Source organism: Stigmatopora argus, chromosome 16, assembly GCF_051989625.1.
Source record: "Stigmatopora argus isolate UIUO_Sarg chromosome 16, RoL_Sarg_1.0, whole genome shotgun sequence".
Lineage (NCBI taxonomy): Eukaryota > Metazoa > Chordata > Actinopteri > Syngnathiformes > Syngnathidae > Stigmatopora > Stigmatopora argus.
The window spans coordinates 846,840-1,670,852 of record NC_135402.1 but is presented as its reverse complement, the minus strand read 5'-3'; the positions used below and the strand labels follow the sequence as shown (position 1 = coordinate 1,670,852).

General features: G+C 41.2%; 81 protein-coding genes and 10 long non-coding RNA genes across 162 annotated transcripts in view; 46 read left to right on the top strand and 45 right to left on the bottom strand.

Annotated features, from left to right (window-relative positions):
• Positions 1 to 4,051: 4,051 nt before the first annotated feature.
• On the bottom strand, positions 4,052 to 62,023 carry strbp (spermatid perinuclear RNA binding protein). Of its 3 annotated transcripts, none has more exons than XM_077622848.1 (19): positions 61,863 to 62,023; positions 42,989 to 43,084; positions 33,219 to 33,376; positions 24,353 to 24,699; positions 24,097 to 24,265; positions 22,453 to 22,732; positions 17,227 to 17,366; positions 15,905 to 16,000; positions 14,993 to 15,104; positions 14,456 to 14,553; positions 13,434 to 13,539; positions 13,039 to 13,122; positions 10,794 to 11,002; positions 9,867 to 10,019; positions 9,658 to 9,792; positions 8,027 to 8,167; positions 7,122 to 7,251; positions 6,985 to 7,038; positions 4,052 to 4,576 (listed from the first exon to the last, which is right to left on the bottom strand). In XM_077622848.1, exons 3-19 carry the CDS (start codon positions 33,219 to 33,221, stop codon positions 4,482 to 4,484), a joined length of 2,352 nt encoding a protein of 783 aa, XP_077478974.1. In that variant the 5' UTR covers positions 33,222 to 33,376; positions 42,989 to 43,084; positions 61,863 to 62,023; the 3' UTR covers positions 4,052 to 4,481. The 3 variants fall into 3 exon arrangements, with proteins under 3 accessions (XP_077478974.1, XP_077478973.1, XP_077478975.1); XM_077622847.1 differs by lacking the exon at positions 61,863 to 62,023 and adding an exon at positions 60,300 to 60,549; XM_077622849.1 differs by lacking the exons at positions 4,052 to 4,576; positions 61,863 to 62,023 and adding exons at positions 5,140 to 5,506; positions 60,300 to 60,549.
• Positions 62,024 to 72,349: 10,326 nt separating this feature from the next.
• On the bottom strand, positions 72,350 to 122,798 carry rabgap1 (RAB GTPase activating protein 1). 3 transcript variants are annotated; one of them, XM_077622295.1, is made up of 28 exons: positions 122,647 to 122,798; positions 121,480 to 121,719; positions 119,200 to 119,229; positions 118,126 to 118,143; positions 117,706 to 117,949; positions 116,873 to 117,086; positions 115,666 to 115,840; positions 114,295 to 114,455; positions 113,346 to 113,456; positions 112,850 to 112,916; positions 111,835 to 111,937; positions 111,484 to 111,653; positions 111,219 to 111,390; positions 108,725 to 108,818; positions 108,103 to 108,253; positions 88,748 to 88,861; positions 85,724 to 85,798; positions 83,769 to 83,894; positions 83,531 to 83,674; positions 82,961 to 83,002; positions 82,681 to 82,809; positions 81,790 to 81,882; positions 81,169 to 81,279; positions 79,930 to 80,034; positions 79,770 to 79,853; positions 77,855 to 77,926; positions 75,695 to 75,895; positions 72,350 to 75,252 (listed from the first exon to the last, which is right to left on the bottom strand). In XM_077622295.1, the coding sequence occupies exons 2-28, from the start codon at positions 121,630 to 121,632 to the stop codon at positions 75,130 to 75,132; spliced, it is 3,282 nt and encodes a 1,093-aa protein (XP_077478421.1). In that variant the 5' UTR covers positions 121,633 to 121,719; positions 122,647 to 122,798; the 3' UTR covers positions 72,350 to 75,129. The 3 variants fall into 3 exon arrangements, with proteins under 3 accessions (XP_077478421.1, XP_077478422.1, XP_077478423.1); XM_077622296.1 differs by lacking the exon at positions 118,126 to 118,143; XM_077622297.1 differs by lacking the exons at positions 118,126 to 118,143; positions 119,200 to 119,229.
• On the bottom strand, positions 96,724 to 101,573 carry LOC144091263 (putative G-protein coupled receptor 21). The gene has a single exon (XM_077623473.1). The coding sequence runs from the start codon at positions 100,853 to 100,855 to the stop codon at positions 99,629 to 99,631; it is 1,227 nt and encodes a 408-aa protein (XP_077479599.1). The 5' UTR covers positions 100,856 to 101,573; the 3' UTR covers positions 96,724 to 99,628.
• A 243-nt stretch (positions 122,799 to 123,041) lies between the features above and the next one.
• Positions 123,042 to 141,524, bottom strand: rc3h2 (ring finger and CCCH-type domains 2). Its single transcript, XM_077622298.1, has 20 exons — positions 140,386 to 141,524; positions 137,991 to 138,265; positions 137,780 to 137,897; positions 136,919 to 137,152; positions 136,241 to 136,416; positions 134,965 to 135,165; positions 134,126 to 134,258; positions 133,924 to 134,042; positions 133,746 to 133,858; positions 132,828 to 133,091; positions 132,216 to 132,421; positions 131,258 to 131,562; positions 131,039 to 131,185; positions 129,509 to 129,667; positions 128,196 to 128,357; positions 127,813 to 128,047; positions 127,600 to 127,684; positions 127,286 to 127,421; positions 126,779 to 126,989; positions 123,042 to 126,315 (listed from the first exon to the last, which is right to left on the bottom strand). The coding sequence occupies exons 2-19, from the start codon at positions 138,219 to 138,221 to the stop codon at positions 126,936 to 126,938; spliced, it is 3,078 nt and encodes a 1,025-aa protein (XP_077478424.1). The 5' UTR covers positions 138,222 to 138,265; positions 140,386 to 141,524; the 3' UTR covers positions 123,042 to 126,315; positions 126,779 to 126,935.
• Positions 141,525 to 141,874: 350 nt separating this feature from the next.
• Positions 141,875 to 168,691, bottom strand: plgrkt (plasminogen receptor, C-terminal lysine transmembrane protein). 3 transcript variants are annotated; one of them, XR_013305659.1, is made up of 7 exons: positions 163,870 to 163,998; positions 163,581 to 163,673; positions 160,344 to 160,474; positions 159,844 to 159,953; positions 159,299 to 159,476; positions 145,126 to 145,192; positions 141,875 to 142,215 (listed from the first exon to the last, which is right to left on the bottom strand). XR_013305659.1 is itself a non-coding variant. In XM_077623556.1 (6 exons), exons 2-5 carry the CDS (start codon positions 163,659 to 163,661, stop codon positions 159,346 to 159,348), a joined length of 453 nt encoding a protein of 150 aa, XP_077479682.1. In that variant the 5' UTR covers positions 163,662 to 163,673; positions 168,551 to 168,691; the 3' UTR covers positions 141,875 to 142,215; positions 159,299 to 159,345. The 3 variants fall into 3 exon arrangements, 2 of the variants coding, with proteins under 2 accessions (XP_077479682.1, XP_077479681.1); XM_077623556.1 differs by lacking the exons at positions 145,126 to 145,192; positions 163,870 to 163,998 and adding an exon at positions 168,551 to 168,691; XM_077623555.1 differs by lacking the exon at positions 145,126 to 145,192.
• Positions 142,107 to 156,559, top strand: jak2a (Janus kinase 2a). Its single transcript, XM_077623539.1, has 24 exons — positions 142,107 to 142,277; positions 145,654 to 145,900; positions 147,133 to 147,256; positions 147,332 to 147,452; positions 148,439 to 148,584; positions 148,720 to 149,011; positions 149,153 to 149,272; positions 150,138 to 150,295; positions 150,447 to 150,558; positions 150,739 to 150,925; positions 151,004 to 151,125; positions 151,210 to 151,344; positions 151,426 to 151,513; positions 151,727 to 151,854; positions 152,449 to 152,587; positions 152,661 to 152,812; positions 152,899 to 153,049; positions 153,437 to 153,570; positions 153,634 to 153,823; positions 153,905 to 154,029; positions 154,899 to 155,071; positions 155,151 to 155,268; positions 155,732 to 155,845; positions 155,923 to 156,559. The coding sequence occupies exons 1-24, from the start codon at positions 142,122 to 142,124 to the stop codon at positions 156,028 to 156,030; spliced, it is 3,540 nt and encodes a 1,179-aa protein (XP_077479665.1). The 5' UTR covers positions 142,107 to 142,121; the 3' UTR covers positions 156,031 to 156,559.
• Positions 154,837 to 159,343, bottom strand: LOC144091322 (relaxin-3-like). The gene is made up of 2 exons (XM_077623554.1): positions 158,139 to 159,343; positions 154,837 to 157,174 (listed from the first exon to the last, which is right to left on the bottom strand). The coding sequence occupies exons 1-2, from the start codon at positions 158,329 to 158,331 to the stop codon at positions 156,882 to 156,884; spliced, it is 486 nt and encodes a 161-aa protein (XP_077479680.1). The 5' UTR covers positions 158,332 to 159,343; the 3' UTR covers positions 154,837 to 156,881.
• LOC144091318 (programmed cell death 1 ligand 1-like) lies at positions 164,181 to 169,856 on the top strand. Its single transcript, XM_077623543.1, has 9 exons — positions 164,181 to 164,189; positions 164,820 to 164,901; positions 164,991 to 165,241; positions 165,350 to 165,446; positions 167,140 to 167,153; positions 167,247 to 167,406; positions 167,496 to 167,597; positions 167,733 to 167,804; positions 168,440 to 169,856. Exons 2-9 carry the CDS (start codon positions 164,847 to 164,849, stop codon positions 168,760 to 168,762), a joined length of 1,074 nt encoding a protein of 357 aa, XP_077479669.1. The 5' UTR covers positions 164,181 to 164,189; positions 164,820 to 164,846; the 3' UTR covers positions 168,763 to 169,856.
• A 2,400-nt stretch (positions 169,857 to 172,256) lies between these two features.
• mrrf (mitochondrial ribosome recycling factor) lies at positions 172,257 to 194,835 on the bottom strand. Of its 6 annotated transcripts, none has more exons than XM_077623545.1 (8): positions 194,735 to 194,802; positions 191,885 to 192,061; positions 191,662 to 191,814; positions 189,199 to 189,317; positions 183,022 to 183,113; positions 179,083 to 179,242; positions 178,941 to 179,020; positions 172,257 to 172,383 (listed from the first exon to the last, which is right to left on the bottom strand). In XM_077623545.1, coding segments are annotated over exons 1-7 (780 nt in total). In that variant the 5' UTR covers positions 194,736 to 194,802; the 3' UTR covers positions 172,257 to 172,383; positions 178,941 to 178,942. The 6 variants fall into 6 exon arrangements, with proteins under 6 accessions (XP_077479671.1, XP_077479675.1, XP_077479674.1 ...); XM_077623549.1 differs by lacking the exon at positions 172,257 to 172,383 and adding an exon at positions 172,400 to 172,648; XM_077623548.1 differs by lacking the exon at positions 172,257 to 172,383 and adding an exon at positions 172,661 to 172,765.
• Positions 194,836 to 194,892: 57 nt separating this feature from the next.
• Positions 194,893 to 205,752, top strand: rbm18 (RNA binding motif protein 18). Of its 2 annotated transcripts, none has more exons than XM_077623551.1 (6): positions 194,893 to 195,159; positions 195,441 to 195,554; positions 200,057 to 200,183; positions 201,811 to 201,897; positions 203,477 to 203,577; positions 205,011 to 205,752. In XM_077623551.1, exons 2-6 carry the CDS (start codon positions 195,448 to 195,450, stop codon positions 205,180 to 205,182), a joined length of 594 nt encoding a protein of 197 aa, XP_077479677.1. In that variant the 5' UTR covers positions 194,893 to 195,159; positions 195,441 to 195,447; the 3' UTR covers positions 205,183 to 205,752. The 2 variants fall into 2 exon arrangements, with proteins under 2 accessions (XP_077479677.1, XP_077479678.1); XM_077623552.1 differs by having other exon boundaries at positions 194,896 to 195,159; positions 201,811 to 201,891; positions 205,011 to 205,713.
• A 604-nt stretch (positions 205,753 to 206,356) lies between these two features.
• On the top strand, positions 206,357 to 222,091 carry lhx6a (LIM homeobox 6a). 3 transcript variants are annotated; one of them, XM_077623541.1, is made up of 10 exons: positions 206,357 to 206,608; positions 206,706 to 206,968; positions 207,730 to 207,792; positions 208,290 to 208,472; positions 209,259 to 209,380; positions 218,132 to 218,349; positions 219,096 to 219,196; positions 220,021 to 220,116; positions 220,190 to 220,364; positions 221,201 to 222,091. In XM_077623541.1, exons 1-10 carry the CDS (start codon positions 206,407 to 206,409, stop codon positions 221,278 to 221,280), a joined length of 1,503 nt encoding a protein of 500 aa, XP_077479667.1. In that variant the 5' UTR covers positions 206,357 to 206,406; the 3' UTR covers positions 221,281 to 222,091. The 3 variants fall into 3 exon arrangements, with proteins under 3 accessions (XP_077479667.1, XP_077479666.1, XP_077479668.1); XM_077623540.1 differs by having other exon boundaries at positions 218,129 to 218,349; XM_077623542.1 differs by lacking the exon at positions 206,357 to 206,608 and having other exon boundaries at positions 206,690 to 206,968; positions 218,129 to 218,349.
• A 322-nt stretch (positions 222,092 to 222,413) lies between these two features.
• morn5 (MORN repeat containing 5) lies at positions 222,414 to 229,066 on the bottom strand. Its single transcript, XM_077623553.1, has 5 exons — positions 228,860 to 229,066; positions 228,504 to 228,651; positions 227,132 to 227,243; positions 226,306 to 226,437; positions 222,414 to 222,532 (listed from the first exon to the last, which is right to left on the bottom strand). The coding sequence occupies exons 1-5, from the start codon at positions 228,904 to 228,906 to the stop codon at positions 222,462 to 222,464; spliced, it is 510 nt and encodes a 169-aa protein (XP_077479679.1). The 5' UTR covers positions 228,907 to 229,066; the 3' UTR covers positions 222,414 to 222,461.
• A 226-nt stretch (positions 229,067 to 229,292) lies between these two features.
• Positions 229,293 to 232,577, top strand: ndufa8 (NADH:ubiquinone oxidoreductase subunit A8). The gene is made up of 4 exons (XM_077622726.1): positions 229,293 to 229,471; positions 230,234 to 230,397; positions 231,280 to 231,445; positions 232,239 to 232,577. The coding sequence occupies exons 1-4, from the start codon at positions 229,427 to 229,429 to the stop codon at positions 232,374 to 232,376; spliced, it is 513 nt and encodes a 170-aa protein (XP_077478852.1). The 5' UTR covers positions 229,293 to 229,426; the 3' UTR covers positions 232,377 to 232,577.
• A 15,335-nt stretch (positions 232,578 to 247,912) lies between these two features.
• Positions 247,913 to 254,131, top strand: LOC144091151 (uncharacterized). Its single transcript, XR_013305627.1, has 3 exons — positions 247,913 to 248,396; positions 249,341 to 249,469; positions 254,010 to 254,131. It is a non-coding gene; the product is annotated as an uncharacterized LOC144091151 (long non-coding RNA).
• A 1,973-nt stretch (positions 254,132 to 256,104) lies between these two features.
• On the top strand, positions 256,105 to 262,249 carry LOC144091338 (keratin, type I cytoskeletal 18). Its single transcript, XM_077623594.1, has 9 exons — positions 256,105 to 256,390; positions 256,469 to 256,594; positions 257,632 to 257,714; positions 257,820 to 257,976; positions 258,591 to 258,755; positions 258,834 to 258,959; positions 260,824 to 261,041; positions 261,646 to 261,674; positions 261,808 to 262,249. The coding sequence occupies exons 1-9, from the start codon at positions 256,139 to 256,141 to the stop codon at positions 261,924 to 261,926; spliced, it is 1,275 nt and encodes a 424-aa protein (XP_077479720.1). The 5' UTR covers positions 256,105 to 256,138; the 3' UTR covers positions 261,927 to 262,249.
• A 2,773-nt stretch (positions 262,250 to 265,022) lies between these two features.
• LOC144091186 (uncharacterized) lies at positions 265,023 to 267,024 on the top strand. Its single transcript, XR_013305643.1, has 4 exons — positions 265,023 to 265,270; positions 266,227 to 266,344; positions 266,696 to 266,764; positions 266,924 to 267,024. It is a non-coding gene; the product is annotated as an uncharacterized LOC144091186 (long non-coding RNA).
• Positions 267,025 to 267,266: 242 nt separating this feature from the next.
• LOC144091314 (uncharacterized) lies at positions 267,267 to 268,005 on the top strand. The gene is made up of 2 exons (XR_013305658.1): positions 267,267 to 267,449; positions 267,811 to 268,005. It is a non-coding gene; the product is annotated as an uncharacterized LOC144091314 (long non-coding RNA).
• On the bottom strand, positions 267,267 to 271,719 carry LOC144091313 (uncharacterized). Its single transcript, XM_077623538.1, has 9 exons — positions 271,438 to 271,719; positions 270,641 to 270,778; positions 270,057 to 270,159; positions 269,614 to 269,716; positions 268,972 to 269,085; positions 268,840 to 268,907; positions 268,538 to 268,740; positions 268,210 to 268,342; positions 267,267 to 267,667 (listed from the first exon to the last, which is right to left on the bottom strand). The coding sequence occupies exons 5-8, from the start codon at positions 269,012 to 269,014 to the stop codon at positions 268,234 to 268,236; spliced, it is 423 nt and encodes a 140-aa protein (XP_077479664.1). The 5' UTR covers positions 269,015 to 269,085; positions 269,614 to 269,716; positions 270,057 to 270,159; positions 270,641 to 270,778; positions 271,438 to 271,719; the 3' UTR covers positions 267,267 to 267,667; positions 268,210 to 268,233.
• A 341-nt stretch (positions 271,720 to 272,060) lies between these two features.
• Positions 272,061 to 281,384, bottom strand: pde6b (phosphodiesterase 6B, cGMP-specific, rod, beta). Its single transcript, XM_077623125.1, has 23 exons — positions 280,961 to 281,384; positions 280,136 to 280,447; positions 278,693 to 278,845; positions 278,507 to 278,596; positions 277,639 to 277,779; positions 277,477 to 277,551; positions 276,556 to 276,620; positions 276,338 to 276,404; positions 276,219 to 276,266; positions 275,651 to 275,800; positions 275,433 to 275,576; positions 275,150 to 275,215; positions 274,928 to 275,077; positions 274,751 to 274,858; positions 274,571 to 274,680; positions 274,343 to 274,430; positions 274,135 to 274,235; positions 273,954 to 274,061; positions 273,807 to 273,870; positions 273,141 to 273,215; positions 272,971 to 273,054; positions 272,727 to 272,880; positions 272,061 to 272,640 (listed from the first exon to the last, which is right to left on the bottom strand). The coding sequence occupies exons 1-23, from the start codon at positions 281,117 to 281,119 to the stop codon at positions 272,594 to 272,596; spliced, it is 2,559 nt and encodes an 852-aa protein (XP_077479251.1). The 5' UTR covers positions 281,120 to 281,384; the 3' UTR covers positions 272,061 to 272,593.
• A 2,230-nt stretch (positions 281,385 to 283,614) lies between these two features.
• Positions 283,615 to 285,006, top strand: rbp4l (retinol binding protein 4, like). Its single transcript, XM_077623616.1, has 5 exons — positions 283,615 to 283,773; positions 283,889 to 284,006; positions 284,089 to 284,225; positions 284,405 to 284,517; positions 284,599 to 285,006. The coding sequence occupies exons 2-5, from the start codon at positions 283,890 to 283,892 to the stop codon at positions 284,820 to 284,822; spliced, it is 591 nt and encodes a 196-aa protein (XP_077479742.1). The 5' UTR covers positions 283,615 to 283,773; position 283,889; the 3' UTR covers positions 284,823 to 285,006.
• Positions 285,007 to 286,488: 1,482 nt separating this feature from the next.
• On the bottom strand, positions 286,489 to 287,798 carry LOC144091101 (uncharacterized). Its single transcript, XR_013305615.1, has 4 exons — positions 287,657 to 287,798; positions 287,210 to 287,264; positions 286,654 to 286,752; positions 286,489 to 286,565 (listed from the first exon to the last, which is right to left on the bottom strand). It is a non-coding gene; the product is annotated as an uncharacterized LOC144091101 (long non-coding RNA).
• A 495-nt stretch (positions 287,799 to 288,293) lies between these two features.
• On the bottom strand, positions 288,294 to 299,077 carry LOC144090798 (FYN-binding protein 1-like). Its single transcript, XM_077622603.1, has 19 exons — positions 298,863 to 299,077; positions 296,117 to 297,014; positions 294,722 to 294,836; positions 294,352 to 294,434; positions 294,002 to 294,024; positions 293,783 to 293,832; positions 292,765 to 292,876; positions 292,537 to 292,696; positions 291,852 to 291,972; positions 291,293 to 291,312; positions 291,130 to 291,202; positions 290,972 to 291,058; positions 289,991 to 290,031; positions 289,193 to 289,256; positions 289,022 to 289,121; positions 288,793 to 288,955; positions 288,697 to 288,730; positions 288,490 to 288,521; positions 288,294 to 288,414 (listed from the first exon to the last, which is right to left on the bottom strand). Exons 1-19 carry the CDS (start codon positions 298,863 to 298,865, stop codon positions 288,386 to 288,388), a joined length of 2,208 nt encoding a protein of 735 aa, XP_077478729.1. The 5' UTR covers positions 298,866 to 299,077; the 3' UTR covers positions 288,294 to 288,385.
• Positions 299,078 to 299,256: 179 nt separating this feature from the next.
• Positions 299,257 to 308,258, bottom strand: dqx1 (DEAQ box RNA-dependent ATPase 1). Its single transcript, XM_077622599.1, has 12 exons — positions 307,762 to 308,258; positions 306,964 to 307,336; positions 306,642 to 306,835; positions 305,585 to 306,059; positions 304,295 to 304,594; positions 303,590 to 303,689; positions 303,348 to 303,506; positions 303,091 to 303,282; positions 302,886 to 303,011; positions 302,159 to 302,349; positions 301,236 to 301,426; positions 299,257 to 299,941 (listed from the first exon to the last, which is right to left on the bottom strand). The coding sequence occupies exons 2-12, from the start codon at positions 307,276 to 307,278 to the stop codon at positions 299,728 to 299,730; spliced, it is 2,457 nt and encodes an 818-aa protein (XP_077478725.1). The 5' UTR covers positions 307,279 to 307,336; positions 307,762 to 308,258; the 3' UTR covers positions 299,257 to 299,727.
• A 1,342-nt stretch (positions 308,259 to 309,600) lies between these two features.
• tbc1d13 (TBC1 domain family, member 13) lies at positions 309,601 to 314,817 on the bottom strand. Of its 3 annotated transcripts, none has more exons than XM_077622600.1 (13): positions 314,666 to 314,817; positions 313,814 to 313,887; positions 313,698 to 313,738; positions 313,552 to 313,613; positions 313,146 to 313,245; positions 312,983 to 313,065; positions 312,583 to 312,742; positions 312,286 to 312,496; positions 312,021 to 312,184; positions 311,699 to 311,859; positions 311,560 to 311,617; positions 310,050 to 310,123; positions 309,601 to 309,975 (listed from the first exon to the last, which is right to left on the bottom strand). In XM_077622600.1, the coding sequence occupies exons 1-12, from the start codon at positions 314,686 to 314,688 to the stop codon at positions 310,058 to 310,060; spliced, it is 1,203 nt and encodes a 400-aa protein (XP_077478726.1). In that variant the 5' UTR covers positions 314,689 to 314,817; the 3' UTR covers positions 309,601 to 309,975; positions 310,050 to 310,057. The 3 variants fall into 3 exon arrangements, with proteins under 3 accessions (XP_077478726.1, XP_077478727.1, XP_077478728.1); XM_077622601.1 differs by having other exon boundaries at positions 309,601 to 309,945; XM_077622602.1 differs by lacking the exon at positions 309,601 to 309,975 and having other exon boundaries at positions 310,049 to 310,123.
• A 735-nt stretch (positions 314,818 to 315,552) lies between these two features.
• zer1 (zyg-11 related, cell cycle regulator) lies at positions 315,553 to 322,859 on the top strand. Of its 4 annotated transcripts, XM_077623466.1 has the most exons (17): positions 315,553 to 315,839; positions 315,920 to 315,988; positions 316,622 to 316,839; positions 316,920 to 317,070; positions 317,147 to 317,586; positions 317,928 to 318,101; positions 318,182 to 318,296; positions 318,496 to 318,642; positions 318,733 to 318,906; positions 318,985 to 319,200; positions 319,896 to 319,937; positions 320,032 to 320,151; positions 320,237 to 320,352; positions 320,538 to 320,726; positions 320,831 to 320,928; positions 321,198 to 321,300; positions 321,813 to 322,859. In XM_077623466.1, the coding sequence occupies exons 3-17, from the start codon at positions 316,673 to 316,675 to the stop codon at positions 321,898 to 321,900; spliced, it is 2,340 nt and encodes a 779-aa protein (XP_077479592.1). In that variant the 5' UTR covers positions 315,553 to 315,839; positions 315,920 to 315,988; positions 316,622 to 316,672; the 3' UTR covers positions 321,901 to 322,859. The 4 variants fall into 4 exon arrangements, with proteins under 4 accessions (XP_077479592.1, XP_077479594.1, XP_077479590.1 ...); XM_077623468.1 differs by lacking the exon at positions 315,920 to 315,988; XM_077623464.1 differs by having other exon boundaries at positions 315,553 to 315,988.
• Positions 322,860 to 324,445: 1,586 nt separating this feature from the next.
• sh3glb2b (SH3-domain GRB2-like endophilin B2b) lies at positions 324,446 to 331,868 on the top strand. Of its 4 annotated transcripts, XM_077623070.1 has the most exons (12): positions 324,446 to 324,662; positions 325,416 to 325,557; positions 326,168 to 326,296; positions 326,376 to 326,509; positions 326,566 to 326,658; positions 327,617 to 327,679; positions 328,644 to 328,673; positions 329,146 to 329,169; positions 329,258 to 329,347; positions 329,928 to 330,028; positions 330,387 to 330,594; positions 330,679 to 331,868. In XM_077623070.1, the coding sequence occupies exons 1-12, from the start codon at positions 324,600 to 324,602 to the stop codon at positions 330,784 to 330,786; spliced, it is 1,185 nt and encodes a 394-aa protein (XP_077479196.1). In that variant the 5' UTR covers positions 324,446 to 324,599; the 3' UTR covers positions 330,787 to 331,868. The 4 variants fall into 4 exon arrangements, with proteins under 4 accessions (XP_077479196.1, XP_077479197.1, XP_077479198.1 ...); XM_077623071.1 differs by lacking the exon at positions 328,644 to 328,673 and having other exon boundaries at positions 324,447 to 324,662; XM_077623073.1 differs by lacking the exons at positions 324,446 to 324,662; positions 325,416 to 325,557 and adding an exon at positions 326,015 to 326,023.
• A 229-nt stretch (positions 331,869 to 332,097) lies between these two features.
• On the bottom strand, positions 332,098 to 341,299 carry pip5kl1 (phosphatidylinositol-4-phosphate 5-kinase-like 1). Its single transcript, XM_077622588.1, has 10 exons — positions 341,219 to 341,299; positions 336,775 to 336,975; positions 334,798 to 334,848; positions 334,559 to 334,713; positions 334,344 to 334,468; positions 334,067 to 334,101; positions 333,783 to 333,838; positions 333,602 to 333,714; positions 333,322 to 333,484; positions 332,098 to 332,587 (listed from the first exon to the last, which is right to left on the bottom strand). Exons 1-10 carry the CDS (start codon positions 341,219 to 341,221, stop codon positions 332,170 to 332,172), a joined length of 1,320 nt encoding a protein of 439 aa, XP_077478714.1. The 5' UTR covers positions 341,222 to 341,299; the 3' UTR covers positions 332,098 to 332,169.
• On the bottom strand, positions 339,408 to 340,751 carry dpm2 (dolichyl-phosphate mannosyltransferase subunit 2, regulatory). Of its 3 annotated transcripts, XM_077622587.1 has the most exons (4): positions 340,468 to 340,751; positions 340,009 to 340,098; positions 339,790 to 339,892; positions 339,408 to 339,695 (listed from the first exon to the last, which is right to left on the bottom strand). In XM_077622587.1, the coding sequence occupies exons 2-4, from the start codon at positions 340,069 to 340,071 to the stop codon at positions 339,640 to 339,642; spliced, it is 222 nt and encodes a 73-aa protein (XP_077478713.1). In that variant the 5' UTR covers positions 340,072 to 340,098; positions 340,468 to 340,751; the 3' UTR covers positions 339,408 to 339,639. The 3 variants fall into 3 exon arrangements, with proteins under 3 accessions (XP_077478713.1, XP_077478711.1, XP_077478712.1); XM_077622585.1 differs by lacking the exon at positions 340,468 to 340,751 and having other exon boundaries at positions 340,009 to 340,461; XM_077622586.1 differs by lacking the exon at positions 340,468 to 340,751 and having other exon boundaries at positions 339,408 to 339,692; positions 340,009 to 340,461.
• Positions 341,300 to 341,520: 221 nt separating the features above from the next.
• Positions 341,521 to 350,960, bottom strand: LOC144090785 (early estrogen-induced gene 1 protein-like). The gene is made up of 12 exons (XM_077622581.1): positions 350,839 to 350,960; positions 350,238 to 350,506; positions 347,527 to 347,647; positions 347,181 to 347,210; positions 346,296 to 346,412; positions 346,193 to 346,239; positions 345,970 to 346,130; positions 345,285 to 345,386; positions 344,691 to 344,895; positions 343,654 to 343,775; positions 343,491 to 343,560; positions 341,521 to 343,414 (listed from the first exon to the last, which is right to left on the bottom strand). The coding sequence occupies exons 2-12, from the start codon at positions 350,381 to 350,383 to the stop codon at positions 343,369 to 343,371; spliced, it is 1,167 nt and encodes a 388-aa protein (XP_077478707.1). The 5' UTR covers positions 350,384 to 350,506; positions 350,839 to 350,960; the 3' UTR covers positions 341,521 to 343,368.
• Positions 350,075 to 354,351, top strand: LOC144090789 (uncharacterized). Of its 4 annotated transcripts, none has more exons than XR_013305503.1 (5): positions 350,210 to 350,318; positions 350,864 to 351,020; positions 351,811 to 351,929; positions 352,081 to 352,318; positions 352,659 to 354,351. It is a non-coding gene; the product is annotated as an uncharacterized LOC144090789 (long non-coding RNA). The 4 variants fall into 4 exon arrangements; XR_013305502.1 differs by having other exon boundaries at positions 350,244 to 350,392; XR_013305504.1 differs by lacking the exon at positions 350,864 to 351,020 and having other exon boundaries at positions 350,075 to 350,318.
• Positions 351,332 to 353,904, bottom strand: naif1 (nuclear apoptosis inducing factor 1). 2 transcript variants are annotated; one of them, XM_077622582.1, is made up of 3 exons: positions 353,330 to 353,904; positions 352,633 to 352,680; positions 351,332 to 352,337 (listed from the first exon to the last, which is right to left on the bottom strand). In XM_077622582.1, exons 1-3 carry the CDS (start codon positions 353,775 to 353,777, stop codon positions 351,775 to 351,777), a joined length of 1,059 nt encoding a protein of 352 aa, XP_077478708.1. In that variant the 5' UTR covers positions 353,778 to 353,904; the 3' UTR covers positions 351,332 to 351,774. The 2 variants fall into 2 exon arrangements, with proteins under 2 accessions (XP_077478708.1, XP_077478709.1); XM_077622583.1 differs by having other exon boundaries at positions 351,332 to 352,334.
• Positions 354,352 to 354,732: 381 nt separating the features above from the next.
• pomk (protein O-mannose kinase) lies at positions 354,733 to 356,789 on the bottom strand. Of its 3 annotated transcripts, none has more exons than XM_077622022.1 (3): positions 356,592 to 356,789; positions 355,772 to 355,924; positions 354,733 to 355,697 (listed from the first exon to the last, which is right to left on the bottom strand). In XM_077622022.1, exons 2-3 carry the CDS (start codon positions 355,868 to 355,870, stop codon positions 354,906 to 354,908), a joined length of 891 nt encoding a protein of 296 aa, XP_077478148.1. In that variant the 5' UTR covers positions 355,871 to 355,924; positions 356,592 to 356,789; the 3' UTR covers positions 354,733 to 354,905. The 3 variants fall into 3 exon arrangements, with proteins under 3 accessions (XP_077478148.1, XP_077478146.1, XP_077478147.1); XM_077622020.1 differs by having other exon boundaries at positions 355,772 to 356,047; positions 356,592 to 356,788; XM_077622021.1 differs by lacking the exon at positions 356,592 to 356,789 and adding an exon at positions 356,116 to 356,274 and having other exon boundaries at positions 355,772 to 356,047.
• A 126-nt stretch (positions 356,790 to 356,915) lies between these two features.
• On the top strand, positions 356,916 to 371,983 carry pam (peptidylglycine alpha-amidating monooxygenase). 4 transcript variants are annotated; one of them, XM_077622011.1, is made up of 27 exons: positions 356,916 to 357,036; positions 359,112 to 359,213; positions 359,292 to 359,403; positions 359,583 to 359,706; positions 359,840 to 359,897; positions 360,109 to 360,196; positions 361,315 to 361,406; positions 361,490 to 361,573; positions 361,905 to 361,953; positions 362,830 to 362,897; positions 362,985 to 363,065; positions 363,163 to 363,239; positions 363,564 to 363,667; positions 363,808 to 364,001; positions 364,495 to 364,554; positions 364,902 to 365,180; positions 365,378 to 365,507; positions 366,045 to 366,161; positions 366,259 to 366,331; positions 366,861 to 367,071; positions 367,811 to 368,014; positions 368,123 to 368,247; positions 368,545 to 368,641; positions 368,744 to 368,794; positions 369,033 to 369,263; positions 369,467 to 369,526; positions 370,472 to 371,983. In XM_077622011.1, exons 3-27 carry the CDS (start codon positions 359,312 to 359,314, stop codon positions 370,642 to 370,644), a joined length of 2,922 nt encoding a protein of 973 aa, XP_077478137.1. In that variant the 5' UTR covers positions 356,916 to 357,036; positions 359,112 to 359,213; positions 359,292 to 359,311; the 3' UTR covers positions 370,645 to 371,983. The 4 variants fall into 4 exon arrangements, with proteins under 4 accessions (XP_077478137.1, XP_077478140.1, XP_077478139.1 ...); XM_077622013.1 differs by having other exon boundaries at positions 357,000 to 357,036; positions 359,112 to 359,150; XM_077622012.1 differs by lacking the exon at positions 356,916 to 357,036 and adding an exon at positions 357,317 to 357,516.
• Positions 371,984 to 372,420: 437 nt separating this feature from the next.
• On the top strand, positions 372,421 to 379,745 carry pdzph1 (PDZ and pleckstrin homology domains 1). 2 transcript variants are annotated; one of them, XM_077622010.1, is made up of 14 exons: positions 372,421 to 372,658; positions 372,763 to 372,884; positions 373,254 to 373,350; positions 374,057 to 375,628; positions 375,707 to 375,868; positions 376,757 to 376,918; positions 377,062 to 377,163; positions 377,236 to 377,346; positions 377,412 to 377,590; positions 377,650 to 377,807; positions 377,886 to 377,928; positions 378,775 to 378,970; positions 379,232 to 379,349; positions 379,539 to 379,745. In XM_077622010.1, the coding sequence occupies exons 3-14, from the start codon at positions 373,290 to 373,292 to the stop codon at positions 379,636 to 379,638; spliced, it is 2,964 nt and encodes a 987-aa protein (XP_077478136.1). In that variant the 5' UTR covers positions 372,421 to 372,658; positions 372,763 to 372,884; positions 373,254 to 373,289; the 3' UTR covers positions 379,639 to 379,745. The 2 variants fall into 2 exon arrangements, with proteins under 2 accessions (XP_077478136.1, XP_077478135.1); XM_077622009.1 differs by having other exon boundaries at positions 372,422 to 372,658; positions 379,214 to 379,349.
• Positions 379,746 to 379,883: 138 nt separating this feature from the next.
• Positions 379,884 to 383,242, bottom strand: macir (macrophage immunometabolism regulator). Its single transcript, XM_077622044.1, has 2 exons — positions 383,076 to 383,242; positions 379,884 to 381,833 (listed from the first exon to the last, which is right to left on the bottom strand). The coding sequence occupies exon 2, from the start codon at positions 381,818 to 381,820 to the stop codon at positions 381,188 to 381,190; it is 633 nt and encodes a 210-aa protein (XP_077478170.1). The 5' UTR covers positions 381,821 to 381,833; positions 383,076 to 383,242; the 3' UTR covers positions 379,884 to 381,187.
• On the top strand, positions 383,238 to 406,966 carry LOC144090513 (uncharacterized). The gene is made up of 9 exons (XR_013305420.1): positions 383,238 to 383,286; positions 383,377 to 383,613; positions 390,819 to 390,908; positions 398,115 to 398,213; positions 401,669 to 401,770; positions 401,944 to 402,039; positions 403,853 to 403,932; positions 405,651 to 405,781; positions 406,775 to 406,966. It is a non-coding gene; the product is annotated as an uncharacterized LOC144090513 (long non-coding RNA).
• Positions 384,020 to 397,368, bottom strand: nrg1 (neuregulin 1). Of its 2 annotated transcripts, none has more exons than XM_077622016.1 (7): positions 396,682 to 397,368; positions 390,170 to 390,308; positions 388,479 to 388,537; positions 388,289 to 388,391; positions 387,381 to 387,507; positions 387,184 to 387,305; positions 384,020 to 385,493 (listed from the first exon to the last, which is right to left on the bottom strand). In XM_077622016.1, exons 1-7 carry the CDS (start codon positions 397,304 to 397,306, stop codon positions 384,887 to 384,889), a joined length of 1,782 nt encoding a protein of 593 aa, XP_077478142.1. In that variant the 5' UTR covers positions 397,307 to 397,368; the 3' UTR covers positions 384,020 to 384,886. The 2 variants fall into 2 exon arrangements, with proteins under 2 accessions (XP_077478142.1, XP_077478144.1); XM_077622018.1 differs by having other exon boundaries at positions 388,289 to 388,388.
• slc38a9 (solute carrier family 38 member 9) lies at positions 399,551 to 409,138 on the bottom strand. Its single transcript, XM_077622019.1, has 16 exons — positions 408,791 to 409,138; positions 407,682 to 407,824; positions 406,495 to 406,624; positions 405,779 to 405,897; positions 405,634 to 405,697; positions 405,452 to 405,545; positions 405,207 to 405,377; positions 404,486 to 404,548; positions 403,447 to 403,656; positions 403,265 to 403,372; positions 401,911 to 402,017; positions 401,702 to 401,815; positions 400,568 to 400,716; positions 400,354 to 400,443; positions 400,077 to 400,282; positions 399,551 to 399,998 (listed from the first exon to the last, which is right to left on the bottom strand). The coding sequence occupies exons 2-15, from the start codon at positions 407,777 to 407,779 to the stop codon at positions 400,117 to 400,119; spliced, it is 1,683 nt and encodes a 560-aa protein (XP_077478145.1). The 5' UTR covers positions 407,780 to 407,824; positions 408,791 to 409,138; the 3' UTR covers positions 399,551 to 399,998; positions 400,077 to 400,116.
• Positions 409,060 to 419,216, top strand: LOC144090514 (uncharacterized). 2 transcript variants are annotated; one of them, XR_013305421.1, is made up of 3 exons: positions 409,060 to 409,100; positions 409,353 to 409,490; positions 418,551 to 419,216. It is a non-coding gene; the product is annotated as an uncharacterized LOC144090514 (long non-coding RNA). The 2 variants fall into 2 exon arrangements; XR_013305422.1 differs by lacking the exon at positions 409,060 to 409,100 and adding an exon at positions 409,112 to 409,255.
• On the bottom strand, positions 415,390 to 417,634 carry purg (purine-rich element binding protein G). The gene has a single exon (XM_077623476.1). It carries the CDS (start codon positions 417,342 to 417,344, stop codon positions 416,256 to 416,258), a length of 1,089 nt encoding a protein of 362 aa, XP_077479602.1. The 5' UTR covers positions 417,345 to 417,634; the 3' UTR covers positions 415,390 to 416,255.
• Positions 418,864 to 426,717, bottom strand: il6st (interleukin 6 cytokine family signal transduce). The gene is made up of 17 exons (XM_077622015.1): positions 426,504 to 426,717; positions 426,123 to 426,201; positions 425,628 to 425,930; positions 425,392 to 425,539; positions 424,643 to 424,800; positions 424,417 to 424,571; positions 424,168 to 424,330; positions 423,667 to 423,749; positions 423,215 to 423,470; positions 422,895 to 423,065; positions 422,733 to 422,834; positions 422,485 to 422,628; positions 421,829 to 421,969; positions 421,454 to 421,550; positions 421,014 to 421,095; positions 419,587 to 420,686; positions 418,864 to 419,399 (listed from the first exon to the last, which is right to left on the bottom strand). Exons 2-16 carry the CDS (start codon positions 426,184 to 426,186, stop codon positions 420,123 to 420,125), a joined length of 2,631 nt encoding a protein of 876 aa, XP_077478141.1. The 5' UTR covers positions 426,187 to 426,201; positions 426,504 to 426,717; the 3' UTR covers positions 418,864 to 419,399; positions 419,587 to 420,122.
• Positions 426,718 to 427,938: 1,221 nt separating this feature from the next.
• tpm2 (tropomyosin 2 (beta)) lies at positions 427,939 to 437,049 on the bottom strand. 4 transcript variants are annotated; one of them, XM_077622023.1, is made up of 10 exons: positions 436,804 to 437,048; positions 434,962 to 435,087; positions 433,345 to 433,478; positions 433,154 to 433,271; positions 433,000 to 433,070; positions 431,025 to 431,100; positions 430,640 to 430,702; positions 430,481 to 430,550; positions 429,426 to 429,504; positions 427,939 to 428,163 (listed from the first exon to the last, which is right to left on the bottom strand). In XM_077622023.1, exons 1-10 carry the CDS (start codon positions 436,915 to 436,917, stop codon positions 428,031 to 428,033), a joined length of 984 nt encoding a protein of 327 aa, XP_077478149.1. In that variant the 5' UTR covers positions 436,918 to 437,048; the 3' UTR covers positions 427,939 to 428,030. The 4 variants fall into 4 exon arrangements, with proteins under 4 accessions (XP_077478149.1, XP_077478151.1, XP_077478150.1 ...); XM_077622025.1 differs by lacking the exons at positions 429,426 to 429,504; positions 431,025 to 431,100 and adding an exon at positions 431,606 to 431,681; XM_077622024.1 differs by lacking the exon at positions 429,426 to 429,504 and having other exon boundaries at positions 436,804 to 437,046.
• Positions 429,538 to 436,651, top strand: LOC144090515 (uncharacterized). Its single transcript, XR_013305423.1, has 3 exons — positions 429,538 to 429,681; positions 431,497 to 431,689; positions 436,566 to 436,651. It is a non-coding gene; the product is annotated as an uncharacterized LOC144090515 (long non-coding RNA).
• LOC144090511 (uncharacterized) lies at positions 436,807 to 447,500 on the top strand. Of its 15 annotated transcripts, none has more exons than XM_077622029.1 (24): positions 436,807 to 437,031; positions 438,061 to 438,189; positions 440,348 to 441,004; positions 441,083 to 441,136; positions 441,497 to 441,553; positions 441,644 to 441,697; positions 441,783 to 441,836; positions 441,922 to 441,975; positions 442,066 to 442,119; positions 442,205 to 442,261; positions 442,347 to 442,400; positions 442,486 to 442,542; positions 442,628 to 442,688; positions 442,770 to 442,894; positions 442,967 to 443,690; positions 443,751 to 444,035; positions 445,233 to 445,309; positions 445,382 to 445,544; positions 445,627 to 445,690; positions 445,778 to 445,909; positions 446,478 to 446,604; positions 446,679 to 446,876; positions 446,961 to 447,067; positions 447,353 to 447,500. In XM_077622029.1, the coding sequence occupies exons 3-14, from the start codon at positions 441,002 to 441,004 to the stop codon at positions 442,850 to 442,852; spliced, it is 642 nt and encodes a 213-aa protein (XP_077478155.1). In that variant the 5' UTR covers positions 436,807 to 437,031; positions 438,061 to 438,189; positions 440,348 to 441,001; the 3' UTR covers positions 442,853 to 442,894; positions 442,967 to 443,690; positions 443,751 to 444,035; positions 445,233 to 445,309; positions 445,382 to 445,544; positions 445,627 to 445,690; positions 445,778 to 445,909; positions 446,478 to 446,604; positions 446,679 to 446,876; positions 446,961 to 447,067; positions 447,353 to 447,500. The 15 variants fall into 15 exon arrangements, with proteins under 15 accessions (XP_077478155.1, XP_077478154.1, XP_077478168.1 ...); XM_077622028.1 differs by having other exon boundaries at positions 438,061 to 441,004; positions 442,967 to 443,298; positions 443,464 to 443,690; XM_077622042.1 differs by adding an exon at positions 441,222 to 441,279 and having other exon boundaries at positions 438,061 to 441,004.
• tln1 (talin 1) lies at positions 438,488 to 472,573 on the bottom strand. Of its 2 annotated transcripts, XM_077622006.1 has the most exons (57): positions 472,408 to 472,573; positions 464,441 to 464,604; positions 463,232 to 463,329; positions 462,889 to 463,018; positions 462,659 to 462,811; positions 462,433 to 462,575; positions 462,157 to 462,284; positions 462,013 to 462,073; positions 461,569 to 461,673; positions 461,340 to 461,495; positions 461,146 to 461,247; positions 460,212 to 460,288; positions 459,920 to 460,100; positions 459,123 to 459,236; positions 458,921 to 459,029; positions 458,598 to 458,806; positions 458,428 to 458,526; positions 457,568 to 457,630; positions 457,025 to 457,192; positions 456,101 to 456,395; positions 455,363 to 455,529; positions 455,150 to 455,278; positions 454,950 to 455,063; positions 454,360 to 454,473; positions 454,086 to 454,220; positions 453,858 to 453,986; positions 453,689 to 453,791; positions 453,230 to 453,438; positions 453,020 to 453,139; positions 452,213 to 452,410; positions 451,999 to 452,138; positions 451,839 to 451,932; positions 451,469 to 451,558; positions 451,268 to 451,390; positions 451,041 to 451,184; positions 450,799 to 450,960; positions 450,280 to 450,420; positions 450,013 to 450,194; positions 449,783 to 449,915; positions 449,613 to 449,714; positions 449,369 to 449,539; positions 448,999 to 449,247; positions 448,609 to 448,728; positions 448,353 to 448,499; positions 448,121 to 448,287; positions 447,552 to 447,735; positions 447,345 to 447,470; positions 446,920 to 447,036; positions 446,672 to 446,857; positions 446,489 to 446,596; positions 445,460 to 445,565; positions 445,216 to 445,340; positions 443,899 to 444,024; positions 443,757 to 443,819; positions 443,492 to 443,674; positions 440,413 to 440,538; positions 438,488 to 439,769 (listed from the first exon to the last, which is right to left on the bottom strand). In XM_077622006.1, the coding sequence occupies exons 2-57, from the start codon at positions 464,568 to 464,570 to the stop codon at positions 439,635 to 439,637; spliced, it is 7,689 nt and encodes a 2,562-aa protein (XP_077478132.1). In that variant the 5' UTR covers positions 464,571 to 464,604; positions 472,408 to 472,573; the 3' UTR covers positions 438,488 to 439,634. The 2 variants fall into 2 exon arrangements, with proteins under 2 accessions (XP_077478132.1, XP_077478133.1); XM_077622007.1 differs by lacking the exon at positions 457,568 to 457,630.
• Positions 472,574 to 473,231: 658 nt separating this feature from the next.
• Positions 473,232 to 478,344, bottom strand: hmgcs1 (3-hydroxy-3-methylglutaryl-CoA synthase 1 (soluble)). 2 transcript variants are annotated; one of them, XM_077622925.1, is made up of 10 exons: positions 478,029 to 478,344; positions 476,799 to 477,247; positions 476,588 to 476,713; positions 476,291 to 476,455; positions 475,878 to 476,046; positions 475,630 to 475,800; positions 475,447 to 475,553; positions 475,248 to 475,373; positions 474,447 to 474,604; positions 473,232 to 474,349 (listed from the first exon to the last, which is right to left on the bottom strand). In XM_077622925.1, exons 2-10 carry the CDS (start codon positions 477,244 to 477,246, stop codon positions 474,320 to 474,322), a joined length of 1,500 nt encoding a protein of 499 aa, XP_077479051.1. In that variant the 5' UTR covers position 477,247; positions 478,029 to 478,344; the 3' UTR covers positions 473,232 to 474,319. The 2 variants fall into 2 exon arrangements, with proteins under 2 accessions (XP_077479051.1, XP_077479050.1); XM_077622924.1 differs by having other exon boundaries at positions 473,232 to 474,300; positions 478,029 to 478,323.
• Positions 478,345 to 478,589: 245 nt separating this feature from the next.
• On the bottom strand, positions 478,590 to 492,326 carry ythdc2 (YTH domain containing 2). The gene is made up of 31 exons (XM_077622921.1): positions 492,166 to 492,326; positions 491,310 to 491,469; positions 491,130 to 491,220; positions 490,444 to 490,640; positions 489,272 to 489,468; positions 488,150 to 488,316; positions 487,435 to 487,537; positions 487,194 to 487,356; positions 486,865 to 486,972; positions 486,667 to 486,788; positions 485,649 to 485,784; positions 485,456 to 485,582; positions 485,309 to 485,374; positions 485,014 to 485,186; positions 484,543 to 484,639; positions 484,293 to 484,380; positions 484,014 to 484,094; positions 483,860 to 483,942; positions 483,547 to 483,652; positions 483,112 to 483,225; positions 482,768 to 483,040; positions 482,578 to 482,704; positions 482,185 to 482,390; positions 481,932 to 482,115; positions 481,681 to 481,772; positions 481,457 to 481,576; positions 480,844 to 480,965; positions 479,982 to 480,138; positions 479,669 to 479,875; positions 479,353 to 479,535; positions 478,590 to 479,218 (listed from the first exon to the last, which is right to left on the bottom strand). The coding sequence occupies exons 2-31, from the start codon at positions 491,461 to 491,463 to the stop codon at positions 479,156 to 479,158; spliced, it is 4,107 nt and encodes a 1,368-aa protein (XP_077479047.1). The 5' UTR covers positions 491,464 to 491,469; positions 492,166 to 492,326; the 3' UTR covers positions 478,590 to 479,155.
• Positions 492,327 to 492,415: 89 nt separating this feature from the next.
• dcp2 (decapping mRNA 2) lies at positions 492,416 to 497,929 on the bottom strand. Of its 2 annotated transcripts, none has more exons than XM_077622926.1 (11): positions 497,651 to 497,929; positions 496,152 to 496,303; positions 495,814 to 495,941; positions 495,187 to 495,285; positions 494,955 to 495,107; positions 494,772 to 494,884; positions 494,506 to 494,610; positions 494,062 to 494,164; positions 493,835 to 493,933; positions 493,715 to 493,766; positions 492,416 to 493,312 (listed from the first exon to the last, which is right to left on the bottom strand). In XM_077622926.1, the coding sequence occupies exons 1-11, from the start codon at positions 497,791 to 497,793 to the stop codon at positions 493,191 to 493,193; spliced, it is 1,269 nt and encodes a 422-aa protein (XP_077479052.1). In that variant the 5' UTR covers positions 497,794 to 497,929; the 3' UTR covers positions 492,416 to 493,190. The 2 variants fall into 2 exon arrangements, with proteins under 2 accessions (XP_077479052.1, XP_077479053.1); XM_077622927.1 differs by lacking the exon at positions 497,651 to 497,929 and adding an exon at positions 497,034 to 497,605.
• Positions 497,618 to 500,729, top strand: reep5 (receptor accessory protein 5). The gene is made up of 6 exons (XM_077622930.1): positions 497,618 to 497,640; positions 498,220 to 498,404; positions 498,592 to 498,685; positions 500,062 to 500,200; positions 500,287 to 500,455; positions 500,523 to 500,729. Exons 2-6 carry the CDS (start codon positions 498,290 to 498,292, stop codon positions 500,570 to 500,572), a joined length of 567 nt encoding a protein of 188 aa, XP_077479056.1. The 5' UTR covers positions 497,618 to 497,640; positions 498,220 to 498,289; the 3' UTR covers positions 500,573 to 500,729.
• Positions 500,730 to 501,059: 330 nt separating this feature from the next.
• chd1 (chromodomain helicase DNA binding protein 1) lies at positions 501,060 to 516,995 on the bottom strand. Its single transcript, XM_077622920.1, has 36 exons — positions 516,582 to 516,995; positions 515,144 to 515,259; positions 514,772 to 514,970; positions 514,523 to 514,639; positions 514,226 to 514,422; positions 513,469 to 513,740; positions 513,164 to 513,389; positions 512,917 to 513,017; positions 512,377 to 512,555; positions 512,127 to 512,251; positions 511,819 to 512,035; positions 511,639 to 511,728; positions 510,951 to 511,141; positions 510,603 to 510,791; positions 510,358 to 510,520; positions 509,706 to 509,858; positions 509,516 to 509,587; positions 509,276 to 509,425; positions 509,036 to 509,184; positions 508,866 to 508,962; positions 508,008 to 508,103; positions 507,744 to 507,920; positions 507,496 to 507,659; positions 507,377 to 507,418; positions 507,158 to 507,291; positions 506,917 to 507,055; positions 506,622 to 506,772; positions 506,230 to 506,352; positions 506,015 to 506,158; positions 505,643 to 505,948; positions 505,424 to 505,564; positions 505,167 to 505,345; positions 504,420 to 504,519; positions 503,904 to 503,955; positions 503,563 to 503,812; positions 501,060 to 502,425 (listed from the first exon to the last, which is right to left on the bottom strand). Exons 2-36 carry the CDS (start codon positions 515,194 to 515,196, stop codon positions 502,146 to 502,148), a joined length of 5,418 nt encoding a protein of 1,805 aa, XP_077479046.1. The 5' UTR covers positions 515,197 to 515,259; positions 516,582 to 516,995; the 3' UTR covers positions 501,060 to 502,145.
• A 433-nt stretch (positions 516,996 to 517,428) lies between these two features.
• On the top strand, positions 517,429 to 526,561 carry syk (spleen tyrosine kinase). The gene is made up of 15 exons (XM_077622922.1): positions 517,429 to 517,670; positions 519,786 to 520,051; positions 521,066 to 521,511; positions 521,586 to 521,746; positions 522,931 to 523,069; positions 523,189 to 523,270; positions 523,344 to 523,399; positions 523,608 to 523,670; positions 523,756 to 523,834; positions 524,076 to 524,235; positions 525,134 to 525,343; positions 525,409 to 525,598; positions 525,677 to 525,817; positions 525,875 to 525,987; positions 526,393 to 526,561. Exons 3-15 carry the CDS (start codon positions 521,110 to 521,112, stop codon positions 526,463 to 526,465), a joined length of 1,869 nt encoding a protein of 622 aa, XP_077479048.1. The 5' UTR covers positions 517,429 to 517,670; positions 519,786 to 520,051; positions 521,066 to 521,109; the 3' UTR covers positions 526,466 to 526,561.
• On the bottom strand, positions 526,038 to 530,943 carry auh (AU RNA binding protein/enoyl-CoA hydratase). Its single transcript, XM_077622929.1, has 10 exons — positions 530,668 to 530,943; positions 530,365 to 530,432; positions 530,101 to 530,188; positions 529,596 to 529,682; positions 529,274 to 529,366; positions 529,034 to 529,090; positions 528,695 to 528,882; positions 528,560 to 528,610; positions 528,274 to 528,321; positions 526,038 to 527,556 (listed from the first exon to the last, which is right to left on the bottom strand). The coding sequence occupies exons 1-10, from the start codon at positions 530,891 to 530,893 to the stop codon at positions 527,479 to 527,481; spliced, it is 984 nt and encodes a 327-aa protein (XP_077479055.1). The 5' UTR covers positions 530,894 to 530,943; the 3' UTR covers positions 526,038 to 527,478.
• A 706-nt stretch (positions 530,944 to 531,649) lies between these two features.
• On the bottom strand, positions 531,650 to 534,307 carry nfil3 (nuclear factor, interleukin 3 regulated). The gene is made up of 2 exons (XM_077622928.1): positions 534,059 to 534,307; positions 531,650 to 532,813 (listed from the first exon to the last, which is right to left on the bottom strand). The coding sequence occupies exon 2, from the start codon at positions 532,726 to 532,728 to the stop codon at positions 531,667 to 531,669; it is 1,062 nt and encodes a 353-aa protein (XP_077479054.1). The 5' UTR covers positions 532,729 to 532,813; positions 534,059 to 534,307; the 3' UTR covers positions 531,650 to 531,666.
• Positions 534,308 to 534,984: 677 nt separating this feature from the next.
• Positions 534,985 to 552,386, bottom strand: ror2 (receptor tyrosine kinase-like orphan receptor 2). The gene is made up of 9 exons (XM_077623065.1): positions 551,890 to 552,386; positions 542,096 to 542,167; positions 539,803 to 540,090; positions 539,703 to 539,733; positions 539,359 to 539,480; positions 538,959 to 539,273; positions 537,993 to 538,247; positions 537,145 to 537,350; positions 534,985 to 537,016 (listed from the first exon to the last, which is right to left on the bottom strand). The coding sequence occupies exons 1-9, from the start codon at positions 551,951 to 551,953 to the stop codon at positions 535,559 to 535,561; spliced, it is 2,811 nt and encodes a 936-aa protein (XP_077479191.1). The 5' UTR covers positions 551,954 to 552,386; the 3' UTR covers positions 534,985 to 535,558.
• A 334-nt stretch (positions 552,387 to 552,720) lies between these two features.
• sptlc1 (serine palmitoyltransferase, long chain base subunit 1) lies at positions 552,721 to 557,194 on the bottom strand. 3 transcript variants are annotated; one of them, XM_077623067.1, is made up of 15 exons: positions 557,044 to 557,194; positions 556,348 to 556,455; positions 556,203 to 556,288; positions 556,013 to 556,106; positions 555,855 to 555,927; positions 555,640 to 555,772; positions 555,429 to 555,558; positions 554,795 to 554,884; positions 554,454 to 554,561; positions 554,234 to 554,329; positions 553,898 to 553,994; positions 553,748 to 553,802; positions 553,483 to 553,600; positions 553,341 to 553,414; positions 552,721 to 553,258 (listed from the first exon to the last, which is right to left on the bottom strand). In XM_077623067.1, exons 1-15 carry the CDS (start codon positions 557,095 to 557,097, stop codon positions 553,165 to 553,167), a joined length of 1,410 nt encoding a protein of 469 aa, XP_077479193.1. In that variant the 5' UTR covers positions 557,098 to 557,194; the 3' UTR covers positions 552,721 to 553,164. The 3 variants fall into 3 exon arrangements, with proteins under 3 accessions (XP_077479193.1, XP_077479195.1, XP_077479194.1); XM_077623069.1 differs by lacking the exon at positions 557,044 to 557,194 and adding an exon at positions 556,816 to 556,856; XM_077623068.1 differs by lacking the exon at positions 557,044 to 557,194 and adding an exon at positions 556,543 to 556,739.
• Positions 557,195 to 557,759: 565 nt separating this feature from the next.
• LOC144091093 (uncharacterized) lies at positions 557,760 to 559,198 on the top strand. The gene is made up of 2 exons (XR_013305614.1): positions 557,760 to 557,872; positions 559,054 to 559,198. It is a non-coding gene; the product is annotated as an uncharacterized LOC144091093 (long non-coding RNA).
• Positions 558,368 to 564,608, bottom strand: chsy3 (chondroitin sulfate synthase 3). The gene is made up of 3 exons (XM_077623130.1): positions 563,529 to 564,608; positions 561,611 to 561,894; positions 558,368 to 561,352 (listed from the first exon to the last, which is right to left on the bottom strand). Exons 1-3 carry the CDS (start codon positions 564,091 to 564,093, stop codon positions 559,787 to 559,789), a joined length of 2,415 nt encoding a protein of 804 aa, XP_077479256.1. The 5' UTR covers positions 564,094 to 564,608; the 3' UTR covers positions 558,368 to 559,786.
• Positions 564,609 to 565,614: 1,006 nt separating this feature from the next.
• megf10 (multiple EGF-like-domains 10) lies at positions 565,615 to 585,128 on the top strand. The gene is made up of 25 exons (XM_077622553.1): positions 565,615 to 565,770; positions 569,271 to 569,409; positions 570,129 to 570,230; positions 570,323 to 570,423; positions 570,512 to 570,604; positions 574,974 to 575,220; positions 576,040 to 576,160; positions 576,740 to 576,876; positions 577,974 to 578,186; positions 578,349 to 578,523; positions 579,044 to 579,164; positions 579,360 to 579,523; positions 579,637 to 579,739; positions 579,823 to 579,969; positions 580,247 to 580,381; positions 580,443 to 580,571; positions 580,651 to 580,779; positions 580,866 to 580,994; positions 581,801 to 581,929; positions 582,006 to 582,230; positions 582,413 to 582,519; positions 582,617 to 582,740; positions 583,316 to 583,360; positions 583,432 to 583,644; positions 583,874 to 585,128. Exons 2-25 carry the CDS (start codon positions 569,288 to 569,290, stop codon positions 584,038 to 584,040), a joined length of 3,378 nt encoding a protein of 1,125 aa, XP_077478679.1. The 5' UTR covers positions 565,615 to 565,770; positions 569,271 to 569,287; the 3' UTR covers positions 584,041 to 585,128.
• A 463-nt stretch (positions 585,129 to 585,591) lies between these two features.
• On the top strand, positions 585,592 to 589,582 carry LOC144091034 (long-chain fatty acid transport protein 6). The gene is made up of 10 exons (XM_077623031.1): positions 585,592 to 586,084; positions 586,480 to 586,683; positions 586,757 to 586,915; positions 587,604 to 587,728; positions 587,847 to 588,041; positions 588,121 to 588,211; positions 588,282 to 588,480; positions 588,628 to 588,725; positions 588,850 to 588,980; positions 589,044 to 589,582. The coding sequence occupies exons 1-10, from the start codon at positions 585,610 to 585,612 to the stop codon at positions 589,218 to 589,220; spliced, it is 1,854 nt and encodes a 617-aa protein (XP_077479157.1). The 5' UTR covers positions 585,592 to 585,609; the 3' UTR covers positions 589,221 to 589,582.
• Positions 589,583 to 589,604: 22 nt separating this feature from the next.
• On the top strand, positions 589,605 to 593,396 carry prrc1 (proline-rich coiled-coil 1). Its single transcript, XM_077623032.1, has 9 exons — positions 589,605 to 589,760; positions 590,131 to 590,266; positions 590,473 to 590,799; positions 590,946 to 591,091; positions 591,249 to 591,351; positions 591,654 to 591,817; positions 592,017 to 592,120; positions 592,257 to 592,359; positions 592,826 to 593,396. Exons 2-9 carry the CDS (start codon positions 590,170 to 590,172, stop codon positions 593,033 to 593,035), a joined length of 1,254 nt encoding a protein of 417 aa, XP_077479158.1. The 5' UTR covers positions 589,605 to 589,760; positions 590,131 to 590,169; the 3' UTR covers positions 593,036 to 593,396.
• Positions 593,397 to 593,911: 515 nt separating this feature from the next.
• On the top strand, positions 593,912 to 599,977 carry lmnb1 (lamin B1). The gene is made up of 12 exons (XM_077623406.1): positions 593,912 to 594,399; positions 595,288 to 595,444; positions 595,557 to 595,682; positions 595,805 to 595,975; positions 596,219 to 596,344; positions 597,495 to 597,715; positions 597,819 to 598,047; positions 598,112 to 598,216; positions 598,698 to 598,817; positions 598,962 to 599,054; positions 599,143 to 599,211; positions 599,713 to 599,977. Exons 1-12 carry the CDS (start codon positions 593,951 to 593,953, stop codon positions 599,752 to 599,754), a joined length of 1,908 nt encoding a protein of 635 aa, XP_077479532.1. The 5' UTR covers positions 593,912 to 593,950; the 3' UTR covers positions 599,755 to 599,977.
• A 1,184-nt stretch (positions 599,978 to 601,161) lies between these two features.
• On the top strand, positions 601,162 to 614,636 carry slc27a6 (solute carrier family 27 member 6). The gene is made up of 10 exons (XM_077623415.1): positions 601,162 to 601,777; positions 604,628 to 604,837; positions 604,921 to 605,079; positions 606,233 to 606,357; positions 609,038 to 609,232; positions 610,001 to 610,091; positions 610,188 to 610,386; positions 610,478 to 610,575; positions 610,680 to 610,810; positions 612,133 to 614,636. The coding sequence occupies exons 1-10, from the start codon at positions 601,216 to 601,218 to the stop codon at positions 612,307 to 612,309; spliced, it is 1,947 nt and encodes a 648-aa protein (XP_077479541.1). The 5' UTR covers positions 601,162 to 601,215; the 3' UTR covers positions 612,310 to 614,636.
• A 4,042-nt stretch (positions 614,637 to 618,678) lies between these two features.
• Positions 618,679 to 642,567, top strand: slc12a2 (solute carrier family 12 member 2). Of its 2 annotated transcripts, XM_077623413.1 has the most exons (29): positions 618,680 to 618,798; positions 620,285 to 620,578; positions 620,661 to 621,353; positions 629,164 to 629,283; positions 629,750 to 629,825; positions 630,219 to 630,314; positions 630,623 to 630,762; positions 631,026 to 631,136; positions 631,223 to 631,331; positions 632,034 to 632,158; positions 632,229 to 632,313; positions 632,832 to 632,980; positions 633,052 to 633,159; positions 633,234 to 633,357; positions 633,837 to 633,938; positions 634,941 to 635,096; positions 635,329 to 635,428; positions 636,454 to 636,565; positions 636,653 to 636,793; positions 637,806 to 637,912; positions 638,021 to 638,100; positions 638,222 to 638,365; positions 638,964 to 639,011; positions 639,501 to 639,623; positions 640,049 to 640,160; positions 640,437 to 640,523; positions 640,747 to 640,882; positions 641,418 to 641,485; positions 642,415 to 642,567. In XM_077623413.1, exons 3-29 carry the CDS (start codon positions 620,799 to 620,801, stop codon positions 642,548 to 642,550), a joined length of 3,450 nt encoding a protein of 1,149 aa, XP_077479539.1. In that variant the 5' UTR covers positions 618,680 to 618,798; positions 620,285 to 620,578; positions 620,661 to 620,798; the 3' UTR covers positions 642,551 to 642,567. The 2 variants fall into 2 exon arrangements, with proteins under 2 accessions (XP_077479540.1, XP_077479539.1); XM_077623414.1 differs by lacking the exon at positions 638,964 to 639,011 and having other exon boundaries at positions 618,679 to 618,798.
• LOC144091239 (uncharacterized) lies at positions 630,021 to 633,682 on the bottom strand. Its single transcript, XR_013305652.1, has 2 exons — positions 633,004 to 633,682; positions 630,021 to 632,928 (listed from the first exon to the last, which is right to left on the bottom strand). It is a non-coding gene; the product is annotated as an uncharacterized LOC144091239 (long non-coding RNA).
• A 2,054-nt stretch (positions 642,568 to 644,621) lies between the features above and the next one.
• Positions 644,622 to 645,863, bottom strand: minar2 (membrane integral NOTCH2 associated receptor 2). The gene is made up of 3 exons (XM_077623603.1): positions 645,597 to 645,863; positions 645,335 to 645,565; positions 644,622 to 644,837 (listed from the first exon to the last, which is right to left on the bottom strand). Exons 1-3 carry the CDS (start codon positions 645,726 to 645,728, stop codon positions 644,637 to 644,639), a joined length of 564 nt encoding a protein of 187 aa, XP_077479729.1. The 5' UTR covers positions 645,729 to 645,863; the 3' UTR covers positions 644,622 to 644,636.
• Positions 645,864 to 646,554: 691 nt separating this feature from the next.
• On the top strand, positions 646,555 to 652,943 carry LOC144090870 (apical junction component 1 homolog). Of its 5 annotated transcripts, none has more exons than XM_077622767.1 (3): positions 646,556 to 646,863; positions 648,353 to 648,443; positions 648,514 to 652,943. In XM_077622767.1, exon 3 carries the CDS (start codon positions 648,578 to 648,580, stop codon positions 651,563 to 651,565), a length of 2,988 nt encoding a protein of 995 aa, XP_077478893.1. In that variant the 5' UTR covers positions 646,556 to 646,863; positions 648,353 to 648,443; positions 648,514 to 648,577; the 3' UTR covers positions 651,566 to 652,943. The 5 variants fall into 5 exon arrangements, with proteins under 5 accessions (XP_077478890.1, XP_077478889.1, XP_077478888.1 ...); XM_077622765.1 differs by having other exon boundaries at positions 646,556 to 646,937; XM_077622764.1 differs by having other exon boundaries at positions 646,555 to 646,863; positions 648,353 to 652,943.
• A 738-nt stretch (positions 652,944 to 653,681) lies between these two features.
• Positions 653,682 to 657,397, top strand: derl2 (derlin 2). The gene is made up of 7 exons (XM_077622768.1): positions 653,682 to 653,972; positions 654,801 to 654,866; positions 655,010 to 655,083; positions 655,375 to 655,468; positions 655,748 to 655,943; positions 656,014 to 656,104; positions 657,156 to 657,397. Exons 1-7 carry the CDS (start codon positions 653,880 to 653,882, stop codon positions 657,262 to 657,264), a joined length of 723 nt encoding a protein of 240 aa, XP_077478894.1. The 5' UTR covers positions 653,682 to 653,879; the 3' UTR covers positions 657,265 to 657,397.
• Positions 657,398 to 657,899: 502 nt separating this feature from the next.
• sptan1 (spectrin alpha, non-erythrocytic 1) lies at positions 657,900 to 677,125 on the top strand. Of its 6 annotated transcripts, XM_077621915.1 has the most exons (56): positions 657,900 to 658,019; positions 659,775 to 660,015; positions 660,109 to 660,234; positions 661,458 to 661,598; positions 661,688 to 661,968; positions 662,028 to 662,172; positions 662,255 to 662,409; positions 662,518 to 662,653; positions 662,904 to 663,005; positions 663,069 to 663,206; positions 663,299 to 663,409; positions 663,505 to 663,582; positions 663,661 to 663,816; positions 663,925 to 664,129; positions 664,211 to 664,392; positions 664,696 to 664,939; positions 665,013 to 665,135; positions 665,197 to 665,414; positions 665,496 to 665,588; positions 665,675 to 665,809; positions 665,880 to 666,025; positions 666,144 to 666,200; positions 667,032 to 667,230; positions 667,319 to 667,420; positions 667,502 to 667,537; positions 667,618 to 667,653; positions 667,796 to 667,843; positions 668,116 to 668,207; positions 668,423 to 668,567; positions 668,697 to 668,878; positions 668,986 to 669,085; positions 669,175 to 669,372; positions 669,604 to 669,750; positions 670,180 to 670,283; positions 670,418 to 670,580; positions 671,062 to 671,076; positions 672,039 to 672,170; positions 672,252 to 672,389; positions 672,467 to 672,571; positions 673,388 to 673,596; positions 673,675 to 673,795; positions 673,878 to 673,999; positions 674,062 to 674,194; positions 674,260 to 674,358; positions 674,424 to 674,583; positions 674,643 to 674,719; positions 674,803 to 675,012; positions 675,083 to 675,379; positions 675,448 to 675,560; positions 675,706 to 675,723; positions 675,833 to 675,887; positions 675,971 to 676,167; positions 676,246 to 676,299; positions 676,374 to 676,520; positions 676,594 to 676,741; positions 676,818 to 677,125. In XM_077621915.1, the coding sequence occupies exons 2-56, from the start codon at positions 659,779 to 659,781 to the stop codon at positions 676,941 to 676,943; spliced, it is 7,437 nt and encodes a 2,478-aa protein (XP_077478041.1). In that variant the 5' UTR covers positions 657,900 to 658,019; positions 659,775 to 659,778; the 3' UTR covers positions 676,944 to 677,125. The 6 variants fall into 6 exon arrangements, with proteins under 6 accessions (XP_077478041.1, XP_077478044.1, XP_077478043.1 ...); XM_077621918.1 differs by lacking the exon at positions 666,144 to 666,200; XM_077621917.1 differs by lacking the exon at positions 671,062 to 671,076.
• Positions 677,126 to 677,163: 38 nt separating this feature from the next.
• On the bottom strand, positions 677,164 to 695,062 carry psmb7 (proteasome 20S subunit beta 7). The gene is made up of 8 exons (XM_077621921.1): positions 694,906 to 695,062; positions 694,290 to 694,383; positions 694,092 to 694,189; positions 693,820 to 693,960; positions 677,853 to 677,968; positions 677,721 to 677,779; positions 677,496 to 677,647; positions 677,164 to 677,350 (listed from the first exon to the last, which is right to left on the bottom strand). The coding sequence occupies exons 1-8, from the start codon at positions 695,034 to 695,036 to the stop codon at positions 677,239 to 677,241; spliced, it is 903 nt and encodes a 300-aa protein (XP_077478047.1). The 5' UTR covers positions 695,037 to 695,062; the 3' UTR covers positions 677,164 to 677,238.
• A 468-nt stretch (positions 695,063 to 695,530) lies between these two features.
• On the top strand, positions 695,531 to 703,884 carry dennd1a (DENN/MADD domain containing 1A). 2 transcript variants are annotated; one of them, XM_077622431.1, is made up of 22 exons: positions 695,531 to 695,694; positions 696,435 to 696,499; positions 696,689 to 696,732; positions 696,839 to 696,888; positions 697,042 to 697,161; positions 697,264 to 697,333; positions 697,820 to 697,900; positions 698,160 to 698,213; positions 698,303 to 698,413; positions 698,705 to 698,805; positions 699,165 to 699,210; positions 699,337 to 699,438; positions 699,741 to 699,866; positions 700,167 to 700,268; positions 700,594 to 700,681; positions 700,809 to 700,849; positions 701,037 to 701,108; positions 701,180 to 701,236; positions 701,495 to 701,617; positions 701,918 to 701,976; positions 702,089 to 702,323; positions 702,747 to 703,884. In XM_077622431.1, the coding sequence occupies exons 1-22, from the start codon at positions 695,678 to 695,680 to the stop codon at positions 703,671 to 703,673; spliced, it is 2,691 nt and encodes an 896-aa protein (XP_077478557.1). In that variant the 5' UTR covers positions 695,531 to 695,677; the 3' UTR covers positions 703,674 to 703,884. The 2 variants fall into 2 exon arrangements, with proteins under 2 accessions (XP_077478557.1, XP_077478556.1); XM_077622430.1 differs by having other exon boundaries at positions 701,492 to 701,617.
• Positions 703,885 to 704,411: 527 nt separating this feature from the next.
• Positions 704,412 to 715,681, bottom strand: crb2a (crumbs cell polarity complex component 2a). Its single transcript, XM_077622434.1, has 13 exons — positions 714,898 to 715,681; positions 712,855 to 713,547; positions 711,981 to 712,176; positions 711,399 to 711,538; positions 710,940 to 711,105; positions 710,740 to 710,858; positions 708,702 to 709,634; positions 707,430 to 707,992; positions 707,195 to 707,360; positions 705,615 to 706,485; positions 705,412 to 705,528; positions 705,127 to 705,253; positions 704,412 to 704,854 (listed from the first exon to the last, which is right to left on the bottom strand). The coding sequence occupies exons 1-13, from the start codon at positions 714,962 to 714,964 to the stop codon at positions 704,633 to 704,635; spliced, it is 4,380 nt and encodes a 1,459-aa protein (XP_077478560.1). The 5' UTR covers positions 714,965 to 715,681; the 3' UTR covers positions 704,412 to 704,632.
• Positions 715,682 to 715,821: 140 nt separating this feature from the next.
• fbxw2 (F-box and WD repeat domain containing 2) lies at positions 715,822 to 721,545 on the bottom strand. The gene is made up of 8 exons (XM_077622432.1): positions 721,166 to 721,545; positions 720,381 to 720,666; positions 720,079 to 720,301; positions 719,216 to 719,410; positions 718,144 to 718,277; positions 717,503 to 717,589; positions 717,095 to 717,264; positions 715,822 to 716,355 (listed from the first exon to the last, which is right to left on the bottom strand). Exons 2-8 carry the CDS (start codon positions 720,645 to 720,647, stop codon positions 716,067 to 716,069), a joined length of 1,365 nt encoding a protein of 454 aa, XP_077478558.1. The 5' UTR covers positions 720,648 to 720,666; positions 721,166 to 721,545; the 3' UTR covers positions 715,822 to 716,066.
• Positions 721,546 to 722,173: 628 nt separating this feature from the next.
• On the top strand, positions 722,174 to 726,348 carry smarcb1b (SWI/SNF related BAF chromatin remodeling complex subunit B1b). The gene is made up of 9 exons (XM_077623447.1): positions 722,174 to 722,424; positions 722,913 to 723,024; positions 723,233 to 723,341; positions 723,440 to 723,577; positions 723,903 to 724,030; positions 724,121 to 724,287; positions 724,495 to 724,685; positions 724,849 to 724,980; positions 725,481 to 726,348. The coding sequence occupies exons 1-9, from the start codon at positions 722,335 to 722,337 to the stop codon at positions 725,518 to 725,520; spliced, it is 1,107 nt and encodes a 368-aa protein (XP_077479573.1). The 5' UTR covers positions 722,174 to 722,334; the 3' UTR covers positions 725,521 to 726,348.
• Positions 726,349 to 726,635: 287 nt separating this feature from the next.
• On the top strand, positions 726,636 to 737,312 carry scai (suppressor of cancer cell invasion). The gene is made up of 17 exons (XM_077623469.1): positions 726,636 to 726,774; positions 727,912 to 728,036; positions 728,407 to 728,502; positions 728,997 to 729,083; positions 729,325 to 729,423; positions 729,583 to 729,679; positions 730,241 to 730,339; positions 730,508 to 730,660; positions 731,391 to 731,492; positions 731,979 to 732,080; positions 732,945 to 733,023; positions 733,123 to 733,222; positions 733,730 to 733,811; positions 733,883 to 733,955; positions 734,072 to 734,245; positions 734,445 to 734,545; positions 735,005 to 737,312. The coding sequence occupies exons 2-17, from the start codon at positions 727,918 to 727,920 to the stop codon at positions 735,149 to 735,151; spliced, it is 1,710 nt and encodes a 569-aa protein (XP_077479595.1). The 5' UTR covers positions 726,636 to 726,774; positions 727,912 to 727,917; the 3' UTR covers positions 735,152 to 737,312.
• Positions 737,313 to 737,974: 662 nt separating this feature from the next.
• mvb12ba (multivesicular body subunit 12Ba) lies at positions 737,975 to 741,599 on the top strand. The gene is made up of 10 exons (XM_077623495.1): positions 737,975 to 738,162; positions 738,890 to 739,012; positions 739,078 to 739,185; positions 739,345 to 739,441; positions 739,770 to 739,899; positions 740,014 to 740,157; positions 740,300 to 740,394; positions 740,605 to 740,654; positions 740,733 to 740,792; positions 741,127 to 741,599. The coding sequence occupies exons 2-10, from the start codon at positions 738,902 to 738,904 to the stop codon at positions 741,211 to 741,213; spliced, it is 882 nt and encodes a 293-aa protein (XP_077479621.1). The 5' UTR covers positions 737,975 to 738,162; positions 738,890 to 738,901; the 3' UTR covers positions 741,214 to 741,599.
• Positions 741,600 to 742,226: 627 nt separating this feature from the next.
• mapkap1 (MAPK associated protein 1) lies at positions 742,227 to 748,261 on the top strand. The gene is made up of 12 exons (XM_077623470.1): positions 742,227 to 742,435; positions 742,856 to 743,152; positions 744,146 to 744,235; positions 744,582 to 744,730; positions 744,819 to 744,991; positions 745,077 to 745,253; positions 745,918 to 746,027; positions 746,125 to 746,232; positions 746,334 to 746,474; positions 746,555 to 746,692; positions 747,326 to 747,423; positions 747,581 to 748,261. Exons 2-12 carry the CDS (start codon positions 742,864 to 742,866, stop codon positions 747,701 to 747,703), a joined length of 1,596 nt encoding a protein of 531 aa, XP_077479596.1. The 5' UTR covers positions 742,227 to 742,435; positions 742,856 to 742,863; the 3' UTR covers positions 747,704 to 748,261.
• A 1,174-nt stretch (positions 748,262 to 749,435) lies between these two features.
• LOC144090949 (histone H1-like) lies at positions 749,436 to 751,361 on the top strand. Its single transcript, XM_077622884.1, has one exon. The coding sequence runs from the start codon at positions 749,640 to 749,642 to the stop codon at positions 750,276 to 750,278; it is 639 nt and encodes a 212-aa protein (XP_077479010.1). The 5' UTR covers positions 749,436 to 749,639; the 3' UTR covers positions 750,279 to 751,361.
• On the bottom strand, positions 750,373 to 751,376 carry LOC144090951 (histone H2B 1/2). The gene has a single exon (XM_077622886.1). The coding sequence runs from the start codon at positions 751,368 to 751,370 to the stop codon at positions 750,996 to 750,998; it is 375 nt and encodes a 124-aa protein (XP_077479012.1). The 5' UTR covers positions 751,371 to 751,376; the 3' UTR covers positions 750,373 to 750,995.
• A 754-nt stretch (positions 751,377 to 752,130) lies between these two features.
• Positions 752,131 to 752,689, bottom strand: LOC144090950 (histone H2A). Its single transcript, XM_077622885.1, has one exon. It carries the CDS (start codon positions 752,687 to 752,689, stop codon positions 752,303 to 752,305), a length of 387 nt encoding a protein of 128 aa, XP_077479011.1. The 3' UTR covers positions 752,131 to 752,302.
• A 314-nt stretch (positions 752,690 to 753,003) lies between these two features.
• On the top strand, positions 753,004 to 753,414 carry LOC144091065 (histone H3). The gene has a single exon (XM_077623096.1). The coding sequence runs from the start codon at positions 753,004 to 753,006 to the stop codon at positions 753,412 to 753,414; it is 411 nt and encodes a 136-aa protein (XP_077479222.1).
• A 778-nt stretch (positions 753,415 to 754,192) lies between these two features.
• LOC144091072 (histone H4) lies at positions 754,193 to 754,868 on the top strand. The gene has a single exon (XM_077623100.1). It carries the CDS (start codon positions 754,207 to 754,209, stop codon positions 754,516 to 754,518), a length of 312 nt encoding a protein of 103 aa, XP_077479226.1. The 5' UTR covers positions 754,193 to 754,206; the 3' UTR covers positions 754,519 to 754,868.
• A 586-nt stretch (positions 754,869 to 755,454) lies between these two features.
• Positions 755,455 to 755,829, top strand: LOC144090941 (histone H2B 1/2-like). Its single transcript, XM_077622873.1, has one exon. The coding sequence runs from the start codon at positions 755,455 to 755,457 to the stop codon at positions 755,827 to 755,829; it is 375 nt and encodes a 124-aa protein (XP_077478999.1).
• Positions 755,830 to 756,249: 420 nt separating this feature from the next.
• Positions 756,250 to 762,707, top strand: ddx55 (DEAD (Asp-Glu-Ala-Asp) box polypeptide 55). Its single transcript, XM_077623219.1, has 14 exons — positions 756,250 to 756,748; positions 756,817 to 756,867; positions 757,283 to 757,369; positions 757,445 to 757,536; positions 757,634 to 757,696; positions 758,639 to 758,788; positions 758,859 to 759,045; positions 759,156 to 759,238; positions 760,034 to 760,165; positions 760,227 to 760,319; positions 760,390 to 760,504; positions 760,988 to 761,156; positions 761,763 to 762,058; positions 762,134 to 762,707. Exons 1-14 carry the CDS (start codon positions 756,638 to 756,640, stop codon positions 762,248 to 762,250), a joined length of 1,746 nt encoding a protein of 581 aa, XP_077479345.1. The 5' UTR covers positions 756,250 to 756,637; the 3' UTR covers positions 762,251 to 762,707.
• Positions 762,344 to 764,628, bottom strand: eif2b1 (eukaryotic translation initiation factor 2B, subunit 1 alpha). The gene is made up of 9 exons (XM_077623220.1): positions 764,407 to 764,628; positions 763,930 to 764,031; positions 763,736 to 763,872; positions 763,457 to 763,573; positions 763,264 to 763,376; positions 763,135 to 763,203; positions 762,988 to 763,063; positions 762,801 to 762,926; positions 762,344 to 762,528 (listed from the first exon to the last, which is right to left on the bottom strand). The coding sequence occupies exons 1-9, from the start codon at positions 764,417 to 764,419 to the stop codon at positions 762,373 to 762,375; spliced, it is 909 nt and encodes a 302-aa protein (XP_077479346.1). The 5' UTR covers positions 764,420 to 764,628; the 3' UTR covers positions 762,344 to 762,372.
• A 181-nt stretch (positions 764,629 to 764,809) lies between these two features.
• Positions 764,810 to 765,419, bottom strand: uqcr10 (ubiquinol-cytochrome c reductase, complex III subunit X). Its single transcript, XM_077622944.1, has 2 exons — positions 765,247 to 765,419; positions 764,810 to 765,067 (listed from the first exon to the last, which is right to left on the bottom strand). Exons 1-2 carry the CDS (start codon positions 765,385 to 765,387, stop codon positions 765,020 to 765,022), a joined length of 189 nt encoding a protein of 62 aa, XP_077479070.1. The 5' UTR covers positions 765,388 to 765,419; the 3' UTR covers positions 764,810 to 765,019.
• A 482-nt stretch (positions 765,420 to 765,901) lies between these two features.
• ap3b1a (adaptor related protein complex 3 subunit beta 1a) lies at positions 765,902 to 796,835 on the top strand. The gene is made up of 27 exons (XM_077623497.1): positions 765,902 to 766,249; positions 768,064 to 768,139; positions 768,210 to 768,284; positions 768,359 to 768,454; positions 768,514 to 768,674; positions 769,235 to 769,301; positions 773,437 to 773,619; positions 774,362 to 774,514; positions 775,625 to 775,722; positions 775,780 to 775,834; positions 775,910 to 775,981; positions 776,079 to 776,141; positions 776,208 to 776,340; positions 777,086 to 777,195; positions 777,272 to 777,448; positions 777,562 to 777,748; positions 777,831 to 777,961; positions 778,032 to 778,179; positions 778,274 to 778,454; positions 780,265 to 780,382; positions 780,414 to 780,504; positions 780,574 to 780,680; positions 786,624 to 786,852; positions 788,541 to 788,625; positions 789,637 to 789,734; positions 790,442 to 790,580; positions 795,109 to 796,835. Exons 1-27 carry the CDS (start codon positions 766,128 to 766,130, stop codon positions 795,263 to 795,265), a joined length of 3,312 nt encoding a protein of 1,103 aa, XP_077479623.1. The 5' UTR covers positions 765,902 to 766,127; the 3' UTR covers positions 795,266 to 796,835.
• A 6,026-nt stretch (positions 796,836 to 802,861) lies between these two features.
• tbca (tubulin cofactor a) lies at positions 802,862 to 808,219 on the top strand. The gene is made up of 4 exons (XM_077622435.1): positions 802,862 to 803,030; positions 806,101 to 806,206; positions 807,625 to 807,711; positions 807,781 to 808,219. The coding sequence occupies exons 1-4, from the start codon at positions 802,978 to 802,980 to the stop codon at positions 807,862 to 807,864; spliced, it is 330 nt and encodes a 109-aa protein (XP_077478561.1). The 5' UTR covers positions 802,862 to 802,977; the 3' UTR covers positions 807,865 to 808,219.
• A 449-nt stretch (positions 808,220 to 808,668) lies between these two features.
• On the top strand, positions 808,669 to 814,196 carry otpa (orthopedia homeobox a). Of its 2 annotated transcripts, XM_077622888.1 has the most exons (4): positions 808,669 to 808,963; positions 809,671 to 810,083; positions 813,412 to 813,690; positions 813,760 to 814,196. In XM_077622888.1, the coding sequence occupies exons 1-4, from the start codon at positions 808,888 to 808,890 to the stop codon at positions 813,937 to 813,939; spliced, it is 948 nt and encodes a 315-aa protein (XP_077479014.1). In that variant the 5' UTR covers positions 808,669 to 808,887; the 3' UTR covers positions 813,940 to 814,196. The 2 variants fall into 2 exon arrangements, with proteins under 2 accessions (XP_077479014.1, XP_077479013.1); XM_077622887.1 differs by having other exon boundaries at positions 813,412 to 814,196.
• Positions 814,197 to 815,226: 1,030 nt separating this feature from the next.
• wdr41 (WD repeat domain 41) lies at positions 815,227 to 821,498 on the top strand. Of its 2 annotated transcripts, none has more exons than XM_077622715.1 (14): positions 815,227 to 815,487; positions 816,221 to 816,311; positions 816,899 to 817,014; positions 817,407 to 817,455; positions 818,171 to 818,284; positions 818,355 to 818,417; positions 819,227 to 819,338; positions 819,416 to 819,478; positions 819,740 to 819,832; positions 819,895 to 820,079; positions 820,212 to 820,333; positions 820,405 to 820,490; positions 820,885 to 821,018; positions 821,099 to 821,498. In XM_077622715.1, the coding sequence occupies exons 2-14, from the start codon at positions 816,264 to 816,266 to the stop codon at positions 821,237 to 821,239; spliced, it is 1,326 nt and encodes a 441-aa protein (XP_077478841.1). In that variant the 5' UTR covers positions 815,227 to 815,487; positions 816,221 to 816,263; the 3' UTR covers positions 821,240 to 821,498. The 2 variants fall into 2 exon arrangements, with proteins under 2 accessions (XP_077478841.1, XP_077478840.1); XM_077622714.1 differs by lacking the exon at positions 815,227 to 815,487 and adding an exon at positions 815,937 to 816,106.
• Positions 821,499 to 822,006: 508 nt separating this feature from the next.
• Positions 822,007 to 823,864, top strand: orai1b (ORAI calcium release-activated calcium modulator 1b). Its single transcript, XM_077623398.1, has 3 exons — positions 822,007 to 822,352; positions 822,469 to 822,991; positions 823,068 to 823,864. The coding sequence occupies exons 1-3, from the start codon at positions 822,230 to 822,232 to the stop codon at positions 823,154 to 823,156; spliced, it is 735 nt and encodes a 244-aa protein (XP_077479524.1). The 5' UTR covers positions 822,007 to 822,229; the 3' UTR covers positions 823,157 to 823,864.
• morn3 (MORN repeat containing 3) overlaps positions 823,253 to 824,013 on the bottom strand; it is a 2,077-nt gene continuing 1,316 nt past the window's right edge. The window contains exons 5-6 of the mRNA XM_077623400.1: positions 823,978 to 824,013; positions 823,253 to 823,823 (exon numbers count right to left, since the gene is read on the bottom strand). The exon at positions 823,978 to 824,013 is cut by the window's right edge and continues 134 nt beyond it. Coding sequence (XP_077479526.1) covers positions 823,764 to 823,823; positions 823,978 to 824,013 — 96 coding nt within the window. The 3' untranslated portion in view covers positions 823,253 to 823,763. The remainder of the gene's footprint in view (positions 823,824 to 823,977) is intronic.

Genomic DNA, 824,013 nt, shown 5'->3' with positions numbered 1-824,013 from the left:
CATGTCAACAATGTGTGATGCGCCACAAACATTTCAACTTGAAAATGTATATCCATGTACAGTATATATATTCATATACTGTATGCATGTGTCCATATATAGAACTATATATATAGACCGTATAACATATATGTATGTTTACTCTGGGAGTAAATACATTCTACTCTACAGTCACGAGAACAACATTGTGTACATTCCCAAACCAAATGTCCCCCCATAACAACCCGTCAGCAGAAATGCCATAACATAAATGTGTGTGTGTGTGTGTGCGCACACACACTGAAAAAAGATGCGCAGTTATTTTGGTGAAGCGCGCAGGTGAAACGTGATGCCGCTTCTATTTGTGATTTGTGGAAGGCCGCTGGAGTCGGAATACGTTACGACTACGTGGCTTCCAAACACGTGTTTACGCCTCACTTGGGGCCACATTTGGACCCTCAAATACGGTCGTTTTCAGGGGCTGAAAAGTGACATTTTCCTAGAAATCTTTTCTAAAACGTATATTTTGCTCCTATGTGAGCTGAGGTTACGGATGATGAACTTTATTGCCAATCAAACTGAGAATACAATTCTTTTTAGAAACTAATAAAGTCAGATTAGTTGACTCTACATTTACATTCATTCGAGCACCTTTTGGGACAAAATTTGACTTCTAAGAGTACTTTTACCACACCAACTTTTTTTTAAACTGCTACTCTTACTTTGGGAAACACTAGATTTGATACATTTTCCCTCTTTATATTTTTCCCCGAGATCTCTACAGTGTCTCCAATGAGATTTCATGACAAAAATCACGACTCTATGACATAAATCAGACTTAATAATAGTCACATGACCACACAAACACGCACACAAGCCTGCATGGTCTTCCCAACGTAAAAAAAATAAACATTTCCCATTGAGCGCTGTCATCAAAGATACTATTTGGCACCAATAGACGATGGAAAATCGGAGAAATATGTTTTCTCCACTAAAGGGCTCGACTTTTCTAATCGGAATTAGAACATTTGTGTGGTTTTTGTGGTCATGTTATGATACAGTATAATTGCATTTTACATAGATAACATGGCGAGGGAAAAAAAATACCATTGCAATATTAGACATTATAAGCAGTTTGTTATTATCTATGCTTTTTACTTGCTACTTTTACTTGAGTACGATTATTTTAAAGGTAACTGCTCTTATTTAAGTCCATTTTTGGGTTCCCCAAACCACCCGAACGTGTTTGTCAACATTCCGAACGTGAAAAATTCTTCAAAGTGTGAGCATGAAAAGACATTCTGCATTTATGCAATATTTTCTTCCTCGCTAGCAGGTGGATAAAAATGATATCACACAGCAAGTGGGGAATTTCTTGCTGCCTCTCAGCCTTGGAAATCCTTTTTTTTTTTGCTTCAGGTGCCAGAAATATTTTCTGACGATTGCGGGAAGCATACACGTGCCAGTAATTTTTCATAGATTTACCCAGCGCAAATAATAAAGTCAACTTGTGGCTGTGAGCCAAACTGACGTTGATTTATGAGCCTTTAGCTTACTTACTTTATGTATTTGAGAGCAACATTTTTGGCATACAAGTCAGCTGCATTTGACCTGACAACCAATGTAAAAAAAAAACCAAAAAAAATTATCACGTCTCTAATTTGCATGATTTTTTGTATAATTTCCGTTTCCGTCAAGTTGTTTATGAGCTAACCTTGTTTAAATGTAATCAGGATTTCCGCTTGGGTTGTGCAAACTATTTCACAAAGGGTTTTGCAGCATGGATAGTTTAAGTCAAGGTAGCAGTCACAATGTATCTAGACCAAAAATGGACCCCCCAAAAAATGAGTGACTAGCAAATATGAGAAAATGTTTGTGTATCTCTCGTGTGTCATTGTGTAACCCTGAGTGTCTCTATTGTGCTTTTACATCAAAAAGTCGACGCGTAAAAGTCGAATTTGAACATGACGGATGCCGCTAATGTGTTACACATTGGCTTGGTCAGGTTTTGACACTGACGAATACACGGGGTTTAAATAGACAGACATGGGTTGATGAGACAATCGGTAACAGGTGGGTCACGTGAAAGGTCGCGAGCAGGAGAATGACAGACAACCCAATGTGTAACATAATGCATCATTTGACTCACCGTGGGCGTCATAAACCCGTGAAAAAGCCAAGCGATGGCGTGGAATTGGCGATCAATGGCCGTTTTATGGCGGTGGGTTAACGCTCAATGCAAACCATCTCGTCCAGAAGGTCACATTCCACTTAATAAAGTTCTTCTGTGACAAAAAGCTGGATTCGCTTGTGCGGATTTGAAGTCATAAAAAAAAAAATTAAATGGAGTGAAGCCAAAAACAAACAGGATAAATATGGACTACATTTATGGGCCAATTAAGACTTCTGCCAAAGGCTTACATTTATCACCTGTAAACTGAATGGACTTCAACAAAAGGGAACATACAGATTTTTTTTTATGGATCCAGAAGAAAGTTTAGCAGATTGGGATGAAAAATGTATCGTTTTTTTAAAAAAGAAAAAAAGATTTCGCCTGAATATAGGAGACGAAAAGACGGCGAGGTATAAAAAGAAAGCTGGTTCTTTTCTTATCAGGCTGAAAGTGGGAATTATTGCATGTTGTTGTCATCATAAAAAGGAATAATTTCACATCATTGCATTTAAAGCCTGTTGCTTTGACAGCTTTTTTTTTAGCTTCACGACGTGAAAACGGAAAAGACGGCAGATTCACGTTAAAACAAGATAAACAGGCAGCATCGATGATCCTACTTTCAACCAATTAGGCGTCAATCGCCGTCGACTGTTTACATAACGGCAAAACGCGGCACCCGGATAAAGCTACGAGCAATCTTTTAAAACGGCGACCCTTCCCGACAATGAAATGCTGATGTGAAATCCAATTTAAAATAAAGAAGAGGCAATTAAATGGACTGGACTTTAAATCCCAAAATGACGATTTCCCCCCCGGGGTTCGGTTTCCCAGCTAATCATGCAACATCAACTCCTAAGTAGCTACTTTGAAAAGTTTGCTCGTAGTTATTACACAGTATGAAGTAAATATGCTATAATGTGTGCTTTTTTTATGTCTATGAAGGTGAACGCGTGAATTCCCCTCACAGTTGACGCGACATATTTCATATTTCTCAATCACACTTTCAGGTGGATTCAATAAACTTATTATCAGAATGTGTGCTTTCAGACAGTAAGTCAAAGTGTGTGTGTGTGTGTGTGTTGAGTTGATATTACCCATTGAGTTACTAAGTCGGAAGATTTGGACGACGACGGCGGTGGCCAATGGCAGCCCGGTGAGTGAAGAAGGTGAGCACCTCCTGGCGTCGGCTCAGAATGACATGATGGGAGCATTCTTATGATTCTAAGAGCTTTGATTAATAGGAATAATAGCAAAGATAATACCATTAGCTCGTGTATAGAAAACTGGAAGAAAGCTAGAGTGCTATTACAGGTATACATTTCATTGGATCATCCTAAAATAATTTATAACAATAAGTTATCCTTTAAAATGCATGTACATAAATACATTAGAGTTAATATTATAGTGGACACCGTTGAAATAGATAAGACTATATAGGCATATATAATATATAATATAATATGTATATGTATAAATATATATATATATATATATATATATATATATATATATATATATATATGTATGCATATGTGTATATATATGTATATGTATATATATGTACACATATATATGTATATATATGTGTATATATATATGTGCACGTGTATATATTTATATGTATATATGTGCACGTGTATATATTTATATGTATATATGTGTGTATATATATGTATATATGTCTATATATATGTATATATATGTGTATATATATAATATATACACATATATATTCATATATATACACACACACAAATATACATGTACATACTATAGTTATACACGTATACATATATATATACACATATATATATATATACACATATATATATACACATGTATATACATACACATATATATATTCACATATATATACACACATATATGCACATACATATATACACATACATATACATATATATTTATACATATATATCAGATTTACACATTGACACGCACGTGATTTGGATACAATCAAGACGAGCTATTGCAACGCCGCGTAAAGTCGCCGGACATTCTTCTTCGAGAGGAGTTTGTGTGTATTGCTATCGTTATGACGACCAGCCCGTTCGCGCTTTTCCCCGTCAAATGCCAGTATTGCTTTAGGGTAAAGTAGTCCGGCCGGCCCCCCCCACCCACCGTCCTCTTCCTTCCTTCCTTCCTTCCAACCGCAACATGGACAAGAGGCACGATTGCTGCTGCCTGTTTATAAATCCGGGAGTGCGGCAGCAAGAATAGAAAGGCCAAAAAAAAAGTGTAAGTGTGTGTTTGTGTGTGGGGGGGCTGGAAGTGCGATCAGGTGGGGGTCCAAAAACCTGTCCTCTCTCCTCTAGAAGTCAGAAAAGAGATCTTGCGGGCCCAGGTGGATGATGAAGGGCGCCAGGGTCCGCGGCTGGTAGAAGGGATTGTCTATGAAAAGACCTCCTAAAACGACACACAAGGACATTGTCGTCATTTTCAAATTCCATTGGCGGCACCATGAAGGTTGCTCTGATATTTATTTCCAGTGTTGACAGGGGAAACATACTTGGAATGGATACACCAAAGTCCACCAAAAATATTGGCAGGATGGAATTTTGACATCGAAAAAGTGTGGCTAGATGTATGAAAGAATGGATGACGTAGATGTACAATGATGAGCAGGGATGTGAAAAATGCTTCATTGGAATTTGGACGGTCATTAAAAAATTCATGAAAATCTTGCTCTCGTTCGTTATTGTTGCCTAATTGAATGTTTTGCATGATTAGTGATTGGAAAAAATGTTTGTCAGAGAAATAGGGCTGCAATAATATCATTTAAGACTTTTTGCCTTCAGTTCCCCAAAATGGATGATGTGGAATTGACAAGGTCAAAATTGCACGGCATATAAATTGCAACGGTATGAATGATTATTTGCATATATTTTTTTCCTCAAATGTGGGCAAATCAAAGCTGTTAAAAAAATACGCCAGTCAAAATTCCCATTTTATAGGAAACGCATTTTATTCAACACATTTAATTTATTCCCAACAACCCCCACACAGCCGAAATAATTTTTATATATTAAACTTTGCGTGACTTACGGCCCGGCAAATAAAGTAAAAATTCACAGTACAAAACCTTGAAGTTTTTGACTTCAACATATAAACCTGCCGTTTGTTATTGTTTGGAATAACAAAGAAAAAACAACTTATCGACACCTTAAGTCAGTAATCCTCTCCCAACCACTGAATGTGGAATAAAAGAAAATGGAAGACGTCCCTTGTAGAAGGAATAAGGCTTTACATATCTGCTGGTCTAAAAGAAGTGGTAGTGGGGCACGGGGTAGGTGGGCACTTTCATGACGGGCAACAGAAGCATTCTCTTGGGAAAACCTAAAGGGGAAACACCAAGAAAAAAAAAAGCACAGGCCTACGTAAGTCAGCATCCGAGACTCGTGAAGACGGACGGAGCGACCGGGCCGATCCTCCAAAGTTTTCAAGAGTAGAAGTTGCCGCCGGCAAGATGGATGGAGTTAGTTCTCGTTAAAGCAGCTGCGGAAACTCGGGTGGAATTAGGAAAGCGGGGCGAAGGGTTAAAAGTGGGGATCCCAAAGTTCTTTCATGGAGGAGGAGGAGGATTCAGGCGGACTGATTTGTATGCGGACCCTCGTCTTGAGTGAAAACAATCCGAATTTTGATGGAAATGTGGATGTGGGTATCCAAAAGAGTCATAACTGGAATGGGGACTCAGAAAAAAGAAGAGATCTTCAACAAGGTGATAGGGCTGCTTGGGAAAATACAGTAATCCCTCGATTATTGTGGTTAATGGAGACCAGACATGGCCGCGATAAACCAAAAACCGCAAAGCAGGGTCACCCCATATTTTTTTTTACTTCAGTGCTGAGTCCTAGAGGTTTTTTAAAAAACATTTTTTTTGTACTTTACTAAAAATCTGTGATGTAGTGAAGCCGCGATATTCGAGGGATTACTGTAATAATATTAGTCAACTGCATTTGCTGTTCAATGTGGGAAACTGAAGGTTTTAATGGAAAAATTAGAAGACAGGCGTGTTGGTTGGTTGCTTTGGGGGCTTATTTGTTTATCATTTCTCTATTTTTAAATAAATGACCTTATCAGCCGCATTGTCTTGCGTTTTGCATGTCAAGGCTCATTTGTGCGCATATAAGTCATCTTTTTGAGCGACAAATATGCGAAAAAAATACGGTAAATTAATTGCTTAACAAAAATGTGTTCCTACATTAAATTTTTTTGAGTATCGGACATTATTGAATTAGGTTACACGATTAGTTCTGATCTGTTTTTTGCATTGTCTAGCTTGGTCAGGTCTAATTTGTGCGCATAGAAGTCATTTTTTTGAGCGACAAATATGCAAAAAAATACGGTAAATTAATTCCTTAACAAAAATGTGTTCCTATTAGGTTTACATTAGGTTACACAATTAGATCTTATCTCTTTTTTGCATTGTCGTGTTTTTCGGCTGCTGATAACCGATAATTGGGCAACTTAAGAAATAAAAGATGGTTAAAAAAGTGTCATGTAATCCCGGTCAGACAGATTGGAACACTTTATTGTACGTAGCTCCATTCTTTTTAATCGACTATTTCAATTTAAAGTGCACTCGTGCTCTCATTTCCTCGTGGGATGAATACTATCTCTTTTAGTTCAGGATTGGACAGAAGCGATTTGTCAAATATGAGCTGTTTCGAAGGAAGAAAGCAAGAAGAGAAAGCCTACTTTGAACCAGGAAGATGATTGCCGTTGGTGATGAGTGAAAACTGCATGTTAAAAAAGGGTGAGAGACAAGCAGTGGGAGCAGCAGTGGCAGGAAACAAAAAAAAAATGGCACGTACCGTAAGCAGGAGCGGCGGCGGCGGCGGGGCTGTAGGCGTACGGCGTTCCGAAGCCTGTCGATGAGGCGGCGGAAGCGTCAAATGACGGCGGTCGCCCGCAAAGTGATGGCGTCTGACGTCGAGCTAAAATGACTTACCTGCCGTCACGTATCCCGGGGCGGCGGCGCTGACGAAGGCGCCCCTCGCCAGGGTCGCTCTTCCTCTTCCCCGAGCGACCTGCGCCGCCACTGCCGAGGCGGCCGCCGCCGCGGCCAGGGCTCCTTTGGTCTAAATGGGGGAGAATAAACCGTTAAAAACACAGAGTTGATTAGAACTCTCCAATTTATGGATATATCATCTCGGTAAATTGGGACTCACGCAAAATACGTAGAATCAAAGGTTGATTTTTTTTTTTTTTAAGAAAATAAGTGATAATTACGTCACTTCAAATATTTGAGCCGGATTCTCCGGACTATAAGTCGAACATTTTGCATAGTTTGGCTGTGACTTATGTTTTTTTTTAAATTCCTGACCAACAGACGCTTGTTTTGTTGTTGTTTCAAAAAAAAATTAAATTAAATGTTACATTAACATGTGCCCAATTCGCCAGTTCTTCTCCATTTAAGTATTTTTACTTTAAAGTATATTTGTTCTTAGTTTCTGATCAAATAAAAAAATGCCCTCCCTAAACTGCGACTTATACTGGAATTTATGTACCGTATTTTCACGACTATAAGGCGCACTGCATTATAAGGCGCACCCTCAATGAATGACACATTTTAATTTTTTTCCATATATAAAGCACACTGGATTATAAGGCGCCCCGTCTATTTTGGAGAAAATGTAAGAATTTTAAGTGTGCCTTATAGTCGTGAAAATACGGTATATTAACTTTTTTCCTCTTCAATGTGCTTTTTTTGGTCCAAAAAATACGGTACTTTAATTTTCGAAGCAAAATACTTTGCATTAAAGGCTACAATCAGTAGTAAATATCAATAATAGAAATTCCACACATTTATTTGGACATTTACGTAACACTGTTTTCTCATTTGGTGTTCCTGACCTGAGGCAAAATCTTCTTCTTCTTGTTGGCAGCAGCGTTGGGACCGGAGAAGAGTTTTTCCAGCGCTGCCAGGGCGGCGCTGGCTTTTGCTACTTTTTTGTTGGGGCCCGCCCCACGAAACTTCTGCCCGTCCACTTCCACCTGGGGAGAGAATATCAATATATTAAAAATGTTTCCCATCCCAAAACAACATGTTTAGCAGCAATTAGTAACTCCATCAAGTGGCGACCCGCTGTCACGACAAGGTCGCTAATCGTTATGCTTCTTTTTTCGTAGATTTAATAACAATTTAGTACACATGTAAGAAAATTTCAACAAAAACTGAAATGATTGGTCATCCAGCGATGCAATTTGGGAAGTTTTTAATGATCTAAAGGAGACATTTCAAAATCTAGTCATGGCTTAATTAATGAAAAGACTCCTTTTAGGATGAATTTTGAAATAACAAATTTTCTGACTGATATTTACTATGCGAGAAATTATTAAAGTTAATTTACAAGGCCACTGTAGATGTGCAAAGAATCATTTTTCTCAAATCACAGTTGGAGAAACATTTTTACTTAAGAAGAGAATATTTCCAAAAAAAATTGGCATTAAGATAGTACTTTCTTTCATTTGGAAATTATGTGTAGGCTTTATGATCGTTAAATATTAATCTTTAAGCGTGAGGAAAACTAAACAACTATGGACGTCATTTGTATTCATATCTATTTTTGCGGCGACATTAGCGATTTATGTGGTGGAACAAACTATTAAGAATGACTAAGAGACGTGGATTGTTAGACTATATTTTAGTCATTTGCAAAATTCATGATTAGATGTTGCTGTGTATTATTATTATTATTTATGTGAGCGCATTTGTGGTGTAGGTTGCTAGGACCGCTGTCTGCCTGGAATTTGACTTTCACTGTTTTAAAGTGAAGAATCCAATCTTTTGAATGGAAAAAAATAAATAAGAATAACTCCAAAAATGTAAAGCAAACATTATTTTAACTAAGTTACTCTTTCAACACACCCACCAAATGTGGGCAAAATCAGTTTAAGACACGTGTCAAAGTGGCGGCCCAGGGGCCAAATCTGGCCCGCCGCATCATTTTGTGTGGCCCGGGAAAGTAAATGATGAGTGCCAGGTTTCTGTTTTAGGATCAAATTAAAATGAAGAGTATAGATGTATATTACATTTCCTGATTTTCCCCCTTTTAAATCAATAATTGTCATTTTTTAATCAATTTTTCTGTGTTTTTAGTTCAAAAATCATTTTGTAAAATCTAAAAATATATATAAAAAAGCTCAAATAAACATTGTTTCAGATCTATAAAAAACTGAATATTCAAGGCTTTTAATCCATTTATAAAAACAAATCTAAATATTATATCTAAAATGGTCCGGCCCATGTGAAATCAAGTTGACGTTAAAACGGCCCGCCAACCAACCCGAGTCTGACACCCCTGGCTTAAGAGATCATACAATTTAGCACGCAACTTAATAAGACCTTAAATGTCTCGGAATAAACATTTCACAATGATAATTTCATAATCATATTCTATTTTAAAATCCAATGATGAACACATCTAGCCTCGGATCATTGAACATTTCTTGTATCCAATTTTTTCATGTGTAGCCACACCCACCTCCATAATGAAGCGCTTATCATGGCTGCCTCCGCTTTCCGAGATGAGCTCATACTTGAGACCTCGTCTTTTTTCGTTCAGTTCCATCACGGGGTTCTTCCCGCTCGCCGTCAAAATGGGGCCCTGAGTTCGCACCTGAGACGGTCACGTCATTAGGAGGGTTCTATATTTGATCAAGGAAGCGACGTTGTTTTGTTTAAAATCCATACCTCCAGCGTGTTGGAGCTGTCCGTGGAGTGCGTTGCGTTATTGCTGGTGTGCGACGACGTCTCGCTCTTTCCTTCGCCGTCCGACTTTTCGTCGGAGCTCATGGGGTCCAGGTCCGAGTCGAAACCCGTGGGGTAACCCATCGCCTGGAGAACCTGGAAGATGAAAAATAAAAAATTCTCCTTTGAAAAAAGATCTTAGCTCATTTTGAACCATTACCGCCGTTAAGGTTAGCCAATGGATTAAGGAAAACGGGTCTGCATTCCGTTGTTTTTTTTTGTAATGGTTTGTATTAAAAACACGTTTCTGAAATAAGTCTGCATTTTTTCCAACAAGGTTCTGAGTTTGATTTATTTAAAAAGGGAGATCACATATTAATGAACATATTTATATTCATGTTAATGAACAAGTGAATATGTAAGACTGTAGCCCCGGTCTTATTTATTTTCTACTACTTATTTATTCTACTTTGTGATTGCAATTTTGTTCGTGTAATAGCCAGGCTTTAAGATGATTGGCCAAGAGGTTCAGAGACGGGAGTTGACGTATGCAAATTGCTATTGGGTTCCAGGTATGAAGGTGTTTTGGCTAATTTAGCATTCTTTTTGAAGGGAACTACACATTCACCTCTAGAGCCAGCCCTTGTTGATGTTAAGGTTTTTTTGTACGGACAGAAATGCCACTTTTTCAAAGCCAAAGGCTCGTTGTGTTGACTGTTGGAGAGATCAACCTGGTCAAACCCCGAGGAAAAGCCAAGAAAACAACGACAAAGCCTTATACACGGAACGAATCAACTAGCGGATTATCCCTGCCCGTCACCCTCGAGAGCCTTTTTGTTGCCGAGCACTTTAGGATTACATGGATTTCCCCACCTCCACACACACACACACACCGCAGCATTCCCTCAGGTAGAAATGTCTTCTGGTTACCTTGACGGCCACATGGAGCTTGGCCGTCTTTTTGGAAGAGCCCGACGCTTCGTAGACGCTTCCGTCCAGGTCCACGGACATGGTGAAAACGGGGGCGTGAACCGGACCCGATTGGGACAGCAGGCGATACTGCAGCCCTGGACGGATCTGGTTCAACCGCATCAGGGCATTCATTGGTTGGTTGGAGTCTATGGCTTTACTGTCAAGAACTGAATGAACAGAAACCGGTTAAAGGGACCCACTATTTTTCCACTTCACCATACAGTATTCGTACGTAACTACTTTACAAACAATTGCGCACCGTTTTACACTTGCTACATTTTGACCTTAACATTCTGTTTTCTCTTCCAGCTATTGTCAACTAATTCCTATAGAACAAGGGTGTCAGACTCGGGTTGGTTCGCGGGCCACGTTAACGTCAACTCGATTTCACATGGGCCGGACCATTTTAGATATAATATTTAGATTTTTTTATTTATAAATGGATTAAAAGAAGTGGATTAAAAGCCCTGAATATTCAGTTTTTTATAGATCTAAAACAATGATTATTTTAGCTTTTTATATATATTTTTAGATTTTACAAATTGATTTTTGAACTAAAAACACAGAAAAAATGGATTAAAAAATGACAATTATTGATTTAAAAGGGGGAAAATCAGGAAATTTAATATGCATCTATACTCTTCATTTTAATTTGATCCTAAAACAGAAAGTCGGCACTCATCATTTACTTTCCCGGCCCACACAAAATAATGCGGCGGGCCAGATTTGGCCCCCGGGCCGCGACTTTGACACGTACTATAGAACATGAATTATCACTACTCATGTTGGTTCAGGGTTGTAACATTTTTTAAATAAACTGAGTGCTGACAACCTTGGGTAAACAGTGTGCTGTTTACATCTGATGACTGACAACAAAAGAGTAGTTCTACTGTACAGAGAGTGTAGGATCATTGTTTGGCTATCATAAAACACATGTTCAAACATTTATAAACACGCTGTCAATACACAGTGTGGAAACACAAAGGATAAATGTACAATTCATGTGAAAAGAATCTGTGCGCGCCTTGTGCAAGTAGACCAATTACTGTATTTTCGCGCATATTGACTGCCACTGTGTATAAGACGTACCTTTAAAAATCGTTGAACTTTACAATTTCTCGCATATAAGCCGCCCCCTGATTCACAATTTTCACCTCCATATTTATGGTTTTAATAGGGAGTACAAATGTGTTACTTTGAAGGGAAAATCATAAGAAAAATCATCGCACGTGCTATTTCTGAGATACTGTATAAATCGATTGCTGGATTGCACATTGCCTGCACGTAGACAAATTCAAAAAGGAAGTCATGTGACCAGTACAACTAGGAAGTGTGTCCGTAGTGGTCTAGTTTGTCATCACTAGGTAAGACGGCGGCACCCTGAGCGAGCAAAGGGAGGCACAAGTGAGTTTTTTCACATTTTATGCAAGATACGTTTTTTATTTTTTTCTTGAATTTCATTCATAGATGTCAAAATAAATTTAGTTTAGCGTTTTATGTTTATCTTTTCTCTATTTTTAAATAAATGACCATATTGTCTTGCGTTATGGTGTTTGGTCTTTGTCACCTTGCAGTTTCGTGCACGTCAAGTCTAATTTTTTTGCGCATATAAGCCGTAGCCTTGATTCAGTCATCATTTTTTTTGTTACAAATATGGCGTATATGCGAGGAAATACGGTATATAATATAGCAGGATTATAATATTGCAGGATTATGATATCGCAGGATTATAATATTGCGTTGCGAGTTAACTCGCCATTTTAAACCCAATTATCTCGCAAAAAGTGCACAATCAAGGGCGTTTGTTTAACTTGTTAGGCCTCAAAATGTTCAAGGTCATTTCTTTTCTCGCCACTTTCTCAAAATAAAACAGCCTGTCTGCCTCCATCACGCCTGCTTCATCTTCTCCTTGAAGAAGAAAGACACCGAGACAGTAGAGTGCTCCGTTAAAACGTTGCCGATCGATAGTATTGATCAGCATGCGAGAGATGTAAGACGGCTAAAAAAGGAATACAGGCTGGCGGGTAGGACAGAAAAAAAAACCCATCTTTAATCCGTTTGTGCTGCTGTTTTTTTCGTTCGGATTTAAAAACAAAAACGCTAGACTGCCAGAGGGTGTTTATTCCCAACACTATCTTCCGCAAAAAACTGAAGCTGTTGACAAAAATAAAGCAGGAAATAGCGACTTCCTTCCTTTACCCACCTCTTCTGAGATTCCTCTTCATCTTCTTGATGAGGTCCTTGTCATCCATCATTCCCTCGTCGTATGGCCTTTTCAGACCGAAACCTGGAGGGAAAGCAGGACTCGTTACGGCTAAACAGCGCACATGTTCGGGCGAATGTCAACAGAATGACCCAACTTGTACGCTGTCAAAACTGTGATGGAATATATACGCAGAGGAGGGAAACAGAAATATGACGCCTAGCCACTAAATTGATAGTCTTGTCAGAAGCGTGCGCAAAAAACAAGGTCCGAAAAGGTCAGGTCATGTTTGAGATCGAACAGGGAACTCTTTGAGTAAAAAAAAAGCCCAGGAGTACCTTGGAATGTTATAGCTTGAATGTAAGAATGTGGAAGCGAGAGCGTTCAACACACACCTTCTTTGTCACACCAGGGGTATTTTTGCAATGGTTTATTTGAGGGAAGAGGATCCATTTCCAGGACTTTGCAGATCTGTCCAAAAGCCATGAGCCTCAGAGCGTGCTGTCAACACAAAGCAGACAAAGGAAGAAGATGTAAGACACTTGGGCCGGCGTTGTCGATATGAATTGGCGTATTTTAACGCTTTGAAACCGTCTTAGCCTTTTGTTTTAACTCTACGATGAAGATCTTCCGCAGCTTAAAACAATGCTTGCATCTAAATAAGCCTTGTAGTTTAGCATTCTCGGTAATAAAGCACTTTCAAGTCCATCATTGTCAATGGACCGTCAAATGAGTTCAGCACGCCAAAGGAGTTCCACAAGGCTCAATTTTAGAGCCCCTGCTGGGCTGTCCGTTGCACTCGGTGGAACCGAATGCTTCGCTAATGATGGTTAATTCCTCGGCAGGGGTAATTAATGGGTGAGTAATTGTCGTCAAATGGGGATATGTTAATCAATCAAAGTCCTTAAACTGTATACACATTGTCAAGCTACACAAAACGATGAGGCGGGAGCGCGGTGGTCCGCGGTGGCTCTGCTAATGTGAATCCATTAGGAAGCCGGGGGTGTCTAGGATATTCATGAGCCCCCCCCCCCTATCTGCGCTTGTATCAGCTCCAATACAATTATCCCCATTGACATTCCAGCCCCGTCCAGCGTCTCTTCAAAGGAAAATGAATGGCGGGATTCACCAACGCTCAAAAAGAAGCTCGAACGAGCGTGTCGGGAAGGACGCGACACCCCATGCATACTCTCGTCGGGATGTCAAAGATGGATATAGGGCTAGATATGGTGGTTTCCTCACACCTGCTGTTAGAAAGCAGAACGCGGCGTGCTTTCTTTGAAGACTCGGTCTTGTACTGTAAATGCGTGTGGACTTTAGACAGGCTTCTGTGCATCTTAAACATTGACAGCTCGGGACTGGGAGATAACAAGTGTGTGTGTATGCGGGTGTGTGTGCGGGTTTGTGTGGCAGGTACCTGTGCGCTGTAGGTAATGGCCTCAGCCTGCTCGACCGTCATGTTGACTAATGTGTTTGTGGGTTCTTTCTCGCACGGGTCACGTAAACCTGGACCGCCTGGTGGAAGTGACAGAAAAAAATGACAAACCGTCAGCCCACGACCGCTCAACATGTAACTGGTTTTCATTTTAATGACCAAAGTGACATTAGTTAACCGTCGACTTGACCGTGAACAATACCAACAAAAGTGGAAGCTACGGAATGCGATTCCCAAAATGAATTCTGGATGCATTTTGACAGTCGGACTGTGGTCAAGGTGGTCAACGTAGTAAATCAACGTTGAATAAAAATGTGCCGTTTCATGGTCACTCTTTTTTTTTGTTCATCCTTTGCAAATGCCGTGACTGGCTTTCGGCTTAAGGGTCGATCTGCGGAATTACTGTAATCGGGATTTTCCTTCAGCATCGGTGCTCAACACGTCACTGGGCGAGGTACTTAGCATCGCATGACAATAAAATCTGAACAAGCGAAAACGTTCCAAAGCTTTCATTCCGACCTGGTAGCAGAATGCCAGAGGCCAGACACTCCATGACCCGGCGCAAGGCTTCTCCTGCTCCGAGGGGTCTGTTGCAGGTGGCCAGGGCCTTCTCGCAGATAAGTTCCAAAGGCTGCCAAAAAAGGGAAAATTGCACTCGTTGATTGTTTGTAGCTCGCTTTCAAGGCCTTATAATGAAGTATAGCAATGTACTACAGTAATCCCTCGAATATCGCGGTTAACGTAGATCAGACATGGCCGCAATAATCGAAAAATCGCAAAGTAGGGTCACCCCCATTATAAATATTATAATATTTTTCAGTGCTGAGTCCAAGTAGCAAGAGTGGCTTCTGCTTACGAGTTTCAGCGTGGATTTTAACATTTTTATGGACTTAACTTTAAAAAAAAAAAATTAATAGTGGGAAAAAAATCGAAAAGTAGTGATTTCGCGATAAGTGAAGACGCGATAATCGAGGGATTACTGTATGTGTAAACACAATTTACCATTTCAGATGGTAACACAAAATAACATTAATTACCGTAAATTACGGATTATAAATGGCTCTTTTTCATAGCTAGGCTATGAACTAGGCTATGTGACTAAAACTCAAGTGCAATTTATGTGTATTTTTTTTCTGACCACCAACAGCCTATTATTAGTTTTTCTTTTTTTGTTATCTGAAAACTGTTAGCTATTTAGCCAGTTCTCCATTTCACAATTTCTACTTTAACGTACATTTTGTCTTGGTTTCTGATAAAATGAAAAATCACCGAATGGGACTTTGCAGAATAATAATAATAATAATCGGACATAGGCTTTGTAATCATCATTGACTCGACAAAAGCCTAATTGTCATCATACCCAGAAACTGCGTATGACAAAATTGGTAAGAAGACATACTACTATCCACGTCATCAGTCCTGTCAACTTACCCATCCGTTCAGAGGCTCCCAAGCGGGTTGTCTATTGCACATATCTCGGAGTATCCTGAGAACGATAACGCAGGACTTGAGTCCGTTCACTCGGGCCTGAGAGCGATAAAAAAAGGGAGAAGGTGACCGTCGGAACAATTGGATCGGGCAAAAAAATTGAAGCCAGAAGCCACTGCAATACTGAAAAACTGTGTTCATAATCAAAACCAGCTAGAACAATAGGTTTTGTCAGATGATTTGTTTACGTTTGTTTCGTTTGGGTGTGCCGTGTTTTTGGTCAGTTGGTGAGTAGGTTGGACGGGTGTGGGAAGGGTTTTAAAAGGGAGAAATTGACATGTCACAGAGCAGGCAGGTTGACAGAACAGCAAAAAGTAAAAAAAATAATAAAACGATTCCACAATTGCCTTTGTAGCCTTGCAAAAATTTACAAAGTGCCTAGAAAGTATGTGTGCCTTCGCTTTTTCCGCAAGTTATGGTAGAACCTAATCCCAAAACGGAATCAATTATATTTGTTCCTCCTCAGATTTGTCATTGGTGTTTGTGTTCTATGAGGAGAATTTTGGGGGGGAAAATAAGTGAATTTCTTTGGGAATGAGGCACTAACATAAAATGCGGAAAAAATGTAAGTGTGGCAACTACTTTCTAGACGCACAGTCATTTGAAATGTTTTGTTTTTAGGATGGTGTCACATTACAGATCATGAAATGTCATATTAGACGGGTTGTTGCAGAATTGGAGGACATTGTGGCTGAAAATTTCTTGCAAAATAGGCCTTCAATTTTATGTTCGTCTTTATCACTAATCGGTCAAAAGGCTGGATTAGCTCAGCAGACAAATTGGAGAGATTTTCATTACATTATCGAATTTTTGCTATTATTAGGACAACACTTGCCATAATACCAGAAAATGATAGATTTGAAATGTTTATTTCTATTAAAATAAATGGAACAAAGAGTACCATCAAAATTCAGATCTAATTTGACCAGCTATTTTATAATAGATTGAATCTAGCCAAAGAATAACTACTTTTAAGGGAGTTACGCCCGACTTATTTGTTCTTTTTAAATCTAATAAGAATTTTTCTTTTCTGAACCGCTTCCCCTCACGAGGGTCATTTCGCGACTAAGATTTAGCCTCAGGACAAGAACACTTCCGATTTGCGTGATTCAAAATGTCCTCCGATTGTGAAACGACCCATCTACACGACACTCTCGCCGTTCACGTTCCCCCATCTTTGGAATCGGCGTGGAATCGCAACGTTAGTCAACGCTCAGGCCACAAACGGCATCGGGCAGGAAGACAGGAAGCGAGCGGGTGCCGACCTGGAACCACTTGGCGTGTCGCAGCGCTGCCAGGGCCAACAGACATCTGTGTCTATCCAGCACCTCTCCCTCTTCCTCCTCTTCCTCCTCCTGCTCCTCCTCAGCCTCAGCCTCCACTCTCTGGGCGGCAGCACCCAACACTGCCACGAAACAATAACAACCCAATGTAGAAAAAAAAACGTCAAAGACACACATCGTCGCCAGGCGTGTGTGCTTCAATCGAGCGTGTGTGCACGTGTGTGTGTGTGTGCACGCGGGCACATTTTCCGTGCCAGTCCAAGCGCGCACATACACACACACGCACGCACGCCAGTTTTTTGGTACACGGCCCTCCGTCATGCCATGGAGTCTCCTCGTAGAACGTGTTCTACAATTCACAGATCTGTCGCGAAAGCTCGCCGTGCAAATAGAGTGTCTTTTTCAATGGGGTTCTGTTTGGCATCATATGGAAGCTTATTGCATTTACCTTAAAAATACAAAAAATATTTTAAAAAATTAAAAAGCCCTGGTCGATTTTCTAATTGATTTATTTTTTGGATTGTTCTTTGGAATATTTTTTTTTGAAAAGTCTGTTTGTCAAATTAATTTATTTTATGGGGTTGCTTTCTGAATTTTTTTCTTATTTTTTTTATTTAATTGTTTTATAGGGTTGGTTTTTGAATTTGTTTCTTATTTTTTTAAATTTAATTCTTTTCTAGGGTTGGTTTTTGAATTTTTTTCCCTTTTTTTTTTAAATTCTTTTCTAGGGTTGGTTTTTGATTTTTTTTTCTACATTTTTCAAATGAAATTATTTTGTGTGTTTCTTGTTTAATTTTTAATTTTTTTCGTTTTTCAAATTATTTTTGTTTTGGGGTGGTGTTTTGGATTAATTTAATTAATTTGAAATTAATCTATTTTCTGGGGTTGTTTTTCAAATTCATTTTTTTTTCTTTGTTTTTTAAGTGAATTTATTTATGGGGTTGTTTTTTGAATTAATTTTTTTTCTTTGTTTTTTTCTGCAGCAAAAAAATTCCAAAAACAACTACATAAAATAAATTAATTCAAATAATGAATTCAAAAAAATACCTAAAAATAAATTCATTAGTAAAACAAGGTTTTCAAAAATTAATACATTCAAAAAACAACCCAAAAAATAAATAAATTTGAAAAACGGCTAGGGCTTTTTTAATTCTTAAGGTGAATGCAATAAGCTTCCATAGCATCAGGCTAGCTGATCGCCAAAATTGAAAAATACACACGCTATTTTAATAGCAACGAGCTTTCCGTACGTCCAGCCGCGGACAAATCGGTGAAATGGAGAGTCAGGAGAACTTTTGGGGACACGGAGCCTCTGCAAACAAATACCACAGGATGGTTTCATTTACCGCGTGCATGGCAGCACGGTAAATCAACCTCTCCTTGGTGTATTTGTACAGTAGTTAAGGAAGAAAAGTATTTTGATCCAGTCTACACCAGGCAGGAGTCAAAATAGTTGAGTTTTCACCAGGGATGTCCCGATCAAATCGTTTCTGCCGATACGATACCCACGAAATGTAAAAAGAAGTACTATTTCCAAATGTCTTTTATCCACCCAATCTAAATAGAGCAATTGTAACATCATAATCATGTAAAAGAGCGATTTCAACAAAAAACCCTCAATTTACAGTTGTACACATTATTGAAACAATGTATTTTAAATATACAAACTGATAGGGCAAACAAACTTGATCACTAATGCCCAAAATTAAGCTATTTTAGGTGTAATTTGTTGGACTTTTTAAAATAGTTTTGTTTCAATAGTGTCATTATGAATATAGAATTACAAAATATGTCGTACATCTAGAAATTATTGCATTATGTGGCTCATTTTGTTAGCTGTTATCTTAATTCTCATTTATCTACATTTTCCGTCAAGTCAAATTGGATTGGAGGACACTGGCATCTAATGAGGCACCGTATTTTCTCGCATATTAGCCGTATCCGCATATAAGCCGCACCCATAAAATTGCCTTCGAATCGTTGAATTTTACAATTTTTCTCGAAAACTCTTAAGAAAAATCATCGCAAGTGGTTTTTCTAAAATACTTTTTTTTTGCCTGCACGTAGACAAATTCAAAAAGGAAGTCACGTGAGCAGTACAACCAGGAAGTGTGTCCGTAGCGGTCTAGTTTTCACAAAGTCTACGGTAAACTACGGTAAGATAGCGGCATAAGTCAGTTTTTCATGTTTTATGCAAGATACGGTTAATTATTTTTCTTGAATTCTATTCATAGACATCAAAATAAATTTTGTTTAGTGTTCTATCTGTTTATCTTTTCTCTATTTTGAAATAAAAGACCTCATTGTCTTACGTTATGCCGTTCGGTCTTTGTCACTTTGCAGTTTCTTGCATGTCAAGTCTAATATTTGCACAAATAAGCATACCCTTGATCCAGTCATAATTTTTTTGAGTGACAAACACGACGTATATGCAAGAAAATATGGTAATACCTAAAAAAATGTAAACCAATGCATTAAATTGATCTTTTTTTTACCCAATTCGGGGTCCTCTGATAATTGAATTGAATTGAATGCGTTTTTTATTGCCATTATTCAAGTATAATGAGATTGAATAACGCGATCGTGCCCGATTTCCGATAAATTCCCATCCGATCTCTGATCGTGGACATCCCTAGCTTTCACTTGAGAGGCACTTGACTTTAGAAAGAGACGTCAACGTCTTCCCTAAACGCTTAGTGTCCCAAAAAAAGTAGAACAAAGTGCTACCACTTCAATTCTTTCACAAGGATGGATCAAAGCAGGGCACGGGTTAGAAGGGTTCAATCATTCTTATGCTTCTGTATTATTTGGATTCAAGCTGCCATGTTTATGTGTGTATTGTGGGTGTGTGTGTGGTTATGTGTGGGGCGGTCGAGCTGAATCCAACACAGTGGCATATGAATGAGTGTGGTTACATGGGTTTTCCATGGAGGGTTTTTCTTTGTGTGCAGCGCAGCGAGTGAAAAAGACACTAAATAAAGTCGGTGTGAAAACATGCTGGAGTAAATATTTTTGCTGCTCCTTTTCCAAACCCTTTCCTTTCCTTTCCTTTCCTTTCCTCAAGAGGTATTAATGAGAAAAACCCGATGCTATCATCTCTACAGAAGAAGCGCCAGTGCAAAATCTCCCAGCTCATCTGACCATTATCGCACTTTGGCCAGCTTTTCTCCTGTCAAACACAGCGCGTGCGTGGATGTTTGCTTCAGTCTGATATGTACAGATGGATCTAAAGATTATTACGCTTTCCACTCCGTCGTTTATCCGACACCGGGTCGCTTATTCTTGGCCAGGTGCTCTTCGCTCGGTATGTTTGTGTCCAAAAAAAAAGGCATTGGATCCATGAAAATCCAACGCTAATTTGGGCGGATATTTTGAATATTAATTCAGGAGATTCTGCCATTGTGTAATATATGGCTACTTTAAAAGTTACGTGTGTGAAGAATTGAATGCTTTAATTATCATTATAATGAGATTTAAAGCCACAAAGTGCACAAATAACAACAAACAAAGACAAATAAATAATCAAGACTTATTGCTATCCACTTTAGTCATTTTTGTACCTATACTTATTTATGTGACCACATTCTATGTTGATTACTACTTATTTATTAAATTGACTACTTATTCATTAAAATGACTACTTATTTATTGATTCTACTATATTTATTGTTCATCTGTTGATGTTATTTGTGCCCTTCCGTACTTATTTATATTGTGACTACCTATGTTGACTACTTAGTATTTATTATTTACTACTGTTACTATTATTTATTACTTATTTATTGATTATATTATACTGTTATTTGTAAAAAGCATTCAATTCAATTAAAAAATAATGTATTGATTATGCGTTTGTCTGTTTGTTTGTTATTGTTGTTTGTGCACTTTGTGAAAGCTTTAAATTTCATTGTACTTGAATAATGACAATAAAAGCATTCGATTCAATAAAAAATGATTACAAAAAATAATGTATTGATTATACATTTGTCTGTTTGTTTGCTTTTGTTATTTGTGCACTGTGGTGAAACTTTAAATCTCATTATGCTTATATAATGACAATAAAAGAATTCAAAGCTATTCAATAAGTAATAACAATAAATAATTTATTGATCATTTATTTCCTGTTTGTTTGTTGTTGTTATTTGTGCAATTGGAGGTGAAAGCTTTAAATCTCAGGATACTTGTACAATGAAAATAAAAGAAGTTAATTATATAAATAACCAAAAATAATGTTTTGATTACACATTTATCTGTTTGTTGTTATTTGTGCACTTTGTGGTGAAGCTTTAAATCTCATTATACTTGTATAATGACAAAAAAGCATTCGATTCAATAAAAAAAATAATTACAAAAAATAATGTATTGATTATACATTTGTCTGTTTGTTTGCTGTTGTTACTTGTGCACTGAGGTGAAATCTCATTATGCTTGTATCATGACAATAAAAGCATTCAATTGAATTCAATAACAATGAGAATAAAAGATTAATTCTATAAATAACCAAAAATAATATATTGATTATACATTTGTCTGTTTGTTGTGATTTGTGCACTTTGTGGTGAAGCTTTAAATCTCATTATACTTGTACAATGACAATAAAAGAATTGAATTTAATTCTATAAATAACCAAAAATAATGTATTGATTATACATTTGTCTGTTTGTTGTTATTTAGGCACTTTGTGGTGAAGCTTTAAATCTCATTAGACTTGTACAATGACAATTGAAGCATTCAATTCAACACACACGTAACCTTTAAAGTTAATATAATCCACACACACGGCTTGTAAGCAAACAGTGAGTGAATTTCCTGACACGGCCAAGTTTTGCGTCACACGCCGGCTTTTGATTTGTCCGCTCGGCGCTCGTCTCGCTCAACTGCAGCAATCCGACAAGCAATTAAAACCATCCCCCCTGAATTAAAAAAGGGGGGCGTCGACATGGAGGTACAAAATTCTCGTGCACGATGAACGACAGTTATCAGCAAGCTATACAATTCGGAGTTAGCCATCTTGATTTTGCATATATTTACTGTAGAGTTTGTCTTTTGAATAAATCCAGCATGATTCCTCAGGGGAAATCAACTGATTTATTCGTCCGGGCTTGTTCGAGTATAACGTTAATAGGATTGTTATTGCAATTTAAGGCACATCTAATTAAGGGAGATTGATGCGTTTTTGTTTTTGTTTTTTAAAATCGGTTCTCCTACCGTGGCCGTTCGTCTTCTCTTGTTCGTCCACCTGTTCTGCTTCTACCTCATCGGTCGGCTCCTCCCGATGCGACTCCTCATTTTCCTCCCCTTCCAGCTCGTCCTCTTCCTCGCCCTCCTCGTCCTCCTCCTCCTCGTCTTCATCCTCCTCATCATCATCTCTCATGGCAGGAGAGGTGAGGGTGATCTTGAGCGTGAGTTTGGGTTCGGCGGTAGCCCGGACCACGATGGCCGCCTCTGACGGTGAGCTGGTGACCTCGTATTTTTCCTCTGTCAGCTTCTATCATGTGTCGGGCAGAGGAAAAGTGGCTGGTCAGATATCAAGGTCACGTATGACAGATGACAAAAAAAAAAATAATCGCCTAGAAAAGCCTAGAAAAAAAAAATCAACACTATTGGGGCTTTTTTTTTAAAGAAGGATTCTGTCCAGACCTTTAAAAAAAATCAGACAACAACACTATGATGTGAAAAGAAAATTTGACTACAACATTAAACCTTTTGTAAATTCCAATTTGGGGATATTTAGGATATCCAGAAATGTAAATATTGCAGAAAAGTTGCATTCAAGGGACCACCCCAAAAACAGATTGAGCCCGTTCCTGTCATTTTCCGCTCACCTTGCACTGTAACTCAGGCAAAGGAGCATAAAGAATATGACTTGTCAGTCAGCCAATCACAGGCCAAATGGAGAGAACCATTAAAACCGTGTGCGGTCGATTGGTCGCCCGTCTTTTGGTCGCGGTCTTTTGGTCGCGGTCTTTTGGTCGCGGTCTTTTGGTCGCGGTCTTTTGGTCGCGGTCTTTTGGTCGCCCTGACCGCAACAACGGGCGACCAAAAGACCGGCGACCAAAAGACCGGCGACAAAACAAGGTAAAACAACACGGTCTACGCATGAATCAAAGCCAACAATGGCCATGAGCAGTTTCACTGAGCCGACGTGTGAGTGTAGAAGAGTTTGTATGTACATGCGTTGTCCCTTTAAGAGGCTATGTCAGTTCAGTCAGGGTCTTAACAAGTTCTCCAACAAAAAACAATAAAAGTCCGGGAAATTTGGAGCTTTTCTTTAGCCTAATAATTACTAGGGCATTAAGTATGACTAAATAGTCATTCGCAGTTTGTATTTAGGGAATTTGAGCAACGATTTAAATGGTAATTATCAATAACCTTCCAGGCGACCAAAAGACCGGCGACCAATCGACCGTGTACCATTAAAACTCCCATTTGCAAAAAAATGAGAAGATTCTGATTACAGGGGTGTCAAACTCATTTTTTTTGTCGCGGGCCACATGGTAGTTTCAATTACATCTGGAGGGCCGTTATGTCTTCCAACTAGGCTGCCAAAATTAATCGATTAATAAATTGACAGCTTTCGCTATCGTGCTAATCGATAGATCATTTTTGGACATTCAAATTAGTACAATTTTTTAGCAATTATTGATTTAAAATGAGGAAACACAGCCAATAATCTACAATCTTCATTTGAATTTCATCATAAAACAGAAAGTTGCCACTCATCATTTACTTTCTCGGGCCACACAAAATGACGCGGCGGGCCAGATTTGGCCCGCGGGCCGCCACTTTGACACCAGTGTATTAGAACGATGCGAGCAAATCAAGTTCCTGTCAAAACGCATATGATTTCACCTCTATTTGCCCGGGCAAATTGCGACAGACGGAATGGAGCAGCGTCTGCGTGGGTTTGTCTCGGCACATCAAGACCAGCTCCAGGTCCAGGTCTCCTTTTATGAGAAGCCCTTTGGCCACCAGGCCGATTCTCATCACTCCGCACAGCACCCTCCCGCTACTGGGCTCCCTTTAAGACAATAAAGTTTGATATTTTAAAGCCGCGAGGACTCACTTCCGATTTCCGTCCAGTCTGGAGTCGATGTGGCCGTCTTACTTGCAACTAGCGCCGGTCCCCGTATCGGTCCCCGTTCCGGTCCCTGCGCCGGTCCCCGTTCCGGTCCCCGTTCCGATCCCCGTTCCGGTCCCTGCGCCGGTCCCCGTTTCGGTCTCCGCGGCGGTCCCCGCGCCTTCCTCGTCCTCTTTCCCGTCAACCGATCGACTCTCTGGACGCTCGGGGACGTCGGCGCTGGACTGGTCGAGCCAGTCCGAGACGTGTTTGAGGGCGCACTCCACGTTGGAGACCAGCGTTTGAACCGCCTCCAAGTCGTGAGAGGACGGGTAAATGGAGGAGTGCTTCGCCATGACGTGGCGGTCGTCATTGCTGAAGGAACGGAAGGACCTCTGAAAGGAGAAGATCGAGACGGCGTTCAAATAAAGCCAAAAAAATGGACATAATCACGAATAGTTTCATTTGAAAGCGCAGACTTGCAAATGGCCTAAATTCCATTTGTACGTTTCAACGCATGGCTGATAAGGTAACAAGCATGCATGACGGAAAAAAATAAACAAATCTCAAAGATGTTTGATTTACTTTACTTTCATTTACGTCACATTAAGTGGAATAAGTCTTAAAAAAATCATCACATAATCACGAAATGCTTTTTTCTCTCTCTCTATATATGCTTTTTAAAAATCATTTCATCCCATAATCCCGCAATGCATTTTTTTGTCTCTCTTTGTGTTCTAATTTGATGTTTATTTTAAAAAAAATCATCCCATAATCCTGCAATGTACATTTTGTCTCTCTGTGTGTTTTATTTTTTTAAGGTGAGTCAAAGTGGCGGCCCGGGGGCCAAATCTGGCCCGACGTATCATTTTGTGTGGCCCGGGAAAGTAAATCATGAGTGCCGACTTTCTGTTTTAGGATCAAATTAAAATGAAGAGTATAGATGTATATTACATTTCCTGATTTTCCCCCTTTGAAATCAATAATTGTCATTTTCCAATCCATTTTTTCTGTGTTTTTAGTTCAAAAATCATTTTGTAAAATCTAAAAATATATATAAAAAAGCTAAAATAAACATTGTTTTAGATCTATAAAAAAACAGAATATTTAGGGCTTTTAATCCATTTATTAAAAAAAATCTAAATATTATATCTAAAATGGACCGGCCCACGTGAAATCAAGTTGACTTTAAAGCAGCCCGCGAACCAACCAACCCAAGCGAGTCTGACACCCTTGATTTACGTGGTGTGTCCTGACAACGTCTTCAAACGTTTTGAACCCGTCAAGCTTTTGAGCATTAAAGCAGGCTCTCAGATGTCGCCATAAAGCGACAACTAATCTAATTCCAGAGTAAAAGCGACACAGCGGGGAACTTAATTTGCTGTGTAGGGACCAGCTGATGTATGGCCCTGTAATCATAATTATACTGCATTAGAATACATTATCTTGACACATGCTATCACATACAAGATGCAAATGCTTAGGTTCCACTGAAGTAATGGATAGACCCAACCCCCCACACATACAACATAATCCGTCACCATCCTTTTTTACATTTATTTTTATTACCTCATTTTCTCGCACATAAGCCGTATTTGTCGCTAAAAAAAATGATGACTGAATCGAGGGTACGGCTTATATGCGCACAAATTAGACTAGAGATGCACGAAACTGCAGGCTGACAAAGACCAAACGCCATAATGCAAGTCAAAATAGAGAAATGATAAACAGATAAAAGGCTCAACAGAATTTATTTTGACGTTTATGAATGAAATTCAAGAAAAACGTGAAAAAAACTCATTTAATTGTGCCTGCCATTGCTCGCTCAGGGCGCCGCCATCTTACCTAGGGATGACAAACTAGACTCATACGGACACACTTTCAGGTTGTACTGCTCACATGACTTCCTTTTTGAATTTGTCTATGTGCAGGCAACACCTTTTAGGAATGTCCAATCCAGCAATTGATTTATACAGTATCTCAGAAATACCACGTGTGATGATTTTTCTTCAGATTTTCCCTTCAAAGAAACACATTTGTACTCCCTATTAAAACCATGAATATGGAGGTGAAAATTATGAGTCAGGGGGTGGCTTATACGAGAGAAATTGTCAAATTCAACCATTTTAAAGCAATTTAAGGGTACGGCTTATATACGGACAATTTAGACTTGACATGCACGAATCGCCATAATGCAAGACAATGCGGCCGATACGGTCATTTATTTCAAAATAAAGAAAAGATAAACAGATAAAACGCTTAACAAAATTCACACCTCCTGGTTGTACCGCTCACATGACTTCCTTTTTTATTTTTTCTACGTGCAGGCAACACCTTTTAGGAATGTGCAATCCAGCAATCGATTTATACAGTATCTCAGAAATACCACATGTGATGATTTTTCTTAAGATTTTCCCTTCAAAATAACACATTTGTACTCCCTATTAAAACCATGAATATGGAGGTGAAAATTGTGAATCAGGGGGCGGCTTATACGAGAGAAATTGTCAAATTCAACCATTTTAAAGCAATTTTAAGGGTACGACTTATACGCGGAGGCGGCTAATATGCGAGAAAATAAGGTACGTTTTCCACTGCATACCTGGCAACCGCACGCTAAACAATACATGGATTCTTCAAGCTTTGACTTAATAAAACCACCATCTGGAATTGATGCTTTTTTTCCCCCTGCCATCTTTTTCTACACAAATACAGTATTTACACAGATACGCTATCAGATCTGCACACACATACTCTGGACAGAGAGTTCACATTTTATCATTAAGGTCATCACACTCGGCCGGTGGCCTCAGGTGGCCGAGCCACTTCAACAAAGAAGAGCCGGCTTTCAACCAGCTCCAAAACACTGCAGCTTATCACTCAGAAACACACACACACACAGACACACACATTTTGCACCATTACACGTATCCTCTCTTACTGGAGCACACGAGATAAAGCCATTCACCCCCAAAAAAGATGTTGAGAGCTACACAATAAGCAAAGCCAGCCGTTCTATTTAGCTGTTTTAAAATGTGAGGCTAACATTTGGCAAGGTCTAATTCCAAGATTTCCCTAAGGACACATTTTAGATTCTGCATTCGTGCATGACTTGGAGGTATTTGTCAAAGGAACACTTGGTGGTTTATAAATCAGGGAGACATTTTGGCATAAATGAGATTTTTTTTTTCAAGGATCAGAGGGAATCCTGACCATGAAATTAATTCATCTAAATATACAGGAATCCCAATAGAAAGTTTGTTTTGAAATAACATTTTGAATGTTTTAGGTCAAGGGTGTTGGTTCGCGGGCCGCTTTAATGTCAACTTGATTTCACGTGGACCGGACCATTTTAGATATAATATTTAGATATATTTTTTTATAATAAATTGATTAAAAGAACTGGATTAAAAGCCCTGAATATTCAGTTTTTTATAGATCTAAAGCAATGTTTATTTTAGCTTTTTTTATTATATATTTTTAGATTTTACAAAAGGATTTTTGGACTAAAAACACAGAAAAAATGGATTAAAAAATGACAATGATTGATTTCAAAGGGGGAAAATAAGGAAATGTTATATACATATGTACTCATCATTTTAATTTGATCCTAAAACAGAAAGTCGGCACTCATGATTTACTTTCTCGGGCCACACAAAATGATGCGGCGGGCCAGATTTGGCCCCCGGGCCGCCACTTTGACACATGAGTTTTCAATTATGTCTGGTCTACATTAACCGCGATATTCAAGGGATTACTGTATTTGTTTTTTTCCTCATTTTAATTGCAAATAGAGAAAAAAAAGGCTTCCAATTGGCCCAATTTTCTCTCTTTGCGAGCCTATTGCGCGTCCTCGAGTTGCGTTCAAGGACGGTCACATCAGCACCCCCCTCCAAGATGTAGCGCATACTTTCCCGGTGCCACGCGAGACCTTTTTACGAGCTGAGGATGCGACGAGGTCACGACGGCGTCAGTGGGTGCTTCGTCGCACGGGAGTTGATTAAATTGCTTGTTTTGAACGTTACCTTGACGTCCAACCTTGTTCTTCTGTCGCCGCCTCTCTAGTTGGAGCCGGATTCCCGTCAGCCGGCTCCCATAACTATTCAAATTTCTACACGGGCATCCGAGCAGCTGGGCTTCCCCTCCCCCACGGCCAAGTAGACGCACAAAGTGCTTTATGGCCACCAAAGCCCCCATTAGAGACAGCTCATTACATCGGTGGCTTTTGTTTTGGTTTTTTTTAAACACTTTTGAGGTGACGTATACTCCCGGGTGTGAACCGCATAAAGTAATTTAATTTGTGCACACATGACGGATGACCTGATGCCCAAAAAATAAACAATACAAATCATAAATTAAATGAAAATATCACTTAAGCTAGGGAAAATATTGATGTTGGTTTGCGGACCGCTTTAACGTCAACTTGATTTCACGCGGGCCGGACCATTTTAGATATAATATTTAGATATATTTTTTTATAAATGGATTAATCGAACCAGATTAAAAGCCCTGAATATTCAGTTTTTTATAGATCTAAAACAATGCTTATTTTAGCTTTTTTTTCCAAGGGTGTCAAACTCGGGTTGGTTTGCGGGCCATTTTAGATATAATATTGAGATTTGTTTTATGAATGGATTAAAAGAACTGGATTAAAAGCCCTGAATATTCCATTTTTTATAGATCTAAAACAATTTTTATTTAAGCTTTTTTTTAAAATATATTTTTAGATTTTACAAAATGATTTTTGAACTAAAAACACAGAAAAAATGGATTAAAAAATTACAATTATTGATTTAAAAGGGGGAAAATCAGGAAATGTAATACACATCTATACTCTTCATTTTAATTTGATCCTAAAACAGAAAGTCACCACTCATGATTTACTTTCCCGGGCCACACAAAATGATGCGGCGGGCCAGATTTGGCCCCTGGGCCGCCACTTTGACACATGTGACCTAAGATGAACAAAAGAGCAGCAAATCAATAACTTTATTTTTAAAAAAAACAGTCTGCCAATGGATGTAACGCATCGAGCATGAGGTTTACTGCCACGCATGATCACATGCGGCTGTATCATAGCGCAATTAAAGCTCTCACACTTCCAAATCGCTCTCCATTGCACTTTATCCCGAGGCTCGCCGGCTTGTCGAGCCGCGTTACGCAACCAAATTAAACGCATTCTAAATACACTAGAGTGCCGTATGCTAAAATTCATTTTCAAGCAAGACATTTATGAAATGCAGCTCCTCACTTTTAACACTTACCCATACGAATAAGTGGTTAAAAAGCTTTCACGTGATCGGTTAGCATCGATTTAGACAGCGGTATGATTGCAATTGTGTTCATCTAACAACCAGGCTTTAAGATGATTGGCCAAGCGGTTCAGAGAGTTAACATATGTTACCGTATTTTCACGACTATAAGGCGCACATAAAAGTCTTCAATTTTCTCCAAAATAGACAGGGAGGGCGCCTTATAATCCAGTGCGCTTTATATATGGACCAATACTAAAATTGTTATCACGATGAAATAAAATAAATCAGTCGATAGGGTACACCATCCTATACAGCTCTCACAACTACGGCAAGCAGCCCCCGACTCTACTATTTTCCCCGTAGAAAAAGTGCCGCGCAGTGACTGCTGGGATATGTAGTTCTTTTGTCAATACACCCAATGGATTGTGGCCTGTATACATCGACATCAACACAGCTTGACGAAGCATGGAAAGCAGCGTTGGAAAAGTTACGCCAGCTACTAGCTAGCTACTATTTGCGAATGGATTGTGGCCGCCTGGACGAACGTATAAAACTCAGCGTTTTCGATGACTCATTTGGACAATTGTTCAATTCGGACAAAGAAAATGAGGACTTTGATGGACTTGTGGGTGATGATGACGTGAGTACATTGTAAAATGGCTAAATAAAGTACAACCCAACTCAGTTTTGCTTCCGTTGCCTTTTTAAAAACGTGTTTTTAGCGTGTGGGTGTAGCGTGTATGTTTAAGCTGGTGTATGTTTTGCCATGCCTGGCTGCGTCTATAAAAACGGTGCGTCCTTTGTGTGTGTCAAATACAGAAATAGCACTCGTTATTGACACTGCGGTTAAAAATACGATGCGCCGTATAGTCGTGAAAATACGGTAATTGGTTTTGAGTCCCAGGTATGAAGAGAGAAGGTCCTTTTTTAGAGGGGAATTACACAGTCACCTCTAGAGCCAGCCATTTTCTAACATGGTTATTTTTAGAGTCAGCCCGTTTCTAATCAGCCATTGTTTTATGACAAGTACGTGTTTAAAAGTGTACAAAGTCACGCCAGACGGCAAGTGGAAGAAAAGTGATGAAAGTGAGATAAGCAAAAGGAAAAGAAAATTAACATAAGTGACCACAGCAGAAGACAATAAAGGGAAAACTTTGTTTGAAATATTTGTTGGCGCTTACAGGAAAAACAAAAGGCTTTCTGGGATGGGATTGACGGGGCCTACAAACACGCATTTCGTCATAAAGCTAAAGTATAAAAAAAGCTTAAAACCCTCATCAAAATGCACTCAGAAGCAATGGGATAAAAACAACAATTGAGTCGCTTCTTTGTAGTGTTCGGCACCCGAGGGCAGATTGCATTAAAAATGCATTCGGGCTACTCTACGGAAGGGAAGGGAAGGGCAATCTGCTGCACTCAATGCTAGCCACTTTTAGCCGACTTTCATTTTTTTTTATCCTCTTTCCCATTATTACGCATGTGTTGACACACGTGTGGAAGATGGACAGCAAAAAAAGTGTACTTTTTTTTTTAAAAAAGGACAGTCTTTTTAACTTGAGCAATAACATGACAAGATGTAACATTGTAATGTAATACCGTGTTTAGTTGGAAATTAGAGATTTTTCAAAATTCTGATGATATATTCTGGAGAATTTTTATTTTTTTTTGGCTGAAAAAATAGCCACTCAGTTTTTTTTTAAAGAAAATATGGCAAAAAAGGAAAGGGAACAATTCAGCGTGAAAAAAATTATAAGATAAAATAAATAAATCCACCAGTAAGTGCAGTATTTAAAGCCACCTTCAAAAACGTAAATCGTCAATCAAACATTATAACAGAAGAGCATAAATATTACAAATGGAAAATGATTGGCCAGGAGAGCATAAATAACGCAAATGGAAAATGATTGGTCAGAAGAGCATAAATAACGCAAATGGAAGATGATTGGTCAAAAGGACAGCAGAAAAGAACATGGGTTTTCTGGCTGAATTTTTGCATTCATTCTATCCTAATTGAGTATTTTGAATATTTTTTGAACAGCCACTAAAACGACTTTTTCTTTTTATGATGTGAACAGGTACTTTAGCAAGAAAACGAAAAAAATCCCTGGCAAAGAGTGTGCGCGCACAGGTGCATGTTAGCATCTTCATTAAAAATATAAATGTGAGCGCAAAGTCATTAAGGAAGATGCTTCATGTATCATGCGCTTGAGGTGATGACAACCTCGCCAAGGTCGCCCGTATCATTTCCTGCATCACCATAACTCAGGACTAATCACGCCGCTGCACCCACACACACACAAACACGCACACACATACATCTCATTACCCTTGTTAATTTACAACCTCAAGTATGCGCCTTGTTCTACACCTTCATTGGTTTCTCCAAGTCCCACGTCCTTCTGGACCACTCCCCCTTCGCGTTTCAAAGCCTTTTTGGATCCCACCTCCACTTGTTTGACCTCTTAATACCGTATTTTCTCGCATATTAGCCGTCTCCGCGTATAAGCCGCACCTTTAAATTGCCTTAAAATGGTTGAATTTGACAATTTCTCTCGTATAAGCCGCCCCCAGACTCATAATTTTCACCTCCATATTCATGGTTTTAATAGGGAGTACAAATGTGTTACTTTGAAGGGAAAATCTGAAGAAAAGTCATCGCACGTGCTATTTCTGAGACACTGTAGAAGTCGATTGTTAGATTGCACATTCCTAAAAGGTGTTGCCCGCACGTAGAAAAAATCAAAAAGGAAGTCATGTGAGCGGTACAACCAGGAAAAGTGAATTTTGTTAACCGTTGTATCTGTTTATCTTTTCTCTATTTTGAAATAAATGACCGTATCGGCCGCATTGTCTTGCGTTATGGCGTTTCGTGCATGTCAAGTCTAAATTGTGCGCATATAAGCCGTACCCTTCAATTGCCTTAAAATGGTTGAATTTTACAATTTCTCTCGTATAAGCCGCCCCCCTGACTCATAATTTTCACCTCCATATTCATGGTTTTAATAGGGAGTACAAATGTGTTACTTTGAAGGGAAAATCTTAAGAAAAATTATCGCACGTGGTATTTCTGAGATACTGTATACATCCATTGTTGGATTGCACATTCCTAAAAGTTGTTGCCTGCATATAGACAAATTAAAAAAGGAAGTCATGTGAGCAGTACAACCTGGAAATGTGTCCATAGCAGTATAGTTTTTCATCCCTAGGTAAAAGAGAGCAATGGCAGGCACAATTAAATGAGTTTTTTCACCTTTTATGCAAGCGACCGCTTATTTTTTTCTTGAATTTCATTCGTAGACGTCAAAATACATTTTGTTAAGCGTTTTATCTGTTTATCTTTTCTCTATTTTGAAATAAATGGCCACATTGTCTTGCTTTATGGCGTTTGGTCTTTGTCACCTTGCAGTTTCGTGCACGTCAAGTCTAATTTGTGCGCATTTAAGCCGTACCCTTGATTCAGTCATCATTTTTTTAGCGACTAATTCGGCGTACATGCAAGAAAATACGGTAATTCATCTTTGGCTCCCACTGTCGCGGTGCCAGATCATTAATCAATCCTGCATTTCTCGCCATTTTCCTGTTAGCGCAATGCCCTCGACTTCTGTGTGTGTTTTTTTTCTGGGTTCACGTTGGCTTTGATGGAGCGCGGGAAGATTTACCATGACTGGAGGAGGATTGGTCGCAGGCTTCCTTCCTTCCTTCCTTGAGCGCCTGCAGCTGCTGGTTGAGGAGGGGTGCCGTGGCAATGTTGCTAGTCAGGATGCCGCTGTCATGTGCTTGGCCGTCCTGTAGCCACGACTCAATGAGAAGATGCTCCCTGAAAAAAGCATTTATCATTTATTTAATATTCATTATTCATTCTGACGAATCATTGATTATTCATTTGTTTGTTGTGATCTGTGCACTTTGTGAAGCTTTAAATCTCATTATACTTGTATGATGACAATAAAATCATTCAATTTAATTCATTTTTTTAATTAACTCAATGGCATAACAAGTAATATAATCATAATAAAATAGTATACACAATCCTATTGCATAAAATAATGACTTTTTCGCAGTGCTTATATTGAATAAAATAAACACACCCTTCATTAATTCATAATTTTCTCATTTTGCTGAATTATGTTTAACTGCTCACTCCTATGTAGTAAATAAAGTTAAATTAAAAAAAGATATCAGTTCAATAATGAAATGAATTGAATCCTTTTTGTCATTATACAAGTATAATGAGATTTAAAACTTCACTACAAGTGCACAAATAATCAATAAATAACAACAATGCATAATAAATCACTAAATAAGTAATAAGTAGTCAACAACATAAATAAGTAGGGAAGTGCACAAATAACAACAACAGACAAACAGATAAATAATCAATAAATAATAATATTTATGGATTATAATTAGACCCTTGCACGTGTTTACCTGGACGCAAATATTACAGCTATCCCCCCCTAAAAAACAAACAATTAAAAATATTGTCACAATCCTTATAGCATTTTGTTGTGTTCAAATCGTTGACTATTCCCCCAAAAAATAATTATTATTAATGTTTTAAATAATCATGAGTTGCAGCCATAGAAAACATTTCAGTTTCTACAAGCAGGGGCAAATTTCTTCCACCCAATCAGTCCCCTTTCTGCTTCCACTTTTGTTTTTCACACATTCTCACAGATCATTAGCGTGTGACGGAGTATTTTCCTCAAGAGGAGCGCAAAATTGCCATAACGCCTCCCTCGTTAACCCTGGGAACGCCACGAGGATGTATGCACACGGCACTTTTTGCACCTGAGGGGAAAAACAAGGCCATTTGCAGCAACGACACGGTCGTCGTCACGTGACTTTGTCGAGGCGTCTATCTGCGAAGGGGGGAGTTTGTTTACCGATGAAGGAATGGCGTCCTCACATCCACTTGGTCATTAAATTCTGTTTTCCCAACAGGGATGAAAGGAATCCAGCAAAGGATAAAGGGAGCGGACCCCTCCCCGAGGATAGCCCCCCAAGGGTGGCGTGGTGGGCAATTTACACCTTTTCTCTTCTGATAAGCATCAGAAGAGATGAGCTCTTCAAGATGCAGGAAGGATGGAATCGGCGTTAATTAGTGGAAGCCCGACTGCTCTGGGAATTGATTTTTATGGGGGGATTTTCACAGGGACACATTTTTTGTTAGTAAAGAGGAATGAAAAATAATCAGGAATTGTGCATACCAGCATTAGAATTTCTTGATTATTTATTTAGCATTATTATGGATTGATTATTTATCTGTTCATTGGTTTGTTGTTGTTATTTGCATGTCGCTAAATATTTATGTTGTTGACTACTTATTGTGTTGACTATTACTTATTGATTATTTATCTGTTTGTTTGTTTGTTTGTTGTTATTTGTGCACTTCCCTACCTATTTGTTGTTGACTACTTATTTATTAGTTATTGTTATCATTAATTTGTCTGCTTTTGTTGTTACTTGTGCACTACCCTACTTATGTTGTTGACTACTTATTTATTTATCACGTGTTGTTATTATTTCTTGATTATTTATTTGTATGTTGTTGTTGTTTGTGCACTTCTCTACTTATGTTTCTGACTACTTAATTATTACTTATTGTTATTGTTGTACTTGTTATTTTATTGATTATTTATTTGTTTGATTGTTTGTTGTTGTTTGTGCACTTCTCTACTTATTTATGTTTTTGACTACTTATTTATTACTTATTGTTATTGTTGTACTTGTTAATTTATTGATTATTTATTTATTTGTTGTTATTTGGGCGCTTCCCTATTTATGTTGACTACTGATTTACTTATTATTTATTTGTTTGAATGTTTGTTGTTGGTATTTGTGCACTTTCCTACTTATCTATGTTGTTGACTACTTATCTACTTATTTATTGATTATTTGTTTGTTATTATTTGTGCACTTCTCTACTTATTTATTACTTATTGTTGTTATTGTTGTACTTGTCATTACTTATTTGTCTGTTTGTTGCTGTTATTTGTGTTGAAGCGTTTAATCTCATTATACTCGTATAATGACAATCCATTTGCCAAAATTTCACCTACTCTAAAAGCCAGATTGTAGCCATTTTTTCATTTTTGGAGGGGGAATGGCTGTTTTTTTTTTGGACTGATGTAATGGCACGAAATTGTAATATTAGCATCCGGATAAACACGTGTGAAATATTAAGTTAGGCAAACACGCAGTGGAAGACACAAATAGTGGAAGTCTGAGGAGCAGGCGGCATGCTGAATAAAGTCAATTGATGCAGGATCACGTTCCATCTCAACGCTTTAGAAAACACGTGAAATGTGTTTGTGAGACGGGCTGTGTTATGATGGGAGAAAAAAAAACGCTGTCTCATTAGCGCATTATTTTAACATCATTCTTTCAGCCTTTCAACCTCTTGCTGCTTTATTTAGAACTAAACAACTAAAAGACAAAAATATGAGTCACAACACATTTCAAACCATTCTGACGATGAACAAAGGCGATTACTTGTGCTGTTTTTGGTTTGCTTTTTCAAATATTCCTGATGACCTTGGAATAATATTGATTGTTTCACTCAGCACCAATCATTTTAATTTTATAAAATTATTCTCCGCACGTCCGCCTCACAGTTCTGAGATCAAGGGTTCAATCCCCGGATGGGTTCTGACCTTCCCTGCATGGAGTTTATATGTCCTTCCCGGGCTTGCGTGGGTTTTCTCCGGGTACCCCGCTTCCCGTTTTCCCAAAAACAAGCATGCTCGGCTTGTTGAACACTCTGATTGGTTGTTTGTCCAAACGTGCCCTGCGATTGGCCGGCCGCCCGGTGCCCAGAGTTGACTGGGATAAACTCCAGCACCCCCAAAAGCCTTGTGAAAAAAATCCTGGTAAGAAAATCTGTTGGATACTTGAGAAATAACCCTATCAGCATGTCTATATTTTATTTATTTTGATTTTAGCGCACATTTTCTCGCTGAGGCCAAGAGATAGATGTCAGTCAGTATTGACGAGTTGGCAAAAAACAAAACTGCTGATGTCAGTTTAGAGGAAGAAATAGATAACATTGACAGAAGAGTAACTCTATCCTCTTGATTATTGCAAAGGAAATGGTTGCCGTGCACGTAGATATCATAGAATGATTGTCCATCATGCCAGGAAGATGTACTATTACATTACTATTATATTTTTTGATCATTTCGAATTGTGTACGCCAAGGGTGTCAAACACGGGTTGGTTCGCGGGCCATTTTAGATATAATATTTAGATTTTTTTTAATGAATGGATTAAAAGAACTGGATTAAAAGCCTAGAATATTCCGTTTTTTATAGATCTAAAACAATTTTTATTTAAGCTTTTTTTAATATATTTTTAGATTTTACAAAATGATTTTTGAACTAAAAACACAGAAAAAATAGATTAAAAAAAGACAATTATTGATTTAAAAGGGGGAAAATCAGGAAATTGAATATTTACATCTATACTCTTCATTTTAATTTGATCCTAAAACAGAAAGTCGGCACTCATCATTTATTTTCTCGGGCCACACAATGATGCGGCGGGCCAAATTTGGCCCCCGGGCCGCCACTTTGACACATGTGGTGTACGCCATATAACAAGTTTTGTACAGGATTTTCCATCCACTTTGGAGAAAATGTGAGACTTTTGAGTGCGCCCTATGCGAGTAAATATGTGCCGCGTTGCATATGTACGTCATTTTAATCGCTTAATAAGTGGAATTGCAATCATTAATAAGACGAGCAATTGGTCGAGGTTGACAAATATGTATTAAATAAGAACCTAGACCATACTTGCATTTAAGTAGAACCAGAACGCAACACATGTAGACTGCTATACTCCTGCTGTGTTTATTTCAGCGAGAGCAGATGGTATTCCTGGGGCTGCCAGGGTCACACATACACCCGTAATCTACAGTGCAAAGTGTTTTTTTTACTTACTTAGATTTTTTTGTACTTGTATAAATGATACAGCGATTTTTAAAGCTGCATATAAACACAGCGATTGAGTCTTGCAAATCATATTTAAGTGCTATTTGCGCTATTTCTCTGGTCCATTGACACTTGGCAACTTAATCCTACTTGAAAGGCTTTTTTGCCGCTAAGCTCGTGTTTGTCTAAACACAAAGCCGGCCATCCCCCAATCATGGACGTGTATACTGAGCTGGTGTGTGTGTGTAGGGGGGTTTTGATGGAATAACATCAAATGATTAAAGAGTAGAGGATAGTTGTGCCTTATAGTGCGGAAATTACAGTACTCTAATTTTGTTAATAGAAATACAATGAAATGGAAAATGCAAGAATCCAGAGTGATTTGAAGAAGAAAAATACATCTATTTTTTTTCTGAGACTTGGAAATGAGAATTTTTCTATACCGCTTATCCAAAAAATGAACTGGAGACGATCCTCTGACGATTTTACAGATGACACCCTGACATGTTGGTCAGGGGGAAGGAATTTGACAAGAAGCGGCTATATACGTACGGAGAAAATCCGCATAGGGAGAACGTAGAACTACAAAGCGCCTATTCAAACTGCAGACTTAAAAAAAACACTCAACCACTGTGCTTGCTAAAAGAATGATTACAAAACTAAGTTAAATTAAACAACTGCACCAAATACAGTTAAAAAAAGGATCCCTTTTACTTGCTCCTTTGCCTGTGCAAGATGCCTAAATATTTAGATTTTTTTTTTTGATTAATGATAATAGAACTACTGCATTCCAATAATGTACTTTCCCATGACAGGAATGGCCGTTATTTAAAAAAAGAAGCAAAGGCTTATGGGATATGTTTGCTGATTATGCTGCATAGTAAATAAACTTGACTATTTTTCAGCCCTTATCTTCTCTCCGTATAAAATCTTTAAAAAAAATACAACAATATGGAAATGTACTGCGAATAGAACAACAAAACATCTTCATGTCCAACCGAGTAACGTCATGGTCGTCAAATTGCCCATTTAAGAGATTAGAAAAAACGCAAGACATGTTTAAAAAAAAAGATACAGTAACTCCATTTCTGGATGGGCATCTTCTCCTATTATGAGAATATTTTTGAAGATAGCGAATAACGTGCACACAATAACGTCACAAAGGCCTAGCGGTTGAAAATTAAAGTGAAAGCATTACTGTGAGGGTTGTCCAGATGTGAACTAATTCCCTAATGGGTGTTTGTACCCGACAACACACAAAGGCAGTCTGGCAAACACACACAAACACACACAAACTCACACAAACACACACACATATTCCTAGCCACCCATTCTCTTGCTTTTTTCCGCCCATTCTTATTAATAAAAGCAGCAAGTGTGACTGAAATGCCAGATGAGCAGATAAAAGAGATGGGTAATAAAAGCAAAAGGTGCAATCTACAGTATATTTTAAAGATGTTTATCTTGGATTCACTGTCATTCCTTTTTGTGTTCTGTATTTTCAAGCCTCATTTAATGTCGCCACGGCTGGCCAAATAAAATAAAAAATCCTTCCAAATGTGCAGCAGATAGTGTCAATTAAGTCAGTTGCACGAGGGATTATGTATTGATTAGGGAAAGGAATCGGCGTTTAACTGCATGATTTACCGTATTTCTCACGTATTGATCGCCTGCGCGTATAAGCCGCACCCTTAAAATAATTTTACAATTTCTCACATATAAGACGCCCCCCTGAGTCACAATTTGGTCAACATGGTCTTAATAGGGAGTACAAATGTGTTATTTTGAAGAGAAAATCTTCAGAAAAATCATCACAGAATTTCTTATTTGGGTCAATATCATAAGGAAGTTAAATTCAAAAAGGAAATCACGTGAGCAGTACAACCAGGAAGTGTGTCCAACTCTCTGGATGCAATGATAGCATGAGATACACATTACGCAAGCATCAAGGCGATCAGCCTTAACAACTATTGCTGACAATGTAAAGACTACGACCGCATATACCCAGGCTACTCGCGTCTGGCCAATCAGAGCACGTTTAACTACCGGTAAGATGATGGCACCCTGAGCGAGCAATGGCGGGCACAAGTAAGTGAGTTTTTTCACCTTTTATGCAAGACACCGCTTATTTTTTTTTCTTGAATTTCGTTCATAGATGTCAAAATAAATTTAGTTTAACGTTTTATCTGTTTATCTTTTCTCTATTTTGAAATAAATATCCGTAACGGCCGCGTCGTGTTGCGTTATGGCGTTTCGTCTCTGTCTAATTTGTGCGCATATAAGCCGTACCCTTGCTTCAGTCATTTTTTGTAGCGTAGATCCGAGAAAATACGGTAAAAGATGATTGGAATTTGGTTCACGTGTGTGCATTTACACTGTTGAATTTGGTGGATTAACGTACGGGAGCAGAATTGGGCCCAATTCTTCACTACATGGGCAGCAGCTGATCACTAACTTCATTCATTCCGGGTTAATTTGGAGTCGTGTGCTCCACACAGCCAATTCATTACAGACTTCCTCGTCTTTCTCGGGGGAGAAGATGACTGAGAAAAAGACAGAAGAGCTGATTGTCAAAAGGCTTGCACTGAAAAATGCCAAACGCTGAAATAACACGGGCAAAAATCAACCTCATTTACTAGTCATGAAGTTTCATCTTAAAATAGAAACGGAAAAAGGCATTTGCCGCACTTCCGTGAGCAAATGTAGGACGGGGGAAGAAGCAAATTGCAAAGTAGGATGAGACAATGGAAGGAAAAAGAGATTCGGCTTCATTCAACTTTTCCCCTTGGGAATGGTCGCCATGGCTGTGGAATCTTTTTTCGGCTCGATATCACACACAGACACAGACACACACACAAACATAGCGCGACAGAGAGTGACAGAAAGAACAAGAGCACTGAGATACTGTCACACATATCAGAATATTAATATAAAATCGGGCTTTTAAAAAAGAAAAACATTCAGACTAGCACAACAGTCACTTAAACCGTACGCAGGGCAGAAAATAAACAAGGCGGGAGTCGAACCGGCGACCCGCAACATGCTCTCTGACCTCTAAAGGAGAGGAATGACAACAAACAGTATCCAGCGACGATATGGTCTCATTTTACCACGCGACAATAAGCCTTCATCTATCTTTTAAAAGCCACGGGAAAACGGACAATGGCCGTCCGTCCCCGTCCAATAAGAGCGGACGCTTGACTTCTTGCCAAATGGGGCTTCACAAAAGCATCATTTTTCATTGCTAATAAGCCCATTGTAAAAGAACAACACAGGGTTATAGATGTGAACTGGTGAAAGAATAAAAGAGGGATGATAATATATTAATAAATCAGATATGATTACAATGCCAAGGCGCTGATGGTGTAGTGCACATGTGTCAAAGTGGCGGCCCGTGGGCCAAATCTGGACCGCCGCATCATTTTGTGTGGCCCGGGAAAGTAAATGATGAGTGCCGACTTTCTGTTTTAGGATCAAATTCAAATGAAGAGTATAGATGTATATTAAATTTCCTGATTTTCCCCCTTTTAAATCAATAATTGTCATTTTTTAATCCATTTTTTCTGTGTTTTTAGTTCAAAAATTATTTTGTAAAATCTAAAAATTTATTTAAAAAAGCTAAAATAAACATTGTTTTAGATCTATAAAAAACTGAATATTCAGGGATTTTAATCGAGTTATTTTAATCAATTTATATTTAAAAAATCTAAATATTATATCTAAAATTGTCCGGCCCACGTGAAATCAAGTTGACGTTAAAGCGGCCCGCGAACCAACCCAAGTCTGACACCCCTGGTGTAGTGGTTCATTCTCCTCACAAAAGTGGAGCGAAAAGAAATGGACTGAGTTAGTTAGAAGAATATTTTGCTAGTTTTGCTCATTTGGAAGTATGAAGAAAATGTTATGTTGGTTATTGCTTTAAATTTTGATGTGTTCATTTCAATCAAAACGTTTTTTGTGTGCGTTTGCTTTGTTTTCTTGCATTTCTTGGGATTTTCGGACAAAATTTGATGACCAATGTATGCACAAATGTAACATTTCAAACAATTTGCATAAAAATCTGGTCGGTCATGCAATATTCAAACATACTCAACATTTAAATTTAACATCTGCCTGTAAATAACAATCTGTAAACTGAAATAATAACAGTCTGTTTGAGAAAGGAGTTTATTTGTCTTATAAAAGGGGGATGGACACTAATAATAAGATGGCATCTATTCGAGAAAAAAAATAGGGTGGCCTTTTCACCCTTTTTTGAGAATAGTCCAACCAAGAATTGAAGCCAAATATGTATTTATAGGAATATTCTGAACGGGTGTTATGCTCTATTTGGAGTCTGCTTGTTGATTCGCCAAAAGTGTGAACGCGTATCCAGGACCTCCATGTGGCTTCAGATGTACTTTCACACGGCAAATAGCTGCTTTCTGTGTGATATTTTTCAAAATATTTGCAAAGAATACAGCCGGGTTTAATGACGATGAATTATTTATAGGCTTTTAAGGGCTATGTGTGTGTGTGTGTGTGTGTGTGTGTGTGGGTGGGAATGTGTGTATTTGTGGGTATGCTGACAGAGGGATGCTCGCTGCTGCGCTCACTACCAAAGTCACCGATTTTCAAGGACACTGCGGCGAAGGGGAAAGAAAGACAAAGAAATGACAAGGACGTGTAAAACTTTGAGTGGAACGCGAGAGTCTGTTTCAAATAAATGCGCGCTGCTTGGATCTGAATTCTTTTGGTTAGTGGATCCTTTCGATTCGTACAGTATCTCAGAAACACCATGTGCAATGATTTTTCTTAAGATTTTCCCTTTAAAGTACAGTGGGACCTCTACATACGAGCAGCTCTACCTACGAGATGCTCGAGATACGAGGAAAATTTCGAGCAAATAATTCGCTCTAGATACGAGAAAAATTTGAGATGCGAGAAGGCCAGGTGGCCATGACATGAGAGGCTGTTTATCATTGTAGCGCATTGTCTTTTTTTGCTGCATCTCTTTCGTGTATAACAGATATCTACGAGCACTGAACGATTTCTTCACACGAGTTTCTCCTACACATGGACCAGAAAACGCACAACGTGCATGCGCGGGCAAAAAGAGGGCTTTCTGGGTAATGAAGTATAAGTGTAGGTTAAAAAAATTAAAACAAATTTAGAATTCAGTTTTGTATAAAGTTACATTAAGCGTATGTTTGAGTGTGTCTGTATATATCAATCCAAGTTAATTTAAATTTGTTTGTTCGTTTACAAGTGTGTTGTGGATAATGTCCACACTGTAATACTAATTGAAAGTTACATTAGTATTAAACACTGTAATACAATTGTACTCCCTATTAAAATACGGAGTTGAAAATTGTGAATCGGGGGCGGCTTATACGAGAGAAATCGTCAAATTCAACCATTTTAAGGCAATTTTAAGGGTGCGGCTTATACGCGGAGGCGGCTAATATGCGAGAAAATACAGTAACTAGGAACTACGTAGTAAAAGGTGAATGACCTACCGTGCTAATGACAATGGATTTCATCAACGTCCTCACCCCCCTCTGTCCTCCAATCCCTTTTTTAGGCCACTTCGATCCAGTTTCAGACTCTTGTTCCTGCCAAAAAAAGGAAAATTAAAGGGTTAACATATTAGGAACGCAAATATATCCACATATGCAACTCAGATTTGCAGTTTGACAGGAGAAAACTTTCCGAAAAATCCTTTGCAGACAGAGCACGCCAAGGTGGTTGGTTGGCTTTTTAATAGCGTCTGGGTCAAGAGGGCCAAGGTTTAAGAGTCACAGTTTGCTAATCATAGCACCTCAACCTCATTTCCATTCTCGCCTTGCCCGTAAACAGATTACAGGGTACACAGGTCATTGTTATACCCCCTAAAAAAACATATCCATAACCTTGATATACTTTATTTGACTTTTAAGAAGAGAGACGTCATTGGTCGGGGCACTGTTTTGAAATCAGCAGGTAAAGTAAGGCAAGTACATTGTCTTACTAATATAACCAATAACATACGAGTGCGAAAGGACTTAATGTTATTATGGCAAGTTAAACTGGTTCTCAGTCTTGAGTTGTCAAATGTTATAAAGTAACTCATCATGGAAGGGTGGTCACTTTAAGAACACTCCAGTATTGGCGAGCTAAGTATCCGATTTTACACAAACAGCTGCCAATTGGCAAAGGCCGGCCTCTTCTAATTTTAACGTTGCGCCTATAAGGAAAGCTACGTGGGGGTGCTAGAGAACGAATTATGAATGATGTATTTTTTATTATTATTATTGAACATTGATCCTTGAAATAAAAGATCTGATCGTGCATTAAATACCGACCGCTCTTGTTGGTATATTTTGTAAGGCGCAAACAGTATAAGCCTTGTTTATTGTTATTCCAAGATCAGGCTAAATGGACCATATACTGCTTATTCATTAATGAAAGCAATGACTCTCCATCTTTCCTCCTCTGAGTCACTGTTCCAATTAGGATTTAAATTGAATTAACAATTCATTTTAACATGTTTCCATTGCCATTTAAGAGACAGTCCTAACTCATCAAGGTGTGTGTATATGTACACATCAAGATTAATTAATATTTCAAAACTCAGCTATTCGTCTACAAACGGTGGGACAACTTAAACACTACATTTTTAAAAGCCTTATTTACATTCTCACTCATCCAGATTTTAGAGGCATGGCTAAAACTAGAGTATTACGGCACGAGTAAAAGCCTGTTTCGACAATAAAGTACTAAAACGCTATGCTAGGTGTTTGTTTCGAAACGTCCCAAAGACTTTACAAGTCCATACGCTGCTTTTTCTTGCATGTCACCTGTCGACCAATCAACAGTGTGCAGTATTTGGCTCCACCCTCTTCAAAACTACAGTTATTAGGGGCTGATATTTTTGACACTTCAACCGGAACTCTAAAATAACACAACTCTTACAACTAGAGACAAATGAATCATTCATGGGCGAACCTCCGTTGAAATCTGCCAATGACAAGGGTCTCCCTGTTTCCAGGCCCACTGAGGACCCCCACTGTGTTAACACCTGCACCTAGCTTTAGACCAAGGGTGTCGGACTCGGGTTGGTTCGCGGGCCGCGTTAACGTCAACTTGATTTCACGTGGGCCGGACCATTTTAGATATATTATTTTTTTTTATTTTTTATAAATGGATTCAAAGAACTGGATTAAAATCCCTGAATATTCCGTTTTTATAGATCTAAAACAATGTTTATTTTAGCTTTTTTAAATCTTTTTAGATTTTACAAAATGATTTTTGAACTAAAACCAGAAAAAATGGATTAAAAAATGACAATTATTGATTTAAAAGGGGGAAAATCAGGAAATTTAACATACATCTATACTCTTCATTTTAATTTGATCCTAAAACAGAAAGTCGGCAGTCATGATTTACTTTCCCGGGCCACACAAAATGATGCGGCGGGCCAGATTTGGCCCCCGGGCCGCCACTTTGACACATGTGATCTAGACCAGTTAAATGGATTTACATTCACATCTTAAAATTGAACCACAACATCCACACCGCATACACAGTGAAAAAGGAAAAGGGGAAAAGGCCGACTAAAAAGAAGTACATACAAAGTTGACGTGTGTCAACCCAGGCTGGTTTAGAAAGATTCTCAACAAATCCCAACCCAGCCCAATCATTTCTCTTCATTCTTGGTTGCCATAGCTACAGCCTTCACTTTGGGAAGGTGAGATTTTGCCATGGTGTCTGTGCATGTGTGTGTGTTGTGTCATGATCTGTCAAGCTTATATTCACACTGCTTTTTTGGTGTTTTCAGACACCAAGATGACAGATACCACAAAAAAGCGCCTTAGACAAAAGCGCCATCCCCTTTAAAACCACACGAACGGTAATCTGATTATTTATTTACCGTATTTTCACGACTATAAGGCGCACATAAAAGTCTTAAATTTTCTCCAAAATAGACAGGGTGCCTTATAATCCAGTGCGCTTTATATATGGACCAATACTAAAATTGTTATCACGATAAAATCAAATAAATCAGTCGATAGGGTACACACAGCTTTACAAAGCATGGAAGGCAGCGTTGGAATAGTTACGCTAGCTACTAGCTAGCTACTATTTGCGAATGGATTGTGGCCACCTGGACGAACGTATAAAAATAGCACTCGTTACTGATACTGCGGCTTAAAATACAATGCGCCATATAGTCGTGAAAATACGGTATTCTGTTTTTTGTTGCTCATTTTCCATCTCCAGCTAGGGAATCAATTCCATCCCATGTATACAGCGCCACACGCATCGTGATCGGGATTAAGTAAAAAATAATCCATCCGTTTTGATCCAATTGAATGGATTGTTGGATTCTTATCCAACAATTCAAATCAACAATTTGAGATCTGCTCTGTGCGCATCCGTAAATGTATTAGCACCCCCGATGAGGTTGTTTTAATCCCGCTTTGTTGGCAGATGAACGTCAGTACATTACAGAATGAAGTATTGTTAAGGATTTACAATTGACGGAGCATTAGAGTCGTGATACGGATAATGCATGGCTATGACATCTTTCTCTAGAATTATAATGTAATAACGAGGATGGGGTTTCAATTTACGATACGTCCTCTCTGATAATGTTTTTGTACATGTACATATTTGCATACAGGTGGAAGAAAATGGACTATTTCCAAGGTAAGCTTCCCATTGCTGACGTGGCAGCGATTGCGCTTCATTTATTAGAATTTCCGCTTTTGCAGCCAAGTCTGCACTCTACTTGGGATTGATTGCTTCAAGAAAGTAACCAACAATGCCTTTCACACCATAATGCAAATGAATAATCCATTTCTATTATCCGGAAATATTTCAGCAGAAGGCTAATGCAAAAACGCTGCAAGTGCAGTATTCAAATGACAAAGGGACATCAAAATACAAATAGAAATATTTCAAGAGGAGCAGAAAGTGGAAACAAAATAAGCACCCCAAAACTAAATTTAAGTGCTATAGTCAAGAAACTATGCAGGAAACTGTTTCCAAGTTTGAATTTAATTAGATATTCAAAACCCTAATTTGTTTAGTTATCTGTTAATTTTAGGCATGTGTATTTTATTCCATGTGTCCATGTAACAGCCACATCATATACATGTACACAAGATTTTAAAACATGTCTCTGACTACCATATTGGCCCGAATATAAGACGATTATTATAAGACGACTCAAGTTTGAAAAGACCTTTTGAACACCAAATTCAACTTTTATCCAGAAAAAAAATTCACTACATCTAAACCAAATTAATCTAACAATGTATTAAAACCATTTATAAGCAAGGTCTGAAACTATTGAACAGAAAACACAAAAACGTACCATGACTATCAGATATTTAAAAAAAAAACACACAAATGCCTGAACTGGAACAATAATGTTAAATATGTTGATGCCACCTTAGTTCACAAAATTATCCAACACAAAGCTTCTCCTCCACTGCAAGATTTTGTAAAAAAAAAAAAAAAATCAACAGAGCTGGTTCTAGAGGTGACTGTGTAGTTCCCTTCAGAAAGAGTTCAATCAGCCACATCACTTTTTCTGGAACTCAATAAATGCAAATAGAATCAAGACCTCGTAATTCATACACCAAGACACTCGTGTTGCGCTCGCCCATCAAGAGGACTCCCCCCTGCAAAAGTATCTTCCCCTCCATCTATTTATAGGACTTCCACCCACCCACTATCAGGCAGATGACAAGAACGATAGAAACATTTAAGGATCAACATATCACTAAAAGTCCCGGCACCTGCCTGGCCGCCAGCGGACAAATTTAGACGTGCTTGGCTCTGACGTTGCGATTTCTTAATCTGGGCGAATCGCTCAGCTTCTGCCGGCGTTCTCTCGCTCTGCCGTCCAGCCATCGATCATCATTAGGAGGCCAATGGATGACCCGTCAACACCTGCGCCGCACTCGCTAGCTCCCCGGACGCTACGGAGAGGCCAGGCTTCAAATAAAATGACTAAGTTTCAAAAGAAATAAGCATTTTTTTCCTAAAAACTCTGTCTGTTGTCGAAATAGACGAATGATCAACGTGCTGACCTGTATTGTAATAACTGCTGGGAGAGCTAATAGAGGCTAATATCTAAGGAACGTTTTCACAAATCTTCGATTCGTCCGACAACGATTTCACATCTCTTTACTTTGACGTGATCGTTCTAAAGTAGAGCCATTTTTGAAAGTCATAGCCACGTGCATTTTAATAAATAACGATTAATCACCTCATTTATCGTTAAGGTAAAGTAGGATAGAATTTCAAACGACGTTGAAAAGTCTTATCTTGAACTTCACATTCACAACAACAAAAAAATGATGTGTCACATGACAAAGCCATGAATATGTAAACAAGACAGAGAGTGACATCACCTTGATGTATTCAGTTTGATCATTATCACAAAATAAACATTTCTTGGAAAGACCTGCCGCTGAATTTCATTGTTTTGATGTGGCGTCGTTGTTTAGTGACTTACAGAAATGTCAGGAGATCTAAAAAGATGGGTGTCATATCGCTACTAAAGCTTTTAAAAGTAAGTCTGAATAAATATGATAAATAATGTTTGTTTGAATGAATAACTAATCGCAACCGTTCACATTTCAGACTTTGGAAATTGGATTCAAGACATTTTAAGGTCAATTAAGTTTAAAGGAAGGAAGTCAATGCCTTTTAAAGTGTGGTAACAATTTGTCAGGACTCTGATTTAAAATTAGAAATTAAAATTAAGAATGAGTAATTTGGCACTGTTAAGATTAAAAATGTAACAATGTTAAATAAATGCATTTTAAGTCAATTTTTTCCCCCAGAATCTTTAATTTTCCCGAATGGCAATCGGGGATGAACAATTTCAATCCTTTGGATTGTGTTCGTTTTACTGTAAATTTGATCAATTTCTTTGTAATGTACACTCGGTTCAAAATGTGACTTAGAACGAACATATGTAAAGTTGACATTGTATTTGTTCTCCAAGATCAACCACATTCAAGCTTGATCTAAACACACTGAAACACTATAAGCCTCAAAAAAAGGAACACACAACCAGCAAAAACATCCTATTTTTTTCTATCTGCTGATTTTCTTCAGTTGAGCAACGACTGAACAGCGTTTAAACCCAAATTGCTACAGCGTCTGTGAAAAGCACCCGTTTTTCCTCCCTTACGATGCCTTCTACTCGACCGAAAACCAATCTCGGCATCTCTTCCTGCCGTTTCACATTAGCGAGTCGGCACCACGAATCTCGAATAATCTCCATCCCCGATGACACGAGTCAATCAGCGACGCGTTGATTTGTGTTCCGCTTCCACGCTCGGCCGAGCATTTATAATTTCCCTCATTTAGCGAAATACGGAGCTATCGACGTTAGAGGGAAGCCGACGAGTCTGGCCGGCCGGAGAAAGTTGAAAGGATGGAAGATAAAGAGAGGCAGAGAGACAAGTAGGAGGACGTGCAGAGGACAAAGTATTGTCTCCTGCTAATATGTAAAAATAACTGCTGCTGCTGCTGCCTGCTGGAGGAGCTAACTGGGTCACACCATTTCCAGAGAGGGAGAGAGTGTGAGGAAAGAGAAATGCCATTGATTTGCTCTGCGCTATCCACGTGAAACACACGTCAATCTCCAACAACTCTGACAGGAAAAGACTCTGCAGAGGGTGATCAACACAGACCATAAGATCATCAATTGCCCCTACCTACCCTGTCCAGCATCTACAAATCCCAGTGCCTTAGCAGGGCAGAGAGCATCGTAAAAGACAATATGCACCCTGGCTGCCACCGCTTCAACCTGCTGCCCTCTGGAAGGCGCTACAGAGCCATAACAGCCAAGACAAAGAGACTCAAGGACAGTTTCTTGACAAGGGCTGTCACCATACTCAACTCGAGTTCTGAACCTAGGAGCAAAGCAAGACTTATTACTACTACTTATTTATTATGTTGACCACTTTTTTATCTATTATTATTTATTGATTATTTTTAAACATTTTCTTACTTGACAATTAATCATGAACACATTTGAAACCAGTTGTGCGAAGGTAAACATTTCGCATCTTTTGCCAAGATGTACGTGACATCCTTCAAGTGGCGTAATTCTAACACGGGATTGGCTAGCCTCAAATTCGCTCTAGAATTAACCAATTAGACTGATGCATGATTTTTTTTCCTGGACTTAACAATTTTAAAAATTCAATTGTATATCAGTCTACCTACATGTGTTTATTTCCTACAGGTACATTTTGTCATCGTAACGTTTTTTGCTGGAACACTCGATTGTCTCCAAACGAATAAAAATCCCATCCATAGCAAAAAAATAATTACTTTCGCAGACAAAAGTCACAAAATATGAATAGTATGTGGTTAACATCATTGGCCAATAAAGCCAATTCTCCTTCTGGATGCAACCTAACAAAGAAAGAATGCACATATATCATGTCATTATTCAGAAACACCATTTCTTTAATGGTGCTCATGATTATAATCCGATGGTGTTGGAGTAGTTTTCTTTTACACCAACCAACAAATCCGCAATACAGAGAAGCCATAACGCATTAAAATGGGAGCACGCCATTCGTTTAGCAAGCACTTTTACGGTGTTTGTTACAGCCACATAGAAGACACATTCATCGGCCAAGACTCTAAATATAGACTCTTCATCTAAATCAGGCATCCTGATACTCTAATCCCGATCTCTTGCTAATTCATCATTCCTCTTTGACAAAGATGGAAGTTTGCCATGTGAAGATATTCGCCGAGAGACGCCGCGACGAGCGCCTATTTTTTTAAGCCTTGTCATAGTCATCAAACTACGGTGGTTCAGGATAAACCGGAGCCTGAAAAGCAATCGCTAAATGGATTAACCTGAAGTGCTGCACTGAAATTGGCGCCGCGGCTTCTCAGCTGGCTGACGGGGGCCAACAGAAATAGACCGCCTGAGCTGACCTCGACGCCGGAATCGGAATCATCTTCACTCCCCCGAAACAAGGAATCTGCCTCCGGTCGTTAGACTCCATTGAGCGTGACAACCAATAAACCACACGTGTACACTACATGAAGGAAATAAAAACAAACACACACACACACACACACACACACATTTGCAAAAGCAATGTGCATTTTCCATCAAGTATAAACACACAGATGTCATTCCATTTGGACTCTTCCGTTCTAACGCAGCATGAGACCATTTAAACATTGCCTGTGTTTATAACATCTCAAATTGTTGTTATCGCAGCCACACGTCTTTTAAATGTACTTCACTTTCTTATTTTTTTCACCTTTAACTTTTTTATTGCACCTCTTGGCCAGGTCAGATCTGTATCTCTGCGGGTTTTATCTGGTTAAATAAAGGTTAGGTCAATATTAACAAAAACAAGTTTTCAAAGCGGGCGGCGCGGTGGGTTGAGTGGTTAGCGTGTCGGGCTCACAGCTCTGGGGTCCTGGGTTCAAATCCAGGTTGGTCCACCTATGTGGAATTTGCATGTTCTCTGCGTGGGTTTTCTCTGGGTACTCCGGTTTGCTCCCACATTGCAAAACCAGGCATGGTAGGCTGATTGGATACTCTAAATCAGGGGGTGTCAGACTCGGGTTGGTTCGTGGGCCGCTTTAACGTCAACTTGATTTCACGCGGGCCGGACCATTTTAGATATAATATTTAGATTTTTTTAAAATAAATGGATTAAAAGAACTGTATTAAAAGCCCTGAATATTCTGTTTTTATAGATCTAAAACAATGTTTATTTTAGCTTTTTTAAAATATATTTTTAGATTTTACAAAATGATTTTTGAACTAAAAACACAGAAAAAATGGATTAAAAAATTACAATGATTGATTTAAAAGGGGGAAAATCCGGAAATGTAATATACATCTATACTCTTCATTTGAATTTGATCCTAAAACAGAAAGTCGGCACTCATCATTGACTTTCCCGGGCCACACAAAATGATGCGGCGGGCCAGATTTGGCCCCCGGGCCGCCACTTTGACACATGTGCTCTAAATTGTCCCTAGGTATGCGCATGATTGGTCGTTTGTCTCATTGTGCCTTTTGATTGGCCGGTCATGATTCAGGGTTTCCCCCTTCTCTGGCCTGAAGTCAGCTGGGATAGGCTCCAGCACCCCCCGCGACCCTCAATCACAACTAGGGTCAATTTAGAGTCTTCACTTAGCTTAAAATGCATGTTTTGGAGATGTGGGAGGAAACCAGAGTACCCAGAGAAAACCCACGCAGGCCCGGGGAAGAACAAGCAAACTCCATACAGGAGGACCGACCCAGATTCGAACCCAAATGAGCACTCCATCTTATAAATATAAAGTCAAGTGTCCACTTTGACGTAACTATCCATAATAAACAAATGTAACACATGTATATTGAATAAATTCCATTTTTTTATACAAGCTCCTAGCTAAGAAAAATGAGTAAAAGGTTCTTAGGAATGCCATCTGGAAGGTTATTGGTGCTTTGCTAACTATTAGCAGGAGGCTCATCTTGACACATTAGCACGTGTAAACCTGACATGCTGGCAATAATTGAGCGAGTTTAACGATTGGGAAAAGATTTCACAACGCCAGAGCCTGCAAGTGACTTTTTCTCCAATAAAAGGGAAGGTTTGTCGTTGGAACCAAGTTAACAGTTTATTTCCTACCATATAACGGGTGGTTTTTATTCGATGATACTGACATTCAAGAAGGGATAAGCCGCATTTTTGAGCCCTCGCCAATTCGATAGCGATTGGTTTGATGTGAGCCTTTAATGTTGTTAAGGGGATTACGTTTTAGCTCCAATGCAGGTAGTGTTAAAATCATTTTTGGCATCCTCTGGCTGAGAGGTCATAAAAACGGATTGGACGACTGGTCGCAGAGACCATTCCCATGCACATTGTATTGATTGGGGAATTGATGCCGCCCTGCCTCGATAATATGAGCGTTATACTTTGACGGATTTGACGCAAACAAATACATAAGCAAAGCATCTGGGGAATGAGAAGGGAAAAAAAACAGAAAATCTAAATTTTAAGGGAAACAAAACACTGTTAACCAAGCAAATTTGCAATGCAATTTTAACCAATCAACTCATAGTTCGAATCGTTTGAATATGTAATCCAGTCCACCTTAAATATCATAAATATCCAATCTCATTCATTGTATACCATTTTATCATTGTCGCTACTTGAAAATGTTGACAATGTTCCAGTTTCCCCTATTTTAATCCAATTATTATAATTTTTTAGTCTGTTTTTATGTCTACCACTCAGCAGTGTCATTGCTATTCTCATTATTTATTTATTATTTTTGCTGAATGTCATCTTGTTAGATATTAGCAGGCGGGTTGTCCTTTTATTTTTAGCTCTTGCTACTTGCTCCCTTGCTTTCCTCGTCCTGTTGACAACGTCCATTTACATTTATGAAAGAATGATGAAGTATAAAGCGGACACAATTGATGGCTTTCAGCACCACGGACAGCAAACACGGCTCACAAAAGATGGCGCCAACAGATGAAGTTGACGAGAACCAGCCACGGCCGCACAAAGCGTGCCTTGCGACGACGCAAGAGGCATTTGCTCAAGTAGTAAATTTGCAGATACCCGTGGCCCTCTTACTTGACATTCCCACTCTTTCCCACTTGAGCGTTTGGCTATGGGCTGGCGTTTAAAATTCCGGGCACTCCACGTGCTCCTTCCTGATATATCAGACTCCCTTTCAGCACATTTCAAAGACTCTATCAGATCATGTTTGCTCCAATGGGCCGGGGGTACCTTCCGAGTTCCTAGATTATTATTATTTTTTTTTTTTTCATGACCCAAACATTGGCGAAACGGGCGTTTCGATCTTTTGAGATGGAGAACTGACTGAGGCGGGTGTTTGGCAGACGCTGATCAGCCTTGACAAACTGTCAAGGTTCTGGATCAATGGCTCATTTGTGAGGGGGCGAGAGAAGGCTGGCACAGATGTCAAACTCAATCATCGCATCTCACAAATGTCACATTTGTAGCTCATTCAAAACAAACACCACCAGAAAGACCTGAAATAATACAGATACATTTTTTTTCTTTCTGCATGCTCACGTTTTCTTTCTTTGAATGGTGAGGTCACGACGACTTTCTGCTTTGACTTCATGGGTTTTAACACTGGAATATGTGCATTTAATTGGTTGAATTAAAATCGGGATTAATAAAATGGCAGCCAATTTTTGAATACAAATCACATACCTGTCAACCTTGGCCAATTGCTCCCCTTTTTAATGATTGCAACTATATATACACACATATATACATACATATACATATATATGCATATATACACATATATACATATATATATACACACACACACATATATATATATATATATATATATATATATATATATACACATACACATGCACATACACATATACATATACATATTTATGACACTATAAAATAATTAGTATAGACAATTTTAAGACAAAAAATATTATACGTGAGCTATTTTGGGGAGATTTTTAAGATCATTGATCTGGGCTTGTTTATTATTATTAATATTATTATTTTTTTCCAATGTATGTCATTTTTGACTAGATAAGTTAAATGTGTTGAGTTGTTATTTTTTCTTCTTCTTGAATTGAATTAATTCTGTACATATTTATATGTATATGTACCGTATTTTCACGACTATAAGGCGCACCGCATTATAAGGCGCACCCTCAATGAATGACACATTTTAATTTTTTTTCCCATATGTAAAGCACACTGGATTATAAGGCGCCCTGTCTATTTTGGAGAAAATTTAAGACTTTTAAGTGCGCCTTATAGTCGTGAAAATATGGTACATATATACATAATTAATTCAATTCAAGAAGAAGAAAAAATAACAACTCAACACATTTAACTTATCTAGTCAAAAAATGACAAACATTGGAAAAAAATATCAATAATAATAATCAAGCCCAGATTAATGAACTTAAACATCTCCCCAAAAATAGCTCGCGTATAATATTTTCTGTCTTAAAATTGTCTATACTAATTATTTTATGGTGTCATGAATTGAATTGACTAAATACACAGAGGGAAAACAAACATATTTTTTAGGCATTTGTGAATGAAATATTTTTTTGATAGTGAGGATTGCATGTATACAAATAAAGCCACTCCCACATAAGAAAAATCTCTGGTGATTATGAGAAATATGAGTACTGCAAAAACGACTTGCAGGCAAAATGAACATCTAGCTTTTATATATTTATATATAGCATCTAGATTGTTGTTCTAACGGGGAATCCCCCGCCTCCACTATCTCCACCGGCCGGCACGAACCAGAGCCGAATCCCGTAAATCCGCCTTTATTAGATAAATGTCCCGATCAGATAAAGGCAACCTACACACACAAAACCTCGCTGATAATCTGCACGACCAATTTTGGGGGGTGATTTGCCACATCTTAAAGCCACTAAAATGGCAATTCCTCTCGTGATAATAGTCAAAAGGTCATCGGAAGACAGAAAACCTTTCAAAAACAAACATTTCGGAAACTTGAATCATTGTTTGGAGCGAATTTTTCTCTCTGGAACTCGAAAATAATGCTATTGTGGGGTTTGCCTTGCTCTTTGGCACTGCGACAGTAGTACGCAGTGGTCCAAAACCATAACAGGATTCAAACTGGCAACCATCCAGCTCAAGTCCGAACATGGTTCTCTTGTTTTTGGTAACCGGCGCTTCCAGGAAGCCTAAATGAGGGTAAGCTATGATTTTCTTGCTCTAAGCTTTTTTTAATATATTTTTTATTTTTTTAACAAGTAGAGGATGTGAAATGTGGTCAAACGTGACGGAAGAAAAACAAAGAGAGAACAAAGACACCACTTGAAATGAAGGAATGTAAATATAGCTCATCATTTTCTCGTACTTTTCAGCTTGTATTAGACTGACACCACTTGAAATGAAGGAATGTAAATACATCTCACTATTTTCTCATACTTTGCAGCTTGTATTAGACTATATCACATGTGTCAAAGTGGCGGCCCGCGGGCCAAATCTGGCCCGCTGCATCATTTTGTGTGGCCCGGGAAAGTAAATCATGAGTGCCGACTTTCTGTTTTAGGATCAAATTAAAATGAAGAGTATAGATGTATATTAAATTTTCTGATTTTCCCCCTTTTAAATCAATAATTGTCATTTTTAATCCATTTTTTCTGTGTTTTTAGTTCAAAAATCATTTTGTAAAATCTAGAAATATATTTAAAAAAAACTAAAATAAACATTGTTTTAGATCTATAAAATGAATATTGACGGGCTTTTATTCCAGTTCTTTTAAACCATTTATTTAAAAAATCTAAATATTATATCTAAAATGGTCCGATGTATATTAAATCCATTTTTCTGTCTTTTTAGTTCAAAAATCATTTTGTAAAATCTAAAAATATATATCAAAAAGCTAAAATAAACATTGTTTTAGATCTATAAAAAACTGAATATTCAGGGCTTTTCATCCAGTTCTTTTAATCCATTTCTAAAAAAAATATCTAAATATTATATCTAAAATGGTCTGGCCCACGTGAAATCAAGTTGACGTTAAAGCGGCCCACGAACCAACCGAGTCTGAACCCCTTGGACTATATGAAAGTACAACATTATTATTATTATGACTTTTACACTGCCTTGTATTTTTAACCGAATTGGATTTCATTCAAAACAAGGGGGGAAAAAGAAAAAATGCCATCTTTTCAGCATTTTAGGGGACGGTGAAAGATTCTGCGTTTTGTCACGCGGTGCAAGAAACCTTACATGGCCAAGCTTTAACACTTTCCATCCGTCTATGTCACTGCTGGATTCCTCACCGAGGTGAAAGGAAACAGGAACTGCTGCAGTGGCACTTTGGACAAGACTAACACACACCACAAAGACGTTTCCTGAGACAAAAGTCAGCTAGAATGCCAGAAAATGCCTGTTTAAGAAGGTCGATTAACATTACTGAAAAGAAATTAGACATATTCCGACACCCCAATGAGAGCCAGAAGTGTAATTTGCCATGTCAAACAGCATAAACACCGCACCAGGTGCCCTTTGTTTACCCTTCCCCGCTCTAGGGGCCTCCCCCGGGACCCTAAGCGACTCCCTTGAAGAAGAGGTCTTGACGGCCAATGGGAAAAGCTTTTACTATCCTGTTGGCCAATGGGATAGCGCTACATTTTCCCCAGCCAGATGAGACGGGAGATGTGCTGCCGTGTGCGAAAATTTGAGAGCTGCCAGGCAGACTCCGGTTTCGCTGACAGGCAGCGGGCACGAAACGCGCCCCGACTGCAGATGCGCCGGCGGCGTGTCCGCGCACGTTCACGTGTGCGATCAGTCTCCAACCTGGCAACCTTTCACATTGCAGATATGCAGACAAACTGGGATGACAAGGCATGTCCAAAAAAACATGTTTTCATGTTTCTATTTGCCCCGATCGCGGGCGGACCAGCGGATGAGTGGCTAACGCGTCAGCCTCACAGTTCTGGGGTCCTGGGTTAAAATCCAGGTCTAAAAAAAGGTTTTAAAAAATCCAGGTCATATCCAAGGCCTGCGTGGGTTTTCTCCGGGTACTCCAGTTTCCTCCCACATTCCAAAAACATGCATGCTAGGATGGTTGGACAATCTAAATTGCGTGAGAGCGTGAATGGCTGTTTGTCTTCTCGTGCCCTGCGATTGGCTGGCTGCCAAATCAGGGTGCCCAAACTCAGCTGGGATAGGCTCCAGCACCCCTCGCGGCCCTAGTGAGAATAAAGCGGTTCATAAAAGGAATGAATGAATATCCCGATATCGCCGATATCACTTGCCTTGTCCATGACAAACTGTTTTTATTATAAATCATGCAAATTCCATAACTGGCAACCTTGGGCAATTGCTCTACTTATTAATGATTGCAATATCCGTTATCAAGCCATGAAAAAAAATGTACAAATGCAATCTGGCACATATTTACTCACATAGGGCACACTTAGAAGTTTAAAATTTTCTCCAAAATAAACGGGGTGCCCAATCAGGATGCACTAAATTCAAGATTCTATAGATGTCGCTATATGACGCTGACAGCTTGATTGTCTGGGTACATTGCTTGCTGACATGCTATATTTATATAGTCAAAAGGCAGAACGAGATGGGTTTTACAAAAACATACTTGAAAAAAATCCCGTACAAAAGTTGTTGCACACAATTTGAAAGAATCAAAAAACGTATAAAATACGAGAAAAACATCAAAATTGACAGATATGCAATTCTACACACATCCCCAATCTGCAGATCTGAGTCACGACAAAGAAATCAACTTTAAAATCCATGAAACCACAGTACGAAAGCCGTTCGATGGCGCGAAAGAAACATTTTTCAAAATTGATCTCACCTAGCAAAGAAGAATTAGGAGCACTGATGCATAAAGCGAAATTCTTACAGCAGGAAACAGTTTAACAACACAACACCTTTTCCTTCTGATGACCTTAAATCAATGTCTAACGATTCAAGACAAACAAAGCACTCACACAAGACAACGCTACTCCAAGTCCTCCAATAAATGCGTCCGTTACGAGGCGGTTCCTCCACCTAATGGCACATTAGCATTGAATGCACGCGGCTCTCGAGCCACCCGCGGCTCCCGGCCAAAATAAAAGCGGCTCTTTGCTTCTGGTCATATTTTCTATCTCGTTTCAAGCTTCTCTTATTTTTATTCTCACTTAAAAACACACCCAAATTCCTCATTAAAAACAAATAATAAATGACAATTCCAAAATAATTTCCCAGATTGCATTTTTTATGCCTTTTCTGCCGCGAAGTGTGGCTTTTTGACTCTCACACTTTCAAATTTTGTCTTTTTACGTCTAACTTGTTCGCCACCCCTGATTTTCGTAAATGATTTTCATACCAATGCTAAATGCTAAAATGCTAAAATGCATGCTTAACAAGAACTGGCGGATGAATATTAAGCATTCCCACATTCCGTTCCAATTAAAACACAAAATTATTGATGAGACGCCCTCACCCTTATGCAAACGACCCCCCCAAAAAGCTCTCGTTCAACAAACGGGTGCGACTCTACTCTTGTTTAGAAAACAAACCCCAGACGGAAAACTAGTAGAGCCGTACAGAGTCCTGCTATAAATCCTGACCGCACGTGTAAAATACAAATCCCACCTTCACAAAAAAAGCGTGTCAAAAGCAGCCATTGCTTAACGTGAATGGCAACCGCAGCACACACCACAAGAGCAACATTGTACGAGCGGCGACAAGCCAAGAGCGAGCCAAGTGAGGCCGAGGGGCCAAAACAAAGACACCCCACATTTCGACACGAGCCGGGCAGGTGTGACCGGTTTAGCGTGGCAGGGTGGAGCTCAGCAAAATAAGCGAAAAGGAAACAACCCGTTTACTCACAAAGCCTCCACTGAGCGCCCGTCAAAACCACGTGTCGCAATAAAATGGGTTGCTAATGGCATCCCGTGGGACGTTTTTGTCTAAATTTTTGAATTTGAAATGACAGATGTCCAAATTCAGAAGTGATGTATGTACTGTTTTTTTGGCTTTGTTTAGCCAACTGGAATTACAATTAGTTTTAAATAATTTTAGCATATTTTTTGCATTTTTGGTCGGGGACATCCCTCCTTTTAAATTTGTTGTGTATTCAATTCAATGATATAATTTGGCTAATTGGTTTTCACTCCTGTTTTTGACATAATTTAATCAAATTGAGAGTAAGGGAGCAAATTTATGGAATATTATGACTTTTTTCAGGGGGATGGAATGTGTTTACAAGCTATCTGCACTTCAATCGAGCTGACAAAATGCACATTTATGATTTTCGGAAGATAAAACATAATGGACAGTCAAGACTTTGTCTACTGTATTTACAAACTACTGAGATTTTCAAAATCGTATCCATTTTTTTGGCTTTGACTGTATCTTTGACTCTTAAAAATTTGTATGATGTTCACAGCAAATATTCAAAACAAAAAATAGCTTTGTCAGGTTAATAGTTAGCATTAGAAACGGTCCAAAAACACATAGGAAAGTGAATTAATTACACATTTACATTTTTTAACCAAAGTTAATGTGTAATATGACACACAGCTGACAAAAATAGCATTGCCAATGTAAAGTTTATGAACCTTGAAAGCAGTTACACATTGCAAAACATGAACTTATTCCATTTCCTTTAGACTTTGTTGTCATCATCAATTTTGTGTTGATGAATACCCCCGTATGTGGCCATTCCAGCACCCCCTAGCGGCCAGGGCGTGCAAAATGCCCTCTGAATCAATGGATGCGCAAATGTCATTTAAAAGGTATGCCAACGGGCAGGTTGAACAGGGCAAGGGTGCAATTCAGCATTTTTTGTCACATGAGAGCTCGAGTCAGGAAATGAGCTACTTGCTTTATCCCAAAAAGTTACCACTGTCCATAATAATAATAAGCAAAATATGGATCTAATCATGAGCGCTTTAGTGCTTAACAACGTGGTACGGAAGGAAGTGCGGCGTCAAAACACCTGCAATACAAGTGTCATTTCCCGATCGGAAAGGATTATTATCAGTCATGATGTATCTATAACTTGGTGATGTTATTATTATCTAAGCATCTATTGAAAATACGTCGTTTAAACAGATATTCAGCGACGACATAAGCCTTAACTTTAAGTCAGACGCACGGTTCCTCTTTTTTTGACGCGGAAACGCGGCCAAATGCTATCAAATCGAAAGAAACGAGAGAAAATCCACTTAAAGAAGCAGGAAATACATATCAAAACAGAACATTTTCACTGGATTTCCATTTAAATAAGCCTTCGCACATGCAAATACAAACAACTTACGGCAGCTGCTCCGCAGGAGGTGCAAGACGCCCAATCAAGGTAGAGTCCAAACGCGTTCAAAATAAAAAAAAAACACCCGGAAAAAAAGCACTCCCAGTTTAAAAAACGAAGCGGCCGGGGGTGCCGATGTGCGCGAGGACCAGTAAAAGGCACCAGCAGCCGAATTTGAGGAGCGAGAACTGAATCCGCGTGCTGGTTCCTCCTTCTGCCTTCCGAACACTGAGCCGAAGCTCCCTCGAGATGCGTGGCGAAAGTAGTGCGCATGCGCACGGGTACGATCAAAACATGCGTGCCTCGTCGTTCGCGGTTCGACTATCGCGGCTTGTGTACACCAAATATATAGCAAAGGTTTTTAGCATAGGAACAAAAATGCTGTAGTAAAAATATAGTACAAAAATAGTGGAGGAAATGAGGCAAATCTGGCAGCTAATATTTCACCAAATTAGTCATTTCATATAGTTTAATATACTGTATATCAACATTTACACTCCCACTAAAATCACTCATCTACTTTGCATGTGATTTGGGTGGGAGGGTAAGTGTTAATTTAAGTGTTGATATAAAGTATATTAAATTAACACTTAGATTATGCTTCTTCTCGGGTCAAAACAGATGAAAAATGCTTATTTTCACACACCTTCTACATTATCACTCATCTACGTTGGATTTAATTCTGGTGGGATGTAAGTGTTAATTTAAGTGTTGATATAAAGTATCTTAAATGAACACTTTGACATAACACAACATTAGTGTAATTTAGTTCACCAACGAAATGGGTTGAAATGATTGAAAATAAATGGCAGTTTAAACTGCTAAAATTAGCAATTAATGTGATTTCCCTTATTAAATAAATCAAACTAAAAACATGGAGTAAGCATGTTAGAAAAACGGACCATCTTTTTAAATACTAACAGTTTATACCCCTCATTAGTTAATGTGTGAATGGAACAACCAACAATAACAACAAGAAAAAAATGTCAAAAGTACGGCATCAAGAAGCTGCGTGAAAAGAAGCATTTTTTTCATCTGTTTTGACCCGAGAGGAAGCATCCTCTTCTCTCAGACAGTCTTATAAATAATTCAGCTTGACTCTGCTCTGCCTCCCCTGCATGGTTTTATGCATGCAGCACACACACACACACACACACACACACACACACATTCTCTCACACTCACACACACACACACACACACACACATTGGCAGCTCGAAATCAATCCACGCCATTAAAACTATCTCGGGGCAAAAACAAAAGTTCAAGCAACATTCTCTTCGCACGCGAACCGGTGAGTAATGGAGCAGATTGGGGGCGGGGGGGTGCTGGATTACAAGGCTTCCATCAACTATCAATAGCCTCAAACACGAGTGGGTTGGTGGATGAGGGGCCGTGGGGGGGGGGGTCTCGCACGGATGCGCAGACCGGGCAGATCGGCAAACGATGCTCCGAGTCCCATCCGCGCATCGGTGAGGCGGTCCGGTCACCTCCCACGCCGTACCCCCTCCCTCGCAGCCCACCCCGGATTGGACACGCGCGGGCGGATGGCGAGAAAAGAAGCGGTTTACCTTTTCTCGTCCGAGCGAGCCCTCGCCGTCGTCTCCGGGCACGCGGAGGTGCCGCCGCTTTCTGGTGCTGATGCTGCCGCTCCGCCGCTTCTCGTCACTCCGGCGGAAATTCAGGCGACGGGATTCGTTCACGTGGTCACGCTCGTGGCTTCTAATTGGACGAGAGACGCCGGCCGTCTGTCAGTTTTCGCGCACCTGCACTCTCGGATGGGATACGGCGGGGACAGACTGACAGTTTTGTGACGTTAATGCGGCGCACTGTGAGCCTGTCGTATTATTTTTTAGAGACAGCAGATGGAGGTCAATGTAAGTGAGAGGTACTTTATAGTCCATGTGAAACCACTTTTAATGAAAAAAGGGATTAGGACAATGTCCATAGATTGTGGACTGATATTTTTTTCAAAAACTACCATCAGAAAAAAATTGGAAAAAGAATGCCAACTTGAAATAATGTGAGGGAAAGGTCCCTCTGCGCTTTATAGTCCACATTAAACCACTTTAAATGGGGAAAAAAGGGATTAGGACAATGTCCATAGAATATGAACAGTTTAAAAAAATATTTTTTATCAAAAAGTCCCATCAGAAAAAATTGTAAAAAGACTGCCAACTTTAAATAATGTGAGGGAAAGGTCCCTCTGCGCATTATAGTCCACATTAAACCACTTTAAATGGAAAAAAAAGGATTAGGACAAAGCCCATCGAATATGGACAGTTTTTTTTAATCAAAAAGTCACATCGGAAAATTTATAAAAGGTCTACTAATTTGATAGTGTCGTGCACAGTTAGATTTTTAGCACTACATGAATATGAGTACAAAAATAAAACATGAAATAAAAGTGTAATGAAAAAATTGATACTCTCAATTGGCAACATAATATAAAAACAATATTACACGAGCAATTTTAATAATTACTACTGCATATCAATCATTCATTCAGTCCAGATTGAGGGTGTTAGAGCCTACCTGAGCTAAATGCAGGCAGCCGGTGCAACCTGAACTGGCTGCCAGCCAATTGCAAGGCTTAAAGAAAAATAAAGCCACCAGTCCAGGGGCGGAATAAAGGGGGGCTGAAGGTGCGGTTAGCCTCTAGGGGCCCCGGTTCTAAAAGGGGCGTCGCTAAATGACAGGACATGATCTCCAAAACAAGAAGCTACTCTAAAATCTAAATATCTCAGCCTTAAAACAAACCATAAATAATATTTCTCCCTTCCCTTTTCCAATGGTATTCATACATATTATATCTTATTTTTAGTCCAAACTTGAACTTGAAACCCCCTTTAAAGATAGCATTTTGTTTTGGAATATCGTCCCAACCCTAAATGAAGTTGTTTTCTCGTCCTCACAAGATAGCGTCCCCACAAAGCTAGCATTCACACACACACACACACTTTGTCTTGAAGCCACCGAGGCCTCGGCACAGCAGTAGTCAATGGTGTCGGCATATTTTTAGATTTCATGTGGGTTGCAGATGCAGCTTGGCTGGAGCAGCCCTCATCAAGCATAACCCAAGCAATATTCCTGCCCTTTATTTACTCCATTTGGCCTCTCCATATCTGCTATATTCCTCTTAAGGCGGCTACTTTCTCTGTTTTAGTAAACAGAGATGTGTTTGTGAAATGAAGATTGCATGTGGAATACACCTCATGCTAGCCTGGGGTTATCGAATGGCAAATCCTAGTGAGGATTCATGTTTTGGAGAATGGATGGATATTCTTTTTGCCTAAGCAAAGCTGCAAAGGAGCATTAAATTGGAAAATTTGACTGGGGTTGCACAGTGTTATTTTATCGGAGTCCAGGAGCAAACTTTTTGCAGTAAAAACAAGAAAATAGGATAAAAACAGATTGAATAGGGATCTGTTAAGAAATATGCATAAGATATAGATAAGAAAAACTCTTGATTTCACTACAAATCAGTTGAAAAGCCAAGCAATGCAAAAAAAAATACGACTTATAGTACGCGAATGACGGTAATTGCATGGTGAATCAAACCGAAATTTATTCCAAAAATCTAACTATTGTCAACAGGCAATTTTAAGCCCCCCTCCCAAAAAATAATCTTAACTCATCCCTAAACAGACATAATTATGTCAATAAATTTTAATCCTAGAGCCAAACATTGCCATTTTCTTGACTTTTAAAAATACTACAAATACAGCGTCTTATGCACTTGCTGTCCCGCTTGTTTATGATCAAAAAAAGGACAAAAGATGAGACCCCAACTGCCAACCCCCCCACTGTGTCCCCCCTATCCTCACCCCACCCTCCCCTTTCCTCCCAAACGCCTGCCATCTGACACCCCTGTCCAATTTCTTCCCAAGTACAGAATCACACCCATTGTTTGCCACGGATTTAAAATGGCGGCGTGGCGAGAAACGGGCAGACGGCGCGTTATTGAGGCCTACGTGAGGAGTAAGTAAGGTGGACTGGTTTGGGAAGCCGCCACCTGGACGTCCCACCAAAATAGAGGAGGGTCGGAGCGCCTTTGTGGGTGGAAGTCTTGCTGGGTTGGACACAACCTGAACGGACAGGCGGCAGATGGTAGTGTCGCCACATGAAGGTGGACACACACACACACAAACACACACATACACAAACATACACGCACACACACTCACACACAGGCAGCCAAAATATAAATCTGCATTTCATACTGCGCCTTTAACCCTCGCAATATTCTTTGTCCTATCCGTCCTCCCCCAAAATAATGTATTTACCTTCCGAAAGTGGTTGTGATGACTACCTTGTCTAATTTTGTTTTTAATTAAAAGTTTCCTCATTAGGAGTTCATGTCTCTGCTAACAATGATTTAATCAGTCTTTTAAAGATGATTCTTAAACAATAGAAATGATATAGCAAAGCGTTCTACTGTAAAGATGTGAATGAAAAATCGAATGAAAATGACTCTTATGAGAATAAACAAAGTAAAAAAAATGAATGAATGAATGACAATGCCGTATTTTACGGCTTATAAATCGCACTTTAAAAAAAATATTTGGCCTTAGCCTGTGACCAATCACCATGACAACCTGTTGTTGATTTTTGGGGGCTATAGTTATCTAATAAACAATTATGTGCCCATTTAGCCACTTTATCTCCATTTTACTATTGTTAATTTCACGTAGGTTTGTCCTCGTTTTTTCTGATAAACTAAAAAAAAATGCCTTTCCAAAAGTGCAAGTGCAACTTACCGTATTTTCACGACTATAAGGCGCACTTAAGTCTTAAATTTTCCCCAAAATAGACAGGGCACTTTATAATCCAGTGTGCTTTATATATGGAAAAAAAATTAAATGTGTCATTCATTAAGGGTGCGCCTTATAATGCAGTGCGCCTTATAGTCGTGAAAATACGGTACGTATACTCCAATCTGATTTATAAATACATTTTCTTTCTATTGTGCATTATTTGGCTGGTGCAACTTATAGTCCAGAAAAATACGGTATCATAACTTGGATGTGAATCCCACAAGCTCCAAACCGTAAAATTCTAAGCAATATTTTGAAACGGAATATTCGATGGGACAAAGAGACAATTTGTACGGTAACCGAGAACTCCGCCCTATCACACAATGGGGTGTAGAGTGGGGAAATAATCCCATGGTGTGAACATCTGTTGTCAGTGACAGGTGATGGTAAGGTGAGACTTCATTGGTGCCCCACTCAAGGCCTGACACAAATCATCAATACACACACATGCACACACACACATTCACACATTCAAATATACACATACAAATGCGGCAATTTTGGCTGCTCAAGATTTTGTCCCCAATGCTGTAAATTGAGCGGTTTTAGTTGGGATTTGACAGACACTGACTTTTTTTAGTGCACCATTTCTGTCAATCGCTGTAATATGAATATGGAAATATTATAAAATACGCTGTATAAATATACATTTTGGCATTACACTTATGGCTCATTTCGTTACTTATCTTAACGTTACTCAGACGATTTGCCGAAAGACGTTTCGCCGATGGACAGTTCGCCGGACGGACGTTTTGCCGAAACGGGATTCGCGCGCTCGCCCCGCCCCCAGATCGTGTGTACAAGTTTTCGCGACTATTAGGCGCACTTAAAAGTCTTAAATTTTCTCCAAAATAGACAGGGCGCCTTATAATCCAGTGTGCTTTATATATGGGGAAAAAAATTAAAATGTGTCATTTGTTGAGGGTGCGCCTAATAATGCAGTGTGCCTTATAGTCGTGAAAATACTGTAGATGAATTTTATGTGTAATCATCGGTACGTGCGTGCAGTATGTGTCTGAGTATTTTAGGTATTATTATTATTATTATGAGTGCAGGGGGGGTAGAATTAGGCGCACAAAATGATTGACGGGTCCTTCTTAATCTCGCGTAGCCGCTTTTTTCATCCGTCTGGCTGTTGCTTGAAAAAAAAAATTAGTCCTCTCAGTGCGTTTGTCTGGCAACATTTTTAGGCTAAATGAGGCTTTGGAACTTTTCGGCCCGGCAACAGAGATGAAAATGAGCGCGGGATATTTACATCCTCGCTGGTAATTGACTTGATCGCATTTGAAAGCTTCCACTGGCTTGTTGCGTTTAGGGGTGCCGTATGTTGACTTTAAAAGGTGTTAATTGTGCTTTGCTTTTTGGAGGCTCAGCTGTCAGTTTCAACTTGGAAAACATGCGGATATCGATGGCATTCACATGAGGTTTTCTTTGCCACTATCGTATTTGGGGAAAAAACTCAATTACTTGTATATCAATCGTAATTTTCACTCTCCAAAATGGCAGTTTTTTCTGTTTGCAACTTTACACCAAATCCGAAAAAATGGACTTTAAGTCTCATATTTTTAAATGATCAGAAAACCACAACAAACGTGCATCAAAGTAACAACAGTAAAATGGAAAACAGACTAAATAGGCTTCCTTAACATAACCATTTTTTTAGAAAACTATGGCCTAAAAAACATAACCGACTGTCGGTTGGTCCGACAGAAAAAAATAGATATGTCACAAGCCAAACTATGAAAATCTGTGAGTTATAGTCCGGAAAACACAGTAGTTTCAGGGCAATAATGCCACGGTATTGTTGGGGTGAGAGTTAAAGCACAAACGCGTGATCGAGTGTCTGAAAATAGTGGGTGTGTTGAGGAATGGTAGGTCGCCTGGCTTCCTATAAGTGGCATCATTAAAGCATTTAATTCAATTAAGTCACTCTAAAAAGGAATAGCGCATGATCATTGTTCTCTTCTAAGATATTCCATTACAAAGCAGAGACACTAAAGTTACCCGCTGCGTGCCTTGTATTTGTCAACAGATGGGATGACCATCAAAGGGAAATTGCGCTTTTTTTTTAAAATGAGACCATTCATTTCCGTTGTGGAAGCTAAAACCAGTTCCTGTCGTTCGAATTAAATATTCCGTAAAAGTCCATCTTTCCGCAACGCCCAGGAAACAAAAGTGTCAAAAATAGCTTATTTGTTCAGCTCTAACTATATTTCCTAGAACAGAACAAACAACGGGAAAGGAAAAACAGAAAATTTTGCCCATAAAGATATTTTGCTTTCATAGGGTTTGGGTCTATTAATCCTTTATCATTTATAAATAAAAAAATAAAAAAGACGCTTCACGTAACCTTGATATCGTCTACTTATTCAATTATTATTATTTATTTTTTTTTACCTAGGTCTACAATGTCTTCTGTGTCTGTCTTGCTACAGCAAGCAATGATTTTTTTTGAAATAAAGTTCTAATCTAAAAAATAAATAAAAATAAAAATCTAAAAGCAGTGTTAAGCAAAATCCAGACAGAGAAAAACCTTGTTGGGGATGATTAAATCTTCAATATTTATCATTAGATATCGTTTGCAAACTGTTTCTTTGCATCCCAAACTTGTGAGTTGATAATAAAAGGCGTACTCGTTAAATGGCAGTCAACATTATTGACTTGCGGCTAACAAATAAACATCCCACCATTCCATCCTAATCGATGCTGCAACAAACTGGATCGGATGCCAATAGAAAAAAAACAGTCGTTCTTACAAACAGCAGCAAACTTGAAACGGCGAGCCTTAATTTCCCTCCGACCTTCGCCTTGCCCTTGACGAGATACCCAATCTATTCCGAGTGGTTCCACGACGGTACAGTTGAACAAAAATCTATCAAATGTATTCGCTGGCAGTGAGGAAAATCAATAATGAATGTATGGAAGAGCCTCAGGCAACGCGAGGTGACAATTACCCCATCAAACTTGCTTGTTTATCATTGACGCCGCCATTGTCAGAAAACAATACGAGTTGCAACTTGCTATTAAAGCGAGCTTCATCACGTCGAGCATCAAATTATCTTGAAGGACAACAGCTAGGACAAAACTAGAGGGGCAACTGTCTGTTTTCACGCTAAAATAGATGACCGTAATCCCTCGAATATCGCAGACAATGGACCCATGGTTACAAGGAGATAAAGGACTTGGACTAAAAACCCAATTTTTTGGGATTTATATCAAGCCAAGAGGAACTATTTTCCCTGCGAGTGCAGTATTTAAAGTATTTACATTTTTATTTATATATATATTAAATTTAGAAAATAATGATTATAGCTGTAATATTTAATAAATATGCACTTTTTGATTATTGTACCTGCATTTCTGTAAAGACGAGAAAACATTGTGGTAATAATAATGGGGGTGATCCTACTTCGCGGTGTTTCGTTTAGGGATTACTATATTTGACAATTTATTACTATATTTTTCAGACTATAAGTCACACTAGCCAAAGAATACAAGAAGAGAAAATAATTTTTATATTTAAGTCCCATTAGCAAAGAATACACAATAAAGAGGATAAATATCTATATGTCGTATTTCTGGAGTGCAATTTTTCTGAAAACCATCAACAAATTGTTAACATAAGGATATGTTTTTCAGATAACTATAGAAAAAAACATAAGTTGCACTTGACTATGAAAAAAGTGCGACTTATAGTTCGAAAAACACGGTACTATTTATTTTTGGGCATTTTCCCTGTGTCTCCATACCGCCTCTACGACATATATTTAGTTATTTTGAATATATCCAACCAACTTTTGTGGGCTCTCTATCCCTTTTTTAATCTAAAAAATCAAAAATCAAGGGAGAAAAAATGGGAGCGATCTCAGCAGAATCATAAACCAATAAATTAACATTGAGCAATGAAGGAGGACTGTTTTTTTTCAGCTCACCAGCAGCGGGATCTCAAATTTGATCAGATGCCGGGAAGAGACGCGTCAAGCGAAGAAGACGCGCATGAGGAAATCCGACGGCGTGTTGCGGCGAGTAACCTGACCTCGGGTTAACAAAGAGCGCTGGAAGAAAAGAGACAGGTGGTGGAGGCAATGGATGGATGAGCGAGCAGCGAGCAGGAGGCAAGGCGGCCTCCACCATCGAGGCGGGAGCAACGCTCCATTGCGGCTTGACAGCTGGGGCCTTCTTAGCGGATTCCAAACGGAACGTGATGTGCTTTTATGGAGTCGGCTTTTTAAATAAATGGGAGCTTTGCATCCCAATGTCTAAACCGGTGAGGGTTGAAGTTTAGTTTAAGTGGGAGTCACTTTCAAGCAAGAAGGCAAGTTGTCCATACATTAACAAGGGCTGGCTCTAGAGGTGACTGTGTAGTTCCCTTCAAAATGTCTGAACTGGAACAATACTATTAAATATGCAGATGCCACCTTAGTTTACAAAATCTTTCAACACAAAGCTCCTCCTCCACTGCAAGATTTTGTACAAAAAACGTCAACAAGGGCTGGCTCTAGAGGTGACTGTGTAGTTCCCTTCAAAAAAGAGTGCTAAATTAGCCAAAGCAGCTTCTCTCTTCATACCTGGAACTCAATACCAATTAAAATTTGTCAACTTCTGTCTCTGAATCTCTTGGCCAATCATCTTAAAGCCTGCCTGTATAAAATTGCGATCACAACACTGTCTAAAACTGCGCTACCTCTCATCGTTTACCTTCAACCTACACAAGGGACTAAAGATGGAAATCAGCCCTCGGCTACAATCTTACGTAATATGTTCACTAACATGAATAGAAACATGTTCATTAATATGTGCTGTCCCTTATTAAATAAATCAAACTCAGCCAAAGAGTTAATAAGGAACCTTAAAATGACCCGAACTAACAGCAAGTCACCTGGAAATGCCTGGAAAATCAGCAGAAACTGACAAACGAACAAGTAAGTCCCTCTAAATCACAGGTGTCAAAGTGGGGGTCCGGGGGCCAAATCTGGCCCGCACGGGAAAGTAAATCTTGAGTGCCAACTTTCTGTTTTAGGATCAAATTAAAATGAAGAGTATAGATGTATATTAAATTTCCTGATTTTCCCCCTTTTAAATCAATAATTGTCATTTTTGAATCCATTTTTTCTGTGTTTTTAGTTCAAAAATCATTTCGTAAAATCTAAAAATATATTTAAAAAAATCTAAAATAAACATTGTTTTAGATCTATAAAAAACTGAATATTCAGGGCTTTTAATCCATTTATATAAAAAAAAATCTAAATATTATATCTAAAATGGTCGGGCCCACGTGAAATCAAGTTGACGTTAAAGCGGCCCGCGAACCAACCAACCCGAGTCTGACACCCCTGCTCTAAATCAAGAAGAAATTATCCAAAATTTACCCTAAAATAAAAAGGGAGTGATGCAAAATTACCATTATTGACAATGATAGATGTCCAATTCACCCATAGAATGGTCGTGGATGCTCATCTTTCCGCACCATCGACGGCTTCGGCACCCCTGAGCGCAAGTTAAAAAACAAAGTGTCAAATAGAGAACATTTCTAGACATCCCATATATGACAAAACAATAGCACAAAGTGGCTTGCTTGTACAGCTGAGGCACCATTAGCACCAGCACCCCGAATCACCTCTCCCAGGTGTACAAAGATGATATCTTTATTGACATCGTCCCTGAAACACTTGACAGCTCTTGTCAATTTGCTCATTTAAACAAGAATGGCACCTGCTCAAGACATTATTTTGATATCAGTCCATCAAACTTTGACATCTAAAAATGAAATGGAATTTCAAAACAATGTGAACTGGCCAACAAAACCATAACTGTTGGGGTTATTCTGGGATATTATTATATATGTGCGCATTAATCATTATATGTATGTGTGGAATATTAATCATTATATGTATGTGTGGAATATTAATCATTATATGTATGTGTGGAATATTAATCATTATATGTATATGTGAATTGACTGAGGACTGTTGATCTGGGTTCGCAATGAAGATCTGTGAGGGACTCTTAAATTGCTTTGACTTGGATTCCAGAGCAGCTATTAATGAACCTATCTCAATAACTAACATTTTTTGATCATATTTCCCATTACGTAATTTGGTTCTAATAATATACCCCCCAAAATTGAATTGCACTCTAATATTTCATCATATTTTCCTATTTTTTCTTGAGCTTCTGCAGTTTCTCAGGCCAACATAATAATATCAAACATGTGATATACAGTACAATAACTCAAATATAGCTTTCATAACTTACAGATCAGTAGCAGAATCACAATGAAAAGATCAACAGGAAAAGAAATGACATGCTAAATCTTCACTTCTTTTTTTTAAACAATCTTCCCTTTGGAAATATTGAGACAAAATGACCATAAATCAGATTTCAGTGTGTGTGTGTGTGTGTGTGTGTGTGTATGTTCCGCCAACCCAACAAAGCCTCAAGCCACAGTTGCCCGTATTTACGGTTGAATTATTGAAGGCTTGTTTTTCATCAAGGTGAATTTTTTTTTCTGCAACCAGTTAGCCACACTACACACTCACACACGCACACACACTTCACACTGGAAAATAAGATTGGAAGAAAGGTTGAAAGTAAAGCAAAGCACAAAATGAAAGCCCATCTCGTAGAATCACTTCCAATAAAGCAACACATCCACCACGCCAACGCGGTGCCAAGCACCCCCTGCAAACCGGCCCCTCGTCGTCGAACACAAAGAAGCGACGGAAAAGGAAGCAAATTAAACCGATGCTATGTGCGTCATGCTTGGCAATTAATCAATGGGATTACATTTTAGGAATACTAATGACTCCTAATTAAAAGTGTGTGAAGATCATTTATCTTGGACGTGGTACAGTAATTTAAATTATTTTTTTCTTTAAAATGTTTTCATTTTTGGTTTGCCATTTGAACTCACGATGACGATTCATGTAAATAAGTTTTGCATCTTGCATGTTGTGCAAAATCAAGATTTTCAATACAGTGTTGTTATAAAGTATCGTAATGTCATTTCATTTTTCAAGAATTAATTCTTGAAAAAAAGAAACCTACTTGAAAAGCATTAGAAAATGATACAATATTGAGCTTTATTTGTGTATGCGTCTGGTAAATGCGTCCAACGGGGGCCAAACGTCCGTCGGCGAAACGTCTTTCGGCGAATCGTCCGGTCACGAAGGAGGTCGACATATAAAATAATTAATCCAAGCTCACCATCTAAATCGAATGCCTTCAATAAAACGGCATACTGGAGTATTTAGTCATATTTATTGACTGCAATAATAAAAACAATAGTGTTATTTACAATGATGATACATCATCCAACAGTGCTTTTCTTTCCCTAATAAAGCGCAAATTGAAGCCAACGAGCAGAAACAAAGACAAGAAAAGGGCGCCGCGTTCCAATATAGCCCGCACAATCGTCATAATGCATCTTTATCTCTATTACAATGTCCACACGGTAATAATGCGGGTTGTCGGATGGAAGTTACATTTTGGCTTTCTCCTCAGTCAAACACACTCTGGGTTTTATTTTTTATTTTTTTCCAATAACGCTAGCTTGACTCACAGAGTAAAAATCCCGAAAGAAAAACATTGTCGTCATTTAAATATATATATATTTATATTTATAATATTCACAAGCCAGTGTCGGGCCGCTTTGTCTTTTCTCAATTTGCGACGCATTCATCGTTTAAACGCCGCGTTACATGCGTCCATTTTTTTTAATCACATTTGGAGAGACCTTTTGTTCGAAAACTCTTAGTGTCTTTTTGTCAATTTGGACTATTTCCTCCATGGCAAACTCGTTGTCGAGATTTGGAACTTTCCGAATAACAGCAAAGTGTCAAAGTAACATTTGAAAGTGTTTGGTTTGATAAACGAGGAGAAAAAGATGACACTTTTGTGGACCGGCCTAAAAAAAAACACCCATTCACAGGCATCAGAACGGCTTTCATAGTTGGACAGCATATTAATTTCCTATTGACATATTTTTACAATTGTATTGATTGTTAAGAATGTTAAAACATGAATTGAATTCTTTCCATCATCTGTTTTTTTTATGTTCAAATCCGTTGTAACTAATATCTCCAACAGAAAAAAAAATGAAATGTCTTTCCCGGTCATTAAGAAGGTGAAAACAATGAAGCATATTACAACTCTATTTCAGCGCCATTTTGGCCTAGTTTACGGCAATTGACATAAATACAGGTGCGACTATGGCCACTAACAGGTCATAAATATAAAAATCAAGTTAAAAAAAAACAAAAAAAGCAAACAGCAATGAAGTCAGCAATCCTTCTGATGACCACGAATTGTTGAATACCGTACTTTCTCGCATATACGCCGTATTCATCGCTCAAAAAATGATGACTGAATCGAGGGTACGGCTTATATGCGCATAAATTAGACTTAACGAAACGCCATAATGCAAGACAATGCGGCCGATATGGTCATTTATTTCAAAATAGAGAAAAGATAAACAGATAGAACGCTTAAAAAAAGTAATTTTGACGTCTCTGAATGAAATGAAAGAAAAAAATAAAACGTATCTTGCATAAAACGTGAAAAAACTCACTTACTTGTGCCTGCCATTGCGCCGCCATCTTACCTAGGGATGACAAATTAGACCGTACGGACACACTTTCTGGTTGTACTGATCACATGACTTCCTTTTTGAATTTGTCTACATTCAGCCAATAGGAATGTGCAATCCAGCAATCGATTTATACAGTATCTCCGAAATACCATGTGCGATGATTTTTCTTAAGATTTTCCCTTCAAAGTAACATATTTGTACTCCCTATTAAAATATGGAGCTGAAAATTGTGAATATGGGGGCGGCTTATACGAGGGAAATTGTAAAATTCAACAATTTTAAGGCCATTTTAAGGGTACGGCTTATACGCGGAGGCGGCTAATATGCGAGAAAATACGGTAATTCATTGTTCTCAACTTCCAAATGTCATTAAAGTCCTAAACTGAAGATCACCCCATTTAATCATATGACTCACCGAATTTTCTCCACAAACTCAGTAGCATTTTTTTACGTGTGAGCGGGAAGTTGAAATAAATGAAGTTCTGCGTATCTTCCAAGTTGGGAGGTCAGGGGTCAGTTGCCTTGAGGAGGTCAAGGGAGACTTCAACCGACATCCACAAATCCCGTTTCCTCTTTACTCAAGTTTAAATTGCTGGACATTTTCACCGGTTCCACTTGAAGACCGAAACGTGTGTTTGGAAACGTTCCACCTCCCAAGAAAAAAGCTCCTGGGCAGTAAGATGGCATTTAGCACATGAGCTTGCTTAAATCTGATGATCGTTAAGGGATGGCGTGACATTTGCAAAAATGCTTAATAGGACGTCGGGAGCCGAGAAGGATAATTGGTCCAAGTTTTTTACGTGGAATCCGTCCGCCTTTTTCCGATGGATCTCAGCTGAACTTGGGCAAAAGTTCGTTTTCATCTTTCATTTCCATCTTTCGTAATAAAAAGTTGTCTTTTCCATGTGTATTTTCCAACATTAAATACGTCCGTCCTCCTTCCGTCCATGCATGCATGAGTTAGTGCCTTTTCTCTTCGTATTTTCCTCACAACACCTTAAATCAGTTTGTTATTAAAGCATTCACACACACTCATAAGCACAATCGGAAACATCCATTAAAAAATAAAAGTCGTACATTACAAAACGAAAAAATAAACGTAGGTCTCGTACCCAAAAATTGTCTTGTAGTTTGTGCCAGTAGTTTTGTTTTTTTTATGGAAGAAGGAGGGCTTGTGTGTGCGTCTATCACGTTACCATGGATACAGTTAGGTCCAACCTTCTTCTTGGTTCATTTCAGCAGTAACGAGGATTAAACAGTGTATGTAAGTGCAACTGCCAGGTAGGGGAGTGGCTAGTTTTTTTTTGTATGTTTTTTTTGTCTTGTTTTCTTTGTTTTTTAAGGCCCTTCTGTCAGTGCGTTTGTCTGGAGTCATTTTTTTAGGCTCGCGGGGGCGTCTGGGAGTGTTCGAGTTCCGTCTATCAAACCAGCCTAGGCGTTTTCTTTGCCTTGAGCGCCGGTGGCCGTTTTGATGGAGCTCAGGGTTCGGTTGAACCAGGTCTTCTTGGCCGCCTGGACCTCATTGAGGGCCAGCCCCAGGTGATGCTCCAGATCCTGGAGGCGGAGGAGCCACAGTCATGTTCACGCGGCCCCGTTTTTTTTAGCCATTTCATGCCTAATTTACAGGCAATATCTGGTTTTAAAACTGCCATTTTCAGGGAATAGCCTTAAAAAAATGGGTCAATTCCCTCCAAAAAGCTGCAAATAGTTGAAGGTGGGTTCAAATATAGCTTTGGACTTTCATGATGGTTATTATTTAAATTATATCAACAGAAAATGGATCTATAATTTTAAAAAGGACACACAACAGGTCTAGAAATATTTCAATCGGACGCAAGAAGTTTGGAAAAAATCCAAAATAAATCATTTCATCAGTAATACGTGCAATGGATTGAGCCGTCGGGGTCACCAAGACTGTCGGCTTAGAAACAGTACCCAATTGGGAAGAAGGGGGCGGAGCTTTGGCTTTGTTTTGATTTCCGAGCTGTCCACTTACCTGAATCTTGCACTCGGCCTCCACCAGCTGCAGTTTGGTCTGAGCCAGTTCTAGCTCCATCTCCCTCAACTGATACTTCAAAGCTTCCTTCTCCTCATCCGTTTCCTCGCTGCCTCCGGGGGGCGCCGCGGCCACGGCTGCCCGAACGCGACCTTCCTTGTTGAAAAGGCCGCTGCATTTGTCACAGCCCTCCACTTTGGTCTGCAGAACACAGCGGACATACAGTCAAAAAACACACTGGTGGACATAATACATCACGAGGAAGGAACTTGAAACGTTTTCTTCCCCATACATAGAAAAAAAGAGGAAATTTTAACAAACTGGTGGACAAAGAAAAACGCCCAATTTCATCTCACAGTAACCCAAAAAACTGGCGAATCGTCGAATTGTTTGGCTATACTTCCAATAACAATGATAATAAAGATATTCCATTCCAAATGCATTGATTAACCACTTGCAAATTTCCTGATAAGTGCATTGATTTAAAAAAATGACCGGGTTGGTTCGCAGGCCGCTTTAACGTCAACTTGATTTCACGTGGGCCGGACTATTTTAGATATAATATTTAGATTTTTTTTAATAAATGGATTAAAAGAACTGGATTAAAAGCCCTGAATATTCAGTTTTTATAGATCTAAAACAATGTTTATTTTAGCTTTTTTAATATATTTTTAGATTTTACAAAATGATTTTTGAACTAAAAATACAGAAAAATGGATAAAAAATGACAATGATTGATTTAAAAGGGGGAAAATCAGGAAATTGAATATACATCTATACTCCATTTTAATTTGATCCTAAAACAGAAAGTCGGCACTCATCATTTACTTTCTCGGGCCGCACAAAATGATGCGGCGGGCCAGATTTGGCCCCCGGGCCGCCACTTTGACTTATAGTGTCATAAATCCAACATTAAATATCCAAATGTTCCAATGTGTACCAGAAAAATGTCAATCGTAGTAAAGATAAGATTTTTTTTAAACAGATGATGAACAAAATAGTTTGAAGCGCATTGGATGGCAAACTATTTAAGCAAATGTGACATTTTCTTCCGTTAGGCACTACAAAATGAGCACTTTCTCTTACCGTATATTATAACCATCTCAGACCCCCCCTCAAAATCTAAAAATGTAATCATACATCAACATTTTCCGCGCCTGCAGAAACCCGCCAGTGTCACTTTAACCGATGTCTTAATGATCCACCGAGCCGTAACGTAATTCGACCATTCCTCATTAACGCTATTGTAACTTTTCATTACACATAATTCACTGCGCTCGCCATTATTCTCCACCCGTGGCGATAATTGCCGACAGCTTTATTGCATTTACAGGAGCAGACGGCGGATCCTTCTTGTAATAACACGTTAGTGCTTACGCAACTGTAAAATGACAAAAAAAAGCTTTGCTAAAATTTCATTTTCTCCCAAAATATGTCAAGGACAAAGCTAAGAGCAGCACACGCTGGGTGCGCAATGACCTCAATTCAGGACTGAGAAACAAGGACCAATAGACCCACTTTGGACCAGGAAAGGAGAGAAAAAAATTGCATTATGGAAGGAGGAGCACAATATAATATAATATAATATGATGTGATGAGAGATGGGATGATATAATTTACAGTTCTGTGACATCAGGCGTCTTTGTTCACATTTGATTGGACGTGCAAATAAAGCTTCAATTAATTTTTATTTGTCAATGTCCAAAAAGCTTGTCTAAATTTTTTTTAAAGTTTTGTTTTCAATTTTGTATATTTGTTATCATAGACCAGAGAGAGCCAGAAACAACATTTTTAAATATTATTTCCTGAGAAAGCCTTTCTCAGAACCTTAAAGTAAAATACATGGAAAATGTGCACGTTTTTGTTGTTGTCATTTCAACAATACAAAAACTCTCATAATTACTTTAACGGCATTGTTGCTAATCAATGAGTATCAGTGAGCGTATGCATGCACAATGAGAAAAAAAAATGATGATTACAGCCGCGCTAGAGGTACATTTTTGAGACATATACACCCATCAAAAGAGCCACATGTGGCTCGCGAGCATGATTCCAAGAGCTTTTCCTTTACGCTCTTGTTGCTCCTGCTGGCAGAGGTGATCCATAAGATGTGAAGCAAGAGTTAGCAGAGGTGTTCAAGTGTGCGAAAGGGAAACTCACTCTGATTTTCTCCAGCTCTCCTCGATTGGCCGCCTGCTGCTTCTCCAAGCGCTCGCTGAGTTGAGAGCAGATCTGAAAGAGCAGGACAAACTAACCGTCAAGATTGGACCACATTGAAACACTGAAAGCTAAAGGAGCTCTTGAGAAAATGTCACTTTTAGTACATTGACATCACGTCTTAAAACAAGGAGTCGGAAACCTTTTTGAAAGAGAGAGCCATCAAATGTTATTCCTTGTGAGCCATATTCACAATTTAAAAGTCAAAATACATGAAAATGTGCCATTTTTTTAGTCATTTTACCACTTTTAAAGTAAAAAAAGTTTCTGAATTATTTTAACAACATTGTAACGCTGTTGCTAATCAATGAATATCAATGAGTGTCAAGGAGTGTCAAGGAGTGTCAAGGAGTGTCAAGGAGTGTCAAGGAGTGTCAAGGAGTGTCAAGGAGTGTCAAGGAGTGTCAAGGAGTGTCAAGGAGTGTCAAGGAGTGTCAAGGAGTGTCAAGGAGTGTCAAGGAGTGTCAAGGAGTGTCAAGGAGTGTCAAGGAGTGTCAAGGAGTGTCAAGGAGTGCCAAGGAGTGCCAAGGAGTGCCAAAGAGTGCCAAAGAGTGCCAAAGAGTGCCAAAGAGTGCCAAAGAGTGCCAAAGAGTGCCAAAGAGTGCCAAAGAGTGCCAAAGAGTGCCAAAGAGTGCCAAAGAGTGCCAAAGAGTGCCAAAGAGTGCCAAAGAGTGCCAAAGAGTGCCAAAGAGTGCCAAAGAGTGCCAAGGAGTGCCAAGGAGTGCCAAGGAGTGTCAAGGAGTGTCAAGGAGTGTCAAGGAGTGTCAAGGAGTGTCAAGGAGTGTCAAGGAGTGTCAAGGAGTGTCAAGGAGTGTCAAAAAGTGTCAAAGAGTGTCAATGAGTGTCAATGAGTGTCAATGAGTGTCAATGAGTATCAGTGAGAGAATGGATGCAGAAGACTCTAATGAAAAAAAAATCCATGCCGTGACGTTCCCATTGGTGCATTCGAGACTCAGCTCTCACCCCCGGTTTCAGTATTTTAGCTCAGAGCCATATGCACCCATCTAAAGAGCCACATGTGGCTCCCGAGCCATAGGTTCCCTACCCGTCTTAAAAAAATAGTTAAGACCGTCCTGATGCTAACTTTTTTTTTTAAACTTCTGATCTAATCCGATTTTTCTTATTCAATGCCCTATTCTAGACCAGTAAAATATAATGTAACCAGTAAATTAAAAAATAAATAAAACACTGATTTGAGTTTTTTTCTTCAGGTTCAAATATGCGGCAAAATTGCAGACGAAGATACACGAACCAAGTCCGGATGCAGTTAGGATCAAAAGTCCAAATCCTTGATTTCATACGCATCAGATGAACAAGCCGCTAGTTGTGTTCCGCGAAACAAGAGCGCGCTGTGCTGATTAATGACCGGCAAACTCATTTACGCCTCAAATTGTAATCCTATCAAAGCCACGGGGCTTCAAATAAATCTGAAGTTCTTGCAATGATTATGTTGGGTTGCCATAGTGATATAAACATACGTTTAGACTTAACACATTTTTAATGTATGTATCTTTGAACGACCTGTTTAGTTGCAATAGTATATTTTCAATGGCTTCCTGAAGAAATGTTCAGGTCTTTAAATGGCTGCCATACACAATTCTGAATTATTTTTAACTATAAAGACCATCCAAAAAGGGGTCTTGGATTTTCATGATGAGAGCGCTTTATTGATTGACATTTGGAGGCGCTAATTTTAGAGCTTCTACTTTTTGTATCATTCAAATTTGGCAGTTTTGGTCCCAAACTTGTTCTTGTTTATGGTATTTACTTCGATTTCTCAAGATCTTGGAGAGTTTGGACTTAAATAAACAATATTTAGTGTCTGGAAAAGTTCTATTCCATTTCAGTGTGACCTCACCTGCTTGTATTCCCCAATAATGGAGCCGTTCTTCTTAATCTCCGATTCGGACTTGTCCAGTTCTCGTCTGCACATCTCCTTCAGCTGCGGGAATTATTTGCGAGGCGTTCATTTGATCTGTCATCCGACCGCGAGCTTGGAGACGGCGGTGCACTCTGACCTGCGCCGACTCTTCCTCCAGTCGTCTCTTCTCGTCCTCAGAGTCCACTAGTTTCTGTTTGGTCAGCAGCAGTTCCTTGTTTAAGGCGTCAGCTTTCTCCTCGGCCTGACACGCAAACGTGGTGACAAGGGCATGATGTTCATGTCAAAGGAGACGCCAAATCGAGACGGCATCCTGCCGTGATTGACAGCAGTGAAAACTATCCACATATATTCATAATTACGGCTTCATCTGGCCACACGCCAGTTTGTATGTTAATAAACAAAATAAATATGGGTTAAATGACTTGAAGACTGCTGTCCAGATGCGAGAAAATTTTCTACATGTGACGTACATCGGGTGTCAACTTTTACGTCTTTCCTGTATTTTATATGTTTTGTAATCATTTCAAATTGTGTACAAATATAACAATTTTTGTACGTTTTTTGGGGTAAAACCGATAATTTCGGCTCTAATCTGGAACGTCTCGGTCACTGTTAACAGACGAAAATATAATCGTTGACTGCTAATATTGTCATGCTTCAAGTTTGCCTTTTCACAATATAAATATATAGCGCGTCAGCAAGCAATGTACTTAAACAGTCAAGCTGTCAGCATCATACAACGACATCTACAAAATTTTTGAATTTAGTGCATACAAAAACCCCACCAACTGATTGGGAACTAAGTCCACTAGGGGGAAAATGTTTGGCTTTTTCAGCAACACGCTTATTCAAGTATTTATTAACTTATTTATGACCTATTTATTTATGTCCAAAATGTATTTTTCTGTGTCTGTATTCTCACCCTCTTGCTATTGTGACAATGAAATTTCCCAAATACGGGATGAATGAAGTTATCTAATCTAATCTAAGTACGCCCTATATGAGTAAATATGTGCCCCGTTGCATTTGAACGGTTTAATGTCGCTTAATAAGGGGAATTGCAATCATTAATTTTAGGCCGGGACGCATACCTGGCAACCTCGGCCAATTTCTTCCCTTACGCCAAGGGTGTCAGACTCGGGTTGGTTCGCGGGCCGCTTTAACGTCAACTTGATTTCACGTGGGCCAGACCATTTTAGATATAATATTTAGATATATTTTTTTAATAAATGGATTAAAAGAACTGGATTAAAAGCCCTGAATAATCAGTTTATTTGAGATCTAAAACAATCTTTATTTTAGCTTTTTTTATTTTTAGATTTTACAAAATGAAATGGATGAATAGGAAAACAGTAAGCCTTTTTTTTTTACTTACGTTATCCAAATCTTTACGCAAGGCGATCTTGCTGCTGACCAGCTCGTGCGCCAGGTCGTCATTCTCTTGTTCCAAGCGCATGTTGGCCTCCTGCAAACGACGGTTTTCTCTCTGCAGGTCAAACCACAGGCAAAAAAATATATATAAATAAAAAAATCAGACAAGGGCAAACGAGGAAGGAAGCTAACCCGGGGAGTGGCTCACTGCAGGCGGTAGACGGGAAGTACAAGCAAATTTCAACAAATAAGTACAGGAGCGCTAACTCGATTGGATGCTCGGATGGCGGAAAATTGAGCAATGTTTAACACACGAATGACGTCACGTGATAGAAAATTAGGTTTCAAGATAGAAGATGACAGGAATTAATAGGGATGTCTCGAATCAGATGCAAAAAATATGTCATCGGGACATCCCTAGTAATTGATAGCCCAAACATGACTTTGGTGTTTAAATATACTGTAGTGGGAAAAAAAGACAGCGTTTCAACCCCGGGCAGAGTCCAACTACCTTAAGGTTTGACTACATGAGTAACGGCTACACAGCTTCATGTTAATATATAAAAAACACGGAGTTAATTAATGACAGTTTTATGTAAATGGAGTGTGTGTTTGCGTTAGCGACCTCGTATCGCTCAATGGGTGCTTCTTGTTGCTCCTGCTGCTCTCTGATGGTGTGGTACTCCTTCTCAAACTTCTTCAGCTTCTTCTGGCTGATCTGAAAAGCAGGAAAATGGACAGAAATACCGGGACGTCAACACATTGATGTATTCGTATTAAAAAGTACAGGATTTGCTGCAACTGGCAACGTTGACGTTTAATTAGAGAGCATTGACATCTAAACAAGGGGAACGGCGTAGTGTGTCCTTATATGAAGTGGTTAGGGGACAAATGATTGGTCAGTTGTTTCATGGATAGGTGTGTGTAATGTATTCTTTCAATAATGCGTTCACAAAGGACAGATAAAATGTCTGAAGTTCTTTAGCAGTGGGTTATTTGGAATATGGCTCATCTTCTGGGTGTTTTTACAGTTTAAAAAGTTAAGAGTGACCCCTTCTGGAAAGGAAAAACGATGCAGGATTTCTAAAAAAAACTAATAAAAAAAAGGACACTGAATCTGAAACATTCAAATTTGTTGATAAAAATAAGTATGAGCTGTCAGATGAAATATAATAATAAGCCTGCTAAAGTACTTCATGGGTAATAAAATACAAATATGGAATATTAAGCAGTTTATTAAAAAGGTGTTGGTTGGGTCATCACTTTTTTTGTCTTCCCGTTTTTAGTCATTCTCCATAATAGAAAGAAAAATGTAATGGTGGCTTCCAGTGAGGATACACATTTATTATTATTATTATTTTTAAATGTTATGTTTTACAGCGCTTTCTCCAGCCCGTTTTGACGCACTTTTGGGGAAATAAGCAGTTAGTTTAACCTCTGTTGAACGACATGTCTTGACAACCTTTGATCAAATGTGTGTCCAAAGTGTTATTGAATTGCGCACATTGCTTCTCACCTTCAGGCTACAGGCCAACTCCATCAGTTTCTTGGCATTTTCCTCCGAGCGGTACCTTTTGGGAACCGGAACACGGAAAAATTTGAGGGCGCCTTCAAAGTCTGTTTGGATCAGATCATCTTTTGAAGTCTGGGAAGTAGAAAGAAAAAAAAAAGGTCAGGATTCCCATTTCTGTTCTTGGGATTTGGAATATCAGTCAATGAGTTTGGGGGTGTTTTCCAAAATGTATGCACATCAAGACAGGGGTCAAATAAAAAATAAAAATGGAATTAAATTGTACCTTGAGAAGTGCCAGCGCCACATTGAAGATCACACTGATGCCCTGAGGATGACAATTTATTTTAAAATTGTGACTATATGATGACACAATCCATATTTCTGCAGGAATCCAATGGACCGTATTTTCCGGACTATAAATTTCACTTTTTGCAACTAATACGCACGTGATGGACTTTGTGTGTTTTTTTCCCGTTAACCACCGACACCCTCATGTTGCTTTTTTTAAGGTTATATTTAACTGAAAAATCGTTATGTGAACAGAAGCCTATTTAGCCTGATAATCTCCATTTTACTACTTACTCTAACGTACATAAGTTTGTTCTGGGTTTCTGATCAAATAAAGCGACTTATACTCCAGTTGGACTTATCTATCCATTCTTTCCAAACTCAGATGCAATTTATATTCCCAAAAATACGATAAGCATTAAAAAAGACCACTTTGAGTCAAAGAGTATCCCGCTATAGAAACTAAAAGAATATGAAACAAGTGAAATTATGATTCGTATTGATTTCGAAAGAAGCTATTTTATGACCACGTGCAAACAGTACAGTAATTGAATAGCGAATTTACCTCACACAGTAGCAAATCAATGATATGGAAGACCATGTAAAGAGGGAACTTGGCTGTAAAGAGGGTGAGGAACCACTGGGAGGCGTACATGTGGGCCTCCAGACCCACGTTCAGGAAATGGGTGTACAAATCTGGAATATATTCCTGATAGGCACAAACGGACGACATGGAAACGATAAGCAATGCGATTTAAAACGTGTTCGTACGTCTAGAAATAAATAAATAAATAAAAAACAACCTGCATGAGCCTCTCCAGCTGAAAAAACTTGCAATGCAGATCTTCAAAGTTTTGCTTGAAGAGATCCCTGAGGCCGTAGTCAAACATAATCTTGACCAGCACACTGAAGGCCTGCTCTTCTGGCATCTAAGTAACAAATATGACAATTAGAGTAGAAGGAAAATCTGTTTTTTTTTTTACAGTGAGACCAATCCAATTTCAGAGCTGCCAATCCCCGACAACCCCATTTCAGGTGTTTGGAGTTTTATGTTTTCATCAGGAGTGAATGTGATTCGCGCAAAATTAATATAATATGTAAAAAAAAAACATGAAATCCCATTGTTATTATCATGTTTTTACATCAATCTAAATATTGTGTTTTCGCAAAGTTGATCTTTGTGTTTGGGTCCTTCTATGTGAGTTTTACAGTCAATAATTCCACCATGTGTCACGCTGAAATTGCACTTGCATGCTGTGCAAATGTCGGTTTTTTTGGAGATGGCTTCAGCATGGGATACCAACCAATAAACTTCTGCGAGGGTCTGGGTCTCTTTTTAGAAGTTTCATCCAAATTGCCATCCATTTTGCCATCCATTTTGCGCTTAACCCGAGGAATATTGCAAATGCTATGTACTCCTACTTTCTTTAGACCATATGTGTCAAAGTAGCGGCCCGGGGGCCAAATCTGGCCCGCCGCATCATTTTATGTGGCCCGGGAAAGTAAATCATGAGTGCCCACTTTCTGTTTTAGGATCAAATTAAAATGAAGAGTATTGATGTATATTAAATGTCCTGATTTTCCCTCTTTTAATCAATAATTGTAATTTTTTGATCCATTTTTTCTGTTTTTTTTGTTCAAAAATCATTTTGTAAAATCTAAAAATATATAAAAATAAAAAAAAAAGCTAAAATATACATTGTTTTAGATCTATAAAAAAATGAATATTCAGGGCTTTTAATCAAGTTCTTTTAATCCATTTATAAAAAATAAAAAATCTAAATATTAGATCTTAAATGGTCCGGCCCACATGAAATCGAGTTGGCGGCCCGCGAACCAACCCGAGTCTGACACCCCTGCTTTAGAGCAACCCCGGAAATATGGGGATAGGATTTGTTTCAAAACGCCTTCATAATACTTACTTCCCTTATGGAAAAAAAACAGAAATGTTAAAGCGATAGAGGCTTCCTACGCAATCAATTCCGAATCGATTGCCACGCTGAAGTCGCACAAGACCAATCATTTGTCAGAACTTGGAACTCGGATGATTCACAATGCACTTGTGTAACGGATTCTTCCGGTTTACAGTCAGTTGAATCAAGATGGGGGAAGCCGTAACGATGGCGTGAATTGCAAGGCATTTAAGTTGGAAATTTGGTACTTTTCCAAAATAGTTGCTTCCCCCCATAAATGTAAGTGACAATTTTTGGGGATTTCCGGATTTTATGGAGGTTGTCAGGAGTCCCAGAGTCTCCGGAAATTCCGTAAAAGTTGGCAGCTCTGCAATTTACCTATCAAACACCAACACAAAGCACTCCAAAGCGTAAATCGCGACATTGCAAGCATGCCGTAACATAATTTTACCTGCAGGTGACAATGTTGGCCAGCAAAAACGCTTCAGCTTAGTATTTCTCCTAAAAAGCTCTACTATAAACTACGGACAGGAATCCAAATTTATCGCTGTAAAGTCAACAATTTTACCAGTGAGGGATTGTTTAACTCTTCTATTTACACATGAAGACGACTTGCCTGCACATCCTAAACTAAACAGAAGTTAAGTAGAGGCTAACATCATAGAAGTCCAAATCTGGGCCTCCCAAACTCTCAAAAGTGAGACTGACAGTAGTTGCAGTTTTACTGGAATCCGGGCGATAAGACGATTTACGGGACGAAGTCAAACAAAAGAGCAGAACCCCCCCGGCACTTCACAAATTGTTGAATCAAAAGCGTGTTTTGCGGGACTGAAACGGAAACTCACGTGCAAGAGTAGCACCGCCGCCAAGAAAGATTGTCCCTGACAGTAGCCGATCTCTTCATCATACACAGAGTATGCCTGTTTGGAAAAGACAAAAACACATGTTCCACGTCATTAAATTGGCTTGGTGGTCCATGCAGATCCCGGAAATTAAAATAAATAAATAATATCAAAGGAGAGTTGGTCTGTGCCGAGTAATAAATATTTGTGGTCTCCTCGCACAGATCCTATAAATGTGCTTATCATGGTTTAAATGTGTATTATGATGTTTAAATTCTATTCTGCTCTGCTTTTTACTGCCATTTTTTATCGATGTTTCATATCTGTTTGTGTCTGGAATGTACATTTACAAAAAAAAAGCCACAATAGTAAAATGGAGAACAGCAGCCTAAATATGTGCCTGTTCAAGTTTCAGATCATTATAACTTTAAAACAAACAAACGAACAAAAAAACTAAAAAGGCTGTCGGTGGTCAGAAAGAACAAAAAAAAAATAACAAATTCGCACACTCGGACAAAAAAAGCGACTTATGGTCCGGAAAATACAGTACGCTGCTAAAACGGGGGTAAAACGAAAAAACAAAAACAAAAAAACAGGCTGTCGGTGGTCAGAAAGAACAAAAAAAAATAACAAATTTGCAAACCCAGCCGAACTAGAAAAAAAAATGCGACTTATAGTCCGGAAAATCCATTACCCTGCTAAAACGGGGGTAAAACAAAAAAAACAAAAACAAAAAAACAAGCTGTCGGTGGTCAGAAAGGACAAAAAAAAATAACCAATTTGCACACCCAGCCAAAGAAAAAATAATAAAATTGCGACTTATAGTCCGGAAAATACAGTACGCTGCTAAAACAGGGGTAAAACGAAAAAACAAAAACAAAAAAACAGGCTGTTGGTGGTCAGAAAGGACAAAAAAAAAAAAACAATTTGCACACCCAGGCGAACTAGAAAAAATAATAAAATTGCGACTTATAGTCCGGAAAATACAGTACGCTGCTAAAAGGGGGGTAAAACAAAAAAAAAGTCTCTCGGTGGTCAGAAAGAACAATTAAAAACCAATTTGCACACCCAGCCAAACTAAAAAAAATAAAAATGCGACTTATAGTCCGGAAAATACAGTACCCTGCTTAAACAAGGGTAAAACGAAAAAAACAAAGTCTGCCCTAGCTGCAGTAGATCACTTTCCAGTTGGTAAAAAAATAAATAATTAAAGAGGATAAACAGTCGACTCCCATCGTTTACATCCTATCCATCACTCAGATAACATTTGTTTAAATACTTAGAATCCCAATCCCCTTTTTAAGAAAAAACAAGTAGCAAGCACGTGACGCTAAACGGTGGACAAGAGATGTCATTTTAAGCGGGGGACGTGCTTTTTCTCCAAAATGGTCGCGTGGTCCGTCCGCTAAGCTAGAAATGCAAAATATAAGTCAAATCAAACTGACGAGCCACGAGCGGAGCAAAGGAGGGGGAAGGAGGGCTGGCTGAATTATTTAAAGACACCTGAGGAGGTGCTTAACTTCATGGCGATGGATGCCCTCGCTCCACTTCTACATACATAATGAATGAAATGAAAAATCGGAGCGCAGCACTACAGCCACGGCTTGAAACAGTGTCTCAATAATAAAACGCCCCGAGGAGTGTGTGCGCGCTTTCTGATTAGCTTTGAAACGCGACGCAAAGATTGACAGCTTCTTCGCACGGTCAACTGGTCAGACGTGAAAAATGTACAGCCCTTTTCCACGTTTATTTTCCCGGATTCTGTGGAAATGGGATCTTCTCCAATGTCCGAGCCGGACACTTTTAAAGACATTGAGTGTCATTGTTTGCCATCATGAGGCTGCGACAATTGCCCTTGGAAACAAAAGCTGAAATTCAATTATTTGGGGAACATTTTCGACAAACTGTTTTATCGCAGGATTCCCATGACTGGTTAATGGAAGGCCCTGCACAATTTCCATTGTCTGATTTCCACAGTTCCAAAAAAATGTTCTAGAATTATCTACAAGTGTATACATTGCATGCTAAGAGGTTTTTTTGCATTGGGGTCAATGGAATGCTTAATTTTAAAAGAGGATGCTACTTTAAATTCATGTCCAGGGTCATCATTCATTTTTTTTAAATCAGGTGCCCCTTATGTTGGAAAATAAACCCATTTTTTGAAAGTGCGCCTAATCATGAATTGGAAAAATAAATTTCTTCTTCATGCAAATGAATTTTTTTGCATCGGGGTCAATGGAATGGTTAATTTTAAAAGAGGATGCTAATATAAAATCATGTTTGGGGTCATCATTATATATATTTTTTAATTAAGTGCCCCTTATGTTGGAATATAAACCCGTTTTTTGAAAGTGCGCCTAAACATGAATTGGAAAAATAAATTTCTTCTTCATGCAAATCATTTTTTTTGCATCGGGGTCAATGGAATGCTTAATTTTAAAGAGGATGCTACTATAAATTCATGTCCAGGATCATCTTTTTTTTTTTTTTTAATCAGGTGCCCCTTACTATGTTGGAAAATCAACCAGTTTTTTTAAAGTGCCCCTAATCATGAATTAGAAAAAAAAAATCTTCTTCATGCAAATCACGCTACAAGGATATTCCCTTTAAGAGCCGTGACATGAGCAAATTTCTGGTTTGAATTCAAAGACTGGAGGGAAAAAACTTCAATTGAATATAAAAGTAGATAAATAAAGTAAGTATTGTCATCATACCCAGAAACTGCGTATGACCAAAATGGAGAAGCACTACCAATTCCGTCATTCGCAGTTTCTGGGTATGATGACAATTAGGCTTTTGTCGAGTCAATGATGATGACAAAGCCTATGCCCGATTATTATTATTATTAAGAAGAGATTCCCAGTTGACCGCTACAACTATCTCAGTGGTTGCCAGATAAGCATTCCTGGTTTGGCTTTTTCACATTTTTTGGTGCATAAGCATGACTTAAAGTTGCTGCATCGAGCCCAAATGGCGACAGCCGAGATTTATGAATTTAAATATCAAGTATGAAGGATTCCCAAAAACCTTGCAGATCTTGTACAGAGAATCTTGTCCATCTCCTCCAGTGTCTTTGAAGTAGTCATGAGCTGGGAACGTTCTGTTAATGTCTCGAGTTATGGCACTATCCTGCGGGGATTCCTACCACAGAGAGAATGATAGAAAAAGAAAAAGAAATCACATAATTGCTTTTCAAGAAAATACAAAAATAAATCGAAGACCATTGGTTGGGGAATAAGTCATGTTGCTAAGCGATATAAGGAACCGAGCACTATGGCAGGCACATTTTAGAAACCGTAGAATTAGCTTCAGTTAACCATATCAACAGGATTGGAACATTTATCCTCTGTTTGTCATATTTAGCAATTCTGGAATAGAATGGCCTGTTAATACTTAATTAGAACCGTGCGTTAAATTGTGGTTGCTTGGTTTCTCTCAATAAATCATGTCAAATATTGGTGACTTTGTGATGAAATAGAAGAGAACATGAAAGGTGAAAACTTGAATTATTTGCAGTTTAAGACATTTAAGCAAATAGGTCAGGAAATAAGCCCAACAAAAGACAGATTTTTTTTTGAAAGGATGCAGACAAAAGTTGTATAAATGCAAAAATTGGCTAAATAAGGAAAAACTGTCGAATAGTGCTGGAAAAAAAATAATTTAATTTAACCACATCACAAAATAAGTGAAATGCACTGATTTTCCATTTCAAATCTTTCTTCTTACACCAATAACTGATTTCCATACGCATATTAAGGAAAACAGTGATATGATCAAACACGTTACAGTTGCCTATGATGTCGCCATCCGGACTTTCCTAAAAAAATTAGCTCTTTTCTAGAACGAAATGATTTTTCGGACGTTACGGTTAAAAGGAAGGAGAGAAAAAAAGCTTCATATCACAAAAAGCTATTCAATTGGTTCCATGTTTGTGTCTGAGATAACTCAAGAAGGAATAAAGGGATTTATTTTTCAAAACAGACATTGCTATCATGTGACTCCGCCCTCAAAATATTGAAGACTCTTCCGCTAGATTGTGAAGTCTCCAAACTCATGACCGTGGGTCTCCATTGCACGACATTAATATCTCCAATTTTTGTCGAGATAACATTTGACAAGCAAAAAACAAAGAACTCATTGAACGTCGATCGGACATCTGGTCACCGATCTTGGGAAATGATGGCGCCGGACTCTGCAGCTGAGCCGAGGCGGTACGACTGTTAGTACAGCCCTTTCTTTGTGTTATTATTATTTATTGATTATTAACAGAAAAAGATGTGTCGTTCATTCTGGATTCCTGAATGAACGCCTGCAAATCAATGTCAATTTAAACAGGCATGACGTTAAGACCAATTAGCACAAGGTATGTGAAAGCTGCCAAGTCGTAGTAAATGTAGTAAATACTACTACATTTTCCTGAGCTTAAGATGTATTGCGTACTCTGTGTTGGGTGTTAAATCATCTAGATCAGGGGTGTCGGACTCGGGTTGGTACGCGGGCCGCTTTAACGTCAACTTGATTTCACCCGGGCTGGACCATTTTAGATATAATATTTAGATTTTTTTTTTATAAATGGATTCAAAGAACTGGATTAAAAGCCAATGATTTTTGAACTAAAAACACAGAAAAATGGATTAAAAACTTACAATTATTGATTTAAAAGGGGGAAAAAATCAGGAAATGTAATATACATCTATACTCTTCATTTTAATTTGATCCTAAAACAGAAAGTCAGCACTGAGCATTTACTTTCCCGGGCCACACAAAATGATGCGGCGGGCCAGATTTGGCCCGCGGGCCGCCACTTTGGCAAATGTGATCTAGATCATTTCTGGCCTGCTACTACTATATTTATTACGTCAAAAGGAAATTTTGCAGTAAGGTTCAATCCCACGGCCATTTGCCGTATTTTCTCCCGTATAAGCCGCTCCTTTAAAATTGCCTTAAAATCGTTGAATTTGGCCATTTCTCTCTAAGCCATACCCTCGATTGGGTCATCATTTTTTTTTAGCGACAAATACGGCGTCTATGTGAGCAAATACGGTAGGTCGTAGTAACAAGTGATTTCGAGACTCATTCATAATCATACATGGTGAATGATAAGCATCCGTGTTTGTACAAAGACCACTTAGCCGTCTTATCTGAAGTGCTGAGAGCTGAGACAAAGCTCTCTGACATAATAGCCAATTAGCTTCCTTTTTGTCTTTCCTTTTCCAGTTGGAGAGAAAGGTGGGGCGGAGCTAGCGTGAGAGGGCAACGAAAACATAGCCAACGTTTCATGCTGGTGAAATATAAAGAGCAATAAGGTCTTTTCCACTTTTTATTCAAACCCGAAGGAAAGCATGCATGAAAATATTGATAATTTGAATAATTAAAAAGACACCCAAGAAGAAAACAAACCCACCAAATGCGGTTTCCCAAGTCAATTTTTATGCCAATGGAATTACAAGAAACAAAGGTTCCATTGTGTGTCTTTCGCAACGCAAAAATTTTAGTGCTGAAAAAAGCTACGTGGATGAAAAAACTTTAAAAAATCATCAATATTTTGAAAATAATTAATGATGTTTTCCAACCTGCAGGCTGTACAAATGGTTGCATTCACATCAATGACATTTCTGGCTAATAGCCAGGATTCGCACCAAAGAATCATTAATTACGATTGCGAATACGAGCAAAAGAACAAAATGTCCACTGCTGACAGGAAAGTAGCAATTTCATTGGGGTTGAGCCAAATTTGACAAACCCCCAAATGTGTGTGTGTGTGTATGTGAGTGACTACACTGTAGAACTACTGTAACACAAGGAACGACGGATCTGAGTTGTACTTCCGTGGGAAGGTGGAGTATTTAGCTCTCTATTGTTTATGTCCCTGATTTTGTTTGAGTTAACACAATGGCTGACATGTCGTGATGTTATTCTTTCCCTGTTGAAAAGCCCCAGCAACATCCAGAGGAGAAAGATTGCATTTAAACCTTTACAAATGTCCCCCCTTCGCATTCTTTCCATTTACAAAACCCACAACCAGTGGTGGCCTCCTTTAAAAATGGACTCAATAAATCAGAATCATTGTCCTCGCACCCTAGTTTCTAGTCTTTGGAAAAAAAATGGGACACAACCTTCTGAATACCATCTGAACATTTAAGTTTTTTATGTAATATCTTAGTCTGTTGTCAAAACGAAAGCAAATAGTGGACAACTAGGCATCCCTCTTTTATAACATTCTATCAACTACAGACGCTCCCCTACTTACGAACGAGTTACGTTCCGAGCGATTGTTCATAAGTTGAATTTGTTCGTAAGTTGCTTCAGTGCTATATTTTGTATTATAATTTATGTTTAAGGCCTATACAAGTATATTGAAGGTTTATATAAGTGCATTTGTATGTTTAAGGCTGGTATAAGTAACCTGCATTGGTTTGTACTGAAAAAAAAAACATTTAATAAAATGAAGAGAATACGTACAGTACTGTATACATACTACCGACGGTCGAACGATTCAAGTTGTATGCCCGTGCAACGCTCACCATTTTCTCACCCGCATCAAGCTTCTTTATTATTGCCACTTTGGTTTCAAATGAAATGGCTTGCCTCTTCCTTGCACTACCACCCTCACTAGAAGCCTTTCGCTTTTCACCAAACATATTGAATAATGGATGCACGAGATATTTAATGATAAATATGAAAAAAGTTCTTTGCGCACTGGAGATACGTTCACGCAATTACGCACTGCAACGAACTGGGCAGAGGAAGGTAGATGCTGGGTGAGCGGAGCTCTCACAGCGCCAGGCATCGTCGGTATTAGCGGCGGAAATAAGCACTACTCGGAAAAGGCGCGTAATACAAAATCGAACATACAGCATCTCTTTCCGAACATTTTTCGACACATAACTTATGCGCAGACATGTGCATATGTTCGTATGTACCGTTGTTCGTAACTCGAATGTTCGTAAGTAGAGGAGCGCCTGTACTGTGATAAAAAAGTACGCAAAAATATCAATATGCGTAGAGATAGAGATATGTACATTTATTTTTTGCAACACTGAATTACAACATGTACAAAGTTACAATACACTATACAGTACATTTGCCTCCACATAAGGTTTTCTAGGATTGGTCACAAGATCTTCTACCAACGTACCGGTAAGAAAAAACACATTGATTTCATCTGAAAATTCCTCTTCGAAAACAAAACCAATTCTCCCAAAAACTGGGCCCTCAAATTCAGCTGCTCACAAATGCTAAGTCATGAGTTTGCAATTCGCTCCCAACTGAGATGCTAAAATAAGCCAAAACATAACCCAACACAGATTGGAATATTAATAATAAAATGTCTGTAACTCTAACACTGTGACCGATAAAACGGTTTGGCCGACCTATTTAAGCCTTTAATGACACATTTGAAGTTGTACTTTTAGACCTAATGTTCTTCTTACCATGTAATAATTGAATCATAGTATTACTCTGAATCTATTTAGAAGGAACGAAGCTGGATTCGCAAGATGAAAATGGATTGACAACAAGAACTTGCTCCCTGACAAACAAACAATTCTGAAAGTAGTGCACATCAATCTATTGGCAGCAAAAACACCCGTCATCTGACTTTGAATTATCTATAACAAAAAAATAAAACGAATTCTGTCACTTCCGTAGACACCAATAATGAAATAAACATATAGTAAAGTAGGAGCGCCTCAATTCCAAAAAAATCAAAGGGAAGGACTTGATAATAAATACAATTGCGGTTCATTCATGGAAAAGACAGCCACATTCAATACGCCATTTCTCTACACTGACAATAAAAACAGAACAAGAGCGACCATCAGTTTTGGCACCGTTTCACAATTTGACAGCATTTTGTAAGACAACGCGTGAATCCATCGCCACTGTGCATCAAAATTACAAAAACACTTAAATCTCAACAAGTGGGTTTATCCAATGGAAGTTGATAACTGTGTTAGCACCCTTGCTTTAACTAACAGTCTCATTCAGCCATTATAAACCCGCAATTACAGCATCAAACATTTCTGGGAAAACATGCGATTATTTGAAATATCACCCAAATGAGTCACTGTAACTTTAAGGAAATTTGCTCTGCCTTATTTTGTACGAAAACAATGGACTGAGGCGAGCACGTTAAATTGAGGGTGCCGTTACATCAGGGGTCTCGAACTCAATTTACCTGGGGGCCGCTAGAGGCCGAGTCTGGGTGAGACTGGGCCGCATCAGGATTTCCACAAGAAAAGCACTGATAAAACTTTCCAACGTTATCAAATATCTTTATTTTTTAACAAAAAATAATGAATTAAATAAATTAACTTAAAGATGAATAAAAAATAAATCAATCAGTAATATAAAACCAAATAATACTAATGAGCATACAGTAGATATACACTGGCTGGCTAAGTAGAGAAAATGAATTATTTTTATTCCGTTTCAAATGTCTGTATTAACAGCTCTTTAACCTTTAACTTTCTGAACTTGAATGGAACATTGAACATGAAATATTCTGAACACGGCTTCTTTTGCCTACTCCTTGCTGCTAGAGACCGGGCAGCGCTTCTTCTCACATAGTCACATTTGGCTTGAGGGAGGAAGCAGTGGAGACCCTCAGTAGAGCTTGAAGATGCTCATCAGTAAGTCTGGACCTGTACTTGGACTTATTGAAGTTCAAGGTGGAGAACAGCTTCTCACACAAGTATGTGCTCCCAAAAAGGCACATGGTCCGCTTGAACCTTCGGGAAAGTTCAGGGAAGCTGGGGGTCAACTCTCTCAAAAATTGCCCAAGCTTGTCTGCTTCTCCACTCACCTCCCTGAACTTGGCTTTGAGTGCAGAGTTGCACTGCAGGTCAATGAGCTCCATTTGAAGCTCAGGAGGGGCATCTTGCACATCAAAGGAGAAGGGGTCCGCAAAAATTTGAAATGTGGCTTTGTGTGTCTTGAAGTCTGCAAATCTGTGATCAAATTCCTCCTGTAGCTTCGAAATGGCCTGAACATACTTCTCACCACTGAATGGTGTGCCTGCATCCACGAGAGCCTTGCATGCTGGGAAATGGCAAAGGTTTGTCTGAGAGAGCTGGGCTTTCCATAACACAAGTTTAGTGCAGAATGCTCTCACGTTGTCATAGGCAGCACTGACAAGTTGCCCCTGGCCTTGTAACTTCTTGTTCAGTACATTAAGCTCATGTGTGATATCAACAAGAAAAGCCAAGTCCATGAGCCATTTGGGATCACTTAGCACAGGATCAATCAACTCACAAACGGCGTAGCTAGCTTTGACTGCTGCATTACTGTCTTTGGTAGCCTTCTTGAAGAGATCCTGTTGCCTCAGAAGACGTGTTTTAAGACTGGCAACCTGGTTGGCTCTCTCATCTCCCTGGTATTTTTCGTACTCCTCAGCATGTCTCATAGTACAATTACGTTTCAAATTGTATTCCTTGTGCACCGCAACTTTTTCAGTGTAAATGAGACACGTCGGGGTGCCCCTGTGTTCAACAAAGAAATATTGCACTCCCCATTTTTCTTGAAACTGTCTGTGCTCATCACCGACCTTTCTCTTCACGGCAGGCTTTGAAGAGACATCTCTGGGGCTCTGTAATATGTTTTTCCACTTGGAATGAGTCTCGGGTTGATCTTTCACATTCAGTCGCACGGGTTTGTGGCGCATGTGCACTTTCGCTCTCCGTTTCAATCGCGGAGATGGCTACAGACACTGACACAGGCTGGATCACGGATCATAGCGCCTCATTCAGTTCTATGCTGAGAGCAGCGGAGGAGTGTGCGCGCCGAGCGGAGGGATCGGCCTCACGGCTTCTCCTCCACCCAGCTGATTGGAGGAATGAATGAGTGAGTGAGCGAGGCACTGGACAGCCCGGCCGATGTCCCGCCCTCCAGAGCCGTATACCTCACCGTGATTGGTTCATTCAGCTCCGAACCAAAGTTCCCTCTAATTTTTTGTTGGTCTGAGCAGAAAGACAACCTCCCTGAGCGCACTGAGTACCAGTGTGAGCGACATCATCGGTACTCGGATGATTCGCCTAAAGACGTTTCGCCGACGGACGTTTGACAGACGGGCAGGTCGCCGAATGGACGTTCCACCGAACGTTCATTCGGCCGAACGGAGGTTTCGCCGAAACGGGATTCGAACGCTCGCCCCGCCGGATCGTGTGTGTACAAGTTTTTCAACCTCGGCCCGCGGGCCATATACGGCCCGTTAGGATTTTTAATCCGGCCCGCCGCCGGTGTTGTCCAAATTATAGTAAAAATCAATGTTCGTCTACCATCAATGGCAGTCCGGGAATAAGCACTCTTGGGCAGGCAGATGTAGCAGAACCGAGCCGTAAAATGACAGCAATCGGGTCAAATCCATCCTAAAACAGCATTTAATGATTAAATACAAATACTGGATGATATCGCGATGGAGGCAAAAAAACGTCTATAGACGTCCATTCGCCAAACGGCTCAAAATGCTCTCAAATTCGGTCAAATCCAGCTGAAAACAGCGTTTAATGATTAAATACAAATACTAGTATTTGTATTTAATCATTAAACTAACAAATACTAGTACGACCTGTCCGTCTGTCAAACGTCCGTCGGCGAAACGTCTTTAGGCGAATCATCCGGTCACGACATCATCATTGCTCGCTATCGGCACACCAGTATCACACCTGCCACAAGCAGGTGCATGTCAATGTTCCCTCTAATTTTTCATGTAAAACATGCTGTAAAACAAGAAAAACATGAGTGGACAGAGCTACTGCCACTGGCTGCCACTTAAACGGCGCCATCATGGGGAAAGGGGTAAAAAAAAAAAAAAAAAAAAAAATTAAAAAAAAAAAAATCGATCTTTCATATTAAGACGGGGGCCGCAAATTATCGTCCCGCGGGCCGCATGTTTGAGACCCCTGCGTTACATGCTTAATGCAAGTGAGAGAAGTGTTAAATGACAAACGGTCACCTACTAAATCACTTGAAACGTACACACAAAAAGTCACATTGACAGTCTATAAAATGGAGCCCTCTCAAGAAAACACTTTAATTTGGAAATCAAGGCAACCAACACTTCCATGTGCACCTCACAGTCATAATCGTCTACGTGTAGAACCCCATATTTTCTCGCATATCCACCGCATTTGCCGCTCAAAAAATGATGACTGAATTAAGGGTATGGCTTATATGCGCACAAATTACACTTGAAATGCACGAAACTGCAAGGCGACAAAGACGAAACGCCATAACCCAAGACAATACGATCATTTATTTCAAAATAGAGAAAAGATAACCCGATAAAACGCTCAACGAAATTCATTTTGACGTCTATGAATGAAATTCACAAAAAAAACGTATCTTGCATAAAATGCGAAAAAACTCTTACTTGTGCATGCCATTGCTCGCTCAAGACGCCACCATCTTACCTAGGGATGACAAACTAGACCGCTACGGAAACACTTCCTGGTTGTACTGCTCACATGACTTTCTTTTTGAATTTGTCTACGTGCAGGCAGCACCGTTTCGAAATTTGCAATCCAGCAATCGATTTATACAGTATCTCAGAAATACCACGTGCAATGACTTTTCTTAAGATTTTCCCTTCAAAGTAACATTTGTACTCCCTATTAAAACCCATGAATGTGGAGGTTAAAATTTTGAATCAGGGGGCGTCTTATACGAGAGAAATCGTCAAATTCAACGATTTTAAGCCAATTTTAAGGGTGCGACTTATACGCGGATGCGGCTAATATGCGAGAAAATACAGTACGTATTCCCACTTCAATTTGGATTTCAAGGCAACCAACGCTTCCTTGTGCACCTCACAATCATAATTGTCTACCTGTAGAACCCCCCCATAAATAACACCGAGGCCCCAGACTGTACATCAGTTTGTGAAACTAAAAACAACAACAACAACAGTCAAACCTTCTTTGGTATCTAACAAAATATATATACAGAGATATGTATTCTCTCTCCGTGATTTGTACTTTTCATTTTCTGAATGTGAAGTTCCAGTAAACTCCAAAAATACAGATTAAGAGATGATAGGTGCATGCACATAGTTTTTTTTTCGTGGTGAAGGTGTCAATCTTCAGAAGAACTCTGGCCACTAAGAGTCTAACCTTTGTTTTTGTTTTGGTCAAGGTTTAAACAAATCCACGGTGATCACCATACTATGTCTAGCAACCACAGTACAAATGGAGAAAAGGCAGTTCTTCGCATTAAAGACGCTAAGACCACAAACCGCATTGTTTTATCAGAATACTGTCCTCGGATGTACCAGATTATTCAATTCATGTACCAATTCTCATCAAACGTTTAGTGTGAAAACAAACATTTTCTCGGTTTTGCTCGACGGTTTACATTTGGTCAGGCAACAGTCATACCATAAAATGAATAGACAGCAGAAAAATTGTGGCAACAACTGCATGACATGCAACAAGAATGAGGAAGGAAGCAAACAACAGTGTTTTGCTAACAGTCAAAGCCTCTCGTGGTCATTTATAAATTTATATATTTTCTATCAAGAAAGAATGTCTTGTGCAAAGCAATAGAAATTGCATATAGTTCTAAACGTACATTTTTTTCTACTGTTTGTTTTTCATGAAGAAAGCACCGTCAAATCATTTATTGATTTTAACAAATGCAATGTACACATAACGTTGTATTATTCTAAGCCAAGAGGAGAAGAGCACCTCAAAATATTTACTTTATTTTCCGGACTATAAGTCACGTTTTTTTTCCCGTTATCTGATTGGGCCTGCAACTAATACATTATTTGTGACTAATATTTATCTGTTATGTTTTTTGGGCTATGATTATGTGAAAAAATGTTACATTAAGAGATGCTATTTAGCCTGCTGTCTCTTCTCCATCTTATTTTTATTCTTTTAACGTAACCTGATAGAATAAAACAAATTGCCCTCCCAAAAATGTGACTTTTACTCCAGTACGGTTTTACAATTTACAAAAAAAACGTACTTAAAAAAATTCCGTACAAAAGTTGTCATATGGCGTACGCCAAGGGTGTCAAACTGGTTCGCGGGCCACATTAACGTCAAATTGATTTCATGCGGGCCGGACTATTTTAGATATAATATTTAGATTTTTTTAAATAAATGGATTAATAGAACTGGATTAAAAGCCATGAATATTCAGTTTTTATAGATCTAAAACAATGTTTATTTTGGGTTTTTTAATATATATATTTAGATTTTGCAAAATGATTAAAAAATTACAATTATTGATTTAAAAGGGGGAAAATCAGGAAATTTAATATGCATCTATACTCTTCATTTGAATTTGATCCAAAAACAGAAAGTCGGCACTCATCATTTACTTTCCCGGGCCACACAAAATGATGCGGCGGGCCAGATTTGGCCCCCGGGCCGCCATTTTGACACATGTGGCGTACACAATCTGAAATGATTTAAAAAAACGTACAAGTCTGCATAAGTCTATATTTTTCCTTTTCGTTCTATATTCTTTGGCTAGTGCGACTTATAGTCCGAAAAAATAGTTCCGCTGACCATGTTATTCAACATGCTTCTTGATGTATTTTTTTTTTGCATTCTCATTTTCTTGACTGACATCCCGAATGTTTCCGTCAGGAGAATGCTTAGTCCTCACGTGGACACATTTCCAAACATTGTCAAAATATTCGACCTCCTCTAAAATCCCATCCATCCCAAAAATAAAAACGCCGCCTTGTAAGACTATTTAGGACATTCAGTGCTTCACTCCAGACGCCTCCACCATTCGCGGCGTGCGCCGAGCGGACGTCTGCGTAACCTCCAAATGTGACGGAAAGAACAGTGGCCTGATGTCACCTCCTTCCATCTCTTCTTGGAATCATTTCAACTCGCAGAAGAGACGTTTTCAAAGCAGTTCGCGGGCCAAATTCGGCACGAGGCCGTCCCGCTACACATGACACGTGGTGCCGATCCCTACGTCTCCGCGGCCCCCCGATCCAAACCCCATCCCGGCGCATCCCTGTTCAATGGAACCGATGAAGGACTTTGGGGGTTTCCTTGGCCCGAAGTCGCCAGCGCTACGCTGTACGCAGTAGGAACAGAGGCGTTTGAGGCCCTTTCGAAAAGCCGAGTTGGACAGGCTGTAGATGAGACAATTGCAGAAGCTGTTGCTGATGGCCAGCCAAGTGGTGAGGAAGGACGCTGCGGGATGGTGATAAATTCCACCGCTTTCCAGCAGGAAGTAAACGATGTAGGGCAACCAGAGTAGATAGAAAACGCTGGTGATGCGGAACAGTACCATGGCGTAGCGTCTGTCCGGGTACGTCGAAGGCGATGGCTGATTTTGGAATGGTTGCTGATGCTGTTTCTGTGAATTCCTCGGGTCCACGTCGCTAGTCTCCTTGACCGGCGATCCGGAGATGGAGCCCGGCTCCCGTCGCTTTTGGGGCCGGTAACGGGCCTGCCGTTCGCTGATCTCCCGCGTGTGCTGGCGGCAGATCTTGAAGATGTTGCCGTAAGTGAAGCAGACGGTGAGGGCGGCCGGGGCGTAGAGTAACCCGACGATGAAGGTGGTGAACGCCGGCTGGGTGCTCCATTTGACGGCGCACCACTCTACCACATCCCCGTGGTAACCCGGTTTCCCCCAGCCGAGGAACGACGGGAGAAACACCAGCGCCGAGTACAACCATATCAAGACGATGCAGCAACGCACCCGACACGGCGTGACCAGAGCCGCGTAGGTCAGCGGTTGCGTGATGGCGATGTAGCGGTCCACGCTCACGCACGCCAATGACGCCATGGAGACCGACTTCAAAACGGACACCATGTACCCGAACACCTGGCAGGTGAGTTTGGGGTCGAGTCCTTGGAGGCGATGAAGTAGTGACAAGGAAGGGAAGAGGCAGCTGACACCCACCAGCAAATCGGCGTAGGCCATGGTCTGGATGAAAGCGCTGGTGGTGTGCTGGCTGAGCAAAGGGGCGCAGTGAAAGACGAAGATCACCACCAGGTTGCCGGAAATAATCAGAACCGTCAGGAGGAGAATGACGGAGACTTCCAGCAAGCAGGTGGTGATGATTTTGGAGTAGCTGATCTCCAGGAGGCAGAACGGAGCCGACAAGTTGGACAGGTCGGCAGAGCTCTGCTTCAGCGGTTCCAGGGAGGAATTCATCATCTCAGGCAGGAGGACGTCGAGGTTAAGGGGGACTCCGGTCCGGGACTATTTGGGTAGCTGCCCCGGTGGCTTGTACGGTTTCAACCGAAAGCTAAGTGTCCACGTTTCAAATGTGAAATTAATCTGCTGCTTCATTTCCGATGCAAGAAGGATGGAGAGGTGATGAAGCCCTCTGATTGCCGAGTGTCTTGAGTTTTAGGAAAGTAGCAGGCAAATGAGTGCGTTCGGGTATTCCCAAGCGAGCAAAAACGCACCTTTGTTGAACAGAATCCAGGTTGTTTTATGCCCGTCAAGCCTTTGGTGGCCATTTACCCAGAAACGACTTCAACATTGCCTCTTGCTGTTATGGTTGGCGTCCACAGAACGGTAAAGACAGCAAGCCGTAAAAATGTATCGTTGAGGCATCCAGCGTTTCCCCGATTCTTGCGTCTTCTTCACCTTATTTCCGTCACTGCCGGCTTTATTCCTCCCCAAGTTGCAGTCTGGTCCCTTGCGATCGTTATCACAGACAACTGATGTCAGGAGCAAAGTGCCGGATGAGGTTCCAGATGTCAAAAATGTCCGCACATGCTCTCCGTCCTAAACGGCATCTCCACACCTCAACCGTCTGCCCTCTCGGGAAGCGTCGTAGACAGACATACCGACGCTGGGAGAAGCCTGGAAGAGCCCCGATGATTTATTCTGCCACACTCCCGTCTCTTTTTCTTCCCTACTTCCAGTCTGCCTTCCACCCTCATCCCCTCTCTCTCACTCGAGAAACAGTGGCACAAGTCCCGCCCTCTTCTGTGGCTCAAACCAATCACCAGGAGTGAAGACATGTGGCTGCCTCGGTCCCACCCGCACCTTCTCCAAGCCTCCTCCCATTTTTTTTTCTTCCGCCGCTGTGCTTTCGCGCGTAATGTCAGAATATTCCGGTGACAATTAAAGACAGACGCGAGAGTTGGGGATTTATGCTAACCCAATTGCGCGCAACATTGCCTCCCTCGGAAGCTATTTGCCACATCATTAATTTTGAATAGACCTGTTTCACGATGACTGCGTTAAAATTAAAAAAGCTGCCGCCATTCGCACTGAAAATACACAATAGTTCACTGATGTTATATTTGCGTTTGCATTGGAGTGTGCCCTTGCATTACAATAGAAAATATACAAGTGGCAAATGTATGTGAGTAATATATTGCAACACTTACACACAAAACCGACACTTGCCGTATTTTCTCGCGTATAAGCCGTACCTTTAAAATTGCCTTAAAATCATTGAATTTTACAATTTCTCTGGTATAAGACGCCCCCTCATTCACAATTTTCACCTCCGTATTTATGGTTTTAATCGGGAAAATCTTAAGCTAAATCATTACATGTGCTATATATATGTATATAGACAGATAGATTGTATTAAATAATTATTTATTAATTTATTCATTTATTCATACATTTATTTATACATTTATTTATACATTTATATATTTATTTATACATTTATTTATATATTTATTTAAATATTTATTTGTTTATATGTTTATATATTTATTTATTTATATATGTATTTATTTATTAACTTATTTATGACCTATTTATTTATGTTTAAAATGTCTTTTCCTGTGTCTGTATTCTCACCCTCTTGCTACTGTGACAATTTCTCGAATACGGGATGAATAAAATTATCTAATCTAATCTAATAGATAGATATAGATATAAAATTCTGTTTTCACTGCATAGTCAGTTCTCTGAGGTCCTCTAGCTTTGCGGTGGAATTTCTACTTCAAAATAGGGACATGGGAAACTAAAAGAAACCTCCACATTAAAAATGCCAATTAGAACAATCCTTGAACAACAATGGAGTTAAACAAGGTCACAGTTAGGGGACAGCAATAAAAAAAGACCAGTCTATTGTCCAGACCGAAGGCAAGATAACAAGATAAGCCTACTTGAGAAATGTGTGTCAGTCCTTTCTCGTCTTTTCTCATCCTCCAACATAACAATAATGCAACAAGAAATTTGCCCATCAAACATCTGACCCGAATTAGGTCAAGGCCATCTATTCTGAACTTTATGTACCATGTAGAATTTCCAGAAAAATTATCCAATTTCACCTAATTGGACCAAAAATATTTTCATCTACTACAAACGATGTCTTTGTTTCTATATCGATTGCGTTCAATTGAAGCAAGTGGGAAGATTGCCATCATATTCGATTAATAACATCTTGGTGGTGCAGTCAGTGGGTTGCTTTTTTCCCTATGTAAATTATGTCTTGTTTAATTTTAAAAAAAGTATATGCCATTAAAAATGGAAACAACTGGAAATTCTACTATGCTGTCTATGATATCATCATTCCAATGGGTGTTCTCCCACATTTTGGGAATGGTTCGTTTATTATCGTCTGATAATTCCGATTTCACAGTACAATTAGGACTGTATGCAAAAAAATGAATTGCCCAAAAGAGGCAAATACTTTGTCAAAGCACCGCATACGTATCTGCTTACATAAATGTCTTTAGGTCCACAAGATTTGCGGATGCTGCATGAGACTATTTTGAAAGCGTCAGCTTGACTGAGTCTGCACAAGCCAACAGGACATCTTAATCTGCCTCCTGGCAGACAGTTGTTCATTGTAAGCTCTGCCCAACCGCCATTAAAAGGCCTTTTGATTGCATCTTCTCGCCGTCACGGGCCTCCGTCGGACTAATGAAAACATTCTGCAACTTAGTTGGGTTACGGGCCGGCGCGAGGACTTAAAATGACGCAAGATCGCCCACTAAAATTAGAAGCACCGCACTCTATTTATACCCGAAATGCGGCGCGATCCGCGTCCGAAAGCTAATGAGTTTGTCTCGTGCAAAGTAAATGGGCGTCACGTGATGGAGAACCGAAGCCATGCATGATACACACACACAAACACACACAAAGCCTGCACCTTTCTCTCCCCCCGCCACCCGGCGAATGCCGACACCCTCCTTTGCCTTCACGCACCCCCTCTGTCCATTGCACGAGGAGCTAAAAATAAATGACAGGAAGGGAAGAGGGGTTGGCTACTTGGGAAGAATGAAGAAAATACAGCAAAGGGAGGGAAGGGAATTGAGCTCGGAGACGAAAGGAAGGCGACCGGGAAGAAAATGGCATTGGAAGGGTGCAGCCGCGATGATGAAGAGGAGGCGGCGTGAGATCCAGACACTGCTGAGCTGAGCACAACGAGGCGCAAAGTCTACTTCATAGTATGAAGTATGAGTGGTGGGCTGTCAGGGCCTTCAAGGCCTTCTCTGCTGGCCAAAGAAATATCTGAATCATATATTATATTTTGTCCATCAATACTTATTAAATAATTCCAAATTGTCTGTTAGTTTCATTGCTTTTCCCCCTGGTTGCACTGCTTCCACATGTGTGTTCTCATATTGAAGCATTTAACCAATCACATTTCAGCCATTATTTGTTGCCAGGGTCAGAAATCTGCCTCAAGGCCTTCACAATCAGTTCTGCGGGCTCTGCTGCATTAAACAAGCGTCAATAAGACTGTTGCTTTAACCAATCAGATTTCGAGTTGGCAACACCACAATGTATTGTCGCGGGCGTAGGGACACGTCATCGCTTTCACCAACTATGAGGCTAGTCATTAGCCAGAGCTACCAAACTGTATTTGGAGCGAGCTGCACAAGCAAATATATTGTTGTGTTGATTTAAAGCCATTTTCAAGACGGACTATGACAGAAATACGACAGGACAGGCTCCACTTTCAGCATTAGCTTCGATGGCGATATAAAAGAAGGTAGAAAAAAAGGAGGATGGATATTGTGTACAGTTAAAAAGGATTTTTGGTGAGTAAAATATGGCTATATTCCTAAATAATATTTCAATTGTGGGCCAAGTTCTGATATCTGAAAATCTCCAGTGTTTGTATTTAAGCTCCAATGTTTGTATTTAATCATTAAATACTGCTAGGAAGTGGATTTTACCCATTGAAGGCGCTACGAGAAAATGCACGGACCGCCACTGCCAATCTTTTTGGGATTTTGAAACCAGCTTGGCCAGGCACCGCCGAACAATAAAAATGTCTTAAACGCATCGCAAAATGGTCTTTTTGCACCGTGGATCGATTTTGCCAAAAGCAACAAAGTGGCACATCAGCCAAGACAAAAATATTGATTAAAAATATTTCCATCAATTAACCAAGCCCAAAAGGCAAACAGTTGTTTTTAAATATTCAAATTTAAAATTTGCTGGGATTTAAAGGAAAAACATAGACTAACAAAAACTGTCCCATTGAAACCTTGTTTAATCTAATAATTTGCAAGCATGGTCATGCTGTATCTGCAAAAAAATAATAAATAAATAAAATTTAAACAAACCTACAACCCAATCATGTGGTCTTGCACACAACAGAAAAAACATCATGCAGACAAAATAATAAGCCAATTCTTTTAAGAAGAGACAAAAGTTGCCGGCGGGATTGCGCAATCGAACCGCCTCATGTGAACGAGGCTGGTCGAAATGCATGTACGCCACGTGACCAAAAATCACATGCTTTTCATTTTTCACAAAAGGCTATCAGTTCTTTAAACTTGTGTTTTCATCAGGCCATACACACCTCTTGAAGAGGGCGTTGCCATGGCGAGCACATTGCAACGATAAAAGCACACGGATGGCAACTACCCTTGGGTAATGGCGAGTTAAGCGCCACAGCGGCCTTTTTGTTCGACTAAAATCTCTTCCGTCATTCGCGCGGAACGCAGACAAGCGTTGGGGAAAGTTCCCATTAGACGTCGGTCAAAAAACACCCTAGCCACAGTCAATTTTAGTCCACTCCCCCCAAAAACCTGTATACAGTGGTACCTCAACCTACAAGCAGCTCTACCTACGAGATGCTCTAGATACGATGGAAATTTCGATCAAATAATTCGCCCTAGATACGAGAAAAATTTCGAGATGCGAGAAAGCCAGGTGGCCATGACATGAGAGGCTGTTTATCATTGTAGCGCACTGTCTTTTTTTGCCGCATCTCTTTCGTGTATAACAGATATCTACGAGCAATGAACGATTTATTCAGACGAGTTTCCGCTACACATGGACCAGAAAATGCACAACGGTATGCCCGTACATCTGTGTATCCTCCGCGTCTAATTTTATAGTTCTATTAAACACATTTTATTACTATTAAACCACTCGTTATTTGTTACTTTGTCAATTAGAATTAGAAGAAATATAAAAAAAATTCCAATCCAATATCCTGTTTTTGGTGTTTGTTCAGAGGGTTGGAACGAATTAATTTGTTTTTAGTTCATTTCAATGGGGAAAGTTCGCTCAAGTTACGAGAAGCTCGACATACGAGCTCAGTCCCGGAACGGATTAAGATCGTATGTCGAGGTACCACTGTATTACATTGAAAACTTGGAATATACCTTAAAAATGTCTACTGAAATATAAGCTTGCGTTTCAAAACATTCCTTATCTGAGTTGTCATGGGAAGGGAAAGCTTACTTTTATAATTATGGTAACTGTTTTTTTTTATGTTTCCAGAAATGTACGTTATGTTCTAACACATAAACGGCAAAGAATTAAAGGCGCCACTCGCTAGGACACTTTGTGCGGGGAGGACAAAGGGAGAAGCCTACACATGGTGAACAAAAGCAAAAAAACTCATTAAAGGACTGGCTTTATGAGGACGGCATGTCCAAATTACAAAAAAATGGTCAACGGCAGTGAAATAAATTCACCCGCTACAGCAGTTAATGAGCTGAGATAACGAGTAAAAAAATTATCCATATTTATAATGCAACAATGGATAGATATATAGTATATTTCTATACTGACACTATAGAAACGAGTCCTGTAGTAAAAAAACAAATACTAAAATAGCTCAATTTATGGCATTAGGTGACCAAGTTTATTCACTCTAAAAGTTTATTGACGTGAAACAATTTGTTTACAACCTGACTTTGGTGTTTCACAACTGAAAAAAGGGATTTCTGATTTTTATGATTCTAACGTTGTGACCGCTCTATTCAATTTGCTTGGACGGAAGACATTTTGAAACAGTACTCCCCCCTCCTCACCCCCAGTTAAAAAGCTTTCCTGGGTATCAGATCAGGACTCACCATTGGCAGATTGTCCAAATCAGTCACATGCCAAAAATATTAGATCGGGACATCCCGAGGCAAAATGGGAATGATATATTTGCTCAAGAGTGCGAGTATCCCCTCATGAGAACAAAATGACAGAAGTAAGGCCAAGTTGCTCTCAGTAAGGTGATCTCCTAGCACAATCTAAAAATGTCCAATTAAGGGCTTATGCTATTTAGGAACTTTACTGTGGAACTGGGAACCTTTGCATTGCATGTTTGGACTGTGGGAACGATATTCCCAAAATAGAAGCGCTCCCGCTGGGATTTTGGATTCACTCAACTGGTTACTACCCTCCAGAGACGGACCGGGTAGCCTTTAAAACCTGACTTTTCTTTCACTAAGCCGGCGGCTACAATCTTAGATATATATGTTCATTAACATGAATATAAATATGTTCATTAATATGCGCTGTCCCTTATCAAATGAATCAATCAACTCAAGTCAACTGTACTGACATTTGTACTGACTTTTGAGGCCTTGGCAAACAAAATAGTGCTGACAATCCAAACACTGTCACAAGTCTAAAAATTGGAGTATACAATGCTATTTAAATCGGGCTCGGGGGAAAATCTGGCGCTGATGATCTACCAGGATTTCAATCTTAAACTTATTCTTGCCCTCAACAAAAAAGAACACATCATGCGTCCAAAAGAACAAGCCGATTCTTTAGTAGTAGAAGTAGAGAAGTATAATGGCTTACATAAAATTACAAAAACTGGAAACCTTAAAGCATCATCAACACAACCCAAAAGATCATCAAGTGACCCCTACCTACCCTGTCCAGGTCTACAAATCCCAGTGCCTTAGGAGGACAAAGAGCATCATAAAAGACAATACGCATCTTGGCTTCCACCGCTTCAACCTGCTGCCCACTGGAAGGCGCTACAGCCATAACAGCCAAGACAAACATACTCAAGGACAGTTTCTTGCCAAAAGCTGTCACCATACAAAACTCGAGTTGAGTCGAGGACTTGGCGAAACTACTTATACTACTTATTTATTATGTTGACCACGTATTTATCTATTACTATTTATTGATTTATTTATTTATCATTATGCGTTTGTTTGTTTATTGTTGAGTCCATAGATGAATGACAATAAAAGCAATCAATTGAGGATTTTTTGTCTTACCTTTGTGATAAGAGTGCGGTACTCCTCGACCTGGTGGTCATTGTTGTGGCAACCGGACAAGAGCTGCCACACCTCCCCACGAAGCGCTTCGGGAACGCCGCTTCGCACCAGAGCCGGAAGCTGGCGAGGACGCACGGACAGGTTCGTGTGCCTGGCGGAGGAATTGGAAGGTCAGTAATCGCCACCGTTAAGACTCCATTTTTGGGGGGATTGACGATGGAGAAATGGCAACCATTAATGAACCAATTAAAATTTGCAATGAATGGAAAATCCATTTTATCGTTTATTTTTCATCCTTTTTGCTAGTATAATAGCTTACATGTCCCAAAAACTGGAAACCAGTTCTTGAGAGGTGAATGTTTTACAACGATAACTACAGTAATCCCTCGAATATTGTGGTTAATGTAGACCAGACATGGCCGCGATAATTGCGAAGTAGTAAAATAAATAAATATATATGTATTTTTTCTTTAAATAATTGATAGCAGAAAATCGCAAATTTGCGATAAGTCAAGAGAGCAACCAGAGGTACTCAAGATGCGTGTAAGCATGTATGGATATGATTTATGCTTCAAATAATAAGAGCATTTGTGACGAGTGACTTATGAAACAAAAAGCTTACCATTTGGATAACAAATCTCCCCACGTTTCCAGGATTTTCTCTGCACACTCTTTGGAAACATCGCCAGAACCACTGAGTAATGGCTCGTCATTGTCTGTAGACACAAAAGGACAAAGTTGATACAAAAAATAATTGAAAGCGATTTGATGACTCAAGTTTCAAATCCTTTAAAGTGACAATTGGCACCATCAGAACATTCGCATATTATCACATTTATTTCAGAAAAGTCGTTCAATTCCAAAAGGTTGAATGCATTTCACTTCTCTTTAAATAAAGAGAAATAATATAAGTTTAGCGACTAGCAAATAAAAAAGCACATGATGAAAAAATGATATCAGATTCAAAACCGTCCTTTTACAGCAATCAGTTTTGAATTTTTTTTCTCTTTGATGAATCATATAATCACTATTTGAATCAAAAATACTAAAAGCAAGCTTTTCAAATATATCTTTAGAAAAATGAAAGAGGAAAATGTGCAACACAAAGCCAGATATGTTGACACCGGTGAAGAGTATCCGCTCCCAGGCTTCTAATAGACAGAGGTTCTATTGAATTAAACTCAAGATTTCTTAGAAATTGGAAAAAAAATACCAGGAAAACACATGCAAATATCGCACTTCTTAACCCGCCGGTGTCAAAGTGCCGGCCCGGGGGCCAAATCTGGCCCACCGCATCATTTTGTGCAGCCCGACAAAGTAAATCATGAGTGCCGACTTTCTGTTTTAGGATCAAATTCAAATGAAGATTTAAATGTATATTATATTTCCTGATTTCCCCTTTTTAAATCAATAATTGCAATTTTTTAATACAATTTTTTTGTTTTTAGTTCAAAAGCATTTTGTAAAATCTAAAAATAAATATATAAAAATATTTTCTGTTTTCCACTTTAATATTGAACATAATTAAAAGATATATATTGTTTCTTTTATTGTTAAGACGTTTTCCCTTACTAAGAAAAAAAAGCTCAAATAAACATTGTTTTAGATCTATAAAAAAAAAAACGGAATATTTAGGGCTTTTGATCCATTAATTTAAATCCTTTTTTTTTTAAATAGCTAAATAAGATATCTAACCCGAGTTTGACACCCTTGGTTTAACCCAACTGATTTCCCAGGTTTAATCCGCCAAACCGACATTCTCGCGTAAAATTTGCAACGCGTGCGCCCCGATTTTTTGGGCGTCATGTTTCCCCTCAGTAACCACTTCCCACGTCACAAAGAACATGTTTACCCTGCAGGGCAGTCTTGAAAAATGTAAAAATCCATTCACATGAGCAGTGTTTATAAAACATTTTTACCCGGAAAAACTCATCCCATCTGTCACGCGGACACCTAAAACAAAGGGGGTGCTGCAGCCATGACGGAGAAGGAATACATGGGAAATAACACTTGTGTCATAACTGCTCATCAGTTAATCTTTACACAAGTAGTCGGGAACAAAGAATTCATATATGTTATTCTTTGAGAGCCTAATTGTGAATTTAAAAGTCAAAATAAATGAAAAATTTCAACATTTTGAACATTTAAAGTACAAAAAGTGTCAGAATTATTTAAACAACATTGTTACGCTGTTGCTAAGCAATGAGAAATAAAAAGAAAATATGATTACAACAGTGCTAGCTGAGGTTAGCGGAGCGGTAGCTCCGTCCACTCTTGCTCATTTTTGGGTTTTTGCTACTTTTCTGTCTTAATGATTTGATTTGGTGATTCTTAATGATCCCATTTATATTTGATTTGCTTTGTACTTTGTGCTTTTGCTTTGTTGTTCTGTCTAATCACCCTCTTGCTACTGTCACAATGAAATTTCCCAGAATACGGGATGAATAAAGTTATCCAATCCAATACAATCCAAAATGATCTGCTATTTTTAACCGTATTTTTGGTACTCGGACGTTTGGTCGACCGGACGTTTGGTCGACCGGACGTTTGGTCGACCGGACGTTTGGTCGACCGGACGTTTGGTCGACCGGACGTTTGGTCGACCGGACGTTTGGTCGACCGGACGTTTGGTCGACCGGACGTTTGGTCGACCGGACGTTTGGTCGACCGGACGTTTGGTCGACCGGACGTTTGGTCGAACGGACGTTTGGTCACCGGGTTGTTACTGTTGAAACCAGCTCTCAAAACTATAATCATGAGGGAGAGAGAGTTTAATATCTAATATAAAAATATCAAAATAGCAACAGTAAACTCTGTCATAATTTGACAGCGAGCGAACCCGGCGACCAAGAGGCCGTTCTACCAAACGTCTGTTCTGCCAAACGTCCGGTCGACCAAACGTCCGGGGACCAAACGTCTTTCGACGAAATGTCCGGTCACGGTATTTTTTGATGAGGTAAAACCCAGAACAAATACCTTCAATTCTGCAAAGTACTCTTAAAAAAACTGCAAAATTTCCCCAAATCCCTACTTGCACGGGAAAATACGAAATCAACGAAGAAGCTTAAAGAACCATAAAAAGGCAGAAAAAGAAGAAGACCAAAAGCCAAATGTACCTTCCTCTTCATCATCCTCAGGTGGAGAAGGCACCAAAGAGCTACCAGGTCTACCAGGAAGGACGCCAGGACTGGCCGTGGTCTTTCGTTTCTCTCTCTCCGTCTCACTTTCCAAACTCAGCACCTCGTAAAGTGAATCCGAGGACGGACTCTTCCGCTCTTTCCGTTCCATCTGAAAAAAAAAACACTGCGACGTCACCTCGACTTTTCACGTTTTTTTTTGGTCCTTCGGGCCGAATTCGACACGGCGTGGACGCCGACGTACCTGCCGCAGTTTAAGATAATAGGTTTCGGTGTGGTTACGCTTGCTGAAGGGCCAGAAGAGCCGATCGTTGGGCGAGCACACCCGCACCCTGGTCTCCAGAAGGAAACGTACCGGCTCCTCGACTTCGGTAATGACCAAGTCCACCGCTGTTGTCATGTACATGAATTTATCTAAAAAAATTAAAAGGTGGAATCAAAAATCAGGACATCATTCAATAATAACGCAGCGGGATTAGTCAAGATATGGAATAATGCGTCAATGTCACATTTAGGCTGTGACTACGATTAGACAATATTTTTCCTCGCCGCCTTATTCGGTCTTTTAACAAATACACGAGCGAGTGTTTGTTACCTTTGGGTGTTTCCTCATTCACAGCCTGGAACTGCGGTGTACTTGGGTTCCAACTTCCTGTGATGATGTAAGACTTCCCATCGGAGCTTTTTCCCATTGACTCCTAAAGGAGCAGCCATTGGAGGAAATTAGCTCACTGAATTACTCATGCAATATTTTAAAAAATGCTATCTTTCAACTCAATACAATAAGAGGTGCAAACCAATAAGCATATTTTCCAATTTATGATTATAATAGCTATTTTTGCCATTTCGTAATCAAAACATTTAAATTGAATTAAATGCCTTTATCGTCATTATACAAGTAGATTGAGATTTAAAGAGTCACCATAGAGTGCACACATAAATGAGTAAGTAGTCATAATAACAGCCTACTATTAATGTTTGAATTCCATTAAACTCAATTTAAATTCATGTCAAACTATGATTTAGTGTTGTAAACAAACAAAATAATGTTAAACCAAGTCGCACACAGAAATAAATACAGTGGTACCTCGACCTACGATCAGCTCTACCTACATGCATGCTCGAAGTATGATGAAAATTTGGATCCAATAATATGCCCGAGATATGACCAAAATTTACCCGCCCAGAACGAAGGTAAAAAATAAAACAAAACTAGAATTCAGTTTTGTGTAAAGTTACATTAAACGCATATTTGAGTGTGTCTGTATATATTAATTGAAGTTAATTTAAATTTGTCTGTAGATGGCGAATTAGAAGAAATAAAACATTTTTTCCAATCCAATATCCTGTTTTTGGTGTTTTTTCAGAGGGTTGGAACCAATTCATTTGTTTTTAGGTCATTTCAATGGGAAACGTCCGCTCGAGTTACGAAAAGCTCGACATACGATCTCAGTCCCGGAATGGATTAACATCGTATGTCGAGGTAGCACTGTAGTCATAATAATATCATTCAATTAATGATTGCATTTGCATTGAACTAATACAATTTTAATTCATGTCAAACTATGACCAGGTTATGATGTGGTGTAAACAAACAAAAAACGTTATACCAAGTCTAGGAGGTGCATGTCACTGTTCTTGACATTCTTGCCAGGGCTAAGCAGAAGACCAAAACACCTAGAATAAAAGAAAAAAAAGTAGGAAGAGGCAATTAATACAAAAGTCAGGTCAGTCATTTATTTGAAATAGTCTCTTCCGCAGGCTTTCTATCATCTGGAACAAGGAGGATATTTGTCATTAAAATTCTCATTCTGGCATGACTGAAAATAAGGGATTTTTTTAACCACTTGACCCTGTGCTGGAGCACACGCGCCTGAATATGGCGCCGACACGCTGGTGGTGTTTAATTTGGACGGCGACGGGATGCTTAGCTTTTAAATGATTCATTCATTTTTAAAGAGATAAAAGGGGAATGTGTAAAATCTAAATGGATGTCATCCACTCTATTTATCAGGGTTGGTGTTCCACGGTTTGCTTTGCCTGTGTGTGTATGTGTGGGTGTGTGTCTGTGTGTGTGTGTGGGTGGGTGTGCGGGTATGTTTTTACCTCTCAATAGCCAGTTCCTTATTGGATGTCTGCTGGACGTAAATGACAATTTTTTTCCCCATTCCAGCACGCAATTTGAAGCTCTGCTTGTCCTTATCTTTTGCAACGGCACTAGAAAAAAAACACCACAAAACATAAACCTCGTCTGACAAATTCAGGTGATATTACGACCTATATTCCTGGAAAAATATGCAAAAGAAAATGACCAATTATTACCATCCAGATTGTTTTTTGTTTTGTTTTCTTACATGATATTTTTAATGGCATGCAAAAATATGCTTCCATTTCATACATTTCAAATGGGAAGGCTAGCAGCGATTGGATACTCAAAATCACATGTGTCAAAGTGGCGGCCCGGGGGCCAAATCTGGCCCGCCGCATCATTTTGTGTGGCCCGGGAAAGTAAATGATGAGTGCCCACTTTCTGTTTTAGGATCAAATTCAAATGAAGAGTACATAGATGTATATTAAATTTCCTGATTTTCCCCCTTTTAAATCAATAATCGTCATTTTTTAATCAATTTTTTCTGTGTTTTTCATTCAAAAATCATTTTGTTAAATCTAAAAATATATATAAAAAAGCTAAAATAAACATTGTTTTAGATCTATAAAAAAAACTAAATACTCAGGGCTTTTAATCCAGTTCTTTTAATCTATTTATTAAAAAAAATCTAAATTTTATATCTAAAATGGTCTGGCCCAAGTGAAATCAAGTTGACGTTAAAGCGGCCTGCGAACTAAAAAACGGCTCATTATTGACCCAGAAACAATATATGCATGTGTAGTATTTTCAGGCTTAGTTGAATCACAGATGACAATTTAAAATGTGGGCCACATTTGAACCCAATACAAGAATTAAGACGTCTTTATGTCATAATTTTAATCCATCTTTGGAGTGTTTATTAAGAGTCCATAACTGATAACTGATTCTGCATCCTTATTTTTTTACCTGAAAGTGCCTTTCCCATCATCCTCCTTGATTTCAAGGCTGACAGTGAAGGTAAACAAGTCACTGTCAGGCGTGAGTGGCGCAGGGTGCTGAGACGCCGCCGCCGACTTCTTAGCAGAGCGCCGAAACGCCGTGGCAAAGCTGTACAGAATCCTGCTCACCTGCAAAGATGACCAGGCGAATACTGTATGCAATACAATGTCAAATAAAAAGCAGTTTCACCTCAATCAAAACAGCCACCAAAAATTCATGCTTTTTTCATCGTTTTTGACTAATACTCAAGTGCAACTCATATTTTTTTTCCTCGTTTTCTTGAGGCTATAGTTATCTGAAAAACGATTGTGTTAACAGGTAGCCTGTAGTTCTCATTTAACTGCTGCAATATATATAGTCCGAAAAATCAATTTCTAAATTTATTTAATGAAGCAAATCACCAAAGATGAACCTTAACTTGATTTTTTTTTATCTTTAAAAAAAAAAATCCCACAAAAGACAAGCTGGAATACAAACATTGAACCTCAGAATGCTAATTTTATCTCCTACATGCTAAAATACCAAGCTGACCTTTTAAGTTTTATGCGAGTCTTTGCGTGACAAAAATTTCAATTTGCACCGGGGGCTCTTAACCGGGTTGTTTCTTCCCCCCTGCTTCAGTTAAACTATACGAGAGGTGACAAACCTCCCTATCACATTCTTCTCCAGGCTTTTCTTGGTATTTTGGTGCGAGATATCTGCTCCACAACCCAGAGAGCATGACATAAAATCTTCCTAACACGGATGTAGCCCCTGTGGGACATGCTACGGGGGTCTCAGCGATCCAAAAACAGGTCGACAAAACCCACTAATACTGTTCGTATGGAGAGACTGCAATTTGAAGAGAATATGTTGTAGTTTTCTTCAGTTTATGTATTTAGAAAGCTTTAATATTGTCGACAAAACACATCGTTTACTCTTGTCTTAATCAGAAGAACACATTCATGCTGACAAAATGATCAATATTAGTCTTAGATGATCTGCAGTTTAGATCAAAATATTTGTTTTGGGGCTGCAAACGAGAATCGCGGCAAAACTAAGCCCGAAAACACGTTGTGGCAAAATGTTGATGCGTGACCACGTGTCAGAGGCGAGCTATTCCTGGGATAAACATTTCTTTGATCTATTATGTGACCTTGCTCTGGCAAGGATGCACTTTTTTACCAAAAACAATGACGTTCACAAGCCTCCTCGTGAGCTCCGGCATCATAATTCACAAAAACTATTGATGTTTCAGCGCGAAACAAATGACTAAAGAACAGTTTTTTGTGGTTAACGCAGAAAAAAAGTATTGTAAAAATCAAGGGGGAAAAATATTGCTCTGAATAAATGACTTACCGCCTCTTGGATTTGGCAGCGAAAGACATGGATCCTGAAGATCTCGGCGTTGTAGTGGCTTTCCGTGAAGGCGAAGCAGTCGCTCTCTGGCGTGCCGTCATGCCCTCGCACGCAGAACATAATCTTATAGATGGGATAGTTGGCAATCTCCGTACTGTTGTTGGGATCCAAAAGCCTGTGAAAAAAGAACCCGAGGCTCAATCAACATAAAGAGTGACGCAAAATGTGAAAATCTGTCCAAACAAAGCCTTGCTACAAACAACTGCCACGACGTGGGACGCTTGGTCATTCTAGCTGGAAAATTGTTTTAGTGCGTTTTAGTATTTTACTGCAGCACAGTGTGTTGTGTTATATCAGGTTGGACTGTTCCCAGTGCATCCCGACTTCCATCGCTTCAACCTGCTGCCCTCTGGAAGGCGCTACCGAGCCATAACAGCCAAGACAAACAGACTCAAGGACAGTTTCTTCCTAAGAGCTGTCACCATACTCAACTCGATTTCTGCACCTAGGACCTAATCAAGACTTATTGCTAGCCATTTTAGTCATTTTGTACCACTTACCCATGTTGACTACTACTTAAACAACCTATTTATTATTTTGACCACTTACTTATCTATTACTATTCATTGATTATTTATTTATCATTACTATATATTGATTATCTATGTGTTTGTTTGTTTGTTGTTGAGTCCACCAACTTGGCACTAAACCTCTCCAAACCCATAAAACTCATCCTGGACTTCAAGACAGAAAAGGGTTGCTCCGCTCTGCTGATTTACTTATGTATTTATTTCTTATTTATTATTTATTTGGATTGGATTGGATAACTTTATTCATCCCGTATTCGGGAAATTTCATTGTCACAGTAGCAAGAGGGTGAGGATGCAGAAATAGGAAAGACATTTTAGACATAAATAGATAGGTAGTAAATAAGTTGATAAATTAATAAATACATGAATAAATAAGCATGTTGCTGAAATATATACCAGACCACTTAATAAAACACTGTAGATGCCACCAGTGTTGTAAAAAGTCCTCAGCAGTCTATTTGTCTGTTTGTTGTTGTTATTTGTATGCTACATAGTGAAAGCTTTAAATCTCATTATACTTGTATAATGACAATAAAAGCATTCAATTCAATTCAATTGACCAATACTAAACTGCCAGTTCCACGGCCTAAAACGACCGTCCAATCCAATCTTGTTACCTGACGGTGCCTTCGGAGACGCCTGGCACGGACAGGGTGACGTCCAAGGGTACCTGGCACTGGCCCCTGAGGATGCTCATCATACGGAGGGCCTCCACTTCACTGCGGGGGGCGTTGACCGAGGCGCAGCCGAGATACGTCAGCTGGCTGAATACCACACTGTCCTCATCCGGGATGGGACTACCGGGACTGCCGTCCGATGACGAGTCGTCTCCTGTGGAAAAGGAAACTGATCATGTTAACATTTCAATGCGTAGAGCAGGGGTGTCAGACTCGGGTTGGTTCGCGGGCCGCTTTAACGTCAACTTGATTTCACGTGGGCCGGACCATTTTAGATATAATATTTAGATTTTTTTTATAAATTGACTAAAAGAACCGGATTAAAAGCCCTGAATATTCAGTTTTTTATAGATCTAAAACAATGTTTATTTTAGTTTTTTTTAATGTATTTTTAGATTTTACAAAATGATTTTTGAACTAAAAACACAGAAAAAAATGGATTAAAAAATGACAATTATTGATTTCAAAGGGGGAAAAATCAGGAAATTTGATATACATCTGAACTCTTCATTTTAATTTGATCCAAAAACAGAAAGTCGGCACTCATGATTTACTTTCACTTTCCCGGGCCACACAAAATGATGTGGCGGGCCAGCATTTCCGAACATTTGCATAAAATGGGGAAACACCTTGACATCAAGTAAGAAAAATATTACAGTCTGTCCTCAAATGAGGACAGTGTCTTAAGAACATTTTCAATATTTTAATCATTTGCCCACAGTTATTTACGAGGCATTTAAAAAAATAAAGCACGGAATTGAGCTAAAACTCACCGCGGTACGATCGCTCATTCAGCTCACTCTCTTGAGCCGTCTGAACTGGAAGTACCATGTCCACCCTGGGTGACGGCGCGCACTGGGGGTCCGTGGGCGTTGCTACAGGTGACGTTACGGGACGCGGGAGGCCGGAGTTCTCGGTGCCCGTGGGCGGTCCCGCCCTGACGTCGGGCAAAGACGGGTCCATCAGGACGTCCTCTAGCTCTCTTTGGAGTTGCTGTTCACTGCCATTTCCCACAATCTGATACACACACACACACACACACATCATGCTTTGTCAATATGCGACATTAAACGACACATTTAAGGCCACGAGGATATTAATATCCCAAAACAAAATTCTGAAATCAATAAAGCAATCCTCGCGTAGCAACAATACAACAGCAACGTGAGACGTTTGATTTAAATATAATATACCTCTTGCATCAAGTGAAGCTTTTTGGCAAAAAAAAAATGAGTAGGTTAGTAAGTGTGTAAGTTGCGCAAAAAAAATGGATTTTATTGTTTTCATGCTAGAGATTTGCAGAGAAATATTGATACCTGGAGAAGTTACGACATGTATGGTGGACGTAGCGGTTGAGATTCTCAAATTATTTGCATAAAAATCCAATTTTTGTCAAATAAATTCACTTCCTGCTATACCTCATGTTTTTCCACCTGGAAATTACAGTAATACCTCATTTATCGCGGTTATTAGGTGCCAAGATCTGCCGCAATAGGTCAAACCTGGCACAATATACATACACGTATTTTATTTGATCAAGGTTATGTGTAAAATACGTTTCTGGCCATTTAGACGTGAGAGAAACCTAGAGAGAATTATATTCATATTAAAAAGAGGTGAGCGCGCATAGAAACAGAGTTGGTGGCTGTTGGATGTCGAAGCGATAAGAGTGTGATTTCTCACTTACACTAATGGTTGGTGATATTAATTAACAATAAAAAGATTGCCTTTCATACTTATATTCGTCCCGGTCGTTTCATCTACGTGACACTGAAGCGCTCACATGTGTAGTGTTCTGATTGAACAAGACTCCATCAAATAAATGGAGTACATAGCAATACTTGATAGTAAACACTTAACGATATGAGGTTTCCAAACATGTAAAATGGACAAAATATCACATCCGCATAAAAGTATCATCATAACCATGTTTTAACTCCAATGGCAACATAACATTATCGCGATTAGGTCACAATTCCAGCGTCTCAATTAAAACACAACATTGTCGTATACTACTCAGGTTTTGGGGGGGTTTTGGCTTGTTTTGAGGGACTTTTGGACATTTAATTTATACGTGAAGCGAATAAAGCCTGTGCAATGTCGAATGCGGCCTCCACGAAAACGAAAGCAAAGCCGCCACTAGGGGGGTGGGCGGGGTCACTCGACAGCTAGCCCAGCACAAAAGACGGACGGACAGTCACCACGGGGTCACAAGACAGGGAGAGAAGAACGAGGGAAGCAAAGAATGAAAGAGCAAAGAGACTGACCTTAAAGCTGACCCCTTCCTCTGAAATCACCTGCATAACAAACAACAAGTTTAGACACACTAACACTAACTGACGGGGGATGGGCAGTCGCTGGCGAGAACTAAATTGTGATCGGGATGAACAAGCGAATGAGGTGATTCCCACTGAGCTGCTGTGAACGACGATTGACCATTTTGCCTTTAAATATATATAAAAAAAACTAAAATAAACATTGTTTTAGAGCTATCAAAAACTCAATATTCAGGGATTTTAATCCATTTATTAAAAAAATCTAAATAGATCTAAAATGGTCCGGCCCACGTGAAATCAAGTTGACGTTAAAGGGGCCCGCGAACCAACCCGAGTCTGACACCCTTGCATTATCGCATTTCGTGCATGTTAAGTCGAATTTGTGCGCATATAAGCCATACCCTTGATTCAGTCATCATTTTTGAGCGACGAATATGGCATATATATGTGAGAAAATACGGTAATACTTTTTTTCCTCCTACTTAATCCAATCCCTAATGAATACACTGTTAAATAAATACTCCTGAATGTGTCAAACTAGTCTCTGGTCAAATCAGCATTTGCACAAAGTCCATTCACTGATGGCGCCATCTTCTGGTATACAGCTATAAACACTTCAGTGGAAGGTTAAAAGTGGTCAAGTGGAAATGTGATTAGCAAAAAAAAAATGCAGTCCAATTTGTTCCAGACAAAATGACTCGTGCAGAGTTGGGCAAACTATTCCACTTTGGGTGCGGGATTTCATTCCAAGCCATAAAGAGGACACCTTTTCACCAATCTGGGTGTCCTACAAGTGCAATCAGTGGATTGCACTCAGGTGCTTCTTGTTTTCAGCACAACCCCCGATGGTTCAAGTTTCTGTGCTGGATGGGTTGGAACAAAAAGCACCCCTGCTCTAGTGGGTAAAAAAAAATAAATAAGGGAAAGGAAGAAAAATGAAGTCACTTGATTGAATCTCTAGGGATCACAAACAAAATGTGCATGCTGGCTTCATTCAGTACATCCTTCTAAAAGTCCTCCCTCATTCAATGACACAACACAAACTCCTAAGCTGTAAATGACGTCAAAACATGACAAGACACACTGACAGTTGCTAACATGCTAAAAAAACACATTTCCCCATCATCCTCTTCTTTTTATGTAATACCAAGATTATCAAATAAAGTCACTTTTGCTGCACTACTTGACTACAAGTTCCTACAGTCTCAGGGTCTTTAAAGGAAACTGAATATATGTATATATAGATGGAAATATGCCTCAAATAATTTCTGCAATTTGATAAATAAAACTTGAATATACTATGAGTGGATTCTGGGTCAAAACTTTACAAAAGCGGCATACGGGCCCGGATAATCGGGTGAAAATTGAGTACCCCTCCTCCAATCCAGGCCAGCAATTAGCCTGACTCGTTCTAATGGTGGCTTACAGCAAAATGGCAGCAATGGGAAGATGGCAAGATGGAAACGTTTGGACATTAAATGATGATTGTGTGAATTTAAACAATGACTCAACACCTCTCATTTTACTTTTACTTTACCGATTTCCACATTTTTTAAAGGATTTCAGCGGGTTGCTATAATTGAGGACACTATTAATTGTTTTTAATTGCTAAAATCAATAATACTTTTTTGGACTGTTTTTAAATTTGAAAGGTTGTCTTTGTTGTAAATTTTAAGGAAAAAAATAGGAGGAAGATGGTCATTTTCTGTCAAATATTGATATATTTGCAGGCAAATGACAGCCAAAACTGTACTCAGGTTTACATTTGCTTCTCCAAGAAAAATCACCAATAATTGATTGCTAAGTATTGATAATAACAATGGTATACTGCAAACAATTTTAGAATAAATTACTGTGCTAAAAAAAAGGTTGGTTATGAGACATTATTATAAAAGCATGTCATGTTTTTTTTTATATCAAGAGACAAAACAAAAAAGTGAAAATAAAAAGAGTTGGCTCACGTAAGAGGTTAAAAACTAAATGAGTAAATGGTGTGTAAAGCCAATGTGAAAAAAAGTTGGAAATGTTAAAAAAGGCAACATTATCAAAAGTTCTTAATTCAACCTCTTAGTTTAGTAAATAAATGACACACATTACAGATTTTTCCCAATTCTTCATAACTCACTTCTTCCGCAGTAACATTTGATCTTAATGATTACCAATCAACCCGCAATTTGTCGATAAGCAATTTAAAAGTCCAATTTTCATCTTCAAAATGAAAGAAAAAGACTCAATCGCGGTCCCTCCATACCTGAGCGTCGCCGTTCTTACCTTCAATCCCGTCTTTTCGTCATCGCTCCCATTATTCGTGGACGAGGGGGTCTCGTCTCCCAGCCGTGACACGAGGACAAAGTCCTCGCTGTTGAGAGTGGACACCGAATCGGAGGACACGCTAATCTTGCCCACCAAGCCCTTGTCTTCCATGGCTGTCGCTCCGACCCTCTGCCGCTTTGCTCATGAATGGAACACACCAATGTGGAATAAGCGGTGGGAGATGATGTGCAAAATCACCTGAAAAAGGGAAAAAATGGTATTTAATGATTATATTAAGGCAACTGGGATAGGCTCTGGCAACCCGTACAAGGATGTGGAAGATGAATAAATGACAAATTTACACAATTGGATGTTTGTAACGTGGTTATTCTTTTTTTGCACAACATTTGTGATTTGCATTAGTGTTTTTTTATTTTTTGTTTTTGCAAAAGCGTCTGCATATCCATCAAAACGCAATTATGGACCAGAAATCCATTGTGATGCATTCACTGACCCAATGTAAAATAATAATCCCAGCTAGAACTACAATTAAATTCGACACCATCTCCTCTTTGTCACAGTAAGAGACGCAAAACAAGTTCCGCAATGAAAGCTCTGCAAAAAATGACAGGCAGATTTATTATGATTTCACAATGCTACCAAAACAAACAAAAAGGCCATGCGACTTCATGCATTACTGTTTTATAGACGTCACGCTTTATGAGCGCCCATTAATTAGCTCCTGGCCCCCACTTAATCCACACCTGCCACGCTAAAATGACGCACGCAAACACTGCCGCATCCTAAACGTATTCCAAACGCCAACTTTTGTTCTCATGTGTGCAATTAGATTTTGATTAAATCCACCTGATGACTTGATCGGACGCTGAACGCAATAGTTAGCTTGCTGGTTAGCATCCACAGATCGATGATCTAACCTCGTTGATTTCAACGTAAAGTTCACCGATCTGCTCTAAACACTTTATTTGGATTCCCACGCGGAGGTGTCGTGGACGCACGAGCACGTATGCGGCCAGGGGAGGGGGGGAAAGCCCGAATACAGGCCACCACTCAGTACTAAATCGGGCTGTCAGCTAGCCTGCTACACTCACAGTTGCCGCAGATGAAGTGCTGTGTTATCGCAAGTGGGGATCGGTCAACATATGCGCGTTTAAATGGCCTTACCTTTGCGATCGCCCCGATTAAAGGTTCTGGTAGGCGGTTCGGCGCAACATAGTGGTTGGCCGAATTTGTCGGAAGCCAAGCAGCATCCGGGCGAGCTGTAAACACAAGCCCGAAGCAAAGTAAAGCAAGCGGCTGTCACGGCATCTGCGCATGCGCTTACTCTATTACGGCCTAAGGTTGTGATGCTCTTCCTCCATAAAAAATGCGATTTAGGGGAAAAAAGTAGATAAAAATAATCTGATTTCATTAGGTAAAGGTGATTTAATCACCCACTTATTAGTTTCTGTTCCAAAGGGGGAAAACAGTAGCAAAAACCTAAGAAATCCTACAAAATTTAAACTGGATTTCAAATCATGACTCAAACATGGCAACCCAAGACAAGAATTCTAATTAAATTCAATTGAATGCTTTTTATTGTCATTATACAAGTATAATGAGATTAACACCTTCATCATACAGTGCACACATGACAACAAATAATAATAAATAATCAATAATACATAAATAAATAATAAATTAAAAAGTAGTCATCATAATAAGTAGTCAACAACATGAATAATTGCAGTGATGAGCAATATAGATGCTTACGTTGTAAACATAGAACCTCTTCTTAATATATAACTGATTATACATTCAAATAACAAAACCTCAAATCAGTTTGAGTCAGATTCACTTATTTTAGAAGGTGAACCAGGTTTTGAATTGTGATGCTATCTAAACATCCAAGCATGGAAAAATGAGAAACTTATTAAGAAGTTTATTTTTGCTTTACTGTTGCATGCATCCATAATCTTTCCTCCAAGTGTGACACAAAAGCACTTTGTTGCTTAACATCACTGTGTTATGCAAGAAACCCACACACACACACACTAACACAATAACCGTAGACACTTTTAAATCCATTCTCAACACATAGTCCGGCCAAGCCTTAATGCATTGTAAAAGGTAAACCTTTCACAAGGTGACATTTCCAAGGAAATAAATTGAATACATAACTGTATTATTTTAAAGAGGGGACATGTTCCATCAAAGGATTTTTTTCATTCTCTTCCTCGTGAAACAATACACACTTGTCCCTATGAGTTAAATATTGAACCAAATATAATCGGGTCATCTACCGAAGCCTATAAATCCATCAAATGACGGATGCGTACCATCTGTTCAAAAGTTGTAATCAAACCACAGATTTGTCTAATACAGACATGAATAAGAGGAAAACATCCGTTTTTTTTCTCTTCCACATTCAACAAATAGGCTTCCCGAATAATAGCAAGAGTTAAGAGAATCCAAACGAAGAATAGAATCACCACAACCAATAATAATAATAATAATGATCATGTAATTGTACGCCAAGTTGCATGCATGTTGTATCACAACTACATTGATACGAGTCTCCCCATCACAAAAGGCCGAATTCGGCATACGGCATGCATGACAAAGAATGAATGGGGGGTGCCGGAGGGGGTTTCAAAGAAAGTGCACGCTTTGGACTGCAAGTGAAAGCGGGAAGAAGTAACGCAGTCCAATTAGCCTACATCAGAGAACCCAAGACTCTTTGAAAGAAACTAGAAGACGACCATATTTAGCCTCTACAGTCAAGTTTGAAATAAAATATGGCCGAAAACAACAAAGTCTGTACTGACACTGAGAACTGCAACAAAATCTATTGAATAAATAATAGTACTTTAACCAATAGTGGCCTCCACACAGAATAACAACTTTAAAAAAATAAATTTTAACATTTAAAGTCTATATTTTTCAATTATATTGTATTAATGTCCTCATTCCGGTCATCATGATTTGTATTCAACTATCATGCCGAGTAATAGCGTTCAATAATAATGAGAAAATAGGTTGTTGATTTAATAACTGTCCAAAAAATGACCACTAAATAAGGACTCACTGTACTTTGTGAATTGAATAGTTGAGCAACGCAATTCTTCAATTCTTCCCTCATATGGCAAATTATTGAATAAATGACTCAATAAAATTGGTTAGTATTTGCAACAGGACACTTTGATGACGTCAAAAGTGTTGTAAACATATATAGCACAATAGTGGCTCACAGAGCTGAACTTTAAAGACATAAAAAATGTACAAAATAGTCATTCATTTCAAACTTTTCAAACATTCAATAAAAGAATACGACCGATAAGGTTGGCGGCATGTTACTGACAAAAGCAGATCGTCCGACCGGCAAATATTTAAGACACAACGAGCGAATCGGCACATGGTGACTGCGTTTCTGATATCGCATCCTCAGACAAACAACTTCACAGAAGTTAGCGGTGCACAAAATGCAGAAATCCACTAAACAGAGGAGAATGGAACACAAGAACCCGTGCATGCAGGCTCACTGTTTTTTAGGGCTTTTTTTAAGTGACTTTGAAATGGGATTTCATACCTGGCAACCTTGGCCCATTGCTCCCCTTATTAAACGATTTAAAAAAATGTACAAATGCAACGCGGCACATATTTACTCACATAGGGCGCACTTAAAAGTCTAAAATTTCCTCCAAAATGGACGGGGTGCCCAATCAGTATGCACTAAATTCAAGATTGACTGTCTGGGTACATTGCTTGCTGACATGCTATATTTATATAGTGAAAAGGCCGGAAGTGACTGACGCGCATATCATGATTAAAGCATGACAATATTAGCAGTCGACGATGACGACCCAGATTAGAGCCAAAATGGCTAAAATTGTACTTAAAAAAACCTGTACAAAAGTTGTTGTACGCCGTCCACAATTTGAAATGATCAAAAACCTACAAAAGACGGGAAAAACATAAGTTGACAGGTATGGGATTCATATTTCTGCAGGGTGGATATTGTCAACAGTGAGGACCCCACCCATCCTGCAAAAGACCAAAATAAAACTTTAATTTAGTTGATATTTCAATGAGATGTTTTCTGATGTCACTTCCAGCAATGATTACTCATAGAAAAAAAAGATATATATATATATATATATATTTTTTAAAAGGGCCATTGTTCATAACATCTCATGACAGCTGTGGCAGCATCACATGACACAGTTATCATTTTTCAGCATTTAAAAACAAACAAATTTTAGTTATAGCATAAAGGGGACGTTTGTTGTGCGCTGGGATAAAGTTAACTAATGTGTTTCATTATGTCATTGGTTATCTAAACCAATCAGATTATTAACTACAAGGCATCTTTGATGTTTTTTTCATGTGTTTACTTACATAATGATGTGAGCACAATGGCGGTGTCTTTGCAATTTTTTACACTCATGTTAAGAAGAGAGCTGATTTTAACATGGCCACCCATGCGCCTTAAATTATCCGTAAAGATATTGAAGATCTGCAGGAACAGGTGAAAATATGTTAAACATTCACACTTTTTGAAGATTGCTGTCACACTCCAGTTCAAAAAAACAAAAATAGACATTTCCTAGTTTACGCATACGGAATAATCCATTTCCGTTATTGCAAAGACACTGGTAAGATCATTTAAATTCAATGACAAGCCCATCCAAAATATCACCTTGGAAACCTGAAACTAATTATGCTTGACTTTGGAAGTACAATATGCAAATTGTAAAATATTATCATGTTGATTAGCATTAGTAGTAGCGTTCCGGTGCCAGCTTTCCCACGGCCAGACCGCCGGACGCCAAGCCCACGGGAGACAGCGACTTTCTGGGAGTTTAAAGGTGGATTGGAAAAGGAGGAAAGAAGCAGAAAAGGAAAAGTTGAAGAAAAAAAAAGATAAATAATCACTTTTTGTTATGTAAGTAAAATCACCATGATTTTACCATACAAAGGAGTGCAAAAATAGGTATAGTTTTTATATACTTTTACTTTCCCATATATATATATATATATATATATATATATATATATATATATATATATATATATATATATATATATATATATATATATATATAATTTTAAACATTTTCCAAGTATGAGATGTTAATATCACAAGAAAAACATTGAATGTCCCAAAGAAAATCAAAATGATGTCAAAATATCAGAAATAAAGTTTAGGGTGTCCCCTGCCTCTTGCCCTACGTCAACTGGGATGGGCTCCAGCACCCCCCGTGACCCTAGTGAGGATAATGCGGATCAGAAAATGAGATGCTAATGCGTTACTAACCATGCTGGACTGTCCTTTGGACTCTGTGGAGGAATTGGGAGAAAGGAGGATGCTGGCCAAGATGATGTCCATCGTGGAAAATGAACAGTACCTCCCACCCCGTGCATGAGTTTGTGGAATCCCTCCAAAGCTCTTTCAGCAATAGACTGCTGCACCCTCATTGCAGGAAGGGGCGCTTCCGCAGATCCTTCCTCCCATCAGCTGTCAGGCTCTTTAAGAAAACAAATGGCTGAATGTTAAGACCAACCGTACATCAACATGTGCATCTATGTGTATGTATATGTATGTATATGTAATGTCTTTTTCTGTGTCTGTATTCTCACCCTCTTGCTACTGTGACAGTGAAATTTCCCGAATACGGGATGAATAAAGTTATCTAATCTAATGTAGTCATTTGATACATTTCATGCTGATCATGACTCCAGCTCCAAATATATGATTTCCATTTCTATATTTTAACACAAATATATTGTGTACAATGTTTGAAAGTCATTTGTCAGGCACTACCTGAGATTTGATGTCCCGTGGGTCCGAGTCCTCCAAGTCCAAAGCGGACAACTCCAGCTCAATGTCTCGCTCTGAACTTGATGGTTCCGGTTCTTCACATTCCTGATGGCTTTGTTGATCACTTGTCATTTTCTCACTAGATGAATGTTGACAAAAGGGCTCACTAGAAAGCCCAAGTGGCAACAAAATAACAAAGATATCTTTGAGTTAAATGCTTTAGTGGAATGGACTATTGAAGCGTAATACGTAGATAAACGTTTAAAAACAAATCTGCAAGGAAATAACACAGAAAATGTGCTACAGGTTAATTGCACCTCTCGATGAAACTGGAGTGGCTGGAAGAGTCCGATCCTCTTGAGTTCCACCTGTACTCGCTGCGATCCAAATGGCTGGTGCAATCTGGGAAAAATATAAAGTTACAGGTATCAGAATTAGTCCAGAGTTGTTTTTAATAAAGACAATTCATTTTTTTAACAACTGCAGCCAGCATTAAGCAGGTCATATGTATAGTATTGGACTTATTGTACCTCTATAGTCAATAGGTGTAGTTCCGGCACCCCCCTGGCAGGCGGCGGCTTGGATAGGATCGGTGGTGTAGTATCCCGAGCGGGACGCCCGGGATATGGCCCCCCACTTGGAGATGATGGGCCCCTCGCCGAAGGGAATGATGGGGTCGTCTTCTTTCAGTCGCCTGTTGCGCTCTAAGGAGTGTAGCCAGTGCTTTGTGCTGCCGCTAGCGCTACCGCTACATCCATCCGACTCCTACCCAATTGAGAACCATTGCTTAGTCTATGTGAGGGCGCCACATATTGTCTTTTGCGTGCTGAAGACACATTTGCATTTCAATATAATGTGCCTACATTCGTATGTATGGTGTCCCGGGACAGACTTGATGAAAGGAGAAACTCACGGGTTGCTCCACGTGGGCTGTCGATTGCGTGGGGGGTTCGGACTCAAAGGGGCTGAGGCAAGGGGCCACGGTGGGGCCGCAAGACCACGGCGAGAAGTGCGCCAGGGTCTCCTCGCCTCTCAGCTGGCAACCCACACACTGGCCGGCATTGCTGTCCACGTGCTGTAAGAGACAAAAGAATGGTAATGACGACCTGAATGGCTGTCCGATGACTGCCCGTCTATCACTATGTGATTGACTGCTGACCAGTCAGAAGGAATTGGTAATAGGTCAGTATCCCTTCTTAGTGATCCTTTATCGTGCTTTTTTTATTAAGGATGCATCTTTTTTTTCAGTTATTTCATGTGAGGGGGGTGCTGGAGTCTATCCCAGCCAACTTTGGGCACACCCCGAATTGGTTGCCAGACGGTACTCGGACGCTTCGTCAAAATACGTTTGGTCCCCGGACGTTTGGTCAACCGGACGTTTGGTAGAACGGACGTTTGGTCGCCGGGTTCGTGAGTCCCAAGGTTTGAGTCACGAGACTTTCATTTTGGTAACCCTAACCCTATTCACTCAATGTTAAATAGTCATTAAATCCCTATTCACCCAATGTTAAAATCTATCAATTGCATGCGAATCCGTTCTACAAAACGTCCGTTCTACCAAACGTCCGGTCGACCAAACGTCCGTTCTACCAAACGTCCGGTCGACCAAACGTCCGGGGACCAAATGTCCAGGGACCAAACGTCTTTCGACGAAACGTCCGGTCACGGTTGCCAGCCAATCATAAAACCAATTATTCATAGCAATTGACAATTTCAAGTGGTCAACCAGCTAGCTTACATATGTTTTGGGATGTGGGAGGAAACCGGAGTACCCGGAGAAAACCCACGCAAGCCCGGGGAGAGCATGCAAAGAGAAAAATTCAATTCTGGTATGAGAAATGTATAAAAGTAACTGGAAAATTTATTTAAAAAAATAACACACAACTCTCTTGTCTTATTTTGTTCTTTCTCCATTAGCATCGAAGCACAACTAACGCGTCCTCTTTGGCAAAAAACTTTCTCTCCCGGTTTAAAAAGCATCAAAATTCCAAAGTCACAGCTCGTTCAAGTCCAAACGATGTTTTTTTTCTTCTCTCACACACGCACCCACGCACCCCACAGATGAGTCATGATATGATGGTCCACAGTCGCTAAGCAACCGTCTCCCACTCACACAGCATTCGTCGCAGGCCGAGCACAAAGTCCAGGAACGGGGGAATTCGATTAAGCAAATTGGAGGTGAACTCCACGAGTAACTCTTCTTCATTTCATGAATTTTCTGCATACCTCCGCTCTGAAATTGAGGTTAAAGACGGCAGATCCTTGGGAAGGCCTGCTGGTGTTGCGATGGGGATGGTGGTGGAGGTAATGGTGGTCGTGATGTGCCCACTGCTCTTGCTTGCGTCGGAACAAGTCGTTGCAAGCCAGTGGAACGCGGCTGTAATCCTGAGAAAAGAAGAAGAAAAAAACTAAGGCTTCAAGAAAAAAAAGTACATGAACACCAGATCTTACATCACTATCATTAAAAAATGAATGCGTGGCCACATTTGTGCGTTTCAGACTTATCTATTATACATTCACAGGATCTGGTAGGCTTTAGAATTTCCCATTTTACACCTTGCTTTTAACAATGCATTTCAATTAAAATGATATGTACGGGCTTGTGCGGTAAGACTATGAGAATATGGAAGGAAGTATTTTTGGAGGTACAAGTAGGAGGATGGACAACATGCAGAGGAGGTTCGGGGCTGGAAGGCTGGCAGTGAAGGTAGTTAAGAAGTGATATTTGTGGGTGGAAGAAGACTTACTTGAGGAAATGGAATGGAAACTGGAGTATGAAATTAAATTTCGGTATGCTGGAAGCACTCGCAGTGCAGGTTAAATTACTCCATTGTACTTCAAATATATTGTATGCAATGTTCCCTCTAATTTTTTGTTTGTCTGGGCAGAAAGAAAACCTCCCTGAGCACACTGAGTCAGCAACATCATCATTGCTTGCTATGGGCACACACCAGTATCACACCTGCCATAAGCAGGTGGATGTCTACTACACATAAATGATTTAGTAATAATAAAATGTAATGATTAATATCTATGAATGGACGGCCCGGCAGATGAGTGGTTCGCGCGTTGGCCTCAGCTAAAAAATAATAATAATAAAAAAAATTGGGGATTTTATTTTGTGCGCTCCATATGATTTGCTGTGCGCAGAGAAGACGAGAGTAGTGCGCAATTGTGCATGCGCGCAGCTAAGAGGGAACATTGATTGTATGTTATATTTCAAACAGTGTATTCAAAATGTATAGTCTTTCGTATTGGGATATTTGATCATTTTTGACAAATTCATCTCAATGAATTAAAGGTAACGTTCATATATTAGAGTCCACTAAAATATGTACTTACAACAACCATGAGTTAATGTTCAGCAAATTGTTGAGAATTGTTTCTCAAAATTTTGGGATTGAGTTGTAGTTGAAATTGGAGAGTGTGAAAGGCAGCCAATCAAGTCGCCACTCAACTAGTAGTTGTTTTTGTTCTTCTTGTAGACACTAACTTTGACTGCATTAGAGGGGAACAGATGGCCTTTAAACTTGGTAGCTATGCACCATGGACCAGTTTTTATCAATCTTTCAGCCTGATATACTTCTTAATTTGATTGAATTTTTTTTGCATCATTGCCAGTTCATTAAGTGTGGATTTATGCACAGTCTTCAACTTATAGTGTGCTTTAGTGCACTTATTGTTTTGATATGCAGTGGCATTTGATTGAAGAAAACAGAAAAAAAAACTTCCATTTCATTCTAACGTCAGGCTTACCCTGTGCAGCGCTACGCGGTATTCGGACCCGGAGCAAAAGTTGCTGTCGAGAGAGTTGAATCTCTCCCTGAGCGGAGGCTGATAGACTGAGGAATGCAGCACTTCTGGAGGCAACGAGTTACTCCTGGCATCTTCTCGATGGTACAGCTGCCATGGAAACAAGCAAATGTTCTTCTCAACGTCCATTAAAGGAACTATGATGAATATATACCAGCCAACCTGAGGCCTCCACACTCTTCTGGTGTCGTAGAGAGGTGAGTAGACCCCATGGGCGCTGGCCAGGGGGGCGTACTGTGGCTGCCCTGGGTGGTGGTGATGGTGGTGGTAGACGGAGGGTCCCATGCGCTCCTTCGGCAGATGAGGGGGATATCCCGTGGGGGAGGACGCGTGCGGGTGAGGTGATATTTGAGGCTCGCTGGGAAAGGAGGGAGGCGGCAGGTGGGATTCTGGGACGTTAGAAGATCTGAGGAACCGAGCCATGCAGGCTTTGTGAGGAGAATGGAGAGTAGGTGAATAGTAGGAACCTGCCGAGAGGTGAAAAATGGAGGTCGTGCTCATCAAAATATGGCTGGAATTTTCATATTGCAATTGTATGGATGCTAAAAAGATATCTGCAGCTGAATTTAACGACACAGTATATTACAAAAGTACACTCCTATAGACAGTTGTATCTCTACTTATGAATGCCGATGGAACGAATTACGGAATTTCCATATAAAGTACTGCTCTACTTACCAAAAATTCAAGTTAGGAAAGAAGTTCTGGAACAAATTATAGAATTTCCATATAAAGTACTGGTCTACTTACGAAATATTCAAGTTATGAAAAAAGTTCTAGAACGAATTACAGAATTGCCATATAAAGTACTGCTCTACTTACCAAATATTCAAGCTAGGAAATAAGTTCTGGAACTAATTACAGAATTTCCATATAAAGTACTGCTCTACTTCCGAAATATTCAAGTTACAAAAAAAGTTCCGGAACCAATTACGGAATTTCCATATAAAGTACTGCTCTACTTACGAAATATTCAAGTTACGAAAAAAGCTCTGGAACCAATTAATTTCGTAAGTAGAGTTACGACTGTATATAAATTGAAAGGCCTTACTCTAGCATAGTCCGATCATTTTTTTAAATTGTTTTAGGAACAGACAATATCTGAACAAATGCCACTCACAGTTTGGGTGGTAATGGCCCGACTCGTACGCAGATTGTTGCTCCGGGTAGAAAAGCTCCGACGCCCCTGAAGGATGAGGCGCTCGCAACATGAAGGCGGCACCGTATTTGTAATGTGGCCCCCCGCCGTCGTCAGTCGCCCGGCCCGCGGCGGTCAAGGGGGACGACAGTGATCTCGCGGGAGATCTGGGCGGAGAAACGCGCGTCCTTAAAGAGAAAGCAGCCTTAGATTAAAATATTCAGAAAAGACAAATACACAAAATAACATCTTGGGTGCACTTCCATACCTGGAAAATCATGGAAAATCATTTTTCTACTCTTTTTTAATGTCATTTCATGTTATAATGCAGTTAGAAATTGTGTGGTACCAAGATGGTATGATCAAAATCGTAAAATCCATCAAAGTTCTGTAGTAAATGTATCAGAGTGGTTATATGGCACCATTTTGCTAAATGGAGAAAATTTGGGCAATTTGAGACCGAATTTCAGTGATGATAGAAAATGGGCAAATGTGCTATTTGGATTTAACATTATCTTTGCAGTTTAAGTGGAAAAGCACACTAAGCACACATTGAATTTACATTTCTTCCTATTAAATTGCAAATAGGCTTACTGTTCAGCAGGGCCCAGCAAGGTTAGACTGGGACCACTCAGCCCGTTGGAGTCAGATTCACTGGGCAAACTTCTCTGGATGCGTTCGTTGCCGTTCGGCCCTTTTGAGAGCAGTTGTGGACGTGGACTTCCTTCGGTCAGGGTGTCTTTTTCAACTCCTGCGGATCCCTCGGTACAGTTATCGTCCTCCATACTCAAGGTTTCCCCCGCGGGTGAGGGCAATGCATGGCTAGCACTTGCACACTTTTTGTTCCTCAGACGAAATCTGTAAAATAAAATTACACACAGCACGGTTTATTTGGTGAACATAATCTTGGTCTTTCCGGGACACCCAGAAAAAAAATCCTGATTCTGATACGAGTCTTATACAAGAGAAATTGTAAAATTCTACGATTTTAAGGCAATGTTAACGTGACCGGACGTTTCGTCGAAAGACGTTTGGTCCCCGGACGTTTGGTCGACCGGACGTTTGGTCGACCGGACGTTTGGTCGACCGGACGTTTGGTAGAATGGACGTTTGGTAGAACAGACGTTTGGTAGAACGGATGTTTGGTCGCCGGGTTCGCTTGCTGTCAAATTATGACAGAGAGTTTACTGTTGATATTTTGATATTAGATATTTAGATATTAAACTCTCTCTCTCTCTCATGATTATAATTTTGAGAGCTGGTTTCAACATTAACAACCCGGCGACCAAACGTCCGTTCTACCAAATATCCGTTCTACCAAACGTCCGGTCGACCAAACGTCCGGGGACCAAACGTCTTTCGACGAAACGTCCGAGTACCCAATGTTAAGGGTTAGGCTTATACGCAGACATGGTTAATATGCGAGAAAATGCGGTAGGTGTTTTTTGTTCTGGCCATACCTGATGAAATCAGCCTAAATAAAAAAAAAGGTCATCCGTACACGATACATACTTTTCAAGTTCATCCTGGGTATGAGCAAATGTGCAGTTGCCCCCTCTCGGACAACCTCCCTGCTGACGAAGATCTCGGCACATGCTGGTCTTGTACTTGCTGTTGACTTGAGGCTGCAGACGGCACCAACAGATTGGCTCCTGATTTAGCCGAAATCACACACGGATACGAGGACTACCTGTGGACTCTCGTTGTTCTTCTTGCTAAAGTTTTGGACGAATTCCACGAGGCCGCGAACCACCGACTTGACGGCCAGCATCACATTTTCCAACTCCTCCCAGGGCGGTGCTCCATCATCTAGCATTCAAATCAATCATCTTGAGCTAACGCTACTAGGCTCTAAACCACCCTGACTTAAACCCTTTGAGGCGCTACCAGACCTGTATTGTGATCTATGTTGGCCAACAGCTCAAGGTCAGCTCGGAGGCCGGTGAGGTTGGCGGGGTCGCTTGTCCTCTGCAGAACGATGGTCAGCTCCTGGACGCTCTTTGCAAACGACTCCGTGGACTGCAACTAAACGGAAAGAAATGTTCATTCCTGTCTTTTACAAACAATATATTCGCATTAAAGAGCAGGCTTTGCCAAACAAGTTCATTATCAATGTCATTACGTCAAGTAAAACATTAACCAGTGGTTTTACCTTAAGCCCCGCCTTAAAAAATACTTTGTACCGCCATACTAAGAACTTTTGAATACACTGGCATAGTAGAAGTATTGATGAAATTATAATATTAACACTATTGTAAGTCAATGTAATATTGTGCAGCTTCCACATTAAAAATGTAAAGCAAGAAATGTAATGAAAGCTCGATCTGGACCGAAATATCGTACGATAAAAGCAACAATCCAATCAAATCGATCGGAAGGCAAAATATTGATGAACCAAGTCATTTTGTAGATGCGCCGTTTCATAAAACAGAAACTTTGTTTTCATGAAAATGTCTGGAATAGCTTTTCATTTCCTTCTGCTGTTGAGTGAAATCTCACCGATTGTGTTAATTATGTACAGAATATCATATTGAATCAGTCAAATTAATTCTTGACAGACTTTGTCTTCCAAAAGAATCGCTAACGGATCGCATCGTCACCAAAACCGTGAGTTGCGACCCTTTTAAAAAGACAAAAAAATATTGTTTCAAGAGAACATTGTGAGTTTAAAAACATTTTTCTAAGATGGTGTTTGATGGAGGAAAAGGAGATTTGCAAGAGAGTACGGGACCTTGTCGATGATGGACTGCATATGTGACTTGTGGAGAAGGTCCCCGTAAAGCAAAGAAGACCACTGCTCGGGCGAGATGCGGAGGCCGGCTTCCATGGCGATGTGCACGATCTGGGCGTCGTGTTCTCTGCGGAGAGCCTCGTACGAGCGAAACTCCTCCTTCAGCTGCATCAAGGAGGAGTCTTCGTCCCGCTTGGTGACCTGGATGACCCAACAAGTGGACTTACTCATTATTAGTAGCTCTACTCTGGAATATTCTATCGTTTAGTCAATCTAGGATCCATTTTTAAACTAAATCATGGCTGCTTTAAAAGTTCAAATAAATAGTGAGAAAGCTATGGCTGAAATTGGAACGTATTTCCTATTTCAACCAAGAAAAACTTTGAAAATATATCTTATTAGGCAGTGATGAATCTTCAGATACTTAAAATAAGATCAGGAAAAGGGAGTGTCCCTTTCTCAGATGCTAACCCTATGAGTAATCATCATCAGAGATCATCACAAGACTCCACCGAGTTCAGCATCGTCGGTCATCCCGTCGCGTCTTTGCTCTGGCGCCCCCGTTGACTAAATATAGATGGCGGCTACGTCCCTCAAAATAGTTGGCATTTGTGCCCTAGAAGCAATGTGGATCCGTTGGTAACAGGCATAGAAATACATGTGTAGCTCCACAGGGGTCCGAGTATGAGTTCCTTTTGGATCTACAAAAGGTCCGTCTGTGAGTTAGCTTAACATAACTTTTGGATCTACAGGGGGTCCACGTATTAGTTACCTTAATTTACCTTTTGGATCAACAGGGGGTCTGTGTATTAGTTGAGTGAACTTAACTTTTGGATCTACAGGGGGTCCGCGTATTAGTTACCTTAATTTACCTTTTGGATCTACAGGGGGTCCGTGTATTAGTTGAGTGAACTTAACATTTGGATCTACAGGGGTCCTAGAATTTTGATCTTTTCAGGTCATGACAGGCTTGCTACCAGATAACGCATCAGTATACTCTTATTAATTACAGATACCCCCATTTTAACCCTCATTTTTAGTGTGTCACAAGTGTCGTGATTTTTACATGGAATTTTTAAGACGGAAATCCACCCAAAGTTGGGAAATATAATGCGATGAGTCAATAGGTCATTTTTTTCCATGGAAAAGTCAAATAAAGTACAAAACTCATGAAACGAATCCAATAAGTCGACTTAATGAAAAATAAAGAGTTCTTCAGCGCTATTAAAAAACAATGTGGTATCTTTTTGAATCTTTTCAAAAAGTTAAAGTGCACCTTAAAGCAGGAGGCTCTGTAGAGGAGCTGGACCACGTGGCCTATGCTGGTTTTGGAGGCCTGAGGGAAGCGTCCCTCCAACTTCTGCACCACAAAGAGCACCAGCACCTTCCTGGACAGAGCCGAACCATCCTCCAGGGCCAACAGGACCAGCTTCAGGGCGTCCTCCTGCATGGCTGACGGGGAATAGTTACGCATTCACGTTGAGGAAATTCGACATACCATGAAGGACGCCCAAGTCATTTTCTCCCACTGGGTGCCATCAGACATTTATACTCATTCTGATATCATTATGAGAGAAAGAATTCTCAATCAGAATCTGCCCTATGAGTAATCATCACCAGACACCAGCGTGCTTACAAAAGTCAAAGTACGAAGTGAACCCCAATCTTTTGCAGTTTTGCGACATTGGCGCTCATTTCCACTCCCAGTGCGTTAATAAGAAACCCTAAAATGCCCCAGAACCAACAGCAAGTCACCTGGAAATGTCCCAAAATCAGTAAACGAAGAAGAGAGTCCCTCAAAATCAATAGGAAATGATCCAAAACGTACCGGAAGAGACTTTTAATGACCCAAAAATGTGTCCAATTCACTTCAACTGGCTGTGGATGCAACTAAGTGAACATTTTGGGCCATTCCGGCCCACATAAGATTTATTTGGCATTAATTTGGCCTTACCAGGACCCAGGAATTGACAGCCACGCGCCCTGACCGCGGCCCAGAGGTTGGCGGACAGCTGCTGGGGATTCTGATGCTGGAGGATGAGCTCGGTGACCGTTCGCTCGCCAAGCGAACGACCCGCCCGAACGGCCCGCACTCGGCCCTCTTCTTCCACCAGTTGACAGTTGACTAACGTCACCAGCTTCCTCTGCATGGGTCGACTGAGCGCGCTCGGACTGGACGGCGCCACACCTGGGAGGGGATTGGACAGATTTGTGGTGACTCAAGCGAAGTGGGATTGTGGAGAAATTGACAAATTGCCTCTAAAGTTTACAGAGGAATGACGTAAACATCTGATACATTACAACACGGGGTATAAAACCACCAAAAATTGCATCCTCTGCTGAAAATATAAATATAAACAATACATACAGTATTTTTTTGGGAAGATAAGTGGCACTAGCCTAAGAATAGTACAGAATGAAAAGGGGAAAAAATAGCCGCACTGGAGTTTTTGGGAGAGCACATTTTTTACTGGATCAGAAACCTGGAACAAAAAAATTGATGAAGTCATAATAGTCAAATGGAGAACAACAGGTTAAATAGTGTAACTCTGTTAACTGTTAGTTTTTCTTTTTGCTTTTCCCTTTTGCATTATGCCCCGCCCCTCTCATTATATAAGTCAATTGGGTTTACATTTTTGCAAATACTGCCATTTTCAGGATCCCAAAATCGGAAAGAAAAAAAAATCAGTCAAACTACTATAATAAACAAAAAGGGTCACTTATAGTCCAGGAAATCCAGTACATCTCCCCAAAATCAAATCATTTTTTTCCCACTTGCCTAAATAATACATATAAATTGAAGCCATAATCCTACCTTTTGTGGCGCTAATCGGTTTTAAGTAAAGAGCCAGTTCTTCCACACACGCCTTGCAGGCCTCGTAGTGTCCGACATCCGTCAAACTGGTCAGGCTTACAGGCTGAACATCTGGAATCTAAAAAGAAAAACATATTTATTGATCATTCATCCACTTTTTTGGAAGCAACGATTGACAGATATGATCGACGTCAAGTGTGTTTTCATCCACCTGGACTCCAACAAGCTGCAGCAGGGCGCCGTTTACGGGCAGCGAGTCGATTTCGGTGGCGATGGGCGTCTGATCGAAGGGGCAGGCCTTGCGGTGCAGCTTGTGCAGGCACGCCAGGCACACGGTGTGCGAGCAGCCCAGGCTGACGGGCCGCTGGGCGCCGCCGTTGAATTGCTGGTAGCAGATGGGACAGGACAGGAAGTCCGTCCACTGGGCGGCCTGCACCGGCATTCCGGATCAGGGTGGGGAACGCCGCATCTCAGCCGCGGGAAAGCCTTGAGGGACCAGAATTCTGCTTTTAGTTTCAAGGACGAGACATCGATCCCCTGATCTAGACTCAATTAAGTACTGTCAATGCACAATAGGGAAAATGTCATAAACTGTCAATTGCATATTAATTAGGAGGGTTCTTGGACTTTTACTTCAGTTTTAGCAATGCTCATTTTTATCTTGCTAACCCCTTTTTTTACCTCATTTTTCTTGTGTAAATTTTTTTATGACTACTTATTGATGTGTGAATCTTTAAATCTCATTCTATTGAATTAAATTGCTTTTATTGTCATTATGCAAGTATAATTATATTAGTATTAATATTATTAGTGTATTAAAGCTTCAAAGAGAAGTGGATTAAGCACATTTCTGGTTTATGACTTCATTTTGGGGGGGACACAAAGTGACCTTTGTGTTTGATCTTTCTTTTTTTTAATGGCTGTGCAAATTATTATATATTTATCTCCCAAACTTGGAATGGATTAATCATGAAAAAGTATTGCGTTGTTCATTTCTGGGCCATAAAGGAGGATCTTGTCAGATTTTAAGACGGTTTGTGCATACGAAAGGCCGAGGATTTGGAAGTATTGGAGTTAAAAGTCTTTTTTTTTTAAATTATTCTAGCAAAGACGAGCCTGGTGAAATATTTAACCACAGGTTAACAAGAAACTACTTTGTGTGCAATGACCCAAGTTATTTTGTTGCGGTGCAAAATGGATTAACATTTTTTTACACAAGTATAAGTATTTCTACTGTGTTAATGATATGTTACTTTGAATTAAAACATTGCATTTTTTACATCTTTAAAAGCACTTCAAAGGTCCATAGCTTTCATCTTCTCTTTTTTTATGATACATTTATACATTTTCTATTCTTCCTCATGGTAACAGAATTAATTTTGGCATCCTATTATATCTGAAAAAAATGAAATCTCAAATCAAGCGCTTATGATTATTGGTTATAACCTGTATTTACAAAACACGCCTCCATCATTGAAATCTCAAAAATTCATCATTCTTCCACGTTCCCTGAAAAATCTGACATTTTGTTAGAATGCGGCCTATTTACGCACCTTCGACCCAAACGGCGACATCTTTCCTTCCACGAGGCACCCAAATTTAAGCGCCATAACCAAAGCCCTCCGTCCGTGGAGGAGTTTCATGGTGTTCTGCACCGCGTGTTCGCGAATAAGATCGTGGCTTGAGAATTTGGGGGTGGAGCAAAGCCACTGGAGGGGAACTGGACACGACAGCCACCTGTTCCCGCTTTGAACAACTGTTACATCCTGCTTGGCGTCTCATCTTACTTAGACACTTCCCTAACATAGCAAAAACTACACAAACGAATAACTGTACTTCACTAAAATTGGATCCAGCATGTGATGTCTCTATAGGGTTTGGGTTAGGGGTTCGATTTGGAAACTAATGACAGTAGCAGATCCTTGTTGTGTCCTTTTGGACTTTAATACGAACAATGTGAATTGCCGTTTGTTGGTTATAGTATTAGATTTTGCATTATTTTTAATAGTCTAAAATGCAGGCTTCGGATTGGTCGCGGCAAAACATATGTTGAGAAGAATCGGAAGTCAAAAAAAATCAGGATCGGAATGTCCTTAATATCAATCAAAAGCTTTTGAATAAAGGTTTTTGATTGAATATGTACTATTTAACTCATATGTATGATTTATTGTACTTTGTTAAATTAGCTTTTTTTTTTTTTTAAGATTGGTTGACAACATATCTGAATTATGGATTAAATCAAATCATTCAAAGCGTAAATACTGTCATCAGTTTAGTATAATTTGAAAATATTTCGCTGATATGTACTATTTAACTCATGTATTACTTATTGTACTTTGTTAAATTGGCTTGTTTTTTTTTTTAAGAGCGGTTGACAACATATCTAAATTATGGATTACATCAAATCATTCAAAGCGGAAATACTGTCATCAGTTTAGTATAAATTGAAAATATTTCCCTGCGAAAACACTTTTAAAGTCAGGATGAGTTTTAAACTCACATGCTGGGCCACTTGTTTCTGTTTCTTTTTTTATATATTTAAAGTGGATGCATATCAATCTGATGGGATATTTAAAAAAAGATTTTCAATGGCGTTTGTCTCTTACTTGAGGTCAGATAGATGTACTCTGATAAGAACAGCCTCGAGAACAAATGGATGGATAGATGTTTCCTATTTCTGCGCTGGACGTTGTGATGAAGAAAAAAAAAGTTGCCAAGTCCTGTTTGGATGAGCAAATGAAGGCAAACAACATCCACGCAACAGCTGCCTCCTCCTCCTCCTCATCATCTTCCTCTTCCTCTCATCAGCACCAGTTGCAACCATTTCATGCCGAGATGGTCGCCAACTCATTTCACACCAAACATCCGGCATCATCCAACCAAGTCAAAATGCAAGAGAGTGTGGGTGTGATGATGTTCAAATCTGCCCATGTCACTTACCTCTTGCCCAAACGTGCTGACATTTTAGCCCAAATAACCATTGGAGTTGCCTTCCTCGAGCTGAGAAGAGCCCCCTTTGGGGTCAGGTGGTCCACCGAACGCCCCCCCGGGGCGGCCGATCTTGGCCTGGGAGGGGCGGCTGGGCCGCGGATGGAGACTACTCCTCCCTCCCTCGGCCAGCCGCGGCGCATCGCAGGCGGTCTCGCCAGGCGCGCGTTGCGTTGGCTCCGTCCGCCGAAGGATGAACGCCACCGAGCGGCTCCTGGCCACTCACTAACTTGGATGTGCTGAGGAGAAAAAAAAGATGCAAGCCGGAACAAGCCGCTTTTTGGAGGCGTGGGCTGCTTGCTTTTAAAGGAACAGGCGGTTGCGGACACAGAAATAATTCTATCTTTATATAAAATGGAAGCGTTAAGTGAAACAAGTTCATGTCCAAGATCTAAATGCAAATAGACACTTGCCTATGAACTCTTTGCGCTCACTAACATGAGATTATTATTTGATGAAGTACCAAGAACTTTAAGATTGAATTCCAATTAAAGTGGTAGTGTACAAATAGCTATAACTCAACAGATAAAAAATATTTTATTCCTGTGTTAATGACATGTTCATTTTTTGGTACTATACTATATCATTGTATACTATACTATTCTCATTCTATGCTATATTAATTGTTATTCTATACTCATTCTTATTCTATACTGTACTATACAAATTCTTATTCTTTACGATACGATACTATACTATATTATACCATACCATGCCATGTACTGTACTATACTAAACTATACTGTACTGTACTATATTATACTGACCCATAATATACTATACCATACTGTACTATACTATACTGTACTATACTGTACTATACTATAGTATACTATAATATAGTATACTATACTATAGTATACTATACTATAGTATACTATACTATGGTATACTATACTGTACTGTACTGTACTATACTATACTATACCATACTTTACTATACCATACCATACTTTACTATACCATACCATACCATACCATACCTACCATACATACCATACATACCATACATACCATACATACCATACCATACCATACTATACCATGTTATACTTGACTTAAGCATAAACAAACAAACAAAAACAAAAAGCCAGGAAAAGCCTAGTATAACATCTGAAATGTATTTTATTTACTAATTCACGACTCGTGTTTGGTGAGGTTGTATCTGTACGCAGATACCCATTTAAAATATGACTTTTTTACTGTTATTGTTGCTAAAAAAAAGTTGGACAGGACAGGGAAATAGCTCACATGGTTTGTGGGGAAAACACTTTCAAATGGTTGATCTTATTGAGGAAACGTGCAAATGTTTGTTTTTATGTAGGGGAATTTGAGTGTGGGAGGTCCGCCTGCTATGAAAGAAGACTCCAGCAGGGGTCGCGTTGGCCACCGTCACCAAGGCCGACTGTCACGCCCACTCGACGGGGATCGAGAAGAGTTGCAGACGGCTTCAGTCCAAAGCGATCGGCAGTTGACAGTTGGTCCAGCGACACAGAAAGAGAGAAAGCGGGCAAGTGATCATTATTGTTGTTGTTTTTATATATTGTTAGGGGGTGGGTGGGGGTCGGTCGGTTGGCAAAGATGCGGTGTGCCTTTTTGACTGTCGCCGTTTCAAACAAAGGCGATCGAGCGAGCCTTTCGCTGTGAAGCGATTCATTCGCCTTTAAAAAATGTTTTAAAAAGCTTTTGCTGCAACTCATCGCGCCGTCCTGACCACAACATTAACACATAAACACACAGTTGGTTTTAGTTTGTGTCCGTGCGCGACGTGAGTCTTTCCAGTTCGGATCATGTCGGCCAAATCCGCTTTAAATAGGATTGCACGTTTTATACGAACTAAAACAGAAAGAGGAAGACCTGAAGTTAAAAGCTCAAAGTCGCGTCAACAACGACAAAAGCGATTGATCAAGTCCAAAATCCGGGGATTTGTTGACGTGCTGGTCGGCAATTTTGTTTTGGGAATCCGATTGGACTCCCAATCTCAAACCACGTCATCCAATAGGGAAAGGGATTGTTACGCAGGGGCCCAAAAAAAAAGACATTGTATTCATAACTTCATCTTCCATACCACCCATCCTCGAATGGGTTGCGCGGGGTGCTGGAGCCTAACCCAGCTGTCTTCAGGCGAAAGGCAGACTACCCCCTCGACTGGTCGCCAGTCAATCACAGGGCACACAGAGAGACAAACTCCCAATCATACCGCCACCATCGGCAATTAATGTATGTTGACCAGTATGATGATTTCCTATGATTTAAAATCCCAAAACAGCAAAGTATAACTCATCTGGGAAAAAAAATATCATATATAATAATATCATATAAAAAAAGATCACTTTTTGCACATATCACATCCAAATTGTGGTGAAATTGTATCAAAACAACAAATTATGAGACAAATGGCTTTAAATTTTCTATCTATAACGCATCAATTGATACACTACCATAATTATTTCCTTAATATGTAACAAAAAAACTGTTTTAACATTAAATAGCATTAAAAGATGCTGCACTAAAACAAATGAATCTTTGTCCCTGAAATTGTAAACAATATTCTACATTTAAGATTATAGCATGCAAAGTAGTATTTTTTTTTTTCATTAGGAAAATAAAGTTTTCAAAATGCTAATTCCGAGCCCAAAAAGTCTTTCTAGCCAAGATTGTTCTTTTTTGTTTTGAAAGCTTATTTCAAGTTGCTGCAATGTTTGGGTGTTTTTTTTCGAACAGACTTGCAAGATGAAGTGAAACCAGCCCTGTGCAGAAATGCACATTTTTGTACGTTTTTCATGTTTGTCATCGGGAAGTGTTGTGCAATTCTCGCTTCAAAACAAACCCAGTTGCAAATGTCGAAACTAAAAAGGTTCACTTTAAAACAGAAAGAGCACTTGATCCCAATTTGCGGCAATTTTGGTGGTAACGAAAAAGCACCAGACTAAGCCACGCCCACCAAATTTGCCAAAAAATCTGAATGCATTCACATATAAACTGCACCCAACTATAAACCACTAATGTCCACATTGCATTTTAAACATACCCGTCAACCTCTGCCGATAACTGCCCTTATAAATGATTATGATTCCCCTTACAAACCCCGACTCGTACGGTGTTTGTAAGGTTTTTTGGGGGTTTGTAAGGGGAATCATAATCATTTATAAGGGTAGTTATCGGCAGAGGTTGACAGGTATGCATTTATAAGCTATTTGCAACAAAAGTCATTTATCTCATTAACATGTAAAAAACAAAAATTAAATAAGTCGCAGGGCTTGACCAAAAAAACGACGTAAAACTGTAAATAAACAAAGAACATGCAATTACCAAAGCCGCAGCTGCACTGTTAATAAAAAAAAGTCATTGAAATAATATGTTGAGAGCCACATTAAGTGTAGTAAATGTTCAAATATGTTTTGACTGATAATAGGGAGCCCAAGCAGCCAACCAAGATAAGACGTGAGTGCGGAACCAGCCTGTATGTTGTGTGATAAATGTTTTGGGGGTGGAAACACTGACACACAACATAAGGCCAATGTGTGTGTGTGTGTGTGTGTGTGTTTCCTGACTAGTACATGAACGTGTGCTTCATTTCCTGTTCAAGTCATATGTGACAATGTTTCTCCCCTTGTTGTTGTTATTTGTGCACTATGTTGTGAAAGCTTTACATCTCAAATAGGAACATTTCGCTTGAAGAGAAAATTTCATTGTTTCGTACGTCAGAAGGATTTTTGCCACATTAGAAACGACAACTACTACCAAAAATATTTCAACTCTTTTAGCCCATTTGAAATGGATTGGACGTAAAATTGATTATTCACTGTCACATTATTCATATTTTTTTACTTTAAAAAAAGAATGAAGCCAGTTTCTTCTGCAAAAAGAGATTGGTCATCTATTCCCGTTATTGGGATTAAATAATGTTAAATCACTGCCAGCTCATTTAAATTTTGACGCGTTTTTAATTTTTCAATTAAATATACGTATATATAGTACCGTATTTTCACGACTATAAGGCGCACCGCATTATAAGGCGCACCCTCAATGAATGACACATTTTATTATTTTTTCCATATATAAAGCACACTGGATTATAAGGCGCCCTGTCTATTTTGGAGAAAATTTAAGACTTAAGTGCGCCTTATAGTCGTGAAAATACGGTATATATTTTTCTTTTTTCTGTATCACTTGTATAATGACAATAAAAGCATTCAATTCAATTCAAAATGGGGTTTGTGTTGTGGCATCCCGTCATAGCTATTCGTTTTTGTGTTGTGGGAAAATTGGGTACACAGGGGGTGCTGGAGCCTATCCCAGCTGACATACACATATATATATATATATATATTTTTTTTTTAAAGTTTTCATCTAACCTGTGGGACGTCCCCTGCCTGGTCCTCGTAGTTACCTGGGCTAGGCTCCAGCACCCCGCCCTTGACCCTTGTGAGGATAAGCAGTACAGAAAATGCATGAATGAATCAAAGCTGTGGCTAATAATGACCATTAAATGCATAAAATCACATGACAGGCACATTGCTATACAAATCACCGTAAATATGAATTATTGACACATGCTTCTCTTTCTTATCTTGGTTAAACATGTCATTTTAACCTTTTATTTGGACTTTTATATATCGATTAAGTGGCAGAATGAGGTGACCGTGCTATGCAGTTTTAAATGATATAATTATGATATGTGTCAGTAGGTCAGGAGTATATTTAGCATGGAACATAGGCGCAAACCTCATCATGAAGATAATGGAAGATAACATAGCAGCATGGATGATTTTTAAAAATTGATTTTTGGATGGGATGGAAAAAAAAGTTTTTGAATGGACCCGGTATGATTTGCACAAACGTGAAATTTGATCTCAATTTGGAATTTGTTTGTCCCCTGCCAGGTGGATGTGGCCTCCATTCGGCAGAAAATCATGAACCTATCTACCACTTCCCCCACACTACATCAAAATGGCCTCCCCTCCGACCACACCGCCGGTTCAAGACCTGATCCAAAGCAGACTAGCGTGTCCTTAAGTGTCCACCTTTTCTATGTGGAAAATGGCGGCGGGGGAGCGGAACGTGACCTCACGTACCCGCCTGGCGACTACGTGGCGGAAGAGCTTTGCATCCTTGCTGCCAAAACTTGTGGTGAGTCCCAGAGAAGAAGAAGTTGCATCGGATATATTTGTAGTATTTTTATATATTTTTAGTTTACAAAATCTTCCCCCCAAAAATTCCAACACATCAACAAGGGCTGGCTCTAGAGGTGACTGTGTAGTTCCCTTCAAAAAGAATGCTAAATTAGCCAAAGCACCTTCTCTCTTCATACCTGGAACTCAATAGCAATTAGCATACGTCAACTAGCGTCTCTGAACCTCTTGGCCAATCATCTTAGAGCAAGGGTGTCAGACTCGGGTTGGTTCGCGGGCCGCTTTAACGTCAAATTGATTTCACGTGGGCCGGACCATTTTAGATATAATATTTGGATTTTTTTTTTATAAATGGATTAAAAGAACTGGATTAAAAGCCCTGAATATTCAGTTTTTTATAGATCTAAAACTATGTTTATTTTAGCTTTTTAAAATATATTTTTAGATTTTACAAAATGATTTTTGAACTAAAACCATAGAAAAATGGATTCAAAAATGACAATGATTGATTTAAAAGGGGGGAAATCAGGAAATGTAATATACATCTATACTCTTCATTTGAATTTGATCCTAAAACAGAAAGTCGGCACTCATGATTTACTTTCCCGGGCCACACAAAATGATGGGGCGGGCCAGATTTGGCCCCCGGGCCGCCACTTTGACACGTGTCTTAGAGCCTGGGTATTAGACCAACAAAATTCCGATCGTAACACTGTCTAAAACTGTCTAAATCAATTAAACTCAAATATGATGTGCTTGATATTTCCACTCATTGTTGACCACTCAAGCCTAAAAAACCTGCTTGTATTTTACACAAGATTTCACAATCATCATCAGTCATAGCTAATGGAATATAGCCACCCAAACAATCCCAGGAAATCCCATTGAAGGACCCCCGTTCCGATGGCTGCTTAAAATGTTATCACATGGCAGGACGAATGTAGGCTAACACTGCAAGTATTCGAACTTCTGCTTGCGGTTCTTTGTACTTCCTCCAAGAGTGTTTTTCTCACTCTCGGGTACTTCCTGTTCAGAAAGTCTCCTGTCTTTTAAGACCTCGACTCTACCATTTGCTACTTTTATGCCTGTGTGACGGCGACAAACCAAAGACAATAGTTTGTTTGTATGTGCATCGCTTGTTGACTAAAAAATGCAAAAATGCAAATGTATTTCAAACCACATTGCGATTGTACAATACAAGTCGGCTTTCCAACTAAACATTCCTTCCAGGTATTGCACCGCTGTATTTCAACTTGTTCGGCCTGATGAGGGAAAGCGACCGGATGTGGTTCCCAGCTAATCACGTCTTCAAACTTCAACAGGAAGCCAGCGAGAGTCTGCACTTCCGAATCAGGTAAATGTTGATCGCTCTTATTTTTGGGAATTAGCATCGTCAGACTGACTGTTTCCTTTTGGCACTTCTACTCAGGTACTACTTTCCTGGCTGGTACAATAGTGGCATTTCCTCCTGTCCTCACCGCTATGGGCTTTCCAAGGGCGTGGAGAGCCCTGTGATGGATGAGTGCGTCATGGCCTACCAGTTTTTCCAGGTGACATTTATAGACATCAGACACATATAAGTTCTCCACAACGTAAATCCCATCAGCTGTCAGGCTCTTTAACAAAACAAATGGCTGAGTGTTAAGACCTACCGTATGCATGCATGTACATCTATGTGTATGTATGTATATATATATGTATGTGTATATATATATATATATATATATATATATATATATATGTATATATATGTATATATGTATATATATGTGTATATATATGTGTATATATGTATATATGTATGTATATATGTATATATGTATATATATATGTATATATGTGTATATATATGTATGTATATATATATGTATGTATATATATGTATGTATGTATATATATATTAGACATAAATTGATAGGTAATAAGTAAGTTAATAAATAAATACATGAATAAATATATAAATAAATAAGCGTGTTGCTGATACATATACTATATATATATATATATTTCAGCAACACGCTTATTTATTTATATATTTATTCATGTATTTATTTATTTATTAACTTACTTATGACCTATCTATTTATGTCTAAAATGCCTTTCCTATTTCTGCACCCTCACCCTCTTGCTACTGTGACAACGAAATTTCCCGAATACGGGATCAATAAAGTTATCCAATCCAATCCAAAATATCGATAGCCACAGCACAAATGCAAAAAGCCACAGCGTGACCGCTCGCGGCCGGCATAAGGTACCGTGGTGTAAATTTGTGGGCAAATGTCTGTCTTTTCGTGGCATTTAGACCACGTCCATTTGTATTCGTGGAATGCCTTTTTGCATTGGTGTTGTGGGAAAATGGGATTTGTGTTGTGGCATTTGGGGTTCGTGTTCTGGCTACTTGCATTCGTGTTGTGGCTATTTGTATTCTGGCTCTGGTCAATTTGCATTTGTGCTTTACTTTAGCAAAGCATTTTGATTTGCTGTTCATCTTTTGACTATTGCATTGGTGCTTTTTTCCTGTTTTTTTTCCACGCAGTGCCGGAGTGACTTTCTTAACGGCAGGGTCGACATCCCGATGGGTCACGAAGCTCAAGAGGAGTGTCTCGGCATGGCCGTGCTAGACCTAATGCGATTGGCCAAAGAGAACGGCCAATCTCCCGTGGGCATCTGCAATGACACCAGGTATAGCTGGTACTTTGTTTTTTTTTACACGGCCAATTCAGAGGCACTTTAGGGGTCCACAATTATGAATATTTGAAATGTCGGATACTGTTTCAGGGAGTAATGTTGTTGTTTTTTAATGCATTTGGGCTTCAGCTACAAATCGTTCCTGCCGACCTGCATGCGAAGTCGCATCCAAGAATACAACATCTTGACCCGGAAGCGCATCCGCTTTCGTTTTAAGAGGTTCATCCAGCAGTTCAGCGAATGCAAAGCCACCGTGTGCAAACTTCGCCTCAAATATCTAATGAGCTTGGAGATGCTGCTGCCTTCGCTCTACTCGGAGCGCTTCCACGTGACGGACCTTTCCGCACGGGAGCTCGCCATCGTCGTCACGGGCAACAAGGGCATCCTTTGGGCCAGAGGGAAAACGGAAGAAGCCCAGGAGGTAAGCACATCGGGTCAACGTTACCGAGATCGTGTCCAAAATGGGCATTATCCAGTTCCTCCGGGTGAGAAAAATGGAACGTTTGGAGACGGTCCTTATTTCCCCCAGTAAAAAAACATGGTCGATGGTGTGTGTTTTTAGGAGTTGCAGACATACTGTGATTTCCCAGAGGTGATAGACATCAGCATTAAGCAGTCCAATAAGGAAAGCTCAGTGGAGAGTCGCATAGTTTCTCTCACGAGACAAGATCACCAGATCCTGGTAAGCACGCTCGGTTTCTACTCCATTTCTTCAATTGTTCATTCATGCAGCCGTCGTGAATGAAGCGGAACGCCATAAATCTATGAGTCTATTGGCTCATTCAGAGCTCAGAAATTATAGTAGTAACTGTTCATTTAAAAAAAAGCCTCTGTTCATGTTCCAACATTTGAGCACTGAGCAGTGAAAGGTTTTCCTTTTTTTTCCCCTGAGGGGGATGTTTAGTTCAATGTCATCCAACCAAATCGGATTGTGTGGTATCACGTGCGTGTTGCATACTGTGGTATTATAATAGCTGTGAAGCAACTTATTTCCTAAATTACCGTATTTTCTCGCATATTAGCCGCCTCCGCGTTTAAAATTGCCTTAAAAGGGTCAGAATAATTCAGCAATTTCTTGTAGCAATCTTCTATGATACATTAAAATGGGGTCAAGTCAATATTTGTTTTTACAACCCATTAAAAAAGGTCAGATTTGTATTTTTATTTATTTTTAACCACAAATTGATCAATCGGCAAGTTTCTTTGTTCCGTTTCATCTCCCAGCCTTTATTACCGTATTTTCTCGCATTTTAGCTGCATCCACGTATAAGCCGTACCCTTAAAATGGCCTTAAAATGGTTGAATTTGACAATTTCTCTCGTATAAGCCGCCCCCTGATTGACAATTTTCACCTCCATATTCATGCTTTTAATAGAGAGTATAAATGTGTTACTTAGAAGGGACCAAAGGCAATTTGCATCAAAACACAGGGCTTCTTCACATAGTATGACATCTGTAGATGGCGGATATTTCCCTTTTTTTGCTGCAAACTTGGGCGCTTAGAGGCGTTCCATTTCAAATAGCTCATCTGTTCTTTATCATTTTAGGAGTTGGAGTTTCGCTCTCTCTCCGAGGCGCTGTCGTTCGTCTCGTTAGTGGACGGATATTACAAACTGGTCGCCGACGCTCATCATTACCTCTGCAAAGAGGTGGCCTCGCCGAGACTCTTGGAGGACATTCAGAGTCGCTGTCACGGCCCCATGTCGTGAGTAGCGTGCCAATGCCCCCGCTTGAATAAATCTGACGTGAGATTTCACAATCATTGAGAATTGTCCAGATGCAACAGATCGGCCAGTGATTTTTTTTAGATCACTTCATTGTGGATTTTCAAACCGATTGAGTCTCTTTGGTCACAGGATGGACTTCACCATCGCTAAACTGCGTCGCGCCGGCAACCGGCAAGGCCTGTACGTACTACGTCGTAGCCCCAGAGACTACGGGAAATTCTTCATGTCCTTCGTGGTGGGGGTAAGCCACTGTTAAATCATGTTTAAAGGATTGGGAATTATTGGGGATTTCATCAAGTGCATCCCGTTATCGAAGTCTTTACAATGTTAAGCACTCGGGAACTGACGGTTGCTGTTTTTACGTGAAAAGATCTGGTCTGGAATCAGTTTTCCATAACGGCGAGTCTGCCTTCTCGTTCAGTACGACACCGTTATGGACTACAAGCACTGTCAGATTGTGAAGAACGAATCGGGCGAGTACGTTCTGAGCGGCGCCAAGAGGAGCTTCGACACCCTGGGGGAACTTCTGTCCTGCTATCAAAACGAGGCACTCCGCACAGACGGCTACACGTTCCAACTGACCAAGTGTTGCCCACCCAGCCCCAAACGTCAGTCGCTATCTTAAAGCTCTCCCTCCTGTTGAACGTCCCGTAAAATTTCCTAACATCGGTCCACTCGTTCTCCAGACAAATCCAATCTGCTGGTGTGTCGGAGTAACCAAGGTCCAGAGGTTCTTCTGTCCCCCTCTCTCCAAAAGAGCATCAGCCAGATGGTTTTCCACAAGATCCGAAAAGAGGACCTCGTCATCGTAAGGCTTTCTGCGGCATTAGCCACCTCCGCTAAGCACCGTAACGTGTGTCTCGGTCTTCTTTGAAATTCACCACCACACTAGAACGAGAGTCTGGGCCAGGGGACGTTCACCAAGCTCTTCTCTGGCGTGAGGAAGGAGCTGGGAGACTACGGAGAGATTCATCAGATAGACGTGGCGGTCAAAATTCTGGACAAAGCTCATCGCCGTTACTCTGAGGTTAGATTTTGTTTTCCGGCCGACTACGCTATTGATTCTTCTGTTTTCTCACGTTGGCGTGCTTTCGTTCTTCTTCTTCAGTCGTTCTTTGAAGCAGCCAGCATGATGAGCCAGCTTTCCCACAAGCACTTGCTGCTCAACTATGGCGTCTGCGTTTACGGGGATGAGAGTAAGTTCAAATTGCGCACCCGTAGAACCCTTTCCACGACCTAATTCGTATGATTTACCCTACGAAGTGGAACCGTTCTCCAATTGACTTCTGATTGTGGAATTGCGTTTGTTTTAAAAACAAAATGGCAGCATGAAGCACTGGCTAAATAATCAGGACCAGCGAAGGGAAAATGGAAAACACAGCTTAGCCTAAATTCTATTTACGTTTCAGACATGATGGTTCAGGAGTATGGTAAATATGGCTCGTTGGATACGTATATGAAGAAGAACAAAAATAGCATCAACATCACGTGGAAGCTGGAGGTAGCCAAGCAACTGGCCTGGGCTATGCATTACCTGGTAAGATCTTTCATCTTCCCCAAGATTGCTCTTTTCTTAAAAATCAAAAATTGAATGTTTTTCCTCAATCGTTTTTGGGGAGGGTGCTGATTTTCTCTATTTAACGTCAGAATCGAACCCAATCCCCCCTCATTTGGTCAGTTCTCGTGTCTTTCATCTACAGCAGGGGTGCCAGACTCGTGTTGGTTCGTGGGCCGCGTTAACGTCAACTCGATTTCACGTGGGCCGGATCATTTTAGATAGAATATTTAGGTTTTTAAAAAATAAATGTATTGAAAGAACTGGGTTAAAAGCCCTGAATATTCAGTTTTTTTATACATCTAAAACAATGTTTATTTTACCTTTTTTTAATATTTTTAGATTTTACAAAATGATTTTTGAACTAAAAACACAGAAAAAATGGATTAAAAAATTAGAATTATTGATTTAAAAGGGGGAAAATCAGGAAATTTCATATACATCTATACTCTTCATTTTAATTTGATCCTAAAACAGAAAGTCGGCACTCTTGATTGACTTTCCCGGGCCACACAAAATGATGTGTTGGGCCAGATTTGGCCCCCGGGCCGCCACTTTGACACATGTGATCTACAGGAAGACAAGAACGTTGTCCACGGGAACGTTTGCGCCAAGAATGTCCTGGTGATCCGAAAAGAAGACCGCAAGATGGGAAGCCTGCCTTTCGTCAAACTCAGCGACCCTGGCATCGGCACCTCCGTCCTGCCCAAAGAAGGTCTGGAAAGCGTGCCCGACCCACCGTGGGCGATCGAGCTTAACAGCCAGCCAACTTTGTCATCGCACCTCAGTTTTGGTGGAGCGAATCCCGTGGGTGCCCCCCGAATGCGTGGAAAATCCCCAAACTCTGAGTTTGGCCACAGACAAGTGGGCCTTCGGCACGGCCCTCTGGGAGATCTGCAGCAGTGGAGACAAACCGCTCCACAGCCTTGATTGCTGCAAGGTAGCAAAAGATAAAGGACCGTTTCTAAATGTGTTTTCCATTTCCCTAAATGTCAAAACCTGGCTTCCCGCCGTCCTCTTTCACAGAAGCTTCTGTTCTACAAGGACAGGCACCAGCTGCCTGCTCCCAAATGGATCGAGTTGGCCAATCTGATCAACAGTTGTATGGATTACGAGCCTTCGCACCGACCCTCCTTCAGAGCGGTGATCAGAGACCTCAACAGTCTTTTTACACCAGGTAAGTCGACTGCCTATTGGGAGGTACTCGGACGATTCACCGAAAGACGTTTTGCCGACGGACAGTTCGCCGAACGGACATTTCGCCGAACGGACGTTTCGCTGAAAAAAAATAAAGTGTTTAATTTATTATTTTATTAAACAAATAAAAGTGGGGATGTTTCTCATTGTGTTGTTTTTTGTGGCGAGGTTGAAAAACATACACACACGATCCGGGGGCGGGGCGAGCGCGCGAATCCTGTTTCGGCGAAACGTCCGTTCGGCGAAACGTCCGTTGGCGAAACATCTTTCAGCGAATCGTCCGTTGGCGAAACGTCTTTCGGCGAATCGTCCGGTCACGCTATTGGGAGCAATTTCACATCTTCATAACGGTCCTTGTTAAATCCAGACTACGAGTTGCTGGTGGAAAGCGACATGATGCCCGCAAGAACGCGAGGCTCTGGTTTTCCGTGGGCCTGCGAGAGCCAGGAACCGGCTCAGTTCGAGGAGCGACACCTCATCTTCCTCAAGCAGCTGGGCAAAGTAAGATCAGCGCTCGATCCCGAACCGCGTTCCCGTTCAAAACTCTACCCGTCGTCATTTCAGGGCAATTTTGGCAGCGTGGAGATGTGCCGCTACGACCCCCTTCAGGACAGCACCGGGGAGGTGGTGGCCGTCAAGAAACTCCAGCACAGCACGGCGGAGCACATACGGGACTTTGAGCGCGAGATCGAAATCCTCAGATCGCTCCACCATGAGAATATTGTCAAGTATAAAGGAGTATGCTACAGTGCAGGTAGAGTCTTCACTCCAAAATGAAGGAAGGCCCTTTTTTGATGACGGAATTTGATATTCCTATCATTGCTTCCCCTTTCAGGACGGAGGAACCTACGCCTGGTTATGGAGTATCTTCCCTACGGCAGCTTAAGGGACTATCTACTCAAGAACAAAGTTCACTTTGACATCAAGAAACTGCTTCTCTACTCGCTACAGATTTGCAAGGTGACGTAACATCTGCTTGTTAAAAGATTTCGCTAGCTACGAGCATGAGGCATGGTTGGGGGACGTAGCGACCTAAGGAGATGATAGGTCGGATAAGGGCGTGACAGGATGAGGTCAGTAAATAAGCAGTGCCGCTAATTTGAGGCAGGGAAAGCTGATATCGGGACAAATTATGTGCGAATACATGAGTTGACATCATAATTTTGGCTAACTGATCGCTAATTATGGCACCAACAATATTATCAAGGAGCAGATCAAAGTCTACTGGGAGGCTAGTCGTCTTTAAATTCTCCACAAAATTCTTACTACTTTTGTTTAACATTCAACAAGACAAACCTTATGTGTTGATAATGCTAGTTTGGTTAGCAATTAACAGTTATGTCAAACCAAAACACCCACGTTCAGATAGAGCACATGTGTCAAAGTGGCGGCTTGCGGGCCAGATTTGGCCCACCGCATCATTTTGTGTGGCCCGAGAAAGTAAATGATGAGTGGCAACTTTCTGTTTTATGCTGAAATTCAAATGAAGATTATAGATTATTTCCTGTTTCCTCATTTTAAATTAATTGCAAACAATTTGTACTAATTTGAATGTCCAAAAATGATCTATCGATTAGCACGATCAAGAAAGCTGTTAATTTATTAATCGATTAATTTTGGCAGCCTAGTTGGGAAGACATAACCCTAAACCCTAAACTACCATGTGGCAAGCGACAAAAAATATAGTAGAGAGTATGTCAACTTTGGAAAATGTCAGACTCACAACATGATTATGGAAACAATGTCATCAACAAATAGATACATCTGAATAAATAAACGTGAAACTATAATTTGAAGTTAAAATCCCTTTGTTCAAAATGTCCTCCCAGGGAATGGACTACCTGGCCACAAACCGCTACATCCACCGAGACCTGGCCACCCGAAATATTCTGGTGGAGAGTGAAATGAGGGTGAAGATTGGTGACTTTGGTCTAACCAAGGTCTTGCCCCAAGGAAAGGACTACTACACTGTGAGGGAACCTGGGGAAAGCCCCATCTTTTGGTAAGATGGACCCCATCACGCTTTTGCAAAGACTACAACAAATTGTCCTGACATCGTGGTGGTCTTTTTTTTTCCTCAGGTATTCTCCCGAGTCACTGACAGAAAGCAAGTTTTCAGTGGCTTCAGATATTTGGAGTTTTGGTGTGGTCCTCTATGAACTTTTCACCTACTGTGACAAAAGCCACAGTCCACCTACGGTACTGCAAATATTTCAAAAGTATTCAAAGTCCCCGTCAACTTGATTTTACGTGGGCCAGACGGACCATTTTAGATATAATATTTTGATATTTTTTTAATAAATGGATTAAGAGAACTGGATTAAAAGCCCTGAATATTCCGTTTTTGATAGATCTAAACAATGTTTATTTTAGCTTTTTTAATATATTTTTAGATTTTACTAAATTATTTTTGAACTAAAAACACAGAAAAAAATGGATTACAAAATGACAATTATTGATTTAAAAGGGGGAAAATCAGGAAATGTAATATACATCTATACTCTTCATTTTAATTTGCTCCTCAAACAGAAAGTCGGCACTCATGATTGACTTTCCCGGGCCGCACAAAATGATGCGGCGGGCCAGATTTGGCCCCCGGGCCGCCACTTTGTAAACTATGGCGGCTCTCGTTCATCACCGCCATTTTTTTAAAAATCTGCAGGTGTTTATGGAGCAGATGGGAGACGAAAAACAAGGACAGATGATCGTCTACCATCTGATCGATTTGCTGAAACAAGGCTATCGCTTGCCCATCCCGGACAATTGTCCCAAGGAGGTGAGCTCGAAACCTGTTTTGACCGATCTGAGACCGGTGCGAACCATGATGAATAAAAATGGCTCCCATTTTGGCAGATTGATGCGATGATGAGCGATTGCTGGAACGGCGACCCGAGCCAGAGGCCAACGTTCCAAATGTTGATCGGCGACGTGGAGACGGCGCGAATCAACTTGGACACATGAGTCCCATTCACCGTGAATGTCAGGACTTTTGAAACACTACACTTGAACATTCCTACTTTTTTTTTATACGTGTAATTATATCTTTTTTTCTTATTGTATACATGTATAGGATTGGTAATGCTTTCCTTGTCCCTGTTTTTTTTAATTAAATATCACGTAAGGAATAAATGTATCATTTGAGCAATTTCCTGGGCACATAGAAAATACGCTTAAGTGCCTCTAAAGATTTTTCACAGCACTTCTTATTTTTCTTTGTCATCAGGAGGTTTTGTAAGAATAATTTCAAGGTTAAATTCATTTGAAGGCAGTAATAACAAAATGGAAAAATGGAAGCACTGTGAATCCATTGTAGATGCACTTTAAGACCAAAAGATGATTTTTTTTTCAACAAAATGACTGCAGTCTGTAAATAGATAATTGCACTAAAATTACAACGTGAATTGAATTGTTTCAAGGAAGAAGTTTTGCAATTTTTTTGAAATAAAAGTTATGTATAAAATTTTCTAATAAAGAAAGAACAATCATTAAAGACGTGATGATGCTTGAGTTTATTGAGTATATATTTTGAACGCGTTTGTACAAAATCATTTTACAGATGTCTTGACGATTCCTGAATACAGAAACATGGTTGTCATTATATGACAAAAAGTTTGATAAAAAAAAAATGTTATTAAATTTGAAAATAAAATACCTCATCCCTGTGTTTTATCAACCTGGCTAGCCATGTATACTATATACATTTTATGTAGTTTCATTCCAAACAATGATATCTACAAAACGGATACTCTGATATCAGAATTTTCACCTAAAATAAATCTGGACATTTTTTTTCCCTGACAAGACGACATAAGTCAACACAAGCGTCCGATATCATTCCGAGTGCAACCTTGAGTACAGCAAACGCTCGCTACACCCCCGGAAAAGTACCGCCTTCCCCTGGCGCCGATTCCACGCTGCAATTGAGCTAGCGCCCCCAAAACGTCGAGCCGCCCCGGTTCGTTTCGCTCGCTCTGACGCGCGCGAACGGTCAAGACTTGAGCGTCAGAATTGGAAGAAAGAGCGACGGAGCGGCGGCGCTCAAAAAAATTCCGCGTGTGGATGATGGCGGGCTGCTCGTCACGGTGGGGGCTCCAATCGAAGGAATCTGTAAAAAAAAAAAACTGAGTTAACCTAATTGCACACCTTTAATTGTAAATAGAAAGTAGGCACATAGGTTAGAATAGGAACATAAGTAGGATACTGACCCAAAAAAAATGAATGGACCATAAGTATAGATTGGGAGGTCTGAAAAGTTCAAGAGGTCTAATGACCTACATTTGTTCTTCTGGTGGAATTTTAGAATTTTTCTCTTTTTTTCTGGCAATTTGTTATAAATGACTTAAATCTTTTACTGTAAATTGAATCAAATTGCAATAAAAGGATCAATTTGAGCAGATCGTGAGCTGAATATTATGCATCATTTATATGTATATGTGTATATGTTTATATGTATGTGTGTATATGTATATATGTATTTGTGTATGTATATATGCATATGTATATATGTATGTGTATATGTATGTGTATATGTGTATATGTATATGTGTATATGTGTATATGTGTATGTGTATATGTGTGTATATGTATGTGTGTATGTGTAAATGTGTATATGTATGTGTATATGTATGTATATGTGTATATGTATATGTGTATATGTGTAAACGCGTGTACGCGTGTACACACGTTTACACATATACATATAAATGATGCATAATATTCAGCTCACGATCTGCTCAAATTGATCCTTTTATTGTAATTTGCAATTTGCACGCGCACACGCACGCATACGCATACGTATACGTATATGTATATATTTATTTATATTATATATATATATATTATTATATGTTAGGACTATTAAAAGAAACTCACTTGAATGTGAAAAATCAAAGAGAATAAATTCTCATGCTACTCAATACGTCTTAAAAATGGGTCTGCACAAAAACGCCCTGTTTTTTTGTTGTTATTGTTGTAAGAACTGATTTCATAGTTTCCAAGTTGGAAGACTTGCTAGTTGTTTGCACATACTATACGTCCATACTTATATAGAATAAATGCGGTCCACTTACCATGCGGCGTGACGGCGACTCTCTTCCAACGGGAGCCTCCGCAGGTGAAAATGACGGCCCGTATGAACTCCCTTCCGCAGAGCTTGACTCCATAGTCCCTGGACCGGACCACCTTGCCGCCGGCTTCCCCTTGCGCGCCGCCGCATGCGACCAGCGCCAACGCCAGTACGTACGCCGTGGGGCTCCAAAGCATGCTTCTCGACACCTTTGCGCTTGACCGCAGGTTTTCCTTCTCAGGTCTTCTCACCGAATGAAGCTGGATTGGTTTTACGGACGGACTCCATCTTTTATAGTTCCCTCTTGGACTCGTAGCCCCCCACGCTCACACACGTGCGTCATTTCGTTGGACGCCAATGACGTGGCGGGGTTTATTTCTTTGTGATTATTATTGCCAGGGGTTGCAAACACTTGTGTTGGAGTATTATTGGTGTTAATTTCTTCATATCGGCGGGGCCCTGCTTCACGTCAATGCTGAGGTCACAGCAAAACCTGGCCAGTTGCTTTTTACGGAATTATTAGCACGACGTCGCTGATATGAGTCACGGAGGGAAAATATTGGGGATAGTTGCAGTTTTGAAAGTCATCAAAAGATGGAATTCACATTGTATATCAGGGATGTCAAAATCAGCAAATGAACCAGAGTGGAAGTGGATTTGGGTTTCTGATTTTGGGACGGCCTTGTCGAGTTTAATTCAGTGAGTGCAGTATGAATGAGTTACAAAATAGGGGCCGGATCGGACCCCCTAAGGCCGCACTTTGGACACCATTGAGATATATCATGAAAATTCCAAGTGCAAATGAAGCAATGTTTGTACACGGGTGGTGAAACGAGATGCAATAAAAATCTATCTGTTGCATATCAGGACACTTTGTTTTAGTGACATTGGTGCTTATTTTTAATATTGCATGTTGGCCGGTACAGTTGTTATTCAATGCCATCGACGGTAATAGAAGTTCAATTCGTGTTTCCGACCCAATAACGATAGACGTCTATTCCTTTTGAATGGGGATTAGATTACTGAATGATATCATAATCTTTGAGGATTACCAAGCAGGTTTAAAGTTCACAAAGTACTTTACATGGCAAAGTTTGGAGGCAAATCTCATTTTCTTTCATCAATATTAGCCACTGGCCGTAATTATTAAAATGACAAACTCACATATCTTGGAACGAGGAGCGTGAATGGACGGTTTGGGCGTTGAATTGTCATTGTTTTTCCAAGAAGGAGGCAAGAGGGCTTTTGGCACGGCGGGCCTTCTCGATGCTATCGAAGGTGGGGGTCCCATGAGGCAAGTCCAGGCGCTCATTTTCAGACACCATGATACTCTCCGCCTCCCCTGAAAGGCAAAAAGGAGCAGAATGGGTTTTGGTTTCCGCCAAATCTATGCTCTTATTTTGGTCCAAGTCTTAGAAAATACAGCTGGAATTTTTTGGGGGTGAAAAATAGCTGTTTTACGATAGAAATTTACCAATATTTATTACCATTTCAATTTTCTTTTACCCAATGCTCAAGCTAAAGTCAGTAAAATGTATGTTTGGATTTCAACTAAAGAACAAATAGAAAAGTTACCAATATTTATTACCATTTCAATTTTCTTTTACCCAATGCTCAAGCTAAAGACCGTAAAATGTTTGTTTGGCTTTCAACTAAAGAACAAATAGAAAAGTTACAGTCAAGAAAAAAATGATAATGAATTTTCTTACCTCGAATTCTCTGAATAAGTGTCCCATAAGCACTGTCCATTTGATATGCAAATATAAAGCTGAGTGGTAAAATGGGGGCCAGCAAGGCTGGTTTCTTTACTTTTAGGGCACTGGATGGAAGAAAAAAAAACAGTAACATTGGATTATTTTACTCCACTGAAAATGATAAATATTCACATTTACCGATTCTAAGTGTCACCTGATCATAAAAACCTGTGTCATTACAGAGATATCATTAATACTCTCCCATATCACAGGTAGAAAATAAATTTAGAAAAAAAGTGTGACTTATAGTCCGTGAAATACGGAAATGATTATTTATTTTTGTCTTTGTGGGTTCGCGGACTGACAGTTGTCATATGTGACAAAAGCTAGCAAATCAAAGCAAGTGACATTTTGCCACGGCAGCAAAAGGCCACTGCACAAAATGTCAAGATGTGAACACACATATAGACACACATACACACATATTGTGAGTTTCTAAAAAGTGCGAGACTCACCCCACGGTCAAGCCAGTAGATGTCACTGCGAAGAAAGCGCCAAAGTACTTGAGGAACTCTCTGGACCAAGCAATTTGCATGGCCATCTGGCGCTCCCGCATCTGGTTCTGCATCATCATCTGACGTTCCAGCTGTCCAAACACACACATCACAACTGCTTGATACAACTTGCGTAGGAATTGGTCAATTCAGTATATAGTAAACTTCGGCAAATTATTCTGGAGGACCAACTACTCCCCGACAAAGAACTGCTTGCGGAATCTCATGCTTGCGTGTAACGATCTAACGTAATTTCTCGTGTATAAGCCACCTCCGCGCATCCGCACCCTTAAAATTGCCTGAAAATCGTTGAATTTTACCATTTTCTCATATTAGACAAAAGAGAAAATACGGTAATTTGGTAAAGTTTACACGAAAACCACTACTTGAGAAGATGACAAAGTTTCAATCGTAAAAGATAAACAGTATGCTTGGAAAATCTCGTTTAGTAGTATCTAATACAATTACAGTTCTACACAAATAAAGCACACTGCAATGAAGCTAATTTCTGTTTCCAGCCAATATTTTTTCAAAACCCAGAGAAATAAAAAGTAAAAATTGTAGCCTCAACTAAAAAAATACCAGCAATAGTACATAAAAATTGGGGAAATGCACTTAATGGCATAAAATGTAAAGATCCGTGTAGAAATTCCATATTGCAAAAACACTGTAAATGCTCGATATCTTGGCAAATATGCAAAACAGCCTCCTATTGTGACCCCATGTGGACTACTATGACTTGGTGATAGACGGGCGCAAATACGAAAACAATCACCTGAAATTAGAACATTTAGCTGCAATTTACTGCCAGAGACGCCAAAGGTTTGTTAATGTACAATAATTTCCACTTGAGATAATCACACAATCAAGTTTAAGATGTTTATCAAAAAAACATTCCAGGAAACAAGCTGTTTCAATGGCTTGTGGGAATCAAACCCTGGTGAACATTAAACATTAAATTAGTCACTACTGTTGGCTTTTAATTGCAGGTGTTTTTCAGAAATATATATTAAATTATGTCACATTTAGATGCCTTCTGTGCTGATTAGTTTGGTGACTTGCCAAGGCAGAAGTAAATTTGGTGATAGCAACAAAGCTAGTAGTCAAATTGCAGTTAGTTACTTTTAATATGATAGTGTGTGCATGTAGTAGGGTCAACTGTGGACAAGAAAAAACAGCTACATATAGTAAATTTGTCAAAAATACTAAATAAAGTGAGGATAAAGTGGGTTAAGAAAATTAATGATTATACTTTGGATCTCGGTGAAACCACTGCACTGCTCAATCTTGGAAAATGCGTCATGGAGGGTGTGACACAGTGTTTTTATTTTGATTACGTATCGGATTTGCTATTAGCAGATACTATGATATACTCTCTGTTCGTCATGTTAATTAGGAAAAATTGAGACAGTGAAACTTAAAAAGACACTAATTACATTCTTCATATGATTTACACGAGTCACCCAGTTTAAACTAATAAAAGTAAAAAAAGAAAGATTAGTTAAATAGATGTACAGCTGGGTTGAGAAAAGGGCAAATGGAAATTAAAAAAAGAATCATACATATTCATTGTTTTTAGACATTTTTAGCATTTTTAAATGAATTTAATTGTTATAGTAAACCTCACAGTGGGAGTCCTGGGTTCAAATCCAGGTCAATTCACCTGTGTGGAGTTTGTATGTTCTCCCCGGACCCGTGTGGGTTTTCTTGGGGTACTCCGGCTTCCATGGATTCCATAGAAATGCTAGGCTAGCTGGCTAACAGTCTAAATAAGGGGTGTCAGACTCGGGTTGGTTCGCGGGCCGCGTTAACGTCATCTCCATTTCATGTGGGCCGGACCATTTTAGATATAATATTTAGATATTTTTTTAATAAATGGATTAAAAGAACTGGATTAAAAGCCCTGAATATTCAGTTTTTTATAGATCTAAAACAATGTTTATTTTAACTTTTTTTAAATATATTTTTAAATTTTACAAAATGATTTTTGAACTAAAAACACAGACAAATGGATTAAAATATTACAATTATTGATTTAAAAGGGGCAAAATCAGGAAATTTAATATACATCTATACTCTTCATTTTAATTTGAGCCTAAAACAGAAAGTCGGTACTCATGATTTACTTTCCCGGGCCACACAAAATGATGCGGCGGGCCAGATTTGGCCCCCGGGCCGCCACTTTGACACATGTGGTCTAAATTGCCCCTAGATATGAGTATGAGCTTGAATGGTTGTTTGTCTCCTTGTGCCCTACGATTGGCTGACCACCCATTTAGGGTGTCCCCAGCCTCTGGCACCAAGTCAGCTGGGATAGGCTCCAGCACCCCCCGCGACCCTAGTGAGGATAAATCTCTCTCTCTCTAATGTATGTATACAGTACTGTATGTATTCTCTCCATTTTATTAAATGTTTTTTTTAGTACAAACTAGTGTGTGTTACTTATACAAGCCTTAAACATACAAATGCACGTATATAAACCTTCAATATACTTATATAGGCCTTAAACATAAATTATAATACAAAATATAGCACTGAGCAACTTACGAACAAATTCAACTTATGAACAATCGCTCGGAACCTAACTCGTTCGTAAGTAGGGGAGCGTCTGTAAACAATGGTATTGTTTTGGAATGACTATTTTTAGTCCCGAGTTGACGGAAAAGGAAAGAAAATTCTTTAACTTAAGAATCTGTTAGTCACATGAGTCAGCAAAATAGAAGATTGGTGACGTATGTTATTGGAAATAAACAATGTTTTTTGTTTTGGAATGACTATTTTTAGTCCCGAGTTGACGGAAAAAGAAAGGAAATTCCATGACATCATGCAAACTGTCAGAACAGGTTATATCATATTGCGTCGTAGGTGTGTTAAAGGAGTGGTTGGTCTCATGTTTTTAAAATATTGAATTGAATTCTTTCATTATACAAGTACAATGACAAATATACATGAAAAGAAAAATTAAACTTAAAATAAAGAGGATTACATTCCTGTCTTTCATCATATAAAAAAAACTTTGTTTCTACTATTTTCGTTCTGTACGTATGAGTAGTTGAATGAACGAACATTTGTTGTGCTGGAAGGCAATTTCTTTTATACGCGTTTGTTGTCGTGTTGGGTCTTTAGAATTATGTGTGAAAATACTATTTCTTCTTCATACCTATACCTTCCATCTTTAGTCAGGGCAATTTGTCTCACCTGCAGCCTTGAGTTGTGCAGCATGAACTCTTGTTGCTTTTTCAAATTGGCATCCATGGATTTGGAGAGAAGAAAGCCCATAATGATGATTTCCTAAAATAAAAGAAACAAAAAGAACATGTTTTGTTTGTCTACAAACTGCTGGTGACATCTAAGCATTACTAACATACTAACACAAGCTTGTAACTCACAATATACTTTCTAACTGTTCGAACTCAACCTTTCAGTTAGCTGAATTTTACATCGGTTATTATTATTGTTATTATTTCAAATCATAAATACTACCTACCTTTTGTAGTGACCTTGCAAGCAGTGTAGCTTCTTATACTATAATAGCATTTATTAAAATCGACAATAGATGGTGGAATAGATAGGAAAAGGAAAAAGCCGGACATCTGTTACATACGGCCATTTTGAGACAGTCCCTAAAGGGGAGTTGGAATGAAAAACTGCACCCACTGTAGGCGGCCCTTTGAGGACCGGTTTGACACTAGTTTCCTAGTTTCACATATACCAATGACATCATATGTGGGCGTGTTGTTTACTACTAGTATAAGTAATGACTAGTCTCTAGGGAAAAGTTCATTCATAAAATCTGAAGCGTGTGAGGTAAGTGAACCTTTTTTCTTCATTCATTCATTCATTCATTCATTCATTTCGTGTCACTCATGTCTAGCACGTGTCATTTTTTATCTTCAGTCAACACATGGGACTAAAGATGGAAATCTTTTAATGTGTGTGTGTATGTATATATACACATACATATACATACATATACATATATACACATATTTACATATATACACATATATACATATATATACATATATACCTATATACATATATATTATACGTCTATCGTCTTGAGTGATACCAAAACATGATAAAACATAATCATGTATTTCCTTCAATAATAATCAGACATAGGCCCTGTCGTCATCATCAACAACAAAAGCCTAATTTGTCATCACACCCAGAAACCTATTAGTCTACGTCCTATACTAACCTTCCCCCGTATATACTATTAGAAAACACAGATTTATCCAATTAAAGATTAGATAATAAATGATTCATGTAGAAAATAAAAAGAATAAAATATTTAAATTGCGTAGGAATGGAATGAATATCTTTATTTCTCATTGTACAATTACAACAAAACTAATTAAACGGGCCCCCTCCCGAAGAGAGAACCCTAAACCACACAAAAAACAGTTTTTCACACTTTTATGTGTCCTACAGATCCAACCGAACTTGTCCCACATCCAAATGAGCTTGTTAAAAGCTCTTATTATGCAAATCCTGTTTCAGCAGTCTCTCCAAGGTCGGCATTGGTTAGCATGAAACGATAGCAAAACTATCTCACTTCCTTCTTCTTATTTGCATCTTGGCTTTGGTTTTACTTTCCAACAGTATTTTTCACCACCTCAGTGGAACGAGCCTCATACACGGCGGATTTTGGAGAAAACTTAACAATGGGCTGCCGGTTCAAGCCTGTGTTGCAAAACATCAACGTGTCCTGGCACTGGATTTCTTCTGCCGGATATCGGCAAGTGTGCCGCGTGTGTCGCGGGCAGGAGCAAGTTGCCTTTCAGCATCCCGACTTTCGAGGTCGCGCCGGGATTCTCGCCCAAGAGATTGAAAACGGCTGGGCTAAACTGCAGGTAAACGCATTGACCACATTCGAGGTCACGACCCAATGACGTGTTTCCGTATGAGTTTATATCAAAAACACAAACGTGTCTTCTCTTTTCTGGCCGCTGTTTCTCCAGCTGTCAAATGTCCGCATCAACGACACGGGCACCTACCGGTGTGTGCTCCAGACGAGGAAGGGGGCCGACTATAAGGACATTCGGCTATCTGTTACTGGTGAGCAACACTTGTTGACTAGGAACACATCCGATACTCTGTTACTGGCAACCGGTACACCACAGGTGTCAAAGTGGCAGCCCGGGGGCCAAATCTGGTCCGCCGCATCATTTTGTGTGGCCCGGGAAAGTAAATGATGAGTGCCGACTTTCTGTTTTAGGATGAAATTCAAATGAAGAGTATAGATGTATATTACATTTCCTGATTTTCCCCCTTTTAAATCAATAATTGTAATTTTTTAATCCATTTTTTCTGTGTTTTTAGTTCAGAAATCATTTTGTAAAATCTAAAAATATATTTTAAAAAAAGCTAAAAAAAACATTGTTTTAGATCTATAAAAAAATGAATATTCAGGTCTTTTAATACAGTTCTTTTAATCAATTTTTAAAAAAAATATCTAAATATTATATCTAAAATGGTCCGGCCCACATTAAATCAAGTTGACGTTAAAGCAACCCGCGAACCAACCCGAGTCTGACACCCTTGCGGTACACCTATTAACACAGCCTCCTCACCAATCTGGGTGCAAAAATATGTGCGGGGGTCCTCCATCGTACTTAAGTTTAGCCCAGGTTCCAACACTTTCATGAAGAGCCACCACAGCAAATCCACTTTTTCCTTTTGACCCTGTCCTTTGCATCGTCTTCTCCGTCCTTCCTCACTACATCCATATGTATCTTCTCCTGGATGACCTGTGGCCATTGTTTCTTTCTCCCTCAACGTCTCCTCTGGGCGTGGCAAGCCTGGTCTCTCTGACTTTGTCTCCAAAATGGATAGCCTTCATTGTCTCACTTATTTAATCCCTACGACCTGGTGAATGCTAAGGAAGACCTCAGTATCTTCATCTTCTTGTAGCTCTGTCTTTTCCTAACAGGTACTGTCTCTAGGCCACACATTATGGCTAGCCTTAGCACTATCCTGAAGACCTTCCCCTCCATCGTTGCTAACACTCTTCTATTACACCAACACGTTCCTCCAGCATGCTTGTTGTAAGATAACATTAAGATAAAATGACAAAGTCGCTTGGCAATTGCTTGTTCATATTGTATCAGTTTTTGTAAGTATGGAAACATCGTTGTCATAGAAACTTGACACTGATTCATCAGACTTTGCCCAAAGATGGGTCGTTGTCATGGAGACTTGACACTGATTAATCAGACCTCGCCCAAAGTTTGGTCGTTGTCATAGAAACTATACTATACTCTGTTTTCCTATATAAAGACTGACCCACTGGTCATTCGGAGAGAGTTGCAAGGACAACAGACTGAGCGGTTCACAGCTGTTCGAGCTCTCTCCCCATCCTGCAGTCTGGTAATAAACCTATTTCCTATTAAATGGATCTCACTCTTTCTTAACCTGCTCCTGAAGCTGTTTTTACAGATCTATCACTTGTACACGGTTCTTCACCACCATTCCATTAACCTCCACTCCACTGTTGTCCCAAAGTACTTGATGTCCTTTTTCTTCTTCACGTCTAAAACCTTACCTATTTATGTCTAAAATGAATTTTGCTGGGTCTGTATTCTCACCCTCTTGCTACCGTGACAGTGAAATTTCCCGAATACGAATAAAATTATCTAATCTAAAAAAATATACCATATAGCCCAGAGTGACACACCAAGACAATTTTTGAACCCCCAAAAGTTCATATCCGATGCTGATGTCGATGATGTGCATTATCTCCTCTTTACAGCGCCATATAAAACGGTCACAAAAAATATTTCCATGTCGGAAACTAGCGACGAGCCGGTATTAAGTTGCCAGTCTGAAGGTTATCCGGCCACCGCTGTGGTTTGGCAGGATTCTCAAGGACAACATCTCAACGCCAGCACCGCCGTGGTGTCAACAGAGGAGAACCTTATGAGGATCACCTCTGCGATACGAGTGCCGTCATCCCAGAGAGGCAACTATACGTGTCGCTTTCAAAGTAGCGCTTCCTCTGCGACATTTCTCATTCCAGGTAAGCGTCTGCATTAAATCAAAAAAAATCTTCTGGAATGAAAATCCTGTCTAAAATTAAACACATTTTTTTATCCCATGTTTTTGAAGAAGAATTACAGAAGAGAAGCAATCCCAATGTTGCTATCATTGTAGCGATTAGCATACTACTGATATGCTTTGCTCTGCTGCTGATTTATCTGTACCGAAAAGGTAATTAATCATACATATTGCGGAGAATAAATGACTTCTATTAGGAGCTGCTCTGCGATACCTACTCATTAAATTCATGTTGACTATTTTGAGTGCACCGCTCATATTTTGTTGCATGATTTACGTCTGTTACAGGCTTATTTAGAAGAGAGAGAGATATGTCAGCATGCCATGAAAAACTACAAGCAAGAACTACTTATCCTAAAGGTAGAGTACATTTCGATGATATACAAATAACAGAATGGGTTTGTTCATCGTATAGCAAGGGTGTCAGACTCGGTTCGCGGGCCGCATTAACGTCAACTCGGTTTCATGTGGGCCGGACCATTTTACATGTAATATTTAGATATATTTTTTTATAAATGGATTAAAAGAACTGGATTAAAAGCCCTGAATATTGAGTTTTTTATAGATCTAAAACAATGTTTATTTTAGCTTTTTTTTATATATATTTTTAGATTTTACAAAATGATTTTTGAACTAAAAACACAGAAAAAATGGATTTAAAAAATGACAATTATTGATTTAAAATGTGGAAAATCAGGAAATTTAATATACATCTATACTTTTCATTTGAATTTGATCCTAAAACAGAAAGTCGGCACTCATGATTTAATTTTTCGGGCCACACAAAATGATGCGGCGGGCCAGATTTGGCCCCCGGGCCGCCACTTTGACACCTGTGTCGTATAGTATTGAGGTCGATGGGTTAGTCATATTAAATTACTGCGCAAATTTGATCCATGTTTTAAACTTGATGAGTTTTCACTCAAATTTGTGTGTGTATAATAAATAACGTGAGCTTGAATGGCAAAAAAATGATGTTGGCTAATTTTGTGCAGATTTCACATTGGGCCAACAAGGAGAAATTTACAAACATCCTTATGCCGACTACTTCCGAGACGCCAACACTGGATTTGTACCCCAAGAAAAAGGACTGGAACTGGACTCACCGTCTGCCAAGAAAGCCAAAGGAATCAAATGCAAAGTCTTGTGCCGTGGCCATCTTCACAAAGCTGGTAGGCCAAACCATCTCAATGTTTCCAGCGAGCGTCCACTTGAGGTTGGACGGACATTGGCGCCTCTCCTCGGCGAAACAACCTTCCTCGGGGACGAAGCTCCGTCGCAACGGACCGTTGAGGGGACGGAACTAAAGAAAAAATGAAATTGTTATGAAATGCTCATATTGAACTATTTCCGACTGGACTCGGTTACCGCTATTTATATTTTCACAGTTACAACATTAAGTATTGTCGAAAAACATAACAAAATTGGATTTTCATGGCTTGACAATTTTATTTTTCCACTGGTGGAAAGATTGGAATTCCAAAATAGGTCACTTTTAACTAGTTTTGATGACTGAACGCATTGTTACGCTCCAAAATATCAGCAGTTTTATGATTCTGTAAAGTATACAGTAATCCCTCAATTACCGCGTCTTCACTTATCATGAATTCACTACTTTGCCATTTTTTCCTGCTATTAATTATTAATTTTTGGGTGAAAATCCACGCTAAGCGGAAGCCACTCTTGCTACTAGAACTAGAAAATTATAATAAAATATGGATGATCCTACTTTGCGATATTTCGATTATCGCGTCTACATTAACCGCGATATTCGAGGGATTTCTGTAAATATACTATGAAGTTTCTCTATACTAAAGTTGTGGAGTTTTAGGCTCAATTCGAGGGCCAATCTTATTGTTTTCCTCAATTGCGTATTTTATTTAATGTCACAAAATCCACTCTTTGTAATACATACTTTTACTGTGACAACAAAAAAGCACACTCAGATACTATCATTGTCAGTATTTACCTTAGCGCTATTCACATTTGAATTGAATTGAATGCTTTTATAGTCATCAAACAAGTACATGAGGTTTGTTTACTTTATTTTTATGTCTAAAAACAATTCTCTTTGAAAGCATACACTGTTACAGCTCCGAAAAATGCATTGTTTTGCGTAACTAATCTCAAAGCATTGTTTAACAGCTTAAAATAAAGAACCATTGTTCATGTTTTAAAGAAGTAATCGTGTGCCATGGACGGGAACCTTATCAAGGTTAAATATGAGGTATTACCAGTATTCAAGCTTACACGAATCTAAAGGGTATTAATATTCATTTTGTGTTATGTATTGTTGTCGTGCTAGTTCTAGGAGAACCTGTAGCCCTCAAGAACCGCACTGACTTTATGCTCACTCATTGATGGATGTTGGTGTTTCAAAAATTAAAAAATTATAGAAACGCAAAACCAAAAGATAGTGTTCCTTAATGTGTCAATCATTGGTGGACGATTATGACTTTCTGGGAATGTTGGAAGAATGATTTGAAAACCCTAATAATCAATGCTGATACATATTGTGAGAAATTATTGACACCAATAACCACTTCACTATGAATGTCATGAGAACAAGGTATCATTAGGGGTCATTTGAGGACATGTAACATAATAGTTTAATGTAACATGATAACATCAAGTTTAGTTTTTTCCAGTTTCAATATCTGGCGACCTCTACTGGAGTCTATCAAAATAGGTCCAAGTTGGAGTTTGCCTAGCTGGCAGCATCCAAAAAACGTCACTAGATGACGCAGTCCACCTGTACTACTTTCTGTACTACAATATATTCACCAGTGAAACTACACTACACTACAGATTATAACAGAATAACTACAGCCATTCAAAATTTGACACTCAAGAACTTTAACTGACTGTTATTGGTCATTTAAAAAAACAACAGAATAGTATCTCATCTCATTTTCTGAACCGCATTATCCTCACTAGGATCATGGGGGTGCTGGAGCCCATCTCAGCTGACTTCGGGCAAGAGGCAGGGGACACCCTAAATGGGTGGCCAGCCAATCGCAGGGGAGAACATGCAAACTCCACACAGATGGACCAACTTGGATTTGAACCCAGGTCCCCTACTGTGAGGCCGACACGCTAACCACTCATCCACCAGACCACAACATAATTTTAACAAATTGTATATACATACACACATAAATTAATCGTTATTGTATTTTCTATATTATCATTTTTAATGCCTATAATGAAATGTGCAAAATGGCAATAAAGGGTAAATTTGTGAAATTAAAATTATAAAATTAATCGTTATTGTATTTTCTATATAATCATTTGTAATGGCTATAATGAAATTTGCAAAATGGCAATAAAGGATAAATTTGTGAAATTAAAATAATAAAAGCAGCAATATGTACACTCTGCTTATAGCCCAAATAACCACTTTATATATTTTTTTCATGGTATTCTACTAATTGTCATTGACAGCTCTAAATGTCTAAGACTAATATTGAATATTATTTGTTAATTTGAAATGTAATCACAGACACATTATTTTTTGGAACTTGGAAATAATTTTACTTAACACCTAAATAATAAACTGCCTTTTTTAAAAAGTGTAAATTGTGACTCGTACAGTTTCATGAAGCCAAAATTAAGCATCATTTTTCCTGTTACTTTACGCCTTTGTGACTGATATATTTTTTTTAAATGCAACACGCACACGATCCAGCCATTTCCTCTTTTGACCTCAACCTCACGGACTAAATGGGCTGGTTTCATCTTCTGGTAATTAATATTCGAAGGGGCGGGGGGTTGGGGGGAATGGGGGGTCTCGACGGGAAGCACGAGGAAGCAATTACCTTATAAATGCACGGGAGGTATACACCAAAAAGCATGCACATATATTCAAATACTGTATATATTGCAGAAATGCGATGCAACTTCCACAATTACGTTTCCTTCATACATCTAACATCACTTGACTAGACGGAGTTAACGATCTGCTCATTGACACTTTCAAATTAGGCTGCCCAGCTATTGGAATCACCTGTTTAAAAAAAAAACAAGTGTGATACCATGCCGACCCTCCCAGCTACAAATAGGTTTACATTGCATAACGTGGCATACAAAGCAATGACATAAGTTTAGGTCAATTTGGTAAATTACTCATTGGTAGGCTAGTAATTCGGGGTTTAAGTTCATATGCTTTGTTATGCTTGTTTTTTAAGCACTCTATCCTGATGTGGATTGTGGGGGTGCTGGAGCGTATCCAGCGGACAGGAGGCAGGGTCGGGCGACCTGTTTTGTGTTATTTTAAATGGCCTATTATTAATATCCTGTGTTGGCAATTGTACATTAGCATTTGTGAGAAGTCATTTAGTTCAAATTTCTTTGGATGAAAAATGAACTATTCTACATGTTGTTGTTTTTGGTTGGGGGTCCTGGAGCGTATCCCTGGTAACAGCAGGCAGGAGGCAGGGTAGGGTGGCCTGTTTTGTGTTATTTTAAATGGCATAATAATAATATCCTGTGTTGGCAATTGTAAATTAGCATTTGTGATAAGTAATTTAAATGAAGCTGGAGTAACATTTATGCATGTGAAAATAAATATTACTCCCAGCTCTAAGGCGCAAATTTCATGAGTTTTTTATTTTATCGGTCAAGTTTAATCCCTATGGCTATTAGTATAACTCCTATTCTTATGAAGTAAAGTAGGGCACGGGGTTATTTACTCATCTGGAGACCTAACACAAGGCTAACCTAAGTTCCTGAAACGTGAAGGGCTGTATAAGGTTCACACCCGGGTGGCGAGGTATCAATTGGAAGCAAAAGAAAAAGGCCCACTTGCTCACTTGCTCGCTTTCTTGTCGTCTTCAGCTCGCAACCACGTAGGCTCGTGACCTGCCGGTGCCTGGTAATTGGGATCAGATGAGTGGCAGCAAACAGTGGGCGACCTGGCTTCTCCGGGACCCGCGCTAACCTGGAAGCATTTATTTTATGGAAAAAGATGTTTAGCTAAAACGCCGGCCGGCCCCTCTAATGACTCCGCTCTCTTGGCGGCGTGATGGATACGGCGCACACATGCGCGGGCACGCACGCCAACACACAATCGCGGTGCCTGGATGGCCGGGCCGAGTGATGGATATGACTGGTGAAAGCTGGGAACGCCGCTTCCTGAGTTCTCCTCTTCCTTCCTCGCGAGTCCCGCTCAGTCAAGATGAGCCGGCTTTCACTCTGGACTCGGGCTGGATTGGATTGCAGATTAACAGGCTTCCTGTCCGTTAGCTTTGGTGGTGTACGTCTGCGTTATTTATGGATCTGCGCTGATGGTCAGAAAGGTGAACTACCGCAGGATTGAGGAGCTAGGGGGGTGTAAATTGGACGCGGGGACATGCGGCATAGTGAGGAAAAATGTGGTACTTGCGCATCAAAATGACAGACAGGCCAAACAAAGTTATTTTACAATCAGGGTAAAGGGAAAACTAATATAAGATTGCAGATGAAGGTGATAAATAAAATGTATAAACAAGCAAAATACAGTGGTGTCCCTGCTTGGGAAATTTATTGGTTCAAGAACTGGTTTTGTTTTACATTGAATTAGCATAATTTGTTCCACAATCTTGACCATGAAAAGTAAACCAAATAAAATCAAATAAATGAGAAATGCAAAGACATTTTCCAATGTGGTAGAATTGCGTGTGGCAGCTGAGTAAACATATGAAAACACAACTTAAAATCATGTATAATTCCAAAAAAAAAGCTCCTTGATGAACAAAGGCAATCAAGAACTCCCTGCTGATCAGCCATGGTCCTGGAGAAGATAAAATATTCCCTGGAAAGCCGACTTTTGGTTGGACGATTGCACTCAAACTATGCCGGTGGCCACTACCTCATTTTGGGCTGGCTGGAGCCCCATTTAAAGCCCCTGTCAGACCCTTAACGGGCTAGCGCTCGTCTCCGCCTACAACACGGTACCCTCGATTCAGGCAATTGGTCGCTGGTCTTTTGGTTGGCGTCTTTTGGTTGCCGGTCTTTTGGTCGCCCGTTGTCGCGGTCGGGGCGACCAAAAGACCGGCGACAAACAAGGTAAAACAACACGGTCTACGCATCAATAAAAGCCAACAATGGCCCTGAGCAGTTTCACTGAGCCGACGTGTGAGTGTAGAAGAGTTTGTATGTACTACATGCGTTGTCCCTTTAAGAAGCGACGTCAGTCAGGGTCTAAAAAGTTCTCCAACAAAAAAACAATAAAAGTCCGGGAAATTTGGAGCTTTTCTTTAGCCTAATAATTACTAGGGCATTAAGTATGACTGAATAGTCATTCGCAGTTTGTATTTAGGGAATTTGAGCAACGATTTAAATGGTAATTATCAATAACCTTCCGGGCGACCAAAAGACCGGCGACCAATCGACCGGCGACCAAACGACCGTGTACCGGTGATGGGAGAGACCCAATGGGAAAGTGAGTCCACCACAACAATTAAAAAAAAAAAATTAAATGACAAGGATTTACATTTGGGGGACACATTTTGTAACCTGGATTGTTTTCGCGAAAGGTTTCCCATGGACGCTTTTAGCAACCTGAATATTTTGCATGTAGAGGTACCCCTGGAATTGCAACGGGGGACAATTGTCATCAGTGTCCAGCGTGCAACTGTCATCTTCCACCCTGCTGGAAGTCCTTGATTACACTCGTCTTTCCTGGGGTGGGGGTCTTCTAGAAGGGGGGGGTCTCTCCGGCCCCTCGGAGATAACGACGAGGAGGCAACCGCTCGCCAGTCACGCCAGATCAGGCCGCAGGGAGGAAATGTCGACGGACGTGAAGCTAAATATGTAATTCCTCCCATGCCGCTAATCATTTGCGATTGGCCCACTTTAGACTAAGGAAGGCTTTGTTCCCGTCGGAGAAACGGGAGGTGTACGAAAGCACCTAGCTTGAAGGGGGAGGCCTCCGAAAAAAAAGGGGGCCCGTGTGGTCGGCGTGGGGGTTACTGAGCATGTTCCGCTATGTCCAAATGGCTCGCAGACCAGACAGACAGGAGCAATTCTGGAAATGACTGACGTGCCGAGCGAGGCGGAAGGAAACACTCTGGCCGCCCGCTATTAGTTTACCTGATGATTAGGATATGCAACTTCCTCGGGCCCCCCCAAAAAAATCCCAGTAATCCGCAGAAGGTAAGTGTCCACCTGTAGCAGAAGGGGCCCACGTCTTACATGTGGCTTTTCCAAAAAAGCGCACTCCAACAAGGCCTAGGCACCTCCTATTCTCAACCAATTACAGCTATAAATATGAATAGGTCCATGTGAAAAAGGTCAGAGATGCTCTTCTGAACATGGGATCCTTTTCAATTAAATTTGCATAAGCAGCCATTTAGTGTCTTCTTGGAGAGCTGGTTTTCAGATTCATGCGCTGATTGGAGTCTCGATGACATCTTTTGGGTGGCTTCACATACTCGTTTTGCACTTCAGAGGCAATGAAGGGCCAAAAAAGACTGCGTGTCGCACACCCGGATCTGCTACTCTCGGCTAAGTCATCCAAAAATTAGCATAAAGAAGGACAGAGGAGAGCATGATGGGAAGCTGTTGTAGCCACATGAGTGCAAATTGCCCTTTAATATGTCTCTCTATATCTATTTTAACCTAATCTCGGTGTGCCTGCATTATGTGACATGCTAGTTACATTGGCTGCGTGGACATAACCAAAACGTTCAGTCCAAGTGCACTTTATCACACTGAAGACCAGGTTTTGAACAATGCATCCCAGCAAAGAGAATTGAAATTTTAAGATGTCTAATGGCGTAAATGCCAGTACAGTAATCCCTCGAGTATCACGGATCATGTAGACCGGACGTAGCCACGATAATCGAAAAATCGCAAAGTAGGATTACTACTACATTCCTTAGTACGTTTTTGCGACAATACAAGTACACTAGTGTATACTATTTTGGCCAAACATATGCAAGTATGCAAGTACTATTCCGAAAAAGGGAAAAGTCAGAAAAGATTCCACAGATACTAAAACTAGAATGCCACGATAATCGAAAAATCTCAAAGTAGGATTATTACTACATTCCATACTACGTTTTCGTGACAATACAAGTACACTAGTATATACTATTTTGGCCTAACATATGCAAGTATGCAAGTACTATTCCAAAAAAGGGAAAAGTCAGAAAAGATTCCACAGATACTAAAACTAGAAAGCCACGATTAACGAAAAATCTCAAAGTAGGATTATTACTACATTCCATACTATGTTTTCGTAACAATACAAGTACAGTAGTATATACTATTTTGGCCAAACATATGCAAGTATACGACTACTATTCCAAAAAACAGTAAAAGTCAGAAAAAAGATTACAAACGAGAAAGAATGCTCGCCTATTTTCTAATATATTTTCTTTACCCGTTTCAACATGGCTCCACTCACAAACTGTCGTTTTTTGTTTAGTTTTTTCATTCAACGTTATTTTTGTTTTTTTTCTGCGTACTAGTATCGTCAAGTCAAAAGCCCCCTGGAAATTGGGCGATTAAAATGTCAATTTGCAGGAGAAAAGTGGACTTGTTGACTAATCGGTTCAACCTCTACTTTACACACATTATTTGAGCAAATTTTAACCCTTGCCCATATACTGCCGGGCTAATTGAGCGTCTGGTTTTTGTCGTCATAACAACTGGGAATGCAGCCTAAGCAATGGATTTTATCATAACAATAATGTGCTAGCCGTTTTAAAGAGGAAAATACTATCAGAAACTATATGCGTATACCATTTTATATTTATTGCGCTTGCTGTTTACGCCATTTGGTGTCGTTTATTGAATTAAAAAATATGTCTCACCCATGGACACAACAGTTAACGCAGTTTCCATGATTTTTTTTTCTAGGAAAAAGGTTTTTTAAGTCTAAGATGAACATCCTGTTCTTTGTAAATGAGCATTTATATGATGCAAATCTGGTAGTGGCAGGTGTACCTATTGAAGTGGTTACTTGAGTATAAAGCTGGTTTGAACATTTCCATCTGTGGTTTGCCTGTCCCATTTATCACTGCGCACGTGTGGTTATCTTTCCTTCTGTGCACGAAAGCAAATTTAAAAAAACGCTATCAAAGCCTGAATAAGTTTACAGAACTCATTTGGATTTGTATATTTTTCTGCGGAAGCGCCAAAGGACATGCCCCAGACATCTAGAACTCGTGTCAAAGTGGCGGCCCGGGGGCCAAATCTGGCCCGGCGCATCATTCTGTGTGGCCCGGGAAAGTAAATCATGAGTGCCGACTTTCTGTTTTAGGATCACATTCAAATGAAGAGTATAGATGTATATTACATTTCCGGATTTTCCCCCTTTTAAATCAATAATTGTAATTTTTTAAATCATTTTTTTCTGTTTTTAGTTCAAAAATCATTTTGTAAAATCTAAAAATATATATTAAAAAAGCTAAAATAAACATTGTTTTAGATCTATGAAAAAACTGAATATTCAGGGCTTTTAATCCACTTCTTTTAATCCATCTATTAAAAAAAATCTAAATATTATATCTAAAATGGTCCGGCCCACGTGAAGTCTGACACCCTAGATCTAGAAAGACGAGGGGGCACGCACGTCGGCACGAACCGAGAAAGTAGACCGTCTTCTTGCTGTAAACATTTGCACCCCCTCAACCTGCGTCTCCAACCCCCCCTAAAAAAAAAAAAGAACCGGTCTTCTACTTGATAAATGTGAAGCGAAATGAAGCTATCAGCTGAAAGCAATTTCCTCGCGCTTGGCCGGCGTTTGTTGCGCCAGAGACTTGTGGAGATTTTCAGCCCTCCATCGATCATGAAGCCTCTGTTGCAGGCCAAGGTACACAATGCCCCCAAAATTGCTGACATCTGGACTCGGAATGGGCCGGAGAACGTTGCCGTGTCCCCCGAAAAAAGCGCTCCATGGCTAAACTCTTGTTTATCCAACGACTCTGGTCCGTTTAGCCCATTAAAGCGAAACCGCGCCGAAGGACGTTGGGACTCGCCGGTTTTAACACGCCGTCTTTAACAAAGGAAAAGCTTGATAGCATGAAATCAATCACGTGTGTTTGGGAGACAGCTGGATTGCTCTCAAAACAAACAGCAAAACAAAAGCCAAAACCACAGGAAGAGGGAAGCGGGAGTCAACACTCTAATGGCTTCGGTCCCGTCCGTACAATCTGACAACTGTAGGAGTTCCATACTATTTTTCCAAGAGCGGCTATTTGAAAACAAAGCCCGTATTAAAAGCCAACCCAATCTAATGGACCATTGTGGTGCCGATAGTCCGGTCTGAGCACACAGGAAAAGTCTATTATCACTCCAACTAATGGAGGAGGGGAATTGACTTCAAACTGAAGGTGGAGAAAAAGAAAATAATAACTAGCTATCCCACGCACGCACGCAAACTACAAAGAGGTTTGGTGGAAATAGAGTCCATCAATAACCGTGGAAGTCGACGTTAGACATGCAATCTTTTGACAATGTTTGCTTTTGCCACCAGGACTAAGAAAATAAATGATATCCGCATGGGTTAGCTTGTATTAAATAATCAAACAGCCCTTTGTGGCAAGAGGTTTGATGAGGAGAACCTCAGAAATCCCATTAAAACGCCATTGATTCCCAGTACAGTCCTTATTTGAAGACAGAAAGAGAAGATTTTTTTTGCATCTTCAAAAGTGAAGGAGTAAACAAATCTAGAGTAGAAAATAACAACCTAGTTACAGGGAAATACTGTCAAAATGCCAATAATGGGTGTGGCAAAAATATATATATTTTGGGTATGAGATAGGCAAGATTTTGTACAAAAAAATTCCAATACATGAACAAGGGCTGGCTCTAAAGGTGACTGTGTAGTTCCCTTCAAAAAGAGTGCTAAATTAGCCAAAGCACCTTCTCTCTTTATACCTGGAACTCAATACCAATTAACATACTTGAACTACCATCTCAGAACCCCTTGGCCAATCATAATAAAGCCTGGCTATTAGACGAACAAAAATCGAAAACTGTTCTACATGTGTATACGTCTGTCTAGTATGTGTCATTGTTTATCTTCAACCTACACAAAGGACTACTAAAGACAGAAATTAGCCCCCGGCTACAATCTTACATATTTACATGTATACGCTCATTAACACGAGTATAAATATGTTCATTAATACGTCCCTTATTAAATAAATCAAACTCAAACTCAATCAGCACAAGCAACCATTCACATGCATACACACCTGGAACTAAAGGGTGTTCTATAGTCTGTAAAAAATACTCTAACGTTTTCCGTGTTCGCAGAAAAGTTAGACATGTAATATTTCAAACCTATTTGTTTAATACAAAAAAAAACACCAACAAGACTAAATCCTTCAATCCCATGATCATGCAAAAAAAAAAGTCCTGAACAACCCAGTCCAATCTACTGTATTTTCATGAGCCCAACATCTAATCCCACTATTCTCTGTTGCTGTCAAATCTATAATAATAATAATATAGTTGTGACCAATTAACCAAAGTATTAAATTGAGTAAACGTTTGTCTGCTTACATTCAACTGAGCAGCTCTTTGGTCTTGACAGCAAGTTGCTTATCGATGTCGGACGAGATGTTGTCAGCCATTTGCTGAATCTGCGGAGGCAAAGACGCCACCGTTAGCGTCCCGCGTTGTCAACAAATGAAGACCCTCGTACCTGTTTCTCTACCAATCGGATGGTGTCTTCCGAGTGTCCCTCCTTGGCCTTCTTCACTTGCGCCACGGCGTTGGAGCGGACTCTCCTCAGGGAGTCTTTGGCCTTGTTGCTGAACTGCTTGGCGGTCTTGGCGAGGTTCTCTCTGTGTTCACGTGTCACCCTGTGGGGGAAAACTGTCAGCGCAAATCTCACAAAGTTTCATCCCCGGTACATTTAAATGCCACTGTCTACTTTAAAGTCAGGCCAGGCGATCAGATGAATTAGCTATATTAGTCTTTTTTTTAGATTCATCTCTTCCCTGAGAAACAGTAACCCCAAGAGTCTTTCTCTCTAGACCAGGGGTAGGGAACCTACGGCTTGGGAGCCATATGTGGCTCTTTCCATGGGTGAATATGGCTCTCCACTAACCTGTGAGGTAAAATATGAAAATCACTAGTGAGAGAGCCGAGTCCTGAACGCACCAATAGGAGCGTCACGTCGACACTGTGGCGTTAAGACTAGTTCTAGCACCACTTTAATCATAATTTAGTTTTTCATTACTCATCTCATTAATACTGATTGATTAGCAACATCATAACAATGTTGTCAAAAGAAATCAGAGACTTTTTGTGATTAAAAAGTGGTGAAATGACAGAAAAAAAATCGCACATTTTCATACATTTTTACTTTTAAATTCTGGAAATGGCTCTTTAGCAATAACATTAGAAAATAAGAATTGTTTATGGCTCTCTCTTTCAAAAAGGTTCCCGACCCCTGCTCTAGACCTAGGGTGCATTTTAGATATAATATTTAGCTTTTTTTTAAGAAGTGGATCAAAATACCTAAATATTCAGGTTTTTTTTTATAGATCTAAAACAATGTTTATTTTAGCTTTTTTTAAGAAGGGAAAACGTCTTTTAATCATTTGCTTTTCATTTAAAAAAAATAAAATAAAAATAATTATGTTCAATATTAAAGTGGAAAACAGAAAATATTTGTATTGATTTATTTTTGCATTTTACAAAATGCTTTTTTTAACAAAAAAAAAAAATTGGATTCCTAAATTGCAATTAGTGATTTAAAAAGAGGAAATCAGGAAATATAATATGCATCTATAATTTGAATTTGATCCTAAAACAGAAAGTCTCAAGATTGCACCTGACTTTGGGAAAAAAAACTTAGTAGGCGTATCTCAATTACAACCCAAATGTATACACTGAACTGGCAAAATGTGTTTTCAATGTTCAAAGTTATTAAATCTGGAGTTGGTACGTTCTCCAAGTGCTTGCGTGGGTTTTCTCGTGGTACTCCAACTTCCTCCCACACTGTAAACACATCCATGACGGGTTTATTAAAGGCTAACATTTGCCTGTCCAATGTGTTTATAAATGGTTGTCATGGTTGTCTATGTATAGGCAGCCAGCGATTGGCTTAGGGTGTGGCTAGAAATGTTCCGGCTCACCAGTCACCATGATAAGAATAAATACTATATAGTAAATTGATGGGTGTATGTTTTTTTTTCTTTAAATTATTATTTGCAATGGAAAAAAAATGATAGGATTTTAAAGCTGGTTGGATGCAACTTTTGTTTACATGATGGAGTCCTCCAGGGATATCGAAAAACGCAACTAGTTGGACAATGCCGTAGCATATCACCTATTTGACCTACTAATCAAGTAAATTATAGTAAATATTTGTGTTTCAAAATATTCTACGCTACATGTGTCAAAGTGGTGGCCCGGGGGCCAAATCTGGCCCGCTGCATCATTTTGTGTGGCCCGGAAAGCAAATGATGAGTGGTGACTTTCTGTTTTAGGATCAAATTAAAATGGAGTATAGATGTATATTAAATTTCCTGATTTTCCCCCTTTTAAATCAATAATTGTATTTTTTTAATCCATTTTTCTGTGTTTTTAGTTCAAAAATCATTTTGTAAAATCTAAAATTATATAAAAAAGCTATTGTTTTAGATCTATAAAAAAACTGAATATTCAGGGATTTTAATCCAGTTCTTTTAATCCATTTATAAAATAAAAATCTAAATATTATATCTAAAATGGTCCGGCCCACATGAAATCAAGTTGACGTTAAAGCAGCCCGCAAACCAACCCGAGTCTGACACCCCTGATCTACGCCATGAATAATAAGAAAATTGCTAAGTGGTTGGAGCCACAACATACAATTATCCAAATTTTGATTCCCATTTTCTATCAATTTAAGGAGGTCAAGACTCGTTTTGAGCGTTCCTCAACTTGTACTCGTGTCCGATAAAGCATCCTCGTCTGGATCTGACCCAACCGACCTTCTATTACCCCCTTCCAAGATTAGAACATCGTGCTAAAATCAGGCTTTTATTCGAGCAAAGTTTGTAGCTAGTATTTATAATAAACAATCACTCTTGGAAACTTGGCTCCCGAGATGAAACCCCGCAACCTTCATCAGCCGGGCAACTTTTGTAATCACCTCGCTTGTTGGAATCGTTGACAAAATTTGACTCGCCGTGTCATTCTGCTTCTTTGTCCTTAATTGGCGTTTTCTCGCCCGGCGGACTATTTGCAAACAATCCACGAGAAGCATCTCTTTAGGACAAACAATAAGCTCTAATTGCTGATTCCAGCGCTAATCAACGGGTGCCTTCCACGTCTCTTTGCAAATGCAAATGGGAGCTTCGGGAACGTGCCGAGGCTGATTGGAGGGGTTGGGTCGGGGCGTTTGGGGAGACGGGTCCGACGGCGACTCCGTCGTAATAACACCTGCTGCATCCGTTGGGAAGCACGCGTGTAGCAAAACACGGGCCGTGTTACATCGTATATGCAAATGTGTCCCGTACAGCCACGGACTGGATGGAAAAACTCAAATCACGGGTGTACATGTCGTTTTTTTGCACTAGTTGATGAAATACTACCATTTTTAGAGGCTTTAGACTGGCCATCAAAAAATGCTAGTAAAAAATGCATTGACTATGATTCCCTTTGTATGTACGTTTTTACACAAAAAAATATTTCTGTTAAACTCTATTTCAAAATGTTCTTGTTATATTATATTCATAAAAAGAAAACTCATAACTCATAATTAGCTAAAATGAGATTGATTCTACATTTTGTAATGAGTAGGAACTCATTTTCTTTGAATTGCGTGTTGTAACAGCTTCCCAAAAGTGAAAAAAAAAGTTTCTGCTTTGATAGGCTTAATTTCACATTTGTCATTTTGACTATATACTTGACGGCTACGTTTGCTTATTTGATGAACGACGATACGATCGGTCTAATTCTTGAAGTACGTACACCGTACTGTCAACCTCGGCCAATTGCTCCCATTACTAATGATTGCAATTCCCCTTATTACACGATAAAAAAAAAAACGTAGAAATGCAACACGGCACATATTTACTCACATAGGGCGCACTTAAAACACTAAAAGGTCCTCCAAAGTGGACGGGGTGCCCAATCAGTACGCACTAAATTCAAGATTCTGTAGATGTCGCTGTATGACGGTCTGGGTACATTGCTTGCTGACGCGCTATATTTATATAGTGAAAAGCGCGTGCGCATATCATGCTTAAAGCATGACAATATTAGCAGTCGACGATGACATTTTTGATCTGCTACCAGTGACCGAGACGATCCGGATTAGAGTCGAAATAGGTAAAACGAGATCAGTTTTACAAAAATCGCACTTCAAAAAAATCCAGTACAAAAGTACACAATTTGAAATGATCAAAAAATGTATAAAACACGGGAAAATGTATAAGTTGACGGGTATGTTACTGTGACAATTGTCGTAAGGGTGGTGCGCGTTGAGAATATGATATCAACAAAAATATTACTGGATTTTGACGTAACAAAGGCGGAGCTTCTCTTCGTGCCTGCGAATTCCCGGGATGGCCGACTAACCGAATAAAATGACAGGGAAAGTCTGTGTTTGTGCAAGCCGATGTTTTGGAGTGTGTAAGCAACTCACTTAGGAACAGGCACCTTGATGATGGCCCCGTCCACCTCGGGGTTGAGGTTCATGCTACTCTCTCTCAGGGCACGGGCAGCAGCCGCTGTAGCCTGAGGCCAAACACACACAAAATAAGACAAACATAACCACACACCAGAAGGGGGCATTCAATGAAAATTTAAAGCTACAACTGCAGGTAGTGGTCTTTCTCCAGCTGGCAATCATTAAGGTGTTCTGAATGGGTATGTGTGTGTGTGTGTTTGGGTGGGGAACTTGTGACTGTGTGTGTGTGAGTGTGAGGGAGATGGTGTGGCGGGCCGTACAACGTGGAAGTGCCTTGGGCCACTGTCAGCGCCAAGTCCTCTGAGACGGGACTGATAGGTTGCAGGGCAGGGTGCTGACCCTCGGTGACCCTACAAGAGAGTCTGCTTGTGACACTCATGAACAAATGAGTGTTGGGACCCCATTTGAAGGAAAAAAAAAAATCACCCTCAAAAGTTATTTTGCATTGCCAAGGTTTCAACGTTACAAGAAAAAAGTCATCACTCGGATACAAAGATGATATTCGTTCAAAGCAAATGCTAAAATCAATTGGGATTAACATCTTTAACGGTCCTGACTCGTTGATTTGACAGTCTGGATAACTGCATTTTTTTGCCGATCGTAGTTTTTCAGAGTAAGACACGTTTTGGGCGGATATTTTTAAAAGTAGCGAATTTTGGGGGGGTCGTTGAAGGGTGTGTTCTGTGGTAAATGTATGCAACTGATGGCGATGCAGTATGAGATGTTAAAATATGTACCAGTGTTACTGTGAAAATATTGCTAATTACACTACAAATAGATGTTGCACCCCTAAATTGTGTACCCGTAAAATTACCCATACCTGTAAATGGTCTGGATTCCTTGAAAATATCTCGGTTATGAGTGTTCTAAAAAAATGCCTATCCTTGAAAAAAAAACATTTATGAACCTATGACGTTTTTAAACAATAACTTCTCTCAAAAACTTTCTGGTATTAAAACTTTTAAATTTTCAGGTTTTTTTTTTTTACAACAGCATAGTTTTTGACTGCCAATTTTCTTGAATGTACCAGTGTCACTGTGAAAATATTGATAATTACGCTACAAATAGATTTTGCGCCCCTAAATTGTGTACCTGTAAAATTACACATACCTGTCTCCATAGTTAAAAAATAAATAGTCTTGACTCTTTGAAAATATCTTGCTTTTGAGTGTTGTAAAAAAAATGCCTATCCTTGAAAAAATAAAAAAACATTTATGAACCTATGTCCCCGATATTAAAACTTAAAAAAAAATGGTTTTTTTTTACAACAGCATAGCTTTTGACTGCCAATTTTCTTAAATCTCAACTGTATTCTCATAAAATGTGGATTTACTTGGTTCACAAACACACCTGGTACTTTTTAAGTCATAATTCTGACTTAATTTTTCTATTTTCATGGCTATTCTGATGGTATCATTTGTAGTTTTTCCTCTAGTGCGGCCATAATTTTTCTAAATAACATAATTAGGCTCCTACAGTTTACATGTCATCCGTAAGTGAAGATATCCCGTATGAAATAACCACAAATTCTTATTGCCTGTACTGTGGTTGCATCATTTCCAAAAGACAATTCCACCTGAGCACGCCATTCCTCGTAGTTAATCTGTCCGACTGATTAACATCGAGATCCAAACTCCTTCTTTCAACTGATTGGACATCGGCTAGCCTTCAAATCTGGCCTCATTCTGAATGTCATTTGGCAGTAAAAACTACAAAAAGAAGATTAAAAAGGGGGGGGAAAGCTGAAAGAATCCCGACAATGATCTTTTGGACACAAAATGGCATTACTGAGAGATTGTAAATATCTTACCAGATGTTGCACTTTGCAAACTTTGCATAATGGAGAACGAAAAAAAAAATCATGACAATTCCCTACGCCGAGCATTCCAGACACTTTGACAGTGCAAATCTCCCTTTTCTCTTTTTTCTCGTCAGTTCTTTCTGGTGTTTTCCGTCGGGGGAAAAGAAATGGCACGGAGATTAAAGGAGTGTATTTGTTAGCATTTTTAAACGAATTCATTCAGCTTTCCAGCACTTTTGGAGTGTCGAGTGATCGATTCGGCTCGTACCGATGTCGGAATGTTCTCGGCGTCATATTCATCAGCGCTTCCGTGCTCGTGACAACTATTTTCGACCGGAAAACCAAAACCGGATTCTTTCAGGTCAGGTTCTCGTTAATATATGTAAAAAGTTTGGGGAGGAAATGACGCTGACGTCTCACATCAAACGCAAGCCGGCCTCTCGCTTACGGAACCGAAGGAATGCGACTTTCTCTTGGCCTTTGCGTGATGCTCACCTTGGCGCAAATACGAGGCTCTGCTAGCTTCTTAATGAATGACTGGAAAACAATCGGAGGGCATCTGGAAGGCCCGGTAATGGATCGCTATCATTATAAGCCCATTAGCTTTGGGCACAACACGCTCACCTCTGCCGGAGTACTCGTGGATTCGTGGTGTGTGCGCTTGGGAGTGTGCGTGTGGTCTGCGGTTAGAGTCGCTGCTTAAAATCACTTACTAGAGAGAGGACTACTGGCCAGGGGCACTTGTGGCTAAAAATGTGGCCTGTGACTGAAGAGTTCCCCAAATAAATTCAATTCAATTACGCCCCCTGCTCGCTGACATTCTGGCCCAATCTCTTGTTTGTGTTCAATTCGGGACTCTCGTATTGATGTCATAACCAAGCAATGCCCAATCGCCGTTTTGTGCACGTTGGTGTGACGAAAGGGATTGTGCGGGTTGACGTGGGCTAAACTTAAATGAATCGAGGAAAAAGTGTTTATCTGTAAGCAAATCCATCAAAACTTTACTACTGATCTAGAGTTGAGGTGTAATTGACTAGTCTACGTTTCAACTTGCTTTTTAGGTACTGTATTTTTTAGACTGTAAGTCGCACCAGCCAAAAAATAAACAGTGTAGAGCACATGTGTCAAAGTGGCGGCCCTGGGGGCCAAATCTGGCCCGCCGCATCATTTTGTGTGGCCCGGGAAAGTAAATCATGAATGCCGACTTTCTGTTTTAGGATCAAATTAAAATGAAAAGTATAGATGTATATTTAATTTCCTGATTTTACCCCTTTTAAATCAATAATTGTCATTTTTTAATCCATTTTTTCTGTGTTTGTAGTTCAAAAATCATTTTGTAAAATCTAAAAATATATAATAATAAAAAGCTGAAATAAACATTGTTTTAGATCTATGAAAAACTGAATATTCAGGGCTTTTAATCCAGTTCTTTTAATCTATTTATTTAAAAAAATCTAAATATTATATCTAAAATGGTCCGGCCCACGTGAAATCAATTTGACGTTAAAGCGGCCCACGAACCAACACGAGTCTGACACCCTTGATGTAGAGGAAAATACCGTATTTTCATGCATATTAGCCGCCTCCGCGTATAAGCCGCATCCTTAAAATGGTTGGATTTTCTCTGGTATAAAACGACCCTGATTCACAATTTTCACCTCCATATTTATGGTTTTGATAGGGAGTACAAATGTGTTACTTTGAAAGGAAAATCTGAAGAAAAATCATCGCACGTGCTATTTTTGAGATACTGTATAAATCGATTGCTGGATTGCACATTGCCTGCACATAGACAAATTAAAAAAGGAAGTCATGTGAGCAGTACAACCAGGAAGTATGTCCGGAGCAGTCTAGTTTGTAATCCCTAGGTAAGCAATGGCAGGACAAGTGCGATTATTCACGTTTTATGCAAGATACGTTTTTCTTTCTTGAATTTTTCATTCATAGACGTCAAAATAAATTTAGTTGAGCGTTTTATCCGTTTATCTGCTTTCTATTTTGAAATAAATGACCGTATCGGCCACATTGTCTAGCGTTATGTCATTTCGTCTTTGTCACCTAATCTAGTTTAATTTGTGCGCATATAAGGCATCCCCTTGATCCGGTCATCATTTTTTTAGCAAGAAATATGGCGTATGTCCTAGAAAATACAGTAAGTCGCACTGGTCGCGTTTTGTTTTTGGATCAGAAATCAAGAACAAAGATACGTTAAGGTACCAAAAGCAAAATGAGAACAACAGACTAAATTGGCATGTGTTTACAGAAGAGTTTTTCAGATAAATGTAGCCTGAAAAAAAAACTTTCGGTGGTCAGACAGAAAAAAAACGTATACAAGTCGCCTATTAATCAGCTAAACAACGAAAAAAATTGCGATTTATAACCCGGAAAATGCTGTAGTGTGTTTCTTACAAAGTCAGCAGTCTTTCTGCATGGTTTCAATGAGCTCATTTTTAAAAGGTTAAACCTCTAAACGTGTTTGCTTGGATTGTTGCATTTCCTCCACGTCAGACGTTCTGTGCGGTAAATGAAGAAGAAAAGGCAAGACACGATGGTGTAATGTCTTAATTGTACTTAAAATGCTGCCTTGACTTTTGGACCACCAATGTGGAAAAGTCTGGACACTATAAGCCTACTGGTTGAACAAGAGTTGTGATTGGTCCAGTGTTGTGTCGCTATGAGTAGAAAAAGAAGAATATTGAAGAAAGAAAAGAAAGAAAAATAATCCATTCCTTCCTAACCTGGGGGTAAAATGAGGTCATTTCCTAGTGAGTGAAAATGTACACACAGTTGTAAGTAACTACGTAGGAGCATATACACACAGCTGAAGTTTTTTGGTGCTATCTTTCACTCTAGAACAAAGGGTTCCTCTAGTGATCCATCAATTAGCATTTGAAACCGAGTTGGCGTGAGCTGCTACGGTCGGGTTTCAATAAAACGACTCTGGCTCCACTTCAAGCAGGATTTTTAACTCGGACAAGTATGAAAAAACCACAGCGAGAAGTGACCGCAGTTTTTTTTGTTAGCATCATTGAGCGAAAACTCTGAGTTTGATTGACAGCACATATTAATGAACATATTTCTATTCATGTGAATGAACATATATTTATGTAAGATTGTAGCCGAGGGCTAATTTCCATCTTTAGTCCCTTGAGGCAGGTTGGAGATAAACGATAACACATACTCGACACATACAGTTGTGGTCAAAAGTTTACATACACTTGTGAAGAACATAATGTCATGGCTCTGTTGAGTTTCCAGTTATTTCTACAACTCTGGTTTTTCTCTGATAGTGATTGGAACAGATACTTCTTGGTCACAAAAAACATTCATGAAGTTTGGTTCTTTTAAAGTGAACAAATCTGACATTATGTTCTTCACAAGTGTATGTAAACTTTTGACCACAACTGTATACACACAGGCAGCACAGTTTTAGACAGCCTTGTGATCGTAATTTTGTTCGTCTAATAGCCAGGCTTTAAGATGATTGGCCAAGAGGTTCAGAGGCGGGAGTTCTATTTAATTGGTATTGAGTTCCAGGTATGAAGAGAGAAGGTGCTTTGGCTAATTTAGCATTCTTTTTCAAGGGAACTACACAGTCACCTCTAGAGCCAGCCCTTGTTCATGTATTGGGATTTTTTGGTGTAAAATCTTGCAGGTGGAGCTTTGTGTTGGAAGATTTTGTAAACTTACTATTCTTTAACTTCCACATTGCTATGAATGTATGCGTGACCGATTCGGCCTGTTCTTAATGATTCCTATTCACGTACCATCCCAATCTTGGGATTATTGGGACTCCCATTCCACGGGTATTCTCGAATTTCCCAAAATTATTGACTTTCTAGTACACACGCGTCATGGTCTAAATCACGAGTCAAAGTGGCGGCCCGGGGGCCAAATGTGGCCCGCCGCATCATTTTGTGTGGCCCAGGTAAGTAAATCATGAGTGCCGACTTTCTGTTTTAGGATCAAATTCAAATGAAGAGTATAGATGTTTATTAAATTTCCCAATTTTCCCTTTTTAAATCAATAATTGTCATTTTTTAATCAATTTTTTCTGTTTTTAGTTCAAAAATCATTTTGTAAAATCTAAAAATATATTAAAAAAACTAAAATAAGCATTGTTTTAGATCTATTAAAAAACTGAATATTCAGGTATTTTAATCAAGTTCTTTTAATCAATTTATTAAAAAAATAATTAAATATTATATCTAAAATGGTCTGGCCCATATGAAATCAAGTTGACGTTAAAGCGCCCCGCGAACCAACCCGAGTCTGACACCCCTGGTGTAAATGGTGTTTTGGTGGTGTTGGTTTTTGAGTAATGGTCTAACCTCAGGGTAGCTGCTCATATTAACCATAATGAGCAGAGGGGATTTCATGGAGACTTGGCCCAGCTGGTTGAGAGGGAACTTCCCATCTTCTGTCGACACCATAATGTGGTCCAGTGCTCCTAAAACGGTACATGTAGACAATGTCATGATTATACACAAATGTTTGCAATATTATTACCGCCTCTTTAAAAGACAATTCTTAGAGTACTTTGTTTACACCTCAGTCCTTAACGCTATAACATAACCTGTGCTTGAAGAGTGATAACAGTTGATGTCCACAATTCATTGTACAGCGACAATAATATGGATTGGAGATGAATTTGTCCCTGAATGGGTCATTTCAACACAGTTGAGCCATGAATCATCTTGTCGGATATTGAACATCAACAAATTCGGCTAAAGAAAATAAATGTATTTTCTATTCCAGGAGCACCTTTCCTTCCTTGGGTTGAGAGAGATGCAAAGGTGCGTTGACCTCGACCCCCCTCAATTCCCATTCCATCTGGCTAACCTCAGACGCTGTTGTTTCCTTCGCTTCCATATCTGCCTTCCATCACTCCGTGCCTGCTTAGACGTCGAGACCCTCCAAACTACGACGAGTGCGTATGTGGGGTTGAGATGTCCTTTTTCTGACACCATCTTTTAAATCATTCGATTCAGATGCCGGGACACGGAAATAGAGATACACGGGATAAAAGTTGGTGAGAGGATTGATTATTAGTCCTTAGCTGTGACCTTCTGCCTGTCCGTCTTTGTTACTAGTGCCTTGACGTTGTGCACCTACACATCTGTGAGCACTTACCTTAGCCGGACGGGGCCATTTCTTTACCAAGGGAGACAGAGGTAAGACCTCTTGCCAGGGAGAACATGAAAAATCTCAACCTTAGTAGTTAACGAGTAAGAAAACACGAAATATTTGAATGAGCCCAAATAAATGGCTTTAGCCTTTGACAGCGCAATGAACGGTGGATCTGATAAGCATTCTTAGTCATTCATTTGAATGCATTACATCAAGGGTGTCAGACTCGGGTTGGTTCGCGGGCCGCTTTAACGTCAACTTGGTTTCACGTGGGCCGGACCATTTTAGATATAAAATTTAGATATTTTTTTTATAAATGGGTTAAAAGAACTGGATTAAAAGTCCTGGATATTCAGTTTTTTATAGATCTAAAACAATGTTTATTTTAGCTTTATATATATTTTTAGATTTTACAACATGACGTTTGAACTAAAAACACAGAAAAATTGATTAAAAAATTAAAATTATTGATTTAAAAGGGGGAAAATCAGGAAATGTAATATACATCTATTCTATTCATTTTAATTTGATTCTAAAACAGAAAGTCGGCACTCATCATTTACTTTCCCGGGCCACACAAAATGATGCGGCGGGCCACTTTGACATATGTGCATTGCATTGTATTCACAAGAAACCATAATAATCAAGTGATATCATTATACTACTTATTTACTATGTTGACCACTCATTTGTCTTTTACTATTTAGTGATTATTTATGTATTATTACTATATATTAATTAGCTATGTGTGTTTGTTTGTTGTTGCATTCAGACTCAGCTCTCGCTCTGCTGACATCACTTGGACTATTTATTTAGTTCTTATTTATTGATTATTATGGCTAATTTCCATCTTTAGTCCCTTGGGTAGGTTGCAGATAAACAATCAGAAATGGGAGTTCAATTTAATTGAGTTCCAGGTATGAAGAAAGAAGGTGCATTGGCTAATTCAGCATTCTTTTTGAAGGGAACTACACAGTCACCTCTAGAGCCAGCCCTTGTGTAGGTCTTGGAATTTTTGGTACAAAATCTTGCAGTGGAGGAGAAGCTTTGTGTTGGAAGATTTTGTAAACTAAAATGGCATCTGCATATTTAATAGTATTGTTCTAGTTCACACATTTTGAAGGGAACTACACAGTCACCTCTAGAGCCAGCCCTTGTTGATGTCTTGGAATTTTTTGTTGTTGTGAAAAGAGTAATATTAATACTAAGTAATATAATAATAGTAATAGATACTAAGAGTAATAGTACACCCTCAAAGAAAAGCTAATTCTGAAGAGCACCAAGAGGTTGAAGATTAAAATGTTTAGAACTATACACCGAGGTAAACATGCTAACTATATAACAACACGACGGTGGGCCCTGGAAACATGATATGACTCCAAAACTATTAGCGCCCTCCCTCAATTAGATCTTCAATTCCATCCCCTCTACTCGCCTCAACTAAACCAAGGCAGGAGGCACCAGGTCATGACCTGGATGTAGTTGGGGAAACAATGGTCCAACTGGGGTCAAGGTAATGCCATTTGGGGCACTCCTGTTACAAATGACATGTGTAGAGTGATTTTTTCTCTATATACAACATATTGAGCTATATTTGAAAAGCAGCTGAAATAACTTCAATATCCATTGTTGGATGACAAGAGAAGAGCAAGATTGGATAATACCGGGTGAAGTTCTGATGCTGAGGTTACGCGTGAAGTCATCTTTGAGCGCCTCGACGACCGCCGTCATGTCCTCTTTCACGTCCTCTAGACTGATGATGTCCTCCACCAGATTGGCGCTAATATTCACCTTGGCCGCCTGTCCTTTTGCCTTCCCTTTGAAAGTGAGGACAAATAACGTTCAGCGGGAGACACGACGGATGGATCGGTCCCGGTTCACTCTAACCTTTAGCCTTCTTGGTGGCGTAGAGTCGAGTGCACGCAGCAGGTTGGCAAAAGCTGCTGGGATACAACGTTGGAGCGGCGAGCCTCGCCGGGACCGCTCGGCCACATGTGATAGGTCGCACCAGGGATTGACGCAGCAGCAGGCGCAGTCCGCTCAAGTGATTCACCACCGCCATCACTAAACAAACAGAAAAGGCACGGTATGTACATTTAAAAATATGAATATTTCCTCATTATTTAATGAACATCATTAGACATCATTTGATAGGTTCACCAATAGACTCAAAATCAAGATTTTTTTTTTTTTCAATAACAACACTGAAGATATAACAAAAAAAATGTTTTATGGTGCAGTTATAAAGAAAAATAAGCACTTAAATGATGGAATTCGACCATGGACGTATTTTTCTTCTTTTAAATTGAATGCCTTTATTCTCATTATACAATTACAATGACATTTAAAGCTTCGCCATAAAGAGCACACAAAAATAAGAAGTCATAAAAAGATTTATTTACAATAAAAATGACATGCGGTAAAAAAAATAAAGTGACTAAAGTTTTTGGCAACACGTGAATTAGTGATAAGTCTTTTATTATGGCCCAAAAATATTTTTCAAAGTAGCTATTGCTGATATCAGCCAGCAGGAGGTGAGCAGACATCTTATTTAGCACTATAAAGTCGCAATTTTTTCCCGCATTTGGCACACGTACAGACGTGTGGGGATTTCTGAAAGGGGAAGCAGTCAAATGAACGCATACCAGACAAGCCTCCCTTACATTATAAAGAACTCGCCACCTCCCACCATGCCGACTGTGAACCGTGCCGCTGAACCTTAGAGCGCACACAAGTACAGACAAACTCTGCCGTGACAAAAGGCCGCAGACGCAAACACACCAAGCCCGTCTTTCAGTGTCAGTGGCTGTGAAGAACTCTCGGCAAGTATAAAAGAGACCGCACGTCATCGTACTAGGCTAAATTTGACTTGATACTGCTATGAAGAAGAATTGGGATTCAAAGTCAACACCGTGTAGACCTCCTTTAACATTGCAAATGAAATGAGTTCAAATTATTATTTTTGTCTGCACAGAGCAGCAACTGCACAACAAGGAAAAATATCTATTAAAAAAAATAGTAGCAATGCACCTGCAGTAATACAGTAATCCCTCGTTTATCGCATATTCACTACTTAGCGATTTTTTCCGCTATTAATTTTTCAAAAATATTTATTTTTAAGTTCATAATAATTTAAAAATCCACGCTTAAACTTGTACATGGAAGCCACTCTTGCTACTAGGACTCAGCACTGAAGAAGAAAAAAAAAGTTATAATAGGGGTTTTTGATTAGCGTGGCCATGTCTGGTCTACATTAACCGTAATATTCGAGGGATTGCTGTAATAAATATGTCATGCCAACCAATAAAAACAAGATATTTGTTGGGGTTATTCTGGGATGTTATTATATATGTGCATATTGGGGCACATATGGAATATGTGCATATTATTAAATCATTCTTACAAAGCAGACGAAAGCTTGATATAACAAGCAAATTCTTACGCAGTTGTTTTTGGTTTCCGACCTGTTATGCAATTGTTGTGGCAGTTGTTTTTTGACCTTAATGGTGTTATTCGGTTAGCTTATGCAATTGTTTGAATCAGATCACCTTTAATGTTTTGATTATGCGCGACTAAATGGACAGAGGAGGATGCCGTTTCTTCAGAATGTCACGATGGCGAGGACGAGCCAGGACGAAGTTTCAACGCTGAAATATGTCAACGATGTCTCTCTGTTTTTATTAAAGTATATCTATTAATAAACCTATCAATATTGTATTTTATTACATTCTCAGAAAAAAGTCGCATTTTATCTCCCCAATGAAGCTAAAATCACCCCCAGATCTACGACGCGCACACCCGGTGATGAACTTATTTACAAGTATTTTGAAATCCTTAGAAGTTTTCCAAGCCTGGTAGGCAGACTTTCCTGTCAAATTGATACAATCCGCCCCAAGTGTGGTAGATAGAGCACATCAGCTTCAATGTAGGACGATGATGGAGCTCCTTGGATGGGAAGTCAAGCAGAAAATGTGAAGCACAGGTGGTCGATGGGATACTGTCACCTGACATCCTGTAGATGCAGCTGCACTCACACACACAGCAAAGCCTTTGTGTGTGTTACAATGTGTACTAAACAACAACAAAAAAGCTATCTGATCAATCTCTTCCTGGTTTATCTCAGATCAGCTTTATTAAACCAAACACTGTTGTATACGCAATATATGTACTCTATAGCTTGCATTTCATGGCACAGTCGTATCTTAAATTAATAATATAATTCATTAATAATAGTTCATGTACAGTTGCGTGACCTTAGTAACACACTGTGCGTTAACAGGACAACATAAAATATGATTCTAAAATTACATGGTTAACTCATTGTTATATGTTGGAGGAAAATAATTCCACTTATTTCAATTTACTCCATAAATCTGACAAACCGATAATATGATGAAAATGTAAGTCACGTGATATTGATGCGCACCCATTTGCGATGAATAAATTGGGAATTAATTTGAAAAGTTCCTAAATAATTATTGATTAGAGCAAAAGGGAGCATTATAATAATTCAAGTGCAATACACATATTTTGGATAATTGGATACCGGTGTAGCAAGATCAACATCAGGTGAACCAGAGTAAAGGTCAACGTTTTGAGACATTTTCTCCCCATCTTGTGCGCACGGAACATCGGAAAGTGATCTCACAAATAGTCGTTATAAATGCGTAAAATAAGTTTATACAAAAATAAAGCATAAGCATATTTAAAAACATAAAATGAATGTGCAGTACCTACTGTAGCAACTCTTCACATGAGGATGTTACGGAAAAGAGTCGCATGCATTTCTGTTGTCATCTTCCCTCGACAGATTATTTTTTCGAGAGGGTGGCGCTTAAAATATATTAAAAGCCTGCCGACTGGGCGGTGTTCTTCGTGTTTTTGCTCTAGGTTGCTCCTTCCGGGATCAGCTATACTGAAAACGAGTGCACTACATTTCCAACTTCTACGGCATCACTGTGCGTCTTTGTTGTTGCCCACTATCAAATCGCCTGCCTCCCTCAGAACATCAAATATTAAACTTCACCTAAAATCACGATTTTATCCTGTTGGTGTAGAATGAGAACGATTATTATTTGACACCCCCGGTTCATCCCGAACACGGGATCTGAAGAAATTTCAACTTGGACAGGGATCGCATGAAATAAAGCCTGGACGAAGAGGTAAGTGCTAACTACATATGCTAACATGTACCAGCAAAAATCAAGTGACATTAGTAGGATCTTAGTAGGATCTTTCAGTCCTTTTACAGTGCCAAGCTTACTATTGACATTAATAGTGAGCAGCAAGCATATAGGTTTGTATCGTGTCTATTTTACTACTAATCTAACTACTACACAATAGATAATAGACAATAGATGATTCCCACCTCTATTCTATTTAATGAAGCAAGGCTGATTTCTTTTCCACGTTAAATTCCGTTATTAATACTATCATTTTTCAGTGATCCAATGTCATCTGCAGCAGAGACGATGGAAAATGCCTCCATCATATCAGACAGTGGGGCTCATGATGGAAACCGCTTATGGATCGGCAACATTGACCCCAAAATCACAGAGTGAGTAAATATGCCCTTTTTCGCTTCATCTCACACCACCTAAACTAAAATGGCGTCTTCTCCATCCAAAAACAATGATCTTGTGCTATGTCAAATAATGCCATCAGCCCACCATTGGAAGAAGATTGGTCAGACTTCAACACAAATCCCTTTTTTTAACCTAAAACTAACAAATATGACCCGCAAAACTTGAAGCTGCCACCTCCAAGCAGTCAACGTGAGACTGTTGTTTAATAAATCCTAAACTTTGCCTTCTACAACTGCCCGGTATTGTGTGCACGTGCATGATTGATGAACTGTGTGTGTAGCGCGTGTGTGTTGCTGACTGAGACTGAGCAGACTGGGTTTTGGTTGTGTGAAAAGGAGGCAGTCAGGCGTGGAGTTGCCCGGCAAAAGCGCCGGCCGCCGGCCGTCATTCCTCACCCACCTACCCTGTTTACTCTCTTTTTGTCAACCTGGACCTGCGTCTGTGTTTTTCTTACTTTATTTTCTTGTATATATTACGGATGTCTCTTGAAGGTTGGCCACAATATTTCCTGTCACATTGGTTTACTTTAAAAACTATTGTAAGGTATTGTTATTTTGGGGGTTGATTTTTTACAAAAATAGTGTGTATAAGTCAATGTACTGGTCACTTGACAAATGAAATATAGTCCTTGGTTCAAAACAGTTGTATTTCAATTTTTTTGCCCCTATTAAAATAGATCAGTAACAAAAAATAGATAATTTTATGCTTCTTTTTAAAAGTAAAAAAGTAATCAGCCCTTGTGTGGCTCCCTTTGGTCACATACACAATAAATATAAAAAGAATAAACTGCAGTCATCATTTTTGAATAGTGCAAAGTTTGTATGTCTACTGGTGTTTTTATTTATGCATGGTTTGCTGTTTCAATTTTGCTTTATATCTGTTTCTTAAAGTGTTACAATATCACATAATACAGAAAAACTACTTTAACATGTTTGGGTTTTTTTAATAAATGAATGGCATATATACATTAGATTAGATTATATATATACATATATATAATACTGTGTATTACATTCATCTTAACACTGCTCTTGTTTTGTTTTTCTGTTCTCAATGTCAAAAAAAAGACCAAGTGAGGGTTTGAGACGACCTTCATGCACAATGCGCTGGAGTTGAAGGTCATTTTTTCTGTGCTAAGAGATTGTTTTCGTGTGCCCATTGGGGGGCTTCTGCAGAATATATGTGCTTTAGCTCTGGTGGGCGTCTAGACAGGCGTTTCCTTCCCTTTCCTATGCCCTGCTCCACTTCTGTTTAAATAGCCCTACTGGACCGTACCAAAAAAAAACCCAGAAGAAATGCCCACTGTCGCTGAGTGGGAAGATTAATTAGCTCAGGACTGGCACTGGTGCTACACTTTGCTTAGCAGTATTTCGTGTTTCATTGATTTTCTATTCAAAAAATGTTTCCTTTCACTGAATGACAAATTTCATATTCTTTATGTCATCAGTTGTATCTTCCTAGATCCGGGCTGGGCAAACTGGTCTTGAAGTTCCAAGCGATCCAGCACAGTTGAACCAATGGGGGGTTTCGGCTGAAATGAGAAGCACCTGATGACTATCCACTGATTGCACTTGTAATATACCATATTTCTGGAACGCATTCCTCTTTAGAGGTTGGAACAAAAGTCCAATTGGCCCATTGTGGAATAGTTTGCTCACCCCTGTCCTATATGAAGGATAATGAAATACCAAACTCCTTACAAATGAATAAATAACCAGACCCAAACCCCATTTAGGTCCCTTTTTTTGCACAGTGAATGATAAACTATGGCTGACTATGGCCATACTAGTTGCTAGTTTTGAGGGACATAAACTTCAATCTCAACTTTTATTTTGCTTTGCAGCTCCGCCTCTCTACTTAAATCAGTGGTGCCAAAGGTGTGGCCCTAGGGCCGGATCTGCCCCACTACGAGGTCCAATCCGGCCCGCAGTGTTGTTCTGGGTGTTTCTATTGACAACAGAAAAATGTCCAATTCACTTAAACTGGCTTGTATGCTCATCTTTCAGAGCCATTGACGGCGCTTGGCATCCAATCCATTTTGACTGGGAGGGGCAAATAAATGACCATCTAGCGCCGTCAATGTGGGCAAGTAAGTTAACATTTTGGGCCAAAAATAAACTGGTTCCACCCACATGAGATCTAATTGGTATTAATCTGGCCCGCGAACCAAACAGCCCTGACTCAGATCATCCCTTATTTGAAATAAACTCCCCCCATCTCCCCCCTTTCCTCGTCTTCTCACCTCGCTTCCTTAAGCGTATCCTCCTCCCGCCTCCACCTTTCACCTCGCTGTCAAGGTTCCCGTTCTGAACTTTACTCTCACTCTCTGCAGGTTCTCCCGCCCGCCCTTTCCTCACCCCCTCTCTCTCTCTCTCTCCTCCTCTTCCTCCGGCGTTTTTTACGACTCCCGTGAGACTCGGTCCATTGTGGTTCTGTTGCGAGTATCCAAAAATGTTCTTGGAGTGTCTGCATTGTATACACACCACTGTTTATATACTGTATTTTTGCTGCTGACAGGGAGATGGTTTTTTTCTTCCCTTTTTTAGCTGGGTGTGTACTTGTATTTTTATACTTAATATATATGTACGTCCATAATCCATGTAGGACTTTATTGTGTGTATTATTTTAAATTTTACACTTGGTTGTTGTGGCTGGGGTTCGCTCGATTTGTTGGGTGTTGTCTGGGAAAAGCAGAAGTCATCTGTAGACTGAAATCCTCAAGGGAGCTGCAAATGTACAACTGTTTTTGCAACCTGGGAAGTCGCATTTCACATCCCACACACACACAAATGTAGTACTTTGTCATCCAGCTATCCTTGCAGTGCCACACATATAAAGAAACATAACAATGAAACAAAGGCTGATTAACAGAACAGAGCAGCATTTCACCTGGAATCACCCGACATGTTTTAGTCATTTGTTGCCTCGTGGTTTTTTTTCTTAAATATTTACTCATGTTCAACAAAATTCTCTCAGATCTTGCCAGGCGAATTGTATTGGAACACCCATTCATGATTAAATGCAGACCAAAATATAGCACGTGTTTGAATTTCTGGGACTCGGCGATCCACTGTAAGATTTTGGACCAAAAAAATCCAATAAATCAACAGGGGCTGGCTCTAGAGGTGACTGTGTAGTTCCCTTCAAAATGTGTGAACTGGAACAATACTATTAAATATGCAGATGCCACCTTAGTTTACAAAAACTTCCAACAAAAAGCCCCCCCACTGCAAGGATTCTAACAAAAAATTCCAAGACATCAACAATGGCTGGCTCTAGAGGTGACTGTGTAGTTCCCTTCATAATGAGTGCTAAATTAGCCTAAGCACCTTCTCTCTTCATACCTGGAACTCAATAGCAATTAGCATATGTCTCTTGACCTGAATATAAGACAATGTTTTTTGGATTGAAATAAGACTGAAGAGATGTCGGTCGTCTTAAAATCGGGGGCTAGATATTATAGCTATTTACAGCTCTAGATGGATCCAGATTCCTTTAAAGCAAATGCTGAACACTGATTCGTTATTGCAATTTTGTTATTTATTTGTGTCTTCATTTATTTATTTTTATCACAGTAGATTGGTTCATTTACATTTTTTTTTAAAATCAGAAGCCATTCATTTACAAATGTGATTGCACTTTAGTTGACATTTAAATGTTTAGATATTGTGATACAGTTTTGCATGATTTGGATGAAGCAAAATAACGTGCTTTTTTGTATTATTATAATCATTATTTTCAGATGTATACTGTCATTTATTTTGTGTAGGAAAAATTGAATGTGATTTTCAAACTTGAGTCTTGACAAAAAGGGGGTCGTCTTATATTCGGGGTCGTTTTATATACCAGCCAATATGGAAATGTATCCTTAGGATGAAATCTAAAAATACTCATATTTAGGTCTGATTTGGTAGTATTGTTATTCAAATAGAGCTCAACATGTCACTGGCACAGCCAAGAAACAGATTGCTGGATTTCATCAGGTGACGCAGGTCTTATTGTCCGGCCTCTTTTCCCAGAAGACACATTTTTTCCCCCTGCGAGTGGAACTGAACCCACGCTTTCATGGCACATAGCTCTCCCGTGAGCGCATATCTAAGTTGGGTCACTGGCTGGATGTTGTTTGCGCACGGGAGGGGAGTTTGAAGCTTCCTTTGTTTTATTCCCTCATTGTCCTGCCGCCGTATCCTCGGCATTGTCTCCATAAAAGATTTACTGTCCCAGGCGTGCCGCAACCAGCTGGCCCGCTGCTAAAAAGGTGTCGGGACGGGGAAACCGCCCTTCTCGTTATCCTTTGCACGTGACAGATTCACGCCGTACGGTAGCGGGGTGCGGGATACCCAGTCTTTTGATGTTTTGTCTCTGCCATTCTTTTCCACGACAGAAATGCTATCAATCATGTGCTCATTTGCAACCCAAGCAGCTTTTTGGTGATTTATGTGGACGCTCTGTCCGATGTTTCCTCTCCTGGCAGGTATCACTTGGTGAAGCTCTTGGAGAAGTTTGGTCATGTGAAACAGTTTGACTTCCTGTTCCACAAATCCGGTCCGCTAGAGGGGCAACCGCGAGGCTACTGTTTTGTTAACTTCAACACCAAAGAGGTAAATGAACTTCATAGCAGTATTTTCTCGCATATACGACGTATTTGTCGCAAAAAACAGGATGTCTGAATCAATGTTCCCTCTAAGCTGCGCGGGTGCGCAATTGCGCACTACTCTCGTCTTCTCTGCGCACAGTAAATCATATGGAGCGCACAAAATAAAATCCCAATTTTCTTTTTTAAGCTATGAGGCCGACGCACGAACCACTCATCCACCGGGCCGCCCATTCATAGATGTTAATCATTACATTTTATTATTACTAAATCATTTATGTGTAGTAGACATACACCTGCTTATGGCAGGTGTGATACTGGTGTGTGCCCATAGCGAGCAATGATGATGTTGCTCACACCGGTACTCAGTGTGCTCAGAGAGGTTGTCTTGACTAATTGTGAAAAATATATTGGGTTGACCTTTCAACTGAACAAATTCAATTACAATTTACAATATTCAATACAGTCACAAATCAGGCAGGTTCATTTCTTTCGTCAACTTTTGATCTCCACCTACGTGATTTTGACTGCAAACTTTTTTTTAAACACTTAAGAGTGATCAATGTGTGGTAAAAATACATAAAAATAAAAATTTGCACTACATAAAACCTGACCCTTTTTAATGAGTTGTAAAAACAAATATTGACTTGACCCCATTTTAATGTATCATAGAACATTGCTACAAGAAATTGCTGAATTATTCTGACCCTGTCTTTTTGCAGGACCATATTCTTTTCTATATTAAAGTACTAGTACTCTAACCCCAGAAAAGTTTACGGTCCAGACCGCGGCCTGTATTTGTTTTCCAAAGAGCCTGGGGGGGATCCTGATAAGCATCTAGTTTCACAGCCAGTGTCTATCATTTGGCTAAGAAGTCCTCCCAGTGGATTTATACAAAGGAAGTGTGTGTTTATCTTCGCCTCTCACACACCCGGATTAAGTACTTCAATAATCTACGCCGTTCACAATGGCTTTTTTCCAAAATCCAAATTAGTAGATTGGAAATCGACCTGATGCCATGTTTACATTAAATATTTGTCTCAAATTCATTCTCTCCCAAAATGAATTAAGATCATATCTCAAGGTATAACTGTATATCCAAGGGTCAATTATTAGGTCAGAATGGACTTTTTTTGACCTGCTTTTGCCACCTTAACTGTAGACTTTCTAAAGCACATGTGTCAAAGTGGCGGCCCAGGGGCCAAATCTTGCCCGCCCCATCATTTTGTGTGGTCCGGGAAAGTAAATGATGAGTGGCGACTTTCTCTTTTAGGATCAAATTAAAATGAAGAGTATAGATGTATATTAAATTTCCTGATTTCCCCCTTTTAAATCAATAATTGTCATTTTTTAATCCATTTTTTCTGTGTTTTTAGTTCAAAAATCATTTTGTAAAATCTAAAAATATATTTTTAAAAAGCTAAAATAAACATTGTTTTAGATCTATAAAAAACTGAATATTCGGGGATTTTAATCCAGTTCTTTTAATCCATTTATTAAAAAAATCTAAATATTATATCTAAAATGGTCGGGCCCACGTGAAATCAACGTTAAAGCGACCCGCGAACCAACTCGAGTCTGACACCCCTGTTCTAATGGAAACCCCGTTTTTTGTCTGTTCTTTTTGCCCAAAGGAAGCGGAAAGAGCCATCCAGTGTTTAAATGGCAAACTGGCGCTGTCCAAGAAGCTGGTTGTGCGTTGGGCGCACGCACAGGTAAGGGTAAGTGTCACCCACACTTGTTCCATGCAACACTTTAACAGGAACTGAAGACACTATGACGTGGTTGCGCATCAGTTCACCTATGGTACAATTTCGGTTTTAGCTTTTTTTCCTTAAGAGGCACCAAAATCCTTTTTTGTTTCGAGTAGTTTTCATACTTTTGATTGCAATCACATTTACCAATGAATTATTTAGGTTTTCAAGTTGGCTTTATTATGCAATTATCCTTCATTCAAGTACAAAAATGTCAGACCTACACAGTCAACTGCGTCATTTCAACCTCAATGCGAGGGTACCTAATGTTGAATGTCGGTCCTTGCAAAAAAACGAGGCTAAAAGAGGATTCATGTGTTCATTTTCCCCCTCGATCTGGAGCACCTCGTTTACAGAAAGAGAAATCATTGGCTCTCGCTACAAGTCTCGTCTCTTAACAATAGACGGTCCACTGACAAATAGTGGCGGGATATCCTGTATAGAGATGAATCACAATCCCAACATGCTAACACAAACACATGTCGTTGCACATTTCATCACCTCGGCGTAACGGCGTACCGTTATTGATCAAATTATCTTCCCCTGGGGCAATGACATTCGTCCATTTTTCCGTCTAGCATAAAAAATAAAACATCAAATCACTGACTTTTATGTTTACGTTAACCTATCATAACATATGACTAAGTCATGGCAGACAAATTGGCAATAATACTGAACAATTATTACTACTGCCAGAACCAAAACTCTTATAGTTTTTTTTTTTTTAACTCATGTCAGGTATTTCAATGATTCAAATATATTTTCTATTGTATTGTAAAATTATTCAATATTAGTTGTCGTGCTCCATCTAGGCCAAGGGTGTCAGACTCGATTTTCGGGCCACGTTAACGTCAACTCGATTCCACGTGGGCCGGACCATTTTCGATATAATATTTAGATTTTTTTTTATAAATGGATTAAAGGAACTGGATTAAAAGCCCTGAATATTCAGTTTTTTATAGATCTAAAACAATGATTATTTTAGCTTTTTTTAAAATATATTTTTAGTTTTTACAAAATGATTTTTGAACTAAAAACACAGAAAAAATGGATTAAAAAATGACAATTATTGATTTAAAAGGGGGAAAATCAGGAAATTTAATATACATCCATACTCTTCATTTTAATTTGATCCTAAAACAGAAAGTCGGCACTCATCATTTACTTTCCCGGGCCACACAAAATGATGCGGCGGGCCAGATTTGGCCCCCTGGCCGCCACTTTGACACGTGATCTAGGCTTTTTTCCCCCCACATGACATCCATTTCTTCTTCTTGTCTTTTTTTTTATCCTTAGGTTACAAGAATTTGCTCTTATTCGGGGAGTCTAATTCCCAGCATGCTCCTTTGCACATTCTCGTTTACTAAATGCTACAAATCCCCACTTTGTCTTTTACGACGATCCCCCGCCGCTCCGTTTTTTTCACCTTCTGGCTTTGTCTTTTTTCCACTCGTCCATGTTTCTGTTTCCATCTCTCTCTCTCTGCGCCCATCTCTTTGTTTTTTCTGGCCGGTCGCAACATCGTCGGCGTCTTCGTCGTCTGCAGAGGTTCGAAGGTTTCCGTCACGACAAGACCATGCCTTCCAGCTTAGAACCGTCGAGCAGCGGCGTCGGCTCTGACGGCGCCCTGATGACCAACCACCTCAGGTTGTTTGAGCACACTCCAGCACTTTTTTTTTATTTTGAGTGGCCAGGAAATGGGATTAAGGCTAACATTTGTAACCAATCGCGATGATGTGGCATCGAAGGAGTTACCGTTATGTCGCAACACGAGACGAGTAGGAAAAAGGAATACCGTATTTTCTCACATATAAGCCGTATTTGTAAGTAAAAATGATGACTGAATCAAGGGTACGGTTTATATGCGCACAAATTAGACTTGAGATGCACGAAACTACAAGGTGACAAAGACCAAACGCCATAATGAAAGACAATGAGGTCATTTATTTCAAAATTGAGAAAAGATAAACTGATAAAACGAAATTTATTTTGACGTTTATGAATGAAATTCAAGAAAAAAAAATATTTTTCTTGCATAAAATGTGAAAAAACACTCACTTTTGCCTGCCAGGGTGCCGCCATCTTACCTATGGATGACAAACTAGACCGCTACGGACACACTTCCTGGTTGTACTGCTCACATGACTTACTTTATGAATTTGTCTACGTGCAGGCAACACCCTTTCGAAATTTGCAATCCAGCAATCGATTGATACAGTATCTCAGAAATACCAAGTATGATGATTTTTCTTAAGATTTTCCCTTCAAAGTAACACATTTGTAAACATTGTGAATCGGAGGGCGGCTTATACGAGAGAAATTGTCAAATTCAACCATTTTAAGGGTGCGGCTTATACGCAGAGGCGGCTAAAATGTGAGAAAATACGGTAATTCCACTGACCCACTTTCAATTTTGTACGCTAAATCCAATAAGAACTCATCAAGATGCATTTTCCATCAAGACATACGCCCTCTACTGGCTGCAACACTCCATTGCATCTTTTTGTACCCTTTCAATAGTTACGAATCCGTGGCAGTCTTATTCGTTAACTCTGCGATAGTAGAATCATCCAACGTTTCACACTCCGATCTATCGCCACGACGTCGTTATCACGCCAAAACGCCCTAATTACAAAATAAGACTCCCACTGTCCGTGTCAACGACCATCCACATCTTCCTATTATTACGGCCGCGGCGTATTTTCGCCGCCGTCGTAAATAAACCCGCCGTAAATGAAGCTCTTAGCGGGGTCCCGTCTGGAGAGCGCACTCGGACCCTAACGCGGACTCGAGATAGCTCTCTCGGGGGAGGGGAAATAAAAACAGCGTCTTCCTCCTCCGGATGGGCGCCGGCCTGCACATCATCTTCTTGGCTCCTCTCACCTGCGCCTTCCAGAGCCGCCATTTAACATTCGTAAGATTGCCACTCCCGCCACCCTTGTGAGGATAAGCGGTTGAGAAAATGAATAAGATTGGCACTTGAGCGCTCATATTTCCCTTTTAAACCTGCTGACTTCCTCTGGTGTTTAGTTTTTTTTTCTTCTTCTTTTTTTCTTTCCTCCTTCTTCTTCTGCGTCAAGTACCAGCGCTAAGATTCGCGCCATCGAGGCCAAGCTGCAGATGATGGAGGAGAATCCAGACGAGGAGCACTCGGGTCCGTCCGCCTACGTTTATAACAAGCCGCCGGAGAGGAAGCGCTGGGAGCCGTACTCCAAATCGCACAGCAGGCCCTTTCGAAGGTTTAGGAGATGACCCCTTTCAACACTTTTCCAGGAAAACCCAGAAAAAAATCCACTAAAAGACAGGAGGGACTTTTTTTTAGAAGGAGGACAAAAATACATTGATGTTGCTCACAATGTTTTTAGGGAGGTGAACTATGATGGACAAATGACCTCGAGACATTATGGGATGTTGTGTTCCACAATTTCAGCGTGTGTTTTGTGTGTGTGCTCGGAATTTTCGCGGGGGCGCCGTGTATCATTCTGAGGGGAGGAAAACTCAATCTGGGGGGAAATACACTTGGAATGTGTTGACAAATCTTGCAAAACTGGTTTAAAATGAGCAATTTTGTTTATTTTAGGATTTTTATTCAGGGACTAAAATATATTTTATATATATGAGTTATGGAAAGATACAAATACACAACCTCAAGATGAATTCAAAATGTGTTTCATGCCAAAGCTCAGAGGAAAGAAAAAAATTGATATGTAGACAAATACATTTTTGGGGTTGCATAATTTTTTTAATAACCATTGCAGGCATTAAAATAAACGATGAAAGTCATTTATGGTTGTGTGTAATAAAATAATTTCAACTCCATAATTTAGTGTGTATGTAAATATATATTTATCCTTTTGTCTCCTTTTTATAGTTATGTATTTATTCCTCATAAAAACATTTTTTTAACTCATGATTTATCTGGTTCATGAATTTAATGAAGTTGTTTACACTTGAATTATTATAACTCGTCTTTATATTTCCAAAGCAATCATAGCAGCCATTTTATAGAAATAGAAATGATATCGCTTAGAAAAAAACATTTTTGAATAAAGTCCAACATTTCCATGCAACAAAATGTGTTAAAATAATCCTTGTAAAATGTAATATATTAACAGTTTTAGCCACTTAATCCATCCTATCATAATCTAACGAAAACTCAAATAATTGCTTTAAATTAAATCACTCAAAATTAATTGCTTCACACCAAGCCTAATTATTTCCCCAAAAAAACGGATCTATCATTTTTAATCTCCTATCCATTTAGTAGTTAATAATCTAAACCAAGGTTGACTTTCGAATTTCCCCTTTAAACCAGTTGGCAAATTTTCATTTTTAATCCACCAACCGAATCCTTAAAAAACATTGCTTTATTTTCATCTCTTTTTTTTTTTAAAACGATCTATCTTTGCACGATGCACATGTACCGCGATATTGCTGCGATTTTCTTATTAATCCTTGTTTCTTTTTCTGCAGTTGATGTGCAGCTATGCAAAATCGGCGTGTGCACCCTCCCCCTCTCCCTCCTCTTTTTGGGGCAAACTTTCTCTAGCACCCCCTTGGAATGAAATGGTTTGTGTGGAGAAGAAAAAGAAAGAAAAAAAAAAAAAAGGAAAAAGAAGCTGCGTGCAAGTTCCACTTCCTGTAAAGTCACGACTCCATCCCACCAGTGAGGGACGAGGTACAGTGCAAAAAAAGGGGGGAGTCAGGGGGGGGAGCAAAGGGGGGAGTCACTTCATACTACATGCACGCGTGCATGCATGCTTGTCTTTCAAAAGCACTTTTGCCTGACCACACAAGAGGAGCTTCGGTCCAACCGGCCGGGGAAAGGAGCTACCCACAGAAAAAAAAAGCGGCTGAAGAAGGGAAGGGAAGAAAAAAAAAGACTCTGGATAGGAGGTTCTCGAACATCGGATGCAGGCCGCCCTTTGTCCACTTGTGCACCGGATCGACTGCTGTCGCTGTGAGGCTCATGTACTGGAAAAATGAAGTTTTGTCTCCTCTTTCAGAGGGCAACACGGTTCTGTCCACCTCGAAACAGGTAAATTCGACAAAAAATAATATATAGATAGATATAAATGTATTTTGCAAGCTTTTTAATACAATCTGCAGCCTTTTGTCAAGGCACTAAAAAGGGGGAAATCGGTTTTTTTTTTAATTGCAAGTGTGTGTTTCGGGGGTTCCTGCTGGTAACAGGTAAATTGGACAAAAAAATAATATATATATATATAGATATAAATGTATTTTGCAAGCTTTTTTAATGCAATCTGCAGCCTTTTGGTAAGGCACAAAAAAGGGGGAAATCGTTTTTTTTTAATTGCAAGTGTGTGTTTCGGGGGTTCCTGCTGGTAACAGGTAAATTGGACAAAAAAAATAATATATATAGATATAAATGTATTTTGCAAGCTTTTTAATGCAATCTGCAGCCTTTTGTCAAGGCACAAAAAAGGGGGAAATCGTTTTTTTTTAATTGCAAGTGTGTGTTTCGGGGGTTCCTGCTGATTGACATCTGAAATAGACACCCACATAACCTCTTATCCGATAGTTATTTGTAATTAAAGGTAGTTTAACCGCCCCGGAAAAAAAAGCGAATGGTTCTATTTTAATCCACAAACGTGTCCTGGATTGCAAAGGGGAAAAAACACGCTATTATTCCTGGAAGCCAATTTCGGTTGGAGAATCATTTAAAGGCGTTTTTTGGGGGGGTTGTCAAATTAAGGCGTCTTTTATAAAATGTAAATTGTTTGCTTGGGTGGGTTTATCACGCGTGGAAGGTGTTTGAAAAGCATGTTCATGTTGTAGGTGATCTCCAGTGAAGGTCAAAGTGTTGCGGGGAGCAGCGTGGAAGCCAAACACGCGCAAATGGTGAGACGTCTATGCATGTCCTATTTTTATTTATTTTTAAGGCACTTTTTTGTGTGTTATGGCATTGCAAAATGGAGGAAAACTCATTTTTTCGGGTGTGTTTTTCTTTTGGGGATGTTTTCATGTTATGGTGATGACCATTATAATTCATCTTGGATTATTATTTATATTATTTAATGTTTGTTATGGGGATTTGAGGTGGTTAAAATGCTTTTTGGGGGATTTATACGTGGAGTGGCAGGACATATTTTTGACCAAGTGGGAACTCGGCTTTGTTACTGTATGGAAAATAAATATGGTTTGGAGAAAATCATATTTTAAAGAAAATATGAGCTATAATAGGAGAAAATGAAGGGTGGAGGGGTTTCTTCCGCATTTAGCGTTAAGAGTTTGAATTTTTTTGTTATTATTTTTTTGATAAAGATGTCCGAAAGACCACCACTGACTTTGTATCCCCCCCTTCCCCGACCGAAATTGCCCCCTCTCCCCGTACGCAGTCTCAATCGGACGCCGAGTCCCAGAGGTCGAACATGGAACGGGACGAGGCACGCTCGTCCCCGAGCACGCCGTCGACCCCGTCCGTGTGCTCGCCCACTTCCACCGGCAGCTCCGTGGCCTCCACCGGCAAGAACGTGTGCGCGAGCTGCGGCCTGGAGATCCTGGATCGATACCTGCTCAAGGTGAACTTCACAAACGACCATATTTGATCGTCTTCTTTTGTGATTTATTTTTTTAAACGTGGCCTTGCATGTTGTTTTGGAGACGGTGATCACAACATGGTCGTTATTTTATTTTGAAATCCCGTCAAAACAGTCGCTCTGGTGTTCTTGTTTTTTTTTCTAAGTTAAATTTTTCCTCGTAAACGGTGATTTTATTTTGCAAATGGAAACATAAGAAAGAGAAAAATGTTATGCTGCATAGATGTTTTTTAAAAATATGTCAAAACGATTTTATATCGGTTATAATTATGTGGAGAGCTATCTGAGGGTTAGTTATGAATTATTTTGAAACGGGAATAAGATAAATATATTTGAGGACGTTTGCATTCAATATTTGAAAACAGCATTGTTCCTCAATTATGCTTTTTTTACTAATAAGAAAACAATATTTTGAAATGCCCATTTCTCCTAATAGCAATTCTTGAGCTGCAAATATGCATTGAATTTGGCCTCATTGTTATTATTTTGAAAACCACTAGCTTTTTATTTAATGCTTTAGGGTGAAAATACTGCAAATTCATGACTCCATTTTTCCTCCCTATGCAAATTTTGATTTATTCCAAAATGTGTGCAACTACAAATTTTATTTTGTCCAGTGATTTAAAATCTAATCCCAGATTATTATTTTTTTAAACAAATTGGCATAATGATGAAATTATTTTCCATCATTGCTTGCAGAGATATTTGTCTGTTTTTTGGGCAATATTTCCATGGTATTTTTTAATAAATCTATGTATATGTGTTCAGGTGAACAATCTAATCTGGCACGTGCGCTGCTTGGAGTGCTCGGTGTGCCGGACGTCGTTACGTCAACACAGTAGCTGCTACATCAAAAACAAGGAGATCTTCTGTAAAATGGATTATTTCAGGTAGGGTAAGTTTATGATTATTACCAATTCTTTGCAACAACAACAAAAAACGCCTTCTCTTTTGCTGCATGCCTACAAATGCTTTTCCAAGTGACCTTTTATTCCATTGAAATTGAAAATATAGGCCTGGGCAACACCAAATTCATCATAAATGAACTCAAATCTTCCTTTTACGTGACGATTTGTATTATTAAAGTGTCGTCAAATGATGCGTTATTCTTATTTTATAACATTGTGTAATATTGTTGTCAATATTAGTAACAGAAGCTTTGGCTCGTGATTCATCGTCTTGTTTGGAAAAAAGGTCAAATGCAATTGAATCAAAATATGGGATTATACAACATATTTGGCAAAGATATGTGAACATTTAATTTCCAATTTTGCCATCTGCAAATTCATTTCTAATATATAAAAGAATCACATGAACACATTGTATAGCCGTACCTAAAAGCTCATTTTATGATGTTTTTTTGCATGCAAATGAAAGGATGACATCATAAAATGGAGAAAATGATTAAAAAAATAATATACGTTTTTGCAATTTGACTTGAAAATGATAAAAAAATATATACGTTTTTGCAATTTGACTTGAAAATGATAATTAAAAAAATATACGTTTTTGCAATTTGACTTGAAAATGATTAAAAAAAATAATATACGTTTTGCAATTTGACTTGAAAATGATTAAAAATATATATATACGTTTTTGCAATTTGACTTGAAAATGATTAAAAAAAATATGTACGTTTTTGCAATTTGACTTGAAAATGATTTTTAAAAAATAATATACGTTTTTGCAATTTGACTTGGCTAAACCAAATAGCAAATTAGCTAATTCCTTCAAGCATCGTTACTGCAATCGCACAATCAACAAGTGACTCCTATTTAAAAAAAATGCATGACCAATAAATCATCATTTTGAGCTTATTTTTTTTCTTCAAATGCACGCATGATGCAATCATCATCGTCAGGGACAAACACGGGGTGTTGTCGCCGTAGTCTTCATCTCGGTGGAGTGCTTCCAATTCCCGGCGCAAAAAAAAAAAAATGCATTTCTAACACGTGGCGTTGGCGTGCTTCAGATAATTAGAGCGTCTTTTCATTATTTGAGGCCGAGGCTCCGTATCGCTGCTTCATTTCATGTCAGGAGTCAAAATGGTGGCCGTGAATGACTTTTACTCGTGGCGAGTAAAACGCTTGAAGATGTTTGGCTCTCGCAAGCTCCTGATTACGGGAAAATGGGGGCATTTAGGTTTGCTGGAGCAAATTCCTGTCTGATCCTATTATGCCGACTACATGTAGAAATTATATCTTTTACTTTTTACGCTGCAAAAACACTTTGTTGTGCATTAAGACACACTTTAATACAAGTTAAGCACAAGTATAAGGAGGACTAAAAAAGGCATTAAATGTCAATGAAATAAGTTATAACATTAAAACTGCACTTGGACTTTAAAAAAATATGATTCTGTTAAAATGTAATATGCATTAAAGTTGAATTCAAATTGCTCCGAACAGTTTTCAAATTGCAAAGTCACACTTTGGAAATCCTTGTTTTAAAGTGTTTTTCATTTTGGGACCCGAATGTCAACGCCTGATCGAAACCTGACGCAAAACCACCGCGCTGAGGTTTCTAATCACCAGCAATTAGTCGTCCTCCACCCCAGCCCAGCAATTAGACCGCCCGAGTGCCCGGTCAACGCCATTTTTTGGGGGGTATCCGAATGTGATTCTTATCCCAAAACTATTAGCCACGCTCAATACACACGGCCTCGTGTATGTGTGTGTGTGTGTGTATATGTGTGTGTGTGTATAGAAACGCACACAAGTACTGTACTGGACCAAATCACACACACACGCCGGGGTCTCTGTTTATTGACGCATGTCCAGCGGCTGTCAATCATGGCCTTTTATTATTTTCACAACACGCATTTGTGTTTGCTCTGCCGGCTCGGCGCTCGTACTCCAGCTGACCTCTTTGCGTTTAAACTCCCCCCTCGCCGGTCACCCCCGGCACCCCCAAAACTGTTGCCCGGGCGGACTGTGAGCCATTATTAAATATGTAAAGTGGACGTTAAGCGTATGCGAGCCGCAGAAGTGGTCGGGTAAGGTAGAAATGGCTGTCACATAGCAACATGTTATGTTATGTTATGCTATGTTGTGTTATGTTATGCGCCTATGAAAGGCGAAGTAAATAAATACTTTAAGTTTGTAAATACTTAAGCTGTTCTTGTTTATAGTTTTGAGGGGTCGAGATAAGTTTTGGACAAAAGGGGGGTTCATTTTTTGTGATTCTTGCGGGGAAATGAACACTTTTTTATATTTATAAATATAAAGTCCTCCAATTTTCAGTGGTTTGGAAACAATTTGATTGAAGGTGTTCTGGATTTGTTATTTTTGATTTGTAAAAATGTATTCAAACACGCCCTTGTCATAAGTTATTTTCTTATTATTGTTATTTGATTGGATGAAGTGGAGGTTAGAAAGGCGTTCATTAAACTGATTTGTAATGTAATTTATATTGATTAGCATAGCAAAATAGCTTTGGGTTCACTTGGAATTGGATTGTAGTGGAAAACTAGTCGACATATTCACGTAAAGAGAAAGTTATTTTCTTATTATTATTATTAGATTGGATGAAGTGGAGGTTAGAAAGGCGTTCATTAAACTGATTTGTAATCTAATTTATATTGATTAGCATAGCAAAATAGTTTAGGTTTCACTTGGAATTGGATTGTATTAGAAAACTAGTTGACATATTCACATAAAGAGGCAGTTATTTTCTTATTATTATTAGATTGGATGAATTTGAGGTTAGGAAGGCATTCATTGAGCTGATTTGTAATCTAATTTATATTGATTAGCATAGCAAAATAGTCTACGGTTCATTTGGAATTGTATTAGAAAACTAGTCGACATATTCACGTAGCGACAAACTTTTATCGTCATCTTGACAAATGAAGAGGCACAAAATTGTTTTTTCCTCTTTTGAGATTTTGACGTTTGACAATAACTGTAGGTTGGCGCTCATTTGCATAATTATACGTTTACGCTCTCATTTTTGCACAAGTCGCCGCCACTACCGGGAATAAAAATTGGCACTTTTACGTGACGATGGCTCACCTCTGGAAATATGAAAGTCCAATCTGTTCTCTTAGAAAAGTTGAAATGGGCCAGCCAAATTCTTTTGGGGGGGCTTTCAACCCCCCGAGGATGCTTCCTCATCAATGTCCGTCTCTCATCTGGCTTTTGGATTGACAGCTGCTTTAATGGGATGTAATGGCAGGAAATCAGTGTGTGTACGTATGTGTGTGTGTGTGTGCGGGTATGTGTATGTGTGTGTTTTGGTCCAGGCGGGGATCTCGGACTGAGGTTGTTGGGACGGACGTGCCGGACATAGCTTTGCTGTGCCTCTCAAATCACTATTTCACACTTACACACATTTATACACACACACACATATATACACACACACCCGCACACAGGAAGTCTCATCACTGTTGCAATCAGGCGCACTTCGGGGTGCTCGCAGCGTACCCGGAGTGAGCTTTGTTAAGCACGAGGCATTGGTGAATTGTCAGTAATTACTCATCAAGCCACCTCTGCTTAGGTGATTAGGTTACTATGGCAACACGGCCACGTAGCACAGCCCCTTTTTTTTCTTCTTCCAGGCAACTGGATTCATAAAAAACGATAAAACATCTGTCAAACAAAGGCTCGCTTTATTCAGAGTGATGGGAAGGGGTGCTTGAAATTAATATTTAGACTTATCCTTTTTTATGTTGAAAAAAGTGATGTTTTTTTTAAGAAAAAGAGTTGTAAACAATTGAAAATAACAAAAAGTCAGATAGGGTTAAAGGTTAGTCAGGTCATTTTTTTTAATAGCTTGCCTTAAAAGCAGGAGTCTTCTAATTTGACCTGTTAATGTGAAATATGATCGTATTTTCTCGCAAATATTTGTCAATCAAAAAATAATGAGTGAATTCAGGGTACAATTTGGACTTGACATGCATAAAACGCCATAACGTAAGACAATGCGGCCAATACGGTCTTTTATTTCAAAATAGAGAAAAGATAAACAGATAAAACATTTAACAAAATTCTCACTTCCTGGTTGTACCGCTCACATGACTTCCTTTTTTATTTTTTCTACGTGCAGACAGCACCTTTTAGGAATGTGCAATCCAGTAATCGATTTATACAGTATCTCAGAAATAGCACGTGCGATGATTTTTCTTAAGATTTTCCCTTCAAAGTAACACATTTGTACTCCCTATTAAAACCATGAATATGGAGGTGAAAATTACGAGTCAGGGGCGGCTTATACGAGAGAAATTGTCGAATTCAACCATTTTAAGGCAATTTTAAGGGTACAGCTTATACATGGATGCGGCTAATATGTGAGAAAATACGGTAATAAAGGCTGGGAGATGAAACGGAACAAAGAAACTTGCCGATTGATCAATTTGTGGTTAAAAATAAATAAAAATAAAAATCTGACCCTTTTTAATGGGTTGTAGAAACAAATATTATATATAAAACAATCAGGGGGCGGCTTATATGAGAGAAATTGTCAAATTCAACCATTTTAAGGCAATTTTAAGGGTACGGCTTATACGCGGAGGCGGCTAATATGCGAGAAAATACGGTATTTATTAAATAAAGTTTGAGGGCCGCAATGGAGGGAAAAAATGGCAGTTTTCCGTCTTTATTTGGGTCTCATTCAGCATCGTGATATTGGATCAAGGCTATTAACACTGATTTTAAGCCAACCCTGTAATCTCGACACGGCGTGTGTTTAAAAAATAGACTAGAAGGGCTTCCACGGGGGCCTAAATTGAGTGATGATTTGCAGCGTTGGCTGGTTTGTGTCTTGCGAGCACAAAGCTGACAAGCTGCCACACTCCATTAGGCGCTCGCTGGCAAAAATGCTTTGCGTTTTACTGTACGGCGAAAGGGAAATCTGGAACGATGCAGCGCTACACTACAGTGTTTAGCTGCAAAATACGCTTCACAATGACGTGGAAAATGGAAAATATCACCACGACTGGCTTCATGTGCTGTTCTCAAGTCAAGTTATTCCGGCTTTAAATGGAATTTCTATCTAGATCTGTTTGCGTACGTGGACATACTGAATTGTTAGTTACGGGAAATGACGTCCAATATTGAAGCACATTTTAAATTTTATACCCTTAAAGCAAGGGTGTCAGACTCGGGTTGGTTCGCGGGCCGCTTTAACGTCAATTTGATTTCACGTGGGCCGGACCATTTTAGATATAATATTTTGATTTTTTGATTTTTATAAATGGATTAAAAGAACTGGATTAAAATCCCTGAATATTCAGTTTTTTATAGATCTAAAACAATGTTCATTTTAGCTTTTTGTAAATATATTTTTTAGAATTTACAAAATGATTTTTGAACTAAAAACACAGAAAAAATGGATAAAAAAATGACAATTATTGATTTAAAAGGGGGAAAATCAGGAAATTTAATATACATCTATACTCTTCATTTTAATTTGATCCTAAAACAGAAAGTCGGCACTCATGATTTACTTTCCCAGGCCACACAAAATGATGCGGCGGGCCAGATTTGGCCCCCGGGCCGCCACTTTGACACATGTGCCATCTGACACGTGCCATCTGACACAAAATGGCGTCAAAGATGGTTTCATACTGCAGTTGCAAAGGCCAAATTCTTATCAAGTGTATTTTATAAACGTACCTTTCTTATATTACAGGATATGAGCTGAATAAAATTTGCTAAAAATGCTAACAATCAATTACATTTCGTCCAATATCAACTATTCAACATACAGACCATGAGAATCGCGATATAAATCAGCAATTGGGTCCTCGCAGCTTTTTAAATATAAATATGAAAGATTCCCCTCATATTGCACGCAACCTAACCCCATTTTTAAAATATTATGGCTATTGAAAATCATTTCAATTGCCTAAACTGCATTAATTGAACTGTATGCCTTTATTGTCATTATAAAAGTACAATAAGATTTAAAGCTTCACCATAGGATGCAAACATCAACAAGTATTAGTCATAAAAAACTTATAAACAAAAAAATGAAGTGATTATATTTCTCTTACCATTTATTTCCATTCTTAAATTGTTACTGTACTGCAATTTTAATTTGAAAGGACAGTACTCTCCTTCCCTAGTGTGACCCTGGTATTTGTGATTGTCATCAACCCTTGACTGTGTATTTGAACCCCGTATTTTTCGCTCTTGGTTATATTTGCCTGGTGAAGTTTGTATTTTTGTTCATTTTTTCCCACTTTCTATTATTTGTAATGTTATTTTGTCCGTGAAAACCTTAAGTTTTCCCTGCCGAGGCTCAACATAACATAATACTTCCACACGGGGTTCAAATAGACAGACGGGGGTTGCTTAACAAGACAATTGCGAACACCTGGGTCACTCACGCAAGGGAAGGAGAACCAGAAAAGACACAGCAGGTGAAAAAAAAACACAAGAAAAAAAACACCCATCCACCAAACCCCAACAAAATCTAACAGTAATCGTTCCCATGTATTCCCACGTCATATGGCGCCGATGTCGTGGGATTTCCGCCGCTGGGAAAGTGACCTTCATGTATGTTAAGGATAGATTTGAATATAGCTTCATGTCAAAATGCAAGGACGACCAATAAGAGGAGGAGAAGACGCTCGGAATGATTCAAGGCACAACAGTGGGCTTTCATCCCAGACAGAGTGGACTTAAGTGGGCTGATTTTCTGCCAAAACCCGCTCAAGTGCCAGCCCTTATACTTGCCCCAACCCCCCACCCACCCACACTAACACACACACACACACACACACACACACACACACACACACACACACAATCTCAATTTCAACCTTTTCTAGATACATTGTTCTTGTTTTTTTCTTTTTTTTTGCTGCTTTTTGGTATCTTCTCCTTGAGTTTTAGCATTTGTGGGGGTGATAGCTATTATGAGGCTAGCAAATTGTGTCATTGGATTGGATTGGATAACTTTATTCATCCTGTACTCGGGAAATTTTGTTGTCACAGTAGCAAGAGGGTGAGAATACAGACACAGCAAAAGACATTTTATACATAAATAGATAGGTCATAAGTAAGTTAATTAATAAAATAAATGCATGAATAAATATATAAATAAATAAGCATGTTGCTAAAATATATATATATACGCATACATACACATACATACCTATTTATAAACGTATATATACTTACATACATACACATAGATGTACATGTATACATACAGTAGGTCTTAACATCTACTCGTGATGCTCATGCTTGGGGTTCCATACAAATTATTGACCTTTTTTTAGCAATTTAGAGAAAATTAGAGGGAAAAAAAGAACATTTTAGCCCAGCATGAGCATACGATGACACCATAAGGGAGCATAATATGCCACATTTAATAATGAGTGCATTTGTATTGTAATTGTGTGACGTAGTGCCAGTCAAATTCATCCTCAAAATAGTTTTCTCTTAATACAATAAGGTTCATTTTGCAAAATTCTGCTAGAGTGAATTTTTTTTCGCCCTTTTTTTCACATTCCTGATCTCTACTTTAATGTTTTTCCTGTATTTTTGGCAAAAATGAAATCATCATTGGCAATGAACAGTTAAACCCTAAATAAAAACACGACTATGAAACAAAATAAAAACAAATATACGAATAAAAATCACCTCTGACTAGCGATAAACTTTATCTACCCAAAATTCTCACAGCAAGCACATTATGAGCCACAATTTCGCCAGGCTCTCATATTTTTGTAGAATATTTTCACACCATGGACGCTATTTTTTTTTTCCCGCGTGAAATACTTCTCACGTGGCGGTTGCCTCGGACGTGGCATTTCCGTGACCAAGACAGCGCTTCACTCAGCGGCGCATTTTTCTTCTCACATGGGATTATCCGGCAAAAATGTCTGCTTTGCCTCTGTCAGCGCAATGTTTGTCTCCTTCTGTCCTCAAATCCATTTACCACCGCCAGCACGTGTACGGCCGCCTCCGATAAGCAGCACGTGTTTATTTCAGGTACCGACCGACGCTTCGTTTCAGCCACGTCCGTCGTTAATCACCAAATCGTCCGAGCAACGTTTACATTGTCGCCCGTGGAACGATTTCTGACCTCACCGTTGCTATGGGTTACGGTGATGTCATCTTTCAAGCACAGTACCAAAAAGTGTGTATATGTTTGCCAATTGTGTGTATGTGTGAAAGAGATTTTTTTTTTAGTCAGGAAATTGCAGGTGTTGGTTTGTTTGTGTTTAAACTCCAAGCGGGGGAACTTTCGTGTAAACCATATTTTTACGCCAAGGATTCGTCAGTCCTCCACAAAACAGGCCAAAACATCCATGTTAGTGATTAAGTTTGAGTTTGAATTTGATTTATTGAATAAGGGACAGCACATTTTAATGAATATATTTATATTCATGTTAATGAACATGTGTAAATATGTAAGATTGTAGCCGAGGGCTAATTTCCAGCTTTAGTGTCTTGTTTAGGTCGAAGATAAACGATGAATTGGATTGGATTGGATTGGATAACTTTATTCATCCCGTATTCGGAAATTTCATTCTCACAGTAGCAAGAGGGTGAGAATGCAGATACAGGAAAGGCATTTTAGACTTAAATAGATAGCTAATAAGTAAGTTAACAAACAAATACTTAGCGGAACGGTGTCATATTCCCTTTGCCTCAGCCGTTGTCTTTCTCTGTCCCACACAGTAGGTTTGGTACTAAGTGCGCCCGCTGCGGCCGTCAGATCTACGCCAGCGACTGGGTGCGGCGCGCCCGGGGCAACGCGTACCACCTGGCGTGCTTCGCCTGCTACTCGTGCAAGAGGCAGCTGTCCACGGGGGAAGAGTTTGGCCTGGTGGAGGAAAAAGTGCTGTGCAGGATCCACTACGACACCATGGTGGAGAATCTCAAGCGAGCCGCCGAAAGCGGTGGGTGGAGTTATAAGAATCCAATTCATTCACATTGACTTTCATTTCCGTCAAAGTGACAATAGCAAAATGGAGAACAACGGGCTAACAGATTTTCAGAGAAAAAAAATCTTGAAAAACTATGAAAAAAGTGCGATTTATAGTCCAGGTTATACGGTACTGATATGTCATTGTGGAATTTAATCTGTTTTTAAGTGACTTTTTACTTGGCATGATTTTTATCAAGCAAAGATAGACTTTTACTTTGACTTTTGTTTTTCTTACATGATATAATATTAAATAATAATATTTGGTTATTTCGATGGTTTAAATTTCATAGCACGTCTCTTGGAAAACCAAGATGAAGTGATAGATTAGATTAGGTTAGGTTAGATTAGATTAGGTTAGGTTAGGTTAGGTTAGGTTAGGTTAGATTAGATTAGATTAGGTTAGGTTTGGGTTAGGTTAGGTTAGGTTAGGTTAGGTTAGGTTAGGTTAGGTTAGGTTAGGTTAGGTTAGGTTAGGTTAGGTTAGGTTAGGTTAGGTTAGATTAGATTAGATTAGATTAGATTAGGTTAGGTTTGGGTTAGGTTAGATTTGGGTTAGGTTAGGTTAGGTTAGATTAGATTAGATTAGATAATTTTATTCATCCTATATAGGGTTAGGTTTAAGCGTAACCCTTTGTAAAAGTGTAAACTATCTCATTTGTAACCCCGAGGGAAACATTTTTTTTCTGCAGTCACTAAACAGCAACTGTCTTTTTTTAGGCAACGGTATCACGTTAGAGGGAGCGGTCCCAACGGAGCAAGACAATCAGCCAAAACCAGCCAAACGGGCGCGGACGTCCTTCACCGCCGAACAATTGCAGGTGAAACTCCTAATTTTCCTACATTTTATGTATTTTTTTTTCAAACCTGTCAATAACCAGTCACAAAAAGCTTGTATACATGTATTTAGTATCATGTAAGTGTGAAAACGTACAGTAATCCCTCAAATATCGACCAAACATGGCCACGATAATTGAAAAATTGCGAAGGAGAGTCACCCCTATTATAACTACCTTTTAAATTGTCTTAATTGCTGAGATTACGAGTTTTTGCGTAGATTTTCACATTTTTATGAATTTTGAAAACTTAATAATTATTTTTTTTAATTAATAGCAGAAAAAAATGCAAAGTAGGGTTACCACTATTATAACTACCTTTTAATTTTTCTTCATTGCTGAGATTATGAGTTTCAGTGTGGATTTTCACATTTTTATGAACTTTGAAAACTTGAAAAAACATTTTTTTTAGATTAATAGCAGAAAAAAATGCAAAGTAGGGTCACCCCTATTATAACTACCTTTTAATTTTTCTTAATTGCTGAGATTGAGTTTTCAGTGTAGATTTTCACATTTTTATGATCTTTGAAAACTTTAAAACTTACATTTTTTTTGTTTAAATTAATAGCAGAAAAAAATGCAAAGTAGGGTCACCCCTATTATAACTACCTTTTAATTTTTCTTAATTGCTGAGATTACGAGTTTCAGCGTAGATTTCCACATTTTTATGAACTTTGAAATCTTGAAAACTTAAAAATTTAATTTTTTAAAAATTAATAGCAGAAAAAAATAGCAAAAAAGTGATAATCAAGGGAAGACTGTAGTACGGTAGTCATAATAGGGCTGATCCTAATTCCACTTCTCCGCAGATCATGCAGGCCCAGTTTGCCCAGGACAACAACCCGGACGCCCAAACGCTCCAAAAGCTAGCCGACATGACGGGTCTCAGCAGGCGGGTTATACAGGTGAGCCCGCCAGCCAATCGCGTGTAAGAGAGCGTCGGCGTAACCTCCCCCTCCCCGCATGCCCCTTCTTCAGGTGTGGTTTCAAAACTGCAGAGCAAGACACAAAAAGCACACACCCCAGCACAGCGGGGGCCCCCAGGGCCACCCCCCGTCCAGGATAGCCTCGTCCTTGCCGGACGATCTTCACTACTCGCCCTTCGGCAGCCCGGATCGGGCGCGCATGGTGGCGCTACACGGATACATTGACAGTAGGTCATAACTATTATGACAATCCATAATCCATAGAAAATGTTTTTGCCAGAATATATAATAACTTGAATTTAAATTCAATGTGTACAATTAATCATAAAATGTACACAAAACAAATCAGTATACAAATGATTTTGCAGTCAATATTAATTATTAATAATGGCATTGGAGATCATGTCATGTAACATGATGTTACAATTATTTCAATGATTTTTCACGGATTTATAAATAGCACAATATCATTATTACAAATACAATTCCATGTATGCAGATATTCTTCAACTGAAAGATTCAAAGAATTTATAAGAAATAATGCAAGACTTTTTATAATACATCTTAACAGATCGTTCTCAAATGTAACTTTTGCTTCATTAAACAGTATACATATATAATACATATTTAAATAGGATCTCAAAGCAAGCATTTAAAAAATAAAACTACAAATACAAATAAAGAATGGTTTTCAATACACATACAAATGATAGATATACAGTAAAAAAAAAAAAACCACACTGGTCATTTAAAAGACTATATTAATTTATTATATCATTATTTGTATTTATTAAATATTTATATTTTATGAGATAAATATATTTATTCATATAAAATATTTTTATTTATGATATATTGATATTTTTATTTATGATATATTGATATTTTTATTTATGATATATTTATATTTTATTTGATAAATATATTTATTCATCTAAAATATTTTTATTTATGATATATTTATATTTTATTTGATAAATTTATTTATTCATATAAAATATTTTTATTATTTTATTTATTTGTTTTTTGATGTATTTTTGTATTTGCGCATTGTGTTTTCCAGGTCACCCCTTTTCCGTTCTGACCTCCCAGAGTCTCCCCCATCAGGCCATGTCGCTTCCCCAGCTGCCCCTCAGCCGCTAGCACTCTTCGACTACTTTCGACCCCGCGGGACCCCCCCTCAAGCTCCCCAACATCCCACCACGGCGTCCTCGCGTGGATCCCACCGATAAACGGATGACGCTATTTACCGAGCGGCATCGCACGACTGGAAATATCCAAAAACTCGCAAAGAGTTGAAATGAGTCTGGGCGCGAAAAGGGGGGCGGGGTTGCTTGTCACAAAGGCTCCACGGTGGTGGGTGTGGTCAAGCAGACCTTGGAAAGCCACTAAAAATGAGAATCACTCACCCCGTTGCGTTCATAATTGCAGATTATGACAACGGTTTCAACGGCTAAAAATGAAGGACGACCACAAAGCACAAGGTTTGAGTTTTTGCTAAATTTCAGGTTTCTTTAAACAGACTGCAAATGGCTCAATAATCTTCCGTAACAAAAAAAAACAAAATAAATGAAATGAAATAATGTCTGTGTTTGCTTGGAGTGAAACAGTATTGGTACAAAAAAATGGACTACAATGAAAAATGCTAGTAAGATGTGACTTTTTGTGTGTGCGTGTGTGTGTGTGTGTGTGTGTGTGTTGGGGGCGGGGTCTGTGCATCACGTACTTAAGCGCCACGGCCATGGTTGTAAAGAAGCCGATCCAACGTGAACCTCAACGTCCTTGTATTTATTAAGATGGAAAAATCCCTGTAAAGCACTTTTTTTTTCTTTGGACTTTTGTAAAATGAAAATGGGAAAAAATGACGATGAAAAGATACACAAATGTTTATTTGATAAGAGTGTTCATCCTCAATGTTTTGTGTAAAGAAATGCAATAAAAGAGAATGTGATGACCAGTTCAAGATTCATTTGTGTGGCAAAAATAGACCCAAAAAAAAAACAGTTCCACATTCAGAAAATAATCAAAATAGTCTTTTGACTGTTGTAAATCGTACTTTAGTCTAATTCGTAGTTTTCTTTAGTTATTGCAGATAATTGTGCTTCATGATAATAGATTGTTGGAAATAAATATAACATTTGTAGGGCATTTTTAAGCTGTTTTGAATGCTTCATAGCCTCATTTGCAAAAAATGCAAGTTGAAAAGTGTCCAGAAACACAAGTGGTTGCCCATAAAAAAATATTATTATACAAAAATGACTTCAATATGATTGACATTAAGTAGCTTTTCTTTATATTTATTTGACTTGGGAAGAAGCCTCATCTTAGAAGGACTCGGGATTGGGATCTTCTGCCACGCGACACGTTCGCTCGATCCACTCGCTTTCTGAGTCATCTGTTTTAAAAAAATGATAATTCCATTAATATTGCATTCATCACATAGGGAGTTTATGTTTAATTTTAAATTTCCCCCAAAAAGTGAAATGTTAAGGTCGGCTCATCTACGACCTACATTAGCTGGATCGCCACCTGTTTTAACAAAGCTTCGCTTTCTATATAAGAACAAACAACAACAACAACACCTGACCTCAAATCTATTGAGAATTTAGCCAAAAAGTTCAAGTTTTCCACATTAAACAATGAACAATAAAGACAAAACATGCCCTGTTTTGCAGAAACCAAGCTCCACTTTCTATATAAGGACAAAGAAGAAATCTCAAAATAGCCACCATCAACCCCTGACCTCCAATCCATTGAGAACTCGATTCTCACATGCGTTTGGAGGTTGAAATAGCAACTACGAAAAAAATCACCGGTCACAACAGTGTGTCGTCAGGTTTAATTGAATAAAAACGCTTATATATTCATTTATCTATGACCTATTTATTTATGTCTAAAAATGTATTTTACTGTGTCTGTATTCTCACCCTCTTACTACTGTGAAATCTCCCCAATACGGGATGAATAAAGTTATCTCATCTCATCTAAAACGTAGAAAACCATTTTTTGACAGAAAAATAGCCACCCTCAACCCCTGACCTCCAATCTATCGAGAACTCGATTCTCACATGCGTTTGGAGGTTGAAATAGCAACTACGAAAAAAATCACTGGTCACAACAGTGTGTCGTCAGGTTTAATTGAATAAAAACGCTTATATATTCATTTATCTATGACCTATTTATTTATGTCTAAAAATGTCTTTTACTGTGTCTGTATTCTCACCCTCTTACTACTGTGAAATCTCCCGAATACAGGATGAATAAAGTTATCTGATCTCATCTAAAACATAGCAAAACCATTTTTTTTGACAATATTTTTTCGTGTAGCCCTCAAATCCGGATCCTCCACGATTGACGTCAATCAAAACAAGTACGACGTTGCCCCCCCGAAAGCGTTTTTTCCCCGCTTGACCGACACTTAAAAGTCAATCTTCCCTTACACTAAATGCTAATCGCACCACGCGTGAAAGGAACGATAATGGCGACCGAGCCGGAGAATTAAAAACGCAGGTCACTTTGTGCGTAAAAAAAAAGGCAGCTTGAGCCGTTGAAGTGCCATTCAGGTCGCTGGTAAATTTGCTCAAATCAAGATAAGCCTGACAATTAGCGGAAAATAACTTCTCACGGCCACTTCAGACACCCGTAAACAATGAACCCTGGCAAAATGGCCGGCCCCAATTTTTTCGTCTTCTGCCAAAGAAGGACTGCCAAAGACGCAGATAATACCGCAGTTCGTCAATTGTTAAGAGTGAAATGTGAAGCTAATTGCAGGGGAAGTCGCTCTTCTCTGGAGCTGGCGCAGCTGCACGCACTTGAGCGCCGTACGGACCTCGCCCAGAAAGGTTGGCGCGCGTGCGGGGGTCCGGGGCGGGGGGCCCCCGGTTTGGTCCCGTTTGTCGGCTGATTGTGTGTAATTTGCCAGTGTTAGCGTCGACGCTAACAGCCACTTCAGGGACAAAACTCTCCCCTAATTTTCTTTCTACCTGATCGCGAAGGAGACGCTAGCGGGGGGGGCGGAGCCGGGGGTTCGGTCAATTCAACTTATCGGCAGCTGCAAACATTTTACGTCCGTCTTTGTGGCTGTAAAGTGCAATCATGGTGGACCTCGTCACGGGGTCAAGAGGAGACCCCTAAAACCGACATTAATGGTGATTAGATTGACCCCCCGTTCACGGATTCGGTAATGGCGGTGGCGAGTAAATATTCACGTTTTGGAGGATTTCTCGGAGTTGGACGGTGGCGTCGTGGACTGGTGGTCCGCTTCGCCGTCAGAGTGTTTGGGTTAGTTGGGCTTTGGGTTGGTTTGCATCCTTTTTGCCTATTGTGTCCCTCATGGTTTCCCGTCCCTCATGTGATCAGGTGTGTGTACTTTGTAATCAGCCTTTGTCTGTCTATTTAAACTGTGTTTGTAAGTATTTTCCTTGTTTCTCTATGTCTTCCTGACAGGTTTGGTTTTGTTATTTGCTTCCAAGTTCTTGTTATTTTCGTGATACCCCTCCTCCCTCGGTACACGGTCAATTGGTCGCCGGTCGATTGGTCGCCGATCTTTTGGTCGCCGGTCTTTTGGTTGCCCGGAAGGTTATTGATGATTACCATTTAAATGGTTGCTCAAATTCCCTAAATACAAACTTCGAATGACTATTTAGTCATACTTAATGCCCTATTAATTATTAGGCTAAAGAAAAGCTCCAAATTTCCCGGACTTTTATTGTGTTTTGTTGGAGAACTTGTTAAGACCCTGACTGACGTAGTTTCTTAAAGGGACAACGCATGTACATACAAACTCGTATACACTCGCACGTCCGCTCAGTGAAACGGCTCATGGCCATTGTTGACTTTTATTGATGCGTAGACTGTGTTGTTTTGCCTTGTTTTGTCGCCGGTCTTTTGGTCGCCCATTGTCGCAATCGGGGCGACCAAAAGACGGCGACCAAAAGACGGCGACCCAAAGACCGGCGACCAATCGACCGCACACGCCTCCCACAGTCGTTAAAGTTTTTGTTAGGGACTCCACGCACTCGCCCATTTTCCGTGAATTTGGGTCCAACTCCACGTTCCACGGCAACGCCACACTTAACGTAACACAACGGTTTTGTGTTCGAATACAGTTGGGAATTTTTTGGATTGGAGAATCTAAATGAGTGGGTTTCGACACCCACGTTTGCCGTGAATGAGGTGCGCCTTGGCGTGGCTGCCATTAGCACGCTGTTATTCGGCGTTTAGGGAATAAACGTTGTGTAAGAGGGCTGGAATTGTGAGTGTTGGAAGAGACTCAAGCGCCATTTACACCAATTATAGAGCGGTATAGGTTGTAAGAGGGGGCTTTTTGTTTTTTGACGCAATTAACTGGCTCTCAAAAATCACGTGAGTAAAAAAAACGAATTTTCTGTCCATTTTTCCTGAGAGAAAGTGTCGTTTTAGTTGACCATTTTAGCGTCATTTTACAGGAATGCGAACATTTGGGAGGGAGGGAAACTATTTTCTTGCTGTTATCTGATTTTTCGATGAGTTGATATTAAATAGCAACCCTTTGAATTACTCAAAATGATCCCATGAATGTGAACAACTTGAAACCAAATTATGAGCTTTGACTGTAACGAGGATTTCCAATCCAATTTTCGGCGTTTGCAGTTAAAAACGAAGCGGGACGAAGTTGCTACATGTTGAAGTCATCTGTGCCCGATTGACTTCAACGATATTATCACAAAGCCAAACGGCGTCCGCTTGGATACCCATCTTAAAAATGATCATCCGTGCATGACCGCTCTTTGGATCGGTCCCAATAATCTTTTACATTTAACGGCTTGACGTTCGTTATCTGCATCTGCGAAGCACCTCAAGACAAAGGGAAAACCCGCGGTGAAGTCACCAGAGGTGTTTTTCTTGGCACTGGAATGTTTTTCACAGTGGAAGCCTTTCAAAGGGGAAGTGCTTATTCCAGAAACAGGAAAGCGCGCCAAACAATATGGAAGCCTTTCGCCGTTCTGCTTGCCAAATCACCTCACCGTTTGTTTACAAATCCGACATCGTGTACACTTTGTTTCGTCGTTTCAAAACGGGAAAACAATAAAGTAAGACTTTAGTTTGATGTCAGAGACACTCAACTTCCCATTGCTGTTTACCACGAGCTCCAAACCTGTGATTAATATTATTATTTTTTGCTCTTACCTGCAATTCTTAGGAAATCCCCATCGTAGGCCGTGATGGTTCTGGTCGTTGGGTCGTAGAAACCGTCCCCGCAGTCGTAGCAGCCTTCGGGAATGGAACGTGGGGGATGCAGGTCCGTCAACTGGGATTCACCTAAATCAATATATATTTATATTTATATATATATATATTTATATATGTATGTATGCGTATATATATGTATGTATGCGTATATATCTGTATGTATGCGTATATATATCTGTATGTATGCGTATATATATATATATATTTCTCGGGCCGCACAAAATGATGCGGCGGGCCAGATTTGGCCCCCGGGCCGACACTTTGAGACCTGTGATATATATATATATAATATATATATATATATAACGGTCTTTGACACCTGTGATATATATATATATATATATATATATATATATATATATATATATATATATATATAAAATGGTGTCAAAGTGTCGGCCCGGGGGCCAAATCTGGCCCGCCGCATCATTTTGTGTGGCCCGAGAAAGTAAATCATGAGTTTCTATTTTAGGATCAAATTCAAATGATGATAGATGTACATGACATTTCCTGATTTTCCCCTTTTTAAAATCAATCATTGAATTTTTTTTAATCCAATATTTTTTCTTTGTGTTTTATTTTTAGTTCAAAAAGCATTTTGTAAAATCTAAAAATAAATATATAGATATTTTGCGTTTTCCACTTTAATATTGAACATCATTTTAAAAAACCAACCCGAGTTTGACACCCCTGACCTACATGCAAAATAAATAAATAACATGCAATCCTTTATCTTAGCGAGTTAGATGGCGAGAAAGGGAACCTGCTGGGCGAAGGCCGTTGCATCTCTCGGTGTAGAAGCGCCTGTCGTAGCCGTCGCAGTAATCCCAGTTCTTCTCCTGGTACGGCAACCCGTCGTCAAAGGTGAATGATCCCTTTTATAATGAAAATTAGAAGGCCATAATTGTTTAAATCATGGTTCGTAATGTTTAGTACTTGATCACATTGTATGACTTTGACAACTTTAGAAAATGGCAACGTCTCCATAGAAATGCTGCAAAAAAAGATCGTTTTTACGATTCTCACTGGCCCTATTTGTTAGTTCTAACTAAAACTAGCTCAGATGAGACCCTGGGGTTTAGCGTGCATATCCCCCCCAAAACAATTTTTTTTTTTAAATGCCACTCTTAAGTGCATTAAGCGGTCGAAAAGAATGTCTGTTTTTCCGTGGTTGTTTTTGGTTCGTGGCATCGAAAGACGTTCCTATTCACGTGGCTTGAGTCCAATTGGGGAATTTGTCGACTGATTTCTATATGGTCGTGTTTGTATTTAAAGGATGTGATAATTGAGCAAATCTTATATCTGGAGAAAGATACGAATACGTAAATTGGAAATGAGAACCAGTTACATTGTGAAGTAAACGCTACAATCACAACAATTACATTCAATCCTTCTTTATGGAAAACAGATAAACAAACTAAACAAAAAAATAAATAACCTATTGTTCCAGGCCCTTTAAAGTTCTTGTTAGTTTTTGTGGGTTTTAGTCTCATCTTCAGGATGTAAAATGCATGTTCTATTGGGTTCAGGTCTGGTGATTGCCATTTTTGGGGGGTTGTTTTATCATGTTTTGTCCACAATTAATTTGAAAGCAAACAAGTAAGTTGGAATTGTGCATAAGATCATTTCAAAAAGTGCCATTTTGACAACACTTCACCTGCAAAACCACCAAAATCTATGGTACTTTTCTACTATGAAGACAAAAATTGGAATTGCCTCATCAAAAGTTTCACAAATGTAAGTACACACTATGCATTTCTGAAATAATAATAATAATAATGCTCTTACTTTGAATAAAGCGCCATTGCACTGTTTACTGTGTTGCTTTTTTGGGGTTTAGCCAAGCAAGGATGCAGGTGCAAGGAAGTCTTGGCTAGATTTAGTCACGGTTCATCAAAACTATCATTTGAAATGACCTTTGCCTGAATTGATAATAATTGCAATCATTGCTGCAAACGCCACAAATAGCAGGACAGAAAATATACCTTTGTAAAGTACGAAACCGGGAAACCCAATAACCGCCGCGAGAACGATGAGTGATTGCCGTAACGTGTAGCAGATGTAACGAGAAGTATAACCGACGTGAAACGCATAGAGGCGTGAATACAAATACAAAAAAAATTAAGAAGACACACTTGCGTTGCTATGCCATTCTCCCAGGTGGCCTCGTATTTACTTCCATTTGGAAAGTGAAGCACACCTGACCCATGAAACATCCCATCTTTCATCTCCCCTATGTACTTAGTCTCCGACAAGAATGTATATTCCCCTTCTCCTTCCATCCTGAAAATACAGTACACCGAAATGATGTCAACATTGCTATCGCCTTCATAAATATGTACAAATTTGCATACTGAAATCTGTTGTTGTCAGGCTGTATTTATTGAAAACTACAAGGTACTCACTTAAAATACTTAACTACCTGCTGAATCTAACTAATCTTTATATTTATACCAATATTAAAGTAATCCATTCAATAGTTTATCTATACCTGGCATTTAGAGTTGGGCCCTTGTAACTGCTTCCAGTGAGCTCCATCTTTTCTTAAATTCATCTGCAATACAATAGGCCAAATAAAAGGTGCTCCTCTTATTATCACACACTAAAATCAAAATTGTCAAACAAAAAAATAGAGATAGTGGAGGGTGTCCCAATTAGTATATAACTTTGGAATTGTGTAACGTCAAACCGACTGAAGAGCATCACTTCGTCATGTCGATTGTGTACTGTTACCACGGCAACATGGTATCCGTCAGAAAAGACCGTGATTGAGCAAATGTTGGGTCAAAAACTGTCTTCTCATTTTTTATTTAAATATAGATGTATATAAACTGCGAAAATTGGCCAAAAGCAGATATTTAAAAAAAAAATACTTGAAATACATAGTGCGCATGTACATTCGGGTGTGACGTCGCTCTCTCTGCTGCGTCATCAACACTCGCCCTTTACTTGCCACACAATTGAAGGTAAACTGACCTTCTCCGTGGGGGAGACCTTCAAACTTTACGTCCACCTCGTCGGTTTTTTGGCGTGTGCTTTGTTATAAACGCATGCAGCCATGCCGGTGGAAATCCCTAGTTTGCAGGAGCTGAACGTGGATGAGGTGAGCAACGTTGTGAATTCAAATTGCACCGGACCGTCGAAGCTAACAAGTTAGCCATCACCAGCTGCAAATCATTGTACCGTGGAAGAATCAGCTGCGCTAAACTTGACCATTTCTGTCACTATTTATACAACATTAATGTTTTATTTGAATTATTACTATTCATTATTACTACCCATTTATAAGGGTCGTGCTGGCGGCAGTGTTAAACCCGCGTTGTACATTGAATGGCATTACAGTTTTCTTCAATTGTCTATATTACTAACTGTAAGCAAGATATGTTTAATTTTGTCTTCTCTCGAAAATATCTTTTGGCGATGATGGCAATTTTTGGACACAGTGAACATGACCTTGGACCTTTTAATTTAACTTAATAATTTAGTGTTTGCCCTGGTCTTGATCAGTATAGTGTATCGAATTGTGCACATCTGGAAATTTAAACAATAATGTTTTGGGATCAAAATGTTACATTGATGTACTGGTGTACTGCTCAACTCCATTGGAAGATTAGCTGCTTTTTTCCCAGAAAAATATTGAGATGAACATCTGTATAACCGCCAAAGTACAAACACATCTCATATCTCCATGGCTGTAGTTCATAAATTGTAAGGTAGGAAGTATTAGAATCAGGATTTCTTGGGTATGTTACAGTTTTTCTAACAGTGGCTGTTAATAAACATGTTATGTAAATTCAAAAGTCCAAATGGCTCACAAGTCAGAGTAGGTGTCATTGTGGAGAGTAATTTGTGTCTGCAATTTCAGGTGAACGTATCGTCGGCGGTGCTTAAGGCAGCCGCTCACCATTATGGCTCCCAGTGTGATAAAGCCAACAAAGAGTTCATGCTCTGCCGCTGGGAGGAAAAGGACCCCCGCAAGTGTCTCCAAGAAGGGATGAAAGTCAACCAATGTGCACTCAACTTCTTCAGGTACATCGGACGAGACCATTTCTTGTTTTCATTTTGCCCCTGAACACAACAACATATATGATGTCATGCTAAATGCTAGCTAGCTGTGCTTATCAGAATGAACCACTTGTTTTTAATAAGTTCCAGGTAACCACGTTAAAAAAACATGAATTGCAGTGTCTAAACAAACATTAATATTGAACCACAAGATATTTTTTTTGCAGATATGCAATATTTTAAGTACATTATCTTAAAATGTGTGCCCTGTATTTACAAACAAATAATGAAAATGGGTTTACAGTATCTTGGTTATAGAAAAAAAGGTCCAATTCAAGAAAATGTCTACTTTTCTAATATCATATTCTATGGTAATCTTTCATTGAACTGCTTTTGGGAGAATAAATGCAGTCAACCTATAAATGCAAGAAAAGGAATATTAGTAGCATTCTTAGATCAACAATTGTAGCAAAAAAAAAGGTATATAAACAAACTACTTACATTTACCTTTTTCTTAACATTTAGATCATTTGGAAACAAATGTGTTTTCTTAAAATATTTAACCCATTGCTTGCCTACCTCGCACACACCCGCCCTGCCTCACTCGCAAATAAACTCGGGGGGGAAAGATCTTTTAATGGTTGAGTATTTACAATTTGTGGGGCGAGAAGTCGGAGTGTGTGCTTGCTTGTAGGAAAGCTGACAGAAAATTCTTTGAATTCTCAAAAAAATGTTGGCTTCGCTGATCAAGCGGGTGTTATGTATTCAAAAAAAGCTTCGACCGTTTTGAGTCGTTGAAACGAATCCCTTCAAAACGGAGTCCCGGCGAACAGTCAGTCATGTACTCGATGCATGTTGGCCATTTCGGTTGCGGCTTCCCAATCTTAGTGCGATTGTTATTGTCAGGCAAATCAAGGGGAATTGCGCCGAGTCGTTCACAGAATACTGGACCTGTCTGGATTATTCCAATTTGGCCGAGCTGCGCCATTGCCGGCAGCAACAACAAGCCTTTGACAACTGCGTGCTGGACAAGTTGGGCTGGGAGAGACCCGAGCTGGGAGATCTGTCCAAGGTGAGTTTTGTTGGCAAACCGCCCTTGAGTTTAAAATACATTTAGAGATGTTTTAGATTTTTTCAACATTTTCAGAACATTTACATAACATTGGAAAACATTTTGATATTAAGTTAAAAAAATATTACAGGGGTTCAATACGGTTGCTCTTTGCGCACAAGTATTTACGAGGCATTAAAAAAAAAAACGAAATTATGAGATGCAGGACAACATCGAGCCGACCCACTAAAATTTAGTGGGTCAGCTTGATGTTGTCCTGCATCTCATTTAATTTAGTGACTAAAAGATCCAAGTGAATTGTCCTTGGCGTTTTCTCTCTTTTAGTCACTAAATTAAATTATGAGATGCAGGACAACATCAAGCCGACCCACTAAAATTGAGTGGGTCGGCTCGATGTTGTCCTGCATCTCATAATTGGTTATTTTAGCCGTGTTATTTTCCTTTTGCGTTCATGCTCCATGTTAGCCTCTGTTGCTAACATGGTAAAACACATTTCCACATCATTCTCTTCTTCTCATGAGGCTAGCATTCATCTCACAACAGCGCCCCCGTTCTCTTTGGCGGTCATGTAGTGTAATTACAGTTTAACATTATAAATTGTTTATTGAATTTGTTTTAATATTATCGTTGACAAAAATGATTTCACAATAATTATCGTTATCGTTTTATCGCCCAGCTCTACGCTTGTCATTTTCAACTACTGAGATTTTTTTTAACTTAGAGGCTGCTAGCTTAGACAAAACAATGTGTAATTGTACAAAGCAGGTGACCGTTTGTTTGTTTTGTTTTCTAGGTGACCAAGGTTTCAACCTCTCGACCTCTAACCGAGGACCCCTACCACTCTCGCCCACGCCCCGAGCCCAACCCCACCATTGGGGGTAAACTAGAGCCTTCCAAATATGGCAGCAGGTTGTTCTTTTGGACCTGGTGAGGGCACTGTTTTAACAAAAGCTAGCATGAATGGAAATTGTGCTGCTACTAGCACTTTCGAGCATTTGATCCTCAAAGTTGTCACCATAAAACATATTTTGACGAAAGAAAGGCCGCCAGATCCTCGCCGCTTTCCTGTCCATGCCTGTAAATTTCACGAGGGAACTTTGTTGTCACATAATAAAGAGATAAATTAAGCGGACTTTATGTCTTTTTTTTGTCGCTGGGTTTCGTACGTCACTATTTGTGCGCATCTGCACTTTGTCCGAGCGTGTGCTGTCAGCCTGATTGAGGACTGGGTTGAAGGTCAAGACTAAAGGTGACTACCTGCAGCCTCGGAGAGCTGCTTCTGCTTCCTTCTTTTCTCCAAGCTCACTTCCCGTTTCCTGACCCGGATAAGACGGAGCGTCAAAAGAAGCGCTTTTGAAAGATTTCGCGCCGCTAGCTCACGTGTGCGGCCAGGCGAGGAAGCCGTGACCTCCGAACGAGATGGAAAGGGTAGCCAATTGAAAAACTCGCCGGCCTGACCAACAGATGTTAGCGTAACGGCATTTTTTTATTTTTTACCCGTCTGTCGCAGTTGCGGAGGTCTTTTGTAAGCTAGTTGTCAGTCGGCTTTGGTCTTTTAGCCTCTGCTGTGTTCTTGATTTCTACAGGGAATAAATAGTAACATTCCAATTGGCAGCTCAACACAGAAGTCGAGCAGGTGTTTACTCTGACTGTTCCAGCCTCGGATGTAATATGGCGATAGTCCTCCAGCAGCGTTCATCAGAAAATTCAAATAAAAACAGATTATTCGCCGCCTGATGAAAATGTAGCTTGCCGAAAAGAGGCAATCTCTTTCGGAACTTTGGTTGACCTGTTTGGAATTGGAAACAATTTCTGTCGTCCGACATAACGGGAGTCCCAGTGGCTGACTCAACTTTTTGAAGGGAACTACACAGTCACCTCTAGAGCCAGCCCTTGTCGATCTGTTGGAATTGTTTTTTATTTTTTTGCATGTGCAAAATTTAATGAAGCTCTCATCGTTTTCACTGAAGTATTAACTTTTCTTTCCTACTTTAAGAATCATTTGGATATCTTGTGTTCGTTAAAAGGCAAAGATGGAGAGAGCAAAAGCAAATTCAGAAGTTGATCAAGAGTGTTTTAAATTTCACAAATTGTGGTCAGGTGTCCCATTACATTTGTACATTTAGTAAAAAAGTTTACACTTTTTAAAAAGATCATACTTAAACAATAACACTAGCGGGTACGAGTATGGTATGTAGTAATAATAGAGGTGATCCAACTTTGCTGTTTTTCGATTATCGCGGACCAGTCTAGTCTACATTATCTGCAATATTTGAGGGATTACTGTATTTCTATACATGTCTCTATGCCAGAGTCGTACTGAACTGGATAAGTTGCTTGGGCCGAGTTGTCGCGTCCACCCCCGTGTGCTCAAGCAATGGGTGTCGGGGGGGCATTTCGCTAGCACTGCACGTGGCAGAAGACGGAATCCCCCTCACAAGGTGTGGTCTGGATCAACTGCGTGCAGGGGAAATGTCTGACAGAATCTCTCCTGACCCGAAGAAAGGGGGAGGAAAGACTCGAGTCCGAAGAGGAAAGGATGGCGGAAAGCGCCGGGGGGGGGGGGGGGGGGGGGGGCGAGGAGGAGCGTGCCCGGGGATAACGACGAAGGGTGACGAGGTCCAAAAAAAAGGGAGATGCGGCCAGGAGCGTTTGAAAGCGAGAGGGAGGAGGAGGAGGAGGCCCCCCAGGGCTCGTGGCAGGGCCTCGCCTCCATGCGACTCGCAGGAAGCGGCGGGTCATCGTCGTTTGACACGCCAGCGCCACAGGAAACGGGCTCTGGCGCAGGAAAGAAATACAATACGGGGCTTTCACAAAGCAACAGCCCGCCTGGGAGCCGCGAGGGATAAAATACTGGATCTGGCTGTTTTGTAACACGCCTGTCAATAGCTAACAAGCCCCCCCCGTCCCAGCACCACCAAGGGTGTCGCAATTAAATCGGCGTTTGCATTGGCGAGGAGCACCAAACGGCGCAGTCCACTTTTCTGCAAATGGAGTTGTAGCTGGAAAGTTGACCCTCATCATCCCTAAGGTTAAGAGCCCCCAGTGTGGGCACACTCCAGCCAGACCCCTAAAAAAAGATGGGCTTTTATCTGTTTATTTTCCTTGCCATTTTTGCTCTGTGATCTCATTTGGAGAGCCAGTTTCAGGTCCTCTCGCACTTGGCTTTGAACCGCCATGCTGGTCGTTGCCTCGTGCTGGAAAGAAAAGTGCCCGGATTTCAATTTTCAATGCTTTATTTTGGACATATGCCAGAAGAAAGAAAATAAGGACAGTAAAAATGATGAACATTTGGACAAAAGCAATCAGACGCTTGGTTTGACAACACCAATATTAATAACAACATTGAGGAAGAGAAAGCTTAAGATTGTCTAGATCAGGGGTCGAGAACCTTTTTGACGAAGACAGCCACAAAAATTCATATTTTCCAATGTTATTCCTTGTGAGCCATACTACGAATTAAAAAGTCCAAATACATACATTTAAACGAGTGCCTTTTCATTTTTTTTGAGTAATTTCACCACTTTTAAAGTGGAAAAAAATGAATATTTTTTTAAAGATTCTTATACTATTGCTAATCAATGAGAGGATACATTCCCTACTGCCAAAAAAATGAAGATTAAAGCAAAAAAAATGAAGATTAAAGCAGTTCTAAATGTAATATCTCAGTTCTGTCAACAGCGATTTCCATATTTTAGCTCCCAGGTTGGCAAAGAGCCAGATGCACCCATCAAAAGAGCCACATGTGGCTCCCGAGCCATAGGTTCCCTACCCCTGGTCTAGATTGTTGATTGTCAATCTTTTTTCTGTCTTCGTTCACCCCTTTTTGAAATTGCATTCATTTTCTGAACCGAGGATCACGGGGGTGCTAGAGCCTATCCTAGTAAACTACCACCAATCATAGCTAGGGCCAATTTAGAGTGCTCAACCAGTTAGCCTTACGTGCATGTTTTTGGGATTGAGGAGTACCCAGAGAAAACCCACGTAGGCCCGGTGCAAATTCCAAACAGTGAGGACCCACCCGGGATCGAACCCACGACCAAAGAGCTGTGAGCCCAGTTTGCCCCAATTTGAAATTTGACCCGAGATTTTTTTTTTTAATTTAAAAGGAGTGCCAGGAAAACTTTGAACAAGTTTCCTTATCTCAAATTACAAATGTTCTTGGTTGTGAGCTGGTACATGGAAAATATCAGCTTTTTTATTTATTTCATTTCAACCCCAGCAATTAAGACCAATCTAAAATCTGGAAGCGAAAGCGTGCCACTGGTGCCACTTTGGGACGACCACGGCTCATGTTTTGCATTCCAGGCCGACACGCCTGGCGGACGCTGGATCCCGCTACAGTTTCGCCAAACGCCCCCGAATGCCTCACTTTAAAAAAAAAAACAAGGCGTCGCACGTGTCGGTCGGTTCGCCGGTTCAAAAACAAGACGGAACAGGAACGCTTTGGCTTCGCAGCGCGCCAATGACGCTCGGGTCACACGTCATTGGGCGCTTTGCGTGCAAACATCAGAAAGTAAACATTGAACTTTACGCCGTGAATCATAAGCCTTATTGTATAGTTGACAAATCTCTTCATGGTTTTGTAGGATTTCATTCAGGTGAGTCGTTTTCAGTCTGCAGTTTTAAGATTGAACATAACAAATAGTACAGGATCTTTTTGTACTTACCTGTAAATATATAAACTACTTATGCGACCATGTTTTTTGAATTTGTTCTCAAATGTCTTGTCTTACTCTATCACTTATCTCTAAAGTAGGAAAGTCATAATAATTAATCAAGACTTATCTTGTACTTGCTAACCAATTTAGTCAATTTTGTACCGACTTATTTATGTGACCACATATTCATGTTGAAGACTTATCTATGTTGACTACTACTTATCTATTATGTTGACTACTTATTCATTGATTATTTATTTAGCATGATTATTTATTATTTATCTGTTCGTTTGTTATTGTTGTTTTTTGTACACTTCCCTACCTAGTTATGTTTTTGACTATTTATTATGTTGTATTAGGTTGACTACTTATTTATTGATCATTCATTTTGTATGAATGATTATCTGTTTTTTGTCTGTTTGTTGTTGTTGTTATTTGTGCACCCTCCTTATTTATGTTGTTGACTACTTATTATGTTAACTACTTATTTATTTCTTATTTATTCATTGATTATTTATGTATTATTGTTATTTGTTTGTTTGTTGGTGTTATTTGTGCACTTCCCTACTTATTTTATGTTGTTGACTACTTATGTTGTATTAAGTTGACTACTTATTTATTTATTACTTATTGATTGAATATTTATTATTAGTTATTTGTCTGTTTTTTGTAGTCATCTGCGCACTTCATGATGAAGAATTAATTCTCATAATACTTGTATAATGAAAATAAAAGCATTCAATTCAACTATTTAAGCACTTCAAGGCTATAGATTGGAATATTTAATTGAATATCACCAACAATCAGTACGATTTTCCTTTCTTTAAAATCACCTTTAGAAACTGTTGTGCCGACTAGTTAAATATACGTAACCTAAAAAAAAGTGAATGACATTGACTACCGGTAGATAAGGACTAGTTACATGGAAAACCTGGGCTGTTTAAGTACCCTCAAGGCCCCTTTAACTACTGCGTTAGTTTATTCTGATGACTCAAATTGATTTTGGTCATTGTGTCTTATTTAGCCGTGTTATGCTATAGTCCCGAATTCATGTCTTTTTTTTTTGGCGAGTTAACATCTTTAAGTACGTACACTCGCGATGAGGAAATTTCAATTTCACTGTAAAAAAAAAAAAAAAGGCTTTTTAAAACCCTGCCAGGACGGCTCGGGAGCCATTTTCCACGGGGCGCCGCTAACTCTCCCGTGTGTTTATTTCACATGTGTAAAAATAAGACCGTAGACTGTAGCCATTTTTTTTTTCTCGGAGTGCCTGTTTTTTCTGTGGTATTGTAGCAAAGTGGACTAATGTGAAGTATGTGATGAAATGAAACGACAGACGGCTTAAGACTGGAGACGTTGCGGTTTGGGAGCTCGCCTTCTGCTCTCCGTCTGTGCGTATGTCTTCATACATATGCATCCACAATGGACGGCCTTAAGTGTTTACATGTTTTCCTGTTCGTACGAACAAGGCCGTTACGATACTCGCACGTGTTTACGTTGGCTCGAACCCAGACTTTCATCGCCCCGTCTGTGCCGATAGATCCACTTCTCCATCGCCGCTGTTCCTCCGGCTATTGACGTTCCCTGCGTGCCAACATCCAATCCCGTTTTGTTTTTTCGCTTCTTCTTCTTCTTCTCCTCTCCCGCTGCAAGTCCGAGCCAATTGGCCTTCACGCCGTCATCGCCGTTTCCTTATCTCGCCCCGTTCGGCCAAACGGATCTCACCCAGCTGCGCCGCGTTCGCGTTCAACTTTTTAGTCATTCTTTCCCTGGAATCATTTTTTTTTTTGTTTATACGCTCTGGCCCTCTTGTCAGGAAAATGATACATAATCATCTTTTGGTGTGAGGTAGTGCGAAGAATGGACTCTGAGCTAGAAAACAGGGCCTCTCTTGATAGGCCCAGATTGTTGCATGACATCATGACTTGGGAAACGCGGATTCTTTTTGGGTGATTATCACTACGGTAATTCATCAATCGGGAATTTCACATAACCTCGAGCCGTAGAGGGAAGAAGCTTAATCCCGTTGGTCAGTCGGTCGCGAATCTGTGTAGTTCCCTTCAAAAGAATGCTAAATTAGCCAGCAGTTGATCAAGAGTGTTTTAAATTTCACAAATTGTGGTCTGGTGTCCCATTACATTTGTACATTTTAGTAAAAAAAACAGTTTAATTCCATCCAACACTTTTAAAAAAAACATTTTAATGGAATCATAAACAATACAACTGTTTTGGAAGTCATTTCCTGAAAATACTCTAAAATTGTTTCATTTGTTCAACATAACAACTCCCATGGCCATTTTTTTCCCACACTAAAAAAGTAGCCCAAGTGGTAAGCATTTTAGTGGCTCGTAACTATTGGTTTCCAGTCTTTTTTGTAAAAACAAACTCTGTTGGCAGTCAGCTCTGTAACTTTGTTGCTTTTGACTTTCCAAACTGTCTCTTCCTATCATGTCACTGTTGGTCCTTTTTGAAAATAAGCTCTGACTCCAACCCACATAGGAGTCACTTTGCCCTTTTCAATTCCCATTAAGCGTTCGCTGACAATATTACAGCATCCAAGCTAATATTGACTGAAGCACTTGATCCTATGTACTGAAGACACACACATACATACCCGCACACCCACCCACACAAACAGGGGGAACAAAGTGTTGCCAGTTGTTAGTAGCCAAGCAAAGTTGAGTCGTTCCCATGGCGGCGAGCCCATGTGCCGCTAATGCTGTTGTGCTGGCGGGTTCCTTCAAGGTATACGAGAGCATTCCTCATGTAAACACTGCTAGTTAGAGAGGACACGGGGCGTCTCGGGCTACACACTCCTCTGGGTGGCTCCTATCTGACGCAGAGTTTCGGGTTTCCTACGCACGTCAAGGTATATTAGCCGCTTCCCACCCAAAGGCCGGCAACGCGGGTCCCGGCGGGCTATCAGTCAAGAGCGACCTTTCCGTCTCCATCCCGTCCACGTCTTCGTTCCTAAACCCCCCTTTACTCGCATCGGATGACGCACGCAAACGAGGTGGACTCCTGGCCGTCGTCCCCCGTTTCGCTTGTCCCGGTTTGCCCCGATGGCGGCCTTGAGCAGACGTGTTTTTTTTCTTTTCTTTTTTTTTTTGACCTACAAAATGTCCAATTGGGATTCTGTGGTCTATTTAATCGCACGTTTTGGATGTCAGGTCAGTAGCCTTGTGACCGGAACGTTGCGAACAGCAGAGCAACAGAGCTTGTAATCCGATTTACCGTAAAAAAATACATATATAAGTCGCACTTGAGTATTAGCCAAACTCCCCCCAAAAAAGTGCGACTTATAGTCAGGAAATACGGCACTCTATCACATTAATTTTCCAATTTAAGTTGAAACCGTAATATTTTTGCCTGACTTAATTTTTTAAGAGTAAATTGGTCTTCTTTTTATAGATTTACTGTTAAAAAAAATCTGTATGTAAGTCGCACTTGAGTAGTAGCCAATCTCCCCCCCAAAAAGTGACTTATAGTCAGGAAATGCGGCACTCTATCACATTAATTTTCCAATTGAAGGTGAAATCGTAATATTTTTGACTGACATTATTGTATAAAAGAGTAAACTGGTCTTCTTTTTATAAATTTACCGTAAAAATACATATAAGTCGCACTTGAGTATTAGCCAAACTCCAAAAAAAGTGCGACTTCTAGTCAGAAAATACGGCACTCTATCACATAAATTTTCAAATTTAAGGTGAAACAGTAATATTTTTGCCTGACTTTATTGTATGAAAAAGTAAACTGGTCTTCCTTTTATACTTTTTATATAATTTCTCTTTTCACTGCTAACCCGTTCAGTTAAAATCAACATCAATTTCCATCAATGACTGCCTTTAAGTTAATGTAGTTGTTTCAAGAGTGCAATTAAGACCAAATAAAATGTATCATCTGTAGGTATCGTAAAAATTCAGTAAGAAGTCGACCATTTTGAAGGCTCATTCTCCTGTCATAATCCCAATTCCAAATCCACTTGAATAATCCAGGTTTTACACACACACGCAAACTTATTTGTGCCCTTCCAGGATCGAAAGAAAAAGCTGCAGCGCTCACTGAAATAACTTGAAACTGACAGGACTGTAATTTTCCAAAATTCGTTTCGAAAAGTTCCAACGCCGTTGGAAGAATATCATTTTTGCGCAAATGGACCAAAACTGGAACAATTTGGCCGCAAACATGAAACACACAAAATAATACGAGTATGTAAAACCCCGATTTTAAGATAACCGACATTTTTTCAGTCTTATTTCAATGCAAAAAAAACCATCGTCTTATATTCGGATCAATACGGTATGGCTCACAGCTGCCCAATCATCTTCGAGATTTACAGAAATTGTCGGATTGCCGCTTTGAGGTTTTCGGGATCGATCCACTTGGACGCCCTTTTAATTATTGAACAAAATGCGACGCTAACGGATTGTTTTTGTTCGTATCTGTAGAACGCAATCAAGTCAAAAATCGACATTTTTTTAATAGATTAATATATTTTTTTCTCCGTCACGTCTTCCCAGCATTTATGAGCCATCGCCCAATCCTGCTGCGACACCCCTACGATAGTCGCGTTACTTCCTGGTTGACTTTGTCCTTTAACGTGGTACACCTCGCTGTCCAATTGCTTACTTGTGCATGGAGGCGACTTGTGAGTCAAAACCAACTTTTTGCCCAAGAAAAATAAACTGTCAAGGATTTTTCCTGAGAGGAAACCTTTAGTTTACTATATGACATGTTGCTTAATAGTGCTAAAGTGTTCAGCGTTCTTTAAATAAACAATGTGGACTTTTGCATAGTGGGGGCATGAAAAAAAATGCAGGAGCCTCTCTGCCCCCCCCCCCCCTCCCCCTCCCCATCTCACATATGTCTGCAATTTGGCTGCCTTGTGTATTTTGGAAGTTGGGGTGGGGGGGGTCGGAGAGGAACATTTCAAAGTAAACGAAAGAAGGAAAGTCTTATCCGCCTGGCAGCTGCGCTCCGGACCAAATTGCTTTCAGCTGATGCGCTGCATCTCAAACTTGCTTGGGTAATGTCAAGTGATGCATTGCAACGCTGCGAAAACACACACATACACACACACACATTCACAAATAAATAAGGAGGAAGCAACCCAAATGAAAAGAAAGTCACACAGCGGTGTCAAAATCGCCGTGAATATCGTTGATAAGAATTTATTTTAATGTACTTTTACTGAGCTGTGATGTTGCAGAAGTTTTTCTGCTGTTGTGTTGGTTCGATTCACCACTGTGTCAAAAATCATTAAAATATTATTTTTTTTAATAATAGTTGGATTTTAATCATGACATTATGAACCAAAATGTTCATTTTCAATTCAAAGTATTTGTGTGAATGCTCATTTTGGAATATCGGAATACTAAAAAGTGGCTTGCACCAAGATAATAATCTAACAGAATATTTCCTTATTGTTTTTTGCATAATAGCCATACATCAGAAATAGTGTGAATGCTCTTCATTGAAATACTGTTGTCACTTATATATGTTTCTGAAATGCATTTTACTGTTTTCAATGCTGATCTTGGAATATCCGAATACTAAAAAGTGAATTGCACCAAGATAATAATCTAACAGAATATTCCCTTATTGTTTTTGTATAATAGCCATCCATCAGCAATAGTCATTGAAATATTGTTGTCACATATACATGTTTCTGAAATGTATGTCACTGTTTTCAATGCTCATCTTGGAATATCAGAATACTAAAAACTGGTTTGCACCAAGATAAAAAATCGAACAGAATATTTCCTTATTGTTTTTTATATATATTGGCTATACATCAGCAATAGTGTGAGTACTCTTCATTGAAATATTGTTCTCACTTATACATGTTTCTGAAATGCATTTTACGGTTTAAAATGCTCATCTTGGAATATCAGAATACTAAAAAGTGGTTTCCACCAAGATAAAAATCTAACAGAATACGTATTTCCTTATTGTTTTTGTATAATAGCCGTACAGCAGCAATAGTCATTGAAATATTGTTGTCACATATACATGTTTCTGAAATGCATTTTACTGTTTTCAATGCTCATCTCGGAATATCAGAATACTAAAAAGTGGTTTGCCCAAGATAATAATCTAACAGAATATTTCCTTATTGTTTTTTGCATAATAGCTATACATCCGAAATAATGTGAATGCTTTTCTTCATTGAAATATTGTTGTCACATATACATTTTTCTTAAATGTATATTACTGTTTTCAATGCTCATCTTGAAATATCCGAATACTAAAAACTGGTTTCCACCAAGATAATAATCTAACAGAATATTTCCTTATTGTTTTTTTCATAATAGCCATACATCAGAAATAGTCTGAATACTCTTCTTCATTGAAATATTGATGTCACATATACATGTATTTGACTGTTTTCACTTTATAGTGACACCTATTGTAGCTCACCATCATATTTCATATTTTTGTTTCCTATTTCTACCCTGCGTAAGTTTATTATGCATCCAGCAAACCGTGTTTTGTAGTCTTAAGACACTTGTCTGCACTTTTTTTCCCCTGTGGCCTGTTTACAGACGATTCCGCCCATCAACCTAGTGATCTTAAGGGGGTAGTGGGGGGTTATCCTCACGGAACCGCCACGCTCTTTTCCTTTTTTTCTTCTTCTCACCGTCTATTCGTGACGCAAAAGGAACTCTCTGGCTTCCACGCTGGTGTTTACTGGTCGGACCGTGCGAGCGGGCCCCAGAGCCCGAAGGCGAGTCATGTTCTCAAGGAAAGAGCAACTCTCCACAGGGCCCCATATCAAAATAGTTTCAACGGCCAATGGCTTGATAGATTCCAGCGAGCGCCCAGCCCGGCCCAAACGCTTCCAGATCGCCCCGTTGGCGGAAAGTAAACAGAGACGCCGGGCTCGCCGTTAGCTTTGGATTTTGACGAGCGCAAAAAACGCATCCCACCGCCGTTTCGCTCGGCCAAGGTTGCACAAAACACGATTTGTTTCCTTGTTGTTGCGGTTTTTTTTAACTGACCCAAATCCTCAAATGGAAAGTAAAACAGCAGCCGATAATAATCGAAAAGGAAAAAATAAATGTTGAAGATTGAAAAGCATCAATCAAAAACATCAGCGTAAACATCAGTGTTTTGGTTTTTTTGGAGCAGCGAGCAGGTGTTTCTTGTTGTTTGCGTTGCTGATGTTTTTGGGTTTAAGCAGTTTAATGCTAAATGCTACCGCTATTAAACAATACGACAGCACTTGATGGAGCTCCGCAATGAGACGTTGCAAAAATAGAAAAGCACAAGATATGTAAACTGCGGTCAAATTTACTGGCAAAGTGGGATTATGCAAAAACATTGACAAATTCTACTCAAGCGTTTTTTTTCCTTCTTTTTTCTGGAGATAGAATTCAAAATGATGATTCATTTCGCATGGATGCTGACAATCAGTCACACTATTGCTGTCAAAATGCCTCCAAAGGGAAACTTGGAGGTCTGCAGATGGAAAATGGACAATAAAATAACGTCTTTAAAAGTTTAAAAAAGCACCTAGCGCATTTTAAGCATCAGCTAACAAAACCATTTGGCAGCACGAAAATGATATTTACTCAAGACGAGACTAATTGAGAAGTTAATGAACCAGTAGTCAGTAGCTAGGAACAAACTACACGTAGCAATCGTAAATATCGAGAAATAAAAAAATGAATGCAAACAATACAGAAGAAGAAAATAAACATAGCCAACTCCTTGTCAAGTATTCTACACCTAACATGATCATTATAATATTTGATAAATGTACATAAGTATGATATATTTGAACCGAAACCATTTTTCTTAGCAGTAATTGATACGCATTTTCTTCTTTGGAAATTGTCTGCATATGCAAAAACTTCAATTCCTAGTCCACACTTACAACATAAAAATATGTTCAATAAATATACTACCACATTTTTAATTTACTATAGTTTTATTGCTACTCGATCCGCATTGATGCAGCCCAGTTTTGCAAAATATGCCTTTGTTAATCATATTTTTGCTTCTATTAATGACACAAAGTTTTGCCGTCTGTCTTGTTTTCCCCTTTTTTTTTTTTGCATCTTCTCGCCTCCTCCGACTTCCGCCAAACGGCACCAGCGGCGCCCCGGCGAGCCAACGGGCGACCTTCGCCGCTTCAGGTCCGAATGACCTATTAGCCAAATGTGTTTACTCAGTGTTTAGGCACTATTACCCTCGGTCTGATCCCCGAGCTAAAGGGCTAATGGTTGAAACGTCCCACTCCCGCCCCCCACCCCGAAACTAGACTGTGAAATAATTGGTCGCACATGAGGGCGACTGGCACGCGCGTTTCCTCCGGCTTTCCCAAAGACGTGATATGGTGGGCTCGTCACCCAAATAAGCGCCATTGTTTTCCGGCTACGGCGTGGAATCATAATATTGGGCGGAGCCAAAATCCAGATCTGAGGAGGACGCCATTTGTTTCGCAACTTTTTAAAAAAGAAAAATATTTAAACGGCCTGTCATTAAATCAGCAGGAAATTGTCCCTCATCAAAAGGGGCTTTAGAAATAATTTCTCAGCTGCAGGCGTACTTTTATTTAATTATTTTCCTCTATGTAACATAACAAGGGGCTTCCTTTTTCCTTCACATTTTTCATCCCTCCTTCACATTTATTGCAATGCTATTTAAAGTTATGACCTACGTAAGTGATACATAACATGACTACTTTAGGACTTTTTTGACCTTTGGTATGGCAAAAAAAAAAAATTCAAGGTCAAACATCATTTAAAAACAAATTTTGTAATCCACTTGTAGTCCAAAATGGCTCAATTTGTAGCATTTTTTTTTTAGTTCCTTTCTTTTCAAAATAAGATGAACACTAACATAACAGGGAGGTTAATGGATTATGTTCTAAACTATTCCCAAAGTGACATTCGATCATCTTTTCTGATTCTGTGGAAGTACATGTCTATTACGATTTTTCATGTGGTCATGTAACAAAAGCCGAAAATATCGGATTGCATGTCGCACACTGTGTGTGTGTGTGTGTGTGTGTGTGTATAGATTTGTGTCCCATATAAATTACATGTACCTAAACTGTCTGTCTCTTTTTCTTTCTGTCTCTCTCTTTTCCTTCTTCATTTTGACAAATTTGTATTTCCAGGAAGCCTCTGAGGTCACAAGCAGCATCTGTTGCTACTTAGGTGTACACACACACACACACACACACAAACACACACACGTACACACACACACACACACACCCGTGCGCAAGGATGCACAATACACACACGCTAAAGAACTCAGTACCAATCAGACATGAAAGCATGTTTAAAGTTCCCAAAGTGACTTTAAAGAAGACTCCAGGTTAGAGTTTGTGGATTAATATGGAATTTTAAGGGTGTGTGTGTTTGTGGTGGGGGGTGCATAGGTGCTTTTGTAGGGGTGGGTGGTTGCTAGCTTGTGTGTGTTAGCAATTCTAGCATGTATTGGATTCTTGATGTGCAGTAGGGATGAAATATTTGGATACAAAAACTCCTAATTTTATACCAAATGAAATATTCTGTCAATTGCATGGATGCAAAATACAAAGTATGATGTTAATCGCTACCAAAAATCAGGTCAAACACTATTTGCATATTTTCTTGGACTTCGGTTATCTTTGATTGATTTGTTTCCATCCATTGTGGCTTTGACTTTCCATTTTACAGCACATCCCCAAGATTCTCAATAGGGTTCAGGTCTGGCTAATCCACATGTTAAATGAGATCTTGTGCTCCCTGAACCAGTTTTTTATCATTTGAATTCTCACTTTGGCACACCATGTTGCTGACCCTCGACCCGACCAACTAACGTAGACCCCCAGATCATTACTCCGCCCCCAAGAGCTCGTACAGTTAGCACTGGGCACGATAGGTGCACCAGTTCTCCGATCTCCCCTCAATCTGCAACCTGGCGAATGTGGACTCAACAGACCACCTCACACTTTCTCCACAGTCCAATCTTGATGTTCCCTTGCCAACCGAAGCCTTTTGAAGCCTTTTCGAGGCCCGGCGGTCCGATTCCCTCCTCCTCAACGCACGCCCCGATCGAGGTCCGAACAGGTGTCGCGTTGCATCACGCGGAAGAGTTGTTAAGACGTTGGAAAGCTGACTTCCCGGCCCGCGTTAACAGGACAGATGTGTTGGAGGAGAGAGGACCACCCTTACGCGGCTTCCCCCTTGGACAAAACTCAACCAGATGTTTAATGAAGGCCAGTACATGCGTGACCGTACTGTGCCTAATCATTCTCACCTGCCTCTCGGACGCTAATGGATGCAAATCCACGGTACGCCGTCCCAAACGGCCGCCTGTCCTCTGTTGGCACTTGGCCCCGAGAAAGTGAGATCACGCAAAGCGCCACTTGTTGTTTCGATTTGTTTCATTGGGGAGGCGTTCCTCGCGGAGAGGAACCTCTGGAAGGAAGCCTGACCTCACGATCATCGCAAATATGCGTTTTTTTGTTGACTTTACTGTCAGTGGACAGCAATTGGCTGGCAACCAGGCCAACAAGAGTTGGTCCCGCCTCCTGCCCATCGTCAGGCGATTTAGCTCGACGTTCGCGATGAGAATTAAAGAATAATATACGGAAGGGATGTCAGACTTGGGTTGGCTCGCGAGCCGCGTTAACGTCAACTCGATTTCATGTGGGCCGGACCATTTTAGATATAATATTTAGATTTTTTTTAAATAAATGGATTAAAAGAAATTGATTAAAATCCCTGAATATTCATTTTTTATAGATCTAAAACAATTTTTATTTGGGCTTTTTTATATATTTTTAGATTTTACAAAATGATTTTTTAACTAAAAACACAGAAGAAATGGATTAAAAAATGACAATTATTGATTTAAAAGTAGGAAAATCAGGAAATTTAATATACATCTATACTCTTCATTTTAATTTGATCCTAAAACAGAAAGTCGGCACTCATCATTTACTTTCCCGGGCCAGATTTGGCCCCCGGGCCGCCACTTTGACACCTGTGCTTTACGGCGACCGAACAGGACGATAAAAAATTACACCAGATGCTAAGATCTTATCATTGAGGACGCTGAAAAAAAAAGTTCTGGAATCCCAAAATGGAGACCGAACAAAAGTACTTCTGAGATCAAGACGCAAGTCTAACGGCAGCTTTCTCCCAAAAAAAATACCTGAAAAAAGTCTTCCCATCATTCGATTGACTCAAACTTTACCGCCTCAGAATGAATTGTCCATCTTTCATTTTGCCGATATTTTGCAAACTCTGGCCATCTTTTCACTTAACCACATCATCATTGGACGGCTCACCAGAATAACACAAACCCATCAATCCATAACAGAAACAACAATTCTGCTCTCCCTTCACTTTAAATCAATTTTAACCAACTCCCTCACAACGAACATCCAAATCTTAATCAAAAATGCAACTATCCGAGAAGACACACCCACGGCCCAATATTTTTCCTTTGCAAAAAAAGCCCAGAGTGCAGTTTTGATGTTTTTTGTCGCCTTCAGTGGGCGTATCCCTTTTACCCCAAGGCCTACCCACTTTTCCTCCTTTGACCTTTGCTCCCTGACCAAATTAAATTGCCGTGGCTGTTTACCGCCGCATTGGCTAAAACTTCTCAACTGGCATGGCCTACAGTTATGCGTTAGGTTGGTACACTTTGAAATACGAGGCTCAGCGCTATCAGTCTGGGCTCCTCCTCGTGGAGCATCCTCTAGCAGAGGCGGAAAAGGCTCCGACGACTCGCGGCGTGGTCTTTATGAGACAATGGCCTTGAGTGACAATGCCCCGTGTCTGGTCTGGACGGGCGACGAGCCCCCACTTCACACGGGGCTTCGCCGTGATTGAACATTCAAGCCATTATAGGCATTCATTGAGCTTTCTTCATCCAATTCTCCTTAGACAAAGCGCCGGCAGTCAATCACCTGCATAAAAACCCGCCTAAATATAGGGTTGGAGACGTGTTACACCACTCGGCGCGGCCACGGCTTGTAATTGAAACTTTTCCCCATTTGCTGGCCCGACCCCCCCGCCCGCATGCTTTGGCTGCCACGGCGAGATTGGCAGCCCTGAGTGGCCGGCAGATGAAGCGGCGGGCGCACTAATGAATAGAACGCTGATTGCAGGATCCCCGAGATGCAAATTACTGTTCCTGCCACCCCTGACGACCGGCAATTACCGGGCCTCCGCAGCCACCGCCGCCGCCGAAGAAGAGGAGGAGGAGGAGGAAGAAGACGCCTCGTGCATATTCATCGTTCCACGGCCGTATCGATGGACAACTTCAGCCCAGAAACGGTAAAATGTCAAAAATTGCTCTCGGGCAGGATTATTTCTTAAAGTTGATGGCTAGCCGAGCTAATGCTAACGGGTGGAATTGGGAAAAGGGACTTTTTTTTCCTCCCTGTATTTCATTTTTATTTATTGGCTCACGTTTTACTCGTTTGAGACGATACCGATACACTAATGAGCTGTTTTTGCATTAGCTACACTTAATGAAATATTTGTTTTTAAAGTGTTTTTTACGATGACATTGAAAAAACTGTTCTCATATAATGAGCTATGCCTACAAAATAACTTTCAATATGGAATTTAATGTTGAATTTTTGTTCATCTGAATTAATATACTGTATTTCTTTTTAGAGATAAAATCACTCATTTTAGTACAATACTGAGATGACATCAAATAGGTTTTATATTTTGTTTTTAATGAAATTGATGAAACTGTTTTTTCCCCAAAAAGCAGAATATTCCATATGAAAATTTATATTGTTCATTCTGTAAAACTTCATTTAAATGCAACTTTTAAACAACAATTTAACAAACCTAGAGGCATTTCCTTAGGCTCCAGCACCCCCCACAACCCTAATGGAGATAAAGGCTGTTCAAAAAATGAGATAAGATGAGACATTTTCACCCTGAAACATTTACAACTTAAAATAAAAATGAAATAATCATACCAAATAAAATACACATAAATAGCCTAACATTTTTTTTTTTATTGTTTGGACCCCAAACCTCAAATAATTGAGCAACTAACATTTTACTACACATTTAACACACCCCTATTGAAGTATCATTTTATTGTTTATGGGTTTAAAAATAGCGTCAGATGCTCCAATTCTGACAAAACCTGGAATATTCCAATCGATAGCATTCATCCAAATATTTCTCCATGATAATAAATTAAATGCAATTTATGCGCTGTATACATTTTCATCCTGTGTTGCTTTTTCATACAGGAAACGGTTAAAAGCCATGCTCTCGAGCAAGGCACTGCCAGATTGGCGGCAAGAGTCGGGAAGAGGACTTCCCCGGCCCGTGTAAAGGATAACACTGGGCTACGGGCCAACTTTCCACTTAAATGAAAGGTACACACACACACAAACATACACACACTCTCACACACACGTATGTGCGTCACTTTTTCCTTTCAACTTGCCATCCACTCAACGGCTGGGCTTAAAGATGCATATCTAAAATATCACCAAGCTTTCTGAAATCATCATCGCACAAAAACATGTTTTACGCAGAGGAGCAGCACTCAGGCTGAAGTGAAGGAGAATATGGGGGGGTTCACTTTTGGGGGCTGGGGGGGATTACAAAGTACAAAGTGGTTAACATATGTTGTCGTGTGTGTGTGTTTTTTTCTTGCCCCCTGATTTGTATCTTTTTATCAGAAAATAGCCAGTGGGCCGAAATAGGCAGTTCCAAAAATGTTGGGGGATTATGCTAATCTAAGGATTTTTGGGGATCAAAATATCTTTGAGATTTACTTGAAATGTTTCAAAATGTTTTTAAACCCTAAGAGAAAAATTGTGGCTCTTGTTGGTCAAGATAAATGATAAAAAAACAACTCTAATTCCCTTTCCACACTCACGTTTTACCTTCAAAAAGAGTCAAATAAAATCACATTAACACACACAAACCTCATCATAGATAACGTTATTTTTTCAGTATCATCCAGACCAACACGGAAATGGCAAAATCCGAATATAGAAATCTTTTCGCCACTTATTAGACACATTTTAACACACACAAGCTTTGTCTTTTAAAGGGCGGAGCCTATTTAGTATGCCGCGTGAGTCTGTTTGTGAGCTGTGGCTTACAGCAGCTCTTGTCTTTTTATTACGACAGTGGCTCTCCTTTTTAGTTTTAACATAAATATGAACGCTGAAAAGGAAGAAGTCTGCTAGACGAGGAGCTTCGGTCTTAAAATCGATCCATTTTTTTTGTTTTTTTGGGCGAGCTGACCCGACGGTCAAAGTTGGCAACTTGGCCTCGGTGTCAAGTCGCATGCGCCGGCTCGGAGATCACATGATCGCTTGTGACAGGAGTCGCTGGGAGTCAAGTGGGGTCAGCGGCAGTATCCTGGCGTCCCGCTCCTTTAATCACCCGTTTATTTGTTTAACAGCCAAACTCGGCGCGGGAGGGACGGCAGAAAAGCAGGAAGTGAAAGTTAAGGGATAATACTGGATTTAACTCACGTTTAACCTCACTTTGCTACAAAGTGAGAGATATTAGAAGCCGTCGCATAAAAAGAAAGATCAACACCAAATTATTTTGCACTTTAATACAAAAAAAATATCTCAATTTTCCAGTTGCCACAAAATAAAAACATGAAACTATTCTTATCCCAACACCGTTATTTATAGAGCTATCGCTATTATTATGGGCTGGATTTTTCATCAAAATGAAGGGAGATGTTTTATTCCTCCAAAATATTTCTCATATTTTTGCAAGCTATTCTAACGTTATGCACAATGTAATCCTGTTTTACGAAAATGATAATGAAATGATGATTATTCAAATGCAAGTTAAATCATATGAATATTTAAAAACAGACCAAACAAATCATGTAAATGTAATAATTTCTAGTGCAGCTTATTAATAAAAAAATAAAGCCACTGATGCATTATTGTTAGTTCGACCCTTGTGAGGATAAATGGTACAAAAAATGAAGAAAAAAAACATTTTATGATATATATTTGAATGTACCACCAGAGGGAGACTTCATACTACTGTAAGAATTCCTGCCATTGATAAAAATGGATCAATAATTCACCTCAAAACTTTAATAACTGTAACTGTACATATATTGTAGATTGCTAATTAATGTTATATAACATCTATTCTCAGTTAATTATTGTATATTGTAATCATCCATGCAGCCCAAAGTTTAATTATGCTCTATTCTGTTATATTTACATTTGGACAATATTAAGACAATATTAACATATATGAAGTTGACTGAAAAGCATATTTGTGAACATTACTTAAAACAACAGCCTCTAATAATCATTCTTTATTGTAATCAAAATGATAATAAAAATAATGTAATTCATATTCTTCCCATCACAATTGTTTTTCTGTCATGTATTTATTATCTCTAATAACTTCTCATGAATAATGGACAAAATGCGCATACTTTATGCATTGCATTGTTACATATTTATTCTTGTCAAGTATGCCAAACGTATATCTTTATACATTATGTTGAGATATGTACAGCATATATTTCAATCTGTTATTATATATTAACGCAGTACATTTGGTGTATGATGACAGAATACATTTGTATATTAAAATACATCATTTAAAAGTATTAGCAAGGATTTTCCAAATAGCTTGTTGCTGCCCTCTTTTGGTTGTGATAATGACTTTTTTTAATATATATTAAAAAATGTGTGTATATATATATATACATACATACATATATATGTGTGGGTTATATATGTGTATGCATATATATATACATATACATATATATATATATATATATGTATATATATGTATGTGTGTGTGTATATATATATATATACTATATATATATATATATATATATATATATATATATATATATATATATATATATATATATATATATAAATCTTAGAGCAATTTGAATGTCATATTTTCACTTTAACAGAAATGAAAAAAGTTTCTCTCATTGGCTGACACATTATAACATTATTTAAAAAATATTTTTGACGCCGTACATTTCAGTGTTAGTTTTCAATACGATGTTAAACAATTTAATGTGCTTTTTATTCTGCTTCCTATCTATTTGCCGCCAGGAAGGGAGCAAAAATGTCCCATTGTGCCACGTCTTTAATTGACCTATGAATTTGCCTATGAAGCATCGTGACAGATTCAATAAGCAGACTTTTGGGGGAAATTTCTATGCGGCTTGTGAGACAAATGTGCTCATCGCTAAAGAGGCTGCGAACCTTCTTTTGTCTCCCGCACAGGAAAAAAAAAGTCCAATTGTAGCATAGATTGCAAATTGAGGAAGTGGGATACTATTTGCATCTCATTGAAATTGGAATCATCTCCAACAAGCGCGAGCGGTTCTCCTTTGCATAGACCTCATTAACTCCAGTTAGTCGGAAAATTCCATCTTCTCTATTTTCTTACTCTTCTTCTCGGGAAACAGGAACATATGTGAAAAATGTTAATCCAATTAATGATGACCAAGATGACTTTTCTATCTTCATTTTTACCAGAAACATGAATTTTACACTCTATATTGTCACAATATCAACAAGTATAAAGCAGCACCTTTGTTTTTACTTTTTTTAAATGCATTTTTAAATGCAGCATGTTATCTAACTCAAAAATGCTAAAATAAGATGTGTGTAGTTTATTTTTATTTACTCATTTTAGTTATCTTTCCATTATAGCATTTCCCTTATCCACGACATGAACATAAAATAAGGACCAGTAGGCATTGTCAACAGCCTCTAAAATAGCTAAAAGGTCTACAAACTATGTACCGCGAAACAGTTTTAATATTTAATCGAATGAATGTGCGCACTGTTTATTAGTTTAGATTGGATTGGATTGGATAACTTTATTCATCCCGTATTCGGGAAATTTCGTTATCACAGTAGCAAGAGGGTGAGAATACAGACACAGGAAAAGACATTTTAGACATAAATAAATAGGTAATAAATAAATACATGAATAAATATATAAATAAATAAGCGTGTTGCTGAAATATATATATATATACATTCATATATATACATACACATTCATATATACATATATATATATACACATTCATATATATACATATATATATATACATACACATTCATATATATATATATACATACACATTCAGATATATACATATATATATATATACATACACATTCATATATATACATATATATATACATACACATTCATATATATACATATATATATACATACACATTCATATATACATACACATTCATATATATACATACACATTCATATATATACACATTCATATATAAGGACATATATATATATATATACATACACATTCACATATAAGGACATATATATATATATATATATATACATACACATTCATATATATAAGGGCATATATACATACATACACATAGAGATGTACATGCATGCATATGGTAGGTCTTAACACCATTTGTTTTGTTAAAGAGATATAGTTTGCCACAACATCGAACCCCGCACATGCCAGGCTTTTCTTCTATGGAGCAACTTTTTGAATTATTTAAAGGAAGGATGTTCAAGTTACAATCATGCGAGGAAGAGAAATTCAATCGGAGTGAGCCAGTCCGTCAGCGTGCCAAATTTGGGGTAAAAATTGCTGAAACGGCGTCACATGCGTCTTCTTAAAATTTAAATAAAAATCACGAAAAGCTCATTTCTCTTCATAGACAAAAATTAAGATTCAATGGAGTAAAAAAAATCAAGTTACACAAAATTGAACTCATTCACTGACATTGACTGCTGGCAGCCGCCGATCCTCCTTGTTCAAAAGGATTGGGCAGCAATTGCAATCCATCGGAGTCCACGCATTAACAACATCGTGAAATTATTCTAATTCAAATAAATGTAACGGTTCACTCCTTTTTTACGTCTTTTGGTTGACAGGCCACGCCCACTTCCGGCACACCTGAATAAAAGCTCACCTTGCAAGCTTCCCCACTACAGACCCGCTCTTGCACCCCTTCAGCCCGGTCATCGTGTTCAACCCGTTATCGTTTGATCATCTCGGTAAGTCCCACATATTATTCTCATAATTCCGCAATTTTTTTCAGACCGTGCACTATTTTTCAAATGCAATTTCTGATATCAAATTCGTCTTCATTTGCCTATACGTCACCTTTACATTTTTCTGTCACTTCTTAAAGTGACAGGGACAAAAAATTCAAATAATCGTTGAAGATGCAAATAGAAAAGTTAATTTAGCAGCCAACAAAGCGTCCCCTTGTGTCTGTTATGGAATGCGCTATCAATCATATTTAGGCCATCATTTTCCCACGTGAACAAGGAGACCGTCTGTCCCCCCCCCCTACCCCCCCCCCCCCCCCCCCCTACCCCCGATGGCTTCTGTGTTGGGTTGCCAGGATCAGGTGACAGACACAGAAAGAGGTTCCCTTGACAGTTAATCCGCCTCCTCAACTCGGTTGAGAAAGTGACCGGCGGCCAGCCGGCCGGTCAGCGCCTGTGGATAAGCCCCGCCTCCGCCCAGTCTCGCCACGCACAAAGAGCGACTGTTTAACCTTCATAGATGACTTGTCTAATGTACAGGAAGTAAGTTGAAAGCAGGAAAAGATGGTGTCAAATGAGCCTATAAAAAAGGGAAAGACAATTACAACCGTGTCCCTTTAATAGAAGAAAGAGAAGGAACAGTTGATAGAAAAGTAATAATAACAATATTTGGACACCTATGCCAACTGAGACTACAAAAATGGGAAAGACAATTAGAACCAAGTCCCTTATAATAGTAATAAACTTTTTTATTTTTTTAAATCCACTGACGGTAATACTCGTTTAGCCAATCCGAACGATGACTGCCCTGTATTTACATGCTTTGAGAATAGAATAATTTTCTTGAATACCAAACGGATCTTGTTATCATAATAACTGACTTTTGAACTTCACTCCGGTGAGAGCATTTACATTTAGATGAGTCTTAGTCTTTATTTTTCCTTTCTCGATGAACGAGCCGTTAAAAACCAGACGCCGTCATCCAAGTCATCGCGCTCATTTTAAAAGCCTACTCATCGCCTTTAAGAGTCCTCGTACTCATCCAGAAATCAACGTTTTCTCGAGGGCCTTCACGTTGGCAAATTTGCGCATCCGAAGAAGAACCACGCAACGTCAGGTTAGCCGTATGGTGGAGTGGTTCCCGCGGTGGCGGTCCGTGCATTTTCTCGGAGCGCCTTCAACGGGTAAAATCCACTTCCTAGCACCATTTATTGATTAAATACAAATACTGGAGCTTTTCAGACATTACAACCGGGCCAGGGGGGTGATTTTCCCGGGAAAAGACAGCGATGGACATCAATGGCGAAACAGCAAAAATTGTACTAAAATGGGGTAGAATCCACTTCCAAATATTATTTAGGAATACAGCCCTATTTTACTCACCAAAAATCCTTTTTAACTGTACACAATATCCATCCTCCTTTCTTTCTTCCTTCTTTTCTATCGCCATCGAAGCTAACGCTGAAAGTGGAGCCTGTCCTGTCGTATTTCTGGCATAGTTCGTCTTGAAAATGGCTTTAAATCAACACAACAATATATTTGCTTGTGCAGCTCGCTCCAAATACAGTTTGGTAGCTCTGGCTAATCACTAGCCAATCATAGTTAGTGAAAGCAATGACGTATCCCTATGCCTGCGACAATGCATTGTGGTGTTGCCAACTCGAAATCTGATTGGTTAAAGCAACAGTCTTATCGACATTGTTTAATGCAGCAGAGCCTGCAGAACTGATTGTTAAGGCCTTGAGGCAGATTTCTGACCCTGGCAACAAATAATGGCTGAAATGCTATTGGTTAAATGCTTCAATATGAAAACACACATCTGGAAGCAGTGCAACCAGGGAGAAGGGAAGCTAACAGACAATTTAGAATTATTTAATAAGTATTGATGGACAAAATATAATATATGATTCAGATATTTCTTAGGCCAGCAGAGAAGGCCCTGATGGCCCGACACTGGTTTCCCGTAAATGTTTCTCGGTATCTTTCCAGCAGAGTCCTGGTCCTGGATCATGTCCTCCAGCATGTCGCTCCGGGGTTACTCCGTCGGCCGCCAGCCGTCCTTCTCCAGTCGTTCCCTGATGGACGGCGGGCGCTCCCGCGCCTCGGCGGTCTCCTTCTCCCCCGCCGCCGGCGCCTTGACCCGTTCGGCGTCCGTCAGCCACGACCTGAACGGCTCGCTCAACGGGCTTCACGGCGGCGGCGCCAACGAGAAGGAGGCCATGCAGAGTCTCAACAACCGCTTGGCCAAGTACCTGGACAAGGTGAAGTTCCGTGACACCCGTGGGACGACCCGGTCGGCGAGGCGCTTTGATCAAACCGGTTCTTCCTCAACCTGGCAGGTGCACTCGCTGGAACGCGCCAACGCCGACCTGGAGATGAAAATCAAGCAGGTGATGATGGAGCGCATTCCCAAAGGCCATGACCTGGACTCCATGATGGCCCAAGCGCACGCCATTGAGCAGGAGGTACTCCAAACTAGGATGTCCGTAGCCTCGTTTCATCGTGATAGAAGATGTTTGAAGAACTCTGTTAGGGTTATCATTATTATAAATTTGCTTGCAATGAAGAACGCTTTGCTTTACTTAGCTTATTAACATTTAAAAAGTCATTTTTAGTACATCTGCTTGCAACCATGATAAACAACGGGAAGGTCACTCCCCTTGCACCTGGACTTCTCAAAACTATGGTTCACATCAAGCTCTCTTGGGAAGATCCGGAGGACTTTAAATTGTTTGGAGAAACACCGGCTTCTGAAGGTGGTTCACATCAATCTCTCTTGGGAAGATCCGGCTTGAAGGACCAAAAATGATAGGTTCACCAATAGGCATTCCTAAATGCATGCCGTAATAAAACAGACATCTGATTCCTAACCGGGTTTCTTGCCAGAGAGAATCGATCCACACGCGTCCTCGGTCAAGATCATTCTGCCGAATCGATATCTCACTTGCTAATTTATTACATAAGATTTAACAACATGCATCACAGAAGTCTAAACAATTGAGAGTCCTGTGAGCCAGATATGAAGAAGTACGTTTCTCATAACAATTTAAAGTCCTCTGGATCTTCCCAAGAGAGCTTGATGTGAATCACCTTCAGAAGCCGATGTTTCTCAAAACTATTTAAAGTCCTCCGGATCTTCCTAATGGAGCTTGATGTGAACCATAGTTTTGAGAAGTCCAGGTGCAAGGGGAGTGACCATCCCGTTGTTTATCACGGTTGCAAGCAGATGTACTAAAAATGACTTTTTTAATGTTAACAAGCTAAGTAAAGCAAAGCGTTCTTCATTGCAAGCAAGATGTACTAAAAATGACTTTTTTAATGTTAACAAACTAAGTAAAGCAAAGCGTTCTTCATTGCAAGCACATGTATATAATGATTAAGATTTCTAACATAATGCAAAGCGTTCTTCATTGCAAGCAAATTTAGAATAATGATAACCCTAACAAGCTCCATCGTGGAAAAACCTCCATCTCTACCTGTTCACGTTACGTTGCCGTTACAGGTGAGGAAGAAAACGTTGGAAAATGCTCGTCTCATGTTGGAAATCGACAACGCCAGACTGGCGGCGGATGACTTCCGGATCAAGTGAGTGGTTGAGGTGGAGGAGAAGAGCAAAAAAGCACTTCCTCCAAACATCTGGCAGGTTTGCGCAGTTGGCTCGGCAGTCGACGCCTCCTTTTGTGTAACCAGGTGGGAGACGGAGCTGGTGATGTGTCAGTCGGTGGAGCGAGACTGCGTGGCGCTGAAGAAGGCCAAGAGCGACCACGAGCAGATTATCGCCTCCCTCAGGGGTGACGTGGACAGCTTGAAAGAGGAGCTTTACTTCCTGAGGAAGAACCACGAAGAGGTACTTCATTTCCGTCTCTTTACTGAAACCTTACGGTCGCGGATTCCGCACTGTCGATATCCTTCATTTTATTTGGAGCTGGAAAAATATTTAGATTAGATGAGATAACTTTATAATCCCGTATTAGGGAAATTTCATTGTTACAGTAGCAAGAGGGCGAGAATACAGACACAGGAAAAGACATTTTAGACATGAATAAATAGGTCATAAACAAGTTAATCAATAAATAAATTAATGTATGAATATAAGTTGAAGACTAGCGTTATTTGGTGTCCCTTTTTTTAATCTTTATCATTGCAAATCCACCAAGTTTGGAGATACGTGCGCTTCATTCGACTGGAAATTGGAATTTTCCAAGTGACCGTGAGATTGAAAATCATTTTAAAAATGCTTTGGAATTGACGTTGGGAATTTTGATAGGAACTTCATTGTCTCTAAATTATGCTTTTCTACTCTTGAAATTTAAAAGTATTTGAATGAGTACTCAAAGTGTAAACTGAGCTCTGCTTTGTCAATTATTGATGGACAACATCTAAATAATGTACGGTAGATGTCCTTACGTTTTCAACCGATTCAACATATCAATTTGGAAATCAACATTTCTTCTTTCCAAGGAACTGGAGCAGGTGAAGTCTCGCATAGCCCGCGACGAGGTGAACGTGGAGGTGGACTCGGCCCAGGGACCCGAGCTCGGAGCCACCCTGTCCGATCTGCGAATCCAGTACGAAGGCATCGTGAAGAAAAACAAGGAACACGCCGAACTGTGGTACCGCAAGAAGGTGCGCCGCCGTGGCGGTCCGTGCCGTGGTGCTCTCCGCGATTCCAGAAAGCAGGTCAATTTGAATCTCGTGTCTCAGCTGGAGGCGGTGCAGAACGACGTGAAGGAGAGTAACGAGGCCCTGAGATGCGCTCAGGGCGAGTTGGTGGAGAGGCAACGCTTCCTTCAAACCCTCGAAGTGGAGCTGGAGAGTTTGCAGAAGCAGGTGATTGACGACACTCGAAAACCACGTGATTCCGTTTTTGCAATTGTCAATTAGTTGACGGCCTGAAGATGTCCTATTTGAGAATGGAACGTAGTAGATACTTGGAAGAAGGTTTTCTGATAGATTTATTATTAATACACTTTAATCAAACAGGGAGACATCTTTAACATACACTGGCTACAACTTGCAAGGAAAATCACTCCCAACTCGCCTTCGTTCAAGAGGATTCTCAAGAGCGGCATACTCTTCTCTCCATTTAGTCGCGCCATACTCAAAACATTTAATGTAATCTGATTCAAACAATTGCATAAGCTAACCAAATAACACCATTAAGGTAAAAAAAACTGCCACAACAATCTCATATTAGATCGAAACCAAAAACACCTGCGTAAGATTTTGCACAAGTAAGCATACAATGTGACCCGAGCGGATCGGAAACCAAAACAACTGCGTAAGAATTTGCACGAATAAGCATATAATTTCTTAATAAGGAAAACAGAGCGACCGTATTTTTAAACAATAATGCTGCCACCTCCAGAAGTTCTCTGACGACACCGCTATTGTTGGACGAGTGACGGACGGGAACGACCTGGAGTACAGGGGAGTCATCACAGCCTTTGTTGACTGGTGTAGGCAAAACCACCTCTACATCAACACCAGTAAGACAAAGGAAATGGTCGTCGATTTTCGGAGGAATCCTCAACAGACCACTCAGGTGAACATCCAGGGTACAGACATTGAAATCGTGGAGAATTTTAAGTACCTGGGTGTTCACCTCAACAACAAACTAGACTGGTCCACAAACACAGATGCCCTGTACAAGAGGGGCCAGAGCCGCCTCTACCTACTGAGGAGTCTACGGTCCTTTGGAGTGTGCAGGACACTGCTGAGGACTTTCTACGACACTGTGGTGGCCTCTGCAGTGTTTTATGCAGTGCTTTGTTGGGGATCCGGGAGCACGGAGAGGGACAGGAACAGGCTGAATAAGCTGGTCAGGAGGGCCAGCTCTGTTCTGGGCTGTCCTTTGGACTCTGTGGAGGAAGTGGGAGAGCGGAGGATGCTGACCAGGATGATGTCCATCATGGACAGCACCTCCCACCCCCTGCATGAGTCTGTGGAGTCCCTCCGAAGCTCCTTTAGCAATAGACTGCGGCACCCTCATTGCAGGAAGGAGCGCTTCCGCAGATCCTTCCTCCCATCAGCTGTCAGGCTCTTTAACAAAAAAATGGCTTTGTGTTAAGACCTACCGTATGCATGCATGTACATTTATGTGTATGTATGTATGTATATATGTCCTAAGCAACACGCTTATTTGATTATATATTTATTCATGTATTTATTTCTTGACCTACTTATTACCTATCTATTACCTATCTATTTATGTCTAAAATGCCTTTCCTATTCCTGCATCCTCACCCTCTTGCCACTGGAACAACGAAATTTCCCGAATACGGGATGAATAAAGTTATCCAATCCAATCCAATCCGATTATCGCCATCTGCCGGAATCCAAGTCAAAGCAATTTAAGAGTCCCTTGTAGATCTTCATTGCCAACTCAGATCAACAGCCTCGGCCTGGAACATGGTGTCCTGTTCAGTCAATAGTCCTGAAAACAATTAACTGGCCTCGAAAGCAGCTGTGGGGGAAAGTGTCCTCGTGCTTACTTTGTCCCAACATAAAGTACAAATTAATTTATAGCTTCATTACCTATTAAAATGATTAATGAACATATACTAAGATCCCAGAATAAACCCAACATTTTCCCTCGTAGTTTAGTTGTTGGAATCTGGCACGGTACCGTCGGGTAGGTAGTATGTGCAGTGGAACCATAACAGGCTTTCAGACTGGTGTTTTTACTCCCAAGGTTGCGGCCCTGGAGGGCAACCTGGCCGAAGCAAGTCACAAGTACGGCACGGAGATGGAGCGCCTGCAGGTCACCCTTAACCAGCTGGAAGAGGAACTCTCGCAGCTCCGCTTGGACATGCAGCGCACCAAGGCCGACTATGAGCAGCTCCTGCGCATCAAGCAGAACCTGGAGATGGAAATTGCCACCTATAGGCGACTACTGGAAGGCGAGGAAAGGTAGGAAGCAGCCTGAAAGCATACTGAAACATTGAAGTGTTTGTTGGTTGTTAAAGGTATTAGAAAATGGCGAATGACTGCACAAATCTCGTTTGAAATTGGCTCCAAATCTAGTCTTTTTTTTAAATATCTATAATCCTTATAAATCGTGATTTGTGGGTGTGTGAGTGTGTGTGTATGTTAAGATTCTCTCGCTACATTTGTCCAAACCGTGAAACGTAGAGAGTTGAAATTTTTTATGGTCGCCAGAAACGACAGTCGGATCCTAATAGACAAGTGATTGAATTTCTTCACCTTCTCCAAGTGTTTAAACTCAATCTTTTATTTGTTAAACACCCATCTTTCAAAAGAGATTTTTTTTAATAGCGCAACAATTCTAAACAAGCAGGTTGGACCGGCAAAGTTATTAATATTACATAGTTGTTCCATCCCCCAAAAAGGCATCAGGTAATGTTAAAAAAGTTTTTTTCAGCAATTCTGGTTGTGACATCACAACCAGAATTGCTGATCATGTCTGGCTTGAGCGTACTTGAATGTTACTTTGTTTCTTTTAGCAGCATTTGCTTTTACTTTTGTTCTGAGCAACTATTTGATTGTCTTGCAGCATGAAGGAAGTTCCACCACCACCAAAAAGTGAGTACTTTTGCGTATAAGAAATTATTCTTGTCATTGGAATTTATTCTCATAGTCTCACTGCTTTTCTTGAAGAAAAGTCCTCTGAGCCAATATCTGATTTGGACATTTTTTTGATATAATCTCTTTGCAGAAGAGCCCGACGTTCGCACCAGGAAGATCGTGAAGGTGGTGACCCAGACCATGGTCAACGGCAAGGTGGTGGACGAATCCAGCGAGGTGGAGCAAATTGAGGAGACCACCAAGAAATAGGAGGTGCATGGGGGCGAGCCGTTATTAAGAAAGCCGAAGGAAAAAAACGTATCAGAAATCGGCCTTATTTTTAATTACCGCAGGCTTTAATTAGCTCCAAGTGTTCCGTTTGTGTAAGCGAATCAAATATAGTGTCGCATACTTAACCAGTGCTGAGATCATTAGATTTGTAGGTGAAAGACTAAGTAAGCGTTTTACAAAAGAAGACTTTACAGTCTGAATCTAGGACATATTTATCTCTTTGAGTAGAAAGGTTAAAAATACACTTAACCACAGTATTTGTATTAGAACATGAATGAAATATTAAAATAGCGTCAGTCTTGGTTTATGGTACATTTCTCATCTTATTTTCAGTTTTTTCTTCATTTATTTTTGGCCTACACAATTTGGAGAAAAGAACGTCAGAGATCAGATCGAATATTAAGAGCGAAGATTTTGTGTTAAAACAAAGACATTTTGAGAAAAGAGCAGATCACTAGTCACAATTTCCAAAACTCTGAAAAAAAGGATAGAAACAATCCTGGTGTTGAGTAAATGTGTTGATCCCATCGGAGCTAAGCTAGTTTAAGTATTAGAATTCTGGACTTGTGCCGGTTACAGTGTCTCGCCAAGAAATCGCTCACAAAAACGTCTTTTATACACTGTTTTTTTCCCCACTGCAAAACAACAGTGCTAGGCTCTTTCACACGGGGGTCTCGTGAGGGGTCAACTTTGGATTCATGGCACGAGATGCTGGACTTTTACACAGGATCCAGTGAAAACATATTTTTTGGGGGGAACTTTTACGCAAAGCATGTACCATAACAAAAGTTTACTCACTCATTGAGGACACAAACTAAAATTGCTGTTGACCAGTCTAAAGACGTGCCAGATTTGTATTCATTAAATGGATGTCATGTGGGTGAATTGAAATGTAACATTACTCAGATCACAAAATGTTAGCTCCAATGCGTCCCGTCAGGCAGTCTTACCGTATTATGCTGTTTAATATACCCGTATATTAAATGATTTTTGCTTTTTTGAGCCTCCCGTTTGTGCGCCATTTAAAATGCCCCTGCCATTTAATATACCCCTGCCATTTAATATACCCCTGCCGTTTAATATATTTAAATGGCAAGTGAGTTGAGACAATGAAAAACAGATTGTAAATCGCCTTTACGGATTTAATTTCGCCTTTTTTAAAGCTCATCCAATTTAGAACTTATTATCTTACCCCTCAACAATATACGGCATTCTCTTTTTTAAATATTTCGTTTTTTACAAGCTCAGATCATTTAGCGATGTAAAGTATGAGACATTTTTTGGGAGCGGCTCCCCAAAACGGTTGAATCCCACGAAAATAATTCCTATCAATGAAAAATAAAACGTGTATACAGACACTCCCCTACTTACGAACAGAACGGTACATACGAACATGTCTGCAAATAAAAAGTGGCGTTTGTGTCATTTACTTTCAAAGCCTTACTACATAAATGGTTGTTTTTATTTAAGGAAAAGACTTGGTCTTTTTTTCTTATTAAATAGAAAATGATTCATTTATTTTCTATATTGCCCATCCTTGCTTGCAGGTAAAGTGAGGACACTGTGGTGTAGAGGTTTGTTTGCCTGACTGCAGTGCAGGCAGGTGTGGTTCGACTCCCAGTTGGGAAACATTTTCCCTTGATTATTTCTATATATGTGTAGTCAACATTTTCCAATAATGGCAAAGTAAAGTGTGGCCATTTCATGGTGTAGAGGATCACTCACCTGACTGCCATGTAGGCAGTTGGGGTTCGAATCCCAGTTGGGAATCATTTTTCCCTTAAATAGAAACAACCATGTGTAGTCAAGACCTTCCAATAATCACTAAGTAAAGTGTGGCCACTTCATGGCGTAGAGGTTTGTTCCTCTGACTGCCATGCGGGCAGCTGGGGTTCGAATCCCGCTGACATTTGACTGATCTCTACACTATGTAGTTCAGTATATGGATGGACTTTTTTTCATTAAAAGAAAGACTTAGCCATTTTTTTCAGCAAAACAATTTTTCAGCAAAACAATTTTTCCAGTCAGCCAAAGGCCTTACACGGTTGTTTCTATTTAAGGGAAAATTGATTCCCAACTGGGATTTGAACCCCAATTGCCTGCATGGCAGGCTGATGAACAAACCTCTGCACCATGCAGTAACCACACTTTACTTGGTGATAATTGGAAATTCTTGACTACACACGGTTGTTTCTTTTTAATGGAAAAATGATTCACAAGTGAGATTTGAACCCCAACTGCCCACATGGCAGTCAGGTGAACAAACCTCTGCACCATGCAGTAGCCACACTTTACTTGGTGATTATTGTAAAGTCTTGACTACACACGGTTGCTTCTTTTTAAGGGAAAAATGATTCCCAAGTGGGATTCGAACCCCAGCTGCCCACATGGCAGTCAGGTGAACAAACCTCTATGCCATGAAATGGCCACACTTTGCTTAGTGATTATTGGAAAGTCTTGGCTACACACGGTTGTTTTTATTTAAGGGAAAAATGATTCCCAACTGGGATTTGAACCACAACTGCCCACATGGCAGTCAGGTGAACAAACCTCTGCACCATGCAGTAGCCACACTTTACTTAGTGATTATTGGAAAGTCTTGACTACACACGGTTGTCTCTATTTAAGGGAAAAATGATTCATAAGTGGGATTCAAACCACAACTGCCTGCATGGCAGTCAGGTGAACAAACCTCTGCACCATGAAGTGGCCACGCGATACTTAGTGATTATTGGAAAGTATTGACTACACATGGTTGTCTCTATTTAAGGGAAAAATGATTCACAAGTGGGATTCGAACCACAACTGCCTGCATGGCAGGCAGGTGAGTGAACCTCTACACCATGAAGTTGCCACACTTTACTCTGTCATTATTGGAAAGTCTTAGTCTTGACTACACATACATAGAAATAACTTAGTGAAAATGATTCCCAACCGGGATTCGAACCACACCTGCCCACATGGCAGTGAGGCGAGCGAATCTCTACACCATGAAATTGCCACACTTTATGTCGTCATTATTGGAAAGTTGACCACACCAGGTTATTTCTATTTCGACAGCGTTCCCGGAATTGACGTCATATTGGTGAGCCGGAAGTGAAATGGACCGGAAGAGACAATGAAAAAAAACGGTTTTTGTTGACCTGCATGCTTTGTTTTGTTTGTAAACGTCTTTTCAGGTTTTTAATCGCATGATCTAAACGGCCTAATTTGGGTCAGCTCTAACCAAGACATGTTTGTTAATGGAGATGAACAGAAGTCCACCAAGAAGTTGTTGTTTTTCACGTTGGCTGATTTTTGTGTAGTCGACGCATGCCGAAAAGGTAAGAAATGCTCCCGTTTTCTACATTGCAAGTTTCTATAAAGATATCGTTCCACTTGCAGTCATAATATCTCCAAATCGAATTGCGTTTAGTGTTTTTTATCGTTTCAAAGATCGCACAAGGAGAGAAAAGAAGTCGGCTCAATGATGACTTTTCCAATTCGAAATTCCTTTATAGACCATTTGTCATAAAACGAAAATCCTAATTGTGGAAAGACTCTCCAGTTACTCTCCAGTAATATTGGTGATATCTGACGACTTTATTTATTTATTTTTGGTAATGACCATGTATAGTAAGGTTTTTTTTTTCTTAAAAAACGACATAGTATAGTAAGGCTTTTTTTCTTAAAAAACGACCATGTATAGTAAGGCTTTTTTTCCTTAAAAAAACGACATAGTATAGTAAGGCTTTTTTTCTTAAAAAACGACATAGTATAGTAAGGCTTTTTACCTAAAAACGACATAGTATAGTAAGGCTTTTTTTCTTAAAAAAATGACATAGTATAGTAAGGCTTTTTTTCGTTAAAAAATGGCACAATGTATAACAAGGCTTTATTTACAAAAAAACGACATAGTATAGTTAGGCTTTTTTCTTTAAAAAAACGACATAGTATATATAGTAAGGCTTTTTTAATAAAAAATGACATAGTACAGTAAAGCTTTTTTCAAAAAAAAAAGTCATAGTATAGTAAGGCTTTTTTTCTTAAAAAAACGACATAGTATAGTAAGGCTTTTTTTCTTTAAAAAAAAAAAAACGACATAGTATAGTAAGGCTTTTTTCTTAAAAAAAACAACATAGTATAGTAAGGCTTTTTTTCTTAAAAAACGACATAGTATAGTAAGGCTTTTTTTCTTTAAAAAAATTACCCTGATATTAAGGCTTTAAAAAAAAATAAAAATAAATGACCATGTATAGTAAGCCTCATCTCATTTTCTGAACCGCTTTATCCTCATTAGGCTAGCGGGGGATGCTGGAGCCAATCCCAGCTGTCTCCAGGCCAGAGGCGGCGGACATCCTGAATCGGTGGCCAGACGATCTGAGGGTACAAGGAGACGGACAACCACACACTGTATAGTAAGTCTTTTTTCCTTAAAAACGACATAGTATAGTAAGGCTTTTTTCTTTAAAAAAACGACATAGTATAGTAAGGCTTTTTTCTTAAAAAACGACATAGTATAGTAAGGCTTTTTACCTTAAAAAACGACATAGTATATAGTAAGGCTTTTTTTTTCTTAAAAAACGACATAGTATAGTAAGGCTTTTTTCTTAAAAAACGACCATGTATAGTAAGGCTTTTTTCGTAAAAAACGACATAGTATAGTAAGGCTTTTTTCTTAAAAAAAACGACAGTATCGTAAAGGCTTTTTTTTCTTAAAAAAACGACCATGTATAGTAAGGCTTTTTTTCTTGTGGTCCCTCTGACAGGATGGAGTAGGTTTGGGACCAGCTTGCGGATGAAGCGCCGCCCCGACCGGTCACCTTCGTATTGGCTCGGTATGTGATGTATCGCCTTGTTGCAGCGATCATAGTGCGTGTGCATAACCACAAAAAAACTTTTTAGTATTAAAAAAAATATTTCTTATAAATAAAAGTCAAGGTCACATAATAGAACAAGAGATACTTTGCTGTCAACTTTTATTTTTATTTTTTCAGATAAGTGACAAAGGCAAAAATTGATGACTTGTGGGATGGACGGTCTTCCAACGAAAAGCTTTCCCAAACCGTGGACAGCGAGGACACCTGAAGACAAAAAAAAGTACGTTACAGTCACACATTCTTGACCATTTTGTGACTTTTTTTTAACCATGTCTTGCAGGACACTGGACCTTAAAGCAGTCCAAAAAAGACTTCTTTCACTAAATGTCAGCCAAGACATTTCAGACAAGCCTTTTTATTTGCACAGAATCGCCACTTTTGGATTAAACTTTTTTCTTCAAATTCAGGCATATCCTTGGTCTCTATCAAACTGGATCCCGTTTCTACCATACAAAAAAGTTGCATGGATTGATTCCCACATCCTTCAAGTTTTCACTCTTCAGCTCAAACGGATACTTGGCCTCAATAGTAGAGCACCAACTTACCATACAAAAGGTAATTGGTTAGATTCCCCGCCTCCTCCAACTTCTCACTTTTCAGGTCAAATAAAAACCGAGTGGGCAGGACCATACTTTTTAGCGAGGTGGCTTATACACTTAGTCAATTGAGTCGGCTTATACACTTAGTCAATTGAGTCGAGCGCCATCCTACCGAAAATACTTGGCCGGTCGAAGTTTAGTGGGTGTGTGGGTGGGCCCCTTGGCGCACACAGTAGAGTATGCGCCTACCACCGAGTGGAAGCTGGTTCGCGTCCCGCAGACGTACTCTTGGTGCCTCTCCCGCCTTCGGCGGGAGAGACACCTGCGACATAAGATAAATTACCTTTTACTAAAAAAACCTAAAAAATAAATTTTACATTTAATCATTACATCCAGATTTGTTAAAATACTTAGCCTAAAAAATCCAAACACTTAGCCAAATTACGACCATGCTGAGTGAGGGAGGTGGCTTTCACACTTAGTCAAATGAGTCGAGTTCCCTCTTACCGAAAATACTTGGCCGGTCGAAGTTTAGTGGGTGTGTGGGTGGGCCCCTTGGCGCACACAGTGGAGTATGCGCCTACCGCCGAATGGATGCTGGTTCGCGTCCCGCAGACGTACTCTTGGTGCCTCTCCCCGCCTTCGGCGGGGAGAGACACCTGCGACATAAGACAAATTACCTTTTACTAAAAAAAACTTTAACATTTAAATTTTACATTTAATCATTCCATCAAATTTGTTAAAATACTTGGCCTAAAAAATCAAAAGACACTGGCTATTAGCTAGGATTTCAAATTGGACATGGCCATGCTGAGTTGGGAGGCGGCTTGCACACTTAGCCAAATTACTCGAGCGCCCTCTTACCGAAAATTCTTGGCCGGTCCAAGTTTAGTGGGTGTGTGGGTGGGCCCCTTGGCGCACACAGTAGAGTATGCGCCTACCACCGAGTGGAAGCTGGTTCGCATCCCGCAGACGTACTCTTGGTGCCTCTCCCCGCCTTCGGCGGGGAGAGGCACCTGCGACATAAGAAGAATTACCTTTTACTAAAAAATACTTTACAAATTAAATTTTACATTTAAACATTACATCAAAAATAGTTAAAAGAATTGGCCTAAAAAAAACAAACGACACTGGCTATTAGCTGGGATTTCAAATAAGCCACCCAAACAATTTTATTGGTTGGCATTCCCACCACAACCGCCGGCTGTCGAAGAACCGCATGGTGGCGTTGTTCTGCCAGTCGCCCTCGTCCACATCCGTGTCTGCCGAATGACAGGGACACAGCTCAAACCCACGGTTGTCACGGGGTGAGGCAAGCAGGCCTGGACTTGTCGGTCGGTGGGCTGCACCCGTTCTTCTTCTCCTCCTGCTCCTCTTCCACGTTGTCCAATGCATCTTTCATGACACAAAGATAATTATTTCTCAACACTGCCCAAGATGACAACATTTTTGTCTTACGACACTAATATCTTTAGTGGCGACACGGTTTTCAACCTGGCATGATGAAGGCGACGTGCATCTGTCCCAACTGCTCCTGCGGCCGGTCAGCAAGCTCTTCCCGACTGGACGCCGTGAATGACATAAAGGTCACGTGACCAAAGTGATGATGTCGACAGTCGGACTTACAGATCAGTGAGGATTTGTCGTCCACCTGCATCTGCGGGACCATGTCAGCCTCCGCTCACTGAGGCGCCGGAGACTCCTGGATGAAGGCGCAATCCGGGGTGCGCCGGTACGAGTCTGTCAACAAACAAGGCAAAGCGTGAACTTGTGGGGAACATTTCCTCCATGCTGTAACTTACATTCAACAAATATCTTGTACGTACACGGGCCTTGCGAGGATGAGCCAGAAGCCAAGATTCATTCATTATGTATACAATAAAGTCAAATATGACTATTATTGCTCAAATGCCACTATGCATTTTTTTTAAAGAAAAAAGCCTTACTATACATGGTAAATTTTAAGAAAAAAAGCCTTACTATACCATGTCGTTTTTTAAGAAAAAAAAGCCTTACTATACCATGTCATTTTTTAAGAAAAAAAAGCCTTACTATACTAAGTTTTTTTTAAGAAAAAAGCCTTACTATACTATGTCGTTTTTTAAAGAAAAAAAGCCTTACTATACTATGTCATTTTTAAAGAAATAAAGCCTTACTATACTATGTCATTTTTTTTTAAAGAAAAAAAGCCTTACTATACTGTCGTTTTTTTTTTTAAGAAAAAAAGCCTTACTATACTATGTCGTTTTTAAAGAAAAAAAGCCTTACTATACAGTGTGCGTGGTTGTCCGTCTCCTTGTACCCCAAGATCGTCTGGCCACTGATTCAGGCCTGGAGACAGCTGGGATTGGCTCCAGCATCCCCCGCTACCCTAATGAGGATAAAGCGGTTCAGAAAATGAGATGAGATGAGGCTTACTATACATGGTCTTTAAAAAAAAAAAAAGCCTTACTATATACTATGTCGGTTTTTTTTAAAGAAAAAGCCATACTATACTATGTCGTTTTTTAAGAAAAAAAGCCTTGCTATACTATGTCGTTTTTTAGAGAAAAAAAAAGCCTTACTATACTATGTCATTTTTTAGAGAAAAAAAGCCTTACTATACTATGTCGTTTTTTTTTTAAGAAAAAAAGCCTTACTATACTATGTCATTTTTTTAAAGAAAAAAAAGCCTTACTATACTATGTCGTTTTTAAGGAAAAAAGACTTACTATACAGTGTGCGTGGTTGTCCGTCCGGCTGACCACCGATTCAGGATGTCCGCTGCTTTTGGCCTGGAGACCGCTGGGATTGGCTCCAGCATCCCCCGCTAGCCTAATGAGGATAAAGCGGTTCAGAAAATGAGATGAGGCTTACTATACATGGTCATTAAAAAAAAAAAAAAAGCCTTACTATACTATGTCATTTTTTTAAGGTAAAAAGCCTTACTATACTATGGCGTTTTTTATGAATAAAGCCTTGTTATACAGTGTGTCATGTTTTTACGAAAAAAAAAGCTTTACTATACTATGTCATTTTTTATGAATAAAGCCTTGTTATACTTTGTGTCATGTTTTTACGAAAAAAAGCCTTACTATATACTATGGCGTTTTTTAAGAAAAAAAGCCTTACTATGCTATGTCGTTTTTTAAGAAAAAAAGCCTTACTATACTATGTCGTTTTTTAAGAAAAAAATAGCCTTACTATACTATGTCGTTTTTTAAGAAAAAAATAGCCTTACTATACTATGTCGTTTTTTAAGAAAAAAATAGCCTTACTATTATACATGGTCATTTTTAAGGAAAAAAAGACTTACTATACAGTGTGCGTGGTTGTCCGTCTCCTTGTACCCTAAGATCGTCTGGCCAAAAGTCCACTGGGGAGAAAAGTGCCCTGTTAGAACTCAAGCCGCTGTCCACCAGGAAGAAGATGTCCGTCAACTTTTGGGCCACAGCTGAAAAGCCACATAGGGACAGAGTTTAGCTTTCTAAACAAACATTTATAGCCTTAATTCCATCATGTACATACACTACAACAAGTGCAGGCTATACAATGAGTGTGTCAATCAATCATATTTGCATTTAACATCATTAAGCAAAACGTTTAGCCCATTCGCAACGACAAATAAGTGTATTATACAAACAAAATGGTAGGAGTAAGAACGTTGACTTAACTAGTGCTCATTTAGCATCCACAATAAAGTACAGTTAGAAGCACTATGTGGACTCCCTGCTATCGTAGCGATTAGCGACTCGCGGCTAGCGTTAGCCTCATGCTAATTGCTCATTAGCGTGATATTTCCACAAAAAAGACAGTTGGAATCCCGTAACAATAACCACCGCGTTAAGAACACCGCTCGGTTCTTATGGATACTTACTTGCACAATACATCATTTAGCAAAATAACATTAGAATTTAAGCTTTAAGGTTTAACCTTAACCCTTGCTTGCTTAGCTGAGCTCAACATGGCGATCTTCAGCTCAAAATAAACGCACACTTATTCACCATAATAAGTAAGCAACTCGTACGACATCAAAATAAACTCACACTTGTTCATTATAACAAGCAACTAACTCGTAAGACCTTAAAATAAATGTTATAATCATTGTTTTACCTGACTGGCGTGCAATAGTTCTGAGATACAGTGTGCCTAGTCCCACCACCTGAAGTCATTTGAAGTTAATCAGCGAGTTGTTGTCTCCGTGCCCTGCGATTGGCTGGCAAGCCATAGCTACGGAAAATGATTGAATCAATGAATGATTTATTTTGAAAAATTGAATTATATTGGCACCATAAGTTAGACCAGAGCTATTTTGTATACCTACCAAAGAGATGTGTATTCTTCCAAATCAATAAAACTGAATACAGCAGTTTAAAAATAAACCAACACACACACACACCCCAGACACCCACCCACCCCACAAAAACCCACCCCACAACACAAAAACCCACCCACACAACCACCCACCCACCCCACACACACACCCACCCACCCCACACACACACACCCACCCACCCCACACACACACACCCACACACCCCACACACACACACACACCCACACACCACACCACATCACACACACGTCCGCTTTTTCCTACTCACTGTCCTGGAAGTCGACGGAATGTCATCTCCAAAAGCTTCCATGCTGCTTGTGCTTTCCATATTGAATGAGTAACTGCACAAAATCACTTATACCCTATTTACCCAGGTATATTAAACAGCATAATACGGTAGTTTGTTCGTATCTGTTTAATCACGTTAATTGATAAATAGATAAATATCAATTCAGAACTGTGCTGTAGTGACAGATTTGCGTACGGTTGGTTGTACAGTAATACCTCGTTTTTTGTGGTTAATACGCTCCAAAACCTTCCGCAATAGGTGAAGAACAGTAAAGTCTTTATTTAATATTATATGGACTATCAAAACCATCTGTGTTCTATTATGTAACCCCCAAAGGATGAAATACTGTTGCTTTTTTAAACTTATTTTCTGTTTCGTATTATTGTTGATGCAAATTTGGCGGAACCGGAACCCACAAAAACCTGAAATGTTTCTACACAAGATGTGAACAATTGAGACCATTCCAAGGAAAATCGGCCTACAAAATGGGATGAAACAATTTGGAACACTCTGTAGTTCTTGAAAACTAGCAGTTACTTTCTTGCTCCCGTTTCTGAAAAGCACCAATTTTTCTGGCAAAGTTCTACATGCTGCCCATCCTTCCATCGCCTTCCCTCCTCGGCGGTGGTCAAACTCGGACTTTTTCAGCACACCGAGCACGTCTTTGAGCTTCCGCCGCCACCGTCATCCGCTGTCGGACCGAGAAAACCGTTACACGGCGAACGTCGGCAACATCTAACCACGGATGAACAATTCATTCGAATCTCAGACAAGCACCTTTTCTGGCCGCCGTCGCTTGCTTCGCGGCCTTCTGGTCCTCCAAGACTTTAAGTTTTGCCTCGTACTCTTCTTTTTTGGCGTTCCATTCCTTCCTGTTGTTCAAGATTCCATCCAACATGGGCTGGATTTGCGGGTGGAAGCGGGAGAACTCCTAGAGGGCGATTTTTCAAGAATGATTTTCTAATCTCGCCCCCGGTACCCAACGCTGTACCGCTTCATCCATCCGTCAAATAAACATCACCTTATAGACGAACGTGCAGACAAAGTCGATGAAACCGCATTGCAGTTTTGGGAGCTCTGCTGCTTTGTTCCTGTCCATCATGGGCTAGTGAATAAATAAATAAATAAACAAGTTACAAGGAAGAACGTAGTCTTAAATGGCAATGGTCGCCGTTTCGCTTGGAGACTCACAATGGGTTGTTGTTCCAGGACCGTCCTCTCCAAGTCGCCTTGCTCCCAAAATTCTGCCGCCACAGACAAGGCAACCTACGGGATACAAGGACAACTTGTATAGAGCCACTGTGGAGAGCATCCTGGCATACTGCATTACAGTGTGGTACGCTGGAAGCACGGCAGCAGACAAAAAGGCCATGCAGAAAGTGATTAACACTGCCCAGAGGATCGTCGGCTGCTCTCTGCCCTCACTGGATGACATTGTCAGCCCTCATTACCCCAGCAGAGCCGGGAACATTGTCGGGGACCCATACCAACCTGTTCCAGCTGCTGCCCTCTGGCAGACCCTACAGGTCTCACAAAGTACAGACAAATAGGCTTAAGGACAGTTTTTTCCCCACAGCCAACAGGACTCTGAACTTGCGGTAGCACGACACACAATCGAGGGGTAATGCGATGTATCCATCATGGCAGAATGCCAACGAGTCTGAAATGATCACTTATTTGGGCCTTTTGCCGGGAAAGCGCACCTTGTGGAGAAGCACTACCAATTTCGTCATACGCAGCTGGGTATAATGACAATTAGGCTTTTGCCGAGTCAATGATGATGACAAAGCCTATGTCCGATTATTATTATTATTATTATTGAGGACCCCGTAACTTCAGAATTAGCATGCCCCTCACCTTGCTTTGGACCTCCCAAGGCTTGGTGATGGCAGACAAATCGCAGGCGGTCATCATCATGGCCCTGAAACGGAGGAGGCCATTAGAAATCTGAGACGTGTAGACAGACGCAGAAGAACATTTTTGTGAGTGAGTGAGTGAACCCACATGAGAATCTCTTTCCTGGTGGTTTCCAAAGACATGAAATCCACCCACTTCTTTTCGTCCTCATACGTGTGCGAAAGGTCCACGATCTTCTGGAACATGGTTCTCTTTCTAAAAATAAACCATCCATGATTGTGTTTTTGGGGACTGATTGGACATGGGCATGATGGGCGGGCTGGCTTACTTGAAATAGAGAGCCAGGTCAGTGGCAATGATGGCGATGTCGGTCAGGTGAATAACGTGGTCCACCTGTCGCCTGTTCAGGTTCTGGTAGATGTTCAGTGACTATGGATGAGGAAAGAAAGGAACATTTGTTTTTCTATTTGTGTCCTTCCGGCCAATTGGATACATTCCTGAAAACCAAATGTTTCTGCGACTCGGGACCTTCTCACCTCATCGGACAAGAGAAATTTTCCAAACTCTAGATGGTGTCGTTCCAAGATGGATGATCCATGCAGCTTGGCGAGAGGGTTGCCAGACCTGTGCAATTTCCAAAAAACAAAAAAAACCTTCAATCGACAACTTCTGGACTCCAATCTGCATTTTCGCTAGCAACAAACTGTTTACTATCTTCACTTTGGCGACCAGTCAAAGTATATTTGAAAGCCAGCGGCACTTACTTGACCTGGTACAAGTTGTTTGTCCCTCTGTGATCAATGTCATGAAGAAAGCCTGCTGTAATCATGGCCATGACCTCCAAATCGGTGTAGTACCTCTTCAGCATTCCCGTCTGGTCCAAAGACATCAAAGACCAATGGACTCTTGGACATTTGAGAGCAACCAGGAGTCAATCCAAATACCGTCAAGAGCGTGAACATGGTCTGTCCCACGTTGAAGCCGTGCCGCCAGTTATGGTAGGTGATCCTCCTGTAGCCTTTGCTGACGGAATACATGAAACGGACCAGCACCTAAGAAGAACCCACCGAACTTCAAGTGGGGCTTAGGAGGACCCAAAACTGTTGCAAGTGTACAATCACCTCCTGAGGGATCTGGAACTTCTTGACCACCCCCACTTCGTAGTACATCTGTATTCCGCACTTGACCAGTTCCGTTTCGGTGCACTTGAAGTCCGAAAAACGGAACTCGTAGATCTCAAATTTCTGGATCAGAGGAGGCAAGTCTTTTTTCTAGGAGAAAAAAAAATGGAAAATGTGTTTGACTCACCGCATTCCATCCATTGAATATTGGATTCTTATTACCAAGATACCGAGAAGCTCCTCCTCTTCGCACTCCCAAGGTTCGCAATCGTAGACCTCCTGCGTGTTCTGAACGTGCAGAGAAAAGCCGTGAAATTGGACCACGTCTTAAGGCTTCAAACCCCCCAAAAAATAAACCAGATATCCTCGCCATAACCGTAAACTTTTAAGAGCGGAATTAGTTTTACCCCAAGCTAAGTGAAGCTCCAAACGCAGGAGAGTCCTTCACCAGCCACAACCCATCAATCAAACACAGAAAGATCTTCTAAAACGACAAACCACTGACCAGGATATTTTGGATTTCATCGTTCCGACATTTGACGTGATAGAGCACCATGTCCTGGGCAATGTCTTTGCGGTTTTCCAGCTTATTCATTTTGTCGTAGGTGTCCGTGTTCAAAGCGGACCAGCCCAGGAACTGGGTCAAAGCCTGGCAGAACGCAGACAAAGTTCAGTCAAACGGAATCCGGCGCAAATAAAATCAACCCGCCGCGCCGTCAACACCTCCATCAGCTGCTCGTCTTGATCGTCGAAGGGCTTTCCGTCTTTTCTGTTGTAGAAGGTGGCCACGCCCACGATCTCCTCTTTCTTGTTGACGATGGGGAGGGAGAGGACATTCTTGATGGTCCATCCACTGCTGTCCAATGCTTCCGTCTGGAGCCAGGCAACAAAAACCACGTGACGGTTGTAAGATTATATCAGTTTTTGTGAGTATAAAAGCATCGTTCTCCTACAAACAGTGAATGGCTGACATGTCAGCACAAACACTCAACTGTCCGACACTGATCAATCAATCTTTGCCCTGCAAATGACTGAAACGTATCTGTCCAAAGTCCTGCTGACAACTGTCAGTTTTGCCTGTATTTAAGACTCACTCACTGGTCATTCGGAGAGAGTTGCAGGACAATAGACCGTGAGCGGTTCACGCTGTTTGAGCTCTCCCCATTCTGCAGTTTGGTAATAAACTAAATCTACTTTAAATTGGTCTCACTCCTTCTTAACCTGCCTCCTGAAGTTGTTTTTCAGACCTATCAACGGTGTCTTCTCCTATTTAACACCGTTCAACACTTACCTGGAAATTAAAGGTCTCATCCGCCCCAGTATTCATGATATTGCAAATCTACAAGGAAAAAAAACACAAGAGTGTTACCCAGGTAAAAAAAGCAAAACTTGACGTAAAACGGAACTCACAAAGCCACTTTCCGCCACGTAAGTCGGCAAACCGCTACTCAAGGCCCAGTGATCCGCCGGTGGATTCCTGCGCGACAAATAAATAGGTCGCTCGGATCTATCGGACATCTCAGACATGACGTGAAATAATATTTCGTTACGATAGCGACATGCTAACCACGACCCACCGATCGGGAACATGACAAAAAATTCTCCATCATTTTGCCGTCTCCACTTACGGTATGACTTTGATGTCTTCCTTCCCGTGTAATATATAATCGATGACTTTGTAGAAATGTACTTCCTTGGAAAAAGAAGGGATGGAAATATTAGTTTGATAGAAAATTTGACCCACAGGCTTTATTTTCGATATCTGTTGGCGACTTAAATATGCTTGGAATTGTTTTTTTTGTCAGGATTACATTTCATATTACAGTAATCCCATGAATATCGTGGTTCATGTGGACCAAACATGGCCGCAATAATCGAAAAATCGCAAAGTAGAGTAGAGTATTGTAGAGTACTTGCTTGCAACAAAGTAAATGCTTTGCTCCTGATAACCTTTTGCTAATAAACTTTACTCCTGGAAGTCTAAACAAAGAGGATGCAGAACGCCTTGCATCTGTTTTGACTTTTGACGTCTCACTGAGAGTTCAGACATAGATTGTAATCTGGGCCCTTAAATGTAATAAAACAACAGTTCCTTGCAAATGAAAATTCCAGAAAAGTTTCTTTTCCTCTGATTTGATCAAAAAAGGATTACAGTAATCCTTCGATTATTGCGTCTTCACTTATCGCAAATTCACTACTTTGCGATTTTTTTCCCCACTTTTTTTTTTTAAATTTTTTTTTTAAGTTCATAAAAATGTGAAAATCCACGCTGAAACTCGTAAGCGGAAGCCACTCTTGCTACTAGGACTCAGCACTGAAGAAAAAAAAAAGTTATAATCGGGGTGACCCTACTTCACGATTTTTCAATTATCATGTCTGGTCTACATTAACCCTGATATTCAAGGGATTACTCGATCCATACATTATATATATATATAATATATATACAGTAATTATACTAATAGCTCCATTCAAATTGGCTGGACAAAAGAAATTTGGATATAGTACTTTTTTGTCCCTACTTACAAAAAGATGTCCCTATTACGTACCCTTCCATCGGGAGTTAGAGGCCCAGAATAAGGTGGCTGCTCTCCCATTAACACTGGCCACACGTCAAAGAATTCCTGCAGAAGAAGAATAGAATTAGAAGCCTCGACGGGAGAGCGAAAGCAAAAAAGAATAATAATAATAATAATAATAATGATAATAACCTTGTCCTTGGTCATGTCAAGTAAGCCCACAGAATAGCGGTCGCAGTTGAGGTAGGCTCGCACCGTGTACAAGGCCTTGTGGAACTGTCGCTCGATGTCGGTCAGCTCTTCAAACACTTTGTTGGCCGACCAAAGCAGCAACTGGTGGAAACAATTGTTGCGTTTGAAAATACAAGTCCAAAAAAAATCGACTGAAAGCAGACTTCATTGCCATAACATTAGGGAAACTAGCTCGTAAATACAAATGGATCCCAACACCACATTTAGTTTATAATATTGGAATGAAAATATATAAAACTATCAACGTTTCACCGATTTGTTCTAATACCCCTCGGGAATAACAACTGGGATTTTGGGGGGGAATTTTTTAATATAAAGAAATGAGTATTGTTCTATTTAAAGCCATTTTTTTAAGGATAAAGAAGTCTAACAAGGGAACAAAGAGAGACGAAACATCGTCTTATTGTTATTATATCTAATTATTGATATAATTTTCCTGGGATTTTGGGGGGGGGCTAATTTTTAAATATAAAAAGTAAATATGCTGCCTTCAATGGGCACAATAAAAATATTTAAAGCAATTTTTCAAGGATAAAGAAGCTTAACATTGTTTTTTTTATGGTTTTCTGTGGCAGATTTCCAACACGGGTCAAAAATAACCAGAATACTGGGGAAAGTAGGAGAAAGCTAACATAAAACAAAGGTTAAGATCGTGCTTTTACATCCAATTTTGCTCAATTTGGGTCATTAAGACAATATTGACATAGTGCTGTTTTACCTTACCTTATTTTTTGAATGAAAAAATACTTTTTTTTTACTTGACAGCTCTAAAAAAGATGGATATTCTCCAAAATGTGATGCGCTTTACCTGTCCTTTCCGTGTCTCGCAGTTGTGGAGGTAACTGAGGTGGAAAATCTTTAAGTTCAAAGAGGCAATTTTCAGATACTTTAAAAAGAGCTGCAAAAAAAAAAAAAGAGCAAACGTGCATCGTCAGTGCAAACATAAATAAATAAATAAATAAATACGGGCCGTTGAGTGCCTTTTGCCACTCACGTCTTCATCTTGGTCCGTAAAGTGCGGCCCGGTGGTCTTGTTGAGGGCCATGATGACGGCCACCATGTCTTTGCCGTTGAGGATGGGCGTGGCCAAGACGTTCCTGCTCTCGTACTCCGTCAGCTCGTCGGCGAACGCGCTATAGTGCTCGTTCTGGAACACCCAAAAAATCCACAAAATTCACTTTTCACTCTCAGATCGCCCCATTTTTCTGCATTGCTCGCCGTGTGGAGTTCGCGTGTTCTCCCCGGGCTCGCGTGGGTTTTCTCCGGGTACCCCGCTTTCCTCCCACGTCCCAAAAAACATGCACGCTAAGCTCATCATACGCTAAAAAGTCCTTGGCTAGGAGTGTGATTGGTTCTCCGTTGTCTCCTTGGCTGTCCACATATTCGGGGTGTGCCCGTAGTTGGCTGGGCTAGGCTCCAGCACCCCCGCGGTCCTTGGTTCAGAAAAGGAATGAATGCTAGGAATAAGTAGTTTTGTTGTTGGTTTTGAAGGAAGCAAAACTTCTCGCTCTGATATTTAAAAGAGCAAATAAAGACAGTAAATACACATTTGATGATTATTATTATTATTATTTTGGAAAGTGCTGTCAACAGCATACACAGACACTCCACTAGATGAGTCGTTGACGACTGCTGACTAAATAAATACAAGGGCCGCGTAATCCACTGGAGCAGGGCTACAAATAAATGGATTATGTCTAACCATGGGATTTGGTCTTCCCTTGCTCAAGTGTGTCGTCTCCGTTCGCAAGGCGCACAAAAAGTCTTCAAAATAGAGCATTTTTTGCCCTCTAATTCTCCTTTCATTGATGCACTTGTGTTGGATTCTGTGGTAGCGAACCCATAACCTCTTAGTAAACCGCCTATGGCGTAGTTGTTTAAAAACCTGCAATTTATTTTCATTTGCACACACTATAGTTAGTATGGGAAAACTTTGCGCTGAAGTAACTCAACCATGACGGAATCTGTCACTTGTTGTGTAAATAGTAGTTGAATTCGTTTTGGTGATTATTTTAATAACACTTTCCACATTTTAAATGCTAACTTTCATCCCTTTCATTTATTGACCAGTCCCGAAAGATATTGAAAGCATTAGCAGGAGATCATTGTTTTTTGTGATAATGAATGCACTTCTCAATATGAATTTGATAGTTTAATTTTTGGAAATACCTCCATTTGTTAAGACTATTAATTATATACAAACCACTAGCTTTACTTTCCTAAAGTTTTCAGTTAAAAAAATAAAGAGTTTATTTAAAATGTATGGAAAGGATGATTTGCCTTTTGTAAATGAAGCTATCAAGTGGAACTGAATATGAAAACATCTAGTTGTGTGTTTATAGCTTCTCCATTGTTTCCATTCTATCGTCATTATTCTTGCTCTACGATAAAATCCTCCATTTAGACACGGTCAGTTTTGCTTGTTAGCTTTTCTCACCTGACGGACATCCTTGACGTTGACCGTCTTCTTGGTCTGGGCCACGTGACCCACGATCCCCAGGTCCAAGGGGTAGACGATTTCCGAATCGGGCGGCACCACGCAATCCTCCAGCCGGGATCGCGTGTTGACGTCGAAGAGCCTGGTGGCCAGCTCGCCCACGCCGTTCCTCTGCCGGTACATGAACAAACTGCAACGGTCGGCGTGGATCAAGGCGCTGATTCGCTTCAGGATCTTGAAAACCACTTTTTCCATGTTGATGTTCTCTTGCATATCTTTGATCAGATCGTACATGATACAACTCTCTTCCACCTTGGGGAGGATTTAAAAAAAAAGGACTTTTTAAAACCTGTGTCGGAACGGGTGCATTCTTTTATTTCGTTATCTCTTTTTTTCTTCTAAAGCAGGGGTAGGGAACCTATGACTCGGGAGCCATATGTGGCTCTTTCCATGGGTACATATGGCTCTCCACTAACCTGTGAGGTAAAATATGGAAATCACGCACTAACAAGAGCGTCACTGCGGCGTCAACACCACCTGTACCCCTATTTTAATCATAATTTTGTTTTTTATGACTCTTCTGCATGCATGATATCATTGATACTGATTTTGTAAGCCACCACATAATGTTTTCAAAAGAAATCAGAGACTTTTTGTACGTTAAAAGTGATGAAATGACAAAAAAAAAAAAAATTACACTTTCATATATTTTTACTTTTCAATTCCGAGAATGGCTCTCAAGAAATAACATTAGAAAATATGAATTGTTTATGGCTCTCTCTGTCAAAAAGGTTCCCGACCCCTGTAATCTAAAGAATCGTTTACCTGACTAAGCTCCTGAAATTTGTCAAAGTCCACCTGCTTCTCCGGAAGTCCCGAAATCTTGGCCACCATGTTTTGGTTCATCTTCTTGGCAAAGTATTCCTGAGCAAAAGCCGGGTTCCCCCCGAGGAACTTTTCCACGTCCTCCTTCTGCAGCGCCATCCTGCCTTCCGACAGCGTCCTCTGGACCCGAACGAGGACGGCGTCTCAATCTGGAGCTTGGGCTGTTGGCCTGGAGTCTGCGTGGGACGTCAACGGGAGGACCGATGAAGCGTGGGATCCACTCGGAGGTCCCGTCGCCTTCCAAAACCAGAGAAAAGGGAAGACGGCGTTAATATTAATCCCCTGCGTGGAAGCCCCTGAGGAGACGCCGAGCAATCCTCTTGCCCTCAGCGGAGAGATCTGAAGGTTAGCCGGGGATCTGCCCGGTCAGGTGATCATCATCATCATCATCTCCCAGCCTGCCTTTGGGCCCAGCCATCCCAGTAAGCGCAGATGAATCGCAGACATGTCGTCTCAACTGCCAACTGGTGGCCTAATTTGAATTTGAAAGCAAATGACACACATCACATTTCCAAATAGTTGGGAAATTGAACAAGCATATTATTGGAATTTGCTCACTTGGCGGAATGAAAAATGTTGTTTCGTACGATACTTTTCTTCAATGGTTTGGTCATTGTTAGGCTTATTAGTCTTATATTATTCTACAAGTATAAAGAGATTTGAAGCTTCAGCATAAAGTGAACAAATAATCAATGAATAATAATAATAATAAATGAGTAGTCAACATCATTATTAGTCAACATAGATAAGTAGTCAACATGAATAAATGGTCACATAAATAAGTAGGTACAAAAGTGATTAAAATAGCAGCCTATTGAGTTTTAGTGAATGTACAAGAAGTCTTGATTGGGTTTTGGTTTGGTTTTGGATTTGGTAACAAACCTATGCACATGGTGGAAAACGTCCCCTAAAAACACAGAAAGACAAATGATGATTTCAGTCCATGAATTTGTAATACAAATGTGATGAACCTTTTTCAAATGCTAAAACGAGTGTTGCAAATGATACATTTGCTCAGAATTCCTGGTCAACAATAAACCTGCAAAGTAAAGTCTGTTTGAGGTTATGTCATTGAATCATAAATAGTTATTTGTTGACTAAAATCAGACAAACACACCCATAAATGGCAACACCTCTGGGAAAAAAACAACAACAACATTTGTAAAAAGGCACTTGAGAATTATATACGGGTATTAGTCTGTTGTTGTTCACACCATAAGGCAGGCACGATAAGCTACGTTTTCATAAGCACCTTAGAAAAGGTCATATCAATAATCTGTTGTTCCATGTGAGTGGCTGAATAAAAGAAGGATGGATGAGATGAGCAGTATATATGACAGCTCCAAAAATGTTTGGACATACTTTCTCTTGGCGAGTGGAGAAAGTGTGTGTCGTAATGTATTAAAATCTGGGATGGAATTTTCCAAAATGGAGTTCGACTATTTTCCCACACACAAAAAATGTGTATAATTAAGTGTGTGTGTGTGTGTGTGTGTGTGTGTGGTTTCTATTTGTGCCATTGCAAATGGTTAACAAACAGCGAACTAATTCTCCAGTATCTGGCAACCCGAGAGGACAAGTGTTACATATATCCACCGCTAGAGGGCAGAAAAATCCATATTTTAGTGCTTCTGTTTAGGGCGAGACTGACATTGCCCCATCGATAGTTATTATTTATTTTTTTTACTTTTTAAATGTTAACTTTTAAATTTAAAGTTTAATACATGGAAACGTGTGTTTTGGAAAATGTGGTATATTATTATAAGTTATTTATTTATTTACCATCCCTGTTTAGATAAACAAAAGCCAATCATGGAATGTTTTGTCTTGAAGTAAGATATCCTGAATAAAAGCGATAACATTAAGCAAAAGAGATATTTTTTTTTTTTTACAATAGTTGAAATTACACAAGAGAGCTACTATTTGCATCCGTTGACCGTTTGATGACACGCAAGAAGATTAAAGCCCGGAGAAAATAGACGGCGTGTCTGTCTCGAACAACTCACGTGTTGTGTTGCCCGCTGTTTACTATCTTTACTCGCCACCCTTGAACTCGCTGTTCTGTTTGGTTAGCTTTAATCGGATGAAAGGGGCATGCACGGCGTGGCGTGGCGGGAGACCGTTTGGGATTCGTCTTGTCATGCTGCCATGTTATGACGGCAGTAATCTCAAGTGACCGAGGTTAATCCTGCAAAGTTTCTTACTTTGACCACAGTGTTGAATGTTTACATTTGTGTGTAGAAACATTTCAATAAGCTCAAACTATAGATTTGTCGTGGATGACTCATTTTTGGAATCTCCGATCATAGCCTAGCTTGCAAAGCTTTTCCAATTGGAGTGTCTGGGATTGAAAATGACGATTCGTTTATCAAAAAAATGAACAAAACAACGTTGAGATTAATAACATCGCCCCGTCCCCGACCAAATCAGCACTCGGCTTTGCGGTATTAGCTCGATCTGCCCCAAAATGTACACGCCGTTGCGCCTCTGCGGAGTTGCATAAGAGTCTGATTGTATTTTCGGGCAAATCTTTGTCGGGTTTGAACACAGAAGCCAGCTTACTTACGATCGGGATTTCTAACCAACCAGATTACCTCTAGATTTAAGCACCTTATTTAGTTCCCGGCAATGAAAATCAGTTGTAAGCCGGTCTGCGTTTGAACCTATATAAAGGCGGCGGCGTCTGACCAGAGCCCCAATCTGCACTTTGGCCTCCCACGCGTACTTCTCGCCCATTCTCGGACATAAAGAAGGTAAGACAAAGACTCTATTCGTCGAGCGCAATAGAAGTGACGGCATTTTTTTCGTAGGGTCTATTAGAATACGCGGGAACCGTCGTACCTTCAAAACGGGTTTCCATTCTCCTAGAATGGCGTCCTCCAAGCTGACCCTCCTGCTGCTCGCGCTGTCCTGGATCGAGAGCTGCTCGGCCGCCTCCTGCGTCGTCGACAGCTTTTCCGTCAAGCAAGACTTTGACCCCAAGAGAGTGAGTATCGTGGTCCCCGGCCAGACCAGAATCCAGAGTCACTCCGACGTCGGTGACTGACCCGTCCGGGTGTTGCGTTCAGTACTCGGGGAAGTGGTACGCTCTGCAAAAGAAGGATCCGGAGGGCCTGTTCCTGCAAGATAACATCTCGGCGGAATACACCATCGACGACGACGGCAGCATGACGGCTTCCTCCAAGGGACGGGTCACCCTCTTCGGGTGAGTCGGGTCGTCTCGATGGAAGTGAAGCCAGAGTCCTGCTGGAGAACTCGATAGCATCGTTGCCCTTTTCAGGATTTGACTAAAAACCCAGTCTTTGCTAGACCTGGAATGGCCTTCCAGGCTTTCTCGAGAGGAACAAATGGGTTTCAACAGTTCTCCGTCTTTTCACCTCCTAGCTTCTGGGTGGTGTGCGCCGACATGGCTGCCCAGTACTCCGTTCCCGACCCCACCACCCCCGGCAAGATGTTTATGAACTACCAGGGACTGGCCAGCTACCTGTCCAGCGGAGGTGAGCGTCAACAAACATCCTGTTTTGGTTTTTTTGCCCTTTCCCCATCACGGTTTAAACTTCCTTAAACCCCCCCGCCAGGCGATAACTACTGGGTGATCGACACCGACTACGACAACTACGCCATCACCTACGCCTGCCGCACCGTCAAGGACGACGGCAGCTGCGAGGACGGCTACGCCATCGTCTTCTCGAGGAACCCCCGCGGCCTGCCCCCCGCCATCCAGCGCATCGTGCGTCAGAAGCAGGAGGAGATCTGCTTGGTGGGAGAGTTCCAACCCGTGCTGCAGTCCGGCGCTTGCTAATGCCGGAAAAAGCCAAGGCGAAATGGGCGGCGGCACCACCTGGCTGCCGTCCGCAGGGACTGATGTCATCAAATTATAAAAGCGATACCTCGGTACCGGGAGTCCGGGCTTATGAAGCGGCTCCTAATTTTCATGATCTTTGAAAGAATGGAATAAATAAAATGTTGTTGTTTTTCTAAAACCATATTTCTGTCCATGTATCGTTTCTGCTACGTCTGAAAATCTGCACCGTGCAGCTTGAGAACTAGTCTGAGGTTTTGATCCCTCTTGATCCAGCTAAGAACCAAACAACTACTCCGTGAGAACAACATCTTACTGCTGGTCTTTTGTCTACACACGTTAGTCGCGTGATGCTAATTCTACTGGAAGCAAAAGGGCCAAAATGGTGGACGTGACTAGCTCAAGCATTTGTTAGCTGGGTCTTCAGTGGGGCTCGACCCCCCCACAGTGGTACCTCTACATACGAGCAGCTCTACCTACCAGATGCTCTAGATACGAGAGAATTTTCGAGATGAGAGAAAGCTAGGTGACCATGACATGAGAGGCTGTTTATCATTGTAGCGCATTGTAGTCTTTTTTTGCCGCATCTCTTTCGTGTAGAACAGATATCTACGAGCACTGAACGGTTTCTTTCGCCTACACATGGACCAGAAAACGCACAACGCGCATGCGTGGGCAAAAAGAGGGCTTTCTGGGTAATGAAGTATACTTGTGTACACAACACTGATAGCCAATAGCACCCTTTCTCAGAATAAAACTTCATTACCCACAATCAATACGTGGCTAGGCTGAGCTGTTGCATTTTTTGAGTGTTTTTCCTTCCATAGCTTGTTAGCTTCCGCAATTGCTCATTCAAGACTACTTCCCTATTGTGAGGACATTTGTGTGCATCATTTTGGGAATATTTTGAAGGGAATACAACAGCAAACAGCCCATCGATAGCGAACGTGAGGGTGGAGGCGTGGCAAACAACTAACCCAGCCAGGAGAAGGTAAAAAAAATAAATAATTAGAATTCAGTTTTGTGTAAAGTTACATTAAACGCATGTTTGAGTGTGTCTGTATATAATAATCCAAGTTCATTCAAATTTGTTTGTTCGGTTATGAGTGCGTTGCCGTGGATAAAAGTAACTTGAAACATTTTTACACAAGATGTGAACCTTTAGAGGCCATTTTGGAACACCCTGTATTTACATATTTGGACTATTTAAATGGATATGTATGTACAGTATGTGAGTGTATGTTCCCCAATTGTACAGTTGTCTTTTGGGTTGCAAATCCTAGCAAAACATGTGTCAATAAACTATTGTCAAGAAAAAAACAAATGACTGTTTTGATCTTTAAGGTTTCTTTATCTAAATTGAGACAGAAAAAAACTGCATAGTGAGTTACTAGTGGATGTCCATAAATTAGAATGTTGCTCAATACAATTTGATTAGAAAGTCCAATTTTGTTTTTATGAAATTGAAATTAAAAATGACTAATTTGAAAATAGACAAGATATCAATTTGTTAAAATAGAGTTTGCAGGTGAGAGTACGCCTTTTGTCTACGCTGCACTTTCTCCTACCGGCGGTTGACCCCAATCCTGGGATTATTATTGCTAAATGAGGTCGGGATTACTACAATTGGCCTTTAAATGAAGGACAATGAATAATCCAACATGCCTTCATGAAAAATAATCTGCTTTTATTCAATCCTGAACATAACACAGATAGTTTACTTGAGGATGGTGTCGGAATTGGCTGCAGAGGGGGAAAAAAAAGAAAAAGAAATGTGTTTTGTAATCATGTTTAAAGAGCCAATAAATGTGATGTCATCATTGTGTGCTACCTTCAGCTAGTTGTTTGGCGATTCGCTCCTGCTCCTCTCGAACCTTCTTTTCAGCCTCCTCCATCTTCCGTTCTTCCTCTGCTATTGGCTTCAGGTATTCTGAAATTGAACACATATTTTGACTTGGTGGAGGTGCAGGAGAAAAACTGAATGCTCTCAGCAGCCATTTATCAGAATCTTGCTCAGATTTTGGCAGACAATAACAAAAACAAACTAGTGATGGCTCACAATTCCCCTAAAAAATAACATAGCGAGAGATTGGCTCTTTAATTCCGGTTTGTGTAAAATGTACGTTTAAATTAGAGCTGGGCGATAAAACGATAACGATATGATAGTTATTGTGATAATTATCAATTTTAACTGACTGATAATTTTATTTTTTTTGCGTGATAACTATTCCTATACAAAAAACATTGAATAAAATACAGATGAATTAGTTTACGCTCACTATTTTAGTCCACGTTGGTTAAATAGCGATTCAATATTATTAGGAATGTGTAGATTTTAAATTTCGATGACTGCTAATAGTTATAGTTGAAAAAGTGGATGAACTTACCAAACCTCTGTTTGCCATAGAAGACCCCGATAAAGAGGGCCGACCACCTGGCAGTCTGAAAATAAAGGAGATTCCAATGTGTTAAAACAAATAAATAACACTTGTTATACATTTTCCTTATGAGCAATTAGGACAGGGCAAAGTTCACTATGACCTTCTTCTGTTGAGTTTAAATTTAAATCAGACGTAACCCAAAGAAAACCTACAAGGAATATACCACGGTAGCCAAGGAATCGTTTGTTATATATATTTTACATCTACATATATTGTACGGATTTATTTAATAGCATATCACCTCAATGTCATTGCAGAGGGTGGAAGCCTTCAACTAGCTTACAATAATCATGCAACGGAAAAACAACTTTGACTATGTCACAATGATCGATGCCGATTTTAATGCCGTAACAAAGTAAATGTGAGCGTTAAATAAATAAAAAGCTTCTTTACCTTAATAAGTGGCGAAACGGCAACGGGGGGAGCCATGATGAAGACAAGGACGTTGACTTCCGTATTTTTCTTCTTCGTTACTCTTCAAGCTAAATGACCACAGCGCCAACTTGTGGAAGGTATAGGTATCGTACACTAATGTACTAATGTGGACAATCGTTATTATTTTCCAGCCATTTACGTCGTTTTTTATGATGTTTTGCTATTTTGAAAAATCTTAAACCTACTGACATGGACTATAAAAGGTAAAAATGATTACAATTACAAAAAGGATTACAATTCCTTTAAAGTTCTTATTTTTCATGGGTTTCATCTAAGATCTGAATAAATAATATTTTACATTATGGAATGTAAATCTATTCAATCATCCAATGATCAAATTAAAAAGAAAATAAAAAAACAAAGGGCTGTGGTGACTTTCTTGCAAGGGTCAACACAGGCTATAAATGATAAATAATCTACATATAAAGGATAATGTTTGGTGTTATTTATTAAACTTTGAAAAAAAAAGAGACTTTATAAAGCTTTTTTATGATGCCTGACATCATTTGGAGATTAAGGAGGATTTCACAAAGTTCATATATTAATATAAAAAAAGTCTAAACGCAGTTATATTTTTAAGTTAGCATAGGACATATCGAAAAGACTTAATTTTTTATTATTATTATTTCTAAGCACAATTAAATAAATAGGAGAAGACAAGTAAATACACCAAACGCAACGTGTTCTTCATTCATCGTCATTGTCATAGATGCAATCTAAAAAAGTAAGAACATGATTAAAAGTGGTTCTAATTCCCATTTTTCAGTAAAGATTAAAAAAAAAACACTTACCATCACCAATATCATCATAAGTTTCACCATCACTGTACAAAAAACAAAATAGTTCATTTAACAACATCCTCATACAATTAGTTATTCCTGTCTGTTTTGCTCTTGAAACCATCAAAAAAATACACTTACATTTTATTAAACAACTCATCTTGTCATTACTAGTATTTTAAATTTATATAAACAGTATATTAGAAATGTGGTACTCACTCCATGGAAATGTGGCACGTTGAAACGTAGCCAACTAGAGAGAAAAAATACAGATTAAATGATGAGTATTGTGACATTTCATTTATTTCCACTCACATTTTCCCTCTTCATTCCGACAAATGATTTTATCATCGGCGCCCTTGACGATCACGTCCAGTTTCTCCCCGGCTTTGAGCACCAGTTCTTTGCCGCCCCATTTTTTGTGGGTCAATGCGGGGCTGACGGTCACTTGGTAGAGCACCCGGATATCTCCGTCAAACTAAAAACACATTTTATTCACGTGACATATGTACTTTTTTTTCTCCCTCAGTGTGTTTGTACAAACTTTGAACTTTTTCCTGAAGTCTTTCTCTTCTTTCTCCAACTTTTTGGCTTTCTTAGCGTCCATTTCGTCCGCTTTGTCTCGAGCTCGCAGGGTCGGAATGCTGGTGAAATAAAGACAAAAATCACAAATCGGAAGGGTAAAAAAAAAAGAAAAGGAAATTGAAATATGTACCTGCTAATGGGTGGAGGTAGAGGAAGGTTTGGGGCATCGACGTCGCAGTAGATTTCATCATCAGCTTAAAAGACAAAACAAATAGATTGAATTATATTAAATGCGGGAAATACAAGGTATAATTTCATATCAGGGTGAAGTGAATGGAAATAAAAATAATGGATTATCTTTCTAGCTTTTGATCTCTCTAGTTTCCCATGGCTTTTTAAAATTATATTTAAGTACCGTATTTTCACGAATAAAAGGCACACTTAAAAGTCTTACATTTTCTCCAAAATAGACAGGGAGCCTTATAATAATAGAGTGCTTTATATATGGAAAAATAAAATAAAATGTGTCATTCATTGAGGGTGCGCCTTATAATGCGGTGCGCCTTATAGTCGTGAAAATACGGTATATATTACGTTTAAAAAAAAAACTTCTAAATACATATATATATAAATTAGTGGAAATAATTCAGTGTACTAGAAAGGAATAAAAAATGCCTTCTTAATGCTGAAAATAAATCTTTTAGATTTTTAGTTGTTTGATTGACATGATAGTCCTGAATGCAACATTCTTATATTTGATGATTTTTAAACCATCATTTTGTGTAATTACTAAAAATAAATTCAGCTCAGTTTTATTATGTTTTAATCATACATCCTTGTGAAAACGTTTCATTTTGTAAACGCTACCAACAAAAACTTAATCATCCTTTTTCAATAAAGATGAACATAATACCTATTTATTTTCAGATAAAGCCTAAAACCATTGCATGATGATTTGCTTTTCTACGACAAATATATTTTCAAATACCTGCATTTCCTCCTTGTGCAAACTGACTGGGTGGAGGCAATCTGTCCCAACACAAGAAATGACAATTAAACCAATTCGGTCGTCCAAGTTTCGGTCGTTCGATTCCGAACGGCGTTCACGATCGTTTGATTCGATTAAGATTGACCGCCGACGCCTCCATTTCAAACCGAGCGGCAACATGCATCAGTCATAAACAATCACCTGATTAGTGCGAGCAACACGATTAGTAGTTGATTTTAGGGAAATATTAGACGTGAATCCATGCAACTTCCGTGCAATGATGTTATTGATCGCAAAGAGGAGGAGCCACAGCAACACCAGGCACCATCTTCCTCTTGAAGATGACGGCAGGTGCCGATGAGCGGGATTTACCCTATTTTCTCGCATATTAGCCGCCTCCGCGTGTAAGCCCTCCCCTTAAAATGGTTGAATTTGACAATTTCTCTCGTATAAGCCGATCCTTCCTCCCATCAGCTGTCAGGCTCTTTAACAAAACAAATGGCTGAGTGTTAAGACCTACCGTATGCATGCACATCTATGTGTATGTGTATATATATATATATATATATATATATATATATATATATATATATATATGTGTATGTACACATATGTGTATATGTATATATATGTATATATTTCAGCAACACGCTTATTTGTTTGGTATATATTTATTCATGTATTAATTTATTAACTTACTTATGACCTATTTATTTATGTCTAAAATGTCTTTTGCTGTGTCTGTATTCTCACCCTCTTGCTACTGTGACAACGAAATTTCCCGAATACGGGACGAATAAAGCTATCCAATCCAATCCAATTATGGAGTTTCATCTTTGTCACCTTACAGTATTCGTCCATATCTAATTTGTGCGGAAATAAGCCGTACCCTCGATTCAGTCTTTTTTTTGCGGCTTATATGCAAGAAAATAGGGTAAGCAGGAGGACCGGTCAACGTTACTCTATCGAGCGCGTTTTTACACTTGGGTGCCGATCGGACGTCTGTTTCGTTCGAACATCTTGATGAGGCCCCACGTCTTTGTGACGGACGACCTGGGGTGGGAGGAGCTACGGGGCCAAATATGGACACTTTTAACGTCTGTTCCTTTTCAAATATTGTCCTTTTTTGAACTTCCCACCTCACGTCCAAGTCTGAATCCATGACATCGTTGTAGAGTTCCTGATCTTCCACTGGAGGAGGCGGCAAAATCACTACGAAAAAGAAACAAAAAGATCACATGTTGGGATTATTGTAATGACCGGCGTAAATTACGGTGAAATGAAAGTGAACGCAAAAATTACCTCCATGGCCGCTAATTCCGCTGTGGGGAGAAAAGAGGTCAAAATGTTACATGCAAGCAGAATTATATAGATGTATACATATTTTTTGAATGCTAATCTAATAAACTATGTTTCCAAAGTACACATTTGAATTCTCCTGCCTAAAGTCGTGATAAGGTGACATAGAAATGTATTTTTATATTTATCTTTTGACCCATTAACTTGCTCATTTGTATATGGATGATTTTCCCCCCCTTTATTTCATGCTTTATTGAATATTCCTATCATGGTTGGTTATATTTTGTCACGTCGCCTAATTAGAAAAAAGGTGAAATTTAATCAATTATTTCCTTAATTTCTCTACAATCATAAAAATAAGGCAAAATTGTCCTTTTTTCAGTTCCACGATTTAAAATGGATGATTGTAATGTATTTCTGGTGTGTTTAACTGTTACGGTAAGCATTTCGAAGCAGTTTTTGTGAAGGCAAGCACCGACAAATGATAACAAAGCTGCCTTAAAGGAAGTCAAAATACTGTTTCCAACAAAATAAAAGGACTGTTTATGAAGTGGCTTGGCACCTGCCGTCTGACGAGGCCACGTCCACGTCATCGTAAACGTCGCTGGTGTAGCCGTGCTGGGCCGGATGATTCTTTAACGAGTTAAAATCAATCTCCATTAATGGGATCTTCACGTAGCCAACTGAAAAAGAAACAAGTACTTTAAAGTACAATCAAAAGTCATCATTTCAAAAAGAAGAAAAATAAGGTCCTATTTTTAGCACGCAAAAAAACTTGGTCTTTGCTTAAAAGACCATTTGAAATATTACAGTTTGTTTTTCCGCGAAAAGAAATGTTTTAAATGTTGAGATGTCACGTTTGACACGATTACAACAATCTGAATCAAAACTATAATCCACGTTTTGGCAACACGACTTTTTCTCTTGAAATATAAAAACGGTGTATATTTTCAAAATAAAATGACACGACTATTTCCTTGTTCTCACTAAATTTCAGATGCGTTGGCTAATCAAACTGAAAAAAATACAACAATTTATCATTCATCTCGCTGTCCTCAACAGAAACACATTTTGACACACTGTAGATTAACAACTTATAATAAGACCCACATTGGCAAATAAAAAAAAGCCAAGATGAAGCAATGATGCCAGTTAATGGACAGAAAAAATAACTAAACATCCAATGGGATTTGTAAAAGAAATATGACATGGCCATCATTTAGAAAACAGGCAACGACAAAACTTACTTGTCCCGTCGTGTTTCCGTCCCAACCACTTCCCCTCTGGGTTCCCTTGGACTCGAATAATGTCCAGACTGTCTCCTCTCTTCAGCACCAGTTCCGTCTTCCCGCCTTTACAATCTCCGCAAGCTTTTCCCCGGTGAACCACCTCCACCGGCCCGACCAGCTGACGTGCGGCAGCATTTCAATCCCAAAATCTCTTTCAAAATGAGCGAGGGAAACGGAAAATGTCACCTTGAATTTCTTTCTGGCTTCTTGTTCTTTCTTCTCACGTCCCTTCTGCTCCTTCTTCTCAAGCTCCAGTTGCCGTTTGTCCTCTTTTTCCTTTTTCTTCTCGTGTTCATCCCTTTTGAGGTGACGGGAAACCGGGATTAAAATCCAAACCGTGACCAATTTATAGGATGTAACTAGATCTAGGCCATATGTGTGAAAGTGGCGGCCCGGGGGCCAAATCTGGCCCACCTCATCATTTTGTGTGGCCCGGGAAAGTAAATGATGAGTGCCGACTTTCTGTTTTAGGATCAAATTAAAATGAAGAGTATAGATGTATATTACATTTCCTGATTTTCCCCCTTTTAAATCAATCATTGTCATTTTTTAATCAATTTTCTGTGTTTTTAGTTCAAAAGTCATTTTGTAAAATCTAAAAATATATTTAAAAAAGCTAAAATAAACATTTAGATCTATAAAAAAACTGAATATTCAGGGCTTTTAATCCAGTTCTTTTAATCCATTTATAAAAAAATATATATATCAAAATATTATATCTAAAATGGTCCGGCCCACGTTAAATCAAGTTGACGTTAAAGCGCTCCGCGAACCAACCCGAGTCTGACACCCTTGATCTAGGCCATAAAACAATAACGATATTTATCGTGAATTCATATTTGTCAACGATAATATTAAAAACTTTCAATAAAAATTAAATAAATTTTAACTGTTATTACATTCTCAGACCACCACAGAGAACGGGGGCGCTGTTGTGAGATGAACGCTAGTTCCAGACCAACGCTAAGAAGAGGATGACGGTGAAACGTGGTTTTAGCATGTTAGGCTAACACAGAGCGTGGCCGCAAAAGGATAATAACACAGCCAAAATAAACGCTGATGAGATGCAGGACAACACTGAGCCAACCCACTAAAAGATCCAAGTGTATTCTCCCTGCCGTTTTTTTTTCAAATGCCTTGTAAAGGGAGCACGTTTTTACACTTGGTTGCCGATCGGACGTCTGTAGATGTAACGTTCTCTTACCAGGTTTCATCAAGAGGCTCATACGTGTCGCCGCTGTCGTCGTCTTCTTCCTGTGTAGAAAGGAGACAAAATAAAGTGACAAAAAGTCCGGTGAATAAAAGCTAAGGACGACTATAGTGCGTCATCCCGGTGAAACGGGATTGGACATTTATAACTGTGATTGGAATTGAAATGGTGAAGGATTTTGCCGATTCCATTACCACGGTGTGCATGGCTTACCTTGGGCCTGAAGCTTGGATGATCTACAGAGAGCCAATAAGAAAACAGGTCAAACTTCAACACTATCATCTATGAATATGACACTGAGATTTAAAAAAAAAATGGTAGAAATTATTTCTAAGAGTGGATTGAAAAATGGACTTATAATAAGACCTGAGGTCAATCTTTTTTTAATTATAAAAAATAAATAAATAAAGAAGAATTGACATTTGGGGAAAAATGACTATTTATATACTATTTATATATTATTTATTATTATTATTATTATATTTGGGAAAAATGCCTATTTATATATCATTTATTATGATTATAGTTGTTGTAACCCCGACACTATTAAGAGTTGAGCGAACCTGTGGACGGCGGGAGAGGAGGCGGAGAATTCGAGTTGACGTTCACGATGTCGACGTCGTCGTAGTTTTCTTCCTGGGCAACACTGTAAAGTACATGTTTACATTTTTGGGAAATAGTCTTTGTCTTTTGTAGGTGCGTTTACAAACTTCTATGACCAATCAAAGCTGCTCTTCTCATTCCCCTTAAATGTGATCTTGAAATACGGTCGACATCGTTAGTCGTTCAAGTAAACAAACGTTGAGATCGATTGACGCACGACAGGACGTGGCGAGGCCATCAATGTGCTGCAGTTTGACTCCAAGCTGTCCGTCTTTAGTTCAAATGCAATATTTGTTTGGATTCGTATTTGTGTGTGTTTGCATGTGTTACATGTTTGGCAGAGGTCGTGGTGGCAGAGTTGGAAGGGCGCTTTGAGGCGGCTGAGGTCGCCCGCTGTGGTTGGAGGAAGGAGTCGGGGCCACTGTTTTCTTCATAGCGCCATTTCCTGTCACAAAAACAATGATGCACACTTATTTATGTACGCTACGTCAAGTCCACGCCATCACTAATATCTATTATTCATGGCTCATTTCAGATATATGAGCAAAATAAACACGACTTGGAGTCAATGAGTTTTTTCGAACATGATGGGAAGGTGCGAGAGTTTATCTGATGCTAGTCATGAGTCTAAAAATGGCTCCAAACTCTCCCTTCTTCCTTTTGCACACTTCCTCATAAAGCCAAACAAATGGAGAGTTTGAGGGCGGGGTTTCAAGAGATGATGGAGAGGGAATCTCATTGGACCAATCGAGAACCTTGTTGTACGAGTTCAGCTCACAATGACAAGTCATCCAATTTGTACAATAGTTATAGCACAAGTTCTAATTTTGTACGCTGGTAGTAGTAGTAGTACTAGCAGTAGTAGTAGTAGTAGTAGTAGTATTGGTATTAGTATTACTATTACTATTGGTATTAGTATTGGTATTGGTATTAGTATTACTATTACTATTGGTATTAGTATATTAGTATTAGTCTATTAGTATTAGTCTATTAGTATTAGTATATTAGTATTAGTCTATTAGTATTAGTCTATTAGTATTAGTCTATTAGTATTAGTCTATTAGTATTAGTCTATTAGTATTAGTATATTAGTATTAGTATATTAGTGTATTACTATATTAGTGTATTAGTATTTGTATATTAGTATTAGTATGTTAGTATTAGTATATTAGTATATTAGTATTAGTATATTAGTATTAGTATATTAGTATTAGTATATTAGTATTAGTATATTGGTATTAGTATATTAGTATTAGTATATTAGTATTAGTATATTAATATTAGTATATTAGTATTAGTATATTAGTATAAGTATTGGTAGTAGTAGTAGTAGGGGATTATATTATATATCTACTTCCCTAAAGTGAATTTCATACAATGATTAATCAATATTGATTCATATATAATGAGCCTCAGATTTTAGTTGCGTCATCTAGTGCGGAAATTGCATTACAGTACATCATTGTAAATCTACTGAATTGGCTTCAGACACCCAAAATGTCTGACAATTTTGACCCCATCTGAAATATTAGGGAAAGTACATGTCTTATGTCACAGAAAACCACTTCTCTATTTTGAGCTTGTGAAAGTTAAGGTCATAAAAATACATTCTGGACGCCAGCCTTCATTCCGCCATTACCCAAATTTTACAATACCAAAAAATGTTCTGGAATCTGAACATGCCCAAATTGTCGCTTCCCGCTCGTACAAGTAAATCGGGATTACTGGTAAAAACTCCAGCGGCTCTTCTGAGGTCGTCGATGTCTACTTTGGGGGGTCGTTGGGGTTTGGCCGGCGCCGGGCCCAGTTTGAAGGCGTTCGGAAGGGGGTTGCGTTTTGGCTCGCTAGCGGAATCGTCAGGAGCGCCCAGGTCCGGAATACTAGAGGGCGGAGCTGGCTTTTTCATGCTGGGCTTCTTACTGGCTGGGGGCTTCGGAGGAGGGCTGGCGGGATTGGACACCACGGGCGATAACATGTCCGCCGCCCTGCCCGGGTCTGACTCGGACTGGTCTGGCTCCTTGTTCCAAACCTCTTGGGGCGCCGTGAAATCGCTTGGAGAGTAAGCTCGGTCCATGTGGCTTTCGCTACGCTGACGTAGCTTGACCATGCTGCTGTTGGGTTTTTGGTGCAAGGGAGGCACTTTTGGGGGCGGAGCTCCGCTCTGCTCTTCCTTCGCTAAGGTGGGTTTGAGTCCCGCCGGAGCGGGTTTGGGACCAGGAGGTCTGGGGCTGGAAAGGCTGGTACCGAGAGGAGGCTTGAGGGTGGGCTTCAGGGCAGGGATTTTTGGTTCAGATCTGGATTCTGCTGGTTTCCAGCGGTCCGGTAAAGGTTTTTGCGTCTCATCCGAGCCGAACCTGCTAGCCAAGGATTTTGTTTTGTTGGCTCCGGAAACCTCGGCGCCGGGTGATGGGCCTTTTGAGTAGGTGGGGGGTTTGGAGATTGGATTTAAAGCGCCCCCCGAGAGGCTTTCCAAGACGGGTTTCTTGGATGGGATGGCGGGAACGGAGGAGAGGGTGTGGTTGAGGGGAGCTTTGGGTCTCGGCGTCGGGGAGGAGCTGTCGTCGGCGCCGCCGGCGTTAGCCTGAAAACGAGCCATGATGGACTTCACGTCGGCCTTGTTTGCCTGAAAACAACAACAATATCGGTTTTGGTTTTATTGTTGATGTTTAACGTTAGAATTGGATTGATTTGAATGCTTTTATTGTCAATGTACAAGTATAATGAGATTAAAAGCTTCACCATGAAGTGCACAAATAAATAGTCGAAAAATAAGTAGTCACATAAATAAGTATAAGTCAACATTGATAAGTAGTGATGCACAATAGTGCACGATAATAAGAGAAAACTCAAAATCCTATTTATATGAGTAAACTATATATATATATATTTTTTTAAGTTATACAACGAAGACAAATCCTCGTCTTTATAACAAGCCCAAATGAACTAGAGCCTATCCCAGCTGGCTATGGACAATTTGGCGAAACTAGTTGCGGAAATGCAGTAGACAATTATAAAACTCAGTAAAAGGAAGTGTACCTACGTCAGTTGCCGTGGCAACAACGCCATTGTGAAACATGGACGGCAAATGAAATGGAACTTCCGTATGCTTCAACTCATAAAATGACTGAGTACATTTTTGACTTACTATTTGTTATGGTGATGAAAGTATTTTTTTTAACCTGTAATGTGGGTAAATGTCAAATCTGTTATAGAGTAGGTTTACTGTCATTTTTTATTGCCTTGAGACATGAGTTTAATCCATTCTGGGGGAAAAAGCGGGTCATAACATTTAGTTTTATAAAATTCTAGGCAAGGTTTTGGCTGATTTCAAACTGTCAGTAAATTCTGAATTGAGTTTGAGCATGAAAACTGAATCACTTCTCAAATTAGTGAATGTTGGATGAGGAAGTGCTTTTGCCCTTATTTGCCCCAATAAAAAAATTCAAGCAGAGGAACAAAAAAAAGAGAAAAATATATCACGTGCCTTATATTTCCCAACAAGAAAAAGCTCAAATTACCCAACATATGTTACTCCACAAAGTGGACTAATGCAAGACACTTTTAACTAAAAGTACAAAAGGTAAACAAACAAACCCATGTTTCACTGGTCAACAGAAATAGAAAGCAAAAAGTCGAGGGCAAAATATCACAAACATGAGAAACGCAAAAGTGAAACAAATTACTACCTCACTTCATATGTATCTGATTTTATATCCTATTGCAAAAAAAACTATCGTTTAATTGATTCCAAAATAATCCAGGGGGAAAAAATAAACAATAAATACAGTTATGACGCACCAGTATTACCCCTGCCATCACCAGGTGTTTTTCTACTACTCATTAATGATATAGTCATAATTACGTTTCATGGTAATAGATATAGATATAAAATATCTTAATAAATGTCATAAGAATATGCACAAATCGGACTTAATGACAATTTTTTCCATTTCTCATTTTCATTCAAACGACTTTTGTGTCGAATGTGTCGCTTGAGGTCGTTTAGCATCCATTTCTATCTCCTTCGGAAAACTAGCTTACAACGGACGCTTCGCTAAATGTATCTTTCTCACTCGATAAAAGAAAAATACCAAACCTAGTTTCAGCGCTTGTTCTTCTATTTTCACATACTCCGACAGACATTCCAACTTAAAAGATGCACAATTCTTTTTTTACTCTGCTTTGGGGAGTCGACGCATCACATTAACTTTAGCAGTTAGCTTTAGCCTGATGCGCAAGTGCAAGCAATCCCGTGATTGGCTGTGACGCGTAATTGCATCGCATCCAATGATTGGCTGGACAGCTGTCACTCCATGAAAGCAAAATAAACACTGAAAAAAATGTTATGTATATATATAGGGAACGGTGTGTGTCAGCCTTAAATGTGATTCCTGACCTTACAATGACAATAATAAGTATGTAGACATTTTATTTTATTTATTTTATAAAGTGATAGTTGATAAAGACTTACCATGTTGGAAAGAACAGCCTGCTGTATATTATGAAGGAGAATCAGGGTGCGTATGTCCCTGTGAGAGGAAAAAAATAAAGTCTTCACCAACTGAGTGGATGTGAGAGTGATAAAAGTGTGTGTGACTGAACTTTTGTGGCCAGTGACTCAACTACTTCCTCTTTGCAAAGTGTGGGTGTGTGTGTTTGCGTGTGGAAGTGGTGTGTGTGTGTGTGTGTTTGCGTGTGGAAGTGGTGTGTGTGTGTGTGTGTGTATGACAATGCTTTAACTATCAGCTGATATCGTGAATTTGCCTTTCATTGAAGCTTGTTTTTACTTGTATAGGTCAGGAGTCATATATAAATTCATCACTGAACACTTTGTGGGTGGTAATTTCTGGAAATTAATCTAACAATTCAATGTTTCAAATAAATTTCTATTTGATGAAACTGTAATGTATACATACAAATGCGAGCATCTTGTCAGATTGTCCACTTGAAACATTTTGTGATTATTCCCAGACACACAGACTTGAGAATTGGCGTCCATAAAGTCTGTACAAAGAGTATCAAAAACCTTCAACAATGCATGACCATAAATTGCTTTCTCCCGAAAATGACAATTCAGAGGTTTCTTTAAATAACATCACATTCCTTCTTCCAACAAGAAAAGAAGAAACAAATCTCCCATCAAATTGGAAACCTAAAAACAGTGTATTTTTTCCCTAAACGCACAGAATCCTATAATTAAACTGCAATAAGGACATTTTCATTTTTCTCATTGAGATCAGAGAACTTCCTCCAAATTAAAACAGCCCTAAAACTAGTGTTCTCCTTTCCTAGTAGTGTATTTGCTAAAGGTCCATTCTACGAAAAATCCCCGCTCCTCATTGGACAACGCACATCTCCGTGCCAGACTGATAAACCGTCCCTCCCGCTCCGTCGGAATTGGCGTCGCTTGGGCTCCCGCCGCCGGTTTCGGAAGTCCCGTCGGCGTCGTAAGAGTGACACTCGGAATTTTGCCTGAGCCGGGTGAGCAGCTCCTTTCCATCGCTGGATGGCAGGTTCCCCAAAAAGTACTGAGGGGTCAGCTCCACCAGCCTGTAACCCACACAAAAACCATCAAAAAAACTCATTTATGCGATTGGAAGTGAACAATGACCCAAAAGTGTTCTAAAAACAAACTTTTTTTCGGTTGACCACATAGTAACGTTGATATATTACGGCTCACAACACTGATCAATAACTTTTGTCGTGTGCGGTCGATTGGTCGCCAGTCTTTTGGTCGCCGGTCTTTTGGTCGCGGTCTTTTGGTCGCCCCGACCGCGACAACGGGCGACCAAAAGACCGACGACAAAACAAGGTAAAACAAGATGGTCTACGCATCAATAAAAGCCAACAATGGCCATGAGCAGTTTCACTGAGCCGACATGTGAGTGTAGAAGAGTTTGTATGTACATGCGTTGTCCCTTTAAGAAGCGACGTCAGTCAGGGTCTTAACAAGTTCTCCAACAAAAAACAATAAAAGTACGGGAAATTTGGAGCTTTTCTTTAGCCTAATAATTACTACGGCATTAAGTATGACTAAATAGTCATTTGCAGTTTGTATTTAGGGAATTTGAGCAACCATTTAAATGGTAATTATCACTTACCTTCCGGGCGACCAATCGACCGTGTACCAACTTTTGTATAGTTGTTAACTAATTGACTGCCACTGACGTCGATGGTTGTCCAATCCAATTTTTACCGGGAGGTCTGACGGGAATTAATGTTCTTTTTTTTTAATGTATTAATTATTTTACAAGGTACCATAACAGATAGTCTGAGTACTACATTGACAGTCAGTGAGGTAAAAACTAAAAAAAATGTTATTTTGACATCATTGCAATAATAAATTGGACGTCCATCACTGTCAATGAGAGCAAATGAGTTCATTTCGTAAATAATTGACTCTTTTAAGGACCATTTTTAAAAAAAATGACACTTAAGAGCATCCATCTTCATAGGGAAACTGACTATTTTTAATAATTAAGAAAATTAATTATTGTGGTAAAGTAATTTTAAGAAACAATAGTCAAAACCTAGCTATGTCAATGGCAGCCACTGGAGTCAAATGCCTCGTAGGTATTTAAAAAAATCATAATTTTGACGTGAAAATGTTAAAGTGAAAGAGTAGGAAGGTTGCTGATAACTTTTTGTTTTCGTTTGAGTGTTAATAAAAGGTCAAAAAGTGAAGAAAAAAATGGTTCCTTTTTTAAAGCAGATCTGGTCAGTCTATCCTGATTATTAGCAAGCAGTGAGTTAACCATTAGTTATTTCATGAAGCCTTCAAACTCTTTCACATTTGCAGGTAAATACGAGCACAGGTGAGTCTGGAATGGACCATTTAACTCACATGTGGGGGTGGACATCAGATATAATGCGAATGCAGTTATCGCAGGAAATGGTGAACTCGTGGTAGAGAACCCAGGTCGGAGGGGCCGGGCGGGGCTGGCGGCACAGGTAGGAAGACAGGGGATGCAGGTGAGCAACGTGCCGGTGAGTTAGCAAGAGGTAGTTACCGGAACCGTCCACATCGTGAGCCACCTGAGGAGGAAACAACGCCAAATGTCACATTTCATCACAAAAAACTAATGTGGAGGCTCATGAGACTCATTTAATATTGTGTTATTTTGGACCATTTTTGTTCAAGCAAATGTGTTGGGTTTATTCTGGGATGTTACTATATGTTCATTAAGCATTTAATAGGTAATGAAGCTATAATTTAATTTGTGCTATACTTTATGTTGGGACCGAGTAAGCTCGAGGACACTTTTCCCCCACAGCTGCTTTCGAGGCCAGTGAATTGTTTTCAGGACTATTGACCGAACAGGACACCATGTTCCAGGCCGAGACTGTTGATCTGAGATGGCAATGAAGATCTACGAGGGACTCTTGAATTGCTTTGACTTGGATTCCGGCAGATGGCGATCATCGAATCAACTTCCGAAAATACTCACATTATTGTTTAAAAATACTGTCGCTCTGTTTACCTTATAAAGAAATTATTATGCTTATTTGTGCAAATTCTTACGCAGTTGTTTTGGTTTATTCTATGGTGAAAAAAATTGAGATTCATTTTGAATTTTGCACCCCAAAACAGCTTTCAGACCTAAAATAAAATATTTTGTCCCCCAGAAAATGTCGGAGACACAATTATGGGTGTTTACGTTAGCCCGAACCAAAACAATTCCAAGCTATTATGAGCATAATCTCACTTGTTATCAATGACGTGTCGTTTGCAATTTCCCAAGAAAAGGAAGACAAGAGTGAAGTTACTTTAAGGAAGAAGCCAGAGATGAGAGCCCTCTTGATATTTGTGCAATTGTCTTGGCACCCAAAAGCGGGATGGGACACTGGAAGTTCGATCCGCTGCATGACTTCCAGCAGCTCGGCCCGGATCACCGCGGCCAGGCGCAAGGCGGCGTGGTTCAGGAAGTGGGCGGCGCACCACGACTCGTCTTCATTGTCTGCAACGAGTCAAAATCACGTCCTTCATTCGAGTCATTGACCTAGTACTTTAAAAACGTCGCTACTTCATTCATTCATTCATTCGTTTTCTACCAGGGTTTCCGGGGGTGCTGGAGCCTATTCCAGCTAACTACTGGCACCAGGTGGTGGACACACTGCACGGATGGACAGCCAATCGCAGGGGACAAGGAGTTAAAGGACAACCAATCATAGCTAGGGGCAATTTCGAGTGCTAAATTAGCCTAGCATGCATGTTTTTGGGATGTAGGATGAAAGCGGAGTACCTTGAGAAAACCCACGCAAGCCCGGGAGAACATGCAAACTCCACACATTGGCAAATTTGAGGTATTATTTAAATGGACACGATTGGAATAACCCTTGCAGTAAAATAGTAAACCCTAACCCCCCGCCGACCTGGGATCGAACGCACGACCCCAAAACTGTGAGGCCGACGCGCCAACCACTCATTCAATGCCTAACGACGGTAGTGTTTACCATTAATTCCGTAAGAAAAACCGTCATAAGGTGAACTTACGTTTGTTGTAGGCGTTGTAAATGTTAATGAGAGACATGTGATCGCCTTCGTTGTGCATTAGAGGTCGCCACTGAGCCACCGCGGCTTCTTCTCTACGAGGTTCTGGTCTCAGGAAGCAAGAAGGAGCTAACGGGAGACGCCGATTGGACCGTGAATTCGCAGGCGAAGCGGCAAAGGAGCAAAGACGGCGGCTTCCGCTACGTACCCGTCAGCATGGCGGCGACGGTGAGCAACTCGTCCACGCAGTCGTACTCGCACGCTGCGATCAGGGCTTTGGCCAGGTGCGGTTCCAGGGGCAGTTCGGACATGATGATGCCCACTTCCGATAAGTTGCCGTCGTCATCCAGCGCCGCCAGGTAGTCCAGGTCTTCCAAGGCCTGCATTAAGGCCTCGGGCGCTAATCGGGGGCAGAGAGAGTCAAAGTCGGCACCAACTAAGGTCATTTAGGGTCGTAAAAAGTACCTGGCCTGTCAAGGAATTTGCATTGACCCATGTCGGCAATGTCCAGTCTCTTGAGCAACAAGACCAAGTGGCTGAGATTTTCCTCCATGACTCCGGGACAATGAGCTTCCTCCATGCCGTCATCGTACACGGACTGCGGGTAGAGGCGGAAACACAAGCCTGCGAGGGAAGAAAGGATTACAAATGTAACGTGAACCCGTGGGCTGAAGGACTGGCAAATGCCGTTGGGAAGCGGGACCTACCCGGAAGCTTGCCGTTCACTCTTTGAGCTCGCATGTCCGCTTGCATTTTGCTGATTGTTTTCAGGATCTGCGAGTTGGCTCTTATTTGAGGGTTGTAAACCTAAAATGGAGAAAATTCATTAAGCATGCATAGTTAATTATTAGTGAGCAGCTATGGAAAGAAAATCTGTGGCCAACTGAGGTCTAAGGACATGAAATTGTGACTGTTAGCGCAGCCAGCTAATGTCCTTCCATTTTTTGTATGTCTTTTTTTAATCATTTAAAATTGTGTACGCCGTATAACAACTTTTGGACGGTAATTTGTACGTTTTTTTGTAAATCCGATCTCGTTTTACGTTTTTCGGCTCTAATTCGGATCGTCTCAGTCACTGGTAGCAGACGAAAACAGCATCGCCGATTGCTAATATTGTCATCCTTTAAGCATGATATGCGCATGTGAATTCCGCCTTTTCACTATATAAATATAGCCTGTCAGCAAGCAATGTACCCAGACATTCAATCTTGAATTTAGTGCATACTGATTGGGCACCCCGTCCACTTTGAAGGAAATTTTAGGCTTTTAAGTGCGCCCTATGTGAGTAAAAATGAGCAACGTTGCATTTGTACGTTTTTTTAAATCGCTTAATAAGGGGAATTGCAATCATTAATAAGGGGAGCAATTGGCCAAGGTTGCCAGGTATGAGATTCCAATGAGTAGAAACTTACCGTTTTGAGCTGAAGGCCTGTATCGATGACATAGCGAATGGCTGGTAGTGAGAAGGAAGCCTCAGCCAGGCCATTGGTGAGGATGACTTTCCTCTGAGTGTCTGAATCTTCAGCTTCCAATATGGCGTTGTCCTTTCCCTCAGCCCCGTCATTGTCCCGGTGTGTTGACCCTTCTGGGTGGTACACTCGTTGGGTCAGCCCACCGAGTCCGGTGTGGAGGAGAAGAATCCTGAGTGAACCCAGTTGAGGACCCAGGCCTGAACGCGCTGCCTCAAGTTGGCTAGCACACTCCTCTATTTCCTGTAGGCACACAAAATAAAGGTTTGGGGGGAAAAGCACTATAACCAAATGTCTTTTGTCCAACTCATTTGAATAAAGCTATTATAACCAAATCAAAGGGTGATTACAACCAAGCAGGAAAAAAATATATAGTATCACTAATCCCCCTTTTCCCCCATTGGTCATAATAAGGTTCGAAAACAGATTTTTTTAATGATGTATTTTACATGAATAAACTGATTTGTTGCACATTTACTTTTTTTTTCCATTCGCGTTAATGTAAATTTAATTCAATAGGCCAAGGCTGTCAGACTCGGGTTGGTTTGCGGGCTGCATTAACGACAACTCGATTTCATGTGGGCCGACCATTTTAGATATAATATTTTGATTTTTTTTATATAAATGGATTAAAAGAACTGGATTAAAATCCCTGAATATTTTTTATAGATCTAAAACAATGTTTATTTTAGCTTTTTTAAATATATTTTCAGATTTTACAAAATGATTTTTGAACTAAAAACAGAAAAAAATGGATTAAAAAATCACAATTATTGATTTAAAAGGGGGAAAATCAGGAAATTTAATATACATCTATACTCTTCATTTTAATTTGATCCTAAAACAGAAAGTCGGCACTCATGATTTACTTTCCCGGGCCACACAAAATGATGCGGCGGGCCAGATTTGGCCCCCGGGCCGCCACTTTGACACATGCGCAATAGGCTGTATATCTAGAAATTTTCCCATTATACATACGGATCATTTAATGACATGTTAACTCATTAAATGCCGTAACAAGTGATGCTACTTCACTCCCATTGACGGCAAGAGGCGTTCAATCCCATTTGAATGGGGGGGCTTGCAGTCAAAATGGATTGGACGACTCTCACCATTAGTTAACAGCTAAAAATGTAAACCAATCCATTAAAAAATATATATTCCCTCCCAATTCCAATACCCCAAAAAATGAGATTGAGCACATCGCTAGCATCCATCCTAAAAAACACGTACCTGTACGCTAGCAAGAAACACCATCACATCTCCCTCTTCTCCTTTTCGGTGAAGATCGAGAACCACATGGCATGCGGCGGCCACGGGTTCTTTCCCAGGTGAGAGCTCCGGATACACCACCTCCATCCTTTTCATCTTCATAGGGTCACTCTCCTCTTCCTCCTCCTCCTCCTCTTCCTCCACCACACGTTCCTCGTTTTGTCCGTTGGAAGAGGCGTCCGAGAAAAGGTTTTCCACGTGAAGGTGAGGTACGGACGGGCCCAAAAAGGAAGCGAGCCGAGGGGCGAGACCCGGGTGGGTCAGAAGGACGACGCGAAAGTTGTCCGGCCTCTGACGGCAGACGTCGCACAGCAGGCCGAGCAGCACGTCCGTTGCCACGGTGCGTTCCTGGACCTCGTCCAAGACCACGATTCCGTATTGATGCAGCAACGGATCGGACATCATTTCTTCAAGCAGGAGAGTATCGCTGACAAACCTTTGGGGAGAAGATTAAAGTTAAGATGACCGTAATTTCCGGACAATACGTCACACTTTTTTGTAGTTTGGCTTGGCCTGCGTCTTTTATTTTTGTTTTTTTGTGATATATTTTGTTTCCCTTTCATTGGGCATTTTTTGGACAGCATGACTTGCATTCAGGTGGGACTTATAGTCCAAGAATTACGGTAATTCTTCAGAATAGCATACTAATATACTAACAAAGAGACATTTGAATAGTATACATGTACATTTTACAACATAACTTGATTATCCACCAGCCAACTTTGCCAACAAAAAAAACACATAAAAATCATGTTTTAGTAAATAAAAGTAAGTCTTAAAATCTAAATATGCATCTATCTTCTCATAGTTTAAGAGACGGTATCACATGACACTTGTATAACAAATTTACTGCCAACAGAGAACAAAGACCATGCAGGGTGTGGCAGCAAGTGAAACATAGATGATGATGTGACATCATACCCAGTGTCTGTAATCCAATAATCCCAAAAAACATGTTTACCGGCCTGGTGGATTACTGGCCTTTTTAAACATTTTTTAAGTAGGAAAAGTTCCAGACCTGAGCAAGGTGTCCGGTGTACAACTGTTATCGTGAGCCACCCCGTAGCCCACCTCCAGGCCCAAGCTGAGGTCCATCTCGTCAGCCACGCGAAGGGCCAGACTGACCGCGGCCACCGAGTAAGGTTGCGAACAACACACGGGGCCCTGAGAAAATTCATAGGACAACGCATACTCCACGCACCACTGCGGCACCTGGAAGAGAAGAAGACCCACGAAGGTTACCAAGAATTGGAGTTCCATTCATGTATCAAAAGCGCTCGTAACTTTAAAAAAAATCCTCCATCAGGGCACTTTAGCATCCTCGCCACAACTTTATTTACCTGCGTGCTTTTCCCAACGCCAGCGGGCGCGCTCAGGAGCACCATGTTGTGACTCTCCAGGCTCTCCAACAGCTCCTGCCTGAGCGTCCATATGGGAAGCCGCTGTCTTTCTTGCAGCAGCGTGTAGTAGCGGGAGGAAAATGGCAGACCGTCGTAAGGGTTCACTTCCAGGTCTCCAAGAGCATCCTCGTCCTGGCCTCCGTCCGGCCCGTCCTCGTCTAATTCCCCAGATAAAAAAGAAGACATGGACAGAGAGTCCAGTGCCTTGGAAAGTCCAGACTGGGGACAGGGCTGTCCTGGTGGTGATGACATCATCAGGAAGTGGGAGGGGCTTCACACAAGAGCGATGAGATGGTTGACAAAGGGAGTTTATCTAAAAACAAAAATAGGGAAGAAGAAGCAATCCATGAAAACAAATGCACAGGATTCCTAAAATAGTAATAGTATTTCTCGATTAGTTTCTTTTTATTACCTGACTCATTATGTAACATTTAAGCTGTCAGTCCAGGTGAGTTCAACAGTGACGTCACCATAGTTAAAGCAAACCATTATTGTTTGGACAATTGACCACGTCTGCGTACACTTCACTTTTTCACTTCCCTACTTCCGCACCTCATAAAATCACATGACCTTGTCTAATCATTAATATTTACTTCATAAGCAATGAACAAAACCTAAGTGGACTTTTTAGTATTAGTGTATTTCGTCCTAATTCCTGACCAAATGAACGAGTCACCGTGTTGCAGATAAACATTTGTGCATTAAAAAGAGGATGAAAGGATTAAAATCACATCAAACCTGTTTAACATATCGCTCGAAGTGAGCAAATCAAGCCGAAATTGTGCTAGCGCAGCTCAGTGCCGACGTTGTTATTCGCTTCACGCCTCCGTGACCAGCCGCTTTCTCCTCGGTAAAAGTAGGTGGATAAAAGCGACGCGATGTGGAAAAAGGGCCAGCAGTTGATCCCGAACGCTTCCCATTAATCCTCATCCAGTAGGCTCATTTCCTGACATCTGACAGTGACAATAAAGAGGTGGTGTTGATAGGACGCTCCGCCGGCCGCCATGTTTGCTGCCTTGCTGTCAAATCGGGCGTTGCGTTCACGTCCGTTGGGGAAAACGCAGCATCTCCCTCGAAAAGTTGCGTCCGGTGACATTGCGATATTTTGAAATGATGTTGGATATTCATCCTTCTGATGACATTGTGATATTTTGAAATGATGTGGGATATTCATCCTACTCATTCTTCGGATGTGCAATTGTCGAATTGCAAAATTGAACAACTTCCTGATGAGTTAGTTTATCTTTAGTGCGCACGAGGATCCACGTAAATATCGAGCGGTCTTTAAAGTTTCTTCTTCGGCTGAAATCATGGATGATGTCCAGGAGGGGGTGCTGTTGTTTCGGTACGCAACACAAAACAAAACATTGAGAGAAAGGTTTCATTATTATCTGATTTAATGTACATTTTCAAACAAGTAAAAAACAACAACATATATACACATATGCACAAGTAGGAATACAAAAACAAGATTTTAGAGAAAGGAACATGCAAAATGACAGATTTTCATTGAACACTTTAAGCCACTCGCTAATAACCTTCAGTTTTAAGGCGCTTCACAACGGTTTGTTTACATTACATTCATTGGGAATTTTAAGATGTTAAAATGCAGGCTTCTTTTAACTTAAAAAGCTGTCAATGCTGTTTAATTTTGCGTCAAGACCTGCAAGTTTTTCAACTGAATGTACTATGTAAAAAATATTAAATGTAACATCCTTGCAATTTTTGTTATTGATTTTAAAGAAAAATAGAAGTTGCTTATCAAGTACCATTGCAAAAAAAAAAATCCGGAGCTTTTCAGAAATCATGGCAGTTTCATTGTGATATTTGGAGAATATACCTTCTTTGAGTATTATTTTTTAAACAATTGAAGCGCTTTTAATTTTGACAAATGATTCACATTTACCTCCTCTTTCCACATTACATGACTATACATTCATTAATTAGATTTTTGATCTAAAACAGAAAACTGGTAACTCAGAGCACAAGTACCACTTTAAGATGCGAATAATGAGGTTCCACATTCGTGAGGAGTGTTTAGAGAGAAAGTATAGACAGTGCGGACCCCCGAGACATTTCACCCAATTCAGAAAGTAAATAAATAGGGAAAAAACAATTCTGGATACGAGCAAAACAATTAACAGCAGGCGAGTGTATTTTAAATATTTCATCATTAGAATTCTTCAGATTAACCCTGTTGACACATTTTGGGGTGGCTGATATGTGATAGATAGACCAAAATCTGAATATTTCCATTCTGAACTGACTGAGGGCTTGTTTTTATAGTGTTTTATACTCTTTCCCTCTGCCAATTAATTGAAAAAAAAAAAAACTAAATTTGTATTTCAACTGGCAACGGGACCTGTTTTCATCAAGTAGATTAGTTTTAAAAGTCTGAAACAAACCGGCTGGGTAAATATTAATCCGCTAAGAAGCATAACATTCGGTAGTGTGAATTATTTTTAAATGGCGATATCAAAGGCACAATGCTGAAGCGGTATTAATTTAGCAAAACACAACGCGACATCATTCCGTCATTTCATGGCACCTTTCAAATACTGACACCATACATGGCACCTTTCAAATACTGACGCTTGTCCAAGTTCCGGAAAATGTCGAGATTTCTTCCAGTTTTTTTTTTTTTTTTTAAAACAGCACACCAACTGAAAACATAGAAAAGAAAAACATGCGCAAAATATTGCTCCAATGAATCGAATATGCTTACGAATGCTATTGCAGCCTTCCGTTTAAATGTCTTCTCCGTTGTTAAACATCTGTGGAATGTTTAAATAACGACTGGTAACATTTCTCTCGCTGCTCCGCACCCAAAAGTCAGTCGGGACAACGAGTCTCCACGTCAGAATGGAGGATTCATGAGCTTCCATTGTACAAGTTCATTTAGCAGTGAGCACAATATCGGTCCTGGAGGTGGAAGGCAACATGCTGTTTTTCCTACAACACATACATTTAGCCATTTTAAACATTAAATATAAGAATACTTTGTCCTTGTTTGGGCCTCCACTCACCCGCCGGGTTACGAGTTGTCCTGCAGCTCTTTGGCTTTAGTTAGAATGGTGAGGACATCTGAGATGGGATAATCCTAAATCATGACAAATCAAACAATTGAATGGCATAAATCACCGGCAATGTGTTTACAAGTCATGCATGTATTGAGGCTTTTCAATATTCCGACCATGTATTTTTGCACCCTGATTTTGAGGATCTGCCCATGTGGCAATTTTAGAATTTATTATAATTATTTCAAAACATTTTGTGTTTGACGTGAACACATCGAGGGCATCCCTAAACAGTGCAAAAACATCCTGTAAAGTCACATTTTCACAATAAAAGTGGAAATATGTATGAAGAATATAAATATAAATATATATATATATAAATATATATATATATATATATATATATATATATATATATATATATATATATATATATATATATATATATATATATATATATATATATATATATAAACATGGTGAAAAAGCCTAGAAATCACAAAAATGCACCACCACTGTCAGATATTAAAAAAAATCTAAACGCCTGAACTGGAAAAATACTGTTAAATATGCAGATGCCATCTTAAGTTGCCAAAATCTTCCAACAAAAAGCTCCTTTTCCACTGCAAGATTTTGTACAAAAAAAATTCCAACACATCAAGGGCTGGCTCTAGAGGTGACTGTGTAGTTCCCTTCAAAAAGAATGCTAAATTAGCCCGAACACCTTCTCTCTTCATACCTGGAACTCAATAGCAATTAGTATACGTCAACTCCCGTCTCTGAATATCTTGGCCAATCATCTTAAAGCCTGGCTGTTAGACCAACAAAATTGCCATCACAACCCTGTCTAAAACTGTGCTGCATTGGTGTACGTGTGTCTGTATGTGTCATCGTTTTACCTTCAACCTGCACCGTGTGCGGTCGATTGGTCGCCGGTCTTTTGGTCGCCCGGACCGCGACAACGGGCGACCAAAGGACAGATGATCAAAAGACCGACGACCAAAAGACCGGCGACAAAACAAGGTAAAACAAGACGGTCTACGCATCAATAAAAGCTAACAATGGTCATGAGCAGTTTCACTGAGCCGACGTGTGAGTGTAGAAGAAAGAGTTTGTATGTACTACATGCATTGTCCCTTTAAGAAGCGACGTCAGAGTCTTAACAAGTTCTCCAACAAAAAACAATAAAAGTACAGGAAATTTGGAGCTTTTCTTTAGCCTAATAATTACTAGGGCATTAAGTATGACTAAATAGTCATTCACAGTTTGTATTTAGGGAATTTGAGCAACCATTTAAATGGTAATTATCAATAACCTTCCGGGTGACCAAAAGACCGGCGACCAATCGACCGTGTACCACCTGCACAAGGCACTAAAGATGTGAATTAGCCCTCGGCTACAATCTTACATATATATGTTCTTTGACATGAATAAGAATATGTTTATTAATATGTGCTGTCCCTTGTTAAATAAATCACAGAAACAGCCTTGTTGCATTACCCAGAAGACACGTACGTACCTGTAGTGATCTCATATTCACAGTGAAGTCTCCTGCCAAGAGGTTCTCCCGGATCAAGCTGTAAAAGTGTTAAGTCGAGAGGAACGATGACGAGGCGGAAATATTTCTTTTATGAGAGCGGGAGTGAAGGTCTCCTCACATGAGCATGGCGCAGCAGACAAGGATGAGGAAGTGGAAGCGGTCCTGGTCAGAAAAGAGCGTATCCCAAATGCGGATGACATCTGGGAGGAGGAACTCCTGTGATAACAACAGGGTCAGCCAGCGGAAGGTGAAGTACTGGGGCTTGATATTCTGTTCTTGCTAAGTACGCAAAAAAAAACAAAGGAGAATATACATTGTTAATGGCAAAAATGAACTTTTTCCACTTCAGAGTTCAGTTGTAAACACTTGAAATGATTGAAAGTCAAAAGACGTTTTCGGGAAAGACGATGGAACGGATAAAAAGCTGTTGGGAACCTTACCAGCTTGAGATAGAGCTCCAGGTCTTTTCCTTTCAGCATGGAATACACGCTCTCCATCTTGTACGTGATACCACACTGGGAATCATCCAGGCTCTTGATGAAATTATCTCGGTTTTCTGACATTAGGTTGGTAAAACAGAAGAAGGTATCGGCTTCTGCGTGCTCTGGAATGACAGGACGGGAGACGCTCGGTTTCAGAATTAAACGTAAATAAAGAAAATCCAGTCCGAGTGGAGACGGGATTTGACAAAACGAGAGAACCGACCTTTCCATTGGCCGTTGGGGTCCGTGGCAAAGGTGTAGTAAATGGGACCGACAATTTCATTCATGCCTTGGACGTAAGCGATGCCAGGGTTGAGTTTGGCGTAGATGAAGAGAATGCGCTCCACCACTTCCCAGTGTGCTTCACTCCCATTGGGCAACACCTCGTATTCGTTTGATGGATACAGGTTCAAGGACTTTCCAGGGGAGCTGACCTAAGAAAACGGGGGCAGACGGAGAAATCGGAGATAATTCTGCATTGGATCTAACAGCATATGGGAAAAAAGTTATTGATATATACATTGGTTACTCCACTGCGGTTGCGGTTTACAGTTTGCGATTTCAGAGTGGTTTGTTCCACTCTCCGACGTAGCGTCTCATAATCGTTTTGAGGGTCTAAGATAAGTTGGCAAGGGTAGTCGGTAGGGCGCTGGAAAAAGGCCATGTCTGGATACAGTCTCCTAAAAGATGAAAATAGCCATATTTAAGGTAGATGCAAGAAAACTAATACAGTTTTCCTTCGATTATCGTGGTTTCAATTATCGCGAATTCACTTCTTAGCGATTTTTTTTCCTGCTATTAATTATTTAAAAAAATATACATGTATGATTTTCGATTATCGCGGCCATGTCTGGTCTACATTAACCGCAATACTCGAGGGATTACTGTATTCAGTAATGTAATGAAGCTCATCTTCATACCTGACGTCCTTATCAATTTGGAGAAGAATTTCATTATCTTTGAAGTATGTGTTCCACCTGCTCTCTGGATTTGGATTTAGAGGCTGTAAAACAAACAAAAAGTTTGCGCTCTCCTGAATGCGTTGGTGTCATTGGAGTGAAGCAATAGAAGAAACAAACTCACATGATCTTCCATAGTAACGTCTTCTCTGGACAGGCCCAGGTTGGCTTTGGCAATGCCGGGTTGAATGATCATTTCTTTCAAAAACTGGGAATACACCTCCCTTTGAGAGATCAAATTATGGAATAACTCATTCTAATTGTATAAAATATACAACACCATGGCTATTTCTAATAATATTACAGGCTAAATGCCAGTCCAGTCGACACGTAAGCAGTAGTTGTTGTTCTTCATGTGGACACTAACTTTAAAGTCATAGTACTCTGTCATTTATGAAACAATCGTCCTTGAAACCAGCTATCTATGTAGCATAGGCTAATAACTGTAGATCCAAATAGCACAATTTTTGGGGGGTTCCGGACTGATTATTAAATTGCAACGTTATACTATTAAGTGTTGTTAACCTCACCTTTGCTTTTTGAGGAACAACTCCCATCGTGGTTGATCAAGAGGAAGGTAATTAAGAAGAATCTAAAATGATAAGGATATAACCATTCAGAAACAAATGTCGGAATCGGAGATGAAATTGCTGCAATTAATTTGAATTATGTTTACCTTCCAGCAAAGTGCCCGTATGCCTCCTTCAAATGGAATCCCTAAAATGAATTATTTTTTAAAAGGGACAGTCAAATGCCTTTCAATCATAACAAAACAATCGGAGGAGAACTTACCATTGAAGCACAGCTCTTTTAGTGTTTTCAAGTCTATGTTTTCTTCCGCCAAGGATACTTTGAAGTCCTGTATTCTATGGATGAAAAGAGAAATGAGTGTCAGTGCTTAAGAATTAAAATTCTTCCCCAAAAATATATAGTATAAATGCTAAAAATTTCTGAATAAAGCTAAGATAATAGTAAAGCTATGATAATTTGCCAATGCACAAATGTTGCCCTATTTTTTCCCCATTAGCATGTGTCACTGGTATGATTTTAAAAATAAAATCAAACGTTCCAGAAGTCAACACGTGCCTAGGTCCCGTTATTATTATGATTAATTAAAGCATGATAAACATTGAAATGAAAGAGGGAAAAAAGCACAGAACACAATGCTTCTCTAGGGAAGGCAAATGCTTCTGCTGCTAAACAGAACGGCATATTTAAACAAAACCCGGTCTAGATAGTAATTAAACACAGACCACCGACTTAAAAATCAACCTTGCTTCGAAGACATTTTCCCCAAAAACAGTCATCAAGAACGCAAAACATCTTCCATTGGTTCCGTGTTAGTTAAACGTTATCAGCTGACATGCTAACGATAAGCTAGCATGGCTAGCTTGTCAAATGGGAAGATGCACTAGCACATCAAATTTGGGGGCAACATTGTAATCTTGAGGCGACATTCGTCACATTTTAACAGCAACCACAATGAAAGGCTAGTGCGGTGATTTTTAAGATAAAACTTGAATGAAAGTTGACGGTTCTACTAACAGAAATGCATTGTGCCATTCGGGATGCTTTCGTCACGATATATTACGAGAAGGTATTGCATGATTCCGCAGTTATTGCGTCAACTCGCGCACAACATACCTGTTTTTGTAGGCAAGTGACATATCTGGGCAAGGGGCGATATTAACATGCAAATATTTCCAAAAAGGTGTTTGCTTGAGGGGAGTCCTCCTGTCACTTCCGTCTTTACAAAGCCAGTGAGATGCGCGATGCTACTTTCCACACTTCGTGACTGCACGTGACTGTGGAAGTGGACGCGTGTGTGTCCTTATTATTAAATCAACAAATGTGGTTTAGGTCAAATTATATATTTCCCATGAAGAAGATTTTTGAATGCAAAGATATAAGTGAGACTAAAAACGTATTTGGTCACCATTTTTCTGACTGTCTCCTTTGATAGAATTTATTTATGTATTTTTATTTGTATTTTTATTGCTTTATTGTCATTATAATGAGATTTAAAGCTTCACCGCGAAGTGCACAAATAACAAAAACAAACAAACACAAATAAATATCCAATAAATAATCGATAAATAAATTAATCAACATAAGGTTTGTGTTTGGGCACAAAATTTTGGGTAACGCATTTGTGTTTTTGTAATTTATTTTAAAAAGTTGCTTCAATCAAAAATACATATTTTTAATCAAATTCAAAAATTCAAATGCAAAAATAAAATTGCTCCACACCCTAAAACATTTCAATATTGTTTTGTCAGTTTTGAAGTGGTGATTTAATTTAAAACGAGAAAATGTCAGATTGTGTGATAAGGGTGAAACTTTAAATTGGGGAAATTATTAGTGTTTATGTTATCCTTAGTGGATAAATTCCGAGCAACGATGTGATTGGGGTTTATTATAATGAACATAAAAACTTGACAAATATAGTAGTCTGATTTGTATCGTTTAGTCGCCCTGTTAATGTTCATTTCAAAACAAAAACAGACAACCGCATCACTGCCCAATAAAGCTGCACTTGCCACAAGCCGATATTGTGCATACACGTATGACAATTTTGGGGGTTCTTGCATGGATGTTTTTGTTGTTTCCTATCCCGTGCATAGCAACGCGAGCGAGGAAAGGAGGAAGAGGAGAAGGACGAAAGCAGGAGCTGTAGTAGAAGAACGTAGCAGGAGGAGGAGTCTGTTTGTTGACATCAACCCAAAACCCAAAACCCAAATCAGATGAGCGAACACTGGGGATAATATAAGTCCATTTCCCCATTTGATCAAGACCTTAAGCCTCGGCAAAAGCTGAGGTAGATCATTAGACGATGACTCGCTTACTCGGACATCGCTGACCATTGACTGTTTGCTTTATCTGCTCATGTATGTGTAGCTAGCGCTAGCCTCGCAGCTAAGTTGGCTAACATTGCAAGGGAAAGTCATCGTTAGCTGAAAGCTAAAGGTAACCTGAAATACACGAGTGATGTACACTACCGGCTATTGGTCGCCTAACTTCGAATAACAACTTGTACTCGTGAGTAGTGTGGGTTATTATAAACAAGTGTGTAAGCATGTGCAGTACGATCATCTCGGACTATTTAGTGTTCGTCTTATTTTTAAGTCAAATGTTCTACTTAATCGCTAACTAGCTCGCTTGCTAATTTAATCGGGCTGGATACATTGCTAATAACTTAGAACAGTAAAAGACATCATTAAATAGGTAAGATTTGCTCTTAACTCAAGAGCACCGTTAAGAGTCTTAATGCTCAATAAGTGATATTGTTATAAATGTTTGCACAAGTTGTAAAGTTGCCAACTTCAGTCGCCAACAAGATGCAAAATTAATGGACAATATTTATTGAAATGTAATATTTTAGGGGGGGGAGCATGTCAATTGAAAGTGCAGTGGTTTGCATTGCTTTTTTGAGTATTGGAGTATTTTTTTCCTCAAACTTTTTGTACTGCAAAATAAAATTTAAATTATTTATTGAAAAGGTGTTTTTTGTAATAACAGGTGCACAGGAAGGGAAAAGATGTGTTAAAATAGTGGCAGTACTCACCCTCACCTTTTTTTGTTGACATTTTTTCTCTTCAGGTCCCCTGCATTGCCTAGTCTTGGTTCTGAACCACAGAAGAAGAGACGAACATGGCAACCAAAGCAGGAGACAACCCCGACAGCCTCATGACCCTGGCAACCGTATTCTGCCTGAGGAACCTGAGAAAGACAATGTGCTATCAGGGTTTAAGAAATAAGCTCTGCTTGCGCTCGGACATCTTTCTTCCCAGTGAAATCTGTGACAAATTAGTAAACGCGTACGTAATGGAATGCTCCTTTCCACACTAAAATTATTTCCCCACTCTTTCTCCACTTAAAAATGTCTTTGTTTAAACAGGTACATGGAGTTGGTCCATACAGACAGTAACTTTGAATCCGAGGAAAGCTTCTTCCAACTCTTCTCAGAACCTCGTAGCACCAGACTTACCCGGGTGCAACTGAAAGAAGACTTTGTCCGTGACCGACACTTGGAAGCTCTAAGAAAACAGGTAAAAGTCTTACAGAATTATGCATCATTTATATATTTAAAAAAAAAAATCGTAATAATCCATGTTTTTTTTTCAGGACCTCATCGAACTTCACCTTACGTACTGCAACAGTCTCTCATCCCGCAGTTTGAAAACCCTGACCTCCTTCCGCGAGACGCTGGTTTCCCTCTGTCTCTTTGGCTGCAGTAACATATTCTACAGGAAGGGCGGCTATGAAGAAACAGAAGACGACGAAGAAGAGACCCCCGTTTCTAGGCAGGCGTTAGAAACGGACTTTAACTTTCAGGGTTTTAACCGCCTGCGCTTGCTCAACCTGGGTGGCCTACCGGACGAGGTGCACGCCGAGACCCTGCTGAAACCCCTGAAGTCGCTCACCTCGTTGGATCTGTCCAATGTACAGTTACTGGGAACAGCTTTTCTGACTCAGTGGAAAGACAGACTGGCGTCTCTTGTTCTCTACAATGTGGACCTTTCCGATGACTTGGTCAGTACGGTGGTGGAACTTGTCAATCTCAGGTAAGTCCTTACCAAGATCTGCTTTTTTTTAAAACTATAAGCCTTCAAAAAGTGGCACCCAAAAAAAAAATTTAAAGCATCACATAGACTTTCTGCATTCTATTTACTTTTGTCTCAAGTGTTTAGTAAGTTTCATTACAGTTTGCTATTAGCCTTAATATTAATTTGCAAATATTTAAGTTATTTGTGTTACCGCAACCCAGAATTGAACAAGATGAATCTCTACAAATTTTCTGTGATATTTGAATGTTATGGTCTTTAAAGCATCAGTTCAGTGGCTAAATAAATGTTTTAATTGAGTGTATAAGCCCATCAATAAGTAACGCAACTGAATTCCTCAGGCATCTTGATATCTCACGCGAGAGTCGGAGGACTTCCAAATTCAAGATGACCAGGAAAATCCTGACTGCCATCGTTCAACGACTGGTCAATCTGGTTTCACTGGACATCTCGGGCCACATCATGCTTGACAACTGCACCGTTCCACACTTGGAAGAAGCTATGGGTCGTCCAAGGTGGTCGAATAATATACCAAATCATCTTAGATGCTCTTTTTTTTCTCATTTCAATCTGACTTGTCATTTTGTTTCTTCAGCAACGAGCCATGCAAGAGCAGCATCTACCCTTTCCAGGAGCTGAAGAGGCCCCTGCAGTTTTTGGGTTTATATGACACAACCCTGTGTAATGTGACTCACATCCCCGCTTATAAGGTACAAAACAGGAGTTGGAAATCTATCAAAACCAAAGTATTTTGAATGCATTATTTCCACTCATACTTTAATCATAGAAGAGTTTCTAAAGTGAATGCCTCTATAAAAGCATCACCAAGAAAACCTTAGGACGAAATTGATGCTATTCATAGTGTTTAGTTTAAAGTTTAGTCCTGGTTTGATTGCATTTTTTATTCAGGTAACTGGATCGAAGAATGAAGACCAAGTCCTGAACGCTATTGAAGCTTATACCGAATTTCGCCCCGAATTGGCCCACCGAGCCATCAATCAATTGTTTGACATTGCTAGGATACAACACTGCGTCCAGTTACTCCGGGCGTTGCAGGTACACGACCTTAAAAAACAAAATGATTGATGGATGACTCCTTGAAAAAAAGAATGGGCCATAATATTCCTTTCCCGTGACTCGTTTCAGCTTGTTATAGCGGCATTAAAGTGCCATAAATACGACAAGAGCATCCAGGTGACGGGTAGCGCCGCCCTCTTTTACCTGACAAACACCGATTACCGTAACGACCAGAGTGTGAGGCTTCGCCAAGAGGTCATTCGGGTTGTTTTAAATGGAATGGAGCAGTACCAAGAGGTCACCGTAAGTGTGCTTTTCTCATTCTAAGCCATAATTTTTAAAAAAGTAAAAATCTTACTTGCATTCTCATGTCTTTGTTAGGTTCAAAGGAACTGCTGCTTGACCCTGTGCAACTTCAGTATTCCCGAGGAGTTGGAGTTTCAGTACACTCGGGTCAACCAGCTGCTGCTCAAAATCCTGGAGCCGGCAAGGCAGGATGAATCTATCCAGAGAATTGCTGTGCACCTCTGCAATGCTTTGGTCTGCCAGGTTGACAACCACCATAAGGAAGCTGTGGGGAAGATGGGATTTGTTAAGGTAAGCAACATCAAAATCAGCTTTTTTTTGGTCTTAAAGGTAGCTATACCGTACTGCTGTATATGAACGCGTCAAGTATATATTTTTAGGGGTGGTTCCGCAATTTTTTTTTGTCTGTTTACCATCGACACCAAGTGAATGGTTGCTAATGTGAATGGTAAAAAAACATGGAGTTGAATGTAAACATTGATGTGATAACCAAATACAATGATGCATTTTTCTACCATAGTCAACACACATCAAACCAATAAAATAAGACAAATATAAATCATTGTCTAACTGAGATATCTAGCAATAAGGCCATTTTTGGTATTTAATAAATTAAATTTAAATAAAAAAACATGGTAGTATTTTTCAATGCTTGTAGTAAAGTGTCTCCTTAATGATAATAGCTGTTTAAAGATGAAGTACAGTAATACCTTGAGATACAAACTTAATGCGGTCCGGGACCGAGCTCGTATGTCAATTTACTCGTATCTCAAATCAAATTTAGCCTTATAAAATAACTCAAAACAAATGAATCCGTTCCCATCCTCTGAAAAATAACCACATAAAATAGGATATTATAATGGAAAGACATGTTTAATTAATTGTTTCTCTTTTATCCATATTAAAAGATATGTAATGTTGCTAGCTTGGGCTAAAGATATTTTTCCTCCAAATATTTTTAATGTATTCTTATCCTCCACTCTCAGACCATGTTGAACCTAATACAGAAGAAGCTGCAGGACCGAATGGTGAGTTACTTCAGTGAAATGAATGTCCTCTATCTTAAGAAAATCAAATTCTTACCGAAAATTTGCAATATTGTTTTGTTTTTTTCCCCCACAGTGTGACCAGGTGATGGAGTTTTCTTGGAGCGCACTGTGGAATATCACGGACGAGACGCCGGACAACTGTCAGATGTTCCTCACCTGTCGAGGAATGAGCCTCTTTCTGGACTGCCTGAAAGTGAGTTTTGTGATTGCAGATTCCAAAATGTGGTCAAAGGTTTGTTTCCCTTGTGAGATTGAAACCCACTTGCCTTTAAATCCAGGAGTTTCCAGACAAGCAGGAACTGCATCGCAACATGCTGGGCCTTCTGGGTAACGTCGCCGAGGTCAAAGCGCTACGACCAAGGCTGGTCACGCCGCAGTTCATCTCCGTTTTCAGGTGAGACGTGGCTGCGAGCGTAAAAAAGCGGTCATTTTATTGAGTCTTACCGTTTCTCTGTGTAAGTGGGAGATAATAATAATAATAATAATAATTCAGACCTGGACTTTGCTTCATGCTGGGAAATTGTGGCGGACGCTGTCATTGGCTAACGTCGTGGTGTGTTTCTCTCGATGGCGTGGCAGCAATCTGCTGGACAGCAAGGCCGACGGGATCGAAGTGTCGTACAACGCGTGCGGCGTGCTTTCCCACATCATGTTTGACGGACCAGAACTTTGGGCCATGGAGGAGCCCTTGCGAGACACGGTGATGAACAAGATGTGGGACGCCATCCAGAGTTGGGACGTAACCTCGCGGCGCAACATCAACTACAGGTGACCTTCTTTTAGTCATAAAGCGTTAACGCTGACAAGTGGATTGTGATATCGTATTGCAGTCGCGATGGGATTTTCCCGTTTAAAATTGCATCTTCTCCCAGGTCATTCGAACCCATCTTGCGGCTTCTGCCTCAAAGTATCGCACCTGTTAGTCAACACTGGGCCACGTGGGCGCTGTATAATCTGGTGTCAGTTTACCGTGAGTATCTCCGTCTTCGGCCATTTTGTCTAAAAAGAAACACAGACTTGGATAGCTAACCACAGATACAATGTCACAGTAAAATTCAATACAAAAGTCACAGCTGCAGTGCCATAGTTGTCAATGATTGTTGTTTTTGGCTAGCATAGATTAGTTATTGCATTATTGAATGTTCTTGCTGAGGCATATAGGGTAGGATATCAATATGTCATGTGGTGTGAGGAATAATACTCACATTCTTCCCATCTTTGCTCCTGTTCCACGTGCAGCGAGCAAGTACTGTCCTTTGCTGATAAAAGAAGGAGGAATTGGACTTCTGGAGAGAGTTCTGGAATTGGAAAGTTCGCAGCCAGAGACCAAACATATGGCCCAGTAAGACAGTTTTTTTTAACTTATACAGCAATGTCCAATTTTTTAAATTTTGTTGGTTAGTTTAATTTCTTCTGGCAGATCCAGTCCAAATTAATCGCGGATTCGCCACATTGCGGTTCAGATCTGGCAAATATATAAAAAGTTTATACAGACAAGCAAGTCACAATTGGAGATGATTTCACTAGCTTAAATAATAGTACAAAGTCCAAATAATATGAAATGGAAACATTAAAACATTGTGGTTATTCGCACAAGACGGGCAGGTCATGGAACCTATTAACCACATTAAACAAGGGATTACTGTAATAAATATGACACAAAAACAGAGGACTATGCTAACTACGGCCTGAACAAACCATGGACGAGATATTTTGAATCAGGGTTATTTACCTAGCTAGATTTGCTAAATTAAAAAAAAATGGCAATGACAACAACAAATTAGCTATTTTTTTAATAACTGCACCCACCATCAGATCTTTGCAACCACGTAAAACCAGTGACCTCTCTTTCAGAAAAGTCATGGAACAATGCGAAAGCTTCAAAGACGACCCCATGGAAACCAGTCACGCACAGGAAGTCAACTACGGACAAAGAGGTTGACGGCGCCGTGCTTCCGTTCCGGGCAAACGTCAAGCAAAGCGACCTTCAGCTTCTCGTCATCACCGCAAGGGTCAACGTCTGCATTTTTCTTCTTACCGCGATTAGTTTTCTTTTGTCCGCAGAACGGCGCCTCGGACCCTTTCCAAAAAACTTTACATCGGTGGCGTTTGGGCTTAGCTTAAGACGCGGCCCACGGTCTAAGCGTTCTCTGGCGTTGGGATGGTTCTGGTTCTGGTTCTGGTTCTGGCGGCTTTGGGCGACCGCCCCGTTTGTGTTTTGTGAAATATTTCTCGCTAGGACGTAGCAGCCGGATCCAGGCTCGATTCTCGGCGGAAGGAAAACAGACGCGACCCGCGGCGCGCGAGCGTAACTGCGCGCCGTAGACGCGGCGGAGGTTAGAGGTCACGCCCGAGGCTGCCGACCTCTAGCCGTTAGCTCGTCCGCGACGAGGATGAGCCAATATGCAAGAAGGCTGACGTTGGCTTGAGAGAAGACTTCATATAGACTTTTTTTTTTGGTTGTTGTTAAATATGTAAATATTTTTTTTCGTCCCTTTTGCGTATGTTTTATAATATAATTGTAAACATTTATGACCGTATCTCTATTTAAAGTGATGCAGATTGGGCTGACGATTTTTTACTGGATACTCGATCACTCAACCGGGATCGTTTCGAGTTAGCTCCGCCCATTTTTAAAAGCAGGACATTTACGTTTAATTGACAGTTGTGTAAGACACATTGTGCCCCTCGAGACGTCAATCATAACAGAAATATTGTCGATGCAGGTTTGGGAAATGGCTATAAGTCGCAAACATTACGTAAATGCAAAAGTACTAATATGAATTCCATTATTTTTTAAATGTATTTCCCAGGAAAAGAAACCGAGAACAGGCATTTTTTTTAAATGCAAGTTATAAAATTAACGAGAGAGAATAAAAAATGAATTTTAATGTCACGTAATGCTAGTGGTAGAAGTCATTTTCATTAAAGTCCAGCTGTAGGTCAACAATGACCAATAATGTGAAGTAACATTTATGAACGTGTGAATTTCTATATTTTAATATATGCACGTCACACTCGAGTATAAATCACAGGATCGAGCAAACAATGAGAAAGTAAGCTTCCTAATTTAGTCCAAAAAAATCTCTTTATAAACTAATTATAGCAACAGGGCGTCGTGTAATATATATAAAAAAAATACTGGTATGTTGGTCAAACAGATCTAAAAAAACAAGTAAAAATTAGTGATATTTTAATGGATTATTATTCTCACTCACCTTCCAGTTTCCAAATCTGTTTCCCAATGAGCGTTTCTGAGGAAAAATGCATTGCAATTATAATTCATTTTTTAGGTTTTGTCAGTTTCTCCATAGTCATGAAGGATTTCATATTGTTGTTTAACTCCCCTTTAACACATTCATTTGTCACTTTTTACAAGTGCTTGATTCATTTAGAGCCATTTTTTAAAAATTGCTCACACAACAATCAATCTAATATTCGCATAATTACTACTGGCAGCTGGTATACAAATATAAAGAGAATACACTTAAGTGTGTGTACTGGCTCCCAGTATAAACTAACATCAATACTACAGTGCATCACTGGCTAATCTTCCACTTTAAGCTTCATTTTCACGAGTTATGCCTTTCCTGCAAGCCACGTCCCGCGAGTTATTGATCCATGTTGGGTTTACTAACGTTTTTGTGTACAGTTTTTATGTTTGGGATTCACGGCAACTGTTTTTTGGGGGGGTACTGGTTCACGTTCGTAAGTAGAGGCGATTCTCTAGTTGAAAATACGAACTTCTGCGTGAAGGACTTATCAAAAATGTGTTCGTATTGTGGAGATTTCAGCTCTTGGAAACTGAAAAGATGTTTTCTTTTCGTAAAAATAAGCTTTATCGGGGGAAGAAAAAGGCGCTACATTTTGAGATTGTCTTTTCTGATCACATTTTAAGTTATTTGTACTGGTGGAGGAATTGGTTTGGGATTCTCAAACCTTTTGGTCAGTTTCACTCACTCATTGTCATTTAAAGCCTGCAACTGGTTTCTTTTTTAACTTCACGTATAATCCAAGTTGGAGTGAATTTGAACGACACCCTGTGGAGGAGTTCTCATCTAAAAAGTACCTGGCCAATAGTGTAAAAGTGAATAAGCAATAAAGATGGAGTGGTAAACAAAAGTGTATATAATCTATGTTGTTCTGTCTTTTAAGTCTTTCCAAATTATTAAAATGATATAAATTTCGGAAATTATGAGCTGACAATTTGTTAATCGTACATTCATAATAGACAAGATATTTTAATTGAATTGAATGCTTTTATTGTCATTATACGAGTACTATGAGATTTAAAGCTTCACCACAAAGTGCACAAATAACAATCAAATAAATAATTTGATGCCAGGAAGAACGTAATAATTTTGATTTAAATTATTAATGATGGCATGCGATAAAAATCTGGCCAAGGTTGTTTGGTATTAATCCAATTATATAATAAATCCAGCGGCACGATTGACGCATGAGGCTCGGCGCTGTCTCTTTAAGAGCAGGCCGAAGAGTCGATTGCCGAACGCAGATCGGATCGGAGCAGAGCAGATGACGGTTTCCAACCGCGACTACATCATCTGACTTGATTCAGAGGATTCCCCTCTCCGCTCGAGCAAGTACCAAGCTGTGCAAACGTTGACGCGGCACGGCGCCATGGATTTCAACGTGAAAAAACTGGCTTCTGACGCGGGCGTCTTCTTCACCAGGGCGGTGCAGGTAAGACAAGTCTTTGGCTTTCGCGTCGACGTGCAACTGCATCGAGCCATTAAATGAACGCTACGGGCCTCTGATCGAGCGCGGCGTCGAGGGGAAATAAGGGGCTAGTTTTGGATGCGAATATCAACTGGTTGTGGGCTTCCGATCTCGCTGACAAAACCAGCACCGTAAGCCGATAAAGGTCTGTCGAGCCCGCATCTATTATTGAGAAGTACGGTTTATGAGTCACGTGACTGCACGCTCCAATGCTCACACTCAACAGGGAGCCTCTAAACTCGCCAACAGAATAATAAAACATCATTTCAAACGACTTGAATGCCATTTTACGCATGGAAAATTGAGTTATTAATTATTTATTGATTGTATAATTATTTATTGATTATGTATCTGTTCGTTCGTTTGTTGTTATTTGTGCACTTATGTTGACTACGTACTTATTTATTATTATTATTTATTCGTAAGTTTGTCGTTGTTATTTGTGGTCAAGTTTTAAATCTCATTATACTTGTAGAATGACAATAAAAGCATTAAATCAATTTCCCAAGGGAATATTTAAAAAAAAGTGAATAGTTCAGGTTTTTTTTTACTAGTGATCGTACACTGCCGTTCAAAGGGGAATGACGTCTATCACCTAATATTGTTCTGAAGATTAAATCCATAAACGCAAATCTTTTTTTCTCCCACAATAAATAACACCCTTTGCGGAAGTGCATGTGAATGAGACCAGTGTCATCTGACCTGATCTTGCTTTAGTTCACAGAGGAGAAGTTGGGCCAGGCCGAGAAGACCGAGCTGGATCCTCATCTGGAGAACTTGATCACTAGGGCAGATTGCACAAAGAACTGGACTGAAAAAATCTTGAAGCAAACAGAGGTGCTCCTACAGCCAAACCCAAGTAAGACCGTAAAAACTAACTAACATTTGTTGCACCGTTCTGATGGGTCGACTATAATTTGAAGATGAAAAACAGCTGCAAAAAGTACCCACTTTAGCTAAATTTCTATTCACGTTAGCTGAGGAGTAATTAACAGGGAAATTGATGATCAAATTTCAATTTCGTATTGCAATTCGTCACACCGTAACGTCAACGAGACTCCACGACTGTTTTCCATCGAGTCCTTGCGAGTTTAGCGGTTTCAACTGTGCGGTGGCAAACATCAGAAAAACTATTTCTATGGTACAATTTCAACAGTTAATCTTTTTTAATACGCTTTGACCAGATTCTATCATTAAATTATGTGTAAAAAAATTGTGACGGCAGTCCTTGAAATCGAATCTCAGCTGCATTATTCAGCACATAGTTGCATATCTAATATAATCATGTATTTTTCTTACCCATCATGCTTCAGTTGACCACACTGGTAAGTTGTGTCTTGAGTATTCAACATATCACAGGGCTGCTAACAAATATCCAAGCATTATGCACATGCCTAACGTAGATTCTAAGTGTCTTCTAGATTGATATAATCTGCAAAATGAAATCTCTACGCTAATTCTTGGCGCAGGTGCTCGAATTGAGGAGTTCATCTACGACAAACTGGAGAAAAAGCTTCCGTCTAAGACGACCAACGCCGAATTGCTTGGCCAATACATGCTGGATGCCGCCAGTGAATTTGGCGCGGAGACACCTTACGGTTGGTGGATTTCCTTTTTTTCCTCCCATAATGCAAAGGGACAAAACGAGCAACTTTGCGCCCGTGTGTTGCCCATTAGGCACGACCCTGATCACAGTAGGGGAGTACCAGAAAAGACTGGGAACGGCCGAGCGGGAGTTCCTTCAAACTTCTGCCGCCACGTTCCTCACGCCTCTGCGCAACTTCCTGGAAGGGGACTGGAGGACAATATCGGTATGTTTTGCTTTGCCCGCGATGGTTCGTGGCTGAATTTGGGGTGCGTTTTGCAGAAAGAGAAGCGACTTCTGGAGAATCGCCGGCTCGATCTTGACATCTGCAAAGCTCGCTTGAAAAAAGCCAAGCAGGCGGAAGCCAAAGCAGCAGTGAGTTTATTAGTATTACAATTGGCACCATTTTGGGGAAGTACAGTCATCCCTCGATTATCGCAAATTCACTACTTTGATTATTTTCCGCTATTACAAAAATGTTTTTTTAAGTTGAAAATCCACGCTGAAACTCGTAAACGGAAACTACTAGGACTCGGCACTGAAAAAAAAAGTTATAATAGGGGTGAACCTACTTTGCGATTTTTCCATGTCTGGTCTACATTAACTGCGGTATTCGAGGGATTACTGTATTGCCTTCCATTTACTTTGGATGCAATTATATTATTGGCCAGCAGATGGTGGCACTGGGAGTACCCTGACGCTTAATATTTTCTTTTAGGGGAAAAATGTTTTTTATGACATTTGTGAATTAATTTTTACGACTTAATACCTATCACCCACTTTTCTATATACACTTTTTGACCCAAATGAGGTGAAACACATTTTTCCCAAATTTGATTATCTCTATCTATTAATCCTATACGTTTTCCCTAATTTCTTACTGTCAGTGACATTTTTCTTGGTACTTTATGATCATATTTACAGTTAAGTTACGCTAAGATGACTTTAAGAACGACACGTGCTAGGTTTGCATCCGCTCCGATTACTGACAATGCAGATTTCACTTTATATTTCCAATTCATTTCAAAATAAAGCATTATATATATTTTAGTAACGCATGAGTTGCATACAAAGCCGTCCTGTCCATGTCGCCTTTTCCGCATGAGGAGCCATGTTGCACGTCACAAGCCTGTTTTCCACTCACACACTCGGCCTGTTGTTTGAGTTTTACCACCTAACGAATTGATTTTGAATTCCTAAATGAGACAATTGTTGGCAGGCAATGTTTTTTTTTTTCGCCGCACACTGTCGCTTTCTGTTCCGCTAACGATTGGGAATGCATGACTTTGCCGATGTTTGTTTGTTTCCTCCCCCTGCTCTTGTTTGTTTTTAGGCTGCACCCGATTTTCAGGAGACAAGGCCTCGAAATTATGTGCTTTCCGCCAGTGCGTCAGCGGTAAGAATCACTCGTAGTTTGGATAGCAGAAGCTAAAACGTGCATGCTAGCCATCAATAGTAATCACTAAATGATTTTAGGGAGATTTGGGCAAGAAATAAGCCCCAAAATACGCTGCTAAGTTTTCTATTGTCACATTCTTGTTTCTTACGTAGCATCTTTTTCATCACATGCTAAATTGCAAGGCTTACTTCCGCAAATGCATGGCAGAACCGAGAAAAGCAAAAATTGCAGGCAGTGTTCGCCACTAATTTATGGCTTCTGTTTGCATTTCATTAGAATGGAGAAATGATATTCCAATGTCCGAGCTTGTTGTTCATCTTTTATGTACTGTATTTTTCTGACTAAGAGTCACACGAGACAAAAAAATGCCCAAAACAAAAATTACGGTATTTACTCGCATATAAGCCACACCCTTAAAATAGTTGAATTTTACAATTTCTCGCATATAAACCACCTGATTCCCAATTTTCAACTCCATGTTCATGGTTTTAATAGGGAGTACAAATGTGTTACTTTGAAGGGAAAATCTTAAGAAAAAATATTGTGGTATTTCTGGGATAATGTATAAATCAAAAGCACATTAATAGGGTCAATATCATAAGGAATTAATTCACCAGTAATGGTTGTTTTCTTACTGCAAAACAGAAAATAACCAACAAATAGTAAATGTTACTTTGCCAACATCTACTGGTGAAAGAATATAGCAAGTCTTGTGCGCATATAAGCCGTACCCTTTTCAGTCATCATTTTTTTTGTTACAAATACGGCTTATATGCGAGAAAATACGGTAAGTCACATTTTTCTGGCAATTTCAATGTATCAGAGACCAGGAACTAACATTATGTTACAGTAGCAATAAAAAGTGTGATTTCTCGTCTGGAAAATACAGTACATTTCACTATATTTTTAAATGATAGTTTTTATTTTGTCGCCTTTTGTTTTCTAACCGAATCTGCCGCAGGGTTCGGATTTGGAGGTGGAGCAAAGAAAGGTTGTAAATATTGGCCCTCAGCCTCATAATTTGGGTGTTTATTCTAGGTTAGGACGTGGTTCTAGAACTGATTTGTGTGTTTAGTTTAGCCCTCGTCAATCTGTGGGTCACCGCTAGACGCCGACATTTCACAAATACTACTCTACGTTAACGCAGGAACATTCACTAAGATTCTAAAATCGTCTATATTAGTGTTACTCGATAACTTGTATACGTTTGGTGACATGCAACCGATATTAAGATTAAAAATGATTCACGTCTGTGTCAATTAGAACGCATTGAAACCAATTGTTCCTCGCGCAAGTGTTTCGGACCAATACATTAAACATCAGTAAAATAGCATCCGGAAATGCGTCGTACGTATTGGCATGGAACTGTGCCGAATGTAGACGGTTCATACTCCGTATTTATCTTATATTGATGGGGGGAAAAAGCCCTGACGTTGAGAAATGGTTTGTTTCTGCTCTCTCAGCTGCTGAGTGAGGAAGTGGACAAAGTAAGTACTTGGAAATTTGCCCATTGATACAACAGCAAATAAATATTCTTTCTGATTCTGATTGTTTTTTTTTTTTTCTCGTCTGCAGGCAGAGCACGAGCTCCGCGTGGCGCAGACGGAGTTTGACCGGCAAGGCGAAGTCACCAGGCTGCTGCTCGAGGGCATCGGTAGCACACACGTAAGTGTGTCTATTAAAAAAGAGCATTACGCGCGATATAGTTACACTTGGAATATTTAGGAAATGAGCCTGATATTTTAAAGGACATTAAATGGGTGTTTCTTCTAACGCATTTGTATTTTTTGGTCCAGGTTGCCAGAACTCTGGAGACTTCGTAAACTGGGGTTGTAGAAATAAGACAAGCATATGCATGTATTTCCTTACATTTGTACTAAAAGTTTGTTTACTTACCATATTTTCTCGCATATTAGCCGTCTCCGCGTATAAGCCATACCTTAAAATAATTTATCTCGTATAAGAGGCCCCCTTATTCCCAATTTTCACCTCCATATTTAGGGTTTTTCAATAGGGAGTAAAATGTGTTAGGTGAAGATGAGGATAATAATGGCAAAATAAATGTGCTAATCTGGCAACCCAAAATAGAAGAGACCTACACATGACTGTTAACAACAACAATTCTGGCAATTCCGTTCACGTTGCTATAAATGCGTATCATCATGCACATTATTTTAATATATACACAAAAATCCAGTAAATAATTATTTTTCTTCCTACCTGGTCCTTCTCTTGGTCTTCACAGCTGAACCACCAGCGTTGTTTGCGGGATTTTGCCGAAGCTCAGGCCACCTACTACGCTCAGTGTCATCACTACATGCACGAACTCCAGCGGGAACTCAACAGGTGAGTCTCAAAACATATTTTCTTAGAGTTACCCCGGCAGGACCGGGAATCTTTTTAGGGGCGCTTTAATCGATTATCACATTTTACGTTAATCAAACACCGAACTAAACAAACTGTCTTCCGGGAGGAAAAGGAATTTACCATTATGCCAAGGTGACTGTTTTACTTCCCTGTCCCTGTCCTGGGGATCTTTACATGATGTCACTAAAAAAATGAAAACATACAGCGTTATTTTAAAGTGGATTTTGGTTTATCAAACCACATTTTAGGAGAAAAGACCTCGTTTGTGTTCACATATCCGCCCCCACCCTAACCAAGACAAGTTTCCTAAACAAATTTGTCGTAAATCTTCATCCAGGCGCACCAACGCCGTGGCCACGCCGCAGCAGCCTGCCGTCTGCCCCAACCCGGCGTCTGCCGCATTCCCGCCCGGCAACCCGGTTTCCAGCAATAAGCCGTTGACCGTGGATCAAGCCCAGCTTCCAATCACGGGCACCCGAAAAGCCAAGGTGCTGTACGACTACGACGCCCACGACTCCAGCGAGCTGTCCCTATTGGCTGATGAGGTATGCTGACTCGGCGACTTGACTCCTTTTCAAAAAGATGGACATCATTTTTATTTTTTGTGTGTGCGTTTGGTCATATTTCAGCTAATCACCGTCTACACCGTGCCGGGCATGGACCCCGATTGGCTGGTGGGAGAACGAGGCAACCAAAAGGGGAAGGTTCCTGTCACCTATCTGGAGCTGCTGAGCTAATGGACTAAATGACATTGTGAACACATGAAAACATGCTTTCTACTGTCTAATACAATAATACAGTGCACTTATTTCCTGATGGTTATTGATGCATTCAAACCTTCTAGGAATACAAACGTGGGTCCCCAAAGCAATAATTTGAGTTGACTCAGAATTCGAAGTGGCTAAATTCTGTCTTTTAGAAAGCTATGATTTCATTTTGGAAAAAAAATGCACCTGACAGTTACCGAATATTCCCAATGAAAGTAAATAGAAATATGACTCGTGCCCGTTCAAAACGACAAGAAATTAAAAACGGATATAATTTCTTCATTCAGTTTAGAAAGTATAGTATCCATCGGTCTAACTCGGTCGGGGGTGGGCAAATTATTCTACAAAGCGCTTTCATTCCAACCCATAAAGAGGACACCTTTCCGCCAATTTGGCATCCTACAAGTGCAATCAGTAGATTCCAGTCAGGTGCTTGTTTTAGCACAACCCCCGTCGGTTCAACTGCCTGCGCCGGATCGGTTGAAACAAAAAGCTGCACCCACCCACAGCGGAACCTTGACGACCACTTTGCCCCACCCCCATTCTAACCTCTTACTAAAAATCCTTATGCTATTGACAGGATGCTGCTAACAAAAGCATGTTGGAACTGGAAAATAACGAGTAAAACTGTTCACAGCACATCCGTTTTAAAACTCCTTTCTTTAACTATATGACGATCACTTACTGTGAGCCGTGAAGGGTTGATGTGCAAAATTGAGGATGTCTTATAAAGTGACCTGTGGAAATGTACAATGTAGAGTTAAGGAAATGTAATTGCGCTCAAGAAATGATCGTGGAAGGGTTTGACGTGTTCTCCTATTTCAGTGTGCATGGATATTTGTCGTGTATGTCACGTCGCATCAAGCATACGGTAAATGTATACTTGTGTGTATCTGTGTGTGTGCCAGAATTGATTTCTCATCAGGGCAGTTGTATTTTGCTGCTCGTGCTTCAATTGAAATGATCCAATTATCCAATTACCACACCTCTTGATGCATTTTTTTTGTCTGGCTTGGAGCGCAATAAATATGCATGTGTGGAATAGCAGCAAAGTCCTGATTTTTATTATTTATCCAGTCAGCTTTTCATTTTAGATTCGCGATTGGGCGAGATTATCGGTTGACTCGACTCGCTATATTGTATTTTGCTTTGAAAACAACAAGATTTGGACTTTTTGATGAATACAGGACTATTAAAATAAGGCAAACACGAGAAGTGATTAAATTTCCCAAATACGGGATGAATAAAGTAATCTAAGATAGAAACTCTCAGTGTCAGAACTTTGCAGAAGGTGGCTTTAATTTATCACATAGCAAGGGTTCCTTGGTTGACGCCACCCAAGAGACGGACGGTCTACTTGGTATGGTCCAGAACCCACTGACAAAGCCTCGTGCAGTACATTTGTGGACTTACCGTCGAGAAGGTCCGGCCGGGGTGCCTCAGCCTCTTCCACCAATATTCCAATCTCTTCTTCAAACTGTAAACTGTAAAAATGTCAATGATGCCGATGAAATAGCGTTGATCGGGTCCGTCGATGACGTGGAGGGCGTTCTTTAAATTCGGCAGCAAACGTCTGTTTTGAGCGTCCAAGTCCTGGCGGAGCTCTTTGCTTTGGGGACAGGAGGGATGGCTTTCGCCGCTGCGGCGATCGCCGGCCGGGGCGGCCTTGAAACGCCCGTCTTCTATTTCGGGGGAGGTCAAAGCGGGGTTGTCCTCCGGGACCGCCCCGGGGATGCCGCCGCAGCCCCGGCTGGTGCTCGGATTCACGGACCTGCGACAATTCAAACAGAAAATTGTCTGACCAATTTGAATGAAGCTATTCTAATCACAGAAAAGGGGAATTTCAAGGAAGCATATATATTTTTTTAAAATCCCTTTTTATCCAATTGTGCAGCAGCACCAAAATAAACAATGTATCTTGCATAAATTTTTTTATACAGCAAATAAAGTGGGTCACCCAATGCGATAAATTGAGCAATTGTAATTGGGATTTGTTGGACATTTCCTATTTTACTGCAAGGATTATTCCAATCGTGTCCATTTAAATAATACCTAACATTTAACTAATGTGTGGAGTTTGCATGTTCTCCTGTGTGGGTTTTCTCTGGTTTCTTCCCACATTCCAAAGACATGCATGCTAGGCTAGCTGGCTAACACTCTAAATTGCCCCTATGTATGTGTGAGGATGAATGGTTGTTTGTCTCCTTCTGCCCTGTGATTGGCTGCCCACCATTTCAGGGTGTCCCCCGCCTCTGGCCCAAAATCAGCTGGGCTAGGCTGCAGCACCACTTGTGAGGATAAAGTGGTTCAGAAAATGAAATCGGAAAAAAAACATTTCAAATCTTTTTAGTACAATTCCAATCCTCTGAAAATTATGCAATCAGGCCCGATAAATTCCAATCCCATTTTTGAAGAAGCGATGTCAAGCAAGACTACTAGTTGATGACCTGCTACATAATTTAGTCCGCTCCAAAAAAGTCGTCGGGTTTGAAAATAGATACCAACCTCTTGGTTCTCACGATTAACGAGGCAAAGGAAAGCGCCTGTTGACGTTCGTCTTGTTGCAAAGGCTGATGCGCCAGGAGAAGGCTGTAATCCAAAACGTTGAGGCTCCGGAGAAAATCCGTGTCGATCTCCATTTGCCGAAGGAGCCAGGAACGCTGCTGGTCTGTGCGCGAAAACATTCGTTCAAACATGCCGTGACGGTGTAGTGTAGCGCAACATGTTGACAAATACTGAGATGCACTATTGTACACAAGATGTAACAAAGACCGCTTTGCCCGACCTAGAGTGATATATTGTTCTCCAAAATTGAGGTCTTTGAGGACAACGATTATCTGGCATCCGTCCGGTGAAGGATCCGTCCAGCGACTGACTTCACAACCTTTGATATCGTACCTGTCAATTGGCGAGACAAAGACCCTCTCGAGCAAAATCCTTCAAACCTCGAGGGAAACAAACCTTACCTTGCACTTATTCGATCATCGGGATAAAACACGCTTTGCATAACAATGAAGTATCTCTGCAAATTAAAAAAACAAGAAAAATAATGGCTTTACATTGAGCAATTCACATACTAAAAGCTAGTTATTTCATCAAATTCTATGTTTGAAGATAGGAAGAAAAAAAATCAAAAATTCATTACATTGATATTTTCCATTAAAATGCAAAATATCTATCAATTGAATAGAGAAAATTTCAAGACAACCACAACAAAGCGTGTTTCAAAAAGAGTTAAGACTTAAGATACCTTTAGCCTGCATGACATTTTGATCCGGTGAACACCTTGCAAGATAGGAACATTCATTTAGTCAGTTAAAAGATGATTTTTCCCCCCATTTGCCGTATTTTAGCAGTAAGTATTCCAATTCTGTGACATTCCTGCAGCTAAAAGAGCTTCAAATTTCTCCCCCAAAAAGTTATTTGTGTTGTGTTATCTTAAAATAAGCCGACCTGTGAGATATTTTGATGCTATATTGCCCATTCTGAGCGTACACGTTAGCATGACAGCTCCCAGACAGACGTACCTAACAACTTCACCAAAAGAGAATGCGGATACTTCTGCAAGTGTGCCATGTAGTTTTTCAGGTTGTCCAGCAGAAATCGAATTTCCCTCTCATTCTGGGTCTTCAAAAAGAAGCGTTTATCGTTCCTAAAAGGTGAAAGGGTATCTTCAAAAATTGACGAATCGTTGGCCCGTTCGAAACGGGTCGTTGAGTTATCGGTCACAGAGTTTACCCACGTGAGGAAAAAGTCAGCCTTGCTTTTGGAGTTGCTGATGAACTGAAGGTAGGACTTGTCAGAGCAGAGCGACTGCTGATACTCCTGCTCCGTCACCCCTAAAGATGCCCGTAGACTGGCAAACACCGGGCTGGCAAAGGTCTCCAACGTAAAGCCCTAGAAGGAACGGGACATTGGCAATTCTCCCCTGAACATCGCCGCCATTGGATTGGAACTGAATCATCACATCCACCCACCTACCCTATGAATCTGAGTATCCTCTGCTATGAAATCCTCATCGAGCAGCTCATTCTATAAAAAAAGAGAAAGTTTCCCTTAAAAATATATATTTTTAGCCATCATCCTTATTCACCTATTGATAACTTATCATTTTTTAACACAAAAATGTCAGGACGCCGGATCGGAAACCAAAACAACTGCGTAAGAATTTGCACGAATAAGCATAATAATCTCTTTACAAGGTAAACAGAGCGACCGTATTTTTTAAACAATAATGCGAGTATTTTCGGAATTTATTCGATTATCGCCATCTGCCAGAATCCAAGTCAAAGCAATTTAAGAGTCCCTTGTAGATCTTCATTGCCAACTCAGATCAACAGTCTCGGCCTGGAACATGGTGTCCTGTTCAGTCAATAGTCCTGAAAACAATTAACTGGCCATGAAAGCAGCTGTGGGGGGAAAGTGTCCTCGAGCTTACTCGTTCCCAACATAAAATAATGCACAAATTAATTTATAGCTTCATTACCTATTAAATGCTTAATGAACATATAGTAACATCCCAGAATAAACCCAACAGTCATGAACCCCATTGAATTCCTAATAAGACATACAGCCTTTCTATCTTTTTTTAAATTACATTTTAATATTTCTTAATACATTCCTTTTTACTTTAATGTTTAACCTCAGTCTCAGTCCGCAGAAGGTCCCCAACTTGTGGACTTCCTGTGTGCGGCTCCAGTTTTTTACCTAGGTCTACAATGCCTTCTGTGTCTGTCTTGCTACTGCAACCAAGGAAATTTCCCGAATACGGGATGACATAAAGTTTGAATTTCATCTAATCTAATATGATGTGTTAGCAACAAAATCAAGCAACATGTGCATGTTTGAATTAATTTCCCTCTGCCTTTCTGACGTAAGGATCTCTCGTTCATAAACTGCCCGGTCGCAGAAGTGCATTGTATATTTGGGACCCCTATTATCTCCGCCCTCCCCCCTTCAAAAAAAAAACAGGACAGTCATGAAACTATCTGCGGAGTCAGCGGTCAGAGCTCCACTCGGATTTGCAGCGATGCGTCAGAGCACAGAATGTTCAGCAGACCTTATGATTGTTGCTCATCGTTGCTAGCGCGCGCTGGGTTCAAGTCACGAAAATCTTGCGGGGAGAATTATGTCTACAAATGCTAGTAGCACAGTAGCAAATTTGCAGCTTTAGATAAAACGCTGGGAAAAAAATGCAACTTTTAATACAGTTTTCCAGATCGCCGGCCCTTCCTTATGACATCAGTAATACCCATCGTCCCTATGATCGGAGCTAACCGAAGCTAATGTGCGTGTTAACAACTAAAGACACAAAAATGAATAAATTGTGTTTTATTACATTATTTCCTACATTTTCAGAGGTCCGCGAACGTTACGATTTGCATACTTATTACCTCTGGGCAATTGTTTTTCACATTAAGGTGTACTATTGGCTGTCTCTAAACCAAAACTACTCTTTCAGGCTGAGTTTGATTTATTAAATAAAGGTCAGCAAATATTAATGAACCTATTCGTATTCATATTAATGAACATATATTTGTAATTATGCAAGATTGTAGCCGAGGGCTAATTTCCATCTTTAGTCCCTTGTGTAGGTTGAAGATAAACGATGACACATACACGTAGCACAGTTTTAGATAGGGTTGTGATGGCAATTTTGGTTCGTCTAATAGCCAGGCTTTAAGATGATTGGCCAGGAGGTTCAGAGACGGGAGTTGACGTATGCTAATTGCTATTGAGTTCCGGGTAAGAAGAGAGAAGGTGCTTTGGCTAATTTAGCATTCTTTTTGAAGGGAACTACACAGTCACCTCTAGAGCCAGCCCATGTTGATGTCGTTGATTTTTTTTTTTCTTTAAAAAATCTTGCAGTGGAGGAGGAGCTTTCTAACACCGACCTTTGTGTCGTTCTCACAAACAGACACGGTGTGTGTATATAGTGACAAGCTGACGAGTACTTACGGTAGTCGCGTGGTCGATGGTGTTTTGGATTGATGTAGCCAAGCCCTCCTTCATCATGCACGTCAGGCTGTAGAACTCGTGGTGCCGGTCGATCTCGAACAAGCCCAAAAGTTCCCACTGTCGTCTCAGACCTCCCCATCTTTTTCTTTTGAGCGTGCCGGAGCGCTTGACGAAGCCGCGTGGAGCCACCGTGCTCTGCATCTGGTCAACAAAGTCGTAAAACAAACTTAAAAACAACGAAGCGTGAAAATACTGATTTTCGGTATTTCCAGAATTGTTCTAGAATGAAGGAGGGGGAGATGAAAAGAGCAAAGAGCACTTCAAGGCTCGTGGCAAACACAAAAGACAGCCGAGTGGTAGTTGAGTTTGTAAATTCGGTAACTATGGCGACCATTACAAAGGCACGATTCATTGGCCGAGCTTAAGGGAATAATCGATGTGTCCGACCAAGATTTAAAATCGATTTAGCTGTCAACTCGGCCTCAAAATGACACGTCACGAGAGTTCAAGACAACTTGCGATGACGACGAGGAAACGAAGATGCTGAAAAAGTATGTATGTATACATTTTATTTATATTTCTTATTTTACTCAACTACACTGCAATGTAAACAGCGTGAATCTATAGTTGGTATTTAACCTTTATCGATACGATAATATCATGTCATGTGACAAGTTAAAACATTGGCAAAAGATAAAGCAACGCATGTAAAAAAAAAAAAAAACAGAATAGAATGTTCATAGCCAGATTTGTGACTCACGGCAGACACACTAAGATGTTCCCCTCCAAAGAAGAACCTTTGCTCATCTGTATGCTTCCAGTCACAAGGCAGTCCCCCTCCAAAAACACCCACTTGGCAAATCTGATTGTAATTTATTATACTTGCAGCCCTCAGAACCTGTTTTGAAACAGCTATTAGTGTGCGAGCGAGGGGGCTTGTGTGGGAAGGAAATTGAGGGGGTATAACAATGCGCTTTTTATTTTGTTTACAAGCCTATATATAGAAAGAACACCAAATTTTGGCCAACATGCTTATCAATAATCACACTTAGACATGTCTGCTTCTATTTGTTTAGTAATGTTAGAGTCCCATAGTGTAACTAAGATTAAAAGACATCTAAAATAGAAGTGCACCACATTGCAAAAAAAAGTGTTAAGATCATGACAGTGATGCTTACCTATGAAAATTGTATACAAACTTACAAAACAATCACTTAACTTTCCTTGAATTAGTCCTGTCTGAAACATAAATTGTAGTGTCATATTTTAAATCTAATTTGAGATGCCTAGGATTTTTTTTGAGGCTCTAATCACCCTTAATATACCAGCCAGACGGAATATCTTAATTATTTTGTTGAGTGCAACTGTACTCTGACAGCAATATGTATACAAATCTTTTTTGTTTTCTTTTTGTAAATGTTAACTAGACTGTGCTATCATCATCGCCGGTCTCAAGAGTGCAATTATGACTTATGTGCCATTTCATAAAAGGCATCCCTCGGGCCACCCGTCCAAAAATTCCCAAATGACAGTTAGTAATGTTGAAAGTCAACTGCTATCTTGAATGAGGATAAGTGCTATTTAAAAAGTACTAAAAGTGTCATTTGTTGAAAATGCTAAAGTTAAAGCAGATGTAACCAATGTGTGTTTGTAATGTTGTATATCTTGTAAGTCTTACCTTGCAGCTTTAGTGGAAGGAAAATAAGACTGGTCGCTATTATGCCATTTGTCAGCGCACATTTATGGTGGAAAGCGCAGCCTGTGCCAGAGGTAACAAAGGGGGGGTTCTGCCTGTGTCTAAAGGGGGGGGGGGGGGGGGGGGGGGTCTTTAGGGGAGGGATTTATATGCCGTGGTTAGGTGGAAGGGGGGGACAGAAAGACTCATTAGTACTTAGTTTGTACCAAAGTAAAAGCCACAAATTGACAAGTTGATATTTTAGCTTCAAATATAAAACCGTATCCCATTTGAAATGAGTCCTTTGATGATCATCATTGCATTGACAGCTGAATATGAATGACATGTAAAAAATGAAATGTTGTCAATAAATAATCAAAATGAAAGGCAAAGATTTTTAGCAAAATTTATTTTGTTTTCTTTTCCAGACCACTATCTATGATTCAATCACCGCTAATGATTAACGCCGTGTACCCAATAGTTGTCATCAGATGATATGAACGCTTGAGTTTGGTCTTGACATTTTGGATGGGGTTCAGGTCTGGGGATTTGTTGCTCAATTAAACACACTAATACAATAGTCAGTAAAGCAGATATTTGCACCAGTGGTTGTGTTGACAGGTGTCAAAACCTGCATGAAAATAAAATCAGCATCTATAAAAGCATCTATAGAAATTTCAAATGGATGACAGATTTGACTGTGGACTGAAAGAAAAAAAAACATCACACTGGACTACAGGCAAAATGGATTCTGTTACTTGACACCACAGTCTCAAAATAGCATCTCCTTTCAAAATAAGATTTGATTTAACAAGTAAAAAGAGGATCTTACCTACAGTGGCTTGCAAAAGTATTCAAAACTCAGCAATTTTTCCACATTTCTTTGTCACTTGGCGACCACAAACAACTATATATTATTGATATTTTCTGTGAAAGACCAACACAAATTGACATACAATTTTTCAATTCTGAAAAATAATTGAATTTAATTACAACAGGTCACAATTCTTCTTCAACTTTACAACAGCTGTACATTGAATTCAAAAGTAGTTCATGAATATTGCATTTAATAGTTCAAATACATATTGGAGGGTGACTTAGTGGGCAGAAAGGGACATTTATTGGAAGAAATAATGCCCTAGATTTTTAGTTCCACCTTACATTTGAACCAAAGGAGTCCTGTTTTGAGTTTAGTTCACCTTTTTGGGATTGTGATTCTTCCAAAGGACTACAGCAGTGAAAGCTGCTGTTGAGAGGAAAAAAAATTGAATTTCAATTGTAAAAATAAAGAAAAACACAACAGATTGGATGATGCAAGAAAATGGATGAAGAGTACTTACCTATGCAAAGGAGCAAAACTACCGCAGCGATGCCCGGAAGAATTACGGAGTATTCTCGTGGAAGAAAATACTTGTGTAAAACATGATCACTTTCCACGAAAGGCTGCAAATTGGCAAGTAAACAAACACAGAATTTAAAGATTGAGGCTAGTTTCATTTCTTAGGAATTAAACGACAAATGCCCCTCGCACTAAATTCAACTAAAACATCCAAACTTACCAGAACAATGACCCAGATAGAATAATAAGTAAACAGCAAGAGGCTGAAAACAATAAGGCTCATGCCAGCTGCTTGATCCACTCCAGTAGCCTGCAAACATAATAGCACAATAATTAGCATGTGTTCACACAAACAGAAAAAGTCAAAAGTCAGAGTTTAAACAGGTTTAACACTATATATCGACGTTAATGTAGACCAAACTACGTCTGACTCAAAAACAAGACAAAAAAACTCAGGTTCCTTAGTTTTGAAATCCACTACAATAAATATCATTACGCAAAACAGTTAATAAGTTATTTCCTTGCTAAATTGTGAAGTGAAAGCTCAGCTTTTTTCCCTTAATTCCACCACCGTGAAAACAAAATGACATAAATGTAACGTTACTTTAAGTTAAAAAAGTAAAAATGTGCACAGCGCGACTACCAAGAAAATAAATACAAGCAAGAAAATTGTAAATACCTCTTATATCGAGGGAAATAAATGTCGTCTTCAATCGTTGACAAGGTGGAGCATCAAAATCATCAGCAAGTGATATGTATGTATGCGTATATTAACTGCTAATAATCAGAGCAAATGATTCAGAAATTCAAAACAGTATGTAGTCAATAAAATAAGAGTATAATCCTCAATTTATGGTACTCGGGCTTCATGTTACCTGAATGAATTAATGCTCAAGGACAGTTCAGTTATATTCAATTTGGTGTTTATGCAAAGCCGCTCAGTAAAATTATGACAACATTTATTATGAAATGCGTCACCTCAATTGCCCCCCATTTTGTGGCAAAATGGTTTCATCTTCATTTGCGCGGGAGTTGACGAAGACATCCATTTTGGAGAGTTAATCGTTTTGTTTCTTTTTTTAACATTTAGTCGAATGTTTAGAGATTATAAAGTTGCAGTAACCCCAAAACTGTCACTACATCACCACCACGTTCTTGCTGGGACACATTTGCGTTTTTTAAAACCAAAAAATCCACAAAACATAACGATATTTTGGTTTAAAAGTCAAATGTTAACAATGCAATTAAAAACAGGTGAGGAAAGAAATGACAGCGAGGTATACAAAAGCTAAACCCAGACATGACAGTCCTCAATGTTTCACAACCGAAAAGCATGTTTTCCAATGAAAGGTATAAAGTCAATGTTTGACCATGAGAGTTATTAAAGTCATATATATTAAACACATTAAACATCATTTTAATTCTCTTACCATTGTCAAAGCGTTAGTACTTGTTGCCTCTTCCGCGTTGTCGTCCTCTTCTTCTTCTTCTTCGTAAATCCGGAAGTGATTAGTATCGAACGCCCTCTCCTGGCCAAAATAACGAAACGTCCCCAAATCCACTAATGTCAGTTTTGGCAGTATTTGTATTACGTACTGTACAGTACTGTAAATGCAAATAAATAGAGCTAGCACCTAATAATTAATCAACAGCATATGTTAAAGTTGTATTTCCTATTCTGATGTCTAAAGAAAGCAATGTTTTGGTACATGCATGATAAAAAAAGACATGATAATTCAGTGGAATTTTATTTAGACAAACATTTTTGGGTCACAGATGAACATAAAGCAATCTATGTATTCTGTCATCAAGATTATTTACTTTCCCATTTCACCAGCACCCTCTCAAATTAAAAATAATTACAAAAAATTATTAGGCTGTGAAAAAGTACAAACAATATTACAGGATACACACAGTCAAACACAGTGAAAAACATACAGGTTAAGAATCCCTCCGACAACACGCAATTTCCCTCATGCAAACATTGACACTTTTATATCACTTTACAATGCCTTTCAGTTCAAATACATTGACCAGCCCGCTGGTCTGGATTTATTTAGGGTTAAAGTGACCTTAGGTTAAAAAATATGACTTATTTTTTGGTTATACAGCAGCTCTGAGTGGTTAAAGAGTCACAATTTCAATGGTATATAACATTTGAATGTTCATAGAAGTACAATCAAATAGTGGCTAAAATGGCAATTCATGATCTCTTGAATTTGTGCGTATTATGCGGAACCGGGCCGAGTTACGCGGGTTGTTGAATATGCATGACCCGCATGCATGTGATTGATTATGACTGTGATGATTGTGTCATCTAGCACAAACGTTTCCACTGGACTGAGCGTCCATTGTTTATGCCGGCAGTCTTGGTACATTGAAGGCTTTGTAGTGTCCATTTTGGCTCTGATGGCAGCTTAGTACACGTTGTGACAAGAACAGGCTTCACACACACAGTTGATGATACATAATTTGGTTTTTCTTATTAGATAAAACCAGTAAAAACTCAAGTGAGTGTCCTATCCAAAAAAATAGGAGTGGTTTTTAGATAAAAGGCACAACGTTGGTGATTTATCCCTATCATGAGCCCTTATTTGAGTGGTCTAAAATAGTCATTGTGGCTAGCATGGATACCAGTGTAGCGCTAATATATCCCTCTTTGATTGAAAGTTATTGCAATCATGCAATACCCGCTAAAAATGCGTAGCATAAATCTTTCCCATACTGTCCAAGAGTAATAGTTAAAAATAAAAGATCCTCATAACATTAATTTATAATGTTTTTAATGTATTATGGCAGAAATTCAAATGAAATTTAAATTTGATCTGATATTCGCAAATAAATTCAAGATTTTGCTCACAACTATGCGAAGGATATTCAATATTTCAGAAGGTCGTAAGCACATCTTTGTCATTTTGTATTTAGATACAGTACAGTGTTATTACATATGGCCTGCCATATGAATTTTATGGAAAAACAAACGTGTTTTTCGTTTAAAATGAAATGTGCTTTTTTTCCCACGAGATTTCAAGTCGTCGTCTTGTGTGCAAAAGTAGAGAACAGAATAAAAACAAACTCATTTAGTTCTTTCTTACGCTAAATGATGTCTCAAATAGAAATAAAAAATGAATGGCGAATGATTTGTCAATTAAAAAGTCATTAAAAAAAAAAAACAGAAAAAAATGGCCGATCCACTTAAAGTAATTTTATAGAACTATATAATGAATGCTATGTTTATATCGTTTACGATAGAATTCAAACGTGTGTTAGTTATATCTGACATAAAAATTAAGTAGAAAAAACTTATTGCTAATGTTTCACAACATTCAACATCATGAACCCATTGACTGCCATTGACGTCCAATTCATTTGGACCGGGAGAGACGGGGCAGTAAACGATTGAATGCATATCACCATCAATGCAGGCCATCGTGTAAAAACTTTTGGAATTCACCATTGTAGTCTTCCTTAAAAATGGGATGGACTCAAATTTAGCAAGTTCGAACCTACTTGTACGCCCATTCACATGCGTTCAGATGGCTAAATTCCTGAGGCGGTTCAAGACGGAATTCTTCACGCTTCAATGCGTCTCAATGACCACGGCTTCAAAGACACCGGGCGTTACTCTGCGAAAACACAAAGTGGGGAAATTCTGGTGAGACCTAGTGGAAAAAGCGGGGGAATAGAAATACTCAAGTGTACCTATTGGTGAGCTGCGCCCCGCTAAGGGTGGTGGTCCCGTCTTTGCTGACAAATAACTGCAAGTTGCTGTCTGGAGGAATTCAAATCAAATTGCAAAGGCTACGCATGATGTCAACAACTTTAGAAATATGACGTATGTCAACGTTGCTTTTTTTTCACGAACCTTCATTGTTGCTGTTGTCTGAAAAATTCTGACTTTGAACAATTTTTTCCACAATGTCGTCAGCATCGAGGCGGGTGTCGTCCAAACAGCTAGATTGCCTCTCCAGGAGGCCATTCTTCCTTCTGTAGAACAGACACAGTTTTTATACCTTAAAAAAACAATAGAATTGACATAAAACCACCTAATGTATGCCCAAAACTTTGCAATGTTATTGAATTTCATAACATCCCCAGTCTCAGTCTTCAGAAGGTCCCTACCTTGTGGACTTTCTATTTGTGGCTCCAGTTTTTTTTATCTAGGTCTACAATGTCTTCTGTGTCTGTGCTTGCTACTGTTTTGCTACCGCAACCATTGAAATTTCCCGAAAACGGGATGAAATAATCTAATGTAATATAATATAATCTGATTTGATCTAATCTAATCCAAACTAATCTAATCCAAACTAATCTAATCCAAACTAATCTAATCCAAACTAATCTAATCCAAACTAATCTAATCCAAACTAATCTAATCCAAACTAATCTAACCTAACCTAATCCAAACTAATCTAATCCAAACTAATCTAATCCAAACTAATCTAATCCAAACTAATCTAATCCAAACTAATCTAATCCAAACTAATCTAATCCAAACTAATCTAAACTAACCTAACCTAAACCTAACCTAACCTAAACCAACCTAATCTAATCTAACTGAAACTAATCTAATCTAATTGTACCCTAAATTGTTCCTAACTCGGATTGGCTGGCTCCTGGTGCCCTGTGATTGGCTGGCAACGCATTTGGGGTGTGACCATAGTTTGCTGGGATAGGCTCCAGCTCCCCCAGAGTACGTATTTGGGTTGAGTCGCTAGCGTAGAAGTCCCTGAAACTTACATCCATAAAGTGACATGTTTATCTTTGAGATTCAATATAAAACCCTCCCCAGACCTGGAAAAAAAATGGCGAGGAATTTCAAGCATGTTAGTTTCCACACGGGAGTCAAAGAATCTGGGTTTGTTTACGAAAGGAGCACGAACGGTATGAGCGATCGATCACCTGGACGATCTACTGGACATGATGGCGGCCACGGAAGGTAGAGGAGGTCTCTCTGGTCGAGTGGGAGTTCCTTGCTGATGGAGTTGCGTCGGGCTGGGGGAACGCGGGTGGGCGAACCCGCAAGAAGGGACGCTGCTGGACGAAGCGTTTCCGTGGGGACTGAGATCGGTCAGGCTGGAGGAGCGGGAGTGGCCTGTGCTGTAACCTGGAGATGGAGATGGAGATGGAAATAGAGATGGAGACCATCTTGGACCATTAACAAACATCTCGCTAGGTGAGGAACATTGGGTGAAATGAAATAAATGTATCCAGAAATGTTCTCAGAACTTTCCTAACGTTTCCCCAAGAGATAATAAATATGTGAAATAAGCAATTTGCTCCAGTCCAAAATTTTGCCATTATAAAGCACATTAATCTGATTTTTAGGAGCCCCAAAACACTTTGAAAATCCACATTCTCAAAAATCAAAAGCAGAGGAAGAAAAAAAAAGAAGTACTAATCCCTCTGGTAAGAAGCGTTTGAAGAGGTTTTATCAGAGCATCAGTAGCCTCTACAAAAGGAAGTCATGATGAGAGAATAAGGAAGTAGTCTGACCTGATATCTTGCTATGTTGACTGGCAAAACTGGAGTTGCGGAAATGACCGCTGTGAAAGATCTCGTCTTGGTTGGGGACATTGCTACCCTCGTCCGGCAGCCCTGTGGTCCAGACATATTAAAAAAATGGCTTTATATTTTGAAAAGGTCACATTTCAGGTGAAACCGAACGACTTTTCTTGAAAAAGTATTAAGGAAAAAACATGTCATTATGGTGTAGCTAATGTGGAGTGCTACCTTGTATTTTATTTTGAAAAGGTCACATTTTAGGTCCAACTCAATCACTTTTCTTGAAAAAGTAAGTTAAAAAAAGTCATTATGGTGCATTTAATGTTGAGTGCCAATTTGTATTTTATTTTGAAAAGGTCACATTTTAGGTCAAACTCAATCATTTCTCTTGAGAAAGTATTAGGTTAAAAAAAAGTCATTAAAATGCATTTAATGTTGAGTGGCAATTTGTATTTTATTTTGAAAAGGTCACATTTTAGGTCAAACTCAATCACTTTTCTTGAGAAACTCTTAAGGTTAAAAAAAGTCATTATGGTGCATTTAATGTCGAATGCCAACTTGTATTTTATTTTGAAAAAGTCACATTTTAGGTGAAACCGAATCACTTTTCTTGAAAAACCTCCGCACTTCGGAGATAGCAACACGGAGGCATTTTTTTTTCCTCCAGGGCAGTTACCTGAGCTACGTACTGACGTCTGCCTGGCTTTAAAAACACGAGGTCTCTCCGTCATCGTGCCGAGTGGTTGTATTTGAACGCCGGTGCTTTCCCCCTTACAGTCCGGCTGCAGGTTGGGATCCTCGTCTCCGACGGAGACCGATTTGGCGGTGCTGGGAGGCCTGGAAATAAAGCGCAGAGGTTACCAGATGGAATTGATTTTTGGACCCAAAAAAAGACTTACAATTTAAAGCACGGGTCACCGGACAGGAGCGCCATCCCAATCGTCACCTATTAAAAAAAAGACTCGGGTAATTGAGGCAAATGCCTTCTTATGCACGCCTCACCTTGAGGATGGAGTTGTCTTGGCGAGTATTTTTGGTGTCGTAGCCCTCCAGGATGCAGCAGCGGACTTTGGAACCGCTGCCCGCGAACTCGGCCATATTCAGATCCGCGAAACCCAGCTGGACGCGAAGAAAATCGGGTTTAATAGCGAAAAGACGCCCGTGTCCCAAGAACAAAATCATGGATTTCTTAGTGTGTTTCCGGTGATCGTTTTGAACCGTATCCCCGGGTACTTTTCGATACCGTTGACGGCACGAATGGGGAAGCGGGAAGAACGCCGCTTGTGTAAGAAAGTCCCCCTTCGCCCTTTTGCATCAAGGTTTTCAAGAGACTCAGCATTTTGAGACAGCTTGAAATGGAATGATCTAGGTTGATAGATTACCGTATTTTCAGGACTATGAATCACACTTTTTTATAGTTTGGCTGCGACTTATACATAAGAATAGTGATTTTTTTCTCTCTTTCTGACCACCAAATGCCTGTTATGTTGTTTTTTTAGGCTGAAAAACAGTATGTTAATTAGATGTCTATTTAGCCCATTGTGTGCTATTATACTACTGTTACTTTAACGTTTGTTTTTGGTTTATAATCAGATAAAAAACTGCCATTCCAAAAATGCGACTTAGACTTCCATGCGATTTTTTTTTACCCTTTTCATTGTAAATTCTTTATTTGTACAGTATTTTTTTAACTTGACAGACATTTGCCAACAACCAACATTGACGTGACCTTCCCTTGATTGTAAACAATTGTTTTCCGTCTACCCGACTTGTTTCACATGCTCTCGACCTCAACATAATAACTTTCTCAAAACATGTCACCTGACTTTTATGATTAGCATATTGTATAAACATGTCTTTACAAGGAAGCATGAGAAACTCAATTACCTTTGAATAGCTTTTTCCTCCTTTAAGCTCCTGCAAAGATAAACAAACATGTTATGAAGATACGTTTTTTTCCTGAATTTCATTCATACACATCAAAAAATATTTTTTGTTTGTGTGTTTTATCTGCTTATCTTTTCTCTATTTTGAAATAAATGACCGTATCGGCCGCATCGACTTGCGTTATAGCGTTTGGTCTTTGTCACCTCGCAGTTTCGTGCATGTCAAATATAATTTATGCGCATATAAGCCGTACCCTCAATTCAGTCATCATTTTTTTTGCGACAAACACGGCTTATATGCAAGAAAATTAAGCGTAACTGCAACTCGTTTGGGTTTTTTAACATACCTTGCGTACAGAGACCCTACAGATGCAGGCTTCCAACACGCCAGTATCGGCATTTGCGCTCATTTTACACACAAAGGAGAATTTCTTCCCCCATCGGACACAGTTGTGCTGCACCTCCTCCCTGTGGGAAAACACATCAAAAGATCAATTTGAGCAATTTTAGGATGATATCAATCCGATGGAAGCTACCGAACCCGAGGCGCGTGTCTCTTTAAAATTTCTTTCCGGATAACGAGAAGTCACTTTCATCATTTTTTTGGAATTTGGGAGTTAGCGGCGCAAAGTCAGGCCTCTTGGGAATGCACGCCTCCCTCCTCGGGCGGAAAACGGACTTTCCAAACGCAACTCATGAACGAGTAGCGGAGGAAGAACCCACCCAATGTTCAAAACTACAGCCAGATGACCAGGAAACTCATGTTAAGGAGGCCAGAATGTTTACATATGCTACAACACGCACGCATATAGGAAACTAGCATGCTCCCTTTTTGGTAAAAATGTGATGTTATCTCTCCCAGTATAGCTCATGTTGGAGAAACATCTTTTTTTGGATTTCATCTTTTAATAAAAAGCCTACAGATGCGTTTATCATGTCACATGACCACCTTTATCATCATCATATATATATTTCAGCAACACGCTTATTTATTTAAATATTTATTTATATATATATTTATTTATGTAAATATGTATTTATTTATATATTTGAATATCTATTTATTTAAATATCTATTTATTTATTTATATATTTATTTATTTAAATATTTATATATTTATATATTTTTATTTATATATTTATTTATCCATTCATTTATTTATTTACATATTTATTTATTTATTAACTTATTTATTACCTATTTATTTATGTCTAAAATGTCTTTTTCTGTGTCTGTATTCTCGCCCTACTGTGACAATGAAATTTCCCAAATGCGGGATGAATAAAGATATCTAATCTAATCTAGTTTTATTGATTTCCATCCAATTGAACAGGATGTTTGAGGAAATTAAGATGCAAATTAGATACATTAAAATGCTTGTAAATGATTGACAGGGTAGAATTATTGAACAACAAATTGAGGAAAAATGAAAGAGTTTATCTCCCAAAAGATTGCATTGGTCAACAATTAGGTTGCAGATGTTAGTTTAGTCCACACAAAGCAAATAAAGGAAAAATGGGGTGATATTTTGCACAACGCCCTATCCAAATGAACTTTGTCCTTAGCTCCCTTTAACATCTTTAAAATCGTATCACTATTGTCCTTTGTCATTATTAATGAGTGTGAATATTTCATGAAAAAAATGCAGATAAAGACAGCAAGAAAAAAGGGGAAAAATTTATTTTTTGACTCTGGCTCAACATTCCACTCTAAATGGTCAACTACCTGTTTCTATTTAATTCCATGCTAATATTACACCAAGTAAAATCATATTAGTACATCGCTAAAATTAATCCCTACTTCATCTAAATTTGGATAGTTTGAGATAGAAATCTTGAAAGATGTCTGCTCATATAAGAAAATAAGAAATGATGATAGATCAGCTCCATGCTAACATGTGTTAAGTCTTATATTTCTTACTTATTGCTAAAGAGAAGCAAAATTTGTGGAATCTTTTTCATGTTTTTGGGTGCTTTTGGTGCAAATAACTATCAGGTTTTTTTTTTCTGTTCAGTGGGGGCTCAAAGTTAGAAAGATAAAGAATAGTCGGACAGGTTCTGCCACATTTTTCCTTTTTTTTAACCTGGCTATCGTTTCACAATCACGCTATTGTATAGCAGGTAGCAACAAGCAAATCTCTATTACATAACTAGCATTAATACTACCACCCACTGCTTACAAATTCATTATTTTAGGTTACTACAAAAAAATCAAACATTCAGGAACAATATGTTCAAACAAAGAAACTAAACCCCAAAAGTAAACAGAATAAATCCTATTGAAAAAGCTATTAATTTTGAAAAACATGTCATTTAAATATTGGATGTTGACTGAATAACTGCATCATAAAAAGGGACACAATAGTTACTTCCCCATCTTTGTTTATCCCTAAAATAAACATAACTTTATAAAAATATTGCATATGTAAAAATATAGCTGTTTAAGCGCGTCTGGTGGCTCTCGCAGACGAAAATAGGTCAGATATGAGTCACCTTTAGTGATAAAATAGTGTACTACTATTTAAGTAAACATTACTAGATATCGGTTTAGTCCAGGGGTGAGCCCCTATCCGGTCTGTTTTCCAAATCTCCCTCCTCTAGCACCCCTAAATCAAATGATCAACTCATTACCTAGGTCTACAATGTCTTCTGTGTCTGTGCTTGCTACTGTCTTGCTACTGCAACCAAGGGAATTTCCCAAAATACATTATAATCTAATCTAATCTAATCAGCAAGATGTCCAGAAGCTTGATCCAGCACCCAGATTATTTGATTCAGGTGTGTTGGTGGAGGGAGATAAGGAAAACAGACCGGATAGGGGCTATCGAGGGTGGCAGACCAGCCCACGGGCCACATGTTTGACACCACCGACTAAAGCCAAGTTTACTAGGGAACTGAAGGGTGAAAGATCTCTGTGTACTAAAGGTTAACTGCGGCAGAAAATGGGGGAAATGAACAACCAACACTTTAGAGGTGCTTCGAACGCCTACGAGGGCAAAGTCAACATTGGCATTACCTGGGTGCGTTTGGCAAGCGTGTTTCAAGGTGTGTTCAATACCTGGATGACAAAACGGCCAAGTCCCCTCCATCAATCAGGCGGATTTTACAGAAGAGCACTCCGTTGACAAAAGGCACAGCCGTAAGCTCCTCTAATGTGAAATTCACTTGAAACTTAAACTTCTTCTTTTTCGTCAAGAAAGACATCGTTCACAGGTAGGGGAAGTTCGCTCCTGGCGTTCCAAAGTTACCAGGAACCGAACGAGAAAAGTCTTGACAGCCGAGTTTGGAACGTTTAAACCTTCAGTTTATTCATCTCGGTAGTCCGACCTGGAAATGAAAATACACTTGTAGTAATGCATAATAAAATCAGGCGGACGTATTCAATCGCAACTGTGTTTTTTATGTATCTTGAATGCACCACGGTGGTTTGGCTTTACGCAAAACAACCACAACATAACGTTGTTTTTTTGTTTGTTTGTTTTTTGCGTCAATTGACTTCACTGTTGTCAGCTGTTTCACGTTTAGTTTTACAGAGGCGTAAAAACACGAATGTCTTGCAAACATCTGCCACGCAAACACAAAATCCCTGGAATGAAACTAGGAAGAAAATAAAAATAATAATAATGAAAAAATAAATAAAAGAGTCGATTAAATCTCACCGTTCTGGTGGCCTTTGCTTCTCAGGTGGGCACCGCTGAGGAGATCTACCGGCTGCTTGCCGTGATAGTTTCTCGGTACCAAATGTAACGACGCCCTCCCACCGTCGTGGAAGCCAATTTTACCGGCCCGGCAGGTTCTTGAACGCAACACGGGGAGTTCAGGGACCGTCCGTAAAGTCAAGGTAAAGTTACGCGAGCGAAAGTACAGCTCGAGGAAAAGATTGGAAATTGCAATAGGAGAATAAAGTAAAAATAAACAAGTGGAAATAAAGTAAACAGGCACATATTTTGAAGTGTCCAACCTTAAAAATCCGAGGTCATCTTTGAAAAAAGTTTGGAGACCAGACACTTGTACATTTGTCTTGTATATGTATAAACAAGGGATGTCAAAGTAATCACAACATCACGATATCGTGATTATTATAATAAGTTTTGCTGGTTTTCACTTCATGTTAACTAAGAGGGTTGGATATAGTATATTAAAAGAGCAAAGAGGCGAGCAATGTATGGATTTGATGGTCGTTCTCTCTTTTATAAGCAGTTGTTAATTCATTTTCAGTGATTTATGTGAATCTCTTATCACATTCCAGGACATTGTCCAATTGGAATTCCCCTAGTTTATTTGAAAATCGTATTAAAACAACGCAAGCAAGGCTTACCATTTACAGCAGACATTCTAATTAGCAGCAATGAAGTCATACAAACTAATATATTTGATCTCTACACAACTTGATTTTTCGGGCTCGATTCTTGTTCGAAACCGGCGAACGTCTAAAAACTGAAAAAAAAAAAAACAGTCCAAAAATGGCATGAATGCAAAGCTAAAAAGATGCGCAGGAGCTTCCTAAGGCAACGTATGAAAGTTTTTTTCAAGGATCCGTCAAAAGTCTCTGTGTTGATTTGTGCGTTGGAGGCGGGGCTTAACGCCGCTTAGAATTAGGAGTCAATTGTGTGCGTCTCCTCTGTGTGCAGGGCAGCGGGTGGCGGCGTGGCGGTCCGGTTCTGCTCCTCGATTAGCGTCCCGTCGGCGGTCACTCCCGCCGTGGCGTTGTTCAACTTGCTCCCTTCCGTCCCGCTCTGGAGGAACTTGCGTAAGTCTTTCAGAGCCGGCCTGAGCATCTGCACCAGCGCCAGCAACGCCGCCTGAGTTCCTTCCAAGGCCTGGGCTTGTCGTTCCTGCGCGAAGGCCTGGGCTTCCTGCGAGTGACGCATCAACTGCAGCAGCTGATTCTGCCCTTCCAGGTGCTGGGCGATCTGCCGGACGTGGACGTTGGTGACCCTCTGCTCCTGCAGGAGACGAGCCGAGTTGAGGGCGATGCGGCTCTTCAGCTCCTGAGGTTTGGCGTGGCCTTGAGGAGGGGGCGGCGAGGCCGACGAGGAGGACGCCAGCACCTCCGTGGGAGCCTCGACGGTCGCCACCGCGGCGGGGGCGGAGTCCGTGACCGTGGTGCAGTACTCCACCACGCCACCGTCCTCCAGGGTGTGATAAGCCGTTTCTGCTGGGGGAGAAAAAAAAGGAGCAGAAAAGCTAGTTTTAGGCAAAGTAAATGCGGCGCAATGCTCGAAATGGCCATTTTTGGCCTCTCACGTAGCCAAAATTCACCAAAAAGCTCGGCGTCTTTTAGTTTTAGTTTGTCCAATGACTTTTGGTCCTTTTTAACTGTATTGTAATTTTTATACCGTTCACCCGATTCCAATGTCAATACTATGACGCTTAAGTCCAAGGTTAAAGCAAATCCTGCTCCTTTCTTTTCAAACCAATTGTATGATGATCCGAGGGAAAAATAAACGTACCATTCAGTGTCTTTGCTTCCTCACAGATGGGTCCAGAACCGGGAAGAGCTAAAATGCAGAGAGACAGTGAGTCAACAAATGAAATAAGAATAGCACAAAGAAGGAATTATTAAAATCTCAATCAAGGCACCACGATTTATTTTTGCGGGCCGCACAAAATGATATGGCGATCCAGATCTGGCCCCCAGGCCGTAAGTTGCTATACGGGGTTAAAGGTCTTGAGTGTCCTTTGTCCCCGAAAGGGTTAAAGCCTAGGTGAATGTTGACTGCCCCCTACTGGATAAAAGCTATCAAGTCTCACAGTTGGAGGTCATTTAATTGAATTGAAAATATAAATGTGATCATTATTGCAATTGGTGATTTGCTTTCCGCAAATTTGCAACAAAGTTAGAGCTAGTAATTAAAATCTTTGACCAGTGGAGATAAGATTTTTTTGCTAAACATCCCCAAAATGTACTTATTTTTTCCTTAAAGCGACAAGCCAAACTTTGCTCTTATAATAAAGCTATTAAAGTGACTCTCATCCCATCAAAAATAACCCAAAATATCGCCACGCTATTCTTTACAAGAGCCTACATCACGTGACAGGAGTTTGTGAGGCACATCGCTGATCTCCACATTCGGACCTCAGGGTGAGGAACCCACCAAAGGAGTGCAGAGGAGTGTGTAGCATTCATGTCAACTTAGTTCAACTCACTCTCCGCGAGTGTGACGGTCGCGGTGGCGCTCGCCGAGACGGGCAGAGTGATCTCAGCATCCGAGTCTCCTGCAGGGAGGCTGATGATGGTGGCTTCCCCGAGAAGATTACAAATCCTCTGCTGCATGGAAGTGAGGAGCACAGGAACCGTGGTGCAGTCCGAGGACGTCCCTTCTATGGCAGCCCTTGCCTGGGCCACTTTCCGCCGGACCTCGGTCTTCATATCGGACCACTTCTTCTTGACCTCCGCCAACTCTCTGGGACAAGTGGTGACAGCGTTCACCTTTTTGAGGATCTCCAACCATGCGTTGTTCTTTGCCATGTGGGTGACTCCAGCATTGAAGTGGTTAACTAGCGTGTGCTTTTGTTTCTCTATTTCCTCCACAATAATTTCAACCTCTCGCTCGGAGAAATTCATTTTTCTCTTTTTCGCGACCGATACCATCATCGCGTTCAGCTCAATGTTGGAGAAGTACTTGTGCGTACTATACGCAAAAAATTGTACTCAATTGATATGCGCAACGTAATGGCTTCCAGAATCGGCTTCTTCTTCCTACTAACGAGCGTACGTTAGCCCAGCTGGAATCCCGCCTCTTTATATTCTCATTGGTTGGAGTGCATGTAACCGTTGGGTTTCCTTCGCGTTCATTGGCTAGACGAAATGTCATTTGTGTTACGAGGCAACCAAACTATGCTGTTCAAAGCCAAAACGGGAAAACATATAAACATAGATTTTATAGTGCTGCGCAAGCAGTTTATAATACATATTATTACTTAGTCTGTGCAATTTAGCCCACATAATTCAACACACGAGGAATCTAAACAGATGCCTCGATCGCTACATTTATTTTATTTTAGTCATCGTACTGCAATTTTCCCAACGCAACAAAACTGCGAAAAAGTCACATTAAATAAATCTAATTGTAGTTTGTTCAGTTAAAAGAATTCATATAGTAACCAATTTTCCATCATTTTCACGCATGTAATGAAATACACAAGTGTATATATGTTTTTTAAAGTTAGCGCAAGAAAATAAGGATAATTAAATAGGCAGTGGCTCCTAAACCGGTAACCGGTCAAATAGTCCCACGGGCTATTTAGCCGGTAACCTATAATTTAACATAGAGTGAATAGGGGATTTTCTAAACCATTCAACCAATCTTATTGGAATTTGATGTGTTATTGCCAATTGATAGATTTTAACATTAGGTGAATAGGGATTTAATGACTATTATTATTTAGGCAGTGGCTCCGTTGCCGTAGTTTCTTACTATTTACCCCACACAGAATCCTTACCGGCTAAATAGCCCTGGGACTATTTGACCGGTTACCGGCTAAGGAGCCACTGCCAATTAAATAAGTGGCAGAAAATGTATTTGTTTGTTATGATATAACCACAATAATCTGATCAAATGACCTTTATTCCATGTATTCAATAGGGAATATGCTGTTAGTACCTTCCCATAAAGCATTGGCAAAACGTTACTAATAATGTAAGACGTGAGTTGCTTTTAAAACGAAGCAATTTGTAAAGTAACAGACTTTAAAAAAATAATCAAGTCTCCCAGTTATCTTTTCAAGTCACTAGGGCAACACTGCTCTTATTTTGAAATGAGAGAGCGTTGTCCCGTGCCATGCTGCTATAAAGTGCCTTGTAAATCATCAAAACATCCAACGCCGAAGGACGGAGTTTTGGTTCTTCTGCCTTGCACTTTTTATGAATCTCAAAGAGATGAAAGTGTATCAAATCTCCCGCAGCGACTTTTCCTATCAGGAACTGAACGACATCTGGGATCTTCCAGATATCCGTCTTTTCATCATACTCGCGCATGAGTTCATTTGAAAAAGGAGTCCCGACGTTCTCCAACGGCCATCGCTGTTCTGGCGCCACAAAGTCCCCTCTGAGCTCCCGAGGACCGCATTTCACCAACAAACCCCTGGATGGATCCACCTCAGGTAGCGCGTCGAGGTCATTCACCACCAAGTGGAAGTCATTGGTGAGCAAAAATTGGGAAAGGGTTTTCTCCAACGTGTTGGAATCGCACATTACCCGCCGCCCGGCCGGACTGTTGTGCAGGTAATGGAGGATAGCGACGTAGTCTATGGCCAACATCAGCCTCGTCCGCCAAGTGTCGCGGCGTTTTTGCTGGTCCCGTGCCAGCGCTGCGTCCAAATTGAGAAGCGACCCCAGTGGGTGATACTCGGTGACCATGGTGTGGTTTTCCAGGCAAAATCCCACCAACTGCACCACCCGTGGGCCCTGCAATGCCTTTAACATGGACAACCCATGGAGAAAATCCTCAGAGTAATCCGCAGTGGACAATTTGGACACGGCCACTTTTTGACCCTTCCATTCTGCCAAGTAAACCTAAGAAGCAAAAATGCGGGTTAAAAGATTGCACGATTTTACACAAAAATTAAAAATAAAGTCATCTGCGGGACCTTCTTTACTCCACCGTGGCCGATTAGCTTCAGCTTGCGGACATCTGATTGGATCAGGGTGCAATTAAGCCAAGGGGTGCAGTTCTTCATGGTTGGCATTTTAAAATGTTGAGCCAAACAGCCATCGTGGGAGGAAAATGATTGTCCATCTGACTGATACACAGATTCCAAATACAGATAGATCAAGATGTTGCTCAGGAGCAAAACTCCAAGGCAGACGGCCACCACTAAAGTCCTCTGGTAGATTGAAAGGCTGCCTTGATGACGCATGTTGTACTGAAATCATCAAATAAACAACTCAATTAAACAGTAAAAAACATTTTAAAACTTTAGGAAAAACCTACTGTATCATGAAAAACTATTCGATAGGGTCCTTCATTCGAGGAAAAGGCCTGCTAGCTTTGATGATTATGTCTTAAAATTTCAAAAAAAATACATTAATGTACTTTATATAGTGCATATTATGCCACCACTGTGGATTGAAAATAAAGCAGGATGCCCCGCCTCTTGTTAAAACTGGACAATAAGCACCCAATCAGAATTCGCCCTGCATCACGCCTCCTGATTGGTTGAGAATAGTGGCAGATTTCTAACATGAAGTGAATTGCAACCGTACGTTTCGAAACGTAATACGTACGCTGCATGAAACACGTTTTACACTTGCGGTATTTCACATTACGATTATGGAGCACGTTTTACGCTTGCTGTATTTCACGTTACGCTTATAGAAGCAATCTAAAGCCATACTTGGCTTGTTAAAAACCCGGAAAGCATCGTTTTAAAAATGGGGAAAACGAACAGATCGTGTGAATTTACTTACCTAAAACCCCACTGAGTAAAAGGAACCTTTTCACAAGTTGAAAAGGTTTGAAAACCATTTATCATAATGCCATTATTGCAGCGTACGTAAAGATTTCTTGCAATTTGACTAGCTTTGTGCAAACCGGAAAAAAACATCCGCTTCCTTTAAAATCTTCAGAGTAAAAGAAAGCAGTTTGGATTAGGTTTTGAAAATTAGATGCAGAGTAGTTTTCACGGCAAAATAATGTAAATGTATTTTATATAGTTTTTATTTTTCTTAATTAAACAAGCTGGGGTCAAAAGTTTCCCAATAATGACGAATTTTAATCCGTTTTGGGATGTTTTATTTTGGGATAATTTGGAATTGAGGCGGATGTATCTCTGTTACTGACAAGATTATTCCATTAGCATGACTGAAGTCACCATCATATTACATTCGATACAAGCACATAAACGGCGTGCAGGTAATCTCTCGTTCATATTTACTTTACCCAAATAAAACAATCTATTGTATGGATAACCTGTTTATATAGTCTACCAAATGAATGAGCTAATATGCCATTTTGCCTACCAAAAGCTATTTTATCCAATGTCTTTACTTGTTACATACGCACGTCTTATGATTAGATAAATAAATTCAGCTTGTATGATTACCCAGCTGTTGTTAAATGTTTATTAGTGGCTCTATTTCAACAGTTTAAAATGGCTATTTCGTAGCGTTGAGCAGCTTCCTGTTTATTTACGCCGTGAAGTCTTGCAGAATCTCAAGACATTGCACAATTAATACCTCGCAATTGGCGAGTATTTAAAAAAAATATGCGAACAACGCACTTGTAGCCTAATCTTCACCTCATTTAACGTATCGTATTTATTTTGTAAACGGTTTCAAGCTAGTTCAGCTGGACGTTCCTTCCTGTCAAATGCATTTGAACATTGTGTTACAGGTAGGATGGTGTCTGTTATTGTGTTTTCTCGTAGAAGACGTGCTGCATTTCATGAACAGACTCGGCCCCGTTTCCATAGTTTCCTTCCATCTCCTCCCTTAGGATGGGATGTCAGGACGTCACTGTGCGGTTCAGTCGCCTCCTCCCCCTGTTACTTCCACCTGACTGTTGTTATGGATGAGTCACACAGTAATGACTCATAGCGATCATATCTTGCCTCGGCATCACGTAGTTTTGAAAAATGTACACATGAATCCTTTCCATTGCAACGGATGCAATTGTCATAACCCACGGCACGGAGATAGTGTAGTACGGATATGATGTGATTGTGTTTTAATTCGGTAAAACATTGAGAGTGATGTGGCCCGGTGGAATAGTGGCTGGTGTATTGGGCTCGCAGTTCTGGGTTCGAGGGTTCGATCCCGGATGGGTCCTCACTGTGTGCAGTTTGCATGTTCTCCCATGGGCTTATGTGGGTTTTCGCCAGGTACTTCGGTTTCCTCGCGCATCCCCAAAACATGCTAGGCTAGCTGGTTGAGCACTCTAAATTGCCTAACCTGAGCTATGATTGGTAGTCTTTTGTCTCCTTGTGCCCTGTGATTGGCTGGCAACCAATTCAGGGTCTTCCCCAGAGTAGCTGGGATAGGCTCCAGCACCCCCCATGACGCTTGTGAGGATAAACGGTTGAGAAAATGAATGAATGAAAAAAAAGCAAAGCAAATGGCTCTTTTATGGACACGCTAGCACACAATTTCTACTCATATAGAGACCCTGAAGAGCTACATATTGGATTTTTTTTCCATTTTCTGCAGTAAATTATAAAATCATAATCAACTATGATCAGGTGTATTCTAAATTATTACACAAAACTGTTGTTTAAAATGGAACTGAGCCATCTGACTAATAAAAAATATATACGAAAGAAAAAGGAAGCAGTGCTGAGCCTACCTAAAAATGTACAATCGGCCTGTAATGAGTAAAATAAGTTATTTGTGGATATCTGAACACGGTCTGGCCTGCCTTGCGCCTTCCTCATACGGTACAATGTCTACTCTAGGCTTGTTTCACAACAGTTGAAGCGCAGTCATTGAATTATTTACACTGTCAGTCAATAGCTTGAGTAGAAATGGAAGTAAGCTCCGTACAGCAGGGATGTAAACTGATTCATTTGCGTAAAGTCGATCTGTAGTCACTCCAAATTGGGAAAAATTGACAAGTGCTACTCCACAAAGTGCGTTTTCCCAGTAAAAACATAAATAAGTAATATAAAAATATAAAAAGTCAGGTCCTGCTCAAAGTTTTTTGATGAAAGATCCACTTTTCAAGGAGCCAACTTTGTGCATTTTAATAAACCTGATGCCAGCAAGACCAACATAGTGTAGTTGGTATGTAGTAATCGTGTTTGAACACGCGATGGTGCTGTTTCCCAGCTCAAGCCCCATATAAAATTTTACTACAAATCCAATCCTTGGATCAACTCTTACCATCATGCGACCTCCCAATAGCGTATTAGCGATGGACGTATTGAGCACCCCGGTTCTAGACTCAGGCCCATGTACTAATTATGTTCTAATTATGTGCATCTTCTTCCCCAGTTGGTGGAGACCCAACCAACGGCTAATCATGCCTACAGAGTGAGTGCTTCCATTCTTCCAGTTTACCTTCCTCATCTTCTGGCTCGGAGCAAACCTAGCGAGGTAGCGACGGACTCTCCCGGAGTTTTGCATTTTTTTTTTCAAAGGTCACGGCTAACAGTTACCGTCCCAATTTTGCAGGGATTAAAACCGCAACCACGATGGCTCGCCGTGGCTTATGTGTGATGCTGCTCGCATTGGTTTGTAAAAGTTATAGCCAGGAATCCTTGAATCCGCTCTACAGGTCCAAACGGTAAGAAAATAGCAATTTTTTTGGTCATTGGTAATCAGATAAGGAAGAGATTTCTTATGGTTGTCCATGAAATGAGCTTTGAGCTAATAGACCTGTTCAATGTAGTCTGTCAAAATGGGTTATAATAACGTTATCCAATTAAAATCGGATGCCTGTAATTTGAAAATGTTTCATACCAGGATTCCAGAAAGTGTCGGATCCGATTCCGGTGATTGTTTGTCAAGTCCAAGTAGGTTACAAGGCTCAACAAACTCTCCCAACTTCTCCATGGATCTTCGGATGCCCGCCGTCATCCCAGATGACGTAAGGCTACTCTATTAAAAAAAAAAAATCAATGGCCGGTACACACAATCACTTTAAATTTGAATGGAATCAAATGTCCCTCATTGAACTGCTTTTTAGATTTATATTGTTTGCATTTTTTTTAACACTCTAGTCGGACACCTACCTTTGCATGGCGTTTCCTGTGCCCACTAGGCATACCTTATACGTAGGTGAGTAATCATATTTATCAAAAGTCTAGTACTCCCAAAAGCGTGTTTCATCTATTAGCAAATTGGCGTCCTCATCCTCAAAAATGAGCACAAGATTCATGTGAAAATCATAGAATAATAATATAATCTATTTTAACTGACAGCCCGTTTGAGTTCAGTTATCTTCTCAGGTTAAGTCTTTTATTTTCTTAACCATATTGTGGCCTTTCAGTGGACTTTATACCTCAAGCCAGTATGAAGACAGTCCATCACATGCTGCTGTTTGGCTGTAGAAGCCCCGTCTCCACTACCGACTACTGGTAAAATCTCATTTATTTAACCGTTATTCCATATTTGTTCATTTTTATGTCTTATCTCTTTTCGTTAGACTACTATTGACATATTGACAATTTTCATCGCATTACTTCAGCCTGCTTAGGGACCTCAATACTTATTTATTAGGTTGACTACTACATACCTCTACTTACGAATGCCTCTAGGTATGAACGTTTCAGTTTACACATTTTTTTATATGCAAAGGAGTGACTCGAGATACGAATAAGATGCAAGATACGAAATCCCCCAAAAAGTAAATGCATTTCCTTATCCGTTATTTTATTTTGAATAAATTCCTTATAATTTTCTAATTTTTGTGTGTTTCCTCACATCTTTCATGCAAAATTTTAATTTTAAAGGGTTTAGTTGGTAGTTGTGTGAGGACCGTGAAACGAATGAGAGAATTTACATATAATGTACACCTCTACTTACGAAATTTTCAAGTTACGAAAAAAGTCTTGGAACCAATTATTTCGTAAGTAGAGGTACGACTGTACTTATTTATTATATTAACTACTTATTTATTGATTATTTATTCATTATTATTAATTAATTAATTATCTGTTCATTTCTTTGTTAGTTGTTGTTATTTATGCACTTGCCAACTTATTTATGTTGTGGCTACTTATTATGTTGACTACCTATTTATTCATGTACTATTTATGATCTTTTATTTATTTGTCTGTTTGTTTTTTGCTGTTCTTTGTGTTTACGTCTCATTATACTTGTATAATGACAACAAAAGCATTCAATTCAATTCAAGTTAATCATATTTATTACTTTTCTTCCTTAGTAATAAATAATATTATATTTGTTTACCAAAATGTGTGTTCTCATTCTCACTGACTGAGAGATTTTTTTTTTTTTCCCCATAACGTTCCAGTTTGGACTGCAACAAAAACAACAGCAGTTCGTCATTAATAGTCAGCCATTTTAAAAGATAATTTTGCCTTAGGCACTGTTAAAATATTTCAAGGTCTAGCCAATGTTTTTCCTCTCGATCGCAAAATTATATCACATACTAAAATTGCTGCAAATTGTTGTATGAAATTGTTTTTTTGTCGGTATATAATTGACAGACTGCGACATTTTTCATTTCTAGGGACTGCGGTAGTGGACAGGGAACTTGTGAGGATAAATCGTCCATTTTGTATGCTTGGGCACGAAACGCGCCGCATAAGAAACTACCAAAAGGTACTTTTTTGACACTGAATTTGATAGTTTTAGCCAAACTTGTGTTTTTCCTGCATTTTGACTTTGTCTTTCTTTTTTGATAGATGTCGGCTTTAAAGTTGGACCCAGTTCAGGAGTTTCTTACTTTGTGCTGCAGATTCATTATGGAGACGCTACTGCTTTCCAAGGTAAGACTATAAATTTGTAAATGTGCTCACAAATAAAAAATGCTAAAAAAATGCTGTTCCGAATTGGTAGTGATACATGACTGACTAAATCATTCATGATTAATTTATGATTAATTATTGACTTTGTGAGTTGGATGCAATTGTATTTTGGTTCTGATGTTTTTGGAGCCCAGCTTTAAAGCCAAAGTATTATGAAATAACATGGGCCCCCAATCATTTGCCTTAAGCCTAAAAATGTTACACTTGAGTATTGTAAAATTGTATTGAGTTGTTTTGTCCGTCTGTTTTGCATTCTAATCACTTGAAATAATTGTTTCCCCCTCTTGTACAGATCACCATAAAGATTGCTCAGGGGTCACTCTTGAAATGACTTCCACCCCGTGCGTATCTTATTTTTTTCCTATGGAAAATATCGTTAAGTCAATTCAATAATAACGCTTTGTTGAGACTCCTGTGTTTTCTTAGAATTGCAATAGTAAATTGTAATTCCCATTGGAAGTCTTGGAGTTCCCGTAGAGTAAAAACAGTAGGAACCCCAATTATAACTTTTTTTTTATTCAGGGCTGAGTCCTAGTAGTAGTAAAAGTGGCTTCCGCTTACGAGTTACAGCGTGGATTTTCAAATTTTTATCAACTTAAAAATAATAATAATAATAATAATAGTGGAAAAAAATAGCGAAGTAGTGAATTCGCGATAAGTGAAGACGCAATAATCGAGGGATTACTGTATTTCCCAAAAATGGTGCTAATTGTAATAACAATGAAAATAATCACATTTTTATGAACTAAAAAAAAAGAAAAACATTTTTGTAGTAAAAGTGACTTTCGCTTATGAGTTTCTGCGTGGATTTTCACATTTTTATGAACTTTAAAAAAATATTTAAAAAAAAATTTAATTGTGAAAAAAATTGCGAAGTTGTGAATTTGCGATAAGTGAAGACGCGATAATCGAGGGATTACTGTACTTCCCAAAAATTGTGCTAATTGTAGTAACAATAAAAATAATCAAATTTTTATGAACTAAAAAAGAAAAAAAATGTAGTAAAAGTGACTTCCGCTTACCAGTTTCAGCGTGGATTTTCACATTTTTATGATCCTTAAAAAAATATTATTTTTCAAAAAATAGTTAATAGTGGAAAAAATCGCAAAGTAGTGAATTGGCGATAAGTGAAGACGCGATAATCGAGGGATTACTGTATGCTCAGCCTACACCAGATCGTTTCAATACCGCTTTAAGCAACGTTTTGTCTTTTGCAGGCAGCCTTTTACCGCCGGTATATACTTGCTCGGTTCCGTGGGCACTGTTATACAGCCAGGAAACACAGGTAGGCCGTTATTTTTCACTTAAAAAAAATCAATTCCACACTCCGTCAGCTTTAAAAAAAAACTCAATTCTACTGTTTATTCATTAGTTACGAATGCGGACGTGGCCTGCGACTACACCTCATATCCGATTCACCCATTTGCCTTTCGGACCCACACGCATCGTTTGGGTAAGTCAAAAAATATTTGTATTTTTCAAGCAACAGAAGATGGAGAGAGAGTCACCAATTGACCAACCTTACTATTTATTCAATCTTTTTCCAATAGGGAAAGTGGTCAGTGGTTACAGGGTCCGAAATGGAGAGTGGACTCTAATTGGGAGACAATCTCCTCAACTACCACAGGTATGAAAAAAAATAGATGAAAATATATATAAAAAAAAATTGCAGTTTCCCACTCCAAAAATGTTAATGTCAGTTAATGATAACCCAAATAGACATAAAAGGCAATAGATTGCTAGAGTTTTATTTGAAAATATTTCACATTAACAATCAAAATCAATAGCCAAATGATGTAAAAGTTCATGTACATTGACCATTGAGCCCAAACTCAAATTTTGCTTCAATGTGACATGATGTTGGCCAATAACTAAAAGAGTGTTATGAAAAAGATGCTAGATTCCAACTCATGTAACCTGCACATTTTGACCAAAATGGTTGTCTCCACAGGCTTTCTATCCCGCAAACCATGACGTGGATGTGCAGTACGGCGATATGCTGGCGGCCAGATGCATGTTTACTGGTGAAGGGAGAACCACAGAAACATATATTGGGTAAGTTGCACTTTATATCCCAATCCTTTTACTTCTTAAGGAAGGGGCAAGACAACAACCATTTTTTTGTAGTTAAAATCAATTGTAAAGAAGGGTGGTTAGTGATATTAGTTCATGCGTTTTTTTTTCTTTTATTGCAGGGGTTCTTCCAATGATGAAATGTGCAACTTTTACATGATGTACTACATGGACAGCAAACACGCCGTACCATTCATGACGTGCATGAAGCACGGCTCGGCCAAATTGTTTCAACACATTCCGGCCGAAGCCAACGTTCCCATCGCCGTCAGTCCTGAAAACATCAACTCTATGATGCATATGGGACATGAATCAGGTACTTTTTGGCATTAATGTCATGTGCAAACATGCGATAAAATCCCGCTACCCCAAAATCTACGGACATGTTTTTTTTTCTCCTCTAAAAAATGTACACAACATAATAGCGTTTCAATTTTTAGCCATTTTGTTGGTGATATGTTTAAAAAATAATTATTGTGAAATTAAATATGGATGAGATGGTCAGTTGAAGCTGTAGTAGTTTCCAAATTTTCATAAAATAATTCAGCAAAGGCTGAAAGTATGCCAATGCTGGTCGTTGTTTTTGTCTTTTTTTAGGGAAGCAAACGTTTTATTGTCACTTTTTTTCTGGTTTGAAATATACGTGATGTCATGACATTTTGGAGGGGAATTAATTCACTTCTTAATTTTTGGAAGAGGGCTATAAGTGCAACCCCAAATGAAATACATTGTATTCACCCCTCTTCTCTATAAAAATTAAAATATGAGTTAATTTGTTTATCACCAACTCTTTTTTTTTCTTCTCTTAGGACGCCATGATAGCACATCCACCGCAGATTCAACCAATGAAGAGCAGCCTTTTGATCAGGGTAAGCAAGACTTTGAATTGTCATTACATCTAACTTCACAGTCTCTTATCCTCCTCAAATTTGTCCTCTGTAGAGGACATTTGTAAACTCAAATATCTCCCACCCAGTGCATCCAATCGCATGAACTCCTTTTGTGCTCTATATATATATTTACAGTAATCCCTCAAATATCGTGGCTTCACGACATCGCAGATATTTTTTTGGGGGGAATTTTTTGTTTTTGTTTTTAATTATAATACCGTTCTTTCCATCTTTGCCCTGTTACTGCAATAAAGCTTACACTTTTCTCTTCCTTCCTCCTATATTCCCATCTCTTTCCTTTTTCTCTTTTTCTCTCTCTCGCGCAGGCGATCTCTATTCTTTAATGTCCCAGCTTCTGGGCCCTAACAAGGACGCGGTAGACCTTCCAAAGTCCAACCGTGCCGTGGAGACGCAGAGGGCCCAGCCCGAGCTGGTGGCTCAGATCCGTAGCTTAATCCAAAAGCAAAACCCGGGCCCTCCCGGTTCTTCCGTAGCCTCCCAAAGCGGAAGGCGCCCCGTTCTGATGAGAAACCGAGTCCACAAATTCCATCAGCTGGAGACCGCGCCTAAGATGGCAAAAAGCCAGCTGCGGTCTCAAAGACCAGGTTTGTGCACGGCTGGGGGGAAACCAGACCATCAGCCGTCCCCGCTGTGCTCTTGCGTCATCCATCTTCAAAATTCTGATCTCAGAAATTCATTTTCCTCTTCTACTTCCTTCTTTTTTCCTTCGTAAAGTATGACGTAATGATATTTACCGTCTGTTTATGTCGGCTCTCATTTGGCAATTCAACTATTGTTTTAGATTTGCATCTGCAGCACGACACAACGTGGCCGCAGAATTCTCTCCAGCTGGGTCAGGTGTCCGGACTCGCCGTCGACTCGGAATCGAACCTGGTCATTTTCCACAGAGGTGACCACCGCTGGGGTGCCGAGTAAGTTGTTGTCAATTCAACATGGTAATGACAAATATCGTAAAAAAATAAAAATAAATTATATATATATATATATATATATATATATATATATATATATATATATATATATATATATATATAGCTTTGCTAGTGATGTATTATCTGAACGATAAGTTACACCTGTTATAGTTTGGCTGGGCTTGCGACCAATACTAGTGTTTTTTTTGTTTGTAGCCCCCAAAAAGCCAGTTCTGGTTTTTTTTTAAGGCTATTGTTATTTGAAAAAAGATTATTTTAAACAGATGCCTATTCATTACCCTGTTGTTCTCAATTTTACTATTGTAATTTTGACTTATGTTTGTTCTTGGTCCCCAAAAATGTGACTTACATACACTTTTTTTTTTACACATCTTCATTGTGTATTCTTTGGCTGGTCGCGAGATATAGTCCGAAAAATACAGTATATATGTTGATGTCGTTTTTGTAGCTCCAATTCAATATATATCCGAGGTTTGACTAGATTTTGTGACTGACATTTGCCATCCGCCTTTTCAGTTCTTTTGACGCCCAGGCTATGTATAGGAAGAGATTTCTTGGACCTATTCAACAGTCCACCATTTTGGTCGTTAACGCGGATAACGGCAACGTCCTCAAGGCCTCGGGAAGAAATATGTAAGTCACCCAAGTGCCCAAAAAGTGTCATTTAATTCCAGAAATATTGAAAGATTTAGAACATTCTTAAATGCATTTTTTTTTTTAAATCTTGCAGGTTTTACTTACCCCACGGAATAACAATAGACAAAGACAATAACTACTGGGTAACAGATGTGGCTCTTCATCAGGTATTTTATTTTTGACCTTGTACCAAATATATATTTTTTACCAATAAGTGAAGATTTTTGGCCTGTAATACATTTTTCAACTTTCACGTGCAAAACATTGTGTCAAGCCTTTTGTAGAAAGTGTTTTGAATGACCGAGTTTTCTCGCGTATAAGCCGCCGTACTTTTAAAATTGCCTTAAAATGGTTGAATTTTACAATTTATTTCGCACAAGTGTTTTGAATGACCATATTTTCTCGCGTATAAGCCGCCGTACTTTTAAAATTGCCTTAAAATGGTTGAATTTTACAATTTCTCTCGTATAAGCCGCCCTGACTCATAATTTTCACCTCCATATTCATGGTTTTAATAGGGAATAAAAAACATCATCATTTTTTGAGCGACAAATACAGTATATATGCAAGAAAATACAGTAAATGTCTGATGGTAAAGTGTTAGAATGGTATTTTTCTGCTTTTTTTAAATAACAATGCAAGAGCATTTTAAAATGTAGGTTTGAAATGTCAATTTCTTGGACTCTCTATTGTCAGGTTTTAAAAGTTAGCAGCGATGGCAACGACAGAGTCCTGTTATCTCTGGGAGAGCCTTTCACGCCAGGAAGTAGCCACAGCCATTTTTGTCAGCCCACCGACGTGGCGGTGGACGAGGAAAGCGGCAATATTTTCGTGGCCGACGGCTACTGCAACGCCAGGATCGTGAAATTCTCGGCGGACGGACGATATATTTCCCAGTGGGGAGCCGGTAAGAATATCTTCGGGTGGTCGGTCTTAAAGCTTAGGTCTGGGGGCCAGATCCGGCCCGCCGCATCATTTTGGCGGGCCGCAAAAGTCAATCAGGTGTATCGACTTTTGACATTTCTTGCGGAAATATCATTTCTGTAGACGTCAATTCGAGAGCAAGAAATATAAAAATCAGAGAATACTTAGCATTTTGTACTTTCATTTTATTTTATTTTTACAACGAATAGTTTATACTTTTGAATATTTTCTTTTCCCTTTTTGTTTCTCTTCGTAAAACTGTAAATGATAAAAAAGAAAAATGACTGAATAGTAAATACAAGAATTAAAAACTTTGAACAATTTTTTTTGGTTCAAAAGCAAACTATTAATATAATGGCAGTTTTGGAAAAAGTAAATGAAACAAATAAAAATGCAAAATAATTGTTATTAAGGCCTCAGAAAACTAGTTGGACACATTTTAGCTTGTTTTTTTAGATTAATATTGACAGAAATTGGCCCTCTGAAGGAAAATCATAACTATAATTTAATTTTGGACAGAGATAAGATGTCCAATCCTGGAAATCTTGGGATCAATCGAATGATTGCTGCCAGGCCTCCCCGTTAAAGTGGATTGGCTTTCCTTCCCTGTCAATGGCAGCCATTGAGTTAAAACTGTTCAAACAGTCGAAAAGTTGTTGCAAATAGAGAAAAAATAAAATAAAAATAAGGTGTTGACGGTTGAAAATTGCGTCACCACTTAGGCTCATCTGACCGGAGAAGGCGCATCCCATTCCGGATCCCTCACAGCCTGGCGTTTGCGCCCGGGAGAAAGGAAGTGTGCGTGGCCGACCGGGAGAACGCTCGCGTCCAGTGCTTCGTCGCTCAAACCGGAGAGTTTGTCAAGGAGATCAAAAAGGAGGAGTTTGGAGACAGCCTCTACGCCATCGCTTTCAGTCCGGCCGGAGGTGAGGCGGGCTTAGGGACATTCGTGTTGTATATACTGGATGTTGTTGTAGTACGTTGTCCAGAGAGCGCTACTTTTTTAGCTTCATTTCTGATGCGTTTGCGTGCAGGCGGAGATGGCGTCCTCTTTGCCGTGAATGGGAAATCCGGATCGGAAACTTTGCCTCCCCCCATTGGCTTTGTGATCGACGACGCCACCAAGGACGTCCTGGATACTTTCAGCCCCAAGAATACGGTAAACAAAATGGCGACGCCTTCCGGTTGTCGTATTTCAAAGTATTAAACGTTAGAAGGGCGGTGGAAAAGCGGTTAGCGCATCAGCGCGTCGGCCTTGCAGTTCTGGGGTCCAGGGTTCGATTCTCAGCTGGGTTTGCGTGTTCTCCCGGGCTTGCGTGGGTTTTCTTCGGGTCTTCCGGTTTGCTTGCAAGCTAAGATATGACTGATTGCTTGTTTGCCTCCTTTGCCTCCTTGCGATTGGCTGGCCACTCATTCCAGGTGACTTTGAAATGATGCATACTAAATGCATTTTCAGGAGTTTGAGATGCCTCACGACATTGCGGTCACCCAAAATGGCAGCGTATTTGTGGGGGATGCCACTAGCAACAGGGTCTTCAAGTTTACTGCAGAAAGTGAGCTCTTCTTCTTTGGCAGCTACTTTTTGGTTTCTGAAGCTTTCCAATTCTCGTTACATTTGACATTTTTACTTCTTTTCCTCACTTTTCTTCTCACAGAAGCACATCGTTCCGTCAAGAAGGCCGGCATTGAAGTTCAGGCACTTGAAGGTGGGGAGCAAACATCATTCAATTCAATAAATGTCGATTTGGAGCTATGTTTTCAGATCATGTCGCACTTTTGTTCTTGAAAAAACTCCATTTTTTTTCAAAGAATGTGATTCTGTATACAATATGTGGTCTCATCCTTTTTATTAATAAAAGAAAAAAAACACCGGGTGTTCAGAAATGAATTTCTCAAATAAATGACCTGACATTTTTTCTCCCACATCAATTTCTCTCCATGTAGAAATTGAGACATTTATCCAAACTAAGGTGACGCCCGAGCGCAACACGTCAAGGACGACAGCGGTTGGACCGAAGCCATTTTTGTCCCAACATTTGAAGCCACCAGAAGAAGAGAAGGAAAAAATTGTAGGCAAGGCACAAGGTTTTCAACCGGTGATCATCACCGTGCTTTTGCTCATCCCGCTTGCTCTCGTTGTCGCCATCGGGGTCTTCGTCTGCTGGAGAAAAAACAGTACGTATGGACTAGGACCACCACCACATTATTCTGTTATGTATTTCACTTTTCCATCTGACTTTTTCCTTTTAAAAGGAACAGACATTTATTTAGAGGAAAAATAGTCGGCGAAAACAAACGGAATTTTTACTTGTGCCTAAAATCATCAATTAAATGAACACCTAAACTCTTTGTTAATTGCTTTTTTCATCTGCATGTAGATCAGAGTGAGGTGAAGTCTGAGGCCAGCTCTGTTGGAGGGATTTTGGGAAAAATCAGAGGTAGGTCACTTACAAAAGAATTACGGTGATCCCTCGAACATCGCGGATCATTTGGACCAGACATGGCCGGGATAATCGAAAAAACGCAATGTAGGATCACCCCTATTATTACTGCGTGAAAACAGTATGTAGTAATAATAGGGGTGATCCTACTTTGCAGTTTTTCGATTATCGCGGCCACGTGTGGTCTACATGATCTGCGATATTCGAGGGATTACTGTACTTTTTTTGTAGCCTTAATTCAAAATCAAGAATTAGTATTTTTGTAATAAACTAAGCACCGTTGGCAGTAAAAGGATCCTTTTTTTGAAACACAAACTACTTATAACACAGGTGTCCAATTGGCGGCCCAAGGGCCAAATCTGGCCCGCTGCATCATTTTGTGCGGCCCGAGAAAGCAAATCATGGGTGCCGACTTTCTGTTTTGGATCAAATTCAAATGACGAGTATAGATGTATATTATATTTCCTGATTTTCCCCTTTTTAAATCAAGAATTGCAATTTTTTTATCCATTTTTTTTTCTTTTGTGCTTTTAGTTCAAAAATCCTTTTTAAATTCAAAAATAATAAATATATAAAAATATTACACAAGATACACATTGTTTTATATCTATAAAAAAAAGAATACTTAGGGCTTTTGATCCAGTTCTTTTAATCCGAAATAAAAAAAATCTAAATATTATATCTAAAAAGGCCCGAGTAAAATCGAGTTGACGTTAATGCGGCCCGCGAACCAACTCGAGTTTGACACTCTTGACTAATAAGATGATGAAAATGAAGTCGAGCACCTTTTTGAGAGACGATGCGGCCTCTTTTACGACAAACTTTCACAGAAAAACTAATTTCTAGATGTTTTCTCAGTAGGTTTTCCAAAACGAGCTTGTTTTGGGGGCTATAATGGTCACAGTAACCTCATTTTTGACATCTTTCCTCCTTTCTGTTCAGGCAAAACGGTGGGCAGCCTCAATCTGGGAAACTTCTTTGCCTCGCACAAAGGTTACAGCCGGCAGGGATTCGACCAGCTCAGCACAGAAGGCAGCGACCAAGAAAGGAACGAAGAAGAGAGCAGCGAGTCGGAGAACGAAGAGTACTCGGCTCGGCCCCCGGGTTCCTCTTAGGAGCCCCCCTTTCTCAAAAAAGGTGGCATTCATTTCACGACTTTTTTTCTTTCCGTACTCAAATGGCGTTTGCGTTTTTTTCCTCGGTACTCGGACGTTTCGTTGAAAGACGTTTGGTCCCCGGACGTTTGGTCCCCGGACGTTTGGTAGAACGGACGTTTGGTCGCCGGGTTGTTACTTTTGAAACCAGCTCTCAAAATTATAATCATGAGAGAGAGAGAGTGAGTTTAATATCTAAATATGTAATATCAAAATATCAACAGTAAACTCTCGGTCATAATTTGACAGCGAGCAAACCCGGCGACCAAACGTCTGGTCGACCAAACGTCCGGGGACCAAAAGTCTTTCGACGAAACGTCCGGTCACGTTTTTCCTCCGTCGGCCAAACACGAGCTCCATTCAACCAAACGTCGTGACGTTTTTGAGTCTTTTGTTGGTCTCAAGTGACGTTTTTTCCACTTTGTATCTTGCGATATTTTAGGGCCGCATCGCAACCAGCACGAGCCGTTCAAAATGTCCTTCAAAACCCGTTTCTTTGCTCTCATTGGCTGCCGTGATAGCGAGCGGCGGTCGAAACGGGAGGGGCCGACGGCCGTCATTGGCTGCCGGACCTCCCGGTTCAAGTGGATTTATTTTAAAGCATGCTGCTTTGTGCTGGTTGTCGTGCATTAAAGAAAACTACTGTATACAAATAAGACCGATTTTGTTTTTTTGTTTGTTTTTGCTCTTTCCCATAACCAAGGTTATATAAGAAACGAGATTTGGACCGTTGTTAGGATTCTGGAGTAAAAACAAAATGTATATTTTCATTTGACGTAAAATGACTAGTATGACACGAAAAAAAAAAGAATTTTTCCGTGTATTGAAATTGCACTTGTTGTATTTGCATTCATTTTCCAGTCCACTTTTTTTTGACTCGATCGCAATTTTGTGCCTTTTCATATTTTGCCTTTTGTCATCATCCGCCATTTCAAAAGTGCTGCTAACGTAGCTTATGCTCTTTTTCTTCCTTCAGCTACGGTGGAAAGCTTGCGTAATTACTCAAACTTTTCTTATGAGGGGAATGTTAACGGTCCAGAATGGTGAGCAAACAAAGGGTGGCCATTTTGAACACTTTGTTTTTGTTTGTTTTCAAATTTTCAATCCACTTTTCTTCGACCTGAACATATCCGTTCATCCGCTTCATTTGCCCTTTGAATGAATAACGTATTCAAAGCATGCCATAGAAATAGAATGTCGCTATTACACGTCAACCGATATTTATTGTGACACTGGTTTTGCTGCAAAGGTACTATTTTAGTAACAATGTTATTTGTGTAATAAAGTGTTTGCAAAGCAACCCGCGGGTGTTTGATGACTCGGCTAATTTCGAGCTTGCTAAGCTAGTTTTCGAAAAAAATCATTGGAGAAAGTGTCCAAAACTAAAGTGTTTTAGCGGTTGCTTTTCATTAGCACTTAAGGAAAGTAACGCGTGACCGGACGATTCGCCGAAAGACGTTTCGCCGACGGACAGTTCGCCGAACGGACGTTTCGCCGAAACGGGATTTGCGCGCTCGCCCCGCCCCCGTATCGTGTGTGTGTATATGTTTTACAACCTCGGCACAAAAAACAACACAATAAGAAACATCCTCACTTTTATTTGTTTAATAAAATAATACATTAAACACTATTTTTTTCGGCGAAACGTCCGTTCGGCAAACTGTCCGTTCGGCAAAACGTCCCTCAGCGAAACGTCTTTCGGCGAATCGTCCGAGTACCAAAGTAACGTGGTCCTTTAAATCGTCTCCAGTGGAGAACTGTGATTGGCAAACAGAAGGGATATCGAATTAATATGTCTGGCATGGGCGACGCTGGTGGTGAGAGCTGCCAAGATTAGACGGAATAAGCTGCTTTGCGTTTGAGAATAGAAACAATAAGAAGCAAGTGGAGCAGTCTGCAAGCACACCAGAGCACTTGAGTCGTACTTCTTCACTTCATACGTGGTGACATTTTCAGCACTATTTCACATGTCAAGGTAAGCCAACATTTTTTTTTGGAAGCATTACCTTGTTATTTGTGTCTGGATGCTAACAGTCATTTCCCTGAAATTTTATGTTCAAATTGTCAATTTATATCTAGATTCAAGATGATTTTTGCTCGCGGACAATGGAACCATGGACACAACAAGACAAAGGACTTGGACTAAAACTCCCATTTACTTTTTAAAAATTTATATCAAGTGGAGAGGAACTATTTTCACCGTGAGTACAGTATTTAAAGTAGTTACATTTTTAAAATTATTGTATTCATTATATTTAGATATTAATACAGTACAGTCTTTTATAGCTGTAATGTTTTATAAATAGACACTTTTTGATCACTGTATTTCTGTATAGGTGCAAAAACATGTATAGGGGAGTTAGAATGGGCCTGACCCTATTTTGCGGTTTTTCGTGTATGGCGGTCATGTCTGGTCTAGATTAACCGCGATATTTGAGGTATTACTGTAATCCTAAAAAAATGTTTTATTAATTTATTCCCTTTTGAGAAGGCAGACGTTCTGATTGGGAATAGCTCAAGTCGTACTTGAAACAAGTGAGCATTTTTCACATGTTTAAATTGTAATTTAGTCTATTTTAGAGATTCTGAAAGTGGCGGTTTGAAGAATGAGCAAGCGGGGAAGAAGGAGACACAGCAGGAGGAGAAGGAGCTCCAGCAGAAGTAAACGTGAGTACGTCATGTTGGTTAATCCGGTGCTTAGCCATCACGTTTTCGCCGCACCTTTGTCAGTATTTAAGTGGCTGGACTCGTATACAATGATTGGCTTCCAGTTAGGTAGCTGATTTAGCCTATTTTGGTCAGACGTTTCGACCCATTCACAGATTTTCAGAGATATCCAATTGGTTTGAATGAACATCATTTACGTCCTCATTTTTATTTTCACTAAATATATAGCTTTTATAGTGGAATTCTATAAATAGTCACGGCTGATAATTTGACAAGACTGATGATTTATATATGTATTCATTTTATTTCATGACTTTTTACTGCATTCATTTGCTTTCTCCTTTTGGTTGAGATTTTATAACATACAGTAATAGCTGGTTTATCACGGTTAGTAGGTTCCGAGACCCCGATAGGTCAATTAGTGCTTTTATGATGTCTTTTTAATATTTCTTGGACTTTTTATAGCGTCTCCGTACATTTAAAAAAAAAAGGTTTTGACCTAATCTCAAATAATGACTTGCCTTTTCCTCCACATTTCATGTTTGTATTATTGTTCCTATACTACTATATACTATCTTAATAATAATATTTCTTCATGTTATGTTGTGTTGACATTCCATCAAAATTTAAATCGAAACCGACGACACAACTTTTTGTAGCGTTCAAAATGTTCATTTCACAAATGCGCACATTCTCTTTCTTTCAGAGACTTTTTACAGCGTACCATTCATTTCGTACAAGCTTGACAAAAGTGCGGGTGGTAAACACGAGGGTGCCGGAGAATATCTCCCAAAGGAAAAAGTGGGATCGTACGATGTTGACGAGGATGACAAACGCGACAACGCCCCGCCGAGGGAGAAAAGACGAAAACGAGATTATCACGTGAGTTTGTTTCAGGACCAAAGTTCTCATACCCTAAAAACAGAGAAGACGGAGGTGAAGATCGTCACGTCTGTCTCGGTGGATAACTTTAAAGACGCGCCTGTGAAGATCACATTTCAGCATTCACGGGAACCTTTCGACGAACATCTTCCGGTAACCAACATTATAAATATCAACTGCGTCGGCCCACGTATCAACCTGCAAGTCCGAGAAATCGCCCCGCAAACCTCCTCCGGCGTCAACACCACCATCGTTCTCATCAATGAGGAGAAAAACCTCGACCAGAGCCAAGATGATAGTCCACGGAATGCGGCTAATGGAAGTCTAAGCGGGTTAAATGATACCCTGAGCCCGCGCAAAGACTCGACAAAAAACCATGGCATACGCGCAACGCCAAGTCCAAGCGATGATCGAGCCAGGAACGACGAGCTCTCGAGAACGAAGAAAGTTTTCCGCAAAAGTTACAGTAGCGATCATTTATGGAACATTCCGCCTACCTCGACGTCTTTGGAAGGTCTGGTTTCCGATCTGGCTTCCTGTAACATCGCTTCGGAAACACGAACAAAGAGATTTGAACCCGAATCCGGGAACGCGTTTTATGACGGGGTTCAGGAACACGTGGAGACCTCCCCTTTGTTCGATGACTCATCATTCAGCGACAGATCTCATTTGACCAAAGACTTCCTCGATTGCCCAACCGGAAAATCTCACGCCAGACCTAACAGTGTAGAAGACGGAAACGCCTCGTTTCCGCCGAGACGGCGCCAGACCTTTCCCGGCGTTTCAGTCAGTCCAAAATGGAGGCGAGATCATCATCTCGCATCCTACGGCGGGTCCTGTTCCTTGGGAAACGGGTCGCCAATGAGCCTGATGAAAAGTGGCGGGATCCCAAATATTCCTAGAAGACGATCCCTCCTGGTGGCGGCGGCGGTCCGCAGACTTGGAGAAAAGCGGAATGGTGATGATTTTGTGGACCAAAGTGAGGTGACGGATAGTGGTTTTGACCAAGAAATGGGAGAAGTGGAGTGCTCCAGTCCAAAAGCACCCATAGCAATGGGCATTAACGTGATCCCGCCATCTCGCAGTGCCTCCGAAGACCGCATAGGGCAAAGCCAAACCGCTTTTTCAAGCCAGAAATGCCGAGGCGAAAACCTTCCAGTCTCCGCGTCAAGTGGTTTTCTGGTGGACTCGAGATCGAGAGCGGCTATTTGCACCCAGGACCAAATTCAGTGGTCCAACGCTCAACACGCCACTCTTTCACTGCCTCTGGAAATTGACAAGACGAGAGATCTAGCGGATAAGAGGACACGCTCTCTAGAAGTTTTTGCTTCTAATCAACGAGCAGCGGACGGCCAAGAACATTTTGAGGGGCCAGAGAAACCGTCTACGAGCAGGTGTAAGTTCCAGGAATGCGCAATGACCAGGCCGATCTCGCAAATGGTAGTTTCAATCGTTCTTGTGGCTCCATTTTTAGCTTCGCTGGAAATCAAGGACCACCTGAAAGTGGCGAGCTTGAAAGACGGCGAAAGCAGTCCGCACGACTCCTGGGCCAGGAGGCGGAAGCTCTTCAAGGACAGCAAACAGTGGAGCTCTGCTGGGGGAAGCTCCTTCACCAGCGACATCGCAGAGGAATCAGGTAGTATTAGTACTAGGAGTAATAGTATTAGTAGTAGCAGTTGTAGTAATAGTAGTAGGGAGTTGTGTTATGGATCTACTAGATGGAACTGTGGCAGTAATAGTAGTAGTAGTACTAATAGTAGTAATAGCAGTAACGGTAGTAGTATTAGTACTAGCGTTAAGAGTAGTAATATTAGTAGTAGCATTAACAGTAGTAGTAGTATTATTTTTTAAACACCACAGTAGTAGTAGTGGAAGCCGTCGTAGTAGTAATAGTAGTAATAGCAGTAACAGTAGTAGTATTAGTACTAGTGTTAACAGTAGTAATATTAGTAGTTGCATTAACAGTAGTAGTAGTAGTAGTATTTTGTAAAGACCACAGTAGTAGTAGTGGAAGCCGTTGTAGTAGTAGTATTAACAGTAGTAGTAGTAGGGAGTTGTGTTATAGATCTACTAGATGGAATTGTGACAGTAGTAGCAGTAACAGTACTAGTATTACTAGTGGCTTTAACAGTAGTAGTATTAGTAGAAGCCATAGTAGTAGAAGCCATCATAGTAGTAGTAGTAACAGTAGTAGTAGTAACAGTAGCAGGAGTAGTAGTAGTAACAGTAGTAGTATTGGTAGTAGGGTGTTGTGTTATACAGCCACCAGATGGAACTGTGGCAGTAGTAGTAGTAGTAGTAGTAGTAGTAGTAGTAGTAGTAGTAGTGGTGGTAGTGGTAGTGCTAGTAGCGGTAGTAGTAGTAGTAGTAGTAGTAGTGGTGGTAGTGGTAGTGCTAGTAGCGGTAGTAGTAGTAGTAGTAGCAGTAGCAATAGGGGTTTGTGTTATACATCCACGACATGGAGCTATATCCTTTTTGATTCTTTCTGCTTCTGATACATTCCTATTTTCCTTCCTTTGGTTAGTCTCCGAAGACATTCCCTCAATGGACCTGACCATTCCAGACCATGAAAACGAGGGATTTTATGCAGAGACTTTCCACTCCGTGGCGTGGCTGTACCAAAAGGAGAAAGAAGTTCCCGCCTCCAGTCCATCCGGTCTCAAGGCAAGATCTCCACTCGTTTCAAGTAAGCTCAAGTCCGTCCGAACGTACGGGAGATTAGAAAAAGTCCTCGCACTAAGTCAATCAACCAAATCTGACGCTTAGACTTTTCCCAGACGATTCTCACGTCGTCAATAGAATTAAACCCGCATGCTTTTTTCTCTCCAGTTCGCGAGAGGACCGTCAAAGTGGACAAAGGCTTGGGGGAGTATCCTTGGGGATTTCGAATACAGTACGCCAAACCCATCGTGGTGACGGAAGTCGACACCAGTAAGAAAGAAAAATGCCAAAGCGCATTCAAAGATGTCGCCGTCCCACGCTGTTGCGCTTGCCCGCTTACAGACGGGGCCGCGGAAGAAGCCGGTTTAGCGGTGGGCGACTACGTCCTGGCCGTCAACGGAACCGACGTCACCAGCATTTCGCACTCCGAGGCGGCCCAATTGGCCCGTCAAGGTACGTCGCTTTGCCGCCACCGCCGTTTCCGTCGAGAAGCAACTTTAACGCCATGACCGTCGCAGGTCCCGAGGAGCTGACCTTGACCGTCGGCTCCGACATCGGCCGCGCTCCCAACGTCCCCCGGCCGGCGTGCCGGGGGTACCTCCACAAGCGTACCCAGTCCGGCCTGATCAAAGGCTGGAGGAAGAGGTGGTTCGTACTCACCCCCGACGCCTGGCTTTGCTACTACAAGCACAAACGGGTGAGCGCCAGACCGCCGTCACGTCCCGCCCGACGCCGACTGACTCCGATTCGTGGCAGGACGAAGGCAAATGTCAGGCCGTGGCGGCTTTGAAAATGGAGGGCGCCGAGGTGGGGCCGGACCTCTCGCTCGGGAAAGCCTTCGCGCTCAAATGCCAGCCGGCGTCCGCCGAAAGGACGTACTACCTGTGTGCCACTTCCGGTCAGGAGATGAAAAGGTATTGCGGCGTGACCGTAAAGGATCGGCCATGACGAGTGTGCGGATAGTCAAGGTTGGTTGTGGTGGTTTTCTTTAGGTGGTTGGAAGCCATGGAGAGAGCTATTCATCCTATCATACAGGTAAGACTTTGGAACATGATCAATGTAATAACTGCAAACCGGTGCATGACCGCTAGCGCCTAGCAACATTGTTAACCGACAAACCGGCTCATTCGGTCATCCCTAAAATAACTTATTTATCTATAGTGTATGCTTGATGTTTTTAAACAAAGACAATAAATGCGTCATAGTAAAGTTGAAGTCAGAGTAACATTTTGGAATTGTTAGGGACCAAATTTAATGTATAGTAAGGCTTTATTTGTTTAGAGAAAAAAGACCATGTATAGTAAGTATTTTTTTAAGTATACCATGTTGTATAGTAATGGCTTTTTATATGACCATGTATAGCAAGGCTTTTTCTTTAAAAAAGGCCTGGATAATAGGTACGTTTTTTGTCTTGTAAAAATAGACCATGTATAGTAAGGCCTTTTTTTTTGTTAAAAAAGACCATGCAGAATATAGTATAGTAGGGCTTTTTTCTTGTAAAAAATGACCATGTATAGCAAGGCTTTTTCTAAAAAAAAAGAAGGATTGGATAATATGTTTTTTTCTTTAAAAAATGACTAGGTATAGTAAGGCTTTTTTGTAAAAAAAAAAAACCAAAAACAGGCTTCTATCCTTAAAAAAGACCATGTACAGTCATGATTTTTTGTTTAAAAAGACCCTGTATAGTAGGTTTTTTTTCCTTATATAAAAAACATGTATAGTAAGGCTTCTTAAAAAACATTCTTAATGTCTACTACGTTAATGAGCACGATTTGCTCCTATGGGTTGGGGCGGGGCTTACCCTAATCCAGGACCTACTGACGCCCTTGACCGAAGCAATTTGATGACGAAGGCTAACGTGTCGACCCGTGTCGTTTTCAGCACCACGTGTGGGAGGACGTGACCAGACACAACTGGGCGCTGCCCCCGCTGGCTGTCAAAAACCCAGAATGCCTGGGCTTGCTTCACAAAATGGACAAAAGCAAAGACAGCAAGGACGCCTGGGTGCAGCATTATTCCATTTTGAAGGACGCCTGCCTCTACTTGTACAGCGGAATCCGGGCAACACGTGCACGTGGTATGCAACAGAAAAAAATAATAATAATTAAGAATACATGGGGGTAGTATGTACCGTATTTTCACGACTATAAGGCGCACTTAAAAGTCTTAAATTTTCCCCAAAATGTGTGCTTTATATATGGAAAAAAATAAAATGGGTCATTCATTGAGGGGTGCGCCTTATAATGTGGTGCGCCTTATAATGCGGTGCGCCTTATAGTCGTGAAAATACGGTATTTTTATATTTTTTCTTATGGATCAGGAGCCATCTACCTTCAAGGTTACATGGTGAGGGAGCAACATTTTGCAAGTAAGAAATCCACCATTGAGCTCAAACCGCCATCTGATGAGTTTAAAACCTTCTACTTTTGTGCGGAGAATCCAAACGAGAATAAACGGTGAGGAACTTTGCCTTCTAAAAAAAAAGATCTTCAGTCTGAGGAACTGTACTTTTAAAATTAAAATGCACTTCTAAGGGTTGCTCATCTTGGATAAAGTCTTTTGGTGTAAGTTAGTGTCTTAATACAATATTGTGTGTTTTATTGAAGTAGAATGACGTTTTAATGTCATTTTTTGTACTTTTACAGATGGATTACTGCTTTAAAAGCGTCAATTAAGAAGTGGCTGCCTTTACGTCAAGCCCTTCAAGACTACATGGGCGGACCACCAGAGGCCACACGAATGTAGAAAAATGGCTTTCGAACAAGTCATGGCAAAAAAAATAATTTTTTTTACTCACCATATTTTAGCTAAGAAGAATTCATCAAAAAATAAAATGTTACGTACAACGCCAATCACTTTTTGGAGTTACTTTTTGACCAGATGGCACCGTTTTTCTTTCTAAATTATTCAGGGTTCTCAGGAGTTTTGTTTGATTTTTTTGGAACATTTTTAGGCGTTATTATGGGTTAAAAAGACACAAGTATAAGCTTCTAAGATTGTAATAAGCTTTAATCAGTACCATAACAGTCATCAGTTAACATCGAGTGAGCAGTGGAACAAACAAAGGTTTGTGAGGAAAGGTGAGTTTTTATACATATACAATTAAGTTTATACACCCTTGTGAATGTGCGGGTTATCAAATGTCCGTGACTGCTAAATCAACAACTATACCGTATGGTCTATATTGCATATCACATCCCAGGCTGAGATAGTTGAGGTGATAAAATAATCGGTTGTTTTCTTTCAAAGCAAAATTAATGATGGCAAACACAAAAGGCGGCTGAATTTTTCTCTCGCCATGGCTCGCTAATATTTAAAAAAGCAGCTAACAGTGTTGATGCTAACAAACCGCAGTGCCTTCAGATACAGAAAACTCAAAAACGTACTTTTTGGTAGCTTTTTAGGCCCAATAATGCTAATAAAAACAATATCCCACCATATTTGCAAGCAAAGTGCTAAGTACTCAATTGATATGAAGAGTTTGGGTGGTTTTTAAACCGATTTATGCCTGTTTTTGCACGTAAATTGGTCAAATGGAGGATTCAAGTCTTATCAATTGCGCCCACTTTTTGCTATTACCGTATTTTCTGGAGTAAAAGGTGCACTTTAATGAATGTCCTATCTTGAAATGGGTTTCAAATATAAGGCGCAGTCGTTGTAGGGGATCGTGTTATGCATCCAATAGATGGTGCTGTACTAGTAGTGGTTAGGGGTTGTGTTATACGTCAACTAGATGTGCTAAAAAGAATTTCATATGAAGATTAATCAATATTGATCCATATATAAGGCGCAGTGACGACTTTTCAGAAAATGGAAGTCTTTTAGATACGCCTTATAGTGCAGAAAATACGGTACTTGTGTAGTAGAACGATTTCCCGACCCACGCAAATCGTCGTAAATCGTATCGTGAGTTTCCCACAAATTAATTATCACTACATTAGCGATTTAATAACACAAATATGAAATGACACAACGGAACAAAACAACGAATAGAACGCAAGTACTACTTCATGGTGTTCATTTCAGATCCTCAGCCCCGAGTAAAAATGGCAGTAAAACCAGCACGATTGTAATTTTAAAGCCGACACCATGTGATATGTGCACGTCTCGGCTGGAATAAATAAAAACTAGGGAAACCCGGTTAGTTATTGCTAAGATATCATTCACATTTTCACCTCCACCATCCCAATACGCCGCGAGCGCTAAAAAAAAAACCTTCCCTTCCACGTACGGGGCCGTCTCGCTTCTAATCGGGGCGGATACGGCACCCCGACTCCCGCCCCGAGACGGGTTTTTAAGTTTTATTTCTGCTGAACACGCGCTCTCCTCGCAGGGTGAGATGCTGAAGCTGGTACTGAAGCACCTCCGTGTCTGACGACTCCTTGATGGCGATTTTGTCGAGGTTGAGGTAGTCCAGGGACTTGGACTGGGTCCTCTTGCCTTTGAAACGACACAAGGGGATCGGCGCTCGCGCGCCCCTGCCGTGTTCCCCCGAACTTGATGTGGACCTGAGGAAGGTGTCGCTGGAGCTGGGCATGCGCCGCCTTCGCCGCCCGTTGGCGCCGGCGGGAATGTCGTAAGGCTGGTAGTAGCGGTTTTTGGCTTTGAAGGTTCTGGAAGAGCGCTGGACGCCGGCGTCCAGGGGTTTGGAGGAGCCGGGGACGGGGGAGGGGCCCGGGCTCTTCTCCGGGGAGTTCTCCGACCACTTGTGGGCCAGTTTTAGCAACTCCTCGCCCGTGGCGAAGCCCACCAGGTAGTTGGAGTCCATGTGGAGGATCTGGTAGCCCGCCACGGTACCGCGGATGGGCGAGCAAGGCGTGCTGGCGCAGCGGGGTCGTTCGGATTCCGCTTTCAACGTGGCCTTGATCTCGGACGCGGGGAGGATGGACACGCGAGCTCTGGACACGCTACTCAGATCCACTTCCATCTCGGCAGTCGCACTGGCGGATGAAATGGGGGGGAAAAATGGATCAGAACTTGGCGTATTCCCGAAACCGTAAGTGGATTTGACTATTGTTGTACTTTTCCTAAAATGGTGGGATGTACTTGCAAGACCAAGACTGTTGCTTAGTGTAAAACATAGCTTTTTGTAGCCCTTAAATTTGAATTAAAAGTAAAATGACCTGCCAACAAATGTAACCAACAAACCCTAACATCCGCCATGATATTCTGTTAGTGTATATTATAAGATAATACTACCCTGATTCGGAAAAATTGACATTTATAAGAGAGCTTTGCTACTTTAACATTGGATGTGTTGTGTAGGAGGTTTTTTTTTGGAGATGGTATGTTTTAAAACAATTCATAAATAGTAATAAAGGAGCTTTCGACATGTTTACAAAAGGAACTGCTCTTTTGTATTTCAAACATATCAAATGATGTACTATATCATAAAATAGGCAATTTCATATGTGTATCTGACTTCAATAGACTAGATTTTAATGGCCTTAAACAATGTATGCGGTAAAAACGCACTTTGACTAAAGCAACATCGAAAATGCCAATTGTGTGCGAAACAATTCATTGACGATGGCCCTAAAATAGCAGCTAACAACATTTAGGGGGACAAAAATGCAACCTCTTGCCGTGATGAACAGAAAATATGATGATATTTAAAAGGATGGCGGATGGAATTATTGTTGCACTGTCGTGGCTACATTTTGCAGGCTAGGAAAGAAAAGAGGATGAGGAAGAGAATCTGCAGAGGCACGCCATGGCGAGGCTGCGTCAAAAAATGCTGGGGCAATAAAACATCAGATAGGGGTGCAGGTGCCCACATTTGAGATGAAAATGCCCCCAGTTTGGATTCAAATCCACCTTGTCATGAGCAAAGCAACATAGCGCTATGAAATCGACATAAAGGCTATTCGGCTGGTTTCGGAACGGGCTCTTATGCTAAATATCGGGCCTGAAATGAACAGATCGCCGGTTAACCACAGATAATTGCTAAACCCCGGTGAAAACCGGGCAAAAAATATGAAAAAGACAACAATCGCGATGCGCGCTTGGAGTTTAGTAAATGACATTATGTAATGGAGTAAAGCCGTAAATGAAAGGGAGAGTCGCACATGAGAGCGATGGAAATGAAATGGGTTTATTTAAAGATCGGATCCGTCTAAATTCACGGGACATAACGAGGGTTAAAGGAGAGGGGGGAAATGATGAGGAAAAGAAGCAGAAACCTGTTTGGCAGCGGCAAGTTGGACAGTCGCAGCCTCCCTTTCTGGCTTTCCTCCCTTCGGTAGTCACCCGCAACAGGAAAAGCACTTCCGGTTTGGATTCATCACAACAAAGCTCCAAACGTGAGCAGGTGGATTGTGGGAATCCCGCGTTTCCGCTCACGCCCTGAGTCAACATGGCCAAAATACCGTATATCCTTTTCTGCTGGTTTTTGTGAGTGTTTTTTTGGTTCTATAAATGATAGCAGTAAATAATATCCGTTTTCATTCTTCAATTCATTTTCCATTACGCTTATTTTCACAGGGGTCACTGGAACGCATCACAGCCAGGTTTGAGAAGTATAAGTGGGAAACACCCTGAATTGGTAGCCAGCCAATCACGGGGTACGGGGAGACGAACAACCAATCATAGCTAGGCTATGGTCGTTTCGAGTGTGCAAGCAGCTAGCTTAGCATGCATGTTTTGATGATGCCGACTACCACGCGTGTTTTGAAGATGTGGGACAAAAACAGAACACCCGGAGAAACCCCACACACAAAGGTAGGCCAATCCCACCAGGGATTAAACCCTTAATCTTAAAACTGTGAAGCGGACGTGCTAATCACTGTTGCACCTGCTGTTGTTAATTAATCCGGACGTCAATTGAACCATCGGCGTGTGTTCGTTTATATTAACCGCTCGCCGAAAATATGTTTTATATCTTGTTATATATGTTTATAAGTCTTCTAAACAACAATGTTACTATATGGTCATGAGCTTCTTCCAATAAATGATAGAATTATTGAAATAGTTTTTAGGTCAATACCATTTATTTCTATTGAAAAACTTTTTTTTCAATACACCTTTAAAAAGCGGCCTGAAAAACAAACATCTCTACTGCGCATAATTAAAAGTTGTGAAAGAGCATGAATGTACTTTTAAATAAATAATAAGCGAGGCATTTCCATGTGGTGCAATTTTTTTTAATTCTCAAAAAGCATTGCCAAAGACATTGTCTTTACAAAGGAAATCAAGAGCCTTACATTTTTTTAATTGATGCTTTAAACAAACTTTTTTTTTTTAACTTCAAAGATGTAATCAGTAAATCTGGATATTTTAGAACGACATATTCAAGTCCTAACCGATTTATCGAGTCCTTCATTGACATTCGAGTTGACGAAAGTGTGACCATGATGAGACCAAAAGTGTTTTCTTCACAGTTAACTGATTACATCTGCATCTCGCTTGCGTGTGTTAGTTAGTGTACGGTACATCTACTACATATTATTATTTCATCCATTTGGGTGACAGCGATAATGGCGGATGTCGTAGCTTGGTGACGTGAATCCACCTGGTGGTTCCGGGATGGGTCTAGCATGCATTTGGACCTCTCCTTCCTTCCAAATGGATCCATTTCGGCTTCTGGACTTCAAAAATGTGAAATATTGAAGGCGGCTTGCATGATTGGACGATGGTGAATACGCGGACGGCCCTGTTTGCCATTGCAGTTCCCTTAAAATTCCCAACAGAAAGGCACCATTGATATTTTCATACACTACCCTATGCATTAATATTTTTTTTCTCCACACTGCTACATACCTGCGTATGGCACTTCATCTACAAGACATCAACAAATTGTTTTTTTTTAAATTTGGGAATTTATAAAATGGTATATTCGCTAGGTCATTAAAATAAAAGTCTGGCTTTTTTATTATCTTCAAAAGTCTTTCTGCTGCAAATAATTTATTAGAAAATAAAGGTTAAATAGTGAGTGTTTTTTTTTTAACTTCTTCCTGAAACGAGTAGCTCCTCCCCCTTGTTCTTGAAACAGTTCTTAGACGTTGGCGGCGGTGGCGGGCGAGAGGGCCGGCGGGTCCCCGTTTAGCGACGCCGCGGCAGTCCTACTACCGTCCTTCGCTCGTAGCAGCAGAGCTTTAGCGTTCTCGATAGAAATAAACGGCGTGCGATCGCCCTTTGGATCCTCCGCTTCGCCGGCCGCCACGTTCTCGATGCTGAACTCCTTGGCACGCGGCCCGTGGCCGTTCGCCACGGCCGTTTCTCTGACGCCGTAGTTATTGATCACGTTGTTTGCGTTGACTAGCTTCTCCGTGGACGCCGAGATGGCGCGGCGGGCCGCGGCGGCCGGCGGAACCGACCGGCGGTTGCGATTCTCGGCGCTACGGAGCGGGCTGGGCGGTAAGCTGCGCGCCTCCTGGCCGTGGTTGTAATGCGCCGAGGTCCTCTTGGCTTCGTCGGCCGGACGTTGCGTCTTGGACAAAAGCAGGGGGCGCTTCTCCTCGGCCCAGGGGCTCAGGGAGGGGACCGAGGTGGCCTGGCTGGAAAGGGTGGCCGACGTCTCGGACGGCGGGGAGCCCGGAGTGGCGGCGGGGCTGCACGGGACCCCAGACGGCTGAGGCGGGGCCTTCTCGGCGGATGGATGCCTACAGAATACGAGAAAGGAGATGTTTTGTGAAATGAGGTCGTAGTAAACACGGCGGGGACGGACAAGGTGGTCAAAGGAGGCAGTGGTAGGCGGAGCCTCGCTGCAGATTGCGCAATCATTCATTCATTTTCTGAACCGCTTTATCCTCACAAAGGTCGTGGGGGTGCTGGAGCCCCTCCCAGCTGACTTCGGGCAGAAGGAGACAAACAACCAATCACTAATAGCTAGGGGCAATTTAGAGTGTTCAACCAGCTAGCCTAGCATGTTTTTGGAATGTGGGAGGAAACCGGAGTACCCGGAGAAAATCCACGCAGGCCCGGGGAGAACATGCAAACTCCGCAAGGGTGGATCGACTTGGATTCGAACCCAGGATTCCGGAGCCGAGAGGCCGACGCGCTAACCACTCAGCCGGCGGGCCGCTCGTTTGCGCAATCACTCATTCAAAATTAAAAATGGCGAGATGGGATTTGTTGTCACGGAGAGAAGATAAGGGAAAATAGCGAGAGTTTGTGAACGGGAGTTTTGGGCTAACTTTGCTAGCGTCTTGTAAAAGACAAAACTTGAGGTACTATTATGAAGTCCAGTTTTTCGTTCTTGTTGGCTTTGGATTTTTTGGTCCTCTGCTGCGCAAAGTTAAAATGAATGAGTTACCTCGTGTTTTACGACACATCCCTGTTGGAGTTGGACATGTGTGGGCTCTTCTTTGAGTGAGCACTAAGGTCTTTGATGCCACCAATGGCATTGAGGCGACCTCTACGGGCTTGGGGGGCACGCTGCCTATTCTCCATCAATGACATCATGGAGACAGAGACAGAGTCAGTGTCGGTGTCAGACACCACACTGTTGCTCCAGTCATGACTCCAGCTGTGGAGACAGGGAGGAGGGGGGGACATTTATATCTGGACACGTCTAAGACACCCACATCAATTTGATGTTTCAGAATGTGTTCTTGTTTTTTTGGGGGTGCTTCAGTGCCTGCATTAATTCCTCTCAACTTTATTTGTTGACATTAAAATGTCCATCCGGACGGACACTAGATGTTTGTTGGCGGCCCTGTGGATGAGTGGTTAGCAGGTCCGCCTCAGGGTGAAGTCTGCACGTTCTCCCCGGGCTTGTGTGGGTTTTCTTCGGGTACTCCGGTTTCCAACCACATCCCCAAAACATGCATGCTAGGCTGGTTGACCATTCTAAAGCGCCCCTAGCTATGAATGATTGGTTGTCTGTCTCCTTGTGCCCTCCAATTGGCTGGGGACCAATTTGGGGTGGGCTCATAGTTGGCTGGGATAGGCTCCAGCACCCCTTGCAACATGTCTTTGGTTTGTTTCCATTAATGATAGTTTTACTCATTCTAAAGGGTTTAATTTTAATTCAATATTATATTAGTCATATAATAATAGTAACATTGTTGGAGTGTCTGGGTTTCCCCCCAAAATATAGTACGCACACACGACCATTTAGACAATTATTTGCCATTTTTTTCCCCATTTCAGAATGTTTTTACTCTGTCACTTTTTTGCAGCAACCCTTTAAAACGTGTCAAAGTGGCGGCCTGGGGGCCAAATCTGGCCCACCGCATCATTTTCTGTGGCCCAGGAAAGTAAATCATGAGTGCCGACTTTCTGTTTTAGGATCAGATTCAAATGAAGAGTATAGATGGATATACCCCAAAACGGGAAGCCTCTCTTTACCTTTGGCTGGAGACGTGGGTGAGCGTGGTCGGCTGCTGTGTGGATAAGGCATAATTGCTCGCCGAGAAGGTGCTCTCTGCCTCTTTCTCGTCTGCGTCTTGGATTGCCGTCCCGTTACGTGGCTGATAAGACGACAAAAAAATTGAAAGACGGCGCTAACGAATCCACGTCGAGCGTCACGTTTCGTGCGAGCATACATTGGCGTGCTGCAAATCCTGCAGAGGCAAATTGGAAACCTGTCGTCGGCTGGCTGATTTGGACACTTTGTTTCTCTTGGACCTCAAATTCTGCCTGAGACGGTCGTGAAGCTTCTTCCTCTGCTTCCTGTTTACCAAACAACCAGGCAACGTGGATCAAAATGAAAGCATTTCAGGATAGGAAGGGAAAAGTACCCTATTTTCTCGCATATTAACCGACTCTGCGTATAAGTCGTACCTTTAAAATTGCCTTAAAATGGTTGAATTTAACAATTTATAAGCCGCCCCCTGACTCACAATTTTCACCTCCATATTCATGGTTTTAATAGGGAGTGCAAATGTGTTACTTTAAAGGGAAAATCTTAAGAAAAATCATCGCACATGCTTTTTCTGAGCTACTGTATAATCGATTTCTGGATTGCACATTCCTAAAAGTTATTGCCTGCACATAGACAAATTAAAAAGGAAGTCATGTGATCAGTACAACCAGGAAGTGTGTCCGTAGTGGTCTAGTTTGTCATCCCAAGGTAAGATGGGGGTGCCCTGACTGACCGATGGCAGGCACAAATAAGTGAGTTTTTTCACGTTTTATGCAAGATATGGCTTTTTTTTCTTGAATTTTATTCATAGACGTCAAAATATATATATTTTTTGTGTGTTTTATCCGTTGATTTTTTCTCAATTTTGAAACAAATAACCGTATCGGCCACATTGTCTTGCGTTATGGCGTTTCACCTTTGTCACCTTGCAGTTTCGTGCATGTCAAGTCTAATTTGTGTGCATATAAGCCGTCCCCTTGATCCAGTCATCATTTTTTGGGGCGACAAATACGGCGTCTATGCGAGAAAATACGGCCATTTTGCTTTTTAGGTGTGCAAAAGAGTGCATAAAAGGTAGCATGACTGTACTTTGTTTTGCAGTAGGCCACCACGCACATGATTCCCACGACGAGGAGCGCGATGCAAATTCCCGTTATTGTTAGAATCCGTTTCTGGTACAGCTCCTCGGCTTCTGAAGAAGACGACGGTCAGCTTGGAAAAAAAACAACATCTGCCCAAATGAAACAGGCACCAGAAGAAGAAGAAGAAGAAGACTTACTGTAAAAGCTGGCCATCACATAGCTTTGGCAGCGATCACCAGTAAATTCATTTGGACACCTGATGAAGAGAAAAGAGAAACAGACAAGAACAAAAAAAGGCCCAGTTAGATGATTAAAGCAAAGGAGAACCCACAATAGTCATCACTGGTGTTGGCAGGCAGAATTAGCCAGACAAATGATCCACTTAGAGATTTTAGTTTGATTAAAAATTGGATCTGAGGAGCTTTTATTTTAAGCAGATGACTGAAATGTGCATGTAAACACCAGACCGAGCTTTTTCGCCAATACACCAATAAGTAAGGATCGCTACACGATTATTGTGACTTAGATAAGGGCCCCCCAAAGACCAGGGGGAGGAGCCTAGGACCCCAGAAGTCACCCGAATCCCATCCCCGTCAGACCTTTTATCCCAAAACCTGGTTACAAAACACATTCTAGCATTCTACGTGCAAGTGTTAGCCTCCACGTGGGGGTCGGAATGACAAATTAGTAAGGGGTAATGAGCGTCAAAACAAAGTAGCGGACCCCGTCCTGGAATGGGATGGGCTGGGGGGGAGGTCGGGGTCGGTCGTTACGCTACATGCAAGTTTCAGCGCATCGCTCACGGAGAGTCCAAATGCCCCAAAAAATGAGAGCACACCATTGGAAATCGAGGTTTTTCTGGCCACCAAACGCAACTGTTGTTGTCCAAAAAAAGGGGGAAGATGAGGGTGAAACACCAGTCATGACATGTGGGACTGAATACAGGGATCACATACGTTTTGGGTTCGAGACTTTCTTAAGCACAGCTTGTTCACATCGGTGCCCAGTGAATCCGGTCGAGCACCTGGTCGGACAAGAAAATAACAGTACTGACATGTTACGCACAGGACGGACAAGATGGAGCAAAAAAAAACAAAAAAAACAAATAAAAACTGATATGGGAGTCAAATCTTGGACGGATGGATGTCAAATTCTTCATTGTCCACGGTGGGTGGATGTATGAAGATCTGATGGACCGTGGACAACGCATAGATGGTCTGAAAGACACTCAAAATATTATTGACCAGAAGTCTGCCATTGGCGAAGTGACTCACAACCTGGCTCCTCCCATCGGCCTTCAGCAGGACCCCAAACCGCCTCACCTGGTACTTCTATATTAGAAGGCACGATGGCTTAGCTCAAAGTTTTTTGGCCTGTTTTGACAGACCGAGGAAGTCGCCGATTTACGCTCGGCGACAAACCGCTCTAGCGACAGTCCAAGATGGCGTCTCGAGGAAACCGACAAAATCACATCGTATATGTCAAAACCTGGGAAGCAATACCGATGTCCCCAGACCGCATCCCCCAAGGATCGGAGCCCAAGCGGTTCCCGGCCAGAATGAATTATGTTTAAAAAATCATTTGTCAGATTGGATTTTTTTTGCCACCCACGGGCGTCCTAGACAAGATGGCCAAAGTCCCGTAGCGTTAATTTAATGCCCACGTATGAGTTTCCCTGCGGCCGTCCTTGGCTTCTTTTCTCAAGTGGAACCACTCTCGGTAATTGGCACGAGGGAGAATGAATGGTCTTCAGAGTGGTTGGACGTGGAGATCACGTCAAGTACGACAAACAACAAAGCAGCAAAGTCATCAAACGGACACGCACGCACGCACGCAAGCACAAAGTAGCCGCTAAGGCGCTATTGTAAGAATCCGATAATGTCCTTACCTGCACAAAAACTTTGTACTGCCAGGCATGATTTCGAGGGTGAAGCACTCCCCTCCGTTAACACAGTAGTTCTTCTGGCTGTCGCTGCAACGCGTCACGTGACTGGACGTCTTGGTGGTCGTGCTGGTGCTGGACGAAGCTGCACGAGACACCCAGGAAAAAAAAAAAACAATGAATGCTAAGTGATAGTTAATTCATGGGTACAATTTTCAGGAATTTGAAAGTATCTGTTAAAATATTAAGAGGCATGCAAAGGAAATACAGTTTTACCTCTACTTACGAAATTAATCGGTTGCCGTACTTTTTCCGTATCTTGAACATTTCGTAAGTAGAGCAGTACTTTATATTACATATAAAGTACTGCTCTACTTACGAAATTTTCAAGTTACAAAATATTCAATTTTGTATGAAAGATCTGAGCAACACAAAAATGAAGAAAATGATTTATTAATGTCTTAAAATGAATAACAAAATTTTGTAACTATAGGCATTCATAAGTAGAGGTAAGACTGTTAAAATATTAAGAGGCATGCAAAGGAAATACATGGTCATCTTTATATTGTGTTTTCGCGAATAGAGCAGATGTGACTGTTCTTATTAAGAGGAATACATTTTGGCTAATCCCATTTGCTTGTTGTTTTTTTGGCAGTTGGCTCGAAAAACCATTAAATCTGCATGCAAGGAGAATATTCTGGAGCTCAACCAGACAGATGTCCTGCCGCAGTTAATGCCATTTTTGGTAAGTCAAGTCAAAACACTTATACAATATTTAACTTGTGCCTTTGGCTATTTTGAGAAATAATCATCAGCATTTTTTTAAATCTTGAGCTGTAACACTTTAAAAAAATAACTTATAGCTGATGAGTAAACTAAACAAAGAAGCTGATAATGCATATTTTTATTTTTTTGCAAATTTAGTGTAGCTTTTGGAGGGACACGCCCTCTTTGACATCAATGACAAAAATAGTCACAAGAGGGCGTTCCTATTGCGGATACCTTTCTGGCATAACCTTGGGCAAAATGATGAGTCATTGCTTTTCTCATGATGTGAACGGTGCTCAAGTTCAAAAAGACAATTATATCGCAAATAATGTTACGACTCGGCATATTTGGCAGGAAGGAGAGGACAACCAATCCGTATCTTGCTTTTATCTACCAATCTGAGGATTCCTGTATCGTATTAACACCAACACTTTCTATTATTAGTATTATAAATCTGTCAATATGTACCACTTGAGCATAAAACATGACTCTTTAGCATCACATGAGATGAGTTCGAGGTCTCTGCACCTCCATTTTGTTTCCTGTGTTGAAGTATATTTTGTTTTCTGACCATCATTATCATCATTTGATAGTTCTCACTATGTTGCCAGATAATGCATGAATCTGAAAATAAGCTATCCATTGCTACTTGTAGCTATCGCCCGGTTTTCTTTAAAAAAATAAATAAATATATATGTATATAATTGGAAAAATTGTTCCTACAACCTCTAAGCGCCCGCTCCTGAAATTGAATTACGTTCATTTTAAGTTAACCAAATTTCTAGGACGCTGACAGGAGGACACGGACGTGGCAACCCGTGTCTGCTTAATGGTATGAATTTGAAGAAATCCAGCCAGCATGAGCATAATATTGGGTCATAACTTGATATTTTGCATGCCAAAATATAGTAGCGTGAGCCGAAAGCAAGCGCTAGTTTTACTACAACTTCCGCTCTTGTATTCCCTGACCAACTTAAGTGAATTCTGGGAGAATATTCGCAGCCAGGCAGCTCGCGATGGTTTATTCATGGGCTTCCTTTCGGCTTGCTCTTTAGATTTCACTGCAGCACTCACTCACTCGCCTTTGCATCATGTCGCTCGCCTTTGGTTAATTCCTCTTCCTGCTCAATTTGTTGCATTTTTAAAAAAAAAATTACCCCTCAACTTTTTCGTGCCTATTAACAACTTAATTTTTTTACATCATTGTTGCATTTGAATGCAGGAAAAAAACTGAAATGACGAAAGAAAAGAACATTTTGACTGACATTGCTGCTGATCATGTGAAAAACAAATATAATGAACATAACAATCTTGAAGTCCTGATAATAAAATATTTAAATTTCATTGTAAGATAATATTTCAAATATTTTAAAATATTAAAAATAAAAAATAAAATAGTTCACCTTTTTGCACGAATTTTGAAGTCCTGATAATAAAATATTTATCTTTCATTGTAAGATAATATTTCAAATATTTTAAAATATTAAAAATTAAAAAAAATAGTTCACCTTTTTGCGCGAATCTTAAAGTCCTGATAATAAAATATTTATATTTCATTGTAAGATAATATTTCAATTATTTTAAAATAATAATTTAAAAAATATAGTTCACCTTTTTGCACGATTTTACAAAGAACATTCTTTTAAAAAAGTATAAAATACGGGGGAAACGTCTCAGTTGACAGGTATGGATTTTCAATAATCATCCGCAAATAGTCTCATTCTTCTTCTTTAGTCAGATTTAGAGTCAGTGTGCTACCACCTAGTGGTTGCAAGTGAAATACTCGCAAATTGTAACAACCAATTGTGCCAAGCTGAATCTCAATTCATTCATTTTCTGAGCCACTTATTGTCATGTATTTCATTTTCCTGATGCACTTTCTTTTAAATTGATAGAAATGGCAGCACTTTCCTGCAATTTATTTATTTTTTTGTCCCGTCTCTACCCCAGCCGACTCATCAGTATTCGTCCTTTTTTCCCCTGACCTCAGTCTTGACTCAATCGCATTTTCTCTGCGAACGCTGACGCAAACGTTGCATCTCTCCCGAGGTTTACGTGTCCCCGTGCGTTCACCAAAGCTGCGCCATAAGCAACCTCCATTTTTTTCATTCTCTTTTTCTCCAACTGGTCCTTTTTCCTTTTGTCATTTCCTTCCAATTGCCACCAACTTGATCCGTCCCTCCCGTGCGTAACGCTAGGCCTCGTAAAAGTGTCTTTTTAGCACAAAACCCAGAGTTCATTAGCTAAGTAGCCATATGGAAATGAGTTCATCCATTTGAAAGGTCACTTTTATGAATCCCAAAGGGGAATGGGCGCATCCCATGCCGAATCAAGCCGCAAATTAAGACCGTGGCGTCATCCTAGCGCAGCCCCTGTTTTAAAATAGCAAAGAGAGCGTGTGGCACATGGAGCCAATGCGGAGTAATGTCTACTGTTGCAGTATTGGGGTGTGGCTCGGTCTCCGACACATTTGGGGGGGCGAAACTCGGGGGCTCCTTCGACGTGGAGAGCTATCCTACGCTAGAGGGGAAGATTTCTAGCACTTTCCATCAACGCGAGACTACGTTGCGACCGTAAAAGGAGCAGGCAGCGAGTCAGCTAATCAATGGCCAAGGGTGCTGTATCAAAAATGATGCCGCTATTGCATCAAGTGCCAAAAGCAGAGGACTGAAGACTGTCAGTTTGTTGTAGTTAGCGCCAAACCTAGCGTGATTCATTGTATACAGTAATCCCTCGATTATCGCGGTTCATGTAGACCAGGCATGGCCGCGATAAATGAAAAACAGCGAAGTAGGGTCACCCTATTTAAAAAATAAAATAAAATAAAAACAGGGAAGTGGCTTCTGTTTGCGAGTTTCAGAGTGGATTTTCACATTTTTATGAATTTAAAAAAAATATCTTTAGTGCTAGTAGCAAGCGTAGTAAAGAGAAGTGGCTTCCGCGTAGTCAGCGTGGATTTTCACATTTTTATGAATTTAAAAAATATATATATATTTTTTTACTTTGGTGCTGAGTTCTAGTAGTAAGCGTAGTAAAGGGAAGTGGCTTCCGCATAGTCAGCGTGGATTTTCACATTTTTATGAACTTAAAAAATAATATTTATTTTTACTTTAGTGCTGAGTTCTAGTAGTAGGCGTAGTAAAGGGGAGTGGCTTCCGCATAGTCAGCGTGGATTTTCACATTTTTATGAACAAAAAAATTTAATTAATTTTTTTTTCCGCCAGAAAAAAATCTGCGATGTCGTAAAGCCACGATATTTGAGGGATTACTGTATACTGTCATTTCCAACCTGTCAGGCTGGTGAGTTATCGCTAGCTGGGTGAGACGCTATCTCATCTTCGGTGTCGACTTGGCAAAATAAGCCTTGTAACTTAGCAACCAATACTACAACCTTATCGAGTCATCACCCAATGTTAAGGACATGTTCCAAAATTGCCCAAATTAACGCCCCGGGTGACAGAATATTGGCAAAATATTGTTATATTGCTGTAGTTGCTCGTCATCTTCCCTCGCGGGATGAAATATTTAAACACTGAAACACCAAATGATTCACCCGTTGCTTTTAAACTCTTCTTATCTAAGCCACGCCCCCTTTAGGCCAGGCCCTGTGTTCGCGAGCATCCCCTAATTTTGCCTATATTATCCTGTGATATTAATATTTTACCTTTCAGAGAATCCCAGTGAGATGAAAATTTAGACTATAAGTGGCCAAATAAATAAATTAAGTCAATTTTACTTGGATTGGCATGAAGAGTCCTCCTAAAATACAGTATTTAAAAAAAGACATTTTTGATGATGACACAAAATGGCGACGATGGAGAGCAATTTCATGATATGAGCAATGATCTCATTTTGCCCCGCCCACCATCCAGCATACAGCGTGTCGAAATGACTAGCGGCACATTTGAAGAAAAAGGCATTCGCGTCAAGACTTCCTTTCGTCGGCGTATTAATAATATTGCTAGTCTTTATTTTAAATGCCGTGCCATCCATCGAGTCGCCTCAGTTTCACCGCTTGGTTCTTTATAAAGAGAGAAGCGTTTACGTTAACGTAATACAGACCATAGCGTTCGGCGTCTGGCTTCCCACGACAAGTTTGCGCTTGCAAAAGTGGTGGCGGTACACAAAAGGAGGGGAAGAGTGCGAATTCCAACGAGGTGACAAGCGGACACTTGTGAAATCCTGCCATACCTGACCTCCTCATCCCAGAATATTCGTTTCTTCTCAAAATCCCGCTAAATGCTACAAAATACTGCAAATCGTGACTCTTTCAGGTGGATGCAATTTTATTTTGGCCTGAGTTTGCATCAAAAATTGATTTACTGTCGTAAAAAATTGTGCTAAACACTCCTAATTTGACCTGGGTTTTACCAAAATAAAACGGCAAGATGTCCTACGACGTTTTTTCAATTTGAGTATCTTAATTTTTCTCAAGCTGGCCGAAACAAACAAATAATTCGACTCTTGGCCTGCTGTATCCATGTTGAAAAGCCAGCGTTTCCACCATCAATCCATTTCCTGCGGATACTTAAGACCGAATAAAAGCTAAAATAGACCTTATTTTACAAAATCTTTCGTAACAAAGCTCCGCCTCCACTGCAAGATTTAGTACCAAAAAAAATTCCAAGACCTCAACTTTGGCTGGCTCTAGAGGTGACTGTGTAGTTCCCTTCAAAAAAGAGTGCTAAATTAGCCAAAGCAGCTTCTCTCTTCATACCTGGAACTCAATAGCAATTAGCATACGTCAACTCCCGTCTCTGAACCTCTTGGCCAATCACATACCTGTCAACCTCTGCCGATAACTGCCCTTATAAATGATTATGATTCAATCCCTTACAAACCCCCAAAAAACCTTACAAACACCGTACGACTCGTACGGTGTTTGTAAGGTTTTTGGGGGGTTTGTAAGGGATTGAATCATAATCATTTATAAGGGCAGTTATCGGCAGAGGTTGACAGGTATGCAATCATCTTCAAGCCTGGCTATTAGACGAACAAAATTGCCATCACAACGCTGTCTAAAACTGTGCTACGTATGCGTACGTGTGTCTTGTATGTGTCATCGTTTACCTTCAACCTGCACAAGGCACTAAAAATGGAAATTAGCCCTTGGTTACAATCGTACATATCTATATGTTCATTAACCTGAATAGAAATATGTTCATTAATATGTGCTGTCCCTTATGAAATCAATCCAATTCAACCTCCATCTACGTATACGGCAGGGCTAAAGCGTATATTATGTCGCAGACAGTATTAGCATGGCGTCCCCCCTTCCCTGCGGTAAGCGACATCAATTAGCCGCCTCCAGCCGGCGCTGACCTTGAAAAGAAGCAGTGGCAGCGGACAGGAAGTCTCCCCGTGCCCGCCGCCTGATGTTTCACTCGCCGTCATGCATTATTGATTTTCACTTTTTCACCAGCGCAACATGGCGTGCGCCCAAACGCTGCCGCTTCCCCCTGGTTTCCGTGCGCCCCGGATCCGAACGGCGAAATCCAGAGTCACGCACGCACGCCACCGGCACGCCGCCGGAGGGGAGCCATTTTTCTACAGCTTAGTCACGCGGCTCCGCCAAGCTTCCCCGCAAGTCGCGACGTGTCGGGTATCGAACGCCAAGGCCCCTAGAGCTCGCACTTCCTGAAATATAGATGGTTTTCCCCGCGTTCCATGCGGACACAAATCGTAAAGACCCGACACGCGAATTCTCGCGGGGTGTCGCTGGCGGGACAAAGAAATAAAAGCGCACTCACCGATCGTGGAGACGACGATGTCGTTGGTCTCCCGCGTTGTCCGAGGGACGCCGGGTCGGATGGTGACGGGGGGCGGGCTCCCCCGGGACGCCACGTAGGAACCTCGCGTGGACTTGTCCTCCACGAGAACCTCGGGACGACGGGGCCAGGGGAGGGTGGACGGGGACGAACGGGGGCTCGTCGGCGCCAACGTGGGGTCCGGAGAAACCAGAACGGGGTCCTGCCCTATGCGTTTGGGCCCCGAATGGGTGGGGGCCTGGTACTGGAAAATCTTGTCGGCAAAGACCCACTTGAGTCCGGCCGTGCACAACGCTAAACTTAGCAGGCAGGCTAGGATGGGCAGGATGCAGATTTTCTCGGAGTGCAAGCAATTGTTCACGCGTTTCATCTCCACGCAAACACAGCAGGTGGCGGCGGCGGCGGGCAGAGCCATGACTCCCAAGGCGGCCGGATGCTCGCCGCCGTCTCCTCCTCCCTCCGCCGCCGCCGCCGCCACCGGCGCCTCTTCGCCATCCCCCCCGGTCTCCTCGGGTTTCTCCTCCGGGACGCGTCCCGCCAGGACGTCCGAGCCGGAGGGGGAGGCGGATCTCGGCGGGGAGAGGTGGTCCTCGATTCCCTCGGTCATCTCGAGCTCAACGGCGAGATCCCCGGACGCGCGTGGCCCGGAGCCGTTTTTCCATGACGCGGGGGGGGGGGGGGGGGGAAGCGAGGAGACCTTCTGGATTCTGACCTTGTTGGTGTTCCGGGATGACGCCGGGACTTATATGAGGACGCGGATGGAAGGCTTTTACCAGGACGGGACGAGGCGCTCACCTGAGAGAGCTCGCGCGGGGGAGACGTGAACGAGCCGCTCACCTGAGCGCCCGGGCGGCGGCGGCGCGACGGCACGTTTGCGCTGGCGCCGGTCGAAGCGCGAGAGGCGGGACGGGCCGGCACTGCGGCGGCGGCGACGGCGGGCGGCGGGACATGCTGCCTCGTGCGGACGTCCGGCTCCTGCCGGCCGGCGGCGCGGTGGCGCAGTGGCTTGAGCGGAAGGCAGGTGTCCGTCCGAGTGCGCAAAGCGATGAGTAAGCCAAAGAAGAGAGAAGGCGGGCTGGGCTGCTGGCTCGCGAGCGAACGGAGGAAAGAGGAGTGGGTGACTCCCCTTTTTTCTTCTTCTTTGGGCACTCCTCGGGCCTCCTCCTCCCTCTCCTCTCTTCTTCTCTCTTCTCCTCTCGTCTCTTCTGTCCTTCCTGGACTTCCTGCCTCCCTAGCGCAAGCCCTCTCTCCCAATCCCGGCACAAAGCATCCAGCTCAGCCACTTCCTTAATCCAATTAGAAGCGGCGTGGGCCAATGGCAGGCAGGACGCCTCCTCCAACTGCACTCCCCATTGATTACGCTGAAACTAAAGGGTGTGTTTTTTTTTTTCTTTTTCTTTTTTTTTTTTTTACAGGGGAAGGAGGCAAGCAGACATCTGATCCGTCCCGAGAGGATTGGCCCGCGGCGATCTGGTCCTCTCCGGTAACCCAGTCATCATGCAAAGACAATCAGGGTAATGAATAAGAAGGAGTTTGCCTGCTAATTCATACTATTTATTTTATTCATTCATATTTTTGGGGGGCGCCGGTGCGGTAGGAAATGGTGCCGATGCCGAGTAAAAAAAAAAATAAAAAAAAAAATTTGATCCATATATTTCACTTTTGATGATAACATCGTTTCTGGTTAGCTTTAAAAATATATATATATATTATTTGAATTCCCCCTATTTAAAAAGAAAAATCAGATTGCATCTGCAGCGCCTAATAAATCTCAATTTGAGTCCCCACTGATTCTTGCACAAATATCAATTTTACTTCTTAAGTGCATTGATCAACGCATTTTTTCCAATTAAATTCAATTTTTCTCATTTATTAAAGACGATACACCCGATTTAGACGCCGTCTTCCCCTTTAACAATTAAACATTCAAACCAATGAAGCCCACCGGCCCTAAAAAAAAAAGTCCAAAAGACGTTGCACCCGATTTAGGCATTGTCTTTCCCTTTAACAATTAAACATTAAAACCAATGAAGCCCACCGGCCCTAAAAAAAAAAGAAGTCCAACTCAAAGAACATCTGCCAACATTACGGCAGACCACCAGAGCGCCAATAAAAGCCATTTAACCCCTTCCCGACCACCGCAGCAGGTAGTAAGTAGGTGAGCGGAGCAATCCGAGGATTGGAGGGCTTTAAAGAAGATGAAGAAAAGGTCAGGTGACCTCCACACGAAAGCGTGACCCCACCGCGACCCTTTCCAATCCTGCGCCAGAATTAATACCAGTAATGGTATCCGTGGGAGAGGACTTCCTGTCAGGCCCTTGAATTAGGGACCCTTCATTGATTATGCTCTCAGCTTTTTCACCCTACTAAGCAATGCTTTGTTTTCCAAAAGAGGTCAATTGACACCAAGGCAAGTGGAATTAATATATGTATATTACTATTATTAATTGGTTTGGGAAAGCTCACCAAAAAAACAATCCAAGAAAATAGATGAAAAATTGCATCATGACTTTAAAATGTAAATGAAAGGACAGTTCAGGGTAAAAATGTCATAAAAAGGGGAATGGCACTAAATGGCTCCTCCCTCTTCCCTCAAATAGATCTATATCGGTATTGGAGGAAATTAACAATTAGTCATTAGTTATGTTATGTAGTTATGTTGAATCCATAATTCAAATGCTAAATAAGAGGAAACGTGGAATTCAAAATACATGTAAAGTCAATGTAAAGTAAACTGGTTAATAGCAGAAAATGACTGCAGTTACGCGATGCGTTAATGATACACAAAAGACTGAAAATTAGGAAACTATAAATATATAAATATTATATTCTTGAAATACAACAAGACACATCCAATGATTTCACATTTATTTTCCCTTTTAAGGCATTGATCACAAAAAAAAAAACCAATTGCATAGTTAAATACTAAACATAGAATGTCAAGTACAGCACCAAAAATGATGAGGTCATTAAAAAATGCCAATGCACCATCTTGTTAAAAACTGCTTAAAACAAAGTCGACAGAATCAGAAACGAGGATTTCTCTTGACATCCAATCAACGAGACCCCATCACGTGATCGGGAACCAATCCAAAAAGATCTTTTTCCCTCCTAAATACATTTCCCAGATATGGCTATTGCCAAATCCACAAAATCAGGAGACTCGGACCCGACTGATGTGCAAAAAAAACGCCATTGGAAATGATCAATTTCAACTTTAAATACGCTTCCCTTCCTAAAAGCTTCACATAGAAGTGAGAAGACAAAGATTGTAATAATCCCAAATGACCTGCAAGCGTCTGGAAGACAAGGGCAGAAGATAAAGACGGATAAATAGGAGGACCGTGGCAACATTGCGGCCTTGATTAACAACGCACTTTATCGTCCTGAGGTTTGGCGGAAGGAGCTCTTCGGTTTTTACATGAAGAACTGAGCCATCAAGTTGGCCACGCCCAACAGGATGAGAAAACTGTGAAACGCCGCCGACGGCCAACGGAGGGCGCCCCGTCGTCTCAGGGAGATCATGTGAATCAAGGAAGGGAAGACGAAGACCAACGCCAAGCCGCAAGTCGCCCCGGAAAACCTGCCGGATCACAAAACAGAAAATCTTGGATTTAGCCTTTGTTTTGACGCCGTTAATAAGACGAACCGTACCGAATGATGGAGCCGATGTTGGGGTAAAACTTTGCCGTGAGGACGCCGGCGGCGACGATCAAGACGTTCAGACTGAAGACGTGTAAAAACCTAGGAAATATTTCCACGGAAATTGTCCGTATTTACTCATTTGGACTTTCCGATGAAAATTGAAATTGGCAGGCATTCCGTAGCTCAACTTGGAAATTGGAACGGTGAGAAGCAAGGCTCTTACCCTGGGTAATGATTTCCAAATAACTGTCCCATCATCTGGACTCGCACCAAGTATCCCAGTAGAGGATAAACCGTGATCATTTGGAACAAAAGGAAGCTGCGAGCCACAAACACCATCACATCACCGCTGGAGAAATTGTCTAAGAAGTTCTGGTGGGCAGAAGACAGACAAACAAATCAATATCGTGTCATTTAAAAAAAAACGAGTCAAAAGACTTAGTTCAGTTCAAAGTCCACCACGTAGCTAAATTAGCGTTACATTTCCAACGGCTAGATTGCAAAAGTCCACCTCAAGGGCTCAGATAGGTGGTCAAAAATGCTAAATCATAACAATAACTTTTAAGGGCTGACAATTGAATTTTAAAAGGAAAAATCTAAGCTTTATCACTGACAATCACATTTGGATTAGCGTATTTTCTCGCATAAAGGTACGGCTTATATGCGCATAAATTAGACTTGACATGCACGAAACTGCAAGGTGACAAAGACCAAACACCATAATGTGCGGCCGATACGGTCATTTATTTCAAAATAGAGAAGATAAAACACTAAACAAAATTTATTTTGGCGTCTATGAATGAAATTCAAGGGGGAAAATCGGGAAAAAAACTCACTTCTCGCTCAGGGAGCCTCCATCTTACCTTTTACCGGTAGTTAAACGGACACACTTCCTGGTTGTACTGCTCACGTGACTTCCTTTTTGAATTTGTCTACGTGCAGGCAACGACCTTTCGATTGATACAGTATCTCCGAAATACCACGTTGTCTTAAGATTTCCCTTCAAAGTAACACATTTGTACTCCCTATTAAAACCACGAATATGAAGGAGAAATTTGTCACTCAGGGAGCGGCTTATACGAGAGAAATGGTCAAATTCAACCATTTTAAGGCAATTTTAAGGGCGCGGCTTATACGCGGAGGCGGCTAATGCGAGAAAATACGTTGGTCGCAAAAACAATTCCTGTCTTTTGAAACGTTGGGGCCATTGAATGAATAATTGACGCTCCTTTAAATGCTAGCAACGGGACGCTGTTCTCCAGCGAGTGACATTTGAGTAGTGCAAGGGGAAATCATCACATTGATTATTGTCAACTCGATTCAGGAAAGGATGCCAGCGAATGGCGTTCAGTCTTACCGGTTCGATGCAGTCTTTGCTGAGGGGAGGAGCCGGAAAAGCGGCAAAAATCAACACTCCCACGTAAAGGTACGTCAGGCCGACGAGGAGGTACGCCACGGACAGGTCTCGTACCTGAAAGTAGCAAAACACGGTCGAACGTTGTGCACTCGCAGTTGGATATATAATTGCAATTTTAAGTCTTTTTACAGAGACTGAGGCTTACTTACGTTGTTCTCTTGGTGCTTGTTGTTTTTCATCAGCGTGATGATGCAGTTGTGGATGAAGAAGGCTAACGTCAGGACGCCGGTCAGCTGGGGGAAGAGAAGTCGCAGTTCTGGTGGCAAAATGCCAAACGGGTGAGATCAAACTTTTTCAAAGCCATCAAAAAGAAGCACTTGACAATCGATCAAAAGCGCGGTTTTCATTTGGGAAAATTTGATCGCGGAAAAGCTATGGTAGAAATATCAGGAGGATTGACGCTTCATTTTCTGGCCTAATATGTTCATGTGATAGCGGAATAATTAAAGTGAATCTCAAAGTCGTAAAAGACTAAGTTCATTGAACTTTGTTACGACTCCCCCTGGTGGTAAGATGTAGCAGGGAGTCGCAACTACCACTGCAGAAAAACCTGGCCAATAATGAGACAGACACGCAAGGCAATTAACGTTAAATGATAATTTATTAACAACAAAGTCCACAGAAAACCGGGACTACGGGACAACATAGTGGAAGCTAAAGATACTAAAGTGAAAGCTGACAGCCGTAACAAACTTGATTTGGGAATGTGGTATCAAGTTTGAATTAATTATCGCTGTAATATGATCATGGTTGCATTGATATTGGAACTCTACACTAAAAAAAAGTCTCAGTTAAATCCACTTGCAAAAAAGATGCAACGTTACTATTCGGATTTCTGATGTGCGAAAGTGGCGGCCATGTTGAGGAGAACATGGCCGTCACTAAGACGCATTGGTTAGCCCGTTTGCTTCAGGTGTGCAGGCAGGTGTTGGTGACCCCGCCTCTTCCAGGCTCGCTTGAACCTTGCACGTTTAGTTGTTGTATGAAAAAGTAGAGCCCTCTACTGGGCACGGTTGGTTTTGCATGGCCAGTTATCGTGAAGATTGCATGCAAGGCGGTCTTACAAGGGGATTAAACGTCATTTTGTAAAAGGTTAAATAGCGGAAGGTGTTTTTTCTTCTTCCAAACAATCAACAGGATGCTTTTTTTTAGTTATTTAGCTACAAACGGAATCCGTAAATTGATGCTAGTTTCAGCGGCGACCTCATCGGTGTCTGCGTCGTATCGGAAAACCCGCCCCCACTCGGCCCTCGGTGGAATTGGTTCGGCACCCCCGCTCTAAGCGTAATATGACACGATGGAGCACCACTGAGAGCAGAGGGATTTAAAAAAAAAAAAGCCACATGTGACAGCGGGTTGCCAAGATAGAAGAAAAAAAACAACTAATGTTTTGTTTGTTTGATTTTTGTGAACTTTGCACTCCTAAAAATATTTGTTGGACATTTGACCCCTCAGAACACAAAAACTGTTTGAGTCGAATTTGAAGAAATGTATGCGGAATACCTGGAACGTAAAAACTGGTACTGTCGAACCAATGGAATTCCAGGTGAAAGCCAAGGTGGACCGCTTTAATCGTGACCAGGACGATCAGGTAGATGACCGATATGGTGCCTGGACCAGAAATAATAATTCATCAATGGACGTATTTGTCCAAAGTATGGAAAATAGTCCGTTTTGAGACTTACCCAAGAATGTGAACCTGGCAAAGAAGGAGGCGGATTTGAAGCAAAGCAGCGGCAACAGTAAAATGATGAGGAAAAAGGGAACGGTGTTGGTTTTGCTCCACCAGTGTTCAAACGAGTAGACGTCAAACGTAGCGTTTCCGTTGGTGCTGACATGGTGCGTGGCAAACGTGTGGTTCCCCCCGGGGTCGGTATTGGGGTACGGGCAAATTACTGGAGGCAAAAAAAAGTGTTATCCATCTTAATCTGCGTTATGTGTAGAATTAATACAAGTGTAACATTCACTGCCCCCCCAAAAACGGGAGATTCCAACATCACAAATTACAATGCATTTGACATGACTTTATTTTTTTTGTATTTGAAGTTGTATGAAGACGGACTGATTTAAAACAGCCCAATTTTTTTTCAGAATCACAATTTAAACATCGGACTATCGCCACATGTGGAAGCCCGGGGACGAAAATACAACGTTACTTCTTCCTGGTTGAGGTACAGTGTTGAAAAAAAGTCATTTATTTAAATTTGTGGACTTATTAACATGTTAACTGACAACAACACCCAATGTGGTCACATTTTTGATATTTCACGTGAGGTGAGGGACCGAAACAAAATGATGCATGGCTGACATCGGCTAAGAAAATGTAACATTTAAAGTCGACGCCCACCTTTTGAAACACCAGTTGTTTGTGATTAAGAAATCTGGGCAAATTAGATCCATTTAAAACATGGTTATGTTACAATTGTGTTTTTGCAATGTGAAGTCGCTTGGAAATTTTCAGAACTTTCCCCTATAGTCCAAACCCCGAAACATACCCGTCACGTCACGTGTACTAAAGAACCAGCACTTGCTATTGGCATCCATTTTGGAATGGAATTCCATTCTTGGTATTGTCGATGTTGTGCCATATTTCTAAGACTTGATGATGAACTGTCATGACTGCGTTTCTTTCCACGTTCAATCCCTTGGAAATTCTTTCCTACCGTCGACGTCTATCTTTCGTTTTTCAATCGGAGTAATACATCCAAATTTTTGCTGACTCACCTCTGTCATTGGTGTCGTTGGTTCCAAAGTCTGAATCCGACATGTTAACGTGGTGAGCGTAGTCTGCAAACAGGAGGGGGAGGGAATACGTACTTAAAAAAACTGGTCGGAAGAAAACCATAAATGCAATTATTGTACTCCTAATAACAAGATTTATAAACCAATCGATAAATGTGCTAATTTTCCCACTGTTTGGTCTTACAGGCTAGTCTATTAGTTTTACATAACTATTAAATAAAAACGTTCTAGATCAAGAGTGTCAGACTCGGGTTGGTTCGCGGGCCGCTTTAACGTCAACTTGATTTCACGTGAGCCGGACCATTTTAGATATAATATTAAGATTTTTTTATTTTTATAAATGGATTAAAAGAACTGGATTAAAAGCCCTGAATATTCAGTTTTTTATAGATCTAAAACAATTGTATTTTAGCTTTTTTTATATATATTTTTTAGATTTTACAAAATGATTTTTGAACTAAAAACACAGATTTTTTTTATTAATAAATTACAAATATTGATTTAAAAGGGGGGAAATTAGGAAATTTAATATACATCTATACTCTTCATTTGAATTTGATCCTAAAACAGAAAGTCGGCACTCATGATTGACTTTCCCGGGCCACACAAAATGATGCGGCGGGCCAGATTAGGCCCCCGGGCCGCCCCTTTGACACATGTATTCTAGATGATTCAAAACAATGAGGACTTTAATGTATCTTACTGTAGATAAACTGCCCCGTGTTGAAGAGGAAATTGGACATGAGCACCCAATACACCACCATTGCTCCAATGAGAGACACCATGGAGAAAACCAAGCTGGACCACTGGCCAAACTTGCCAAAGTAGTAGCGACAAACATCAGGAAATTCCCAGTCTGACGTGTCCACGTAGGCTGCAAAAAAATCCCCAAAAATCAAAAGTTGCGTCAAATATTTGGACGTCTCCACACTGGATTCGGAGACTTACTTATCCCCTTTGGCGATTTAAGGACAATGTAACAACAATAGAGCATCAGTAAGCCGGTGAAGATGAGGATGACGATCCCCAGAGTGAATCCAGCCTAAAAAGGAAAAACAAAACAAACAAAAATCCATCATATTTCACGAGATTGACCGCGTTTGAATCCGAAAATGTGTCAAACTCATCACCTGTTTTATCCCCCAAGGTATGCTGAGAATGGAGGTGCCCATCATGGTATTCCATATTGCAAATCTGCAAGATGGCGGTCCCAGGTTAAACACGCAATGTGCCGGGCAAGAAACGGATTCGTGGGAGACATTGAAGGGGGCTTACATGGTAATAATGCTGGGGTTTTTCGACGCCTGGTCTTTTCCCGACATCTTAAAAGCCGTCCCAAGGGGGCTGTAGATGTAGATCTCTTCCGTTCGGGGGATGACATGGTTGGGTGGACTCTAAACAATGTGCAGAAGGATCAATTTCAATTAACACTTATTTGATAAAACCTTTCAAAATGACCTCGCCCCTCTAAGAGAACTATTCAACTAGCATAAAAGGGAGTTTGATTCGGTTTTTTTTTCTTGTCTTTTCAGTTTTGTGACCCTTTTCTGACCTGTACAAAAATAAAGCGCAATATAATCTCATTTTCTTGTGCTTCCCGAATAGTTTCCTAAATAAGAGACGCTTGAAGCATAGATAGTGGTTGTTGTGAGACAGCCAATGAGAGTCCAGTAGAGGGTAGCAAGATTGCAAAGTGAGAATCAATGGAGCCGCGGGAATTTCAAAATAAAATAACGGGGAAGCGGAAATGTGTTGGCTTTTGGGGGGATTTTGTAACTTGGATCTTGTTTTCGGAAGCTTTTGTAACCTGAAAATTTCGTAAGTAGAGCTAGAACTGTTTTTATAAGAGGATGATAATGAAGTCGAGCACCTTTTTGAAAGACAATGTGGCCTCTCGTATGACAAACGTGCTTTAAATGATATTTTCTCCAAAGATTTTTCCGAAATTGGCCTGTTTTTTTGGGTTGTAAACGCACGCCGGCGACACCTACCAGGAGCCTATCAGAAGATCCAGTTAATTTGCTATAGTAATGCACCCTGCTGTTGAGAATGGCCGCCTCGGCCGACACGCGCTCTTGCGGTTCGTCATCTACGATGTTTCTGGGCTCGACGTAGAAAGGTCTGGAAGTACAACAACAAACAAATCAATGATACTTCAGTTTTCTTTGTTTGTTCCTTTGATTTAGGCACATGATACATCGTCAATTTTACAATGCTTAACATATAAGAATGGACTTGATCTAATCTCTGTTTTTTTGTCGTTTGTTTTAGGCTGACCTTGAGTCAAGATGCTGTTTTAAAGATGACAATTTCAAGAAAACTCAACACGACAACCGCCGCTAATGATCATTTTCTTTCAAATGGTCACATGGTATTGACACGCAGATGTGACTGAGTGGGAGATGTTTAGAACGTCACTGGGAAATACCTAACTGGATTAAAAGATGACGTGGCGCAAACGCATTAGCAATCCCGTGTCAAATCAGTTCCTGGAAGGCCAGCTGGTAGAAAGCAAACACCAGAAGAAATTTCAGTCGAGTTTTCTATGGTCGATTCTTAGCCCGACCTTATTTATTGACTTTAAAAGTGCGTAGCTTTAGCGCTGGCTACATTTTTCCAGCTAACTTTGGATTTACTTCAGTGTCTGTATGTGTATATTTTAAAGAAACAAACCAAATTCAGACTCAATTTCACAGAAGACAAGCCCGAATAAACATTTGGCCTAATCTCGTCGGAACGGTCGTCATGGCAACTTGTGTTTTTCGTTGATGACCTTACACTTAATCAACAAATCGTCAAAATCCTGCGGCTTATCAGGAGGAAACCAATGACGCGCGTCCGAGAGCACTGCTTACCTTTCAGCTTTGATAAACATAGCATCGCAAATGAAATAGATATAATAGTCTCATCAGACATCTGTATTGAAAATTCTTTATCCAAGTGACGCGATAATTTCACATGAAACGCGGATTTTGAAAACTAGCAGAGCTTTTTCACATGAACGAATGAGGTGGTATAGTTGGTGGTTAGCTTCTGATATCAAGGACGAGAAATTGAAAGGGATCAAAAGTGTCATTTGTCAAATATTTGTTTTGAATTAATTCATTTTTCAGGGAGGTGAGGAAAAGGACCATGTGGATGTGTTTTTGTGGGGGGTTTTTTTGGAGTGAAGCCGCACCTTTTAGCTCTGGAATCCAGCGAGTCTGTGGAACCTCGGTGCGAGAAGCTATCTCCAGCTTGCTCTGAGCTCAGCAAAGGCCGGTAGTCGTTCTCCATGATGCCCGTCGTCCAGCTGCTCTAGCGACTTGGAATTTCCATCACCTGACACGGACAAAGGTATCATAAAGTCAACAAATGACTCCCGGCCGGCTCCAGCGCATACAAATGATCTACCGGTATTATAAAGTGGTCTTGCTGGGTCATTTAAGGATATTCAAGTAATCTGGTCAAATATAATGCAATATAAATTGCAGACACCCCCCCAAAAAATTCCCACGTCAGTTGTTTTCCAACATCGCTAAGCCCTATATCCTATGAATAAGATTTTATACATCATTATGTGAATTTTTTTTTTTTTAAAGTGCTTCATGACTGTTCTGTGAAAATCTGTCAAGTCAGCAGTCTTCTGACAAAGACTGAATTTTTAAAGACACCCAAGAATCAGTGCCATTTTTTATTTTTATTTTGCCAATAAGGGTGTGGCGCAAGATTTTGGAGTATTGTAATTTTTCTCCCGGTATTTAAAGATTTTATGACAATGAATCTGGAGGTGATCTGGAAGCTATAATATGCATACATAAATCCAATTGAGTTCACTGAAATCATTTTAGACAAGAATGAGAAGCAATGCCACCTATAATCGATATGATTTATCTCCTGTCTGCTTTAAAAAAATACGATTTCCAACATGAGGCCAGCCATCGTGATCAATAAAACCAACAAAGGAAACAGCCAAATCACGTGAGAATTCTAAAACCCAGCTTCCTTATTGACTTCCTGACTTAAACCAATGCCCTAGTTGACCGATACTGGCCATTGAATGTCCTAGATAAGAAAGAACAACATATTTTATTGTTGTTTTTCCTCACACACAGACTAAAACACATCATATTACCCTTTTATATCATACTCCCCCCAAAACTTTCCAAATCCCGTTATAAAATTCAGCCTATGCCGTTTTTTGTCCAAGCAAGACCAGTACCAAAACACAACAAATCAATCAAAATTCTGTACAAAAACAATGCATTAATCATTTTCACGATTGCTATTTGATGAGGAAAAACTTACCAATGTGCAGCAAAAATCGTTGTCGTCTGTCACAAAATAGTAACTGTGCAAACGTAAACGTGTCAAAAAGTAGAAATCCTATTTGCTTCTTAACACATAGACAAATGCGTTGTACTAGTTGTGGTAAACAAATGCGTTGTACTAGTTGTTGTAAACAAACGTGTTGTACTAGTTGTGTACTCCTTCTACTATTTCCGTCTATGTATTCTAATCTCGTTTCTTCTTCGTTGGTTTTTTCTTCTTCTCTCATTTCTTTTTCGCCGAAAACACTCCTGCCGTCCCGTGGCAGCCACGTTATTGCCGTATTGTCGTAAGTAATTTCTACTTTATTCATACTTTGCGTACTTTAATTTCGAGACATTTTCAAACTTCACGATCGTTAACGAGCGTTGAGCGGAAACAAACAAGAAAAAATACATATTTTCATCACGAACTATGAGAACGCTCAGGCCAATTTCTTCATTTGTGAGTTCCGTTGATTTGTTTGTAATCAGTGCAAGGTGCGGACCATGTATTCATTCATTATCGTTTTTATTCTAATGTTTTCCCTCTCAACTTTCAGGCGGATGCAATATTTTAGGTGATTTGTACACCGTAAAGAATTTTTGAGCTTCATTGCACTGGATTGATTCGTAAATAATGGTTGGACATCGCTTTTTCATCATTTGACCACACATGTGGTGAAGGCTGCGAAACACAGGTAAGCGAGTACATATTTCTACAGTCATATTTGCATTTTCTGTGTTATTATGGAATGTATTAATTGGGAGGAAAATGAATAGGACATTTTTATATTGATTGTGAATTATGACTGAACTAAGTAAGATTCAAATCGATTTATCGTACAACGCTAGGCCTCGTCAATGTGTTTGTTTTTAAAAATATATTCATCGAGATTATTATTTCTTTCTATTAGCATGTGTTTTACCAAAAACGTTTAACATCGAGGATTCAAACATTGTAAAATAATTGATGTGTGTTAAAATATGAAACGGACTCCATCCCACTCTTGATAATTTTGGAAAACATTTAATCATCAACTTCCCCAATCAAAAAACAAATAAAAATTCACGCCCAAAAAAATAATACACATTTTTCCCCCAACATTTGTTTCTGGTATACATTGTTTTCCCAACTGAAATAACATTAGGACAAATTAATGCTTCATCTCCCATGAAACCATTTCAACATACGAACATAAAATTAATAGTGAGCATTTAAATATGTTATAAGATTGTCTCTCTTGGGCTATGTAACTATAAGTAGACTTTCTTTTTAATTTATTTTAACCTTTTCAAATTTAAAAAAATTGCAGATTTTGAAAATAGCGGTAATGCATCAATTTAACTATTCTTCTTGTCTGATAAAGCCTTTTAACATGCATTTTGCTCAGCACCTTTATAATATAACATAGCACCATTACCCCCCCTAAAGTGTCCATTTTTCTTTTTAAACTAGGACCCAACCCACGGCATGCATACTCTAAAACGTTGCTGTCTTGCTTACCATTTCTAAACATATCTTCATTTCAAATATTACAAGGCAAGTAATGATTATTGATAAAATACTTTACATCGAGAGGATGAACTAGTACAGTACAAAACATGTTGGATTGTTATTTTTTTTAAAGTCATCATCAAAAGGACTACAGGACACGGCAATATACGGAACATTGACCTAAAATGTACACTTCTTAGCATTATTTTTTTTTCATGTCACTTCATATTCAAACAAAAGCCAAATTTCTAGTTCCACTTTCCAAAACTAAACAGCAAACAATCACTTCTTCTGCATGTAAACATTCACATGACAACCACGAATACATCGACACTTTGTCAACCATCTCTGTACCTTGTTTGCACTTTTTGATGGTCAATATTATAATAATAATAATAAATATTAGAACACTATGAAAAGCACTTTCAACGTTCCCAACTGAAAACGACACGCGCCGAAAATGGGTAGAATTTATAGTCGCGTTGTAAAGGTACTTTAAGGCATCCGGGTTGGAAATATTTTTTGTTAAAAGCCCAGATTTTACTCTAACATTTGTTTTTTTTCCGTCAATGTCCAAAAAGTAACCGTTACAATGACGGAAAATTAATTCATTCTTTCGCGGGTACACCAAATTTTTTATCATTCCCATAAATTAGCTTCTGTAATCTTATTTGTTGTGCTGTCACAATCATGTTCCATTTCATTTTTGTACCATTTTTAGTGTAAACACAACAAGAACAAAAGTATAGACCAGGGATGTCAAACTCATTTTTTTGTTGCGGGCCACGTTGTAGTTTCTATTTCATGTCTTCCAACTAGGCTGCCAAAATTAATTGATTAATAAATTGACAGCTTTTTTAATCGTGCTGATCGATAGATCATTTTTGGACATTCAAATTTGTACAAATCGTCTGCAATTATTGATTTAACATGAGCAAACACAGGAAATATTCCCTATACATCTATAATCTTCATTTGAATTTTGTTAGAATTATTATGGAATATTGTATATGTGTTGTAAGCATTTTTTAATAAGAAACAGAAAGTCGGCACTCATGATTTACTTTCTCGGGCCGCACAAAATGATGCCGCGGGCCAGATTTGGCCCCCAGGCCGCCACTTTGACACATGTGGTATAGACGATCAACCCATATGTTTAACAAGGTCATCAAAAACACATTTATATGCAATTTATGTATATTATTTTGTCTTCTAATAAGGTAGGGCAGGCTTTCTGAATTTTGGGGGTAAATGTTAAGCTAAAAAAGTGTTTTAGACACACTAAATTCAACCAATTTGTTATTAATATTTAGCCTAAATCAACACGCGCAGTGCAAAAGATTACATCGATTATGGTGTACAACACCGTTCTTAATGTTCATCTGTATTTTTTTAATGTTATCTTTTTTATGGTCATAAATCAAATAACTCACCCTGTCTCGCCCCCAAATGATTACAAAGCAGTATGACCAAAAAAGTGCAAATTTTCTTTAAAGAGCTTTTTTAAGAGCATATTTTGAATTCAAACAAACGATTCTGAAGCAATTTTCATGAACTTTGTGCTCCAATCTCAACAAAATCTTTCATTTGAATTATTGGCCGAAGCTCTTTCCGAATCCCGCAGTCTGTAAAATAATGATTACTAATCCATTCGTGGATTTAATAAATAATAATTTTCTGGTATTTGTGCTTAAAGCTACTCTTTCTAAACTTTGACTTTGTATTCAAAATAAACAATTCTCTTCCCACGAAAAGACAACATTAGCACAAACTCAAGTGTGCTTACACGTAATGGACGAACCAATGAAAGTAAAGTAAAAGTCTATACTGACCTTAATCATTTTTGTTCTTCCACCAATATCACATTATTTCATATCAGCACTCAACTACACGGCAAAAACGTCAAGTAAAAAAAAGAACGACAGTCTGACCCGGACTGTGCGTCTTTTAAAAGTTGATTTTAAACCAAAATCCGTCCATTTTTTTCTGTCCAGACATATTTGTCAACAAAAATGATGCGCTTCATTATTTTTTGTGTAGTCATGATGTACGGATATTTGTAAAAACACATTTCCGTATTGGCCCGAATGTAAGACGACCCCGATGATTAAACCACCTCCTCTTTTCTGAGACTCAAGTTTGAAACAGGTGTTTTTGAACACCAAATTCAGTTTTTATACAGAAAATAATGAAACTACATCTGCAACAAATGTTATTTTGCCTCTTTCAAATCATCCCAAAACTCCTATATTAAAATCTGAACATTTAAATATGTAAAGTGCAATTACATTTGTAAATGAATGGCTTTTGCTTTTGTTAATTTACATTTCAAAATCTACCGTGATAAAACAACAAAATTGCAATAACTGCATTAACCATCACAGTGTTCTGCATTTGCTTTAAAGATATCTGGCTCCATCTAGCGTTGTGATATGGGTATAATGTCTTCACCCCGAATGTAAGACGACCCCCATTTTCAATGGAAAAAAAACCCACCGTCTTATACTCGGACCAATACGGCATATGTCGCGCAAAACTCGTATAGTATATTGCATTCTGATCTGACTTTCTACATGTTAATTAGCAATAACAATAAATCCATGCATCATTTTGCCCCAATATACAATATATTTTCCTCTAGTACAAACTTTGGTCAGCGACGTATTATACCGACTCATGTCTGAATATAAATAATTATCGCCCCACCAATCGCCACCTCCCTCTCAACACTGGGTTAAAGATTAAACATGTTAAAAAACTAAAGTCGATTCAACCACTTCCTATTTTTAGACTTCTCGTTTTGACAAATATTTAACTTCATTGCGGTCAAGATGCCACTCCGCCCTCAAAACTGTACATTAAAAGTCTACAATGGGCGGGGATTATTACAATTGTTTACATATTGGCATCAAGTAGCGAGTCAGAATTACCCCCTCCTCTTTTTCAAGCAGCTCATACGTATACAGTACGTTATATACCAAGTGCTTAATGTACAGCAACGACTGCGATTCAAGTTCTAAATAAAAGCAGCACTTAAGATTTCCAGGAAGAAAAACACAAAAGACACAGACTTAAATACAGGTTTTACGGTAACTTATCAGTTCTCGATTGGCTGAAAATAGTCGGAGAAATCCCAAAACATGGAAGGTATGAAAGCCCGTGGTAGCAGGAATTTGAGCCCTTTCGATGCTTTCGGTTTTTACGCTAAGGTTACTCAATTCATTCCTTTTTTTTTTTAATATTTCTATTTTTAAATTATTTTTTAACTCTCGTTTCTGTTCTTTTTCTTCTTCATTTCCACGCTATTGACCTGAGCTATCCACCGTGGGGCAAATTAATATGGGGATCAGAAACGGGTGGAAATATTAGCACCGCGTATTGATGGATTTTGCAACGGTTTCAAGTTTTTTCTGTTGGATTGAATTCCGTTTTTAAACATTCAAGTGCTCGTTCGTAGAAAACGAGGATGTTCATTTTACAGTAAATGTGGTGAAGCGTTAAAACGTCTCGGGAGGGCGTGGCAGATCGAGTCTTGTTGTCGTTCGCAGATTCGGAATAGTTTTAAAGGCAGCGTTGATTTGGAGATCGGTTGCTGAGTTAGCCTCAAATGAACGGAAAAATACTCAACTTAAAATGTCTCGTCTTCTCGTAATTTGGAATATTTTCTTTTTCTATGCGTTTTCAAACATCGCCCATATACTTATTTTAAAGGTGCCACTCTAAAACATATAGACGTACACACAAATGCGTTGTTTTTGCTCGTTTTGGTCTTCCGCCGACGACAAAAACCGCAAAGAGGCTTCGTGAGACCTGTTTGGTCAACCTGCCCACAAGGAAAAACATCAATCGCGTATTAAAGCAATTAAATGAAATGATTGTAAAGCGTAATGCGTTCACTAATACCAGTTACGACTGAATTTTAGGATTGTCTATAATTTCAGCAGTGTGGAATTCCTCCAAAGAAACCAGAAACAATCGTTCCGCTTCCAATTTGATGCACCGTATTTACTCGCATATAAGCCGCACCCTTAAAATTGCCTTAAAATCGTTGAGTTTTACAATTTCTCGCGTATAAGCCGCCCTCTGATTCTCTCCATATTCATGCTGTATATTAATAGGCAGTACAAATGTGTTAATCTTAAGAAAAAATCATCACACGTACTATTTCTGAAAAACTGTATGAAACAAAAGCGCATTATTTGGGTCAATATCATAAGGAATTAATTCATCCAGTAATGGTTGTTTTCTTACTGCAAAACAGAAAATAACCAACAAATAGTAAATGTTACTTTGCCGATATCTACTGGTGAAAAAGGGTATAGCACGTCTTGATTCAGTCATCATTTTTGTAAACAGCTTATATGCGAGAAAATACGGTAGTTGTTTTTTTTTTCATTGCAACTTAGGGACAGAATAGAAATATAAGACCTATAATATTTATACCAAAAATGTTCATGCTAAGTGGAAATTTCAAGGAATGAATCTCCGATGGAAAACTATTCTTCAGGCACACTACGTTGTCCATCTGATTAAAGTTGAGAGCATCCTCAAAAAGCGGCGCTGTATCAATTTTAAAAAAATACAACAACAAAAAAACACAGCGCAGACAACAGATCATTTCCAGCCATTTCATAGCAGCTTGTAGCTTTAGCTGATACAAAACCAGCTGCTTTGGCTGTTATTTACAATAAATAAATTGGCAAACCCCCAAACATTTACTGAATTAACCTAACAAAGGGGGTCAAATAACAACCAATGATCATTTTTAAATATTTTTCCACATATATGCCATGTAAATGAGCTAAAAACGGCATTTTTCACCAAGTCTTTACAAACTCCGCCTTTGGAATTGGTTCAATTGTTTACATTTGAAGGGGCGAGCAATATAGCTTAAAGTGATAAATGCTAACTAACGTATTGCACTAGCTAGTAAGAGAGGGGTTCTGTCGGGGTACCCCGACAGATGAGGAAGCTAGAGTTAGGCCTAAGGTTTAGGCCGGAGCAGGGATGGCCAAGTCCGGTCCTGGAGAGCCCCTATCCGGTCCAGAAGCTTGAAATTGATCCGGATGATTTGATTCAGGTGTGTTGGTGTAGGGAGACTGGATTGGGGCTCTCCAGGACCGGGGTTAGAGGATTGCCCAGCCTCGAGCTGGCGAGGTAAGAAGTTAGCGTGAAAATTGCTACATATTTTTAGGTAGGCGGGTCCATTTTTACACCCCGCCCACCAAAAAAAAATACATTTGTACTACCTCACTTCTTCTTAGAACGTCTGGAAAGGCCATATTTTATTCAGTAGCGCACTTCTAAACAATAACTTTCCTACACACACACACACACACACACATTTATATATATTTTATATATAACGTCTGGGGTTTAAGAAACTCATGATTTCATTGGATTTTAATTCTTTAGGTCACGACTAACAATCAATACTTTTTTTATATGATTGGCCTTGTGATCTGTTGACTTTTTTAAAATTTAAAAACAAAAAAAACTTTATTAGCGGTCTTCATTTTGAATTTGAATTTGGAAAAATAGCTTAATTTTGGTCATAGCTTGCGTTCCAGGAATCCAAAGTGACCCTGAATTTCAGATTAAATAACCGAATTGGATGGGCAAGTAGTGAGATGTAGCAATTAATCGATATTTAGACCCACCTCACTGTAATTCATTCACGATCCAAGCTGCTTATCCTCACAAGGGTCATATGTATCTAGTAGATTTACATACACATAGACAATGTTTCATTTCGATTCTTCTGCAGTATCACCGTTCATATATTCTTACTTATTCATTATTGACAGGCGCATTCCATTTTTTTCTCATTAAGGGTATTTGGATAAGCTTTGCAATTCTCCACATTTACCGCTTTTAAGACTCCGTCTCAATAGGCTCGGGTTCGGATCCCATTCACGTAAACGGGATCCTCCTCCGTCGTCCTCGCCGCAAGGTCGCCCGTCCTCGTTCAGTCCTCCTGCTCGTCGCTGTCCTGCCGGGCGTCCGCGTTCTGCTCTTTGTGACAGTTGAAAATTCGCCGCATCTCGTCCTCGTAGCGGAGGAAATTCTCCCCGAAGCGTGCCCATGCTTTTAAAGGGACGGTGATGGTGTTCCGGTAGGGCTGGCGCACCTCGCTGATCTTTAAAAAGACGCCGTAGCGGTTGGAGCCCACGTCGAAGTAGAACCTCTTGTTGTCCACGCGGAAGGACGCGGCCTCGGGGAGCTCGGGGCCGTCGTCGCCAACGCCAACGCCGCCGCCGCCGCGGAGGGTCCCGGACGGGGCTCGTCCCTGGCCGCGCTCCTCGCCGTCGCCGTGACCCTCGCCGTAGTCTTCGATGAGCTGCGAGAGGGCGTCTCGGAACTCGATGAGCCCCTGCGCCGGCAGCACGATGGTCTGCTCGATCCCCTGACCGTAGTAGCCCATGGTCCCGTGGCCTTTGCTGACCGTCTGGCGGATGCGCAGAAACCTCCCCCGCTGGTTCTCCTTCAGGTCCAGAAAGTACTTCCTGTTGTCCCTCTCCAGGAATTCGCTCTTGAGGACGCGGTGCGCGTGCTCGTCCGACGCCGCCGAGCCGGTGGGGGATGACGCCGACGCCGGCGGCGCCGGCTCCGGCGCCCTCCTGCGGCCCCGCCGCTCCTCGCCGTTGGCGCCCGGCTCGTCCGGCTGCGGCGCCGGCGCCCCCGGGCCTCCCCTCAGCCCGATCCGGGCGTAGTAGTCGATAAAGTCCCCCAAGCAGTAGCGTAGCGCCGGCGCCATGGACATGGACAGGGTCAGCTTGCTCTTGCGGATGTTGTCGTGGCGCCCTCGGCCGATCCACACCTCGGCGATTTTCAGGAAGCGTCCCCGCACGCTCTGCTTCACGTCCAGGTAGAAGCGTTTCTTCTGGATGTCGACGCGCTTGGAGGCCAGCTCCTGGATGTCGCTGCCCTGCTGCGACTGCGACTGCGGCTGCGGCTGCGCGTACTGCTGAGGATACGGCGCTCTCTGCAAAGGCTCGGACGCGATTTTCCCCCTGACGCCTCGCTCCATTCCCCTGCAACATCCGTCGGCCAGCATGCTTGGCTTTCCAGGTCTACGCGGCCCCGGGGCCAAAGCGACGTTCCCCCATCCCCGAGCGGCGGCGAGCGCCTTTATTCCGACATCTGCCGAGGAGCCGGGAGACCGCCGGGCCGCGGGCCTCCGATGACCCGAAGATGGCAGCCGGTGGCAGGCATCGGCCGATGGGCGCCGCCGCGTCCCCCAAAATAAAGGTCAAGCGCGACGATTCGGCGACGGGAGGAAGGCGGACGTTTACCTTTTTTTCTCGGTGCCTAAATGAATTGCAGCAAGCTCATTGAGGGAGACGGAGAGAGGGAGAGGGAGAGGGAGAGGGAGGGAGGCGGAGGGAGGGAGGGAGAGAGGGGGGGGAGACAGCCAGGGAAGCGGCCGACATGAAACGGGAGGAGGCGTGCGATCTACTACATGAACTCGATGAACCCATACACCCACCCTCCCGTCCTGAGAATACCTCTGCGAAAGGTTTACGTGCTCACTGTGGGAAACAGCCGACATTATGCATGCCCACCACGCCTGCAGCACTACCAAAATAAAACGTACATTTAAAAAAAAAACAATTACTGTTTGGTCATTTTTTATATTTTTTATTTATATTTTCTCGCATATAAGCCGTACTTGTCACAAAAAAACATGACCGGACATTTCGTCGACGGACAATTCGTAAGGTTAGTGGATAGAATTAGGGTTAGGGGATAGTGGTTAAGGTTAGGGGTTAGGGTTAACCTAAACTCGACCTCGCGAACAATTGTTTTGTTGCATAAATAATTTGTTGAAAGCGATCAACCAGGTAATCTCTCTCTCTCTCAAAATTATAATCATGAGAGTTTTTACTTCAGATTTTTTAAAGGAACTTTGACTTTAAAATAAAAGGCAATAAATAAAACAAAAATTGTCCGTCGACGAAATGTCCGGTCCACGAAGTGTCTGGCGACGAAGTGTCCGGCGACGAACTGTCCGGGTACCAAAAAAAAATGCCTGAATCGAGAGTACGGCTTATATGCGCATAAATTAGGCTTGACATGCACGAAACTGCCAAGGTGACGAAGGCGAAACGCCATAACGCAAGACAATGCGGCCGATATGGTCATTTATTTCAAAATAGAGAAATGATAAACGGATAAAACGCTTAGCAAAATTTGTTTTGATGTCTATGAATGAAATTCAAGAAACATTTAAACTAACTTGTACCTGCCTTTTCTCACTCAGGGCACCGCCATCTTACCAAAGGATGAAAAACGAGACCGCTACGGACACACTTCCTGTTTGTTCTGCTCACGTGAGTTCCTTTTTTAATTTGTCTACAGGCAACGATTCATACAGTATCTCAAAATTGCAAAATTCAACGATTTTAAGGCAATTTTAAGGGTGTGGCTTATACGCGAAGGCGGCTAATATGTGAGAAAATACGGTAGATTCCACACAAACGCATATTTTGACAATAAACTCAATGGTAGAACATTTTGCCTAAATACAAAATGACCATATTTTAAGTTGCACCAGCCAAAGAATAAACAATAAAAAGGGAAAAAAATATATATATTTCGCATTTTTTGGTACAATATATGATTTCTTTATTGAGTAGTGAAAGTCCCCAACCTGAATGACTGCGTATACTTTTTACAAATTTAAATCTATACATTCAAGAAACATTTCCTTGTCCTTCATGTCACATTTTGTTCATTCAAAAGTGTTCCAAAAGGCATTTTCTTAACAAGAGCAGATTTAATGGGGGAATATAGTGTATAGAACAAAACCAGTTGTCCCCAAAAGGACCCGTTTGTCAAAGTCATTGTTTTAGTCATCGATTTATGTTGGTAAAGAAAGCAAGTCGGTCCACGAGCTGCCCTTTGTTGGAAAGTTTCTCCTCAAAAACGTGGGATGCCGGCGATGTAGTGACGTTACACTCTTCTGTTCCTCTTTAAAACAATTCCGTCTTTTTGAATTCCGGGATCATTTTCATCCTTTTTAGTTGTTGTGAACGATTAAGACGGATGATTTTTCAACAAGATATGATACGTGCACATCAGTATTCTGCCTAAGCACAATAATTCATACCTGTCAACCTCTGCCGATAACTGCCCTTATAAATGATTATGATTCCCCTTACAAACCCCCCAAAAACCTTACAAACACCGTACAAGTCGTACGGTGTTTGTAAGGTTTTTTGGGGGGTTTGTAAGGGGAATCATAATCATTTATAAGGGCAGTTATCAGCAGAGGTTGACAGGTATGATAATGCTACATTTTGAAATGACCTAAGACGTGAAATGGACATGCGAACATTAACATGTAGCATGTTATTCGTCACATTAACTTGAGACCCCAGCAGGGTGTGTTAAAGAGACTGTAAACTCACAAGTAAAAAAAAATACATCCATTGTGGGATTGGGCGAAAGTAAACGATAATTCGACATTTTTTCGGCTCTTAATGTCAAAGTAAAAAAAATACATCCATTGTTGGATTGGGCGAAAGTAAATGATAATAAGTCGACATTTGTTCGGCTCTTAATGAAATGTTTTTTATCTACTCATTTTTCGCTAGCTTAAAAATGGTCTCCATGTTGTTTAGTGCATTGTGGGCTAGGTTCTTGCTAACATGGAAAACCAACTGACCTATAAAGTAGCGACACAAAGTCGGACTTTAAACTGGCCTAAAACGAATCCTGGCAAAAAAAAACGATTGGGCGCGGCCTCGTTTTCAGCATTTATCTTCAGAAAGTTTTCGTGTATTTAGAAGCAAATCATCAAACTGAGTTTACAGTCCCTTTTTTTGCGTTCTCACTGCGGCCGATAGCCGCCTAGCTGCGGCACGTAGCTGGAGAAAGGCTGTCTGTCCTCGAGCGTTTCCCGTCCTTGACCTTCCCCCGAAAGACCGTCGGGATCCTCCCGAGGCTCCGCCTCCGTCTCGTTAGACTCGGCGAAGCCGGCGCCGTCTCGGTTCCACGCTCGCGGATCTTTGCCGCCCTCCGCCGCCAAAACGTCCGGGTTCTCCTCGGAGTCCAAGAGCGGTTGCGTGGACTCTGAGCGCGCAAAAATCAGCTGCTGGGGTTGCACGCACGGGGTCTGGACCTTGTAGCCGTTGGAGGCCACCACCGAGGAGTACTGGACGGTGCCGGCCGTGGTGTCGGCGGCGTCGGCCCCCTCGTCGCTGTCGGAGACGCTCTGGCGGGGCGACGACATGCAGGAGGAGCCTCCGATGCCGCTGCTGTGCTCTTCCGACAGATATTTGTCCTTCTTGAGGGCCAGGCTGCCTTTGTCTTCCTCCGAAACCGATTTGCCGTCACCGACCTCCATGTCGAGCACGCTGATACCGGAAACGCAGTTCTCCTTTGGCGTCTCCGGCTGCGAAAGAACAGCAATTTCAAAATTTAACACCGATAGGTTCACCAGTAGGCATTCCTAAATGCACACCGTCATAAAACAGACATCTAACCGGGTTTCTTGCAAGGACTAGCGCTTTGTGAGGTTAGCATCTTCCTTTGGTACTTTTAACGTTAATATTTAAAACAAGGCAATTTATTAGAAATGTTGATATTGTTGGAAAAATTGTTTTTCGATGAAATTACGTCTCCAGGGCGAAATAAAATGTGATGAGCATAGCAAAATGGTACATACAAGCATTTTTTTTTTAAAATGATTTACTATGATTATTTGAATGACAGTCCTTACTTGTAAATGATAATCAGGTGACCAGTTTCCAATGGTGCTCATTCTGGGGTTGGGAATTCGAGGCCACAAGTTTCTCTTGATCCTGTGTGACATGAAAGATTACGATTAAGTGCGGTCATAAAAGAGCCAGCTAGAAAACATTTTGATTGGCAGGCTATCCTCCGAAAAAAAAAAATTGGATTTGACATCAAAAGGAAGAGATCTATAGTTCAATTCTTATTAGATATTTCATAGAGCGCTGATGCGTCACTAAGGAAACTCCCTTTAATTGAAAAAAAAATTGAATGTGACATTTGTCCTTTAACAAAGTCCTTTTAAGTCGAACAATTGCCTGAATGCGGAATACTGATCACATATACAAGTATTTCTTCCATTTTTTTTGGACTCCTTGATAAGATAGATGCATGTATCTGAGCAGTAAGCAATCCTTCCGTACTTACATGTCTCGTTTGTAGATGCAAAGAGCCACGGTTAGCAGAAACACGAAGAGGAAACCGACGCAAACGCCGACCACAGTCATCTCAATCTCCCCCGACGCTGTAGAAAAAAACACAAAGTGTTAGTCAGGACTATTCTACCGCTAAATCAATGAGTCACTGCAGCTCTATGACAAAAATGAAGTATATATGTAAAAAAATGAAATTGAAATCACTAAAAAGGAACAGCTTATCCGTTAGATTTTACTGTATTTGCACTTGTCTGATCAAACTGAAGTAATTCGCCGCCATTAACGTCCAGAAACGTCAACTATGTTTACTATGTGCAAATTAAGAGCTGAATTTTGGAATGTTTGTGGTGCAAGTTGTCCCACTCACCATATTTCTGGGTGGAGAATGAGAGGCTTGTGCCATTGTAGGAGCCCACCCTCGTCGATATTTGAATCCAAGTGTCGTACTTGGTGTTGGCCGTCAAGGAATCCAGCACGTAGGAGTTGACTGAAGCTGGCACGGTGATGGCTGAAAAGAAGAAGAAAAAATGTTTGTAGACAAAATAATGGTGCAGGAAACATTTGGGGAGGCTTATCTGTCAATCAAATCTGTCAGGAAGGCTCCAAAATGGCTGGCAACCAATGTTCCCTCGAATTTTTTTGTTTGTGAGCAACATCATCATTGCTCGTTATGGGCACACACCAGTATCACACCTGCCATAAGCAGGTGCATGTCTACTACACATAAATGATTTAGTCATAATAAAATGTAATGATTCATATCTATGAATGGACGGCCCGGCGGATGAGTGGTTCGCGCGTCGGCCTCACAGCTAAAAAATAAAATAAAAAAATTGGAATTTTATTTTGTGCGCTCCATATGATTTGCTGTGAGCAGAGAAGACGAGAGTAGTGCGCTAGTGCGCAATTGCGCACGCGCGCAGCTTAGAGGGAACATTGCTGGCAATAGACGGTGGTTACTTACTCTGAAATTAACTGTACTTTATTTTAATGTAAAGATCTGAAAAATATATATTTAAATACCCTTTTCAACCCCGCTTGAATAGAAAATGGTGTAGTTTGTGATGAAGCCTCGCCGTTCGTGAGGGGGAATTTCATTCCACGTGAGTTCTGCTTCATTTCGTCTAGATGTATCTTTTAGTTGAACGGAAGGACCGGTCAAGGGAGCTAGAAACAAACAAACAAATTAAATACACCATGAATAAACTATAACTTCATGCGGTACAAATTGCCAAAGTCTTCAAGAAACATTGAAGATATTTCAAACGTACCCCCTTCCTCAAGAAAAACTTGCACCATCGTTGGTTTTCCAGTCCACCCCGAGTAGATTGGGTACACGGATATGTTGTAGCAAAAAAACCTCTCGAAGTGGTCTGGGTTTGGGAAACGTCAAATCAAACATTTTCTCTCGGCACATCGAAAAAGGAAGTTACCTTTCATCATAGTTTGGTGGGTGCTTCTGTTTTCCCTCTGCCAGTTGACGCCATCAGGGCCCATCCACTCCACCACATATTCCGAAACAGCCGTATTTTTGGGGGGAGTCCATTGGACGAAAAGTTGGCCGCCTCGTGGCTCCGCCTTGAGCTCCTCCACGGGCTCCAGCTCTGAAAGACAGACGGCGATATAAGTCTCGTTCTTGCCAGTCAAGAGATTTGAGACCACTGCGGATTGATTTGGGGGGGCGGGAGTAGTCTAAGACCAGAACAAACATCCATGGGTATTCTGAAATCTGTCAAATGAATCCACTACTTACCACGTGCTTTTTCTGGGATTCGCAGTGACGCCTTTGGAGACTCCCCCATGGAATTGATGGCCGTGACGTCAACTATCGCACATGTATCGTCGGGGAGGATTATCCTTTTTAAGACTGTGAAATTATGTCCGGAGAAGCCGTCTGCCTTTGACCCGTTGGTGAGTAGTATACTTTCCCATGATGTATTGCCATCGTTGTTTCGGGTTTGGAGCTTTAGCTTGAAGCTAGTTATCTTTCCATTTGAAGACACGGGATTCTGTCATGGCCAAGTAAACGATTGGACATCATTTTAGGAAGATTTTTAATATTGCAGTTTGGTTAAACACATTTCTTGCAACTATGCATTTGATAGATTTCATTAAATACCCAATAATGCAAATCTGAAGCGTACATTTTCCACCATTGCTACGTCTAACAATATGACATGACCACCATAAAATCACGAAACGTACCTTACAAATAAACGTCACTTGTCGCTCATTGGCGCGTTCGCCTTCTGTAACAATCTTCCACAAACGGGGTTTACTTGTCGGTTCTATTTGAAAAGAGAAAAAAATTATAAGAAATCATAAAAAATGATTAACACTAATATACTTTCTCTAAAATAATCGGACAATTTTCCCCAAACATTTTAAATGTTAGTCTACGTTCTAAACCAGCGTACTCACTCGAGCTGCTAAAGAAATGAACTATTGATAAATATGTAAGCAGTACACAACTGAAGTGTCCAAGATCAATGTATCACTTAACGAGCAGCCGTCACAGATCGTTTACCAGCAAAGATACGCTCATTAAAGTCAGATACTACGAGTGTTCGAAATAAAAGTATTGCTTCGTCCTGCCGCGTATTATCACAACGTCGCTAACCAGCAGACTGGATCAAATCTTGAAGTCATGCCATCTGCCAATAGTAACGTAGCAATCGACTGGTAGATCGCGTTCTTGATACTCACTGGATTCCGGTGTTTTCTGGGTGAAATTGGCACTCCAGGCGCTCCAATAGCGAGAGCACTCCTGAACATTTTTACAACGAACTTGAGTGATATAAACGGTGTCGGGTTGTAGTTTTTGGAGTCTGAAGGACCGTATGTCTTCGACAGTCTCAACATCGGGTTCCTAAATGAAATCAAAAACAGAAATCAACTTGAACCCCGTAGACCTTCCGTGACCAATCTTGGCGCCGTCGCAGAACGAACACTCACCTTACTCCAAACGTGAGATCCATTTTGGGAGTACCTGATTTGGTATCTTAATCTAACATATGCACTGTGAATTGAGTGATTCCACCTTATGAGAAGGGAGCGGGGAAGTGTGCTTTCAGCAATGACTTTAACGTTTGAAGGGGGGTCTGTTTTAGCTGTAATGAAAGGAACGCTAATCACGTACAATCCGGTGAGCTGTGGCAAACATTATTATTCCAGATCTTACCGAAACAGGTGGCTTCTCCACTTAGCAGTTCAGACTTTACAGAGCCCAGTTCATTCTGAGCCACGACATAGATTTCAAAATCCAGAGCAACGGGGAAAGACTCCATTTCCACCGTAGCGCTATTTGTTTGCGTCGTCTTATTATAGAACTGATTGGCGCTGAAAACCCAAACACAAAGTTAAAGACATTTACTTAAAGAGGCACCGAAGTATGTCTTTCCGGTATTTGAAACTGTGTCATGCGTACGATAGGTCAAATCGGGGTGTGTCCTAACCAATGTTCCCTCTAATTTTTCGTTGGTCTGGGCAGAAAGACAACCTCCCTGAGGTTGTGAGTGACATCATCATTGCTCGCTATGGGCTCACCAGTATCACACCGGCCATAAGCAGGTGCATGTCAATGTTCCCTCTAATTTTTCATGTAAAACATCCTGTAAAACACGAAAAACATAAGAGTGGACAGAGCTACTGCCACTGGCTGCCGCGTAAACGGCGCCATCAAGGGGAAAGGGGTAAAAAAAAAAAGTTTGGATTTTATTTACTGCGCTCCATATGATTGCTGCTGCGCAGAGAAGACGAGAGTAGCACAGCTTAGAGGGAACATTGGTCCTAACTGAAGTGTGAAATATCTGTGAATGCTATCGCGTTTGCCAGTCAGTTCGGGAGCTAAGAACAATTCGTGTCTAGGTTTTGTGTAAAATGCAGACAACCTCAATGTTTTTATATTCAAATGCAATGGAGTGTACTCACAGGACGGTTTTAACATGTAATGAATAATTGGTTGGGTTATGCTTGTTGTTCTGTCTTGGCTTTTCCCACGAGCACTTCAAGTTTTTGGATAGATAAATCCCCTCCTGAATGGCTATACAGGTCACGTTTTTAGGTTTTTCTGGAGCGTCTGAAATGAAAAGCATGAGTTGAAACATTTTAGCACATTCTGGAATCTGATAATAACATTTCATAACATGTTTTAAGAGGTTACTTACAGAGTTTTGTCAAGAGGATCCCGTGCATGAATTTGTTTTTGTTCATTGAAATATAGTTAGTCTTTCTCTTGCATCGGCAGAACAGCCATTCCGTTTTGTTGTCGTTTATGGGGATGGTGACGGCGAGTGCGGAGGCGTTGAGTTTTGTGTACTGATTTGGAGGGATCGTATCTTGGGACAGACTCCAGTAGAGGTCATCGACCGTGGCTTCGTTTGTGTCTATGATCGCACATGTGGCTGTGAAGTTAGTGCCAATCTGGACATATGGAGACTGTGGCGTTACCATCAAATGGCTTCCAGTTTCTGAAATAACAGTTGTTTTGACAGTAAGAAGCAAAACACAACCATTTTGCATTACGAGACTGAAGCAACAGAAAAATGATTGGCTATGTAAACCTGTGCCCAATCAAAAGTTCCTGCACCCCCCCATAAACCCCCCCACTCTCGCCATCCGAGAAATATTTTTTTCTAGATCCGCCCCTGAACCGCACATACCTGCTGAGGACAGAACAGGAGCCAAAAATGTTAGAACCAACAGCTGGATCCTTGTCGTCGACATCGTGGTTATAGAGCACTATCAAAAACAAAGACGATCAATCATTCAATTTGACCATTTTGACGTGTTCCAACCTCTGCACCACCGCAATTATTATTACTAAGGCATCACTTGCCTCCTAACACAGTTTTGACGCCCGTTATAAGCTCGTAATTACTTGATATTTTTCTTAAAAGTACAATCAAAGAGTAAAAACATAGAAATTGCTACACAAATGTTCGTTTTGAAATCACCTCACCCCATCGACCCCCTCGCCCCCCCCCCCCCCCCTTCACGCCATTTTGTTTCCACAGTTTAAAGAACAACATGTCATGACTTACCAATGTTGTGACGGTATTAATCCTATGAAATCATATCATTATTGTCGTTCGAGTCGTGTTATCTTCAAAACAAGTTGCGTACGTGCCATCTTCTGGGTCAGGTCTCCCCTCCTTGGCTCGTCTGCGTTTTAGGACCACCCATTTCCCGTCAAGGGAGCTTGTGTCGTAATGGCCGCCGGTCTGACTAGATCTCACAAAAAAACGGATGCACAAACTCTAAGCGATGGCCCTATCTTCCCACTGTGTACATCTGTTATGGCCTCAGCCACCGTGCTTTCTGATTCGCCACTCCGACTGTCTGTCAATACTCTTGACCAATCGCATGTTTACAATGTACGCCCCTTTCCCCCGCCCCCTCGCTTCCCAAGGAGTGTTTTCCAGTAAATCCCCGCCTCTGTTCCCACAGAAAAGGAAATGGATGCCAAACAAAACAAGAGTACATAATTTATCGGGCTGGAAATGACATTCCCTCGCAATGAATAGCCAGTGTTACTTTCCTGTCAGTCCAGGCAAGACACAACCAGTTAAAAAGGTCTTTTGAACACACATTGTGTAATAATACACCATTTGTCTCTACTAGTAGTAGATTTTGCCTCTTCAGAGGAGTGGACATTAGCCATAACTCTGTCAAATTCTTTGATTGAGCATGAGTTCTGGAAGTAAAATAGAATTAACTTTATTGTGAGAAAATGTCTATAAGTCCTGGTTGACGAACCTTTTAAAAAAGTAACGAGTAGGCACTAAAACCCAACCGTTATTTTAATTTTCACCGTCAATGACTTAAATGCACACAGACATTTTGTTTATCTTTGAAGCACCGTGATTGGCTGGCCATTGATTGAGGGCGTCTCCCACCAGGTCGTAAAAATAAACAGATGAATGAATATCTTTCAGTGGTGTGCCGTCAGGGCCTTCAATGCCTTCTTTGCTGGCCTAAGAAATATCTGGATCATATATTATATTTTGTCCATGAATACTTATGAAATAATTCCAAATGGTCTGTTAGCTTCCTTTCATTGCTTTTCCCCCTGGTTGCATTGCTTCCAGATGTATGTTTTCATATTGAAGCATTTAACCAATCACATTTCAGCCATTATTTGTTGCCAGGGTGGGAAATCTGCCTCAAAGCCTTCACAATCAGTTCTGCGGGCTCTGCTCTTTAATTTAAACAAGCGTCAATAAGACTTGTTGCTTTAACCAATCAGATTTCAAGTTGGCAACACCACAATGTATTGTCGCGGGCGTAGGGATACGTCATCGCTTTCACCAACTACGAGGCTAGTCATTAGCCAGAGCTACCAAAATGTATTTGGAGCGGGCTGCACAAGCAAATATATTGTTGTGTTGATTTAAAGCCATTTTCAAGACGGACTATGCCAGAAATACGACTGCTTTTGCTGAAGGCGTCACTAGGAAATGCACGGACCGCCACTGATATCTTTGAAGCACAAACAACATTTATTACAGTTAAAAATGTCACCATCTAAGGCAATCTCCATCTAGACAATCCTTGAACACGCATTGATGTCATAATAAAATTCCATCGTACAGAATGAATTGCGTTTGGGAAAATGACATTATAGATTGTTGAGCTCCGCAAGGGTTTGGTCCAACACTTGATGCATGTCCAGGTTCTCCTCTTTGGCCTGGGCCAGTTTTTCTGCAAGTTTAAAAAAAAAAAAATCAACACGCACGCTTCATAACACACGCGTAACACCCGAAAAGCGTCACTACTACGCGTTTGTGGCGGCAGTCTTAACGTCAGCGAGCGGTGCCATTTCCATGCCAGACCTTGCCAGGCACAATTCTAGTTATAGATCCATATTTTCACACGATTATTGCCCCCGCACATCATTTTTTGTCTCACTTTTAATGTCAGCTTTGCTAATCGTTGTCACTTCCTGGTCCATCACGGGTGTCCCTACTGCCCGTTGTCCTCTTATTTATTTGTTGATATGTTTTTTTCCATATCAATAATGCCCTAGTATTAACTTGCATTTATTCCTACAGCTTTAAACTCCTTTCTCTCTCTTTAGATTTCTACTTATTGTGTAATCTCCAAGAAAGCTCATGAATTAATGAATCAATCCGTCAGTTAATCATGTTTAGGTTATCTACATCGTGCGGTCAGATTGATCATGAACATTAAGCCTAAGTCATTTTTAATTACGCAAACAGTTTTTGAGAGCTAGCATTTTAAAAGGCATCATTAATGACCCAGTTTGAAATAATCTAAATATATTAAAATACTCTATAATTGATATTGAGCAGACATTAGGTCAATAAATGACATTTTGAGACTCGATTACACTTAAGAGAAAGTTGTAATAAGATTTTTTTTCATTTAAATTCGAGAAAACGTCTTTGTCAAATTTCTCGTATGTTTCATTTAAGAAACTTTGCATTTTGGTAACTTTAGCGCAGTTCATTTGAAGTCATTAAAAGCTCTTTTTGCACTATTCCCTGCAAAGTACTTGCGTTGGAGCTGTTGCTCAGATTGACATATTTCTCAGATTTGAACCTTTATATTATTAATGATGCTATTAACATATCCTAAAAAAATCAGGTGGCATAGGAAGAAAGTGCTGCATGCAATGCGGATCAAAGATTGAAAGAAAAACAGAAAAGAGCAAACATTTAGCTAGTTTGAAATATTTGGCAAAAAAAAGGCGGATAGCAAAAAGAGTGAAGAAAGGTGACAGAACACTGAAAGATGACCAGATTTGAAATATTTTTATTACAATGCAGCTTTGCCGGTGTTTTGCGTGAATTTCAACAGAGGAAACGAACGACGGTAGAAGACATTTTTCATATCCATATCCATATTCAGCTGCTAATACCACAGCAGAATGCAGTAAAAGAGCAGCAAGCAGGCGGACAGGCAAGAAGAAGAAGGAAGGAAGTAGAAAGGAGAGCTTCTACAGTGTAGTCATGTCATTGAGGGCTAGATCCAGCTCCTCGCTGAGAGCCTTGCCCTTCAGCTTCTGAGCATACACTTCATCTGCAGGACGACACACACACACACACAGACCACACAAAAACACACACACAAGGCCAGACAGGATACACAGAAATTTAGCCATGTTGAGCTAACTATGCCTTATTTTTTTTTAGGTCAACCAGAGGACATCGCATGGAGAATTTTGGAATTATGCCTTGAAGGTGGAGAACATCTATGGTAGGATTATCCAGTTCACATGTGTCAAAGTGGCGGTCCGGGGGCCAAATCTGGCCCGCCGCATCATTTTGTGTGGCCCGGGAAAGTCAATCATGAGTGCCGACTTTCTGTTTTAGGATCAAATTAAAATGAAGAGTATCGATGTATATTAAATTTCCTGATTTTCCCCCTTTTAAATTGATAATTGCTATTTTTTTATCCATATTTTCTTTGTTTTTAGTTCAAAAATCGTTTTGTAAAATCTAAAAAAATATATATATATAAAAAAAAAGCTACAATAAACGTTTTAGATCTATAAAAACTGAATATTGAGGGCTTTTAATCCAGTTCTTTCAATCTATTTATAAAAATCAATCTAAATATTATATCTAAAATGGTCCGGCCCACATGAAATCGAGTTGACGTTAACGCGACCCGCGAACCAACCCTTGATCTCGTTGCTTCAATAAGAGCATGTTTTAAAAGGTACCTAAGATTTGTTCAAATTCATTTCTTTAAGGGCCACAAAGCAAAACTACATTTTTTGTCCTTTGCAATATTTTTTGGGAAGAAAGATTGTGCTTTGAAGATTTTTCTTTTGAAGAACTAAATGATTAAGATCATACGCAAAGAAACATTTGCTAACAAATTATGAAATGAATTCGCAAATTGCATAGCTATGGGATGAACATTCAGTATGGGCGGATACTCAAAAGCAGGTGACTCTAACTTGGGTGCGAAAAATAAACCACCTAGATGTGATTGGACTCAAAGTAGCCCAAAGCTAACTTAAATAACGCAGAAGAAATGTACAGAATACCTTCCAAGTCATCGATGGTCTTCTCCAGCTTGGCCACGGAGCGCTCGGCAAACTCCGCCCGGGTCTCGGCCTGGAAAAAGAGCGCCATCGTGCAAATTTAGCTTACGTCTGATGGCTAGCAGTAGAAATAACACAGTCACTAGGACTTGGAACTCTTACCTCTTTGAGTTTGTCGGTGAGAAGTTTAATTTCTTCTTCATATTTGTCCTCCTTTTGTGAGTACTAAAATTCACAAAAAGAATATGCTAAAAAAGACAAACGAGTGCACGTACGGTCTTCAAGAACGTGTACTAAATCGTACTCGGCTGTGGTTACTTGCGGTTCGAGTAATTGTGTCTTGTGTCTTTGAGGGATATGTTTTTAAAACGCAAATATGCGTACATGCTACAGGAAAAGTGGACTACAAGTACGGTGCGTTACTTTCCTACGACGACGCTGGCAATTTCTCCACAAATGGCACTTTTTTGATGTGGTAATAATTAGATTTGAGACGTGTCTTTGAAGGGGCGGGTCTTATGGCTTTTCATTTGCATTTGTCGGATACCTTTTCGGACTGAGCCTCCAGCGACTTCAAGTTGTTGGTGACATTTTTCAATTCTTCCTCAAGGTCACCTGATTTTCTGAACAACGTCACAAAGAGGGGAAAAAGAGAGAGAAGGAATAATTGGAAAAGGACAGAAAAGAAGGAGAACAAAAGATTTGATCCAGACTATTTCAAATACTAACCACTTTAAGTTGGATTCTACCTATTTTAAAGACCATTTTAAGGCATCAAATTGAAAATTCTGCCTATTTGAACGCCCACTTGAAAGTAGAATTATTGCTTTGTCTCTTTTACACTAGAAGAAAAATTACAATAAAACTAATTTAGTTCTGGTTTTAGTCGAATAAAAAGAAAAATATATAACTCAGAACTGGTAGTTATGATACATGCAGTTTAGTTGAAGTTTATCTGGTCAAAAAAAGAGATCATGAACATGCTGTTAAAGAGATCATTTTCCGGATGTGATTTTCAGGTGGAAGTTGGAGAAAGCGTGAAAAGGCAAAGGTCGAGAAGAGGTCAGAATGCAGCCACGTTTGCACGTTTGCACGTTTGCACGCTTGGAGGCAGTGGAAAGCAAATACCTCTTCCTCTCCGCACATCATGGATTTGAAATTGCCTTCCAGCAAGCCCAACTCCTCCTCCAGCTCCATCACTCGCCTGCAGAGGTTAGTCGGTCCGTCCGGCCGTGAGCAAAACATCTCATGCTGGTGGTGCATCACGCCATGCATGACATCAAACACGTAACGGCGACGCACTCGTTGGCCGTCGTCGATGACAGTCAATGAGTTCACGTGCCTCGCTATTCTCCCGTATAGCATACCTGTCAACTTATACCTTTTTCCACGTATTTTATACGTTTTTTAATTATTTCAAATTGCGTATGCCACATGTGTCAAAGTGGCCCGCCGCATCATTTTGTTTGGCCCGGGAAAGTAAATGATGAGTGCCGACTTTCTGTTTTAGGATCAAATTAAAATGAAGAGTATAGATGTATATTAAATTTCCTGATTTTCCCACTTTTGAATCAATAATTGTCATTTTTTTAATCATTTTTTTCTGTTTTTAGTTCTAAAATCATTTTGTAAAATTTAAAAATAGATTTTAAAAAAGCTAATATAAAACAACCAACCCGAGTCTGACACCCCTGGCGTACGCCGTATAACAACTTTTTTAGGAGATTTTTTTGAAGTACGTTTTTTTGTAAAAGCGATCCGGTTTTAGCCATTTTGGCGCTAATCTGGATCGGTCACTGGTAGCAAATGAAAACGTCATCGTCAATTGCTAATATTTGTCTGCTTTAAACATGATATGGGCACGCATTCCCGTCTGGCTTTTCACTATGTAAATATAGCGTGTCAGCAAGCAATGTACCCAGACAGTCAAGCTGTCAGCGTCATACAGCGAAATCTACAGAATCTTGAATTTAGTGCACCAACTGTTTGGGTACTCCGTCCACTTTGGAGAAAATGTTAGACTTTTAAGTGCGCCCTATGTGAGTAAATATGTGCTGCGTTGTATTTGTACGTTTTTTTTGTATAACGTTGACAGGTATGGTATAGGAAAGCCGGCAGCAAAGGGGAGGCGCGTGCAATGATGGGATTAGTAAAGCATTGGCGCTCACCAAGGTTAAAGCGATTCTATGGTCACTCTTAAAACTAGTTTAGCGAACTCAGCTAAGTAAATTTATGCGTATAAAAAATTGGTGGAGTTCACGCCACCGTTGATTTACTTTTAATGCCGTTACGACTTGGACAAAACTATATTTGTCCTTTTGTAAAATCAGAATAGAGAAGAATAAATATTGCAGTTATGCCTGTTTTGGGCTTATGGTTAACCAGAATAAATTAAAAAAAAAATTAAAAAATGAGGTTAACCCTGATTTCATTGAGTAAAACAATCAGCCCTGAATTGAAAACAAGTGTTGGACCGACCTTAAAAGTAAACGCAATTTTCCCCAGTAAAATCGCTAACTTACGCCTCGGCCACCTCGGCGCGCTCTTCGGAACGTTCCAGATCGCCCTCCAGGATCACCAGTTTACGCGCCACCTGCAAAGCGCCAAGAAAAGACGGAACGCGTGCGGCAACGTCGGCCGGCGTTTGGACCCGGCGCACATTTCCCCCCAACGGACCTCTTCGTATTTGCGATCGGCTTCCTCTGCAATGTGTTTGGCCTCTTTGAGCTGCATCTCCTGGGTCTCCATCTTCTCCTCGTCCTTGCTGGCCCGGTTCTCGATCACCTTCATTCCTCTTCGGGCAGAAAAGGCGCCGAGGATTTTAGCGGAATGCGGGAGATGGGGCGGCGGGTCGACCGAGGGTTCACCTCTCGCTCTCGTCGGCCGCCTTCTCGGCTTCCTCCAGCTTCTGAAGAGCCGTGGCCAGTCGCTCCTGGGCTCGGTCCAACTCTTCTTCTACCAGCTGGATTCGTCGGTTCAGGGACGCCACCTCGGCTTCGGCCTGTTCACCAACATTTTCCAATTCGGTCATTTTCTCAACCGCTTGCAAATTTTTCTCAACAATTTTTCTGAATGCAATTTTTCTCATTTTCTCAACGCCAAGGGCAACGGGGGGTGCCGGAGCCAACTATGGGCACACCAGGAGACAAAGGACAACCAATCGTAGAGAGGGCCAATTTAGACTGTTAGCCAGCTAGCCTAGCGTGCATCCTTTTGGACGTAGGAGGAAACCCGAGTACCCACAGAAAACCCACGCAAGCCTGGGGAGACTCTGCAAACTCTACACAGTGAGGACCCACCTGGATTTGAACCCACGACCCCAGAACGGTGAGGCCGACGCGCTAACCACTTGTCAACTATGTGCACACCCTGAATCGGCAGCCGACCAACGGCAAGACACCAGGAGACAAAAGACAACCAATCGTAGATAGGGCCAATTTAGACTGTTAGCCAGCTAGCCTAGCGTGCATCTTTTTGGTACATAGGAGGAAACCGGAGTACCCGGAGAAAACCCACCCACGCCAGAGGAGAACATGGAATCTCCACACAGTGAGGACCCACCCGGGATCGAACCCTCGACCTCAGAATTGCGAGGCCAACCACTCAACCAACGCGCCAACGCATTTTCCAATTTAATTCATCATTAAAGAGCGAGAAAATATTTTTTTTTATAATGGCAAGTTTCAACTGAAAATGAGAAGCTTTTTAAGAGAGACTTAATGGCAACGTGGACTTTTAAAGGCGATTTTCGCGGACCCTGGTTTCCGTCCTGGCCTCATTGAAACGCCCTTCCCCCCAAGACAACCCGCATAATGGCCCACGGTGGGAGTCTTTACCGCCTCTCGGACCTCCCTCTCCAGATCCACCTCTCGGAGGAGCAGCTCGGCACGGTCCTCGGCGTCAAACGCCGCCTGTTGCAGTGCTTGGATTTTTCTCCTCACCGCGTCTATGGACATCCAATCGGCCATGGCACCGGGGCTGTTGTTGTTACCGTGGCAACGACCTCCCTCCTTCCAAACATACGACCGCTCCCTCTGAATTATACATGACTCTCAGCGCCACTCATTCCAGCGCGAGTGGGACACTCGCTATTATTCCCGATTTGAATTTAAATTGCCCCGTCTGAACATTTCAACACAATAAATCTGTCACTTTGGGCACGGCTAGTGCTTATTGGCAAAAATGACTGTTGGCCACGCCCTCCCCGGTGACATCATTGGCGGCCTCGGACGGTCTAAAGAAGAGTGACTCCAAGTGTCTACTGGATTCTCAGCAAATTTCCCAATGTTCTCGCTCAAATGCCAGCCTCTCGCTAATTCTGCCCCGTCAACGAATTCCGATCCCCAACGCTCTAATGACGGACGGACCGCAGCTGTTTGCTTCACGCCGGAAACCCGAAGAGGCGACGACGTTCATTTGACTCAAGTTGAAGGTCAATCGGAGGTTCTGCTTGGGTTCTTCCCGGGCGCCACGCCACCACTTACGTCCGTGGCCTTTTTCTCGGCCATTTCCAGCTTCTCCTGGGCGTCTTTCAGCGACTCCGAGTATTTGTCCAGCTCATCTTCCACTCCTTTCAGCTTCTTCTGCAGACCCAGCAGCTCCTCCTCCAGCTACACAGCAGGGAAAAAAAATGACATTTATTGATGATCTATTCTATTAGATCTTTTCCTGTGTCTGTCTTTTCACCTTGCGACTGCCATAAAGTGAATTTCCAGAGTACGGAATGAATCCAGTTGAATATAATCTGATTTTTTTGGATGTTCAGAACTGCATTTGCCAGGAACAACATGGTGAAAGACCCCGAACCAAGTCTTCAAACATTTCTTATTGCGCAGAAAAGCATTATTAATGAAGTAAAGGTCCTAAATCGTCTTCCTTTCTTGGCCATATTTGCCCCGCCCACAAAAAACAGAAGCTCCAAACAGAAGCTGATTTCACGACCAAAAGGAGCCACGGATTTCTCCATTTCGCTAGCGTGCTATCTTATCACCGTTCCGTCTACTGCATCAATTCTGGTTGTGATGTCACAACCAGAAAAAGTGGGTGTTCCCTAATTCATTGTTTCGAGTGGAATAACTCAAAAGTGGCACATTTGAGCTCAAGGAAGACAAGATTGCCGCAGTCATGCTCGCCATTTCTTTGGACTTTGCGTCACCCAATTGGAAGTTAATGGGCAACGTTTTGTGACACGAGTACCAATAGCCGCCATTGTTTGAAATCCTCTCTCTCCCAATGTCTAGTCTTTACACGGATCCATCAATAGAAAGTCTTTTGAACGCTTGGAAAAGACAAATGATACTGAATTGAAGCCCCAAGTTAAAAAAAAGTCATTTGAGTCGTGGCAGGACGGAATGGAAAGGGACGGACGCGAGGACATAAATAGACAGACAGACAGAGATGGCGCCGTGAGGACTTTTTGGTATGGCTATTGTGACGGCCCACAGCAGAGCTGGGATCCCCCGAGGATGATTTGTCCACATCTATTTGCGGCTCACTATGCCAGCCATCCATCCCTTGGACGGCAAAACGTCTCTAACGTGTGTGTGATAGACAATGCGCGAGAATACACCTAGCGACGTCCCAGCTATTTTTACTAGGGAAACGGATTGGACGTCGATCGTAATGTTTGAGGTCCCAAAATAACAAAGAATAAAAACAAAAAGTCTTAATGTATCATTTTTATTACTGTTTAGATTTTTTTTAAATTCATGTGACCTCATTCGGAATGATTTTTACAATTTGAGTTTTTTAATTTTTTTATCTAGTATGACTCTTTCAAACAATTGATTGCATCCCAGGTCATTTTCTCTGAAATTATTTTTTTATAGACTATTTATTTTTTATACACTAATATTGCAAATACATTTCTAATGGGAAAATATTACATTAAATATAATGTAAATATACATATTTATAATATAAACACATCTTTAAATATACTGTAAATCGTCCTAAAAAAAACCCTGTAAATTTAAAGGGATAATTAAAATGGAATATTAACATACATTCAAAAGAACTTTTGTGTTAAAATTTACAAGTAAAGCAGTTCTTGTGTCTTGTAAGTGTCTCAAAATGATTTTTTGGGCAGGACAGATTTTGATTTTTGTTCTCTCAACTCATTGATTGCCATGGATTGCGATAGAGGTCTTATCCTTTTTGACTGGGAGGCTCGGCAGCGACTTTTCCCTGCCAACCCGCTACGTCAACATGGATTTGACGTCCACCTGCGACTTTGAAGGAGGAAAAGATTGCCAACTCTGGACAGTCTGCGTTTGTGTTTTTCTAAAAGAACGAAGCACGTCATCCGTCTTTTTGTCCGTCCTCACCTGTTTGCATTTGTCCTCAGCTCCTTTCTTATCGCCCTCAGCCTGCTCCGCCCGGTCGATGGCGTTCTCCTTGTCCAGCTTCAGCATCTGCATTTTCTTCTTGATGGCCTCCATGTTGGCTTCGGTGGGCTCTCGCGGCTCAGAGTCGAAGAGAAAGCGACGGGACGAAGGACGACGGACGGCGGGACGCGAGGACGCGAGGTGGGAACGTTCAGGATGAAAATCCAAGTGAGTGAGCCCCCCGCACTTTTTCCACTCTAGGCCCGCCTTCGGACCTTGCCCATATTTAGCCACGGACAGATGTCCATTCTTACATGCGCGTCACACCCCATCCCGTCTGCGCCACGTTAAGTTTCTCCTAATATTTCATACTCTTAACTTGAGAGAAAAAAAACTAAATGATCAACGGCGTGTCAAAAGAAATGAAACAATGTATATATGATAAAAGAATTCCTAAAGACGTGTCAGGCGTTTATATTAGCTAAAAATATCAATGTCAGTTCCAAGTATGACCTCTGTTTTTCTCTTTAGTGATGTAATGCGTGTTTGACATTAACATAAACGTCCAAGTGGTAAGCTCTCAACTTTGGGATGGATCCTAATGAAATAGTACACGGGTGGAAGCCTGCCTTAAAATGGCAGGAGACCTCAGCGCCAAAGGACTTGGCCTGCCGACCAGAATGCGGCAGGCTCTAGGACAGCTGCGGTTGGTTAAAAATATGGCCCACTCGTCTCTTTCAGAACCCCCCGTCGGTCAGATTTGCATCCAAAAAGAGTATTGCATATTAGCCGCACCCGTTAAATTGCCTTAAAATTGGATTGGATAACTTTATTCATCCCGTATTCGGGAAATTTCATTGTGACAGTAGCAAGAAAAGGCATAGTTATAAGTTAGACAGTACAGTCAAAGGCCACAGAACAACAAAGCAAAAAGCACAAAGTACAAAGCAAATGAAAGTCAATGGGATCATTAAGAATCACCAAATCATTAAGACAGAAAAGCAGCAAAAACACAAAACGAGCTACGAGTTTCGGTAGCAAAAACGGATAGACTCAAAAAGACAAAGTTGGACGGTTGAATTTGACATTTTCCCTCGTATAAGCCGCCCCCTGATTGACAATTTTCACCTCCATAGTCATGCTTTTAATAGGGAGTACAAATGTGCTACTTTGAATTGAAAATCATAAGAAAAATCATCGCACGTGCTATTTTTGAGATACTGTATTAATCAATTGTTGGATTGCTCATTCCTACAGGGTGTGGCTTGCATGGAGACGACAAATTCAAAAAGGAAGTCATGTGAGCAGTACAATCAGGAAATGGGACGGTAACAGTGTCATCCCTAGGTAAGATGGCAGCGCCCTGATCGACCAATGGGAGCACAAGTAAGTGCAATATACTTATTTTTTTCTTGAATTTCATTCATAGACGTCTAAATTAATTTTTTTTTTCAAGCGTTTTATGTTTATCTTTTCTCTATTTTGAAATAAATGACCGTATCGTTATGGCGTTTCGTGCATGTCAAGTGTAATTTGTGCGCGTATAAGCCGTACCCTCCATTCAGTCAAACTTTTTTGGGAGCGACAAATATGGTAATTTGTTGACGGTGCTCGCTGATTGGTTTCATTAGGCGCCTCGCTAGAGTTAGAAGTTGTCAAAAAAAATGTCAACAGGAAACAAGAGGAGCTTTTGAATGAAAAGTGGCTTTATTGCATATACACACACAGCTCTTACAGTACGCCACGGCATCGTAGTATTTGTAGTTGTACTGTTTTCCACCGGTATTACATTGAAAATGGCCGTGGCAAATATTCTTTAAAATGTGAATTTAAATGATGCTCTGTTAAATTAATGACGTGAATAAGTGCATTGTTGGATAAATGACAGGCATCAGGATTTTTTTAATTCTTTTTTTAACTTAATGACTTGATACATTCAATATAAAAAGGCACTTGGAAGAATAATTCTAGAACGGTTTGGATCTTAGTCCAGGGAAAGCATTATGCAACGTGAAAATATTGCATGAGCATAAATCCGTAAACTAGACTAATAGAAGGATTTTCCACAAGTTCATTAATTATGCAGACGATACTTTGGCAAAAGGTTCAATTAATCATTTCACATCCAACTACAATGAATAAGATACGTTAAATATTATGATCTGACAATTTTGATCAGTCTGCTTATCACAATTCAAGATTAAATACTGTCACTGCTTATTAAAAAAAACCGAAATAGTAGCTAATAGGTATAAATCCAAAGCTAAATCTGTTTAAAAAATCCACTGTTCTGTTGTTGCTGTTTGCATTTCAAAAATTTTCAAATCATATTTGCGATCTCGACCCATTTACAAATCCAACCTAAAAATAATAACCTTTACTAAGAATCCATTTGCATAGAGATTTGCATAAAGCAGAGATTGTGTCGACCTTCAACCGCCGAAATTCTACGTCATTAAGGCGGGCCCCTTGGCAGGAATTTCTTAGGGAAGGCACGTCGCATATCCGAAACGCGTAAAATTAAAAAAAATGAGGTGAGCTCCGTATTTTAAAAAGTAAATAATCAATACAGTACATATCAAAAAGCAGACACACCTGGTAAGGCATATACATCTATTTCCGTCTCAAAGTTAAACACTGATATGATGGTGCGTTATCTTTGACAACCATTTGTTTACAGGCGCAAGTTGAGAATGAAAGGCTATGGAATTTGAGTTTCTCTCTCTCTCTCTCTCTCTCTCTATCTCTCGTTCTTTCTGTCTGTCTCTCTACATCTAGCTGGTTTAAAAAAAGGTCCTGAGCATTCCACGGATTGCCATTGCACGCACGACTCACTGTTCTTGACCGTCTTCCCGAAGTTCTGAAGGCAGGAACTTGTATTGCTGCTGCCTGATGGTGGCCAGCCTCTTTCTGGCCTCGTCCAACTCCCTCTCTTTGCGCAGCATCTCCTCTTGTGCCGCGATAATCTGCCAAAAACAAGCTAAATTATTGTTGCGTCTCCGGAAAATCAACGTCTGCCCGGGGTCGTGGAGGGCGCAGCTTAGAGGGAACATTGGTAGGGAACCTATGGCTTGGGAGCATTACATGGCTCTTTTGGTTGGTGCATATGGCTCCAACCGGTCAGTTAATATATGGAGTTCTGAATGCACCAATAGGAGCATCAAGTCTGTAGCATTGACGCTACATCTAGTGCCGCTTTAATCATTATTCTTTTAATTAGACGACTCTTTATGCGTACAGTGATTAGCAACAGCGTAACAATGTTGGCAAAATAATTCAGGGATTTTTTGTACTTTCAAAGGGGTGAAATTAGTAAAAAAAAAAAAAAAGGTGCACATTTTTCATGTATGTTAAATTATGAGTATGGCTCTCAAGGAATAATATTTGAAAATATGAATTGTTTATGGCTCTCTTCGTCAAAAAGGTTCCCGACCCCTGCCGTAGAGCAAGGGTGTCAATGGTCCTAACATTTCAAGAAAAATGTCCTTTAAGGGAGCCTTGTACTTGGAACGTGGTTAACCTGAGATTTTTCCTCATTTTGAAGGTGGCCCAGAGTGAAGAGTGACATCACGAGGATCCCCCCCCCCCGCGTCAACAACGGCGACTCACCTGAGCGATACCTCCCACCATCTTGCTCTTCACCACCACGGCTTGGTCGTCTTGGGCGTCAAACGCCGCCTTCTGGGCGGCCTTCACCAGGTTATCCGACGCTCTCTTCACGGCGTTTCCGGCGGCCTGCGTAGGGGCAAAAATTAAAAACGAATTTAATTAAAAGCCTGGAACCGATTTAGAACATGTGATTCTGAAATGTCGGCCAATAGTAGTTGCTCTTTTTCAATGTTGAGGGCGATGAGTGAAGAGAAACACTTGTGAGCAGCAAGTCCTTAAACGGAAAGGGAGCAACTTTACAGCCATAACAATGTTGTGTGTGTGTGTGTGTGTGTTGCTTGGGAATTGCTGTAAAAGGAAGAAGTATGGGCTTAAAGGCGGCCATTTGTCATACCGGCACGGAAAAGAATCTTTTCTCCTTTTACGGCAATGCGAATCAATGACAGTGGCAAATACATTTTAGAATTTATTTTCCACTTGTATAATAAGGCTTTTGCTTCCAGAAATCTTTTAAAATGGCTCACTGTTTCAGTTTCAGCCGACAAGTGACAAAGTGGAGGACGCTGGCCTCGAACTGACTACCTTTCAAATGGTAGGTAGGCGCTCTCCGCTGTGAGCTAAGTTGCCAACCCAACATTGTCTCGGCCGGCTCACTATCTTTCTTTTTCAGCCAACAAGTGACAATGTGGAAGACGTTGGTCTCGAACCAGGTACCTTTGGCATGGTAGGTAGGCGCTCTCCGCTGTGAGCTAAGTGCCCAACCCACCACCCTACTTTGTCTCGGCCGGCTCACTATGTTTCTTCTGCAGCCAACGAGTGACAATGTGGAAGACGTTGGTCTCGAACCAAGTACCTTCGGCATAGTAGGTAGGTGCTCTCCGCTGTGAGCTAAGTGCCCAACCCACCACCCTACTTTGTCTCAGCCGGCTCACTATGTTTCCATTTCAGACAAGTGACAATGTGGAAGACGTTGGTCTCGAACCAAGTACCTTTGGCATGGTAGGTAGGCGCTCTCCGCTGTGAGCTAAGTGCCCAACCCACCACCCTACTTTGTCTCAGCCGGCTCACTATGTTTCTTTTGCAGCCGACAAGTGACAATGTGGAAGACGACGTTGGTCTCGAACCAGGTACCTTTGGCATGGTAGGTAGGCGCTCTCCGCTGTGAGCTAAGTAAGCCCAACAAACCCCCACCCTACTTTGTCTCGGCCGGCTCACTATGTTTCTTTTGCAGCCGACAAGTGACAATGTAGAAGACGTTGGTCTCGAACCAGGTACCTTTGGCATGGTAGGTAGGCGCTCTCCGCTGTGAGCTAAGTGCCCAACCCACCACCCTACTTTGTCTCAGCCGGCTCACTATGTTTCCATTTCAGACGACAAGTGACAATGTGGAAGACGTTGGTCTCGAACCAAGTACCTTTGGCATGGTAGGTAGGCGCTCTCCGCTGTGAGCTAAGTGCCCAACCCACCACCCTACTTTGTCTCAGCCGGCTCACTATCTTTCTTTTTCAGCCAACAAGTGACAATGTGGAGGACGTTGGTCTCGAACCAGGTACCTTTGGCATGGTAGGTAGGCGCTCTCCGCTGTGAGCTAAGTAAGCCCAACAAACCCCCACCCTACTTTGTCTCGGCCGGCTCACTATGTTTCTTTTGCAGCCGACAAGTGACAATGTAGAAGACGTTGGTCTCGAACCAGGTACCTTTGGCATGGTAGGTAGGCGCTCTCCGCTGTGAGCTAAGTGCCCAACCCACCACCCTACTTTGTCTCAGCCAGCTCACTATGTTTCCATTTCAGCCGACAAGTGACAATGTGGAAGACGACGTTGGTCTCGAACCAAGTACCTTTGGCATAGTAGGTAGGTGCTCTCCGCTGTGAGCTAAGTGCCCAACCCACCACCCTGCTTTGTCTCGGCCGGCTCACTATGTTTCCATTTCAGCCAACAAGTGACAATGTGGAGGACGTTGGTCTCGAACCAGGTACCTTTGGCATGGTAGGTAGGCGCTCTCCGCTGTGAGCTAAGTGCCCAACCCACCACCCTACTTTGTCTCGGCCGGCTCACTATGTTTCCATTTCAGACGACAAGTGACAATGTGGAAGACGACGTTGGTCTCGAACCAAGTACCTTCGGCATGGTAGGTAGGCGCTCTCCGCTGTGAGCTAAGTGCCCAACCCACCACCCTACTTTGTCTCGGCCGGCTCACTATGTTTCTTTTGCAGCCGACGAGTGACAATGTGGAAGACGACGTTGGTCTCGAACCAAGTACCTTTGGCATGGTAGGTAGGCGCTCTCCGCTGTGAGCTAAGTGCCCAACCCACCACCCTACTTTGTCACTGCTAGCTCACTATATTTCCATTTCAGCTGACAACTTGGAAGTAGCAGGCCTCAAATCACCTACCTTTCACATGGAAAGCAGGCTCTCTCCCATGTGGGCTAAGAAGTGAAGAACCCACCCACCACCCTTCTATACCAGGACTTGTTTAATGGTATCTATCGCCCTCGCCGCATATACAGAAAACAATCACGCACACGAAACTTTTGGTCTTTGCCGTCGCCAGGAGCGAGACGTTAATCAAGTAATGGCAGGTCCAGGCTAATGTTTCCAGCCTCCGCCGCCATTGGCGCACGGGTGGATTGTTTCCAAGACCTCGCCGGACATCAATGCGCGGGAATTAGTGCGGCGGCAGCTGCGGGCCCAGAAGGGGAGGGGATAAGCCGCTGATGATTGGATCGCAGAACCTGAGCCGCCTGATGTGTTTGCAGCTAAGATACACACTCATAAATAGAGTGTACTCAAGCTTGACGTTTATGGCGGAAGATGGACGCTCGCTAAGTAAAGACAGTGTTTCTGCAAGGCGGACCATTTGCCAGTCGTCTAATGAAGATAAAGGCATTCAATTCAATTATTTAAGCACTTTAGTCACTTTTTTATTGTACATATATTTTTGACGTGAAGCTTTAAACCTCATTGTACTTGTAGAATGACGACAATGACATTTCGGTGTTTGGTGCACTCTACTATATTCATCTGGCGTGAAACGTGCTGTGCTTGCAGATGTGTGCCGGCCAGCAGCGGCGCTAACCTGGAGTCTCTTCATGGTCTGCGAGTCTTGGTCCGCCTTGACCTTGCAGGCCACGAGAAGCTGAGCGGTGGAGGCCGCCACCTGCTTGGCCGAAGATATGAGCTTCTCCTCGCTGGCGTGTCCCTGAACCGCCGAGTTGGCCGCCTCGCAGAGATTGTTGGTGGCCGCGGCTACCATTCGAGCCTAAAGGGTTACACAGGTATGTTTTGAGTTGGACACTTTATCTCTCATCACGTTTTAATTTTTCTTTGGTTTTTAGACTCACGGCAGAAATCAGACCCTGAGACCACTGTCCGTCATCCACCGCGTTGGCTGGAATGGCCCCTACCTGCAAAAAAAAAAACAAATACAATGGTGACATTTCCGTCTCGACGCCGGACACGTCCAACGGGTCAGGTGAGCCGTACCTTCCCTTGAGCCACCAGCTCCCTCTGTGCCGCCGAAGCCGCTTTGACCAGAGCGCTGGTGGCGGCGGCGATGGACTTGGCCGCCTCCAGGATTTGCTCCTCAAAGTTCAAGCTCTCGTCCGCTTCCTGTTTAAAAGGCGAGTCGGGCCGAAGGTCAATTTCGTTTGGGAAAGGTAACCACACAGGTCGAGAACGTGTGCGGTCGATTGGTCGCCCCGACCGCAACAACGGGCGACCAAAAGACCGGCACCAAAACAAGGTAAAACAACATGGTCTACGCATCAATAAAAGCCAACAATGACCATGAGCAGTTTCACTGAGCCCACGTGTGAGTGTTGTTGAGAATTTGTATGTACATGCGCTGTCCTTTTAAGAAGCGACGTCCGTCAGGGTCTTAACAAGTTCTTCAACAAAACACAATAAAAGTACGGGAAATTTGGAGCTTTTCTTTAGCCTAATAATTACTAGGGCATTAAGTATGACTAAATAGTCATTCGCACTTAGTATTTAGGGAATTTGAGCAACCATTTAAATGGTAATTATCAATAACCTTCAGGGCGACCAATCCCCCCTGCGACCAATCCCCCGGCGACCAATCCTGGCGACCAATCCCCCGGCGACCAATCACGGCGACCAATCCCCCGGCGACCAATCCTGGCGACCAATCCCCCGGCGACCAATCGACCGGCGACCAATCACGGCGACCAATCGCGGCGACCAGTCGCCCGGCGACCAATCCCCCGGCGACCAGTCCTGGCGACCGGTCGCCGGGCGATTGGTCGCCGCGATTGGTCGCCGTGATTGGTCGCCGGGGGATTGGTCGCCAGGATTGGTCGCCGGGGGATTGGTCGCCGGTCGATTGGTCGCTGGTCGATTGGTCCCCGGGGGACTGGTCGCCGGGATTGGTCCCCCGGCGACTGGTCGCCGGGGGACTGGTCGATTGGTCGCCAGGATTGGTCGCCGGGGGATTGGTCGCTGGTCGATTGGTCCCCGGGGGACTGGTCGCCGGGATTGGTCGCCGGGCGACTGGTCGCCAGGGGGATTGGTCGCCGGTCGATTGGTCGCCGGGCGACTGGTCGCCGGGGGATTGGTCGCTGGTTGATTGGTCCCCCGGCGACTGGTCGCCGGGATTGGTCGCCGGGCGACTGGTCGCCGGGGGATCGGTCGCCGGGGGATCGGTCGCCGGGCGACCAAACGACCGGCGACCAATCGACCGGCGACCAATCGACCGGCGACCAATCGACCATGTACCAGTCGAGAATAGCCAGTTTATAGTATATCTAAAGCACCCGCCCCAAACCTAAAAAATGAAATCACCTTTGGTTTGGTCCTAGGTCTCAGCTGCTCCAACTTCTTGGCAGCCGCCTCGATGGCCGCCGCGGCGCCGAGCAGCTCGTTCTCGGCGATGACGGTGGGATCCTCGGGATCCACCCATTCGGTACCTACAACACACCAATTATTCAGCCATTTTTTTCAAACACAGATCTCATAGGTGGAGACTTGGATGCACAGGATAAAAATATCCCGAGCAAACGTACATTTTTAGCGGCGAGTACGATACCTTTCATGGCCTCGGCAGCCTGAATCAATTCGGTGACGGAGCCCGCCACCCTCTTGGAGTAGATGGCCAAATGCTGCTTCATATCGTGAGAGGGCTTCTGGATAATCTAAATGAGGTGGTTAGAAAAGTGTTAAAACAATTTTAGCATCTTTTTTGTTCTTTTACAGATCCCCACGAGTCTTCGGTCGAGTATAAAACAAGTCTACAAAGCGACAAGACCAAAGTATAAATGTAAGAATTTGCTTCAATACTCCCAGTCAGGATTAAGTCAAGTGTTTTTTTTTTTTTTTAAATGTATGTCTGTTGTCTTACTTTCAGCTGTCGTCCTAGGTAGACACCACCAACGACGTACGGCGGTTAGACAAGTGGCCGACAGCTGCAAAGTCTTAACTAGGCTCAGCCGGGACCCGGCTCAGGTTTATCCAGACAAGTTGTCATGACAAGATAGAGGTGAGGACGCAATAGAAGAGGAACGCATGCAACACAAGCCAAACCAGTGCAAATGTCAGCCGCCAGCTAAATAAACGCACCTCCTATAAGAAAGGGTTCCCGAGTGCACTCTCTTTAAGATTCAAAAATATGAAGTAACATGGCACCAAATTCACTTTGTAAGCCTGGAAAAAAAAAACTTTGTGCGCACACAATTATTCTCACACTCTTTCTACCGTGAGTATCATTGGAATGCATCCGGTTCCATTTTTGATGCAGAAATGGTCCGAGATCCGCTAACATGCTGTTTACAGACACGTGGAATTAACTTTTGCCATTTTCAAGCGACGCAACTCACACCTAGTAGTTTTAGTCGCGTCGCATACTTACCGGCTTTGCCCGGATATCGGCCAAGCGCACATTCAAAGACAATTGCGAAGAGTGAGAAAGGGGAGGAAAAAAGAAATATTACAAAACATATCGGGGTCATTCTGATTGGAGCTATTTCGCGAGGGACGAAAGACGGAGTAAAAAGAAAAAAAATTTATTTGAAACGCAGTGATGACGAATCTAGTCCGATTTTTTTCAGAGTTTTCTCACCACCAGCACGTGCTCCAGGAGGCCAAGATATCCGGTGGCGCATTCGTTTCCGTAGCGCAGAGCTCTCGCCCGGACCTCCTTGTTGACGTCGGCGTGGTAAGCGGCTTGCTGAAAGGGTAAGGAAAAATTAAGAAAAAGTCAAAGTTTGGACGGCACGTTACAACGACAGATGATTTGTGTTACCTTGCAGGAGTGCAGCATCTCGGCGATGGCCCTCCTGCTGAGATTGGCCGTGGCGATGATGTCTTCTTGGCGACACGAGTTCCCGGCGGCCACCGCCTTGGCCGTGGCCATGGTGATCCCTTTGGTCATGCGGATGAACTCCTCGGGGGTGGTCGTCTTTGCCGGCGGATCCGAGCTGCTGAAGATCTACGCAAAGGGCCCTTGGGTGAGTCGCTCCGTCGTTCCGTTCCGCCCGGTTTTAAACTCACGGCCAGTTCTTGTCGGATGTGTTCAATGGTGGCCTCCAAAGCCCTGGTCCCCTTGGTGGCTTCGTCCTCCACGGCCTTCACCGTCTTGAGCAGCGACGTGACGTTGGTCACCATCACCTGTCGCAAAGACGAGCCGACGTAAAGAGCGGTAAGTCAATGCCGATGACGAAATAGCTCTTCAACCGTCGTTCATCGCGCTAGAATTTCCATTCCATTTGGGCCGGGAGGAGGATTCGATTTTTCTCCACTACATAAGCGAGCACAAATTGTCACTTTGAATTCCTTCCTATGAAGAGTGCGCTAAGCTTCTTCTCACATCACTAAGGGTCAAATTCAGGAGGATCCTAAATGATTGTTAGCTTTCAGTGTGAAGCCAGACAGAGCAGAAGACAAGGCGCGGCCCTAAATTGTCCGTTTCTTCTCACCTTGGCAGAATTCTTCAGCTGGAGCATGCTTGGGTCGTCATGAGGTTTGCCCGCGGCGGCCTTGGTGGAGCTGATGAGGTTGCCCAGAGCTTTGGCCACGTCCTTCACCGCATTGATGAGGACCACCTGTTGAATAAATCGAAGAAACGTTCGTCACCATTTTTTGCTGCGTTTGTGCTCCTTCCGCCGTCGCGAACTGGACCCTACCTGGGTTTCCGGATCTTCCGAACCCAGACTGGCGGCCCCGAGTTTGACCACGTCGGCCAATTTGGTGATGGTGCAGACCGAGGACTGGGCCGCCTGGGCCAGTTTCTCTTGGCTGGCTCCGGCGCCAGAGACCAACAGCTTGGTGTCCTCCACCAGAGCCTTGGCGGTCTTCAGGATGTATTCTCTGCACGTGGAGTGACAAGGTAAGACATTGGAAATGATGACGCCGTTACTGTCATTTGTGTCCAACTAATAGTCATTTTACTAAATGTCAAAGACTTTTAATAAAAGCAAAGAGCAACAAATCGTAGAACGTTTTTTCTTCCATCAAACACCAACTCCAGCGTTCAAGTGAACCTTCTAATTTGGGAGAATTGGCAAGCTAGCACAAGTGCGCTAACCATTTTTAGGACACCCGATCCTGCAAAATGCCGCTCTTGCTATTTTAACACAAGAGAAGCTCTTTGTACGTCAGCCTCGCCAAAATAGTATTGTGCTGGCCGATTGCAGCGGGCTAACATTTTAGCCTAAGGCAATGTGGCTCTATGGTCAAGTGGTTTAAGGCCTACCTGTGATCCGCAAAGGTCTCTGCGTTCTCTCGATTTAGCGTCCCGGCGGTGGCAAACATGATGGTGGTGTCCAGGTCGGCGATGATTCCCGATACGGCGCTGGCTGCGGTGATGCAGGCCTGGGTGCCGCGGTTACCCGCCTGGAGGGCCGCCAGCACGTGCGAAACCTGCAAAAGTCAACCATTGGTGAGGCTTGAGAGTACGACGAGTACAACGAGTAGTCGAAGCGGACCTTCTCCGAGACTTTGCGAGCACTTTCGATCAGCTCCTTCTTGGTGAAGGAATCGTTGGGGCTGCACTGCAGAGCTCCGGCTTTGGTCACCAGGCCGGTGCAGCTGAAACCCAGTTCGCCCACCTGCTTCTTAATGTGAGACCCGATCTGAAAGAGATGGCGTGAAAACTCAGAAACTGGCGAAAAGAATGAGCGGAATAATGAGAAGAATAAAGATCAAATGCATTGTGAGTGATATTTGAGTGGCTGTTTTTACTTCATCGTTCTCTGCGGTGATGGCTGCATATTTCGCCTCATTGGCCAGATTTCCAAACTCATTGGTCAGCTGGTTGGCCAGTCCGCCCAGGTCATCGGGGTTGGTGTTTGACTTGGTCACCTGAAAATAAAAAATAAAAGATGCTTTTGTAAATATAGCCTGAGCCAGTCAGAATATGAATATGAACTCTGCGCCATGACGCTACCTTGTGAGTGATATAAAAATGTCATTCACCCTTCAAAGTATACTATTATACCTGCTTTAAAAAATCTAACCTTTGCTGAGATCTTCCATTTTAAAAAAACAAAACAAAAGTAAATTACTACTACATTCACGCACACAAACACTAAAAACTAACGAGCTAAAATTTGACAAAATAAAAAAACATACCATCTCCTGCACCGTGACAGCAATGGCCTTGGCCGTCCTAACCATGGTAGTCTGGTAGTCCACAAAGCTACCCTCGGGTTCCAGCGCCGGCGCGTCTTCCATCTTGTTGATGGCGTCGTTGATGGAGTCCACCATGCCGCCCACGGCGCCGGCCGCGCTGGCCGCCTCGGCCAGAGTGGCTCCCAAGTCATCCACGGCTTCCTTCATCATCTGCACCGACTCCTCCAGAGCCTCCTGCATGTGAGCGGCCTGGAGAAGGAATACGCTCGGTTACAAAGAGTGTCGTTTCTGGGTACCGACGCTCGCCAACATTGACAATTTGGTATGTCTAAATGTAACGTTTTGTGTGTGTCAGTTTTTTTGTTTTTACCTTGGGGTTTCCTCCAGACTCCTTGGCCGTGTAGAGCATCTGCAGAGCTGACTCGGTGAGAGTTTTGGTCTGGTCTAAGACAGCCATCTGCTGTTGGCTGCTGAGTATCTTGGACGCCGTGCCAATGGCGGCCATGATCAGAGGCTCAAAGTAACTGACCATTTGGGAAACCTGAGCAGTTCAAAAGGGGGGAAAATAATAGGCATCCGTCCAAACGCAAATCCACGAGAGGGTCGAGTCTCACTTTGTGGCCCAACTGGGAAGCCTCGGAGCGAGCGGCCACGGCCACCGGTTCGATTAAATTGCTGATCTCGTGGACGGAGGCGGCCATCTGCTCGTGGAGGGCCTACATGCGGACACACCGGGTGGTTGGAACGGAAACTTTGGAATTTGACGTCCGCGATCGCCGTTTACCTCCATGGAAATGTCTTCTCGGGGCGTCAGTTGCTGGCTGATGGCGGCCAGAGAAGCGTGGTCGACTTCGCGGATGCAGCCGTTCAGGACCTCGATGGCGTCGTCGCACTCCCTCTGCCCGGGAGCCTTTTCTCTGATGGAAAGACGGAGAAGAAAAAAGTGGATCGCCAAGATGTTTCCACACGGAAAGATCCTTGGATAGACATTCCTTCACGGATACGAGCTCCCACCTCATGTTGGTGATGAGTTTCTTGATGGAGTCAGATACAGTTCTGGAGTGCCCGGCCAGCACGGACCACTTGGGGGGGTCTTTGGGGTTGACGGCCAAAGAGCGCGCCGTCTGGATCAGGCCCGTGGAACTTTCCAGCATCGTCTTTGCCGCTACCACGATGGGTTCCATGGCGGCGTGGCCCTAAAATACAATCAAACTTAGAGATGGAACTGCGCTGGAGTTTTTTGGGGGGGGCGACGCGGCAAATATTCAAGAGCGAACATACCTCGGGGCTTATCTGAGCCGGAATGCTGGCAAATTCTGGGTTGGAGGCAAAAGCTGTTAGGTTGTCCACGGCTTCTATCAGAGGACCAGTGGCAGCTTTACACTTTTCCCTGTTCTCTTGATTGAAGGCGCCATCCAAAGCCTAAAATCACATCATTTTCTTCATGTCAGGATCAAAATACTACCATTTATTATTATTATTATTATTTTGACTACCATAAGCTGCACTGGGCAAAGAAAAAAATGCATCATGAAAATGGGAAATAAAAACTCATTTCAGAGACCCATCACAAACAGCATATTCTATAGAATTAATATTTTAAAAGAGCGCAACAGATAAATTGGCATCCGTTAACAAAATAAAATCAGTTACTTGACCTGATTTAGCTTAAACTCATGGCTGTCAGAGTGGGGGGAAAACTACATTGAAGTCTATGGGGAAAAGGGCGCCTTACACCCGGGTAAAACGCAATAAATAAATCTTCCTTCTAGTGTTTTTATGGATAAAGAGATGGCAAACCTTAATTGACTTGACTAAATTGGCAGTGGTGTTGGCCACCTCTTTGGCCGACTGCACAAATTGTCTCTTGGCCACCGGGTTGGGGGTTTTGGAGGACGCCAGGCGGCAAGCGTTACAAAGCGCCGACGTGTGTTTGGCCACGATGGTGGCGGCGGAGAGCACCTACGGAACAACACGACATCAGACCGACAAAAAAAAACAACAACACTCCGATTGGTGAAATGCTTTGAAGTGGTCTTTACTTGTGATTGGGTGCATCCTGGGTCAACCAAGTTCTGGCAGGCCATCTGAATGGCCTGGTTGGCTCGGGCAAACTGAGCAGGGTCCACCAGACCCTTCTGGCCAGCAGTACTGTTGGGGTCAGAAACACCCACTAAATAGGCAGCCTATAAAAAAAGGAAGAAAAAAAACAGTCAGTTTTCGTTGATAGAAATGCGGATGATTCCAGTGTGGGTGTTGCCATTTGTACCTGTGCTGCAGCTTCCGTCAAACCACACAGGGCCTTGGAGCCAGAACTGACCGAGTCGCCAAACTCTGGTAGGTTGGAGTTTTTGGCATTGTGGGAAATGCCAGCCATGGATTCGCCAAGGATCTTTTCAACAAGAAGAAAACAGAGTTGGTTATAAAGAAAGAAGGAAAACCTACCCATGGTGAACCGGTGGCGTCTAACCTTGGAGTTTTCCATCACGCTGTCGATACAATCGAAGTAGGAGAGCTCGGTGACGGCTTCCGTCGGGTTCTCCAGCATCCCTCTCACAGACTAGAGCGCAAACGACATGATGATATATTGTCAACATTGTTATCTAGCACCTCGCGGAAGGCGCAGATCATAGAGTTAATAACACGTGTCGCCAAGTCAAATAACTGGATTTCATCAGCGTGACGACTGTCTTTTTTCTCAATTGAGAAAAAATGTCAGCGTAAAACTGGAGAATCCAGCAAAAGCAGACATTTTACAGATTTTTTTTCTCTCCCACTATTATCCTAATCTTAAAAAGTTGAGAGGAAAACGGGAGAATGCCAAAGGACGGAAAATGTACCTCCAGTTCTCGAAGGGCGTTGTCGCACTCCTTTTGACCCGGAGCTTGCTGAGTGCACATGGTTATCAGCTGATTGATACTATCCGTAACAGCCCTGTGAACGGAAAGAAAGAGCATTCGGACCAAAGGATCCAAGATATATAGCCTTGGAAAATGTTACCGAGCGGCGGCTGCCAGCTGGTTCTTCAGGTTGGGAGAGTTGGGATCCGTCGACAGTGCTTTGGCGGACAGCAGTAGTTTGCTGGATGACATGGAGATGGTCTTCAGGTTGGACACCACTTGAGTTCGGTCCTCTTTAGACTGGAGAAAAAACATGGCTGCTTTGTTTTGAAACCCTTTTGGAATTGAGGCGACGGCGACCACGTCATACTGACCTGCGACGTTCCCGCCATGTCGACGCCGGCCTCCAAGAAGTTGCTGAAGTCCTGTCCGAACTTGCCGGTGGCCCTGGCCATGTCTCGGGTGGTGACTCGCGATGCCTGGACCACCTCGTTGGCGGACTGGTTCAAGTTGGCCGCCACTTGGTTGAGTTGAGCTTGAACTTCCTGGAAGCTTCTTCCACTCGACGGGAACTGAGAGGGGAAAGCGTTCACGTCGGTTAGGAATATTGCGCGGACCGCGGTAGCGATTACCTTTGCGGTCGAGTGAGTACGCTGTAATTTAGCAGTGGCATACCTGTCAACTTATAAGTTTTCCCGTATTTTTTGATCATTTCAAATTGTGTACGCTGTATAACAACTTTTGCTACTTTTTTAAAATTTTATTTTATTTTTTAAACCGATCACGTTTTACCCATTTGGGCTCTAATCCGGATCGTCAGATGAAAAGGTCATCGCCGACTGCTAATATTGTCATGCTTTAAGCGTGAGCGTGATATGCACAAGCGCATTCCGCCTTTTCACTATATAGATATAGTGCGTCAGCAAGCAATGTACCCAAACAGCCAAGTGTCACATCGACAGAATCTTGAATTTAGTGCATACTGATTGGGCACCCCGTCCACTTTGGAGAAAAAATGTAGACCTTTAAGTGCAACGTATGTGAGTAAATATGTGCCACGTTGCATTTGTATGTTTTTTTTATCGCTTAAAATGCCAAAGTTGACAGGTATAGAAGTGTATATGTCTCTATTTTGAATGGGAGTCAATGAAAAATGGTATCGAGTAGTACATGGCACTCACAGAATCAGCCAGGAGAGATTTGCTGGCTTCACCCACTGTCCGGATGGCATTGTCCACATCCCTCTGCCCAGGAAGGCAATTCACGCATCTATTCAAGGCCTGAGACACCGCTTTAGCCACCTAGTAGACGCACACAAAAACATCTTATAGACCTCATCCAGGCAGCAAAAAAAAAGGCAAATCTCCAGCCATTTTGAATCTTTGCGCGACCTGGGCGAGCCGTTGCTGACTTTCGGGGTCTCCCGGCTTGTTGACGGCCTTCTTGGTCTCCTCGATCAAGTTGGCCGACTTGTCCATGACGTCGCTGGCGCAGTCCAGCAGAGCGCTTCGCGCGGCCACGTCGTCGGTGGTGGCGGCGACGCCTCGGGCCGCCGAGGCCAAGGACTTGAGAGCTTGAGCCACGTCCCTGGCCGCCATACCTTGAAAAAAAAAAAAAAGAACACATGCCTGCATTGATCCGGTCCATTAAATCCCAGTCAAAATTTGGCATTTTTAATCAGAAGAAGCTTCGTTATGAATGGCAATATTGCCTAATAAAAACCCCGAAGCAAATAGGCAATATCTCAAACAGACAAAAAGCATACTTGAATACATGTCTTGCTTTCACAGAGACAATTTCCTTATCCCGCTCAATGGCGAAGCGTCATAGAACTTGGCTTTTTGACGTACCTGTATAGTTCTCGTTGCCCTGCGTGGCCTCACTCAGCAACTGGGCCACGGCCGAGCTCACTGCTTTGGTACTGGTACCCAGGTCCTGGGAGCATTTCTCGAGCTGGAAAATGGCAGAAGCCGTTATAGACTGCGTCTTTTGGTCCTGGGCGCAGTGGGCGGGACTCACGTTCTCGCCCGGCAAGGGTTTGAGTTTGCCTTCGTCGGCCGAAGCTTTGGCATCCTGAATGTCCTTCTCCAGACGTCTCACCATTGACAGGGCGTTGTCTATCTCCAGGGGGCCACACGCCTCTTGGGCCTGCACATGTACAACGTTCTTAGCTGGCTCGCTGGCTCGTGTAGCATCACACGGGAATTTCAAGTTCTGAGGAGAAACTTTAAAAAGGCAACACGGTACCTTCTGCGAAGCGGTGCGGAGCTCCGCTAAAGCGCTGGCCAGATTCTTAGCGCACTGGCTTAGCTGCATAGCAGATGCCTGGTCACTGATGGTAGGAACTGTTGCTTTGGAGGCCGTGACCATCTTGGCGCCGGGCTGAAACATGGGGGAAGCTTATAAAAGGATTTGAAACCATTTGTTGCGACAGTAATTCCTGATGGATCATACTAGGAGGTTGAATGTCAATTCTTATTTAAAATGTGATTGTCTAATAAAACTATGTAATTTGCGGTACCTGTAGGAAGTTCTGGCTTGCACCAATGAGGGCCAACTGAGCACTGGGGCTATCAGGCTGGGACTGGCTGCCTCGAACTCCTTGAACCAACTGAGGGATTTGCTCTGCTACCACCTACAAGAAACGTGCAACAAAAAAAAGGTCAAATAAAACCCCCCCAAAAAATCATCTGTTTAATTACTATAACCTATACACTGCAATTCATTGAGGGAGACGGGCCTCCCAAAAATACCAAACATAACTCCAAGTAAACATGAAAAGAAGAATATTTTTAAACATAATCACTCCCACCGAGGATGATGGACGTCCAGTCCATTTTAACCGTCTGGACGTCTATCGTCGTCAGTGAGTTCACTGTGCGACGTAGGAAATGTGTACAGTAATCCCTCAAATATCACGGTTAATGTAGACCAGACATGGCCGCGATCATCGAAAAATCTAGTAAGATCACCCCTATTATAACTACCTATTTTTTCTCTCTTCAGTGCTAAGTCCTATTAGCAAGAGTGGCTTCCACTTATGAGTTTCAGCCTGGATTTTCACATTTTTATGAACTTTTTTTAAATTAAATAAGGGAGGGCTGTATTTACCTTGCAGCTTTGGACTAGCTGCTGCTGAGCAGCCGGGTTCTTGATGGAGGAGGCAGCGTGCTGCGCCGCCGCGATGGTCTGAGTTGCCGCGGCAGCCGCTTGCCTCGCTGCGTTCTGTCACGAAACGGGAAAAACAATTCCAATTCAAAAATGTCCAAGGCTAGCCACGCACGCAACGTCATATCCAAGCCTTTTCTTACCTCCAGCTTGTTGACCAGACGCTTTTTGATGGCGTTCTGCGCGGCGGCATTGGTGGCCATTCGGAGGCCTTCGGCCGCTTCGCGCAATCGCTGCTGCTGCTCTTCGCTGTCGGGGTTGGCCGCCGCGCCCTGAGTTCCACAAATCGCATTTCACGTTAAACTGGGACCACATGTTTTTTTTTTTTTTAATCCGGTACGGAAATAGAAGCTGACCTTGGCCGCTTCCACCATTTTGGCCGTGGCGTCCGCCAAAAGCTTGGCGGCCGACAGGAGCTTCCGTGAATTTTCCAGGTCCGACTCGCCCTCCGCGTCCATTTTGATGGCGTTGACCAGATCGGACGTGGCCTGAGCCAGGATGCGAGCCTGACGAACCATCTCGCCTACAAACAGGAGATGGAGATGTTTAGCGCAAATTCCAATACAGACTTTAAACTTGGCGCTAAATGCGCTACTGTTTCCTGATTGGAATGCCAACGGTGGTGACAATGCCATTTTGGCTCGACTTGATTAGGGACTATCAGCATGTAACACATTGTCTTTATCTTCTGTGACAAGTACTGCATTGTCATGCTGCCATGATGAAGTCATTTACAGTAAAGTTGGGGCAGCTTTTTAGACGTTGAAATTGATTGTGAAGCGTAGGTTAACTCTGAGCTTCATTTATTGGATTTTTTTAAACAACATTTTTAAAAGACAATGTGGCACAAGCATATTTTAGACTTTGGTTCAAATGATAGACCCAATCCAAAAATTGGAAGACATTTTGTAACCATATTATAGTAATAATATTGATGTTTGACGCTATACATGTATAACTCAGAGGCTGAGAAGACCAATTTCCTTAAACTAAGTCATAAAAAAACTGATTTTATTTTACTATTATTCAAAACTGTAAAAAACAAAAACTAAAAAATACTCAAATCAATAGTCTGAAGCAAACGCGACACCCACCGGCGTTTCCCATGGAGCTAAAGATGTTCTCGGTGACGTCCAAAATGCGATCGGTGGCCTCGCCGTGACGGCCGATGGGGTGACCGCCGCTGGCGTACTGCTTGATGTGCTGCAGCAGCTCGTTGAGGGCCTGCGTGACGCCGGTGGCGGCCACGCCCACCTGCTTCAGGAGGCCTTCGTCGTGAGTGGCGCCCTGAGAGGCGTCCACGCAACCTTCCACGGACTTGGCCACCAGCTTGCCTGCTTCTATCAGCTGCTCCTGACACACCGGCGAGCTGATGGTCGGCGCCACCACCTTGGCCACGGGACAAACGTACATTACGACATTGACCTTCCGAGTATTGATATAGAACAAAATCTTCCTCAGTAAAGAACATTTTCTTGCTGATGACAAAATGTACTGCAGTAAATGAAAAGACGGGTCTTTAAGCACTTTTTACCAAAATTTAATAGACTCAAAGAGCCACACCTTATGTCAAAAACAGCATAAAAAATCCAATCTGCCAAATTATTGTCTAAATATAATGTATTATTTGTTTTTAATGGGCCCTGGTGAATTTAAGTGTCTTAGGAGAGAATAAAAAATGAAAGAGCCACAGTATAGACAAAATATGATAAGCAAAGAGCCGCATGCGGCTCAAGAGCAACCTGTTCGTCGCCCCTGCATCTACAATGGGTGCTTCTCAAATCTTAATTTGAGAACCACAGTGGGAGGAAAAAGTGAAAATATATGTACCTAGGATTTAAAGGGTGGAGCTTAAGGCCTTGAAAACTCGTGGAATACGATGCGCTGAGCTATAACACTGTTTTAAGCGTTAAAATATCTATGTACTGGATTTGTCATTATGTGACGAGATGACGTCGGCCGATAGCAGAGAAGCTTCCGTGAGGAAAAAAGATAGAATAATATTAAAATGGACTCACTCGAGTGCAGGCCACCAGCTGAGAGGTGGACAAAGCACATTGGGTGGCCGCGGCAATGACTCGATTCTGGTGAGCCGAGTCTTCGCTCTTCTGGGCCACGTTTTTGGCTTTGAGAACCAGGGCCGCCGCCGCGTTGGCCACGGCTTTAGCCAACTGCATCAGCATATCCTGCAAAGGGCAGACACGGGCGTTATTTAGCGGCAAACACGGCTTGGGACGGCGAGGTTAAGTCAAGTGAATTCGGCCCGAAGCAAATCAGGGAACTCCATTAAGACCCGGTAATCATTCATGTGTGGGTGATTGATTTATTACTGGATTAGCACAAACTACAATGCAGATTAAATGAGGAAATGTAATTTCGTGAGTTCGACACCCCTGATTTGCAGCATTTAGAATAAATGAAAATACAGAAACGTTAAATCAATACTTCATCGTACCAATTATTTTAGTTTTGATTGAGCGTTTGAGTGGTGGATTATGAATTAAAGCACATTGTTTTGATTGGCATTGCAGCATTGAATGTCTGGAGCAGACATTTGTTACCATCATTTGACAATAAGAGGGCACTCTCCATCTGGTAGCCCTGAAAGATCCTTTACCTCCAAACTGGCATGTATACAGATGAGAAGAAAAAAAAAGAGAGACAGAAAACACGTGTAGTTTTATAGAACAAAAGTTCAAAATTCTCTTAAGGACACTCACTAAAAGTCGTGGTTATTCTTTCTCACCGTTCTTTCTATTTGGGCACATACGCTTGATAAATTATCATTAAATTCCGTATTTTCTCGCATGTACGCCGTATTTGTCGCAAAAAAAAATGATGACTGAATCCAGGGTATGGCTTATACGCGCATAAATTAGACTTGACAAGCACGAAACGCCATAACGCAAGAAAATGCGGCCGATACGGTCATTTATTTCAAAATAAAGATAGATAAAATGCTTAACAAAATTTATTTAGACGTCGAAGAATGAAATTAAAGGAAATAATGAACTGTATCTTGCATAATACATGAAAAAACTCACTTACTTGAGCCTGCCATCTTACCGTTTACCGGCTGTTAAATGGACACACTTCCTAGTTGTACTGCTCACCTGATTTCCTTTTTGAATTTAACTTCCTAATGATATTGACCCAAATAATGTGCAATTTGGCAGATGATCCTTTGGATTCATACAGTATCTCAGAAATAGCACGTGCGATTATTTTTCTTAAGATTTTCCCTTCAAAGTAACATTTGTACTCCCTATTAAAACCCATGAATGCAGAGTTAAAATTATGAATCAGGGGGCGCCTTATACGAAGGAAATTGTAAAATTAAACGATTTTATGGCCATTTTAAGGGTGCGGCTTACATGCGAGAAAATACGGCAATTGCAGTTTAGAAGCAAAATGGACAAACCTGGAACTGTGGATCGGTGTCCGTCTCTCCGATGTGGGACAGTAATTCTCCACTGGCCTGGCCCACGTTTCCAGCCGCTTGCAGTAGATTCTGTCGAGGCTAAAAAAAAGCACAAAATCAGAGAAAACAATACTTGCAAAATAAGAGACAGCGTTCATGCTGAAATATACCTCCGTGCTAGCGGGCTGGGCCGTCTTGAGCATGTCGGAGACGGCGCCCGCCAGGTTCTTGGCGGCCCCCAGTAGCTGCTGTCCATTCCCTCCTTCGTCCTCCATGAGCGCCGCCAATAGTTTGACGCCCTTTGACATCTCGGTGAGGTTGGAGGAGATGGTGGTGACGGCGCAGCCCACCGCCGTGTAGTCCGTCTCGGCCGGGTCGCCTAGGGACGGACGGGAGGGTGGGCTTCGTCAACGTACGCCCTTTGGAATACTTCCCTTCTCCCCAAAATTGCAGCATTTTAAAGTCTAATGATTGCAACTTTGGCAAGACTTACCCGCAGTGAGGTTGACCATGGAGGCCGTCCCGGCTGTAATGGCATCCACCTGAGAGTGGATCTCGTGTTTGGACTCGTCCATTTTGTTTTTGCGCCAGGCTTGGGATGCCTTCGAAACGAAAGAGAATGAGTCACGTGTTGAATGCGCCATTGGATTTGGGTTTGATTGCAAAATGAGCAGAAGGGATGTTGAAAATCTTACGGCATCTGTTCCCAAGGGAGGCAGAGTGTCAAAGTCATCCAGAGAGGCCTGAGCCGCCTGGACGGCGTGCATGCTGGAGTTGATGGTTCCGGTCAGGGCTTGCTGAGCAGATGTCTGCAAAAAAATACAACGTGAATCAGTCATACATTTTTAGAGGGCAAAATCTTAGTTATCTTGTGTGGATAGAGTTGTATTTTCCTTTTCCAGAAACAACAACTTTTCCAAATAAAAATATCTCTCTATAAGGGAGAAGTTCCCATTTTAAGACAATAAAGACGTAAAAATATTCAAAGTCAACGTTAGCCAAGTGTAAAAGTCACATTTTAACGAGCAAATTTCAAATATTGAATAGTCCAAAATACCACTACAGAAATCGCTCGATTATAGCGTCTTCACTTATCGTGAATTCACTACTTCGCTTTTCCGCGCTATTAATTATTCAAAAAATATATATACATATAATTTTTTAAGTCCATAAAAATGTATAAATCCATGCTGAAACATGTAAGCGGAAGCCACTTTTGCTACGATGACTCAGCACTAAAGAAAAGAAAAGTTATAATAGGGGTGAGCCTACTTGGCGATTTTTCTATGATCGCGGCCAAGTCTGGTCTACATTAACCGTGATATTCCAGGGATTACTGTAATCTTTATTTTGATCTCATTTACGAAATAATAATGAATTACTTTGAATTGAAATGGATGTATTTTTTTCCCAATTTTTGCAAGATCCCAAATGTAAGCCAGGCTAATTTAAGAAGCACTGGTCAAAAGGGGCCGTTTTGGGCTTCTTTTACCAGTGGCGGCATGTGTCCTCGGTGCATCTGTCCACTGGTGATGTGCTGCTTGGCCTGAGGCATGGAGCCCATCTGGAAACTCTCGGGACCGCCGGCTCCCGAGCGCATGATGGCCGGCAGGGCCACCGAGCCCGTCTCCACCTTCCCCACTTTGTTGAATTGCTGCTGCAGCACCGTTGACCTCGAGTGAGATGACAACAACAAAATTAAATAAAATCAAGGATGCTAAGAGTCATAGCTGTTTTGGTCGAGTCTTTGCTGGCTGGGCATTTTATGAAGCACACATACGTACTTTTTAGGTGACACGGAGTCCTCCAGCATGGTTGATTCTTCATCTCCCTCCAGTCCAAAGTGGTCTTTGCTTTTTTTCTGTCAATAGACGTTGCATTAGAGCGTGTTTATAAAGACACCATTTTTGAGCATATGTGATTTAGCTTTGCCTATGGAAAAGTTCTCCAGGTAAAAATTGGGTTTTTCTGGACCCGATGACTCATTTGCTGTGAAATTTCACCATCAGGATTTTTCATGGGAGTAAGTTATTCCATACTGTACCCCCATTCTTCATTAAAATCTATTTCTGTAGTCATTTTGAATTTGGTTACGTCCAAAAAATGTTGCCCATTTTTTTTGCCTCCATCAGTTTAGACCACATGTGTCAAAGTGGCGGCCCGGGGGCCAAATCTGGCCCACCGCATCATTTTGTGTGGCCCGGGAAAGTAAATCATGAGTGCCGACTTTCTGTTTTAGGATCAAATTCAAATGAAGAGTATAGATGTATATTAAATTTCCTGATTTTCCCTCTTTTAAATCGTTCATTGTCATTTTTTTAATCCATTATTTCTGTGTTTTTAGTTCAAAAATCATTTTGTAAAATCTAAAAATATATAAAAAAGCTAAAATAAACATTGTTTTAGATCTATAAAAAACTGAATATCCAGGGCTTTTAATCCGGTTCTTTTAATCCATTTATTAAATAAAAATCTAAATATTATATCTAAAATGGTCCGGCCCACGTGAAATCGAGTTGACGTTAAAGCGGCCCGCGAACCAAACCCAGTCTGACACCTTTGGTTTAGACGATGGGGGAAATATTTAACAGTAAAACTAAATGTTTGAAATGAATAAAAGATAAATCTTTGTGTTTACAGCCCCAAAACATGTTAAAAATCTGTATTATGACAGGACAAGTCTCATGAGGCTGAGATTATTATTATGATGATGATTACCTTTTTAAGGATGATGTCAATGTAACCGGCAATAAGTTGTGCTATTTGCTCTCCTTCGGTGGTCTGTACCGAGTAGTAACCATCTTGGTAATCTCCAAAGTCCTGAAAGCAGAAGAAGTCACATTTCTTTCACCTTTTCTGCTTCAATAATTTTGCCTCATTTCAATCACTTTTCTATAGATTTTTTTTCTTACCAGCGTGAAACTCTTGGGCGAAGCGGCCCAACGTTTGATATTGGTCAGGTTCCACTCCTGGATGACTTCTTTGGTTTTCTCGTCCACCCTCATCACGCACTCTTTGGTGATGCCCAGCAGTCGCGGGACCAGTTTGTTCTTGCCCTTCATCTTCTCCTGAAGGACGTTTGGATGAGAAAACGGCTCAGTTCCGCCATCTCGCCTCACGGCCAGACGGGGGCGTTTTTACCTTGACCAAGAAAAACGATACTCCGTAGGTTTTTAGAGATCTGGCCTGCTTCACATAGCTGACTTTGGCCTCTATTTCGGTCAGGTTTTGACAGTTTTTGTGGGCCTGCAAGGACAGTAAAAAAAAAAAATCGCCATTAAATAGGACATTTTACGGACTATAAGTCGCACTTTTCTGTTCATAGTTTGGTCTGAAAACGGTTATGTTAACAGATACAGCCTATTGTTTTATTTTACTATTCTTACTTTAACACATTTGTCCTTGGTTTCTGATCAAATAAAAAAACAGACCTCCCAAAAATGCGACTTACACTCCAGTGTGACATATTGACGGCTTTAGAAAACAGATATCGATTTAGCTGTTAATGTGAGGAGATTAAATTAACACCTTAAGACTTTGAAAGATTGAATTAATTGGACTGGATCTGTATTGTTAGATCCTTACCTGAAATATCCTTTTCTCTCCTTTGTGTTTGATGTACTCTTTGGGAAGAAACTCTTTTAAACTGTCAGGAACGGAAAAGGACAGGAATTAGATGGAACGTAGCTTAGAAAAAGAGAAGAAGAAATAACTAAAACTACTACTCACTCTAGGAATCCAGGCTTGTGTTTGGACTCGTTATGGTCGCCAAATTGGATCTGACACTGATAACCGGCAAACTCACAAGCCTTGTCGAAGGAGACTGGATGAGAGCCGTTGAGAATATCGTCGCGGGCCTGTCCCAACGGACACATTGTTGCCAGTCAATAAATATGAAACACCTTATCGTTTTGCGATTCTGTCATTTTTTGGGTTCGTTGGTCCTAGCTTGAAATTGAAATCTAGAACCCTAAATCAGCAAAGTCAGCGGGCGGATTGGCGTACCTGCACGTAAAGGAGGTTGAGCTGCACGGGATCCCTGGAGTCCACGTTTTGGTCCGAGTAGAAGAACTTCCTCCTCAGCAACAGCATCTCCGTCTCCTCGACTCCTTGTTCCCTCAAGGTCCGGCCGTGGTCCAACCAGTTCACTTGAAAAGGCAACATCGAGACATTTCGAGACTAGTTAGGCTTTCTTCAAGGTCGGAGGCGGAAAAGCGCATCGGCGCCATACGTTCGTCGTCGGTGTGGAGCTTCTGTTTGAGCTTTTCCATCTTCTTGTCATCTCTCAGCAGGGTTTTGTCTCTTTTGAGAGTTCCCGTGATCTCTTCCTTCTTCTCCTCACCGATGTCCCGCACCAGCGAATACTCGTCGTAGTTTGTGATGCCTACGATCAGAGGTTTCGTGACCGCGGTGGTCTTTGACCGGGGGGGCCTTTATTTGGGGCCTTTAAACGGCGTTGACCTATTCTGGCGCAGATGGTCATGAGCATGTCGCTGACGATCTTGGAATCGTCCACCATGACGGTCTTCACCGTGCCGTCCAACATACGGATCTTCAAAGGTCTCTGCTTCTTCTTGTACTCCAGAGTGTCCTGAGAGAAGAAAGCTTTCTTTAAAAATGGCTAATTGCTTAATGGCTTAATTGATTTCAATGATGGATGTCCCTCATCGGAAATCGGGACCGATTGCATCATTTTTAGAGGATCGGAATAGGGTCAAAAATAAAAACCCAGTAATTCTGCGAGTGTCCGCCAAGTGGACCAGTGTGGCTTTGACGTGGGTCGGCCTTTTTGGGAGGGACTCACCCCATTCCTCAACATGTAGTAGTCGAGAGCTTTTCCAGCCTCCAGCCAAATGCCTTTCTTGGGGTCTTCGTCAGAGAGAAACAGTCCGTAGTCATTGGCTGCAACCACGACAACAACAAAGGAATAATTATGCTGATAAATGCCTTCAATCCTTTTTCTTTTAGTAACTGTCTATGATGCATACAAGTCCTCCACTCTTAAAAAAACATTTCACTTTGTTAGTACAGTAATGAATACCTTGAGACACGAGCTTAATGCGTTCCGGGACCGAGCTCATAAATAAATTTTTCCCATGTAAATTAAGCGACTAAATACAAATTAATCTGTTCCCACCCTATGAAAAAAATATCTAAAAATAGGATATTACAATGGAAAAACCGAGACAAATTTGTCTCGTATCTCAGGGGGAAAATTTGCTGGGAATTTTCCTGGTAGCTCAAATTTCTGGTACGATGGGACACTCGTATGTCAAGGTATTAGTGTTACTGGGCTAAAAATACTGGACCAGTTCCATTCATGAGAAAAGGCGATTGCCTGATATAAACAAAGGCGTGAGACGGGTTGGAGTTTATCGAGAAAATGATCGTAAACAGTTAAGGTTGCTAATGGCTGCTACTCCAGGGTGGGGCTTCCCCATTGATTTGGATCTTGGACATGAAAAAGGGAAAATGCCGGCAAAAGCGCACTGCAGTTAGCATTCTTCCTACTTTTTTTAAAGCATAGTATATAGTATTATTTCTTTTGTCATTAAAAAAAATATTAAGTCAAAATCTCACGACACTGGGTCTCTATTTTTGAAAGTTATTATTCATCTTTTTGTTTCCACTATGAATAAATACAATTTGAATAACAACAACATTAAAATGCCTAAAAATAAATACACTTGTTGGCAAAAAAAGATCATTAAACTACTCTTTTGGATTGCCTTTGTCGGTTTTAATTTTCCAAAAATGAATAAACCCTTCAAATAAAGATTGAGAAAAATTGTAGTTTTATCTTTTCATTTAAACTATTTTAGGACAATGATTCATTTAAAAAAAAAATCCCTTTATGGTTCTTTTATCAAAAATAAAAATAGTTTAAAAAAGGGAATAATCCTTGTTAACCAATTGACTGCCTTTGCCAATGATAGACGTCCAATGAATTTGGGACAGTGAGTGCGGGTGGCCTACAAAGGGTTAATGACTTGTTGCACGGAACGGAACTCACGCTGTCCAAGCTGCGCCTCCGTCACCCTCTCCCTGATGATGCGGCAGGCGTCGTAGACCATGGTGGAGGGCTCAAACTGCATGGTCTTGACCACATTTCCCACACCGATCTTCAACGACAAGGCCACCATGATGTCTCCTTTTGCACGTCCACCCAACTCACTCCTAAACCACAACAAATGAAAAGCACTTAACGTGAAATATTCCAAGAGATGGAGCCTCCCTTTTACAAAACCTCAACAAACTAAAGTAGTCTATGACTACTCTTCTTCATTTTTGTTGTTGTTCAACTCGACACAGTAGGCAACAAAATGATAATAACTGTACATGTATTCTGTATACTATAATGATAATGATGACATAATGTAGCCACACAATTTAGCGTTAGCTCAATTTCCAACAGTCAGTAAAGTTCACTTTGGCAGGAAATAGTTTAAAGGGGGAAAACGGTTGCAGATTGAAGCAATTATCATCCTTAAAAAAAAACAAATAAAAAAAGTCTTCATTTCTACTATAGCATAAGACGAGAGTGCAAGGTCATGTTTTCCAAGCAAATGAGTTGATACTTCTTAAAAATGCACTAAAAAGCATGTCAAATGCTTTTGTCACTTTTAAAAAATACATCATTAGAAAAACAAGTTAAGGCTCTAAACTGCAAGTCGAGTAAAACTAGCATTAGACAGTTTAAAGTCCAAATTTTAAGCATAGCATCATGGATTTCAGCTAACGTAAATACTTTATAAGTTGCTCCAAGCAGGAATCGAAACCAGAAAGTACAAATAAGTGAGCTAAACAACATGGCTGACTCTAAAAATTGAAATATGCCTTCCAAACTGATATATTCCACAAGTTACAAATACTCAAAATAGCCCATTAAGAGAACTTAAATGAATTTGAGTTCTGTCCAATGAAAATCTTAACAACATGAATAATAGGGAGTTTTTTTTCAGGGTAGTTATTTTAAAATGAGGAACTTGCCAACCGGAAAAGTTACAGAGTTTCATCCCAGAACTTAAGTTCCATAAAACTGTGACACCTGGTTCAACATTGCTACTTTCTTAGATTTGTTTAACATACATTTACACTTCAACTTGCGTTAAAAGGCGTATTGTTTAACGCACATTTACACGTCAACTTGCGTTAAAAGGCGTATTATTTTGGGCAACTTTCCTAGCGACCTGTAGCTATTAAGTCTGTTTGAATAATGAGGACAATGACGCAGCAATAAAGCTAGCATCTTTTTTAATATAGCCCACAGGTTAGCATGGTGACAAGATGGCGCTCGCTATGCGTCTCTGTCAGAGATGGGATGTCACAACACAGACTTCATCACTGAATCACTTCCTGCTGCTCTTTCTAGTTATTTAGACATCAGGCGGACTCAGAAAGGAAGAATGTAAAGAAAAACCAGTTGCTAGCTAACTGCATTTTAGAATTTAGACACTTCAGTTTCTCAATTAAAAAGGAAGATAGTTGAGGCCAGCAGCCAGGAACTTGAAATGTATCAAATGTAAAGATTTGTCAATCATTTAGTTTGAGGAGATGATGTTTTGACAGCGCTTGACATTTTTAAATTTAACACCAATCACGTCCCCGACGGACTCCGTCTACTGTGCCAAGTCGGTGACCTCAAGAACTTCTCCCACTCCGCCTCCTTCTCCTCTTGGCCGACTCGTGACATCATTTCCTGTTTTAAAAAGCCCCTCTATGCCATAAAAGGGCAATCCAGCAGTGAACACACCCCCAGCTATGATTCAGCTGGAAGCGGCGTATCCTGTCTGCTGCGTCTTAAAGGACATCTTCAAAAGAGCGGAGGAAAATAAGACAATTCACTTTTCTTTTTAAAGACAGAGAAGTGTCTTCTCCAGCAGTTTGTAAAACATTTGGAGATTCAACAAACATACATTCAACTTTCCCACTCTAGTCTAATGAATGTCTATGAAACTGTCAAACATAAGAGCCAAAATGAAGAATTGCTAGCACAACAATAGCATCTAAAAACAGCATTGGGGGAAAAAATACAAAAGAATTGGGATTGTACTTGGATGGCTGTCATTTTTCTCATGAAAATAGCTGGGAAAAAACGGCTTGACTTTATTTTATTTTCATTTTTGTACTAGTTTTGATACAAACAGCAGATTTAGTAGTTGGGTAAACTACGCAAGATGACGTATTTGGCAGCTGTGGTAGAATATCATGAACAATTGTGTGAAAAATGCAACTGCTAAGGCCTTATTGCTGACTTCCTGTGATTGGTCGCTGGCGCTTCCTTCCGTGACATGGGAAAGCTGTCTTGTCAACTGTCACCCTGCTAGCCAAATTGCCTGTATCTGCATGCTAGCATCAACAGATGGGGACTATCTTTTTTTGCGCAAAGAAAATGCTGACTCGTGCGCGTCTCCCCCCTCCCTCCACTTTAAAAGCGCCGAGAATTCTGGGAAAAAGCCTAATGGAAATGTTGGCCCAGACTTTAACATGTCGACGGTCTCGACAAGCCGAAAGATAGTTAAATTGTCTCGAGGGAGGGCTCAGGAAACAGACTGCTACTTGTTGTATCGCTTTAGGAAACCTTCGTTCCTTCATTTTATGAACTGCTTATCATCGCAAGGGTCGCAGGGGGTGCTGAAGCCTATTTTTCAGGCATAGAACAGACACAAACAACCAATCATTCACAGCTAGGCACAATTTCAAGTGTTCAACTAGCTAGCCTAGCATGCATGTTTTTGGGTCGGGAGGAAAACCAGGGATTGAACCCTTAATATCAGTACTGGGTCACAGGGGGTGCTGGAGCCTATCCCAGTGGGCTTTGGACACCCTAAATCGGTGGCCAGCCAACCGCAGGGCACAAGGAGACAAAGGACAACCAATCGTAGCTACGGTTAGCCAATTTAGAGTATTCAGCCAGCGAGATGTGGGAGGAAACCAGAGCACCTGGAGAAAAACCACGCAAGAAACTGAATTCTGAACATGGCAACTCCACACAGGAGGACCGACCTGGGATTGAACCCACGACCCCAGAAACGATGTTATCTGTCAGACTTTTTTTTTGGGTCGCACCAAATACCGTCTTGCCAGCGAATGTGGTCCTGGACGTGATTGTTGCGGAAAGAAGGTGAGGGGGCAACTATGGTCTCGCTAGTGTTGACAGAGGTGATGAACCGCTTGCCAGAATAGTGCCAATGAGATCATCCCAACGCCGTCTCTGTTTCGTGTCCAATTTTTTTTGCATTTGACACGCTCATATAGCTAGCCCACCGCTCTGGGTCACTATAACGCACGCATAAGTAGTAGTTGACTACTACTTATTTATTAAGTTGATTACTACGCATGTTGACTACTACTTATTATGTTGACTACTAATGTTAACTATTTATTTCTTTATTACATATTTATTGATTATACGGCAGTAGCTCCCTAGGTCTATGTCTAAAATGTATTTTCCCGTGTCTGTATTCTCACACTCTTGCTGCTGTGACAATAAAATTTCCCAAATACAGGATGAATAAAGTTATCTAATCTATCTAATCTAATTTATTATTATCTGTTCATTTGTTTGTTGGTTGTTGTTATTTGTCCCTTCCCTACTTATGTTGTGACTAATTATTATGTTGACTACTTATAATTTGTTTTCTTATTTTTAATTGAATATTTATTTGTCTATTTGTTTGTTGTTGTTATTTGTGCACTTTGTGGTCAAGTTTTCAATCCCATTCTACTTGTATAATGACAATAAAAGCATTCAATTCAATTCAATCCACTGATTCATTGATTGATTGGGAAATTTCACCGTACAAATCGCAATTAACTTTGTCCAAACAAGCGAATCGCTGTTTTGTGCGATTTCACAAAATAAAAGTGAGTCATTTTGACATGTACAACAGACACCTGAATAGTAGCCGCCATTAATAAATAAATGTTTGCCATTGATTTAAGAGGAACAATGGAACAGCTGTCAGTATCAAAGTGGCGCTAACGTGTCACCTAGCCCAACGGCTCTCTCCGTTGATTTATTTGCCGCAGCTGTGTTTACTCGGTGGGATCTTGTCGTTGAAACATAAAATTGATGCTTTTATTTTCCCACAAATTCCCCACGCCGATCGGTCCAATCAAAAACAGGGGTGAGGTGACATGGCAGCCGGGGGACTTTTGTTTGGCATTGATTTTAGACCATGCTAGTGAAGCTAGATAGCTAGCAGTGCGCTAGAATACTATAACGACAGTTCACAGGAATACGATTCAATTCTACTATTGTCCAAGGTGAGGAGGAAAAGTGACTTATTGATTTGAATTGCTACAGGCTACAATGTTAATTTTTTTTAGATTAGCCTTTATTTTTGCGCTTATGAGAGCAACAACAAAAAAAATCCCAGCAGAAATATTTAGCATACCAAACTATGCAGCATTTTGCGTGGCGACTCCACACAGAAAGGGAGGAATCCTTAAAGTAAACAACATTGTTTACCCTAATTCTAATCGGGATCCCTGGAATTCATCAAGTTTGAACCTTTTCCATTCAATTCTCTAAAACAATCTGCCAAAATAAAAAAGGAAGAATGGACCCATTGCATGATGGTTAATTTTCCCTGCAGGTTTTGGTTTCAATTAGGTTTTTGTAATGCATCAAACATTTCATTTACGAGAGTTGGATCATATTTACAGGTTAGATACCGGATTTAGCGGACTATAAATTGCGCTTTTTTTCGTAGTTTGGCTGGAGGTGCGGCTAATACTCAAGTGCGGCTTATATTTGGGTTTTTTCTATGACCACTGACAGCCTATTATTTCTTTTATATAGTAGTATTAGTCTATTTAGCCAGTTGCTCTCCATTTTACTATTGTTACTTTAACATATGTTTTTTCTTGGTTTCTGATTTTTTTTTTTAAAAGAACCCCCCCAAAAATGCGACTTATACTCCAGCATATGTTGTTTCCTCCTCTTTGTGTATTCTTTGGTTGGAGCGATTTGTAGTCTAAAAAAAATTTCAGTGCTAAACATATCAGGTTCTTTTCTATTATAACCTCTTGTAAAAAATCTCCAATTTCACAGACTTTATAAATAGTTCTCGCGGGTCAACTACAGCGTCCAAAGACCTCTTGCCAAATTTTCCTTTGGGAAACATCCGCTCCAAACGGACGATTTCCCCAAACAAACCACTGACCAATGAAACAAAAACGTACCGCATAGTAATGAGCATATCGTACGTGAACTTTTGTATTTGAACGGCGGTTTAGGGGTCGTTTGGCGCCTTTAAAAAAAATGATTTGTTGTGCACGAGGAGTGGCGGGACACGCCACACGTCTTGCCCAAATATGGCCGAGTGAAAACCCGACGAGCAGCACCTTGGAATGAAAAGCTAGGCTCCTTAACTGGTCTGGTTCTGGCGTTAGGGGGAACCAAAATGACGCTTGCACGCATACGTGACAATACGCAGCTTTGCGGCTACGTTTAGTATTTGCTTCCATTATTTCAAAAAGGGGAATTCAAAATGTCAAAAAAGTACTCCCAGACGCCGTATTTTCCAGAATATAAGTCACACTTTTTTTCCTCTTATTATGCTGGGCCTCTGACTTATGAATTAAGTTAAATGAATTAAATGTTTTTGTCATTATACAAGTATAATGACATTTAAAGCTTCACCATGAAGTGCATACATAACTACAACAAACAAATAAATAGTCAATAAGTAGTCAAAAACATAAATAAGTGCACAAATGACAACAAAAACCAAATGATCATTAAATAATTATAATAAATATTCAATAAATGAGTAGTCAACATAATAAGTAGTGGTTAACATAGATAAGTAGTTAAAATGAATAAGTGGTCACATTTTTTCTCTCGCTGAGCACAGCTGCCTGTCATGTTTTCATTATTTTTTTTAATTTATTTATAGTTGTCCAAAAAAATGCTGAGTCCATTTGGAGTGGGAGGGTTGGCAGAAATGATTGGTTGCCAGTCTCTCCCAGTTCAAATGGTTTGGAGTCTATATCGCTAACAATAGCAGTAAATTACTTAAGGCTGTAAATGAAGTGCGAAAGTGAAGAGATCTTCTGAACGGGGCCCCGTGATTGGCTGGCAACCAATGGCATTTTTCTACTTTTGTCTTTTAGCTTGGGGTTTGAGGATCCATTTTTTGTTTTGAGAATTGACTCGTTCAATCATGTACAGCCACGAGAATGGCAAACTATTGGCTAAGCAGAATCAAGGCATCATCTGAAAGTTATCAATTATTTATTTATTTATTTTTTTTAAACCTTTTTTTTCCACGACGCGCCACAGAGCAGTTGTCTTTCAGCACTCTGCCTGTGAGATGCTTGCGTGAAGCAAGTAGCGACAAGCCCCTCTCTCCACCTCTAATTGGAAGGAGCACAAATACGTAACTGTGCGCTCTTGCGATACTTTACAACCCTTTACGCATTTACCTGCCATCGACGTCTCTAACTGTCCAATCCGATTTGAGTGGGAGAAGTCGGCAGCGATTGTTTGTCCCAATCCTCTGGCACAGAAGCTGATGCATTCATAAATACACCATAAAATACATTGTACAACATTTAAAATGGACCTTGGGTTTAAACATATCATTTTTTTTGTTGGATTGGATTGCCTACCAAAATAGTCACTTACCCTTTAAAGAGTTCAAATGAGACAAACTGACTTATTTTCTTAATTGCTTGTTTCATAAAGCTGTGCCTCACAGTTCTGGGGTCGAGGGTTCGATCCCAGGTGGGTCCGGGCTCGCGTGGGATTTCTCCGGTTTCCTCCCAGGTCGCCAAAAAAACAAGCAAGCTAAGATAACTGTACGCTAAATTGTCCTTGGCTATGATTTTGATTGGTTGTTTGTCCCGCCGTGCCCTGCGATTGGCTGGCCACCGATTCGGGGTGTGCGCCGACTGTCGACTTGATAGGCTCCAGCACCACTGCGAACTTTGTGAGGATAAGCAGTTTAGAAAATGAATGAATCATAAACTCCGGTCCTCCAGACCACCAACTCCAGTCCACCTTATTTTCCAGGTCACTACACCCTCTTCAAACTCACCTGAATCCAATAATCCACTCCTCAGCCATCTTCTCCAATAACTCAATCACAAATACTGGATTAAGGTGTGTTTGGAGAAGGAAAACATGGAAAACAGACTAGATCTTTGTCATCCAGGAGCGGAGTTGGTGACCGACGACCTACAAAATCTTCAACTATTTACAGTAGAATCAGATTTGGAGCCAAATGTCACAAGTCTGTCTACACGAGTCTAAAACACGTCAATCAAGTCCTGACCTGATGCCTTGGCTAGAAATAAAGTGCATTTGTTTGCCCTCATTAAGAGAATTGGGAAAAAGCTGCCGTTTTAGCCCGACGACAATGGCTTGCTTATCAAAGTAACGACTTGCAAAGTCAAATTCCTCCAGCGTGTCACACCCTCTCGACATAGCGGTGCGAGAATTGACACCCTCAGGCTAAAGCTTTGTCTGAAACGCAACTTATTTTTGACTTTCCAGCCAAATAAAACAAGATTCGCCCCCTCTTAGGAGCGGCCAGACGCCTTCAAAACGTGGCGGAAAACACGGAAACGCTCACAACGACAAGACTTTCCACTTAACACACGCTCGTAGCCCAAGTTCATTTCTAAATATTTTACATATTTGTGGGAGACGAACGAACACGTCGTAGCACAAAGTCTTAAAACACCGAAGTTGACTCCGTCCTATCGAGGTTGGAGTTAGCAACCACCGGCTATCAACGAGTACAACTGGGCGCTGTTCCTTACAAACTAACGGTGACCAAAACGTTTTCCCCCATTTCATTTTATTATTACTACATTGAACGTTACATTTAGGACAGTTAAATAAGTGTGCTTGGCTAACTTTTTAGTCTGTTGCCACACATAGCGTGTGACGTCAAGGACTTTTTGCGAGAACCGTGGAAACTTTTCAGAGTTGGGGGAAAATAAAGAAATAAAAAGAAGTCCTACCTGAGCCGCTGGTTGTCCCCGTGGAATTTCAAACGATTCGGACGTGATTTCAATTATTCCAAGAAACGGGGCAAAATTGGAGGGGGAAAGGGCAGATTGCGACCTTTTTTTTTTCCTGACTTCCCCTCCCTACCGCTGTGGGCAGCTAGCACAAACTCCTCCCTGGATGCAGACTGCATAGCGGCGGCGGCGTCCTACGTCACGTCACGGCGACGACTTTTTCCCCAACTCCACTCTTATATCGGATTGTCCTAAAGCAGGGTTTTACATTAGCAATATTAATGGTTAGCTAGAACAACATAAACAAAGATTCTAAAATTAACCGAATTTAAAGTGTCACGAAAACATTACTTTGGTGCCCTCTCGTGGTGAATAGGTGAAGTGCAATATTTTAGACGTATGCAGTGGAATTGATGACTGTTTATGCAGTGTATGTCAGTTTTAAAAATAAGATATTACTCATTGCTTGGGTGAAGCAAAAATGGATGACTACTATTAATTGAATGTTGTTTTGAAATAACACTACTCCTAGTTGGGTGAGAAATTTGGCAACAAAACAACACAGTAGAGAAACAATATGGGATAAAGTTCACTGAAATTACAGATTAGCCATAATCAGAGGGAATTATTTTGACCTACATAAATTTGATTTCTTACAGTTGAGACAATGACACCAACCATAAAAATAAAACTAACAATAAAAAGGCAGTTTCTTAACTTTGGGAGTCAGAGATGACCTTTTGAAACTGGTGTGTCATTCAAAAAAAAAACTCTATTACATGCACATTAAAACCAATAACGTACATAAAGTGAGAAATGGTGGCTACAGTATTCGTGTATTTATTTTCCAGAGGTTTACAAAAATTGGATGACTAAACTAAGCCCTAAAACAGCCATTCCATTCATTCCTTTCTGCACAGCATAAATAATTTACAGCTTTTACTGTACATTAGCATGAAAATGATTATGATGGCGTGACCTCGAGCGAGCCACGTGCTAGCAAAACATAGCCACGCTGTGTTTGGGATGCTAGCGTGAGTTCAGGCACCTTATCTGACTGTACAATAGAGAATATGTACAATAGGAGACATTATTTGTTTACATTTGATACATCATAATATAAGGCTTCTTAATGGCACACTGGATTGAACAATAACCATCTGTGGATCGTTTATCCACGGCCACATTTATTTCAAGACTATTAATATTCTCTACCTGAGCACTATTTATGCCTATGCGTTATATTTGAGTCAAGATTTAACAGGAATAAAACAAGTGGACAGACGATATTGGAAGAAAGATCTTGTACACTTTTACACGATTGCCGCTGTCAGTTGGAATTGCGATTTTTAGGCTAACGCTTTTTATCAATATTGTCAAGTATAAAAGAAACAAGAAACTGATTTAAGACAAATGTGTCTTTGAGAAAAATGTCAGTGATTTCCGTTCAGAAAAGAACGATAAGACTAAGCGTCCTTTCTACTTAGTTTTAAGTAATAATACCGTACTTATTTTTTTTCCCCTCTAGCTAAAACCTTCTATTTAAATTCCTAATAAATTTCTCTCTCATCTGTAAATGATAAACGTTTGCGCGGTCAAATGAAAACATTTAAAATGTGCAATATTAAACAAAGTTGTCCCAACAGCCACGGGTTATCTGGACGAGAACAGGATATACGGTCGGCGCTTTAGAAATGTGAGACGTCGGACAGGTTGGACGAGCTAAGAGACGACGTCCCCGAACTCCGTTGCGCCGATCGCCCGCTTTTCGCAGCGTTTCCCAAATGACTGGACCTTGAAAACCCGCCAAGCGGCTCAGTTACTGACTCCGGCGTCCGAGTTGGAATTGGCGACGGGAATGCGCGGCATCTTCTTGGCCGGACTTGGGATGTGCTACGAGAAAACATTCAACTCATTCAGTGCCATTGATGGTCGCAAACATCTGGGAGCGGAAAGGATAGGAAAGACAAGGCTATGACCGGTTCCCACATGCGTCAAAGTATTATTCCGAAGGTCACCGAGGACCGCGGCTACGCTACCTCGGCGGCGGGGCCGGAGCGGATGCGTTCGGGTTCCGAGGGCAGCTCGTCTTCCAGCGGTCTCCTTGCGTATTCCCTGCGATGCTTGTCATCCACTCGTGTCAAGTACCAAGTACCCGGAAACAGATCCTCCACGCAGGCACGAGGGACGTAACTAGCTGGAAGGACACAATTCAAAATTAACTAAATGACCCTTAATTTGAAAAAACGCAATTTCGCAAATAGCTCAGTGTGTATGGACAATTAAAAGAAAAGAAACTACAGTAATACCTCGTTTATGGCAGGTAAGAAGACCTGCCACAATACCTGAATAACCGTGTTGTAGGGAGTGTTTTTATGGTGTCTATGTAAAATTACAGAAAATATTTTGTTACTTACGAATGCTGAGATGAAGACTTGTATTCCTTTTGAGTTGTATTTAATGCAGTTTATTTCAATCCATCATTTGAAGTTGTTTAGATGTGTGTTTATGTGCATGTGTTGTGTGCTAACGTTAGCTTCTTCCTTACTGTACGACTGCACGAATAGAACAAGTTTTTGCATGCTTGTTATTCATTTTAATGAGATTAATAAATAACTTTCTAGTCATTTTTTCTCATTTTTGTCTGTTTCTCAGATTTTTTCAGACAAAATTGGGACACTGGTCATTTTAAAGGGTTGAGTAGGTCATTTTTTGAACACATTACAGAATTTACATATAAAGTACTGGCCTACTTATGACATATTCAAGTTACAAAAAAAGTTCTGGAACCAATGAATTTCGTAAGTAGAGGTACGACTGTATATCAATATGTAGTATACCTAGGTGGTGGGTTTCCTCCCGGAGCTTCATGTTTTCCGAGAAGACGGCGGGTGAAACCTTCTTCCTGGTCTCCAGCCTATCCTTGAGGTCACTCACACTACTGATAAGTTTGTCCAGAGCAGAACCTGCAGGCGAGGAAGGGCGCATTGGGTCACAAAAACGTGCCTTCCCACGATTTTAGAAGACAACGGAACTCACCGGGCGTGTGGTCTTGCGAGACCCTGAGAGAATAAAGAGTTGCGGCAAATCCAGATCCGTAGGAGAAAACTCCGATCCTCTGACCCGCCAATTGCGAAGATGTGTGCCTGCAACCCATCGCAACATTTGAAAATTCATTCTGAAACAAAAGGCAAGATGGGCGGCCATTTACGAGACACCTACTGCGCAATGACGGATGCCAAGCAGCCGTAGACGGAGGGCGTGTACATGTTGCCGTTCTGATTGGATATGAGCAAGGAAAGCTTAGTCTTTCTCTCAAACAAGTCGCTGCTGGCTTTCATGAAGGCCTTTTCCACGTCTCGGTCAAAGTACGTTTCCTCCGGCTTGACGTCTCTGTCGGGAGAAGGTCAACGCCTTGAGAAGATTGGACGCTTTGCGTCATGTATTTTGTTTTTTTGCCGTCCGTTTACCTGAAAGCTTCGAGGCCGCCGAATGGCCCCGTTTGGGTGTTTGGGCACGGGTGGTTCAGGAAGTCGTTTAACATCAACCTGGCCAGAGACTTTTGCACCAGCTTGCAGTAGGGCGAGTGGAAGACCAGAAAGCCAAAGTCCTCCAAAGAAAAGCGCTTCTCTGAATCTTCTGTCATGGAGAAAAAATAAAAAATAAAATCAACATTTCTGCAGTTTAAGAAAAATCAAAACAACTGCTGTACACTGGTTACAAAATTTGACCCTAATCATGTCCAAGTGCTAATCAATACGCGAATACGCGTTTCATTTGTCAACATTTAGATGCTTTAAGTAGCAAATATGATTTCCCCACAAGGATCGTTGAACATAGCAAAACTGAGTCGTTGAAAACCATTTGAAGCAAACCAACCAACCTCTTTGCCACTGAGCATGGATCTTATTTCGGTAGAGCGAGTAGCAGCGGTCCAAGGCACTCAGGTAGCACTCAATCGACAGCTTGCCGTCCACCACTGGATACTCGGACATGAGGTTGGGTTTGTAGAAGTCATACGCGTGCTGCATGTGGGTTCCTCGCAGCCCTGCAGAAGACAAAGGACACTTTGTTGGGCTGGTTTCCCTGGGAAATCCTCACAGACATTCCTAGACTATGCAACTATTGAGATTTTTTTTGGGGGGGGGGATACCAGCAGATTTAGACAAGCAGATCTCACCTCGTTCAAAGGCCAAAGGAGCGTTGGGCCCAATGAGCATGGCCACGGCACCGGCGCCCCCCGTAGGTCTGGCGCTTCCTGTGGCGTATACGGCGATGTCCCCCGCTACCACTAAAGCGTAGCGTCCTAGACGGAAGACGGGCAGAAAAATAAGCGTTTGCCATGAAATCCCCACACGGCAGAAGCACCGCCCACTTTCAAAAATACCCACCATCCCACGAGCTGGACTCCACCCAGTTGACGGCGTTGAAGAGCGCCGCCGTCCCGCCGTAACACGCATTGGTCGTGTCGATGCCTTCGACGTCGGTATTGCCCGAGTCCTCGAAGAGTTGCATGAGGACCGTTTTCACCGACTTGGACTTATCGATGATGCTCTCGGTGCCCACTTCCAAGCGACCGATGGAATCGCAGGAGAGGCCGTTCTTCTCCATCAGCCGTTGGACCACCGTCAGGCAGAGGGAGTTGATGTCCTCGCAGTCCGAGCAGAAGCCCATGCGGGCTTGACCCAGGCCTATGGTGTATTTGCCAGGCGCCACTCCGTCAAACTCTTCTAGCTCGGCCTGGTCCACGAACTGGGATGGAAAGTACAATTCCATGGCGATGATACCCACATCTTTGGGCCACGGGCCCAAGCAGTTGATAGAGGCAGAACCAGGCATGCTGTACGGGAAGAGAATGTCGTATATATTATATTTAGTTCACGTCTTTTAAATGTTTACCATAGTTCCTAAGGTTAGGAAACAGCCTAGTAAATAGAACTTGAACTGTACGTAAAGAAATGGCTACATTGTGGAGTCTCCAAACTCTCCATAGAAAATATACAGGAGAACCATAGCTACATAATGTGCTGTAAGTTCATGACAACGCGATGTCAATGACTTATCAAAGTTTATCGACAGTTTTTTGGAAGCCAATGATAAAAAGATAGACAACGTCAGGCTTTTGTTGACTGACCCAATCGAAATGAGGAAGAAAGTAGGTGAAAGGCCGACAGAGTTTGCCGAAAGGTAAGCTAGGTCATCACGGTAGTGCCGACATCGGTAACTCTTTCGTAATTCGTTCTGTAGATATAGTCACATGAGGCTAGTTTAATGTGAAGCCACACGTGCCAAAATGTGACAATGGAGGTCATTATTATTTTAATTTGGATAAACTACTCAATAGTGAGTGTATTCTGCCGAAAGAAGTCGTCACAATAGGAAGTTTTCTAACCGGACAAAATAGCTTGACCGACATGCTGTTGAGCTAGCTCACGTCGGTCTTGTGACATCTTACAAAAATAAAATAAAAATTACATTACAATTAATCATAACATACAATTGAGTATAATAGTCATATGGTGAAAAATCAGGACATAGATAAGAAAACATAGCGTACATGTTATAAACAACAATTCAACCGATCAACCTTAATGCTACACGTTGAAAAAAAAAAGTCTTACCTGTTTAAGTAAGACGCCAGGAGTTGAATTTTGTCTGGACTCTTTGTCAATTATGTAGCACCTTTGAAATTGCAGTAGATCGGGCACAACCGTATTTATGTACTAGGATGACATGGAAGCGTAACCTATGCCAGAACACAAGAATATTCGACCAATCGTATGACAGGATACAATTGTCATGTGCGGTGCTACCAAGCGCGCTGACTCCCTAGCCAATCAGAAATCAAGAACGGCAACCGTGCGTCAGAGGCGTAAGAGTGGTCCAATAGAATGACGTGTACGATGTCTGGTGAGAGCGAACGACCAATCAGAGGATCGGCGTAATTCCTGGCGCGGTAAGAAGCTCTAATGTCACCAGTCCAATGTTCGTGTGTGAGTGCACAACGAAATACTACTCTTGTACTCTTAAAACTTATCAAATGTATAGAAATACTTCACGGAGGACAAATAGAAGCTTTAAAAGACTATAAAAGTGCAAAAAAAATGAAATATGTATACGTTTTTTGACTGAAAAGAATTAAAGTAGTACCACAAGAATAACTATGTTAAGGCCAGACCAAGCATGGAAAAATAACAACAACAGTTTATTTATTTTTTAAATATAGAACAATATTTAAAATGAATTCTTTTACACCCATTTACAATAGGCCACTAATACATTTTGAATAAGATGGCTGGAAATAAAAAACACTCAGCCTTCTCACTTTGACATTCTTTGGTTCAAATAATTCCCAAAGTAGCCTCAACAATTTCATAGACAATAGAAATACTTACTGTAAATCACATTCATGAAGTCAAACATCATAAAAGAGCAGCATCAATGTTCTCATTGTGTGAAGATAAAACGACAATGTGCTAACCTAAATAAAAACCTGTAAGTGTTCAGTCATTTTGAACAGAAGAAATGTTTCAAATGACGTGAACATTCAAATTCATCACTTACTTGGGTTGTCTTCAATTGAAGTTCATATACGCTAACGATAAATGAACAAATAACTTGCATTCATTCCAATCGTTTTCAGGAAGACGGTCTTAACAGGCAACAAGTAGATTGGTCTACGATGAGGAACAGTGTCAGAAATACTGGAAAAGACGCTCCAACGATGCGCAAACATTTGAGCTATTAACTACGACTGGCTGCTTTTCTCCCAAAGAGACAACAGCAGTCCGCCAGTGTGTGCGTCCAACTCCTAAAAACGGGAAGAAGCATTAAAGAATTGAAACCGTTTTTTAAGAAAAACACAAAACAGATAAACAACCTACAGCTTTTTCCTTCCTGGATAAAACAAAAAATTAAAATCGTACTGAAGATGCCAAAACTCACCTGTCCGTCTTTGCTTATTTGGACTTTGTTGTTGTGGTCAAGTGGGTTAGTGATGTGTTGAGTGCAATGGAAGGCTACATTTTCCTTGCTAAGCCACTCCACGCTAAAAACGCTTGCGAATGGCCGAAACCCCCCGTTGTGGGATCTGTTGTGACTGATCGTCGATGACATTCGAGCGTATCCCTGGGAAAAAAACAGAAAGTATTCTACTCTGGCAATCGTTTAAAAAAAGCTAGAAATACACGTGTGGGCAAAATGTGTCCCACGAGAACTTCCAATCATAGGTGGAAAAAAATAAATACTTAAAAAGATGTACCTGGAAGTGTCCGGAGCCACGAACAGAAAAGAAGAGGATGACTTCGCCCTCCTGGAAGGCCTTAGTCAGTTTACTCTCATTAGCTTGTGTGCTAAACCAGATAGCGTTCTGCTGGGAAATGTCAATGTGGCTCTGGTTGTTGCTTTTGAAGACAAAGTAACGGACCGATGAAGAGCCCCGCTGGGCTAACGCGCCTTTTGTGCAATCCTGGGAAAATCATCGCAAAATGTCAATCCCGCGACATACCGGTCGGTTTGCCAAGTTGCAGCAAAACACTTTAAAAACAAAGTTTTGAAGCAAGTATTGGGGATACCTTTTCTGCAAAGGAGCTTCCAGACCGACTCCTCCCACTCACAGATGAGGCCAAGTTGGCGGAAGGTTCCAATTGCTCCCTCAGATGTCTCGGGCTCGGTGCCGGCTTGTTGCCGAACTGGGTTTTTTTCGGGTAGTGGCCTGAGAAGGCCGGGGTCCTGGAAAAAGCGTGACAAATGTTTTTGGCCATGCCTGGATTTCTAAGTTTTCGCGGCCGGATGATTCGCCTAAAGACGTTTCGCCGACGGACGTTTGACAGACGGACAGTTCGCCGAATGAGTCGTATATAGACGGTTTTTTTGCCTTATCGCAACATCATCGCGACATTTTACCGAGGAATTCACTTCCCTGGGCTCAGTTCTAATGTCCACAGAGCTCCAGTATTTGTATTTGATCATTAAATGCTGTTTTAGGATGGATTTAACCTAATTGCTGTCATTTCACGGCTCGGTTCTGCTACATCTGCCCGCCCAAGAGTGCTTAATCCCGGGCTGCCATTGACGGTAGACTAATAAATTGAGAGTGATGAGCGGCAAAGGGAAATGAATCATTGATTTTTACTATAATTTGGACAACGGCGGCGGCGGGCCGGATTAAAAATCCTAACGGGCCGTATATGGCCCACGGGCCGAGGTTGAAAAACTTGTACACACACGATCCGGGGGCGGGGCAAGCACGCGAATCCCGTTTCGGCGAAACCTCCGTCCGGCGACCTGTCCATCTGTCAAACGTCCGTCGGCGAAACGTCTTTAGGCGAATCATCCGAGTACCCTAAGTTTTCCATCAAAACCTGGATTGACTTGAGTCGGTTTACATCGGGGGGGAAAAAGTCCAGCAGAAAAATAGACTGAAATGCAGATTACCTGTCGTTTGTTACTTGCCAGGAAGGCCTTGGACCGCCTTCGGAGTTGTAGAAAGGCAGGGGCCGCTGGCCTACTCCTAAGGGCTGCTTCAAGCCTGCTTCGAGCTCTTCTCTTGTAAGCACCTAACGGGGCAGAGTTGGAAATGTGTCCTTCTGTCATATGGTTGTGTCAAAAGGCTTCCAATTGAATCCAAATGTACAGCACAAAAGGTGAGAATTCAGTTTTTCCACTTGGTGGCTTTTACATCAAGATGTGATAAACCAGCCAGGAAAGACGACCTTGTCTCTGAAACCATCCGAAGGAGCAAAAGTAGTGGAACTAGTTTCTAGTTGCCCAGGCATTGCCTTTAGATAGATATGTAATAGTTCCCCATTTGGCCCTGCCAATGACCGACTCGGTCTTCCTGAACAACAGCGAACTAAGATTAAAACAATCTTGTTTTGGTTTTTGGGGGATTCCTTTCACCAAGAAAACAACTACGGGTTGTGGCTCGATTTAGTCCAGGCTATCACATTCAGTCAAGTCGCCCCTGAGGTGATTGTGGTATTTAAAGCTACATCTTATCTGAAATTCCACACAAGGTTGTCATATTTTAGATAATTTACAGACTTACAGAAACCAGGGTTTGAAGAGTAGCCTCGTCTTGTTTGGACCAGGGTTTGGCAGGACAGCAGATTCTCCTGATGAACAGACTATGCCACTTGCTTCTCAGGTCAAACAGCAATTCTGCAGACTGAGAGGACGGTCCAAACTTATTAAACTACCGAGTTCAAAGCGTACACATTAGCCCGATAAGTTCACGTTCACAAATATTGACAAAAGGCAACGTTTCCGGACCTCGCTGCCCGTCTGGAAGACGAGCCAATCGTCAATTCTCATCTCGGTCGAGTCTTCTGAGTCGCTGTCGCTCGTGTCGTCCCCTAAAATGCCTGAAGGGCAGAACGCCAAGCGTCAGAATCCAAGCCTGCGGCTACCGTTTCTTATTTTGCAGGTGGATTGCAATTTTTAAACCATTTCGGGAAGAGAGCACATTCACGTCATTCGCGTTTCCACCCGATCTTATTTTATAGGTAGAAGAGATAGAAGACCTTGTTGTAGAGGCGTTTTAGGCTGGTCCGAAGCGAGACGTCTGGAACCGGCCGCAAACGTGACGACAGTGATAGCTGTGACCAAAGTGCAACAGCGAACGCTGGCCATCCAGTTGCCTCTGCTCATCTCATCGTAAACCAACCACTCTGTGGGAAGGGGCTGTGACAATTTGGACGATCCATCCTGGATAGACATTAAAAAAAATAAGGCCAAAACATTGGGGTACCAAAAGGAGGGAATTGATCTCCATACCTCTTTATTCTGGGATTGATTGAGTGTGGACGTCGGGTGAAAGTTGACTTTCTTCTCCTTCTTACTAGAGGGCAGGTTATTCTTGGGGTTGATATGCAGAAGATTTGGGTACATGCCAGAAACCAAGGCCGCCTTCACCACTGGCCATTTTTCCGAATTGAGGTTCATGGCTCGTATGTCGCAATCGCCGTGGGCCTTAATGAAGCCTGGAACGTCAACACCGATTCAATGAGAATTTAGAGACGGTACCGTATTTTGCGAATAAATACAGTAGTAGCAATAACATTATTAGGATATCATCCCCCCCAAAAAAATGGGGGAATGATAGGGGCACGGTCATTCTTGTATCTACTGCTTCCTATTGGATGAGCAAAACAAGTCTTTAAAACAAACCTGTGGCGCGAAGCTGTCCCAGCAGCTGCGTTCTCATCCCAAGAATCATCTCCAAGGTGGCGTTGGACAAAAAGTTCTTTTCGCAGAAGGCTCTCTCCCTGCCGTCCTTGCGGGCATTCTGCCACGCCTAACGAACGGACCAATCGGTCAATGGAGTCCGTCCGCTTGGGGACTGAAGTGAGCGACTTACCTGGAAAACTCTCAACAAGGACACGTGGTCGCTGAAGGTGTTGGCGGCGTAATGCGCACGGCATTGAAGGACGTTTCGCTTTTGAAAGCCCAGAGGAGGAAGAATGAAAGGGTCCCGATAACCCAGCGTGCAAGCGATGGTCAAAATGGGGTCCAGGCACTTCAGGACCACGGCGCACAACACCATCTTGCCCAGGTGGGGTTCCACGGGGAGATCGGCCAGGTGGAAGCCCAGATCGGTCAGCTCTTCGTTCTGGTTCAACGCCTCGATCGACTAATTAAAAGACGTGGAGTTGAAATAATAAGATGGAAGGAAGTGGGTGACCCATCGGATGCGTTTCTTACCTTGAGGATCTCCACGGCGCTCTTGACGGCGTGCGCGGTGGGAGGTTGCGGAGCCTTGGATAAGAATTCAGCTATTGGAACGGAAGTCAGCATTTTGGTTTGCAGACATAATTCCTAAGACGCAAAAGGTGACACTTTCAGAAACAACAAGTTGTGCTTTGCAGCCAAAACAAAGAATCATTAAAAGGACTAAAGATGGAAATTAGCCTTTACGCTTCTGAAATAGAGGGTTACCATGGTTACCGGGGGAAAAAAATGGGTACCCTTCATTGCACCGTCTTGCTTAGGACCCATTTTTCCCCCCGGTAACCATGGTAACCCTCTATTTCAGAAGCGTGAAAGGTTACCCCTGAAATAGAGGGTTACCATTCTAGGGTTAATAGGTGTTAATAGCTTTCTTAAATAAACAAAACCATTGCTAGAAATCAAAATGACCTGTAAGGGCATTCGCAGCAGCTGCGGAACCGGGAATTCTTGCATACTGTTGAACTTTTGTCGACTGAAGAGGTGGAAGCAAATCCCCGGTTGGCAGCGCCCGGCTCTGTGAACAAGCGCTTCAAACTTTCAATAGTTTTTCTGGTAGACGTTGACTGGTCAAAAGTAAGGAAATTGACGACCATCTTCTGTCTTCACCTTACAAAATTGTCATCGTGCGACAAAAATGCGCTTAACGACAAAGCTCCCGCGCAATATTTGCCAACTTGGACTATAAGCGCAGCTTTTTAATCAAATAACAATTGAATTTTACCTTCCTCTTCTTTGCAGAGCACTGGCTTTTGAAATCCAGACCGTTTTTAACATTGAGATGCGGCTGATGGTGTCAAAGGATTTCTACACAGAAAGAAGAAACGTGCTCTTTTGTCAAGTCGATAAACGAGCGGCCGCTTGGAAATCTTCCGTACCTCTTTAACTTTTCCCGAATCGATCACGAAAACAACATCGTTGATTGTGATGCTCGTCTCGGCTATGTTAGTTGAAAGAATCTGAAAAGACAGATTGAATTTGACATCATCACAATAGTAGATATATAATACAGTCAAGTATAATGCTGTTTTTTTAGTGAAGACTGTACTGTGCTAAAAATTGATAGTTGTTTTTTTCCCATTCTAAATAGTACCGTTGATTTTTACCAGCTCAATAATAAAAATAAACGGAGCTCCGCCATCGACGTTTTCACTTACAATCTTTCTAATATGCGGAGGCGACGCAGTCATGGCTTTTTTCTGTTCCGAGCTCGGCATGTCCGAGTGAAGCGTGAATACTTGGTACCTGTGGCAAAAAAAAATAAAAACTGACCTTTTCATACGGTAAAAAGAGATGAGCAAAGCGTCTCATTAGAAAATTCAACTTCAATATTCCGGCAATGGGACTTTTGCTTTGGCCAATCGTGATTAAGGGTTAAAAAAAAACGTGCTCCAACCTTTATCTTACCTTCCAGAAAAGGCTGTAAATCTCTTATCGTCGTAAAGGATACGATCCTTGAGTGACATAATGTCATCGTATCCAGGGAGAAAAATCAAGACTGCACCTGAAACCCAAAAAGTAGGATTAAATCTAAGCATTAAGATTTTTACAATGCAGGACTTGCATAATATGTTGGTGAATTATTTAAAGCTCTTTTCAATTTTGTAGTTTGAACTGGATACTATGACTGGCTAAATATACCTTTTTTTGGAAATGTTTTTGACAAACACGCATTATTTTTCATGGAGTTACGTCATGATTAGTATTAAAAGTTTTTGGTAAGAAAGGACTTTGGCTTTTTTTTGCAACTCTCTTCATACGAAATATTAAATTTGAAAACCTGCGAATTTGAGAAAACAATTGAACTAGTTTCCTTCACACGATTTTCAATTTATTATTATTTTTTTGTAGTGATTAAGAGATTGTAATGAGACACACCATGAGTCGTGGTCGAGCAGATCTTGTGCAGCAGGTCCACAATGAGATCCAGGTCCACAAAGTCATCATCAAAGTTGTGGTGGTACAGTTTGAGCAGGTTGGCGTCTTTGGCGCTCTGTTGGGCACCGGCGCACGTGGCGGACTCCTTGGGCTCTTCCGTCTTTTTTAAGGCGCTGCACAAAATGTAGACAAACCTCGTTTTATTACGAGTACATTTCTGAGCCAAATCCAACTTTGCCAGCCACCCCGCCCGCCCGCCCGCCGCTGTCCATTTTCAAGACGACGTCGTACTTACGCTAAAGTCTGAAGAAGCTCGACGGCCTCGAACTGCTGAAAGTGCTTCGCAAAGTCCAAAGCGGTCCTTTAAATGAATAAAATTAGCTTTCGCGTCATTGGCTGATGATACACGGTTCAAGAATAAAGCCATCTGGACGCATCGTACCATCCGTTCCAAGCTTTCAGGTTGACGTCCGCCCCGATGTTGAGCAACTGCTCCAACTGGGTGAGCAGTCCTCGACTTGCCGCCACCATCAAAGGCGTTACCCCGTTCTCGCTGTGCATGTAGTCGACTAAACGGAGGGAGATGTCTGCTCGGACACGCCGCCACTCTTATTTAGAAATGTTCGCGGTCGTACCATCAACGTTTTCGTAGAGGATGAGGTTGAAGAGCTGGACGAGATGCGCTTGGTCGTCAAATACGAAAATGTTAGTCATGCAGGTGTCCATCTCCTTTCGGAGCCACTGCTCCAACTCCTCCGAGCTACCTAAATTCTATGGGATGAGATGTGAGGACTGAGGTGATAAAAACAAAGCACGGTCGGCTGGTTGACCACTCCAACTGTTATGATAGGTTGTCGTGTACAGACGCTCCCCTACTGACAAACGAGTTACGTTCCGAGCGATCGTTCGTAGGGTGAATTCGTTCGTAAGTTAAAATGAAGTTTAACTTACTTTTGGAAGAGTAGTACTCGATGCTTAAGGAGATGGGGGGGATTTTATATCATGAGAGGGTCTTTATCGTCGCTGGAATGGGTTTCAAAAGTGACTTCCTCCTCCGTAACTTCAATGTAGGAAGAAGTTGAGGGTCGAGGAGAAGAAGATGAGGGTTGGTGAGGATCTTCCTTGGAGGATTTACTAGAAAGTGGCCGAAAGAAGCCATCTAACGACCATTGCACAGTTTTCTTCTTTTTTTCATCATAAATGATGAGGTAGCACTGTATGGCATCATTCAATTGATTTGCAACATATGTGCAACGTTCAATATTTGGGTTTTGCTGCTCGAAGAGTGCGATGGCTTTATTTAGTTGCGTCTAGAATTTCTTCATGGGGACAGGCGTTTCTTCTTCCTCCTCCTCCTCCTCCCAGAGGAAGGTGGATGCTGGGTGAGCTCTCACAGCGCCAAGCGTCGGTATTAGCGGTGGAAAGAAGCACTAGTCGGAAAAAGGCGCGCGATACAAAATCGAACTTACGAACTTACAGCATCTCTTTCTGAACATTTGTCGACATATGCCATATGCGCGGACATGTTCATATGTACCGTTGTTCGCAACTCGAATGTTCGTAAGTAGGGGAGCGTCTGTACTATTTTCTGATTCTGATATCTAATGGGAAGTCGTGGAATTCATTTTAAATGGAGTACCGCAAGCGAGTTACCAGTCTTTTGACGGATTCCTCAATCGGAAGACCACGGTCGGAGGATGCCGGCTGTGCCTTTTCCACTCCAGTTTCCTCCACGGTTTGGCACAAAGGTGGCAAATGGTTCCCCGTTTCCTCTTCTGAGTGTAAAATTGGCCGTATTGGCATATCAGGACAAGCGCAATGCATACGGTACTCGTCGGTAAACCTTCGTACTTTTCTGCGATTTGTCGTGGGGTTCCCCCGATTTCTTCCGGTTGAAACTTGTGAACCGAAGAATGTCTTCCAGGAACTGTTGCTTCACTTCAAACTGTCTTCCTTCGACTAAAAATGTGAAAACAGACATTAGTTGTTGAAGCAATACAATGAACATAAACAATAAAACCACCAATCTATACGTCCACCAGTCAAATTAATGTCTACACAGCCTGGAAATGTGTTCGATGGAATAAATGATTTCACCTCAATTAATAGTTCAACTAAATCAAAATCAATGGATCGACGGCTTCGGTGGGCCTTCAAAATCCAACTTCTAATAGACTTACGGTGGATAACGGGACAGGACCAAGCGGCAAAGTACTTGAGGAACAAGTCGGAGTCCAGAGAGGCGCTGGAGAGTATCAGTTTTAGGGACGGTTGTTTATCAAGTACATCCAGCATCTTGGTGAGCAGAAAGTCCGTCAGACCGTCGCGCTCGTGCACTTCATCCTAAAAAAAAAAACCAACACAGTATGAATCACTTCAGCATGGAATTTTTCATGAGGTTTTTGGAATTGTATTGCTCACCACAATGACGTGTGTGACAGAGAACATACTGAGGTCTCCAGTCATCAATGTGCGGAGCAGAACCCCGGTGGTGCAGAAGGTCAGGAGAGTCCTTGGAGAAACCCTAAAGTTTCAAAATGAGGAATTATTTGAGAAAAAAAATCTGTCAAAGATGGCAAGAATCAAATCATAGACATCGAATCCACGCGACCGTGGCTTAAATGCATTAGAACAGGGGTGTCAGACTCGGGTTGGTTCGCGGGCCGCTTTAACGTCAACTTGATTTCACGTGGGCCGGACCATTGTAGATATAATATTTAGATTTTTTTGTTTATAAATGGATTAAAAGAACTGAATTAAAAACCCTGAATATTCCGTTATTATAGATCTAAAACAATGTTTATGTTAGCTTTTTTTAATATATATATATTTTTAGATTTTACGAAATGATTTTTGACCTAAAAACAGAAAAAAATGGATTAAAAAATTACAATTATTGATTTAAAAGGGGAAAATCAGGAAATGTAATATACATCTATACTCTTCATTTTAATTTGATCCTAAAACAGAAAGTCAGCACTCATGATTTACTTTCCCGGGCCACAAAAAATGATGTGGCGGGCCAGATTTGGCCCCCGGGCCGCCACTTTGACACATGTGCATTACAATGTCTAGTGTGGCGGGTCGGGGGGTTTCGATCTGGCCACCAGGCCGGGTCGAGCACCAACGGTTTTACCTGCTCTCGAGTCTAATGTGATAGCCGACCGTCTGGCCTATGGGTTCTCCCCTCTCGGCGGCCACTCTCTCAGCGACGGTGATGGCCGCCAGGCGTCTGGGCTGAGTGCAGAAAATTCGGCAGGGCTGCCCTTTTTGGCTGCACTCGTCCAGTATGAACTGTGGAATCTGAGAAAACGTAGAGTTGACACAAAAAAATATGTGATAGAATAATCTGTTTCAATAAATGTCTCAATTTTCGTTTATCTGACTTTGGGTGAAACACAAAAAAATATGTAATGGAATACAGTGGTACCTCGTCATACGACCGCTCGTCATACAAAATGCTCGTCTTACGGGGGAAATTTCGATCGAATAATTCGCCCGTGATGCGGTCAAAATTTCGTGATGCGACCAAGCCAGGTGGCCATGGCATTTTTTTTTGCATATCTTTCGTGTATAACAATATCTACGAGCAAGGAATGATTAATTCAGACGAGTTTCTCATAGGACCAGGGAAATTATAAGAAATAAAACATATTTTTCAATCCAATATCCTGTTTTTGGTGGGGGGGTTTTCAGAGAGTTGGAACAAATTATAATAATATAATAATAATAATATATTATTATATTATTATACAATACAAAACAAATTAATTTGTTTCCCATTCATTTCAATGGGAAACTTCCGCTCGAGTTACGAGAATCTTGTCATACGAGCTCAGTCCCGGAACGGATTAAGCTCGTATCTCGAGGTACCACTGTAATCTGTTTAAAAAAAATGTCTCAATTTTCGTTTATCTGACTTTGGGTGAAACACAAAAAAAAAATCGGTTAATGGGGAAAGTATTGACACTTGAGTATTAGTCGCAGGTCCAGAAAAACTACAAAAAAGGACGATTTATAGTCCGTAAAATACCTATGTCCCTATGGGACAGTCAACTTAGAAAATGAGCGATTTTTTTCCCAGACTATATGTCACCCTCCAGTAAAAAGGCAACAGTCTAAAAAAAATGCACAATGAAGAGGAAAAACATAAGACACATTTTTATTTCCGTAGTGTATTAAGGGTAATTCCGGAAAAAAAAGCTTCATCGGCACAATATAGTCCTTACTAATGCAATATATATTTATTTTATTTTACCTGTGTAGTTTTTCCAGATCCAGTCTCTCCCACGACCAGCACCACCCTGTTGTCTCGAATCAGTCTGACGATTTCCCTTTGGTGTTGGCACACGGGCAGCGAGCCTCGAAAAGCGTCCAACTCCGACGGCATTCTTTTCGACGGCACGGCGCACACGCTGCTGTTTAACTTTCCACTCGGTCCGCTCGTGTGAAAGCCTGTTGAAAACGAGGACACATTTACGCCATTTGTCCCAACGTCGCCATAAATGCTCTCAAGCCGAGTCCTTTTTGGGATACTCGGCATTTCAAGCTTTAAATGACATTGACGTGGGAGAGTGCAACAATTTGAATTAAGCTATTAAAATCATATAAAAGCAAGCAAATCCCTTTTTCCCCCAAATTGTGCAGTACCAAAATCAGGTCGCAAACAAATTGTTCAAACAATACATTTTGCATAAACTGGTCACCCAATGGGATAAGTTTAGCTATTTTAGTTGTGATTTGTTGGATACAGTAATCCCTCGATTATCACGTCTTCACTTATCACAAATTCACTATTTTGATTCCCCCCCAGTAATTATTAAATTTTATTTTATTTTTTTTTAAGTTCATAAAAATGTGAAAATCCACGCTGTTATCGCGAATTCACTAGATTTTTTCCCCTGGTAATTATTACATTTTATTGTATTTTTTTAAAGTTCATAAAAATGTGAAAATCCACGTTGTTATCGCAAATTTACTATTTTGATTTCCCCCCGGTAATTATTAAATGTTATTTTATTTTTTTAAAGTTCATAAAAATGTGAAAATCCATGCTGAGACTCAATTTTTCAATTATCGCGGCCATGTCTGGTCGACATTAACCACAATATTTGAGGAATTACTATTTATGTCCTTTTTTTCACATGCAAAGTTTGATCCTATTTCACTGCCATTGACGGCAAGAGGTGTCCAATCCAATTGGACTGGGGGGCTTGCAGTCAAGATGGATTGGACGTGTCTCACCATCAATGTCAGCTAACGAGTTAATACCAAAAAAATTTAATTTTTTTTTTTTTTTTTTTACTGATTCTGTAAGTGACACAGTTGGTCCCAATTTCCGATAAATTCTGATTGAGGACAACCCTAAAATATATCTATTTTTTTTAAATGGATGCCATTTGAAATCTACAATTTTTAGCAGCGACCCACCAAATGGTGTGGACAAAGTCAGCTTGCTTTTGCTGCTAGCTTGAAGTTCTTCACGCTCTTCACGGCTGACGGGAAACTTATTCAGAAGAGCGCGCACGTCCTGTAGCGAAGTTTGAGAGAGCGCCAGGGACATGTTGCATCGATGACCCTCCAGGAGATCCTTCTTCCTCAAAGTGAGGAATCGATTGGAATTCTTCCTGAAAAACAAAATGTACATTTGTTCATCTTACAGTTCTCCAATGAATAACACACCGCGTGTGCCGTTGTCTCTCCCCTCCGCGAAATGCGTCTAATTTTACATCTATTAAACACATTTTATTACTATCAAACCACTGGTTATTTATTACTTCGTCAATATATGGCGAATTAAAAGAAATAAAACATATTTTTTCAATCCAAAATCCTGTTTTTGGTGATTTTTCAGAGGGTTGGAACAAATTAATTTGTTTTCAATTCATTTCAATGGGAAACGTTCGCTCGAGTTACAAAAAGCTCGACATACGATCTCAGTCTCGGAACGGATTACGATCGCATGTCGAGGTACCACTGTATATAGACACAAACGGCCTTATCATATTTTTTAAATTTATTTATCGGAATACAAAGACATTGGATATCATGTTGTTATTTTTCTGCCTTTTCAGAAAGCCAAAGTAAGGCGCAAAGTGTTGATGAATGGCACTTACCCTTTGCTTTTAGAAATGTAACCCAAAGACTGCGCCATCCGATGAATGAAGGCCCGTTCGTTGGCGGAGAACGAAGAGGGAAATTCCATTTCTGCTCATTGAGGGAAAATAAATGGTGGAAATCATTTTCGATTCAAATCGCACAGCACTGGTATGGACTTAGTTATGACGCAATCTTACCTTTTTGGTCACTGTAACGAAAGCGCTCCAAAGAGAGGTTAATTGCAATTTTGACTTCTTCGCTGATGTGAATGTCTCGCAAGCGGCCGGAAGGAGCTTTTTTGGATTTCCTTCCCTTTCCTGCTTTTTCCGAACTTGCGTGGAAATTCGACATGATGAACTGCAACGTAAAGCAAATGATTTTTTTCTACAATGTGTGCCTACTAGTACTTGAAAGTCAAAACAGGGAAACAAAACAACTAAAGAAATTGATATTGTTTACAATGTGTGGACTACTACTTGAAATGCTGGCCAAAGAGAAAATAAAATAAATGACACAACAAATTGTTTACATCATTGTTTTATGAAAAACGACGTCACATTATTCGTGCTAACATCCGTTCGTATTTATTTTACTGTTGGTCCCCCTTGACATGCTAGAATAGCATTTTCATACATGACAGGAAAAAAGGAAGAATACACGTTTATGAACGCATTATTTTGGTAATATAATTGTACATTTGAACACCAAATGTGAGTTTCATTTTGCTGAAAGCGAAACTTACATTTGAACACCAAATGTGAGTTTCATTTTGCTAAGCGAAACTTACTGCGTTTGGTGATAAACATTCGAGTCTATTCCACCATTAAAAGACAGTGGTAGATACGAAAATACAATTATTTTACACGTAAATTTCGGTAACGAGGGGAAATAATACGAATAAATCGTTTAATAGTAAAATACATGCCTTATTCCTTTACAATTTGGAGTAGCGATAAATGAGCTACATAATTTGCACGTTGGAAAATTAGCCTTGGACTCACACCCGCTTCACAATGATAGCAATTGTTAATTTATTAATGTTATGTACATTACCTTATTGTAAAATTCATTCGCTGACTACAAATTCGGTCCACAACACTTTGCTCGAAACAGAAAAAGGTGGTTTCTCTTCGTCGTCTTGATTAATTCAATTGGTAGTAGACAACGACCACTTTGTTGCCCTAGCGCCCCTAGTGGCCGAGTCACGAATAAGCATAGTTCCGTTCAAATGGCTTCTATTACGATCAATAAATAGTCTTACCTGAACCTTACGTGTTAAAAATAATACAAGACATTTGGAAAATTTGACTATTTATAATGTACATTTGTGAAGTCAAACCAATTCATGAAGCATAAACCAACATCTGTACAATAAGAAACGCCATAATGAATATAATGACAATAAAAGCATTCAATTCAATAAAACTCCCTAACATGTCTAAAATATAAACAGTCATTCAATTCACGTGAATTGAAAACTTTTAAATAATAAAAAAAATGTGATGACAACAAAAAAGCAAAACATTCATTGTGACGTGAATACAAGAGTTAAAAAAACATTTACAATGACTTTCATAAATAGGTTTTGAAAAGGAAACAGTACAATGTAGCTAAGTCTTCAATCAAATAACAGTTTTAGAAATCACAAACTGAACCCTCCAGTTAAATTGAACATTGGACGACTTAAAATTAGAATACAGCTCATTTACTGTAAAAAAAAAAAAAAAGATTTCGATGCCAATATTCGATTCCTTTTACCAATATTAATCATAAACTTTGATCCCACACCACCTGGTGTGAAATAAATGCAAAAAAAACTGCATTTTGCTTCTCTAAAATTCATCATATGGATAAAAGATTTTATTTGGTAGCGATGCCAAAAACAATCTTAATCCCCATTTATTTCACCTTAGCATTCGTAACACTACTGAAACATAGAAAAAGATATTTTTTTTAAAATGTCGAAAAATAATTTGACCAGCCTTCAGAAACAACATCAACAACATGTGATCTTGACAATTTCTGGTGTTCGGATCCAATCACAGGAGAGAAAAAAAGCAGTGATGGCAGCAGCCAGGTCAGAAGTCAAAACACCTCATAATAGCATCCTTGTCGAATTTAAAGGTGAGGAAACTTTTTGACGAGAGGTCGCCCTCAAAGTCTTTTGGGTGGCTCGCCTGCTGGCCGTTGACGGAACTGCCTATAAAAAGACAACTTCATGCTAATATTAAATAGTCAAGAACAATTTTGAAGAAAAAAAAATGTTAATACGTGACATACGCCCCCAAGAAATGGAGTTAGTAAATATGTTTACCAAAAAATTGCAGGGTTTCAATTGAGAAAACTGACCGTGCAGTTAAAAAAACATTTTCATTCATATAAAAACATTAAAAAAATAAAATAAAATGATATAATATCATATGAAAACATTCATATAATCAATGACATGCTTTTTATATGAAATCAATGTCAATTGAAATGAATTTCAGACTGTTTTTCCCCCAAATTCTTAAAAATAATCCAAATTGCAAATGTTTTAGAGCCAACTCTTGTCTAAATATGAATGATATGTTGTAAATAAGAGGAATTTAACAAACTATACCTTTCTCAAATCTCTCCAATAGTCTCCTGGGTTGAAGTCGTTTATCTTCCCTCTGTATGAAAACATCAAAATTCAAAGTAAAAGCCATCCTCCACACTTTATAATCCAAGTTGCACTTACCGATAATATCTTAATCTGCTGGCTGTTGAATCCATTTTCATTGGTTGCTTTCTTCAGGTGAGGTGACTCTTGGCATTTCTTGCCTTTTACATGATGATTCTTCAATTACAAAGTCAGGACGCAATTTTAAGTCGTCGCGTGTGGATTTGACGCCAGTCATTTTGAATGTGGCCTTCAAATAAGGAGGAACAAATCTGCAAATCAAGAAACATCACGTCTTTTCTCACCTGGTTCAGCTCAAGCTGGCTTGCCTCCTTCTGCTGCTGCTTGTGTTTGGCATAACCATCCCCGAGAAACAACTCGATACCAGTTAACCGCCGAGATTTGGACCTAAACAGAAAGTAAGAAAATGCTACAGACGGAGTTCCGAGCCATCGACGTTTCATCATCACTTGAGTCAACACAAAAGGTGCAAAAACAAACCGATTTCAATCTGTTATCCTCTCCGTATCATTTTGGACGATATCAAGTAGACTTGTCAACAAAACGTGCTGACAATTCTACGGCAATTGCCTCGAGAAAATGATAGGAAAGTGCTTGTATGACCACCACTTGTTTGTCACATTTCAAGTCTTGATGTTCTTGTATGTTTATGATCTTGACTCTTATCAGATAATGACCAAACACGCCAATTTGTTGGATTTCAGCGGTGACGGACCAGCCGGATTTACCTGGCATTGTCGGCGGTTTTCCCCGGAGTGATGGCGTCGCTCGCAAAGTCTTCGTCGCTGTCCAAAGGCTCGCCTTTCACCCGACCGATCCACTCTCGAAGCGGCCTGTTCGGGGGAAGCGCCAATCACAAAACAGAGGTGACAATGACATTTTGTAGCGATACTCAAGTTTCTATGACTTGGACGAGCTAGCTAGCGTTGCCTTGCAAAAGGGAGTATTTTTCCCCACTGTAAAACCCAATAGAGACAATTTGACTGGACATTACCGTATAAATGGAATTGCCATGAAAAAGCGATTGGGCGCAAGACCAAGCTTGGACTTTGGCGTCATGTCGTTCCGATGACACGGCAGCTTCTCAATGGGGAACCATTCGATATTCTAAAAGAGAAGATGATGGATGGAACATGATGGATTGATCGACAAAATTCAACCTAAAATGAATCCGTACCTTGATTTCCTTTCTGGTTTTGGGATAAAACTTTGTATCCTTGGACACTCCCGGAATAATATAGAGGCGCACCACTTGGTCGGTGATTTTCTGCTCGATGTACTTATCTTTGCTAATGCGATTCTTGATGTCGAAGCCGGTTTCCTCAAGGACCTGGGGGTAAAAAAAGAAACAAAAATAAAATAAATGAATCCAAATGAAGAAGCAAAACCGGAGATGACGATTGACTGACTTCACGAACGGCACAATCGTGAGGGGCTTCATCCTCGTTCACTTTCCCTTTGGGAAAGCCCCAGCCGGATTTGGCGAGGTAGCCCTGAACTAGCAACACCTGAAGAGACACCAAGAAAAAAATAATGGCACTATTTGAATAAACAACTTTATTATCATTGTACGATAACGCCGTATTTATGATGAGAATGAAACGAAATGGTCCGTAGCAACTTGAGCAACGCTCAGCAAGGCTAACGTGAATGCTAACGACCGCTGTAAAAAATGTGGCTATTATTCAAATATACTCCCACGACAAATAAACATTTTGAGGGAAACTTGCCTATTTGAGACAAAGATAAAAGTCACATGTTACTGATAAATACCTAACATTATTGATAGGATTCTTCTCAATACAGCATCGTGCTAATTTATGTACAAATATTTCTTATTTGGATGCATAGAACTATACCCTGAGTTCAATGTTAAGTTTTAAAAGCCCATCCGTAACATTAAAGTAAGTGGAAACATTAAAGTAAGTGGAAACATTAAGGCACCGATGTTGGGAAAATAAGTGTGTTATTTTGAACCCTTTGTGTGGCAAAAAAGAAAATAAATGTGCAAATGTTGGCAGTTGTTGAAAACTCACGCTTTCCAACGATTGGTCGAGAATGATTGCTCCATAAGTGGGAACCCCCATCTTGTACTCCTTCCACTGCTCCAGGACTTTTTTGACATCCTCTCCATGCGGCAACAAGAATGGACAGTGTTGGAAAAGTTGGTGGTTGTCAAGAAAACTCCAAACTAAGACGTAGTAATTAATATATTTTTTTATAACAAATTCAGTCAGGTTTAAATCCCTCATAGATGATCTGATTATAGTTATCAGCACATTTTTTCCCACAATTGTTCTGCTTTGGAAGGTTGCACTTCATATGTAGCACACGGGAAATTCGACGGCTATAAAAAATGTTCTCAAAAGGATATCAGCTCTTGCAAAGTCTCGGATTCCGCAGTGTGGCGCCGTGGGCGTGTTGGGCAGGCAGAAGTCCAAGTAAAACCAGTGAGCTAACTCAATCTGGAAGCACACCCGGATGGCATTATCTCTCTCCTCGCTAGGAATGTGCAGGATGAATCGACTATTGAAATACACAACACAGATGATTAGTAGTTATGACTTTTCCACGTGCAATCGTAAATGTACTTGACTGTAAATTCATGTAATTACCCCGATACAAAGTGGCTTAGGTGAACTGGAAGGGAATTTACACAAAATAATGGTTTTCAATTTTTTCTCTCCCAAATGTCAGGGTCAATTGAAAAATATATTGCACATTTGGAGACTTAAAAATAAAGTTGTCTTTTCACTTCACTTTGGTCTATCACATGAAATCATAAGTAGAATCCAAGTCTATAGAATAGTTAAAAATGTGTTATAAAAGGAAATGTTTAAGGAGAAGTCTTTATAGTCTATATGCAGTTAGTATTATCAATATCTTGAGTTTTACTTAGCAGGATAACTACTGTTTTTATGCATCACTTTGATAACCGTGCTCATTCAAGGTGCTGAATTTAATAGTAAAATATGACTCCAGGGGATAAACAATCAATAATACTTTCACATCAAGTCAAACAAAGAAGCAGCGATGTTACAACTTTTTAATGTAGTGTTAAAAAAAACAAAAGCCTCAAATGTGGTTGCCTCAAACAAAGGCAAAGCAACAGAACCTTAAAATAAAGACTTGGCCTAACGAATGATAAAGCATTAAAGAGATGTTTGTACTTTCGATAATCAAAAAAATGACTTTATGGTGAAACCAATGAAGTTCTATTAATTGTTGACAAACAATTAAGCACCTTATTTATTACCTGCAGAGGTCGTCCAGTATGCCAGAAGGTATGTCTGGTCTTTTTGTTTCCATGTTTGTCGAAAACGTCGAGTCTGTCGCGTAAAATGAGCTAGAACAAAAGCCATAAGCTAACCAAGCTACCTTCACGTGTCCCCATTTACATCCTTACGACTGAAGAAGTCCTCACACGGCTCTGCAGTCGTTAAAAACATGTAAATATTGCTTTCAAACTTCTCGGACGAGGACAGAGAAGCAAGAAAACAGGAAGTGGATTAGCCAATCAGGAGACAGCGCGAGATTTTTCTTTGAATGTTATTGGTTTGTTGTAATGTCCTGCAAGACGCAACAGCGCCATCATGTTATCAAGTTTGTTAGGCCTGCACGAAGCAAAATTAAGCTAACGCGAGACTGTTGTTTTTAAGTTTTCCTTTCATTATAATGTGCGTGTGCATATTTAACAACAATAATTTTGTGCTTTATGACACCGAGGATTGTAATACTGTTTGTAGAGATCATCATTTAAACACGTCAAGTCTAACAATGGCGTATATGGTTTGGATTTTAAATTACTGTCTGGACGTTGTCTCTTTTTTAACCAGGTAAAAGTGTCGTAAACGTATACTACGGTAAGTTTACCTGTTGCCTTTATTTCCCGTACTTACTGTATTTGGCAATTCAATATCATTGGAGCTCAAAAAAGGAAGCTCTTTTTTAAAGAGGCGTGGCTCCTCAACCTTGCGACCAAATTGCCATGAGGCATTAAAGAAAACCTTTTTCATTTGTTTTCAACTTTCAATGCGCCAATTCCAAACATTAAATAAAAGTTGTACATAAAATGTATTAACTAATTTAAATGCTGACAATAACTAACAAATATAAGTAAGCCTACTAGGTTTTTTTTTTTATAACCACAGACTTCCGCCTTTTCAGTCTATTTTTTTACAACGTGAGTTCCGGTTAAGTCTATCCACCTTAAACTAGAACATGTTTTTTTCGCTGCATTTTGCAAAACATTTCAACAAAATATTTAAATTGACTGAAAATAAAATAACAATGCAAATAATCTAGCATTTATCAAATGCGGGCTCTTATCTCTAATCGAAATGCTGTCTTTGTTTTGATTTACTTTGTGACTTACCGGAAACGGTTGCCAATGTCCTGCCCACCTTTGTTACGTTGCAACTAACGGGAGTGTTCGGTTTCAGGAGTGTCGCAGTTTCCCCATATATCAACTTCCTAATTCATCCTCGTTCACACCAAGGAGAGAAGCAAACCATGGCGATGGCACTTGAAAGACTTGACAAGTTTCTACGTGAGAAAAATATCATGACCGACACCCTCGCCAAAATCGAAGCAAAAACCGGCGTGAGCAGGCGGTACATCGCCCTCGGTGAGTGTTGGTGGAAAAAGACCGCAGTGGCACTCGTGGCTTTTCTGACGTGGAAAGTGCCGTGAGAGAACGTAAGCTAGCGTGTGGCAATCTATTCAAGCCATTTCTAATTAAAGACGTGCCGAGTGCGATGAGAAGGATATGGTGTAGTTTATTTGCGTCAAACAGCTGTGCTGTCGTCTTCCAGCTCTCGTTGGAATCATCGCGGTGTACTTGGTCATCGGTTATGGAGCCTCCTTGCTGTGTAACCTCATCGGCTTTCTTTACCCTGCCTACATATCGTAAGTAGATCGTGCGATATACATGCAATTCCTAATGAACTCGCTGAATTGTGTTTTAACGTAGCCATTGTCACATCTATAATTCAGTACACTATAGTGATGACATCATCCAACATGTTTCGCATGTGTGTACATGGAAAAAATAAGATATTATGAAAGAAAAAGCATAATTACAAGCTGATTCAAAAATATTATGGGTAGATGATTGATTTATAAATGTAAATATTTGTGTAGAAATTGAGTTGTGATTCTGGGTCACTTGCTGTGAATTTTGTGGCATTTTGAGTTGCGTACTATTGTTTTTTTTTTAGAAATCTGGGGACATTTCAACTGGCATGCATTTTATTCTATTATGATCGCTTCAAATTCTTGGAAGGGAAATGACTAATAAAGTGTACAAAACTGTAATGTCTATCATAATCTTTTAATATTATAAAACAGAGATGATAAAATCCCTAAATTTCTCGCAATTGTATCATGACATTTTTTAACCATTTCTTTAGAGCGCATTGCCGGGATCAAATTCAAATTCAAGTTGTATTTACAACAATTTCAACTTGTTTTTGTAGTAACATAAGATTTAGCAATTTAATTTCTATTGACGTTATACTTCAATGCCTCTCTCAGCGGATATGAGTTAGCGATTATCGCAACACGCCCTTGAGGCAAACACATGGTAAGACTACTTTTGACAAAGGGGATTATAGAGTTTAACACTGTTTTGGAAACAAACAAAGAAGACCCTATTAAGTAGGGTGTCAGGATGAGGGATGTCAAAAAAGCCCAAACATGGAACTGGGCGTGTACCTGTTAGCAGGACATCGTATTTGGCCATTGGAAAGGTCGCTACACTGTGACAACTGGAGTAAGAGTCACAATTGTGACATACAAATGACTTGACTAAATAGAAAAAGGAGAAATTGGGTTAGACGGCTCTTGTTGAAGGAGATTTTTTAGTTAAAAACGGTCAACGTGTAAAAAAAATAATAATAATTTGAACTATGAATAATAGAAAATATTTTTTTTGTGAGCCAAGTCTAATTTAGAAAGTTTTTTTAATGTCATTGTGATTTAATGGACCGGTTTGTTAAAAAAAAAAGATAATGATCACCAGGGGGTATTTTTGGGGTTCCATCAATATAATATTTTCAGGTTGGAGTTTTAAAAAAAAACAGTGAATGGTTAAATGTGCATTTTGCACTTTAGTGTACCTAGTTTCATTAAAAAGAAAAAAAAGAGCATTTAAATTCCTGTTATTGGAGTTAAAAAAAACAAGAGTGAATGGTTAAATGTGCATTTTGCACTTTAGTGTACCAAGTTTCATTAAAAAGAAAAAATAGGAACATTTAAATTCCTGTTATTTGAATCTTCTGCAGCATCAAGGCTATCGAAAGTGCCACCAAAGACGATGATACAAAATGGCTGACTTACTGGGTGGTGTACGGGCTCTTCAGCGTGCTGGAGTTCTTTGCGGACATTTTCCTCTCCTGGTTCCCTTTTTATTACACGGGAAAGGTAATAACCCGTCCGTCCGTCCGTCCATCGGGGGCTCTTTTTTTTTTGTTGACCCCGCCTTCCACGGCAACATTTCCCATCGCCAGTGTGCCTTCCTGGTGTGGTGCATGGCCCCGACTCCTAGCAACGGCTCGATCCAAATTTACCACCGCATCATCCGCCCCTTCTTCCTCAAGAACCAAGGCAAGATCGACGACACCGTCAAGAACATCAAGGACAAGGCGTCGGAAACTGCCGATAAGGTTAAGGACGAAGGTGAGTGAGTCGCGAGCACCTTTCAGCCGTCCATCAACATCAGCTTACCTGCATTTGGTCTTGACAGTCAAAAAGGCCACCGCCAACTTCATTTTCGAGGAGAAGAAGAGCACCTAACCGGGACCCGGACCCCGAACTGTTTCTGCAGCTGTCACGGAAAATAATGTTGCCTTGTTGTATTTAATGGATTACCTGTTTGCCGCGTAACGTCAAAGCCATTTTTTCCCCCAATTGTGGGTTCCTTGTTTGACAAGCCAATAAACCTGGAACTGGAGTCGCTTGAATGTTTTCTTTTTTTTGCCGTGGCAACCTGAAGGATAGAAGCACAGTGACAAATGTTAGATGGAAATATTTTACATTTAGGGAATGAACACTGACTTTGACGGTGAGGGACGTCCAATTGATTTTGACCGTTTTGGGTCAAAATGGAGCAAATGTCTTTTTGTACTTATGGTCACAAATCTGAGGTTTGAATTTATTTTCAGCACTGGCGTTTTGTAACCTGAATATGCTATTGGTTCCCAAAAATGTCAAATTTGGGTGCTGAAAACAATTTAAAAGTCCAGTGGGAAACTGACTTGCACAGGAAATGACTTCTTAAAGATACAGTGATTGATTTTAATGGCTTCATAAACAACTATATAAAAACGGTTCATAAAAATCCATGCACTCTCAGTGTAAATTGAATTTGAAATATAGAGGGAAGTTATGTACACCAGTGAACCAACGTAGCAGTGACTTTGTTACTTCGTTCTTTCGTTCGGGTGGTTCACCACAAATATACTTGGCTGCATAGAACATTGACATTATTATTGCCTACATCAAAAATGCCAACAAAAAAAGAAGTGGAAAAAGATCTACGCCGGCCGGTCTTTTGAGACCCATTGGAACAAAGTAGCGCTCAAAACAAACTTTCCCTTTAGCACAAAGTTACATTCTGAAAGCGTTATTGTGAAAGGACTATGATACAGAAAAAGTCGTCGCAGAACCAAAAATTGCCTGAGTCGATAAACAAAAGTCAATTCTCCATAAATCAAAAAAAAAAAAAAAAGCCTGAGGAAAGAGACCACCCATTTTGCTATCTTACAGAAATGTACAACATGGCGGAAGTGGGAAAAATTGAAGAAAGCCAACGCATTTTTTTTTACAGCTAAAATCTGCTCTTAAATAAGCCTCTCTCTCGGGAACCACCGAGAAATTCTGCTAATGAGGTACGTCGGGTAGCGAGCCTGAGCCCGCTTCTGGACCTCGGACGTCGGCTCGGGACGCCACGCCCGACGTTCTCGCCGAATCGACGCTTAAAGAAAAGTCAACGAATACGGCCGACGTCGAGGAGAGTCCAAACGCGGGATCCAGTGTCGTGTCGCGTCGCGGGAGATTGAGACAGCGCTCGGGATCGATCGATTGTGTCCAGAGGTAAAAACAAGAGGAAACTTTATATAAAATAAAAATTAAAAAAACAAAAATAACAAAAGGTGTGCAGCGTCCGACTCTTAAATACAAAAATAGGCTATGATTTTTTTTTTGTCTTTTTCTCCTCGCTGCCTGCTTTCGCGGCGCCGATTAGCGTTCATCTCCGGTCGTGGCGCAGTGCTTTTTACAGCTTCCCTGTAAGGCACCGGGGGGGAAGGGAGGAGGGTTGCGTGTCAGCCGGTCCGTTGGGCGGGGGGGGTCTTACGGCCGGCTACCGTTATGTCTTGCGCCCGCTCCAGATCTGCTCCGGCGTGCTCTTGTGATCCGACGAATAGTCGAAGGGAGAACGGTGGCCCAGCGGGGAGCGCGAATCGTACGGGGAACGCTGGTCCCGGGGGGAACGGGGCCCGGGTCCGCCGCCCGACGACGGCCGCTGCTCCGTCTGCCAGTCCTGGTGGTAGCGGTAAGACGGGTGCGAGAGGTCCTTGGCGTCCGGTCGCTGCTCTCTGCCCGAACGAGAGTCGTCCAGCTTTCTTTGCTTGCCGTCGCTGTAATGTCTGCAACGTGCACACATCAATGACAATTGGTGTTAGTACTCATAAAGAAGGACCAACAATAAAAGGTTTCACTCCATAAGCGTAAAAAAAGTTACCCAACTGGCCATTTTCTAGTTTAAACTAGGGATGTATGAGATTTGCACTTTGAATATTCCTTAAATGGCGTTTGAGAAATACGTTTTTAGGACCTTTTTTGTTTTTTTTTTGGTTTGTTGTCTTCCAAAAAGACATTTGATCAATGCTATGCTATTTTAGCCAAGCCAGCCAGTCGGCATGTGATTTCATTTATACAAACATTATCATTTGTTTTTATACAAAGCACAAAGGCAAGCAAACTCGTAATCTGTTCTGTTATGTCATTTGAAAAAGTCAAGTTGCCAAGCCCCAAGGGAGCATCTCCTCTTGTGAGAAAGCTAACGCAATACCGTATTTTCTCGCATGTTATACGCTGTATTTGTCGCTCAAAAAATGATAACTGAATCGAGGGCATGGCTTATATACGCACAAATTAGACTTGACATGCACCAAACGCCGTAACGCAAGACAATTTTATTTCGAAATAGAGAAAAGATGAACAGATAAAACGCTTAACTAAATTTATTTTGACGTCTATGAATGAAATTCAAGAAAAAAAATAAACCGCATCTTGCATAAAACTCACTTAATTGTGCCTGCCATTGCTCGCTCAGGGCGCCACCATCTTACCTCCGGATGACAAACTAGACCGCTACGGACTCACTTCCAGGTTGTATTGCTCACATGACTACCTTTTTGAATTTGTTTATGTGCAGGCAACAACTTTTAGGAATGTGCAATCCAGCAATCGATTTATACAGCATCTCAGAAATACCATGTGCCAAGATTATGATCCCTTCAAAGTACTAAGAATTAAAACCATGACTATGGAGCTGAAAATTGGGAATCAGGGGGCATCTTATACCAGAGAAATTGTCAAATTCAACCATTTTAAGGCAATTTCAAGGATGCGGCTTATACGCAAGGCGGCTAATATGCGAGAAAATACGGAAATTAGGCCAACTATTGCTAATGAAATATCAGGTAAAGGAAACAGCCAAATATCTGAAGAGTGAAGGCTTATTTTGACATCCTTCAATTTTGTCGGGAGGCGGAGCTCACCTATCGTGCTTGTCTCGATCCCTGCTGTCGGGTCTGTAGTGGTCTCGGTGGTCTTTGCCGTTGCTGAAGGACGAGTACGGCCGCTTCCGGGACTCCCCGGCGGGCTTCCGGTGGGCCTCCGGGGCGTGTCTCTCCTTGCCGCCGCCGCCGGCGCCGTCGTGGTAACGGGCCGAGGGCGGGTGCCTGTCCGAGCTGGAGCTGTCTCGGCTGCTGTCGTCCTGCTGGGAGTTGTCTCTCGGCCGTTCCGTATCTGAGGTCAAAGGTTGAGGGAGGTTCATCGGCCGGCCGGAGAGCGGCGACCGACCCGGCCGATTTCCCACGGTCGGGGCGGGGAAAATTACCTGTATTTTTCAAACCCGTTGCGTTTGAATTTCTGCTGTTCTGCTCCATTGCCTGTTTACAAACAGGAAAATACATGTCATTTTTAGAGAATCTCTTTGGCAAGACAATCGCAAATGTGAATTTCCTGGCAAAAGAAGCGCAATTGTGAATTTTCTGAGAAAATCCCATTTCAGTTTTCCAGCTAAAGTGGCAGAGGTTAAATTGATAGTTGACTCATCAAAGGTTTTTGGGGGGGATGAGGCAACTATTATACGAGTCATGTGCCGTTTACTGTGGTTGGACCGAAAAAAGTTAGATCTTTGCCGATGTTAGAATGTTTTTATGATTCTATATTATTTACTGTGTCTAAAAATAAACATAAACTACACAAAATTCTAAGAAAATACAAATAAAGGGAATATTTGCTCTTTTGGGATATTTGAAATATTTTCATTCAATTCAAAAGAATAACGATTATGATTTGAACTGGCACGAATGCACTTTGTTTGTCATCCTAGAGATGCAAGAATACATACCTGAGCATTTTCTTGCCTTTTCTTGATGGCGTGTTTGTATAATTTATGCAGTTTCCTGGCATCAAATTCAGTGAATTTGGAAACAAATATCCACAGGTTTCTGTAAAACAAGAGACAACGTGAGCCGCAAACTCCAAGTCTTTTAGATGACTCCCATTAAACTGTAACATTCCCAACCACAACAGTAAGAACAAATGTGTCAGATGGCGTCCACTCACATGGACATGAAATTTTTTGGATACCAAATAATAATATACGGATATCGGTAGCAATGTGGTATCAAAATGCCTTCATCGGTAAGGGCAAGTACTAAGAAATAACAAAAAAAATGTACTTTGCGATCTAGTTCGGAATTGCCCTAGCCAAGATGGCCGCCAGCTACGTCCAATACTGAAAAAAAGCTTTTTTGTGCACCCAATTCATCCTTATTTGAAATTTAAATGGAGCCCTCCAATCCATTTAAAAGCCAATTGGACGTCAAACGCCGTCAATGACAGACAATGAGAGGGCGACCAATCCATCCCAGCTATTAGATTTAAATTCAAACAAGGAAATAATCATTTAAGAAAATAATGTTTTGACTCCCGGAACAGTGTCAGGATCGGATTGTCGGAGGAGGAGAAAAAATAAATAAACAATTTTAAAAAAAAAAATGGTATCATGGTACAATGACTAATTTGTCTGATATCTCAGGGCAAAAATTTGCTGGGAATTTTCCTCGTATCTCACAGGCCGGCTTCAACTCACTTTCTCCATTGTTTGATGAGGTCGGGATTGGAATACTCTTTGAGACACTCGGTGATGTGGTCGCCGATCTTGATGAGACACTGCCTGGTGTGCTCCAGCTGCTCCCGCTCCGAAAGTCCCTTCTCCGGGCGGTCCAGCTGCTTGAGGGCGGCTTTGACGGGCCGCATCCGCTCTTTGCACTGCAACGTTCCAAAAAAGACGAGGGCATTGAGCGCGGATCCTCGTCCGACTTCTCGGCGTGAGCTCGGGGAACGAACCACGCTGAAGGTTTTCTGGTCTAGTTCCTCGGATTCCTCCGCCGTCGGAAAATTCTCTCCGCTGGCCGTGATGTGGACGGCGGCGGGCGCGGCATCCGGCGCTTTCTTTAGACGTTCTCTGACCTCGGCTTTGCTTTCGCTCTGTGGAAAAAAACGCAAATGGAGTCAAGCGCGGGCTTTCTTGCCACGCCGTAGGTTTCTCTTTCAAATGGGGCTCACGTTTTCCGTGTCGTCTTCGTGTTTGTGGACCACTTCCAACGGTTTGACTTCTTTCTTCTCCACTCTCGACTCCTTGGCTTCTTTGGTGTCCCAAAGGTCTTCTTTTTTCTCCTTTTTTGCTTCCTTCTTGATGTCCTCGTGATACTCCTTTTCGCCAGATGAAGAGCCGTCGTCCTGCTGGCCATCCTCCTCATCTTCCTCGTCTTCGTTGTCGTCGTCCTCCTCCTCCCCCTCCTCCTCTTCATCCTCCTCTTCCTTCACCGTCTCTCGGCTTCGTCTGCTTGGAGTCTTCGAGGGCGTCTCCTCCTGAAAACGGTGCACGGCACCGCGTTAATGTCGATAATCGAACGCGGCGGTCGGTTTTCGGAGTACCTTTTCCTCCTCGGCGTCATCCTCATCGTCCGAGCGTTTGTCCGAGGGGGGGTCCGACGAGGCGCTCTTCATCATCTCGTCCATCGAAGTGGGCTTCACAGTTTCTCTCTTTTTGCTTCTCGGTTTCCTCTTCCGAGAATTCGCCTTCAAAATAAATAGATAAGGCGCGTTCATCCAAAGAATAGACCAAAGAAATTGTGAAAAGTCTGCCATACTGCGCCTGCTTGTTTCTGAGCTTCTTTTTTGGCGAGGTCCCTGCTCAGCAACTTGATGAGGTAGTCCGCTCTGGTCTGGAGCTGTTTGGCCTGGGGTTTCTTATCGGGGTCATCTGGTAGGAGCTGGAACACATCATTCATTAGGAGACTTGAGAAAGGTCAAATCCGAAAATTCCCTCGATGCTTTCCCTCCATGATACAGCCCAAAAAAATCATCAAGTGCCCCCTACCTACCCTGTCCAGAATCTACAAATGGACTACTTATTTATTGACAATTTTATTTGTCTTTTTGTTGTTATTTGTGCACTACGCAGTGAAAGCTTTAAATCTCATTATACTTGTATTATGACAATTCAATTTGATTTTTTCTGACATTAGGGCCCACAAGTCACCTTGTGTGTAAGATTGAGGTCTGGGTCCATTTTGATCATCTCCCAGCTGCCGTAACCGTACTCGTAGATTCCGATGAGCAGGCTGGAGTCGTCCTCTTTCCCCCAATCGAGGTCAAAGTGGGCTGCTTTCGAGTGGCATGGAATCATATACCTAAGAACAAACCAGCACATTTAGAAAAGCGTAGAGACGAGTGCAAAAATCCAACTGCGCATTGTCACTTTTGATCAAATTTAGGCAATGACTCGGTGACGATTTATCTGGCTTATTTTCACAAAATGGCAGCAATTTATATACTTTTTCCTCTCCTCCGGGTCGGCGGGAATGGCTTTGTGAAGTGGCGCCAGCTCTTCCTCGTGAGAAATAACCAGCTTGGCGTTGACTTGGACGCCAGAGATCCTGAATGTGGGTCCTTTTACCTTCCCTCTTCTGCCTCCTAGTGTCGGAAAACGCGTGGACAAAATTAGGATCTTGCTAGCTAGAGTAGTTGAAGAGCTACAAGTAGCTTAAAAATAGCCAAGTCAATTTCTTCCATTACCGGAAGCTTTTTCTCCTCCGGAAGGGTTTTCTCTCAAGGTCCGCACGCAACCGTTATGAACCGTTTCAGCCAAGCGTTTCAGGTCGTGCTCCGATTTGTCCACCAGTTCGGCGTCACGGGCAATAGCGTCCAACCTGAGGTCAAAAAAAATATATAAAAAAATTGGACCAGAAAAGTCTGTACCGCTTCAATAATGATATGCCATAATTTGTCCCTCACCGTTCCAGCGGGCCCCCAAACTTCTTGTAACTTTTGACAAACCTGGGGAAGAGTTCCGCTAAATATTAGCAGGCACGTGGAAACGGGTCACGAGCTACGAATGGAAAGCGGTCGGTCACCTTCGGATCTCGGCGTCACTGAATCCCTTGATATTTTCTCTCGGAATTGTCCGAGGCCGACCTCGTTTCTTTGGCCTCTTTCGGTCGGAGTGGGAGTCGCTGTCGGAGGCCGAGTATCTCCTGCTCCTGCCCTGTCTTCTGCCCTCGCCGGTGTTAAAGCTCGTCTGTTCGAACCGCAAATGTTATGACTGCACTACTCGTACGAGCAAAGACAACAACAAAAAAACATGGAGGGCTTTGTTAATGACCTGTTTGGCACAATTCCTCATTCGCGGCAGCATGTAGATCTCCTCCAGCTCCTTCTGTCGCTCCTCCTCCTCCATCCTCCTCCGCTGTTCCTCAGGAATGATGCTGTCCCAACTCCGCTGGCTACGTTCAGAGTCCATGTCTATTTCCTCTTCTTCCATCATGCTGAAGTTGGCGACCTGCACGGGTCCCATTCAGTTAGGGGACGCCAACTCGGAAAGGCACCGATTAGGTACTGGCGACCGGTTAGAAAAAATCTTTTTCACCTTGAACTGAGACAGCAATTCTTCTCCCACCGTGGAAGGTCCAGGATCGTTCTCTCTGGTCTCAGCTCTTTTTAAAATCTCATCGATATCCATTTCCTAGGAGAAGATCAAACAACTCAGCACTTATTCGAATTTTATTGTCATGTGTTCCAAGATGTTTGACCCCATTTCGCAGGCCAATAACTTGGACAATGTTCGTCGGAACGACCTCAAATTTTTATAGCTTGTGTAGATACGTTTCAAATTTTTGAATGTAACGTTTGTCATTTTTATCTTTTCAGGTTAAGAAATGCCCGTTGACCTAAAAATAAAAGGCATTTTGCGTGTTAGTAGAAACGTTTCAAATTTTTATGTGTAACGTTTGTAATTTCTATCTTTTCAGGTTAAGAAATGCCCGTTCACTTCAAATTAAAAGGCATTTTGCATGTTAGTGTATGCTCTTAGTCACCGAAGACAGTGCAGCGGGGGGTGCTGGAGCCTATCCCAGCTGACTTGGGGCCAGAGGCGGGGGGCAGCCTGAATTGGTGGCCAGCCAATCACAGGGCACGATGATACAAACAACCAATCACTCATAGCTATGGGCAATTTAGAATGTCCAAATCAGCCTACCATGCATGTCTTTGGATTGTGGGAGGAAACCAGAATACCCGGAGAAAATCCACGCAGGCCCTGGGAGAACATGCAAACTCCACACCTGGACTTGAACCCGGGCCACCCGCCATGAGGCCGACGCGCTAACCACTTGGTAGCTTATATGCAAAATGATGCATCATATTGCCAAAGCGTGTGTATACCGCCAAATGCAAGCCGAGATCAAAGCATAAAAAAATATTGGAAATGTCCATTTTCTTCTTTTACCTGGGGGTCCTGCTCTTCGCCCTCCGGCTCTTTAAAAAGCTCCTCGGCGCCAAATTTCAAGATCGCAGACAACTCCTCCTTGTTGAACGGTGCCGAACTGCATTCAAACGATAGGAATAAATTCCAGTTTTCAGTCACGCGGCGAGATGTTCTCCTAACGAGTGCCTTACCTGGAGGGAGCAGAGCCCGTGTGGAGGACAGTTTTCCCCGTGGTGTCCATCCTCTGAATGACCAGGTGATCCAGCACCATCTTCTTCTTTGCTCTCTCTATGATTTCCTCTTCCACGGAACCTTTGGTCACCAAACGATAGATGTTGACCTGGGAGCAGAAAAGGTTGCAGACGACTACTTTGCATTTTACCGGGCCACGCGACACATTGGCTCGATCCAAAGTGCGCTGTTTTACTCACTTGACGCTTCTGTCCAATCCTGTGAGCTCTGGCTTGGGCTTGAAGATCATTTTGGGGGTTCCAGTCAGAGTCGAAGATAACGACCGTGTCAGCTGAAGCCAGATTGATACCAAGTCCGCCGGCCCGCGTGGACAACAGGAAACAGAAATCCTGTGGACGTGTTTAGGAATTTGACTCCATCAGAGCCCATTCTTTCAAATCATCCATTCATGACTCAAAAATACAACGATTGGAACATGCCTCTGAACCGTCGGCGTTAAAATGATCCAATGCCTGCTTCCTCATCTCGCCCTTGATAGAGCCATCTAATCGCTAATTGGATGATCAGAGAAGAAGAGATTCAGTTGACCGAGACCAGGTAGCCAAGAGACGCATATCTCGCTTGCATTATTATGAAATATTTCTGAGGGTGATGGAGGTGAAAAGACACCTGAAAGAGGAACTGTCGGCTTCTCAGGTAATCGGCAAGGATGTCCAGCATCCGAACCATCTGGGAGAAGATGAGAACTCTGTGGCCTCGCTCTTTCAGACGCACCAAGAGCTTGTCCAGTAGCACTAGCTTGCCGCTGCTGCGGATAAGTAGCTAAAGGGGAAAGAATTTTAAAAATGAATGAACTACATATACTGTAAATTTCAGAGCCGTTTTTCTTCTGATCCAAACATCTTTATGACCAAATCTGATACAAAAATTAGCCATATTGGGCGCTGATACTGTCTATCGTCAATGATAGGGACGTTGAATGAATTAGCAAGCAATAAATGTTGCATCACACACGGCGCTAGAATCTTAGCAAAAGATGTACATAAAACGTTTTACTTTTGTCGAGTCAATGATGATGACAAAGCCTATGTCCGATTATTATTATTATTATTATTATTGCAAAGACTTTTGGTCTACCGGCAATGGGTCACCATTAAAGCACTTTGAAGATGGCGATTCGTTCGACCTTTAAAAAGAGGCAAGAATGACAAATTCGTGAATTAAATTAGCGGCTGAACTTGATTTTGGGGGTGCAGCCAAGTAACAAAAAAAAACCTTCCTTATCAATGCAGTTTCACTTGATACTAAAAAAAAAACCAACCTGTAATGCTTCAGCTCTGTTAAGGAACTCGTGGTCATCGGGAAGTTTGATCAGATAACAGTGGTTACAGCACTTCTTCAACTCCATCATGATGTTTAGGAAACCTGACGTGCTGCCTTTGGTACCTTTACTCAGAGCCTTGTAGTTTCTGGTCAATATCCATCTGCATTGGCAATACGAAGAGGGATGGAGTCAGTGTTTAAAACTGAAATCGACATTTTTGTTTCTATCTTTCCCGCGCTTACTTGTAATACTGTTTCTGAATTGCGCTCATTTCTACTCGGAGGATCTGCTCCACTTTGGCAGGGAGAGATTTCTCCACGTCTTTCTTGACTCTGCGTAGAAGAAAAGGTTCCAGTTCTTTGTGCAGACTGGTGTAGCCGGAATCCCGTCCTTTACCGTGTTCCTCCTCAAACATCTCCCACGAGTGAAATCTTGGAAGAAAATGCCACGAGTCAAGAGCAAAGGCCGGATAGTTAAAATCGTACTCAAATTCAACAAAGCGCAGAAACGCGAGGTTTCGTTTTGATCAACTCGATGATTGGAGTTGACTTGCAACGGGCCGGTTTTGGGAAAAACATGGCGTTGCCTACTTTTCTGGCATAATGAAATGCAGGAGGGACCAGAGCTCTTTGAGGGAGTTTTGCAACGGCGTTCCCGTGATCAGAAGCCTGTGATTGGACTTGAAGTCCATCATAGTCTTGTAGAGGAGCGAATCGTCGTTCTTCAGTCGATGCGCCTCGTCCACGCCGATGAATGCCCAGTTAACGTTGCCCAAAAAAGACTGCACACACATGGGTCACCTTCAGTCAGAATGCTACCCAGAGCGACAGTCATCCAAATTCAACGGCAATCGACATTTTTAAAATCAAGTTTCGGTCTTGCCAAATGTGGGGTTTTTTAGACACAATTTGTGAAGCATATGTTGTACCCTGTATTTATACTTGAAACACAGGGAGAAATAATCACAATAATGATTCGTTGTTGCTTTTTCAATGCAGCTTTACTGATATGCGGAAAATCTCCCGTGGTTCAAGCTATGTGCATAAGGCATCAATAATCGAATACCGATATACTCTTTAACATGTCACACTTGCTATGTGGATCAAGACATCAATAATCGAATACCGATAGACATACACTCCAAACTAGTTGTACATCCCCAACATGCGATCGTTAATAAATTAAACACTTTAGCATGTCACACACACATGATACAGAGACCGATGGCCACGTGTCCTTTTTGGAAAATAAAAAAAAAAATTGTGTTTTGCTACTCGCCTTGTCCTTCAGAAGAATCTCGTAGGTTGTAAGGAGAATGTTAAATTTCAGCCTTTTGGAATGAACGTGCATCCACTCGTGGGTTCTGATCTACAGGTGGGGAAAAGGGGAGATCGTATTCGAAAAAAAAATTGGTCTTTGACCGCATTACAAGTCTTTGTTATCGAGGAGTTAGCTCACCATATTGCGACTACTTATGTCCCCCAAGTAGACCACGATATTCATTTGAGGCGCCCACAATTGGATTTCTCTCTGCCACGAGGTTAACGTCGAAAGCGGCACGACCAGCAAGAAAGGCCCAAAGAGCTGGTGGTCATTAAACAAGTAGTTGAGGAAGGAGATGGTCTGGATGGTCTTTCCTAAACCCATCTCATCGGCGAGGATGCAGCTATTGCCTCTAAATATTCAAGCAGAAGAGTAGAAAAGATGTTTTATTTTCCCACAAAACACTTGGAGTTAAGGCCAAGGCAAGATTGCTCTAGTCTTACTTGCACCACGAGTGGGCCATCCAGTTCAAACTGTCCAACTGGTAGTCTCGCAGCTCTAGTCCGTCACCTCCTATGTAATGCGGTTGCTGCTTCATAGGCACAAACCTCGGTCTCTGTTTCAGCACCTGCAGAAAAGGCGTGGCGGTTTCAGTAGACTAAAATGATGGGAGCGCTTGAGTTTGACTCATCTCGGACGGAAATTAGTTCAAGTGTTTTTTTGTTTTTGTTTTGTTTTTTCTTAAATGTGTACCTTGCAGTCTCTGGATGGAATGTTCTTGGATTGGTTTCTGCTCATGTAATCGTCAATGCATTTCTGGAACTTCTTGGAAATCAGAGCCCCGTCTTCCCAGCTACATTCCGAGTACGGTAATCCCTGCCACTTGCACAGGTAGTCTGGGTAACCAGCGGCTGACTTCTGGTTAGAGTGACCTGTTCAAAAAAATATACAAATAGTGAGTGATGACATTCTACTTGAACTCAATAAGAAGAATGTATTTACAGGTGTTTTTTTGTTTTGTTTCAACTGGTCATGCCAAGCAATTGTAAAAAATAAAATAAAAAAATGCATCTACATTTTAATGTTTCATCCTAGAATTATGGAGAAAATCTCTAATTAACATTTGAAATGACAAAAACCGGGACAACGTTTGTCTGAAAGTGAACAATTCCAAATTCAACATCATTAACTACAGATGCAAATTTGGCTTTAAAACAAACAGTCTATACATTACAGAAAAAGTCCGGCGGGAGCTTTGAATTTGAAAACACGTACATGAAATAAAAAGCTTACCTATGATCCTCTCCACAAGTTGGTACTGAGAATGCAGGTCGTTGATGAGTTCTTCCTGACAGTTTAAATACTCAATATCCTCAGGGGAAGCCGCCTTTAACCTGAAAAAAAAAACATCACAACATATCTAAGAAAAATGCTCTCATTTCAAAAACATTCAAGTTTTAGTGAAAGAAATCCAAATGAAATTGAACTTTGATAAGTACACGCTCACACGAGGAAGATGGGTCCAAATTGGCGTTCTTACCATTTCTTCCTCTCCTGATCCTTCTTCTTGAAATTATCCAGTTTCTTCATCCCCCTGACATTCTGCAACTTCAGGGTCTCTTCCGTTTCCCAAGTGTTATGAATGTGGGCCCAGTTCTTCCACTTGATGAGGTACTGGATTTCCCCCGCCTCCTTATTTGAATTGAAGTTGGCGTTTGGGTCTCCATCTGCTTCTACTGCGTATACCGTCGTCACACTCCCGACAGCTGTTAGCGGACCAGCGTACAAACGGTTATTCTTTACTCGTTTATATTTACCACGAGTTTTCACCGACGCGATTCCTACCCCTTTTCCTCCCGATTCTGCTGTCCATCACTCTCTCCAGGGTCTCAAACTCATCTTCCTCGGGTTGCGGGACGTCTTCACCCAGAACTTCCACCAGGTCATCCGAGTCGGTTTTCAACTCCTCGTCTTCCTTGTAGCTGACGTTGACCGTGGCCTGCCGCCGTGGGCCGGCGGAGACGACCTTCTTGTAGTTGTCCTCGTCATCAGAAGATGAACATTTCTGGCTTTTCTTTTTCTGGGAGCTGCTTTTCTTGCCATTTCGAAAATTCATCCTAGGCCAAAGATAAAAGTGGACTTGAGACACGCTTTTACAATTCAACTCATTTGACCTTTAAAAAAAACAACGGTCCCCATCCAGACTAGAATATGATTTAGATATTAAAAAGGCTACGTTTCTGACATCATCAAAGCTCCTAAAGCTGCAGATTTGAGTTTAATGGCCTAATCCTTTATCAGGTTCTCCAGAGATTCATTTTCTGACCTCTGTGACCTTTGACCTGATTACCCCTCACCTCTTTTGTTCCATAATACAAACATCTCCTTGAAGAAGCGCTGTTCAAAGGCAACTTTAAAAACAGTCCGTAAGAACTAATGGTGACAGTTTTACCTTGAAAGCGATTATTTACGGGTATACTTCAATAACTTGAAATGGGGGAGGAAACTGTCTGAAACTAAACAAACCAACTCCCTTAATTTTTTTTTCTAAGCACGGACGATCAGCTTTATTTACCATTTACGCGTCAGACTATTCACTTACTTTGTTGGAGGCTTTCTACTTTTTGTTGCTTGACTGGGCTCATAGTCCGAGTTGGTTTCATTACTTTTGTTCTCAGCAGATGAGTTTGATCCAGATCCACTTCCTGATCCAGAGCCTGACCCGGAGTCAGAGGAGCCTGAATTTCTTCTCCTTTTGGATCCACTTGAAGAGTCCGATTCGTCGCTACTTGAGGAGTCCTGGAAAACAATTTACCAGTAAGGACACGCTCGTAAATATTTGCAGAGTTCAAATCTACTCTCGATGGAAAATCGGGCAGAATCCGCAAAATGGCACTACATCGTCAGAGCCGCTGTTTGAAGAGCTTTGTCTCTGCTGTTGGTGGTGCTGGAGCTGCTGTTTCCTGAGCATAGCAGATCGTTGGACTGCTAGGATACTTGGGTTGGACTTCCAAAACTGTATTTAGTGGGCAGAAAACAACAACAGGTGTCAAGATGTAACACGAGTTGCACTTTGGCCCAGTTAATCGTCAATGTCATTTGAAATTGAACGCAATGCTACAAGATACAACTTCAGCTAAAACCGTACCTCAGCGCCATCAATGTTTGACTTATTTGGGGGGTCCATTTTCTCCTTGGATTTTTCTGTCTCGGATTCTGACTGACTGCCAGAGTCCGAACCACTTCCTGAGCTGCTGCCCGACTGGCTACTGCTGCTTGAGGAACTTGAACTGGAACCTGAGCCGGATCCAGAGGCGGATCCAGAACCGGATTCATCATCTGAATTGCTGTTAAAAAGAAGACAACACATCATCATACATCAAACTTGATAAATTCAAAGTTCCGGCTATTTTTTGGAGTACACCGATCCAGCAAATCTTACCGTATTTAAGCAAAAATTGTACAACCTTGCATATGGAGGTCGCGTGTACTCAATTTATGGATTGATTGACTGACATACCTTGATTCGCCACTGCTGTTGCTGACACTTTCATCCTCACTGCGTCCTGCCATCCTGCAGTCTAGAATGTAGACTTCCCCCACACCACCTCTAATCTGGTGGTAAACGTGGTTAAACTGAAATGAGAGATTAAAATGTACACGATTACATGCATTTATGCAATGACGTGCTTTCATCACGCAGTCGTTTCACCGCCTTTTGAACATCGACTGTCAAGAACACTGATTTTTATTATGTTACATACCTTGTCAATTTGATTATGTACTTTTATGAGCAGTCTTGTTTCTCCACCATGGTTTTGTTTTATTCTTAGGGCTGCATGTAAACTGTTATATTTTCAATTAAAGCTCAGTTTAATGATTTTTTTATGCAGACAGATATATATTATCTTGTTAAAAACATTCACATACCATACCAAAAAATAAACCTAAATTATAAATTGCTGTTGTGGCAGTAATAGTAAGATAGAATTCTGTTAGTATGGATATTTAAAGTTAAAAGAGACGATGACAGCAACCATTGGGATGCAGCTTTAGTGGAGCACTATTAGCCCCTACGGACTGGGGCCTATTAGGCCTGCGCAACGACAGCGTGTTTACGTCTCGACAAAAGCTAGCAGGGGCTTAAAAACATGCAAATTGATCAAGTACGTAAACTCAACTTGACAAAGACGTGAGCTTTTAGTCGCCCTACTTCCACATTTGTTCGAGTTGGCTTGATTCTAGCGACTCCATCTAGTGAAAGGAACCGTTTCGCCTTGAGCTAACTTGCTAATACCGGCTAATGCCAGCGTCGGCTATTGGCGGGGGAAGTTGCAGTATGCAAACAGCTAACGCGCCAGTCACACTGTTCAAATCCGAAGGAAGAACCAACAACCAAAATCAAAAATACACCAATTCTACAAAGACTGCCATTAATTAGCGAGCGGGGTCATGCCAATGTATACTATTTTAAGGTGACTGGAGTGAGAATCTTAAGACTCCCAATAGTAAACTTCAATGTACGTGGTTAAAAAAACACACAAATGTTTAACTATAACGGGAACGCTGTCTTATAAAAACAATGTTTCTAATGGTGTGAGAGCGCAATTTTTCAAGCTACTCTTGTAACGTAAATGAAACACGAGGCTAGCATGGAAGCTAAAAAAAATGAGCAAACTTTCCGCTTCCTCTGGTGAACTGTCGCAAAGAAATTTGTCTTTTAGACACAAGCAGCATTCCGGCTATATCTGCAAGGGGCTCGCTATCAAATATATTCGCAAGTGTGGTCTTCGGCATTCTATTTAACAGCCCATGAATTTATTAGAAAGCCCACATTTCCAAAATGAGCTAGCCCAACTTCGTCCTCTCCATCTTGTTTTCATCCGCCGCTCACTTCTCGCGGCTTTACCACATCAACATGTTAAGAGCAGGTTCTCGTGCAAAGAAGTTCTTCTTACCTTGTGTTAGTTAGCTTAGCTCCTCCAAATAAAACTGTCGCCAAAGTCCACAGGACGGCTCCAGATTTTCCCTCTCGTGTAGAAAGAACAATTTGAGCGATAAGACTATCTCGCCTTAGCTTGGCTAGCTATCTCCCAGTCCGGGAGAGCTGCCTGGAACGAGCCACTTGAGCGGAGCTTTTTTGAAGTGTCGTCTCCTCTCTATCTGCCTTGAGGGTGGGCGAAGAGGTGAGCCCTCTTTGCGCAGAACCGTGGGTTCGAGTCCCGTGCCTGGTGGTTAATCAAAGCAGTATTTAAATTAAAAAACAAAAAAAACAAAAACAAAAAAAGAAGCTGGCATTTCATTCCTGGGTCTTCCGACAACCGGCCTCCGCCATGACGCCGTTGGGTTCGCTAGCTAGGAAACCCCGGACAGTGACGTAACGACCGTGCTCAAGCACAACACAGAAACAGCGTCTGATAGTGGAACCACTTGCAAGGACATCGTGTTTAATATCAATTAAAATAATTATATTACGGTTAACTTACAGGAAAAATCATCAAAATATATTTTTTTAAAATGCTGGCTGACTTTCCCATGATTTCCTCTGCTCATTTACACGTGAAAAAAATGTGACAAAGTATAAATACATCTTTTCCTACTCCTTTATCTTCCTAATCCAGTATATAATCATACCTTAGCATATGTTACAGCGTTCCACTTCTCACAAATCTAAAACGGTCACATTTTAGTTTCGTAATAAAACTAGCCTTGTGGTTTCGGTGATTGATACTTTAGCAACACTGACACCTACAGGCGATTAAGCGTACCGACGCCCTAAAGTCCAGCTCACGGTGGCGTTCGGAAGGATTTGCGAGCGCGGCTGTGCTTCGACGCGATTGGTCAGCCAGATGAGCTGGTGTTTGTGCATTTGGACCAATGGGAAGTGGTTGAGAAATCCGGCAGCGATGGGACGCCAGCATCCCAAAGCACCGGTGATGGGATGGCAGCCGCCCTTCCCTTGGAAAAGGAATTTGCGAAATTAAGATGATTGCCGAGTGGGCCACCATGATGGATCATGCCAAATGTCGAGGACTGCATTCCATCGCGTGAGTATGACCTCTATTCGCATGTATATACTACTGTGTATCAATATTATTTATTTCATAAGGCCCTCCACCAGATGTCAGTCATTTGCCATGTAAATGGGGCACATCGGCTCAGAAATAGCCGGCCAGTGAAGGGAAATATCAAAAGAATAAAAATAGATGATGAAACAGAGAAACGCTACCATGAGCATGTGTGTTTGTTAAGTTGACTGTTAAATTGTGCAAATTTGATTAAACGCATGCGTCAAATTCGCAGAATCATGACACATTTCTTCTATTTGTGTTTTCTATACTAAAAATGTTCCAAGTGAGTTTTTGTCATAATGTAAAGTATCCCAATAATAAATGGGTCACTTTTAAACAGATTGGAATCTCTGAAATTGACTTATTTTCTATTCTATACTAACAAAAACAGTATATGGAGAGAAGAACGTGTATTTTGTCTATCCTTAGTCCATACTTTTAACGTCAAGTTAACCCCGAAATGTCAGCTCCTATGGATTGTCCTTTTTTTGAGTATAAACGTTATTTTCATTATTAAATTAGTTGGAAGCCCTTTCCAATTCGCATGGTCATTTACACCAAATGGTTAGTATTGCTTTAATTCATATTTTTACCAGTGCTATTTAATAACTAACCAGCTAGGTTATCCATTTTTGTGTGATTCTAATGAAAAACAGGCCGAAACGTTTAGACGCGTTTGAGCTGATCCGACCCACGCTGCTTTTACTAAAGTCAGGCTATTGTATGGCATTTATAGCGGGCTGGGCATGGCAGATGGAGAAAGTGATGACGCTGGCTAGCGAGGCCCAGGTTAAGCCGACAGATGGCCAAGGACCGAGAGCTTATCAAATTGGGGAAAGCGAGGTGTACACTATGAAAAATATACATAATCCTTTTTTTAAAAAGATGAAATAAAACAAAACAAGTTTATATTTTCAAACAGAGTTAATATAGTTGCGTAAGTAACTACAGATCTAGAGATTAGTTTTATTTTGTATTTTTGAGGGCCACTTACAAGACTGTGGATGGGCCAAAAGTGGCCCCCCGACTGTATTTTGCCTACTTTTTGAGATAAAAGTTTGTGTAGAAGTTTTGTAAAAATTGTCTGACTTGCTGTGTCATGCGAAGATGAAGCTGTCGTAAAAGCAATTTGAGGAAGTAAACATTTCAGATCATCATCTCACTGTGGTGGTAATTGACACATATACAATTATTATTATTATTATTATTTTTTAATCTGACGGTGTTGTGCAATCTGTAGCAGTTTGTGTATCAGATACATACAGTGTACTAATGTTTGTCCAAAAAGTTATTTGTGTGTGCGTGGTAAGTTTTGCTAAATTACGTAACATAATGTAATGTTTTTTTGACATATTATACATATAAGGCTAGCTATAATGGTATGTACTGGCTAATCATTACAATGTTTATAAACCCAACCATCGTTCCGCCTATATTTAAATCTATTTATGGGTACTAACTTTACACTTTCTAAAGATTCTTGAGCAAAAGTGAGAGGTAAATATTGAGAAAGCAAATACTCAAGGAACTTGAGGTACTTCCTTCCGGTATGGTAAGTTTCATTTGGCCACTGCACGTGATTGACAGTTGTTTTATTTTAACCCTAAATGCGTCATATTTGATATCGGAATTTTGAGTGATGGGATTTTTTTTTCACCAGGATGAAAATTGGTGGATTTTATAATAATGATACTAATTTATGGACAGTTACATTTGATAATTTGTAGGCTTTTTGATTCGAGGCTTATTGGTTCGGGCTTTGAAGGGTTAACGTGTAATTGATTTAAAAGACGTCCATTTTTTTTTTCATTTTTTGGGAGAAAGTGAGTTTTAGCCGAAATATGGGAAATAATTTCTCTCCAAAAATGGATTGAATGTTAGTGGACTATTATAATAAATATTAACAAAGTAAATTTTCGTAGATTTTTAACATCCGATTGTTAAGGAGTTGATCTTGAAATCCGCTGATTATGTCAAAGTATCCTTGTGGTGGCCTCAAAGGTTTGCATGAAATAAGCTAAATCATCCTTAAACGTGTATTAATAAGCATTCAAATCAATTGATTCTGGCGTCATCTGTGTGTTTTTTCAGTGGATCTATCGCTCGTTGGTAGCTTCTGGCTAGTTCAACGTTCTTAAAAGAAAAAAAGGGGGAAGTAAACGCATCCATTTGTCGAGGCGGCCTCCGAAATGAGGAAGCTCGAGCATGCCACCTTTCCACCGCGCTCGCATTTCAACGTCAACGGACGCTGCTTTTTATCCCGTTCAATTGGACTTACGGCCATGTGGCTTACGCTCTTGGACTGCTTGAAAAACTGAAGACTTTACAACCTTGTATTTCCAGCTACAGAAGATACAGTAAGTATACACGATCAATCTATTTTAAATATATTCATGCTCTGTCAGACACCAAACTATTTTAAGGGAATGATAAGTCAAGGATTTATTGGACCTTTTAAACTGTATTAGAATATTAGTTTGGTCCTTCGGGGAGATAATAATGTCCTAAATTACGCTAAATGGTTGGAAAATACGTGTACATTTTTGTCACATGAATCGAGAATCATCTAAAATTGGTTCATATTTAAAGAGGTGCCAATAAGAACCACTTTAATACATCTATTTCATAAATATACTTGAATACATGTGCCTACACTGTACACGGTCGATTGGTCGCCAATCTTTTGGTCACCGGTCTTTTGGTCGCCCAGAAGGCAAGTGATAATTAGCATTTAAATCGGCGACCAAAAGACCGGCGACCAATCGACCGCACACGCCCTACACGTGTGAAAGTATGATACATAGATTCCATAAATATACTTACATATACATAAGATGGTAATTGGCTGGCTACCAATTCAGGGTGTCCCACTCCCGCTGGCCATCGTCGGCTGGGGGAGGCTCCGGCACCCCCTGATCCCTGAGAAGATAAGCGGAAAATGAATGAATACTACATATAATTTGTCATTTACGAGTTGTATTGTAGTTTGCATTATTGCTCTAAAATACGGGAATCGATCTGCACTGTATGTAAAATTGGCGGCAGGGAATCAAACCCACGACCTCTGGGCTGGCGAACAATTTCTAACTGAGCCACGCACCCTCAAAAATGAAAAAAAAAACAGTATCAAACTATATTAACCTAGTGACACTGTCATTAATTGAACTGGTATTTAGTGAGGATAAATTTGCCCGTGTGCAGTCGATTGGTCGCCGTTTTTTTGGTCGCGGTCTTTTGGCCGCGATTTTTTGGTCACCCCGACCGCGACAACGGGCGACCAAAAGACTGGCGACCAATCGACCGTGTACCAATTTGCCATACTTTGTTTTTCCCAATATGTATTTGATATGCTTTTTTTTTGCCCACCTCAGGTGAATTATCTGAAAGTGTCGTAGCCGGCGAGCGGTGGCCAACCATGGCTGACAGTGTCAACAGTCTGCCGTTCTTCTACGGCAACATCACCAGAGAGGAGGCCGAGGACTTTCTCCAGGCGGGGGGCGCCGTCAGCGGCTCCTTTCTGTTGAGGCAAAGTCGAAACCACTTGGGAGGCTTCGCGCTCTCCGTCTTCCACTCGGGCCGCTGCTACCACTACACCATCGAACGGGAGGCCAACGACTCCTACGCCATCGCCGGGGGCAAGAGTCACGGCGGCCCCCTGGACGTGATCGACTACCACTCCCGGGAGATGGACGGCCTGGTGTGTCGACTGAAGAAGCCGTGCCACCGGCCCAAGAACACGCAGCCCAAGGTGGGACCCTTTGAGGACTTGAAGGAAAAACTCATCCAGGAGTACGTCAAGCAGACCTGGAACTTGCAGGTCGGTGGTGGACGCTCGTGGGTTTTTTTTTTAGGGGGGGTTTAGCCAGACCTGAAACGCTCGAGTCTGGGCAGGGGGCGGCGCTGGAGCAAGCCATCATCAGCCAGAGGCCGCGTTTGGAGAAACTGATCGCAGCCACCGCTCACCAACGGATGCCATGGTTCCACGGGAAAATAAGTCGAGAGGATTCCGAGGCCAGGCTTCAAAATGGCTCCCGGACTAATGGAACGTTTCTGTAAGTGGTTTTTCTTTGGCTCAAGTGCTTGAAATTAAAGGATAGATATTTGGGAATTCCTTGGGAAAATAAGTGGAGTTCTCCCATAGGGGTTTTTCAGAAGGCGTCAAATACAATACTTTAAAAATCAATATGATCGTGCTTGAATTTGGTCTTGTGAGTATGCACAATTCATGTTTTGTTTTGTTTTTCGCCATAATAACTGAAATTTTGGGGGCAGGAAAACAATAAGTTTCCACCGTTTCTGGTTAAAAAAACTTACCAGTAATCTTTTGAACTTTTGCAGCACCAAATTGGAAGGCAATTTTTCAAACAGTGATCAGAAACATTCAGTGTACTCATTGCTCATTACAGTTTGGGCGCTTGACTTAGGGGTGTATTTCCAAAATGTGCTTTGTGCAAAGTAGCTCGAGGACAATCGCTTACTTTTTTTGTGAAAAAGTCGCGCTGAGAAAAGGTCATGGTCGGCTGAAGAAACACATCACACATATGTCGAGGCGGGCAGGCGGTTTCCGCTAGCTGCTTCCTGAAATAGCCAGAAAAGAGGAAGGGTGACAGTAAGCGGCGATTCCACTGTTAGATACATCTCACATGTAATACATACAATACACTCTGTTACAGTATGATTAGAGTGGCTCTAATCTTATCGCAGATGCAACAAAGTTCAAAAGTTATTGGACAGAAAACCAAAAAAGCCACCACCACCACCACTGTCAGATATTAAACAAACAAAAACGCCTTAACTGGGACAATAGTGTTAAAAATGCAGATGCCACCACTTCAAGATTTTGGACCCCAAAAATTCCAACAGATCAACTTTGGCTGGCTCTAGAGGTGACTGTGTAGTTCCCTTCAAAAAGAATGCTAAATTAGCCAAAGCACCTTCTCTCTTCATACCTGGAACTCAATAGCAATTAGAATACGTCAACCCCCGTCTCTGAACTTCTTGGCCAATCATCTTAAAGCCAGGCTGTTATACCGACAAAATTGCCATCATAAGATGGAAATTAGCCCTCGGCTACAATCTTACATGTCGACATACTATGTATGTTCATTAACATGAAGATAGATATGTCCGTTAATATGAAATCAAACAAACTGGAACTGAAAAAAAGCGCTCGCCGCGGTAACCACAGCTTTTTTTCCATCTTTTCATTTCCATTTCCCGTTCCTTCCGTCTTCAGCATCCGTCAGAGGGACGCCAACGGATCCTTTGCTCTTTGTTTATTACACCAAGGAGAAGTGATGCATTACCGCGTGGACCAGGACAGGAATGGCAAGCTCTCCATACCGGATGGCAAGAAGTTTGACACTCTTTGGCAGGTTAAGAAAAAAAATGCCTTTACCATTTGGTCTCAGTTGGGTTTGGGAATATGTCTAAATAATAGCTTCGATTTTGCCGCACGTATTACGGCTCACAAAAGTCTTTCTCTTGACGCCAGCTGGTGGAACACTATTCGTACAAACCGGACGGCCTCCTGCAAGTTCTCACGGAAGCCACACCACGACCTGATGAAGACACAGGTGCGGTACAAAGCTACTAGAAATGTGTTGGAGTTGAAGTGGAACAAAAGCACATGCTATGTTTTGGTCTCAGCTCTTTTAGGGCAGTCGTTGCTACCGCAAGATTCACCTGGCTTCACTTCACTATTTGTAAGTCTTTTCTCTTTGTTTGAACACTAAAAATAATAGCAAGTAGGATAGCCATTAGAAGAATTTGGCCGTAATGCCATGCCGATAGGACGGCAGGTCAACCAACATTCTTCAGTAGAACATTCTTTTCAATGGGCGCCTTCAAAACCTTCATTGTCGTGTTTTTACGTCCCGGTTTTCCTGATCGCCTCCACCGAAAAAATCCCAGCAAAATGCAGCCGAAGGCCTTCTTGCCAAAATGAAAACCGTTTCCATCGGCGGCCGACACAAGGTGAGCAACTCCTGAAGCTTCAATTTTAACCAAGTATTTCAAATTGGTACACCCTTCAAATGAATGGTCGCGTGGTTCTCCCCAGAGCCGCAGATCTCGGCGCGAAAACAATGATGCAAACTTCAACAACCAGCAGGCGCCCAATAATTGGATCATTGCCAGAGGTAGGTGTACTCGCGAGCTAGGATTTTATTTTCAAACTTCTAGCCCACCGCTTGATCGACATGTCTACGTATTTCCTAGCAGGACCCGTTTCATTCCAAATCCAAATACGCAAGCGCCGTTAAAATGAACCATTGAAGTGGCAATCTAACAGAACACACGTTGTGGCGGAAATGATAGTCAATCACGAGGAAAAAGTTCATGGATCGACTTACCGATAAGGTGACGTGGTTTGTCCTTTAGAGTCGTTGCCGATGGACACGCCGGTTTACGACAGGACGTACGCCGATCCCGAACAGCTGCGGAATTCCACCGTCAATTACGAACAGCTCCAATTGGAGAACGAAGAACTGGGTTCCGGAAACTTCGGGACGGTCAGGAAGGGCTTCTACAAGAACAAAGCGTAAGCTTCTACTTCCATTGCATTTCGTCTTAACATCACAATTTTTGGATTTGGCCCCTCTTAGCTAAGAACAAAGGTGGCTTGCGACGGCGTAACCTTTCAACCTTGACATGTTCAGGCACTTTGTTCAGCTTAGCCAATGAGTTTCTGACACATATTGAACTTCCCCCCCAATCTTACGTTTTACAGACACCGCATTTTCAGATTCGTACAAGTTATAAGCACAGAACAATCCCATGAATTCTAAGAAACAAAGGCCCAACTGTTTCACCAACCATTCCTTAAAACCTACGACTTTCAGTTCTAAAATGACAGTGCAAACCTATTTTCTCCACAACACTCTAACGGACGTATGGAACAGACCAGGGATGGCCAAGTCCGGTCCTGGAGAGCCCCTATCCAGTCTGTTTTCCATATCCGGCTCCTCCACCACACCTGAATCAAATGACCAACTCATTACCTAGGTCTACAGTGTCTTCTGTGTCTGTGCTTGCTACTGCAACCAAGGGAATTTCCCAAATATGGGATGAAATATAGTTGTAATCTAATCAGCAAGATGTCCAGAAACTTGATACCGATCCAGATGATTCGATTCAGGTGTGTTGGTGGGAGGAGACACACCTGAATCAAATCATCTGGATCGGTATCAAGTTTCTGGACATCTTGCTGATAAGATTACAACTATATTTCATCCCATATTCGGGAAATTCCCTTGGTTGCAGTAGCAAGCACAGACACAGAAGACATTGAAGACCTAGGTAATGAGTTGATCATTTGATTCAGGGGTGCTAGAGGAGGGAGATATGTAAAACAGACCGGATAGGGGTTCTCCAGGACCGGAGTTTGCCAACCCTGGAATAGACACAAGGTTTTCGTTTTTCTTTTCTTCGGGCGTTAGGATGACGCAACCAGTCGCTGTGAAAATCCTCAAGGACGAGGAGGGTGGCGCGTCGGTTCGCGAAGAAATGCTACGGGAGGCCGACGTCATGCAGCAGTTGGACAATCCTTACATCGTCAGGATGATCGGCATCTGCGAGGCCGAGAGCCTCATGCTGGTGATGGAGCTGGCCGACCTGGGGCCGCTCCACAAGTTCCTGCAGAAGAACAAGTGCGTCTTACGTCCGGTCCCCGGCGAGTTCTCGCCGACTCCGCCCAACCTCTCCGTCTTCGCAGGCACACGACGGTTCCCAACCTCACCGAGCTGGTGCACCAGGTGTCCATGGGGATGAAGTACCTGGAGGAGAACAACTTTGTCCACCGGGACCTGGCGGCTCGGAACGTCCTGCTGGTCACCCAGCACTACGCCAAAATAAGCGACTTTGGTCTCTCCAAAATGGTGGCCGAGGACCAGAACTACTACAAGGTCGTCGCTTCTTCCGCCAGGTGGAAATGGAAGGCGAAATAATGGACGTTGACACCCCTAACGTGCACGTTTCTTCAGGCCAAGGGTCACGGGAAGTGGCCGCTGAAATGGTACGCACCGGAGTGCATCAATTTCTTCAAATTCTCCAGCAAAAGTGACGTCTGGAGCTTCGGGGTGCTCATGTGGGAGGCGTACTCGTACGGAGAGAAGCCCTACAGGGTAAGACTTGCATTCACTTGACGTGGCGTTGGATTGGGTACCTTCTTCTTTCCACAGGGAATGAGAGGAAATAATGTTTTGCAAATGATCGAGAGTGGAATGCGAATGGACGCCCCGTCAAACTGTCCAGAAGAGATGGCTAACCTCATGAAGACTTGCTGGACCTACGAGTAAGCCACAAATGAGTCATTGATTGAGCAAGAAAATGTGATACGGCATGTTCGGAAGAACGATTTAATCATTCAATTGCATCATCATCATCGCAGACACGTCCTTATTTCAGTTGGGATAACGTGCAAGTGAAAACCATTTTTTGATAAACAAATGTATACATGCTTCACTTCATAGGACAAGAAAAACAGTTTTTCGGGGGGTATAGTAGCTTTGTCATCTTGAGACAGTGCAAAATTAGCGTTTTGTTTAAAGGGAATGAGAGGAGTCGCTTTGATTGGATGCGATTGAAGTTGACTAGCTCCATGAAATTAGCAACATCTGGTCCAACTATTTTTTTTGCCATTTAAATTCATTTTTTTAGGATATCCGTCCAAGCCATGCCTTGTTTTCTTGTCTTACAGGGTTGACAAAAGACCGACATTTGCCGTTATTGAGCCAAGACTACGGCAATATTATTACGACATTGCACAATGAATCTAGAAATCATCGGTCATTATCGTGTCGGACAATTGTATATTAAACTTGTAGCAATACCTTTTCTGTTTCTGCAAATAAACAAAAAAAAATCTTGGTATGGTCAAGTTTGAATTCATTTTTATGAGGATGCTTCTTTCTCAAGCATATAAACAAATTAAATGGACTTGATGCATATATTCCAGTGACTTTGACACCTTACCAAAGACTCACCCGTTGCTTTTTGCCTTCATTAAGTCACTTCTGCTGATCTGACTTAACAATAAGAGCATTTAAAGCACAAATCAACAAAACAAGTACTAAGTTATGCTCAAGTTAAATAAAAAGAGGCTCAAATTGGCATTTTTCCTTTGCACCAAAATCATGACAGATATTTAAAAATAGGACACTATTTTTTTTTCATTTGTCGAATGCAGTTTCCCATGATCAATGTCATCACAACATTTTTCTGTATGGACTGTGTTAGGTTACAAAGATGTATATTCTGATTGCAACGGTCCAAATGAGGCTTTTTAGACAAAAAACAATACATGAAGAAACGTACATACAAATTACAGATTTTCAAAATAAAAGGAAGGTAGCATTTCAGACGAAAGATAACCTTTCACGTCAAACTACGAAGCCATGCAGCCTTTAAAGTGTGCGCTATGGCCATACATTTCACTCCATTAGGTCATTTTGGAAGAAAAAAAACATATTTGGCAAAACAACTTCTAGAAGTAATTGTGATGACTTTGATTTGCAAAACTGCTCACGGCAATGCACTTTTTTTTTTTCATTGGCCCGAGAACTAAAATCAAACTCACGTATATGGCTTTTATGGCAATCACTTTGCGTAACTCGCTTGGTAGGATACGGTATTGTGGTGTTAGAGCTACAGCAGCCATCCACCAGAGGTCATGGCTTGCTTCATCTGCGGCTGCTCGAGCCAACGTTCACTTGCATGTCGGAAGCGGTGGTATGACAAAAGTTAAGGCAGAACTCTTCAATGTTTTTCGGGGGGAGTCGGCGACTCACTCTCCCTTGAAGTGAGGACGCCGCTTTTCCTTGAAGGCGGCCAAACCCTCCAGTCGATCTTTAGTGGGTATAACCTTTGAAAACAAAAATATATATACATTAATAGGGGAAAAAATAAACAAAGAAAACAGTAATCCCTCGAATATCGCGGTTTAAAGTAGACCAGACATGGCCAAGATTATTATAACTTTTTTCCCTTCAGGCCTGAGCCCAAGTAGCAAAAGTGGCTAACGAGTTTCAGCGTGGATTTTCACATTTTTATGACTTTTACAAAAAGAAAAAAATATATATTTTTTTTAAATAATTAAGTGGAAAAAAATCTTTAAGTAGTGAATTCAAAATAATTAAGGGATTAAAGTATGAAATAATGGAAAAATATATAAATCGAGAAAAAAAAAGATAAACAAAATATACATGAATAGTTGTTATAATAGGCAAATAGTACTCGTATGTAAAATAGAAATCTAAAACGGTGAATGGTTGCCATCTACTGGTGACATCAGTTTGGTCAGTTTGTTTTTCATTTTGGCAAAAAAAAATTGCATAAAAATTTAATAATAAAATAGGCATTCAATTCAAGCCATGAAAACAAAACAAAAATCAAAAGTCAAGTTCAATCGTCCTTGGCACTGAATGTTTGGATTATTTCAATTTCAGAATGAATGTTGAACCTACATTTTTTTGTTCCATACAAATATTTTCAAAAGGGTACACATTTAAACCCCTTTTGACCAGCGCACTGTAGCATTTCAAAATAAATTTAATTAAAAAACGCATTTCCTTGTACTCACTTGGGCATAGCATGCTTCTTCAATAGCCAAACCCGTGGACAGGTCCACCTGAAAGACACCGTGACATCAACACTCGAAACTTACAACCATTCTTTAATACCCAATAAAATATCTAGGCCATTTAACCAGTAATTCAAGTGAAACTTTAACTTCATCTACAACACTAACACCATTGATGACCTCATTCGCGGCGGCCATTTTATTTGGGAGGAAGGAGCCGGCGTAGAAAACCCATCGTCAATAAAAATTGGCCGTCCAATCACTGTCTGCCGAATGAATGTCTTACCTCTATACCTTGATTGATGGCCAGTTTCGCCATCCTGACAGCAATTGGACCCTGTGGAGAGGAAGAATGAAACTTTGACCACACAACCAAGGGGGAAAAAATAAAAAATTAATAAAAATTCTGAACTTTGCTCACCTGCGGGTTAATCTCACGTGCAAGTTCCAGCGCGCGAAGGTAGGCCGCATCTCCGTTCTTATTCTGCTCCACCGAGTGACTGACCAGACCCAAGCGACAGGCCTCGGTCCCGTCCACCACGCGGGCCGTGTAGATTAACTCTTTGGCGTGGGACACGCCAACGACCCTGGGAAGGCGCTGCGTACCTCCTACGTGAGGGGAAAAGGAGGCGCCGTAAATTAAAGCACAAAACTATACACTATGCTTTCCCTCACCAATTTCAAAATAATATACATCACTCTCCAGCGAATACTCTTTTTTGTGTTCTTGAAAAATGAATATCATAATTAATAGTCTTACCTGCCCCAGGAATAATGGCAAGTTTTGCCTCAACCAGTCCCATTTTTGCAGAGTTTGCTGGGGGAGAAGAGAGACACAAATATTAGATTCCTATCAAATGATAACTTGAACAACTGTTTCAATCATTGAAAGCATTACATGGTTTATTTAACAAGGGCACATTACATCATAGCTCAATTTAAAAAAACAGGATATTGTTAGGCTTCATATTTCCAAATAAAATGCAAAAAATAATTTTACAGGCAACTCGAAGGTCACACGCCAGGGCCATTTCCAAGCCTCCTCCTAAGGCAGCTCCATCCAGTGCAGCTATTGTCGGCATGGGTAGGTTACCTGTTAGCAAAAATAGGGAGGATTCTCAAAATTAACTTATTACTTCCAACACATCAGATGCATAAAAAACATTTTAATTTTGGTACTGCAGAAGTCCCCCACCAGTAAAACTTCTCCAGATAAACTCTAAAGTCTCCCCAAAATACCATCTGAACAGAATATCAACCCCTCATTTGAAGATAGTACAGAAACAAACCCAATAGAGAATGAAAGCAGAAAAAAAGTTTACCCAATTCAGTGATGAGCGCTCTTGCTTTGGACACAAATGGTCCTACTTCACTTTGCTGCATCTTGGCCCTCTCTTTAAGGTCAGCTCCTAAAAAATATGAATTAAAAACTGTAAAAAGCATTCTCCTCAGTCTAAAGGCTTCTTAGAAGCATAAAAGTGAAAAAGTACTTCTTGCTGCCTTGTCAAAGTTTAACTTTTCCCCATTTTTCCTATTCTACCATCATCAAATTAATGTAAATATCACTCACAATAACACCAAATGTAGTTTATCAATTGTAATTTTATTTACAAAGAAAAAAATGTATAGTTCAAACAGCTTCCAAAACGTTTCATTTCAATATTTTATCGGGTAATTACTTTTCCACACAATGTTATACATCTTTAAGAACGCTTTCCCCATTAATAAATAACATTAGCATATAAAAAACTGAATTGTATGTCTGATATGAACATTTGCTTGCAATTCACAGTATAATTTCTTGGACAAAAATAAATATAAACCTACCAGCACAAAAGATCCCTGGAACTAAACTGCATATAATGACACTGCGTACTTTGTTGTTCTTTTTAATATCCCCCACTGCCTCAGTCATCTGGAAAAACAAACACATTGTGAAAATTTGAATGCAACACATTTAACAGGACAATGTGAGGATAAGCGATGCAAAATAAAGTGAATGAATGTTGCTTCAGCATTTATCAAATTGACAAGTGTATAATACTCGCCATGCTTTATGGTTACAAATGGCAATTAAAAAGTAATACCTACCATTTTCACCAGGTTTTTGCTTATAGCATTTTTGGCTTTTGGCCGGTTTATCCCAACTACGACGATACCTGAAACAACATGGCGTCAGGGGTGACTTTAAGAAAACACCAATTTCACGAATTTAAAACAATAGGTGACCTTAAAACTATAAATAGCGAAATTAATAACATTTCAATTGTAAAATGTATGGTAACCAGACAACCATGGAAAAGCTTGGCAGAACTTTATGCAAAGCAATTCCTATCGTACTGTACAAATGAACAACGGCAACAATAACAATTAACATTAGAGAAGCCAGCTTACCGTGGTCTTCTCCGTCAAGATACCTCAAGACCAAATCGTCCTTTGCGTCCGAGCTGTACCCTCGCCCCACTGGGCCAAAGCCCAGCGACGGGAATTTGGTTTTAGCGGACCACACATACCGTCGTGAAGCGAGGTAAGGCGAGCCTAGCTTGCAGGCGTTTGCGCTGTCTGTAAAGTTTACGCGACAAGCTTGCAAAAGCGCCCCGCGTCCAACCAGGGCGGCCATACTTGCTTGCAAGCGGAACGTCTGACTTTGAACTCTGACCTGAACGCGTCATGGAACCACGTGACGTCTAAATTCCGCGTCTGGGGAACCAAAACATCGAATATTTTCATTTTATTAATTAATGTCATAAAAACGCAAACAAATAACACGCCTAAGATAAACTGTAAAAAAAATATATGTATACAATAGCAAAAATATATATAGTAAAAAGTTTTATGAACATTCACCAGCTGCCACCACAATCAATGATTAGGGATAAAGTTAGCTTTGGGTGATGACAGTGCAATTATTCTCTTACTGTTATTATTTTCTCATTAATCAAAGCCATTTGGTTAAATTGACTTTTTTTGTTAATAATCACATATAAGCATATGTTTTGCTGAAATGCTGTGTATAAAAACAATTGTCCACAATTGGCTACGAATTTATTAAAGTGCTAATAACTGTACTGAATTGTCCAGAATATTACATTACCTGATGAACATTCCAAGCAGAGGGATACAAACAAGTACGCATGTCCCCAAACAATACACATCTGCCAAAACATTTTCCGACACGCGATTGCCGCATCACATTAATCAGAAACCAAAATGAATTTCATCTTTAAGGCAAAAATGGCCGGTTCACAACATTAGGGCAAAATGTGCCAAACAGCCAGTGGAACTTGATGTGATGATGTCAGCAAAAAATACAATGCTGGCTATAAACTTGTACCCGCTGCTTAAAATCAGAGCACAAGAAATGAGAGTGAGTAAATACAATAAGAGCAATTTTTATTTTTTTGGCCCGTCGCTAAGCGGACGATCCATGGGCATGTTGGCGTTGTTTTTATCCCACTGCTCGGGGCGCCCAGTCCAGTCCTGAATGGCGGTGACCTGTTCCGACAAGGGGCACGACGAGGACTGCGAGAACCGCCAGGCCCGGAAACGCTCGCTCCCGGGGGATGATTCGTATTCGGGATCGACGGCTTCTACTTTAATCTGCACGGTCTTGGCTTTGATTCGCAGTTTGTGAGGCAGAGCCGACGAAGCGGCCTCAGGCACTTTGTGCGCCGACACGATGACGCTTCTCTCGGAGGACAGCAGGCCCTTGGGGACCCGCTGTTCGTCCTCGCCGTCCGAGGACTTGCTCACGGCACCGTCGTCCGAGCTTCCGGGGGAGTTGCTGGACGACCTGGCCATTCGCGGGAACGTAGCGGGTTGCGCGCAGACCCTCGACAAAGAGCCGGCCATGTAGTTCCGGAGGAGTTCGTACGGACTGCTTCCCTCGCGTGGAAAAGCGCCGGTCTCCGTCGGTTCCCGTTTGACCTCCGCGCTTCTCGAACCCCCCTGCGTCGTAGCGCACGCCTTGGATGCACACGGGGAATGTTTGATGACGGAAATGCAGCTAGCGCGCCGCTGAGGGGGCTCCGGTCCCCTCCCGGAGGAATCCCGGTCTTCGCCGGCCGGGACAAATTGCCCGTAGAGTCGGGCGCCGGTTCGGCCGGACAATTTCTCCACTTCCTGGTCGTACGCCGCAGAGGTCAAAAGGCCAAACTTGAGTTTGAGCGACAAGAGTTCAGCTCGGAGGGAGGAGTTTTCTTCCCCCAGAGCCATGAGCTTATTCTCAAGCACCATGTCGTTTATTCGCCGCTTTTCCCTGGAGCGTTTGGCCGCCTCGTTGTTTTTGCGCCGCCGCTCCCAATAGACGGTGTCCTTCCTCTCGTCTGGGATGAACTCCCGTTTTCGGCGACAGGCGCTTTTGGCTGCAAATGGAGACGTGGAGACGGCCAGGAGCAGGGCGTCATCTCCGCTGTAGGACTCGCTAGAGTCCATTTCTAGCTTTACCGCTTGCATTTTTTTGGGTGGCTTTCAGGACCCTCAAAGGTTTCAACTGGTCACCATCATGTGTTACTTGAGCTCTTCGACTCGAGAATATCAACTGTTGGGATGACAGAAAAATGCATTATTGGCAAGGGGGTGGGAAAAGGATCATTCAATTTTGCATAGCAAAAAGCGTAACATCGTCCTGTTATATACACGCGATTTTGTTAAAAAAATGGTTTTTCAGCAAGAAAGGGTTTGTTTTGGTGGACCGTATCTGTGTTAAATGCGGATGATATTTCCAATCCATCAATGACCGTTGCAAGGAATGGATATCGTAAACCTTTCACATGATTTCACAGATTTTTAACCAGATTACTCAGTGTTCTAAATTGGAATACAGTGTGTTCTTTTGGAAAAGAGCATCTAGCACAAAGTTTAGAGGGAAAAAGGCGGATATAATTATTTTGAAAACCATGAAAACCAAGATTTTTTTCCATAAGATTTTATTGCGGGATTTCACCAAGTCATTGTTGACATTTCCAATTCAAAAACAAACAAAAAAACCTGGAGTTTCGATGTGGCGCTTTTCTGATATGAACAAGAAGCCGTAGGAGTCATGACGCTTTCTCGCCCACTCCCCGAATTCCTTCATTTTGTTCGAATGACACAACAACGACCCCCTCGCCACCAGAAATTTCGGTCGCTGCAGACCTTACGCAACGTTCGGCTGCCGGTGTGGCGAAAGCCAAACACTTTGTTCGCCTTTGTTTGTGTGTAAACATCGACGTAACAGGCTGGAAGGAGACAATGTGGCCATTGTTTCTGTTACATGACATCATTGCCTCGCTTAAGTCCGACGCGGGCGGAAAAGGTTGGATAGACGCCCTAAAATAAAATAAATTTAAAAAAAGAAAGTAACCGAAGCGATACCACTGACAAAGAACGTTCCGTGTTCGAAAAATGAAACATTTTGACGTCCACCATCATCGCCCCAACCGGTTTTTCGCTTGCACCGCTGTGTCGTAATCCCTAAACTTATCACTCGGAACAAGGCCTACGTGACTTTACAGTCCCAATAAACACCATAAAAGCAGCATTATTACACATATTAATGTTCCCGCACACCCTAAAAGGAGCATTATTACAAATATTAAGGTTCCTGTTTTCAGCGTAAAAATGGCACACCTATGTCATTACCCGTTTATTATGAACAACAATTAGGTTAAGTCTAAAAAAAGTGTTAGGCTAGAAAATGAATGATAAACAAACAGAACCACGTGTGTACATTGAAAAGGACAAATGTGATCAATTGGCCCGCTCAAGTATTCGGTATTGATGGCGTAAATTCGATATTACTCACATTGTAGCCAAACCTTGTCGTTCGTTTTAAATAGGTCTCGCTCGTTGTCGTCAGGCCAGAAGACGCACCTCACCGATGTATTTGTCCGACCAGACGTGAAAGATATCTGGGTCGCCTAGTTTTCACAAAAGGCAAAAGAAGCACATTTTCCTCTTGATTTTTTTCCCTTTCAATGTGCCTCATTTCTGACTCATGGATTTGTGTTAGTAGGTCAGGAGTTAAGTGTATTGGTGGTGTACTGTTGCGTGACAGCCGTTACGGCCAATCAGATGGCCTGATTCTAAAAGGCCAGCCAATGACCGTGGCGAATAATAAGATGTCGTTACAACGCCAGCACAGCTGCCGTAAAGCAATCGTATAAGTGCACACCTTCATGCACATTCGCCAAAAATATTTATTGTTGTATTTTCTATATTTATCTATATAAAAAACCCAGTTTTTATGAAGATGACGTTGCGAAACAAGAAAGAATAATGATTTGCAAATCATGCTCAACCTCTATTTAAATGGATATACAGTGGCGTTTTGTTGATGAATGAAAATAGCTTATTAAATCGGGTTGTATAATAAATAGAACATTGATGTAATTTACTTTAATGTTCATGGAATGCGCCTTGAATAGCACAAGAGTTCTATGTAATCTTGACAAGTATTGGATACTTATTTTTAAATATAACGAACAAGTCAACGTTGATGGTCGAAAGTGTTTGGTGGAATGTTAGGGGAGTTTTTAAAAAAATATTTACTCCTTTCACCCTGTAGGAGTCGCTGTTGAACGACAAATGTGAACACAGCCTTTCAATGTGGCCCTGGTGTAAAGGCAGTTTACATTCATTTTTCATTCATTCATTATAACCATTGTCAATTATATGCAAGATATTTGATCCAACTGTTGCAATATCAGATTCTCACCTTTCGTCTACAAATTAATTAGGAAACATTTATTGAACATTTCATAGTAGGATGTAGGCTAGACAATAGTAAAAAAAGAACAAAGCAAAAGACATCCTATAAAAATCATGCATCTGGTCTGGAGGACTTTTAATCAACACCAGATTTAGCAACATTCCATAAAGAGAAAAATCATCAACAGTTCAAACTAAAGAATATAAATTACAAATGTGTGCAATGCCGTATGAAAAATAATGTCACAATGTTCAGCAGTGTTGAAAATGAATGAATGGAATTTGAATGAATTTGAATAGTGTCAGTGATTCACAAAAATAATATGTACATTTGAAAGCAGTCTTTGCCATACTTTCTTTTTGTTCTACGCCTGTAACCGACGTCAGGGCACCACGTTTGGCGTTAAACCTTCAAAACCGTGAGGTGAACAAGTGTTTATGTCGCGCAGCAACATCGTAATGCAAAAAAACGAGGACTGCGGAGGTCTGAAACGCCAGGTCACGGTCCCCGCAAGACCGCTCCTTTCGCTCGACGACGCTCCTTCGAAGCAGTCGACCGTGTTTTGAGGGAGTGTTTCTTCCCAAAGTAAGCCCCCTAAGTGTCCGACGGGTCCACGGGCGCCTCGTCGGTCCGTTCCTCGCCATCGCCCAGCAGCTCCGTCTCGGGCACGGGCGGGCGCTCGCTCGGCGGTTGGAGCTCCGGCCGGGACGGGCCGTCCGCCGCGTCCCGGCGCTCGGCCCCGGGCTCCCGCTGAAGCAACGGCGCCTGCTCGGCCGGCGAATTGTTGGAAGGCGCCGTGGTGACGTAGCCCGTGGAGGTGGAGCCGCTGCCGCTGTGGTGCGAGCTGGCCTTCGGGAGCATCTGGGTGGACGGGCGCTGGGGAACCGGCACGGGTATCTGCATGGGGTAAAAATTCTGCATGTACTGGTAGGCCGGAACCGGGTGGTAGCCGTTGAGCGGGATGTACAACTGCGGGGGAACCATGGTTCCGTGCAGGGGAGCCTTCACGGGGAGGAACGGCGCTTGGTGGAAGGGCGAGCCCTTCTTGGGGCTGGCGTAGCGCGAGGCGGTCGCCGTGCCGGCGCTGACGTTGCTGACGGGGCTGGTGCTGAGGGAACTGGTCTGCGTGGCGTTGCTGGCGCCCGACGCCGACGCCTGGGCCGAGGGATTGTAGCCCGACAGCGTCGTCTCCCAGGAACGTAGGCGGGCGTGGATGTCCTTGAAGCGAGGACGCCTGCCTTGGAATTCGCTCCAGCACTCCAGCATCAGGTTGTAGATCCACAGCGGGCATTCGTCCGGGCACTGCAGCACCTGGCGGGCGCGCACCATCTCGATCACCTCGTGGTTGGAGTAGCCGCAGTAGGGCCGCAGACCGTAGCTGAAGGTCTCCCACAGCAGGACCCCGTAAGACCAGATGTCCGAGTCGGTGGAGAACCTGCCGTACATCAGCGCCTCGGGGGACATCCAGCGCACGGGGAAGGGCCCGCTGCCCATCAGGTTGTAGTAGTCGGCCGAGTAGACGTCCCGGAAGAGGCCCAGGTCCAGGATCTTGACGCCCAGTTTGTCGAAAACCAGAACGTTGCGGGCCGCCAGGTCCTTGTGCACCACCTGGTGGCCGGAGAGATACTCCATCCCGGCGGCGATCTGCGTGATGATGTGCAGGAAGTCGGCCTGCTCCAGCGTGGACTTGACCGTGCGCTCGTCGTCCGAGCTGCCCACGTCGGAGTTGGGCGAGCGCATGGCCAGATACTCGTGCAGGTCGCCCACGCTGGAGTAGGAGAACAGGACGCTCTGCGGCTGCTCCTTGGTCACGGCGCCCAGCAGGCTCACGATGTTGGGGTGCTGGAGCTGCCAGCGCAGCGTGGCCTCCTGGCGGAATTCCTCGCTCAGGGCCGCGTCCACCTTGTCCTTCAGGGTCTTGATGGCCACCACGTGGTTCTGCTCGCCGGGCGTCGCGCCGTACAGGTGGCCTTTGTAGACCTTGCCGAAGCGGTCTTCGCCCAGCTCCTCCATGAAGCGGATGGCCGACATGTTGATCTCCCTCGGCTTGGCCTGGAAAAATGGATGCGCCACTTTTAGCAGAAGTAGGGTCACTCCTATTATAACCTTTTTATGACCATTTCAGGCATCCAATGGGTCTTAGTGACCATTCCCATTGGGTTCTACGGCGGAGGTCCTACCTGGTGTTTGTGCTGCTTCAGGAGTGACATCTCCACATCCTGATTGGCCGAGCCGCCGAGCTGGCCGCGAGGAGGCGTGTCGCTTTCCGACTTTTGCTTATTTCGACACATGCAAACCAAGAAGAAGAGGCAAGCGATGACCAGGGGAATGGCGATGGCGGGGATCAGGATGAACAGGATCTCCTTTCGGAGGTTCTCCGGAGGCTCTGCCAATGGGAATGTAGGAGCCAGGTTACTTGCTATGTTGGACCACCAAAGCAAAGCAAAATATTTCAGAAGAAATGTTTTGAGTCATGTGTGATTCCATCTTTATCTAGGTCATAAATATATTTAGTTTTGTTGACATGATAGTTAACTGGCTCACATTTTTTTAGTGAAATTAATGAAACTAATTACTGTACTCCCACAAGAGGCCTTGTCAATACAGCTGTAGCATTTTTACAAATGTTTTTTTCACCCCTTAAAACATGACCCTATAATCTTTCATCATTTTATGTAACAAAAATCCAATTTGGAGGCCTGAGTATTTCAAAGCATTCACTGCAAAGAGCAAAACTGACTTATCAGCGTGGTCTAATGTTGCGACTTGATTTGTTGTTGTTGTTTTTTGAATATTATAATAATAAGAAACAACACAGGGCGAATCACTGCAACATTAATGTTACCCTTCTGGAATAATATTCTGCTTTTTCAAATGCCAACACACGTTCCCCAAATCAAAAACTTCAGCCATTATTCAACATAAACTAGATTGCGAAAAATTTGCCGAAGAAAAGTGAACCAACCGCATTGAGAATTTCTCCTCAAGCTAAAATGGCGCCGTCAATTGAAAATGTCGCCGTACTCACTGCAGGTGGGAATATCGCAAAGGTCCACCCGAACGCGAGGGTCGGAGGTGAAGCACCAGGGCGCCTGCATCTGGCCGCCCGGGTTGCGGCAATAGTTGTGGCTCCCCCACAGTTCGGGGTAGTCCTGCGAAAGGTGGTGACTGTGCGGGTATTGAGCGCTCCACGGCTGACACTGGTGACCCGATTTGGTGATGCTGACCGTGCCCTTGTAGTCCGCCCCGTTTCCGTCGTAGCAGCTCTGATCTGTGGGGGAATCTAGAAGACGTACCCACATTAATCCCAGTGGTGACATTTTTGGGATGTATAGTACATTGAAATACACGAATGCTAGCATTACAGTAATACAAAGTTAATAAGTTCCAGTTGTGTGCTTGAGTTTTTCCGGTGGTTGTGTGCTTACACGGTCTGAGTTTTTCTGGTGATTGTGGGCTTACACGGTCCAGTTTTTTCCAGCAATTGTGGGCTTACGCGCTCTGAATTTTTCTGGTGGTTGTGTGCTTACACCACCTGTGTCAAAGTGGCGGCCCGGGGGCCAAATCTGGCCCGCCGCATCATTTTGTGTGGCCCGGGAAAGTCAATCATGAGTGCCGACTTTCTGTTTTAGGATCAAATTAATATGAAGAGTATAGATGTATATTACATTTCCTGATTTTCCCCCTTTTAAATCCATCATTGTCATTTTTTAATCCATTTTTTCTGTGTTTTTAGTTCAAAAATCAATTTGTAAAATATAAAAATATATTAAAAAAGCTCAAATAAACATTGTTTTAGATCTATAAAAAACTGAATATTCAGGGTTTTTAATCCAGCTCTTTTAATCCATTTATAAAAAACAATCTAAATATTATATCTAAAATGGTCCGGCCCACGTGAAATCAAGTTGACGTTAAAGCGGCACGCAAACCAACCCGAGTCTGACACCCTTGGCTTACACGGTCTGAGTTTTTCCGGCGGTGGTGTACTTACACGGCCCGAGTTTTTCCGGCGGCACCCCGATCCTCATGCACGAGGAAGCATCGCGCGTTCCCGGCCGTGGCAGGAGGTGACAGCTGGGTAGCTCCAGCTGCATGAGAATCATGGGATTGGAGCGGGCCACCGAGTACTCGGCCCGGCAAAGGTCGCTCTCCAGGGCCTCGCACTCGTCTCGGCAGAGCTGACGGCGCCGGGGGGCCCGGGCGCCCTCGTCGCACAGGGGGAAGACGTGGTAGCAGAAGGAAGGGATGGCGAAGTTGGAACACGGATCCGACAGGTGAGTGGAGGTGCCGATCATGGTGAAGGCAGCTTGGAAAGAGGGAGGACACGCACGGGGTTACGTGGCGTTTACGGGCCAGATGGTCTGGTCAAAAGAGTGATGAAACATTCCTACCGGTGATTCGGTTTTCGCTCTCTCCCTGCATCTGAAGGGACTCCACGTAAATGCTCTGGTTGCCGATGAAGCGGGCGCACGCGATGCCGCGGTACGGTTGGCAAAAGCCCTTTTCGCGGGACCTTCCAATCAAATCCACAGGGAAAAACATGGCAGTTTAAGCGGAAAATGAAACTTTTGTCCATCACTTAAAACCAGCCCAGGTTTGCATTTAGCAAGCATCTCAAAAACAAAAGGTTTTGGAGGGCTTCAATAGCCGATTTTTTTGGACGGGCCGTCTTGGAAAAGCGCAATGTTAGCAAAATGAATCAAGATGAAACAACGGTTAAGCAGGATATACTCACGTATGATCTGGGCCGTGCGTGGGCATCTGTCCTGATGATTAAAAATGATAAAACATAAGTTCATTATGAAAGCAAATGGACAGGTATGAAGTCAACTGACCTAGTTTGACGTAAAGGACCCCCGTGGCGTAGATGACTTTGTAAGCGTTGGTGGCCACGCACTGATAATAGCCCGTGTCCGTGGTGTCCAGGTCGGCGATCCGGAGCTTGGACCCGGCCTCGGTTTTGCGGACCGTGATGCGGCCTTGCTCCTGGACCACGGGGGCGTCGTTTTTCAGCCAGCGAATGTTGGGTCGCGGGTTCCCGGACACCTTGCAGTGCAGCGTGGCCGTCTGGCCCTGGAAGTGGGTGATGTTGTTGACGGGCTCCAAGAACTCCAGGAAGTAGCCTTGGACAAGGCCAACAATGTTAAAGTCATGCAAAAAAATAAAAATAAAATAAATTATAAGCTTGAACCAAAAGGTCTGGAGGTAAAAGGCCAGACGGACAAAATGAAATTTCCCCCGACCACTTTGCGCCGAGCGGCTGTTTCTGCAATCAGCAAGAAGCGGGCCAACGGTAAAAATCAACAGATTAGAAGCCATATGATACGTACAGTGAAAATAAATGAGAGTCCTATCCTATTTGCATACACCTTAGGAATGTTTTCACAACGTTGACATGATGTGTATTTTTAGAGATCCTTTTTTAACAGTCAGATGGAAAAAAAAAATCAGCCAATGGGAGAAAAGTGTCTTCATTGAGCTACAGTAATTACATTCATTTATTTTCCGAACCGCTTATCCTTGCAAGGAGGGGTGCTGGAGCCTATGTGGGAGGAAACCGGAGTACCCTAAAAAAAAAAAACGCAAACTCCACACAGTGTCGAGCGACCTGCGCTCGAACCCTCGACCCCGGAACTGCGAGGCCGACGCATTAACCACTTTGCCGACGCATTAACCACTTTACCACCGCGCCGCCGCGATTTTTTTTTTCCAGGAGCAAAATATTTCTTTTATAACCACATTTAACAGCCAATATGCGAGAAGTGATCGTGAAATTCTGCTCCGACACAAACATACGGGATGATGACAATGCACAAAAGCCAGTAGGGGTCACATGCATGCCACTTTTAGACGCGTCATCCAATCGCCAGCCTTCTCTGCAGCAATTTGGTCGGCTAATAAAATGAATTGTCCACGTGGCCTACGAACAAAACACTACACAATCGACTTGCCTCTCAAAAACAAAAACAACACTGCAAATACTCATATGGCAACGTCCAAAACAACAGGAGACGCCATTTTTCTTCTTCTAAAATCATTTCCGGGTGTGGATTGCAAAACTAATCTCAGTTTGTCACCCCCACGTCCATTTTCCAAAGCCTAGATGTACTTACAAATATGTAAAACACTGTCATTAATGTGCCAGTCTTATTCTCACACAAATAAATCTCTAAAGAAGAAAAAAAGAGCATTATGTCAGTTTTTAATGATCCTCAAAGCAGACTATTAGTTCAACTTGATCCAAAACAGATTCCAACTAAACAACAAGCACATGTCACGCCGGAAATTAATCAATACACATTTTTTTGTGATGATCATCTTTAATAAATTTAGCGCCCTGTTTTGTTGCTTTCTTTTCCACTGTCATGTGCTATGCTATTATCATTAGCATCCTAGCATAAGCGTTCAAAATATGCTACTGTTATTCTGTTTAAACTCCCTGCTTTACCCTTTGCTAACCAGTATTCTTCAAAGTAGTATTTTCTCCAACAACACACTGATATTTAGTAATACATTTCTTAATATTGACGCATGACATGTGGCTAACCAACCCCGCTAACCGACAATTTTTTCCCCCCGGTATTTGCTGACTCGCTAACGTCAAGTTTTTGGCAAACGTCCACCAAACGTGACTGCAATTTGAAGTCATGCAAAGTAATGAAAAGCTTTACTGGCGCGCTTTAATTCTGAAGGTCAGACTTGACCCACGGCTCGATGGGTTGCGCAGATGTTGCCCGAGCCACAAAGCTCCTTTTTTTGCTTGAAAACAAAGCAAAATTCCTCACTCTGGCCTTTGTTAAAGCCAAAGTCGGACCCTTTTGCCACAACAATGTCGCGCAAAGCAAGCTAAGCAAGCTAAGCTAAGCGGTGTAAAAACAAATGGATGGTTGGATAGCCTGACCCCGACGAGTCAAAATTTCAACGGACATGTGTGCTAGTCGCCATTTTGTGACCCGTCGGGCCCTTTTGTTGAGTTTCGTGTATTAAGGCTTAAGTGCTAGCTTGATTTTTATTATCCTTGAGAATTAGACATAATGAAAGGTAAACTTTAACCTAGTACAAGCAGCCTAGCATGAGGTTATTCGCTCAGATGCTAGCGAATAAAGGGCAAAAAAATGTAGATTTTACCTTCAAGAGTTGGCGAGGATCCACTCTGAGCTTCCGCCAGAACTTCCGCATCCGCTGAGAGACCGAGGTCACCTTCACAAACAGGAGAAGAGTTCGATTTAAAGCAGGAAAATGCTGACTAGCTAAAAAAAAAACTCAATATCTGTCAGATATGAAAAAAAACACAAACGCCTGTATATACTGTTAAGTATGCAGATGCCATTTTAAGTTCACAAAATATTTTTCCAACACAAAGCTCCTCCTCCAATGCAAGATTTTGTACCCAAAAATTCCAATAGATCATCAAGGGCTGGCTCTAGAGGTGAATGTGTAGTTCCCTTCATAAGAGAATGCTAAATTAGCCAAAGCACCTTCTCAATTCATACCTGGAACTCAATAGCAATTAGCATCACAACGCTGTCCAAAACTGTGCTACGTGTGTGTCAAACTCAATATAAATGTGTATAAAAAGTACATTTAAGGCAGGGGTGCTTAACCCGAGTCTGTTTTCCATCTCCCCTCGCAAATGAGCGACGGATCAGCAAGCCGTCCAGAAGCTAGATAACGATCCCGAAGTTTTGAATCAGGCGTCTTGGCAAAGGCCAACGTGGAAAACAGAGCGAGTCGGGCCCCTCTGGAACTGGAGTCGAGCACCCCCGACTTAAAGGAAGTCCCCACAGCAGCCCCTTTGTGACATGAACGCTTAAGTTTAGGCGTCTTCTTTCAGTCCGCGTCCTCCATTTCAACTGCTCCGAACAGACACCCGTCGCAGGTGTCAAAACAATCGACGAGTGTGATTGACGTGTACGCAAAAGTTTGGGGGAATGGCAAGGGGGGGCCTATAGGAAGGATCTTTCTGGCGAGGTGGAATCGGGGGGGGGCTCCTAGGCCGCCGCATTCCAACAAGCCGCCGCCTGGCCATGAAAGGGCCCTTTGAGAGCGAGCCCAGAGGCCAACATGGCCGCCGTCCGTCTATTGGGGTTTGTGTGGAGGGCCTCTTGGCACACGTCAACACTTTCCTGCCCTAACTTTATACCGTAAGTGTGTGGAAGTGTGTGTGTGTGTGTGTGTGTGTGTGTGTGTGTGTGTGTGTGTGTGTTTGGCCTGCCCCCGCGAAGACCTCAAAACATTTGTTTCTGCTCTCCGTCCTTAAGTGTGTCAACACTTTGGTCCAGAATTGAACCCAGACCTTGTTTTCAGGGTGCAATCCTTCATTTTTTGAGTTTTCATTCATTTTCTGAAGGATCACGGGGGTGCCGGTGCGTAGCCCAGCTAGCTAAGGGTCACCAGACAGGACACACCCTCATTTGGTGGTCGGCCAAGGAGACAAAGGACAACCAATCATAGCTAGGGACAATTTAGAGCACAGGTGTCAAAGTGGCGGTCCGGGGGCCAAATCTGGCCCGCCGCATCATTTTGTGTGGCCTGAGAAAGTAAATGATGAGTGCTGACTTTCTGTTTTAGGATCAAATTCAAATGAAGAGTATAGATGTATATTACATTTCCTGATTTCCCCCTTTTAAATCAATAATTGTCATTTTTTAATCCTTTTTTCTGTGTTTTTAGTGCAAAAATCATTTTGTAAAATCTAAAAATATATTTTAAAAAAGCTAAAATAAACATTGTTTTAGATCTATCAAAAACTGAATATTCAGGGCTTTTAATCTGGTTCTTTTAATCCATTTATTAAAAAAATCTAAATATTATATCTAAAATGGTTTGGCCCACGTGAAATCGAGTTGACATTAATGCGGCCCCCGAACCAACCCGAGTCTGAAACCCTTGATTTAGATTTTAGAGGGTTCAACCAGCTAGCCTAGCTTCTTGGTTGTCATGGTAATTGGTATTTTTTGTGGGGAAATGTGGGGGAGAAAAAAGGTCAAGCTACTTCCGTGACACAGACAAGCATAAAGTACTAGCTAAACAGGAAGGAGGTACGAGGTCAAAGGTCGTAGGTCGAGGACGTCGTAACCTGGGCCTTTGTTCCTCGCACTAAGATTGGGGGCGATGAGCCCGGAGAAAAGCGGACTGGGGGTTGCCACGTGAAGTATGCGGGTTGCAAATAGAGCTGTAAATGTCAATAAAGTTGGATTGTCTCATGTATTCAAGTCTATAGACAATAAAAGTCATTCATAACAAAATATTTCAATAGTACGAAACGTTTGGCGCACAAGGCAATCTTCATTTCTCCCCTCGCTAGACTTTAAAAAAAATGTATTTTCAGACCGACTGAGATAATTTTGATTCTAAATCCCAAACTATTCATTTGAGATTGGGATGGAAAGTCCGTGGGTGATTTGCCTTTCCGCAAATGCGGTTCAATACTTTCCAAGTAGACGCGTAGACCCCGTGTGAAAGACGTCTGTGTGACTGCGCGCAATTACGAGGGCGGCCATAAAAGCAAAGGGCCGCTGTAGTATCTTTGTCTATCTGATGACCTGGAGGTGAAAACAATCAAAATGGCCCCCAGGCGCCCTTTCAAAATGCTTCCATTTCAGGTCAGATAGCGCAAGTATTTGTGGCTACAAATCCTACTTGAGGTTCTCGTCACAGTGAAATAGTCCATTCCCAATTTTAGTTTTTTAGGGGCCTGTCTCTTTAACAAAAGATGTTAAGACCAACCATATGTATACATGTACATCTATGTGTATTTATGTATGTGTATATTTATATATACATATGTATGGATTTTTATTTATATGTATATACATATTTTTTTCAGCAACACACTTATTTATTTGTATATTTATAGATCTATTTATATATTTAGTTATTTATATATTTTTCTATTTCTATATTTATCTATTTATATATTTATTTATTTATATATTTATTTATCTATGTATGTATTTATTTACATATTTATTTATTTTCATATTTATTTATTTATTTATTATTTATTTACTTATTTATGACCTATTTATTCATGTCTAAAATGTATTTTCCTGTGTCTGTCTTCTCACCCTCTTGCTACTGTTACAATAAAATTTCCCGAATACGGGATAATAAAGTTATCTCATCTAATCACTAAACACAAATTATGAGTCCAAATATTGGAAGATTAAAGTGGTAATATTCCGAGAATTCGATATATACATGCCAATATTGTATGATAGTGTTATTATAGAAGGTATTTTGTTTTTGGTGAATCGAAACTTGGTTTCAGGACTTTTGGTGTAACAAAGTGCCTTTCAATGTAATCATATCACTTATTTTTTGCGTTACGTGTTGGCAACGTAACTCATCGTATAATGAGCGTGACCTCATTTTGTTTTCGTCCAAATGAATATTGCAAAAAGTGGTTTTCCTTCCTGACTAATGGCGTCCAGGTAGAACACGTTCCTTTCCCAGGCTGCTTATCAGCTAGTCGCTAACGTTCATGTAGATTATTTATTATTTATTTAAAATGGAACTGTCTGCACGGTGGCGCATCTCAACCATTTTCCTTCGCCATCGCCGGAATTTCCCCTTTCCAGCTCTGATGATATCTTAGTACTACGCAAGTTTTCATTTCCAGGCGGCTTACGTGAGGGTAACTCCATCCCCGTGACTGAGTTAAAACAACAATAGCCATCTCATAAAAGAAAGAAAAAAGGAAAAAAGGGCCGCTTCCCTTAAAATATTTGGCCATTTGGAGGCTCCAAGCGAGACAAGACAATGGGGGAGGAGCCTGGAAGCCTTGCGGTCAAACTGCCTGGCCGTGCCATTTGCATTTTACGGCATCCCCGATAAGGCCCGAATTAGCGAGCTAAGGTTAGCTCGGAAGAAAGCACGCATTCCATTGACTTAACTGCATCTTTCTTTATATTATTTTAATACATGTCAAACTTCTTTAATGAGCTGGCCCAGTGCAGAGTAGTAGGCATCTGCGAGGGGACTAGGGTTGGCTCCAGCACCCCCTGCGACCCTTGTGAGGATATGGGGTACTGAAAATAAATGATCTGAGCAACTGCACTATTCAGAGTGCATGTTTATTAATGCTCTTATTTGCATTAATGTTCAATTTTAGTCCAATTTGAATGGATTGTATTTTGGTTACTGTGTTTTTATTAATTAAACATGATTTAAGCCAGTGTCAATTATTTCCTTCATTGATGACATGATTTATTTTATTTGAAATGCATATTTAATAGGCTCTTATTTGGATTAAAGTTCAATTTTAGTCCAAATTGGATGGATTGCAGTGTATTTTAGTTACTGTGTCTTTATTAAGTGATTTATTTGATTTGAAATGCATATTTAATAGGCTCTGATTTGCATTCATGTTCATTTTTAGTCCAAATTGGATGTCTTGTTGTGTATTCTGGATACCGATGTATGTACTTTGTGTGTTGTGTGTCTTTATTAAACATGAATTAAGGCCACCTCGATGATTTGCTTTATGAAAATCATTATTTCTTTAATATGTTGCTATTTTCAGGGGAGCTGCTCTTTAAATGGAGAAAAGAAAACTTCTCATTTCCCTCCTTATTGAGAATTCCTTTCCACTGAGAGAGACGATGGGCGGATTAAACCAGATGGAGCAAACGTCCGGATTTTTCCACTGGCGGCGTACAAGAAGTGTCGGATGAGTCGCGGAGTCGACAATTCAAAGCACGTGCGCGTTTGTCTTCGAGTTACGTACTTGGACGTCAACAAAAGCACAAAGTGTTTACAGATCGCCCGCTTTTTAAGTGGGATTGAACCCCTCCCTTTCCCCCTTTGGAGGGGAAGCCTTTTCCTTTTATGGTGGCTTTCGTGCCTTGGCAAACTCCAGAAGAAGGAAAAAAATGGACCATCTCTTTTTTGGACAGCTCCAACGGGGCCAATCGAAAGGCCCGATGGAGCCAATTGGCGAGCAGGCACGCGCGCCGTCGGTCGGTCGGTCGGTCGCACGGGTCGTCGAGCGCCCAACGCGCAACCCGAGACGCTTCAAGCGGATCATCGCAAAACAGAACGGGTTCCTGTGACCCGGATCCTCACAAGCGTGGATATTTATGTCCAAATCGGCCTGTTATTTTTTTTAAGACAGCCTCATTTGAACTTTGACCTCCAACGTGTACTAAATGGGCCCCATTCTTTCACCTCATAGACTATACAATTTATGTAACCCGGCTCCAGAGATAATCCAGGCTGGAGATCGGGGGTGGCGAAAAGTGCGGCCCGTGGGCCGTTAGGGGACCCAATCCGGTCCGTTAGTACATTGTTAAATGCTTTTTTTTTTTTACAAGGGTGCCGGAGAACCAGATGTTGGTGATTTGTGTGAACCAGCGAGTGCTCTACAGTACAATGAGATTTAAAGGTTTCACCATAGAGCGCACATGTAAATAAGGAGTCATAAAAAAGATTTAAATGTCACCTGTTGTCAAAATGGCGCCTTCAATGGCAGCTAATAAGTTCATCAAAAACCTTAAAAGGCCCCCAAAGCAACTGGAAATGGCCAAAAAATCAGCAGGAAGCAACAAACGAGCAAAAAAGTCGCAAAAATGAGCCAAAATGGACAAGAAGCGACCTGTTTTGGGGCCAAAAATGGTCTTTAAAAATCTGTGGATTACAAGTTAAGAGCATAATATTTAGCTAGTATTTGTTGGTATTTTTAAATAACTTTAAATTATATGTATGCCTTAATTTACAACTCGAGTTCTCAGATTAAACCATAGAGTAATTAGCCTATTACAAACAATAACTTTACTTCTTAAAGATGTTTCAAATGGCTTTCCAAACGTGTCCTGGATTTGTTTGCGTCATGCTAACATTCAATCCATTCTGAATGGTTAAAGCTATGCTAGCATGCTTTTTGGAGGGAAAGAAACGGAGCGTTAAACCCAAAACTAATCCCCAACAAAGGTTACGTTATGTTACGTCGGTCCGCTCACACGGGATTGTCATTCACACAAATTCAGCTTGTCCATGGGAACGCCATCTTAGCTCTAATTAGTCCCAGAAGTGGGGTTATAACCACAACCAGACACGTTCGCATGCAGCAAAATGTCGAGGCTGGCTTCGTTAGCTTGTCGTAGCGACGGGAAAAAGACCTTCAAACCTTTGTTCCCCATCAGGAATTGGAATATAGTATCGCAAATTGCTTCACTTTTTAGCTGTCACGGATTGTTTGCTTGCCAATATTGATGTGTATTTTGAATTGAATACTTTTATTGTCATTATACAAGTATAATGAGATTTAAAGCTTCACCACCAAGTGCACAAATAACAACAACAAACAGACAAATACATAAAACTATCAATAAATAAGTTGTCAACAACATAAATAAGTAGGGAAGTGCACAAATAGCAGCAACAAACAGACTAACGGACAGCTAAATAATCAATAAATACTAAGAATATATTTTAAAGATCAATAAATAAGTAGTCAACAACATAAATAAGTAAGGAAGTGCACAAATAGCGACAACAAACAAACTAATGAACAGATAAATAATAAATAAATATTAATACTAAGTATATCATCAATAAATAAGTAATAAATACCTAAGTACATAGTAGTAACGAATGTATCAAAAGAGAGCCTGAATTTTGGGAGAATGTCGAAAAAAATGAGGAAAGCTTGGAAAGAAAAGGGGGACGGAACATTTGATAAACGGAGGGCGGAAGGAGCCCTTCCAGTTCAGATTTATCATTTGCTTACATTTACAGAGAACGTAGTACGCAGGAAGAGCCCGGGGGTGATCCACCACATGCTATTCGGCCAAGTGTAAAGACAAACACGTCAGATTGGCCACGGCTCTCCGAAATTTCCCTGCCGGGGGTCACGTGAACAAATGGAATATCGTGGACATTTCACGCCACACTTGACGCTCTTAGACGTCCAATCCATTTTGACCGGGAACATTCCTTCGTTCGCACCTCCCGCTCACTGTGGATTGGACGTCTGGCCAGTTTAAGTGAATTGGACGTCTATCCTTGTCAATGGCAGGCAAGGAGTTCATTTTGAGTCACTTTTTTTCCCATTTTAGAGTCATTAAAAGTCACTTCTGGTCCATTTTGGATCACTTTCGGGATGTTCTTTGCTAGTTTGTCGCTTCCTGCTGGTTTTGAGGCATTTTAAGGTTCCTTATTAACCATTAACCCGCCATTGAAGGCGCCATTTTGACGGCAGGGGGCCGACGAACCAATGAAAATGCAGCGAAGCGCACACTTGATCACCCAAGTCAACAACATCTGGATTTGTCGGAAAAAACGAAAGCACTTAATGGTGTACGTACATTAAGAATAAGCTACAAAAGAAATGTTAAAACTTTAATTTGACGGACGCACTCAAGCACATTTGTATTGGATAGCATAAATATGTATTTTCTCGAGCCTAAAAAGGAGAAAACGGCAAAAGCACCTGAGGCCTTCCACACGCATTTTTCACACTCCTCGGTAACGTTGTCATCGGCGAGCAATTACAGCAACAAAGAACAAAAGCCGTGCTTGTTTAACCCGCAATGACGACGCTACGGCGCTAATGCTAACCAAAACCCGCGGCTAGGACCGCCCACAGCCGGAAAGACGCGCGAAAATGGTCAATCGATATCAAGAGAGGACCAAAAACATCCATTTTTTGGACAGATTTTCTAATGGGATTTCCACATTTGACCTTTTTTATGTGGAAGTTGGAGGCATGATGTCATCAACCAGGTGCCAGATTCCATCTGATCCAGTTAAAAACACGAAAAAAAGAACGAAAAGGCAAGTAGAGTCACGTCGGGTAGCGTCACACTCCGTGAAATGCCTGTCATAATTTAGTAGACCCATTCTTGTGGAATATTGCCTTTGGATTATTTTCTTATCAGTCAGGACATCCACATATTGGGAAAAAATTGCAAATATGAAGAAGCAGGCGCAGGCTATTTGAAGCCCCAACTTGTCAAGAAACACTGGCCAGGTATGTTAAAAATGTCAGAAAAAAATTCAACAAGAGCTCCACTTACTGTCCCAACGTGTAAGAGTTTTACAAACAGTACAAAACAGTAGATTGCCACGTCTGAAATCAATAATAATTTCCCATTTTAGGTCAACTAGGATATTCCAAATTATTTTCCTTTGCTAATTCCAGAATAATCCCAGTATGTTGTTTTTTTATGACAAGTTTTCAAGACTTGTTGATGGCATATATTGTGCATTAATTCGCTTTCTGAACCGTGGGGGTGCTGGAGCCTATCCCAACCCACTATGAGCACACCCTGAATGGGTGGCCGGCCAATCACAAGCCACCAGGAGACAAACAACCACTCAAAATCATACCCAAGGGCAATTTTGCTTACAATTAGCCTAGCACACACACGTTTTGGGGAACGTGGGAGTACCTGGAAAAAACCCACGCAGACTCCGGGACGACATGCAAATTCCACTGAGTAGGGAACGAACCCACGAGCTCAGAACAGCGAGGCCGTCGCGCTCACCGCTCCAAGTAAATTCTTAAATATGCGGAAAAAAACCTCCCAATTTCAAAAGGCTTTTCTTGCATGGGATTACACTGCGATCCTTAATTACCCCCTGCCCCCTCCATGACTCCGCCCCCCTCTCCAACCAAAGGCTCTTCTGACTCAACTGGGCGAGTCATAGTATGGTGAACACTTTTTAATTAGCCTCCATTTTCTTGGCACATGCTGGTTTTTGGAACCGCAAGCCCAAAACTAAAAGACAACAAATTTAGAAGAATTTTGTCAGCCAATCCAGCACACCCAGAATTCAAAAGACTTGAGCTGGAACGCTCGCGTTTTGCTCGTACGAGAGCCAACGTGGTGGATTTCTCAGCAGAGTTGCGGGAAATCAACCCCAACTCCTTAAAATAAACTGGGGGTGTCAAACTAGATCTCACGTGGGTCGGACTATTTTATTTTTGGCCCGAAAAGTTACCCTTCTAGCCGTTAAAAGTCACTTCCGGTCAATTTTGGATCATTTCTTATCGATTTTAGGGTAATTAAAAGTCACTTTCCGCCAATTTTGGATCATTTCCTATCGATTTTTAGGGACGATCTTGTTTATTAATCATTTCCTGCTGATTTAGGGGCATTTCCAGGTGTCTTCCTATTGGTTTTGGGTCATTTCAAGGTTCCCGATGCACCCATTGGCTGCCATTAAAGGCGCCCTTTTGAACGAATCAACCAATAGAAAGTGCACTTGATCCCCCAACTCCCAAACTTCTGGTTTTGCGACCCCCTCGCCGAAAAAAAAACCCAAAGAAAACATTTAATGATGCAAGTGCGGTATAAATGAGCTAAAATGTGCCAGTGGGCCAACTAAGACCCCCCCTAGCGGGCCACATCCGGTCCGCGGGCCGCCCCTTTGACACCCCAGAAAACTAAACAGTCATTTCCCCTGGTGCCCCTCGCAATCGCGAACGAACCGGGACTAAAGGGGGAAGGGTGCTAAAGGTTTGGAGTTCTTTCACTTTGCACCAAATGGGTCCGTCCTCAAAGCCCGTGTGGAAAGCGGCCAATCGAGGGGGAGCCTCCTCTTCCTCCTCTTGCTCCCCCTCCTCCTCCTCCTCCTCCTCTTCCTCCTCCATCCACCCCCAGAGGAGAAACGAATTAACACGCGAAGACAAAGAGGACAGATCACCTGGAGCTAGTCGTGCAATTAACATGACAACGACACAGCTGGCCTCTCCTGAAAAAGTCCTGAAAAAGTCTTTCCAACTCGAAAAAACAAAAAAACAAAAAAACCACACACACGTCAACAATAAGCCTTTACGTGGTTAAAGGAACCCCGTGGCTTAACACACCATCCGAATTGCAAACTTTGGCAGGACAAACCGTGCAAAAATATCCTTAACTTTCTTGCAAACATTCGGTCACGAAAAGTCAGTCCAAAAAAATGGGAGATCTTACCGTGGCATCTCAGGTTAGGACGGAAAAAAAGCATCCAGAGCAAATTCCTCACGAGGTTTGCCATCGCGGCGAGAGTTCCTGGAGAAAATGTCGCCAAAGATCCAGTTTGAGGAGCCCGGTGGTCCTTTTGCAGTTGTCTTCGCACTTTGGACTTTTTGTCCAATCACCGAGAGAAGATCGACGATGTCCGCTTGGGAGGCATCAAGCTCCCGGGGGATGCGGACCGACCAAATCCTCCGTTTGGGGGGGTTCCTCGAGTGGCTTCCAGACGCTGAGGAACGAACGAGCGCTTCCTCGAACGCAACTAGTGTGTGTGTGCGCGTGCGCGCGCGTGTGTGTGTGTGTGTGTGTTCGGTAGGTGTTAGTGGGTGACTTCAAAATGACAAGGGCGGCACAGATGGAAATATGAAGTAGACCATGGGAATTAAGAAACTCATTGGTTGCCACTGACGGGGATAAACGTCCAATCCATTTGGAATTGGACGGCTGTCGTCGTCAATGAGGTGAAGGATTTTAAAATAGCTTTGTGGGTTATTTTATTCGTAATGGTTTTATTTAATTAATATTTGATTTACGAACTGTGTTCTCTATTGCAAATTGTGTTCTAAATTCAAAGTTGTTTAATCTATTTGAATGATCAATGCCAGCATTTTGTGGTTCAAATGAAGTGGACGTCTGTCACCGTCGATGGTAGATATCGTCTCAATGGGTTCGAATTACACTTGAGACATGGACTTTTTTTTCCCTCAAGCATCCAGATCGTTGCGGATTTACATTGACTACTGCCGTCTTGTGGATGAAAGTGGTATGACACGTACAAATAGGAAGAAATTGAAGAATATAATCTTTAGTGACACATTGAGCATAAACCGACATGACCAATTACGCATTTGTTTGACAAGCTGAAAATACAAGAAACAAAATTGTCACAAATAAAGATATTATATTTCCAATTTGAGCTCAATTTCCACAAATGGCTTAGTAGAAAACATTTTCTCAACAAAATATAAACAAAACTGAATCTAGCGAATGTATGTCTTCACACGCTTTAAGAAATATGAACCTTAGCGCCTTTTCAAATGTGTTATCATTTAAAAAAAATGTTTTTTTCCAGTTGTCCAATAGAAAATATCAATAACAGTCAGTTTTCAACACCACATATTCCATTTACTATTTAGTTAGGTGCGTGAAACCGACGCATCTCAGATGAAAAGTATTATTAAAAGTGTGTGTTATGATATAAAACATCTATCAGTAGTTTTTTTTTAAAGGCATTCATTTCAGTAGCGCTAAAGCGGCTTCCTGGATACAGGACGTGGCCTTCAGTATTTCTTCTTCCGTCTGCTGGATGGTCACCACAACCCGGATGCTTAGGAAAAACACACACACACATTGCTACGGCACCCCGGCTGTCAAACCGTAACGACGGATGGTGTTGGGGTCGATCCTACCTGGGCGGAGGGGGGTATCGCTCTTCTTTTTCCAGGTATCGAGCCAGGGTCAGAGCCACTTGCCTTTCCATGCACTGGCGTTTCAACGACGGAAGGAGTTAGGAGAGCCCACGCCACGCGGCGAGCGTGCGGGTCAACTCACGTGATCGACTATTGAACGCAGCAGCTGGACGTCAGCCTCTCTGGAACCCGAGCTTCGGTCCAGTTGCAGGTGAAGAGCGGGGGCGAACTTCGTTCCCACTAATTTCAGACCTGGAATTCTGCAAAACAACGGCCGCAAAAAATAGGGAGATTGCTTCATTGCGCAAATCTCGATACATTTCATGTCATGTCGATTCTGAGATTACTTTAAAAAAAGCGTGGTGACCAAAAAAATAATAATAATAAAAGAAAATGTATACACTTACTCTTGTAAGGCTTTGTAAACATATGTGCATTTTTCCCTTAGAGTGGTGAATATTTCTGCAATGTAACCACACAACTTCTGCTTAATGGGACATCAATTAAATTTAAGGTGACTTCAACTCTAATGGCATTTTTTTTGTATGAAAGCGTACCTGGATTTTCCTGCATGATGCTGAGAGCCTCAATGGCCGCCGCGGCTAGCATGGGAGGCAGCGACGCAGAAAAACAGTAGCCTTGGCCCGACAAGCGCTGGAAAGCAACATGACACTTTTAGGACTGGCTAAACAGGGGAAAAAAAGTTCATTATTATATATTTATTCAGTGTTCATGGGTGAAAACATGACAACTTTCACAGAAATAGCCACTTGTAGCTATTTTGCATAATAAACAAAGACCAGTGGTGTCAACATAGCCCTTTCCAACTGTATATGCGGAATAAAATACTTCAATTTTTTACTTGGGCGTAGCCACTTTTTTTTTTTAGCTACCTGGTGGTCTATGACAAAAGAGCGTCCGCAGCAGAAGCCACCGATGGAGGCCACGGAATTCTCCATGTTAGCACTGATGAGGTCGATGTCCTCAATCTGCACAATCACAAGACATGTTAGGAGAGAAAAATTAATTCAGTAAGAAATGCGGTACAAAATTGGAACAATTATGATTATCCAGTAGTTGTATTGAGTTGTTTTTTGAATTGAAAGGACATACATTGACTCCAAAATGCTCCGTGACTCCTCGGCCATGTTCCCCCAACACCCCGAAAGACATGCTCTCCTCCAGGAAAATCCGCACCTTGTACTTATATTTCAGCTTCACCTGGACAACAAATGACAAAGTTTCAGCAAGATAAAAGCAAACAAATTGTAAACAATGCAAATTTAACAATTTGTGTTTGCCCGGTGACGTTCTGCTTCCAAAGAAATCAATCCTTACCGGTTGAGCACATGGTTAAACAGTGTTGTGTATGAAAGATTTGCTTTATAAATATGTAGAGGGTCGAGAGCTTTCGCAATAAATTCAAGATAAGAAATTCTCAAAGGGGGGTTTACCAGTTCAGGAAGAGGACAAATGTCAGCCGTGTTGATGTAGAGGCCCTCCACCACGATGAACCGGCGAGTCACTCGAGCCTTGCGAGGGTTCTAGAATAAAAACAAGTTAGCGATGCTAGCAAATAAGGTTAAACTTGTACTCTTGCATGTACAGTTTTAACACAATTTCTTATTTCTGCTACATACATTGACTGCAGCAGATGCTAGACTATAGCTTTGGCTAATTTATTGTTGTTTGTACGTAAATATTAATTTGGGTAACGTTAGTATTCGATAACTATTTATTTTATCATCTTAACCCTTTGGCTGGCCAACTTTAGGAGGATAAACACTTCTGAAAAATGGCCTTTAACTTATAATATATGAAGGTTCTGTGTCCTCCATCATTTTGTGAGGTTGTGGAAACCGTTTCCCATCCAAATATACCAATACTAGCTTTCTAAGACAACTCATATATTTATGATGAATATTTTTTCTTGAAAAATGACAACTTTTTGTCGTTTAGGGGCCTCGACTTTTGTTTACATTGGACATTTTTCTCTTACATATATGGATATTTGTATAAATACTCGCACGTTCTACCACACTTTCCTTCATGTCAAACTAAAAAAAAAACAATTATGAATTGACCAACCTGCTGGTCCTCCAATTCTTGCTCTTGGAGAAGCCTCTCCAAATCCTCCATGTCATTGTGCTTAAAGTACTTAATCAAACTGCGAGATGCTTGCAGGCCTTTTTGGATGGAAAAACAGGCTGCCTCGTCCCTGAGTACAAATACAACGTGGAAATAAGTATATATTCATGAGCATCAATTCAAAAGTTAGCCCAGACCAGACGGTACCTACACGAAGATCATATCTCCCCTTTTAGCGTACGCGGGGATGGCGCTGGCAATCGTTGCAAAGCCATACGAGTAAATGATGGCTTCTTCTGTTTTCATGAATTTAGCTAGCCGACTCTCCAGCTCCAGGTGCACGTCTAGAAGACAAACCGTATTCAGCATCGTTCAGAAAATGGTGTCGCGTACCGTATTTTCAGAATTTTCACCGCGATCGCCTACCAAAGGTTCCATAAAAACCCCTTGGACCACACGTTCCAACGCCATATTTCTTCAACGATGACAGAGCCTTTTGCTGCAATTACAAATCGTAAAACTGTTTTTTTCTTTTCTTTTGACCATTGAAATAATTTCACAAATAAGCACGATAAAAGTCTGACCTTGACTCGTTCGTTGTCAAGGAGACCCAGGAAGTTAAATGATGCAAAATTAACACACTCTTTTCCATTGATGACGATTTTGTGGCTGGGCGGTCTGCCATTTAAAAATGTTATGATGTCAAAAACAGATTTGGCAATCAATATCGAAGCCGTTTTGGGACTTCACGTCTGAACTCGCTGAACGTTTTACCCGGTGACGACGTCGTAGGTCATGTAGGGCGATTCTTTGGGGGAAAGAGGTTCCGGCTGCCATTCCTCAATAAGATCTTCCTTTTCCTGTAAGACAAACAAAGAGTCCACACCAAAGGAGGTGATGAAGAAACCACATTTCTTACCTTTTCGGTGAGTTTATTTGTCTCGTGGAGCCTGTAGGTTTTAGAGAAGAGAAGCCTGACGATCCACACTATGAGGAAACCTTCCAAAATGAGGTGATAAGACGGGGCCTAAGGAAGATATACAGTTCAACGTTACTTTGTAGTATTTTTTTAAAACCATAATATGCAATGCTATAGAATGGTGTGTGACTGTACCATAAAACAGGAGCTTAAATAGCTGTACAATGATTGTAACCACAGTTAGACAACATGCACATGGACGTATACTATCCATATTTGCAACTTTATGAGTGCCCACAAACATAGTTCAGCCTATCAGTAAATGTAAACAATTCGTACTGACTAAAAAACACGGAAACAGAAGGGGAGAATCAAACAGATTGTGAACAAGACGCTCACTGCGCAAATTTATCAGAATCATAATTTTCGGCTGCGTATAACTAGTTATAAACACTGGTAAACTCTTACGAAATTAGCCTTAAGCGTTGACGGGCTCGTACATTACAAAGAAGATCAAAACACAACACGCGATTGGTCAAGAGGACGTCGGACCAGTCCGGAGGCTACTTCCTCACCCCGGAAGTTAGCAACTATCATTCGGGGCAACGTTTCCTCCAGGTAATGTCGCTTAGTTGTAAAACACACGAATTATTGTCATTGTGTTAGACTAACTCTTGCGGGAAAGTGAAAAGTTACCTCGTACAACGCTTGTACCATTTCAACCAACACCCATTGCTGTCCCGACGCCATGTTTACGTCCCTCCTCTACTGCAACGTCATTACGTGGAAGTAGCTTGTTCCACGTGCCCGCCAGCTAGCTAAGTACAGCTACTTGTTAGCTAGCATAACGGAGTATTTCGGCCAAGTGAGGTGTGTTCGTAGCTATTTCAGCAACAATTAAAAGAAAAGCTAGAACGTTGAAACATAATTATAAGCTGCTTACTCCTCAAGCAGTTATGGTGAGATTTACTTTTTGTCAAAAACAGAGTGGTTGCTGTCAATAACGGCCATTTTTGAAATACATGAGTAGTTGAGCATTAATTATGCCTAGTAAAGGCATTACTCAGTTACGGGCTTTTACTTGTAAATGTATGTACGTAAATTTATGGAAACGTATTTTATTATTAAAAGTGGCCGCACGTAAATGAATGGAAACGTATTTTATTATTTCAAGTGGCCACAAAGTTCCGTTTTTTGCTCTTTACACTGAGAAAGCGTTGATACATTTAGCCTTGCTAGCTTAGCACACGACTCAAAACTAGCATAGAAAATAGCAGTTAGCCGACCGTTATAATATAGTGCCCGTTTGATTGTTGTCCAGCAGAGGGCGCAATCTTTCACATTTGAGCTTGAAGCCTCAAACGTTGTGTTCAAAATATTGAATTCATTGTTATTTTTAACATGAATTTTCCTTCATGTAGCGTCTACCCTCGAGAAAGAGAAGTGATCATGCTGTCCCCCGGCTCCTGCCCACAGTTGGCCGGTCTACGCTCCAGCACCCCCGTTACCCTTGCGAGGATAAGTGGTATGGAAATTGATAGAATGTCATATTATTGAAATTCTTTAGATTGATATCTTTAATTTTTCCCCTTAAATACAGATATGCAAGTCTCCTTTTTGGTTAGATATTGCAGTAAGACAATTCTTTTTGTTGGCGTAATACATAAAATGAGAGGGGGAAACTGTTAGTGTTTTATTTTTTATAAATAAAAAAATGCATAACATGGCATTTTGCTATCATGATAAAGGATTTTCTGAATGTTGCACACCAAGGCAAGAAGACTGGATTGATGTCATACTCCAATTCAAGGACATCAACTAGAACATGACTGGAATGTTGATACATGCATAAAAATTCTATTTATTTGACAATGAGTAATTGGGTGGGGAGTGTTTATAGTTCAAGTTTAATTATGGGTTTCACACTCATGGTCAGGCTTTCTGAATAATTTTTACAGCAGATAATAATAATAAAAATAGGTGCTGTAGAATTTGATTAAAAAAACAGTATACACACAGGAACCATTGAAATCATTTTATTCGTGAATGAAATGTCACCTATAATATGCAGAAAATAGCAAAGTCAAAATAAGTTGAATGCATACATATCAGTTTAGACAAAGAAGAAAAAAACACTGCTGGCATTATTTACTCAAACATTTCTTTTGCCCTAATATGGAATGTGTTTGGTGTATTAAATGTTGCTTCTGCACACAACGCAAACACGTTCATCTACACTGTACGGTAACTTTTTTTCCCCCAACCAAAGCCAGTACGCTATCAAACAGACCCTGCCTCAGAAGACCCCGAATATTTTTTACATTTCCTTAATTGGCTTTCTTACAAAACCCATTTGATCAAGCACTTTTGGGCGTATCGTTTGATACGAGTGAGTTTAGTGAGAACAAGTCGACCAGCGAATCAGCCGGGAGACTTTAATACAAGTACTCGTACCTTCCCTGAGCTGCTCTGCAAAAATGTACGGTGTATATTTATTGCATAATTCATACATTATGTACATATTTACACAGGCATGTGCATCATACATGTCTATACATACTTTATATGCACGCCTGTGTATACTGCACATGATTATATTGTACATATATACACACACACACACTCAACGTATATAGTAATACATAAACGCACACACTGCATGGTGCGTACCATTTGGTCATTTTTAACAATGCTTGTTCTTGTCAGGGTCGCGGGGTGCTGGAGCTCATCCCGGCAGCCTTCGGGAAGAAAGAGGAGGACGACCGAGAGCGACCGCCCGTCAGACGAAGGTAGGGAATACTTCGGGGGTAGACAATGGCTCGCATTCACCGAGTGGGAATCGACCCCCCCCCCCCAAAAACAATGAACCAACGTGTGGCGTTGTATATGAAATTAAAAAGAATCTGAACTGCTATTAAAATCACACGTACTACAAAATATGGGGGGGAAAACGTGTTGGTGCAATCAATCTAGACTTACAATTGCGTATAATATAACTGACTAATAAACAACATCATTGTCATGCCTTATAAAAATCAATATTGACAAAAACGTTTAAGTACAGTATGTATTTTTTTAGGTTGTAAAATAAGACTCGCGTAGAGGTAGACCCAAAAAAGATGGACCCAACAAATTAAACATCACCATTAAATAATAATAAAAAACGTAACCATACAAAGGTAATGAATGTACTGATTAATATTCCTTTAAAAAAAACTGGTGTTCAAATCCAAATGATTTGTAAAGTCACTCTTCCTTTTAACAAATCAGGATTTTCATCGTTGCTTGGGCATAACTGCTTTTGGTTTTCTTCCTCATTCGACTTTGGGGACAAAAAAAATCAGTTCTCGGAGTGATTGGTCACAGAATACTACCCAAAAAAATGTCATACACGGCATCGCAGGTCGTCTTCTCATTTGGAGGTCAACCCAGACGGACGTCACGACGCCGTTTTATTGTACACCCCGACGTGTTTGTCCATCCACAGCTCGGCTAACTGCATGGTGGAAGCGTACGTGCTAGCTTTGGACCCAAGGCACATTTTCAGCTGCCTCTGCTCCAGACTGGAATTGCAATGGACCGGGTGATAAATATGAACGATTCCGGGCTCTTGGCTCCGCAACACTTGTAAACCCGAATTGATGACTTTGGTGAAAAGGTCCACGTCTTCCAGACCCCAGCCGAAAATGGACGTGTCGAAGCCGCCGGCCTTGAGCAGGTCGCTCTTCACCACGCAGGCGATCCCGAAGCCATACGCTCGCCAAAAGCCGCTTTTCTTGGTCAGGACGAAATTGTTTTCCCTGGGGGCTTTTTCCGCGTACACGATCTTGGGGTCGTACTGGCTGAATATGACGGGGAAATAGATCTGGCTCCCCTGGACGGTGTTGTCGCGGCAGCGTTGAAGGGAATCGGCGTTGAAGATCAGATCCACGTCGCAGAAGAAGAGCAGGGTGTCGTTGTCGGACAGCGAGGAGCCCAGCTCCAGGGCAAAACCCCGGGAGAAGTTTCCCGTCATGGGAACCAGCGCCAGGTCGGCCTTGGGGTACTTCCTGTGGTAATCCTTGACCAGACGGACGTGCTTGCCTTTGTTCTCGGGGCTCTCGTTGTCCACCAGGATCACGGAGAGCTTGACGTTCTGTTTGGGGATCAGGCAGACCTTTTCAAAGTTCTCCATGAAGCGGACAAAGGTGTCGTAGCGCCCCGACAGGGGGACCAGGATGTTGATCTTCCTCTGGCTCTGTTCCCCGATTTCTCGGTTGGACTCGTAGTACTGGAACGGGGACAGGAACTTGAGGGAGTTGGGCAGAAAGGACAGGGACTGCGATTGCGAGTTGATGGCCGCCACCAGGTCCGCCACGTTTAACTCCTGGCTCTCGTGGAAGAACGGTCGGCTGAAGGACTGCTGGAGGTAGGCGTGACGCCGGACGGGCACGGTGATTTTACGCCCCTTGTGTTTTTTGTAGAGAAGCAGCAGGTCTAAGATGTATTCGGCCCCGTGCATGGGATCCACTCGGTGGTAGCCGTACTGGATCTTTTTGAACTCGATGACGCGGCCTCGCGTCTTGGAGTTCTCGTTGATCATCTCCATCACCTGGAGGATGATGTCCTCCAAGGCGGTCCGAAGCGAGCTGCCCAGGCTCTGCCGGGCCATCTTGTTCTCCACGGCCGAATAGACGTGGCGGTCGGTCAGGAAGTCCCACTCGATGACGTCGTTTCGCTCGCCGGGCTGATAGCGCATGTAGGAGGGCGGCCCGCCCAGCTGCTGGTCCTCCCACGACATTTCCGTGTCGCTGAGGTGAGTCATGACCAGGCCTTCCCGGTGGAGAAGAATGGTCTGATGGCGCAACCTGGAGATCTCCCGAGTCAGCATGTAGTTGTGGAGACGGTACTGGTAGGCCGGCCACTTGTTGGGGTGGAGCGTGATGGCGTTGTGGATTTTGCTGTTGTGGAGCTCCTCGATGTAGCCTTGCTTGTGCTCGTAGTTCTCGTAGAAGAGTTGCTGCATCTGCCGAGAGAACGGGAAGTCAAGCCGTGACCATTTGCGGGGGTGCGCCGATGGTTGACGCGAGCCACACAGCGTTTAAAGTCGCTTGTGTCTCCGTGCGTGCGAAAAAATCAAATGCTAGCATTGAGGTAACGGCCCATTTTCCCTGTCTCAAGATGGCCACCAAAATCCTACCGCTGATAGCTGGAGAAAATGCGTTTTTCTTCATAAATAGAAAGCCCAAAAGCAGAGTTGGCTGGAAAGAAACGGCGTCGTTACCTCATAGGACCACACGCACTGCGTCCCCCCGAAGCGTCGCACGCAGCGGCCCACTTCCACGTCCTCGTGGGTGGTGTACAGCTCCCTGAGACAAGTCCCAATGTGTGGAATCATCCGGCGTAGCACCTCCCTGCTGAAGATCATGCCGGGTCCGCCCATGCAAAAGTTCTCCCCGGGCTCCAGGGCCAGTCGGCCCAACTCCTCGGCCATGCCCAGGCCCGTTTGGCCCAGGTAGAGAGGCTTGCTGCTATTCAGAGAGCGCAAGAACAACTCCAGCTTCTCGCCTAAAGTAAAGGGATGACTTTGTTAACAAAAAGTGAGAAAACAATGGTCCAAAGTTGCCCATTGTCGCAAAAGTGGTAGACACAAGCAGCTTCACTCATGGAGATGCTAACAAGAAATGTGCTAAACGTCGTGAGAGGAAGAAAGGTGCATACTTACCGTATTTTCCGGACTATAAATTGCACTTTTTTTTTTCATAGTTTGGCCGGACTAATACGCAAGTGTTTATGTTTTTTCCGGCTATTGTTATCCAAAAAACTGTAAATGTTACATGAACATGTACCTATTTAACTATTTTAAAGTATGTTCATTCTTGGTTTCTGATCTAATAAATATTTGCCCTCCTTAAAATGCAACTTGTACTCTAGTGCGACTTGTATATACTTTTTTCCTAAATTAAATTAGACTTGCTGCGATGTGGTTGTTGTGTTCCATTCAAATTTTCAAACATTTGGGGAGTAAAAAAAACTTTTTTTCCATTCTTGCTTTGATCGACAGCTTCAGCTGGGACTCTTTCTTCGTATTTCAGGCCTCATTATGGGCAAACATTTTCTACCCGCCCGCATTCCATGCTATTGCAACACACGCAGAATATGGCTTGAAAATGGCATCCATGAAAAATCCCTTGCTTGGACATTGGGACTAACACCGCTCCATAATTGCGCACGCTAAATTTGGCGTTCCGGATGAGCGCTTTTGACAACTTGGCTTGTTTTTGATCCTCTTTCTTCGTCTGGATGACAAGATTTGTCTGACCACACAAGAGTTCTCCCACTTTGCCACACTCCCTTTTAATGACTCCCAGCCCAAGGAAAACATCTATGTCATGCGTAAAAATTCTTTCTTTCTTTATTTATTTTTGCACTCTAGAGTTTCACCCGGAACTGGCAGATCGGAACCATGGATTACGTTTACCGACAACAGTTTCTAAAAGTTTTGCCGAGCCCTTTTTGATTGTACAATTCTCCAGATTCCCTCGGCGATCTTACGTTACTCGAGATAACGAAATCCCCGAATTCCTCGCCATTGTACGGCGGGGATTATTTCCTCACACACTTGCTCACAAAGAGGTGAACTTTGCCCCGTCCCATGAATGCCTGAGAACTTGGGCAAGCTCCTTAACCAGTCATTTACGACACTCGAGGGTTTCCTAATTAACCCGTTCTCTCGCGGTATGTTCCGTACAACTGTTTGATTAACATTCGTCACATTTTCGACGGGCCTCGGCTCTTTCGGAATGTGTGTTCAGCCCTGAAATTGGAATTGTAGAATATTTGCTAAGAAAATGGGACTTGAAATGTCTGGGTATGGTTTGTATAGGCTGAACGTTCATCCTCACAAGGGTCGTAAGGGTGCCGGAGCCTATCTCACCAAAGTACGGGCACACCCTGAATCGGTGGCCAGCCAATTGCAGGGCACAAGGAGACAAAGGACAACAGATTATACCTGTTTAGGTAATTTAGAGTGTTCAAGCAGCTAGCGTAGCATGCATGTGTTTTGGACGTGGGAGGAAACCGGAGTACCCGGGGAAAACCCACGGAGAGCATGCAAACTCCACACGGCGAGGACCCATCTGGGATCGAACCCTCGAGCCCAGAACCGCTGAACGCAATTTTGCAAGAAGAAACATATTTACCCCTGATGTAGACATCGTCGTCCGCTCGCATGAACCACTGGTATTTGTCCAAGTAGTGATCGTGGATGTATTTGAGCATCATGAAGGACTTCTTCTGCGGAGGGTAGGAATCGTCCACACCGGGGAGGGAGATGACCGGCAACGGTCCGGGGACGACGTCGTCGGATCCGGCACTGGAGAAGAACTCCACCTTGCCGGGGATGGAACGCGCCCAAGTATTGAAGGCGGCCACGGCACGGGTGGCCAAATACTTTTTGGCCGTCATCACGCCCACGTAGAGAAAGCGCTTGGGCCGGGTGACGACACTCGGGCCGTCTCCGTCTCCGCCGCCGCTGTCGTTGCCCGGGGTGGCCTCCTTCTCCAAGTCCCGAGCGGCCCGGTCGTCGACGTCCGCGAGCTTGGCCGAGCTTTTCCCCGGCGTCGAGTCACTTTTGAAGGAACACAAAGGAGATTCGTGGCGTTTACTTTCCAGAACTTGGGGGACGATCAACCAAGAGCACGCCGTGAATCCCAGAATGACCCCGAAGAGGACGGTGGTCCACTGTCTCCTGGATTTCAGAGGCATGGCTGCTGGAAGAATTGAAAGCAGCGCAGGGTTGTTGCCCTATGAATGCTGTCGTTGTCTGGAGAGCTGCTGACGTGTATGGACATCCAACATCTCGGGAGGGCAATGGTGGTGTCCTACCATGTAGGGGAAAAAACACTTTCCACCGCTTCCAGCATGCTTCAAGGCGGTGGGGGGTTAAATTCCACTTTCCATTGCGGTCCACTCCATCCTCAATTCCCTCAGCTAAAGCTTTTTCGATTTCCTCATATAAGCTAAACAAGATGATCTGTTTTGTAGCTTCAAGAAATTCTCAAGACGTCGATCTGTTTTTCGCCGAGAATAGCTACGGCGGCGTTATGGAAGGATTAGTCAATTCGATTGGGTAGATAACCTGATTTCCCAAGTGTTTTCAAGTTGAAACTCGACCGTAGCGTAGCCGAATATAGTACGTCCTCTCCGTAGCGGCTTGGTTCCATTATCGCAGGCAATTTGCCAACGCCATGGCATTCTTCCGCCGTCAAGTTGAAGAGCGTTACTTTCCAGGAGGGGTTTATGTTTTCAAAATTAAAGCTGGACTTTTTCAAAATTAGGACATCGTGAAGAGTGAAAGGTTGAAAATTATTTCCAAATATACATAATCCTAATAGGTGTATGGATATTTTGGAAAAATACCGTATTTCGTGAAGCTAGTAGCAAAAACCGAATACTGGCAGCGTTTTATTTTGAAGCCTAATTTTTCCCTGCTGTTTTCAAGTTAGCAGGTATACTTAATCATTTGGTTTCGAGAAATGTATTTTTAAGCAATGTCTGTCGTGAATTCCCAATAAAAGGGCCTATTAATCGGCAAACCTTTGCTCGGGCTGTGAAATATGACTACGAAACATTGTTATTATGAGTTTTAATTGGATTTTGTTCAATTGTTAAAATTGTTGAAAGGTTAAAAATGGTTTCGTAGAGTATTTAGGATGTTGCACGCGTAATATTCATACTAGCAAACATTGAAATTGATTTATCCAGGAGTCGCTTTTTGTATTACAAAAAAACCCTCGGGGCTTAATACACAAGGTATCTAAATCCATTCATCGTGTAATTAGGGACTGTGCTAAACGAATGAACCAACAGGGGGCAGTAGAGCCAACAAAAAGATGAACAAGCCGACTTTGTATTCGCTGACAAAGATGCTTTTCGAAGAAACAAACTACCGATTTGAACCAAAGGGTAGAATTTCAACAATCAAACTGAGGTGCAACAAAATTGGACGTTATCTGCATATTTTTTTTTCAATTACCTACAGCACTTTTTACTTGAGAATAAGAATGTTAGCCAAAACCTAGCGTGTCATGTACCCTTTTTTAAAAATCCCAAATAAAGCTTTTGTTTTGCTTTAGTTTGTTGTTTTGCTTGGGAAAGTGGCGCCCGAGTTCCCCCAAATTAGTCTTCGTATTTTGCCAGAAGGGGAAAGTCTCAGTGGTGAAGATACGAGTGACGTCACACGAAGCGCAAGCAAGTGTTGTTTTGGGGGCACGAAAGAGAAGAGACGTTTACTTTTCGCATCCCAGAATACTTTCAACACCATCGACATTTTCTGCTCTTTCACAGAAGCGCCAATTGGGATTGCTCTCGTTTTCCAGCCGCCATCGACGTTCAAAGACGGACTCATGAGGAAGAAGAGGATCGATATCTTCTATCGATAAGGTACTTTGATTGATTGATTGCTTAGACTCGTTTTCAACGTCATTGTAACAAAACCATAAATTATCTTTCTTAGTTCCCAGAGTTTATTTTTTTACTGTTTGCTATGGGTTGTTTCATTCCACAATTGCTTTACAGAGTTATGACAATATTATGATGCACCCTTATAGTATAAGACTTGGACCTATCAATTCTAAGATTTTATCTGTGAAATATCAAAAGCATCCCTTGGTCATCATTTTGTTGCTATCTATAGTCACCATTTTTTAAGTAGTTTGCAGTATTTTGTTTTTAAATGGCATATTGGTCTTTTATCCAATGTAGTGTATTCATGTATGACCCTAAAAATGAGATACACATTGTTTGGATTTATATCGGTTAGGTTGCAGATCGATTTGAGCATTTTACAATGTATATTAATGAAGGGAATGTTCTTTGTGTTGACAACTTAGATGAACGGTGAATTTTGTGAAAACGGCCCAACAAAAAAAATGTAAAAAATATTTCACCCCTGAGAGCAAATTCATACAAAGATGTTCCCGTCTAAGACTCCCTTAACTGCACTCTCTCTCTCATCATTTGCTAAATGGCTTTTCCAAACGGACCACCTGTTCCTCTTTAGACTTGTGAGGGCTGCAATGAAGAAAGGGAGAACAAACAAGCGCCTATCACGAGCCCAACAACTGTACAAATATGCGTGTACACTTTAATCCTCCGAACGTTATGTTTATATTGAGATACGTTCGGATTAGATCTCAAAACTGGTGCCACATAGCTTCTGAGGGGGCAAGTTAATCATTTGGTCTTAGCTCATATTGTCTCTCTGAAGAGTAGAAATCAGTTTGATCAACTATTGCTATGGCGAGAGTTAAAACACAGCCAAGATAGGATCGGACACATTTCATAGTAGTATATATTCATTTAATCCGGTGGAGTTAAGTGAAGTGGTCTACTATTCCACGGTGGTCCGCAGTGGGCTTTGGTTCCAACTTCTAAAGAGGAAACCTTTCCACAAATCTGCTATCTCAGAAGTCCAATCAGTGGATTGCAGTCAGGTTCTCCTTGTTTCAGCAGAAACCCCCATTGGTCTACACCAGGGGTAGGGGACCTATGGCTCGGGAGCCATATGTGGCTCTTCTGATGGGTGCATGTGGCTCTTCGCTAACCTGTGAGGTAAAATATGTTTTTAAACCGCTGGTGACAGAGCCGAGTCCCGAATGCACCAATAGGAGCGTCACGTCGGCACTATGGCGCTGACAGTACCTCTAACTTTAATCATCTTTTTTTAAATTATATTTTTATTAGACTTTTCTGCATGCATATTTTCATTGGTTAGCAAGCGGCCCTCCAGGACCACTTTGCCCATCCCTGGTCTACTATGACGTGGGTGTGTTTTCCCACTGAAAGGGAAAATCATGGCGTCCAGTCGCAGACAACTGGCTGGCAGTGGAAGACAAAACACAGCGCAGTCAATCAAAGTGGTCAGCATGGACACGTACACACTACTACACACAAATACAAAGCCCCCCACCCCACCGCCAGCACCACTGAAAAGCAGCTGTGGGTTGTAAGCTTACAGTCACTCAGTCAGTAGCAGCAGATGCTTTTGCATATTCCTTTCAAATTCAATTGTCTACTGTTTACTATTCATTCCGATCTACTACGTTCATTATATAGCAAATCATACGTCGCTTATATTCATTGTGACCCACACGCAGTCTTCTGGGATTTGAGAAATCTGATAAAAAAAGGATGAATAGACTTGTTTTTTTTCTTTTGAATCATAACTTTATTCAAACTCAGATTCATTCAATGGATTAAGAACAGCCCATCTCAAGATGTGAATCAGTTTAAAGCATTTTTTTTTTCCAGACCCACAGAATATTGCATCCCATAATTATATAGGCGTACACTAAATTCACCAAATGAAAAATGGACTTTCTTTTAATAGGGAAAAAACATTTCACTGGTAAACTGTAATGATAAAATATCTAAAATAGTTCATCACTGCCATCTGCCTGTGGTTGAGCAGCAATAATGTCAAGCTGAAAACACCATCGAACTCTTCCTATTGGGTCGCGTAGCAACCATCTGAAAATTCGGCCACTTTGAGCCGGGCTGCCGGCCTGCCCGGGTAAATCCAGGGAAAAACTTGACCCTTTTGCACAGTAAACTCATCAGCCTGGCTAAAAAACTTGTTTCCCGTAGTCCTACCCTCAGCTGTTGTTTTCCCTGGCATCGCTACTGAGCCCAAATGGGAGTAACGTAAACTGATCCATTTTCTTCTAATTCTACAGTAACTCCATTTCCATGTCCAAAGCCGAGCCAAGATGGGAAAACCTCACAATGAATCGCACGCGTCAACATTGCGCTAGTCCAGGGGTAGGGAACCTATGGCTCGGGAGCCACATGTGGCTCTTATGATGGGTGCATATGGCTCTGAGCTAAAATATGGAAACCAGCGGTGAGAGAGCCGAGTCCCTAAAGCACCAATAGGAACGTCACGTCGGGACTGTGTCATTGATATCATTGATACTCATTGAACTCATTGATATTCATTGATTAGCAACAGCGTAACAACGTTGTCAAAGGAATTCAGAGACTTTTTGTACTTTAAAAGTGACAAAATGACTACAAAATGTCATGTATTTTGACTTTTAAATTGTGAGTATGGCTCGCAAGGAATAACATTTGAAAACAGGAATTGTTTATGGCTCTCTCTTTCAAAAAGGTTCCCGACCCCTGCGCTAGTCAATAGCGGTAGCCCAAAATTGTATTCACGCAAGAGTAGCATTACCTCAAAAACATTTCTCAAGTAAAAATAGTGAAAAATGTCGAAATGAATACATTTCCAGAGTTTGGCTGATTCAAAATGAACTCACTAATCACTTGAACTGGCCACGGATGCTAATTTTTCCGTGCCATTGACTTAGTTAACTTCAAATAAATGGGTCCAACGTAGCCCGCGGACCAAACTGAGTTCGACACCCCCCGCGAGCCACCGGAGGAGACGGAGAGGCGTCAGTAGTATATGGCGCTACTCGGAAGGCTGTCTCCAAGTTGTTTAGCTCCGTTCGGGCTTATCTGGGGTCTTTTCACAGACACAGCATGGCCCTTGTTTGTGCGCTAGCACAGTTGCCTTGGGCTTGGGGAGGAAACGGGGGCGCGGGTGGGTTGGGGGTGGCGGGGGGTCCGACTTCCAACACTGGTGCTTGCAGCTGTGCCCCCTCAGCCAAGTGAAACCAGAGAAGGTGCTTTCTGCTGCCTTGCAAATAAAGACAAAGTAAAAACAAGCTATCTGACTCTACCTTGATACAAATTGGAATTGAACCTTTGAGTTTGGGGGAAATGCATTACCGTCATAGTACTCCTATCTCGACCTTTGTTATGGTGGCCATCTTGTATTTGAAATGGGATGAAGAGCAACCAAACGGTCTCCATTGAGTGTGTTTTTAATCTACTGTTTGTATTTTGACCCATTTGGTGGCCCTCTTTGCGTCCAGGTTCAAGCTCGATCGAGATGGACGTGGCACTACGGCACCGCGGGATGCAGGTTTTATTAGCCGTGGCCTTCCTTTTTCTGCCATGCATCACCTCCTCTCTGGAACTGGAAGATCCCAACGTCTGCAGCCACTGGGAGAGGTTTGTCTCCTCACCTGCATTATGACATACAGTGCATTTAATGCATGTGGCGACACTACAAATTACAGTTATTTTTAACAGCCGCTGCAGAGTTTCAAGTGGATGGGTTGATTCCACTCCTGGTCAAAAAATATATTTATATACAGTGGTTTTACTGGAGGCTGTGGTCTATAAGGATGAAAAGATGACAAGAAACCTATGCCTGATGTGATAAAATTACCGGTAATCGTGTATGGACTGACAACGGATCGAGTTTTAAATTAGCATTTTATGCGAACGCATAAAGCTAATTGACACATGAATTTAATACTTTGTTTCCATTTTACATTCCTCAGACCCAAAAAAAAAAGCAAGGGGACAAGTGATATAAGAAGCATATATTCTTTATCATCTTAACAAACAAACCTGAGTTTGCTATAAACTACTGTTCTCAAAGGTTGGCACAATAAAAAAATGAATCGCCTCATTAAACCATTCGCCGCATTTCATTCTATTTGTAGTCTGTGATATTATCACGCTATTTTTTGGTATTTATGATCAAATACGGCCTAACATTGGCTAGGATTGATGGGCTAGAAGTGTTGTTAAGCCCAAAGAAGCACACAAATTCCTTTTGGATGAACTTGGGTGGTAGAATGTCACGCATGAAATCCCTCAACACACACACACACACACAAAGGGATTTGATCTCTTGTCTCCTTCACTTCCTGTGACTTCAGATATTCCGTGACCGTTCAAGAGTCCTATGCCCATCCTTTTGATCAGATTTATTACACCAGCTGCGCGGACATCTTGAACTGGTTCAAGTGCACGAGACACAGGTGAGGACCACCACCGTAAAACAATATTCTCAAATGAAGTCTCTATCTTTTATTTTTGCCTCATTCATCCCCATTCTCACATGTTTTCAAAGGGTAAGCTACCGGACGGCGTACCGCAGCGGCCAGAAGACCATGTACCGTCGGAAATCCCAGTGCTGCCCGGGCTTCTTCGAAAACGGACAAATATGCGTCCGTGAGTATTTAGCTTGAAAACGACCAATGAAATGGCGGTGGACGTCTTTCCTATAACCTCGATGACATCTTCTTCTTCTCGTCTTCAGCTCATTGCGAGGAGACTTGCGTTCACGGCCGCTGCATGGCCCCCAACACCTGCCAGTGTGAGCCTGGATGGGGAGGTTCCAATTGCTCCAGCGGTAAGTCCTCCAGTTGTCGCTGTCTGTGAAACCCCAAGCTCCAAATCTGGAAGAAAAAAAACACAATGGACATCTCCGCAACCCTTAATATACCGTATTTTCACGACTATAAGGCGCACCCTCAATGAATGACACATTTTGATTTTTTTTCCATATATAAAGCACACTAGATTATAAGGCGCCCTGTCTATTTTGGAGAAAATTTAAGACTTAAGTGCGCCTTATAGTCGTGAAAATACGGTAGTTAGGGAAAGTCTTAGGCAGGGTTGCTTATGACGTCAGTCGCCAAAGTGCTATTGGTCGATAGCTTGAGAGTCGGTTTTGACCCTGTTTGTTAGTTTCCACTTTTTTTGGAACGTGCATATCTGACTCATTTAACAATCAGGAGATTCTCATCAATATCTCAAGCGCATCGGCTAACACACAGGTGTCAAAGTGGCGGCCCGGGGGCCAAATCTGGCCCGCCGCCTCATTTTGTGCGACCCGAGAAAGTAAATCATGAGTTTCTATTTTAGGATCAAATTCAAATGATGACAGATGTACATTACATTTCCTGATTTGCCCCTTTTTAAAATCAATCATTGCAATTTTTTAATCCAAAAAGCATTTTGTAAAATCTAAAAATAAATATACAAATATTTTCCGTTTTTAAAAAAATATTTTGTTTCCATTTGAAATAAAAAACATGATTAAAAGACATTTTCCATTACTAAGAAATATAGTTTTAGATCTATAAAAACTGACTATTTAGGGCTTATGATCCAGTTCTAAAAAATAAAAATAAAAATCTAGATATTAGATCTAAAATGGTCCGGCCCACATGAAATGGCGTTGACGTTAATGCGGCCCGCCAACCAACCCGAGTTTGACACCCCTGGGCCAACACAAACGACCCGTCACAGCCGCTCGTTAAAGTCGTCGCCCTGACGTCGAACCGATGACGAGACTTGCCGCAACTTTCGATTCATTTCGGCGCCCTTTGTTAATAACAACACGCATCTCAGCTGCCAATCAAATTGGATTTGGACGCCTGAAATTGGAGGATTTTTCCCATGGCCGTCAATGAGTTAACGCATCACAAAATGATGGTTAAGTATAATGCAAATGTTTCCACATTTCTACAGATATATTCATATTTCTAATACATCTGCGTGTTGACTGTTTTTAAGGTCATCGAGCCCCAACAATAAGTCTGAGCATCAATTGACGCCGCAATAACAGGAAACGGGGCTAAATGGGTCGAAAGGGGAGCGAGGATAATGGCACAAAATGCCGTGTCGGGAGAGAAATGTCTCGGGGCAGCCCAGCGACCTCGTGACTGGCCACGCACACAAGAAAAACACGCAAAATACTCTCTGCCTTGCCTAATGTCCAAAAAATTATTCACCATCGTATTCCTTTATGAATAAAAATTGGGGAGAGGCCACAAAAAAGCAACTCAAGACATAGCACATTATTAAGAACACACGATAAGTACTATATGTAACCTATAAATAAACATAACAGCTAGATTTCCATGGAAACCGCCTAAATAAATAAACACAAAGTATAGATGAATAGATAATTTGTTTGATTTCTTTTTCTAGTTTTATGATTATTAATCGCTCACGACACCAGTGCATTGCAGTCTGTTTGTTTTTTAAAACAATTAGCACTAATTAGGATTTATTAGTCCAATTGTGACTACCCAAATGTAATCCCATTTTACAGACATTTTTTTCAATAACATTTAAAAGCGTTCAGAATATCCCAAATGTTATTTTCTCCTTTTTTTTGTGAATCGGTGAGAAAAGTGTCTCCATGCCTGCTGGACTGCGTAATCATTAAATAGATTGGGGGGGGGCTGGGGGGGTCCCTTTGCAGTCCCATTCTCCCCTTAGCCCGCCCCCATTCCAGCGCTTTTGTGAACTCGCTGTCGCTGAGAAAAAGAGAAGAGAAAAAATGAACTGGCGTTTCAGCAACATGCAACACTTTTTCTTTCCCATGAAGATTTGAGCAAGCACATCGTCCTCCCGTGTCCCCTCAGCTTTAAACCCGACATCCTCCGTATCCCCCCACTCCCCTCCCTAAATAACAATCTCGAGTAGTAGACAGACAAAGAAATAAAAGCTCCTGGAGTTTGGCCTTTCTTTAATCCAGGTCAGCTTTAATACGGGTTCCAGAGTCGGCCAACCTCAATGCAGGAGGATTTGATGTGTGCATCTCGGTATCTCTAATCCCCCTTTGTCGACCCCTCAATCGGAGGGACGGCTAGACCGCTTGAGGCAAAAAATAAATACAAAAAAGTACCAGTATGTTTTTTTTCATCAGGTCAGCCTGATGCACGCTAAAGGAAACCCGTTAATCACTTGAACGGCTTCCGATGGGTAAACCAGTTACTAAGCTTGGTGTTAATTAGCATTCCGTGCATATACAGTACACATTCAACATGAGTTCATTTAGCGGAAATGAGGATCTGACCCCTTTTACACCCCCAAAACAACCTCCGTCGGAATTGATGTCAATTGGTCCTTCCGTTTTCTTTTCCTTCTCCAAATTTGTGTGGACGCGTTGCACTATTTTTATTTATTTCTTTAAAAGTTGTAAGCCAAAATCATTTTCAAAGGCAATCCCAATACATCGATTATTTGGTCGATTTAAGTTTCCAGTTTAAAGTAAATTCCCTCATCCAAAAATTGTTTGTTTTGTTGTATTTTCTGTTTTTGTCTCATTATAAATTTGCATGACTATTAAAAAGAAAAGACAGGTCCGTGTTAGCCATTTTAAAAATGCTGTTTTTATGCTAAACTCCTTCCAAAAATAAATCAATCGTGGTTCAGGGCAGACTGCAGTAAAAATTAAATATTAAATTCCATTTCTTAAGATAGCAGAGCATTACAATCGATTTTGTGATAGATATTGCATTAAATTAAAGCCTCTCAACATCTAAGGCTAGCCAACTTTGAACTATCTCATAAAACAACAGACAGTCTGTGTGAAATAATCTCATTTTATCTGTCAAATTGGGCCTTCCAGCGCTAAGTATTTTTTGGGGGGGCGGGATTAAACATACATTGGCAAAGATGGAAAATTATATTTTCACAATTCAAAGCCAAAACATGGTGTCAACAGAGCGTAGCGCTAAGGGCGAAGCGTAAATGACAAAAGTACATATACATAAAGGCTGTTTTTGTGAAGGACTGCACGTAAACCATGAAAGGCGTCCATTCATTAGTGCGCAAATTAGTCACGGTAAGTTGTGGTCAAAAGCTTGGTATGTTTGAAGATAACACTTTGATCCCAAAGCGACACATTTGTCAGCTCCAGCAGAAGTGAAATGAAAAGAATAGAGCCCAAACCCATTTATTTTCGATTGAATATTCAGAAGATAAGACAAAATTAAATAAATTCCCATTTCTGGCCCCATCTCATTAATGCTCCTCATTTTATTTTATTCATCATTATCTGAAAAACTTGATCCGAGGAGAATTTACTAATTAAAAACTGTAAAATCAGACTTTTCATGGATACTGCACTGTACTAAAAGTATCTCTATTTGTACTACAAGTGTGCACCGGCAGGTACAGTAAGAGATACTTTTAGTACAACACAGTATCAATTAAATGTCTCTACCATCTCTAATAGGCAAGATCTTGTACTGCAACTATGTCTACATGCGTGTTCTTGTACTGCTAGTGTGTGTCATTGTAATATAAGTGCATGCCATTGTACTACAAGTGCGTGTACTTGTATTGCAAGTGCCAGATTTGGTCTCTACAATCTCAAATACGCAAGGTCTTGTACTGCAATTATGTGTACATGCGTGTACTTGTATTGCAAGTGTGTGTAATTGTACTACAAGTCAGTGTACTTGTATTGAGAGTGCGTGTACTTGTACTCTAAGTGCATGTAATTGTACTGCAAATGTGTGTACTTGTACTGCAAGTGTGTGTACTTGCACTGCAATTGCGTGTATTTGTACTATAAGTGCATGTAATTGTACTGCAAGTGGATGTAATTGTACTGCAAGTGCTTGTACTTGTATTGCAAGTGTGTAATAGTACTACAAATCAATGCACTTGTATTGAGTGCGTGTACTTGTACTAAAAATCAGTGTACTTGTATTGAGAGTGCGTGTACTTGTACTATATAAGTGCATGTAATTGTACTGCAAATGTGTGTACTTGTACTGCAAGTGTGTGTACTTGTACTGTGAGTGCGTGTACTTGTACTATAAGTGCATGTATTTGTACTGCAAGTGCTTGTACTTGTATGTACTTGTATTTCAAGTGTGACAGCGATTAATTGGGTGAAGAATTTGAAGAAAAAAAAGTACTACATTGGTTTGATTGTAGTTGTTTGTTTCCTTTTTGTGTGTGGTTTTTTTTAGCATGTGACAATGGCCAGTGGGGTCCCCATTGCAGCAACAGATGTCAATGCCAGAATAATGCTCTGTGCAACCCCATCACGGGAGCCTGCCTCTGCGCTCCCGGTTACAAAGGTTGGCGATGCGAGGAAGCGTGCCAGGTGGGCGCCTACGGGAACGGGTGTCAGCAGAAATGCCAGTGCCAAAACGGGGCGTCTTGTCACCACACCACGGGAGAATGCAAGTGTTCGCCGGGATACACGGGAGCTTTGTAAGTTGCACTCTCACTTGACTCATAGTGCTAAACTTGTGTTCATTGGATGATATTAAACTTAACGGAGACGCATTGGCCACTGGTCAATGTACTAGGCCCGTTTCTATTTTTTAGAATATATATATTTCTGACTATAAGTCGCACCCGGGCGAGCCAAACTACGAAAAAAAGGGCCTCTCATAGTCCGGAAATGACGGTACAAACAATAGTACGTTATGAAGAGACCTGGTTGATGCAGACTGCAAACTGCTACACTAGCAACTTGTCTTGCAAAGCTACAAAAAGCAAAAATTCAAAACTTGGACTGTCACTAATGTGACTTGTTTGAAATGAGGCAATTGTGTGGCCCGCCGTCACACATTTCCATGACTTCATGCAGCGTTACCATTGATAACGTTATTAGCGGGAGACAGCTGTCTTTTTTTTTCTTTTTAAGCCCCGTAGTACTCGACTAACTGAATGCCCCGCAGCCCGTTTGGAAAAAAACTGTCTATTGACTATTATGCCCTTATCTGAAGGCATTTACAAATAACACTATAATATTTTGAGAGGCTTTGGACCATCTTTACAAGGATTCCTTCTCACAAAATGCCTTGTCGGTTTAATAATATTAACTGGAACGAATCCATCGGAGAAGGCGTTCTATTGATCGGTAGCACGGTGCGGTATGCGGTTAGCCTGGCTGTCTCGTTGTCCAAGAATCTGGGTTTGAATCTTGACTTTTGTTTTGTTTTGTTTTTTTAAATTGGTTGTAAAGTTTTATTACCCGGTGACGTCTATCCAGTATTATTGAAATGTCCCAATCTTTGTCCTCAGTTGTGAAGACGCGTGTCCTCCAGGCAAACACGGACCGCAGTGTGAAGAGAGGTGTCCCTGCCAAAATGGCGGCATATGTCACCACGTGTCCGGAGAGTGCTCTTGTCCAGCAGGATGGATGGTATAATATACACACCTTCCCCACATGTCCTTTTTGTAGCCCTCAAAATACACGTATAATGCTTTAATATACTTTTTGGGTGCCGTTTTAGTAGGGGCGCTTTGGCGTAATTTAATTTTTTAATTTTGCGCACTCGTAAAAGGCGAACGGACATTTGAAGAACACCTTCGCGTTGTAAACAGACCGCGAGAGAGAAAGCGAAAGTGAATATAGCGTCGTCGCAAAGAAGGAGATAATGAAAGGGCAACGCAATTCGTCGTTAATGAGCTCCGACCGACGCGTCATTGGGGTTGCCTTGCCGTGTCTATTTCTGTCCTTTTGGAAAGACGCAGCCATTCTGTTTTTTCTCCCGCTTCCAATTTTCTTGCAGCGTTTGGCGCGCCACATCCTGTCTACAGTTTAACCTCGAACACGAGCACAACTAATGTTGACATACGTACATTCTATTCATGGGACTATTGGAACAAAAAGCATTGATATATTGGTATTTAGCTAAATTTGGGGGTGATAAGGGGCCCTGAAAGAGGTTAATTCCCCTGTATTTGAAGCATAAAAAGGTGCTATGGTTGTATTTTCTAGGGTAGCGTATGCGGACAGCCGTGCCCCGAGGGAAGATTTGGCCCCAACTGTTCCCAAGAATGCCAATGCCACAACAATGCTTTATGTAGTTCATCCACCGGAGAGTGTGTTTGCAGCCCTGGCTACACGGGAGAACGGTAAGCTAAAGAAAAACATGAAATAAAAAAGTGCTGGGCCATAAAATGATTCGAACGCTGACGCTAAAATGTACGAGACATGCAATTGTTCACCTTTCATTGGAGTTCATTTAATAGCACGCTCACATTTGAAATGGAATAACAATAGCGTGGAATTGTTGACTTTGGTTTTGAAGGCTTGTTTCTCCTCTCCCCCGCGACTCTTTCAAATGACGTGAAAAAGCGGAACCGGAATCATCCCGTCCGCATTGTCTGGACCAGCGACAGAAAGAAAACAAAGCTAGCGGGCCCGCTTAGCGTTTTGTCGGACCGATCTCCACCGAGAAGCCGCTGCGGATTTAAGTCCATATAATTAGCAATATCGCAGGCCGCGCACCATATACTTAGGCCGGCCGGTGAGGAGACGGGAATAGCCCTGCCATGTGCCCATTCAGAGTAAATTAGGGTTTGAGCCAACCCAAAGCGTCACGCTATTCCACTGCCTGGAAATCGGTAGCGCTCGCCGCACGCCGACCTTCTGGAAATAGTTAACGGCCGAGTGAGAGCAAATTGGGAAAGGGAAATTAATTGGACTGGTTGCCGGGAGAGGACGGCCCGGCAGACAAGTGGTTAGCCGTTAGCGCCTTGGTCTCGCAGTTCTGGGCTCGAGGGTTCGATCCCAGGTCGGCCCTCACTGAGTGGAGGGGGCTTGGGTGGGTTTTCTCTAAGCACTCTGGTTTCCTCGCACATCCCAAAAACATGCATATGATTGGTTGTCCGTCTCCTTGTGCCCCGCGATTGGGTGCTTGTCGTTAGCTGGGATGGGCTCCAGCACCCCCTTGTGAGGATAAACAGTTGACTGATTGATTGATTGATAGGTGTTGGGAGTCCTTTGCTAGTTGTTGTGCTACGTTGAAAGATGGAGTCAGTTTCAACAAATTGCCCAATAGCACAGCCTTAAGAGTGTGTGTGTGTATCTTGAAAGCCGGTTCTTGTTGGTTTTCGGGGAATCTACTGCGCCTCATTTGACCTGTGCCCATCGAAAACATAGTGAAAACGTGCATTTTGTCAGAACAGTCTTCTCATGGTATCCATCTTTTGCATTTTTCTGCGTAAAGATGTCAGGACGAATGTCCGTTCGGGACTTACGGCGCCGGCTGCGCAGAGCGATGTCCCTGCAAGAACAACGGCAAATGCTACCACGGCTACGGACGCTGCTCGTGCCAGCCGGGCTTTGCCGGCGAGACCTGCGATATCCGACTGTGTCCCGAAGGAATCTACGGCCTACTGTGTGACGAAAAGTGTCCGTGCTACGCACAGAACACGCAAAGGTATGTGTATCATGTGAGGAAAATGGATTGTCTTGCTTTTACATGCGGATTATTTGTATTACTCTGTCTTGAGTACATATTTGGGCTACTCTAGCCACCCTTGGAAATGAAGGTTTCCACCAAAAAAGCAACTAGAAAGAAAAGAATATCTTCTTCCATCAGCTGCCATCCGATGTCAGGGGAGTGCACGTGTCTTCCCGGTTGGTCCGGCCTCTACTGCAACGAGACGTGCGGCCCGGGGTTCTACGGCGACGCCTGCCGACGGCCGTGCCGCTGCCAGAACGGTGCCGACTGCCACAGTGTCACGGGCAAATGTCTTTGTGCTCCAGGCTTCACCGTAAGTCACAATTGGCATCATTTACCTTATTTCAGGGCTGTCAAAAGTGCTTGTGAGATGCGGGCACTTTGCTCCATTTTCTACTCGCAGTCACATTCGTTCAACCGTCCCCTGCCGTCAAAATGGCCACCAATGAGTTATAACGGAACCTTGAAATGCCCCAAAAGCAAGAGGAAGTCACCTGGAAATGCCCCAAAATTAGCAGGAACCGAAAAGAAGTGTCACGGAAATTCCCTCAAAATCAATAGGATAGAAAATTGAAGGGACCTGAAAGTAGCCTAAAATGGAAAGAAGTGAGCCAAAATTAACTCATTGCTTAATTCACTCAAACTGGCCGTGGATGCTCATCTTTTGTTCGTTCAGTCGAAATGAATGAAATAAACGGGTGAGATCTAGTGGGCATGAATGTGGCCCACCCACTGATCTGAATCGTCACGCCACTGCCTTATTTTATTACAGTGACACATAACCGCATTTCAATTTGATTCAGGCTGAGAGTTTTCTTTATTTTTTTTTCCAGGATGTGGACTGTTCCGCCTCCTGCCCAGCAGGGTCTCACGGCACAAATTGCTCCTCGACCTGTAACTGCAAGAACGGAGCCGAGTGTTCCCCCGTGGACGGCTCCTGCTTCTGTAAACCAGGTGAGCTGAAGAAAAGTCCAAGAAATACAGAGCGATCACCTCAAATTGGGCTTTCAAACACTTTCTTAGCCACAATTTCTTTTTATGTTGTCTACATTGTATCTAGCAATACATCCAATCCATGCCAAGTGGGAAGTCATGTGACTTCATGCATCTGTAAACAATGACAAACTTTTTAAATTGTTTTCAAATCAGGCTGGCACGGATTGGACTGTTCCATCAACTGCCCCAGCGGCACGTGGGGTCTCGGCTGTAACGTGACCTGCCCGTGCGGGAACGAAGGCGCTTGTGACGCCGTGACTGGTCGCTGCACTTGCGCCGCGGGCTGGAGAGGAGACAAATGCCAACTGCCGTGCCAGGTGACCTATCTCAAAGTGTTTATATATCATTTTCACTAATCAACCAGGCTGCATTTTATGCGAATTGCACGGGAGATTAAGCCTGTGATATTAAAGCGTGGCATTTTTTTTAGGATGGTACCTATGGTCTGGACTGCAAAGAGCGCTGCGACTGCAGTCACGCAAACGGATGCCATCACGCTACCGGGCACTGTCGCTGCCTGGCCGGATGGACCGGTCAGTGCAAAGAGTCGGGGGGGGGGGGGGGGGGCTCAAATGGCTTCTGGGTCTACATCATCGTCATTTGTATCCGTGTGCAGGGCTCCACTGCGACGGCGTGTGCCCCGAGGGCCGCTGGGGGCCAAACTGTTCCTTAATTTGTAACTGCAAGAACGGGGCGTCCTGCTCTCCCGACGAAGGGACGTGCGAGTGTGCGCCGGGATACAGAGGCAACACCTGTCAGAGGAGTGAGTCATGACGTTTGCATGAAAAATCTGTACCTAAAGCTCTTTTGAAATTGCCATATCACCATTCAAAATCCTTCCGAATCTTTAAGTGCATGTTTTTGGTTGATGCACTTCCATTCGTGTCCACTAGACGGCAACAGTCAGGGTTTCCCCAGCTCGAGTCCCAAATCAAATTGGACTTTTCAAGTGGACAGTAATGCCCCAAACATAGTGTTTGGACTAAAGCTAGTTTGCACTAATGTACGGTAATATTTCTTTTGGTCTTTTTTTCCCACAGTGTGCTCTCCAGGTTATTTCGGTCACCGGTGCAGTCAGACGTGTCCCCAGTGCGCCCACAGTAACGGTCCCTGCCATCACGTCAGCGGACAATGCGACTGCCTGCCCGGCTTCAAGGGAGGCCTTTGCAACCAGGGTAAGCGTTCCCCCCAAGGCGGTTCAGAAACGGGACTTAGAACCAGTCCCGTCCCGTCCAGTCTGTCCCAGCGGCTTCTACGGAAAGAGATGCGCCCGCAGATGTCGCTGCGTCAACGGCGGCACCTGCAACCCCATGGACGGCTCCTGTCAGTGTTTCCCGGGATGGATCGGAAGCGATTGCTCGCAACGTCAGTGGACCGACCGCCTCCGACGCCATCCAAACGCTGCGCTCTTTCGCTCACGCTTTGGAATGTTTTGTTTTGGCAGCGTGTCCTCCCGCTCGGTGGGGACCCGACTGCGTCCACACGTGCAATTGTCACAACGGCGCTCACTGCAGCGCCTACGACGGGGAATGCAAGTGCAGCCCGGGGTGGACCGGCCTTTACTGCACGCAACGTCAGTGCCGCCGTGGTAGAGACGCCGTCAAAAGCCCAGTGCCTTTTTAATGGAGTTTTTTTTTTTTGCCTTCCCGCGTGTCGCAGGTTGTCCGTTGGGATTTCACGGGAAAGATTGTTCCCAGAAATGCCGCTGCTTGAACGGGGCCGACTGCGATCACGTCTCCGGGGGATGCACTTGCCGCACGGGTTTCATGGGACAGCACTGCGAACAAAGTAAGTGAGCGCGATCAAATACAGGAAAAGCCATAAATCAGGGGTGGTCAAACAAAGGGTCAAAAAAAGCGGGTGTGGGTTAGGAGCTTTAAAAAGAAATATGTTTTTGGATTCACTCTAAAGAATTGATGGGATTTTCAGCCTTAAAATAATTCATTCATTTTCTGAACCAATTTATCCTCACTAGGGTCGAGGGGGGGTGCTGGAGCCTACCCCAGCTGACGAGGAGACGGACAACCATTCATGCTCAAGCTAATAGATGTATATTAAATTTCCTGATTTCCCCCTTTTAAATCAATCATTGTCATTTTTTAATCCATTTTTTCTGTGTTTTTAGTTCAAAATCATTTTGTAAAATCTAAAAATATATTTAAAAAAAGCTAAAATAAACCTTGTTTTAGATCTATAAAAAACTGAATATTCAGGAATTTTAATCCATTTATAAAAAGTCTATCTAAGTTGATCTAAAATGGTCCAGCCCACATGAAATCGAGTTGACGTTAACGCGGCCCGCGAACCAACCTGAGTCTGACACCCCTGATCTAGAGGCAATTAGAGTGCTTAATTAGCCTAGCATGCATGTTTTTGGAATGTGGGAGGAAACCGGGGTACCCGGAGAAAACCCACGCATGCCGGGGAGGACATGCAAACTCCACACAGGTAGAGCGACCTGGATTTGAACTCAGGGGTATGAGGCTGACTTGCTAACCACTCAAGCCGCCGGACCACCCCCTTCAAATCCTAAGTTGAATTGAAAATGGAATAAATGGCATTTTTTTCACCATTTCTTCGCCATTTTACAACAGAGTGCCCCTCGGGATCGTACGGCTACGGCTGCCGTCAAGTGTGCGCCTGCCTGAACAACTCCACCTGCGATCACATGACCGGCACCTGCTACTGCAACAACGGCTGGAAAGGAGCCCGCTGCGACCAAGGTCAACTTATTATTCATCTTATATCTTATTCCACACACTAAAATCTAAACGCGCTTCTTTCTTTCTCCTTCTCTAGCGGGCGTCATCGTGGACAGCCTCAACACTTTTTCCAGCACGGCAGTACACGTGGACACCCGGCAGATCGGCGCCATCGCGGGAATCGTGGCGCTGCTCCTGCTCGGGCTCTTCCTCCTCCTGCTCTTCGTCATCTACAGGAAGAAGCGGAAAGGGAAAAAAGCTCCCGTCCCGGCGGTGACGTACACTCCGGCCGTGAGGGCCACCGCCGACTACACCGTCACAGGTGATCACCGTGGACTCGCTTTGTTCGCTTTGTTTTTTTCCGACTTGTTACGTACTCAAATTTATACTCGGGGGGCCCAACGCGGACAGCCTGTTTTGCGATATGGCCGCGTATGAACGTTTGAACCGGTGTGCCGAAACAAGAAGCACCTGACGTCAAATTTGTCATTGTTGACGTTTCAGACGCTCATCTCCCACGTGACGCTCACCCCAGTAACTACTTCTCCAACCCCAGCTACCACACTCTCACCCAGTGCACCAACCCGGAACATAACTCTCCATACGGAAAAGTATTTTTTCCTTTCTTTTCTACACGTCTATTCTATAGCTGGCTCTCCCGTTTAAATCACTTGAATTATATATCTTCTTTTTTTTCGCTCGGCGTAGGCCGGGAAGAACAACATGTTTTTGAACTTGAACAACGCGGAGGAAAGGAAGCGATATCCCATGGCCGATCCCTCCGGCACATTACCCGCACGCTGGAAACACAGGGACCGTTTCAATGAACTCGGTGAGCAATAAACTGCTTCGTCCACATTCAACTCTTCACTCAACGTTCATTCGCTCTCCCCGGGCTCCGGCACCCCCCGCTCCCCTTCTTTCAATATAGTCATGATAGTTGTTCCTCTAGTCCAAGGGTGTCAGACTCGGGTTGGTTCGCGGGCTGCTTTAACGTCAACTTGATTTCACGTGGGCCGGACCATTTTAGATGTAATATTTAGATTTTTTTTATAAATGGATTAAAAGAACTGGATTAAAAGCCCTGAATATTCCGTTTTTTATAGATCTAAAACAATGTTTGAGCTTTTTTATTATTATATATTTTTAGATTTTACAAAATGATTTTTGAACTAAAAACACAGAGAAAATGGAATAAAAAATTACAATTATTGATTTAAAAGGGGGAAAATCAGGAAATGTAATATACATCTATACTCTTCATTTGAATTTGATCCTAAAACAGAAAGTCGGCACTCATGATTGACTTTCCCAGGCCACACAAAATGATGCGGCGGGCCAGATTTGGCCCCCGGGCCGCCACTTTGACACATGTGCTCTAGTCACTGACCTTGCTTTCCGAACCAGGAGCCTACGGAGCAGACAGAAGGTGCACAGGGAAATCTTTGCGAGGTAAATCCCCAAACTTGACCACTTTGTCCCCCCTTTAATACTTTATAAAAACCTTTTATTTCTTGGCACAGATCTGGCGAAAGGCATTCCATACCACGGAAGTTCCAGCTCCTTGAACAGTTGGGAGAATCCCTACGCCACCATCAAGGACCCCCCGACGGGGACGACCAAAAGCGCCGAATGCGGCTACGTGGAAATGAAGTCCCCCGCCAGGCGGGATCCGCCTTATGCCGAAATCGCCAATGCCGGCGATCAGACCAATCCCAAAAACGTGTATGAAATCGGTGAGGTTCACCACTATTCCTAAAGCCATCTCCTTAAAAACAGGGTCCGCAAATCTCATCGCACATCCAGTCCACGCACAAAAAATAAACGGTATAACACACCGACCTTATGTCGACAAAGGCCAAAGTCCACTTGGCGTGACGGCGTTTACCGTTGAAGTCGAAATTTGGACCAAAGGGGCACTTAATGATGTTCTTATGTAATTTTATTGCAATTTTCTGTCATCAGAGCCGACCGTAAGCGCCATTGGCGACGCCGGACAAAGTCAGGAGCACACGCCAGCGGGCCAGGACCCCTACGACCTCCCGAAGAACAGCCACATCCCCTGTCACTACGACGTGCTCCCGGTCCGGGAAAGTCCCACGTCGGAAGACGGCCAGCTGGATGCCGACTGACCACCAAATCAACATCTGGAAACATCAAGTTTGCATTCTTTCCTCCATTTTTCATTCACTGGGCTGTTTTGTACTTTCTTGTAACATTTAGTATTCACAAAGTAGGTCTACAAAACAGCATTTTTTTTAAACATAATGTTGCGTCACACCGATAAAAATGTTTCCAGATGGCACGGTGTTGAGGAAATCCTATTTTTGGGACATGCTAAATTGTTTATCCTATCGAGTCAGTCCAATACATAGGATAGAAATCAATAGTACCATATTTTCTCGCATATTAGCCGCCTCCGCATATAAGCCACACCCTTAAAATTGCCTTAAAATCATTGCATTTTACAATTTACTATGCATGAGATACTGTATGAATCGAAAGGGTCGTCTGCTGGATTTCCAAAAGGGTGTTTTGCCTGCACATGGACAAATTCAAAAAGGAGGTCATGTGAGCAGTACAACCAGGAAGTGCATCCGTGGCGGTCTAGTTTGTCATCCCAAGGTAAGATGGCGGCGCCCTGAGCGATCAATGGCAGCACAAGTAGGTGCAAGATACATTTATAAATTTTGTTAAGCATTTTATGTTTATCTTTTTTCTATTTTGAAATAAATGACCGTATCGGCCGCATTGTTATGGCGTTTCGTCAAGTCTAATTTGTGCGCGTATAAGCCGTACCATCGATTCAGTCATCATTTTTTTGTAGCGACAAACACGGCGGATATGCGAGAAAATACGGTAATTCAATATAAACATAAAGAATGGCCACTTTGTCAAATGGCCCGTGCCTTCCGTTCATTAGGATGTTTTTTAGGAAAAATGACACATTTAAGAAATGAATTTCAGTGCCTACCATATGTAAGAAATGTAAATAATGTACATATTTTAATTTGGTCTCATGTAAAAAATAGTACCAATGTTGTCTTGTTCCGAATACCAGCGCGTGTTTTTATATGCTTGAAATGATGTAGCCATTTTCTTCCCCTTTATAATCTTTTGCTCGAGTAACAAATCTGGCGGCGGCGGCGATCAAAAGTCCACACACCCTTGATGCTTTTGTCCGATAAAAGTGATGATGAAAATAAAAGACGTTGGAATATGTTGTTGTCCTTTGGAAAATATCACATTGAGCACAAGAGCCTCCCTAAAAAAAACTTGAATATATAACTGTAGTAGTATAAAATTGTGTTGAATATTTTGCCCTTTTTTATTTAGGAGTCCAGTGTCACTGCCTTTTGGACCAGTTGGACCATTTTGGACATCTATCTACGTCAATGGCTTATCTGTAGCCATCCAAGAAGTTTCCAAAAGATAAGAGGAGCTTAAAAAAATAACATCACAACCATACAAGTGCTTAAATAATCGGTGCAAATGTGGCTACTTTTTTTAACCGGAATCCATTTTTAAAGTAACCCGCTCCGCCGTCCTGGCACCCGATTGGTCGGCGGGCTCAACCAATGGCAGCGGCGCCTGTGCATTGTTGCTACGCCCCTTTCTGCAAGCGCTTGTCAAAGCTTTTTGACTTTTCACGGAGTTTCCGTGGAGTTTTCACGGAATTCTCACGGAGTGTTCACGGCAACATGTTCACGCTCGTGCTGAGCACCACTTTAGTGACTTTACTTACCCTCCTTTTCTACCAGAAAACGCGACATCCCTTTTTTTGGCAAGATTTCAAATACTACGCCAAACTTGGGATGTACAGAAAGTCGTTGCAAAGTCGCATGCGGCGAGGAGTGGTCACCTTTTTGGACTGCTTTCTCCTCCGGGCGAGGGAGAGCCCCGACAAGCCATTTATTCTCTTCGAAGATGAAAAGTTGACGTACGGGGACGTGGACCGGAGAAGCGAGCGCTTGGCCGACGCTTTCGGGGACAAGCCTTGGGAAGGAGGCGGCGTCGTGGCCCTGTTGATGGGCAACGAACCGGATTTTGTTTGCGTGTGGCTGGCACTTTGCAAACTGGGCTGTCAAGTAGCCTTTCTCAATACCAATGTTAAAGCAAAGGCTCTGATTCGTTGTATTCATAGCTGTGGGGCCAAGACGCTTGTAGTGGGTTCAGGTATTGCCCTCAATTTTTGCTGCCCCCCCTTTATTATTATTACTATTTTTTTTGCTTTTCCCTACTTTTGTGATCACTTTTTTTTTACCTTTCCCAATTTTTGCTGTCGTTTTTTTCCCTTTCTCTCTTTTTGCCATCACTTTTCATCCTTTTTCCTATTTTGCCATCACTTTTTCCCCCTTTCCCTTTTTTCCCCTTTCCCTTTTTTGCCTTTCCCTATTCTTCCCATCCATCACTTTTTTTGGCCGTACCTTTTATTCCCCGTCACTTTTTCTTTGACAATTTCCTATTTTTCTTGTCACTTGTATTGCCTTTCCCCATTTTTTCCCTCACTTTTACCCTGGTTTTATCTACAAACACACCCTTACCTTACCGTCTGTCTCTCCTTCCTTTAGGTTTGGACTCTTTGCTGGAGGAGATGCTACCGGACCTCCAAAAGGACAACATATCGATTTGGACAGTGCATCCCTCGTCCTTCCCGCAGGACGTCGTCACCTCCCTCCAACAGGTGCAAAGCACGTCCAGCGAAAAGCGACGGGAGCCGCTTCGGGTGGACGTCATGTCCAATTTCCTCTACATATTTACATCGGGAACCACAGGTATAAAAAAGGTGTAAAAAACAATCTTTTCCAACGGATGCGTTGACGCTGCCGACCTTCCTCTCTTGGGCAGGTTTCCCGAAGGCGGCCCGCGTGGGTCACCTGAAGGCCATCGCCAGCATGGCCTTCTTTCACATGTGCGGCGCCACGTCGGAAGACGTCATCTACATCAGCCTTCCTCTCTACCACATGTCCGCTTCCCTGTTGGGCATCGGCGGCTGCATCCAGCTCGGTGAGTGCGTCCCAGGCAAAACGATATCGCAAAAATGTCCTTTTGTGGTTTTAGTGGTGGGTGGAAGATCCATTTTTTGGCTTATTGCTACCATATTGGGCGTTTACATGCGATTCCCAGAGTAGAGTAAGCCAAACCTTTATTTAATATTCACGTTATTTCAAAATAATGTCAAGAAAGTCATCATCCCCAAAAAGTATTTGGTGAAAACAATATGCTCATGTCATGAGTGTGTGCTTATTAAGTCAGATTTTTCTTTTTCTTAAAAAAAAACATGGGTTTCAGTACAACGTCATCTATGTAGATTCGCTGTAATTATTGTTTTGTACTGTCACATGTGCACATTGGGCCAAAAAATGCACACACAAAAATCATCAAATTCTGACTGTGTGGCTTTTATATGTTATTTAGAGTACAGATTAGCCCAAACCTTTATGAAGAGTAACTTTACTTCCAAATAATACCATGAAAGTCATCATCCCCAAAAAGTATTTAGTGAACGCAATATAATCATGTCATGAGTAAGTGCTTAGATTTTTTTTTCTTGCTGGTTCCAGCACAACGTCATCTAGATGAATTTCAATTATTCTTTTGTACTATCATAAATCCATGTTCGCCTCCCCCCAAAAAAGGACAAAAATCATCAGCTTTGCTTTCCCTTAACGATGTTCTTCTTTATTCATCACAGGTGCAACTTGTGTGTTAAAAAAGAAGTTTTCCGCCAGTCACTTTTGGAAAGACTGCGTCAAGTACAACGTGACCGTGGTGCAATACATAGGAGAGCTTTGTCGATATTTGGTCAACCACCCTGTGGTGAGATAACCTTTAAAAAAAAAAAAAAACATTTTTAGATGATTCACATCTCTTGCCATCTTGTTCGGACAAAGAAATGCCAAATGTACATTTGGGGTGGGGGGAATGATCGGTGCAGGTTCCGGAGGAGAAAAGTCACCGCGTTCGTCTGGCGGCGGGAAGCGGCCTTCGCGCCGACGTGTGGAAGGCCTTCGCCCGCCGTTTCGGGACCGTCACCATCCGAGAAGGCTACGGCTTGACGGAGGCCAGCGTGGGCTTCCTCAACTACACCGATGAGATCGGACCCGTCGGGAGAGCCAGCTACTTCAACAAGGTCAGGACGCCAAAAAATATGCGTCTCCTCGGGAGTTTCCAGGAAGGCCCTAAAATGGCCGCTTGCGTTCTTCTTGCAGCTTTCGCTGCCATTTCACCTGCTGAGATACGACCCGCAAACAGGCGAGGCGTACAGAACGGCGTCCGGACGATGTCAACCGGCACGCGTCGGTGAGTCCGTCGACCAATCGAGAGCCGTTTGGCGGACAACGTGTCACCTTTCGGGACTTTGCGTCACCAGGTGAAGCCGGTCTTTTGGTGGCTCCCGTCACGGCGGCCAGTCCGTTCTCGGGTTACGCCGGAAACCAGATCCAGTCCGAGAAGAAGTTGCTCAAGGACGTGTTCACGGAAGGGGACGTCTATTTTAACACCGGAGACCTCCTGCTCCGAGACCACCGACAATTTCTTTACTTCCGGGACCGACTCGGAGATACTTTCAGGTGATGCTGGATTGTTTAAAAAAAGAAACAAAGTCGTGCCATAAGTTCAATACACAACATTTTCATAATTCATTAGAATTGCATTGGATTCATGTGCGTGTTCTCAAAGACAAAAAATAATAATAAAATAAATGTTTTGCTATACAGGTGGAAAGGAGAAAATGTGTCCACCATGGAAGTGTCCGAGGTTTTATGTCTTCTGGATTTTATTCAAGAGGCCAATGTTTATGGAGTCGCTATACCAGGTATACTGTCAAAATGACTTTGTTTTCCCTCTTTTTTTTTGTTTTTGTTCGGGTAACAATATTAAGCCCATCTTTAACTAAAGGCAAAGCAATTGTCCTCTGTTTGTTTGGATCTGCTTGACAGGATACGAAGGTCGAATAGGCATGGCCGCCATTGTTTTAAAAGAGGAGCACACATTAAGCGGGCCCAAACTCTACGGCCACTTGCTGGAAACTCTTCCAGCGTACGCCTGGCCTCGCTTTCTCCGAATCCAGGTACGAATATGTCCACCTGCTCAAACCCAGTCGCTCGTTTGTACTGATTTTTATGTTTTTCAGGCCTCTCTGGAGATGACCGAAACTTTTAAGCAACAGAAGGGGAAGTTAGTCCAAGAGGGATTTGACCCCAAGATGACGCAGGATCTTCTCTATTTCTTAGATATCCAGCAGAAAGACTATCTTCTCCTCGATGTATCTCTCTACGAGGACATCGTGTGTGGAAAAATACAATTATAGTATCGGAGAGAATTAGCTGGTGACGATATAATGACAGTCATAAGAGTTGAGCTCATTAGCATTTTATTTGCCATGTGTATAGCAGTAAAGTAGAGAATAATTCTATTTGTTTAATAATTTAAGAATATTCAAATGTCACCTGATATTGTTTCACAGGCAAAAACAGCAACTTGTATATACACTCAAACACACAACTGTCTTTTATGCAAATACTAGTGTTCATATTTTGTTCCCTATAAAAAGAATTACAATACTTTAGGTTATTCCTCGCCTTGCTTTGAACGTTATCCAATGTTTTATCTTACTGGCTTTTCTATGAATCCGACTTACAGGAGCAAAGGAATTCTAGATTAAAATGTCGTTCTTTTCCTATGACAGTTCATTGTTTATACTTATTGGCTGCAAAAGAGGCGACCAATCAGGAAGCGGACCGCTACTTCCAGGAGTGGGTGGGGCCACCTCCCAGCAGACGTGGCAGCAAGTGACGTCATCATTGTGTGACTGCGTGTTCACGGGCTATCGAGCCGACCCAGCTAGCTGGTGAGTGTTCATGTCATATTTACACTTTTGTGTTCACTTAATATACAAAAACACGTATTTGCCATAAGTTTGAGTGAACTTAACCAGCTTTTCAGGAAGTCATTGTTGCTTGGACTTCGTAATCAAGAACGTTATACACGTGTACTGCACAGCTGATTCGAATAGTAGTACTAGTGGATTTATTGGCTTTGCTTCTAAAATGAAGAAAACTTTATTTGCAAGATTTTGGCACTGGTAAATAATTACCAAATGAAACAGGCTGTGCCAAGGATGTTATAACGTTGACTGTATTTACAATCAACCATTTATTTACTTGGGAGTGCCAACATTTCATACAGACAGCCTTGTTTTTTGTTGTTGTTTTTCTTAGGTTTGTTTTTGTGCTGCGTAGACGTTGAAGGCCAATGAGATGATGGAAGAAAGCGGGATTGAGACGACCCCTCCAACCACCCCGACGCCGCCAATAATTGCTGCCGCTTTGAGCAGCCCTCCACCGATGAACATGGGTAAGGCAACCGTCCAAATCAAGTACAAAGTCCATAACCAAAAGGTCACAATAATCACAATCTCATGCGACAAGTGCCTCAATATCTTGGAATAAAATTAATGGAGCCATCATGCTCCAAATGTTGTTAGGGAACGTATGGATGTCTAAACTGCATCTATGCTTTTGAGAAAAAGCCAAATGGAGTGTTAACAATGTGTGTTTCAGCTCCATCCAGCCATCCTTTCACCATGGCCGCCACCTCAGCCTCCATGAATTCGCCACTCGCCGCGGCCTCGGCGTTTAGCGGTCCCGTGACTCCAGCATCCATCTTTCCTCCTCCGTCTTCGCTCGCCAGCCCTTTCGGCGCCAACCTCGCCGTCTCGGCTCCTCCCCCGCCCTCTTTCGCCGGCCCGCCTCCCGTCGGGCCTCCCGCCGGGCCTCCCATTTCCAGCTTCTCCATGAGCGCGGGCTACGACATCACGCGGGGTCACGCGGGTCGGACGCCGCAAACGCCGTTGATGCCATCTTATTCCAGCCCGACCTCCATTCCGGGTAAGTTCTGGGAAACGGCTTGTTGTCGTTTAATTAACTCGGAGGAGATGATAATCAACTGCTAAAAAACACACAACAAGAAGACATAGCGGATGTCAAAATCCAACCTGGCTTTGAATTTGTCACGACGTTCCCTTCATCCTCAGGTGTGGTGTCCAACCCTATGGTTCAACAGCCTGCCATGACCGGAGGTCTAGCAGATGTCAGATCCCCCATCACCTTCCCTGAGGAGCAGGACGATCCCAGAGGATTTCCAGACCAGGCCGGGGGAGGAATCTGGGGTTTTTTCAAGGTATACAAGCTATTTTCCAGCTTCTGAAAAACTATACTGTATGCATTCTCCAACTTAGAAAATGTTTCCCAGGAGCCCCCATCATTTCCTTCATGACCAGTAATGCACATTTTTCGCCCGCTGAACAACGTGACGGCAACATCCTTCTTTTTTTTAGGGTGTCGCTGGGAACCCGGTGGTTAAGACGGTCCTGGACAAGACCAAGCATTCGGTGGAGTCGATGATCACCACCCTAGATCCCGGCATGGCTCCGTATATCAGTAAGCGTGGCTTCTCGTCGACGCTCCAAATAGATACTTTGGAGCAGGGGTGCTCAAACTGATCTACTTTTCCAGGAGCCAACTTTGCGCGGTCTTTTCCGGGCCCCTGACAAAGCTCAGCAGTTATGTATGCTGATATGAAACTAGTGTAGACGGGTAGTCGTCCCATATAACATTTTAGTACAAATCCAAATCGTACTGTCATGCGACCTAGCAATAGTACCTTAGCGATTGACTGCTTTGAGATACGTAGGGAACTGGAGACAATGGATTACATCCAAGCATGTGTTCTTTCCCTACAGAATCTGGAGGAGACATTGACATCGTGGTGGCTTCCAATAAGGAGACCAACGTGGACGCTGTGCGAGATGCTTTTCAGGAGGTTTTCGGGATGGCCGTGGTCACGGGGGAAATCGGTCCGTCCAACATTGCCCCGCAGCCTGTGGGCTACGCTGCGGGACTCAAGGTCTCTTCACTCTGTTTTTTGTGCCCGGCGTAAAGTGGGAAATATTCCGTCGTCTGCCGTTGTGTAAGGAGCACGATGTAACGCTAGCGAACTAAAAAAAAGACTTGAATGCAGCGTGATGACACCATTGCCATTTTGATTTGGTGAAATGAGACGAGCCGAAAATCTTTTTCAAATGACCAAACGCTTTGTCCCGCAGGGGGCTCAGGAGCGCATCGATAGTTTGAGAAGATCGGGCGCCATCCACGAGAAGCAGCCGGTGGTCTCCATGGAGAAATTTATTGCCGAGCTCTTCCCCGAGAAGTAAGACGCCCTTTTTTTTTTGAAGCCGCTTAAATAAACGTACACTCCCCGACGTGTCAACATAGTCGTAAAGGCGCTCGGATGGCCAAATTTGTACAAACATTGCCGGGCTTGAAACTGCCGCTTTTGTCTTTAGGTGGTTCGACATAGGCTGTTTGATCCTAGAGGACCCTGCTCATAACACCAAAGTGGAGGTCTTCACCCAGGCCACCCCGGTGGCGCTCCATTATGTCCAGCAGGTATTCTTTTCCTTTTGAAAATCTCCAATTTAGGGCCCACGGCTAAACGCTTCACGCTAATAGCCAAATGAGTGGCTCAGTATGAACAAAAAGTCCAATATATTGGGTCAAAATTCAATATTCCTTCATTTTCTGGACCACTTATCCTCACAAGGGTCATGGGGGTGCTGGAGCCTATCCCAGCCAACTATGGGCACACCCTTAATCGGTAGTCAGCCAATGGCAGGGAACGAGGAGAGACAGGACAACTAATCATAGTTCGGGTTAGGCAATTTAGAGGGTTAGCCAGCTAGCTTAGCATGCATGTTTTTGGGACGGAAGCCTGGGAGAAGAACATGGCAACTCCGCACAGTGAGGACCCACCTGGGATCGAACCCTCGACCCCAGAACAGTGAGGCCGTCAGCCAGAGTTTGGGAAGTAACATCTACCGCATGAGCTGAAACGGGCTTTTTCGTGCGTACGCAGGCGCAGTCGCTGACCCCGCCGGACTACAGCCTGGGTTGGTCCGGCCTTCTGGTCCCAATAGGCCAGGTCTCGGAAGGCGGCCCGTCCGACGGCGACGGGACGGCGTGGCTGGAGGCCACGACGGGGATGACGCAACGGCAGATGATCTACGGCGCCGCCAAAGCCTTGGCTGGAATCTACAAACGGAGACTGGCGCTCAGGACTGAATGAGGCTCCGCCCACTCGCTCCCTTCGTTTGGAGACATTTTTAAAAGAGCAAAGCATCTTTATTAGCATTCCAATTTATCAACTGGATTTGACTTGTGTATATCGTAACTGCAAAAAAAGCATATATTTGGGCATTCATTCTCGACCCGTCATCCATTTTCAGATGGCATATTGTGATTTTTATGAAAGATTGAGAGGCCTTTTGGTTATTGGATGTCCTGACTGTGTTCTTCTTGAATCTACCTAATCGCCGAAGCCGAGACCTGTTTGGTGGTGGCCAAAGATGACCACAAAAAACAAAACCTGAATGCCTTACTACACTATATGAAGGATCATCTCTAAGAATAAAATGAATTCAACCAAAGACTTGTCTGGAAATCCAATTCATTCCAAGTGCATCGGGGACAATAGGAAAATGTTTTTAAAAATTGGTTTAAAAAAATAAATACAAAATTTATATATTTTGCCATGACTCTCACTGGTAAGCACGTCTTTTGTGAAGATAAACAATATATTCAATTTCCCTTTGTACATGGCAAACAAAACCTATTTGTCGCGCCCCCAATTGTCAAAGAATACCTTGTTCTATCATTCCGAATTCTGGTTGTTTGTGGCGCAAAATGATCATCATAGACCATGTCAATAAAACGTCAACACGAAATAAAGGAGATGCTTCTTTGTAAAACACGTCGTTGTCGTCATCCTGGCAGGGTACGTTCAATTTAAACACATTAGGAATTTGAAACAGCCGTAGCGCGACTCCGCCCTTCGTAAAAACACCACCGGCAGGGAGAGGTATTAATTTTTAAACGTACCCCACGAAACTGAAAGGGAAAACGCGTCGTGCTTTGCCATTGGGCGCTTCTTAGTGACGTCAGGTTTCTTTGAGTAGCCACCTGCCTTCATTTGGGGGGACTCATGCCTTACAGTCGCGTCCGTGGGGCACAAGTCGAGAAGTTTGTTTCAAAAGTTCTTGTTTTTTTCTCTCTCCCAAAACATCTCATCTTAATTATGACTAGCATAACGGTATCCGGTAGCGGCCAGAGAAGCACGTGCCGAGGCAACGTCCAAATGAACTCCAAAAGAATCACCAGATTGCAAGAAAAACAGTATCTGAGGAACCTCAACGACCGCCTGGCCACCTACATCGACCGGGTTCGAAATGTCGAGTCGGAGAAAGCGAAGATTAATTTGGAAATGACGAAAATCGAGGAGGTGAAGAGCCGACAGCTGTGTCGCAAAATCGCCGCCTACGACACCGAGCTGGCCGATGCCAGGAAGAGTTTGGACGATTCGTCCAAGAATCGAGCCTGGCTGCAGATTGAACTGGGAAAACTCAAATCGGAGCATGAGGAACTTTTACAGAGGTAAGTCAATAACTACTACATAAGCTTGGATGGGAAGAGTGGGTGGGGCGGTGGGTGCTTGAGTGTTGTGAGTGGGTGAGTGAGTGGCGACACTTGTCTTTTATTTTCTTAAAGAATTGCGATTTAGGTAAACCAACATTTGCGTAAACTTAACTGGAGTTCCAAAAAAGGCACAGTCGTAATAACAACCAAAATAAAAACATCAAAGTTCACCCCGTGACGTGGTTGAGCAAAAATGATGTTGTCAAGGGTGACGTTTGACTTCACACAAATTTTGGGTTGCAAATGCCGGGGGTCCAGAACCCCCCTAAAAGCACCCGTTTAAGATTTTTAAAAATAAATAAATAAACGGGGCTATATATTATAACTTTTTCAAAAATGTTTTTTTTAATCATAACAGTCTAATTACACATGTTTACTCAAATAATCCAATTGATTTCATCAAATCATTTTACAAAATAAACGACATAAATATTAGGGTTGAAAATATTGGATTTGTAAAAATAAAAAATCACGAAAGGAAGGAAAGTCACCAGACTAAAAATGTCAGATGAATTGCATTAGTAAATGAGTGCCTGCATCTTTTATATTTGACACACGCAAAGTGTGATCATTTTAAAAATAGATATAATAAATAAATGGCACTGATAATTAACAGCCCATGTGAGCTCAATCACTGCCAGCAACGAGTATATGAGTAAAACCCAAATATTTAAAGCCTTTTATAAGTAGTGAGTTGTTTTTTTCTTCCAACAGGTGTATTCCCTACTGTAAAAAAATAAAAATAAAAATGAAGATTTCATGCAATTGCCCCCACCCACAGTCAATCTCAAGTTTTTAATTTGGGCTTGCTATATTCATTTATTTTTTATTTTTTTATTTCTCCAGCTACTATAAAAAAGCATCTGAAGTGTCAGGAGCAAACGTCCGTCTGAAGGACCTGGAAGCTCAGCTGAACTCCAAAGAGGCCCTGCTCGCCACTTCCTTGACCGAAAAAACCATCTTGGAGGGCAACATCGCTGAACTGCAGGAGGAAATACGCGGGGTTGGAAACATTTTCAATCCTTGACCGCTTTTGAAAAGTCAAATGGTTCCTTGGTTCCCGGTTGCTCTGCCAATTTTCCTTTGCCTTTGCATGAAATGGTGTGTTTTTCCAGTTAAACGCCGTCCTGGCTCAAACCAAGGACGAGCTGGCCAACGAGTTGCTGATTCGGGTGGACTTGGAAAACCGCCTTCAGAGCTTGACGGAGGAGATGGACTTTCGCAAGACCATGCACCAGGAGGTAAACATTTCCTGCTCCTCCTTTCAAACAGGAAAGGAGGAAAAAAAAGGAAGTGGTTTGTTTGTCAGCGGCGCCGATAAATGCCATTGGCTTTGACTTCCTCGTGGTGGCGTGCGTGGCAGGAAGTGAAGGAAGCGTGCCAGCGCTTCGAGACGTGCCTGGTGGAGGTGGAGTCCGGCCACAAGGAGGAGTACGAGTCCAAGCTGAGCCTGGCCTTGACGGAGATGAGGGTCCAAAATGAGGAGCAGATGAGGATCTACAAAGACAGCATGGAGAGCACTTACATCACTAAAGTACGTTCTTAATTAACACTTTTTGGAGATCTTAACATGGATGGATGGAGGACATCCTCTTACAAAAGTGTCCAATCCGGTAAGACGTGGTTCCCGAGGTGAACAAAAAGTCAAACGTGTGACTGATGTTAACTTCCTACTTTTTGTTCAGGAAGAAACCAGCCCGGCTGGCTTCCTTCCTCTTTAACTCTGTTGCACGCCGTCGTCGTCGTAAGAGAACGTTGACTTTCTTTGTCTCCCAAGATGGACAACGTGCGGCGGCTGTCTGAGATGAACGGGAATTCGGCCAACATCGCCAGGGAGGAGCTACGCGAGTCCACCTTGAGGGTGGTCAGCCTCAACGCCCAATTGGAAGGACTGCAGAAGGAGGTGGGGGCATTTTAAAACGCGCCACGTAACGTGTCTGGATGCGACCGGAATGAAATGCCAGCGGGAGTTGTTTGATCAAGTGCACTTGCTCCATTTCCATTGGTTCGTTGCCCCTCAGTGGCAGCGGCCAATGAGTTAAGAGGGAGCCTGGAAATGCACCCAAACCAACAGGGGGTCACCTGGAAATGCCCCGAGATGAGCAGGAACCGAAAAAAGAGCAAGAAAGGTCCTCCAAATCAATAGCAGATGATCCATAATTGACCAGAAGTGACCTGGAAGTACCCTGAAATGGAAAGGGAGTCCCTCAAAATCAACTCATGGCCTGCTATTGACGAGGATAGATGTCCAATTCACTTAAACTAGCTGGAGACGCTCATTTTTTTAGTATCATTGACGTTGACGGGGAGGGGCTAATGAACCAATGGCAGCAGGTAAATCGACTTTTTTGGTCCGGCCCACACAAGATGTGATTGGCCTTGACCAAAGCGACTTTGACACCCCTGGTTTAGAGGCATCATTTACATGGATGGCTTTGAATGAATTGAAAGCAGACGGTTAGCTTGATGCTAACCTTCGTTCCTTTGACCCAAGGGTGTTGGACTCGGGTCGGTTCATGGGCCGCGTTAACGTCAACTCGATTTCATGTGGGCCGGACCATAGATATAATTTTTAGATATATATTTTTATAAATGGATTAAAAGAACAGGATTAAAAGCCCTGAATATTCTGTTTTTTTATAGATCTAAAACAATGTTTATTTGAGCTTTTTTTCTTATTGAGCGAAAATCATTTATTTAATAATTGGTTTTCATTTCAAAAGGAAACCATTTTTTAAAATTACGTTCCATATTAAAGTGGAAAACAGAAAATATTTTTGTATATTTTTAGATCTTACAAAATGATTTTTGAACTTAAAAAACAAGGAAAAAAATGGATTAAAAAATTGAAATTATTGATTTAAAACGGGGAAAATAAGCAAATATAATATACATCTATACTCTTCATTTGAATTTCATCCTAAAACAGAAAGTCTGCACTCATCATTTACTTTCCCGGGCCACACAAAATGACGCGGCGGGCCAGATTTGCCCCCCCTGGGCCGCCACTTTGACACCTGTGCTTTGACCCTTTGACCTTCCCCCGCCGGCAGGCTTGCGGTTGGCGCGATCGCGTCGCCGAACTGGAGGTGGCGCTGGCTCACGAGAAAGACGCCCGACGCAAACTCCTCTTTGAGAAAGACAGCGAAGTGGCTCAGATTCAGAAAAAGATGGAGCACCAGTTGAACGAATACGAGCAGCTTCTGGACGTCAAATGCGCCCTGGACATGGAAATCAACGCCTATCGCAAACTGATCGAGGGAGAAGAGGAAAGGTGACGGAATCCGTCCGCGGGTCGACCGCTCGTTCCCGGACCCCCCGACCGCTCGTTCCCGGCCCCCCCGACCACTTCACCCTGACGTGGTGCCCACCCGCAGATTGAAGCTGTGCTCCAGCCATTCGTCCCGCGGAGACGCCGCTTCGGTTTCCAGCAGCAGCCGAAGCGTCCGCGGCGCTCACGGGAAAAGGAAGCGGATCGACGTGGAGGAACAGGAAGCCAGCAGCTCCGTGTCCATCGCCCACTTTGCCTCGGCCACGGGTCCCGTGGTCATCGACGAGATTGACGCCGAGGGAAAGTTCGTCAGCGTCCACAACACGGGCGATAAGGTACAAAAAAATAATAATTCTCCCCGTCTTTATCCGGGTGTAGAGTGAGCCTCTTTGGTTTTAGGACCAGGCCATGGCGGGCTGCGAAGTGGTGAAAACCATCGGAAATGTCAGCGCCACTTTCAAATTCACACCCAGGTACACCTTGAAGGCTGGACACAAAGTCACGGTAAGAGGCCAATCCATTTTATATACGCAGGGTTTTTCCAAAGTCCCCAAAACAGGAAATACTAGACAGCATTTAAAGAAATAAAAGAAAAATCACTGTCCCCCACATGGCTCTTGAACCGCAATAAATGAGCTACAGTGGTACCTCGTCGTACGATATTCTCGTTTTACGACGGAAATTTCGATGGAATAATTCGCCCGAGATGCGATCAAAATTCCGTGATGCGACGAAGCCAGGTGGCTATGGCACTGTCTTTTTTTGCATCTCTTTCGTGTATAAAATATATCTACGAGCACTGGGCGGACTTTGCATTTCCACACCCGGCGAATCTCGTCATACGATCTCGGTCTCGGAACAGATTACAATCGTATGTCGAGGTACCACTGTATTGTGTTTTAGCTAGCGTAGCATTGAGCGGAATAGGATTTTGAACGCAAAATGTCGTAAGCGCGAACGCTCAAGGAGGCGTGTCTCTGGGCAGATTTGGGCGGCGGATGCCGGCGTCAGCTCCAAACCCCCCTCGGATCTGGTTTGGAAAGACCAGGCCTCCTGGAGACCCGGGGACAGCGTCTACGTGGTTTTGATCAACGCTAAGGGAGAGGTGAGCCCGCTTCAGATGATTTTAATCTTATTATACTTGTTGACTCATCACCATTTAAAAACGCCATTTTGTGTTTACTACTAGTTTTTTTTATTCAAGGTACTGTCATTCTGTCATTGATAATTTTTGCGTTGTGTGTTTCAGGAGGTGGCCAAAAGAAAGACGGCAGATGATGACAATGTGGAGGAATTTAGTGCTCTGAATGAAGAATTTGCTAAAAATGACCCTCAACAAAATGTGAGTCAAACTAATAGAGGTCATCAATAGAAGTGGGTTTTTTTTGGTTCATTTGAACATGTTTGTGTTTTTGGGCTCCCGAATGCAGAGCAATATCCGGTCTTTTAAAAACAAGCAGGAAAAGAGCAACTGGACCAGAAGTGACGTCAAACCCGCTGTGAGTTCATTTTTTCATCGTTTATTTGCAACCACATGGAAAAATAATAATGCTTAGAGATGACCTCAGCCACGATCAAAATCAAAATGGAATCCGTTATGGATTTCTGTATGAAAAGCCCCTCCCATTGCCATTTGATTGACAGACAGAGTGTAAATCGAATGCTAAAATGCTATTGCGAATAGCCAAATAAAAGTCAAAGGCAAAAAAAATATTTTTTTTTCCATCTGACAAAAAAGTTGTTAGTGTTTCTGTTAGTTTTTAATGACAAAAAGTAATGGTCAATGACAAAATATACTTTGATACTTTCATGTATTTATTTATTTTTATTTGGTCAAAACACTACCGTTTTTGTCCACTTAGCGTCGCCAAAATATCAGAAAACGGAAAGTTGGAACATTTCGCCTCTAAAACTCTAGCCATTGGGCATTTTTGACCTCTTTTTTTGTTTTTTAGTGACCCAAATTGAGTAAATTGTCACTACTACTTTCTTCTCTGCAGGATGTTCCTCAAAGTTGCCAGAGAATCTGCTCCATCATGTGAGCCTGCTGTCCACTCTTTGGATTTTACTTGACATATTTCTTCAATACCAGGTTGCTTTCATTGAGATTTATCTGTTTTATCACGATGTATTTTTAAATTATTAATGCCTGTTTTCAAAACGAGTTGATGTCATTTTTTGACAAGGGATTGAAATGACTCCAATGTTTGACATACTGTCAACTTTTGAAGAGGTAAGCAACTTAAATGAAGTTTTTAGATCCGAGTCTGTGAAAATTGATTTTAGATCATCATCAAGTAAAAGGGGGGGGGGGGGGGGGGGATTCAATTGGTCAGTTGATGGTCCAATTCTAAAATAAAAGCCTTGTATGCAAGGCAGGATAAGAAAAACTCTTTGCAAACTTTAACTACCACTAACTTATTTTCTTAGTCTGAAGTAATTGAAATACTTTGTTTTTTTTGTGTCTTACAGTGTAAGCTATGGCAGTTTTTGTCACTTGAAATAAATCTTTTCTTGCAATATTGTTGATTTTATTTATTTTTTTGTGATTAGTAGGCACATTGATTACTATGTTGCGGTCAAATGTATTGGATCGGGACATCACTAGTCACACATATAATTTTTTAATAATATAAAATGTGTTCTGGACGTGTTTTCAGATGCTGATTAAGACTGATGTGGTCCTGCGTGCTAGCAAGACCTGACAAGATGCATAAAAAACACGCGTGTTGATCTTTTTCTCCGTTTCACTGACTGTTCTCGTCCTTTGACCAAAAACTGACCGCTGGAAAATGGGTTGCACCATGTGATGCTCCTCCGTCATAGAAATGAACAATGTACATGTATGTTAAAAATCAGCCCAAGGCTTTAATTAACCAGTCAGCATCATCGTGGCCTCAGGGCGAGCACATCTTCATCAATGAAAGTACTTGCTTATCGACTTTTTCGTCACCAAAAACCAATGACCTATCCGACGGAAAATCATGATTTTCCTTCTAATTTGTCATTTTCCACTTATTTTCCAGTATTCTGCCAATGACTTGTGTTGGAAAATGTCAATGTTCACGTCAGGAATAACAAACCTTTATTGATTATAACAGTAATGTCCTTGTGAGAACCATTTCACCACAAAAAAAATGAATTGAGAGTTTGTACCAGTACAGTACGATAACATATCAGCTCAAATGTCATGTTCACTCAAATATGAACTCATCAGCAAGCTATCCGGAAACACGAGAACGATGATTTGATTCAGTTGCGATGATTTGATGAGCGGAGGGATACATGGAAAACCGATTCACGTGCGATGATTTGATGCAGGTGCGTTGGCGGAGGGATACATGGAAAACAGACTGGATAACGACGGGAGCCCTCCAGGACAGCAAACAGGAAAACGAATGCAAAGCCTGCTTTTATTTTGAAGGCACGTTTCCCCTATCGCGCCGGCATCTCACAGGCGAAATGCGAACGATCCTATTGGTCGAACGTCACGGTGACGGTCGATGTTTATCACATGGAGCGTGGACCTGGTGCGTGGTAGTAGACGGCACGGCACGGCGTCTTCCTTCCTAACGACGGCTACAGAAATGCTCTCTTTGGGCTGGCTATCAGCTCTGGTCGTGGGTATTTACTCCGCTCACTTCTTGCTCAGACTTTGTTTCCCTTACTTTTGGCACGACTTCTTTTTTCTTTTGAGCGTGGCTCGTTATGGGCTGAAACTAGAACTGTTCAAGTTGACTTCGAGGGTGTGCACGGTCCTGGACAGGTTCATTGAACAAGCGCGACACTTCCCCGACAAGCCTTTTCTCATCTACGAAGGGAGCATCCACACTTACGAGGACATTGAGCGGCGTAGCAACCGACTCGCCAACGTTTTCCTCCGCAAAGTGTCCAAAGGCGACTGCGTCGCCCTGCTTATGAACAACGAGCCCGACTTCGTCTGCGTTTGGTTCGGCTTGGCCAAGCTCGGCTGCCCCGTCGCCTTTCTCAACACGAACATTAAATCCAAGGCGTTGTTACATTGCTTAAAATGCTGTGGGGCCAAAGCTTTGGTCGTCGGAACAGGTAAATATATCCTCTTATGTCGTTACGTGAAGCTCGAACTCGTTTCATTCGTTCGTGTCATGAGATAAGCGGTCACATAAGTGTCATTAAACGTAGAGGCAACATATATTTATATTTAATGTGGGTAAAAAAAGTCAAATACAGTATTATAACATGGTGACAGGTTGACGTTTGTTCGTGTAGTTTTGCTAGCATTGCTAAGCAGCCACATAACCGTATCATTAAACGTAATGGGACTAGATATTTAATTGGGGTCGCGGGGGGTGAAAAAAGTCAAATACAGTTTTATAACAGCATGACAAGTTGACTCTTGTTTATTTCCTTTCGCTAGTAAAGCTACGTAATCACATAATTGTGTCATTAAACTTAAGAGGGACGAAATATTTAAAGTGGGTTAAAAAAAAGTCAAATAAGTTTCACAACAGTTGACTTTGGTTCAGCCCATGGCGCCAAATGATAAAAGCCATTTCGCTAGCAATGCTAAGCAGTCCCATAACCGTGTCAATAAACGAAGAGGGACTAGACATTTAATGGGGGGGGGGTGAAAAAATATTGAAATACAGTTTTATAACAGAATGACAAGTTAACTTTTGTTCATGTCGTTTCGCTAGTAAAGCTAAGTAGTCACATAATTGTGTCCTTAAACGTAGAGGCACGAAAAATTCAATGTGAGTTAAAAAAAAGTCAAATAAGTTTCATAACAGGATGACAAGTTGACTTTGGTTCACCCCATGGCGCCAAATGATAAAAGCCAATGGCGTTTTAGCGCCCACTAACGGCCAAGAAAAGCACGGCACATTTCTAAAGATGACACAATAATTCCTGACGTTCATAGGGCAAGTGGCTTTTTTAGACTATCAAAAAAATAAACAACTTGACTAAATAACTTAAGACCCGGCTTCTATATTAGTGGATATCATATTCCACTAATGTGACAACCAAAGCCTCAAGAAATAAGAATGATTTAGAAAATGCTGTATAGGGAAGTTCTAGTTAGACTGAGTAAAGGTGAACATTGAGTCAATGTAAACAATGACTGACAAATTATCTTTAACACTCAAACCCTCTCAGTTTATTACTGATAAGCATATCAGATTGTATTCATAAACCTAATAGTACACAATACAAAATGACTCGTGCATTACAATTGCTCCTATCAATTTGAGCAATTTGCACTTGTTTACAAAGTTCTCTGCTGTTACATCAATAAATTTCACTTTACTCGAGTAAAGAAAACACACTAGCGATCAACTGGAGGAGAAGGAAATGACTGGGTATTATATTATCTTTGTGGTAATATGATTTGGACACTGCTTAGCAATTTCAAGTCAGTTTTAGTTTTAACAAACTGTTTTAAAAGTGAATTCACACCCACTTTGTGTGTTTGTCTACATGCCTAAAGGGTGAACCGGCTCTGGACCACATTCCAGGCTAAACAGCGCCGGCAACAGTGGCAGAAATGTAAACGGTAGAATGTTGACAGGGTTCGAGGTGCTGGCTTTATTATCCAAAAATGGAGTTTCCTCTTCCAAACAGCTCTCAGAATTGAATTTGAATCAAGGGATGCGGGACTGCTCTTCGCGGATTACCGTGATGTGGATGACTGAGAACCCGCAAGGGGTATATATAATGTCAAAAGTCCATTTTGGAGGTTGGTTAAAGCTCAAACTATAGGGCGCTTTATATCGACATAGCCCGCTTGTGTCCTCAGGTTGTCTGCAGAATTGCAGCTTCTTCAGTCAATAAGAATTAGCGTGCCGTGACCATGTGACAGGAAAAGAGCACGGCTCAACGAAACAAGCGTGATGTTGGTTAAGAAAGCTGACCTCACAACCCCGTGCAACAGCATGACCAATGGAAAAGCTGGAATGGTTCACCACCTGTAGCTGGCAATATCGGCCTTGTTTTTCAAATGCAAAGACTTGCAAGGAATACTTTGCTCAAACAGTACCATATTATCCGCACTATAAGGCGCAACAAAGACTTTAAAACGGTGCGCCTTAGATTGGATTGGATTGGATTGGATTGGATTGGATTGGATTGGATTGGATAACTTTATTCATCCCGTATTCGGGAAATTTCGTTGTCACAGTAGCAAGAGGGTGAGAATAGAGACACAGAAAAAGACATTTTAGACAAAAATAGATAGGTAATAAGTAAGTTAATTAATAAATACATGAATAAATATAAAAATTAATAAGCGTGTCTCTGAAGTATGTGTGTGTGTATATATACATACATATACATACATACATACATATATATACATACATATACACATACATATATACATATACACATACATATATACATATGCACATACATATATATACATACACATACATAGATACACACATATACATACATATATGTATATATATACACACATACATATATATACACACATATATATATATACATATATATATATATATATATATATATATATATATATATATATATATATATATATATATATATATATATATATATATACACATACATACATATACATAGATGTACATGCATGCATACGGTAGGTCTTAACACTCAGCCATTTTTTGTTAAAGAGCCTGACAGCTGATGGGAGGAAGGATCTGCGGAAGTGCTCCTTATGGATATATATGGATTAATATTGGTTAATCGTTGTTTGAAATTCACTTTAGCACAGCTCCTTCTAGTTGATTGATGACAAAAGGCATTAAAACTACTGCGTCTTATACATCAATTTGCCTGATACATGATACAAGATTTGACACATTTGCACTCACTTGAATTGGAAACATTGCTTCTGTTGGTGCAGCAAATGACTTTTACAACCTACTGTGATACAATGTTTCCTTCTTTTAGATTTAGTGGAGTGTCTTCCCGGCATCGCCAGCCAACTACGGGAGGACGAGATTCAAGTGTGGACAATGAAAGGCAATTGTGGGGACGTGGAGGCGGAATCGTTGCCGGGTCTCATCGACGCCGCCTCGGACAAACCTTTACCGGCTAGCTTACGTGCCGCCACCTCTCTGAAATCTCCCACGCTCTACATCTTCACCTCTGGAACGACGGGTGAGCATGCACTGCCTTTTTAAGACGATTCCATTGATTCCATTGGACATTCTGACCGAGGCCGGTCTCGTGTTCCCCGACAGGTCTTCCCAAGGCGGCCGTGATCACTCACCTCCAAAGCTTGAAGGCAGCGGGAGGATTTTGGGCATTTGGGGTCACGAAAAACGATGTGATCTACTGCCCTTTGCCGCTTTACCACAGCGCAGCTTCGTTGGTTGGCATAGGGGGCACCATTGAGCTCGGTGAGTAGACTTGATACCAAAATAGATATAATTGGATTGGATTGGATAACTTTATTCATCCCGTATTCGGGAAATTTCATTGTGACAATAGCAAGAGGGTGAGAATGCAGATACAGGAAAGGCATAGTTACACATAGTTAGACAATACCGTATTTTCTCGCTCATACGCCATATTTGTCGCTAAAAAAGATGTCTGAATTAAGGATGCGGCTTATATGCGCACAAATTCGACTTGACATGCACAAAACCCCAAGGTGACGTGCACAAAACGCAAGATGGTACGGTCATTTATTACAAATTAGAGAAAAGGTAAACGGATAAAATGCTTAACTAAATTAATTTTGACATCTCTGAATGAAATCCAAGAAAAAAAATAAACCCTTTGTTGTATAAAACGTGAAAAACTCACTTTCTTGTGCCTGCCATTGCTCGCTCAGGGCGCCGCCATCTTACCTAGACTGCTATGGACACATTTCCTGATTGTACTTCTCACCTGACTTCCTCTTTGAATTTGTCTACGTGCAGGCAACAATCTTTCGGAATGCAATCCAGCAATTGATTTATACAAAATTCTCAAAATTTTCCCTTCAAAGTAACACATTTGTACTCTCCAATAAAACCATGAATATGGAGGTGAAAATTGTCAATCCAAGGGCGAGAAATTGTAAAATTCAACCATTTTATGGCAATTTTAAAGGAACGGCTATAAGCACGCGGAGGCGGCTAATACGCGAGAAAATACGGTCATTAAAAATGGGCTCATTGCCGACTGTGGCAGGTCATAAGGTCAGGGTTAGGGATAGGTCAGATTCCGTGCCCTTCTTTTGCAGATCAAGTAAAGCTCTGCGTGTACTCTGAGCGCAATCTCTTGAACGCAGTACAGGTTGTTCCAAAATAATTGCCGTTTTTTTGTAAACGGCACCCGATTTCAAGAAAAAGTCAACGAACTCATCTGGTAGAGGTCACTATCCCGACGGATCTGATAAAAGGTTATTGTCCTCTGATATTTCATTGATTGATGTCGGGGTAGAGGGTACAGGCAGCTGGAATTAAGGACATCCAACGAAACTATTTTGCAAATGTTTATTGTCGTCATGACTTCATTTACGTGGCGTCACCGTCACTGTTTAACCACTGTCGTCGGTTATCACAGGTGCAACGTGCGTGCTGAAGAAGAAGTTCTCAGCCTCACAATTCTGGAATGACTGTCGAAAACATCAAGTGACTGTTTTCCAGTATATTGGGGAACTTTGCAGATACCTCTGCAACCAGCCAAAGGTAACGATGTTTCATTTTTAACCTAACATATTTTTCGGACTATAAATCACATTTTCTGGGGAATTTTAGTTGCATGGAAACACCAGGTCCTTCAAAATAAATGGCAAGACTAAAGGCTGAAAATATTTTTTTTTACCAAATAAGTCATTCAAATTTTTGACACAGTTGTTACAATTCTACGGGTTCGCTTCGTTAAACTATTTTCACGGCAATAGAAAACAAAAAAACTGTTATTCCTGTAGTATGAAACAATATTCGTCAATGTAAGTACAAATCTACGAATCCTGACTAGTGCTTTAAAACTGACTGGTCCTGTAAAGGTTGAGAATCAAAAGACAACAAAGACGCTTGTGTCCTCCCGGTAATCCATGCGAGTAGGTAATCGCGTGACGGGGTGAGCTTCTTCGCCATTCATCGTGCGAGCAACCCCCGATTACGAGGAACCGACGGCTGTTTTTGAGACCGTGAAATTGCTGGAAAAACCTGTTAGGCGGCAGCGAAGCGCTCCCCTGGTTTGACTGGTACACCCTGAAAGCCCTAGACGTGAATGTAGGACAGGTACAGGACAGGCTAGAAACGGGCACGGACGGCAACCGATCCGACAAGAACTCACAAATACCACACGGGGTTTAAATAGATAGACTTGGGTTGAAGAGACAATTGGAAAATCCTGGATGACGATAGACACCAGGTGCGGGGAAACCTCAGGTGGACTCAATGGCCAAAAACACAAAGACCAAAACATGTTAGTTTGAAAAACTGAATACATTAAAAACTAAAAGCAATGAATCAGGGCAAATTTTGACCCATTCTTATGCAACAACCCACAAAGGGGCGACCCGGGGGGGAAGTCAAACGTGGGACAAAAGCCAACAAGTGGTTAAAAAGCTGGGAAGCGCTCCGTACACTCGACTCACATCGTGCGTGCAAGACGAAGAGGGATTCCGCCCGTTGTGTCACGTGATTACTAGAAAGACTCAAGTGGATCACCGGGAGATTACAGGTCACTTTGCGGCCGTAGAATTTGCAACGCGCAAAGATCACTGTCCTAGTAAAGGCGAATTAAAAATGTGTCCAAATTTCAAATGGCGCTGATTCCAAAATAGCAGTTACTTTGACTTTTACAATCTATTTTTCTTTTGGTTTTCATTTCAGGTATGCAGTAATCCCTCGATTATCACTTATCGCAAATTCACTACTTTGCGATTTTTTTCCGCTATTATTATTATTTTTTTAAGTTGATAAAAATGTGAAAATCCACCCTGAAACTCGTAAGCAGAAGCTGCTTTTGCTACTAAGACTCAGCACTAAAGAAAAAAATAAAAATAAAGAAGTTATAATAGGGGTGACCCTACTTTTCAATTTTTTAATTATCGCGGCCATGTTTGGTCTACATTAACCGTGATATTCGAGGGATTGCTGTACTTTTCCCAGATGCCACTGAAAAATAAAACCCGCCTACTAAAAAACATACCAATAATTTAAAACAAAAGCTTCATGCGCATTATGTACTCTAACCAAAAGTGCATATACAGTATATCCACTTGCTTTATTGCATTTGGAAAAGAACATTGATTGGCTGCCATGATGAATGGGTATTTAATAGAATATTATTATAAATTATTTATGTATGACTTTGTACGTGAGCTGATTAAAATAAAACAAGTCAGTGAGTTAATATGTTGTGGATTTTAGGAATAATGAATGAATGGAGGATTCCTATAGCCCATTTAATGCATAATTATCCTTTTGGCTGCTTTTTGCGTTCAACGTGACAAACTGAATTCAGTTTGTCACGTTGAACTTCCAATGTTCCAGTCTCCTATCACAACACATTTTGCGAGCAATTATTCTCGGAAGAAACGATCCAGTCTTTCAACAGTCCATAATCAGCCATTGGCCAATCAATCGCGCCATCCCCGGCGAGCCAATGAAAACGCCTTTGTTGTCGCCCTCCTTTGCTCCTCCCACGGCGGACACCGACATGAACACACGTAATATGGTGGCAGAGATTCCTTCTTGATGCCAGGCTCAAAGTGCTCTTTGTCCTCTGTTCCTCTCTGATTTTGTCCAGTGGGCGAAAGCTTGGCCGTGTCAGCGTCCTCATTTGCGCTCCTCTTATTATCCATAATGAGAAAAACAAGCTTTTACACACACACCAATGACGCTTATCAAAAGACTTGGCTTTTCTCTTTATTGCTTTTTTTGGTGTTTTTGGTGGAAATAGTCTTCCCTCGATTATTGCGACTTCACTTATCGCGAATTCACTTCCTCGTGATTTTTTTTTCCTGCTAATAATTATTCATTAAAAAAAATCTTTAGACTCGGCACTGGAACAAAAAAAAGTAGTTCTAATAGGGGTGACCCTACTTTGGGATTTTTCGCGATTTGTCTGTTCTATATTAACCGCGATATTCGAGGGATTACTGTACACAATATGTGGCTGCACTTCCACTCCCGTCCACTAGTCGGCAGCACGCAGTATCTCCCAGCTCAAGTCTAATATCAAATTCAACTAAATACAGTATATTTAAGTGGACAGCAATAATAAATCAAATAAAAACAACTAATTATCATCTTTTGCTCTTTTCGTGTGTAGTATACCTGCAATGATCAAGCTGACAGTTTGACCTTCCCTTTTTTTGTTCTCTTCTTGTTATGGAATATTCACCGCCATCAGACAGAGATGGACCAGGTTCACTCGGTACGGATGGGAGTCGGGAACGGGCTTCGTCCGGATGTCTGGCAAGAGTTCCACAGACGCTACGGGGAGATAAAAATGTGCGAGGTCTACGGCTCCACCGAAGGAAACCTGTGTTTCATGAATCACATTGGCAAGATTGGCACAGTGGGGCGCTCCAACTCCATCTACAGGGTAAGCTCATGTCTGCTAAAGCCGTCTTACAGATGTCCATTTGTTTCTAAATAAATACACGGAAAATCTTTGACACGCAGGAAACAAAAGTGACAACAATTTAGTGTTGTTGTTGTGGTTAATTGAGCCAATTGCTTTTTTTATTGATCATACTTGGAACATTTCTGCTACAAAATTCGTCTCAATCGATCTTTTAAAACAATAATTGGCTGCACTTCTACCCCCATCCACTAGGTGGCAGCAGTCAATGTTTTCAGCTCAACATTGCAAATTTGACTAAAAAAATTTATTGATCATACTTGGAACATTTCTGCTACAAAATTCGTCTCAAATGATATTTTCACATGTATTTTTGGTGGAAATAAACAAAAGATGGCTGCACTTCTACTTGCATCCACTAAGTGGCAGCACTCAATGTTTCCCAGCTCAACACTCCGCAAATTTGACTAAATAATTTTTTTATTGATCATACTTGGAACATTTCTGCTACAAAATTTGTCTCAATCGATATTTTCACGTGTATTTTTGGTGGAAATAAACAATAGCTGGCTGTTCTTCTACTCCCATCCACTAGGTGGCAGCAGTCAATGTTTCCCAGCTCAACACTCAGCAAATTTGACTAAATACATTTATTGAAGTGGACAGTACTAATAAAAACAAATCAATAAAATAATGATTCGGGAACCTTAAGGACCATAACTATAGTTCCTGACATTTTTCTGTTAATCTACGTCACGGTCTGATGACATAATATTGTGTTTTGTGAAGCTCCTGTTCAAGTATGACCTGGTCAAGTATGACCCGATTACAGACGAGCCTGTGAAGGATCACAACGGTTTCTGTCAGCGAGTCGAAAAGGGTATGTTTGGGTGCGATGTCTATTCAAAGGCACTTTTATTTCCTCTCATATATTGTCGACGACTGATCTATTTGTTGTTGTGGCGTTATTTCTCAGGCGAAACGGGGCTTTTACTTTCCAAAGTGAGTGCCATGACTCCTTTCTTTGGCTACGCTGGAAACAAACGGCTGACTGAAAAGAAGCTGATAAGGAACGTATTTGTCGAGGGTGATACCTATGTCAACACGGGAGACTTGATGATCGAAGACCAACAAGGCTTCATCTCTTTCAAAGACCGAGTCGGGGACACCTTCAGGTAGACTCGTTCGTCTTTGTGTGTTTTGAGGAATAGACGCTTTGTCATCTTACACCGCCATGTTATGCTTCTTCGAAATCCCCAAATTCAGGTGGAAAGGCGAAAATGTAGCAACGACAGAGGTGTCCGAAAACCTTGGATCGGTTGATTTTATCCAAGAAGTCAATGTGTACGGGGTGGAAATACCAGGTATGTTTGCTTAAAATTTGCATTTATTGATTCTTATGATATCGACATTGAAGAATGTGCAAAAACTGATTGCCTTGTGTTTTTTTCTTTTCTTTTTTTGATAGGCCAAGAGGGAAGAGCTGGCATGGCCGCTGTCATTCTGAGCCCAGGCTTTCTGTTTGACGGCCTTGCATTTTTTAAACACGTGGTGGCGGAGCTACCCACCTATGCGCGACCTCTCTTCGTGAGGCTTCAGGTAAAGAGCCCGTGACCTACGAGGTACCATATTTTCACGCGTATACGCCATATTTGTTGCAAAAAAAAAGACGGAATCAAGGGTAAAGCTTATATGCGCACAAATTCGACTTGACATGAACGGAACTGCAAGGTGACAAAGACGAAAGGCCATAACGCAAGACAATGCGGACGATATGATCTTTTATTTCAAAATAGAGAAAAGATAAACGGTTAAAAAGAAAAAACAAATTTATTTTGACGTCTTGGAATGAAATTCAAGAAGAAAAAAAAACGTATCTTGCATAAAACGTGAAAAAACTCACTTGTGCCTGCCATTGCACGCTCAGAAATAGCACATTTTTCTTCAGATTTTCCCTTCAAAGTAACACATTTGTACTCCCTATTAAAAACACGAATATGGAGGTGAAAATTGTGAATCGGGGGCGGTTTTATACGAGGGAAATTGTAAAATGGAACCATTTAAGGCAATTTTAAGGGTGCGGCTTATACGTGGGGGCGGTTAATATGCGGGAATATGATAGATCTGAAAAACAACTTAAGGAGCAGGTTAAGAGAGTTAGACCAATTTAAAGGAAATACGTTTATTACCAAAGTGCAGAATGGGAAGAGCTCAAACAGCAGTCTGTTGTCATTGCAGCTCTCATCACCGAATGACCACTAAGTGAGTCTTAAATACAGGCAAAACTTACGGTTGTCAGCAGGACTTTGGACAAATACATTTCAGTCATTTGCAGGGCAAAAACTAATTGATCTGTGTCGGACAGTTGAGTGTTTGTGCTGACATGTCAACCCAATCACAAGACTAAGAATGAATATTCAGTCAGACAGTTGAGTGTTTATGCTGACATGTCAGCCATTCACAATTTGTACGAGAACGATGCTTTTATACTCACAAAAACTGATATCATCTTACAGAATATACAAATGTCATTGCGTCAGAGCATGTCGGACAACTCCTTTCAATCTCTCCACGATGAACTGAAGCGTGGCGTCCGGCCAGCTCATTATTCCACCCAGTGGCGGAAGGCAGGGCTTCAGGCGCTCCTTTGTGCCCACCGCCGTCGGACCGCGCAACAGCGGCACGACAAGTCGCGCCTTCACAATAAAATCAGTCCATGCAGACACTTTTATGGCGGCTGGAAAGCACATTTATGGCCACACGTAGCAAAAGAAATGCAATTTTCCCACGTGAGCAACCGGGAAACCAAATAAAATCTTAACGAAGCGTTGCCAAGTTGGACAAACTCTTTCCGCTGAACTTTTCGCGTGCTCTCGTCCAGGTTTGGCGTTCTAAACGGTTGTTTTCTTTCTCCTTCTCAGGCCGTGATGGAAATGACGAGCACCTTCAAGCAGCAGAAGTTCCAGCTAGTTCAGAGCGGATTTAATCCCTCCACCGTAGCAGATCCTCTTTACGTGTTGGATTACCAAGACAAGAGTTACGTGCCTTTAACGCAAAGCGTCTACCAGAGTATCATTTGCGGGGACCGCAAGCTATAGGTAGGACTGGGAACAGTGAGTATCATGACACAAATCCAACCTCAATACGATGAAGCCTTGCTTTTTTGAGGGCCGTTTTTCATAGTATTTCAATACGCGTTGAAATTCTGGTTGAAATTCTGGGACCTCTGCCACGACATTAAAGGGAGAATTAAAAAAAACATGAAAGAAAGTGCTCAACGTGGAGTAATATGTCAGTCCAAAATCATAAAAACTGAAATCAGTACACGGTCGGAGGATCTACAAATGTACTTAGCATATACCAAAGTTATTTTGATGGTGGCCACGCCCATTTTTTTTCCTCAGCCACAGATTGGCTGCGAACTAAAGACCAATCGAGAGGGTTTAACGCAATTATCGCAATCCTAAACTTGATGCTACTGGCCGTTTTTTCCGTTATGACTGGATCTTATTCCCGTTTGTCAAATGGCGCATTTTAAATGCAACTTCCCCGACAAACTCCAAATTGCATCGTGCCGTTATCGTATCCATTCAAAATCAGTCCGAATCCCTCTTTATTTTTGCGTTTTTGGTGGAAATAAACAATAGGCAACTGCACTTCTACTCGCGTCCACTAATAGGCAGCAGGCAGCCGCCGTGCCCTGACAGGTAGTCACCCTTTTTGGACGCACGAGGGCGCTGTTTTACAGCTCAAATGCAATATCGCGTGCTATACATCCTTTTTTGTCATATTTGAACCCTGCATTTAAGCAGGTTTGCACTAAAAACTGGGAAAACGATACAATGAAGGCCACATATTATTCAAACAGAACAAAAAAAACTGTTTACTTTAGTGATGAATTAAATAAATGGATGCAAATGTCCATTTTGAGAGTTTTTTTCCCCCAAAAATCGAAAGCATTCTTTTAAAGCGCGGTATCGGGATTGACTTTCGGTTTACCAATCGTATGGCCGGATATGAGACAAGACACACCCCTAGTCAATTTCGAGTGTGAGACCCTGACCTTGTGGTTTGGAGATGCTTGTCAGTTGCCTCAAAAGTCCCCCATGAAGCTGGGCAAGGAACAATTTCTCACGCCAAGAGTCGGAATCATCTCCTTTCAGCAGGGCAAGCCTCCATAATTCTTGGAGAAACCTTCACCGGATATTTGAAGAAGGAAGTGATACTCTCTGTCTCCACGTGGTCTTCCTTTTTGTGAAGAAACCGGTGGTTTCGGATTGCCAGGATAGAATATGCACTGCAATTGTCCATCTCTGTCTTCCACACTTTAGGTTGTAACAGATTTCAAATGTTTTAAAAGCAATAAATACATCTCAAATTGGACTTATGGTTGTTATTTAAAAATAAAAAAAGTGGAAGGAACATTTTGTAATGCATACCCAAACCACTTGAATGTATCTCGTGATAAATTAGGATGAGGCAGAATTAAATAATGATACAATGGGTCCAAGTTGCAATTTTTTTTGCACTAACATTACCACTTAAAAACTGTATTTCATGTTTTCCCATGCCCAATATTTACATGTTTGATTTATTTACCTATCAGATGAGTGAAACAAGCAAAAAAAAAAAGCAAATAATTGCACAATTGTGTCCACCAAAACACAATTACACCGGAAACAATGTTTATATCTTTACGTATAGTATTTTAAAATGTGTGTTTCTTGTTTTAGTTGTGTGATCGTACTTTAAACACTGTACAGAAATGCCCAACTTTATGTATAAGTTAAAACTGCATTTCTAAATGTGTTTTAAAAACGCATTCATTTCTGAAATGACTGTCCTTGGATGACAAACATTGTGTACTTGAATATCAACTAATACAAGTTAACCAAGCATGCACATTTTTCTTTTAATTTTGGCACTGCTTTTTAAAAACACCCAGAAAATAGCAATACTACTCACTGTGTATATACTTTATTTGTAGAGAAATGACATTGCTACTGCAAAACCTCAAAGGTGCTTCAATGACTTAAATAGCTTTTTAAAGTTGATGTATTTAAGAGATTTGTTGTCCATTTCTTTATTTGCTGCTACGGGAGCCGAGATTTATACTAATCTACACAAAAAAAGTATTCTGAGAATTGTGATTTTCTATACTTTATAAAGAAGGATGGGTTTGTTATTCACAGCTTACAATGTGCTTAAATGTGTTAAGCATTTTACAGCATTTAGTCCTTTGTTAGACTCATTGTAGTGTAATGTTGATCTCAGGAAGTTTTATGCAACAATTGAGTAGTTTTAACCTAATAATGACCTATTTTGTTTTGAAAGTTCTAATGCAATATACTTCCTCGTGATTTCATATTGTGCTTTCTTCCTAACAATTTACTTGGAATTAAAGATTGACCATCTTTGCCTTAAACTTGTCTTCTTTTGTTTGTCCGGCAGGTCTTCAGGCGATTCTTTTGCACCATTTTACAGGCACCTGTTGAAAATGTAGCCACTAGCATTGGAAATACTAAAATTAACTACTAAATAGTTTTTCCACTTTGCACTCATTTGCACTCCTCACTCGACTTGCTAATTTGTGAATTGTGACCAAAAAAATGGACTTTTCCCAGCAACAAAATATTTTTAATATTATTTAAAAATGCAAAATACATCAACAATGTGTCGAGATGGAGGAAAAAAAGGTAAGAGCCCTGAAAATATATGTATTTAACCACAAATTAACAATACAAGGTGTCTACTTGGAATGCTCAGAAAACAAATACTGGAATTAAAAACAATGATCATAAATGTTTAGTACCTTTTTAAACGATTTTTAAAAAATGATAATGTATGTGCTACAAAAAAACGAATGAGTAATTATATTATAACAATATTTGTGACAATTTACAGATTTTTTTTTCTCACTTCCATGACTATTCAATCTGCCATTTGTTTTATAACCAGCAGAGGGCGCAGTTTAGATGCTCATCTTTAAACGGTTTCATCACTATCATTAAACATAAAATGGATTAATCAAAGCATATTCATAAAATCATGAGCCAAGTGGTTAATAATACCGCCCTCAAATATGTTGTATTTACCGAATTACTGAATTAAGATGAAGTTAATGCCTTTTTTAAATTTCAAATGGACTTTGTAATACTAATCAACATGGAAAAGCATGGTTTGCCTACTGCTAATTTTAGTTTAAGATGAAATTGTCATGGAAATTTTAATTTTTTCTTATTGTAGAACTTTGTAGAACTATAAAAAAAGTTTTTTTTTGCAGCCAAATAGAGAACATAGCTCAATAACTTCAGTATGTCTTCAAATGTAATTTTGCTTGGTTACAATTGGCCAGTATATTTTTGCAAATGGAGCAAAACATGCTTATTGAAACTTAAATAATCAGGCAAGGATGAAAACAAAGGAGGCTCTGTGAACATTTTGGGCCCGGCTCTGTTTACTATCCCCCTTTTTCAACTTGTTTATCAAGTAAACCTTGTTTGGACATTTCAATTTTAAATCTAAAGCTATACATTCAGCCTTTTAAAAGTCGGCACAAAAACTCATCACTGTTTCTATAGGAATGTTTTCATAAAACCAAAAATATCTCATTCCATTTTGAACATTTCTTACTGGATTACATATTAAAAAAAACAGGAAATTTGTCATGTTTATCAAACCCACGGTACTTTGATATTTAGCCAATAGTCCCTTGTATTTTGAACAGAAACATTTACAGTAAATACTGCTATTGTCTGTTTGTGAAAAAGGAAAACGGGTCTATTTTCTAAGTCAAATTGGATTTTTTAATGTCAGTCGTTTAATTTCTGAATTATAATCCACATTTATTCATATCATGGCTCTTGGTGAGGATAATCCAATATTTTCTGAGTTCTCAGGCCAGCAATTTGTCTTTAAATTCTCCTTATTTCAAGCACTTGCTAAGCACAACAATAAGATGGAAAGTAATCTTCTGGTCAAGTATCACTTTTGCTGTCCAGATTGCCTTCACCTGTCGTCGTTTGGAAAATATTTTCACCAGCATTTTATCTGTGATGGCAACCCACTTGTTTTGCCTCCACCTTCTTCACTTGTTTGTTTTCTTTTTCCAGCGCTGCAATGCTCGCTTCGGATGTGTGACCAAAAAACGTCCCCATGTGCTACGTTAGCCGCGGAGAACAAGCGCCAAAGGATCAAAAGGTAAACATAGTTGAAGCCTGAGAACATAACCACATTTAAAAAACTCCCCACACTGTTACTTTTGTTACGTAAAATTGACTTGGGGGACAAAAATGCGTCAACAAATTGCATTAACGTGATGACGTCACAGTCACACCGGTATAATTTACTTGCAAAGAAACTTTGTTTCTTAAATCAATTCAATATAACACTTTACAAAGTGAAGTTTTCTTCACGTAAGCAATACAATTTTAGTCTTTTTGGAGTCGAGCTTACACAAACATAGCATTTTTTAAGTTAAGCCTACTTTAAAACCTTAAAAAAATATTTGACTTGAAAGAGTCATCTCATTTTCTGAACCACTTTATCCTCACTAGGGTCGCGGGGGGTGCTGGAGCCTATCCCAGCTGACAAACAACCAATCACTCATAGCTAGGGGCAATTTAGAGTGTCTTTGGAATGCGGGAGGAAACCGGAGAAAACCCACATGCAAACTCCACACAGGTGGACTAACCTGGATTCGAACCCAGGTCCCCCACCGTGAGGCCGACTTGCCAACCACTCATCCATCGGGCCGCCCTTGAAATAGTCAAAGAAAGCTAATTTTACTTTAAATCTAAAGAAATTCTACACAAACTCCTCCCCCTGCTATCAAAACAACAATTTCTATTGATAAATGGCATACCTAAACATCCCCCTTAATAAATAGGTGTAATGTAAACAACGGCATTGTTAGCCATGCTTCAAAGACTGACTACCCATCAGCCCCCTGGGCCGTGTTTCCGGTTGAGCCAGTACTCGGTACTTAAGCTTCACGAGTCATTGAAGAAATACTTACTCGAGCGGAACTATTATAGGATGTGACCGTATAATAATTCATACTTGACCATGCCGTGTTATATTGATACTTTTTCACAGGGAGGAAAATCAATGTAAATAGGTCAACACAACAATTTGGGGGGGGAAATGTAAGTAGTATGTTGGCATTGATTTACTTAGCTAACCTTGGTCTCAATAGTTTTTAAAAAAAAAGTGCAACAAACTCCCTTTTTTTCAATTTGAACATAGAACCAGTCAGCCAGTGTACAATTCCTTCTTATCCCCGGTGAGGTTTTTGCATTAGCCCACTGACTCCGCCTACTTATGAAACAACAGGCCCTTTTCACCCGCTAGCTTGACGTAAGCTTAGCGAGCACTTTTGGAACATTTTCCGAATTTCTCAGCGGCTCATTAGTCTCTAATTCACTTTTTAGTTGGCAAATGGCTGTCTAGACTTTTGCCCAAAAACAAGCTAGCCCACCAAAGTCATTTTGCTCCTCCTTTACGTGGAGGATCTGCGGATGATCAATCTTAGTAGTAACGGGACGATTTATTTTCCACACCGGTCGGCCATGTTGTATTTTTTTTGCCACTGTTCTCCAACAACTAATTTAAATTAATATAATTTCTCAGAAATATTTACAACATTTTTGGTATTTAACCAATACATATCATTTTCCTCGTCTTAACCGAACCAAAAAGTTTAACTTATGTTTTCAAATTACCACATTTTAATCCTACTTAACCAAGCATGCTAATGTTGTTGTTTTTGTTCTTTTTTTTAAGTTGAAAACTTGAAACACTTCCACTTTATTCTAAAATGAGGGTGTCTTATTTTCCTTCCCATTTTCTTCTCCAAATCCAGAACGTGCCCACCACCTGGCTCATGGTTAGCCGCCATGCTAACAAACAGTTAGCACTATCGCCTTCTAAATTCCTATTAGCTAAACAGGTTTGGGTACATATTTGGGTACATATACATATTTGGGTACATATACATATTTGGGTACATATACATATTTGGGTACATATACATATTTGGGTTTAACCGCATTGTCGTCCAATGTAGTAATCATAAGACCAAAAAAAATACATTATTTTTAATAAAACCAATATGGTCAATTCTCAATTCAAGCGAAACTGGGACACAAAAAATCAGGAAATGCCAGAAATTCTGGACAACCGGGAGGAGCTGGATAAAGTAGGTTAGGAAAAGGAATGTTGGATTTATTTCCTAAACCCAGGATAAACAACTATTCGCGCCGATGTTAGCGTCGATTTTTGATGTTTTTGGATGGTGGGAGGGAAGAAGAATACCCAAAGAAAATGGCTCTAGGATAATCTGTGTCCATGTGTTTAAAGATTCTACAGGCTCGGGGTGCCATTTCTGTGGAAACACTTGACTGTAACGTGAGAAGTGTGCCACTGGTGAGTTATTTCTGTGACAAGCAAGTTCAAATATTCCAGCGGACCCTCGCAGCATCACCAAATCCTCACGGAGGGAACTGGCGACGACCTTTGGCCCCAGTCCGCGTCGAGATGTTACTTTGTCACGTATGCTGGGAATCTTGAAAGTAAACCTTGACCAGGTACGAGTCTTTCATTTCATCTCTATTATTATTTTTGTTGTTTGTTTAAATGGTAGCCGCAACAAAGTCACCTGGTCGTCGGAAAACCCATTCAATAGAAAGCATGTTTTGGTGCGTCTAAAATTAAATAAGTGTATTGAAAACACGCAATGCCATACAAGAACAGTTCAAAATCATCCTTAATTGTTTTAACTGTTCAGATTATGAATACGGACTGATGTGATTTGCGACGACGCACTTTGAATGTTCCAAGCTGAAGATGTCTTTAGAAGAATAACATTGGTTATAAACACTTGCCAGCAAAGTGCTACATCACATGGCGGTGGATGCAGTTTATGTATCACCACACACGTTTGTTTTGACCATATCTGCGACCTTTTGCTTAACAGGGTACCGTGACGTTCACTAAATGCGACTTAACGGTCCCCCTCGATGCCGAATTCTGCTGCAAAAGTAGGAAGAAAAAAAAGATGATTTTAAACCATAATAGATGACAACTCTGTGTTTTTCATCCGAGGCATCTGCTCATTAACAAACAGCGATATGTAGCGTGTCTTTGAAATAGGGTAACATGTTTTTGTGAGCACATTTCCTATTTCGACAGCAGAGATTTCATGATCATCATTTCTCAAGTGTGATGAAATTAGGAGTAATAAAGTTGGGACACTATTTTTTTTTCCTGTACGGCACACTGGTGCTAGATTCAGAGGTTTGTGGTAAACCTCCCTGGCCCGGTGGAATCGTGTGGCATGGGTTTAGTCTTCCTATCAGAAGTGTGTGAGAGTGTGTGTGTTTGGGGGTTTTCAGGATAAAGCCAACTTTTATAAACATCTCATCACCACCTGACATTCAACTGTTCCTCTTCACAGCTTCAGGTGAAATACAGTCAGGGTTGAGCATGATTAAATGACCAATTTCAACAGTGAATTCATTTTTTTTCTTCACAAAAACAACTTTATTCTTGACGATTTGAACTGGGGAGACTGGTCGTGAATAGATTGAACGTTTACCAAAGTACCCTGAACACACCATCCTAATGTATATCGTCTTCATAATTTACTTTGTTATGACGTTAATTCCATCTTTTGAGATCTCGCAGCATTATCTTACCTATGACGCAAACTGTTTCAACACTATGATGTCGATTTGAACTGGGAAGACTGGTCGCGAAAAGATTGAACATTTACCAAAGTACCCTGAACACACCATCCTACTTTCCATACTTTTCATCATTTGCTCGATGTTGTGACGTTTAATGTCCTCTCGAAATGTCGGAGCATTGTGTTACCTATGACGTAAACTTTCAACTCTATGATGACGATGTGAACTGGGAAGACTGGTCGCGAACAGGTTGGGCGTCCGTTACCGTCTGATTCGTGGTACAATGAGCGTAAAAAGTGACAAGCCGAGCATAAAATTGAACTTGGTGGAAATGCCCCCCGAATGCCGAGTGACGTCCATCTTTCCTCCTCCTCCTCTCACGCAGGCCCCCACCCCCACTGGCGCGAAGTTGAAAGATGAGACGCGAACACGCACATCTCGCGAGGTCACGCAAAGCAGGAACCCACCCTTGAGTGATGCCGACCGCAGTCCGTGTATATTACTGGCGAGGGCGCCGCTAGGAAGCTAGGAGGAGTTGCGGCAAGGTCGACGACAGCATCCTGCTCTCCATTCCAGGAAGACCGAACACCGCCTCGCTGCTCCACGGACTGCTTCACTTTCAAAGCGAAGGGGCTCACTCACCGAAACCCCATTTTTCTTCGCGGCGGCCTCTGGAAAAGTCAGTAGGTGGCTCAAAGTTTCCATGTTGTAGCCCCACGTCTCACACTAACGGGGTTTTCCTTTTTTTGTGTCGTTGCTAGCGTGCTCCGTACGGCTTCCGGAGAGCTCCCCGCTTGTGTTCGCGTGACGGAACCACTCGCCGGAGACCGCTTTGACGGCCTACCGTACACCGTACGCTTCGCGCTACGGTCGGCCCGTTAGTCGGCGTCCAACGTGCCATGTCAACGCCACCCAGCGCGGCTCCCGCTCCGGCGGAGCCGGATTTTTTGGCTCCCGACGCCGGGCTGAAGCCGCCCGGTCCCTCGCACAGTCAGAGCCGCTTCCAGGTGGACCTCGTCGCCGAAGCGGCGGCCGCCGCCGCTGCCGTCGTCGTCGACGACGACGAGTCGCCGAGTTCCGAGGCCACTGCCGGTGCTCCCCCCGAATACCCGGGTACCAGCGGCGGCGAGGAGGCTAAAGGTCGCTTTCGGGTGGTCAACTTCGCCGACCCGAGCGCCGCCGGCAGCCCGGTTTCCCCCGAGGCGCCTCCGCCGCCGGCCGAAGGGATGCAGAACGGGGACACGGTGATGAGCGAGAGCAGTTTGCACTCGTCCACCGGCGGCCAGCATCACTATCACTACGACACCCACACAAACACCTATTACCTGAGGACCTTTGGCCACAACACCATCGACGCCGTGCCCAACATCGACTTCTACCGCCAGACGGCCGCACCGTTGGGGGAGAAGCTCATCAGACCCACCCTGTCCGAGTTGCACGATGAGCTGGACAAGGTAAGAAGACATTGACACTACACCTCTTGCCCCAGGTCACAATTGTCTTCTGGCTTTTTTGACAAAAGCTTTTACTGGCATAAACACCAACTTTAGGACAAATTCGTCTTTCAAAGGCCTCGATTCAAATATTAAGGTCATGTGTTATGACGCTCACATGGGGACAAAGAAGTCAAAAATGTTCCTTTTGAACCTCAAGATGCGGGACTGCGCAGTATTTGTCATTCCAGACTTGCCGAAAGGTCGTCACAATAGGGTGAAGCAAAAAAAAAAATACTGCGGCTCTATTTTTTGCACCCACTCGCTGTCAGGGATAGAAATTTGCGTGTATGGACTAGGCATGTAATTACATATCTGAAGCCTGAGGTCCATTGTGATCGCGGTATTAAGCTCACAGTGCAATAATTATGCCCATAGAACTCCCGTGTGTGTGTGTGTGTAAAATCACCTCATTAACCATTTATAGGATGGGTGGCTATTTTTAGTAATTAAAAAAAAGTTAACCTTTTACAGATCTGGCATTCTTCTAGGCAGACGCCATATTTTGAGTCACGGAGGCCCAGCACAAAGAATGTAGAAGCCATTTTTGATTGAATTATTTTAACTGTCTATATAAACACGTCCTAATACTGACTTGGGTACCCGATAAAGGGTTAATCCGCCGCGTTCCTGCTTTCACGACCATTTTTTTCTTGTATTGAACGCGTACGTCATCAGGCTCGACTGGAAAACATCTGCGTCATAGTTTTCTGTTCAGGCATGCATTTTTCAGGAATTACTTTGATATCAACCTGCATTTTTAAAGGCAAATATATACATTTGAAAAGGGAGGAAAAAAAGCGACACAAACATAGCAAGCATACTCTTTATTTTGGGAACAAGTTTGTGTTATCTACCCTCATCTCTTAAGTTCTCCCCCTAAGGCAACTTTGGCAACGACCAAACGTATTTTGGAAGGACCGCGTGACGAATGATGACGGACGGCTCCTTCGTAAAACCATTGGAGCCTTTAATCGAGATTAAAGAACCGTTTTCTACCAGAGCGTGGTGACCTGGGATCCTTTAATGGTCCTTGACTATCATATAAATGTCAAGGATACTTTTTTTAATGAACGTAAGAGACCGAGGGTTCCATTCCTGCGGGTTCTCGCCTTCCTGTGTGGTTTTTGCATGTTCTCCCCGTGCCAGAGTGGTTTTTCTCCGGGTACTTGGGTTTCCTCCTCCCAAAAAAAGGCAAAGTATGCTGATTAAACACTCCAGATTCCAAGTGTGAGTGTGCGCGGGGACGATGGATTGGCCCTGTTGTTGGTTGGGTTAGGCTCCAGCACCCCCGCAACACAAGGGGCTTAATTAATGAGTTTCTAGCCTATGAATAGATGACGCTGATTCAAAAATAATGTATTATTTCTTATTAGTTATGAGGAAAAATGGATACGAGGTGTGTTAAACTTTTTTTTATTTTTTATTTTTACATAATATCTGATTTCATAATGTGAGAAATTGGAATTTTTATAATTGACATTCTCGGTAAGCGTCGTTTGAATCTATTTGTTTTTTTTTTTACATAATATCTGATTTCATAATGTGAGAAATTGGAATTTTTATAATTGAAATTCTCGGTAAGCGTCGTTTGAATCTATTTGTTTTTTTTTTTACATAATATCTGATTTCATAATGTGAGAAATTGGAATTTTTATAATTGAAATTCTCGGTAAGCGTCGTTTGAATCTATTTGTTTTTTTTTTTACATAATATCTGATTTCATAATGTGAGAAATTGGAATTTCTATAATGGACATTCTCGGTAAGCGTCGTTTGAATCTCGGCTCCTATTTTGTTTGTCGCAAAGATCATTTACGAAGCACGTTAATCACGCTAAATGTAGAGAAACTGGAATAACAGGTAAATAGTACAAAATGGAAGTTTACAAGTTTGGAGGCAGTTTTCAACTTCAGCTGTCTGAAAATGTTAATAATCTGTACTCCCATCTGACCCTTCCATTAATTTGTGATGAAAGGCTTTGGTGGAGGGCACGCTGAAGAAATAGAGCTCCTTTTGTCTTTTTCCTCCAAATATATAAAGCCTTAAAGGCTTTGGCGGAGTTCAGCCATCGCACGTATTTTCATCAAGTCAAATTAACAGCCGCTATCAGAAAATCGGGGATTACGTCAAAAGCCGAGCTTCATTCGGAGCAATTTTGGTGACCTTGGTGGCGACGCACCCTCGTCCGTGTCTCTGCGGCTCAAAATGTGGAATGGAAATTCCACTGTGCAGACTAATCAATAAATCAGGACTGTTTGAGTGATTGGAGGCCGACTGGCTGCCTCTCATTCGAGGAGAATTAGTCATACTCAGCTTAGCCGGCACGCTAATGCTAATGGGTTTTTTTTAGGTTCTTGACTGTACCGTGACGGCTTGGGTGGGATTTTTTGGGTGTAATTTTGTTCAGTAGTTTGGTTATTTCCAATCCAGAGATCATGCGACCGCTCCAAATATATTTTTTTATTCGCTTGACCCATCAGTCGATACTATAGAGACCTTTGTTTAAATTCTAAATGATTAATATTCCGTATTGTGTTATACTCAGAGTGATCAATCTTTTTTTATTCAATACAATGAGCATTTTGAAAACCCGTTTTTATTTGAGAGAACCAACATTTTTCCTTTTACAACAGGAATTTAACCAAAAAAAACGGTATCCTTATACTCCACTTTTCCAAATAAATGGATTAATTATAATAATCTGTGTGGCCCTGACAAGCATAAGCGGTGTAGGAATGATTTTTTTTAATAATACATAATATATCCAGTAATAATAAATAATTGAGTAAATGGATCAAGACAGATGGTACATTTCCCCCAGAGACTGAATTGATAGTTGCTCTAAAAAGGTTTGGCGTGTTGTAGAGCCCCATTCAAGTACCATAAAAATTGGACATGCAATCTCAATATAAAAAAACCCAACCCTGCCAAAGATACCTCCCCCAGGGCGCTTGGACAATTGACACTGCTTGCCGGAGCGTAGCACCCACCCGCGGGCGTACCACTAGACCTCTAACCGAGAAGGTAACCCATTCCATTGTGGTATGGATAGCAATCAACTTGTTTTGCCCAATGAACAAAGTTAGATATACTGCATCATCCGCACTATAAGGCGCGACCGACGGACTTCAAAACGGCGCGCCTTATCATCCGATGCGCCTTATATATTGATCAATATCGCTTAATCATTGTATAAAATTCCCTTTAGCACAGCTCCATCTAGTTGATGTACAACACAACTCCTAACCACTAGGACTACAGCTCCATCTAGTGGATGTATAACACAATCCCGTACTGCTAATGCGCCTTATAAGTGAAAGAAATTAAAAATTAAGATAAGCCGTTTGTAAAAGGTGCGCCTTATAGTCCAGAAAATACTGTCATTTCATCAAAAAAATATTCGAGAGGAACCACAGTGTTAAAAATACACACCTTTAATGCGATAATGGTTGTTCATTGTAAGATTTTGGATGGAAATAGAATTTATTTGTTATTATTGAGCATTGATTCCAGATTTTTACTCAAGCACGGTTCGGACTGTCACTCTCGTAGATCTTGAACTTTTTTTTGCGTACTTTGCCATATTGTTGTGCCCTAGAAAAACAAATATAAAGAACAACAAGAATGAAATACTGATATTGACCCATCCATATAAGGCTAAATTTATAATAAAGCTCTACTCGAGGAATTTTGATGATGACAATACCGTTGTGAGTCATGATTTGACGTATGTGAGAATGTGGCTCCCTTTGTTTGCTTCATCAGAGGTCACACACACACACACACACACACACACACACACACAAAGACACACAAACACACACACACAAACAGGAAGTGAAGGACGCCAAGGGATTTGCCTTTTTTGGCACAAGAGCCATTTCCTTTGTCATGGCTTCTTGCATTACAGCACGCTTAGCAACTGTTGCTTCTTTCATGCACTCCTCAATTAATATCTTATTATTATTATTATAAAACCAAATTTCAACCCAACCCACATTCTGCTAACCGAAACGCTACGTGCTACCTATTTAGCAATCTCTCTTTTTTTGCCCACGACTTTCCACAAGAACCAAGTCGGTTTACCATCGAGATTGTTTCCGTTTTTCGGACATTTTGCACAACATCCCGCCGTCATTTGAAAGTCATTCTCAACCTTGGCCTGCGCAAGCTAGCTTCGTCTTATTAGCCCTGAATTTTCCAATGTTGTTCTTTTTTAATGGGCGGCGTAACCTTGACCTTGGCGCCGGAACCTCAATTGACTGATGGCTTTCAACTCTGTCACGTTCAATATTTTGTACCCAGGGGCACATGAATATGCAGCCCACCCATAAACAAACAAACAAACAAAGAGCCACCCTCACTGCCAACATCCCTAATATACATACAATGGATTATTTAGCATTGTTTCTTTTTGACCATATGTTTGGGATTTACACGCACGCAAGCGCTTCGGAGAAAATAAATGAATGCACGAGCCGAAATATTGACTTTCACTGCGGCCGTCATTCGGGCTTGAATTTTAATGCGGCCATGATTAATATATTAGCATTTGCCCTATCTTTTGCTTATACTGTTGGGGATAAAAATCTGTATTATTTCAACGTTATGTTGCTCACCTACTTTTTGATCATCAGTAGCAAACGCTGGACTATTTTCGCGCTATTGCAAACCACCAGGTTGAAAGGCAAGGATTTCGTATCGCTAAATAGATATAAATAAATAAATAAATGGTGCAAAGGAAATCCTAAAATTCTCCATTCATTTCTTATGGGTCAGCTCTGAAACCAATTATTCCGAATAATCTGTATAAATATGGCTTATAAACCACAGTATAGAGTTGATTTGAAACCAATTTCAATTTGCCTTATTTTGAAAAAGATTAGCTAAGTGCTAACTTCCCATCAACTTTTTTTTATCAGCATCTCACCATCTTAACGCTGTATATTTCAAGGGCAATTTGATGTAATGGCGGTCATTTGTTTGTTTATCGCAGCTCAACTTCCTGTTTTTGTCACGGAGCGCTGTCGGACATCCTTCTGTACATAAACATTTGCAAACGTCTTCACATGTTCCCCATCATGCTTACAAGAAGTATGTGCACATGTTTTCCCCAGAATAGTTCCCAAAATCTAGTTATCGGCAGCACATTAGTCGATATACTGTATTTTCTCGCATATTAGCCGCCTCTGCATATAAGCCACAACCTTAAAATCGTAGAATTTAGCAATTTCTCTCGTATAAGCCGCCCCATGATTGACAATTTTCATCTCCATATTCATGCTTTTAACAGGGAGTACAAATATTTTGTCATTTTGAAGGGAAAATCTGAAGAAAACTCATGTGCTATTTCTGAGATACTGTCCGTAGCGGTCTGGTTTGTCATCCCTAGGTAAGATGGCGGCACCCTGAGCGTGCAATGGCAGGCACAAGTAAGTGAGTTTCTTATGCAAGATACATTTTTTTCCCTTGAATTTCATTCATAGACTTCAAAATCAATTTTTTAAAGCGTTTTATCTGTTTATCTTCTCTCTATTTTGAAATAACTGACCGTATCGGCCGCATTGTTATGGCGTTCCGTGCATGTCAAGTGTAATTTATGCGCGTATAAACCGTACCCTGGATTCAGTCATCATTTTTTTGAGCGACATATACGCATATACGCATATACGTACATGTATGCCGGTACATGAGAAAATACGGTAATAAAAACAACACAGGTCGTGCAACATTAGCCTCCGTTTGAGTTACGCAGTTAATCAAAATTGATAACGCTTACAAATTAGAACTGACCCAGGTGTCACTCTTCCAATTTTCTTTCCGTAAAAGTGGCCTCTTGGATTCCGGTTGTCATCCGGGACTACCCCAAAACAAAAAGGTCGTTGACTGTCGCTGTCATTTGCGCCGGACCTTGACGGGGCCCCAGCAAGAGTCGGTCGGTCGGAGTGCCAGAAAGGAACAAAGAAGCCGGCGGGTTTGAGGTTTCCGCCTCACAATGTGGAGAAGAGCCATTGGCCACCCGATCATTTCCCTTTGTCTCTCTCTCCATCGCTGCATTCGGGAGAAAGTTGAAAGAAAATCACAGATCTCCCGTTTAGTCAAATTCCAAATCGCTTACCCATAGTACTGGATGCATCTTCCGGACTATAAGCTGCACTTTTTTTCAAAAGTTTGGCTGTGGCCACGACCTGCTATGTGTTTTTTAAAGGCTATGGTTATCTGAAAAGTGAGAACAAATTCCTATTTAATGGACTGTTCTTCATTGTTACCCTAACATATGTAGCTTCTTAAGTTCTGATCAAATCGAAATTCACCTGCAAATTATTTTACTCCTTACGTCCCTATTCTTTGACTTTTATAGTCTGAAAAATACGATATAATATCGAATTGCAAGGTGCCCCCTCAATGGAGTGAGCCGGTCGATTTAGTATTTATTTTTTTAGCTCGTGTTTTTAATTCAAAGCTCCCCTTTTCTTGTCCAAACACAATCTCTTTCTCAATGGCGGGAGTGACGTCTATTTTTCCATCACATGGTGTGCAAGCTCCGAAGGCTCAGAAGGAAACGGGCCCAGCTTCACTCACATAAACAAAAGGCTTATTGTTTTTTTTTCCACGCTGTTATTTTACAGCAGGTTTTAGTTTTCCTCCACCCACAGACAAAGACGTAGTAAAATTATTTTTGGGTGAGACATATTTAACCCACTGGGCACTATCCAAGATTTACCGCGATTATTAAAGTGTGTGTACGGTTCAAAATATAAGCCCAATAGTTGATTGTTTTATTTAATAGACTTCATTTATTTGGCTTTATAGTTTGACATTTCACTTTTTCAAACAATAATCCCTTCACGACCGTATCAAGATGCTTCAATTTTAATATACCGTATTTTCTCACATGTACGCCGTATTTGTTGCTCGAAAAAATGATGACTGAATCCAGGGTACGGCTTATACGCGCATAAATTAGACTTAACATGCACGAAACGCCATAACGCAAGACAATGCGTCCGATACGGTCAGTTATTTCAAAGTAGAGAGAAGATAAACAGATAAAATGCTTAACAAAATGGATTTTGACGTCTATGAATGAAATTCAAGAAAAAAATCAACTTTATCTTGCATAAAACCTGAAAAAACTCACTTATTTGTGCCTGCCATTGCGCGCTCAAGACGCTGCCATCTTACCTAGGGATGACAAACTAGACCGCTACAGACACACTTCCTGGTTGTACCGCTCACATGACTTCCTTTTTGAATTTGTCGACGTGCAGGAATGTACAATCCAGCAATCGATTGATACAATATCTCAGAAATAGCACGTGCAATGATTTTTCTTCAGATTTTCCCTTCAAAGTAACACATTTGTACTCCCTATTAAAACCACGTTTACGTTTACCCATACTGTATACAAGGCTACGGTATATTGATAAGTTGACAAAAAGATAGCAGAACACCTAAAAAGACGATCGGCTTCCACGTGGTGGACAAAGGATTAAAAGCTTGTTTTAAAATGACGGAGGCTTTCCCTGTTGAAAATTCTCCACTTCCAACTTGTCACGAGCTGTTAGATAACTTCCTCTAAGAAGCTTTATATCTCAGCAGCTCCCCTTAAATTGCCAGGAGGGACGGAAAGAGCTTAAGACGTCCAGGGAATTTCCTCTGCACGTGTTCCAATGTTTACATTGAGATTTTTTTGACAAAGTTTGTGTCGCTCGGTCAAATCGGACCGTCTTCTCTCCCGTCTTAAAAGCCGTTTCGCTGTTTTCCAGGAACCCTTCGAGGACGGCTTCGCCAACGGCGACGACCTCACGCCGGCCGAAGAAGCCGCGGCGAAGGAGGCCGCCGAATCCAAAGGGGTTGTCAAATTTGGCTGGATTAAAGGAGTTCTGGTTTGTAGTCTTACGTTGGACCGTATCACTTCTTCAGGGGGATTGTGGGAAAAAAATAATCACTATTTTAGATTGAAATCATCATACTTTGTGGGAAAAAAAACTATTGTTTTCAAACCTAGTATCTATTGAGTGACAAAACATGCTAACATGCTACATGCTAACATGATAACCATTTTAAAAAGTCGGAATCAAAATAAGCGATAGCCAAAACTGTACATTTAAATACATTTTGGAGGTTGGAACTGATCAAATAGAATTTTACAAAATTCATACTTGTTTACTGGTCAATAACTTTTTTTTAGATATTCAGTTTGATTTACTCTTAATTATAATGATAAACAGTGAGATGTCGAGTTGACTCTTTTGCTAACTAAATTATTGGAATGTTATTGTCTGTTGGTATTAAAATTTGACCCACAAAGGAAGATATTTACGCAAAGAATGGTGTTTGTATCGTTTACAGGTGCGATGTATGTTGAACATCTGGGGTGTGATGCTCTTTATCCGAATGTCCTGGATTGTGGGCCAGGCTGGAATTGGTAAGTGACTGCAAACTTTCTGGTTTCCTCTTTTAAGCTCTGGGTATCACCGTCGACGTCCGTACGAATATCGCGGTTCATTGTAGACCAAACATGGCCGCTACTATTGAAAAATCACAAAGTAGGGTCACCCCTATTCTAACTACTTTTTTCAGAGTTGAGTCCTAGTAGCAAGAGTGGCTAACGAGTTTCAGCGTGCATTGTCATATTTTAATGAACTTAAAAATTGTTTTTGGAATAAATAACAAGAAAAAATAATAATCGCAATAAGTGAATTTGCGATAATCAAGGGAAGTAATAAAGTAATTTGTGACAGGATTATCAGTAGTTTGCCCCGATAGGCATTTCTTTTTCTACACAGCTGTTTTAAAGGTAACATGATGTCTTTTTCAGCTCTATCTTGCTTGATTGTTGCCATGGCCACCGTGGTGACCACCATCACGGGACTCTCCACTTCAGCCATTGCAACCAATGGATTTGTTCGAGGAGGTATGCATGTCTCTAAAAGACAGAAAATATAGCATTTAGCTTTTTTTTTTGTTTAATCCACCATCTGGTTAACATTTATTTCTACCGTGTTGTTTTTGCCCTACCTCATCATAAATCTGAAGATGAAAACGCTAATAAGCGCATTGTTTGGCATCCAGTTCATCGTGATGGCAAAAAATAAAATAAAAAATGACGTCAAAATGCGATGCCATTATCAAAATACTTGTTTATGACACCACGTTTTTTCCTAGTGAACTGGTCAACTCCTATTGACTGCCGATTGTTTTCCGACGTCTTGACCTTTGTAGGCGGAGCATACTACTTGATTTCAAGAAGTCTTGGTCCAGAGTTTGGCGGCTCCATCGGGCTTATCTTTGCCTTCGCCAACGCCGTGGCGGTGGCCATGTACGTGGTGGGCTTCGCTGAAACGGTCGTGGAACTTCTGGCGGTAAGACGCTTCACCCTTCATTCACGTCAAGGGCTTTGGTGGTGTTTATTTGATATTATTTGGACTTTATTACTAGAACTGGCCGATAAAACGATAACGCTAATTATTGTGAAATAATTTTTGTCAACGGTAATATTATAAACTTTCGATAAAAACTCATTTGAAACTGCAATTACACCACCTGACCACCACAGAGAGCGGGGGCGCTGTTGCGAGATGAACGCTAGAAAAAACACTTCAATAATTTTGTTTCTCATTTTCAGGGTGCGGATGCCCTGATGACGGATGAAATTAACGATATTCGAATTATAGGAACCATTACTGTCATCCTTCTCCTGGGAATTTCTGTTGCGGGGATGGAATGGGAAGCCAAGGTGAGCCAGTACGAACCAGTCGTCTTTATTCCCTATCAAGAAAAAAAAAATTCCAACTTGGCAACTTGTCAACTTTCCTGCCTCAGGCCCAGATCTTCCTGCTTTTTGTCCTGGTGACGGCAATCATCAACTACTTCATTGGAACCTTTATCCCCGTCAAGTCAAAGGAATCCATGGGCTTCTTTGGCTACGATGGTATGACATTGTATCTCTTTGTGTAGCCCACATGTGTCAAAGTGGCGGCCTGGGGGCCAAATCTGGCCCGCCGCATCATTTTGTGTGGCCTGGGAAAGTAAATCATGAGTGCCGACTTTCTGTTTTAGGATCAAATTAAAATGAAGATTATAGATGTATATAAAATTTCCTGATTTTCCCTCATTTAAATCAATAATTTTCATTTTTAATCCTTTTTTCTGTTTTTAGTTCAAAAATCATTTTGTAAAATCTAAAATATATATACAAAAAGCTAAAATAAACATTGTTTTAGATTAAAAAAAAAACCTGAATATTCCGGGCTTTTAATCAAGTTCTTTTAATCCATTTCTAAAAAAAATATCTAAAGATTATATCTAAAATGGTCCGGCCCACGTGAAATCAAGTTGACGTTAAAGCGGCCCGCGAACCAACCCGAGTCTGACACCCTTGGTGTAGCCTATCCGGTCTGTTTTCCCATATCTCCCTCCTCTAGCACCCCTGAATCAAATGGTCAACTTATTACCTAGGTCTACAATGTCTTCTGTGTCTGTACTTGCTACTGTCTTGCTACTGCAACCAAGGGAATTTCCCAAATACGGGATGAAATAAAGTTATTATTTAATCTAATCTAATCAGCAAGATGTCCAGAAGCTTGATACCGATCCAGATGATTTGCTGCTAATATGCTTCTTTTTCTCCCAGTTTCTATCATGTGGGAGAACATGGGTCCCAATTTTCGGGGGGAAACGTTCTTCTCCGTCTTTTCCATCTTCTTCCCTGCCGCCACTGGTATTCTCGCTGGGGCCAACATTTCTGGAGACCTTGCGGTGAGTTCAAGGTTTGGAAAGATCTTCCTGTTCTCCTTTTTATCTCACACATCTGGGATTCTCGTTTCAGGACCCGCAGCTGGCCATTCCCAGAGGAACGCTCCTCGCCATTTTAGTTACCGGAATTGTTTATCTGGGAGTTGCCGTATCTACAGGTATTTAGTTGGCTCCATATCATTTCCTTTTTCAGACCCCTGAAGACATACCTGTCAATTTTGACCAATTGCTCCCCTTATTAATGATTGCAATTCCCTTAAGCGTTAAAAAAAACGTACAAATGCAACGCGGCACATATTCACTCACATAGGGCGCACTTTAAAGTCTAAAATTTTCTCAAGTGGACGGGGTGCCCATTCAGTATGCACTAAATTCAAGATTCTGCTGTCTGGGTACATTGCTTGCTGACACGCTATATTTATATAGTGAAAAGGCTGAATGCATATCATGCTTAACGCATGACAATATTAGCAGTCGACTATGCTGTTTTCCTCTGCTACCAGTGACTGAGACGATCCGAATTAGAGCCGAAAAACGTAAAACGAGATCGGATTTACAAAAAAACGTACAAAAAAAAATCCTGTACAAAAGTTGTCATACGGCGTACGCCATTTGAAATGATCAAAAATGTATAATATGCAGGGAAAAGGTATAAGTTGAGTGTTGTCCATTCCAGGTTCCTGCATCGTGAGAGACGCCAACGCCACCATGACTTCTCAGTTGGGTTTGAATTGCACCGACGCCTCCTGTAACTTCGGCTTCGACTTCTCGTCCTGTAGGAAGGACGGAGTGGAATGTCGCAATGGTTTACTAAATGATTTCCAGGTAGGACGCACAATTTGACTGACCGTTGCAGGATCAACCCAACGTTGCGTATTTTTTGACGGCCCGTCCAGGTCATGAGCATGGTTTCGGGCTTTGCGCCAATCATCACGGCCGGAATCTTTTCAGCCACTCTGTCTTCGGCGCTGGCGTCTTTGGTCAGTGCGCCCAAAGTGTTTCAGGTAAGACCAAGCAAAAGACAGAATTTTCTTTCTGAGAAACAGACCGTATGAATAACAGCATTGTGATTTGACAGGCTTTGTGTAAAGACAACATTTACCCCGGCCTGGGAATGTTTGCCAAAGGTTACGGCAAGAACAACGAGCCTCTCCGAGGGTACATCCTGACCTTTGTGATTGCTCTTGGCTTCATCCTAATTGGTAAGGTCGCCACCACATTGCTCTACCATGTAGTCAGAGAGGGAAAATTAACAAAAGCCAAAAAAACAGGAAAATATTTTAGTACAAGACATTTTGAGTCCCATTTAAAGGTGTCTTTTTGTACGCGACATGACGTACCGTGTTTTCTCGCATATACCTCGCATTTGCCAGGGTACGGCTTATATGCGCATAAATTAGACTTGACAAGCAGGAAACTGCAAGGTGACAAAACGTTATAAAACAAGACAAAGCGGCCGATATGTCAAAATAGAGAAAAAGATAAACTGATAAAACGCTAAACTAATTTTATTGGAGGTGAAAATTGTGATTTGGGGCGGCTTTTACAAGAGAAATTGTCAAATTCAAGCATTTTAAGGCCATTTTAAGCTCGCGGAGGGGGCTAGTATGCGAGAAAATACGGTAAGCGGCGACAAAAGCGCTTTTAAAAAGAATTTGGTTGCTGCTGTTGTATTTTGCAGCCGAGCTGAACATCATCGCTCCTATCATCTCCAACTTCTTCCTGGCCTCCTATGCCTTGATCAACTTCTCGGTGTTCCACGCTTCGTTGGCCAACTCCCCAGGTAAATCCAAAGATGGTGAGGGAAAATAATGAAATGGATTCTGGTCTATCTACACTATCAGAGCCGTTTACAGGAGTGGGATTGAGTCCAAAAAATTGTGAGGTAGCAGCTACGTGTGCCTTCCGGAATGAAAACGAGTCAAAAATATATGTTCTGGTTAACTGTGTTATTATTTTTTTGCATATTGAATTATATGCTTTTTCTCCTTTTAACCCCAGAGCGCTAGCTAGCTGTGCTCCAGGTACAAATACTCCGTGTCCAATTCTACCAAGTACATTATTCTATGACACGCACATAAACGGTACATGGCTCAATTTGAGGCTAAGCCTTTGAAAAATATGGAGGAAATATATATATATATATATATATATATATATATATATATATATATATATATATATATATATATATATATATATATATATATATATATATATATATATATATATATTTTTTGATTAAAAAAAACATTTTGACCTGGAAATTTTAGCTTCATAATTCCCAATGTCACTCAAGGGAAACCTTGCATAAATCTGAGTGAAGTGGCAATGGTCAATGTACCGTTTGTGTTGTTGTCGTTGTTGTTGTAGTCATTTGTATAACAGTCCAGCATCACTAAAATTCCAATTTCTGTTATCCCTCGACAGCAAGTGGATAAAAAAAGCAGGTTTAACTTTCTGATCTCATATATAACAGACTGATAACTCATTTTTTTTTAACCTACGCCCATTGAACATAAAAAAAACTCTCTCTCCATGCTCTTTATAACATTTTTTTTAGTTGATGACCACGCCCCCCGATAAAAGGTCATATGTTCCCTCCCCTTTTTGTCTTAAACCGCTTAATCCATTCTTTACTTATTGGTGTAGAATTTTGAAAAAGTTTAACGTCTAATTTCTTGATTTTTAACGGACGCAACGGTTCGGGGGTGCCCCCGTTTTCGAACGTTTTTGTTCCGAGTGATAATTTTATTATTATTATTTTTTGCCGTCTCCGTCCCAGGTTGGCGTCCGAGCTTCAAATACTACAACATGTGGGTTTCGCTGGCCGGAGCGGTCCTCTGCTGCGTGGTCATGTTTGTCATCAACTGGTCGGCCGCCCTCCTCACCAACGTCATTGTTCTGGGACTCTACATTTACGTCAGTTACAAAAAGCCGGGTAAGTCCGCACGCTCCACATCCCATTCCGTAAAGTGCCGTCCATGCAATTCCCGATGCCGTCTGGCCCGCGAGTGCAACGCGGAGGCGCGTGGACACAGTTTGACGCTCAGCTACACATACACGGCGGGCTTTCTCATTGGCCGACACGCCACGCGGGGTCAGACGGCCCGTGGCTCGGCGGGGTGACCCGCAAACACGCTTTCTAATTCCAAGGCGTTCCTCCCATCCAGATGTGAACTGGGGCTCTTCCACCCAGGCTTTGACATACCATCAGGCTCTCACCCACACTTTGCACCTCAGCGGAGTGGAAGACCACATTAAGAATTTCAGGTACTTCAACTCATTTGGATTGCGCTTCAACCAAGTTGCCGTCTTTTCTCGCAAAGAAGCCGTATTTGTAACAGGGGTACGGTTTATATGCGCACAAGGCTTGCTATACACTTTTTTTTTAACCAGTAGATGTCGGCAAAGTAACATTTACTATTTGTTGGTTATTTTCTGTTTTGCAGTAAGAAAACAACCATTATTGGATGAATTAATTCCTTATGATATTGACACTAATGTGCTTTTAATTCATACAGTATCTCAGAAATATCACGTGCGATGATTTTTCTTAAGATTTTCCCTTCAAAGTAACATATTTGTACTCCCTTTTTTTAAAAATGGCTAAATTGTAAATCAGGAGGCGGCTTATACGCGAGAAATTGTAAAATTCAACCATTTTACGAGTGGGGCTTATATGCGGGGGCGGCTTATTTGCGAGTGAATACAGTAACATTGCCTGGCTGACCGGTTATTTTGACTCTAACATTACAACATAACCAGTAAATTAGCCTGAATTAATCGCTTAGTGTCAAACGTGTCAAACATGTGGCCTGCGGGCTGGGGAGTGGCCTGCTTGGGGGGTCCAATCTGGCCACTTTGTAGCTCATTCATACTGTATGTATAGAATTAAATGCTTTTATTTTTTTCCTTGACAATGGTGCCGCAAAACCACACAATGAGTTGAGGGATGTAGTGCACCATTTCCTAATTGCAATCCCATTTGTTTATTTGCCCCCCTGCTGTTGAAACGGGCCCCTCTGGTGGCAAGTAAGGGAACTTTTTGGGCCAAAACTCAAGTGATCTCGCCGTCCTTGATGTGGCCCAAAGTGAGTTTGACAGCCCTGAAATATTGTCTTCAGAATTGTGATTCTTGTGGCCTCCGAGGTCATTCTCGTGTCCTCCCGCTAGCGACTTATCAACCTAAAGAGCTTAACATATTTCCTTTGATTGTGCTAATCTCCTCCGAGACCAGGGCAACACGAAAACACTTTCGGAGCAGTGACCTAAAGAGTTTTGCTTGTTTTTTTTAGACCCCAGTGTCTGGTAATGACCGGTTACCCGAACTCCCGGCCGGCTCTACTGGACCTGGTCCACAGCTTTACCAAGAACGTCGGCTTGATGATCTGCGGTCACGTTCGCGCGGTGAGCCAATTCTTTCTTTTTTTTCCTCACGACGTGACCTTCACACCCCATCCTGGCTTTCGTCCTGATGTGTCTTTTCAAATTAAGGGTTGCAGAAGGCCAAACTTCAAAGATCTGGCCACAGACCAGTCCCGGTATCAGCGCTGGCTGCTAAAGAACGAAACTAAGGCTTTCTACACGGCTGTGTTTGCAGAAGACATGAGGCAGGGGAGTCAGTACCTCCTTCAGGTAGGAAGACTTTAGTACCCAGAAAATATAGTGTAGCAATTTAAGGAGGTGGATTTCTAGCAGGGCGGTCTCACAGTTCTGGGCCTCGAGGGTTCGGTCCAAGGTCGGTCCTCACTCTGTGGAGTTAGCATATTCTCCCTGGGCTTGCATGGGTTTTCTCCGGGTAATGAAGTCCCAAAATTATGCTAGGCCAGCTGGTTGACACTCTAAATCACAGGTGTCAAAGTGATAGCCCGGGGGCCAAATCTGGCCTGCCGCATCATTTTGTGCGGCCCGAGAAAGTAAATCACGTGTGTGGACTTTCTGTTTTAGGATCAAATTCAAATGAAGTGTATAGATGTACATTACATTTCCTGATTTTTTTTTTTTCCCCCATTTTAAAATCGATCATTGCAATTTTTTAATCCAATTTTTTCTTTTGTGGTTTTAGTTCAAAAAGCATTTTGTAAAATCTAAAAATAAATATATAGATATTTTCCGTTTTCCACTTTAATATTGAACATAATTAAAAAAAATGTTTCCATATGAAAGATGATTAAAATAAATTTTGAAAAAAGAAAAAGCTCAAATAAACATTGCTTTAGATCTATAAAAACTGACTATTTAGGGCTTTTAATCCCATTTAAAAAAATCTAAATATTACATCTAAAATGGTCCGGCCCACATGAAATGGCGTTGACGTTAATGCGGCCTGCGAACCAACCCGACTTTGACACCCTTGCTCTAAATTTTCTCACCCTAGCTATGATTGGTTGTCCTTAGTCTCCTTGTGCCCTGCCATTGGCCAGTCATAAGTTCGGGGTGTGCTGATAAATGGCTGGGATAGGCTCCAGCACCCCTGGCCACCCTTGTGAGGATAAGCGCTTCAGCAAATGAATATTTGTAGCTATTAGCTGTTATTATTATTGCCCGGCTTCATCAGTGCGCATAAATGGACGAGGCAGGTCGGCAAAGGTTTACAGGACGTCGTCTTGCATGATGGATTAAGCCAAATTGTTGGTTCCTTTTGAAGGCTGCAGGTTTGGGTCGCCTCAAGCCCAACACTCTCGTGCTGGGCTTTAAGAATGATTGGAGAGATGGGGACATGATGAACGTGGAGACCTACATCAGTATGATCCAGTAAGTTTGAACTCACCGCCGTATTCTAGAGTTGATCTCGCTTAAGCACCGTTTTATTTTAATGCTAATCTTTGATTCTGTCTTGTTTTTATTTTAATCCTCTCCCAGCGATGCCTTCGACTTTCAGTACGGCGCCGTTATTTTAAGATTGCAAGAAGGATTGGACGTCTCGCATATCCACGGGCAAGGTATGCCATCGGCACCAGCTTTGTTGTTCCTCACGACGCATCTTTAAATCAATTCAAATATCCAAGTTTCAGATATTATTTTCCCTCTACTGCCAATAAAGTAAGTCTAATTGTCTTCCAGATGATTTGCTGTCCTCCCAAGAGAAACCCTCTGGGATGAAAGACGTGATCGTGTCCATTGACACCAGCAAAGACTCGGACGGGGATTCGTCCAAGCCGTCTTCCAAAGCTACCAGCCTCCAAAACAGTCCAGCGGTCCAGAAAGGTGAGATAGCTCCCACGGTATCGGCGCCAGAGTCCACTTCAGCTTCTCACTAATTCGGGGGTCTGCTCCCATTTTGAGGAGGTTGGCCCAATCGATCGACCAGTGGCAATTGTGAAAAAGTGAGGCAACCGTAGTCGTAGGTAGAGTCAGATTTGACTTTGCAGAAAGGATTCTTGCTGAGTTTTTTTTTGCCAGAAAATAACCGGTCCTCGAAGCTTTTTGACACACCTTAGTGTGCGTTTTTATTTTATTTATTTATTTTCTCTCGTGTGTCGCACATACATGACTTAGACTTAGTACTATCATAGCACTCTGTACTGGGTGTTTCGAAAAATGACCGATTTGAACTTTAACACGATCAATGAGGGGTGGATGAAGAGACGACATTTCTTCCTTCCTTGCCTTTTATCCTCACGAGGTTCGCGGGGGTGCTGGAGCCTATCCCAGTAGGCAGGGTACCCCCCTGACTCGCCAGACTAGATATTAATATTTGCTCGGTTTGACTTACGAAGGCGAGGCATTCCGTTAGCGTTCAGTCAATGGCAATCCAACCAACTTTGAATTTTTCTCTCCCTTTTGTCTTCCGTTTGTTCCCCAGATGAAGAGGACGATGGCAAAGCTACATCGCAGCCCCTGTTGAAAAAAGGCAGGATATTCCCTTAACCAGTGGCCTCGTGGCTTTCTTTTGCAGCGTAACGCTTGTCGTCTTATCTATGGCTTACTGTCTTCTTTCCGATAGATCGCTTTCTTTCTATCCGATTTCGAGATTTAAGACCGCACTCTTGACTCCTTTGTGTGTTTTTGTGGCTAAAAGCTAATCCAACTTTCTGTAACAACCTTTTGTTTCTTCCAAACGTCTTCAGTCTGGCTGCTTCTGGTGTCTGCAAATGGCGCGTTGCTTATCTTAAGGTGCCGACCACGCGCCGGGTGTTTGTGATTGCTGTCGCTTTGAGTCGCAAAGTTCTTGGCAGCTTCTCCGTAGTCTTGCTCTTTGTCGTCCGCCGATATTTCCTCGCTATCGAGGCGGTATCGCTACCAGTGGGATTTTAGAATGTTCCCATTTATTTTGACACTTGAGTGAGCTTTTGCTTTGCTTTCTTTTTTTCCTCCCCATGTCCGGCAACCATCTCCGCAGACAAGAAGAACATGAACGTATCGTTAAACGTGTCCGACCAGAGGCTGCTAGAGGCCAGCCAGCAGTTTCAGCAGAAACAAGGGAAGGGCACCGTTGATGTCTGGTGGCTCTTTGACGATGGAGGTATGACTTCGGGAATTGGGTAAAGATTTTGCATTTTTCGCAGTGGACATTATTACCGTCTGGTCGCAGAACTAAACACTTCAGACCAGTTCGAATTCATATTTCTTGGAGTTTAAATCGGACCGAATTGAAAGGGTTTAAAACGCAGTGCAAAATATCCACAATAAATTCTAGACCGTTCAAATGATTCCAGAAAGGAGAACAGGCGCTTTGTGAAAAAGCCCGGAGACCGTAACAAAACAGCATTAAACAAATATGTATTCATAGCAAAAAAATCGCAAAGAAGTGAAGTCGTGATCATCGAGGGAAGACTCAATGGGAGTTTTAGTCCAAGTCCTTTGTCGTCTTGTGGCTATATTACTTTATCGAACCTGTAAATAAACCCTGTGGCATTTTGTTTTCAATGTTGGATTTTTGTCACGTAGGATTGACTCTGCTCATCCCCTATTTGCTGACCAACAAGAAGCGCTGGAAGGATTGCAAGATCCGAGTTTTTATGGGCGGCAAGATAAACAGGATTGACCATGACCGCCGAGCGTGAGTACAGCCCATAATTCACTCTTGTCACACTAATGTTCCCAAAAAACAGCCCACCCACACTCCTCTCCCTTTTTAATTTATTTATTATTATTTTTACGCTTGCCTACATTTGTAAGCGCTCGCTTAGCATCCCATTTCGATTGGCCGAAACAATTTCATTTTTTCCCCCCAAACTATAATATTGAGCGTTTCTTGCAGTTCATCGTTCAATGTTTATTTTTGTTGTTTTTCTTCAATTTAGTAGCCTTGTTTTCTTTTGTATATTCCACACAGGATGGCCACTCTTTTAAGCAAGTTCAGGATAGACTTCTCAGACATCACCGTGCTGGGGGATGTCAACACCAAGCCCAAAAAAGAGCAGTAAGTTATTTCCACCTGCTTTTTGCTCTTTTTGGATTTTTGTTATCTTTCGTACACCGCGGACAACCGTTTTTTTTTAAATAAACAGTGAATGTGGAATCATCTTTATTCCAATTTTCTAAACTCAGATTTGGCTGGAGTAGGTTGCTACTCCTCCCATCGGTGTGGAAATATTTAAAGTAAAGTAAGTCAATAAAGCACGGAACTGTTGTCTTGTTTTTAGCTTGGCTGCCTTCGAGGAGATGATCGAGCCTTACCGCTTGAAAGAAGACGACATGGAGCCGGAAGCCGCCGAGCGTTTGAAAGACAGCGAGCCGTGGAGGATCACCGACAACGAGCTGGAGCTTTATCGTGCCAAGGTCTGGAAAACGTCACGTGACCCACTCCTTCGTAGCGATCGTTTGCGTTGCCGTCAGAGTTGCCGGGAAGACTGCGTTTACGGCTCTCTCCCGCTTCTTGTTTGCCAGCGATAGGGTGCTTTTTGGAAAAGCGGCGATATCCTCCTTTTAATTGCGTAGAAGAAATATTTTTTCTGCACTAGAGGGCACTGGTGCTCTTTGGATAGGTGATAGAGATTTGTTTTGTCAAATTGACGATTTTTCTATCCCAAATGCGGCCTTTTAGAGGTTATAGTACAATATATATAACATTTTATATAGCAGACATGCTAAAATATATTTTTGTTAGCAGTTCCTGGTATTCTTTTCACCGCATACTTTATTGGGGATTCATACTTTTAAGTCAATATTTTAGATGACTACTTTTACGTGACTCATATTATTTGGAAGTAATGCTCTTGAGTACAAGAAAAAATGGATACTTTAGCCCAAATTGTAAAGAATAGAAAAATTGTTTTGGTGTGTTTAGCATTGAATATTGTTTTTTTTTTTTCAGACTAATCGGCAGATCCGACTTAACGAGCTACTGAAGGAACACTCCAACACAGCCAACCTCATTGTCATGTAAGAATCCTTCCTTCATTTCAAGTACGGTATATTCTGGACTATGAGGCGCAACTAAAAGGCTTCAATTTTCTCAAAAGCCAGCAGGATCAATATTAGTTCATCTATGTATGAAATTCCCTTTAGCGCAACTCTAATGGATGTATAACACAATATCCTCCTATTACTACCACCAAAACCGCTCCCACTTCTGCGTCTTACAATCCAGTGCGCCTTATATATGAAAACAAAAATGTTTCCGATTCAATGGAGCTGCGTCTTATAGCGTGGGGGGAAAAACGGTATCATCAAGGATCATGGTGTGTTTGCAGCTGTACTGTGTAGACGGGGGCATTTTATGTACTACATAACAAAGGAAATGTCCATGGTGGGGTGCCAGCCCTTAGATCACATGTGTCAAAGTGGCAGCCCGGGGGCCAAATTTGGCCCGCTGCATCATTTTGTGTGGCCCGGGAAAGTAAATCATCAATGCCCGACTTTCTGTTTTAGGATCAAATTAAAATGAAGATTATAGATGTATATTAAATTTCCTGAATTTCCCCTTTTTAAATCAATCATTGTCATTTTTTAATCATTTTTTTTATGTTTTTAGTTCAAAAATCACTTTGTAAAATCTAAAAATATATTTTTTAAAAAGCTAACATAAACATTGTATAGATCTATAAAAAAACTGAATATCCAGGGCTTTTAATCCAGTTCTTTTAATCCATTTATAAACCAAAAAAATGTAAATATTATATCTAAAATGGTCCGGCCCACGTGGAATCGAGTTGATGTCAAAGCGGCCCGCGAACCAACCCGAGTTTGACACCCCTGCCTTAGATCAATCTCAATAGTTTGGTTATTTTTACAGATATCGGAGCATCAAAGGTGTTTTCCTTTACGCGTCAGGAGCAAAATATATATATTTTTTTATTTTTTCTCTTCAGGAGCCTGCCGCTAGCCAGAAAAGGCGCCGTGTCGAGTACTCTGTACATGGCCTGGCTGGAGGTGTTGTCCAAGGACCTGCCCCCCATCCTATTGGTGCGTGGAAACCACCAGAGTGTCCTAACCTTCTATTCTTAAAAAAAACAAAGCATCTAAAAAAAAAAACACACACACACACACACACATCCAACAAATAGTCTGTTAGCAGACCCCTTATAAATATATATATATATGAACATATATATATTCCAAACATAGCTACATAATTCCAAGCTGTGTGCACACTGTTTTTAAGGAACGTGACTAAAACGTAGAAAGGACAAGGATGAGGAAAAAAAAAAATACAATCAAGGGTGAGTGTAAGGTGCTTTTTTTGTAAAACGGACCCACTCGCTCACGTTATTTGTTGCTAAAACACCCGCATTTTCTCACGTCGCTCCGACGGGATCGCCGCTTGGCCATTTTTCATTCCCCCCAACGTTTTTTTTTGGGGAACTGCTTTTGAACGGTTTGGCGCCGCCGCGGCCTTGGCCTCGTCGTGACCGGCCGGACTGGTTAGAATGTTTGTAAAGCCTCGACGAGTAACGGAGTGCGCTTTTCCTCGGGTATTTGAAGAGAAGCACGTAGAATTCTTTGCGACACCGCCTTTTATGGATGTGCCTTCCACCCTAATCGGACATCAATCTTTAGTTAGATGCCAGTATATTTGCATTAATAGATAGTTTGATTTTTTTTTTTCTTCCCAATCTGATTCTTATTTGTGGCGTGCATTTGACGACTTTCTACCAGTCCCCCCTTTTTATGGTTTTGGCCCATGGTGTTCCTCCTTGGACTAACTTTAAGGTCTTCCTTTTAAAAACTTCTTCATCTTTCCAAAGCCTCAATTCCTCCGTTGGGCTTTTCGGGGCCACTTGAATTAACGGTTTTATTTACTTTTTATCTAGCTACAGTATTCCCACACCAGCCTGCTGTATCTCATGAAGGCAATTGTTAAACGGTTATTTTTTGTTTAGCTTTTTTAATTTTAATTTCTCCGTCTTCCCCCGAACGCGAATGCCACTATCCAACAAGCTAGTTAGCAACTTTTTTGCCTTAATGCCAGAAGTAATGACGAAAGCTTTTGTAAGCCATACTGGAGAGGTCACATTTGTTTTCATGACCATTGAATAGACCACATTTCTATATAACGCTATATATATATGTATATGTCTATATATGTCCACTATGTAATCGCCCCCCCCCCCCCCCCCCATCCAAAATATTGCTTGATGTAGCTCAGCTCAACCAGAAGCCGCTTCCGTGGTGACTCAAGCTATAACACGCCCACTTTAGGACTCAGGCCCCTCCCACTCCACCCTTTGTTCGCCATCAGAATGTATGTAGTCTTATATAAAAGTGACTTTTTGTTTGTTTTTGTTTGTTGTGTTCCTCCCAAACTTTGGAACGCTTGCCGTTCTGCGTCATGTGACACGTTAGAATGAGTCAAGTCGGAATGAACGTATACCTCTATGCATTTCAGATTGTATAACATGTAATAAAGTCCGTGTCGATTTGAAAGGCCACACTCGCGTCACTTTATTTTCATGGGGAGCACTGGGTGTCTTTATTTTTCATCCTTGACATTTCAAAACAAATGTACGTTCCGGTAGGCATCTTCTTTATCTTTGCTATCCTTTTTTTTTTTTCGATTGCAGGAACGTGAATATTAATTTCTCCATAGATCTGGAGGTCGGGAACCCCTGACCCAAGTGAAAGGTCACTTGGGTCAGGGGTCACCGACCTCCGGTTCACTGGTGAAATTAATATTCACTTTCCTGCAATTGTGGGGAAAAAAAGTACCTCCCGGTAAGCATTAACTTTATCTTCGCTATCCTTTTTATTTTTTTTTCAATTTCAGGAATGTGAATATTAATTTCTCCAGTGATCCAGAGGTCGGTGACCCCTGACCCAAGTGATCTTTCACTTGGATCAGGGGTCACCGACCTCCGGTTCACTGGAGAAATTAATATTCACGTTCTTGCACTTCAAGAGAAAAAAAAAGTACCCAACGGTAAGTATTAACTATCTTCACTATTTAAAAAAAGGTCACTCAGGTCAGGGGTCACTGACCTCCGGTCCAACGGAGAAATAAATATTGTTTTAATGCCAATGCCTTGCTACCGCATCTCTGACCGACTTTTTCGATTTGGTTCGCAGCAAACGGGGCGAGACTCGCTAAAAGCGCTCAAACTTTGTTCCGTATTACCAGAACCGGCACGAGGACGACGACGATAACGATAGCGATGACCAAAGCTATGACACAAAGTAGTCTGTGGAGTCTTTTCTGTCGCCGTTCTGCTTCTTTTTTCTTCAATAAGGCATCGAATCCGGGTGTGTAGAGATCTTCCAGCCAAAAGTCCAGCTCCCTGGGTGTCTTCTGGTTATCCTCGGCGGAGAAAATACTGTAAGTGGAAAGTTTACGGCCTACGACGGTCGTGAATTTCATTTCTGGATACCATTTTGTCTTTCCTCATCCAAGACAACTACACTTGTCAAATATGTCAATTTAATTTGGCTTTAAATGAACTGACATTGCAAAAGAAGGTACGAAGCTATTGTACGCTAAATGTTGCCCTTAAAATAAGGGTTTATTAGTATTATGTAAGGGTATTTCAATAGACATTTTCTTTTTTTGCCAATGGTTAAAAAGAGATGTTCCCATTTTCAAAGCCTGTTTCAGTTGTGTTTTGAGTGTGTGCTAATAACAGGCGCCATCTTTGTCTTCGTCCAGGTCGTCTTTAGCCGAGGTTGCAGAATTAAGACCAAGCAAACCGAGAAAACCTCCACCACAATGTGTATTTTCTCCAAATCAACTACCGTTTCTTGTGGCATGACTATATTGTTTGTGTGTCCAATCGTATGCTTCATCTTCTACTAAGCTACCTGTAAAAAGTCTGCCACTTGACCAGGAGTTGTTTGCATTTGCATGCTGTATTCCTTGATGGTCCAGGAAGGCGAGAACTTAACGTCCGCCACATCTCTCGTCGCGTACAGAGGATTTGCTTTCATGTTGGAGCGCAGATGTCCGGGGGTGACGTATCTGTCCACAAACGCTACGGTGTCTTCAGGAGAGGTGGGTGAACTTTTCCTCTTGGCCCTCTGCTCCAACACACACTGCAGGCGTAGAAAACATACGAACACACACACACACACACTCGCGATTGGGACGACGAAGCGCTCCAACCTGAGTGGTCCCGTCGGAGAGTGGCGGCATCGTCACGTCCAGTTTGAGAAACTTCAGGGGGTGATTGTTGTTGGGTAGAACGGGAGTGACCATTCCGGCTCCGTGCTAGCGGTTAGCCTCCGGTAAAGCGACTCCGCAATGGACTACGTCCTGCGAACAGGTGTCCTCAGAAATAATGAATGAGGCGCCTTGACGTATTTATGAACCCGTATCACTTGCAAGTCAGGATCCTCCAGTTTGGGATCAGAGACGTCCCTCCTGGCTCGTTTTCTGGATTATTTTTTTTTTTTTTGCGCTTGCTCGTCATTAAGCCAAATGTGTAATCGTATGACCGGATTATTTAGTCACTGATTGCCTTGAAATTGCGCGATGGGCTAGCCACCCATTCATGGCGTCCCCTTGCCTGATAGGCTCCAGCACCAATGTTCCCTCTAATTTTTCGTTGGTCTGGGCAGAAAGACAACCTCCCTGAATGTTCCCTCAAAATTTTAATGTAAAACATGCTGTAAAACACGAAAAACAATAGTGGACAGAGCTACTGCCACTGGCTGCCGCGTAAACGGCGCCATCAAGGGGAAAGGGGTAAAAAAAAAAGTTTGGATTTTATTTACTGCGCTCCATATGATTGCTGCTGCGCAGAGAAGACGAGAGTAGTGCGCAATTGCGCACGCGCGCAGCTTGGAGGGAACATTGTCCAGCACCCCCTGCGAACCTTGCGCTTCAGAAAATGAATGCAGAGCTATAGACAAGATCCACGTATTTGTGACTTTGAATTGGACGTCTATGCGGGCCATGGTTTCGAATGGCACTTTTGAAAACTTGATCTTTTCTGCCTCCCCCCGATCTTTCCAAAAAAATGAGTTGATGTGGCCGATATCCGATCACGTGGCCAGGCGGGGCGTGGCGTGGGATGGCGGGGGACCTCCCCACATGAAGGGAAAGTGGAGTCAAATGGAGGATCGAACTGGGAAGAGACCCTCCGCCCCACTAGAGGGAGGGGCGGTGGGCTGTGGTGGGTTGTGGTTGCGGCAAGAAAGATGCGGATGGTGCAGCTAGAATGCGCACACAGCCGTCTATGTAACCTTGGGGAAGGGGAAGGGGAAAGGGAGCCCCCCTAAAAAAAGGAAAAAAAGCAAAAGGCGTGTTTAGCAAATTCCCTCCCTCGTCACCCACCCAACCCCCCCAAAAAATGGATGCTACACTGAGAGTGGCTCTCCGGACTGATGTGGTAAGATACGAAGCATCATTGGATTCGCCGAATGATGTTGACATGCAGGCACGATTGATGTGCGTGGAATTACGGTATTTTTGCATTTGCCTTTTATTTTTTGCAAAGTGTGCTTTTATTTTTTATTTTTTTTGGTGACTCCACTATCAAGTGTCTGCTCCATCCTGGCGTTCGTTTTCACATGACATCATCTTCATCGCAATTGTCGCTGCGGGCACGCGCACGATTTCATCGTTCGTTGCTCAAATCGGCGATCTCGATCAATCAATGTGTTCCGATTGGACGTGCACCAGACATCATTTGCACTTGCACCTATTTTATCCCAATTCCTGACGCTGCGCATAGGACGAGCTAGCTAAATATGCCTTCCAATTGACACCAAGTCACGTTTATTTATTTAAATTATTATTTATATGACAGCCAAAAATGTGTACATGCATGGGAGAATGTAGTATTTGATAATTTGGGCCGCAGTGCACCAAGCAACAGATTCCACCATTTGTGTCCATGCTACATGCATTTATGCTACTATGCTACTCCTACTACTGTGCTGCTAACTTTTATTATTATTATTATTATTTCATTTGGTCCTTATTGTTGCCCTCAGACTGCCCTTTGACGTCATGTTCATTCTGCATCTCTATTATATATCGTTGCTTGACATTAGGGGTGGGCCACATGGCTAAAAAGAGCATATCACGATTTAAAAAAAAAAAAAAAAGTAAAATCACAGCTACAATTCTATCATTTTAAATATGTATAATTTGCATTTGACTGCCCATTTTCTTCTTAAAACCTATTTAAAATGAATGTAAACCTATATCAGGGAAAAAAAGATTTTTGAACAGGTTTTTAATTTAATAGTGCCATTTTTATCGACACGTGCGACCGGGAACCACGTACGTCTCGCGAGCCGTACACTCACTGTTAGATCTTTAGCTCTTTTAACTTATTTTGACTTTTCGAGATGGATCAAAGGCTTGTCTTGTTTCCTCGGATGTAAAAAAGCATGCTCAGGATTCCTGAGCCGACTCGCTTCGAAAATATTCCTTTGCCTCTTTAAAAACATACGCTTCTCGAAATGCTCACTGACCTCAAGTAAATCGAGACACGGAAAAGCCTCTTTATCTTCCGTAACGCACTGACCTACTGACCGAATTAGCCCTTTAGCTAAGCATCAGTTTGACACATTTCATTTAAAAAAAGATTTGTATAGAAAAAAACTGCATTTAATTAGAGTTTCCAAGCAGGCTTCTTCATTCGAAATATTTCTCACCATTCTCCTTCCAAAGAATTTTTAAAAAAGAAAATGCTTCTGTAAACTCACCTTCCCAAATATTTTTTTTAATTTTTTTTAACATGGCTGACATTTGTGTGGATCATCCTCCAAAAATCCAACGCCATATTTAGTCTGGATCCAAGATTGTCATTTACTATGTTCATGTTTTCTGTACTCCAACCTCATTTTTTGTGTGTTTTTTTTTCCCAGGCCCCGCCCACAAGTGTCCATCTTCATGGAGAAAAGTAAAGGCGTCCCTTTAAGATGACACTCACAGGACAACCTGACTTATCGGTTTCAAGTGAGATCCCCGTGACGTCCCTCTCCAAATCCTCGCCGCGCTCCAAACAACGTCCTCCTTTAAATCGCAGCACGCCGCCAGAAATTTCCACGAACGGCGACCCGTGGGAGAACCCCGAACCTCCCGAGCGCCCCATGCAGTCCCCGTACAAGAAGAGGTCGGAGCGGCACGGCGCCGGCCTCGACGTGGCCTGGAACGCCGCGGGCCGCCACCAGGCCTCTCGCTTTTCCGCCCCGGACATTTTCAACCCCAGGCTGACGTCCCGACCGTCGGACGCCAAGACCAACGGCGCCGTTCCCGAGCCGAAGCGAAGGGCTCGCTCCAAAAGCGCGCCCCGGGTCCAGGCGGGACTCCAGCCCAGATCCTCGGAGTCCTCCTGCCCCGCCTCGGGAAGGAGGGGGAGGGAGCCCCAATGGCGGACCGCGGCGGAGCCCCAATGGCGGCCCGACGCCTCGCCTCGCAAGGAGTGGTCCCACGCGGCTCCCTTCCACGAAGCGTATCCCGTCGGACTCGGCGACGACGTCAGGTATTCGGCCTATTACGGCACGCGTCCGGAGGAGGAGGCGTTGCCGGATAAACCGGCGACCAGTCCTCACGTCCGATGCCGGGTGGACATCAAGCCCAGCGAGCCCACGACGCGTCACCCCGGACAGCAGAGGAAGGCCACCCCGCCGACGGACGTCCCCTGGTCGAGGCAGCACCCGTGGGCGAGCCGGAGCCTGACCGTGCCCCGCCACTTCTCCTACTCTCGGGCGCCGACGCCCGGCGAGTCGCTGGAGAGTCGGCGAGCCCCCCGCCAGTCCTGCAGTCTGCCCAATAAGTACAAAGACCAAATGGAAGTGGCGTCGGAAGGGACGCCCCCGTCCCGCTACGACGTGGACGGCGCGGGCGGTCCCGGTCCTGGCGTGCCCTTCCAAATGTTTTTCGAGGACGGTCCGGGCGGATACGTGACGGCGGCTCCCCCGCGGCCGACCTCCTATTTTCCCGATCGTGCCAACGTCGGAGCGGGCGTCAAAGCGGGGCCCGGGCCTTATTACGGCGAAACGGAGCACTACCCGTACGGTTTGCAGGCGGGCTACCCCAAATCCTATAGCGCCCACCCGCCGGGGCCGTACATCATCCAAGCGCAACCGGCCAGGATCTTCTACGGGGACGACCCCAGGTCTTACCAAATCCAAACGGCCCCGCCGAGGTTTTATTACCCGCACGAGACGCACGCCTTGCCGCCGTTGCACCACCTGCCGGCACGGGCCCACTACGCGGACGGCCCCAAGAACGCCAGGCCGGTCCCGGCGGCGGCGCCCGACGACTGGTACGCCTCGTACGCTCCAGGGTATCGCTCCAATCCGGCGGCGTACGCCCCGACCCGAGTCGGACAGGAAGCGGCGTTCGCCCCCTGGGGTTGGGACCCCGGCGCGGAGAGTCAAAGAATGGGCACCGAGTCGAAACCCTACTCGCGCTCATTGGACGACATTCTCAACTCGCACGCCGAGAGGGAAGCGCCCGCCTCGGTTCAGAGGCACCAAAGCTACTCGGAGCTGGATCCGCGCAAAGCGGGGAGGACGCCCGAGGACCGAGCGCCGCCGCCGGTGGTGGTCAATCTGTCCACCTCGCCGAGGCGTTACGCCGCCCTGTCGCTGTCCGACAACTCCCTGATCGACCAGAGCCCGACGGCGAAGAGCCCGACCAGCCGGCAGTGGTCGGTCACCCCCGAGATCACCATCACGGACAACGACCTCCGCGGGAAAAGCCGAGGGACGCCCGGCGGCGGTGGTGGCGGTTGGGACCTCCCGGACGAAGGCCAGCGCGAGAACAAATCCCCCAACAAAGAAACGTCGCTCCAGCAAAGCCTGGAGCAGCTGGACGAGCTCCTGGCCGACCTGGTGACGGACTACAAGCCCCCCAGCCGGCGGGCCAGCGAGGACATCCTGGACCAGCTGAAGAAGCTCATCGACGAGGAGGAGGCGGTCTCCCTCTCCAGGAAGAACTCGGGGGCGCCGACGGAAGAGCCGCCCCCTCTGGACCGGCAGCCCGCCTCGGTCCGATTCGAGCCGGCCTCCTTCCGGGACGGGACGGACGGTGTGGGCGGCGTCGCATCCACGGGCGGCGCATCCACGGGCGGCGCCCACTCGAGCTGCGCCTCGGCCGCCGACGGCTGCTGCTCCCCCGACCGCAGCCCGGACGAGGACGACACCATGATGTGCTCCAACAACCGTTGCCGTCGGACGGAGACGCTGTTCAACGCTTGCCTTTACTTCAAATCCTGCCACAGCTGCTACACCTACTACTGCTCGCGCAACTGCCGCAGGGAGGACTGGGACGTCCACAAGGAGAGCTGCGTCTACGGGCGCGTGGGCAGCTCCTGCCGCCACGTCATCAAGCACTGCCGCGAGACCCTGCCGGTCCACAAGGCCTTCTCGCGCCTGGCCAAGGTGGGCTACCTCTCCCGGGGCCGAGGCGTCCTCTTCCTGGGCTTCCCCAACGCCGCCTCCTCGGCCGGCTTCCTGCGGGCCGGCCCCGACGCCCTGGACGCCCTGCCCGCCTCGCCCACCTACCTGTCCCTGCGGGAGCTGGAGGCCTTCCAGGAGCACCTGGGCGAGTACGGCCGGGAGCTGCGGGAGGCCGGCCGCGAGTACGACCCCGACGAGTGCTTCGTCCTCAACGTGTCGGTGGCGGTGGGCGAGCCGCCGTCCGACGGGCCCTCGCCACGCAACCGGGCCCCGGCGGTGAGGAAGCACGCCAAGGTGGCCCTGGCCTCCTTCAGCCCGGAGAGGAAGAGCCACGAGAGGCGGGGCGACATGGAGACCCTGATCCTGACCCCGCCCCCGGGCACGGCCGACATCGACAAAGAGGGCGAGGAGGGTAGGAAGGCCCGGGAGATCTGCTTCGTCAACATCCAGCGCGAGTTGCGCATCCGCGGGGTCTTCCTGCGCCACCAGTACCCGCGGGTCTACGGGCAACTCTGCGACTTTGTGGAAAATAACCTGCGCTTCACCCCGACCACCATCTACCCCGTGGACAAAAGGACCGGGAAGCAGTTCATGTGCATGATCATGGCCGCCTCCGAGCCCAGGACTTTGGACTGGGTGGGGACGCCGCACCTGCTCGACGACATTATTTAAATGCCACGGGACGCTGTAGACTTTGGATTTCTTATTTCACAAACTGAATATTGAGTTATCTTGAACATAGTTTTTATCCTCGTGTTTTTTTTTTCCTGGGGCTGCCGACCGTTAGCATTTCCCGGATTTCACGAGACAAAATATCCATTCTTGCGTTCTGTAAAGGAAACTCTATGCAAAGCTCATTTATAAGTTAAAGTTTAAGTTTAAATCCAAGTTGTTGGTTCTAGAGGCAGGCTCATATTTATGTTATGACTCCAAAAATGGAGTCATTTAAGATGAATGCATGAATGGAGATTCCAAAATCCAAAGACTCAAGCACAGGAGATTATCTATATCATATTCCATGATGTTGCGTTACCTTAGAAAATGTCACGCTACGTTAGCGCGCGTTAGCTTCCTTCCTTCATTTTCTCAACCAGCCAATCGTAAGGAGACAAAGGACAACCAATAGGCAATTTAGACTGTTCAACCAGCTAGGCTAGCATGCATGTTTTTTTTTTTGCAATGTGGGAGGAAAGCAAGAGTACCCGGAGAGAACCCACGTGAGCCCGGGGGAAGAAAATGTACAAACTCCACACAGGTGGTGGATTCGAACCCACGACCCCAGAACTGTGAGGCCGACGCACTAACCACGCTATGTCATTTTAGAAAAAATATTCTAGTCTATTCTGCCTTTTTTCTTTAAATATCCTATTTTTTTCTTTATTCTATTTAATTCAACCATTTTTTTCTTTAAATGTTCTATTTTATTAAGCATTTTTTTCTTTAAATGTTCTATTTTATTCAGCCATTTTTTCTATTTTATTCAACCATTGTTTTCTTTATTCTATTTAATTCAACCATTTTTTTCTTTTTTCTATTTAATTCAACCATTTTTTTTCTTTAAATATTCTATTTAATTCTGCCATTTTTCTTCTATTTATTTCTGCCATTTTTGTCTTTATTCTATTTAATTCAACCATTTTTTTTAAATATTCTATTTTATTCAGCCATTTTTTCTATTTTATTCAACCATTTTTTTCTTTAAATATTCTAATTTATTCAGCCTTTTTATACATCTTGTCTTCACAAAGGTAAGGAGCGAGTCTATCCCAGTTCCATTGGCAACAAACTATCTTTTTTGTAATAGTTTGGTTTTCCTGAAGCAGTAGCGCATAGGACAGCTCCCTTTCCACTTCATATTTGCATTGACATAACTTTTAATGCAAGACTTGTATGCCTTGTCCTTACGCAAAAGTATAAAAAGTAGCAGGAATAACTCATTAGGAAAAAAAAGACAGTGGTGCCACAATAGATGCTGTGCGTAGTATGTCAAACCTTTCTTTTCTGTCATTTTTTCCCTTTAAATTTACATTATAAAACCATGACACAGCTATTTTGTGTTGTGATTTATTATGAAATCAACATATTTCACCTCATTTACCAGCTACTCACAAAAGTAAAAGGTATTTTGAATGGAAAATTTACTATAAACTTCACAAGTGAATCAAATTTGACGTTTTCTAAACCGTTAAATGAACAGAAAGCTTCAAATGTCATGATAAATGTATAAATTAAACCCACATTTTAATGAATGCTGCTCGTATCACAATGACAAATTATAACAGACTATTCCTACCGTTATAAATTTGACCTATTTGCGCTAAAACTATTGCAAAGGCACACAAAATTGACATTTTCAGATAAAAAAAACATCTCTTGGAAGAAACAATGTGGAATTAAAATGAGCTACGTTACGTATTGGTGCTTTCAGGCTGTAAAAATAGATCAAAGGAGTGTATGAATTCAAGTGGTTGTTCCATTGAAATCAGTAAAAAGATTTGCCAAATAAAAACAAACAAAGAACAGCACATATGTTGGTTTTCCTCTACTTTTTTTTGTACTACTGCTATGGCTGGCCAAAGGTTTGGATTGAGGTAAAGCCTATTCTGCCTAGAAGACAAGGAAAAATAAAATAAAAATAGAAATAAAGACGTCATACATTAGAATTAATTTCTTAGTTTTGATTGCGCACTGGAAAAGCACTACAATTCCACATTCTCTTGAAAAGGCTTTATTATAGTGTAACCTAGCTCATGTCATAATATCTTTTACCTGTAGGTGGCAGTGCTACGCTACGATGCCTCCAACCTGCTGCCGAAGAAGAATCTAGCGGAGGAAAAGGAGAAGACGACGTAAATAAAAAAACAACAAACAAACCCCCTCAAAAAAACCCAGAACGAGACTCCTCGGAGTCCCGTACGTTTGGAGGCACTTATGCATCATAAAATTGCGTGACACGCAACTGCCGGATGCGCAGAAACTGCTTAAAATGGCTTACCAGACCTTTCAACAGGAGTACTTACAGATTCCACTGGTGACGAGGGCATACACTACCGCATGTGTCCTTACAACTGCAGCCGTGGTAAGACAAATAGTTCGCTTGGACTCTTCGTGTTCTTCGAGGAACCTTTGCTTTCTCCCACTTTGCTTCTTTCCACAGCCAAATAATGACGATTTTTACGCTTATCGCAACCCATGTCAACCACGGTGTAAGCTTACGTGTCCATAAGTGACAAACGTCATCGTCCCAGCGCGACCAACACACCCCTAACAACGAAAAAAAATGGATCTAAATTCAAATCATCTTAGTTATCATCGATACGTAACATTTCAGCTTTCCGTACTTTACCGAGAAGCGGTAGATGTGTGCAAACACGTTAAGACACGGTGCTAAAATGACATCACAATTTGGGCGAGTTTCAAGGGAAATATTACTACTAAGGAGGGAAATACTATTAGTATTTTGTAATAAGTACTATGATTACGTTGGCTGCGAGTCAGGTTAACTTCAACTTTAATTTCATAAGCGTAGTTGGGTCAAAACGCTTGATAAACATATCACGTGAGACGAAAATAATATTAGAAACCAACAAGTATATTATATTTTTGGCCATAAAATATAGCTTTTTACTCATTGTGTTATGTGATGTTTTACTTCTATCGGACTACTGTTTATAACTCAGTAATAATGGACAACAATATTACAACCTTTTGTTCTGAACACTGCATATTGTAAAATTTTGCAAGAGGAAATTTAGAAAGACACAAGTATATTTAACTTTGAGAATGAACAGTTTTGGTAGTGTGAGTTCAAGTCATGATTTGACCTGTTTTTTATATTAATTTAAGTGTTTCACAGCTGCAAGTTTAAAGTTCATTGATGAAATGTTTTTTTTTATTTTATGTTAAGCAACTAGAGATCATCACACCTTTTCAGCTATACTTCAATCCGGATTTGATCCTAAGAAATTACCAAGTGAGTCATCAAGCATTAACAACAATTTAAAAAAACAACAACTTTATTTTTAGTTCATTTTTTAAATATTAATAGAGCCCAGAAACATTGTTGTAAAAACTTCTCATGTGTTGTTTGTGATCTGTTTCTCTCTTTTTTTATAGGTATGGCGACTTATAACAAACTTCCTATTTTTTGGTCCTGTGGGCTTCAATTTTTTGTTCAATATGATATTTTTGTATCCTTCTCAAGTATTACAGGAAAAGAATGCATAGTGCAATTGTGTTTTTTCAAGCTTGTATTTATTTATGAATGTAGAAAGAACACCAACAGTATTTTTGACTGTACTTTTGGATGTCAATCATTACGGGGACTACGTTGCAGTTTTTAGCGCTTTTAAGGACCAGCGAGGGTGAAATTTTGATGAGATAGCCTCCTTTTTAGAGGCAGATCTGCCATGATGAACACTTTAGCATCGTTTTGTGTTTGACAAAGTGCTCGTTTACTTCCTGAACAATTTGTTTTTTAGATACAGATATTGCCGGATGTTAGAGGAAGGCTCTTTTCGGGGGAGAACAGCTGACTTTGTCTTCATGTTCCTGTTTGGCGGATTTCTCATGACGGTATCCTTTGCATCTTTTATAGATCAAACTTTCAAATTGGGACCATTTCCGGGTCTACTGTTTTTTTTGGGGTGTAAACAGTATGATGACCAAAAAAATCCTTATTTCTAAAACAATCTTTTTTTTAATGGCGAGTAAACTTCATTTAAAATTGGAAATAGCACACATTTTCCCATGGAAAGCTAACTTTTAGTAAGTTTAAAAAAAAAATGAAGCTATTTTCCACCAAGTGAAAAACCTGTGCAAGTTTTTTTTGGAGCTTCTTTGACACCATTGGAGATATTTGGGACTTTTGTGAGTTTGGTGTTCCTGGGCCAAGCGTTCACAATCATGTTGGTGTACGTTTGGAGTCGACGGAATCCCAACGTTCGCATGAATTTCTTCGGCCTTTTGAATTTCCAAGCACCTTTCCTGCCTTGGGTGCTGATGGGATTCTCACTTCTGCTGGGAAATTCCATCATTATCGATCTTTTAGGTATTTATCGCCATCGGCCGCAAATCTGGCGCGTTAGGAATACTGTTGAAACCTGGTTTGTCTTTCCAAGGGATCGCCGTTGGTCACGTTTATTTCTTCTTGGAAGACGTCTTCCCCAACCAGCCTGGCGGTGGAAGATGGTTGAAGACGCCGTCGATTATGTAAGTAAGCTCTTCAAACTGTTAGCCAAATGATTATTTTTGCTAATTACAAATAAATTAAAAAAAAGGCTAGTATTATCATTTTCTAAACTACGTACATGGACCCAAAGTGGGATGTCCACAAATGTCTCCGTTGTAATTCCATTTTTAAAAATGATAATGAATCATTATTTTGGCATATAAGATAAATATCATATTCATGATAATTACCACAAAAAAACTGAAAGGTATGCATCTTATGGCACCGGCCCTCTGTATTATTATTTTTAATTTCCTCGTATTTAAATGGATGCCGGGGGCGAGTGTTTAGTTCTTGGGTCAAGTGGGTCCTCACTTTGTAGAGTTTGCACATTCTCCCCATGCTTGTGTGGGTTTTCCCCGGGTACTCCGGTTGGTTTCCTCCCACATCCCAAAAACATGCATGCTAGGCTAATGTAGCACTCTAAATTGGACACAGCTGTATATATATCTTCAACTGGGCTTGTTTTGAAACGGTTTGCGTTAGGCAATAAGATTCTTTTCAATTCCTCGGTGTATTTGATATATAGCCCTTTTACTCTTAATATCTTTGCTATACACGTGTGACTTTCTTATCTTCATGCATTTTGAACACTGGATTGAAAAGATAATGCTCTGTCATAACTTAAATATATTTAAAGGTTAAAGTCATTAAAATCTCATTCTATTAAAATGTAGCAGAGAATAGCATGAGCAGATGAAGTGCAAGTTGAGTTTATGTGAAGCTTTAAATCCAGAATGAATTGATCTGAAGTTAAAAGAAGTGTGGGCACAGCCTAGTTATGATGCTTGTCCGTCTCCTTGTGCCCTGCAATTGGCTGGGTGTCCTTGCCTGTTAGCTAGGATAGGCTCCAGCACCCTTGTCAGGATAAGTGGTTCGTAAAATAAATGACTATATAAATAGATGCCCTACAAAAGGTTAACATCGTACCTCAGTCAAGTGGTCTGGTCAATGAGGAGAAAAAATGTCGACTTGATCAATTCCCTTTCTAACCTGGCTTTTATTTGCACATGTTGACAACCACATCACCAGAAAGATGTTGTTCGACACTCCTGATGAAGACGCCAATTACAACCCGTTGCCCGAGGAGCGCCCGGGAGGATTCGCCTGGGGCGAAGGGCCCCCGAATCTCGGAGGTTGATGTTGCTCTTTCACTAGTATACTACAATTGTTAAATATCCCCCCCAAAAAATGTTCCGCCGGAGCCATGAGTTGATTTTTTTCTTAAATCCTGGGTGGAGATTGCCAATAAAAGTTGAAAATGTGCTGACAAATCCGCATGTGATTTTGTCTAGTTTTTTTTAAGTGTTTTCAAATTCAGGTTTCGAGACCAGTCGGTTTTCTTCCTTTTATTTGTGAACATTTGATCCATTTGGTTTAATTTGACTGTGGAGTCAAAAAAGCAGACCTGTTTTTCAAGTTACAGATTCTGTTTTGATGGCTAACATTTTATTCGTTGCAATTTGGAACGTTTCACTGTCATTGACATTGAAAGAAGTCAATTCCAAAGAGTGAGATTAAAGGCCAATACCCACCGGAAGTCACAATGACTTTGCAACAAACACGAAAAGACAAAAGAGATAACCTTTAAATTTTGCGCGATCTGGTTACCAAAACCATTAGATTTCAATCGCTGGATAAACACGTAAGACAAAGAAACTACACCAAAAAACTGCACTAAATGCCCGCTACGTGAACCTCCACATTCTTTTATTCTTGTGAACGTCATGAAGAACAACTTCCGGTACGTGTTAGTGCTGCAGAACTGACGTCATACTTTTGGGAGGTGGTGGGAAAAAAAACAAACGCAAGAACAGCCGGTCATTCTTCGACGACCTAGCTTGCTGGAGCACCACATAAATACTTCTTTCTCTTCTGTTTGACAAGTCCAGAGAGGTAAGAATTATGCTCCAAGAACCTCATGTTTTATATAATGCAATTATATACCATGCGGGTTCAATGTTAAATGCACAAACGAGTTATGTCATTGTAAATCTTTAATGTCCGTCGGCCGCTAGCTTAGCGGCTAACTCACGCAAACGGACTGCATTCCTCTGCTTGGTTCACTTTTACGTTCACTCAACATTTTAATCGATGGGAATGAGTCGGAATGCGTATTTTGTGATCGCTAGGGCCGCTTTAGACGAGTGGCCTGCCTGATAAGGGAGTCGCCGCGATAACGCTCGCCTCGTTAATATTTAATAAATACGCCACCATTACACCTGCCTTTTTGGACGCAAAACGAATAAAAGAGTCGTGCATGATAATACGTATTCAAAATCACATAAACTCCAACTGCCAGAAAGTGTCGATATGTCGCAAAAATGTCAGGATAGATCGAAATCGGCCCGTTATTCTGCAATTCCCTTTGAGTCGATATTATTAGATCGATGCAGTGACGCAAATGAAAATATCTGATATTGCAGCTTTTGCATGGGCTATTTACATATATATGTATTTTTAATGGGGGGATTTGAGGTTGCTGGCGAATTTAAATGACGAATTTGGCGTTTGTAGGGTTTGACGACGGAAGGAAGATCTTGTCTATGTCGGCCATTTCAGATGTCGGGAACCGCCCAGCGGGGGTGCAATGCCGCACTCCGTTATAGCTCACTCCCTCAAGGACGTTTTCACTATTAACCATCGACACATTTTTCCTCCGCATAACGCTTGATGACTCACGCACAAGAATATCACTCGTCGACATCCCGGTGGAGAATTATCAAGAAAAAATGGCGTCGTTGACCCCTTTTGGTTGCGTTTCTAGATATTCTAACGGGGCGATTCGAGCTATTGACAAATGCTTATGTAAATCAGCCACACATTTTTTTTAATGCTAAGGTCTCAGATTTAGGTCTCTCAAATAAATGTTTATTTTGATGGTATGTGAAGCAGAGAAATAAAGACATGCACTTTTCTGTATTTTGAGAGGCTTTATTTGACTATTTCAATAGCAGAAACTCCCAAAATAGCACTTTAAATTCTGATCATGTAGGTTGTTGCCCATATTTGCCCCGTCATTGCTTTAATTGCATTTTACCACAGTATACTATTTGATTTATTTCTCCACTGAAATCCTTCAGAATAAAATAAAATGTCGCATTTAGGACTCTTGAAGGGGTAAGCTGAACGAAGATCATTGATCATTTTTACTTTTTTTTTTTATAAAATGGTGACTGGTCCGAAAGAGACTTTTATACTGTCCATTGATTTTTTTTTGGCTCATAATTTATGCAATAAAATCCTGCAGAATTCCCAGTCCGAAAAAAGTAACCTCGCTAAAAGCCAAAGAGGGCAACACCATCATTTTTTCCGTCTGAATACTTCCACTTATCCGATTTGGAGCAGAGCGAGGTCATCAAATTCCAACTCCGGCCAAGCTCCAACAAAAGAATGTAGCTCCGACACCACCCAAATTGTGAGAGAACAACAATGGACAGTCGGACCAGTGCGGTCAGCAAGTTAGCTACTCCTAGCTAACAATCACTAGTCAAGAATTGGTAGACTTTACAGTTCAAATACAAAGACCGTTTCAAGGTATTTTGAATTCACCCTATCACGTCTTTCCAAAAACTATAGCCAAAATGTGTCCAAATTAGACCAAAAATGTGGACGATCCAATGAATGCTAATAGGAATCTATTCTTCCAAGAAAAATGGAGACGACCGGAGCTAAAGTTCTGGAGACGGCCGACGACATCCAAGAGCGCCGGCAGCAGGTCCTGGATCGCTACAGGCGCTTCAAGGACTTGTCGATCATGCGGCGACAGAAGCTGGAGGACTCGTACCGCTTCCAGTTTTTCCGCCGCGATGCGGACGAGCTGGAGAAGTGGATCCAGGAGAAGTTGCAAATTGCCTCTGACGAGAACTACAAGGACCCCTCTAACCTGCAGGTGGGCCACACTCTTTAAAAGGATTTGCCGGCCGTCGATTGGGCAATATTTGGCGCCATTTTCACCAATTTGTTTCCGCCTGCTTTTTTTCAGGGAAAGCTGCAGAAACATCAAGCCTTCGAAGCGGAAGTTCAGGCCAATGCCAGGGCCATCATCAAACTCAACGAAACCGGGAACCTGATGATCAACGAAGGCCATTTTGCTTCCGAAACCATTCGGGTAACTCGACACGACTGCCGCGTTCTGCCGTGTTTTTTTTTTTTGCGCCATGCCAAATGGCATTGTACATTAATGTCGCTCAAAGTGGAAGTCCGCCAAACAATTTCTAGTTCTTATCATGAAAAAAAAAACAAGAAATATAACACCTTTTAATTTTGTTATTTTGTCTAGTAATGCGTCCATCGCCTCTGATTTTAAGCCAAAAGTAGTTTTGTGTTGACGGGTCGTCAAAAGTCTATGAAACCAAGCAACGCCCTGGTCATCTGACTTAAGCGTTACCGTAGCCCACTGGTGTCAAAGTGCCGGCCCGGGGGCCAAATCTGGCCCGGCGCATCATTTTGTGCGGCCCGAGAAAGTCAAACATGAGTGCCGACTTTCTGTTTTAGGATCAAATTAAAATGAAGAGTATAGCTGTATATTAAATTTCCTGATTTTCCCCCTTTGAAATCAATAATTGTATTTTTGTAACCCATTTTTTCTGTTTTTAGTTCAAAAATCATTTTGTAAAATCTAAAAATATATTTAAAAAAAGCTAAAATAAACATTGTTTTAGATCTATAAAAAACTGAATATTCAGTTATTTTAATCCATTTATAAAAAAATCTAAATATTCTATCTAAAATGGTCCGGCCCACATTAAATCGAGTTGGCGTTAATGCGGCCCGCGAACCAACCCGAGTCTCACACCCTTGCCATAGCCACCATGTCTTATAAAAAATATATATCTTAATATTACAACTTGAATCTAGTCCTACTTTTCTCGTAATACTACAATGTATGACTTAATTCTCGTAATACTGTGGCTTTAATCTCCCTTTTTCTCCCTAATTAAATTGGGAAAAAAACATAGCCGGTCTGAAGGCAAAATAAGCTATTTGGGATTTAATTCATCTTAGGCCGGACTGATAGACTTTTTTTTTTGGTGGTGGTGGTGGTGGTGATTAAGGGAGTGTCCAAAAAAGTTGTTGTTCTTTTAATACTTGAATCTCACTCAGTCCTACACGCCTTACCGGACTCAACAGAGACCAGTATTTTCAAGTTTTAATATGGCTGAGTATATTCTGGTAGGTGATGAGTTGATGTGCTTGAAGAATGACTCTGGAATGCTGTGGAACTTTTCGAAAAAAAAAAAAAAGGGTGAACATTCAGGTTAAACGATTGGAAGGAAATTTGGCGTTTTGGGCCTGTGTTTTAATTGTCGCCTTCTCTCCACGCCGGACCAGACTCGACTGGAGGAGCTTCGTCGTCTCTGGGATCTCCTGCTGCTGAGAACCAAGGAGAAGGGAATGCATCTCCTGCAGGCCCAAAAACTCGTTCAATACATCCGCGAGTGTGAAGATACCTTGGGATGGATCAGCGATAAGGTAAAAAAAAAAAAAGGGACGGAGGGGATTTATTTCAAAGTGGCTTTGCTCGATTTTTCTCCCAACGCGGCGTCCTCGTCTCGCCACAGGAAGCCATCGTGACGTCGGAGGAGCTGGGCCAGGACCTGGAACATGTGGAGCTCCTGCAGAAGAAGTTTGAAGAATTCCAGACGGACCTGGCCGCTCACGAGGAACGCGTGAACGAAGTCAACCAGCTGGCGGCCAAGCTGAGGCAAGAAGAGCACCCCGAGGCCGAGCTGATCGCTTCCAAGCAAGAGGAGGTGGACGCCGCCTGGCGCCGACTCAAGGACCTGGCCCAGCAGAGACAAGGGAAGCTTTTCGGAGCCGCCGAAGTCCAGCGTTTCAACAGGTGAGGAACGTCCATGTCAATCGTCCGCCCCGACCGACCCGCGCCTTCCCTTCCCGCAGGGACGTGGACGAGACCATCAGCTGGATTAAAGAGAAGGAGCAACTCATGGCCTCCGATGACTTTGGCCGCGATCTGGCCAGCGTGCAGGCTCTCCTGCGCAAGCACGAGGGTCTGGCCAGGGACTTGGCCGCTCTAGAAGATAAGGTGAGGACGCCGCCGCCGTCTGTCGGACCGACGCCAGCCGTCAGCGACTGGTTGGCCAAATGTTCCCGTTGTTTTCCATCAGGTCAACACGCTGGGCGCCGATGCCGAGCACCTGCAAGAAACGCATCCCCAAAATGCGTCCCAGATCCTTCTGAAGAAAGACGAACTGGTCACCAACTGGGAGCGCATTCGAAGCCTGGCGGCCGAGCGCCACGCGCGCCTCAACGACGCCAACCGGTATAACGCCAAAAGCACTGCAGTGCATTAAGCAGACTTTGAGGAAACCCAAAGAACGATTGGCTCGCTATATCACTCCAAAACATCCCCCTCTTGTTTGATTTCTAGCTTGCAGCGTTTCACCGCGGACTTCCGAGATCTCACCAGCTGGGTGACGGAAATGAAGGCCCTAATCAACGCCGACGAACTGGCCAATGACGTCGCCGGAGCCGAGGCCCTGCTGGACCGCCATCAGGAACACAAAGTAAATGTCCAATACTTTCAAAGCCTGCGTGTAAATGTTGTTTTGCAGGCCGATGACCAACTTTAAGTTAGGCAGTAAGTCATGTGTGATATGATGATTATGTCCAAATATAATTTAGCTGACTTGTGTTAGATTGTTTTTATTGAACCCAAAATTGGACAAATTGAATTTTATTTGTCGTGTTTTTTATCTGTTATTTCAAGACATGTTGAGATTCAATGTCTTGTTTTTCTTTTCTTTTTTTTTACAGGGAGAGATCGACGCCCACGAGGATAGTTTTCGAGCCACCGATGAAGCGGGTCAGATTTTGGTGAACGCCGGACATTACGCCTGCGACGAAGTCAAGGAAAAGGTAAAACTGTCTACGACCGCCACCAGGAGAAAGTGTGACCTTACCAAACACCTTCCACACCAGCTTGGCCTCCTCACCGAGGAAAAAGAGTCTCTGCTGGAGCTGTGGGAGCTTCGCAGGCAGCAGTACGAGCAGTGCATGGATCTTCAGCTCTTCTACAGGGATACGGAGCAAGTGGACAACTGGATGAGCAAGCAAGAGGTAACGGGGACTCTTTTAGGATGGAAAAAATGGGGATGCCGGAGGAGGACTGCCGTATTGATTTTTGCGCTCTTCCACGCTCCGACGTCAAGGCTTTCCTCTTGAACGAAGACCTGGGCGACTCGCTGGACAGCGTGGAGGCCCTGTTGAAGAAACATGAAGACTTTGAGAAGTCTCTCAGTGCTCAAGAAGAGAAGATCACTGTGAGTTGAGGATTTTCACGAACTTTTGTGACAAGTTCATCATTTTATTCCTGGGCTGATGTACTTTTTTTGCTCTTATTCCTCCATCCTTTTAGGCTCTGGATGAATTTGCAACCAAACTTATCCAGAACAACCACTATGCATTTGAGGATGTCGCTACTCGCAGAGATGCGGTAAAAAAAATTGATAAACAATATTTTCCACATTTTTCAGGACAAAAATAATTGTTTTTTTGTCCGTGTGCATTTTAGCTTCTCAGTCGCCGAAACGCCCTGCACGAGCGCGCTCAGTCTCGACGTTCCGCCTTGGAGGATTCTTTCCACCTGCAGCAATTTTTCAGGGATTCTGACGAGCTCAAAAGCTGGATCAACGAGAAGATGAAGACGGCTAGCGACGAAGCTTACAAGGTACATTTAGAATAGGCAGTTTTGTGCTTTTTTTTTTTTTTTTTTCATGGTTTGGTAAGGTGAGGAGAACAGAGAAAGGATTTCCTTTTTTTTTCTCCCGGAAAACAGGACCCATCTAACCTGCAAGGCAAGGTGCAGAAACACCAGGCTTTCGAAGCGGAGCTCTCCGCCAACCAGAGCCGCATCGATGCCCTGCAAAAGTCCGGCCAAGAGTTACTGGACGGCAAACACTACGCCTCCACGGAGGTCGCGTGCCGTATGGAAGAGGTCAGCTCTTTGTGGAAGAAACTGCTAGAAGCCACCGAGCTCAAAGGTATCCTCTAAAAAAACGCAAAAATCTCAAACGGTAACATCGTACGCAGATGACATTTTCTTTCCTTCTTTTTTTTTGAAGGTATCAAGCTCCGTGAGGCCAACCAACAGCAGCAGTTTAACCGAAACGTGGAGGACATTGAGCTCTGGCTGTACGAGGTGGAGGGTCACCTGGCCTCAGAAGACTACGGGAAAGATCTCACCAGCGTTCAGAACCTGCAGAAGAAACACGCCCTCCTAGAGGCCGACGTGACCGCTCACCAGGTACGTCATCGCCGGACCAGATATGGAGAATTATTCAATCTTCGGGTTCCACCAAGCGGGGAGCAATTACCCTGGAAACCAAGCTTAACCTGATTAAAAAAAGAATACAGGAAAAAGATATGCTGTCCTCAGACCTATGGGAAAACGTTCTTGTCGTTAAATGCGGTTCTGTCTTCACGCAGACCTTACGTCACTGACGGTCAAAGTCCAACGACTTCCAGATCACGTGACCTAAAAATGAGAACATGTTGAATGCAGTACCGCAATAACGTACATCATTTGTTGTTGTTTTTTTCCCCCTAGGATCGAATCGACGGAATATTAATCCAAGCCCGACAATTCCAAGAGGCCGGACACTTTGACGCCGGCAACATTCAGAAGAAACAGGACGCCGTGGCCGATCGTTACGAATCCCTCCGCGAGCCCATGGCCGCCCGCAAACAGAAACTGGCCGACTCGCTTCGTCTCCAGCAGCTCTTCCGAGATGTCGAAGACGAGGAGACTTGGATACGGGAGAAAGAGCCCGTCGCCGCCTCTTCCAACCGAGGTACGGCATATGCTAGTCCTCAATCAGCCGAGCCACGGTTCCATCTTAAACTGTAATGGCAATATTCCTTCAGGCAAAGATCTGATTGGAGTCCAGAACCTGCTGAAGAAGCACCAGGCCCTCCAGGCCGAGATCACTGGACACGAGCCTCGTATCAAAGCCGTCACCTTGAAAGGAGAAGCCATGGTGGAAGAAGGTGACCGTTGAAACAAGCCCATTTGAAGGCGCGCCTTCCTGACCTCCGTCTCGGCACCTAGGACACTTTGCCGGCGAGGACGTGAAAGCCAAACTGTCGGAGCTGCACGGGCGCTGGGACACTCTGAAGGCCAAGGCGTCTCAGAGGAGGCAGGACCTGGAAGACTCTCTCCAGGCCCAGCAGTACTTTGCCGACGCCAACGAGGCCGAGTCCTGGATGTGGGAGAAGGAACCCATCGTGGGGAGCACGGACTACGGAAAAGACGAAGACTCCGCTGAGGTACGTTGTTGGACTTGATTTCACCAGAATGTTAGTTCTATTTCTGTCTTTTTCATCTTGGTTTGATCTCGGCGTGCTCAGGCTCTTCTGAAGAAACACGAGGCCCTCATGTCGGACCTGAGTGCTTACGGAAGTAGCATCAAGTCCTTGAAGGAGCAGGCCACGTCTTGCCGGGTATTAAATCACAGAAGGGCTTTAAGAAATATTGGCCGGGCATTTTTTTTAAAATGTAATTAATATCACTGATTTTGAACGAGCAGCAACAAGTGGCCCCGACAGACGACGAGACCGGGAAGGAACTCGTCCTCGCCCTCTACGATTACCAGGAGAAAAGCCCGCGTGAAGTAACCATGAAGAAGGGTGATATTCTCACGCTCCTCAACAGCACCAACAAGGTAAAAATATGAGACGATTAACTGCAACGATGGATGACGTTTGACTTTTATTCTATTTTCTTCCCCACAGGACTGGTGGAAAGTTGAGGTGAACGACCGTCAGGGATTCGTTCCCGCTGCCTACGTGAAGAAGCTGGATCCCAATCAGTCTTCCTCTCGGGAAAACCTGGAGGAACACGGCAGCATCGCACTTCGCCAAGAACAAATTGAGAATCAGTAAGAGCAAATGACACGGATGGCTTTTCTTCCTCTTCCCCATTTTTTGGGGTCTCTTCCGCTGTCCCCCTTTCCTGTCTCTAACCACTGTACTAATCTCTGTACCGGTACTGCTCAGGCCTACCACCAAAGAGGCCTGCAGCGTGTCTATGCGCATGAAGCAGGTCGAAGAGCTGTGAGTAGGAACTAGTCTGATGCTTGCTTGCTTGCCTCCTTACTTGCTTACTTGCTTGCTTACGTACTCTTGTGTTCCGTGTTAGCAAGTTTTCATCATACTTAGTTAGAAATGGGCATTCCGACAAATGGCCCGTCGGGTGACGGAATTATCATGCCACAATGACGAAAAATAGGTTGAAGTTGAACAAAGTAACGGTCAAACAGCGAGATAAGAACGACAATCTTAAAATATATTTTCAGATTTTTAAGATTAATAAGTGGGCGCCATGTCTTTGACAATGAGCAGTACATTCGGCAGCCTGATTTTTTATTTATTTAGCTTAACCATCTGAAAATGGTGTTTAATCTAGATGTTTCTTTGTCAAGTCAGTGTTGATTGCCTTTCAACATTTCAAACTTAAACTGCAAACCCTTAATTCAGATAAAACTTTTTTTTCCTCACACTGTTCAAAGGCATTACAGTAATCCCTCGAATATCGCGGTTCATTTAGACTAGACATGGCCGCAATAATCGAAAAATTGTGAAGTCCGGTCACATTATAACTACCTGTTTTTCCCCTCTTTGTTTTTCCCTGTTTTTTTTTTCAATTGAAAACAAAACAAAAGCTAAATGCTGCATTCATGGCACTTTGTTTTGAAATAAATAAATAACATGCCCTCATAAAGGTTTCATCCTGTCCTAAAATGATCAGTTTTTAGCCCTCATCCTCATTTTATGCCCGAACGGCATGTCCTTATTTCCCCCCCAGCTGAGCATTGTTTTGCTGGTATTTTTAGTTTCAATTTGTCGACTGTCTACTTTTTCCTAACGCCTCCTTCTCTCTTGCAGATATGGAACACTGATCGACCTGGGGGAGAAACGCAAGGACATGTTGGAGAAGAGCTGCAAGAAGTTCATGCTCTTCCGGGAAGCCAACGAGCTTCAGCAGTGGATTAACGAGAAGGAGAGCGCCCTCACCAACGAAGAAGTGGGCTCCGACCTGGAGCAGGTGGAGGTCCTGCAGAAGAAATTTGACGACTTCCAGAAGGTATTCTTCTTGTTACTCAAGTTTTTCGAAGTTTAACATTTAACTGCTTTGAGACATAGTCCCAAATCCTTTTTTTTCTTTCTTTCAGGACCTTAAAGCCAACGAGTCCCGCTTAAGAGACATCAACAGAGTGGCTTCTGAACTGGAATCGGAAGGTCTGATGGCTGAGGAATCGCTGGTTCCATCTCAGGTCATTTGCGCTCTCTCTCGTTCGTTCGTTGCATTAATTTTTTCAATGTATATTCAAGGCAGGTTTTTCTTACTTTTGCAGCAACAAGAAGTGCTCGGTGCAATGCCCGGCAAACTTGTAAGAAAAATAAACAATGCATTTCTATACTGTATTCAATAATAGGATTGACCTACAGCTTGTTTTATTTTTATTTTTAGGATGAAACTGACGGCAAAACGGCATCTCCATGGAAGGTAAACTTTATAGGAATGAATTTTTCTTTCTTTTAGTTTGGCCAAGTTCCTCCAAATAATAAGTAAATCCTTATCGAGTGACGTCAACATAGTTGCTATTTTAATTGCCTCTTTCATGTGTTTCCTTCATTTTCCCCAATAGAACATCCGGATGGCTGTTCAAACCACGGCTAACTTCAACACAATCAAGGTAAGTGTCGACATCCCATTTCAACAAGTTCAACTTTACTTTTCGGTAATTATTTTTGCCACAAACATGAGTCTAACATGCCCCCTTCATTTTGACTTTATTATCACTTCCAATTGATGCTCGGTTCTATCATTATAGCTTCTTCTATCGCTAAAATACGCTGAGAGATAGCATAACTACACAACACTACACATACCTCCAACATAGCAAACACCCATCTTTACCAGTCTGACATTTTGTGCTAATGCTATTATTATTATTTGAACATATAGGAATTGAACAACCAGTGGAAATCACTCCAGCAGTTGGCTGAAGAGAGGAGCAACGTGCTGGGTAGCGCCCACGAAGTACAGCGATTCCACAGGTGACAACTAGACTGGAGTTGCTATCCCAAACTTTACTAAACATATCTGTCAATGGAATATTTATTGTGAGTGAAGTAAGCTTCTGCAACTGCAGTTTGCAGGAAATGAAGAAAATTTGACATGACCTTAATGGTTCGATCAATACCCCACAGTATGTGGACGGCGGGGCGGGTATGTTGCTGTTGAACGTCACACTTGGTTTTTTTTCCCGCAGAGATGCCGACGAAACTAAAGAATGGATCGAGGAGAAAAACCAGGCGCTCAACACGGACAACTACGGTCACGATTTGGCTAGCGTTCAGGCTTTGCAGCGCAAGCACGAGGGCTTTGAGAGAGACCTGGCGGCTTTGGGGGACAAGGTCAGTTGGCGGTCTTGCTAGCACGCTCTCCCTAAAATTGGGAAGAAGATCATTGGCCTCGTCGGGAATCCCAGAGCGTACCAGGAACCCTTCTCCACGTTTGAGGGACTTTTTCGTTTGATTTCGCAGGTGAACTCCTTGGGAGAGACGGCGCAACGTCTAATTCAATCCCACCCAGAAGCGGTGGACGACATTCAGGAAAAATGCACGGAGCTCAACACCGCCTGGAGCAGCCTCGTCGGACGCGCCGATCAGAGGAAGGACAAGCTCGGAAACTCGCACGACCTGCAGCGATTCCTGTCTGATTTCAGGTGTGTCGCAAAGTAGTGGTGTAAAATCTCGGGTATTGCCAAGGATGGCTTGGAAGACTTTTCAGGGGAAAGTCACATCACACTTGTCTTCAAACCGTTGTCCGCAGAGACCTCATGTCCTGGATTAACGGAATTCGAGGCCTGGTGTCCTCGGAGGAGCTAGCCAAAGACGTGACCGGAGCCGAAGCGCTTCTAGAAAGGCATCAGGTAAATGACTCGGGCCGGCCGGCTTCTCGGAAAGACTTTGTTCCGCGCCACGTGGTCTTCATTTCGCTTCCGTCCGTCCGTTTCTCCAGGAACATCGCACCGAGATAGACGCCCGACTTGGCACGTTCCAGGCCTTCGAGCAGTTTGGACAGCAGCTCTTGGTCCAAGGCCACTACGCCAGTCCGGAGATCAAGCAAAGGCTGGAGGCTTTGGACCTGGAGCGCGCAGACCTGGAAAAGGCCTGGGTGCAGCGCCGCATGATGCTTGACCAGTGCCTGGAATTCCAGGTAAGAACGGAGTCCAGTCCAAGGGTGGGCAAAGCGTTCCACTAAGGGCTGCCACGGTGGCTTCTGGTTTGAGTTCCAACCCATCGAGAGGATACCTTTTCACCCATTGGACATCTTAGAAATGAAAGAACTGATTGGAACAAAGACTGTGGCCCTCGAGGACCACTTTGCCCATTCCTGGCTCCGACCTATCCCATCTTTCGTTGTTGATTTTCTGCCGTCACCCCACAGCTCTTCAGCAGGGACTGCGAGCAGGCCGAGAATTGGATGGCAGCGCGGGAAGCTTTCCTCGCCAGCGACGACAAGGGCGACTCCCTGGATAGCGTTGAGGCGCTCATCAAAAAGCACGAAGACTTTGACAAAGCTATTAACGTGCAGGTGAATTTAGCCAGCCTTTTTTTTTTTAGAGCGTCTTTCCTTCCGCCACAGCAAATGACTCTCAAATGCTAACGGACTGTTTTGGAGGCAAGCCTAGCCATAAAATTGACCAGAAAAAAAGCTGACTAATGGTGCTATCTCAGCTACTTTGGCCCCGCCCATTGAAAAATCTCGGAGCTGCAGATTTTTGCAGTCTGCTAGCACATTATCTAGCCGTAGGCTTTCTAGTCACTTGAATCATTCCCTCAACATACACTTGCTAGCTAGCTAGCAACCCAGAAAGCTAAAAATAATGCTCGATTCTGGTTGTGATGTCACAGTCGAATTTTTTAAACAAAAGTTACGTCGATTTGAGTGCTAATTTTTTTTCGATCTACATGAAAATTTGAATTTGTGCACCTTTTTAACTGTCATGGACTGGATTGACAGGAGGAGAAAATTGCCGCGCTGCAATCCTTCGCCAATCAGCTGATTGGAGCCGACCATTACGCCAAGCCGGAGATCTTCAGTCGCCGCAATGAAGTTCTCGACAGGTGGGAATCCATTTCAAAAGATGTGAACAGCATGCAGGGGTTTATTTTATTTTTATGGGACGGGACACATTGCTAGCAATGAAATGAATGCGGTCTAAAGTAGTATGTGAAAGTAAGAGTGGATTTTTTTGAAGGTGGCGTCGTCTGAAGGCCCAGATGATCGAGAAGCGCTCCAAGTTGGGAGAATCGCAGACCCTGCAACAATTCAGTCGCGACGTGGATGAAATAGAAGCTTGGATCAGCGAGAAACTGCAGACCGCCACAGATGAGTCTTACAAGGATCCCACCAACATTCAGGTATTCCAAAATTTGATCACCACCAAGTACTAATCAATACAGTCATTGGAAAGCACGTCTATGTTCTAGCTGAAAGTGACCTACATTTTTTTTAGCCAAAATTCTACTTACTCCATCCAAAGATCCTTTTGATCTTTTTGCAGACAAAAATTAAACACTGCTGAAACTCTTTCTGAATCCCAGCAAACTGGTTGCTTCGGCTTTGCCAAACCTCATTTCCCCGATATCTTAGATTTTTTTAATGAAAGGTAGCTTAAGAAAAGACAAAACACCTTTGCAAGGATTTCTAGTATGAAAAAAAGGTAAATGTCACTCAGAATATTGGTAGGCATGACAAAAGGGAAGACAGCAATTCCTTTAAAACAAGACATATTATATCTTGGCCAATTTGTCATTTCTTTGTCCAGGGCGTCTTTTCTCTCTGACATTGAACTCAATTCTTTCCTAATGTATTTTTTTTGTTGTTGTTGCTTTTTCGTAGCTGTCCAAGCTTCTGGTAAGTTGGAGTAGTTAGTTCACTAACCATTTTTTGGGTATTAATTGGATGTCAAAATGGACCCAATCCATTGTGCCAAGTTTTTAATTGACATTTTTGGGGAAAAATAAAATTAAAAGTGGCTTAGCTGACCTTGTTAGCCAAAAGCAAAATACAACAGATTATGGCTACATTTTATATTGATTTCATAAACTGGCAGTCAATGGATTGTGTCCACTTTTTATTTTTTTTTAGTTGTCTGTCGTCCTCACTCATTTTAGCGCTAGCTTTGTTCCGAGTGTTTGGAATAGATAACATTTAGATAGAAAATGTTTGCTCAAATGGCTTCATGTATGTGATTATTTTACTGCTACTAATTCTGACACTTGTTGAGCGGTTTACGGAGAAAATGGACAAGATTGCTTGCATAAAATTCAAACAAATCATTTTAAAATGAATATAAGACAGGAAAAAAAAGTAAGCCCATCGTGGGCACGAAAAAAATATTTTTAATTGGAAAAAAAGGTTGATTTTTCTTTGTTGATAAGCAACGTGAGTTGAAATAACTGTGTGAAACTAACAATTTCTGAGGGCTGTATTTGACATGGGATGACCAAATGGTGTGTTTTGTGCGTCCTCGTCTTTACTTGTCCCACCGTATAATTGCAAACAACGTAACAAAATGGTTGGATCTCTAACGTCCACGGATTTGAGTATTTCGAAACTCGACAAAAACTAAATGCAACGCCTTTTTTGATTTGGCTTCCAATTCTCCCCGGGTTCAAAATCCACGACTCTCAAATCTTTTTTGGGGTCGGATCATCTCGGCAAAAATAGCGAGTTTTCCGACAATATCAAGAGAGCCGTGTGGAAACGATTTGGTGAAAAAGGGGAAGCCAAGCGAAAGAGTTGCATTCCAGTTTTTGTCCCGTACACGACAACCAAGGTCCCAATTAAAGTCTGCCTTCTCTCCACCACGTTAGAGTAAACACCAGAAGCACCAGGCTTTTGAGGCGGAGCTCCACGCCAACGCCGACCGAATCCGCGGGGTGATTGACACGGGCAACACCCTCATCCAGAGAGGCGCCTGCGCCGGCAGCGAGGACGCCGTCAAGGTAGCCGGCGGCCAGCTGTCCGGTCTGCTAAAATCTCTAAGGCTGGAATGACATTTTTTTGTGTTCCTCCACTTTTTTTAGGCCCGCCTGGGAGCCCTGGACGAGCAGTGGCAGTTCCTGGTGGACAAATCGGCCGAGAAGAGCCAGAAGCTCAAAGAAGCCAACAAGCAGCAGAACTTCAACACGGGCATCAAGGACTTTGACTTCTGGCTCTCCGAGGTTTGTCGACTTGGCCGCCATTACGCCGTAACGCCATAAGAAAAGCCGCCAGTGACCCACGGGTGACCTGCTTTCAGGTGGAAGCGCTCCTGGCGTCCGAGGATTACGGCAAAGATCTGGCCTCCGTCAACAACCTGCTGAAGAAACACCAGTTGCTGGAGGCGGACATTTCGGCCCACGAGGTAGGCCCCGTCTCACTTCGGATTTCCACACAAAATGCTCTTTTTAGACGTCATTTCCACTGAAATACCAGACAAGGATCCATTCATTTGCTTGATCGGCATGCTAGCTGAGGATAATTTTGTTCTCTTGTGACCAAATCATGTATAATAAGGCTTTTTTAATTTAAAAAATAGATATCTAGTAAGGCTTTTTCATTTTAAAATCAAGACTGTATGAGTATAGCTTAAAAGAGGCCATGTATAGTAAGGCTATTATTTAATCCAAAATAAAATCATCTATAATAAGGCTTTTTAATAAAATAAAATAAAGACCATGTATAAGTAAAGCTTAAAATAGGCCATGTATATATATTAAGGTTGTTTTTCTTTAAAAAAAAGACCACGTATTAGTTAGTATAGATTAAAAAAAGGCCATGTATAGCAAGGCTTTTTTTCTCCAAAAAAGAGTCAATGTATTGTAAGGCTTTTTAATTAAACAAAAAAAAACACATACTAGTATACCTTGAAAAAAATAATCCATGTATAGTAAGGCTGTTTTTTTCATAAAAATAATAATAAAATAAAATAATCTAAGGCTTTTTAATGAAAAAAAGACCATGTATAAGTAAAGCTTAAAATAGGCCATGTATAGTAAGGCTGTTTTTCTTTTAAAAAAAAGACCACGTATTAGTTAGTATAGATTAAAAAAGGCCATGTATAGCAAGGCTTTTTTCTCCCAAAAAAGAGTCAATGTATAGTAAGGCTTTTTAATGAAACAAAAAATAAGAGTGAATGTAGAGTAAGGCTTTTTAATTAAAAAGTGTTGTTGTTTTTCAGGATCGCTTGAAGGACCTGAACGGGCAGGCGGACAGCCTGATGCTCAGCAGCGCCTTCGACACTTCTCAAGTCAAGGAGAAGCGCGGCGCCGTCAACGTGCGCTTCGACAAAATCAAGAGCATGGCGGCCGGCCGTCACGCCAAGCTGAACGAGTCCCACCGCCTGCATCAGTTCTTCAGGGACCTGGACGACGAGGAGTCTTGGATCAAGTGAGGAACCAAGCCGGACGCTTCCGATTCCCCGACGCGACGTCCTTGCGTCATTCCGTCCGTCCTTTAACGACTTAGGGAGAAGAAGTTGCTGGTGAGTTCGGAAGACTACGGACGTGATTTGACCGGAGTTCAGAATCTGAGGAAGAAGCACAAGAGGCTGGAGGCGGAGTTGGGAGCCCACCAACCGGCCATCAAGGTAACGGCGAGCATCGTTGACGTACAACGGCCGCCGGCAAATGTTGCAGCACGGTGCCATCGTCTTCTTTTTGCCTTTCCAGTCGGTGCTGGACACGGGGAAGAAGCTGTCCGACGACAACACCATTGGCCAAGAGGAGATACAGCAGAGGCTGGCTCAGTTTGTGGACCACTGGAAGGAACTCCAAGACTTATCTGGCGCCAGGTACGGAAGTCTCCATCCGCAAATGTTCCCACTGGATTCCATCTTTTTTTCTTCTTGTGCAGGGGACAGAGACTGGAGGAATCGCTGGACTACCAGCAGTTTGTGGCCAACGTGGAAGAAGAGGAAGCCTGGATCAACGAAAAATTGAATTTAGTCGGGGGTGAAGACTACGGAGACACACTGGCTGCAGTGCAGGTGCGTCGTCAAAAAAAGACCACGTCTTTTATTTTTGTTAACGTCTCCATTCGATGGACACGCAGGGCTTGCTGAAAAAGCACGAAGCTTTCGAGACCGACTTCACCGTCCACCGAGACCGAGTGGGCGACGTTTGCGCCAACGGGGACGACCTGGTCAAGAAGGTAGCGTCGATTCGATCGAGTCCGATCGTGTGAACCGCGCTGACGTTCGTTGGCGTCTGGAGCAGAACAACCACCACGTGGACAGCATCGCCTCCAAGATGGCCGCCCTGCGAGGCAAAGTGTCGGAGCTGGACCGCGCCGCCGCTCAGAGGAAGGCCAAGCTGGACGAGAACTCCGCCTTCCTGCAGTTCAACTGGAAGGCTGACGTGGTGGAGTCATGGATCGGTAGGAGAAAAACAAAAAAAGGGCCAAGGAACCTTTTGACACCTTGACTTTCCGTTCAGGAGAAAAAGAGAACAGCCTGAAGAACGACGACTACGGCAGGGACTTGTCCTCCGTGCAGACCCTTCTCACCAAGCAGGTCATTTGGCGCGATGGGCGGTCGGGAGGGGAGTGCGGACGGCCCACGTCTTGGGTTTCCACGTCAATTTGTGGCGCCCGCAGGAGACGTTCGACGCCGGCCTTCAAGCCTTCCAGCAGGAGGGCATCACCAACATCACGGCCCTCAAAGAGCAGCTGTTGGCGGCCAAGCACGTCCAGGCCAAAGCCATCCAAGCCCGCCACGCCGCCCTGATCAAGCGTTGGAACCAGCTGCTTTCCAACTCGGAGGCTCGCAAGAGGAAGCTCCTGGAGGCTCAGGAGCATTTCCGGAAGGTAGGTACAAAAAGAGTGGTGGTGGTAGGTTGGCAGGCGTTCACGTCGTTTTTATCCTCTTCCCCCGTAGGTGGAAGACCTGTTCCTGACCTTCGCCAAAAAGGCCTCGGCCTTCAACAGCTGGTTTGAGAACGCCGAGGAGGACCTGACGGACCCCGTCCGCTGCAACTCCCTGGAGGAGATCCGGGCGCTGCGCGAAGCCCACGAGGCCTTCCGCTCCTCGCTGACCTCGGCCCAGACCGATTTCAACCAGCTGGCCGAGCTGGACGCGCAGATCAAGAATTACCAGGTGCTCTCCAACCCTTACACCTGGTTCACCATGGAAGCCTTGGAGGAAACGTGGGGGAACCTGCAGAAGATCATCAAGGTAGGTTGGATTCGCCCTCAGACGGTGAGAGTGAGGAGGTGACCGTTGTGATCCGTTTGCGCCGACAGGAGCGAGAGTTGGAACTGCAGAAGGAGCAACGAAGGCAGGAGGAGAACGACAAGTTGAGGCAGGAGTTTGCGCAGCACGCCAACGCTTTCCACCAGTGGCTGCAGGAGACCAGGTACGTACGACCGGCCAGTTTTAAAAAGGATGAGATGAAGCCTCTTCCATCGATAAAGGGCAATAACGTAACCAGTAAGTTGTAACTCATTTAACACACTTTGTTTCCCTTCCTCGCCGGTGGAATCGTCGCCCATGCAAATCAGGACGTACCTTCTGGACGGGTAAGTCTCCAAGACATTTGTTTAAAGATGAGAATAAAAACAAAGCACATAATAGTAAAGTACTTTTAATATAGGAAAAATTGAAATCATTTTGTTTCTTTTGTCCCAGGTCTTGTATGGTGGAAGAGTCGGGGACGCTGGAATCGCAGCTGGAGGCCACCAAGGTAAGCCAAAAAATCCCAACCTCCTCCATGGCCGTCCGATTCCTCGGCGAAATGTGGCAAAGTCTGGCTCTGTCTTTTGCTAGCGTAAACACCAAGAGATCCGAGCCATGCGCAGCCAGCTGAAAAAGATCGAAGACTTGGGCGCCGCCATGGAAGAGGCGCTCATCTTGGACAACAAATACACGGAGCACAGCACGGTGGGCTTGGCGCAACAGTGGGACCAACTGGATCAACTGGGAATGAGAATGCAGCACAACCTGGAGCAGCAGATACAAGCCAGGTACCAGCTTTTGCTTCCCAACACCATTTGCCCAAATACTACCTACCTCCCTTATTTTTGTTTTGTTTCCACCTTCAGGAACACGACGGGAGTCACAGAGGAGGCCCTGAAGGAGTTCAGCATGATGTTCAAGTACGTACCTTTTGCTTTTCAAATCATGGGGACGTCGTAGCTCACCAACTTGCTTCTTCTTTTCTTCCTGAAAGACACTTTGACAAGGAGAAATCGGGACGTCTGAACCACCAGGAGTTCAAGTCGTGCCTGCGCTCCCTGGGTTACGACTTACCCATGGTGGAAGAGGGCGAACCGGATCCCGAGTTTGAGACCATCCTGGACACGGTGGACCCCAACAGGTTAGACACGACCACTAACCTCAGCGTCGCGGGCGTCCGTTTAACCGCGACGGATCTCCGTCGCCGCCGGCAGGGACGGCAACGTGTCGCTCCAGGAGTACATGGCCTTCATGATCAGCCGCGAGACGGAAAACGTCAAGTCCAGCGAAGAAATCGAGAGCGCCTTCCGGGCTCTAAGCGCCGAGAACAAGCCCTACGTCACCAAAGAAGAGCTCTACCAGGTGAGCCTCGCCGTCTTCGTCTTTGTCCGTCTGCAATGGAACTCGTAACGGAAACGCGTCCCGTCCCATTTTCCAGAACCTGACCAAGGAGCAAGCCGACTACTGTCTCTCGCACATGAAGCCCTACCTTGACAACAAGGGCCGAGAGCTGCCCTCTTCCTTTGACTTTGTGGAATTCACCCGCTCGCTATTTGTCAACTAACCCACCCTCCCCGCCCGCTAACTAAACCACGTACACCCAACGCAACGCCATGGAAACCGCATGACCGACGTCAGGAATGAGCACCGAGCTACCCTCATCCTTCACCCCGCTTCCTTGGCAAAAATTTTAATGTAAGTGCTTAACTTTAGCGTGCTTCAATAAATATTGGTTACCACCAGAAATGCGTGTGGCGTGCTAAATGAGAAAAAAAGAGTGCATGTTAGACAGTTAACTCTTTATTGATACAACAAAAATGCTTGCCTTGAAAACGAAGCGGCGGCTTTCAACACACATTCTAGGAAGTGTCCATGGTTTGCACGCTTTCCTCCACCACGTCCAGGTTCAACGGCGTCACGACCTTCGTTAGGACACCAGTGGTTCCCCTTTTGTACTTGTAGTCGCCGGTTCTGCGGGGGAAAGCAAATAAGCACTGTTTCATGAGGAAAAAAAACACTGTATTTAGAAGCAATATAATAAGGCCTTAATTGATGTTCTGTTGTTTTTGTTCCACCTGGAACATTAGTATACTCATTAATTAGTCAATAGTCCTACCTGGAACCTTTCTTGTTGGCCTGGTCGTGAGGTCGAATGTAGTCCACTTTGTCAGCGGTGATCACGCAAAGATCGATGTTGCTGCCGGAGCCCAGGTCATTGAAGATTCCTGCCGCGATGGCATCACGGACCAGCGCCTTGGCTTCTTTTTCCTGCGGCGAAAATCCACACCCGTGACCAACGACAGACTGGAATTCCTTTCCGACCATTTTTCGTGAAACTGACCTCCATGCCGGGTTTGTATCGGTCTTCAAACACCGCCATGGCAGCCAGCGACCCGGATCCTGGGCAAGAGAAGGAAGGTCAAGTCGTCGCCAGGAATGGACAACCGGGCGGTGTCGTGTCATGTGAACGCACCCATGGTGACGTAGGGGAGCTTGTCTGTCGAGCCGTGAGGGTAGATGCTGTAGAGGTGAGGCCCGTTGCAGTCCACGCCGCCGAGTACCAGAGCGGCGCCGATGTAGCCCTGATACCTGAAGGAAAAGACCAAAAAAAGGATATTTATCTAATTGCCATTGTTTGAAACCAGAGTTGAGTACAAGCCTTGCTATTCATTGTCATTTTTTAAAGAAAAAAAGTCTTACTATACTTGTTTTTTTTTTTTGAAAATGCCTTACTATACATTGTCTTGTTTAATAAAGATGCCTTACTATACTATGTCGTTTTGTAATAAAATAGCCTAACTATACTATGTCGTTTTTTTACGAAAAAAGCCTAACTATACTATGTCGTTTTTTAATAAATAAAGCTTTACTATACTATGTAGTTTTTTAATAAAAAAGCCTTACGATACTATGTCATTTTTAATAATAATCTTACTATGCTTGTTAATTTTTTTGAGAAAATGCCTTAATATACATTGTCTTTTTTAATAAAGATGCCTTACTATATACTGTCGTTTTTTTTAAATAAAAAAAAAGCCTTACTGTACTATGTCGTTTTTTAAGAAAAAAAGCCTTACTATACTATGTCGTTTTTTTACGAAAAAAGCCTTACTATACTATGTCGTTTTTATGGGGAAAAAAAAGCCTTACTGTACTATGTTGTTGTTTTTTTTAGAAAAAAGCCTTACAATACTGTGTCGTTTTTTAAGAAAAAAGCCTTACTATACTATGTCGTTTTTTATGAAAAAAAGCCTTACTATACTATGTTGTTTTTTAAGAGAAAAAGCCTTACTATACTATGTCGTTTTTTTAAGAAAAAAGCCTTACTATACTATGTCGTTTTTTATGAAAAAAAAGCCTTACTATACTATGTGTTTTTTAATGAAAAAAAGCCTTACTATACTATGTCGTTTTTTAAGAGAAAAAGCCTTACTATACTATGTCGTTTTTTTACGAAAAAAGCCTTACTATACTATGTCGTTTCGTACGAAAAAAGCCTTACTATACTATGTCGTTTTTTATGAAAAAAAGCCTTACTATACTATGTGTTTTTTAATGAAAAAAAGCCTTACTATACTATGTCATTTTTAAGAGAAAAAGCCTTACTATACTATGTCGTTTTTTAAGAGAAAAAGCCTTACTATACTATGTCGTTTTTTTACGAAAAAAGCCTTACTATACTATGTCGTTTTTTATGAAAAAAAAAGCCTTACTATACTATGTCGTTTTTAATGAAAAAAAGCCTTACTATACTATGTCGTTTTTAAAAGAAAAAAGCCTTACTATACTATGTCATTTTTTAAGAATAAAAGCCTTACTATACTATGTCGTTTTTTTACGAAAAAAGCCTTACTATACTATGTCGTTTTTTATGGAAAAAAAGCCTTACTATACTATGTCGTTTTTTATGAAAAAAAGCCTTACTATACTATGTCGTTTTTTTAAGAAAAAAGCCTTACTATACTGTGTCGTTTTTTTAAGAGAAAAAGCCTTACTATACTATGTCGTTTTTTTAAGAAAAAAGCCTTACTATACTATGTCGTTTTTTATGAAAAAAAGCCTTACTATACTATGTGTTTTTTAATGAAAAAAAGCCTTACTATACTATGTCGTTTTTTATGAAAAAAAAGCCTTACTATACTATGTCGTTTTTATGAAAAAAAGCCTTACTATACTATGTCGTTTTTTTAAGAAAAAAGCCTTACTATACTATGTCGTTTTTTAAGCGAAAAAGCCTTACTATACTATGTCGTTTTTTTATGAAAAAAAGCCTTACTATACTATGTCGTTTTTTATGGAAAAAAAGCCTTACTATACTATGTCGTTTTTAAGAGAAAAAGCCTTACTATACTATGTCGTTTTTTTACGAAAAAAGCCTTACTATACTATGTCGTTTTTTATGGAAAAAAAGCCTTACTATACTATGTCGTTTTTTATGAAAAAAAGCCTTACTTTACTATGTCGTTTTTTATGAAAAAAAAGCCTTACTATACTATGTCGTTTTTTTTAAGAAAAAAGCCTTACTATACTATGTCGTTTTTTAAGAGAAAAAGCCTTACTATACTATGTCGTTTTTTTACGAAAAAAGCCTTACTATACTATGTCGTTTTTTATGAAAAAAAAAGCCTTACTATACTATGTCGTTTTTAATGAAAAAAAGCCTTACTATACTATGTCGTTTTTAAAAGAAAAAAGCCTTACTATACTATGTCGTTTTTTTTTTTTAAAAGCCTTACTATACTATGTCATTTTTAAAGAATAAAAGCCTTACTATACTATGTTGTTTTTTAAGAGAAAAAGCCTTACTATACTATGTCGTTTTTTTAAGAAAAAAGCCTTACTATACTATGTCGTTTTTTATGAAAAAAAGCCTTACTATACTATGTGTTTTTTAATGAAAAAAAGCCTTACTATACTATGTCATTTTTAAGAAAAAAAGCCTTACTATACTATGTCGTTTTTTTATGAAAAAAAGCCTTACTATACTATGTCGTTTTTTTATGAAAAAAAGCCTTACTATACTATGTCATTTTTTTTTACGAAAAAAGCCTTACTATACTATGTCGTTTTTTATGAAAAAAAAGCCTTACTATACTATGTCGTTTTTATGAAAAAAAGCCTTACTATACTATGTCGTTTTTTTAAGAAAAAAGCCTTACTATACTATGTCGTTTTTTAAGCGAAAAAGCCTTACTATACTATGTCGTTTTTTATGAAAAAAAGCCTTACTATACTATGTCGTTTTTTATGAAAAAAAGCCTTACTATACTATGTCGTTTTTAAGAGAAAAAGCCTTACTATACTATGTCGTTTTTTTACGAAAAAAGCCTTACTATACTATGTCGTTTTTTATGAAAAAAAGCCTTACTATACTATGTCGTTTTTTATGAAAAAAAGCCTTACTTTACTATGTCGTTTTTTATGAAAAAAAAGCCTTACTATACTATGTCGTTTTTTTAAGAAAAAAGCCTTACTATACTATGTCGTTTTTTAAGAGAAAAAGCCTTACTATACTATGTCGTTTTTTTACGAAAAAAGCCTTACTATACTATGTCGTTTTTTATGAAAAAAAAGCCTTACTATACAATGTCGTTTTTAATGAAAAAAAGCCTTACTATACTATGTCGTTTTTAAAAGAAAAAAGCCTTACTATACTATGTCGTTTTTTTTTTTAAAAGCCTTACTATACTATGTCATTTTTTAAGAATAAAAGCCTTACTATACTATGTCGTTTTTTTACGAAAAAAGCCTTACTATACTATGTCGTTTTTTATGAAAAAAAGCCTTACTATACTATGTCGTTTTTTATGAAAAAAAGCCTTACTATACTATGTCGTTTTTTTAAGAAAAAAGCCTTACTATACTGTGTCGTTTTTTTAAGAGAAAAAGCCTTACTATACTATGTCGTTTTTTTACGAAAAAAGCCTTACTATACTATGTCGTTTTTTATGAAAAAAAGCCTTACTATACTATGTTGTTTTTTAAGAGAAAAAGCCTTACTATACTATGTCGTTTTTTTAAGAAAAAAGCCTTACTATACTATGTCGTTTTTTATGAAAAAAAGCCTTACTATACTATGTGTTTTTTAATGAAAAAAAGCCTTACTATACTATGTCATTTTTTTTACGAAAAAAGCCTTACTATACTATGTCGTTTTTTATGAAAAAAAAGCCTTACTATACTATGTCGTTTTAATGAAAAAAAGCCTTACTATACTATGTCGTTTTTTTAAGAAAAAAGCCTTACTATACTATGTCGTTTTTTAAGCGAAAAAGCCTTACTATACTATGTCGTTTTTTATGAAAAAAAGCCTTACTATACTATGTCGTTTTTTTATGAAAAAAAGCCTTACTATACTATGTCATTTTTTTTTACGAAAAAAGCCTTACTATACTATGTCGTTTTTTATGAAAAAAAAGCCTTACTATACTATGTCGTTTTAATGAAAAAAAGCCTTACTATACTATGTCGTTTTTTTAAGAAAAAAGCCTTACTATACTATGTCGTTTTTTAAGCGAAAAAGCCTTACTATACTATGTCGTTTTTTATGAAAAAAAGCCTTACTATACTATGTCGTTTTTTATGAAAAAAAGCCTTACTATACTATGTCGTTTTTAAGAGAAAAAGCCTTACTATACTATGTCGTTTTTTTACGAAAAAAGCCTTACTATACTATGTCGTTTTTTATGAAAAAAAGCCTTACTATACTATGTCGTTTTTTATGAAAAAAAGCCTTACTATACTATGTCGTTTTTTAAGAAAAAAGCCTTACTATACTATGTCGTTTTTTAGGCGAAAAAGCCTTACTATACTATGTCGTTTTTTATGAAAAAAAGCCTTACTATACTATGTCGTTTTTAATGAAAAAAAGCCTTACTATACTATGTCGTTTTTAAGAGAAAAAGCCTTACTATACTATGTCGTTTTTTTACGAAAAAAGCCATACTATACTATGTCGTTTTTTATGAAAAAAAGCCTTACTATACTATGTCGTTTTTTATGAAAAAAAGCCTTACTATACTATGTCGTTTTTTAAGAAAAAAGCCTTACTATACGATGTCGTTTTTTAAGAGAAAAAGCCTTACTATACTATGTCGTTTTTTATGAAAAAAAAGCCTTACTATACTATGTCGTTTTTTATGAAAAAAAGCCTTACTATACTATGTCGTTTTTTTCACGAAAAAAGCCTTACTATACTATGTCGTTTTTTATGAAAAAAAGCCTTACTATACTATGTGTTTTTTAATGAAAAAAAGCCTTACTATACTATGGCGTTTTTTAAGAAAAAAAGCCTTACTATACTATGTCGTTTTTTATGAAAAAAAAAAGCCTTACTATACTATGTCGTTTTTTTTTAAGAAAAAAGCCTTACTATACTATGTCGTTTTTTAAGAGAAAAAGCCTTACTATACTATGTTGTTTTTTTACGAAAAAAGCCTTACTATACTATGTCATTTTTTATGAAAAAAAAGCCTTACTATACTATGTCGTTTTTTAAGAAAAAAACCTTACTATACTATGTTGTTTTTTAAGAGAAAAAGCCTTCCTATAGTATGTCGTTTTTTAAGAGAAAAAGCCTTACTATACTGTCATTTTTTTACGAAAAAAGCCTTACTATACTATGTCGTTTTTTATGAAAAAAAGCCTTACTATACTATGTCGTTTTTTAAGAGAAAAAGCCTTACTATACTATGTCGTTTTTTAAGAGAAAAAGCCTTACTATACTATGTCGTTTTTTATGAAAAAAAGCCTTACTATACTATGCCGTTTTTTATGAAAAAAAGCCTTACTATACTATGTCGTTTTTTTACAAAAAAGCCTTACTATACAATGTCGTTTTTTTAAGAAAAAAGCCTTACTATACTATGTCGTTTTTTTGCGAAAAAAGCCTTACTATACTATGTTGTTTTTTATGAAAAAAGCCTTACTATACTATGTCGTTTTTTATGAAAAAAAGCCTTACTATACTTTGTGTTTTTTAATGAAAAAAAGCCTTACTATACTATGTCATTTTTAAGAAAAAAAGCCTTACTATACTATGTCGTTTTTTAAGAGAAAAAGCCTTACTATACTATGTCGTTTTTTTACGAAAAAAGCCTTACTATACTATGTCGTTTTTTACGAAAAAAGCCTTACTATACTATGTCGTTTTTTATGAAAAAAGCCTTACTATACTATGTGTTTTTTAATGAAAAAAAGCCTTACTATACTATGTCGTTTTTTATGAAAAAAAGCCTTACTATACTATGTCGTTTTTTATGAAAAAAAGCCTTACTATACTATGTCGTTTTTTATGAAAAAAAGCCTTACTATACTATGTCATTTTTAAGAAAAAAAGCCTTACTATACTATGTCGTTTTTTTACGAAAAAAGCCTTACTATACTATGTCGTTTTTTTACGAAAAAAGCCTTACTATACTATGTCGTTTTTTATGAAAAAAAGCCTTACTATACTATGTCGTTTTTTATGAAAAAAAAGCCTTACTATACTATGTCGTTTTTAAAGAAAAAAGCCTTACTATACTATGTCGTTTTTTAAGAGAAAAAGCCTTACTATACTATGTCGTTTTTTATGAAAAAAAAGCCTTACTATACTATGTCGTTTTTAAAGAAAAAAGCCTTACTATACTATGTCGTTTTTTAAGAGAAAAAGCCTTACTATACTATGTCGTTTTTTTACGAAAAAAGCCTTACTATACTATGTCATTTTTAAGAAAAAAAGCCTTACTATACTATGTCGTTTTTTTACGAAAAAAGCCTTACTATACTATGTCGTTTTTTTACGAAAAAAGCCTTACTATACTATGTCGTTTTTTACGAAAAAAGCCTTACTATACTATGTCGTTTTTTATGAAAAAAAGCCTTACTATACTATGTCGTTTTTTATGAAAAAAAAGCCTTACTATACTATGTCGTTTTTAAAGAAAAAAGCCTTACTATACTATGTCGTTTTTTAAGAGAAAAAGCCTTACTATACTATGTCGTTTTTTTTATGAAAAAAAGCCTTACTATACTATGTCGTTTTTATGAAAAAAAGCCTTACTATACTATGTCGTTTTTTAAGAGAAAAAGCCTTACTATACTATGTCGTTTTTTTACGAAAAAAGCCTTACTATACTATGTCGTTTTTTTTATGAAAAAAAGCCTTACTATACTATGACGTTTTTATGAAAAAAAGCCTTACTATACTATGTCGTTTTTTAAGAGAAAAAGCCTTACTATACTATGTCGTTTTTTTACGAAAAAAGCCTTACTATACTATGTCGTTTTTTACGAAAAAAGCCTTACTATACTATGTCGTTTTTTATGAAAAAAAGCCTTACTATACTATGTGTTTTTTAATGAAAAAAAGCCTTACTATACTATGTCGTTTTTTATGAAAAAAAGCCTTACTATACTATGTCGTTTCTTAAGAAAAAAGCCTTACTATACTATGTCGTTTTTTAAGAGAAAAAGCCTTACTAAACTATGTCATTTTTTTACGAAAAAAGCCTTACTATACTATGTCGTTTTTTATGAAAAAAAGCCTTACTATACTATGTCGTTTTTTATGAAAAAAGCCTTACTATACTATGTCGTTTTTAATGAAAAAAAGCCTTACTATACTATGTCGTTTTTTATGAAAAAAAGCCTTACTATACTATGTCGTTTTTTATGAAAAAAAAAGCCTTACTATACTATGTTGTTTTTTAAGAAAAAAGCCTTACTATACTATGTCGTTTTTTAAGAGAAAAAGCCTTACTATACTATGTCGTTTTTTATGAAAAAAAGCCTTACTATACTATGTCGTTTTTTATGAAAAAAGCCTTACTATACTATGTCGTTTTTTAAGAGAAAAAGCCTTACTATACTATGTCGTTTTTTTAAACGAAAAAAGCCTTACTATACTATGTCGTTTTTTATGAAAAAAAGCCTTACTATACTATGTGTTTTTTAATGAAAAAAAGCCTTACTATACTATGGCGTTTTTTAAGAAAAAAAGCCTTACTATACTATGTCGTTTTTTATGAAAAAAAAAGCCTTACTATACTATGTCGTTTTTTTTAAGAAAAAAGCCTTACTATACTATGTCGTTTTTTAAGAGAAAAAGCCTTACTATACTATGTTGTTTTTTTTACGAAAAAAGCCTTACTATACTATGTCATTTTTTATGAAAAAAAAGCCTTACTATACTAAGTCGTTTTTTATGAAAAAAAAGCCTTACTACACTATGTCGTTTTAAGAAAAAAGCCTTACTATACTATGTCGTTTTTTAAGAGAAAAAGCCTTCCTATACTATGTCGTTTAAGAGAAAAAGCCTTACTATACTATGTCGTTTTTTATGAAAAAAAGCCTTACTATACTATGTCGTTTTTTTAAGAAAAAAGCCTTACTATACTATGTCGTTTTTTAAGAGAAAAGGCCTTACTATACTGTCATTTTTTTACGAAAAAAGCCTTACTATACTATGTCGTTTTTATGAAAAAAAGCCTTACTATACTATGTCGTTTTTTAAAATAAAAAGCCTTACTATACTATGTCGTTTTTTAAGAGAAAAAGCCTTACTATACTATGTCGTTTTTTATGAAAAAAAGCCTTACTATACTATGCCGTTTTTTATGAAAAAAAGCCTTACTATACTATGTCGTTTTTTTACAAAAAAGCCTTACTATACAATGTCGTTTTTTTAAGAAAAAAGCCTTACTATACTACGTCGTTTTTTTGCGAAAAAAGCCTTACTATACTATGTTGTTTTTTATGAAAAAAAGCCTTACTATACTATGTCGTTTTTTAAGAGAAAAAGTCTTACTATACTATGTCTTTTTTTTTACGAAAAAAGCCTTACTATACTATGTTGTTTTTTATGAAAAAAAGCCTTACTATACTATGTGTTTTTTAATGAAAAAAAAGCCTTACTATACTATGTCGTTTTTTATGAAAAAAAGCCTTACTGTACTATGTCATTTTTAAGAAAAAAAGCCTTACTATACTATGGCGTTTTTTAAGAAAAAAAGCCTTACTATACTATGTCGTTTTTTATGAAAAAAAGCCTTACTATATTATGTCGTTTTTTTAAGAAAAAAGCCTTACTATACTATGTCGTTTTTTAAGAGAAAAAGCCTTACTATACTATGTCGTTTTTTTTACGAAAAAAGCCTTACTATAATATGTCGTTTTTTATGAAAAAAAGCCTTACTATACTATGTCGTTTTTTATGAAAAAAAGCCTTACTATACTATGTCGTTTTTTAAAGAAAAAAGCCTTACTATACTATGTCGTTTTTTAAGAGAAAAAGCCTTACTATACTATGTCGTTTTTTATGAAAAAAGCCTTACTATACTATGTCGTTTTTCATGAAAAAAAAGCCTTACTATACTATGTCGTTTTTTTAAGAAAAAACCCTTACTATACTATGTCGTTTTTTAAGAGAAAAAGCCTTACTATACTATGTCATTTTTTTACGAAAAAAGCCTTACTATACTATGTCGTTTTTTATGAAAAAAAGCCTTACTATACTATGTCGTTTTTTTAAATAAAAAGCCTTACTATACTATGTTGTTTTTTAAGAGAAAAAGCCTTACTATACTATGTCGTTTTTAATGAAAAAAAGCCTTACTATACTATGTCGTTTTTTATGAAAAAAAGCCTTACTATACTATGTCGTTTTTTAAGAGAAAAAGCCTTACTATACTATGTCGTTTTTTTACGAAAAAAGCCTTAGTATACTATGTTGTTTTTTAAAGAAAAGGCCTTACTATACTATGTCGTTTTATAAAGAAAAATGCCTTACTATACTATGTCGTTTTTTAATAAAAAAAAGCCTTACCATACTATATCGTTTTTTTCGGAGGGAAAAAGCCTTACTATACTATGTCGTTTTTAAAGAAAAAAGCCTTACTATACTATGTCGTTTTTTTACGAAAAAAGCCTTACTATACTATGTCGTTTTTTATGAAAAAAAGCCTTACTATACTATGTCGTTTTTTATGAAAAAAAGCCTTACTATACTATGTCGTTTTTTATGAAAAAAAGCCTTACTATACTATGTCGTTTTTTTACGAAAAAAGCCATACTATACTATGTCGTTTTTTATGAAAAAAAGCCTTACTATACTATGTCGTTTTTTATGAAAAAAAGCCTTACTATACTATGTCGTTTTTTAAGAAAAAAGCCTTACTATACGATGTCGTTTTTTAAGAGAAAAAGCCTTACTATACTATGTCGTTTTTTATGAAAAAAAAGCCTTACTATACTATGTCGTTTTTTATGAAAAAAAGCCTTACTATACTATGTCGTTTTTTAAGAGAAAAAGCCTTACTATACTATGTCGTTTTTTTCACGAAAAAAGCCTTACTATACTATGTCGTTTTTTATGAAAAAAAGCCTTACTATACTATGTGTTTTTTAATGAAAAAAAGCCTTACTATACTATGGCGTTTTTTAAGAAAAAAAGCCTTACTATACTATGTCGTTTTTTATGAAAAAAAAAAGCCTTACTATACTATGTCGTTTTTTTAAAGAAAAAAGCCTTACTATACTATGTCGTTTTTTAAGAGAAAAAGCCTTACTATACTATGTTGTTTTTTTACGAAAAAAGCCTTACTATACTATGTCATTTTTTATGAAAAAAAAGCCTTACTATACTATGTCGTTTTTTATGAAAAAAAAGCCTTACTATACTATGTCGTTTTTTAAGAAAAAAACCTCACTATACTATGTCGTTTTTAAAGAGAAAAAGCCTTCCTATACTATGTCGTTTTTTAAGAGAAAAAGCCTTACTATACTGTCATTTTTTTACGAAAAAAGCCTTACTATACTATGTCGTTTTTTATGAAAAAAAGCCTTACTATACTATGTCGTTTTTTTACAAAAAAGCCTTACTATACAATGTCGTTTTTTTAAGAAAAAAGCCTTACTATACTATGTCGTTTTTTTGCGAAAAAAGCCTTACTATACTATGTTGTTTTTTATGAAAAAAGCCTTACTATACTATGTCGTTTTTTATGAAAAAAAGCCTTACTATACTTTGTGTTTTTTAATGAAAAAAGCCTTACTATACTATGTCATTTTTAAGAAAAAAAGCCTTACTATACTATGTCGTTTTTTAAGAGAAAAAGCCTTACTATACTATGTCGTTTTTTTACGAAAAAAGCCTTACTATACTATGTCGTTTTTTACGAAAAAAGCCTTACTATACCATGTCGTTTTTTATGAAAAAAAGCCTTACTATACTATGTGTTTTTTAATGAAAAAAAGCCTTACTATACTATGTCGTTTTTTATGAAAAAAAGCCTTACTATACTATGTCGTTTTTTATGAAAAAAAGCCTTACTATACTATGTCGTTTTTTATGAAAAAAAGCCTTACTATACTATGTCATTTTTAAGAAAAAAAGCCTTACTATACTATGTCGTTTTTTTACGAAAAAAGCCTTACTATACTATGTCGTTTTTTTACGAAAAAAGCCTTACTATACTATGTCGTTTTTTATGAAAAAAAGCCTTACTATACTATGTCGTTTTTTATGAAAAAAAAGCCTTACTATACTATGTCGTTTTTAAAGAAAAAAGCCTTACTATACTATGTCGTTTTTTAAGAGAAAAAGCCTTACTATACTATGTCGTTTTTTATGAAAAAAAAGCCTTACTATACTATGTCGTTTTTAAAGAAAAAAACCTTACTATACTATGTCGTTTTTTAAGAGAAAAAGCCTTACTATACTATGTCGTTTTTTTACGAAAAAAGCCTTACTATACTATGTCATTTTTAAGAAAAAAAGCCTTACTATACTATGTCGTTTTTTTACGAAAAAAGCCTTACTATACTATGTCGTTTTTTTACGAAAAAAGCCTTACTATACTATGTCGTTTTTTACGAAAAAAGCCTTACTATACTATGTCGTTTTTTATGAAAAAAAGCCTTACTATACTATGTCGTTTTTTATGAAAAAAAAAGCCTTACTATACTATGTCGTTTTTAAAGAAAAAAGCCTTACTATACTATGTCGTTTTTTAAGAGAAAAAGCCTTACTATACTATGTCGTTTTTTTTAAGAAAAAAAGCCTTACTATACTATGTCGTTTTTATGAAAAAAAGCCTTACTATACTATGTCGTTTTTTAAGAGAAAAAGCCTTACTATACTATGTCGTTTTTTTACGAAAAAAGCCTTACTATACTATGTCGTTTTTTTATGAAAAAAAGCCTTACTATACTATGTCGTTTTTATGAAAAAAAGCCTTACTATACTATGTCGTTTTTTAAGAGAAAAAGCCTTACTATACTATGTCGTTTTTTTACGAAAAAAGCCTTACTATACTATGTCGTTTTTTACGAAAAAAGCCTTACTATACTATGTCGTTTTTTATGAAAAAAAGCCTTACTATACTATGTGTTTTTTAATGAAAAAAAGCCTTACTATACTATGTCATTTTTTATGAAAAAAAGCCTTACTATACTATGTCGTTTCTTAAGAAAAAAGCCTTACTATACTATGTCGTTTTTTAAGAGAAAAAGCCTTACTAAACTATGTCATTTTTTTACGAAAAAAGCCTTACTATACTATGTCGTTTTTTATGAAAAAAAGCCTTACTATACTATGTCGTTTTTTATGAAAAAAGCCTTACTATACTATGTCGTTTTTAATGAAAAAAAGCCTTACTATACTATGTCGTTTTTAAGAGAAAAAGCCTTACTATACTATGTCGTTTTTTTACGAAAAAAGCCATACTATACTATGTCGTTTTTTATGAAAAAAAGCCTTACTATACTATGTCGTTTTTTATGAAAAAAAAGCCTTACTATACTATGTTGTTTTTTAAGAAAAAAGCCTTACTATACTATGTCGTTTTTTAAGAGAAAAAGCCTTACTATACTATGTCGTTTTTTATGAAAAAAAGCCTTACTATACTATGTCGTTTTTTATGAAAAAAGCCTTACTATACTATGTCGTTTTTTAAGAGAAAAAGCCTTACTATACTATGTCGTTTTTTTAAACGAAAAAAGCCTTACTATACTATGTCGTTTTTTATGAAAAAAAGCCTTACTATACTATGTGTTTTTTAATGAAAAAAAGCCTTACTATACTATGGCGTTTTTTAAGAAAAAAAGCCTTACTATACTATGTCGTTTTTTATGAAAAAAAAAGCCTTACTATACTATGTCGTTTTTTTTTAAGAAAAAAGCCTTACTATACTATGTCGTTTTTTAAGAGAAAAAGCCTTACTATACTATGTTGTTTTTTTTACGAAAAAAGCCTTACTATACTATGTCATTTTTTATGAAAAAAAAGCCTTACTATACTATGTCGTTTTTTATGAAAAAAAAGCCTTACTACACTATGTCGTTTTTTAAGAAAAAAGCCTTACTATACTATGTCGTTTTTTAAGAGAAAAAGCCTTCCTATACTATGTCGTTTAAGAGAAAAAGCCTTACTATACTATGTCGTTTTTTATGAAAAAAAGCCTTACTATACTATGTCGTTTTTTAAGAAAAAAGCCTTACTATACTATGTCGTTTTTTAAGAGAAAAGGCCTTACTATACTGTCATTTTTTTACGAAAAAAGCCTTACTATACTATGTCGTTTTTATGAAAAAAAGCCTTACTATACTATGTCGTTTTTTAAAATAAAAAGCCTTACTATACTATGTCGTTTTTTAAGAGAAAAAGCCTTACTATACTATGTCGTTTTTTATGAAAAAAAGCCTTACTATACTATGCCGTTTTTTATGAAAAAAAGCCTTACTATACTATGTCGTTTTTTTACAAAAAAGCCTTACTATACAATGTCGTTTTTTTAAGAAAAAAGCCTTACTATACTACGTCGTTTTTTTGCGAAAAAAGCCTTACTATACTATGTTGTTTTTTATGAAAAAAAGCCTTACTATACTATGTCGTTTTTTAAGAGAAAAAGTCTTACTATACTATGTCTTTTTTTTTACGAAAAAAGCCTTACTATACTATGTTGTTTTTTATGAAAAAAAGCCTTACTATACTATGTGTTTTTTAATGAAAAAAAAGCCTTACTATACTATGTCGTTTTTTATGAAAAAAAGCCTTACTGTACTATGTCATTTTTAAGAAAAAAAGCCTTACTATACTATGGCGTTTTTTAAGAAAAAAAGCCTTACTATACTATGTCGTTTTTTATGAAAAAAAGCCTTACTATATTATGTCGTTTTTTTAAGAAAAAAGCCTTACTATACTATGTCGTTTTTTAAGAGAAAAAGCCTTACTATACTATGTCGTTTTTTTTACGAAAAAAGCCTTACTATAATATGTCGTTTTTTATGAAAAAAAGCCTTACTATACTATGTCGTTTTTTATGAAAAAAAGCCTTACTATACTATGTCGTTTTTTAAAGAAAAAAGCCTTACTATACTATGTCGTTTTTTAAGAGAAAAAGCCTTACTATACTATGTCGTTTTTTATGAAAAAAGCCTTACTATACTATGTCGTTTTTTATGAAAAAAAAGCCTTACTATACTATGTCGTTTTTTTAAGAAAAAAACCTTACTATACTATGTCGTTTTTTAAGAGAAAAAGCCTTACTATACTATGTCATTTTTTTACGAAAAAAGCCTTACTATACTATGTCGTTTTTTATGAAAAAAAGCCTTACTATACTATGTCGTTTTTTTAAATAAAAAGCCTTACTATACTATGTTGTTTTTTAAGAGAAAAAGCCTTACTATACTATGTCGTTTTTAATGAAAAAAAGCCTTACTATACTATGTCGTTTTTTATGAAAAAAAGCCTTACTATACTATGTCGTTTTTTAAGAGAAAAAGCCTTACTATACTATGTCGTTTTTTTACGAAAAAAGCCTTAGTATACTATGTTGTTTTTTAAAGAAAAGGCCTTACTATACTATGTCGTTTTATAAAGAAAAATGCCTTACTATACTATGTCGTTTTTTAATAAAAAAAAGCCTTACCATACTATATCGTTTTTTTCGGAGGGAAAAAGCCTTACTATACTATGTCGTTTTTAAAGAAAAAAGCCTTACTATACTATGTCGTTTTTTAAAGAAAAAAGCCTTACTATACTATGTTGTTTATTTAAAAGAAAAAAGCCCTACTATACTATGTTGTTTTTTAAAGAAAAAAGCCTTACTATACTATGTCGTTTTTTAATCAAAAAGCCTTACTATACCATGTCGTTTTTTAATAAAAAAGCCTTACTATACCATTTCGGTTTTTTTTTTACAAAAAAGCTTACTATACTATGTCGTTTTTTTATTAAAGAAAAAAAGCCTTCCTATACTATGTCGTTTTTTATGAAAAAAGCCTTACTATACTATGTCGTTTTTTTATGAAAAAAAGCCTTACTATACTATGTCGTTTTTTTAAGAAAAGCCTTACTATACTATGTCGTTTTTTAAGAGAAAAAGCCTTACTATACTATGTCGTTTTTTATGAAAAAAAGCCTTACTATACTATGTCGTTTTTTATGAAAAAAAGCCTTACTATACTATGTCGGTTTTTTTAAGAAAAAAGCCTTACTATACTATGTCGTTTTTTAAGAGAAAAAGCCTTACTATACTATGTCATTTTTTTACGAAAAAAGCCTTACTATACTATGTCGTTTTTTATGAAAAAAAGCCTTACTATACTATGTCGTTTTTTTACGAAAAAAGCCTTACTATACTATATTGTTTTTTTTTAGTAAAAAGCCTTACTATACTATGTCGTTTTTTACGAAAAAAAAAAAGCCTTACTATACTATGTCGTTTTTTACGGAAAAAAAAGCCTTACTATACTATGTAGTTTTTTAAGGAAAAAAGCCTTACTATACTATGTCGTTTTTTTTTTTACAAAAAAAGCCTTACTATACTATGTCGTTTTTTTATGAAAAAAGCCTTACTATACTGTGTCGTTTTTTACAAATAAAAAGCCTTACTATACTATGTCTTTTTTTAAGGAAAAAAACCTTACTATACCATGTCGTTTTTTTTTTTACAAAAAAAGCCTTACTATACTATGTCGTTTTTTACGAAAAAAGCCTTACTATACTATGTCTTTTTTTGTTGTAAAAAGCCTTACTATACTATGTTGTTTTTACGAAAAAAGCCTTACTATACTATGTCGTTTTTTACGAAAAAAGCCTTACTATACTATGTTGTTGTTTTTTTTGTAAAAAGCCTTACTATACTATGTCGTTTTTTATTAAAGAAAAAAAGCCTTACTATACTGTCGTTTTTCAAGAAAAAAAGCCCTACTATACTGTCGGTTTTTAGGGGATTTTTTTTTTTTTCAATCTTTTGTTATTTTATTTTTTTTAGAAAAAAGCCATACTATACATGGTCGGTTTTTAAAGAAAATAGCTTTACTATATATGGTCGTTTTTTAAAGATAAAAAGCCTTACTATACATGGTCAGAATATTAGAAAGGGCCCGAAGACCCCTAATAGTGACGGTGCCGGTTGAGCCTAGCGTACGTTTCCTTTTTCCCCAAAACGTACCTGAAAAGCATTTGTTTGAACATGCGATTGGCCGTGGCTACGCGGGGACGTCTGCCCGTGGACAGGGCGTGCAACTCCAGGTTAGAGGAGATCATCTGAGTGGTCATCTCCGTGTCGGCCGCCGTTCCGGCACCGCAACAGCTGCGCAAAAACAACAAAAAAACAGGCTGACGCTGGATTTCACAGATTAAGCAAGGAAGAAAATATCAAATTGTTTTTTTAACTGATTTTTAGGGAAAATGAAAAAAGATAAAAAATAATCCAATGATTACTAAATATTTGGCGATATGTAATGTATCTTGGAGCAGTTCTTGTCAGCAACGATCATGCCCTCCGTGGCTCGGGTGTCAGCTCCCAGGACGATGCCATCCTTAAAAATGAAGTCATGTTTCACTTTTAGAAACTTGCATTTTTTTTCTTACATACGACCAATTGAAAACAACATTTTTATGGTCATCTTTCCCACTCACCTTGAACACAATCCCACAAATGGTAGTTCCAGTTTTACGAGCTGCAGGCAAATGACAGCCTAATTCGTTTGCCTTTGCTTCCAGGAATCCATTTCTTAAAAAGAAAGACAATAAATAAATTCAAGTAAAACTAGCCAACAACGAGGACTAATATTAGTCCGCTGTATCCATGGCATTATGTAATTTTTCTACACATCATAAAAATTAAGAGTCAGTGATATTTTGACCGCATTACTCATTGCATTTCTAAGTCAATGTAAAACGACGTGGTTGTAACGTTAAACAAGATCAGAAATCGTTGGAGGCCTCCATTTCAAAAATCGAGATAAATCTAGAAACTAAAATAAAACATTCCCCACCAATTATTCCCTCAATTGCTCTCTCTACTTTAAAACCAAAAACGTCAAGGTTGACCCGCAAGTAGATATAAAAAGCGCAACAAAGAAAATACAATGTAGGCTAACACCATACTTAGCATTCACATTGAATGGCTGAGTCATAGCATGGATAATTCGTTTGACGCTAGTTTGAATGCAAATTTGACGCCACTATAGTAATAACTGTTTTGCTTTAGTCTATTTAACCATGATAAAATATCTCGGACGATATAGTTTACCTTTTGCAGTTATCAAAAGTAAAACCACCAAGAGTTGACGAGCTAATTGTTAGAGCCGCCATTTTCCTGGTTAGCGAAATGTGATCTTCTTCTTCTACTACTACTGTTTTGGACCAATTGGAAAATCCCATTTGGTGCAATAGCGCAACCTTTCGGAATGGAGTCCATAAATTTGCATACTAGACTCTCATTTCACAATTAGTCTTCTTGAAAATATAATAAATATAATAATGATATAAAGATTAAAAAAATAATCATAATATAATAATAAACAACCAATGTTGGCTGGGATAGTCTGGAATAATAAACGTGCAGTATTAGCACTACCTAGTGGCTAAATGTACACTTGCTTGCCTCCGATTGCGCGAAGGAAATGTTATTTCTTTATATTTTTTATAATATGTTGCTTTGATCTCTTGTTCGTTTATCTTTTACGGTTTCAATATCCTCCTCCTCTGTGCCCCAATTTGTACTTTGAGTTTAAACTTCATATACTCTCCCTAACATTGTATATATTTAAAAAGGGGTAAAAGAACGGGACGAACTGTCATCGAGTCATGCGACTTTTTTTTATCTAGGTTTTGTGGAAGTTGTAGTTTTTGTTGTTAAAAGGTTACGCATTTCGATATTGCCTACAGGAAGCCTTTTACTCCAACTCCCAGAATCCTTTGCAGGCGGCTATGGGTCCGTTTCGACCACTGTAACATGTCAGAAATATTGGCGACGGATTTTGCGCTATTCCTCTCCATCTAAATGTGTTTCGGACTAAAACATGGAGTCCAGAATCAAGTAAGAACTATTTTATTCATTATTAGCATCACCGGTTTTCTATATATTTGCCACAGCGAGTAATTGCTTAAATTACGTAGTTTTTGAGGCCTGACATTAATGCAGTCGTGTTATCGAAAATGAAATGACAACACTAATATTTTTTTTTTAAAGACATGTATAGTCATGGTCGTTAACTTATTCTAGGTGGTCGGTTGAATGATCTTGACTGTGGTTTTAATTCGTTAAACTATTTGATTCGATCCTGACATCTGCAATACAGCGTTGCGTTGGATTATTGAGTTAGGGGTGCAAAAGTGGGAATAAATGCATTTGAGTGCGTTATTTTACAATATACTGACTATATTTCGTGTACAATTTCGCGTTAATGATTTGTATTTGCTGCCTGGGTCCAAATAGATGTCTTGTATTTAACTGTCTTTTGAGACAGTAAGATACGTACTAATATTAAATTGAAAAATCCATTCATAAGAAAAGTCAGTCATTCCCATTATCCTTATTTTGATTTAGTTCATATTTACCTCATATTCTATAAACACGGGAATCTTTTAACATATACTCAACCTTTTTATGAAGTAATACAATAAATATTGTATCTTAAATTGTCACATGAACTTAAAATCCAATCTTTTTATTCTAAAATAAGTCAGTTTTGTGATCATCTGACACACACAAAAACAACTATGTTTAGTGATTCAGACTTGAGTATTTTTATGCTTTGTTGTCATTTTCCTCTTCAGGGAAAGCCCAGAGTCCCTTTTTGAAGTATATGTGGAGGTTGTTGGTCCAACTACACCAAGCACGGGTACGTTTCTAAACCGTTTTCAACTGATTTTACAATTTCAAAATGAATTCAAATGACTCACACTCATGATTCTACTCTCTAAATGACATTTCTGAACAATATTTAGTAGCTTCAAGTACACTAGTCTCCTTACTTTTTGACTTTTCTATTTTGTACATTATAATCTGAATATTTTTTTCCGCCAAACAGGCCCTGAAATCCGCAGAAAATTCCCCGAAGACTTTCAAGATGAGGTCTGTGATTTAGCAAACTTGTGGTATAACGCGTTGCAGTATTTTGTGTCAATTTCCAAGATGAGAACAAATCCCATAATGCTAATAAATGTCATTTACTTGACAGGAAACCATTAAGACGGTGCCCAAATTCTGCTTTCCTCTTTCTTTGGACAGGTACCCCCACACAAAACCTTCTTTTAGTCTTATTTTTCCTTTTTTTTTCACCACGACAACCATAGCCAACACAAAAAATGCCATTTCTACTGATTTTAATTTATGTCTTTCAAGCATAAACATCACTGTTTGTAAACTTGCATTTTTGTGCAGCGTCCCAGTCAACCAAACAGACCAAAATTTCACATTTGTACTGACCGACGCCAACAGTAAACACAAATTTGGATTTTGCCGCCTGTCGTCAAGTTCGCGCACCTGCTTCTGCATTCTTAGGTGAGGAAACGGGCATTTTTCTCTTTAGTTTTTGCTCTGAAATTCATTTAAAAAAGGACATTATACAAACCTGATTGCTTTTTATTGTTCTCTATTTTGCAGCTACCTGCCCTGGTTCGACGTATATTATAAATTATTAAACATCATTGCGGATTACACTGTTATCGGCCAGGTGAGGAATAAACTAACTAACTTTGTATTATTACCGTACGAAAAAAACAAACATCTGGAAAACATGACTACAGTATTGGCCCGATCTGAACAAAGCATGTTATTTTATATCTGAACCTTTAAATATGTAAACTACAATGCTATCACATTTGTAAATGAATGGCTTCTGCTTTTTCAAATGTTAATGAACCAAGCGACTGTGATAAAACCACAAAATTGTGATAACTGCATTATAGTTATCTGGCGCCATCTAGCATCGTAAATGGGTATAATGTCTAGACCCCGAATATAAGACGACCCCCACTTCTTCAGTCTTATTTCAAGGCAGACAAAAAAATAAAGGCTTATTATTCGGGCCAACACATTTCAAATATTTCCAACACTCAATCTGTATTTGTCCAATAAGAATAGTGACCTGACACTAGTGGAAGAAAATGACATGTGGAATAATAACAAGATTGTAGTTGATGTCTATTTGTTTTTCTAGGAGAGCAATTTCCAGGAACTCCTGGCATCTTTACACCGTCTTTCCATTCCCGAGCCCGGCGTTCCCGTTCAGGTCGCAACGGTGAGGCCCAATGGTTGGAACGCCGCCGCCTTTCCCAATCCAACGAGATTGGACGCCTATTGCCGCCAATGAACTGCACAACGCCATCATGTCAATTTGATTTTGACCGATATTTTGTGCAATAATTTCGCGCGAGGATTTACGGTCAATTCCCACGTATTTTTACGGCTTTTTTATGACTTTTTAATGGCGAAACGCGAGTGTATTTTTCGTTAAGTTCAAACCCCCTGACAATTCTTTTATCCTCTGTTCATCTTAGCATTTCTACTTCACCGTACCGGACCTAAAAGAGCTCCCCAGAATACCCGAAAACGTGAGCGCTTCGCTTACTTTCCCAAAGTACACAAAAAAACGTATTGAATTTATATTTGATGAATAATTGATTTCCTTTTGCCGTCGCAGAGAAACCTGACAGAATATTTTGTAGCGGTCGACGTCAACAACATGCTCCAAGTCTACGCTAGCATGCTTCACGAACGTCGGATTCTCATCTGCTGTAGCACGCTAAGCACTGTAAGTCCACCCTCATCCACCCTTTTTTTGGCCTTCGCCAGTGAGCCGGGATGGGCTCTGGCACCCCCCGCGACCCTCGTCGGGAGAAGCGGTTCGGAAAATGAATGTTGTTTTCGTAGACTGTCAATTTTGACCTTGATTTATTTGGGGCTAACGCGTCATAAATGAAGGACAAATACGAAGTGAAATCTCGTAGCAATTGTTCATTTTTAAATCAATTCTCTCAGATGGATTCTGTTTATCTATGAATAATATGCAGACTTAACGTGAACCTTTTTTTTTCTCAAATAGTTAACAGCTTGCGTCCATGGCTCTGCTGCCATGTTGTACCCGATGTACTGGCAACATGTTTACATTCCAGTCCTGCCTCCCCATCTCTTGGACTACTGCTGGTGAGTTCAATAGCCTTTACAGAAAACATGTAAAATACAGTACCTCTTCATTTTAGTGTGTGGACTCCAATCCCAGACCTTATATTGATGTTGCGGATGTAAACAAGCCCAAACTTCTCGTGGTGTACATTTTCATGCCTGGAAAACAAACCCATTGAACCCCATTTTCCAGGTTTGGTTAGTGAAACAATAGAAAAATATGGATAAACACCTCAATGGAGAACATTTTTAAAAATGCATTTTCCTCTTGAACTGCTCTTCACTGACAAATAATTTAAGTTACATAAAATCCTTGCTCAAAATGGGTTGAGATGACCATAAATTGTCAAAAATGGAACGATAACACACATTTTTTGCAGTGCTCCGATGCCTTACCTTATTGGAGTCCATTCCAGCCTAATGGGGGTAAGTCACATTATTTTTTTAGACAACACTTTGAAAATGCCAGAACCACTACATTGATTGACACACATACACAGCATTTATTTATTTGTTTTTAATTTCCTGTAACCATTGTTTTTTTTCCCTCAGAAAATTCAAGGAATGGCTATGGACGATGTAGTGATTCTGAATGTGGACAACAACACCCTTGAAACACCTCATCATGACCTTCAAACTTTACCCCACGATGTGGTGAGACTGAATCAAAAATAGAGATATTTTCATTTTTTTTCCTCTTTGATATTTTTCTCTTTGATATTTTTGCTCTTTGAAATTTTTTTCTCTTTAATTTTTTTCTATTTGATATTTTTTTCTCTGATTTTTTCTCTTGATTTTTTTCTCTGATTTTTTTTTCTCAGATATTTTTTCTCTTTGATATCCTGTCATTTCTCAATTGATTTGATGAGCAAGATTCTTCTATCCGCATACCAAGCATTATGGAAAGTTTTTCATTATTATTATTTTTTTTTTTTACGTGAACTTTGCCCCCTCAGGTTTCATCGTTAAAAAATCGTCTCAAGAAGTTTTCAAGCACCCCCGGCGATGGGGTGGCCCGCGCCTTCCTCAAGAGTCAGGCGGCTCTCTTTGGCAGTTACAGAAATGCTCTTCAGATTGAATTGGTTTGTATTTGATTTTCTCAATGACATTTGACACAAAAAAATGGTTTTGTGCTTCGGCTGGCCTGACAAAAAAAAGAAAGAAAAACGGCAACCTATAAATTTCCCAACTTTGCCATGCCAAGAATTGGCCTCCCAAAAAATGAGGAATTTTTGGGACTTTTAACTTTTGGGGGTAGTCGTTCATTTTTCGTACTGTTTATCCTCACAAGAACAATTTCTCTTGCTATTCAAAGTTATTTTAAAGGAATAAAGGAAGGCTGTTTTGTCTTTTTTCAATTGTTGTTGTTTTTTTGTGGTCAGGGTGAACCAATAACATTCAACGAAGACACTTTTGTCAATCATCGATTGAGCGCCATGAGAGAATTCCTTCAAAATGCCATCCAGCTTCAACTCTTCAAGCAGGTAAACAAACAGACTTTTTTTCATGACTTGAAAATTTCGGGTCAAAGTGTCCCAATTTTGTATGAAAGATGTGAGGAAACACAAAAAATGAGAGAAAATTATAAGGAAATGATCTATTAATGTCTTAAAATAAATAAAGCATATGAATACGTGCCCTGCGCCACTGAAATATCTCCCACCACGGCCCTTATAGATGTAATAATATCTAATAAATATATTGGTGTTTTTTGTTTGTTAGTTTGACCTTGTTAAATTATTAGTAGCTTTTACAGCCCAAAGCGAAACAAAAGTTTCAAAATGTCCAATATAATTTTTGGAACTGCAGTTCATCGATGGCCGCTTGGAACTATTAAACTCGGGAGAAGGTTTCAGCGACATTTTTGAAGAGGAGATCAGCAAAGGGGAATACGCAGGTGAGATAGCGTTAACAAACCAAAAGAGAAATGGAATGTTTTGAAAATGGAGCAACTATGAAACAAGCCACAAAAAGAAATCCTTTGTACTTTAGGGGAATTTTCTAACACTTTCTTCTCTCCACAGGAAGCGATAAATCCTATCACCAGTGGCTAATCACTGTAAAGGTGAGTAAAATGCAAAATATGACAATTACCACCTTGGATCCAATCCATTTTGAATGCTCACTTACAAAACTTGTTCAAGAGTTTTAAGGAGTTATTTTGTGTGAAAACTATTCACTCGTTTCACTACTCTGAAACTACACAAGTACAAGTTGTTGTTTTTAAGTCATTGACTCACGTTTCCTGATAGAAAGGGAGCGGCGCCATTTTGAACACAGTGAAGACCAAAGCCAACCCAGCCATGAAGACGGCTTACAAATTTGTGAGTACATCCCCAGACCTCAAAACTATCGAGGGAATGGATTCTTAGTTTCTCGTCTGCTCTGTCGCTAGGCGAAAGACCACGCCAAAATGGGGATTAAGGAAGTCAAGAGCCGGCTAAAGCAGAAGGTTAGAACAACAAGCTATATTATTTTAGTTTTCCTGCGTACTTACAACTTCTACCTAAAAAAAAAAATCACGATGAGATAAGAGTTGACGATTCGAGTTTTATTTCACTGTACAGCGCAGACACATTTTAAATCTATTTACAGTACTTTCTACATGCCTTTATTTTAGCTTTAAGCTAACGCTCATGCAGCTCCAATGTGTCCATTTTCATTTTTTAGCGATCGCAGTGAACATTTATCGCTTGTTCTTCCTTAGCAGGAAAATACTGACAACGGACCGGGAATTATCGACGAGGACAAAGAATATGTTGCAAAAAGATTTGAGATGGAGGAGACGTCGCAGTCATTGGACGAACACAGAATAAATCGACTATTTGGCCTGGTGAGTAAATTCCAAGATCTTTTCCTTATGCTTCTTTTTTTCACACAGTATTGATTTTTTTGAAGTCTAATTATTTCTGGGACTGCATTCTGAGTGCAAATATTTCCTTAAAAAATATTGTGAAATTTGTTTCTATTTCTAAAAAAAATGTTTCTATTTTTTAAAAAATGTTTCTATTTTTTAAAAAATGTTTCTATTTTTTAAAAAATATGTTTCTATTTTAAAAAACAGTTTCTATTTTTAAAAATGAGTTTTTTTTTTTTTTATTGTGTTTCTTTTTCAACTCCTCCCCTTTCACAGTCCCCCATGCTGATGAAGAAAACAAATAGTAGCGAGAGTCTGGAAGGTCATCACGACCAGTAAGTGGACTTCAATTCCAAACTAAAAATGTCTTACTTAGCCAAAAACGTATTTTCCGTCGTAATGCCGTCCCGACCGCTTCATTAAGCACGACCACGTCACCCTCCTCAGGTCACAGCGATACTGCTCCCTGAGGGAGGTCGATTGGACGGAAGATTCCGATTCCAATTTGGATTTCCGACGTCGCCGCCCACTTCAGAAGAACCTCGCCAGTGCTAGCAAATTAGCGCATTTCTTCAGCCGCCTGGACGAGCACGACGGCCAACCCCTTCCCTTGGCTAAAAGTCTTGAGGACCTCAAGAGTCTGAAGGACTATGAAAAGCTTCACACTGAGTTCACCCGTGAGGTCAGAAATGTCTGTTTTTTCGTAGTATTACGTCTCCACTTTACGTCCGCCATTTTAATCGTAGTTTCCGCTTAGCTAGCGCATCGTGCTAATCTTGGGAGTACCTTTTTTGCATGATCTCCCCAAAGAATAAAGCTAAGTCTTGTTTTCTACGCTGACCCTAAACACATCGTGTGAGAGGGTGAGTCGGCGAAATGGTTTTGTTTTTGTTTTGTGGCCAAATTTAACAGTCTTTAATGTATTTTTACTCTAACGATAAAATCCGACAAAATTCGGGTGACGATTTTACGCCGCCTGCCCCCAAAACAATAACAAAAATAAGGTCATACAGTCTTAATTCAACCGTCTTTGGGTAGATTGTATTTGTTATACTATGTTTGTTCCCTCTTTAAAAAGAATAAATAGTCTGTTTTCTGTTTTCAGCGACTGGATCTTGGTTTCAGCGAACACCCCCAAATCCCTTTGGGTCTCAAACTCCCCAACACTTACAACAAACTGCTGGACATCGAATGTGATCAACCGGAATCTGACTTTTGGGACCACAACAACCCCTGCAAGAAAACTCAATCGGCTCATTTCCTCACCCAGAAAAACGAGCACAACAGTCAAATTACCGATCCCGGCGGGCCGGACCGGTCCGCCCCGGACGACATCACCATACCCCGACCCCACGGTAGGAAGAGCGCCGAGCTCGGAACGGCGTTAGCGCCATCTGGTTCCAAGGCGTCTAATGGAGAACGGACAAAAGCGGGAGATGGAGAAGGTCGGTCTTCGGACGTGGAAGATCAAGTGGATTTGATAAGGCTTCTGGACCCTCTGAACAAACCCCCCAAGACCATTTCCTCATCAACCCGGGAAGAACTGACGTTTCTTCAACAGAAAAGCAGACTTCCGCCTCAGGCTTTCTTCCAGCCACACGGTCTAACTTCGCATTCTGTTTGGACTCCGTCCGTCTACAATTCCTTACCCCGAATGCAGTATTTGTCAGGCGCCAGGTGCGCCCCTTTCCACGAAGCCCCGAGTGGTTCCCCTCTCCAGAACCCAAGCTATTCGCAACCTTACCCTTCGCTATCAGAAATCTCAAACCAGCACTGGACTCACGGTCCCGCTCTTTTTCCCAGTTTCCAAACGGGTAATCCCTATAACCCGAATATTCCGCAGACTCTTTCAGGACTTTCCGACTCTATTCTGGTCCCAAATGCTGCTCCCAAATCAGGACCAGGACAAGTTCAAGAAGAGCAAGAGAAAGTCGAGGATCCTTTCCGTGACCTTCTGACCATGATGAAACCAACGATCACTCTTGAAAAGACGACGGATCGACCTCAGAAAGGCTGGGAAACATTCGACTAAAACTATTTTCACAGACTTGTCGCGCACTGGCCAAATGTTTTCAAGCAAAACTCATTTGAAGAACTGCTAAATATGCTTTACGCCGTCCGTATTCTGAATTTGTGCTTTCGCTCTTTACACCAAACCTGATGAAATATAATGTTTATAGGAAGTGATACGTGAGAACTGAATCATACACCTCAATGAAAAATGAATAAAACATCACATGCAACCTATGAAATCTTTCTTGACTTGATATTAACTCTGAATTCCCAAATAAATCAGAAATACGGGAAGGTTGAATATCATATTTGCACATAAATGAAGAAAAATCATCTTTCATCTCACCCAAAAGACGTGTTGAAGGTCTGCTGAACGTTCCCGAATTCTCCGTGGATGTTGTCGTCAGCGTCAAAAGTCGTTTTTGCGAGGTCCGACACCCTCGTGAGAAGAAAATGTTGTGCCAAAACACGGAAGCCAAGGCATCTCTCCTGGAAACGACAAAGAACGACGAGATGTAGTAGAGGTACAAGTACTCGGCGGTACGCGAGTACATCGGACTGGACCGGAAATACCAACATGGATGCCGTGTAGAACAGAGGAAGCAACGGAAATTGTTTCTGGAGGAACCACAGACAAGATTTTGAACCTACCACGGCAGTCCTCGGTGGCAAGAAGCCTCTACTTTGTTGGTCTACATTCGAGTCTCCATTTGTCCCACTGAAACCGGGACGGGTCAAGAAGCCTGTTGACATTACGTGGCTTAGAATCAGATTTATTGGCTGAGAATGTTAGAACTGCATGAGGACTTTTGACTGTAGTTTGAGGCAACGTGAATACAGAACATCGGTACAATTTGTAGCAGAGATGTTAGGATCTGTCGGGTGGGTTACCATTTCTCTCTTCCAGATGAACTTGGATCAAAATGTTTCACTGTACATTATATATAAATATACATATTATGATGATGTTGATGTGAGTCAGATGAGTCTTTCCTCGGGTGGAACTTTAAGCATTCTGTCCACTTCCAAGCGAGCTCCGGCAAACTCTTGGGCGCTGGGGCTGTAAGCCCCCTCGGACTGGCGCTTCTTTCTGGTGCTCAGGATCACCAAGGCCAAGCCGCCGATCAAAGCTAATGTACAGAAGGACAACGAGGTGACCGTCATGACCAGCCAAGGGGTTTCTTGGATGCTGCGTTGTTTCTGCAACGGCAAACACGGCAGGAATTGGCCCATAGCGTAGACTCAAATGCCTTTAAAATGGTAAACAATCGTAGACAATGGTGACAATCGAAGGACAACAGCTTGCTAGATCATTCATGTCAAGACTGAAGTGTGGTGGATCTAGCAGTGAGCCCTGCGGTACCCCAAGACTGTTACTTTGTGTTTTGTATCCCGACGCACTGTGATCTTACAGATGTGTATGATTCAATCCAATTTAGAAATTAAAATGAACCGGTTTAGTAAATACTTACATTAGTTTCACAGGCTTGACCACTGTACCCTGGCGGACATTCGCAGACAAACCTATTGAAGCGATCCAAACAGGTACCGCCGTGTTGGCAAGGATTGGAGCCGCACTCGTCAATCTCCAATTCGCACCTGCCACATAAATCAGGGCATATTTGACAGAAGAAAAAAAATGTTTTACAGTATTTACAAAAAATCTTTCCTTCCAAAAATGTCCTGATCTGGTCATTTGAACATTTCTCAGCTTTACATACTGCTTTTCCTTTTTTGCGTGGCCATCAAAAACGAACCTCCTGCCTTTAAAACCTGGAACGCAGGTGCAGTTAGCCCCCCAAAGTCCGTCGTTACAGCTTCCGTCATTTGCACAAAGGATGTCTTGACCGCATTGGAGTGGAGGATAGTCCCACCTGTTAGCAAACAAAGCCAAGTTAGCTTTCAGACTTGGTATTTGACGTAGAAACCCTAACCTTTGCGTTGACTGTGGACTACTCACTGGCATAGTGGACCACTGTAACCTTTAGGGCACGTACAGGTGTAAGTGTTACTCCCGTCCCGACAGGTGGCGCCGTGTTCGCAGGCGTGATGCTCACACTCGTCCACGTCGACATCGCAGCGCTCTCCTCCGTACCCGGGATGGCACAGGCACTCAAAACCGGCCATGTAGTCTTTGCAGTCCCCGTGAAGGCAAGGTTGAGAGACACAATCGTCGATTTCCGTCTCGCACAGGCGTCCTTCCCAACCCGGGTCGCACTCGCAGCGGAATTGATTAAAAAGATCCACGCAGGTAGCTCCGTTCAGGCAAGGATCGGGCTGGCAAACGGGGGTGCCGCTGCAGCCCAAATGCACTTCTTGCTCTTCCAGCAAACGGAATCGAGACGGCTGCGGAGTGTCGTGGTCTCGGACGAACGGGAGGTAGACTCCTCCGATGCGGACCGCCCGCAAACACCCGGTGAAGCTTTCGGCTAGGGTCAGCAAAGAACTCGGATCGTTGAGAAAGTCCAAACTCCCAGTGTTCCCCGCGAGGCTCCTGGCGTCGATGATGCCGTCCACGGTGATTACCCAAGGAGAATCTTTGCGATCCGGCTCCGCCGCGGATACGTTGACTCGATGCCATCGCCCGTCGCTCACTTTGCGCTCTCCCGTGAAGGTCAGTTTCTGGGCTGTGGTGGCGAGGTGGATCTCGAGCCAGACCGAGGAGTCCAGCAAGCCCACGATCAGGAGGTGGGAATCCCCGGAGGCCCTCAAAAGGACCGCGTTCTCGGAACGAGTCCGGAGCTCGATGTATATTGAAGATAGCGGTCCAGCCAGGGAACCTCCAGCGTTGAATTCGACTGGGTTGTTGTCAAACGTTGCATTATATAGACCTAGGGGTAAACGGTTATGAGTATTGCTATTGTCAAAAATACCATTTGTGGGGGGAGATATAATTGTATAAACATAAGAAGGGGGGAAACTTCACAAAAACTATAGCAAAGAATTAAGGATATTTACTATACTTGTACCTATAGTCGTACCTCTACTTACAAATGCCTCTAGGTACGAAAGTTTCAGGTGACTAAATCCCTCTGAACATAAATGCATTTCCCATATCCGTTATTTTATTTTGAAATTGTCCTGGTGACATTATTGCGGATATTGCAAGGTCATTTCTGTGCTAAACGACAAGATGAAGAGACTTTAGACTTGTATTTTATGCTGAGTTTAAATCAGTTCATCATTTGAAGTTGTTTAGATGTGTGTTTATGTGCTAACGTTAGCTTCTTCCTTACGACTGCACGTTCAGAACATATTTTTTTGCATGCTTGTTATTCATTTTGATGACATTAATAAATCATTTTCATGTAATTTTCTTTCATTTTCGTCTGTTTCTTGCATCTTTCATACAAAATTGGGACAGTGATCATTTTTAAAGGGTTGAGTTGGTCGTTTTTTTCAGGACCGTGGAAGGAATGATGGAATTTACATATAAAGTACTGCTCTACTTACGAAAATGTTCTGGAACAAATTAATTTCAACTGTATTTACAACCCAGGAAGAGTCACAATTGCACCGCAAAAATCTAAATATACTCACATTCATATCCGTTGACGAGATCGACGCAAAGGCCGCCGTTGAAACAGGGATGACTGACGCACCAAACTCGAGTTTCGCAAGTAATGCCGGTGTAGTCCAACGGACAATCGCAGGTGAAATCGTTGAACGTGAATGTACATTCTCCGCCATTTTGACAAGGGCTCACCTATCGAGAGAGAGAAAAAAAATGGTGTCTGGTCTCCCGGGCAATGGACATGAAATGCGTCTTTCCTACCTTGCAAGTGTCGTCACTGACGCAACCTGGTTGGACCTTCTCATCTTGACTCGATAAATAGACGTCCTCTCCGTGCGGGTCGTTCCACGCGTCCACCTCCAGGTGCACGGAATCTAAACGAAAGTCCTGGAGGCAGCCTTTGTAATGGCCCCCCCAAAGACTAGAGTCCCAGTCCTCTGGTAGTCCTCCCAAGTAAGCCTGATCCCCGCTCGTAATGCTTACTTCAGGAACGCTTCCGATTCTGTAACCAAGACTGGCGTGCTGAAATATAACGTGTCTCTGCTGGATTTCCAGCGAGACAAAATGCTTTTCTCCGGTGGTCAGAAATATGGGAGCCGTCAAGGGGGCGCCGTTGCTCTGAGAGCTGATTAAAAGTCGTCCCATTTTTAGGTAAACGGAGAAGTAGGCTTCTCCCACGGGTGTTCTCAGTTGAAAGATTAATCCGTCCATCTTTCTTGACCTCAAAAAGAAGGAGACTTGAAAGTTCTCGCCGTGACTCTGGCCGACTTCGTACGAGCTGTAACCCACGGTCTCTCCGTGACTGAATGTCCAGGACGGGAATTCTGTCAGGGGAATAATTCCGGTTAGAAAACGATTCAGGGAAGACCACGGTATCAACGAGTAGACTTTATAATTTTATGGTTATAACTTGAAGTGGATTAAATGGCCATCAGATTTGACACCATTCAAAAATATTTGTGGAATTGCGCCTTGTTCAGACTGGCACCTGAAGTGATCCAGATTGAAACCGGATGGGTTTTAGTGGTCTGAACAGACACAAAGCACAGATTTTTGATAAGCCATGTGGAGAAGATGCTTTTTAGTTTCAAATATGGGTCGAGAATGTGGCCCAGTCTGAACAGGACGGAATTGGATTTGCAGCCTTGTTAATGATCGTGTGAACAGTCCGCCTTAAAAATCCGATTGGCTGCCTTCGTTGACCGGTCATGAAAAGGCGCCCGCAGTTAAAACTGGATCAAACGCCCATCAAATTTGACACAAATCAACAATATTTGTGGAATTAGGCTTTGCTCAGACTGGCAGCCGAGGTCAACCAGATTGAAACCAGATTGTTTTTTTTGTGCTTTGAACAGACACAAAGCACAGATTTTTGACAGACATTGAAAGCACATACCATGTGGACAAGATGCTTTTCAGTCTCAAACATGGTTGGAGAATGTGGCCCAGTCTGAACAGGACGGAATTGGATTGGAAACAGGATTGAAATCGGACACGCCTGCCTTCGTTGACCCGTCGTGAAACGGCGCTCACCTTCATTGCATTGTGCCCCGTGGAAAGGACGCCGGCAGTCGCAACGGTAGTCGGTCCAAAGGTCCACGCACCGTCCACGCCCATAGCAGGGGTCCGGTTGACACCAGTCCGTCTTCGTACATCCAATACGATGTTCTTGGTCTCCTAGAAACGATTGGGGGAGGACAGCTTGGCCGTCTACCGTGATGTCCTCCATGCATCCAACAAAGTTGGCCTCGCTTAACGAGTTCTGGAACAGTTCTTCTGGTGCTCCGCCAATGTAGACATTAGGAAGAGTCTTCCAGGTCTTGAACGGGGATTCCACTTGACAACCCTCTGCGTCGCAGCCAGGTCCTTTCACTTTCAAACGGGTGCCTTCGTCGTCTTCCAGCACACTTGCGTCTCTCCAAAATCCGTCGTTGACGGCAATGGAAAAATTCACGCTGAGTTCAGACGGGTACGAAAATGCTTTGGCGCAAAGGAAACCGTCCACGATCTCGATGAGGATGTAGCGCTCTGCGTCGCCTCGGTAAATGAGTAACGTATTCGATAAGGTTGTCCGGAATCGGAACCCTATGGCAAGAGTCTCTGGATCGTCGTCTCGGGTCTCCGTTTGGATCTGGTCTCGGGTAACGTTGATTGGGAAGAATCCTGGGGCGGAGAACGAGAAGGTGGTCTGGATGGAGCACTGCGGATCGTAGAACCCGGGAGCGCACAGGCAAGTGTGGCCGTGTCGGAGTCCATCCAACCAGGGTCGACAAGTGGCTCCGTTTTGGCACTGGTGGTGGACGCAGCCGTAAAGCTTGGAGTCGCAGTCGCGGCCCCCCCACGGCAGCTGACCCACGTCGGCGTCAGGGCAATGGCAGATGTAAGAAGCGGCGGCGTCTTCGCAGCGCCCGTCGTTCTGGCAGGGATGGCTTTCGCATTCGTCGATATTTATTTCACAAAGAATACCTGAAATGGGCACAAAAATCAATTGGATCACATGAAATACATTCACGCGGGGTCTTGAACAATCGGTTAATATTGGAGTTGGAACAAAATGTACAATATACTCTGTTTCAGAGAGGAGGAAAGAGCCGTTTTATTGCATAACTCGGCGTCCTTTTTGACACGGAGAGCCATCAACAATTTTTATTTTCAAATTGGTCACCGTTTTGGCCAAAATGCATCGTCCGATATCTTTTTTGGTAGGTCAGCCCGACCCGTGCTCATATAAACATCTAGACCAGGGGTGTCAGACTCGGGTTGGTTCGCGGGCAGCGTTAACGTCAACTCCATTTCATGTGGGCCGGACCATTTTAGATATAATATTTAGATTTTCTTTTTATAAATGGATTAAAAGAACTGGATTAAAAACCCTGAATATTCAGTTTTTATAGATCTAAAACAATGTTTATTTTAGCTTTTTTAAAATATATTTTTAGATTTTACAAAATGATTTTTGAACTAAAAACACAGAAAAAAATGGATTAAAAAAATGACAATTATTGATTTAAAAGGGGGGAAATCAGGAAATCTAATATACATCTATACTCTTCATTTTAATTTGATCCTAAAACAGAAAGTTGGCACTCATGATTTACTTTCCCGGGCCACACAAAATGATGCGGCGGGCCAGATTTGGCCCCCGGGCCGCCAGTTTGACACGGGTGGTCTAGACTAACGGGGGCCACAATATTAACTTTCTGAAAAAACGCCTTTTTTCTTCTATAAACGAAAATGTTTTGCTTTTTTTTTTATCGTTGAAGACCAACCGTATGTATACATGTACATCTATGTGTATGTAAATGTATATATTTCAGCAACACGCTTATCTATTTATATATGTATTTATTAATTTATTCATATGTATTATGTATTTAATGTATTAATATATGTATTATGTATTTATTTATTAATTAACTTATTTATGACCTATCTATTTATGTCTAAAATGTCTTCTGCTGTGTCTGTATTCTCACCCTCTTGCTACTGTGACAATGAAATTTCCCGACTACGGGATGAATAAAGTTATCTCATCTAATCTCATCTAATTTCAAGTGATTAAAAGTCTGACCTTCAAATCCAGCAGGGCACGTGCAAATGTAGCCGTTGCTTTGATCCTCACAAGTCGCTCCATTTCGGCAAGGTCCAGAATCACACTCGTCGATGTCGACGGTACAATTTTCTCCTGTGGTAAAAAAAAAAAAAATTAGGCCACCATTTTGACATGGAGTGGAACTTCTTTGGAATTTTTTTGCCTATCTTTTACCTGAGAATCCTGACCGACAGTGGCAAATATATCCGGCGGCGTCCGCATATCGTAGCTCCCAGTCTAGCGGCCAGTGATTGAGATTGGAACGTTCAAAGCATTCCCCGTCGTTGTCGCAGGGATGTTCGGCACATTCGTCGATGTCAATCTCGCAGTTGGGGCCTTTATAACCTGCGTAAAAAAATAAAAATTAAAAAGAGAAGTATATTAGGCTGCTGTACTTCTACTACAGTAATCCCTCGATTACTGCGTCTTCACTTATCGTGAATTCACTACTTTGCGATTTTTTCCGCTATTTATTTTTTAGAAACATATTTAAAGTTCATAAAAATGTGAAAATCCATCCTGAAACTCATAAGCAGAAGCTACTCTTGCTACTAGGACTCAGCACTGAAGAAAAAAATAAATAAATAAATTATAATACTTTGCTAAAGCACCAAATTCTATCACGGTTGTTCATGTACCTGGCCAGCAGAGACAGCCGTACTCTTTCACCCCCTCCAAGCATGTGGCGCCATGTTGACAGGGATGAGACACACACTCGGCGACGTCCACGTCGCAGTGGTCTCCTTCAAATCCAGTGTCGGTGCAGTCGCATTCATAGCTGGAGAAAACAAAAAAATAATAGTTGAAGATATAATAATACCAGTACAAAAGCATGAACTGTAAAAGTGTCAGTTCCTCCGATTCTTGTCTTACAGATCCATAACCCGGCTCCGGCGCATAAGGAAGGAGGCCCGAAGACAAAGCGCGAGTATTTAAGCCAATTAGAACGTCGTCGAAGGAAGATGGACCAGAGCAAACAAAAAAAAAACAGGATTCAAACAAGAAAACTAGGATTTCTAACACAATTTTGCCTAGCAACAGCTAGCTACAATGCTCAACAGGGCCTCCGGACTGAAAATCAAAGTACTAAAAGTCAACCAATCAAATGAAAGCCATCTCACTTTTGGAATGGACAGAGTGGAAACGATTAAAAAATAGAGACGGAAGACTTTCTGGAGCTTGATGAAATATCTCGGTGGAGAAATTCTATGATTTCTGACCTGTTGACCTCGTCGCGGCAGACGGCGCCGTTCAGGCACGGCTCGCTGGCGCACTCGTCGATGTCCGTTTGGCAATTGGAGCCGTCAAAGCCGGGTGGGCATTCGCAGGAGTAAACGCCAACGCCGTCGTGGCAGGTGGCGCCGTTGTGGCAAGGATCCGATTGGCACTCGTCAATTTCGCTTTCGCAGTTGATTCCTGGTGTGCAAAAGAAAACAGATTTAGAACGCACTTTTGAGAACTATTATCCACAACTACGATCCCACTTATCCTCACGAGGGTCACGGCGCTGCTAGAGCCTATCCCAGCCACCCTGAATGGGTGGCCGGCCAATCGCAGGCCACAAGGAGGCAAAGGACGACCAAACGTAGCTAGCGTTTGGCCATTTAGAACGCTCAACGTTCAACCAGCTAGCCTAGCATACAGGATTTTGAGATGTGGGAGAGAAACTGAGGACCTGGATAAAACCCACGCAAGCCCGGGGAGATCATGCAAACTCCAGACAGTGAGGATCCACCTGGGATCGAATCCCGAGGCCAATGTCATAACCACTTCTGCCATATTGTAAAGACTATTTCCAAAAGAAAAAATATTGGTTGCTGCACTTTTGATGAAATCATTCAACTTTCTCTCATTGATTCAGATTGATTTATCTGTAAAGGTACGACCCCGTTAGCCAAATCTAAGAACCCGTGAGGGCGCTAGCGATGGCAGGAGATTTCATGGAAAGTGGGTGGATGGTCCTCCGCTAGCTGGATCTTCTCGGCACCCTGGTGAGGATAAGCTGTACGGAAAACCAATGGATGGATTCCTGAAAAGTGGCTATCAGAGGCTATCAACCGACCACTCGTTACACGTGTCTTGACGCCAGCTCACCTTCAAACCCCACCGGGCACTCGCACTTGTAATGGTCCTTCTCGTTGATACAGGTGGCGCTGTTCCGGCACGGTCTGGAAGCGCATTCGTTGATGTCGATGTCGCAGTTGTGGCCCTGAAAACCCGGCACGCAGAAGCAATGGAACTCCGCCACGCCGTCCACGCAGAGGGCGCCGTTTCGACAAGGTTCCGACAGGCAATCGTTGACGTCTTCCCGGCAGGTCTCGCCCTCGTACCCCGGGGCGCAGTGGCACTCGAAGCCTTGCGGACGCAAGACGCAGACCCCACCGTTCCGGCAGGGTAGGTCGACGCAATCGGTGACCCGTCGGTGGCATCCGGGACCGCCGAAACCGGGAGGGCACCTGCAGAAGTAGCCGTTGAACTGATCCACGCAGAAAGAACGTGGGCCGCGGCAGGGGTTGCTCAGGCACTCGTCCAATTCTTCCGTGCAGTTGTCGCCCGCCAGGCCGTCCGGGCAGACGCAACGATATTCGGCCACGCCCGGAGTGCTGAGGCAGTCGTGGCACGGCGCGAAAGAGCAAGCGTCCAAGAGTTGGTCGCAGTTCTTGCCCATGTACCGCAGGCCTTCGCCGTCACAGATGCAGGCGTAATCGTCGCTGGTGTCCACGCAGGTGGCGCCGTTTTGGCAGGGTTCGGACAGGCATTTCGCCGGGATGGCCGTGCAAAGGATTCCTGAAAGAAAAAAAAACAAAGGGAAACGTTTTTACTTGGTCGGTGTTTAATTCGGAGTCTCTAAGAAGTCGGCTTATATTTTCTCCTAAAAAGAGCGCTACTGGTGGAGCTCATACTAAGCTAATGATTTTCTCAAAAGATGACTTTCCCTTAAAACAGGTCATAAACGGTAAAAAGGGGCCTGGAGCGCCCAGATTTAGACTTCCCGTGAGCCTCTAAGTGACTCCGCGAACAATCGCGACCAGGCTCTAACAAACATTAGCTTACATGCTACATCTGTGAAAAGACCATCAACAGAAACAGGGATAATACCAAAAAAGCTAACCAAAATGCAATAAAATGTGAATAATGGAATTCTATCCATGGTATGAATTTTTGACTCTTTGTCTACAGTCGATTTGAATCAGTATTTGCATGTCAGACATTGCACTCGCAACGACTCCAACACGTTACATTCCCCAAAAATGTGTTCCCTCATGCAAACACCATAGAACGATGATTTATTTTGGACTCCCACTCCATCGCACCATTATTTATTAAGGCCTTCAAGCAAAGAGGTTTTGACGGCCTCCGCGCCCTCTGTAGACAACCCCATGTGCTAATTAATCCTCCCGGCCTAACAGGGCAATCCACTTGCTACGCTAATCTTCTCACGGCCACATGGCTAGCAAGTAACACCTTCAAGCTTTCCAATCAAAGTCGCCGACTCAAAATTCAGCACCCACACGATTCCCATCGCGGAAACGGTACAGAAAATGGATCCGTTTACCGTAAACTCAAAATACGCACAGTAAATAAATAGCACATCACATACGACTCCGATATATTGTACATACACAGTTGAGGTGTACATAATATACAGTAGCCTTTCCTTATTATAGAGCAATACATTTTCTGAAGGTATTACAATCAGTTGGTAGATGAAAATGTTAAAGGTTTTGTATGAATATCATTTGAATGAGGGTGTCTATGTAGATATACACATACGTGTAAATATATATATATATTGTGTGTATTGCTTCTTTTTTGTTTTCACTGCACAAATGCATATTAAAATAAAGAGCTCGTACATTGTTTTGAAATGATAAAAATGTCGGATGGGCACAACGTATAAAACGGGGGTGCTAGAGGTACCTTTGGTGCTCATTTGAGAAGCACGCTAAAATATTCACGTGCTAGATTGTCAAATGTAACGTCAACCACAGTACTGAGATAAATGAATTATTGCTAAAGCAACCAAAAAAAAAAGTCATTCGTACAATCTTATTGTTTTGGCAATACTTATTCCCGGAATATATCATTTATATATCAATTCGAGTTTTAAAAAAAAAGAAAGTAGCCTCTACTCACCCCACTTGAACATCATGGTTGTCAAAAAGAGAGTCTTTAAATTCAAATACGCTTTCCCAAACTCCATTTTACATGATGTGAGAGGAGTGCTATCGCGATCTTAGATCCTGTCATTAAATGGAGAGAGATAGACGCTCCTGGTCTGTGTGTGAAAGGGGCCAGGTTTAAGGACTTTCTGCCAGTAGGGACGGCCCAGGTCTTAAGATCCAATCGCCACGTGCTCTGTGGTGTAATTAGACATGACAGGATGATTGGAAAACACAAGCTGTGGAAATCATCGGCGCTAATGCTCGCTCTCGGGTGTTGAAAGTTCACTCTAGAATTTCCTTTTTAGAAGAACAAAAAACAAAAAACATCTTGTCATCTCAAACATATCATCTCAGCCAATGGCTGCCCTTATTAATCATTGCAATTCCCCTTATTAAGCCATAAAAAAGTACAAATGCAACACGGCACATATTTACTTTAAAAGTCTAAAATTTTCTCCAAAGTGGACGGGGTGCCCAATCAGTTGGTGCACGAAATTCAAGATTCTGACATTGCTTGCTGACGCGCTATATTTATATAGTGAAAAGGCGGATGTGTCAAAGGGGAATGCGCGTGTGCATAATAAGGCTTAAAGCATGAACATTAGCATATGTTTTTTTTTTTTTTTTTTTTTTTTTAGAATTTCCGAGTTTTCTCTGCTTCTCCGATGACATTAACAATTTTTTTTAGCCTGGTTAAAAGAACAATGCGTTAGGCCACGCCTCCGTGACTGAAAAATGTCATATCGGTTGCTCATAAAAAGGAAAACGTACAATTCGCGTTGCAACTGGGATTCGTATAGCTAGCCGAGCATAACTTCTCAAATATTCCGTAATATTTTCTCCATTCGACACAAATGACACCATATTTATATGCGTACACACATTGGATTTAAAATAGAGTGTGCAGTGATTTATTTGAAACTCAGAGAGACTCGAGTCTTTCGGCGTTGCCGCCAAGCCGAGTGGCGTCGTGGCGTGGCGTGGCTCGGAGGAGTGCGTCGGCGGGCGTGACAAAAAATTCCGTCCCCGTAACCCGTCTTGGCGGGACGCGTGGAAAAAGAAAATCCTCGATCGAGCCGAACTCCGTCCGTCATACCTTGCGTACGTGGGATTCGCGTCACGTTAACAATAGCGCGGCCGTTAGCCGTTTTCCTTCCATAGCACCAAGTGGATGCTGTGGTCGGGCATGCTGGTGGCAAACACCAGTCCGGAATCATTGTCGCCGTCCAAGCCGTTGAGCCAAGAGGTCACGCCGGCCAGGAAACTGGATCCGCGTTTGGACTTCCTGTACGGCGGCAAGGGCCAGCGGCCCGATATGGACTCTGTCCTTAGATCCATCACGTAGAGGAAATGGTTGTCAAAAAGAAGGGCAAACACTTCTCCGTAGCTCAGTAAGGACAAGTTGGCTGGATCTTGCGCTTTTATCACCCTGACAAAAAACAATAAACAAAAAACAAGGCTGATGACAGAATATCGACGGGGTTGGCAAGAAATATTCACTTGTTTTTGCTCTTAAATTATTCTTTGTCAATAAGAAGTAGTACACATCTATGTTCGCGAATCAACACTTTAACAAAACAAATGGCTGAGTGTTAAGACCTACCGTATGCATGCATGTACATCTATCTGTGTATGTATGTATATATGTGCTTATATATATGTGTATGTATGTATATATATATATATATATATATATATATATATATATTTATATATATATATATATATATATATATATATATATATATGTGTGTATGTACACATATGTGTATGTATGTATAGAAATGTGTAGAAATACCAGGTGCGATGATTTTTCTTAAGATCTTCCCTTCAAAGTAACACATTTGTACTCCCTATTAAAACCATGAATATGGAGGTGAAAATTGTCAATCAGGGGGCGTCTTATACGAGAGAAATATTCAATTTCAACGATTTTAAGGCAATTTTAAGGGTGCGGTTTATACGAAGAGGTGGTCAATATGCGAGAAAATACAGTAATCATCGACTAGTCATAAACTCCCACCCGATTTTTATATTTAAGGCAGAGTGAGAGAAATTGTGAGCAAAATGAGAAAGGTCATTATATTTTCTTCTATTTCATTTGAATTGAATTGAATTGAATGCTTTTGGCGTTTTTCAAATGCAAAATGGCGGCCAAAAGATTTTACCTGAGAATCTCAAAACTAGCAAAGTCCCACTGATACACGCCGATGTCAGAGCTGCAAACGATGTGTCGTCCGTCAAACTGCAAACGAGGCTGAAGGCTGATGCTGCGGTTCTCCGACACCGACAACGTCTTTAAGCACTTGCAGTTGATTTCCTTTCCAATAGGCCAGACCTAAAAGAGGGAGTGGAATTTTGGAACCGCGTGACGGCAAATGTCTCCCATGCTATCCTCAATGTGTCCTCAATTTGACCGTCCAAAGTCACACATGGTAAACAACGCGCACTCTTTCTTGTTTCAAAAGCACGGATACGATACTGAAGACTTTGTAGATCCATTTTCCAAAGGCAAACTGGATCTAAATCCTCTTCAACATCCGCGTGACGCGATACGCCGAAGACATCCCAATTACCTTAATTTCATACTTATCAGCACTTAGGAGGATGAAATCACCGGGGCTGTGCACCACAGATTCCACTTCGCTTTTTTGTAGTATCACCTGTATAAATATAAGCATTAAAAAAAGTCAGTTGACTTCACAAGTGGAAGGTCACTGGCTCAAATCCAGCTTGGAGCACATAAAACTGGACTTCCTATGAATGAAGAGGATAATTCTGCTCCTTGTTTTTAGCTAGAACAATCAAGACATTTTGGAAAAAACACCCCTTATTATTATCATTATTTTTTTAAACACTACATACAATTCTGTAGCTTTATATTGTGTTCAAAATTGCAGAAACTCGACTCAGATTTGGACATTTGTTGGAGCCAATATTCAAATTCATTCTTGAATTTGCATACTTTTTATTTTTTATTTCTACAAGTCTCATTTTTCTCCGATAGAGTGATTGGAAACGATATTTCACAAATTGAACAGAAAACCAATCAGCTGGCTCAAAATATTGACTTTTTTGCCATTTGGCTTCACCTTTTTTTGCTTTTATTTGAATCTTTAACCACTTAAATGGACAGAATTTGTGGGGTTCGGTTCAATTTGCATCACAACCGTAAGTTCCTGACTCAAGATTGCACTGTACAGATAGGGGGACAGACCTTGGTGACCCATTCGGTGTGTCCAATCAAAGTGTTGAGACAGGCGCCAGCCGCCAAAGCCCAAACCTTGACGGAGAAGTCAGCAGAACCGCTCACAAGCACGTCCGTTTCGTCGTTGTAGTCCACACTGAAAACTGAGCAGACACGGACCAAATTTTTCAAATTTGTTTGCAATTTTGAAGCAAAATCCAACCTGGAATCATGTTTTGTTGCTCAAATAAAAGACGGTTATGTCGATCGAAAATGATGCTGGAAATAAAGCCTATTCAAAAAAAAAATAGCCCGAGAAAATTGCCCTGAAAAAGGACCATCCAGGAAGTTGTCTAATAAATAAATATTATTTATTTATATATTTATTAATTAATTATTTGTAGTGTTTTCACCTTCTTGTTACTGCAACAAAGTTAATTTCCCCGAGTATGGGATGAATAGAGTTTAATCTAATCTAATGATATATTTGTTATAAGATAAATGTATAAACATTTAATTAAAAATATATTATTTTTAAAAACAATATAAAATATTTCAAAAAATATATTTATTTATATAAAAAGTATATAAATATATTTATTTATCTAAGAAATATATATATATAAGAAATACATTATATTTATTAATATACCTAAGAAATAAATTATATGTATTTATATATCTAAGAAATAATTTTCATTTATTTATATATCTAAGAAATAAATTATATTTATTTATATATTAAAGAAAGAAATTATATTTATTTATACATCTAAGAAAGAAAGAAAATCTCCCCCCCAAGTAAGTTTAATGTCGCACTACATGCAGCAGATGGCGTCAATGCACCAATTTCAGATCTGTCCCATTTGTGAGTGCACATTTTCAGCCTATTTTGGTAAAATTAACCTTTTGGCTTTTTTCAAAAGACATCAGGAGAAGAGAATTATCCCAGCAGACTCAAACGACACGACATGTAGACCCACATTTTTTTTTTAAAGCATAGCTGACACATATCTAGTAAACTAGATGACTAGTCATGTGGCCCTCGGAGGCCTTCCTGGTCCCCAAAATGGAGACCACGATGTCAAAATGTTCAACCAACCTGCTCCAGTGTGTCCACGAAACTGCTGAATTTTGTTCCCCGTGCTCCACTCCCAGCATGCAATGGTATTGTCAAAGGAACCAGTCACGAGCTTCTGCTCGTCAAACTTGACGGTGGCACAGGTGTGGGTCTGAATTCCATAAATGCACTGCCCGGTACGAACATCCCATAATTTCGCCGAAAGATCATCAGATCCTGGTGAAGAAGAAAAAAAGAAAACATACAGTTAGTGGAGCCAAAAGGATCAATTCAATTGCAGGGAATGCCTATATTGTCATTATACAAGTACAATGACCCTAAAGTGCACACATAAATATGTAGTAATAAAAACATTTATACGATAGAGATGAAGTGAGGCAAAGTGAAATCGTTTAGCTGTTCTTTACAAAATAAGACTGACGAACTAACAAGGAAGGAAAAAAATGCTTACTGCTAGAATTTAATTAACAAAAAACAATTTCCCCCAGAAAAAAAACGCGATGTAGTGAAGCCGCGATATTCGAGGGATTACTGTAATTTCTAATTTCACCTCACGCATGGACTAACCTGGCATTGCTTTTATTTTGAAGTCATTGTTATCTTCACGTGCATAATGACGCAATACGGAAACTTAACATGGCAGCAACGCGGTCAATGCACGGGACTTTTTTTATGTATTTTTTCTCTGGCCCTCCACAATATTTTCAGTTTCTCATTTGGCCCCTTATAAAAAAAGGAATTGGCCACCCCCAATCTAACCTATTCTAATTATTTGAAGATTCGTAAATATGTTACAATTTCTTCCATGGATGCTAAACATTGTAGCCATTGCAGAGTAACTGACGTATCTTTTAGCATGTTGCAAACGCCTTAGCATAGCGTACCTGTGCAGAGAAGACCATCCTTATAATACAGCGCATAAACACGAGCACTGTGACCGATAAGTGAGGATGTCTCAAAGGCCTTCTGATCCTTCAGTTGCACCATGCGCAGTTTCGCCTTAATGTAGACCCCCTTCCAATGGGACGCATCCGGGATGGACTCGTCAATTTTCCAGCCCAGTTCCCGACAAACATTCTGCCACACTTCTGTGCAAGAATTGATCACCTGTAGACAGAAAAAAAATGTTGGACTATTTGAACCACCTGAAATGATTCAAAATGTCGACTTTGGTGGGGATGCTTACTTTGTTCCATTGCTTGCAGACAAGGCAGCAAGTGAGTAAGGTCTGCGGATCTAACCAGCGTAGCAAATAGAAAGCCAGCTCCAGAGGAAGGAGTCGCAGAAAGTCACGTTTGAGCAGGGCCTCCAAGCCATTGGACAAATGACGAAGTTGGGCAGCACCACTCAGGGATATGATGTGGTCCAAAGACTGGTTGCGCTGCTGGTCATTCAGGGTGAGGAAAGTGGTCGAGACGGACTCCAGCCACTTCTGAAAATCTGCCTTCTCCATGAGTTGTCATTAGCGCAACCTGCAATACAGAGAAAGAAAAATAAATAAACAGAATGGCATTAGAGGGTCGTTCAATTTCACTCTTTTTTATGTTAAAAATACACCACCCAATGCAAATGTTAAAAAATATCTGCAGACTTCATGTCTTAAATTCCACAAGCCTGTAGCAGTACATGACAATACTACTAATTTGGAATTAAAATAGTATTAGTACCCCGTTACAATTTGAGCTAATTTCCTGTAATAGACCTAAACAACATATTTAATACATTTTCACAATACCTGTCAGGGAATTTCTTTAACAGCGAATTCCTCATTTAAAGCGTCAAACATTTCACCATTAATTATAAATAGCACCCCCCTAAAAAAGACTTAAATAACAGGTTTATAACATGATTGTAGCGACTTAGTAAATGCATTGAAAATCACTTAACATGACCAACAAGTACGGTTCTACAAAACAGAACAGAATAGCGTTATCGTTTAACAATGAAAATGTTAATGGAAAAAGTACTAACTGGACAGTGGAAATCTTTATCGCCACATTTCTGCCATAGTTATTTTACTGTATAAAAAATCTTCTGCAGGAATGTAACCTGCCAGCAGTCAAGTTGAAATGCTTGCTCAACTAAGCTAGCTTCGTTGCTAGCGTTAGCTTATCCACCATGATAAAGGGAAGCAAATTCTTCTGTCAGAAAACGTTACATAATGCATTTAGTAGTCCGGTGTGGCGTCGCGTAGATTTTCCAAGTGCTATCGGAGAGAAATAGTCTCTGCGAATCCAGAATTCTTCTGTTTAAGGACGATAAAGTGTGTCAACTGGCTACTGTTGCAGATGTTTCCATTGGAATTGCAATTTTCTTCTACACACCGGCAGATTCGACACGCGGGCCGCTGCGTCCACAGAAAATAAAATAATCATTTAAAAATAATCACACATTTACACGTTATATTAAATTATATCGTGAAGAAGTAGAATATTTCTGGTCAGTCATTTGGGAAAAAAAAGACAAATGAACGTGAAAATAACCTTTATAACCTGTATTCTATAAATGTTACAGATATTTAAAACTTATTTTATAGTATATTTAGAATTTTGATGTTTATATTGTATCAAACTTGTGCTCAATAGCACAAGGATGTTTTAATTAGTCAGGCAGGGTTTACCATTATTAGTTTGAAATAATAATAATTTTTAAAAAAGGACATTCCAATTTATGTATTTCCAACTTTTTTATGTTCATAACCTTATTCCCTGAAAAACATATTCATTCTGTTTGGCAACGTGTTTGGTCCCCCCCAAAATATGTTTTGCATATATATTTTTTTGTATTTTGGAATTATATAATGTGTTTATTACTGTAACATCAATGTTTATTACATATCATGTATGTACGGTTGTTCCGACAAGCATTTTCGTTGTTTTCTCGCCGTGCATTGACATCTTTGACCGTACTTGTTTAAATTCGGCGTAGGCACGAATAAGCAGCAGAAGAAGAACAAAGACCAAAACGACGAAGAAGAAAAGGACACGAAGAAGAAAAATAGGTCACAAAGAAGAAAAAGACGAAGAAGATGAATACCATTGGCGCAACAATACACTGATCGTATTTCTGCCTGGAGTCGATCAGAAGAAGAATAAACGGATTAAAATTAACACCGATACCGAATCAAACACGGCTTAGCAATGCAGTTGGCTCTAAGCAAAACGTTTGGTCAGAAGCCAGTTAAATTTCAGTTAGAACAAGATGGGGACTTTTACATGGTTGGTTCCGAGGTAATGTATCTACCGATGTTACGTTCATGTACCCTTTGTAATTTCCATAATTATAGACAAAAACGACAGATTAAAACAAGTGTACGTTAAAGTTAATTCATGTTTGGGGGTATTTTAGCATTGTTCTGCAAAGCCGAGTTAAACGAATTCCATTCTATTATCTTCTGTACCGCTTATCCTCACGGTGGTCGCGGGGGTGCTGGAGCCTACTTATCTATGGGCAAGGGTCGGCTTACACACTTGCAGAGTTGTGCATTTGGAATGGAAAACGAAGAAAAAATGCACAGTATGCCTGCATGAAGTCTGGATCTTATGGAATGAATCCATGTGAACTGTTATTCCTTGCAGACTTTCAAAATAAAATAAATAAATATATAACATTCCCTTTTGTTAAGGTCAGTCAGCTGACTGCAGGTTCAGAATGGAGTTCTTGGATCGAAAAGAATCATCGAGTTTTCGTGCGAACTGACTTTTTGTGTTTTTTTAAGGTTGGAAATTATCTGCGTATGTTTCGAGGCTCCTTATACAAACGATACCCATCTTTGTGGAGGAGGCTCGCTTCGGTGGAGGAGAGGAAGAAAATTGTAGCATCATCACATGGTGAGCTTCTCATCCTTAAAATCCTTAGTATTATCTCGTCTACAAAATGGCGACCACTCCATATCACATAGCAAAAATAACCAATGTGGAGATATTTTTTTCAATGCATCTCGGGCTCTTTGACATTTCAAATTGCTATTAAAAATGCTCTAACACATTAATTTGAAAGAATAATCCGGAAGATATTCCCCTCTCCGTCCAATTGTAGCCACCAGCGTCACTCTGCTGAAGGCATCTGAGTGCGAGGAGATCTTTGAAGGTAACGACGACAAATACAAAGCGGTGTCTATCAGCACGGAGCCACCGGCGTATCTCAGGTATTTCTTACTTACAGCAAAAATATTGACATTTACCATTTCTGGTGTAGCCGTTTTGCCGTTCAACCTCTATGACGTCAATTTTTTGTCTTTCCAAGGGAGCAGAAGGCCAAACGAAGCAGTCAATGGGTCCCCACGCTGCCCAACAGCTCCCACCATTTGGACGCCGTGCCTTGTTCCACCACCATCAACCGCAATCGCATGGGTCGAGACAAAAAGAGGACCTTCCCACTGTGGTAGGAGGTCGTAACCACTGGAAAAGTTCTCCGCGTGTCTTCTTATTGTCAAGCGTCTTTTTATTTTGCTCATTTTCTTAACAAGGACTTGAAGCTAGTGTGCATTTGAGTCATTTTCAAGTCAAAGTTAGCTTCAAAGCTAGGCATAGAAATGTTAAAATGTGATCATTGTCGCTGCTTGGCCCCAAAAAACTGGTTTTCTTCCACCCCAAAACCTGCTAAAAAGCAGTTATGTTGATCCTGCATTAAACACGTCAAATTTTCCATTTTTTAACTCTATCTCGCTACACGTCAAATCTTCAACCAATGGCTTTTCGTCCCCCAGCTTCGACGATCACGACCCCGCCGTGATTCACGAGAATGCCGCGCAAGTGGAGGTGCTGGTCCCCGTTCGCTTGGACATGGAGATCGACGGGCAAAAACTCCGAGACGCCTTCACCTGGAACATGAATGGTCAGCCATGTCCTTTTTTTCTTGATTTAAATCTCCTTTAACGTCTTGGTCAACTTGGATGCCATTCATTTCCCCCCCTCTCCGGGACAGAAAAACTGATGACCCCCGAGATGTTTGCGGAAATCCTGTGCGACGACTTGGACTTGAACCCGCTGACCTTTGTCCCCGCCATCACCTCGGCCATCCGTCAACAAATCGAGTCGTACCCCACCGACAGCATTTTGGAAGAGCAGGCGGACCAAAGAGTCATTATCAAGGTGGGTCCTAAATTTAAAAAAAAAAAAATTGGATTCAAACCTTTTAATATATTTCAGCAACACGCTTATTTATTTACCCATTTATTTATTTATTACCTATTTATTGATGTCTAAAATGTCTTTTTCTGTGTCTGTATTCTCACCCTCTTGCTACTGTGACAGTGAAATACCTATTTTTTTATTTTTTTATTTCTCTTTTGAATGCAGCTAAACATCCACGTGGGAAACATCTCCCTGGTGGACCAGTTCGAATGGGACATGTCAGAACACGAGAACTCTCCCGAGTCCTTCGCCTTGAAGTTGTGCTCCGAACTGGGTCTCGGGGGGGAATTTGTCACCACCATTGCCTACAGCATTCGAGGACAACTGAGCTGGCATCAGAGAACCTACGCCTTTAGGTAACCTAACCGCTAGTTGTGGCGAGCTACTCCACTCTTTTTGATGGTCTGGATGTCAGAAGAAAAGTGCTTTTGTTGTGTTTCTGTAAGAGCGCCCACAACGGCAGTTGTTTGTTTTTAAAGTCATGTTGGATGTATTTGTTGTTGTTGTGGTGGATTGCAGCGAGAACCCGCTCCCCACTGTGGAGATAGCCATTCGTAACACGGGGGATGCGGACCAGTGGTGCCCTCTGTTGGAGACCCTAACCGATGCTGAAATGGAGAAAAAGATCCGAGATCAAGACAGGAACACCAGGTGAGGAACATGCTGCGGCTCATTCGTACTCTAATATACTCAATTAAACGCTTTCATTTTTATTCGCCACAAAACCAAATCAAATCAAAAGCCTTTATTGTCATTATACACAGCTGCGTATAACGAAATTAGTGTTATTTTTTTTAAAAAGCCTCGCAGATGTTCGTAAATAACAATAAGACTGAGAAAACAAAACACCAAACTGGAGAGCAAAGAGCCACTGCACCCGTGCGGGCCGCCATCTTGGATCCAGATCCAAAAATCAAACCAGACGTTTGAGTTGTGTGCTCAACTGCGCTTTCATTGGTTGATTGGCCCCCCGCCATTAAGTTCATCAGGAACTGTAAAATGGCCAAAAGCAACAGGAATGACGGCTAATGGGTCAACTTTTTGGCCCAAAAAAATGCACAAACTGGTCCGGCCCCCCAAGCAAACCGAACATGACACCCCTGACGTGCTGAAATGTCGAGTATTTGAGTTGACGGTTTGTGTTTTCACAGACGTATGAGACGACTGGCCAACACTGCTCCCTCCTGGTAGAAAGGATGGATATCCGTCTGGCATCTGTCCTACAAGAGATGAAGAAGTTCACCAGGAAATACACACAGCAAAACTTTAGTCGCAATGTTTTCACAACAAAGGACTCCCATTTGACCACATATTCAATTCCAATCCCACTTTTTGACCTTGAATGCAACCATTCTCCATCAACAAAAATGTCACTCCTGTTAGTAGCTTCGATGTTTTTTTTTGGTGTACAACTTTGCCCAAATATGGTCATCATGCTTAAAAGATCCAAGATTACTCATTATACTCACACATCCATGTGTATTGTACTCTTATGAAATGCATAATATCCACTGTTTTGCTCTATAAACAGACAACAAAACAAAAACATACTTTGTGCTATGCATCGAAGCACTTTTTTTGTTAGAAGGCGGACCAGAGCGCATTTAATGACCATTTAAGAAATTACAAAATACCTTTTTTTCCTCCTAATGTAGACTAAATTTTTAGTATAAAACACATTGGAATGTGATTGGCTGAAAAGTCCAAATAGGTACCATCATTGTTCCCTGTGGCCTTATGTGGCTGTTTTTAAAAGGCGGAAATGATACAGGTTGCTTTAAGATGTCTATATTTAGTCTTTAGGTCCATAGATGTTGTTCCGTAGCATGCTTTAATACCTAATTCACAATGTAGTCTATGTTTTTATTTTTTTGTTATTACATAGTTGCTGAAAGGATGATATTTTGATGATTCTGACATTTTTCACGAGCATCTCCATGATTGTTAGACATTTATTTTGCTTGTAGTCGTCCATTTTTTTGTTTTTGAATGGAAACGCAATAAAAGAACTTGCTCAAATGTAGTTTCTTTCATAAAAATGTGTTGCTTCTCACTGTGTTTTGACTACGTCATGACAAGAGGACTATGGTTCTTTCCACTATTCAGCGCTCTTTTAACTGAAAACCGCAATTTTTGTAGCTATTTTCTTTCTAAGGGTTTCGGTCATCGTTCTAGTTTATATAGTACTTTATTGGACGCGGACTTTTTAACCAGGTTGTTAGTGAAGAAGCATAACCGCAACGCATGATAACAAGTGTGTTTCCATCTAAAAAGATTTTACTTTGAAAGACTGACCCGGATGTAGCCGGACTCAGAACCGGTTTTTGAGTAAACGTCGAGGAAAAGATGCTTTCAGTGGCCTCTCCGAAGATGGAATAGTGTCCAGTCCAGTGTCTATATCCAGCTTCGGATTCGGTGCCATTATCAAGCATCATGCAACGCAAGGTGTGCTAAATCGCTAGCTCTCTATTATCTTGTTTTAAAAAATCACTTGTTGTGAATCACTGTTAAATAGCCCTTCAACTGACAAGGTAACAATAATGAACTCACGTCGTTACTAGTAAGCGATGCCCATTGTGTTTGGACCTTCATTTTTTTGAATGCCACAGCGGTGTATAAAGTCCACGAACGAAATATTTTTGGGGGGTACTCACTCATGTGTGGTAGTAGGCGTAGCCATTTCTGGCAGATCGATGTTAACGTGGAGATTTGCTCGTAATCGATCTGCAGGGACGTATATTTGCTTTACATGGTTTGCATGACTCACGCTGAGTTTAATGTTCATTTTCACGGTGGGATATTTTGGACTCGTGATAGCGAGGTTGCGAGCTTCGTGTGGTGGTGGTGGCGGCTTTGTCCCGTTGAGGGAAGCTGCAATTCGTTCCTCTGCAAACGCCCGTTCACTACCGAGCTTCGACGTAAGACATTTTTCATTGATGAGAACCGGTGGACGTGTTTCCGGTTTCTAGTCAAGGACATATTTAGCAATACGGCGGGACCTTGAGATACGAGTAGGAAATTGGGAGATAGATTCATTCAGTGATTATATACTCAAAACACTCAAAAAAAATGTATTTTTCCTCCATTAAAGTCAGTTATTTTTAAAAAAAAGATTGAATTACAGTCCAACTGTGGGGGAAGTAGCCAACCATTTTCAAATGTAATTACTATATTTAATTTAAAAAAACAGATTGTGATAAAAAAAAATGTCTATGCAAAGTACAGAGAGGAATACGTTTATTTACATTTGAGGTTAAATACGTCAACAGTAATTTTACACTAAATTCCAAAGTCCTCTCTATTTACCATTTTATTGTTTATCATAACTACATCATTATTATTATTATATATTTATTTATTAACTTACTTATTACCTATCTATTTATGTCTAAAATGCCTTTCCAATTTCTGCATCCTCACCCCCTTGCTACTGTGACAACGCAATTTCCCGAATACGGGATTAATAAAGTTATCCAATTACCTTGAATGAATTCATATTTATGCAATTTTCGGCCATATTGCTCAACCATGCCGCTCTTCCTATAAGCAGTCTTTTCTGTGTGCATCTCTGTTTTGCTTCAGGATTAAATGATTGCCGTCATGACTGGCGCCGAGACGGAAGATGACATTCCTTTTGGTGAAAGGAAGACGGTCACAGATTTTTGCTATCTCCTGGACAAATCCAAACAACTTTTCAACGGCTTAAGGTGAGACGTGACGTCCTCCGTGTCTTTTTGATAGTACGTACAAAGAGTCCAAATCCATCTTGTCCATTCCTAAGCACTCTTTGAATGTCATATCCTTTGTCAAAATCCACTTTAGCTTTTTAAAATCCTCCACAGACCCCAAAATTGATGCTAAAGATGTCCATACAGATTTAAAAAAATGCCCGGATGAGTTGCAAAACATGTTCCAGATGACCAGATCGGTCCAATTGATGGATTAATTGTCGTGATAATCTTATTGGTTCATTGGACTGAATAATATGAATGCACATCTTTGAAAAAAAATAAATAAATAAAATAATATATATATATATATATATATATATATATGTATGTATGTATTTTTTTGTAGAGACCTTCCCCAGTATGGACACAAGCAGTGGCAGTCCTACTTTGGCCGTACTTTTGATGTCTACACCAAGCTGTGGAAATTTCAGCAGCAGCACAGGTTTTCATATCGATCTATTTATGTATATTTATATCCGTAATTTTGAGGATACACGGCTGAGCGATCCTGCACTTTTGTGTACCGTAGTTATTCGAGTATAATGTGCACCTGTCATTTGTGACTAAAAATTGGTATATTTTATTTCTCCACCTTTTCTCACCAACAAAACATTTACAATTTGAAATCCTTAGTCTAATTCATTATCATAATATTTCTAATTTTTCAAAGTCTGATTCATCATCATCAGACTCACCAAACAATTGATTCCATTCTTGAGTTCTTTTTTTCCCAAGTGTCAATAGACCGGGCTCTCGCGCCCCACCTGGCGGACAAAGACAGCTTGTACGTCTCCCATTATACATTTTTCACACAAATTTTGCTTCTTTTTTTTTTTGGTACAAATTTTTGCACGTTATACTCGAATAAATACGGTACATTGAACACTGATTCTGAATTTAGTTTCCTATCAATAATGATGCTGTATTTTTGGACAGGCAGGTTCTGGACACCCGCTACGGCTTGAAGAGATGGCAGATTGGGGAAGTTGCATCCAAGATTGGACAGCTTTATTACCACTATTAGTGAGTCTTTTTTTAAATTTTATTTTCCCTGGTTTGGTCATATGAGGATTTGCCTTTTTTGTTCTGAAATAAGTTGGGATAATTTAACGTACCTTTACTTACAAATGCCTCTAAGTACGAAATTTTCAGGTTCTGAAACCCGTTGAAATGGCCCAACATAGAAAAAAAATGCATTTTTTAATTCATTATTTTATTTTGAAATTGTCCCATAATCTGTGCTAAAACTTGTATACTTTGGCAGTCTCCGTACGTCGGAAACAAGTTACCTGAACGAGGCATTTTCTTTCTACTCGGCCATCCGTCAGAGGTCCTACTACTACCAAGTCAACCGAGAGGACAGGTTTGTGTCGACCGTAGTCTCTGTGTGGCTTAGAGTTGTTCATAAAGCCAAAACAGTGTACTAATAACAGAATTTAGCTTTACAACTTAGCATGACATCAACTATATTATGATAATAGCGTTTTTTAAAGTCATATTTACTTTTTGTCATGTCTTCTAGGCCTGAATTGGTTGTGAAGAAGCTCCGATATTACGCTCGATATATAGTTGTGTGTTTACTGCTCAACAAGATGGACTTGGTCAAGATTTTGGTCAAGGTATGAAAGAAAATAAGTGCTCTGTACTTCATAGAATAAGTCAATTGTAATTGTTCCACCTATTAATGACTTATTAGTCCATATTTCCCTCCCCTAATTTTTTTGTCAATGGACGAAAAGAGGGACGTTACCAAATGACAGTAATCCCTCCATTATTGGGTCTTCACTACCTGGCGATTTTTTTCCGCTATTAATTTGTATTATTATTTTATTATTATTTTTATTTTATTATTATTGTATTATTTCATTATTATTTTATTATTATTTATTTATTATTTTTATTATTATTTATTTATTATTTATATTATTATTATTTATTTTATTATTATTCTTGTTTTTAAATTATTATTTTGGTTATTGTTATTTTTTAATTTTTTTATTATTATTATTATTATTTTAAAGGTGGTTATAATAGACCCAACTTCGGGATTTTTCTATTATTGCGCCCATGTCTGGTCTGAATTAATCGCGATATTCGAGTGATTACTGTCTTATTTGTGTACTTTATTTCCCTTTTTAATGTGCTTTTTGACCCCCCATTTTTTTTACTGAAACATGCAGGAATTATCCGAAGAGATTGAAGATTACACTCAACGATTCAATACCGAGGACCAATTGGAATGGAACCTGGTACTTCAGGAAGTGGCGTCTTTCGTGGAGGTAACCTTCAACCCAAATGAAATTGGACAGCGGAACGTTCGCAGACGCCGTAAAAATATCCCGTCTTATCTCGGGGGTTCTTGGCGGAACCAAAAGTGCGACTTATAGTGCGGATTATGCATGGCTACTTTTGTGACGAGTGATTTTTTTGGGGTTGGTTTCAAACAGGCGGACCCCGTGGTACTTTTGGACGACAACAATTCTGTCACCGTCGTCAGCTATCGTCTTCAAGAAGGGGGCGTGCCTCCCTTGGAGCAAGGCATGGTGGTCGGGCAGTTGGTCCTCGCGGATGCCCTCATCGTCGGCAATTCCAACAGTCAGGTGACCCGTTTTTTTGTGCATCCCCCCCATCTTTGTGGGGTCTCGAACCCAGTTACGGGTGAGCGCCATCATTTCTAAAGTGAAAAAAAAATAAATTGCCCTTGTAAAGATTGTAAAGAACATTTTCTGAACCGATTATTCTCATCAAGAGGGTGCCGGAGCCTATCTGAGGCCCAGCCAATCGCTGAGCGCTTATAGACGGACGCCCCTGTGGCGTTCAATGTCCTCATAAAGAAGGGGAAATGTCATTTCCCTCACCACGGGAAGTTGTTTTTTGAAAGGTGGATCATTTCTACTGAAAATTACGACAAAGTAAAACCCGCAAATTCACTAATGAAGTATAGAAGTGGATAAATGATAGCTGAGGGGCTCGGGAATCCATTTTTGAACTCAATTTGGCTGACACGCCGGCCATTTATTCCTTTTGGTGATGCTAGCCTTGAGGGAGGAAGTTGCTCCAGAAATGGTTTAATCATGTGGTTTTTTTTTCATAATGACTGACACTATTTCTTCAACGTTTTCTCGTCTCTGCTAGATTGAAATGAAAAAGTGTATATGATACTCATTTTAAGAGCTTTTCCAAAGTGTCTTTTCGCGTTTTCATTCGATGTGATATTTTTCCTGCTCTTTTTTGTTGTTTTCTTTCAAACAGAGCCAACTGGCTTCCTGTTCCTTGTCGTTTAAATAAAGTTTTTCATTTTTTGAATGTTGTCTTTTCTTTGCCTTTTAGGTGAAGTTCAGCGAATTGACCATCGACATGTTCCGCATGCTTCAAACTTTGGAGAGGGAGCCGGCAAATCTTGCCACGCAGACGTCAAAACAAGGAATTCTGGTAAGTAAGAAAGCCACAAAAAAAGAATTTTGGCTTGATTGTTTTTAATTTTGCTATTTCACGAGTCCACTGAATTAATTAATCAAGCTATTATTGGTGAACAAAAAGCATTTCAATAAATCCACCCGATAAAAATGATAACTTTGGATGTACATTTCATTCAACAAAAACACGATGGAACAGACTTTTAATTTTTTTTTTTAATTCCTTATTTTTGAATGAAAGAAGAAAAATCGCCTAATAAAAATAATCTGTGACAAATTTTATTTGCTCATAATTGGGAGTAATTGCAGTGTAAATAAAAGTGAACATTGTTGCCGGTACGTATTTTGGAGAATATCCACAATTCTGCTTTTGTTTTGAAATGCCATTGTGTTGAGTCGATGAAGATTGAATAACATTTTATGCGCAAGTCATGCAGAAATATTGTCCATTCCAATTGATTTCCAAAGCCCAGCCACTTTGCAATGGTGTGTGTTTCCCCAGGAACCCTCTGAAAAGCCGGCCAAAAGGGAAAACCCTCACAAGTATCTGCTTTACAAGCCCACCTTTAGCCAGCTTTTTACCTTCCTGTCTGCCTCCTTCAAAGTAAGTGTGGCTAGTCTTCCTCTTTTTTAGCAAATGATTCCACAATGGGCCGTAGTGGGTGCGCGTTTTCGTTCCAACTCGGAAGAGAAAATCTTTTGCCGTCCTACAAGTGCAATCAGTGGATTGTCGTCAGGTGCATTCTTGTTTCCGTGGCAACCAGGTGTGTTAAAGTGTCACTGTTGGATCGCTTAGAATTAAGGAAAAAAAAGAATTCCAACTTAAGCTTGACCCTTGTGAGGATAAGTGGTTCAGAAAATGAGGGGATATTTACTTCCATTCATTTTCAAAACCCTTATAATATTTGTAGTTTTGTTTATTAATGTTTTGTTTCATTTCTCACGTTGCTCGTTAACGCCACTCGTGTCTTTCGTAATTGACCACATTTTGAAATCCTTTCGATTGAATTGAATTCAATGCTTTAAATGGCATTATATTGAGGTAAAAAGCTTCACCGAGTGCACAAATAACAACAACAAACAAACAGACGAATAAATAATCCATAAATAATAACAATAATTAATAAATAAATCACCAATGAATAAATAAGTCATCGACATGATATGTAATCAACAACATAAATAAGTAGGGAAGTGCACAAGTAACAACAACAACGATAAACAAACAAATAATCAATAATTAATAATGATAAATTAGTCAAAATGTCATCAATATGTAGTAGTCAAAATTGATATAGAGATTTAAACGGGGTTTAGCGTCATCTTATTTTTAAACTGCAGCAAAAAGACTGGATAACGTCAAAGCTTTAATTTTTTTTCACCTTGAACAGTCAAATATGACTGTCGCTTTTTATCTATGTATATTAATTTATTTAGTTGTATGACATCAATGCTGGTTTTATTTCAGGAATTGCCAGCAAACAGCGTTTTGCTGGTCTACCTGTCAGCAACTGGCGTTTTTCCATCTATCCATTCAGACTATGAAGGTGAGTGGATTATTCTTATTATTATGACGTCATTAGGTCATCATAACCGAAGAAAAAAAATATCCTACATTTATTTTATTTTTATTCTTTCCCCTCTAGGACCGTTTGATTTCGGCGGCGTCCTGACAAATTCCAACCGAGACGTCGTCAACGGAGAGGCCACTCAGAAGCGAAATCAGTCTCAAAAGGAAATGCACTGGTGAGTAAAACAACCGCGAGATGTCAATTCAAAACGAGGGTGTCTGGGGGTAGAGGGAGGAGCGCTTTGGTTCCAACCCATTAAGAAGTCAACTTTCCACCGGTCTGGAATGTTACAAGTGCAATCAGCGGATTGCAGCCAGGTGCTTCTCGTAGCACAACCCCCGTGGGTTCAACTCTGCGTCTGCTGGAGGGCTTGAAACCCAAAAAGCGAGGAGTGTGGAGTTTGCATGTTCTCCCCGGGCCTGCGTGGGTTTTCTCCGGGTACTCCGGTTTCCTCCCACATTCCCAAGACATGCATGGTAGGCTAATTTAGCACTCCAATTGCCCCTAGGTATTAGATTGAGCATGAATGGTTGTTTTGTCTCCTTGTGCCCTGCGATTGGCTGGCGACCGAATAAATACAGTAAATGGCGTTTCCACACCAAAGATAGCACACGTGTTTGCGGTAGGATTTATAATGAATATTTAATGACGTTAATTGAATGAATATCCCTCCTGTTGACAGTCTTCATCCTGGTGACTTACTCCCTTTTACCCGCAAGCCACTTTTTATCATTGTGGATTCCACAAACAGCACTTCTTATAAGGTATGTTCGTCAATCATTTGACCTCCCAAAATATTTTAAATGATTTGTATTTATTTTTTGACCCCTTCTAGAATTTCACCAATATGTTTGGCCAACCTTTGGTATGCCTACTCTCACCTAAAGTATATCCCAAGACCGTCCAAGGTGTGTTGACGATGTTTTGTGCCTTTAGGACTCTTTTTTTGGTCACCTTCCAAATACCGTTTTTCGACGTTGTTCCGGGTCACGCGCTGTCATTGACGGTCTGAATCCCACTTTAGATCCGTCTCAACGCGGGAGTCTCTTCACCCTGTTCCTGTACAGCCCGCTCTTGGCTTTCCTCTCCGTGTGCGGCTTGAGCAGCGTCAGGCGAGAACTTTGGCACAGCGCGCAAGAATTTCTTCACAAAGTCCACCGCGACATCGGGCAAATGATCGCGCAATCGCCGACCATAGGTGCTTTCATCCGTTCAACTTTGTCCAAAATGCCCGTTCGTTCGAAAAAGAAAAAGAAACAAAAAGAGCCGTTCTTTAAAAAAAAGAGCCGTTTGTTCAAAAAAGAGCCGTTAGTTCAAAAAAGAGCCGTTAGTTCAAAAAAGAGCCGAAATGACTGAATTTCTTTGATTTTTTTTGTTCTTTTTCATCACCCCGACAGATCAAGCCTTTTTGCAATTCTTCGGTGACGAATTCCTTCGACTTCTGCTCATCCGCTTCGTCTTTTGTTCGGCCGCGTTGAGGCTGCATAAAGTGTTTCGGGTACGTCTCCAGTCTTGATCTTATCCCCAGAAATTATCTATTCATTTTCAGGGTGGTTTTTAACTACGATTACAGTTGTACGTCTACTTACAAAATGAATTGCTTCAAGAACTGTTTTTGTAAGTAGAGCAGTACTTTATATGTAAATTTTGTCATTTGGTCAATGGTCCTCAAAAAAATACCAACTAAACCCTTTAATAACCAACCTGAAGTAAAGCTCGCCACAAAAATGGTACCAGGACAATTTCAAAAGAAAATAATGGATACAAGAAATGCATTTTCAGGGGTATTTTCATAACGTGTATCATTTTTTTGTATGTTGGGGCACGCCAAAGGGTTTCATAACCTCAACATTTCTTACCTAGAGGCAGTCGTAATTAGAAGTTAGTTCACGTGCTTTTCAGTTCAGTCATTTTGTCTTCCTGCCTGTTCAGTTTTTTGTTTTTGTTGGACTTTCAGGAGGCGCAGAGCTTCCCCGAGTCGTACCCCGAGCTCCCCAAGCAAGACACGGTGGAAAACGGCGTTCTGCAGAGGCATATTTTAAAGATGGCCACCCTTCTGGACGTGCAGAACATGTTTTGGGACGATTCCGTGGAAGCCTACTGAGGTTCTCCTTTTCCCTTCTTTTTGCACACGACCAAATATCTCGCGTGGGAAAAGTCGACACACGCCGCATACTTTGAGGCCGAAGCCTTTTGTCGCATTGAATTCATTTTTGAAAGGATTTATATGCAGTAAATTGAGTGCAAAGGACTCATTTTAATCCGACTTTTAGCTTTTCAAACCAATGTAGTGCGTCACTTTTCTATAGCGCTTGTTCTCTATTTTGTTGTGGGGAACTGGAGCAAATCCCAGATGAATTTTGGCGCCGGCCAATCACGAGGACCAATTAAAGCGTCGGGTGGGAAACTCGGGAGAAAGCAGCCAACCAGCACTCACCCTTCGTAATAGGCCAGACAAAAACAGCTTTGTTCTGATTTAAAACATAAATAAGCACTGTATTTTTAATCGGTGAATGCAATTAACCTCAGCTGCACTGTTTGAAAAGGGAAGGAAAAAAAATAGGTCATAAAAATGATAATAATAATAATATTTACTTTGAGTGCCACATGAGCTTTGTTTTCTTGGCGTATTTTGTTCTTTTTTTTCCTTTTTTTGTTTGACTCGCACTCGATTGATTGAAAAATGAGCTGAAGTTGGCATTTTTTTAAAGGAATAAATACAAAATATCAATCGTTTGAGATCTTTGCACACAAAAATGGAAGATTAATCGACAATTGCAGTCTTCATTCGTCTCGCTTATGAATCTCACGGCTTATAAAATCGAAAATGTTGCTAAAATTATTTTCCTTTCTTATTTATTTATACACTTTTTCAAGATGTGGCACTCTAACACGTTTTTTTGTTTTTTTTTTGTGCGTGTTGAAAACGTTTGAGGCGAAATTTGAACGGAAAACATTTTAATAACTGAAATGACGCAACGTCAAAGACATGAAACCAGCATTATTAAACAAAAAAAGAATTATTTCACAAGTTGAAAGCAAAAAGTAAATATGGCAACTGAGTAAAATGTTTATCATGCAGTAAATTAGGAGAAACTATTTTTCATATCTATGCTGTTCCGGCTGTATCTGTGTACATAGAATGTATAAAAATGTCATGTCAAAAGTGTCTAAATGTTCTTTTTTGGCTTTTCAAAGGCTCATTTGAATATTAGCTTCTGCTAAAAAGAATCATACTTTGGATCACAAACATTTTGATTTATTTGTATGGTGTTTTGAACGTTTATGCCAAGATTTCAGAAGCTCAAAGAATATTTTTAAATATTACAACATGCTACGAGCTGGACTTCTTTTAATGATGTTGTTGTTTCCATGGAATATTTATTTGTTGCTATTTCAAACGCAAAATATTGTCCTCATTTAGAAAAAAGAATGCAATTTTGAAATGGTATGTTTTATTTTTATTTTTATTTTTTATATCACCAAGGCAGAATTAAAATGTATATTGTTGTCGGAAAGAATTTTAAAAGTAATGCAAGTTTGTTCATGCCTTTTATATGTTAAGAGAAGACGATCATGTTTTTTGTGATATGAATTTCTGAGATGATTAACCAATTTTAAGCGTTTGTTCAATTTCACGTAGTGCAACTTCATCTTTGTGTGTGATTGTGATGTTTTAAAGGATTTTAGTGATGGTCTCAATAGATGACATTGTTGAGAGAGACACATTTTTAGATCATAAAAAAAAGAAAAAAATGCCTGGAGAAAGGAAAATAACTTTAAAGATTCACTCGTATCCCACAACAAGCTTGCTCTTACCAGATTCGGATAGGATGTAGTATTTTATTATGCAACCTTTATTACAAATGCTATTGCACAAAAAAACTTGCATAATAAGTAGGATCATTTACTGCACTTCATATTGTCCTTTTTTTATGGCAACGAAGCACAAATGAGACACAAACTCTATCACACAAATCATTTAAATGTTTCTTATGCCTGTTTTTATGTCCTGTAGCCATTTTCTTTGCCTTTTCCATCTAGATGGTCTAAAAAAAGTGAGTTAATGTGATTTCTAATTATTGTCAAAAGTATTGTGAAAATTTCAGTTCAAAGAGAACATTGCACAGATGTTAATGTCTACAAGTAGCATGTTTGTTTTTATGATTAAGTGCCAAAGACTGGTGGTTTCCCTCTCACTAAATAGGATTTATTGTGTAATCTTGTTTCTGTGTTGCCAAAGTAAGACAATAAAATATGTTAATGTGCCATTCCAAAATGGACCTGTTCATTTCTAATTACTGAGTGGCTATTGTGAAAAATGACCACTAATAATTTAACTTTGTGTCTATACAGGTAGTCCTCCCTGCCTGTAGTGGGCTGGGATTGGCTCCAGCACCCCCCGCGACCCTTGTGAGGATAAGCGGTCCCTTGAAAGGCTCTCAATGGTACTATATACATCCAAATCTATATTATTATTCTTATTATAAATTAACAATAGCTTCTGGTGTCCCTTGAAGTTGTTCTCCAGAAAATATGCTAACTTAGTTCTCGATAGTTATGTTGAAAATAATTAAACCCCCACTTCAGTAAAGAGTTAAAAATAACTGAAATCTCCATTAACAGGTCAAAAAAGCACTCAAGTCCGATAAAGAAAATCCAATGTCCGATTTCACGAGGCATATTTCTTATGCTTATGAAGTTATGGGGGAAATGCCATGGTAACTTTCCTATGATAATTACCGTTTATTGATTTATTTATTTTACAATTTTCGTGTAAAAAATAATAATATCATTTTCCAACTCTTTGCGGAAGAGGGGGTACTGTCCATAACAGTCAGTGTCCAATACCGTGCCAGCATGTATGCAGTAGGGCGTGCTTTGGTGTTGGGCAGCATCCAATCATATTGCAGCAGGGCGTGTCCTGACGCGACCCCAATGTGTGATTCATAATAAACGCATTTTACTCATTCTTTGCTAGCGTTGACAGCGATGAATCCGTTATGTTAATTTATTGATACATTTCGACGAAAGGATACTTCTGGACGCTCGGAAAGGGGCATGCGTAATAACAAAAAGGAGGCTACAAAGTCAGATACATTTTAGCCGTATTTGGTAAGTAAACATAACGGCCCCTCAATGCTAATGCTATTGGGTTTAACGAGCGGCTCAAATGATGCTAACGATATTAACATATTTTTTTAATCGACTAACTTCTTTAAAGGATACGTATTTGACAGGTCACTGCCACGTAGCCCACAAAGGATTTTTATGCCATCACGAGGGGCAAATTGTTGAAAGATAGAGCTACAATATCGGGCCTTGTGTGGCTATCTCGTCGGTATGCTAGTGGGCGAGCTTGTTAGGTTGTTGCGCAAGGTAATAAAACTGCAATAAAGTGCTCAATCATTCAGTTTTATAAGGAAAATGGCAGTCTATGTCGAAAATGGTATGACTGTGTAATGCGTTTGTCCGTTATGGAATTGAAATTTGGCGTCCTTCACTACTAAACACAAATGAAACAGTTGTAAACCACGTCAACATAAACACACGAGTCGCTCAAAATTATGTTTATTACTACTGTTTACATCCTTATAATACAATAGCATAGCAAGCTTCTTGGTTAATCATTCACAAGCGTTACTTGGTCAAAAAACCTTTTTTTTTACACTTGACATTATAGGTGAAGTGTTTTTTAAAAGCATACATATACTGGTTACGGCCCAAAGTAGTTTTGTTTGTTTCAGAAATGACTACAGAGTAAAATATATGGAAGTAGGGTGTTAGGCTCATGGCTAGTTTTTCAAAATGTGATAAGATAGCATTTACTTTTTGATTTTAGAGCGCAAGAGCGATGCCTGAAGTTCGCGACCTTTCCGAGGCGCTGCCAGAGATGCCAATGGATCCCATCACTGGAGTTGGCGTTGTAGCCTCCAGAAGTAGAGCACCCACTGGTTATGATGTTGTAAGTCATCGCTTTTTCTTTTAAATACTAAAATCATAGTAACTGAACTACACGGTTGATTGTAGGTTTCGACAACAACTGATGGTCTGGATGCTGACCTGTGGAAAGATGGCCTTTTCAAGTCCAAGGTTACCCGATACCTCTGCTTCACCCGAGTATTCTCCAAGGAAAATGTACGTTTCCACAAAGCAGTCTTTTGATTGGACATAACTCCCTCCTTTCTCTTTTGAAACAAACAAACAAACAAACAAACATTGGAGCATCGTGCCTACATGAAGATATATTTTCTAATGACTTTTTTTGACCCAACAATTCCCTCCGTGTCCTTCCAGAGCCATTTAGGAAATGTTCTCGTCGACATGAAGCTGATCGACATCAAAGACACACTGCCCGTCGGCTTCATTCCCATCCAAGAGACAGTTGACACTCGTAAGTAGTGAGCAACTTTTGCCGTTTGGGGAGACTCACGGCTCCAAAATGGCTGACATTTCTGACTCATTGCATTGAATTGAACTTTAAACATGCAAAGGCACTCTAATGAAATGGCGTGCGTACATGTAGCGGCTTACTACTTACTTCGTATACACAGCAGAACTCAAAACTCTTGAAAAAAAACATCATTGAATATTTTATGGCACAATATGTCAACATCTAAGGATTTTTTAAACATTCAACTGGACTACTCCACTTGCTAGCGTGTATGTTAGCACACAGCTAGCTTGAAGTTTTGAAGGGTGCCCTTTCTTCTGTCGTGTAGAGGAACAGGCATTCCGGAAGAGACGACTCTGCATCAAGTTTATTCCACGAGACTCTACCGAGGCGGCCATCTGTGATGTTCGGATCCTGGGGAGGTCAAAGCAGGCCCCCCCACAATACACCTTTATTGGGTTAGTCTAAATCGAACTCATCATTTTTTGCCGTCCATGCTTTTTCCGCCCTTTATTTTGGGTATCTTAAGATGACAACAACAAGAAAAAAACCTCCATTTCTGCTTTTTACAGAGAACTAAACAACATGGGCATCTGGTATCGTATGGGCACCGTGCCACGAGCTCGGGACTCTTCCAACATGTCAGGCGTGAATGACATCCAGGATATAAATTCTACCTCCACTTCGGTCCCGGTCCCTCCAGCTCCAGTCACTAAGTATGACCGTTTACATTGCGGTCTTGAATTAGTGACATTCCAGATGAAATGTAGCTCATTTTCACCACCAAATTCATTCATAATGTGTTTTAATGAACTTTATCCGCTAGATTCTATGATCTGATTAGTTTTTTTTGTGCAGGCATTTTTCCATGACTCTCCCCGCCAGTTTCAGAGGGAAAAACACAACTCGACCAGATTACGAGCATCAAAACTCCAACCTCTACGCCATTTCCGGTTTGATATTCAGCATCTCTCAAAAGTTAAAAATGGCAATTTGTGCCTGGGCTTTTTAAATTGGATGGTTAAAATGTTGACAGCACCGTAGTGGTGCTTAACTGTGGTTGAAACAAGACGCTTTTCATTGTACTTGCTCCACATATTATTATTAATGCACGTTAATGATATGCATGTAGTAAGTGTAGTTTATTTTAACCTGTTTTCCAGCAATGGATGGGGTGCCATTCATGGTCTCGGAAAAATTTGCCTCATCAGATGTAAGTTTTTGTTTCATTTTCATGAAGTAAGTGTTCTTCATGAATGATGATTTTTGAGTGAACTGTCATTTTGTCCAGTTGGAGCAGTTGGATCTCATTGGCATTACCATCAAAACTTTGGCTGAAATTGAGAAAGAAGTGAGTATTCTTAACATATTATAATTATGCATATTAATCTACATTTGATTTTGATGGGGGCTAATTCATGCATGCATTTTCGCATGTATTTTTTTTGTTTACTTTTAGTATTGAAGTGGGTTTAGGCATCTTTAGGTAACTCTTTTAAGTAGCACAATGTTAAAGTATCAATCATGTATACATATTTTACCATGTTCCTCGTTTAAAATGATCAACTGTATAACAATCCTAGCAAATCACAATATCATGAAGTCAATGGCATTTCATTGATGGTGTTGAATAAGCTTGAGAATTAGAAGAAACAAACAGAAGCTCTCTTTTTTTCCTATAACAGTACGATTACAGTTTTCGAACGGAACACAGCGCTGCCGCCCGGCTCCCCCCGAGTCCCACTCGGACGTCGCTGAGCTCCGAGGCCTGAGGAAATCGTTCGGCCGTCCATCCGACACTGCAAACACAGCGGCGAGGACACACGTGCTGACAACCACTGAGGGCAACCCCACTAGACCTTCTCAGACACATTCCACTTATCCGCAAAGTGTTTGGAGGACAAAAATGTGGCGGCGGTGAATTTGTCCAAGCTGATTTTGTCGTCCATTTCAACGTGCAGTTAAAATGGCCATGAGAAACATTTCATGTCCGAAACAGATATTAAATGTGAATAGTCGTAAAACATAATACTGTTATAACGGAATAGCTCATTGTTCAATATAGCTGTAGATACATTTCATGACCTTAAACATGCATTGACAAATGTTGCTTTTCTGAGTAAAGCAAAAATATTGGAATAAATGGATTTTTATTAAATTAACGGTTCAGTTTACTGTTCAGTGAGCGATGTTTGCTTTTATATTCTGCATTTTTTCAGCCGAAGAGAAAAAAAAAAATTAGACTTAAGTATTAATTTCGATTTTTCAAAGGCAATTTTTGAATTGATTAGAAACCAAGAAAAAAACAATATGACCAAAGTCCTACGTTTTTATTTAAGCGTGTATTTGATGAACATAAATAATATATTCTATATAAATAATATATATTGTTTGCTTGGTGTGTGAAGGGGAAAATATATATTTTTGTTAGCAGAAGATTGCATAATGTGCTATAGAATTTCTTTGTAGCTGCGTTAATGCCATGTAAATTTATCTATAGTGTTTGTGACATTTAATATTCACTATGATTTTTTGGTTGACTAGCTAACAACAACACAATAAAAATAACAATAACAAATACAACAGCGTTAAAAGAAACATGGTTCCTGTACTTCCGGTTCATCTCGTTCAGACAGGATATGAAACTTACAAAAAGCTGACGGGATTTTTTTTTTTAAATCAAAAGCAGATTTTTTTAAAACTTTGTTATTGTTATTATTAAACAAATGGAATTTTATCAATATTAACGAATAACTTGTTTATCCCGAGCGTCGCTTCACTACACGGAACCGAAATGATTAGCTTTGTACTGACCGATGCAAAGTCGGACCAAAAAAGACGACGGACGCAACGACAAGCTCATAATTATGTTGTTTGTATACCCCAATGTAGCATTTCTTTAATTACAAATCAGGTGTGCCTGGAAGATGCAATTGCATTCATTTCACAATGACAAAATAAATTGTATATGACGGCGGGGTGTGATCAAACCAGGTAATTGTTTCTTTAGAATTGAACGGGAATACTTCCATTTATTGTTGCTATTTCCATTTGTCAATTGCAAGAGTACTTTGCATTTTACCTTTATAAGTTTTAATGATACGTTCAAATTTCTTGTATAAAAAAATCAGGTGTTGGTTTAACCTTTTTAACCTTCTCCGTTGTTTTTAGAGGTTAAAGTGGGCATACTTGGCCGTAATCGAGTAATTTTGGCGACATTTGATTGAGATTGGAACTACTGCATATATTTTTACTTACGTTACTTAAAACCAAATGACACACTTTTCACACGTTTTTCCCCACTCGAGAAATAATGTTACTATTGTAATATAATTACGCAATGACGACAATGATCCCGACTGCTATTCAATTGACAACAACTTGTAATGAATGTCCTTCTCACGTTTCCAAAAGGGGAAGAAATGGCCTTTTTGGACAATCCTGCTATTATTTTGGCCCACATCCGGCAGTCTCACGTGACCAGCGACGATACGGGAATGTGCGAAATGGTGCTCATCGACCAGGACGTGGATCTGGAGAAGTGTCACCTGGCTCTGGTACCCGGCGGCGATGGCGACTACGAGTCCACCATGCTGGGCTCCTTAAACGAAGGCTTCGGCGCCGTGACGGACAGTCACGCTTGTGACCTTTCCCAGTCCATGGACATCACCTCCAGCTGGGACTTTGGCATCCGGCGCCGCTCCAACACGGGTAAATCGACCCCTATTTGCAGGGCGGGGTTTTCGGTGAGGCCGATAATGCGCTAATGCATGCTGGAAGATTCGGAAATCCTGATTTGCGGCTGTTTGAAGGGGTTGGGTGACCAATCTGGGCCAGTTTTACATTCAAATTCACCGTGTGTCGTCCCTTGGAGTTATCCTAGATTTCAATTTGGGTACTGACGTAAAAGATGCATGGTTCTGGGGCTCTTGCCGTGACTTTATTTTCAATAGCCGGAGCGTTCTGGGTCCGTAGAAAGGGGATAAACAGCCAAAAAAAATGAATGTTTTGATCTGTGCCGAGTCCCAAATTGTGGTTCCTGTTGACAAAGTCGTTGAAGTTTAGAGGAAAGACTTGTCCCTCAAAATTAGGGGTGCTAAAAAATAAAAAGTCAGGAGGATCATTAGTACTTTAGGAAATATTAAACCAATGGATGAGACAAATATATTATTTTTTTTACCAAAGGCTACGTTTGGAGGAAGAAAAAAATATTATTTTTTTCTTTTCTGCAAAACAATGACAGACGATAGTTAGAAAATGATTAACGTTAGCTTTCGTTAGCAGCGTTTGGTGTTGTTTGTTGAGTTTTACTTGAATCCAGTTGAATTATTATTATTATTTTGTGTTGGTTACTTTGATTTGGGGCTGGAAAGTTGAAAAAATGGCATTTTATTTTGGGCTCTCCTGATTCTTGTGGTCAAATTGGTGATCCGTTGGTCAAAATTGCTTTGAGTGGTTCCAAATCCTGCTCAACGGGGATTAAGAATTGATATGTTGTGGCTGTTTTATTAGGAATCCAACAAGATAGCCATGAGAAAACCGGGGCTGCTGGTAAGATAAGAGGGACCGACTATCCAACTTCAGATTCATTGTCTTCAAAACATATTTTATTCTATAGCATTCAACAGACTGTACTTGTTGATTTGTTATGTTGTTGTTTTTTAAATTCTAACTGACATTCCTCATCTATCCTCCTTTTTTCAGCCCAAAGACTTGAAAGACTGAGGAAGGAACGTCAAAACCAAATCAAATGTAAAAATATACAGTGGAAAGACAGATCGTCCTCCCAGTCAGGTATAAAACCTTATTTTTTTATAATTTAATCTCTGTTTTTGTGTCATCTGTTTTGGTGCCCGGCTCTCGAGCCACCTGCGGCTTTCGGCCAATTTGAATGTGGCTCTTTTGCTTCTTATCTTGTGGCTTTTTATCTTGTAATCTTTCTTAAAACACATTCCAATTCATCAGGGGCCATTTAAAAAATTATATATATATATATATATATATATATATATATATATATATATATATATATATATATATATATATATCTATATATATATATATATATATAAATTGAACACATTGGTATTATGATTCATGTGAATATCATTGTTGTGTCTTCTTTGAATTTTCTCTGAAGTGGAGGATCTGGGGTCCTTTTTTGAAAAACGCGATTTTAAAGATCGGGCGCGCTCCACGTGTACGAAATCCACACTCTCGCTGCGACTGGAGCAGTGTCCCCAGCAACTCAACAACCCCTTCAACGAATACTCCAAATTTGACGGCAAGGTGAGTTGTTTTTTGAAGTTTTGCAACCAGATTGCACACGCTTCAAATGATCCAATTCCCGTTTAAATGCTAATTTATGTGTTTTTAGGGCCACATTGGCACGACGGCCACGAAAAAGATCGACGTCTACCTCTCCATGCAAATGGGTCAGGAGAAAGTTCACCCCATGACGGTGGTCACCATCGCCAACGCCCGCGTTCACGATCTCATCGGGCTCATCTGTTGGCAATACACCGGCGAGGGACGGGAACCCAAACTCAAGTATAAGCACCCGCCCACCCGGAAAATGTCATGTCCGTCCTTCCTCGCGTTGACGTTTTATTCTATTTTATTTTTGGGGGGGTAGCGAGAACGTGAACGCTTACTGCCTTCACATCGCGGAAGACGACGGCGAGGTGGACACGGACTTCCCGCCTTTGGACTCCAACGAACCCATCCACAAGTTTGGTTTCAGCACCCTGGCGTTGGTGGAGAAGTATTCCTCGCCTGGTCTTTGCTCCAGGCAATCGCTCTTTGTAAGAATGTAAGTCACAAACGCAATGTTTTTTTTTATAAACATCCCTTTACACCATTGGTGCTCAACACGTCGATTGCAAGCTACTAGTTCATCGCTAAGGTACTATTGGTAGATCCCATGACAGTAGGATTTCATCCAAAGATTGGATTTGTAGTAAAATCTTAATCATCTCAAATTTGTCCTCTGTAGAGGACATTTGTAAACCTAAATATCTCCCACCCAGTGCATTCAATCACATTTTGTGCTCTATAGAGGACATTCACAGGTTTCCAATGATACCAAATATCTTTTGCAGTATTTCAAACACTTCACATAGATTGGGGAATTTCAAAATAAATGTGATTGGACAACGGATTTGGGGCACTACTACCTGTCTACAGTATTTTGCCATCAGCATGTATAACTGTTGAGCTTTGTCAGTGGCTTTAGAGGGGGAAAAATGGTAGACGGTGCAAAGTTGGCTCCTTGAAAAGTAGATATTTGAGAAAAAAAAAGTTTGAGTACCCCTGATAACCATTTTTTGCACAAAAAGAATCACAAAATAAGCTTCCAAGTCGAGGTATTTTAGGGTTTTGTCATTGAAAATGCTTTAAATGATTGTATGACGTGTGTGGTTTTCAAGCTCCGTCCTGGAAATGTTGACAATCTCCTCATCTGATGCCCTTTTTAGAAATGCCGCCCAAGGTTTCTCGTTAATCCCCGTGGACAGTCTGAAAGTAACTATGAAGGAAATTCTTCAGAAAGCCCTGAAGAAGAGGAAAGGGTCCCAGAAAGGTTCAGGTGATATCACAAGTTCAACCAACAAACAAAGCCATTTGATTTTTTTAATGTCCTCTTCTAAGCCTATATTTGGAATAATATCATAATATGAAAACAGGGCCTCTGTATCGCTTGGAGAAACAAACGGACCCAAATGTCGCCGTAGACCTGGACTCCACACTTGAGACCCAAAGCACTCTGGAGTTTTGCCTGGTCAGAGAAAACAGTACGTTTTTCCAAAATCATGCCTATTTTATTTCTCGCTAGCAGAATTCCCACTTTGACTCGACACAGTTGATTAATACAAAGAATAACAAACCCCCTCAGGCTCCAGGGGCGAGGAGAGTTCAGAAGAAGACCCCCCCATCGACATCACCACGGTCCAAGATATGCTGAGCAGCCATCACTATAAATCCTTCAAGATTAGCATGATACACAAGCTGCGTTTTACAACCGATGTTCAACTTGGTACGAGATCTCATGGATATTTTTGCCATATCTGTCACAATTCGTCTTGCTTCCGTTCTCACGGTGGACCTTTCTTGCAGGAATTTCAGGGGAAAAAGTCGAGATCGATCCGGTGACCAATCAAAAGGCCAGCACGAAATTTTGGATTCGCCAGAAACCCATTTCTATCGATTCCGACCACCTGTGTGCGTGCGACCTCGTCGAAGAAAGAAGCCCCAGTAAGTGCCGTCCGTTCGTCCAATATTAGCTCACGACCTTGATCATTAAGAGTAAATTACAAAAACAAAAATCCAATGTACAAACTGTCACTCTTTGAACGGTCTTGCAATCCAAATGACATTTAATTACAAAAATTAACTTTACTCCGCCTTATTTAACTCTCACGAGAATCGTTAGCACGCACGCTAACGCCGCCTCATTCTTTTTAAAATAGAAGTCACAGACGTGCTCTTTGTTTGTACGTGTCTAAAACAAGTGATCAATGGTTATTTGTCTGTTTAAAGTGAGGAAATGGCATTTTAGTGGAAAAATATTGTTGATTTTTAAACGCCACGTTGCCAACTGGTTAAGACAAGTAACGAAAAAAAGTCAATTGCACATAAAGAACTAGCAAAAAAACAACTTACCGCTAATTTGGTCCACTGGGTATCAAAAGAAAATGACAATAAGCTTCACAATCATACAAGTGAAACACTCTAAAATGGCTTTCTATGAGTTATATCAGCCTTAAAAGATTAGATCATGGACTCTAAAGATGATGATGATGATATCATAAAGCTCAGCAACGGAACGTCTCGGAATTTCAGGACTTTACGGCCCAACTCACTTCTTTTTTTCTCTGCCTTTTCCAGACCACGCCATATTCAAGATCACTTATCTGAGCAATCACGACTACAAGCCTCTGTATTTTGAGTCCGATTCTTCCACGGTTAATGAAATAGTTCTAAAGGTGAGTCCAAACACAACCTAATTATAAGCCACGTGTCTGAAAACATAAGTGGGTCAAAAGCGAAAATGGGAGGAGTCAAATATTTTTTCATGCCTTTTTCTACCCATGTCGTATTGAGCTGACCAATGAGAAGAAACGTGATGATTTGAATCCACAGGTGAACTACATCCTGGAGTCGCGAGCCAGCACCACGCGAGCCGATTATTTTGCCCAAAAACAGAGGAAACTAAGCCGCCGGACCAGTTTCAGTTTCCAGAAGGACAAGAAAGGGGGCCAGTAAAAAGAGGGAATTTATCCGATGATCATTTTCTCTGGAATAGATTGGACGAGCCTTGATCACAATTTTTGCCCCCAACAAATATGTCTGGAACTGGAATAAGACTGCCAAGATTTCATGATCCAGACACTGGATTTTTCCTTTAATCAAAAAAAAAAGTGCAAGACTTGTATATTCCTTGGGCTATTTTAAATGTAAATGAAGTGTTGTAGGAGCTGGAATGGGCAAAAGTGATGGACGCCATTTGGAAATCATGTTCTTTTCCTCCTTGAAGGATTGAATTCATTATGATGACAGACCTTTAAATATGGTGTTTTACAGTTTTATTTTCGTTATCGATATGTTGTGGATTTAAAAAGTCTGCACTCTTCAAATGGTAGGTTTTTATATTAAAATAAGACTGATGAATCATTAAAAAAGTAGCTATTGGTTTGACCTATAACTCATTTGTATTTTACCTAAATTATGTGAAATGACTTTGCTATTTGAAATGGGGAGGACAACCTTAATTGGCCTTATTTTTCTCACCCAAATATGCAAAAAATAAAATGGAACAGACCACTTTTTGTGTTTTATTAAAGATGTACACTATACTATCAATTTTCAACATATTTCTATGCTCAAGCATGTTTAACTACCAACCTTTTACATCTAAGAGACTTTTTTGTAGTCCTCGCACTCCAAATACTCTTAACACTGACAATTAGTCATAATTGATATTATCTTTAGTGAAAATGTACAGTGGCTCTGAAAAGAACGGTCTGCTTGGTGTGACGTCACGATGAAAGTGCAAAAAATAAAAAGGAGGGGCGTAAATGTTTGCTTCGGCGGCAAGTTAGTCACACGCATCGGATTGGCGAGCCGGACTAACCGGTGCTTCCTGATTGGTGAAGGTCTTTCCCGCCACAACGCTGGCTGCTAATTGGAGGCCCACAATGTTCAAAGTGGCTGACCAAATGTGACATGAAAGCCCCCCCCCCCCCCCCCCCCGTATTTGTGGTCTCGTCCTTATGACAAAACAAAACTAGATTTGTTTGGTGTTTTTTTTTTGCACACGTCGTGTTCTTGGTCGAGTATGTTTCACAAAATAAATATTTTGTTAGTTTCTTTATTAGTTGAACTCGAAAATACACGTTGATATTTTACAGTTCATTCCATACAATTGACAAACAACAAAAAGGGATTTACAATTTCATTTTAAAGTGGCCCATTAAATATTTAGGCATCCTAGACCACAGGGGAAAAAACCGTGCGGAAAAATCTGTCCACTATTCGGCTATATGGTTATTTATCTTTATATGTATCTTTACTATTTTTCATATCCTGTGATGTTAGTCCCAATTGATTTTGCAATAAATGTCATGCAAAAAATATATATAATTGCAGAGGAGAGCAATGTAACAGCAGACTCTGATTAAGAGGATCTTCGAATTGATCACTTGTGTTTGCTGTCCTCAGAAAACGTCGCCTTGCTCCAAAATGACCACAAATTAACGCTTGTTTCGGCTTTGAGCATGTGGCCGACCATGTTAGCTCATCTGCAAAGCATTTGTTATCACTTTGTAGCCTATTTTAAACCATTTTTAGGGAGGCATAAGCAAGAGATGTCTGCCTGTCTTTCTGCCCACTCCAGCGACGAGGTGACTTTTGGAGGCTCTGTCAAGAAAACGTAACAAGTTTACAACTTTTCAATACCTCCAATGTGTTAAGAAACGTGTGTGCTTTATAATGATATAATTTTCGGCGATTTGAATCGTTCCTACCTTGACATTTTCCCTTTTGAAGTGGGCAGAGAAAACACAAGTCGGGATTGTTTTGTCAGCTCGCCTTCAAGCGAACGGCCCGATTGAGTCTCCACGGTTCTCATGAGGCGTTCAAATACTAGCCTGCTGCTCGGAGATAATCCACCAGTCTCTCCAGACCTTCCACAGCGTCCGTCATGGCAGAAGTAGCCCCAGCTCCAGCCGCCCCGGCCAAAGCCCCGAAGAAGAAGACGACTTCGAAACCAGCCAAGAAGAAGGCCGGACCCAGCCTCAGCGAGCTGATCGTCAAGGCCGTCGCTGCGTCCAACGAACGCAATGGCGTCTCCTTGGCCGCCCTGAAGAAGTCCCTGGTCGCCTCCGGCTACGACCTGGACAAGAACAAGTCCCGCGTCAAGACCGCCGTCGTCAGCCTAGTGACCAAGGGGACACTAGTCCAGACGAAAGGTATTGGTGCTTCCGGTTCCTTCAAGATGAACAAAAAGGCGGAGGGGAAACCTAAGGCGCCCGTCAAGGCCGTCAAGAAGACCCCGACGAAAGCAAAGAAGCCCGCCGCCAAGAAGGCAACGCCGAGTAAGAAGCTGAAAACGGCCGCAGCCAAGAAGGCAGTCGCTAAAAAGCCAGCCAAGAAGGCCACCAAGTCCGCCAAGTCAGCGACGCCGAAGAAGGCGGCCAAGAAGGCCACCAAGAGCCCCAAAAAAGCAGTGGCTGCACCCAAAAAAGCACCGGCAGCCAAGAAAGCTGCGACGAGAAAGAGCCCCGCTAAACGGGTCGCCAAACCCAAAACTGTCAAGAAGGCAGCACCCAAAAAGAAGTAAATTATTCTTTCTACACCACCATAAAAGGCTCTTTTAAGAGCCACCACATATTCCTCAAAGGGCAAATAACTCTTTAATATAGTTTTTTCTGTTCTTATAACATTTGCCAGTGGTATTCAAACGAAACGAAACTTAGAAGAAAACAGACTCCAGAACATTTCATGAAAGCTCGGGTCCAGAATATAAATTAAAACTGAAATATATTTATTTATTCTTTGCTGTTCGATTAGCTTTATTATTAATTATAAATGCTTTAACCCTTCTGACAATGAGGTGGCAATTGCAGTCAACGTGAAGCACAGCTAGAAAAGAGGTGTCCTTGTTCTGATTGGTCAACAATTTCCCTTACAGATCTAGCCAATGAATGACAAGCCAACGGTTTTATGATGGCTCATGCTAACTGGCTGGAGGATACCTTCCTTTAGAAATTACTATATTTTTTATCAGTGGAAAGCACCCATTTAGACTCAAAATTAAAAGCTTGAAAAAGAACGCACATTATTATTAGCTGTTGCTTCTAAATGTTCATGTGTATCCGTTTTATTTGATGGTTGGAATCCATTTTGGATTTTTAACTTTAGTATTTAGAATTGGCAGACGAATGACAGCTGTATTAAAACCGTTTAAAACATATGGATTGAATTCAATGCATCTCCAGATAAAGTGAGTGGCTCTTAAAAGAGCCTTTGGTTTGGTTTGAGTCAATGTCGAATCAAACTACTTGGAGCTGGTGTACTTGGTGACAGCCTTGGTCCCCTCAGACACAGCGTGTTTGGCCAATTCGCCAGGCAACAGGAGACGAACAGCAGTCTGGATCTCCCGGGAGGTGATGGTGGATCGCTTGTTGTAGTGAGCCAGACGGGAGGCCTCAGAGGCGATACGTTCGAAGATGTCGTTCACGAAGGAATTCATGATGCTCATGGCCTTGGACGAGATACCAGTATCGGGGTGGACCTGCTTCAGAACCTTGTACACGTAGATAGCATAGCTCTCCTTCCTGGTCCTGCGTTTCTTCTTGCCGGTCTTGCTAACGCTCTTAGCGACAGCTTTCTTGGAGCCCTTTTTGGGGGCGGTCTTGGCTGGTTCGGGCATAGTGAAGATATCGTGTCAGCGGTGAAAGTGCGGTACAAGGATACTGTTCGTGTATTTATGTGCGGGTCGAACATGGGGGGCTGTGCTAGAGCCATGCTCCCATTGGCTGAAAATTTCCCGCTTGGAAAGCCTGACTCAATTCCCTATGCGCCTCTGTGTGAGTGGTCAATCTGTTTGCCGACCTGAAAGAGGACCCTTGGCCCAATTCGTCTATTAACGGCCCTACATGTATTTTTTTGAAACCCTAAATCGTATAATTCACTTAAATCTTTAATCGTGGGGTCATATGGCATTGTTAAAACTGTTCTGCTCATGTGGTCAGTCCTTTATATTTTGTTTTTAAATGTACGATTTATCATGTCTGTAAATAGACACCACATTTAGTACTAGCAGGTTGCAATTCAACAAGACTGTTTAACAAAGCCATAGCAGTCATTACAGGTTTTATTCCTTGACAGATTTGATTTTTAATTATATTATAGGTGGATTTGTATAAGATTGTTTCCACCACGGAGCAATTACATTTAAAAATATTCCAAATATTGAATTTTGGAAAGACCAGGATATGTATGTGCATGCACCCTTTGGTTACACATGTCAAAGAATCTTTATTGTAAAATTGTATAATTAGATTTTGAATTAGTAAAGGCCAGCTATATGTGTAACCACTCACTGAATCAAATAATCTTTATTGTAAGTGTTATATTTCCCCTTATTGAAGCAATGTTGCTTCTACAAGGTTCATAGTGATTTTGTGGAAAGCAGCTTACCAATTAAATTAAATTATGATAGAGCTGTTTTGATCATTAATACTTAGTTTTTGAACCATTAAGTAATGGGTTGATATCAGGAAGGAATACAGTTCTGAAAAGGTAAGTGTGTGGCTCTTAAAAGAGCCGTTTTGGGACGTTGTTGTCGAGGTCACTGGTGAATTACTTGGCCTTGGCAGCCTTCTCGGTCTTCTTGGGAAGGAGCACCGCCTGAATGTTGGGCAACACACCACCCTGGGCGATGGTCACTCCACCCAGGAGTTTGTTGAGCTCTTCATCGTTACGGACAGCCAACTGCAAGTGACGAGGGATGATTCTGGTTTTCTTGTTGTCGCGAGCTGCGTTGCCGGCCAACTCCAAGATTTCAGCGGTCAGGTACTCCAACACAGCCGCCAAGTAGACGGGTGCACCGGCACCGACACGCTGAGCGTAGTTGCCCTTGCGAAGAAGTCTGTGGACACGACCGACCGGGAACTGGAGTCCGGCACGAGAAGATCGAGTCTTAGCCTTAGCTCTGGCCTTGCCTCCGGTTTTGCCTCTTCCGCTCATGTTGAGTTTTAGCTGAGTGAAACAAGAATGTGCTCTCTCTCGGCTCAAGTCCTGCTTTAATACCCGCAATATGCGCGGGATGTTCGCGACAGACCAACCAGGGAAGAGGCTTTCAGCGCGAAAAGGGGCTTTGCATTGGGGGTGGGGTCTTTGAACGCAGTCCTCCAATCGGTGTCGAGGGGGCCGAAGTCTCTTCGAGGCGGGGCTGAACTGCGTCACTCATGTGGCGCGAAACTAGTGTTTAAAAGCAAGACGCTTTTCGCTACTCTGCTTTACTTTCTACCTCTTTCCAAAGTGAGAAGAAATCTTTCGAGATGGCTAGAACTAAGCAAACCGCTCGTAAATCCACCGGCGGCAAAGCCCCCAGGAAGCAGTTGGCCACCAAGGCTGCCCGAAAGAGTGCCCCAGCCACCGGGGGTGTTAAGAAGCCTCATCGCTACCGGCCCGGTACCGTGGCTCTCCGCGAAATCCGTCGTTACCAGAAATCCACCGAGCTGCTCATCCGCAAGCTGCCCTTCCAGCGTCTGGTGAGGGAGATCGCACAGGATTTCAAGACCGATTTGCGCTTCCAGAGTTCGGCCGTCATGGCCCTGCAGGAGGCCAGTGAGGCTTACTTGGTCGGTTTGTTCGAGGACACCAACTTGTGCGCCATTCACGCCAAGAGGGTCACCATCATGCCCAAAGATATCCAGCTGGCCAGGCGTATCCGCGGAGAGAGGGCTTAAACAATCCTTTCACAACCACAACGGCTCTTTTCAGAGCCACCACAACATTTACTGAACGAGCTTGTCCTTTCTGATATCGAAATAGAAGTATGATACATACCCTAACCATTGTCCTTTCAGATATTGAAATAGAAGTATGCTACAAAGAAATAACTTTTGTTTATTTAACAGACAATTCAAAAGATACGGGCCGGTACAAAGGGGCATGAGGCAGATTATAATGAGCATTAACTCATGCATATCATCGCTAAAGGTAGACTTGAAGTCTATCGTTGTGAAGAAACAAAATTGCAAACAAATAAATTAACCAAACCAGTCGAAAGACGACAACATACAAAACCATTACCAAGATATTAATGTTTTTATTCTCCTACATGAGCCTTTGCAAGGACAATAAAAAAAACCAAATCAACATAATAGTCTCAACCGCTGGAGAGCACCAAATAAAAAAATAGGCGGGAGGGGTTTAACGACTTGTAATTTATTTAGTACTTTCAAAATACGTCCTTTACACGTACAGGTATAAACATGTGTTGTTTTCAAGTCGAAACAATTCATTAAAATCTAAAAAAGACGAATGAAAAATGGATAGAGTCGTTTCCTAATCAAAACAGCCCAAAGAATAGAATGCAAACTGTGTGTGTGTGTGAAGGCTCCACCTCTCTTTTCCCGCCCAACCCCCTCCTCGCGCTTCAACTGCTTCCTTTTAGGTCCGCCGTTCCCTTATAAGAATGGCAGTCTGGCTGCTTTCAGGCATTCGTACTTTGGTTGAAGCACTGAATAGCTGAGAATATGTCTGGTCGCGGCAAAGGAGGAAAAGGTCTTGGCAAAGGGGGAGCTAAGCGTCATCGCAAAGTTCTCCGCGATAACATCCAGGGAATCACCAAGCCAGCTATCCGCCGTTTGGCTCGTCGTGGTGGCGTCAAGCGTATTTCCGGCCTGATCTACGAGGAGACTCGCGGTGTCCTTAAGGTCTTCCTGGAGAACGTTATTCGTGATGCTGTTACCTACACTGAGCACGCCAAGAGAAAGACCGTCACCGCCATGGATGTGGTGTATGCTCTGAAGAGACAAGGGCGTACACTGTACGGATTCGGCGGTTAAACTCCTTGGTTTCCTGTTCCAACAAATCCAAAGGTCCTTTTAAGGACCACACACTTTCTCTCCTGAGCCATTGTTCCTAGTTTGTTAGCTTTTTCAACAAATGTATTCTCATTTGTTGTATGTAGTACACTAACACAAAGATCATGCTAGCTAAAATGAACACACTACCTGTTTTCACGGTATTACGGACATGTTTACCTCTCAAAGTCCTGCCGTTTGATTTATTTTGTCAAACATGCAATACAAAGCAGCACTAAATATGAAATCTGAGCATCTGGCATAATTACCTACAATACAGCAAGTTTACGGAATGAAGTGGGAAATGGTGAAATAAAGGTGTAAATTACAAATATTTTTGTGCTCTTAATCAGTTAGGATTTTAGTGCTGTTGAAAGAAGGGTGCGTGACATCAGTACTACATAAAGAGAGTGAAAGGAACATTGTGTACTCTATCTGCAGACCCACAGGAAGAAATCCCGTTTCATTCAGGAATATAGGATATTGGCCTTAACGTTGCCAGGCGATTTTTAATTATACTCCACCTTTATCGATCAAATTAAGCGATGTCCAAATCATCTTTTTTAACAGACGAAAAGCGACTCGTTTGCCGTTTTATTTGAAGAAAATGGAAAAGGCGGGAAGTAAACGGACCAATTATTTACAGATACATAATGTGATTTGATGAGCACAAAAGTCGAGTTTGTGAAACGTCTTGATAAATTTAAAGCAGATGGTTCTGTAAAGCCGAGTTCCAACCGCCAAAGGGGGTGGTGGTGGTGGTGGTTTTAACTATCCTCTTTCAGGTCGGCTGACAAACAAACGTGAGGGTCTCTCAGCCAATCACAGAACGGCGCTGGTACAGTGCTCGATGTTCGAGCCTCTTATAAAACCACGAAACTTCTCAGGGTACTCATTCACAAACCATTCACTGTCGCCATGCCCGAACCAGCCAAGACCGCCCCCAAGAAGGGCTCCAAGAAAGCAGTCGCTAAGAGCGTAAGCAAGACCGGTAAGAAGAAGCGCAAGACTAGGAAGGAGAGCTATGCCATCTACGTGTACAAGGTTCTGAAGCAGGTCCACCCTGATACTGGTATCTCGTCCAAGGCCATGAGCATCATGAACTCGTTCGTGAACGACATCTTCGAACGTATTGCTTCTGAGGCCTCCCGTCTGGCTCACTACAACAAGCGATCTACCATCACCTCCCGGGAGATCCAGACTGCTGTTCGTCTCCTGTTGCCTGGCGAATTGGCCAAACACGCCGTGTCTGAGGGGACCAAGGCTGTCACCAAGTATACCAGCTCCAAGTAGTTTGATACACCATTAAACCAACCCAAAGGCTCTTTTAAGGGCCACTCACTTCATCTGGAGAAAGATTCCTTTCATATATATATTGAAGTCATCAAAAAAATCTGTGGCTTAACCAATTATTAGTGAAACTGCAATTCACACAAACTCATCCTAGATGTTCTGTGGTCCCTAATAATTCCTCAAACCCATTTAATATAGATATAGAATCTCTATCTCTCTATGTCCATGTCCCCCCCCCCCCCCCCCCCCGTGCGGTTCAATTGGAGGGTGCCGTTATTTTTTCGATGAGTCTCGCGACAACAGTGATGGTGCGCATGCGCTAACAGCCAGGTCTCGCAAGCAACTTAGTCATATTGTTGTTGAGAAAATAAGTGATTTAGAGGTATTTAATTCGCTAAAATATAATGGGAAATGAGTGACAGTCAAACCCGGAGACCTGTTGAATTTGTATTACACTCGCTGACCAAAACTAGCTAGCTCGGCAATAAAAGTAGTCAATTAAATTTAGCTAGTTTGGCACAGATTTTGTTGTATATTTTTGTCATTTGTCTAAAATGACACTCGCTCTTTGTCATTTTTTTTAATTTATATGTAGGATAAGCGGTCCAGAAAATGAATTTTTTTTTTAATTAAAAAACAAACGTTTCCTACTAGCTCACGTTTCTACCCGGCGTGAAATGTCGGTGCAACCTCCCAATCTGAAAAAACTAACGTTTCCTACTAGCTCACGTTTCTACCCGGCGTGAAATGTCGGTGCAACCTCCCAATCTCAATTTCTCGTGGCCATGCTATTAGCATTAGCATAAACATGGACAACACGAACGACCGGACGAAATGGGACAATTTAGCTGTGAAATTAAACGACAAGATTTTGGAGACCCTCCGGGAACTCCAATTCACGAACATGACACCCGTGCAGGTATGCGACTTTTTCGTATTTTAACAGTTGAGCCATTTTGCGGTAAATAAGTGGACTTTTTCTTCTAGGCTGCCTGTATCCCCCTTTTCATGAGTAACAAGGATGTAGCTGCGGAGGCGGTGAGTAACAAACAACATTTTCAGATATAAATTCCAAAATAAATCAACATTTATCAGAAGCGCTCGCAAATGAAATATACCAAGACACCAGAATTATGTAGTTTGGTTGGATATTCAAGAAGTTGTGGTCACAAATCTACCTCGGACTCCTTCATAACCAATACGTAAATAAACTACGACAGTCACGTTTTTTTAACTCACTTGAATATACATATTTTTATTACTACTTATTTATATGCGCACGTATTGGCGAAACTTTAAATCTTATTGTAGAATGTCAACAAAGGCATTCACTGCGGCGTAAAATACGATGCACCGAATAGTCGTGAAAATACGGTATTTTAAAGTCACGTGACTTATACTATTACTGCTACCCCATATTTTTATATTATTATATTTCTGATATTTTTCCCAGGTGACGGGTAGCGGGAAGACACTGGCGTTCGTCATTCCGCTTCTGGAAATTCTGCTGAGGAGAGAAGAGAAGCTCAAGAAGAAGCAGGTCACATTTTCAAAAATTCAAATTGATAGTCCAATTTGAAATTGGAATGAAGTCCCGTGCCGGTCCACCCTCCAGGTGGGGGCGCTGGTGGTCACGCCCACACGCGAACTCGCCGTGCAGATCGGCGAAGTGATCGAACGCTTCCTCCGGAGTTTCCCGCAGTTCACGTGAGCACGCCTCTCATTGCGGCGCGGTGCTTTTTATGACAATGGCGTCCTGGTTGACGCCCAATGGCGTGTCCCGCCCTTCCGTCTCTGTTTGCAGGCAGATTCTGATGATCGGCGGCAACAACCCGATGTGTGACGTAGAGAAATTCAAGGAAAATGGGTAAGCTCTGATGCTTTAGTCATGTGAATTTGAAAAAAAAGTCTTAAAATTCCCCCAGAATGCTTTGCCAATATTTTATAGGGGATTTTAAGTCCCTTTAAGAGTTAGAGCAGGGAACCTATGGCTCGAGAGCCATATGTGGCTCTTTGCACGGGTGTGTATGGCTCTCTAACCCGTGTGGTAAAATATGGGAACCCCTGGTCCCCATTGCACCAATGGGAGCGTCACACTATCTCTAGCGCCGTTTTAATCGTTAGACTCTTCGCATTGATTAGCAACAGTGAAAAAAGTGGCTTTTTTTTTTACTTTCAAAGTGTTGAAATGATTCATAAATGCACACATTTTCACGTATTTTTACTTTTCAATTCGGAGTATGGCTAATGTTTGAAAATATGAATTGTTTATGGCTCGACCCCTGAGTAAGAGCGTACCGTAAACACAACTAGTATCAAAAAAACCAACATATTTTAGTGTCTACAAGGGCAACGGCAACTTCGTGGCGTCCTACAAATACGTGAGAGTGGTGAGCGTTTCACGGGCATTGAATCGTTTGACCGTCAGTACCATTTATAAACAGAAAGATCGAGCAGCAGGACCCAAATATTGAACGTTGCACAAAGTTTGCAAATCAATTGAATGATGCCATACAGTGCTACCGCATCATTTATGATGAAAAAAAGAAGAAAACTGTGCAATCGTCGTTAGATCGCTTCTTTCGGCTACTTTCTAATACATTAATCTCTCTCTCTCATAAATTATAATACAAAATATAGCACTGAATCAACTTACAAACAAATTCAACTTATGAACAATCGCTCGGAACCTAACTCGTTCGTAAGTAGGGGAGCGTCTGTAGTTGACTGGGACAGGCTCCGGCAATCCCCCGCGAGCCTTGTGAGGATAAGTGGTTGGGAAATGAATGCGTGAGTGTTTGTGTTGCAGGGCCAACATCGTGGTGGGCACACCTGGGCGACTGGAGGACATGTTCCGTAGGAAAAGCGAGGGTGCCGACCTGGCCGGCTCGGTCAAGACTCTGGATGTGCTGGTTCTGGATGAGGCCGACAGACTCCTCGACATGGGTTTTGAGAAAAGGTAGCCAATGAAAAGCCACTTTTGTTAGCTTTGCGCTAAGCCGCCGCTGCCTGGCGTTGATTCCCGTCAGCTTGAACGCCATCTTGGGTTTCCTGCCCAAGCAGCGGCGCACCGGATTGTTCTCGGCCACGCAGACGCAAGAAGTGGAAAAGCTGGTCCGAGCCGGACTCCGGAACCCCATGCGGATCGCCGTCAAGGAAAAGCCGGGTGCCGGCAGCACCCGCAAGACGCCCGCCGCGCTCCGCAACTACTACACGGTGGGGAGGCTGGCGGCGAGCGCTTTAGCCGCGCGAGCTAAAGCGGCAGCGCGCAACTTTTCCGGCTTTGTCGCGCAAGCTAACGCAGCGCCCCCGCGCTCCTTTTCCAGGTTTGTCGCGCTGACGAAAAGTTCAACGCCTTGGTGGCCTTTCTACGCCAACGCAAACATCACAAGCAGCTGGTCTTCTTTAGGTACCCATTCTAGTACTCTAGACTCCTCTCCCCCTTTTTTTCTGGTTTTTCTACCTCATGTTTCTCTCCGGGCTTGCGAAGGTTTTCTACGGGTACTCCGGTTTCCTCCCACGTCCCCCAAAACATGCATGCTAAGCTAGGCTAGCTGGTTGAACACTCTAAATCACATGTGTCAAAGTGGCGGCCCGGGGGCTAAAGCTGGCCCGCCGCATCATGTTGTGTGGCCCGTGAAAGTCAATGATGAGTGCCGACTTTCTGTTTTAGAATCAAATTAAAATGAAGAGTATAGATGTATATTAAATTTCCTGATTTTCCCCCTTTTAAATCAATAATTGTCATTTTTTAATCATTTTTTTTTCTGTATTTTTAGTTCAAAAATCATTTTGTAAAATCTAAAAATATATTTAAAAAAAAGCTAAAATAAACATTGTTTTAGATCTATAAAAAACTGAATATTCAGGGCTTTTAATCCATTTATAAAAAAAATCTAAATAATATCTAAAATGGTCCGGCCCACATAAAATCGAGTTGACGTTAACGCGGCCCGCAAACCAACCCGACCGAGTCTAACACCCTTGCTCTAAATTGTCTTCAGATAAACCAATGACAATTGGTTGTTTGTCTAATTATTATTATTATTAGCTGGCCACCCATTGAGGGTGTCCCCCGCCTGATGTCCAAAGTCAAAGGCTCCAGCACCCCTTGCGACCCCACCAGAAAAAATCCATGGCATTGCACTCCGCCCCTGCCTGATTTGCTCCGCCTTTTCCACCAACTCCTTTTCCTCCTCCCCAGCACGTGCGCCTGCGTGGACTACTTTGGTCGCGCCCTGGAGACTTTGGTGAAGAAGGTCCCGGTCCTCTGCATCCACGGCAAGATGAAAAACAAACGCAACAAAATCTTCGACGACTTCCGAGCCCTGAAAAGGTGAGTCGGCGTCGTCGGCGGGCCCGTCGACGCCGTTCTGACGCGCGCTCGTCCGTCGCAGCGGCATCCTGGTGTGCACCGACGTGATGGCGCGAGGCATCGACATCCCGGACGTGGAGTGGGTGCTGCAGTACGACCCGCCCAGCAGCGCCAGGTGAGCGCCGATGGGGGGGAAGGGGCGGAGCCTTTAAAAAAAAAAATAATAATAATTGTCTTTTTGCCAGCGCTTTCGTGCACCGCTGCGGTCGCACGGCACGCATCGGTAACAGCGGCAACGCTTTGGTTTTCCTCTCACCCATGGAGGAGTCCTACGTCAACTTCTTGTCCATCAACCAGAAGGTGAGCGGTAGAAGTGGGCGGGGCTTAAAGTCCAAATTGATTCAGGCTGGAAGATTTTGACTTTTTTTTTCTTCCACCAAAGCCTGTTCTGAAATTCCTTTTTATTTATTAGTATTCAACATTGGTTAGTCCTTTTTTATTGTTTTTACAAATCTTTTCTGTATTGTAGTACCTATTTTCACCATACATTATTAGTATTTTGGTTATTTCACTTCATGATTGCTCATTGTTTTTGTACTTGAATGTTATTTTATATAGTATTTTTGGATGATTCAACTATTTATTAATAATAATAATAATCGGACATAGGCTTTGTCATCATCATTGACTCGACAAAAGCCTAATTGTCATCATACCCAGAAACTGTGTATGATGAAATTGGTAATTTCATGTCCTACTTAGCATTGCCTTGAAGGTCTTGGGAATATTTGTTATTTTTTTTAAAGTTTAAGCCTGCCTTTGCGCCTTTCCCTCCTCCGGCAGTGCCCGCTTCAGAAAATGGCTCCCGTAGGCGACGTGGTGGACGTGCTGGCCAAGGTGAAGGCGTTGGCCAAGGCGGATCGTGCCATGTTTGACAAGGGCATGAAGGCCTTCGTGTCCTACGTGCAGTCTTACGCCAAGCACGAATGCAGCCTCATCTTCAGGGTTAAAGGTCACATCCTCACCCGTACTTTTGCACGAGCAGAAATATATATACAGTGGTACCTCGACATACGATCTTAATCCGTTCCGGGACTGAGATCGTATGTCGAGCTTTTCGTAACTCGAGCGGACGTTTCCCATTGAAATGAACTCAAAACAAATGAATTTGTTCCCAACCCTCTGAAAAAACACCAAAAACAGGATATTGGATCGGAAAAAATGTTTGATTTCTTCTAATTCGCCATCTATTAACAAAGTAACACATAACTAGTGGTTTAATAGTAAGCAAATGTGTTTAATATAACTAAAATTGGGCAGTGTTGTGTGCACGGGTATACTTCATTACCCAGAAAGCCCTCTTTTTGCCTGCGCATGCGCGTTGTGCGTTTCCTGGTCGTATGAGAAACTCGTCTGAATTAATCGTTCCGTGCTCGTAAATATTGTTAAACACGAAAGATATGCAAAAAAGACCTGGCTTGGTCGCATCATGAAATTTTGATCACATGACGGGCGAATTAGTCGATCGAAATTTCCGCCGCAAGACAAGAATTTTGTATGATGAGCGGTCGTGTGACGAGGTACCACTGTATATATATATTTTTTCTACCATCCTCAGATTTGGACTATTCGTCGATGGCCCGCGGCTTCGCGCTCCTCCGCCTACCCAAGATGCCGGAACTGCGCGGGAAAAGTTTCCCCGACTTCCGGCCGGCCGACTTCGACACCGAGTCCATTCGCTACAAGGACAAACAGCGCGAGAAGCTGCGGCAGAAGACGCTGGCGGAGCTGAAGGAGAAAAGACAGGACGACGGCGAGCGCCCGGCCCCGAAACACGTCCGCAAACAAGCGTGGTCCAAGCAGAAGGCCAAGAAGGAGAGGCGTGTCAAGAACACCAAAAGGAAACTCGCGCAGGTAACCCAGGCGTCCCCCCACAAATAGGTGGCCATTTTGTGTCGGAGCCAAAAGTTTGCCTTTTTGCGTCTTCAGGACGACGGCGAAGTGGAGGAGCTACTCAAGGACACCCGTCTGCTGAAGAAACTGAAGAAGGGGCAAATCTGCGAGGAGGACTTTGAACGGGAGATCAGCGGCAAGGCGTCTCCTTAACTCGCGGGGACGCATGCCATTCATTTCCAAATGATTTGACCGCTCACCGCCAACCTTTTGGACTTTGGTCAACGTCAGTGAGTGAAAGACTCGTTCCGTTATTTCCCATTTTTTATTTCTTATTATAAATAGAGCTTGATGAGCTCGTCGCTGACGGCCGACGGCGTCAGAACGCCCAGGTCGGTGAAGAGCAGCGTGATGAGGGATGGCGGCGTGTAGTCCACCAGGGGGTGCTCTTCCGAGAGGTTGCACTGGGTCTTCAACGTGTCGGCCTTGTACTGCAAACGGATCAGCTGTTAGTCAATACAACTGTTGTTTTCTTTGTTTTTTGTGGGTTTTTTCCCACTAAGGCCACCAATTATTGTTCTCGTAAAACGGGTGCATTGGAACAAAAAGAGGATGTACTTATTTTGTTTCATTTTTTTAAATAATGCAATAATACAAGATTTTTGTTCTATTTCAATCTATCCTCATACTTATAGCGTTTCACAATTGGCGTTAGATATTTTGGCAAAAGGAGACATGTAGTGTCAAGTTTGCCAGCTCTCACCTTAAACTTGTCTGGCACGTCCTCCTGGTTTAGTGGATAGAGGCGCACAAATTTGAAACTCTCGGCCACCACGTAGAAAGGCTTGTTGTGGGCTTTGGCGCACGCCGCCAACTGGTAGGTGCCGATCTGGACGGCGGGGAGACCGAGGTGAGCTTGGACGACAGACGGGTCAAGCGAGGAAACCTACCTTGTTAATGATACCGCCGCTTTCCATCACGCCTTCTGCGCCCACGATCACTTGATCCACTTTCTCCAAGATATACCTGATAAATAAGATGATAGAAAATCAGACCCCCCAAAAAATGACCATCTGACGTGCTTCTGCATTCCTCACCCGACGGCGGCGTCCAAAATGACGGTGACGGGAACGTTGAGTTTCCTCAGGTGTTGGGCCATCGATCGCCTTGGACGACAACAACGGGATTGAGCGCTCCCGTCTCAAACGACGTCGGCGTCGACTCACCCGGCGCCGTCGGGCTGCGACTCGGTGACGAAGACGGAGAAGCGTTTCTTCTCGGCCGCCGCCTTCTCCAGCACCCTCAAGACCACCCGCGAATACGAGTGCGTCAAGATTTTCTGCCGACAAATGCGAGAGCTTCGGTCAACTCGGTGAGAGCCTATTGGACTAACTGTTTTTTTGCGAGGGTGGGACTTGCAGCTCCGTCCTTGATGAAGGTGTGACACAGCTTGGCTACTTTCCCCCTGGACATGGAGATCTTGTCTACAAACAGTTCCCCACGTTCCTCCATCACCTTCTTGCAGCGTGCCAGTTCCTAAAAGAAAAAAAAAACAAGGTGAGACGCCCCCGTTCATCACCCGGATCGTAGATTGAGGTCCATTTTGTCCCCTCAAGCTTTGAAGGCCTTCAGTGATCCCCCAAAAATGATGGAATATGGTCACAATGGCTCAATCATTTCTAAATCCAGATGTCCCACCTGATGCTCGAGCCACGTGAGGCTGATGAAGCGAAGGAACAGTTCGCCACCGGAAGACACGGCCACTGACGAGTCCACGCTGGCCAGGCGTTTGGTGGCCCACGTCAGGTTCTCCCTCAGGCCCAGCAGCGTCTCGCCTGAAAAGCACCACGTCAACCCACGCCATGACTAGCCGGAGGAGGCCTTCGTGTCACCTTCGTCACGCTTGAGGAACTCGAGCAACGTGCGGATGGCGGCCACTGCCGAAGCCACGTCGGGGTCCTGCTTCAGTTGGCCGCGGAAGTACTCCAACAACTCTGGAAAAACAACAGTACGTACACCCAGTGATATAACTGCATGGATAACATGTAATACACGCAAAATTACAGAAAAATAAAATAGAACAGCGGATGCATACACGCCTGCTAAAATATCCAACATATGTTTGTTCCTATAGCAGCAAACACGACAAATACAGAAGAACCTTGCCGGATTATTGATACTGGTACAGAAACCATCTTGTTCTGGATTTCTTGGCATGCCCAGTAAACATAAACAATAATAATTACAGGGGGAAAAGTAATAATGCAGCATCACACGCCTATACGTGGCTGATAAACACAACAACGGCACAAAAACAAAATTCGGACAATAAGCAAAATCATTAAATGCGAACACATTTTGACTCTTACCTTCTTCATTCATGCCGCTGGGCTTTGAGGTTTTCGGGATGTTTTTTTATTTTTAAAATATCGGCGGACTGTCAACTCGCCAAACCAGCCAAAATTATATATAATATTGGCTTCAATTACTTAGAAAGTTGCTGTCACTTAAAGACATGTATGCCTTTTTTTTAGTTTGCGCTGACGCGTCGCGTGATAATGACGATGCATGTTGCGACTCCTCCCGCGAAGAAGAATTGATGGTAATAGCGCCCTCTTCTGGATTGGAGCTTAGCATCCCAACGTGCTTCACAATAACGACGGTGAAATTTTAAATATGTACTATTCACGTATGAAAAGAGATGCCTTGGTTTACTAGATAAGGTTGGCAATTGAATATATTAATAGAAGCAAAAAAATAAAAGAACAAGTCTTAAGACATCAACACGTTTAATTTAATCATTTACAGAATGGGAGGGGTACAAATGACAGGATCGGAGAGAAGGACGTGGACGAGACGACCATTTTTGTCCGGTGTTGTCTGTGTAGACATGAAGCCCAGTTAGAAGCACATCAAGTCCGTTTTTGTTGTAGTTTGGGTTTGTCGAGTCCAGCCAAGATGTAGATCCAGCCGGCGTCTCAATTATTCTTCCTTGTTCTCGTAGTTGTGCTTAATGTGTTTCCATAGTTTCTAGTATAAAACACACACTCGGTTAAATGACACATTCAAAGGGATAAGAGAAAGTAAATTAATTTGACACAATCTGGCGGAAGCGGGCATGCTAGCCCATCTAATGTTCAGCACAATTTCGCCCTCTGGCTGCAAGGTCAGGATAAAGGCGCTATTTTAGCACGGTGGAAGCAACTTACCCCGCGATTCATTTGTTCAAAGATTGCGTCGCCACCTTGGTCGAATATTCGTTCGAAGAAGACAGCGCCGACCATGATGGTTACTGCGAAAGTCGACGTTCTCCTGAAGAGCAAATTGTACACCGACTTTGCCAGCGCCATGTTGATGGTAGTTTCAACGCGCTTGCGCAGTGGCTCGCTTTCCCTTCACTACCGGAAAGGACGCACGCTGATGTCGTAAGACGTCTACGTGGCGGCCACGTTGGTGGGGGCAAACTTTGACATAAATGTCAAAAAGAAGTAAACAAGCATAAAATTATTTTGACCAAAAAGTTAGGACTTGTTCACGATGTTGTCTTTTAATAATTGGGAATTTCTGTGTGCGTACGTTTAAAATATATTCCTTTTATTTTTCACTTTAATTTACGGCGCTACTGAAGAAAAACATTGTATATATTCTTTGTTTATGTGATGAAAATGTTTTTATTATTATTATTTATTCTGGGTAAAATTTGATGACTTTTACGAAATAAACAATGTTTAAGTGAAAGTCACATGCTTTTCCTAGCTGAAGTCTTCTGACCCCATCAAGCGAATTTTGCATAGAAATACAATTCTCAAAGGGAGATCTTTGCAAAAAGTTAACGGTGATCTGTTCTTGTAGCTACAGCTCTATGTTCATTGCGCGACAACGTGGTCATGTGATGCCAGCTGCAAACTACATCCGGTAACGAGTGTTGAGGGGAAAAAGTTGGAGGAATATCTAAAAAAAAGTTTGGCCGCTTCTTTCTAAAGTTCTACGACAAACTCCGAGCCTTCATACACGACAATTAAGTGTTAATTCGACAGTTAACGTGGGAGTTTTTTTTTCTTTTTAGTGTGGGGGGCACGAACTTTGGAACATGTCAACGACAGCTTTGTACAACGACCAAGGGGGAGCGGAGGCAGCGGTGGAGGCCGGCCAGGAGGGTGCCCCCTCCGGCGTTAGTGCCGCCTTCGGACTCTTCAGCGCTGACTTTAAAAAGTGAGTCAATGTCATTAATATGGTTTAATTCACATTTTCACTAGTTTTAAGCTAGTTGTGCCACGTATGAGCTCAATGGGGACTGCTAGCTAACTGGTTGCTAGGTATGAGTGAGGGGCTATGATAGGCGCGAAACTTGGACCTGTCAATCCTCGTTTTTCGCGCTGGACCATACCAACTTTAAAAAAATAAATATTTGGCTTGTTGGACCTGTCAATCCTCGTTTTTCGCGCTGGACCATACCAACTTTAAAAAAAATATTTGGCTTGTTATTTGTAATGACAGGCGTCTAATCTTTTTGAAAGCTGGGAGGTATGACAGCTATTTTCTATTTTTTTTAAACGACTTTAAAATGTCAGACGAACATAACAACTTTTAGGGGCAGTTTTGTCGTGCTGAGTAAACATTCTGAATTGGAATTTTCCCAAGTGTGTCGATTAAATTGATTGGGTTGTGTTTCACGTGTCAAAAATAGCGACACTTGTTTTAGTTCTTATAATAACAACATTTAAAAAAGAAAGTGGACTCAATAAATGTCCAGCAATGACAGTGTAGAATATTTGACCTTAGCTTTCAAGAGACAGTGAATGGCAGTCAGGAATGTCACATTGTCTCGTAAATATTTTAGTCGTTAGAAGTACTATACATGTTTAGAAAAGATGACTTGACTTGCGTTTTCCAACAAGAAAATATTCTAAAAGTGAATTGTTTGTGTATCTGTCTTTAAAGTAGCATGAAAAAAAAGATCATTTTCTTGATAAATGAAATATTGGCAAACATCTACTTTTCCTTTGGAACCAGTTGAATAAAGTAATTTCCTCATCAGTTTTTCTCTGCACAGCCTTTTGTGTTCCAATAATCAGCAAAAATGTTTAGTCCAGAATAATTGAAGAGAAATGATGTGATGTACGACAGAAGAATGTTAGCGCGCTGTCTCGGTCTTGTGACTCCATTTGCCAAAGTCAATAAAAAGAAGGCGAGCGCGCAAACAAAAGCCGTCCCATAGCAAAGGCAAGCGGAGGTGATGGACGCACGCATGTCCAAGTTCCGCTCGGAAGCGGCCGTCGCCGTCAGGTCAGCCATGATGTCGGCCGAGCACCTGCAGTTATCCTTCAAGGCCGACCTGAGCCAGGAAGAACGTATCTTGACGCTCAGTGGCAACAGGTTGCACGCAGATGGGTACGGGCGGCACCGTGGCCCGCACTTTTTATTTATTTATTTATTTTTTGCTTGCTCTTCTGGATTTTTGACTGGTCATCTACCTTTGACGGTCATAGACGTCGCATCTATTTGAACTAGAAGAGGCTGGCAGCGATGGCGGTAACCCTCGTTGGAACAATAACATGTATTTAGTTGTTTTTATGAACCAACAATATTTAAATTGTGTGTGTAGTTTGGAGGAAGGTTGGAAATCGGAATATTTTGAAGCAGAGATTTTGTGTTTTTTTCTGATATTGAATATAACTTGAATGAATGGAGGTCTTGAGTACAGGTGAACAATGTCACCACAGTGTTAGCGTTAGCTCAGGAATGAGCTGCTCTTGCATACCAGTAATTATCCCCAATGGTTTGGTTGTGGCAGCCTCATCATGAATTTATTTTGATGAAATTAAGTTGAATAAATGTTGAGGAAAAAAAGTAAAAATGGAACAAAATAAAAAAAAATAATCAACCCAAATAATGATTAAAATGAATGAGAAAATACAGTCATTAAATATCCAAAACTCTAACAATGTATCTAATGTCTTATGGAACTTAAATATTGGTTCACCATTCCTTGTATTTATTTTTATTTTTTTGCGTGTTTTCTTCAGGAATGAAGACCTGAAAGAAATGCTGGAGAGCAACAAGGAGTCGCACAAACTGGAGGCCATGAAGAGGGTGGTTGGGGTGAGTGTTTCCATATCGACCCGAATTTCGAAGTCACTTTAGTTTACCTTGCTTGGTATTTTCCCCGCAGCTGATCGCCAAAGGAAAGAATGCATCCGAGCTGTTCCCCGCCGTAGTGAAGAACGTGGCCAGTAAGAACATTGAGGTATGAACATCAACAACAAAAAATTCCGGCGCCCCCGACTCTTTGGGTCTGAATTTAGCGTCTTGCATTGTCAGCTAAAGAAGCTGGTCTACGTGTATCTGGTGAGGTACGCCGAAGAGCAGCAGGACCTGGCCTTGCTCTCCATCAGCACCTTCCAGCGGGCCCTCAAGGTATGCCAAGATGACCGGCAAGCGTGGGCGGGGCATGCTTGACATTTATTTTGCGACAGGACCCCAACCAGTTGATCCGCGCCAGCGCGCTGAGGGTTTTGTCCAGCATCCGCGTGACCATCATCGTGCCCATTATGATGCTGGCCATCAAGGAGGCCGCCGCCGACCTATCGCCTTACGTCAGGAAGACCTCCGCCCACGCCATCCAGAAGCTTTACAGGTACAGTGGTACCTCGATCTTAATTCGTTCCATAACTGAGCTTGTATGTCGATCTTCTCGTAACTCTGTACCCACGTATTGATTGTGGGTAATGAAGTTTTATTCTGAGAAAGGGTACCATTGGCTATCGGTGTTGTGTGCACGAGTATACTTCATTACCCAGAAAGCCCTCTTTTTGCCCGGGCATGCGCGGTGTGCGTTTTCTGGTCCATGTGTAGGAGAAACTCGTTTGAATAAATCGTTCAGTGCTCGTAGATATCTGTTATACACGAAAGAGATGCGGCAAAAAAAGACAGTGCACTACAAGGATAACCAGCCACTCATGTCATGGCCACCTGGCTTTCTGGCATCTCCAAATGTTTCTCGTATCTAAAGCGAATTATTTGCTCGAAATTTTCCTCGTATCTCGAGAATCTCGTAGGTAGAGCTGCTCGTATGTAGAGGTACCACTGTACACCGCCTGGCCGGGGATGCCGTAATGATGGTTAGGGGCCACAAGATGGTGGCAGAGCAGTTTTGTGGCTCGGTGTTTCTCACGTCTGATGCATTTTGCTCCTCAGCCTGGACCCCGAGCAGAAGGAGCCGCTGATCGAAGTGATCGAAAAACTCCTCAAGGACAAAAGCACGGTAATTGTCCAGCACCCTACGACACCCCACTCGGGTCACTTATATTGTTAGCCGCCGCCGCTTAAAATTCCGAGACTCCCGGTTAACCGCCATTGATAGTCATGACAGTCATCAGCTGCCTTTGACAGTCATGGGCGTCCAGCTGCCATCCTTTTTTCAGTAGAAAAAGGAAATCAAAACACGAAAAATTCTCCCATTTTTATAATCCTTCACTCAAGCAGATCATTATCTTAATGAATCCAAATGATATCCTATCTGCTTTTACAATACAATTATACCTCAAAGAATATGATTAATACGTGAGCCCATTAGTCAACTCGTTCTAACGGTAATCGGCAACCAATTGAGGATCAATATAATTGTTTGTGGCAGTCATCCAAAATCACGGCGCTTATTTTATTCTAGAAAAGTCCCAGAACGAGCCAAATATTCTCACCACGTCCACGACGGCCACGCGCAGAGCGCCGTGATTATGTATTCATAGCGTGCGCTTACTATGTTTCCACAAATAAATAAAGCGGCTCAGGCCAACTGGCGTAGGAGTGGCGGTGTGGAATGGCGAGCCAGGGAGCAGATGTGTAGCATATTTAGCCGCGGCTAGCTAATGAAGACAGATGACTTCTGTGGGCGCACGTGAGGGTTCGCTCTAGCCGCCCGCCGCTGAATTATTGCCAAAAGCCCCGGTGAATATTTAATAGGTGTCAAGAAGTGGGTTTTTATGCCCGCCTACCGTTTCCACGAGTCTCGCGAGACGGCTAGCCGGGTACTCTGCTTGAGTTGGAGTTTTACAAGTGACGCTCTTTGTTAATGCGCTGTGGAAATAGTGGGACACGCTTGAACCGCTCACTGAATTACCAGCGCTACCGTATATATATATAAACACCAACGTTCCATCAAAATGTAACGTATAGTTTTTAGGAAGTCCGCTGCCATTTGAATTATTATTTTTTTTGTCATTTAATTTTAACCTTAAATATCTTTGAATACTTTTTATTTTCTAATCCATCTCACCAAAGCAAATAGGATTTACAGACGCTCCCCTACTTACGAACATTCGAGTTACGAACAACGGTACATATGAACATGTCTGCGCATATGGCATATGTCGAAAAATGTTCGGAAAGAGATGCTGTAAGTTCGATTTTGTATTGCGCGCCTTTTTCCGAGTAGTGCTTCTTTCCGCCGCTATTATCGACGACGCCTGGCGCTGTGAGCTCACCCAGCATCCACCTTCCTCTGCCCAGTTCGTTGCAGTGCGTACGTGCGTGAACGTATCTCCAGTGCGCAAGGAACTTTTTTCATTTTTATCATTCAATATCTCGTGCATCCATTATTTCAATATGGTTGGTGAAAAGCGAAAGGCTTCTAGTGAGGGTGGTAGTGCAAGGAAGAGGCAAGCCATTTCATTTGAAATGGAAGTGGCAATAATAAAGAAGCGTGATGCGGGTGAGAAAATGGTGAGCATTGCACGGGCATACAACTTGAATCGTTCGACCGTCGGTAGTATGTATACAGTACTGTACGTATTATCTCCATTTTATTAAATGTTTTTTTCAGTACAAACCAATGCAGGTTACTTATACAAGCCTTAAACATACAAATGCACTTATATAAACCTTCAATATACTTATATAGGCCTTAGACATAAATTATAATACAAAATATAGCACTGAAGCAACTTACGAACAAATTCACCTACCAACAATCGCTCGGAACGTAACTCGCTCGTAACTAGGGGAGCGTCTTTAGCCATTTTCTATCTCTGAAGCAGATATTTTACCAAAATTTTGGAGAATAGTGCCAAGGATTCAAAACAATAACAACCAAGTAGGAATTATTCACTTGTTTTCAAACGTTAACTGAAAAAAAAATACAACTATTCAGTCGTGCCGTGATGTTAGCGGCTAACATTATACAACATTCTCTACTGGATGACTACTTCTGAGCAGTTTACCGTGACATCTAGCGGCCACTATGAAATAGGCAGGCAAAATGAAATATTCCACACCTCAACCCCGTATTCCGGAGACAATTTCGATTCCCGCGGCACGCGCCGACATTTACGGAAATGGCAGATTGGCGGGGGTCTAAATAATGACGGACCGCGTTTGTTTTAGATGAAACCAATATACGTGGAGACGCCGCATTTCTGAGCCCCCGGCGCTTTTCTTCATCTTTTCCTCCGTCGCTCCCACGTCAAAGACGCCATCTTCATTGGCTAGTTAATGGCCCGGCGGCGTTCGTTAATTCCCGCTCCACGTTTGCTACCGTAACGATTCCATTTAAAAGCAAAAGTGTTATCAGGTGTGTTGCCGTTGCCCCTCCCCTTATCAAATGCTTTTTTAAATGGCTCTTACATACATCGGAGGGGGATGTTTTCCAGACAAAATGGGACGGCGTGATGACAGCGGCGACGGCGGAGTTTGTGCAGCTGTTTTAGCGTGATGGATCTATTATGTCGCCATTACAAGATAAATGACGGCTCCCTCCCCGCGCTCCCCTTCCCAAATTGAAAGCCGAGGAGGATGGGGGCCCTTATGATTAGGGCCGAGGTGGGAGGGCCATTCGTTTAAGAAGGGGGGAGGAAAACGGGGGAGGATCGTCCATCAAAACAAAAAAAAGAGAAAAAGCCAAAAGACTGCAGTCAGTGTTGTCTCTGGCGTGATGACCCAGCACTAGCCGTCTTCCCGTCGCCTTAATTGGAATTCATGGCCAAACAGATGCGAGGAAACACTCGAGGCCCCGCCTCATTTTCGAGGAAATTTATTGTTATTAGAAGAGCCATTTGCTTAGTGTGATTTTTCCATTACCGCCTTGTCATAATTCCGTGGAGGGTGGCCAGCAGGCACCTCCGCAACACACGGCGAGGTGTCACAACGTTCTTGATGTTCTCCTTGGAGGTGGCCCGTCAGACTCATTTTTTCATGCGGGCCACGTTGCGGTTTAGTTTTCATTCCGAGGGTCGTTATTTCCGCCAACTGACCAATCGGCGGTAACCCTTTAGGCCGGGGTGGCGAACAAGTTGGACAAAAAGAGCCAAAAATGTTCAACCGTGAGAGTCAAAGAGCTAAAAATGTTCAACCGTGAGAGTCAAAGAGCCAAAAATGTTCAACCGTGAGAGTCAAAGAGCCAAAAAATTTCAACCGTGAGAGTCAAAGAGCCACACCTTATGTTCAATCTGTCAAATTATTTTTAAAATATATATATATATATATATATTTAATGGGCCCTGATGAATTGGAATGTGTTTTAAGAGAGAACAAATAAGAAAAAGAGCCGCAGTATTTACAAAATAGGATAAGAAGCAAATTTGGCCGGGAGCCACATACGGCTCGAGAGCCGAGTGTTCGCCATTCCTGGTTTAGCAAATGAATTGACGAAAATTTTGAATAGAGTCGTCCTGTTTATTGCCAATTTTCCTTTGTTTCGGTCTAGTTTTTACATTGTTATATTTCTTGACATTGTCCAAGATAAATTAAAAAAATGCATATAACACCAAAAAGAAAAACAGTAATATTTTTTTCTTGCCGAATATTAATAGTCTTTGATTTCTGCGATCCTCAATCTTTTATTCAGGACTACAAAAATTGTATTTGAATTTTATTTTAGCCAATAACACAAAGCCAATTTTCCCGAAAGAAAAGTGCCTCCTTTCAATGCATATTTCATGGCGGCAAAGCCAGTTGGGGGCGAAAAAAACAAATTGTTTAATTACCCACAATAAAAAAAATCATTTAAAAATCAATTAGCTCTTGCGAATGAATTGAAGTGCGCTGTTTAAAACCCCCCATGCTATATTTTCACTGCCTTGACTTTTTTTCAGAAAAGAAAGTAAAGTTAAAAACCGAGGCAGACTAAATGATAGAGTTGTTCAGCTTCTCAGGGAATTGCTTTGATTTGTGCAAATGCTATAATTGCTAGATTTTCTTCTCCCACTTGAGAAAATCAGTCCATTCAAACTTTTTAAGCTCTGACATTTTTTTTCCTCCATAATGATCGCCCGCTGCAATCAAAGTTGAAAGTACTCCGTCCCCCCTTGAGCCTTGCCGGCGCGTAACGAAGTCAAGCTAGTTAGCGATTCATCCCGAGTATTTGGACTCACTTTGTTGCTTTTGTTTTTCCTGCTTTTTTGCAGCTGGTGGCGGGCAGCGTGGTGATGGCCTTCGAAGAGGTGTGCCCGGACCGCATCGACTTGATCCACAAGAACTACCGCAAGCTGTGCAATTTGCTGGTGGACGTGGAAGAGTGGGGCCAGGTGGTGATCATCTCCATGCTCACACGCTACGCACGAACGCAGTTCACCAGCCCGTGGAAAGAGGTCAGCTAAACCTTTTTACGATGGCCGGGAAACGCTTGATTCGTTTCTTTGTCCTCAAAATTGTCCAAATGCCCTTTTTGAGCCTCTTTATGATTTGGTTGATCGCTGCCATGTTTTTGTTTTGTTTCGCTTTTTTATACATGCTTTTACGTGCTGATATCTGAGCTCCAGCTAATGGTAAATATCGTACAGTCATGCGACGTTACTCTACTAGCAAACAGCAATTACCATATTTTCTCGCATATTATCCACGTATAAGCCGCACCCTTAAAATTGCCTTTAAATTGTTTAATTTTACAATTACTTTGGTAAAAGATGCTTTAAGATTTAAAATTTTTCACCTCATATCCATGGCGTATATGCGAGAAAATACGGTGATAAAAATGAATAACTCATCCTAAAAATATTAACATCGAGATTTTTTTTTCCTACTGCAGTTTTGGCTACACTATGGCCAACAATGTAATTTGTTACTAGGTTAGAGCAAAATGTTTTTTGGGGAAAAATGGATCGGAAATATGAATCAATTTTTCAGAATAAAAAACTAAAAGGTGCGAAAATGATTACATCACTTCCGGGAAGAGATTCTGACTTCCTGGGCAACAGAGAAATGGGTTAGAAAACAGTGTTTTGTGCTTTTTTTTGTTTTATTTGACCCAAAAAACTATTTCCAAATGGATCAGACGTCCATGTCTTCACCGAAATATATATATATATTTTTTGTTGCCTTTTGTACTCTCAGGGCGCCATGTTTGAGGAAAACGACAAGACCTTCTACGACTCGGACCCGGAGGAGAAAGGAGAGGAGGTGGAAGCCAAGCCCTACGTCATGGACCCGGACCACCGACTGCTGCTCCGTAACACCAAGCCGCTGCTGCAGAGCCGAAACACGGCGGTGAGTGGCTCAGGCGGAGACGAACGTCTCGGCGGTGATGCATTCCCGGGTGCCATTTTGTATTAAAACAAAGCTACACGGACAAACTAGTTGCTGTCACAAAATGGCCATACACGGCGAAAGCGCTTCTCCATCAAGTGGAGACTCAAGGTCTACTCGCCGCTTCCCGGGGATTACAAATGAGACGCGCGCTTTATTTTCTTTTTCCTCCGACGCCTTCGCCGTCTTTATTGAAGACTTTCCACATCGCCGATGGACACGTACTGCCTGAAAATGTGCAGGGTAATCCCGTTTGCTCAAATAATCAAGCACTTTAAACTTAGACTGTCACAAACAATGATCAATTATGAGGTTTTCTTTTTTCCTTGTTTGGATTGGATTTTTTAAAATTGAGTCGACTGATAAGTTTATTTATAAATCATATGTAATGTCCTATTTTAATACTCTGGATTGTACATTTTAGCTGAAAATTGCAAGCCAAAACAGCACTAAGAAAAATTGTAGTAATCAGAGATGCACTGAAAATTTTTGGCGGACGAGAAAATGGTCGTAATTCCAAAAGGCATAGTTTGCCTTATGCGTGTACGGTCGTTTGGTCGCCGGTCTTTTGGTCGCCGGTCTTTTGGTCGCCCGGACCCAAACAACAGGCGACCAAAAGACCGGCGACAAAACAAGGTAAAACAACACGATCTACGCATCAATAAAAGCCAACAATGGCCATGAGCAGTTTCAATGAGCCGACGTGTGAGTGTAGAAGAGTTTGTATGTATATGTGTTGTCCCTTTAAGAAGCTGTCAGTCAGGGTCTTAACAAGTTCTCCAACAAAACACAATAAAAGTACGGGGAATTTGGAGCTTTTCTTTAGCCTAATAATTACTAGGGCATTAAGTATGACTAAATAATAATTCGCAGTTTGCATTTAGGGAATTTGAGCAATGATTTAAATGGTAATTATCAATAACCTTCCGGGCGACCAAAAGACCGGCGACCAAAAGACCGGCGACCAAACGACCGAGTACCCCTTCTTTAACCCTTTATTTAGCACTCATTTTCCGCTTTGGAAATGGAAATTGTAATCTGAATGCATGATTGTGTTTGTTTTAATTCAAGGTGGTGATGGCAGTGGCTCAACTTTACTGGCACCTGGCGCCCAAACAGGAAGTCAACGTGGTCACCAAGTCACTCGTGCGCCTGTTAAGGAGTCACCGGTAAGCATCGAGCGTCATCTCTCGTTTTTAGTTTGTAAGCGCCGTCGTGTCCCGCAGAGAGGTCCAGTACGTGGTTCTTCAGAACATCGCCACCATGTCCATTCAGAGGAAGGTGAGTGGCGGCTAGCCAGGATTCCAAACGCAGACCGCGTCGTCATTTTGACCTTTTCTTTTCAAATCCGATCAGGGGATGTTCGAGCCCTTCATGAAGAGCTTCTACGTCCGATCCACCGACACCACGCAGATCAAAACACTGAAGGTACGATCCCCGTTGAGAATGCTGGAGATTTTCAGGTGGATTTTTGGGCCAGAAAACTCGACCTTGTTGCATAACGGGGAATTCATTTGCTTTGCAGTTGGAGATCCTGACCAACTTGGCCAACGAGGCCAACATCTCTACCATACTTAGAGAGTTTCAGGTGGGTCTCCTCGCCTTTTTTGGGGGGATGGGGCTGCGGCTGGACTTGACGTGGCTCGTCTTGTAGACGTACGTGAAAAGTCAGGACAAGGCTTTTGCGGCGGCCACCATCCAGGCCATTGGCAGGTGTGCCGCCAACATCGCCGAGGTCACAGACACCTGCCTCAACGGACTGGTCCTTCTGCTTTCCAACAGAGATGGTAAATTCAATGCTCTTTTGGGGAACGTATTCTTTTAAATGTGAATTGATTTGTTTTAATACGTGTGCGGTCGATTGGTCGCCGGTCTTTTGGTCGCCCCGACCGCGACAACGGGCGAGACCGGCGACAAAACAAGGTAAAACAACACATAAAAGCCAACAATAGCCATGAGCAGTTTCACTGAGCTGACGTGTGAGTGTAGAAGAGTTTGTATGTACGTACATGCGTTGTCCCTTTTAAGAAGCTACGTCAGTCAGTCAGGGTCTTAACAAGTTCTCCAACAAAAAACAATACAAGTCCGGGAAATTTGGAGCTTTTCTTTAGCCTATAATTACTAGGGCATTAAGTATGACTAAATAGTCATTCGCAGTTTGTATTTAGGGAATTTGAGCAACCATTTAAATGGTAATTATCACTTAACTTCCGGGCGACCAAAAGATCGGCGACCAAAAGACCGGCGACCAAAAGACCGGCGACCAAAAGATCGGTGACCAAAAGATCGGCGACCAATCAACCGTGTACCGCTTTAATATACCCAGTGGGGAAAAACGCTAAAAATTCGTTGAAAAAATGTGTTATCCTTTCATTTTCTAATTCCTTTTGGTTTAAAAAAATGCAGTGATTGTTCCCCGATTCCCGCAACACAAACAACGTGACAAATACGATCCGATTAGTCGACTAATTGCAAAGATAATTGGTGATTAGTCGGCGATTAAAAGCCTCGGTGGTGACATTGATGCCGCAGACGGGGTGGTGGCCGAGAGCGTGGTGGTGATCCGCAAGTTGCTGCTCACTCAGCCCACCCGGCACAGCGAGATCATCAAACACATGGCCAAGCTCTTCGACAAAATCACCGTACGATTCCTCCGCCGCCGCCGCCGTCGTGGCTCCGTCGGACCCGCCGCGGCGCTCACGGGCGACCATCTCGCAGGTGCCCATGGCCCGAGCCAGCATCTTGTGGCTGATGGGCGAGTACTGCGAGCGCGTGCCCAAAATTGCTCCCGATGTGCTGCGCAAGATCGCCAAGACGTTCACCGGCGAAGAGGACATCGTTAAGCTGCAGGCCGTCAACCTGGCGGCCAAGCTCTACCTCACCAACTCCAAGCAGGTACGGAAAAAGAAAGGAACTACTGCATTTGAAAGAACACATTATCACTAAAAAATAAGACTCGTGGATCTATCGATGTATATTTGTGATTTGCGTCTTTCCGATACGTCCAGACGAAGCTGCTGACGCAGTACATTCTCAATTTGGCCAAGTACGACCAGAACTACGACATCCGCGATCGCACCCGCTTCATACGGCAGCTGATTGTGCCGAGCGAGCAGATGGGCGCCCTCAACAAGTACGCCCGCCGCATCCTTTTGGCGCCCAAGCCCGCTCCCGTGCTCCATTCGGCTTTCAAAGGTACGTGCCAGGGCGACCGGTTCATAATTTGACAGCAGCTCTGAAGTTTGTTTGTGTCCTCGTCGTCCTCCTCCAATTCCAGATCGAGATCGTTTCCAGCTGGGCACGCTTTCTCACAGCCTCAACAGTAAAGCCGCCGGATACCAGGAGCTGTCCGACTGGCCCGCGGAGGCGCCAGATCAGTCCGTAAGGAACGTGGAAGTCATCGAGCCGGTAAGTTACCGCACTCGCAAAACAAGACTTCTTTAAATGTTTAGATTTTTTTTTTGACCACCACGTTTAGGTCAATGAGTGGGCGTCGCTGGTCGGGAAGGCCAAGTCGCAACCCGAATCCGACGATAAATTCTACTCGGACGAGGACAGAGACAAAAAGGAGGACACCAGCGACGATGATGACAGCAGCGCTAGCAGTAGTAGTAGCAGCAGTCAAGGTTAGCATCCTACTTAGAACACAAAGGCTAAGACTTCATATTTTGGGGGGGCTAGCATCAAATAGAGATTGACAAAATTGTCCTCCGGCGTCAGAGTCTGGAAGCAGCAGCGACGAAGAAGATGGCAGCAGCCAAGAGTCTGAGGAGAGCTCCACAGATTCGGGGAAAAGTTCTGGCGAATCAGAAAATAGCTCCACGGATTCGGCGTGCGAAAAGAAGAAGACTGTGAAAACAAACAAGAAAGATCAGAGACGCAAGCAAAACAACGCTGACAGGTACCGTGTTTTCACGACTATACGGCGCATCGTATTTTTAGCCGCAGTGTCAGTAACGAGTGCTATTTCTGTATTTTAAACACACAAAGGACGCACCGTTTTTATAGACGCGGACAGGCATGGCAAAACATACACCAGCTTAAACATACGGACACGCGCTAAAAACACGTTTTTAAAAAGGCAACGGAAGCAAAACTGAGTTGGGTTGTACTTTATTTAGCCATTTTACAATGTACTCACGTCATCATTTCATTTTCGTGACTTGGTCGCAAATCAAAAGTGACGGCGAGCCGTGAAAAAAGCCATCCGGTCGCTTGACATACGCCTCACGTAGCCATAATCCCATGTTGCGGTTTGATATTCATCCATATATAATATATATATATATATATATAGTTTGCAGTCTAGCTTTGAATGCTCTGTTGACGCCAACATCTAGCAGCAGGATTTCTTTTGTAAATACAGCCGAAATGACGGCGAGCACCAAACTAGTGTGCTCGCCGTCATACTGGGTGTATTGACAAAAGAACTATATATCCCAGCAGTCACTGCGCAGTACTTTTTCTACGGGAAAATAGTAGAGTCGGGCGCTGCTTGCCGTAGTTGTCCTATCGACTGATTTATTTTATTTTATCGTGATAACAACTTTAGTATTGGTTCATATATAAAGCGCACTGGATTATAAGGCACCTTGTCTATTTTGGAGAAAATTTAAGACTTTTATGTGCGCCTTATAGTCGTGAAAATACGGTACTTGAAAACGATCGAGTGGTTGATTTGGGGGCAATTCCTGAGAACATCCAGTGTATTTAGGGGTTGATTTTTGGGTCATTTCGGTATCTCTTGGTAAATAAGAAGCAACACTCCCTGTTAATGTTGAGGCAATTCCAGGTCAGCGTAAGAAGTGATTATTTCCCGCCAGTTCCTTCGACTTCAAACCAACCGGACACCCGTTGTCGTCCATTTCGCCGAAACGCCAAGCGCCTGCCAATTTCCGTTCTCGTTCGGCCTCCGCAAAAGCCCCTCTCCCATCGTCCATCACGTCTTTTTATTTGCCCGTGAGTTCCATTAAGGAGCTAATCAAGCAGAATGGTCATCCACTAGCAGGGGCCACGTCTACACGGCTAACGGCTAATGACTCGCGATCGGTCACTTATCGGGCTCGTGAATGATATTTGACTCATTACGCTGTTCTTTTCAAATTGGCGGGCCACGCTCGAGCTACGCCTGACCCCTTTCTCGCCATTAGCCGGCGCAATTAGCGTGGCGTAATTAGCGCCCCCACCCTTCACGCTTCCACAACAAACACGGCATAACGCCCTCATTACGGCCCCGTCGTTCTGGGCCGAGCCTAATCGGGCCCGCGGTGATTTATATGACTTTTTCCTGTTCGCCGCAAATGAAATGTGTTAGGCAAATGAATACTGGCTTTTCATCATGGCCCAAGTTAGAGACGCGGTTAGCGTCACAATTCCCCTCATTAATTTAACGGCCCAAAGTGGCAAGCGCAGCCGAGTAAACACTCATTATCGGGACAAATTGAAGAGACACGGAGCCAGCCAATGAGACGGCGCGGCGGCGCAGGAATCAACGTGACGTTAAATTAGCTCGGCAAACGCATTGATCTTTTTGTTTTTCTGACTCGCTTTGAATTCCGTCGGGAATTCCCCTCCATGCTGGGAGCTACGACCAAGTGTATCTCGAATAGCCAAATGCTAGCACGCGATGGAAGACGCTAATGAAAATTAGCATCAAGTGGCACAAAGGCCTGAAACGGAAGGCACAAAAAAACGTACCTTTTGATTTTCAGCGACAAAAGTGGCGACGAAGGAAGCGGCTCGTCATCCGAAAGCTCCGCCTCCGAGTCCGACTCCGATTCGGAATCGAATTCCGAAGCTCGGCGATCCAACAACAACGTCAAGGCTGACCTTAAAGTAATGCTAATATTTGTCCACGTTCTTAATTTTTATAAAAATGTTTGACTCTCACTTTCTTTGGTTGCAGGTGAACGACGCGTCTAAGGAAATGTCCTTGTTGGATCTCGACAATTGTAAGTTCACCGCACGATGACCACAAAATGACGCCAAGTTGATTCACGCGCTGTCATTTTTTCTGTCAGTTTTTCCAGCTCCCACAAACCCGAGCAAATCCGTCGGGGTTCCTTCCAGTTTGCTGTCGGACCTTGAAGGACTTTCCCTGTCTGGCGGCGCCGCCACAGTCGCACAGGTGAGTGACTGATTTGGCCGCAATATTTGCAATGCCTTTGTGTCCACCGTAAATTCCACACTTGACGTCCAAAGAATAATGAAATCAAATGAACATTTCCTTGACTTGCTAGCATGCGGCTACGTTTTCAAATATTTTCTCTAGCGCTTAATGTATTTGTTGCGTAGTGTCCCACTTCGTACATAAAAAAAACTCGGTTAGCAATGGCTAGCATAACAGTTTTGCTATTGCAAACTTGGAATGTCCTTTTTTTGTTAAAAATAATCTGAAAGCACAAGTCATTCCACAAAAAACCCTAAATTAGCTGTGTGGGTATTAATGCATTTGTTGCGTAGTGTCTCACTTAATACATAAAAAAAAACTCGGTTAGCAATGGCTAGCATAACAGTTTTGCTATTACAAACTTGGGATGTCCTTTCTTTTTGGTTAAAAAAATCATCTGAAAGCACAAGCCATCCTACAAAAAAACCCAAATTAGCTGTATGGGTATTAAAAGTAGTGGTTTATAGCCCCCCCCCCAAAAAATCTGTTGCAAGTTCTCACGCAATGGCGCGCATGAAACAAAAAGTGTCAGTGGAGATCTGGTCCATCAAGGTGCGCCGAGACTCCATTGTTCCCGGCAGCGGCGGCCAAATGAGCTTCTCCTCCCCGGCGGAACGTTTGTGCTCCCCGCTCCGACGTATTGACCTTTTCTGACGCTTTCTATTTATGAGCCGTCAGGATGCCCGTCTGGCGGCGCTTGTCTCCCGTGCACCCTTGAACTCGATTTCTGCCGCTGGGACTCGTCCGCCACTCGCTTTCCGTCTCTCCCCCGGCGTATATCAGACGCTCGACCTTTCTCGCCACGACGGCCTCTTCTCTCTCTACGCCGCCGTGTGTACTTTGTTTTCCGCCTCCTGCTCCCGAGAGGGAAGCAAATGTCCGGATCCTTCTTTTTCTTTTTCCCCCCGCCGCTGTCTGCCGTGTGGATTTTTTCCACCGCTTTGCCCCTGATCTAGACTAGCACTTCACTCATGAGTTAATTCATTCATCTTCCGTCGCGGAGGTACGATGGGGGTACCGGAGCTTGTCCTAGGCATCTGTAGGCAGTTGGCAGGGGATGCCCTGAATTGCTGGCCACCCAATCGGGCGGCTAAGAGTTCATTCTTTGACTGCAATTGACGGCGATAGACGTCCAGTCCATTTGAACCGAAATGGTCTATCAATAAGTCCCATATGTTTGGATTGGATAACTTTATTCATCCCGTATTCGGGAAATTTTGTTGTCACAGTCGCAAGAGGGTGAGAATACAGACACAGAAAAATACATTTTAGACATAAATAGATAGGTCATGAGTAAGTTAATAAATAAATACATGAATACATATATAAATAAGTAAGCGTGTCTCTGAAGTATATATATATATATATGTGTGTGTGTATATATATATATATATATATATATATATATATATATATATATACACACACACACATATATATATATATACATATATACATATACACACATACATATATACACATACACACACACATATACATATATTATACATATATATGTTGTAAGGTTTTGTCTTTTTTGCATATTAGAGGTATTCGCAGTCAGGTTGGATTGTGGTTATTATTATATTGTTTGTTTTGAGTTAGGTTGGGTCTCTTTCTATTGTTTTTTTTCAGCACTTCTTGCTGATTTTGCATCAACTCCAGATCAGTTTCCTCCTCCCGCTTCCTCTTCATTTTGGGCCAATTCCAGGCCGCATAACCCCTTTGAAATGGAGTAATTTTCCATCAAAGTGAAATAGCCAATCAGGCCTGAATATTAACGAGACCTAGTGGATTGCGCAAATTCCAAAATGGACCGACCTAGCTTTACGAGCCCTTAAATCCGTCCACTCGAGTCCGTCGCAATAAATGCGTAGCCGGGCGATAAAGATGGCGTCATTGTCGTCCACAAAGTCCTTCACGTCTTTGCGAACGGGGCTCCTCCGACGCTCCCGGGGCGCCCGCCGCTCACGGTAATTGACCGCCGCCGTCCGGCGGCGGCCGTGGCGGCGCGGGTGAAGGCCAGCCAATAGAAATGCAGATTAGCCCATCTGATTTGAAGCATAAATACACGCCGGGCGTGGGGAGTAAATAAGTTCAGCCTTTTCCACGGGCGCGCGCAGAGACGGCGGCCCCGGTGTCAATTGGATTTGCGCGCAATCCGGCCACGGAGGCGGCCCCGGCCCCCCTCGGAGGACCGGCGCGCGCTTATCAAAGACATTTAGATTAACCCCGGTCGCCGTCTTTGACCCTCTCTTTGGCCGGCTAGCCTCTAATAACATTTTGACGTGGGGATCCCGAGCGGAGGCGCCGTCTTCTTCCCCGCCCGTCCCCAAAGCGTTTCATTCCTAATTAGGCGGCCCGGGCGGGGGAAATTGAACTGTCAGCGGCGTTTGACCCCATCAGTGGCAGAAGAGGGCCATCATAATTTGTTCATTTGGTGTCCATCACCGCTCCGCCAGGCCGCCTCCTCCCCGCCAACTCCTAATTGGACGGCGGCTCGGTAAAAGCCGACCTCCGGCTGCCGCTCAAATGCAAAGAATGGGGAAATTTCTTTGCCTTTCAGCGTTTACATTAACGGCCGTGATTTAGGATTTTCTCGTTTTAAATGTAGTGTTATTGTTCTTCTATGCTGTATTCCTCAAATGTTTTATTTATAATTGTTCAAATTAAGGTTTGCAGCTGCTTTGTTTTAGTGTTGCTGAAGTAACTCCGTGGTCAATGTAAAAAAATGTTTATTTCCGTCAATGGCAGCCAAAGGGCAAAAAAAAGCTATAGTTGTTTTTTTGTTTTTATATCAGCAGCGTCTCTCAACAATTCATTGACAATCCAAATAGTTGTCCGTCAATTAACGGCCGACGAGCGGGTTCGCCGTGGCTAGACTCGCCGAAAGACGCACCGTGACATACTTATTAGCGCTAACGTGCGCTTCCGCCGTGGCGGCTAATGAATGACGACGCCAGATCGGCTCATTTGCTGATAAATTGCCATAAATGAAGTCACCTGGCGTTTTGGTGAGCGAGCAGTTGCGCTTTAATTCAATTTGCCCGCAAGGTCTCTGCGCCTTTCCGCCATTAATTGTCATCTCCGCGCGGCGGAGGGGGACAATTAAAGTTTTTCTCCCCGAAACCAGGAATGGATTTTCGATACGACCCCCTCCACCGCAGCCGCCGACGGCCCGCCTTCCTCGTAAATGGGCCGTCGCGCGCTCGCCGGGCGACGCCCGTTAGCCCTTTTTGGGATACGTCAGCGGGATTTTCAGGTCATTTGCCACGGAGGGCGGGGAAGCGCCAGCGCCGGCCGGCCCGCGGGCGCTCTGAAGGTGACTGGCGACGGGCCGTCATCCATCACCCCGCCTTTCTCCGGGCTGACGCGTAATAGAGCCTCTCAATCAAGACGTCCCCCGCTCGCTGGCTCGCTCGTTCGCTCGTCGCCGCCGCCGCCGTCCGGCGACGAGCGAGCCAACGCGGCTGACGAGGGAGTCAAGGTTACATCCCTCTTGTTGCCTTTATTTACTCTTGAGGTGTTACGGCTTGGCGCCGCTGTCACGCGTCGCCCGTGTCAAATGGGTGATGATAAGCTCCGCGAAAGCCGTCCGGCACGCCGCCGGGACCTTGAGGGAAGCGGCTAAATCTCCGGACCGCTTTTATTGACGCCGACGTGGACCAAAGCGGGCCGGGGAAATTGAGCGGCGTGACGGACGCCGCGCTAACAAATGTTTGCCCGCTCTGCTTTTACGGCGGATCACGTCAAGGACTTGTAGCGGTCTCCGCCCGGTTTTCGGCCCGGGGAGGTCCTCGTTAGGCTCCCCCCGACCGCTCCCGAGGTTGAATTCGAGGGGAGGGACTTTAACGGGTCAACTCATTGGCCCATGGACCAACCAGAGTTGTTCTAAAAAGGTGTTTTTACATTGAACATACAGTTGACAAATTAACAATTTTCTCATTGGCTGCCATAGTAGACCGTAGACATCCAATCCAATCCATTGTGACCCGGTGGCTATTCACCATTTTATTTATTCTACTGTCCTCCTTTATTTTTCTTATTTATTCCAATTAGTCTGGCTTGTTAACTAGTCTTTACTTTCACCCAGTCCAATGTATTCAGGTTTCCCGTACGTCATAAAAAAACACACACTTTAGATCATGTGTCAAAGTGGCGGCCCGGGGGCCAAGTCTGGCCCGCCGCATCATTTTGTGCGGCCCGGGAAAGTCAATCATGAGTGCCGACTTTCTGTTTTAGGACCAACTTAAAATGTAGAGTATAGATGTATATAAAATTTCCTGATTTTCCCCCTTTTAAATCAATCATTGTCATTTTTTAATCCATTTTTTCTGTTTTTAGTTCAAAAATCATTTTGTAAAATCTAAAAATACATTAAAAAAAAAAATCTAAAAAAAAACCATTGTTTTAGATCTATAAAAAAATGGAATATTCAAAGCTTTTAATCCATTTATTTTTTTTAAATCTAAATATTATATCTAAAATTGCCCACATAAAATCGAGTTGACGTTGATGCGGCCCGCGAACCAACCCGAGTCTGACACCCCTGTCGTACGTTGTAAATGCATTTTTCTGTCAATCTCCCTGGCAAGAGAATTACTGAGTTGCTTAGCAATTTTAAAACCTGAATGACATTTTGTTTTTCATATTCACTGACTTGAAAAATATTCGTTTAATTGTGACATGGGAGTGTAAATCCCCCACTTGGCGTTGATACAATACCTTTTTTGGCAGAAAGTCAACAGCGTGCGAGCACCCGCTTTTCAAAAGAGGGGCGAGTGCGGGAATTGATGTATTCACGCACACGGCAATAAAGTGCTCTTAGCCTAATCAAGAAGCCAAGCGAAGAGCCCAGAAGCCCAAAGTGGCGCTTCCGCCAAAGTGGCGCTTCCGCCTCTGTCTGTTTTTGCCCGTTCGCTTAATCCAATTTCCCGCTCTTGAAAGAGTAAAAGCCCTTCTTTTCAAGAAACAACGCCACCTTTGCCGCTTCCATTCATTAACTTTTCATTCAAGTCAACATCCCGTCCATTTCCATCAACAACCGAGGACATTTTTTAAATGGCTACTAGTTAATAAAGAGCTTTTCTTTAGGCCACCACTCTACTCCCCCATTTTTTTTTCTTCTGGGGGGGTCGGCTTAACCCTATTGGCTGCCATTGACGGCGATAGACGAACCACAGTTGCTCTAAAAATTTGCGTTGTTTTATATTTATTTCATTAATTTTTATTACGTTGACCCCATTTAAGGGTTTTATTTGTATTTTTAATTTTTTTACGTTGACCCCATTTAAGCGTTTTATTTTTAATTTTTTTACGTTGACCCATCTAAGCTTTTTATTTTTTTACGTTGACCCCATTTAAGCGTTTTATTTTTTTTTTTTACGTTGACCCCATTTAATGTATGCCGGACCATTTTAGATATAATATTTATATATTTAAAAAAAATCAGATTAAAAGAAATGTGTCAGAAGCCCTAATAATTCCGTTTTTTTTTTTAAAATTAGATCCAAAACGATATTTATTTGAGCCTTTTTTTTCTTAGTAAGATTAAAAAAACGTCTTCTAATCATTTGTTTTTCATTTCAAAAGGAAATTTTAATTTTAATGATGTTCAATATTAACTTGGAAAACAGAACTATTTTTATATATTCATTTTTAGATTTTACTAAATGCTTTTTGAACTAAAAACACAAAAAGAAAAAAAATGCATCATAAATTTGCCATTATTGATTTAAAATAGGGAAAATCAGGAAATGTAATATACATTTATAATCATTTGAATTTGCTCCTAAAACACTTACTTTCTCGGACCGCACAAAATGATGCGGTGGGCCAGATTTGGCCCCCGGACCGCCACTTTGACACCATTTTTTTAACGTTTGCACATCTTTCCTTCAGGTGACGAGCCCATCTTTCGGACCGGTGAAAAGCTACGAACTCCTTCACCACATGAGCGGGAAGGGCCTATCGGCCAAGTACCTGTTCCCTCGCCAATCCTGCCTATACGGGCCCGGCATGGTGGCCGTGCAAGTCACCCTGACCAACAGCTGCGAGCGCCCCCTGGAGGAAATCCACGTGGGCGAGCGCGGACCCGCCGGCCTCGACGTTCACGCTTTCAACACCATCGGTGAGTTGACGAGCCTTTTTAACCCGAAGCAATCAAATCTAATTGGGTAAATCGGCGATTAACTTTATGGATTAATTTTGCGGTTAATATCATTTTTTTAATCGACCGTGCCCCCCAAGTCACGCCGTATTTACGTTCAAGCATTTAAAAGCGTTTCAGAATAAATGCAAAAACCGTATTTTCTCACATTTGTCGCTCAGAAAAATGATGACTGAATCGAAAGTACGGCTTATATGAGCACAAATTTGACTTGACGTGCACGAAACGCAAGACAATGCGGCCGATACGGTCATTTATTTCAAAATAGGGAAAAGATAAACAGATAAAACGTTTAACAACATTTATTTTGACGTCAATGAATAAATTTCAAGAAAAAAATAAACCGTATCTCGCATAAAACGTGAAAAAAACTCACTTATTTGACACACTAGACTGCTAGGGACACACTTCCTGGTTGTACTGGTCACATGACTTCCTTTTTCAATTCGTCCACATGCGGGGATTTTTCTTAACATTTTCCCTTCAAAGTAACACAATTATACTCCCTATTAAAACCACGAATATGGCGGTGAAAATTGTGAATCGGGTGGCGGCTTATACGAGGGAAATTGTCAAATTCAACTATTTTAAGGCCATTATAAGGGTGCGGCTTCTAAGGCTAATACGCGAGAAAATGCGCTAATCATTTCTCCACTGTAAACAAAGACGGAGAAGAGCGAGAATAAGGATTTGTTCCAAACGATCGGTGGCTTTTCTTCCTCCCAGCGTCAGGCCGTCCATCCCGTCGATCCCAATCACCCGCCGCTTCCTCGGACGAGCGATCGATGCGCCGCAATCGGCCACACCGCGCGCTTGCGGAACGCCGCCTTCGGCGGAGGGAGGCGTCGATGCTAACTAGCGGGGAAGAGCTCAAACCGTATTGATGGGCTGGCGTGCGTCGAAACCACTTTAGCTTTGATTTGATACGCCGCAGTGCTACCTTGTCTTGCGTCCCAACTCTTTGAACTGGGAAGGTTGACAGCAAATAAGACGCCAATGAATTAAAGACCAGGATTTGATCAAATTTAAGCTAATCGAATTCATCGCAAAATTAATTCACCATATAATCCAACGTTAGCGCCTTTATTGCTAATATTCCATTGATGCCGTTTGACGACCGATGCATTTTGAACGGGATGATGAATTTGTGGTAATATCGTCGCCGGATGAACCTGTCAAATGCAAAAATGGATTGCAAATGAATCCACAGATTATTAATGAATCATTAAAGTAGCATTTTTGGAGAAGATAGCATGAAGAGCCATTTTTGTTAGCATTTAGTCCACCATTTTGGCATCATACATTCACAAGTTTTGCCGCTAGTGGGTTCCAAAGCTCGAATCGTTTTTTTTTCTCTTTTTAATCTGGTCTCCGTGTGCGAAATTTTCAGCCATTGCAGCGTTTTTGTCTGGCTTCTTTCAACGCTTGTCGCACTCGATCTCCTGGCGGTACGTCAGCGGCTCGTTGTCGTGGAAACCGCTCTCCCGGATTGAAGGACGGGCTTCTCGCACATGCTCGCTCGGCGCTCGGCCTTGCTTTGCCAGCTAACAAACAAGCCGCGGTTATACCTGTCGGTTCCACTCTGCCGACTCCGCCCCCTTCTTCCTACTCGCCACCCTTGTCGCTCACGAGAACCTTTCCCCCCGCAGAGCGCTTGGATCCGGGGGCCTCCGTCACCGTCTCCATGGGGATCGACTTCAAGGACTCCACGCAAGCGGCCAACTTCCAGCTGTGGTAAAAAAAAAAATACAATTAAAAATTGAAATTAAAATAATCAAAATGAGAAGAAAATCCATAAATAATCACTGGCTGCCATCGACGGCCATAATGGTCTAACACCGTCAATGAGCAAATTGTAAATCATCATGGATTTATAAATTTAACAAATTGCAAAGAAGAAAAATACAAAACATGTTTTTATAAAATCATTTTGTTTTTCTACCTAGCAACAAAATAAAAACTATGAATGAAATTGATTTGAACAAAAAATATATACTTGCATAAATACAAATGATTAGAAGAGAAAATATTTTTTTAAATTTAAATGCCTTTATTTATATCAGCAAAATGTCTAGAGATAAAATCAAACTCATATTTTAAATTATATATAAAATAATATAAAAGGAAAAAATACGGAATACAATTTTAAAAGGAAATTATGCTCAGAAATTTAAACCAACAAAATATAAAAAAATATTTAAAAAATAAGAAACCCCTTTTACCAAATATGTTTTTTTAATGTATATAACAAACAAGAATAGAGGATTACATTCTTGTTCATGGCAACATTTAATGTCAATTTATATTGACCTTTTGTGATGTTTTTTTCTAGTCTGAGCATTAAACAATGTGACCAAAAAAAATCACAAAACTGACCTGAAGCGTGGAATAAAAAACGAAGTAAGTTTGCTCTAAATGACATGGAGAGGAAGTGATTTGAATGGGAAGTTTACCCGCTGGCGGGCTTCCCTTCATTCCGTCGCATTCCAAGTTGACGGCGCAGCCGCAATTGATCAGCGCTCGTCTGAGATAACAATTATTCTCCCGATAATCGGGCCCTAGAGCGCGTCCGCTGGCTAAATGCCAATCTATACCTTGACGAGGAAGCGTGCTCGATGCAACCGAATCCATCCTGCCGGTCAAACAAAAGATTTATGCAATGGAATTGCTGCTGAAAAAAAAGGGAAACTTGCCTGACACTTGTCATTTTTTTCTTATTATTTTTATTTTGGGGGGGCGACTCAGCACCAAAGAGGAGCACTTCAACGTTTCCATCCAGCCCGCCGTGGGCGAGCTGCTGACGCCCTGCAGCCTCAGCCAGACCGACTTCTGCAAGGAGCAAAGTGAGTCCAAACCAGAAATTCCACATTAGTCTTCCCTCGATTATTGCGACTTCACTTATCGCAAATTCACTTCTTTGCAATTTTTTTTTCTGCTATAATTTTTTTATTTTTTATTTTTAAACATTTTTATATATATATATTTTAAGTTAATAAAAATTTGAAAATCCACGCTGAAACTCATCAGCGAAAGCCATTTTTGCTACTAGGACTCAGCACTGAAGAAAAAAAAAATGTTTTTTTTTTAAACTTTATTTTTATTTTTTAAAGTTCAAAACGTGAAAATCCACACTGAGACTTGTAAGCGAAAGCCACTCTCGCGACTAGGACTCGGCACTGAAGAAAAAAAAGTTATAATAGGGGTGACTCTACTTCGCGATTTTTCGATTAAACCAATAACCGCGATATTCGAGGGATTACTGTCTTCATCTCCTGTCTGTAAGAAATATGATACCGATAAGACTTATATTATTATGAACAACTGGTGGTCCTGTTTTGTCTTTTGTTTTTGTAGTGTGTTACAAGTTCACACACCGTCTAAAAGCCCTTATTTTTAAACAAAGATCACTAAAAATTACCCAGAAGAAAAAACATTCAGACCGACGAGAACGAAAAACAACAGTTTTAGAATCAGAATAAACCCCTGATGACCGCCCCAAAAATCGAGCTCGAACCCTCCACACTATTTACATTCTCCCGCCCGCCCACAGGTAAACTCCGAGGCATGAACGAGACCTCGGCGACCATCGCCATGGCGACACCCCACATCTCCAGCCAAGCCGTCGCCGAGCGGGTCCTCTCGTTGGCCAACGTGGGCGCGGTGCTCTCCTCGGAAAGTCACGTTCTCAGGTGAGTTTTTTAAAAAAAAAGGTACGTACGTGGGTGTGTGCTCGTGCCTGGGGAATGCCCCAAGATGGCCGACCGTGTAATTGGTGTACACAGGGCGTGTTAATGAGCTTCCTCCTCTGTCGCGCACACCTTGAGAGATAATTAGAGCTGCTTTTGCTCCATCTGTCGCGCCGCCACTTCCTCCCTCGTGTGCGTGCCACCCATTCCTAAAGATTGACGGAGGAAATCGATGGCAACGCGAGATGGAAGACGTCGCGCGGCCTCGTGACTAACTCACTAACGGCTTCGTCCATCAATCACACGGTTGCTTTGAAAACGCTCTGATCTTTTGTCCACCTTGACTCGGGGGGCTGCTGCCTTTGACGAGCGTAGCGGTCCGACGCAATAATAGTAGTTCAAATTTAAATATTATATTTTACTGCGCAATATAGTTAATAGTTTTTAGTGGGGTGTTAAGATGGACTGTCAGACTTTATTTTTCTTTGGACTATTTGTTGATTCATGCTAATGTCCAATTGTGACAAAAAGGAATAATTCATTCATGTTCAATCATTGGTTTTCCTTATTTTCACTAGGGTCGCGGGGGTGCTGGAGTTCATTCCAGCCAACTTTGGTCAGTAGGCAGGACACACCCTGAATTGTTTCCCAGCCAATCAGAATGAGACAAACGATCATTTTCGCATGTGTCATCAAAATAAATTTCTATTTTTTTTAAGTATTATATATATCTAGTGTGGCCCGGGGTTTAATGTTTCGGCCTCACAGTGGGGATCCTGGGTTCAAATCCAGGTAGGTCCACCTTTGTGGAGTTTGCATGTTCTCCCCGGGCCTGCGTGGGTTTTCTCCGGGTACTCCAATTTCCTCCCAAATTCCAAAAACATGCCTGCTAGGCTGATTGGACACTCTAAATTTTCCCTAGGAATGAGTGCAAATGCTAATGGTTATTTTTCTCCTTGTGCCCTGCGATTGGCTGGCCACCAGTTCAGGGCATGTTCCCCGCCTCTGGCCCGAAGTCAGCTGGTATAGGCTCCAGCACCCTTTGCGATCCTAGTGAGGATAAAGCGGTTCATAAAATGAAATGGGGGGGGAAAATATTTCTATCTTTTTAATGATACAATATAACCTTTGCTATAGAAGTTCTTGTGTTGCTCAGCAGGGGGCGTCACTGCTTCTATCAAGGTTGACCAAATAAATGGTTGTGGGGGCGCCAGGGGGGGGGGGCAATCTGAACAAGCAGCCAAATTGATTGTTGCAGGGGAGGATGGCAATAAATCAAGCAGGAAAGCAAATGTAGAAAAGGCTGTTCTTGTTGCTGTCTAAACAAGCGGAATAAAATAAATGCGGCCCATTTTTCAGTTGGTTTGAAGGCAAATGTGATGGAGTGTTACCTGGCCCGCAAACAACACGCCGCCTCTTTGTTTAGAAAAATACAATTCAATTAGGAGCCAAGCCATACCGTGCCTGACAGTTTGTGGTTTTTGTTTTTCAGCCGCTTTGACAATATTAGGAGTGGGCAATGTGTAAAAGAAAAAAATAACATTTTCCAAATGCTAATGCTTCCCCAATAAGAAAAAAAAGGGAGTTTTGGATACAATAACACAGCCCGGACTCCAGTCGCCGTCAATGGCGCCGATGAAGTCACCCGTTTGGAGACCTAATAACCGCGGGGCCATCTGGCCGGGCCGTCCGCTAGCCTCTAGCCGCTAGTTTGAAGGACACTCGTGGGCCCCGTCCGCCGCGTAAAGGTGAGGCCATCGGGTGGCTTTATCCCGGGTGAAGGGGAGGCAGATGGCACCGGCGCGGCGAGGAGAATGGCGGGTAATTGGAGAGGCCCGCAGATCGATGCCAATCTGCCTGCTTGGCCGCCCTCCGCTTTGCTTCGCCATTGGCCCGCTTGCAATTAGCTTGCTATTTAGGCCCCAAACTGTGGCGAGTGCGCAAGAATACCAATGAGCCATTTAGTGCGCCGCTTGACACCCGTCCGCCGCCGCTCTGCCCACCTGACTCTCCGCCCTGGGATTCCCCGCAGACAGGCAACCAACGCCATATTTCCTCAAAGAAATCAAAAAAAAAAAAAATACAATACGGAATGAATTCCATTCAATCATCTTCCGTGCCGCAGCATCTCGTTATTTCGATATAGATTTGAAATTTGATGCATTATTTTAGTATTGTTTGTGACCCATCATGTGTGTATATGTGTGTGTATATATGTGTATATATATATATATATATATATATATATATATATATATATATATATATATATATATATATATATATATATGTATATGTGTGTGTGTGTGTGTGTTTATACGTACATGTGTTTATATGTATATATGTGTATATATATGTGTGTGTTTATATGTATATATATATATATGTTTATATGTGTATATATATGCGTATATGTGTATATATATATGTATATATATACATATACACATACATATACATATACATATATATACATATATATATATATACATGTGTATATATACATATACATATTTATATACATTAAGCTAAGCTCATCTCATTTTCTGAACCGCTTTATCCTCACTAGGATCACGGGGGGTGCTGGAACCATTCCCAGCTGTCTGCGGGCCAGAGGCGGGGGACACCCTGAATTGGTGGCCAGCCAATCGCAGGGCACGAGGCAATTTAGAGTGTCCAATAAGCCTACCATGCATGTCTTTGAAATGTGGGAGGAAACCGGAGTACCCGGAGAAAACCCACGCAGGCCCGGGGTGAACATGCAAACTCCGCACAGGTGGACCGACCTGGATTTGAACCCAAGTCCCCCACTGTGAGGCCAACGCGCTAACCACTCAGCTGCCGGGCCACCCGTCGGAAAAGCTATCAATTTGTTAATCGATTAACTTTCTGCAGCCTAGTTAGTTCATTCCACGTTCATGGCTAACGTTAGCATGTATTAAACCAAGTTATTTTCGGCTATAAAATCCAAGTCGGCAACTTCCATTCTTGGGAGGAGCTTAAATGTTGCGGACGGTGCTTAACCTTAAAATCATTCTTGAAAAAATCTAGTATACGGTTGGTTTATTTGCTCATGATTTATTAGTTTCTACTTTGTTATCGATACCTGAAAAGAGGCTCCTCCCTCCACGCCCTCGTTCGACGACATAAACACGGCGTTTACATTCCAAGCGCGGTGTTAACGGCCCGAGTAAATGTTAGATTTAGTTCCTAAAACCATTAGCGGAGGCCCCGCGCGGCCGGGCGCCGTTTTTTGAGATGGGATTTCAAGTGGCGGGGGAAAAGGGGGTGCTGGGGGGGGGGGGGCGAAGAGAGCGCCTCATATTTTAATTAAGGCAAAGCGAGAGGCGGATGATAAACTCCATCCGATGCGTCGACGCTAATTTAGACGGTCTCCGGAGACCGGCGCGTACGCTCGGCGCGCCGGTCACAGTTGCATTGTGTGCGCCCATCCACCCCCCCTCGGCCCCCCCGTGCTAATTGGCGGACGCGTCGCCCCGTCTTGTCCGCTCTTGACGGGCTTTAGACGGGCCTAAGTGGCCACCTTTGTGGGCTGTTTGTCAGGCCTAAGCGGGCGTCCGCGGGGGGTCTTGTCGCGCTAAATGGAGGCAGATGGCGGGGATGGGCGGGGCTTCCCCCAGATAGGAGAAAGGGTGGGGGTTCGCCGCGGGTCACGGCCTTCTTGTTAGCACCCTCAATGGGGGGACCATGTGCGCGGGAGGGTTTCCGGGGAAACGGCCGACGGGGAATTCCCTCAGTGGGACGGACCCCGGGGGGAGGCGTGGGGGCGGACCCCGCGCACTCAATAGACGGCGGCAGTCCATAAAATGAGTTTTAAAGTGGGCTTTGAGGGATGGATAGGGGCGGGGGCCCCGCACCATCAGCTTGCTGGGTGTTGACAGCGATGCCACAATGTTAGTTTTGGGTGAAATATCCTCTTTGGATCAAGTCATTCAACTTCAATTCTAACTTGGTCACCGGCAGAGAGAGAAAAAAAATCATAATAGTCATCTGTCTCATCATTTCTAAAATGTCTGGTTAAAAAAATACATAAATATTTTCTAATGCAAACCAGTTTGTCCATCTAAAGCAGGGGTGTCAGACTCGGGTTGGTTCGTGGGCCGCGTTAATGTCAACTCCATTTCATGTCGGCCGGACCATTTTAGATATAATATTTAGATTTTTTTTTTAATTAAAAGAACTGGATTCAAAACCCTGAATATTCAGCTTTTTATAGATCTAAAACAATGTTTATTTTTATATATTTTTAGATTTTACAGAATGATTTTTGAACTAAAAACACAGAAAAAATTGATTAAAAATGACAACGATTGATTTAAAAGGGGGAAAATCAGGAAAGTTTATATACATCTATACTCTTCATTTTAATTGGATCCTAAAACAGAAAGTCGGCACTCATGATTGACTTTCCCGGGCCACACAAAATGATGCGGCGGGCCAGATTTGGCCCCCGGGCCGCCACTTTGACACAGGTGATCTAAAATGTGTGTTTTTTTTTTGTTGCTCTCAGGTTTGTGGGTCGCACGGTGAGCAGCCATGTCCTGGTTCTGCTTCACCTAGACCTGAAGGACCAACCGGGCAGCATCTCGCTGACCATCAACACCGAGAAGAGCGTGGTGGCGTCCATGTTGCTGCGGGATCTCAAACAGACCTTGGCTCAGGCATAGAAATCTTTTTTATATCTATCTATCTATACAACAGGTCCGAGACGCATCACAAAAAAAATGCAGCTAATATTTCGTAAAATATGTATTCGATTTTCCCATAGTTGCAATGTCCTTTGAAAGCGCGTTCCTCATAAAGCTGTCAAACCGAGTGCTTGCGTTTTCATATTTCCACAAAAATAACCCGGCACGGAAAACCACGCTTTGTTCCCTTTTTCGCGCTCGCTAGCAACCGTTAGCTCGCTCGTCGCGCTCACACAAACGTACGAAATCTCGCCACCGTTCAAACGGATCGGACGTCCATACCCGCCGATAAAACCACCCAAATTTTTATTTGAAATAGCGGACCACGACGGCGATTATTTGTGTCTATTTGCCAACACGCACAGACGGTCATCTGAATGCTAATGATCCTTTTAAAAAAAAAAGAACCCGGCTCGCGGGCCCACGCCGTGACCTTCAATTAACCTCCGCCCAGCCCGGCCATTTTTTCCCCCGGGTGGGGAGGCGGGGCTTCTTGACGGCGGAGTTAAATGCTCCTTTTGTCACGAAGGGCGCCTAAATGGAAAGCGATGGGCGGGCGGACGGATTACGTGGTCGAGTTCCCCTTCGGGACAATGATGGCGCTAGTTAGCATGTGAAAAGGCCGCGCACATGTGGCCAAAACACACGCTGAGGATTACGTGGCCCAATCTTATCATCACCTGCTAATCTCCCGCTAATCCTGTTAACATGCTCGTGGAGTCCATTAAACGCCGCCAAGATGCTTTTTGGGGGGTCCAACATCACCAAAAAAAATTTACACTAAGTCCACCTTCCAAAATCATTGTCATTTTTTTACAATTAGTCAATTCGCGTTATTTATGGTCTTATTGGTGGATGTTTTTTATTTATTGAAAAGACGGCGCTAAAATTTAAACTAGAAAAATTGCGAAAGTAACTCGTTTGTTAAAAAGATGTTCATCAAAGCCGTGAAAATCGCAAAATTTACTGTTTTGTTTGTTTAGTTTAAAAATATATACAAATTAATACGTGTTTTAACAATACAAATTAACTATTTGCCTGCCATTGTCACTCGTAGACGTCCAATCCATTTGAATGGAGAGCCGGTTCAAATGGATTGGACGTCTACGAGTGACAAACTCATTGAAATTTACAGTCAAAAGATGGACATGATTGGATGTATATCGCCGTTAATATTTTAAAATGCTTCCCTGTTGAAATTTGAGTAAATAACGCAATTGAGGGCCCATCCAATCAGATGCCAGCATATAAAAAGCACACTAATGCCACTTATTTTGGATTTGTCAAATGTTAGGTACATATATACGTACTTGTACACATCTTAAATGTGGTCGCTGATTCCCTTTTGGAGCCAAGCCAGACTTGAAATGGAATTGTAAAACATTTTTTTTCTTAATTTACTACGCTGGCACCATAAATCAAAATTAAGGTGGAACGTCACCGAAATACACAGCAGCAGCGCACCCACACTCGCAGATTCTTTTATGTTCTGTGTACTTGATCACAATTGGACTTTTTCTCTTGATTGAACTCAATTATTTCCCCCCCCCCCCCAAAAAAAACAAAGAATGCAAGGCCAGCGTGAGAAAAATACTTCTCTTTAAGCTTCATGTTTTTCAAAATCCACTAAGGAGTTATTCATCCAATTTCAACTAAAAAAAGCGATTTCTTATTTTCCAGCAAAAAAAATGTTAATAGGCACAAAAGGGCGAATAAATGACAAAAAATAAGGACAACATGAAAAAAGGACGCAAAAACCAAACAAAAAAATGACATAACGATGACATTTTACCAAAATAAAATCATTCACAAAAAGGACTAACGATTTTTTTTCAAACAAAAAGTCATCTGAATTTTATGTTCACTAGTAACAGCTTTTTAAACGTTAAAAAAGCCAACAAATGGTGCTTCAAAATCCAGCTACTATTGAACCGATGCCAGAGGGCAAAGGTCACGAAACCGGTCCTCAAGGGCCACGGTGTCTCCTGGTTTTCGTTCCGACCAATCCGGCCGGCGCCGTTCCCTTTTAGCCAATCCGCTTTCTACCCAAAACAGCCCACGATCGTAATCGCCCAATTTTGCTTAAAAAGACGCCCGATTGGTCGGAAAGGCGTCGTCGTGGTCTCATCCGGTTAGAACCAAATCCTGCAATACTTTGGACACCCCTGCCAGATTCATTTAGCCCACCCGCCCGAGCCGTTTGATTGGTCGCCGCCCTCCTTCTTGGCAGATAAATAGCCCGCCGCTAAGTGTCAAGCTAAACCGGCCGGCTAATAAATTATTCCAATTCCGTCAGGGCGCCGTTTTCTCTGGGGAGTTTGCCCCTCCAGGAAATACACTTTTTGACGTGCGCGTGCGTCGTCCGCCCGGACATCGGGACGCGTCGCTTTTGATTAGCCGCCGTGTTGTCGGAATGGTGGGGGGGCGGGGCTCGGTTAGAGAGGGTTGGGGGGGGGGGGCTGTCACTGGGAGGAGGCGTCCTGCATTATTCATAAACTTACCTGGACTACTTCTGGGAGGAGAGGACACTTATGACACAATACACACCAAAATACACACACACTTCCAGGTTATTATCATCCATAAAACACTAAAATATTTTTGTAAATCAAGTCCTTTATTTGGGGGGGAAAGAAGGAGTAAGAAAAGGGGGGAATGTAAATGACAAGAAATAAGACAGACACAAAACAAAAATAAACAAAAAAGCAACATTGACACAAAAAGATAAAGGTGAAAAAAATTGAGGCAAAAAAACACTTTGGCAAAAAAATGCATATGCAATAAATAATAGAACAAAGAAAGTGTTTAAACAATAATTTTTAAAAGGACAAAGATGGAAATGAATGCACAAAACAAATTGAAGGCAAATAAATGTACACCAAAAACATAACCTTACAAAAAATATTGAAAAAATGGATAAAACCACCAAATAAAAAACAAAATGCATGTTCTCTAAAACAAGATTGAAAATGATAAACAAAAAAATCTTAAATGAAACCATTGTGACAAAAAGTACAAATAATGCTAACAAAATATGACCCCTTAAAACAGAAAATGGACACTGAAGGCAAATAAATGTACACCAAAAACATAACCTTACAAAAAATATTGAAAAAATGGATAAAACCACCAAATAAAAAACAAAATGCATGTTCTCTAAAACAAGATTGAAAATGATAAACAAAAAAATCTTAAATGAAACCATATTGATAAAAAGTACAAATAATGCTAACAAAAAAATGACCCCCCAAAAACCGAAAATGGACACTTTGAAGGGAAAAATGTATTTTTCTTATTGTTCAACAAGAACAAAAATGTGTCCTCCATTTGTATAATCCCTGAAAATTGCGTGTCAACAAAGCGAGTCGGAAATAAAGGCGGTCGCTGGAGCGTGGCGGCGGCCCCGACCCCGTCCCTGGCCCCGCCTCTTTCCGCATTTAGCGTTCGACGCCGCAAAGACGATGACTTCATTTTGCGCATTTCATTTACATAAGACCGTGGACAAAACCTTGCGGCGCTAATTATTAAACGGCCAATCCTCACTCCAAGAATTGGAATTAAATAAATACATAATGACTCGTTGTTTGCCTTTGACGGCGGCAGACGTCCAATCCATTCGAACCGGACGTCTACCAATGGGAAACCGGCAAAAGGACGGCAAGAGCAACGTGATTGGACGTCCATCCCTGTCAATGGCAGCCAAAGACTTAGCATAAAGCTTTTTTTTTTAAAAAGAGTAGTGATGAAATCAAATATAAATGAGAATTTAAATGACATTTTTTATTGAACTTTTAATTTTGGGGGGGATTTTCCTTATTAATATTTTCATGTCCTTATTTAATCCACCTATGCCTTTTATGTGTTTTTGTTCAATTTAAATTCAGGCATTATGGGGTTCATGTGATTTTTATTTTTATAATATTGCATTAATATTATATTAGCTGGAAGAGGCCTAAGAATTTTTTTCAGAATAAAGTCAGAATTGAACTATAAATTATAATGTTAAATAATAGTTCTTGAGAATTATAGTAAACATGCTTGTGGTAGGTTAATAGAAACCTTAAATTAGTTTAATTATTCGTTGTATTTTCAGAGGGAAAAAGTTGTTTACAAGAACAGAATAATTCTTATAAAAGTGACTCCAACTTGTGCTTTTGTGAATAAAAAATGAATCAAAGCAAATGTAGAGCCAATCGGTCGTGACAGAAGCCATTAAAAACAAAATAAATGGAATAAAGACAGTCCAAATTCAAAGGCGGCGGACGTCGCGCACAAAAACAACACGCATATTTTACGGGCGCATTTAATGGGTACAAAAGGGGCGGGCCGGCAGGACGGCGAGCGGATGAGTGCAGATGCGTTTGATCCAAATGGTCATTTTCCTATTTGCTGCCTCGTTGAGCTTGACGAACGACGACGCCCGCTCTGGCGTGATGAATGGCGCCGTCGCCTCGCCATCGCTTCGCCGTCGCCTCGCCTCGCCCGATTGACTCGCCTTCTTTATTACTGGCGTGGGGGGTTCCCCCGCTTTACAAAAATTCAATGGAGTCTCATTAACTAACTCCTGGGCTACCGTAGACGTCCAAGTCCTTTGGATCGGGAAGGTCTGGCAGTGCCATTGGTGTACTTCTAAAACACGTACAAGTTACACGCCATGACACGTACTTCTAGTAAGACATTAAATTACACACTACTTATAAGTACACACAATTACACATTCTTGTAGTAATTCATGAAATTACACATTCTTGTAGTATAAGTACACACAATTACACACACTTTTAGTAATACTTGAAATTACACATTCTTATAAGTACACACAAGTACATGTACTTTTAGTAATACATGAAGTTACACTTGTAGTATAAGTACACACAATTACACGTACTTGTAGTAATACATGAAATTACACTCAGTTGTATAAGTACACACAATTACACGCACTTTTAGTAATACTTGAAATTACACATACTTGTAGTAATTCATGAAATTACACATTCTTGTAGTATAAGTACACACAATTATACACACTTTTAGTAATACTTGAAATTACACATTCTTATAAGTACACACAAGTACATGTACTTTTAGTAATACATGAAATTACACTCAGTTGTATAAGTACACACAATTACACGCACTTTTAGTAATACTTCAAATTACACATACTTGTAGTAATTCATGAAATTACACATTCTTGTAGTATAAGTATACACTTACAGTTACTTGTAGTAATACATGAAGTTACACTTGTAGTATAAGTACACACAATTACATGCACTTTTAGTAATACTTGAAATTACACTTGTAGTATAAGTACACACAATTACACGTACTTGTAGTTTTACATGGAATTACACTCTGTTGTATAAGTACACAGTTACAGGTACTTGTAGTAATTCATGAAATTACACATTCTTGTATAAGTACACACAATTACAGTTACTTGTAATACATGACGTTACACTCTGTATAAGTACACAATAACACGCACTTTTACTAATACTTGAAATTACACATACTTGTAGTATAAGTACACACAATTACAAAAACTTGTAGTAATACATGAAATTACACTCTGTTGTAGTAGAGGTTAATCGTTAATGCAATAACATCTACTGACAGTAAAAGTACACACAATTTCGCATACGTGGAGTAGTACATGCAATAACAAGTACTGGTAGTGAGAGTACACACATATACACATAGTTGTAGTGCAAGTACAGGTACTTGTGAGTACACGTAGTTGTAGTCCAAGTCGAGGTAAGTACACATATCCGTCGCTGTCAAAGAGTTATTGCCAGTCATCCTACGTTTCCTTTTGTGGACAATTCCAAAGGTTGCGTGGGGACATTTCCCCCCCAGCAAGGTTGTAATAGAAGAGGAGGAGGAGGAGGAAGAAGATGATGATGAATGGCCGTCGCGCAAAACCACTGACCCTCTCCAAAGTTTGATTTAGCCAAGCGTCACCTCCCTGGCCCTGCTCGCCAACGCCGCCAAGCTGGGAAGAGGTAATCGCCGACGGACACTTGTGCTGACTTGACACGCTCGCCCATTTTTTATGCTTAACTACACGTGGACCTTCAATGCACTTATTGTAACACACACACAACAGGAAGCCAGGATGCACTGTAAAAAAACATTTAAAAGAAATAAGGGAATTTTTTTTATGGTTTTATTTGGGCAATATACCGTTTTTTTTCTATTCACAGTATTATTTGCATAAGGTTTCTGTGGAGCATCAAAAAATCATTAAAAGTAGGTGCTATGAATGCAGCAAGGGACTATAAAATGATATTTTAGACACTAATGCATCCTTAAAACTAAAAAAAATAGTCTTCATAATAAAATTCCTACCAGCCTTGGCCTTGCCCACTAAAAAAAAGCAGACATTTTTTGCAGTGTGCTTTCATGCTACTCATGTTCTCTTGTTGCCAGGTGACTATTAGTAACCAGCTAAAATGTTCTGATACCGTGTATAAAAAAAAGATACAATGATCCCTGATTGTTCAAACAAATTGGACATCTCGCGCCATCAATGCCAGTTAACGAGCTAAAACCCAATGACTAATTTTTTGTTTTGTTTGTTTACATTTGGACTCTGCTTTTTGTGGATGCCTATCAACGAGGGGGGGGGGAGGGCAGAAGACTCTCCCAAAGTCATCCCATTGGCTGTAATCATGACAATTAGCCGAGAATTATCACCGGACTCTGACAGACGTTCTTGTAATTCTCTTTTATTTCCAAGCCGCGCTAATCAGCGGCTCTCATTACAAAGGCTGATTAAACTGCAAATTAGCCGACGGCGGCACCTAGCAAAAAAAAAAGAAAAAAAAACCACCCACACCCGCACCCTCCCACTCAATATCAATTAAGTCCACATGCTCTCTACCAATGCTCGATTGTGCTACTTATTAGTTTAGAAAAGTCGGAAAAGACCAATAATCAACGGCCACCGAGCCGCCGCCCGAGTCGATAAGTCACCCCGGGGATTTCCAACTTCATTACTGTTATATCAAACTTGGCAATAGAGACATTTTTTTAACTTAAATAAAGCTTATAAATGGCCTTTTTTTAAAAAGCTATAGTTAAAGCACACGGTTGTCGTAGAAAATGCAAAGCGAGCAACGCTAAACTACATTTGCATAAATCTAAAATGCAAAATGTATTTTATTTCCCTCTATGAAATGTAGTCAACTAAAAATATTGATAAGCATTTTGCTAATTTGCTGCAATTCTGAATCCAAAATGACCAATAATAGTTTCCTTCACTCCAACACTTTCAATTTAAGGCAGTAGTGAAAAAAGCAAAAAAAAAATACTTAAACCATTTTCCCTGTTATTGTTATTATTATTTTTTCTAATGGCACTTCCTTGGTCAAATGATTTATTCATGTTCCTGATTTTGCCACCCAGAAAATATACCTGTACACCGTGAAATATATCACCTCGAGCCATAAACGTCAGTCAAATTAAAGAGCAGCATCTTTCATATCGCGTAATGGTAATAGCGGTCATATTATAGCTGTCGTTCCGCAGTTAGTATTTAGATTTATGACATCGCTCCCTCTGTGGTCGATTGCTCTGCCATCCATTGGTCGTGACTGCACTGCATCTCTGGCTATCGGCTAATTTGGCTAGCGAACAAGCGCACACGCACACCCATCCAATAAACTTCACCAACCGGAGCAATGACTGACCCAAGAATACGACAAATTAAGATCAAAACCGGCGTGTTGAAGCGGTAAGTTGACTTAAAGAAGCTCACATTCGGGAATTCGGGGGTAGTTAGCTTAGCCGCACCCGGCAGCAGAACAACCCGACGTCGTGACGCCATTCCGGTGTCAGACGGCACGCGACTCCGGTGTTTCAGCAAGGCCTACCTTCGGATAATGTGCTAACCTGGCCCGCTGTTGCCCTATAATAATAATTCTATATCCGTCATGTAGCTCTGCTTGCTAAGTATTATGCCGTCGCTTGTATCATTTTCTTAGTCATCCGACTTGCCAAGTGTTTACTAGTTAGCCCTTATGCTGCTAATGACAAGCTACATCTCCATCCATTGTGACGAAAAATGTCGTTAATTTAATCGTTTACAACATATTATTAGTACATATTGGACAAGTTGCCTCTTGCTCATACAGTTATATTTAATAACGTGTTCAGGTTATGCACAGAATCATGACTTATCTATACTTAAGGGAAACAAAATGCTTTTCTCACGTAAATACGTTCTAATTCACTCTGGAGGCTTTGTGTTAACGTTCAATTTTTGTGTTCCCATTTTAAAGTTTGCAGGCATCTTAAAAATTGGATTCGGCACGGTAAAATTCCCAATTTTGGTTTATCCGTTGCCACTCAATTCTACTGGATTGGACGTTTATGACCGTCAATGGCAGCCAAATAATGAGCCATGTTTATTGCCTCTTCCCTATCCCAGCTAATTGGACTTTTAGTGCCGTCAATGGCAGGCAAAAACTTTTTAAAAAGAAAAGAGGTATGACTAAATAAGTGACTACTAATTCCCATTAACGTCAAGTAAATATTGTGTCCTTCTCGTAAAAATGTTGTTTATTTTCAGCTAGCTAGCCAGCTCCCACGTCTATATTTTCTTCACGGCTTAATTGACTGTCGCAAATAGGAAAATATGGCAGATCGGCTCGAAAATGAGCTCCTGGCCCGTAATGCGCTATCGATTGCTATTGGATGAGGAAAGCGTGCGCCGATGGAGTGATGGGGGAACGTGGCCAATGTCACCTTTGTATTCACCTGGAGTATAAGGGAGGAACCACTTTACATTAAAGTCCTTTAACTCATTTTTTACAGATTTTTTGGGGCCACGTGATGTAGGCAAAGTAGTTGAAATGGCTGCCATTGAATGGGATAAAATTTAAATAAATAAAAAAACAACTTCAAATATTTTCTGCCATCCTTTAATATTGAAAATATTTTAAATGAACCGTAATATTTACTTTTTTCATCTTAATTCATAACTGACAAGAGTGAACATATACTGCTGTAATCTGTTTTTCAAAAATTCATTTTTTTTCATTCATGGAATATTTGAAACTATTAAACATATATATATATATATATATACATATATATATATGTATGTGTGTGTGTGTGTGTGTGTGTGTGTATATATATATATATATATATATATATATTTTTCATTGAAAATAATTTTAAATAAATGAACCACCGTAAACCCCTACTTGCTCCATTTTGGTTTTTTAATTTAATAAAATAAAAAGAATACTCAGTCCTAAAACTTGTTAACATGCACGATTCCTGTTCACAAATGGCCCATTTCTTACCTTGCACCATTTTTCTATTTCTTAATTTTATTTTTGGGCTCTATTTGGCCTTAATAAAACGACAAGAGTCATTTGCCTTTGTCACAGCGTTCCCCAGCGCCTGCCACGTGCCGTCTCAAAAATACACTCGGTCTTGAGACGGCGACGGAATATCAGCCCAGCTTTAATTTCTTTTTTTCTTTTTTTTTGTACCCCTATTTTCCAGCGAGCTGCCTTTTCCATTAAGCCCGAGGTGGCAGGTCTATTTAGGCGGCGGCGGCGACCCCCGGCGCGCCGACTCTGAGAGAAATAAGGAATTAACATCAGCGCTGGGAAAAAGGGGAGGCACGGACATGGTGTTATTAAACTGTCCTTCACGTTTATTCAAATGATTTCCAGTTTGGCCCGCCACTTCCAAAGCCGGGGAATCGTTAGCATGGGCAAATGTTCCTGGCGCCGTTGGCCGGCCCATGGACTTCCGTGGCCGTCGTGGTAATTGATAAATAATCCAAATGGATCAACGTGGGCCCGCCTCTGTTTTCACTAACAATCAAGGAAAAGAGGCTCATTTGCTGGCTGACTTGCTTCAAATTAGAGGCTAAAGTGACCATCAATTCCCGTGCATGAGTAAAAGTAGCTTTGCTCAAACAAACAAAAAAGTAGTAGTTTTTTGGGGTCATTTTTCTATTTTTTAAAAATGATATCTTCAAATATTTTAAATTAAAAGAAAAAAGATTTTAGGCCAGATGTGCTGATCTATTCATTTTTATTGAAAAAAAAGTCGCTAATGTGCTGTTTTTAGGATAAAAAGGGGAACAAATAATAAATATTTCCTTTTTTTCCCTATATTTTCTATTTTTAAATGTTTAAAAATACAACACAAAAATGAAAATAATGTAAATATTCTTTCATTCATTCAAGAAAATATTTTTGGTGATGATAAAAAAAATTCCAGGCCAAATGTGCTGACCTATTCATTTTTATTGAAAAAAAGTCGCTAATGTGCTGTTTTGATGACAAAAAGGGAACAAATAATAAATATTTTCTTTTTTTTTTTCTATATTTTCTATTTGTAAATGTTTACAAATACAATACAAAAATGAAAATAATGTAAATATTCTTTCATTCATTCAAAAAAAATATTTTTGGTTTATAGGGAAAAAAATACAAAAAATATTTAAATAAGTGATTAGACACAAACGTTCATTTGGATAATATCTCATCGTGGAGAAAAATAGCCAGCATTTCCACAGGAAAAATCTTTATTGACATGCAAGTACTATTTTAGCCAATCAAATGCAAGTGTGTAGGTTGTCCCGCCTACTCGTCAATCATTAGCTACTCGGACCAAGGAAGTTACACACAAGGTTAATCATGTTGTTTATTTTTTTTCAACCTATATAGGGTACATAATTATTAAATGTGACACTCACATACATATTCGGACGCCACGTCAGAGTTTTGGAAAGCTTAACATGTTGCTATTCGTTTTTTTGATGCCTATTTTGCATGCAGGCTCATCAAGGAGGAGGCTTCGTACAAGGCCGAGGCAAAGAAGCAGGAGGAGAAAATCGAGCACCTCAAGGCAGAAGCGGCCGACAGTTTCCTCATCAAGCAGCACGTACGTCAAATGACTGAACTGACATGGCCGCCATGGACGGCGAGAGACGTCCAATCGGAGCGGACGTCCCTCGCCGTCCATGGCAGTGAAAGTAGGATCACTTGGTATGAGTTGACAAGTCACAAAATGATCCGCATGTATAGTACAAATATTTCTAATATGAATATTGAAACAAATTTAAATGTCCCCAAAAAATCCACAAGGCTTTGGATGACCAAATTTATTTATGGAAAATATATATATATTTTTTTGCTTCATTGAAATCACCCTTTTCATCATTTTAATGTTGTGATAGCACTATCCCAAAAATATTTTTCCCCCAATTCCTGGATATCAAACCGTTAGTCGTTATCGGCAAATTCTCAAAAACGGGTGCCTCGGAGTCACGTGCAAAATATGTGATCGGGACATCCCTAATATATATATTTCTATGCATTGTAGCAATCTAGCGGTGTCTCAAGTGGCTTTCAAATGCTCCTTTTCTTTCTTCTTTTTTTCTTTTTTTTTGACCAATTCCCTGAGTTTTTATCCGTCAAACGGCCAGGACATTAAAATTCCGGGCGTGTGCGTGTTTTGTTTGCTCATTCAGGGCGCGGCGGTCGGGGGGCCGCGCGACACCGCGCGGCGCCACGCTTGGCTGCCGTTAATGGCGATTTGGCTAGGCCAGATGGATGATGCTTGGAGATGATGCGGCTCAGGCAGGATGGATTAGAGCTTTTGCCCTTTATTTATTTCTTTATTTATTTGCTCTGTGTGCGTGGAATCCATATGTGGAGAAGTGTCATCTTTTTACCCCGCCGTTGATGGGATCATTCCAGCGCGGCCAGAGGGCGCCGTGACTTTTCTCCACGACGCTTAGCCCGCGGACGTCCGCGTTAACGGGTGGCGTCCGCCCGTCTTCGCTCCTGGACGTCACGTTGTCCAATTCGTATCGCTCCAAAAGTCACAACAACAAAAAAGATTAGCATTTTTGGTTGTTGTTGTTGTTGTTATGTATTTATTTGATTGGACTAGGTTTGACCAAACCATTCATTTTATTTCGGTCTAACGTGGAATGCGAAATACAAGAGGCAGGCTTGTGGAAATTAGCTTGGATGTTATGCTAATTAAAAGGGACACGTTTTTTAAAATAAAAATAGGGAAAATGTGAGGGATTAAGTCAGAAAAATGTCAATAGATGAGCGATGGAGGTGAATAATGATTATGCGATAAACATGTTGTGAAAGTGAATCCTCCGATTGAAAATCCGATGGAGAATCCTGTAAAACAAATTGTGAATACGTGAGAAATCGGATCAAAATCTAAATGTCAATAAGTCAAAGACAGTAAAAAAAAATGAAGTGTGTAATTGGTTTGAAAAAAAGTGCGAGTGTAACGAGTGGACGCAAATGAGCCCGGTGTTTGTTGGTGTTTTTCAGTTGGCCAGTCTGCAGGAGACCATCATGATGATCCCGGATAGCCGCCGTCGCATGACCGTGGCGAAGGCCGACCTGGAGCAGCTACTGGTGAGTGAGTCGGTCGCCAGGCGGGGGGGAGGAGCTTCGGGAGCGTCAAAAACAAGCTTTTGTTCGCAGGAAGCCGAGGAGGAATTATCCGAGAGCGCCGAGTACAACGAAGCCAAAAGTATCTTGGACTCGGTTCCGTCGGAGGCCTCGTAGATGCCGTGTGTTTGGGCTTGGTGTCTTAAGCACGCACGAGTTGAGTGAATGACCGCCCTTGCGATTAGTGCCTGTCTCAAGATGGCCACCACTTTGACACGCTGCCGACTCCGCCTTAAGACATCTCGTCCCGTATGTGTAAAATCAAGAGGTGGGATGATGTCTGTGTTGTCATTTTGAACCCAAGTCCAATGTTCATTCCTTTTTTAGGGGCCCATGGATGGGAAGGGATGGGGTGGGGGGGAGGTTTATATCTTATAATTTATGCCGCCATCTTGTTTTCTTTTCTTAGGTTGTCAAATGATTTTGTTGTTTTCATGACGTCGTCAACACAGCGCAGACTGACTTGAACAAATTTGTGTCTGTCTTTTGTTCACGCATGACTTTTTCCTTACAGTTTATCCTCACTCGGGTGGTGCGGGGGTGCCGGAGCTTATCCCGGACACCTTGAATGGCTCTCCAGCCAATCGCAGGGCGCAATGAGACACACCTTAGAGGCAATGTAGTGTTTTTAACTGAAGCTAGGCTAGTTAAAAGTTTTATTTTGAAAACAAAGTTTTATAAATGTCTACACTTGGTTACTATGCCGAAAATTAGAATTTTTAAAATTTATTATTTTCTATTTAATACATTTTTTTGATTGGATATGTGGAATTGAGCATAAATACAACAGCGACATAGTAACACTTTATTCTTGTATTATTATTACTACGACTTTAATGTCGCACTTTTTGTTTACTTTGGCCGTCGTGCAAAACATGTAGCGGCGATGTGGGAGTGGCCCTCAGTGTTCCCTCCCCTCCGATTGGCTGTCGTCTTCGGGCGTCTCTCACACGCTGCCGAGGCCCCTCCCCTCCTGTGGCGCGTGCATTAAAATGCAAGCAGCCCATCTTTTTTAAGGGCAAAGCGAATTTGCTTTCATTTAGCTCCAGTGAGATTTCCTAAATAGGCATAGACGGCTATTTTTCTTTATTATTTTTTTTCTTTTTTTGTCGGGGGAGGGGGGGCCTCGGCGAGGACGCCATGCTATCGCACGCCGACCTCCTGGACGCTCGGCTGGGTGACTTGTCCTCGCCCAACTCGGCGCTTCAACTCTGCTGTAAGTTCCGCGCACACACACACAAACACACGCACACACGTTAACGGTGTCGGTGTAAATTGTCATTGTGTGTTTCGCCAAGCTAATTCGTTAGGAAAGCAATTATTTTGATTATATTAAGGCGTAATTTGTTTGAACTATAGTGGAATTGAGAGGGGGTGATGAGTATTAAAAGGCCTAGGACGAGTGCATTATTTTTTTTCCAAGGCAATTTTCACCGATTAATTATATTGAATAATGACGTTGTCTGTACACCCGATTTTTTTAAAGGCTTTTCCTTAATTTGAGCTGAATTTACCTGATTTTATGACTTGATGTACAGTTTTGGTAAGTCAACACAATTAAATTGGTTTTAAATGTACAATCAATGGACATGAAGAAAACTGATAAATCGAGTGTTTGTAAAATATTTAAATTTTTAATAGCCTTATTACCTATTAAAAATGCTTACAAAACATATAGAAACATCCCATAATAAATCCAACACGAGTGTTTGTAAAATATTTAGATTTTTAAAGGGAAAACATAAAAATACATTATAAAAATAAATATATAATATATATAATAGCTATTTTGTTAATTAAAAAAATCGATATCATCATCATCATTTTCTCCCAAATTCCCGTAAATACCATTTTCTGATTCTGCAATTAGTGGGAGGGGGTGACTTATCGTCCATATTTTCAAATAAAAATCGACGCATCTAGGGATGAAGGACGCGGCCGAGCTGCTGGGTCACCGCGAGGCTTTAAAGTGCAGACTGGGCTCCGGTGGACCAGAACCGGGACATTCGGACGGCGTGGAGGGGAGCACCATGCTCCCCGCCGAGGACATGGCCTCGTCCGTGGTGGGAACCGGCCCGGGAGTCGCTGCTGCCGCCGGCAACGCCAGCTCCAACCCGGCGCAGGTGATCAAGGAGCAGCAGGACAAGCAGAACATCGGAGCTCAGCAGAACCCTCCGAATCAGCAGCAGGCCCAGAAACAGAAGCGCCATCGGACGCGCTTCACGCCGGCGCAACTCAACGAGCTGGAGAGGAGCTTCGCCAAGACGCACTACCCGGACATCTTTATGCGGGAGGAACTCGCCCTCAGGATCGGCCTCACCGAGTCCAGAGTGCAGGTATACCGACCACCGTCTTGTGCATACAAAACAAAACAAAAAAACGCTTGCAATCATTACTCTTTTGCTTCTGAATACAGACATTGCGCTCAAATTGACGTCCAATTGCGATGGCCACCAGTCCAAAGAGACTAGTATTCAAAAAAAAGTTAGATTTCAGTATTATTGCCTCAATTGTATGATTTAAAAAAAAATCGCACTTGATTAGACGTCTTTCGCCGTCAATGTCAGCCATTAAATTGGTTCATATTTGTTTTACACCAGTTCAAATTCTACAACATTTAATTCCTGACATTTTATAAATTGGCACATGACAACATAAAATAGTGAACTTTATGCATTTGTTTATTTTTTTATTGGAACCAAAGGGATCGAAAATGTGCTATAAAAATCGCACCTTGTAATCTTTTTTTAAAATCGTAACAAAAATTGATACGCCTTTAGATGTAAAATTTTGATCAATGCTATTTTTGGTCTTCAATTGTTTTGTGTTAGCAAAATTTGACTTTTAAAATGACTTCAAAACGTGCGAAATTGTTATAAAATGTATAAATTGTTAGTACTTAAAAAAATAAAACGTGTAGCAGCTGCAATATCAATATATTTATTTTACGTGAGAATAAATAAGTATATAAATACACATATGGCATATTCTTTGTTTGGAAAAAAATCAAATTCATGTGGCTGTATCGCAATTAATTATTTACCTATCGACTACTGTTAATATCATTTCGTTTAATGGTAAACAAAAAAATAATGATAGATAAATATATTATTTTCAAATTATTTCAATAGGACACGGTCGCTGTCGCGTGTGAAATATGTAACACCCCGATAATAACCATCAGCATCACTATCATAATCATCATTATTGCTCCTGTTATTATTATTATGGCATTATGGGGAATTCAGCAATTATAATTTGCATAAAATTAAAACGAGTAAAGCGGCCACATTTTTTTTTCAATTTCTATTGCTATATTTTTCTTAAGGGTACAATTTTCTATCTTGAGTTGAAGTATTAGAAAATGGAGATGTTTTTCCTCGCTCGCTTCCTCACGTAAATATTCTCATTTATCATGTGACGAGTCGGGAAATAACATCATCAACATTTGTCACCGGTGCTTTTCCTCAGCATTAACGCGGTGCAATATTTAGTTTTTTTCTTTTTCTTTTTTACGTCTTTGTGAAATATGGTCATTCATTTGCTCTATTTCGGGAATCCTCATTGGAAAGGTGGCCTATTTATTTTGGACGTGAGAATTTAAGACATTTCTTCATATTGGGAATGTGACGCACTTTGTGTGCACAAACCGTAAAAACATTGACTACTTCCGTTCGGCTTTTTGATTCCCCAACCATTTTTTTTACACTTCTGAAACAATTCGCGTTTATTTTTAAAGTGACTTTCTCTTCGTTTTGGCTCATTAAATGTTGAGAGTAAATAACAATTCAATAAAATATATATTAAAAGGGCAAGAAAAAAACTCAGGTACAATTACAAGCAATACCTTTTAATAAAGAGCATTAAAAATTGACGAAAGTGCTTTGTTGAAACTTAAACAAGGACCACGGCCACGACATTCCAAACAACAAGAAAATAAAGAGCATTAAAAATTGACGAAAGTGCTTCGTTGAAACTCAAACAAGGACCACGGCCACGACATTCCAAACAACAAGAATTGCACCATTTGCGATTCGTTTTTCGCCAAATAATTGTGAGTATCTATGAATATACACTCCGCAATGTGTACTATTTAGGTAAAACACGTAAAATGTTTTTTTCGTTTGGGCAACGCTTTTATTCCGTTGAAATGTCTCCTTGTTCATTAGCGTACTTCGAAGCTAACTAGGTAGCCTTTGCTAACCGTTAAATTAAATAGGAGGATAAAACGACCCACCCGTTTTATTTCAAAACGAATCGTTCCTATCGAGCACATACGAATTCTTATTACAAATTAAATCTCATTAATATGAATGGACCTCATGCTAAGGGACCGTGCCTTGCATTGTGGGAATGGGAGATGCCATTTATATAACAAAATACTTAGCGTTGTGTTCAAGTAAACGAGCCGTATTTTACACTTCTCTCCTAAATGTGAGTGTACATTCAGCCGGCTCATCATTATCAATTATTTTGTGACATTTTTAGCTGGTGATTTGCTATGAGAAGCTCCTAATTGGCTCGATAAAGGTCTGCACATGTTCCCACGCTGCTAATTTATTATTATTACCCTACTTTTTTTGTTCGTTTGCACTGTTGAAACACCCAGATGTTATTACTGAATTAGAATGAGATAACCCAGGTGCTTCCAGGTAAACTACTAAAACATTTCTGCGTATAGTAAGTAGGGCAGCCGCGATAAATAATTCCACAATTAATCGACGATTAAACTAACCCACAACACTTTTTTTATCGTCAATGAATCAGTGTTGACTTGAAAAAAAAGTGCAAATACTCTTTTTGAGCCTCATTAGGGTGAATATTATATGATTGTGTATTTGTAATTTAGATTTTTTTAGGACATTTTTGATTAAACCAATCAGAGAAAAACGTAAATACTGTTTTGTTTTCTTAATAATTCAGCTCTTGTTATATTGACTCTATGTAGAGTAAGATAATTTTAATTTTAAAAAAGGACTTGTCTTTATGTGGTTATGTAGATATTTTTAAAGGATTAACAATTGATATATTTTTAATGACTAAATGTATACAGCCAATTCATTCCATCTGCGCGGACTGACTCGGAAAACTCGAGTTCCAGTGCCAGCGACGGCGCAAAACGTCCAATCCTCTCGGCATGGGATAGGTCGACAGCAGTCAGTCGCTGCCACCCTTCCCAATCGAAATTAATCGGACATCCGGCAGACAAAACGAGCACCCCGTAACGCACAGGTGTCAAAGTGGCGACCCGGGGGCCAAATCTGGCCCGCCGCATGATTTTGTGTGGCCCGGGAAAGTAAATCATGAGTGCCGACTTTCTGTTTTAGGATCAAATTCAAATGAAGAGTATAGATGTATATTAAATTTCCTGATTTCCCCCTTTTAAATCAATCATTGTCAGTTTTCAATCCATTTCTTCTGTGTTTTTAGTTCAAAAATCATTTTGTAAAATCTAAAAAATATATAAAAAAGCTAAAATAAACATTGTTTTAGATCTATAAAAAACTGAATATTCACGGCTTTTAATCCATTTATAAAAACATCTAAATATTATATCTAAAATGGTCTAGCCCACGTGAAATCAAGTTGACGTTAGGGCGTCCCGCGAACCAACCCGACCGAGTCGGACACCCTTGGCGTAACGTGAAAAGCCTTTGTGTCCAGGTGTGGTTCCAGAACCGCCGTGCCAAGTGGAAGAAGCGCAAGAAGAGCACCAACGTTTTCCGGGCCCCCGGCACGCTGCTTCCGACCCACCACGGCCTGCAGCAGTTCACCTCGGCAGCGGCGGCGGCAGCGGCGGCGGCCATGGGCGACGGCCTGTGCTCTTTCCACGCCAACGACGGGCGCTGGGGCCCCGCCAACATGTCCCAGCTGCAGCTCCCCCCCGCCTTGGGGGGCCGCCAGTCGTCCATGGCCCAGTCGCTGTCCCACTCGCAGTGCGGCCTGCAGCCGCCCCCGCCGCCCGGCTCCATGGGGCTGTCCAACATGTCCGGCAACAACGGCGGGGGCGGCGGCGGGCTCCAGTCCCACCTCTACCAGGGTCCCTTCCCCGGCATGGTGCCCTCGGGCAACGTGGGCGGCTCGCCGCAGCTGTGCGCCTCCCCGCCGGACACTGACATGTGGCGGGGCACGAGCATCGCCTCGCTCCGCCGCAAGGCTCTGGAGCACACGGTGTCCATGAGTTTCACCTAAGAAGCCCCAGGTGACGTTTGGTTGGGGAAGTCGAACACTTTGACGCGTTTCCAACGTCGCCGTTCCATGTTTCCCACTCATGAAAACACGATTGGTTGTGAACCCCCCCAAAAAATAACCTTAATCATTCAGTATTTATTTGTATTTTCAAAACGGAATGGTTTTGGCACGGCGCTTCTATGATTTTCATTTGATTTGAACGACCTTCTCGACTGGAAAGCATACCTGTCAACCTCTGCCGATAACTGCCCTTATAAATGATTATGATTCAATCCCTTACAAACCCCCCAAAAACCTTACAAACACCGTACGAGTCGTACGGTGTTTGTAAGGTTTTTGGGGGGTTTGTAAGGGGAATCATAATCATTTATAAGGGCAGTTATCGGCAGAGGTTGACAGGTATGGGAAAGTCAACTTTGGACAGGATGGAATTGAAGAAAAGAAAAGGGTGACTGCTTTGCACACTTGCTGTCTTTTCATTTCCAAAGGAATTTGTTGTAAAATGTACATAGGGTGTTTTTGTTTTTTTGTTTGTGATACTCGGTGTCCCGATGTTAATGATGACTTTTCTTCACTGTCGCAGCCATTTCTTCCGTTTCTCTTATTGATATGTTTTTATTGGTTCCATGTATAAAGGATTCCAATAAAAATGGAACTAAATTAATCACATCAAGGCAGTATTTGATCTCGGCCATTAGTTATGTTAATTTCGGCTGTGTGACTACTCTTTTGCTAACGCTAATTTCATTGAATGTGTTTTGTCACCCTTGTGGTCAAATTATTTGATGTCTCGTCATTTGCATCTCGTGTGTTTATTAGACTAGACAAAAAATGACATTACTGGCAAGCATCTTCTGCCAGAGTTCTTCTTTGGCGTTTTCACAATTAAAATACGCTAATCCCAGAGAATTCTTGACTGTTTTCCAAACTGTTTGCAAACGTCTAAACATGGGTATGACTGAGTGGTTTGAGAAAATGTTAAGAACATTCTTAAGGACGCAATAGAATGATTATTTCTGAAATTTGTGACGGACCAAACCCGTACAACATAGTCTAGAACAGCCTATAACTATTTAAAAATTCACCATAGTGTTATACTTAAGCGAATGTTGCTGACGCAAAATGGCCGACAAAAACGCCCAAATCCGTTAGCTCCCACTGAGCACCAGACATCTGGCTTTAAATATGTTATGGTCCTTTATTTAATTGACCTAGTGACTTCTATCTGATTGGCTCCTTTGATTTGGGCCAATCAGTGAGCAGCAAAACTCACATACAATGCCCACTTTAAACTACATCGAACTCATTCACATAACGGCACTCAAGAAGGATAGTCATACAAATAAATGTACATTTATCGGACAGCTGTTTTTCACAGGAAGACTTTTTCAAAGACACAGAAGCTCTGGGAAGCGTTTGACGGGTTGTCGTCGGATGAGAAGCTCGCTAAAATAGCAACTTTTCTGAAGGCTGTTGACAGATAAGTCAGGCGAGAAGCTAGCTAAAATGGCGGCCACTTCAAATGGGTGTCGACAAGGGAAAAGACAGGTGAGTTGTCAGCACATACTATCGCAAAATAGTTGAGTGAAACAGAAGGCGAATAGTCATGTCAAATGGCAGCGAGCTAAGTTGATAGGCGAAGCGAAGAGGAAGCCTACATGTAAGTTATCTAGTTGTCATGTCCAAGTCAAATGCTAGTAAAATCGGGTGACAACATCCACCGAACCGAGTTATATGTACGCCACAGGTCTTTGTTCAAAATTCAACTCATCAAAAAGTGGACGCAAGAGTCTATTTCATATGTTTTGGTGAAAAAATACAGTATGTTTTTAATTTTCGTAAAAGTAACAAATAAACGTACAAGTGGAGATTAAATGTACTGCTAGGCTAGCCCTTTAACTGTGTATATATGATTGGAACGCACTGCCATCTACTGCTCACGAGGGGAACTACAGCACCGGGTCATTCAGTCAAATTGGAACGTGAATCCTATCCCTTCGTACGTGTGCAACTTTGTCCATCGCAGGGTTCCGTAGTCAGTCACTGGTATTGTTTATTGTCGGTCTTCGTCGGTCGAGCGCACTTCTCCTTTCCTAAGATAACTTCTCATGTGATAAACCCAATATTTAAAAAAGCAAGTTATAGTAATCACAACGTACACGGGCAGGTAAGATAAAGACCCCGAAAGCTAGCATCCTGTTAGCACACCTCCCTGGCTAATAATAAGTCCCATTCTTTTTTTGTTATTGTATTCATTATTGTTTTTTTGTTGTCTCTGCAGTGATGTCCTTCTAGCAAATGACCTTCGCTAAAACACGGGTGTCATGCTTCGGTGGATTTTTGGTGGTCGTGATGCACAAAGCTCCGTGGAGGTGAGCATCACACACGATTCTTAATTTCAATAAAAAATAATATAATAAAATAATAGTCGGTCCATTACCACATTGATAGGTTTTCTTTTCATGTTAGCAGCTCCTTTGTTATTCTGTACAATATTAGTACAAGTACAACTCAAATAAATGAATCAACGTACAAAGAATAAACAAAGTGAAAAAAATATTTAAAAAAAAATACAATTGTGCCTCTCATTTTTCGAGGCCAAACTTATTCTTGAACAATAATTATAATAAAAAGTGCATACAAGATGTATGTACATGTATATACAATTATAACTGAGACCTGCTGTCCAATCTAAATGTGAATATTGTCTTACATGACCCAAAATGTGATATTTACAGGTCTTGGTTAAGTTTTTTTCTGTTTTATTGTTTTTAAATACCAAATTTAGTCACTTACAAATGATGACAGGTTGGTTAGAATGCTAATATTTTTAGGGAAGGAAGGTTATAACTCATCTAATCCTTCAAAAAAGAGAAAAAAAGCATTTGAATGATGAAGCTCAGTGGCACTTTTTTATTTTTTATTTATTTTTTACCCCTCCTCTCTCCTACATCTGCAGAAAAGCGGGGTGTTGCGCATCGGTGAGGAACAGCCCAAAAACTGCTTCACTGAGCTGCAGGTGCTGAAAGGACATTTTGACATTGTTCGATTTCTGGTGCAGATTGATGACTACAGGTAAAAGAGCCCCCCAGAATCCCCCCTCATACACTGTGTTGAATGACAGGAGAAACTCAGCCTGCAGAGAAGTAGCAGAGCATGACAAGAACACCATCAGCAGCAGCATTATCCCTCTTGTCATTGTCATACGCCGGTGTGACATAGTGTATCAATATATATAGCTTCTTAACTTGCACGTCCAATTCATTTGACTGGGAGGGCTGGCAGTGGATTCATTAGATGTTAGCATTTTTGGAGAAAATGGCTTTTTCCTCTTAGAGGGATAATGACATGAACTCTGAATTTTTCCTCCTAAAATTATCCTTGTCAGTAAAATTCAGTCTTTGTCAGATATAAATTTCTTGGAAAGAGTTAATGGAGATTTTTTATCTCTTTTTGAACTTTTCCAGGTGTGCGTCAGCCGGAGATGACGGCCTGGTGCTCATCTGGAATGTGGAGGTAAGAGCCAGCAGCCAATGGGAAAGACAGTCTCCAACTCAATATGACCGTAAATCTGCCTCGTTTAATAGAAGAAGAAAAAACTGGTCAAATTACAGCTTCCCGCTTAATCTAAAATGTTTCCCCTTATACCACGTACGTACGCTTTTGTTTTAAAAGTAGGAAAACGCGTCAGTGGCGGCCTCAAATCATTTCTATTTTGTCCTTGAGCATCATGGGAGATTTAGTTCTGAAGCTATTGTAATATTAGTATTATTATTAGTAGTAGTAGTAGTAGTAGTATTAGTGTTAGTAGTATTATTATTATTAGTAGTAGTATTATTTTTATTAGTAGTATTATTATTAGTAGTATTGGTATTATTGGTATTGGTATTATTGGTATTATTAGTATTATTGGTATTGGTATTATTGGTATTGGTATTATTGGTATTGGTATTATTGGTATTGGTATTATTGGTATTGGTATTATTGGTATTGGTATTATTGGTATTGGTATTATTGGTATTGGTATTATTAGTATTGGTATTATTAGTATTGGTATTATCAGTAGTAGTATTAGTAGTATTAGTATTAGTATTATTATTACACATTCAAACTAATCCAAACGTTTCTTTCCATTTTTGGAGCCCAAATTTCATAATGCTTTGGAAAATGCTCTGCTCCATTTAAAAAGAGGAGGGACTTGCGATGGTGACCGACTTCCAAATGTTTTCAGACGGGCGAGCGGGAGAGGGAGCTCCGCGGTCACGCCCGGCAAATCACGGCCGTGGCCGTCTTCCGCCGCCGCGACCTCCGCCTGGTCACCGCCTCGTCGGATCGCAGCGTCAGCGTATCCTGGCCAGACCGACGCTTATCTTCTGGGTTCTCTCCCCTATCCTTGACCTTTTTAACCTCGCCAGCTGTGGGATCCCGACAGCGGCGACCGAGTGCAGACCGTTCTGGACCTTCGCTCGTCCGTCAAGGTGAATGCAAGGCGGCCGCGGAATATCGGGAAATGTTTATCCTAGAAAAATGTCATTCAATCCTTTGAGTTGTAGGAGGTCCACACTGTCTACTATGTTCTACGTCACATGTGTCAAAGTCCCGGCCTGGGGGCCAAATCTGGCCCGCCGCATCATTTTGTGTGGGCCGGGAAAGTAAATCATGAGTGCTGACTTTCTGTTTTAGGATCAAATTAAAATGAAGAGTATAGATGTATATTAAATTTCCTGATTTTCCCCCTTTTTAAATCAATCATTGTCATTTTCTAATCCATTTTTTCAGTTTTTAGTTCAAAAATAATTTTGTAAAATCTAAAAATATATAAAAAAGCTAACATAAACATTGTTTTAGATCTATAAAAAACTGAATATTCAGGGGTTTTAATCCAGTTCTTTTAATCCATTTATTTAAAAAATCTAAATATTATATCTAAAATGGTCCGGCCCACGTGAAATCAAATTGACGTTGAAGTGGCCCGCGAACCAACCCGAGTCTGACACCCCTGTTTTATGTATACTACTTAACAAACACAAACTCCCGTCTCTGAACCTCTTGGCCAATCATCTTAAAGCTTGGCTCTTAGACACAAAAAAAATGCGACCACAACGCTGTCTAAAACTATGCTATGTGTGTGTGTCATTGTTTATCTTGTACCTACACAAAGGACAAAAGATGGAAATTAGCCCACGGCTACAACCTTACATATTTGCATATATAAATATGTTTGTTAATATCTGCTGTCCTTTATCAAATAAATCAAACTCAACGCTGTTACGCTTTCTGGTTTTAGTGTCTTCTGGTGCTGGAACATTTGAACGCCTGGATTTCCGGCGGCCAAGAACTGGGCGTGTGGAGCAAAGACTTCCGCCTGGAGTGCCTCAAAGAGCAGAGCGGCGACACGGGCGAGCATCTCCACGTCGCCCCGTGGCCTTTTGAAGTCTGCATTCTATGTTTTGCTCTCTTTTTTTTCGTTGGCCAGGGATCAGCTCCTTGATCGAGCTGCCGAACAACTGCGTGGCCGCCGCGGTGGATAAAAAGATTGGTAAGGCACTTATTTATTATTCTTTTTATGGCCCCCCAAAAATCGATTTTAAAGCATTATCAGAGGCCATAACTAAAGTATATTTGTTTTATTCATCTTCCATTCATTTAGTTTTTTTATATCTGCATTTTAGTATGCATATTTTACTAGTGTTTCAACAAAAATGTTTGTATATAATGAAAGTTATTTGGAAAAGCTTGTCATTTTAGACTTAAAAAAAAAAAAAAAGCTAAGATATGACGTTTTTTTTAACCTTTTCAGTTATCTACAAACTGACATCCGCTCTCTCCGCGATGGAAATTCGCAGCCTTGCGGACCACCAAGACCACGTTCGCGCCCTGATCAACGTCAACGGTCCGCGCCCAAACGTCACGCTCGCCGACCGCGCCCGGACCTAAAATGTACGTCTTCGGCAGACGCCGTTTTCGCCAGCGGCTCCCACGCCGGCGAGCTGATCCTCTGGGACGCGCTGGACTGGGGGGTGCTGGCCTATCAGCACATTCTGTGGGAGGAGCCAGAGAGCGGCACGAACTCCCGCATCCAAGTGGGCGTGTCCAGACCTAGCGAGATGTCCGTTCAGCACCTCTCCTCTAACGGAAATGTCGGTCCTCAACACGTTCCGCCTTCTCTAAAATAATGATGAGGACAAAAAAGATAGCATTTTTATTTGGTAAAGAGTCTAAAAGAAGAACTGGCTAAATTTGGAGTTCTCTTTTCAATATTTTGTCTTCAGCTTGTGGCCGTGGCGGTGGGCAGCGGCGTTTACGTGTTCAGCGTGGCCACCAGAGCGGCGGTGGCGTACAGGAAGCACGCCCACGAATCGGATGTCCTGCACACGGCGCTGCTGTCGGACAGGTCGGAAAGAACGCGGGACCCTTGTTCGGTCTCCAACCCGCTGACGTTTTGTGGCGTTTTTTTTGTCGCAGCGAGCTCGTGTCGTGCTCGGAGGACGGCAGCGTCAGGATGTGGGAGATTCAAGAGCTGCCATTGGCCGGAGAACCCGCCTCGCCAGGTTGGCTGTCTCCTCAAAAAATGTTTCAAAATATTTCCATTTTGCAGGGTGATAACTGATGGGCTTTTTTTATTGAAGCGATTGATCAGCTCAAGAAATGGTTTTCATTAAAAAATGATTAAGGAGAATATTTACTCTTGCCTCTTTAGCTTATCAAATTATTGTTTACATTATGAAAACATAGGAAAGTTTACTGTATTTTTTGCAATATTACAAATTAGGCATTTTTAAAATAGAAAATGTACAATATTCAAATGTAGAGGGGCAATTTAGAGTGTCCAATCAGCCTGCCTTGGATCTCTTTGGAATGTGGGAGGAAACCAAAGTTCCCGGAGAAAACCCACGCAGGCCCAGCAGTTCGTCAGTGAATTACTAATTGCATCTATTGGTCCAGGGTTCTTGGGGATGTGGACCTTGGGACGCTCCGGCAAGCAGACGTGCGCCCCGTCCAAGAAGACGGTGGACGCGCCACCCGTTAGGTCCCTGGAGCTGACGGGCGACCTGATTGGACACTCGGGCGCGGTCCAGGTTTGTCGACCGAACTCCCGTCGTGGCGTCGAAAGCAAGGGTTCCCGTCACTAACCCACTCACTCGGTATTGCGACCTAGATGTTTCTGGCCTTCCCAGAGAAGGGCTTGCTCACGTGTTCTGCGGACCACCAACTCATTTTGTGGAAGAACGGCGAGAAGCAATCACGTCTCCGGAGCTTGGCGCTCTTTCGGAAATTGGAGGAGAACGGAGGACTGTGATAGGCGAGCGAGGACTCCACTTGGTTTTCCCTGATGCGCGTCGAGGTGAACAAAAAGATGCCTTTTAAACGTACGTCAGAGATGTTTTTGGAGTGGTGTAATTGTATAGTGTGCGGCCAACAGCAACCGTGTTCTCTTTGCCAAAGTTGATTGTGCGTCATTTTACTGATGGTGAATGAACAGGCATCAAAAATACTTTCAAATTGTCTTTTAATTATTTGCAAGCATGTGCCTCTAATAAAGTTCATAAACAGGATAATCACCCTTTAATAGCTGTACTTTATTAACCGGAAAGTGCAAAATGTATCAAGTAAAAGTAAAATAGCGTAATTAGGAGATAAGGCAGGAAGTAAGTAGTGCAGTGTCTGTTCATTTTGCCACATTCAATATGGCGGCGTTGACGTTCGATGCAACCACCACAGGGTACTTAACTGTGCTCAATTTCAAATTGCTGTGTGGAGGCAATTATGGCGTACATTTGTGATAATTTAAAGCAACAGTTTTATAGAAACAATTTTAAATTAAAAATACAATTGAACGTGCAAAACGGACGCGAGACATTTCCGGGTTAGTCGCCAAACGCTCTCCATTGGTTGCACAGGGAGTCACGTGACACAGCCAACCCATGTATAAACGCTAGCGAAAAATAAAATTAAAACTAAATATAATAAATTTACAAAAGGAAGTTGTCGTTTATTTTTCAGTCATAAAATAGTTGTAAAAATAAACAGCAAGTTATGACAGGTATATTGTAACATCGGCGTTGGCAAAGACTTCCGGGGTAGTGTTCATCGAGCGCAACGCGGCACGTAACAAGACGGAAGACGGTCTTTCGTCGGGATAGTTTATATTCACGCCGAATCCTGTAATGAAGACGCTGTAAAGAAGCATGCTTGTCGTTTTTTGTTGATAATGCAGACGCTGTAAAGAAGTATGGTTGTCGTTTTTTGACGTCCGAAAGCGTAACGACGCGAGCGCCGAGTGGACTCGATGCGCAACATGAGCATCAACGAGCATTCCCTGCAAGCTCTATCCTGGAGGAAGCTCTATCTGAGCCGGGCCAAACTCAAAGCCTCCAGCCGGACTTCGGCTCTGCTCTCCGGATTCGCCATGGTAACTAAATATCGTCGCGTTCAGTCAGTCAATAGCTTTCTGGACGGGTGTAGCATCTCCGTCGTGGAACGTACCGTCGCTTGGCGGACTCAGTCGGTCTCCATCTCCCGTTTCAGGTGGCCATGGTGGAGGTCCAGCTGGATAACAGCTACCCGTACCCGCCCGCCCTGCTGATCGCCTTCAGCGCGTGCACCACGATCCTGGTGGCCGTGCACCTTTTCGCCTTGATGGTCAGCACGTGCATCCTGCCCAACATCGAGGCGGTCAGCAACGTGCACAACATCAACTCGGTGAGCGAGTCGCCGCACGAGCGCATGCACCGGCACATCGAGCTGGCCTGGGCGTTCTCCACCGTCATCGGCACGCTCCTCTTCCTGGCCGAGGTGGTCCTCCTCTGCTGGGTCAAGTTCCTGCCCATCAAGCCCAGCAAGTCCAGCAACGGCACGGTGTCGGCGGGGGTGGCCGCCGCCATCACCTCCACGTCCATCATGGTCCCTTTCGCCCTGGTTTTCACCCTCTTTGCCGTGCATTTCTACCGCTCGCTGGTCAGCCACAAGACGGACAGGCAGTTCCAGGAGCTGGAGGAGCTCTCCAACCTCACCAGGCTGCAGAACCAGCTCGACAATCGAGGAGAAGCCGGTTTGCATTCGCCCGGCGAGCCTTTCCCCTGATCGGTGCGTCACTTCGCGCTGACGTGTTGTCGTCCATGTGCCAGGTGACCCGGAATTGTCTCAAAATCATCCAAAAGTGACCTGGAATTGCCCAAAAACCAACAGAAAGTCACCCCAAATCAGTCGGATTTGACCTAAGATCAGGAGACTCTCTCAAAATAATCAAAAATTGAAAAGTCACCTGGATTTGTCTCAAAACCAAAGGGTGGTTAACCAAAAGCATCAAGTAGTGACCTGGAAATGTCTCAAAATCAAGGGCTGGTGGAACCAAATCCTCAAAAACTGACCTGGGGTCTCCCAAAAACCAATCGAAAGTCACCTAAACCCATCTGGATGAGACCTAAAATCAGCATAGTGTCTCAAAATAAGCACAAAGTGACCTCAAACCAAGAAGTGACCTGGAATTTCCCCCCAAATCATCGGAACATTCCCTGAAGTTGCCCCCAAAAAACAGCACGTGACCTAAAATAATTGAGGACTCACCCAAAAGTGACATCTATGACCATTTCAAAATCTTTGTTCAAAACATGAAACTTGAAAACAAGTCTTAACTGTGAAGGATTTACTTTTTTTCTCCCTATTTGTCTCTTTCCTGCTGTTCATCAATGATTATTAATGGTAATTCCTCATTTTATTTAAACAGTTGTGTCAGTATTAATTCAGTCAGTCAGTCTTACTGGAATGAGGTACTCATTCCATGTCTTTTATTTGTGGATGAGCTAAAAGTACCCAAAGCTACGCTAATAGAGATGAGCCAACTCGGCTTCCTGGAGAACTTTTTGCATATCCGTCAGCTTGTTCTAAAAACAAAGAAAAAAAATATCAGTGAGTCATCCCAAAATATTGGTCCTCTGACTTTTTCCATTTTTTTATGACACATACCACCCTTTTAAAGGGCAAGTACAGGACTGAGCATTGTTTGTTAGCATTAGCATTGTTTTAAATTGACAATACCTGTGGAATTGGATGCTTGGCAGGTTCTCCCAAGTC

Bases quoted from the DNA above. Each gene is read 5' to 3' on its own strand.
- strbp (XM_077622848.1), bottom strand. The intron at 24,266-24,352 runs GTAAGACGGCCA...ATTGTCTTAAAG, and splicing joins GGGACCGGCGCTAGTTGCAA to GGAGCCCAGTAGCGGGAGGG. The intron at 11,003-13,038 runs GTGGGTAAAGGA...CTGTTCATTCAG, and splicing joins GAAGAGGAATCTCAGAAGAG to TTCTTGACAGTAAAGCCATA.
- LOC144091263 (XM_077623473.1), bottom strand. From the start codon at position 100,855: ATGATGAATTCCTCCCTGGAACCGCTGAAGCAGAGCTCTGCCGACCTG.
- rabgap1 (XM_077622295.1), bottom strand. From the start codon at position 121,632: ATGGAAGACAAGGGCTTGGTGGGCAAGATTAGCGTGTCCTCCGATTCG. The intron at 115,841-116,872 runs GTAACAAGATTG...CTTTTTTCACAG, and splicing joins GTCTCCGAAGGCACCGTCAG to GCTTTTGGATCCCAACAACA. The intron at 85,799-88,747 runs GTTTTTGGGAAT...TTTTCCAAACAG, and splicing joins CTCTGTACAAGATCTGCAAG to GCATACTCTGTGTATGATGA.
- rc3h2 (XM_077622298.1), bottom strand. From the start codon at position 138,221: ATGCCGGTGCAGGCCGCCCAGTGGACGGACTTCCTGTCCTGTCCCATC. The intron at 133,092-133,745 runs GTATGTATCGTG...TTTATTTTACAG, and splicing joins ACCCAGGATGAACTTGAAAA to ATTTCGTCTGAGGAACAAAA. The intron at 128,048-128,195 runs GTGAGTTTCTCC...TCAATTGGGTAG, and splicing joins CAGCCCACGTGGAGCAACCC to GAGTCGGATGGATGTAGCGG.
- jak2a (XM_077623539.1), top strand. From the start codon at position 142,122: ATGAAAGAAGACTCCAGCAGGGGTCGCGTTGGCCACCGTCACCAAGGC. The intron at 152,813-152,898 runs GTAGCAAAAGAT...CCTCTTTCACAG, and splicing joins ACAGCCTTGATTGCTGCAAG to AAGCTTCTGTTCTACAAGGA. The intron at 153,050-153,436 runs GTAAGTCGACTG...TGTTAAATCCAG, and splicing joins CAACAGTCTTTTTACACCAG to ACTACGAGTTGCTGGTGGAA.
- LOC144091322 (XM_077623554.1), bottom strand. From the start codon at position 158,331: ATGCTTTGGAGCCCCACGGCGTACGTACTGGCGTTGGCGCTGGTCGCA. The intron at 157,175-158,138 runs GTAAGTGGACCG...TTTTTTTTACAG, and splicing joins AGTCGCCGTCACGCCGCATG to ATTCCTTCGATTGGAGCCCC.
- plgrkt (XM_077623556.1), bottom strand. From the start codon at position 163,661: ATGGGCTTTCTTCTCTCCAAATCCATGGATGCCAATTTGAAAAAGCAA. The intron at 160,475-163,580 runs GTGAGACAAATT...GTGTTTGGACAG, and splicing joins TGCACAACTCAAGGCTGCAG to CTGGAACGTCAGATGATGAT. The intron at 159,477-159,843 runs GTAAGAAAATTC...TTTGCCTTTCAG, and splicing joins ACTTATTCAGAGAATTCGAG to GGGAGGCGGAGAGTATCATG.
- LOC144091318 (XM_077623543.1), top strand. From the start codon at position 164,847: ATGAGCTTGTTAAAAGCTCTTATTATGCAAATCCTGTTTCAGCAGTCT. The intron at 164,902-164,990 runs GTCGGCATTGGT...ACTTTCCAACAG, and splicing joins GTTTCAGCAGTCTCTCCAAG to TATTTTTCACCACCTCAGTG. The intron at 167,407-167,495 runs GTAAGCGTCTGC...ATGTTTTTGAAG, and splicing joins TGCGACATTTCTCATTCCAG to AAGAATTACAGAAGAGAAGC.
- mrrf (XM_077623545.1), bottom strand. The intron at 189,318-191,661 runs GTATTATCCAAT...GTACCGTTTTAG, and splicing joins CAGCATCAGAACTTCACCCG to GAGCACTGGACCACATTATG. The intron at 179,243-183,021 runs GTGAGTTGCTTA...TTTCCCCCACAG, and splicing joins ATCAAGGTGCCTGTTCCTAA to GGTGACACGTGAACACAGAG.
- rbm18 (XM_077623551.1), top strand. From the start codon at position 195,448: ATGTCATCTGCAGCAGAGACGATGGAAAATGCCTCCATCATATCAGAC. The intron at 200,184-201,810 runs GTAAATGAACTT...TTTTGCCCAAAG, and splicing joins TTAACTTCAACACCAAAGAG to GAAGCGGAAAGAGCCATCCA. The intron at 203,578-205,010 runs GTTGTTTGAGCA...TTCTGCGTCAAG, and splicing joins CTGATGACCAACCACCTCAG to TACCAGCGCTAAGATTCGCG.
- lhx6a (XM_077623540.1), top strand. From the start codon at position 206,407: ATGTGCAGCTATGCAAAATCGGCGTGTGCACCCTCCCCCTCTCCCTCC. The intron at 207,793-208,289 runs GTGAGACGTCTA...CCCCGTACGCAG, and splicing joins AAGCCAAACACGCGCAAATG to TCTCAATCGGACGCCGAGTC. The intron at 218,350-219,095 runs GTGGGTGGAGTT...GTCTTTTTTTAG, and splicing joins CAAGCGAGCCGCCGAAAGCG to GCAACGGTATCACGTTAGAG.
- morn5 (XM_077623553.1), bottom strand. From the start codon at position 228,906: ATGGAGCTCACTGGAAGCAGTTACAAGGGCCCAACTCTAAATGCCAG. The intron at 228,652-228,859 runs GTATAGATAAAC...CTGTATTTTCAG, and splicing joins GGCCCAACTCTAAATGCCAG to GATGGAAGGAGAAGGGGAAT. The intron at 222,533-226,305 runs GTAAGAGCAAAA...TTTTTAAAACAG, and splicing joins GGATTTCCTAAGAATTGCAG to ATGACTCAGAAAGCGAGTGG.
- ndufa8 (XM_077622726.1), top strand. From the start codon at position 229,427: ATGCCGGTGGAAATCCCTAGTTTGCAGGAGCTGAACGTGGATGAG. The intron at 229,472-230,233 runs GTGAGCAACGTT...CTGCAATTTCAG, and splicing joins AGGAGCTGAACGTGGATGAG to GTGAACGTATCGTCGGCGGT. The intron at 230,398-231,279 runs GTACATCGGACG...TGTTATTGTCAG, and splicing joins TGTGCACTCAACTTCTTCAG to GCAAATCAAGGGGAATTGCG.
- LOC144091338 (XM_077623594.1), top strand. From the start codon at position 256,139: ATGTCCTCCAGCATGTCGCTCCGGGGTTACTCCGTCGGCCGCCAGCCG. The intron at 258,756-258,833 runs GTGCGCCGCCGT...CTCGTGTCTCAG, and splicing joins AACTGTGGTACCGCAAGAAG to CTGGAGGCGGTGCAGAACGA. The intron at 261,675-261,807 runs GTGAGTACTTTT...ATCTCTTTGCAG, and splicing joins AGTTCCACCACCACCAAAAA to AAGAGCCCGACGTTCGCACC.
- LOC144091313 (XM_077623538.1), bottom strand. From the start codon at position 269,014: ATGGTCCCGCAGATGCAGGTGGACGACAAATCCTCACTGATCT. The intron at 268,741-268,839 runs GTTGAAAACCGT...GTGTCATGAAAG, and splicing joins CGTCGCCTTCATCATGCCAG to ATGCATTGGACAACGTGGAA. The intron at 268,343-268,537 runs GTGGGAATGCCA...TCCCCGCCGAAG, and splicing joins TTCGACAGCCGGCGGTTGTG to GCGGGGAGAGGCACCAAGAG.
- pde6b (XM_077623125.1), bottom strand. From the start codon at position 281,119: ATGGCGCTGCAGAAGGAGGACGTGGAAAAGTTCCTCGGGGGGAACCCG. The intron at 274,236-274,342 runs GTGAGAAGGTCC...CCTCATCCATAG, and splicing joins AATTTCTCTTGTCCGATGAG to TCACTGAACATCTACCAGAA. The intron at 273,216-273,806 runs GTGAGGGGCATG...TGTATCCCGTAG, and splicing joins CTTGGGAGGTCCAAAGCAAG to GTTGCCTTGTCTGTGGCGGC.
- rbp4l (XM_077623616.1), top strand. From the start codon at position 283,890: ATGGCGTCCTCCAAGCTGACCCTCCTGCTGCTCGCGCTGTCCTGGATC. The intron at 284,007-284,088 runs GTGAGTATCGTG...TGTTGCGTTCAG, and splicing joins AAGACTTTGACCCCAAGAGA to TACTCGGGGAAGTGGTACGC. The intron at 284,226-284,404 runs GTGAGTCGGGTC...TTCACCTCCTAG, and splicing joins GGACGGGTCACCCTCTTCGG to CTTCTGGGTGGTGTGCGCCG.
- LOC144090798 (XM_077622603.1), bottom strand. The intron at 293,833-294,001 runs GTAAGCCATGCA...CTTTCTACACAG, and splicing joins ATCCAAGCTTCAGGCCCAAG to GAAGAAGACGACGACAGCGG. The intron at 288,731-288,792 runs GTGAGTGGAAAT...TTTTCTCTCTAG, and splicing joins TCGGAATGAAGAGGGAAAAT to TTGGCTACGTTTCAACGTGC.
- dqx1 (XM_077622599.1), bottom strand. From the start codon at position 307,278: ATGATGTCATCACCACCAGGACAGCCCTGTCCCCAGTCTGGACTTTCC. The intron at 303,690-304,294 runs GTAAGTTTCTAC...TCTCCATTTTAG, and splicing joins CAGGCCTTCAGCTCAAAACG to GTTTACAACCCTCAAATAAG. The intron at 302,350-302,885 runs GTAAGTTCACCT...GACTCGTTGCAG, and splicing joins TTACAACGCCTACAACAAAC to ACAATGAAGACGAGTCGTGG.
- tbc1d13 (XM_077622600.1), bottom strand. From the start codon at position 314,688: ATGTCACTTGCCTACAAAAACAG. The intron at 313,614-313,697 runs GTAAACATAATT...TTATCATTTTAG, and splicing joins TACGGGCACTTTGCTGGAAG to ATTCTTCTTAATTACCTTCC. The intron at 312,497-312,582 runs GTATATATCAAT...CCGTTTTCTTAG, and splicing joins ACCGCAGTGGAGTAACCAAT to GTCAGCTCCCCTGGAAAGTC.
- zer1 (XM_077623468.1), top strand. From the start codon at position 316,673: ATGGCAACCAAAGCAGGAGACAACCCCGACAGCCTCATGACCCTGGCA. The intron at 320,152-320,236 runs GTGAGTTTTGTG...CTTTAAATCCAG, and splicing joins TCTTTCTGGACTGCCTGAAA to GAGTTTCCAGACAAGCAGGA. The intron at 320,353-320,537 runs GTGAGACGTGGC...ATGGCGTGGCAG, and splicing joins CAGTTCATCTCCGTTTTCAG to CAATCTGCTGGACAGCAAGG.
- sh3glb2b (XM_077623070.1), top strand. From the start codon at position 324,600: ATGGATTTCAACGTGAAAAAACTGGCTTCTGACGCGGGCGTCTTCTTC. The intron at 326,659-327,616 runs GTGAGTTTATTA...GTTTGTTTTTAG, and splicing joins AGGCGGAAGCCAAAGCAGCA to GCTGCACCCGATTTTCAGGA. The intron at 329,348-329,927 runs GTAAGTGTGTCT...TGGTCTTCACAG, and splicing joins AGGGCATCGGTAGCACACAC to CTGAACCACCAGCGTTGTTT.
- dpm2 (XM_077622585.1), bottom strand. From the start codon at position 340,128: ATGCTAATTATTGTGCTATTATGTTTGCAGGCTACTGGAGTGGATCAA. The intron at 339,893-340,008 runs GTAAGTTTGGAT...GCCAATTTGCAG, and splicing joins CTATCTGGGTCATTGTTCTG to CCTTTCGTGGAAAGTGATCA. The intron at 339,696-339,789 runs GTAAGTACTCTT...TCCTCTCAACAG, and splicing joins AGTTTTGCTCCTTTGCATAG to CAGCTTTCACTGCTGTAGTC.
- pip5kl1 (XM_077622588.1), bottom strand. The intron at 333,839-334,066 runs GTATCTTAAGTC...TTTAATTTGCAG, and splicing joins AAATGTCATGCAGGCTAAAG to AGATACTTCATTGTTATGCA. The intron at 333,485-333,601 runs GTCGGGCAAAGC...TTTCGCGCACAG, and splicing joins AGAACAATATATCACTCTAG to ACCAGCAGCGTTCCTGGCTC.
- LOC144090785 (XM_077622581.1), bottom strand. From the start codon at position 350,383: ATGTCTTTCTTGACGAAAAAGAAGAAGTTTAAGTTTCAAGTGAATTTC. The intron at 347,211-347,526 runs GTATGTTAAAAA...TTATCTTTGCAG, and splicing joins GTAGGGTCTCTGTACGCAAG to GAGCTTAAAGGAGGAAAAAG. The intron at 343,561-343,653 runs GTTCGTGAAAAA...GAATTCCTCCAG, and splicing joins AGACAACAGCAACAATGAAG to ACAGCAACTTGCAGTTATTT.
- naif1 (XM_077622582.1), bottom strand. From the start codon at position 353,777: ATGATGGTATCGGTCGCGAAAAAGAGAAAAATGAATTTCTCCGAGCGA. The intron at 352,681-353,329 runs GTGAGTTGAACT...TCTGCATTTTAG, and splicing joins GACCGTCACACTCGCGGAGA to CTCTTCCCGGTTCTGGACCC. The intron at 352,338-352,632 runs GTACGTTTATTT...TTTCTCCCCCAG, and splicing joins GGAAGCAAAGACACTGAATG to CAGAAACGGCTTATCACACC.
- pomk (XM_077622020.1), bottom strand. From the start codon at position 356,041: ATGCGTCATCAAGGCAGCCTTTCAATCTACCAGAGGACTTTAGTGGTG. The intron at 355,698-355,771 runs GTCCCGCAGATG...TTTGCTTCTTAG, and splicing joins GCCACGGTGGAGTAAAGAAG to GTTTACTTGGCAGAATGGAA.
- pam (XM_077622011.1), top strand. From the start codon at position 359,312: ATGGCTCGCCGTGGCTTATGTGTGATGCTGCTCGCATTGGTTTGTAAA. The intron at 360,197-361,314 runs GTAAAATCTCAT...TTTCATTTCTAG, and splicing joins GTCTCCACTACCGACTACTG to GGACTGCGGTAGTGGACAGG. The intron at 361,574-361,904 runs GTAAGACTATAA...CCTCTTGTACAG, and splicing joins AGACGCTACTGCTTTCCAAG to ATCACCATAAAGATTGCTCA.
- pdzph1 (XM_077622009.1), top strand. From the start codon at position 373,290: ATGAGCAAGCGGGGAAGAAGGAGACACAGCAGGAGGAGAAGGAGCTCC. The intron at 375,869-376,756 runs GTAGTATTAGTA...TCCTTTGGTTAG, and splicing joins CGACATCGCAGAGGAATCAG to TCTCCGAAGACATTCCCTCA. The intron at 379,350-379,538 runs GTGAGGAACTTT...GTACTTTTACAG, and splicing joins AATCCAAACGAGAATAAACG to ATGGATTACTGCTTTAAAAG.
- macir (XM_077622044.1), bottom strand. From the start codon at position 381,820: ATGGAAGTGGATCTGAGTAGCGTGTCCAGAGCTCGCGTGTCCATCCTC.
- nrg1 (XM_077622016.1), bottom strand. From the start codon at position 397,306: ATGACCGAGGGAATCGAGGACCACCTCTCCCCGCCGAGATCCGCCTCC. The intron at 388,392-388,478 runs GTAAGTCTTCTT...CGTCTTCTTCAG, and splicing joins TGTGATGGCCAGCTTTTACA to AAGCCGAGGAGCTGTACCAG. The intron at 387,306-387,380 runs GTATGCTCGCAC...TCGTCTTATCAG, and splicing joins AGGATTTGCAGCACGCCAAT to CCACGTAACGGGACGGCAAT.
- slc38a9 (XM_077622019.1), bottom strand. From the start codon at position 407,779: ATGGAGAACGACTACCGGCCTTTGCTGAGCTCAGAGCAAGCTGGAGAT. The intron at 406,625-407,681 runs GTGCGGCTTCAC...TTGTACTTCCAG, and splicing joins CTGGATTCCAGAGCTAAAAG to ACCTTTCTACGTCGAGCCCA. The intron at 405,378-405,451 runs GTAAGTCTCCGA...ATTTTTTTGCAG, and splicing joins TAAATCGCCAAAGGGGATAA to CCTACGTGGACACGTCAGAC.
- purg (XM_077623476.1), bottom strand. From the start codon at position 417,344: ATGCTGGCCGACGGATGTTGCAGGGGAATGGAGCGAGGCGTCAGGGGG.
- il6st (XM_077622015.1), bottom strand. From the start codon at position 426,186: ATGTCGACGACAAGGATCCAGCTGTTGGTTCTAACATTTTTGGCTCCT. The intron at 425,540-425,627 runs GTAAGTAACCTC...TTTTCATTTCAG, and splicing joins GATCCTCTTGACAAAACTCT to ACGCTCCAGAAAAACCTAAA. The intron at 424,331-424,416 runs GTGAGTGTTCGT...GATTTCATTTAG, and splicing joins GATCTCACGTTTGGAGTAAG to GAACCCGATGTTGAGACTGT.
- tpm2 (XM_077622023.1), bottom strand. From the start codon at position 436,917: ATGGAGGCCATCAAGAAGAAAATGCAGATGCTGAAGCTGGACAAGGAG. The intron at 431,101-432,999 runs GTAAGTTAGCGA...GACGTTGTTCAG, and splicing joins CGCGCCGAGGTGGCCGAGGC to AAAATCAGGTGACCTTGAGG. The intron at 429,505-430,480 runs GTATTCTGTACA...GTCGTCCTGCAG, and splicing joins GACCATCGATGACTTGGAAG to ATGAAGTGTATGCTCAGAAG.
- LOC144090511 (XM_077622029.1), top strand. The intron at 441,698-441,782 runs GTAGGTAGGCGC...TTTCCATTTCAG, and splicing joins AACCAGGTACCTTTGGCATG to ACGACAAGTGACAATGTGGA. The intron at 441,976-442,065 runs GTAGGTAGGCGC...TTTCTTTTGCAG, and splicing joins AACCAGGTACCTTTGGCATG to CCGACAAGTGACAATGTAGA.
- tln1 (XM_077622006.1), bottom strand. From the start codon at position 464,570: ATGGTGGCCTTGTCGTTGAAGATCGGTGTGGGAAATGTGGTCAAGACC. The intron at 453,140-453,229 runs GTCGCGCAAAGA...TGCGTCTACTAG, and splicing joins GTCAGCAACGGCTCGCCCAG to GTGGCTAAAGCGGTGTCTCA. The intron at 452,411-453,019 runs GTGAGTGCCATG...TTCCCCTCTCAG, and splicing joins AATCTCTCCTGGCTGATTCT to TTCCCGTCGAGTGGAAGAAG.
- hmgcs1 (XM_077622924.1), bottom strand. From the start codon at position 477,246: ATGCCTGGTTCTGCCTCTATCAACTGCTTGGGCCCGTGGCCCAAAGAT. The intron at 476,714-476,798 runs GTGGGTATTTTT...TCTTCCGTCTAG, and splicing joins GGAGTCCAGCTCGTGGGATG to GACGCTACGCTTTAGTGGTA. The intron at 475,554-475,629 runs GTAGGTGTCTCG...GATGGGTTGCAG, and splicing joins TTGGCATCCGTCATTGCGCA to GCACACATCTTCGCAATTGG.
- ythdc2 (XM_077622921.1), bottom strand. From the start codon at position 491,463: ATGTCGAATTTCCACGCAAGTTCGGAAAAAGCAGGAAAGGGAAGGAAA. The intron at 484,640-485,013 runs GTGTGTCTCATT...TTTGGGTTTCAG, and splicing joins CTGCTCGACCACGACTCATG to GTGCAGTCTTGATTTTTCTC. The intron at 480,139-480,843 runs GTAATCTGCATT...CGCTTTTTCCAG, and splicing joins TGGCAAGTAACAAACGACAG to GACCCCGGCCTTCTCAGGCC.
- dcp2 (XM_077622926.1), bottom strand. From the start codon at position 497,793: ATGAAAAAGGTTTTCTTTAATGCCTCATGGCAATTTGGTCGCAAGGTT. The intron at 495,942-496,151 runs ATATCCTTTTGA...ACAACCACCAAC, and splicing joins CCGAGACTTTGCAAGAGCTG to TTTTCCAACACTGTCCATTC. The intron at 493,313-493,714 runs GTATAGTTTGTT...GTCTTTTTATAG, and splicing joins ATTGGAGAGATTTGAGAAAG to GCAGTTCCGTCAACGGCCAG.
- reep5 (XM_077622930.1), top strand. From the start codon at position 498,290: ATGGCGATGGCACTTGAAAGACTTGACAAGTTTCTACGTGAGAAAAAT. The intron at 500,201-500,286 runs GTAATAACCCGT...TCCCATCGCCAG, and splicing joins CTTTTTATTACACGGGAAAG to TGTGCCTTCCTGGTGTGGTG. The intron at 500,456-500,522 runs GTGAGTGAGTCG...TGGTCTTGACAG, and splicing joins CGATAAGGTTAAGGACGAAG to TCAAAAAGGCCACCGCCAAC.
- chd1 (XM_077622920.1), bottom strand. From the start codon at position 515,196: ATGGCAGGACGCAGTGAGGATGAAAGTGTCAGCAACAGCAGTGGCGAA. The intron at 507,660-507,743 runs GTCATTAACAAA...CGGTTCGAACAG, and splicing joins TGAGGAATTGTGCCAAACAG to ACGAGCTTTAACACCGGCGA. The intron at 506,159-506,229 runs GTATGGCAGACT...TTTATTTTGAAG, and splicing joins CTCAGAAACAAGCAGGCGCA to GCGAATTCTCGGAAGAGGAA.
- syk (XM_077622922.1), top strand. From the start codon at position 521,110: ATGGCTGACAGTGTCAACAGTCTGCCGTTCTTCTACGGCAACATCACC. The intron at 524,236-525,133 runs GTAAGCTTCTAC...TTCGGGCGTTAG, and splicing joins GGCTTCTACAAGAACAAAGC to GATGACGCAACCAGTCGCTG. The intron at 525,818-525,874 runs GTAAGACTTGCA...TTCTTTCCACAG, and splicing joins ACGGAGAGAAGCCCTACAGG to GGAATGAGAGGAAATAATGT.
- auh (XM_077622929.1), bottom strand. From the start codon at position 530,893: ATGGCCGCCCTGGTTGGACGCGGGGCGCTTTTGCAAGCTTGTCGCGTA. The intron at 529,683-530,100 runs GTAGGTTTATAT...CATATTTTTTAG, and splicing joins TCCAGGGATCTTTTGTGCTG to GAGCTGACCTTAAAGAGAGG. The intron at 529,367-529,595 runs GTAAACTTTTTT...TTTTGCTAACAG, and splicing joins AGCGCTCATCACTGAATTGG to GTAACCTACCCATGCCGACA.
- nfil3 (XM_077622928.1), bottom strand. From the start codon at position 532,728: ATGCAAGCGGTAAAGCTAGAAATGGACTCTAGCGAGTCCTACAGCGGA.
- ror2 (XM_077623065.1), bottom strand. From the start codon at position 551,953: ATGGCAAACCTCGTGAGGAATTTGCTCTGGATGCTTTTTTTCCGTCCT. The intron at 540,091-542,095 runs GTAAAATCTACA...GCCTTGTCCAAG, and splicing joins ATCCTCGCCAACTCTTGAAG to GCTACTTCCTGGAGTTCTTG. The intron at 539,274-539,358 runs GTAGGAATGTTT...CCTCTTTCCAAG, and splicing joins GAGCGAAAACCGAATCACCG to CTGCCTTCACCATGATCGGC.
- sptlc1 (XM_077623067.1), bottom strand. From the start codon at position 557,097: ATGGCGTCGGGACAGCAATGGGTGTTGGTTGAAATGGTACAAGCGTTG. The intron at 556,289-556,347 runs GTAAGAAATGTG...TTTGTCTTACAG, and splicing joins CAAATAAACTCACCGAAAAG to GAAAAGGAAGATCTTATTGA. The intron at 553,415-553,482 runs GTGAGTTGACCC...TTGAAACGCCAG, and splicing joins TGCGTTCAATAGTCGATCAC to TGCATGGAAAGGCAAGTGGC.
- chsy3 (XM_077623130.1), bottom strand. From the start codon at position 564,093: ATGCCTCTGAAATCCAGGAGACAGTGGACCACCGTCCTCTTCGGGGTC. The intron at 561,895-563,528 runs GTAAATATGTTT...CCTTTACTTTAG, and splicing joins CGACGATGTCTACATCAGGG to GCGAGAAGCTGGAGTTGTTC. The intron at 561,353-561,610 runs GTAACGACGCCG...TTCTCTCGGCAG, and splicing joins AGTGCGTGTGGTCCTATGAG to ATGCAGCAACTCTTCTACGA.
- megf10 (XM_077622553.1), top strand. From the start codon at position 569,288: ATGGACGTGGCACTACGGCACCGCGGGATGCAGGTTTTATTAGCCGTG. The intron at 579,970-580,246 runs GTGAGTCATGAC...TTTTTCCCACAG, and splicing joins AGGCAACACCTGTCAGAGGA to TGTGCTCTCCAGGTTATTTC. The intron at 583,645-583,873 runs GTGAGGTTCACC...TTCTGTCATCAG, and splicing joins CAAAAACGTGTATGAAATCG to AGCCGACCGTAAGCGCCATT.
- LOC144091034 (XM_077623031.1), top strand. From the start codon at position 585,610: ATGTTCACGCTCGTGCTGAGCACCACTTTAGTGACTTTACTTACCCTC. The intron at 588,481-588,627 runs GTGATGCTGGAT...TTTGCTATACAG, and splicing joins CGACTCGGAGATACTTTCAG to GTGGAAAGGAGAAAATGTGT. The intron at 588,726-588,849 runs GTATACTGTCAA...TCTGCTTGACAG, and splicing joins TTATGGAGTCGCTATACCAG to GATACGAAGGTCGAATAGGC.
- prrc1 (XM_077623032.1), top strand. From the start codon at position 590,170: ATGATGGAAGAAAGCGGGATTGAGACGACCCCTCCAACCACCCCGACG. The intron at 590,800-590,945 runs GTAAGTTCTGGG...CTTCATCCTCAG, and splicing joins CAGCCCGACCTCCATTCCGG to GTGTGGTGTCCAACCCTATG. The intron at 591,352-591,653 runs GTAAGCGTGGCT...CTTTCCCTACAG, and splicing joins CGGCATGGCTCCGTATATCA to AATCTGGAGGAGACATTGAC.
- lmnb1 (XM_077623406.1), top strand. From the start codon at position 593,951: ATGCCTTACAGTCGCGTCCGTGGGGCACAAGTCGAGAAGTTTGTTTCA. The intron at 598,818-598,961 runs GTGAGCCCGCTT...TGTGTGTTTCAG, and splicing joins TGATCAACGCTAAGGGAGAG to GAGGTGGCCAAAAGAAAGAC. The intron at 599,055-599,142 runs GTGAGTCAAACT...TCCCGAATGCAG, and splicing joins AAAATGACCCTCAACAAAAT to AGCAATATCCGGTCTTTTAA.
- slc27a6 (XM_077623415.1), top strand. From the start codon at position 601,216: ATGTTTATCACATGGAGCGTGGACCTGGTGCGTGGTAGTAGACGGCAC. The intron at 605,080-606,232 runs GTGAGTAGACTT...CGGTTATCACAG, and splicing joins AGGGGGCACCATTGAGCTCG to GTGCAACGTGCGTGCTGAAG. The intron at 610,387-610,477 runs GTAGACTCGTTC...CCCCAAATTCAG, and splicing joins CGAGTCGGGGACACCTTCAG to GTGGAAAGGCGAAAATGTAG.
- slc12a2 (XM_077623413.1), top strand. From the start codon at position 620,799: ATGTCAACGCCACCCAGCGCGGCTCCCGCTCCGGCGGAGCCGGATTTT. The intron at 636,566-636,652 runs GTGAGCCAATTC...TTTCAAATTAAG, and splicing joins TCTGCGGTCACGTTCGCGCG to GGTTGCAGAAGGCCAAACTT. The intron at 641,486-642,414 runs GTAAGAATCCTT...TTTTCTCTTCAG, and splicing joins ACAGCCAACCTCATTGTCAT to GAGCCTGCCGCTAGCCAGAA.
- minar2 (XM_077623603.1), bottom strand. From the start codon at position 645,728: ATGGTCACTCCCGTTCTACCCAACAACAATCACCCCCTGAAGTTTCTC. The intron at 645,566-645,596 runs GTGTGTGTTCGT...CTACGCCTGCAG, and splicing joins CCAATCGCGAGTGTGTGTGT to TGTGTGTTGGAGCAGAGGGC. The intron at 644,838-645,334 runs GTAGCTTAGTAG...TTCTCCGCCGAG, and splicing joins AAGTGGCAGACTTTTTACAG to GATAACCAGAAGACACCCAG.
- LOC144090870 (XM_077622764.1), top strand. From the start codon at position 648,407: ATGACACTCACAGGACAACCTGACTTATCGGTTTCAAGTGAGATCCCC.
- derl2 (XM_077622768.1), top strand. From the start codon at position 653,880: ATGGCTTACCAGACCTTTCAACAGGAGTACTTACAGATTCCACTGGTG. The intron at 654,867-655,009 runs GTGAGTCATCAA...CTTTTTTTATAG, and splicing joins TGATCCTAAGAAATTACCAA to GTATGGCGACTTATAACAAA. The intron at 655,469-655,747 runs GTATCCTTTGCA...ACACCATTGGAG, and splicing joins TTGGCGGATTTCTCATGACG to ATATTTGGGACTTTTGTGAG.
- sptan1 (XM_077621915.1), top strand. From the start codon at position 659,779: ATGGAGACGACCGGAGCTAAAGTTCTGGAGACGGCCGACGACATCCAA. The intron at 664,940-665,012 runs GTACGGCATATG...ATATTCCTTCAG, and splicing joins CGCCGCCTCTTCCAACCGAG to GCAAAGATCTGATTGGAGTC. The intron at 673,597-673,674 runs GTGAGGAACCAA...TTAACGACTTAG, and splicing joins GACGAGGAGTCTTGGATCAA to GGAGAAGAAGTTGCTGGTGA.
- psmb7 (XM_077621921.1), bottom strand. From the start codon at position 695,036: ATGGGATTTTCCAATTGGTCCAAAACAGTAGTAGTAGAAGAAGAAGAT. The intron at 677,969-693,819 runs GTACGTTTTGGG...CTTTTCCTTCAG, and splicing joins TTCAAACAAATGCTTTTCAG to GTATCAGGGCTACATCGGCG. The intron at 677,780-677,852 runs GTGCGTTCACAT...TCTCTTGCCCAG, and splicing joins GCTCCCCTACGTCACCATGG to GATCCGGGTCGCTGGCTGCC.
- dennd1a (XM_077622430.1), top strand. The intron at 698,214-698,302 runs GTGAGCGCTTCG...TTGCCGTCGCAG, and splicing joins TCCCCAGAATACCCGAAAAC to AGAAACCTGACAGAATATTT. The intron at 698,806-699,164 runs GTGAGTTCAATA...CATTTTTTGCAG, and splicing joins CATCTCTTGGACTACTGCTG to TGCTCCGATGCCTTACCTTA.
- crb2a (XM_077622434.1), bottom strand. From the start codon at position 714,964: ATGGAGTTTGGGAAAGCGTATTTGAATTTAAAGACTCTCTTTTTGACA. The intron at 705,254-705,411 runs GTTCGTTTTTGA...TTTATGTGGCAG, and splicing joins CCAGGTTTTAAAGGCAGGAG to GTGCGAATTGGAGATTGACG. The intron at 704,855-705,126 runs GTAAGTATTTAC...TTGCCGTTGCAG, and splicing joins GTCAAGCCTGTGAAACTAAT to AAACAACGCAGCATCCAAGA.
- fbxw2 (XM_077622432.1), bottom strand. From the start codon at position 720,647: ATGGAGAAGGCAGATTTTCAGAAGTGGCTGGAGTCCGTCTCGACCACT. The intron at 718,278-719,215 runs GTTGGTTGAACA...GTGTCTGCTCAG, and splicing joins TCGTGGACACACTGGAGCAG to TTTTCAGTGTGGACTACAAC. The intron at 716,356-717,094 runs GTAAAATCTTTT...GTTTTTTGTCAG, and splicing joins GCTAGTTTTGAGATTCTCAG to GGTGATAAAAGCGCAAGATC.
- smarcb1b (XM_077623447.1), top strand. From the start codon at position 722,335: ATGCAGTTGGCTCTAAGCAAAACGTTTGGTCAGAAGCCAGTTAAATTT. The intron at 724,288-724,494 runs GTGGGTCCTAAA...TTTTGAATGCAG, and splicing joins ACCAAAGAGTCATTATCAAG to CTAAACATCCACGTGGGAAA. The intron at 724,686-724,848 runs GTAACCTAACCG...GGTGGATTGCAG, and splicing joins CAGAGAACCTACGCCTTTAG to CGAGAACCCGCTCCCCACTG.
- scai (XM_077623469.1), top strand. From the start codon at position 727,918: ATGATTGCCGTCATGACTGGCGCCGAGACGGAAGATGACATTCCTTTT. The intron at 729,084-729,324 runs GTGAGTCTTTTT...ATACTTTGGCAG, and splicing joins CAGCTTTATTACCACTATTA to TCTCCGTACGTCGGAAACAA. The intron at 730,340-730,507 runs GTAACCTTCAAC...GGTTTCAAACAG, and splicing joins AAGTGGCGTCTTTCGTGGAG to GCGGACCCCGTGGTACTTTT.
- mvb12ba (XM_077623495.1), top strand. From the start codon at position 738,902: ATGCCTGAAGTTCGCGACCTTTCCGAGGCGCTGCCAGAGATGCCAATG. The intron at 739,013-739,077 runs GTAAGTCATCGC...GGTTGATTGTAG, and splicing joins CACCCACTGGTTATGATGTT to GTTTCGACAACAACTGATGG. The intron at 740,395-740,604 runs GTTTGATATTCA...CCTGTTTTCCAG, and splicing joins CAACCTCTACGCCATTTCCG to CAATGGATGGGGTGCCATTC.
- mapkap1 (XM_077623470.1), top strand. From the start codon at position 742,864: ATGGCCTTTTTGGACAATCCTGCTATTATTTTGGCCCACATCCGGCAG. The intron at 745,254-745,917 runs GTAAGTCACAAA...TGCCCTTTTTAG, and splicing joins CAATCGCTCTTTGTAAGAAT to AAATGCCGCCCAAGGTTTCT. The intron at 746,233-746,333 runs GTACGTTTTTCC...AAACCCCCTCAG, and splicing joins TTGCCTGGTCAGAGAAAACA to GCTCCAGGGGCGAGGAGAGT.
- LOC144090949 (XM_077622884.1), top strand. From the start codon at position 749,640: ATGGCAGAAGTAGCCCCAGCTCCAGCCGCCCCGGCCAAAGCCCCGAAG.
- LOC144090951 (XM_077622886.1), bottom strand. From the start codon at position 751,370: ATGCCCGAACCAGCCAAGACCGCCCCCAAAAAGGGCTCCAAGAAAGCT.
- LOC144090950 (XM_077622885.1), bottom strand. From the start codon at position 752,689: ATGAGCGGAAGAGGCAAAACCGGAGGCAAGGCCAGAGCTAAGGCTAAG.
- LOC144091065 (XM_077623096.1), top strand. From the start codon at position 753,004: ATGGCTAGAACTAAGCAAACCGCTCGTAAATCCACCGGCGGCAAAGCC.
- LOC144091072 (XM_077623100.1), top strand. From the start codon at position 754,207: ATGTCTGGTCGCGGCAAAGGAGGAAAAGGTCTTGGCAAAGGGGGAGCT.
- LOC144090941 (XM_077622873.1), top strand. From the start codon at position 755,455: ATGCCCGAACCAGCCAAGACCGCCCCCAAGAAGGGCTCCAAGAAAGCA.
- ddx55 (XM_077623219.1), top strand. From the start codon at position 756,638: ATGGACAACACGAACGACCGGACGAAATGGGACAATTTAGCTGTGAAA. The intron at 760,166-760,226 runs GTGAGTCGGCGT...CGTCCGTCGCAG, and splicing joins GACTTCCGAGCCCTGAAAAG to CGGCATCCTGGTGTGCACCG. The intron at 760,320-760,389 runs GTGAGCGCCGAT...TCTTTTTGCCAG, and splicing joins GACCCGCCCAGCAGCGCCAG to CGCTTTCGTGCACCGCTGCG.
- eif2b1 (XM_077623220.1), bottom strand. The intron at 763,377-763,456 runs GCAAGTCCCACC...ATTTGTCGGCAG, and splicing joins CCTTCATCAAGGACGGAGCT to AAAATCTTGACGCACTCGTA. The intron at 763,204-763,263 runs GTGAGTCGACGC...TTGTCGTCCAAG, and splicing joins TCGCAGCCCGACGGCGCCGG to GCGATCGATGGCCCAACACC.
- uqcr10 (XM_077622944.1), bottom strand. From the start codon at position 765,387: ATGGCGCTGGCAAAGTCGGTGTACAATTTGCTCTTCAGGAGAACGTCG. The intron at 765,068-765,246 runs GTAAGTTGCTTC...GTTTTATACTAG, and splicing joins TTGAACAAATGAATCGCGGG to AAACTATGGAAACACATTAA.
- ap3b1a (XM_077623497.1), top strand. From the start codon at position 766,128: ATGTCAACGACAGCTTTGTACAACGACCAAGGGGGAGCGGAGGCAGCG. The intron at 775,723-775,779 runs GTAAGCATCGAG...CGTGTCCCGCAG, and splicing joins CGCCTGTTAAGGAGTCACCG to AGAGGTCCAGTACGTGGTTC. The intron at 789,735-790,441 runs GTGAGTCCAAAC...GCCCGCCCACAG, and splicing joins CGACTTCTGCAAGGAGCAAA to GTAAACTCCGAGGCATGAAC.
- tbca (XM_077622435.1), top strand. From the start codon at position 802,978: ATGACTGACCCAAGAATACGACAAATTAAGATCAAAACCGGCGTGTTG. The intron at 806,207-807,624 runs GTACGTCAAATG...GGTGTTTTTCAG, and splicing joins GTTTCCTCATCAAGCAGCAC to TTGGCCAGTCTGCAGGAGAC. The intron at 807,712-807,780 runs GTGAGTGAGTCG...TTTTGTTCGCAG, and splicing joins CCGACCTGGAGCAGCTACTG to GAAGCCGAGGAGGAATTATC.
- otpa (XM_077622887.1), top strand. From the start codon at position 808,888: ATGCTATCGCACGCCGACCTCCTGGACGCTCGGCTGGGTGACTTGTCC. The intron at 808,964-809,670 runs GTAAGTTCCGCG...CGACGCATCTAG, and splicing joins CTCGGCGCTTCAACTCTGCT to GGATGAAGGACGCGGCCGAG. The intron at 810,084-813,411 runs GTATACCGACCA...CTTTGTGTCCAG, and splicing joins TCACCGAGTCCAGAGTGCAG to GTGTGGTTCCAGAACCGCCG.
- wdr41 (XM_077622715.1), top strand. From the start codon at position 816,264: ATGCTTCGGTGGATTTTTGGTGGTCGTGATGCACAAAGCTCCGTGGAG. The intron at 817,456-818,170 runs GTAAGAGCCAGC...AAATGTTTTCAG, and splicing joins TGCTCATCTGGAATGTGGAG to ACGGGCGAGCGGGAGAGGGA. The intron at 820,080-820,211 runs GTCGGTCCTCAA...TTTTGTCTTCAG, and splicing joins ACCTCTCCTCTAACGGAAAT to CTTGTGGCCGTGGCGGTGGG.
- orai1b (XM_077623398.1), top strand. From the start codon at position 822,230: ATGCGCAACATGAGCATCAACGAGCATTCCCTGCAAGCTCTATCCTGG. The intron at 822,353-822,468 runs GTAACTAAATAT...CTCCCGTTTCAG, and splicing joins TGCTCTCCGGATTCGCCATG to GTGGCCATGGTGGAGGTCCA. The intron at 822,992-823,067 runs GTTTGCATTCGC...TCCATGTGCCAG, and splicing joins CGACAATCGAGGAGAAGCCG to GTGACCCGGAATTGTCTCAA.